Source organism: Castor canadensis, chromosome 7 (genome assembly GCF_047511655.1).
Source record: "Castor canadensis chromosome 7, mCasCan1.hap1v2, whole genome shotgun sequence".
NCBI lineage: Eukaryota > Metazoa > Chordata > Mammalia > Rodentia > Castoridae > Castor > Castor canadensis.
The window spans coordinates 74,016,031-75,169,463 of record NC_133392.1 but is presented as its reverse complement, the minus strand read 5'-3'; the positions used below and the strand labels follow the sequence as shown (position 1 = coordinate 75,169,463).

Genomic DNA, 1,153,433 nt, shown 5'->3' with positions numbered 1-1,153,433 from the left:
GACGGGATGTAGCTCAGGCTAGAGTGTAGGCTTGCCATGTGGTAGGTCCTGAATTTGATCCCCAGCATCACAGAAAAAGATAAAAGAAAAAGGGCTGGGGGTGTAGCTCAGTGGAAGAGTACTTGCCTAGCCTGTGGGAGGCCCAGGGTTTGAAATTTTTTTATTTCTGGGATTTTCCATTTAATATTTTTGGTCCCTGGTTGATGGCAAAACTGTAGATGGGGGAGTAGGGGGAGGGAACTACTGAAAGTAACAAGTAGCTGGCGCTCAGCCAATCACAGCAGCCACGTGCTCCATTGGCAGGGAGCCAGCCAATGATTGATGAGCTCAAGAAGAGCGCAAGCTAAGTTGTGATGGGTTGTGTCTCTGCACCTGACTTCTGCTTTCTTCCCATAAATGCCGCCTGACCGTGATGCAGGCGTTAGTTCTCTGGTTCTGGTTCTGAGGGCTGCCTGGCTCACTAATTGTTTTTGGCTCAAACTGTGAAATTAGTCGAAATTTTTTTTTTTCTCCCAAGGCCAATCTCACTCCTTTCACACTGGAATATGGCTCTTATCCTTAGAGTTGCACAGGCTTACCCCAGTCTCAGCCAGGAGGCTAGCTACTGGGTGTGCCAAGATAGGGGTGACATGGTGTCTCTGCTCACAAAGCTCACAGTGGGAGACATACCTAAATGACCCAGGACAATGGATTCACAGCTTCAAATCAGGTACATAACTCCCCCATGAGAGGAAGAAAGATGCATTTGAATTGAGTTAGGATGAGTCCATAGATCACTTAAAACAGTGTGACAGGGCTCTGCCATGGGCTCCAGATGTCCAAGGAGCAGGTAAGGAGAGCAGGGGCAGCTCCCCCTGCCTGACAAGGGTTTGCAGAGGGAGCCCAGTCGACAGGCCAAATCGTGGACACTAGGTCATCTCACAAAGGCAAGCCCACTTTCTCCACTCCAGTGGGAGAAGGACCACTGCCTGACTATCCCTGGAGACCTGGGTAGGGAACACCCATGCCTGGCACCTCTGTTGAAAGGGTCATAGAGGACCGAAGCGGCATGGCAGTTACAAAATGACAAGAGAACCAGGGTCCTGCTGTCTCTCCCAAGTCAGCTACAAACTTATGTGAGACCTTGACTAAGCCACTTTAGTTGGTGTGTGCACCTGTTAAATGGGTGCTTTGTGGGGATCGCCATCTAAAGTTCCTTTCAATATTCTTGGAATCTGACCCCAATGACCCACAATCAAATGAACTCATTTTGTGAAAAAGTAATATATGCAACATCTGTGATTGTAATTCTTTACAATAAGTAAATAGTACATTCAATAGAATAGTGGCTCAAGTGATAGAGTGCCTGCCTAGCAAGTGTGAGGCCTGAGTTCAAATCCCAGTACCACAAAAACCAAAAACCAGTATATTGGTAATATGCTTATTTCAGCACCTTGTCTGTTGCAGATAACATCTCTTTTCCTCAACTGATTGCATAAATGGACTCCCTGTTGGGTCTCGGCCAGGGAGACAGGTAGAGGAGAGGAGTGTGGGTAGCTCTCCCCTGCCAGGCTGAGCTCCCTGCTCTGGGCTAGCTGTGTCACTTCAGCACAAGCCAAGGCTTCCTCTGCATACAGCTGTGCTTTCTGCTACAGAATCTCTCCCATCCCTGCTCCTCCTGGCCACACAAGGCACTGCACTAGGCCTGGTGGCTTTCCTTTACCTCTGTGCACACCTTTGGAAAAGGTGTCTTTCTCAAAGTCTCCTCAAATTGGGCAATTTGAGGGCGCTGCCTTTTTCCTACCAGGATATGGATTAATGCAACTCCTAAAAGTTTATGCTTTTATGTCAACGAAAAATCTTACAATTGGGAATGAGTGGAATAAGCATTTCTGAGTTTCTGTTAAGTGACATAGCAGCAAATAAAACACCTGCGGGTGATGTTGTCACACAGCCTTGGGAGCATTTGGGAAGAGCCCTTCATTCACCCAAAGGCGTCTTTCTTTCTGGATGAATAACGTTCCTTCTCCGGTTCTCTCCCTTTTCACATTTTTTTTTTAACACGGCCGCAGTGTTGATGCAAAGAGAGTTTTATTTCAAAAGACTCTGTACCTAACCTCTCTACTACGATCAACAGTCGTGGTGCGGTTAGCCAAGAACCGAAGAGGAACCGCGCGGTGCGATTTGGGGAGGGCGTCGGGTCAAGGTCACAACCCAAAGCGGAGGTTGGGGGGCGGAGAGGGACACAAGCGGCCGGACAGGAGCCACCGCTCGCGGTCTGCGTGAAGGCTCTGGGTTCCGGTGACCTCTCCCAAGGCTGGGGGTCGGGGGCTGCTCGCCCCCACCCGGATCAGCAGCACCGCGTGTGCTCGGGTCCCGGGTGGGGGCCGCTCGGCAGATCGGCTTGGCCCGACTCCTATGGGACACCCCGCGGCAGAAGTCCCCAGTCTCACCCGCGTCCTCCGGCTGGAAGGAGACGGACTTGCAGGCACTGACCCAGGAGGTGACCACTACATTTCCCGAGCGCACCTCAGAGTAACCAAATCTTGCACCGCCGACCCGGCTGCGGGCAAGGGACCAGGTCTCCAGGAGGGTGGCTCCACCCACGCTGATGGCATGGGGGGTGAGGGGGACAGGAGGCCCAGGACAGTGCTGCGGGTGGCGGGAACCCAGGCGACGCTGTACCTGTCCGCAGCCCTGGCTGGCACCTAATCGCCTCCGAGTGTGCGCGTGCTCAGGGCTGCCCTGCCCCAGGACGCTGGTCTTGTCCCCTGCACAGGCACTCAGGGTCTTCACAAGCAAGCGTCAGTGAGCCAGTATCAGGCCTAGTCTGGGACCCTGGGGTGACCTTCCTTCCCATCACCAGAGCAGGCTTAGGGCCACACCCATGGATTCCTCTTTGAGCGGATTATAGAAGCAAAGGACCAGACCACATCCCGAGGAAAGCAAGCCTAACTGGAGGGCCACCAGCATCCTCTCTCCTGACCTGTCCACCTTCCAGTAAGAAGAGGACAAAAGATGACAGCGAGCAAATGTTGACACTGTCTCTCTGCCCTGATGGGCTGCTCCCAACATCCCAGTTGGAGGTCTGTCTGGGTTCAGGTTTGGTCAAATCAGGTTCAGCCAGGCTCTGGGAGCCTCTGGGATGGTTTTTCCCTAATCCACAATGGAAGGGAAAACTGCTGACATCCTTCAAAACCAGGTTCCATGCTTCCTAACACAGGAGGAATGTCCCATTCCTTCTGTCGCATCACACACAGTAACTACCTTCTTCATGATTCTACTTAATAACGTTATATGTGTGCATTTACGCCTCTGTCTTTCCCAGTAGTCCTCATTGCTCCCTGACCAGGATGGAGCTTGGTGACAAAGCAGACCACTCAACAAGACCACCTGATGGCAGCACTGTCCCACCCCACTGCAGTTCCTGGAACAGGAAGAAGGGATTGTTTCCAGGAAGAAGAGTTCCTTGGCTAAATAAATCTAAGAAACTGCAGAACTTCCAGGAGCCTGTGAGTCTATACATGTGTACTGTGGTTATCTGACTAAGAAACAGTCATACAATCTAAGCAAGTACACCTCCTCCCTGTACTTTATCTTGTAAGAGCTCACTTATTCCTCAGCTGGCTGGGGCAGATACTATTGTTATCCCCCATTTTATGAATAAAGAAACTGAGGCACAGTACATTGCCCAGTCTCACAACAGATAATGGGCAAATCTGGAGCTTGAATCTATGCTGCAGAGGCAAGGAAAGAAGGTGGTCTCTGAGCTGAGCCTGGGAATGGATTCTGATAGACTAGGAGGGCAGGGAGAGGAGTCTTATGGACAGCAAGAACCAGCTCCCGGTGTTCCCAAACCACAAAAGCACTGAGCCTGCCTCTCTGCTACTCCTTTGTCCTGTTGACCTCAGCTGAGAAGTGCAAAAGACTCCTCCAGGAAGGTGACCCATTAGTCACCTGAGCTAAGTGGCCCCCAATGGCTGGGTGTGGGACCAAAGGGCCCTCTGTGGACAGCCTCAGTACAGCCAATCTGCCACTGGGTGGCACTGCCGTGCCTTTGGAAAGTGACCAGACTTCAGGGAACTGCTTCAAAATGAGAGAGGAACAGGTGTGGGGCACTGCTCCCACCAGCCTGCACTCACAAGCTGCTTTCTAGCTAGAGTTACAAACAGCTACAAGAAATAGTTCTGCCTTCTGGGAGTCCTGACAAGAAATTAATAGACATACTTATTTGCTTCCAGAGAAGTGCAAGAAACCACAAGTTCCAAGTGAAGGGCCCAGGGAGGAGGTCAGCATTTGAGCCCTGATGTAGACTTCCTCGGCCATCTAGGACAGGCTGTCTGATGTGCAGACATCATGGTGTGGGGTGGCAGTGGGGGTTGGGAGTGGGCTCCGGGGAGATTGTGAAGTGTTTGGGGAGCTGCAAGCTAGTGGCTTCTGTCAGCCACTTCCCTAAGGTGGCAGAGAGTGGGCCTTTGTGCCCAAGCACTTCATCACGCCATTCTGGCGTGCTGTTTGTGTCCATTAAGACCTCAAATCACAAGTCTCCAACTTGAGCATGACCTTGGCCTGGACAGCAGCTCCCAGGACTCAGTGGTTGCTTCTGTAAAAGGAGTCCTTCATGTGCACACATATGTTGAAAAATGAAAAAGTCAGTCAAAATCCATAGGGTGGGAAACAATACCACATGCAGGTGGACTACATAGTGGGGGGGTCCCTGGGGTAGGACCTTTCCTCTGCTCACTTTAGGTCTGAGCAGAGCCAGAATATATCTTTGACCTTGGAGGACAGTCATCCTCCACAGCTTCTGTAAAATGTGATGGGCCCAGCATTGCAGCAGGGAGCCAGTTTAATACCTAGTAGATATATTTTCATTAAATATTTGAAGACAGAACAAAGTCGCTATGTTTTCTGATTTTCTTTTCAGAAGTTAACCCACCATAGTGTTGAAACCCACATCCAAACAGTTTAACTAAAGTCATCTCAGAAACAAAACAAAGCAAGCATAGAAATAGACTGCCTAGGATCTGAGACTAATGCCCTAAAGCCGCCTGACTACTTGCCCAGGTGGTTGGCACCCAGAGTTTCACAGATCTGAGGACTTGCCAGGAAGGACTTGCCTCCACAGTGTCCACCCCAGCTGGGTAGCGCAGGTCACCACCCACCACTCTGGGAGAAAGCACCAGTGGCTTTGCTGCAAGCTAGATTCATGTGGTGTGCATGTAAACCCAGCTTCCGCTCAGGGAACTAAGGCAGGAGCATCAAGAGTTTGGATCAGCTTTGGCTATTTCCAAAAACTAGAGAGAGAAATGCACTTGGTACATGCTTTTGAGTATGACATTCTCTAGTCAGACTGTACATAAATTAACCCTTCAATTAATGAGGAGCTGGTGACTCAGACCAGATTATGTGCCCAAAGCTGGCTTGGAGGGGACAATTGAGATTGAGGGTCCCTAGCTGGCCAGTCAAGTCAGCGGCTACTTCTCCATCTTTGTCAACAATGGAGCACCCAATGAATGTCCCAGCTTCCAAGCTTGAGGCAGCTCTCCACCTCAGTTCGTGTTAATAGGTCACTTTACTTTGTTGGGTTTTGTGTGTGTTGTTGTAGTTGTAGTTGTTTGGTTGCTAACTACCATGAAAACCAAGAAGTTAATTGCTTTTTTCTAATGGGAAGAGTATCGCCAAATACACATTTAGAGAGAGAGAGAGAGAGAGAGAGGAAGGAAAAGAAAAGAACAGAAAAAAAATGAGACTCTCCAGAAGGAAAAACAAGGTAATAGTTTAAGTGACATATAAAATAGTGGATTCAACTGATATTTTAAATAAGACAAGAGAGTGTTGCTGGAGAGTGGTTCAAGTGGTAGTGTGCCTGCTTAGCAAATATGAGGCCCTGAGTTCAAACCCCAGCCATGCCAAATAAGACAAGGGATACAAAACTTGGTTACAAATTATCTACGGAATTTTCTGTGGAAAGCTAAGGGCATAATATTGATAGATGGCTGAGAAAGCCTTCCCTTGTGGTGGTACTGACAGAACTAAATTTATCAAGAAGGAGCTGATCCAAAAATGGGTAAAGATGTCAGAAGGACAACTCGAGGACACAGGTCTCCTCACCTGAAAACTTGTGTGCTGGAAAACTTGCACAAGAGCCAGCAGAAGTACAGCTGGTCATGCTTTCCAATTTCCAAAAAGAATTCTCCACAGTGAGATTCATGCAGCCCCTAGGCCATGTTGCAAGCTCAGGTTTTGGAGAGGTTGATTTGCAAGGTCACCTAACCAGACAATGAGCCCCAAAATGAAGAGTAGGCCAAACCAAACTAATATTTTCTTTTTTGATGGTGCCACTGAGCTGGTAGGTCAGGAAGTACAAAAGGCAGACAGAAGTGTCAGAAACATGTTTTGAAACACTATCTATGTGTTTTTTTCTCTTCTTAGTGTCTTGTGACTCTCACCAACCTAGTCAGACACAGTCTTCCTGTAACGCTGCCACAGGAGCCAGCAATTACTTCAGATGGGCATGGGTGTCAAAGGACTCCAACTGGTTCTAAAACAGGATTTGGAATTCATGATTGAGACAATGGTTTGATAGAAAGGATTTTAGAATCCCCACAAAGAACTGTGCAAAAGCAAAACAAAGAACTCAGGGCATATAACTTATGCCATAAGTAACTGGTTGAAAAGGGTAGAAAAGATACAGAATTAGCCCCACTTCACTCATACAAGATAAAAATCCCTGTATGGAGTTGGACAGGACAAATGGGATGTAGGAATGAGACCAGAGGGGTTCACATCAGATACGTGGCCATGAATGGTGGAGCAAACAAGGATGGAATTAGCATGAAGCAAAGACCCCAACTGCCTTCCTGCACTTGGAGTAGGGAACTCCTTCCTAACTTTGAGGGTCTTTGAACTCCAGAGTCAGAGACTAAAAGTCAATCCATTTGATCACAGACATTTCTGTACGGTCAACAAACAAAACAAAACAAAAAGACCTCTATAAACCAGTTATCAAAACAAGTGATAGATTTCCACTTCAGGTCATAATGGAATAAGGCACATATTTGCCTTCCCCATATACTCACACATGCCTGTGTGTGTGTGAATGTACACACAGAACAAAATATATGAAACAACTGCCATCAAACATTGAATAGCAAGCAATACATGACTGTGAGCCTCAGGTTCAACAAATAAGTTGAATCCTATGAGTACCACAATTTCTACCTGGAGATATATATCAAACTATGGAGTGAGGAAGGAAGACCCAAGTGGAGTCCAGTGATTTTACTTAAATGAAGTCAGAGACAGTGGGCACAAGTAATCGTAGCTACTCAGGAGGCAGAGATCAGGAGGATCACAGTTCAAAGCCAGCCTGGGGAAATAGTTTGTGAGACCCTATCTTGAAAAAACCCATCATCAAAAAAGGGCTGGTGGAGTGGCTCGAGGTGTAAGCCCTGAGTTCAAGCCCCAATACTGCCAAGAAGAAAAAAAAAAGTTAGAGACAGTTCAGGTAGAAATTGTAGGACAGAGTTCAAAGAGGGGAGAATTGAGTAAACGAGAGGCGTTTCCAAGAGTCTACTAAATATTAGGTGTGAATGCATAGAATGAAATGCCACAAGATTAGGAGAAGAGCAGCCAGGAAGTTTCAAGCTAGAATACAATTGAGTTCTAACCAGCCAGAGTACAGAACTCTAATTAATCACTTGGGACTTGGGTGGAGTTGGGTGTGGTGGTACACACCTGCAATCCCAGCACTCCAGAGGTGGAAGTTGAAGGATATTGAGTTCATGGCTACCTTAGGCTACTTAGAGTTTGAGGCCAATCTGTAATATACAGCAAGACCCGCAAGACCTTGTCTTAAAAATACAAGTCCTAGGTAGGCCATGATTTAGTGAAAGGACTAAACTAGCCCCAGGATCCAGGCCCTTCAAAACCCACTTTGCTACCACTTTAAAAGAGCCTTAAAAGTATCAAACTGAACTGCAAGTTACATCATTGGAAATGAACACAAAGCTTAAAACTCTACAAAGAAAGACAACAAAACTTAGAACTCAACAAATTAAAACAGAAAATGTCTAGCATCCATTCAAAATTACAAGACACGAAAGAACCCACAAAAAATTTCTCCTATACCTAGGAGAAAAATGTGCAATACAGACTAATTAACAGATTTGATAGAATTAGCAGACAAGAATATTGAAACAGCGGTTATAGCTCTGTTTGAGTGTTTTAAAGAAAATATGACCATAAGGAGATAAATGGAGATCATAATTTTTAAATTTCCATTTCCAGGCTGGGTACTGGTGGCTCACACCTGTAATCCAGCTACTCAAGAGGAAGAGATCAGGAGGATCATGGTTCAAAGCCAGTCTGGTCAAATAGTTTGTGAGACCCTATCTCAAAAAAAACTTCACACAAAAGTTCTGGTAAAGTGGTGAAGGCCCTGAGTTCAAGCCCCAGTACCACAAAAAAAAAAAACCTCAAAACAGAAGTCATGGTGCCTGCAATCTAAGCATTTGGGAGGCTGAGTCAGGAGGATATTTAACCAGTTTGAGCTGCTGGAATTAAAGACCCTCTGGTGCCAAAAACAGACACAGGAGAGACAGAGAAAATCTTGACAAGACAATTTCTTCTGATCAGAAGGGTGCAAGCATGTACTCACTCCAGCTGAGCAAACACAGGAACACAAAATGGCTGACAGTGGCTCCTCCTTATATCCCTGACTCAGTTGTACCTGCCCCTTACCTGGGATTTGTCCAGGTCAAAGGTTCATAATCTTTCTGGATTGGCTAAAAGGCTTGGGGGATGGGTTAGGGCGTCCAGTTTGATAGGCAATTTTCTCAGGCAATGGGCCTGTATAAGAATGCAGAAGAAGAAACAGGAACCCCAAGTCACCTAAGATGGTGACCTGAGGAATTTTAAGTAATCTAAGAGGGTGACATGTACTTTGATGAAAAGATCGTTTTTCTTACAGAGCTAAATATTTTTTAAAAAGGAGAAGAGTCAGAAAACTGAAAATAAATCAATTAAGATTATTTATCCTGAGAAACAGAAAGAAAAAAGAGTGACAAAAAATAAACGGAACCTTAAAGACCAAGGAGACCCATCAAGTGTTTCAATGTGGAGTTCCAGAAGGAAGAAGAAAGAGAAATAGGTGGAAAATACATTTAAGAAAAAAATGGCCGAAAACTTCCCAAATTTGGCAAAAAAGCATTAATTTACTTACCCAAAAGTTCAACACACTCCACGAAGGACAAGCTCAAAAGAGATCCACAGCGCTGGTGTAGTGGTTCAAGTGTTAGAGCGTCTGCCTAGCAAGCATGAGGCTCTGAGTTAAAACCCCAGTACTGTCCAAAAAATAAATAAATTAATTAATTAAAAGAGATCCATATCAGGGTCAAACTGTCAAAGACAAAAACAAAGAGAAAATGTTGACTAAAGGAAGGAAAAAGGGCCAGTGGAGTGGCTCAAGCAGCAGTGTGCCTGCCTAGCAAGCGTGAGGCTCCAAGTTTGAAGAAAAAGACCACCAAAAACAAGGAAAGGGAGAAGCAACCACCACCTGCAAAGGATCCTCGAATTAATGGCTGATTTATTAGAAACCATGGAGGCCAGGAAGAAGTGGAGTGACACATTCAAAGTGCTAAAAGAAAAAGATTGTCAGCCAAAAGTTCTCTATTTAACAAAATTTCCTTCAAAATTGAAAGAGTACGAACTAAGAAACCTCTTGCAATTGCTTTAAGTGGGGTGGGGAGCGGGTTGAGGGGGACAGACGGTGGAAGCAATGTAGCCAATGTACAATATAAGTCTAATGGGAATTGTCACTATGAACGCCCCCCCCGTGCTAATAAAAAATTTACTTAAAAAATTGAAAAGTTCAAGATTTTCCTAGATAAATAAAAACAACAAGAATTCCTCACTATCAAACCTGCCCTACAAGAAATACTAAAGGGACTCCTTCAGATTGAAATAAAAGGACCCCAGGCATTAATGCAAATCCACACAGGAAAATAAAGAGCACTGTTACAGGTGACTCCATAGGTAAATAAAAAAGACAGGGTAAATCTATTTTGATTGTAAATGTTTTCATCTCTTGTCTCATTGCGACAAATGTCATAAAAACTGTGCTGATGGATTTATAGTATAAAAGATGTAATCTGTATAAAATAACAGTGTAAAGATGGGGAACGAAATGGAGAGCAAAATCATTGTATAGGAATGAAATTAAATTGGTGTTAATCCACCTGTAGTTGAATAATGGGGTAGCCATGAAGAAAGTAACCTTTGAAAAGTACGTAAAGAAAGCTGGCCCATCTCGTACCCCTGTACTTCCAGGTGATCAGGAGGCTGAGGAAGGAGATTGTGAGTTTGAGGTCATTTTGGACAACATTGTGGGATTACTGAAGTGAAGTGAGAGAGTTTGCTCAGCCCTATTTTTAGTTTTTAGGTTTGGATTTGTTTTGTTTTGTTTTGTTTTTTGAGGAGCCTCCATGTGGATTTCCATAGTGGTTGCGCTAATTTATATTCCCACCAGCAGTGCATGAGGATTCCTTTCCTCCACCCCAGCGTGTGTTGTCAGTTTTCTTGATGATTGCTACTCAGGCTAGGTTGAGATGGAATCTCAATGTCTTTTCGATTTGCATTTCTTTTATTGCTAAGGATGCTGAACACTTTGTCATGTATTTATTGACCACTTGTACTTCTTCTTTTGAAAACTGCATATTTAATTCATTTGCCCATTTATTAGGTGAATTATTTATTCTTTTGCTGTTTAATTTTTGGAGCTCTCTATATATTATGGATATTAATCCCTTGTCTGATGAACAGCTGGCAAAGATTTTTTTCCTATTCTGGAGGCTGTCTTTTTATTATTATAACTATTTTTCTTTGATGTGAACTTTTAATCTGATGCAATTCTTTTTTGTGGGGGGAGCAGTAGTCAGACTTGAACTCAGGGCCTCATGCTTGCTAGGCAGGTGCTCTGCCACTGGAGCTGCTCTGCCAGTCTCCATTTGTCAATTCTTGTTCTTCTTTCCTGAGCAATTGGAATCCTAGAATCCTATTCAGAAAGTCATTGCCTGTAAGTATATCTTGAAGTGTGTGTGTGTGTGTTTTTTTTTTTTCCCCTTTAGTAGTTGCAAAGTTTTAAGTCTCACATTAAGGGCTTTGATCCATTTTTAACTGATCTTTTTCTTTTTTTTTTTTGTACAGGGTGAGAGAAGTAATCTACCTTCAGTCTTCTATATGTGGATATCTAGTTTCTCCAGCACCATTTGTTGATGAGTTTCTTTTCACCAAAGTATGTTTTGGGTGTCTTTGTTGAGAAGCAGATGGCTGTAGCTGTGTAGACTTATTTCTGTGTCTTTTATTCTGTTCCATTGGTCTGTGTCTGTTTGTGTGGAAACACTGTGCTGTTTTTGTTACTGTGGCTCTGTAGTATAATTTAAGTCCAGTATTGTGATACCTTCAGTGTTCCTCCTTTTGCTCAACACGGTTTTGGCTATTCTGGGTTAGAAAGAACAAATCTAGCCCATAGTCAGAGAAAGAAGATAGGTGATTTTTCTGGGACTGAGAATGGTGACTAGAGGTTGCCAGGGAACAAACACAAGGAATCTTTAGGGGTGATGAAATGTTTTATATCTTGATTGTGGTGCTGGTTACATGTGTGTATATGTGTTTCTAAACTCGTCAAACTATGCCCTTAAAATGGACATGCTTGGGCTGAGGACATGACTCAAGTGGTAGAGTACCTGCTTAGCAAGCATGTGGCCTGAGTTCAAACTCCAGTACCACCAAATCAGTCAATCAATCAATCAATAAGTAAATAAATATACAAACATAAATAAAATAGGCATGTTTTATTATGTGTCAATTATACCTCCATTAAGCTGATTTTAAAAAACTTTCAAATATGTTTAGAAAATACTTGCAATTCATACTACATAGGTCAAGCTCTCTAATAACAAAGAATCTCTAGAAATCAAGAAGATCAAGAGAATGCATTAGAAAAATGCAGAAAGGGCATGCACATAGTTTTCAGAAAAAGCATACAAATTACCCTTAAACTTATGAAAAATTTTCAGTCTCACTGAAAGAAATGCAAATGTCAACCACACTGAGATCATATTCCTTACCTATCAGATTGGCAAAAATTCAGAGGGCTGACAATGCACTCTCAGAGACCGTGAGAAGCAGGCAGGCTCACACGCAGCTGGCCCAGGTGCACTGGGGTGCCTCCCCAAGGACAGAATTTGGCAATACCTAACAAGATCACAACGCCAACACGCTGTGGGCCAGCAATTCTGCTTCTCAGAATGTGCATGGCAGACGTTCCTGCATATGGGCAAAATGAAGTATCTTTACTATGAAATTGGACTTGAAAATTTCTTTACTTACTGTAAGATTATTTATTGTAAGATAAAATTTACTTGCTGTAAGATTGTTTTTAATAGCAAAATCCTACAAATTCTCCTAAATGTTCATCTGCTGGTATGTGGTTAAATAAGCCAAGGGTTCATCCAGATAGTAGATGCAGGTATTTTTAAAAGAATAGCAAAGTTCTTTATGTATTGATATTGAAATTCTTGTAGAAAATACCTTCAAATGACGAAAGCAGAGCACAGAACAGTTAAGAATTTTTACTTGTTGCTGGGTGCTGGTGGCTCATGTCTATAATCCTAGCTACTCAGGAGGCAGAGCTCAGAAGGATCACAGTTTGAGGCCCATCCAGGCAAATAGTTCACAAAACCCCATATCCAAAATAACCACACAAAATGGAGTAGAGGTTTGTTGGGAGCAGTAGAGTGCCTGCTTTACAAGCAGGAAGCCCTGAGTTCAAACCCCAGTCCCACCAAAAAAGAAGAATAAAAGGTTCTATAGGGACATGACATCAAGTGACAATTCTAAGCATGAACATTCTATATATTGCTTTGCTATTTGAGCCAGATGAATGTATTATCAGTAGGAAAAATTAAAGAAAAGCCCAACAACAATTATGTCTTTTAGTCTAGTGATGATACAATAAACTATTTAAACACTCATACAGACACTCACACACACACCCTCACGCCATCCAAGCAAGGATTTTTCATCAGCAGCATCAGATGTCATTCATCAGTTGATTTTTTTCTTTCAATCTTCAGGAGCTCTGTTGTGCACACAAGGTAGGCAACGCATGGGCTGTGAACAGCACAGTTGTTCAAGAGGCAGGGGAAATGTAGGTAAAGATGGGTGGAATGGAGCCTTGACTTCTTGCAAGGCTGCTAAGCTAGGAACATGCACCCAATCTATAACTCTTGATAGGCAGCAGAGATCATGAACTTCCACTAGAGACGCCACAAAGACACACTGGCTTTTCCAGATTCCTTTGCAAATAAGACATGGACCTAGATAACACAGGCTTGGTTAAGCTGTTGCATTCGTCTCAGAATCTGAATGAGGAGCTGTTGTCTTAAGGAATCCTTTCTGCAGTGGTCGACAGCAGCCCTGGGACACTGAAGATACTCTGAAAGTAATGTTAGTAAGAGGGCAGGTCTGGCAGTGGTCCAGTAGTGATGGCCCAGGTAGGTCCAGGGTTGACAGACCAAGTGTATACAGCAGTGGCTTGGCTTTACAGCAAAGACCAACCTCATTTTACAGCAAAACTTTTGCCTGAGGTTCTGGCTGCAGATCTTACCCTGGCCTGCACTGCCAATTCTTCCTCTGCTCATTCCATTTGGCCCGTTTCCTTCGGTCTGCCAGAGCTGGTTCCTGTTGTTTCCCCTGGGTTATGTCAAGGGTTATCTACCTGGAAACCCACAACCTACCCAGGATCTGGGTCTATACTACTGGTGAAAGAAAAGAGAGGTGAGCATACAGAAGTCCTACCAAAGTTAGAATATGGTGAGGGTGGTGGCGATGATGGCATATCTGTGTGTGCTTGTGTGTGTGTGAAGCAGACATGAGAACAGGAGAGGTTTTCCTGAGAAGAGGCTGCTAGATCCTGATTTAGGTTGATATCTGAAGCTTGCTGGGATACTCTGACAGGTGTAAGCTGAAGATGCTCTCATATCATTTGACTGGAGGTCAAAAACCTAAGGGTGGTTATAGGGTTGAGCATGAGTGAAAGTGAACTTCTCTGACATATTTTAAGTTTGAAATTATTTTTTAGTCGAGTGGTACAGTTCTGTGGCAGAGCATGTGCTTAGCATGCTCAGGCCTTAATAAAAGATTTCTTTCTTTTTTTTTTTTGCCAATAATGGGGTTTGAACCCAGGGCTCTAGGCAGGCACTCTACCACTTGAGCCACTCCACAAGCTCAAGGCCTTAGATTCAATCTCTAGCAACAAAAAAGTTTTTTTTTGCTTTTGTTATAACAATCACGAGTTCTTATATTTCTTCTGAGATTTAAAAAAGCTGGGTGCAGTGGTATATGACTGTAGTCCCAGCAATTGGGGAGGCTGAGGCAGGAGGATCACTTGAATCCTGGAGTTCCAGACCAGCCTGGGCAACATAGTGAAAACTCATCTCAATTAAAAAAAAAAAATTCAAGCCAGGCACTGAGGGCTCACGCCTGTAAATCTAGCTACTCAGGAGGCAGAGACCAGGAGGACCATGATTTGAAGTCAGCCCAGGAAAATAGTTCTTGAGACCCTATCTTGAAAAACTCATCACAAGAAAAAGGACTGGTGGAGTGGCTCAAGGTGTAGACCCTGAGTTCAAGCCCCAATACTGGAAAAAAAAAATTCAAAAGATAGGAAAAAGGGTTTCGAGGGTGAAAATATGTATTGGTGCTTCTCTGTATATGTCTAGAGATATATTCTGTTGGGTCATTCATTCATGCACTTAACACATAGTCACTGAGCAGGTAAAGAGCTGAATTAGAGCCAGGTATGGTGACACATGCCTATAGTTCCAGCTATCCAAAAGGCAGAGGAAGGAGGATTGAGGTCTTAGGCCAGCCAAGCAAAAGAGCAAGACCTTAACTGAAAAAGGGCTGGTGGTGCGGCTCAAGGGGTAGGGTGCTTGCCTAGCAAGTGCAAGGCCCTGAGTTCAAACCCCAGTTCCGAAAAAAAAATTAAAAGAAGTTAATTAAATGTGCATCTAATTTCACTCGTTTAGAAATTCCTATAGAGCCAGGCACTGGTGGCTTATGCCTATAATCCTAGCTACTTGGGAGAAAGAGATCAGGAGGATCACAGTTCAAAGCCAGCTCAGGCAAATACTTCTTGCGAGCCATTCTTGAAAATACCCAACACAAAACAGGGCGGGTGTCATGGCTCAAGTGGTAGAACACCTGCCTAGCAAGTGTGAGACCCTGAGTTCAAACCCTAGTACTACCAAAAAAAAAAAAAAAGAACTACAATAACAGGATTTATAATTACTTTTTATAATTTGGATCTATATATCTTTTATTGTGGTTAAATATACATAATGTGAATATTATTATTTCAACTCTTTGTTTGAGACAGGGTCTTGCTCTATAACCCAGGCTGGCCTCAAACTCATGATCCTTCTGCCTCAACCTCCCAAGTGCTAGAATGATGACGTGAATCACTGCACTGGGCTCAAAATCTTGCTCTCTTTTTAGGTTGAATAATATTTTGTTGCATGTATATACCACATTTTATTTATCCATATTTGCACCTTTTGGCTACTGTGAATAATACAGCTATGAACATGGGTAGGCAAATGTCTATTCAAGTTGCTGCTTTTGGTTCTTTTATGTACATACCAGAAGTGAGATTTCGGCATCATATGGTAATTTTATGTATAACTTTTTGAGGACCTGCCATACTGCTTTCCCTAGCAACTCATCTTTTTACATTTCCACCTGCAATATCTGAGAATTCCAATTTCTCCATATCTTCACCAGCACTTTTGGGTTGGTTTGGTTTCTTGGTGGTACTGGGATTTGAACTCAAGGCCTTGTGCTTGCTAGGCGGGCACTCTACCACTTGAACCATGCCTCCAGACCTTGTTTTTTTATAATGACTTCTTTTTGCAATGGTGTCTCATCATGATATAATTAGTTTGTTCTGCATCACCTCACAAGGCATGGATGCTTATACAAGCCCATCTCACGCTGAGCTTTCCCACCAACATCCTGGCCCTCCTGAGGCCCAAGGGCGTTTGTTTCTCCAACATTGCAGGCAATGGCTTAGATATGCAGTCTTTGCTGTTGAGTGCTATGCATCTCATTTTGAGGATTTGCCTAATTGCATCCTCTCCCAGAAATTCAAAACATCCCTGAGTCATCTCTCTGCCCAGTGAGCAGTGGGAAGGAATGCCCTGGTTAGGTGGCTATGTGACTTGACCCAGCAGCACTTCCCCAAAACTTGGCATTAAGAGTTCCCTGAAGGGGAGCTGGCAGAGTGGCTCACAAGGTAGAGCACCTGCCTAGGAAGCATAAGACCCTGAGTTCAAATCCCAGTACCACCAAAAAAAAAAGAGTTCCCTGGAGCCAGGCACACGTGGCTCATGCCTATAACCCTAGCTACCTGGGAGGTTGAAATAGGGAAGATCGCAGTTCAAGGCCAGCCCAGGCAAATAATTCACAAAATCCCATCTCCAAAATAACCACACCAAAATTCACTGAAGGTGTGGCTCAAGTGGTAGAGTGCCTGCTTTGCAAGTATAAAGCCTTGAGTTCAAACCCCAGTCCCACCAAACCAACCAACCAAACAAACAAAGAAACAGTTCCCTGGGCCATGTGAAGTGAGAGGGACATGAGCAGCTGACACGACAAATCCCAGAGCAGCAGCTGGTCAGAGTCATGATTCCCCAAAGAGAAAGAAATGCTAGTTGCCTTTGTTTAAATCCTGGCCCCAACACTCTTAGAGGATTCTAGAAGATTTCTTTGTATGGTCATTTGAAGAACCTAGGGACTGAATCAGCTCTATTCAAACATTACATTTGGTGCAGGATCAGACCATGACCTAGCTCTAAGCACAGGGCAGTTGAGTTCAAGTCCAGGCAGAACAGGGACAGTACCTTAGTGCAGCTTGCAGGAGTTCTGCTGTCTTTGGTACCAGCCGGGAACACACATGACCAGACAAGCACCTCAGCCCTTTCAGGGTACCTGGAGCTTGACTCTGAGGCAATGAGTTGCTTACTCCTGGTAAAAGAAAATCTTTAAACAAATGAAATTTAGCAGAGTTTATTTGAGAAAAGAAATGGTTTATGGATTAAGCATTACCTTGAATCTGTAAAAGTCCAGAGAGCTCCATCTAGCAGTGCGCAGGCAGTACTTACAGACAGAAAAAGGAAGAGGCTACAGAAATGGCCTGATAGGTTATAGCTCAGCAATTGGCATTATTTGGACGTGTGTGAGAAATCTGCAGCCTGTGAATGACTGAAAGGCAGGTGCTGTGATGAGACGAGACTTAGTTACTTGCTTTGTTGGGGTTCAGAAACTGATACCCTAACTATGCCACTTTAGCATGCCCAGTTCAAAAACTAATGCTTTAGTTCAAAAACTAATGGAAGCAACCTCACAACCAGTCTCTGTGACTTTCTTCTGTCCTCCTGTCTCTTGTCCCTTACACTGCCCCAAAGTGAGTCACAGACACCAGAATTCCTTTCCCTCAAGGTAAGTCATAAAGTATCTCTCTAACTAAAAACATCACTCATTAACTAAAAATATCACTCTAACTTTCCCCCTTCTTTTTTTCTTCTTTAGCAGCACTGAGGTTTGAACTTAGGCCTCACAATTGCTAGGCAGGAGCTACTCTGCCAACACTTTTTCATGATAGGTTTTTTTGAGAAAGGGTCTCAGGGAACTATTTGCCAGGGGCTGGCAAACTGCAATCCTCCTGATTGCTGCTTCCCAAGTAGCTAGGATTACAGGTATGAGCCACTGGGACCTGGTTCCCCCCATCTTTTTGTGTAGGAACTGGCCTGAAAGAAACTGTCAGACCGTCCTTGCCCAAAAGTAGTTCACAAGGTTCCTGCTCATATTCTGGAGGAAGGAATGCTACAACAGAGATGCCAAGAAGTACCTAAACAGACAGGCCTTGTTAGGTTTTCCCGTCCAGTCTACTACTATTTGATCACATCTCTTTTGCTAATTGCGCTTCTACCCAGGTGTCTCTGCTTCATCAGACCTAAGCATGAAATAGACACTTCCCCCAGGTCTTCGTTATGGGAAGTTTCCTATAGCACATAAAACTTTGGTTAAATAAGTTTGCTATGGTTTTCTCTTGTTAATTGGCCTTCTTTATAAAGTGTTGGCTGTGCCCTGTGTGATAAAGAGGAAAGAGACTATCCTGTCTCTGCCCTTACAGTTACAAGAATAGACTCTCAAGGTAGGTTGCACTTTGTTTCCAGATTATGTTAGGCTAGGGGCTGAGGCTGGAGCTCAGTGGTAGAGCACTTCCCTGGCATGTGAAAGTCGAAGTTTGGTCCCCAGCACTGCAAAACAAACAAGCATAGCAACACACACACACACACACACACACACACACACACACACACACACACACATACACCACGCAGAAGTTATAGTGTACTAATTTTGTTGGGAGACAGCTTTTGGCCAAATTTAATCTGAATGATACTTCCGATGCCATTTTCCTCCTCAAGGACCTCCCCAAAGTTCCAGGAGGGAGGGGATACTGCCAATAACGCCTGCACACACACACACCTCACACTTTGGGTTCCAGCCTCTCCTGGGCACCATCAGAAGCAGGGCCAGGAAAACCTATGCTGGAGGAAAATGCAGCTCGGCCTCTTCCCTGGGCTGGAGAACAGAATACTCAGAGACCCCAGGTCTGGGTTCTGTTTTCACAAGGATGATTACCTGTGCTGGGGTCTGAAGATTAGAAACCTGAGCCTGAGGAAACTCCAGTTCAGGTCAGGGCTGCTGGGCACAGGGACCTCAGTTTTGCTTTTCAGTGAGTCCTGGGAAGTGGAGAAGAAGGTGGTATGCTTTGAAAACTTTCACATTTTTAGGACCTATTTCTGTAAAATCAAATAATGTTTTTGCTTCCAGGCCTCAGCTTAAGGCCTTTGTTCTAATTTGGGTTTCTCCATTCAGGGCAGTCCAGACTGCTGCTGCTGAATTCAGGGTGGCAATGCTGAGTGGAGGGATTGAGGAGGTCAGCAGTGGAGCAAGGGAGGGTGCAGAGGCCACCCTCAGAGCTGGGTCCTCATCCTGGATCCCACTTCAGGGACTCTGGTAGATTAAGATCCTAAAAAGACCAACTTAGATATTTCAAAACATCCATGTAAGCTTTTTTTTTTCTCTTGGTGGTACTGAGGGTTGAACTCAGGGCCTTGCGCTTTGCTAGGGAAGCACTCTACCACTTGAGCTATAGTTATTTTTCAAGTAGGGTCTTGCATCTGTGCCCTAGCCAATCTGGACTGCAGTCTTCCTATTTATCCTTTTCACATAGCTCGGGTGACAGGTGCAAGCCACCCAGCTTCTAACTTTTTGCCCAGGCTGACTTTAAATCTCTATCCTCCTAATTTCCACCTCCTGAGTAGGTACCATTACAAGCGTTAGTCACCTCAAAAGGCTGTTTTTAGTTTTTTGATGAATTTCCATGCTGATTTCCATAGAGGTTGCACTGTTTGACAGTTCTACTAACAGTTTCCTGGCATAGTCACCAGCACTTGTTGTTTGGTTGTTTTTTGATGATTACTATTCTGACTGGAGTGAGATGGAATTTCAGTGTAGTTATGATTTACATTCCTCTTTGGATAAGTATGTTGAACATTATGTGTATGAATTCCCTTGTAGGCAATGATGTGTCAAAAGAGACATTAGAAAGTTTATACTTAGTTATGTTTCATTGATTTGTGCTTTTAAAGTTTGTATGTTTGGGGGTGGAGTGGGTGGTAAGGGAGGGGGTGGGGGCAGGGGGGAGAAATGAACCAAGCCTTGTATGCACATATGAATAATAAAAGAAAAATGAAAAAAATAAATAAATAAATAAAGTTTGTATGTTTGTATGTGTGTATGTGTGTGTGTGTAGGTGTTAAACAATTCATATTCCTGTTTTTTTCTTCCCTAAATTAGAAAAAAGATGTAGGTTTCTGGTTGATCTCCTGACTTTTCAAGAAACTATTCTCTTAGCTATATTTATAATGTTAATTATTGATCTGTCATCCTTTGATTATTCAGTGAGTGCCACAAGAATCCTTTCATCACATTTGTACATTATATTCTCCTTTCTGTTTCATGTAATTAATTTCCAGTCTTTTAGCATACTTAATATTTTCATTCTGGATCCAAGTTCTTTTTACCTAAAAAAAAAAAAAAGTATGTTGAACATTTCTTCATGGATTCATTAGCCATTTCACTTTTTCTGAGAGCTATCTGTTGAATTCACTTATTAATTTTATTGTTCTTTGCTGTTTAATTTTTTAAGATATTTGTATGTTCTGGATATTAATCCATTATTTGATGAATAACTGGCATATTTTTCTTTCATTCTGTAGACCTTCTCTTAACTCTAGTAAGTGTTTCCTTAGATATACAGAAGGTTTTTTTAGGGATGGATTGAGCTGGAGTTTGAACTCAGGCTTTGCACTTGCAAAGCAGGTGCTCTACTGCTTGAGCCACACCTACAGAAGCTTTTTAATCTAACGCATTTTCCAATTCTTGTTCTTATTTCCTAGGCAATTGGAGTCCGATTGAGAAAATAATTAACTATGCTATATCTTGAAGTGTTTTCCCATAGTAGTTTCAAGTCTTACATTAAAATCTTTAATTCAATTTGAATATATTTTCATACAGGGGAAGAGATAAGGGTCTGGAGTCAGTCTTGTACATGTGGGTATCCAGCTTTCCCAGCACCATTTGCTGAAGAGGCTGCCTTTTATCCAATGTATAGTTTTGGCTTCTTTGTCAAAAATCAGACAACTTGCTGGTGGAGTGGCTCATTGGTAGAGTGCCTACATAGCAAGCATTAGGCCCTGAGTTCAAACCCCAGTACCACACACAAAAAAATTATATGGCTCTAGCTATGGACTTATTTTTGAGTCTTGTATTGGGTTCCATTGGTATTCATATCTTTTTTTTGGTGCTAGTACCATGCTGTTTGTGCTACTTAGGGCTCTGTAGTATAATTTGAAATCTGGTATTGTAAAACCTCCAGCATTGCTCTTTTCGCTCAGGATTACTTTTGCTATTCAGGGTCTTTTATGTTTCCATATAAATTTTAGGATGGCATTGGGATTTTGATGAGTACTGAGTTGAATCTGTAGATTGCTTCTGGTAGCACAACCATTTTCATCATATTAATTCTGGCAATCCATGAGCATGTGCAGTCTTTCCATCTTCTTGTGTCTTCTCTGACTTCTTTCTTCAAGGTTTTATAGTTTTCATTGTAGAGGTCTTTCACCTCCTTAGTTAAGTTTATTCCTAGAGCTTTTGTTTTTTTGTGGTTATTGTGAATGGAATTGTTTTCCTGACTTTTTTCTCAGCCTGTTTATTATTGGTACACAGAAGAGCCATTGATTTTTGTGTGTTAATTTTATATCCTGTTACATTGCCAAAAGTGTTTACCAGATCTAGGAGTCTTTTTGGTGGAATCTTTTTTTTTTTTTTTTGTGGAATCTTTAGTGTCTTTTAGGTATAGAATCATATTATCTGCAAACAGAGATAATCTCATTCCTGACTTTAGAGAAATTGATTTCAGTTTTTCCCTGTTGAGTGTGATGTTGGCTGTACGTTTGTCATATACACCCTTCATTATGTTGAGGTACGTTCCTTCTATTCCTTGTTTCTTTAGAGCTTTTATCATGAAAGAATGTGGAATTTGATCAAAGATTTTTCCTGCGTCTATTGAAATGATGATGTCGGTTTTGTCCTTGATTCTGTTTATATGTTTTCTTACATTTATAGATTTGAATATGGTGAACCATACTTGCACTCCTGGAATGAAACCAGCCTGATCATGGTATATTATCTTTTTAATGTGTTATTAAATTTGGTTTGCAAGTGTTGTTTTGAAAAATTTTTGCACCTACGTCAAGGAAATTGGCCTATAATTATCTTTTTTATTGTGTCCTTATTGAGTTTTAGAATCAGGGTAGTACTGTCTTCATAGAATGAGTTCGGTCCCTTTCGATTCTGTGGAATAGTTTGAGGCGCATTGGTGTTAGTTCTTTAAACATTTGGTAGAATTTGGCAGTGAGTCCATCTGGACTTGGGCTCTCCTTTGTTGGAAGATTACTGATTACTGCTTCAATCTCATTGCTCATCACAAATCTGCTTACATGCTTTATATTCATGTGGTTCAATTCTTGTAAGTCAAATGCATCTAGAAATTTATTAATTTCTTCTAGGTTTTCCCATTTATTAAAATATAAATTTTCCAAGTATTCCCTAATGATCCTCTGGATTTAATTGGTATTTGTTGTGATATTCCCTTTTTATCTTTAATTCTATTAATTTGGGTCTTTTCCCTCCTTCATTTGACCAGTTTGGCTACAGGATTATCAATCTTATTTATCTTTTTCAAAGAACCAATTTTTCGGTTTTGTAATTTTATATTAAAGTGTTTTTTTGTTGTTGTTGTTGTGCTGGGGATACATTGTGGCATTTATAAAAGTTCTCACAATATATCAAATATGTTATACTTGAATTTACCCCCTCTATCATTCTCCTTTACCCTCTTTCCCCCAAGAACCAACTCTTTAGTTCATTGGTTCTTTGTATTGTTTTTTAGTCTCCATTTCATTAATCTCTGCCTTAATCTTCATTTTTTTCCGCCTGCTAATTTTGGGTTTAGCTTGTCTTATTCTTCTAGGAGCTTGAGATGTATCATTAGCTATATATTTGAGATCTCTTTGTTTTGTTTTGTTTTGATTAGTTGCTCATAGCAATAAACTTCTTCCCACTGCTTTTGCTGTATCTCAGAGGTTCTGTTGTGTTTTCATTTTCATTGGGTTCTAGGATTTTTTTAATTCCTATCTTATTTCTTTGATGATTCACTGTATTGTTTAGTCTCCATGTATTTGAATATTTTCTGTAATTTTTGATGTTTATTTCTAGTTTTGGGGGTGTTTTTTGGTAGTACTGGGGCTTGAACTCAGGGTCTGACCCTTGCCAGGTAGGCACTCTATCACTTGAACAATTCTACCAGGCCCTTTTTGTGTCGGTTGGGTATTTTCTAGAAAGGGTCTCATGAACTATCTGCCTGGGCTGGCTTCGAACTGTGATCTTCCTGATCTCTGCCTCCCAAGTAGCTAGGATTAAATGTGTGAGTCATGGGTGCCCGACCTATTTCTGTGGTCTGACAGAATACAGAGAGGTATTTCAATTTTCTTATGTTTATGAAGACTTTCCTTAGGTCTAAAATATGATCGGGAAAATTCCATGGACTACTGAGAAGAATGTGTATTGTGCAGCTGCTGGATGAAATATTCTATAGATATGTGTTAAGTCCAAATGGTGTATAGTGTCATTTAATTTTGAAGTTTATTTGTTGATTTGTTTTTTAATCTGGATGACCTATCTACTGGTGAGAATAGGGTATTGATGTTGCCATCCACACCATTTGCTGCCACCAGAACTCCCTGCTGCTTAAGCTTCTTTGCAGGATCATGTCAGACCCTCTTCCTCTCTTTGACCACCTATTTTGGCCATCTCCCACTCAGACACATGGCAGGGTGTCCCAAGACTCCATGAGCTGTGAATGTTCCCTGATTACAGGTCCCCAGCATGTCTCAATCTCAGTCTGTCTCAAGTTGGCACCTTGCCAGCCAGGTGCTGGGTGCTGGTGGCTCATACCAGTAATCCCAACTACTTGGGAGACTGAGATCAGGAGGATCCCAGTTCGAGGCCAGCCCAGGCAAATAATTCACAAGACTCCATTTTCAAAATAACCAGAGCAAAATGGACTGTAGTTATGGTTCAAATGTTTAGAGTGCCTGCTTTGCTGGCATGAAGCCCTGAATTCAAATCCTAGTCCCACCAAAAAAAAAAAAAAGATAGTACCTTGCTATCACCCTCTTAGGTAAAGGGAGTGGCAGAATGTCTTTTTCAACTGAGGTTGGCCCTCCACAATGCAGCAGTCACTGCCTCACCACGTCCCTGCACTAGGTTTAAGGTTTGTGGGAGGTATGAGCTTATCTTGCAGCTAGAATTGCCCCAGTGTGTCTCCAGGGCCGCTTGGCTTACCTTGTGATGGTGTCTTCAGCTTTCCCTCCCTTTCCTGGCAAGCCAGGGATGGGCTTGGAACTGTTCACTGCTTTTCTCTGTTGCCTCAGTTTCTCTGTGCTTTTCTGCTGTCCTGCTACCTCTTTTGTGATTCCCAATGCTGTCTTTCTTCAGAATATAGTCTTTCTTGTGTTAACTGACTCTTCTCATTCACAGAATGAAAGCAGTGGATACTTCGAATCATCTATCTTGTCCTGTCCTGCTTTTGTTATTTTTCCAAGAACATTTTTTTTTATAAAAGCAACAACATAAAACAAAACACATATAGAATAAATGTACAATGGGGGAATGCTGATAAATTACATTTTCTCAATGGATATTATGCAATGATTAAAGATCAATAATTATCAAGTATTTGTTGAACTCTTAGGTCTCAAAAAATGTACCCCAAAATGAAGCCCACAGAAACAAAGTTTCTCTGTTAACTTCCGCTGCCCCCTTGTCTCTCATTCCTCTGAGCAACTAGAATTCTTCCCCAAGGCAGGTCATAGAAACCAGAATCCTTGCCAAACAGGTTGGCACACGCTTGTATCCTAGAGGATCACAAATTCAAGGCCAAGGACAACCTGGGTGACATAGTGAGAACTTGTCTCAAAAAAAAATCAAAAAGGATGAGGTGTGGCTCAGCTGGTAGAATGCCTGCTTTGTAAACTCGAGGCCCAGTCCCACCAAAAAGAAGAAAAAGTAAAAGAAAGAACCAGAACTCTTTTTATCCAAGCCATCCATAAAACCTAAAAATATTACTCTAACTTTCCCCCACCTTTCTGTGTAAGAGCTGACTGTAAAGAAATTCTCTGACCTAGTTTGTTTGATGGTAGATCATAGGACCCTCATTCCAGAAAAGATCCTTCCTACTTAGAAGGAAGAAACGGTTTTACAATGAGGCCGGAGAGAATCTAAATGGACAGGCTTTGCTGGGTCCCCCTACCCCCAAGTGCTCCCTAGTTCATTACTATTACATCACATCCTTTTTTCTTCAGTCATGTTCCTACTCAGCTGGGCTTTTTTGGTTTTGTTTGTTTTGGCAGCACTGGGATTTGATCTCAGGACCTCATGCTTGCTAGGTAGGCAGGCGCTCTTACCACTTGAGCCACACTGCCAGTCTCGTCAATTCTCATTTTCATCAGGGAACATAACTCACTGTGAAATTTATCCCAAATGCTCTGCTGGCACCAGGAGCTGGTGGATGCCTATAATTCTAGTTACTTGGGAGGCTGCAATCGGGAGGATCACTATTTGAGGCCAGTCTGGACAAATAGTTCACGAGACCCCCATCTCCAAAATAACCAGAACAAAATAGACTGGAAACTTAACCCAAGCATTAGAGTACCTGCTTTGAAAGTGTGAAGCCCTGAGTTTAAACCCCAGTCTTGCCAAAAAAAAAAAGGACAGGTTTCAAAGAGCTTCCAGGTAGCTTAAAGTGTGGAGGCTGAACACGTGCGTGGTGCACCTGGACAGGGTGGAGAAGCGCTCCTTCTCCCATAGCTCACTCCACGCATCTCATCTGTTTTCTTTGTAATAAATGTAAATGTTTTTCCCTAGGTTCTATGAGCCACTCTACTAAATTAATCAAACCCAAGGAAGGGGTCATGGGAATCCCAATTTATAGCTAGTTGGTCAGAAGTTCTGGACGATGGATTTGACACTCACCTGAAAGTGAGTGTCAGGCTTGGGGACTTGACTCTTAACCTGTGGCCAAATTAAATTGGCCCAGCTGCTGTGCACTATAGAATTAATTGCTTGTTTGGTGGGGAGGGGGGTGTCTAGAAACATTTGGTATTTTCTTTTGTGAGAAATGGATTTTGGTTTTTCCTATATTCTCAGAGATGAGTTCTAAGGAAATAAGGTTAAAAGCATGGCGTCTGAAGCTGGGGACTTAGCTCAGTGGTAAATTACTTGATTAGCATTTGCAAGGCCTTGGATTCCATCCTCAGCACTGGAAAAAAAATATAATATCCAGTACAGACTATGAGATTTGGATGGAAATCATTACTTACTATAGCAGCTGATTTGATAGGAACTCCCTGAATCTCCCCATTTTCCCATGTATTTAACAACCACTGGATGCTGCTACAGGCTGTGGTGTGTTCCCAAACTGGGGATGTTTGCCTTTTCTTGATTCCTGTCAGCAAATGACAGAAAGTCATTGAGCTGGGCACAGGTGGCTCACACCTGTAATCCTAGCTACTCAGGAAGCAGAGATCGGGAGGATCGAGGTTTGAAGCCAGCCTGGGCAAATAGTTCACAAGACCCTATCTTGAAAAAACCCATCACAAAAAGGGCTGGTAGAGTATCTCAAGGTGAAGGCCCTGAGTTCAAACCCCAGTACCGCAAAAAGAAAAAGAAACTCATTGAAAGATTTTGTGTAAAGACACACTTGATTGGGGGTCTCCCTAACTCTGGGGCTCTACTCTCCCACTTTAAACTTTTCTGTCTCAATAAACTCCTGTACTTTACTTGTTTTTGTTAAAACATACATACACACACACACACACACACACACACACACACACACACACACACTTGAATGTTGTCTTTTTGTTTGTTTTTCCATGATGGGATCCTATCCAGGGTCTCACGCAGACTAGGAAAGTGTTCTATTTTTGGATAAAGCCCAATATCTTTTGTTTTATTTTCCTTTGCTCTCTCTATTAAAGTAAGATTTGAGCCTGGTGCCGATGGTTCACACCTTGTAATCCTAGCTACTTAAAAGGCAGAGATAAGGAGAATCATGGTTCCAAGCCAACACTGGGCAATAGTTTGTGAGACTCTATCTTGAAAAACCCATCACAAAAAAGTGCTGGTGGAGTGGCTTAAGGTGTAGGCCCTGAGTTCAAGCCCCAGTACTATAAATACATAAAGAAAGCTTTGAACAGGGAGTTGGCGCTCAGGTCTACAACTGTCTTTTCTGAGCCAGACAGTTTTGATATATTTTTTGTACTCTCTGTGCCAAACATCTTCTATTTGTCCCTCCAGATAAATTGACCCTTACCCCTCTCCAGCCACTATGTGGCCCTGGAGGCTGAGCTGTTGCCACAGCCCCAGTGACTTCCCTCCTCTTCCGTCTTCCTCTTGGGTTTGGCCAATGGGGAGCCCCAGCAGGAGGGGACGGGTGGAGCTAGGTGTATATTCCCTAGTCTGTATGTTCCCTGACTGGCTGTGGGTACCACCAAATGTGCCATTTCCACGTGGCAGGCCCTCACACAGCCTCTCTGTCTCTAGGCTTTAGAAACCACCCCTCCCTCTGGCTCCCTCAGGCCCAGGGAAAGCGATAGCCCTATTGTCCCTAGTGTTGAGTCCCCAGAGCCCTGTACTAGCCCTAGTGGTTACTCTACACCTTGCCCTCACTTTTGTGAATAGCTCCTTTATTAAACTCTCCTCAAATTACCCAGTCGAGTGTATCATCTGTTCTTTGCCAGGACCCTGGCTGACAGGATCCCTAAAGAGACAGGGAATAACTCATCCAAGTTTAAGTGTTAGTGGGTGGCATAATCAGACTTGAAAACAGGTCTCTCAGACTTGAAAACAGGTCTCTCTGCATTCAAAGACTTCTGCATCTGCCAGGTCAGACTGCACTGCCTGAGGAGTCTCCCAGAAGAACCAGCAGGTTGGGCATTTGGGATGAGATCCAGCACTGAGCTCAAGAAATAAACTCTTTTGCCCCATGCTCCGGACCACAGCAACCCAGGGAGCATTCTCAGGTCTGTTTTTCCTAAAGTTCAGATGTGCTGTCCTTACACTCATACCTTGTAGATACTGTGGGTTTGGTACCAGATTACTGCAATGAAGTAAATACTGCAATAAAGAAAATCACAGGCCAGGTGCTGGTGGCTCACACCTGTAATTCTAGCTACTCAAGAGGCAAAGATGAGGTTCAAAGCCAGCCTGGGCAAATAGTTGGAGAGACCTTATCTCAAAAATACCTGACACAAAAAAGGGCTGGTGGAGTAGCTCAAGTGGTAGAATACCCACCTAGCAAGTGTGAGGCCCTGAGTTCAAACTCCAGTACTGCCAAAAAAAAAAAAAAAGATAATGATCATCTGAACTGGTAGAAAAATGATACAGGGTTGCCACAAAACTTCAACTTATAAATAATTCATTATTTGCAAAGTGCAATAAAACAAGGTATGCCTGTATTCACTGCATTTGCCAGGAAGCCTTTGCTTGCATAGTGGAGCCAACTTAATGACACTGTGATGGCTTTTTTCAAATGTGTCACACAGTCTTGAAGATTCTTTGCATCAGAAATGGAATCAAATTTCCCTTTCCTTTAATATGGGTTACCCCCTCTAATTTGCTTCTAGCAAATGGAATATAGAAAGAGTGAGGCAGTGTGACTTCTGAGGCTCTGTAACAAAGGGAGATCAGTTTCCACCTGCCTCTTCCCTCTTGGGACAATCATTCATGGAACCCAGTTGCCATGCTGTGGCCACATGGATCACACAAGTGATCCAGCTGAAATCCTGGCTCAGCTTCCAGTCGGGAGGGAACTCTCAGGCCCCAACCAAAAGTTTGACTAAGACTGCATGGGAAAACCCAGAAAGAACTGCCAAGATGAGCCCAGTCAACTTCAGAAACAGAGAAAGATAAGATGACTGCTCTTGTTTTAAGTAGCCAAGTTTTGCAGTTATGTATGTACAGCCATAATAAAACTGATAAGCTCTCTTCTTTACAGGACTGGTGGAGACAGGAATACAGATTTTCTTCAGGGTGTCCAGTGTCTTCTGGGAGACTTTTCTTCTCAAATTCTCTTTGAAATCCCCAAATCTGCTGTGCGCCAGCGGCTCACACCTGTGATCCTAGCTTCTTTGGAGGCTGAGATCAGGACTGTGGCTCATAGCCAGCTCAGGTAAATAGTTGAAGAGACGCTCATCTCCAAAATAACCAGAGTAAAATGAACCGCTCAAGCAGTAGAGAGAGCACTTGCTTTGCATGAGCCTGCTTTGCAAGTGTAAAGCCCTGAGTTCCAACTGCAGTCCAACTAAATCAATCAATTTAATCAATAAATCTCCAAATCTTGCTAGTTCCACCATGACTTTGCCCTGAATTGTGCTCTTAGACATTTAAAAAGTTAGCAACTTCTTGAATTAAATGTACCTGAATTTTTAAAAAATCTTCTAGAATTTACTTTTTTCACTTACTAATGTTATCAACAACTTTCTAATAATATAAATATAGATATAAATATAGATATCCTGTTTTTTAATTTTTTAACAGAGTTTCATCTCATTGATCTTCAGGGGTTTTTTGTTTGTTTTTTGTTTGTTTTCTTACTAGGGCTTGAATTTAGGGTCTACACCACCCCTTTTTTGTGATGGGTTTTTTCGAGATAGGGTCTCGTGAACTATTTGCCTGGGCTGGCTTCAAACTGTGATCCTCCTGATCTCAGCATCCTGAGTAGCTAGGATTACAGGTGTGAGCTACTGGTGCCCAGCTTTGATCTCCAGTTTTTAAGGCGTTTCCCAAGCTAAATATGCCATCATCCCATCCACAAACTACTAGGTAATCTGTTAATTTATTAATTTATGCCTACATCACTTTACTCATTCATTTTAAAAGCGAGAACTTTTTAAAACTCCAAGTCTAATTTATTTTTATTTTTGGCAGTGCTGGGGTTTGAACTCACAGTCTTGTTAGGCAAGTACTTTGTCACCTGCCTGAGGCATGCCTCCAGCCCTTTTTTGCTTTTTTAAAAGTTTATTTTTTAGATAGCGTTTCATTTTTAGCCTAGTCTGGCCTGGACTAGCTCCACCTTTCTACAGCCTCCCACATAGCTGGGGCCACAGGTGTACACCATGACATCTAGCTTATTGGTTGAGAAGGGGGCTGGCTAACTTTTTGCCTGGGCTGGTCTCAAACCTCTGTCCTCCCAATCTCCACCTCATGATCCAAGCCTAATTTTATAGAGACTATTTTTGCTTAAGTTAAGCAGAGCTAGTTTTTACTTGTGCAACCAAGAACCTTGAATAGAGCTGCAGTTCATATGTGGTGTGAGCAAAAGGAATAGACTCTCAGAAAATGGAGAAAAGCTGAGACAGGTCATCTTCCCTAGATAGGGTTGAGAGCAATTGTGGTAGGTAAACTTTCAAATGGTTCCTAAAGATCCCTGCCTTGTGGAATTCATGCTCTTATGCAATCCAGATCCAGTGACTTGGATCTATTCTTTTAACAAAAAGAATAGAACAGAAGTGATCAGCTATGGTTTCCAGATAAGGTTATAAAAGACTGTGACTTCCATGTTCCTCTGTTGCCTTCTATGTTTGCACACTTTGATGAGGCAAGCTGACATGTTGGAAAGTTCCAAATATCAGGGAACTGAGGGTGAATTCTGACCAATGGTTCATAAAGAGCTGAATTCTGTCAACAACCATGTGAATGAAGTTGACATGGCTTCTTCCCCAGTCAAGTCTTCAGATGAGATCATAGCCTCAGCTGATACCTTGACTGCCACCTTACAAACATCCCTGGCATAGATGACCAAATAAGCTGTATTCAGATGCCTTGTGAGATAACAAGGATGTGTTCTTTCAAGCCCCTAAGGGGTGAAATTATCCAGGTTTGGAGGGCTGCCTGGCTTGGAGAGTCTGAATCCAAGCTGGAGGAGAGGGCATCTACATAGGAGGCTGACCCAGCATAAGGTGGGCAAGGCTGAGAAGGGCATCACTGGAATCTGAGAAGTCCAAGAGTAAGGTGCTAGCACCCGGCAAAGGCCCTCTCACTACATTCATTTACTCATGAGGGTGGAGCTCCCATGACCTCAACACCTCCCAGAAGACCCCATTTCTCAATACCATTACATGGAGGATTTAAGTATGCAAATCGTGAATCCCAGGGAAACATTCAGGGCGTAATAATATAGTGAAAGTATATTAGTTATTTCTTGCGTTATAAGAAACTACTGCATAGTGTAGCATGTCAAAACAATAATCTTGTACTGTTTCACATTCTTGGAGCCAAGAATTCAGGCAGGGCCCAGCAAGAATGGCTTGTCTCTGTTCTGTAGTGTCTGGGCTTTGGCTGGCTTACTCAATGGTTGAGGGCTGAAGTCATAAGTGTTGATGGAGGCTGTGAATCTGTTTCCAAGGTAACTCATCTCATTCATACCTGGAAAGCTGGGGCTAGCAAATTGGTTTCTTTTCACATAGGCCTCTCCCCCCAGGCTCCTCTATGGGACGGTTGAGTGTTCTCACAGCATGGCAACTGGTTTCTCCCAGAGTGGGTGATCCCAGTGGGTGAGCCAAAAAGAAGGTAATCCCTTTGCAATCTAGCCTAGAAGGTCAGATAGCATCATTTCCATCATATTTTATTCATAAGAAGTGAGTTACTAAATCCATCCCCCAGCAAAAGGGAGGGGAATTGGGCTGCACCTTTTAAAGGGAGAAGTAGTAATGAATTTGTAGGCTATTTCAGGATCACTGCAGAGGGCATTCATGTGGAGGGGCAGCCTGTGCAGGTTTTCAGAGCCTGAGTGAGATGAAGAAGGCATCCATGACAGAGAGGCAGACTGACAAGGGGATTTGGAGAGTTTTGAGGAAGATATCTGTGCTTATTTGGGGGTGGCAGCAGTGTTGGAAGATGGGTTACACACAAGGAATTGAGCAAACATACTAGGAACAGTTAGAGGCTGGTGGAGTGGCTCAATTGTAGAGTGCCTGTGTAACAAGTGTGAGCCCTGAGTTCAAACCCGAGTGCCACCGAAAAAAAAAAGAAAAAGAAGATTTGGGGGCTGGAGATATAGTTCAGTGGTAGAACACACGCTTAGCGCCCTCAAGGCTCTGGTTTCAATCCCAGGAACCAAAAACAAGAAACATACCCAAAAAATCAGTATCATACACCTGTGATTCCAGCACTGGGGAGGCTGAGACAAGAGGATCATAAATTCAAGGCCAGCCTGGGCTATATTTTTTGAGACCAGGTCTCAAAAAAAAAAAAGGTTTTATGAACCAGTGTGAAGGGGCTTCCAAATGGCAAAATCTGAGAAAATTTGAGCCAATAAAAATAAATGATGGCCAGGGGCCAGTTGCTCAGGCCTGTAATCCTAGCTACTTAGGAGGCAGAGATCAAGAGGATTGCGGTTCAAAGCCAACCCCAGGCAAATTGTTCACGAGACCCTAGCTTGAAAAAACCCTTCACAAAAGAGTGCTGGTGGAGTCGCTTAAGGTGAAGGCCCTGAGTTCAAGGCCCAGTATCACAAAACAAAACAAAAAAAACTTTAAAGCCAGGTGCTGGCAGCTCATACCAGTAATTCTAGCTACTTGGGAGGCTGATATTGGGAGGATTGGGCAAATCGTTCGAGAGACCCCATCTTGAATAACCAGAGTAAAATAGCCTGGAGGTGTGACTCAAGTGGTAGAGTGCCTGCTTTGCAAGCACAAAGTCCTGAGTTCAAATCCCAGTCCTACAAAAAAAAAAGGAAGAAAGGAAGAAAGAAAAACTTTAAGAAAGTATGACCTGGGCTGGGATGTAGCTCAGTTTTGTAGAGCAAGCGGTATGCATGTGCAAGGTCCTGGGTTCAATCTCCAGCACTAGAGAGTAAAGAGAGAAAAGGGGAGGGGGAGGAAAGAAGAGGAGAAGAGAGGGGAGAAGAGGAAAGGAGAGAAGAGAGGAAGGAGGAGAGGAAAGAAGAAGAAGAAAGAATGAAAAGAAGGAAGGGGAAGGAGGAGGGAGGGAGGGGGAGAAGGAATAACTCACTGAATGAAACAAAACACATAGGCTAGAGGTGCAGCTCAGTAGTACAGCACTTGCTTAGCATGTGTGAAGCCCAGGGTTCGATCCCCAGAACCCTCCCCCACAAAAAAGAAAGTACCTGTATTAATAAATGAATAAATTGATGAGGAGCAGATTATTTAGAGTTTCAAAGTACCCACAAAGTACATATTAATTAACGAGGAAAAAAGGATAGCTTTACAGTGGAGATGCCTGGCAGACACCACCTTAATTAAGCAATCAAAGTAATGTAACCAATGGAATTGTGCACCAGCTGACTGGATGTGAGCTGAAGGGCATGGATATGAGTTGTGACAACACAACTCTAACCATGAGGAAACAGCAGACAAATCAAAATTGGAGTTACAACAAAATAATTGGCTTATAATCATCAAAAATATCCAGGATATGAAAGTGAGAGAGAGTGATGAAAGGACTTGAAGAACTGTTGCAGAGCAGAGGAAATTAAAAACACATGAAAACAAAAAGCAGCATGTTGTTCCCAAGTGTATCCCATTTCAATTTTTATACATTGAATTGGATCTGATTAGATGGTAGTGTTAATTTCCTGATTATTACTTAGGTTGATTTTTCTTAGGAAATATACGTAAGTTTTGGGTTCCATGATAGAAGTCCTAATATTTTAAGGCACCTACAGTACAAAAGGAATTAACTTGTATGCATTAATGGTATGAGCTATGTATGATCTTTGGGAGGATTAGAATAAATAGTCACTCAAGTTATTTTCTCCTCTTATGTCATTCAGATGAAGAACCCACATAAATATCTGGGTCCAATCAAGTGGACATACAAATTAACCATCACAGGCCTACAAGCTTTTCCTAGATTAACTAACTGTGTGATGGAGGAAGAAAGTAACTTTAATCAAGATTATTAAATATAGGCTCCGAGCTCTGGATCCATTCTTTGGAGAGTCAGAACACGTCTTTGATCTACCAGTAGGAATTGGGTTATGATGTCAGGTGATGCAGATAATTTAATCTGACTCTGATCCACCGGGTCTTCCCACCCCAATAACATTAGGCCTGGAAATAGGCCAAATATCAGAAACCCAAAAGGCCAACTATGATATATCGAATTTCTGTCCTATAGAAAGAGCATGCATTCCTCCTCTCTAGAGCGCACACTTACTTTGTTTGGCCAATGCGACCATGCCACTTCTGAGCAGAAGTTTTAAAAGAAAGTGTGTGGTTTGCCATGTCATTTTTCTTTTGGAAACATCCAGATGGGGGCCTGCCCAGTTAGCTTTGGTATCCAAACAAAGATGTCCTAGAGCTACACAATACAAGAAAGAAACCTTTATTCTTGTGACTCTCTGACATTTGGGATCATTTGTTACTTAAATATAAGTTAGCCTGAGACGACTGATACATCCTCCAAACCTATCATGTGGTTATTTCTCCTGATCCTGAAGAGCCATATTTAGGCACTGCAAGAATCCTCACAATAGTGAAGACATCCAACTGGAGACTTCTGGAGCTAATCCGCCACCCTCAAATTGTAAGTCTAAGTCAATAACTGCATTCCTGGGAGAATCACAAAGATGTGGGGTAATGATTTCTATCATAACCCTTTGTGTTTATGTGTTCAGCCATCAATTGTCATTTCCTTATTATTTTGTTCATTTATTCACTACACATTTTGAAGCACCAGTTACATGTCAGGTGCTGTGCTAGGTCTTGGGAGAACAGGCAGAAAAAAAGTAGATTATCCTGCAGTGCTGTGCGCTGGTGGCTGACACCTGTAATCCTAGCTACTCTGGAGGCAGAGATCAGGGGGATTGGGGTTTGAAGCCAGCCCAGATAAATACTTCATGAGACCCTATCTCGAAAAAAATGGCTGGTGGGGTGGCTGAAGGTGTAGAACCTGAGTTCAAACTCCAGTACTACAAAAACAAAAAGAAAAAAAAAAAAAAGATTATCCGGCCCTTGAATAACTCAGATTAGGGCTGACCTTGGTCCACACACGTTTTGTATGGTGAGCTGGATATATAGTGTTTGGACAGTGAGCGTGTTTAAATGTAGAATTACTTGGCAATATTTAAAAATCAGGAGACTTCACATGAAGATCTAGATGAATTGTTTCTTTGAAATATGGAAAGATCTGGCAGTCCCTGGTCCTCTCCCCCCCATGGCTACAGTCAGCTGTGCAGAGCATCTGCTATCTCTTTCAGCAGGAACTGAGTTGCCCAGCTCCCTGCAGGCCCCTCCAGGCCTCCACCACTTAGGGACAAGGCACTCCTTAGCAAGTGACCAGTTCTGCCCCTCTGAGCCACATGGGTGAACTTATGTGGTTGCCGAAGACAAAACAATGCTAACTGCCACTTACTTGAAAAGAGGCAGCATTTCTCTTTTCCAAAAGGAAATTTCTAGGTCAGGAATGTTGGATGTAGCCCTAGAAACAGCTGGTCTCTGAGGCTTTAGCCTGCCAGGCTCTCACCTCAGTCCATCTTCTTCTTGCCATTTGCTCAGATAGATGTAATTTTTAAAATAAGCAACTTTAGCTTTTAGGACATTTTTAGATTACAGAAAAACTGACAAGATAGCACAGAAAGTTCTTAGAGTTCCTGCATCCAATTTCTCCTACTATTAATATCTTACATTAATATGGCAAGTTAATTAACTTTCTATTATTGCTATAGCAAACACCCGAGATCATCAGCTTATAAAGAGACAACGCATATTTTGGCTCACAGTTTTGGAGGTTTCAGTCCGTGTTTGATCAACCTTGTTGCTTTTGGGCCTGGGCAAAGCAGCACATCAGGACAGGCAGTGCATGATAGGGCAAAGCTATTTACTTTATGGCAGGGATGTGAAAGAGAGGAAGAGGAAAGGACTTGGGTCCCCATATCCTCTTCAAGGGCACACCTGCAATGACTGACTGTAAGACTTCCTCCTAGTTTCCACCTCTTAAAGTTTCCACCACTTCCCCACAGTGCCAAGCAGGGAGCCATGCCTTGAATGCGTAGGCCTTCGGAGAACATTGCATATCTAAATTACAGTAAATAGTATTTTTTTTCTGATATCGGGAGTTGAGCTCAGGGCCTCATACTTGCTAAGCAGATGCTCTAATACTTTACCCACTTCACCAACCCTGTTTTGTGTTGGGTGTTTTTTTCCATATAGGATCTCACAAACTATTTGCCTGTGATCCTACTGATCTCTGCCTCCTAAGTAAGTAGGATTGTGGGAGTGAGAAATGACAAAGGGGGGGTTAACTGTGAAAGGTATATTTGTAACAAAATTGATACACTGTCACTATCTAAAGTCTATACCTTACCAAATAACCTTAATTTTGACCTAATCTTTCTCTTGTTGCAAGCTCCCATCCAAGCTATTGTTTTACATTTAATAATTACACTCCAGACTCCTCTTGACTGTGACAGTTTCTCTGAATTTTCTCATTTTGATGACCATGACAATTTTAAGGACTATGTGAAGGCCAGCTGTTCTGTAGGACGTCCTGCTATTGGAATTTATATTTTTCTCATGGTTAGACAGGGAATAGGAGTAGGACCACAGAGGTAAAGTCCCATTTCCATCACATTACATCAAAGGTGTATAACTATCAGGATGACTTGTCACTCTATCACCCAGTGCTCGTGGGGCTTTTCCACTGTATTCTTTTACCCCCTGCCATATGTAGTTTTTGGAAGGACCTCACAAGTGCAACCTAAGAGGAGTGGGGAGTATCTGCATCAATTATTTGAAATTCTTCTGCATGGGAGATTAGTCTCTAATTCTGCATTTACTTATTCAATCATTTACTTATATCAATATGGACTTCGTTTGTACTTTGGGTTATATCCAATACTGCCTGCCTTATTGTGTTACTCAAATCATTCCAGCTTTGGCCACTGGGGGCTCTTTTTCAGTTGGCTTCTGTCTCCTTTTGACATATCTCCAGCATTCTCCTCTCCCCACCCCCCAACTAGGGTTTTGAACTCAGGGCGTGGCACTTGCTAGGCAGGTGCTCTACCACTTGAACCATGCCCCCAGCCCTGTTTTGTTTTGTTTTTGTTTCTTAGCACTTCCTCACTTTCTAGCACTGCAAAGTGTTCCAGGCTTATCTTGTATATTTATTGACCTAGTCCTAGTTAGAATCAACCATTTCTTCTAGAGATCCTGGTTCATTTTACTGGAGAATAGTATTAGATATAATTTTAGGCATGATGACTCATGCCTGGAATCCTAGCTCGGCAGAGGCAGAGGCAGGAGGATCTTGACTTCAAGGCCAGCCTGGACTACTACAGAGTGAGCCCCCTCTCAAAAAAAAAATTTTTTAAGCCTGTTAAGAGCCCCCAGGGTTGGGGATGTGTGTGTGTGTGAGGGTGGGAGGTGGCACAAACAATGTATACACATGTAAGTAATGTAAAAATGATAAAATAAAAGAAGAAAAGAAAATTAAAAAAAAAAAAAAGAGCCCCTAGGGCTATCCACCCAAGACTGGCATGTGCCCAATCTTGGAGAGTCCCTTTCCTAGTTGTCCTTTGAGCATCAAGGTTGGAGGCTGTTCTACTGAGCAGCCCTGTAGTGGAATCCTTCCTACCAGACTGGCTCAGTGGCCCAAGAAGAAACAAACAAAACAGTAATGTGCTAAGTGCTCAAAAAAGAAGAAAATAGCCAGGCACCATTGGCTCGAGCCTATAATCCTACCTACTCAGGAGGTAGAGATTAGGAGGATCAGGGTTCAAGGTCAGCCCAGGCAAATAGTTCACGAGACCCTATCTTGAAAAAAAACCGTCACAAAATAGGGCTGGAGGACTGGCTCAAGGTGTGGGCCTTGAGTTCATACACAGTGCTGAAAAAAAGAAAGAAGTAAATATAGACGTGTAAAGGAAGGAGAAACTAATGCATCGGGGCATGTTGAAAGAAATTCCAGGTCTTGAGAGGTGTTGGGAAGAGCAGGAAGTACTCCAGTAAAGCAGAGGCCATGGTTGTCATCTCTCTTTTAGATTCATGTTCTTGGAACCCCGGGTGAGCAGCCTGGCACCTAGCAGCCTCCATGAGCACCTGCTGATGGTCTCACGCCACTGCTGTGGGGCTGCCCACCAGATATTAGCAGAGCACTCCATGTGGGAGTTCTTGCAAAGGTAGCTCTCCAGCCCTGCTACTTGTCCTGTGTGGAAGGTCTTGCAAGGTTTTTGAGTTTATAGAATTTATTCTGTGTGCCTCCTGGGGCCTGAAGATGTCTGCACCTAAAAGAACATTTAGGGTGAAGTCATCAAAGGTGTCCTGGATGCCTAGTCAGCAATGTAATGCAATCAATTCTGAGACTAAGCTGAGCTAAAGAAGTGGGGAAGGGGTCAGAGAAAAGTGAAATAAAGGTCTTGCCCCAGAAGTGCGTCAGTCTTGGGGACTGAGATAAAATCAATGAAAGCAAAGACTTCTGGGCTCAAGGAGTTGCTGGGGAAGCTGGGGGTGATGGCATATGGGTGCAATGGAGGAAGGATGAAGGGAAAGAAGTTCGGGGATTGAGGGCACCAGGAAGAAAGGGGCACTCTGGAAGTCAGGCTTATTGCTAGTGAAACTGGAGTTTTGGACCCATGGCCCAGACTCCTGAGATTCCATATGCCAGGTCTGGCCACCTGCCCCTAAAAGCCAACTAAAGAGTTGTGGTGATTGTCTGAGGCGAGCATCCTGGAAATCCTGGATTAGCTCTACCCTACTTGCCACCTACTTATTAATCAAGCAGTTAAACTCTGTAATGAGAGGGGAGGGCAGTTAAGTGCTGGGGTGGGGCCCCCTTCTAGAAGATAGGGCAGCTGGGTGCAAAGTGATAGCTCTACTTTCTGAGGACATGAATGGCTGCAGGGAGATTTCAAGGTTTTTTACAGAGCTTAGGTCTCTGGGTTCCAATGCTAGCCACTTCACCTGAGGTAGCTGTGGTGGTGAGGCTGTAGAAAGCTCAGCCATTGCCTTATACATCCAAAAACAGCTGACATTTCCCCCCACTGGTGGAGCCTTCAAGCTGAAAGAATGAGATTTCAGCTAAACCTTCCCATAGCAGCAGGGTTTTCCTTCTTTTTCATCTATGGCCTCAGTTTACAGAAACTGTAAACAGTTTACAGTTCGCAATTCACCTTAAACAATTTGATCTTTTCTCTGCACCTGTTAACCTGTGTTATCCTCTTTACTTGGTACAGGATCATGCTATGTACTGTCTGCCTGCCCTAGGTTTGGGAAAACTTTCAATAAATCTTTCAAATCTTAAAAAAAAAAAAAAAAAAGAGGCATGGTGAAGGCAGACAAAAAGGAGATTTATTATACCTCTCGGCAGATGCCCTTGGAAGAGGCAAAGTAAGCACTCAGCTCATCTTTAGCCATCTTCTGGGTACAGACATGAGCTACAGGTTTAAGTAGACAGGGGACAAAAGGTATGCATAAACAGTCCCAGTCACAGGTGTGTTCTGGTTGACTATTATTCCAGTCCAAGGGTTCCCAGAGGGGTTTTGGAGAAGATGATATCACTGTCATCACTTGAGGGGAGCCATCTGGTTCCCATGAGCTGCTTGCCCCTGCTCCAGGGTGCAGCCTCATCATTACAGGTAATTGTCTTCATTGGAGGGGTGGTCTGTCCTGCAAGCCTCCACTGTTCCTTATGGGAAGTTTTAGTCCCTTGTCATACAGATGTTATCAGTTCTGTCCTTTCTGGAATCCAAGGTGATTGCAAAGCGACTGCAAAGAGAATGGCTTAGAGCAAAAGGCAGATACAAAATGGAGGCAGGGGTGCCATGCTTCTCCTGTTTTTGTTAATTCGTGGGCCCAAGTAAGGAATCCTTGCTTTTCCACAAAAGCAGTTTGAGTGCCTCTTACACTAGCAAAACTCAGAAGCTAGGCAGCCCGAGGTACCTGCTGGGGAAAGGCAAGTAGCACAGTTTAACAGGAGCAAGGAGAATAAGCAAGGACATGGGTTTGAGGAAACTTCTGAAGGAGATTCTTGAACCTTAAAGTCTGAAACGGTACAAAATCGGAAGGACTGCACATTTTTCAGGACACTGAGGGTAAACGGGGCACACACGTTTCTCAAAGGCTGTGACTATTATGCAACCCACTGCGGTTTCTGGGCAGCACGAGATAAAACTCAGGCTCCCTAGGATCGGGGCCCCACAGTTTATCAATCCCGCCTGAAGTCGCCAGAGCCTTAACTCACGTATGCCTCCTAAAACCCTTGCAGAGAGGGAGATGAGGGGCTGGTATGATTGTCTTTATGTTACCTAACCTTATACCCCATTTTCTTTCCACCATCCCCGAGGCCTTCTGGATGAATCTCCGTGCTTCCAGAAAAATGAATATACAGCATGAATTTGGGTGTGGGAGACCCTGAATGCAAACTACCATTTCTTGGGTACCGGGGCGGCGGAGGACAGGGAAACTCGGGCACCATCCCGAGGGAAACCGAGACGCTGGGAAGCCGAGGTCGCACACAAATAATTATTTCCCAACTACGATTACAACTTTGCACTTGAGCGTTTCTGGGGGTCTCCGGCGGGGGTTGGGGGGAAGGGAGAAGAGGGCAAAGACTTAAGAGGAACGGAGGAAACCACGCAAACCTAACGCGGGAGGGAAGACACACAGAACCGCAGCTGGCGGCCGCAGAGCCCGTGCCGTAGCGCCCAGGTTCGTGTTCCCAAACGCCGCCTCTCATCCGCATTTCCGTCCTCGGCCTGCACAGACCGCACCTCGAAGGGGGTCAGCGGGTCACAGGCGCGGAGCTGCGCGTGTCCTCGATGGAGGGGGCGCGGCGCCCATCTCCGCAAAGCCCTCTGGATTCCGAAGCCTCAGATCGATGACTCTGAGCCCAGGTGGGGCCCGGCTGTAATCCCGCCTCGGCCTGCTGGTCCTTGGCCACTCGCAGCCGCAGCTGGCGCAGAGCCGGTGCCCTGCGCGGAGCTGCCACGTGCTCACCCGCCAGCCAGGTATCCACACCCCAGGCCTGGGCCAGGACAGCCCAGCAAAGTAGCCCGGCCTCCAAAGTGTCCAGGAAGTGATCTGGAGAGCAGCGGCACTACAAAGGTGGCCCAGGCGGCGCCTTCTGCCATGTAAATAGGAGGTCTGACCCCAGGTGCAAAGTAGGGCCCCCGGGGAGAAACAGCCCCAGGAACCCCGCTCCTACAGCACCCCAACCCCCACCCCGGAGCGCACTCATTTGAAATGTTAATATTTTAAAGTTTCTCTTTCCGCCCAGATTAGACTCCTAGAAAGCAGACCGAAATTTCGGTGGAATTAAAGAACAAATCGCCTTTGACTCGGGTGGGAACCGGGTAAACATTTTTGGTCTAAAGAAGAGAGGCAGGGCTGGTGGAATGGCTCAAGTGGTAGAACCCACGCCTGCCTAGCAAGAGTGAAGCACTGAGTTCAAACCCCAAGACCGCCAAATAAACAAATGAGAGAGGTACGTATATGTAAACAAACGCGGGTACATTATTACACAGCCCAGACCTATTTATTTATGGGAGGTACTGGGGTTTTGTTAGGGTGAATAAAAGGGAAGCCATGTTAGGATCGGACCCCCACCCTTGCAGGCTGCTTACTGGAAACACCTCACAACTCACTGAAAGGACTACACCTAGCCTCAAGGGAATGACAAACTCTCACCTTAAGTCGAGTCGGAGCTGGGTGAACATCCGTCTCCTCTAGCTTCCTCTAGCAATTGTTGATCCCGGGAAAAATACCCCTCGCCCAACTAAACTGCCCCTCCAGACCCCCTCCCCTAGATCTACTCCAAGTCTGTGAGCGGCAGAGGAATTCTGGCTTTGGCTGGAAACTCCCCTCCGCAGGACTTCCCAATGAAACCAGTAATGGCGATTGAGCTGTCACCTGCCTTTCCATTCTGTGCCTCTTTCAGCCTAACAGTTTGGACTCAGGGCCTCACGCTAGCCAGGAAGGCACTCTGCCACTCCACCAGCCCTGACTGCTCGCCTTCATGTTTCCTTTGTGCCCTGATGCCAGGAGTTGAAGTTTTCCCAGTTCACAGATCTTTATTTGCACCGGTCTCTGACACCCTACGAGTGGAGCCTGGCAGTCGCTCCAGTTCCCGCCCCGACGCAGCCCAGGCAGAATCCAAGTCGCAGGTGGAGGGCGGGGCAGGGCGGGTTGGCAGCAGGTCTAAGTTCAAGCCCCGCCCAGGCCCGGTTCTGCAGAGCAGAGCCCAGCATGCACTCCACCCATTGGTCTCCCCACAGACGTCCTAGCCAGCCCTCGGACGTCTAGGCCAGCCCTGACCTTGACTGGGTTGGGTGGAAGGCACCGCGTCCTGGAGAACGCAGAGGAGTGTCACAGTGGTAGCTCTTTTTAAAAAAACAAAAACAAGAACAAAAAAACCTTGGTGTGCGTGTCTTTGTCCACACTCGATAGTTTGTCGAGTTATTGCTAAAATTATCAAGTCAGATTCCTTGCCAGACAGCTGCTAGCAGTGGTAACAGTACCGGCGAACACCTTGAGAGCGCGGGCACTCTGCCAGGCGCGGTTCGAAGCCCTTCACAGGGATTAACCTGGGTAAGGTAATGAAAGCTGCTTTCTAGAATGGGTAAAACACTTAGTCTACACTCGCCTTGTGGGGTGAGACTAGATGAGGGCACACTCCCCCGTTGGATACCGGAGTCCCAGTTACTCATATATGACTGCCAAGAGCCCAGGGTTCCTGCATATTGGACGGGGGCTGGATAGGTCATCATGCTTCATCTTGGTTCTGGAAAGTTTCCAGGACCCCTACAATTCTCCAGCTTCAATGTTCTCTAATCCACGAAATTCTCCAAGCAGGCACTGCCTGAGGGTCCAAAAGCTTTTGTCTCAAGCTGGGAAAACCCAACAGAGGAATGATCATTTTTCAGCCTGGGGAGCCAGCTCTCACATAATGAAGCTAGTCACACAAAGGGCAGGATTCTTCCCCTCTTTCCGGGGAAAGCCTTCTCAGTTCAGGGACTCCAGGGCGGCTCAAAGTGGCCAAACTGGGGGCCAAGCTGGGGGTGGATGCAGAGGGGTGGGAAGCACTCTGAAGGGCCTCCCAAATGCTGGAGTTGCTCCATAAAGAAGCCCCAGCTCAATAAACATGGGTGTGCAGGTGCCTCTGGAGTAACCTGTGTCACAGTCTTTTGGGTATATCCCCAAGAGTGGTATTGCTGGATCAAATGGTAGATCGATGTGCAGCTTTTTAAGTAGCCTCCAAATATTTTTCCAGAGTGGTTGTACTAGTCTACATTCCCACCAGCAGTGTAAGAGGGTTTATTGTGGCACTATTCACAATAGCCAAGATGCCCCAGCACTGACAAATGGATTAAGAAAATGTGGTATCTATACACAATGGAATTTTATGCAGCCATGAAGAAGAACGAAATGTTATCATTCGCTGGTAAATGGATGGAATTGGAGAACATCATTCTGAGTGAGGTTAGCCTGGCCCAAAAGACCAAAAATCGTATGTTCTCCCTCATATGTGGACATTAGATCAAGGGCAAACACAACAATGGGATTGGACTATGAGCACATGATAAAAGCGAGAGCACACAAGGAAGGGGTGAGGATAGGTAAGACACCTAAAAAACTAGCTAGCATTTGTTGCCCTTAACGCAGAGAAACTAAAGCAGATACCTTAAAAGCAACAGAGGCAATAGGAAAAGGGGACCAGGAACTAGAGAAAAGGTTAGATCAAAAAGAATTAACCTAGAAGGTAACACCCACACACAGGAAATTAATGTGAGTCAATGCCCTGTATAGCTATCCTTATCTCAACCAGCAAAAACACTTGTCCCTTCCTGTTATTGCTTATACTCTCTCTACAACAAAATTAGAAATAAGGGCAAAATAGTTTCTGCTGGGTATTGAGGGAGGGGAGAGGGAGGGGGCGGAGTGGGTGGTAAGGGAGGGGGTGGGGGCAGGGGGGAGAAATGAACCAAGCCTTGTATGCACATATGAATAATAAAAAAAAAAGGGGAAAAAAAAAAAAAGAAGCCCCAGCTCTTCCTTGTCGGTGGTTGGTGTCCATAATCCTAGCTACTCAGGAGGGAATGATCAAGAGGATCGTGGTCCCAAGCCAGCCCAGAAAAATAGTTTGCCAGACTCTATCTTGAAAATACCCAACACAAAAAAAGGTTGGTGGAGTGGCTCAAGTGGTAAACATCCTGCCTAACCAGTGTAAGGCTGAGTTCAAACGCCAGTACTGCAAAAAACAAGTTTTATTTTTAATTGATATGTAACTAGACATCCATAAACTGCAGTGTGATAATTTGCAATGTGCAATGATCAAATGAGGCTAATTAGCATTTTCATGTCTTCAAATATTTATCAGTGTTGTTAGGAAACTTCAAATTTCTCTCTTCTAGTTTTTAAAAAAATATATAGTAATTCAGAAAGGATTCCTTTTATATATATAATAGAAATAAATATAATAATAATATATCTATAATTATTGTTCCTGATCTCCCAGATGACCCACTTTCAATCATTGAATGTGTCTTGCTTTTCTAATAAACTTAAATATCATTTTCAAACTAAAAAAAAAGAGAGTGTGTGTTTGTGTGTGTGTGTATAAGTATTGTAAACTATGGTTACCCCCATTGTGCTACAGAACTTTAGAATTTATTTCTCCTATCTAACCGTATCTTGGTCAGAGCTGTGTCTGTAATCCTAACTACTCTGGAGGCTGAGATCAGGAGGATCACAGTTCAAAGCCAGCCCAGGCAAATAGTTCAAGAGATCCTATCTGGAAAAAAAACCATCACAAAAATGGGCTGGTGGAGTAGTTAGTTTAAACCACAGTACTGCAATAAATAAATAAACATAACTGTATCTTGGTGTCTGCTATCCAATTTCCCCGTACTGACCCTCTCCTTTTCTAGTCTCTAGTAAGCACTGTTCTATGAAATTCACTTTTCAAGCTTCCACAGGAGAACATGGTGCCTTCGCCCTTCTCTATGTGGTTTATTTCACTTGTCACAATTCCTCCAGTTACAACAGTTTTAGAAAAATTAAGCATGTAGTATAGAGTTCCCATATACCCTTTCCTATTCGCACTGTTTCCTCTATTATGATTATCTTCCATCAGTGTGGTGTACTTATTACAATTAATGAATCAGTTTTGATACATGGTGATAAAGGACATGGAGGTACTAGGATTCACTCTTTGTATTTTATAGTTTTATAGTGAGACACATGTACCTACCGCTACAGTATTATAGAATTCTGTGCCCCCCGCCCCGTCACCAGTGCTTCCTGCCTTTGCCCTCCCCCAAAAGCCCGGGATTGTTTTACTGTTTTTATCGTTTTGTCCTTTTCAGATGCCATCATTGGAATCATAATGTAGGAAGCTTTTCCATACCTTCTTTCACTTAGCAATGTGCATTTAAGGTTCTCCCATATTTTTATGGCTTGATAGTCTTTTTTTTTTTGGTGGAACTCACCAAACTTTGGTGGAACTTTTTTTTTTTTTTGGATTGAACTCAGGGCTCCCCTTTGCTAGGCTGGCACTCTAGCCCTTGAGCCACACCTTCAGGATGTTTTGTGTAGGTGTGTGTGTGGGTGGGTGTGCACATGCACGCTAGGGTCTCTTTTTTTTTTTTAACGTGATTTTTTTTATTCATATGTGCATACAATGTTTGGGTCATTTCTCCCCCCTTCCCCAACCCCCTCAAGGGTCTCTTGAACTATTTGCCTCGTCTGGCTTTGAACCATAATCCTCTTGGTCTCTGCCTCTCAAGAAGGCAGGATTACAGGTGTGAGCCACCCACACTTGGCTGATTTATTTACTTATTTATTTATTTTTGTAGTCCTGGGGTATGAACTCAGGGCCTCATATTTATTAAGCAGGTGCTCTACCACTTGAGCTGTAGCAGGGAGGAGGACCAGAAAAGAAACAGACAAGTTTGTGTTCTGAAAATGAGGCAGGGGAAGGGATGGCAAAACAGAGAGATAAAACTTAAAAAACTGAAACATGAAGAAGGTCACATAGCACTGGGGGAATGAAATAGCCAACAAAGTCACATGCACCCATATATAGGTTAAGCTTGGCTTTTTGCTTTTGTAACCTGCTTGCAAGGGTATATAAGGTGAGACCCCTTTGTTTGTAGGGCTCAGCCTTTGGACACGAGTCTACTGAGTCTGTGCCGGCACAACAAAACGTTGCTGCCTGCTAAACTGCCTTAGTGTTCCATACCTCAGCTTGAGATCCCTGCAACAGAGCCATTCCACCAGCCCAATAGCTCGTTTCTTTTGGTGGGTTAATTTTTTTAATCCTCCTTCAACAAATATTTACTGAGCTTCTATGCCAGTGCTGCCGATACAAATATGATGCAAGTCACAAATGTAGCTTATTCTTGTAGTAACCACACGAAAAGAAGTAAAAAGAAATAAGTAAAATTAACTTTAATAACATTCTACTTAACCCAATAGATCAAAAATATGATCATTTCAGCATTTAATCAGTGAACAAATTTAAGAGACATTCTTTTTGGGGCTTTTTTTGAACTAAGCCTTGGAAATCCAGAGTGTATGTTACATTTTCAGTACATCTCAGCTTGGACTAGTCACATTTCAAGTGCTCAGTAGACACAGTTTGTTGTTACCACACTGGACTATGCAGTACTGTGCCAGGTGCTAAGGATACAGCAGGGATCAGAAGAGAATGGACAGGTGTCTGCCTTGCATATTTACATGCTGGTGTGGGGGACAGATAATAAAGAAGTAGGGAGCTAGGCGGTAGTGGCTCATGCCTATAATCACAGCTACTCAGGAGGCAGAGCTTCAAAGCTAGTCTGGGGAAATAGTTCAATAGTTCTTGAGATCCTGTCTTAAAAAAACTCATCACAAAAACGGGCTGGTGGAGTGACTCAAGCTATAGACCTTGAGTTCAAACCACAATACCACCAAAAAAAAAAAAAGAAAAGCAAATAATTTTGGAGAATGTTGTTAAACAATAGGGCCAGAGGCCAGGCATGGTGGCACACACCTCTAATTGCAGTTACTTAGGAGGATCTTGGTCTGAAGCTGGCCCTGGCAAAACTGGGAGACCCTATCTGAAAAATAACTAAAGTAATACAAGGCCGGTGGCGTGGTAAAGAATTTGCCCAGCAAGTGCAAAGCAATGAGTTCAAATCCTAGTACTGTTCCCCAAAATTAAAAAAAATTACACTTATTATGATAGCAATTTAAGAGCTACTTTAGATTGCCTGCATAGTCAGGAAATCCTTTTGGAGGCTGAGACCCCAAAGAGGAGACATTACCCATGGGAAGAATCACTGTTATACCAGTTATCTATTGCCACAATAATGCTGAAGAACAAACCAGAGGCCTACCGCAGTAACTAGTCATTACTGCTCATGACATGAACAGGGCAGCAGACAGATCCTGTATGCGTCTTTGGTAGCCACAGGTCAGGTAGGTGGCCCTGAAGTTTGGGGCCTGCTGACTGTTGTCTGGTGTGGGATGACCTCAACTTTTTTCCATGTGTCTTCTCATCTACAAAGCGAGCCCAGGCCTGTTCTCTTGGCAGACGCAGGGATCCAAAGACAATGTGGAAACTTCAGGGTTTCTAAAGCCTCAGCTTAGCGCTGCATCACTTCTGTCACTTTCTTTTGACTAGCAATTTACAAGGTCAGCCCATTTTCTAAGAGGACCTGCAAGTCATATTGCAAAAGATGTGGCAACAGGACTGGAGGCGGAGGCTTGGCTCAAGTGGTAGACAGAACACTTGCCTAACAAGTATAAGGCCCTGAGTCCAAACCCTGACACAGCCAAAAAAAAAAGAAAAGAATAAAAAAGAAAGAAAATAGTATGGCTACAGAAAGGAAAAAAATTCAGGTAATTTCTGCAGTTAATTAATCTCTTATTTATTTACCTATTTTTTGTTTTGTCTCTTTTGGTTTTTTTGGTGGTAATGGAGTTTGAACTTAGGTCCTCATGCTTGCTAGGCAGGCACTTTATTACTTGAGCCACTCCATCGGCCTTGTTTTGTGTTGGGTTTTTCGAGATAGGGTCTCACGATCTATTTGCCCTGGCTGGCTTCAAACCTGGATATTCCTGATCTCTTTTTCCTGAGTAGCTAGCACTATAGGTGTGAGTCACCAACGACCAGCTATTTTTTTTTCCCAATACTGGGGCTTGAATTCAGGGCCTACACCTTGAGCCACTCCACTAGCCCTTTTTTGTGATGGGTTTTTTGAGATAGGGTCATAAGAACTATTTGCCCAGGCTGGCTTCGAACCTCAACCCTCCCGATCTCTGCCTCCTGAGTAGCTAGAATTACATGACTGAGCCACAGGGGCCCAGGTTTTTTCTCTTTTGGTGATACTGGGGTTTGAACTCAGGGCCTCACACTTACCAGACAGGTGCCCTACTACTTGAGCCACATCTCCAGCCCATTCCATATTATCTAAAAAGCTTCCATCAGGAAGCTGTTAATAATTCTAAGCTTTGGGTCCAACCAAATGCTTTGAAATACAAAAGCCAAAATAAAACTACCAAGAGAATTTGAACAAATTACTGTTGGAAGTTTTAATGTGTCTTTTGTAATTGATTAGCCAAACACAAAAAATTAGTAAAGGTATAGGATCTGAATACAACTTGAAGCTCAATGTAATATGGTGGTACTCAGTCAACAAATTTATGGCATACTTTCTGTATATAAGGCATTATTCTAAGTGTGCTGGGCACACAACAGTGAACAAAAGTCAACCAGCCCTCCCCTCATGGAGTTCATATTTCAGTGGTAGGAAACAGATAACAACTTAATATGTAAGATAAGCATGACAACTATTATGGAGCAAAATACCAGGGAAAGGAAATACAGAATGCTGGACGTCAGAGAGAGGAAGACCAGGAAAAGTTGAAGGAGCAAGTCATATGCACATCTGGAGGACTTGGGAGGCCACCGTAAGTACAAAGGTTCTTAGGCAGGAGCTGGTTTGGTTGTAGGTTGTAGTAGTTGGAGGAAGGCAGGCTTCGTTGGCCAAGGGGGAAGGAATGGACATAGTCAGGGGTCAGATCATGCAGGGCCTTTGGGAACGATAAGGATTATAAGTTTTAGTCTTAGTGATGGGAGGCTCCTAGAGGCTTTTGATGAGGGGTGTTTTATACAACATTGTGGGGAGGACCTTGAGGAGAAGAAGGCTGTTTCCAGACACAAAGGTCAGGACTCCGTATCTCCGAGGTTGCTAGGTACCAATTAGACAGTATGTCAGACAACATACTCTAGGCAATTTCCCTTGCTTTGTCTTTTAACTACCTGGCAGCAGTTTATTCCCCAAGGATGTCAGCATCTCCAGAGAACAGATTCCAATTATCCTGGAAAACAAAGTAATTGGGATTATAGTATTCATCTTCTGAATACTCAGAACAAAAGGTAACTCCAGAAAGCATCCTCCGCCCCCTTGGGGAAACTCTAACAATTTATGGAGTCACTGAGTTATCCACATCTATTGTTAGTCTCAAGCCACTTTCCTTTCAGGAAAGAAGGAAATACATGGGTGGCTTTAGTCACCAACTATTTATTGAGCACCTCCTGTACCCCAGGCATTCTTGCAGGTGCTAGGGATAGAGCAGAAAACAAGATAGGCAAAGATTCCTGCCCTCAGTGGGAAGACAGACATGTAAGATAAACATGCAAAATATGTCATGTGTTACATGCAGAGATGCATGTCCTGGAAAAAAATAAAGCAGGGACTGTGAGCATTTGGGAGTAAAGGTGTTGCAACACTTTAAAATAGGCTTGTAGAAAGAAGTAAAATGGAGGAGATGAACCAATTCAGGTTATATTATACACATACATGGAAATGTCACAAGGAAACTCCTTGTGCAGCTATCTTAAACAAACAAAAATATCTTTTATTTTTTTCATTTACTAAATCAGATAACAGGAGGGCAGAACAGATCCTGCCTGGAGGGGTTGGTACCACTAGGAGGGGGAGGAGGTAGGGAAAGGGTGTAGAAGGGTGAATATGGTGCAAATACTGTGCACACACGTGTGTAAATGTAAAAATGAGACCTGCTGAAACTATTTCAGAAATGGGGTGGGATAAAGGAGCATTATGGAGGGGGTGAATTCAAGTATGATATATTTGATATGTTGTAAGAACATTTGTAAATGCCACAATGTACCCCCACCCAGCAAAACAATTAAAAAAAAAATAGAGCTGGTGGAGAGGCTCACATGATAAGAACGCTTACCTATAGGCCCTGAGTTCAAACCCCAGTGCGGCAAAAAACCCCACAAAACACATAAAACATATATTTGGCTGGGTACCCAGTGGCTATGCCTGTAATCCTAGCTACTCAGAAGGTAGAGATCAGGAGGATTGAGATGCAAAGCCAGCCCAGACAAATAGTTTGTGAGACCCTATCTGGAAAAAAAACTCTTCACGAAATAAAAATAAATAAGGGCTGATGGAATGGCTCATGTTGTAGGTCCTGAGTTCAAACCCCAATATTGCAAAAGTAAACAAACAAACAAATAAATAAAATAGGCTAGTAATGAAATAAAGACAACAAAAAATGAAATAAAACAGGTTGATTAGGGCAGCAGTGTAGCACAGTGGCAAAGTACTCCCCAGCACTGCAAAAAGGCAAAAACCAAAACAAAACAGGCTGCTATTGGGAGAAGCCATGTCTAGGCAGAGGGAGTAGGGAGTACAAAGGCCTGAATGTGGGAACAACAAGGAGTTAGGTGTGGGTAGAGTGGGAAGGGGAGGGGTGTTGCATCAGACAGGTAAGGGCAGGATCTGGCCCACATCTTGTAGGGTTGTGTAACACAACCACCACAATGTGCAAAGGTACAATTTGTATTTTTGTCTTATATCCTGGGACAAGGAAAAATGGCTAATATGGTCATTCCTGACTTCCAGTTCCCTTGAACTCTGTAATCTGTAATGTATTTTACTACACATTGTCAGAAAAAGACTGAAAAGGTCTGCTTTATAACTCTAGTTGTGACTCTTCCTATGCCTGGGCTAGAACAAGGGCATGGCAATGCAGACCACTGTAGTGTTCTTTGCAGGATTTTCTTTTCTCAGTTAAAGGAAAGCATGAGCCCACTCAGGTAGAGCTCCAGGTAGTGGTGGTCCTGCCCAATCACAGGCAGCACACAGGAGAGCATATTGCAGCTTCAACGGAGACACCATAGGCTAGATCCCGCAGAGCAGTTTCTGGCATAAATATAACATTTAGTGAGGACAACCCCAGACCTCTGAGGTGAGATGGAGCATAATCTGAGAGAACTAAGGAAACATAAGGAATACCACAAAAAGCTGCTCGCCCATCAGTCATCCATTCCCTTACTCTAGGGTAGAACTCAGGACCATGGCAAGGGAACAGGGTGCCTTCAGAGCATTTGCCTGCCTCAGGGGTACAAGACAAATAAAGGGTTAAGTTGGTAGTACAGCCTATAGGGCCAGGAGAATCTGAACTCCCTCCAAGATAAGCTCTAGAAGCTGGTGCAATCCCAGCACTTGGGAGGCTGAGGAAAGACGATCACAAGTTTGAGGTAACCCTGGGTGACATAGGGAGACCCTGTCCTTTTTTTTTTTTTTAAATGGTACTGAGGTTTGAATTCAGGGTCTCTACCTTGAGCCACTCCACCAGCCCTTTTTTTATGATGGGTTTTTTTCAAGATAGGGTCTCTCGAACTATTTGACTGAGCTGGCTTTAAACCTCAATCCTGATCTCTGCCTCCTGAGTAGCTAGGATTACAGGTGTGAGCCACCAGCACCTGGCGGGAGACCCTGTTTTAAAAACCAAAACCAAAGGTGCGTGCCAGTGACTCACGCCTGTAATCCTAGCCACTCAGGAGTTACAGATCAGGAGGATTTTGGTTCAACCTATCTTAAAAATCCCCAAGTCAAAAAAGGACTGATAGAGTGGCTCAAGTGGTAGAGTGCCTGCTTAGCAAGCATGAGTCCCTGAATTAAAAAAAAAAAAAAAAAAGCCAGGCTGGTGGCTCACACCTGTAATCCTAGCTACTCCGGAGGCAGAGATCAGGAGGATCGAGGTCTCAAAGCCAGCCCAGGGAAATAGTTCTGGAGACCCTATCTTGACTTGAAAATCCCTTCACAAAAAATGGGCCTGTGGAGTGGGTCAAAGTGTAGGCCCTGAGTTCAAGCCCCATACCACATACAAAAAAAAAAAAAAAAAGAAAGAAAAGTAAGCTAGAGATAGCAAGCTCTCCATCAGTCATTACTGGGGGCACATGAGGATGTATAGCTTAAGCACAGCTCTCCTGAAAACTCATGCATTAAATTTCCACAACCATATCCACTTCTCAAATCATGCACCACTTTTTATCTATTCTTTTTCTTCCTTCCCTTCTCTTTTTCTTTTTTTTTTTTGAGGCTATGTAGCCCAGGCTAGAATCAAACTCATGATCCTGCTTGCCTCAGCCAAGTGCTAGGATTACTCATGAACACTGCCATTCCTGGCTTTGTGTATCACTATCTACCAGACTTTGGAATGTGTACAAGTACTAATGGGTATCCAATTATTATTATTATTATTTTTTTGGCAGCACTGGGGTTTGAACTCAGTGCCTCATACTTGCCATGCAGTCCCTCTACCACTTGAGCCACTCCACCAGCCCCTGTCTTCCCATTTCCTTACCTGTAAAATAAGGGGTGCAGTCAGACACAAATGAATCCCCAAAGAGCCTAGCCTCACATTTGATGCATATTTATGCTTATTTTTTGTGGTGTGGTGATAGAACCTAAGGCCTTGTACATGCTCTACCACCAAGCCCTTGTATTACATTCTTCCCTGCTTTTTTGTTTATTTTTTCAAGACAGGGTGTCACTAGGTAGCCCAGGCTGGCCTGGAATTTTTTTTGTTTTTGGTGGTACTGGGGCTTGAACTCAGGGCCTAAACCTTGAGTCACTCCACCAACCCTTTTTTGTGATGGGTTTTTGAGATAGGGTCTCTTGAACTATTTGGCTGGGCAGACTTCAAACCTTGATCCTCCTGATTTCTGCCTGTTCAGTGGCCTGAAACCTTCAATCCTCCTTCTCCCTCAGCCTCCTGAATGCTGGGATTATAGGCATATACCATCTCTCTCAGATTCATATTAGGCTCTTAAAAGTTCTCCTTTTTTCTCCCTCATCCAAACAAAAAATATTAAGATTGTTATCAAATGCTATAGGTATACTTTAAATCAGTGCTTGTCAAACTTTAACATGTGGACCAATTGCACAGTGTGGAGGGGGAATCTCACTAAAGTACAAGTTCTGATTTCTGGTATTAGATTGGGGCCAGGAATTACCCTTTTCAAGCTCCTGGGTTATGCCTAGCTGCTGACCGGGGAATCATTCTTTGAGTAGCAGGAATTTGACACAACCACCAGAGAGCCCTCAAAAGGGTTCCAGAGACTATTTTTTAAACAATTAACCCTTAGATTTTAGCTTCATGCAGTGTCACTGAGCCTGCCAAGTGCCCAGCCCACCAAGGCCAGGCAAATGAATACATCCTTTGGTCTGGGAAGGTTCACAACACCCTCCTACAGGAAGATCTTGCAATTGTATCTCCACCTCTTTTGGCTTTTTGATCTTACCTTTTGCCTCTGATGATAATTACCCTTTAATTAGCATCCATCATCATGTCATCTAAATAATTATAGTAAGAGCTGCTTGCACCTCTGCCAGTAATCTTCAAAGAAATGATAAAATGAGATACTAAGCCGCCGATTTAAAAAAAAAAAAGGCAATAAAGGAAATGCAAATCAAAACCACACTAAGATTCCATCTCACCCCTGTTAGAATAGCCATCATTAGAAACCCCACCGACAACAGGTGTTGGCGAGGATGTGGGGAAAAAGGAACCCTCTTACACTGCTGGTAGGATTGTAAACTAGTACAACCACTCTGGAAAAAAATTTGGAGGCTTCTTAAAAATCTAAACATAGATCTGCCATATGATCCAGCAATACCACTCTTGGGGATATACCCAAAGGAATTCAACACAGCTTACTCCAAAGGCACTTGCACACCCATGTTTATTGAAGCACTATTCACAATAGCCAAATTATGGAAACAGCCAAGATGCTCCACTACTGACTAATGGGTTAAGAAAATGTGGAATCTATACACAATGGAATTTTATGCAGCAATGAAGAAGAACGAAATGTTATCATTCGCTGGTAAATGGATGGAATTGGAGAACATCATTCTGAGTGAGGTTAGCCTGGCCCAAAAGACCAAAAATCGTATGTTCTCCCTCATATTCAGACTTTAGATGAAGGGCAAACACAACAAGGGGATTGGACTTTGAGCACATGATGAGGTGAGAGCACACAAGGGAGGTAGGAGGATAGGCAAGAACCGCCCCCCCAAAAAAAAAAAAAAAAAACCAAGATAGCATTTGATGTCCTCAATGCAAAGGAACTAATGCAGAAACTTTAAAGCAACAGAGGCCAATAGTAGAAGGGGACCAGGAACTAGAGAAAAGGTTAGTTGCAGAAGAATTAATTTAGAATGTAACACACATGCACAGGAAAGCAATGCAAGTCAACTCCCCGTATAGCTATCTTTATCTCAAATAGCAAAAACCCTTGGTCTTTCCTATTATTGCTTATACTCTCTTCAACAAAATTAGAGATAAGGGCAAAATAGTTTCTACCTGGTAGTGAGGGGGTGGGGGGGCGAGGGAGGGGGCAGAGGGAAGGGGGGAGAAATGACCCAAACATTGTATGTATGCACATATGAATAAAAGAAATTTTTTAAAAAGAGCAAAACTGACCCAAATAAAAGTCGTGTGTACCACCTACAGAGGATTACGGACCTGTTAAAACTTTCACTCACATACGCTAAGGAAGAGTTGATTTAGAAAATACCGATACAGTATTTGGGAAATTGTAGTTGTCAGAACATAAATTTTGCAACCAGTTGCAAAAGTTGAACAATTCAAAAACTCTAAACTCTACCTTAAATTGCCATTTGGAAATGCTTAGTCCCCCGTCCCCCGCCCCGCCCAGTGCTAGGGATCAAACCCAGAGCACGCTAGGGCCGCGCTCTACCACTGTACTCCCAGCCTGCAGTATTTTTTCTTTATTCGGAGTGTCCTGGACTATATTGGAGACAGCTTGAAAGTTCTAGGAGCATGCAAAGCAAATTATCCATTTGTGGAAGAAGGGGCGGGTTTTTCACTGAAAGCAATTAGTAGTGTTCTAATTTCCCAGGTGGGTCTCCATTAACAGCCTACCAAACATCCAGGCTGTCAGAGTCCGATGAGTCATACACCTCTCCTAGGGGAAACTGTGTTACTTCTTTAGAACACTGTTTTCCCACTGAAGCTTTAAAAAAGAAACAAAAAATAACAAAAATAATCCTTTCCAGTTTCCTCAATTAGGGAACACATTGACATGGAAACATCTCTGTACAGCGAAAATAAATACTTCCATCATCCACCACCTCTCTCGCCTCCCCAGAGACAATCACTAGCTCATTTCTTTAAACTTTTTATTATGGAAAAATTCAAGATCTACAAGTGCAGAGACTGGCATGATGATCGCGGTGTACGCATCTTGACAGCTTAGTTTAGTCTCCCCTCCCCCAGCTTTCTTAGGCATATTCTAAAGTAAATCCCAGACACCAGGTCACTGTCAACACTTCAGTGGCTTTTATTTAAAGCCACATTCCCGCTATCACATCCAACAAGGCTGATGACAACTTTTTTAATAACACCCAATATTCTGGGGGTCACTCTTTACGGGTGGGGGCAGACGGAGGGAGAACTCGAGAGCAGGGACTGACAAGCAGGATTGAGAACTAGCAAGTGTCGGCTGACGCGGCTCGTGGCCCTGGCCGTGACGTTGGCCGCGAGGCTCCCGCCGTTGTTACCTGCTCCGGCCCGGGCGGGTCAGGCCGGGTCGGGTAGAGGGCGGCTCCAAACTCTCCGCCTCCCTGCATCGGGCGGCGGCCCCAGTAGGGGCTGCGCAGCTGCACAACCCACTGTCCCCAGACACCGGCAGGTCCCTAGAGGGGAAACGATTGACACAGCTGCCTGCACTGCGCCCCTGGCCCTCTCCCGCGGCACCTGCGTCTCCCGGCAGAGCCGGGAAGTGGAACTGGCTCCCGAGTCCAAGCGGGTCAAGCCCCTGGCCACCGCTCGGACCGCCGTGCGCTCCCGCGCCGGGCTCTCGGCACTTCGACCTCGAGGACCGGGACTACAACTCCCGTCGGGCCTCGCGGTGGGGCCAATGGCGGTCGCCGGCGCGTTCGGGGCGCAGCGCCTGCGCGGCGGTTTGAGTAAGCGGCCGCGTGATTGGCTGCGGGGTCGGCGGCCGCGCGGGGCCGGTGGGAAGCGGAGTGACGGAGCGAGCGGCTGTTGGAGGAAGGAGGTGGGGGCCGGGAGCGCAAATGGCGTTGAGATGGTTCAGGGCCCTGTTCAAACTCCAGCGCTGACCATTCACCGGCGGAAGCGGAGACGCAGAAGGCGGCGGCGGCTCAGCGGGGGCACATAGCGGGCTCGGCTTCGGCTCCGGCGGCAGCGGCCAGGGAGGCCTAGGCCCGGCTCGGCCGGCGGCGCTCGAGGCGGGGAGGGAAGTTGCGGGGCCACCGCTCCCCCCCCCACCCCCCCGGCACTGGGCTTCCTATTTACCGAAGCGGAGTCGCGGGTTGTGACGGTGGCGGAGCCCCCGGCCTCTCTTGGTGCACCGGTCGACCCTGTTCTCGCGCGCGGGTCTCCCGCGCCCGCCCGTGGGCCGTTGGGAACGGGAGAGGCGGAGGCGGCCTGAGGCCAAAGCACCCGCCAGGCGCCGAGGGTAAGTGAGGTCTGGGGCGGCTGCCTAGGCCCGGAGCGAGCCGGGAGCGGTGGGGGAGACAGGGACCATGGAGGTCTCGCCGCCCACCCGGCCTCGGAGGAAGTTGGGCAAAGGGACGATCTGATGAACTCCTTTTCCCCCCTCTTTTATTTGCTGTCCTGTGAGTTTTTTTCCGGGAGGCTGTCGATTGACTTTCCTAACTCGGTCCGGTGTATCTTTCCAGTCCCGAGTCCTTTCCCCATCGCCCGCCCCTCCCGCCACCGAGGCCTCGCGCTGCCCCCGAGATTGGGGGAGGCAGAGGCTTCCGGGGCGTCCGAAGCGACATCCCTTTCCTGGGCTGTGGGGGTGGGGAGGAAAAAAGTTGCGTGAGCGTCCCCGGGAGGGGGCCGCCGCCGCCCCCGCGGCCCAGGTGAGCTGGTCTGCGTGAGTCTGTCCGCCAGGTCCACGCTCCTTTCTTAGTGGGAGTCTTAGCCTGCTAGGACTGGGAAGAGGCCAGATTTCGATTCGGGTTAAGTGTGAGGACTTTTTTTTTTTTTTTTTTTTTTTAAATCCCAGCGCTCTGAGTCCCTCAAAATTCGACCTGGCTTTGGACAGAGGCAAAGCCTCAAAGACCGAAAACAGCTGTGAATCGTTCTTTTCCTTTTTTGTTTGGTCTTTGGAGTTTGAAGCCCGAACGAGAATAGCCTCTGTATTTGAAATATGCTTAAAATATAATGTCAGATATGTCCGCGAACTTTGAATGTGCACCCAACTTTTTGCTTAAATAATACTGCCCCAGTAGTCTGCTAACTTAAAAAATTAAGACATGTAATGAGAAATGACAAAGGCAGTCAAAAGTCGGGGATATTATATAATGAGCTTCCATGTACTCAGATTGCTTGGATTCAACAATTACTAACGTAGCCAAAGGTGTATCATCCACATACTTACTATTCCTTAATGTTGGTACTTCATAAATTTTTCAGTATGTGTTTGTGAGAGACATGGTTTCTTAAAAAAAAAAATTCTTATCACACTTAAGATAATTAACTCCTTAGTATCAAATATCTATCTGCTGACTTTGACTTTCATCAGTGAGTGTTTTGTGGTTTTAGGACCATTTTTATTTACAGTGAATTTTTCTGATGTTGGCCTAAAGGATCTCAAGTCTAGATTTTTGGTTTGGCCTTTAGTCAGCATTTTTACATGATTACCAGGTACGTGAATCCAAAACATTTCGACTTTATTGGTATATATGTAAATGTAGGGCTGCTGATCACAGCTTTATATCCTTGAAGAAATGGTTTTTATTTTGTTGTCTTTGGTAGCTGCCCAATATACTTGTTTGTTTAATAGGCAATACTTAAGAAAGTAAAACTTGTTAGTGTTAAATCTACATCACAAGGGGAAATAGATCTCCCTCAGGAAAACTATTTTCTCTTTGCACGGATGTGTATGACGACTAAATTATTTTGTCAAATTAGAACTGGCTCCTTACCAAGCTTGGGGGGGGGGTCCTCTACTTAGTATAGGTTAAACTAAGTAGAACAGTGGTTCATTATAAGTTGTAAGGATTTAGGTTAATAAAGGGAAAATATAAAAAGTGTAGATCAAAACATTCAAAAGCATAGGTCAAGTAAAATTCCATTGTAAGTTTAAAATAATGAAGATTTTTCAAGCTCCTAAGCAATTGTTCTATTTTGTCTAGTTATGGTATTGATATTTAAATCTGTAAAGTGTTAAGAGATGGGTAAGGATGGTACTTAAAAAGCTCTGTAACTTATTTTAAAAAATGCTTGACTCTTGATTTACTTCCCCTGGGAAAAAAAAATTTTTGTCCTAATATCTGTTATCTACATATCAGGTGAGTTGATTTGTCATTTATAAATCAAAGACGAAAATAAAGGTTCTGTGTTTGTTCCTATAATGGTAATTATTCACAGGGTCAGTAGAATATGCTGGAGTTCTCCAGCTCTAGAAAATGTCACTCAGTAAATGAGCACTGCACTATAGGGACAAGGAAGATAGAACATGGTGGCTTCTCACATTTAGAGAGATGACAAGGAATATTTTTCAAGTCACATTAGTCGAAGAATCAGAATCTTCAAGATTGGGTTAAAAGCTGCAGGTTGTAATACGTGAGAAGGTAACCATTTTTCTGACCTTTTTTGCTTGTATGATAAGTTATGAAATTTCAGAGAACTAAATTTAGCCAACTGTTTGACGTTTCTGAGATTCTAAAAAAAAATAACATTTTGTTCTTAAAATCTTAAATTAGGGATAATTATCCTGTTCAGATTGTTTTTATGGTAAAAATGTATATGTGAATAGTAAGTTGATTTATTTGGAACTTGAAAAAAATGTTTCTCTGTAAGTTGGTTTTGTGGATGCTGTATTATAAGTTGGTTAGTCACTAAGCTTTTTTGTTTTGTAAGTGACATGAATATGTATTTGTTATAAAAAAATTGATGTGGAAGCATATAGAGTAAAAAATGAGCCTTTCTCCTTCCTCATTTATTTAACCATTTTTAAAGGTTTATATACTGACTGTTGAAAATTTAGGTGAGAATTCCTAGGTTCTTATTTTTACATGTAGTGTTTAGCACTTGTTAAGTATTTAGTGATTATACACTTTCTTAAATTTTTTTTTTTTACAGGGAATATGAAACAGGTGTCAAAATGACATCCAGATTTGGGAAAACATACAGTAGGAAAGGAGGCAATGGCAGTTCAAAATTTGATGAAGTCTTTTCCAACAAACGGACCACCCTTAGCACAAAATGGGGAGAGACCACATTTATGGCTAAATTAGGGCAGAAGAGGCCCAATTTCAAAGCAGATATTCAAGAAATTCCGAAGAAACCTAAAGTAGAAGAAGAAAATGCTGGCGATCCTTTTGGATTTGATAGTGATGATGAGTCTCTACCAGTTTCTTCAAAGAATTTAGCCCAGGGTAAGGGTTCCTCTTATTCAGAATCTAGTGAAGCTGCTCAGCTGGAAGAAGTCACTTCAGTACTTGAAGCCAATAGCAAAATTAGTCATGTGGTTGGTGAAGACAGTGTTGTTACTGATAAATGCTTACCTTTGGAGGATACTCTGCTTGGGAAAGAAAAGAGCACAAACAGAATCTTAGAAGATGATGCAAGCAAAAGTAGCTGTGCTAAATTAATGACTTCAGGTAAGTTTTGATTTTCCTTATGATGAGCCAAGAGAGCTTTTTGTAGGTCATTGAGTTTTAAAGTATATATACTGCTTGGGTTTTCTTTCTGCATTAATCATTAGCGTGGACTACTGATAGTTTTGTAAAAGATTGAAGCACTTTAATGAAATCAGTCAGGTTGAAATTTTAATTAAACAACTTGGATATTAATATTTCTAAACATATTATCTGGTATATTTTGGAAACAGTAGTGCATAAATCCCTACCCTCATTCCAATAAGAAAAGTCTTTTTGTTCTGTTAGAATTGCATAGTATCTCATTTCTGTTACTGTAAAAGATTTAATGGTTGCTGATAATGACAATGAGATGATCATTTTCAGTGAGGGTTATTTAGGAATGTTAGACTGTCCACTTAAAGTAGTTCAGGAGGTATTGAGTAGAGAATTGATTTTTATTGCAAATTGAGATTAGTTTGGAGTCTTTGGATCCATAGTGTCTTGCATTAATAGAAATTAGTTTTCAAAGCTGGTGTATTGAAAGAATGTTAATTTGTAAATATAGGCATCTAGTCTTTTTTTTCATAAAATATTTTTTGCCAGTCGTACTCTACTCATTTTTGGGGGACAGGTCTGGGGCCTCATACTCAATATGCAGGCTCTCTACCACTTGAGCAACCCAGCCCTTTGTGTGTATGTTGAGGTATTGGGGTTTGAACTCAGGGCCTCATGCTTGTTAGGCAGGTGCCCTACTTCTTGAGCAACTCTGCCAACCTGTTTTGGTGTTGAGTATTTTCAAGATAGGGTCTTGTGAACTATTTGATGGGGCTGTTCTTGAACCAAGATCCTCCTCTTCTCTGATTCCTAAGTAGCTAATATTACAGTATGAGCCACTGGTTCCTGGCTGTTACACAATTCTGTGAGGGATTTGGAACTTAGAATAAATGATCTGGGGCAACTAAAAGAATGAAGAGCTAAGATGGAAGGATGGTAGAGGGAGAATGTAAGCACCCCATCAGCAGTAATGTAAGGATGGCTATTTTAATTGAAAATGGACCTCATTTCTCTACTTCATGGGAAAGTTTGGTGATAGATATCATATTTTGAAAGAGGTAAATAAAAACTTTTCCTAGTAGTGTTTTTTTGTTGTTGGTGAAATTGGGGTTTGAACTCAAGGCTTCAGGCCTATAAAGCAGGCATTCTATGTCTTGAGCCACACCACCAGTCAGTTTTGCTCTAGTTAGCTTCAAACCTCAAACCTCCTGATCTCAGCCTCCCAAATAGCTAGGATTATAGGAATAAGCCAGTAGTGCCTGGCTTAATACTGAACTCTTTTATTTCTTTGGTTAAACTGGGGTTTGAACTCAGGGTTTATGCTTGCAAAGCTGGTGCTCTACCACTTGAGCCACTCTGCTAGCCCTTTTTTGTATTGGGTATTTTCGAGATAGGGTCTCACAAACTATTTGCCTGAGCTGGCTTCAAAACAAGATCTTCCTGATCTCTGTCTTAGTAGCTAGGGTTACAGGCCTGAGCCACCAGCACCTGGCTTAGTAGTGAGTTCTTTTTTTTTTCCCTCCTTGGTGCTGGGATCAAACCCAGGGCTCATACATGCTAGGCAAGCACTCTATCACTGAGCTACATCCCAGCCCAGTACTGAACATTTTTTTTTGGCAGCACTGAAGTTTGAACTCAGGGCCTCACACTTGTTAGGCATACACTTTAAAACTTGAGCCACTCTGCCAGTCCTTTTTTGTGTTGGGTATTTTCAAGATAGGGTCTTTGAACTGTGGTCCTCTTGATCTCTGCCTCCTGAATGGTTAGGATTACAGGTGTAAGCTACTGGCAGCCAGCTTGTTTTGTTTTTTGTTTATATGGAAAACTTCACCAATTTGCTTGTCATTCTTGCACAGGGGCCATGCTAATCTTTTCTGTATCATTCCAGTTTTTTAGTATAGGTGCTGCTGAAGCAAGCACTAGAAACAGTTTTTATGTTCTGGTTTTTTTTTTTTTTTTTTGAAAGAAAACCTATGCTCAATTTAAGAACAGTGCTTTAAGAGAAATGTAGACATAGCAGTAAGGACAGCCAAATCAGAATTAACCCAGAGGATCAAAGAAATGACACTAACAGCTGTCTCACCCTCTTATCCAAAGAGGAGAAAAGAGTGAAAAAAGTGCTCAGCATTTTTAATAAACTTATGTAAGGTACACTCCATTATACTGCTTGATGTGCCTTATATTAAGCTTCCAAAGGACAAATTCCTTTTAAGAATTCAGTAAGTGACACATTTGGAATGGAATTCATTTATTGATTTTTTGACATGTTATTGAGCACTAACTGTCAAAACCTGCACTGGGCTCTGGGAATGCTGTTCATTTGAGTTATGTAGTGTTATTACTGCCATTTCTTGCTATTCCCAGATAGTTAATTCCCAGAGTGGGACAGATGGACTAGAGGAAGGAAGACTGAGGCTGGGCAAGTGGTGAAAGTGGTCATGGAAGCCCATGTGTGCTGTCTTTTGGTCAATGGGGCACCACTGGCAGTCAGGGGCCCTGATGGCAGAGGGAACTAGGAAAGATGAATGTGTAGGTAAGGGGAACATGATTATGGCAGTTAAATAATTATAGGAAGCAATTTCTTATGTAGCTTTGTTCTCATATATGTCTTATTACTGGAAGTTGGTAGGTGGGAACCGAAAATAGTTTTCTGTAGAATAAGATGATAGCTTCCCAGTCTAATATAGCTAAGTTGTAGTTCTCATGCTGTTATTGTGGACTGACCATGAATCCAAACTCCACTATAATGGATTTGAGGAGAAATGGCCACATAGAGTTACAACAATTCTGGAAACCTCCTGTAGGATAAGCAAACTTTGAGGGCGTGCTTTTAATTTTTGTGGTAGCCTTATTCTGTCAAATGTGTGTAAATCAGTTCTTAAAAGAAACATAAGTTCATACATTTGTAAGTTGGTTTTGGAGTTCTGAGACTGCTTTTGAACTTTATGACCTTCCTTTTCTTTGCCTGTCTGCTCTGAACTTGTCGTTTCTCTAGACTTTTTTTTTTTTTCTTGTGGTACTGGGGTTTAAACTCAAGGCCTACACCTTGAGCCACTTCACCAGGCCTTTTTTTTTGTGATGGGTTTTTTTGAGATAGGGTCTTGTGAACTATTTTTCCTGGGCTGGCTTCAAACTGTGATCCTTCTGATCGCTGCCTTCTAAGTAGCTAGGATTACAGGCGTGAGCCACTGGTTTTGGGCTCCCTAGACTCTTCTTGCATTATGCCTGTCAGATTGCCATTGCCTTGACTTTCACTCAGAAAGCTTTATAATTTTATTTAAGTTTAGGAATCCAAACATAAATTTTTTTAAGTGGTACTGGACTTTGAACTCAAGGCCTTGTGCTTGCTAGGCAGGTGCTTTTCCACTTGAGCCATGCCCCCAGCTCTCAAATGTGAGTTTTTGATAAAAGGTCTATAGCTAGATGTAGTGTGTGTCCCATGCCTACAGTCCCACTTCTAGAGTCGGAGGCAGGAGGAATGTAAGTTTGAGGCCAGCCTGGGCTGCATAATCAGACAGTGTCAAAAAGCCAAAAAAAAAAAAAGCTATATATAGGGACCCTTGAGAATGACAAGGTTTTGGACTCTTATCTAGATAAAAGTGACTATTTATTCATGTCTCAGAAATCTTAGTAGTCTTTTGTAAGTTTTGTTCAACATTTTATTTAAGATACTATTGGGAATTTTATCAATAACTTGTTCAAAGTGCACAGGTTAAGTTACAAGAGTTTTTTTTTTTTTTAGTGGAATGTCCTTGTTCATTCACACCTTTTTTTGCTGTGGAATTATAATTTTCATAAGTGAAAAAGGCTTATCCAAGCTTCGAATGATTTTGTCATTTTCCTGGCACTTTTTTTTTTTTGGTGGGACTGGGGTTTAAACTCAGGGCTTTGCACTTGCAAAGCAGGCGCAGTACTGCTTGAGCCAGACTGCACCTTCAGTCTGTTTTGTTGTTTTGGAGATGGGGTGTCTCCAGCCATTTGCCCAGGCTGGCCTTGGACCTCTACTCTCCCAGTCTCAACCTCACAGATTAGCTAGGATTACAGACATGAACCATCAGAGCCTGGTTAATTTTTTAATGTTATTAAAATGCGGTTTCAAATACTTTTTGATGGATGGTACTTTTGAAAATTGTCACTGATTTGAAGAGGAAATTGAGGACTAGATCATGATAAAACATAATGGTTGCTATTTTCCAATTGTGACTCATGGGTATGGGAACCAGCAGCAAGATTACAAACTATGCACAAGAACTCCAGGGAAGGGTTGAGTTGCTAAAATGTCCTAACCTTTATATCAAGGATGTCCTTTATGTAAACAACAGATACACAAAAAGAATAGTGAAGGAATCTCATGTACTCAATTGTTAATACATGGCAAATCTCTTTTTTTGTTTGTTTAATGCTGAAGATTGAACCTTAGGTAGCACCGAGCTACATCCCTAGCCTAGTATATGGCAAATCTTGTTTCATCTATTCTGCCCACTCCCACTATCCACCTCCACTCCCTTTTATGGGGAAGCGGGGGTGGGGGGGGTGGGGGTTGTGCTGGCGTTTGAACTCAGGGCTTGGCTCTTGCTAGGTAGGTGCTCTACCACTTGAACCAGGCCTTCAGTCCTTCAAGCAAATTCAGGATTTCTGTTTTCATCTGCAAATAGCTCTGTGTCTAATCTCTAATTTTAAAAAACAAAATTCTGATTGCAGCTGCTTTTGAAACCAGTGAGCCACTTACAAATGACTTCATAAGAGCTAAAGTTCACCTTTCTAAGAGATAGCTAGTATTTAAAGTTTGGAATTCTAGGCTGTGGGCATTAAAGGTAAAAAAGGTAGCTTTTCTTTCCTTTTACATGAGGCTACTTCCATTTTCCTTCTTTGTTAGCCTGGACTCTTGAAAGAAGGGTGCAAAGACTTATATTTCTGCTTGGCACGCTTTCCTTGCCAGCCAGCTGGGATTCAGTCTACATACCCTGCCAGATATTGAGATAACTATAGCATAGGCTTTTAATTTGCATGACTGGTTTTGTAGCCAATAAATTTTTTCCATTTGCTTAAAGTGGTACTGAGTATTTGTGTATTTGAAGGGTGGTATTGCCAGGAAATTATGAATATTATTTATTTGGTGGAACAACGGTTTGAACTCAGGGCTTTGAGCTTGCAAAGCAGGCACTTCTACACTTGAGCCACATCTCCAGTCCTTTTTGCTATGTGTTATTTTGGAAATGGGGTCTCTTGAACTATTTGCCTGGACTAATTTCAAACCTTTGTCCTCCTGATCTCAGCCTACCAAGTAGCTAGGGTTATATACATGAGCCACTGGTGCCTGGCTAGGGAATTAGGGACTTTTATTTTAATTAATGAATTTATTTATTTTGGCGGTACTGGATTTGAACTCCGGGCCTACACCTTGAGCCACTCCACCAGCCCTTTTTTTGTGATGGATATTTCTGCGCCCTAGCTGGCTTCAAACTTCCATTCTCCTGATCTCTGCCTTTTGTAACTGGGATTATAGGCACTGTGCCCAGTAGGAGATTTTTAATGAGAGAGAACTAAGGAACTGAGAGGTCAGAGAGTTGGAATTTTGTGGAATTCAGTATAATAGCAAGATTGGTATAGAGGATTAGATGATAAATCTAATGCTATTCTATTAAGAAGGAATACTAAGATTGCTGGATGACAGATACTTAAAACTATTAAAGAGAACTAGCTAGGTGCCACAAGCCTTAAAATAATGAGTTTTATGATAAAGTGCTTTTCTAATAGTTCTGTAAACAGGTTCCGGAGAGTTAGTATTCCAGTAATTCCCAAACCCTCCTACTCTAAGGTAGCAGGGATATCTGTAGAATAGACACCTTCATCAGTTATCAGGGCAAGGAAGTGACAGAGATGAGTCCCAAGTATATGTATACTGGGCTGTGCTGATCACTGAGTCTAGGTACTCACAGCTCATGGTAGGGGGTTGGACTAGGAGATGGGAAAGAAGTACAGACACATTATAAGCAGTCGAGGGGAGGAGGTAGGTGACAGACTACAGTTTGGATCATGACCCAGAGAAACAGATGATAGTCATGGTGGCTGTAGCACCAAATTTTCCCAGAGAAACTTTCTTTGTTTACATATTACCTACATGATAATTAAAAACTCTTTTCTCCCCTCATCATTTTTCGTGTCATTTTTAACATTTGCATCTGTCAGTCCAGGTCCCAACTGGAAACAGATGGCATGCCCAAATTGGATAATATGAAGAGGATTTATTTACAGGGGTGTAGGAGGAATGTAGGGAAATCACAGGGATGGGGCCCCAACCTTGGTTAGTTGCAGTAAAGCTATTATCACTCTGGCCCAAATCTGAGCCATGCAGAGGAGGCCACCCTAAGAGGAACAGTATCCTTCTGTTGAGGATGTGGATGAATAAAATAAAAGAACCTAACTTCTTTGTGCTGCAGAGACTCCTCTCAGCAGAAGTCTGAGGACTGTGTAGATGGGGGATTAGGGGTAGTTGTGTTAACTTGACCTGCTCTGTGTAGTGGGCCCACTGATTAGTACTTTTGAAATTGTTCAGTGTTTTTCTTTTTTCTTTTTGTGGTGCTAGGGATTGAACCCAGGGTCTTGAACATGGTAGATGAGTACTCTACACTGAGTTACACTCCAAGCCCTACTTTACTATTTTATCTTTAAAATTACATATAAAATTTGTGTTTCATAAGTATGCTTTATAAGAATATTTTTGAATACCAATTGAAATACTTAATTTTTTTAAGTACCTTTTACCTTTCAATTATTTTTTAATTAATTATTATTATTATTATTTTTTTTTTTGTGGTGCTGGGGCCAGGACTCAGCCTTGAGCTTGCTAGGCAGGCACTCTGCCACTTAAGCTGTGCAATCAGCCCTTTTTGTGTTGGTTTTTTTTTTTTATTTTTATTTATTTTGTCTTTTTTTGTTTATTCATTTATTCATGTATGTATATTGTGTTGGGTTTTTTTGTTTGTTTGTTTGTTTGCCGGTATTGGGGTTTGAATTTGGAGCCTCATGCTTGCTAGGCAGGTGTTCTGCCACTTAAGCTGTGCAATCATCCCTTTTTATATTGACTAATTTTTTAATTTTTAATTTTTATTTATTTTTTCTTTTTTTGTTTATTCATTTATTCATGTATGTATACATTGTTTGGGTCATGTCCTGCCCTCGCCCCCTTCCCCCTCTCCCTTCCTCTCACTCTCCTTGCTTCCAGGCCTATTTTTTATTTGATGGTATTGGGGTTTGAACTTGGAGCCTCACGCTTGCCATTCATTGAGATGGGATTTTTTTTTTTTCCTTCTTGAAATTTTGAGGCCTCCCAATTTGCAAACTGTTCTGTTTTGTTTTATTTGGGATTTTTTGTGGTGCTGGGGATTGAACCCAGAGCCTTGAGGATGCTAAGCACATGCCCTATCACTTATAGCTACACTCCCAGCCCCGAGATGGGATCTTGAAAACTTTTTGTCCAGGCTGCCACAAACAATTTATATTTCTTTTTTTGTACTAGGGCTCGAACTCAAGGCCTTAAGAATGTTAAGCACATACTCTTATCACTGAGCTATACCCCAACCCCCAACATATCTTTTCACAATCTTTAATATGCACAGCATGCATATCTATGTGTCCTTGATAAATACACAAGCTGAAAGGAAAATGTCTTGTTTTTGTATTTGTTTTCACTTTAGGATATATACTCTTCATAAATTTTTATTTGTACTTGGCTTATAATGGTATTGGCTAAAATCTTCCCACTCGAGTCTTTTTCCCAGTCAGCCACCACAGTTCTCCCTGGAAAGACCATTTATTGTTACTTGTTCAACCTTTTTGATATATGCTGTATACATAGGTGATACTATGAAATACAGATTTGGTCACAAATATTTTTCCTAATATTATATAACCCAGTTTCTTAGAATCTTCAAAGTAATGTGTCTTCTTGCATAGTAATGAGCTGACTGATGGGTTGACAGCCTTTAGGTGGGATAGGTGTTGTCCCACCAAGGCAAGAGGTGGGACTTTCAGCCACATTCTTCTCCCTTCACTCCCAGTCTCTAAAAAGGGGAAAGAAGCTAAAGGTTATGTCGATGATCGACTATGGCCAATGATTAAATTAACTATGCTTCTGTAATTAAAACCTCTGTTAAAAACCCCAAAGGACAGATTTTTTGAAGAGCTTCTAGATAACCAATTATAGTTCTGGAGAATGATGGACCCCTTCCCCCATACCTTGCTTTATCCATCCCTCCATCTGGGGTACATCAGTCTCCTTTGTAACTTTTTTTTTTTCTTAAAGTGTGGAGTTTTATTAAGCAGAGAGGAAAGGAGAGAAGAAATACCCATGTGGGTGGGGTCTCAGAAGATTGAGCCCTGTGTTATTTTTATAATAAACCAGTAAGCGTAGGTAAGTTTTCCACCGAGTTCTGTGAGTCACTATAGCAAATTAATGGGACCTGAGGAAGGGTATTGTGGAAACCCCAACTTTTACAGTTGGTCAAAATGACAAGTAAAACTACTTGGGGCTTGTCATTGGCATCTGAAGTAGGCTGCTCTCAAGGACTGAGCTCTCATCCTCTGGGATCTGAAGCTACCTCCAGGTATGTGCTGTCAGAATTGAAATCAGTCATTGAACACTCAGTTGGTATACCCTGCAGAATTAATTGCTCACTGTGTGTGTTGTGTATCTCCCACATATTGGGCTCACAGGAATCTTCTGTATTGATTGTTAAGTAAGAGAATAGAAAAAAACACTTGCTTTTTTCTTTGTATTCCCCAAATTTACATGCAGGTAAGGGTGTGTGTGTGTGTATTTAAATCTATAAAACTACAACAGACTGTTTCGTACCTCTTAATATATTTTGGAAATAATTCCATATCAGTATCTAAAAGTTTTTTTTTTTTTCTTTTTTTTCCTTCAGTCCTGGGAACTGAACTCAGGGCCTTGCACTTACCAGGCCAGTGCTGTTCCACTGAGCTAAATCCCCAATCCCTCTGAAAGGTTTTTTGTTTTGTTTTGTTTTGTTTTTGGCCCTCTCACCATCTTAAATAAAAGTACTGCTTCATTTTTTGTCATTTTATATATGTACTATAAATCGCTTTACCTGTTCCTTGTTGAAGTCGGACTTTTGGGTTGCTTTCAGTATTTTTCTTTATAAAACTGCTTTATTTTTCAGAGAATAAATGAGAATAAATACCACTTAATGTCAACCGGTGTATTGGTCCACTAATGAAGAATGAGATACAAATTTAGAATTATTTTGGATTTTGGAAAGTTTTCATGAACACCCCATTAAGATCTGAGGTGGGACTTGGAGGCATGGCTCAAATGGTAGAGCATCTGCCAGCTAGTGCAAGGCCCTGAGTTCAGACTCCAGTATCAACCCTGTGACATTCCCCTCCCCCCAAAAAAACAAAAAAAGATCTGTAGGTGGTACTTTCTAATTAAATTAGTGTTTCTTCAGGAAAAAAGAAAACATCAACCCTAAGTAAGGTAATACTGTAAATAGCTTCACTTCAGGTGAGATCAGGTTTTGCTTCAAAATGTGTTCAGTTTTTAAAGTTTGTTGGATGTCAGAATTGTGAATAGGGGTTTATGAACTTGTGAAATATGTATTAATCTATGTCAGATGGCTGCTATGATGTCAAATATGGAGCTTACGGAAAGTATTTACAACGGGATCTGGCACATACCGAGAACTTTATAAATACAGTTCAACTTTGTTTTACTTTAATTTTTATTTCTGAATAAGATTGTGTATTCCAAATTATTAAATTGTTTATATTTCTTTATGAACTGCCTCTGTATATCCCAAACTTTTTCTGTTGCAACATTAGACTTGTTGCTATATAAGGATTCTTAATATATTAAGGGATTTTAGCCTTTTGCATTTCTTTCTCGTGACTGGTGATGAACATTTTTAATGTGCTTATTCTTTGGTGATGCCTGTTCAGATTTTTTGTTCATTTTTATTTATTTCATTTTGAATAAAGCAAAAGAGTTTATTGAGATAGAAAAGTAGCAAAGAGTAGAGCTCCTAGAGCGGGGAGGGGTCCCAAGAGAGTGTTCCCAGATATTTTGCTCAGTTTTAATTGGTTATTTTCTTGAACTTTAAGAGTTACATATGCTAGATGCAGGTCCTTTAATTGATTGCAGATTTTTTTCTCCATCTCTGTGACTTGTCTTTACATTCTCTGTACAAGTCTTTAGGCAGAGCCAAAATAAGTAATTTTAATTAAGTTCCATGTTATCAAGTATGTACTTCAGGATGAGTTAAGTATACCCTCTTCCCAGGCATCCCATCTCCTTAGTTTGATCTAATTGATCTTTAAAGCTCTTGCTCATCAATTCTTAGAGTTTATGAATTGAACAACTTCCTCACCTTGAATAAGTTTGATCTTTTCATGCCAACTTCTCGGATATTTATTTATTTTTTATTGTTTTGTTATTCATATGTGGATACAATGCTTGGGTCATTTCTTCCCCCTGCCCCCTCCCTGTCCCCCCCCACCCCCTCAATACCCAGCAGAAACTTTTTTTTTTTTTTTTGGCAGCACTGGGACTTGAACTCAAGGCCCTGCACTTGCTAGGCGGGTGCTCTACCACTTGAGCCACTCCACCAGCCAGCAGAAACTATTTTGCCCTTATTTCTAATTTTGTTGAAGAGAGAGTATAAGCAATAATAGGAAAGAACAAGTGTTTTTGCTGGTTGAGATAAGGATAGCTATACAGGGAGTTGACTCACATTAATTTCCTGTGTGTGTGTGTTACCTTCTAGGTTAATTCTTTTTGATCTAACCTTTTCTCTAGTTCTTGGTCCCCTTTTCCTATTGGCCTCAGTTGCTTTTAAGATATCTGCTTTAGTTTCTCTGCGTTAAGGGCAACAAATGGTAGCTAATTTTTTAGGTGTCTTACCTATCCTCACCCCTCCCTTGTGTGCTCTCGCTTTTATCATGTGCTCAAAGTCCAATCCCCTTGTTTTGTTTGCCCTTGATCTAATGTCCACATATGAGGGAGAACATATGATTTTTGGTCCTTTGGGCCAGGCTAATCTCACTCAGAATGATGTTCTCCAATTCCATCCATTTACCAGCGAATGATAACATTTCGTTCTTCTTCATGGCTGCATGAAATTCCATTGTGTATAGATACCACATTTTCTTAATCCATTCGTCAGTGCTGGGGCATCTTGGCTGTTTCCCTAACTTGGCTATTGTGAATAGTGCCGCAATAAACATGGATGTGCAGGTGCCTCTGGAGTAACAGTCTTTTGGGTATATCCCCAAGAGTGGTATTGCTGGATCAAATGGTAGATCGATGTCCAGCTTTTTAAGTAGCCTCCAAATTTTTTTCCAGAGTGGTTGTACTGGTTTATATTCCCAACAACAGTGTAAGAGGGTTCCTTTTTCCCCCCGCATCCTCGCCAACACCTGTTGTTCATGGTGCTGCTAATGATGTTCCCCAACTCATTTAAACTTTTCTAGTTGCCTCAGTTGTACTTCATGGGTTATGGTCTCCAAAGCCAATTTCTGTGGCTTTGTTTAAAATCAGTTTTCAGCACTTCGGGTACCATTTGACCAGTGCATTTGATTTTTAACCTTTTCATCTGAACATCTTTTATTAATGTGGCTTGAGATGGGTTTGTCTGCTTTAGAAACTTCAGTTTTTAGCAGCCACCACTTGAGGTAGTGTAATACATAACTCAATGAAGCTCTCTTTATGAGACCTCTCTTGGTTATTGGTTTAATTGGAGACTTTACAGTCATTAGTCTCTTGGGTCTCTCTTTCCTCATCTGCATAATGGTGGGTTTGGTGACTAGTGTAAAGAAATACCTTTCTTACAAAATTAAGAATCCAGGGAATAGTGGGCAGTCGATTAATTTGGGGGGGTGGTGCAGAATTTGAGACAGGTCTTACTATTTAGTCCAACCTGGCCTTGAGCTTAATATCCTCCTACCCCAGCCTCCAGAATGCTGGGAATATAGGTGTGCCATTTAATTACTTTTTATTCAGGGTTTCTTAATGGTTTTAGGGGGAGGTGCTAAGCATTGAACCCAGGTCTCATACATGCTAAGCATGTGCTCTTTATCACTTATGGCAAAAAACTAAAATTAAAGTGTACTAAGTACCTGATCATAGATGATGTAGAGCTAAGTCTTATACTGAGAGCTCACTACACATCCAGTCTTCACTCTAACTTCTGTAAGAACAATAGACCCTAGAATATGGCATTGGTTCTCTTGCATGAGGTGTAGTATTTAGGACATAAGGAGAGAATTGATGAATTTATAGGGTAGGATTCTAAGAAGATTCTTAATAAAAGGTTATTATAATTATCTCTTGTGGCATAGCCATAATTTGCAGTTGTGTGATGCTTTTATAATGTGCAAAATATTCTTAAGTATATTATCTTTTCATCTGCCCTTGAAGCTGATTCTGTTAGTTTACTTTTTCAAAAGAAACACTTGAACTTCTAAAGGTGACTTGTACAAGGACAGTTTAGCCAGTAAGTTAACCCCATTGCTTGTCTTTGCTAGAAATACATTTGTTACACAGTTCATAAAAACTTAGTCCTAATTCTCCCTCCCTCCTTTTCTTCTTCTGTTCTCTTTCTCCCTACTCTCCCTCTCCCTCCATGGATAGCCCAGGCTGTCTTTGAACTCTTTTTCCTTTTTATTTTATTTATTTATTTTTTTGGTGGTATTGGAGTTTGAACTTAGGGCCTCATGCTTGCTAGGCAGGCACTCTACCACTTGAGCCACTCCTCAGCCTTGTGTTGGGTTTTTTTTTGCCCAGGCTGACTTGAAATGGTGGTCCTCCTGATCTCTGCCTCCAAAGTAACTAGAATTACAAATGTGAGCCACCATCTTTGTCTTCTTTTTGTCTTTTTTTCTCTTTATGTACTTTATATTTTGAGTTGTTAAGTGGGATGTTCTGGGATATTTGAGGGGATAGGACAGTTAAAGTAGTTGCAAATCTGCATTTTAGGATAAGGTAGCTGTAACTCTAATAGGGCACAATTATTTTATGTACTAAAATAGAGCTGTGTTACTAGCTTTTACTTAGGTACTGTGTTTCAGAAGTTTTTTATATGTATATATATATACACACTAATAATTCATCTGAAGGATTGTTTATGCTAATAGTTGAATACTTGGATGTATTGATTTTTGTTAATGATACAGCTTCTTTTCTTTTTTTGGTTGTACTCGGTTTGAACTCAAGGCCTCATGCTTGCTACGCAGGTGATCTAGCACTTGAGCCACTCTGCCAGGCCTTTTCTGAGTTGGGAATTTTCTAGATAAAGTTTCTTGAACTATTTGCTCAGGCTGGCATTGAACCGCCATCCTCCTTAGTAGTTAGGATTACAGGTGTGAGCCACGGGTGCCAGCCTGAGGATATTTTCTTTTAGAGCTTTTTATCATTCTTTGCACTTGCAACAAAGTTAAATTCTTACAATCACAGCCGGTTGATGAGAATAATAACTTGAAATGCACAAACACAACATATACTCTGATTTTTAGAAGAAATGCAGATAACAAAACTTGTAATTTTTAAAAACTGGTTAATGAAATTTATTATTTATAAAAGTTCTCATAAATGTTTTAAAAGTCAGAACATTGTTTACGAATAAAATAGAAATAGTCTAAATTTTGTGATACTAAGACAGTAGAATACAACTATAAAAATGATATAGTTTAATATTTAGTGATATCTTAGAGATCTTTATGTTATTAAGCATACTAAATGTTTACTAAACCTTTCCATAGGCATTTATTCCCAGTAATTCATTCAGTTACTCTGTGAACTAGAATAGGTTAGTGGTTCCCCGTTGAACAGATGAGAAAATTAAAACTCTCAGGAATACTCCAGGCTTGCCTGAATTCTACAGAGCTAGCTTAATTAGGGCAGTACAGGTCTATAGATTCAGGTCGCTGTGGTCTTTTTACATGTTACAAAAGCAACAGTATTATTTCTTCAGGTTTGGTCTCAGACTTTACTTATAACCGGCTCCCCACCCCACCCGACCCCTTTTTTTTTGGTGGTGTTATTGACATTTGAACGCAGTGCTTCGTCTTTCTAGGCAGGCACTCTACCATTTGTGCCACTCTGCCAGCCCTTTTTTGTGTTGGGTATTTTTGAGATAGGGTCTCTTGAACTGTTTTCCCCAGGCTATCTTTGAACCACAATCCTCCTGATCTCCGCCTCCTGAGTAGCTAGGATTATAGGAGTGAGGTACCTTGAGACCCTATTTCAAAAATAATTTAAGTGAAAAGGACTGAGGACATGGCTCAAGTGGTAAATTGCTTGGCTAGCAAGCACAAGGCCTTGAGTTCAAAGCCCAATGTACAAAAAAAAAAATTGCTGATGATAAAAATTTACAGCAACAAAAATGAATTACCCAAGTAGAAAATGAATAGGCAGGTTAAGACTTACTGGTTGATATGCATAAATAGCCTCAGTAGCCACTTAGGCATTAGAGCCAATGTTAAAAATCCCTTGAGGTTATGTGGCTTTTGGGATTAGGAGAACGAATATAAACTTGATCCTGTGGACAGGTTTCTAGACAGAACTGGCATACCTTATGGGCAGCCCTACTCCAAAGAAATATAAACATTGCTGGTAAGGCTTTCATTAATTGTGCTAACATGGTTTAAGTTCTAAATAATTTTTAATGTAAGCATTGTTATTTGAAAGCCATAATACTCTGAGAAATTTTGGCTGAGTCATTTAAATGATGTGTTGAATTGGTTCAATTTTTTTTAACATTGCTGAAAATCTCTTGGGTTAAAAGCGTAAGGTGACAGTTTTAAGGGACTTGGATGCCTGAGGCAGATCATTAGAAGACATGAGAGCTGAGTATACTGAAAAGGTGTGGTAGGAAGGCAACTGGTGTGTAAACATTAACTATTGCAGTTATTTCAAGATTAATTGGTTTTGCACTGTTAACCAAATATCCCTGCTTTTTGTTAAGTTGTATATGGATGCCATTCATGTTTTTGTACTTTTTTCATTTTTGTAGATAAAGTAGAGAATTTTAGTGAAGAACATGAAAAAAATAGTCATTTTCACAGAAATGCTGAAGACAGTACTAAGAAACCCAACGCAGAAACCACAGTGGTTCCTGGATACACAGCTGATGAAATTAAGGAAACAAATGATACTTGGAATTCTCAGTTTGGGAAAAGATCAGACTCTCCATCGGAAATAGCTCCAATCAAAGGATCTGTAAGAACTGGCTTATATGAATGGGATAATGATTTTGAAGATATCAGGTCAGAAGATTGTATTTTAAGTTTGGATAGTGATCCTCTTTTGGAAATGAAGGATGAGGATTTTAAAAATCGATTGGAAAATCTAAATGAAGCCATTGAGGAAGACATTGTGCAAAGTGTTCTTAGGCCAAGCAACTGTAGGACGTACTGTAGGGCCAATAAGGCAAAATCCTCCCAAGGAGCATCAAATTTTGATAAGCTAATGGACGGCACCAGTCAGGCCTTAGCCAAAGCAAACAGTGAATCAAGTAAAGATGGCCTGAATCAGGCAAAGAAAGGCGGTGTAAGTTGTGGGACCAGTTTTAGAGGGACGGTTGGACGGACTAGAGATTACACTGTTTTACATCCATCTTGCTTGTCAGTTTGTAATGTAACCATACAGGATACTATGGAACGCAGCATGGATGAGTTCACTGCATCCACTCCTGCAGATTTAGGAGAAGCTGGCCGTCTCAGAAAAAAGGCAGATATTGCAACTTCGAAGACTACTACTAGATTTCGACCTAGTAATACTAAGTCCAAAAAGGATGTTAAACTTGAATTTTTTGGTTTTGAAGATCATGATGATACAGGAGGTGATGAAGGAGGTTCTGGAAGTTCTAATTACAAAATTAAATATTTTGGCTTTGATGATCTTAGTGAAAGTGAAGATGACGAAGATGATGACTGTCAAGTGGAAAGAAAGACAAGCAAAAAAAGAACTAAAACAGCTCCATCACCCTCCTTGCAGCCTCCCCCTGAAAACAATGATAATTCCCAGGATAGTCAGTCTAGTACTAATAATGCAGGTAAGAATTTAAAAACAAATAAGTATATATAAAATGTTTTTGAGGCTTAAATCAGTAGCTTAGTTTCTTTCCTACTCAATTTTAGTTTAATATATTTAATTTTAATAGAAGTACGAGTACATATTTAGAACTACAAATTATCCAAAGATGCAGCATTTTAAATGTTAGTGATGAGGTCCCAATTCATAGATTGAGTCTTTTCATATTTGTGTTAAAAATGAATGATTGTGGTTATTATTTTTGCAGTTTTGGGAATCAGTCCCAGACCTCCTTCATGCTAGGCAAGGACTCTTTATCACTGAACTACATCCCCACTTGAGAATTTTAAAATGTGTTTGTATAGTACAGAGATACTAGGCATCTTGGTGTTTCAGCTTTGAAAACCCAAATGCAGTGGAGACATAAGATTAGGTATTTGACACTTAGAGCTATACTGATAACAGATGGTTGTAATGAGGGAAATACTAGAAAAATAAAATTAATTAAAAGCCTTTGTAGTTGGCTCAGAACTAATAAACATGTAAAATATTCTCCAGCTTTCTTAAATTGGCTTCATAAAATTAAAAAAGTTAGGTGAGTGTTCTTCCTTTTTTTTTCCTTTTTGATGGGATTGGAGTTTGAGCTCTGGGCTTCAAGCTTGCAGAGCAAGCACTCTTATCACTTGAGCCATACCTCCAGTCCATCTTGCTCTGGTTATTTTGGAGATGAGACCTTGAGAACTGTTTTCCTGGGCTGGCCTCAAACCTTGATCCTCTGGATCTCAGCCTCTCAAGTAGACATTTAGAGCTACAGGCGTTAGCTACTAGTGCCTGGCTTCTTTTTTTTTGTAGTACTGGAGTTTGAACTCAGGGCTTTGTGCTTACTAGGTAGGCAAGTTCCCAGTGCAGTATTTTCTTAATAGTGAAAATTTGTCCTTTAAGATTGTAGTCTCAGTGATGAGGTCTACTAAGGGTTCAGAGTCCATGGTGAGAGACAAATGAAGTAGGTTAGCTCTGCTCTAATTAAGTCGTTAGCTGACAAGGACTTTATGCAGTAGATTGACTTGAGTGAGGAAGAATATAAGAAAGTTTCTGGGTTATAGAGTTTCTTAACTATTTATGGTTTTTTCCAGATTGTTTTAATTGTTTAATAAAGCTTTTGTCTTGTTAAGTTTGTAGAAGTGTCATTATGGTGTAATTATAATTATAATAGGGTTTTTTTTTTTTTTTTTTTTTTTTTTTTTTTTTTGATAGTACTGGGGATTGCACGCAGGACCTTATGCAAGTGTGCTGCCACTTGAGCCACTCCACCAGCCCTTTTTGCATTGATTATTTTTGAGATAGGGTCTTGCTTTATGTCTGGGCTAGTCTGGATCACGATCCTCTTATCTGTACTTCCCTGCCTAGCGGGGATGACAGGTGTGTACCACTTGTGCCTAGGTTGAGATGGAGTTTGCCCTGGCTGGCCTCAAACTGTAATCTCCACCTCCTGAGTAGTTAGGATTACAGGTTTGAGTCACCAGGCCTGGCTTATAATAGTATTCTTTTTTTGGGGGGGGGGGTGGTGGTGTGTGTGTGTGTGTGTGTGTGTGTGTGTGTGGTGAGGGGGAGGGTGGGTGTGCTGGGGGTTTGAACCTAGGTTCAAACTTCAAACTTTCTAGATAGGTGCTCTACCACTTGAGTCACTCTGCCAGTCCTGTAATAGTATTCTTAAATGTAGAGTCTCCTGTAAAGCATATCATACTTGAGACTACTTAGCACATTGCTTTATTTTGACTAAAAATAATTCTGCTCTCCTGGAATCATTCTTTTTGGTAATAGGATTGAACTTTCAGGGTCTTGAGCATGTGAGGCACGTGCTGTACCACTGAGCTTCACCCCTCAGATTAGAATCATTCTTAGCTTTAAGTCTGGGTTTAAACAGGAGCCCCTAGGGGCTCATCCTTTACTCCTGCTTGGGGGAAAATGGGGTGTATTGTCAGAATTTATCCACTGTGGTCTTGAATCACTTCTGGAAAAACTGAAGTTTGCAACAAACTTACTAGATACTTGAAATATGGTAAGTAATGCTGTATAATAACTGAGCTCTGTCCTTCCCTAGTGAGTTATCCAATCTGCAAGTGAAAATCTGTGACTTTTGCATGTTAGGATAATAAAACTTCTTAAATGTTAAAATGTGAAATTATGTTACTTTGAGAAACTTGGTATGAATAACATTTGAAAATTAGTAAACGTTTGGATAATAAGTCCCATGTTGGAATTGAGTCTTTATATAAATGTGAAGCAGTAAACATTTAAAAAAGTTGGGGTAGAGAAAAGCCTCCCCATTCCATTTTTGTTTAGGCTTTGTTTATAACCATTTGGGAAGTAATCTAATACTTCAGGAGTTTTGTGTGAAGACCTATAAATCATTGAACTACCGTGTACTTGGTCATTTTATATCTTTTACCAAGGATAGCTAGCTTTTGTTTGTTTTCTGTTTTTTTGAGACAGGGTCTTGCTACGTAGCCCAGGCTGGCCTTGAACTCAAAATCCTCCTGCCTCAGCCTCCAGTGCTGGGATTGTAGGTGTGCCACCACCATGACTGGAGCTTCTTGTTTTTTTTTTTTTAAATGTGGCCTTCTTTGTAGATGCAAGCCGGCATTATTTAATAACATGATTCATTGGACTTAGAACCTAAAAAAATGTGTGTAAACTATACTTTATCGGTGTTAGTATCCATAGATAACATGACCTGTGTAGTTCAAAATTTATTAAATATTTGATTTATCCATTAACACAAATCTAGAGCACATATAAAACAAGAAGGTATTTGAAGCAGGAAGTGAGAATAGTGTATTTTGTCAAATCTGGTGCTTTTATTCCTCTAGTCTTCCCACAGCATTGTTTTTTAAAAAAAAAAAAAGATAGGCTTTTGTGGTGGATAATTTGAAATATTAGAAAGCTAGCTAGTTTTGATTACCATTTCAGAAAACTTGGATTTTACAGAGGACTTGCCTGGTGTGCCTGAAAGTGTGAAGAAGCCCATAAATAAACAAGGAGATAAGTCAAAGGAAAATACCAGAAAGATTTTTAGTGGCCCCAAACGGGTAAGTAAAGCACTATCAGTGATTTTTATTAATTAATTAATTTATTATTGAGGGCTCAACCTTCAATTTTTTATTGGAAAGGTACTAGGAAGGATTGTAGCAATGTCTTTTATAGGACAAATGTAAGCCATTTTTGTTTTAAAAGCAAGCATTGTAATCATTTTTTAAAAAACTAGTAGTTAAATTATATAGTTTTTTATTTTTTAATCATTCTCAAGTATACAAGTAAGTGGTGTTAATGGTGTTAAGTACTTTCACAATGTTATATAGCCATCTCTATTATCTGTACCCAAAACTTTTGTATCTTTCTCAACAAAAATTCTGTACCCTTTAAACAATAAATCCGCACCCCCCCAGTTCCCGGCAAACAATGTTCTACTTTCTGAGTACCTCTTATATGTTAATCATTTTATTTGTCCTCTGGCTTATTTCACTAAGCATATGTTTGTAAGGTCCATCCATGTTACAGCATATTTCAAAATTTCATTACATTTGTAATGACTGGGTAACATTCCATTCTGTGTATATGATATACATGCATCTCTCTCACGTTTTGTTTATTCATTTGTTGATGGACGCTTAGATTGTTTAGTTACTAGCTCTTGTGAGTAATGCTGCTATGAAAGTTGGTGTATAAGTATAGATGCTCCTTGTCTTATGATGGGATTTACATCCTGATTGTAAGTTGAAAATGGTTACAGCCATTGTAAGTTGAAAATACTGTAAGTTGACAATGCATTTAACACACTTAACCCTCCAAACATCCTAACTTAGCAACACAGCACATGTAGCGTATTGGTGGTTTACCCTCCTGATTGAATGGCTCACTAGTTGCTGAGGCTTGCTGCTCCATTGCAGAAGAGTACCCTACTGCATATTGCTAGCCAAGGAAAAGATCACAAGTCAAAATTTGAAGTAGAGTTTGTAGTAAGTGCCTGTTGCTTTCATACCATCCTAAAGTTGAAAAATTAAGTCAGGGACTGTACATCTGTTTGGTGGTACTGGAGTTTGAACTTGGGGCCTCATGCTTGCTGGGCAGGCACTCTGCTCCTTGAGTCACTCTGCCAGCACTTTGTTGTGTTGGGTATTTTCGAGGTAGGTCTTGCCTACAATTTACCTGGAACTGGCTTCAAACCTTGATCCTCCTGAGTAGCTAGGATTATAGGCATGAGCCACCAGTGCTGGGTTGTTTTCAATGCATTTGAACATATACTTAGGAATCACTGGATCATATGATAATCTATAATTTTTTAAAACTTTTTGAATAATTTGATTTCATTAGCAGTGCAATAGAAAGGTCTGAATCATTTGGTTTGTGCAAAACATATGTTGTATCTATAGATTGCTCAGAGTAAGCCGAGTCACTGTAATCTGTATCTTTTTTAGTAACTGCCATACTATTTTGTACAGTGACTGGGCCATTTCATATTCCCACCTGCAATGCAAGAGGGATCAAATTTATCCATATCCTTGCCAACACTTTATTATTATTTGAGAAATACTGTTCTAACAGAAGCTGGGTGTGGTGGTGATATGTGTATTCCCAGCACTCGTGAACTGAGGCAGGAGGATACTGAGTTCAGGTCCATCCTGGCCTACACAGTGAGATCATGCCTCAAAAAACCTAAAGTAATGGGTGTGAGGTGGTTGTGTATGGTTAGATAGGCATTTCTGTAATGACTAATGATGTGCAACTTTTTATTTGTTTATTGGTCACTTGTTATCTTTTGAAGAAATGCCTGAATTTTTTTTTTTAAATTTTGCGGGAGTTCCTTATTAGATAGATGCTTTGCAAATACTTTCTCTCATTCTGTAGATTGTCTTTTTACTTAAATGTTGTCCTTTAATGCAAAAAAAGGTTTTAATTTTGAAGTCCAATTTATTCTTTCATTACCTGTGCTGTTGGTGTCATACCCAGAAAATCATTGCTAAGTCCAGTGCCATGTTGTTCTTTGTGTTTTTCTCTGATAGTTTTATAGTTCTATGTCTTACGTTTGGGTTTTTGGTCCATTTTGAGCTAATGTTCCTATATGGTGTAAGGTCACACTATATGGTGTATGGTTTTAGATACAATGATACTTATTTTAATATGGTACAGCACAGGTATTAAGAATAATTTGTGCCAGGTCTGGTGGCTCACATCTGTCTGTAATCCCAGCTACTTGATAGGCTGAGATAGAATAATCTTTTGTTTGAGGCCAACCCTGTCAAAAAAGTTAGTGAGATCTTATCTCAAAGAATAATCCAGGTTGTTTGTGGTGGTTCACAACTGTAATCCCAGCCACAAGTAATGTATGTAGAGGTAGGAAGATTGTAATTAGAGGCTGGCCTGAGCAAAAGCTTTAAGAAAGTATTTGAAAAGTATAGCAAAAAGGGCTCGATCATGGCTCAAATGTTAGAGTGCTTGGGGGAGGCCCTGAGTTAAAAACCTCAGTACCACCAAAAAACAAAAAAGAATTATTTGCACAACTTTACCTTTTTTGAAAAACTAATTCTTTTACTTCAATACCTTGTTAAAGTGCTAGTTTGTTATTAAAAGTTATAGTTAGAAGTTGCCAACACAACTTGTAAATTGAGCTGCTTTTATGCAACTGGAGTATAATTTTTAATGGCCTTATTTTTTTCTTTTACTTGTATAAAAGCCCATTGGGAATTTTTAAAGTATCTGTTCTATACTCTAATCCCAGGTACTTAGATGAGGCTTTAAGTTTCTATCAAATTGTGTTTGGCGTGTGTTAATTTGAAGAGTAATAGTTATCAATTTTGGAGTGGTGTCTCAGGACCATTTAGCATTCTTTAAAAAATTTACTAAGCACCCCAAAGAGCATTTAATAATATGGATTGTACCAATCAGTTTAGAGCTGGATGTGGTTAACATACTTGTTTTTCTAGCACTTGGGAGACTGAGGCAGGAGGATTGCAAGTTTTGTCTCAAAAAACAAAATAAATTTCAAGCACGTTTATTTATAATTCACCTAAAATAATAAATCCATGACATTAATATATTTTTATGAAAAATTATTTTCAAATAAAAAAATTAGAAGAATAGCATTGTTTTTGTTTTGTACTTCTCTTTAAAGTCAAGAGACAGTTGGTTTCTTATATCTTCTTTTGTATCTGGTATGCTTTATTTGCTATCCTTGTTGAAATGCATGAGGAAAATTCAACCTCATATAGCTATGTAGCTGTATTTTAGGTAGATTTTTCAAGTGATTTTGGATATTGATACTATATCAAAACTCATCAAGTGGGAGCTTATTTCTTTTTCTTTTTCTTTTGGCAGTACTGGGGTTTGAACTCAAGGCCTCCCACTTGGTAGGCAGGTGCTTTTCCCTTGAGCAAACCTTCTCCCGCCCCTTCTGCCCATGACCAAGTGGGAGTTTCTTAAAGATTAAAGCCACCACAGTGAACCTTTCATGCTGTTTTATTAAAATCTGTTGCTCTGTCTTGGATTTTTTTTTTTTTTCTTCAGCACTGGGGTTTGAACTCAGGGCCTCACGCTTGCTTGCTAAGCAGGTGCTCTTACTGCTTGAGCCACTCCTCCAGCCCTTTGTCTTGGATTTTGAATGGGTCTTTTATCCATCTATGCTTTGTAGCATTATACACTGTTAATTTTGAAAATTTTGGCTATACCATGTTATTCACATATTTCAAATGGTGACACATTTTTATTATACACTATGAAGATTTTGCATTAATATTATTGCTGAACTCATTAGAAAAATTTGTTCATGTTCACAGCAGTAGATTTAAATTCTCCAAAATCTTACTTTCTGCTGGAAAGTTAAAATTTTATTTATTTTTGGCAGTACCAGGATTTGAACACAAGGCCTCACATTTGCTAGGCAGGCACTCTCCTACTCAAGCCACTCCAGAGCCCTTTTTTGTGTTGGGTATTTTCCAGCTAAGGTCTTGCAAACTATTTGCTTTGGCTGGCCTTGAACCTCCATCCTCTTGATCTCTGCCTCCTGAGTAGCTATGATTATAGGCCTAAGCTACAGGTGCTCAGTTTTAAGCTCAAATATTTATTTATTGTTGGTGGACTGGGGTTTGAACTCAGGGCCTCACTCTTGCTAAGCAGGTGCTCTATCTCTTGAAGCACTTTGCCAGCCCCTCAAAATTTTTGATTGGCACCAGATAATTAAAGGAAAATAATTGACAGCAGCAGTCTTATTTTGTTCCTTTTCAAGAGTATGCATGCCAGTTACCCAAGTCTAAAATTGCTAGTTTGGGGGCTGGGATGTAGCTCGGTGGTAGAGTGCTTGCCTAGCATGCGTGAGGCCCTGGGTTCGATCCCAGCACAAAAAAAGAAAAGACAAAATAAATAAACAAACAAATAAATAAAATTGCTAGTTTGTCAGTTTTTCAAGGTAGGCCCTTCAGAAGTATTCCAGTAGTCATATTCTTCATTGCCATATGCTACACATTTTGAAAAGTTTCTTTGTAGAGCCCTTGATTAAGAAATAAGAATTATTAATTTTATTAAATCTCGACCCATGAATACACTAACATTCTGTGTGACAAATCAAGTATGAATAAAACACTTCTGCATACAATATATGGGGGGTATACCAAGGAAGAAAGTATCACTAGTTTTTTACTTACTAAATCTAATACAGGTTTTGGTTTTTTTCTTTCTTTTCTTTTTTTTTTTTTAAATGCTGAAGTTTTTGATCTGACCCTTAGAAACCATTTCAAGCTCTCTCTTGTATCCCTTTGATGTAACCCTTACATCTTTGAGCTCTTCCCTTGCTTTCTTGCATAATAATATGACCTAGGCTCATTATGTACTTGTTTCAGTCATTGGAATCATCCATTTCTCTTAAGGATCAGTGGTTCTTTTTGTGAAGATTAGTACTTAGAAACCAGTGTGAGTACTAAGTATATTCATTGCTTCTAGGCCCTTTCATCAGACAGAATTAGGAAGTATGTTGAAAAATAAGCTGTGAGTTAGTATTGATAGTTTTATTTTAGCAAGGTAGGATTTTTGTACTTTGCTTACTGCTTTGTTTTGCATAGATAAATATCCATATTATAATACCAGATATAATTATTGTGAACAGTAAATACAGTAAGTGAAGTTAACTTTCTTTGTAGCTCCTTTTGTCCCTGGCTATAGTTCACAAAGCTTGAGTAGCAATAGTAATGTATTTGAGTTTCTTAGGGCTGGAGGTGTGGACTAAATGGTGGAGTACTTGCTGTAACATTGAGTTCAAACCTTAGCACTACCAGGAAAAAAAGTTTCTTGTTAGTTTTTATTTTGTCTGCTTATATTAATCCATTCAGTTGTGTCCATTTGTACCTATTTGTATTTAGTTGGGGTTTGTTTGCTTGCTTGTGGTACTTAAGATCTAACCCAGCACCTAGTATATTTAGGCAGGTGCTTTATCACTGAGCTACACCTGTGGCCCTGTGTTTGGTTCTTTAACTTAGTTTTAAACTTAATATTGATGTGATTCTTTGCTACTAACATAGCTTAAAAGGCAGCAATGTACATGTACTTGACCTGATTTTGAAGGGATCTTTCTGGCCTGAAATAAATCAGGTCATGGCAGTTGAATCGGTAGCAGACCTATTTACTTTTGATGGATGCAACGTGATAGTGTCAGAGGGAAATTATGACTAATTTTTAAAATTAAAAGAGCTTTGGGATTAACTCATTTGAAAAATATGGTATGGATAAAGCCCTGTCTTAATACAATATTCCTAACATCTTATTCCCTGAAGAAACATCAGTAAATGTCAGGGGTTTTTTTGTTTTTGTTTTTGTTTTTTTATGTGAGAAGTTAGGATTTACTGAAAACTCAGTTCTCCAGGGTCTTTTTTTTTTCTTTTGGGCACTACTGGTGGTGCCCGGGAGAGGCTGGAACCCAAAGTGTGAGGTTTGTGTGTGTGCAGGCGTTATTGGCAGTATCCCCTCCCTCCTGGAACTTTGGGGAGGTCCTTGAGGAGGAAAATGGCATCGGAAGTATCATTCAGATTAAATTTGGCCAAAAGCTGTCTCCCAACAAAATTAGTACACTATAACTTCTGCGTGGTGTATGTGTGTGTGTGTGTGTGTGTGTGTGTGTGTGTGTATGTATGTATGTATGTAAGGTGTGAGAGAGGGTGGAGGAGAGAGAGACTTAAGAATAAATGTAGACATGATGCCCTTTGCTCCTAAATGCTTTGGTTGGTACCTTCTAAAAGCAAAAACATTCTGTATAGCTACATAATACTCATTAAAATCAGGAAGTTAATGCTGATGTAATACTATAATAGTCTAATGTTCAGATCTCATTCAGATTTCACCAGTTAACCCTGGTAGAAGTTCTTTATGGCAAAAAATAAATAAACAGACAACATCTTCTAATTAGAGCCCAGGATCTAATCCAGAGTCACACATTGTATTTAGTTTTCACAAGCAATCTACTCACCTTCAGTCTGCTAAAATACTGTTTTTCCTGGTCTTTTCAAGATTTTGAGATCTTTAAAGAGTTGATTTTATAGAGTGTCCCTCAACTTGGGGTTGTCTGTCTAAATACCTTTTTGCTATGAGATTTAGGTGCCATGTTTTTGGCGGAAACACCAGAGGAGATGCTGTATTCTCATTGTGTCATATTAGGTAGAACACAAGGTCAATTTGTACCTTTACTGTTGATGTTAATTGATCACTTGGTTGAGGTTGTGTCTGTCGGGTTCCTCAACTGACCTCATCAGACATTAACCTCCTAGTTTTAGCATTGTTTTTATGAGCTTTTTTTCTTGTGTGTGTATTTTTGAGACAGGGTCTTTCTGTGTATTCCAGGTTAGCCTTGAACTTGAGGTTGTCCTGCCTTTGTCTTTTCGAGTGCTGGGATTATGTGTATACGTTATCATGCTCTGCCTTAGCATTTACTCTTAATCAGTTTTTAATATATTTGCCAAATGCAATATCTTGATTGTATCTTTTCTTCTATCATTAGTGATTGGTCTTCTGTAAGGTAGATATTTTCTTTCCTTCCATGTATGTATTTGTTTATTTATTTGTCACTATACCCAAATTTCTGCTTCACTGAGTGATTTGTTAAATGTTCTGTCCAATACTCAGATTTTCTTAGATGTGTTCAGTAGATGTTCTTTCAGGCTGTCTTTTGACATGTCCCTCGTTTTGCATTTCCTTACTAACTCCCTAAGATGTTCCAGGTTTATCCTGAACTTTCCCTGGTTCTGGAATCAGGCATTTCTCCAAGAAGTCTGGTTTCCATTTTAGAGAAGAATAGTATTTAGCAGTAAAGTTATAGTCACTGGGTAGGTTATTTCTTCTGAGGTGTCATTGCTTCTAGGCCCTGTGAGTAGACAGCTAGGAAACTTGTAAAAATAACACACACAGACACACAAGACACACACACACACACACACACACACACATCCCTGGTTTTTATTATTCTCTATGTATTTAGAATCATGAGTTCACACTGATAATTTACTTCTGGTCCAACACCGTGGTTTAATTTACCCTTCTCACTTTCCATATTTTATTTCCCTTTGCCTAAACTGAGGAATCTGATTCTCATCCCCAACATGTCTATTTATTTGCTCAGTTCATGTACGTAACCAGTTTCTCAATCATCTCACCTTAGTGCCACTGACAAGACCTAATCACTCAGTCCCCTTTCTTTTTCCCTAATGCATATTAGAAGCATTAACTTCTCTAGCTTGCTGTCTGTGAGATTTTTCTTTTAATACCTTACGAGAAATACAGAGAATGGTGGGGGGCTGGCTGGGAGAATACATGTAGTAAAAAGATGAGGAGGGCGAAGAATAACTGGTAAGGCACATTGTTGAAATGAATACTCGGGAAAGTTGTCACTTGCTAGTTGGGAAAGTAGGAGTTGAGGAGTTGGATTTGAGCATATCTGGATTTAAGTACCTAATGTTTCTACGGTAAGTTTTAGTGATCATTTGGCAGTTGTAGTATTCTTGTGCATGAAATGTTCTGTTTCTGATTTCTGGCTACAGTTCTCTGTATTCCATTGTTTGTCACTGTCATATTTGCTAATATACTTAGATTATTTCATCTTCCTTCCCTGCTTTCCATTCAGCTTCTACCTTGTCTTGTCTGCTCCTAAAGTCATTGTTTGTATAATCAGCCTAACTAGCCTTCAGTTTTTAGAGGGTTTATGTGGTTTGTTGACCATCTTGTTTCACAGATAAGACTGTTGCTGGGTCATTGAGGAAACTAGAGATGAGGCCATTTTCAGTTTCAATTCTTAAATATTTCTACTGCTACTTTCATCATTTCTCTGTAGTTTAATGCTGGCCCATCTGGCTCCATCTTTTGTCTGACTCTCTAAGGAACATTCTGGGCTTAAATTTTTTCTTCCCTTCTGTCATTCAATATGACACTGGGTAGTAAGCCTCTCAGTAAATGGATTAAAATTTATTTCTCATTATAAATCATGGTTATATCAGATGTATTAGAACACTGCAATTGCTTAAAGTTTTTATTTTTTATATTTTATAAACTCATTTTTGTTTCATAAAATGAATTTATATAGGTTGTCACTTAAAAACAATGTTATAGCTGAAGACACTTTAAAGGACAAGTACCCCCACGTCTCACCCAAGAACAGATGTTCTCCTCACACTGTTCTTCCTTTAGCACTTAGAACCTACTCTCATGAAATAGCTTGCTTTTTGGTCAGATGAATTTACCCTTACCTTTGTTCTGTGTTTGAGAATTCATCTACCATCTTGGAATCCAGTCATTAAAAAGGTATTGTGGGGCTGGTGGAATAGTTCAAGCAATAGCAGCACCTGCCTAGTAAGAGTGAGACCCTGAGTTCAAACACCAGCCTGCTTTTAAAAAAAAAAGGTACTGTGAAATCCTCTAGGTTACCAAGGACTGGAAACCTGAGACTTTTAATGGATGTGAAACTTGAATAAAAGAGAGACTATAGCCAGGTATGGTGGTACATACCTGTAATCCCTGCTGTTCTAGAAGCAGAGGCAAGAAGATCAAGGTTTGGGACCAGCCCACATAAAGTTAGTGAGCTGTATCTCAGAAACAAAATTTAAAAAGGGCTGGGGGTGTGGCTCAAGAGGTAGGAATACTTGGTTAGCACATGGAGGCTCTGGGTTCAGTCCCCAGTACTGCAAAAAGGTAGAGAGGGAGAGAGAAGAGGAGACAGAGGCAGACAACAGACACAAACACAATTCCTAAGGTTGATCATCCAAAGACTTGTCAAAGATTTATAAGAAGAGAGGTTTTTTTTTCTTTTTTTTTTGTTTTGTGGTACTGGGGCTCTCAGGGCCTACACCTTGAGCTACTCCACCAGCCCTGTTTTGATGGGTTTTTTTGAGATAAGGTCTTGTGAATTATTTGCCTGGGCTGGCTTCGACCTCAGTCCTTCTGATGTCTGCCTCCTGAGTAGCTAGGATTACTGGTGTGAGCCACTGGCACCCAGCTTGGAAGAGAGTTTTAATTGGCTTTTCTTCTCTCTTTTGTTTTGTGGTACTGGGGTTTGAATTTAGGTCTCACATTTGTTAGGCAGGTGCTCTGTCACTTGAGCCACTCTGCTGGCCCTTCATCATTGTTTTTATTCAGTGCATACTGCATGACTTTCTGTGTACTAGTTAATCAGGAGTAGGACTAAATCTTCAAAAGGCTTTCTGGCTACAAATTTGAATTTCTGGAATTTTGAATGGTCTTAGCATTCAGTGTGTTTATTCTAAATCAAAAACATCCATCTATTTTTTTTTTTTTTTTGGCAGTACAGCAGCTTGAAGACAGGGCCTTGAACTTAATAGACAAGCATATTGCTACTTGAGGCATGCCCTCCTGCTCTATCTTCCTTTTATAGAAATAGCATGGAACTTGAATATCAAGCCAGGCTTTTAAATCATTGGTGTATATGATCAGTAATATTTCTAGTAAGTTAGGAAAATGTAAATAATTTTTTCTATATAATCTAATTTTCTTCTTTCCTATTTTATTCTGTAAGGATTTTAATAAGGAATGAGTGTTTTATTAACCTTTTAATTTTCTTTAGTTCATATGCTTTTAAAGCTTGAAAGTTGAGAAAATTTCACAATACCATATTTCCCAAGAAAAGAGGCTTGAAATGAGAAAATGTAGCCATAGGTTAATTATCCTTAGAAGGGAATAGGCATACATTTGAAATTGGGAAGTCTTTTCCCCCACTTTCCTCTCTGCCCCTTATGTTCCCCTTTCCCCCAGCTGGTTCTCTCTTTTTTTTCTCCTCTTTCCTCTCCTCCCCTCTGGAAATAATTTCTTAAGTGAGCCTTTATTTAGGAATAATTTTAAAATTATGGAAAAGTCACAAAATTAACATAGTACAAAGAACACCTTTTGTCCAGATTATCTTGTTGATACTTGCTTTTGTTATGTGCATGAGTGTGCCTCCCCCATATATATACAAACTCAAATTCTAAATAGGGTTTGTATTTCCTAATCATATATTCACATCACAGTTGTCAGTTTTAGTAAATTTAACATTGTTACAGAGTTTTTGTCTAATCTGTTCCAATTTTGTCAATTGCCACAACAATGTTCTTTGTGCTAGCATTTTCTCCTTTCTATTATAGGATCTGGTGTCCAGTCCGGAATACCAGGTGTATTGCTTTTAGTGGTTATGTCTTGGTAGGTGTTTTTTGGACAGTCTGCTCATCCCCTGAAAAGAGAGCTCTTCATTTGGTTTAGTCCAATATTTTCTCAAGATTGGATACAGATTATATGTTCTAGACTCTGGGATATTTCATAAGTAATGATGTATCCTTTTCAGGGTACTGCTTTTGGGGATACTCGGTCCATTTCTCCAGCTGTATAATCACTATTTTTCTCCTTTGCAATTAAAACAGTCTGTAAGGAGAGACATTTTAAGACTATTCAAATACCCTACTTGATTAAAATGTGTACTTATATGTGGTATGTGAAGTGTTGATCTTTTCCTTATTCAGTCATTACTACATTGGTTATGAAATGATAATTATCCAACTCTTGCACTACGTTCACAAGTCCCTCAAAAGTTTTATAACTATGAGCCTATCCTTACTTACCTATCTTTTATCAGTATGGGTTCATGAATCCTTGTTTGTTTTTTGGCCTGGCTTTATTGAGTTATAGACAAAAATTATATATATATACACACATACACTTTTAAGTGTATGTTTTGACATTATGCGTTGTGAACTAATTATAATATCAACCTAATTAACATACTTATCACCTCACATAGTTGTGTGTGTGTGTGTGTGTGTGTGTGTGTGTGTGTGTGTGTAGTTGGAACTCTTAAGAGCTCTCTTAGCAAACTTATAAAGTACATCAACTATAGTACCCATGCTATAACTTGGATCTCTAGAAATTCATCATCTTGTAGCTGAAAATTTCTACCAAATTCTCCTCAGTTCTCCTATTTGCCAGCACCTGGCATCTACCTTTCTACTCTTTGTGTGAGTTTGACTTCTTCAGTCTTCAGTAAATCTCTGTTTTCCTATCCATATTCTACTTGAGGTTATTTTAGATCTACATTTGTCCTGATAGTGGAGCCTTTTCAAGATGGCTATTTTGTCCCTGCGCCTTGTCCCTGTCATTCTGTGAGTACTTCTTTACTTTCTGGCTTAACACTAGAATTCCAAGTTCATTTTGTAACTGCTCAGGTCTAGCCCTGGAATCAGGACCATTTTCTGAGGGAGTACTCATTCCTTCTAGTTGGGGATGCTTTTAGAGACCAAGATTTGGTGTTTTTTCATTCCTTCTTGGCCTTTTTAGCAGACAGAGAGATAGGAGACATGCATGATACACATGTAATATGTAATATGTAATACACTCACAAACATAAGTTTACACTCCCATGTGCATGTAGATTCATGAATGCCCTTGTCTGTTCTAAAAATGAGTTTATAAAGATGTCTTCAATATCAGTCCATCCTCACAGTTTTTTCTTGCCTTCTGTCTTCACAGTGAGCAACAGTAACACATTTATTTGTATCTGTAGCAACACTTAAATTAGGTGCAGAATTGTTTTGCGCCATTTCACTACAATAAATAAATCTTAAGGTGTTTACAGTTTGTTTGCAATGCTGAACTTGCCTTACAACCATTTTTTCCTGAAGGTATAAAATCAAATACTATATTCATAAATTACTCAGATTAATTCTGTATGTCTGGCTCTTGATCAGTCAGTCTTTCCTGCTTTCAGCTTGTTTGTTGTTTATTTGAAGTATGAGTAAGTTTCTTTTTCTGGTTTGCTTTATATTTAGGGTTTTCACCTTCCATTTTTACTGATTTAATTTTTTTTGTTGTTGAATATGCACAGCATGAACATGCTTTCACAAGTCAGAACTACAAAAAAAAGTAAGTCCACTGAAGGTTTACTTCACCTGAGATCTGTTCTAGCCTGTCCCACCCCTTTTATGCGGCCTTTTTTTCTTTGTTTCTTTTTATAAACACAATCGTAGGTTTTCTTACCTCCTTTATTTCTTATTAAAAGTAGCATCTGTATGTGCTCTTTTGCTCTTTTCATTTTCTATAGGCTTAGCAACTTGAATACTTTTTTATTTAGTAGTATCACCTGGAAATGACTCTTGGTCATATAGCTCTTCCTCAGAGTACTTATTTGAGCCACTCCCCCAGTCCTACTTTTGTGAAGGGTTTTTTGAGATAGGATCTTGGAAACTATTTGCCCAGGCTGGCTTTGAACCGTGATCCTCCTGATCTCTGCCTCCTGAGTAGCTAGGATTATAGCCGTGAGCCACCGGTGTCCGGCTAGAACTTGGTTTTAGATTGTATTTTTTCTTTAGTTTCTGTCTTCTCCATTCTCTTCCATGTTGACATGTTAATTACTTAAATCCTTTAATTTTTTTTTTTTTTTTTTTTTTTTTAGTGGTACTGGGGTTTGAACTCGGCTTTGTGCTTGCTAGGAAGGCACACTCTACCACTTGAGCCATGCATTAGCCTTTTTGTTCTGATTATTTTTGAGATAAGGTCTCACTTTTTGCCTGGGCAGTCTTGGACTGTGAGCTTTCCTGTCTCAGCCTCTCAGGTAGCTGTGATGGTTGGTACATACCACCATACCCAGCTATTGGTTGAGAATGGGGTGATCTCATGAAAGTTTTGCCTAGGCTGGCCACAAACCCCCCCATCCTCGCCATTTCATCCTCCCAAGTAGCTAGGATTACAGGCTTGAGCCACTATGCCTGGCTTAAATTGTTTCTTTTTAATGTTGTATATACATAGTTTAACTATACCCAGTGTTGGCAAAATTTTGTCTGTTCAATTTATCATTATTATTTGGTTCTAATCTCAGTTGAATGTTTTCAAAATTGATTTGTCTTACTTTGATTCAGCTGTTATAAAGAAAATTCTAAATTACTTTTAAATAGGTAGTTTGTTTTTCTTTGGCTTACCAGGTTCTGACAGTTTATTCTAGTCCATTTTCAAATTGCTGCAGTGTCAAGGCACCAGGCTCTCTCTGTGGTGGTGATCTATCATTTCTGGAGTACTAAGTAGTACAAGACAGTGAGGCAATGAACCATCTCCAGGACAGAACAGAAGGTGTACCTCACATCTGTTACACATCATCATTAACTAGAACTTAGTCACATGCCTAACTCAAGCAAAATGAAGAAATACTGAAATTTTGGCAAACATACATTTAAAGGAAACTGAAGGCGGAAAGTGGATGTTCTCTCTTAAGACATGTTATCTTTTAAAATGTATGCTGTGTGTGTGTTGCCAGGGATTAAACCCAGGGCCTGGCAGCACTGTACCACTGAGCTGCACCTCTGCTCCTTCAGTGGTATTTTTGATTCGAAAGAACCACTGCTTATTTTAGTTGATAACGATCATGGCTCAATCTAGTATCTTTTCTGGGGGTTGGGTGGGAATGGGGTTTGAACTCAGGGCTTCAGGCTTACAAAGCAGGCACTCCATCACTTGAGCCATACCTCCAGTCCATTTTGCTCTGGTTATATATTTTGTTGTTGTTGTTGTTGTTTCTTTTGTTCTGTTTTCAACTCTAGTTGTTTTGGAATGGAGTCTCTTGAACTATTTGTTCAGGCTGACCTCAAACTTTGATCACTAGGATTAGATGTGTAAGCCACTCGCACCTCTAGAGCTGGACTTCTAATATCTTTTTAGCTGTTGAATTATAGGCTGAGTTACATTAGTTCTCCCAAAGTGCTAAGTACTGAATTTTATGCTTTGTTACATGGACTTTTTAAGAGTTTATTCCCAAATTATGGTATTTCCAGGTAATGCAGTAAGGTGGGAGTGATATGCTCTTAGGAAACTTGTCACCAGTTAAACTTTTGATGTTATGCTTACTTACAACTAAGTGTAATAGTCATTGTTTTTCACATAGACAGGAGTTGACAATTTCTTACAAAAATATAAGCTGTCTCTTTAAAAGGGATTTCTGCTTGTAGAACTTCATTGAATCAGGTAGAGAAGAAAGTTCTTCCAGCTCTGTTGCTTCCTTTTAGCTGTGGATGAGATTCTCTACACAATCTTATCTCTTATATAATACAATGTGTAGTTAGGACTACAGATATGGTAGATACTTTCAGCGTTTCTGTAGTGTTGTCTTACATAATTTAATACTCTGAATATTTCTACATGTGAGGTTCTTTTTTTAGTTTGGGACAATTAAAGGTTACATGTAATACTATGCTTAAAAGGAAGTTTTTAAAGAGCTGGATGATCTCTAATCTTTGTAAAGCTTACTTCATAACCTTCTCTACTTTCACCACCCATCTTTTATAAAAATTCTTTAAAATTTTTCTGAAGAAAAAAAAATCCAGGTTGGTTTTTTCCTCTTTTTGAGTTGCTTCTAGGCACACAGTTATGTAGTGCAGCACTTCTTCAGAGTTCATTTAATTGTACTCTTTGCTGATTGAATAACTGGGGAGAGTACATTTCTGTTTCATGAAATCTTTGTGGATAAGCCTGGATGAATTCTAATCAGCTTACTGTTGTTGTCCTCAGTACATGGTCTTCTTTAAAACTCATAAATAAAATTGGTCCCTTCAAAAAAAAAAATCGTATGGCATAAAAATGGTTAGTCAATATTTTTTTTTTCCACTTTTAGGAGCCAGCTTAATGGAGAACAGCATTATCATTTCTTACTAGCTTTTCAGGAAGGATTTCTTTATTTCTTCTGGGGGTGTGTGTGTGTGTGTGTGTGTGTGTGTGTGTGCGCGCGCGTGTGTTGCTAGGACTTGAACTCAGATTCTAATTGGATCCTATACTTTGAGCCACTCTGTCAGCTCTTTTTTTGTGGTGGGTTTTTTTCAAGATAGGATCTTGTGAATTATTTGGTCACGTTGGCTTCTCCTCCCCAAGACCTGTAACCTTGTTAAAACTTTGAGGTAAAAGTCAAGGAAAGTTCTAATTGGATTTAATTTCCTTTAGATTGCTTATTAGCATCAAAATGGCAAAACATGGGCGAGGTGCAGTGGCTCACTTCCATAATTCCAGCTACTCTGGAGACTCAAATTAGGAGGATCATGGTCCTGGTAAAAGAGACCATACCTGAAAAATAACTAAAGCAAAAAGAATTGGGGCATGATCAAGGAGTAGACCACCTGCCTAGCAAGCTCCCCCCCATAAACAGGAATGTGAAGGCTAGGTTTTAGAGTGTATGTTGAACTTTATGCAGCTGAGCCTCAAAAAACCTGATTAGATCATTGCATGAGTGCATAAATTGTTTAGATTACTAATAAGTCATCACTTTATGCAAACCTGGGATAGTTGAGTAATAGGAATGAGGAGTTTTGGTTTATCTTCTTTATCTTTTAAGTGGTACGGGGTTTAAACTTAGGCCTTGGATTTGCTAAGCAGGGGAGCTCTACCACTTGAAACACATCCCCAATCTTGAAATAGATTTTTCTACTTGTTCTCTTATGTTTTGTGTATATTACTGAAAAATATGAATATCAGATCAGAGATTTATTTGAAATTTAAAGGACATACTTTGTTGTTGTCTTTGGTCAATACTCGGGATTGAACTCAGACACCCCTTTTAACAATATAGAATGTTTAAGATTAATATTCCTGGAATATGCTAACATATTCCAGCCATGCCTCCAGTCCAGGACATAATTTCATATCACTTTTAAGTCTTTGCTTAATAATTTTTTTTTTTTTTGGAAATGAGGGTTTTATTCATTTTACACAGATTTGATCCCATGGATTTCATTTTGTTGGTGCAAAGTTATTTATTCACAGTTCTGAAATTCAGTGTTAAAACTGAAAGTGGTTTCTTTTTTGTTTTTTTATGTTTAAATGATTTGTTAGCACAGTAACCTTGAATTAATGCATGGCAAATTACATCTTTATTCTACTTTAATGTACACATTTAGGCATTTTGCTACAGAATTCATGAATGTTACTGCATGATAATCCTTTAGACCCCACTGTGTTTTGTAAGGTATATACACTGTATTTACCTTTATAAAATTTGAAAACTTAATTGATGTATACTTCTGGCCCCAGTGGTTTCATTTAAATGAACATGGTCCTCTATTATCTGTCATAAGCTGCCTGATTCCTGTTGTTGGAAAACTGTGGAGCATAAGTTAGCAATATGAGGGGTAAAGTTCTGCCAAAGAACATTCTGTATTACATAAATTGATTACAAAGTAAGTATAAGCCTTGTGAGAGGTTTCTGTTCAAGTGCTTTCTTCTCTTGGTTGGTGACAATTTTGTGACCAGAATCCCATGCCATAGGTGTAGGAATAGCATCTGTCCTGCTCTGACTAGGATGTTTATGTGTTTAAATTATTTTTTTTATTTACTGAGATGCTTTTACAAAGGATGCAAAGTAAGATAGAAGCAGTTGATCTTTTTCTTATTTTTCTAGTCACCTACAAAAGCTGTATATAATGCCAGGCACTGGAACCATCCAGACTCAGAAGAACTTCCAGGGCCACCAGTAGTAAAACCTCAGAGTGTCACAGTAAGTGAATTGTACTTTTATATTTTGTACTCTTTAATAAGTTTTATATTAGTTAAGTAGTAGCTAACTTAATTCATTTATAAATCTTTGACTTTACTATTTATTTACTTTGGTCTTCCTCACTAAAGTTTAGTAGTTTTAGTTTAGTTCATTGAAAAAGTGAGGATTGTAAAATAGATAGCAGAACTAACTGTGCCTATGATGAAAGCCTTTAAAAAATAAGGCTTTTTGCAGGAAGTTCCTGCGTTCCAGGCTAGCCTGGGCTACATAGTGAGACCTAATCTCAAAAATAAATGAATTAATTAAGTAAATAAAAAACGATCTACATGTCATAGAAGTTTTAGTGTTTAGAGTTTAAGAACAAATTATTCCTTATTTGAAGTTAGTATTGATCATTTAGAGCTATCTTATAAATTACATCCTACACGACCTCAAAGTGGCTTAATTTGCTTTTCAGAGGAGAATATATCCCTACATTCCAGGGATACTTTTTAATTCAAAACACAGGTGGGAAAAAAAAAAAAGATCTTAACTTCAGCACTCAGGAGGATCACAAGTTCAAGACCAGTCTGGGATACATAGCAAGTTTGAGGCCAACCCTGGGATACATTGTGAGACCCCTTCTCAAAAAGCCAAACCAAAACAAAAACCAAACAACAATTAAAAAAATGCATTTCAAATTGTTCAGAAAGGATTGGTACTATCGTACATGAAAGCTACTAGGTTGATTAAAAAAAAAAACTTTGGTCATCTGGGGTGATGAAAAGAATGAGTTCTTTACAACAACAAAAATACTGGAATAGAGGTAGTTCTTCTAACCCAGTGCCTCCTGCATGCCACACGAGTGCTTATAACCAGTCCTGGTGATGAAACACAGTGTCTACTTTCCTATCTTAAATTGATTATACTAAAACTCCTTTTGGTAGATAGTATAAAGCCATCATTGATGTATACTAGTAATTACATTCTATGCTGATATATACCATGTTCTTGTTACAGTGTTTCTCTCCTAAACTACTTCAGTCTCCTGTGGATTTCTTTGTCTGTCTGTTGTGGTTTTTCTGTCCCATCCCTTAGCTGCTTAGCAATGCTGCTCATGCATGCACTTGTGGTTCTTTGTTGTCTCAGTGGTCCTGGAGATAAATAACAAGTTAGTGAAATATAGGGACTAAAAAGACCAGAAGCAATTCCTGAGTGGTTCTTTTGTGTGTAAAACATATATATGTTAAAGATCTTAAGTTACCCGTTAGGACCTTTCAGCGGCCTCCCTCCTCAAAAAAAAAAACACTTTTAAAAACTAAATTTGTCAGATAGATGAGATGTTACTTTTTAAATATATACATATATATTTAGAACAACTAATTTAATACCTTTATTAATAGGTGAGGCTGTCTTCAAAGGAACCAAATCAAAAAGATGATGGAGTTTTTAAGGCTCCTGCACCACCACTCAAAGTGATAAAAACTGTGACAATACCTACTCAGCCCTACCAAGATATAGTTACTGCCCTGAAATGCAGAAAAGAAGACAAAGAAGTAAGCAGCCATATACAGTTTTACTGCATGTGGATAGATTTTTGTATGTAACATTTAGACTTTTTAACGTCTTGAGCAAATACCACACTACAGTTTTGAACCACAAACTTATCCTATTAGTGCCATTGTCTTAAAAATATTTTTATTGCCATTTAATGAACTATTGTGTATACTCTTGTATAAAATACAGTGAGTCTGTAGATTTAAGTGTGCCAGTTCATAGTTACAAAAGAGGTGGACTTATTTTTTCTTGGCAGTTATACACTGTTGTTCAGCACGTGAAGCACTTCAATGATGTGGTGGAATTTGGTGAAAATCAAGAGTTTACTGATGACATTGAGTACTTGTTAAGTGGCTTAAAGAGTACTCAGCCTCTAAACACACGTTGCCTTAGGTAAGGTCTCACTTTTATATTTCATAATTTTTTTTTTTTTGGTGACACTGGGGTATGAACTCAGGGCTCAGGCTTACTGGGCAGGCGGCACTCTACCACTTGAGTCACTCTGCCAGCCCCATTTTATAATTCTGTGCATGCTGTATTATCACATATTTTGTTTTGACTGAGTAGATTATTGTCAAAAAAGCCAGACATTTTTTATTTTATAGTATATAGTGAGTGATATATTAAAGTGTGATTATCTTTTTTACTATAGTATAGGCTTTAGTTTCTAAATGCTTAAAAGAAGAAATAGTATGATATAGAATTTTTTTAAAGTTTTTTTTTCCATCTCAAGTTTGAAGGATCAAGTGATAGATTAATTTAAGCCTATTGTAATCTGGATCTTTTTTCCTGTAGTAATGGATTAAATAGCTTTACTTTTTAGTTGGAGTAAATCCAATCAAATAGAATTATTTATAGTTTTACATGTATTATGCGAGGTAGAATTTTCGTGGTTTTAATGGTAATAGAAATGTAAGGAATATGCTAATGACAATCATCATTTACTTTAATAAATACAGTATGCCCAGTCACATACTAGGCATCAGTGTATTTTCAGTAATTTGGTTTCCCTGTGGTTTTAATATTGTGATCTATATGGACAATGCTTTAACTCCTTTACCTCTGTTCTGTTTGCTTGTGTTGGTTTTATGCAAACTAAAAATTACTGTACTGCTATTTTTAGTTACCTTACCGTAGTCTGTTTTCTCCTAGTGTTATTAGCTTGGCTACTAAATGTGCCATGCCAAGTTTTCGAATGCACCTGAGAGCACATGGAATGGTTGCAATGGTCTTTAAAACATTGGATGATTCCCAGCACCATCAGGTATTTTAAAATTTCTGAAGTTTTGAAGCATTATTGAAAGGTTATGTTCGTTTGATTATTAAAACATACCTTCATTGAATACTCATATGCACGTATCCTAATAATAGAGTTATTTGCTGAGTATATAGATCAATACCATGCTTTGATTATTTTCTCATGATGTTTTTGTTGTTTTTCTTAATTTGTGAATGTATACTATTAAAATATTGCTTGTTTTTCATAGTTAACTTACTATACTGAATATTTCATTCTGTAAATATGATTTACTAAGAATAAACTTTTTTTTTTAAACATTTGGTCTAGTGTTGAATCTGAAAGATAACTGCATTGTAGAAAGGAATAAATTCTTCACTTTTATTGTCATTCACATTTTCTCTCACCAATAAAGCATATATAATAAAGTCAGATTTAACATCATCAAAAGTTAGAAAAAGCAACCTTCTTTGCTAAACATTATCAATAGTGGTTTTGAGATGGCCTTACTATATTTCTATTCAAGGAAAATTTCCAGATACAGATTGAATGACACAATCTAATACAGACTCTTTTGAAACAAAAAGTAATGCATTTAACATTGAGTGAGTATACTTCTAGATTGTAGCTGACACAGAATTGTGAAGGAGAAGAGATGAGAACTAAGAAATAGTTTGCTTTGTTATGTAGTTAAGGGCAGACTAACACATTACTGTGCTTTCTTGGCGTCATGGCCAATATGCCATGGTGTGGCATCCTACTTTCCAGAAATAATTTGCTTTATAAAAATTTAATCAATGAAATGTCTGAAGTTTCTCTCCTCCAAGGGATTCAAAATTTATGTATTTTAGTTAATTATGTTTCTGTACATTGAAATAAATATGGACTATCTTAAATGTTAGAGTACACTAAACCTAAAACATTTTTGTTACAGTTATCCCTTGGTTTCTGTGAGTGATTGCTTCCAGGACTGTGGCATGCTGTCATCCCTAGATTACTTAGAACACCTAATACGATGTAAATGCTATGTAAATAGTCCCGCTGGGTAGCCCAGGCTGGCCTCAAACACTTGATTCTCCTGCCCCAACCCTCCCCAGTACGGAATTACAGGTGTACAACTACCACACTCCACTCAGATACAGTTTTTTCCCTCTAATATTTTTGATGTATTGTTGTTGAATCCATGCATGTAGAGCTCATGGATACCAAAAGCTAACTGTATTAACATTTATTTAAGATGTATTACCTCCAGTATTTGTAGGTTGTAATACCACTTTTAAACAGTATGCTAAACACCTGATCTCCAAAAGCACATTTTGGTTGTTTTTTGGTTTTTTTTTTTTTTTTTTAATCCTTTTTTTAAGCTCAGGCTGGCCTAAAATCAGGATCTTCCTGCCTCAGACTCCCAAGTCCTGCTGGAGTTATAGGCATGTGCCACTGCATCTGGCTGGTTTTGTTTGTTTGTTGTTTTTATTCTTCTTTATATATTTATTTCAGTACCCTAGGTTTAATTTTTTTGTTTGTTTCGTTTTGGTGGTACTGGTGTTTGAACTCAGGGCTTTGCATTTGGGAGGCAGGCGTTCTACCACTGGCACCATGCCTCCAGCCCTAACATGCTGGGTTTATATACTGATGTAAACTCAGCTGTATGTATTTCATGGGGGAAAAAATTGTGTTCTTTTGATGCAGATTTTGAAATACATTTACATTACTGATTTTTGCACTAGAATTTGTGTCATTATGTCAAAGAATAAAAATGTATGGTATAATAGAATTTTATATACATAAATCTGAAGAACTGTTCTATAAACTCTCCATTTAGCACAAAATGGCCAAAGAAGTATGTAATTCAACTTACACTGTTTCAGTTTGGGGGCATTCATATGGGGAAGTTCATGGAAAGGAAAAATTTGGGGCTGGGGATGTAGCTCAGTGGTAGAGCATTTGCCTAGCATATGCAAGAATCAAGGCTTTATTTAGTTAATAGAAATATTTCCATAGAATATGTAGAGAGACCACTGAATGAAACTTTTGTTTTTTGTATTTTGAGGCAGGGTGTTTTTTATATAGCCCAGGGTAGCCTGAAAGTTACATTGTAATCTAGGGCTAGCCTCACATTCCTCTGCCTCAATTTCCCGAGTGTTGGGATTACATGACCATCTTGAACCAGACATTTTCAAGATCTCCAGTAAAATCACCAGTATGAGTTTTTGGAGTTTTAACTTGTAAACAGATGTCAGTAATGGTCTTACTTCCTGAGATTGTCAGTAGTTGCTTACACGGATTTTTGTGTTGTGTTCTCTTTTTTGTTGAAGAATCTGTCCCTCTGTACAGCTGCCCTCATGTACATATTGAGTAGAGATCGATTGAACATGGATCTTGATAGAGCAAGCCTAGATCTAATGATCCGACTTTTGGAACTGGAACAAGATGCTTCATCAGCTAAGCTACTAAATGAAAAAGACATGAACAAAATTAAAGAAAAAATCCGAAGACTCTGTGAAACTGTACACAATAAGCATCTTGATCTAGAAAATATAACGGTGGGCTATTTCCTTCCTTCCATTATAAAATGAAAATCACTTTTAGCAAGTTTATGATTGTCACAGTGACTGTGTAACTTTGGACAAAGCACTAAACCTCTCTTATTGTTGGCTTACAACTTAGCAAATTTTTCTAAGGTTTAGCTCTAAACATAATTCATTCCTTTCCTAAATTCCCTAAGCTAGTTCATTCATACTTAGGCTGCAGGTACTGGGGTTGCTGAGGGGAGAAGGAGGACTAGTAAATAGCTCTAAATTTCCTGTTGCATTTTGTCCAATCTTTTTCTCTTGATTTCTCTTCCCTCTCCCTCTTCTTTCTCCTTTTTCCTCCCTCTGTGCCTCCGCCTCTCTCTTAACTCCCTCTCACCTTCCCTGTACATTGGCTATTAACAGTTTGAATTCTTACATTCTTGTGAATTTCAGGAATAAAAATTAGGATTTGCAAGAGCCATTTTCAGTTAGCAGACATTGGCTTATTCTAGACTATCTGTTTTACTAACTGCAGGATTCCTAGGCACTTTTCCTTCTTGGATCAATGCCCCACATAATAGGGTCATGGCCAGTAGCTGCCCTAATACTCAGCACAATCCCCACGTTTAAGATGACTGGGCTGCTTTTGCTCAGTTGTAGTTCTGCTTTCTTCTGACTCTTTGACTTGTAGACTCAATAATCCAATATTCCAGCCCCCCTCAAAAAAAATGGCCTGTGGTTTTAGAAAACAAAAAAAAACTTTTGCTATGTAACTTGGTTTTCAACTATAAAACATTTTTTCTACAGCCTACTTAACTAAAGACTGCAGCATTTGCCTAAAAAATTTACAGAATGCTTTGCGCTAGTCATATATAACTTGGGGCTGTTGCTCTATTTAATTAAGATAGAGTTGCTAATAGATTCTGGTAAAAGGTAGAGGGTGGCAGGAAAGCAAGCTAACTTTAAAAGGTGAGAGTAAAAACTCACATGTGTATTCATGTGCTTTGTACTTGCCAGCACTGGCAAAATAGCTATTGTGCCCAGTGATTTTCCATGTCACCATACCACCTGTATACTACCTTTAAAATGACTTTGTAACTTTTATTTACTGTTAACATTTTCCCAGTAACTAATTTTTAATGCTATGAGAGAGTAAGTTTAAGCTTATGATTTTTATTTGCTGCATAATTAAATGAATGTACTTTTCTTTTGTCTTCCATATTAACATTCAACATTTAGGTTCAGTTCAGGCATTCACTATTAAATAAAATGATGATAAATCTGTTCAATGTGAATTAGTCCCATGCTGTTGAATTTATTAGGAAGGTAAATGTCAATATAAAAACTGCTACACATAGTATGTTACTCACAATTAAAACCAGAGCACAGTTGACTACACTAGAATTCCTCTTATTTTAAGTTATACAGTTTTCTCCAAAGAATATCCCCTACACATTAGTTTGTTATATTTATGGCTTACCTTCTCCATTGAAATACTGGTACTGCTATGGAAAGGTAACTTTAATTAATAATGTTTTTAAGTATAATTCAGATCATGGGAGTTAACAGTTACAGAATAGTATTCTGATTAAAGATTTGTAGGATAGTTTCAGTTTTTAAGTAAAAAATACTTAAAATAATAGACTATTTTAAGACATAGTTTATAATATGCTGGATATAGCCTAAAACATGGAAGAATTCTTTTTGTGACATTAGAAATGCATACTAAAGCTCCTTTTAAGCATAGAACTTAAAGGAGTTTTTACTATATTATTATTAAATTACTAAGTGCTTTCTTCCTAAACAAAGAATGCCTCGTTAGGCTTCAGCTTCACTGCTGTGACTCATGAGCTAATATACCTGAACCTAATTAAATTTAGCATTAAATTACTCTTTGAGAGACCTAGAATGAGAAATGAGCATAATTGAATATGTTTTGTAGTACCTTGGAAAAAACTTTGTTTTTAAAGAAAAAATATTAAAATATTCAAGATCCCACTTCTAAATTTGTAATACTAAGATTTTTCACTGGTAAGATCTGTTGTTTGTATTTTAAAATAATCTAATTTGTATTCAGTTCCAAATATAAATTATGCCAGTATGTAGATTTGTATCGTTTGAAAGATAAGCTTAGGGAAGAAAATGAGGTCTTTTCAGTGTTTGCCAATTAAGGCATTTCTTCTGTTATGAAAGTTCATTTATTATATCAAGAACCAGATTGCTCTTTATTGGGAAGTAGCTGCATGCTTTAAAAAGGGAAAAGCAATAGTTAAAATCCAAGAGAAAAATGTTAACCTAATTGTAAATATGGTTCATATTGGTGCTCCCTCTAGTGGTTAACATTAGGTTTGTGACCACATAAGGAATATCTACCCTGCTAACCCCAGTCTGCAGCACTTAAATAAAGGATTTGTAGTCAGAATAGGTAAGAAAAGAGAAGGAGCCTTGCAGGAATATAAGAAATGATAAACAGGGGACTCAAAGTAGAAGATAGAAGGTTAACTAATAAATATATGAAAAAATGCTCAAGTTCATTGTTGTCAGAAAAGTATACACCAAAGCAGTAAGTTCCCCCCTGTAGCCTAAGGCTGTTTAAAGTGATAACCTTTGATTTTTGAACATTCAGGCAACTGCCACTACCATACCTTTCTCCTAGCAGTGTTACTTGTTAACGTCCTTTGTGGTAAATTAATCCAATATACTGATTTTTTAAAAAATTTATTTTTCACTATTATTGTACTGGGGGTACACTGTGACATTTACCAAAATTTTTACAATATATCACAGTTGAATTCACCCCCTCCATCATTCTTTTTCTCCCTCCCGCAGTATATTGATTTACAGTTTAAAAAAAAAAAAGTGCTTTGATTCAATAACCCACACTTGAACCTGGTACATACTTGAGTATGTACCAGTACATACTGAACTGATAAAAATAGACTTTTAATAAGTTTTTCCTATGAAAGCAAGCCATGTAGTTAAAAAAAAATTTCTTCAGTGTAAACTGTTCTGATAAAATTAGAAGTTAATTCAGCCTTACTTATAAAAGCAATTACTGTTCCATTAAAAAATAAAAGCCTATGTACTGGTAGCATGCAATGAATTTTTGTAAAGAAAAATCAGTTTCTAAAATTACTGCTAAATGTCAATGTTCTTTAATGGTGCTTCTGATTTTCAGACTGGTCATTTAGCTATGGAGACATTGCTGTCCCTTACTTCTAAACGAGCAGGAGACTGGTTTAAAGAAGAACTTCGGCTTTTGGGTGGTCTGGATCATATTGTAGATAAAGGTATGGATGCACACATACATAATGTTTCTATGTATTATTTGAAGCCTGAAGAAAATACTTATGTATTTGAAAATGTTACCAATTTGAAAAGGTCTTTTAGCAGTAGACTGTAAATCTCTAACTTTACAATAGAGGCCATTAATATTTAATATTTATGGGGGACTATGGAAATATGGGATGTCATAGATTTCAAAATCTCACAGTATCAAACAGAATAAGTAATGTTCAGAAGAGTTCAAGAACACTCATAGCATGTATATATATGACTTACTGGAAGTGTTGAAGTGATAAATACTAACTTACATACATTTCTTTTCACCTAGTAAAAGAATGTGTGGATCATTTAAGTAGAGATGAGGATGAAGAGAAACTAGTAGCCTCGTTATGGGGAGCAGAGAGATGTTTACGAGTTTTAGAAAGTGTAAGTATGGACAAATATTTTGGGGAAATTACTCACTTTTAATTGTGATTGCATGTTTGTGACTACCAAATATTTTACATGCCCTTTGAGTTTCAACTTTGTTAATCCAAATTAGCAGTGCTAGTATTCTTTGAGCAATCAGTTATTACTGAACAATTTAATGAGCAGCTTATTATTTTAAGATTATGTATGTATTGCCAGGTATGGAGGCATTTGTCTGTAATCCCAGCATTTGGGAGACTGAGGCAGGAGGAACATGAGTTTCGGGTCAGCCTGAGCTACATAGTAGAACTGTCTAAATGAGAAAAAGAAAAGAAAGAAATGCTTGTACTACTGCTAAGTGAAACCTAGTATGCAGTGTGCCAAACATAATCATCTCTTCCTTAATGTGAAATTCTGCTTAAGTACATTAACTTGTTTTCAGAAAACGAGAGTTAAACAGTCAGGCTTGTTGTTTATTTTGTGGGTTTTTTAATTTACCTTTTATGAGACAGATTGTAGGCACAACTTAACAATATTTGGGCTTTGGAAACTGATAATCTTGAACTGTAGTATTTTTTGTCCTTTGGTTTTTATGAATAACTTAACCTAGTGTGGTATAGATTAAAATTTTACTGCTGGTCAATTTCAGGTGCATAATTGTTGATTAGATTTCATTAGCTAGGTACTTACAAAACCATCCAAAGGAGATTTTGAGACAGATGAAGTTGAAATTGTTCCTTTTCTCTTCTAGAGTGCTTCTTGTACATTAGATAACATGATACTTCTTTAAAAATATTCGAAATGAATATAGTTACGAATTTTAAACTATCAGTGTGTAAGTTGGAGACTTCTGATACTCACTTAGCAATTGATTATAGTGAATATATAGTAAAGAATAGATTAATTATGAATGAGTAATTGTGAATTGATTCATTTTATAATAAATCAATAGCTCTGTTTTTTAAAATCTGGAGCCTGTGGGTTTTGGAGTTATTTCCTTAGATGATGGGGCTATTTCTTCCTCATCTTTGTGTCTTTTAAAGCATCAGGAAGAGTGTGTGGTGTTATTGAATAAGTGAAAAGTTACAGATTGCCACAATCATTTCACTTTCTTCCTTTTTTAGGTAACAGTGCATAATCCAGAGAATCAAAGCTACTTGATAGCATATAAAGATTCACAACTCATTATTTCATCAGCTAAGTAAGTTTTTATAAAACTATCATGTATTATTTATTTAAAACACTTGGGTTGACCACAGAGATGTAAAGTATACCTTCTTCCATAAAGTCCTCTGACTCTTGAGTTTTGTGAATCAGAGTATATTATAGAGAAAAAGTTAGATGTAAAGATTCTGGAGCCTGAATGCTGTGGTGTGGATTCCAACTTTGTAATTTAGCTGTGTAACCTTAACGAGTCACTTAACTGCCTCAAGTTCCTTACAAGGAAGGTAAGTATCTGTCCACCTGAGGTGGTGGTTACAATAAAACGTGTGTGTTGATATGTATATGCTTTTTAAATGTATGTGTTTATAAGTAATATATGTATATATAAAACAGATTTTAAAGTACCTCATGTATAATACATAAAAATGAGTTGAATTAGAATTATAGTAGAACGCTTCTTGGTATATAGTAAATATTTTCTCTCACTCTACGTGGACTTTTCTAGCCCTCTTCTTCTGCCCTTTATACCTGATTTCCCAGATGTTTATGTGGCTCTTTCTGTTCCACATTCTCCTGCCCAACCTTTGTCACAACTAGGCTAATAGAGTCACCTCAGTTTATGCATGTCTCCAATCCTGATTCTGTCTTACTCAGCAGCTCTTGATATCTCTGTCCTAATTTTTTTTTTTTTTTATCTCTCTGCCCTAGTTCTCTGGCCTTTAGCCTAGCCAGCATAATACTACAGGGACTTAACTATCTCCAGATCTCTGCTTTGAATAAATAATCTTAAACTCTAAGTCTCTGTGATCCCTTACCATCTTAGGTTAATATGACCAAGGCCACTGCAGTCTGACTCCAATTTATGTTTTAACCTCTTATTTTAGAGAAATTCAAACTTAGACAAAAATGTGGAAAATAGTATGATAAATTCTATTGCACACATTATTTGAATAATTACTGATCAGAACCAGTCTTGTTTCCATCCATAACCTCATCTTTCCCCCATCCTGTGTTATTTTGAGGCAAATCTAAGTGTTATATCACCTGCATCTCTTTTTGCCTTGTTTTTGTAAATTTTATTTATGTATTTTTATTTTTTTGTTAGCATATAATAGTTGTTTGGGGAATACATTGTGATATTTACATATAGTATATCTTAATTAGATTCACTCCCTCCGTTGTTCTTCCTCCCCCCCACCCTTGCTTTTGTGAATTTTATACTACATTTAGTGCTCTTATGACAAGACTCCAGTTGTTTATTACCATCTGTTCACCGTTCCTTAACAAGGAGTATTCTTGAGAGTTAAATCATTTCTGATTTCTTTAATTGACAAAAATTGTATATGTTAGCCAGGCAACAGGGGTTAATACCTATAATCCTATCTACTTGAGGGCCTGAGATCTTGAGGATCTTAGTTCAAGACTAGCAAGGGCAAATAGTTCATGAGAGCCCATCTCCAAAATAACCAGAGCAAAGTAGATTGGAGGTGTGGCTCAAGTAGTAGAGTACCTGTGTTACATGTACAAAGCCCTGATTTCAAATCCTAGCCTCAACCCCTCCCCGCCCCCAATTTTTTAAATGGTCTCTTTTGTGTACTTCATATCCCCTGACAAATGCCTTGAAAAAAGATGTATTTATTATTACAGATTTTAGCTTCTTTATTGTGATTAGGAAATTCAAATAAAATGTTTTAGAAACAGCAGTAGAGGTTAGAATTGAAGGTTTATGAAAGAGTACTCACTTATCTGGCATTTTTAGCTTTTCAGTAAAACTATGATAGCCCTCTTCTTCTGTTCTTTATACCTGACTTCCCAGATGTTTATGTGGCTCCTTCTATTCCACATTCTCCTGCCCAACCTTTGTCACAATTAGGCTAATAGAGTCACCTCAGTACATGCATGTCATACTGAAGGATTAAATAACATGTACTAACTCTCCTACCTTCAAAAGCACAATTTAGCTCAATACACCTCACAATAGTTTAATTACCAGTAACTACAAAGGTTTTCTGCCATCATCCCCAAACATCAGAAAACCAAATTATTTTAGGTTAGACATCATGAGGAATACCTTACTAATCAAAGAGTTGTAAAATAATAGGAAACTTACAGGATTTCCTCAGTGAAAGAGAAGCCAGAAATGGACAGAATAGTGTGGTCAACCCTACTGTAAACATTTCTTGTAAATACTGTGTAGTTTTCTTCACAGAAAACTTTTATGTAGTGTATAATTCATGAAGAATACAACTGACTTAAAGTCAGCTTACTTGATCTCTTACTAAATATTTAAAAAATCAGTACACTTAGTCATTTAAAGAGTCCTCAGGAATACTATACCTGTTTAAGGATTCTATTTCCTTGTTATTTTGTGTAGAGTCTTGGGAATCCTTGGGTTGTAGCTCATGTCCTGATGTGACTGCCAAAAGAAATGTCAGTTTGACCTCAAATTAAAAAACTAATGATTTTCTCAAATGCAATCAAGTAGTTAATACCCATTTTTACTGTGATTTATTGTGTAATATTAATATATGTAACATTCTCTGTTTACTAAGAGTTTGCTTTCTAAATGAAAAGCATCTAAATGAGATCAAGAAGTACTGGAGTTTAAACTTGGCCTCACGCTTGCAAAGCAGATGCGCTCTACCACTTGAACCACTCCGCCAGGCTGCATTTAGTTAGTGATCTTTTGTGTTTGAGAGATCTGTAAAAATGGAGGACAACTCCTGTAGATAGTTTAAATATGTTTCTGATTTTTTATTTATCTTTTGAGACAGGATCTTACTCTTGCTCGGCAGTCCTTCTGACTCATCCTCCCCAGTAGATGGACTTAACAGACATGCACCACTGTGTCTAGAGTTGTTTGTTTTTTGTTTTGGTGGTAGTGGCTTGAACTCAGGGCCTTGAGTTTACTGAGTAGGCACTCTACCACTTGTGCCATTTTTTGCTTTACTCATTTTTTGGATAAGGTTTCATATTTCTGCCTACAGTGGCCTCAGACTGTGATTTTCCTATCTATGCACCCCCAAATATGTGGGATTACAGATGTGCACCACCTAACCCAGCTTGTTTTGTTGAGATGGGAGTTTCAATAACTTTTTGCCTTGGTTGGCCTTGAACTGAACTACTCTCAATCTCCATTTCCCAAGTAGCTTGAGATTTTAACTTTCCCAGAAAAATTTTAAATTAACCAAGTTTTCTAAAAATAAAGGGGGAATTCAAGTATGATTATATTTGATACATTGTAAGAAAGAACCTTTGTAAATGCTACAGTGTACCCACACCCAGCACAACAATTAAAAAAAAAAAAGTTTTCTAAAAGTAAAAGGAGATTTAACACCTAGTGAGATATCAGGCATACTTGGTACATAATTGGACATTTAAAACATTCTAACCTCCAGGGTCCCTTAAATAAAAATTTGTCATGGAACTTATTATTTACCATAATCACATTTTATTTTCTCTTTAAGAGCGTTACAGCATTGTGAAGAACTGATTCAGCAGTATAACCGTGCTGAGAACAGCATATGCATAGCTGACAGTAAGCCTTTGCCTCATCTGAATGTAACTAACCACGTGGGTAAAGCAGTGGAGGACTGCATGCGGGCCATCATTGGGGTACTGCTCAATTTAACTAATGATAATGGTGAGTAGTATTTCCATTGAAAACTTGTATGTTATGCAAAGAAACAAGTCATTCCCCTTTGTTTCTCCTTTTCTTATGTAGTGATTTTTACAATTTTCCATAATGTAATTAATTGATTTATTCCTATAGACATAAACTACTTTTAGGAGTTGATACTCAGAGCTAGTCTAGTAGGCTGGCCTAGAAATATGTATTTCAATGAAAGAAGAGTTGAACAATTCTAAATACTCATTTTATAAAAATGGTGCATTGTCATCAGGAAGAATTAGTAATGCTTTTCCTGTTTTACTCTATCTCAGAGTGGGGCAGTACCAAAACAGGAGAACAGGATGGCCTCATTGGCACAGCGATGAACTGTGTGCTTCAGGTTCCAAAGTACCTACCTCAGGAGCAGAGATTTGATATTCGAGTGCTGGTGAGTTGAAGTGACCTTCAAAAATGAGTATTTATCTAGTTTGATGATGCAAACTTCATCTAAATCTGGGTTTAAGAATTAGAAAAATTATTGACTTGTTTGGGTGAATTTCTTAGGAACATACTTCTTATATTTTTTTCTTTTCTTACAGAATACCCTTTGTAAAAATAAAGTGTATAAACAAAATAATAATTAAAAGCTAAAGGAATCATTCTTTAGGAAGACCAGTATCTTGTATACTGTTTTTTAACTATTTTGCAGGTGGAAAAACTATTCTTACCTGCCAATAAAAATTATGTATGCTCTATTCATTTCTTTTATGTTCCCATTTATGATAATGTGCATCTTTTAAAAATTTTATAGGGCTTGGGCCTCCTGATAAATCTGGTGGAGTACAGTGCTCGGAATCGACACTGTCTTGTCAACATGGAAACATCCTGTTCTTTTGATTCTTCCTTCTGTAGTGGAGAAGGAGATGATAATTTAAGGATAGCTGGACAAGTTCATGCTGTTCAGGCTTTAGTGCAGGTAAGCACTTCCTTTTTTTACTTCCTTTATTTTCTTTTTTGTTTGTTTAGAACTTGTGGTGCATGTCTTTGCTAGGGTAGAGATGGAATGTCTTTTAAGATTTGACCAATTAAATTTATGTAGTTGACAGGATGAAGGTTTATTTTAAACCAGAATTCTTAATCAATTAAAAATACTGTGCAATTTCTCTATAGATCAGTAAGAAATACAGTGGTTTAAAATGTGCTCTTAATTTTTTCTGCTGGCTTTTCTCAACTATTTTAATCACTCTTTGAGCAGTTATTAAAAAGCAGAGATAAGGCACATTTGTTTTACGAATCAAGTAGATTATTGATCTCAAATTTGCAATATAGTCCCACCCTATCCCCTTCATTTCACGCCTTCCAGAATTTATAGGTTTCATTTGTGTTCAGGACTCTGTTTGGGGTCCTACCGTCCCCAGAAGAAGTTAACTAACTTAGTCTGGAAAGTGGCAGAGTGGCTGAGCATGGGAATACTGGGTTGAGACAGGTTCTTTGAGTTGTTTTAAGTCATATTTTCCATCATCCTATCTTATTCTTCATTATGTGTTGTTGAGTGTTGAGCACAGATAAGAAATCATCCACAGGACTTCTTCTAAGGAAATTTTAACTTTGTGGTTATTTAAAACAAATTTATAAAACCAGTGAAAAGTGATCTTGTTACTTACCAATAACAGTAATAGTAAGCAGTAGTAGTAATTACTAACAGTAATTGACAGTAGTAAACTGTTTTGGGTCTTCAGTTATTATTTAAGGGATTCATTTAACTGCCAAAAGCATTTTCTTCCTGTGTGATTCGTAGTTTTAAAAAATTTTACATTTGCAAATGTTTATAGGCTCATGGGAAGTTCTAAAAATAGTACTAAGTGCAGTCTCAAAATAAGGAAATTAATATTGATACATTCTTTTAAGTGGACTTCATACCTTACTCAGTTTCTCCATTGTTGTCATTTGTGCATGTGTGTGAGATACTATGTATAATTTTATCTCATGTATAGATTCATATACTCCTCATTATTTTAAGGTACAGAACCATCATCACAGAAGAATTTGCTTGTGCTGCCCACCTCCAAACCCACTCATTCTTCCTGTCTCCTAGCTACCAGTAATCTGTTAAATCTACCTCCATAATGTTTTGAGATTAGGCTTCTTGAGAAGCATTATGAATGGAATCCTACAGTATGTAACCTTTTGAAATTGAATTTTTTTCAATAAGCACATGCATTTGAGATTTATCCAGGTTATTGCACATATCAGTAGGTCATTCCTATTTATTGTTGAGTAGTATTCCCTAGTCTGATTGATAATACAAGAGTTTTTCCAACCTTTCTAGTCCCAGCCTTTTTTTTTTAAGTGGTACTGGACTTTCAACTCAGGGCCTCATGCTTGCTAGGCAGGCAGTGCTCTACCACGTGAGCCACTCCACCAGCTCTTTTTTGTGTTGATTATTTTCAAAATTGTGAGCTATTTGCCTTGGCTAACATTGAACTGCAATGCTCCTGATGTCTGCCTGAGCAGCTAGGATTACAGGCATGAGCCACTGGCACCCTGCCCAAAAATTTGTTCTCAAATTAAATATGGTAGTTTATTTCTTGAGTTTCTAGGCAGTATTATTCAAATTAAGGGCAATTACTGAGACTTTCTTTCTTGGAAACACTACCTGAGCCATTAATAGGTTACTTGAATGAATCCCAACAGCATTTACATTTTCATTTCTGCTTTCAGTAGGCTGTAGAGCAAATGCTTTTACTTAAACTCACCCTTTTTACTAGGTAACCCTCTTATTTAAAGCAATATATTGAGTTATATATATGTTGGTTGAATTGTCTTTTAAATCTTCAAAAATAATTTTCATCAGTTATTCCTTGAGCGAGAGCGAGCAGCCCAGTTGGCAGAAAGTAAAACCGATGAGTTGATCAAAGATGCTCCCACCACTCAGCATGATAAGAGTGGAGAGTGGCAAGAGACCAGTGGAGAAATACAGTGGGTATCAACTGAAAAGACTGAAGGAACAGAAGAAAAACATAAGAAGGAGGATGATGATGAAGAACTTGACCTCAACAAAGGTTAAACATTTTAAAATTCACATATTGTTATAATCCAGCTGTTACTTGAGGCCTCTTTAGTTCAAGCCAAGTAAACTTTGATAGTTCAGTGCTTACCGTAGTTCTTCCTGGGATTGTGTGTGTCAATGGCAGGAACACTGGAAATAGGAAAGATCTGAACACTCAGGTCACTTTTCCTTACTGGATCCTTCCCTACTTTACTCATGCATACAACACGCCTGTAGTCCCAGAACTTGGGAGGCTGTAGGAGGAGAATCGACCATTTGAGCTATGTAGTGAGACCCTGTCTCAATAAAGGAAAAAAAAAAATGGTTGTCCAGTTTTGAATTTTTGAAATTCTTTTATCACCCTCAGTTTAAATATACTATCATACACTACAATAGTAGTTCTCAAAGGGTACTAGGTGGCAAATAACAGTAAGAAATATACCTTGGAACTTGGTGGTGGTAGCGCACCCCTATAATCCTAGCTACTTGGAAGGTTGAAGATTGGGAGGATCAAAGTTTGAGGCCACACTGGACAAACAGTTCATAAGACCCTATCTCCAAAATAACCAGAGTGAAATGGACTGGAGGTGTGGCTCAGCAGTAGAGCACTTTCTTTGCAAGTGTGAAGTGCTGAGTTCAATCCCTAGTCCCACCAAAAAAAAGGGAGTTGTGGGGAAGAAACACCTTGGAGGTAATATCTTCACTAATCAAACATGTATTTAAGTATCTGCTGTTGTCAGGAATTACCATATTTTCTTTACCATTCATAGAAGTTCTGCAAAATAGCCATTTGTAACTTCATGTTCTGTGGATATCAAATTTAAGTAGTATGTTTAGCTTCCCCTAGTTAGGAAGCATTTCCAACAATGTCTAATTTTGAACCTCTTCTCATTCTATTAGGGCCATGTTCCCCAGATTGAATGTCATTAGTTCTTCTATTGCAAGAAGTTTCTGTTCCTAAGAAACTGAGCTACTAAGTTTTAAGCTACTAATTGTTATTTATTTATTTATACTTTATTGAAATGCAGTTCTTACAGGGCTTTGCAGCCACTCTGCTCAGCTTCTGTTTATTGAGACACAGGGTCTTGAGAACTTTTTGTTCAGGCTGGCCTTGAACTGTGATCCTCTGATCCCACAGGCTTGAGCTTCTGTGCCCAGCAAAGATTTACCCTTTTAAAGTGAAAAATGCAGTCATTTTTAGTATACTCACAAAATTGTACATCACTACTGTCTAATGCCCCAAAGTTTTCATCAGCCCTAAAAAACTCATTAGCAGCTATCACCTCCATTTCCTCCTCTCTTAGCCACTGACAACCACTCATTTACTTTCTGTCTTTGGATTTTCTATTTCAGACATTTCATATAAAAGTAACTACAATATGTGTCCTTTGTGATGAGCTTCTTCCAGCTAGCTACATATTGTGGCATATTACCAAATAATAGTCCATTGCATTGTTATACCACATTTGCCTTAGCTATTTGTCCACCAATAGACATTTGGGTTGTTAATACTTTTTTTTTTGAGTTTGTGAGGAGTCCTTATCAGGAAGAAGATGGTGTTTCTTAATTATAAGTTAAAGACCAGGGAATAGGAATGTTGAGGATAGGAGAAGGAACCAGAGGAGCTTTGGCTGGCTCTGGGTTAGAGGTCCTTTTTATACCCTTTTCAACGAGCAGCATGACTTCTTCTACTGTCATCACCCCAACAAACTCAATGCAGAAATGTGATAAAGTATATATGCCTTTTTTAAAATCAGTTTTTACTGTATTACATTATATTTATATCTAAGGCCTCTAAAGGATACTACTGTAAACTTCCTCCCTGACCTCACACTTGGGAGTTGTGTTAGCTAGTTTTTCATTGTTATTACAAAATACCAAGCAAACAAGGTAAGGGAGGATTTATTTGTGTTCATGGTTTCAGAGGCTTCAGTTCATTATGGTAGGGAGGGCATGGTGTAGCCATTGACATCATGGTGGCTAGAAGCACGGAGGTGAATGGCTGTGCCCCTGTTTCTACTTCTCAGCTGTGTGAATGATGCTGCTGTGAACAGTTTTTGGAAGGTTTTTATAGCGATGTGTTTTCATGGATATATATATATATATAGGAGTGGAGTTGTTGGATTTTCCATTATCTCTGGTTGAACATTTTAAGGGAATGCCACATTGTTTCCCAATATGCTTGTGCCATTTAATGTTGTCATCAGCAGAATATGAGGGTTCCAATTTTTCCACATCTTCAAATTTTCTTTTAGTCTTCTTAGTGTGAATTTTGTTGTGGTTTCAATTGTAGTTTCCTGGCAACTAATTATTTAGAACATCTCCGTGCACTCTTTGACCTTTTGTATATTTCTTTAAATAAGAAATGCCCATTCAGGTCTTTTGCCTTCTGTTTAATTGGATTGTCTTTTGTTTTGTTTTGTTTTTGGTTGTCTTTTTTGTTGATGAGTTATTTTAATACTTTATACATTCTGGATATTTGACCCTTATCAAATATATAATTATGTTCTTCCATTCTGTGGGTTGTCCTTTCACTTTATTAGTGGTATCCTTTGTTCAAACAAAAGTTTAAACCTAATGTGGCATGGTTTTAGTTCTTATATTTGGGTCCCTATTCTATTTTGAGTTAACTTTTATTAATTTTGAATGCCCAATTGTAGGATCATTTAGCAGTTTTTAAGAAAGTAATTAACAGACTAGTTTCTGCTGTGGCATTTGTATTATTTGATATACTGTTATAACCCTTTATTTAAACATTCTTAGCCCTTCAACATGCTGGCAAGCACATGGAGGATTGCATCGTGGCCTCCTACACGGCACTGCTTCTTGGGTGTCTCTGCCAGGAGAGTCCAGTAAGTAAATAGTTGAGAAATATTTTGTGTATCATTAAAAGATTACAGTGTAATAGATAATACTATTGCCTAATTCATTTCTTTAATTTTTCCTTTTCTTTCTCCAACTTTATTCCAGAAAGGCTTTTGGCTGGATATAGGATTCTTTTTAAACAATTTGTTGCTCTTACAGAAGAAAAATAATAAGAGTAATTCTAGTGATTTCCTTTAAATTATTTAGTCTTCTCCTCCCTCCCCTCCCCTCCCCTCCCCTCCCCTCCCCTCCCCTCCCCTTCCCTCCCCTTCCCTTCTCTTTTCTAACACACTAGGCCTCTTTATTTCCAATATAGATTTTACTGAGTTAAGATTTGGAGTGAGGTGAATTGTTGGTTTTTGTGGCTTTTTTAGAATCAATATGCCTTTCAGAGTCAGGCTGTTTATATATTAAAAATAATGAAAGACAAGCCAGTCATAATCTTGCATAAAAGGAAGAAAGAATTACATACGTGAAATTAAATTAAGATAGCATACGATGTTAAAGACATTTATTTGTTGAACTTTCCAAGGTACATCCCAAAGTAAGAGTTCATTAGGTCTAATGGGAAAGTTCCCATTTAATAAATGGTCCATTCAGATGCCAAAAGTTGAAGTAAATGAAGGGGCACTGTAAAACCTGCACTCAGCTAGTTAAACAAGATGGCAGAGTCTTAAGTCTAATTCAGGGATGATCTTTCTTTAAGTTGCTCTCCTGCACATATTGTTGTGTCCTTGGCTAACAGTACTCCTCTAGTGGCTGCAAGCTAGGCTTCAGTGAAATAAGTCCAGCATTAGTAGGTACCCCTCCTTTATGTGTTTTGTTTTTAGAAGACACTGCTCCCTTCACCCTTACTCAGTAGACTTCTATGATTCTGGCCAACATTGGGCCATATCCTTTTGTCTGAACCAGTTACTAGTAGGCTTGGAAAATGGTCTAAATTCATCAAGATTTACCTGTGAGAAATACATGTGTGCAGACACTTAGACTGTCAGTACAGAGTGGAGGGTTACAGCTGTTGTTGGATAGGCTGCTGCCATGGGAAAAGCTAATGAGAGCACCAAAAACAGTATATGAAGGAGATACCAGAGTCATTGTGAGAGCATAGCTCAAGTGGTAGAGCATTTGCTCAGCAAGCACAAGGCCCTGGGTTCAGTCCCCAGTACCGAAAATAAATACATAAATAAAAAATTAATTGAAGAAGTAAATAAGGGACACAGGTGGATATTTTAAGTGGAAGATAGCAACAAAGCCAGAATTTAAAATGGGTAGAGATTTTTCCTAGGAGCAAGGAGGTCCTGCTCAGTTTTCTAAATCAGTCTTTTCCATCTCTTCTATATTTATATTGTCAATCTTAAATGCACACCAGTTCACTCTTGCCTCAGCCTCCCAAGTGCTGGTATTACAGTAGATATGCACCACCATACCTGGCTGAGACCAAAGTTCCTGATCAAAGTCCTACAGACCATGTAAGATCTTTATTCCCCTTTTCTATAACCTCTTTGGCTCAGCCTTCATTATTTCTAATGACAAGGTATTAAGAGTAAATGAGAAACACTACACAGAGGAAAGGAAGAAGAGGCAGGGCTCAAAAGCAAAAGATCAAAAGATTTTTTAGGTATTCTGTTTTGCACATATTGTAAGTTCAGTCATATTTATGTTAATTAATAGTTTTTGAAATTGTGTTAACATCACATGTGGTTTATCTTAGGTCATCTTTCTCATGTTAATTCCTATTTATGGTTGTCTATATCTCTCTTGTCCCTGAAGAGATAATTAGCTTCTTAATTCGTGGAAAATGTTAGGAATTCATAGAGCCTCAGATAGGTTTGTTGCCTTGGAGATCATTAGAATTAACTCAGATAGCTAGCTGATAAAATGTAAAGGACAAGCCAGGGCAAATAGTTCTCAAGACCCCATCTCCAAAATAACCAGAGCAAAATGAACTGAGGGTGTGTCTCAAGCGGTAGAGTGCCTGCTTTGCAAGCATAACGCCCTGAGTTCAAACCCCAGTCCCACCAAAAACAAACATAAAGAACATTTGTTTTCCCATTGCAGAAGAGATAGACAAGAAAGTAGTCATGTGAAGTAAATGCTGTCTGGGGTTCATGGCAGCATGCTTAAAAAGCCCCAGAGAGTTGGATCTCATTTTCTGTTGTTCATCCCAATTACTGATGGCACTGTGCAAGATTCCAGCACTGGAAAAAGATTAAGAAGCCAAAAGAGCAAGAAGATTGGAAAACCTAGTAAAAGCATCAAAAACAGTATATGAAGTAGATAAAATACTAGAATCTTGCATGGTACCACCAAAACCAGCTTCCTGCTGAGTACCTGCTGATAATCTCCTCTCAGCCTCCATTGTCTTATTAACAGTAGGGGAATCAGGGCTTTGTTTACTACCTCAAGAGCCCAAACTTAAAACTGCTTCACCACTTACCAAACCCAACATAACTCTCAGATACTTAATAAATTTCTCAAATAGCCCATGCTGTATCATGCTTTTTCTTTTTGTACCTGCTGTACTGTTTAAAATAAATGTTGTAACCGTCTTTCTCATTCCCTCAACCAATATAAATGTTTCATTCTGGAGTGTGTTGAAAGAGAAGAATTTTTTTGGACTAATGATAGGCTTTCATCCAAAACATAGAAGCTAATAATTTATTCTCTTTTGTACTGAGACACTCCCCTCCCTTCCCTCCCATAGCCATCACTCTACCCACTATTATGATGGCTTTTGGTGGGAAGGCTCAGTTTGACTGTGGATGATTGGTGCCACCTGCCTCAGCACATGGTCACTTTAGCAGTGTTTTTATTAGATCTCTTTTGAAACTCTTGATCCCATTATTTTGCTTTATAATTTCATAAATATCCTAGTGGAGGAATACAAGGAAGGGAGTGGCTGGTGACAGATTTCTTTAGAATAATATGTAGTCTCTCTTTCCTTGCCCCTATCAACAAAAGTCAAATTATGGAAGCTTTCTTTTTGCCCCTTGTGTCCTCAAACTCTGGAGAACATACTTTTGGGCTTCTTATTATAGGCGAACCTTCCTAGCAAAGCTTTCTTTTTCTTTTGTTCTGGAGCACCAAATTAATCATCTTTAAATTTAATAAAATTGAATAGTAGGCAGTAATAATATTTTCCTTATACCAGGTTGATTTATATATAATTTGACTACTACTTGTTAATAGTAAAGGGAAATGCCTAATCTCTCCTGGCATTAGCCCATAATCTCATTATCATAGATGATATTTTGGAAAGATCTAGTTAATTCCTGTCCTACATAATTTCACTTGTGAAGCATGAGAACCTTTCTTTGATCTTTTTATTTAATAAACAACTTTATGAGCACATTCTCAAGGAGAGAAGCCATTGTGTCTCCCCTCCCCCCCAACACACACACACACACACTCTCTCTCTCTCTCTCTCTCTCTCTCTCTCTCTCTCTCTCTCTCTCTCTCAACATTGCAGCATGTTATTCCAGGCTTTTCTCTTTGCATTTCCAAAAGTAAGTATACATGCAAATATTTCTTTGTAGCCTTTGCCAGCTTTGCCTTTCCCTTTCTTTCTGAGGTTGGGTTGTTAGGAAATGAGCATAAATGTGCCTGCACACAGTGAATGACCCTAGAAAGAGAATAAACAAGGTGTTCCAGGACCTTGTGGAAGCATGCCATAGGATGTATGCCAAGACCAGCAACACTGGATGAGATGCAATCTCAGATTTTCTGCCAGCTAACTGATATTTTTTTGTTCTGTTTCCTCAGATCAATGTAACCACTGTGCGGGAATACCTGCCAGATGGAGACTTCTCAATAATGACAGAGATGCTCAAAAAATTCCTAAGCTTCATGAATCTTACTGTAAGTAGCTTTTATTGTAGTTCATATGATTTTAAGTGTAATACCTTAACAGAAATAAAAAATACTATGTCCATAGTGTATTAGTCAGACTTTTTGCTGCTGTAAACAAAATACCTGATATAAGCAATTTAAGATACAAAAAAAATTTATTCTGGCTCACAATTTCAGAGGTTTCAATCCGTCATGGCAGGGAGAACATATTGGAGCTAAGCAGCTCACCTCATGGCAGTCAAGGAAGGAGGGGGAGGAAATGTCTGTGCTTGTTGGCTTTTTCCTTTTTTGCCTTTTTATTCTGTCTGGGCCCTTAGCCTGTGGGGTGGTGCTTCCCACATTCAAGGTGGATTACCTCCCTCTCTCTTACCGCCTCTCCCCGCCCCCAGTCAGTCCTTTCTGGAAACACTGACAGATTTCATACAGCAGAAGTATGTTTTACGAATCTCCTAGGCATTTTTTCAATCCAATCAACTTGACAGTCATATCATAGTAATTAAAAGAAAAAAGGGATCTATCTGCCTACGTATTGGGTTTCACTATGCACTCTGAACTTTCGAATCCTGCCTCAGCCTCCTGAGTACTGAAATCACTGGTGTGTACCACCCCACTCCTGGCATGGATTTAAGTTTAATAATTGTGTTGTATTTCTTCATGATAATTATTCTTAATTACAGTAAAATGCTCTATTACAAAAGTGCAGTTTAATTTCAGTGTACTTTTATTTGTAGAATTCCGTTTAATACTTCTTTAGAAGGTAAACTTTTAATACTTCTGTTAACTGTTATCCAATCCTTCCCTCCTCTTTCAGTGTGCTGTTGGAACAACAGGCCAGAAATCTATCTCTAGAGTGATTGAATATTTGGAACACTGCTAGCTGCTTTACCTTTGCTTCAGGTGCTCAGTAATGCTGGAGCTATCCTTAGACAAAGAGAAGTTACGAAAGAAGCCCTTGAAGATTACCAAGAGCATTCATCAGTATCATTGGTGTTTGGATTTTTAAGACCACCTGATTTCTTCGTCACGCATTCTGCATTTGCTAAATGACAGTTACTACATCAATCTGCAACTATCAAAAATGAGGGAAAAGGTTCAGTCTGTTAAAAATTCCATGCAGTATTTAAATACACTTACTTGGCAGAGTTTATACCCTCCCCCTTGTTTTCTTGCTTGATTGCGGGCAAGTTTTAAGGGGAAAATTTGTGCTGCTGTTAGTGCAACTGCTGTGTATGCTGAGCCACTGTTGTCATGCCAGCCAGGTGCAAAGGCAGCTTAGCTACTGAGGTGTCGAATGTTCTGAGGACATTCTAGACAGCAGCTTAGTTCCTTTTTCAGGCTTATTTGCTTTTGCTTTTTTGTTGAATGATTCCAATCGTAAATAAAGCTTTTAATAATTTTGTGAATTTTTTGTTGTTGTTCCCTGAACTACTGTCTATATTTAAAATTAGATGGAATCCAAAGACACAAGGGATTAATAGTATATTTTTTTATTCTTGATTAGGTTTGGGTATTAAACTATTTTTCACTTTTAAGACCACAACCATATTCAATATCATACCATGATGTGTCATAGCGATAGACACAAGAAAACAAGTAACAATTTGAGGAAATACTGTATGATGATGTGCCCTGTTAAAGGATTAAAGCAAAGTAGACAAACCCAGGATAGTTTACACTTAATGCTAGGGAGGCTCTTGAAACACTGTTTTTAAGGGAGAGTCTCTAGATATATTTTCTAATGTTCAGTACAGTAAATATAAGGAAGCTAAAACACCAATGTGGAATTCATGTTTCCAGATAGCATGTATATTCTTCTACAGAGTGACAGGATCAATTGCATAAACACAAAGCCTTAAAATTGCTGGTGTGGAGACCCTTTTTTTCATTCAGATTCTTTGTTCATAGAGCAGTTGTTTGAAAAACAGTTGTAGAACACACAGAACACGTTTTATAGACTTAATTTCACAACATTGCAAAGTTTTCTTGTGTACTCAGACCACTGATGATACTTTTTAACTTTTTTTTTTTTTTTTTTCAATCTGTTGGGTCTGAGGACAGGCTTTCTAGAGGTTTGTTTCATTAATACTTTTAATTACCTTTTAGGTAGTTGCATCATGTTTCTTCATTGGATTTGTAAAACTTGAAGCCATAAAAATATTAGTTTGGTGTGTATTGGGGAAAATAGCTAAAAGTCTAATTTTTACCCAGTTAGACTTTGTTATTTCCTTGTATAAAGTGATGAACCCGGGCTCTTGTATCAGTGCCAGCTGTAATGTTTTTAAGCAGTGGCTGCCTTCTTTCGTCTTCCTATTTTTGATAATGCAGATTGTTGGGAAATCTATAAGGAAGTAACTGATGCCAGGCAAATTGTTTTCTTCCTTCTCCCCACCCAAGCCCTACCCATCACCTTTTGAGAATACAGTATGCCAGTGTAATGTGGGAAAGACTGAGATTATATTTGCCCTGAGTATAAAACTAACTTAGCAAACTGTTTTAAAAGCATGTCAGTAAATGATATCCTTAAAATTAGTTAGATATATTTTGTTTAATTATTTTAAATATCTTGGTATTTATTAATCATTGAATTTAGGGAAATGAACAGATTTTTGGTAAAACTGACTGTGGCAGATGGTAAAGAATATTCAACATTTGGATGAGATCAATCAGGGTGAACTACATTTTTCTGTTACACTGGTAATCATTTGAGAGTTGATTTACCTCAGTGTTTAACAGTTGTTTTGTTTTGTTTTTTAAATAATAACTAATTGTCAAGCACTGAGAGAGATGCAGGTTTTGGTGGGGAAGGTGGGGGCAGCATCACCTCACCAACTGCAGTGCATTTGTGTGTTTTAACCCTCAGAGAACTCTCATTTTAGGGTACTTGAGGCTGACTTGCAAATTAACTAAAGTTTTAAAGTAACCTTTTTTTCCATTGTAAATATTTCTGTAAATACTACCAATTGGAAATTAGAACAGTAGAGTACTTTTCTGAATCCAATCCTATTTTTATTTTATACAGTATTTCTCAGCTGTGATCTTTGGAGCAAAAGCCAACGGCAGGAAAAAATAGTTTGTACCAGTTTCATGAAGTATGTCTTTGGGTTTTTGTAAATAATTTTAACTCAAATAAAATTGCTACTTTCAATACACATGTTGTCTTTAACATAAGTCTATTGACCTGTTTTGGAGGAAGAAGTCCTCAGGAATCAATATGGCCACCTCAGCCAACACACTGTCACTTGAGTGAATTTCCATTTTCAACCTAGACATAAACATGTAACCATTTTGTTAAGTATTGTATTACGTACTTCTGAATACATAATCTGAGTAGAAGGTAAACACTAGGTCCTTAGCATGCTTAACTGACTTACTATGTTGCTTTAAGCTTTTTGCCTCTCTGAATATGACCCAAGATTTCTTTGCTTTTGAGGTTTTACAGATGCTTTTCAGTTTCTCAGTTTTCTTAGCCTTCAGGTCTCCTGCATTTTCAAGTAGATTACCCAATCTTTTCTTGCCGATTTTAGTCACAAAACTAGATTGAAGGATTTATCCTGTGAGTTCCCATTCACTCTCTAGTCTTAAAAATACACAGGAGTATAAGAGTGTTTAAGGATATAGACTGTGTATATACAAAGAAAACCTAAATCACATACATTTTGAATCCTAGCTCTGATACTTAACTGCTTTGAGCAGATTCTTGAAACTAACTCTTACCTGTTTACTGAGCTGAAAAATGAGGATAAGACCTACCTCATGGTTTTAAAAAATAAGTTCATGTGAAGCATTAGCACAGTGTTTCAAATTTTTACTATTTGTTGCTTTTCTTCTTTCAGAAAGTTAAAAATGTTCTAAAGGAGAATAAGGTGACTGTTCAGGACAAATAACAAGTAGCATAAACGTTAAAAGGATGGGAAAAATACATCATGCAAGCACTAATCATAGAGTGACCATGTTAATACAAGACTTTTTTTGGCAGTACAGAGGTTTGAACTCCGGCGTCACGATTGCTAGGCAGGAACCCTTAACACTTGAGCCACTCTGCCAGCCCTAAAATAAGAGATTTTATGTGGGTTGGACTTGGTGGTTCTTGCCTGTAATTCCAGCCACTCGGGAGGCAGAGATTGGAAGGATTGGGGTTCAATTCCAATCTCTGGAATAAATAAGTAATCCCTGGGTAAAAAGTTCACAAAATCCCATCTCAACTGATAGCTGGATGTTGTGGTCCACATTTGTCATCCCAGCTTCAAGGGGAAGCACAAGTAGGATCTGATCCAGGTCAGCCTGGACATAAAGCAAGACCCTGTCTCAAAAATAACCAGAAAGGGCAGAGTGGCTCAGGTGGTACAGTACCTGCCTAGCAAGTGTGAAGCCCTGGGTTCAAACCCCAGCACTGCCAAAAAATAAATAACCAAAAAGGGCTGGTGGCATGAATCAAGTATAATCTAGCAAGTGCACACATGCAGAATACCACACACATACAGAAAAGGGTTAGGAATATTAGCATACCAAAAGAGCAAACTGGCTGGGTGTTGGTGTTCACTTCTGTAATCCCAGTGCCCACTTGGGAGGCTGAGATGGTGGGGGTGGGATTTCAGTTCCAGGCCCACTGGGGCAGATAGTTCCTGAGACCCCATCTTCAAAATGTCCAGAGCAAAATGCACTAGAGATGCATAGTCCAATCCCACCAAAATAAAAGAAAAAAATCATGAGGGTGGGTCATGGCATCGGGAAGAAAGCATGTCTGTGCCTAATACCTCATGGTAGAAATTTTATAGCATAGCAAAAGTGAAAAAGCTACAACCGTAGTTTTGGTATTTTAATACCTCCTCAGGCGTTAATAGGCTTTTTTTTTAATAACCCAGATAGCATTGGTACACCAGCCACTCAACCCTGGACAGCATACCGAGACCCCATCACAAGAAAGCAGACACTGAAGATCTGAATGGCAGTGTTCACTGCCTTAGCCTGATGGACATTTTCACAGCACTAGACCGAACAACTTCGTCAAGTGCACATGACATTGTCACCAACATGACCAGCTCATGACTCATAAGACAAGTCCACGTGTTTCAGGTGATTGAAGTCTTACTGGGGACCTACTTGTAAGTGAGTGAATAAATGCAACATCTAGAAAGCCATATTTAATCATTAAATGATGATGCAATGTGAGTCAATGAAAAATTGCATGGGGGATTGCAAACTTTGGTTAGCTGGGAATACAACACATCAAAGGTGGTGAGCTGCATCTAAAGCCCTGCTTAGAATTGAGGCTTAAATTCGTATCTTAATTTGTACCTCGAGAAACTACAGAGATGAAAAATTCAACCCAGAGAAGGTTAAGAAAAATACAAAGAAGACCAGAAATCAGTAAATAACAAAAATGAGAGATTTTACCAAAGCCAAAACTTGGTTGAAAAATTAGTAAGAATCATTACCAACTTTTAGAGTTTATATCCTAGTAACACTATTCAAGAAATACAGAACTGGGAATGGTGGGATAAGCCTGTGATCAAAGTACTTGAGAAGCTGAAACAGGAGGGTTTTGGGTTCAAGACCAGCCTGAGATACATAGTGAGACCCTGTCTCAAAAACCAAAGAAGAAAAACACAAGTTACCAACGCTAGGAATAAAAAATGAAATAATGTAACATACGGTAAGACTGGTGGGACTAGGGTTTGAATTCAGGGCTTTGTGCTTGCAAAGCAGGTGCTCTACCACTTGAGCCACTCCAGTCCATTCTGCTTTGGTTATTTTGGAGATGAAGTCTTGTGAATTATTTTCCCGGGCTGGTCTTGAACCACCTTAATCCTCTGGATCTCAGCTTCCCAAGTAGCTAGGATTACAGATGTGGACCACCAAAGCCTGGCTATTGTTTGTTTAAAATAGTCAAAATAATCTTTTTTTTTTCAGTACTGGGGTTGGAACTCAGAGCCTTGTGCTTGCTAAACAGTGACACCATACTACTTGAATCATGACATCCTTTTTGCTTTAAGTTAATTTTGAGATAGGGTCTCGCTTTATGCCCAGGCTGGCCTGGACTTCGATCCTTTCATTTAGGCTTCCCCTTGTAGCTAGGATGACAGGTATATGCTGCCATGCCCCGCCATTAATGGAGATGGTTTCTTAACTTTTTGCCTGGGCTGGCATTGAACTGGATCCTGCTGAGTAGCTAGGATTATAGACATGAGCCACCATTCATGGCAAAATTGCAATGAATAAGAAAAGAGGAAAGATACATGCTATTGAGCTTGAAGGTTCACGATAGAACTACAGTAGTCAAGACCATGTGCCACTGGTGTAGGACAAGTAAATCAATACAACAAGACAGAACCTAGAAATAAAGCTGCACATGTACGGTCAACTGAGTTTTTGGCAATCCAATGCTGAAATGAAAGTGTTTTAAACAAATAGCTCTGAAACAAACGAATGCCCCTATTTTTAAAAAGTGTATATTCATATATACTTCTAGCTCATACCAAACACAAAAATTACTTCCAGATGGATAATAGATCTAAATGTAAAAAAGCAAATCTATAAAGCATATAGAAGAAAGCATGGAAGAGTATCTTCCACACAAATCAATAATGATTAAAGAACAAAAGACTTTATGAGAAAAAGCTTTGGTTCCTCAAGACACCATTAAGAAAATGAATAGGCAAGCATCACGGGAGAAAGGACAAATCATACACTGTGAGTTGGAGATACGGCTAGTAATAGAGTACTTGCCTAGAATCACCAAGGTCCTGGGTTCAACCAGCACCACACACACAAAAAAATTCACAAATCATATATCGACAAACAGCTTGCCTCGAGTACATAAAGAACTAAAACAAATTCAATTTTAAAATGGGCAAATTTCTGAACAGGCAGTCCATGAGGGATGATAACTAATGAATAAATAAAGTGTGCTCAACAATATTAATCATTTATGATAAAGACAGAAAAATGATCAGTTCAAAAGATGACAACACTAAGTGATGGCACAAATGAGTGACTGGGACAATTTTGATGTTGGTACTGAGGCAGGCTAGATCAGGGAAATTAAGGAATGGGAAACAGCACCAAGGAATTTACAAATAAGCATTGTATTAATGAATAGCTCGATTAAAATCACGTAGATACTGCTTTCTGTGCTTTAAGCCTTATGCTCCCTCAAGCTATGACATATACTAAAAAAGGAAAAAGAGCTGCTCTCTTTCCCCCTTGACCTTGCCCACTTGCCCACAAATAGTGTGCTCTGAGAACAGAGCAAGGCCATCTTAAAGACACCTACTCTGGGAAAGAACTCGGGAAAACGACTCCTCTGAACACAAAAAGTGTCTACAAAGAAAAATATGTATTTCAAGGATGGACACCTGTCTTGAAAGGAGACCCATCCTTTGTTTAAAGAGAGGCTCAAACATCTGTGTCATAGTGACCCAAATTTAATGAGCGGGCCAACTTTCAAATCTTTGGTCCTAATTAATATGACAGTGTAACAGCAAAAGCAACTAATTCTAGTAGATGTCAGAACAAAGAGGAGCACTTTTCCTAAGGTAAATTTGAACCAAACTCCCACCCTACCTTTTCACCATAAAACCCCTGACATTAGAGCACTTGCTGCACCTGTCAGATGTGCCCGCACCCAGGTCTGGGCTGTGTATTACCTTTCTGGTTCTCCTTTGCTTGGTTTTACTAATAAACTTTCTTGGCCTTTACCTAGCTACATCCTAAACTTCTTTTTTGTGACAACATCATGAACTCAGTACCCAAAGGCCAGCTGGAGGTCTCCTCCTTTTGGAGACCTCATCCCTGGAGTGTCACTGGTTCTGGTAACAGTATGTAATGTTGGAATGCAAAATCCTAACACCATTTTGGGAGAGTTTGGTAATCCCTTGTAAAGTTAAAGATATACCTGTCTTTAAGCCCAGTATTTCCATTTTGTTCAGGAGATATAAAAACATTCAACATTAAAACATGTGCAAAATATTCATAACCATTTTTAAAAATAAAAGATAAATGTCAGAAACAACCCAAATGTAGGTCAATAGAAGAAAAACAAATTGTGATATATTTGTGCTATAGAATGCCATTCATTGACAAAAAGGAATGAACTAGTTTTTTAATCAATAAAGTGAATAAATTTTACATTCATAATTCTGAATGAAAGGAGCCAAATAATATATGATGTGATTCAATTTTGCAAAATTGTAGAACAGGCAAAGCTAGTCTAAGGGTTCAGTATAATTTATTTCAAAGACAGTAACAGTTAAATGAAATGTTCTATGTGTTTAGAAACCTAACACACACCTTGATAACTCATGGATTAAATAAATTACAATTTGTGAGTGTATGTGTGTATGTGTGTGTGTGTGTGTGTGTGTTGGTGCTGGGGATCCAACTCAGGGCCTCACACATGCCAGGCAAGCACTGTTCTACTGAGCTATACCCATGGTCTCTATAATGAATTTTTGTGTGGGGGGTGTGTTACTAGAGCTTAACTGGGGACTTTGTGCTTGCTAGGCAGGCACTTTACCGCTTGAGCCATGCTTCCAGCCCCTCTATAATGATTTTCCCCCCTTTGGCACTACTAGAGTTTGAACTCAGGGCCTACACCTTAAAGCCACTCCACCAGTCCTTTGTGTGCGTGTGGTTTTTTGTTTTTTGTTTTTTTAATAGAGTCTCATGAACTATTTCCCCAGGACTGGCTTCCAAACTGAGATCCTCCTGATCGCTGCCTCCTGAGTAGCTAGGATTACAGGTGTGAGCCATCTGTGCCCGAATATAATGAATTTTTAAAAGTTAGAACTAAATGATAAAAAAATTATCAAAACCAGGGTGCAGCAAAGACATTATTTAGGGTGAAATCATTAGGTTTACTTGCTCATATGTGCAAAACAGAATGAATGAAAAGTCTACAGTATGAATTCTCCATTTTGTTTCAAAAGATAGAACAAGAACAATAGAATAAACCTTTTAATAAATGGAAGAAGACAAAAAAAATTTTAAAACTTGGGCAAAAATTGATTCTTTGAAAATTCTAACCAAACTTTGGGCGGACTAACCAAGAAGAAAGAAGTAGCTGGGCACTAGGGGCTCATGCCTGCTACTCAGGAGGCAGAGATGGAGACCTGATCTTGAAAAAGCCCTTCACAAAAAAGGGCTGGTGGAATGGCTCAAGGTGTAGACTGAGTTCAAACCCCAGTACTGCAAAAAAAAGAAAAAGAAAAAAAGAACAAATTATAAATTTAAAGGTCAACATAAGTACAGAGACATCTGAAAGTAAAAAGATGCTAAGTAATGCATTTGATAACTTAAAGGACATGAACAAATGCCCTGGGCTCAGTCCTCAGCACTGAAAAACAAAGACTTTCATAGCAGCTTCTTTATTTCAATTTACCCAAACTTGGAATGATTCAAATTTGTTTTTGAATTGAATTTGAATATCCACCAACAGGTGAAAGGATGAAGTGTTCTATGTCTATAGACTAGACTACTATCAGCAATTTTAAAAAACAGACTTCCAAAGTTTTCAATTGAAAACTTTGCATTGACAAGAAAAAAAATCAATGCATTCGACTTTATTAACATAAACTTCAGAAAGTGCAAAGTGACCCATAATGAGAGCACAGAGATCAGAGGCTATCCTGGTTTTCAGGGGATGGGAATGGCTGGAAGGAAGGATTACAAAGGCAAGAGAACATTTTGGGGGTGATGACATCATTATCTGGATTGCGGGTCTCATGAGTACATGCACATATAACAAAATGTATCACGTGTACAATGTTAACACATACAGCTCATTTATGTCAATTATATCTCAATAGATCAATTAAAAAATAAGCCTCCTTATGAAGACCACTTGACCCCTTTGCTTTTCTTCTCCAACATGTTAAGAAAGAAAGAACATAGTAGGGAGGAGAACTAAAAACAAAAGAAACAGGTTTGTGTTCTGATAATGAGGCAGGGGGAAGGGATGGCAAAACAGGGAGATAAAACTTTAAAAAAACAAGACATGAAGAAGGTCACGTAGCACTGGGAGAGAAGTAGTCACATGCAACCATATATGGATTAGACCTGGCCTTTTGCTTCTGTAACCTGCTTGCAAGGGTATATAAGGTGAGACCCCTTTGTTCTTGGGGCTCAGCCTTAGGACACGACTGAGTCTGCCAGCACAATAAAACACTGCTTCCTGCTAAACTGCCTCAGTGTCCCGTATCTCAGCTTGAGATTCACACAACAATAACGAGATTTATACAAAGTCTTTAAGGAAATAGCAAAAGAAGAAAGATGTCCCAAGACCTCTCATGAGCTCTGACACCAAAACCTGATAATATATAAGAAGAATTATAATCCAATTTTTTAGATGTGAAGTAGTAAATAAAAGCACTCACCAGTCAGTTCCAGCAACACAGGCCGCAGCACAGGAGGGCATCTCCCTGGCTTGGGTCTACAACAATCACGGACATCCCTTCATGCAAATGAAGGAGTGTGTTTGCGCCAGTCACAGGCCTCCCGCTGCTCCACCAGAGGCCATGCTCAGGGCTGGCCTGGGTGGGAATGGCTGCAGGGTCATCTAGAGTTCACTGAGATGAGGTGTGCCATGCCAAAAAGTCTGGCTCAAGCTGATTGCTGGCACAGGGCCTTCAGAAGCCAGAGTTGGGTTTCGGCAGCAAACAGCTGTCGTTGTCATATAACTTCCTCAAGCCATCCCCGCAGTGTTCAGAGCAGCTGGCACTGGCAAGAGGGCAATCCTGCTGCCTGGTGACAATTCCTTACTCCAGGCAGCGGGAGCCAGAGGAAAGGGGAGTGAAATCAACCCACCCCGACACCACAGCACACTTAAAGGGAAAATAAACATTAAAAGGGGTGCTTACACAAAAGGCTTGTCATTTACATAACCAGTTCTCTAACAGTGCTTAACTCCTGACCCAGTACCCCGGGAGAACTGAGGCCTCCCATCTGTTTCAGAGGGTGAGGAGATTTCCCATACTTACCCTGCCCTACCCCCACCCCCACCCCCCCATGGCTTTTCCCATCATCAATCTCCCAGACCAGAATGGAATATTTGTTACAATCTGTAACCCTAGATTGACACACGATTATGGCTGAGTCCATAATTTACAGGAGGATTTCATTGTTTTGTTTTGTTTGAGACAGGGTACTGCTATGTATCCCAGGCTGACTTCCCTGCCATCCTTCTGCCTCTTCCTCTTCAGTGCCAGGACACAGGCGGATGCAGATACACTGGGAGCTCACACCTGGTGCTGTACATTCTATAAATTTGCATACGAACAAATGCATAGTGACATGCACTCACCATTATATTATCATACAGAGGATGTTCCCTGCCCTAAAAATCCTGTGTGCTCCACCTATGTCTCCCTCTCTCTGTGTTCCAGACTTTTAGAGGGCAATTTCCTGGTGTCTACTGAGGCCTTTAAGGATATATATGTTTTGACCTAGAAATTTCATTTCTAGGAATTTCCCTGGAGAAAATGCTTATATCCTACATAAAAAGCGGATGTGGCTATATTACACGGGCACAGTGAAAAATTAAAACTGCCTGAATGTCCCAGAGTAGGGAAATTGCTTCTGAGCCAAGTGGCGCCTCCACTGCATGGAGTATCACACAGTGAAAAGGAAGAGGTCATTGTTGCTGTGCTGAAGGAAAGAGAAAGTCTTGTCGCCGGGGGGATGTAAGTGCCATAGTAACATACGCAGTGTGTCATGATCAATTACACACATACGTGTCTGTATAGCTTCCATGTATACATGTGACAGTAATTCTGGAAGGTCACATATCAAATTGATAACAGTTATTCTTTCTGGGCAGTGAGAGGAGAGGATATGTCGGCACCTTTTGCTTCTTATGTATTTGTTAAACTTGAATCACAAAAGCTGCCACCCCTTAAGGACTATACACTTGTAGTAAAGTTGCTTTTTGTTTCAGATAAGACTAACTGGAGAAATATACAAGGTGACCCAGGGGTGAACCAAACTTGCAGCCATTCTGCCTTTCCCTTTAGGTGACCTAGGAGTGAACTTTGCTCATTATTATAAATTCTCTGCCCAGTGCAGCACTTGCTGTCCACTTTTTTTTTTTTCAGACAGGCTGGCTCTGTACATGCTATGTATATGTAGCACAGGCTGGCCTTGAACTTTCAATCCTCCTGCCTCTGCCTAGGGATTACAGGCACACAGCACCATGCTCAGCCTCTGTCCACCATTTTTTGAACCTGTGATGTATAAAGAGGCATGACATAGAGCTGAGCATGCCCACCTTTCCTTGTGGTGTCCTGTTTTTTGCACGAGTAGGTAGAAGTTCTCCAATACAAGCCCCTGACTTTGTTTGCTGGGGAGTCGCTTCTTTGGGGACAATTCCTAGGGCTCTCTTTATTTGCTGCAAGTAATAAATCTCTCTTCCCTCTTCTATCGCCTGGTTGTGTTCGAGGCAGGTTTGATCAGGGAAATTGAGGCATGGGAGACAGAACCCAGGAATTTACAAATAAGCATTGTACCAATGAATAGCTTGATTAAAAACACATAGATACTGCTTTCTGTGCTTTAAGCCTTACACTCTCTCAATAAGCTGCAACATTTTCTAAAAAGAAAAAAAAGGAAAAAGAGCAGCCCTCTCCCTCTGACCTTGCCCACGTGCCCCAAAATAATTAGTCCACTTTGAGAACTGAGTGAGGATATCTTAAAAGAAAGACATTTATCCTAGGAAAGAACTCTTGTGAAAATGACTTCTCTGGGCACACACACACACACACACACACACAAAATGTCCACAAAGGAAAATACTTATCACAAGGATGGACACCTGTCTTGAAGGAAGCATCTGTCTGGCAGGACCCATCCTTTGTTTAAAGGGAGGCTCAAACACCTACGTCATAGTAAATCCATTTAATGATCAGGCCAACCTTGAAGTCTCTGGGCCCAATTGGTAAGACAGTGTGACTGCAAAAGTGATAAAATATACCACGCGTCAGAACAAAGAGGCACTCTTCCTTAAGACAAATTTGAGCCAAACCTCCAGTCCAATTTTTCACCATAAATAACCGTGATGTTAGAGCACTTGTTGCACCTGTTATCAGATGTGCCCATACGCACGTCTGGGCTGTAGTACCATAGTTCTATCTTTCCTTTGCTTTGTCTTACTAGTAATATTCTTGGTCTGTACTTCCATGTGTCCTAGAATTCCTTTTTGCAATGACTTCATGAACTCAGTACCCAAGCGCCAGATGGAGGCCTCCTTCCTTTTGGAGACTTCCTCCTTGGGACATCACTGGTACCAGTAACAGTGTTCATCAGGAAACCCACTGCATTTGGTTACATATTGATGTGGATTTCTTTGTATTTATTTATGAATTTATTTTTGTGGGACTGGAGTTTGAACTCAGGGCTTCGAGCTTGCAAGGCAGGTGCTCTACCATTGAACCACATCTCCAGTCCATTTTGCTTCAGTTACTTTGGATATCTAGAACTATTTGCCTGGGCCAGACTTGATTTCAATCCTCCTGATCTCAGCCTCCCAAGAAGCTAGGATTACAGGCGTGATTATGAGCAGGCTAGAGTTAGGGAAAGTTCAGGACTCATAAAAGAGATCTGACTTAATACTATATTTCAGATGACCATGCCATGGCTCAGGGAAGCTCAGGAACCACCCAGGCCCCTCCCCACTCATTGATTATTGGTTGGGAATCATCAGGTTCTTCCCTTCCTAGAGGTCAGCAGAAGTTTTAAAAAGCACCTGGAGAAGAGTAGCATGTTCTCTCTGCTTCTGCCTTCCACCTGGGCCCAGCATGCTCCCTTTTATAATTCCCTTCCCTAACTTTTAATAAACTCCACTGACACACACGTGCTCTGCTTTGGATTCTTTCTTGTGGGACACAATGAATTTGGAAGTCTTCTGATTACAGACTGCACCATTGCTGTTAACGATTACAGGCAGGAGCTATCAGTGCCCAGCATTGGATTTCTTTTAAATGAGAATATATTTATTCATTTCATATATATTAAAGATAAGTTTATAGGAGCTGGGGGTGTAGCAGTGGTAGAGACTGTGCTTATCAGGCAGGAGACCCTGGGTGCAATCCCCAACACCAAAATATTTTAAAATTTACAAAATAAATTTAAAAGGATAGAAAATCAAATGAGCAGACAAAAAGTTAGCACTGTTGGCATTGCTACTTAGAGACTGTCTGTAGAGGATGCTGAATAGTAAGCCCTATCTGGATGATGGTCAGTTACATCCAAGAACATACCCTGAAGCTACACTTCGTTTAGTTAAAATAGTCCTCATAGCTCAGCGGAAACCTGACCATAGAGAGAACAGACTATTATTCTTTCACGCCAGAGGGAGGCAAGGCATATACTTACCATGTGATCTGCACATCAGAGTTCCTGAAGGGTTAATAGATAATGTATAGTTCAACTAGCGTCAAGGAATAGATTAAAACCCCAGGAGTGGGGGGTGGAACTCTGTGTGCAAGGATATTGTGAGGCCATGACGACTATCTAGCAAGAACCAACCATGATTGGGAAGGAGCAGGTATGATCAGGCAACAAGTCCAACCACTGCCGAGAGCTCGGCCAGGGCTGTCCTGGCCTGATGGAAGTCACAGCCCCCTTCTTCTCTCTTTCATCTCTTGGTTGCTCTTATCAGCTGTGTTGGGTACAGGGTCACACGAGGCAGAGCCAGGATCTATGCTCATGCCCTCTGGTGGCAGGTGGGGGGTCCCACCAACTCTCCATGCTGTCCTCCCTGGGGTGGCTTTGCAGGTTCCTGCATCTGACAGTACCCCTGCATCTTTCTGTTTCATGGGCAGTCCCATCCAGACATGTTTATTGAGGGCAGGAAGCTGGTTTTATCCATGTTTCAAAACTCAGCATCCTAATGACACTAGCTTAAAATAACTTGTTATTTTTATCTCAACCAATTGCTAAAATAAATTCTGATTCCTTACAGCAACAAAGAAACTATTTTAAGTTCCCAGGAAGCAGTAAGTAGAAGCAAGAGGACTCTAGAAGGGACATAGTGAAGCCTAATCAAACAAACAAACAAGCAAATAAATAAATAAATAAAGATTAATGCAACAGGATGCCTCAAGGGTTTGACTGCTTGAGAAGCAATTTCCATGTCATTTGACACTTATGGATGCAGTAGAGATAATTTTTTGTTGTTGTTTTTTGTTTTTTTTATTGCCGTACTGGGGTTTGAACTTGGCCTACACCTTGAGCCACTGGGCCACTCCCCCAGTGCCTTTTTGTGCTGTTTTTTTTGAGATAGGGTTTCATGAACTATTTACCTTGCCTGGTCTCAAACCTCAATCCTCCTGATCACTGCCTCCTGAGTAGCTAGGATTACAGGTATGAGCCACCAGTGCCAGGCTAAAGATAGGTATTTAAAGAACTGAGCAAATGATTAACTTATAGATAACCAAGTTACACAAGAAAATAAAAATGACTCATGTGAGGTAATAGTCACACAGTGAAAATAATGAACTTTGAATATTGATCTTGTCAAAACTTGTGATATAGCTATCTTGGGGGGATAAATAGGTGGAGGACATAGGAGAAGGAAATTCTAGACTTCTAGGGTGGACAGTCAAGGAAAAATAAAGAAATAGGGCCATCAGAGTGGCTCAAGTAGTAGAACGCCTGCCCAGCAAGTGAGAGGCCCTGAGTTCAAAGCCCAGTACCACACACACACACACACACAAAATCAAGAAATAGCAGTGTAAACATATTGCTTAGAAAAATAATTAACTGGCAGAAGAAATGGCTGAAAGTGCTGGGGGGGGTCAGTGACCCTCTGGCCTTTACTTTTCATTGAAAACTTTTGACTTTTACCTGACAGAGAGAAAACTGAAGTTTGTAGCTTGAGTAAAGTGAGAGACAGCTGGGATCGGGCTCTGGGGTGGAAACCACATCCTGACTTAAACCTTCAGACCACGGAACAGTTTCTGAAGTACTTAAGCTTGACTCCGTGCATGATTGGCCATGTGAGGCTTCAAATAATTTCGGGTGACTACACTGAAATAATAAAAAATAAACTTGCAGGATTACAGGCTCTAGTTGTCAGTACCATACTTACATTCATCCCACGGACCGTAAAACAACACAAACCTAATGCTATCCAGGCCCGTATTTCTTCTCCAGTCTCTTCTGTTTTATGTTGCTGTCATCCCAGGTGAAAATTTAAGCATGGTTTTCATAAAAATAGCTCATTTGTAGTGAACATTTGCTATTTATATGCCAGACCCTGGCAAAACCACATCCTGCATTTAACCTTTGGGTCACTGAACAGTCTGACTCTACTGTGCCCAGACAGAAATAGTTTAAGTGTGTACTGATATTAGATATGACATTTGTTTTTAGGGTTTTAGGAGTGACAGAAGTTGCATACAAGAGAAACTAAAATCGAGTCAATTATCTGACTGTTGATCCAACCACTGCCTGGTCTTGCCTCTCCATCCTAGAATGACATTTCAAGGGACGATTTCAGGTTAAGGCCTAACATTCAGTGAGCACTTTGAATGTACCTGGCACAGTCTTAGATTTTGAGATAATCCCAGAAGAGCTTATGTCTCCAGGTCTACACTTGTAGAGTTCATAGTGCGTGAACAGCTGACTAGGACCTTAATATTCGAGATAGTACGCAGTTAAACAAAACAAAACAAATAGAGGTTTACTTTGGGCCTTGCCTGGAAGTTACAGTTGCCCAGGGGCAATTTACTCAAACCAACCCCAGCTCAACCGGGGTGCATGCCCCTCTCCACTCATCAGTTATTGGTGGATGGGAATCATCAGGTTCCCTTCCCATAGATTAGTATAGGTCTTAAAAGCACCTAGAAAGAGGAAGACTCTCTCTCTCTCTGTTTCCCATTCATACCTGGCCCCTTGTGGCTGTTTGTAACTTTTTCCCTAACCTTTAAACTAAACTCTATTACCTCCCTTATTACATCTACATGTCCTGCCTGATGCTTCCAGGTGGGGTGCAAAGGATTTAGGAGTCTTCTGATCAGAGCCTACAACAGTGTCACTAATCATCACACCAACTTCGTGAAGGAGGGTATGTCTCTCTTAGGGCTGCGAGAACTAAGGCCTAGAGAAGCCAAGGATCAGGAGAGCAGATAAGAGCGAAATCAGGGCTCTACCCCTCCCCTCTTCACCAAGTCTGGGCTGTAACCATGACGCTCTTGGGTCTGAGAGCTGACAACCCCCAAACATGCGGAATTTCCTGTCTGAGCGCTGTGGGTGTTTCTGAAGTACTCTGCTGGGCCAGAAGCTGATGTATGTTAGCTGTGCTGTGGAGTCTTTGACATTTATTTCTGTTTTGCTCCACCTACGCGTGTATGGAAGCTTTAGATCTGTGAAGCTCTAGCTTGAATGGGAAAAAGCAAGTGTGTGGGGGAACAGCGTCAAGGAAAAACAACTGATTTATTTGTCTAATCTGGGGTTTACCCAAGATAAAGTATTTTTTGCTTTTTTCTTCGCTTTCCTTTCTTCCTGCCTTCTTTTATTTCTTAGGTAGCTGGTGATCAAACCCAGGGCCTCATGAACGCTAAGCAAGTGCTCCACCACTGAGCTCTACCCCAGGTCTTCTTTTCTTTCTTAGCATCCTGTTAGCATATGACTGTATCTTCTTTTTTCTTTTTTGGCAACACTGGGATTTGAACTCACAGCCTTATGCTTGCTAGGCAGGCATTCTACCACTTGAGCCATGTTCCCAGCCCTTTTGTTTTAGGCTTTTTTTTGGGGGGGAGTGTATATTGTTTGGGGCCTCAGTCTTCCTATCTATGCCTCCCAGTAGCTGGGATTACAGACATATATTACTACTCATGACAGTTTATTTGTTGAGATGGGATTTTGCTAACTTTCTGGCCAGGCTGGTCGTGAACTATAATCCTCCTGATTTCTGCCACCCAAGTAGCTGGGATTTATAGGGGTGTACCATCACTCCCAGCAACAGGGTATGCATTGTCTTTTTTTTTTTTTTTTTGCCATGCTGGAATTTGAATCCAGGGCATTGTGAGTATGAGGCAAGTGCTCTACCACTAAGCTTCATCCCCAGCCAGTTTCTTGAAGGGACTATAGCAGCCATTAACTTAGGTTTTTATAAGCACTCAGTGCAAAACGAGAGGACGTGTTAAAGCAATCTTAATGCGTTGGCATTGTTCAAATGAGGGCTGAGACCAAGTATGTAGCTTAGTGGTAAAGCATATGCTTGGTCTTGGGTTCAATCCCCAGCACCGCACACACATGTATGTGCATACACATGAAAGTAAAAGTAAAGCAAGTCACCACTCCCCTTTCTCTGAGAACTGAGATGTGGTTAGATAGCTGACAGCTATCACTAGGCCCACACAGGGAATGAGGACTTTCAGATCCCACAGCCCTAGGTGGGTCAACCCAGATGACACAAAGTAGAGAAGGACAAACTGTACCCATTGAACTGTGGCTACATTCCTGACCCACATCATCATGAGGAGCAAAAGAACTATTGTCTCAAGCCACCAAGTGTTGATGTACTTTGTGACGTACTGGTAACTGAGACAGACACCATTAGCAAGAGCCCCCGCTGGAAAGATTCATAGACTCATAGGCCATGATTAAATCCAAGTAGGCTAACTCATAAGACAGAAGAGGCCCACAGAGGAGACTGGAGAGGGGGAGGCAGGGGCAGAGAAAAACTGAGTCAATATGAAGGGGAAAATTAAGCCAGTTCTGCCTCTCAGGGGTTAGAGCCTGGTCTTCAGAGGAGAAATCGGCATGACATTTGTCATGGCAGAAATTCTAAAAGCATTTGTTGAACAAACAAATTCACAGGGCAGCAGCTAGCTTCCCTGTTCTTTTTATCTCCAGTACATCAGCAAACTACATTTCCCTTAACCGTGTAGACTGCTTTCTCCTTTATCTGGCGAGTCCTTTTGTACTCCTAATTACACTGTTTCTTGGTTGTATTTCTTCATGTGATTCAAGAGGCTTTCCCTAGAGAAAATGCCAAGAGTTCTAGAATTCTTTTGGGGGGTGGTGGTGCGAGGAGGATATAGGGTTTTGAATTCAGGGCCTCACGCTTGATAGTCCAGTACTCTACCAGTTGAGCCACTCCACCAGCCCTTTTTTGTGTTGGGTATTTTTCAAGATAGGGTCTCTTGAAATTTGCCCAGGGGGCTGGCTTTGAACTGTTATCCTTCTGATCGCTTGTCTGCCTCCCAAATTGGGAGGATTATAGGCATGAGCCTCCAGCCCCCGGCTGGTCTAGAATTCTTATACAGGACATGCTGGGAAGAGGAAATCTGGTTGAAAGACTGTTAGGGGCTTAAAGAAAAAAAAAATTTAAAGATATAACCTATGTATAGGAATTGTGTATATACAATTCCTAATTGTAAAACTCAATCAAGAATTTCCTATGTATACACAATGTAACCACTGTTCAGATTAAATTCTGGAATATTAATATCACCCCCAAGTTTCTCTCCTGCTCCTTCCCAGGCAAGACCATCCCCTGCTGAGATACCCACTCCTCTGGCTTCTGTGGTCATAGGTGATTAACTTGCACTTGAACATTGCATATGTGGAACCATGCATGTAAGTATGTATCTCACTTCTTTTGCCCGACATAATTTTAGAGATTGATCCATGTGTTGTATGCATCAGTAATTTGTTCTTTCAAATTGTGACTATAGCACAATTTATTTATTTGCTCATGAACACTTGGGCAGATTCCAGTTTGGGGCTCTTATAAATGAGGCTGCCGTGACAGTCTCGTGCATGTCTTTTATGGACATGTACTCATTTCTCTCGGTGAAATATCTGCGAGCGAAATTGCTGGATGGTGGGATTAAGCTTGTGTTTAAATATTGTTCAGTAAAGTAGGCAAACCAATTTACTTCCCTCTGGCAATTAAGAATGATTTCCAAAACGCTCTATAGCACTGCTGCCACTGAAGTTTGTCAGTCTTACATATTAGCCATCTTGTCTGGTATGTAGTGGTATCTTATTGTAGGGTTTTTTTTTTTTTTTTTTTGGTGGTACTGGGGTTTGAACTCAGGGCTTCATGCTTACTAGACAGGCGCTCTACCACTTGAGCCACTCTGCCAGCACTTTTGTGCACTGGGTATTTTTGAGAACTATTTGTCTGGGCTGGCTTCAAGCTGCCATCCTCCTGATCTCTGCCTCCTGAGTACCTAAGATTACAGGTGTGAGCCACCCACACCCTGCTTACTATAGTTTTAATGTACATTTTTCCCATGAAGGAAGAGGTTGAGCGTGCATTGATTGGTCACTTGGTATTCTCTCTGTCTCTCTAGATATTCAAGACATTTCCTTCCTTCCTTTCTTCCAGAACACAAATGGGGGGCACACATTCAGACCATGTTAGAGCTGTGAATCTCTCTCTCTATATATATCTACTGTAAGCTACTACTTTAACAGCATAAGAATGATCAGCCAAAATATAAAGTAGTTACCTCTAAAAGCATAGAGAGGGAAGCTGTGGTTGGCTAAAGGAGGTGCAAGTGATTCTCAAGCAGGGATGACATCTAGAGTTTGGGGTAGGTTTGCAATATTCATTGTGTTGACATTATAACTAACATATGCACATTATATTTTTAAAAATCAGTTCTAGTCCATTAAAGTTAAGTATTTATGCTAAGAAAAATAAATCATAAATAGGCAAATCAACCATGGGGAGATATTATATATGTGTGTGTGTATATATATATATATATATATATATATAAAACAAAAGATTCATATACAGAATATATAAAGACTACCTATGGTATCAATAAAATGGTCACTCAGAAAATGGGCAAATGGCTTGAAAAGGCACTTTTTTAAAATTTTATTTTATTATTCATATGTGCATACAAGGCTTGGTTCATTTCTCCCTCCTGCCCCCACCCCCTCCCTTACCATCCACTCTGCTCCCTCCCTCTCCTCCCAACCCCCTCAATACCCAGCAGAAACTATTTTGCCCTTATTTCTAATTTTGTTGTAGAGAGAGTATAAGCAATAATAGGAAGGAACAAGGGTTTTTGCTGGTTGACATAAGGATAGATATACAGGGCATTGACTCACATTGATTTCCTGTGCGTGGGTGTTACCTTCTAGGTTAATTCTTCTTGATCTAACCTTTTCTCTAGTTCCTGGTCCCCTTTTCCTATTGGCCTCAGTTGCTTTTAAGGTATCTGCTTTAGTTTGTCTGCGTTAAGGGCAACAAATGCTAGCTAATTTTTTAGGTGTCTTACCTATCCTCACCCCTCCCTTGTGTGCTGTCGTGAAAAGACACTTCTTAAAGGGGATATCCAGATTGTCCTGTTTCCTGGGATACTCTGGTTTGCAATCTGTAGCAAGAAAGCTCTCTGACACGCTAAGAGGGCTCCTGTTGAGTTGTGGTCTTGATGATTTGTCTGCTAACTGTTCTGGTCAAAATGAGAATACTTTTTATGAATGAGCAGAAACTCCAGCCTTGTTAGCCCAATCTAGAGACTGGCTGTCCTATAAGCACAGTGCTGCCTGACTTTCTTTGAGTTTATTTCCATCTTACCTCCTGTGGCATCAGGAAATACCATCGCCCATGGGGCATTCTCGGTGAAGTTCAATAGCATACCAACCAATGTTTTTGAATATCAGAGGTAATACCCAATATCATGTTCTCTTCAAAGTTTAAGTTCACTTTTGCACCGAGACAGAGAATACAGTTGTGAGGAACCAACCCAAGGACCACTGGGAAGGAAAAACTCAACATTCCACAATTCAGCAATGTTGAAAAGAGAGGTCTAAGAGAGGTGTTTGAGCCAGAAGTGCTCTGCTCTCAGGAGTGGATTAGTACCCCTATAAAAAGGGTGTTCAGAGTGGGTTCACCCCAATTCTGTTTTCCCTAATATAAGATCACAGTTCCCTCCGCTCTAGAGAGCACAGCAACAAGGTGCCACTTTGGAGCCAGAGCACAAACCTGCTGCTGCCTGGACCTGTCCTTGGAAGGGCCTGCGCTGCTATGAGAGGTGCTGGTGGTTCTCAGTGACTCCTCTCCAGGATGAGGCCCTTTCCTGCTTCTTTCAGGTTTCCTTACAGGACATTGCTATATCTAGATTGATTCTGTTCACAAACAATGCATAAAACACATTCCTTTTCTTAAAAGTCAAAATAAAAATCACACTTACGGATTACCCTGAACTGTTGCCTCTTCCAAATCTTGCACCCTTCCCTGGAGTAATTTCATAACCATTTGGGGCATGTTTTGGCTTCAGATCACAGAAATAAAGTTTTGCTCCTTTTTGGCTTATTTTGTTGTGTTTTTGAGAGTCTTTTTTTTTTTTTGTGGTATAGGTTTTGAACTCAAGGCCTACACTTTGAGCCACTCCACCAGCCTTTTTTTTTGTGATGGTTTTTTTTGAGATAGGGTCTTGCAAACTGTTTGCCTTGGTTGGCTTCAATACACGATCCTCCTGATTTCTGCCTCCTGAGCCACAGGAGGTGGTCTGTAGTTAGGACTACAGATGTGAGCCACAGGAACCTGGCTACAAAAAAAAAAAAGAAAAGTTTTTCTGTGTGGCCCAGGCTGGTGTAGAACTTGAGATCTTCCTGCCTCAGCCTCCTAGTGCTGGGGTCATAGGTGAGTATCACCACACACAGTGATTATTTTCTTTTTTAATTAATTTTTTCTTTTTTTTTGTTTTCTCCTTAATTTTTTATTTGCCTTCTTTTTTTGAAGCCATGAATTTTATGATGTTTGATCATATCGCTCACTCCTCCCATCTGATTTATTGTTGGTTATTTTGGAATAATTTTCTTCAAAGAATTATTTTCAATAGAAAGATATCATGTCACAATACTCAAAAGGTAGAGATGGATAGCAATGAAAAGCCTCCTTCCTTTCACTCCTAAGGCAGAGACCATGCCATGACACCATCCTCCCTATCTTGTTCTCAGAACACTTATTACCAGTTGACATCATTGACTCACGCACCAGTTTTTGTTGTCACCTCCGCGGATTGGAGGCCCCAGGAGAAGGAACCCGGTCTGTCACATCGCAGGTCCCCCTCTCCCAGTAGCTCAGAGGAGGCTCTTCCAGCCTGCGCAGTCTGAGAGAACTCACAGCGCAGTACCAGGAGTGGTGTCCTTGTGTCCTTTGAGCAAGGGAACAGAGGTCCAAGAGGCATGGATCTGCCAGGATGTGGTGAGGTGTGGTGGGGTGGGGTGGAGTGGGGTGGGGATCGCCCCACACACTAGGTCGAACTGAGGATTTCCTAACGCACTTGGCTCTACTGCCATGAGGCCTCCTATGCTGTGACCTCCTTTGGGGCCGCCAAGCTGGGCTGAACTCGCCCTTCTGCAATCCATGCAGGTCAATCCCTGTGGGAAGCATCAGGAAAGGCAGGACATTGACCTTGGTGACTCCAAGTCCGGCGCCGCCCCTGGGTGCGCCTTACACTGGCTGGGGCGCGAGGAAACCAGTGCCGTGGACCCCAGAGCGCGCAGGCGGCCACCCGGGCCCGGGAGTGCGCGCGGGAGGAAGCGGGGAGGCCGGGCTGGCGGGTCGGGGGCCTCCTGGCCTCCTGTGCTCTCCCCGGGCGTCTTGCGGACGAGCACACCTGAGCGGGCGGACAGGGCCAGGGCTGGCTGGCGTTACCTGCTGGAGTGAGCGGGTGGCAAGTGACGCGTCTCCTGCGCTCTCTTCCGCGGAAAGCTCCCGGCCTGCCAGGCAGGCGCAGCTCCCCGACGTCCCTGACGACGGTGGCGGCCTCAGTTTCCCAATCTGTCACGTGCATGGGCAAAGAAGTGAAGCAGCGCCAAGCCGACTCCACTTACCGTGGTCCCTACGGAAATCCACCAGCCCCTGGTCTCTGTCGCGGTCTCCCCTGTCCCCATGTCACGAGCCCCGGCCCGGCCATCTCAGAGACCGTGAAAAGGGGGGAGGCAGGGCATGGGGACGCCCAGACCTAGATCCTCCCTGATCGGGCCAGGCCTCCGTGCTTGGGATTACGGGGGTGGGGCGGGGGGGGGGACGGCGAAAGCACCCAAATCCGGCGCTACCAGGTCCGGAGCCCAAAGCTAGGCTGGGAGGCGGCCAGAGGTGAGGCCTGGAGAGAGGCGAGGGTCGGGTCACGGCCTCCTCCCGGACGCCGGCTGCTGGTGGGGCGCGGAGGATTTCAGGGCTCCGACCTCCCGCGCCAGCCCACCGGGGGACCCCCATCCCCGCCTGGCTCGGCTTCCCGCAGCGCGAGGGTCCAGCCGGCTCTGCTCGGTCCTGCAGGGCACGTGTCCCGCAGGGCCAAAGCCGAAGGCCACCCGCTGGACGCCAGCTCTGTGCCCTCTGTCGGCGTCGCTGCGCTGGTCCCTTCGCTGAGTGGGATGCGCCCTGTCCATCCTCCCTCGCCATCGCGTGGAGTTGGAGGCCAGGGCTAGTCCTCTGTGTGGCTAGGGCGGGACTGGGAACTGCTGTCCTCTCCTGGTCCCACGTGCCTGCAGCGCCCCCTGCAGTGCATCCCCTGCACGGTAGCGCGGGACATGGCGCCAAGCCCAGCTGTGCTAGCAAGGCCTTTCTTAGACCTGGCCACCCCTGCCTGTGTTGGTTGTTGCCTTGCATCGTGGAGTGAGAAGTTCTTAGTTGAACCAAGTCTCCAATATATAGAAAACGACACAAATGGGAATCGTACTGAAAACCAACGCCCTTATAACCACCGCCCAAGCGGAGGAATAGCACTTTGCTGTCACTCCTTAATACCCTCTCTGTGTCCCATTCTGATCTCCCCCCATTCTAGAAGTAACTATGGTCCTCTCTTTTACGGAATGACTTCCTTGGGCTCTTTGTATTATTACCCAGGTGTGCCTCTCTAGACATTGCAGGTCAGCCTTGCTCATTTCGTTGATGTTTTAGGACTCTCCTTTTAATCTGTAGCTTCTTTATCCGTCTCTTTTCCTTACAGTGCACTGGTGGAGGGCAAGTGGTAGAGCGCCTGCCTATCAAGCTCAAAGCCCTGAGTTCAAACTCCAGTACCCCATGCACCGGTGGAAGACGTTGTGCCATTGCCCTATAGAGACTTCCAGTCTGGACTTCAGTGATTGTCTTTTTTTTTTTTTTTTTTCTGGCAGTTCTGGAGATTTGAACTCAAGGTTTCATGATTGCTAGGTAGGTGCTCTATCACTTGAGCCAACTCCACCAGCAGTGACTGCTTATTACTTGTACACATATTCCTTTGTTCTCTGTGTTTCCTGCAAATTGACAATGGAGCTGGAGGCTTGATCAGACCCAGGTTCAAGGTTTTTAGTGAGCCTCTAGGTGTTAAAGGTGCTCTTTTGTCAAGAGGCACCTGATATCTGCTTGTCTCTTTTTTGAGACTGTATTTGCTTTCTGTTACTATAATAAAATACCCCAGAAAATAAATTTAAAGAGAGGAAAGGTTTATTTTGGCTCATGGTTTCAGAAGTTTCTGTCCATGGCCACCTGGCATCATTGCTTTCGGGTCTGTGGTGAAAGAGTGCATGATGGTGGAGGCACATGCTGGAGGAAGCAACCTCCTTCATGTTCCCAGAGAAGCAAAGAGAGAAAAGGGGGCGGGCATGTTCCCTTCAAGAGCACCGCCACTGGTCTAACTTTCTCCCTCACCTACAGGCTCCACCACCTCCTCATAGTGTCATAGGCTAGTGACCAAACCTCCCGTACATAGGCCTTTGGGGGACGCTTATCCAAACCATAACAGAAATGTGAGCAGAGACGATGCTTAATCCTTACCCTCTGCTTCACTGGGGATGGGAATGGTGATGTTTAATTGCATCATTTCTTTTTCATTCAACAGCTGATACATTTGTGAGGAGACACTTCTCAACTACTCTGCGGTCACCCGCAAGAAGAGTTCATGAAAAAAGGCAGGATAAATGCTTGATTTTAGCACTTGTTACCCATTTTCAAGATAATAAATTGCTACCCTGTCATCCTTTGAAGTTGATGAATTATTAAACAAACACCATAATGCAAACCAGGATTGAAACATTTGGTGGATTTAAATACACTGCAGTTATTAGCACTACTGATGCTTTAATTTGTCCCACCTTCAGCCAGTCGGAGCGTCTTTAGGTTAACTCTGGTGTCCTTTTGACACTACCCTAGTAGTCTTAATGCTTCTGCTATGTCACCTGCGTATGCCATCTGCTATGACAAGATGTTTCGAATTCGTCTTGTATCTTTCCCACTCCCGCTGGTATCAGCCATTTTTCTATGAAGGCTTGGCGGTGCAGGAGCAGAGGCCAGGATTAGGCATGGAGGCTCCCAGACAGAAAGCTGGGTCCCAGGATTGTACCACTAGTAGAAGGTTAGCTAGAAAACATTTTATGTACCAAGAAAGTTTTCTTATCTGGGGTGTGGGTGAGAAAGGAAAAGACTCCTTTGAAGGGAAAAAATCCCAGCTTGGTGAGTCTAGCAGATTTGAAGATTCAAAGTCAGTTTCTTACAAATGTTACTCAGAACAGAACAATATCAAGATAGCCTTGTTATTATAGACATAGAGAATTAAGTTTTAGCTTTATATCAGTACACTAAATTTTGATCTTAGAAAATTCTTTAGGCAATTTTTAAATTAAAGCCAACTTAATTATATACATAAACATAAACTCTTGATAAGCTTTGCTTTAAAACCTTTTTAATTTATACATTGAAAATTTTTACAAAATTTTGAACTTAGACAAAATTGATTTTTTTCCCATTAAAATAAAATACTCTATTACTCATATTTTAATCTAGACACAGGAAGAAAAGTAATCTTAAATTGTTTTTCTATGCAATAGCAATTTACAAGAACACATTTGTTAATAGATCCAACTATAAAAGAGAGCTGAGTGTAAATCACACAATAAAATGAAGCAGATTAAGGTTATTGTCCATATAGGCCTTTTCCTTAGTCCTAAAGCAGAAGCTAATTCCTGAATGTCTGCATTTAGTTAGGCCTGGTCAAGATAGCTTTGAAAAACTGGTTTTCTTAAACTAGCAGCAGAAGAGGTGTGGGAGATCGAGAACAGAAGCAACAATATCTTACATTAATTCTACAGTAAGAATCATCCCAATGATACTCACATATAAATACACGCATATGTAAAAAGTTCTAAATTAGCCATGCCACAAATGTCAATTTAAAGCACACATAGTTTCAAGAGTTCAAGAACATGTAAAAATTAATTTAGTGGCCACAGTACATTTCAGTTATTTCTCGAAATTCCAGGAGCAGATTGAGGTGTATCCTGTGGTGTTCTTTTAGGACTCATTTTTAGGAGGCTTGATAGCTGAAGCAAAAGTCAGCTAGAAAAGTCAGTCTCAGTCTTCAATAAGACTGTCCTCATAGCTATCAGGTTTTTGCCTCTAATAAGCCAATGATTATAGACATACAATAATAGACACACACACAAAATACAAAAACAATTACATTAATTCTGAAAAAAAGTCTTTTTTTTTGTCTTAGTAGACTAGTCAGCTAGAATTCTCCCTAGGGGGCAAGATGGTCTTAGCACTATTCATTCTTAAGCTGTTTTAGACTTAGTATTTTCCACGGTTACACAAATTGCAAGAGAGAGCTTCTACATTCCCTGATCCTCATACCTCGTGTTGCTCCCTTTACGACTTGGTTCTTCAAGTTTCTGTCTACAAACACAAATGGCCTAAGCTTAAAATAGCTCCACAAGAGCTCAAACAATAGAGGAACAAGACAAAGATCACAAAATTTCAATTTTTTTGTCAAGGCAAATGATCTGAACAATGACAAGAAAAGGAAGGTCCAATTGTGTGCTATTGGAGAGGCCATTAGGGGGCCCACTGAAAAGGTCTTAAACTCATTCTCTGCTTCACCAAATGGTGATTTAAAAAAAAAAAAAAAGCAGCCCATGCTGTCTGGAGTGGAAGGATGAAAAAAGGTCTCTGGAATAAAAATAATTCTAGCAGCTTCAGGGAACTGTTCCCATCTTTCCTCTCCATCCAGGGTCAACTAGCTACAGTGGCTAGTGCCTAAAGGAAGCATTTTCTCCTGGTTGGCTCACCAAAGCTGAAACTGGAGTTTTGAACCCAAGGCCCAAACTCCTGAGACTCCATATGCCAGGTCTGGCCCCTAAACGCCAAATAAAGAGGCATGGTGAAGGCAGAGAAAGATTTATTACACGGCTTGGGACATGCCATGGGAAGAGGAACAGTAAGCACTCAGCTCATCCTCAGCCATCTTTGTGTACAGATGTGAGCTAAAGGTTTAAACAGACAAAAGAACTGGGGGCAGAGAACAAAGTACCAGTCAGGTATGGTCTGGTTGGTCTCCTGACTGGTGGGGCAAGCAATCTTGGTCAGGCAGGTGGTCTAGTCCTGTTTTGTGAAGTTATTACCTGGAGGGAGTAATGTGGTTCCCGTTTGAGAGGATTCTTGGAATAACTGTCCTCACTGGGAGGGCGGCAGCTCCAGGTGGCTCCAGTTCATTGTCATAAAGATATTCTCAGTTCTGTTCTTTTTGGAATCCAAGGCGATTGAAAAATGACTATAAAGAAAATGGCTTAGAGCAAAAACAGATACAAAATGGAGGTAGGACTGCCAAGTTACTCCTGTTTTTAGTTAATTTGTGGGCCCAAGTGAGAAGCCAGTGCTTTTCAGCAAAAGCAGTTTGAGTGCCTCTTACATGTGTAGGTTGACCACACCTGGCCCAGGGATGGCTCAGACTGCCCTTGAAGCCCCCTCCCCAGTGATCATTGGCTGGGAATCACCTGATTCCTCCCTTTCCATAGATTAGCATAAGTTTTAAAAGCACCTGAGACGGGAAGTACTCTCCTTCTGCCTGCAGACTCCACCTGTGCCCACCATGATCCCTTTGTAATTTCCTCTCCTTACTTTTAATAAACTCCAATTACACCCATGTGTCCTGCTATGGATTCTTCCATATGGGATGCAAGAAGTTTAGAAGTCTTTTGATCACAGACTGTACCAATGTCGTTAACACCTGGAAAAGAGAAACACACTCTGTCTGCTTCCAGTTTCCACCTGGTCCTGCCATGCTCCCTTTTGTAATTCCCTCCCCTAACTTTTAATAAACTCCATTTACATCCACATGTCCTGCGATGGATTCTTCCATGTGGGACACAAAGAATTTAGAAATCTTGTGACCAGAGATTACACCATTGCCGTTAACAAAACCACTGTTGATAGAGAGCCAGTGATGTTGCCCAGGAACATGGGTGTCCCCATGGAAGAAAAGCTGGCATCCACAAAGGCGTGATGTCTTCCAGGCTTGGGATGGAGGAATAAGATGACCCTTTCTCTCCTTTCCTCAAAATCTAAGAGCAGCAAGGGAACAAGATACAGAAGTGCAGGATGGGCACTGTGGCACATGCATGTAATCCCATAAGAAGCATAGGTAGGAGGACTGCAGTCTGAGGCTGACCCACGTAAAAAGCATGAGATTCTATCTGAAAAACAAAATATGAAGGCCTGGGGACATAATTCAAGTGGTGGAGCATCTGCCTAGCAAGAGTGGGGCCCTGAGTTCAAACCCCAGTAGTAGGAAAAAAAAAAGGAGAGAAAGAAATGCACATTCATTCTGTCTTTCATTAGACTAGGAAGCAGCTAAAACTGTGAACTGCAAAATTAGGGAGACTGCTAACAGAAATGGGCATTCAGTGAGAAACAATTTGAGACAGCTGGGAGAGACCACAGGGCTGACAAAGCAAACACCTTTGATGCAAAGGTGTGAGAGAAGCAGTCTTTTCTATCTAAGTGTGTCACCGTCTTAGCTGCTTGCAGTTCCAGGTTCTTGTTTTGGGTTCTTGTTCACTGAGCTCCACGTTCGCACTGAAATTACTACCTATCCCACCCCCAGATTCCAAGCGTAACAGCCAACCGCCAGCAGGTTGTGCACCTGAGCTTTACCAATCCGAGTAAAGAGGCAGGGCCCACTGCACCAGGAATAAAAAGGACAGATTGTCTGCTCCTCATGCTTGCTGTGCCGGTGCACCTGCACACCCTTCTGCAGAAATAAATTTTGCCTTACTGAGACAATTCTGTTCCTGTGTCTTCAGTTATGACCCCCGTGGTCTTTGGGGGTCCTACTTCTAACAATTTGGGGGATCATCCAGGATAATCCCATCCAGGAGAGGCTTGGAAGCCCCTTCCCCTGAGGGAGATGCATCCCTCTGCCTTGTTAGGGTGGCCTCAGGGTATGGGTGAACAGCACTCTTGGACTGGAAATCCATTCTGGGCCTAACTTATCTCAGCAATGCAGGGGAAAAGGGTCTTAGCAAGCACTTCAGTGACCAAGCAAGTCCGTGCACTGGCCAAAGTAAGAAGCGCCACCTCCTTGGTGGTCAGGGAGGATATTGGAGGCTGGCATGAGAATGGATGAAATGTGTCTGAGACATGGGTGAGTGTGGAGTTCCAGCCCACAGTTCTGTAGGTACATATATGGCTTATTGGCAGTCCATGTGGACCTAGTTGGGGGCTTATTCTGACCTGCTTATTGCCAAGGAGCGCCACCAATCGGATATCATCCCACGAGGGAATTGGTTGGAGATGGACGAAGCACATGGGGTGGTGTGTGAGACTCCTCCAGGAAATTAGGGAGGTTGAGCATCTACTGGGCATTCTCACCAACCAGGCAGACCAGTATGGGGAACCCTGCAAGTAAAAAGAGCTCTGGGGAAGGTGAAACTAATCTAAATGGCCTGTGGCTGAGGGTTGGAGCTGCTTCTCTCCTGGAATGTGTTCCACCTAATTCCAAGTCTCTAAATTTGTCTAAACTCCCTACTAACATTTAACCTCTTTAAGTCTTGCTTTTTAGATGGGACACTTCTCCCATCATAGACATGTCAAGACCAGGATCTGTCATATCCAGGTTACTGCAGGTGGCAACCACGGGCTGGCCCATTTGCTCTCCTGGCCAAAACACCATGAAGTCAGGGCTATGCACCCATGCCCTCAGCCTCATGTGTGCACAGGATGGAGGGACCAGAGGGAGAATTTCAATTTCTTGTCTAAGCTTTTCTTTATTTCCTACAAATGCCCATGTGTTGAAAATTGGGACCTTAATATTCCGGGTTATTACATAGAAATTTAAAAGAAGCTCCCTTCTTGGGTTCTGTTATAGATTCAATAAGGCATTTGGTGTTTTTTTTTTTAATGATAATAAGGGGCTCCTTCCCTGAAATTAAGTCTTGACAGGCTAATTTGTTCCACCTTTCCCATGCTTATTAAGATAGCCGGATATCACCAGTTTCATTGGACATGTAATCCCTTTTTCTTTGCTTGACATACAGAATGTGATTTGAAAAACTAATTTTCAATGTAAATTAAGAGGTTGGACTCATGCATCCTGTATCCTTTTTCTGGAGGAGGATATAGGATGCCAGCTTTCCACCCAAAACTAGGCTTCCTAAATTTTTTTAACAGTTTGACTAATAACAAAGTTGCTGCAGCACAAGGTAAACTATTATTAGAGGTTATTGAAAAAGCGCCCTCTAAGAGTAAATCTGAAGTTTAAAAGAAGACATTGTAAGTTAAGATCCCACTCTTTGATCTTAGTTATGTGCCTCAATATCCCAGTAAGGGGACCCCTAGAGGATGGGGAAGTCCAGGACCCAGCAAGAAGGATGGGGGAGGTCCATGATTAGAAAGGGATGCCGCCATAAAAATCATCGCAGGTTTAATTCATCATGCTTGTTAAGGTGTAAGGAGATGTCCATCCTTAAGGGTATAGATTAAGTGTTCTGAATAAAGGGAACAGATGCAGATGTGCACAGCTCCATTTTTGTCTTTTCTTCCTTCTGTCTTTCTTCTCCAGGCACAAATTGAGAGAGCATAGGAAAAAAACCCAGTCCTGAGGATTCTCCCTAAGGATTTTATGAGTGCTGCTTACTGCACTAAGGGTACTACTAAATGTGTAAAATTTTAAAAAGGAGAGATTAAAAATTTTAAAATACATGTTACAAAGTCAGCAAGTCAATAAGTAGAAAGGATATAAAAAGGAATTGAGCATGTGTCTGGGGAAAAGTTAAAGGGAGAAAGAGTGCTTTTGGATGAGAAAGAGTTTAGTAAAGAAAGGTTTGTCCTAAAGATTGCTACAAATAAAGAGGGATAAGGACAAATCATCAGAGGGGTTAGAATGTCGCATAAAGTTCCTAAGTCTTAAAAGTGTATGGTGGAAAAGCCACCGGTTTCTAGGCTCTGCTGCACTTCTCTAGCTGTAGCCTTTACTTTCTCTCTAATAAATCCCACTTTATACATACATACATATATATATATATATAATAAAAAATAGTGTATGGTGGAGTTTATAAAAGTTTATGTGTGTAATTAAGTTGACTGTAATTTAAGAGTTATCTAAGGGATTTCCTAATATCAAAATGTTGCTTGTAGAACTCATCAGGGTTTTGACTCTTTAAGAAACCGAGTCCTAACTGAAGGTCTTTTCAGTGATTTTAATGCATTTTCTCATGCTAAAAGTGTGTGGGCTGTATGTGTAAATTTCATTTAAATGCTATACAAAAGTTTATGGGGTTAAAGTTATAAAAGTTTAAAGTGACCAACACTTGGTCAACAAAAAAAACCCCAAAAATGAAAAACCAGTTCTATCTGGGGCACTAACACTGTCTCCCTAAGCTTGCAAGAGGTCTAAAAGCTTTGCTAAATCTTACTCTAAAGGTAAAGATGTAAATTAACTGTCCTAGTAGTCCTAAATTTAGATAAGCCTCTGAAACCAAAAAGCAGAACATTATATTCAAAAACGAAAAAGCAGTGCAACCTATTGCTTCCTATGGGGAAAGCAAATGCAATTTAGTTTAGGGTAAAAGGCACTGAAGGCTGTGGGGGCATCCCTCCTCCCCCTAAAAGCCTGGAAGTTTACCCCAGCTATAAGAAGAAATGTTTTAAAAAGCCATAGTTCAACAAACATCATTTGCTTCCAATGAAGGTGGAAGTTTCTTTATATTTGATTGTGAGGCTGGTACTTTTCGCAATATAACCTTTGCTTATGGATCAGTTTCTCTGAAATTGTGTGCTCCGTCTCTCTTCAGCTGTATCATCCTGTAGGCAACAGGAACGGCTGGCAAAGACTCCACGGCTTGAATGTCAAGTGCATCTGCACTGGGAGATTACATCCTGATCCAGACTTGTAGTGGACAGAAACTCGAGCCATCCTGGGAGGGATCTTATCAGGCGTCACTCACTACCAAGACAGCAGTACATACCCCTGAGAAAGGACGGACCCACTCCACCCAAATAAAATGAGCTCCCACGCAATGGACCATGTCTTCAAGCCCTGGTGGTGCAAAAGTAACCTTAAAGAAACTACAATAGGGCTGTTATTCCTTTTCTATTTGGGAAACTGTCTGACTACTGTCAGTATTGCTCAGACCTCTTCTCCCATAGCTATTGAATTTGGTGCATACCCCGTGGGAACTTGAAATTCAGTGTTATATCCAGACTAGGGCTGAGACCGTATATATGTGTGCAGACCTTGCCCCCCCGCCCCGGTTTTTTGCTCAAAAGGTGTTTATAGTTCATATGATGCATGGGACATGATAGGATGGACAACTATGCCTGGGATGTATGTCTCACTATATTATGGGATGGCACAGGGAGAGGAAAAATGGGGACAGGAATTAAAGGACAAAATCCAGCTTAAGAAAGTTACTCTCCTTCCCAATTGTCAGTCCCTCCAATGCAACCCCCTTAAGATGATCATAAATGATCCCCATTCTACGACCACAGATCTATCTGTCTTAAGGTGTAATGGATTAGAAGCTAAATTTATTGGGAACACCCATCCTATAGGTTCATTTTTCTTAGAATTGCTCAAAGAACCTGCTGCCACAGCAACTTCTAATGCCCTGTCCCCAACACTATGCTACAGCTCCATCATTGTTTTTTCTTTTATTCATATGTGCATACAATGCTAGGGTCATTTCTCCCCCCTTCCCACACCCCCTCTCTTACCCCTCCGCCACCTCTCCCCACACCCCCTCATTACCAGGCAGAAACTATTTTGCCCTTATCTCTGAATTTGTTGAAGAGAGAGTATAAGCAATAATAGGAAGGAACAAGGGTTTTTGCTAGTTGAGATAAGGATAGCTATACTTATACAATGTGAGGGAGTTGACTCACATTGATTTCCTGTGCGTGGGTGTTACCTTCTAGGTTAATTCTTTTTGATCTAACCTTTTCTCCAGTTCCTGGTCCCCTTCTCCTATTGGCCTCAGTTGCTTTTAAGGTATCTGCTTTAGTTTCTCTGCATCAAGGGCAACAAATGCTAGCTAGTTTCTTAGGTGTCTTACCTATCCTCAGTCCTCCCTTGTGTGCTCTCGCTTTTATCATGTGATCAAAGTCCATTCCCCTTGTTGTGTTTGCCCTTGATCTAATGTCCACATATGAGGGAGAACATACCATTTTTGGTCTTTTGAGCCAGGCTAACCTCACTCAGAATTATGTTCTCCAATTCCATCCATTTACCAGCGAATGATAACATTTCATTCTTCTTCATGGCTGCATAAAATTCCATTGTGTATAAATACCACATTTTCTTAACCCATTAGTCAGTAGTGGAGCATCTTGGCTGTTTCCATAACTTGGCTATTGTGAATAGTGCCGCAATAAACATGGGTGTGCAGGTGCCTCTGGAGTAACCTGTGTCACAGTCTTTTGGGTATATCCCCAAGAGTGGTATTGCTGGATCAAATGGTAGATCAATGTTTAGATTCTTAAGAAGCCTCCAGATTTTTTTCCAGAGTAGTTGTACTAGTTTACATTCCCACCAACAGTGTAAGAGGGTTCCTTTTTCCCCCGCATCCTCGCCAACACCTGTTGGTGGTGGTGTTGCTGATGATGGCTATTTTAACAGGGGTGAGGTGAAATCTTAATGTGGTTTTAATTTGCATTTCCTTTATGGCTAGAGATGGTGAGCATTTTTTCATGTGTTTTTTGGACATTTGAATTTCTTCTTTTGAGAAAGTTCTGTTTAGTTCATTTGCCCATTTCTTTATTGGTTCATTAGTTTTGGGAGAATTTAGTTTTTTGAGTTCCCTATATATTCTGGATATCAGTCCTTTGTCTGATGTGTAGCTGGCAAATATTTTCTCCCACTCTGTGGGTGGTCTCTTCAGTTTAGAGACCATTTCTTTTGTAGAGCAGAAGCTTCTTAGTTTTATGAAGTCCCATTTATCTATGTTATCTCTTAGTTGCTAAGCTGCTGGGGTTCCACTGAGAAAGTCCTTGCCTATATCTATTAGTTCCAAAGTATTTCCTACTCTTTACTGTACCAACTTTTGAGTTTGGGGTCTGATATTAAGATCCTTGATCCATTTTGAGTTAATATTGGTATAGGGTGATAAACGTGGATCTAATTTCAGTTTTTTGCAGACTGCTAACCAGTTTTCCCAATACTTTTTATTGAAGAGGCTGTCTTTTCTCCATCATATATTTTTAGAGTCTTTGTCAAAGATAAGTTGGTTTTAGTTGTGTGACTTCATATCTGGGTCCTCTATTCTGTTCCATTGGTCTTCATGTCTGTTTTTGTGCCACATTTTTATTGCTATTCCTTTGTAATATAGTTTGAAGTCGGGTATTGTGATACCTCCAGGGTCGTTCTTTTTACTGAGTATTGCTTTGGCTATTCGTGGCCTCTTGTGTTTCCATATAAATTTAACGGTTGATTTTTCAATCTCTTTGATGAATGTCATTGGAAATTTGATGGGAATTGCATTAAACATGTAGATTACTTTTGGGAGTATAGACATTTTTACTATGTTGATTCTACCAATCCATGAGCATGGGAGATCTCTCCATTTCTAGTTTTCCTCACTCTCTTTCTTCAGAAGTTTATAGTTTTCCTTGTAGAGGTTGTTTACATCTTCTGTTAAGTTTACATCTAGGTATTCGATTTTTTTAGACTATTGTAAATAGAATTATTTTCATATAATCTCTCAGTTTGTTCATTATTAGTGTATAGAAATGCTAATGATTTTTCTATGTTGATTTTATATCCTGCTACCTTGCTATAGCTGTTTGTGGTGTCTAGGAGCTTTTGAGTAGAGTTTTTTGGGTCTTTAAAGTATAAGATCATGTCGTCTGCAAATAGGGATATTTTGACAGTTTCTTTACCTATTTGTATTCCTTTTATTCCTTCTTCTTGCCTAATTGCTCTGGCTAGGAATTCCACTACTATGTTGAATAGGAGTAGAGATAGTGGGGATCCTTGTCTGGTTCCTGATTTTAGAGGGAATGGTTTCAGTTTTTCACTGTTAAGTATAATGCTGGCTGTAGGTTTGTCATATATAGCTTTTATAATGTTGAGGTACTTTCCTTCTATTCCTAGTTTTCTTAGAGCTTTTATAATGAAGTGGTGTTGGATCTTATCAAAGGCTTTTTCTGCATCTATTGAGATGATCAAGTTGTCTTTGTCTTTGCTTCTGTTAATGTGGTTTATTATGTTTATTGATTTTCGTATGTTGAATCACCTCTGCATCCCTGGGATGAAGCTTACTTGGTCATGGTGAATAATCTTTTTGATGTATTGTTGAATTCAGTTTGCCATTATTTCATTGAGGATTTTTGCATCAATGTTAATTAAGGAGATTGGCCTATAGTTCTCCTTTTAGGAGGTGTCTTTGCCTGGTTTTGGGATAAGTGTAATATTGGCTTCATATAATTTGTTTGGCAGTTTTCCTTCCCTTTCTATTTTGTGGAACAGTTTAAGGAGGGTTGGTGTCAGTTCTTCTTTAAAAGTCTGATAGAATTCAGCAGAGAATCCATCAGGTTCTGGACTTCTCTTTTTTGGAAGACTCTTGATTGCTGCTTCAATTTCATTTTGTGTTATAGATCTATTCAGGTGATTAATTTCCTCTTGGTTCAGTTTTGGATGATCATAAGTATCTAGAAATCTGTCCATTTCTTTCAGATTTTCAAATTTATTTGAATATAGGTTCTCAAAGTAGTCTCTGATGATTTCCTGGACTTCCATGGTGTTTGTTGTTATCTCCCCTTTTGCATTCCTGATTTTACTAACTTGGGTTTTTTCTCTCATTTTAGCCAGGTTTGCCAGGCATCTATCAATCTTGTTTATTTTTTCAAAGAACCAACTTTTTGTTTCATTAATTCTTCATATGGTTTTTTTGGTTTCTATTTCATTGATTTCAGCTCTTATTTTTATTATTTCTCTCCATTTGTTTTGGGATTTGCTTGTTCTTGTTTTTCTAGGAGTTTGAGACATATCATTAGGTCATTGATTTGACCCCAGCTCCATCATAAGCAGACTGGGATAACTGTAGTGGAGGGCAAAGATCTAAGATAGACTATAGCTATTAAAACTGGTTATGGGGAGCGAATGCCTGGCTGGAATGGATTAAATATTCTATCCACACTTTAAACTAAGTGATTGCTATGCATGTGCGACAAGAATACCAGAACCCCAAGTTATCTCTTTCCCTCTGGGATGGACCACTGACTCTGCTGGTATGGATGCATGATTGCTTTCTTCCAAGAAAGGACAGCCTGGGGCAATGGGCCTTGCAGGAACTTGTCACTACTGTTTCCAGTGATTAATGATCCTGAGAGGCTGAAGCTGTCTCGGTCTATTAGACCCCCATCCCAAAAATCTAACTTTGTCTCTTGCCTCTCTAGGTGGGGAGAAGGGCTGGAGTTTTTGAGAAATGTATCCGGGTGCAGTGAAGGCCGATCCTTTGAATAGATAAGCAATAAGTCTGCTCTAACTGTCACCAGGGCAAATGTCTGGTGGCATTGCAGTGGACCTTTACATGAGACTCTTCTGGTCAAATGGAGTGGGACTTGCACTTTACTCCATTGGCTATCCCTTTCACCTTGGGAAACCCAAACCTTCCCTAACTAAGGAATGACAGAAATGAGATCTTTCTTTCCCTGGAGGGTCCTTTGACTCCCATGTCTACATGGATGCCATTGGAGTCCCAGGGGAATCCCTGATAAATTTAAAGCAAAAAATAAAATAGCGGCAGGATTTGAATCAGCACTATTCTGGTGGTCCACTATTAATAAGAATGTGGATTGGATTAACTATATCTATTATACCCAACAGAGATTTACCAATTGTACTAGGGATGCAATGAAGGGAATTGCAGAACTACTAGGCCCCACCAGTAAAATGGCATAGGAAAACCAGACGGCTCTAGACATGATTCTGGCAGAAAAGGGGGGTGGTATTTGTCTTGATTGGGGGTGAATGTTGCATATTCATCCCCCAAAACTCAGCTGTGGATGGGCCCATAACCGAGGCTCTCCAAGGCCTGACAACCCTGTCAAACAAACTGGCTAAGAATGCAGGGATAAATATGAGCCTCTTACTGACTGCCTAGAACAATGGCTTGAAAAATGGAAGGCAGTGATGACCTCAATCTTAATGTGTCCTTATTGTTATATTTGGGGGCAATGGCTTTCCAAGTGTAACATTAGCCAATCGCCAGCAGATTGTGTACCTGAGCTTTACCAATCTGAGTAAAGAGGCAGGGCCCACTGCATCAGGAATAAAAAGAGGACAGATTTCCTGCTCCTCATACTTGCTGTGCTGGTGCACCTGCACACCCTTCACTAAAATAAATTTTGCCTTGCTGAAACAACTCATTTCTGTGTCTTCAATTGTGTCCCTGGTGGGTTTTGGAGGTCTTATTTCTAGCAATTGGCAAATGCGAAGTCCAAGGACCAGAACCAAAATCTCTTGCCAAAGTAGGAATAAAGAATCCAGACTGTGGATCAAAATGGTAATGAATACCTGTAATCCAGCTAGTTGGGAGAAAGAAGTAGAAGGATTGTGGTTTGAGGCCAGCCTGGGCAAAAGCATCAGCTCCAAGGGCTGGTATTCAAGAAGTAGAATGTTTTCCAAGCAGTTGCAAGGCCTTAAATTTAATCCTAGTACTGCCAAAGATAAATAGTTAATAAAAATAAAAAAGAATCCAGACTATGGGCAGGAGCTTTCCTGAGTCTGGTGTGGTTCCAGATAGGAGAAGTGCTCAAGTCACATAAAGAATTACCCTTGAAGGCACCCTGTCTGCAAGAAGCAGGCTGGCTGTGTGGAGTAAAGTGAAGAAAGACCTTTGCCTTGTGAAAGGCAAATAGCATTCCCTATTTTCTCTTCCATGGTTGGGGGATGGGTGCTAAAAGGCTAAGATATTTTGTAGACAAAACTCTGGGTCCTAGAGATAATTGTTATCCGCCTGGAACATGGATTTTACCCCCCTCTCCCTGCCTACAGAAAAGCTGGTTCAACATGGACAGACTCCCCCCCCCAAAAAAACTATATAGCTCAATCTCCCTATCGAAAGTATCCAAAAAAATTTAAATAAAATAGCAGGGAGTATTTTGGTCACTGAGGGTACAACAGTGAAATAAACCTTGTCAGTTCTCATTTGTGTCAGATGGTGAAAACTGTTGTGTAAGAGTGGTAGTAAGTCAGGAGAGATAGATGAGGAAGCAGGGAAATTGTATTATTTTAACAAATATTTAAAGGGTCAGACTCTGACCTTGGAACAAGGAAGTAAAGGCAAGACAGCCAGAGCAGCAAGCCCCTCCCATCTCCTTTTAGATGCTAAGTTACAGGAACAGGGAGTAGAGCTGCCATCTCCCTCTGATTTCCTTTTTGAGATGTTATCAAGCTGCAAGGATCCTGAATGCGTGGAGAATAATCACATCTAGCAAAAGGAAGTACTAAAGCACACCAATTGATCCTGTGATTTGGGTGGGCAGGATGACCCCTCCCTGTTTTAACAGCCATCTGGACCATTCATATCCATTATCTTTGACCACAAGTACTCCCCCAGCTCTGCAGGATAAAACTAAGAGATGGGGGCCACCATTTTGAGTCTTTGCTCCCATTCCTGCATTGGCAACATTCTTTCTTTCCTCCCCACTCCCCATGTGTATGCTTTATCCTGTTGCACTAAAATAAATCCTTGCTAAAACTTTATTCTGTGAGATTCCTTGTTGTGAGACACCTTGAAATGCTTTTCATGTTTGTGGATCTCAAGGACCTGTGATTTTGCATGGAAACTGGGAAGCTGTGGGAGCCCCCTCATCCATCCTCTGGTGACATAGGAAGAAGGGCCATTTTATTTTAATTAAGGTGATAATTGAAGTCTGTGTGCCAGGGGAAAAATGAAGGAAATGATATTTAAGAAGAATTTGGTATGATTATCTCCATAGGGCCAGAAAATGAATTTGAGAAAATTCAATATCCTTTTCTGATTAAAAATGAAAATAACATGTACAATATGGGATTAGGTAGAAATTTTTTGTTTTTTCTCTTGCTAGGCTAGGTCTTTTGCTTTTAGTTTGTTTTTCAGATAGAATCTCTGCTAACTTTGCTAGAGCTGGCCTTCAAACTTGACCCTTCTGAGACCACAGGTATGTTACCGCATCCAGCTTATTTTTATTTTTTTAAAAAAACCTCACACTTCATTACGTTGCCCAGGATGGCTCTGTTTTCTTGGTGTCAAGCAATTCTCCTACCTCAGCCTCTTGAGTAGCTGGGACTACAGGTGTGTACCATGGTGCCTGGAATAGAAATATCTTTAGGCCAAAAAATATATACCTCAACCCTTAACCAACAAGGACCCACTATGCCCAAAACCTCCCCTGAAGCAATCCCCCATGAATGAGAACCAGCAGATAACACAAACAGGGGGAGTAGAGCCCTCAGAACTTCAGAAAGTAGAAATCTAAGGAAACTCTGAGATAAATTCCTCTTCATGGATTAAACTAAATTTCTTTTCATTTATTGAAGCTGCAAGAGAATGAGATACTATGGAAAAGAACAAGAAAATTAGAGAAAAAAAAAGGGCAGGGGATTGGAGATGTGCTCAGTGTTAGAACATTTGCTTAACATGTTTTAAGGCTTTGGATTCCACCCCAGCACTGCAAGAAAACAAGAGCAACAAAAACATAAACCAAAACCAAACCAAAACAAAACACCACACACAAAACATCAAAGTAAGGTTAAAAAAATGAAAAAACTTGTGGAACTAAAAAGGAGCATGCCACAGAAATGAGAACTCCGTTTGGTGGGTTGAATAGCAGATAAACTACATTTGAAGAAAGGATTTGTGATCTAGGATGCAAGAGAGAGTGATGGACAGCGAGGAACAGAACAAGACATTAAGCATGAAGGGTAGAACATAGTCTGATATACACCAGGACTTTAGGATGAGAAAATGGAAGGTGAAAGAAAATCTTTGAAGAAGAGCTTTAGAATTACTGAAAGACCTGGATCTCCAGATTCAGTTCCTAAGCAGGAAAAATAAAAATAAGTTCAAACCTTGACTCTTAGTTCATTTTGTGTTACTATAACAAAATACACAATGCTGAGTAATACATGAAGAACAGAGGTTTACTTAGCTTGTGGTTCTGGAGGTTTAAGAGCACAGCGTGGAGTCTGCTTGGCTCTGGTAGGAGCCTCATGGCAGATGGCATCACAATGGTGGTGTGAGTAAGAGTTCACAGGGTGAGAGAGGAAGCAAGAGGATAGCTGAAGCTGTGACCTTTCTAACAACCCAGTCTCTCTGGAGAGCTAACTCATTGCTTGAGACCAACACTAATTCCTATCAAAGGCAGTACCTTCATGGCCTAATCACCTCCCACTAGGCCCTACCTCTTACAGATTCCACTGCCCCCATACCACACTGAAGCCCAGGCTTCCACATATGAATCTTTGGTGAACATACTCAAACCATATCCCAGCCCTAGCATTGACATGTGGTAATGAACTCTGAGAATACTAAAGACAAATGAAAACTTCATCACAACAGGGGAGGAAAGGTCACCTACACAAACGATAGTAATAAGATCAAGCAGAAGACTACTCTGAGCCAGATGTGGTGGCACATTCCTGTAATCCTGGCACTTGGGAGGCTGAGATGGGAAGATTGGGAGTTGGAGGCCAACCTGGGCTACACAATGAATCCCTATAGTAATAATACTAACAAGGATAATACTCCATAGCAACAATCAAGGGCATAATATCTTCAGAGTGTCAAGGTTCAATAACAGAAACATTCCAGATTTGTAATCCACCGTTTGGGAGGAAGGGCAACCTGAGAGTCAGCTGCTCTCAGGTTCTCTCCAGAGCATGGCAGGATGTACTCAAGGAGGAAGTGAAGGGAGGAGTGGGGTGTAAGGAATGTGGATGGGAAGAATATTTGACTGAGCACATCCAATCATTGACTGTGTGGAGCAACAGTAACAGGAGTGGAAATAAAAACAATAATCACTCATTCAGGAGGCAGAAAAACAGCAGAAGTAAAAATGCTAGGCAAAGACAACACGTGAGATGAAGAGGGGAAACACAGAGTTTTCTCATCTTTGTACGGCACAAGGGGAAAAAATCTTGATCAAATTGAGATTTTTGCTAAGTGAGCGTATTAAAAGTGTAAGGATAATCAGTACAAAATAGGATTGTAACTCATAGGAAACACTTACAAAAATTCATCCTGTACTAGGCAACCAAGCAAGCATTAATGAATCCCAGAGTTGATATCATAAAGATTACATAATTGTTAATAAAAACCAAAATGAAAAAGTGGTGAAAATTCCCATCCATTTGGAAATTAAAAACATATTTCTAAATAACATAGTGGCTAAGAAGGAAATCATAATGGATATTAGAAAATGCTTTTAACTTCAGTGAAAAAACTGCAATCAACACCTGTGGCACCCAGTACTGCCAAAACAAAACAAGACAAAAACCAAAGCAAAACACAAAAACAGCAACAAAACAAAAAACGTGTGGCATGCTGCTAAAGCACAGGTTTCAGGGAAAATTTTGTATGGGTTAAAGATTTATTTCCAGAGAGATTCCAAGATGGCGGCTAGAGGTAGGAAGCAGAAAGTGACCCTCCTATAGTGAAATCTTGGAGAGACGCTGGAGACACACTTTGCAGGCATAATCACTGAGAAAAGGCATAACTTTTACTCCTCCACATCTCCAGCCAGCGCAGAGAATCTCCACTTCACGTTAAACGGAGAACTGAGGAGGGCCCCCGGGGCTGCCAGTGGCCGGCGCCCATACGGCTTGGGAAGACGCGGACCAGGTGAGCTTCGCGGTACCGCGGTAGCCCCACAGACAAGCCTGGGCCAGAGCAGCATAGCCCCCTGGACAGACTGACCTCCACCCGGAGAAAAAAGAGAAACTGAGTAATAAGCAATAAGAACAGTTAAGACACGCTGGAAAGAGGGTGGGGCGCCCTGAGCGCTGAAGATTGGGGGAAGGGAATCCTTCCCGGGACTGTAAATAAACAAGCCGGGCGGGCGGAGAGGCTCTGGTGGGAGCGGGGCGCGCCCAGCAACCAGGAGCGGGGACGCTTGTGAGAGGAGGGAAGACCCACTTCCCACGTGAACTGTAAATAAACACGCAGGCCTGACAACGCGGGGCAGTGTCACCTTTCCCAGTGCTTGGAAAGGGGAAAGCCTGTAGCAGAGGCTCCCGCACAGGAGAACTCTGAGCAAACAAAGCCTGTGGGACCAGGTGAGTGCTAAGCTCACCCCAGAAATCTGCATAAATAACGCAGACAGCTACAGGCTGAGAGCAGCAGGCAGGCAAGCCACAGTTGCAGATACCACTCTCAGAACTGCCTCCAGATGCTTTTTTTTCTTTTTCTCCCTACCTTTGATGAGAGAACAACCGAATTACACCTGCAAGCCAAAAAACTTACTGAAACTGTATTGCATTTGAACTGGGGACACTTGGTGGGGCTTTTTTTTTTTTTTCTTCTGTGTGTGTGTGAGTGTAGTTTTGTTCTACTTTATGCATCCCCTTTGATGAGACAACTACAGAACAACATCTGAGGCACCAACTCCAGGACTGGAGATTGAGACGGACATCCAAATTATTAAGACTGAAATTGCATTGCATATAAACTTGGAAGTTTTTTGGTTTTTTTTTTTTTAATTTTCTATTTTCCATTTTATTTTAATTCATTTTTATATATAGATATTACTTTCATATACTTATTTTTTATTTTTTTTATCTTTGATTTTCAATCCTCTCTCTGTCTCTCTATTGTCTGTTCAGCTTACTGTCGATTAGTACACTAACACTCCCTGTTTATACCTTTGAAACTCTCTTGTCTGATACCTTGTTCTGCTTTCTCCCTCTTGTCTGTATATTTGTTTTCCCCTTTTCTTTAACTTCTTGCTTTCCATCTCAGCTCACTCTTCCATTCTCAATATTACCATTGTTATTATTACAAGCTAGAAAATACTTAATTACACACAGTACAGGGACAGTAACAACACCAAGGACAATGACAGGAAGACAGAAAAAACAAGGAAACCAGTTTCCCCACAGCAAAAAATTAGTACAGGAACCAGAGGGGAATGAAGAGAACAGAAACTCAGATCCAGACTCCAACAAAATGAAGATAAACTATGCCAAAGGACCCAAAGAAGCCCACAAGAATAATTTAAAAGAAGATATACTACAAGTACTCAATGAGAATTTTATAGAGATGATACTGGATAGGGTCAACCAAAATGTACAGGAGACACTCAAGAAATTCCAAGACAATAAAAATAGAGAATTTGAAAAAGCAAAAGAAGAAATAAAGGAAACCATAGAAGCACTGTATAAACACCAAAGTGAAAGAGAGAACACAATGAATAAATGGATAAATGAACTTAGGACAAAAATAGACAACAATAAAGAAGAAAACAGCCAGGATATGGAAAACCTCAGAAAAAAGAACAAAACAGAACTGCAAAACAAAACGGAAGGCCAATCCAGCAGAATAGAACAAACAGAAGACAGAATCTCAGAACTTGAAGATGAAATGGTAATTAAAGGAAAAACCAAAGAACTATTAATTAAACAACTCAAGACCTGTGAAAAGAAAATGCAAGAACTCACTGACTCCATCAAAAGACCAAACTTGAGAATCATGGGCATCGAAGAAGGAGAAGAGGTGCAAGCGAAGGGAATGCGTAATATATTCAACAAAATAATAACGGAAAATTTCCCAAATCTAGAGAAAGATATTCCCATACAAATGCAAGAGGCCTTCAGGACACCAAACAGACCAGATCAAAATAGAACTACTCCACGACATATCATCATTAAAACAACAAATTCAGAAACTAAGGAAAGAATATTGAAGGCTGTAAGAGAGAAAAAACAAGTAACATACAAAGGTAAACCCATCAAAATAACAGCAGACTTCTCAACAGAAACATTAAAAGCAAGAAGAGCGTGGGGTGAGATCTTCCGGGCACTGAATGAAAATAACTTCAACCCCAGGATACTCTACCCAGCAAAGCTATCATTCAAAATAGATGGAGCAATAAAAGTCTTCCATGATAAGCAGAAACTAAAACAATATGTGACCACAAAGCCACCATTACAAAAGATTCTGCAAGGGATCCTGCACACAGAAAGTGACACCCAACTTAACCATGAAAAGGCAGGCAGCACCAAACCACAGGATAAGAAAAAGCAAGACAGTAGAAAGTAACATCAAGTTAGGTACACACAATCAAACCTTCAAACAACTAAGACAACTAAATGGCAGGAATCACCACATACCTATCAGTACTAACGCTTAATGTTAATGGACTTAATTCACCCATCAAAAGACACCGTTTGACAAAATGGATTAAAAAAGAAGATCCAACAATTTGTTGCTTACAGGAGACTCATCTCACCGACAGAAATAAGCATATGCTTAGGATGAAAGGCTGGAAGAAGATTTACCAAGCCAATGGCCCCCGAAAACAAGCAGGAGTAGCAATACTTATCCCTGACAAAGTAGACTTCCAACCTACATTGATCAAATGAGATAAAGAAGGACATTCCATACTACTAAAAGGGGAAATAGACCAAAAGGAAATAACAATTATCAACCTGTACGCACCCAATGTCAACGCACCCAATTTCATCAAACATACCCTGAAAGACCTAAAAGCATATATAAACGCCAACACAGTGGTTGTGGGAGACTTTAACACTCCATTATCATCAATAGATAGGTCATCCAAACAAAAACTCAATAAAGAAATCCAAGATCTAAAATATGCAATAGATCAAGTGGACCTAGTAGATGTCTACAGAACATTTCATCCAACCTCTACACAATATACATTCTTCTCAGCAGCCCATGGAACCTTCTCCAAAATAGATCATATCCTAGGGCACAAAGCAAGTCTCAGCAAATATAAGAAAATAGAAATAATACCAGGCATACTATCTGACCACAATGCAGTAAAAGTAGAACTCAACAACAAAAGTAAAGACAAAAAACATGCAAACAGCTGGAAACTAAATAACTCATTACTTAATGAAGAATGGATCATCGATGCAATAAAAGAGGAAATTAAAAAGTTCCTAGAAGTCAATGAAAATGAAAACACAACCTACCGGAACCTATGGGACACAGCTAAGGCAGTCTTGAGAGGAAAGTTTATAGCCATGAGTGCATATATTAAAAAGATTGAAAGATCCCAAATCAATGACCTAATGATACATCTCAAACTCCTAGAAAAACAAGAACAAGCAAATCCCAAAACAAATAGAAGGAGAGAAATAATAAAAATAAGAGCTGAAATCAACGAAATAGAAACCAAAAAAACCATACAAAGAATTAATGAAACAAAAAGTTGGTTCTTTGAAAAGATAAACAAGATCAATAGACCCCTGGCAAACCTGACTAAAATGAGGAGAGAAAAAACCCAAATTAGTAGAATTAGGAATGCAAAAGGGGAGATAACAACAAACACCATGGAAGTCCAGGAAATCATCAGAGACTACTTTGAGAACCTATATTCAAATAAATTTGAAAATCTGAAAGAAATGGACAGATTTCTAGATACATATGATCATCCAAAACTGAACCAAGAGGAAATTAATCACCTGAATAGACCTATAACACAAAATGAAATTGAAGCAGCAATCAAGAATCTCCCCAAAAAGAAAAGTCCAGGACCTGATGGATTCTCTGCTGAATTCTATCAGACCTTTAAAGAAGAACTGATACCAACCCTCCTTAAACTGTTCCATGAAATAGAAAGGGAAGGAAAACTGCCAAACACATTTTATGAAGCCAGTATTACACTTATCCCAAAACCAGGCAAAGACACCTCCAAAAAAGGAGAACTATAGGCCAATCTCCTTAATGAACATTGATGCAAAAATCCTCAACAAAATAATGGCAAATCGAATTCAGCAACATATCAAAAAGATTATTCACCATGACCAGGTAGGCTTCATCCCAGGGATGCAGGGGTGGTTCAACATATGAAAATCATTAAACGTAATAAACCACATTAACAGAAGCAAAGACAAAGACCACTTGATCATCTCAATAGATGCAGAAAAAGCCTTTGATAAGATCCAACATCATTTCATGATAAAAGCTCTAAGAAAACTAGGAATAGAAGGAAAGTACCTCAACATTATAAAAGCTATATATGACAAACCTACAGTCAGCATTATACTTAACAGTGAAAAATTAAAACCATTCCCTCTAAAATCAGGAACCAGACAAGGATGCCCACTATCTCCATTCCTATTCAATATAGTAGTGCAATTCCTAGCCAGAGCAATTAGGCAAGAAGAAGGAATAAAAGGAATACAAATAGGTAAAGAAACTGTCAAAATATCCCTATTTGCAGACGACATGATCCTATACCTTAAAGACCCAAAAAACTCTACTCAGAAGCTTCTAGACATCATCAATAGCTATAGCAAGGTAGCAGGATATAAAATCAACATAGAAAAATCATTAGCATTTCTATACACTAACAATGAGCAAATGGAAAAAGAATGTATGAAAACAATTCCATTTACAATAGCCTCAAACAAAATCAAATACCTAGGTGTAAACCTAACAAAAGATGTGAAAGACCTCTACAAGGAAAACTATACACTTCTGAAGAAAGAGATTGAGGAAGACTATAGAAAGTGGAGAGATCTCCCATGCTCATGGATTGGTAGAATCAACGTAGTAAAAATGTCGATACTCCCTAAAGTAATCTACATGTTTAATGCAATTCCCATCAAAATTCCAATGACATTCATTAAAGAGATTGAAAAATCTACTGTTAAATTTATATGGAAACACAAGAGGCCATGAATAGCCAAGGCAATACTCAGTCAAAAGAACAATGCAGGAGGTATCACGATACCTGACTTCAAACTATATTACAAAGCAATAACAATAAAAACAGCATGGTACTGGCACAAAATCAGACATGAAGACCAGTGGAACAGAATAGAGGATCCAGATATGAAGCCACACAACTATGAGCAACTTATCTTTGACAAAGGAGCTAAAAATATACGATGGAGAAATAGCAGCCTCTTCAACAAAAACTGCTGGGAAAACTGGTTAGCAGTCTGCAAAAAACTGAAACTAGATCCATGTATATCACCCTATACCAAGATTAACTCAAAATGGATCAAGGATCTTAATAGCAGACCCCAAACTCTTAAGTTGATACAAGAAAGAGTAGGAAATACTCTGGAGTTAGTAGGTATAGGTAAGAACTTTCTCAATGAAACCCCAGCAGCACAGCAACTAAGAGATAGCATAGATAAATGGGACCTCATAAAACTAAAAAGCTTCTGTACATCAAAAGAAATGGTCTCTAAACTGAAGAGAACACCCACAAAGCGGGAGAAAATATTTCCCAGGTACATATCAGACAAAGGACTGATAACCAGAATATATAGGGAACTTAAAAAACTAAATTCTCCCAAAATTAATGAACCAATAAAGAAATGGGCATGTGAACTAAACAGAACTTTCTCAAAAGAAGAAATTCAAATGGCCAGAAAACACATGAAAAAATGCTCACCATCTCTAGCAATAAAGGAAATGCAAATTAAAACCACACTAAGATTCCACCTCACCCCTGTTAGAATAGCCATCATTAGCAACACCACCACCAACAGGTGTTGGCGAGGATGCAGGGAAAAAGGAAACCTCTTACACTGTTGGTGGGAATGTAAACTAGTACAACCACTCTGGAAAAAAATTTGGAGGCTACTTAAAAATTGATCTACCATTTGATCCAGCAATACCACTCTTGGGGATATACCCAAAAGACTGTGACACAGGTTACTCCAGAGGCACCTGCACACCCATGTTTATTGTGGCACTATTCACAATAGCCAAGTTATGGAAACAGCCAAGATGCCCCAGCACTGACGAATGGATTAAGAAAATGTGGTATCTATACACAATGGAATTTTATGCAGCCATGAAGAAGAACGAAATGTTATCATTCGCTGGTAAATGGATGGAATTGGAGAACATCATTCTGAGTGAGGTTAGCCTGGCCCAAAAGACCAAAAATCGTATGTTCTCCCTCATATGTGGACATTAGATCAAGGGCAAACACAACAAGGGGATTGGACTATGAGCACATGATAAAAGCGAGAGCACACAAGGGAGGGCTGAGGATAGGTAAGACATCTAAAAAACTAGCTAGCATTTGTTGCCCTTAACACAGAGAAACTAAAGCAGATACCTTAAAAGCAACTGAGGCCAATAGGAAAAGGGGACCAGGAACTGGAGAAAAGGTTAGATCAAAAAGAATTAACCTAGAAGGTAACACCCACGCACAGGAAATCAATGTGAGTCAATGCCCTGTATAGCTATCCTTATCTCAACCAGCAAAACCCCTTGTTCCTTCCTATTATTGCTTATACTCTCTCTACAACAAAATTAGAGATAAAGGCAAAATAGTTTCTGCTGGGTTGGGGGGGGAGCGTAATGGGGTGGAGTGGGTGGTAAGGGAGGGGGTGGGGGCAGGGGAGAGGGATGAACCAAGCCTTGTATGCACATATGAATAATAAAAGAAAAATGAAAAAAAAAAGATTTATTTCCAAATGGAAAGCTAAGTTGTAGCAGATTTGATGGGAGGATGTAGGAAGCTACATTATGATGCTATGAAAGGGAAGAAGAAGTAAAAGCAAAACTGGTGAAAGGAGAATAAATACAACTATAGTAGATTGAAAAACCAAAAATAAACAAAGAGCAATGGCAAGACATGGTAATAGAAGAGATTTCCAATGCATGCAATTGTCTATTAGTATACAGATTTATACCAAAAGAGCTACAAAATATCAAAATCATACACTAACTCAATTAAAAATATGCAAAGGGTAAGTGCAGGCAATCTGCAAAAGAGAAAACATGGTTATCCATGACGAAGCTCAAATTCACATTCTCTTTTTTTTTTCTTTTATTATTCATATGTGCATACAAGGCTTGGGTCATTTCTCCCCCCTGCCCCCACCCCCTCCCTTACCACCCACTTCACCCCCTCCCTCTCCCCCCCACCCCCTCAATACCCAGCAGAAACTATTTTGCCCTTATTTCTAATTTTGTTGAAGAGAGAGTATAAGCAATAATAGGAAGGAACAAGGGTTTTTGCTAGTTGAGATAAGGATAGCTATACAGGGAGTTGACTCACATTAATTTCCTGTGTGTGGGTGTTACCTTCTAGGTTAATTCTTTTTGATCTCACCTTTTCTCTAGTTCCTGGTCCCCTTTTCCTATTGGCCTCAGTTGCTTTAAGGTATCTGCTTTAGTTTCTCTGCGTTAAGAGCAACAAATGCTAGCTAATTTTTTAGGTGTCTTACCTATCCTCAGCCCTCCCTTGTGTGTTCTCGCTTTTATCATGTGCTCAAAGTCTAGTCCCCTTGTTGTGTTTGCCCTTGATCTAATGTCCACATATAAGGGAGAACATACGATTTTTGGTCTTTTGGGCCAGGCTAACCTCACTCAGAATGATGTTCTCCAATTCCATCCATTTACCAGCGAATGATAACATTTCATTCTTCTTCATGGCTGCATAAAATTCCATTGTGTATAGATATCACATTTTTTTAATTCATTCATCAGTGCTGGGGCATCTTGGCTGTTTCCATAACTTGGCTATTGTGAATAGTGCCACAATAAACATGGGTGTGCAGGTGCCTCTGGAGTAACCTGTGTCACAGTCTTTTGGGTATATCCCCAAGAGTGGTATTGCTGGATCAAATGGTAGATCAATTTTTAAGTAGCCTCCAAATTTTTTTCCAGAGTGGTTGTACTAGTTTACATTCCCACCAACAGTGTAAGAGGTTTCCTTTTTCCCTGCATCCTCGCCAACACCTGTTGGTGGTGGTGTTGCTAATGATGGCTATTCTAACAGGGGTGAGGTGGAATCTTAGTGTGGTTTTAATTTGCATTTCCTTTATTGCTAGAGATAGTGAGCATTTTTTCATGTGTTTTCTGGCCATTTGAATTTCTTCTTTTGAGAAAGTTCTGTTTAGTTCACTTGCCCATTTCTTTATTGGTTCATTAGTTTTGGGAGAATTTAGTTTTTTAAGTTCCCTATATATTCTGGTTATCAGTCCTTTGTCTGATGTGTAGCTGGCAAATATTTTCTCCCACTTTGTGGGTATTCTCTTCAGTTTAGAGACCATCTCTTTTGATGAACAGAAGCTTTTTAGCTTTATGAGGTCCCATTTATCTATGCTCTTAGTTGCTGCGCTGCTGGGGTTTCGTTGAGAAAGTTCTTACCTATATCTATTAACTCCAGAGTATTTCCTACTCTTTCCTGTATCAGCTTTAGAGTTTGTGGTCTGATATTAAGACCCTTGATCCATTTTGAGTTAATGTTGGTACAGGGTGATATACATGGATCTAGTTTCAGTTTTTTGCAGACTGCTATCCAGTTTTCCCAGCAGTTTTTGTTGAAGAGACTGCTTTTCCTCCATCGTATATTTTTAGCTCCTTTGTCAAAGATAAGTTGCTTGTAGTTGTGTGGCTTCATATGTGGGTCTTCTATTCTGTTCCACTGGTCTTCATGTCTGTTTTTGTGCCAGTACCATGCTGCTTTTATTGTTACTGCTTTGTAATATAGTTTGAAGTCAGGTATTGTGATACCTCCTGCATTGTTCTTTTGACTGAGTATTGCCTTGGCTATTCGTGGCCTCTTGTGTTTCCATATAAATTTAACAGTAGATTTTTCAATCTCTTTAATGAATGTCATTGGAATTTTGATGGGAATTGCATTAAACATGTAGATTACTTTTGGGAGTATCGACATTTTTAATATGTTGATTCTACCAATCCATGAGCATGGGAGATCTCTCCACTTTCTATAGTCTTCCTCAATCTCTTTCTTCAGAAGTGTATAGTTTTCCTTGTAGAGGTCGTTCACATCTTTTGTTAGGTTTACACCTAGGTATTTGATTTTGTTTGAGGCTATTGTAAATGGAATTGTTTTCATACATTCTTTTTCCATTTGCTCATTGTTAGTGTATAGAAATGCTAATGATTTTTCTATGTTGATTTTATATCCTGCTACCTTGCTATAGCTATTGATGATGTCTAGAAGCTTCTGAGTAGAGTTTTTTGGGTCTTTAAGGTATAGGATCATGTCGTCTGCAAATAGGGATATTTTGACAGTTTCTTTACCTATTTGTATTCCTTTTATTCCTTCTTCTTGCCTAATTGCTCTGGCTAGGAATTGCACTACTATATTGAATAGGAGTAGAGATAGTGGGCATCCTTGTCTGGTTTCTGATTTTAGAGGAATGGTTTCAGTTTTTCACCGTTAAGTATAATGCTGACTGTAGGTTTGTCATATATAGCTTTTATAATGTTGAGGTACTTTCCTTCTATTCCTAGTTTTCTTAGAGCTTTTATCATGAAATGGTGTTGGATCTTACCAACACCATCAAATGGTCTTTGTCTTTGCTTCTGTTAATGTGGTTTATTATGTTTATTGATTTTCGTATGTTGAACCACCCCTGCATCCCTGGGATGAAGCCTACTTGGTCGTGGTGAATAATCTTTTTGATGTGTTGTTGAATTCAGTTTGCCATTATTTTGTTGAGGATTTTTGTGTCAATGTTCATTAAGGAGATTGGCCTATAGTTCTCCTTTTTTGGAGGTGTCTTTGCCTGGTTTTGGGATAAGTGTAATACTGGCTTCATAAAATGTGTTTGGCAGTTTTCCTTCCCTTTCTATTTCGTGGAACAGTTTAAGGAGGGTTGGTGTCAGTTCTTCTTTAAAAGTCTGATAGAATTCAGCAGAGAATCCATCAGGTCCTGGACTTTTCTTTTTGGGGAGACTCTTGATTGCTGCTTCAATTTCATTTTGTGTTATAGGTCTATTCAGGTGATTAATTTCCTCTTGGTTCAGTTTTGGATGATCATCTGTATCTAGAATTCTGTCCATTTCTTTCAGATTTTCAAATTTATTTGAATATAGGTTCTCAAAGTAGTCTCTGATGATTTCCTGAACTTCCATGGTATTTGTTGTTATCTCCCCTTTTGCATTCCTGATTCTACTAATTTGGGTTTTTTCTCTCCTCATTTTAGTCAGGTTTGCCAGGGGTCTATCAATCTTGTATTTTTTTTCAAAGAACCAACTTTTTGTTTCATTAATTCTTTGTATGGTTTTTTTGGTTTCTATTTCATTGATTTCAGCTCTTATTTTTATTATTTCTCTCCTTCTATTTGTTTTGGGATTTGCTTGTTCTTGTTTTTCTAGGAGTTTGAGATGTATCATTAGGTCATTGATTTGGGATCTTTCAGTCTTTTTAATATATGCACTCATGGCTATAAACTTTCCTCTCAGGACTACCTTAGCTGTGTCCCATAGGTTCCGGTAGGTTGTGTTTTCATTTTCACTGACTTCCAGGAACTTTTTAATTTCCTCTTTTATTTCATCAATGATTCATTCTTCATTAAGTAATGAGTTATTTAGTTTCCAGCTGTTTGCATGTTTTTTGTCTTTACTTTTGTTGTTGAGTTCTAGTTTTAATGCATTGTGATCAGATAGTATGCGCAGTATAATTTCTATTTTCTTATATTTGCTGAGACTTGCTTTGTGCCCTAGGATATGATCTATTTTGGAGAAGGTTCCATGCACTGCTGAGAAGAATGTATGAGGCTACACTTTTGGAGCACTTCTTTTCTTTCAGACATTCCTCTCTTTAAATGATTGGTCTCTGAACCCCCACACTGTTCTTGGGAGGCCACCATGGAGCCCCCTCACCACCCTGCTGTGTCACCTCCTTTTCTTGGCTCACTCTTTGGTGGCCCCACAGGCCCCAGTGCACCTCTGGTCCTCAGGGATCTGCTCCCTTGCCCTGTCCTCTCCCAGAGGCTTCTTCCAGTGTCTTGATTTGCCCAGGAGGTCTCACCCCATCCCAGAAGGAAAAGAAACTGAACTTCCCTCCCTAGCGACCTGCAGCTACTGTCACCTCTTTCCCAGGTTTGCAGCCTCTAAGGGTGTCTGCACACATCCTGCTCCTCACTCTCATCTCCCAGTCTTGCACTGTTGGTTTAGCTTTCTACTCCATCCAATGTGCAGTGTGGTGAGGTCACTGGCCCATGCAGAATCACAGCTTCTTGTACACCCACAGGCCTCATTCCTGGATCTGCTGGGTGCATGGCTCCCACCTCAGGGCCACTTGGTCTCAGTCTTCGGTACTCGCTCTTCTTCCTCAGCCTGACCTCTAAATTACACCTCCATAATGATCCCCACTGCCTGGTTCTTACTCTTCTCTCTCTGCCTGACCTTCTAGAACAGTGGGTTTCAATGCTAGCAGCTGAAACCACCAGGGAAGCTATCTAAAGTGCTGATGCTTCGGCCCATTAGGGACTGATAGTTTTACAAAGCCCCAGGTGATTTTAGTGCATCGTGAGGGCTAAATTGGACCCCAAGGAGGTGCCTTAGGTCCCAAGGCACAAATACCTTGTCCTACAAAGATGCGAACCTTGCTTCCCAACCTGACTCCTTTGCTGAGCCCCAGCTCCACCTGGCGTGACAAGAGTAAAAGAAATGTTGCTTTAAAAACTAGTTTGTTAAAGAACTTCTGTCTAGCTGAGCACCACTGGCTTGCACCTGTAGTCCTAGTTACTCGGGAGGATGGAAACTCAAAGTCAGCCTGGGCAAACAGTACTCTATGTGAAAAATACCCAATACAAAACAAAACAAAAGAACCTGTGGTTGCCTGAGCTGGTCCAATGGACTGACTGCTCCCTCTGGTCTGCAGTTCTTCCTAATCAAATAGTGAATCCTTTATAATGTGCCTCACAAGCGTCTGACGTAGGTATCATTATTCCCATTTTACAGGTGTAGGAGGCTATGGCTGATGGCAGGGACTCATAACCACAGCTGCAGGGAGGCCTGTGGCCTTCCCAGGGACCAGCAGCAGGCAGGGTTGGTTACTCTGGGTACCCAGTGGTCCAGGGACATGCACGCACACATGAACTGCCATTGCCAAATACACTTGACACGCTCATTTGCCCCAGCCATTGCATTTCTGTCCTTAAATACCTGTCCCCAGTACTGAAACTGGCTGGAACATTTTATCCAGGCTCAGCCCCAGCCTGAAAGTTGCTGGGCCAACTTCACCAGACACAGCATTTTCAGACGTCTGGAGTAAGATTGGCAACTCCCCTGGAAATTCCGGGGAAGCAGTTTTCCCCAGTGTCCTGAGTATGAAACCAGATCAGGTCGGATCTAATCTCACAAGTGTCTAAGGTTGAGTGGCCTCAAGCTGCCTTTGGAACTGTCCCCTCTCCCTTTCAGTGGTGGCAACTCTTCTCCCCAGGGGGCAACCCAGAACCCTGGGGGGTGGGGGTCGTTCTTAGTCCCACCCTCACGCAGTGAACCCATCTCCCGACCCAGCGAGTCTAATTCCAAGATACATTGATCGTCCGTACACTCGTCTCCGTTCCCTAGTCCGAGCCACCTCCGGGATATCCCTGACTCATGCTTCTTGGTTCTGCTTCCTTCCACCTGCTCTGTTGACAAACAGAAGTAGCAGTGGCACTTTGGAGAAAAGCCCACATTCTCAGGCGGGCCTGGAGCCCCTCCTCCGTCCAGCAGGCCTCCTTGCCTTGCTCCCTGGAGTCCAGCCACACCTGCATCGCGCCTGCCCTTCAGGAACGGTGACTGTCCCGCCCCGTCCCCGCCCTCCCACGCTCCGGGCCTCAGATCAGCAGCTCTTGGCTCCTCGCCCGGGACACCGCGGTCCGGTTCTCCCGGCTCCGCCCGCCTGCAGCCGAGAGGTGCGCCCGGTGGACTCTGTCGCCGCCTGGCGGCTGCAGTCCTCACCCCGTGGTCCTTCCCGCCGGCCTTTGGAGGCCTGGAGCTGTCCAAAGAAGAGTCCCCCGCTACACCCCGCTGGCCCTGCCATCTGGACGCCCGGGTTCACTAAATTTCCCTAGCATCGCTGATTGACAGGACGAGAACGTGCGGAGGGGGCGTGGATTCCGGCGATGGCCCCGCCCACAACAGGCCCCGCCCCTTCAGGTCCTGCCCTCCGCGGTCAGAGACGCCCGCGCGCAGACCGTCACCTCGCCGCTTCACTCCGCGGCCTGGGCGAGTCGCCCGTACTCCTTTTGTCGCAGGCGGCTGACCCCCTTCGGCCAGGCCTCGTTCTAGGCACTGGGCGTCGGGAAAGGCGACCTGCTTGGGGCTTGAAGTCGAGTTTGAGGTTAAATAGAAGCAGAGAAGGTGGTGCACTGGCCGAGCACTTGCCAAGCAATCATGAGGCCCTGGGTTCTTCTCCAGCTCTGAGAAACAAAAAGAAACAAACGAAGCATAGGATGCTAGAGAATGATTTAAAAAAAAAAAAAAGCAGAGCAGGCAAGTGGTTGGAGACCGTGGGAAAGAGGGGTTTTCAGTGCTTTAGGGTGGACTGGGAAGGGTTCGTTAAGGGCTGTGAGTAAAAACTTAACGGCGCAGGTATCTGGCAGAGGGGGGCTGTGAGGTACTGCAAAGGGCAAATGCAAAAGTTTAAGGGGGTATGGGGGAAGAGGGGGAGAGGTGAGTCCGGAAAGGAGACCTTTGTGAGGTCGAGGCCCAGGGGTCTCAGCAGAGGACTGACAGGATGGGACACATCAAGAGAAGGCGTCTCACTGGCTGCCGTTGGGAACAGAATGCAGGGAGGAGGGTGGCCCCTGGGATTAGTAAGGAGCATTTAGAAGGAGAGAGGAAAGAAGCTGGTGGTGTTGGTGGAGGGGGGTGAGTAAAGGCTGCGTTCTGGGTCCAAGTTGAAGCTAGAGGGGAGAGGAATTACTGTTGGATCAGGTGGGGGGTTTGCAGAAGAGAGGTCAAGGATGACTCCCAGGTTTTAACCTGAGCACCAGTAAGGACTCCCAGATTTTAACCTGCAGGGAAAGCAGGTTTGGGGTGTAGAGATGAGGAGCTCATATCCAGTTAGAGATGAAGATTCAACTTCTAAGAGGTGATGGATAAATGATGGAAATTCACAGAGGAAATCAAGACTTGAAGGTCATAAAGGTAGAGGTGGTGTCTTAAAGTGTCAGAACTAAAGAATTTCCTAGAGTGGCTGAGAAGAGGTGAGTAAAGGATGGTAAAGGGTGGAGAGAGTAGAGGGGACTGAGGGAGCAGACAGAGAGGGTGGGAAGGTCCCAGAGGCAAGCAGAGTGCTCAGCTGCACGAAATGCCCCCTGGAAAGACTAGAGGAATGTTGAGAAGTGAACACTGGATTTTGCAAAATGGAGGTCTTTAGTGACCTTGACAGAGAAGTTTGGGTGGAAGGTGAGAGAGAAACCTGATTGGAGCAGGCTCAAGAGGGAATGGAAAGCCAGGCGTAGTGGTCACCTGTGGTCTCAGCTACTGGAGATGGAGACAAGAAGATTCTGGTTAGAGGCCAGCCTGGGCAAAAAGTTAGGGAGAACCTATTTCAAAAACAAGCCAGGAGTGGTTGCACACAGCTACTCAGGAGGCGGGATAAGAGGATTGCATTACAGGCTGACTGGGTAAAGTTAGCTGGAGACTCTATCTGAAAAAACTGAAAGCAGAAAGACTGGGGCATGGCTCAAGTGGTAGAGTGGGAGAGAGAGAGAGAGAGAGAGAGAAAGAAAGAGAGAGAGAACAATTGAGAACAATTGGTGACAGTGGGTCTGGACAAGTCTTTTGACACCTTTGTCTTAAGGCGAAGGACAGAGAGGGTATTGGAGTTGAGATGGTAGAGAATTGTTGATGTAGAGGTTGAAGACCTAGGCTCTACCTGGGAAAGCTGACTTCCCAGGAGCACGTGCATTACACAGGACAGCAGGAGGGAGGACAAGCCATGTATACAGAGATGCAGCCAGGTAGGGACTGAGGAGTTTCATTTTTTCCCTTAAGCTTGTGAGCTACCACATATTTACAGAAAAGTGTGTGAAACAGATGCAATTTTATGAGTGAATAAAGTAGGCAACTACGAAACCATCACTCAGGTTAAAAAAAAACAGAAAAAAGCTGGGTGCCATTGGGTCACGCCTGTAATCCTAACTCCCAAGAGGCAGAGATCAGGAGGATCTCAACAGAGTATCAGGGTTCCTTCCCTGTTCTTCCTCTCCCCCAAGCATCCTCACTGCATTTATTTGTTTCCTTAATGATTGCCATTCTCACCGAGGTGAGATGGAATCTCATTACAATTTTGATTTGCATTTCGTTTATGGCTAAGATTGTTGAGCGTTTTTTCCTGTATTTATTAGTCATTTGTACTTCTTTTGAAAACTACTTATCTGCCTGTTTATTGATTGAATTATTTGTTCTTTTGGTGTTTCATTTTTTGAGTTCTTTGTGTATTCTGGATACTAATCCCTTGCCAGATGAATAGTTGGTGAATATTTTCTCCCATTCTGTAAGCTGTCTCTTGATTTTGATTCTGGTAATTGTTTCCTTTGCTGAGCTGAAGCTTTTTAATTCAATGCAATCTCATTTGTCAGTTCTTGCTCTTATTTCCTGAGCTATTGGAGTCTTATTCAGAAAAGCTTTACCGATGTTTTCCTGTAAGTAGTTTCACAGTTTCAGATCTTATATTTAGATCTGAGAGATGGGGATCTAGCTTCAGTCTTCTACATGTGGCTATCCTGTTTTCCTAATACCATTTGTTGAGCACCATTTGTCTTTTCTCCAAAGTATCCATCTTTGGGTCAATAACACACTGAATTTCTTTTGCATTGTAATAATTTTTCATATCTGGTAGAATACATCTTCCTACCTTGTTCTTCCTTAAAAGTGTCTTGGCTATCATGGTCCTTTGTACTTCTCTACAAGTTTTAGAATTACTTGACAGGTTCTACAAAAATATTCACTGAGGTTTTGATTGGAATGACATCTGTTTCATATTTACTGTTCCCATATTAATTCATAATACATCTCTCCATCTAGGTATTCTTTAATACTTCTCAACTAAGTTTTACAGTCCTTTTTTTTTTTCTGTCACTTGGGTTTGAACTCAGGGCCTCCCATTTTCAAGGCAGGCACTCTACTGCTTGAGCCACAGCCACTTGAACCACACCCTCAGCACTTTTGTTCTTTTGCTTTAGTTATTTTTCAGATAGGATCTCACATTTTTGCCCAGGGTTGACCTTAGACCGCAATCCTCCTACCTATGCCACCTATGTAGCTAGGATGGCAGGCATGGTTGAGGTGGTGGTGGGGGTCTCACTAAATTTTTTCCTATACTGTCCTTGAAGCAAAATTCTACCTATCTCCACCTCTGAGTAGCTAAGATTACAGGTATGAGCTGTCATACCCAGCCTGTTCTTCCTTTTTTCTTCCATAAAATCCATAAGCTTTTACATTTTTGTTGTTACTGTTGTTTTTTTTTGTGGTTCTGGGACTTGCACATGCCCAGTAAGTGTTTTACCACTGACTGACATCCCAGAACTTGTTTTCTTTTCTTTTTTTTTTCTGATGTTACTATAAATGCCATCTCTTTTCCTCCTTCATTGATTGTGAATTTCATTGATTGATTAATGTTAAATTAATGTTCATTACTACAATAATTAAAATGTGATCATACTGAATCATATACTATATAGTATGTATTTAATATTTTTATATATTTGTTTGATTTGGTTGGCTAATATTTGGTTTAGAATTTTTATACTTATCTTCCTGAAGGTAAATGACTTATAATTTTCACTTGTCTAGTATCTTTTTAAAGTTTCACTATTCAAAAGCATTCTTTTATTTTTTGGTGGTACTGGGGTTTGAACTCAGAGCTCCTCATGCTTGCTAGGCAGGCGCTCTTACCACTTGAGTCACTTCACCAGCTCAAGTTTCAGTTTTAAGGTTACACTACCTTTATATACAAGTGGGGATCTGTTCCCCTTTTCCTATTATCTAATGTTTGGGTAATGTTCATGTTACTTTTCCTTTAGTGTTTGGTGGGATTCACTAATGAAGCCATCTAGGCCTGGAAGATTCTCACATCTTAATAATTATAGGACTATGTGTATTTTTCCATTTCTTCTGGTATAAATTTTGATAAACTGTACTTTGGAAAGAAATTTATTTAATTTATCAACTTAATTTCATCTGGATTTTCAAGTACAAGTTGTATTTTCTCATTATTTATAATGTTTGTAAGATCCTTAACGAGTTTCTCTTTTTTGTACTTTTGTGTTCTCTCTTTCTCTGTTCCATTTTCACCAGTCTTACCAGGGGTTTTCAACATTGTTAGTCATCTCAGAGCAACAATTTTGGCTTTTTGTCTTGTTTTGATCTCTCTCTTGTATGTCTTGTAATTTGTTAACTTGTACTCTTTATTGTTTTCTTTATTATACTCTTTTAGTTTATTTTGCTTTTCTTTTTCTAATATCTGAAATGAACACTTTCTCATTAATTTTCTTGTTTTCTCCCTTCAGACTGCAACTCCTAAGAACACTAAAGGGTTACTTAGAAGGAAGCATTAGTTATGTGACATTTTTGTTTTTATTCTGTTCTAAATATTTTCTAATTTTCACTTGTCATTTCCTTTTAATCTCCCGAGTTGTTTTGGAATATATTTCTTAATTTTCAAATATATGGAGTTTTCTGATGATCTCTTATTATCAGAAATAATGTCCAGTACGATTTCAGTTAGCTAGCTCTTTTTGTAAATGTTCATGTATGTTTAAAAAGAGTGTGTGGGCTGCTCCTACTGAGAGCAGAGTTCACAGCATCCATTAGATTAAGTATCATGTTAACAACAGTCCCCTTCTTGTGTGATTTCAACAATTTTAAAAATTCTGTATTCATTCTCGTATAGGAAGAACTTCAGCCATATTTGCTTTCTTAGCTTTCTTCTTTACCTTCCCTCTTTTGTATGTGACCTCCTCTTAGCATGACCTGTGTTTTTAAATAATATTGCTTGTATTTGTATTGGGTCTATGTTCCACATATGAGAGAAACCATGCAGGTTTTGGCCTTCGGAGCCTGGCTAACTTCACTTAAGATGATGTTCTCCAGTTCCATCCATTTACCTGCAAACAATGAAATTTCATTCTTCTTTGTGGCTGAATAAAATTCTATTGTATATAAATACCGCATTTTCTTAGTCCACTCATCAGTAGTGGGGCATCTTGGCTATTTTTGTAGCTAAGCTATTGTGAATAGTGCTGCAATAAACATGGGTGTGCAGGTGCCTTTGTTGTACCTGACTTACATTCCTTTGGGTATATCCCTAGGAGTGGTGTTGCTGGATCCTAGGGCAGTTCTGTTTTTAGCCTTTTGAGGAGCCTCCATACTGTTTTCCATAGTGGAAAACCTTACATTCCCACCAGCAGTGTATGAGGGTTCCTTTCTCCCCAGATCCTTGCCAACATTTGTTGTTGTTTGTATTCTTGTTCTAACAGGAGTGAGGTGGAATCTTAATGTGGTTTTAATCTGCTTTTCCTTTATGGCCAGGGATGTTGAACATTTCTTCATGTGTATTTCAACTATTTGGACTTCTTTTGAAAAAGCTCTATTTAGTTCATTTGCCCATTTCTTCATTAGGTCATTGATTTTTTGGAAGTTTAATTGTTTGAGCCTTTTGTACATTCTGTTTATCAATCCCTTGTTTGATGTATAGCTGGCAAAGATTCTCTCCCATTTTGTGGGCTGCCTCTTCAATTTAGAGACCATTTCTTTTGTTGTACAGAAGATTTTAATTTCATGTAGTCCCATTTTTCAATCCTTTCTCTTAGTTGCAGAGCCATTTGAATTCTATTTAGGGAGTCATTGCCTATGCCTATGAATTCAAGTATAGTCCCTGCTCCTTCATGCACTAGCTTCAGAGTTTCAGGTTTTATATTAAGGTCCTTGATCCATCTTGAGTTGATACTTGTACAGGGTGGAAGACATGGATATAGTTTCAGTTTTCCATATGTAGATACCCAGTTTTCCCAGCAACATTTGTGGAAGAGGCTGTCTTTTCTCTATCATGTCTTTGGCACCTTTGTCAAAAAATCAGGTGGGTGTAGCTGTGTAGATTTATATCTGGGTCTTTTTTTGCTATGGCTCTGTAGTATAGTTTGAAGTCAGGTATTGTGATACCTCTGGCGTTGCTCTTTTTGCTCACTATTGCCTTGACTATTCAAGGTCTTTTGTGCTTCCAAATACATTTTAAGGTTGATTTTTCAGTCTCTGTGATGAATGTCATTGGAATTTTGATGGGGGTTGCACTGAGCATGTAGATTACTTTTGATAATGTAGCCTTTTTCACAATGTTGATTCTTCCAATACAGGAGCATGGGAGATCTTTTCATCTTCTGTAGTCTTCTTCAGTTTCTTTCTTCAGTGGTTTATATTTTTCCGTGTAGAGGTCTTTCACACCCTTTGTTTTTTTTTTTTCATTTTTCTTTTATTATTCATATGTGCATACAAGGCTTGGTTCATTTCTCCCCCCTGCACCCACCCCCTCCCTTACCACCCACTCCGCCCCCTCCCTCTCCCCTCCCCTCAATACCCAGCAGAAACTATTTTACCCTTATTTCTAATTTTGTTGTAGAGAGAGTATAAGCAATAATAGGAAGGAACAAGGGTTTTTGCTGGTTGAGATAAGGATAGCTATACAGGGCATTGACTCACATTGATTTCCTGTGCGTGGGTGTTACCTTCTAGGTTAATTCTTTTTGATCTAACCTTTTCTCTAGTACCTGTTCCTATTTTCCTATTGGCCTCAGTTCCTTTAAGGTATCTGCTTTAGTTTCTCTGCGTTAAGGGCAACAAATGCTAGCTAGTTTTTTAGGTGTCTTACCTATCCTCACCCCTCCCTTGTGTGCTCTCGCTTTTATCATGTGCTCATAGTCCAATCCCCTTGTTGTGTTTGCCCTTGATCTAATGTCCACATATGAGGGAGAACATACGATTTTTGGTCTTTTGGGCCAGGCTAACCTCACTCAGAATGATGTTCTCCAATTCCATCCACTTACCAGCGAATGATAACATTTCGTTCTTCTTCATGGCTGCATAAAATTCCATTGTGTATAGATACCACATTTTCTTAATCCATTTGTCAGTGGTGGGGCATCTTGGCTGTTTCCATAACTTGGCTATTGTGAATAGTGCCGCAATAAACATGGATGTGCAGGTGCCTCTGGAGTAACCTGTGTCACAGTCTTTTGGGTATATCCCCAAGAGTGGTATTGCTGGATCAAATGGTAGATCAATGTTTAGCTTTTTAAGTAGCCTCCAAATTTTTTTCCAGAGTGGTTGTACTAGTCTACATTCCCACCAACAGTGTAAGAGGGTTCCTTTTTCCCCGCATCCTCGCCAACACCCACATCCTTTGTTAAGTTTATTCCTTGGCAGTTTTTTGAGGCTATTATAAATGAAATTATTTTCCTATATTCTTTCTCAGTCTGTTCACTGTTGGTATATAGAAAGGCTAATGATTTTTGTAAATTGATTTTGTATCCTGCTACTTTACTGAAGGATGTCTAGAAATTTTTTGGTGGAGTTTTCGGGTCTTTTAGGTATAAGATATGTCATCTGCGAATAGGGATAGTTTGACTTCTTCCTTTCCAGTTTGTATTCCTTTCATTTATTCCTGTCTTATTCTCTGGCTAGGAATTCCAACACTATGTTGAATATGAGTGGAGAGGGTAGACACACTTATCTCATTCCTGACTACAGAGGAAATGGTTTCAGTTTTTCCCCATTTAGTATGATGTTGGCTATAGGCTTGTTGTATGTAGCCTTTATTATGTTGAGGTACATTCCTTCAACTTCTAGTTTCACCAGATCTTTTATCATGAAAGGATGTTAAATTTTGTTGAAGGCTTTTCCTGCATCTATTGAGATGATCATGTGGTTTTAGTCTTTATTTCTATTAATGTGCTGTCTTACATTTAATGATTTGCATATATTGAGCCATCCCTGCATCCCTGGGATGAAAGCAACTTGATCATGGTGTATGATATTTTGATATGCTGTTGAATTTGGTTTGCCAATATTTTATTAAGGATTTTTGCATTTATGTTCATTAAAGATATTGTCCTATAATTCCCTTTTTTTTTGTTTTGTCCTTGTCCAGTTTTGGGATAAGAGTTATACTGGCTTCATAGATTGAGTTTGGCAGTATTCCTTCCCTATTTAGTAGAAATGTTTGAGGAGTGTTGGCATTAGTTCTTCTTTAAAGGTTTGGTAGAAACTCTAAAGTTGATACAGGAAAGAGTAGGAAATACTCTGGAATTAGTAGGTATAGGTAAGAACTTTCTCAACGAAATCCCAGCAGCACAGCAACTAAGAGATAGCATAGATAAATGGGACCTCATAAAGCTAAAAAGCTTCTGTTCATCAAAAGAAATGGTCTCTAAACTGAAGAGAACACTCACAGAGTGGGAGAAAATATTTGTCAACTATACATCAGACAAAGGACTGATAACCAGAATATATAGGGAACTTAAAAAACTAAATTCTCCCAAAACTAATGAACCAATAAAGAAATGGGCAAGTGAACTAAACAGAACTTTCTCAAAAGAAGAAATTCAAATGGCCAAAAAACACATGAAAAAATGCTCATCATCTCTAGCAATAAAGGAAATGCAAATTAAAACCACACTAAGATTCCACCTCACCCCTGTTAGAATAGCCATCATCAGCAACACCACCACCAACAGGTGTTGGCGAGGATGTGGGGAAAAAGGAACCCTCTTACACTGTTGGTGGGAATGTAAACTAGTACAACCACTCTGGAAAAAAATTTGGAGGCTACTTAAAAAGCTAGACATCGATCTACCATTTGATCCAGCAATACCACTCTTGGGGATATACCCAAAAGACTGTGACACAGGTTACTCCAGAGGCACCTGCACACCCATGTTTATTGCGGCACTATTCACAATAGCCAAGTTATGGAAACAGCCAAGATGCCCCAGCACTGACGAATGGATTAAGAAAATGTGGTATCTATACACAATGGAATTTTATGCAGCCATGAAGAAGAACGAAATGTTGTCATTCGCTGGTAAGTGGATGGAATTGGAGAACATCATTCTGAGTGAGGTTAGCCTGGCCCAAAAGACCAAAAATCGTATGTTCTCCTTCATATGTGGACATTAGATCAAGGGCAAACACAACAAGGGGATTGGACTTTGAGCACATGATAAAAGCGAGAGCACACAAGGGAGGGGTGAGGATAGGTAAGACACCTAAAAAACTAGCTAGCATTTGTTGCCCTTAACGCAGAGAAACTAAAGCAGATACCTTAAAGCAACTGAGGCCACTAGGAAAATAGGAACAGGTACTAGAGAAAAGGTTAGATCAAAAAGAATTAACCTAGAAGGTAACACCCACGCACAGGAAATCAATGTGAGTCAATGCCCTGTATAGCTATCCTTATCTCAACCAGCAAAAACCCTTGTTCCTTCCTATTATTGCTTATACTCTCTCTACAACAAAATTAGAAATAAGGGCAAAATAGTTTCTGCTGGGTATTGGGGGGGGGAGAGGGAGGGAGCGGAGTGGGTGGTAAGGGAGGGGGTGGGTGCAGGGGGGAGAAATGAACCAAGCCTTGTATGCACATATGAATAATAAAAGAAAAATGAAAAAAAAATAAACCTTTGCTTAATAAAAAAAAAAAAAAAGAATTAACCTAGAAGGTAACACACACTCACAGGAAATCAATGTGAGTCAATGCCCTGTATAGCTATCCTTATCTCAACCAGCAAAAACCCTTGTTCCTTCCTATTATTGCTTATACTCTCTCTACAACAAAATTAGAAATAAGGGCAAAATAGTTTCTGCTGGGTATTGGGGGTGTGGGTGGTAAGGGAGGGCGTGGGGGCGGGGGGAGAAATGACCCAAGCCTTGTATGCACATATGAATAATAAAAGAAAAAAAAATAAAGGTTTGGTAGAATTCAGCTGAGAATCCATCAGGTCTTGGACTTTTCTTTTTTGGGAGACTCTTGCTGCTTCAATTTCATTGCTTGTTATAGATCTTTTTAGGTAATTAATATCCTCTTGGTTCAATTAATTACCAAGAGGTCATATGTGTCTAGAGATTTGTCCATTTCTTCTAGATTTTCCTATTTATTTGAATATAGGTTTTCAAAATAGTGCCTAGTGAGTCCCTGGATTTACTTGGTGTTTGTTGTTCTCTCTCCCTTTTTGTTTCTGATTTTATTAATTTGGGTCTTTTCCCTTCTCACTTTAACCAGATTTGCCAGGAGCTTGTCAATCTTATTTATCTTTTCAAACAACCAGATTTTTGTTTCATTGAGTCTTTGTATGTTTTTGGTCTCTATTTCATAGATTTCAGCCTTTATTTTATTATTTCTCTCCTGCTAGTTTTGGATTTAACTTGTTCTTGTTTTTCTGAGAGTTTGAGATGCAGCATTAGGTCATTTATTTGAGATCTTTCTGTGTTTTTAATATATGCATCCACAGTTATAAATTTTATCCTTAGGACTGTGTTTGCTGTGTCCCATAGGTTCTGATAGGTTGTGCTTTCATTCTCATTAAATTCCAGGAACTTTTATTTCATGCCATTTACCACCCTCCCTGTTCTGATTCTTTTTTTCATCTGCTTTCCTGTGTTAATGATACAGGATTTTATCATAACTTTCCCTGCACAAGTTATTCTATTTCTCTTAGTGTCTCTTTAATTTCTCTCAAAATTAAACCCTGCCTATTAGCTGGGCCTGGTGTATGTGCCTTTAATCCTAGAACTCAGTAGGTAAAGGCAGAAGAATCATGAGTTCAAGGCCAGCCTAGGATAAATAGTGAGACCCTGATTAAAAAAATCACAAAGCAAACCAAACAACCTTCCAAGCAAACCAAACCAAACCAAAATTCCTCACATCTTTGCATACTTAATTTACTCAAGTCTACAGTTAATCAGTACTTTGCCTATATTCCTAGATAAGGACATGTGCTGTCTTATATTCCAATTCTGATTTTTTTTTAATCCATAGACATTGATATTGTGGCTGAGACCCTCCAACTGGGATCACATTCCTTCTGAAATGCCTCCTTTGGCCTTTTCTTTAGTGAATATTTGCTTCTAAATGAACTCTCTGATTTTTTTTTTTGGCCTAAAAAAATCTTTATTTCTTCTCCTCGTTGGAAGATATTTCCTTTTCCATCTGGAGTTGTACACTAGTCATGGTTCCTTGGCTCATTGAAGCCAGCATTCCACTGTCCTGCCTTTCCATATATAGGTTGTGGAAGAGTCAGCTGTCAGTCTAAGACATCAATCTTCTTTCTCCAGCTACTTTTATGATTTTTCTCTGTGTCTTTGGTTTTCTGCTCTTTCACTAGGATTTGTTCAGGTGTGAATTTCCTACTGATCAGGAGTTTCCAGGGCTTAGCATTTTAGGAGTTGGGTCTGGGAGATGGAATCAGACTAGGGGATGCATAGTTTGTAGGGGCTGACGTGGGATTCCACATCTTTGAGTACAAGCTAAGGAGTCTGACCTTTGTGGGGCCTTTTTTTTGATGGTATTGGGATTTGAACTCAGGGCCCCATGCTTGCTAGGCAGGTGCTCTACCACTTGAGATACTCTACCAGCCCTTTGTGTGTGTGTGTGTGTGTGTATATGTGTGTGTATTTGGATTTTTGAGACAGGGTCTCATGAACTATTTGCCTGGGCTGGCTATGAACCTCAGTTTTCCTGATCTCTGCCTCCTGAGTACAGTGTAATCTTTGTTCTACAAGAGAGGGTATAATTTATATTATTTTCATGTAATTGTAATAAAATGTACATAACCTACAATTTACTGTCTCAGCCATTTTGAAGTGAACAACTAGTGACATTAAGTACATTTGCATTGTTGAATGGTGAAACCATCACCACTATCCATTTCCAAGCCTTTTCATCTTGCCACACCAAAACTGTACCCATTAAATAACAACTCCCCATTCCTGCCTACCCTGAGCCCTGGCAACCACCATTTTTTCTATCTCTAGAAACACACTATTCTAGGTTCCTCATGAGTGGATTATATTTGTGTTTTTATGACTGGCTTATTTTACTAAGCATAATCCTTAAGGTTTGTCCATACTGTGACACATGTCAGGACTTCCCACAGAGATATTGCATTGTATGTATAGACCACATTTTACTTATCCATACACCTATTTATGGAGATTTGGGCTGCACTTACCTTGTGGCTATTGTGAATACTATGAATATGTGTGTATAAATATATCTTGGAGCTCCAGATTTCAGTTCTTTTAGGTGTATATGCAGAAGTGAGATTGTTGGGTAATATGGTAATTATACATTTAATTTTTTGAGGCTCGCTGTAGTATATTTCATAGTGGCTGAACCAGTCCATGTTTCCACCAGTAGTGCACAAGGGCTCCAATTTCTTCACATCCTTGACAATAGACTATTTATTTATTCATTTTGATAGTAGCCATCCTGATGGGTGTGAGGTGGTATTTCATTGTGGGGTTTTTTTCCTTTTTTTTTCATTGTGGTTTTGATTTATAGTTCCTTAATGACGAGTGATGTTGATCTGTCTACCCATGTGCTCACTGGCCAGTTTTGGACTTTTTTTTTTGAGAAATGTCTATTCAAATGCTTGGTTTGTTTTTAAATCTCTCTCCTTGTTGTTGAGCTGTACTGAAGGGTTTTAAACAGCACCGTCATAATCTAACTTATGGTCTGGAGAGGGCTATGTCTGAAATTTTGACAATAATTAGGGTAAGAGGGGAGGAGGCCAGAACTGTAAGCTGCCAGGACAGATGCTGTACACAGTGAGCCTTTATCAGGGACCAAGGCCTACCCAGGCTTTCCTCCTGTTTCAGATCTTGAGTGGCCTAGGAAGAGGGTTCTTGGCTCATCATTTCAGATTCTGGGATCTACTGGGGTCCTGACTTTAAAAGTACCTAGTATCCAGCAGGTTCATGGAAATGGAACACCCCAGTCCATCTATGTGGCCCAAATAGAGAGTAATTAACAATGCAAGCTGTAGGACACCTGTTAGCTGTTTTGCAGCAGTAGCCTTGATCTGGGGGCTGGGCTCTAGAAATCCCCGGAAAGTGACACCATGTGTACAGGAGTCTCCTCTACTGGCCCTTTTGTCTACCAGATGGCTCAAAGATGCAGAGCTTATGGAGTCAGAATGCTGTGTTCAAGTCCAATTTTGCCACTTGCTTGCTGGGCAAGCTGCATAACTTTCTTGTACCCCAATTTCTTCTAAAAATGGAAAAAAGAATGTGCCGTGGTTTGAATGTGTCCACCAAAAGTTCATGTGTTGGAAAACTTCGTCCCCAAATTCATGCTAATAGAACTTGGAGGTGGGGCCTGTGGTAAGTAATTAGGATTATTTGAGGTCACAAGGTGAGGCCTTCATGGTGGCATTAGTGACTGTCAGAAGAGGAAGAGACATGAGAGGTTGCAAGCTTGCTCTGTCTTTCCATGTTAGATGTAGCACCAGATGCCAAGGAGATGCTGCAGTCATGCTGCAGCCTCCAGAACTTCTCAGCCTCCAGAACTATTATCTAAATAAATCTCTATTCTTTATAAATTACACAGTCTTAGGTATTCCATATAGCAACAGAAAACGGACTGAGTACCTCCCTTATGAAGGATTGAATGAAGATTAAACAAGTTAATAATGTATGTAAAGCATTCAAACAGTGTCTGAACTTGTTCAACGTAGATGCGATGTGAGTGTTGTGGATAGCTGGTTGTTATTTTCATTGAGTCAGACCCTTTTGAGGTGCTGGTGTTCCCAGAATCCGTCCTCTCTCATCTTTGCGGCTGCAGCCTGGAGTTCCCCCAGGACGCCGGCAGGGGGCAGCATTGCACCACGGCTGCCCCTGGGCGGCGCAGTTGTCCAGCCTGGGAACACAGGCCTGGGCGGTGCGCGCCCTTTCTGAGTTCCTCCCGCGTCCACTCCCGCAGAGTGGCGGGTCCCGTGGCATCCGTCCAGCAGGGTGGGCATGGGAGCCCGAGACCCGCTGCCTCTTACCCGATCCGAGCATGCCTCCCGGCCTGGCGTTCCGCCTCCTGCTCGGACTCCCGACCCCACGCCGGGAGCCCACGGCATTGAGCTCTGATGATGCTTTTCCACTTAGGGCCATGGCTGGCTTGCGGGCCGAGGACGGGGCTCATCCTGCTCAATCCACGCAGAGCCTTCTCTTTTACTGAAGAAACATTCTTCAAATGTTTCCCCTTCCTCCTTATCCGAACCCCGCTTGGGTGTTCCAGAAGCCTGCAACAGCCTTCTAGGATCCCTGACATCAGCGGAGGGTCCCTATCCATGCCTAGCCAAGGTCTCCTGCACACTCCTGAGCTCTGGGCCTAACATCAGCGCTTCTGTTTCACGGGTCTGAGGATGGTCCTCACGGGGGACCAGGAGCCATGGTCCCAGCTTCCTGTAAAGGATGTCCTGGGACCTCCTGGATTCCACAGATGCTAACCCTTGGCAGCCCTCCCCCACATTCCTGGAGGCGCTTGAACACTGGCCAAGGGGACCCCACCTTTGCCATCTGTGGTATACACCTGCAACAGGTGATGCCCAATGCAAGTCACCTCCCTTAGGCAACCTGCCAAAGATCCACCACTGGAAAAAGAATGCTCAGAGTTGTCACTGAGCAGGAAATGCACATCCAAACAGCTCTGAGATAGCGTTTTTCACATATCAGAACGGAAAAAAGAAATTAATAATGTCGTGTTAGTGAGGGTGCGGAGAAACCAATGCTGCCACAAACTGCCCATAGGCATGGAAGCTGCTTTACAAAACACTTTTTGGAGGATTATTTTGGAACTGTATATTAAGAGAGAAATTTTGCCTCGCCTTTGACTCATCAATTCCACTTTTGGGCATTTATCCCAATTTTATAAGAGCTGAAAATGCATGAATAAGTATTTTGACAATAGCATTGTTTATAAAGGTGAAAATGGTGAAAATGTCCAATACGGAGTGACCAGTTAAATCAAGTATGGTAGATCTGTGGGCTAATCTAATCAGCCATTAAAAAATATGTTTTAGGCCTGGTGTGTTGGTGGTGTACTTCTGTAATTCAGGTACTCAGAAGATGGAGGCAGGAGGATCTCAAGTTCAAGATCAATCCTGGGGAAAGTTTGGGAGACTGTATCTCAAAAACAAATATGAAACAGCGACAAAACATGAGAGAGGATGGATCCTGGGGGGGTGTAGCTTAAGTGGCAGAGGGCTTGAGGCTAGGATGCAGGAGACCCTGGGCAATCCTGAGTAGGGGAAAAAAATCATTTTTAAAGGAAAGATTTTTATTGAAATGTTTATTAAGTAATTGATTGATTTAACATTTATCGAACACCTACTAGACATGCCAGGTATTGTTCTAGGTGCTAAAAATAAAAATGTTTAGCTGGATAACCATTTATCTAGCTAACCTTATTTCCTTATTGGTTTTATCTCCTATTGGAGGAAACAGGCAAAAAAGAAGTGAAAAATAAACAAATTTCAAGCAGAGATACTTCCATCCGTTTCTGTACTGAATAGAAAGGACAGACAGGATCATCAGGATGTCAATGGGAGTTATATCTGATTGGTGAGATGGCTTAAGATTTGGAGTCAGTTACAAACAACTGCAACTATCATCATGGGAGCAGATGCAGAGGAAGTATAAGTGCCCATGTATCTGTCATCCTGGAATGTGGGTTCAGTGTTATCCATGTGTAGCTTCTCAAGGCCTCGGGGTGATAGCTCTTTTCTGGGTCTCCTGTCCACATTCCAGGTGGGAGAAGAAAAGGGTGAGAGAGAAGTCTTTCTGCACCCAGGAGTGGAGCTTCGGCCAATGTTCCATGGCTTAGGAAGGGCCCTATGGCCACCCCTGACAGAGGACATTTGGAAAAAACATGAATGTGGTGTGATAGTTATCCTGATTTTCTTTTATATCTTTCTTTCTTTTTTTTTTTTTTTTGCAGCACTGGAGCTTGAACTCAGGGTCTCATGCTTGCTAGGCAGGCACTCTACCACTTGAGCTACTCTTTTCTTCTCTATATTTTTGGCATTTTTTAAACCAAAGCAGACACTGAAACAAGCTTTGTGAATAAAAAACAAATAGTCTTTTATATTTTAAGAAATAGGGTCGAGTGGGAATGAGAAGCAGATGTGACTGGTCTCAGACATACCTGTCACCTGGTGTCCTGGCAGGGAGGCCTCTCACCCACTCCCATCCATCTTGAAGGCTCTGTAGCCTGGTGGGGTTCTGAGAGGATGTGGTGAAGTGAAGGCCTTTGGCTCCCCACGAGGGCTGTCCCTGCCTTTGTTCTCTTCACTTGTGGGTGTTCAGAATTGGGTGTCTTCTGCCTGGGCTGATGTGAGGCTGGGCCTTCCTCCTCTAATGAGCTGGAGTTTGTTCCCAAGCCTAGGCCCTGAGGCCCATGCCAGACTGACCCTGGGTTTGCCTCTTAGCTTCTTCCTTCTGTTCTTTTCCTGTGGCTGCTTTGTTAAATGGCCAAACTTGTGCTTTGAAACAACAGCCTGTAGGCCTGGAGCCTAGAATCTGGCAGGGCCCCTTCCCTCCAGAGGCTTTGGGCGGGGGGAGGAATGTGTTCCTTGCCGTTCCAGCTTCTGGGGCCTGCAGGAATATTGGAGTGGCTGTGTCACTCCAATATTTGTCTCTGTGGTAACACAACCCTCTCTGTATGTAGTCTCCCCCTGCCTCTTAAGTCATTCCCTGGACAGTTGTGACATGTAGAGCCCACCTGGACAATCCAGGACAATTTCCTTATCTCAGGATACTTAAACTTAAAGCTGTATATATATTTTTTTTCCCAAATAAGGTCCCACTTATAGCTTCTAGGGATTAGAATGTGGACTTCTTTTGGGGGCCCTGTTTCAAACTGCCACATTCATGAACTCAGTGATGTTTTTCTGCTCTGAGCCTCAATGATCTCATCTGTACAATAGGGATGAAACCCCTGTTCTGTAAGGGCTTTGGTGGATCACCAGCAGGCATCGAGCAGGTGACAGAGTAACAAGTGTGCCTCCCATGGCTGAGCACTGCCCCTTCCTCTCTTATCTTTGAGGGGCTTCTTCCTTCTTCTCCTTTTATCATAATCTGTTCTGACTCTGGAGACAGTTTAAGAGCTCCCTGGATAATGTGCAGTCAGAGGGTCTCTGATCTGCAGATCCTGGTTCCTTTCTCCCTCCACACCACCTATCCCCCCAGTAAGGCATGTGCAGGGCTGTAGTGCATAGGCCTGGGCCTGTCAAGGGTTAGGCATATGTGGCTACCTGCATCCCCGGGGGCCCTCCATCTCCCCTTCCTGGGTCCCCACACAAAAACCCCAGACCTTTTTCTTTTTTCCAGATGACTCCCTGGAAAGTTTGAGCTTTGTCCAAGGTTGCTCAGCACATGGGCAGTGGATCCAGGTCTTGGCCCTCTCCCTGCCTCATCTGAAGGAGCCCTGGGCAGCCCCTGCCCCAAGCCAAGTTTCCAGGAGCACCCTGAGGGCAGTGCCTCCTCTCTTTAGGTTCATGGGGTGCTAAATACACCATGACACCCAGACAGAGAAAAGTAATGCAATTTCATTTCATCCATAAGAAAGGAGGTTTACAGGCCAGAAGACCCACTCTAGAAATGGGTGTGTCCATGAGTAGGGCGCTGGGATCCCTTAGGGCTGGGTGTGGGTGTGGGAGATATGTAGGGTGAGTTGGGGCTCTGGGCAGAAACAGGTACCCTGGGGGAGTTGGGGCTTGGCTCTGATGGCTGCCGGGCTGTACCTGATTGAGGATAGGATGAAGAGGGTCATGGTGGGGGGGTGAGTGGACTGCTTCATCTGTGGTCTGCACTGTGCAGCTCCTAGCCTGCTGCACAGGTCGACATTCCCTTGTCCCATCACAGACAAGGAGGTCTGCCTCATGTGTGGAACCTGCAGCCTCATCCCTGGGGAGAGCAGAGGACAATATGACTGGCATGGAGCATCGTGTGCAGAGTCAGGGTGGGACAGTCTGCCATGAACTCTCTGGTGGCCAGGGGATCAAAGGCCTCTCACTCACCTGTTTGACTCTATTTTAGGATCAGTAGCTCTCTGGCTTCCTAAGGATATCCACCGAAGACACCATGGTTAACATGTCCCTGGCTGCCATGGTCCCTACTACTGCAGGGCTGTGTGTGGAAAGGAGTATGTCTGTGTCTGGTCTCAGCATCTCCCACCATCACCACCATTCTGGTCCCTCTGACAACTCCTGCTTCTACATCCCGCCTTTCCCCTGATATTCACCTGGAATGCACAGTCCCATCCTGAACTCAGCAGGGCTGGAACCCACTGCAGTGGATGGCGGGGCAGGAGAAGCCATGGGCAGTGCAGTGACTTCTGTGATGTGCTGTGCCCTGGGCGGGCTGGGCCCTGGCTGATAAGGGCGTGGGGGCCTGAGTTTGGCTGTGAGGGGCAGATAGACAGGCCAGGCCTCAGGTCTCTGCTACTTAGTCCTGACAGTCACCTGTGTGTGTGTGGGGAATCCCCAAAGTGCAAAAAGGACAGCTTTGAACAACCCAGGGCTGGGAAGGGTGGAGAAACCACCCTAGGCTTTCTGACCCAGCCAGCTCAGGGGGAACCTCTCGAGGCTGGGGGTTCCAGGGTTTGAATAGCAGCAACAGCAGACCCCTTTCTTCATCCTCTTTAGACTCATGGCACCCATGCTCACTGCTGACAGTGGAAGTGGTGAAATCCAAAGCCTCAGTTACTCCAGCCTCCTCTGAAGAATCATCTCAATCCAGGCTCTCCTAGATTGGAGAATCTTTGGTTTAGGAGGAACTGGAGGTACCAGCTACTGGGGAGATCTGAGACTGAGATGACAGCTCATAGGGTCTTACCTGGAACCCAAGCCTTCCTTCCCTTTTGCTCTCTCTTGGCATTTGTGACAACTTTGTGCAAATTTCACCTCGCCACACCGACCTTCAAGATGGCCATAGGAATGGATGGACATTGCTAGAGTCCAAGGGATCAAGGGGATCCTGGGATGTCTTCATGAGAGACCTAGATGACGGGTCTGCACTGCTGTAGGGTCCTGCCACCTGCCCTGCCTGGAGACCCTGGGTCCAGGGATCAGATCTCTGTAGCTCCAGCTTGCTTTTGGAAAGTTTTTCCCACAGCTAGCTTTTTGGACTGGTTGGTTCTAAGCTGACTGAGCACCCTATATCAGGCTCCAGGTTCCTGATTTCAACAGGGATAGACAGAGGCACTTGCCCTGCAAAGATGAGGTGGTTGTACTTAGGGAGACCCTCTGTGTGTAATCTCCTTTCTCCTCTCTGGCCCATGCAGTGTGGCTCCAAGAAGCCAAAGCCCTCTCCCACCTCGGGTGCCTGCCAGCCTGGGACAATGTCAGTTGATGTCATGGGAAGGGTGCCAAGGGTGTGGATAGGGGCAGCAGGTCCTGTCCTGGTGGCTCAGCAAGCTGGAACAGGAAGGCCACCCTCAGGCACATGCCCTCCACCCCACCCCACCCCCTGGAAAACCAAGGACTAAATCAATAGAACCCTCGAATCACAGAATGAGCAAAACTAGATTGCTGGTCTGGGAAATTTAAAAGTAAAAACCCAAGAGGACTTGGGTGAAAATAAACTAAAAAGTACAGTAATATAAAAGACCAAATAAATATCAGCTAGTAAAGCACTAAAATGAGATGGAAGAGGGTAGCAAGAGGGGTAAGAGAGACAAAGTAGAGATGGGCAGTTAACATTTAACTCAGATGAGCCAAAGGCAGCACCTGAGGAATCTGAGAAAATAAGCAATAAATAAGTGTGGCTAAAAAAATAAAAGAGAAAACTAAGCAGGTTGAGAGGAAGGTGGTAGCCAGATCTTTGAAGCTTAGGTCTGGGCAGCAGGAAGCTCCCTGGAGCCCATGGGTGACGCTGAGATGACACTCAGGATCCCTCCCTGCGGCTCTACATGGGGCAGGTGGCTCCTCAGAGCTATGCCAGGGTGACAGGTGCATGGGAGGGCCAGGATTCCAGCGGATCCTTCTTTATTGCAAAGGAAAACTGGCCTTTTGAGCCTTTTGAATGCCAGTGACTGGGCATCCAGGAATGGGGAACACTCCCACACCCTGGGTGAAGAGGGAAAGGGGTGCCTAGGATAGGAGTGAGTTTGCTTCAGGCCAACAGCTTCCAAGGGTGGTCTACTTTGAGTTGTGACCTACAGGTCCCAAACCATAGTGAACTCATCATCCAAACTAGAATTTGATAGAAATCATCCATGTGCTTTGGAGAGCTGTCTCCTCAATGTTTGGAAGGAGGTCTTGAGTTTGGTCCCACTGCAGTCATTCTACCTCAACCTGAAAAAATATACATCTAGGATAACTTCCAACCTGTGTATCACATGTTCAGTCTAACATCCTGCATGGGACCCAAACAAGGAGACCTGGGGAGGGCGTGTCAAGACCCTGTGGCTCTTGACCTTAGGTGTGATCCCATAAGGGGTGATCACACCCACCAACCATCCTTCCAAAGTGGGGACAGTCTGCATAGGAATTGTTATGTAATAAAATGCATCCTTTGTTCTCCTCCCTACAACTTTTCAGCCAGTAAATGGTGCAATTTTGGAGGAATGAGAATTGGAGGCGTGGGCAATTTGTAGCATCTGGGTGGACCATTTTTTTTTTTTTTACCATTTAAGGCTCCTAAGACAGGTGTTTTGAAGTTTGTGTGGGCCACACTCAGCCACACAACCCAGGTTCTGTGTGCAGTAGGGGTCATTCCTCTCTTCTTGCCCACTGCCGCCTTGTCCTGTGCCTGGCCAGATCATCGGTTCCTTGATATATCAGCAGCTCAGGGTCTCCTGGCCAGCAGGTTGCTCTCTCGGCCTCTACTGACCCCTCTGCACAGCCTCCTCCTCAACCCAAAGTAAAATTTGCAGTGACTACTTGTGGCTGGCAGCTTGGGACACACACGGATGCAGACACCCCACACAATTCTTTCTTCTCTTCCTGCCTCCTTCTCGGCTCACTTACTAGTGTTTACTGCTCACAAGCCTCTCCTCTTTCTCCCTTAGTAACCTGCATGTAGTCTTTGGAACTGTCACTTCCTCCAGGAAGTCATCCCTGGCTCTTCTTTCCAGGTTGGATCAGGATTCAAGACTCATAGTTCATTCACAGTCCTCCCCACATCTTTTTATGACCTGTTTGGGTGTTTGCCTCTCTCGTGGTGTTGGGAGCTCTGGGCAAGGCTTAGCCTCTTCGGGTCCCTCGCACTCACTGCACTGCCTGGCGCACAACTTCTGGTAATCCCCGTAAGGTTCTGCCAGGCGCGCTCAGACTCAGCTTCCTCGGAATCCGGGTCCAGGAGGGCTCAGCTGTCCCCTAAATCTCGGGTATGTCACGTAGAGCTCAGTCCAACTGGGACCTAAAGGAGGGGGCTGTGCTCCCGGTTTGCCTCCTTTCTCGGGCTCGATCCTTCAGCAGCTTAACGCTATATTTGGCGGTGGCAGCCGAGAGGCTGGCGCCCGATGGCGGAGGGAACTCAGCTCGGCTCCGGCCGCTGGGAGCGGGCTCTCCGCCCGGGCTCGCATTGAAGGTTCCGCACAGGGTCGGTGTCTGAGCCGTGGCCGCTTAGAAGGCTCCTCACGTCCAGGCGCCGCGGTCACGGCTGTGCCGGTTTCCGGCCATGAATTGGGCTTCAGAGTCCGAGCCTCCTGCCCGACTCCAGGCGAAGCGCGCTGCCCGGGAGGCGGGGGATGGGCGCCCGCCGAGGTCCGCGCGATCTGCCAGGGTTCGAGCCTCCCCCCCCATACGGTGTCTGGCTCAGCGATTCCCGCCCCAACCCCCCGCCTCCCGCAGTCTCTCTCAAGGCTATCCGGGTCTGGGGTCCAGATCCGTCAAGGGCTCTCTGTACAACTCGAGACGCTCGGCGGCTGTGGTCCGCCAGGGCCGGGGTGCTCCAAGACTCTCCCTCCACTCCCCACCCCGCGCTACCCGAGGGCAGTCGGTGGTAGTGCCACCACCATTCTTGCGTCCCCTGCGAACCCGGGAGGCAAGGCCCAGACTGCCACGTCTCTGCGCGCTGCAACCCAGGCCGGTCCCTGTCGCCGTGTGGGCTTCCGATCGTCCCCCGGGCCGGGAGCGCTGAGCACCGGGCGCCCCCTCCGAGTCGCGAGCGGGAGAGCGCCGCGCGACAGGGCTGAGGCTCCGCAGTCACGTGGTCGAGAGGAGGGCGGAGGGGAGGGAGGCGGGCAGGGAGGGGAGGGGGAGCGGAGCCGAGGGGGGAGGGGGAGGGGAGGGGGCGTCCTCCGCAGTTCGCTCCTTGCTGGGGCTCAGACACACAGCCAGCCCGGAGCCGCCGCGCCGGCCCGGCCGCCGCCACCACCGCCTCTGCCTCCCCCAGAGCCGCTGGAGCCGCGGGAAGCGTCGCCGCCACTGCCGCGGGCCGCCCCCGCCGCGCCGGCCTGGGCTTGGGCTGCCAGCGCCGCCGCAACCGCCACCGGAGCCGGCGCGGGAGCCCGATAGCGCTGGACTGGGCTGGGCTGGGCTGGGGCGGGCGCAGGGCGCAGGGGCGGGCGCGCGGGGGAAGACGCACGGGCGGGCTCGGCTCTCCCGGGGAGCGGCCCGGGACTGCACCGGGACCGGCGCCTCCCCGCTCCGCGCTGCCCTCGGCCTCGCCCCGGGCCCGGGCGGATGAGCCGCGCGCCCGGGGGACATGGAAGCGCTGACGCTGTGGCTTCTCCCCTGGATATGCCAGTGCGTTACGGTGCGGGCCGACTCCATCATCCACATCGGTGAGCTCGGAGGGCGGCCGGGCCGAGGCTGGGCGGGGGCCCCAACAGAGACGGCGGTGCGTGGCGTCCAAACTTGGCGGTTCTCCCGGCCGAGGGGCTCGGCAGGCGGTGTTCTCCCGAAGGGCCGCGCCGCGCCGCCCCGCGGAGGAGCTGTGCACGGGCCGCACCGCGCTCCCGCGGGCACCTCGCCGCTCCCCGGGGCTCCTGTCTTTGCGCGGGGCCCCGCGGCCTCTGCCGACAGTTAGGGCTGCGGCTGCCGGGAACACCGGGATGGACGCGTGTCGAGACCCTCGTCTCTGGCGGGGCCGTCGGCGGGCTGGGCCCTTAGGCGCAGTTTGGAGCGGAGGGGGGCCGGGGGCTCGCCAAGTTGGCGGGGCAAGATCAAAGAGGCCGGACCCGAACCGTGTGTGAATGTGACGGGTGTTGTCAGTGTGTGTCTCTGTGTGCGTACCTGGCACCGTGTTGGTGTCACTGCGAGAGGGCGTTGGGGTGTGTGTGCCATCTGAGCGTGTGTTGGTGCGAGCACGACGATCTGTCAGCCTGTTAGAGTGGACACAGTGCCTGCCTGTTTCCCTGGTGTGTCTGTGTACCTCTCGGTGTGTGTGTGTGTGTGTGTGTGTGTGTGTGTGTGTGTGTGTGTGTGTGTATCTGCTTGTGGTCACTGCAGCTCAATCCTGGACAGTCCCAGAGTTTCGCCTGGTCCAAGTCTTGGGCCGGCATACGGTCTGGGTGGTGGGATGGAGGGAAGAAGCGTGGGCAGTGTGGTGGGGGCCAGCTGAGCGGGAAGAGATGGATGGAGGGAGGAACCCGGAGAGATGAGAGAGCAGAGGAAGGGGCATGAAGGGGGAGTGGGTGGGAGTGGGAGCACCATGTCTCTAATTTCGGGAAGTTGGGCCAGATTGGAGGCTGACAGCGGTCGCTTTGGGGGAGCCCCCTTCGCAGTCACCTTTCCGGAAGTTGGGAAAGACCAACGTACATAGACAAACTGGGGGTTGGGAGGTGTGAGAAGGCGGGCGGGGATGGTGGGACCCGCGGGGCGAAGGGTGGAGGGGATGCTGAAGGAATGGGACCAGGCTTGGAGAACTGCAACGCCCCCCGCAGGGCGCGGGGCCAAACCGGCTTCCCGCCCTAGAGCGGGCTTGGGTCTCGCGGTCAGCATTGCGGCTCCGGGTGTAGCAAGAACCAGAGATCAGCCTCCCTCCTCCCATCCAGCTCTCAGCTCCAGGGGAATCACCAGGCCAAGCCCGAGCTCCTCGGTGACCCTCGGCGCCTGGGAAGGCGAAATGGGGGTGGGGATTTCGGAGCTGCCCAGGCTGCAGGGCTAAGCTCAGGAGAGTCTGACTGATCTTGGCTGCCAGAGCAGGGTCGGCGGAAGCGTTGCTACGCGCGAAAAGCTCCATTCGGAGGGCGCCCGGCAGGAGCTGTCCGCACTTCTGGAAGGCCCTTTCAACGGCGGCTCTTTCCGGGACTATCAGGCCTGCTAGATCAGAATGCAGAGGGGTCTAGAGACAGTCCCACCTCCCCTCGATGTACACACAGGGAGGAGGCGAGAGGGAGGGAGAGTGGGGACACGATGCCAGGGTGCCAAGTTGGGCAGCATCGTGGCCATCCAGTACCCTATGCCTAAAGAAGCCCACTTGAGCAGGAAAGGCAACTGTGGACCTTTTTTTGCCCAGCTTCACTCAGCAGGGAATGCGCCAGGCAGAAAGGAGTCATCACTCCATCCTGAGATTGGGATGGGGGACACTGGTTTACTAGGATGGGATTTAGGGGACCATGTCAGGAGCATTTGGGTGCTGCCTGAGGCTAGCCCAGCTTGGCTCCTTCCACTGTAGGCATGGCTGAGACATGTGGTACTTTGGTTGTGAGACACGTGTGTGACCTGGTGACAGCATGTGGGATGTGCATGTGTAACTCAGGTCAACTGTGTGCACGTGTGCGCTGGGGGAAGAGGAGGTACATCCTGTTTGGATTATGCTAGGAGAGCCTTAAACTACTCCCCTATAATGAAGTCCTAGCCCAACCTCCCACCTCGTGGTACGCAGACGTAAAGCCAGCACCCTGACCCAAGGGCCACGGGAAGGTGGGGAGGGTTCTTCTCCACGCCCTCCCTTGACCCCTTCTCTCCTCCAGGTGCCATCTTCGAGGAGAACGCAGCCAAGGACGACAGGGTGTTTCAGCTGGCGGTATCCGACCTGAGCCTCAACGATGACATCCTGCAGAGTGAGAAGATCACCTACTCCATCAAGGTCATCGAGGCCAACAACCCGTTCCAGGCGGTGCAGGAAGGTGAGTGGCCGCTGCGCCCCTGGCTCACCGGGCCATGGCCTGTGACGCGGTGCTGCAATGGGGACAACAGGGTCGCGACGGACTCGGTTGTACGGAGCCCCCTCCCCTCACGGTGGCGCACCCTCCTGGGCCCAGCAGGTAACGGTGTTCGGGCTGCTTTGTACTGCGGACCGAGAGCCGGTGCACACCGCGAGCTGGGCCCCTGGCGGGGCTGGGAGCTCCTTTTCTGCTGGGTGTGTGCGTGTGTGCGCCTAGCGCGGGCAGCGCAGGCGTGTGGCTCAGGGACGTCTTTGTTTCTCGCGTGTTTGTGGGTGGGCGTGTCTGCGTGCTGGGTACCTGTGTCGCGTGCACTTCCCTAGACCTTGGTGGATTGGTGTCTCTCGTTTCAAGCCTGGGAGCGCCCAGCGTCCGGAGTCCGCTCAGTGTCTGTGGAGCACAGTGTGGCTGGCGCCGTTTCGCACCCGGGGTCCCTCAGTACCCCCTCCGCTCTCCTCTGCCGCGCTCCTCCTCCGAGTTTGGAGTAGCGGGTTTCTTTGACGCGGCCCGCGGGGCGGGCGGATGCGCCGCCGCCGGGGCCGGAGGTGGGCGCTGTTTGCCCAGGAAAAGAGCAGAGTCGGGCCAGGTTCGGTTGCGGGGAAATCCTAACCCGTGGCTGGGTCGCGGTGGTTTGCAGCTGCCTCCTCGGGTTGGCTCCAAGATAGTGGCAACAGGTGCGCGCTGAGGGCATTAACGACGGCAGATACCCTTGCTTTTAAACTTCTCCCCATTCCCTCCCCTCTCACCTGGCTCTCTGCTCCGATTCGCTAAGACTGTCTCTGCCCCTTACACTTGTTCAGTCTCAGTCCCTTTTCTTCCCCTTTGTCTCGTTCCTACAACCACGGTTTCACTTTGGGGCCAGCGCCCTGGATTGCCAAGGATAGAGAGCTTAGCTGGAGGCACAGGACGCAGGCATTCCTTGCAGGAGGAACTGCCCGGGGTGAGCCTGTAAGGAAGTGGATTTGCTGAGGGCTCCTGCCAGAAACCCCTCCCCCAGCACACTGCTCCTGGAGTTCTCTTCTGGCATTAGACATTGGAGCCAGTCTCCTGCACCTAGCAAGAATAGGTGACTCCGTGATGGATGTGGTTCAGAAGGTCAGAGCTGGTCCTGGGGAGGTCTTCACATTGGAGGGAGGTCTTCTGAAGGTCTTGGGTGCAGCAGGGAGGCCGGGGGGGGGGGCAGGCTCTGGGGGAAGGGACAGCTTAGCTCTGAGGCCTGAAGGTCTAAGGATGTCTTGTACAAATCTGTACAAATCTGGAGTCCCAAGTAATGGTTTGGGGCAGTGGGGAGTGGGGTAATGGGAACTGTTGCCTCCAGCCTAGGCAGATGTCTTTTGTCTGATGTTCACTGAGGTATGGGAAGAGGAGCTCTTACCCTTATTTGATGTGTGGTCATGTCCCACCAGCAGTCCTGTCTCCAGATTCCCCTTGCCCCTGGACTCCTTTTTTTTGTGTGTCATCATAGCTCCCTTCAGGGCCAGCCTTGGGGTCCTACCTCTGGTCCCCATCAGATGGGCATACCTCTGTTGACATTCCTTGCTTCTGTCAACTCCCTTCTCCAATTTGTGTATCCCATACCCATTCATTTTGCCCATGGATCTCCCCCAGCAGTTTCCAGGGACCTCAGGCAGGCAACACACATGGACGAAAACTGTGTAACTGGTCCTCTGGAGAGATTGTTGCTGTTAGAAGGAGCAGCTTTCACACAGCTTCAGTTTGCTTTGCCACTTGGGCATTAAAAAAATCCTAATATTGTAAATGTGCCTATATATTTTTTAAAAATGTCCAAATCTGGACTATAGTGTAAAATCTGATTTTTAACTGTTGTCAGTTAGTGAAACAATTTAAAGTACAAAACAAAACATAGTTATGGGCTATCTGACCTTCAAGCCACCAAAGCAATTTGACCTGGCAATAAAGGTACCAGCCAGGGTCCTTTTCTGATTGAGGCCTTGCTTTTCTGGGCCTCAGTTTCCCTGTGTACAACTGAAAAATGTCTCATCTTCAAGGATGACAGGTTGACACCATCTGAGAAGAGTAGGAGAGTGTTTTTGCACATCTGGAATGAAGGAGTGAGATTCTGAGGTCTGGCAGTTGTCTAGGTAGAGGGATACTAGCCAGGTGTTGTTGCTGGCATGCCTGCTGCCCAGAGAGTGTATGCTAGTTATAGTTGGCATGTGTTTTCACCTCATGAGTGGCACAGGCAGAAATTGTTATCACATTGTTATCCAATGACCTTGCACAGCCCTTGGACGCCTACAAGAGATGGGAGGAGCCAGCCCCTGGATGGCCTCTAGGAAGGCAGAACCTTCTTTTCTTTTGCCTGGGGCTAGGTGAGCAGGTGTTCAGCTCTCTGGGTGTCTTTCCTTGGCTGTGTTCTGTGGGGTGCTTGTCCATCCTGTGACTTGACCCCTGCTTGGTAGCTACCTTATCTCTTTCTCCCACGCCTGGGCATTCACTGTAGAAGACATGAGTGGTGGACACTGTTTGGGACCAGGCCTGGAGACCAGGGCACATTGGGCATCTGTCTCTTATGGTAAATAGGACAAGCTCCTAGTGACTTCTCAATGGCCCCCGGATTGGAGTGATGCTGACCGGTTTTGGTCTGCACCATGCAGGGATAAGAGCCTGATGGCTGGAGCAGGAAGAGATCTAACTGAGACCGCTTGCCTCACTCCCTGCATTGACCCTGGGGGAAGTCTTGGCCCTGTGCTGAGCTTCTGTTTCTAGATTTGTTAAAAGGGAGTAATTGTAGTAGCTGCCTCCCGGGATTATTGGGCAGACTCAATGAGATGAGACATGTATAAATTGTCTGCACAGGGCCTGCAGTAGGTGTTCAGTAAACACAGATCCTCCCCATTCCCTGACCCAACTGTGACTCCCTTTCAGCTTCTCTTAAGGCTGTGGTATTTTCAGCTACATCATTTCTTAAGCTGGCAAATTCCTTGAGCAAGGACCCTAAGTGACCTTTTCATTTTTAGCTTTTGCTTTTTTCCCCCAATTATAAAAGAAATGCATTGCTACAATGAACATGTGTTACTTTAAAAATGTAAAAAAGAAAGAGGCCAATGTATGCTCATTATATAAAACGTGGAAGGTGCAGAAAAGCAAGAAGCAGCAGAGCGACATGGTCCTGATCTAACACTGATATTTCCTTCTAGTCTTTTTCCCCCCATTACATCTTGCAAGTGCAGAGGGCTTCCATTTGGTTCATTTCCATACCTGCTTCTTTTATTTACTGTATCATCAGCTTTTTTTCTGAAACCACTAGGAGTCATTTGTAAACATTACTTCTAGTGGCTGTATTTATTTTCCAATGTGCAAAAAAATTTAAGAAATGGAATCATTTATGCTGAGATATGCAGAATTAAATATTTCTGAAGAAAACACTAAACACTGCTTAAATGTGTTATACCTATGACTTCCTCAAGCTGGCTTAGTGCAAGCTTCTTACAAACACTACCTTTTAGGACAGCTGATCAGTTTATGTAAAAGAATGGATCACATTTAACAAAACATGTACTTGTTGAGGACTTAAAATTAGTAAATAATGGCACAGGACATTTAAGTCTCTACTGTCCTTTCAACTTAGCTGGCAAAGTCCATTTTAGCAACCAGTAAAATATTTGTCTTCTAGATGTGAGAAGAGATACTAATTTGTTAAATAAAAATAAAAAAAATTTCATATTGTTTTAAAGTGCTTGCTGAAGTAGAAGATTCTATAAATGCATAAAAAAATGGCTGTGCTGAGTCTCCGCTTTCAACAGCATTATCTTTTACTCTGAGTAAAAGATGTGAGTTATTGGATATGCTGTAAATATATCTGTCATATCGTAGAAGGATAACAATTTAAGGAAGAGGCAGAAAAAAGGAATGTATATGAGCAAGATTCCTTTTAGTTATCATAAGCACAAAAGTGTTTTAAGAAGACTGAGCTGGACGCCAGTAATCCTGGATACTCAGGAGGCAGAGATCAGGAGGATCATGGTTTGAAGCCATCCTGGGCAAATAAGTTCTCGAGACCCTATTTTGAAAATACCCAACACAAAAAAAGGGCTGGCAGAGTGGCTTAAGTAGTAGAGTGCCTGCCTAGCAAGCATAAGGCTCTGAGTTCATACCCCAATACCATTAAAAAATGTAAAAATTACCCAAGTCTAGCTTGCCATTCCTAGAATGAAACATTGAGATACAAGAAAAACAGTAATATAGCAAGCTTGTTGATGCCCACGTCTGAAGGTCTATTGGTCATCTCCTGGGTGGCCACCCTGGCTGTACTCGCCATGCTGTCTAGGTCTCGCTGGAAGTTCTCCCTCCCTGACCACTGATGTCTTTTGCTTCCATTCAGAGTCATAGGTTCCATTAAGGCCACACCCTTGCAGGCGTGCTGGCCGCCTCACCGAGATACTGCCAGGAGCTCTTTTACTGCCATTTGTGTTATCTTAGTGGTGCCACTAGACTTACCGCCATCATTCCATCCACTCAGCGCTATTACTTTCTTCTTTACACAGGAACATGTTTTACCTATAATTCAGTTGTTTAAAACAACACAGATTTATCACCTTTTACAGTTCTGCAGGCCACAAGCCTGACATGGATTTCACTGGGCTAAACTCCAGGTGTTGATAGGGCTGACTCCTTCTGGAGACCCCAGGAAAGAATCTTTTCTTTGCTGTTCCCAGCTTCCAGAGGCTGCTGCTTCATCTGCTCCAGTTCTCCCTCTTCCATCTCCAAAGCTTACAGTGCTGACTTGGGTCATTCTCACACCATGTCTTCTGTCTTTGTTTTTGTCACATCACATCTCCTCTTACACTTCTGTGTCCCTCTTCCAAGGACCCTTGTGATAGTATTTGGCCAACCTGGATAATCCAGGGTGACGTCCCTATTTTAAGGTTAGCTGATTTGCAAACTTACTCTATCTGCAGTTATAATTCTTCTTTGACGTGCAACCCAGCATTTCCAGTTCTGGGGACTAGGACGTGGATTTTTTTTGGGTTGCTCTTCTGTCACCATATCGGCACACCTGACTGTGCTCATTGTAGCCATAGCATGGTGTCACCCTCTGTTCTCGTTCTGACTTATGCATGGCTTGCTGCACTTCCACTTATGCAGTGCATCCTCTTGTCTTAGCTAGACTGGCTAGAGTCACTTGGGACGCATGGCTGTGTTTCCATTGCACAAAGCTTGCTGTGGAGGTATCACATTGTAGGCTTGGATGCTAGTTGTATATAAGGGCATGCCTGGAGGAATCTGTTGTTGGAAGAGCCAGATTCCAAGTTTGGGCTACTACTCAGACTCCAGCCTCCTTTTCTACCTTGGCAGGTTCTTATTCAGAGCCTTACCCTCTGTGCCCTTGTCTTCCCTGATGCCCACCAAGGGACCTTGTTAAAGTCAGTTTTGCTTTGCCGCCTGCCCTGTGTCCCACAGAGAGCTGCTTCTCCTGGTCCCTCTTGGCAATACTTCAAGTTTGAAGATGGCGCTGCAGGTGTGAATGGTCCCTCGCTGGAGTCTAGCTGGCACTGGGAACCTTCTAGCCCTCTGTCTGGACTTCCCACCAGCCTGTGGATAGGTGAATGCATAGCTGTAATCTTCCCTCAGCTGCACTCCAGGCTTTGGGGTGCTTCTTCATTCTAGGGTCACTCATGTACACATACACACACACATGACGACATACATATGTATACATTCGTGAGTGCATGTACTTTCTCATTTTATAGATGTACTCCTGCCCCACCCACCTCTTCCTGCTTTGGGGTCAGGAGGCTGCCTTCAGTTTCCCTTTTGCCCTGGCCCTGCCCTGCCCCCCCCCACCCTGCCCCCAGGTTGGGAGGTGGGGGTCACAGATGGAAGCTCATGCCAGGTGTGTGGGTCTGCCGAGGCACGTGTTCTGCTGTCTCTGAGCTACTGCTATCCTTATTCCTGGTGCCATGGGGACCCTAACAATCCCACCCCTAGAAGCATGTTAGGCCATTTATCCAGGTTCTCTTGTATGGACAGGCAGACCAAATTCTTACAGTTGCCATGTTGAGACCCCCCACCCCCAACCTTGTCCCCTCCAGCAATTATCTTGCCTCTTCCCTTAGCCTTTCATTCCTGTCATGGTTTGCGTCTTGACTGTCCTCCACAGGATGATGTGTTAAAGGCTTGGTCCCCAGCCTGTGGTGCTGCTGGGAGATGGTGGAAACTTTGAGAGGTGGAGCCTAGTGGGAGGTCTTTCTTTGGGTATGTGTCCTTGATGGGAAAAATGGGATCCCGTCCTCTTCCTCTTTCTCTTTTTTACTTCCTGGTCATGAGGCAAGCAGCTTTGCTTCACCATGAGCTCTCACCACGTCATAGCCCTAAAAGAAATAGAGCTATGGACTGAAATCTCCAAACCTGTGCACCAAAATAAACTCTTTGTATGTAAAAGTTGGTTATCTCAGGCATTTTGCCACAGTGACTGAAAGCTTACTAATAAAATTCCCCAGAAAATACTGCTGTCAGAAGACTTGGAGTGTTGTGTCCGTACTGCTTCTTCTCAAACATTTCTAATCCAGTCCAGTTGCTGGAAATAACTCCTTTTGGACTTGATACCCAGACCATACCTGACTCATTAAAGCAAAAGCAACAGCAACAACAACAACAAAAACATATAGAAAACCATTTTAGGTATTACACCCTGGTTGGGGCAAAGTCATTTCTCCCATCCATTCCCTGTGCACACTCATTTATTTATCCTCTACTCTAGGCCCTGGGCAGCCCTGTGATTTGGTGGGAAGCATTTGTTTTTTGTTCTGAATTTCTCATAGTATCAGTCAGCGTTGACTAAGTTATGCTGCAGTAATGAACAATCCCCAAATCTCAGTGGCTTAATGCAATATCAGTTTATTTCCTGCTCATGCCATATGTTCATCATTGGTTGACTGGGAAGCTGGCTCTTCATGATCACCCTCCCTAATCATAGACAGTTACTGTGCCACACAGGAAAAAGAGCTCTTTGCAGAGCTCCACGTCTGCTTAAAACTACTGGCTGAAACTCATCTTTGGCCCTAGCTAGTCACAAGGTGTCTAGGAAGTACAGTCCTACTGTGTGCCTGGAGAGGGGGAGAACTGGAAATACTTGGTGAATAACACAGTGCCTACTTCCTATTCATGTCCAAACAGTCCTCTGATTTCCTTGGTGACTAATTAATGCCACAGCAATCAAGAAGCAAAATATAAAAACCATCTGAGTTGTTGCATCCTGGTTGGGTCGAGCTTATCTTCCACGTCAGTTCTCTTTGCACACTCATTTACTTGTCCTTTCCTCCAGGCCTCAGGCAGCCCTCTGTATGGGAAGCCAGGAAAGCTGGGTCCCCAAGCCCATTGCTCTCATCTATACTTTTCTTGGTGTCTATTTATCTTGTGTTCCCTAAACCAGGGCCTGGACAGCCCAGATCTCAGAAGCCTGTTGTTAGATGTTTCTAAAGCAAGGAGCTGGAGAGATGTTGGTCTAAGGATACATAATTACAGCTATCTAGGAGGAATAACTTCAAGAGATCTCTTGTACTGGGTGGTGAGTACAGTTAATGATGATAAATTGTATTCTTGGAAAACAATGGGGATATTAAGTGTTCTTGCTACAAAAATGTTACTGTGTTAGGCAATGCATTGGTTAGTTAGGTTTAACCATTACACAGTATGTATAAATATGTTGTTCATAATAAATACATACAATTTTATATGCAAATAAAATTTTAAAAAAAGAAGGGAAAGATTGGGTTCCAGGCCTGGCCACTAACAGAGCCAGTGACCCACCTGTAGGTTTGGGTTTGGTGAGGCTACACTTTCTGTGGTCTCAGACCTGTGTCTCATCCCTCTTACCAACTCCTCTGGCCCTTCTCATCCACTTTCCCGCACAGCTGGTGAGTTGGGTGGAGACCACACGTGGCTCTACCATGGCTGGCCTGTAACTGCCTTGTCTCTGGGCTTCAGGTCTCTTTGACAGGCACTGGGCCAGAAGGTGGCTGGGTCTGTGTCCAATTTCCCACTGTGGGTTCTCTGACCCTTCTTGTCAGCCTCCAGATAGCCAGTTTTCTGACCAGTGCTTGGATTGGAAGACAAAGACCCAGGGTTTGCGCTGTGGATCCGAAGCAGAGGCAAGGTAGTAAGATGGCCCCTCTTCTACCGGTTTCCCTTCCCGGTTCACACTGTGGTGGCAGGCTTCCAGGGAGTGAAGCAGGGGACCACCTGCTGAGGCCTACAGTGAGCCCCAGCCAGGCTGCATCTCCTCCTCCAGCCAGACCCAGGACACGTAGCCCTGGCTGTCCTGCCTTTCCAGTTCACCTGGCTCACACTGGCTTCCAGGAGACCCCAGATGAGACAGCCAGACACTACAGTTGCATTGCCACCTGCCCTGCACCTGTTCCCAGCCTGTGCTCAGTCTGGCCCTTCCTCACTCCTCTGCTATCGAACAGACCAGGGTTCAGGAGCTGAGTGGGGCGGGAGTCTGTTGCTCTCCCTCAGGTGGAGTGGGGCTCCCATCCTGCTCTGCTGTGACTCTGGGCAGGTGATCTCAGTTTCCTGCACTCTCGGTGGGGATGATCACACAGGAAAATGCACTGAAATGCTGAGCCAAGGGCCAGACACTGGGCAACTGCTGGGACAGAGGCAGGGCTGGGTGTCCTGTCACTGGCCTTAGGAGGTCCGGGGTGGGGATTATGGACCTTCCTCCACATTCCCTTTCTGCTGGGCTGCTAAGCAAGCTCCTGCAGCCCCTACCCCAGCTTGGGCAGCCAAGGCGTGTAGCTGGAGTTGAGCCGCAGCCTCTCTGGTGTCTCAGGAGAGCAGGGAAGGAGGTTGGTACTGAAGACGTGGCTCATATGGAGGCTGCTTGGAGCCATCTGTGCAGGCCGGGGCTCTGCGTAGCTGTGGCTAGTACTACGTGATATTTTAATCTCGCTGCAGCCTTGCCTGATGTGAGCACACAGAGTAGCCCCCCAGGACCTGGCCGTAGGCAGGCACACTTTGCTGTGTTTGGTAGAAAGGGATTAGGCAGGTCTGGGTTGTAATGTCTGGTCCAAATCTGAAATGTCTTCCCCCCGGCTCATGTGTTGGGGTCTTGTTTGCCAGGTGATGGGCTTTTGGGAAGTGATTGAACGCTGAGGGCTCTGACCTCATTAACGGCGAACCCCCTAATAGATTCGATGACTTCATCGGGGGCTGGAGAGGAGGCCTGGTTGGAGGAAGGAGGCCACTGAGGGTATGCCCTGGACAAATGTATCTCATCTCTGGTCCCTTTCCTTCCTCTTTGCTTCCTGTGCACCCTGAGGTGAACCACTTGCTCCATCACCTGTTCCCACAATGACTCTCTGCCTCACCATGCTTTGGCCCAGAGGCAACAGAACCAAGAGAACATGAGTCTGAAACCGTGAGCCAAAATAAATCCTTCCTTCCTCAGATGTTTCCTCAGGTGTTTTGTCCCAGGGATGGAAGTTTGTCTAGCACACCAGCTCTGTGACCTGATCAGCTGTGTGGTCTTGAAAAGGTCACATCCCCTCTCTGAGCCTCAGTTTCCACATCTGTGAAGGGGGCACCTCAGCCTGGCCCAAAGACCGTGTCTGCTCTTGGCACCTGTGGCACCCTTCCTGCTCAGTGAAGGAGTGGACACATGGGTTGTCGCCTGCCACTGATCTGGGACTGAGGTGTGGGTTTCCTTCTGACTTTTCACTTAGGCATCCAGAGGCATGGGCCTCTGGGTCCAAACCTCTGAGACCTGATTCAAGATTGGGCTGGGCCTGACTCAGCATAGGTGGTCGGCACTGATCTGAAGTGGCTTTGATCTCACTTGGCTCTAGGACTCTGCTGCTTTCCCTGTGGTGGCTACTCAAATCACATGTTCCTTCTTTTCAGACTTGGGTGGCTCCAGCCTCCCCTCCTGGAAGCTCCCGGGGCACCTCACCTTATTCACCTCTTCCACAGGGCTCTGGCAGCCCAAAGTCCTGCAGGTTGCCAGCCTGGGCCTAAATCCCTGAAGGTGGGACCCTCCTCATCACAGAGCCCTGACCTGCAGCCTGCCCAGGGGTCCAGCTTAAGACGCCTGTGAGAATTTGAGCCTCAGGTTGAGGCTTCTTTCTCCTGGGAACCTGGAAAAGACTTTAAGGGCTGAGGCACAACCTTGCATGATGGCCCACAGTGGAGCTGCACAAGGCCCCTGTGGCCCTTGTTCCCTGGGGACAGCAAGGCTGGTGGCCTTATCTTCAGGGGGAGGGTAGTGTGGTGGGCAGTGCTGAGATGAGCCTGTTTCGGAAGGATAGATCGGGTTCCTGGACCTCCCATGGAATCTGAACAGCTCTCTGCTGCTGTGTGTGTGTGTGCGTGTGTGTGTGCGTGACACATATGAGGAAGCTGTCACAGATTTCCATGCTGCATTGGGAGCAGAGAGAACCAGAAGTTGAGATGCTGCTTGGAACCCTAAACCCTCACTCTTGGTCCTCCTCCTGGATGTCTTTGAGGTCTAGTTAAGATGTGGCATTCTGGGCTGGTGGAGTGGTTCAAATGGTAGAGCGCCTGCCTAGCAAGTGTAGGCCCTGAGTTCAAACCCCAGTACTTGCCCCCTACACCACAAAAAGAAAGGAACAAAGCCAACCTTTGTTTGCTGGTGCCAGTGGCTCACACCTGTAATCCTAGCTATTCAGGAGGCAGAGAGCAGGAGGATTGCGGTTTGAAACCAGCCTGGGAAAATAGTTTGCCAAGACCCTATCTTGAAAAAACTCATCAAGAAAAAGGGCTGGTGGAGTGACTCAAGGTGTAGGCCTTGATTCCAGTACTGCAAAAAAACAAAAAAGATGTGGCATCCTCAGGGTCCTTCTTAGTGTACAGGTCTGCAAATGTCACAGATTTCTAATGTCCAGAGCTGGAAGGGCCTTGCAAAGCCAATACCAGACCAAGAGAAGGTCCAGAGGTTCAATGGCTGGATGTTTACTTTCCCAAACTCTTTTGTTTGGAGTCCTAACCCCCAGTGTGATGATCTGGAGATGGAGCATTGGAAGAAAGGTAGGTTTAGATTAAGTTAGAGGGTGGGGATTAGTGGCTTTAGAATAAGAGACCATGGAGAGAGTTCTCTCTCTCTCCCCCGACTATCTCTCTGTAAGCCCGGAAGAGGGCCTTCCCTAGGAGCCCACCATGCTGATAACTTCATTTTTGACTTCCAGCCTCCAGAGTGAGGCTGCATTTATGCTGCTTAAGACATCGGGTCTGTAGTATTTTGTTATAGCAGCCGCAGCTGACTCAGACAAGAGGGGAGGGGTTGTGGGAGTCCTGGCCTGGGCCCCAAGCCCTTGGTGTCTGTGTCTCTCAACTCAGGCATATGGACCAGAAGGTCTTTGGAGCTGAAGATCTGTCTGCCTGTGAGGGTGGAGGTTTCATCTCTGGCTAATCTTTCCGCTGAGCTGAGGTTGTCTTTACCCCACACTCTTTCAGTGTTTAAAGATGGTCACTGTGAGCTTCAAAGGTTTATCAGGCTCCCCATTCTGCAGCCTGGTTGTCTCTTACCTCATTCTCTTTTGTGGATGTGCTTTTTTTGTCACTGCCCCTCTTAGCATACAGTGCCCCCGAGGTCCCTGAGCACGGGACTCACTTGCTGAGTCTCAGCTTTTGCCTGTGAATGGAGACAGTAGTGCTTCTGTGAACAGGTTGTCTTAGGAACCAAGTGAAAAACCCACCAGAGAGAACGTGGCCTGCGTCTGGCTCTAATGACTACGTGCCCAGTAAAGAATTCATGTCCTCATGCTGCCATCTACTGGTGCAGAGGGAGGGGATGGTCTCTGCTTGTTCTGGATGCTCTGCTGACTCTTAGGAAACCTGAGTGGACATGGGCTTTCAGTATCACCTCCTGCCATGGCTCTGAGTGAGCCTCTGGTCCTCAGACCTGGAACCTCTTTGCAATGAAGGGGGTGCATTGGATGTCCCATCTGGTGCTTTTGTGGTTGGTTATTTGGTGCGGTTAGTTCTGAGCTTGATCAGCCTCACTTCTGCCTTCCAGAGGGTGAGCTATCCTCAGAGGGACCTCTCCTGCCTTCCCGGACGCTGACATGCTCCGCTGGCTGTGACCAGGCCTGATCCCAGGGCCTCCTCCTGGCCTGCTCTGTGGCTGGATGCTGGGCTGCTGGCCAGCAGCTTCTGCGGGGCCCAGAGCATTAGCAGGGCATCTCTGCAGCTGACCAGGCCCTGTGTATGTTGCTGTCCCTGTGTACACTCTTCTGTCCCTCCTGTGCTATCACAGGGCAGCAGGACCTGGAGCCTTTTAGTCTCCCGTCCTCATAGAGACCTCATGGACATTTCCCTGCTGGGAGCAGGCCCCTAACCTTACCGGGGAAAGTGATACGGTGGCTCCAGGTACACGCAGAGGTGTCTAAGGTAGAAACCTGATGTCTGTTGACACACTGGGCCTGGGGTTGTGTGTTCATTGTCTCAGCACAACCCGGGCAGCACAGGTAATCACCCAGAGAGCAGAGGGAAGCGGGATGCTGAGGAAAGTGAAGGTTGGCAGCCCAGCTAGAGCTCTGCAGTCCCTGGCCAGCCTCCCATTCTGCACGCAACCCTCTCTTGACCCCTGGCTTTATCCAGCTCACTTGCTTCCACTCGTACCTCCCCAGCACTGGCCTGGACTCCTGAAATCACTTCTTCATTACTCCTCTTCTCTGCCTCCGCTCCAGGCTGCTGTCCACCCAACAGCCAGCCAGATCATCGGAAAAATCAACCCCAATCACCTCCCCTCCTGCTGAAACCCTTTACCGGCTCCATACTGCACCAAGAGTAGAATCCAGACCCCTTAGCAGGGCCTTGCAAGCCCTGAAGTTCCTGACAAAGGCTGACTTTACCCGTTTCTGTGTTGTCACACCGACTGACCTCATAGAACGGGTCACATTGGCCTTTGTCCTGTTCCTCTGACAGGTCAAGCATGCAAATACCTCAGGACCTCCGCACATGTGATCCCTGACATGTGAAAGGCCTACTGCATGATGGGCCTCCTTGTTAACCTTCAGCTGTGCCTCAGATCTTCCCTCTCCAGAGAGGCTGCCTTAGCTCTCAGTGGGCTCTGTTCTCTATCAAGGCATTCTTTTCCTTTTTGCGTGGTGTCCCACCTGCAGTTGTTAATTTATTTGTGAGGAGTAGCAGGTCTGTGGGGACAGAGAAGTGTGTGTCTTATTCACTGCTAAGTCTCAGAGATGCTGGTTGTCTATGTGCCGTTAAAAGTCCTGAGTGAATGGTGGACAGACAGATGTGGACTCTGCTCTCTGCCTCCTCTGCAAGCTGCTGCTGGGGTCCTGCTTGCACATTCAGGCCCATTCGTGGGCCTGGTGGATGTGGCTTGTGGGACCTGGAGGTGGGCCTGTCCTGCAACTTAAAGGCCACTTGTGCTACCCTTCCTTTTGGTCAGCTTCTGGATCTGAAGGTGGGAGAGAAAAAGATGGGAGCTAGTGGTTCTGCCTGAACCTGGCAGTGGCCTCTTGTTTATTTGAGAGCCTTCCAAGACCCCAAGCAAGGAAAAGAGCTGCAGTGTAGGTGCGTCTGATGCTCATGGACCGAGGTGAGAAGGTTTGGGAGGCCCCAGCCCTCTGCACGCTGTGGCCAACCTATGTGGGTGGGAGTGGGTGGGGCTGTGTGCCAGACCTGCCTGGGATTCTGCGTTCTCCTTTCCAGCCTGGCAGTCCTCCAGCTTTCAACTTCAGCCTGCACGTGTGTGAAGTGGGGTGACATTGCCCTGCCCACTGCTCTAACAGGCTAGGACAGGAGACAGACTGGGAAGGGAAGAGTGACTTCAAGTCTGGGGCCAGCCAGCCTGGGGGCTCTGAGCATGGTGGGGACACTGCCCGTGCTCCCACCAGTGCCTCCCTTGGTGGGGGCTCCTTGAGCTAGAGGATGACTCTCACGTGCAAGGATGCAGTCATTGCCATTCAGCCCTTATGTCACGACAGCCTTGAAGGGGGCGGGTGGTGGAACCCTCCCGGGAGGGTGACATCAGAGAACGCCCACCTGAGTATGGCCTGATAGGGCCTGGCCTCCAGTTTGCTTACTTAGCTCCTGCCAAGGAAATTAACACAGTGACAGGGAGGCAACTGAGCTCTTTAATGAGGCTCTGTTCCCAAGGAACAGCACTGATGAGGACTCCAGGGAGTTCAGGAGAGCTGGGCCTCCAGACGTCTTCCTGACATCTGGCCAGGTCGCTGGGGCTATTGGGCCTGCAAGATGGCACCTAGGCTCCGCACTGGAGGCTACAAGGTCTTGTCCCTGGCTGGGTATTCAGCATGGGCCTTGCTGTCCTCTGGGTGCCTTCACCCAAGCCCCTCAGGACCTCAGGCCCTGTCCCTTCCCAATCTCAGCCCAGCACGCTCTTCTGCAAGCTTTCCTTGACAGTGCTGCTTCCTCTGTCCTGGTGGGGTCACCTCATTGCTGCCCATGTGTTTCAGTTGGTGACTGGCCCCACACGCACCTTCACGAGCACCAGCACTCATCTCAGGGCTCACAGGCCTCTATAGTCCCTAACACCTGCAGGGATGGATTGAGCATTTGTTGAGTGACTGCCTGACCGTACTTTTGGTGTGTATGTACCTGGGCCTGCACACACACACACACTGGTGAGACACATAGTTCCTACTATGTGTCTGCAGATGTACTGAGATCCCAATAATGAGTGGATATAGGGGTTCCACCCCGCCCTGACCCAGACACTCCCTTCCTGCCTAGGGAGTCTGTTTGGTGGCCTGCTGGGAAGACGGTGCTACGAGGATCCACCAGGACTGTGGAGCAAGTGGCTGAACCACTGTGCTCTGGGCCTCTCATGGCCTATGAGGAAGTTGTTACCCACCAGTGTGTTTGTTGGAACATCAGAGCGTCTGAGCATCCCATCCCCAGCCTCCTACTAGGGAAACCTGCTACAGGTCTGAAACCATCCTCCACACACCAGCCATGCTGGTTGGTTATGAAGGCCTCAGAAACCCTCATACTGGCCTAAGCAAAGCAGGAATATTTATTAGGCCATGGACTGGAAAAAGCCAGAGGTTGTGAACTTCAGGAATGGCTGGATCAAGGCTCTAATGGTATCCAATGGACTCCACTTCCATCTCCATATCCCTTGTCCTTGCTTTCCCCTAGATGGGAAGAGGGGGATTATTTAATAAGAGTCTCACCAGGGTCTTGGATTGCTGCTTACTGGCTGGCATGGGATCAGTCCTTTCCTCCAAATCACCCTGGTGCTAGGGGAGTGGAATGCTCTGATTGGCCAGGCCCAGGCACCACTCCAGGCCTTGGATTGAGAGTGACAGGAGAGAGCAGGCCTCGGTGGGGACACCAAAGGAAAGAAAGAGTGATGGGTCCACGGAGCAGCAGTGTGACCTCGCTGGAGCCACTGTTCAGCTTGGTGCTGCTCTGCCCAGGGGCACTTGGGAGAGGCCATGAGGTGTTAAGGCTGAGTGGACTGGGAGCCCTGGGGTCACACCCAGCAACAAGAGGCTCCGTCACAGTGGACTCGGGAGACCTGGCATGCTGATAGGAAATGTCTTTTAGAGGCAGGCAGGGTTGGGGGTGGAGACTGGGTCTTGAGCTTTGTGTGTGTCCACAGGTATGCATGGAAAGGCAGGAGCCTGGGGCTGGGCAGCTAGGGAAGGTTTTCTGAAGCAGGGACACTGTGCCTGCCTGTAGGCGAGGAGGCTTTGTGAGGGGGCACAGCCACCTAAGCTGTGGGGATGGGGTGGTGTAGGAGCCATGAGAAAGAGTGGGAGGAGGGACATTTTGGACCTTGCCCCTGTCCTGAGGGTCCTGTGGGTGTGGGATGATCTAAGCTCTTTTTGTACCCCTGATGGACTCAGGGCCCAATGGCCAGGTGGTTGAGCTGGCTGTTCTGTGGGCTCTTCAGGAATCCTGTTCCCCCTGGCTTGGTGGGATCGACCCCTGCCTTGCCAATGAGTGCAAAGTGCTGGCCCATTTGCAAGTCAGGATGTAGGATCTGAGCCTTCCACCCTCACCTTATATGGATCTGCAGCCCATGTCCTTGGGGGCCCCAGCCTTCTGCATCCAAGGGCTCTTCCTACCCCTGCACAGGCTCTGAGGGCCAAGAGCTCAGCTGCCCTGCTCCACGCGGGCCTGGCAGTAGGGTCTTCTGCTGGGAGCTTCCTTTAGGTTCTGAGGGATGGGGAGGTACCCTGGGTTGGACCTGACACGTGGCCTTGGCCAGTGCTCCAGGTCAGCCTCTGCTGGCTCTTCTGCCCCATGGGAACACTGCCCAGGGCTGCTGAGGCCCCGGGATGCTGGGCTGCCGCAGGACCCGGTGGGCTACTCTGCTTCCCGGGCTTGTGGTCAGCCCATCCTGAACACATCCTTGAACAGAACCCCCCACTTGGGGGTGCAGAGCTCAGCCCTGCTCAGTCTGTTTAAGAGGTCCTCTGGATTTCTTCAGGTTCTAGTATCAGGAGAGGCTGTCCCTGTTAGGTGTGATCAGGCCCTGGTCAGCAGCCCTCCAAGTCCAGGTGCCTGAAGGGGCAAGGCTGCAGCATGTCTACCCACCATCAGTTATGGTTTTCTGGACTTAATTACCTTAAAAATGTTAAGTTCAGCTGCGAAGATCAGGTGGTGGCAGGCTAGGAAGAAGAGTGAGCCTCCTTTGCTGTCGGTGTAAAGGTGGCTGGGCTGACAGCACAACTTCCAGCCTGGCAGAGTCCACTTTCTGGGGCCTCGCTCTCTTGGCTGCTCACCCTGTATGCTAGGCCACAGAACTGAATGTAGCAGGGATAGCCATGCAGGCCAGAGAGTGACACGTGCCACAGCAGAAAGAAGCCTGATCGGAGTGTGGGGGTACACTGGTGAAACCTAGCCTAGCCTGGTCTTAGGGCAACCAGGGAAGTCCTCCTGGAAGAAGTGGCTCCTTGAACTGAGTCTTCAGTAAGGATGGGGTTGGCCAGGTGAGAAAAGGAGGTGGATCTCCAGGTGGGGAATGGCTGTAGCAAAGGCTCAGAGGTGGAAACTGAGGCTCTCTGGTGACTGTCAGCTGTCCAGAGTTGGTGTGTGACAAAGGATAAGGGTGATGATAGCCCTGTGAAGTCTGTAGGAGCCTTTGGGGCTTACCCTCTGTGGGCCTGGTAGAAGTGGCTCAAGCTTTGGGACTGGTCTTCAGGCAGCAGGGGCACAGGCTGTGGCTATAGAGGGGATATTGAGGCCCAGAGTCATATACCTGGAGCTAGGCCTGGAGCTGTGAGGAGAGAGGCCTGGGACCTCATAGGGACAGTGAGCTGCCCACCCCGGCCTCTGCAGGCCTCTGGGCTCTGGAAAGGATGGGGCTTGTTCATGAGGATGTCAGATATGGAGCAAGACAGGGTTGGAGGCTCCAGAATTTCTGCAGAGCCATGGCTTACCCATGCTCACAACTGCCCTAGCTCCTTGGGGAGGGGTGGGGGAGCAGGCTGCCAGGCTGTTCTGGGAATGCCACTGGGCTCTACCCCGGGGAGCATGGCCCAAAGCCCCAAATTCATCCAAGTCCAGGTGATTGGTCTGGAAACCCCTGGCATCTCTCTTTTTCTATGCTGTTGGGGCCCTGCTCTTGTCAAACCCACCTGGGCCACTCTCAGAGTCACTTTATTGCTCGTACTGTGGAGATGGTGCTGGTTTCTGACAAGGGACCTACATTTCCTAGGTCATGGTAGCCCAAGGCCTCCCTCCACCTAGAGCAGAGAGAGACAAGGCCCGCTTATAGCCGTGGTCTTTGGAACTGGCTCTGCAGGAATGGGAAGGCCTGTTCGAACTGCTCACTGCAGGGGCCCTGCAAGGAGCCATGGCCAATGCCTCTCGGAAGACAGGGGAGGCATTTACCCCCAGCCACTTGTGTCTGGCTAGTGGCCTTAGTGTCCCCTCTCCAGCTGTTCCAGGTTGGAACCTGGTGCCAATGGAGAGGTCCCTGGTGAGCAGAGGTGAAGAGGTGTTCCATGGCCCCCGCCCACAGCTGGCCACCATAGAGCAGGCCAAAAAGTGGACTGAGAGGATGTGAAATGGGCATCAAAAGTTGTCATAAGACTGGAATTCTGTCAGATTTCTGAGAATGACCTGATGGTGGAATTCCAGGAGTCAGGACAGGGTCCTTCTTGCTGTGTGGAAATCATATCCCACGAGTGTACTTTGGCTCAAAGAGAGGCTGTGGTGGGAGACTTTGCTACTCCAGAGCCCCCGGTGCCAGATGGCATATCTGGACTTGGGGCCTCAGCAGGAACTGAAATATGAACGTGGGCAGGAGGGAAGCCAGTCTTTTCTGGCACCAGGTAACATTGCTGGACTTGGCACATGCTCTTTAGAAATGGGGTGTGGAACACCCCAGGCTGGATGGGGCAGGTGGGCGTGGGGGCAAGTTCTTGAGTGGCCTTTGTCAGTAGACAATGCTCCAGCTGGGCTGGCTGTGTGATTCAGTGCATGTGACCTCCTATTTTTGAGTCTTAGTTTCCTCATCTGTAAAATGGGAATACCCATCTCCACCTTGAATTATTTTGTGAGTCTGAAGGAGTGGTAGATGTCCAGCACACGCGTACGGTGGCTGCCCATTCATTCCCAGCTCACAGGTCTCCCGGAGGGTGGCCCTGTTCCTGCCACTGCTAACATGTGTGGGCACAGCAGACCCAGGCCTCAGCCTCAGGATCGGACTCTAGGGAATCAGTCAGTGCCCAGGTTCCACCCAGAGAGGCAGGTGGCCCAGCTCATGTTGTGTGATGGCAGCCTCCTGGCTGGTGCTGATGTGCAGCTGGGACCAGCCAGTCATCAGCGCCCCTAGTGCTGGAGAGACAGGATGCTGGGGCTCCCTCCCTGGCTCCCAGTAGGTGCTGAGCTAATGGGGCCACTATCACCGTGCATTTCCTTTATCTGCCCCCCAAGTCAGACTGAAATGCACACTTCTGCTGCATAAGGCAGGGTCTCTGGCTGGGCCACGAAGTGTCATGTGGTCCATCTCTCCGCTCTGCATGCTTCTCTCTCACCAGACACAGGGCTCCGTGGGTCAGTAGAGAGTGGACGTCACTAACTCCAAGACTGGGACTCCGGAGCTGACATCTCTCACATTGGCTCTCATGGAGACTGACTTCGGGATCTCGGCCACCAGACACCGTTGTGTATAGTCAGCAGAGCTCTGAGCTAATAGTAGCTTACATTCTCCTTCAAGGAGTGTTTCATCTCATCAGTGATACAGAGCAGGGAGCGGTGGTGTGTGCGTGTTCAAATTCATAATTTTACAGTAACTTAAAAAACTCAAGATATTGGTTTTCTTTCCACTAGTGAGATGGTGGCAGGCAGTAAAGCCCACTGTCTTTTGATAATCGGATTTAAATTGTTTTAATTATACAGCCCATATTCTCTCAGTAACATACTATCTCTGTGAGTTAATGGGCTTTGAAATCTTCCTTTGTTCTATACACTGTAGATACAGATTTTAAAAAAATGATTTATTTTATATATGGAAATCTAGAAAATTAACTGTGAGGTAGCTTAAGATGAGTATCAGGAGGTTATGTTAGAAGGTGAATAAATGTCTGCAGAAACACCTACTTGAATTGTTAGACGGGATACAGAGCATCTTATCCCCAAAACACGTCTTTAAGAGCACAAGTTACAGGCAATGCAGGGAAAGATGTCCGTGTTGCCAAAAGGCTGCTCCGTGAAATCTTCTGTTGATTCTGCAGAGGGGATAGCAGGAAGGGAAGGTTCACCTTCATTCCTTCATTCATTTCCTGGGTGCCCTCTGGTGTCCTGGCCCTCAGCTTGGGCATACAGAGGCAGGAAAGCCAGAGTCTTTATTCTTAAAGAACTTGTACTTTCTAGAGGAACACACATTAACACACATGACTCACAAGTAAGACCTGTTCAGTGGTCCTTGCTTTCTGGGATTGGGCAGGGCACGGGGTGCCCAGGGCTCACCCACTACTGATGCTTACTAATGTAGCATCAGTAGAGGTTACACCTCTGCTGGGCCAGGCTTGCATAGTCCTGATGGCCATTGGATGAGGACCCAGTGGGGCTGTGTGTATGTGTCTGGGAGGTGGGTAGGAGGCCGCCTGGACTTCCACCTCACCTCCTCCTTGTTCTGCTGGGGCTGGGGCTGGGGCTGGGGCTGGGGCTGGGATTTGGACTCAGGCCTGCTGGATAAGAGTAGTGCTGGTAGCCTTTGTGAACTACTGCCCAGTTTGGTTTCTGCTGCAGCTGAGGCATCACCTGCAGCAGGGCCTCTGTGTCTGCCTTCAAAGGGATACGCCGTCCAGTGTGGGGACTGCTCAGCGTTTGCCTCTACCATGCTCCCTGTCTCATCCCTGCTCTTGGAACATACGGGACACTGGACTTTGTGCCCCCATTGGCTAAGGCCTCTCTTCAGTGAGTGGGGGAAAGACAAGATTAGAATCTCCTTGGGCTCAGGAGTAGTCAGGTAGGCAAGGCTCAGACCACCCCAGCCCCTCATTTGGAAAGGCCCAGAGGGATTCTTACGAACTCTCCTAGAGGGGAACTTCAAGCTCAGGATGCCCCTCTCACACCGTGATAGAATTAGTGCCCTAAATTTGACCCCTGGTTAGGCTTAGAAACTCTGGCATAGAATACCAAGCTAAGATTCTCCATGGCAAACTCCAGGGCCCAGATCTCTAAATCTAGGCTCCCTGGAGGAAGAATTACTGGCTTGGAGCTCTCGAGCCTGGAGACCCTGATCAGAAGCTCCTTAGCCCACACCCTCCAAGCTGAGGCCCCTCTCTGGGCAGGCAGGGATGGAAGAGGGGCAAAGCCTGCCTCAGCTTGACGCTCCACTGCTGGGGGCACCAGCTCCACAGGTGTAAATGCTGAGCCCATGGTAAGAGACCCCATGTTGAGAAGTGGGACTTGAGGTTTCACCATGTGTCTGGTGTTTACAGCTGGTGAGGCGCCGGGTAGCTCTGGGAGCTGAGAGGGGATGGGTGCTCTGGCTGAAGGGCAGCTATGGCCTGGGAGCCAGCAGGGGAGGCTGCGGACAGCCACCTCTAAGGTCCTTCAAGGTGAGCAGTGTCCCGTGCAGACCCTTCTGGACAAGGGCGTTGGGTGGGGTACTTGTGTGAATGCCATGGGCTGACACAGGGCACTGTTCTGTCTTAGTCTTTTCTGTCATCCTTTGGCTGGTTTAGCGGAGGACCTGGATGCACCCGCATCTTGTACCAGACCTCAGTGTTGGTAATTGGGTTTCTCCTTCTACCTGTAGCGTGCGCTCCCTTTATTCTTGTGTTTTAGGGAGTCATGTTGAAATAATGGACATGGGATCAGGGACCATCCCTAGAGTGGGAACTGAGACCAGAAGGATAAGGGGAGCTTTGCCAGGGTCAGGATGGGTCAGCCGTGGGGCCAGGAGAGCAACACGTGCAAAGGCCAGAGGCAAAAATGTGTGTGCCCCAGAGGAAGTAAAGGCAGGAGTGTGTGTGAGTGTGGGGCTGGCTGAGCCTGAAGATGTGTCTGTCGTGGGAGGAATCCCTCCGGGGTCAGGATCACAGTGGCTGGACTGAACTTGTCTGCAACAGGAACTAGACAGGAGAGGTTCAGAAACTGAGGGCTGAGGGGCCTCTGTGGTCCCTGACTAGAAGGCCTGAACTGGTGGGCCTTCCGGGATGGCAGAGACTGCTGGCTTTTCCTTCCTCCCTCAGCAACCTCCAGGCATCCTCCCTGCCTCCAGTTCTCATGTGGGGCTCTGCTCCACCTCTGCAGACCTGATTGCCCTGGAAGCCCAGTGGGCAGGAGGCTCTGACCTCCTTATTTCCTCCTCTCCTGCCCTCCTACTTCCCTACTTTTTGTTTTATCAAAGTTTCCTATGTAGATGGTTTCAGGACACTTCCACGAGGTCTGGAAAACAGCAACTTCTTCTCTGACTGCTGCCTCACAGGTACCGCATGCCCTCTCTCTGACTGCTTACCTGCATACCTCCCTGCCCTGGCCTCCCCGATGGGCACATCTTGTTGGCCTTGCTCTCTGGGGAAGGGAAGCCAGGGCTCTTCTGTCTGTTCCTGCACACTTTTCATCTCTCCTCACCCGGTGGTGGCGTCAGTACCATCCTTCTGTGCCTCGCAGTTTGTTCTGATCACTGATCAGCATTGCACATTTTTTTGCATTTCCTGCTCTCCCTCATCCTGCTGTTTCCATTCCCCCTCTCCACCTGCCTCCCTGGAGTCTTCCAGCTGCTGTTGGGTGCCTCCCTCGTGTGGTTCACTGTCTCTTTGCTCCAGACACTCCTCTGTGAGCTCTGCCCCCATTTCAAATTTCACCCTGTTCCCCATTACCCCCTTACCCCCATGCACTGCCCATTTTCTCCAGGGCATTCCTCTCCTTATAACAAAAATGCATCACTGTCTGTATTGCTGGTCTGCCCCCATACCAAGTGGAAGCTGTAAGAGGGCAGGAGTTGAGATCTTTTGGGTTCCCGTCTTCAACTCATGCCTGGCACACAGCTGAGGCTCAGTCAGTGCAGGTTGCGAGGAGGTCTAAGTACCTCTTAGCTAGGTGCTAACCCTGGTGCGGGTGTGGTCTTGTGACCTCTTGCATGGCCCCGGTGGATCCATGGCACTTCAGCCTGGGGTCACCACCCTCCTGAAGTCACCTCTAGCCTACTGACTCCCAGCTTTCCTTCTCCACTCATTCCCGCTTTTGTTCTCATGGGTTCCTCAGCCAGGTGCAGCTGGCCTAGGCACTGCCATCCCTTCAGGGCTGCCTTCAGCTCCTGCTCTCCTGAGGGAGGCAAGGGCGGGAGCCTTCTTCCCTGGTGGCAGTACTGCAGTTTTGCCTGCCTGGCTCATCCCCTGGGAGCAGCAAGTTAATTAGCATGGCTGCAGCCAGCACTGAGTAATCTGATCCACTCCCCCAAGGACAGGCATGTTCCCACCTGTCTCTGATGAGTGGGGCTCAGAGGTGCCCTGGTTTGGCCTCTGCCAGCCTCGTGGTTTCTCTTGCTTCATACTGCTTCCTCACGCAACCCTGCCTTCCCCGGAAGCCCAGGAGACTTCTCTGGAGTTCAAGACTCCTGGAGGCTCCCTGGAGATGCCTAGGTGTGGCACTGGAGGGACAGTCGGTCACTTCTGCAGATGCTCATTAGCCACACCTCTGGGCCAGGAGCTGAGTTAGGTGCAGGGATGTGAGGTGAACATGGCAGGTGCATGGAGCTTGTCTTTGCATGGAGAGGAGGTGACAGGCATGTCTTTGAGGCTGACCAGCTGGATCTGAGCCCCAGCCTCCCACTTGGCAGCTTTTGACTTTGAGTGACTTACTTAAGATCCCTGTGCTTCACTTTCCTTATCTGTGAAATGGGGACGACACAAAACCCATCACCCAGGCTATTTGTGTGAGTTCAAATGGACACAGGATGTACCGTGCTAGGAGGTGCTCCCTGTGGGTGGTCTCATCCTCTTTTCCCATCACACATCAGTGCTGTAAGCATGTGCAAGAACCCACCATGTGCCCGGTACTATGAGGAAGGCAGGGTGACTCTCACTTGGCCTCAGAGTCCCACTTGCAGTGGGAGTGCAGAGGAGGAGAAGGTAGGGCAAGGTGCCAACTGTGCCAGGCAGCGTTGTGAAGGAGCAGGACACAGTGCAGCACAGCCAGGGCCTCAGGGTCCTGACAGTGATGCCTGTTGTGGTGCATTTTGAGGGTTGAGTGAAGGAGAGCAGGGAAAGCACCCCTGTGGCGCTCTTGATGGCATGCTGGCCCTCTTGGGGGCTAGTGTTGTGGGCTTTCACACAGTAGGGACTGGCAGGCTTTTTAAATGAGTACCAGCCATGGCTTCTTTTGTTACATGGGACAAGGAACCAACTTACCCTGGCCTTTACCAAAAGGGGATTCAGGAAAGGCTGGATCTGGGATGTGGAGTATCTGTTTGTGGCTTTATGTGACTGCATTTTTTGCTAGGTTCCCTCCATATGTCAGTCACTCTTCTGCCTAGCAAAAACAGCAGAGGAAAAACAACACATTCCCTATGCACTCTAAAGGAGAGGTCCTTAGAGGACTCTGATTGGCCCAGTCTGGGTCATATGCTCAATCAAGAACCAATTAGTGCTATCAGGTACAGGGGTGTTCTGATTGGCTCACCATGACTCCTAGATGGTCATGTGCCCATTTATGCACCAATCAGTGCCAGCAAGGACAGAATATCTTGATTGGCCCAGCCTGGCTCATGGGAGAACTCATCAGTATGGTCAGGGAGGGGTATTTTCAGTGACCAGCTTGAACCACATACTGCACTCCTCTTTTAGATCCTATAGAAATGGAGAAAGAGTTCCCCAAAAGAAAGGGAAAGGCTGTTAAGGAACAAGGTGACTGAGCAGATGTGCTGGCCACCCAGAGCCATGACGGGCAGCTCACTGCCAGGAGCACGTCTTCCTGGGCAGCTCTGGTCAACCACCCCTCTTATCCTTCCCAGGCTGTGACCAGGACTGTCTAGACTACTGCTAGTGTCCTTTATTAATTTCAGGACAGCTCAGGGGAGAGTTTTCGAATTGGGGTTCTGTGGGGATGGTGTCCCTGTTAGCCCCCTGGCCACAGACTCCTTGGCACACAAAGTCCAAGATCAGAGCCTCCCAGCTCCAGACTGGGAAAGGCAGCCCTGCCCCTGTCCTGGTCACACTGGGGTCCTGGGGTCTGGTGTGCTCTCTGTAGGGTGTGTCTCTTTCATGGAGGATAGGATGGTATCCTGGTGATTGGCTCATGGCCACTCAGGCTGTTAGTGGATCAGTTGGTCAGACAGACAGTAGGCCAGGCAGTCAGCAGGGCTGTGTGTCAGGATCTTTCCAGAAATGTGTATGGATGAGTGGGTGATGCTCCCATGAAATAACACAACTGTCAGAAACAATTTATAGCCACGTTCCCACGGAGCCACGCTTGGTTATGACTCTGCATGTTGCCTCCTGGCAATGAGGTTTGTCACCTGATCATTGTGCTTTAGTACCTATTATGAAAGCCAGCCCTGGAGCCAGCTGGGCGGGGGCACCGTGTGGCTCCAGGCACCCAGGGGAGCATGGGGCATAGGGAGGTGTGGGGCCTGTGTGTGTGGGAAGCAGCTCTCGCTGTCACAGTGGAAGAGGCCATGCTGTGGACAATGGCTTGGCTTCTTCTCCAGCTGCTTTATTGGGCTCTATAGGAGCCTCTGAACGAGCAGGCTGCATGTGGCTTATTCTGTTCCTATTGCAGGAGCCCGTGGCCCTGGGCCTCTCCGTACCCTCTTTCCTGGATGCCTCCTTTTTTTTTTTTTTCCATCCAGTCCCTAAGCTCTTTCCAGTGCTTAAATGTGTTTGGCTGGGGGCTGGGTCTGGGGACTACAGTGGAGACTGACCTTTAGCATCTGTGCCTGCCACAGATGTGCATGTCTTATTGCACATACGATGACAACACCTCCTTCTTAGATGAGGCACTGAACTAAGTCCAATGGCCAAGCTCCTGTGCGGGCATCCTGGGCTTGTCTAGCGTGGATGACCTAAAGTTGCTTCAGAAAGGCCCTCCTCTGTTTCCAGCATTTGCGATCAGGGGTCACGGGACCCCAGGATTCCTGCTCTTTCCCTGGCTAGTGAGTCCCCTCCCCGACAGCCATCCTCAGCTGAACCTTGTGTAGGTCCCCGAAAGGTTTGCCTGGGTTAGGACCAGGCCAGGTTCCCCTATATCCCATCCCTTTGCAATCCTGCCAGGGTTGGGATGGGTCACCTTTGGAGAAGTGGCTGTGAAAAGCATAAGGAGTTTAAGATCAGAGTCCAGTGTGCTATCCCAGCTCTCATCTGTGCAACCATTTGCTCGACGTCTCTCCATGGAGCTCCCAGGTGCTGGTCAAGGGCCGTGTGATGACCGTTCTTCTGCGTGACAGTGAGTGAGGGAGAGATCTCATGAGTCTGTGTCATCATCTCTAAGGTGGGGCCAGCAGCAATCACCACTTCCAGGGCTAGTGAGGAATGAAATAAAGTAGCAGCAAGTCCCAAACTGAGTTCGGCACAACTAGTTTTTCCCAGTGAGAGCCAGGCTCTGTGGCTGAATACACGTGACCTAGCCCGATGGCATCTCTAGGAGACGTCATGGCGTGCATCAGCATATTTAAGGCTCTGAGAAGTCCTGCAGGAAAGAAGTCCATTCACTTTTGTGAACTCAGCACTTGCAGACTCAGCTGAACTTGGAAATTCTCTGGCCGAGAACCTAGTAACATCCTGGGTAATTACTGCTTTGCAAAGCCCATTTTAGAAATGCCAAGTCAGCATATGTAAAATCCCCCTGGGAGCACCCAGGGGCACTCAGTAACCCTGTGTGTCTTCCCCACTTGGCATCCTAAAGGTGGCTCTGGCTGGCTGCAAACCAGCCTGGCAGAGCTGACAGTAGTGAATAGGCTCAGGTTATAGTGGTAACAGCAGCGAAAGTCAAAGTGAGTTTCATTTTCGAAGGCCGGGGTGATCTCGCCCATGCTTCATGAATCTTGTCCACAAAGCACCACCCAGCAGCAAATGGCTCCTCCCAAGCCACGCTCGTGTTCTTGCTAATATGGACATGGGCTTGATAAACTGACCTGCCACCACAGAGCATGGCATGGCAGCAGACTAACGGGAGAGGTGGCCCTGCAGTCACTGAAGTGGGGAGGGATTGAGGCCACGCAAGGTCCATCCACATCCTCTGCCTCTCACCCGTGGTGCATGATCAAGGAGCCTCATTTTCCTCCTCTGGAACATGGAGACCATCTTGCTCAGCATTCTGTAAGCCTTGAGAAAGACTGCATCTCTCTCCCCTGAGTCTCTAGAGTGCAGCCTATGTGAAAATCAGAATGGGGTTTTGAAGGATGACTAGGAGTTTCTCATGCCTAAGTAGAAGAGTATTGTTGGCAGATAGTGCTCCATGTAAAAGATGTGGAGGTGTGAAGATGCCCGTTATGTGATATGAACGTAATCAGGTCAGGGTATGTGTTAGTGTTAGTCACAACTGAGCAAGGGACAGGAACCCACCTGGGGTATCTGCTTCCTGGGTTGGAGGAGAAGTCTGTAAGGGAAGCCTGGTGTGTGTGTGGAGACCAGGCTGATCCCTGCTCCCACCCATTCCTGGAACTGATTTGCTTCATCCTGACAGCCTGCAGCAGCAGTGGATGAGAGAGATGGAACGTGTTATTTTAATTATATGCTCTCACCACCTAATTATAATTTTAATTGATAGGCGAGCAGGTGCCTCGCTCCTCGCAGTGGCTGAGGGCAGGCGCATTCCCTGGCACCGGGGCACAGGCTGTGCTCTTCATTAGTCAGGCAAATGGACAGCAGGAAGGGCTGCATGGCCCAGGGTGAGGGGCCCAGGGAGGGGGAAGTCTCGACTTGAGCCACTGGGCCCAGGAGCCTTCCCTGGACTACAGAGTACAGCAGAGAGAGGAGGCGGGGAAGGGGGCGGCGGTGCTGGGATCCAGCTAGGGCGGATTCACTCATTTAGTCATTCACTGTACTTGCAACTAATGAACTGCAGAGCTGGCTGCAAGGCAGGCTTAGAGCCCACTGCAGGGGAGTTCAGAAGGACTCCTTCAAAACGCTCCCAGGCTGAAGGAAAGTGGGGGAACGAATACATAATTAAAGTTCTTGGGCCAAATTGGAGGTTATCACAGAAGCAGCATAGACTAGGGGAAGGCTTCGCTTGCTAGTGAAATCAGGTTTTCTGGAGGATGCTTGGGTTGGGGGTTTTGAAGTGCGAATAGGAGTTGACCAGGCTGCCTAAAATGAGGAATAGGAAAAGATGGTGGTAGATGGCACTGTAAGTAGAGGTAGGAAACCTCTGGTAGGGGATGTGCAGGGAGTACCTGCTGGTTTGCGCCAGGCAGAATCTGGCAGGACATGAGGCTGGGTCTACCAAGGACAGGAGCCGATGTCATCCTCATAGCAGAGAGAAGTGTGGAAGGATTACGAACTGGGGTCCTGTAAAGAGGTTTGTGTTTTGAGAGATCACCTTGGTGGCAGGTGGGTGGTGATGCACCAGGGGAAGTAAGGAGGACAGTAAGGTGGGAGTGTGGCGTTGGCCTGTGGATACTGGAGTGAGGAGGTGGATATGCAGAGGGTCTGGGTGGAGGTCAGTTTTGGGTGTGGGCCTCAGGACGGCCTTGAGATGGGGAGTCAGGAAGGAGCAGGGGAGATGTGGCTTTGGAGTGCCTGGGGAGGAGAAGCTAGGCTGGTGGTTGGTGGAGGTGGAAGCCAGCAGGGGCAAGGAGGACATGAGCAGTGCCGGGCACTGGGAACTGAGCCTGAGTGGGCTCTTGGGCTCCCTGAAGGTGCCCCTGGGTCCTCATTTGGGGAGAGCAGAGAGGGGTAGGGAGGGCAGGGGCAGATCAGAGTGAGAGGCCATTTAGGGGGCACCCAGAGGCCTGGACTCTTTGAGGCATCTGGGTTAGGGAGAGGTCAGGGTGCTGCACCCGAGGCGCTCAGTGCAGCAGCAAGTGGGACATGACTTGGGAGCACGTTTGTTAGCAGGTGGATGGTAGGTGAAGGACTGTGTGAAGCAGCGAGCGTCCAGCACTCATTGCATTGCAGGACACAGGAGGATGCCTACCGCACCTTTTGCTGGTCCCACTGGTCCACCATGTTGGGTCTCCTGGCTTCTCCCCCCTTCTCCCGGGCTGCTCCTCCCTGTCCCCGGGGAGCTTCCCCACACTGAGGGTCAGGGAGACCCTGACGCAGCCAGCGCAGCTGCTTCCACCCCTCACTGGCCTGTCGTGTGCTCTTGGGAGGTTGCCCCTTCCTGGGCAATGATCCAGACCCTCGCTGGGCGGTTAAGGTACGGCAGCTTGCCCAAGCTCCCCAGCCTTCTTCCACTGTCCCCTCAGCTCTCCATGTCCTCCCTATCCAGCAGGAGGTGAGGCGGTGGCAGCAGAGGTGCCTGAGCACACAGTGCTGCTGAGACCAGAAGTGACTGGAGAACCCAAGCAGCAGCCTTGTTTTTACTGAGCACCTGTTTTGTGCAGGGCCCATCCCAAACACTTGGCATTCATTGCTCTTCCTGTGTTCAAACAAGGACACTAGATAGGAACTGGGAGAAGGCCCTTGAGGTCAGGCTGTGGAGTTGGGTCACATGGCCACCCAGAGGTCATGGATGCTGGGCTGAACCCAGGACAGCGAGGTTGCTAACAGTGTAGCTTCCACCATGGACAGGTGCCTGCTTGTAGAAGGCGTCCCCTGCCCCCCCCAACTTTTCCAGAAACATGGAGGCTTCTGGGCCCCAGGATTGAACCCCTCATTTTCCACTATGTGGGAAGGAGAAGATTGAAGGCCCAGCTGGGCCACTTCTCTGAGGCTCTGCAGCAGGACCTCTGGTCCATCCACTGGCTGGTCAGGGAGCCCGTGGCTAGCCAGGGGAACAGGGCTGGGAATGGGCACAGAGGCAGCTGCTATGTAGGTGCTGAAGGTCACCTGGGTCATTCCCTGGCTGCTCCCCAGCCTGTCCCCATCCTCTGACTAGCAGGCAGATGGTCCCTGCCCAAATCCCACTTGTCCTCCATCCAGCCACCAAAGTCACAGGCCCCTGACCAAGTAGGGGTCCATGGCCATTTGTAACCACAGTATGTTCCTGCCTAGGAGGACCATGGGGGACAGGCCGATCTTCAAAGTCCTGGCATGGCTGTAGGCTGTGGTGGGGTGCACGGGGCCAAGGCAGCATGGAGGAGCCTACACTGGGTAGTGTGCAGTCTGTGTTGGCAGGACTGGGGAGAGCAGGCGAGCCAGCAGCTACATCATCATCTCCCTTCACCTTCAGCGAGGCGCGGAGACACTGGCAGGTCTTGGCTGAGGATCCTACACCCCTGCCTTTTGGGCTTCTTGGTTTTGTCTGCTCATCCCATAGTGACAGGGGCTTGGGGTCAGGGCACACTTAGTCCTTGCAGCCTCAGAGGTCCCCAGTCCAGCCCCCAAATCTCAGGTTCTGCCCTCATTCTATTGTCACATGGGGAGGTAGAGGCTGGGAGTGAGGGCAACCCAGGAGTGAGTGGCAAGGGACACGCACAGAGCTAATGGGCCTCGCACACTGAGTCCTAGTACAGGCGGTCTCTTGGTGGACAGGAATGGTGAGTCTGAGTGTCCAGTGTGAGTGGGGTCTTAGCAGTGCACACAGAATCAATCCTGGGGCTCCTCCTTGGCGCCCAGTCAATGCTTAGGGTGTGGAGAATCTATGGGAGTCCCTCCCGGGGGAGGGTGGCCACTGACCGTCTGTACATAGATGCTGCTGAGTTTTGCTGATGGAAAAGCCATTTGTGGACATCATGGCCAAAGAAGGATGTCCTGAAAAGCACAAGGATTGCTTTCAGTGCCGGTGAAGATGATTGTGGCCAGGAACCCTGCCTCGTGGAGACCCGCTTCTCACCACTGCTCCCCACCTGGCACGTGTCTGCTGCACTTGGCTGGGCACGGCCCATTCACCTGCTTTTGTCTCTGACCTTGACCTTCACCCTCGACACTTTTATTTCTTTAGCTATCACAAATCATGCACACATACATGTATTCTAAAAGAGTTAAGGCATGGTCAAAAGAAATACAAGTCTTCATTTGAAGGAAAACTGAGGTCGGGTAGCCCCTTCTGGAGCATTCCCTGTGCGTGTACATTTTTGCACACAATGCAACCCAGAGCTCCGTGTGACCTTTGTGAGTTCTGACACGAAGACTTCGCTGCACCTGCTTCTTTTTTTTTTTTTTAATTTTTTTTTATTCACATGTGCATGCAATGTTAGGGTCATTTCTCCCCGTTTCCCCCCGCCCCCTCCCTTTCCCTGCGCCCCCCTCCCTTACCCCCCCTTACACCTCGCTACCTGGCAGAAACTATTTTGCCCTTATCTCTAATTTTGTTGTAGAGAGAGTATAAGCAATAATAGGAAGGAACAAGGGTTTTTGCTGGTTGAGATAAGGATAGCTATACAGGGCATTGACTCACATTGATTTCCTGTGCGTGGGTGTTACCTTCTAGGTTAATTCTTTTTGATCTAACCTTTTCTCTAGTTCCTGGTCCCCTTCTCCTATTGGCCCCAGTTGCTTTTAAGGTATCTGCTTTAGTTTCTCTGCGTTGAGGGCAACAAGTGCTATCTAGTTTTTGAGGTGTCTTACCTATCCTCACCCCTCCCTTGTGTGCTCTCGCTTTTATCTTGTGATCAAAGTCCAATTCCCTTGTTGTGTTTGCCCTTGATCTAATGTCCACATATGAGGGAGAACATATGATTTTTGGTCTCTTGGGCCAGGCTAACCTCACTCAGAATGATATTCTCCAATTCCATCCATTTACCAGCAAATGATAACATTCCGTTCTTCTTCACGGCTGCATAAAATTCCATTGTGTATAAATACTACATTTTGGGGCATCTTGGCTGTTTCATAACTAAATTCACCCAAAATTAATGAACCAATAAAGAAATGGGCAAGTGAACTAAACAGAACTTTCTCAAAAGAAGAAATTCAGATGGCCAAAAAACACATGAAAAAATGCTCCCCATCTCTAGCAATAAAAGAAATGCAAATTAAAACCACACTTAAGATTCCACCTCACCCCTGTTAGAATAGCCACCATTAGCAACACCACGAACAACAGGTGTTGGTGAGGATGGGGGGCGGGGAAGGAACCCTTTTACACTGTTGGTGGGAATGTAAACTAGTACAACCACTCTGGAAAAAAATTTGGAGGCTACTTAAAAAGCTAGACATTGATCTACCATTTGATCCAGCAATACCACTCTTGGGGATATACCCAAAAGACTGTGACACAGGTTACTCCAGAGGCACCTGCACACCCATGTTTATTGCGGCACTATTCACAATAGCCAAGTTATTGAACAGCCAAGATCCCCTGCGCCTGCTTCTTGTCCCTCTCCCCGGGGTCGTGGTGAGCGCGTGTGCAACTTCACACAGAGCCGTCACGTTTTCGCACACTTGTACAGCACGCCTCCCGTGAATACGTTTCAGAGTCCCCGCGATGGATATTTGCGTTCTCTCTGATTTTTCACAACTAAAAACCATGTTGTGATGAAATTCTCACACGTGCCGGCGAGGATCGATCGCTCGGCTGAGCCCCTCCCGCGTTTCCATTTTTAAGTACGTTCTGCCATATCGCCCTCCAGGAGGCTGAATCGCTGCACTCCCCCGCCAGCTCTCCCGTCCGCCAGCACCTGAGAGGAGCAGCCCTTTCATTCTTGTCAACCCGATGGCTCACAGGTGGCACTTCATTGTTACTTTCATTGCACTTCCCTAATTATTACGAGTCTTTTCTTATATCTGCATCACTTATGTCATCCTAGCGGATCTTAATTGTTAATACAAAGTATCATCTTGTTTAATGTATTTATCCAAACAGTTCATTGCAAACATGCCTAGCAACAGTACTCTCCTGCTTTACCCCAGTGGGGAATCTTCTGGTTTTTTTTTTTTTTTTGAGGGGGGGAGGGAATCTTTTTTCTCTACATTTTTTTATTAGTGCATATTAATTGTATAAAGTCAGGGTTTCACTGAGATATTTCCATGCATGCATATAACATACTGAGGCCATTCTCTCACCCCTTTTAAATCATCCTTGCAATTTTTTTTAAAAAATGGATTCCATTGTGACCTTTTAATACATGCACACAATGTACTTTGATCATATTCTTCCCTCCCTTTTCTCCCTCGCCCTCCTCACACTTCTCTCCATTTATGCTCACGTCCATCTTTTTCTTTGGATCTAGCTTCCACACAACAGAAATCATGTGGTTTTTGTCTTTCTGAGACAAATACCTGGCTTATTTTGCTTACCATGATAACCTCCAGCTCCATACATTTTCCTGGAAATGACATAATTTCATTCTTCTTGATGGTGCAATAATACTCCATTCTTCATTCATTGGTTGATGGGCACCTAGGCTGATCCCATAACCTGGCTTATGTGAATCCTGCTAGGATAAACAAGGGTGTGTGTGTGTCTCTATTGTGTGCTGACTTACATTGCTTTGGCTATCTGCCCGGGAGTGGTATAGATGGATCACAGGGTAATTCTAGTTTTAGTTTCTGAGGAACCTCCATACTGATTTCCATAGTGGATGCACTGATTTACATTCTCACTAACAGTGTATTAGGGTATTGTCCTCTCCATCCTTACCATTATTTGTTGTCTGTTTGCTTGTTGACAGCCATTCTAACTGGAGTGAGCCACTGTAATCCTAGCTGCTCAGGAGGCAGAGATCAGGAGGATCGAGGATCGAAGTCAGCTGGGGCAAATATTCACAAGACCCTATCTCGATAAAACCCATCACAAAAAAGGGGCTGGTGGAGTGGCTCAAGGTGCAGGCCCTGAGTTCAAGCCCCAGTACTGGAGGAAAAAAGAAAAAAAAAACCACCACCACCACCACTAACAAAAACCAGGGGAAAAAAAAGGTGAAAAAGTAAATAGAAAATATTTTAAAAATTGGTTTTATTATTAAATATAAATATACATAAACTTAAATATACAGCATATCCAAAGTATAATTTCAGTATGTAATCAATATTTTAAAAGACCATGAATAAGATTTTCACTTTTTTTTTTTTGTGGTGACAATATGCTGTTACTGAACTATCCTGTTTACATTTTTTGTTCTAAGTCGCTGAATTCTGTGTGTGCTTTATAGCACACTTCAGTTTGTCCTTGTCACATTTCCAGTGCTCAGTCAACCATGTGGTCAGCAGCTATCACATTGGATTGCACCCTGAGAACACTCCTAGGAGTGTCCAAGAAAAGGTATTAGAATGTGGGAACAGTATGCATATATATATGCAGGTGTTTGTATTAAAAAATGAGATTTCAGGGCTGGAAGTATGGCTCAAGTGGTAGAATGCCTGCCTAGCAAGCCTGATGCCCCAAGTTCAAACCCCAGTACGGTCAAAAAAAGAAAAAAGAGAGTTTATGTAAGTATAGCTGTATAAATAGCTATGCTGGGTGAGTACTCAGATTTTAATTAAAGGGTAAATGGTTAAATATTTTGGAACCCTTAAGCTACAGGCCATGTCCCCATTTAAGAATTCTGCTCCTGATTATGTCTGTGAGTCTTTATTTTAATTCATTTCAACCCCTGTCCTCTTATCTCGTACTTCTATGAACTTACCAAGTATTTTTACAACTCTATACCTTTGTTTATGTAGTTAGCGTATATCTATAAGGAGCACATGGTTTGCTGGTACCAGTGGCTCATGCCTGTAATCCTAGCTACTCTGAAAGCAGAGATCAGGAGGATCGCAGTTCGAAGCCAGCCTGGGCAAATCGTTCATGAGACCCTGTCTCAAAACAACCTAACACAAAAGGGGCTGGTGGAGAGGCAGCTCAGTGTCATTTTGATTTGCATTTCTTTCATGGCTAAGGATGATGAGCAGTGGGGAGACTTTTGTAAGAGCAGTGCATGTCATTCATGGCTCTTTGTTGATTGTGTACTTGTTGGCTGCTTGTGTAAATTCTTAAGATGCTGTGGTCCAAGGGTGGGGTTTCCAGCAGTGGACACGACGAAGTCAGCCATCCTGATGGTGCCACCCTGGGAGTAGATAGTAAGTGCTTGGCCAGGGTGACAGTGAGACCCTAGGACCCTCTTAGACTGCCCTATCTCCACATCTAATTCAGAATTACACTAGCATCAAACTATCATGTGAATGTAAGGCTGTCCAACAAAAGGGTTCGTTTCCTCCGGATGCTTGACTCTGAAATCAGATTCTTTTTCAAAAGTGTTCTTGTTTTAGGTTCCTACTTTGCTGGCACTGCATCCTGGGTAAACTGGGGCATGCTTTTCTCTTGCCGCCAATTTAACCTGTGATGTGTCCACAGCTGTGGGTGGGCCTCCCAAGCTGTGAGTGCTGGAGTCTGACACCCTTGGCTGGGTTCAGTGGTGTGTCCTTATGTCTCTTCCAGAGGCCAATTGTTCTTTTTTCCTTTGTGCCCTTTGCCACAGAGGCGGCCATAGATTTTAATTTTAGTTTCTTGGTCTATTTGAATTACCTTCTACTATTTTGTTAATTTTTTTCCCTCTGACTTCTAATGTGGTTCAGACCTTTTTACCCTTCTTAAAACTCTCAGATATTTGATTAAGTAAATAAATGCATGGAAAATGCCTGCAGTTCTTATGAATAATCATTAGCTATTTTTCACACAAGGTTATTAATGAAAAGGTGTGTGTGGGTGCGTGTATGTGTGGTACGTGTATGTGCGTGTGTGTATGTGTGTATGTGTGTGTACGTGTGTACGTGTGTATGTGTGTGTGTGTATGTATGTGTGTGTGTATGTGTGTGTGTGTGTGTGTGTGCGTGTTTCACTGGATCCTTTGAACAATAAGGCAAGAGCTGTCATCTTTGTAATGACAGTACCATCTGGGGACATAGTGTGTCTCTTCATTTATTTGGGTTCTCTTTAATGCTTTTTGTAGAGTCTTACATTTTTCTCTGTGTAGATCTCGCACACTTCTTATTAGGTTTATCCCCAGGGATTTTATAGATTTTTGCTTCTAATACGAATGAGATTTCTTCTGGATTGCATTTTCTAATTGGGACTGCTGGCATACATGAAAGCTATTGATTTCTGCCTATTGATTTTATATCTGCGAGTTCTGTTGAAGTCTCTTATGAGTTTGAATAGTTTACTAGATGCTTCTCTTGGAACTCAAAGGTGTATGCTCAGATTTTCTATAAATGATGACAGCTTTGTCTTGTCCTTTTCAACATTCATCCTCATTTCTTTTTCAGGTGTTATCACATTGTCTAGCACAATTCTAAGTATCAATAGTGGTAGGAAATTCTGGGGTTTTGCTGTGGGTTTCTAGATTTCCTTCACAGAGGGATACTTCCTGGTGAGTCTAAGTTTTCCAAGGACTACTAAGGATTTTACTAAGAGTGCAGTGTTGGCCAAACCAATTTATTTCTAAGTTATTTGGACTTTCTGTTGTCATGTTCTCTTATGTCAGAAGTTATGAAAAGAATGCTTTAAGTGCTCTAATGTTTAAGTGTGGGGGGGATTCCTTTAGCCAGTCATTCCTAGGCTTACTGCATGGGACTTGGTGAATGCATAATTAAGTTTGAATACTTATTCCTTTTACAGTTTTAGTGAGACTTTCCCTGTGGAAAGTGAGACGTGCATGGAAAAGACTGTGGTATCTCTTGGTTCTCATAAGAGGTAGACTGGAGGTCAAGGGTTCAGGCTATGGGGCCAGCACCCAACTCTAGTCCTACTGGATGGAAACACTACTAGGAATCAGTTTCACAATGTGCACAATGGTAGTGCTTGCTGCACAGCATTGTATAAAGATGAAATTAATTAATGTATGCAAAACTGTAAAACAGAACTTGTAACATAGTGTTTAATAAAATAAATTATATTCAGTAGTTGTAGGTGAGATATGCAAATCTTCCATATTGTTATGTTCCAACCACTGAATCTGAAAGAAAAATATTGGACCCATCACTACGATTGAAGCCTTTTCCATTTTCTCTTTAATTATTTTCAGTTTTGCTCCATCAATTTTGAAGTTGTAAAATTCATGAAGTGTTGCGACTGCTTTCTCTTTGGTGTGGGCTGTCTTTTATCAGTAAGAAATCTCTGCTTCTCTGAGTGCTTTCTACCTTGAATTCTATTTTGTCTGATAAACACATTCTTTTTTTGGGTTATCTTTTGCCTGGTGTTGTTTTTCTCACCCCATTATTTTTAACTTTCATGGGTGTTTATGTTTCTGTCTTTTGTAATAAGTTATGTCATGACGAAAAATATCTGATCTGTTTCTGGAAGATTTTAGTAGAGGAATTTAACCTATTTACATTTATTGAGACTGCTCATAATGCTTGAACTTTTCTCTCGCCACCTTATTTTGTGTTTCTTATTCACTCTTCTTTGATGTGCTGTTTCTGCCTCATCTTACCTTTTATTGGATTGTTTGGATTGTCTTTGTCCCAGTTTTTGTTTATTATGACAGTTTTCTGAGCAGGGGCACTGCTATCCTTTGGGTCACAACTATTCCTTGGGGCATGGCCGTCCTTGCTGCATCACAGGGCATTTAGCATCCTTGGTCTTGGACACTAAACTACAGTAGCTCCTACCTGTCATTGTGACACCTGAAAATGTCTTTTCCACTCCTCCTCCAGGGGAGAGACATCTACTAAGGATTCAAAATAGTGCATTATATATTTGCTTTCTAGAGATTACTTAATGTTTAAATGTACACTCAAGCTCATATTTGTGTCTCACCACATAATCAATGTTTATTTTGTCTCCATGAATGAAACAAGATCTTCCATGTACCTTAATTGCCTTCTGTTCCTGAACCTTATCACTGCCTAAGATGAGACCAAGTGGAACTTTAGTTCTAAATTTTAATACTTAATAAGGGCCAATGAAAAAAAATTCTTCTTTCTTTCTTTTTCTTCTCTTTTCTTTTCTTGGTAATACTTGGTGTTGAACTCAAGGTCTTGTACTTGCTAGGCAAGTACTTTACCACTTGAGCCACTTTGCTATCATTTTTGCATGGTTATTTTTGAGATAAGGTCTGGTTTATGCCTGGGATTGGCCTAGACCGCCATTCTCTTTTTTGTGCTTCCTTCCACAGCTGGGGTGACAGGTGTGCACCGCTGTGCTCAATCATTGGTTGAGATGGGGTCTTGCAAACATTTTGCCTAGACTGGCCTTTAACAGTGATCCTCCTGATCACTGCCTCCCAGGTAGGCAGGATTTTTTTTATTCATATGTGCATACAATGTTTGGGACATTTCTCCCCCTTCTCCCTGTCCCCTCTCTTACCCCCCCCCCCACTCCCTCCCTTACCCACCCTAACCCCTCACTACCAGGCAGAAACTATTTTGCCCTTATCTCTAATTTTGTTGAAGAGAGAGTATAAGCAATAATAGGAAGGACCAAGTGTTTTTGCTGGTTGAGATAAGGATAGCTATGCAGGGAGTTGACTCGCATTGCTTTCCTGTGCATGTGTGTTACCTTCTAGGTTAATTCTTCTTGATGTAACCTTTTCTCTAGTTCCTGGTCCCCTTTTCCTATTGGCCTCAGTTGCTTTAAAGTATCTGCTTTAGTTTCTCTGCGTTAAGGGCAACAAATGCTAGCTAATTTTTTAGGTGTCTTACCTATCCTCACCCCTCCCTTGTGTGCTCTTGCTTTATCATGTGCTCAACGTCCAATCCCCTTGTTGTGTTTGCCCTTGATCTAATGTCCACATATGAGGGAGAACATACGATTTTTGGTCTTTTGGGCCAGGCTAACCTCGCTCAGAATTATGTTCTCCAGTTCCATCCATTTACTTGGCGAATGATAACATTTCATTCTTCTTCATGGCTGCATAAAATTCCATTGTGTATAAATACCACATTTTCTTAACCCATTCATCAGTAGTGAAGCATCTTGGCTGTTTCCATAACTTGGCTATTGTGAATAGTGCCGCAATAAACATGGGTGTGCAGGTGCCTCTGGAGTAACCTGTGTCACAGTCTTTTGGGTATATCCCCAAGAGTGGTATTGCTGGATCAAGTGGTAGATCAATGTTTAGCTTTTTAAGTAGCCTCCAAATTTTTTTCCAGAGTGGTTGTACTAGTTTACATTCCCACCAACAGTGTAAAAGGGTTCCTTTTTCCCTGCATCCTTGCCAACACCTGTTGTGAGTGGTGTTTTTGATGATGGCTATTCTAACAGGAGTGAAGTGGAATCTTAGTGTGGTTTTAATTTGCATTTACTTTATTGCTAGGGATGGTGAGCATTTTTTCATGTGTTTTTTAGCCATTTGAATTTCTTCTTTTGAGAAAGTTCTGTTTAGTTCACTTGCCCATTTCTTTATTGGTTCATTAATTTTAGGAGAATTTAGATTTTTGAGTTCCCTATATATTCTGGATATTAGTCCTTTGTCTGATGTGTAGCTGGCAAAATTTTCTCCCACTCTGTGGGTGGTCTCTTCAGTTTAGAGACCATTTCTTTTGTTGAGCAGAAGCTTTTTAGTTTTATGAAGTCCCATTTATCTATGATATCTCTTTGTTGCTGAGCCACTGGGGTTCCACTGAGAAAGTTCTTTCCTATACCTATTAATTCCAGAGTATTTCCTACTCTTTCCTGTATCAACTTTAGAGTTTGGGGTCTGATATTAAGATCCTTGATCCATTTTGAGTTAATATTGGTATAGGGTGATATACCCATGTATATCTAGTTTCAGTTTTTTGCAGACTGCTAACCAGTTTTCCGAGCAATTTTTGTTGAAGAGGCTGTCTTTTCTCCATCGTATATTTTTAGCGCCTTTGTCAAAGACAAGTTGGTTATAGTTGTGTGGGTCCATATCTGGGTCCTCTATTCTGTTCCACTGGTCTTCATGTCTGTTTTTGTGCCAGTACCATGCTGCTTTTATTGTTATTGCTTTGTAATATAGTTTGAAGTCAGGTATTGTGATACCTCCTGCATTGTTCTTTTGACTGAGTATTGCCTTGGCTATTCGTGGCCTCTTGTTTTTCCATATATATTTAACGGTTGATTTTTCAATCTCTTTGATGAGTGTCATTGGGATTTTGATGGGAATTGCATTAAACATGTAGATTGCTTTTGGGAGTATCAACATTTTTACTATGTTGTTTCTACCAATCCATGAGCATGGGAGATCTCTCCACTTTCTATCGTCTTCCTCAATCTCTTTCTTCAGAAGTTTATAGTTTTCCTTGTAGAGGTTGTTCATATCCTTTGTTAGGTTTACACCTAGGTATTTGATTTTTTTTTTGAGGCTATTGTAAATGGAATTGTTTTCATGTATTCTTTCTCAGTTTGTTCATTATTAGTGTGTAGAAATGCTAATGATTTTTCTATGTTGATTTTATATCCTTCTAGCTTGCTATAGCTGTTGATGGTGTCTAGGAGCTTTTGAGTAGAGTTTTTTGGGTCTTTAAGGTATAGGATCATATTGTCTGCAAATAAGGATATTTTAACAGTTTCTTTACCTATTTGTGTTCCTTTTATTCCTTTTTCTTGCCTAATTGCTCTGGCTAGGAATTCCAGTACTATGTTGAATAGGAGTGGAGATAGTGGGCATCCTTGTCTCATTCCTGATTTTAGAGGGAATGGTTTCAGTTTTTCACCCAAGTAAGCAGGATTATAGGCATAATTAATTAAGTAATTATAATTAGGATGTATTCATTGTGCAGAGGGGATTTATTGTGACTTAACCATTAATTCAAATTTTCCTCATTACTGTGTTTGTATTCCACAATCTACAATCTTTTTTGGTTTTTTTTGGGTGGTACTGAGGTTCTAACTCAGAGCTTTATGCTTGCCGCCCAGATTTTTTTTTTTAAATGGGAGAAGATTGACACGACATAGTTTTAGGCATTTTCAAATGTACACTCTAGTGACTTCCAGTACATTTGCAGTGCTGTGCAACTCTCACCGCTATCTAATCTCAGAACGTTTTCATTGCCTCCCAAAGAAAGCCTGCATCCTTTAAGCAATTACTTCCCATCCCTCTCCATCCCCTAGCCCGAGGCAACCATCATCACTTTCTGTTCGCATTCATTTTTCTGGTTGCTGGAGCATACCATTTGGCTGTTCTTTCCACGCAGGTTTGTGAAAGGTGAATTTTCTGTGTCCTCTCATGTCTGGAAATGTCTCACCTTCCAAAAGGCTGGATAAGGAGTTCAGGGTTTTTACCCTTTCCCTCCTAAGCACCTTGGAGATCCTGTTTGATTGACTTGCCTGCATCCAGTGTAGCTAGTGTCACCTAGTGAATGCTCTGTGCCAGGGCTTTACAAACAGTGGCTCATCTGATTCTCATGTCAACCCTATGATGTAGGTCATAGGCAGGGAAAGTGAGGCAGAGTGAATAGAGACCCACAGACACAACAGAGGGGCTGGAGTCACACGCAGGCCTCTCGGCTCTCAAGAAGTTGGCATCTATCGCTCTGATTTCTGTTCCTCTGCAGGCAGTCTGTGTCATTCTTTCTGGAAGAGTTTGGCATTTTTTTGTCTTCCCCTTGAGTTCTGAAATTTCTAAATATTGTCTTTTTACATAGTCCTACTTTGCACATGGTGAGTTCTGTCAATCTGAAGGGCTCCTGTCTTTCTGCAATAGCTCTTTTTCCCCCCCAGTATTTAGGTGTGAACTCCGGGCCTCACGCTTGCTAGGCAGGATCTCTTCTATGTTGTCCAGGGTTTCCTTTTGGAATTTTTTCCAGGGTGGTCATAGCTTTTGTCCTGTCCTCCATTTCCATTTCCTGTTAGTTTTTTTTTTTTTAATCCTTTCCATCTTTGGGCATTTTGCTGCCATCAAAGAGAATTCCTGCCTCAGTCCTTTGAGTCACTAATTTGATCTTTATCAGCTTCATGCTGCTATTCAGTCCCCTTTTAAACTTTAATGATGGTTCCAAGATCAAGTTCATTCTTTTTATTTTGTGGTGCTGGAGATTGAACCCTGATACTCAGGCATAGTAGACAAGCACTCTATGACTGAGCCACACCCCAATCCAAATTCATTATTTTTTAATGGATGGCATAGCATCTCTCATTTCTATGTTTTCTTCTCTGAAAGTGTTCTTTGGCTTGTTTTAGTACCTCCAAGTCCTCAGGTGCACTTCTTGTGATGTCCAGATCTTCTTGACAGGGTAGGTGATTTGGGGTTTCTCACTTGCCTTTGTATTTGACAGTTCCTGCTGGCCTGCCTGTGAGGTTGAACTGCAATGGCTGAGGATGGTCCCTGGGCTCCACAGGTTCTAGTGTTTTGGGTGTGTGTGTAGGGTGGGAGGGGGGGTTTCCACTTTTCCCCTGGGAGTTGGTGCCACTCAGGGGGAGGTGAACTTCCTCCTGCTGGACACCTGTGCCTGACTTCACACTCCTGCCTATGTGCATTTGCTTTTACAGTTTCACTGGCTTCATGGACCACCATCAGCCACCTTCAGGTTTGGTGTGGGGCTTCTGTGTCCCCATTCCTCCAACTTCCTGCATGACACTGCTACCTTCATGACTATGCTTTGGGCTAGAGCATTGTTTTCTCCTGCACCTCTTTCTTTCACCTTCTGTTTCTCAGGGTTCTGTCACTATTTCTGCCTTGTTAACCCCATTCTTGGGATTGAGGATTTAGCTCAGTGGTGTAGTGCTTGCCTAGCAAGTATGAGGCCTTGCATTTGACTCCCAGCATCAAAAAAACCTTGTTTTCCACTGCCATTTTGGATTAAAATTTTTAAATTTAATTTTTTTTTACAGTTTTTTTTTTTGGTGGTTCTGGGATTTGAACTCAGGGCTTTGTGCTTGCTAGGCAGGCACTCTACCAGCCCGTCATATCCTTAGGCCACCATTTTGATCCAATCTCTATTCATTTTTATGGATGACCTTGTTCCCTAAGGGATTTACAATATGGTACATCATTCCATGTAATTGTCATGATATGATAATTATATTTTGGGTTATTATAATCTCTTTGTAATCGCTATTTTAATGAGTGCATAATGTAACTTCTGCTGGCTATACCTGAATTGATTTAACCATCTCCCCTTTCTTCTCAATATTTTAGTATGATGAAAAATGCTGCAATGAATACCTTGTGCCCGAGACTCTGTCTCTGACAACTGTAGTAAAATACATGTAGCATAACCTTTATCATTCTAGTGATTTTTAAGGGTACAGGTCAGTGGGTTTAGTAGGTTCACATTGCTGTGCAGGCAAGGCCCCTGTCCATCTCCAGGGCTACTTCATCCTCCTAAGCAGAGACACATCTCCCACTGAGCTGTGACTGGCCAGTCCTTGTCCCTGGGCCCCACCAGCCCCATCCTCCTTTCTGTCTCTATGAGTGAGACTGCTCTAGGCTCCTCATGTACGTGGAACCCACAGTCCTTGTCCTTTTGTGACTGGCTTCTTTTATTCAGTAAAATGTCCTCCAGGTCTAGCCACATTGTAAGTATGTGTTTCAAATGCCCATCTGTCATTCTTTTCCCCAGTCTACCCCACTGTGTTTGGGAGCCCACAGTGACCCCAGGAGGTAGCCTGGGTGACTGTCTTCACTTGTGTGTGGAAGGTCTCTTCCCAGAGATTCTGATGTCCTCATTGTCCAGTGATTCATCTTGGAGGCAGAGCCAAATAAAATGGAATTTCATTCCCAGCTGGCCTGGTCCAAAAGTTTGCGCTCATACACTCGTGTTACAGCAATCCATAAATTGGGTTTTTGCACATGGTCCGCTCTGTTTCTTCTGCCTCTGCCAGATGTGTTGCACGTTGGGAAGCTCAGGACTCCATTTTGCACCTGGGGCAGGGAGTGGTGGTGGTGTTGCTGAGCCATCTCCCTGCAATTCAGGTGTCATGTATTGTCCGATTCTGCTTGCGTGGAGCAGAGGGACAAGGAGGGGCGGGAGCTGGGAGAGGTAGCATGTGACCTGGACACAGATTCTGCAAATCTCCTTAAAGCCACCTGCAGTGTCCCTCTGCTCTTTGTCTGTGCCACTGACTCCTGCAGACACCAAGATGGCCTTCCTTCATATTATCTCCTAGACCTTCTGAGGAGCCATTTACTACAACCATTTTTAATCAATTAATTTTTAATTGAGAGAGAAAAATTGGGTATACTTTGGGGGTGTAATATGATATTTTGATCTATGCACACACTGTAAAAAGATTCAATCAAGCCTATTAACCTATCTGCCATCTTGCTAACTTACTATATTTCTAGTGAGGACATTTAAAATGTATTCTTTTAGCAATTTTGAAATACACAGTACGCTCTTAGTAATTGTAGCCACCATGCAGTAGCTTCCCAAAGCTTATCCCTCCAGTCTCACTGACACTCGTGCCCTTGGATCAATGTCTCCCTTTCTCCAGCATTGCTCCTCCTCCCTAGCCCCTGCTAGCCTCCTTTCTTTCCTCTCTCTGTTTTTTATGGGATTGACTTTTCTGGATTCCACACACAAGTGAGATTTCTGGCTTATTTCCCTTAATGTCATCCAGTTCCATTTGCGTTGTCACGGATGACAGCATTTCCTTCTGTAGATGGGTAAATGGGCCCTTCTTGCTCAAAGTCACAGTCCTCTGGGCAGGATGGACACTGGCTGCAGGAGTGAGGGGAAGGTAAAGGCAGCTAGGGCTTCAGGGGGGCCTGGAGCAGGCTGGAATTTGCAGTGGAGGAGGACAAAGCCCAAGTCCACTTCCCATGCACCTAGCCTCTTGCTCCCTGGGCTCCATAGCAGACTGGAGGGAAGGTGGAGCTCAGCGAGGTCAGGCATTGTCTTCCTCCTGTCCAGTGTGGCAGCTGCCTGGAGAATGGGCCAGGCCAGGCCAGCCAGGTGAGTGTGGATGGAGCCCTTGCAGGGCCCTGGTGCCAACAAACTGCATTGGCTGCCTGCTTTATAATCCTGGCTGACTTTCCTAGAATTGCTCTTAACTTCTCTGAGCCTCAGCCCCAACACTGTAATACCCCCAGATTGTGGCCGGGTTCGGTGAGGCTGTTATGACAGGCCAGTCTCCCGGCTTCTACAGCCATCGGAGTGAAACTTTGAAAACAAAGGCAGAATGTAGCTCTTGCACTTATTACCTGCTGTGGCTCCCACTTTCCCTTGGAGTTAAGCCCCATGAGGCCCTTCTGATCTTATCCCCTTCAGGCCTATCTCCTCTCTCACCTGTGCTCCATTCCAGCCATACTGGCCTACTCCCTGCTTCTCCAGCTCCGCAGGCATGGTCCAGCTTTTGGGCCTTTGCACTGCCGGTTACATCTGCCTGCAGCACCCTTTGCAAGTCACCCACATGACTTCCTTCTGTCTGCTCCCATGTCTAAGCAATGCAGACCATGATCCTGAACTGAGGGCCACTCTGTTCCGTGGGCTCATGCCTCAGCTGTCTGGGCTCAAGAAGTGCTATCTGGAACATGGCTGTGGATGAGGTGAGAGAGCTATGGGATAGAGGACAAAGGCTGGGTCCCCAGTAGGCAGTATGTTAAGTGGTTTGTGTACACTGCCATTTTATCCTCGTGACAGCTGAGGAGACACCTAGATGATGAGGCTGAAGATGACTTTCCCAAGGTCATGCTGATTGACAGAGGCAGAAGGCCTTGAACTAGGGAAGTCATGACAGGATAAGACAGCAGGTCTGGGATGGGAAGTCAGTTCTAGGAAGGTCAGGTTGGATAGAGGGTTCTGAGTACAGGCCCAAACAGAGAAAGGATCCCAGTGAGGGATCCTAGAAAATCACAAACACAAAGGCATTCCATGGCTCACAACGAGTCTGAGGCTGGACAGCATCTCTCAGAACAAGTGGCTCTGAGTACCACACCCTGATGTTCCCATAGCACGTCTTAGGACACTAGGGCATTCCTGACCCTGTGTCGAGGTCCAGGGCAACTAGCGTAGCTGGAAGAATTGCTGTATTTTTACAAAGTGGGAACTGTTGGCCCAAGGGCCAAGTTAGCCTCACAAGAAGCACCGCCTTCAGAGAGCTACCACCTCAGTGGGCTTCTCCTGCTTAGCAGTGGGCACATCTTGCAACCTACCTAGCCTTTCCTTCCAGACCTGGCATAAAATGTACCCAGAGCACCGGAAGCTTTTATTCCTGTCTCTGTGCCAGGTGAGGAATTCCTCCCCTGTTCTCCCAGGCCAGACTTTCCAGGCATGGCTGTTCCTATCCTTAGAGGCTGTGGAGGCAGATGACCACTGGACACAGGAGCCCCTAGGGACTCAGGGATCAGAGTCACCTCTAGGTTACCCACCCTTTTCTGCAGCTTTTGACATCACCGTTGGGTTCCCCTGCCGTGTCCAAGCTCCTGGAAAACTTATTTGAGGGTGGATTTCAGGCTAAGGAATCATCCTAATCTCTTGAATGCTGGGCATCAGCTGAAGGTAGCCAGCCCACTTCTTGCTGTAGAGCCTGGAGGACAAGGAAGTAGAGCCTGGAGGACAATGAGGGACGGATGGAAGCCCTCCATGTTCGGGAGGAAGGAGAGAGGAAGCCAGACCTGAGCTGTCCTTAGCAAAGAACGAAAAAGGACAAAAACCCAAAAAGTAATTTTAGTGCATTAGGCCTAGATGGGAGAGTGTTTACGGATCATTTAGTTTACGGATGTTGACACGTTAGTGGTTAGATTAGCAGGAGGCCAGTCAGCTCAAAAGGAGGGAATTAATTTATGAGATTGCAAAGGGGAAAACTGTTTGCAAAAAATACAGGAGTTTTGTTGTAATTGCATTGGGTTTAGCAGAAACAACAAGCGCCGGCAGGCTCAGCTGTCCATCAGGGAGCCAGCCACCAGGAGCGCCAGTCTGTGGACTGGGGATACGCAGGAAGAGTAGGATGGACCAGCCAGGGTTCCATTCTGGCTTTTACGTGCTCCCTGGCCGGGGAGCAGGCTCTTGTCTCACGGATTTCCTGGGCTTTCGCATTGAGACACTGGAGTCTGGAACCTGGACTGAGGATCTTTGATGACTGTTGCAAGTCCTGGGACATCGTTGTGTCTTCTGTCAAGGTCATGCTTGGCTGAACCTCTGGAGGGAGATCTCTCTGTCATGGAGACTCTGGAACGGAGGCTCCTCGTGGTTCTTCCTGCCCCTGTGCCACACTGTAAGATATGGGGAAGAGGTGTGAGCAGGGGAATCCGGGCCTGGGGAGAGCCTGCTCACTGCACAGTACTTCTGTGCTTAGCACATGTGCCCAAGGGAGGGCCTGGCAGGACCAAGGGACTGGCTTGCGATTCTGACCCCACAAATTAGTACCTGAGAGAGGTGAGCAGGTTGTTGAGCCTTTTGGAACCTCTGTATCCTCATCTGTCAATCATCCTGAGAAGATGCATGGAAGAAGCTTGATGGTTAGTGCTGGGTAATGGTAGCTGTGAGTGTTACTACAGATATCAGGGCAGGTAAACAGCACCTGCCAGGTCCCAGCTCCTTGTGCCCTCCCACTGCTGATCACTGTGTCTGCTCTGGTCCTTCCATAGGGTGTGCCTGTTGTCTGGGTTTCTCTTCCTCCTCTTGAGCCCTGGTCTGCTGCTCTGCCCAGCCTTCTCTGCCTCCTCTCAACCTCTGAGCCCGAGCTGCCACTCAGCCTGGGCTGGAAGTCTGGGGCCTCCTCTCACCTGCCTGAAGGCTGCCCTGTTGTACCATCCTCTCAGCCCATGTAATACTGGGGAAAGAACCCTGAATTTGGTGTCCGTTGTCTTGGTTTTCTGTCCTACAGAGAGCTACTTTAGTGTTCTGTGACTCCTCTCTCATTGGGTGGGCCACTGCCAATGCTGCCCTTGGGATTCATTTGCTGCCACACCCCTGCTGCAGGGGATGCCCTCAGAGGCACTGTTCACTACAGTCTGTGTGGATGGCACTCTCTGGCATGGTGCAGGTGGCAGCCCTGTGACAATGAACAGTTTACAAAGGGCTCAGGCTTCCTAGTCAACATGCGAGTTGTGATCTATGGTGCTTTCCAGAAACGTGGAGCATCTTGCCCAAGCTGCAGGGGTAGGAAGTGATAGAGCCAAGATGGGAGCCTTCCCCCCCGGGGGGCCTTGCTAGTACTGCCTTCTCCTCCTCGTGCCCCTGAGGCTGAGGTGTAAGGTGGACTCCTTTCTGCCATCTGTGGGAGGCAGGACCAGGGTGTCTGGCCCTGCTGCTCCAGGCAGGGTGGGAGACTCCAGTCTGGAGGAGCAGCCTGAGAGAGAAGAAAGCAGGCCATTTACCTTTGCTGATTAACGAAGGGTGAGCTTGCTCCGAAGAGGTGACAAGTGAGTGCTCTTGTCATTAGCTCCAGCAGAGAAAGGGATGGTTTGTTCAGGGCTGAGGGACCAGAGTGCATTTTCTGAGACCCTGCTCAAGGCCTTCATGGAAAGCTATTTTTTCCAGGTTGGGGGAATTTCCGCTTTGAAAGTGAAATGACTCTGATGTCATCTCAGCTTGAAGGAGCTAAGCCGTCTGGAAACATTTGGAGATGGGTTTGCTTTGTTTCCCCCACACTTAACAGTAGCCAAGATGAACTGAACTTTGCAAAAGTGCTCCATCAGCAGAAAGTGCCTGTGTGGTGGCACTCAGCCACAAGGCACTTTGCACAAATTACAAGTGCTGGGAAGCGGAGGCCAGCCCCGAGGGAGAAGCAGCTCCCCAGCTCTGCCTATGTGGGTGGGCACCCTGACTTGACTCATAGGGTGACCTCTGCGACTATATACCCAGGAGTTTCAAAACCAACTAGTTAAGCTAGTGGCTGCCAGTGGAGTTTTGAATTAATTTGTGAAGCCCAAGCTCAGGTTAGTGGATGGAAGCGGGGGTGGGGGAGTTGGGGGGGTTTGGGGGGATGGGGGGGAGTGGGGGGGTTGGGGGGAGACAAATATGCTGCATGACGCTGGTAGCCCAGTGTTCTCAGGAGCTGTTGAGCTCTTGGCACCTCTCTCTCTGGGTGTTGAATCACACTGGGGTAGTTGAGGTGTTTGTCCTGCCTGGCTGGGGAGGCCAGGCAACCAAGCACACCCTTGGGCTTTGACCAAGGAAAGTTTTGTTGTGGAGGCCACACCCGTGATATGGTGGAGCATGGTGGAACCATCTGCTGCTTGCTCTGGGTCTCACTGCCAGCTGGAAGCCAGAGGATACAGTAGAAAGAACACGATTTTTTCCTGTCTGACAGTCTGAATTTGCATCTATTGGCTGTGTGATCTTTCTTAGCCAATCTGAGCCCTGGTTTCCTCTTTAGTAAAGAAGGAATAATATCTGCCTAACAGGCACATTGGAGATTGAACAAGGTGTAATAGATGGTGTCTTGGTTCCCTGGTTGACACAGAATAGGTACTCAGAAAACATTAATCTACCACACCTCCTCTTCTTCCTCCTCTCCTGCCTCTCCTCTTCCTCTTGCCCACCTCCTCCTCCATCATCACCTATGAGGCTCTTTCAGCCTGGATTGGCTGGAAATCTATCACGCTCACCTTCCGGTACCCTCTGCTGTCTGGGCTGGAGAGATCTGAGCTCAGAGATAGCAGGCTATTACTGAGCAGACTGCTGCATGGCTTTAGCAAAGCTGGCCAAGTTGTAAATTCCTCTGACTTTGGCTTTTTGGACATTCCAAAAATAAAGGTGGGGACCTTTCTGTCTCTAGCAGACTGGGGTGCACGTGGAGTCTTTGGGCAAGATGATAGAAGGGCAGCCGGTGAGTCTGGCTGGGTCCGAGTGGAATAGCCACCTCTTCTGGAGTTTCCATCCTCTTTGTAGAAACCACATAGGAAGCAATGGGAAGCCTGGAGGCTGGTCCAGTTTACACCATGCTTAAACATCTGGGTCCCCAGCAAAGGCACTGGCAGGCTGTGGTATCTAACTGTGATGATTAGGGTCCTGGGGGCCCAGGGCATACTGGTGGTGTTGGCACAGGTTGTAATCTGATGGGCCCTGACCGCCACACAGGGCTGGCAGATGCTGGCCCTGGTGAGAGTGTGGGAGTCAGGGAGCACTATGGCCAACTATATAAAAAAACTCCCAGTGTGGCTCTGTCCTGAGTAGCCCCTTGGAGTATAGTCCACAGAGAAGGGTGTGATGGGAAAGATATGCCATAGACCTTGCAAGAAGGATCTTGGGGGTAGAGACAGGAAGGTGTGAGGGCTGCCCTAAAATTGCTGTGGGTCAGGACAGAGCCAGTAGGAGAGTGGGGGAGGGGGACATGACCTTGAGTGCTTCGTTCTGACTGTGCAACTGGTGGAGTTGAGGCTGCAGACCCTCCCTGACAGGGGGCCTCATGCCAGGCAGCTGGACCTGAGGGGGTGGTGGTGGTTGGAACACACCTGGCTGAGAGTTCTGGATAGGTGGTGTGGAGAGCTGGAGTGGAACTTGCTCTGTCCTGGGTGCCGGCAGATGGCAGGGGTTAGGGTAAGGCAGGCATAGGACTTCGAAGGCTGGGGTCTCTGAGGTGCTGGCCACAAGGCCTGTTTTAGGATGGGCTCCCAGCAAGGGGCTTGGAGGAGCTTCAGTGCAACCCTCACGTGCAGTTGCACAAATGCAGTTCACAAAGAAGGGTGTGGAAGGCTGTGGATTCATTCTGCTCGTTGGACTTTCCTTGGCTGAGTCTTTGATGGCAGTGACTATGGAAGGCAGAGGCCAAATGTCTAGCAATGCAAGTTCCTCCAAAGAGTCACCGGAGAACACCTGTGCCATTTCTAGCCTGGGGTACCTGGGATGCTACCAGGTAGGACAAAGAGGCAGTGTAGAGATCAGAGACTGTGCCTGTAGGAGACACTACAGGCAGGTGACAAACCCAGGATTCTGAGCATGCAGGCTCAGCCATCTTTTATCTATGCTCCCAGTCTTTGTCCTCTACTCAACCCCTGCCAAACTGCACCCCGCCATGCCTCCCCTAGAACAGTTCTTACAAGACTTGATATTGCTAGGTTACTTCATTTACTATGCTTTTGGTAATGCGCCTGTCATTAGCATGAGGAAGAGTGCCTTAATAGGTGACTGAGAATGGTGCCTGTAGGCTCTAGTCTCATCTGGACCCTATTTTTCACTTTGTCAAACTCCAACTGTGTTTAGGACTCACCTTGCTCTTGTGGTCTCAAGAAAATGAATGTTTAGCAGCTTCCTATCCCCTTATCTCCACTGTGACTTTATAAATCTTAGGAGCTAAGACAAGTTCTCCTAAATCTACTAAGTTACTATATCATCTTCCTACTGACACAGACCATTTCCAAACATAAATAACTAAGTAACTATGTGTCCAGAGACCCTCTGACCAAGTGTATTTTAAGAGTCTCCTGCTTTACTGACTGAGTTAACTGGGCATTCCAAGTGTATTTTATATGCTTTCTGTCAGCCCTCAGCCTCTTCCTGTTGATTCATACCACTGTGGGAGTCAATGCCTAGTGATCAGGGACCCAAGGTCCCTTTGAGACTGGACTCAGGAGGTTCCCAGCCCACCAGTTGATTTGGGAAAATGTAACTCCCTTCCAACTTGTCAGGATGTGTAGGAACAATGGTCTGTTTGAACCAAATCACTACAGATTCTGGAAGTGGCCTTGGGGTGGAGGGTGATCCCAAGGTCTGGAGGTGGAAGGACCCAGATGACCTCTCCGGGAGGGCTCAGTTCTTGTGTCCATGAGGCTAGTAAAGAGGAGTGTCTAGATGGAGCAGACAAGATGAAGGAAGTCAAGAGTGGATGAGAGCCCTGAAAGTCTATGATTCCCAGGGAGGCCACCAATGGAGATAAAGAACTGTGGTCCTGGGAGGAGAGGGGATGTGGGGAGTGTTGTACAGTACCAGTTACAGGGATAAGGATGAGTAAATTCCAAAAGACCTGCTGTACAACATGGTGCCTGTAGGCTCTAGTCTCATCTGAACCCTATTTTTCACTTTGTCACTTTCACTTTGCCTATACCTAACAATAGATACAGTGTATTTAAAGGATTCCTTCAGAGGGTAGATCTTATGTTGAGTTTTCACCACACACACGTACCTTGAAAAACCAAAGGAACACAGCGTATTTTCATTTTTCCTACCTTTTTATATATAATTGACAAGTAAAAATTGTATATATTTGCTGGGTGTTGTGGCATATGCTTATAATCCCAGCTTCTTGGTAGAGGGAGCAGGATTGCAAGTTCAGGGCCAATCTTGGCAATTTAGCAAGACCCCATCTCAAAATGAAATAAAAGGGGGGTGGGATGTAGCTTAGTGATAGTGCATTTGCCTAATATGCTCGAGCCCTTGAGTTCTATTCCCAGTCCTGCTTAAAAAAACAAAAGTATGTACCAGGTATGTGGTGGCAGTGCAGGCCTGCAATCTGTAATCCTAGCCCTTGGGAGACTGACGGAGGAGGATCAAGAGTTTATGCCATCTTGAGCTACACAGCGAGGCCTTGTCTTAACCCTCCACTCCCAAAAGATACATTTTTAAGGTATGTACTGTAATGCTTTGATATACATATACATCGTAACATAATTGCTGGGATCAGGATAATTAATATAGCCATCACCTCACGTCATCATCACCTCACGTAGTTCATAGTTTTGGTGAGAACACTTAAGATGACTCTTAGCCAATGTCAAGTGTACAGTACAGTATTGTGAAATATAGTCACCATGCTGTGCAATGTATCTTTAGAATGTATTCATCTTTTAACATTTGTACCCTTTCACCAAATCCTCCCCATTGCTTTCACCCCCACCCCTGGCAGCCACCTTTCTAATCTCTGCCTCTGTGGGTTTGACTTCTTTAGATCCCACACATGGATGAGATCACATAGTATTTGCCTTTTTCCGTCCGGCTTACTTCACTAAGCATAATATTCTCTAGTTTCATTCTTGTTCATACAAATCTTAAGATTTCCTTTTTTTATTTTCTTGTGGTACTGGGGTTTGAACTCAGGGCTTTGTGCTTGTTAGGCAGGTGCTCTACTGCTTGAGCCATGTCAACAGTCCTCCTTCCTTTTTAAAGGCTGAATAATATTTATTCTGTATATGTGAACTACATTTTCTTTATCCATTAATGTAACGTTGGACAATTTGATTGTTGCATATATTGGCCATTGTGAATAAAGCTGTAATGAGCAGGGGAGCGTAAATATCTCTTAAACATATTGATCTCTTAAACATATTGATCTCATATGGCTGTATACCTAGAAGTGGGATTGGTGAATTGTGTGCTAGTTCTGTTTTTAGGGTTTAAAGGAAATTCCATACTACTTTCCATGATGGCAATCATGGAATCAGTGTACAAAACAGTCAGTAGTGTGCAAAAGTTCTCTTTTCTCCACATCCTTGTCACTTCTTGTTATCATTTGAGGATACAAAGACGTTTTTTGGAGGTGGCAGATACATTTATTATCTTGTCTGTGGTGATGGTAGCACAAATGTATGCATACATACAAAGTCCTAAAGTTGTATACATTGATAGTGTGCAGTTTTTGGTATGCCAATAATACCTCAACAAAAGTAGGTTAAAAACAGAAAGTGAAAAATAGAATGGTGCTATGCTGACCAGGTCTTAAAGCAGTGTGGGCAGGGCAGGTCAGCACTGTGGACAGCAACATCATCATCTGCCCTTCTGAGGCACAGATATCTAGGCCAGGAGCACAGACCACTATGGTTGCTCCACCCTCTCTCTGGAACTTTTAGTTCTCAGGGGCCTTAGATCTCTGCATGTCAGCATGTTCTCAAGGACTTTAGGCCTGTGTCTCAGGGGAACATCCCATGTTTTCTAGCCTGAGTGTGGGACCTCCTTCTTTCCTTCTTTCCTCTCCTTTCCCCCTTTTCCTTTTGCTCTATTAGCTTCTGAGAACTAGATTCATGACAAGGACAAGAGGGAGAGTGGGAGGGAATTAGCCCAACACAAGAGGCATCACTATCTTGGAGACTCTTTGGTTTCCGAGCCCAAGTTACCACAGGTCTATACTTAGGAGTTTCTAGATAGTTTCCTCTATCTCTAGGGAGTGCCAGATGTGATTAGGAGCTGATTTAAATAGCGAGAGGAGGTTAAAGAGTCTACTCCACTGGCCTGGACTTGAAAGAGTAATAGATCGTCTACCAGGGTCCTTTATAACACTCACAGTTCTGGGATCCAGGACCAGTGCATGGGGCTCTAGCATGAGGATCCTAAGTTAGAACCTCAGGCTAAGAGGATTCTTCAAATTTGGAGAAGAGGCCAGTACCTCATTTGTTTGAAAACTTGCTTAAAAAAATCTGTGTGGGATGAGCCTTCAAGCATTTCCTTTTCTCTTCATCATCTCCATGGCTGGGAGACATCTGAAGAAGAAGAGTTTCCACATGTAGCCAGGGTAGATGCTGGGACACCTGTCACTGTGAGAGGAACTGGGCTGGAACATAGGAGCACACACTTTGAAGTGCACAGCACTCACTTGTAAATGTCTTGTTGTGAGGTCTTCATTTCAGCTGCCACTTAGCTCCATAAAATGCGACAATGTTGCCTACCTTGCAGTTGCAGTGAAGATTAGAGGCAAAGTAGGGAAGGTGCTGGATGTGACTCTCAGCCCTGCTTCTCCTTAGGGGATCCAAGGCATTGTGTGAATCCTCTCTGAAAGCCGCAGGGGAAATTATTCTGGCCCTGGGTCTCACCTTACTGAATTTCCCAATTGCTATTGTTTTTGAGAGCTAACCTTTCTCCCTCACACACCACCTCAGCACAGGGAGGCTGAGCTGAGGGGCCCTAGGTACAGAGGTGCTCACTCTGCTCCTGCCCCACAGCTCCTACCCCAGGTAGGTGTTGGATTCTCTGTTGTCCTAGGGCCTGGGCACAAGAGGCAGCGGGGGTGAGCCACAGGGTTTTAGGCTAACAGCTCCCTCCTTTGAGTCTTATACAATCATAAAGCAAGGATCAATGCTTGTCCATGTCACTGCCAGTCACTATAGGAGAAATAAAAAGGTTTATGGGATACACCTCAGAGCAGGCTGGCTGTTGTGCTCCTGACCAATGGGGAGGGGAGGGAGAGAGTGGGGATGGAAGAGACAGAGAGAGAGAGAGAGAGAGAGAGAGAGAGAGAGAGAATGAATTGGCTTATTGGTGGATTAATTGATTGATTTTCAGGAATTATCTTACACCATTGGGTGCTGGCAAAGTCTAAAATGTGCAGAACAGATAGGCCAGCAGGCTGGAGACCCAGACAGTTGCTTTAAACTTGAGTCAGAAGGCCATCTGGGGCAGAAGTCCCTCTTCCTTTTTCTCTTAAGCACTTTAGCTGATTCATTCAGCAAGTCCCACCCACATCATGGTGGGTAATCTGCTTAACTCAGACTCCGCTAATTTAAATGTTAATCACATCTGAAAAATAAGCTTTGCAGCCGACCAGAGACTTATGATGGGTCATGTCCCCAACCGACAATGGCGTAAGTGGACAATGCATTTAATGCCCCTAGCTCACCACACATCCCGGCTCAGCAGCGCAGTGTGCTGTCGAGCCTCGGCTATTTGCCCTTCTGACTAGTACCTGTGGCTCACTGTTGTTGTCCAGCATCACAGAAGAGAATGATACCACATATGCTAGCCCAGGAAAAGATCCAGAGTCAAAATTCAAAGTTCTGCACTGAATGTATTTCACATTCTTTCTCGTATGAAGTTGCAAATTTGTAAGTTGAGCCATTGTAAGCCGGGGGCCATCTGTAGTGTTTTGGTCAAACACCTGGCCACCAGATAGCCTTGCCAAATTGATATAAGGTGAACTGTCATAGGTGAGGCAGGGCCATGCAGTGGCTTCAGCATTCTCTTCTAGCCCACGTTTAGATTCAGGAGGTTCAGCTCTGAGAACACCTCTGCCACTGCTACAGAAACAGTGGACTATGCCAGCCCGGGGTCTCCCATCCAAGTACTAACCACGACTGACCCTCTTAGCTTCCGAGATAAGGCGAGATTGGACTCGTTCAGGGTGGTATGGGTGTAGACCAGCCTGGGATCTGACCTCTACCTCCCCATTTCCTTGGTAAAGACACATTACGTGGAGCCTTTGTTTTTTCATCTGTATAATGAAGATGATAGCCTGTATCTTCCAGAGTGTCAGAGACTGACCGAGCTTATGCATGTGGCAGGAGCTGGCAGAGGGTTAAATCATGACTGTCACCCTAAAGGTGTTAGCTTATTCTCAATCTCTCCTCCAGTCTTTAGGGGGGCTCTTCCTGCAGCCTCTTTGCCTTCTGGACTGAGGGTAGTGGACAGAACACAGTTTCACTTAGCAGGTGCCTACTGGATCCTAATCAGGGTCCAGGAGTAGAGGGGACCCTCTGTGAGACCCCAGCAGCACATCCAGGGATGGACAAGGGCCAGGGCCGACAGGGAACCAGGTGAAGCAGCCGAGGCTGGGACACATGGCACGTGAGTTCAAGGATGGGGAGAAGTTCCTCCTGTCTGACACTGTCCTCATTGTAACCAGTTTCCTGGCTCCTGGCTTCTTTTATTGGTACATCTTAAACAAGCAGGCAGCTTCTGTGCTCCCCAGGAAGACCCACAGGGAGTGCCAAGAGCAGAGTGTGTTTGAAGCACCTTCTGAGGAGGAGGACAGGTGGCAGGTGCAGAGAAGGGCAGGGGAGTGAACTAGGGATTGGACCTTTGACACCCTCTCAGCACCCCCTCTGAGCAGGGTAAGAGCAGATGGGGTCACTCCCAGGGCCTCGGGCTCAGCAGCCTGCTCTAAGAGTGGTTGAGAAGACTTACACACACACCCTGGGGATGCCTGCACGAGCATCCAGCTGGAGGGGCTGAGGCTGGGGATACTGGAAGGGGCGGTAATGATGAGAAGTAATGAACTGAGACTACAGAGGGAGAATTGGCTGGGTCTTAAAAAGTTCAATTAAACCTGGAGATCATCTCCAGAGGTGGGTCTTGGGAAAGAGTGTTCAGAAAGGCACCATGAACAGTAGGAAAGGCTCAGATGAGCCTTCTCTGCCTGTCCTGCCAGCTTTCAGGTGCCCAGAGAGAGTTCAGGTGAGGCTTCTCAATAGCTCCCGGTGGACCCAGTGGGCTGCTGCTTTGTCAGATAGAATTCGGCTGGCGCCAAAATCCCATCCTCAATCCCTAACAGCTGTGTGATGTGGGGCAGTGCTTCTTGCATCCATTAAGGCAGCTCAGTTTCCTTATCTATAAAATGGGGTGATAAGACCAGCTCCTGGGATGATGCAAAAGTAAGTGAGGAAAATAGGAATATTGACAGCTCCTTGCCTAGCAGGTAGTAGGTTCTCCTCTGGTCCATTCTTTCCCCCATCACTGCCTGTCCATCCTGATCTCTGCCCAGGGGGGAAGTTACCAGAGCTGAATCTTATCTGAGCGATACTCTGATTTTTATTTAAAACTTCTTTAGTGAATTAAAGATTCTTGCCTTTTACTTCCAACTTTATTATAAAGCATTTCCATACACATAAGTAGGTAGTAGACTAGTGAAGGTTTAGCATTCTCAGTCTTAAAATTTGGAATCCAAGATGCTCCAAAATCTGAAAAGTTCCGAGTACTGACATGACAGCCCAAGTGGAAAATTCCACAACATAAGCTTCATTTATACACAAAAGTATTAAAAATAATGAAATTTCCTTGAGGCTATGTGTATAAGGTATGTATGAAGCACACATGAATTTTGTGTTTAGGCTTGAGTCCCCTTTCTGAGATGTCTCATTATGTTCATGCAAATACTCCCAAATCCAACGAAATCTGAAGTCTGAAACTTCTGGTCCCAAAAATTTCAGAGAAGGAGACTCAGCCTCTAGGTTACACAGTTTAAACAGTTTGCCACAAGTCTGCTGCTTCGACTATTTTTTTGTTGAAATATTTAAGGTAAGTTACAGACATCTTGGTGTTTCATTTCTAAATACCATAGTCTCACCATATCATGTTCTACACTTTTACTTTCTGTGCTTCCAGTTGCTGTGGAAAGGGGGTGAATATAGTACAATGAGATATTGAGGGAGGGAGGGTAGGAAGGAGGGAGGGACAGAAAGGGAGAGAGAGAGAGAGAGAGAATTCATAAAACCTTTATCACAGTTTGTTTTTTATAACTGTTCTATTTTACTATTACCATTTTTAATCTCCTGTTCCTAGTTTATAAATTAAACTTCATTGCATATGCATGTATAGGGGACACATAGTACATATAGTGTTTGGTACTGTCAGCAGTTTCAGGCATCCTCTGGGGGTCGCAGAACCTTCCCCCTTGGATAAGGAGGGACTACTGTACTTAACTTAGCCTCATTACAAATTGGAGAGCATTTTCCTGCATGGCATGACTAGAAGAATAATCATAATTTTTTAACTAATGTAACACAATCCATAGTCACATGTTCCTGGGAGTCCGGAAGTATCTCATAGCTAGTTGGTTCAAGTTGGGACTTAATCCAGAATAGCATTTTGTGATTGGGTGTTATTCTCAGTAAGCATCTTCTTACCCATACTAGCACCTGTCAGGCTGTCATGTGTGTACACATCACCTGGAGGTCCTGCTAAAATGCAGATTCTGGTTCAGGCCTGTGATTCTGCATTTCTAACAGGGTCTGAAATGGTGCTGTGGCTGGTGGTCCATGGAATTCACTGAATAACAAAAGTCTAGAACACTCTCCCTCTCCCTTTTCTCTCCTATGACATTGACTTGCACAGGTGGGCCAGTTGTCCTGTGGAATGTCCACTTACTGGACTAGCCATTTGCTTCCCATCGTGTCATTTAACTTGTCCCTCTGCCCCCCCTGTATTACCTGGAACCTGGAAGCTGGGTCTGGAGGCAAGCGTGATCCGGTAAGACATGTGTGGTGTGCATATGTGATTGGTTGTGTGACATGTTTCTCATGGCATCATATCAAAAAACACATCAAAAAATCTTTTAGTTTCATTTGTGGCTGGGTGTCCAACCTTCGCTCACAGTTGTGGGACTGCAGGCAGATGCTGTGCTGGGTGTGAGTGTGTGTATTTTGGGGAGGTGGGGAGGATTCACTGGTTTTGTCAGATTCTCAGAGGGGTGCCAGAAGTTTTCACCACAAAAGACACCCAGAGTGCTTCTCCCACTTGGGGAACTTTAGAGGTCTCATCGGGCCTCTTTCTCTCCCTATTTCCTGGCCCACAGAAGCAGCCCTGTCAGGTGAGGACCATTGTCTCTTTCTGCAAAGTGACATCCCATGAAATGAGTTCCAGGGAGGAACTGCTGGTGGTGTTCGGGTCTGCCTCCTGGCCTGGGTCACATCCTGCAGGAACCCCAGTTGGGAGTGGTCTAACCTGTGTCTGAGCCCATTTTGGGGGTGTGAGTATAGCCTTGATGGCTTAAGAGGCTCCTTCAGGTACAGAATCATCTGAAACACCAGAAATGTGTCTTCCTTCTGAATCAGAATAGCTGCTTAGCAAGGGTTGTGACCATCTCCCCTTCACAGTACCACTGGGGAAGGGGAGCCCAGTGTCTGTGATGAGTGACAATTGTAACCTATGGGACCAGTGGTGACAAGAGTTCAGGGAAACTGTGCTCCAAGGCCAAGGCTGGGTCTTGGCTCTCTCCTTCCAAGGTCGTGGGTCCCAACTGCAAAAGTTGAGATACAGGCTGGCACTGTTGCTTCATGAGTGGGTCTCGAACTGGGTGAGAGCAAGCCTGTTCTCCTCTCCAGAGTCAGTAGAGCTGGAGAGATAGCGTGTGTGCAGGCCCCAGGGAAAGATAATGCTGTATAATTTTATATCTTCTTTTATACCATGGCTTAGCCACACGCCATTAGCACAGCAGGAAGGAAAATGAATGGAAATGAAGGGTGTCAGTGGCAGAGAGAGATGGATGGAGCCCATTGATTTTGGGCTTTTCTTCAGTGTATCTTGAAGCAGAAAATTGATGGGCCACTCTGAGCCAGGTCTGCCATGGCCCCTGAAGGCCGGCCCAAGATGTGTCATCAGGCATCTGGGTCACAGACAAGTGTATCCCAAGCTTGCCTTTGACCTGTGACTTGGTCTCCAGGGTGACCAGGCCAGCTTCTGTTTTCTGTTCCTGTATCTTGGGGAGGTGATTTTACTTCACAAATGCAGATTTATTCCCTTTACCTTCCCTGGAGGGCAGCACCCGTCCTGGCCTGCATAGGCGTGATCCATACGGAATGGACGAGCAACAGAGGGACGCAGACATGGCCTTCACCCTACTTCACACCATTGCTTAGTTTCAGTGGCTTCCAAGACCCTCCAGCTGGCATTTGAATATTGTCTTTTTGCTTCCACAGGCTCCAGCTAGTCTGCTCTGACCACTTCCCTGGTGCCATGGGTCTGTTTTCTCCTGTCATTTCCTCCTGGTCCTGGTTCCTCAGCCACATTCTGGACTTAAAGCCCCTTCTCCAGTTGTGGGTGGAGTCAGCTGGCTCCATTGGGGTAGAGCCCAGAAAAATGCTGTGCTTGGAGCACCAGGGCTCAGAGTGTTTGATGGCTCAGTTGGAACCTTGAAAGGGCTGGTCTGTGTACCAAGGGAAGGAGCAGGCTGGGAGGACTGAGGCTCCAGGGACTCCATACAGTGGTCCCCTGCTACCCATGGGGATCGTGAATGGCACAAACCACAGATAGTACTGAACCCAATATATGCTGTATTTTTTCTTATACATACATACCTGTGGTAAAGTTTAATTTATAAATTAGACATGGTAAGAGACTAACAATCACTAATAATAAAATAGAAAAAGTTTAACAATGTACTATAATGAAAGTTATGTGAATGAGATCTATGTCTTTCTCTCTCTCTCTCTCTCTCTCTCTCTCTCTTTTTTTTGCAATGCTGAAGTTTGAATTCAGGGCTTCACACATGTATACATACTCACCCTTCTTCTTGTGAAAGATGATATTTTACAGCTTCTCCTTCTCCTCTCCCTCCCTCTCCTCCTTTTATTATTTTTTTTAACAGTACTGGGGTTTGAACTCAAGGCCTCATGCTTGCTAGGCAGACATTCTACCACTTGGCTCACTCCCCAGCCCTGTTTTGCTTTAGTTATTTTTCAGGTAGGGTGTTATGTTTGCCCAGGCCTGCCTGGACTGTGATCCTCTTACCTGTAGCCTCCTGCATGTAGCTGGGATTACAGATGCACACCACTGTGCCTGGCTTACTGATTGAGATGGGGCCTCACTAACTTTTTGCTGGTACTGGCCTAGAACTACTATCCTCCTGATCTTTCCCTCCCCAGTAGCTGAGATTACAGGCATGAGCCACTGAGTTGCCAGGTGTAGTCCACTACTTTTGTGTTTTGGTGTCCTTTTAAGTAAAATAAGAGTTACTTGGACATAAGCTCTGTGATATTGGGACAGCTGATCTGATAATTGAGGTGGTTATTAAATGACTAACAGATGGGTAGTGTGGACAAAGGGATGACTCACATTCAGTTGGGACAGTGCAAAATTCTATCACACTGCTTACAGTTATGTGGCATGCAAGGTAAAAGTTATGAATTGTTTATTTCTGCAATTTGACATTTAATATTTTTGACTGTGATTGACCACCTGAAACTGAAACCTCAGAAAAATAAACCACAGGTAAGGGGGGCCTAGGGATAAGGAAAGGCCCTTTCCAGGTGCCTCATTTTGGATTCCCAGGATTGCCATATCCAGTTACCATGACTGGGTGGCTCGCCATAAAGAGACTTATGCTTCTCCCACTGTAGGTGAACTTTCTTTGCCTCTTTCTAGCTTCTGGCATTTCTGGCGTGCCTTTGCTTTCCTTGGCTTTTAGATGCATTCCTCAGTCTCTGCCTCTGACTTCACATGGCCTTCTTCCCCCCATGTGTCCCTGTGCATCCTCTTCTCTTCTTACAAGGGCCTCAGGCCCTAGATTTAGGGTCCATTCGAGCCCAGTATGACTTCATCGTAACTAATGACATCTGTGAACATCCTATTGCTAGATAAGGTCACATTCTGAGGCTCAGGTGAATACGACAGTTTACCCAGGACCTGTCCCACCTGTCCAAGTCCAGTCCAGGGGCCAGGAGAGCTCAAGAAGAGACCAGTCAGTAGTGTTGGCACTTCAGTGCCCCAAAGACCTTCCCCATCCTGCCGTTTGTCCCACGTTTAGTCGGGTGGTCATTGATGCAGTGGGTAACAGAGACTCTGTGGTGGGGAGAGTGGCTTGGCTGGTGGCCACTGATTTGTGTGGGCAAGGGATAGCCTTGGATTTTCTACTGGCTTTCTGCTGAGCCTGCACAATCCACATCAGCAAAGTGTTAATTGTGTTCCATTGACCGCATGGAAAGCCACTTGCTGTCCCACAGGAACAGTGTGGTACAGACAGACACAGGAGGGTGTGGGGAAAACACAGGGGCTCTGGACCTGTTAGACTTGTTTGTCCTGATGGCTGTGTGTGACTTTATCTCTTTGGGTTCTTTTGGGCTTCTCCAAAGTGGAAGTGAGGAAGGAATGGAAGAATGCATGAAGGCTCCCTTTCTTTTCCCGCTAATCCATGGGCTTCAGCATGTAGGGAAGCTGACCCATCTCCTTTTCTGTGTACCACCTAGGTGTAAAGTTGGAGGCCAGTCCTTATAAATGATGAACAGACCTTTACTATGTCATTGGTGTGGTGCCCGAACTCAATAATGGGCTTCCAGAGGCGAAAAGGACAGAACAGGAGCAGGACACAGGCCTGCTGGCAGCTCTGTGTCTTAGGTGCTCTGATAGTGGGGTTGGTTCGAGGCACAGGAAGGAGTCCTGAGAGATGCGCAGCTTTCCAGAGAGGTGGGAGGTGTTTCAGGCATTCCAGGAGGAGCACAGAGACTGGCAGGCTGGGCCTGCGTGAGCCCTGGGTCCCGGCTGAAAATGGCCACAGGATCCATGACCCCATGCCCCAGTGCAGGATTCTGCAGCTCAGGGACAGTGTCAAGTGAGGTCAACTGCTTGGTCAAAGTGTTTTTATGTAATATACAAAAATACGATTCCACTGGAATGGAAACGAGAGCAAACCCATGGTTCTGTTTTCATCCTCTGTATTCCCTTGTCCTCCTTGGTCCATAGGCATATTTTTAATCACAGCACAACTACAGCTTTGGTTAACGGCTTTCTTTATTATGTGTAAACATTTTTCACTGTTGCTACAGTTTTCATCATTATCATTTCAATGGTTGCATAAATTGGCCATTAAGTTGATGTTTTCTAATTTATTGAAACATCCCCTGTCATGAGAGGTTTAGATTTTCTGGATATTTATAAATCACGTAATGACGAACATCTCCTTGAAGTAGCCTGTTCCTTCTGATGAATTATTTTCTCAGAAAAGGTGAGCGGATTGAGTCAGAGTGGAGGCATTTCTATGCTACTTGGAATACTAGCTCCAAATTGTTTTCAAAAGGATCGTTTGGATCCGACTGTGTGTGAGAACATCAGCCGTACTGTAACTCAACCAGGATTTGCGGTTGCAATTATAACGCTTTGGTTTTCTTTTTTTCTGCTTTAATAGGTTTGAAATGATTTCCCATTTGATTTCTAGAGAGATGGGCCTTTCTCTGTATGTGTGTTTGTTAATGACGCTAACCATGGGTGGATTTCCCATTCAGCCCATTCATCTGATGCCATCTTGAAGATTTTTCATCATGATTTGTGTGAACTTTTCATGTTATAGAGTTATCAACACTCTGCCGGACACATTGCTACAAGTATTTTCCATAGACTGTTGTTATTTTACTTATCTTATTTCTATTCTACATAGCTTTTATACGTTTTTGCATGAAAGTAGTGATTTACTTATACATTAAATGATAATATTGGCCTATCTTATACGCTCTTAAATTCCAAGAATTTTCTGAACTTGATTATTTTAATCTTATTGCTACTTTGCTTATGAATGTAGTTTAAAAATTAACTTTTAAATTAAAATATAGCATATTAAGAAGTATACAAGAATTTTCAGAATAAACAGACCAATGTGCAATCACCAACTACATCAAGAAATCAAACCTCACTAACACCTGAGATGGGACCTTCAGAAGGACTCTCAGCAATTCTTCCTCTTGCTGGTGTCCTAACTTTTGGAATTGTATATTCATTTTGCCTGATTTTGAACTTGATATAAATGGAATAAAAAATATGTATTCTTTAGAATCTGGCTTCTTTTATTTAATATTATATTAGTGAGATTAATTCATGTAACTGTGTGGATGTAGCTTATTGATTTTTTATTTCTGTGTAGAATTCCATTGTAGAGAATATGCCACAATTTATTTCTTCTTTTTTTTGTTTTTATTCATATGTGCATACAATGTTTGGGTCATTTCTCCCCCCCTGCCCCCACCCCCTCCCTTAACCACCCACCTCCTCCCTCTCCTCCCCACCCCCTTGTACCCGGCAGAAACTATTTTGCCCTTATCTCTAATTTTGTTGAAGAGAGAGTATAAGCAATAATAGGAAGGAACAAGGGTTTTTGCTAGTTGAGATAAGGATAACAATACAGGGAGATAACTCACATTGATTTCCTGTGTGTGTGTTACCTTCTAGGTTAATTCTTCTTGATTTAACCTTTTCTCTAGTTCCTGGTCCCCTTCTTCTATTAGCCTCAGTTGCTTTAAAGTATCTGCTTTAGTTTCTCTCCGTTTAGGGCAACAAATGCTAGCTAGTTTTTTAGGTGTCTTACCTATCCTCACCCCTCCCTTGTGTGCTCCCGCTTTTATCCTGTGCTCAAAGTCCAATTCCCTTGTTGTGTTTGCCCTTGATCTAATGTCCACATATGAGGGAGAACATACGATTTTTGGTCTTTTGGGCCAGGCTAACCTCACTCAGAATGATGTTCTCCAATTCCATCCATTTACCAGCGAATGATAACATTTCGTTCTTCTTCATGGCTGCATAAAATTCCATTGTGTATAGATACCACATTTTCTTAACCCATTAGTCAGTAGTGGAGCATCTTGGCTGTTTCCATAACTTGGCTATCGTGAATAGTGCCGCAATAAACATGGGTTTGCAGGTGCCTCTGGAGTAACCTGTGTCACAATCTTTTGGGTATATCCCCAAGAGTGGTATTGCTGGATCATATGGTAGATCTATGTTTAGATTTTTAAGAAGCCTCCAGATTTTTTTCCAGAGTGGTTGTACTAGTTTGCATTCCCACCAACAGTGTAAGAGGGTTCCTTTTTCCCCGCATCCTCGCCAACACCTGTTGTTGGTGGTGTTGCTAATGATGGCTATTCTAACAGGGGTGAGGTGGAATCTTAGTGTGGTTTCAATTTGCATTTCCTTTATTGCTAGAGATGGTGAGCATTTTTTCATGTGTTTTCTGGCCATTTGAATTTCTTCTTTTGAGAAAGTTCTGTTTAGTTCACTTGCCCATTTCTTTATTGGTTCATTAATTTTGGGAGAATTTAGTTTTTTGAGTTCCCTATATATTCTGGATATCAGTCCTTTGGTGTGTAGCTGGCACGTATTTTCTCCCACGCTGTGGTTGTTCTCCTCAGTTTAGAGACCATTTCTTTTGATGAACAGAAGCTTTTTAGTTTTATGAGGTCCCATTTATCTATGCTATCTCTTAGTTGCTGAGCTGCTGGGGTTCCATTGACAAAGTCTTACCTATACCTATTAACTCGAGAGTATTTCCTACTCTTTCCTGTATCAACTTTACAGTTTGGGGTCTATATTAAGATCCTTGATCCATTTTGAGTTAATATTGCTATAGAGTGATATACATGGATCTAGTTTCAGTTTTTTGCAGACTGCTAACCAGTTTTCCCAGCAGTTTTTCTTGAAGAGGCTGCTTTTTCTCCATCGTATATTTTTAGCGCCTTTGTCAAAGACAAGTTGCTTATAGTTGTGTGGCTTCATATCTGGGTCCTCTATTCTGTTCCACTGGTCTTCATGTCTGTTTTTGTGCCAGTACCATGCTGTTTTTATTGTTATTGCTTTGTAATATAGTTTGAAGTCAGGTAAGGTGATATCTCCAGCATTGTTCTTTTGACTGAGTATTGCCTTGGCTATTCGTGGCCTCTTGTGTTTCCATATAAATTTCACGGTAGATTTTTCAATCTCTTTAATGAATGTCATTGGAATTTTGATGGGAATTGCATTAAACATGTAGATTACTTTTGGGAGTATCGACATTTTTACTATGTTGATTCTACCAATCCATGAGCATGGGAGATCTCTCCACTTTCTATAGTCTTCCCCAATCTCTTTCTTCAGAAGTGTATAGTTTTCCTTGTAGAGGTCGTTCACATCTTTTGTTAGGTTTACACCTAGCTATTTGATTTTTTTGAGGCTATTGTAAATGGAATTGTTTTCATATATTCTTTTCCAGTTTGTTCATTATTAGTGTATAGAAATGCTAATGATTTTTCTATGTTGATTTTATATCCTGCTACCTTGCTGTAGCTATTGATGATGTCTAGGAGCTTCTGAGTAGAGTTTTTGGGTCTTTAAGGTATAGGATCATGTCGTCTGCAAATAGGGATATTTTGACAGTTTCTTTACCTATTTGTATTCCTTTTATTCCTTCTTCTTGCCTAATTGCTCTGGCTGGGAATTCCACTACTATGTTGAATAGGAGTGGAGATAGTGGGCATCCTTGTCTGGTTCCTGATTTTAGAGGGAATGGTTTCAGTTTTTCTCCATTAAGTATAATGCTGCCTGTAGGTTTGTCATATATAGCTTTTATAATGTTGAGGTACTTTCCTTCTATTCCTAGTTTTCTTAGAGCTTTTATCATGAAATGATGTTGGATCTTATCAAAGGCTTTTTCTGCATCTATTGAGATGATCAAGTGGTTTTTGTCTTTGCTTCTGTGAATGTGGTTTATTATGTTTATTGATTTTCGTATGTTGAACCACCCCTGCATCCCTGGGATGAAGCCTACTTGGTCGTGGTGAATGATCTTTTTGATGTGTTGTTGAATTCAGTTTGCCATGATTTTCTTGAGGATTTTTGCATCAATGTTCATTAAGGAGATTGGCCTATAGTTCTCCTTTTTGGAGGTGTCTTTGCCTAGTTTTGGGATAAGTGTAATACTGGCTTCATAAAATGTGTTTAGCAGTTTTCCTTCCCTTTCTATTTCATGGAACAGTTTAAGGAGGGTTGGTGTCAGTTCTTCTTTAAAGGTCTGATAGAATTTAGCAGAGAATCCATCAGATCCTGGAGTTTTCTTTTTTGGGAGACTCTTTTTTTTTCATTTTTCTTTTGTTATTCATATGTGCATACAGGGCTTGGTTCATTTCTCCCCTCTGCCCCCACCCCCTCCCTTACCACCCACTCCATCCCCTCCCTCTCCCCCCCTCAATACCCAGCAGAAACTATTTTGCCCTTACTTCTAATTTTGTTGTAGAGAGAGTATAAGCAATAATAGGAAGGAACAAGGGTTTTTGCTGGTTGAAATAAGGATAGCTATATAGGGCATTGACTCACATTGATTTCCTGTGTGTGGGTGTTACCTTCTAGGTTAATTCTTTTTGATCTAACCTTTTCTCTAGTACCTGTTCCCCTTTTCCTATTGGCCACAGTTGCTTTAAGGTATCTGCTTTAGTTTCTCTGCGTTAAGGGCAACAAATGCTAGCTAATTTTTTAGGTGTCTTACCTATCCTCACCCCTCCCTTGTGTGCTCTCACTTTTATCATGTGCTCATAGTCCAATCCCCTTGTTGTGTTTGCCCTTGATCTAATGTCCACATATGAGGGAGAACATACGATTTTTGGTCTTTTGGGCCAGGCTAACCTCACTCAGAATGATGTTCTCCAATTCCATCCATTTACCAGCGAATGATAACATTTCGTTCTTCTTCATGGCTGCATAGAATTCCATTGTGTATAGATACCACATTCTCTTAATCCATTCGTCAGTGGTGGTGGGGCATCTTGGCTGTTTCCATAACTTGGCTAGTGTGGATAGTGCCGCAATAAACATGGGTTTGCAGGTGTCTCTGGAGTAACCTGTGTCACAGTCTTTTGGGTATATCCTTTGGGAGACTCTTGATTACTGCTTCAATTTCATTTTGTGTTATAGATCTATTCAGGTGATTAATTTCCTCTTGGTTCAGTTTTGGATGATCACATGTATCTAGAAATCTGTCCATTTCTTTAAGATTTTCGAATTTATTTGAATATTGGTTCTCTGATGATTTCCTGGACTTCGATGGTGTTTGTTGTTATCTCCCCTTTTGCATTCCTGATTCTACTAATTTGGGTTTTTTCTCTCCTCATTTTAGTCAGGTTTGCCAGGGGTCTGTCGATCTTGTTTAGTTTTTCAAAGAACCAACTTTTTGTTTCATTAATTCTTTGTATGGTTTTTTTGGTTTCTATTTCATTGATTTCAGCTGTTATTTTTATTATTTGTCTCCTTCTATTTGTTTTGGGATTTGCTTGATCTTGTTTTTCTAGGAGTTTGAGATGTATCATTAGGTCATTGATTTGGGATCTTTCAGTCTTATTAATATATGTACTCATGGCTATAAACTTTCCTCTCAGGACTGCCTTTGCTGTGTCCCATAGGTTCCGGTAAGTTGTGTTTTCATTTTCATTGACTTCCAGGAACTTTTTAAGTTCCTCTTTTATTTCATCAATGACCCATTGTTCATTAAGCAATGAGTTATTCAGTTTCCAGCTGTTTGCATGTTTTTTGTCTTTACTTTTGTTGTTGAGTTCTAGTTTTATTGTATTGTTATCAGATAGAATGCATGATATAATTTCTATTTTCTTATATTTGCTGAGGCTTGCTTTGTGCCCTAGGATATGATCTCTTTTGGGGAAGGTTCCATGGGCTGCTGAGAAGAATGTATATTGTGTAGAAGTTGGATGATATATTCTGTAAACATCAAGTAGGTCCATTTGATCTATTGTATATTTTAGATCTAGGATTTCTTTATTGATTTTTTGTTTGGATGACCTGTCTATTGATGATAATGGGGTGTTAAAGTCTCCCACAACCACTGTGTTGGAGTTAATACATGCTTTTAGGTCCTTCAGGATATGTTTGATGAAATTGGGTGCGTTGACATTGGATGCATATCAGTTGATAATTGTTATTTCCTTTTGGTCTATTTCCCCTTTTGTTAGTATGGAATGTCCTTCTTTATCTCGTTTAATCAATGTAGTTTTGAAGTCTACTTTGTCAGAGATAAGTATTGCTACTCCTGCCTGTTTTCGGGGGCCATTGGCTTGGTAAATCTTCTTCCAGCCTTTCCTCCTAAGCCTATGCTTATTTCTGTCAGTGATATGGGTCTCCTGTAAGCAACAAATTGTTGGATCTTCCTTTTTAATCCATTTTGTCAAACAGTGCCTTTTGATGGGGGAATTAAGTTCATTAAGTGTTAGTACTGATTTGTATGTGGTGATTCCTGTCATTTACTTGTCTTAGTTGTTTGAAGGTTTGATTGTGTGTACCCAAGTTGAGGTTACTCTCTACTTTCTTTCTTTTTCTTTTCCTTTAGTTTGGTGCTGCCTGCCCTTTCATGGTTATGTTGGATTTCACTTTCTGTGTGCAGAATCCCTTGAAGAATCTTTTGTAGTGGTGGCTTTGTGGTCACATATTGTTTCAGTTTTTGCTTATCATGGATGACTTTTATTGCTCCATCTATTTTGAATGATAGTTTTGCTGGGTAGTGTATCCTGGGATTGAAGTTATTTTCATTTAGTGCCTGGAAGATCTCACCCCACTCTCTTCTTGCTTTTAATGTTTCTGTGGAGAAGTCTGCTGTGATTTTGATGGGTTTACCTTTGTATGTTATTTGTTTTTTCTCTATTACAGCCTTCAGTATTCTTTCTTGGGTCTCTGTATTTGTTGTTTTAATGATAATATGCCATGGGGTAGATCTATTTTGGTCTGGTCTGTTTGGTGTTCTGGAGGCCTCTTGGATCTGTATGGGAATAGACTTCCCTAGATTTGAGAAATTTTCTGTTATTATTTTGTTGAATGTATTACACATTCCCTTTGCTTGCACCTCTTCTTTTTCAGTGTCCATGATTCTCAGGTTTGGTGGTTTGTTGGAGTCAGTGAGTTCTTGCATTTTCTTTTCACAGGTCTTGAGTTGTTTAACTAATAGTTCTTCAGTTTTTCCTTTGATTACCATTTCATCTTCAAGTTCTGAGATTCTGTCTTCTGTTTGTTCTGTTCTGGATTGGCCTTCCATTTTGTTTTGCAATTCTGTTTTGTTCTTTTTTTCTGAGGTTTTCCATATCCTGAGTCATTTCCTCTTTAATGTTGTCTATTTTTGTCCTGAGTTCATTTATCTCTTTATTAATCGTGTTCTTTGTTTCACTTTGGTGTTTATACAGTGCTTCTATGGTTTCTTTTATTTCTTACTGTGCTTTTTCAAATTCTCTATTTTTGTTGTCTTAGAATTTCTTCAGTGTATCCTGTACATTTTGGTTGACCATATCCAGCTTCATCACTATAAAATTCCCAATGATTACCTGTAGTATTTCTTCTTTTAGATTATTTTTGTGGGCTTCATTGGGTTCTTTGGCATAGTTTATCTTCATTTTGTTGGAGTCTGGTTCTGAGTATCTGTTTTCTTCATTTCCCTCTGGTTCCTATAGTAATTTTTTGCTGTTGGGAAACTAGTTTCCCTGTTTTTTTCTTCTTCCTGTCATTGCTCTTGGTGTTGTTTTTGTCCCTATACTGTGTGCAATTAAGTATTTTCTAGCTTGTAATAATAACAATGGTGATATTTAGAATGGAAGGGTGAGAGGAGATGGAAAGCAAAGAAGTTAAAGAAAAAGGGAAAAACAAACAAGTAGAAAAAAACAAAACAAAGAAACAAACAAAAAAAGTTTCAAAGCTATAAACAGGGAGAGATAGTGTACTAATTAATGGTAAGCTGAACAGGCATTAGAGAGACAGAGAGAGGGTTGAAAAAAATTTAAAAAAAAAGCATAAAAAGATCTCCAAGTTCAAATCCAATAAAGTTTCAGTCTTAATAATTTTGGTGTTTGTCCCTCAGCCTCCAATCCTAGAGATGGTGTCTCAAAAGTAGTTCTGTCGTTCTCATCAAAGGGGAAAAAACCAAACCAAACAAAACACCACAAAACAAAAAAAAAAACACCAGAAAGTGTCCCAAGTTCAAATGCAATACAGTTGCAGTAAGTTTTTCAGCTTGCAGGTGTAGTTTGGTTGTTGTCTCATCAAAGGAAGAGAGAGAAAAAAAGAGTCTGGAGACAGTTCTGTGAATTGCTGTCTGAGGCTGTGGCTCACCTGCCTGCTGCTGTCAGCCTGCTGTTGCTGGAGGCTTTATTTATGCAGATCTCAGGAGTGAGCTTAACACTCACCTAGTCCCTCAGGCTTTGTTTACTTAGAGTTCTCCTGTGTATGAGCCACAAGCTTTCCCCTTTCCAAGCACACTGGGGGAGGTGACACTGCACCCGCTTTCTCAGGCCTGCGTGTTTATTTACATTTCATATGGGAAGTGGGTCTTTCCCCCATCCTGTGGAGTTTTCCTCCCACTGCCACTTTTACAAGCTTTCCTGCTCCTGGTTGCTGGGCATGTGCCTCTGCTCCTGCCTTCTCCAGCCGGTTTGTTGTAAGGGATTTCCCCTCCCCCACATTTTGGTGCTCAGGGCACCCCGCCCTCTTTGCTATGTGTCTTTTTTGTTGTTACTGCTTATTATTCAGTTTTTTTTCCTTTTTCCCTGGGTGGGGTCGGTCTGTCCAGGGGGCTGTGCTGATCTGGCCCAGGGTTGTCTGTGGGAGTACCATGTGCTGCTTAGCTCACCTTGTGGTTCGCGTTTTCCCAAGTTGTCTGGGCGCTGCTGTTTTGCTTTGGCGCAGGAGCCTTCCTGGTTTCTCTGTTTAACGTAAAGTGGAGATGCTATGCTCAAGTTGGAGGTGTGGAGGAGACAAAGTTTTGCCTCTTCTCGGTGGTTTTTCCTGTAAGGGGTATCTCCAGCATCTCTGCAAGATTTTACTTTAGGAGGCTCGCTTTCTGCTTCCTCCCTCTAGCCACCATCTTGGAATCTTTATTTATTCTTAATACTGATGAGTATTTGGGTTATTTCTAATTTTTGGTTATTAAAATTGTGCTATCAATATTATTTTAAAAATTGAAATTAATACTATTTTAAATTTACAGATCATAATTGCATACACTTAGGTAGTACAATGTGGTCTTTTTCTTTATTTGACAGTACTTAGGGTTGAACTCAGGCACTCTACCACTTAAGCCACTCTGCCAGCCATTTTTCTTTGGTTATTATTGAGGAAAGGTGTCACTGTGTGCCTGGGGAAAAGCCTGGACCTTGATTCTCTCTCTCTTTTTTTATGGCAGTCCTAAGGTTTGAACTCAGGGCCTCATGCTTGCTAGGCAGGCACTCTACCACTTTAGCCACTCCACCAGCTTTGAACCTCAGTTCTCTTGATGTCTGTCTCCTGAGTAGTTGAGATTACAAGTCAATCCTTTTATTTGTGCTTTCCAGCATACCTGGGTTGGCAGGTGTGTGCCACGGTGCCCAGCTATTGGTTGAGATGGGTTCCTGTGAACTTTTTGCCTGGCCTGGTCTCAAACTATGGTCTTCCCAAATCTCTATGTCCTGAGTAGCTAGGATTACAGGCATGTTCCGCTGTGCCCCATTCAATGTATACATTGTGAAATGATTAAGTTAACATATCACCTCTCACATCACTTTTTGTGATGAGACATTTAAAATTTACTCTTTTAGTTATTTTTTCCTCTCTTTTATTAGCATATATTAATTATACAAAGGATTGTGATATTTCCATACATTCATGTAATATATTTTGATCAAATTCACCTCTCAATTATTCTCTCATCTCCCTTCCCTCTTTTAAAAATATTTTTAATGAGTTTCATTATTCTATTTTGATGGGTATTGCATTAAATCCATAGATTGCTTTTGGTAGTATAGCCATTTTCAAAATACTAATTCTGATTCATGAACACGGGAGGTCTTTCCAACTTATAGTGTCTTCTTCAATTTCTTTCTTTAAGGTTTTATAGTCTTTTGCTTTCTTCATTAGTTTTATTCCTATGTATTTTTTTTGAAGTTATTATGAATGGGATTGTTTTCTACATGTTTGTTATTGGTATATAGAAAAGCTATTGATTTTTGTACCAATTTACTGAAAGCATCTGTCAAATCTAAGAGTATTTTGGATGGTGTCCTTAAGGTCTTTTAAGTATAAGACAATATCATCTGCGAATAGTGATAATCCTAATTGTTCCTTTCCTACTTGTATCCTTTTTATTTCTTTTTCTTGCTTTATTGCTTTGGCTCAGAATTCAAGCACTATATTGAATAAGAAAGGAGAGGAGTGGACTGCCTTGGCTCATTCCTGCCTTTAGAGAAAATGGTTTTTACCCATTAAGCACAATGTTGGCTGTAGGTTTATTATATATAGCCTTTGTTATGTTGAGGCATGTTCATTCTATTCAGGGATACTGAATTCTTTCACAGGCTTTGTCTGCATCTATTGAGATGATCATGTGATTTTTGTTCTTTATTCTGTTTACATGCTCTGTTACATTTATTGATTTGCATATGTTCAACCATCCTTGCATCTCCGGAATGGAATTAACTCAATTGTGGTGTAGGGTTGTTTCAACGTGTTCTTAATTTCAGCTTGCAAGTATTTTTATTAAAAATTTTGCATTTGTGTTCATTAAGGAAATTGGTCTGTGATTTTCCTTTTTAGTCACGTTCTTATCCTGGTATCAGGGTAATATTGACTTTATGGAATGAGGTCAGTAGCATTCCTTCCCTTTCTGTTTTATGGAATAGTTTGAAGAGTACTGGTATTAGTTCTTCTTTAAATGTCTGGTCGAATTCAGCAGTGAATCCACCTAGTTTTGTACTTTTCTTTGTTGGAAGACTCTTTATTACTGCTTCAATTCTGTAGCTTATTATAGATCTGTGGTTTATATTCTACTGGTTCAATTTTGGTAGGGCATATGCATCTAGAAATTTATCCATTTCTTCTAGGTTTACAAGTTTATTTGAATGTAAGTTTCTTAAATATTCACTAATGAATCTCTGAATTTCATTGGTGTTTGTTGTGATATCTCCTTTCTTGTCTTTAATTTTTATTAATTTGTGTCCTCCTGTTTCTTTTGGTTAGTTTGGCTAAGGGTTTGTTAATCTTGTTTATCTTTTCAAACAACCAGCTTTTGTTTTATTGATTCTTTTAATCTCCACTTCATTAATTTCTGCCCTAATCTTTATGATTTTTTTCCATCTGTTGCCTTTGGGTTTGGCTCATTCTTGGTTTTCTAAGAACTTGAGGTGCATCATTAGATTATTTATTTTACAACTCTGATTTAAATGAGGCATTCATAGCTACAACCTTCCCTCTTAGCACTGCCTTTGCTGTGTCCCAAATGTTCTGGTAAATTGCATTTTCTTTTTCACTTGATTCTAGGAATTTTTTGATTTCCCCCTTATTTCTATGGTTACCCACTGGTCATTCAAACGTGAATTGGTTCTGACTTCATAGGTTTGGTTATTTTGTATAGATTCTCTTGTTATTGGTTTCTAATTTTATTCTGCTGTGATCTGATAAAATACAGGAAATAATTTCAATTTTTTGTATTTTTTAAGACTTGCTTTATGTCCTAAAATATTAACTGTTTTGGGGAAAGTCCATGGACTGCTGAGAAGAATGTGTATTTTAGGCTGTTGGGTAGAATTTTTTATAGATGTTTGTTAAGTCCATTTGATGTGTAGTGTCATTTAATTTTGAAATTTTCTTGTGATTTTTTTCTGGTCTGGATGACCTGGATGAATTTTCTTGGTGAGAATGGGGTGTTAAAGTAAGGACCGTTGTTGTGTTGGGGTCTGTGCTTTTATGTCCATTAGTGTTTGCTTATGAAATTGGGTGTGCTGAAGTTGATGTGTCCATATGTACAGTGATTACCTCTTCCTGCTGAATTGTCTCTATCAATATGAAGCGATTGTCTTTGTCTCTTCTGATTAATTTTAGTTTGAAGTCTGCTTTCTCAGATATAAATATAGCTATTCCTGCTTGCTTTCAGGCTTCATTTGCTTGGAAAATATTTTTCCATCTTTTCACTCTAAGCCTATGTTTGTCTTCACCAGTGAGGTGCATTTCTTGTAGGAAACAAATGGTTGGATCTTGTTTTTTATTCCAATCCACAGTCTGTGTCTTTTGATTGGAAAATTGAGACCATTAACATTTAGAGTTAGTTTTGAAAGGTATGTAGTAATTTCTGGCATTTTATTGGTTTTATAGTGTTTGATCCTTCCTTACTCCTCATTTGCTTCTCCTCATCTAATGCGATTTATTCTTTCCCATGCTTTTGTGGTTGTGTTTGTCTTTTTTCATTGTGTAAGATTCCTTTAAGTAATTTATTCAGTGCTGGTTTGATGGTCATGGATTGCTTTAGTTTTTGTTTATCATAATTATGAAGGTTAGCTTTGCTGGGAACAGTTATCTAGGTTGGCAGTTATTGTCTTTCAGAGATTGAAATACATCATTCCATGTTCTCTTTGCTTATAAAGTTTCTGTTGAGAAATGTTCTGTTATTCTGATGGATTTACCTTTATAAGTGATTTGGTGCTTCTCTTTTGCAGCTTTCCCTTGTTCTGTTAGCCTAATGTTTTAACTATAAATGACATGTGAATGTTCCTTTCTGGTCTCGTCTGTTGGGAGTCCTAAATGTACTTGGATGACTACCTCTTTCTCAAGATTTGGGAAATTTTCTGCTATTATTTTATTGAAAATGTTTCAATGCCTTTGTCTTATACCTCTTCTCCTCTATCTCAGGATTCATAGATTTGGTCTTTCATGTTTCATTTATACTTCTTTAGTTTTTTCTGTCTTTGTGTACATGTTCTAATACATCTATCATGTCTTCATGCCCTGGATATTCTGTCTTCAGTTTGATGCAATCTACTGGAGAGATTTTAAATGGAATTTTTATTTGACTTTTGACACTTTCATATCTAGAATTTCAATTTGATTTTTTCAAAATTTCTATATCCTTATATCTTTATTGAATTCCTTTCATGTTTTTCATTGTCTTATTTCATTCAGCTCTTTTTTTTTGAGTTTTCCTGGAGTTAATTCAGGCATTTATTTGTGTCTTCTTTAATTTCATTGATCATTCTTTTTTTTTTTTGGTGAATCTGGGGTTTGAACTCAGGGCTTCATGGTGGCAAAGCAGGCATTCTACCTCTTGCAGCACTCTGCCAGACTTTTTTTGTGATGGGTATTTTTGAGATAGGGTCTCCCAAACTATTTGCCCAGGCTGGACTTGAACCATAATCCTCCTGATTTCTGCCTCCTGACTAGCTAAGATTACAGGTCAGGTGTAATCCTTTCCTTTCTTAATTTAATGTTGCACATTTTTAAGTACAACATCAGTGTGTTTAATCCTACCAACATCTGCAGTCATGAACTATTTGTCCAGGTTGGCCTCAAACTATAATCCTCCTTATCTCAGCCTCCCAAGTAGATAAGGTTACAGGTGTGAGCCATATGTACCAGGCTTATTCATGTTTCTTATAATCATTTTTAAAAATTCTTTTTCTGTGACTTCATCTACTTCATTATCATTAGTGTTTGTTTCTGTGGAGTTGTTGAGTATTGAAGGAGTCATGGGCATTGATTTTTTATACTATTTTTCTGAATTGGGATTTGTGCATCTGCAGTTAAATAGTTGGTTGGAACTTTTACTCACCTGTAGTCTTTCAATTGAAATATTCTCAATGTTCAGGTAGGACAGTGTAGTGACTGGGTTGAGATGCTGTTTCTCACTACTGGCCTGGGTTCTAGCTCAGTAACCTAGCATTCCTCCATGTGCTCAGTGCACTGGACTTGATCCTTAGCAATGCTGATCTAGGTAAACTAGTTGGACTCTTTTGAAGAAAAGTCAGTTGAAACTACAGAAGCTTCCCCTGCTTATGTACTGGGAGCCATTTTTGTCTGCAAGGAGCTTATAGCCTGTGGGCCAGGCAAGTTTCCTCTTGTCCTCCAGTTCCCCAGTGTGTGTCTCCAGGGGCAACAATCATCCAAGCCTCAGATAATGCCCAAATGGAGCAGAAAGCAGGGGGAGCGAATAGCATTGAATTCTGCACTGGCTGGAGGAGAACCAAGGGACCTAGTCCCTCTGACTGCTAGTCTCAGTGCTTACACATCCCATCCAACAGCTTACCTCCCTGTAAAGGGGAGGAGGCTGTGGAAGTCATGTGATTTAGAGGATCTGGGCTTAGGGTCCTCAGACCATCCCGGGAACTAACACATGTCAGGTTGCAGTTTCTGGAGGTGGGCCTCAGTGCTTTCAGACCCTGTCCTGTAGTTCATCTCCCTGTGGTGAAGGAGGAGGCTATGGAAACTCATGATTCAGGGGGCCTGGGCTGGGGGTATTTGGACTCATCTAGTAGCTAATACGGGATCCAGGAGGCAGGCCCTAGAGACTGAATACTTTTGTTTCCACAGTGATTTTTAGGTGATTGGATTGACTCCTCACCAGAGAGTGTGGGACCTCCAACTACTGTGCCCTGTGCTGCTAGAGCTCCACTCTGCTTGAACTTCTCTGTGGGATCACCTCAGACCCTCTTCCTTGTCATGCCATCTCTCATGGCTGTCTCTCACCCACCCAGACACTGTGGCAGATTATCCCAAAACTCCCAGGCCACAATTATTCCTTACTTTTCAAGGCCCCAGAGAAACCCAATCTCAAATGATAGGCCTTTTCTCAAGATGGTGCCTTCCAAGATTTGGGGAGTGACAGAATGTCTTTCTTCACCAAGGCTGGCCTTCCACACTGTAGCAGTCGCTGTCTCACCAAATCCTCATGCTGGTTTTAAGGCTTGCTGGCGGGGTGAGGGTTTATGTTGCAGCTAGAAATGCCAGTCTATCACCAGGGCCATTTGGCTTACCTTGTGATTGACTCTTCAGCTTCCTCTCCACTTCTAGGGCAGCCAAGGATGGGCTTGGGATTGTTCGTTGCTTTTCTCTGTTGCCTCAGTTTCTCTGTACCTTTCTGCTGTCCTGCCACCTTTTTTTTGATTCCCGATGCTCTTCTTCTTTTTCTCTGTTTAGAATATTGTCTCTTTTATGTTATCTGACTCTTCTCATCTGTGGAGTTGAAATGGTGGACACTTCTAATCTGCCTTCTTTCTCTGCTTTCAGCTTTTGTACTTTTTATATTGTTGAATCTGCTGTCCTTTTTAAAATTTTCAGTACTAGAGTTTGAACTCAGGGCCTTGTGCTTGCTAAGCAAGAGCTCCACTACTTGTGCTGCTCCCTCAGCCCTTTTTGCTTTAGTTGTTTTGGATAGGGCCTCATGCTTTGATGGGACCAGCCTGTGACTGTGATCCTTTTACCTGTATTTCCCTTCTGTCTGGGGTCACTTGTGTCACCACTGCCCATTGTGTTGATTGAGATGGACTCTTAGTAACTTTTTACTGAGGCTTGTTCTCCCCATCTCTGCCTGCTGAGTAGCAGGGATTACAGGCATGTATCATCATGTGGGGCTGAGTTTGCTGTCTTTTTCACTTCATACTTTCATTTACCAGTATGAGACATGAAAGTTATCATTCCCTCTAAAGAACAGGTAAATATTTCCTTCTATTGTATGCTAGTTTTTTCTTTCATTTGACTTTTCTGTTTGACCCTTTAATTTCTCCATAGTTTTTCAGTGTGTGATGTAAAGGTGCACATCTGAATTAATCACTTTTCTTTAAAACTACTGGCATAATTTATTAATCAAGAATTCCTTTACCCATTGTTTGTTGATAACCACTTTTCAATACATTAAATTCTTGTGTGTAATTAGGTCTATTTCTGGATTTTTGGTTCTGATCCTTATTTCTATTTTTGTGCCGGGTCTACAGTACTTTAATTATTATTGCTTTACAATATTTTTATCATAATTTTTTATTAGAATATATTCATTATATGGGGGGGATTCATAGTGACAATTCCGATCAGACTTACATTGTACATTATTTACATCTCCCCCATTGTCTCTACCCTGTAGCCCCCTTACCACCCCACTCAAAGCATTTGCAAGCGGTTTCCCAGTTCTACTCCACATAGGTACATGAAGTCCATCAACCGTACACTGTCACCTCAGTCTCCTTCCTTCCCCCCTCCCCCTCCCCCCAGCACCTCCCCTCTCCCTAGCATCCCTCCTCCCCATCCACACTGTATCTGTTTAACAGTCCTGGTCTTCGCTATCAGTATTTAAGTTATGTTCAAAGGGGTGTCTGAGGGTATGCCCACTATGGACGTGCTCCACTTTGGTCCATTCAATCCCCAGATCACTCTCCCTTACCCCTTCACCTCCCACCCCATTTTCAACAGCTTTCAATACACATCCTTATATCCTCCTCCTTCGCATCTTATGTTATGCGATATTACTGATGCTCTATCATTCTCTTTCCCCCGCCCTCTTTCCCTGAGTTCCACAGAGTAGTTACACCTTTACAAACATGTTGTACACCTGAGTTTCTATATGATCATACTTGGTTTTGCATGTATGTTTATTTTTGGATCTATCTTCCACGTATGAAAGAAAACATGCAGCTTTTGTCTTTCTGATCCTGGCTTACTTCATTCAACATGATGTCCTCTAATTGTATCCATTTACCTTCAAACCCCATGTCATTATTCCTTGTGGCTGAGTAATAATCCATTGTGTATATATATCACAGTTTCTTGATCCATTCATCAGTTGTAGGGCATCTGGGTTGTTTCCAGAGCTTGTTTGTGAATAGTGCTGCGATGAACATTGGTGTAGAGGTGTCTCTACTGTATCCTGTCTTATGTTCTTTTGGGTGGATGCCAGGAGCACTGTCACTGGATCATTTGGAAGTTCTATCTCTAGTTTTTTGAGGAATCTCCATACTTTTTATTCCTTAGTGGTTGTACTAATTTGCATTCCCACCAGCAGTGTATAAGGGTTTCTGTTTCACCACATTTTCTCCAGCATTTGTTGTTATTACCATTGATATGACCATTCTAACTGGGCTGAGATGAAGTGTTGTCTTGATTTGCATCTCTTTGATAGCCAAGGAAGTTGAACACTTCTTCATGTATTTACTGGCCATTTGTACCTCTTCCTTTGAGAATTCCCTATTTAATTCACGTGCCCATTTCTTCTTTGGGGGCTGAGTTTTTTCAGTTCCCTGTAGATTTTGGATATTAGTCCCTTATCAGATGAGTAGCTGGCAAAGATTTTCTCCCATTCTGTGGGCTGTCTCTTGAGGGTGACTGTTTCCTTTGCTGCACAGAAGTTCTTTAGTTTGATGCAGTCCCATTTGTTCATTGTTTCTCTTAGCTGCTGAGCCTTTTGAGTTCTGTTTAGGAAATTGTTCCCTATACCTGTCTGTTCCAGTGTATTTCCTACTGCTTCTTGGAGTTATTTCAAAGGTTCAGGCCTCATATTAAGGTCTTTGATCCACTTTGTGTTGATTTTGGTACAGGGTGAAAGACAGGGATCTAGTTTCAGTCTTCTACAGTATGTGGACAGCCAGTTTTCCCAGAAGCATTTGTTGAAGAGGCTGTTCTTTTCTTCACTGTGTGTTTTGGGCCCCTTTGTTGAAGATCAGTTGGTTATAGATGCATAGATTTATGTCTGGATCTTCTATTCTGATCCATTGGTCTTCTTGTCTGTTTTTGTGCCAGTACCATGCTGTTTTTATTGTTACAGCTCTGTAGTATAGTTTGAAGTTGGGTATTGTGATGCCTCCAGCATTAGACTTTTTGCTCAGAATTGCTCTATTTGAGGTCTTCTGTGTTTCCATATGAATGTCATGATTTTTTTTCTATTTCTGAATGTCATTGGAATTTTTTTTTTGTCTTTTCTTTTTTGGTGCTGGGATCGAACCCAGGGCCTCACGCATGCTAAGCAAGCGCTGTACCACCAAGCTACATCCCAGCCCCTGTCATTGGAATTTTGATAGGGATTTTGCATTGAACATGTAGATTGCTTTTGGTAGTATAGCCATTTTCACAATGTTGATTCTACCAGTCCATGAGCATCTTCTGAAGTCTTCTTCAATTTCTGTCTTCAGTGGTTTGTAGTTTTCATTAAAAAGTTATTTGGTTTCTTTTGTTAAATTTATTCCAAGGTACTTTATTGTTTTTGAGGCTATTGTAAATGGGATTGTTTTCCTGGTTTCTTTCTCAGTCTGTGCATTGTTATTGTATAGAAAAGCTACTGATTTCTATATGTTAATTTTGTATCCTGCTTCTTTGCTGAGTTTATGATTTCTAGTAGATTTTTTGGTAGTTTTTGGCGTCTCTTAGGTATAGGATCATGTCATTTGCAAATAGTGATAGTTTGACCTCTTCCTTCCCTGTTTAAATCCTTATATTTCTTGCTCGTCTTATTGCTCTGGCTGGGAATCCAAAACTATATTGAACAGGAGTGGAGAAAGCAGACAGTCTCATTCCTGACTTTAAGGGGAACAGTGTCAGTTGTTCTCCATTTATATGATGTTGGCTCTAGGTTTGTTGTATATAGCCTTTATTATGTTGAGGAACATTCCTTCTATTCCTAGGTTCTTCAGAGCTTTTATCATGAAAGGGTGTTAGATTTTGCCAAAGTCTATTTTTGCATCTGTTGTGAGGATCATGTGGTTTTTGTCCTTGCTTCTGTTTAAATGCTGTATTATGGTTATGGATTTACATATGTTGAACCATCCTTGCATCCCTGGAATGAAACTGACTTGGTCATGGTGTGTGGTCTTTTTGACATGTTGAATTCTGTTTGCCAGCATTGTGTTGAGAATCTTTGAATCTATATTCATTAAAGATATTGGTATATAATTCTCTTTTCTTATTATGTCTTTACTGGCTTTCAGAATGAGTGTGATGCTGGCTTCATAGAGTGAGTTTGGTGGTGTTCCTTCACGTTCTTTTTCCTGGAAAAGTTTGAGGAGTATTGATATTAGTTCTTTTTTAAAGGTTTTGTAAAATTTGGCCATGAATCCATCAGGTCCAGGGCTCTTCTTTTAGGGAGACTCTTTATTACTGCTTCAATTTCATTGGATGTAAGAGGACTATTTATGTGGTTAATACCATCTTGATTAAATTTTGGTTAGATATATGCATCTAGGAATTTATCCATTTCATCTAGACTTTCCAGTTTACTAGAATATAAGTTTTCAAAGTACTCTCTAATGATTCTCTGGATTTCATTAGTATTTGAGGTTATGTCCCCTCCCCTGCCTCTTTTTTTAAAATTAATTTGGGTCTTCTTCCTCCTCCATTTTGTCATGTTGGCAAAGGGTTTGTCAATCTTGTAATCTTCTGAAAGAACCAACTTTCTGTTTCATCGATTCTTTGTATAGTTTGTTTAGTTTTGAACTCACTGATCTTGGCCCCTATCTTTATTATTTCTCTCTGTCTGCTGGTTTTGGGTTTGGTTTGTTCTTGTTTTTCTAGGAGCTTAAGATGCATCATTACATTGTTCATTTGAGAGGTCTCTGTTTTTTTTTTAAATGTAGGCACTTATAGCTATAAACTTTCCCCTTAGCATGCCTTTGCTGTGTCCCACAGATTCTAGTAGGTTGTGTTTTCATTTGATTCTATGAACTTTTTGATTTCTTCCCTATTACATTGGTCACCCATTGGTTTTTTAGCAGTGTGTTGTTCAGTCTCCATGTGTTTGACTATTTTCTGGGGTTTCTTTTGTTGTTGAGGTTTAGTTTTATTCCATTGTGATCTGATATGATGCAGAGGGTATTTCAAGCTTTACAATATTTTTATATCTAGTTTCTATGCATTTCTTTTCATTTCCAGAATTTTAATTAATATTCTCAGCTGTTTATTTGCAAAATGATTTTAGAATAATTTTACTTAATTCCTTAAATTCTTTTGAGATTTTTGAGTGGGATGAATTAAAATTATGAATTAACTTTTGGGAAAATCGTAATCTTTATAACATGCAGTCTTCCCTCTTGGGAACAGTTATTTTTTGATTTATTCAAATCATCTTTTATAACTCCTGTAAAGTTTAGTGCCTTTCTTTTCTTGTATCCATTTATTCATATGTGCAGACATTGTTTGAGCCATCTCCCGCCCCCACACTGTCCCCTCCCTCTTCTCCCAGTGGCTTTCTTTATGTAGTTTATTCCTAAGTAGTTATACTCTTTGTTGCCTCTTTAAGTGAGACTGTGCTCATTTCACTGTATTTTTGCCTGACTAGAATACAGTTCAGGTTGAGCATTCCTTGTTCAAATTCAAAATCCGAAAATCTCTAAAATCTGAAACTTTTTGAATATGGATGTGATACCAGAAGCAGAAAATTCTACACCATGAAACTGTTTAATGCACAAAATTATTAAAAATATTATATAGACTTTCCTCAGGCTACATGTATAAGAGGTATATGAAACATAAATAGATTTCATATTTAGACTCAGGTCCTATCCCAAAGTTGTTGCATCTAAACTGTAAAACACTCTAATCCCAAGCATTTCAGATAAGGAATACTCAACTTGTCTGTGGTAGAATAATTAATTTTTAAAAGTCACACTTTATTTTTGGCAGTGTTCAAATAGAAAACAAAAGATTTTACCCAAATCTCACCACTTGAACAAGCAAAAGGTTTTCTGTGGTTCCTTCTAGAACTTGTCAGCAAACAGACAGACATTAGGCACAGCTGTACCCACAGTGGCAATCCATTTTGTATCCTGAGGCTTCTCTTATGTCATATCATAATCATTTTCCTTCATTCCACAGTTTTGCTGATGGTCTCATTTAATGGCAAGCCATGTGGGCTGAACGCTGGTTCTCAGGTGTCCTGAGGAGCATGTGAGGATATTAGAGATAAGTTTTGACTGCTGGCCATGGTGGGAAAGCCATTGTGATCATCTGGGGGCTGGTGGAGCAGGCTTTGCAGGGAGACTGGTTGCTTCCTAGTAGGGCTGTCCAGAACTTGGCTGATCCTAGCCCCACAAACCCCCCTGGCAACAGGAGGAGCTAGGACCCAGGGACATCTTTTGTAGGATAAATGGGTGAGGTGACTTTTGACTCAACTGATGGAAACTGCCCCTCTACAACGCAGACAAACATGGTGCCTTCCTGATCTCTTGTCTTTGGTGTCAGGTGGCTACAGTGCACACATTGCTGGTTTGTATCCTTCCCTTCCTGATCATTCTTCTCAAATGTTTGTTGAGCATCTGTAGAGTGTTATTAGGTACTAGGGACGCAAGAAGAACAAGACAAGGGCAGGTGTGACCCACAACATCACTGGGAAAAACCCCAATGTGCCACTACTGGTTGAGAGAAACAAATATCCATGCTGCCCACTCTTCTCTATTCCATTCATGTTCCATCCCCTTTGACCGCCTCCTCTCTTTTCAGATCGCCAGAATGTCTCTTCTCCATGTCACTTCCCCAGCAAAGCAAGCAGGCATTGCTCCCTATGCATTTCATTGAGAAGAGAGGAGGTGATAGCAGGGAACTTTCTCATGCTCTACCACCACACCTGTCCACTTGCCTGCCTGCCTGTGCCCTGGACCATATTCTGGATCCTACATCCCATTGGGGGCAGCCCTTCCTCTGGGCACCACATCTACCTGTCCCCTCTTTTTTGCTAAGGACCATCTCCCCAGCAATCCTCCTCTTCCCCTCCATCATTGAGTTTCCTTCTTCAATGACTATTTTGTGGGCTACAAGTACACCCCAGTATCTTCTGTCTTAAACAATTCTATCCTTAACCCCACTTCATCTCTAGCCTTTGCTGTATTTCCTCCTCCTCTTTACAATGAAGCTTCACAAGAATGATCAGGACTCCGTCTCTAATGCCTTTCTGCCTTCTGCTCCTGAGCCCATGACAGTAGACTTTGTTTTCATGACTTATTAGAACCACTCCTGATGTCTTTTCCATGTAGCTCTGCCCAACAATTCAATTTCCTCTTACCTGACCCCTCCTCTTCTCTGGGTTGGGGACAACAGGCTTCTTCTGCCTGCTTTCCGGGGTTCTCTTGCCTGCTTTGTTGCTGGGTTCTTCTCATCTCCCTGAACGTTGGTTACCCCATGGCTCAAACTTGGCATGTCCTCCTTTGGTGACTTTGACCCTTCTTACACCTTTAAATATGACCTACATATAGATCTCTACCATGTAGTGTACTTCAGCTGGCCTCTGTCAACCACTTTGGACTGTCCAGCTGCCTTCTTCTCCTGGGTGACTAACACGTTTCTCAAATGAGCATGTCCCCAACATGCTCACTTCTTCAGCCCACATGGGGTCTCCCAAGTCTTCTCTAGCTGGGCCTCCTTCTTGGTGCTCACGTCCAACCCCTCAGGGTTCCCTGCACTCTCCTCTTCCCCATGCCAGCAGCCCATCCTTCCAGCTCACCCCACTTACTCCTCCATAGCTGCTGCTCTGGTCTGAGCTGCCCCTGTCTCTTACCTGATGTCAAGAAGTCTCCTAACAAGTGTGTCTTCCTCTGCCCTTTGACCTTTTGGTCTGTTCTCATTATGACACCAAAGCGATATGGATATAGATGACTCACATCACCACATGTCTGTGGTCAGGACTACAGTGGATTCCAATCTCTCTAGAGCCAAAGCCAGAGTCCTGACCACAGCCATCTCCCTCACTTGCTGCCTTTAGCCCTGTTGATCCTGGCTGTCCTGTAGTCTTGGTGTTCCTGTATTCATTCATGAGTTGGCCCCAGGCTCCTCCTCAGAGCTCCAAGGGCGACCTCCCTCTCTTCCTCCTCTGGTTTTTGCCCAGTGTCTCCTCCGTGAGGCTTCCTTAGCCCCCTTTCACTGCTCCCCTGCCCCCCTGCCCAACTCAGTGATCCCCTGTCCGGATTTACTTTTTATCTACAACAGTGGCCATTTACTAATGCATTTTACCATCTCCTCAGTCATTTTTATTGCCTTTTAAATATTTGACTTTATTGGCTTTAAACATTTTTTTCAATTTATATTTTATTTTGCTTTTTATTTACCAGTTGTTTATTTGACTAGGGCATTGACTCCAAGGCTGCAGAGGTCTTTGTCTGATGGTAACAGCACCAGCACAGTGCCTGGACCAGAACCGAACTTGGGTGGTGTTTTGGGATGAATGAATGAGAGTGAACAAGGCCTTCCGCACCACTTCAGCATCTCCTCCCCTCTGTGTGGCTCAGATATCATCCCTAGGAGAAAGGGAGGGAGGGAGAGAAGGAGCGAGAGAGGCCAGTGTCCCTTGCTGTCATCCTGATACTCAAGCAAGTCAACATCTGTGTTCTTACCTCCGAACCCAGGGCCTGGGGCTGGAAACACAGATCACTTTGTGGAGAATACAAAAGGGTTTTATTCTGAGCACTGATTTGGATTTTTCTTGAAATGTAATATACAGAATAATAAAAGAAACAAGTCTTTAACATGTAAATGACTCTGTTGGGCAGAGCAAAGTAATCAAATCAAATGGTTCTTCTTTTATGGCCACCCTGATCCCCAAGGCATTGCTGGGGAGATGTTTGCATGAAGCTTTGTTAGTAAGCTGGTGGGAGTGTCCCCAGAGAACAGGACATGGAGGGGACTGCTCCTTCTTCCTGCCTGCCTGGCATAGTGTGGGTGTCTCCCAGAGACTGCAGAGAGGCCCTTCTGGGGTCCAGAGGGAAGGAGTGGAGTGATTGGAATGTTTGTGGAAAAGACTGGGGCTCTAGGAGGTTCTGGGTTTTGTGGGACCATCCCATGACAACTGCCAAAGGCACTCAGGTGAGGGGAGGCAGCACATATACAGATAGGGTGCTGGACACAGTTCTGGGCCAGGCATGGTGTGTGTGGCAGGAGCAGATGGGGGCCAGGGTCTGCAGTAGGACCACTGAGGGCTTGAGGTCTGTGGTTTCCTTAGAACCCTGGCCCTGTCTGCTTCCTTTCCACAAGTGTTCATCCATCCCTCCCCACCACCTAACACACACAGCTACACTCACACATGTGCCACACCCACATACTCACACCTACATGTTGTCACACACTGCAAACATCTCCCACACCTGCCTTCACACCGTCCACACTGTACACACACAGATGCTTGCTCCCTGAGGATAGGGAGGGCTGGCAGTACATCATGTGGGAGCAGATCTCTGCTTGCTCTGTGAGGCCTCAAGGAGGTGCCTGGGGCAGCCACTTGCCCCCAGAGCTGTCAACCCAAGTTTACCAACAGACGCCAAGTTCCTGCTGTTTCTGAGATCTGACCTTTCTCCCCAGGACTGCGCTGCTTCCCTGGGGCATGTGGCTGCAGGGTGACACAGGAATCCATTTTTCCTGTCAGTCTTCTACCCTGCGCACCTTGGCTGCTGTCAGTTCTGACAAATTGTTAAAATACAGCTTGTGGATGAGCAGAGAACCTTTCTGCATCAGAAGCCCAGTGTGGTAGGGGTCCAGCAGGTCCGAGGGGCAGAGTCCCCTATTCCTGCCTGTGGAGAGGCATCTGTGCACTGGCCTGCAGCATTCTTCTCTGCTCTGGTTTCCAGGGTTGGCAGCCCCAGACCCCAGGTGATCATGACAGTGAAGGCTGAATCAGGCTCTTGGGTTCAATGCCTAGTTGTGGGGTCCTGGGCCTCCCACTTTCTCCTTGCTGTCAGGTGGGAACAATCAGGGCTGCATTTTGAATTGTTGCCATTTGCTCCCACCCCTGGTCATCATCTGCCCCCATTCTCAGGACATGGCTGTGTGGTGTCTGTGTGTCATTGGTGAAGTGCTGGTGTGTACTGAATAGTTATTTTGCTATGGCTTTGGCAAGGAGCTGGATGTGGTCTTCCTTTCCATGGAGCTCTCTGCCTGGTGGGGGACAGACACAGAAACAGAAACCTGGCACTGTGTGATCCATGAGCCAGCTGCAGTGAGCAGAGGGGATGGGTGGGTGGGAGGCACAGCCGCTTGAAGCAGCCCCTGGCCCAAGAGCAATGTCTGGAAGGCTTCCTGGAGGAGGACGATGCCTGTAAGGCTAGTGTTGAGGAGGCCATTGTTGAACAAGCCTGGCACTCCCTGGAGGGGAGAGGGATCCTCTGAGCTTCTTGGTTGAGGCTTTGAGGGCTTTCCTTGGGCTCCCTGGCTTCCCCTCCAGACAGCTTCTGAAGGCTGGCAGTGTAGTCTGTGAGGATGGGAATGGGGGATTGGGTTCTTGTTCTGTTATAACTTGCTGTGTGTTCTGTGCACTGTAGTGTGGACCTCGGACCCTCTGGGCTCACTTTCTGCCTTCCTGGTGCTGGCCCTCTTCTCTGCTCTGTCACTGGGCCTCATGTCCATGGTTCAGAGTGGAACCCTGGAAGCAGAGCAGTGGTGACTTCTGTGATGTCTACTGCTGTCCTGGACTTGTAAAAGTCTCAGTACCTGTCACCTTTTCTGCTCCTCCTGTTGAACCTTGCATGAGGAGAGAACTTGACCTTTAGGATCTCACTGTCTGCCCTGGATTGCTTCCTTTCCAGGGCTGTCGCTGTGGCCTGGGCCTCAGGATACAGTGTGACTTTAGGGAGATTTCTCTCTTGATTGCCTATGAAACAGTGTAAGTTCATTGGCAAATATAAAAGACCTTCCCTTTTTGATCCACCCCAGCCTCATTCTCAGTCTCTCACTACTGCCCCTGCCTCACCCCTCTTACGGTTTCCTAATTCTCTGAACATACTGTGACCTTTCATGCTTTGTATTTTCTGTTTCCTCACTTGAGATGTCCCTTAAGGGACAACTTGAATATCTTCTCCCTAGGGAGCTACCAGCGCTCCCAGTTGTAGCACAACACTGCCTCTCAATGTCGCCAAGAGCAAGTTTTATCAGGCATCAAATTCTAGGAAAGTTATTTGGTTATCTTTCATTAAGCCCACTTCTTTTTGTGGGAATAGAGAGTTATATAAATCAGGAGTCTTGGTTATAAGTGATATAAATCTATGTTAAACTCTGTAAGGAAAAAACAATTTCTTTTTTAAGACTACATGACAAAGTGGTCCAAGGCTGTGTCTACTTGAGGTATGGCTGTGTCCAGCAGTTACATATGATCATAAAGCATCTTGCTCCTACACTCTCTTTCTTGCTCCTTCTGTGTGTTTTTCTCCTTCTCTCTTTTTAATTGGCTTCCCTTATAGGAACGCCCTCCCCGCCTGATGACAAAGATGGCCACCTGGAGCTCCAACTTGTCTGGTCTTTGGTGTCCACAATTTCAACACAGGTGAGGATCCTTATTTGAGAAGCTCCAGCAAAGGTTCAATGATACTGTGTTGTGACCCTGCGGGTGACCAGCTCAATCCCTGAACCAGTCAGAATGGGTTAGAGATTAGTAAAGAGGCATCTGAGGATATCAGAGCATTTTAGAAAGATTATGCCAGAAGGAAGTAGAAGAATGGGCGGGTTGTGTGTCCTTGGCTTTGAGAGGCCATACCCTGTGCCATGAAAGCAGGGCTGGAAGAGGCCAAGGTAGCAGGGCTTGATCTGGCCTGTGCTGAAGCCCTAAGGGCAGCAGGGGACCTGCAGGGGAATGTAAATTGTGGATGCTTCAACGCGCAGATTTTCTGTTTAGTAGGAGTTCAGAATTGGGAAGATGACTTGAGTCATAATATTGTCAGCAGCAGTGGGATGGGCCTTCCTTCTGCAGGCTGATGTTCCTGGCGTTGGTTGGTGTTCACCAGATAGTTGGATCATGGAGAATGCTGTTGACCTTGTAGGCCTACTTACGGGCAACATGTTGGGGCCCATCCATCAGTCTGTTGACCTTGAGCGACACAGGTCTTCTGAGTCCGTCTCTTGAGCTGTGGTTCTAGGGGCCCAGTGAGAGAAGAGCTATGGGGATGGGGGAGCAGACTAGTGGTGTCCACATAGAAGCCTGGACAGACACTGCAGGGGAAATACATAGGATCAAATCCCCCTGCTGAAGAGGGATGCAGCTGGGCTCTGGGGAGGTGGGCTCTGGGGAGGTGGGCTGGGCCTCCCTCCCTCCTGCAGCCTTTGCAAGCACTGTCTCAGTGTGTGGGTCCTGCACTGTCTTCTGTGCTCTTGAGGCTGGCACAACCTGCCAGTAGTGCCCAGGGGAGGCCTTGGATGTACACTGGGGTAAAGCAATGGTTGCCCTCTGCCAGATCAAGGTTATCAGTAGTTTGTGTGCTGCTGCTTTGGGGCTCAGGCTGATGATCCCTAAGAAGCCCTTAGAGATTGGTATGTGGGACACTGTGGGGGGGTTGTCAGATACATGTTAGAAAGATTAAACCAGTGAATTTTGAAGAGGGAACCTGAGGACCAAGGTGTCATTTTGGGGAGGCACCAACACAACCGAGATGTTTTTCTCCCAGAAGGCACCAGAGAAGCCCTGGAGAGCAGTTTGGCAGGGCTTCTTGGTCCTCATAAAGTTCCACTTTGTTTCTGAGTCAGTTGAAGTTTCTAGACTGGATGTTGATCACATTCTAGAAAAACAGGGAGACTGCTCCAGATAGCCTTGCCTGTGGGCACCCTACCCATCTTGAGCTGCACATTGCCAGAGGGAACCTCTAATTGCACTCTGCAAAGGACAAATGCTGTGATTGTCCTTGTAATGTTCTCCCTAGGGCAATGGGGTCTCTTGGGCTCCCTGAGAACACTCTTGGTAGCTGTGCTGATTATTCCAAGTGAGGGGTTCCTGTGCTGGAATGGGGGGTCTCTTGGTCTTGGCATGGTAAGCAGGTACATCAGTGGTGAGAGAATACTTCAAACACTGCCATGGTCAGGAGCAAGAGTCCTTGCTCTCACTCTGGGCAGACTTGGATTCAGTTGCATGGTCTAGCATCTGACCCTTTTGGACGAGGACACTGGTGTGAGCTCTGTGCAATTGTGCCAGAACTGTGTGATGGTTCACTTTCATTTTTTCTCTCTTTCAAAAAGCATTTGGTAAAACAATAGCTGCTGCTCCCTTTGATTGAATGAAAAGTTTCTTGGGCCAGGCCCAGTGCTCAGGGCTCTCACCTGATGGTTTCTTGCTTTGCTCCAGCACTCAACTTTCATTTAAGTGTGGATTAATCAACGACCTGACCCAGAGGAGTGCCCAGTCACTCAGGGATGTTGTGGGGCATTTGGTGACCTTTGAAATTCATGCTTCTGTCTCTGAAAGTCTGCTCTGTCTCCTCCCAAGCCTCACCTACACTGCTTTTCCCAGGGCTCTTCCATGCCCAGGCCTTCCAGTAAGTTCCACACCCTAGGATTGCTCCCTGCATCCTTCTCAATCTCATCTCTTTGGCTTTTAGGGCCCTGCTCTGTGTACCTTTACGGTCCCCTGGGCATAGTGGTAACTATGATTTCCCAGTGCCCGGCTGCACTGTCAGGAGCTATGTTTCTGCCTCCCCCACCTGACCATGCTCTCAAATCTACAAGAGTGTGGACTACAATTGCAAACAGAATATGGTCATGGTTTGGGGTCTGGGACCTTACAGGTTCCCTAGCAGTGGAGGTTGACCCCAATGGACTTCCTCAGGGATGGGTCACTGAGGCCAAGGTTGCTGCCCCTCTGGTTCTCCATGTGTACATGGATTTCTTCCCAAACCCAGTGGGATGTGTCGGTGCTGACAGAGCATTTGCTGGGTGCCGGGCCCTGAATGGAGAGCTGCTGGGATTCTCACAGGGGCAGGTACTGTTGTCATCTGCATGTTACAGAGGCAGAAGTGAGGCCTAGAAATAAGAAACTCTCTTGTTCGCAGCGCTAGTGCCCTGTAGGTCTGTGACACCATCCTGCCTCTGATGTGATTCCAGGGTCTCAGCCACACACTGAGTGGCTGAGAGGCTTTTCCTCCCTGGAGAAACTTTTTGTGGAGGGTGTGCTGCAACTTCCCGACTGGTTTCCTATGGGAAACCTCGGGGCTTTGTGATATCTATGGTGGTTTCCCCAAACCTGGTGAAAGTGCAGGGGAAGAAAAGTTACCTGATCTCAGAATCTTCTTGTTAACGATGGCCCCACAATGACTCCCTCATTTCAACCCTTCGCCTTCCAGAACTGGGGACCCAGAAAACTGCCCAAAGCATCCTTCCTAGATCCTGGATGAGGACCCTACTCCCAGGCCACTGCTGGCTGGTGGTCCAGGTTCACTGCCATTTTTGTTCCTTCATTTGTAGTAGGAGAATAAATATCTGTCCCCTCATAGGGTTGTGGTGAGGCTCAAGGTGAGCCTGTATCTGTACTTACACTGTGTATCTGCACCTGTACTTCCATACACCCGTGTCTATGTCTTATCTAGATACTTGTCTTTCTCTCTATCATCTGTATATCCCAACCCTAATCTACATCTATCTAGCTATCTAGCTCATCCTTATACTTGTACTTATATCTATACCCATGCCTATATCTCTCTATATCTATACCTGTTCTTAGATCTATATCTATACCTCTACCTATAATTATTCCTACATCTCACCTATATCTCTTCCTATACATTCACATCATCTATACCTTTATCTATATCTGCATCTGTATCTACCCTACTCCTATACTGACACACCTACACCTACATCCCTATCTACCTGTTTCACAACAGGGCCTGGCACACAGGACGCACTATGCAGATGTAGCTGATATATGATTACTGTCACTGAAGGTCAATGCCATGTTGTCCACCTGAGCTGACCCCTGGCTTGACCTCAGTCTGACCTGCAGATGGCATGGCACAGCTTTCTCGTTCTGTTGGCCCTGTCTGCAGGGCCTTGGGCCTGGGCATTTAGGTTGCATGTTGATTAAAAGCTGCTCCCTTTGTTTCTGTGACATGCAGTGGCTGAAGTCTCCCTGGCTGCATCTTCTTTTTGGGCCATTAAGAATGTCACATTTGGTTTAGGTGAGCATGTCACTGCCGGGCTTCACTGTGAGTGTCACATACAGGGCGATCCTGAGCACGCCATCCAGGAACTCCCCCGCTGGCAGTCTGAGACAGACGCAGGGAGACGGTGTCTGGCCCACACATTGTGAGCTTCAAAGCCATTACCATCAGCCAATGTCAGGGGAATGCTCAGGGGAAGCAGGGCCAAAACAGTCTGAGATTTTCATGGACACCTGGACCCTTCCCCTGGACTAGGAAGGGACAGAGGCAAAGGTCCCTGACAATTGGGAGGGCCCCCTCCTCCCGACTTTGTGTCCCCACAGAGGGAGCCTGCTGCAGTGTGGGCTGTAAAGTCAGCTGAGCAACTCAAGGGGCTTAGAGCAGGCATGGACAAGTCCTTGGTGCAAACGCCAGAGACCCCCACTACTATCATCCCCATTGATGATAGGAGTTGAGGTCATGCCAAGTCTGAATGACCACAGGTCTGTTTTTCTTTCCCATCCCCCAATGCCTGCCTGACCCTGCTCTGCCATCTAAGCTCACCTCCCTCTCCTGAACCCTCTGTGCTTTGCTTACTCTCCAGCCATGGGGGTGTTGATGCCTGACGGCAGGCATCATCCCACCTTCCCCCGAGCATCCACCTTACTACGGGGCTTGCTTGGCCTTTCTGTCTGTCCTGGCTGCATGCTTCAAGCCTATTGGCTGGAGGGCCTGCATTTGTCATTTCAGGGTCTGTTCTGAATGGCCTGGCTGTGTGATGATGCTGGCGGAAAAAGGGCTGGCTCACCCAGCAGCATAGGGCGGACCCACCTCAGTGGTAGCAGTGGGCAAAGTTGTACGAGCTGGTGCTCTTGTTTGTGCAGTGAGCATCTGCCATGTCCTCAGCTTGGAGATGGAGCCTTTGGATCCCTGTGTGCTCCACTGAAGCAAAGCCTGATGGGTGGTGGTGATTAGCTGGAGGGGTCTCTATCTGTAGTGGGAAACACAGCAATGAAAGACGGGTGGGCTGTGTGTGTACAAGTGTACGTGCATATGCAGGTGTGAGTGCCATGTGTGTGACAGGTCTGAGGGCAGGTATGTGTGTGTGTGCAGGTGTGAGAGGGCAGGTGTGTGGATGCCATGTGTGTGAGCAAGTGTGAGGACAGGTGTGTGTGTGTAGAGGTATGAGAGGGGAGGGGTGTGTGTGTGTGTGTCACATGGGAAAATTGCATAGCCACTGCTTGTCCTGACCATGTTCCTGAGCCTGGCTCTTCTCCAAGCAACCTGTCCCACTAAACTCTACTTGGTTCTGCTGAACCCTCCCCAACAGCAAGGCAGTGAGCTGTACCAAGGGCCCTAATACATGCAGTGAGCTGGGCCAGGTGCAGATAACACAAAGGAAGGAAAGGCGTTGGGGTCTGGGCCCACCCAGAGGTCTCCTATCTCACTCTGGGGAGGGGTCTCTAGGGAAGGCTTTCTGAGAGCCTCGGAGGATGAGCTGGAGAGACCTGCAAGCATACAGTGGTGTGGGAGGTTAATTCAACCTACCAGGGCCCTGTGCACAGGAATGGAGATGCTCAGGCTGAGGTACTGGTGTCTTGGTGGAAATGTGTACATTCAGTGGAGTGTGGGATAGGAGGAGGTGAGAGTGCACTTGTGGGCAGGAGCCTGATCTTGACCATGAAGGGTCCTTATGCCACCATAGGGAGGATGGACTTGACTCTGAGCCGGATGGGTTGCTGCTGAATGGCTTGTGGCAAAAGAGTGATATGGAGGGTTCTGTTGCTGAGGGTGGAGAACAGGTGCAGACAGGGCTGCTGTGGATGTCCAGGAGAGAGGTGATGGCTGGTCTAGGGCTATGGTAGTGAGGGGGACATGGGAGGGGAGGCTCTAGAGAGAGCTTGGGAATTGATATGATGGGGCAGAAGATGTAGAGAGCCAAGCTGCCTGGATTGCAGGTCTGGGTAGGAGGTCAGCACCATCTGTTGTCCATAGGCTCCCCAAACCTAAATGGTCCTGTCCCTGCCCATGGTGATTCCTTGATACCCAGACCTTCTGTGATGCGCCTGGGCTGGTGGGAATTCAAGAATGTGCCAAGGGGATTCTACTTTTTGACATGCTCCTAGAGATGACCCACAGGTCCCTTGTGAGGACAGGCCCAGCCAGCTTCTGGACCCCATGGAAAGGCCATGCTCAGAAGTCCCTCAGTCTCTGATATCCACAATGGGCAGAAGAAAAGGAAGGCTTGGCTCTTTCTGTGGTAGTCTCCATATCGTGAGCGAGGCAACTGAAGCTCAGGAGGTCCTACTGACTTGCTCAAGTCACCAGGGAGAGGGGGGACATGCAAGCCTCCTGCCCCCTACCTTTAGGGGCTGGGATGGGAGTGGGAAAGACTGCTTGACATCTGCTGTGTGCTGGAATCTGTGGAGTTCTCAAAGTCTACCTTCCGATTTCATTCTTCAGTAACTGCAGGCTGAGGAAGGGCTTCCTGTTTGTGGATGAACAAACCAAGGCTCTAAGCGGTGGAGTCACTGGTCCAAGGTTCCACTCTGTGCTGTTGGATGTACACGTGGTGATTGGATGCTGGAGCCTGTCTGTATCTGACCACCAGAGTATCCTACCTGCTGCTCAGGACTCTGGGGAGCAGTGACATTTAGGGAGTCCTTGAAGGCAGCAGCAGATCCCTCCCTGAGCAGTGCTCATCCCCACCCCAGAGCACCTGTGGGCTGGCAGGGAGTTGTCCTTCCCAGGCCCAGGCTTCAACCTAGCTGCTGGATAGAATCACCTGGGCACCTTTTAAAATGTGCTTGCCTGGCACCCAAACACTGGTCAGTTGCAGTTGTATTTCTGTAGGCGGGGCATGAACATCTATAGCTTTTTTGTTGTTGTTTTGAGACGGGGTCTGGCTATATAGCTTCAGCTATATAGAACTGAATAGCTTGAACTCTCTAAGTAGCTTTGGCTGGCCTTGAACTCTCTATCTTCCTGCTTTAGCCTGTTGAGTGCTGGTGCCTGGCCATCTATAGCTTAAAAAAACAAAACAACAAAACAAAAAACCCCCCTAGTTGGTTCTGATGCCCAGAGAATGCTAAGGATCACCGTCCAAGGCCTCAGCCACATATATGTGGGTATCAGGTAGCCCAAAGCCCTGCATCCTTCCTCCAGCAGCCTTGTGGCTTTCCTGAGTCTGGAAGATCCCATGAAGAACAAAGTTGCTTTCGGCCAAAGCTCCTCATCCTTTATGTTGAGGTGAACCCTGAACAGGCCTGTGGCAGGCAGGAGAGGAGGGTGGATGAGATAGCCCGAATGCTGCAGTTTCCCTACAGCCCAGGTCAAGCCTGGTCAGAAATCCTCCCGGGGTAGCTGGCCCATCTTGCTGCACTTCACAGCGTCTTGCAGTTCCTGGCTGCAGTGGCTGCAGCTCCACTGTGGCCCTCAACTTCCTGCAATCCCAGCACCCAGCTTCAGGCATGAAGCCGAGTGTCAGATCCTGCTCCTCATGGTTTTCTACCTCTCTCTAGCCAAGTGCTCCATCTTATCATTCTCTTCCTTCTTCTAGAAGAAGCTGCTTCCTTCCAGTACCTTGTAATGGTTTCTTCTGCTTGTGCTGGGTCCTGTTGGAGGTGCTTTGGGGCTGGCACAGATATGCCAGAAGTGGGCTCCCCACTCAGTCATAGAGGGATCAGATAGGAGATGTGTTTCAAAGGGCATGTGCCCTGATCCCAGTCGAGGCTCAGAGGAAGGGTGGTTCCCCTGGCTGGTAGGGATAGGGCAGGCTTCTTGGAGGAAGAGGCATTTTCAACTGGTCTTCAGGACTGGAGAAGATTTGAATGTGAGCAGAAGGACGAGTAATTAATTGAGGCTGGGGAATGAGCCATAAAAGCAGGGAGGGAGAGAGAAGAGAGGAGGGGGAATGAATATTTTATTTACTGACAAGGAAAACTGTAGGGAGTATTTGGGGGAGCAGTGAATCAGTTCAGCTGATGGAAAGAACCACGGAAAGGAAGTCACAGACAGAATGTTGAAAGGCGAGGGGGAGGGCAGGTGGTGACCCTGCAATCTGTGCTAGAGTCTGGGGTTGATTCCTTAGGGAGGGATATGATGAGAGCTTTTGTGAAATAAATGAAGAGAGAGGACAGATAGAAGTCAGGGAGAGCCACAGCTCCTGCTACCGTGCAGGTGACCTGTGACTTAGAGAAGAAGGCCTTGCTTCCTGGCTTTCATGAGGGTTCCTGCCACAATTAATGGCATTCCCTATTACAACGGTTGGAAAGAAACTGATTCTTCTGCTGTTTTGAGTCTCCTGACTGTACTGAGTAGCTCATGAATTTGGTCTTGATTCTGGTCCTGAAATGCTCCTGAATGGAAGAGCAAGGACTCACTTATTATTTTTAGTGCTTTTTTGGGGTAGATCCTATCTAATTTTCTACACAAATGATCGTGTCACCTGTGAATAAAGATAATTTTGCGTTTCCCAATCTTGATGATTTCTACTTCATTTTCTTGCCTTATTGCAATGGAAGGAACTTCCCAAAAAATATTAGAAGTGTTGAGAGTAGTCATCCTGACTTTTTCCTGGTCATAGGAGAAAATTGTCATATTTGATCTTTCACCACTAGGTATGATGTTAGCTATAGGGTATGTTTTTATTTTTATATTTTGCAAATATATTTTTTATCAAATCAAGAAGTTCCCTTCCATGCTTGTTTGGCTAAGAATTTTATTACAATGGATTTTTGAACTCGTCAGATTCTTTTTCTGTGTTTATTGAGAATGTCAGATGTACTTTTCCCAAGCTTGTTAATGTGGTGAATTACATTAATTGATTTTGAAATGGTAATTTAAACTTGCATTCCTGGGAGTAAATCCTATTTGGTTGTGATGTATTATCATTTTTAATATATTGTTGGATTTTACTTACTAAAGTTTTGGTAATTATATTCATGAGGGATATTGGGTGTCTCATAAGCAAGAGAAATTCATTTCTTGTAATTCTGGAGGCTGGAAGTCTGAGGTCAGGGCTCTGGTGAGGGACTTCTTCATTGGCAAATGTTCATTCACATTGTGTGTAACCATCACCACCCTCCCTCCACAACACTTTTCATCTTCCCAAACTAAACTCTGAACTTATTAAAGAATAAATTCCCATTACCTCACCCCCCCCTCAGTTCCTGGCAACCCACACTGTATTTTGTTTCTATGATTGTGATTACTTTAGGTACCTCATATAAATGGAACCATACAATATTTTTCCTCTGGTGGCTGGCTTATTTCACTTATCATAACAGCTCTCTCACTTTTGAAGGACAGCTTTACTGGATATACAATTCTTTTTATTTTCTCTCAGCACTTTAAATATGTCATACACTGTTTCCTATTACACTTGATTTCTGATGAGAAATTAGCTTATTGAGTATAATGGGTTGAATTGTGTTCTCAAAAATTCTTATATTGAGGGCTTGGAGTGTGGCTCAAGTTTAGAGAGCTTGCCTAGCAAGTGCAAGGCACTGTATTCAATTCCCAGTACTGAAAAGAAATTCTTATGTTGAAGCCCTAACCTGCAGTACCTCACAATGCGACCTTATTCCGTATGGGGTAATTACTGATATAATTGGTTAAGGTGAGATCATTAAGGTAGGACCTAATCTAATATGACTGGTGTTCTTATAAAAAGGGGACACTTAATTACAAGGATAAACATGCATAGAGGGACAGTGATGTGAAGACACAGGGAGAGGATGATCATCTCAAGGTAAAGAGAAGTCCTTCTCTCACATTTCCTGGAAGGAACCAACTCTGGTGACTGCTTAACTTTAAACTTCTATCCTCCAGATTTTGAGACAATAAATTTCTGATATTCAAGTCATTCAGTTGTGGTACTTTGTTGGAGCATCCCCAATAAACCAATATGCTGAGGATCCCTCATACATGACCAGTTGCTTCTTTCTTTTTGCCTTTAAGATTCCTTCTTTGTCTTTTAATATTTCAATTATAATAAGTATGGGTCTCTGAGTTTACCCTACTAGGAGTTCAGTTAACTTTTTGGATTTTAAATTCATGCTTTCAACACCACCAACAACAGGTGTTGGTGAGGATGTGGGGAAAAAGGAACCCTCTTACACTGCTGGTTGGAATGTAAACTAGTACAACCACTCTGGAAAAAAATTTGGAGGCTACTTAAAAATCTAAACATTGATCTACCATTTGATCCAGCAATACCACTCTTGGGGATATACCCAAAAGACTGTGACACAGGTTACTCCAGAGGCACCTGCACACCCATGTTTATTGCGGCACTATTCACAATAGCCAAGTTATGGAAACAGCCAAGATGCCCCACCACTGATGAATGGATCAAGAAAATATGGTATCTATACACCATGGAATTTTATGCAGCCATGAAGAAGAACAAAATGTTATCATTTGCTGGTAAATGGATGGAATTGGAGAACATCATTCTGAGTGAGGTTAGCCTGGTCCAAAAGACCAAAAATCATATGTTCTCCCTTATATGTGGACATTAGATCAAGGGCAAATACAACAAGGGGATTGAACTTTGATCACAAGATAAAAGTGAGAGCCCACATGGGAGATATGAGGATAGGTAAGACACCTCAAAAATTAGCTAGCATTTGTTGCCCTTAACGCAGAGAAACTAAAGCAGATACCTTAAAAGCAACTGAGGCCAAAAGGAGAAGGGGACCAGGAACTAGAGAAAAGGTTAGATCAAAAAGAATTAACCTAGAAGGTAACACACATGCACAAGAAATTAATGTGAGTCAACTCCCTGTATAGCTATCCTTATCTCAACCAGCAAAAACCCTTGTTCCTTCCTATTATTGCTTATATTCTCTCTTCAACAAAATTAGAGATAAGAAACTCTAAGATAATTAGAGTTTCTGCCGGGTATCAAGGGGGTGGGGGTGAGAGGGAGGGGTTGGGGTGGGTGGTAAGGGAGGGGGTGGGGGCGGGGGGAGAAATGACCCAAGTATTGTATGCACATATGAATAATAAAAAAAATAAATAAATTCATGCTTTCATTAAGTTTTGGGAGTTTCATCCATCATTTCCTCAATGATTCTTTTTGCATTTTCTCTCTCCTCTGGAACACACATAATGAGTGTTGCCTTGCTTGATGGCATCTCACAGGTAACTTAGGCTCTGTTCACTTTTATTCTTTATCTCTCTTTTTCTCAGACTTGATCATTTCAGTTGGCTTGTCTTCAAGCTCACTGATTCTTCCGCTTATTCAAATCTGCTGCTTAACCCTTCCAGTGAAATTTTCATGTCAGTTATTATATTTTTCAGCTCTAGAATTTCTATTTGGTTCTTTTTTTATGTCTATCTTTTTGTTGATATTTTCGTTATGTTCATGAGCAATTTTCTGATTTTCATTAGTTCTTTCTTCTTGTCTTCCTTTCAGCATATTTAAGACAGTTGTTTAAAAGTTGTTATCTAGTAGCTCCTTGTTTCTCTGGCTTCCATGCGGATGGCTTCTGTAAATTATATTGTTCCTTTCAATGGACGTATTTTCCTGTTTCTTTGTATGCCTATTTTTCCCTAAACTGAGACATTTGAATACCATAATATAGTAATTCTATAAATCAGATTCTCCCCGTTTTCCCAGACACTGCTGTTTTTGTTTTGTTTTGTTTTGTTTTTTTTGGTAGTAATGGGGTTTGAACCCAGGCCTTGCACTTGCAAGGAAGGCACTCTACCACTTGAGTGACATCTCATTTTTGTTTTAGTTATTTAGTTATTTTTTAGGGTCTCTCATTTTTGCCCAGGCCAGCCAAAACCTCTGTGTAGCTCTGTGGAGGCATGCACCATCTCTCCCAGCTTTATTGGTTGAGATGGGGAAGCAATCACTTTTTGCCCAGCCTGCCCTTGAACTGAGATCCTCCCTATCTCCACCTCCTGAGTAGCTGGAATTACAGATATAAGCCACTGTGTCTGGACTAAAAACTTTTTTTGAAAAGTGTATACTCCACTGTTTGTTGTATTTTCCAAGCTATCTTTTGTAAAGTCTGTATTCCTTATCTCTTGTGGTCACTGAAGTCTGTGTTCAGTTGGTATTTTGACAGATAGTTTCTTGAATGTCATGAGCTAAAACCAAAATAACAACAAAAAAACAAACAAAAGGAAATACAAAAATTACACCTAACGTCTCTCTCAGTCTTTTAGATTGTCTGTGTGCTAGGAAACACCTTTAAAACTTAACCAGGTATTTGGAAAGTCAAAGATGACATGTTTCCTCTCATATGTAGTAGTTAGACTTAAATAAAATGGGGCTATTTTGAGGGTATTAGGAGAGGAGGAAGAGGAAAAGAGAATGATGGAGAGTAAATAATACTGAACTACATTGCATCTATGCATGAAGATAGCTTAGTGTCACTCACTGAAAGCTGTTGATTAATAAGGGGAGAGAAGGGAAAGACAGAGAATGGGGGGGTTAATCTGATTAATGTATAATATGCTCATGTGTGTATACAATGGTCTACAATGAATATACACTTAAAATATGAAGGACAGGAATGTAAAATAGGTCCTGTCAGGGAGTGGATACTAGTGGGAGGCGGGTGGGTGAATGGAGAGGATGAAGGAGGGGGAATAATGGTTGATGTACTATGCATATGTGTATGAAACCAGGACAATGAAACCTGTTGACATTGTTTTAAGAAGGGAGAGGGGGTGAGGGAGAATGATGGAGGGGTGAATCTAATCAGGGCACACTGTAAGCACGTATGGAAATGTTACAGTGTGTAGACAGGGGCCAATGGCTCACGCCTGTAATCCTAGCTACTCCGGAGGCAGAGATCAGGAGGATCGTGGTTCAAAGCCAGCCTGGGCAAATAGTTCAGGAGACCCTTTCTTGAAAAAAACCCATCATGAAAAAGGGGCTGGTGGAGTGGCTCCAGGTGTAGGCCTTGAGTTCAAGTCTCAGTATTGCAAAAAAAGAGACCCCCCCCACAACTAATATATACTAATAAGGGTGTTAAAAAAATAAAATAAACTTAGCCAGGCTTGCTCTGAGTTTAAGGATCAGCCTGAGGTGAAAGCTTAGGGTCTTCCCAGGCATTTTCTAAGCATGTATCTTGCCCTATGCATAGTTTGGCTTTTGAAATTACCCATTTATACTGGGGAATTCCCCAGTATAAATGGGTAATTTCGAGTGTCCTAATTTTCTTATTTTAATTAGCATATAATAGTTGTACAGGCAGAAACATTGTGATATTTACATATATGCTTATACTATACCTTACATTTACCTCCTCCATCTTTCTCCCTCCTCTCCCTCCCCACTTGGAACATTTCAACAGTCTTCATTTTTCTATTTTCATATATGAATACAAAATACATCCACCATATTCACCCTCATTCCCCCTTTCCCTATGTCCTCCCCTCTCTTACTGGTACACACCCCTGGAAAAGACCTGTTTTACCCTTCTGTCCTTCATTTTTTTAAAAAGTGTTTTTTGATAGTCCAAGGGGGTTTCTCCTTAGCATTTCAGACATGTATATATTGTGCTTTAATCAGTTAACTCTTCCCATTACTTACTCTTTCTTTATCACCATATTCCCGTATCATTCAGCAATTTACAGTGTATTGTCTTCCAATACTCAATTCAGGGCATCTGCTGGATTCTTTGGGCATCCCCCAGGTCTCCCTATTTCACCCTGGAAGCTCCCTTACGAAAGTAAGCAGGCACAATTGTAGGGTTATCTTGCTTCGTTTCAGTCTCCTAGGAACCATTGTCCTCCATTGCCTCACATCCACTGAAGACTTTTCTTTCATTTACTTCATATCCTCCCTCCACTATTTTGATTTTGAGGATAAAGTGGTTCCTGCTATTCCATGTAGGTCAGAAGCAGAAGTACAAATTATTACTGCTTTTGACAGTGGTAGTTTGAGCTTAGTTAATGATGGAGGCAACAGAGAGAATGAAGATGTATGGGATGGTAGAGAGGAGGCAATTTTTGGAGTGAGGTGGGGAGGAAAAATTTAATTCTTTGATTAAAATTCTATGCCAGACTCCATTGGGCATCAAGTGGGATGATTTAGAGCCCTTGCCCTCAGGTGCCTAGAATTGGAAGGGCTGAGGGAAATGGTTTTCAGTTGTTTTAATCAGGAAACAAGAGTCCTCAGACAAAGCAAATGTTTCATGTTTCCAAACTATGAAAAATTAGATTCATTTAAAACATTTTTCATTGAATGCAATTTTAAATGCTGTTTTAGGAAGGCCTACAGATTTGTTCAGCCATTAAAAGAAGAGGGTGGTTAATTTGTGAAGAGGCTTCAGGAAGGAGCTCAAGATGTAGGGTCAGAGGACACATGAGTGAGCTCTGTCAGCCCCTTGCCTGCTGGGATCCTGAGTGTCTGTCCACACACACAGTAGAGTGGGATCTTGGTAGGGGTCTCCTAGAGTTTGCACAGCAGACACAGATAAAGCACCCAGTAGGGTGCCTGGTACCTGTGAGGTGGCCTGCAAATGTGGTTCCTAGTCTTTGTGCAGAATGAATCCTTGGCTTGTGTCTGTTCACAGCAGGACTCTCTGATGGCTATTTCCATGTGAGTCCCAGACCCTCTACACCTGTCAGCTGGAGCATCCTCATGCAGGAGCAGGGAGGGCTTTGTTTTATGCACTGAATTCTGAGAGTCCCTAGAGGGACAGCAAGAAGGGATCCTGACGTGCTCCTCCCTCCAAAAGTCTCTCCAGTTTGGGAACTGAGCCTAGAGAGCAGGGAAAGTGGCCCTAGGTAGGGACTGAGGACAGGGCTAGCTGTGGCCAGGCAGAGAGAGGAAGGACTGAGGACCAGAAGAGACACAAGGCCAGGTGCGCCCAGGGTGCAGGGGCCCCAGAGGAACCAGCAATGGCCTTTCTCAGATTATGTGTGTGTGACATTGGGGGACATAACCTGGAGCATTGATTGGCTTGGTGATTCCAGTGAGCTGGCACATCAGGAGCCTGGAGCTTCTCTGTGTCCTGTGTGGGTGAGGAGGGGTGGTGTCACCTCAGATCCAGCCTGTCTGTGTTAGTTGGATGGAGCTTGAGCCTACCCATGCCAAGGCTAGGGCTCAGGCTGGCTCATGCAGCCCCTGCCCCTCCAGGCGTGTTGGAGCAAATCAAAGGTCCTAGTAACCCTGAGCAACGGAGGAGCCCACTGTGCCGGGCACTTTATATGTGCTGTCTGCACTCCTGTTATTTTAAGAACGCCCTGGGAGGCACTTATTTTAGTGAACCTTATGAAGACGAGGTTCATAGAGGTCACAGAGGGACTTGTCTAAGGTCATGGACATGATTCAGCTTTGATTTGAACTGAAGTCAGTCCTGTAAACCCCAATCTTTTTAACATGCTCCATCATTTTTCTTCTTTCTTCAGATTTTGTCATGGGATTAGCATAGGGTCATTGGGCAGTAGGCCACTGTAGAAGGCCAAGCAGGATATTTCTGGCCTGCTTGGTCCCTGTGCTGGCCTGGTCCCTGCAGGAAGCTCTTTCTCTCAGTCCTTGTGTTAGATAGGTCAGCCTACAAGGCAGTAATAACAACCTCCGAATTTCATTGACTGATTTCCCACTCGGGTTTCTTGTGCATCATGGGCTTCTGGCCTGGGACTCTGCTTCCCTGTGGGGGCCTTCCTCACTCCATGAACCAGCAGCCACCATCCAAACACTGTTGGTGATACTGTTAGAAGGGGAGGGGAGAGAGCTGGGAAGCCAAGAGCAGCTCTGAGCCTCCTGCTGGGAACCAGTGCTTGTTGCACCAGCTTCCATGTCATTTGTCAGAGTAGATCACCTGCCATACTTGACCTGGCAGCATGGGGAGCCTACTGGACTTTGGTGCCAGTAGTAGTTGACATTGAGCACTGCATTGTCCCGTCAGCAACGGCTGTCTGAACTTCTTTGTGTGGGAGCTGGGGCTGTCCCCTCCTCCCCTCAAGACCTCACTGTCTCATGGAGGTAATAACCCAAGAAAGGCACCTCTCCAATTGAGAGGACTGTGTGTGACACAGCAAGCATGAGGCTGTGGGAGTGCACTGGGATGGTGACTCATTCTGTACAGGGAGAACTGCAGGGTGGCAATGTCTGAAGACTCAGTTCAAAGTAAGAAATTTGCAGTGAGGGACAAGAAAGGAAGGGGCTCTGCATTCTGCACGACAGATGTGCAAAGGCACAGAGATGCAGAGCAGGTTCTGGGGCATGCTGTAGCTTGTGTGGCCTGCAACCCTCGGGACCTCTGGCAGGGCATGGGGAGAGAGGGAGGGCTGGGAGGTGACAGGGCCACCTTCTTTGATGTGGGCAGGATGGGATGTCCTTTTTGCTGTCTTCCAGCTGAGCCATGATTGGCATGAAGATCTGGCCAGCTGGGAACTACCTGCCCAGGAACCCCAGCAAAGCCCCCATCCCTGCAGGTGTCAGCCCAACCTGGGAGTCTAGGCTGAGGGCAGCTACACCCTGCTCCCAGTTGCAGCCCCTGCTGTTCACCCTGGGGGGATGAATCAGCTCCATTCTCTGCAAACAAAAGCTCCTGGGTTGCCAGGGAGACGCAGGACTGCTGCCTGTGCTTCCTGGAGCTATGGTTTGGTATTAGGAAAAGATGGGCACTTAGCAGTCTAGAGCGGAGCCACTGAGCCCTGTCCTGTGGAGGGTGGGGCTGGGTTGAACTGCCATTCTGATGCCATGAGTCCTGTTGAATGGGCCTCTATGTGGACCTGAGACCAGCAGAGGCTCCAGTTTGGACAGAACTGGATTTGACGATGGCTCTTCCACTGGATTGCTGTGTGATTTCAGGCCTTGATCTACCCTCTGGATCCTGTTTCCTCACCTTATAATTGGGATCCCCAGCTTGCGGGGGCTGAACTATTCCATGAAGTAATAGGTGGAGGGCATTCCATTGTTCATTAATCACCACTTATTTTTGCTGAGCCCTGTCCTGGGAGTAGGGATCCTGATTTGAGGCTGACGGGAATGTGGCCCGCCCTGAGCAGAGACCTGGCTGACACTGTGCTGTCACATAGACACTCCTAACTGGTATTACTGTTGTTCTTGAAGGCAGGGGCTCTGAGGGGACTAGCGGAAGAGTTCTCTCATCCCAGGTCTTGAGCATTTCTTGGAAGAAGTGAGGTTGGGGGTTCCACTGTCCAGTCCCCCACCTGCTGGAAGGGGGCGGGCTTATGGGATGGCCATGTGGACTTAAGCTCTATCCTGGCTGTGAGTCCAAAGGTACAGGGCTGCTGAGAAGTTTTTCTGAATCAGTGAAAGCTGCTATAGTTGGTTTTGGGGCCACCATGGAGCCACAGTTCAAGGGACAAGTAAGTAGGCCTTTTCCCCATCTCTCTTAGCAGATCCCAGGGAGGTTCTGCAGAATTGGGCCTAGTGGCTTTGAGCTGGGGTGGCACCCTGTCAGAAACCAGGGGTTGGGGAAGTGGAACTGGAGGCCCCACCCCCCAGAAAGGATTTCTGCTGCTTTAACATTGCCCTCACTTTTACACATGAATGGGGAAGCCTTGGGTTAGATTTGGGTGGGGCTGGAGACAGGTGAAAACCTGGATGCTTAGCTGCACAAAGTGCTAGGAATCTGGGAAATGCATTTGGGATCAGCCAGGGTGGTTTGGGAGTTACTGACTGTGTGGGGTGGCCAGGAATGCCTTGCCTGTGGCTGTTCTGTGACAGGGTTTGGGGGAACTTGAGGGCCATTCTTGTGCAGATTTCTGACAGGATCATTGGTGCTGTGCATTGGGGGTTGGTAGCAGGCCCTGGGATTATAGCTGGGGGTCAGGTGTGTTTGGGAGTGAGAAATGAAGGTATGTGTGGAGAAGATCATGAGAAGGGGTGGATTGGGTCCAGCAAGGATGGCAAAGCCATCAGTGAGATCCCTTCAATTCAGGTTTGAGCTCTGATTTGTCTACGTCTCATCTCTATAGTGCCCCAGAGGGCAGCTTGGGCCAGAGCCTTTGTGAGGGGCTTCTGGGCAGGGAAGAATCTCTGAGGGCTTGATCTAGGGGCAGGAGAGGCTAGTGGTGGACATGCAAGCGGCTGGGGGCTGAGCTGAGCAGCAGAGGAGCTGGGCATGGGAGGCTGGGCTGCAGATCAGTGACTTTGCAAATCCTCAGGGTCATTACTTGCTGTTGTCACCAGGGAAAGTTGCAAAATGAAAATGAACTGTCGGAGAAGATTGATTTGTTTGATGTCTAACCGGGAGCAGCTTTATTGCTGTAAAATGTTGATTTCCTCTCCCTACTGAGGACAGGTGAGACTTGGTGACACTGAAAGAGGACAGCCCCGATCAGAATTGGTAGTACACGTGGCCTAGGCACCCATGGGTGCAGGAGAAGGATTCCAGGTTTGATTTCATACATGGGGCAAGAACAGATCTGTGAGTGAACTAGCCATGGAGCAGGGCTGGTGGTAAGACTTGGGCTCTGAATTCAGACACATCTGGGTTCAGACCCAGTTGGGCCACTTAAAGCTTTGTACCTATGGGTAAGCCTCAGCATCCTCCTCTGTAGAATGGGAGGCTGTCCCTGACCAAACCTTGAACTTTAAAGCACTTGGCACAGTGTCTGGCACAGGAGTCAGGGCTGGGTGCAGCTGAAATGACCAGAAGCTGATGTGATCCAGGACTTGGGTCACTTCCCTAGAAGTAGCATGGGTCAGAGGGTGAGAATGGGATCAACGGCCCAACAAAGGTCAAAAGAGAGGGAGCAGTCAGGGAAGTGGAAAGGAGATGAGCAAGAACAGTTTTATAAGATGGGGTTGTACCAAGGCTGGGGTGCTGGGGGCTGTCTCCTACAGGGGCTTGGCAGGGTGGCCGGGTGCACCATTCAGCCTGAAGGCCTGGGTCAGGCTGCGCAGGAATGATGAGCATCCTATGCCAGCCTTTAGTGCGAGGTCAGGGCAACCTCTCCCTTCCCGTCGCATTTTACTTGCTTAAAGAACAGGGCTGGGCAAGTACAAGTCCCACCTAGCTAGCCCCAGGCCTTGGTGGCAGGGATTTGCAAGGGGGCCAGGAAGCAGCCCTTCTCCCCTGGGAGCCTCTGGGCAGTTGACTGCTGGTGGGTGGGCTTCTTCATCAGTGGGGCTAAGGAGGATGGGGCAGTGTGATCAGACGAGTATTGGGAGGTCTCTGTGTTGGGCGTCTGTCTGCCCGCATGCCTGCCTCTCTGTTGCTCTGAAGGAGGCAGGGGCTGGGCCTGCAGCTGCCTGGGCAGAGCGGCTCCTGCGTGGGACACGGCTCTTCTCTCTGGTTACAGACTCACCACTTCTCTCCCAACTTATCTCCACCATCAGCATGGGGCACTGGGCCAAGCTCTCCCCAGTGAGAAGATTGTGGAAGTCTCACTGTGCAGGTGGAGTGGCCACCCTCCAGGAGGCATTCAGGGACTCCGGGTGGGGGTGGGGCAGAAGGGACTGCATGTCTCCTTGCCCTGGGCTGGACTCCAGCCTGCAGTGCAGGGTACAGACAGCTCAGGGTGCAGACTCCAGCCCTGGGGGCAGAGGGATACACAGGATATAAGGAGGTCAAGCAGGGAGTTCCAGCAAGTTTCCAGACCAAGGAGGTGCTGCAGAGAACCACAGGATGAAAATGAAGGACACAAGCAAGTGGCTTCCAGACGCTGGAGTACAGGGTGTTGCGGTGTGAAGGCCATGGCTTTCCGTGGCTGTGAGGTGGACCACTCAGCTCCAGGGGAGGCATGGGAGAGGAGAGGGTGACAGCTGGTAACACCCTTCCATGGCTCAGCCCGAACTGGCATTAGGTACAGAGTTCATTAAGACCCTCAATTTAAACAAGCATGAGCACCCCAGTGTCATGCTGAAAAACAAAACAACAAAAAACTGGACCCTGTAGGCCAGACTGGACTCTGTTCCCAGTTCCCCTGTGTACTTGGTGGGGTCTTGGATAAGCCCTTTCCCCTCCCTGGTTTTCAATTTGCTGCTCTGTAAAATGAAAAACATTTTCAAGCTGTGGGACCCCTTGTTTAAATGGAACGTTCCACGATACCCACCTTTCTGAGCTGAGTGCAGTGGGGTACGGTGAGTGAGACTGGGTGGCCTAGCCCATCTTCAAAGCCTAGGAACAAACTCAGGTGCTGGTCCTAGATTTTATCAATCAGGTTGTAAACCCAATTCTTACTGAGACTTAATGCGTGCCAGGCATTGTTCCAAGCACTTTACAAACACTGACTCAATTCTCAGGAGAATCACTGGAGGGAGGCGGGGAAACTGAGGCACGGAGAGGCATGGTGACATTTCAGGGTCACACAGCTAGTGAGTGGCACAGCCAGGATTGCAACCCAGGTTAGTGGTGGTGGTGGTGGGGGGGCGGGTCTAGAGTCCGTTTTGCCCACGGTTCTCTGCTGCCTGTGTAGATGATGGTAAAAGGAAGTGGCTTGCTCTGCTGAGTGAAAGGCAACAGGGCACCGGCGCAGGGACTCAGGGAGGCTGTCCCGTGGGACCTAGACCTGGGCGCGCTGGGAGAGGAAGGACCCCTCGCCGTGGGTCCACGTTCCGCGGGGACCACCTAGGCCCTGCGGTACCGAGGGCAAGTTTATCAGGACCGCGGTGCGTACCTTGGCGCGCAGGAAAGGGAACGCGGCGAGTTTCTCCGGGAGGCACACACTCTAACCACCAAATTTATTTAAGCAGATAAAATGCAGAGGGTGTAATGTCAGATTAATGGATAAATAACCGATCTGGGTTTTGGCACGATGGCGGAGAGCGGCAGTGAGAAGCCTCATTATCTGCAGCTCTGCCTCGAAGAACAGGCCTTGCGCTGCAACCCAGCACCCGGGCCCGCGAACAGAGCATTAAATTGTTGGAAATGGCTCCCGTTCACTCACAGAACAAAGATGTTTTCTCCAGAATAAATCGACTCCCTCTCGGCACGCTGAGCCGGGGTTTCCCACAAACGCAGCCTCTGCTCCGCGGCGCAGCGCTCGCCCGGGGAGGGGGAGGGGGAGGGGGAGGAGGGGGGAGGGGCGGCGCGGCCTGGGACCGCTTCCTGCCCCCTCCCCCCCACCCTCCGCGGTGTGTCGCCGGGCCTCTGGGGGTCTGGGGCAAAGAGCGCACCTGTAGTTGGGAGAACAATGCGGGATCGGAGGAATTGCGATTGGAATTGGGGGCGCGCTGAGAGGCAGTGTGGCTTTGTGGTTAGTGCTGGGCATTAATGTCTCTGGGAATGCGTGACGCTGGCCGGCTGTGCGATCTTCAGACAAGTGATTTAACCTCTCTGCGCTCAGTCTGCTGACAGTGAAGTGGGGCCCTGATGAGGAGTAATGAGATAATGCAGATAATGGGGCGAGCAATGGGCGGGGCTCCGCCTACCCTCTTGCGGGTACCGAGCTTCCAAGTCCAGGCAGAGGATGAGTGTGGGGACGCAGGAGGACCACGTGATGGGCCACGGGACTGGATCAGAGGACCCAAGGTAGCTGGGCGCACAAGGCCTTCTTCCTGGATTCCTGGTGCTTGGGAACAAGGCCAGCTCCTGACTGAGTGGAATGGGAAGATCCGAGGACCTTAGCCAAATGTAAATAAAGGCCCTGTATTGCTTCCCTGAACCGGTGTGTGCCCCTTGGCTCAGTAGGAGCAAGGCTCAGCTCTGGGCCGACTTACTGCTTTCTGCTCTAGCGTAGCTCTTCCATCCCTCTCACTCCTCCTTCTGTGAGGCCACTTGGCCTGTGAAAAGACCACTGGTGTTGGGGCCATATTTACGACCATCACCTTCTAGCTGTGTTACCTTGAGAAAATTGCTTCACCTTTCTGAGCCTCAACCCGGCCACCTGCAGATGGCAGAACAATACTTCCACTCTTCAAGACCGATTTTGAGGGATACACAGGAGTAATGGCTGACTCACAACAGGTGTGGGGGCAGGAGTGTTCTTTAAAGATGCTCCTGGAGCTCCCCCTCTGTGCCAGGCCCTGAGACGCAATGCACAGCAGGCTAGCCATGGCCTTCAGGGCTTGGGTCTGTGTACTGGTGGCTGTTGGACACACATGTGTATGCTGCTATGTGCACCTGCCCAGGACTCCTGGCACCTGTGTTTTTCTGCGTCTGGCAGCATCTGGCCTTGGGGATGGTGGCTGCTTCTGTCTGCTCTGCCTTTCCCTTCTTTCTTTCTCCACCCCTCCCAGAGGTTGGAAGAGGAAGGTTTGGGGAATGCCCTGGGCCTGGCTTGGTCAGATGAGTCTCGAGGTAGGAATGTGGGGGTGCTGATGGAGTGTCAGGGGCCCTCCAGAACTGGGGATCCAAGTGAGCAGATAAGGTCCCTGTCCCCATGCAGCTTGCAGTCTTCTGAGGACAGTCATTGAGGGGTGCCCAGCAGGATTTGGGCCATGTGCTTTCACATTCATGGCCGGCTTTGGACCTACTCCTTCCCATGTAGGCAGCTCCTGTGTGCCCTGCATCTCCCTTAGGGATCCGACGAGTCCCACCATGATAGAGTTCGAGCTTGCAAATTACATAAGCTGCCTGAGCCTCAGTTTCCTCATGCACAAAAATTGGGGGTAATACTCATGCCACTTGCCAGGGCTGAGGGGGAAGCTCCCAGCCACAGAGTCTGGACTGTGTGCACTCCTCCCATGTGGCTGGGTGCTTGGGTCCTGTAGAATGGGCTCAGGAGCCTACTGCTCCTTGTAGCCCCCACCCTGGTCATTCCTCAGGTTTAGGGGACATGTGTCTGGGAGGCATGGAGCAACCTCCCCAGGCAGCACTGTATCTCCCACCTGCCAGGTCTTTGTGTAGCTTCAAATTAAACCTGAAGTAGAAAACACAAAACATTTCCTCCATTACAAGAGAAGGAACTGTCTGACTTGTCAGCTCCGGAATGGTTCAGCAGCAAGCAGGAGGCTGATGATTGTGGAGTCTGGCTGTGGGGCCTCCCTGGGGGCTTTCCATCATTGTCCTTGTATGTTATCTTGGTTATCACAGTCCCAGGCAGATGCTGGGTGGGGGTGGGAGCGGCTGGCTATTTTCCCTGTTTGCGGGAGGCTCAGTTTCCACCTTCATGTGCTCAGGGCCCAGTTCCTCACAGCTCTCGCTGGTCTGACAGCTAGGGTTGGTGTCTGCTCATTCCTGTGTGTCTGTCTGTGTCCCTACTGAGACCTGCCTGGAGTCCAGGGAACACTAAAGAAGTTCTAACCAGAAGGCAGAGTGGGGCACGTGACCGGTACAGGATTACCAGTCTCTGAGGGGGACCTGGCTTCTAAATCTAGCTCTGTTACTTGTCCTGTGCCCTTGGGAAAGTTCCCTAACTATTCCTAACTGGCTTTCCTCATTTCTAAAATGAGGTTGATTGGGTACTTGCTGGTTATAGGGATTGGTATAAGAATTATCATGAAGTAGTTTAGAGTACCTGGCATGGATTTGCTGCTTGGCTGTGCTGGTTCAAAGTAGCAGAAAGTCAGTGGGCAGTGCCTGACATAGGACAGGAAAGGTGGTTATCGCCCTGACTACTCTGCGCAGGTGTCCTATAGGAGAGGGAAGGTCCCATTAGTCAGGGAGTAGAGCAAGCTCAAGGTTGTCTCTGGACCAGGGACAAACTCAAACTCAAACTCATAAGATTGACTTTTGGTTGAATACATGCCAGCATATTAATTCACTGGGAGAAATCACTACACATGAGAGTGTATTTACCCAACGACAACTCCCAGTAAGCCAGATGATCAGGTGGTCCAAACATTTGTCCCCACTAGAGGGAAGGTCCTGCTAAGGAACTCTCCTGAGTGAGTCTTTGGAGGAGGATTTTGATCACCACTTGGAATCTACTGTGAAAAGAGGTCCAGGTGAGGTCGCTAACTGGCCGCCTTCACTAAGCTCACTTTCCTTACTGGACTCTTTCTGTTCTTCTATCTCTCTCTCTTCTCTGTCTCCCCCTACCTCCCATCTGCATTTTTAGGGATGCAGCTAGATGCAACCATTGATTGGTATGAAATAATCACCTTTATTTCTGTCTGGAAACTTTCAGAGTTCCCCCCAATGTTGGGGGGCCCACGTTTCCCTTATTCCCTAATAATTTGTTTTCTAATTTATATAATTATATGTATATAAATTATTATGTATAATTATATATTTATTTATTCAATTTAAAATATTCTCTAATAATTCAGAGACATTTAGTTTTCTGCATGCAAGTAATTACCTGCACATATGGAGGATAGTTATCAGTGAACGAGGGAAGATGAAAGTTTATGAGTTAGAAGAGAGAGAATGAGAGAATGAGAGAAAGAAAGACCACAAGGTCTGGAGCTAGTCTTGTATTTACACTTTTGGGGCAAATTATTAGATTCAACAGCTTGAAATGAGGTCATACTGGGCATTTGTACTGGAGTAGGAGCCGGGGTCATCTAAGGACACAAATTCATGTCCTCATGGGTTGTCTGAAGCTTCCGGGGCTTGGCTCTAGAGCAAGACAACAACCAGTGTTCAGCCTTCATCTCCCACCTTTGTGGGACAGCTTGCTTTGTCTTCCTTCTCAGACTATCACCCTCTCTTTTTCTTTGAAATGCAAGCATTATTCAGTGATGAAACTTAGCATTAATTTCCATGCACAAACATCTCCTAAGACTGGCTTCTAAGACTGTGTCCTTTCAGTTTCTAATCTCAGTTCTTTCTACAGTTCCAGAAACTTTTCTGTTGAGTTTATGAAGATCAGCTATGATTCATTTCTGAAGTCTTCTCTGGGAATCACAGCCTCTGATGTTGGGTTCTTCCTGCATTTTCGGTGTCATCTTCCCCATTTTAAAAAGTCTCTACTCATTTGTTCTGCAGCTTGCATATATGGAATAGATTGTCCTAATATTCAAGTAGCCTCTGCTTCTCTCTGTGGGAGGATTTATAGGCTGCTTGGATGATGTCATTCCTGGCCATTAACTTGCCAGTGTCAGCCAATGAAATGGGAGTGAAAGTGACATATGCCTTTTCTGAACTGCAGCTTTCAGGAGCTGCCCCACGTTTCTGCCATGATTCTTTTCCCTCTGCCATCAGAGATAGGGGCTGCTCCCTGGTCTGGATCTTGGAATAAAGATGCCATAGGGCAGAGCCACAGCCAACTTACAATAAACATAATATAAGGGGAAAAATAACTGTTGGTTGATTGAAGCCACTGAGATTATGGGGCTGCTTGTTATGACAACATATCCTAGCTTAACCTGACTAATATATTTTTCAATGTATTTTATTGTTTACTTATACAATTTTTTTGTAGTGCCAATTCTGTTTTTCTTAAGAATATCTTCCAACATGGTTCTATTAGAATGATAGAGGTATTAATTTGCTTTGAATCCTGTTATTCAATTGATGTAATGTGTGTTCTTCTCTTTGAAAATAACTGGCAGAATTTTTTTTCTCCCAAATCTTCTTGTGCTGTATCTGTGACCATATTTTAGGGTTGGCTATTCCTCTGAAATTATACTACCTTCTTTTAAAAAATTGGACCATCGGGATTTTCATTTCTTTTATCTGTTTGCTCATCTTTGAATTTTCTGTTACTTCTTATTCGGCTGGGTATGAAGCAGCCTAGCTGGGGTGGAAGGCTGAGCTGTGGGGTGCTGGCTGGTGTCAGGCAGCCTATGGTAGGAGACGTGCATGTGTTTTACTCATTGCTCTTGGTACTGCTTCAGATGCTGTGTTTCAGTGGATTGCAGGCTGCTTTAATTGGATTATATGGAGAAAGTCCTTGGCACTGTGCCTCTGCTCTTTATCTTCCTGGGGATAATCCTTTTAGGTGTCTGGAGCTGGCTCTCATGTCACCTTCACACCTAGTCTGCTTTCCAGCTCTCTCTGGGTCCCTCAGCCATGTCCCATAATGGGTTTCTGTATACTGGGCTGGCTGGCTGTCCCCTTCCACTGGTGCCCTGCAGTACCACTTTCCCTCCTGAATGCTGAGCTAACCTCTGGCCTGTTGCAGCCAGTGTCTCTCCCTCCTTATCCTGGCTGTTATATTGTTTATGCACCCAGTGGTGACATAGCAGTCTTTTTGCTCATGTTAAGCTTAGCAGTCTGTCACCTGTTATGTTTCCGGCTTGCCATCTATCTCTGTTTTGCTCAATATGGCCCATTGTTCTGGATAACCAAGTTCTTTTTGGATCCCAAGTAGTGTTTTAATTGTTTCTGGGGGTGGGACCAGTAACAATAAGTGTCCTCTGTAAAGTCATTTGTAAAACTGTTGAACAGACAGTTATGAGGATAGAGCCCTGAGGTATATCACTAGACACTGCCGGTTGTTCAAAACTATCCTATTTTGAATCTTGTTAAGTAAAATCTCGGAAACTACCCAGTTGTACCAGCAGTCTCCCTTTCTCCCATCAGGGTCATGTGAAATCCTTACTGAAGCTGAGTAGCTCCTTGCAAGAAACAGCTCACCCCTTCCAAAGGTCACTGAGCAGAAGTGAAGGGAGAAGAATCAACCCGAGATAAGGAGACACCCAGGACTCAGGGACTAGCAATCACAAGAGTGACAGCATTTCTGGGTCTGAAGGGTCGGGGCAGGGCAAGGGGAAGAGGCAGAGTTTCTGAGCCTGGAAGAAGATGCAGTAGGCAAGAGAGGAGTTGCCCACTGGGAGCTGTGGCCTCAGCCAGCCACTGTCTAACCTGACCTTCTCAGCCCAGATCTCCTGTTGATATCTCCTGCCTAGCTGACACCCAGGAGAAGCCAGGGCAAAGGGACTCCACAGCTGAGCTTTGCAGGGCTGGACTGGGTTCTTTGTGCATCAGTAAAAGTGCTCCCTGACTTCCAGGGTGTGCAACACTCAGTCACTTGTTACCATCCCAACCAGCCTTGTGAACTGGATATTTGTTCAGGGTGCTAGTCCCCTGGGATGGAGAGAGGGCTTTTCTGTCTCTTATTATTAAGGATGATCTTGTTCACAGGGGTGAGTTTAATTGCAGTTGTTGGGATGTGATGATGTTTATATAGCTTTTGCAAATTCAGTGCCTATGGGAGCTAGCCCTGACATTCCAGGATGGGGAGAGCCTCTTCCTTGGCCTGAAATGAGTCCTTAAGCTGCTGAGAAGAGGATTAGAAGCAGATAGAGCCCCCAGGAGTGGGTGCCCATGGAGCCATCCCTCCTCTGTTACAAAGAAAGAAAAGGGCTGGGATCAAATGGCTCTGGTCCCCTCTTCAGGAGCTCTGGTTACAGCTGTCCTGTGGCCAGGGAGGCTGGGTAAGGATGGGGATGCAGCAGCTGTAGAGGTCAGAGTAGTTTGTGTGGGTCCTAAGGTGGGGTGAGTAGAGTGTGTGCTGGGCTGGGCAGAGTAGGTGAGGTGTACTGAGTTGGTGGTGTGAGTGGTTGGTCCACCTATGGACCTAGCACAGGTAAGTGGATACCCTCTCTCTAGCTGCACTATCTGGAACTTCTGCTCAGTGAGACCAAGCTGGATTTTTAGAGGGACACTCCACTGTCCTAAAGGGGTCCTCAGTGCAGGTGATCTCTGAGGCCCCAGGTGGTGTACTGGGCAAGAGAGCTCATGCAGGCAGCAGGAAGAGGTGTCCTCTTGGCAGTGGGGGCTGAGAACCTGGGTAGGGGTCCCATGCTATAAGGGAACTTGGCCAAGGCACCCTGAGGGTGGAGGACACAAGGAAAGTGTCCCTGAGTGGCTGGCCTCTGGTTGGGGGGTGGACGTTGACCTAGGCCTTAAAGTATGAAGTATGGAGACACTGTTTTTATTGTTATTATTATTTTAAAACAGGGTCTGACTATATCCCCTAGGCTGGCCTTGAACTTATAATCCTCCTGCTTCAGCCTCGAGAGCTGGGATTATAGGTATGTATCACCATTTCTAATTTGTTTAAATTATTAATTTTAAAGTATAAATCAATCTAATTGTTTGATAATCTTTGGGGGAGAAAAAAGAAAGATTGCATTTTGGCTTGTTTCCTTGCAGGCCCTTGTACATATTTGTGATTCTTCAGAGATTGGGGGACAAGAGTGACAGGATGACATTAGGGTGGGAGTAGGATATATGGTGAGTGTCAGGGAAGGGGCCAGCTCCCCAGCGGCAGACCTGGCCTTGGAGCTTTGAAGGTCAGGTTCAGGCAAGTCATTGTCATGGACACCCACATGTGACCTGTCCTGGGGCTGGCTCCTGGTTCTGGTTTCTGCCTCCTTGAAGCATCCCCTGCTTTCAGGAAGTGGCGCCTGGCAGGGCCAGCTGGGGTCCTTCTGCAGCCTTTGGAACCATGGTTGGGGTAGTGTAGCAGGTACAGATCTGGCCGGGTTTGCTCCCAGGAACCCTGGTGCCATGGGCCATTCTGTGGCCCAGTGGAGAGCTGGGGACATTGGAAAGCCTCAGACTTTGGTGGCTCTGCTGACAGCACTGCTGGCAACTTGCTGAGCCATGACTGCAGTGTGGCTCTCAGCTCCACCTTCACTTAAGAATGACCCAGAGTGTGGAAATGCTGACACCAGGCCTCCGCACTCTGGGGGTGCCACCAGGTATCTGGTTTTGAAAGCTACCAGGCTAAACTTAAAGAGTAGTGCTGTATTTCTCAATTTTCTTATGCCTTAGAATCAAGTCTTGTTTTTTTTTTTTTTTATTTTTCATATACATCTTTATTTATTTATTTTTTCCTTTTTTTTGGTTTCTTTTTCTTTTATTATTCATATGTGCATACAAGGCTTGGTTCATTTCTCCCCCTGCCCCCACCCCCTCCCTTACCACCCACTCCACCCCCTCCCTCTCCCCCCACACCCTCAATACCCAGCAGAAACTATTTTGCCCTTATTTCTAATTTTGTTGTAGAGAGAGTATAAGCAATAATAGGAAGGAACGAGGGTTTTTGCTGGTTGAGATAAGGATAGCTATACAGGGCATTGACTCACATTGATCTCCTGTGCATGGGTGTTACCTTCTAGGTTAATTCTTTTTGATCTAACCTTTTCTCTAGTACCTGTTCCTATTTTCCTATTGGCCTCAGTTGCTTTAAGGTATCTGCTTTAGTTTCTCTGCATTAAGGGCAACAAATGCTAGCTAGTTTTTTAGGTGTCTTACCTATCCTCACCCCTCCCTTGTGTGCTCTCGCTTTTATCCTGTGCTCATAGTCCAATCCCCTTGTTGTGTTTGCCCTTGATCTAATGTCCACATATGAGGGAGAACATACGATTTTTGGTCTTTTGTGCCAGGCTAACCTCACTCAGAATGATGTTCTCCAATTCCATCCATTTACCAGCGAATGATAACATTTCGTTCTTCTTCATGGCTGCATAAAATTCCATTGTGTATAGATACCACATTTTCTTAATCCATTCGTCAGTGGTGGGGCATCTTGGCTGTTTCCATAACTTGGCTATTGTGAATAGTGCCGCAATAAACACGGGTGTGCAGGTGCCTCTGGAGTAACCTGTGTCACAGTCTTTTGGGTATATCCCCAATAGTGGTATTGCTGGATCAAATGGTAGATCGATGTCTAGCTTTTTAAGTAGCCTCCAAATTTTTTACCAGAGTGGTTGTACTAGTTTACATTCCCACCAACAGTGTAAGAGGGTTCCTTTTTCCCCCGCATCCTCGCCAACACCTGTTGGTGGTGTTGCTAATGATGGCTATTCTAACAGGGGTGAGGTGGAATCTTAGCGTGGTTTTAATTTGCATTTCCTTTATTGCTAGAGATGGTGAGCATTTTTTCATGTGTTTTTTGGCCATTTGAATTTCTTCTTTTGAGAAAGTTCTGTTTAGTTCACTTGCCCATTTCTTTATTGGTTCATTAGTTTTGGGAGAATTTAGTTTTTTAAGTTCCCTATATATTCTGGTTATCAGTCCTTTGTCTGATGTATAGTTGGCAAATATTTTCTCCCACTCTGTGGGTGTTCTCTTCAGTTTAGAGACCATTTCTTTTGATGAACAGAAGCTTTTTAGCTTTATGAGGTCCCATTTATCTATGCTATCTCTTAGTTGCTGAGCTGCTGGGGTTTCATTGAGAAAGTTCTTACCTATACCTATTAACTCCAGAGTATTTCCTACTCTTTCCTGTATCAACTTAAGAGTTTGGAGTCTGACACCATCTCTAGCAATAAAGGAAATGCAAATTAAAACCATGCTAAGATTCCACCTCACCCCTGTTAGAATAGCCATCATCAGCAACACCACCAACAACAGGTGTTGGCGAGGATGCGGGAAAAAGGAACCTTTTTACACTGTTGGTGGGAATGTAGACTAGTACAACCACTCTGGAAAAAAATTTGGAGGCTACTTAAAAAGCTGGACATCGATCTACCATTTGATCCAGCAATACCACTCTTGGGGATATACCCAAAAGACTGTTACTCCAGAGGCACCTGCACATCCATGTTTATTGCGGCACTATTCACAATAGCCAAGTTATGGAAACAGCCAAGATGCCCCAGCACTGACGAATGGATTAAGAAAATGTGGTATCTATACACAATGGAATTTTATGCAGCCATGAAGAAGAACGAAATGTTATCATTCACTGGTAAATGGATGGAATTGGAGAATCATTCTGAGTGAGGTTAGCCTGGCTCAAAAAACCAAAAATCGTATGTTCTCCCTCATATGTGGACATTAGATCAAGGGCAAACACAACAAGGGGATTAGACTATGAGCACATGATAAAAGCGAGAGCACACAAGGGAGGGGTGAGGATAGGTAAGACACCTAAAAAACTAGCTAGCATTTGTTGCCCTTAACGCAGAGAAACTAAAGCAGATACCCTAAAGCAATGAGGCCAATAGGAAAACAGGAACAGGTACTAGAGAAAAGGTTAGATCAAAAAGAATTAACCTAGAAGGTAACACCCACGCACAGGAAATCAATGTGAGTCAATGCCCTGTATAGCTATCCTTATCTCAACCAGCAAAAACCCTTGTTCCTTCCTATTATTGCCTATACTCTCTCTACAACAAAATTAGAAATAAGGGCAAAATAGTTTCTGCTGGGTATTGGGGGGGGGAGAGGGAGGGGGTGGAGTGGGTGGTAAGGGAGGGGGTGGGGGCAGGGGGGAGAAATGAACCAAGCCTTGTATGCAGATATGAATAATAAAAGAAAAATGAAAAAAAAAAGTTTGGAGTCTGATATTAAGATCCTTGATCCATTTTGAGTTAATCTTGGTATAGGGTGATATACATGGATCTAGTTTCAGTTTTTTGCAGACTGCTAACCAGTTTTCCCAACAGTTTTTGTTGAAGAGGCTGCTATTTCTCCATTGTATATTTTTAGCTCCTTTGTCAAAGACAAGTTGGTTATAGTTGTGTGGCTTCATATCTGGGTCCTCTATTCTGTTCCACTGGTCTTCATGTCTGTTTTTGTGCCAGTACCATGCTGTTTTTATTGTTATTGCTTTGTAATATAGTTTGAAGTCAGGTATTGTGATACCTCCTGCATTGTTCTTTTGACTGAGTATTGCCTTGGCTATTCGTGGCCTCTTGTGTTTCCATATAAGTTTAACAGTAGATTTTTCAATCTCTTTAATGATTGTCATTGGAATTTTGATGGGAATTGCATTAAACATGTAGATTACTTTTGGGAGTATCGACATTTTTACTATGTTGAGAATCAAGTCTTGTTTAGCATCCTGTTAAACAACACACATGAAGCCAGGCATAGTGGATTACCCCTGTTATCCCAGCTATTTGAAAACAGAGATTGTGAGAATGAGGGTTTGAGGTCAGCCTAGGCAAAAAGTTTGTGAGACCACCCATCTCAAAAATAAGCGTGGTGTGGTGGCACCTGTGTAGCAGCAGGAGGATCATGGCTTGAGGCTAGCCCTGGGCAAAAGTGAGACCCTATTTAAAAAATAAAGCAAAAAGGGCCCAGGTCATGGTTCAAGCAGTAGAATGCCTGCCTAGCAATTGTGAGGCCCTGAGTTCAAACCCCAATCCCACCAAAACCAAAACCCCAAAAAATCAGGGCCCCACTGCTTCCTTGGGTTTAGGAAGCACACTTAAAAACTGAGTTCTAGCAGGGATCCAAGAGGTGTTTCTGCTGTTGGTCTTGGCATCCCACTTTGAGAACCCTGGCCTAAAGGAAAGTGATGTGTGAAATCCTGGTACTTCAGATGTGAGGGCTGTGCTGGCTCTGTCTTAGATGGTGTGGGAAGGTGGTGATGTTACAGGTGAGAGGGAAGGGGCTAGCCCTCCTAGTTGGCTGATAAGGGCATCGCCCCATTTCTCCCGTGGCTGAAGATGACGGTGGATCCCAGGTTCTCTTGCATGTCCCCCACCCCACAACCCCAATTACCCTTTGCTGATGTCTCTGGGTTGGCCTGTTGCCTGCCTTTGCCACAGTGTGGACAAGGTGGAAGGCTAATGGAGCTCCCGGCCTGGTTCTGGGGTATGATTCTTGGCCTGGGAGGGAGGAGTTTTTTTGTGGGGTGCTGGGAAGCGGCCGCCTGAGCTCCGTGTGGGGAAGTGCTTTGCACAAAAGCGCACTGGCCATAAATAATGCATCTGCCACAGAACCATGGCCCCAGGAAGCCCAACTTCCCGGCACACACTCAGGGGCACATTTCAATGCAGAAGCCACAGGAAGAGCGTTCTCATCTCTGTCTTTTATCATCAGTTTCCAATCAAGAATCACAGCAGCCCATGTCCTGGGGCTCCAGCCTGCTGCCTGTGGGGAAAACAGTTCTCCCAAGAGCAGGCTGCCGACAGGAGATGCAATGCCGTGATCTGAGGTTGGTTTTGGAGAGGGCAACATGTAGGTAGATGAGCTGTTCTTGGGGGAAAAGATAGAGCTGTCAGCTGGGCTGATGCTGATGTCCCTTGTTTCTATAGCTACAGTAAATGTAATTACCAAAGAGTAACCCTTTGCGGGTTTCATTGTAACCTCAGATAGCTAATGACATTTACTGGGTTTCTAGCAATCTGGGACAAAAATGCTCATTTTGAATTTAACATGAGTAATGCCATTTTCCGTCTTAGTTAAGTACTTTGTGTCATAAAAGAATTATCTGCACAGAGCCCCGGGTTCTGTCAGTAAACACATTACAAATATTATCACCACTTATTTTCTGGATGAAAGATGTGGTGAAGGCCCAAAGAAGCTCTCCTCCTTTACATTTATGACTTCGCTTGGAGACTCAGCAAATTCAGCATGCAGTCATCACGGAGGGAATTCAGATCGAGCACCCATATTGCACACGCAGCTGAGGGCCCAGAGATGGCAATGTTTTCTCAGGGAGCACAAACTACGCAAATACATCCTTCCTCCACCCCACCATGGTAGGCGTTAGCAGTGTCATTTGGCTACTGACAAAGGTGACAGATGCTGAGTGTCTTTGGTGCAGAAAAATGGAAGTCATTGACTGCAGCTTGTTAGGGGAAGATGCATTTCCTCTCTGTTCCTGGAGACATATGGAATTTGCACCCCAAAGTAGAGTTGGTGTCAAACCACATATTCATTTGCCCATCCATTTATTCATGCACCTTGCAGATTCATCCACACAGGCCTGTAAATAATCATTACGGTAGAATGTGATGCATGTACTAATGGAGAAGGTAGCAGGTGTGCTGGAGTAGGGGGAACAGGGGGTGGGGCGGGGCATGAACTACCTGGGGGAGTCTCAGAAGGCCTTCGGGGAAGGTGGGGTTTGACCAGGGTCTGAGTGGATGTGACTGAGTTGGGCAGCCCTGAGACTTAAGGCAGAGACTCCAGGCTGGGCATGAAATTGAAGCTCTTCTCTGGCTTAGTCCAGGTCTCACCTTGCCTCCCTGGGAACCCATCACCATTTCAGAAGTCCCAGGGGAGGGAGGTGCCTCAGCTCTTCGATCAGCTGAACCTGGTTTCTACACCTAGCTCTGTCACTTAGTGGTAAAGTGACTTCAGTAAGCCTCAGTTTCTTGCATGGAAAGGGGGCAGCCCTACCAGCCTCCTCAGGTGGTGGTGAGGGTCACACAAAATAATAACCCAAGTTTCAGGTCGGCCTCTTGCTCAAGCCATTTCATTTGAGCCACATGCACACTCATCAGGATGTTCCCTGGGAAGGTTTGTGCTCATAGAACTTTCCATGACAGCCCCTGACCCAGCTGGAACCTTAGTAGTGCCAGCCCTGAGCTGCTTCTGGCTGGGCCGAAGCATTTTTATCTGCAAACATCCTGCTGTTTACCAACTGACCCTGGCAATGCCTGTGGGCGATGAGAAAAGCAGCTGGGAGGGCCTGTTTTGCAATGGCCAGTGCCAAGCCCTGGCTGTGACACTTGTCAGAAATTGGTGGACAAAGTGTGAGAATGTTGGAGGAACAGCTCCTGTGTCTCCCTTTCTGGGGGCAGATCCAGTGGATTCCCCAGCAGGGTCCAGCCTTGATCCATACCTGCAGGCCACTCTTGGTGACAGTATGGGGTAGGACAGCAGCAGGAGGGTGTTAATGTGGGATTTTCTAGGAATAAACCCTGCAAGTTTTGGAGTCCAGCTCCTGACAGGAAGAGGGACTGTGAGCCTTGGGTGTGGGGATTGATGATAGCCCCTGGGCTGTGCATAATTTTGTGATGTTGTTTATAAAAATGTGCATAATTTTTCAATGTTCCTTGGGCCAACCTGCCAAGTGTCCCCATTGGGACATTGTGTCCAGACACAGTTCACTCACACCAGGTCCCTCTGCTCACTGAGACCATTTCTCTTTGCTGATGAATATGCTCCAAAGCCAAGAACTCTCCAAACTGCTCTTCTTCTGGGAAGGCCTGTGTGCTGTGGGATGGTCACAGTGGAAGCAAAGACACTGCACAAGGGCAGCAGGGGGACAGCTCAGTGCTGAGGGGATGCTGGAGAGGTCGCCACACCCTTCCCTCTGCCTCTGCTTAGTACTGCTTTGAATGGCTTGAAGAGAAGGAAATCTTCCCTATTCACAGACTGGAGACTCATCTGCCTGAGATTTTTGCCACCAGAGGCCACGTCCACACTGGCTTCTGCCTTTGTGTCTTCTTTGTATGGCATTTCTGGCCCATTCATCATGTATTCATTCAATTCTTACATACATATCCATCCATCCATCCATCCATCCATCCATCCAACAGCAATGAGACTCTTCTATGAGCCAGACCCTGTGTCAGAAATGGGGGCTTGGAGGGTTTATTGTGGGGAGATGGACACACAGCCAACATATGTGAGAGGATCTGGAGGCCCAGTGAGTGGGTGGTGATTGGAGCCCTTCTCAAGGAGGGCTGCCTAACCTGAGTCTGAAATTAAAAAAAGGTATTTGCTCATCAAAGCCATGGTAGAGGGAGAGGAGCTCCAGGCAGAGAGTCAGACTGGGCAAAGGAATAGAGGCCTCCTGAAATAGCTCTTTACCCATGGGGGCAGAAATTTCTCAGTTGGGATCAGCAGTGGACAAAGGAGGTGGAGGGTGGTGGGAAGCAGCTTCAGAAAGGATGCCAACTGCTGTCTTGGGGGGATCTGAGGGCCAGGTTGGCTTCAGGGAGATTTTCTTGATATCAGAGACTGGAGAGGATGCAAGGGGTTAGGAGGTTCAGATGGATTCAAAGCAGATTGTCATTCAATGTTAGATAAGTCCTTGAAGGTAGGAGTAGTGGTGATCATGGGGCCAGCTGGCCTGTGGGTGGCTAAGTGCCTGGGTCCTCTTCAGCTCTTGAGCCCCCGCCTTCTAGGGAATAGGAATTCTCCTGCAATTTGATCATGGCTTTCTAGGTATCATGGCAGACAGGAGAGATAGGCATTTGGGGGCAGGGTTTTTTGGGAGCCCTGTAGACTGCCCGGCAGCAAAATGGAGTACAGGCCTTAGTTCCCTGATGCATGACTCCTGCTGTAGAGGGGCAGCTATCAGAGAAGCCGGCCCTTCTTTCCAGGAAGAAGGGTTGGTGAGGCTCCATTTCCTAGGACCTGTGATGGTCAGGAAACTGAGCTGGTTTGCATTTCCAGCTCTATTTGACCCTGACTACTGGGAGGTAAGGATTGTCACACCTATTACATAGGCAGGAGGTGGAGGCCTAGAGAGGCTGGGATTCATCCAAGGTTATAGGACCAGTGTGGAAAGAAGAGATCTTCCAAGTCTGCTAATTCTGAAGCTCATGGTTATTTTTGTCAACTTATATTAATATTGTAATTGTTTTCACCACTCCTGGCTAGACCCACTACCCTTTCTGCTCACTTTGGTTCTACAGGTCTATCTGAATATGGCCAGTTGCCAGGGTGGGGCCCAGAAAGATGGTGGGTGTTTTTTGGGTGGGGCCTCTGCACCCAGGTTGTCCCAGCCTGCTGCAGCAGTGGGGTGAAGGTGGTGAAGGTGACTGGCTGCTGGCAGGAGCTCCTTATCAGATGGTATCTTTGCCATCTGAAGCCACCCTGTCTGCATTGTTTGTCTGCTGTGCAGACATGGCTTGTGAGATATTGGGAAAACATTTAATAAACAAGAATGGGAATTTTATACATTCTAAGGGTAGGCAGCCCCTGCTGTTTGGTCCCTGAGCCCAAGGATTCATTTCTCAGGCTCCAGAAACAGAGCCCAGATTGAAGCCTCCTGTTTTGCTCAAAGGAGAGGCTCTAGCTCTGTCTAAGAGGTGCCCTCTTTTTTCTACCTCTTCTCCTTCTTGGTTTATGCTGACCTGGCCTGTGCGCATGGACAGTGTCCCTCAACTGTCCAGGCCTGCTGAGGCCTCCTTGGTTGTACTTGTTGATTTCCCATATCTGGAGGGTATGGGGGGATTTTGTTGTCAGTACCACATTCTAGGCCTTGCCTGGAGGGCCTAGAGATGAATGAATGGGCTCTACTACCAACTCACGGGACACAGATACCCTGGCAGTGGGCACGAGTTGGGTTGTCCATACTCTCCTGGGTTCTGTGTACTGTGACGGCCCCTTGGAGGGTGAATTCTGGCCTATGCCCTCTCTTCAGTTTGACTTATTGCTCCCTAGAGCCTCCAGGAGCCCAGCCCTTGCTAGTCTCCCCTCTGCCTCAATCGCTGTCTCAGTCTCAGACTGAGTGTGATGTCAGGAAAATGAGTGGATGTCCTTGTGTAGGGCACATGGATGTGGTCTGGGTCCTAGCCAGTGGGGGGAGGAGTAAGAGGTCTGAGGGAAGCAGGGCCTATAGGGAGGACTCAGGGAGGTGTCAGGTTGACAGCAGAGGTGGATGTTGATGGAGGAAATGGCTCAGTAGCTCTGTGTGGCTGGAAAGACACTCAGGCTCCTCCCAGGGTCACATTCTTCCACTCTGTGAGCTGGTCCAGGTGTGGCTGGGTTTGTGGCAGCTGAGAGCTGGCTCCAGCCATTATCAGGAGCTTTTATTGCTTATTTTTTTCTGGTGGTGGGCAGCACCTGGGCTTGACTTCTCTTAGGAACCAAACATACCACTCCCATCACCAGAGAGAAGCCACTGGAGCCAGAAGGACAGGTATCCATACCAGGCTTTTGGGAGCCCAGATGGGCTGTGGCTTCTCAGGGGCCTTTTGTTTTACCTGAGTGTCTCCTGCGGGTGGGGAGGAGTGGTAGAGCCCTTGAGGGCAGGTGAGAACAGAGCATCTTCCAGCCTCTGGGTTGGCCATAAACCCTCACTAGAGAGGCTCTTGTCCCAAGAATTTGGAGTATGTCCTGTCAGCCCTGTGGTACCCTGGGGAGGGCAGAGCCAGGAAGAACCGTAACATCCCCGTGCTTCTCCTCAACTCTTACCTGTTTTGGTTCCTGGCACAATGGTGCCTGACCTGGCCAGTGCTGGGCTGCTGGTCCAGCTCTTCCTTCCTGCCTATATCATGGCCTTGGTTGGTCAATGAAGGCAACTCACAGGTGCTCTTGAGGCCTGCCTCAGTAAGGCTGTGATGCTGAGGTTAGAATGGGGATCGTGATTGGTCCCTCAGTCCTCCTCCTGCTCTCCCTGGTCTGTCTCTCCCAGCACTGCCTGCTCCCCTCGCTGACTTGTGACCTGTGGCTTTGTGGGGTAGGGACCTTTTCCAGCCTCTTATGCAAAAGGGATTGGGAACAAGCTTTTAGGTAGGTGGGTGGCCCATCCGTATGGCATGAAGGACCATCTGATGTGTTCAGTCACTTCTTGGAGCACCACTGACAATGATAGAAACTTTAGGCTGAGGTCTTCTCTGTTTTGTGGAGGCCACTTAAGAGAGGGGATGCTTTAAGCTAGTCAGGAGTGATAGAGTAAAGCTAGTGATAGTGGGATTGTGATGACCATAATAATAAGCTTGGGCCGTTGATCCTACAAGGGGAGGATGCCCTTCACTGCCTCCTGGGGAGATACAGATGTTGGGATGTGAGCCCCTGGGTGCTAGGCAGCCCTGGGTGACTAGGCAGCTCTGGGTCTCTGTGTCCTAAGGGCTTTCTGTGCCAAGTTGGGACCAGAGGTGAGTCACGCATCCTATTCCTTTCCTCTGGGCCAAAAGCCCAGGAGAGGAGCCTCCAGGTAGCAGAAGCTGGACACAGGCCCATCAGTCTGTAAGAAGCCTCAGGATCTGTGCCAGGCCAGGTTCCTGGCACCTGAGGTCCTCAGCCATCTCCTTGGGAGGAGAAAGGGAAAAATGAAAACACTGAATCAAAGAGACAGGGGTCTAATTGCACCGAGTAGCATCAAGGTTCCAATTTTGGGCCCTGGTGCTCCCTTTAATTTGGGGGTCTTTAAATATTTACCTGCAATGGAGGAGAAAAAATCTTCTGGGCTGTAAGGCTATTCTGGCAGCAATGCACTGAGAAATTCATTAAACCACAGTTAATTAGGGGATGAAAGATACATATATAGCTCATTAGTTCAACCCACATAATTTACATCTCGGAGAATATTTGAGTACTAGCTCAGCTCAGGCTCTTAGAAATGATGTCTTCAAACTCAGCCTTTCACTGTGGCTGCCTCTGGGAGCCTGTGGGCTAGGGAGGTGCCCGTGGCCTCCCTCCATCTACCCATCTCTCTGTCCAGGGGTGGGTGAAGGGACCTGGAGCCCTGCTGCCCCTCCTGTTTCCCGCTAGAGTGGGTGGTGGCCTGGCTGGCTGTGCTCCTGCTGCTAGGGGTGATTAACGAGGCTGTGGCAGCCCCCTTGCAGGCGTGCTGCTTAGCATAATGGTGCGGTCTCTGAGCAGGTTTTAAGCTGCATCAAATCGGTTCCTACATAGGGGACATTATGCTTGATTTAATCTGTATCAGTCAGAGAAATCAGGGCTGAAGCATCAGATTCATGTGTCTCTTACCAGACAACAGTCCTGTTTTGGTGCCTGCCTGGGCCTCTGAGGGTGTGGGGGACCTTGCCCTGTTGAGCCCCTGGCCCAGCCTTGAACACCCAGCAGGCTTTTGACTCTGGACTCTGAAAGGGCCTCCTACTCTGCGTGACCTCCCCACCAGCTCAGGGCTGTGGTGGGGCTACTGATATTGAAGAGGGTTGCTGTGCTGCTGTCCCTCTCTTGGTAGGTGTTGGTGGGAAATGGGATCAGCTTTAAGAAGCTCATGCCTGTAATCCCAGCTACACTGGAAGTGATCGAGAGGATCTCAGTTCAAGGCCAGCCTGGGCAAAAAGTTAGTGAGACCCTCATCTCAACCAACAAGCCAGATGTGGTGGTGTGTGTCTGTAAACCCAGCTACATGGGAATAGTAGAATTGAGGTCTGATGCCAGCCCCAGGCAAAAAAATAACTAAAGCAAAAAGGGCTAGAGGTGTGGCTCAAGTGGTAGGTCACCTGTCTGGCATGCTGAAGGCCCTGAGTTCAAATATCAATACCACCACCAAAAAAAACATTCCTGTCTCATTTCCACTGTCAACCCTCACCCAACTGTGAGAGACACCAGGAGAGGTTGTGTGTGTGTGTGTGTGTGTGTGTGTGTGTGTGTGTGTGTGGATGTGTGCATGCATGCATGCATGCATATGTGAATACACGCAGGTATTATGCATCTGTATATGTGTATACATGTGTGTAGTACAATGCATATGCATATTTGTGTGTGTCCAGAGGTGCACATGTGAATGTGTACACATGTGTGTGTGCAGCATGTGTGTAGAGGGATAGCAGTGGGCTCCCAGAAAGGCTGGATTAAAAATCCCAAAGGATCCTGAAGATGTCTTCTCAGCCCTAGCCTCTGCTGGTGTGCTGGGAGCATGGTGGATGGGGAGCTGGAGAGTGTAAATCCCATGTTTGCCAGGCTGTGGCACTTTGTGCAAGTGACTTTCATTTCTAAGCCTGGGCCTTCAGTGGTCTCTAACTCAGAGGCTGTTTCTGAAAATTAAGGGAGAAAAAACAGTTGGTGCTCCCTCTCCAGGACCTGGCAGAGAGCACCTGCCCACTTGGTGTCAGTTCTTTTCATTGAGGTGGCAAACGCCACATTACCTTTCTGGGTCTGAGCTTCCTCATCTGTTAAATGGGACTTGTGTTGTCTAGCTTGCAGAGAGTGTGAGTTGCTAAGTGCCCTTTGACCTTGGCACACAAGACCTGCAGCTGAGTGGCTTTGGGTTGGGCTGGGCGGATGAATGTGGAGTAAAGAGGAGGGAGCCTGGCATTGTTCAGTTTCGCATATGTACCTGTGGCACAGCTCAGGAATGACACTTTCCAAAGGCTCCATCTGAAAACTCCTGAATCCATCTTGGCCTCCTCCAAGGGAGACCTGACAGGCTGAAGCCTGCCTTCTGGGAGGTCCTGTCTTCTGCTTTTTTGGGTTGGTGCCCATGCCTTTGCCAGGCTCCTTGACATGATCTGCCACCACCACCACCACAACAAGAGCAGCAACAGCACCACAAGCTGACACACATGGCACCTATCATGTCTGGGCACTGTCTCTAGAGTTTACATCTTCTCCTGCTTGGGAAGTGGGTGCATTCATGACCCTCTCCTGGTCTTACAGATGAGGAGGCTGAGACACAGAGAATTTGAGCCAGGGCCTGGCAGTGCCTGCTGAGGCAGGGAGAGGGGTGAGGTGGGGCGCTGGTGGAGAGGTGGTGCCCTCTTCCTCTGGAACAGGTGGAACTGGGGCTGAGGTCTTAGGGGATGGCACGAACAGGAGTTATCCATACGACTGGTAAAGATGGCACAAGAGGGGCTGAGTCAGGGCCAGGTTGGGCCGGGGGAGAGGCTTCCCTTGGGTCATCCTCCACCAGCTTGAAGCTCTGGAGGCTGCCCTGGCGTGCCTGCTCCCTCCTGCATCTCCTGCCAGTGGAAGTGTGGAGTCCGTAAGCCTGGTTCCCCAAAGCTATCAGTGATTAGGGGGGGGTGGGGGACACTCTCCCTACCCCTCCTCCGCCTTCTGAGCATCATATGAAGTCTTTTAACAAATCAGACAAAAAGGAACTTAATTTATTTATGTATTCATTAATATACTTTATTTAATTGACATAGTAATTGTGCATACTTCTGGATGTCAGTTTTCTGTTGCTAAGGCAAATTCCTAAGAAAAACACACTTACAGTTTAATAAGTAAACTTGATTTTGGCTTGCGGTTTGAGAGGCTTTAGTCTGTAGTCTGCAGCTCTGCTGATTCTGGCAGAACATCATAGTGGTGTGAGCAGATGGCTACTTGCTTCAGGGTGGACAGGAAGTAGACAGCAGAGAAGGGGCAGGGGACAAAACATTTCCTTCAAGTGCATGTCCCCAGTGACATTCATCCTCCAACCAGGCCTCACCTCCCGACAATGCCATCAAACTATGATTCCATTTATGAAGTCAGAGTCCTCAGGAGCCCCCCCCCCATACATGAGCCTGTGGGGGACATTTTATAATCAAGCCATAACAATAGGTACAATGTGACATTTCAACACACACAGACAATGTGTAGTGATCAGATCAGGGTAATTGGTGCATCCGTCACCTCAAACAGTTATCATTTCTTTGGGTTAGGAACATTCAAAATCTCTACTACTTTGAAATATTCAATTAATTATTGTCAGTCATAGTTATCACATGGGCCAAACACTCCATGATCCAAAGACAAACTGCAATTCTTTTGGACCGTCCTTGTCCTCCTGTCTCCAGATCTTCTGCCTGGAAACACCTAATCCTTTGCTTGTTTGGTGACCCCAACTTGGCCATCAAAATGCTCACCTCATGATTTAGCGGCCCTCCACCCCCCACCAGGCAAATGCCACTGTGTCACCAGAACCTAGTGCAGGGCTGGCACATAGTAGATGCTCAGTGAGAATGTGTGTCACCTCCCGAACCCAGCACCAGCAGCAGCAGGCACAAGGCTCTTCCTGATGGAGCCCAAAGAGTACCCTGCAGCTTCGATTTGGCTGGAAAGTTGGGATGTTCCCCGCCCCACCTTGGGCAAGCCAGTCACCTGCCCTCAAGCTCTTGCTGGCAATGGTCTCCTAGGGACAGCAGTTGGGAGTTTGTCCTAGTGGGACTTTGAGTAGGAACTTGCACTTGAACACTTATGACTAAAAAATTGTATTGTGGTATTGAGATTCATTCCCACTACTCGCTGGTGAGATAATGAAACATCTACTGATATTGCAATAATTAACTGAAGTAACTATGTGTACTGTAGGATGAAGTCAGTGATATTAACTTTGTGATGGTCAGGAGGAGTCCTGCTCAGAATGGGGTGTGCCCGGCCAAAACCTGGAGATCCCTGGTGCCCACAGGGGAGGTGGGGGAGACTGATGGATGCCTTTGCACTAGCCCCTCTTTCTGCTCTGTTTTGAGCTCCCTGAAGTTGGACTGGGCTCCCATCCTGCTGTCTTCTGGGGATAGGAATGTGGAGAGCACAGGGAAGCCCTGCTTGGCAGCAACCTTGATGCTGGGCTAGATTGGAATCTCCTGTGCTCACTGAGGCTCATCTGCAGCTGCCCTACTGTGTGTTGACAAGTAGGTAACTCCACTCCACACGGCCCCTGTGCTGGAGGCTGCCTGGTTGGGAGAGCACATCCCCAGCTGCTGGCTGGGAGGAGGAAGTTCTGCATCACTGTGGCTGCTGTGTGGACTCTGGACCTGGACACCGTGTGCCTCAGGTAGGGGGTAGAATTTCCTCCTCTGCAGCTAAACGCTGCTTCTTGTGGGTCCTAGCTCTGCCCACACTAGGGCTGCTCCCTCTGCCAAGGAAGCAGGCCTTGAGGCATGTCTTTCCTCCTTTCTCACACTCCCGGGATCTTGCTTGGAACCTGCTTTGATCTCCCATTGACCTGTTGCCTTCTCAGCTCCTTCCTTTGGGTGCCCTGTCCCTCTAGCATGGGACTTGATAGAGGGTACAAGGCACTCCATTTTCATCCCTCAGGTGGCCTTGGAGCCTCAGCTACAGGACTCTCTCTGTCTTTTAGTTAACTTAGTGGAAATGGGGTATATTCATTTCCTGTGGCTGCCATAACCAAGTACCACAGGCTGCTTAGACAGCAGACGTTTATTCTCTCTCAGTCCTGGTGTCAGCAGAGCTGGTCCTTTTGAGGCCTCTCTCCTTGGATATAGATGGTGTCTGCCAGCATGTGGTCATCCTTCCCTGCATGTCTGTATCCGATTTCCTCTTTTTATAGGGACACAAGTCATCTTAGATTAGGTCCTCCTTCAACCTCATTTTAACTTAATTGCCCTGTAAAGACCCTGTCTCTGACTGCAGTCACATTCTGAGGTACTGGAGGTTAGGAGTTCAATAGAAATTTTTTGGGGGCACAATTCAGCCCTTATCAAAGGTTAACATTGCCTCCTGGAAGGACTGTGGCGAGGGGATGGCACAGTGTCCATGATTCAGCTCCCAGTCAGGAGGTCTCTCTGGTCACCAATAGAAGTAGAGAACTGTGCTATTATGCCAGCATGAGAAATTAAAAATTCCTCATAAGTGCATCTTGCCAGGTCACCATCTCAGCAGGAGATGGATGTGGAGCCCCCAAGGGTTCTGGCATGTGCTGGTCTCCTGTGACCCTGAGAGCCAGGCCTGGTCCCACTCCCTGGGTCAGGTGAGTATCCCTTCCCTTGGCTTCCAGAATGTTCCCTGAAACTATTCCCTCCTTGTGCTTCTGCTCCTGCTGTCTCTTCCATCAGGACATTTTGTTGTCCTTTCATGTAACTACCTGCCACCTTTGGGACTGTGTTCCCTTCTCAGTGTTCCCACTATTAGTCCTGCTCTTTGCCTCTGCACTTTGCTGTATGGACCTGGGCTGGTGTTGCTGACAGTGGAGGGACCCTGCAGAAGACATACAGGGACATACCAAAATGGCATTGGTATCCCTCTGCACCCAGGCCTGCACTAGGCTTCAAAGTGAAGGCCAAGACCACACTGTTCCTGACTTCAGGGATGCGGTGGGCATAGTGGTGGTGGCAGTTGCGTCTGGGGAAGGCCTGTATGCCAGGTTTCATGCAGGGCACATAACAGTCACCAGCCATGGTCTTTACTACAAGATGGCAAAGTGTGATGATAGCTCTGTTCTGTAGATGAAGAAATTGAGAGGTAGAAATATTGCCTAAGAGAAAAGATTTGCAAATCACATATCTAATAGTGAATTTGGATCCAGAGCACGAAATAAATCTTACAACCCCAGGATAAAACAAACCACCCAGTACAAAATGGGCAAAAGATTTGAAAAGATGCTTCATCAAAAAATACATGTATAAATTGTAAACATACACACAAGAAGATGGTCAACACCACTAGTCATTAGGGATATGTAAGTAAATCAAATATAATCAGATACCCGGTGGACCCACAGGGATGGCCATGATAAAAGTGACAGTGACAAGTGTTTGGAGGATGTGGAGCAACTGGAACCCACACGCTCAGCACTGTGCTGCTGCTGTGGGAAAGAGTTTGATCACTTCTTAAAAAGGTAAACATATCCCTCCCCTTGTTGTTCAGCAGTTCTACTTCTGGGAATTAATGCAGGAGAAGTAGAAATGTGCCTGTACAACGTCGTGTCCATGAATGTGCATGGCAGGCTCTTTATGGTAGTTCCAAACTGGCTACAGTCCAAGCTCCCATCCACAGGTGAATAAACACAGTGTATGTATTCAGGGGAATGCTATTCAGAAATGCAATGGTATGACACACTGATATATGCTTAACATGGGTGAACCTCAAAACATTATTCTAAGTGAAAGAAGCCCTACACAAAGGACTACATATTGTATTATTCCATTTATGTGAAAATTTCCAGAAAAGGCAAAACCATAGAGACACAAAGCAGATTAGTGGTTGCCTGGAGCTGGAGGTGGGAGCCGGGAGTGCCTGCAAATAGGCATGAAGGAGCTATGCAGGGAGATGAAAGCTTTCTAAAGCCAGATCATGGTGCTGGTTGTACAGCTGCATAAATTTGTGCTAAATGGACAAATTTCATAGTATGTGATTTATACTTCAATAAAACTAGTTTAAAAAAACTTTGCTGACAACCATAACTTGTAAACAGTAGTGGCAGCATTTTTTGAAAGTGCCACACCTCTGGTCCAGGTAGAGACACAGAGCTCACCCTTGGGCAGGAGTTGAGAGACCTTTGCCTTCCACAAGTGGGGAGCCCCAGGTGAGCTTGTAGTTTTGTGTGGTTTGGGGTAGAGGACAGGGAAGTTGGGGAGGGGCCTTCTGGAGTGCATGGATTCAGGGGAGGAGGGTATGTGTGCACATACATAGGGTACAGGTGTGGCAGAGCCCAAGGAGAGCGCTGGATAGGGTTTGGACAGCAGCCTGGAAGCAGAGAGAGAGGGCTTGTTCCTGCCGTTAGCTCCAGCTTCTTTTGGGAAAATCCATCTTCAAGCATGGTGGTGGAACTGTTTCTTTCCTCCACCACACCTCCCTGCCTTCCTTGTTTCTCTACTGCTATTGATTCAGCTGGCAGTTCCAGCATCAATGCCCCTGCAGGTAGCAGGCACGGTGATTTCCCTAGAACTGCATCTTGGCTCATTAAGGAAGCCTGAGGCTCCCTGAGTCTCTGGGATGCTTGTATTTTGCTGATAGGTCAAGTGCAGGCTCATCCAGGGAGGAAGCTTTCTCGGCTTCCTGTTCCCATCATTAGCAATTCCCAAGTGGAAAAAAAGCCTGGTGCTGGCCACCCAAATATTTATGGAATGCTGCGGGGGTCAGAGAACAAGGGCAGTAGATGAAACTAAAGATTTACACCTCGGCACCAACCTGAGGAGGTCTTGGACCATGTCTTGCTTTCTGTGTTGTTTGGTGTAAAGGATTTTCTCTTTGCTTCTAGGAAACTTAGTTTTTATAGAATTTTGAAAACAAATGCATGAGATTTTTATCTGTTGCTTCACATTGCATCTTCCTGATTTGTTAATGACTAAGGAGCCACTAGTGAAAGGTGCAGACACTTTTGTGTGCCTGGATGCACAGTTGGGGATTTTGGAAAAACCAATGACTTTATATGATGTTCACTCCTATGGCTGTGCTGGGGAGGAGGCCCATGTGATGTGTGGGCCACTAGCAGGGGGCAGGAGTGTCTGATACTTGTCTCAAAGGTCCTGAGGTTGTGTATTTCTCTTGCATGGGCTAACTCTGATGAAGCCCTGTTTTTGCACTGAAGTGGGAAAGGAGGTCTGGACCATTGCTTTTGGGCAAGTCAAGGTGTGGCAGGAAACAGACTCCAAATAGGGTCTTTCCAAAAGTGGGCAGGTAACTTACCAAGACCAGTTGAAGCCCCAGATAAAGGGGAGCTGTCCCCATCCCTGGTCCTGAAGAAGCAAAGGGAGCAGTTAGCAGCTAGAGCAGGAGACATAGCAGCATCAACTCAGCCAGGGGGAGCCCAGCAGCTCTCTCTTCCCACTCTCTCCTTTCCTTCTGTGGCCCCCATTGGACACAGGATTGAAAGACCAGGGGGTCTTTGTGATGCCATCCATAGCGGTCAGCCTTCCAGAGACCCGAGTGCACCTAAAGAGCACACCTTCCCTAGAGGTAGAGCCTGGGGCTGGGGTCAGGTGTGTGATTTATGAAGAGAAGAAGGTTGGAGAAGGAGAAAGAGCCAAGTAGAGAGGTGTGTGTTGGAGGTCTAACCTGACCTGCTCTGGAGACTATGGAACATAGAGATGTCCCCTCTGGAGGGGGCAGCCTTTTCTCCCACCACCATTGCAGGACACTGGCTGTGGGCCACCTTTGCCTGGGAAGTGGACCATAATCTCTGGACAAGGTGGTTTCTCTAGGTGAGCTGCAGGGGGGGAGCTGTGAGCCCCAGCAGGTGGGATGGGATCACCAATCTGCAAGGGGGTTTGGGTGGGACCCTAACTGCCTTCTGCAGCCTCCACACTGCAGCTTAGCTTGGGGGACAGTACTGAGGTCACTTTTGCAGGTGCTTCTAGATTATAGGAACCTAGCCCTTTGCTTCCCTACAATCTCCCTGGAGTTAATCTGAGCACCAGCCTTCGCAGAAGCTGTGCTGAGCCTGGAAGCTGCTGTCTCATGGAGGAGTTCCCTCCGGAGGTGGCCGGCTGTACAGCATTCATCCAAACACTCCAGCCTGTCACTCCGGTTGGTCTTGCTTCCTGTCCACCTGCCACCTACGGAGCCTCCAGCGAGGTGTGCTGAAGTGCTCCCTTTGGTTATCCTGGGAAATTATCCTGAAGGGTTCCTGCCAGTGAGGAATTTTAGATGAGGGTATTTATCAGAGCCGGGCATCAATAATAAATGCTGCATGATTTTTTTATTAGAGGAGCCACATCAGTGGCTTCAACTTTTTAACTCTCTGGAAAGCTTGAAGTTGTGGGCCCTTCTGCTCCCGGCTAATCAGTTCCCATTCATATGCAAAGCATTCGCTTAGCTGAGTTCATCAAAATTCAGTGTGCCTTAAAAAAATATTTATAGACTTTCCCTCCCTGCAAAGGACTGCAAGGAAGACGGATAGTGGAAAATACAAATTGTTAATTCCCTGAAAAGGAAGCCTTGTTCCGAGTTCTGCTAAAACGTTCTCTATTGTTCGAGAAGAGTTTAAGAATGAGCATTTGTACTCCAGCATCTTCTATTCCCTTTGCTGAACTCTCTCTCTTCTTATCCCGCCTGCTTCTTAGTGCCTCTCTCCTTCATATTCGGGCCTGAGTTGTCCTGGGCAGTGGTGGTTTCAGGGCTGGGCAGGAGATTTCATGGAGACTTTGTATCAACTCTGCCCCATTATAGGGACTGGAAAACAGACGCTTAGAGAGATAGCCAGTGATTGCCAGCTAGGGAACCCTCAGTCTTCAGCTCCTGAAGTTGCAGCAGCCTATGGTGTCTCTCTGTCACCCTAGGGCTCTTTCTGGCTGCCCAGGGGCTGCATTTTGTCAGCGGTGGGCAGGAATTTTCTCAGGAATTCAGGTATCCCATGACCTCCTGCTCTATGTCTTTCTTCTCTTATTCCCAAGTGCAGCAAGAACAGAGCACTCCAGTCCTCAGGAGGGAGAAAAAAATATGTCACTGAGGATGCACTGGAGGGTTTGTAGTACAGTACCAGGCCTCCTTCCTTCCCTCCCCCTCTCTCACTCACAAGTACTGCTGAGCCATGGTCCATACAGGTCCTGGAGCCAGGTGTCTTAGGGAGATAGAATGGTAAACCCAGACTGTTGTGGAGGGCTTGTTGGTGAGTGGATGGCACAGAAACAGATGTGGATTGACATCCAGGATCTACTGCTGTGCCCCCCACCATGGGTATTCCTATCGGCTGCCTTCCATGGTAGCACATACTCTGCTGAGATGCAGAGGATAGGTTACTCTTTCCACTTGCCAAGTGGGAAACTGAGACCTGCAAAGATGCCACGCCCCCAACTGTGCACAGCACTTAGAGCCTTGGCTGTGGCATTGCTTGGCTGCATATCTGGATCTTTTGGGTGAAAGAATGGCCGCAGAGTCCCCAGTGCCTGTCCTGGCTCAGCCACAGGAGTCTGCTGGAATAAGGTGACCTGGGACCTGCTGGTTCAGGGACCATCAGAGCCTGAGTTCTTGTCCTCGGTGCTTCTAGGTACAGGGGCTAAAACCTGAGAATTTAAAGAACGTGGGTGGTGTCAAGGGGGTGCTCGGGTCTTTCCAGGAGCCAGCCGGGCCACAATTGCCCTCCCCAGACACACCCTGTTCAATTTCAAGACAAAGTGGACTCCAGTGAACCAACCATTTTCATTTTGATTTTGAAATTGAATGTACATAATTTTCTGACATGTGTGTCTCCTGCCATTTGCAAACTCTGCATCACAGGCCCCTTCTGCAAGCCTGACCGGGCAGGCAGCACTTCCTTCATTCCTGGCCATCACCATGATGTCTGGGTTCGCTGGAGCCAGGGTGGTATTTAAAGACCTTAGACAGAGCCATGCTGAGAGGTTAGGTCCTGGGAAAGTCTCAGGGATCGTGGGATGGTTGCTAGGGCAGCTCCAGATGGGGGAATAATCAAATTTCTGAGGTATGACTAGGAGTTTATTAGTGGCCAGGTGAGAGTTCTGCAGATGGAGAAGAAATAGGACAAGCAAAAGAGAAGCTCAGGTGTGCAGACGGAGGGTGACTGAGTGACTTAGGGAGGGGTGAGGGCAACCAGCCCTGGGAACCCAGATGTGGCACAACAGTTCTGGTGTTTGGCCCCCACTGGAGACTCATTTCCTCATGTGTGAAAGAGAGGTGTTGATAAAAACTCCCCAAACGATCATGTCATCAGAGATGATAGGTGGCCTCTCGTCATTCTTCTTCTTCTTATCCCCAGCCTCAAGGTGGGATGTAGTAGGGAGGGTAGTGGTTCTGGGATGGGGTAGCAAATGTAGGGGGGAGGCCAGGGGAGGCCTAGAGCCAGGCTTTGGAGACAGGACTAGGCCAGGCTTGTAAGTGGCTGTGTGAGAGGTGGCTGGTCAGGTCAGGTAGGAAGGACAGATACAGAGGAGGAGCAAATACTGTGAGCTGGACTGTGGAGTATGGGGTGCTTGGAGGATATAGCTCCTTCCCTGGCTGACAGTCAGTTTATTCAGTCAACAAACATCAGTGGGGCCCTCTCTGTGTGCAGCTTTATAAAGGTTCTGGGATCCCAAGATGAGCAGGCAGGTATGGCCGTGTTGTTGAGAGGGTGCTCTGAGTACAGGCAGTTTTACATAGGACACAGCCCAGTCTAGGGCCAGAGAAGGTGACCCAAAGAATGTGTGGGGCACTTAGTGAAGGGAGGTGTGGAGAAAGCTGCAAGCAGTTACCAAGACCTGTGTGGGAGAATGGGTCTGATCCTTGCTGCCTGGCTATGGCCAGGGAACCATGCCCCTTGTGCTGCCCTACCCCGGCAGCCTTCCTGGGAGCTGCCCTTTTCATGACTTTGGTCACTCGGAAAAGAGCCGGTCCACAGAGAGCAGCATGGAGCGTCCTCAGAGAAGTAGCACACAGGACAATCCTGTGACCCTAGACAGCCACTGGCCAGTGGGAGCCATTTGGATAATCCTGAGCTGCAGCAGTGACAATCCCACTTAAGGATTGAATGACCGGGAACTGCTTGTTCTGGAACTGCCCCACTGCTACCCCCTGGATCATAACAGTGGCCGGAACATTTGGAGGAGGCCCTGTGAGTCAGGCTGGGTTCCAGGTGCAGTAGTACCTAGTTACTGTGTGGTGGGGTACAGCCCATTTTGTTGGTGAGGAAATTAGGCACTAAGAGGTTCCATGTCCTGTCCAAGGTCACACAGCTAGTTAAATAGCAGAGCTTGGCTTTGACCTTGGCAGCCTGACTCCCATGTCCTCACTCTGAACCCCATGCTAGGCTTGCTTGGTGCCTGGTGTTGGGATGGGGTGGGGGCTCAGGATCCAGTAGATGCTCAGTGGTCCCCTGCCCCAAAAAGAGAGGGACTAGCCATTTTGGCCCTAGACACTTCTGGAGGGTGGGCAGCCTGGCTCAGGCCAAAGGCTGTTGTCACTGTGGAAGGCATCCAAAGTGTGTGGTTGGAGAAATTGAGGGTATGCTAGATGCAGGAGCGCTTGTGAAGTATAAGCCCAGAGAACTCTTGGGAATTCTTCCCTGAGTTTTAAGTCCCTATTTGGGTACTGAGACCTCTTCTGGACCTGGGCAGCACCTCCCCACTGGGTGTTCCAGCTGCCCCTATGCTGTTACTCTTGTTCAGGGTACCCCTGGGCCAGTGGGGGCAGTCCCTGGCATAGTGGCTGAGATACCATTGCTTCTCTGGTATTGAAGAAGCTATCTCCTGCTGATTCAAGAACTTACAGGTCCCTCTTTGAGGTGCCAGCTTTCTAGGGCAATGAGCTTGTTCTCAGGTGAGCACAAGAAGAACATGGTGGGGGCAGAAGGGCATCCACAGGTCTTCTTCAGGTGACACAGCTCTTGGGGTGGGGGGGCATATGGTCTCCTGGTGTCTCCAAGCTCTGCTCTGGGCTGCAGTTCCTGGGGCACCTGTGTCCTCACTAGGCACTGGGGACCCAGAAGAGTGACTTTCTGCTGGCCTTGGCTGAGTAGACTCATTCCGTGCGATCCTTTGGATAGGGAGGACACCTGGCTGCTCTAGGATGCCCAGCCAGGGTGTCAGGTGGAATTAAGTGACAGCCGGGCCAGGTGGGTGTTGATTGAGGCTGATTGCCAGGAGGGAGGCAGTGGCTGCAGGCTGCACAGAGCTATTTCCAGCTGCTCCAATTGTATCCTGGAGCCTTAATCCTTCTAAGTGCCTTTGTGCTCTGGCAGCCTGGAGTGAGGGTGGGGACCAAGGCTAGAACAAGGTCAGATTTTTCTGATTATCCTCAATTTCTCTCCCAACCACCACCCACCCACCCACCCACTCTTCTACCCACCCATCTACTTACCCACTCATCCACCCATCTGCCCTTCTGTGGTCATCATTGGCTCCCTCCTTCAGAGTTACTGTGTATATACCAGGTGCCAGGCCTGGACACCAGAAACAGGGCCCAATGGAGGGGAGCCCTCCCCTACTATTTCTGACCTCTGTTTCTTGACCCCAACTTCCTCCCAGGCTCTTCCTCTCCTTAGGCTCAGTCCTTCCTGTGGACTGCATTAACACTGCTCAGGATGGCTCTTTCTCCAGATGTTGGATAATGAATAAAAGGATAAACTGCAGGGTGTGAAGCCCACATGGTGAGGCACCCAGCACCAAGTCAGAGAAATGGCCAGGCTGGATGGTTATTCTCTGCGGTTGTCTCCAGGTGACCTTTGGTGATGCTTCTTCATTAGTGCTTGAAGGCTGGCTGAGCTCAGGGGTGGCTGCCTGCTGCAGCAGGGGTGGATATTGCCCGGAGTGACTCCATTACTGCAATCAACTCACTGTCCTGAGAGGCACAGAGAGCAGCAGGGTATGCTGAGGTGGACTCCATCGCTGCTGCAAGACTGTCAGCTCATGAGGGCGGCTCTCCCAATAGCTTTGTATAGGTGCATAGGAGTGAGTTGTGTGTGTGTGTGTGTGTGTGTGTGTGTGTGTGTGTGTGTGTGGTGTGTGTGCTCTCGTGTGTGCTCTTGTGTGTGCATGAATGTATGCACAGTGGTCAGGGATGGATAGGTAGTAGGGCCCCTTTCCTGGTGCCTGGCTCTGATGGTCTTCTGGGATGCCCTTCACCTCTCATCTTTACCTCTGTCCATTGCCCCATTCAGCCCATCTGTCCACTTGCAAGGTCTTGACACCTTCATCAGGTGACCGGTAACTGATATTGGACCTGTGGAATTCCAAAACACCAATGAGTGGGTCCCTGAGGAGCCCCTAGCTCTGTAGAAAGGGGCCAGGACTCCATGAGTACAGTAGTTTTGATGGTGGTTGCCCTCCTGCCATCAGTCACAATGTCGTGGCTGATAGGACAACATGCAGGTGCATGTCCTTGGAGGCACATCAGCTTTGGGTCACGATGAAAGCTTTCGGTGGATACTGAAGCACAATCACCTTATTTATGTAAGAGCCATTTGGGAACTTTGTAAAAGGATTCTGTTACTCAAAGAGGCAGGAGACTGACTCTAGTAGATCTTTCTGCTTCTTTGTCTTACAACTTGGGCCTTTCAACTTTCTTGTTCCCTCTCCAGGGAAGGGAGCCTGAGCTAGGCTGGGGCTGGGACACCAGCACCTGTTCATTTGCCTTCCTGACTCTGTGACTTACAGCCATCAGTCTCCATTCCCTGTAGAGATATTCACCCGGAGAAAAGTGTGAATCGCAGGGAGCGATCTATTAACACTGAATACGATTGTGCGTAAACACTACAAATATTTGATTGTTAGCCTCAAGTACTGCTTCCTCCACCTCCCCCCCCTTATATCCTTAAAAAAACTCTAGAAGTCAACCATTTAATGCAGAAAAGTGCTGAGCATGTCTGGGCCACTGCCTTTGCTGCTGTCATAGCTGGAGGAGAGCAGGTAGACTAAGAGATCCTTGGCTCTTAGTCTGTGACTTACCTCTGGTCACTGACAAGTCACTGACCCATCCAGCTCTTGCCTGGTGGAGGGACTGGGAAATTCCAATGTCATCCCCCCTCCTCTATCCACTCCCCTGTCTCCCTATCTTCATACCCAGGTCCTCAGCTGGAAAGCTGGAGGCAGTTAGGAGGCAAAATTGGTACTTCGGACATGAGACTGGTCTCTTTATGTGGGCGGATCTAAGGCAATAGTTTCATTCATTCCTTCAATATGCATTCCCTGGCCACCTCAACAGGGTCCCTGACTTCCAACAGCTCACAGCCTGGTGACACAGACAGAGGGCGGTGATTCAGAGGGACAGGTCACAGGCTGGGCTGAGATCTGGGTTCTGTGGGGTGTAAGAAGGTCCCAGGGGACTTCTTGAAGAAGGGATGCTTAAACTGAGCTATGAAGGGAGACAGGGATCCCTGAACTGGGGTGTTGGTGTGACAAAGGCCAAGGCTCTGGATGGCCTCAGCCATGTGACTGCCTCCTTCCTGCTGGATGGTGAACCTTGTCCCCATCCCCTCCAGAAACCTCTAGTTAGGATCTGCCACTCCACATGTGCAGTATAACCCCTCCTGGACACAAGGTAGGCACTGTGTGATTTGTGGTGATCAAGGGGGTAGTTTGATCACCTGCTGTGGCGGAATGGTTCCCAGACCTTCTCCTGGCCAGAGAGGTGTTGATGGGAAAATGAGAGCACCGATCATGTTTCTCTTAAGCTCCTCTCTGGTTTGTGAATTTCCGTGTATTGTTTTTCAATCTTCCCAAGCATCTGCTACTGTGAAAATTTTCATTATCACTGGCAAAGATTCCCTCTCATCCCTGCTGGCTGCAAGAGAGTTCTGACTTCTCCATCTGCTTAGAAGCACCTGGGGGCTGAGATGGGTAATGTCCCTGGGCCAGCTGGGTGCTTCTCCGAAGACCCCCTGATGGAGCCATCGCCTGAGCTGGGGCTCAGCTGGGCCCCAGGGAGGTGTTGGCCATGCCTGAGTCATGAGGGCTTTGCTACCACTTCCCTGAAGGGTAGGGAAGTGAGCTTTGGAGTCTGGCCAGCCCCTTTTCCACCTTGAGAGACACTTGCTCCTGGTGTTCCTCTCAGATGGTGGTGTCATCTCCAGTTTCAGAAGCAGAGCTGCCTTGATGGTAGTTAGGATGAAGAGGTGTCAGGAAGCAAGGCCCAAGCACCTGAAGCACCACTGGCCAGGGCCTTGTTCTCTTGACAGGCTTGGGGTTTCCCTCGGTTTTTAACCTGGCTGGCTGCCTTCGCTTGTTGTTGCACTTGGTCTAAGGGGGCCACACTTAACTGGGCAAAGCACTTCCTCACTTTGGTCTCTTACTGTCTTAAGAGGGCTACACTATCATAGGCCCCTTTTTGGGGTGGTCTGTAGAGAGATTGTGACTTACACAAAGACACGGAGCAGGGGTTTGATACCAGAACCTGGTCTCTTACTGCTGGGCTAGTTATCGTTGCACAATGAGAGAGCCCCCTTTCTTTCAGTTTCAGCCCCCAGAGTTCTGGAGGGCACCTTGTGCCTTCCCCCTTGTGGAACCAATGTGGGTGGCTTTCAGTTTCAAAGGCACTGGGAAAGGGGCGCTCAGCACTTGGTAAGTAAAAGAATAAGTGAATGCATGGACACTTCTGAAGAGGAAATATTGTAGAATTTATCCAAGACATACTTTGTGCCAGAAACTGTTGTTTCATGCCTTGTGTGTGATGTGGTGCTGTGACCCTCACTCTTCTTTCCCTTCCTCCGTTATGCAACAGAAGACACTGGAGTTCAGACACATGGAAAGACCTGGTTAGGTTGCGGGCTGCTCAATGGCAGAGCAGGGATGGGGCCCAGGCTTCATGATGATCAAGTCTGTGTTCCTGCCCTGCCCAGGTCACCTCACGGGAGAAGCTCCTGTTGGCTGACGGACAGAAGCTTGTGTGTAAGATGCTCCCTTATACCCATTCCTGGGAGTGAGGACTTCGACAAGTAGTGCAGAGACAGCCTGTTTGGACTTACCATGACAAGAAATATGTACAGACCAGATGAGGACCTGGTATAGTGAAACCAGCCCTAGCCACCACACTGCCACCTCCCCAGCTGTACTCTCACCTCTCTCCCCTCCTGTCCTTACTCTGGGGGTGAGAATGTCACCAGGACTGAGAGGGAGTAGTGTGCCTAAGGGTTCCCCCCACGGCTCATCTTCCTGTGCTATCTGCAAAGCGCACTTGGGGCTTGGTGGCAGCTAAAAGAGGAAGGGGCACCCAGATAGGTGGAGGAAAGGAGCAGGGCCTGTGTTGGTCCCTGAACCCCCACACCTTGTTTAAGGGACACTGAGCTCCAGGCTCACATTTAGGAGCAGGGCATGGCTTCTCCAGTAAGTAGAGGATGACTGGGGGCTCCTCCAGGAGGGTAGAGCCCGGCCACTGGGAGCACAGAGGCAGCATCTTCCCCTTGAGGGGCCAGCTAGCCCTGCCCAGTAGGAGGGCTTCTAGTCAGTGCTTCCATCTCGGTCCCTGCCCCCCACAGGTGACAGGCCAGGGAGCAGAGGGCTGGATCCACTCACACCCAACCTGCTCTGTCCCTCAGAGGGGGCGTGAGGTGTGTGGGCATACCTGTGGGTGCTCACCCCAGAGATAGGGCTGCAAGGTAGAACCACCACCCAAGGTTTGCCTTCTAGGCACAGTCATCTCAGGCTGCCCTAGTGATGGCAGGTGGACCAGGGCCAGACTAACCTTCACCCTGCACAATCATGTGCTTTGAGGCAGCTGGGTGTCCAGGTCCAAAGTGGGTGCTAGGGACAGAGAGGCTCTTGGGGAACTCAGCCCAAGGGGTTACCTGTGAGCAAAGAGTGAAACTGTGTGAGCTGCCATCATGTGTGTAGCAGAGGAAGGGCTTTGTTGTCCTGATGGGGTGAAGAAGGCCCTGAGGAGAAGGAGGCACTTGCCCTGGGTCTGGAACAGTGACAGTGCTGTGAGTTTTTAGCAGAGCAGCGGCAGATACAGAAGGGTATGGGAAGCTGATACAGTAGAGTCTCCAAGACCCCACGTTGTGCTTCAAAGTCTGGAGATTGTCTCTGGGCGCTTGCTGGCCAAGTGCGGGATTAGTGCCTTAGAGCTGGAGTCAGGGCTAGTAAGGCCAGCAGGACAGGGACTCTTAGCTTTTCCTGGAAGGTGCACTGGCTGTGCAGGGAGGCCCAAGCCTGGTGTGGGAGAGACTGGAGAGCTGAGGGCCTAGTTGGTGAGTGGGCAACCTGGCTCAGTTTCTAAACTCTGGATGGAGAAGGGGCCAGGGCATAGACTGGGGCCCTGTCCCTCTGGTGTAGTTGCCTCTGCCAGGGAAAGAGGGCATAGGCAGAATGGGGTGAGACTTAACAATCACCCCCTGTCCCCCTGCACACACATCTGTATGCACACATAGACACATACACACTGAGAAAGAAGCAAGGCTCAGAAAGCAAGAAGCGGTAGCAGGGAGGATTCGAGAGGTGGCCAGAGAGAGCAGGAAAAAGCAGACATATGTTGAGATGGAAAGGAAGAACCAGCAACCTCATTGAGCCTCAGTTTCCCATCTGGGGACCACTTGGGCCTGGGAAGAAGCCTTGGGCCAGAACTTAGGTCTGTCATCTGGGTGTATTGTCTTTCAGGAGGCAAAGAAGACAGCGGTCACTGGAGATGGTTTTTGGAGGGCCTGAGGTGCAGGGAGGCTGAGGGCAGGCTCCATGCTCTGACTGTCCTTGGGTATCTAAGCTCAGCTCTGATTCCTCAGCCCTGGTGTCCAGGGGCCTTTGAGCAGCTTGTTGCTAGGAGACCAGGCTGACTTGAGGGCTGCCGGGAGGAGAGCCTGCTGGGCAGGTCCTCCCCGAGCTGGCTATATAGTACAGTGGGTATTCTCCAGGGATAGCCCTGTGATTGCAGGAGAGGTATTGCTCCTAGAAATTCCAAGCCTAGGGAAGTGTGTGACTTCAGGGATGCTGCCTGCCTTCTTTCCCAGGGCTGAACCACACTTGGTATCTGGCCAAGAGGCACTAGGGCTTTTCTGCTCAGCAGGCTGAGATGACTGTGCTCTCTCTAGAGGCCTCTGTTGTCTCCCCACTCCCTCAATCAGAGTCCAGACACACTGTGCCAGTTCAGATTTGGGGAGTCCCCCAAAAGCTCACTTGTAAAGGCTTGGCCCCTAGGGTAGCACTATTGATAGTGCTGTGGACCTTTAGGAGGTAGGGCCTAATGGGAAGTTCTTAGGTTAGTGGGACTATATCTCTGCTGCCTCTGCTGTCTCTCTCTGCTCATGATATAGGGGGTTTGCTCCACCATGTGCCCTCTACCATAGCCACTGACAGAGCCAAAACAATGGTGATGCCTAATCTTGGATTGGAACCTCCAGAACCGTGAGCTAAATAGCCCTTTTCTCTTTATAAACTAATTGATTCAGGAGTTTCATTGTGTAATGTGAAGCTGACTCATGCACACACTGAATGGAGTTGTCCCCACCCCCACCCCAGCTGTGTCGCTAGAGGGAAGGCTCCCTGATGAGAAGGCCAAATGCCCACAACAGAAGGTAATTCTTTTTGGAGCACTTACTATGTTCTAAGCTCTATCAGTTATCTCACCCATGCTCCTGACTGCTCTAGTTGGTGAGCATGGTTATCCATTCACAGGTGAGGGACTGAGGCTCATTGAGGTTATGTGGCCTGCCCAAGGGCACACATCTGTCTGTTTCCTGGGCTGGACTTCTAACTCTGAGGTCAGAAGTAGCTGGAGGTTTGAACCTGGGCTCTCTTGTAATTTAAGGCAGCGCCCTCAGCAGGATCTCTGCTTTCGTTCTTCCTGCCTAGCTGCAATGCCATCTCCTACAGGGCAAGAGCTTCAGGGTGGGCCCCGGTGTGGCACTTGGTAGTGCTCTCCCCTGTCCTTTCTCCTTCCTGAAACATGGTCACAGCCCTTTCCTTCTCAGCCTTTCTCTAAACAGTGCTCAAGCACCTGCTTGTTACTCTGGACACCCTTTGCCAGTTCCAGGCCCACGATGCTGCCATCCCCTGAGGTTCTCAACCCTAAATAATCTTTTCTTCTTGGGTGGAATCAGATGAAGTGAGTCACCTGGGGGTCCTGGCTCATCTATGCAAGGATTGGATTCTGGGTTAGGTCTAGGAGGCCCTAAAGTCCAAGATTGTTCTTCTTACTGTGCTGCCCAAGGCTAGCCCTGCTCTCGGACAAAACAATTTTCTAATGAACCCATCTCATTGATTATCTGGGCTGCTCATTTACCTCGTAGCACTGATATTTCAAATGATTTCTTTAGCATGTATAATCTGAGATTTTACTTACCCATTCCATCATTCAGTGTCCTCTGAACAACTCTGCACCAGGGCTTGAGCCTGAAGATACAGAAAACCATAAGCCTAAGTCTGTCTTCCTGCTTACAGAGTAAGCATGAGATGAGATTATAATACATACTCAATCAAAGTGGGTTACAATAAAGTATTCTTCGACCTGCAAGAAAAGGAATGGTTAATGGTTAACTGCCCAAAAAGGGGGAAGTCAAAGACAGTTCTGTAGAGGAAGAGGCATTTGGAGCGAGTTTTGAGGGATGAGCAGGAGTTTAAAAGGCACAGTAGAGGAGGGAACCAACTTGTGCAAAGTTAAGATTAGATATAAGCGTGTGAATGACATGAATAGACCACACAGGGCGTGTGAGGGTTGCAAAATACAATGGTGCCCTCCTGGTGTGTGGCATTGGGGGGTGGTGTCACCAACTGGACTTTGATCCTCAGCAGTGGGGGTACTGCAGGTATTTCAGTGGCGTGTTGGTGCTGAACCTGGGTCTGTAGGGTGGGCTGGAGAAAAGGAGAGCTGGGAGGCAAGGAGACCAGTTGGCAGATAAGTCATGTGGGTAGACATCGGAGGTGGCTGGAGGATGCAGACGTTCACAGGCAGTGTGAGGAGGAGAGAGCCCCATGAGGGGCTTAGAGGGAGTGCCCAGGGGCCCTCCCTGCTGGGGGTGCTGAGAGTGCATCAGGAGCTAGTGTGTGCTGCTTTCGAGGCTCTCTGAGGGCTGTAGTGTACGTGGCCCGGCCTCATCACTGTCCTGATTTAACTTACAGCACAGGCTTCTGTGTGAATCCCAGCCGGGAGCCTGGCGTTTCATTGGCGGAGCAGTAAAAGTCATTAATGAGGAGCTAGAGAGCTATAAATAAGTGAGTACGATCCTACCCCGTGTTCCCTGTGTTTCCAATCCGCAGGAGCAGAGAATCAGTTCTGATTCATTAATTGGCAGAAGGATGAGGCTCCAGAGACCCCATGGCACTGCCAGGTCTTCCCCACCCTCCTGATTGGCTCTGTGCATCCCTCCCTTGCCAGCTGCTCACCTGCTCTGGGCTACAGTCCATCTTCCAGCTGGACCCTTTGGTTCTGATGTGCTTGAGGCCAGAGGGATGTGGGGATTGGTCATGCTTCAGGAGAGATGCTGTCCTTCCACTGTCTCCTGGCTCACTCTAGGCTCTTGGGCTGCCCCTCCTTAGAGTGGAGTGAGTGTTGGCTTTAAGAAGCTAACTCCCATTCTGCAGATCGTGAGTCATGGCTTATCTTTTTGGAGGCTACAAACATTAAGAGACCTGGGTGAACTTGAAGCCCCGTGTCTTGCCTTGACTTCTGACCCCTGCTTCTCTTTCAGGGCAGTTAGTAGCAAATAGGTTGCTGCCCTTCTCTGCACATGGGGTGCAGGACCAGGGACATCATCAGAGAATGAGCCAGCAGGTGCCTCTGTGCATGACCACGTGGCCAGGGAAGAAGACCATGCTCAGGAAACATGAAATAGTTCACTGTGGCAAACATTGGTGAGTGGGATGAAGCAAACCACGGTGAGGGAAGATTGGGGGTCATTAAAATCTATCTGGAAGGACTTGGTTACCCACAAAGCACATAGAAGGTGAAGGGCTAGGCAGACAGGTACAACCAGGAGCTCTGTGGGTATAGAAGGAAGATGTAAGGAGACCTGGCAGCTGCAAGAGCTTGGGGTGTCTGAGTTACCATACAGAGGGCAGATCCCTGGATTGCAGGGATCCCTGGATTGCACTGGGTGTATATGGCACAGGGCCCTGGGGACCCTGTTAGGGAGTTGCATTTTGTTTTAACAACACCCAGAAGCTAATGTGATTTTAAGCAGGGACAGCATAGTCTGCTTTGTGCTTGCAAAGGGCCAGGATACTGTGGTTTGTAGAAAAGGTGGTACATGTATTGGGGGAGGTTAGAGGGGCCACCGCTGGGGAGATGGTGGTTTGGACCAGGTGACAGCAGGGGAGTGGAGGAAAGTTGACAGATGTAAAGATGTATTGGGGAGATAAAACATCCATGACTTGCTATGGCATGGGTGCAAGAGGATCAGGGACAGAGGGTGGCTAGTGGGGCCACCGGGAGAGCAGAGAAACAGGCTCACACCCCAAGTAGTTCTGTGGTTTTGGGTTTGAGCTGCCAGTGGGCTCATCAGGTGGAGACATTAGTTAGGGGGTGACTGGGGCCAGGAGCCCAGGGAGGGTTGTGAGCTGGAACAGAGATTGTGGAAGCCTCAACAGGGCCAGGGCTAAATGTTCAGCAGCAAATACGCAAGGAAGGCTGATGATTCCACAGAGAGGATCCAAATGATAGATGGTGTGGGAGAAGGCAAGAGGTGAAACATCAGGAGGACCAGAGCAGGGACTAGCAGGGATGGGAGAAGCTTCCTTCCCTAGCTTTCAGTACAAAACTAGGTGGTGTGAGGATATTGAGGCAGGGATTTGAATTACCTTGTGATGATCACTTCAGGTTTATCTATGAGGAATGAAGCAAGGTTCTTAGCTGAACTTGGGGCAGAAATCTGGGAGGTTCAAGAACAGGGAGGAAAGTGGGAGGCCTCAGGTAGTAAGGTGAATGGCAGGGTGGGGAGCCCTGCGGAGACTGGCCACCACAACCTTGCAGGGTCACCAAGTGGTCAGTTGTGTGTCTTTCTGCTGCTTGCTAATGGGGTGGAGAGGTGGTGGGTTGACCCTGGGTTGAAATTTCACCAGTTATGCTACATAAAGAGAGAGGGGAGTGCAGGACATGGTGGTCCATACCTATAATGCCAGCCTGGGGAAAGGTAGTAGTGAGAATCTATGTCAAAAACAAAATAAGAATGAAAGCGCTAAGTATGTGATTCCAGTGGTAGAGTGCTTGCCTATCATGTGCAAAGTCATTGGTTCAAACTCAGTACTGGGCGGGGGAGAGAGAGAGAGAGAGAGAGAGAGAGATGAGGAAGACTGCAGTAGTGACCAAGAAGGTGGGCCAGGAAGGCAGAGAAGGCAGCAGGAGGGAGGCCTCACAGGTCTCCAGGAAGTAGGAGAGCAGGTACAAGGGTGCCAGTGGCTGACAGGCTGCCTGTCCAGTGTGTGCTTTCCATGGGGGCCTGGTGTTGGGGGGGGGGTCCAGATACTCTAGGGCCAGGTATCCAGCACTGGCCTTTACAAACCTGTCCCTCATGTCTCCCTACTCCATGGTTTTGTTTACCCTTTATATGTCTTAATAAAAGATGAAAACTATTTATTCTCTATAGATCAATAATTTACTGTGAGTTATGACAATACTAAATTTGGTCAATTATTCATCAGCTATAAAGTATTTATAAATGCTACCTTAATTTAAAGCATTAGCCATTAGAATTCAAATATTCATAAAGCTGGTGCTGGCTAAAGGAGGGAAGGAAGGGCACTGATAGCAAGGTGGCTGAGAGAGAGTCAGTCTTGGTGTCGTTAAGGTTATTGGAGGTGCCCCGGAAGCCTTGCTATTTGGAGCAGCCTCGGGGCAGGCCGAGGTGCTAGACTCCTTGGGAGACACCATCCTTCTGGCCAGGCAGGGCTCAGCCCCTCTCTCCCTTCTGCTGCCTGTGGAGACCTGCGAAGCCTTGCCAGGCCTGGCTAAAGTGAAGTACCTGTTCCAAGATGCTTCTACCCCAGGCAGAGACCATTTTTCCCTTGTCCATGTGGAAACATCTTGTTCTTTAACTGGTACCCAGAGACCAGTTAACACAGGCTGCTGGTTGAGGGGCTTGTGATCCCAATGAGCCTGAGCTGCACGGATGGATCTTGTTTATTCCGAGATTCAGTCCATTTTCCAGGGGGCGCAGGTATGCTGTCCCTGGGGATGAAGGCAGCCAGGGCACCTGGTAGAGGGGAGGGTGGCACTGGCAGGCCAGCATCATTATGAAGTTCAGGCACTAGAAGAGGGGTCTGCTCTAGCACAAGTCTCTGGGATATAGCCACCCCCAGCCTTGGCCTGGAATTTTCCAGACATCTTCATGGGGATGGAAAAGAGCGTCCGTGCCCAGAATGGCCTCAGTGTCTGGGATGGGGTGTCGGGGGGACGCTCTCTTCTCTGGCGCCCACCTGCAGGCAGGTACCTGGTGACTTGGTGAGCTGAGGCAGTGCTTTCAGTTGGGACAGCATAGTTCCTGCTTCATCCCTGGGGAATGTCAAGCTTGGAGTTGCTCTTGGAATTTCTATCCTGAGAAGGGTTGTGTAGAGTCAATTGCAAATCCTGGCCCCTGTCTCCTGTTGGCCTCTGCTTCTTCCCCTCAATGACTATGGAAGGACCTTGTGACCTGGTTCTGATCCTCTCTGGCTGTGGTCCCCAGATGCTAACATCTTGGGGAAAGCTGGTGTAGTGTGCTGTGCAGTGGAGTCCGTGTTTGGGAGTGCTTGCTGAATCCCAGGGCCCTTCTGAACTCTGACCTTTGAACTCTGAGCAGCCTTCTTCCTCCCAATCCTTGGGAAGCTATTGACTGGCTTAGAGACCTATGTGGACACCCACCCTCTGTTTTCCTGGGCCAGAGTTCTGGGTAGGGGGCTTGAGGTGCACATGACAATTCCTCTCTATTTCCTTCTAATCCCATGAGCCTTTATCAACCCATCAAGCCTGCATGGTAGTGAAGAGAGAAGTTAGCTTTATGACTGTATGCTATTGAAGGCAAAACGTGATAACAAAAGCTGCTATCTGAGAGCTGGGGAAATTCCTCTGAACTTCAAGCTGGAGAACCGTGACTTCTGAGCTCCTACTATGCACCAAGCAGCATGCACAGCACAGCTCTTCACAAAGACCTTTCATGAGTGCACACACAGCCCTGTGAAGTGTGTGCCTTTATCTTTATTTGATAGGAGGGAGAGAAAGGGAGAGAGAAAAGGAGGGAGGAAAGAGAGAGAGAGAGAGAGAGAGAGAGAGAGAGAGAGAGAGAGAGAGAGAGAGAGAGAGATTGAGAACAAGAACATCAGCTGCTTGCTCGAAGTCCCACAGAAATGTCCACATCCCATTCAGACCCAGTTCAGCATCTTTTGCCCCACAACTGGGGCACGAGCTGTGTGACATCCCATCTCACACAACCTTATTTAGGCTAATAGCTGATTTGGCTTTGATCTGATGTATTTTGATCTTATTATTTTTATGTTAGAAGCCTTCAAATAATCATCATTCCAATAGTTGCCCCAATTAGCAGGCCATTCACAGTGGATTAAAAATTGACTCACATTGGGCCTCTCCATTAGCGCCTGAGAGAGACTTCCAGCCTTATTTATCCACCCTGTTCCCTGAGGCTGGGCACAAGTGATGCTGTGAGCCAGCCATGCCCACCTCCATGGGAGGGCTGTCAGCATGGGGACAGGAATGAGATGGCTCTTAGGTGTGATGGCTGATACTTCTTAACATCTTGGGTGTGACTTGGATGGAGATGTTGATGGAGAGATGGGGATGGCCCCGGGAAAGGGGCTAGAAATTGACACCTGTCTGGCATCTTTCTGTGTACAGCATGATATGGGTGCTTGGATTCCTGTTCTGAGTCAGTTCTCCCTGAGTCAGTTCTGGGCAGAAATCTTATCCCCCTTGAATATAAGACTGAGTCTTAGAAAGGACACATGCCCAAGGCCACATGGATACTGATCAGAAGGGTAAACTCGGAACCTGGATTTATGAGATTCTATGTTCTTCTTCCCACTCCTGGTAAGGGGTTCTTCCTGGTCCTTGGGTCTTTGTCATTCAGTCCCCCCCATCTCTGCTGGTCTATGTTCTTTTCTTCCTTTGAGGCTCTGATGCCAACCACATGAATACACCCCCTCTGTACCATGGAGAGCTTCCTTTCTCTTTCCTCATGCCAAGTGGTGGGGTCTGTCCTGGTGGATCCCAAGTTCTTAGGGCAGAGTCTTGTGTAGTGGTGGGTGTGCCAAGTGTATGCATGAAACATATTGGAGGCCAGGTACCAGTCCTCAGTGTGCAGTGGCATGTGTGCCCAGATGGGGAAACTGAGGCTCAGAGAGGTTCTGACTTTAGAGCCTGGTGTATATGGACTGAGGATAGGATTTACCATCAATAGTCAGGTGGTGAGTTGAGAGGGAACTGGTCAGATGATCCAGGAGTGACTGACGATTAAAGAAGGGCTCTCCCTCCAGTGTCTTGGGGCGGGACCAGCCCTCCACAACTAAGGGCTGGGGTTCCTGGAATTTCTGCCCTGGTGTTATTCAGTTTATTTTAAAAGATCGCATTTTAAGATTATAAGTGTAATGTCTTGGCATTAAAGAGATTATATACAAAAGAAGAAAGGACAATCCATTCATCCCCTCACTGCCTTAGCTCTTTTGTTTTTTCTTGCTATTTTTTTTTAATGGGCATGCTTTCTATCAAGTTGTAATCAGGGTGAGCACATAATTTTTGTGGCTTGCTTTTTGTCACTTGACAACCTCTTAGTACCTGTGTCTGTGGCAGTGTGGAAAGAAACTGGATAGGATCTCAGTCCAGCCTTGTCCCTCATGGTCGATGGTTGTATGGCCTTACATCTCATCATCTGGGACACAGATGAAATGATCCCTTCCCTACAGGATGTCCTGAGACATCCTGTATCAAGTATTTGACAAGGAGTTTGCCCCAGAGGAAATTCTCACACAGTAGCCTCCACCCCCTCCACAGCCTCACTACTTATCTGTTACTGGAGGATTCTTCTTCCTTTTCTGAGGGAATTATACATTCATGTCAAGAAAATTTGGCAAAGTACAGAAAAGAAGGAAAACAATTTCCAGACTTCTAAATTACAGTCACTTTTAACATTTTGCATTATTTTCTTCTGGTATTTCTTTCATGCAAGTTGGGTTTTATTTAATTGATACCATAAAAAATACATGTAATTTTGTATCATTTTCACATACCTTTTTATGGCAAACACTTTCCTATGTTACTGTAGTGCCTTCCTGAGTAGTCTAAAGGCTGGATGTGCCTTTGGCAAATGGAGCACTTTTATAGCCACTCACTTATTTGCATCTGCATCAGCAGATGCATCAGCAGTGTTTCTAGAGTACCACTGAGGGTCCTGGGCATGCTGGTTTGGATAGGTGCCCAAAGAGGAACTGTTGATCATGGGTATGAAAATGCCAGGGTCCATGATACTCTTGCAGCAGTCTTTGCTGACTGCCATGTGCTGGGCCCCATGTGTGCCTGGGGAGGGACAGCCCCCACCACAGGCACCACCCTGGTCCTGCTGTAGCTTGAGCTTGAGTGGGAGGGAGAGAGTCACACTGGCAACTTGTGGTGCCATGACAGGGGAAATGAAGGCATCCCCCATTAAGGGGCCCTTAGCCCACCTGGGGAAATAGAAAATGAGTCCTGAAGTAAGAGTGAGTGTGAGGGTCGAAGAGGTGAGTTTGAAGGGCAAGGTAGGCTAATTGGCTAGAGTCTAGTGGGCAAGGATGGGCGAGATTCCTGAGGCTGCAGACATGTAGGGCCTATGACAGCCCTAAGGATTTGGACTGGACCCCCAAAGCTCTCGGGGATGATGGAGGGCTTTAAATAGGCTTGACATGATTGGATTTTGTTGAAGCCCAAGAGAGACTTCATTATCCCTTGTTTAACCACCTGAGCCTGGCCTTGGAGGCAAGGATTCAGCAGCAGGGAGAGCTGTGGAGTTTGAGGTGTCATCCATGATGCTCCTGAGGGCAAAAGGGAAGCCCCTGCCTTTGGTGTTGGCCAATGTGGTAGACCCTCCCCTCTCACACCTTCCCCAGCCTCCACTGCCTTCTCCTTGGGATGGTTTCCCTTGTTTTTTGCCTCCTTTCCCAACCCTATCTGAGGCATTACATAAACCCAAGGGCTCCTGCCAAAGAACCGCACTGTCAAAGTTGTTCAAAGTCTGCTGTGTGCAGCAGATGGGCACTGCCATTCACAGGCTGTGTTTTGAAACCGCATCTGCTTTTCCACATTCCTGCCGCCACACAAAGCTTCGTAAAGAACATTTGCTTCAAAACTGGTGCATGGGTGTGCCATGGGGAGGTACATCTTTCTATTAGCTGGTCTGCTGTCCCCAAACTGCATGTGTGTTGCTAAAAGGGCCTAAAGCCCCTTGTGGCTGCTGGGTGACTTCAAAAGTCGAGCCCCTGCATTCATCAATCCCAGAAACAACTGCTGGTTGCTCCTTTGCGTTACTCCTCTGCTCCTCCTTAATGACCCTGGCTGCAGGCACATCTTCCTTTGTGATTATCAAGTAGCTTTTGAACAATCCTGGGCTTCTAGAGCCAACCACTTCATCTGGAGTTTGACCCAGTATTTTCATGATAGTACTCAAGTGGATGTGGCCAGAAGACCTAGTCCCTGGTTGTTTTTTGTTTGTTTGTTGTTTTATTTATTTTTCTCCTACAACCATGGTCCTCTGGGTAAGTACATGTCTCCCTGACTTATGGATGTCATTTGGTTTTTCCAGTCCCAATCAGTTCTGTTCAGTCAACAATCGTAGAGCACATAGTGTATTCTCAGTCCATGGCTAGCTGTGGGGATGCACAGAATTTTTGACTTTGAAGGAGCTCATGGTTCCAGGTGGGAAGCAGGATGACTAATTTGGGGCTCTGTTGGGTGAATCAGGAAGATTTGGGGTGGATTCCTGCTCTGCCATCTTTCTTTGAGTGGCCTGAGGTAAATGATTTTGCCACTTCCAACCATCTTGACAGAGTGGTCAGTGAGACTGCTCATGATAGCTACTGGTCTGCCTGGGATGGGTTCTTGTCCCTGGTGGGAGGCAGCAGCCATCAAGACCCCAGCTGTGAGCTGGTGGCTGGTCTGTGAACTGAAGCCTGGGTAGCACTGTTTGGATGTTGACTCCTCCCACTCTCTTCCTTCTCTTTACAGCCTGTGATCTCATGACCCAGGGGATTTTGGCCTTGGTCACGTCCACTGGCTGTGCGTCCGCCAATGCCCTGCAGTCCCTCACAGATGCCATGCATATCCCACACCTCTTTGTCCAGCGCAACCCTGGGGGGTCACCGCGCACTGCCTGTCACCTGAACCCCAGCCCTGACGGTGAGGCCTATACACTGGCTTCGAGACCACCTGTCCGCCTCAACGACGTCATGCTCAGGCTGGTGACAGAGCTGCGCTGGCAGAAGTTCGTCATGTTCTACGACAGCGAATATGGTGAGTGGGGGATGGGTGGGGGAATGCTGTGGGTCTTGGGTGCAGAGATGGCTGGGTGCCAGGAGAACTGAGACCTGAGGCTTCACCCATGGTGGTCCAGCCCTGGGGAGCTGGCAGGACATGAATCAGTGGTTGGTGGTCCAAGGTGAGTGGACCTTGGGGTAGTAGGGCCCAATCTTGAGCTTTATGAGTGGGAAAAGAGCTACAAAAACAGATCCCTAGGCAGGCACTTAAGTTGCTTAGCAACAGCACCTTATCAGGACAGCTGAAGTTTGAATCATCTTAGAATTTTCAATAAAATATTAATAAACTGCTGGCAGGGATCCGAAGAGCTGCACGAAGGCAGTGGTGGAGGCCGTCAGCCCTGGTCTTCCTGGAGGCCTCCCCTCCAAAGATTGCCCCTCATGCTGGATGCTTCCCTAGCCTTCTTGGCTCCTTGCTTCTAGCCTCCTTGTTCTGCCCTCAGTTTCAGGGTCTCAGGCTGGGGCAAAGGTCAGAGGAAGAGAAGCCCTGAGTGTCACAAGGCCAGCCTGGGTTGGTGGGTCCGGGGACTCTGTGTATGGCTGAACTTGGCTTTTTTGAAGTCCTTTCATAAGAAAACAAGCATAATTTTGTTAAGAAAACATAACACAGTAATGTCGCATACCATAAGATGTGAAGGATGTGTACTGAAAGCTGTTGAAAAATGGGGGGTGGGAGGTAAGGGGGTAAGGGAGAGTATTTGAAGGAATTGAACAGCCCAAAGTAAAGCACACCCACAGTGGGCATACATTGAGACACCCTTTGAATGTCAACTTAAATACTAATAATGAAAACCAGGATTGCAAAATAGGCACAGTTGTGTGTGTGTGTGTGTGTCTGTGTGTCTGTGTGTCTATGTGTGTGTGTGACTAGTGGGACAGGGGAGGGTGAAGAAAGGAGATTAAGGTGATGGTGTATGGTACATGGACTTTATATACCTATATGAAACAGAACTAAAACACCTCTTGCAATTGCTTTAAGTCGGGTGGGGAGAGAGTTGAGAGGGAGAGATAATGGGGCATTGTAAGTAATGTACAATATAAGTCTGATAGGAATCGTCACTACAAATCTTCCCAGATATAATGAATATATCCTAATAAAAATTTATAACAGCAAAAAAAAGAAAACGTTAAAAGTGGGCTTCAGAGCAATGGCTTTCATGTTTGCTTATGGTCGTTCTTGTGTAGGTGAGTTTTGAGTGCTAAGATAAAATGTTTTCCACATTTCACATTTAAAACCTTTATTTGGAAATAATTGAGATTTACATATAATTAGAAGATCCTGTGTGCCCTTCACCCAAGTTCCCCAAGGGCAGCACCTTGCCTGAGTCTGTACAATTTGACATTGAATTAGCCCACAGGCCAGTTCTTAGTTCACCAGTTTAAATGCACTTGTGGGTACACCTACACAGGTGCAGGTTGTGTGATCACCAGTCAAGGTCCAAAGAAGTTCTCTCTTAGGGCATCCTGTGTTACCCCTTTTAGTCACAGCTACCCCCAAACCTCTTAGAGGATGAGGGGAACTGGTGAGGGTCTGCAACCCCACAGCCAGGGCCAGAATGGAATGGGCAAACCTTGCAAGTCCCATTTTGTCTACTGGTGAAAATGTTCCTTTGCCAAGAATGTAACTAAGAAAAGAACTCAGCATATGTTTGCATTTGCCTAAATACTCTGCTTCCTAAGACTGGGTGCTGTCCTCAGCTCTTGAACAAATATGCTGTTTGGAGCCTTCCAGGAAGAATTGAAAGAGCAAACAGCTACTGCACTGAAGTAGCGATGAGGTGGCAATGGGGATAAGGGTGGCCTGAAGCTCCAGGGACTTGACTGGACTCTGTCCAGGACCTGGCCTCTCCCTCACACTCTGTTCAGTCCCAGGTCCTTCTGGAGGAGTAGGGGACCTTGTAACAGCTGCAAGGTGTCAGAGGATATATCTCAGGGACCAGGCCTTCCCCTGAGAGCCCTTTGGGCTCATGGCTCAAGTCCATGCTCTGAGGCTGGGCCCTGTGGAGTTGAGCACTGCCAGGGCTTTGGTCCAGTATGTGCAGACCCCTCCCTGCTTCTCCTAGGTGCCATTGCTCCCTATCTGCTCTCTGTCTCTCTCACAGACACACTTCTCTCTGGGGTCTGGGAGGGACCTGGGGAGTCCAGCCAGTCCTGTCTGCCTCCTGTGATTCCTGCGGACTGAGTGATGTCTAGACCCTGTGTTTTCTTCTTATCATACCTCTCTTCCTTACTTAGGTCAGGAAGCAAGTCCTCAAGGACAGGCATCCTGGTCCCTACCTATCCTGGAGAGCTGACATCTTGCTCATACTCTTTTCTGCCCTCAGCCTGCTTGGCTTATCCTGAGACTCAGGAGGGCTGTCCTTGGTGAGCACTGAACTCCCTTGCCAGGCATTCAGCCCCAGGAGAGCAGGGCATGTGCTTTTTACGCCATGTAAAAAGCACATGCTGCCCAGCATGGGATCTGGCTCAGAGGAGCCCTCCTGACACAGTCACCATATGAATGAACAGACTCAGGATGAGGACATAGATCTCCAAACAATTTTTATCAAAGACCAAGAGAGATGGGGAGAAGCTGAGGGCCCTGGATAGTCTGATCTCTGAGTTGGGATAAGGGTATGGGGCTGGAAAACACATTTTATTCTGGTTTCATTCTGAAGACAGACTCTTCTTCCTGGCTCTTCTCCGTCACTCACACCTCTAGGTTAGCCAAAGGTGTGCGGTCTATTCTGACTTGTATGCCTCTGCTACCTCTGGTGGGGTTGAAGTTAACTTCCATAAAGATGCAGGGTGACTAATGGCTTTCATCTGGTGGATCACTGTGTGTGATTGTTCTGAGGAACCCTGAGTGCTGTGTTGGGAAGGAGTCTGAGGTTGTGTGTGGTGCAGTAGTAAAAAGTGGTGTGGTTGCTCTGGGAGGCTTCCATGGGGCAAGACAGGGACTAGCAGTGACCTGCCATGCTTGCTGATTCTGACCTGGAGGTGAACAGAGTATACCTCAGAGCTGCCATCCATACTAGGAAGTCTGTCAGAGTCAAGTGGCCCGTGGTGCTGTCCAGGGTGCTGACCCATTTGGCTTTAAGCTTTCCGGAAGCTGGAGATTTTTTTTTTTTATTCATATGTGCATACAATGTTTGGGTCATTTGCTGCAGATCTTTTATTGTTTACCATGTAGGGCCTCCTGCTTTTGCCCACCCTGAAATTGGCCTCTTGATTTGATAGCCCTAAATATACTGTGCAAAGTTTTCACTGCTCCTAAACTTGCTGCGTGTCCTGGCTGTGCCCCTCAGGCCCAGCCTAGCCTCTGGTCTGTTTTCCAACATGGCTTTTGTTAGTTGAGCACAGGTAGTGGAAGCCCATGTGTTGTTTAATGCAACACACTAGCCCTCAGCATGGAGGTGTGAGCTGCTCCCTTGGCATGGCTATGGTGATGAGGCTGAGGCTACGGTGGATTCACACTGCCCACGTGTCTCAGGGCCCCTCCTCCACCCCACACACCACAGCACTAGCTGCAGATGAGCCAATTAAAAAGCAAATTGAGTACAAAGTCTGTTTTATTTCTTGCAAAGTCACATAGAAGTGATTTGGGGATAGAGTGACTTTTCTTGATGCTGATCTGTGTTTATACAGATGTTATTTCATTTAAGACACCCAATGCCGTCCAAAGCAGGATTATTGCCACTTTTTATAAATGAGGAAAATGAGGCTCAGGGAGATTCTTTTTGACTTTAAGACCCTCACACTTAGCCAAGGCCCCATCCTATTTCTGGAATGTGGGACGTGCTAGGCTCTAGCTTCCCTCTCCCATCCCCAGTCAGGCAGAGTTGATGCCAAGAAGGCAGAGGGGTGGTGTAGAATCAACTCAGCATGCCCTGAGCTGATGGCCAGTCTCTGTAGTGAGCAGCATGCATAGGGGTCTTCCTCTGTGGGCTGAAGCCTGATTCTTCCTCAGTCACTTGTCAGGCTCTCTTCAAACCCCAGGAACCTGAGGACTGGACATTTGAATCAAGAATCAGAGATCATAGATGGAAAACTCATGGACCCTGAGACAAAATTCAGCAGAAGGACGTGCTATAGTTTGGATGTTGAATGTCCCCCAAAAGTTCATGTGTTAAAAGCTTGGTTTTCAGGGAGTTGCTGTAGATCTGTGAAAGGTGGGGCCTCATGGGAGGTCTTAGGTCATTGGGATGTGCCCTTGAAGGGGATTGCAGGACCCAATTCTCTCAGTCCCTCTCTGTTTCCACTTTGTGAGGTAAGCGGTTTGCTCTGCCATGTATTCCCACCATGAGGTGCTGCACTTATCAAAGCCCCAAAGCAGGAAGGTGGCCTGAACTTGGACTTGTGAGCCAGTGTAAACCTTTCTCTTTATGTGTCATTTGCCCCCAGGTACATCATTACAATGACAGAAAGCTGACTAATACAGGGTGAGGGAGGGGTTTGTATGTATATGGTTTACAAAAATATGAGATGTGCCATTTGGTAAAATTCCATGGAAAATACTTGTATGCTTGTTGTGACAGCAAAAGGAAAAATAAAAGAGAAACTGACATCTGGGATAGAAAATCTGTAACATGAAAATACCAAAAGTTTGGATTGAACAGAACAGAGAACTTTCTGTCTTCCCACTTCAAATGCTGGTGTGTGTGTGTGTATGTGTGTGTGTGTGTGTGTGTGTGTGTGTGTGCGCGTGTGTTTGGGGGGTTGCTAGTAGCTGTAGCCATAATTTCCCTCTAGTGAGTACATTTGGATGAAGGTTGTAGTTGTGATGGGATCTTAGATGTCATTGGCTCTTGCATTTAACAAATATTCATGAAGTCCCTACTGGATACCAAACAGTTTGCCGGGTGCTTGTTTTGGATGGAGAAACTTGGCTAAAGTTGCACAGGACTGGTATTAGAAGTCAGGGTCCAGGAGCCCTTTTCTTTATAGCATCTGCAGAGTATGATAGATCCTTCATGGCTTCTGGTCCAGTCTGCAGGCCTGGGATGGTTGGGACCTGGGATTCTGCAGAAACAAAGACGCAGGCCTCTGCCCGAGTGGTCATTGTCTGTGCTCGTTTAAAATTTATTATTATTTAGCAGTACTGGCAGGCACTCTAACACTTGAGCCACCCCACAAGCCCTTTTTATTTTAGTTACTTTCCAGGTAAAGTCTCACTTTTTAAATGGGGCCAGCCTCAGACTACTGTCCTCCTACCTGTACCTCCTGAGTAGGTGGGATTACAAATGTGAGTTACCATGCCTGGTCCTAAAATTAGTTTTTTTTCCTTTTAAATTGAAAGTTGGGCTGGAGGCGTGACTCAAGTAGTAGAGTGCCTGCCTAGAAAGTGCAAGATTCTGAGTTCAAACTCCACTTCCTCCCCCTCCAAAAAATTTAAAAATTGAAAGTTATCCATGCTTATAATGCATATGTCCAATTAAAATAATAATAAAATGAATAATAATAAAATTTTTAACCAGGTTAAAAATGTAAAAGAGCTCTTATGTGCTTCATTCTGATCATTTCTTCCCTCACAAGGGGGGCTTAACCACTATTTTGCTTGCATGCTAACCAGTACCTGGCTTTACTTCATAGTTAGAGATCCTAAAATATGTATAGTTCAGTTGGTCTGTTTGTGAACTTTGTATGTGTGGACGAACACTTCTGTATAATTCTGGGATTGCTTTTTTCACTCCACAATAGGTTTCTGAGATTCATTGATTTTATATGGACATACTAATCATTTTTATTGCTGCACAGTATGTCCAATTTATTTATCCATCTCGTTAATGGACATTTGGGTAGTTTCAAGGGTTTCTTTTTTATTACAAATAATGCTGATGAGAACATCCTCATATTTGTCTGTTGGCATTTGTGAGCAAGAGGTTTCGAGGGTTTAGTCTGAGCAGAATTGTTGGAGTAGTGGGTCAGTGCCTGTTTCACTTTATTAACATCACTGAATCTTTTCCTAATGCATTCCTGCCTATCTATACCATCCCCCGCTGCCTCTGCGGGCTCTTTAAATGCCCGAACATCACCAGCACTTTGTATTGCATGAGCTGTGATGTTTCTAGTGCAAAATGTTCTTTTACTCTGATGTTGATTTCCATTTCTTGGTGATAGATGAAGTTGAATATCTTTTCCCTCTTTACGGGCAGTTCCTGTTTTCTCTCATATAAAAAGCATTTGTAGTCGTTCATTTTTTTCAGTGATGAGTTAAGTGTGGCAACTACTTTCTTAAAGAGAGTTGCTTGTCTCGAGGAACAGAAGCTCTTTGTTGTATTGTTGTCAGATATACTCATCTTTTTAATGGTTATATCTCTTTCGTGTCTGATTTTAGAAGTCCTTCCCTACCCAAATGTCATAATGATAGTTTCCTGCTGGATCCTCATTCCTTTCATGGACAGCTGCCATGTCCATCCAGGTGGGCCCCAGCATGAGTCCATTTCTCCCTGCAGCTCCCTGACCCTGTTCTGCTGTGATCCCGATCTTGTCCTTGGTGGAGATTGAAGAAGGCTCATTCTCATTGGGCACAGCCTGTGGCAAGGTGGTTAGGAGAGCTTCCAGGAAAGGTGACATTTAAGTAGGTGCACAAAAGACAAATAGGCAAAGGGACATGGGGCATGGATGAATAGGAAAAGTTCTAGGCAGAAGGAAGAGCATGAAGGAAGGCCCAGCAGCCATGGAACGGAGAAAGATCATGTGGCTGGATTATGGCCAGTGTCCAGGGATGATGATGGAGAGATGGGCTGGACAGGTCCTAGATTCCTCACTGAGAAGCTGAGCTTTCCTGGATGTCCCAGGAGCCACACCTTGATGTTTGAGCTGGTGCTTTTTGGTCCTATTCTTCATACTCAGTCCAGAGACCTTAGGGCGGACAAAGGAGGTGTGGCCTTTGTCCCTAGAAGGCTCTGGTTCTTCCAGTGGCTCCTGCCCCAACTCATCTACTGCAAACAAAAGGGAAGAAACCAACACATGGACAGGGACTGTGGTCTGACTAAGGACAAAGCAAGGGCCCAGAGTGCATGTCCCAGGCAGGGCCTGAACGTCCCACTGACCAGCTCCCGCTCCCTCACTCCAGGCTGTTTGACAGGAGGGAGCTTTAGCCATATTGGCTCATATCATCCTGCAGAGGTCCTATAGTTTGGGCATGTACTGCCCTGCTTTACAGGCAAGGAAACCGAGGCTCAGAGAAGTGAATAAACTTGCTGTATGATAAAGCTGGTTAGTGGCACTGGCCAGCTCTGATTCCCAGAGCCCATGCACCTCTGCTCGCAGCCTTGTGGCAAAGCCGTGGGCAGCAAATACCATGGGTGAACTTTCCTAATGCACGGGTTTGTTGTGGCACTGTTCCTAATAGCAAAAATAGACAACAATCAACCAAGTGTGCTGGCTCATACCTGTAATCCTAGCTACTTGGAAGGTGCAGACTGGGAGGATCCCATTTCAAGCCAGAGTGGGCAAAAAGTTCATGAGACCCCATCTCAACAAATAAAAAGTTGGGCATGGTGGTACATACCTGTCATCCAGCTAGGCAGGAAGTATAAATAGGAAGATCAAGGTCCAGGGTGGCCCAGGCATAAACGTGATATCTTAGCTCAAAAACAACCAAAGCAAACTAGCCTATAGTCCTAGCTACTTGGGAGGCTGAGATTGGGAAGATCACAGTTTGAGACCAGCCTGGGCAAAAAGTTTGTGAGATTCCATCTCAATGGAAAAAAGCTGGGCTCAGTAGTGTGTACCTGTCATCCCAGCTACTGCAGGAAGCATAAAATAGGAGGCTCGAGGTCCAGGCTGGCCTAGGCAAAAAGCAAGACTCTATTTGCAAAATAACCAGATCAAAAAGCTCCAGAACCATGCCACAAGTGGAAGAGTGCCTGCCTAGCAAATGTAAGGCCCTGAGTTCAAACCCCAATATCACTAAAAAAAAGAAAAGTGAAAAAAGAAATGGGAAACAACCAAAATGTCCATCCTTAGTGAAATTGGTTAAATACACTGTGCTGTATACATTCAATGGGAAATGATAATTCCAGGGCTGGCGGAGTGGCTCAAGTGGTAGAGTGCATGCCTAGCAAGCATGAGGGTCTGAGTTCAAAATCCAGTACCACCAAAAAAAAAAAAAAAAGAAGATGATAGTTGCAGATGTGGTGCTGTGAGCCGACAGTAAGAAAGTGAGAACAGTGGTGGTGGTGTCTCTTGTGCCTGAGCAGACATGCATGGTCACTGAAAGGAATGCTGGTTTAGAGAATTGGGACAGGGATGGGAGATACATTTTAACCACGTGGTTTCTCTGTGCTTCAGAATCTTCTGTGGAACCAGCATGGTCATTTCTGAGCCAGAAGGGAAAGCATGCAGCAGAGTGCCTGGCAGATGGTCAGTGGACTGTGTGGTCACAGTGCACCCTGTGTGCAGGCATGGGGAGCCTCAGCAGAGCCTTGGTGCAGATGTGGCTCTTTGCCACCCTGGCTGTGGATGGTCCTTGAGCTTAGTTGGGGCCTGGGCTCTAGAGAAGTTCTGTTTTTCTTATTTTTATATTTTGGAGACCAGGTCTCACTAGGTAGCCCAGACTGGCCTCAAACTCATTGAGTGTCTAAAGCTGGTCTCGATCTTGTGAACCTCCTGTCTCATTGTGCACTGCTGTGCTTGCCTTCTAGGGCAGTGTACTTGGGTTGAGTCCCTGATCTGCCTCTATAGCTGTGTGACAGGGCAAATCACTAAATCTCTCTGTGCAACAGAATCTTCATTTGTCAAAAAAAAACAGGGAAGGGAGAATTAAGTAATCATCCTTGCCCAATGTGGTCCGCGTGTGTTAACTGTCTCATTCGAGGGGCTTAGCCCAGTGTCTGTGCATCCTAAGTGCCGGTTTACCATTGCACTGGTTTACCCAACTGTGGTCCTGTTGCTGCCCCATCCTTCCTTGGCTCCCAAAGTCATCCTGTTGAATCGTCAGGTTACTGGTGAGTCCCAGGCCTGGTGTGTTCTGCAGCCCAGAGCACAACTGTGTCTTGGTTGTGTTCTTGCTGCTGTGTTCTTGCTGGTCTCAGTGCTCTTACCTGCAAGGTGTTTTCCCTGCCCCAAGCTGGGGCTGAGCTGCCTGGCCTTCCTGAAGTGATCCTATGGAGATCATCACACCTTCTCCAGCGGGAGGGCCACACTGGTTCCACGGTGAGTACCTGATGGCTGTCGCACTCCCCACTGGCATCTTCCACAGTGCCCCTACCTGAAAGAAGGAGACTGATCATGACCAGCTCTGTCCTCACCAGCCTTCTTGCCTACAGTGTCTCAGACCTGCCCTGGCAAAGCAGACTAGAAAACTCAACACCATGACCAGAGAGCTCATTAATAACACATGTCGTATCACTAGGGTGTTAGTTTAAATTGAAGTAATAAATACTTTCTCCAGATGAAATGAGCAAGTGAGTTTAATTGCTAGGAAACCTGCAGAAGGAGTTCAACAATAACTTTACCCCGACGAGTGTTTGGGGTTTTGTGCTTCAATCTAATTACAAAGAAACTGTACTTTGGGGCATGCTAATTGTAGTGTTCGCCAGAAGACTCAAGTTCATTAGCTCCGAAGTTCCCTCACCCCTCCATCAGATTCCAGAGTGTGTTTGGGGATGGGAGACGATGCCTGCTGCAGGCGGGGATGAAGAAAGGGGAGCGAGTTTGTGCTGGCTTTCCCATATGCCCCGCTGTGTGGCTGTGTCCTGAGGAGACCGGGGAACAAGACTTTGGCCAGGCCTTTTGCAATTTCCTCTTCCCATGACCCACCGCAGTCACTCAGAGGATGCAGATAGCTCTTGATGACATCCTCTCCTGCTGGGGTTCTCCTTCCTCACATCTCCTCGACCCTAACACGAGATGGAACAAGGAGAGGTTTTGTGTGTGTGTGTGTGTGTGTGTGTGTGTGTGTGTGTGTATGTGTGTGTGTGCGCGCGTTTGTTTTGAGACAGTGTCTCACTATGTAGCCCAGGCTTGCCTCAAACTCATGATTCTCCTGCCTCAACTTCCTAAGTGCTGGGATTGCAAGTGTGAACCTCCATGCCTGGCTTTGGCTGTGTTTATAAATACAGGATTCCACAAAGCATACCAAGCTGGATTCAGGTCCGTGTGCCACTGCTTACTGCATCCAGCAAGCCACATGCCCTCTGAGCCTCGGTTTTCCTGATCTGTGAGATGGGTATCAGAGAATTTCTAGGCTGCCCAGTTTCTATCACAGCAGTGGGGGCAAGAGCCTTCCGCTTGAAGAGTTTTTCTGTTTGCCTGTTGCAAAAGGACTGCAACCTGTGCCACATGACTGAACAACCTAATGGGTTTTTCCCGCCTGTTGTTCATCACTGACGTGGCCGGGCAGGGACCATGGGATGCCCATGGGATCTTGCTTGGCCTGTGCTCAGATAGTATCTCTTGAATAGCTTTAGGACATCAGTCCCTGTGAGAGTTTTGGGGAGATAGAAAGGCTGAGGGCACCCTGAAATGTTTCCTTGTATATTCAAAGTTCTGCTATGACCACTGGAATGTTGTACTTTCACACAGAAGTAACAGCCACAGCCCTTGCTTTGGGCCTCCACTCCTTGCCCATGGTGACCTCCTTTCCTCCTCCCCACCTGTCTTCTCTCCTCCAGCTCCTTGCTGCTCTTTGAACCTGCCAGGCGCAGCCCTGCCTCAGGTCCTTTGCACTGGCTATTCTCTCTGCCAGAGACACTCTTCCTGCAGATAGCCACAGGCTGCTTCCTACCTTCAGGAGTGTATTTTCTCTTGGTACTCTTTTCCCCTTATTTTTGCCATTAAATTTATTCCTATTTATTTGATTTTTGATGTCTGTCTTTTCCCAACTAAAATGGGAATCCCACATAGGAAGGCAGTTTATTTAAAAATATATATTTATTTCTTAATTGACATAGTAATGGTACATACTTATGGGGTACTGTGTGACATTTAAACACATGTAATGATGTGCAATGATCAGATCAGGGTAATTGCCATATCTGTCACCTCAGACATCGATCATTTCTTTGTGTGGGGCACATCAAAATCTCCTCCCTACCAGCTCTTTTGAAATCTACAATTAATTGTCAACTGCAGTCACACTGCTGTGCTAGAGAACATCAGAAGTTATCCTCCTGTCCTGCTGCACCAGGCAGGTTTTTCTTGGACGAATGATGCTGGTTCTGCACCATTTAGAACAACACTTAGTAGGTGCTCACAAGATGTTTGAAGGAACGAATTGATGTTTTCAGCAGGGTCATTGCCCATTGTTCTCTTGGGAAGCTTTTCTTTTTTCCTTTAAATTTTTGTGGCGCTGGGGGATTGAACCTGGGGCCTTGCACATGCCAGGCAGATGTTCTACCACTGAGCTTCACCAGCAGCTCAGGCATCTGTTTCATTCTTTGAGATTTCCAGTTGCAAATGCAATCCCTACCTCCTGTGGGCCTGAGGGTGTGTGAGAGACAAGCTCCACCCCTCTCCTTCCCACAGAGACCCCCAAGTGGGTCAGGGTCAGGGCTGGGTGGGTCTAGATGTGTCTAGGCCTCCAGACTGTGGGGCACAATGAACATGGAGTATCTGTTCCTGTTACAGCACTATGGTAGCCATGTGGCTGAGGGTTGGCTATTGTTGGAGGACTTGGTAATGTGCTTCTGGGCACATTGATGACTCTCTCTGGTCTTTCATTTTCTTGTTTTGGTACTGGGGATAAAAAAAATGCCTGCCTCAGAGAGTTCTTGTGAGGCTGAAGCGAAATGAAATGATGGATTTGAGAGCAACTTGCTCCCTGTGGTTGCAGACTGTTTCTCATTTTCTTGCTGCACCTCAGTATCCAGGACAGCGCCGGGCTGAGGGTCAGGTGAGCATGGAACAGATTGCTTTGAGCGGCCTAGAACCTGGAGGAGCTGCACCTGCACTAGCCCTGGAGGCAGTAGGTTTTGAATTGCAGCAGGAACGCTGCTTGTGAAATGCCAGGCTGTGGATGGCACCGTGTGTTCTCTGGGGAGGAGGCTTCCAGAGGGTCAGTGGTTTAGGACCAAGCTGGGAGGGGACAGAAGGCACCATGGGAAGGGGCTGCAGCAGCACCACGTGACCAGGCAACCTGGGGGCAGAGTGGAGGCATGATGGTCTCAGGTGCATTCCTGTGTTCACGGTAGCTTCCCAGTAGATGTGACACATGTGTGGTGACATCAAGGCCTGTCCTTCTGGGCCAGTCTCTCCTGTCCTGTCAGGATGCTCAAGAACAGAAGCCTGTCCATTTTGGTTGTGTTGCCACTTGTGTGGCTGCTGTTCCTCTGTAGGAAGCTGTATAGTTTTGATTTTGGTGGCAGCTGTCCATCCATGTTTCCATCTTGAGGCTTTGGTAGGGGTGACAAGGACACTGTGAGCCATAAGATGGAGGGCACACTGGGGCATGGCCATTTTCTCTATGCCTCTGCAGGAATCTATGTATCCAATTCTGTGCTGGAAGTTGTCCTCCAACCTACCTTCTTAGTGACTGTGGGTTTCAGCTGCTGCTGACCTTGCCTGGGCACACTATCTTTTGATTTTGGAGACATTGTTTTGGGCTGCACTTTCTCCTTGTCTGCTTATTTGTTAGTTTATTTCCTGCGCACATCCAGAGAGGATTTGAAGGGCATCTGATGATGCTTAGAGCCATGGTAAGGTGAGGAAAGCAGCAGATTTAGAAAACCAAGACCGAGGCTCAGTGGCTGTGCTGCCTGGGCGGGGAATAAGATCACTTGTGGTTATGACTTCCTGGCAGCAGAGGGAAAAGGGAGAAAAATGTGAGTTACAGGCCCTTCCCATCCTTGGCAAGGAAGAGGCAGAGGCCCATCCTTGGCAAGGAAGAGGCAGAGGGACTAGACGTTTCCGAGTCCTGCAGAGAATTCCCCCAGGGACGCAATGTCTGCAGGGGAGACTGCGGGAAAGAGTGGATGGTGGCTTTGGTTCACCTTTCAAACCGGTGCATAGAGACTTTTGTTTGATGCTTTCTCAGGCAAGTGCAGTTTGCTGACAGCGAATGTGGAGAAGTAGGGCCTGCCTCTGTGTGAGCTTCATTTGGCTTGGTGGTATGCTCAGGTGTTCCTTGTTGCCCACTGAGTGAAGCCTCACGTGTCTTCTTCAGTCCAGTTCCATTAGACACCTACCTCCCGAGGGCCTTCGCAGTCCTGGGTGTTGGGTGGGGCTCTGGGAACTGGAGAGGAGCAGGCATATGTGATCTGTGTCCCTTTGGTCTGACAGTGACTGCATAAACCAGATGCGGCCATGATGGAGCCATGAACGGTCTGCCACAGAGCTGCTCAGTGCCTGGGAAGCCTTTGGGAGTAGTGGGGGGTGGAATGCAGTTAAGTCCTGAGGGAGTGAGGAGGACCCAGCAGAGGGTACTTGGGCAACTTGGGGGTACCAGAAGGCTCAGAGAGGCTGCTTTATGTTCTTGGGGTGATGGGAAAAAGTGGAAGTATAGACTACTTTGGTTTTCTTGTCCTGAAATTATTATCAAACTGTGAGTAATATACAAAATGAATATGGAAAAATTAAAACATTTAAGGTAAAAGGTAAGCACCTTCAAGGCCCCTTCTTTTGCCTCCCTACTTCTCCTTCCTCTTCTCCAGAGAGACGTAGAGGCCCTGTCTTGGACTGGCACTTGGACACATAGGTGTTTCCATCCTGAACACAGTGCTATCAGGACTGTTTAGTGACATGTTCTTACACGACGGGCTTTGTGATAGGCTTTGGCTCCATGTTGGCCCACTCCGTTCTTCACCAGCATTCTACAAGGTAGACACCTATGATCTTTCTTTATTCATTTCCTGGTTCAGTGGCACCTTGAGTCTTGCTATCCCTCAGTGTCATGGTGCATGCCCTTGAATAGACTTCTACTTATTTATCTAAATGTGTCTAGGGGAGGTGCATTGCTAGAAAATGGAGTTCCAGGTCATGGAGGACCCTGTGTTTTCAAATTAGGAAATGAGAAGATGGTGGTGAGGTGGCAGTTACCAAAATAAGGCAGCAGGCAGAGAACAGGCCCAGTTCTGGTCCCTGTTTTTCATAACTACTTGGAGAAAGATAACTAACTTCTCCAGTGCCATATTGCTGAGGAGAAGTGTGATCAGACAGAAAGTCAGGGACAAAATCCAAAGCGAGAGAACCAGATGACATGTGGCAAGGGCCTTCCTAGGTCGGCAGCAGCTCTTGTAAGAAACAATTTGAGAATCAAGTCACCTGTAGCATGGTGGGCATGAGAAATGGGAGGCAGGTGGTAAGGATGGGCTTGGGAGATGGTTTCTGTATGTGTCCTGCCCTGAGGGAACATGCCCCTTTGGTAGTCTGGAGCCAAGCTGGTGTGAGGTTACAGAGGAGGTCCTGGGCATTGTGGCTGGTGAGCCTGGGGCTGTGGAAGCACTGATAGGAACCTATGGGTGGAGATTCCTCTGAGTGGCCCAGGCCCAGGCCCAGGATCGGGATGAAGGGGGAGGTGGTGTGGGAATTAAAGATTCCAAATATGAGGAAACTTTCTAGTTGTCAGAGCTGATCTGAGTTGAAAAAGGCTGCCTGTTTCTCCTAGGGAGCCCTGGGGCACTATGGCAGGAAAGGTCCTTAGCTCTGGCTCACCCATGAGCAAGCATCTTTGGGTGACTAGTGATTATGAACTCAAAGTCATCACTGAAGACCTGGACATTGCCTCCCTGTGCCTGGAGGCTTACCAAAGCCATTGGTTTGAGCCTCACATTCATGAATGATGAATGATGTGTCCTGCAAAAGAAGGGAATAAACACAAACTGTGTAATCACCCTGTGCCACACTCAGCCCTGTCCTCAGCTCAGTGTCACAGTTACCCAGCAAGGTGGGCATCTGCCCATAGCTTGTGGTGGAGTGGGCTCCAGCTTTCAGTGGGGATTTAAGTTGCAAACTCCCATTCTCCTGACTACCCGTGCTGTGCTGCAGGCTACAGGTGGGTATGTTCTAGGCGCTATGCCCAGGAAAGAGGAGGGAGCCAGGGGTGGGCACAGCAGCATCCTGAAGGCCTCACAGGAGAGGCTGTACTTTGAAGGGAGGCATTGTCTGGCTGCCCGTCTCCTTACATTCTCCCTGCCTCCCGTCCACTTTGCTCTTCGACACACAGTCCCTCACATGTTCTGTTCATACAGGGACAGACACAGAATAGAGCACGAGGCCTGCGGACTTGGGCCCCAGGCCTAATATTCATACTCATCATGGGACCTTGAGTGATTTTGGTGCTGGAGTTCCATGTGGCTCTTTCGTATTGTTGTAATGTATGTGTGAACGTCACCAGAGGGACCTTGTCCCACTGGCTGATTTTGCTGTGCTCTGGGAAATTCCCACTTTTCTTATTTTATGATGGAAATATAGGTGTATCACACAAAATTTGCCATATTAACCATCTTTAAGTGTACAGTTCAGTGGTATTGAGTACATTTCACACTGTTGTACAGCCATCAGCAGCATCCATCACTGGAAATTTCTCATCTTCCCAAACTGAAACTGTACCCATTAACTCCCCCTTCCTCGGCCCTGCCACCCACTATTCTCTTTTCTGTCTTGGTTCCTTGTGTAAATAGAACCATGAAGTATATGTCCTTTTGAGACTGGCTTATTTTACTTAGTCTAATGTCTTCTGGACTCATTCATGCTATAACATGTGTCATGACCTCCTTCCCTTTTAAGGTTTAATACTATTTCATTGTACAGAGGGAACACATTTTATCCATCCAGTATTTTGTCCATGGACTCTCGAGTTGCCCCCACCTTCCTTCCTCAGTCTGTTGGAAGACAGTGAGGTTGCCAGGAGCCTGTGTGAGTGTGGGCATGTGGAGGTACTCTTGCTGTATGCGCACTTGTAGGTGGTATACATATTTGCATGTTACACCTTTTGGAACACATCCATTCATCCCTCACTCTGCCCACAAAAGTCACCTTCCTTAAACTCGCTGCTCTGCCTAGACCTCCCACTGGCCTCCTCCTTATGGTTTGAGTTCAGATCTCTTGGTGGAGCCCATATGTCTCCGAGGTCTGTCACTCGTGTCCCTCCCTGGCCTCTTCTCATCACTTCTTCAAGACCCTCGTGTCCCAGCTGCACAGGATGGATCAGCTGGGACTCTGGCAGGGAAACAGCTCCCACTCCTGTTGCTCAGAGGAGAGGAGTTAACATGGGGAATACAGACAGGTGTCAGCACAGGTGGGAACAGGTGAAGTGGAAGCATGCCAGCCTAACAACTGTAGGCATAGGCTGACACCTTGGGTGGGATGGACAAATGGAACAAATGGTTTTGGAGCCAGGACCACCCAGGTTTGGGACCTGGGAGCTTGAAGGAGACCAGCTATAGTCAGAGACACCTGACACAGAGACAGTAAAATACTGGCTTCTCCCCTCCTGCCCTAGTCTCCTGATGGTGCCTCTCATTGACCGATTATAACTGGAGGCTTACTGAATCTGGAAAGGGGACTTTTGGGGGATGCTCAACACTTCATAGCACAGAATGGGAGAGAGCAGGGGAAGGATGTGAGGGAGCACTGGTTGAAACTCCCATGCCCAGGGACCTGCCTTCCTGCCTCACCCTCACCTTGCACACAGCTCCCTCACCCTCACTAGGTGCCTCCCTGCCTGACAGCTATTCCTCTGTTACTCAAACTTCTTTTAACATCTTGTGTTGGAAGCCTTCCCTGCTCCCCCTGCTAGACAGGCTATTTGTCCTCTGGGCTCCATGGCTGTGTGCGTGTCTCACACCAGGTCACTGAGCTATAATCAGTCACTGCCTTCTCTCTCCCCTTCTGGGCAGTGAGCTCCTTCAGGGCACAAATCATGAGTTCTTGATTTTGAACCCTCGGCACCAAACACTGGGCCTTGCACATCACTGTTGTGTGAGTCAGCAAATGGGCTGGAGGTAAAAGAAATAAGATGCCCAGAGATCTGGTGCACACACACACACACACACACACACACACACACCCTCAGGTGCCTATGATAATTAAAGTCAGAGGCACAGATGAATGTAGTCTGTGGTCAGCTATGAATCTTGCTAACAGCCACCAAGAAAGATCAATAAATTTGCCTCTTTCCTTCTAAGCTGGCACAAGGTTTCACTGGAGGACCTAGGGCAGTTCAAGGTGAAATTCTGCTTGTGTACTTCCCATTAGGTCTGTGTAGGGCGGGGAGGGGTTGGGAGTGGGGGTTGTGGGGACATCAGGTGCCCTGCAGACTTGCAGGGTGGGGATGTCACTGGGTCCACTTGAGGCTTCCCTGAGCCTCAGCCACTGCTATTGTGGTTGAGGGTGCTGGCTACAAAGCCTGGCTGTGCTGGGGGGCCCTGCCCCTCTCCGACACTACACAGGGCCTGGCTCTATAGCATGGTTGGTGAATTCAGTGAGACCAGTGATGTGTCTAGCACAGGGCCTGGCACATTGGGTGAGTGCTATGATTACTTTTTAACAGAGGAGTTGGCAGGAGTGGGTGGCAGACAGTGGGTGTGGTGGATGTGAGTCCCACAGCCACCAGGCAGCTCTGCCAGTCTGCTGGTGCCTGAGAGGAAGGGAAGTGCTTTACATGTCTGTCCCCATTGCTCTCAACCCTCTGGCAGCCTTGGTTTTTGCCTCCCTCAGGGAGTAGGTCTTGCCAGTGGAGCCTCTTGCTGGGCTTGGAGACATGGGACAGCTGGGCAGGGTGGGAGGTGTGGTAGGCCAACCCCAGCAGGGGTGCTCTCTTAGTGTACTGAAGCTCCCATTTTCCCTCTGGGTTGCTTTGCAAGGGAGTGAACTGATGATCCCTGGAGGGGACAGGGGCCTGAGCTCTTGCTGGCTTGGGGATGGCCACTTGGCTGCCATGGGAAGGCCTCAGCCTGTTCTGTGGGAGGAGTAGGGTTCAAAGTCATACAGCTTTTCTGCTCACTTTCCAGGTGTCCTTGAGTTGATTTCTCTTCCCGTCCATGCAGTGAAGAACAAATGACCAATTGCTTGCTGCTCCATTCACTTTGTCACGGGAGTCACTTTGTGTTTGTACGTGTCACTCATCAGTGCTCACTGAGTGTGTGCTCTGCCAGGGACTTTGGAGGATGGTCAGTAAAAAGATCCTGAATGCTCCCAGGGTCTCCACCCAGCCCTGCCGTTGATACTAGCCATGGAGCCTTGGGTAGGTCTGCTCCTCTGGGACTCACTTCCCTTCTAGCAGTTGGGCCAAAGGCATGGTCCCTGTGTCTGTGACATTTCTATTCATATCTTATGTAGCAGCTGTGACTAGAAGCTTCTTAGGAGATGGCTGGTGGAGGCTCCTTCTTGAATTATTCCTCACTTGTTGCTGCCATATGGAAATGGCTAATTCCATGTTCAAATGAGCTCCAGGGTCAGCTCGCTCTGATCTGGCCTGATGCCTCCCACACTATAAATACTTCTGGAGCTAGGGCAGCACTGATTCTTCCTGGGGCCTCCAGCCCTCTGGCTGCTCCTGGAGAATTTCATGTCTCCTGGTGCAGTTCACTGCTGGGTCCCTTGGGTGCATTCGTTAGTTCTTACCAGATCCTGGGAGGATAGTATAATTAGCAGTGGATGGTGGCTAACCACTCAGGCTCTGGTGAGACTGTCTGAACTCAAGTCCTGCCTCCAGCATCTCTAGCTAAGGTGAAACTTGGATAACATATTCTATCACTATGTTTTGAATTGCTTGTAGGCAACTATATTACAGCCTTCTCTGAGGGAGTCGGTGCTGATAGCACTTAGCACATAGAAAGCACATGGTCTGGCATGCAGAAGGTGCATACCAGGTGTTTGGTATTATTATCCTCTCCATTTTGCCAGTGATGAAGTCAAGTCTCAGGAAAGTTGAGTAATGTTTCTGAGGCTATGGAGCCAGCAAATAAGGGAACAGGTCTGTTTGACCCCAAAGTCTGTCCTTTTCCTATAGTAACCTACATAGGTAGGTTTGTGTCCTCTGAGGCTTTGTTCATGGAAGGGCCAAATGACAAGGTAAAAGGTTAAGTGGGGCCTGGGGATGCCTTTTATTGGTTATCCTTTGGGATGTCCTGTGGGTGCCAGGGAAGAGCCTTCAGGTTCCTAGTTTCCCAGCTTGTGCCTCGAAAGCAGATCCAAAGGAGCAGGTGGTTCTGTCTGGGAGTTGGACTCTGCACTTCCACATCCTTTCTTCTAAATGAATAGATCATATCTGCGGGACTATGGCTGTAGCAACTTCTGTTCACTGTTTGTGGGGTGCTTATTATGTGCCCTGAGTGTGGCTCAAGGAAGTGGTGGGGACAGATGCTTGTCATGGTGATAGGAAGGGAAGAAGCACTTACTGAGCAGTTACTATAATGCCAGCATTATGCTTACTGTTTAAAGCTTGATCTCCTCAAATTGTCCTAACAGTCTTTAAAGTAGGTACTTTTGGTCTCATTTTCCAGGTGAAAAAACTAAGGTTCAGATAAATTATTTACTAGTCTAAGGTTATCCAGCAAGGAAGACAAAAGTGATGGCTCTGTGGCTTCAATGTCCATTACCCCTTAGAAAAATAGGAGGTTCTCAAATCAATGACCTCAGCTTCCACCTATAATAGAAAAAGACAGCAAGTGAATTCTAAAAGTAGAAGAATAGAAATAAGAAAGATCAGAAAATGATGCAATAGGAAAGAGAAAAACGGGCTGGTGGGGTGGCCCAAGCGCTAAGAGTGCCTACCTAGTAAGTGTTGACGCCCTGAGTTTAAACCCCAGTGCCACTAAAAAAAAAAAAAAACCAAAAAACCAGAAAAACAATAGAGAAAAGAAAGGAAACCGAAAGCTGCTTGTTCATGGACATGAAATTGATAAACCTCTAGACAGACTGATCAGGCAGCACAAAACAAGACAAAGCAGCGGCAGCAAAAACAACAAAACCATGAGAAAAGACCCAAGTCTCCAATGTTGGGAATGAGAGCATTGATAGCAGTGGAGATGTTCCCGATGTGAAAACCCAATAAAGGAGTATTATAAAAATCACACCAACAAATTTGACAGTCAAGCTGAAATGGATACATTCCTTAAAAGACACAAATTATAAAAACACACTCAAGAAGAAATAGAAAACCTAAATAGTCATATAGCTTATTAAAGAAATTGAATACGTTGTTTAAAAACTCTAAGAAAACTGCAGCCCTAGGTGGCTTCATTGTTGAAATTCTGCCAATATTTAAGGAAGCAATATTACTGATATTACTCATGCTCTTCCAGAAAATTGAAGAGAAGGAACTACTTCCGAATTCATTCTGTGAGACCAGTGTTATCCTGAAAGTGAGACTGTTCACAATATCACAAAAACCCTAACTGCTATCTCTCATAAATACTGATATGTAAAAGCTTCCACAAAAGATTAGTGGCAATACATAAACTGGACAAAGTGGAACTTAGTCTAGTGAGGCAAAGGTGGTTTCACACTTAAAACCAGTTGATTCTGTTTACTGTGACTATAGGCAGGAAAACACATGCTGTGCAAGGTTCTCTATGGATCACTGAGTTTGAGTCCTTCGGGTATGTACCCAGGGTGGTACAGCAGAATCGTATGATAGTTCTTATTATGGCACGGTTCACAATGGCCAAGTGACGGAATCAGCCTTGGTGCCAATCAACAGTTGAATGAATGAAGTAATATATTCACAATGGGGTATTTATTTAGACATAAAGAACAACAGAATTATGTCATCTGCAGGGAAGTGGGTAGAATTTGAGATTATCATACCAAGTGAAATAAGCCTGACTCAGAAAGACAAATATAATGTTGTCTGTTACATGTGAGACCTGTTTATTTTTAATTCTTTTGGAGTACATGGGTTTGAACTCAGGGTCTGCCCTTGCTAGGCAGGCACTCTACCACTTGAGCCATGGTCAGCCCCCCTTTTTTTTTTATTCTTGGAACTGGGGTTTGAACTCAGAGCTTTGCATTTGCAAAACAGGCACTACAACTTGAGTCACACTGTCAGTTCATTTTGGAGTTGGTGGTCTCTTCCCAGACTGGCCTTGAACTTTGATCCTCCCAATCTCAGCCTAAGATTCCACACATGAGCCACAGATACCCAACTTCCAGTCCTTTCTTACTTTAGTTAGTTTTCAGGTAGGGTCTTGAGGGTTGTTTTTTTTTTGGCCTGGGGCTGGCCTTGGACTGTGATTGTCTTGCCTACAGGCTTCCATGTACCTGGGACCACAAGTGTGTGTTATCATGCCTGGTTTATTGATTGAGATGGGGTCTTGCTAACTTTTTGCATAGGCTGACCTTGAACGGCATTCCTTCCAGTTTCCGCCTCCCGAGTAGCTGAGATTACAGTCATGAATCACTGTGTCTATCCATATGTGGAATCTATATTTAAGAAACCTGAAAGCAGAAGAGAGGAGGGCAGTGGGAGAGTTGAGGCGAACAAGAGAGGGTGATAGGGGTGAGTATGATAGAAATACATAGCATCCAAGTATGAAAATTCAAAATGAAACCTATTATTTTGTGTAATTCACTAAAAAAAGAAAACGTGATTTTGATGCCATAAAAAAGCATTTGAAAAATTTCACATCCAATTATGTGAAAACTCTCAGTAAACTAGAGCTGTAAGGAAATTTCTTCAACCTCATAGAAGGAATTTATGAACAACTCACAACTAACATGATACTTAATGGTGAAAGACTGAGGATTTTCCCTTTAATTAAGATCATGAACAAGAGTGTCTGCCATCAATAGCTATAGCAAGGTAGCAGGATATAAAATCAACATAGAAAAATCATTAGCATTTCTATACACTAATAATGAACAAACTGAGAAAGAATATATGAAAACAATTCCATTTACAATAGTCTCAAAAAAAATCAAATACCTAGGTGTAAACCTAACAAAAGATGTGAACGACCTCTACAAGGAAAACTATACACTTCTGAAGAAAGAGATTGAGGAAGACTATAGAAAGTGGAGAGATCTCCCATGCTCATGGATTGGTAGAATCAACATAGTAAAAATGCCGATACTCCCAAAAGTAATCTACATGTTTAATGCAGTTCCCATCAAAATCCCAATGACATTCATTAAAGAGATTGAAAAATCAACTGTTAAATTTATATGGAAGCACAAGAGGCCACGAATAACCAAGGCAATACTCAGTCAAAAGAACAATGCTGGAGGTATCACGATACTTGATTTCAAACTAAGTTACAAAGCAATAACAATAAAAACAGCATGGTGCTGGCACAAAAACAGACATGAAGACCAGTGGAACAGAATAGAGGACCCAGATATGAAGCCACACAACTATAACCAACTTGTCTTTGACAAAGGTGCTAAAAATATACGATGGAGAAAAAGCAGCCTCTTCAACAAAAACTGCTGGGAAAACTGGTTAGCAGTCTGCAAAAAACTGAAACTAGATCCATGTATATCACCCTATACCAATATTAACTCAAAATGGATCAAGGGTCTTAATATCAGACCACAAACTCTAAAGCTGATACAGGAAAGAGTAGGAAATACTCTGGAATTAGTAAGTACAGCAACTAAGAGGTAGCATAGATAAATGGGACTTCATAAAACTAAAAAGCTTCTGTTCAACAAAAGAAATGGTCTCTAAACTGAAGAGAACACTCACAGAGTGGGAGAAAATATCTGCCAGCCACACATCGAAGGACTGATAACCAAAATATATAGGGAACTTAAAAAACTAAATTCTCCCAAAACTAATGAACCAATAAAGAAAAGGGCAAGTGAACTAAACAGAACTTTCTCAAAAGAAGAAATTCAAATGGTCAAAAAACACATGAAAAAATGCTCACCATCTCTAGCCATAAAGGGAATGCAAATTAAAACCACACTAAGATTCCACCTTACCCCTGTTAGAATAGCCATCATCAAAAACACCACCAACGACAGCAGTTGGCAAGGATTCGGGGAAGAAAGGAACTCTCTTACACTGTTGGTGGGAACGTAAACTAGTACAACCACTCTGGAAAAAAATCTGGAGGCTACTTAAAAAGCTAAACATTGATCTACCATATGATCCAGCAATACCACTCTTGGGGATATACCCAAAAGACTGTGACACAGGTTACTCCAGCAGCACCTGCACACCCATGTTTATTGCAGCACTATTCACGATAGCCAAGTTATGGAAACAGCCAAGATGCCCCACTACTGACGAATGGATCAAGAAAATGTGGTATCTATACACAATGGAATTTTATGCAGCCATGAAGAAGAATGAAATGTTATCATTCGCTGGTAAATGGATGGAATTGGAGAACATCATTCTGAGTGTGGCTAGCCTGGCCCAAAAGACCAAAAATCATATGTTCTCCCTCATATGCGGACATTAGATCAAGGGCAAACACAACAAGGGGATTGGACTTTGATCACATGATAAAAGCGAGAGCACACAAGGGAGGTCTGAGGGTAAGTAAGACACCTAAAAAATTAGTTAGCATTTGTTGCCCTCAATGCAGAGAAACTAAAGCAGATACCTTAAAAGCAACTGAGGCCAATAGGAGAAGGGGACCAGGAACTAGAGAAAAGGTTAGTTCAAGAAGAATTAACCTAGAAGGTAACACACGTGCACAGGAAATTAATGTGAGTCAACTCCCTGTATAGCTATCCTTATCTCAAGCAGCAAAACCCTTGTTCCTTCCTATTATTGCTTATACTCTCTCTACAACAAAATTAGAAATAAGGGCAAAATAGTTTCTGCCGGGTATTGAGGGGGTGGAGGGGGGGGGCAGAGTGGGTGGTAAGGGAGGGGGTGGGTGCAGGGGGGAGAAATGACCCAAGCCTTGTACGCCCATATGCATAATAAAAAAAATAACTAAAAAATAAAGGAAATCTAAAAAAAAAAAAAAAAAGAGAAAAAGAGTGTATGTCTACTCTTACCATGTATACTCAACTTTTACCTAAGGTTTTAAGTAGTGAAATTGGGCAAGAAAAAGGAATGAAAGGCAACTAGGTTAGCAAAGAAAAACCAAACCTTTCAGTCTGCTGAACATATGTATAATCATGTATATGTAAAATTCAATGAGATTTGCAAAAAAAGGTTAGAATTAACAAGTGAATTTAGCAACATTGCCAAGTAATATGAATATATAAAAATCTATTTTTATATGTCTATGACCTAGCAATGGACAATTGAAATCTAAATCAAAGTACTATTTACAATTACATAAAAATGTGAACAAATTAGGGATCCATTTGACAAAAATCATCAAGACCTGCATGAATGCAAAAATCCAAAACAAACCTGAGAGAAATTGAAGATGACCAAAATAATAAGAAAGATATATGGTGCTTAATGGTTGGAAGACTTATTACTGTTACAATACGAGTTCTCTCCAAATTGATGACTACATTCAATGCAATCCCAATAAATATCCTAGCATACTTTTTTGAGGGTAGAAGTTGACAAGGTGATTTTAAAAATTCATATGGAAATGTAATGAACTTAGAATATTTAAAACAACTTTGGAAGGGAAGAATAAACATGGAGGATTATACTATATTGCTTCAAAACATTAAAATCCTAGAAAAATCAAGACAGTGTGTTTTTGGTATAAGCATAGACAAATAGATAACTGGGATGGAATAGACAATACAAAAATAGACTTCCTACTTATATGGACAATTGATTTTCAGTAGAGATGCAAAGGCAGTTCAGTGAAGAAAGAAGAGTCTTTTCAACAAAGGGTGCTGAAACAATTAAATACCTATGTGCAAAGAAGTGTACTTCAATCACCTTGCACTATACATATAAAAAAGAAGTCAAATGCATGACAGACGTAAGTGTAATCTCAAAAATATAAACCTACCAGGAGAAAACACAGTAGAAAATAGTTGTGACCCTAAGTTAGGCAAAGATTTGTTAGTTGTAACACCAAAATCACAATTCATTAAAGAAAAGAACATTGATAAACTAGATTTCATTATAATTAAGAATCACTGGTCTTAGAAAGATACTATTAAGAGAAAAAGCCATGGACTGAAAGAAAATATTTGCAAATCACGTATTTGAAAAAAGGTGCAGAACATAAAGAACTCTTAGGACTCAGTAATAACAAACAGCACAATGAAAAATGAGCAAAATATTTGAATAGACACTATACCCAAAAGGACACGTGGATGGCAGATGAGCACATGAAAAGATGCGTATTACTGCTTAGGGAAATGCAAGTTAAAACCACAGCGAAACAGTACTATATGCCTATTAGAATGGCCACAATAAAAATGATCAACCATCCCAGGCTACTCGCGAGTAATGGAGCAACTGGAATTCTTACACACAGTTGGTAAGATTGTAAAATGACGCCCCACTATGGGGAACAGTTGGACGGTGTTTTGAGAATTTAAATAGGCACCCACCACATCAGCCATTAAACTTCTAGTGTTTGTCCAAGAGGAACAAAAGCGCAGTGCACACAAAGATGGCTGCGGTAGCTTAATTTCTCACGCCCAGTCTGGAAGCAAGTGGAAAGTCCCTGAGCAAGAGTGTGCCTATATGGTGGAATACTCAGCAATAAAACCAATCACTGTATAAGCAGCAACATGCGTGAATTTCAAAATAATTAGGTGGAGTGAAAGAAGGCAGACAAAAAAAAAAGAGTGCATACTGCATTTATATAAAACTCTAGAACATGCAAAGTGTTCGATAGTGACATGTTGCTGATCAGTGATCGCCTGGGGACCTGGGGGATGGAGACAGGGAGGGGTGGGAGGGAAAGACCAAGGGCCACAAGAAAACTTTGTGATGAATATGTTCATTATCCTGATTGCGGTGATTTTGGAGATCTGTATGCCAAAAATGCATTAAAATGTTTATATCTGTTATATTTGTGCAATTTATTGCATTTCAGTTACACCTCAACAAAACCATTAAAGAAACTTCTTTACTTTTTCCCAGTACCATACTGCCTGTCACAGGGATTCTGTTTCTGTACCAAAAGAAACACCACCATGTTTGGATTCACTCAAACAATTGAATGTTCCCTGTGACTTCCAAAGATGACTTGGCTTGGAATCCATCTTCATAACATCCACCACAGATAAGAGCTCTGCTGGCTTTCTGGAATTTCTGTCACACAGGAAGAAAGGGTGGAGCAATCAGGATTATATTACAGCAGGAGCCTCAAATATAATAAGCAATTTCAACTAATAGTCTTTGAAATGCACTACAGAGGAAGCTAAGTGAATTGTGATCTTCTCAAAGCTGACATCATGGTTTTTAATCTCCATGTTACAATTTTCTTCCTTCATCACCCGTCTGCATTAGAGTTTATTAGTAAGTCTCTGGCCTGCTTGGAAGCCATCAGGTGGGGACAGATTAGTGTATCAGTTATGGAACAGTGGTAGGAAGAAGCCGATCAGATGAACTCAGACAGCATGGTAATTAGCATGCCTGAGACACCAGACTGCCGCGCTGGGGCAGCCTTGGCTGGTCTCACTGTGGAGCAGTTTGTTCCTTTCCACAAAGAGATTCATTAGTGGTGATCAATGGGGAGCAGTGTGGAGGCTCCTCCACCACTGCCTCGTGGCTCCATGGCCCAGAGGCGCCCCCTGCTTTGGGCACAGAGGTTCCTGAGCAAGTTCTCTGGCTGCTCCCCAGGGCCAGTAGGCAGCATCCTCAGGGCAAGGCTCCTGGGAAGCTCCTATGAAGTGACTGCAGACCCTCGAATTCCACACACACCCTGGGCTCTCTCATTCCAGGGCCAAGAGGAGTGCTGAGTACTTGATTCCAGGACTTTGTGAGTCTGTGAGACTGTTACGGAACAGATGCCAGAGGCAGTACAGGGAGACTTGAGGGATTGAGTCGGGCAGGGGCTGGAGGTGTGGCTCAAGTGGTACAGTGCCTGCCTAGCAGGTGTGAGTCCCTAAGTTCGAACCCCAGTACTGTCACAAAAAGATGACCTCATTTGTGGTTTGTCTTGTGCCAGCAACTTCTAAGCATAGAAGCATAAGGTTGTAAACTCATGTACTCTTTCAGTAAGTATTTCCTGTGTGCCTTCTGCATGCCAGGCTTTGTTCTAGGTTCTGAAGATTCACAGAGAATGACAGTCAAAGTTACAGAACTCATGTAACTCATAGTCTGATATAGGAGACAGAGAATAAATACATAAGGAATGCAGTAAGATAGCTACTTTAAGTCATTAGCTATTGTGATTACTTAATGCCCTAAACACACGATTCCCTTCTATTCAAATGTTCTTTCCCTGGGTCCCCAGGTTTCATAATAATATGTTATGAAGTAACATTCATACACATTCACACAAACAGTGTGTTTGTGTATGAATGCATAATGAAGTTTTCTATTTTTTTTCCTCTGGGGAAGTTCATACTTTTCACGAGATGCCTAACACTCTCCCAGAAAGACCTGTGCCCTTGCTGGGCTTTCAGATGCTTTTTCCTTCTCTGGGTTCCTGTCCTTGTCTACTGGAAGGTGCATTTTACCTGTGTTCTGAGGGGCAGTGACTGCTCTATCTTGGTCTTAGCATCTCTTTGAAATCATGTGAATGGGTCTCCCATGGAAGGGCCAGGTCCTAGAAGCCAGACTTTGGGGAAGCTGGCTGGGAGATTATTCAGTCTTGCCACCCCAACCTGATCTCCCACATCCACAAGGTGATTGCTGCAGTGTAAGGCTTTGGGTGAGTGTAGGGGACTGTCTGTGGGGTGTCTGAATGAAGGGTTCACAGGCAGACATGCCTGGAATATGCCCTGCTCCTGGCATCTCTGCTAGAGGTGGCCTGTGCACTTGTGTGCTAGGACCTCACACAGCCAGGTGGCTATGTTCTGACTGTGGACTGTACCTGGAGGAGGCTGGACCTCGGCCTGGCTGCCCTCATAGCCAGCATCCAAGCATGGACCCTGCTTGCCTGCCCTGGTCCTCAGTTAACTATGGTGGGCTAACCTAGCTCACCCTGGGAGCAGGGCTCACCATGTCCTTGTTGGAGCCTACTGGACCAGTCTTCTCCGGTATGGTCCTGTGTTTCCTTGGCCTCATTTCAGAAGGGTTCTGTGGGACTCTGTGGCTGTTTGTGTCACAGTGTCAGAGGATAGTCATGATCCAGAGCCAATACCTGTCCTCAGGAGGTGGAGCGGGCTCTGGCAATGTCTTGTATCTGCCTGGATCCATATGGAGACAGGGTCTTTCATGATGAGCCCCTGGGATATGGACAGGAAGAGAGACACTTGGGCTGTCTCCCACAAAGCTCTCAGAAGCCCAGGCCACTACCCTAGCTTGGTTCATGTGGGGCTGGCAGCCCTGCTTCCTCAAATGGTCTTTGTCCCTGATCCCACACCCTGACCCCTGCACTTGGCAGATCACAGGTTCTCACTGTGGTTGGGACATGGTCAGTATGGGACACCTGTAGGGTCCCAGGTCACTTTCCTCACAGACAGTAAGACTGTCACACCTGCCAAAGCATGACTCTGGGAGGGTATTTGATCAGCTTGGGTCTCCATGCCATTGGTCAGTAGGGCGGTGTGGAGGAGAGTAATAATTGAGGCAACCTTGCTAGCACCCCTGGTGGTGTTCTCTGGGTCTCCATCCCTTGCACCAGTTGAAAATTTCCTCTCCCAGGTTCCTCACCTGAGGCTACCCCTGGGCTGCCTTCCCTGCCTGCCTAGGTTTAGGCCGATGGAGCTACAGTTTCTTAGGGGTACCTGAGGCCTGTAAGTGTGATTCTATCCCCCTCTGTGAGTCTTTTCTTACCTATCCCAGATATTCCCCCTGCCTGGGGCAGTATGGGATCTGGATTGAGCTTATAGGCTGTGCATGTGAGACTCTTCCTCTCTCCCTCTGCAGGAGACTGGCTTTTGGGGGAAACGGGTTTCCTCTATGCTCCCCATGATGGCCTCTTGAGGGAGGATCATATTGTGGGTTTTCATTGTCAGACTTCTTTTGATGAAAGTGGCTAAAATCCTGGTGAACATTTGCTTGGCCATGATTCACTGGTTTGGGTCAGGAGGTCCTTTGTGATTGACAGGCTTTAGGCAGGTCATTGTGTGAACTGTAGCCCCATTGTTCATGAAGACATTTCTAATTGATTAAAGGATGCTGTCCCAGGGCCAGTTAGAGCAGTGACTGGAGGATCCAAGGAGAAGAAGCCCCGCAAAAATCTGTGATTGCAAACAAAATGCAAAGTTGTATGTGGCTTTTCACCTTGCAGACTGCATGAACCTGGACCAGTAAATGAAACTTTCTGAGCCCCACTTTTCCTTGGCCAGCTTGGATGGAAGTGGCTTCCTGCTTGGATCGTGGAGAGTGCTGGAGGAGGTGCCTGGCACACCATTAGGGAGAGCCTGAGAGAGGATGAATAGATACATGTCTCACTGGATCCTGGGAGTGACAGGAAAGGATGGAGGGGAAGGGAAGAGAAGCGGATACTCACCTGAGGCTGGGAGCAGAGGCTGCAGGACAAGTCAGCAAGTCAGATTTTGTGCGCTGGTGGAGAATAGGAAAGCAGCTGGGTTCCTCTTTGGGAATGCCTGTGCTGGGAACCCATTGGAGGCCCTGGTGGGAGGCCCAAGGTCTTCCCTGGAGGCTCCTGCTCCTGTCTGTGTGTGCTGTCTTGGGGCATTTCTGTTCTGTGATTGAGGTTGTGTCTGGAGACCGGAAGTGCCCAGATTGATCTGATGATTTGAGCCCCCAGGCTTTCCATTCCATCCTTTAGCAGGCTAGGCTGGGCATGGGCGACTCCAATCCCAGTCCCTACACTGGCCCGAGAATAGTGGAGCTGGTGTGAGGTCTGAGGATAAACCAGATGCTTCAGTCTCTGCCATGTCTGCCTGCCCAAGGGCAAAGCTCCCAGTTCAAACCACAGAGAAAACTCTCCCTAGCAGAAAACCTGTGAAAGGCTCTCTGGACACCAACCCTGATTTTGAGGTCCTCTAAATGGTTCCACTCAGAATGAAGAAGGATGCTGGGAAGGAACTCAATTAGGGGAAGGGAGAGAAACCAGAGCCCCTCAAAGTCAGAAAGAATCAGGAAGGGCTGGTGGTGGCTCCCAGGTTCCAAAGGGTGAACTGAGGTGCTGTGTAGTTTAAGGAGCCCATCTCTCACCATGTGCAGAACCTGGGAAGGACACATGAGCTGTGCATTGGTCACATGTCAGCCTTCCAAGGATTGTCCTTTGTGGCTGAAGCCCTTCCTGGGGCCCACCAGCCTCAGTGAAGTGGCCTGTGGGCTTGATTCTAGGACCTAGAGCAGCCTGAATGTCCTCACCGATGGCTCTGCTCCTTTTATCAAGAGCCAGGCCAATTTACTCTTAGAGCAACTCACTGGAGAGCCCATTGCTGGGCCTCCTTTTCCCCTTGCATCCACTCTGTTACCATTTTATGTTTGGTTGGGTAGACAGGAAAAATCCAAGGGCCACGTGGAGAGGAAGGGGCAAGATGAATATAAAACACAGGAAAAAGTCTCTCAATCATTTGCAGATTTGGAAAATCAGCCAGTGAGCGTTTGGGAGACATCAGCTTTTGTGTCTTGGTTTCTAGCCAGTTGGCCACTAGAAGAACTGGTCATTTGATGATTTCTGATTTTGTCTCTTGGGAAGTAAGTTTGGAGATTATTTTTTTTGGAGTAGATGTGAGATTATTTGTTTGTTTTCTTTTTGTTCTTTGCTTTTTGGCAGCATTGGGGTTTGAACTCAGGGCCTCGTGCTTGCTAGGCAAGTGCTCTACCACTTGAGCTAAGCCTCTAGTCCTTTTGCCTTTAAGTTTATTTTTCAGATAGAGTCTTGCAATTTTTCAGATGGCCATTCTCCTGCTTCTGCCTCATGAGTAGCTTGGATTATAAGTATGTACCACCATGCCAGGCTTTTTTTTTAAATTGAGACAGGGTCTCACTGTGCAGCCCAGGCTGGCAAGGAACTCATGATCCTCCTGCCTCAGCTTGCTGAGGGTCAGGATTACAGGTGTGAACCACAGTGCCAGGTGAGTTGACCTGATTTTTGAAGTGAAACCTCAGTACAGAGGTTTCCAGGAAGCCATCTGCCTCCTTACTTGAAAACTCACATATCACCCACTGTGCTTACCAATGCGGTGACTCAGATGTTTCCTCAGGAGGGAGCAGAGCACACTTGTTGTCATGGTGGACTGTGAGGCCTCTTTCTAGGCCTCTCTGTGCTGCTGCCTCCCTCTCTGTTGCTGTTTTGCACTGAGGTCTCTGTTTGAGTCTCTGTTCATATGTGCATCCATACTCTGGCATAGGCATAGTGCACACTCAGTTGTCTGTCTGTCTCTGTCTCTCATGTTATGCATCTGTCTGAAGCTGCCAGAGAAGTAAGTTGGGTTTTGGGTGAGGTTTCCATGAGAGAAACCCCTAATTGGAGGGAGGTGGGAAGACATGTACCATAACTGGTCTAAGTGACCTTCTTGCAGAGTGTCTGAGGCCAGTAAGTTCTCGGGGTGGACCTGCTTCTTCCCTCTGCAAGGTTGTCACTGGTTCACAGACCTGTGTTCCTGGAGGACATCCTCAACACTCCCGGGATGGTGGGAGACCCTGGGTGCTTCCAGAGTCTGCAGCTGTCGTAGTGAAGCAGCAGACAGTGAGATGATGGAGGCCGAACTGTGGCTGCCTGGGGATGCTGTGTCCGAACGTATTATTCTTTCTTTACATCTGGTCCTCTTCTGTCTTGGCTGGTGACACCACTGTCATCAGGTGACATTCTTACTTTCTTTCTCAGCTCTCAGCTGATTAAATATCATCTCTTCCTGGTCACCCTTGAGTCTTCCAGTTCTCCATCCCCACAATGGCAGGCTCTCATCATTTCTTACCTTGATTTGCATGATGCCCACTTATCAGGGTTTTCTGGCCCCAGCAATTTCTTTATTTAAACCACCTTCGTGGTCATCACAAGAGTCTTGGGAACATGAGTGTGATTAGTTGGATCCAAGCCTAAAAACCTTTCAGTGGATAGGTGGGGGAGTCCTCCATTGCTTCAGGGTCAAGGTCAAGCTTTGCATCATGACATCCAAGTCTATTCCTAACATGACCCCTCCCTTCTGTCATCTTTGCCCACCTTCTCCTTTATTCACTAGCAGTGATGGAGTCCCTTAGTCCTCAGAACAGGCATGGGCTTCTTCCTGTAGTGCCTCTACTTCTTCAAGACTCAGTACCTTTGCACATGCTGACCTTCACCTTGTACTGCCTGAATTTAATAGGCCATGGAGACCTGACTCAGAGAGCACCGTCTCTGCTCTTTTAAGTAACATTAGTTGTTCTCCTCCTGTGCTATTTCTGTTCTTCATGTTTAGATGAGTACTATCATGCCTCTCACACTGTGCTAGTATTCATTTCTTCCCATATCTTACTCTCCTCCTGCCCCAGGCTGTGGTGTTTGAGGGCAGGAGCTATGATTTGTTCACCTATGTGTCTCCAACATCTGGCCCAGAGGTTGGCACAGTAACTGGTCCTTAAGTGTGGTGGTCCATTCCCTCCAGATGAATTCACTCTACAAATGCTTACTAAAGTCCTACTGCATGCTGTAGACACTGGGGTACATCAGGGGTCAGTGTTGATCCTAGGATTTGTAGCAGAGATGCCCATGGTGTACTTGACAAGTACTGTTGCAGGGGGCAGTGGCCCAAAGCTGATGGGAGTGGGTTCCAGAGAGAGTGGAAGGAAGAGTGGACCTAGCAGGTGTAGACAACTTGGTATAGGAACCTCTTTGTCAAGGGAGCAAAGACAGTTGGGAACTGCAGAAGGGGTTGTGGTGTCAAGAGAGATATTTTTATAAATATGGGAGATACGACATTGCAAGTACCTATGGAAGGACCCTATGGACAGTGTGCTGCAGAAAAGAGAAGGCACAACTGATGAAGGATGTCCTTGAGTTGGTGAAGGGATGGTTCTGATGCTCAAGGCACATGTGTCATTTATTGAAGGACGTGAGATGATCCTTGTCTGACTGTCCTCCTGCACTAACTTCTACCAGCACCATTAACCAGCCGCTGAGAAGCTCAGCTGCAAAGAGACTGCAGGACTAACTTTCCCCATCATATCTGCATGCTGTGCCTGTAACTGCCAGGACACCAAGCATAAGTAAGTCCCCTCGGGCGTGGCAGGCATGGGCCTTGATGACAAGACAGTCTGAGCAGGTTTGACTATGGTTTGCTTGAGAAGAACTGGGGTGTAAGGTGTCAGAGTGGTGGTCACAGTTGGGATGAGGCTTATAGATGTCCACGCTAGTGGGAACACCAGTAGGGAACAGTTGATGGACTGAGGCTACTGGCTGGAACAATCAGTACAATTCACAGGCCAAGTTATCCTGGAGCTGGGTGCTGCATGGGCGGAGGTGGGGGAGGGGGTGGAGACTGGGCTGGAGGCCCTGTCAGGGGAGCAGGGTGCAGTGTGGGGAGTAGCCACTTAGCAGTGTCACACAATACCTATGCCAGATTGAAGTGGGGAAGGGGACTCATTGGCACTGGTTTTATGTGCCAGGCTCTTTGATAGGTTGTATTTACTCACACATCCGTTCATTCAACAAGTGCTTCTCATATCTAGTCTGTTATGTATTGGGGCAGCCAATCTTGTTCCCATCTTGCAGATGAGGAGCTGGGGCTCAGAGGAGTGAAAGAATATTCCAAAGATGCCGCAGGGGGCAAAACAACTTGGGCTCCTTCCACAGCCTCACATTCCACAGAGTCTGATGCTAAAGCTCAGGTAGACGAAGCTTCCCTGACTCCTGCAGTGGGGGCAGGGGGGGTTGTGGATCCTGAAGAGGTGTGTGTGTGTGTGTGTGTGTGTGTGTGTGTGTGTGTGTTTGGGTGTCAAGTGGCTTCAGCCAGGGGAGAGGAGGGATGATGCAAGATCAGGAGTTAGAGAGGGCTAGCATCAGCTCTTTGGGTCAGGTGAGTCCAAGCTGGTGGGTGAATTAGTGCCTGTGTTGTGGCTTAGAAGACTGTAGCAGCCCTGCCCTGTCTATCCACCTTGAAAACCTCTGGGAGGCCTCACCTCCGTTAAGAGCCCACTCTCCAGACAAAAGCAAGGAGGCAGACTCTGGGCTAAATCAGCAACACGGGCATTTATGAGGTGCCTTTATGAGGTAAAGGTGTCCACCTGGTGGCTGGGCATAGGCACTGGCTGTCCTCCTGCACTGGCTGACCTGCTGGGAGCACAGCATCACTATATACTGGGACCTCGCCTGGTGGCCTCATTACATCTGCTGCCGAAGGTCAGTGTTTGCAGGCCGGGCTTGCAGGGCCATTCAGAACAGTGGGCCATTTGTTCTTCATAGCTACAGCTCTGTCTCAAATCACTTCTGACATCACAGCCTTCTGTGTGTGTGTGTGTGTGTTAGTGAGTGTATGTACCCATGGTGGATTGGATGTAGGATTGACCTTTGGGAAACATTTATTGAGTACCTGCTCTTTGGAAAATGCAGTGCTAGAAACCTCATACATTCTTTAATTTAATCCGCATGGCAACCTGTGAACTAGAAATTGTTACCTTATTTTACAAGTTATGAAACCGGGGTTTAGTAAGGCTGAGTGACTTGTCCAAGATCACACAGCTCATGAGAGACAGCTTATAGGAGCCAGGTCTGCCTGACACCAAAGGCCGCAGAAGTTCTAGAAGTTTCATTGCTGACCATTAAGCTGTTGGCTCCTGTTAGGGTGTCCTGCACTGTCCTCTCTAAAGCCATGAATGTGTCAATTTGAGCACAAAGTGGAAACCATCCCTGACAGGTCCAGGCAGTGCTGGGGGTTCAGAACTTGTCCAAGAGGTGTGGGAGTTTGGGTGGAGAGGGGAGTCAGGGGTGTGGTGGGCCTAGGTGCTTCTGACAGGAAATGCTTGTTCCCCCACTCAGGAGCTCAGAGTCTGCCTCTAGTTCCGTTTCTGTCTACCTGCCTCTGTGTGTGTGTATGTGTGTGTGTGAGCATACGCATATGTATGTATATACATGTGCAGGCAGCAGCCAGGAAAGTATCTGTGTATCCCTCCATCCATCTGTACCCTGGTTTATTGATTTGTCTGTTCATATTCATCAGTTACTTACCTCTGTATCTCCACTGCTTGGCAGAGAAGGGGCTTAATTAAATGCTTGTAAAGATGCTGCCTAGCTCCATCACCACACAAATTCATACTCACATGTTAGATGTAACAGTGAAGTGTGGCCACCAACTGTCCCCACTAACAGAATTCTCCCTGGGTGCAGTTCATTTCTACCTGGGCCTCCTTGTCCCCTGTTCTCACACAGGGGACCCATACCTATACCCTCTGGTGTGGGGGCTTTGCAGTGTGCACCATGGCTGAGGGTCCATGGGGCAGAGTTGGTGGGAAGACAGGATTCTATTCCTGGTCCTGTCTCATGGAAGGCTTTGCCCAATTTGTCTCTCTCCCAGAAGTATGAGGTTCTAGCATCTCTGTCTTTGCTCTCACGTCCCCCAGGCTGGATCTGTCTAGAATCTCAGAAGTGAAAAATGATTCTTGATTGGTGCTGGTTCTTCTCTGACTTTCTTTGAGTTTTTAAAATCTCTTTCAGAGAAGTATAGTGAGTGAGAAAAGGAATGAAATACATAGCGAATAAGCAGATCAATACTGGAGACATTCGAATCTATACCTGTGCCTATCCTTGTGCCTGTATCTATACCTATTCCTGGACCTATACCTAGATCCATAGCTACATGTACGTCTGATCTACACCTGCACCTAGTCCTGTCCTATACCTGTACCCGTATCTGCAGCTATATTGATATATTACCTCATCCACACATGTATGTTCATAGAACTTTTCATGATTCTCTTATGTGCCATGGTATGCTGTCTTGGGGTATTTAGGAGACAGAGGAGAAGAGTTTAGAGGGAAAGTGACTTAAGAGATAAATGATTTGCCATATAGGTGCACTTTATCAGGATTCCTACCGGAAAACACTGTAAAAAAAACCCCACTTATGAGACTACAGATCTCATGATCTCGGCCATCTGAATAGTGACTGGATAGTGGACAATGCGAAGGAACTCACTACTTTTCGGTGTGTTTATGGTAAAAATGTCCTTGTTCTCTAGAGATGCAATTGAAGTGCTTACATGTGCCAGATATGCTGTTAGAGATTTTCTTCAAAATAACTAGGGGATGGGTGTGGTAGAGGTGGGAAGAGGTGGTGCTGGGTGAAAGATACATGGGGCCAGTGCCCTTTTGCAAAGGTTTAAATTCTCCATAATGAGAACTAAAATAAAACCATAGAATAGAATGTTTCCTCTAGTTTTGTCTGGAATATTGTTTGCTTTTTTTGATTTTAGGTTTTCTGCCTTAATTTTTCTAGAGTCTTAGGTGCTATTGCTACTTGCTGGCTAGAGAAAGGAGCAGATGGCAGAATGGATGGATAAGTAATGAGCAAATATTAATGAGAACAGGAAACTATCAGTTGGGTTTCCTGGACAGCTTGCTTTTATCCCTGGATACTTCTGCAAAGTTACGTGCATATAATATAGTCATTTTTTTTGCTAGAAAATGATTCATACCAGGGGATTAAATAGGACAGTACTTAGTGGTGGGAGGTTTATAGAGGATTGCGTTGAGCTCTGGAGGCAGACTGCCTGGCTCTGAACTTAGTAGTCTTCTGACATTGAGCGGAGTGAGGATAAAGATACCTACTGTATACTCATGCAAAATGAGGCTAGCTAGCACCTACTACGTACTCGCACAATGGAATATCATACAACCTCAAAAAGAAATGAAGAACTGGAACATGCTACAATGTGGATGAACTTGAAAACATGCTAATTGAAAGGGATCAGACACAAAAGACCATATATTGTATGATTCCATTTATATGAAATGTCCAGTATAGCCACATCCATAGAGACAGATAGTGGCTACCAAGGACTGGGGTGGGGTGGGGACTTGGGGTATATGGAGTGCCTGCTAAAGGACATGAGATTTCTTTATAATGATGGGAATTTCCTAAAATTAGATTGTGGCAGAGGTTGCATGATCCTAAGTATAATAAAATTCATTGAATTGTACACTTAAAACTTATGGTGAATTTTGTGGCATGCAAATTATATCTCACTAAAAATGTTGGAAAACCTCCCACACCTTAGAGTTGAGGATTAAACGCAGTACTGTGTGGAAAGCGCTCAGAAGAGGGCCTGGCAGGTCACATCGGTGCTTCACTGAAGTCGTGGAGAAGAGCATGTCCCTTCACTGTTTACTTTCTGAAATGCTTCATATGCACCATGCAATGGGAACTCTGGAAGTGAGTGGTTTACGTAAAATTACATCTCAAGTGTTTAATGACCACACACTGATCTGGAATTAAAAGCTTTCTAAACTGCCCTAAAGTAGATTACATATTGCTCCATATTTTTGGTCTTCAAAAATAAATCTCTCTTGAAACTTGAAAAATACTTTGGGCAGTCTACAACCAGCAGGAGGTCCCCACCCCATTCCTTCTCCCCTCAGACCTCTTTGTTTCCCATGGGACTTCTATGAACAGCTCAGTCTTGGTGACAACTTCACTCGTTAGATTCTCGCCTCCTTTGACTGTTATCAAGCTAATTAGTAGCTAATCTAATTGATTCTCCATATCCTAATCTCTCTCTTCCTTCAGTAATTCCTTAATTGCCTAAAATGTTGCAAGAGAGACAGAGAGCAAGCTGACTGGCAACAGTGACTGAGAATTGGCCTTGATGTTGGGGATTTCCCTTCCTTTCAGCCTCCAGGCTTGCACACCAAATACCTGGGCAGAGGCAGAAGCATTGTCTGTTCTCCAGGTCCCCTTCTGATAATTCCTTTGTGCATGAGAAGAATCAGGATTTTCCTTTAATTCAAACGGGTGCTGCCCCGGCAGGGCCGCACTTGCTTCTCGTACTGGCTGCACACTGGAATCTCTTGAGAAGTTAAAAAAAAAAAAATACTGACGCCCAAATCCTGTCTCTGGCTGCTCTGAGGTCACTGGGAGAGGCGATGGAGATTACTGAAAGCTGAGCCTGAGAACCAGTGGCTCAGAGGGAGGCACTGGGAACAGGAGGTGGCAGTCTGAAGGTGGAGCATTTAATTAGCCGGGGGAGGAAGTAAGGAGAGTAAACATTTTTCTTGACTTGCATATGGGGAAAACCTATGAGTAAACATGCTATTTTAAACGGCTTGGCATTTGACTGAGAATAGACGGGAAGCAACAGTCCACTAATCCATTCGGCTTTAGAACGTGGACCAAAATAGCTTCACTTCTGCTCTGACATCTTTCTGAGAAGGACTCTCCCTTCTTTGTCAACCAAACATGTCAGCAGCTGTCCTCTGTCACTCGGAGCATGTATGTAAGAAAGGTCGTTTGGCATGGCTTTCTGTGGTTTTCACCCCTGGGGGAGCCTCCCTGAGACAGGCAGGCCCTCCAGGGAGAGGACCGGGAGGTTCTTTAAGTACAGGGGTCAGCCTCTCCTCAGAGGGGTCTCTGGAGGCAGGCACTGTGCTAGGGCCATCATGGCCTGCAGGCCTCGAGCTCCACTCAGACAAGGACTGTTCTGTTGCTGTACTTTATAGGGGTTTCAGCTGAGGCTAGAAGGGACCCAGATGCTGAGTGGTAGAGGGTGGATTATAGCTGGTGTCTGCTAGACTATGCCATGTACTTGGTGGATGGACTCAGGCAGGTCAGTTGACATCCTCAGCTGAGCTGGCTGGTGGAGCTGCCTTCTGCCTGAGACCTGGTTAGGCTTGGAGTGACTGAATTCCAAAAATCCCAGCCTGGATAGTTGCGGGGAAACCTCTGGGGGATTTCCGTGCTCCTCTGACTTGCTTGACACCCCAGGCCTTACCAGTTGCACTGTTAGTGTTGCCTTAGGTCTCTGGCTTTGGTTTCCATCCCCATTTTCTCCTTGGCAGTGTCTCCTCCACACCTGAATTATGAAACTGGCCACATGGGAGTGTCCTTGGACAGGGATGAGCTGGAAGTGGCTCACACCAGCTACCTTCCCAACTTTAGAATAAGCGAAGTCACTTTGGTGGCTTGAAATCAATCACGCTGGAAGCACTAACGTTAAGAGAAATGTCAAATGCTACAAATCAGAGTTTTATTTAGTTATTATTTTTCAGAGAGCCTGTTGTTAGGCCTTTCCTGGCACACCAGTGTCCTTGGGGCTGCAGGAAGGCTCGGGAAGCCTAGCAGTGCCTGTATCACCCTCCAGCCATCAGCCCAAGTTACTGCAAAGCATTGTTCCTAGAAGCTACTTGTGTTCCTTTTGGTCTAGAGCTGTGACTAAATCCCTAGGCCTGACTGAAGCCCTTCTTATAGCAGGCAGGCCTGGCTCCTGCCCTGGTCCTGGAATGAGCCAGACCACTGGACCAAAGCCACCTCTTGGTCAGCCACTGTCCCGCAACCTCCCTGTGATGCCTGGATGCCTCTCCTACCCCATGCACCCATGAGGAGGCATCTGAAGGAGGAGTTGAGTGTCCAACTGGAGCTGTGGACCTGTGCTCCCCCTGTAGCTTGAGTGTCCTTTCCTGCTGGCTGAGTTGGGCTCATAGAGTCCATCTCATGCTCTATGGGCCTGTGGAATCTTCCTGAATGGTGCTGCCTCCCATACTCCTTCTCTCTGATACATCTTCCTTGGATCCCCTGCTATGTCACACAGAGGTAAGTGGGTGGGATTAGAAGGTCTTTATGGAGTGACATAGGCCATTTTGTATTGCTGTAATAAAATACCTGAGGCTGGGTAACTTATAAAAAAAAGGTTTAGTTTAATTCATTCACAGTGTGGAGGCTAAAAGTGGCAGCCTCTGGTGAAGGCCTTCTGACTACATCACAACATGGCAGAGAAACCATGTGTGTAGAAGGGACGAAGTGCCTGGGGTGGCTTCACTTTGTAGCAAACCACTCTCTCGAGAACTGATCAGGTCCTCTGAGAACTTCACAAATCCCTTCCAGGGGATGGTGCCCTTATGACATAATTGCTTTCTACTGGGTCCCACCCCTAAAATGTCTTTGCAGTGGACACCAAGCTTTCAGCACAGAACCCTTTGCGGGAGGCACAGACAGTGTCCAACTCATAGCATAGAGACACCTGCTGAATTAGGCACTGTGAGTGTCCTTAAATTTGTGAGTAAAGATTGCTGTGTTCTGTGTGCAAAGCACGTTCTCCTGGGCTTGCTGAAGCTGCCTCAGAGCCGGGGCATGTGGGAAGGGCAGCTTCATAGGGCACAGTGTGTGTGTTTGGATCAGAACCCTTTCCACACTCTGCAGAGGGGTTTCTGCAGGTGTTGTGTGAACAGCAGCTTCCTTGGGTGCTGCAGATGTTCTGAGGGTCAAAAGTGAGGTGTCCAAACCTCTGAGGGCTTCTCAGGGGTAAGATGTACCCTGAGTGGATACAGGCCAGTGTTGGGACTGTAGGGGATGAGGACAGCAACAACTTGCTGTACTGGTACCCTGGGCCAAGACCCCTACCTGCATTGTCTTGTTGGTTCTGTAGAGCAGCCTGGTAAGATAGTGTACCTATTTTTCAAAGGTAGAAATTGAGGCTCAGAGTGATGAAATCCCTGTCCAAGCTCACACAGGTTGTACATGTCAGGGAAAAGAATTGTCTTGGACTCAGGTTGGATGCAGTGGCTCCTGCCTGTAATCTGGTCTACTTGGGAGGTAGAGATTGGGAGAATCATGGTTCGAGGCCTTCCAGGGCAAAAATTTTGCAAGACCCCATATCAACCAGTGGCTGGGTATGGTGGTACATACCTGTCATCCCAGCTACAAGGGAAACACAAGTAGGAAGATCATTGTCCAGGCTGGCCCGGAGAACAAAGCAAGACTCTATTTAAAAAATACCCAGTGCAAAAAGCGGGGATGTCTCAAGTGGTAGCAGGTTTGAGGCCCCAAATTCAATCCCCAGTGTTGCTCCCCAAAAAAGAATTGTCTTAGACTCAAAGGCCCAGGTTATTTCTCTCCAGTCACCACGTTGCCTGAGGCAGAGGAATGAAAGTCTACTAATATGCAGACTGACTTTGCCCCTTGGTGCCTTTTGTGGAGTCTGGGCCTCTCTGGGCTACGTTTATGTCTATGAAGGATTTTGAATCTCTGATGCCTACACCTACGTCCTGCAGGCAGACTACCCTGACTACTGCCTTGCTATCCTGCCCTCTCCATACTCAGTCAGTTCTTGGAGCCTGAATTGCTGAAGATCTGAGGGTTGTTTGTGTAACTTCTTGTAGCTCCTTCCTTCCCTGAGAGCCCACTGTGGGCCTGCCTGGTGCTTCTCTTCTACCCCATTGCTTGCTTCCAGATCTTGCTTGAAGAAGATCTTACTTTTGCTTTACAAATGGCCCTTGAGATACTCAGGTAGGATGTTTGGGCTCTAGCTGGCCAACCCAGGCCCAGTGTCTGCAAGAAAGGCAGTCAGCCCTGCTTTTGTGTCTAAAAGCCAGAGGGTCAGGAATATACCAAGGAGGGCTGACCCTGTGGTGCCTGTGAGGCAGAGACAGCAGAACCTCAGTTTCTTTGTCTGTGGAAGAGGAACAATACTATGGACTGCACTGGACCTTGGTGAGGACTATTGTGATAGTGCAGAGTCTGAGGATGTTCCTGGGAAGCCCTCCAGGACCTTGCGTCCATTTTCCTGGTGTCCTTGGGAACAGATAAGGACATCCTAGTCTTTGGGATTTGTCTTCTCCATCTTGGGGAGGTACTTGACTCTTCTAGTGGGCAGGGTCACTCTTAGGGCTGGCTCAGGGGTTCTTTCTGGAAGGCAGGCACTCTTTTTGGGTAGTGGGTGCACACTGGCCTTTAGGCTGCTTCTGTGGCCCCTTCTCCCCCTGCCTACCTTCAGGAAGACTGAAGCCAGGAGGGTCTGGCCTCCATCCTGCCAATGACTGGGTGCCTTCTCCATGCCAATGAAGCCCCTCTGTTCTGCTTCATTGGAACCCCTAGGTTGGCTACACAATAGAACAGCTCTTGGGTCTGTGGAATGACCACCATTTTCCCATATAAGATGGCACTGGGATTTGTGGGGAGAGATTCCAGTGCTACAGAGCTGTGTTTTTTTTCTGGGCTGGGGCCTTCCTGCCATCAGGGCTCCAGCTCCCTTGCTGCAGTAGACAGGGCTCTAGCTCCCTTGCTGCAGTAGACAGGGCTCTAGCTCCCTTGCTGCAGTAGAAGGGTAGAGATGCCCATAGTTTCCCAACACAAAGGCAGGAGGCCTGAGCCTGGGGTTTGGGATCTTCGATGTGAGGGCTGGCTCGGGATGACCTGTTTGGGAGGTGAGGAGGTACTAAGTGGAAGGCATGTCTGCTCTAGGAAATGTGGAGGTAGATACTGACCAGCAGAAACTTAGATATGGCTGTGGCACTGAAGGAAACCGCATTCGGTCCTATAAAACATTCTACTTCAGGAAAGCAAAGGTGGAGAAATTGAGTCCAACCTAAAGATTAAATGTCAGCCAGGCCAGCTTCTGCTGTGGGTCCGAGAATTGGATTGCAGGTCCTCCTTTGGAGCTTCCCAGCTGTAGTACTGTGCTCTCCAAGCCTCAGTGCGCCCATCTGAAAAATGGAACAGTAATACAGACCTTACAGAGTCCCCATTAGGACTAAGTGAGAAAACATCTGTCAAGATTCAGTGAATGGCCTTAACATGACAACAGTGACAAAAAAGGACTGCTGAGAATGACAGAACTCACATTATGGAGGTTGATCACCAGTTACAGTTACTCCATCGTTATAATGAACCGTGAAAAGGCTCCCGTGGCATTCTGGGATCTCCCCTCTGCCCTAATGTCTGATCAGCACAGCTCCAGACTCGTCTGATGTGGTGGGAGCTGCTGCTCTGCACAGGATTTCGGGGGATGTGAAAGAGGAGGTGAGTCTCACCGTTTGACTTCCAGGCCCCGGGGATGTCACTTCCTGCTGTGCTCCACTTCTTGCAACTGCCAGCAACTCAGCCCCGCTTTGTCCTACAGTGGCAACTGCCCTGTTATTCCTTCTCTGAGCACCTCTCATGTGGGTAGTCTTTATTAGGGAATAAAGGAAGGAATGACCACTCACCTCTATTTCAACTCCATCCCTAACACTCAACTGATCCCAACCTCACAGCTTCCCTCAGTCCCACTTGCAGCCTTATCCTTAAACCTAACCCAGAACTAGAAATTCAGTATCGGCTCGCCTTCTTTGTACATTGTTCTGGCCTCCTTGTCCCTGGATTCCAGCAGGAGCTGGCTCTTCACCCATGCTCAGCTCCCTAACTCCATCCTGATCACCTCTCCCCTGATCTCCCAGCCTGCTGTCTCCAGGAAGCCAGCAGCACAGCATTTCCCCCTATTGATTCTGCAGAGCCTGTGCCCTCTCTTTTCCCTCTCTTTGTTGGTCTAGCCTGAACCTCATCCTTACCACAGAAAAGGGGCCATTTGGGCCTTTTCCTCCCAAAAGCTTGGACCCAAGCAACACAGAAGCCTGCAGGTTCTTTAACTCAACCACTCTTCTTGACTTGGCCTAAGGTCTAGTTCTTCACCAGCTTCCTGTCCACTATGCACCACTCCAGCCCCCAGGATGGTATAAAGGAGGGTAGGAAATTTGCACTGAGGGCAAACTTCTAGGATTACAGAATTTTTTTTCCTTCCATTGGACATGGCTGGGCTGGCCGTTGGGAGCCCCTAGTGGCTGCTTTGTGGCAGTTCATCCTGCCAGATGCAGCCTGCCTCCAGTGCACACAGTAGGCCAGCTGAGGGCCATTGCTGGATTCCCCAGATTTCCTCCCTGCACTGCACACTTGGTTCTGTCCACTGTCCCTGCTCTCTCCCCCTGGCTTTTGGATACCTGGTCTGCCTTCAGTTTTGCAAACATCTGCAGACTGCTTTACCATGGCCTGTGCCACTGATGCACAGGGAGGTGGGCCCTGTCTCAGCTTCATGCTCTGCCTTTGGTAGACCCCGGGAAAGGGCTGAGTAAGTGTGGGATGGAGTGGACTGGAGGGAATAGTTTCTTTTAGAGCTCTCAGCTTCTGTTCCTGCTCTTGCATCTGCCTGAAAGCTATTCCCCCATGTGCTCACGAATTCCTGCAAGCCTCAACTTAAAGTCTCCCTGACCCTCTGATTTGCTATGCTCTGCCCTTGTTTAAGTGTAATTTACCTATTTGGCTGTGTGATTATTGGCTAATTATACTTCTGTCCCCCCCACTGTGCTGGGTGAGGACAGGGGCCATCCCTCCATGCCCTGCTACCTGGTGTAGTGCCAATCTGTAGATATTTGTCCCATGTGTAAGCATATGGTGCATGGCCCAAGCTGGGGTTCCGGGTGAGTCTTCAGCACTGAACTCTGCTGTTTTTTGTGGCTGTGCAACTGGGGCTGATCTCACTCAGGCCCTGGAATCCGGGGCGTCTCTCTTATCCTCCAGTCTGAGCCTCCTTCTTCCTGGTTCCAGAGCTGTTGTTTCAGGTCGCTGGGCTGGAGCCTCCCCCAGATTTTGTCCTTTAAAACTCATTGATTTTTGTGCTGACTTTTACAGTACAAATGTCATCGTTAGATAAAATAATTGAAGCGGGTAATCTATTCACTGAGCCCTCCCAGCCCTCCCACTCAGCCCCGCCAGGTGGTTCACAAGATCACTGCTAGGATTTGTGTCACCAACACTTCCCACCTGAGCTCCAGGGACTGGGACCTCCAGAGTGAGCAGGGTCAGGGTGTAGGGGCCTCAGGCCGAAGACCCTCCCCTGCCTCACTAGTGGCTTTGGAGAGGAGCAGTGTGATGTGAGGGGCAAGCTGAGCAGGCAGCCATTTGCTAGCTGGGTGTCCTGGGGCCACTCTTCATCCTTTCTGCGCTCACCTCTCAGCTGCTGAGTTGGGACAATCATTGTTTCCTTAGAAAGAAGATTGATTAAGAGATCAGTGACAGATGGCCCCATGGTCCTGCCATCCAACAGGAATAACACTCATTATCTGACCCAGGATTCCCACACGGAGTCCCTGCTCTTGACTCTGGGCCAGAGGGGCTGCCAGAATCCAACAGCAAAGCAGAGCTCTGTATCTCAACCCCAAATCCTTCTCTGTGGTCCCTGGCAGGCTACTGCTATGTCACTCCAGAATATCACACTCATGTCTTCATTGCTGGCTTAGTCAATGGAGGAGCTTTCAGAAAGAAATGTGTTGAAGATGCTGGGCGCTGGTGGCTCCTGCCTGTAATCTTAGCTATTCAGGGGGCAGAAATCAGGAGGATCATGGTTCGAAGCCAGCCAGGGCAAATAGTCTGCAAGACCCCATCTTGAAAAAGGGCTGGTGGAGTGAGTGGCTCAAGGTGTAGGTCCTGAGTTCAAGCCCCAGTACCACAAACAAACAAACAAACATACAAAAAAGCCAAAGAAATGTGCGGAATTCCGGGCATAGTGGTGGTGCATGCCTGGCTACATAGTGAGACCTTGTCTCAAAAAAAGAAGGAGGAGAAGGAGGAGGGGAAGGAGGAAGGTACAAAGATAAGAAGAGAAAGGGAGGAAGAGGAGGAGGAGAAGAAGGAAAAGGGGAAGGAGAAGGAGAAGAAATGTGTTGAAAGGTGCCGCTGTGGGGCCGGCATCCCACAGCAACGGAGTGCAGCAGTCCTGCTAGTCCTACTATGGGCATCGAAGGCCAATTGGGCCATTGAGAGCCTTGCCAGAGAGATGAGGGGCACCAGATGAGGGGCCCAGTCCAGGCTCCCACTCAGCCTGGAGTGGCATTTGCCTTCCCTGAATCAGCCTGGGATGGATAAAGGCTGCTGGTCCAGAGTCTCAGGCCTCTTGTCTGCCTTAGGCTCCTGTGCTCTGATGTACCTCTCCAACATGGCGACCCCTGAGACTAGCGTCTGGAACCTGCCCCAGGCTTCTACCCACAACACTGGGTCGTTTACACCCCATCCCCCTGCCAGGCTGCCCACGTGGGAGCAAGATCCACAACCTTCACCCGCTGCTATGGTGACCCATTTCAGTACTAGGGCATGAGGTGCGGCCCAGGAAGTGCTTACTGGGAACAGGTGCTCAAAGGCCATTCCTTGGGGAAAATAAGGTCAATAGGAATGATGCTTTCTCCATGCAGAGGACCCAGGCCAGCCTCCACCTCAGCTGTTCCGGACCCTTACTGATGCTCCACTAGCAAGGTCACTGCATCCAAGACAAGCTACTTCCCTCTGCCCACTCCCGCCAGCCACAGTCCGCCTCTCCTCCACCTTCTTCCCCAGTAAGCCAGGGCCCCAGAAATTCTTGTTGCTCTGCAAAGGGCAGGGGCAGCCAGGAAGACTCAGGCCATCTGGGGCTGAGGAATCTTGCAGGGAGAGCTCCCCAAACAGGGCTCAGGTTGCTTCTGAGGGGTCAAGGACTGGGTCCTGAGGGAATCTGTCTCCCCTGCTGTAGGTCCGAACCCACCCTCTCTGAGCTGTGCAGGGTCGCTATGATGAATTGGAATATGGACTTGGCACATGTTTCTCTCTGCTTTAGGACACAGGCTTGCTGCCATATTAAGACACTCATGGCGGTCATGCTCAGACCACAAACCCCTGACTTTCCTCTTGGGCTTTGTTCTGGCCACAGCCCCATCCTGGTTCTGATTTGCCTGGCATCTAGCGTCCACCTGGAAACATGCTTAGTCTGCTTTTAGGATTGGAGCTGCCTTTTTCTACTGGAGGCTGACCTCATCTCCTACCCCTGTCCCTGTACTCACCAGGAAAGCAGCTCTGAGAGAGTGCACCCTGTCCTATGGGAGCCCATGACTTCACTATTATGCCATGAACTGGCTACCCTGTCATGGGCCAGGACTGGAGGCTCAGAGCACTGAAGCCAAGGCCTTGGGCCCCTCAGTGTGCAGCTGCAGGATGTGAATCACACCCCTTTGGGCAGGGCTTTGTGCGGCTCTTTCTCTGGACTCACCTAGACTACTACATGTTATTGGCTCTGATGCTGGGGAATGCCAGTCAGGTGGATGGAGCTCCATCCTAGCTTTCTTCTGCCACCAGGACTACCTGGTAAGATGCTCCCACAGCATCTGAGCAAAGACCCTTCCCTTGCCATCACCTAGACCCAGCTCTGGGGTAGGGATGGCAAACAACACCCTTGCCTGTTCACCAGTGTACACCTGGTCAGCTCCCGGTCCAAAGGGACTTCCTGCCTTCATATGCATATGAACACGCCCAAGAATCTGCTCATGGACAAGAAACCTCTTGTTTTTGAAGATTGGATTTGCAGAATTGGGAATAAAATTGGATTTGAGCCATTATAGGCCTTCCCCGTAGAAAGCTCCTGAAAACAAGGAAAATTGGCAAGTTTCTGCTCTTGTGATGGAGCACTTTCCTCTGGGGGCCCAACTGCCCTTTGTTTTCAGGAGATGTTGAATACACAGTATGTCAGGAATGGGACCCCAGTGGACTCCATCTAGGAAGGAGGGAATAGCCAGCTGGGCTTTTGGTGGTCGTGGTGAAGACAGACTATAGGCTCCCTGTCCAGGTCTGGGAGGGTGAGGGTCCCTGAGTTTTAGCAGGGTCATGTCATTTTGCCCTGTTACTAGCTCTGTATCAGTGCCCATCTTGTGAGTGTCACACCCTCTATACTTTACCTCCCTGGCCTTGCTGCTCAGGACACCATCCACTCAAGGCTCCAAAGGATGTGAGGTTTTACCTGGAAAAACGCTGTCACCAAGATCATGCATTGTTTAACATTTAGGGTTTGTTTTGGTTTTTGTTGTTTTTTGAGACAGGATCTCACTATTTAACTGAGATTGGCCTCAAATTTGTGATCCTCCTACCTCAGCTTCCCCAGTGCTAGGATTACAGGCTTGTGTTACCATACCTGGCTAACATTTAGTTTTATGTCCTTTTTTTTTTTTTTTTTTTTTTTTGATAGCACTGGGGCTTGAACTCAGGGCTTCATGCTTGCTAGGCAGGCATTCTACCACTTGAGCCATTCTGCTAGTCCTTAACATTTAGTTTTAATAGAAGTAAAATTACACCCCAGAAACACATCTCACCCCAATCCCATTGATGACTGTGTGTCTTCTGCCCCCTCAAACAGTCCCGGCTGCAGCCAGCTGCCTTCAGCCCTTCCTAGGGGCCTGCTGGCATTTTCCTCCTGTGAACAGAGTGTGACAATTGGAAGTTCGTGCAAAATGAAACACACTTATTTTTCTGCCTTCTCTGTTGATTTGGTTTTAGCAGGAAGATGCTAGATGTAATTTTTCTTTGATTTTTTCCTCTCAGTTTCCTAGTGGATTGAGATGCTGTCAGTTCCTCCCACCCCCGCCTCCCCTTGGTGATCCACTTTCTTCGTGACCACCATTATCCACTGGCAAGCCTTGTGGTGCAGGCACCTCAGCCAGCAGGTCACTGCTACTCCCCCTGCTGAAAAGTGGGAATGAGGGTGGGGTGGTCCTGAGCTCTGCAGCCTTGTGAGGAATGTGGATTCTGACAGATGAGAGACAAGCCCTCCTGGTGACCCCCTCAGGCACTCAGGCCCTAGAGAAGTCCTCTTTCAGGATCCCAGCTTCTGCTCCTGAGGTTTTCTTTCCCTAAGGCACCTCCTGAGCCTCACTGTTCTCATCTGTGTACTGGGCTGAGGGCATTTCTCATGGCTGGGTGCCCCAGCTCCTGGCAGTGAGTGAAAGTTTCATAAGTACTGGTTCTTCTTGTACCTACCTGTCCTGGCTCAGCTTTTCAGACCAAGTCACTCCTCTAAGTGTCCTGACTCTACTCTGAGGCCACCCACCACACGAGGCTTTAGAAATTCCAGGTCCCTTGAATGTCATACCCTGGCTTTCCCTCCTGGCACTCCTTGCTCTCAGCTTATTTTTTTAGTGCCATCTCTTACTACTGAAAGCATGGCTTACACTCCAGTTCTCTGTGTCCCGTGGGTTCGTGGTCAAGGTGAGGGGACTTTTGAGTGGCTGTGCTTTGTGGGGTTTCATATAGGTAGTGCATACTATCTGTGGTTGCTGATGGTGCCAGCCTGGAGCCATAGCTTTCCCAAGAGCCAGCAAGGCACATACTCCTTAACGAGAACACCTTCATTCTTGAATATTTAGGAGAGTATCCAAACAGACATTGAGAGACGGATACAGGCTTTCATTCTCTAAGACTAAAGAAGTGTTATTTCCAGTGTGCCTGGCCTGGGCTTTGGCAGTGGGCTACACCATTCTAGAACAGTGTTTGACCTGGATGCCCCTAGACTCTATGCTCGCCCTACCACTTACACCCTGTGTGACTAGAGCAGATCACTTCACCTCTCTCATCCTCAGGCTCCTGATCTGTGAAAATGGGAATACTTTTTCATCTGAAGGATTGTTGTGAGGGCTAAGTGAAGGAGTGCATGGTTCCTGGCACATGGTGGGGCCCTAGTGTTTGTCTGGCTTCCTTCCTGTAACACTGAGGGGTTGCTGATGCTGATGCTCGTCACATCTAGGCAGGTTCCTGGGCCTGAAAATGGTGACTACCAGCAGGTTGCTGGCTCCTGGCCACCTCAGCCTCCAAATGCTTTGTTGATCTGACTTCCTTCTTTTCCTCTCCTCTAAGTACCAGAAGGTAGATATTGAGTTTTTTTCCTATTGGCATGATTATATAAACTCTTGACAGTGTTATACCTGAAGAGTTATTCAAGATTGGTCGCAATAGTGTTGGTCTACAGGAGGCATGGTATCTGGAATTGGAGGGGCAGAGTAGGTAGTGTGGATAGAGATGGGGATTTCTCATGGTTTTGATGGTGTGTATGCTATGGAGAAAGATGCTTATCAGGCAGGGCATTGTAGCACACCTTAGGCCTCAGCTATGGTAAGAGTGAGCATGATAGATGGTTCCTCTGTAGAAATCAGACCCACCCTTGCCTAAAATCCCCCAATGCAGGGATTGGTGAACTGGAGATGATGAAAGGACAAGTGTGCTTTGGCTCATATGATGAAGAAGAAGATAACGGTGGTAGTAATGATGATGCTGGTGGTTATGATGGTGATGGTGATAACGGTGTTGTTGGTGTTGGAAATTGTGACAATGTGGCAATGATGATGGTGATAATGTAATGATGGTGGTGACATTGGTGATGGTGATGATTATGATTGTGACGGTGTTTATGGTGGTGGTGGTGATTATGACGGTGACATTGGTGATGGTGATGATTATGTTGGTGACGGTGATGATTATGATGGTGATGGTGTTTATGGTGGTGGTGGTGATGGTGGTAGTGATTATGGTGATGATGGTGATTGGTGGTAATAACGATGTGTGATGGCGATGGTGGTGGTCGTGATGATTTTGGTGGAGATTGTAATGGTGGTGATGGTGGTGGTTGTGTGGTGGTAGTAGTGGCAATAGAGTTAGTTCAGTACCTACCACATCTAGGTTCAGATCTACCTACTTTGTGTGTATTAATTCATTTAATTCTCACAAGAATCCTTTGAGCCTGGTACTATCATCATCTCTGTTTTACAAAGGAGAACAGAGAGAGGCTCAGCAAATTGTCCAATGTCAAATTGTTGCAAAAGGTAGAGCCTAACTAGCTCACCATACTGTGATCTCTCTGAGACCCTAAATTGTATTCAGCTCTGTAAACTTTTCATGGTCAAAGCCAAGTGTCTCACACACACCTGTGTACACCAGCACCTACCACTGTGGCTAGCACATAGTAAATGCTAATAAATGTTTTTAAGTAAATACATGAAGTCCTGAACTATACTAAGTACTTCACAGACATCTCACAGAGCAAGCCTTCGAAGTAAGTACTATTAATATAATCTGTGTATTCTTGGATACATATTTTTTCATGCTTTAATATCTGTGGAATCAGGGTGTATGGTTGATTGTTTGCAAAGCAGCTACCATAATTCTTCCTGGTGTCCATATGCTTGGTTGTCTTTTCTATACTGATATTTAACTTGTTTGGCCAATGAGTATACAGCAAACATGATACAAGTGGAGATTGAAAAGCAATTGCATATTGTACATTGAGCCCTGAGACCACCATTTGAACATGCTTTAACTCGCTGGAGTGACTGTGTGGAGAACTGGGATCAGCAAATATCCGCCAACCATTAAACATATAAGTGACATCATCCCAGAACATCTGGCCCCAGATGAGCCATCAGCTGATAGTATCTGCAGGAGAGAACCCAGCAGAGCCCAACAGAGGAACCACCTAGCTGAACCTCAACCAAGAGTCAATGCACAGAATGATGAGTTAATAAACGACCACTGTGTTAAGCCACTAAAAAAAAAAAAAAAAAAAGGTAGAGCCTAGTGTTAAACCCTGGCTGACTCAGTCACTGTGCTGCCCTCCCTCCCTCCCAAGCAGGATGAGCAGCTGCACTGAACAAGGTGGTCAGTCCTGTTGGGCAGACAAAGCTCTGAACTAACTCTAACAGAAACATAATGTGAACCACATATGTAATTAAAATTTAAAAAGTAATAAGAAACAGGTGAAATTAATTTAATATGTTTAATTTAGTCCATTATTGTCCTTTAAACATATAATTAAAATTAAAAACAATGAAATATTTCACATTCTTTGTTTTGTACCAAGTCTTTGAAATTCAACATCTGTTTTATACTAACAGCTTATGTAAAGTGGATTAGCTACATATAAATGCTCAGTAGCCTCCAGTAGCTCATGCTGCTGCTACATTGGCCAGTGCAGGACCGACTACCTGTCCTTTATCCTCTCAGGGTGCACAGCCTAACTGGGGAGACCTAGTTTGTTTCCCACCATCACATATACTCCTTGACCATGTCTCTAACATCTCCTAACTTGCCCTGTGACCCTCCAGTTTGCACCTTTGGAAAGTTCCTGTCTTTTCTGCACCTCTGTGTCTGCACAGTGCTCCTCTATGTCTAGGGCTCTTTAAGATGGGGCTGGAGCTGAGCCCCATGGGAAAGAGGGAATTTGGAAAGGTCAGGAGTCAGGATGCTGGAGGCACATCAGCCACTTCCTGGGGGTGTTCAGAAAGCAGTTGAGTCTGGATTGGGTGATTCCTGATGATGGTCACTGTAGCTGCTATTCAGTGGGCACCTACACATATGCCTGACCTTGTCCACTAAATTCTCACCACAAACCTGTCATCTAGATATAATTCCCCTTTTTCTTACCAGTGTTTTTATTGGTAGGGTAATTGAGGCACAGAGAGTTTAGAGGCACCTCAGCTGGTGAGTGGTAAAGCCAAGATTGGAGCCCAGGACTCAGGGCTATCTGACTCTCAAGGCCCAGCCTTCGTCTCTGTCAGGGTGCTCAATCTTAGGCCAAGGAGTTAGAATTCTTCCCCATGGAGACCAGGGAGCTCTTGGGCTTGTGATCAGAGCAGAAACACTGTTTGGAGACAGGACCATGGCTGAGGGAGAAGGTAGTAAATCCCCAGAACCTTGGGAGGTGGCTCTTGGGAGAGATGTTACTATTTAGACTGTGTTGGTGCAATGGTTCAGGGGTTCCAGCCTCCTTCTGGGGCCCCCAGCCAGTCTGGGGAAGCAGGTGGAGTGGAGTCAGACCCCAGAGAGCTGCCCTTAGTTTTAGGGTCAAGACACAGCAGCCCCTGGCAGCTGGACAGTCCTGGGGATGCTGCTATTAATGGCCCATGTTATGGAGAGGAGAGTGACACACACCTCCATTGACTGCTCGCTGCCGATGCATGTCTCTACATTGGACAGACTCCAGGCTGTCTCCAGAGCAAGCTCACTGTCAGTCCCTGAACTTTTTCATCCACTTTCTTCCATGGGGGTCAGAGAGGTGCAAGAACCTGGGTAATAGAAATGCCTCCAACTCCAAGCTGCTCATGAGTGGAGGTGGGTTCCTGAATATGGACACCATCACTGGGCATTTAGGAGAAAGAAGGTTGAACAGAGTAGGCTCTGACCATCCCAGGCTGGGTGCTGGGTTTCTTCGGGATCTACTTTGTGTCTCAGCTATCAGAAGAATGAGTCTATAGGTAAAGCCCTGCCCAGAGCTGTGCTAAGTGCATCATCCTTGTTAGAGATTTCCAAGGTTCCTGAGCCCTTGAACTCAGAGCAAACTAGCCTTTTTACTAGCTCAGCAGGAGCTAGTGGCACATGGGAAAGAAAGCAGAGGGTTTTGTGACTTCCAGGTTTCCCAGAAAGAACTGGGATGAAGTACCTAGAATCTACCCCATCTTCTCTTTCTTCCTTCCTGTGTCAAAGTGCACAGCCTTGCTTCAACAGGTCACTAAATGTCCTTGGCATCCTGTTTCTTTATCTACAAAGTTGGGGTGACCATACTCCTTACAATGTTGTGGTGAGAAGTTGGAGCAAGTTCACTCTGGTCCTGCTTGCTGCAAGCATCCATTCAGCTTAGCTGGTGTCTGTATGGTGCCACTGTGAAGAATTTGACTCTCTCTTAGATTAGCCACTTTTTTTGTCATTACAACAGAATACATGAGTAAATCAACTTGAAAGAGGAAAGGTTTGTTTAGGCTCATGATTTCAGAGAGTTCAGCCCATGGCTTATGGTGCCATTGCTTTGACCCTGAGGCAAGGCAGAATATGGTGATGGCGGGAGTATGTGGTAGAGTGAGCCCAAGTAAGGAAGAGGCTTAGGGACATGACAGACCCTTCAAAATCCCACCCCCAGAGACCCATTTCCTCTAATCAGGCCCTACCTCCCACTCCATCACTTCCCAAGGGTCCATTCAAAAAGGATGAATCCGTTGATTAGGTCGGGTCTTCATGACTGTAACACTTCCTAACACCCCACTTGTGAACATTTTATTGTGGACCACGCCTTCAACACATGAGCCCTTGGCGGACATTTCATAATTTCATATCTAAACCATAGCCTCTTTAATGTGATGGATAGTGAGTGAGTCCTGTTCCCTGATCCCTGGTTCTCATTTTCTCTGCTCTGTTCAGGGAACTTGACCCTCAGATCAGTTCCCGTTTTCTGTAATTTCAGATTTTTCCCTGTTTCTGTTTTTTCCCATTCCTCCCCCTTCCATACAGGGACAAGGAAGACTCCAGCTCCTCCTCCTGCTCTCCTGCTTCTCCTTCAAGCTCCCACTTTCCCATCAGAGCCAGGTGCCTTAAAATTGTTACCTGGATTTACTGCCCTTCTTGTCCTGTAAGATGCTCTTAATTCCTAGGATGGTTAGTTTTATGCATCAGCTTGCCTGGGCTACAGTTCCCAGTTACTGAATTAAATGATAATCTAGGTGTTACTATGAAGGTACTCTGTGGATAGTTATCATCTTCAATCACATCACCTTATGTGTAGGAGATTATCTTCCATAACCTGACGAGCCTCATCCAAGCAATTCAAAGGCCTTAAGAGGAGAAGTGATGTTTCCCAAGGAAGAAATTCTGCTTCCATACTGCGCCATAAGCTCCTGAGCAAGTTTCCAGCCTGCTGCCTGCCCTATAGATTTCAGACTTGCCAGCCTCCACAGTTGTATGAGCCAATTTCTTGAAGTAAATTTCCACTGGTTCTTTTTCTCCGGAGAAACCTGGCTGATAACAACTGCTTCTTTGCATTTCTTCATTTGCCACTCCTCTGAAGTTCTCTGAGGGCCTCACCACTGCACCTGGGGCAGAGGGTGCCTCTGCGGCTTGTTGCCCTCCAGAACCCTGCAGCACCCAGTGGCCTTGGCTTTCCTGTTCTCCCTGCTCTACTTTGGAGAAGTTGCCTTCTGGGTGTCCTTCCCTGTCCTCAGTCCTCATCCATTTTGCTTTGTCTTTCTTCCTGGGCTGACATCCATATTGTAACTTCAGTTACTTCTTCTGTTTGGAAGAAGTAACTGCAACTACATTTTTAGCCTTGACCTTTTCAGATCCAAGTTTTCAAAAATCTGATGAGAATATCCTCCAAGAGCACACAGTCAACAGGCCCCAGACAGAACTCAGAGCTTCCTCTGTGAACTTGTTCCTTACCCTCTATTTTATGGATTTGCACTCCCACTTCAAGTGCAAAATATAGAAGTCTCCAAGTCACCCTAGACTCCTTTGTCTACACCCTCCATCCTGTTATTAGCTTGGCAACTCTGTCCCCCAAGTTCTTCTTAACCTCCCTCCCCTTCCATTCATGATACCTGACCCTGTTTATGTCCTTCCCTAACTTTAGGGGCTCCCTTTCATCTGGAGAATCTGGTATAAGCCTTTCATCCTGGTCTTTAAGACTTTGTATCATGCCTTGACTTGCTATTCTAGAAGTCTCTATTAACATATTCCTCCCTGTCAGCTGCCACATAACACCACACTCACTTCACAAGACACATTTTCTTGTTCCTGCAATTTTTTGGCTCTTGCAGTTCTATTTTGGCAGTGGGTGCCACAAACCCAGCTTGTGCTACCTTAGCCACTGGGCAGGGGGTGTCTGGGCCTCTGCAGCTGTTGAGCCAGGGACTCAGATGTGACCAAAGTTTTCTCCCCCTTTGTTTCTCCATTGGCAGATTGGCTAATTCCCTCAGCCTGGCTTCCTTCATAGGACATAAAACATGACAGCTCTCACCCCTTGGGTCTTATGTTGCAAGTTTTGTCACTAGAGGGCTACACCTTTTCTTTCAGTTACGGTTTTTATGATTGGCCTAGCCTGAATCATGTGATTTCTCTTGAAGCAATGGGCTGTAGCCAGTGCATGGGGGAACTGACTACTATGCATGGCAGCCCCCACTAGAACTGCAAGATTGGATTGGAGCAGGATGAGAAGACATCCCCCACTCACCAGCAGTGGATTCTTCCTGAAAGTAGGGGTTATGCTGGGTAGGCAGACAGCAAGCTACCATCTATTGCTCACATCTTCCATGAAGGTGACACATTTGCTTGTAGCATTTAGTAAGAACAAATAGAGTTCTTACTTTTGCCACTTGATGCTGCTGTCTCCACATCTGACCCCTTTCCCAGCTTAGCTCGACAGAGTTCGTATCTTTCCATTTCCATGGGCCCAAGGTCAGCAGAGTGCCTGCTGCATGGTGGAAGCTCAGTTTACGTAACATTTCTTCCCCCTTCCCCTGCTCACATATGCTTTTTCCAATTCCTGCTTTCACCTAGGTGTTTTCACATTTGTTGTTACTTGTGTTAGTCTGTTTTGTGTTGCTGTAACATAATATTTGATGCTGGATAATATATGAGAAAAGAGGTATATTTGACTTATGAGTCTAGTGGCTGGAAAGTCCAAACAGCCTAGTGCCAGTGATTGGCAAGGGCCTCCTGCCTGTGTCACAACATGGGGGATGGTGTTATATGGGGTGAGTTCATGTGTGAGAGCTCCCATGGTGAGGAAGGAAGCAAGAGAGTGAGCTAAGACAGCCAAAGTTGCTTTATAACAAGCCATTTTCAAGAGAACCAATCCAGTTTCAGAGACCTGTACCATTTCTGTGAGAAGGCATTCATCCTTCTGAAGGTGGTACTCTTATGACCTATTCATCGTCCACCAGGCCCCATCCCTTAGCATTTTGCTACCTCTCAACACTGCTGCACTGCAGCCCACGCTTCCAGCACATGGATCTTTGTGTGACAAGCCATATCCAAGTCAATTAGTATTGTTATTAATAATAACAGCCACTTGTCAAGATCATTCCCAGCATTTTATTATACTATCTCATTTAATTCCAGGGTGGCTACTCTTCAAAGTAGGCACTATTATCTTTTAGATGAGAAAATGGATGTCTAGGCAGTTTTAAGGTGACTTTCCCAGGGTCACATGGCTAGGAAAGGCTGAGCTGAGCTGGGTTTCAAATCCAGAATAACCTAGTTCTGACCCTGGACCCTCCTCACTATGACACACTGCCCCTAAGTTTTACCAAGGTCATCAGCAAAGTCTTGGTGAGTGTCCACTGTATGCCAGATGGGAAGCAAGTTGTGAGGACAGATCTGCAAAGGTGATCATTTCAGGAAAGAAGTGTTATGAAGGAAAGAAACTGGGGTGTATGGCAAAGAGTCATGAGTAGGAGTGGAAGGGGGAGCTACCTGGCAGCCCAGGAATGTCCCTCTGAGGGAGTGATATTTGAATTGATAATACACAACATCAAAGGAGGCAGAAAGATAATTATCTGGGGAGTAGTTTTATAGCAGAGGGAACAGAAAATGTGAAATCTCTGAGGTGACATTGAATTTGGAGTGTCAAAAGAGAAAGAAGAGCTATGTGGATAGAGGGTGGGGAAGGAACAAGAGAAAGCAGTTAGATTAGAGAGCAAGCCAGGGCAAGTGTGCCGAGCCTCCTAGGTCCTGGGTAAGCAGTAGGGACTTTATTTTAAGCATGTTACAAAGCCACTGGTGGGATTTTAAGCAGGAAAGGGACATGGCCTGCTTCATGTTAAGAAAAATTAGGCTTGTGTGGTGGCAAGACTGCAGGAAGATAAGGATAGAGGCAGGGAGGCCAGGCAGGAGGTTGTCAGAATAGTTTCAGGGGAGGCAGTTTTGGCATGGGCAGGAAGGCATTAGTGGTGATGGGGAAGAGAGGTTGGGTTTAGGGTATCTTGTGGATCATAGGTGAGGAAAGAGGAAAGGGGAAGTTTCCAAGAAAACTTTTGGTCTGGGCAACTGGATGGTTTGTGATTGTGAAGTTGGTTTTTTGGATGACGCTATAGCTTGGATCTTCAGTGTCCCAAAAGGTTGATGTGGTAAAGGCTTAATTTCCAGGGTGGAGTTATTGGGAGGTGGTAGAATCTTTAAGAGGTGGGGAGTAAGGGCTAGGTATGATGTCACAGTCCTGTAATCCCAGCTACTTAGAGGATCAAAGTTCAAGGCCAGCCTGCCCCTCCCCCCCAAAAGTTAGCAGGACTCTATCGCAAAAAATAAGCTGGATGTGGTGGTGCATGAATGTAATTCTAGCTAATTGGGAGGCAGAAGTAGAAGGATCATGGTCTGAGGCTGGCTTATGCAAAAAGTATGAGACCTTAGCTGAAAAGCAAATTCAAGCGAGAAAGTTCTGGGGGTATGGCTCAAGTGGTAGAGCACTTGTCTAGCAAGCATGAGACCCTGAGTTCAAACCCCAGTCATGCCCCGCCCCTCTGAAAGGGTGGGGCCTCATGGGAAGTCTTTAGGTCACTGGGGCCATGCCTGCTAAGCGGAATGTGGGACTCCAGTCTTCTCCTTGTTCTTTCTTGGTTTTTGGCCATGATGTGAGTGTTTTTGCTGTGGCATGTGTTGTCTCCATGATGTGCTGCTGCCTTGCCACAGGGCTGAAGCAAAGGGGCCAACTGATAATGAACTAGAACCTCCAAAACTGTAATCCAATATAAATCTTTTCTTGCTATATGCTGATTCTACAGGTATTTGTTATAGTAACCAAAAGTTAATAACAGATGCGGAGCAGAGGTGAGTGTTGACTGAGTCTCACTAGTACTGTTTCCACTGAGTTAGGTTTAGAATGCCTGTTTCCTGGTGGATAGATGAGTGTAGATCCTGGCAGAATCCAAGGTAGTGACAGTGACACAGGTCAGGTGTGGAAAGCATCTTTAGCCACAGGACTAGAGGATGTCAGGTAGGAGAGAAATGAGGCCAGGCAGCCCCTGGAGGTGCTGGTGTCCTGATTCCTGAATACCCCCATGGCTATAGGTGTTTTGTAGTAACTTCTCTTCCCTTCCTCTCTTTCTTGGTTGGGATCCCATCCTTGTCCCCAGTGCTGAAATCCTGGTTCTGTCTCATTGTCAGGAGGAAAATTTCCAGCTCAAGTTGGCAGGCTGCCTCATGCTTGCCATCACCTCGTTCTGACTTCCTGCCTCCCAGGAGGAGCTTGAGGTCAGAGCAGAGACTGGACCAGCTCTGGGTGTCTTGGGGGTTTGGTCCTGCCCACCAGCAGGCTTGATGGCACTCGTCCTCTTTCTTTAGGTGTTTTCTGCCTCTGCATCCTCCCAGGCAATTGCTGGGGAGTCATGAACCCCTTCTCTCCTACACTTTCCACCTTCCCTTCCCTACCTCCATGTGAGGATCCTGCAGACTATCAGCCTGTCTCCTGGCTTAATGCTAATGTATATAGTCAGTGGAAAGGGCAGGGGAGCGGAGATAGGCAGGGGGACTTCCACCAGAGATTGGGACACCTCCCACAGCCCCAGGGACCTGGGCCAGCCTGCAGACAGTTGGATCTTTCTTTTCTCCCAGTGTCAGGGCTTGTGATGAACTGCTCATATTTCATTCCTAAGGGAGTTTTATTGCCACTCCAGAATGGCAGGATTAATTCTAAATGCTTTCTGGGGCGCTCATTTCCTTCTAAACTAGAAATCACTATAATCTCCATGAAAACTGACTCAGAATCCGAATCTGCATTTTCATTTGTTCTCGCAATGCTAGTGAAAAAGGCAGCTGTGGTTTAGAAGAGTGGAGTGTGACTGTTGCCTGCAAGAATGGCAACTGCCCACATAGCAGGGCTGAGCCTCACAATGTGGGTATCAAGCCATCAGTTACAGGCCGGGGTTGCTCTGTCCAGGGGCCACTGTAGGGCATTTCCCAGCCTTCAGCACACTGTAGCCCATGGTGGGTACTTTGCTGGGTATGGACTTATTTTTTCTTATTGGTTTTCCTGAAAGGTGAAGAGGGCTAACAGTAATGAGGGGCTTTTGTATTGCAGAAATGTCCTTGCAGATTAGAGAGGCTAAGGGCAGGAGCTTTGGAGTCACATTGACTTGAACTTGAACTGTGCTGTTGGCAGTTACCTGAGTGTCAGTTTCATTTGTAAAATGGGGATAATAATACTTCTGGGATCAGTAAATGAGTCAGAGTACACAGGGATTTTGCATTGCACTTGACACTTTTCGGGCATCCCCCGAGTCACCACTCCTGAAGAGGTTGCTGTGAGCAGAGACATGCATTCTTGGCTAGCCAAAGGTAGCGTCTCTGCCAGCCCCTCCTCCTCAATATGCACAACCCACCTGTAGCATGGCCTTTTGCAACAACCTGGTGGGCTGTTGTTGAACCTGAGTCTCCATCCCTGCACAGAGAATTGCCTTTCATCAGTTCAGAAATTTTCTCTGGGTGACTTAACAAGCTGCTGCTATGCTTGGAGCTGGGGATATGAGGTGGTGAATAGATCCTGGGCCATTCTCTAGAGAGACCTGTTGCTGCTGGAATGGACCCCTGTGGATATTGGCTATGGCCCAGAAGTCAGGGGCTCTCCTGGAGACCAGGATATGGACCATTGTCCTTGGAGCTCAATGTCTGTGGGCTTCGCTCTCCAGGAGGCAGTGGAACTGGGTAGAGACCCTCTAGATTGGCCCCTGTCACTGGATTTCCTAACCTCTCTGGTCTCCAGTTTTCTTATCTTTAGAGCAGGAATAGCTATACTGCCTTGGGAGGCCTGCTGAAAGGAGGAAATGAATTAGGGGTGGAGAGCAGCATTACAGAAAGTGCTGCATGAATGTGTGTATGGCGGTTTCCCACTTACTCCCCTAGCAAGAGTAGGCTAGGACCCTGCCTTTGGGATGGGCGTGCTGGCCCCAGCAGCCATGTTTCCATCACAGGGGCCACCTCACTGGAGGTGATAATACTATTCAGTTCAGTTGTCTGCATCCTCCTTGGAGTTTAAGAGCAGCCCTGGCATTTCCAGGGCCTTCCGGCGGCCAGTGATGGATAGCTTTGTGGTCCAGTCCTCAATTTTGGCAGGCCCAGGCGGTTGCAGCCATGTGACGGATCAGCCTGAGGATGGTATTTTGGAAGGAAAGTTCAAATTATATTTCAGGATAATATTCTGCCACTCTGGCCCCCACCCCGCCTCCCATTTGTAATATGGCCCAAGAGGTTCTGGCAGGAGGTAACTAGCTGGTGATGGATGGGCACATAGCCCCATTAGGCCTGTGGATCTTGGCTCTTAATTAATATAGATGAGAGTTTAATTTGTAGAACGCAGGGGCTGTGTGGGGCCACAGAGGCCCTTGGCCGCCAGTGTTTACTTCTAGAATGGTCTGGCTGCCTGGGCTGGTATGTCCGGTCATACTGGCTGTCGTTAGAGAGCTCCCGGCCTCTGCTGACCAGCAGCCTGGTTGTGATGGTCTCTGCCATCCGTCATCTAGCTTCTAATGGCCAGAGCCAGGCCAGGGATGGAGGCTCTGCTTCCAAGGCAGGGTGGGGAGGCAGCTCAGGGAGTCAGCTCCCTGGCCTGTGGAGGGTGGTGGAGGGGAGGGAGAGCTTCTTGCATCATCTCTTTAGACTCAGAGCAACCTCCACTGTCTTCCCTGAGGGGGCCATGGCTTTTGCTGACCTGGATGATGTTAGGGGACAGCCAGATTATATGTGTGAGTGTGTGAATGCAAGTGTGTGTATGTGCATGAATATATGTACGTGTGTGTGTATGTTAGTGGGGTGGTGTGAGCGTATGTGTGTGCACACATGTACAGCCAGAGCTCTCTATCTGCACATTCTGCATCTGTGGATTCAAGTAACTGCCGGTTGAAAAATACTCAAAAAAATTATGTCTCTACTGAACAGACTATTTTTCTTGTCAGTATTCCCTCAGCACTACAGTGCAACAACTATTTCCATAGCATTAACATTGTATTAGGTATTACAAGTCATCTAAGATGATTTAAAGTATACTGGAGGGTGTGCACTTAGTATATGCACAGGTTTTATGCAAATGCCAGGCCATTTTATAGAAGGGACATGAGCATCCGAGGATTTTAGTGTTCAAGGGGGACCTGGTCCTTGGAGATGCTGAGAGATGGCTGGGTGGGTGTGTGTGTGGGGTGCATGTGTGTGTGTGCTTTATGAGCTGTGGCTCTCCAAGGAAAACAAAAAGCCCCAATTTGCAGTGTTTGCTGATTTCGGTGGTGTCAGTTCTTCTGATGTGGCTGCTTTGGAGCCAGGGATTGGCCCTGGATGTGGGTTTGGGAGGAGACAACACATTCCTATCTGCATTTCAGATACAATAGATGTGCCTTAGAGAATAGGTAATGGTAAAATGAAGCAAAGTAATTAGGAAGAGATGAGCTTTATGCATTTATAAGTTTTGTTTGTAAAATGATTTTGTTTAATTATAGGTTTGTATAATTCCATTTATAGTGGCTGTATTTATTAACTCCCCAAATTCCTGAAGATGTAGTGGTGGGTTGTTTATGAGCTGGCATAGCTGCTCCAGCGCACTGTGTGTGAATAAGTGAGTGACTGTGTCAGTGACTGAGCATGTGCGAATGAGTATATGCATGTGTAAGTGAACACAAGTGTGCACAGGAGTGGAATATGTGCATGGCCTGAAGTAAGTAGGGCAGGGGGGCCTCCTTTGCACCCAGCATCAGACCTCAGAATGAGTCTGTGTCTCACCAGGCTGAGTTCCCGTCCCCATCCCCAGCCCTTGCAGGCTAACCCAGCATCCCTCCTCCTTTGCCCCTCTGTGCTTTCCTTTGCTGTAGTTAGAGCCGCCTCCTGTCCACCCGAGGCTCCCACCCACCTGTGTTTGGGTTCTATTGGGTCCTGCATGGGCCATGACCCTCCCTTGTCACGGCCTCTGGGCCTTTGTCCTCTAACAGAACTGCCAAATGGATTTTTCAAAGTCAAACCCTTTCTTCCCAGCCTCCTTCAGGCCCTCTGTGGCTTGCCCTAACTTGACCTCCCCTCTTATCTGCACAACACCCTCACTCCCTTCTGGTGCAACAAGAGTGCCCCAGCAAAGCCATCGTCACACTTCCTGCCCTGAGGGATGCCCACCATTGGTCTGAGCCCAGTGTAGCTGACATTACTTCCCTGGTATGCTGTAAGCAGGGGCCTTCAGCTCTGCTTATGCCTGGCACTGCCTATGGCTGGTCTTGGGCAGAGAGCAGTGTTCCTGAGGTGGGTGTTTACCTGCCTCTCCCTCTCCACCATGAGTCTTTGAGCACAGCGATGCTCCTCATTTGGCCAGCTCTATGGTGCCCTGGAGCTCCGGAAAAATGGGTCCTTTGCAGCAGTATCATTAGAATGTCCCAGCAAAGAGTGGTGGCATCTGTGAGCCCTGTGCCATGGCTTCATTCCCTGCTGTGGTTGGCACCTTCAAGGCAGGTTCCAGAGGAAACAAATTAGAGCGAGTCAATATCATAATTATGTAATCACACACAAAAGTTAAAGACTGCTTGTCATGAAGTCAGTGGGAAACTTCAAGAACAGAGCCTCAGTGCCAGGGCTGGAGAGATGAAGGAGGGTGAGGGGCACGGGCAGTAGCATCAGTGCCACTGGAGAGAGTGGGGCCAGTTGTTCTGAGCTCTCCCAATACCTGGGCTCCGTCCAGGTGCTTTACCTCCACCATCTTGTTTGCTTGTCACAATGACTCTATGTGTAGAAGGTTTCTCAGCCCATTTTTCAGAGGTGATGACTGAGACACAGAGCTCTAAGAGCCCTGCCCAGACCCATATGTGTCCATCTCTCCTGTGTCAGGTCCTAACACCCACATGCTTTCTCCTAGCTGGTACACACAGCCATGCCTTTAAAAGGCCTATGTAAGATCTTGGGAGTGGTTGCTGGGCTGCACAACTCTGGCCATGGGTCACTCAGGTTGGAGAGCAGGGCTTTAAGACTGACTCCATCGACTTGGCTAAGCTCATCCATCCTCTGCCTCAGAGACTTGATGTGTAATGATGGGAGGGAGGGATGATATTGGTGAGCCTGGAGCCACAAGTCCTGATTTTAGCTGATCAGCAGATCACCCTATATCCTTCCTGTCTTCAAATGCCACTGTGACCATCCTCCTAGGGGGTATGCCAGGTCCAGCACTCCTCACATCTATATAGAACCACTCATAGGTCCTCAAGATGGGCCATTGTGTCCCATAAGACCTTTGATCCTGATGTCCTCCTGGTTTGGAATTCTCCCCTCTCTTCTTTCTCTTTTCATCCTATAGGATCCAACTCCCTGCTCTCTGAAGGCTCTTTTTTTTTTTGAGACCTTTCTCCCCTCACACTTCCTGGGTAAACAGACCCCTTTGCATACACTTCCCGCTGTTCGAATGTTGCTGCTTGTCTTTGTTCAGCTGTGCTCCATGAAGCTCAAACCACATCTTACCCATTTCTCTAGCATCCACTACAGGACATGGCCTGGTTGGGCACCAGATGCAGGCTCTGACAAAAGCTTGAGTGAGGTGATGGATGTGACCAGTCCCCAAGCATTGCCACCAGGAGTTGAGAGTTCTGGGTGACTTTCACCCTGATATGCTGTGGTTCCAGGGATCAAGAGGTCTTGCTGAGTGGGTAGGCACCAGCCCCCCAGGCAGGTCTGTATAGGTGGAACCCAGCCTGGGTTGCTGTTCTAGTATGGTGGGCTCTTCCTCAGTGATTGTTTACAGAACTAATGAAGATGCTGCCTTGCACTGTGTACTGACAGTTATTAATACTGATTGCAAATTAGTGGCTGATAACAGTATGTGTCACATTTTCATCTTCTTGCCATCCTTAAAAGCTAGACTCCAGCACTTGACTAGCATGCTGGGTGGACTCTTTGAGCTCTGTGTGTCTGAGGTGGCCAATCTGGGGGCCTGGGGTGGGGCTCCCATGCCTTGGTGCCACACACAGAGCAAACCAGAACCTCTTCCAGCAGACAGATCTGGAGTTGCAGCCCAGCTGTGTTTGAGCCAGTGACTGATCTGCAAAGTGGGAGCAATCCAGCCATTCTTAGGGCTCCCTGGACTCAGATGAAATATGCCTGCTGGGCATGGAGCTCACCATTGGCGCACGGTTGGGTCTGTGGATTTGCTTTCTTCCTGTCTCTGCCCAGGTGCCTTTGGCTTGTTGGAGAATGTGGCTCAAGATCTCTGGTTCTGGAGCGGGGGTTTGGGGCTTGAGCTGGGGATTAATGAGGCTGTATATGCGAATTATGTAGCATAGCGCCTGGTACAAAGTCAGACCTTAATATGCCTGTGCTGGGTATTAATCATCTTGGGCTGCTATAAAATAAAAAGTCTTATATTGGCTTAAACAGCCAATATATTTCTTGCAATTCTGGAGCCTTAGAAGCCCAAGATCAAGGTAGCAGATCCAGTGTCTGGTGAAGGCCCCCTTTCTGCTTTGCAGAGGCCTGTTTTCTCATTGTGTCTTCACTGGGCAGAGGGAGAAAGATCTCAGGTCAAGTCTCTTCCTCTCTTGAAAGGGTATCAGTCCCATCAAGGGAGCACCCCATGACCTGATGATCTTCCAAAAGCCCCACCTCTTGGGGAAGGTTTTTTTTTTTTTGTCTTTTCTTTTTTGGTGCTGGGATCGAACCCAGGGCCTCACGCATGCTAGGCAAACGCTGTATAGCCCCACCTCTTAATACCATCAGGACCTGAAATTCAGCATGAATTTTGGGGACGCAAACAGTTAGACCATACTTTGCTGTTTTGATTATTCCATTTTTGGTCCTGCCAGGTCATGGAGGGTGCTCATCTGGCTGCAGGATTAACAAAAAGCAAAGGCATCAGCTTTAGGATCCCTTAGAAATGCAAACATAGCTGGTTTGGATAAACACTTGGAAATTACTTCTGCAGATTTGCTTCAGGATCTTAACTACATTAGATAGAAGTTCAGGAAAACATCCAGAGCTCCCTCAAAGCCTAGATGTTGTGCTCTGTCTGGTCTTAGGGTTATTCCTCTGTCTGGTGTTATTGGAGGAACTTACCTTCTGTAGCCTTCGATTTTCTCATCTGTGAAACGGGATGATTGTCTTTGCTCATGGTCTGTGGAGAGAGAGATAAGAAATACTGCAGCTGAGCCTCCAGCCACCCTCTTGGGGGAGTTCTGGTCTCTGGTCTGCTGGTGGAGGCCCTGAGCAGCCTCCCAAGGCTGGCGGCCAGTTGTCTACAGGCCTGTAGCCCAGCTTCTGGTAGGCATGTGTAGCTGGGGTCTTGCTTTAGCTCTGAAGGGACCTTTGATGCAGAAGAAAAGCCTGCTGGGAAATGCCACACTGATCCCCCATCCAGAGAAGTCGACATCCGAAGCAGCAGGACTTTGCAAACAATCCCTCCAAATCTTGGAGGAAAAATTGCTAAAATCAATACCAAATACCTCATAAGTGAAAGGTGACAGGGACATCAAACTTTATTTGTGAAAATTCTAAAAATCATTAGCATATTACAGATTCTTTAAAAATATGATCTCACTCAGTTGTCGGGAGGGAATTGCAAATCAAAGGCACTATTTATTGCAGTGGGAATAAGGGACTTGCCAGATTAAAAAAAATATTGAAGGAGCCAGAGATTTGAAACATGAAAGACAGTAGCAGATAAACACTATAGAATTTCTCCAAATACTAGAACCTAACTCAGAACAGAAGTTGGTGAAGAATTGCTTTATAAACCCATTTTCATTATAACATGTGTAAAATGCAAATCTTGATCATTATGTAAATTAGTTACTTGGTGTAATTTACTTAATTCAAAGCACTTAATGCAGCGTGGTATGTTTTTTCCAAAGTGCCAGAGTAGACGTTTATTTTAAATTGTTTTTAATCTTGATCTTCCAGCCTGATTATTTCAAATGTTTTTCCCTTGTGTTTGTTTTTTAAATGGAAGGGAACAGACCTTGGTGAGGATAGGAGTGTGTTCTGATCAACCCGTAGCCTCCACTGCTGAGGCCCCTGGTGGGGGTAGTGGGTTCAGCCATGCAAGGGCCCCAGTGCCTGACCTGGCATGTGTGTGGATTTTCCTCACACACGTGCCCATGGAGAGCCATCCAGAACCCCCCTCCCAGAATCTTTCCTTGTGTGGTTCATTTTTGAGTCTGAAATCTATCCAAGCAGAAGCCTCTTGGATATTATTGATCCTCATTAGAGACAGAAACATGCCCCCTTTCTTGAAGAGGTTTCAGTGACAGACCTCCCCCTTAAGCTACTTTACAACTTTGAAATTTTCATTATCACAGAAGGGACAGCGACCTTTTTAGTCTCCTATTGTGTCATACGATTGTCAGGATGGCACCTCCTTTCTTGATGAGTCTCTAGAACAAGAGAGATGATTTGCTCACTTGGAAACCCTTTTGGGGGCGTTCCCTGCACTGATGAGGAGGTTGGAAAGGAGCTGACAGCCACTGAACGTTTATTTTGCACTGTGCCATCTGTATTGTGTGCCTCTCGCAGAAGGAGGATAGGGCTCTTATGTGCAAGGTGCTACTCTGTTTTTCAGATGAAGAAATGGGCTCAGAGAGGTGGTGCCAAGGTCACCCAGCATGCGTCCTCAGGAATTCCATGCCTATGATTATTCTGTGCACCCCTGGGCGGGGGGCGAGGCCTGCTTCTTTGTGTCTTTCCCAGAGCTCTGCCACCATATGTGGGGGTTTTATTTTCTTTTGGATAAGTGAAAGTTGTACGTGTTTATACAACTTGGTGGGTTGATATTTGTATACACTGTGCACTGGCTAAATCAAGCTAGCAATGTGTTAACTCACATATCTTTTTTTGTGGTGAGAACCCTTAAAACCTAATCTTAGCAGTTTTTGACATGCAACATATTGCTATTAACCATAGTAACCATTTGTACAATAAATCTCTTGAATTTATTCCTCCTATCTAAAACTGAAAGTGTGTGTGTTCTTTGACCAGCATCTCCCCAGCATCCCCAAACCTCAGCCTTGGTGACTACCACTTGACTCCTTATTTCTATGAATTCAGCTTTTTTACACTCCACATATGAGAGTGGTCATGTGGCACTTGTCTTTCTGGATCTGGATTATTATTATGATAAACTTATTTCGCTTATCATATTGTGCACCAGGCTCATCCATTTTGTTGTAAATGACAGGATTCCGTTCTTTTTTATTGCCAAGTAGTATTCCATCACATCTGTATACTACATTTCTTTATCCATTCGTCTGCTGATGGACACCTAGATTGATTCTTGGCTATTGTGAATAGTGCTGCAACAAACATGATGTTTTAATATAGGTTTAATATTATTTAGGTATGGGAAGGCCAAAAGATCAGGAGGTAACCACTGAAAAGACAGTTTGTTATTCAAGAGAAGAGGACATGCCATGCCTCAGGGTTACCCGGGGAAGCAAAGACAGAGAGAGAGGTGGACTGTGGGCAAAAGCCTTCATTGTGGTGAACAGGAAGGCCTGGGTTAAGTGGGTTTCAGACTGGCTGTATGAATAATTTCAGTGGGCTCTGGGCTATAAGGCTGTCCCTGGTTGTCTGCTCTTTGGCCTGGGTGATTAGGCAGGTGGACAGTAGTCCTGAGCTCGAGAGCCCATAGGAGAAGTGAAGGGGTGTGGGCTCCGGATGGATGGGTTGGTTTGCTTAAGAAAGGGTGCTCTGGTTCCAGCTGTACGATCTCTAGGAATTGGCTAACTCTGGAGAGACAGGCCCTTTAGGGCCAGAAAAGGCCCAGGCATCAAAGTATCAGAACATAGAAAAATACAAGACACAGTTACTACCAAGGATAGGGATTATTTTGGGTAGGGTGTGGGTTGTCACTCTGGAGGACCCTGGGACTGTGGTCTGGGCAGCTGAGACCTGGACATGAGAGGCCTCTCTCCCAGAACAGGGGTCCTGTGCTGCTGAGGATGGCCTGTCACCACCACCCTGCTCACCTGCCTGGGCTGTGGAGGACAGGGCAGGAGCTGCGTCCTGTTTTACTGAGAAATGTGCAGCTGGCCACACCTGTGTGTTTGCTCTGCCCTGCTGAAGTGACTGCTTGGGGTTCTGCCTGACTTACATGGTCACCTGCATGGATTGACTGCAGTGAATTCATTTATGAAATGCAGAACACATTCTCACATTTGCGATGCACTCAGTGGGTGGCAAAAAGGGGGGGCCGCTCCCTGCTTCAGGTTGGTCTTGCCCTAGGGGTCAGGAGCTACTTGAGTACTGTGCTGTGACATTTTAGCATTCTGACGCTCCGGTGGCTAGTCTAGTGCCTAGTACAGAACTGTGCTTAGGAAATATTTGAGGAAGGAAGGAAGGAAGGAAGGAAAGAAAGAAGGAAGAAGGGGAGGGGAGAGAAGGGAGGAGGGAGGGACAGGAACTGGAAAGTTGTGGGGAGATGAGACACCAAGAGGATTCTAGGCAGAGGGCAAGGACATCTCTGTGACCTTTCTTAGACACGGTGGATGCTTCCTCACCCTGCACATAATGCCGTTTCTACAGCTGCTCCATGCCTGTGACAATGGTCATGGCATTTGGAGTTGTCAGTGGGGAGGGGAGTGAGTGAAAAAAGAGGAGAGGAGCCAGACAGGGGTCTTCTCAAGGAATGTGGGTGATGGGAAAAGAACATCTGGGGACAAATTCAAAACTTTTCTTTGGGAGCCCAGAGAAGAAAGAAGTGAAAAAAAAAATCAGGAGAATCAGTTGTGTGTGGCTCAGCCTTTGGAAAATTTGCCAATAATCCTCAAACTCCTCTAACTGTGAACTCCTTGTAGGTGCGAGGTGGCAGCCATCATACATGTATATGTATATGTATTACAGATGGTAAAATATTCTTCATAAGTACTGTCTGCACCTGGGCTTTTCTTAGAAATTGGAATAGTAGGGGAAGCAATTTGAAATGTGTTCTTTCCTTTCAATTACTTTTCAGAAAGAAGGCATTTAAAATACGCAGTGACTATCTGATCTTTATCAAGAGGAAGAGGGGTAGTCATGGCTAGAACCTTAGTTTTTAACAACCTTTCCCCAATTTTACTTCCTTGCCTGGTAGGCTTGCGTTTGAGGGACATGTGGTATTTGTGTGGTGGCTGAGGTGACGCTGGGCTCCAGCCTGGTGCTTGCTTTGTTCAATTTGATTCCATACACTTTTACTGTCCTGTCTTTGTGCTAGACACTGAGCCTTGGGTACATAGAGAAATGCGGCAGACTCAGTTCCTCCTTCCTATATGTACTATTACCTAACAGTATGCATTAATATATATTACTTAATATTCAATTTGAGGGAGGCACAAATTCCAGCTTTGGGATCTGAGATGGCCTTAAAGGGGAAGCATGGTTTGAATTGGGTCCTGATGGAGTAGTGGGGCTCTATAAATTTCCAAGTAGGAGCATCTAGATATAGGGTACATGGTGGTGGTGGGGAGAATTTCTAGGTAAGGGCAAAGAGCTTCTTTTCTGATTTGTGGTGGTGTTGTTGTGGAGGTAGCTGATTCAGACACAAAACAAAAATAAGAACAGCCATCAGGGCCAGACTGACTCTTACTCCAAGCTAAGATGCATGAATTTATTTTGTGTATAACAGTAAAGTCTCTAGAAGGTTTTTTGTTTGTTTATAACTTGACTGATAGATGTTTTTGAGGGTATTAATTTCTTGGCAACTTTTAAGTAAGCTTATGTAATTTGTTGAGGATCAGAGGCTGGCTATACCAGGAGCAGATGTGACTTTAAGAGAGAACATGCTGTGGAATGTTCCAGGTCCCAGGGATGCCTCGAAGGAAACTATTGCAGGAGTCCCAGAGAGGAGTGGACGGTGAACTTGAGAAGGGGAGTGGAGATGGCTTTAGGTTTTTAGGATTCTAAAACCTCTGTCAACGTGTCTGGTGATGGTGTTCTCAGAGATGAGAGAGGACAGACATGGTGGGAGGGAAGCCCAGGATTAGCTGCAAATGTGACCAGAAGTGTGTGTGGGGGAGGAAATTGGGAGGTGGGGATGCACAGAAGGGGTGTGTAGTGTTGGGAGGCCCAGGGAAAGAAGGTTGGTCACAGAACAACACCCTGGAGAGCCCATGGAAGACAAAGGTGAGGAGGAGCCCTGTTTGTCGGTGACTTTGGCAGTGGATTTAGAGTACAGTGGCATGGGTGGAGCCAGCCTCAGTAGAGAGAGGTGAGAGGCCCAGAAGCATGGCGTGTTGGAGAGCTTGTCAGTGGAGGGGAGAAGGGACAGGCGTGGGGTCTGCATCTCCCCCTCTGCTTCTGGTGGTCCCTGGTGCTGCCCATGACTCTTAGATTCCTTCACTGGAATCTCCATCGTCCAGGCTCCACCGCAGGGTGAGGAAGGCCCTTATTCACTTGGTGCCAAAGATGCCTCATTCCAGAACTTTCTATGTGTTGTTTCTTCTGTCTGGATTGGTCTTCCCAAGAGATTTCAAGAGTTGCCTCTGCCTCACTGCTGCTTCCTTACAGGGGCCTTTCCTACTCCCACCCGCTCCAGCTCAGTATGGATTTTCTTTCAGAGCTCTTATCACGGTTGGAAATTGTCTATTTATCCCATTGTTTATTTGTTCTGGCCTGTTCTCAGCTCCTGAAATGTAAAGTTCCACAAGAGCAAGAACACCATGGGATCATTCAGTTTTATTTCCCAGCACCCAGGGGAGGACCCACAGAGAAAACTCTCAATGAATATTGGAGGAAAGAAGGCATGGATGAGCTTTGGCAGGAGGACATACTCCATCAGCTTTAGGGATTGGAAAGACTTCTGTCACCAGAAGTGACAGGGCTTTGGGAGCCCTAAGGGGGGGGCCGGGAGGCTGGAAGGGGAGATGTGACCCGGATGTGTCCTGGGCCTTGTCACAGCACATCCTGGTAGGCATGAACTTGCCGTGTTCTCTAGGCTGCCTCCTTCATCTGGAGAGAAGGATTCTTGTCCTGGGAGTCTCCTCCTGTCCTTGTGGATGGCTAGCACTGTTTTCCATGGTTCATGCCTCTCCTTGCTGCCCGAGAGAGCCACATGCCACTTGCCTTCTTGTGCCCTTTCTGGAACAGGACTCATGTGAGACCTGATGTGTCCCCATTTAGGGGTGGGTCTGGTAGGGGATGGCCATATCTGGAATGGGCCTGGGCAAAGTCTAGAAATCTGTGGGAGCCCCTCTGCAGCCCCAGCTCTGCCCCTGGTCTAGCCTCTTGGGAAATTCTCCCTTCCTAGAGAGTAGCAGCAGCAGATAGCTGGCTTTGTGGAAGAGTGAAATAGAGTGACATTGCAAACTCTTTTGTAAGAAGAAAGGGACTTTTGCTGGAGAGGTGGGCTTCCTTGGCCCCGCTCTTGGGGAATAGGCAGGAGGGCTGGAAATTTAGCTTGTGCTCTTGATGGCTGTTTGGCTCCACCCCTCCCCACATGCAGCTGAAGAAGAGCCCTGGGGACGGGAGGCTGAGAATTGACCTTTTCAGCCAAGTGGGAGCTGCAGTTACAGCCAAGGGCTGTGATCCTTTGGGAACACTGCCTTCAGCTGGCATCATTAATTCCAGGAGTGAGGAGCCAGGCGCTGCTGATGGGAGCTTAAACTCTCCCTGATGGCTCAGTCCCACTAGGGCCTGCCTGCTTGCAAGCCAGAAATGAGGTAGGTAAGGGCATGCAGAAGCTCTGGGGACTTTTTTTTCCTTGTGTGCACATCTTTGTGTGTACTTGTGGGTGCTTATAGTTGCCACTTGCTCATGTACCTCTTACTCCCTAAGGAACTGAAGCAGTGCTGTAGGCAGAGGTGGTTTTAGGCAGGAGGACCTCAGGGTGGGGACTGGAGGGGACTTCTCTCCCAGTCTGAGATTACTGGCCCCGCTGGCTTGATGTATGCAGTTCCCAGGTCCACACAGCAGCCCTACCACATGCATGAACCCATATGAGTTTCCATGGTGTACATGTCAAGTAAACACGGAGAAAGATACTCATACACGTGGTTAGTTTCTGCTGCTTTAGACTCAGAGTACCCTTAGAAGGAGCTGGTAGAAGGGTCTCAGTGTCCAACCTTCACATCTGTCTTGTCAGTTGTACTCACATCAGAGTCATAACCAAGGCTACAATGCAGGGAAGACTGATGGTGTCCTGGGGAAGGGACGGGGCTGCCAAAGTAGCCTGTGGACACATGGCCTCACTCTGGGTCTGGCTCACACTGAGCTCCATGTGGACAGTGCCACAAGGAATCTGTGGTGGGGTGACTTTTAAGATATAGGCCTTGTTATTTCATTTACATTTTTGTGAGTTATACAAGATATAATCTATCCAACTAACTGATAGACCTTGGCCTATCAGTTAGTTATTGCTGGGAAATAAACCATTCCCAAACTTAGTGACTTAGAACAAGAGTCATTTATTTTTTCTTGATGAGTCTATAGTTCAGCCAGGCAGCTCTGAAGTGACTCACTTGTGTATCTGAGTGAGGCTGGTATCTGGCTGAGGGTGGCTGCTTAGGGGCTGGCTTAATTCTTCTCTCTGTGTCTCTTCAGCTATCATGGGATGGTCACATGGTGGTGGCTGGTCCAAGGGCAGAAATGGAAATGTACCAACACTCATTCAAATCTCTGTTTGTATTAAGTTTACTACTGTCCTCTAGGCCAAAGCTGTCCACATGACCAAGGCCAGAGCCAGAGATGGAAGGGTCTTCAAAGTGACAGGGAAGTAGCTGAAAAGGATTGGAATAGGGAGGCCATTATTAGGGGCCTGAAGGCAGCCAGTCTCTTATCCTTAGGGCCATGATGGTTAAAAGGTGATTTCTCCAGGAAGTGCCCTTCAATAGGACATCCTATAATGATCATCACCTATGGTCTACCTCTGTACTGTCCATTATAGCACTGTAGCCAGATGTGGCTGTCAAGTATTTGAAATGTGGCTATTGCAGCCGAGGAATTGAGAATGAAAGTTTGTTTGATTTTAATTAATAAATAAATTTATTAAAATTTAAATAGCCACATGGCCAGTGACTGTGTTATGAGACATCCCAGATATAGGAGGAAACTCTCATTGGCACCTGTAGAAAGCTGTGGCATGAGAACCCATAGCTGGATTCTGCACAGGTGTCTGCCTGGTGCTAGAATATTCTCCAGCTTACAGTGGGCAGGTGTGAGCTGTCCTGTGCTCAGGAGAAGGCAGGCCCAGGGTTGACTTTTGGGCTGAGTGTTTCTAACTGGGGCTCTCCTCTCCCTCTTGTGCTCTGTGCTTTGAGCTATCTCTGCCCATTTGTCTCTGATGGGTTAAGAAGTACTTGTCTTTCTGTTCTTGGCTTATTTCATTTAACACAACATCCTCTAGGTTTATCCATATTGGTACAAATGACAGAATTTTACCATTTTTATGGCCAAGTAGTATTCCATCGTGTGCATATACCACATTTTCTTTGCCCATTCATCAGTTGATGGACACTTAAGTTGATTCCTTATCTTGGCTATTATTATTGAATAATCTCACTCATATGTGGAATCTAAAAATAATTGATCTCATAGACATAGTCCAAGAGAGGTTCCTAGAGGATGAGGAGGGTCATGGGAAGGGGTAGAGATTGGTCAGTGGGCACAAAGTTTCAATTAGGTATCAGGAACAAACAAGTTCTTGTGTTCCATTAAATGGTAGAGTGACTGTAGTTAACAATATTGTGTTGACAGTTGAAAACCAGCTATATGACAGTATTTTGAATGTTCGACCACAAAGAAATAATAAATATATGAGGTGATAGATTTCCTAATTGTCCTTATTTGCTTGTTATAGAATGTACACATGTATCAAAACATCACATAAATATATATCACATAAATATATATCCATAAATGTATTCAAATCAAAAACAAAACAAAAATAAGTTCTTTAAGCTCTTCAACTTTTCTTTCATGAAGCTTTGGGGCTGTAGATCTTTAGGGTCCTGATCAGGCTGATGGGAACTCAAGACTCTTTCTGGAAATCCAATGGGTAATGACAGGCTGGGCCTGAGGGTTGGAGGCTCTGGCCATTGGGGCAGGCATGTGATCCTTGGTGGGTCATCTTCCCTCACCTCGAGGGAGCCTTGTGCAGGACATCTTGTCCTGGCCCTGGGTCTTGTTTCTTGGGGATGAGGCTTTTCCTGATACCTGGCATCTCTTTCCTTCTGTCTCAGGGGACAGAGCACTGGGTGTGTATGGCTGGGCTGTAGGAGCCAGACTGCCAATGGACAGACTAGAGTGCTGACTGGCTGCAGGCTTGAATCTCAGTCACACATTGGCTATCTCTAGAAAGTTCCCCAGGGAACCATCAGGAAACTGGCTCTCTGGGCCACCCATGCATAGGATCCTAGGACCCAAGCAGGTGGCCCCATAGGAACCATGCCCTTGGAGTTCCATGAAAATGGCAGCTGGTATACGTCATCCCTAGTTTACAGATAAGCAAGCTGAGGCTTAAAGGGGAAGGGTGACTTTCCTTAGAGTTAAGGATCTGCACTAAATCCTAGGTGTTGGAGTCCATGGTAGGTGCTTGGCCAGACCCAAGGGGACTAGAAGGAGAACAGGGATCCTGTGCGCAGTTGCCAGTATCTCAGTCATGACTGCTACAGCACTATGACTAGTGCTCTATAATGGCTCCTGCCATAGTCTAGGTGGGGAATAGACTTACTGGTGACCCCTGTGGCAGCTGCCATGATGTCTGGATATGTAAGGCTCATTAAGTTTGTGGAATGGGCATGAAGAGGCAGTTTGGTAAGAGCTGGTTGGGAACAAAATCTGTTGAATTAGTGCCATTTAGTTTGATGTTGATTCCTAGTGACTGGATGGATCAGGGTCTGCCCTTGTATATTGAGGAGTATGGGGAGAAAGTACCCTGTGGGTAGAAATGGACGCTTGCCTCTGAGAAGTGGAATGCTAGGACGGGCCAGAAATATCTCAGGATGGGGAAACATGGCCTACCTATGGGTTGACATTTTGGGCTGCAAGTGTCAGAAATGCAACTCAAGCTGACTGAGGCAAGAAAGGGAATTTAATGGCTCCTGGAACTGAAAAGTCCAGTCCAGCAGAAGCAAGCTTCACACACACAGATGGACCCAGTGGCTTGGCAACATCATCAGGACTGTGTCACCTTCTCAGACCTATTTGCCTCTGTATTGCTTCCATTTTTGGATTGCTGTCCCTTTGAGGAAGTCGAATGGCTGTACAGAGCTGCTCTTGAGAGACAATTAGTTCCTGGTTGAAATGAATCAGCACCCCATCCCTCACAAGGATAGGTCTGTACCAGTGTGCAATCCACCTGGACTTCAGCATCCTTTCTGAACTCCCACATTCTGGAAATTTGCTCTAGTAGGCCTGTCTCCCTCAGCAGCTCCACCCAATTGCCAGGTGGAGTCTCAGTGGATGGCCTTGGGCCATGCACTCATTCCTGAGCCAATCAGGAATAAGCTTCTGATTGGATTTGGGAGGAGTCATCCCAACTGGGAAGAGTACAAGGCAGAAAGTTTTATCAAGACAAATCAGGACCCTGAAAGAAGACAAGGTCCCTTGCTTCACAGTTCGGTGCCATTGTGTAGGCTGTGACAATCAGAAGATTGGATCAGGGACCCTGGGCTAGAACTGGGCAAGTCCTGAGCCTGAACCAGCTCAGGTCAGGGCAGTCAGTGGCCTTAGCTTGCAATTGAGGGTCAAGAATCCTCAGATGTGAGGTGCAGAGGGAGGAGAAGGGAGCCAGTGTCAGGGCCAAGATCCCCAGCCCATGTAGACTGGAGGACAGAACTTTTAGGACTGAACCCATATTGGGAGAGAAGAGCTGATCATGACCCATAGGATCTGTTGGGTGGCAGAAAGGACTCCTCATGGTGGGAGAGAGTCACCCTGGGGCTGGGTGCTGGTGAGGGATAATGGGCCTAAATTGGTGTCTTTCAACTAACTTTTCTTGTCCACTGAGGCAGACTTGAACCCTTGCTTCTGGTGGTGGCCTACCTGGGTAGGCAGTGTTAGAGATAGATGGCCTCCAAGATCCCTTCCCACTTAAAGACAATTCTCTCCTCCTCTCTTCCTCTTCTCCCATGCTCAGATATCCGTGGGCTCCAAAGCTTTCTGGACCAGGCCTCACGACTAGGCCTTGACGTCTCTTTACAAAAGGTGGACAAGAACATTAGTCACGTGTTCACCAGCCTCTTCACCACCATGAAGACGGAAGAGCTGAACCGTTACCGGGACACACTGCGCCGTGCCATCCTGCTGCTCAGCCCACAGGGAGCCCACTCCTTCATTAATGAGGTAGGTCGTGGGGGCCAAGGCTAAAGGTTCCTGGTGCCAGCTTCAGGACGTGGTTTTCTTGTGCATGACTGAAATGGACATGGGAACTCATGGGTGCTTGGCCCACATCGTATAGCTATGCAGTGGGAGGCCTGGGCATGATGTGGCTCAGGCCAAGTCCCAACAGGTGATCGAGGCCCAGACTCTGAGAGGCTGTGAAGCCCGTGACTGGTGGGAAACCCGCTTACAAATTATTGCAAAAAATAGCTGAGTTGAAACTCAGGTTATTATTTTTTTCTTTTAGCTTTTGTCTTTGTTGACAGATATAAACCTGTAAGGATAAAATAAATTTCTAGCTCTCTGCTGAGGTGGGCAGGTCTGCTATGGGATTTGTTAGCATCCTGAGGACGATCTTTGCATGTCATCAAATGACACCTCAAGTGTGCTTATTTCCTTGGTGCTTGGGCTAATCAGTGTGTGTTTCTTTTAAAAACATGTCTATTAGGGGGTTAGGACTTCTTAATAAAGACAGGCCCACAAGTTAAACAGAGAATCCTTTACTTTGAGATCAAACTTGAAAACTCTAAATTAGAATAAACTGGCTTATTGATACTGGCCCCAGGGGTTTCATGGCAGAGAGGTGATGAGCAGGTTGGTAGCTACCTCTCCAGTCTGAGTTGGTTCCAGAGAAGGGGGTATGTTGGGAATGTGGTATGCCTGGAAGCAGGGAAGGACTGAAGGGGTCCCAGGGCAGTTGGAGGCCCTGTGGTTTTTCCCACAGCCTAAGCCACCTTTCTGGCCCTCTCTAATTGAAAGTAAAATGAAGAGGAAGGCAGAATTATACTAATTCCGTTTGATGTACTTTGCTTGCTATTCTGCTTTCCCTCTAATTAATTATTACTCAAAATGCTACCTCATGCATCAGAAAACAGCACGAAGCTCACTCCCCAAGAACTTAAAATTGGTAACGCTTAATTTGGTGCAATTGGCTGGCAGCCTTGACAGTCTCTGTTAATCAGTCCCCAATCACGCTGGTGGTCAGCTGGGCTATGATGTCCTGTCGCTCTCGACATTTTCACCAGAACACATTTCTCTGTACAAAGTGATTCAATCCAGTAATAGGCAGCCTAGGACTAGCAGTACTGACATGTCCAGCCTTTCTCAGAATGTTCCCAGCGGTGCGTTTGCTAAAGTCTACTGATAGGATGGCTTTTGTCTTTGTTATCACCAGCTGGGATCTGCTGGGGGGTGGTGTCCACTAATTCTATTGCCAGCCTCCCCCTTTCTCTCTTCTTGCTAATTCCTTGCCTTCTCTTCTTGCTTCCTTTCCTCCTGCCACTTGGGAGTGGAAAGAAGATTGAATTTGGAGTTAACAGATTTGGGGGCAAGTCTTAGCTCCTCCAGTTACTATTGTGTGACATTGGCCAATTTGCTTCACTTCATCCCTCAGTTTCTGCATCTGTAAAATAGGGATGAAGGAGGTGACTATGATGATAAAGCATTTGGCACAGAAGCATCTGTCTCTTTTCAACACATGTATTCATGCATTTTCCTTCCAGGTGAAGTCAGCTTCTTCCTGTTTGTAGACCCTGCAAGGAGTTAAGACACAATCAAACCTGGCCTAAAGATATTATTTCCAAGTGGTTAATCATGCAAACTACCGTAGGGCTGGATGTGCTCGGCTTGGCTTCAGCCTGTTGTCTTTTCCAGTCTCCTAGGATGTGTTTGCAAACTTTTGTGTAAATGGGTGCTTCAGAGTTGGGAGGCCACTAGAGTGACTGCTGTCCATGTCAGGCAAGAGTGAAAGTCCCTGGGAGTGGTGGCAAGAGACTGAGTTTGAGGACGACACCTGAACTCTGGGTACTGGACAAACTGCCTTTGCCTTCAAATCACGTTGATGAGAGTCTTGTTCTCTGGTCCTTGCCCTGCCATTGTGAGCAGAGGCCGCCACTATTTCCTGCTATCCACCATGCGCTTGGCTTTTTACCTGCATTCTTTCATCAGCATGTGAGCAGGTGAGGAAACTGAAAAGCAGAAGTCCAATGACCTTGTGCTCAAAGATTGCCACTAGGGACTCAGCAGAATTCAAGTACAGATTTGACCTGCACCAGAGCACCTCTCATCCCTGGTGATGACTAAAGAGAATACATGCTGGTTTTGTGGGGGAAGATAAGGTTTGACTGCCTATGGCCAGGATCTAGCAGAGGTTTCCCCAGGGCTTATCCCAGTCTTAGTGCATCTAGTAAGCATGGTAGGGGAGGAATATGGACTCTGGAGATAAACATGACCTGTCTGACTAAATAGTCCTGAAGATCCCCTAGGATCCCAGGGAATGAGATCCCTGCACAGAGGCTGTGGCATTGCCTGGGAGTGTTGCTTGGACTTCCTGAGCAGGCTGACCCAACTTCCTCTTTTTTGGGGGGGACAAGGATAGGTCATATTGACAAAGGTGATCTACTGCCTGAATTTTATGAAGCTCAAAATAGCGTTATGGAGGGGAGAATGGCCTTTCAGCCCACACTGTGGTATTGTCAGTGACATGCCAGTCAGGTAGTGTATGGATGAGCTACGGCTGGCATGCTTGTGTGGCCTTCCCAGCTTTCACATTGCTACTTCCCCACTCCAAAAGTCTGACCAAATGGGAGTGGGTGAGGCCTGCTTAAATCTTTCACATTTTGCTTAATGTGAATCTGCTGCTAATCTGTTTTCTTTAAGAATAAGTCCTAATGACACAGACATGGCTGTCCAGTGTGACCTACCAGGCTATCCCTGTGCCATGTTGGGAGTTGCTTCTCTGAGCAGTGTCCTCAGTGTAATCCATTTGCTACCAGCAGCCCTTGGCCTGGGGGGTGGGGTGGGTATGTCATACCACTGGCTTTTCTGTGGGCACTTGACACGTGACCATACTGGCCAGGGGCAGCAGGTCTGGGGAACCTGGCCTTAGGGATGGGTAGGAGGGTGGGCTGCAGCAGATTGAAGAATTGGGTCTGCATGGGAGTCCTGAGGCCTGGAGGCCTCTGGCTTTCCATCACTTGGTGTTGATTCCACGTTCTTTCCTGAGGTCTTTGTTAGTCTTAGTAGCCAGCATGTCAATGTGTCATCTTAAAGAGGGGGTGGAGAGGCTGGAGTTGGGGTGACAGCATACTGGTCTCCTAGTCCCTGACCACAGTCCCACCACAGGGATTCCCTTGGGGGCTCCTGAGGGTGCAGGCTCCAGAGGGATCCTTTCCTCTCCAGGGGCTTGTTCTACTATGTATGTGGCCTTGGAGAGAGGATGGCTTTTTCCATTCACCCTGGACTCACTGACTTCTCAGTCAGGCCTTGGCTTTTCTGTGGTCCACTGGCTGCTGAGTAGGGCTTCAGCGGGCAGTGACCTTACCTGTGACATCCTCATGGAGCCAGTCAGATGACTCATCAGACAGGAGAGGTGGGGGTGGGCCTTTTTGCCCCACTCCAGAGCCATGGAATTCCTCAAGGGATCAAATCAGCAGCTGACAAGAGGGGTCGAGGGCAGGGCCATGCTTTGGGATTCCTGTCACTGGCTTCTGGAACTTTCTCAGACCTGATGAGTTATAGTACTATGCCAAACCTGCACTGGGCACTAAGGCTCTCTCCCTGCTCTCATGGGGCTCCCAGCTTGGTGAGAAGATGGAGGTGTGGACAGATCTCTTTGCCTCTAACAGCAGAGGTGTGGGCTGGGACCTGAGAGCACTGAGGATTAAGCAGTGCTCTGGGAGATGTGGCGTGGCCTGAGGGTCCCAGGAAACTTCTTGGAGTTGGTGATACTGGAGCTGGGTCTATAGGAATGAGCTGGCACTAACCAGGATGAGAAGGGGTCTTGGCAGCAGAAGGTGTGCAAAGGTTGAGATGCCCCTGAGTGTGGGGTAGGAATTCGAGTTTCAGGACTGGCTTGTTTTTGGAGTTCTTTTCAGGGTCTGAGACGTTAATAGCCTACAGTTTATATGTCTTCCTGTTCTTGTTCTTCTCCAGGTCAGGTTTGATGGGGAGCCCGCCGGTCTACTGCCTGTTTTGGTCTTGGGCTTCATCTCAATTTCCTGGCAGGGATTTAATATATTACTCTGTCTGTCTGTCACCCATTCATCATCCATCCATCTATCCATCCATCCATCCACTCATTCAGTTACCCACCCACCCAGTAAATACTGACTGGATGCCTTCTATGGATCAGAAACCATATATCACGTGCTGAGTGGGAACACAGGTGATGCCTCTGCTCTGAGACCAGCCATGACATTGAAGGTTGTGTCCACACACTGGGACCAAGTGCTGCAGGTAGCCAGCATAGGTGTCCCAGGGCCCCCACCAAGGCCCCCTTTGGGTGTATGTGGGCATTGTGGGGGGGCTCCAGGAATTTGTTCTGTTACCTCTTGGTCATCATTTTTGGGCCTCTGTTTCTAGCTGTTCACAGGCCTCCCCTTTCTTTTGCTTCCCATGTATTTCCTTCTCTCCCCACCAATCTCTTTTGTCTCATTGGAAACAAAAGGGTAGAGAAATGAAACTATCTCAAGCCATTTGTTTACCCTATGGAGAAGAATTGCCACTCCTTCTTTACAGGTTATGAGGTATCAGGTATAGAGCCTTTCCAACTTGGCACCCGGTCGCCGTCCATTCCATTGTGTTCTGCAGGCGTTGGGCAATGTGTCTCTTTCATTAGACTGTGATGCCCTAAGATCAGGGATTGTTGTGTTGGCCATTTTATCTTCTGAAAGCCCCATAGGCCTGATCCATAGCTGCTGGTGAGGTAATAAGTGAGTAGATATTTTATATTTCTTACTCTCAATAGATAGACTTACAGCTGGGTTTTCTTATGTGTCTCTTGGATACCTTTTTGGCTGGTTATCAAGTCCTAGGGAAGCCTATTGAGCAAGGGCTTTGGTCTTGAAATTTCTGCTATTGGGACAACTTATGTTTGCTCAAGATGTCTGCCCTAAGCTGGGCTAGGTCAGTGAACACTACCTGGTCTGCTCTTGAAGGTGGGATATAGGCGCATCCAAGGATACATCCAATCAGCCACATACAAAATGGTACAACCCGATCCTCAAACTAGCTCAGCCCACTGGGCACTAACACACACTTGCACACACACACACACACACACACATCTGGGGAAACCCACATACTAGCATGCATACACCTCAACTAAGATGACGGCATCACTGGCAGGATAGTGGTCTGGGGAAGGGTTTGCTTTGCTGGGAAGGGAATAGTTGTTCCAAGGTGACAGTGGCAGTATGTAGCATTTACCTTTGCAGTTAAACAGACACCAGCGATCTCTTTCTATAGTGGAATGATAGAGAAAGAACCAAGGAGGAATCCGTAGGAGAGCTGTCCATTGCTGTGGAAGTGGGTCTCCCCTGTTACTCTGGCTGGGTTGAGTATTGAGGTTGACAAAGGTGGAAGGGGTCATTCCCAACATTCCTTCCCAGGTTGGCTTCCTAGGCATGGAGTATGGCTGGAGACCAGATTAATCCTTAATGGAACTGGGTTGGCTTCTGACTTCCAGTCAATTGCTTCTCAGATTCTGCTGTGGTGAATGATTTTCCCACAAAGACTGTGCTTTTTAAAACACTTATAGCAAAGGTAAATTAAGTAATCGCAATGTTCTGTTGTCCCACATGATATGTGCAAATATTTCTCACTCCAGCACAGTAAATCTTTAGCAGATGACTTTATCACTCAGAGCTAGGATAATTCCATGTCATTTAAGTATCATTTACCAGAATATTTGAATTACTAATTAATTATAGGAGATTAATTTTTAAATATGGCTTCGCATTTGCATTTAATTATATCCTACTGTTTACAGATTTTAAAGCCTTAGCACTTTAGCAAAAGTGCTATGAATCTGAGAAATTCATTTTTTTCCCTTTCAAATTCTTACAAATGAGATCGTGAGAAAAAGACACATTTTCTTTCTTTTTTTTTTTAAATTCATATGTGCATACAATGTTTGGGTCATTTCTCCCCTCTTCCCCCACCTCCTCCCTAACCCTCCCGCCCCCTCCTTTTCCCCCCCATCCCCTCGCTACCCGACAGAAACTATTTTGCCCTTATCTCTAATTTTGTTGAAGAGAGAGTATAAGCAATAATAGGAAGGACCAAAGGTTTTTGCTAGTTGAGATAAGGATAGCTATATAGGGAGTTGACTCACATTAATTTCCTGTGCATGTGTGTTACCTTCTAGGTTAATTCTTTTTGATCTAACCTTTTCTCTAGTTCCTGGTCCCCTTCTCTTATTGGCCTCAGTTGCTTTAAAGTATCACCTTAGTTTCTCTGCATTGAGGGCAACAAATGCTATCTAGTTTTTTAGGTGTCTTACCTATCCTCATACCTCCCTCGTGTGCTCTCGCTTTATCATGTGATCAAAGTCCAATCCCCTTGTTGTGTTTGCCCTTGATCTAATGTCCGCATATGAGGGAGAACATAACGATTTTTGGTCTTTTGGACCAGGCTAACCTCACTCAGAATGGTTTTCTTCAATTCCATCCATTTACCAGCAAATGATAACATTTCGTTCTTCTTCATGGCTGCATAAAGTTCCAGTGTGTATAAATACCACATTTTCTTACTCCATTCATCAGAGGTGGGGCATCTTGGCTGTTTCCATAACTTGGCTGTTGTGAATACTGCTGCAATAAACATGGGAAAGACACATTTTCTAGTTTTTTTTTTTTCTGCCTGATTTGGAACTCAGTGGCTGCTAGAGGAGGTCAGAAGTTAGGGCTGAGATAGGAAGGAAATGAACACAGGTTAGGACCTGTGTTCAGAGACTCCACAAGTCATTTGTCCCCTTCCTCCTGTGTCTGTAGACTTCTGTACATCCTTCAGAGCCTCTCACATGCTGGAAAAGCCTCCAGGAGCTCCTGCCCTTGACACTGGCTGGAACTAGTCTTGCTGACTGTGGCGTTCCAGCCTACTGTCTCTTCTCTTTGACAGCCTTCTGCCTCTTGAATTGTGAACCTTTACTGATACCTTATCTCAGAGCCAGCCTGGTATCCAACACTTGTGCTTCACTGACTGTGCATCTCCCTCTCTGTGTGACCTGGGAGTGTGAAGCTCAGGACCTTGGCCTTGAACTGTTCTTTGCTAGTCACTTTTCAGGACCTGGGATTGATGGCTGGGGAATGGTGGGTGAAGGCAGGCTTCCAGGAACACCAACTTCTGCACCTGTGCAAACATTGTTTAGAACCTTGGTTGCCCAGTGGGAAGAATAAACACATTCTTAACATGCCAGACAAGGGTGTGCACCCAAGTAAAACACTGTGCTAAAGGATTTAATTGACTTTTGATATTCTAAAGGGGCATCTAAGCCATCATTGAGGACAATGCCTGAAGGCCACTGGACTTCTGGGGTTTATTTTCTGTTGCTTCTATTCTGAGTGAGTCATACTGCCCCATCCAGGGTGCTGAAGGTCTTACTCATGCTGCCTGCTCCTTCCTGGAGTCAAAGACAGAGATTGCAAATCCGAAGCATAGGCCTAAAGACAACTGGTGTTCTTTCCTTCCTTTGCAGGTCATTAAACAGCTGAGCAAAGTGTCAGTTCCTCTCTGTGGGAGTCTCCATGGCTTATTAGCAGGTGTCCCCTTGGCTAGGGAGGCAGGAGGCCTGAGAAATAGGCACTTAAGAAGGGAAGCAGTCTGCAGCAGTCCAAGTGACTCAATTACCCTTTCTGTGCCCTAGATCCCTAAAGGCTTTCAGCTCAAGGGGGCTCCCCTGAGGTGGTGTTGACAAAAGGGCTGGATGGGAGTCATAGGAAGGCAGGGAGTTTTATGAGAGGCAGTCATGAAATCAGCATTTATTCATTTCACAGAAGCTGTCTGCACCATGCAGCTCACATCTGGTACAGTCCTCTGCACATGGCAAACCTCAAGTGCAGTCCTTTCTTGGGGCTGGCAAAAACTTGATTGTGATCATTGCTTTCTGTGTTGGAGCGCCAGTCAGTTCAGATCGGAGAAGGCCTCTACATCAGTTAGTTAGTGCAGTGTAACAATCCATCCTAAAACCCAGTGTGGTGAAACAAGCATTTGTTAAGTCTCTGGCCAATCGACCTAGGTCAGGTCAACTGATTTTGGCTGGGCTACTTCATGCATCATCTGGCTGGCTGCTAAGTGTGGTGCTGATCAGCTGTGACCTGGGATAACGGGATGACCTGGCCTCAAGTCTTATCATCAGATGTGTGAACCCATGCATATTCACATGACAGCAGCAGAATTCTAAGAGAGACAACATAAGTGCCCAGGGCTGTTGGAAGCTTAGACTCAGACCTGTGCGTTGTTGCTTCTGCTGCAGTCTTTGGCCAAAGTGAGCCATGATTCAGATCAATGATGGTGGAGAAAGACTCCACCTCAGGATAGGAGACTCCTCTCATGGGAGAAACTACAAAGTCACATGACAATGGGAGTGAATGATACAGGAGTGGGGAGTTGGGACCTTTTTTGTGATCTGTGTTGCATTGCCCCAGTGTGCAGACAAGCTTCCTGGAAGAAGATTGACTGGCAGGTCTGTTGTGAATTGGGGCATTGCCTTCTTTTCTTGCTTTGTTTCAGCATTGCTCAACTTTGTAGTGAGGGTGGAGAAGAGGAGGATACAGATCAGAGAGAGGGACAGATCCAGCCTCTATTTAGCAAGTTGACTTTATGCAGACCCGTTAATACACCATATCGTCTCAACAATGCTGCAAGAGAAAAGGGCTAAGACAGAGCAGGGAGCCTGTGGGATTTGGGGCTTTGCTCATAATGCCATAGATGGACGTGATAGAGCTGGACTATGCATTCAGAACAGCTCAGCTCCAAGTCCACCTGCTTTCCGCTGTGTGCTTTGGGGGTGGGCTTGTCACCCTAGCAGGTGAAGAAAGAGTGTATTTCCTTCCTGGAACTCTACACATTGATAGGGAAAGGGTTTGGTGAACATAAACATGAAATGGATACAAAGAAGGTGGACTGCACACTTACGGGGGCTCAGGAGTGTCACTCAAGGGTCTTAGGTCAGTAGACCTAGGTCAGGTCAACTCATCTCAGCTGTACTGTCTGTGGGGATGCCCCTGCAGAGTGTGAGTAGATTGATGGACTGCCTCTAATTTTCCTTGACAACCAGAAGAGCTGCTTCCATGGGCTCCTCTGGCCCCCTCACAGAATCCTAAGGCATTTACTTCCCTGCTGTCTATGGGCAGAGTTCCAGGCAGAAGTGGCCCAACTCCTTCTCCACTTGCTTACCCTGTATGACGGGGTCAGTCACTCTTGACTCTCCAGGTTACTGTAAGAATTAGTACCGAGTGTCATGGGGTGCAGGTATGTCCTTTTCTCTCTCACAGAGCTGACTATGGTGCTGAGTATCCAGCAGGTGTCCAGGAACTGTTGAGTGAATTGGGTGAGTCTTCGAAATGTAAAGATGTGGAGTACTGAGAGCTGGGAGAAACATGAAAAGTCTCCCATTATGATGAGCAAGGTCAACAGTTCAAATGTGGAGATGTGTTAGTAGTTGACGTCGGGGGTTTGCTCAGCGACTTGCTATTGGCGGGGTGAACCTGTAGAGAAGTGGTGTGATTTATGGGCTGTAAGTGGATGTGTCTCCTATTCATTCCCCTGCTGTTTGCTGTATATGGGATGGTGTGTCCTTTCCTCCATCTTCAGCATCGCTCCACTGTGCCAAGAGAGATGCTAGGGAGAAGGCAAGTAACAGGGACTGTGGTCCATGACTGAAGTCATGGAGATTGGGGCAAAGGAGTTGCTGTATGAGGTAAGTGTGAAGGTGAACAAAGTGGAGCAGGTTACAGTAGAGGGTGGAAGGAAATGTTTACCAAAAGAACGTGCATGCCCCAATCTCAACTAAGACCCCCAGGGACACTAGAGGGGAGGAGGAGCAGGGAGGGAAGGGAGCATTTTCCTATCACATGGGCGATGGAGGGCATGAGCCACTTTAATTTAAACAAGAGACAGGGCAGAAGACCCAAAGGTGTCTCCCTTCTTCTCTGGCCCTATTATCTTCTTCATGGAAGCAATTCAAACTTTTTGATGTTCAGCTGGATCTGGTGATGCCTCCTCAGGGGCTAGGGCTATGGCAGCATAGAGGAAGGGGTATTGTCTTCAGAGCAAATTGACACCAAGTCAGATCTCAGCTATGCCTTGGGTGTCATCTTCTTGAGTCTGCTTACTGGTCAGGAAGTTGAGTTGGTAATACCTTCCTAGAGGTTGCCAAGGAAATCTCATGAGGTAAAGCTCACAAGAGAGTCTGGTGCAGGAGTGGTGCTTTCCAAATGGTAGTTTTGTTTATCATGTCTGTGGGTGATTTTGGGATGAGATGGTAGAACTAGCTTGGGGCTGTTGGGATCAAGGTCAAAGTGTCAATGGCTGAGAAGGGGAGCCTGGCAGAAGGTTGGCTCCTTGCTGCTCTATGTTAGGGAGCATGGCTTCCGGAGCCAAGTGAGGAAAACCAGTTGTGGGTGCACTTCAAGGTGGTGAGAAGTGGGGACTGGCAAAAAGGGACAATGTGATTCTGGCCCTCAGCCAACCCAGGTGTGGTTGAGGACTGGACTGTCACCCCAGCAGTCAGATAAAGAGAATGTTGGAGGCCCTGGGTGATGAGGGAGGGGAGTGGGCTCAGTGCCCAGTGGGCTCCAGATGCTGCCTGGGCACCTGAGCTCAGGATCAGGGTGGAGCTCTCAGCACATCTCCCATCTGAGCTGCCACTGGCCCATTCAAGCAGTGACAGCTGCTAGGATTCCTTGTCACTGAGATGGTAGAAGGAGGGACAGCTTTCTATTTCTAGAGTTACTCTTAAGATGAGAAGATATTTCTCAGCAGCCTGTTGTTGGTTAGGCCACCACCATGTCCTCATCTCTGGACCCTTTGTGCCAAGTGCAAAGAGAGACATGGCCCCTGTCCCTAAAGAACTGCCAAGCTAAACTAGAGAGAGAGAAAAAAAAATCACACTCAAGAAGAGCAGTGAGCTGGGGACTTGGGTGCTTAATTGTGGGCTCCCCACCTAGCAAAGCAATATGGAAGGGGTGTATGTATCTGCTTTCCCTTGTGCTCCACTATGGGCAGTAGGCCCATCCAATCCAGGCAGCCACATGAAATTTCATACTTCTCTGACTGGGGAGTGGGGGGATTGAAGACAGTCAAAGGATTTTATTAGAATGGCTAAAGCCACCCTTTGGAATGACAGCCAGGCATAACACAAGTCATAAGTCCTATGGCCCAGGGTGTCCAGGTATGCTTAGAACACTGAGGTGTGGAGCAGGAGGGGTGTAAGGAGAGCTGAGAAAGTAGCAGTTGCAGGCATTTGGAGGCACATTCTCCCTGAAAGAGAAGGCTACCTGAGAAGGTTCACCTGAGAAGGCCTGGTGTGGCCCCTGCTTCCTGTGTTCCCAAAGGAACCAGGAATCTGAATTTAATTGTGAAATTTTTAAATGTTTAAGTGTTGGCAACAAATTATACTAGTCTTAAACTCTCAGATGGCCAAGTCTGCCTGTGGCAGGGCTGAGTAGGCCTGCAGATGGCCACGTGGCAATCTCTGATTTACCAGCTTAAGCATATTAGCATGACATGGTGTGAGTATTCTTTCTTGGTTCTTCCTTGCCAAGAATTGGAAACCATCCTTAGGAGTTCCTCTTTCTTTCCTTGGATCCTCAATGTACCACTCCCATTTCTGTACACCCAGCCCTCTTTTGACCTTGGTGGTCAGCCAGGACACTACTGCCCTGTCTTCTTTTGCACACACAAGATGTTCTTGTTCTTATTATCTGTCATTGTTCAAAGCTCGCACTAAATGCTAACCAAGCTTTGACAATTTCAGATATCTTGCTTTGTTTCTTGATCTTTTCCACAGGAAGGGCTACTCCTTAGATGATGGTCATTGGTATTGTGTGCTCCCCCACCCATGTTCTACCATGCTGCTGCTGGATGCTTGTTATCTTGGCAGCATTCTCTCTGGAGGTCTTATAGCTTTCTCCTTTCTACATTCAGAGGATGTGGATGCTGCCTGTTTTGTATGGTGGGATAGGGTGGGCTAGGACTTGCTTGATTTTTTAAAAAAATTATTTTTGCAGTATGGTGATTAAACCTAGAACCTTGTGCATGCAAGGCAAGTGCTCTACCACTTGACCTATGCCCCCTAGTCCTTTTGTTTATTTTATTTCATTATTTTTTTGAACAGGATCTTCCTTTTTGCCCATACTGGCCTCAAACTTGAGATCCTCTTGCCTCTGTCTCCTGAGTGGCTGGGATTATAGTTGTGTACCACCACGCCTGGTTTGCTTGATCTATAGCAGAAGAAACAGCTTCTTGTTCAGGGTCTGAGTGGCACAGGCCTTGTCCATTATCGGTAATGTGAAAGCTGCAATGCTCTCTGTGTTCTACCACAGAGTTTATCCCCTCATACCTGCTGGGGAAGCAGTACCTGAGGGGTGCCTGACCACGGTAGCCTAGGTCACTAGTGCCTTTCTACACAGCCTTGGTCTGTGTGCTCAATTTTTCTAACTTGTGAGGAGAGGGGACCACCCTTACCTCTCAATTGCTTCCCAAAGTGCATAGAAAGGACCATGCAGAGCAGACCCTCAGCGGGTCACCCAGTGTACCAGCCAGGCCTTTAAGGAATTGCCCAGTTCCCTGTTTCACACTCAATATCTTTAAAACCCTGGACCAAGATTCATAGAAATTTCTGGCATGTCCAGTTCGTTATGTGACTGTAGGCCACTGCCTTACTCTCTGGGTCTCTATTTGCCTGTCTTGAAATGGATCAGTTATTAATTGAGCATCACTATGGGCAAAGCCCTGTTCTACATCCTTGGGAGTGCAGGATATAGAAGTAAAAGTGTGGGAGTGCAAAGAGACTGAGACAGACAAGGTCATTGTTTTAGTGGAGGTGGGGTGAGACAATAAATGATATAATTCAAGTAGTGATAGCCTCCTTGAGGCAAAGTAGAACAAGGTAAGAAGAGAGTGGCCCTTTCTAGCATTGTCAGGAGCCAGTGATGCCACAGAGCGGGTATTTATGGAGAGCCTGGATGGATGCGATGGAGCCCATCAGGCAAGATGTGGCTGCAGTGATACTTGGGCAGCTGGAACGGCATGTGCAAAGATTCTGAGGCTGGATTGAACTCAGCATGTTGAAGATCAGTGAGGAGGAGGGTGTGCCTACTGCAGGGTGAAATCAGTGACAGGTGAATGTGGGTAGGGGTCCCGGGTCTGAGCACAAAGGGCTCTCAGGTCATTGTAGGATTTGGACTTAGTGTCAATCTAATGGGAGATCACTGAAGTTTTGGGAGGAGTGAGTGGCATTTTCTGGAGGGGCACCGTCCTCTGACTCCATGGGAAATAGCTTCGGCACATGTGAACTCCAAAGACATGTACTTCACAGTTTTCAGTGTGGAGCCCAGGATGGGAAGGCCACCCTGGGGTGGTGCTCCCTCTGTTTGATAGGGTCTCAGGGAGGGTACAGGGTGCTGGAAGGGCAGCCACACTGCTTGCAGACTCTTCCTGGGCTCCCAGCACTCAGGATGCTGGCCCTTTATGTGGGACGGGAGACTGGCCCCTGCTTTCCACCTGGCAGAGCAAGTTCTCTGGTGAGCCCAGCTTCTTGGCCCCACCATGGGTGCCCATGTGAGGAGCTCTGCACGTTGTTAATGGGTATGCAGACGGGCCCACCTGGCTACTCCAAGGTCTCCTTCTGATAGGAGAGAGGACACACCATTTGCAGTGTGCCTCCCTTCCTGTTTTCTTCAGCACAGAGCTTAAGGAAGCAGCAACTACAATAACAAACGGAAGCCCCTTTCTCCCACCGTTTAATGACACTGAGCGGGACTACCAGAGCCCGGGTACGACCCATTTGCTCATCACCAGGGCTTCTGTTGGCACTTCTGTCAATAGGAAAACACATTTGGGCTGGCAGTGTGGGCTGTGTGTGTGTGTGTGTGTGTGTGTGTGAGTAGGATTTTGTGCATGTGTCCCACCTTTGTCTGTCTGCTTCCACACTGGCCATTTGAATCTGTGTGGCACCTCCACCCTACCATTAAGGGCTCACCCGCATGGTGTGGAATCATGATGCAGGACTCCTGCCTCTCCATGCCATCCCACCCACTGTCATGCCCAGCAGTGTATCTTCTACTTTCAGCACCATCTGTGGGTTTGAGGTTGTGGCCATGCGACCTCTGCTCTCTGTTCCGTGGTTTTGGGAAGCAGCTTTCCCCTTGAGACAAAGTGGTTCTGGGTAGACCCTCTCCCCTCCTGTGACTCAGGAGACTCTAGTCTTCAGCCCCACCCCTCACTCCAGATGGGGCACTGGCAGCATTGGGGTGGAGAGAAGGTAGGCTTAGCATTGCCCAGGGCCAAAGTCATTGCCTTATTGAGTCAGTAGCTCCTTTAGCCACCTGGCACTTTGCTGCTACTGGACACCTTATAGAGCCTTCCAAAAGAAGCCTGGGTCTCTTGGCTCTGTGTCTGTGAGGCCCAGGCTCTTAATTCTGGAGTTGACCACTGCTCAGGCTCATGTGGAAGGTGCAGAGAGGGCCCAAAAATTCCAGAATGGGGTTCAGTCCTCCTTCACTGCCCTTCCACACCCAACCAGGGCACTCTGTATACCTGGACTCTGGATGGGTATCTTTCAGGGTTGGTGCCATCAAGGGCTGTGGCTGTGGTCCAGCTCAATGGGAAACCTCAGAGGTAAGCCAAAAGATGAGGAACAAAAAGTCCTTTATCTCTGGATGTGATGACTTATGCCTATAATCCTAGCTACTTGGAAGGCAGAGATAGGGAGGATTACAGTTTGATGTCATCCCAGGCAAATAGTTTTCAAGACCCCATATTAGCTAATAAAAAGCTGGGAGTTGTGGTACCCATCTGTAATCCCAGCTACACAGGAAGCCTAAATAGGAGGAAAAATGTCCAGGCTGGCCTGGTCATAAATGTGAGACCCTATTAAAAATATACCTAAGGCAAAAAGGGCTAGATGGCTCAAGTGGGAAAGCACCTGCCTGGCAAATCACAGGACCCTGAGTTCAAACCCTAAGTACCACCAAAAAAGAAACAACAATAGCACCCCTCCCCCACACATTCACAAAAACTTTTGTGTGTGTGGCGGGGAGCGTATTTTCACATTTAATTCAGTGGCTGCCTTAGTCTGTTTTCTGTTGCTCATAGCACAGTACCACAGACTGGGTAAGTTTGAAGAAGGGGTTTATTTTGGTTCTGGTGCAAGTTTGAGGGCTACATTTGGCAATGGCCTTTTTGCTGGCATAGTCCCAAGATGACACAGGTGCATGGCAAGAGATGAGAGAGATGTCTCCTCTGGTCTCTCTTCTTCTTTTTAAGTTTGTGAGGCAGGGTTTTGCTCTGTAGCCCAGGGTGACCTCAAACTCATGCTCTTCCTGCTGCAGCAGCCTGAGTGCTAGGATTCTAGGTATGCACAGCCACACCCGAATCCCCCCCTCTTCTTATAAAGCCACCAGCATTCAATTTTGGGGCTCCACCCTGATGACCTTATCTAATCCTAATCATCTCCTAACGTCCCACCTCTAAACATCAGGGTTGGATTAAGTTTCTGCCCTTTCAATATGTCACAATGGGTAATAAATTCCAACATGAGTTTTGGAGGGAATAGACCATATTCAAACCATAGCAGTGCATTTACAAAAATTCATGACTTTTTCTTTCTCTGAAGGATAGCGTCTTTTCAAATCTGGATAGTTTTAGTTTCCAATAAATAAAGGGAAGTTGTGTGAGTTAGTGGTACCCAGCTGTGCCCCATAGCCAGTGAGAAGCTGAACAGGAGAATTCCAGCTCGAGGGCTGTGCCTCCTTTTTTCAGTCAGTGGGTGTTCCTTCCTGGGAGGAGTGAGCTGTGTCCAGGATGGTTGCCTGTCCTGGAAATGCAAAGCAAACACAGCCCTGGCTCATTAGTTGCTCAAAGTGAATGTTCAGAGAATGATTCTGCTTCTCCAACAGGGTCAGACAGAGGGACTTTGGCCCTTGTTCAGCACTTGGGATCTGCCCTCAGGGTGGAGGGGCAATGGGGTCAACAGAAAGAACGTGGGCTTGGCAGTTACATAGCTGAGCTCTCTCTGAACCTGGGACCACTTGTAAAATGGAAATGTGAATCCCTTCTCACCCCTAAGATGTGGGGATGCTTGAGAAGATGGTATGTGGAGAAGTGCCTAGCACAGAGAAGGTGACTGATACACGACTAGATCCTTCTCCCTTCCATGGCATAGTGTGATTTTAGGTCTGCCGCTCTGTCCAGAGCCAGGATGCTGTCACTGCTCCCATCTCCCAGGTGCAGACACTGAGGCACTGCGAGGTTGTATCTCGGGCCCCAGGGTCTCCAGCAAAATATTGCTAAAGCAACTCAGGGTAGGAGTGGGCTTGAGAGGAGAAGAACCAGAGAGAGTAAGAGTGTACCTAACTTTAGATTATCCATTCTGGGTTAGAATTTGGACCCTGCCTTTAGGGCTAGTGGCCATGAGCAAGTTATAAGACTGCTGAGAACCTTTGTTTTCTCATCTCTAAAGTGGAAAGAGTGGCCAGACCACATTATAAGGATGCAGGGAGAGTTCAACAAGACAGTACATTTGAAATGCTTAGAACTGTTCCTGGGACCAGTGATGGTGATGACAGTGATGGCCATTATGATGTGGTGTTGGTGATGATGATGATGGTGATGGCAAGGTGCTGACGATAGTGATGGTGATGGCGATAGTAATAGTAACAATGATGATCGTATCGTAGTGGTGATGCTGGTGGTGATGGTGATGGTGATGGTGATGATTGTGGTGGTGATGGTAGTGATGGTGATGGTAACAGAGATAGTGGTGGTGATGTTGATGATGTAACGGTGACAGCAACAATGAATGTAATCTTGGCTGTTGTGACAGTAATGGTGATGGCAGTGATGGTGGTGGTAACAGTGATAGTGCTGGTGATGGTGGTAATAACCATGATGTAATGGTGACAGAACAATGAATGTAATCTTGGCTGTTGTGATGGTGATGAGGATGGTGATACAGTTTTTGCCTCCCAATCTATACCACTTTGCCTTAGGGAGCACCTTTGTTTTACTTTGAAACTCTAGTGGCCCAGAGGTCTCTTCTCAGTCATGGAGTGCTCAAAGGCTGTTGTTACTTCATTTGTGCCTGGGAGGTTGGGAGTGAGACAGAGGTGAGGACCCCTTGTCATGTGAGGTCAGTGGGCTGAGGGATCCCAAGCCCTGTGGTTGTGAGGTCTGAATGAATGTTTCAGAGAGATGTTAGACCCAGAAGCACCAGCATATTGGGGAAGGGACAGAGCATCTTTCTCTGCCCCATGGCAGGACCAGAGCTAAAGTCAACTTTGCTGCTGGAAGAAGGGTCTGGCTCCTTGTGGTAGTAGCTCTGATTTTGGGTCTTTGTTCTTCAAACTTAGTGGTTTGAATCTATCACTTTTTTTTTTTATCTTTCATGTTTTTCTTGGATCAAATTTTTGGTAAGTGCTCAGCTGGGTGGTTTTGGCTCAGGGTCTGTCATGTGGCTCCAGTCAAGACCTGGAAAAGTGACAGACTGGAGAAGCTGGAGGGCGACCAAGCAATCTTCCTCTTCTTTTGGTCTCTGTGAATATGCTAGTTTGGCCTTCCTCACAGCACATGGCTTTAGGGTTATAAGCTTTCTCTGCAGCTGCTTGGGGCTCAAGTATGAGTGGTCAGCAAGCCAGGTGGAAGCTTGTATCTGTCCAACACAAAATTCTGGGAGGATGCATTGGTGAGAGGGTGGGCTAGGGTGGGGGCACTGTGTCATGTATTTATTTTGAACTCATAATATGAACATCCTTGATGCTGCCATTGAGAGTGATACAAAGATGACTGACGGGGCAAAGTTTTGGTCAAGGCAAAGAAATAATTAAATTGTAATCTTTTTGTTGTTATCGTTGTTTTTTTTTGAGACAGGATCTCACTGTGTATCCCAGGCTGGCCTTGAACTTGCAATCCTACCTCTGCCTCTCAAGTGTTGGGACTACAGGCATGCATCCCCATGCCTGGCACAAGATTGCAATCTTTAGGAACAATGATAAAAAATGAATTGTGAGATGGTTGAAGGAGAGGATGTGGTGGAGTGATGGAGGCTCAGGGTGGGGCTTTCCTGGTCCTCTTCCTGACTTGGCTGTGCTGCCTCCACCTTGTCAAAACTTTTGAGAGTCCCTTCCTCCTCATAATGGCTCTGACTTCATTTTATGGAAGGAAATTGAAGTCACGAAGGAATGTATGACTCAGAAACCTCCCGAGGGACCTGGACAGATCCCTCAGGAAACCTGCAGCGTCAGGTGTGGTGGTTTGCACTAGGGTATGGGAGAGATGGCCTATGCCAGGGCCAGGTGTGCTGGAGCCCAGGCTCACACTAGGGAGGAGGCACACTTCCTGGAGGACAGCAGCAGCCTGAAACCAGATGTCCTACTTGGCATCGCTTCCCCTTCATCGAAAAATGATATTTCAAAGCCTGGTAATCACAGAGTTAGAGAATAGTTACATTGAAGGTTATATTTAATATTTATGTCCAAACTGGCAATACCTTGACATTAACTATCCTGTTATAATTAAATCTAGTAATCCATTACATAGGACTCTGGTGAGGCAATGGCATTCTGAAGTACAGGATTTGTAATTTAAATCCCGGAACAAAAGCCCTGAATTGCTGACAATGATTTTTCACCTTACTCTTTCTCTCCAGACATTTATTTATCATTAAGTAAACATTTGCTGAAGATTGGTGCTTGAGAGACACAGGTGAGAGCACTTGGATGTTCTCTGGGAAAGTAAGCATCTGATGACAAGGATAGATGCAACTGTGGGGACCACACATGCATCCTCCAAGCCTGCACACCCACCATGGGGTGAAGCAAAGCTCTCTGCAGGAACCAGTGTTTCAACAGGGTCTGGAAGGGTATGCAAGGCCAACCAGGGAAAATAAGAGGGAGAAGACATCCCAATGGAAAGGGACAGAGGGTGGGGCATGGAATGGAAGGTAAGAGCATGGAACTGGAGTAAGAGGATTTTTTTTCAGAGAAAAGAACAGTAGGTGTTATAATATGGCAATATCAAGAGAGTTATTTGGAGGCAGAGTAAGGGACAAGGCTGAGAAAAGACCCCTGTGCCACATGAGAGACTGGAGTAAATCCTTAACACAGTGGGGACATTGTAACATTGGTGAGCCCCATCATATCAGTGTTCCTGAAAGCTCTGGATGGTGTCAGAAAATGGGATGGGTTGGATAGGGCACTAGGGCCAGGGAGAGCACTGACATAGCAGTGAGCTAATGCAGGGGTAACCAGGGAGGAGGGAACACTTTGGGGAACAATTTTAGAAGTGCATTTTATAGACTTTAAGATGAGATTCCATTTCTTTAATGAACAAACTTCTGATTTTGGAATCTTTTTAAACTTCACAGAAAAGTTACAAAGATGGTACAGACATTTCTCATCTACCCCACACCTAATTTTCCTCATTATTAGCATCTTGTATTGGTATAATGTATTTGTCATAATGAATGAACCAATATTGATACATTATTGACTAAAGTTCATACTTCATTTATATTTCCTTAGTTTTTACCTAAAGTACTTAAATCTTTTTCTTTTCAGTATCTTATCTAGGATACTACTTGATATCAGTCATGTAGAATTCCCCTCTGTTGGGATTTTTCTGATGTTTTTTACATGGTTAAACTGGGTTTATGGGTTGGGGAAGGAAGAGCATAGAGATAAAGTGCCACTCTCCTCACATTATATCAAAGGTCCATACTATCAACATGACTTATCCCTGTTGATGTTGACCTTGATCACCTGGCTAAGATAGCATTTGTCAGGTTTCTATACTGTAGGATAACTGTTGTTTCTCTCTTTCTGTACTATATGCTGGAAAGATGACACCATGTGCAGCTTATACTCATGGAGTGGAGAATTACGCTCTACCCCCTTAAGGGTATCTACATGCCTTATTTGGAATTCTTCAGCATTGAGGGTTCTAATTAACTTTTCAAAGGGAAAATGAGTTTTAGTCTGTGAGGTTGATGGTTGTAGTGGTGGTGATGGTGAATGTGGTGCTATTGCTGCTGCTGGTGGTAGTGGTGGTAATGGTGGTGGTCATAATGATGGTTGTAATGGTGGCTGTGGTGGTCATTGTAGTGTTAATGGTTATGGTACTGGCAATTGTGATGGTAGTGGTGGGGGGGTGGTGCTGATGGCAATTGTGATGGTGGTGCTGGTACTGGTGGTAGTGATGATGGTCATGGTGGTGATGGTGGTCATGATGGCATTGGTGATGGTGATGTGGTGATGGTGATATGGTGATGGTGATGTTGTGGAGATAGTGATAGCAATTTTGATGATCATGGTTATGGTATTGATGGCAGTTGAGATAATGTTGATGGTAGTAGTGGTGGCAACCATGATGGGGGTAGTGGTGATGGTGATTGTGTTGGTGCTGACGGCAATTGTGATGTGGTGATGGTAATGATGGTACTGGTTATGGTCATGATGGTGGCAGTGATGGCAATTGTGATAATGATCGTGGTGATGGTGGTGGTGGTGGTGGTGGTGGTGGTAATAGGCAGGCTGGCAGGTTTCCTTGAGAGGATTCTCAAGGAAGCTTGAGGATCATTCTTTGGACAGTATCTTCCCCTCATCGCCTGGCTCCAAGGAAAAGTCAGTTGGTGGTGATTGAAGACCTGGATGGCATGTTGGGCTCCACCTACCCCACTGAGCCTTAACCCATGGTCATGAAGTCTGTCCTGAGGCTCCACTCCTTATGAAGAGGGGGAAGACCTTGGATTTAATTCAATTCAAGTCAAACGCACAAGCATTTTGTATGTTGCTTTTTGCATGTGTGTCATACCTGGGACTGACCTCTGGAAATAGACAAGTCAACACATTCTTAGCCTGTGAGAAGCCCACCATGTGTGAGTGGCCATCTTCCTCTTATAAGCAGTTTCCAGCCGTTTGATGTCTCTCTAAATCTGGACAATTTCACCTGTTACCCTTTCAGCTGGTTGGGGAAGGCAGCTCCACATGGCTGGACTCCTTCATGAGTGTCTTTGGGGAAGCAGGAGAGAGCAGCAGCACTGCTATTGGGCTGTTTGCATGACAGATCCTAGGGACAGAGACAGATTAAAGGAATTGGTAAGACAGTCCTTGATTTATCATGGTTTGATTTAGGATTTTTTGACTTTACAATAATGTGAATGTAACATGCATTCAGTAGAAGCCATAATTTGGACTGGTAATGTTGACAATTTCCTGGGATGGTGATACCCTCCAGTCATCATGGGGAGCAGCAGTGAGCCTCAGCTCCCAGCCAACCACTCGATCACGAGGGGAAATAATAGTGCACTGTGCTGCTAAGCTGGAATTTCAGTAGGTTACGTGTATTAAGTGTGTTTTTGACTTATGATATTTTCAACCTGTGGTGGGTTTTTCAGGATGTAGCCCATTGTAACTTGAGAGCATTCGTAGGTGTAAACCACTTGAAAAGGTGCCTGGCACAGAGCAAGACTTTACGTAGGAAGTGTTAGCTGTTACCATTTCCAGTGCAGGCAGGAGAGGCTTAGGACTTTGGGAGCTAAACAGTGGACTTCAAGCTTTTATTCATTCATCTATTGTTCCATTCATTTGTAATCCAAATATAAATAGTGGAGCCTCATGTCCCCATGTCTATGTAAAGTCACATTAGAAAAAAAAAAGGATAATGACATGCAAAGCAATTCTTTGCTGGTAGTCTTTGAAGAATGTTAAAGAGGATCCTTTTCATAACACAGCGACACTTCCCAGAATACTCTGTCTCTTGCTTTCTCCCTCTCGTCACTCATAAGCTGCTGTCCACCAAATTCTCCAGATAACTCACTTTTCAGAGCTCACGTGTGTTCTTGCTTGTCATCCGCACTCTTCTTTCTGTCTCTTCTTTTTACCCTTCAAAGGTCCAAGGAGTCTGAGGAAATGGAGAAGATACACGGATCCCCAGAGCCAGGGAGGGAGAAGTACTCAGATGTGATTTGTGCTGCCACATGGTCATTCTATACCTCCCTGGATTCCAGGCCTTCCACCTGTCCTAGGTGATGAAAAGGCAGCTTTATTGTGGTGCCACATCCTGAAGAAGACTGTGGTTTAATAGTTCTGTGTGCACCATGGCTGTGAGGAGGGATATATAAATGTACTTGTCTAGGGCTGAAACTGAGTGCAGCCCTGCCTAAGTCTTGACCTGAGAGACTTAAGGGGTTTCATTTTCTCAGAGGACAGGGGAGAGGAAAAGGAAGGGGAGTGTTCCAGCAAGAACAGATCTGGAATCAGAGAGCAACTGCCTGATCATTGGGTGGTCAAGCTGGCAAGAATGCAGGCTGTGACAGAAGTCAGATCTGAGATCCACTCCCAGCATCACCCCAGACCCTCTACAGAACTTGGATCAGTAACTTGACCTCCCTTAGGCTTAAGCCTTGGATTGTGGGGTAGAAGTCATGTTCCCCCCTTGCAGGGCTTTGGGGAGGGCCAACTAAGATAAGCCAATCAGAGTGCAGGTCAGGGAGTTCTGTGATTGCCACTGTCTTACCTCTGCCTACTCTCCAAGCTTGTGTCCCTGGAGGAAGGTGCAGGCCACAAGCTCAGACATGCTGGGAAGATACCCATCTCTACATGGGCTTTGCAGAGATAGTGCCATCTGGAGCCTCCTTGGAAAGAATCAGACACATATGCTCCACTTCCATGTCCATTAGACACAGGTATTTCATCCCACCCTGTGCAAGGGGCACAGGCCAGTGACTGTGACTCCTGCCTTATGATCTGACTGAGAGAATAAGACCAAGACAGAAGAAACCGGTGTGAATGGTGTGGATTCAGGGACTTAGGAGGATGCTCATCTCTTCATGATGTGGGCCCCAGCAGTAGCCTCTGCTTGCATACCTCTGGAGATGGGGAACTCACCATCTAGTAAGGATGGCTCTGTTGTCAGACAACAAAACAGAGAGAAAGTTCCCATTTATGTTAAGCTAATCTGTCTTATAGCTTGACCCATTAATTCTGGGGCCACACAGCAATTTTACTTTCTTTTTACTGCATCACCCTGTGACTTTTTTGAAGACAAATCATGTGCTCTTTGTGGTTCTCTTGGTACACCAAACTCTACCAGTCTCCCCCACTGGTCTTGAGGCCACCAGGGGTTATGGAGCACCTGCTGTATATCAGATACCCTGCTACTCTGAAAGGTGCTGGGATTTGGTGGGAAATAAAACAGGTGAGATCTTCACACCTGTCGGAATTACATGTTAGGTGAGAGAGACTGAGACACAAAGCAAGATGATACCATATAGTAAAGAGTTCCAGGAGGAACCCATAACAGACTGTGTGATGGGGGTGCTTAGGGGCTGCTTTTGGTTGTGTCAGCCTCTCTGAGCAAAACTGACACCTGGTTGATGGAGTCAGGCCCGTGGAGGCTTTGCTTTTGTAAGGGAGACCATTGCCATGTCCGGGGTTCCCAGGTGGGAATACAGCCTGGCATGGTGATATGGAACAGAAAAAGAATGCCAAGATGGCCTGAGCTGAGTGAGAGGAGGGGAGTGGGGACTTGGTGATGTTGGAGAGGTAGGTGAGGATATGCCACCTAGGGCTCTGTGGCCTGGGTGAGGAGTGGGAGCTTTATTTTAAGAGTGATCAGAATTTGTTGGAGGGTTTTTATAAGGCAATGACATGACTCATTTCCTATGTAGTAAACCCTCTCACTGCTCCGTACAGAGAGCCTTTCAGAAGGCAAGTGTGGAAACAGAAAGGCATCATTGCCTGGATCACATGAATAAGATCCTTGAAGACTCACTTTAGGACAAGTGTTGGACAAATCAGAGGGTAGAGGTCTGGGATCTCACTCCCGCTATCTTAATATCCAACTTGTAGGGTATTGTCTACCTATGTAGAATTTGTGTGTTTCTTTTTTTCCCCAATTCTGGATAGCCCTAGCTAATGCAAAGCCTGAATTCTGCAGTCCAAGTCTCCAGACACTGAATGTGGCCAAGTTGTGTGTGTGTGGGTGGTGTGGGGGGTGGGAACTGTATGATACCACTTCACCACGTCAGTGCTCATGATGTAGCATTAGAAAACACATCAGAGGAAACTGGTCTTTCATCTTCATCACCATCACATTTATGCCTGTCCTCATTAGGAACCAAGAAGAGGTGATAGCTGAGGCAGCAGCTCAGTAGCAGATGCCACCTTCACATCCCTCACCTCTCCCCTCCTGGGCCACGGCAGTCAATCTGTATTTCACTCCTGTTTTCATCCTTCACTTGCTGTTTGTCATTTTTGGAGAAGGATCCTCTCTGTTAGCACATTTGGAAACCTGTTTCATTGCTGAGGAGAAGGAAACAATACAGGTTTTCATCTCAGACTAATTATGCCTCCAATACACTGATGCTAAATAAAACCAAGGTGAAGGTAATTGGAAATTCTTGACGTGACATTCACAGCTTTGAGAAAAACAGATGTTCACTTGAGAGCTGGGAAGAGAATATACATTCCTGTGACTGGCCAATGAGCTCAGTTCCAGGAGGCTGTGAAGAGAGCTGGCCCACCTCATCTCGTAGATGCTGTGTGAAGATTCTTGCTGTGCCCATCTGCTGCTGCTTGTTGACCTGGCCTGGCCTGGGCCCTGGGGTCCAGCACTGCGTCCTCTTGCCCCAGCCTTTGGCATCCAGTTAAGTAGTCTGTCCTCATCTGGGCTGAAACTGGTCACTCTTGTGTTGGGTCATCCAAGGCACTTGGTGGCAGCAAAGGTCTTGCATCAGAGTGTTTGCCTATATCTCACCTTTGCCACCCACCACCTGTGGGTGTCTGAGCATGGACATAGCCTCTGATTATCCATGTCCACATCTGTCAGACTGAGATAGCACCTCACAGTGTTCTTGGGAGATTTCAATAAGACAATGTTTGTGACCTTTGTAGAACATGGATTGTCATCCAGAAGTCCCATTTTCTTTCCAAAAATGGTACCTTCCTGCAGACTATGGCTATGCCTAATTCTCAGTGCTTCTGCCCATCACTTTGAATTTTTTGACCTCCTTAAATGTCAGGATTGAATAAACCAACTAAACTTTGTGTCTGTTAGCTTAGGAAGCTGTGAACACCAGATTCACCTCCTTTTTCCTATGAATACTTTCACCAAGTGCAAATAATAGGAACATTTTCACCCAGTACAAATAATAAGAACACTTTCATCAGGTGCACATGTTTGAGGCAGTAGTGTATCTTTGGCAATTTCTTTTATCCCTCCAAGTCTTCTTTTCACTCTCTGTCAAAATGGGTGAGAATTCTTTTGTGATCTAATATACAGAACATGTTTATAGGGGAGACAGGGAACATGTATCTTTCAGGTTAGAAAAGTCCCTGGGTCTCAGATAATCTCAGTGATTGGGGCAAATCCATGTTGAGCTGTGGCTATTCAGGATACACTGGTCTTCCTGTCCAGACCAAGAGTAGCTCTTTTAAAGGCAGAGGCTGGTTATGGTCCACTGCATGGTTACCCCTTCTTCTTCCAGCCACCCTTTATCCACAGCCTTTCTGTGGTCTCCTGGAGGGTGAAGTCTAGTTTTTTGCCATTTGGCTTTGAGATTGGCCCTGTGACTAGTGAAATGTAAGCAGAGATGACAGTGTGTCAGTTCTATACATGGGCTTTAGGAGAAGACATTCAATGTTTCCACTCATCCTCTTGAGTTTCTACCACTTTCATCTCCTTGAAGACAAAGAATAAGACTTTGAAAACTCACTGATCTAAGGAATATGAGAAACAAGTGCAGTTCAGAGCCACTGAACTGTCCACAAACCTGCAATGAGAAACTGACCTCTCCCGACCAATCCACACATCTGGGAGAAGACACGATGGTTTTAGCCACTGATTTTGGGGTGGTTTGCTATGTTGCATCATTTGCCAATAATTGACTGATATACTGGGCCATATTTGTTTCTGTGTTCTCCACTTTCATCACAGCATGCTTGGTACAGTTTGACTGTGAAACCTGCTTATTATGTTGGTTTTGTCTTGACATACATGGATACTCTGAGTCTGAGTGTGTCCTGGATGCTGGTGGGGGTGCCCACTCCCATCTGGTTGCTTTTCTCTGGAGTTTTGTTAGGATGAAAGATTTGAGGTTGGTCCCCTTTCCCAGTGTCACAGTTGGGGAAAGGGAGAAAGAACAATGGGCTCTGGGTGTAGACATGGAACACAAAGCCTGATCCTGGAATAGCTGTCCCATCCATGGTCTAAGGTCCTTCTGTGACCTGACCACCTTTCCATATCTAGGGGCAGTGCTGCTCACAGCTTGGGTGTTGGTACTGTGCTCACCTGACAGTTGGACACAAAGCAGTGCTCCTTCTTGTCCTGAGGAGCTAGGGGATGAGAGAGTGCCAGCAAGGGCTGCAGGAGAGCCTTGAGACTATGTGGCCATTGTGACCTTGAGGATGTCCATTGTCTCTCAGCCTCATGACAGAGGCTCTTGGAGTAAGTTAATAAGGCCTATTGGGTTGGGGGCCCAACTTCTCTGTGGAGACAGAGCTAAGTACTGGCATCTCATGGAATGGGAATATGTGTGTGCACAGGTGTGTCCCTGTATACGGAACACAGGCCACATGTTGGAGTGGGTAGAGAATGAGACAAGGGACAAGGTGACCCAGGGTGAATTATAGAACTAAGAATTTATTGACTGCTTCTTCTGTGCTGGGCTCTTTACATTAATTTTCTTCTTTACATAAGAGAAGTGCTTTTTTTTTTATTCTCCTTTTTATAGAGGAGGACACTGAGGCCTAGTGTGTGTGCACTTTTGTGTGTGTACTTATGTGTGTGCATGGGTGTGTATACATACATGTGCGAACATCTTCTTTTATGGAAGTTTCTAGACCCAGACAATAGCACGACACTTTGGTGGCAAAGCTCCATTCTGAGCAGGCAGTAATAAGGACAGCTTATACTTGCTGGGGCTTATCATAGGTCAGACACTTTTTGTGTCGAGTCTTGTTGAATCCCCTCAATTCCACAAGATATATCTATGTCTGTGTCTATATCTATCTATCTATCTATCTATCGATCTATCTGTCTGTCTATCTATCTTCAAATATATAATTTAAATCCTCACTTTATTTGGAGAAACTGAGGTGCAAAGAAGCTATGAGCCTTGGTCAAGGTTTGGGCCATAGGTCTATCTCAGGCTGCCCTGTCCAGCAAGCTGCTAACACTTACGGTTGTCCACAGTAAAGAATACCCTTCTGGTTGTGGTCATCATGATGACCACACTTCCAGCAGTCAAGGGTTTGAGAAGAATAGCTACTTGGGCTGGGCTGGGCTGTCTCCCAGAGCAGCCAGCCTGTGGTGGGAAGGCAATGCCTGATTAGATGCAGGAGGCAGGGTCCTCTCTCCAGGCGCTCTCTGGAAGCTGTGAGATGCCCCTGAAGTTTGCTGTTTTGGCTGCCTGGAGGAAGGGGCTGCCCCAAAACTCAGGTAATGATGGTTGGCAGACTATGGGCCTGAAGTCTTCGTGAGTTGGCACCAGACCTAATGTCTGAGTTCTAGACCTGGGCCTTCCTCTCTGCCCGCACTGGGGCACCCTCCCTATCCTGGGCCAGTAGCACAGTTCAGCATACCATTTGTGCCAACTGGTGGTCTTCCATAGACAGGTTTGGTCTCAGCCCAGCACAGGTGACTGCATTATGTAGCCTCTAGCACACTTCTGGGCTCTTAACTTGGAAGTCTTCTATCCTAGAACAACACCCTCTCCTAACCTTTTTTCCACCGGCAGTTCATTTTCCTCCTCACACTTCTGGGCCCCTTCACTTCTCACCTCTTCTCTCCATTCCATAGTAGCCATCAGCTCTGAAAGCCTCCCCCTGAAGTTCACCCAGTCCCAGAACTGCCTCACCCCCTACTGTCATTGAGTACTTCTACCTGACTTCCTAGACATGCCCACCAACAACCAAGTGTGCAGCCCAGGAACAGAGCTTCAATTTCAACTTCAGCCTCCCTCCTCCCATCCCTATACCAGAGTACAGCTCCTTCCTACTGTCCTCAGCACATTACATCAATGTCAGGAAGAATTGCAAAGCCTTACTGCCTAAAGCAGCCCTTGTTTTTGATTTCTATGTACTTCTCTGACCACATGTGCACCAATTTTATATATAAATCCTTATAATCTAGATGCAATTTTGTGTTCTGCTTTTTTGACCTAACATCCTGCTATAAACAGTTCCTGTGTGGTTGCAAAGCCTTTGTAATGATTACTTTTAATGATTGCATTGAGATGAAGAATTGATGTTCCATAACCTACCTAATGTTTCCTGTTATTGGACATTGTGACTGTTTCCAATATCCAGTCAATTTTTTTGACAACGTTTAGTGAAAAACTTCCTGTGTAGTTCTTTCTTTTCTCCTTGGATTATTGCTGATTGGAAATTTCCTGGAGCAGGTCAGAAGGTCAAGGGTAGAAATGACATTTGGTGAGTGCCTGCTTGCATCAGGCTTCATTCTGGTCTTGGCTACCATGCTGAGTGACGGGGATTGTCATTTTCCTTTTGCAGCTGGAAACTGACTTTTCCAGAATCTTCTCTCACAAAGACTCCTAGCCTTGAAGCATGCCCCACTGCTCCTGCGGCCCCCCCCCCCGCCTTGTACAATGCTAAGTCTGTCAACCTTTTTATCCCCCTGTTCCTCAGGGCAGCCTTTCCTGGGTGACCTGTTGTCCCAGGCCCGTTAGACATGTGCATGGCACCCTCAACATTGCTTTCAGAGTAGCTTCACTCTGTGATGATCTATCCATCATCTGCTTATTTGACTGTCAAGTCTCGCCCACTAGATTCTAATCTTTGTCAGAGAAAGAGTATGGCTGTCTCCCTATCCCGGTGCTTGGCATGCAGAAGGGGCTTAATAAGTGCCTGTAGAATGGGGAATACAGGCTCCATGTGCTCAGGACACCACCTATAAGGAAGCTGGTCCCTTATGTCCCCTGCATCAGCAAGCTGTGTGCCTCTGAAGGTTAGGACTCAAATCCGAGAGTTGTGTGAGAGCCGCAGGAGGCAAGAACAGTGACAGATTTGCAGTGTTTGTGGGGGATGGTGTGGTACAGAGAGCAGCAGGGCCTCCAACAGAGAGGACTTCCAGGAGACTCTGTGCTTTGTTACTGTGGGACCTCAGGTATCGCACTGCCCTTCGGGGTCTCGGTTTTCTCACCTGTGTGATGGACGTGTGCCATGTCCCTATGGGCTTGGAGATAACCCTGTCTCCCCGCGTTGGCTCTTTGGGGATATTAAAGCTAGCCCACTGGCATGTGCCTTAGCTCTCTCCTCAGGTATTTGGGGTAACAGTTCTTGAGAAAACACAGCCTACTACATGGAAAGTGCTGAGAACTTCATCCAGATGTTCAGAGCAACTGGAAATCACTTCTTAAAAAAAAAAACCCAAATGTGAATCTAATTATGTGAATAAATAATGAAGACAGAAGTGAGTAGGATTGATTTGTCAGGTAGATTAATCTCAGCAGAAAATGCAGGCACGTGGGGGCTGGGGACTTGTCACAGCCCTGTGACTTGCGGCAGTTCTTGCTTGCTTCCCAGCTCTTAAGTGCCTTTCTGCCCTCCATCTTATGCCAAGGTACCTGTGTTCCAATATGCTGTCCAGTTGTAGGCCACATGGAAAGACCCAGTGCACCGTCTCGGGTCCCTAGAAGGTCACGGGAGCAAGATATCTGACTGAATTCAGCTGCACTAAGTATGGTGCATCCTTGGATGGGGTTGTGTATCCAGAATTGAAGAGACAGAGGCAGAGAACCTTGTTGTCCTCCAGACCTGGAGAGTGGGGAGAGGGGAAGGCCACTAAAGGCATGGATGCTTTTTATCATTCAATCTGCAGGGGATCACCCCGATGGGTAGCATGGAGCTCTTCTTTGGTTACAAAGGACCCTGTACTCTCTCGTGTTACACTGCCTGTGTCCTGCCAGCTATTGAGCATGGTGGACATGCACCTATCTGGGTCATCCTTAAAGAAGGAACTCTCTGGGAGGGAATCCCAGGCCTCAACCAAGCAAATGGGTGTGAGTTTAGAGGATACAGGAAGAGGGGGGCCCGTGTCAGAACTTCTTATGAGAGTTGGGTTCTGCTATACCTGCTGAGACATTGTCCACAGAGCTGAGGAAGTTCACAGAGCAGTGTGTGGGGCCACAGGTGCATCCTGCAGTCTGAGATGGGCTACCTGGTAGCTTTGCAGAAGGATTGGGATTTGAACCCTGCTGCATGCACCCGCTAAGCTGTTCTTGTTAACTTGGTACCATTGAAAAGAGTGGGGCAGGCAGATAGTGGGGGGTGCCTTACTGGTGAAATGGGCTCACACCCACCTGTTTTCTAGACTAGATGACCACGAGTGTGCATGTGTGTGCGTGCATGAGTGTGTGTAGTCAGAATAGACTCCAGGGCCACACGAGAGAGCCATGGTTATGAAGGAGGTACAGCAGGGGGAGCTGTCCTTCCAAGGCTCAGGATAAGCAGTATGATGCATATCTACAGATGGGTGGGAGCACCATGAGGGATGCACCCAACCTGTCATGGGATGACTAATTTCTCTCTCAGTGTGCAGAGCTTGGCCCGACAGTGCTTAAGTAATGATTTTCTGTCTTCTCTGTGACATAGCTGGGCAGAAGGATGTGGACAATAAACAGGTGTGTGTGGGGGCTGCCTTTTGTCCCTGTTGCCCTTGGGGTATAGGGCGGTACACCTTTCTTAATGGCTCCCCTGTTGTAAACATCTAAGAACCGTGGCTGTGACCACGGTAGGTAGGCTGTGCCTACCTCCAAGAGTGTTCCTGGAACCAGCTGCAGGAATCCCTTGTCTCCTGGGCCTGTGCAGTGACACTGCTTGTCCATTTGGGCTCTGGCCCCTGTAGCTGACTCTTGCTTTGGGAGCTGGGGCCCTGGTCAGCAGAGCCTGCAGCAGAGTCTCCTTTGGCATGTTGAGAATGTGGCTTCAGCCTCTGAACTGAGATCTGGAGGGTAGCAGGAGGGCGAGGCCTTTTGTCACAGGCTCATATGGGACTGCTGAGGGCTCTAGATACCCTGCCTGCGCCCTGGGTCTCTGGCCATAGGTCAGTCTCAGGAGGCAGAGTGGTGCTGGTTCTGGCTCTGTCCTCTTTCCTGGCTTTTTCCTCTGCAGCACACAGGGCACAGTGGCCTTTGCTCACCTGATCACTTGCTCTCCTGTCCCTCTCCAGGCCTCATTGGCTGGTTCTGAGCCTCCCTGGGAAGGCCAAGCTCTCTTTCTCTGGGCCTCTTGGCAGTGCCTTTGCCAGTGCCTTGCCAGGTCGGGGACATTACTGTTAGGATTGTGTGGGGGTTCTTCCTTAGCACGGGGCCATTTGTTCTCTCTTTGACATAAGGTGAATTGTGTGGGGGTGCCAGGCAGGGGCTATGGAAAGCCACTCTTAGCTCTGCCCACTCCACGGGTGGCTACATGCAAAATGCCGCATCCTCTCTAAGCCTTCTCATGAAATGGGCCATTCTCCCTTTCTTCAGTTGTTCAGGTCCAAGGTTTTGGTGTCCTCTCTGATGCTTCTTTCTCTCACACTGTGTCATGACTCCATCAACAATTCTGTCAGCTGTACCTTTTATGTATCTAGAAACTGATTAGTCCTTACCACCAAAGCAACCTTCCTGCTTCCTATAGCTTGGTGTTCCAAGGCAGCCATAGTGATCCTATTAAAATCCCAGCCAGTCACATCATTTCTCTGCCCAGGCTCTTCCCTTAGCATTCTGTTTAACCAGAGTAACAGCCAGAATCCTCACCTTGACCTAGGTTGGATGGTCATACTTCCTGGTCCACACAGGATTGTCCCCACTTATACTTTCTGCCCCAAAAGAATTACTCACTTTCAAAATCATCCTGGTTTGCTGTATGTGAATGTGTACAGTGACTTTATTCATAATAGTCCCAATTTGAAACAACCTCGAGGGCCTTCTCTCAGGGAATTTATAACAAACTGTGATACATCCACCCAAAAGAATATTATTCAGCACCAAAAAAGGAACAAACTATTGATACACACAGCAATATGGATTTATTCTCACTTGCCAAGTAAAAGGAGCCTGATTCAAAAGGACTCACACTCCTGACTCTAATTACATGAAGTTTTGGAACAAGAAAAACAAATGGGAGCTGAAAACAAATCAGTGTGTGCTAGAGCTTGGAGTAGAGGAATGGACGGTCAAGATCCTTGAGGAAACTTTTGTGGGCAATGTAACTGTTCTATATCTTGAGTATAATGTTGGTTACATTATGTCCACCAAACTTATAGAACTGTACACTAAAAGAATACATTTTGCTATGTGTAACCATACTTCCATTTAAAAAGTATGACCCGATGAATTACAGCATCACTCAGCTTCTAAAATCCACATCTGCTCTCCTTGCTGCTTGGAACAGCTTACTCCCAGATAGTCATGTAGCTTCTTCTCTCCCTTCCTAAGTCTCTATGAGTTACCAGTGAGCACACAATGCTCTGTAACAAACAACCCCTTGTAATCCAGCCTCTCACACACCCGGATGCCTCATCTAGGCTGAGCCAGGTGAGTTTACCCTGGCTGGCTGGAGGTTGGGTAAACGACAGAGGCCCAGGGGACATTGTCCTTTGGCTGTGGCAGGAGCACAAGATGGCAAGTCCCTGAACTACTGTGTTCGAAGCTTCTGCTGGTTTTACATCTGTCAACATCCCTTGGCCACAGCAAAGAGTGAATATTAGCAATAATTTAAACAGTCTCTGGGGGCCTTCCCTGGCCAACCTGTTTAAACTTTCACCTCCAGCTCGACATTTTCTAATCCTCCTCTCTGCTTTAGTGTTTTCCTCAGCTCTCATGACTTTATCATCTGTTGTGCCTTCTTTAATTTTAATGTTATTTATTTTCTGTCTTCTTCACTGGAGTATAAGTTTCAGCAGACATTGATTTGTGTTGTTCATTCCTCTATCTCCAGTACCTAGAAAAATGTTCAGGGAATATTTGGCTAAATGATTGAATAGGGCCATGCTAAAAACTTACTGAGATGATAAATGAGCCATATTTAAAATCAGACCTGTACATGGGAAGTGCTCAGTAATTGGTGCCTGTTAATGTTCTGTGGCCTGAATGCTCTCAGGAAAATGAGGGCTTCAGCCACATGGGTGATTCCAGTACTTGACTTGATATGCCTTTGGAGCAGGATCTGCTTTAATTCTGGTTTCAGAGATAAGGAGGTGAGGCGCAGAGAGGCCATCTTCTGTCTAGAGTCATCAGAGCCAAGGTTTCTTTGACCAGGATCTCATGCTTTCTGCTAGTTCCTTTATGCAAGTTATCAGAATCTGGACTCTTCCCCAGTACCAGCATCCCCGTGGAGTCAGAATAAGTAACAATACTGCAGTCCCAGCTCCTTCCGGGGAGGGGGAGTTTGAAGCTCAGCTTCAAACACCCATTGTGGCTCCTTGAGTGCCAAACTGCAGTGCAGAACCTCTGGAATAGCAAAGGCTGTCTTATGCCATCTCCAGTCACCAGCAGTCCTGGTGCATGGAGACCCCAGAGAGGCAGCTCTCTGCAGACTCTGAAGTGATTAGACCCTGAGGATGAATGGCTGGGCCTCTGAGCAGAGCAGCGCACAGACTGCACAGGCTTCTCCTGCCAAGGGCAGGGTCAGGGAAGGAACACTTGATGGATAGGGTATGGAGAAATTGATGAGAGTCATTTCATGTGGTCTGTGACCCCCTCATGGATGACATTGGGTTGGAGGAGCTGGACTGTGCTCATATGAAAAACTTCAAAAAGATGAATTTGACCTTAAGTGGCAGATTCTGCCCTGGTAAAGGGACAAAGGGCCCAAGTTGAGCCTTCTCAGTGCCTTCTATATACTTTCCAGAGGGCCCTTCCATAATGACTGGCTGTTTGCCATGTATCTATCTGTCTCCCCTGCTAGACCCCAAACTCCTGGCTCATCTCCGTATTCCCAGTGTCCAGCAGGTGTTTGTAGAATGGAGGATTTATAGTGCAGGTACAATGACCAGGCACTGCTGTCTGGTTCCTGTCACCAGACCCAGGAGGAGATGGCCGTCCTTATCTCTGAGGGGGCAGTCACTATACTGCCTGCCCTCCTGGGATGGAAGGACACATTCTGGTCCCAGTTAGCGTTACTTGGTCTTGGAAAAGATAGTCTATTAACTCTGGACCTTTGCTTTCTGCTTTGTAAAATGAGGACTACCAATCTTATTAGTCCTCCAAATAGAACAGTTGTGAAAATCAAACCAGAGAATGTGTGTGGTAAGTACTTTTAGGTTCAAAATGTCATTAGTAGAATTATTTCAAGTAGGCAGCAATGGTAGTCAATAAGTAGGGTAGTCATAGCAGAAGTGTGGCAAAGTAAAGAGCTTAGAGAAACTTGAATATACTGATCATTCCCAGTAGGTAAATATGGAAAGAACAAGATAAAACAAATCACAAGAAGAAATGCAGCTTGTTAACAAACATATGGAAAATCACTAAAACCTCAGTTGTAATCCAAGCAATGCAAATTAAAGCAGGATGCCATTTTTCACCACTCAGTTAAAGAAAGAACACCCAGTGCCAGTGAGATGTTGAAGAATGAGCCACTGCCTCTTCTACTGTGCTCTGGTGGAGATGTTCTGAGGTTAATTTAGTTGGGACTACCAATCATAAAAATGTTCATACCCTTTGACCTGGTCATTCCATTTCTAGGAATCTCTCCTAAGAGATGATCCTAATCACAAAGAAAGCTATCAGCACAAAGTCATTCAAAACAAATGGGAATAAAAATGGGTGATGATCAAAGAGCCCACATTAAGGGGTGTGGCTAAGGAATCTGTGGTGTCACTAAGTGACAGTATCCTGCAGCTGTCACATGACAACTTGACAGATTGCATCAGAAGAACATGTAGGCTGTAAGGGAAAAAGCAGGATACAAGACTGCACATACTATTTTACTAGAACCATGGAAGATTCCATAGGGACCTTTGCAGAGAACCAAATCTAGAAGGATGTAAGACCAAAAATGTTAGCAAGGATTTGTGAGGGCAGAATGAATATGGATGACTCAAAAACCCCTATTTCCTATGAGAATGATAGTGTAGTATCTACATTGACTTAAGGATTTAAGAGGGGACCTGGATGCTGTTGGAATAGAGGTACATGGTTCACAAGCTGGGTAAACAAACTGCTTATCTTGAGTAGTATTTGCACCTAAAATTCATTTTGTGAGAAACAAAGGGATGCTTTGTGAAGATAAGCCATGCTGGGAAATAACAACCAAATCCCACTGTCTTCATATCAGAAAATATTTTGTTTCACATTTAGTTATTTATTACTCTCTTTACTAAGACGTAGCTTGAACGTTTCCCTTCTGCTTACAAACTCAAGAGGAACTTTTATAAACTTCAGCCATGATTGATTATCTCCCACTCTTCAGAGACAACCACTATGGAGAGTCCAGTATTATCCATCCCATCTTTCCCCACATATGTGGTGTTATGTAATTATCATTTTTCCTTTTTAAAGAAATAAACGTTGGGTTGTACTATGCATTTACTTTTTTTCTTTTTTTTCACTTAGGAACATCTCATGGGCATTTTTCTATTTGCATTATATTGAAATTGAAGGCAAATGTTGGTAAGAATGTCAATTGCTACAGATACTTTGGATGGCAATTTAGCAATATCTATTATGATTAAAAATTCTCATACTACTCCTGAGAATGTGTTCTTCCAAAACACTCCCATAAAGAGATATCTACTTCAGTGTTCATTTGGCAATGTTTGTTATAGCCCTAAGATGGCTCTTTGATTTCTTAATAAAAGTTAGAATGCAAGTTAGAATTGAGAAGGGTCAGAGAACCTGCTGAGCATCCATTATGAGACAGGAGCTTTACCTTTTCCTTACTGAAAAGCGTAAATATTGGAGTTGAATGAGTCTTGGTTCATATTCTACCTCAGTCGCTCCCCAATTCTCATGGTAGTGTTGGATAAGTTCCTTACTATTTCTGAGCCCCTGCTTCTACCTCTGTACTATGAGAATGCCAAATAGCTGTCCTTAGGGTGGTAGAGATCTCTGAACACAGTACCTGGCTCACAGGGAGTGATTAATAAAGGTAGGCATTTCATTATTATTGTTATTCCTCAAACCCACTGCAGGCATTATTAGCTCCAGTTCACATATGAGGAAATAGAGCAGTTATACAATTTGTCTAAGACCCCCCAGCTGGTTTTTGTAGCAGAGCTAAATTCAGGTACAAACTTGTTTTTCTCTAGAGCCTTTGTTCTTTGAGTCATGCCCAACTGTACTGTCAACTGGCAGAAGGGGCTGCTTAGTGAGATGGTGAGCTCTTCACTGCTGAGTATGTCCAAGAGGGTGCTGGTGGCTATTCTTTTGGGGTCTCTTAAATCTGAGGTAAAACAGATTCCAAAGCATGTTTCTTGTAATGTAAAAGGAAGGTGCATTTTTCTAGCACCATTTATTGAAGCCTTTGTCAAAAATCTTTTGACTGTATGTACCTGGATTAATTTCTGGGCTCCCTATTGTATTACACTGGTTTATGTTTTGGTTTCTGTGCCAGTGCCATTCTATTTTAATTACTATATGATAGCTTTGTAGTATATATTGAAGTCAAGCTTTGGTTTATTTTTTTTCTGCCTTAAAATTTCTCTGGGTATTTGAGTTCTTTTATGCTTCAAAATGAATTTATGATTTTTTTCTATTTATGTGAAGAATGTCATTGGTATTTTGATGGTTATTGCATTGAATCTGTAGATTGCTTTGGATGATAGAGACATTTTTAGTAATATTAATTCTCCTAGTCCATGAACATGGGATGTCTTTCCCTTTGTTTTTGTGTCCTCTTCATTCCTTTCATCAGTGTCTTATAATTTTTAGAGATCATTTTCTTCTTTGGTTTATTCCTAGATACTTAATTTTAAGTGATTCTAAGAAAACTGCATGTGTGTAGATGAAGAAAAATAAAACTAGATACTTAATATCTTACCATATTAAAAAGTCACCCCAACATGGATAAAATATCTAAATGTAAGATCTGAGACTAGAAACTCCTAGAAGAAAACACAAAAGTAAATACAGCACATAGGATTGCATCAAATGTATTAACTTTTGCACAGAAAAAAAAAAGAAGCAGCAGAGTGAAGAGACAACCTGCAGAATGGCATAAAATATTTGCCAATATTTATTTGAAGGATTGATGTCCAAAATACCCTAAAAACTCAAACAACTCAGCAGCAAAGAACAAATAATCTTGTAAAAATGGGCAAATGATCTGAAAGGACACTTGTTTTTTTCCAATGGAGATAAAAGGGTTAAAACACAAAAAATAATGCTGGAAAGGATATGGAGAAAGGGGAGCTCTTATATACCATTGGTGAGAATGTAAATTATTGTAGCCATTATGAAAAATTACATGTATGTTCCTCAAAAGATTAAAAATAGAACTATCATGTGATCTAGTAGTCCCTATACTGAGTGTATATGTATATATGTACATATGTATTGTACACACACACACACCACATACATGCAAAGGAGTGGAAGTCATTACATCACAGTTACCTGCACTCCCATATTTATTGCAGCCCTATTCACAATGGCCAAGTTAGGGAATCAACTGAGGTGTCCATCAATAGATGAGTAGATAATGAATGTGTGTGTGTACTACTTGGCAATGAAAAGAATAAAATTCCCATCATTTGTGGTAACACGTTTGGAACTGGAGGACAACATGCTAAGTGAAAGAAGCCAAACCCAGAAGGACAAAGGCTGCATGTTCTCAGTCATTTGTGAATCAACAAGAAGGTCATGCAAACTAGCTCCCAAACTAATTTGACCACCAAATCTTCTCCCCAAGAATCTTGAAAACCTAGTACTCTCCAGAACACAGCTTGGACTAGAGGATTGCTTGATGCTCTTCTAGATTGGCATGGTCAGGGCTCAGAGTTGGAGTTGAAGGTGTGTTCAGAGTGGCCAGTATCACTGTCTTTATCCAGCTGGTGTGTTTGTGAGCCAGGACTTGCCTCAGAGCGGTGACTCTGCCATCACTCTGCACCAGCCCAGCCTCATGCCTCTCTGAGCAGGCTGCTGGAAGGGCAGCACACAAGATGGTCACATGGAATCCCGTGGAGCATCTCCTTTGTCATGTGGACACCTTGGAGAAGTGGTGTTCTGGAGGGGTGATCCTGCTTCTGTTCTTGCTTCCCCTAGTGGCTTAGAAACCTTGTTTCTTAGAAACTGCTTGTTTCTGCAGTTTCTGAGGTTCATACAGATGACCCTCAAGCTTTCTTGTTGGTATCCTGGGTGCTAGAATTTTTCTGCTCTCACCTCTTTTTGAACTAATCTTATTTTTATAAGATTCACTTGCAATTGTAAGACATAGTACAGAGAAATTTCATGTTCTCTTGGCTCAGTTTCCCCCAGTGGTTACCTCTTGCCAAGCTATAGTACAATACCTAAGCCAGGATATTGACACCACTACAGTCAAGACACAGGACATTTCTGAGACCACCAGGATCCCTCCAGCTACCTCTTTATAGCCCCGCCTGCTTCCTTCCCATCCTCACCCCTTACTAAGCTCTGTCAACCACTAGTCTGTTCTCCATTTAGGTAATGTTGTCATTTCATGAACATTGTAGGAACGACATTAGGCAGCATGTGGCCCATGGGATTGACTTTTTTCACTCAGCACAGTTCCTTGGGGATTTACCCAGGATGTGGATTCAGAGTTCATTCCTTTTCATTGCTGAGTAATACTCAATGGAATTACATACTATAGGCTGGTTAGTCACTCAGAGGCACCTGCTTCCCTCCACCCCAGGTTTTGGCTATTATGAATAATGCTGCCGTAAGCAGTCCTGTAAAGATTTGCTTGTGAATGTGCCTGCATTTCTCTGGGACAAATGCCCAGGAGTGTTAATTGCTGGGTCGTATTGTAATTGCATATTTGTTTGCTTTTTTTTTTTTTTTAAGAAACTGCCAAACTGTTTTCCAGAGTGGCTGTGTCATTGTTCTGATCAGCACTGATTGAGAGCACTTGGTGTTGTCAGTATTTTTTATTATAGACACCCTCATGGGTGTGTGCTGGTATATTATTGTAGTTTTAAAGTGACATGTCTCTTCCCCATTCTGTAATTGGATCACTTGTATTTCTATTGTTGGCTTTTCAGTGTTCTTTGTATCCCAGGTGCCTCACCTTTGTTGGGTGTGTGGTTTGCGGATGTTTTTTTATCTTTGCAGTGCTGACTTTCATACAGAGAAAGCTGTTCATTTTGATGAGTCCAGTTTATTAAAATTTTGTAGAACATGCTCTTGATGTCAAGTCTAAGAACTCTGTTCAGGCTTACCTCCTGAAAATATTCTATTTTGTTCTAAAAGTTTCACAGTTTTAGGTTTTGCTTTTAAATCTGTGATCCATTTTGAGTTAGCTTTATTTAAGATGTTAGACTTTTTCAAAAAAAGACTATCATCTAGAATCCTGTATCCAATAGAAATATCCTTCAAGATTAATAGGAAAATGAAGACATTCTCACATGAATAAGCTCTAAGAGAATTTGTTGCCAGAAGACAAGACTGAAGAAAGGCTAAAATGTAGTTCTCTAAGCAGGAAGGAAATTATTAAAGAAGGTACCTGAGATATCACAAAGGAGGAAAGAATATGGTAAGAAAAAAAAATAGGAAATACAATTTACTTTCCTTCTCCTCTTAAATTTTTAAAATTTCATTTAAAGGGTGAATAAAAATTATAACCCAGTCTGCTATGGTTCTAAATATATGCATGGTAAATATGTAAGGCAATTATATAGTATAAACAAGGAATATTAAAAAATAAAGGAGGCAAGGTTTCTATGCTTCACTTGAATTGGTAAAATGTTGACACCAATAGACTGTAATAAGATTGTGTGTGTGAAAAGATAACAAGGAAATACACTTAAAAACACTAGAAAAATCAAAATGGAATTCTACAGAACATTCAGGTAACCCAGAGAAGGACAAGGAAAAAGGAAAAATAAAAACAAAAACCAGAGATTAAATGGAAGGCAGCAGACTTAAGCCATAGGACATTAAATGTGAGCAGTCTAAAAGCAACAACTGAAGGACAGAGATTAGCAGAGTGGCTCAACCAACGATTGCCCACAGCATGCTGCACGCAACAAACACAGCTCTTTTTTCAGTCATATTTTTCGGCCCCAAATTTCCCACTTGCTTCTTCTTTATATCTTACATTTTTTTGTTAAGATTTTCTACTTTTTCCTTTGTTTGAAACACATTGGAAATTGTGTGTTGAAGCATTTTTATAATGGCTGCTCAAAAAAAAGTTGTCAAATTGTCCTTAAAATAGCAATCATCTTTGGTTTTTTATGTTTTTAAGGCTCTGGATCTTACTTACACCTTCTGTTTTATCTGATTTCTCATGCCACTCTGGGGAGGGGGTTTCAGTCTCAGTATTGCCAAATAGGGGTAGATGACTGGGTATTCCTCTTGGTTTCTGTGGAAACCTGAGGTGGAGGTTTCTTGTTTCTGCTGGTCATGTGTAGGAGTTCTGGCTCCCCATTGAGGCATCAGTGGGAGAGGTAGGTATGCATCATTGTGGCTTTCCACAGGGCTACGTGGTGAGATTATGTGTGTGTGTGTGTACATGTGTGGCCTCTGGGTGGTGATGAGAGTTCCTACTCTACCTGACACCATTCTGATAATCTGGTGGTGGGGAATAAGAACCTTATTTCAGTTTGTTGAAAGTGGGAATTCTGTGGTTGTCACTTTGGCTTTGTTGGTGTGGATGAAGGTGGACCTGCACTTTTTTCTGCAGTGTTTGTCTGGAGTAGAGTGGTCACTATCTAAGTCCTTTGTCACTTAGGCTACTTCTTTCCTTGAGCTGGGGTTAGAGCCTTTTGTGGGGTTATTTTTTCTTCTGGGCTATACTTGCTTGCATTTCTGGCTTGCCCAGTTTTCAAATGTGGGAGAGTTCCATCAGAAGGAACACCTAGGGGCCTCATCATGTCATTCCCCAGGTCCTGAGCTCTCTGGCCACTCTGCCTTCTTTGCTCCACTGTTCAGGTTCTTTTTTTGCCTCAGGCCTTGGGTTTTTTAGTTGTACTTAGTTGGAGAGATAGGAAAAAATGTTCACCCCACTTCCCTGCAAGCAGACATCTTCTCTTGGGCCTGTGCTTGGCTGTGGGACCCAGAGTTTCTCCCATAATCCCTGATTTGCCCTGGAGAAGCCATTACTTCCTGGGAGGGAGCTGGAACCCCCACACTCTCTGGGCCAGGCCCACTTTTCTTGAAGCAGAGAGATACAAAATTAGTCAACAGTTGCTCATTTTCAAACATGTTTAATGGTGGAATTCATTTGCATGCTGAACAAGTAAATCTGGATTCTAAGAAAGTATTTAAGGAATCTCAAGTGGAAGATATTTACTTAGTTCTGAATTAACAGTTGTGATCTCTTTCTCTTCCTTTCTATTTGCCTTTTATCCCATTGTTGTCTTTTAATTAAACAATTCCTTCGCAGGATGTTCTTTCATTGAGAATTATTAAAAAGGTAAGCCTCCCTTTATCAACCATGGGCTGCGTAATCGTATATACTTTACATTTGGCTCTGGGGAAATTTAGGAATAGCGGGAGAGAAGGTGCTTCATTAATTGGTTCAGCAAGGTTGTGCCTTTAAGTGGAGACAAAGCTACGGAAGCATTCATGCAGCTGGAACAGTCCGAGGTTGTTGGTGAGGACAGAGGCAGCCAGTGTCAGGCTGGGCAGACAGTTCCTCCTTTTGTGGCCACAGCACGTGCCTTGAATGAGCTGAGGGAGGCAAGGGTGAGGAGGAGCTGCCTCTGCAGAGCCTGGCCAGGAGCCCAACCCTGACAACTTGGGCTGTCAGTAGTCCAGAGGGTCAGAAGTGGGGGCAGGTGAGGTGGAGGAAGTGTGAGCTGCCTCCCTGTACTGTCTGGGCTGGGAGGCTGTGTGGACAGGGATCTGGGGAAGGGTAAGCTGTGAGTTCCCCACTGTTTGTTAATGAGCAAATTAGTTGGCTGTGCTTATGGGATATCCGGGAAGTGGCCAGGGAAAGAAGACAGAGAAAGAGCTGATTTGGTCTGTGTCCAGACTCTAGTTTATAGAATGGAGGAGCAAGGGATGAAACATGTACACACCTCCAGACTCACACACTCTGACTCTACCTGCCCAGACACATGTGCACACACACATTCAGTTCTACATGTACGTTCATAGACTGTATAGACATCTAATACGTCACACACAGACACATAGATACTAGCACACAAAAGTTCCCCATAGAGACAGATGGACACACACACACACACACACACACACACACACACACACACACACACACATGGACTCCATCTCCTAATAGCAGGCAGGATGGAGGAGGTCCAGACAGGAAGTGTATACAATGTGTACAGATTGAGAAGAAATACAAAGACTAAATTGGTTCCAAGCCCCATGCCCTTCTTCATGTAAGAAAATTCATTTTTAACCCCAAACTAATCTCCAGAAACTCAGGTGTGCTCACTGTCCTGACACACATATATGAAAAAGCAATGAACTTGAAACGGTGATAGCTCACACCATGAACAGCTGTAGAATTTGCAGTTACGTTAGCAATGTGTTCCTGGTGCTCGATTACAGGCCCTAGAAACTGTCCTGGACACAAAATATGGAAAAAGATGAGGACCTTGTCTTTTAAGAACTCCTGGGGCCGTGGGGTGGAGTCTTGTCTAGATCCCTGGGCAGGGGTGTCAGTACAAACACGCACACACACACCCCCTCCCACACACACACGTTCATACACCTGCACATTGTTTTATTGTTTCTTCTCTCTGTAGGTCCCTACAGAGTCCTGCCCCTGCCTTGCTGTGGGAATGTGGCACTCTCTTTCTGGACTCACTTTCCTTATAAAGATGGGGACAGTAATTCCTATTTCAAGTGGATCTCCTCACACATCCGACAAGATGATGGGTGCAAAAGCGCTTGGAAAATGGCATTCATTTGTTCACCCATTCTACTAATAGTTTTCACTTTGATGTGGCTGGTGCTGAATTTGAGTGTTGGGCCAAAAATGCCAGAGAAGACTCCAGCCCTTGAAGAACCATATAGTAGTGGAAGGAGAGACAGCCAACTAAGGAGGGTGGTAGTTCTCTGGAGTGAGGGAGCAGAGGCCATAATAGAGAACAGCTGGGTGTTCTGGGAAGGCCTCTTGGAGATGGTGACATCTGCACTGGGGCCTGAAGTATAAGCTCAAGCCCACCAAGGGAAATTAGGGAACAGCATTCTTGGTGGAAGGAACAGTATGTCCTCAGGCTTTGAAAACTTTGGGAGTGTGAGGAACAGAAGGAAGCCCCATGGAGCCGGGAGCTGGAGAGCTGGAGAGAAAGCAGGCTAAGATAAGATCAGGATGATGGGCAGCCCATGATAGGGGCCCTGGTAGTAGTAGGGGAGAGCCCGTCTTTCCTCTTGGGGTCCAGGGCTCAATGAGCATCAGGACCAGCTTGCGCCTGACCTCATGCCACATAGCTTGTGATCATTAGAGCTTGGGGCTGACATCTCCTAGCTGCAAGTCCTCTGCCTCTCTAGAGCCCCTGGGTACTTGTATTTTGTGCTCCCTCTATCCGTGGACCTCCATTAATTACATGGTTTGTGTGCATGTCTCCTTCCTCACTGTCTGTGAATGTCCTAGGGGCACATGAATACGCAGTGCTTGTCCCTGTGGTGATGCCAGGACCTGACCACAGGAGACACTTGGAATATCTTTGTGGAAGGAAATCACAACCTCAGACCCAGGCTGGCCTCTGACAGCAGGGACTTCAGATACAGGGACAGGAGCCTGGTTCCTTCCCCCGGGGCTGCTGGCCTAGGCCACTCCACAGCTTTCTGTGGTGCTGGTACAATGCTGGACAGCAGCCCAAGGCTGCTGCAGGGCCCAAAGGCTGAAAGTGCAGAAACCCAACTCCTAGGAGTTGAATTGGACTTTGATGTGTGCTGCAGGAGGAGTGCTCAGGTGGACACCTGCACGTGAGGTGCTTGCTGGTGGGAGGTCATCAGTGATGTTGGCCAAGGTGACCTCATTCCTAAAACTAATGGTGGCAGATTTATCATTCTTCTTCCCAGGGATGAAGATAATAGCATAGCTTACATTCCTTGTGATTTAATGACAGCGCCTTCATTTTTCAGAATGGCCAAGAGACTGGATCTGAAGGGATGATGCCCTTTTACTATGACTTGAAAAAGCAATATAAGTTGTACCTGTCCTTATCATCTGAAGCGGTGTCAGCTTCAGAAACAAGATTTAAGGAGCATGCTACTTGACAGGAATTGTACCATTAGAGAAAGGAAGAAAGTGAGCTGGCAGCCGTTGAGCACCTACTGTGTGTTAGTACTGGAAGAACTGTCTGTGAACCTCAGCTAACTACATCCTCACAATAGTGTGCAAGATGGTGACACACTGCAACGGGCCTGCACAGGAGAACAGGGGAGCACAGAGCACACTCAGGGATGGCTCCTCCTGGCCAGTACCCACTCCCCTGACATCCCCTGTGTCCTTCTCAGAGAGGGCAGCTCCCAACAAGTGATGCTTTAGAAATGATTCCGTATGCAAAATATAATGCTCGAGGGAAGAGGAAAATGCAGCTTTCCATTCTAAGGTTAAGTGGGAACTGGCCAGGTGACATTTGGGTCATTTTCTCATTCATTCCATGAACTTTGCTGAGCTCCTACTATGTATCTGGCTTGGTGCCAGGTATGGTGACAAGAAATAGCATGACACCTTTCATTCTCCAGATATTCGTGGTCTATTGTGGCAGAAAGGCAGGCAGGTCCTCCCAATGCTCTATCCTAAATGCAGGAAGACAAGTGGGAGCCCAGAACTGTACGGTCACTGACTGCTTCCACTAAGCCCACCTGGGCCTGCTGGGGAAGGCAGTGTGGAGGAGGGAGCACTGAAGGTGGATTTCAGCAAAGAAAGAGGGAAGGGCAGTTTGGGCACATGGGGCAGTATGTACGAGGGCACAGCCCTGGCTTGGGAAGCACTGTGTGGCAGGAGGAGTGGGCTGGGGGTGGGAATGAAGGATGGGCAGATGTGGGAGCCAAGTTGGTCCTGGGTGCCTAAAAAGTTCCTGTGTGATGTGTGAAGGTGACAGGTTTCATCTTGTAGGCAACTGGGCACCAGCAAGAGATGGCAAAGTGGGCAGTGGCCCTGTAGGATGAAGTTCCTCAGAAGCTCCCTCTGGTAGTATCATTGAGGAGGGAGTCTGTGAACCAGTTAGAAGCTATTGCAATGGCTCAGGTGAGAGATGATGAGGATGGAGGGAAGGGGAGTCTCTGTAGAAGCATGTTTGCCTAGGGAACCCCAAAGCCCGGTTCAGACTACCTCCTTCCTGCTGTGCACCTGCAGCTGCACCTGGCATTCAAATATGGTAGGAGAAAAGTCAACTTGGGCACAGCCAGGCTACAGCTAGTCTCTGGTATCCCTTAGCTGCCCACCACCAATGACCTGTTTGTGCTGCCTAGCCATCTTACCACATCCCCTGGGCCATTCTTGTCACATGTTCCATCTCTAGAATATCTTCTGATTTTCATTTACTTTTTAAAAAAATTAATAGGCCTTCCTTTTTGAGCAGTTTTAGTTTACAGAAAGGTTGAATAGAAAGTACAGGGAGGTCCATTTCCCTCCGTAGCTTCCCCTCAATTTCCTCTAATATTAGTATCCTGCGTCGATGTGGTACATTTGTTACAATTGATGGGCCCATATTGATGTATTTTTGCTAAAATTCCTTGGCTTACATGAGGCTCACTCACGTGTTGTACATTCTGGGGCTTTGCAGACATGCTTCTGCCATTATAGTGTCACACAGAGCAGTTTCATTGCCCTCAAAGTCCTCCGTGCTTTTTCAATTCATCCCTCCCTCAGCCTTAACTATTGGCAACCATGATGTTTTTACTGTCGGCATAATTTTGCCTTTTCTAGGAAGCCATGTATTGGTTATATGAGTACAGTTTATGGCCTTTTCAGGTTGGCTTCTTTCACTAAGCAATAGCGTTTCAGATTTCTCCATGTTTTCATGGCTTGATAGTTTATTTCTTTTTAGTACTGAGTAATATTCCATTGTCTGGATGTGCCACACAGTTAATCTGTCTACCTATTGAAAGAATTTGGGCAGCTTCCAAGCTTTGGTGAGTGAAAAGAGCTGCTATAAACATAAATACCTTGCTTTTTTAAATTCACTGAGGAAATAGGAAAAAAAAAAACTGACAGAGCTCATCTATTCATCCACTGCAATGTCAACTGCCTTCCATCTTTGGTAGCCATGAGCCTTGTCTTCTACCCCAAAGCTCTGCTTTAGAAGGGAGACCCCCTTTCTTGCGTCCTGGTAACCAGTGCTCTCTGTACCTCACAGGTGAAACCCTTGCAGTTGAGTTCTTGTCTCCTACTCTGAGGTGGAACTCACATGGTTGAATTCTCCTTTTCAGATGGGCACCTGCCAGCTCTGGAACACACTGGAGTACTTTGCTTCTTGCATAGCCCTCTCTTCAACCCATTTTAATCTCCAGTTCCATTTCTGTCCCCACCTTTAAGCAAAACTCTTCAAAATAGTTACCTGCATCTGCCATCTCAACTTCATGACTGCCCACTCTCCCACAGAGCCCCTGTGGCACAGACACTGGCAGGGCCAGTCCTCAGCCTCTGGACCTCCCCTATCAGTGGGCTCCACCTACACCCCTGTGCCTGAGGCTTTTCATAGAGTCTCAAGGCCACACTCTGCTTGCACTCACAGTGGGCTGAAGTGTCAGGGAATTAGCACACCTGGGAACAGCCCCCAACCAAAGACGGATTGGAGTTGGTGTGCAGACTGCACATCATCCCCTGTGCTTTGGGTGGCACAGCCCCACAGCTGTGTGCCACACCATTTCCTTGCAGGAGAAAGCTCCCGTCCTCCTGTGTGAATGCTTCCTAATTAATGTCACCCATTATTGGCTGCCTTTTCTTCCCTGATCACTTGGCTTGTCACTACCTATTCTCTCTTTGTCTCACAAACGAACCCCTTGCACTTTAGTTTTTGCCTCAGAGTGTGTTCTGGGGATCCAAACTCAGACACCCTTCAATCAGGAGGATGCCCACCATCCTGTTGACATTGCTCCTGTGTGGTCACCAGTGACCTCCATTGGGCCAAGTCCAGTGGTCATTCTTTGGGCTACCTCTCTGTAGCTATGTCAGTTGCCTTCTCACACTGGGACTTAGGGATGCTGTTCCCTTTTGGAATTCCTCATACTTTATTGTCTGGTCCCTTCAGAATCTTTTGCTGGCTGCTTCTCATCTTCCTGTTCACGGTACCCACTGCCAGGGAGATCAGCCAAAGTCTACAGAAAGGAAATAACAGCCACTTCAAAAAGAGTGGGAGTTAATTGTCTATTAATATTAGGTCAACAGGGGGAAATGACCCCATTTATTGGATGCCTGATATGTGCCAGGCACTTTGCATCTGTTAACTCTTTGGATCCTGACAGCAGCCCCACAGCGGAGGTGCTTTTTACCACCATGTGTAGATGACAGATGCTCAGGGAGGTCAAGTGACTTTGTCAAGGGCATTAAGAATTGGTGCTGGAATTGGGACCCTGATCTGTCCTCTTTTTCCTCCTTTATGGAGCTGTTGCTTGAGACAGCGGGACAGAAAGTGGACCCTGGCTTCTTTTTGCCCTCACTTCCTGGTCTCATGGATGCCTCCTTCCCTCCCAAGTCAATATTGAGTCTTAATTTCGCTGAGTCTAGGAGCACTGGGAAAAAAGTGGATGTTTAAGTCATCAATAGTGTGGACCCCAAGCAACTCATAGGAAGCCCTTGCTCCCACTGGCCTAGGGTGTTGAGCTTCCATCAGGGAGAAGGAGACCAACTTCAGAAATTCCTTTCTGGAATTGTGTTCAAATAGTAATCGGCCCCACCCAGGCCGTTTGCTGAAAGACGGTTGAGTAATTCACAAGGCGGCTCCAGATGCTTGGCTTGGTTGAAGATGAAGAAAGGGAAGCCCCTTTCTGCTGGTCTGATGCCCCCCCTTTTTTTGGTCACACTGCTTGAGCAGCTCCACAAAGAAGGGTCTTCTTTGTTCCTGTTGAGCCCCACTGGGATGGATCTGAACCTGTTCAGCTCTGGGAATAAATAGGGCTTGGTCCAGGGAGCCTGCCAGTCATGTTTGCATAAGCCAGGATTGCTTTGCTGGCCCCCTCACTGCCACCAAAGGCAGACAAAGTGCCAGGGGTTTCGTTGCAAGACTAGGTGACTGGAGGGTGTGAGCTTTGTGGAAAAGGCTGAGGTCGAATGCATTCTTGCCGCTCCTGGACCCTCATGCTGGCCCTGTTGCCCAGTGGCCCTGGACCTTGCATTGTGCATTGAGCTTTGTGACCAGTATAAGGGAATGAAGGCAGGGCAACACACTTGTGTATTGACCTCATGTCTTATCCTTGTTCCAAGAAGACAGAGGACATGGAGGCTTACAAGAAAGAAAGTTTGAGCCCTTGATTTACAGGACAGAGCGGAGAGGAGAGGAGAGTGATTGAGGAACAGAGCAAGGGCATTGGGTGTGCAGAAGCTGCTGCAGGCTCAAGACACCCCTCCCCTACCTGTGTCCAGGCGGCCAACTGCTGGCTGTCCATAGGAGGACATTTCCAATTTACAGATTTTACGCCCTGGGGTCTTTGCAACGAAGAAGCAACTGTGCATTTTAGCAGGAAACTAGGAGGCAAAAAGCCCAGGCAGCAATGGATCGATTGTGTTGCCCATTAAAATTGTTCCATGGCTTTGCTAAACATATCCTTAGAGTTGTCACTGTCTCCTGGTCTTTGGGAAAGATAAGCAGTGTGATAACAGCCTCTTTCTGACTGTGGAGTTGAAAACCAATTCCAAGGCATTTTCTTAGAGATGGCCTGTGGGTGCTCAGGACCAGATCTGTCAGGGAAGAGCCATTGCCAGTTCTGTGTTGCTAGGTCCCATGTTTTGGAGAACTCTTGAGCATCAAAGCAGTTAGCTGTGATGTTGGCTCCATGAACCCCTTCCATAGTCTCAATGGAATCTTCCAGGTGAGCTTTGTGGTTAAAGCTTCCTAGCTTTCTTTTGTAGGCCAGGCCAAGTGAGCCATGGCTGTTCACTTAATGACACTTGATGTGGTTCATGTAGAAGTGTGGCAATGGTTAATTTTGATTGTCAGCTTGATCCGATGTAGAAGCACCTAGAAGATAGTAAAGCATATTTCTGGGTGTGTGTAGGAGGGCATTTCCATAGAGGATTAACTAAGGAGATAGATCCACCCTGGAGGTGGGTAGCACCATCTCAGAGGCTGGGGCAGTGATAGAATTAAAGCAAAAAAAGGAGAAAGCCAGTTTGGCTCAGGCAATTCCTCTGCTTCCTGTCTGCCAGAGTTGAAGACCCTCATCCACCACATTCTTCTGCTACCATGATGTTCTGCCCAAGCACATAAGGCCAAATGATCTTAGACAACCCTCTGAAACTGTGAGCCAAAAGAAATCCTTCCTCCCTTAGATTGTTTCTGTCAGGTATTTTGTTGAGGTGATAGAAAAGGTAACTTAAACAGGTGTGTGGTTCTGAGGTTGAGGTTTTTTTCTCATTCTGATTTGTCTGTTTTCTATCCATTCATTCTCCCATCTTGACATCCATCTTCCAACAGATGTTCTCAGAGGTCTACCGGGAGCTCCCAGTCTAGAGGTGGGCATGGATTGGACAGTGACCACAGCAGAATGGGTACATTCCTACCACCTTCAGTGCAAGTGAATCACCAGTCATAGTGACCAAATATGTGTTTTAATGGAGGTCTGTGCACAGATGGAGAAAGAAAAGAGACACGTGATTCTGTTTGCAGGGAACAGGAATGCCTTATGGAAAAGGAGTCTAGGTCCTGGGTCTAGATGGGACAGAGGACCAGGGGACAGGCACTCTAGGTGGGAAAAGCACCGGCACAGTAGCTTGAGATGGCAGGGGCCATTTAGGCAGTGGGTGTGCTTTGGAATAATTTGGTAGGTTTCAAAGAAGAGTTGGTAGCCACCAGATCAGGAAAGATTCTGGAAACCATGATAAGGAGTTGCAGCTAATTCTGCAGGTAATTTGGACAGAAGAGGAAAGTGTGAATGAAAGGCCATTGAATAGGGAATGCTGAGTCAGTTTTAGAGGAGAAATTGGAGGGTTCCAGGCTGGCAGGTAGGCGGTGAGAAGACACAGGTTCCACGTGAGTATAGGAGGGAAGACTGATGGGGCTGCCATAGTCCGAATGTTTGTATTTCCCCTAAATGTATGTGTTGAAACCTAACACTCAGTGTAATGATATTGGGAGGTAAAGCCTTTGGGAAGGCAGAGCAGAATTGGTGCTTTTGTAAAAGAGGCCCTAGAAAGCAAGAAGATGTCATCTACGAACCAGGAAGCAGGCCCTCACCAGAAACTAAATCTTCCAGGGCCTTGATATTGAACCTCCAGCCTTCAGAACTATGAGAAATAAATTTCTGTTGTCTATAAACCACCCAGTCTATGGTGTTTTGTTTTCAAGCCCAAGTGCTCCTTGTTCCATGTTGGCCATTGTTTTGATGACCTGAGTTCTGGGGAAATCTTCATTCCTCTCCAGCAGCACCCCACGCTTTTATTCCCCAGGTATTTTATAACCATTCTGATAGACCATGGTGCCCAGATATGTGACCTAAAATTATTCTGGATATTTCTGTGAGGTGTTTTGATGAGATCAATTATTAAGATAGATGAACTTTGAGTAAGTGGATTGCCTTCTGTAATGTGGGCGGTCCTCATCCAATTGGTCAAAGGTGAAAGTAAAACAGGCATGGTTCTCTCCCAGCAAGAGGGACTCTTGCCTGTAGGTGACCTTCAGACTTGTGACACTGGGTCTTCTATGAGTCTGCAGCTTAACAACTGATCCTGTAGATTTTGGATTTACCAGCTTCCATAATCACCTGAGTCATTTCCTTAAAATAAATCTCCTTACATATGCATATATGTATATGCACTCTTCTTACTGGTTCTACTTCTCTGGAGAGTCTTAACTACTACACCAGATTTGGCCAGGCTGTTGTCAAAGCAGCACCCACTGAGCCTCAGGTGTTCCAGACCAATGGCCTTAACTCCAGTGATTCATGACAGATTTCCATAATTTTTGCCCCATCTTCACACCACCCATTAGTTACTGACCATTTTTCTTTAAGCACTTTTTAAATATTGCCTCATCCCCAGTAATAATTTCCATGAAATTGTGGATTAGATACAGTGGCAGTGGATATTTTTCCCAATTAGAATTAATTAAAATAAATATGTAACTATTAAATGTTGGTCCATGTAGCACCCAATGTCATTCCTGACAAAACTTGCCATGACTAATAACAAGCTGAGAAGTAGAGCGGGGCCTTCCCTTGGAACTTGGGGCCATTTTGGTTTGCTTTTCATGAGACTTTTTTCCTTGCTTGTCTCTTTCTCTTTCAACACTTTACTAGGTTCCAGTTTTGGGGCAGGAGCTGGGGATATCAATAGGAGTCTTGGCTCTATGGGACAGGCAGACACCCGCAGAGAAAGGCTGGGACAGCCATTTCTGGCTGCCTAATGACAGTTCTGCATTTGGATTCCTCTGACAATCTCTCACACTCCTGGACTAACCTTACTGGTGCCATGTTTCCCTTTATTGTGAACAGAGAGGTCCACTGTGTTTTTTCCCTGAGGAACTTCCACATGGCTACCTTCCTCTTGAGCACTGGCTCCCAAACAAAGTGTCCACAGTGCTGGGGGGCGTGCTGGTGTGCCTGGCCATGCACGATGACCTGGGGAAATCTCACAGTAGGTGTGTGCTCTTTTGCTAGACCTGCTGTATCACAGGACCACAAGTGGAGTGGCTTACACAGCAGATTCTTACTGCCTCAGTTCTGCAGGATGGAAGTCCAGAATTGAGGTGCTGCAAGGTCGGTTTCTACTGAGGGCTGTGAGGGGAAGTCTGTTCCCTCCCCTCTGCTAGCCTCTGGTGGATTGCTTCAACCTTTGCTCTTCCTTGGCTTGGGGAAACATCTCCCTGATCTTTGGCTTCTTTTTCACATGGTGTTCTCCTCATGTCTGTCTCCAAATTTCCCCTTCTTAAAAAGACACCATCATACTAGATTGTAATTAATCCTAATGACCTCATTTTAACCTGATTATCTCTAAGGCCCTCTTTCCAAATAAGTTCACATTCTGCAGTATAGGGAATTAGGATTCCAGCATATGAATTTCTGGGGTGAGTACAATGCAGTCCACAACAGGCTACAGTTGCTCATGTTTCAAAGCACAGGGTGGGGTGCAGATGTGCAAGATGCCTTGCACCTGTGCCTCTTACTGTGGTGCCATGTGCAAGCTGAAGCTTCTTCATTGTACATGTTCTGACAGTCTCCATGCACAATAATATCCAATTTTTTACCCATTTGATCCATCATTCACACATTTGTGCATTTGATTCACTCATTCATTCAACCACACAATAATATTCAGTCACTCCCTTCTTTCCTCCACCATTCACATCCATCCTTCACTCCACTCATTTCATCATTCGTTCATTCATTTGATCCATCATCAAAGGCAAATGGAGCCTGCTCTGAATCATCTCTGTGCTAGAAGCTGAGGTGAGATTTGAATGTCACCCATCCTTCCCTTTGGGTGCTCTTCAGGACTCAAAGAGTGGGGAGGAATTTTTCTCCCTACTGCTTTTGACATTTGAACTGTGGTAATGTCTACATTTCTCCAAAGTGGTGTGGTTTTCCAGAACTAAAGGAAAGTAATAGTTTGACAAGAAATAGATGTACGTGCTGGCTATACACTTAATTTCTTGGCCATTTATGCTCAGAAGAATGGAAATCCCATTGCTCTCCTACTTCCCCACACTTCAGGGATGAGAGCTCTGAACTGGGTATACTTTGTCTGAAACCAGAGTGCCTGTGTGCCACTGGCCCGACTGTCCATACCTCTCTGAGAGTCCAGGCACTCACTCTAGTCGGCCTGGCATAGACCATGTGTCCCTTTGTCCAGGTCATGAGTGATACTCTTTCCTGGTGACTGGCTAAGCCTCAGGCTGGCCTTTGAGTGATGTCTACTTTATGACCTCGAACATGATGGAGGCTTGAGAGTGTCTGCATTGTCTCCCGGAGCAGGGTGGGACGCCAGCCTCCTTATCCTCCTAAATCATTGCAGCAAGAAATAAGAAAATGGTCTCCACATTACGTTCTGTGAAAACCACAAGCTAGAGCTCTGTTCTTGGCCAGGCGGGCAGTAGGAAACAAAATGTCCAGTGAAGAAAGCGGTGGCTCCTCTCTGAAGGTCACTTTTCTGGACACAGATTATCTTGTATCATGCTGGGAACCAACATGGGTCTCCCTGCTGCCCATAGCAAGAGTTTAAAAGAAAGCTGTGATGAATGAATTGGTCCCACTCTTAGGATTGCTCTGAAGGTGAGCGCAAGTGTTAGTCTGCTTAGTTGTTTACAGTTTCTATTTTGCTAATCATTTTAATGAGGGTTTATTTCACTTACTGAAATATCTGGGGGTGTTCATGTCACTTCCCAAGTCCTTTCAACTAGCAACAATTTTTGCCATTGCTAATAAGTTACAAACTAGCAACATAATGCAGGCTGTTGCTCTCTACTTATTCCGTATTCTGAAGACTCACAAAACCCGCCACCTGGATAAGATTTTCCATGAAAATTCTACCTGCTAGCTTGATGTTTACAAATAACGTGGCTTTGGCATTGGGTTGATGACATAATAGAATTCTGAAACATTTCACTCCAACATGCTGCGTAGACACCAGTGTGCCCTGTATAGGCATTTGCATCTTTCCCAGGCTGAGGCGTGTGCATGAAGTGAGGATGGGTAAGTCACTTGTTTTCATACACTAGCAAAGGTAAGGGGCCAACATATCTCTGGTGTAGACTGAGGTTAGTCCAGGAAATAGCACAGATGGACAGATGAACACACAGTAACAGAAGCACATGGAGAAGAGTGGACTCTTACTGTGCTGACCAGCACAGAGCCATGTTGTTTTGGCTGTGAATCCACATGTAGGCATGTGGTTAAATTTTATTTCTTGACTCCATTTGAGAATTTAATTCATGCTTATCATCTTTAGACACTTACTTGGTACTATTTCTAATGTCTTCTATTTTTGTTTTCTTACTTCTTTTGATTTTATATTTTATGTCATTTGTCTTCCACAGGTAATTGTTTTCCCTACTAATTTGGAGTGAATTCATCTTACTTCATTTATATAGTTTGTCTTTGATTACCTAAGCTACTTGAAACATATTTATGTTTCCTGAAACATGCCTGTATTTCTTTACCTACTAGAATAAAATAATGGAAAGAGTAGTTATTGATTCCTCTGGTTAAGGTGAGGAAATAACTTGTTATTGTCTGAGAAAAAAATCTAGAAGCCTGAAAAATGTCCATGCAATGCCTTGCCCATGAGTCTTCTTTTAGCTACTTAGGTGTTACAAATTGCTGAAGTTTCTCCTGGCATCTGGCTCTTGGTTAGTGATAAATCTTAGTTTACCATTTTCATCTTTGTCTGAGTCTTCATAGATTTTTTTTCGGAGGGAAGTTAGTTGAGGTATGGATCATCGCCAGACACTATCTTAAACTTGAAAGTCTAAAATATAAAACTTACCTTGTCACTGCTCTGCATAACACCCTTCCATGGTTCCCAACTGCACGGTAATGAAGTCTTGCCCTTCTAGTCTCATGTGACTATTAATAACCCAGACTACCTTTCCTTCATCACCCCTGTTCTTCTTACCTTCCCCTCACCTGCCAGCAACATCTAATTGCCCAGAGCCCTGTCCTTGCCCCTTCCCTAACCCCTGCTTGGCCTCTGCTCCTTCAGGTGTCTCTTCCTTCAGTCCCTTTTCACCTCACTATTCCTTCTCTTCCTTCAATATTGACTGTATGCTGTCTCTTCCTCCAGGAAGCCAGCCCTGCTGGCTGGGAGGTTCCCCTGATGGCAAGCCGGGCTTCCCTCCCTTTGACCACTTCCATCTGACATTAGTACTAAGAATCATTTATTGCCTCTCCCAGTAGACCATGAATCCTTTGTCCCCACTTCCCTCAGCACACGTGAAGCACAGAACATGGCATCTGATGCATGCCCCCAAAATGTTGGTTATAACCTATAATGAGAAAGATGTCAATCTTGGTTCAGTCAGAAGAAAGCTTTGTAAGTTTAATGGGATGAAGCCTGAACTAGAATAAAGAGACGGCTTGGATGTGAAGATAGGTGTTAGTTTTGGAGGCCATTGTCTGACTTACCATTTGCTGAGCATCTTTCACACCCTTGTAATACTCCTGGGAGGATATTACACACCCAGCTTTGTGGATAAGGACCTGAGGTTCAGAGACAGTCAGGAAGTTGCTAAGCAACCACAGCAGACTGGCAGAGCCGCCAGCTGGCTGCACTTGAACTCTGGGCATATGGAGCTTGGGAAGATAGTGGTTCTCAAGGCCAGCCTGGGTAAAAAGTTAGCAAGACCCCATCTGAATCAATAAGCCAGGTGAGGTGGCATGTGTGTGTGTAATCCTAGCTACTCAGGAGGCATAGGTAGGAGGAATGCAGTTTGAGGCCAGCCCAGGCAGAAATGCAATACCCCACTTGAAAAATAACTAAAAGCAAAATGGGCTGGGGGCATGGCTCAAGTGGTAGAGCACCTGTGTGGCAAGTATGAGGCCCTGAGTTTAAACCCCAGTACCTTAGAATAAACAGACAAAAACCAACCAATCCTGTTCACTTCTTTACCAACTCCATAAGGTCCCTTGGCCCAGCACTGCTGAGGGAAGTGGGGACAAGGGATTCATGGTCTACTGGGACCATGGCTGGGCCTATGTCTGCTGTGTGTGTGTGTGTGTGTGTGTGTGTGTGTGTGTGTAGAATCTCCATTTGAGTTGATTCCCAAGCAGTTCTTATTAGAAGTTTAAAATCAAAATGGACTTAAAAGATTCCCACAAGTTATATGAAGCAGATAAGCTGGGGGATGCACAACCAGAGGCCCTTTTAAGTTTTTAAACCCACCTGCCCTGGGTCAGCTTGTGGTCAGGGAGAGGTAAAGAATTGGGCCCTAAGGATGCAGAGCCTGGGCTTTAGGGAGGGGACAGGCATGCAGTAGTTCTCTCCCTTGACACTGGCCTCTTTATCAGTCCCTTTTTATTAGCCAAGGAGCTCCTCTAGGGTGAGCCTATTGGTCTGCATTGGCAGTATGAGTTCTATGCCTGGCAGTCTGTGAATGTTTGTTGAAAGATGATTTATGTACAAGTGAATGGAAGGAAAGAGAGGGATGAGCAAGGGGCTAGGCAGCAGTCTCCAGCTCATATCATGGGGAATGCTTACCTTCATTGCTGCTCTGGGGGGTCTGGAAAGCTTGTCTGCAGAGCATGGAAGGAGCTTGAGCACTCTGCAGAATTCCTCTCTTCCTGTTATTAATAAAATGTACAGATGTGGTAGGGTCAGCATTCCTGGAGAGGGATCCTGGCAGCAGGTAGAATGAGTGACAGAAAAATGGCTTGGAGACTGGGTCCATCCTAGCCAGGCCAACGTAGCATTTGACATTGTTGTCTCAATTTAAGCAGGGAGGCCCTTAGGAAATAAAATCTTCTCTGGAGGAAGATTTGATTCTGGAAGCAGACTAGTTGGCAGGAGGCTGGGTAAGTAGCGCAGAGTGTTTGGCTTCACAAGGCTCCCATCGGGTTGAGTTGTGGGCTTTTGCTTCTACTGCTGGCATGGGATACTGCCAGTGGCCAGTGTAACCCTCTTCCAGGACACAATGCCTGTTACTCTTGTGGTTAGCCCAGCCCAGAGGGAACTGAATTTCCAAAAGCCTTTCTCAACCCTAAGAAGGAAAATAAGACAAATGGGGAAAGAAGCCTGGGATGTTTCCAGCATCAGGGAGGGAAATGCCCCTGATTGCAGTCTCCTAGGGCCTGGATCTATGGTCCAGATCCCCAAAAGCTGAGACTTGCTTATAATCCTGTTCATCTCTGAGCATAAATAAAAAATCCCTGCATTCCTCTGGCTCATGGCTGCCTCTCCAGTACACCTGCCTTCTGAGAGATGGTCTTCCCAGCTCTGAAGGGCGGACATGATCACAACAGTCACTTCCTGGGGCTCCCCTGCCTTCCTTCTATAAGCTCAGTGTTCTCTTCAGGCTTCATATCAGGACCCACAGCCACCAAGAGTTTCCTTGAGGACCTCCCTATCTCTCCATGGTCAGGAGCAAGTGACCTGACTTCCCTCACTTACCTACCACTCACTTGGGACTTTCTGAGTCACCTGCACTAGAGATGACCTCATCCTTCCATCAGACCTCAACTGAAGGATGGAGGAGTGCTCTGGCCAACAGGAAATGAAGATACTGCTCAGGTGCCCTTGCCTTGTAACTTCCTGGGCCTTTTTCTGGTGGAAAGTGAGATACAGCATGACCTTACTGATGAAGACTCTTGGCTGCTCTTAGTGTCAGGGAGGGAAGTGCCCCTGATTGCAGCCTCCCAGGGCCTGGCTCTGTGGTCCCAGTGCAGTTCCCTTCTAGCCCCCCAAGAGCCAAGACTTGCTTATAATTCTGTTCATCTCTGAGTTGAGCCCACTGGGTAGCCATCATCATGTCTGCAGCAGCCAGTGTACTGCACACCTGGCCTGGGTGGGTGGTCAGAAGTACAGAAATACCTCCACACTCCATCATTTGTGTCCCCATCCTCTGTGTCCCCATCCTCCACAACCCAGGGTTCCCCAGCTGTCCACACACACTCACCCTCTCTCATAGCATCTCCAGGAAACTATCAGGGCAAATCAAGCTGGGGGCAAAGGGACTGTAGACCAGATTGAAATTTCTGACTGTGGCTGTGGGAGGCAGGACTTGTGGGACATTGGTAAGGGAGAGAGTGGACTCAGAATGGCATGGGACAGTAATTAATAACTATACAGCAGTGGCATATTTCACTGTTGGGTTTGTTTTGATTAGGGTTAGACTATCAGTCTTCTTAGGAATGGTGGTGTCCTTGGGTGACACCATCCGAGTGAGCTGCCTCCCTGATACGTTCATCACACAGCTCACTTTAATTAAGCCAGAATGCATGTGACAGCATCAGAAGCTACTGTCACTGGCAGGAGGCTTCTTTACCTTTATTGAAAGTGTTAGCTCCTTTAGGCAAGAGCCCAAAGTGGAAACATTTGCCCCAATCTGCTGACCAGTGAAATTACATCTGAAATTAAAATATTGAGTGTCTTTCTAATTGGGAATCAGAGAGGTGGTGAGTGGTTAGTTCCTTGCAAGCAGTGAGTGTGTGTGTGTAGATTCCACTGGGCTGCCAGACAATGCCCAGAATGAATATTTGTGCTCTTCAGCATAGCGAGGCCTGATTTCTTCCTGCTGGTCTGTCAGTATTAAGCCTGATGTATCTTTTCAAGTCTGTGTCTTTTTTTGTTGTTCATTTATTCACATGTGCATACATTGTTTGGGTCATTTCTCCACCCTGCCCCTCCCCCACCCTTCCCCCTCCCCTCCTCAGTTCCAGGCAGGTCCTGTTCTGCCCTTATCACTGATTTTGTTGAAGAAAAGACATAAGCATAATAAGGAAGACAAAGTGTTTTTGCTAGTTGAGTTAAGGATAGCTATACAGAGAGATTCCTACTATTGTTTTTGTGTACCCACAAGTCTGTGTCTTTATTAAGCTTCGTTCTCTTTTCTGACTTTACAGCTCTTGGTAAACATGGGGGAAGTCACATGATATTGTGAAAACATACTTGCTTTGACTTCAATATTAACCCTACCTTGGTTGAGTCTTACTTTTGCTGTTGAGGAATCGTGTGACCTTGGCAAAGTCAGTTAATTCTCAGTCAGAGTTTTGATTTCCTTAGCTGTGAATGGTGACAAGTTTGCTGAGAAAAGCTACTGAATTAGTTAATGGAAAGTGTCTAACACATAATGGTGTCTTAAGAAAATAGTAGTTATCATCCACTCTCCTTTTCTTCCTATAAAAGTCTGGTCCCTTGGAATAAGAGCCTGGCTTTGCCCGGGTGACTTATTCAGGGAGAGTCTCAGGTGAGATGCTTGAGAATGTGAGGCACAACTGAAGTTGGGCTGAGCTCTGATCTCACCTGGTCCCAAGGGGATCCCTGGAGTGGGAATAGCACAGTTAACTTGGAGCTGGGTTTCTGTGCTCCACGACAGGAATTCATTGCCTGTGGGCCACCTCCAGGAGGTGAGTGTGGCTTCCTTGCATTTCTGGGTGATAGAACCCCATTGCAATTCTCTGGGGCACATGCCACAGCAGCCGAGGGATAGATGCACTGGCTGGAGGAGGGGGGCTGGATGAGGAACTCCAGTATCTGCAGCTGCCCCTTTGCCTGTTTTGAAACTTCTCATCCTAAGAGCTTTTGTATCAGCTATATATCTAAGTATGTTCAAGAAAGTTTTGGTTTCCTTCCAAATACCTGCTCCTTAAAACCTGTTTGGGGATTGAGGGGTGTTTATAGAGTCTCTGGCCTTTTGTGGGGAGGTCTGTGACAGTACTTTCTCACACTGTCCCTTGGTGCTGAGCTCCAGTTGTGTACCCTGGCCTAGCCACAGCAAGCCTTACTTGTGGGCACCTTGAAGTCGCTGGAGAGGCATTCATTTTGCTGCCATCCTGGAAGCAGTTCCAAATTGAGAAGCTCCTCAAGTTTAGTTGGCCAACCTCCTGTGTGGGGAGGTCTGTGACAGTACTTTCTCACACTGTCCCTTGGTGCTGAGCTCCAGTTGTGTACCCTGGCCTAGCCACAGCAAGCCTTACTTGTGGGCACCTTGAAGTCGCTGGAGAGGCATTCATTTTGCTGCCATCCTGGAAGCAGTTCCAAATTGAGAAGCTCCTCAAGTTTAGTTGGCCAACCTCCTGTGTGTGTGTGTGTGTGTGTGTGCGTGCGTGCGTGCGTGTGTGTGTGTGTGTGTGTGCGCGCACGTGTGCGGAGAGCAGTGGCTCTGTGTTGCTGGAGCTGGCTCTAATCAGCATTTGCTAAGGTTTATTAACACCTTATCAGTACTTGGGACGGCTCAGTGTACATTCTCTCCTCAGCGGCATTATCTCACCCCAGGAAATCTGGAAACATTAGGACGGGGAAGCCATCCTGCATGCCTCATTAGCTGTTCAAAGCGCGCGTGGTTTGAGGGCCGCCAGGGGGGGTCCATCAGCTCCACATGATATTAAAGGAGGGCTGATTGATATGGAGTCCTACCTGGAGGCTGTGCAGCTCTAAAGATAACTAGGGCCAGTGTGATAATGACCCACGGGACAACCCAGGCCCTGCCAGTACCGAGGGGCTACTCATGCCAGGATGACTCCTCATCGGGGGTCCAGGCTATGGTTCAGGGTGTTTGTCGTCAGAGCACATTGCTAGGTAGGCACTCTTACTGCTTGAGCCACTCCACGAGCTCCCATCAGAGCACACTGCCATTCTGCAGTCACTCTAAGGTACATTTCTTCTTTAAGGGAGGAGGTGACCATGTGGCAGGAAAGGGCACATAGAGCCTTCCAAGTTGGGCAAACTTGACTTTGACCTCAGCTTTGCCACTACGGGCTGTGTGAACTTGGGTTCACTTCTCAGTGTTCTCATTGGAAAATGGAGACAAATCCCATTTGTAAGCTCCTGGGCACATAGTCTCCGGGAAGTTTCAGTCACATACTAGCAGCATGATTTTAGTAACCATTTTATTATTGTTACTGACTTTCAGTTCTCAGCTTGGGTTTGAGCTTGTGAGAGGCATGCAGTCCCTCTGGGCACATCCTTGGTTTAGAGCCACCCATGGAGGAACCTCTCTGAATTCTTCTTTCTGGGAAGGGGCTGCAGGGCTGGGGATATGATGATGAATAACTTCTCTTCCGAATCTTACATTTCAGTCAGTTTAGCCTCCTGCTGTGTGTGGGCAATTGTGCCATCTTAATACTGCTCCCCCCATCTTTAATCTGTCTTTTCAGAATGTTCTGTCAATTAGAAAATGCTTGTCAGCTAAGTGACTATTCAGGAAAACAACCTACATGACTTTTCTAGCACTTGAAGAATTTAAAATAATGGCAGGGGACTGACTTGCAGGGGGCAGGCATTGTTAGGAAGGAGGGCTGCTATTCAGAACTGCCTCCCAGTCTGTATGGTTTCATTAATAACACCTTTCATTCTATAGCCCTGTGCATCTAGAAGGATCTTGAGTGATTAACAGATGCTGTGAATAGGAATTATTTCATCTTCTGCTGAAATACTGCTGTTCCTTGGAGCTATAAGCATTCGATTCTTGCTCTCCATGTCAAGCAAGAGGAAGACTGAAGTTGCCTCGTGGTCACTCTTGCTTTTCCACATTAGGGGGACAGAAATAATTACCAAGTGAGTTGATTCAATTCATTAGAAACTCCTGAACTGTGACCAAGGGGCTGGCTCTGTGTGGGGTACTGGGGAGGGAAGAATCAGAACTAGCCCCTGCCCAGAGGATCTCACCAGGCAGGAGTACAGTTGGACAGGTAAAGAGCATGTAACCTCAGGGCAGGTGGGGGTGCAAACAACAGAAGGGTAACTGCCATAGGACTGACCTTTGCTGGGACTGAGGATAGAAGGACGTGGAGGGAGAGAAGGCCAGTTGGGGCACAGGCTGTCTACAGTGCTAGAGCAGGGATTCTCAACTTGAGCAAAAATTCTGGAGGACTTTTTTGCAACACAGATTACTGGGCCCTGGCCCTGGAATTTCCTACGAAGTGGGTCTAGGATGGGGCTGGGGACTGCATTTCTAGCAAGTTTCCTGGTGGTGCTGCTGGGCCATGGAGCACACTTTGAGAGCCCTAGGCAAGAGACTCTAAGGTAGGGGTTTTGATCTCAGATAGATGTCTGTGGGGGAGGCTGGGTGGTGGCATGCATGGGGGTCAGTGACTGACTGGGAAGCATGTACCCTGTGAGGAGAACAGCTGCTTCTCAGCCACAGCCTGTGGCTGCCACGTGGGGATGTGGGATGAATGTTACTAGATCTTTTGCTTAGTCTGGAAAGACTGGAAATCTCATTTTTAAAAAATATATGTAATGTCCTTATTTTTACAATGCCACATGGAGCTGAGAAAGTGTGTCTGCAGGCTTCACATGATCAGTGAGTTTAGTTTGTGGCCTTTCTTTTAAAAAAATGAGGGGGGTGAGTGGGATCAAAGTATGTTATGTGCATATCATGATGAAAACCTTTACTATGTACAATTTAATATACACACACACAAAAAGAATGAATAGGAATCTACCAGGTGGCCCAGGAGAGAAGGGGCTTTTCATGGAAAGGGACACACAGGTGCAAATGTCTAGAAGCATGAAAGAGCCTGAGTGGGGAAATGAGAGGCCTGACTGGCAGAAACCTCTTGAATGCAGGAGAAAGGAGGAGGAGGACTTGGAGGGGTTGTGGGGAGGTGGTTAGGGAAGGACCTACTGGAGCCGGAGGAAGGTAAATATTTGATCTCTGACTCCAGCATGCCAGTTTTGCATTCCAACCTTGCATCCTTTGGGATAGAAGAGGGAGGGATAGAAGTAGCTCAATACTCATCACACTGGCCCAGCTGAGGACTCAGGAGCCACAGGCAGCATTTTGATACCTAAACATGTCCTACCCAGGCCAGCCCTCTAGAGGACGGACTGTGGTTTGTGATGATGCCTCTCCTCAGGACAGGAGCACCAGGCCTTCTATCTATCATGAACTTGGTGTTCAGCATCTTGTCCTGAGAAGGTGTTTGGGTCATACTGACCTTGGTGGGGTCTAATATGAACTTTAAGCCAATTGTTAGAACTTTCTTAAACACCTGTTCTCAGTTGTAAAATGGAGGAAATTGTTATGAATATTAACAAAATTATTTTAACATAAATACTCCAATAGATTGTTTTACTAAGCTATATGCATCTTAGAAGATTGCATATTATCATGGCAGTGAAAAGACATTACTCAGGCATAAATAAAAAAAATAAAATGACCCAGTTTCCCTTAATTTTGAAATCATTGACATTTGGTATCTATTCTTCTAGACCAGGAGTTGACAAACACTTTCTTTAAAGGACAGGTGCTGTATGTGATTTGCAGTATATACAGTCTCTCACAATTATTCAGTTCTATTCTAGTTTGTCAGTGGCCATAGAAATAAGTGGAGGGGAGGGGTGTGTGTTTCTCTAATAACACTTTTCTTATAAAGACAGGTCTTCCAGTTATAGTTTGCTGATCTCCATTCTAGATTTTAGGCAAAGTTCTATGTATATTGTATATTTATAGAACAATCCATATATTTTCTTTTTAAATTGATTTCCACATCAAAATCAATCTGTCATCAAAACCATATAAACATATGGTTATTTATATTTTTATTTCTTTCCTATTTTGGCAGTATTGAAGATTGAACTTAGGACCTTGTGTTTGCTAGGCAGGCACTCTACCACAGGAGCCACACACCTAGCCCTTTTTGGTATGGTAATTTTTTTGAATAGGGTCTTGGTTTATGCCCGGGTTAGCCTGGCTGCAGTCTTCCTATTTATGCTTCTTGTGTAGCTGGGATAATAGGTATGCATCACTACACCCAATTTTTATTAGTTAAGATGGGGGTCTTGTGAACTTTTTGCCTGAGTTGGCCTTGAATTGTGATCCTCTAGATCTCCACTTCCCAAGTAGCTAGGATTACAGGCTTGAGCCACTGTGCCTGGCTATATTTTTATTTCTAAGAGCTGCAAAGTTTTTTCTTTATCATAGCAGATTGATTAAATATGTCATGTACCACTCACAACTTATTTAACCACTCTGGTGCTGTTAGATGTTTTTCTTTTTCATTTCTATTAAAACATGACACTGAGGATAAGATGTATAGTCCACCTTTGTACACTTGCCAGGTTTTCAAATAACCTCTGGGCCCCGTATGTATTCAAAAAGCACAAGCTGTTCTGGCTCGCTCTCTCAGATCCCTGTTCTGGTGTTTCACATCAGCTCCTGTTCCTCACTGTCTAGTTCACCATGAGTCCTTCCAAGTGACTGGCATGCATTTCTCTTAAGATTGCTTCATCAGTTTTATGTGAGTAGTGTACTTACAGCTTCCAAACGTGCAAAAGAAAGCAAACTTCAGTATTCATATTCTCCTTGCTTCTGGAGAATCTGTTCAAGGGCAGCTCTCAGTTGTTCTACCACTGACAAGGGCAGGTAGCATGGCTGTCCTCAACTCTAGAGACAGGTGGGCTCTGCACTAGATGGAGATGGAGAGCTCCATTCTTTCTCTCTTTCTGGTCTGGTGGTTGTGGCATCCTCCTGCATTAGATCCTGTACTCATGTCAGCCTCCCAAATTCCAGGCAGGACTGGCCACCACATGAAGCCCTTTGAGAGACTCAGGAGAGATACGGCAATGATGTCAATCTGTCCCCAGTGAGCAGTGAGAAGGAAAGGTTTGGGAACCAAAGTGGAGGCCTCTGAGTCCTGAGCAAGTGTCCAGTCAGAGCCATAGGACCAAGTTCTACTGCCACAGACCCAATTGTGGACCTGCCTGCACTGGCTGGACACAGGCATTCACGTGGATGTGGAAACCATGGCCTCTGCCTTCAAGAAGCTCATTGTCTTGAAGGGAGATGAAAGTATGTGACTGACAGCTTGATGGCTGCTGTAAGGATGCTTTGGGAGTACATTCTTGTGATGGGCCCTCTGTCTTGTACCTTGCATCAAACACTGACTTCATGACAGCTCTGCAAGGTTGGCTTCCCTGAAGCAGACCTTGAAATGAGGATTCAGGAACAAGTGATTTCCTAGAGAGGTGTTCTCAGGGGAGGAAACTAGGAAAACTGTGCAGGGAAGAGAAGAAGCCACACGTGGTTGGGACTTCAGGAGAAGTCCCAGTGGTGTCCCTTTGATCCTCAGGGGAGTGCTGAAGGGATCTGGGTCCATAGGGGTGTGTGTGTGTGTGTGTGTGTGTGTGTGTGTGTGTGTGCCCTTCTGGAAGCTTCAGTAGCCAGAGGCCATTCTTGAGCAAGAGCCCCAGGTAGGTGCTGGGCAGTAAGAGTTAGAAACCTCAGAAAAACTTCATCCTCCCCTAATTATCCCCATTGTACAGGTGGAGAAACTAAGATACTGAAGAGTAAATAACTTATCTGAAGCATGTGGCAAAGCCAGGGCTGTCAAGCCTGGTGGGCTTTCTTCCTGATCCATTGGGAAGGAGGTTGAGCATCCTGGAGGAGGGCTTGGTTGAGTCTGAGAACAGCTGTGATGGCACTCTGAATACTGGCACCAGGGGCAGTGTATCTGGGCGTATGGAAGATGGGTGGGTCCTACATCATTGGGGCTTTGCAAGGGGCTTGAGGGGACCAATAACCATCTAGAAAACCAGTGATGGGATTTCTCTTTTTGCTAAGCAGTCAGGGGTCAGAACAGCATTTTATTAGAATTGAGGTTATTCTTTGAGGACTGTGAAAATGGCAGCTGGGAGCAGGACAGATCAAAGGGTGTGGGCTAGATGATAGGGCCACCATTTTGAAGGTCAATATCAAATGTGAGGTGGCTGCTTTCAAGATGAAAAGGGAGTCCTGGTCAGAGCCAGAAGGGGCAGAGGAGAGGAAGGAGCCAGAGGTGTTTCTCAGATTGAAGGATCTTGAGCTCTTCAGGACAGAGGTCAGTGGTACAGACATGGGGTGATACATGGAGCTGGTGATCATCCAGGAGGTGGAAGAGGAGGAAGGGAGTAGAGTCATCAGGAAAGGCTAGTGCCATGTGTGCCACAGGGAGGAGGTCACCAGAAGGGTGGTGCAGACAGCAGGGAAGATGAGGAGTGGAGAGTGGGGGCTGCTTTGCATTCTCTGGCCCATCCCTCTGGAAGGGAGCACTATGGCGTCAAGTGATCTGCAGGTGCCTGGAGGAGAGAGTTCAGCGTACTCTCAGAATAGTTCTTTCAGGAGGTGGCTGCGCAGAATGCTTTGACCTCTGTGAAGGAAAGAGCTGGCAGAGGATAGGGCAAAAGTGCAAATGCCAGTCCCTGGAGGCGGTGTCCAGTAGCCTGGAAGCTGGGGGCTTGAGCCTTGGCTAGGGTCTTTGTTCCCTACAAAGACTGAGTGAGTAAGAGTCTGGGGCTCTACTCACTATGAGCTTAGGAGCTGAAGTGTGGTGATGGGTCACTGAGACCAGGTCTGCTATGGTGGGGTGCTGACACCTGGAGACGCCCAATATAGCTTAGTGACATTGCCTTTGTTATGTGTAGATGGGGCCACAATCCTCGTTGCGCCCTTTATGCCTGTGCTGTTGAGCTGTCAGCCTCCATGGCTTCTCTGGACCTAATCCCTGTCAGTAGGATGGCGATACACTTCCTCCAAAGTTTGGGCATCTTTATCAGGAGCTCTGGCTGGTGGGGCCAGATCTGTCTAATGGTAGAACTGGGTAAGCTTCTCACTCCACCCTGTAACTAGTTCCCATAAATACTGGAGTGTAGAACTGCTCCTAATAGAATGTGGTTTTGGCATTTCCCAACAGGAAGATCCCATATTTAGGGGAGGGGTCAACTTGAAGTTGAACATATAAACTCTAAGGGAAGTAGATGAAAGCGTCAGATGTCTGTTTGCAGCATTTGATTTATTAATTTAGTTACACATACCGATTTAAATTCATATGCTATGTAAAAATAGAATGTTAATTTAGAAATACTGCTTTTTTCCCCCTTTCTTGCATTTTTTGGGAGCAATTTTATTCAAAGCTCTCTCAGGCCTCTGTTAGTGCAAGAGCTACTGTGTCAGCATCTAACCCAGTTTTGCAGGACAGAAAATCTCCACTTGCATTATAATGGTTTGAGACCCAGCACATTGTAAATCTGTGTAAATGCTGTCCCTGGAGATTTAATCTAACCACCCTCCTCATTTGCATAATATTAGGAGAGGTTTTTTTCCTCATTTATTCCATAGTTCTATATTCATGATCTCCACAATGTAACTACTTATGGTATTATATTGCAAAGTGATTTGTAAAAGGCTTATTTAGAACAACATCCCAGCTTGTAATTCTAAGGTCAAATCCAGGAATAATTATTAAATACAGGTTAAATATCTTTGCCTCCTCTTTTAATGATTCCATCAGGCAACCTCTTGTGAGCATCTAAAAGTAGCATTGATTGAGGTCATTTCAGGCTAATGTCTTTTTCCCCAAATGGTATTTTGTTGGTTAAAATAAAGTAAACTAGAGCACTGCCCATCAATAGGAAAGAGCTTGTCAGGAATTTGAATATAAGTTCACCTACTCTTTGTTTGAAGGATGATTTTGAAAAAATTACCTTTGCCTCTGCTTGGTCAGGAAGAGCAGTGATGCCTCCGTACATAATTATTGAATTGAATGAATGAATGAATCTAAGGTTTTTTATAAGTACTGCGTTTGGTAGAATGCCTGGCATATACTGTGTGCTCAATAAAGACCAATTGTGCCTGAGTCCCACTGTGCCATTCTCACCTTCCCATTTAAGGAGTGACCAGCAGGATAATTGCTAATACTTCCTTACCTGATCTTATTAGGCCCTCTAGAGGCAAGCCATGTTGACATCTTCCTGCCCACTGGGATATCTCTGGACCTGCACTTACAGCTCTGCTTGCTTCCTTTGCCTACCTTGTCTCAGACCATACCTGCCTTCATCCTCATCAATCCACTTTGTTATGATCCATCAAGGGGCTTTGCATATGTTGTTTCCTCTGCTGGAAATACTGCCCCCCTGCCCCCTCTTCCTCATTAACTCTTTCATATGTCTCTGGTGTCACTTCCTCCTGATGAGGTTGGTCACGCCCCCCCCCCCACTCCATGTTATGCTCTTATAGGGCCAAGCACCTTTTCTTCCCAGTGTTTATCCAGGTTGTAATTTAACATGCACTTGAGCACTTATTTGCTTATGCATGTGCCCTCCACTGGAAGCTCTGTGGTGCTAGTCATGCAACAGGTTCTCAAGTAAACACACCTGCTGCATGTGTGGCTGAGTGAGGAGGCCTGTAGATTAAGAAGTTTGGTGAAGGGTGTGGGTGCCACTTGTAAAATCTGGACCTGCTTCCAGGGTCTTGAACCCCCTCTTGTTGAGCCTCTGACAGATGTGGTTTCTGTCATTTTGCATAAGTAGGATGGTCTTAGGAAGTAAAGGGAGTGGATGCTTGAAGCTCTAGCTTGACTCACTGTCTCCATACAAGGTACTGTTTGTTTATTGGGAGTGGGAGAAAATTAGGCATCTCGGTGGAATCAGGGTTTGGTATTCCCAGGAATCCCAGAGATCTAAAAGATCTCTGTACTCTGAAATTGTGGGCTAATGGGGGAACCAGTAGTGGTGAAAACAGAGGGATTTTGCTAGGAAGCTCTCATGTCAGCTGTACCCTAGGGCTGGAGTCCCCACAAACCAGCTGGGAGGCCAAGTTGAAAGGTGCCAAGTTCTCCTTTGGTGCTACCAGATCTGTCATGCATGCTGGTATTCCATCCAGCTCCTTTCTCCCTCCCTCTCTCCTCCCTCCTTCCATCTCTCCTTCTTTTCCTTTCTTCTTTCTTCTCCTGTGAGTCCTAGTCCTCTATCAGTTCTTCCCGATTTCACTTCTGAAATAAATTGATTTATACTCAAATTTTGGTCCCAACATATGCTTCTGGGGACACTGAACCCAAGAAGGGAGGACAAGCATAGGAATCCTCCATTCCCAGAACAGAACTCTTACTTAGAACTCTTGCCATGCTCATTCATCCGTTCATTCGTCAAGTATTAGTGGAGCACACACCATGTGCCTGGTACTGTTAGCGACAGAACGTTCAAGTGTAAACGAGAGCAGAAAGGTTCCTACTCTCATAGCATTTATTGACTAGTGGGAAAGACAGATGTGAACTGAACACTTCTATCGAAAGGAGAAAGAAAGAGACAGCTCTGTGAGAGAGTAAACACCAGAAAGCTGGCCCAATCTGTTGGGTCAGGGGAGACTCCCCAGAGGAAATGACTCTTAGAGGAGATCTAACACCAGGAGAAAGTGTGTGCCAAGGCCCTGCGCTGAGAGACATATGATCAAAGAACCAACGGAGAGCCAGAGTGCCTGGACCCTAGCCAGAGTGGGTGAGAGCAAACACATTAAAAGGCTGATGGGTGGGCAAAGATCAAATCGGCTGCATCTCATAGGCCACACTGAGAGCTGTTATTTTTTATTTAAGAAAAAGGAAAACCATGGCTTGGTTAAAAGCACTCTAGTTGGCAAAAAGTAGAGTGGAGACCCAAGCCATTTAGTGCAGCCTAGAAGAACCTGGATCATCCAGGAGGTCGGTTTTCATATTCTCAGCTGCCTTTTTCCTGACTCAATTCCTAGACAATTACTAGGGCAACCTCTAGGGAAGTGGCTTCAGGAAAGACCTCAGAACCTCTAGAAAGTTTTCTTTCAGGCCAGAGCTAGTTGCCTTCTATGAGTGTGTCTACCTCTGTACAAACCTCTGTAAGACCCTCACTACTTTACTGGAGGCTTCTTGAAGGCGATGCCACATTTATCAAGTGTCCCTGAAGCCCCTGTGGCTGTGTGCTGAGTGAATGTCATCTTCTCTACAGCCTAAATGCTGGGGGGCAGTGCTCCAGCTCTGAGGGAAGCACACAGCATCCTCCAGTGCTTCGTGACATCTTACATGAGGCTCTGCCTTTGCATAGCAGCTGGGTCCCAAGTCCTAGGGGTTCTTGATTGCTGTGTGGTTTTTCAAGCTCTTAGAAACAGCTTCCAGGTTACCATATGTATGGCAACAATTACAGTCTCCTTAAGCTACAGTCTCTGCTACAAGATCTACCATGTGGCCCTGGAGAAGTTGCTCTGGTGACCCAGGGACTCTGTTTTCTACATGGGTACAAGGTGCTGTTGCCTTCATGACTCTGGTGAGCTGACACAACCTCACTTCCTTGACTGTCTTTTGGGGACCACGTCCTGCTATCTGTCCATGCAGTGTTACCTATGTGGTAGCAGACCGATTTGTGAAGAAGGATTTGGGGATGAGGCAGGTGGGAGTAGGAATTCACGTCTTGGGAGTTCTGGCTCCTAGAACTCAAGATTATGACTCCTAGGATACTAGGTTTGGAAACAAGATGAAAATTTCTGTACGACATCTCTTCCTTATTTTTACTACTTCTGGAAAGGTGGACCAGCGCATGTAGGTGGACAAATAAGCACACTCCTGGGTGGTAGGAGATTTTTTGGGTCAGTCTTTTCTTTGCCTAAACGTACAGTCACCTTGATCAATTCATTTGGATCATCTGGTATTCAACAACAGGAAGCTGGAATTAGGCCCCCTGAGTCTGTTTTCAGCCTAGAACACATAGGATTCCAGAATGCTTCATGGCAGGGGGCGGTTCCAGGGTGTGGCTGAGAAATTCCCTGGAAGTGGCATCCATCTTCTCTGGTCATTGTCCCAAGGCTGGGCGAGATGCAGTAGATTGTTACTTAACAGCACAGGCTTTGGATTCTCACTTTGTAACCTACTAGCTGTGAGAGCTTATCTTAGTCTCTTTACGCTGCCATAACAGAATACCACAGATTGGGTGGCTTAACAACAGAAATAAATTTTTTCACAGTTAAGGAGGCTGGAAGTTGGATGTCAGGATGCCAGTAATGTTGGTTTCTGGTGAGGGTTCTCTTTCCGACTTGTTGCCTTTTTATTATCTAAGGCTAATTACCTCCCAGAGTACCTCTCACCAAGTACCATGTCTGAGGTCAGCTAGAGGGTTGGTTGGCTTAGGTGCCTTTGGCTGGGATGTCTCTTTTCCACGTGATCATTTTCCAGCAGGCTTGTCCAACTTATGGGAGTAGCAGGGTTCTAACAGAACAAATGGAAATGAAAGAGAGCTCTTGAGGTCTAGGCATGGAATTGGCACACCATCAGTTCTGCCTCATTTTGTCAGCAAATAGAAGTCACAACATCTACCCAAAGTCAAGGGGGGAAATATCGGCCTGATCTCCTCATGGAAGGAGCTACAAAGTCTCATGTGTGGAGCCCGGACATAGGAGAAAGGGGAGAAACTGGGCCACTTGTGCAGTGAGTCTTCTACACCACCTCAAAGCCTTACTGGTAGGCTTAATTGGTTTATCACTGTAGAGCCTGGTAAGTAGGGAAACATATTCTGTGATAGCTGCAATTATCTTATTGTTAGACCTGTGACTTTCCAAAACTAGACACAAGGCCAGCTATTTTATGAGCCAGGGTCCAAAGTACAATTGGCCTGAGCCTTTGCAGACCAAATTGCTGCCATCTTCACTGTCATATGGAGGAAAGGTATGAGTACATGAGGGACCTAAGTGCTCAGCAAGACACTGGTATTGACCTTCCCTTCGAGTTAGGGGAAGACAAACCCAAGTCTGAATCTCTGGGAGTAAGTCATCCTTGGGAGAATGTGGCCCAGCATATTCTCAAAAGGCCAGCCCATGTTATATTCCAGCATGTGGAGAGGAGGGAGCCTGCCCCTTCCCCAGCCTTTGTTTCTTTGAAGCCACTCTTGTTTCACCTTGACTGCCTGTGCCCCTGACCCCAAACACAAACAGCCACAGTCTCTGTTTCCCAGTCAGTCCTGTTGCGTTGCACTTCTGGACATCCAGAAATGCACTTTCATCTGCCATGGGCTCATGGTCTTTCAGGCTCATTACCTGAGTTCTGAGAAAGCAGTTTTGGGAGGTAATGAGAGTTAAGTGGCTTCCTGGTGTCTGGTCTAGGCACAAGGGTGTAGTTTTATGGCATCGTATTCTTGTGGTTTTTGTTTTTTGACTGCAGACCCCTTTATTAAACTTAAATCTTAGGCAGGGGGTTTATTTGCACACTACAGAAAATGGGAGCTCCTCTGGGTCTGTGTGTGTGTGTGTGTGTGTGTGTGTGTGTGGCTAGGAGCACTGCAGTGTGCAGCAGAGACTCTAGCCTTGTGTCTCACCCTCTTTCTCATCCTCTTGCCCTCAGCAGACTCTGTGGAAGGCCTTTGGATCAGCACAGCACAATTTAAACACTATTAGAGTTTAAGAGTCTAGATAAGGAGATGTCCATTAGAGCAGCTTTCTTGGATATCAGTCAACTAAGCTGGGCTCTTCCCTTTCTTTTTCATTTCTTCCTTTTAAAAGTTTTATTGTTTTTTATTACACAAGTAATACATATTCATTGCAGAAAAATGAGAAAATATGAATATGCAGAAAATAAAAGCCATCCATAATCCCCTTTCCAGAGATAAGTGCAGTGAATATGTTGGTGTATATCTCTCAGCAGAGAGAAAACATCTTTGGATATCATTAAATATTCTACGGCATAAATTCAGTGCCTGTTTGCCATATTGTTGTATGGCACACCATGATTTATCTAATTCATCGTCTGGTTTTGAGCATTTGTGTTGAGGTTCAGCCTTATACCTCAGTCTTTGAGCACGTTCTTAATGATTTCCTTATAAAAGATTTCTCAATATACAATTGCTTGGGATGAAGAGAATTCATTGACTATTCAAATGTTTTGAATTATGAACTGTGTGTATATGCAGACACACATCAGTTTTAGATAAGGTATATGAATAGTTCAAACACATTATGGTGCATTTTTGTAGGTTTTATTTCTTCACAGTCTCAGTCATTTGCATCTGTCACCACTCTTTGTTTCAGTTCCAGAGTCTTGCTCCTCTCTCCTCCACAATCATCTTTCTGTTTTTTTTTTTTTTTTTTGGTGGGACTGGGGTTTGCATTCAGGGCTTCATCCTTGCAAAGCAGGTGCTCTACCACTTGTCCATTTTGCTCTAGTCATTTTTTAGAGATGGGGTCTTGTAAACTATTTCCCCAGGCTGACCTTGAACCATGATCCTTCCCATCTCAGCTTCCCAAGTAGCTAGGATTACAGGTGTGAGCCACCAGTGCCTGGCCCTTCACTTTCTTTATGTTCTCCATCCCTGTAGTTCTAGAGTTTCCTTTTATTTTTGTAGTTTCTATGATTTATTCTTTGTCTTAAGAAGCAACTACAACATATTTATTTCATGAATGCATCCATAGGGTTCAAAAATTAACAAGTCTGATATATTTGATATATTGTAAGAACTTTTGTAAATGCCACAATGTACCTCTACCCAGCACAACAAAAAATAATAAAAAATGAACATTGCAAAAATTCTCCAATCTCCATTCTGTTCCACACTTCCCCCAAATTTTAGATAAACACATTATTAATTTTGGGGGATCCTTCCTGTGTGTCTTTATGAATTATAAGTAGAGCTGAGTATAAATTCATGTTCTCACTTTTTTGAGTAAATGGGGCATGCAATGCATACCTTGCCATTCTGCACATTCACTCTGTAGCTTCATAGTACTCGGTTGTATGTGTGCCCCAATCTGTGTAATGAGCTTCCTAATGATTCTAGCCAATCTTTTGCTTTAAGAAATAAAGCTGCACATGGAATAATCTTGTAATTAGGTCAATTTTCATTTTTGCAAGTGTATCTACAGGATAATTCCTAAGAGTAGAATTGCAGAGTAAAAGGATGTTTGCATTTGTAACTTTGATAGAGACTGCAAAATTCCTTTCCAAAAAGGTTATGCTAGTTTAAACTCAGCAATGAATAAATATGTCTGTTTTTCCATAGTTTTGTCAACAGAATACATTATTATCAAACTTCAGGATTCTTGCCAATCTAATGAATAAAAGTAGTAGGAGAGCACGGTTTTAATTTACATTTCTGTTTCCAGTGAGATTAAACACCTTCTCACACACTTGGGACTTATTTGTATCTGTGTTCCATGTGCTCATGTGTTTTGCCCATTTTTTCTAATTGCTTTCAGGGAGCTCTTTATATTAGGGGTTTTATCTCTTGATGCTTTGTATGCATTGAAAATATTGAACCCACTTGATGGTTTTTTTATTTTGCTTTTTTATTCACAAAGAACGTTTTGATTTGTGTAGAGTAAAATCATTGATCTTTTCTTTCATGGTGTTATATTTTATGGTGTCTCAGTTCACAAGGAAATATTCCCCCGTACAAAGTTTTAAAGGACTTTGTTTCTTTTTCTTATAAGTAATTTTATAGTTCCACTTAAAACATTTAAATCTAAAAATCCATTTAGAATTTTTCTTGGTGTATATGCTATCTGAGTATTTGTTGAGAATTTGATTCTTTCCCCACTGATTCATAATACCATTTTTATAATATACTAAACTCTAATACATTAATCTAAATACACTAAAACCTTTGAATCTGTCTTTAGAATTTCTGTTGTTTCATTGGTCTTTCAGGGCAGGAATGTAGTTCAGTGGTAGAGTGCTTACCCAGCATGTTAAGTCCTTGGTTTGATCCTCAGTACTGAAAAAAAAAAAAAAGAAATTCTCCCCTGATAGTCTTTCCCAAATCCATGCCACACTGTTTTAATTCTTGAAGCTTTATAATGTGTGTATATTTTAATGCCTCATGGGATTATGTTTACCTGTGCCTCTTGCTATTCTCTTGTTAGTTTTTTCCCTACCTCTTCTCTTTGCTTCCTATTTTTCCTTTTTTAACTATAAAATCAGTTTATCTAGTATGCACAAAGCACTATTGACATTTCATTAGAAATGTGTTAAATTTATAGATTAATTGAGGGAAGACCAAAATCTCTGTGATATTGAGTACGGTCCAAGGAAGTGGTAGGTGTTTCCAGGTTTTTCAGTGCTTTCCTTTGCATTCTGGGTACTGTTTAACATTTTTCTTCGCACAGGTTTATATATTTGTAGGTCATTTTATCCCTAGGTATTTTAACTTTCTGTCTTTGTGGCTATTCTTTTCCCTTTTCATTAAATCTCTAAATCAGTCATTATTTGTATATATAATTACTGACCTTTTAATATTGATTTTGTACAATACTCATACTAAATTTTCTGTTTTTGCTTACTAGAAGTTAATTAGCATTTCTTCATTTGTTTCTAAGTGTTCTTACACAAATACAGCATGGTTACACATTTAAAAAATTTCCAAACCATTATCAAATAAGTAAATGTTCAAAATATATAAGGTCATATTTCATTAATTAAGTATTGACTACTATACACACACACACACACTTTTGAGTATTTTCAGTTCCAAATTGAGAAATTCTGTGCCTCATTTTATTTATTTATTTTTAATTTTTAAAAATTTTTTATTTCTTTTATTCATATGCATATAAACATTGCATACAATGTTTGGGTCATTTCTCTAGCCTTCCCCCCCTCCCCTCCCTTTCCTCCACCCCTTCCCTCTCCCTCCCTCCCCCCTCGCTACCAGGCAGAAACTATTTTGCCCTTATCTCTAATTTTGTTGAAGAGAGAGTATAAGCAATAATAGGAAGGACCAAGGAGAGATAAGGATAGCTATACAGGGAGTTGACTCACATTGCTTTCCTGTATATATGTGTTACATTCTAAATTAATTCTTCTTGAACTAACCTTTTCTCTAGTTCCTGGTTCCTTTCTCCTATTGGCCTTTGTCACTTTAAAGTTTCTGCATTAATTCCTTTGCATTGAGGACATCAAATGCTATCTTGTTGTTTTTGGGTTTCTTCCTATCCTCATACCTCCCTTGTGTGCTCTCACCTCATTATGTGATTAAAGTCCAATCCCCTTGTTGTGTTTGCCCTTGATCTAAAGTGCACATATGAGGGAGAACATATGATTTTTGGTCTTCTGGGCCTGTCTAACCTCATTCAGGATGATGTTCTCCAGTTCCATCCATTTACCTGCAAATGATAAGATTTCATTCTTCTTCATGGCTGAGTAGTATTCCATTGTGTATAAATACCACATTTTCTTAATCCATTCATTGATAGCTGGGCATCTTTCTATGCCTCATTTTAAAAGCTTAAGTAGCTAAATATCAGAAATAAAGACATTTCTCATATAATCTTACTACTGAGTATCCCCTCCACTCCTGCTCATTGACTTGGTTTCCCAGTGGTTCCTGGACATGTGCCACCTGTGGAGTGAGGTGAGGCTCACTGAGGCACTTTTTAGAAGCACACCTGGTTTCCCATCATTTCTCTCCTGCCTGCCAGGTTTTGACAGAGGTGAATAAGGGGACCATCTGAGGTTGCGCTCTCTGGCAGGTGCTTAGCACGTGTGCATGTGAATGGTGTGAGGAAGTCACACTTTTTAAAACCAACTAAGGGAGGGGCAACACAGGTATTAAGTTAAAGAAAGGTTGACAACAGCTGGTGGGGCTTAAGTGAAAATAAGCAAAAGGGTAGAGGGGAAGCAGCATTGAGTTGGAGGTAGGATCCAGATGTTTCCAAGAAGTGGTTATGTATTTCTCAAAGACTTGGACCAGCAAGACTCATGGATGGAATCTGGTCCCTGAGGTGGTTAAAGTCAAGCCATGCAGCCATATCCACCCAACCCAACAGGCCTATTGCTTGATAGGTTCCTCACAGCCAGGTAATGGCTGGATTGTCTCAATGCCAGTGAGACACAGCTTCTGTCTTTTCCAGGAACTAAAGTGTATTTGTTCCTGGCTTGTAATAGTCAGGCTTGCTCACTGACTCAGTCCTCCAGTCTCACTATCAGGCCAGGCTTTTTCTGGGCCATCCAGGAGCCCTGTCTCTACTAGTTCTTCTTATTTAGGAAATAATGTCCTTAAGAAGGGAATAAAAAATACCTATATTGCTAGAAAGTTGAGTCAAACCTAACACCTAAAGTTTGATATGGATCAGTGTAATGTGTAAGACATACCTCTGCACTCAATTGATTTAATCTCTACTCCTTGGCAGGGGGAAGGGGGAGGGATGCAGTGACTTAGAGTCTGCCATGGGCTAAGCCAATTGCTCATACACTTAACATCGCCTAGTGGTCACACGACCAGAACATGTCGGCAAGACGAGTTTCTTTCTCAGTCCTGCCATTTACTAGCTGATGGCTTTTGGATCAAGTTGCCTAACCTCCCTGATCCTCAACTTCTCACCTGAATCCTAGCGCCAGGCATGTGAACTAACTGAGAACAAGGTAACACCTGTAAGGTGCTTGGCATGGGGCTCTACGTAGTTCGAATTCCGTGAGAGCGGTGACTATTTCTATTTTACAAAGAGCACAACTGAGCCTTGAAAAGGGAAAGAATCCAAAAGCTTAGATCTGTATGACTCTTGAGAACTTTCCAGCCTGTTGTTATTCATTACTATTATCTCTATTTTGATATAATATATATAATATTGTTATATGTAATATAATAAGGTGAATTTTCAGGGTGACGTGTGGAGAACAAAAAGTAAATGCAGTTTTAGAGTTCAGGATCCACAATTTGCAGTCTCCCTGTCTCTTCCCATGGTATTTCCAAACACCCAGAACCCTGGCTCAGGAGGGAAGAGATTTTAGCACTGGTGGGAAGCTGTGACATGGATTCTGCCCTGGGACTTGAGCTCAGGCCAATGTCCTCAGTCCCCTTTTCCTTGAAAGATTTTATTGCCTGGACTTATTGCAGGCCCTGCCTCCTGCCCTGGAGAAGCCTCTCTGGTCTACATCGACAGATCTCTCAGGCGTAGCACATTAGGCTGCAGGAGTATGAGTTTTGGTGCCTTCTCAGTTGGAGGCCCCTGCAAGGCTTTGCAGGTCACCCAGAGATGTGATTGTGTTAGTAGATTCATAATCCCAGGCAGAGGCTGGTACCTAAGATGGTGCATGCACTCAAGTGCACCATCTTTAACCTTCTATAAAGGTTAAAGAATCAGTGTCTTTATTTAAAAAGTGTGGCCCACTGCTTCATATGCCTTTGAACTTGAAATGAATAAAAATTAGAGTCTTGATTGGTGACCTCTGATATTGGATCCTGGAAAGAGTTTGGCTTCTTCACTGGGCATCTGTAGTTTGCTTCCCAGAGTGAGAAAAATGGACATATGTTCATTTTTGTGCAAGGATGGTAAGCTTGAGGTCATGATCAGGAGTGCAAAAAGCACGAGCCAACAAAGGAATGCAGTCACTGCATCACCACATGGGGTGTTTCCAATGAGTATGAAACAGCTATTATTTTCCTCCTGGGAAGTTCCAGTTGGCCAGAGCACAAAACCCCAAATGCCTCATCAGCATAGTTTATGCCTAAGTTCTCACTAGCCTTCGAGAATGGAAGCTCGATATTGCAGATATTGCAGTGAGCTCCTCAGCTTGTGGCTTTGTGGCTGTTTCTATCTAATTACACATGTAATTCCATTTCCCAGTCTTGATTAAAAGTCATTTTTCTCCCTGGAAACCACATCTCCAAGTGCTTCTGCTGTGCTATGGAGGGCATCAGGGTGGTGTCATGTGGATGAGAGGTTGTCAGGACCTCGCTCCTCCAAGATTACCCCCCAAATCATCTTCTGCAATCATTGCTGTGTTCTAATTAACCCAGGGCTTTGCTGATTTCCTTAATTCTTAAAGTTTATTTCATAACAATTTGAAGGCGAGGAGAGGTGCAGCTTAGGAACGTGGTTTAGGCTGGGTAATGTAGTGGTGCTCCCCCCAAAAGCCCTAATTAACCATGAAATTGTACACACCACCCTGTTGGTAACAAGTCCCTTAATGTCCTCATTCACTGGGAATAATTGCATCATTTCTCAGGGCTGCTGCTATGTCCCAGGAAGGGGCCAACACTATTAATCACCTAATGCAGAATAAGTGATTTTCAGCTTATGTTTTAATAATGGGTGCCCAGCTCCATCCGTGTAAGCAGGGCTTGGCTCTGCTCCATGTTCAAGGATTACTCCTCTTCCTGTTGCCAGGCTCCCTTCTCCCATCAGGGACTAGGCAGCTCAGGAGGCTCAGTCATTTAGATGAGCGGGGTTCCTGCTGGGGAGCTATCTTTGATGATCAACTCAGGTTTGGTATTTTCAATCAATCACTCAGAGTGAGACTTCAATGAGCTTAACTAAGATTAATTGGTTTTGAGTATAAGTAGCTAATTATTTTCAATGCAGTCATTTGTTCTGACACTCAAAGAACATGGTACCCAGCCATGAGTTCTGTAGACACAGTTCTGCCTGACTTGAGAGCAGTGCTGGGGGAGAGGATGTGCCCTTGGCTGTCAGGCAAACCTGGGTGGAATCATCACTGGGTTGCTTGCTAATATGTGACCTCAGCAATAAGTTGATTTCTGTGAACCTCTATGTCCTCTTTATGAAGTTGGCTTAATAATTTGCAGCATTATTGTAGGGAATTTTATGGGGATACTTGTCAAGAGATAAGAAAATGGCACTTCTTTCCATGACAGTGTCACTTGTCAAGATACTAATTCTTCTTTCCTTGGTTGGCCTGGGGAGACCAATCCAGATTGTTTAAGATTGAGTTTAGGGCATCATTATATGTGATGTGATCTTCATCAGACTCACTCTTTAGGGAGTAAAGTTTGAAAAAAGATTAAAGAGGGAAACTCTTAATCATCTATATGATGTGTTCATATTGGGACCGAGAACTTAGCCACAGGCCTCTGTGTGCCTTGAAATCTAGAAGAAATTGCCCTAAAGCCCACTGCTCACATCCATGGCTATGGAAGTCCAAAGCCCTCCCAGAGATAGCCAAATTTCTCCAAAGGGTTACAATTCACTGGTCACTTTCTCTCTGAGCTTAATATTGTAGCTTCTGTCCTGTAGTAGGCCTTCACCAATGGGAACTGTAGTTCTCCTCTGCTTCCAGCAATAACACTAGTACTACATCAATGAACAGTAGTACTACATCAATGAACAGTAGTACTGCATCAATGAACAGTCACAGCTATAAGATTGGTAGACTTTCCTTAAGTTTACTGGGTGGAATGCCCAGAGATGGTCTACCATCACTCACTACCTAGTGAGCCATCTTGCACTCCCTTTTCTCTCTCCCTCCATCTCTGCTCCTTATCCTTTCCCTCCTAGAGAGTACCAGGGTCCCCTAAACTTCTTTACTATCCATGCTGCATTCCTCCTTCTCTGAAGGCACCAGTCAACACTCAGGCCTCATGTGGCTTAGTTTTTGCTTGAAGTAATTGTCAAATATTGTCAGTAGACAATTCTCTCCCTTAGAAAACCCTAGTCTCACTTGTCAAGATAATTTTCCCCACCTCATTACTCTATTAATCTCCACATTATATGTTCATTTTGCTCTGAAGACTCTTCTAGATAATACGTGGATGTGGTAACTTGTAGACCTCCACCCACCAGGCATCTAGAGTGGTTGCAATGAGGACTCCAGAAGCAGAAAGTTGGGGCTCAAATCCTGTATCCACCATTAATAACCATGCAGACTTCAGCAAGTTACTTAAACTCAGTTTTCTCCTGTGAAAAATAGAAAAAATGGCCAAATCTACCACATTGGGTTACTCTGTGGATTAAATGAGTGAACACAAATACAGCTCTGATAAATGGTATCTGGCACACAAAAAGCATTCAGCCCATGCTGTCCATGTATAAACAGCTTCCACTAGACTGAAGGCTCTGTGGGAAAGAGGATTCATAGGCTCTTGTATCTCAGTGTTGATGGGTAAACCTGGCATATGGCAGTTGCCCCCTAGACAAATGTATGATAAATTTGTGTGGCTGCATCTGACACTGATCACGGCATGGAGATGCTATTGCACTGGACCTTGGTTCATCCTACAGAGTCTAGCTTGGTAGTCTAAACAGAATGTACTCTTGTCCTGTATGAGATAACTTACCAAGATGAACTGCCAAATTCTAACCAAGAGCAAGGGGTTTTGACTTCCTTGTTTGCAGAAGAGCATATGATTTCCTTGGGGTCCCTGCAAGTCTGAAAATCACTCATGTAGCTCACTCCTCTGCCTCTTGTCCCTTTTGCACATTGCAAAGAACTGGGGATTCTGTGGGGGAATTCCCTGCAATAGCATCTTTGTGATGTAGATTTTTCTTCTTTGAGTAAGGTTTCCTACAGGAGGTAAGGTCTCAGGACACCTGGGAAGACTGGGTGGGCTGTAATTTACCCTTCATGAGCATGTGATAGAGAGGAATAAGATCTCTCTCTCTCTCTCTCTCTTTTATGAATGTCTAGTTGTTCTTTTTTAAGTAAATCAGATATTTTCTGTGGGTCAGTGATATTTCAGGCCTTCCTGGCTCTGCAAAAGGACTAGCAATTCAAATATAACCAACATGAAGTCACTTACCAGCATGTCAGAAACTGTTAGGCCAGTGCTGGTTTATAGGTGTATGTGCTATGATTAACAAGCAGGGAAAGGAAGCAGGTTGTAGGAGTTTTTGGCTGGGATTTAAGAAGTGAACAATCAATGCAATGGGACGCCTTGAGCTCCTTCATTCACTAGGCACTTATGTGCTACTTATTATTCACCTGGACCTTACTAGACACCAGGGATGGAGTTCTACACAGCCTTGTTCCTTTGCTGACCTTGAGAACCCTGCTATCTATCTTGAGCAGAGTTTCTGTACTGAGGCTTGGCAAAATATCTCACCTTCATGTAAGTGGACTATTGAAAATAGACGTAAACCAGTATTACATAATAATATATAACTTGCTTTCTTAACTCTTGAATTCATATTGTAGGTAATGTTTATTAAGTCTCTCAAAAACCATAAAAAGAATTTTATTTTAATTTTTTATTGGCATGCATTAATCATCATTGAAACAGAAAATCTCATAGGCTCACATCACACAGGGATAAGTCACCTTGTAGGTAGAGATGTACTTATCCCAGGTTCTGGAAAGAACTAGTTTTTGTGGATTGGTGGAATTCAGTACAAGGGCTGACATTTGGGAAACAGAAATGGAGGATGTGAGAAGAAATTGTGCTTGTAACAATGGTCAAAAATCTGGGAATCGGGTTATTTATGATGCTGTTGCTGTTCTGGAGGGGGTTTTTATTGAATTCAATTGAGTTGTGAGTTTGTCAGAACTCAAACTGAAGCTCCAGCTGAATGCAGAGCCAAGCTAGGTCACCTACAGCCTGCAGCCTGCCCACCTGTGCCCTTCCCTGTGCCTCTGGAGACCCATCCAGCAGTAATGAGGGCTGTGGAGGGGCTGGAGGCAAGGGGCCAGCAGGAGAGCAGCTGGCTCAGGCCTGGAGGATTCACTCCCAGGGGAACCTGCTGGATGCTCACCTGTCTCTCCTTGGCTTCCTGAGAGTCTCCTACATGTCTGGTCCCATCCCCTAGCTGTCAGGAAGTTTCTAACTTATGCTGATCTAGTTTTACTGGGGTGGAGGGGAAGCTGTTTTCTAGGTTTTGGTTTCTATATTCTTTTTCAAAAAATTAAATCATACATATTTGTTTCATAACATGATGGTCTTGATAAGTATATATATTATGAAATGTTTAAAGCAGGCTAAACATCTATAAACTTGAGCATTTGCCATTCCTTTATGGGAAAAGCTTACAAACTCCTTTCTTCCAGCTTTTGGAAATGTACAGTACATTATTGTTATCTGATTTCATCCAATCCTCTTTTGGCATCTGTGTGGGCTTGGAGCATGGAGTCTGGGAAGCCAGAGGCTGTTTTCCAGGCCAGACTGACCTTCCCTGGCTGGTGGGAGACTTTGAACCTATGGACAAACCTCCTTTTTGTCCTTGGGATGGGGGAGTTAGGGACCAAAGGAAACTCTGTGCTCATCAGCCCTTTATAGGACTTGGCTGAAGCTCTGTAAGCCTCTCTGGGCACCTTCACAGTTTTCCTGTTGCTTGAGTGGGGGCTATTTGAGGAGTTCAGTGGAGACTACATGGAGGGAATACTGCCAGGCAAGGTGGTTGGCTTTGCTTGGTTCCCTCAGATAGGTCCCCAGGATGCAGCTAGAACTCAGAGATGAGGACTAGGTAGAAGGACCCTCAACTACAGACTGAACAAAGCCAGACCTTTATAGTAAGGTCACCATGTTAACACTCAAATGAATAGTGATGGAAATAGTTCGAGTTTTACCCAAGCTCCAACTGGCAACTCTGCCCTCTGCCCTTCAGATGACAAAGTTGAGAACATGAAACTTACAGAGTGACTCTTGGGTCACAAGTCTTATGTTAGTGCCCTCTGTTACCTGCTGGAATAGCTCTGAATGGCTCAACAGATTTTATAGATTCATAAACTGAGGTTTGACAGTCAGGGGTTGATATTATAAGTTCCAGGTTATCCCCTCGGATGGTCTCTGCTGGCCCCACCAGCGAAAGCAACATTAGGCTTGGCTCCCACCTCACCACCCCATAAACAGTATTAGCCTGGGAGGTTTCTACATAAGGGCAGTCTGTTGTCCTGCAGGTCACAGGACAAGGTGTGGCTCCTAGACTTGCAGTTCCAAGGCCCTTGTGTTTTCCTCTGAGCTCCTGACAGGGGTAATGCTGTAACAAGTTCGTGCTCTGTTCTATTGCTATGATGTTTGTAGAATTTCAGGCATGGCAGGAGGTCCCAAAGAGCTCATGTACTTGCTCCGTGACACACTTGAGGTGGCTTGTAGGGAATAGATGGCAGAAAATTTGCCCTGAAATCTGCGGTTTGAAGTGTTCTTAGAGATCTCTCTGAAGATTGGGGGTGAAGTGAGGAGCTCAGCACCCCAGCACCAGTGGGCTGCCACATCACAGGTGACACATGTGAGCAAGAGACAGGGTGAGAAAGAGGTAAGTGGAAGGAACAAGCAAGAGAAGAGGGACAGGGGAGGCAGAGCCCCAGAGAGGCTGGCTGTGGAGCTGCTTTCTCAACTGAGGGCCATCCCCACCCTGAGCTGCCCCAGGCTTGAACTCTATGGTCCAGAGACTATCTGCACCCTGCTTTTCTAGGTGTTTCTATTCCACAACTGTGGATGATCCTCCCGTAATGGAGCAGGCACTCACTCAGTGCTTCTCAGAGTGCTAATAAAAGATTCAGCCCTGTCCTCAGGTGGCTCCTCATCCACCCAGGAATGCAAGTAAGCAGACTGACCCCATACATTAGTCTTTTCCTACCACCCAAGGAAATAAGCCCCTCAAGGCTTCTGGGAGCTAAGTATTTATAACAATTTTTCTGTAAGTTCTGAACCAATTCAGAAACATGTGTAAGAGACAGACAGAAGTATCCCTGTTGTATCACTGGATTAAAGACTTGTCTTGAAGCTGAATCTGAAATGGACTTACTGCTATTTCCCCTCAACTGCATTCCTTGGCCCCTACACATGGAGACTGTTGGCCTGTACTGCTGATCTCAGTTCATCAGCTGCTGGGAACCCAGCCCAGCCTGGGGTTCACTCTTACCTGCCAGTAGAGACAAGTAAGCCAGTGGATATCACACTCTTGTCATCTCAATGAGCAGGTAAAACCTTCCTTTTCCTAAAGGGAAGAAGTCTGAGAAAGGTGAAGGGACAACAGCCTTTTCTTTAATACATCTAATAAATGAAATTTTTTTGTTAAAATTTGGGACAAATATGGGGAAAGGGAGTAAGTGGATCTTCATAATGATTCACTAACATTGGCTAGAAAACTCAGAAAGGGATTTTAAAGAAGGAAGAGGAGGTGTCCAGATAGTCCAATGGGTACAAGAAGGAAATTTTAAGTGTAAGGAAGTATGTATACAAAAGTACAGTGTTGTGAACTAGCATGGGGTCAGTCATTTAATCTAGAATTTTTAGGGTTGAGGTATGGATTAGAGGAAGGGCAGGGGGACAATGAGCACGTTTGGGAATAAGTGATGACAAGGTTAGATTCTGAATTCTCTTTTGAGTTGAATGGAGAAGGGAAGGAAGGGAAGGCGTGAGGTGAAGGAAAAACGATTAGCTAGGAGACAGTCTTGGCAGAAGATGATGAGGACCAAGAGAAAGAGGTGGTGGTAAGGATGGAGAAGGGTAGGTTCAGAATTATGTAGAAACAACAGTGGAACTTGCTGATTGCTTGGTTTTCTCACCACAGGATAACATTGGCATGGAGCAGGATCTAGCCTGTTACAAATCTAGCCTGTTGAAGAGAAGGGTAGGGTGTTGCAAGGTAACTCCTTGGTTCCAAGAACTAGGAAATACCAGCAATATAAGACCACCTTCAGAGAGCCATCACTCCACCCAACACAAAGAAAATCTGCAAAGACCTGCCCAAAGTTACCTTAAAGAGAAAGTTCAAAATGGGATATTTAGAAGGGCCAAGTTGGAGGTTGGTCTGCCAAAAAGCCAAGTCAGAGGAGATATATGGTAGCCAGTGTTGGCCATGTCCATCTAAACACAGTGCAAGGGAGGCTGGGGCCCCAGCCCTGGTTTCTAGGAGCATGGCTTTGTTGGTAGCGTGTTCATCAACCAGCCTCCCAGCTCCTTGGGAAGCATGGCAGCTCTGCAGAGTGCTTTTGGCTAATACCCCTTGTCTCATCAGTCATCTCTTGCTGTTGATTAAGAAGTAGAAGTTTGCCTCTAGGAAAAGAAAGGATGCAAGTTTGTAATGTCAGGCTCGGTATTACTGGTGTGTTGCCAGACCTGTCTTTGCTCTCCCTCTTGAGAGCCAGTTGTGTGCATCTGTTCCCAACTTGGTCCCCTTCAGAGATATCACACTGGTATATTTGGCTATGCTGGAGTATTTGGGCCACCAGGCTGCTGGACCAAAGAACCACAGCCTGGGTGGTTTCAACAATACTTATTTTCCCACAGTTCTGGAGGCTGGGAACCCAGAGTCAAGGTGCCAGTAAGGTTGGTTTTGTTGAGGCTTCTCTCTGGCTTGTAGATGTCTGTCTTCTTCCTGAGCTTTTATACCATCTTCTCTCTCTCTCTCTCTCTCTCTCTCTCTCTCTCTCTGTGTGTGTGTGTGTGTGTGTGTGTGAGTGTGTCCATCTCCTCATCACTCATTTGGATTATGGCCCACCCATATAATATAATTTTAACTTAATTACTTGTTTTAAGGTTCTATCTCCAAATATGGCTATTTTTTGAGAAACTTGGAGCTAGGGCATAAACATATGAGTTTTGGGGTGACACTCTCTACCTCCTAACAATTGCAACCAATGAATACACAGCTCAGGGCTCCCTATTCCACCCCACCTGAGAGCTGAAGGTTAACATTTACCAGCTCAGCCTGGCTAGAGCTCTCATTGCCAGCTCGCAAATGACCTTTGATGTGTAGATGGCACTCCTGTGAGCTTGGTGAGTCCTCAAGGAGAAACCATGTCTGATCTTCTGAACTAGTAAGGCTAAGAATAAGCTGTCCCTGTCCTCTGAGGAGTAGATGCCTCTTTGAGGCCTGCAGGCACCTGCCTGCCTGGTTTCCTGAAGTAGCACTGTGCGAGCCTCCAGGAAGTATGTCTTGGAACCACAACAGCAACTTCTGTCACCTCCTCCTGTGGACCATGCTTTGGTCTAAGCATTTTGCATGAAGTAACACCTCAGTCCTCACACACTGCAAGGTAGGTGTTACTAGTTTTGCTATTATTATTACCACACCTATTTCGGGAAGAGAAGCCTGCCTAACACCACACAGCCAATACATGGCAGGATTCCAACCCTGCACGCACTTGATCATCAGGCTCTTAACCTCCAGGAGCACAATTCTTTGTCATTTCACACCACCTCAAATAACTAATTGTCATTAAGTCTTCCAAGGGCTAGATGTCAGCCCTTGACAGCCCTTGTTCCCTTCTAGGAAAATCAGTCAATCTGCGCAAACACCTTTATAGCTGGAAGTTTGGATGGTAGGTGTGATGATTTTTCTATCTGCCTTGAGCCTCTTGTTCTATATCCAAAAGTGGTATCAAAAGGGCACCTTTAGAATTCACATGGATTGCATAAGTACTGTGAATAATACATCTGTAATTTGTGACATATATTCTCTAAGCAAAATATAGTAAGCCATGCTTCAGGGAACACTGTGCTGTTGTACTAATTAATTTGTCAAGTTGTGGTTAATTATAAAATGCAGTGTTGCTTATTTTGATTTGTGATGTAGCCTACATTGTTTTAACTACTGAACAGGAAGAGGCAGAGTGTGGGGGAGTGGAAGGTTTCCTCCAGGCTACAGAAGCTGTGGGCTGGGTGTCTGGGTTACCTGCGTCATGTGTGTGTGTTCTGGTAGGTGCTGGCTGTGCTCTGTAAGGCCAGAAGCCCCAGTCTGTTCTCCTCCAACTGGGTGGCAGTGGAGGGTCTCCCTTCTGGTCAGCTGGTGGACACTGCCACTTGGGTTGTAGGGAGAGGGTCTAATAAGGTAGGACTGAGACCTTCTGTTTCTAAGCCCACCAGGGACTGAGGGACAGAACCACTTCCTGTTGGTCTCTACTGGCCACAGGAGCATGCTGTAGCTCTCTAGAGAGACTAGATCTTGACCTCTGGCTGGTCCTCCTTTGGGTTGAAGATGGCAGTCTCAAGGTGAACAGGATGTGGTCAGAGGGCCAGAGGCTGGCTTCCAAGACCTCTTTGAGTGGTAGTATTTTGGAAGATCCATCAAAGTGCAGAGTTGGGCATTTGGATCAACAATCTTGAAGCTTGATTTTGTCAGTGTGTTTAGAGAGTCCAATCCTAGGGATAAACTCACAGCAAACATTCAAAGAAACTCTTGTGTGTCTCCAGGCTGGAATTCCATGCCTCAGAGAATCCACCTAGCTTAGAGAGTGCTGCCTCAGAATGGGAATATCATTTATCTGAGCCATCCAGGGCCTGTCTGTCCTAGGGCCTGGTGGCCTAGTTCTGGAGTCCTGAGAACCTTTCCCCTGGTGGTTATTGCATGGGTATTACCAGTGGTAGAAACCTCTTTGCGTTTCCTCCCTGGTGGCATTACCGGTTGATCATATCCTGTCCATTTTCTCCTATATGATTATAGCACACTTGGAGAGATGCCCTACAGCTCTGCTTTTTCCGGGCACACCTAGGTCTACTACAGGTGGCTACAGGAGGCTGTCCAAAGCTTTAGTCCAGGCTCCCACCCCAAGTATGTGATAAGTCATTGCTCTGATAATTTTCATATTTTACCATCCCCAGTTTATTCTCTCAGAGCACCTGCTATTTTCACTGTGAGCGTTTATCTCACCTTATAAATATCTATTAAATATTTGTGGATTCAGTCATTCACTTATTTATATTGTTATAAACATTTATTATTATTATTATTATTTACTTTATGTACATTATCTATTTTCCCCCTGAACCATGGTTGTTTTGTTCCTGTGGGCATACCTGGTACCTAGCCCAAGTTCAGGAACTCACAAGTATTCAATAAAATTTCCATTCATTGCACAGAATGTTTAGCACTGAGGGAGAACTCCAGGAACACTTCATAGACCTGTTCTGCATTCTCAGCTCGCTTTGACTGTGGATACACAATTTATAGCACTTGCCTGACATTGTCTCCACTGTTGGGACTGTGGGCACCTGGATGGGCATGGATCCCCCTTGGCACCCTTGCTACCATTCGTGCTTTCATAGTCAAGAGGGCACTTGATGAAATTAAAGGAATGCAAATTTAAAATAGGCATGTGGAAATCTTTTTTTTTTCTTTTTTGGCAACATATAATTAATCCAATGTTTGGAACTCAGTTCTGCAGGAGGATGTCACTGGGGCAAATAATTCAGCATGCATAATGAGGGGATTAGAAAACTGTATGAATAAGAATAGCATCTGTTAGCATGGTGGAACTTCCCTTTCTAGAGAAATTCAATTCAGAGCTGTAGGTAAAACCTTACCCCCATGCACAATGAAAGGATAATAGTCCTATTAGAACAGAAAGGATGAAATAAAGGCTGTTGGTAAGAAGGTCGTTATAGAAACTGCCTTTTGACTGGCCAGGGAGAGAGAGACCTTTGCCCAAGGCAGTCCAATGTCAAAATAGTTGTGCAAATAATTGTCCAAATAACTGTGCTCCCTAAAGTCTAGAACCTAGATACAGTAAGCCCTCTATGATTTCATGTATCCATCCATCCATCCATCCATCCATCCATCCATTCACCCACTGATCCATCCATCTAAACACTCACTCATGTGCATGTCTGTCTATCTATCTATCCATCTATTTGTCTACTATTCTGCATGTCTATCCATCTGTTCATCTACCTGTCCATCCATTTGCTTATACATTCCCCTCCCCAATTCATCCATTCATCCACCAATCCATCCATCTACCCACTCACTTACCCATATGTCCCTCTATCTGTCCATTCAGGTATAGTGTGTGGATAGATACAAAGATACGCCAAGGCCCTTGTTCTCAGAAAGTCACAGTCTATTAAGGGAGACTGATGAGTGAACAGATGACTGGAACCATAATGGTATGATGAGTATAATTACAGAGGACCTTTCAGAGGCAAGGAGAGCCCAGGGGATGACCCTGTTTCATGAAGTGAAGCCTCAGCTGGTTCCTGGGAAGTAATGTGGCATTGTGGAAAGAACTTTTGCTTTGGAACTTGTCAGACATGGATTTGAATCCTGGCTCTCTCATGCATGGTTTCAGTGCCTGTGGACAAGTGGTGGATCCTCAGAACCTCATTTCTCTCACCTTTCTGATAGGAATTTGGATGCCCACCAGGGTTCTGTGAGTATTCACTGAGATGAAGTTGGTGCAGACTCAACAGATGGGTATCATTTACAGCCATGTGGGTGAATTTTGGTGTCTTTCTTTTCATTTGTTCCATGGTAGGCTCCTCTTTATTTATAAAATACAGATCTTGTTTAACAATCTTCCTGTATCCCGTATTCTACACATGCACATTTACACATACATATAGAACTTAAAATTCACTTTAGCATTAAAGTTCTTCCTTTCCTTAGGCAACTCATGAGGACAGCTGTTACTTCAATGCCATTAGCTGCATTAGCACACCTATAAGTAGCTCATTTAAAAAACTCAAATATTAACCACATTGCAGGAGCTTTGGGATTTCTATTTGATTACTCTGAAGGGTAAGTTTACTTAATATAAGCTAATTTATGATTCTGAGGTTGTAAATTTGAATAGCACTGTACCTGAAGACATTTTGCAGTGAATCCTAGTGTAGACATAGATTCCTTCTGTTTTACAGGGATGACCCCCCCAGGTAAATGGGATGTGACAGCACAGGGTGACACTCTCTGATCCACAGTCTGCTGCCTCCCTGACATAGAGAGAATGTTGTTAGCACTGGAGCTTCTTGTGAGGAATGTGGTGCTTGTTGCTATAATGGGGATGCTGCCATTTCTGTATTGCTGGACCCCTAGCAGCCTGTTGGTTCTGTGGGTTCAGTGGGAGAGAGTTACCATGCTATCCTTCCTGCTGGCCTAGGGGCCTGTGCAGCTTGGAGACCCGGCTCTGACAGAGAGGTGGCTCATCAGCCTGAGACCTTGAGAACAGTCATGTAGTGTCTTCCTGTCCATGTGTCCCTCAGAGCTGTCCCAGAGTCCATGCTTCTACAGGGTGGGGTTGCTGGCTTCTACAAGAACTTCAGTGGTTTCCACATCAACCTGGGTTGCATTTGTTGTTTTTCTTCCTTTCTTTTCCCCTTCCTCCCTCTGTCCCTCCCTCCCTCCCTCCCTCCCTCACTCCCTCCCTTCCTTCATTCCCTCCTTTCTCTTTCCCCCTTCTTTCCCCCTTCCTCCTTTCCCTCACTCCCTCCCTTCCTTCATTCCCTCCTTTCTCTTTCCCCCTTCTTTCCCCCTTCCTCCTTCCCTTCCCTCCTTTCTCCCTCACTTCTTCTCTCTCTCTTCCCTTCCTTCCTTCCTTTTCCCTTCCTCCTTCCTTCTCCCCTTCTGTCCCCCCCTCGCTCTCTCCCTTCCTTCCTTTCTTCCCTTTTCACTACTGGAACAAATGCTTGATCTTTTGAGTGATACCCCGGCCCTTTTGCTTTTTGGTTCACTTTACAGATAGGGTCTTGTGCTTTTTCCTGGGTTGGCTTCAGGCCGAAATCCTTGTACTGCCGCTTCCTGAGTAGTTGGGATTATAGGAACGCACCATAATGCCCAGCTTCATCTCCTCCTCCTTTTTTTTTAGAAACAGGGTCTTTGCTATGTTTCCAGGCTTGCCTGGAACTCACTATGTAGCTCAGGCTGGCTTTGAACTGCCTATCTTCCTGCCTGTGCTGTGATTACAAGCATGTACCACAATGCCCTGGTCTGGATTGGATTTTTGGAAAAAGAAATCTACACTCACTATTTACACTACACTACAACTAATTCCTAGCCTTCTCTTACCCTCCTTTCTTTCCTACCCCTTGGATGGCACAGAAGGCTGAAGTATCATTCATATTAATGGGCCTCCTGTTGTCTGCTTTTCTGGTTCTTTCTTCCTCTGAGAACACCATGTGTTCATGGGCTCTTAATAAATGTTTGACCATGATAATTAGACAATGGGCAATTTGTTACTATAACATTTATTTTTCACATTTGTCTTGGAAATTGTGTCTGTCTCCAGCTCTGTTGCTTGACTCAGGACAGTGATTTCAATTTCAGTGAAGACTGTGGTCCAGAGAGGGACTCTATTGTTGAAAACAGGGTGGAAGTGTTGGAGCAAGTTGAACTGGGCTTATTGACGTCCTGGCTACTCTGCGTTCTAAGCGCTTTGAGCAAGCTGAAGTTTCTGAACTTGAACTTCCATGCTTATAAAATTCCGTCCTGCACGTATTTAATGTATACCTACTGTGTGCCAGTCAATGAAGTGAAGATGCTGGGCAGAGAGTGTATTTGGTGTGTTCAAGAAACATCTGGCATTGGGTCTGTTGTGACCTTGAGGCTTTGTAGGGGAAATTAGATTTTATTCCAGGTTGGAAACTAGTAGAGAGTTTGAGAGCTCTGCTACAGGAGTGGGGAAAGGAGGGAGGTCTTTAAGAACAGTGTTGAAACAATCCAGGCAACAGGCAGTGGGGGCATTGACGGGGTGGGGGGGCAAAAGTGAAACTCTGAAAAGGGTGTATGTAGAAGGTCCTGAGATAATGAGGAGTCAGGAAGGTGCCATTGTGTCTGGCCTGAGCAACAAGAAGGGTGTGGCAGTTTGCTGAGAGTAAAGGGGACTATGAGGGTGGGTTTGGTGAACATTGGTACTGGGGGATTTTTTGGGGGGCATGTTAAATTTAAGACATCCCTGACATATCCATTTGGAAGTGTGTAGGAGGCAGGTACATCTGCCCCTTTCTGGAAATTAATGGGAAATTTTTTACTTTTGGATTTTACAAGTTGGAAGTTTATACTAAAAGATCTGGAATGTGTTTTAAAGTATGGATATGTTGTTCCTGATGATGCAGCCTTTAGTTACCAACTTGTCATTGGAGATGAGGTACTTACAGGTGTGCTCCTTTCCCACGGGTCCCTGAGTGGAGATCTTCTCCCACTTGACTGTTCAGAGACTAGGGTGGGAGCCCTGCAATCTAGGCACTGACTAAGGGGTCAACTGAGGGTAGCCCCTGCCATCTGGAGGGTGTTTTTCCATGGCAGGCACTGAACATCTCACATGCTTCCCTTCCCAGGCCCAGCTCTTCCACGTGAATTTGTGTAGGAATATGTAGAGATCCCCATATCTAAAGACAATTCAAATCATTCCTAGAACTTTGCTGTCAGACAACAGATTCCTCGTTTGTTGACAGGAAGATCAGTGTCTGTTTGGTGGCTGGGCTTCTCTGAAGTGAGCTGGTAAATCAGGGCATACCAGAGAACCAGGCTTCTAGGTCCTTGGCTCAGGACCCTAATTCCATAGCCTTGCTGAGTATAAAATCTCATAACCTTCCCAGAATAAAGGGGAAAATCCAGTGGGAGCTTTGCTTATTTGTATAGTTGCAGTGCACCCAGTTTGAAGGGGTAAAAGTGCCCAGATGTGATGGGAGCAGGGTATGCTGGCTTATAACATTAATAGTTATTCTTTCAAGGTAGCAGTGGACATGACTCAGGAAGCAGCTTCTGAGTCAAACACACCTGGTGGTTGAATGCCAGCTCAGCATTTCATTTAGTACGATTGGAAACAAGTCAGTTCACTGCTTGGAGTCTGATTTTTCTCATCTGTGTATCTGGGGACGTTAATTCCTACTTCAGGCTGCTGGTGTGGCTTTAGTCAGATGACATCCGTAAAGGAGCCAGTGCAGAGCCTGTGTGGACCAAACTCAGTGCACACAGAAGTTTCATTCTCTTTCCTCATCCGTATGCAGCCAGGAAGAAATTCATGATGACAATAATTACAGGTTAATGATCACCAGTTTCTTTACTGACGACTGTTATAACATGAAGTTTGATTTTATGTCAATAAATCAATTAGGAAATCTGAGTTGAGAAAACACAGGCAGTATCTGATGCAAAACAAAGGCAACGTGTATGAATGAAGAGCCAACAGCTGATGGCTTTTCCTTAAGAAAACCTTGTCTCAAAGAAGTATCACAAGGAGCAGTTCCATTCTCTCTATGAATGATGTGATGATCTGTGTTAATGACAAGATTATCTTGGATTTGGAGTGATATTTGTCATATCCATTAAAACCAATAAGGGTTTCATAACAGTGCTATTCATAATAGCTCCAAAACAGAAAATATCCAAATGCCTCTCAGCTGTTGAATTGATAAACAGAATAAGGTACATTCATACAATGGAATATTATTCAGCCATAAAAAGGAGTGAAGTACTGATACTACTCCTTGGGTGAAACTTGAGACATTATGCTGAGTAAAAGAAATCAGCATAAAGAAGAAATATTGTATGACTATAAAACAGGCAAATTCATAGAGATAGAAAGCAGATTCGTGGTTCCCAGGGGCTGTTGGGAGGGAGAGTGGGTATGGGGTTTTCTTTGGGAATGATAAAAATATTTTAGAACCAGATAGAGATGGCACCTATACAACACTGTGAATGTATTAAATGCATTGAATTGTATACTTTAAGATGACCAAGGTGGTGACTTGTATGTCATGTGTAATCTGCCACATTTAGAAGATGATCAGATAGGGGACCTGGGTCTTACCCTGGGTCATTCTCTAGGCAGGTGGCTACCTCTGCACAGAGTTCCTTTTCCTGCCTCCCACCACCCTGCCATGGACCAGAGAGTCAGACCAGAATGCTTTAGGCAAGTCCTTTCTTCATCATTGAAAGAATGGTGGTATTAGCCCTGCTTTACAAACCAGGCCTCTGAGACTGGGAGAGTGTCATTTCCTTTTGTCCCAGAGCCAGCATGTGCTGAGCTGGGATTCAAACCCATGCTTGTGTGTGTCTCCACTCCAGGCCAGTCATTGCTAGCCATCTTAACCACTGCCATTTACTGAGTACTTACTGTGTGCTGTGCTTTGTGCTAGGTCTGGGCTGCCTTCTCACAATTTTGGTTCACTCCTGCATCTCTAGAGACTGGCTCAGTGTCTAGCAAAGAGGAGATACAGAGTGTGTGTTTGTTAAATGTCAGGTTTTTGTCTCTGGGGTTATTGACTTGGTGGTAGAGTGCCAACTGGATTGGGAGAATGGCTTTCTCTTTGACAACCATTAATCGGAATGATTTCAACAAGAGTGATCCTAATGCCTAACTTCTTTAAGTAAGGCTCCCTCCCCTGATGCTTGGCAGCCACAGCTCATCAGGCAGTTGAAAATCATACATATGTTCAGAAATGGACATTTCAGCATTGTAAATTTTAAAAATTAACAAACTGTTAAAGGATCAGCACACTTTAAGCCGTGGCAGAAAGCAAGCATTCTGTGCTTGTAAGAACATTCTGTGTGCATGTGTATTTCAGATATCACCCATCAAATGCAAGCATATGTCTGTAACCCACCATCTATATGCAAATGCTTTGTGGTGTGGTGCTTCTATCCCCCACAAACAGTGTGAAATGTATGTAAATTATGCAATAATACAGATATTGCACATATGTTAGTTTGAGCTAATTGTTGTCAAAACTCTGGACTTGGATGGGCTTGTATTGGGCGTGTGAGCAACGCCCTTGCAAATCTATGGTGCTGATGAAGGTGTTGTTGCCGCAGAGAGCAGGAGAGCTGTGTGGCCAGGAGTGCCTGGCCACCTGTCGCAGGGCTCAGAGGGGCTGTGCCATGAGGCAGAGGACTTAAAGGCAGGGCAGGGTTGGCTTTCAGATTCGCAATCTCTAAATTCAATTTTACTGGGGCTCTGGGGAGGGATTGGTGACTGGGTTGTTAATTCATAATGAGAAGTCCAGCTGTCCACTGGCTGGATTCTCACTGGACTGGATTGTATGGTCACCACTTGCAGACACAGTGAAAAGCGCAGGTGTTCAGTTCTGCTCTGAGTTCACAATCCAGCCTTGCCACTTACTAGATGTGTGATACCTGAGAGAGACACCCAGCTTCCCTAAGACTCCGCTTTCTTCTTTGTGAAGTGAGATCACAGTCCCTTTAGGGTTGTGGTTGGGACAACAGTGATACTATTTGGAAAGAAATCAGCATGTGTTCACATGAATACACATGCTGCGCATTGGGATGGCCTCTTGACTGCGACTGTCACGGTAGGTAAGTTATAAGCCAATTTTCAAGAGAAGAGGGCTTGGTCTCCATGTCTGAGCTGGTGAGGTCTGTGGCATAGCAATGCAGTGGGATACAAGCCATCTGCTCCTCAGGGCTGGCTCTGCCCCGTACTGCCAGACACAGGTGTGCGCCCATCAGTTCTGCTTTTGGTGCCTACCTTGTGCCAGGCACTAAATGCTTCTTGTATGTTTTATACCTAGTCCCCCCAGTGAAGCAGGGCACCATTTTTATGCCTGGTCTATTTCTGAGGAAACTTTCCTCAGTGAGTGGAAGCTGTGCCCCCTGCTTGCAGAAATGAAGAGGGAGCCAGGGTTCCAGTGCATGCCTGGCTGAGTCCAGAGCATGCTGCTCTGTGCTTGACTCCATCAGGACAGCTTCTTCCCAAACAGTGCTGGCCACATGGGGACATGATTCTGCATTTTGAGCCCCTGTTATCTCAGGCTTTCTGTTTTAGGCAGTTACAAACTACTGGTGCTATTTTGGGTTTGGGTCTGATATTGCACACTTCCGAGGATTGCTTTTCTGGAAGTAGGGTGGTGTAAACACCCCTGGGAGTCAGATAGCTCTTAGAATGTCTGGCCTCACCTCATCTTGTCTTTGGGTGTTTTACTCATTTCTGTGTTGACAGCTGGAGATGGGGAACCCAACCCATTGTCTCCCTGACTGGAAAGCAGGAAACTGCTTGCTCCTGCATGGACCAGCAGTGGGTAATGGAGCAGGAAATTGCTAGGGTAGAGAGGAGAGGTCTTCTGCCCAGCCAGGTAACTGCAAGGCCACAGAGAAGCAGCACAGGGGCAGGAGGAAATCTGGGCTACAACCATCCTGAAGAGTGACTGGATTGGTGTTATGGTTTGAATGAACCCAGGGGTTCATGTGTTGGGAGCTTGACCCTCAGTATAGTGGTGTTGAAAAATGATGGCACCTTTTTATTTGGAGGCACTGGGGTTTGAACTCAGGGTTTCACACTTCCTAGGCAGGAGTTCTTACTGCTTGAGCCATTCTGCCAACCCTGTTTTTGTGATTGGTTTTTTCAAGATAAGTTCTCAAAAACTATTTGCTCCAGACTGGCTTCAAACCTTGATCCTCCTGATCTCTGCCTCCTGAATAGGCAGGCATGAGCCACTGGTGCCTGGGAAGATGGCATCTTTAAGAGAGGGGCCTAGTGGGAGGTCAAAAGACTGGCCCATCCTCTTGTTCTGGCTTCTCTACCCAAGGGACCTCTCCCTCTTGCACATGCTTCCACTATTGTGATACCATGAGGTTCTCACCAGAGCCAAGCTGATGCAGGTGCCATATGCCCTTGAAGTCCAGAGCTATGAGCTGAATCAACCTCTTTTCATTATACAGTACCCAGTCTCATGTTTCATTAATAGCAATGGAAAATGAATGAATATACTTTGGTTCAGAACGCTATAGAGGATGGAATGAAAGGAAGAAGAGGAAGACATTAATTCAACACAACCAATGCGGACTTGCTTACTATGTGCTAGGCATACAACCATGGTAGTGATTATTATTATTATTGTACACTTGTTTGTTTGCTACAGCCTAAGTGAGAGATGATAAGACCCTATACTTCACACAGAAACGTGGAGGGGAAGTCATTTGAGTCATGTTAAGGAGGTAGTTGTAATTAAACTTAGGGAGATTGGACAGATTTCATATAAGGTGGAACCTAAGATGAATTCCTTACATTTATGGCTGTGCAAATTGTATATAAATCAGAGCATAAGAAGTCAGGAGGAAGAATGAGCTGGGGGAGATGTGAGTGGGGCCTTGGGCATTCTGAGCAGGCAGTGTTTGTGTGCTATACACCTGTAGTATTCTCAGTAGGAAGATGGTATGAAGAAATGGTGTACATGAAGGGATGTGGGTAGAAGACCTGGAGAAGCAGTGGGCTTGGAGCAGTGTGCTGACAGTGAGTCCAGAGGGCAAGCAGGACTCAGTGTAGACGGGAATGGCAAAGGGATCATACTAGCACTTAGCTTGTGGACTTGTGTCAGTTCCGTGACATGAAGGGCTCAGGGTGGCTCTCAGATCACAGCAGAGCTGCAGGCTGTACTAGTTGCTGGTGAGGGTTGCGGTGGGGACTGATTCGCCTGGATAAGTTTTCCCAGCCTTTCTTGGGCACATGTTTCCCCTTTGGATTGGCCAGGCATTTGTGGGGAAGATTGCTGAGTCTGGGCCACATTCCTCTCTCCTTGGGCAGGAGAGACCCTCAGGAATGAGTGGGAGGTGGGAGTCCAAGAGAGCTGCTGCTGTCCATCTGGCCAGGATGTGACAATTACCATAGCCTTGTGGGCCTTTCTGGCATGTGACCCTAGTGTGAGCCTTGTTCTCTTGCAGGTGTTAAAAAAATGGAGTTTTTGACCTCACCCATTCCCCAGTAGACTGGTGGTCTTGAGCTAGCCACTTTCAGAAGCCTGGGAAAAAAGAGCTTCAGAAGCGTAATTTGTTTTTTTACCTTTTAATTGACTTTGTGGTTGTGGGAAAAAAGACCATCATGGATAGAAGCTTTTATTGGTTGATCTGTGGGACTCCCTTGGCCTTGGTTGTAGTCCTGTGCTGTCCAGCATGGTAGCCACTAGCTATAGGTGGCTATTAGTCAGGGCTTGAACTGTGGCCGGTGCTATGGAGGAACTGAAATTTTAATAATATTTAAGTGAAATTAATTTGAACTTAAAAAAATGACAGTTGATTCAAGTATTTGAAAAATTTTAACTATGTTTGGGACCACTTAGTTATATGAATCTACTCTTCTAAAGATAAATTTTATGAAATCTAAAATCATATCAGTGGCATTTTGATTGATATGTGTTGTAAATGTACAGTACCTTCCAGTTTAGAAGACAGTATGAGTGTAAACTATCTTAATAATTTTTATACTGATTATAGTTGAAATCATCATATTTGGATATATGGGAGAGAATAAAATGGCTATTAGAAAATTTTAGATCAAATATGCAGCTGGGATTTAGATCAAATTTGCAGCAGAGATAAAGGTTGTGGCTTACCCTCGACTGCTTATGAATCACAAGCCCTTTGCAGACTCACCTGTCTGCCTTCACACACACCTGAGCGGGAGGCTTTCCGAACCTTTGGGGGAGGGCCTGGCTCAGCCTGTGACCCCAGAGGCCAGTGGCTCTGGGCTTCACTTTGAGAATACAGTATATGGGCAAATGGGGAAGTTTTGCACATTTAAACCAGATACCAGTGTAAACTCTGAACTTTGGCTGAGAACAAGTTCATGGAGGCTCACCAGTTGTTACTAGTATACCACAGTGGTCAAAGGGATAATATGAGGGGGGGCTGTGCATGTGTTGGCACAGAGGATATATGGATAGTCTTTATACTGTTTTGCTCAATTTTGATATGAACTTAAAACTGCTCTAAAAAGTAGATTTCAATGTCAGGTGTGTTCATGCCTGTAATCCCAGGATTACGGAGGAGGATTATGAGTTCCAGGCCAACCTGGGCTATACAGCAAGACCCTGTCTCAAAAAACCAAAAGCCAAAATACAAAATAAATAGTTGGAGGCATGGCTCAAGTAGTACAGTGCCTGCCTGGCAAACCCAAAACCCTGGGTTCAAACCCCAGTACCTCCAAAATAATAACAACAATAATAATAATAAAGTAAATACAATAAAATTAAAAAGTCCATTTAAAGTCCTAAAAAACCTCACAGGGAAGGAAACGGTGAGAAAAATAATCACTCAAACAAACACCCAAACAGACATATATCAGTGTTTTTTGGGGGAAAGAAATTTGCTCACTCTCAGCGTGCTGCTAAAGCAAACCGGAGCATTCGTGATGACGCTCACTTCATCTTGAAGCTGAGCTGCAGGAACCACCAACTTACAAAGAAACTCCTCCTGGGAAACCCAGGGAAGCCCAGACAGGGAGAGAATGAATACCTTTCCTTATTTTGGCTGGCTTTCTGTTTGAGAGATCAAGGCCTCCCCATCACATTCCACAATTATAACGAGATTCCCGCAAAGCTTTGATCACAGACATAGTCTTTATGCTACAGAGTGGCAGCCAGCACTTTTATCTCCTCTTAGGCCCAGGTTCAGTTAACCTTGTTTGAGATTCAGAAAGGACAAGAACAACTCCCAAAGTGGTTCCCTGGAGTTTTCGGGGGTTGAAAGTATTATTTCCTCATCTCTGTGTGCTCACTGGTGAAATTCACTAGTCACATGATATTTGCATCTGTCTGTCTGTATATTATGCATCAGCAGACATAGTTAATTTTTTAAAAAGCCCCAAAGTTAGCCATCACTTTCATCAAACACCTCAGGAGCCAGGAGGATGCTGCTCCAAGAGGGGCTTCCCTTCCTGTCCAGGGGCCCTTGCTGTCCTTGCAGGCTTTGTGTGCTGTGGACCCCTCGTACTGGCTGACATGACTCAGTTCAGCACAATTTTCCTGGGCCTCATTGGCTATGCAGGGACCAGGCCTGCATTATGGGAGGCCCACGCTCTAGCTTAGTGAGTGGATCTCTACTCCTGTTCCTGTGATTGGGGTTTGTTCGTCTGTCAGCACCTGCAGCTGTCCTGTCCATCACAGGACATCCAGGTAGCCAGCTCAACTCTGGTTTCTCTCTTGAGCCAGGCTCTGGCTTTGCTCTCCTCTGGCACTTCACAAATATGGGAGGACTCAAGCCTCCTCCATTCAGAGCACACCAATTTCTCTTCCACTTCGGAACAAGTTTGCTCCTAAGTAGATCTGCGCCATATCCTCTCGTCTCACTGCAGCCCACATCCTGCCAGTCCTCGGAGGGGAGCGTACAGAATGCTAAATGAACACTGTTGATGTTACACCTGAGACATGTTTGTGTTATAAATGGGTACAAATTGAATTTGGCTTTAGGTGATGTGTGATGTCTGTCACATTTCCCCCCATGGTAGGACAGTTAGAGGAGAGCTAATTTATTTCAGCATTTCTAAACCTTTGGTGTGTTTGGGAGTGCTGTTTTCCCCCTGTAGTCACTGGCATGGAGCTGGCAGTGTACCAGGGTTGGCAGAGAGCCAGCCTTGGCCACCAGGGTACTCTGTTCAGGTTGTCCAGACCCTAGGGGAGGGAGATGTGTGGCACTGCCCAGGATGTCACATGGCCCTGGCCAGATGCACTTTTGTCGCCTTTTGGTTCCTGAAGGTCTAGCTTGGAGCCACACCTCTGTTTGAATCCTGATCTACTAATCATTAGCTTTCATACAAGCTGTGTGTCTTGAAGCAAGACACACACCTCTTCTGGGAATCTATGTTTTTGTCTGAGAAAAACGGCGAATGCTAACTTTCCTCCAGGGAGTTTCTGGGAAGATTAAGTGGACAATCTGAAAAAGGCCTTGCAAGGGTGTCTGTACCTGTGGGTTGCTTTTTCTCATCTGCAAATTAAGAGCACTGATTCCATCTGCTCGCCCCACTGCCATCTGTGGTGTGGTTTGTGACTGGGGTGATGGTTAGGAAAGGGGGAAGTGCTCTTTATACTGAAGTCCCCCAGTCTTCCAGGAGTCCGAGTCTGCTGCCTCCACTCAGGTGCCCCAGGGAACACTGCAGCCATCCTGTTGAGAGCATGTGGCTGAGGCATTGGAGGCTGTTAGAGAGGTGTCCATGGGGAGCACCCCATGCTGAGGGGCAATGCCCATGCAGAGTGCAATTGGTATGGAGGGACAGCTTGTGGGGGAAGGGGGGAAGGGGTTGCAACTGTCAGTATGGGGGAGGGGTGTCCATAGATAGACCTTTGTGCAGTGCAGAAGCCAAACCTGCTCCAAGTGTGGCCCTGAGTAGGTATCAGGCAGCCTCCAGGGCTCCAGATCTAGCTTCTTCTTACCCTGCTCTGGATCCCCCAAGGGTGAGAGAAGCCTGCACCTTGAGGAGAGGCACCTGCTTGTCCCATACCTTGAGTGTCTACTGCAGAAGGTCCATTGTGGACTGAATATGTGTGCTCTGTTGTAGTTACCCAAGTGCAAGACGATAGTTACTTGCATCCTGAAAAAGGAGAGGGCTATATTATATGGATAGTTTTAGGATCCTTGGTCTGTGACTGGTGGAAACCCTGGAACACAGGCAGCCTCCTGACACTCAGCCCCTGGCAGGGCTGGGAGATAGGGTGGCCTCTGTCAGTGGCAGCCAGAGGCCCCATGCAACAAGCCTTGGGGGATGGTCCCAGCACTTGGGCTGTGTTCCTAGGGCTGGCGGGCTCAGAGGCATCACAGAAGGTTTGGGAGACATAGTCCAGGCAGCAGTTTTCATAGCTATGACAGGCTAAGGCTCAGTCCTGCAGAAGGCCTGGGCATTTGCAATCACGTGCTCCTCCTGAAGCCAGGTGTTTGCTCTTGGCCTTGGAGCATTAATAAAGAACGGACAGACTGTTGGAGTGAGAGACAGGTTGTCATGCTGCATGAGAATGCTGCATATGCAACATGATGGAGATCCCCCAGACATTTTGGCATGGGGGACTGTCTATATTGTAGTATTTGCTGATGCTTCACACCAGTCTGTCTTATCTCTCCCCACAGGGGTATGGGAGGCCAGAGAGCGAGTCCACAGCTTCACTTGTAGCCCCTATGGGTGCCCATAGAATTCTGACTCAGTAGTGGTTTTGTGTGTTTCTGGGACAACTTTCTGATGTCAAGATTTCACTATGGCTGGTGACCTGAAGGGGCTCATGAGAAGTCTATGTCCTCATGGATGAGGGGTGTGGCCCAGGGGCAGTCACCCCTGATTGGAAACAGTCGCAGGCAGAGTGTCCTGCTTGGATGTGATCAATAGTTATTGATCCAGAGTGTTCTTTTTCTGGTGTGAATCACCCTGAGGTGTCTAGGAGGAGTCTGCTAAAGAAGCAGGGTTGGTGCAGGAGGCAGATGGGCAGCTCTGTGGTGTAGAGTCTGGGTTCACAGGTGGGTGAGCCCCTCATTGGGCCCAGGATGTGCCAACCTTCTCCTACTGGAACTAGTTCCTTTGAAATACTTTGAAAATCAACCAATATCTGTGTTATAATGTCATCTTTCCTTGTCTCTCATTCTTTCCTATAGCTTTGCAGAGTCTATGTAGGACTTGCATCCTTGCCACCTTTCTTATGTTCCCTTCTTGAAATCTTCAGAGCTGATTTCCTCATGCTGTGTGCTCACAACTAACAGGTCATTTGCATTGTCAGGGCTGGCTATTTCCATTCATATGAATAACTCAAGGGCAGAGGACATTGGGGTTGACAGCTGGAGAGTATGTCTCTCTGAATTCAATGTCTGCCATCTGTGCCTACTCCTTGTATTGGGGACACCATGCTGTTAGAGCCAAATGGACAGTGACCCAGGCTTGCCTGCTTAAGGGCTCTAGGAAAGGTGGCTGGAGATCTGTGACTTTTGCAGACAGGGTGAGAGGAGTGATCCATCTAGTGCTCACTGCCCTTGGTAGGCTGTGGATGCAGATCCACGGCAGAAGTCAGTACTTACTAAAGTCTACTGCAGGACCCTGTAGGCCTGCTGCCTCAACAATTCCAACTTTGAGCTCTTGTTGTGTGCACATTCATATCCCAGGCTCCATTGGAGATGAGAGAAAAGAGATGAGGAATTAGGAAAGGTGATAGACATCTCTTGATATTCGTCAACAGGCCAGGAATTTTATTTTTTTGGCTGTTATTCCTGAGAGAACTGAGCCCTGGAGAGCTTTGGATCATTTTCTCAAACAAATGTCTCACCACTGCAAGTTAAATAGTCGGGGTAGAATTTGGACCGAGGAATACCTACCAGCAAGTCCAATAATCTTTTTCTCTGTACCCTCTGATCTCAGAATTGCATGTGTATAACTTCTTCCTGGGGTTTTAAACCCTTTGTTTCTTTTTTAAATTTTTTATTCATTTATTCACATGTGCATACACTGTTTGGGCCATTTCTTTGAAACCCTTTCTACCTCAGAAATTAGCAGACGTACTGGCAAAAGGTAGCACTCAGTAAAGGCTTATTGAATGAGTGAATGAACCACTGCTAGACTCAAGACCAATGCTGTCTATAACAAAGCTCCCTGATTCCGTGGACATTGAGTGTGGGATGATGTCTTTGCCTCTGCGGTCCATGGTCTCTTAGCCACATAGTTATGGCTGTCAAGGAGCTCATCATTTTGTGAAGAGACAGAAAAATAAATCTAAGAGAGGGAGGGGGGTTTAAAGATGGGAACCCTGCTGGGTGCCTATAATCCTAGCTACTTAAAAGGCAGAGATCAGGAGGATCTGGGTTGGAAGCCAGCCAGGCCAAATAGTTAGGACACCTCAAAAATAACACACACAAAAAAAAGACTGGTGGAGTAGCTTAAGCGGTAGATCACCTGCCTAGCAAGCATGAGGCCCTGAGTTCAAACCCCAGTACCACCACCAAAAAAAAAAAAAAAGGAAAGCCAAAGATCTGAGAGAGGGACCAAGATATACAGCCAGCTATTACAGAGCCATAGAAAATAAAATGCCCCAGAAGCAGGAAAGATGTAAAATGGAGCAGAGACTTAAGCTCATTTATTCATTTTAGATTCCATGAATATTGATTGAAGACCTACTTTGTGCTAGTCACTCCTGAGGGATAGCAGTGAAGAGGAGAGAAAAAGTCCATATCCACTTTGGAGGCAAGCCATAGAAATACGCTCATTTAAAACTCTTACATGGTTAAACATGAAGAAGGCTTGCTTCCTGGCCCAAAAGACCAAAAATCGTATGTTCTCCCTCATATGTGGACATTAGATCAAGGGCAAACACAACAAGAGGATTGGACTATGAGCACATGATAAAAGCGAGAGCACACAAGGAAGGGGTGAGGATAGGTAAGGCACCTAAAAAACTAGCTAGCATTTGTTGCCCTTAACACAGAGAAACTAAAGCAGATACCTTAAAGCAACTGAGGCCAATAGGAAAAGGGGAACAGGTACTAGAGAAAAGGTGAGATCAAAAAGAATTAACCTAGAAGGTAACACCCACGCACAGGAGATCAATGCGAGTCAACTCCCTGTATAGCTATCCTTATCTCAACCAGCAAAAACCCTTGTTCCTTCCTATTATTGCTTATATTCTCTCTACAACAAAATTAGAAATAAGGGCAAAATAGTTTCTGCTGGGTATTGGGGCAGGGAGAGGGAGGGGGCGGAGTGGGTGGTAAGGGAGGGGGTGGGGGCAGGGGGGAGAAATGACCCAAGCCTTGTATGCACATATGAATAATAAAAGAAAATAGAAAAAAAAAAAAAAAAGAAGGCTTGCTTCATTTGACTCCTCAGCAAACATTTGCTATTCTAGGCCCCAGGGGTTTGGAAACAAAGATCTCTGACACTCTTGTAATGTGAACTACTACTGAGGCCAGCCTGATTGTTCAACTGGGCCTCCTGTTTACTTCTTACACACAGCTAAGACTTCGGCCCCTGGACCTGCTGAAGTCCAGACAGAGTGCTGGGTAACTTCACTGTCTGTGAAGCACTGTGACCTCTCATTTCCTGACCTCCTTATTTCCAGGGACCCTGTCCTCCACTGGCCCTAAGCTTGTTCATTCCATGATTCCACCTCTCCAGCTCCTGATCCCTTCCCTTCCTTCATCCCTGAATCTTCAGGGTTTTGATTGAAATCCATGGAAGTCAGTTCCACCAGTGAAATAATGAGTTGTTAGGAACTGGGCAGCTCACAGATCCATTGAAAGTGTGGAGAACCAGACTAAGGAAATGAGCACCAACCAAGTGAGGCTGGGCTGCAGAGACACAGGTTCTCCTCATCCACAGCTTGGTTAGGCAGCTGGATCAAGTCTGAACTTGGGCTGCCACTTTCAGTATGTGTCACAAGTGCCACCAGATCTGAACTCTGCATGGCAATAGCTTGGTGTCATTGTACTCTTAGACTTCTTGCCTCTGTGTATCTTTTCATCAGGTTTAGCAAGGTGGGTAATAACCTCAGAGAATCTTGGAGCCGACTCCACACAGATACTGAGGGATGATTGTACAGTGGCAAGTAAACTTTATGGTGAGCCTGCTTCTGCTCCTCCTTTCCCAACCAAAGGCAGTCCTGTGTAGGCTGACATAGGCTGAGAGAGAGGTTCCTGCATGGCTAGAGTGACAGGTGGTATAAACATCGTGGCTTCAGGACTTGACCAAGTTTGATCATGAATATATCATGTGTACCTGACAACCAGATAATGGAATGCTAATACACATCCCAATTTTTTTTGAGGTATTGGGATTTGAACTTGCTAGTCAGGGGCTCTACCACTTGAGCCACATCCCTGGTCCTTTTTCTTTAGGTTACTTTTCAGATAGGGTCTCATGCTTTTTGCCTGGGGCTGGCCTTGGACCACAGTCTTCCTACTTATGCTTCCTCTGTAACTGGGATTATACCACCATGCCTGGCTCATTTGTTGAGATGGGGTCTTGCTAACTTTTTTACCCAGGCTGGCCTTGATCTGCAGTTCTCCTGATCTCTGCCTCTGAAGTAGCTGGGATTACAGGCATGAACCACTGCACCCAGCCCCACATACCCAACTTTTTGACTTAGTGAATCTGAAAACACCCAGTCTATGTTAGGCAGCTCATACTATGCATTGATGTGGTTTCAATGGTTAGGTGCTCCTTCTCCCCTGTGACCATTTGAGAGTCAGGAAGTGCCTTGCAAAATGAGAACAGTTACCCTACAAACTTCTGGTATGTTTCTTTTGTGGGCTCCATGCAGTATCCTGACTCAGTGTAACCTTTGGAATCCTGAGTTATAGGAGTTGAGTATCAGAGCTGTTGCATTGCAGCATGGGCAAGGCAGAGAGTTGACACTTTCTCTGGACTCCACTCAAAGTTGTCAGAATTTCAACCCATCCAGGAATGGACCAGAGCAGCACATCCAAATATGATATTTGTTACCTTTAAATCCAGAATGGCTCATCTAGTGTCCTGCCTCCTTGTTAATGACATGGGATATAGGGAGCAGTATCTTGCTATTTATTTTGCAGAATATATTCTGACAAATCCCATACCACTGAGACTCCAGAAATTCATAACCAACTTTGGTAGTTCCTCTATTTTCATAGGAGTTATTTTCTATGTATCTGTCTTGTTAAAGCACTCTACTAATGTCCAATCTCCCTGTCTTTTCAGCATGATGCCATCAATGTATTGGACTAGCCTGATGTTCTTGTAGATGATCACACAGTCAAATTCTTGGGGACTGTATGGCTTAGAGTCAGGAAGTTGATAGGTAGAGTAATGAAGCTTTCTTGATACCTAACTGTAGAAAGCAAACTGCTTCTGGTAGTTTTGTTGTTATTGCTATTATTGTTAGAATAGAGGAAAAATGCTGACAGATCAATAACTGAGTGCCAGTTGCTAGGTCTGTATTGATTTGATCCAATCAGGAGACCATATCAGGATTGGCAGGTACAATTGATGTCAGTACATAATTAAGTTTAGGATAATTCACTGCCAGTCTCGATGGCTTAATATCTTCTACATCTGCCAACATGGGAAGTTACATAGCAATGTGATTGGAATCTCCTTTGCATCTTGCAAAGGTGCCTAATTTCTTTGATTTCCCTAGGGAAATTTTTGGTTTTTTTGGTAGAAAGAGGGAGGTGGTTTTCATTTGCCCTTTCTGCCTTCTTGGCCCTTACTTGATTTTTGGGGAGTCCACTGGGAAGTCCACCTTATTGCTGAAAATTCTGTTCCAAAATACACTAATGAAGTGGAGAGCCAACTATTGAATGGGTGGTTTGAGGTCACACTGGACTCACGGTGAGACTATTTTTCATTTGACCTCCATTAGCCCCTGCTCTGATCCCTGGGTAGACCCGGATTTCTAGAAATTAGAATTAGTCAAGATCCCCCCATTCAATATTACCGCAAAGGTTGTGGAGGAAGCTGAGGGGCAAGCTGTGGAGAAAGTTCCTATCCTGAATCCCTTCTAAGATTTCCATTGAATTTAAGATAAAGACCATCATGGTCCATGCACTGCCGAAATTTGAACTTATCTCCTGTGCGCACAGCCCCATGCATCCAACTTTTTGACTTAGTGAATCTGAAAACACCCAGTCTCCACTCAAATACACACAACACACATGCATCTCCAACTTGTTGCTTGTTTCTCATTTTTCAGAAATCAATGTAACCTTCACTGATCCCAACACTTGTTCCTGTCGGCATAATCAGGCCCCTCAGCATACTGCTTACCCTTCCTAGCCCTTTCCTTTGATTCGTGTTTGATTTTCACACATGAAGTACCGTAACTATCTGATGAAGGGCTTTTTCCCCTGCTAACAAGCAGACCCTGAGAAAGTTAGAACCATGTTCATATTCATTTGCTTCTGTACCTCCGGTGCTCAGCACACTGTTTAGTATGCGGTAGTAGTCAGTGGATATTTGTGTCATCAGTTAATAACATCGTGATACCCATCCTAACAATGGCTTAGTCTAAGAACCAAAATAGTAATAGGCACTAGTATTTCTGTTAATTGGGCAAGAGGTACTTCATGGTTGTAGGGGTGGTTAGAGATGGCTTCCTGCAGGAGAAACTTTGAGCAAAGAAGTAGCTGTGTTTGTTTCTTATGTGGATGTTTGAGAGTTGCCTGGTCCTTTAAGTCGTGGGTTCTATCCTGTGCCTGATATTCAAACCCGAACCACACAATTGTTGGTTTTAAATCACTGCCTAGAGTCAAGGAAGTACCCAGGCAGCATTTTCCTATTAGCCCTTTGGAGATCATTGAGACATGAGTTTTCAGTCTTGTAACTTTGTTTATTTTGCTGCTAATGTTTACGAGCCAACCTTTTGGGCTGATCCTTTGTTGTCTCCATTTGGTGTGGTATGCAGAGAATTTTGGCATTTGACAGATCTTAGCTTAGGTTGAGTTAAAGAAATTCCAGAGGGGATAGTCCTGCTCACTTATTTACTTAACTTACTTGCTTATATAGAGATGGGCCTTGCTATGTAGTCCAGGTTAGCCTCGAACTCCTGATCCTTGTGCCTCAGACTTCTAAGTGCTGGCCTACCCTACCATGTCCAGCTTACAGTAGTCCTTTCTTATTCAGAGTTTTGCATTTTATGGCTTCAGGGATCCACGGTCAACAATGGGTCAAAATAGTAAATGGAAAATTCTAGAAATAAACAATTTCTACGTTTTAAGTTGTATATCACTTTGAATAGCATGATGAAATCTCACACCGTCCTGCTCTGTCCTGCCTGGAACATGAATCATTCCTCTTTGTTCAAGGTATTCATACTGTGTATATTACTCATCCATTAATCCCTTGGTTGCCGTCTGAGTTACCAGATCAATGACTGTGGTATTATAATGCTTGTGTTCAAGTGACCTTATTTTACTTAATATGGCCCCAAAGTGAAAGGTGATACTGATGGTTTTTGTTACAATATATTGTTGGGTTTTTTTGATAACAGTTTTCAAACCAAGTTTATTTTATTTTATTAGCATATTATAGTTATATTGGGGGCACACTGTGACATTTGCAAAAGTGCTTAAAATGTATCTTAGATTCTCTCCCTCCATTTTTCTCTTTATCCCTCCTTAGAAGTTCAGTAGGTCTCATTGTGCTCTTGCCATATGTGAATACATAGCACTTCTACCATATTCTCTCTCCTTTACCTTTTCCTTATGCCCTCCTTCTTCCCACTGGTACCACAGGACTTGTTTTACCTTCTTGTCCTTCATTTTTTAAGAAAGACATTTTTGTATGGTTATACAGGGAGTTTCATTGTGACATTTCCATACATGTATGTATATATATGTCTGTATGTATTATACCCTGAATTGGTTCATTGTTATAATATATTGTTAGCATTTTATCATTATTGTTGTTAATCTCTAAGTATAATTTATAAATTAAGCTTTATCAAAGGCATGTATGTCAGGCCAGATTTGATGGCTCAATCCTGTAATCGCAGCTACTTGTTTTGCGATTGGGAGGATCATAGGTTAAGGCCAGTTTGGGCAAAAAGTTAGTGAGACTCAGCCAATAAAAGCTGGGGATGGCAGTGTGTGTCTGTCATCTCAGTTCCACAGGAAACATAAAATAGGAGAATTGTGGTCCAGGCAGGGCCCAGGCTCAAAGCAAGACCCTATCTCACAAATAACCAAGGCAAAAAGGGCTGGGGCCTAGCTCTAGTGGTAGAACACCTGCCTAGCCCTGAGTTCAAACCTCAGTACCACTAAAAAGAAGTATGTATGTCTAGGAAAAACTGGTGTGTTCAGGGCTCAGTGCTATCTGTGGTTTCAGATATCCACTGGGGGTCTTGGAATGGAGCCCCGAGGACAAGAGGGAACAGCTGTGAGTCCATGTCCCTGGTTCTCCAGAATTCTTTCAGGAGGGTGAGAAGGCCCTTACAGGTGAAGAACATAAACAGAGTTTACGTAACTGACATCTAGTAACAACTTTTTCTCTTGTTCCAGAGACAGTTCTTTCCCTTTTTTGGTAATGATGTTGCTGCTTTTATCATTGGTGTTTCATTTGTCCAATAAACTCCCGATTATGCATCCTCAATAGTGTGCCCTGGCTTTCTCTCAGGCAATTGTTCCAGCAGACAGACTGAATGAAGCCATTTCCACCCCAAGTTCTGTAGCTTGATGCTCCTGTTAACTTTGATCACCAGGTCTGTAGAATTCTGTCTTTGCTCTGCCTGAATGCATATATAAATAAAAATGGTGGTGGCAAGCCCCCATTCTCTGCCATTTAAATCCCAATTCATCTCACTCTGCGATGTTGGCAGAGAAATCTTATTTATGCATTGGCTTCAAGAATTTCAGGAGCAACTTGCTGTTAAAAAATTATTCTGCAATAAATATTTAATCTCCTTGCAAGGGTGAGATCACAGCAGTGATCTGCCCAGGGAAAGATAGGTGTTCTTTCAAAAAAAAATTCTCCACTTTTTTTTCACTTACATTTTGAACCTCAGAATTGGACTGATCATAATTCCTGGTTCCTGGCACAGTCTCATCATCACTATGTGTGTCCAGAGTTCATTCTGTAGGACTTTGAGTACCACACAGTATTCCAATGGGATGCTGTTGCAAATGGTGTCTCCTTCTTAATACAGTCTCCGGTTGATGGGCATTAGGCCTGGCGCCAAGATTTTGCTATTCTGAACTGTGCTGCTATGAACATTCTTATGTGTGTTTCCTGCTAACATGTGCAAGTTTCCCTTGGAGAGGCATTGTTGGATTGTCAGGCACATGAATGTTCATGTTAAACAACACATTATCTTCTAAATTAATTGTATCAACTTGTCCTCTCACCTACAAAGGACGGGAGATGCTCTTGATCTACTAAAACACTGCATCCGTGTAATGCATGTAAAATGGTGCTTTAGTCGCGTGTTGAAATCACCAGGGAGTGCAAAGGTCTGAATAGCCCGATTGTTTACAGGTGTTTCCTTTTCTCCGAAATGATCATTTATGCCTTTCCCTTTGCTCATTTTTCTACTCCGTTGAAGACACTTATCCCGTTGGTTGGTAGAAGCAGAAGATTGTTATTGACCCACACTTCTATTATAAATATTATCCTTTTTCCCCTTTTTACTTTCTTGAAAGTTTCCCCTCTTTGGATAGAGTCAAATTCATCAATCATCTATTTTATATAGTTTTTGTTATTTGCTAAAGAAATTCTAGTTGGGTGCTGGTGGCTCATGCTTGTGATCCTTACTACTTGGGAGGCTGAGATCAGGAAGGTCAAAGTTCAAGGGCAGCCCAGGCAAATAGTTCTGGAAACTTCAAAATAACCAGAGCAGAATGAACTGGAGGAGTGGCTCAAGTGGTGGAGCCCCTGCTCTGCAAGCTCAAAGTCTTGAGTTCCAACCCCAGTTCCATCAAAATCAGAAAGATAGCCAATTGTTTATGTAACAGTCCTAAAGTTGGCTTCTGTCATTCAAATTCTTAATCCAGCTGACATTTGTGTTTGATTGCTGACAGCAACAAGGTAGCATGCCCATCCTCTAGGCCCTTGCTCTATGCTTTTGAGGGAAATAAATGAGATTTGGCCTTGGAGCAGTTTGACTCTTGCCTGACGTAAGGCCTTAGTAAGTTGTTAACTTCTCTAAGCCTCAGCTTCTTCCTTACAAAGTGGGATCAACAAGAGTGACCTCAGAGTGTGATGCTATAGTAATTAGTGACTTCCTTGCGGTTCCTTTTCTGAAGACTCCCGACAGGAGGGAGTTGGAGTGATGCAGCCAGGCCAGTTCACATCTGTCTATCAGCAACCACTCTGCCACATTGCCAGGAAGGGCTGCGTGGAGAGTGTATTAGTCAAGGCTCGCCAGAGAAACAGAACCAATATAAGGGAGAGAGAGAAGGAGGGGTGGGGGGGGGGGAGACAGAGAGAGATTAAGGAATTGACATGATTGCAGAATCCAAGGTCCACCTGATGGTTCAGATGTTGGAGTTCCAGGTGAGAGCACACAAGGCAGGTGAGGTCTGAAAGCAGTTTGGAAACTTGAGTCCAAAGGCTGGAGAATTTCCTCTTATTGGAGGAGGTCAGCCTTTTCCTCTACTTAGGCTTTTAATGGATTGAATGAGGCTACCCATATTATGGAGGACAGTCTGCTTTACTCAAAGTCAGCCAATTTAAATGTAAATTGTATCTAAAAACAACCTCAGAGAAACATCCACAATGTTTAATTTTTTAAGAATGTAAAACATTTTAAATAAAAATACTTTTAAATGCATAACAATTGTACATAGTTTAGGGCCCCACAGAAAACTATTTGACCAGATATCTGAGCACAGTGACCCAGCCAAGTTGCCACAAGATGAAAATCATTACAATGGGGTTTTGGGGAGCTCTTTTTGTAGCACCTCTATCTCTTTGTTGATAATTAAGACCCTTCTCAGGCAACACAGCCACTAGTGAGAATGTAGTATTCCTCTATGTCAATCCTGAACACTTCTACGGAGGCGGGATTACCGAGCAGTAAGACCACAGATTTTTGGGTCAGGTAGCCTGGGTTTGAATAAAATAGCCTCTTACTAGCTGTGTAACCTCCGACAAACTACTTACTTTCTCTTTGCCTTAGTTTCCCCATTGGGAATTGGCATAGCTTTATGGGTTATGGGGAGGACCAACTGCTGATTGGCTTCTTGTGTACAAAACAGCTCACCATCCTTCTTCTGCTGCCTGATGCTGTGGAGTTTTTAGTGTTTGCTGTAAGAGGCAGGTCTGTGATGAACACCATCCTGCAGCTCTCTTGGTGCCTTCTGTACAGGGGTTGGCTGTGGGGTATTGCCAAAGGGCTCTCCAACTGTTTTATTTTATTTTTCACATCCTGGCAAATGCTCAGTTGATTTTAGTAGACTTTAAAATCTTTGCCTGTCAGATGGGTCTAAGTGGTTTTTGTTCTACTGTGCATTTCCCCACTGATGATATTTGGATATCTTTCCAGATGCTAATTGGGTGCAAAGCTTTATAGAAAGACAGGTACCTTACCTGGCTGTCGATAGCAGCCTCTCCCATGTACTTGGGCCCAGGAAATATGGGACATGGTCAGGTTCACCTGGACCACCACAAACCAGCTTCCCCAGCTTCTGGTGGCCTTGGTAGCTTCACGAAGCTGTGTGAGCACTCAGAAGCCCAGAGCAGTTGGGCTTCCCTGATTAGCGACTGAAGTAATATTCTAAATGGGGCACAGAATTAAAAATACTTCTTATTTTTGAATAAAGAGCTGCCATGTTCCCAGGACAGCAGGGCTATATCTGGAGGAGCAGCTGCCAGCTGCGTCGTGGGCTCCCCCAGCCAGCTGATGTGCAAAGGGCTCCCGTTCTCCAGCTTTCTGTCTCCCCTGGAGTGAGCCTCAGTACAGAAAGGCTGGTAGAGGGGAGCTGCCACATGAGCCTTCCTCATCACTTAGTCTCCACTGCCCAGCTCAGAGCTTGGCACATTGGAGATGTGAATTTTCATTTGTGAAATGGATATCAAGTGTCTCCAGTTACTCCTGATGTTCCAGGCTGGTCAGGTTCTGGGCTGAATTGAGAAGGGTGACAGAAGGAGGGAAGACGTATTTACTTTTGTGGGTTTGCTATTGACTTGGTAAAATGAGTCAACCTAGTCCAGAGGATAGTTATCCTTGCTCTCTGGGATGACTTGAGGGCAGTGCCAAGGTCTTGTGGCAACTTCTGTTAATCCTTTGGGAACACTTAGGAATTTTCATCAGTTTTTATGGCTGTATCCTAGTTGTCTTGGTAACCCCTGCACAATACATGGGGTATGGACACAGTAGGCACTCAGTGCGTGTTTACTGAATGAATAAATAAACCAATGAGGAAGGTATAATGATTCTCACCAACCGTGTTTTGAAATGCCACTTTTGCTTCTGTATACTAGCAATTTTAATTCCGCTGTCTTTTTAGATATACACAATTCTATGGAGACCCTTTATATAAAAGATTGCAGCAGTAAATGTGGCTCCTTCCACTTGTAGAACTCATGGCCAAGTCTGGGGGGCTGTAAGAGGAGAGGGATCTGTGTATATTCCTCCCAGGGCCAGTAACTACCACGATAATTTTGTGCAAAGGCCAGGCAGTTAAACAAGGATTTTGCTGAGACTTGGGAAATTGAAACACAGGAGAATGCAAGTGCAAAAAGGTATTAAATTTTATATCTGTGCGAACCGGTTTGAAAACTTTCAGAAGAGGTGCTGCCTGCCTATGTAAAAGCATACAGCACAGGGGAGGTTCTGTTTTTCTGGCAGTTCTGAAGGGTGATGTGGCATGAGAGGAGAGGCACTTCATGCCTGTGAACTTATTTCGAATCAGTTGCTATAGGACATCTGATAAACCAATGTAAAAACCAAAGGTAAACAATTATTGCTTTACCTTCATTTCCTATTTTCTATGAAATCTTGATGTTTTAGGTTGAATTGTATCCCCTCAAAAGATATGCTGAAGACCTAACTCCTGGTCCTTGTGGATGTAATTTTATTTGGAAATTGGATCTTTGCAGATGTAATCAAGTTAAAACTGAGGCTATTAGGATGACCCTAATCCTAGATGACTGGTGTCCTTATAAGAAGAGTTTGGAGCCAGACATACACAGAAAGTAGACTGCCACGGATGGCATGGCATAGCTGGAAGATGGCTATGTGAAGATGGTGGCAGAGGTTAGAACTACGCTGCCACAAGCCAAGGAGTGGCGGGGGCTGCCGAAAGTTGAAAAGGCTAGGGAGGATCCTCTCTTAGAAGCTTCAGAGGGAGCACGCTGTGTTGGCACCCTCATTGTAGAATTCTACCCTCCAGAAATGTGAGAGAATGCCTTTTCTGTTTCATACCACCCAGATTTTAGTGCTTGTTACAGCAGCCATAGCAAACTAATACACTTGGTGTAGCTGATAGCTTTCAACGGTCAAGCTAATTGTCAGACATATGCTGAAAATGGTGAGGAAAGTTTCTGGATTGCTAACTGCTAAGCTGTATGGAGGAATCACAGATACCTCTGAGGCAGACTCTGCCTTTGCAACAGATGCCCTTCCTCTGCAAGGCCAAATTCCTACAGAAAATCTCTCACAAGTTCTGATGTCCGAGCAAGTCTGCAGACCGTGCTGTAAGGGTTTACAAGTTCAGGGAAAGTGGTTGAATAGTGCTCCAGGTTCAGGAGGAGGACTTTGAACTTGATGTCTGGTGAGGCTCTCAGGGGCTCACCTCTGCCTTTCATGCTTCATCAGTACCCTTCTGAATCTTCTCATTTCAATCTGGTTTTTGTTTCATGTGTAATTTTTAACTTAAAATGTTCTCACTCAAGGCCTTGGAGATAGTCTGAGGGTTGACACAAGATCCCATGTAAATTGTCTCATGTTTATTTTTATTTTCTTATTTTCAGTTCTCTAAATTTTAGCACATATAAAGATTTTTAGTCACTACTCCAATAAGAATGCAGAAAAATTGCACCAAATATTAGTGCCACCATTTTCCCACTCATAAGCCTTGGCAACTGCTGATCTGTTCATCAGAATAGTTTTATCATTTTAAAATAGATGTATGAGTAAAAGCCTTTTGAACTAGATCCTTCTAGAATAATGTTTTTCAGATTCTTCCAAGCTGATGTATGTTAGCAATTTTTTATTATAGTTATTTCATTGGATGTGACATGGTTGATTCATCAGTTCGACTGCTAAAGGATAATTGGACTGTCTCCAGCTTTTTTCATGTAGTTCACAAATTGTGAAATACTGAGTTTTCCTTTCTGTAAAGTTTTCCTTTAGACTTTCATTTTGGTCCATGGATTATTTATAAGTGTGTTTTCAAGTTTTAGAGTTTTATTATCTTTGTATTGTTAAACTCTAGTTTAATTCTGTTATGGTTCTGTATGATCCGTTTATTTTATATTTGTTATATGATACAAGATATAGTCTTTCTCAGGAATTTTCCACGTACACTTGATAATAAAGTACATTTTGCTGTTGTGTGAAGTATTGTATAAAGGTCAATAACATCTATTAGATTAGTGGGAGTTCCTTGTTCTTCTGTATTCTTGATGATTTTCTGTCTATTCCTAAGAAAGTTGTATTGGAGGTTATATAATTATAAACTTGTTTAATAAGCATTTTATGTCTCACGGTTTTTGCTTCATACATTTTTATTTGTGGTTTTAGGTTTATTCACACTTAAGTTTGTTGTATTTTCTCAGGGATTGTTATATTTTCTCATTACATATTATCATGTAATGTTTCTCTTTATCTGTGGTAATTTTCTTTGCTCTGATGTCAAAGTTGAATGGTGTTAAGATAGTTACTTCAGCTTTTATTTGATTGTTATTTTCATATGTTTCTTATTGTTTTATCTTTCATCTACCAACATCATTATGTTTGAAGTGAGTTTCTTATAGGCAGCACATAATTGACTTGTGTGTTTGTTTCTTAAATAAAATTTATTCTGGTCATCTGTGTTTTGATTGGCATATTTACACCATTTACATTTAATGCATTTGTTGATATGTTTAAATTTAAGTATTCCATTTTCTTGTTTTTTTTTTCTTTCTTTTATCTTTGTTCTTTTGTTTCTTCTTTTTTGCCTTTTTTAGGGTTACTTGGAAAAAAATTGGCATTCTGTTTAGATTTACTAATTGTGATTTTTGACTATGTTTACACCAGACACATCTGTCATCCAAGCTACTCAGGAGATGGAGGTGGTAGGAGGATTGTAGCCTGTCCTGGGCAAAAGCATGAGACCCTATCTGAAAAACAAACTAAAGTTAAAAGGGATGAGGGCACAGCTTAAGTTATAGAGCACTTACTTAGCAAGTGGGAGGCCCTGAGAGCAAACCCCAATACCACCAAAAAAAAATACTACCGTGTATGCTTACCTTTTCATGGTGTATTGAATATCAATAATTTATTACTTCAAGTGGAATGTGGATCTTACTTTTATGCACATCAAAAACTCCATCAGAGTATGTTAGTTTTACTTTTAACTATCAAACATTTTACAGAACTCAAGCAGGGCATACTCATTATATATATAGACTTGATTGCTTTCAACATTTTTCTTTGTCTTTAGTTTTTAATAGTTTGATTGCAATGTGTCTGAACATGAGTTTCTTTAGATTTATACTATTTGGACTTTATAAAACTTCTTGGATGTATAGAGGTTTTTTTTTTCCTCTTTCACCAAATTTGAAGTGTTTTCAGTTAGCATTCAATTATTTTTTTTCTCTTTTCTTTCTAGGACTCTGTTATCATGAATTTTAGACCTTTTGTTTTTGTTCCACATATTCTTGTACTGTGGTTGTTTAAAAACATTTCTCTTCCTTATTGGATAATTTCTATTGATTTGTTTCCTAGTTTATCTGTTCTTTTGTCTAGCATTACCTTTCCATTTAGCCAACCTAATGAGGTTGTTTTTCTGTTGTTTTCAATTTCAGTTATTTTACATATCAACATAAGATCCTCATTTGGTTTTTCTTCATCTTTTCTATATCTTTGCTGAGACTTTTCATTTTTTTCCATTTCTTTTAAGATTGTTAATGATTGCAGGTTGGAACATATTTGTAATAATCAAGTTAAGGCTTTTTCCAGAAGATTCCAACAGAAATGTTGGAATTAATGTTTGTTGATTATCTTTTCCCATGTGAGTTGAGATTTGGTTGGTTTTTATTCTGAGCACTGTTAGATTTTATCTGGCCATTTCAAGTAATATAAGCTCTTAGTCTCATTTCCATCCCATGGAGGATGTTAATGTTTTTGTTTTGCCAGGTCTGGTGTGGGCCTCAGCTTCAGAACTGTCTGTGTCATCTGCAGTGTCAACCCAGCTTTCAGAGCATTCATAGTGCTCTTCTCTTTCTCATCTTTTCCTTGTGTGTGTCACCCAGTGGCCAGTCTGGAACAGGATGGGAATCTCTCTTTCAATTCTATTCTTAGTTGTTTCTATGCCTTTAAGGATCCTACGCATGGGTGAGCAGCTTGGGAGCGAGCCCAGTAATTCATAGACAACTTGTTGGAGTTTCTTTCCCTAGCTCCTCCCTCTCTGTGATATCCTCATTTCCTTCCTACTCCTGTGCTTCCCTTTGATGGTCTTCCAGCCAGCCAGCTATGGCTTTCGAGATCTTACTCTGCTGCAGAAATTTGAGGCAGCAGCTGCCCTAGGACCAAATGGTAAGAGAATAGGTAATAAGAACTTGGTAGACTTGTAGACAATTTGGTGTACTTTGAATTCTCATCCTCTTCCCCCATCTGTCTATCACTATGTACTTGTTGGATTCCTTGAACAGTACCTGATGTATTCTGTCCAGGTTTTGTGGCTACATTCAGGCAGAAAAATAATATCAGTGTTGTTATTATTCCTTATATCCTGTTGGTAGTTCTCAACCAGAAATACACATCTAAGTCAGCTGTGTAACATTTTTCCTTACACAGTTAAAAGGGAAGCAGGGCTTACAACCCTTTCTCACCCCTAAGGCTGGAGATCCTTGAGTACCAACAGGGGTGGGGCAGAGATACCCAGCTGATCTCTAGCCGGGACTCCTCCGCCAGGATGTTCTCAGGACTTTTGGTTTACCCAGAAACCAAATAAATGGACAGCCATCCCATCAAAGTTCCATAGCTGTTGATACATTATTGAAAATGACTTTATTCCTGAACAATGTAGCTGTGTTGAGTTGTTAGAAGCAAATCTTTAATTTTCTATGGGTGCAGGGTTCCACTTCTGGAAAAATTACTGTTAACATAAAAATCTCCAAGTCTAACATGAAAATAGATGAACAGAATAGAAGACACAAATATATACCTTTATAATCATCTATAGTAAGCCTATGAGGACAAACAGGGTTTATAAAGGGTAATTTTATATTTGCAGTTGTTCTGGTCAGGTCTGGGCTTGTGGAAATGTTTAAAAAATATAAGCCCAATAGCATTTGGATTCCATCTTAAATGCTGCCTTCTTTCTTAATAAATCTCACACGCTAGGTGCCTTTTATTACTCCAGGAACCCTTAAACTGAATTCAAAAATAGGAAATTCTGGTCTATAGAAAGGTCTCTTTCTATAGAGGTCTCTATAGAGGTCTCTTTCTGAGGACTACTCCTGCTTGTAGTCCTCAGATCATTGGGTGACCACTGGGATGACCCCACTATTCTGTCCACTGTCACAATTACATAGTTTACAATAACCAGTGGCATGTGTGTGTATGTGTATATGTGTGTGTGTCTGTCTGTCACTCCAACTAGACTTGTCCTCTATTTCCTCATCTTAGAGCCTCTCTGAGACTAGAGTCAGCCCTCTGTATCTGTGGATTCTGTATCTGTACCTAACCAGTGGCAGATCACACATGTAATTAGGCTTGCGATGGTTGTGTTTGTACTGAGCGTGCACAGACTCTTTTCTCCCTTGTCATTATTCCCTAAACAACACAGTAGAATAGCTATTTCCATAGCATTTACATTGTACTAGGTATTCATAAGTCATCTGGAGATGATTTAAAGTATACAGAAGGATAATGTGCAGGTTCTTGCAAATACTACTCCATCGTATATAAGAGATTTGCGCATCTGTGGATTTTGACACCTGTGGTGAGTCTTTGAACCAGTCTCCTGTGGATATCAAGGGAGGGGTGTATTTCTGGGCCTTGGCCATTTCTATGGTTATCACAGAACTGGACAGCAGGGCTCTGTGTGGTCCTCAGTCTCTGATTTCAGGTGTGTGATATAAGAGCAGGGATGATAGGTGCAGAGACTGCAACTACTGACAATCATTGGCTGGATTTTAGGCAATTTCAATCTGAGTCTGCCTGAGTCCAGTTAGCCTTCACCCCCGGAAACCACCTAGTCTTACCTCTGCCCGCACATGAGTGCCAGCCCTGTATGATCCTCAGGGTGGCCCTGTAGGCTAGGCTGCCAGATTGTGGGTCACTGCACAGCAGCTGTACGCCCAGATGGAGAGTCTGTTTCTAGAGTGGGAAGAGCTATTTGGGGGGCATTGGGTCAAGCCTCTTTCTGGGTCTGGATTGCTCATTTTTCTTTCCTGCTGTTTGGAGTGCTTTAAAAACCAAAGCAACTTGCAGCCCCTGGCCCAGGAAATGTTTGATTAGCTGGCTCATCATGGCAGATGGCTTAGCCGGGTGAAGAGTCCAACAAGGTTAAAAGTTTCAGTATTCATTGCTGTGACAGGGGCACCTGCTCTGTGTTTAAACTGGACATTTAAAGGCATAGCTGCCTAAGAGAACTTGGTGCATGATTTTTGTGGCATGCTGCCAAGCAAGCAGACACTATCTATGAAACATGAAACCTTTCCTACAACCAAATGAGATCCCTGGGCTTGACTTTGCGCAAGTCTCATTACACTCTAAACCACAATTCCTTTTCCTATATGATGGATGCTTTATGTAATTTTACTTTATAGTCTTGTCATGAGGTTAAATAAGACAATGCATGTGAAATGATTAGCCACATGGAATAAGTGCTAAATATGTCTAAATGATTCTCTTTCTCATCATTTCTTTCTCTTCCTCTTCTATTGTTAGTTGTCAGGCCTAGGTGGGGGCCCAATTTCTCAGAAACTTTTCCTTATGCATAACATGGGAACAATAGAACATCCTCTACAGACTGCTGGGAGGTCCTGGGACCAGTAGGTTACCACTGGAAATTATTAATTATAGTAAACAATTAATAATAGCCTCCCTGATTCCACTTGATTAATATAATACGTAAAGAAAGGTCACCCTTGTACCATGGCTTGCCCAAGAGAGACAGTGTCCTAGGACTCACTATTCCTCTCTGACCAGAGAATTAGAGACTCCAGCTATGGAACTGAGTGTCCCTCCCCACTGCACAACTGCTAATCCTATCCTACACATTGCTTACCTCAATCAGTGCCATCCTGAATCTACACAGCCTCCACTTGCTACCCTCATGCCTCCTTCCTCTCTCCCTATGCACCTGCTGTCCTGGGCCAGCAAGTACCTTGACCTCCTTCTCCTCTTTTCATTTCTTGCTTTAACTCAAACCTGATTGTCCTCTGGGGACAGCATGTCAAGTTGAAGGTCTTATTCCCCTTACATTCCACATCCCTCAAGAGATATCTTCCTTAATCCATATCATCATCTGCAAACCATTTCTTTCCCTTCTCCCTCCGACATCGCAGCTCTTTCTATCTCTTTCTAGCTTCTTCCAGATCGTACCATTTGCCTCTTCCACCTTCTCCCCATCCTGGAGGCTAGTTCATGCCTATCCTTTACCATTCTCTGAATACTGGCTCACTCTTCCCCTCCACCTCAAATCTGGCTCGTGCCTAATGATTTGTAGCTTGGCTTCTCATTTCCTTCACCTTTTCCTCTTTGAATTCAGTCTTCTTCATTTCTCCACTCACCTGAGCCCTCCTCTGCTCTGATGGAGTTGTACTGTATCACATGCACACCTTCAACAGCACAGATGGCTGACATTGCACACACAATCTAACAATCTCCACTCAGTCCAAGTTCATCCACTGGAATCTTCTTCAACCTGAGTGACACATTCAGCCCCACATTTCTTCACAAAACCAGTGCCTTCATTTCTTCCTAGTGAAGCTTCCAAATGTTGGTCCAAAATGATCCCTTCTTTGCTCACCCAATTTTATTCATCCCTTTCCTTTGGGATATTCACCAGGCAAAACCCCTGAATAAACTGAACCTGGCCACCCACCTTGCACACCTGTACCTGAGGAGTGAGTGTTGCTGTGGAAAATCACAAGGCCAGGCTGTTGGTTTTACTTTACATCATCTGTGGTAAATCATGGTTTGTGCTTTATCTCCCTAATCCCCATTCTCTACTTCTTCTGCTCTCAGCCCTCATCCTCCTCCCTTCCCATTTTAGACATCTGATGAGAGCCCCTTAAGCTCCACTTTTCTTTTCTTTTTTTTTTTCTTTTGGTGGTAGTGGTGATACTGGAGTTTGAACTTAGGGCTTCATGCTTGCTAGGCAGGCCCTCTACCACTTGAGCCACTCTGCCAGCCCTTTTTTGGGTTAGGTATTTTCAAGATATGGTCTCATTAAACTATTTGCCCAGACTGGCTTTGAAACTTGGTCGTCCTGATCTCTGCTTCCTGAGTAGTTAAGATTACAGGTGTGAGCCACTGGTGCCTGGCTTCCATCTCCAGTTTTAAGCCCATCTACATTTGTCTCATTGGCTCACTATCCCATCTTGCTAATCAGAGGTAGTGAAGTGTCCCTTATTGCTACAGTCACTTCTTCCCTGGGCTCTGGGCCTAGCCCTTTTCCCCCTCTCTGGTATTTTTCCTTTTCTTCTTTACATATCTCTCCTGCATTACTGTATTAGTTAGCTTTCTGTCACTATAACAAAGTATCTGCCACAGGACACTTATGAAATAGAGAGAGATTTATTCAGCTCATGGTTTAGAGGATCAAAGTGCAAGACCAGGCAGCCCCATTGGTTTGGCATCTGATGAAGGTGGTGTGTGTTGGCACATCATGGCAGGAGCATGTGTGGAAGCAAACGGTTGTATCTACAACTGGAACAAAGAGAAAGAATGGTGAGTCAGAATTGCTCATTTTATAATGATTCTCTCAAGAGAACTCAAGGGGTGACAGGATAACCACCATGAGGTCACATGTGAGCTACCTCCTCAGAGCAAGCCTTCAGTGACCAAGGACCTTGCATTTGGCCCTACCTCCCCAATTTTTTACCACTTCCCAATAACACCACCCGGGGACCAAGCCTGTAACACAAGGGCCTTTGAGGGGCACTCAACATCCAAACCAATTTCTCTATAGTTTTTCATTGCTGCTTTGCCTAGAAACTGGTTTTACAATCTTCCATCTAAGACACACACACACACACACACACACACACACACACACACACACACTCTCTCTCTCTCTCTCTCTCTCTCTCTCTCTCTCAATTTCCCCCTCCCAGGTACTGCCATTTCTCTCAACTCCATTTCCTCTCCTTTTGTTGATTTTTCAACCTACCACAGTCTGGCTACTGATTTCACCCTCCATCTCCTGAAATGACCTTTGTCAGGGCCAGCTGTTTCCACATTGCCAATTTGGTGCTTACTCCTGACTTCTTTGCCATTTCTGCAATGTCTTGACACATTCTGTTCTCTGGTCTTCTGTGATATTATCGTAAGCCCACAGGCCTTTCTTCTCAGTCTCCTCCATAGGCACCCCATCTCCTGCCCAAACTTCAACTGTTCTTGTTTCCTAAGGGGGAAGTCCTGCACTTCTTCTCTTGTCTCTTTGTTCCTTCTCTTGGCTCTCTCCAGACCAATGGCTTTAAGCATTTACAAATTAAATTAATTGAAATTCTAGTTTCTCTCCCAGAGTTTCCCTCTTTGCCTTAACATCCACCTCAGTGTTTCATAGACACCTTAGCTTTGACATATCCCAAAGAGAATTCTCCAGCTTCCTCCACCCAGTTTTCCCAACATCATGCAATCGCTGTACAGCCATGAAGTTTCTTGAGCCCCAAACAGAGATCATCCCTGATCTCTCCGTTTTCCTTCTACTCTGTGTTCAATTGGATGGATGTACCAACATCATAAGGAACTGTACCCAGACACAGGGAAACCACAGCATCTCATCTTGTTGACAGGTGGTCAGACAACTGTAGACATCTCCTTATACTTTCCCTCTGCCCCCGTGGGCTAGAGGAGGGAGTACAGGCTCTGGGAGAGGAGAAAGGTATGAAGGGAACCTTGGTAGGGGATCAAGCTTCCTGCCCAGGACAAGGATTAGCCGTGCCTTGGTTGACCAGGGAGGTAAGCATTAATTGGTGATATATGAACCTGTAATTTTTATAACTAAAAGTGATCTCAAAGTCATGGGTAGCATTCCAGGACCAGGGAGAAGGACGTAGAGGAAAAGAAAAATGTCTTTGTACTTTTTTCTTCTTTCTGGGTTCTAATTGTTCAATAAACCAGTTATAATAAACAGTGACCACATCACTCCTAGTAAGCAAAACCTGAGCTCACACAAGAGCCTCCATGCACCACTTCCCCACTCTCAGAGAATCCCTCTCTTCCTTCCCACAGCACCTGAACTCTTTGTAGTTCTAAGACCTTTATAGATGATTTGGTTTTGTAGAACGGTTTTTACTGTTTCCTTCTCATCTTTTAAAAGAGCGTCTCAGATGAAAGGCCAAGAGCATGATTTGTTTTTCTATGTCTCTCTCTTAGCACCTAGCACTTGATTATCTGTTGGATTACTTGCTTCACTGTTTATTGTCTCCTTTAAATGATTCCCGTGAGAGCAGATTGTTAGTCAGCTTCCTGTTACCATGACAAAATACCAGAGATAATCAGCTTATAAGAAGGAAAGCTTTATTTTGGCTCATAGTTTCAGAGGTTTCAGTCCATAGTCCCTTGGCTCTGTTACTTTAGGCCTGGGGCAGCAGAGGACATCATGGCTGGAGTGTGTGGCAGAGGTGGTCTGTTCACATCATGGAGGCTAGAAAGTAAATAAACGGAAATGGGAAGAACCAGAGGAACCAGAATAAAATACCTCTTTCAAAGGCACATGTCCAGTGACCTAACTTTATTCCAAACTAGGCCCCACCTCTTAAAGTTTCCATCACTTCCAATAATGGGGACCAAGCCTTGAACACATGGGCCTTTGGGGAACACACCAGATCAAAACTATAGCAGCAGCTAATCTCTGCCTTGATCACAGTTATTCCTCCTGCACCTAACAAGCTCTGACATGTGTTAGGACAAAATAAATATTTGTTAAATGTAAGAACAAAATTCATTTTATTTACAGACTTACTGATGTTACTGTGAAGGACTGTTTCTTCTTGGTTTTAGGCACCGAGTGGAAAGATATTTTGATTTCTCTGATAAGCAGAGGAAATGGAGCAAGTGGTGGGTACTGAGGAGCTATACCTAGGTTTCAGGGCCATTTGTTTACTTTGATTCTTTCTGGTAATATGATTGTCAAAGCTGTATATTTTTAAAAATTTTTCAAAAATAAGTGTCTTAGCCTGTTTGAACTGTTATAACAAAAAACCATAGATTGGGTAGCTTATAAACACCAGATACTTATTTCTCACATTCTGGAAGGCAGGAAGTTCTATATCAAAGTGCAGACAGATGTGGCAGGCCTGGGGCAGGCCCCTGGTGAGGGCCTGTGGTTCCAGATGGCCATCTTGTTGCTGTGTCCTCAAATGACTGAAGAGGTAAAGGAACTGTATGGGGCCTGTTTTATAAGGACACTGATTTCATCAGAAGGTTTCTACCCTCATGACTTAATCACCTTCATCACCTCCCACAGGGCCCCACACCTCTTAATAGCATCAACTTGGGGATTAAGATTTCAACATAGGAATTTGGCGACAGGGCACAAACATTAAGCCCATAGCAATAAGTAAGATTAATGTTTTCTTTTTCCTTCCTGGAGAACATCTCTCTCTCTCTCTCTCTTTATATATATATATATATATGTATGTATAAAATTTTCTGGGTTTTTTTGTTCTGACATCTTGGGGCCTTGATAACCAGGGGAAGACTGATGTTTCCAGGGCTAGTGAATCCTTGGAGATGGCAAATGACCTACCTGTAAGCAGACCTTTCATATGAGAGCCAACCAATCAAAGCCCACACTCCTAGAAACCTCTTTTATGGAATTTTTGGTGGCTAAGTCACTGTTCTTCTGTCCTCATTGCCTCAGGGCCAGTAACTAGACAACTCTGACAGCCCTAACATCCCAGAATCTACTGGAATTATTCATAGTTGCCAATCCTAAACCTTTTTGCTTACCTTGCTTGTTTCTTCCCACAAAACCCACCACAAAGGCTCTTTACCACATTTTCCACTCTCTCTGATGACCCTGATGATTCCTGGTGTGGCCCTGCATGCCCTGCCACCCCTTCCTAGGGACCTGTGAGAATCACAAACCTTTTCGTCATGGAGTCATTTCTGTTTCTGCATGTCTTACTCAGCCTGATCAAAATAAATCCCAGGTTCACATTTTAAAAACTTCCCAAGTGGTATAAACAGATAGTAGCCCTTGGACAGAGTGGTTGTGATCATGGAGTCCCCACAGATTTCTCTTCCCACCTCCAGGCATCCCAAGCACGGGTTCGCCTGTCTCTGTGGGCAGCTGGGGACCCTGAGTGGATCACATTTTGTCTGCTTTACATCATTCTATAACCTTCCCAGGCACAAGAATCCAGGAAGGCACAACTGGGGTAGCCAACTTTCAGAGAATGTGAAAATGTCACTTGTCCTTTTTGCAAATAATTCATTTGATAACAGAGCTTATGCCACTGGTTACAAAACTTCCAGACTCAAGAGCCTGAAAGGAGCTCCTTGCATTATTTACTTCACTCATTCACTCACTTGTTCATGTAACACTTACTGAAAATTTTCCAGGCTCTGAATTAAGGGTAGGGGACACAAAATCAAATTAAGCTGTCTTTGCCTCTTGGCAATGGACAAGCAAATCAATGATTAGATCTCAATGTGATACCTGTGGCAATGGGAGGACATGGAGGTAGTAGAAGAGCAATAGAGGGGGCACCCAAATCTAGCAGGAGGTGGCTGGAGGTCAGAAGAGGAGATGACATTTGAGTTGAGTTTTGAAGAAGGTATAGGAATTAGATGAATAACTGGGGGGTGGAGGGAACAGGTCAGATATTCATTCATTTGGTATCACAGCTATTTTGTTTCTTGAGCTCTTACTTAGGGCCAGTCACTGTAATAGAAGCACAGGATTCGGTGTGACCAAACCTGACATATTACCTTACTTTTTGTCATTTTCAGTGAGTGAAGGAGACAGACGTTAAACAAATGAATGCTCTGTCACACATAGGAGTCTCATGTTAGGGTGTCTGTGAAGGAAAAGTGGAGGATGTGAAGATGTAAAGCGGTGTTGCTCAGGAACCTGATTCAGATGTGGAGTCAGGGAAGGCCCCTGAGGATGTGCCACTTAATCTTGGGTCTAAAGAGTGACAATGGATGAAGCAGGCAGCAATGGAGGCAGGAGAGCATTCTGGATTCTAAGCGGAAGGAACAGTGAGAGGAAAGGCAAGGAGGCAGAGTGTGGGTGAGAGTCAACCAGGATTAGGATGGGAGCACAGAGGTGTGACTGAGAGAGCAAGGTAAGGTCACACCTGGTCAAAGGGAGCCTGATTCTTCTGAAGTGGGCATTTAGAAGGTGGGGACAGTGACACTGCTCAGGCTGCTGGGCTGGGAGGCTGGCAAGCTGGGGCAACTCTGATGTCTAAGCATAGGGGCTGCCCTAACAGGCATCTGCAGGGTGCCTGCCGTTCCCATCTTCCCCCAGACTGACCCTAGATAGGGATGTCATGTTAGGGCAGGGCAGGGAGGTCCTGACTCATTATGGATCCTCACTTAGGATCAGTCTGCATAGTGGAAGATGAAGCTATGTGGGATAGAGACAATCCTTCTGAAAGTACTTGAGTAGAACAAAAGACATAATCCCGGATCCAGAGAATTAAATGAAAGGGGACTGGATTCTCCATGAGAGAAGGAAGCCTTCTCTGCACTGTCCTTTGCAGTACCTCAGTACCTAGAACAATCCTTTGGACTTGACTAGTGCACCACAAACACCTGTGGAATAAATGAATCTTGCACACGTGCTAGACAGGAGCTTCAGGTGCAAGCTGAGCTGACCCTGGGAACAGGAACACATTTCAGACACTTGGCATCTCTGCCTGCCTTCTCCACCTCTGTGGGCCTAGGACTGACTTGCCTTTGCTTGCTCGGACCTTTTCCTTCTCCCAGTGTGACTGGCAGGCAGAATTTGGCCGTGATGTTAGGCTTCTCCAAGCTGCTGTATTTACCCAGTTGTTATGTGATGTTCTTCCCAGCTGGACCACCTGCCAGGCTGTCTCCAATAGACTGCACAGACAAATGTCTCAGACAACAACTCATATTATTATTATTATTTTTTCTCTTGAACTGACTGCTTTGATGCCCACCTAAGACTCTCCCAGGGCATCTCATTTGGAAATAGTCTGGGTTTGCTATCTGCAGGCTATTGCCTTTAAGACAAAGGTAGTCTGAGACAGCTTCATTTCCTTTCTGGTTTTTCTCCATTAAGTTCCTTTTGCCTCAAATCTGGGAAAGTGACTTACCATGGCCTCTTAGCATATGTTTATGAACCTGCCTAACCCCTCGATAAGTTTTAAACACCTGGGAGGCATCCAAAACTTTTCTCCTGGTTGTGCTTAGCATTTCAGAGTTTTATTAAATGAATGATTTATTAGGCACCTTGAATGTAATAGACATTGTGCCAGGCATTTAGCCTCCAACATCTTGTTTTATTTCTACCACATCCCTGTGAGGTGGGTATTAATATATTTCATCTTTGGGAGAGTAAATTAATGCTTTGAGAGTTGAAACCACACGTTTAAAATTTGTCAGGATTTGTACTAAGAAAACAGACCTTGCTCTTTTTTTCCTCATGAACCTGACCTCAGGGAGGCAAAGGCTGAACAACAGTTAAGCTGTTCTTTTGCTTCTCCATGCAGGCCAGGCAACCAGAGCTGTGAGATCAAGTGAGTTATGTTTGGGTCCCTTCCAGGCACCAATGAGGGTCCTGAAGTTAGAAAGATAGATGGAACAGAGGTGCTCACAGTGGGGAAGGCTGGGGAGACAGACCCCAAAATATTGCTTCATTAGGTAGTGGTGGTGACCAAGGGTGGGGGTGGCACTCTAGGGGCTTCTCAGGCACTGAACAGCCACCCTGCAATCCTAGATGTTGGATCTCTGCTGATATGGCTCCTACAAATAGGACTTGCCACATGAGTTTACTGTCCCATGCACTAAGACATACCTCTGGCCTCTGAAAGCTATCATCTAGTTAGATGTACTGAGGATACATTTCCTTTATCGATCAGATTCAGATATCTTTCCTGGCTCACAATTGAGAGAGACTGAGGTAGGCAGCACCTTAGTGTTGATCTTTGCAATAGGGAGTAGAGTTGTATGGTAGGAAATAGCCTGGACTTTGAATCAGAAAAACCCAGGTTCAGACATGAGCTGTGCTGCTTGCTAAGTGGCCTTGGACAAGTCTAGGCAACTCTTGTGAGTCTCTTGCAAGGTGAAGTGGAAATGTCTGTTGCTGTTTTGAGGATTCAGAGCACTTATGTCTCCCAGGCAACATTTGACAGTGTCTGTAGGCAATTTCAGGTATTACAGCTGGGTAGCTGGGATGCTGCTGGCTGTAGTGGGTTGAGCCCAAGGCTGCTAACCATCCTACAATGCAGAGCTCAGCCCTCCACAATTATCCTGCCTGAAATGTCAGTAGCACTAGGTTGGGAAAGCTTGGTGTGAATGATTAATCATCACCTCCAGCTTAGCACCCAAGAGAGTGTAAATCAAGGCTAATTGCGTTGGACTTGTTGTCAGAGCTGGGGAGGGGGGAACTTGCTGAGCCCCACCAGGTGTGCTTATGCTCCTGGCTCAACAAAGGCGGCCATGGTGGGGCTGTGAATATGTCTGAATGCACTGGTCAAAAGCACCAGGAGTTCTGATTGGTTGCTGATGGAAGACACTCCTTTCCCCTTCGTGGACTCCTTCTTACTGTGTGTGTCAGTGTGGTGTCCAGAAGAACTTCCAAGGGCCATCTGGCTTTGATGTTTCTTCCTAGGTGCTGGGATTTGGCCAGAAACAATGCTCCTTCTAGATTTGTATGCACTGACATGTGTATCCTGCCATGCCTCCTGGCTCCAGGTCCTAGATGCAGGCCTAGTCCACCTGCCTGTGGCTTCTTGGGGGGAAGATACAGAAAATGGGGACAAGGTCTCTTCTTTAGGACCCCTCTGCATCTGGGCTTCTTTTCTGGCATAAGCAATGCATGCTTCACCCTCAGATAGCTTATGTGGTAGACAGATAGTGGAACTCACCATGTTTGGGCTTGAGGAGACCCTTCGGCTTGGCCTGGGTATTGCATGTCCATAGGAAGAACACTTCTGTCTTACCTTTGTTTCACCTTGACTTGTTCCAGGTCTTTTCTGAGACCACCAGGCCCAGGATTCAGGAGCAAAAGGCATCTGTTAGGAGTCTTGTGAGAAAGTCACTGGTAGAAAAGGAAAAGGAGGCTTAGTGGGGCAGAGATGAAATCAGGGAGACGGGTCAGAGCCTCACTTTGTGGTCCGGGGAAAGGTGACACAGTTTCTGAAAGGCCATGGAGAAGCGTGGAGAAGAGGGCTGGATTTGGACAACATTTCTTGAGTCCCGTGGCCAGGGTGTGGAGTATGGCAGCATGTGGGAGAGATGAATTGATACTTGGGTGTCCAGGGGAGATGGAGGAGGAGGGGAGGAACTCCATTGGACTGGGAGTTAGAGGTCCAGTGTGGATGGGAGAACACGACACTGCATCATTAAGGATGGAAGGAAGAGCCTTCTTAGCTGTCCCCAAGCCCACAGCCCAGTGGGGAGTCTCCTTCCCTCCACCAAGGCTGGGAAAGGAAGGCCTTCAAGCTGTGGAGTGTGGTCTTGAGGAACAGTTGGAGTCACCTTAGCGACTTCAGGGAAACCTTGGCCCACACAAGTCCTACTAACCATAGACAGGGTCCAGAGGCTTAATCACACCTGACAGCTCTGGATGCTACATCACACGAGAGGATGGGCACTGGGACATGTGGACTGTCTCAGGGGTGGTCCACTCTGTTCAAGTCTTCATGTCCCCACTCTTCTTTAAAATAGGATAATGATTCGTGCCTTCCCTCCCTCCCAGCAGTCCATCTCACAGGGTAGTTGTAAAAATTGGCTGGGCCCATTTCTGGGGATAGGTGGCCCTGGGGGAGTTACTTCAGAACCAAGTTGCTGCTCAGGACCAGAGTAAAGTGCAGGGTTCACAGCTCAGTGTTGCTGGCTGAAGTTGCACGTGTATCTGCTCCTTCTCCTCCCTCCCTGCCTTCTATATGCAGCTCCCCCAGCCTTCCTGGTTGACCCAGGTCCTACCCTAGGCCCAGGGCCAGCCACATTTGTTTGTTGGAAGAGCCTCGGTTTCCTTCCACTTGGACTCAACAGGGGTTGTCTACTCATGTTTGCTTCAGACAAATTGGTGGGCACAGGACAGAGGCTGCCCACCTGCTCCCGCATGGAGATCTGTGTTCAGGTCATAGCCAGTGTCCACTACCAGCCAAGCAGCTCCCCCTTCTGTGCTATCATCACAAGTCCCAGTCACCCATCCTCTCCTGGGCCTCTGGAAATCAGTTGTTTGTAGGCCTTAGATGGGTTAATTAGATCAACAATGGACAGTCTTGGAAGGAAATGCCATAGTGTTTTAAAGTGCTTTCAGGGAGCCATAAAAGTGCCAGGTTGTTTTTTTTAATGATGGTTCTTAAGGTTCTGATTTAAGAGATTCTTGGTTTTACCTATTTGTGCCTGTGGATTGTGCTTGCTGAGAAGTTTGGGCTCCTCTGAGCAAGTCACTTTTCCAGTGATAACAGGTAGAGGAAATTCTACCCCCCAAATGTAGAGATGCTGGCAGAGCAGGCAGGAGTGTCATTTGTGCTGAGACTCTGGTGTGAGGCAGGCACTCTGCAAAGCTGTTTGCATACATTCTCAGTCATGATGCGGGTGGCCCTCACTGTTTACAGGAAGACACCAAGGCTCAGAGACATCTTAGCTTGTCTTCAAGCGCACAGCTGGCAAGGGCTAGGCTCACCAAGATCCCCTTCCTCATTCCCCTGCCAATAGCATGTCCAGTTACCCTCAACTCTCACCCAACAGACAATGGCCTCAGGAGTTGTTGCTTTACCCTTGACCCCTAGAGCCCGTTCTTCATGGAGTACTTAAAATAGCCTCTTGAGTGGAAATCAAATCATTTTTGCTTAAAATGCTCTTAATGGTTTTTGTTCTCACATAGAATGAAATCCAAAGTCCTTGTTTTTAAAAAAAATATTGCATTTATTTCAGTGTACAGCATGATACTTTGGTATGCATATAGATAGTGATCCTAAGGATGGCTTGTAGACTCAGATCAATTAACATATCGATCATGTCACATAGTTGCCCACTGTTTGTTCTGGGGACAAGTGTCCTTTATATCACCTCCAGAACCCTCATGAAATGGCTTTTGCTCCTTCTGGACCCATCTCTAATTTCTATCCTCCACAGTCAGTTGTAGCCTCGTTTTTGGTCCTTAAACATGTCAAGCAAGCTTCTACCTCAGGGCCTTTGCAATGACTGTCCCCTCTAAAAAAATCACTCTTTTTGCAGATATCCACATGACTCACTGTGTACCTCATTGGTACCTCTGCCTTCAGCTGGGCCTTCTCTGACCACCTTTTCTAAATAATATCTTCCCCTTCTCTGTCTGACAAACTTCATAGTTTGTCATGACCTGACATTATATCATAGGTTAATTGGATAGTCGGTTAATTATTTCTTCACTACCAGGCTGTAATAAGAGAAGCTGTGTGTCTTGTGCCTATTGTCCCCTCAGCGCCTACAACACCTGGCACATAGTAGACACTCAATGCATATGGTGAGTGAAGAATTCATTGACGGAACACAGGGATCAAATGGGCAGTGGAGATGCCATGGTAAGAGAATGGGAAGGCCATGTCCTTTAGACAGAGCCTCCAAATGGGGGTATCTGGGGGACAGGACTGCCAGAGAGCTTGGGGCAACAAGGTAGAGCTTGGAGGAGCTGTGGTAACATCTGAAGGAGGCCAGCATGGAGCCCTTTGCCAAGGTTCCTAGCAGCCTCTGGGCAGGCAATGCAGCCCTTGTGAAGTTGCATCTCTGCAGCCAGCTGCTTCTGGATTCCTTTCTTCAAAGGCTAATCCAGCAGGGCCTTTCCCTGGAGTGACTATGGTTACTGTCTCTTTGCCTGTATATTTTAGGGCATAAAATAAAGCAAAACCAAACAGATCTTGTTTTTGCAGCAGCACGTCTGATTGGAGGTGGGGATTGGAGGAGACTGGGTTAGCCATGCTGAGGTGAGGTTGGGCACGTTCGACACTGTTCTCTGCTTGCAGTGACTGGTCCAGATAGTGGAGCCTGTTGGTTAGTTTTCAGTTCCCTATGCTCATGAGCTGTCATTGAACAGTGGGTTCCTGAGACTTATCTTCACCCTTGACCTTATCTCACAGCCTAAGGGGAAGCTAGGGGCCCCTCCACCCTGGGGATGCCCAAGTTACAGGTCACCCTGGAGGGAAGAAAGATTCAGCTATCTTTCCTGGAGCCCACAAATGAGGCATTTATGTAATCATGATTTCTTGAGTCCTAATTGAGAAGTAGGCTTCAACATGCTCTCGCATATAACAGGGGAAGAAAGTAGAGTATAGAGAAGTCATGTGACTCTCCTGAATGAGCTCCTGCCTCTATTAAGTAGCAGAAGAAGATGTGAAGTCTTATCTTGGGGCTCCACATCCAGTGCGCTGTTCATTGTTAGAGCTTCAGGAGGCAGATCATATTTGTGGCTGTGCTTGAGGATGGTGGAGCTCTCAGTGGTTTTCTTCATCACTCTCTTACCAGCCCTTTGTCCTAGGACCTCAGGTGGGAGCAGGACTGTGTTTTCTAGTGGGGAGGAAGGAATAGAGAGATTTGTTTACTGCCTAGGAATCGCCAAGAGCTGAGCTGCAAAGGACGCTGTTCTCCCCTGAGTGACTTCCAGCCTAGGCAGCCAGAAGAGCTATATGGTTGAGCACTCAGGATTAGGAGTCAGATAACACCAGCCATTAGACTTTTGACAAGTCATTTCTGGGCTTAGAAACCCAGTTCCTCATCTCCTCTATGGAAGTAGAAGTTATCCTTGAACCTAAAACTCATAGTGTGGTGCCTTCTGCATGGTAAATTTGCACAAACAGAAAAAATCATCCAGAATAATACATTTAAGTATATTAAGGTCATTGCCCACTTTTTTCCACTTAACAAATACTGAGCACCTATCATACGCCTGACACTGTTCTAGGAGCACTGAGTCAAAGGGTGAGCAGGAAGAATTTGACCTTCTCTATGGGACCATGGTGTGGGATGGGGACAGGCACGAAGGACTCTCATCTGTGATCTGGTGTCTAGCTGGTGAGAGAAGCTTAATTGTTCTACCAGGTCTAGGTAAGTCCCAGGTGATGGGGAGGAAAGGCTGGGTGTTCCAGGAACCAGGGCAGCATTTGGAAGGTAATGAGGTTGGAGCAGATTTGTTCTCTCCCCTGAGCCTAATGGCAGCCATTGAAGGCTTTTAAGCAGGGCCTGCCATTATCAGATTTGTATTTTGATTGAAAAGTTCATTCTGGCTGTTGTGTCCTCCTCCATGGGGGGACCACAATTGGGGTGAGTTAAGACCAGCAAGCAGGCTACTGAAGTTGTTTTGGCAACAGATGAAAGTGGCTTGGAATAGGGCACTGGAGAGACCATGTTCTGCCTGCCGCAGCCCTTTCTGAGCCTTTCAGGTAAGCTCTGTCACCACTAAGAACACCAGTGCTGTGCCTTCTGTTGTGGATTAAAGTTTCCTCTCCCCCTCCAAAAGATGTATTGGAGCCTAATCCCAGTATCTCTGCATGTAATCTTATTTGGAAATAGGGTCTTTGTAGGCAATCAAGTTAAAATGAGGTGATTAAGCGTGGGCCCTAGTCCAATATAACTGGGATCTTTAATAAAAAGGAGAAATTTGGTCAAAGAGATAGCTGACCCCTGGGTTTCAGTCTTCTAGACCCAGTTCTGTGAGACACTAAATTTTTGTTGCTTAAGTTTCTGCATTCCTGACAGAACACACCCTCATCTCTTGTATAGGAAAGGTGGGACATCTGACAGCACACCTGGGTCCCGCCCGTGGAGATGCACAGACATGGTGGTGGGTATTCTCTTGGTGAGGCTGATGAGTACGCTGGGCTGTGGGGAATGTGGACTGGAGAATGCAGATCTCATGTGGCACCTCCCTTTGTCCACATACACCCTTGATCTTCAGCTCTGTCCTTTGGGAAAGCCAGCTCATCAAAAGACTCTGCAGTTGATCTTCATTATGTCCCTAGTCCCCCTTAAGAATCCCCCTCACAAAATGGTGGCTTTTGTCATGGTTCCTGCAAGAAACAATCATAAGGAGTCAGAGAGTGGGGTTCTGTCACTTACTGGCTTATGCTTTCTGAGCCTTAGTTTCTTTATCTGTACAATGGAACCATTGCCCTTGCAGGCCTACTGCAAGGTTGCAGGGAAGGATGTGCATCGACATGCAGCTAGGCAGGTTGTGTCTTGTGCAATGGTGGCTGGGTTGGGGGGAGGTGAGTTGGAGCTGGCCTTTATCAGCATGCTGTTCACCAGGACTTCCACACTGGGGGTGTTTCTAATTTGAATAAGAGCATCTCTGAGCTTGGAGGACATATAGGGTCCTCCCAGATCACAGTGTTCCCAGCATGCAGTAGATGTTCTGTATGTGTTTGCTTTCCTCCACCACCACCCCCCTTGAAATTATTGCCCATTACTGTGAAAGAGAATCTTTCAGGATTTAGGGAAGGTCTGCTTCCTCCCCCATGGCAATATGATAGATGTAACAATGCCTTCCCCTTTTTGCACTCACTGGGGAGGTCAAGCCCATTAATTCTCATGTTTACACAATTCTATTCCCCTTTTCCCTGGTTCTAGTTTATTCTGCTTTATTTATATTGTACTAGTTGATTAAATATGTTCTTTGTGGTAAGCTTCTCCAGTCCCTTTGGAGAAAATCTTTGTAAGTAAGCACAATGTTTTTGGAGTTTGGGAACACATCTTCTGGCTGCTCTGGATCCTACAGCCCAGCAGACAGTCAGAGGTGAGTAGAGTAGCTTTGGCATCTGCATGCTGTTGAGCCTGAATCCCCAAGGATGTGGCTTTGGGAGATATGTCTTTGATCACCGGGTGGAGAGAGAAGAAACTTCATGGATTGTAATGCTTTGTACAGTGAGCAAGAATATGAGTAACCTCACATATGGGGGTGGCGGGGAGCCTTCAGAACGCTGCATAGGTTCCCTGGCTCTTTCATCCTGTGGCCCAAATGACCTGGGATGTCTCCTGTGGACCCTAGAGTAGCCATCTGTTGTATCTGCTGTCATGACCATCCTTCAATGCCTTGGATAGACACCTGGTCTACCCAGTGTCTGCCCAGACCCCTGGGCATGGCCCACAGGGGCATACTGGGGTCTGGTTTGTTGTCTTGATTAAATAGCAGCTTAGGATTTCCATTTCAATGGAGAGTCTTTAGGTGGCTGGTGACTACTGGTACATGAGGACTGGCTGGATATTTCTGGATGTGAACTGGGGGCTTGTAGTCTAATCCAGGGTAGGAAAGGAGAGTGGATCACTACACCGTGTCCCAAGAGGGGCATATTGAGTGTGTATGTGCAAGCTGAGAGCTCTCAGCTTTGTAGGTGTTCATGAGACGTTGCTCCAATCTGAGCAGGGGTGTTAGTGAGCAGGGCAGTCTCCGCTCATTTTAGGCTGTTAGAAAATTCCATAGCTATTTACTGCTATTATTATATCCTATCCTCCAAAGTGGATATTTCACTATCCTCAAAAGTGGAAAACCCACTAATCATGGGCTGTGTTTTCTACAACCTACTTTTAGATGGGATGTGTACCCTTGGATCAGGCACATTCATCCCTCTTCATGGGCTCATCTGCCAATTCCCCACACTCCTCACTGCTGTGACCTACCTGGGACAGAGTCGGTGCTGCTTCCTGTCTCTGCATTTTGCATTTAGTAGGCCTTGGGAGGGAAGGAAAATCTTCACTGAGCATTGAGTACATGCCAGGCACTTTTCTACACATTTTCACAGCTCCGGTCTTCTTCAAACATTATATCAATCCGATAGTGTTAGACACTAATCACATCTACAGTGCAGGAGGCTGAACCCCAAATCAAATGTACAAGTAGCGTGTGTTCCAGGATGTGAGCAGCCCTGGCTTCTGCATGGAACTGGGCTTTGTCAGAGAGAAAAGACTGCTGGAATCCACTGGACAGTGCCTGCTGCTTGGACTATGTCCTTTCTAAATATCTCCATTTGGAACACAAGAAGGAAAATGCATGCCCCCTTCCTTGATGTTTGCTGATCACTTAAGGCCCCGGGTCTCACTGATCAGGTCCCAATATGGGTGGAGCAAGCCCTTACCCATGTGGTCATTGGAAACACAGCATTTCTGTTTGTGCTTGTCATGATGTCATGATTATTAGACCTGAGAGCAGAACACAGAGATAAGATCAGTTGCTCAGGAGCTCAGGAGTATGGCTGAGAGAAACTGCAGCTTCTCCTTGGGGACACAGGGACAAGAGTTCTATGTCTCATGGGCATCAGCCTGAAGTGACAGGGTGCACATGCATGGGAATGCCATGAGTTGGCAAAGGGCAGGGAAGTTCAATGGGTGGGTCAGTCTTTTTGACAAAGAAGAGGTAGCTTGCCCCTTTGGGGAGTTTTTAGAGGAGCCAGAATTTGGAGGGCTGCTTCAAGTCAGTGAGCGCCAGGAAGGAGCACCGTTCTCTGGAGAGAGCCAGGCATGGTCCAGTGAGCAATGTGTAGTCTGCCTTCACCCAGTCTGGAGGCATCTGTATTCCCTGGGTGGCGATTCTGAGTCATTTGACCGCAGGCCACACTTGCAGCTGTAATGTATTGATGAAGTACCATCCAGAAGCATGATTACTCAGGATCAAAGTGCTCAGCAGAACATAGTCCTGCACATAGATAATTGCTGCAGGAAGCGACCGTAGTTTGATCTCTGGTCATTTTGTTTTTACTTGTTAACAGAACAAAAAACCAATAATCAAATTAGAGAAAATAAATGCATTTAAATTAATGACAAATAAAAAAGAGAAGAGAATAGCCCAGATATGTTCAGATCCTAAGAAAACCGAGGCCCTTGTCTGCAGAGGCATTAGCATCTATTGGACCACACTTGCTGACCAGGTGGGGAGTTGGTACAGTGAATGGAGGCAAAGAGGACACCCCAGTTGTAGTTCAGCTTCCTTGGACTTCCTGGTGTTCTCACATATGGCATATTATGTCTAAATGAGGAGCTTTAGAAGAATAAACATATCTAAATATGTTACTATTTTATGTAGATGGAATATATTTTTAGGAAAAAAGTCACTGTTGCTTGTTTTGGGGAGCATGGATTAACTCAGTTTTTGTTCCTTTGAGAGAGAACTTGGCCTTAAGAATTGGTTTTTTTGATCACTTATTGGGCAGTCCTCTGACTCCAGGGTGTTTGGTTGAAGGAGGGCTACTTGCAGACCCATTGGCCATAAGTCTGGACCAAGAAAAGTCATTCCCTGGAATTTTGGGTTCTAGGGAAGCCACTACAATCTGGACCTAGCTCATTGCCCACATGGAGGCCATTTGGCTTCCCTGTTTACAAACTCTAGGTTGATCCCTAAGCTGATCCCACTCACAGACAAGCCATCTGCTGGGTCTCCTTGAGGATCTTATAGCTGTTTAATTTAATTTAATTTAATTTCCCATATGACATGATAAAATTAGAACTATTGCTGCCTTGGCCCTAATGTGGGTGATACGGAAGAACTATTTGCTCACGTAGAAGTGAGAAGAGGCTGTGGCAGACTGCCCAGCACAACTGGGGAGGGAAGACTGAGGAATTATTCCTTCCCCTAAACCTCAGTAAGGAGGATTGCAAAAATCCCCAAGAAACCCCAGTGCTTCTGTCAAAAGAAAGGAAGATGCTCTGCAGGCTATAGAGACTTGGAACCAAATGTGGGCAAGTAATTATGAGTGCCTATTATGGAGATGAGTCCATTATCCATGGAAGGTGGTTGTTCACTGACTGACTGGTCATGTAGATTGAGCATGTCAAGAGGGTTGCTCTTTCCTTCATGCCACACAAACCCACCAGGTAATATATGAGACTTAGTATAGTGCTCTCAGAATTTGTTTATTTGCTTGATAGATAAGGATTGCAGATATCTCCAACAACTGGAACAATGTGTCAGAAGTAACAAGATAAGATCTGATGTGGAAAAAAATGGAAACTTTTCTACTCAAATTCAAAAGGTCAATTGCAGTGTTTGGCCTATAATTAAAAACAATAGTAGTACTTGACATTTATTGTGCTATTGCTACTTCTCAGACATGGAGGCAAGTAGTTTTCAGACATTATCCCCTTTAGTTCTCATGCTGCCCCATGAGACAGGCAGTAGGGTAATCTCTGTTTTATAAAAAGGGAAACTGAAACTTGGCTTTAAGTGAATTTCCCTAGGTCTCATGCTATCGTAGACTAATTATTATACAGCAAACATTTATTTTCTTCCTTAAATACCACTTGGTGAGTTTTGTTCCATGCACCATTGAGAGTGGACATTGTAGTGAACTTGCCTTATCCAATGGCAGGTGAACAAACTTCTGAGTCTAGATCTGAAATGGTAGTTGTGTTTCCACCCTTCTGACCACAATGAGAAGAATATGTCCTAGGTACTCGCTGTCTCAAACCTGAGCTCAAGAATGAGTTGTGTGGAGAAGGGCCATCTGGATGCGTGAGAAATAAATCCTCAATATTGGGTGCCACCAAGATTTTGTGACTGTTTTTTAACAACACTGAATCAAACAATCAATTCTCTATCTATCTATCTATCTATCTATCTATCTTGATAGTTTGTAGTTGCACTGACATTTAGACTCAGATAGTCTGAGTCTGTTTATTTGGAAAAAACAAGGAAGAATAATTGAGTAATTGAGGAGACTTACTATGGTCCCTGCTATAATCTTTTGACTAAATATTTTTTAATGTTCTTGTAGTTCAGTCTTTCTAAAAATTTCAATCGAGTTTTTATTGAGATTTCACAAAATGATTAGAAAATAAAGAAGGAAATGAGAAGTTGGTTCATACAAAAAAAATCTTAGAAACCAACTAGTGAGGGAAACCAGTATTAATGTATTTTAGATCACATCATCCAGTAGTAATTAAATTAGTGTGACACTGGTACAGAGCACAGATGAGACTTAGAACAATAAAATACAAAGTCTGAAGACTTTAATTCACAAAATAATTTAAGATAAATTAGTAATCAAAAACCATGAAGAAAGGAAGGATTATGTAATAAATGATGTTGGTAGAATTTATTCACTATTTGGAAAAAATAGCTACATATCACATTATGAATTAAAAGTAAGTAATAGTTTTATTAGGGAAATTTAGCAAAAAGTAGACAAGGTTTTTCAGATAAATTCCTAAATTTAAAAATGGGAAATGTATTAAAAAAGTAGATGATACAACTTTACAAAAATTAAAACTTTCTTTAAAAAGGCAAAAGAGAGCCAGACATGTTGGCACAAGCGTATATCTGAGCAAATGGGAAATGGAGGTAAGAGGATCATGGTCTGAGGCCTGCCCCTGGCAAAAAGTGTGAGACTTTATCTGAAAAATAAGTAAAAGCAAAAAGGACTGGAGGCATGGCTCAAGTGGTAGAGCATCTGCCTAGCAAGCTCAAGGCCCTGAGTTCAATCCCTACTTCTGCCCTACTCTCCCCCAACCCCAAAACAGGAAGGAAGGAAGGAAGGACCACTGACGTCAGGGTAAATGAGTTTGTCCTGCTCTGTGTCTGACCCTGTGTTAAATACCAAGATTTCAAAAACAAATATAGTAAAACGAGCCACTTTAGGAATAATAGAGGAATTGCAAAATAAAATGAGATCCATTTAATCATCTTATATCTGTCATGTGTGATCAAAAACTATGATATTGTTGCCAAAGTTGTGATAAAAGTGGTATTTTGATACGTTGGTGGTGACACATATCAATTAGAAAAACCATTTTGCAAAATATACCTAGAATCATTAATATGTTCATGCATTTGACCCAATAATCTCACTTGTAAGAACTCACCATAACAGTATAACTTAAATGTACAGATTTGTAAGGATTTTATTGCAGTGTTATCTACTATTCTGAAAAACTGGCAGCAAACTGAATGTTCAGAGCAGGGAATAGCTAAGTAAATTACGGGATAGCCACACAATAGACTATTCCACAGCCAATAAAAATGATCATTGTAAAGACTATGGGAAATGTATTATAGTAATATAAAAGAGCAAAACCATATCGGTGAGGTGATTATATGTATATAAAAATTAAATATGTAAGTAGCCACTGACTAGAGGGCCCTGGAACTCAATGATTTGTGGGATGAAAGGCCTTTGGGAAATTGTCCTCTTTCCAGTTGTGCTGGATTTCCATTAGGGTTGTTACACTTTGTAGTAACAAGCAATAATCACGTTCAAAATATTTTAAAAGATGTGAAAGGACTGAATGAGGACAGTGGGTCCTAGCTGTGCATGGGAGGAAAAGAGACTTAGGGATTTTAGTTGGATTCAAGTTCACTATGAACCATCAAAATCATGAATCAGTTAACAACAACAACAAAAAGAAGAAGCAGGCAATCCTTAGATGCTTTTGTTGAAATACAGTGTATCTGAGGGAATAGAGGTGACACAGAGCCAGACTGGAATCCTGGGGGAAGCTTTTTTTTTTAAAATAGGTAATTACCTTATTTTGCTATTACTTAATTTTACCTTACCTTTGATGATGTGATTTTTAAAAAAAAATTTGTAATCACAGTTGGTAAAGTAAATAAAATACTCATCTTAAGTGTATAGCTTGGTTTATTTTTACATGCATACACATCTATGTAACTACCACCCAATAAAATGGAAATTTCCATTATGTTTATCTTCCAGCCAGTTCTCATCTCTTTCTCACCTGTAGTTGACCAGTCTTTTATCACCACTGATTAGTTTTGTCTGACCTTTATATAAATGGAATCATATAGAATGTACTCTTTAATATCTGGCTTGTGTTATGTAGTACATTGTTTTTGAGATTTTCCCATGTTATTCTGTCTATGAAGAGTTAGTTCTTGTTTGTCATGTAACACTCCATTGTATGACTATATTATAATTTATTTACCCAATGCATAGTTGATAAGTTATTTTTAATTTTGATTTTGCTACTAATATTCATGCTTATGTTGTTCAGTGGGCATTAATGTACTCATTTCTTTCCACTTTATGAGATTGCAAGATAATCACTGCACATGTTGAACTCTACGAGATGCTGGCAAACATCGTCCCAAGTGATTGCAGAAATTTTCATAAGCACCAGCAATGTATGGAGGTTTCAGACACACCACATTCTCATCAACATCTAATGTTGGTTGCCATTTTAATTCTAAAGGAGGTCAATGGAGTCTTGTGGTTTTAGTTTCCATTTTTCTGATGTCTAAATATGTTAATTTTTCACATTCTTGTGGACATTGGATATCTTCTTTTGTAAAGGGCTTGCTCAGATCCTTTCAATTGTGTTGTTAGTCTTTTTCTTTTAGATTTCTACAGTACCTTTTAAAGTAAACACCAAATATGAGTTTTTTGGGGGCATATATAATATGACAATGTCATTTCTTTCTCTTGTCTTTTTTACTCAGGTGAGCTATCTTTTGATGAACAGCAGTTATTCATTTTAAATAAAGTATAATTGATCATTACTTCTACAGTTACTGTTTTTTGAGTACTTAAAAAATCTTTGTCTAGCTTTAGGTCATGATGCTATTTTCCTACATTTTCTTTTAGAAGGGTTACCTTTTTACTTTTTATATGTAGTTCTGAAATGATTCCTGGGAAATGGTAGTCACAAGGGAATCTCTGCATCTTCTTTTTCTTAGATTGTAAATCTTTACTTCTAAGTTTTAATCCTTTGGCATGCTATTGTAAATTGGATTGTTTTATTAATTTTATTTTTTATTTTCATCCTAGAATATACAAATCCAATAGATTTTATATATTGGCCTCATAGCCTACAACCTTGCAGGATTCATTTATAAGCTCTAGTAGTTTTTTTCATGAATATCTTAAGATATAAGTAAATAGAGTTTTACTTCCTTTCTTCTTAGTTTTGAATGTTTTTTGTTTCTTTTTGTGTCTTTTGTTTCTTATTTCTAATTGGTATGGGTTAGAACCTCCAATACAATGTTAACTAGAAGATGCAAGAATGGTTATGCCTTTTTATTTTTGATAGCAGGGGAAAAACATTGAATCTTTTATCATTAAGTATGGTGGTGGCTGTGGGTATTTCAAACGTGCCCTTCATTGGGTTGAAAAGTTTGCTTTGATTTCTACTTTGTTGGGTGTTTTTGATTTTTTAATCATAAAATGGCCTTTCTTCCTTTTTATAGGGAATCTTTTCTTTATTCTGTTAATATGGTGTATGACATTGATTGATTTTCAGATGTTAGACAGATTCTGCATTCGTGAGATAAATCTCACTTGCTCATCATGTCTAATCCTTTTTATATGCTACTGGATTTAGTTGGCTAGTATTGTGTTGAAAATTTTTGTGTCATTATTTGTAAGAGATATTGGTATATAGTTTTCTTGTGATGTGTGTGTCTGATTTTAGTATCCTAAAAATGAATTGGGAACTATTCTCTCCTCTCGTGTTTTTGGGAGGAGTTTATGAAAGCATGATGTTAATTCTTTAAGTATTTGAAAGAATTCACCAGTTAAGCTATCTGGGCCTTGACTTTTCTTTATGGTACGTTTCAAATTTACTAATGCAATTGCTTGTTAAGGGTTTATCCAGACACTGTATTTCTTCTTGAGATGGTTTTTACTAGTTTTTGTCTTTCTAGGAATTTGATCACTTCATCTCAACAATTTAATTTGCTGTCATAAAGTTATTCATAGAATTCTCTTAAATCCTTTCCACCTTTTTTGGCAGGGGTAGTACCGTGGTAGTACCACGGGTTGATCAGGGCCTCATGCTTGCTACACAGGCATTCTACCACTTGAGCCAATCCATCAGCCCTTTTTTACATTGGTTCTTTTCTGGTTTTTTTTTTGGTGACACTGGGGTTTTGAACTCAGGGTTTTGTGCTTGAGAAGCAGGTGCTCTGCCATTTGATCCACACCTCCAGCCCATTTTGCTTTGGTTATTTTGGAGATGGGGGTCTTATGAACTATTTACCTGGGCTGGTCTTGAACCTTGATCTCAGCTTCCCAAGTATCTAGGATTACAGGCATGAGTCGCCGAACCTAGAATTGCATTGGTTATTTTTGAGATAGAGTTTTGCTCTGTGCCTGGGCCTGCTTAGATGGCCATCTTCTTTTTTGTGCATCCCCACGTAGCTGTGATGTCAGGCATGTGGGACTGTACCCAGCCATTGGTTGACATGGGGATTCATGAACTTTTTTAGCCCAGACTGGCCTTGAACCACAATGCCCCCAATCTCTGTCTCCTAAGTGGCTAGGATTATAGGCTTGAGCCACCACAGCACCTGGCTAATCCACTGGTAATGATGTCCTCTCTTCATTTCTTACTCTAGTCAATTGAATCTTCGACATCTCCTTTTGACTTGTAAATCTAGTCAAAGTTCATCAATTTTGTTGATCTTGCTGAAGAACTAACTTTTTGTTTATTGTTTTTCTCTATTCTCCCTTTCACTTTATTTCACTGTTTCTCTTTATTTTTTATTCTGGTGTGGTTTGGATCTTATCATTATAAAATGGCCCTATTTATCTCCAATAATACTTTTTAATCTTACATGCTATTTTGTCTGATATTAGTATAGCCACTACAGATGTCTTTTGGTTACCATTTGCATGGTACATAGTTTTTCATTATTTTATTTTCGACATTTTGTATCTTTAAACTATGTCTTTTGTAGCCTGCATATTGTCAGATATTTAAAAAAATTCATTCTGCCAATATATGCCTTTTGAGTTTTAACTCATTTACATTTAATGTAATTGCAAATTAAATGGAATTTGCATCTTACATTTTAGAATATCTTTTTTAAAATTTTATTATTCATATGTGCATACAAGGCTTGGGTCATTTCTCCCCCCTGCCCCCACCCCCTCCCTTACCACCCACTCCGCCCCCTTCCTCTCCCCACCACCCCCTCAATACCCAGCAGAAACTATTTTGCCCTTATTTCTAATTTTGTTGTAGAGAGAGTATAAGCAATAATAGGAAGAAACAAGGGTTTTTGCTGGTTGAGATAAGGATAGCTATACAGGGCATTGACTCACATTGATTTCCTGTGTGTGTGTGTGTTACCTTCTAGGTTAATTCTTTTTGATCTAACCTTTTCTCTAGTTCCTGGTCCCCTTTTCCTATTGGCTTCAGTTGCTTTAAGGTATCTGCTTTAGTTTCTCTGCGTTGAGGGCAACAAATGCTAGCTAGTTTTTTAGGTGTCTTACCTATCCTCACCCCTCCCTTGTGTGCTTTCGCTTTTATCATATGCTCAAAGTCCAGTCCCATTGTTGTGTTTGCCCTTGACCTAATGTACACATATGAGGGAGAACATATGATTTTTGGTCTTTTGGGCCAGGCTAACCTCACTCAGAATGATGTTCTCCAATTCCATCCATTTACCGGCGAATGATAACATTTCGTTCTTCTTCATGGCTGCATAAAATTCCATTGTGTATAGATACCACATTTTCTTAATCCATTCGTCAGTGGTGGGGCATCTTGGCTGTTTCCATAACTTGGCTATTGTTAGAATATCTTATAAGCCTCATGTTTTGTTCTACTTCTCCATTAATGCCTGATTTTGCATTAAATAGGTTATTTCTAGTGTAACATTTTAATTTCTTTGTTGTGTCTTTTATTATATATTTTTTGAGCTTCTTAGTGTTTGCTCTAGGAGTTATAGCTAACATCTTAAACCAATCTAGCTCTTATTAACAGTAATTAGTAACATTTAATATTGTATAAGAACTTTGCCCTAATATAGCTGTTTTCTTCCCCTCCTTTATTCTATCATCACCATACGTATCTCATATTTATACATTTTAAGCCCATTGACACAGTTGTATAATTGTTGTGTTATATAATTGCATGCTAATCAAATAAAAGGACAGAGTTAAATTGTGTTTATACATTTATGTTTACCTATGTTATTATGGTTATCAGCATTCTTTATTTTTCCTGTCCTTTTTTTTTTGTGTGTTACTAGTATTGATCTTGGGTCTAAGCTCTTACTAAGCAAGTACTCAAGCCATGCTCATAATACTTTTTTTTGAAGTTTGCTTTTTCAGAAAGGGTCTCATGCTAATTTTGCCCAGGTTGGCCTTGAACGGTAAACCTCCTATCTGTGTCTCTTAGTAGCTGGAATTATAGGTATGGGCCTCCTCACCCAGTACAGTGGTCTTAATTTTTCATGTCAATTGAGGGTACATTTATTCTGTCCTTTTATTTCAGCCTAAAGGATTTCTTTTAGCATCTTTTATAGAGAAGATCTTCTAGCAAAAGATGATCTCCATTTTTATCTCTGAATATCTCAATTTCTTCTTAATTTTTGCTGGTAGTTTTGCTGGGTATAGAATTCTTGGTTGAAAGTCTTCTTCAATCAGCACTTTGTGTCACCTCTCTGCTTTCTTGCCTCTGTGGTTTTTTTATGAGATGTTACATGATGATCTTTTCCCTGATCATTTTTTCTCTTGCCACTTTTAAAAGTCTTACTGTTCTTAGGTTTTATAAAAGAGAGACCTAGTTGTGGGTCTCCCTGAGTTTGTCCTACTTCACATTGATTGCCATTTGTGGATGTATAGGTTAATGGTTTTCATCAAGTTTAGGAAGTTTGTGGTTATTATTTGTTCACACGTTCTTTCTTTCCTTTCCTTCCATGATGCAAAATTTTGTGTGCTTGCTAGTGTCCTGCAAGTGTCTGAGGCTGTGTTGATTTGTCTTTATTTATTTCCTCAAACTGGATAATCTCAGGTTTATCTATATTCAAGTTCTCACTGATTGATTCTTAAGTTCATATCTGCTGTTCAACCCTTCTTGATTATTTTTCATCTCATCTATTATGCTTTTGAACTCAAGAATTTTATTTAGTAGTTTTTATTTTAAAAATTCTCTTTATTGATATTCTCTAGCTGATGATATACTGTTGTCACACTTTTCTAAATTTTTTGCGTTGAAAATTATAGTAAAGTTTATTAGGAAAGGATGACACTTACAGCAGGCTGAAAATGATCATCTGAAGAATGAGAATGACCACACTTTAATTCTTTAGAGATAAAGATAATTTTCTTTTTCTTTGAAAATATTTACAACAGCTGATTTAAAGTCTTTGTCTACTTATTCCAACATCTGGGACCCCTCAAGAACAGTTTCTATTAAATGCAATTTGTGTCTCTGAATGTCTCATAATTTTTTTGAAAATTGAATATTTTATGTAATTGAATGTGATAATTCAGTTCAATTCTATAAATCAGATTCTCCCCTCCAGGGTTTTTGCTTTCCTCTTTTCTGTGTGTGATGTTGATGTTTGGTGTACATTTGTTTAGTGGCTTCCTGGACTAGTTCTCTGAAGTTTGTATTCCATATTGTGTGTGTACATTGAAGTCTCTGTTCATTGGACAGAGACACTCAGTAGATAGCTAATGATTGGTCAGCTATTTCTTTAAATACCTCTAACCAAAATGCTTTTTATTCTTGCCCCAAGGGGTCTTGTAAGTGTTGGGGGCATGCTTGATTCTCAGGCAAGCAAATTACAACTCTGTGTTAGCCTTCACTTACTGCTTGTGTAGGTCCCAAAGTCAGCCAGCGGTAAGATACTGGGGCTTTCTCAGGTCTTTCCTGGGCATACACACAGCTGTACAGATCCATGCAGCATTATAAGAATGTATCAGTGAGTTTTGAAAGCTCCCCAGGGACATCTCCTTCTCCCTATCATCCTTTTAATTTTTTCACCAGGCCGTTGTTTGCCCCAAATACTATTATAGCCACAGATACCTGTGAGGCTAAATAATTTTGCTGATTTTTTTTTGAGAAATTCCCTGGGGATAGAGATTTTCTCAAAGAGTGAGCTTCCAGCCAGGCCAAATATGACAATGTACTATGAATAAGGGTCTTTCCTTACTTTGTATGCTATGAGATCTACCAAACTGTATCAATACTCCAGGGAATGGAACTTCGTCAGCTTCTCCTAACTCAGTTTTCTATTCTTGGAACTACCTGGGCTGAGAGGCTGCTGGTTTTTAAGGCTGCACCAGAGCTGTGGAGAAGGTGATGGGAACAGGCCAAGTTAAAATGCCACAACTCCTGATATTCTTACCAAAGTTCAGCAGTTTTTCTTGAGTAAATACCTCTTAGTTTGTTAAAAGCCTTTGGTTAATTTCCAATGTTCTAAGAAAGTTGTTTTGGACAGCTGGTGTTTTCATTGCTTTTATGGGGGGATTTATTTATGAAGGCCCCTTACTCTGCCATTATGACAGTTCTTTTTCAGTTAATTTGATGACTTTTAAGTAGTTCCTGCTTGTTCTGTGCTACGTGCTATTGCTGGAGAGAGAAATAAGATGCAGAGCTTGTTTTTAGCTCACAATGTGTCAAGGAAGAGAGGCAGGCTGCAATACAAGATCAATAAGAAGTAGGTTGAGCAGCCCTAGTATGAAAAAGTAGAATCCAAAAGTTTCCAAAATCCAAAACTTTCTGAGTTAAGAACACAGTACATATATGGAAAATTTCACACCTGATCTCATGTGACAGCTCACAATCGAAATTTATTACACTAATATTGTATAAGATTACACATGTGTCATGTGTATAATGTATGCATGCATGTCATATGTATAAGGTGTATATAAAACATAAATGAATTTCATGTTTAAAATTGGGTTTAATTCTCAAGATATGCTACTATGTAAATGAAAATACTTCAAAATAAAAAATGATAATCCAAAATCTGGAACACTTCTGTTCTCAAGCATTTTTGGATTAGGTACTCAACCAGAATTTCATGTATAGATGGAAGTCCAGGGTGAAGCAGTGGCTCAAAGGATATAGTGGTTACTTCTACTTTGTGGCTAGATATGGCTTAGAAAGACCTTGTAAAGGAGTAGGTGAAAACATTAAGTCATGAAATAATTTTATGGATTAGGAATTGCTTTGGAATTGAGGTTAAGAGTGGTAAGAGTAGAGGGTGAGACACCAAAGGCATGCTGTCAGGAATTTGGTTTCTTTGAAGGGTTATGGGGACACTTGGCAGGTGTTTGAGCTGAAGTCTGACTTGTTTAATGGAAGTTAGTGAAAGCTATTCTGGCAGCTGTGTAGAGGGCAGGTAAGGGGACAAGGATGAGGGTCCTAGGAAAGAGAGCTGTGGTCTGAATTTGGCAGAGGGGCATAGCCAGCCTCTGGGAATAAGACAGTAACAGTGGTTGAGGGAAGGAAAGGACAGAGTGTAGAGAGAATTCAGCAGTGGAATCTGTGGGCTTGGGCCCAGCTGCATGAGGAGGAAAAGGTCAGAAGAATCATTTTTGTGTCTTAAACATATAGCTTATTCTCATGAAGAAGACCACTGACTCTAGGCTTTGACTGCTTTTAAGTACACTTATAAGACTCTAAGATACAGTGGCAGCATGGGATATGAACAGAGAAGGGATCCTCAGTTCACGCACCAGCAGTGCAGGTCCCTTTTCCAGACTCCCCTGGATGGTTTGGCTAGCTTTTCTTAAGTGTACAAAGATCATGCTTTTTATCTCCAACAGAGCACTTCACACGTTATTTAAAAGTTATCTGTTTTCATGCCTATCTTTCCCTGTAAACTGTGAGATCCATGAACATAGGAACCAGGCTTCTCATTTCTGTGCTGCTAGCTTGTCCCAGAGTAAGGTCTTAACAACTGCAGGTTGAAACAGGGGTGGGTATAGGGAGTTTGGAGGAAAGGGAATCTGGCAGGCTAAGTGCTGAGTGGGTCCGTCAATTTCTAACTCCCTCACCAAACTCAGTACCTCTTAAGCTTGAGCAGTGTGTTGAGTGTCCCTGCCCCAAACAGTTGTCACCTTCAAGCCCAAGGATCTGTGTGATAAGAGTAGAAAGCATTAGAGAGCGGGTGGCTCCCAGCTCAGGATGTGACTTGACCACCCTCTAATCCTTCAGTTCTTCAATCCTTGCTCAGTTTAGCTGCTGAAGTCCTGTGCAACTCTGACCCCTCTATTGCCTTTTCCCTAGGCTCTTGCAGGAGTATGAGCTGATGTTGTGGTAAGGAAAGGACAGTGAGCCAGGCTTATGTACTTGTTAGGAGAACTGTGGCCTCCTTCTGGGACAAGGCTCTTACATGCGGATTAAGCAGGAGGTTGTAATAGTCTTGATTAAGGTGTGAGATGCCAAGCCTCCCCAGAGCAAGGGTAGCCCCTTGATGAGTTGTCCAGAACCACCATCTTACATTCCAGGATCCCGGGATGTAACTCTCAATATTCTGAGGCTCCAGTGGTGCTGCACATACAGTCTGTGATGGTCTGTTTTTCTCCCTGTCCATTGGCAAGCTGATATGGCTTCAGGCAATGTAACTTCTCTGGGCATGGTTTTCAAGTGGAGTTTTTGAATAGTCATGGCATTTGCTAGATACTTGGCAGTGCCACTTAGTTGAGCTAGGGCTTTTTCTGATTTTTGAGACAGAGGGCTTCAGGCCGTACCCTTAAGTAGAGAAGCAAAGTGGAAGCTGTAGGGAGGACTGTCCAGATTCAGCGGCCAGATGCTGAGCAGCTTTGTAGGTGAGAGAGTTGAAACTGAGGGTGTGAGGAAGAACGTGGGGAAGGGAGGGAGGGAGGAAAAAAGAAAGGGTGGAAAGGGAAGGGAAGGGAGGAAGGCAGGAAGGAAGGACAGATGGAGTGGTCCTTGAGCCCTGTGGTTGTGGCCTGAGGCCATATGATTCCATTGGTCTCAGGGCTTAGTTGTGGACACCCTTATAGCTGGTCTGAGCTTCACTGTACTCATTGCTTGAGGATCACTGTTGGGCGGTGACAGGGAGTCTGTTCATAGCCTCCAGGCTGACAGATATGTGAGGACTTGTTCAGTACAGCTAATGAGTCTGGTGCTGACTGCGAAGGGGGTGGGTCAGGCAGTTGAAGGAGAACCAAGTGCTGCATGATAATAGGGCCTTCCTTTTGGGGAGCAATTTAGTGTTTGCAAAGCACTTTCATATACATTATCTCATTCTGCCCTCAGAGCAATGCTGTGAATGTGCTATTACCACTCTGTTCTGTTCAGAGGAGAAAATCTAGGCTTAGAATGGTCCTGCCACTCAACCACCATGGGGTTGAATGAATCTCATTCAATGAATCTCATTCCTGAGATTCATTGGACCTGACCCTGGGGCAATTCACTTCAAGACCAAGACAACCACACCAAAAGTCATTTGCCAGCCTCTGTACACAAAGCCACCAGCAGGAGGGCCTCCCTTTGCCTGCTGTCAGGGCAAGGGTAGGGTCAGCAATAGACTCATAGAAGCCTCCTCATGTCACCCACAGGCTTGGAAGTTCTTTTTAAAAGAACAAAAGAGATGTTTGCCCTGAGACATATCAGTGCTCAAAATTGGATGCCCAAGGGTAGAAAGCAGTGCTCCATCCAATTCAGTGAGGCAGGTATGGTGATAGAAGTGATCAAACCAGGCCCCAGACATTTGTTCATTCATTCATTTATACATTCTGTTATTCATTACAAATGTACCAGCAGTTGGTAATACCAGGCATACTGCAGGATCCTTGGGGCGGGGGGAAGTGTCAAGAAGAGAGAAACACAAGTAAATACGATGAGACTCTGCCCTGAGCCCATGGCAGTTAGAAACATAAAATGCTTCTCTCTACCTGTTGTGGCTTTTTAGCATGGCCACATCACCATTCACACAGAACACACAGAAGGACACTTCAGACCTAGCCAGGAAGACCTGCTATACTCTGACAGTCACAACCTTCTCCGGTCTCCTGGACCTGCGGACAGCACCTGGATACCTCTCCACCTATCTGTGCTGGTGGGAATAGAAGATGGAGGACCATCTTTTTCTTAGAAAGTTAAGCACGAATTTACTTTCTGACCCTACTATTCTTCTTCTAAATATTTAACCAGAAGAAATGAAACCATATGTCCACACAAAGACTTGGACATGAATGTTTTGCACAGCTTTAATCATAATCACAAAAAATTGGGAACGATCCAAATGTCCAATGATTGGTGGACAGATAAACAAACTGTGATTTGCTTAAGTACTAGGCTTAGAATGTACTAGAAGATGTACACAGTAATGAAGTGAAACCTGTTGATACACACAGTGACAAGGCTGAATCTCAAAACCATTATAGTGAGCAAAAGAAGCAAACACAAAAGCACACATACATTATGTATGATTGCATGCATATGAAATCCTACAAAAATCACATCTGATTTATGGTGCTGGAAAGCAGAACAGCAGTTGCCTGGGACAGAGTAGGATGGCAGAGGGAGTAGGCAGGGTCCACAGAACCGTTCCGGGCTACAGAAGTGTGCTCTATTGTGATGAGAGTGGCAGTTCACTATGTATTCACTTACCAGTTCAGTGACCTACACATCTCAAAGCAGATGCTGCCAGAGCCCTGAGGCAACATCTTGAATACCTCCTGCTGGGCACTTATTGGCAAGGCCTGTAGTTTCCAAGGGGAGGTCTAATGTGGCCAGGACATAAGAGGGGTGTCACTGAGGGGCGTAGTATTAATCAGAGTTCTCCAGAGAAGAATAAATGGGATGTGTAAAAATATAGAGAGGCTCATTGTAAGGAGTTGGCTCTCACAATTGTAGAGGTTGACAAGTTCCATTATCTGTCAACAGGCTGGGGACCCAGGAGAGTCAATGGATAAGTTCTAGTCTGAAAGAACCAAAGTTTAGTTTAGAGTCCAAAGGTTGGGAAAGACCAATGTGTTCAAATTCCCTCCTACTCATTCTGCTTTATTTATGTCTTTAGTTGATTGGATGAGGCAGCCAACTGAAGCCAATGTTAACCCAATCCAGAAACAGCTCCAAAGACACACCCAGATGTCTGCATACCCCATTTCCCAGTCAAGTCAACACATAAAATAAACTAACACAGGAAACAGCAAAGGGGCCTTGATGCATCAGTCAGATATAATATGATTTAGTGGGTTAATGCAGATTCCATGTACCAGGGTACATGCAGGTAAGGGGGGGGGTAGTTTGTAACAACCTCCAGATGTCCCTGTATGAGGAGATCATGCCCAGTAACAGAGATCATCACCAATAAAAAGAGAGTAAATTTCAAATTTCAGTAATGTCCACAAAGGATCTATGTGGGATTCAAGAAGGCCTGGGGTGAACTGACCCACCTGGGAATCATAAGGAATTTCTGAGGGACAGTGGCCCTGGTCTGTGAGGCCCTGGTCTTCATTGTCTGCTTGTTGGGTTTTGCCATCAGCAACCTCACTAGCTAGCAGTTTTCTCAGCCTCCTTTAGTAGTTTCACATGCTCCATTCCTGTTATAATTACCTGGAGCAAGGTCCCTGCTTCTAGCTGATCTCCCTGTCACAGGTGAGTTAAAGCTTACCTCCAAGTTGTAAGTTCATCCTGCCAAATTAGACAAGAAAGACAGACACCCCAATCCTTACTTGCTTTCCATTAATCCTGCCTCTCGAAAGCTCTGGGGAAAGATTAGTTGGGGAAGTGGCTGACCCTCAGGATGAGCACAGGGAGAGAGCAGCCTGCACAACAGCCTTGGGGTTCTGCCACACCAACTGTGGCTTGGGAAACAGGCTCTTCTGGGTGGAGTGCCATCCTGCCCAGTGGACTCTGGGTGTTGAGACCCCTTTACTTCATTTACACTAGGGACACATCCATCCTTTTCTCCTTCCCACAGCACTCTGATTTCCTTTGGGGGAGCTCCCTCTTGCCCCTGTGTACAGTCTGGAGGAGAGAAGGTGGATTACTCCATTTACAGAAGCCAAATGGTCCATACGTTTCTCTCTGCCTAGTACAACCAGAGGAAGCAACAAGACCTAACCTGGCAAATCAGGTGCTTTCTGGAAGGCCTTGCAAATTTCAGGACTTAAGATGCAGCTGGAATTCACCCGTGAGGGTAGAAGAGGTGTAAGGCTGCAGGACGCTGTGACTGTACTGGTCCTGCTCCAAAGTTATTTCCATAGTTTGTGCAAACTCCTGGAGCCACCTCCTGTCCCAGCATCATTCTTTAAGCTTTGTCAGTAATTCTGTGCGTGCCTAGATTCCTCCCAATTATTCCCCGACTTTAATTAGAATCAGTTTCTGTTGTTTGTACTATAGAAGCCAGTGGTGGAGTACTTCCTGGACCTATATCAAAGCGACACTTTTCATTCCTACCAAGTTCTGCACTGACCTCCTGAAGAAGGAAAGGGCATTTTTAGTAGTATGTCTTTCAATTGGTGTTGTTGAGTGCTAGGCTGTGAAGGGACTGTTCTTGTGTCATCACTGAGTGTTTGGGCACTTTAGGGTAATCAGCCCACATGCCTGAGCCCAAACCAGACTAAGATGCTCCCTTGGGGTCAAGGCTGCACTTAATCACCACCTGCCCCCATTTGAAGAGACACCCTGAACATCTACTTTATACTTTTTAAAGACATATTTATGTAACTCATCGCTTTCAAGTTGGAAATATCTTCATGAATTTTGAGAATCGGCAGCGTTTAAGTTTCCAGGGAAATGTGTTGGAGAGGCTTGGGCTGGCAGGAGCATGCTGGAATAGGAATTGTTCAGGAAGGGAGTTAATGCAGCCAACTAAAGACTCAGTGTGGAACATGTAAGGTAAGGAACTTCTTTGCTTTCAGAATCCAGGTCTTGCCCATCATGGGCAGGCCATTCAGGGGGTAGGGTACAGCCTGATTTAGGAAGTTATTTTGGTTAAAATTAAAATAAGGATACATACTCCAGTAATAAAATATGAGTATACTGGGTGTTGAAAGAGGCCTGCTAGAGAGGCTGCTCTGTGTCAGGAATCACCTGTCCTGAGCAACCACATCAGTATTACAGCCCTCCACTTCAAGGGCCTGACACTATTTTGCCAGGGAGCCTGGAGGTGACTCCAGCTGGTCATGGTCACAAGAATCTGGTATGCATATTGCATGCCACTTCCCCATTATATTGAGGATGAGGAAGGGCCTGGGGGCCACAGTAGCTGGCTCTCTCCTTGTGGAGGCTGAGCTGGGGGAACTTGGTGGGTGGCTCAGTACACCTGGGTGCTGGGGGAGAGAGAAAGGAGGAATCCCACTCTGGGACTGCAGGGACCGGCCAGCAGCTCTGTCTACTGTGTCTTTGGCAGAGAGGCTCAAAGTATCTGGAATGGAGGGTGCTCAGGAAGCTGCTGACTAATTGTCTGGCTGGATGAATGAATTGTAGGGAAAGAGCTGCCTCATGTCTCAGGAGACTTTTGGGTCTCACTGGACCCTGTCAATGGCTGGCCAGAGCTTTCTTTTTTGTTATCGTAGGCACAGCTGGGGGCTGGAAATACTTCTGTTTCTCTTCACTATTGCAAGGATCTTTGTGTAGGACAATGACCCTAATGAAGTCAAGTTCAAGTTTCTAGGCCCCGCAGTTCCTTCTGTGAAGGCAGATAACCTTCTGGGTGGGGGGCTAGGAAAAGAGCCAGCCAGACACTTTACCAGTGATTTCATCAGTCTGGCTCCCAAGAAGGACCTTGTGTGCAGGGTCTTGGTGTTTCCATACATCATTTCTCGTGACTGTGGACTGGCCATCTGGATGCAGGTTCTGATGGGCCTCTCAGTGGTTCCCTATGTTGCTTGCTCCTGGCTAGAGGTTCTCGGCCTTGATGCTGATCTCGTGTCTCTGTGAGCTGGGCAGGTGAGCTTCTTTGTCCTACTCTTGTGAGTGAGCAACTTCTTCTCTGTACCATCCACCAGCAAGGAGACAGTCTCTTCTTTCAGCCCCAATATACAGAAGTCACTGAGGGGTATCCTTTGGTCCTCCCACCATACCACGTGCGTGCTCTGCCCAGCTTTGGGAAGGGGCCGGAGAGCTGACAATTGTGTGTTGCAACATTTCATATACTTGAACCTGTAGAAGCCCATCCTTTAAACCACTTTATAAGTATGTACTAGGAAAGGATTAAAATCAAGTTCAACAAGTGTCTGCAGAAGGTTTAATACTTTATATCCCTCATTTAAATTTCATAACACCGTGGGGGATGTGACTTGGTGGGATTAAGTGACTTGTTCTAGATCACATGGTTAGTAAGTGTTTCAGTTCACACCACTTCAACACTTTGTTAGTGTAATTTACTACCTTGATTTGCATTTTAGGTGTTTAACACAGTTCAGCAGCTTAGGGGGACCTGAGAGGCCATGTAAGGACAAATATCACCTGATTTTGCTATTTTCTGCTTGTACTAGAGTACATAGGTTATGAAGAACTACATGACAGAGTAACATCAAATTTGAGGACAGCTTTCTCAAATATATCAAGGATCAACTTTGTGTTTTGGGAGCTAATTCCTTTTATAATAATAAGGTAATTTTTTTGCATGCTTAGAGTGCTGATAAGAAGGCCATTTGTATTTCCTATATTTATGACGTACACTTTCACACAGACCTAATTTCTGAAGACTTCCCATTGCTGTAAGTTACTCTCAGTCCATTAAATAGTTAGGACACAGGAAGAGGAGAGACATATTTAGGATCCCTTGGCATACCTGTTGGATACAATTGGAAGCTATTGATTTGCAGTAGAAGTGATGGTACTGATCTATTAGATTTTAGATTTAATTCAGCATCCTTTCTGTCATCACCTACCAGTCCTGATGGTGCCTTCTTCATTATCATCCACAGTGGCTGCTCAGGGGGTCAGGGCTTCCCATTGGCACCTCTTCTTTCCTCTATTTTGTACACTTGTTAACTTCAGGTCAGTTTCAGCTGCTCCTGTAAATTGTTGAGTGGTCACAGCCTCCCTTCTCATCTAACTTGATTGTGAAGTGCCAAATTCCAAGTTTGGAAGGATTTGTTATTTGGAGATTATTTTGCCCTCTTTTGTGAATTAATTTCCTCTCCTGCTAAGGCAGCCAAAGCACCACAGTGATTTTCTACCACAGAGAGGTAATGAGGCTTAGGGGAAAATGCTTAATAGGAAAACATTGTCCCACACTGAGAATTAGGAGCTCTGGATAGAGAAGCAGCGATGAATATTAAAACCAGACAGTGTGATGTTTCTGCCAAGGGTTTCTGTGAGAGAGGCATGTATGATGTTGGGAATTTTGTCTGTGCCTTCACGCGTACTGGGGCAGTACTTACACTAGGAGCCTGTGTGGTTAACACTCAGCCCTCAGGCGCTGAAGAAGGGGTAGAGGTAATGGTAGAGAGTGAGGTTGGGAAGCCCTGTGTGGCAGAGCCCAAGATTCTGCACAGCAAGGAAGCCTTTTTTCCTTCTGCTTGGTCTGGAAGTTTCTTCTCATAAAATTGCCTAAAAAACTCTACAGTTCGCCCAGATAGGTGGAAAAGAAATGTTTATGAGAGAGAGCCTACAGAAGACAGATGAAATGTAATTTGCAAGGCAGTTATTTTTTTGCCAGTCTCTTTCTCTTTCTCTTTTTCTTTCCATCTCTGTCCCTCTCCTCTCCCTCCCTCCACTCTGTGAGTGTATGTGTGTGTGTGTCTGTCTATCTGTCTGTTTCTTTTTCTGTAGAAGGCTTTATTTGGTTAATGAACCAAGCTTTGGAGAAAGAAAACAAACCTCCTTAAAAACTAGATCCTGCACTTAACCCTGCAGACTTTTCAGTACTATTGTGATTGATGTCAAAGTACCCATTTCATCACAGATGAGTTGGGGAATTTAGCAAACACTGAAGAGGATGAATACAGGAAAAGAAGAATTTCTAAACTGTAAATTTCCATGTCTAGCTTTTCTTCTGGATAGAGCTGAAAATAGCAGAAATTTTTGTTGTTCTTTGAAATGTTCAGAAGTTTTAAGCTGTTTTAGAAGTCTGCTTCCCTGGGCTGAGTTTCCTCAAATGTTAGTGTCCTAACATTTGCTTCTCCTTGCTGACAGAAAGTACGAACTCTGTGGGCAGTCTCCCATGCACTTCTTCATCCTGCAATCCTCATTTGTGTGTAGAGTGTGCCACTCCCATTTTGTGTTATATTACCAGAGACAGAAGGGGGAATGGCCTACAACTGGTTTTATCTATTTATTTATTTATTTTTATTCATATGTACATACAATGTTTGGGTCATTTCTCCCCCCTTCTCCCACCCCCTCCCTTACCCCCTCATACCCCCCTCTCCCCCCAACCTCCACCATACCTGGCAGAAACTATTTTGCCCTTATCACTATTTTTATTGAAGAGAAAGTATAAGCAGTAATAGGAAGGAACAAGGGTTTTTGCTGGTTGAGATAAGGACAGCTATACAGGGAGTTGACTCACATTAATTTCCTGTGCATGTGTGTTACCTCCTAGGTTAATTCTTTTTGATCTCACCTTTTCTCTAGTTCCTGGTCCCCTTTTCCTTTTGGCCTCAGTTGCTTTTATGGTATCTGCTTTAGTTTCTCTACGTTAAGGGCAACAAATGCTAGCTAATTTTTTAGGTGTCTTACCTATCCTTACCCCTCCCTTGTGTGCTCTCGCTTTTATCATGTGCTCAAAGTCCAGTCCCATTGTTGTGTTTGCCCTTGATCTAATGTCCACATATGAGGGAGAACATACGATTTTTGGTCATTTGGGCCAGGCTAACCTCACTCAGAATGATGTTCTCCAATTCCATCCATTTACCAGCGAATGACAACATTTCGTTCTTCTTCATGGCTACATAAAATTCCATTGTGTATAGATACCACATTTTCTTAATCCATTCGCCTGTGGTGGGGCATCTTGGCTGTTTCCTTGGCTATTGTGAATAGTGCTACAATAAACATGGGTGTGCAGGTGCCTCTGGAGTAACCTGTGTCACAGTCTTTTGGGTATATCCCCAATAGTGGTATTGCTGGATCATATGTTAGATCAATGTTTAGCGTTTTAAGTAGCCTCCAAATTTTTTTCCAGAGTGGTTGTACTAGTTTACATTCCCACCAGCAGTGTAAGAGGGTTCCTTTTTCCCCACATCCTCGCCAACACCTGTTGTTGGTGGTGTTGCTAATGATGACTATTCTAACGGGTGAGGTGGAATCTTAGTGTGGTTTTAATTTGCATTGACTTTATTGAGATGGTGAGCATTTTTTCATGTGTTTTTTGGCCATTTGAATTTCTTCTTTTGAGAAAGTTCTGTTTAGTTCACTTGCCCATTTCTTTATTGGTTCATTAGTTTTGGGAGAATTTAGTTTTTTAAGTTCCCTATATATTCTTGTTATCAGTCCTTTGTCTGATGTGTAGCTGGCAAATATTTTCTCCCACTCTGTGGGTGTTCTCTTCAGTTTAGAGACCATTTCTTTTGTTGAGCAGAAGCTTTTTAGTTTTATGAAGTCCCATTTACCTATGCTATCTCTTTGTTGCTGTGCTGCTGGGGTTCCATTGAGAAAGTTCTTACCTATACCTATTAATTCCAGAATATTTCCTACTCTTTCCTGTACCAACGTTAGAGTTTGTGGTCTGATATTAAGATCCTTGATCCATTTTGAGTTAATATTGGTATAAGATGATATACATGGATCTAGTTTCAGTTTTTTGCAGACTGCTAACCAGTTTTTCCAGCAGTTTTTGTTGAAGAGGCTGCTATTTCTCCATCGTATATTTTTAGCGTCTTTGTCAAAGACAAGTTGGTTATAGTTGTGTGGCTTCCTATCTGGGTCCTCTATTCTGTTCCACTGGTCTTCATGTCTGTTTTTGTGCCAGTACCATGCTGTTTTTATCATTATTGCTTTGTAATATAGTTTGAAGTCAGGTATTGTGATACCTCCTGCATTGTTCTTTTGACTGAGTATTGCCTTGGCTATTCGTGGCCTCTTGTGTTTCCATATAAATTTAACAGTAGATTTTTCAATCTCTTTAATGAATGTCATTGGGATTTTGATGGGAATTGCATTAAACATGTAGATAACTTTTGGGAGTATAGACATTTTTACTACGTTGATTCTACCAATCCATGAGCATGGGAGATCTCTCCACATTCTATAGTCTTCCCCAATCTCTTTCTTCAGAAGTTTATAGTTTTCCTTGTAGAGGTCGTTCACATCCTTTGTTATGTTTACACCTAGGTATTTGATTTTTTTTGAGGCTATTGTAAATGAAATTGTTTTCATATATTCTTTCTCAGTTTGTTCATTATTAGTGTATAGAAATGCTAATGATTTTTCTATGTTGGTTTTATATCCTGCTACCTTGCTATAGCTATTGATGGTGTCTAGGAGCTTTTGAATAGAGTTTTTTTTAGCTAGACATGGATCTACCATTTGATCCAGCAATACCACTCTTGGGGATATACCCAAAAGACTGTGACACAGGTTACTCCAGAGGCACCTGCACACCCATGTTTATTGTGGCACTATTCACAATAGCCAAGTTATGGAAACAGCCAAGATGCCCCACCACTGATGAATGGATTAAGAAAATGTGGTATCTATACACAATGGAATTTTATGCAGCCATGAAGAAGAATGAAATGTTATCATTCACTGGTAAATGGATGGAATTGGAGAACATCATTCTGAGTGAGGTTAGCCTGGCACAAAAGACCAAAAATCGTATGTTCTCCCTCATATGTGGACATTAAATCAAGGGCAAACACAACAAGGGGATTGGACTATGAGCACATGATAAAAGCAAGAGCACACAAGGAAGGGGTGAGGATAGGTAAGACACCTAAAAAATTAGCTAGCATTTGTTGCCCTTAACGCAGAGAAACTAAAGCAGATACCTTAAAGCAACTGAGGCCAATAGGAAAAGGGGAACAGGTACTAGAGAAAAGGTGAGATCAAAAAGAATTAACCTAGAAGGTAACACCCATGCACAGGAAATCTATGTGAGTCAATGCCCTGTATAGCTATCCTTATCTCAACCAACAAAAACCCTTGTTCCTTCCTATTATTGCTTATACTCTCTCTACAACAAAATTAGAAATAAGGGCAAGATAGTTTCTGCTGGGTATTGAGGGGGGGAGAGGGAGGGGGCGGAGTGGGTGGTAAGGGAGGGGGTGGGGGCAGGGGGGAGAAATGACCCAAGCCTTGTATGCACATATGAATAATAAAAGAAAAAAAAAAAAAGAAAGAATAGAGTTTTTTTGGTCTTTAAGGTATAGGATCACGTCATCTGCAAATAGGGATATTTTGACAGTTTCTTTACCTATTTATATTCCTTTAATTCCTTCTTCTTGCCTAATTGCTCTGGCTAGGAATTCCAGTACTATGCTGAATAGGAGTGGAGATAGTGGGCATCCTTGTCTAGTTCCTGATTTTTAGGGAGTGGTTTCAGTTTTTCTCTGTTAACTATAATGCTGGCTGTAGGTTTGTCACATATAGCTTTTATAATGTTGAGGTACTTTCCTTCTACTCCTAGTTTTCTCAGAGCTTTTATCATGAAATGGTGTTGGATCTTTTCAAAGGCTTTTTCTGCATCTATTGAAATGATCAAGTGGTTTTTGTCTTTGCTTCTGTTAATGTGGTTTATTACGTTTATTGATTTTCGTATGTTGAACCACCCCTGCATCCCTGGGATGAAGCCTACTTGGTTGTGGTGAATGATCTTTTTGATGTGTTGTTGAATTCAGTTTGCCATTATTTTATTGAGAATTTTTGCATCAATGTTCATTAAGGCGATTGGCCTATAGTTCTCCTTTTTGGAGATGTCTTTGCCTGGTTTTGGGATAAGTGTAATACTGGCTTCATAAAATATGTTAGGCAGTTTTCCTTCCCTTTCTATTTCGTGGAACAGTTTAAGTAGGGTTGGTGTCTCTTCTTCTTTAAAGGTCTGATAGAATTCAGCAGAGAATCCATCAGGTCCTGGACTTTTCTTTTTGGGGAGACTCTTAATTGCTGCTTCAATTTCATTTTGTGTTATAGATCTATTCAGGTGATTAATTTCCTCTTGGTTCAGTTTTGGATGATCATATGTATCTAGAAATGTGTCCATTTCTTTAAGACTTTCAAATTTATTTGAATATAAGTTCTCAAAGTAGTCTCTGATGATTTCCTGAACTTCCATGGTGTTTGCTGTTATCTCCCATTTTGCATTCCTGATTCTACTAATTTGGGTCTTTTCTCTCCTCATTTTTGTCAGGTTTGCCAGGGGTCTGTTGATCTTGTTTATTTTTTCAAAGAACCAACTTTTTGCTTCATTAATTCTTTGTATATTTTTTTTTGGTTTCTAGTTCATTGATTCCAGCTCTTATTTTTATTATTTCTCCCCTTCTATTTGTTTTGGGATTTGCTTGTTCTTGTTTTTCTAGGAGTTTGAGATGTATCATTAGGTCATTGATTTGGGATCTTTCAGTCTTTTTAATATATGTACTCATGGCTATAAACTTTCCTCTCAGGACTGCCTTTGCTGTGTCCCATAGGTTCCGGTAAGTTGTGTTTTCATTTTCATTGACTCCAGGAACTTTTTAATTTCTTCTTTTATTTCATCAATGACCCATTGTTCATCAAGAAATGAGTTATTCAGTTTCCAGCTGTTTGCACCTTTTTTGTCTTTATTTTGTTATTGAGTTCTAGTTTTATTGCATTGTGATCAGATAGAATGAATGGTATAATTTCTATTTTCTTATATTTGCTGAGGCTTGCTTTGTGCCCTAGGATATGATCTTTTTTGGAGAAGGTTCCATGGGCTGCTGAGAAGAATGTATATTGTGTAGAAGTTGGATGAAATGTTCTGTAGACATCAAGTAGGTCCATTTGATCTATTGTATATTTTAGATCTAGGATTTCTTTATTGATTTTTTGTTTGTATGACCTATCTATTGATGATAATGGGGTGTTAAAGTCTCCCACAACCACTGTGTTGGAGTTAATATATGCTTTGAGGTTCTTCAGGGTGTGTTTGATGAAATTGGGTGCATTGACATTGGGTGCATATAGGTTGATAAGTGTTATTTCCTTTTAGTCTGTTTCCCCTTTTATTAGTATGGAATGTCCTTCTTTATCTCATTTGATTAATGTAGTTTTGAAGTCTATTTTGTCAGAGATAAGTATTGCTACTCCTGCCTGTTCCGGGGGCCATTGGCTTGGTAAATCTTCTTCCAGCCTTTCATCCTAAGCCTATGCTTATTTTTGTTAGTGATATGGGTCTCCTGTAAGCAACAAATTGTTGGATCTTCCTTTTTAATCCATTTCAGCAAACATTGCCTTTTGATGGGGGAATTAAGTCCATTAACATTAAGTGTTAGTACTGATAGGTTTGTGGTGATTCCTGTCATTTAGTTATCTTAGTTGTTTGAAGATTTCATTGTGTTTACCTAAATTGAGGTTACTCTCTACTTTCTTGCTTTTTCTTTTCCTGTAGTTTGGTTCTGCCTGCCCTTTCATGGTTATGTTGGGTTTCACTTTCTGTGTGCAGAATCCCTTGAAGAATCTTTTGTAGTGGTGGCTTTGTGATCACATATTGTTTTAGTTTCTGCTTGTCATGGAAGACTTTTTTTGCTCCATCTATTTTGAATGATAGTTTTGCTAGATAGAGTATCCTGTGTTTGAAGTTATTTTCATTCAGTGCCCGAAAGATCTCACCCCAAGCTCTTCTTGCTTTTAATGTTTCTGTTGAGAAGTCTGCTGTGATTTTGTTGGTTATACCTTTGTATGTTATTTGTTTTTTCTCTCTTACAGCCTTCAGTATTCTTTCTTGGGTCTCTGTATTTGTTGTTTTAATGATAGTATGCCATGGGTAGATCTATTTTGTTCTGGTCTGTTTGGTATTCTGGAGGTCTCTTGTATCTGTATGGTAATAGATTTCTCTAGATTTGGGAAATTTTCTGTTAAAATTTTGTTGAATATATTACACATTCCCTTTGCTTGCACCTCTTCCCCTTCTTCAAGGCCCATGATTCTCAGGTTTGGTCTTTCGATGGAGTCAGTGACTTCTTGAATTTTCTTTTCACCGGTCTTAAGTTGTTTAACTAATAGTTGTTCAGTTTTTCCTTTAATTATGATTTCATCTTCAAATTCTGAGATTCTGTCTTCTGTTGGTTCTATTCTGCTGGATTGGCCTTCCATTTTTTTTTTTTTGCAATTCTGTTTTGTTCTTTTTTCTGAGGTTTTCCATATTCTGGGTCGTTTCCTCTTTAATGTTGTCTGTTTTTGTCCTGAGTTCATTTATCTCTTTATTAATCGTGTTCTTTGTTTCACTTTGTGTTTATGCAGTGCTTCTATTGTTTCTTTTATTTCTTCTTGTGCTTTTTCAAATTCTCTATTTTTGTTGTCTTGGAATTTCTTGAGTGTCTTCTGTACATTTTGGTTGACCATATCCAGTATCATTTCTATAAAATTCTCATTGATTACCTGTAGTATTTCTTCTTTTAGATTGTTCATATGGGCTTCATTGGGTTCTTTGACATAGTTTATTTTCATTTTGTTGGAGTCTGGATCTGAGTATCTGTTTTCTTCATTTCCCTCTGGTTCCTGTACTAATTTTTTGCTGTGGGGAAACTGCTTTCCCTGTTTTTTCTGTCTTCCCATCATTGCCCTTGGTGTTGTTATTGTCCCTGTACTGTGTGCAATTAAGTATTTTCTAGCTTGTAATAATAACAATGGTGATATTTAGAATGGAAAGGTGAGAGGAGATGGAAAGTAAAGAAGTTAAAGGAAAAAGGAAAAACATATAAACAAACAAGTAGAAAAAAAACCAAGCAAACAAAAAAGTTTCAAAGATATAAACAGGGAACGTTAGTGTACTAATTGACAGTAAGCTGAATAGGCATTAGAGAGACAGAGAGTGGATTGAAAATAAAGAATTAAAAAAACATAAAAGTAAAAAATAAATAAATGAAAAAAAATCTCCAAGTTCAAATTCAATGAAGTTTCAGTCTTAATAATTTTGGTGTTAGCTCCTCAGCCTCCAATCCTGGAGATGGTGTCTCAGAAGTAATTCTGTCATTGTCTCAATAAAGGGGAAAAAAACTAAAATAAACCAAAATAAAACAGAACAACACAGAACAACAATAAAAAACCCACAAAGTGTCCCAAGTTCAAATGCAATACAGTTTCAGTAAATTTTTCAGCATGCAGGTGTAGTTTGGTTGTTGTCTCATCAAAGGAAGAGAGAGAGAGAAAAAAAAGGGTCTGGAGACAGTTCTGTGAATGGCTATCTGAGGCTGTGGCTCACCTGCCCTCTGCTGTCACCCTGCTGTTGCTGGAGGCTTTATTTATGCAGATCTCAGGAGTGAGCTTCACACTCAGTCTTTGTTTACTTAGTGTTTTCCTGGGTGTGACCACCACTGCTACAAGCTTTCCCCTTTCCAAGCACACTGGGGGAGGTGACACTGCATCTGCTTTCTCAGGCCTGCGTGTTTATTTACAGCTCACATGGAAAGTGGTCTTCTCCCCTCTCCTGTGGAGTTTTCCTTCCACTGCCACTTTTACAAACTTTCCCGCTTCTGATTGCTGGGCATGTGCTGCAGCTCCTGCCTTCTCCAGCAGGCTTGTTGTGAGGGATTTCCCTTCCCCAACCTTCAGCGCTCTGGGCACCCCGCCCTCTTTGCTATGTGTCTTTTTTGTTGTTATTGCTTATTTTTCAGTTTTTTTTCCTTTTTTCCCTGGGTGGGGGTCAGTCTGTCCAGGGGACTATGCTGACCTGCCCCGGGTTGTCTGTGGGAGTACCACGTGCCGCTTAGCTCACTTTGTGGTCCGCATCTTCCCATGCCATCTGTGGTGCGGAAGCCGTCCTGGTTTCTCTGTTTAACATGAGGTGGAGATGCTCTGCGCAGTCTGGAGGTGTGGAGGAGTCAAAGTTTTGCCTCTTCTCGGTGGTTTTTCCTGTAAGGTGTATCTCCAGTGTCTCTTCAAGATTTTGCTTTAGAAAGCATGCTTTCTGCTTCCTCCCTTTAGCTGCCATCTTGGAATCTCCCCTACAACTGGTTTTTAGGAGGTCTGTTGGGAAGATGGGCTGTTAGTCACTTTAGATAGCGTCCCTTAGAAGCAAAGACTGGCATGCAGGTTCATGAGCACTTCACATCTTGAGGAAGGGAGAAACTCATAATAGGCATTAGGGAGGTAAGGGAAAGGAAGGGGGTGCCCCTCAAGCCAGGCTTTGGTGAGGTCCCAGGAGCAGAAAGACACTGCAGAGTGCCCCACCTTGAGGGGAGAGGCAGGTATTTGATCTCCTGCTCTTGACCATGGGCTGGAGATGTAGTCCTTGGGGGTGGGGAGAAATCCCAGGCACCCAGGTTTCACTTACTGCACACAAGGATGTGCCTTTAGCCAGCAACTGCAACCAGTGAACGGGATTCTGAGATGCACCTAGTATCTGCTGCAGTTGTGGAAATAAATAGCCTTAAATCAGAGTAGAAAATGAGACTAGAAAGATCAGAAGAAGTTTGAGATAATGTGTGAGAACATTCTGAAGGAAGAGGGGGAAAGCTTGATGTGGCAAAGACCAAGTGGGAGATTTAGCATAGGAGACAAACTGGAGACATTGGAGTTGTTGAGCAGTGCCAGAGGAGGCTCTTTTGATTGTATGTAACAAAGTCCTAACTCAAGCTTTAACAGGCAGAAATATGGACCCAGACCATATGAGTTCACTCAGTCAGTGGGTCCCAAAGGTGCATGTTTTGAGACTTCTGTTTCTTTCTCTCTGCTCACTCTGCTTGCTCTTTGATTTGCCTGCTGATCTGATGACATCTTGTCAATTAATTTATTCTTTCAACAAACATGCATGCAGTGTGTACCAGATAGTACTTCCCACATCCCTCTGTGTGGGAAGCAGATTATGAGAAACCTATGAGAACTTGACATAAGCACAGCTGTGTCAAATTGGCAGGCTGAGTTTGGCATGGCCCCAGCCACAGAAGGGGGCAAAGGCAAATTGCAGCACAGCTATTTTTCCTAAGTTGTTTACATTCAGAGAGTAATGCAGGTTTCTCTTGTTACAGTGTCATGCCCCTCCCCAAGAACTGTTGCTCCACCTTCTCGTTTACCACTGTATGTAAAAGACTCACTAAGGAGGACACAAGAGATTGAGTGAAGGATTGAGAGGACTGGTTGAGGAATTGATTGATTGATTGGCTGGTTACTTGCAAGAATGGTGCTGCTGCTGCTGCTGCTGGTCACTTGTGTGTCTGTGAGTCTGAGGACTGAGACTTCAAGAGAGAACATGGGACAGTGCAAGTCTGAGGGCAAAGACTTTAAAGAGAGATTAAAGAAAACATGGGACAGTGTGAGTGTAAGGGCCAAGACTTTAAAGAATAGATAAGAAGAAAGACTTTAGAAGCAAGGTTTTATAGAATAGAGAAGAAAAGAAGCAAAATAAAAGAAGAGAATAATAGAGAAAAGAAGCAAAATAAAAGAAGAGAATAATAGAGAAAAGAAGCAAAATAAAAGAAGAGAATAATAGAGAAAAGAAGTAATGAGGCTGCTGTGTGTCTCCATCCCAGAGCCCAGCACAGCTGACCCCAGCTTTATGCATGTCAGTCTTCTGTCCTTTGTCCTTTCTGCATCTCCAGTTGTCACCAGTTAGGTCAGGAGTAACAGGAGCATGAGAAAGCTCGTGAGACCCCATGCTTGTGAAGCTCAGAGGCTGGATCTCCCTATGCTGGGCAGGATGGTGGCTGGCAGCCCCAGTCCAAGGGAGATGGAAGCCGATCTGTTCATCTCTCACCTCATGTGAGGATTGTTTGGTCTTGGTTGGGCTTGTGCTCCCAGCCTGTCCTTTGGTCACTGGAACAGGAGGGCGGAACCCTCCAATGGCCAGGATCTTGGGAGTGGTAGCCAGCTGGATCTAGGTGAGGCCATGTCATGACTGTTTCCCAATGGAATGGTTGTGTCAGGCAGGCCTCCAGCTGCAGGTATCCCTGACATGTACTCCAGGCCCAGGGTATAAGCCAGTAACTGGTGTACCCCTGGAAGGGGATTCTCAATGATCTGTGGTCCTATAGTGAGTGTTAGGTGTGTAGAAAGAGTGGTGCAAATCAGACTGGGACCTAAATTGAGAGGACTTTGAGTGCTGGGTCAGGACTTTAGACTTTATTCTGTGAGCCACAGAAGATGACAGGACATAGCCTGCTCAACAGTGGGGTTTAGGAAGATCACTCCACAGGAAGCTTGTACCAGGCACAGGTTTACTGGATTTGAGAGCTGATCGAATTAGAGAAGACATCAAAGGTGAGTGCAAGGCTGTGCTCCTGCTTTTAAATATTTTGTTATCTCATCAGCGTTTATTCTCTTTCTTTTTCTCCTTGCCAGGACTGTTTATTATAGTCTGGTCAGACTCATATTCTTGGAGGCTTCTACACCTACAGCCCTGTCATTTTTAAGAATCTTAAGATATGAAACTAGCTCTTGCTTTCCTCTGGGTATTCTCCACTCTCTCCAGTTAAAGGCTGGCATACATTTGTGATTGTAGTATTACCCTTTCTGGCTGTTAGAATGATAGGGACCTCTTTTTCTCAATGTTCTCTCTGCTCATTTCCTGAGCTGTATCTCCTCAGGACCAGAAGAAAGAGATCTTTATGGTTTCCTCCACTCTCCCCATCAGACACTGTCTGCCAGTCCCCTTGCTTTGCATTCACTGGCTCTGCAAGCAGATACCTTAGTTGACCAAATGTCTCACTGCTACTGAGCTTGTCCATTTCTGTGAAGGGGAAAATGTTAGAACTTAAGCTTATTGATCATCAGTTTCTAAAATTCCTTCCATGTCCTATTAGTGAGGAATAACTTCTACAAGGCTTTCTTTCCTAACAGCGCTCTCTCTCTCTCTCTCTCTCTCTCTCTGCACATACCCGCCCCCCACATCCTGAGAAAGCCAACAGACATTTTTGTTCATTTAACTTTGCTCATTAATATAAACTCACTTAATCACGCAATATCCCTATAAAGCAGATGTTATCTCCAACTAAAAATGAGGTCACTGAGTTTCAGGGAGGTTAAGTATGTTCCCAGAACCACAGGACATAGTGTTTGAACGTTCAGGGTAGAAGCCCAGGGGTTTGAGGTAAAGGTGATGTTCAGTAGAGCACAAGCATTATGGCAGCCCCATCTATAACAACAAAACAGTGGAAACAGTGTAAATGAAAATCAATGGGAGATTGCATAAATAATTTAAGATTTATCCATAAAATGGAATACAATGCAGGTTTCCAAAGGAATGAATTACATCTATATACACAAGGGGTGGAAAATGTCTATGATCTATGCCTTCATGAAAAAAGAAGTAAATTATACAATAGTATGTCTAATATGATCCTGTTTCTGTTAAAGTTGTACTTATATTCTTATATAGGCATAAAATCAATCTGGAAGAATGCCCCAAAGTATGCAGGTAAAAGAGGTTACTTCTGGGAAGGGAGATTGGAGGATAGAAAAAACTTTTCAATTAAAACTTGTTTGAAAATTTTACACATGCTATTTTAATGATAGTTACTCTTTTATTCAACAATTTAAATGCCAACTATTGACTACCACCCTCTAATAGGAAGGAAGGGTTGATATCTTGCCCTGGCCCCTGCACCTGCTGGAGCCTCTCCTGGGAGAAACACCCGTCTGTTCCCACAGGGAATACATTCCTTTGTCCTCTCTGCCTGAGTTCAGCGTGGTTCATGCCTGTCCACTTTGTATATTCCTGTGGACTTTTATACTCCTCTTCCTGATTGTAAAAGAAATACTTAATAATCAAAAAATACAAAATAAAAGTGAAATGAAATATTATAGCTTTACCTTTCATCAAGATATTTGGGGGCGATATATTTGTTTTGTCTTTAGTGCACATGTTTTTATTTAAAAAATTAAAAAGCTCACACATAATTGGGTACATTCAGAATGCCAGTAAAATAACTACATCCTTCTTTTGGCAATTGTAAACTGATATTCAGTTCACAGAAGAATTATTTAATATTAGATGTATCAAAAACTACTATCCTATATGGAATTTGTGCTATGCTATATACAACCTACTGTTCTATGCTGATTAAAGCTGTGGACTATATAATACAAGGTGAATGGCTATTGGAAATACTTCTAAAAGACAGATTAATAACATCTAAATCTTAATTTTATATTTATTATACAGAATGCTTTATCTTACATGTTCTTGTGGTTTCATTTAAAACAAAAACTAAGGTGTGTATATGACAGTTAATTTCTGTGGAAAAGAGAGAAATTTGCACTAGAACAAACTAATGCATCAATTTATCTTTAACCAGCTCATCCGTATCTTGGTCTTGCTCTTTTTATTTTTGGCAATTTTTCTCTCCTTTTTTATTTTTTTATTTTTTTTGAGTCAGGGTCTCACTAGGTACTGGCACCAAACTCAGAATCGTCCTGCCTCAGCCTCTGACTGTTGGGATAACAGGCGTGTGCCATCACCCATCTCTCTCTCTCTCTCTCTCTCTCTCTCTGTCTCTCTCTCTCTGTACAGAGGATTGAACCAGGTGCTCACTAGGCAACTAGGCAAGTGCTCTACTTTTCATTTGAGCTATACCCCACAGTGAGTCTCTTCTTCATTAAAATAAACATTTGATTTGGAATATCTTGTATTATTAAACATAGTTCAGAGAATTCTCTTTTCCCCTACTCAGTTTCCTCTAATGTTAATTGTCTAATCTAATCAAACCTCGCATTACCATGGTACATCTATCAAAACTAAGAAACTATGGCACATTACTATGAATTAAACCCAGACTTCATTTGGATGGCACCAGTTTTTCCACTTTACAGATCTAATCCAGGATACATTCATTTAAGACAGCTTCCTTTTTTTCCTACACCAAGCTGTTCTTTAACCTGGCAAAACAATATCATTTCCAAATGATATTTTCTTCAGCTCAGTAGGCTTATTCCTGTGTCACCAGCAGTGCTGGCCAACATCTCAACATCCTCCCAATTCTTTCACAACATCTCCAAGATGCTTTCCTTTGAATTCCGGGAGATAAGTAGAACAAAACAAGAGCAAGATTGCAGGAGGCTATTTAGCATGTTGGGACTCTTGACCCCTTCTCCTTTCCCTTTAGAAAGAAATAAGCCTTTCCTTATTTGCCATGTCTTCAGTTTCCTTTCTCCTTGGCAGACATGATGGCATTCTTCCTTACTAAGCATTTTAGCGAAAATTCTGTGAGGTTTACTGAAGAATCCAGGTGCTGTAAATGTCCCTTCCTGCAGAAAAATGTCAGCCTTTTCCATGTAGGGCTGCTCCATGACAGCCTGGGGCAACCAATAGCACTCCCAGCACAGCAGCTGTATCTTCTAGGGAACTCTGTAGCCATAGCTTCAGTCACAAAACTGGCTGCCTTGCTGGTAAACATTAGATACATATTTTTACATTATATTCTATTGAGTTACAAAATTAATAAGGGTCATGATAACAATAAAAGTAATGCAAAGGTGTGTAAATCAGTGATTTACCCTTTCCTGTATCATCCTCCCATCCCAGCACGCTGACTAACATTTGTTCACGATTTGGAGTGTACTCTTGCACATCTCTGTGTAGGTGAAAAGGCATAAATCTGCAGAGTGGGTACTAATCTGGAACCACAAATTTGGAAGTGAAGACAAAGGAACATGCTGTGTCTATAGCTGAACTTAATTTTTGCCTGGAATTTCCTACTCCATGCAGAGGCAGAAAATCAGTCATGGTCACAGTGTTTCCCCTCTTCCTTTCTCTGGGAGAATCACTTTGATTTGGCAGTGGAAATGGTGATGGTGACGGGGTAGTGATGGTGGCTGTTCTGGCATGGGTCATCATTTGTTTCCTCCTTCAGGGCCGTATTTTGTCCTTTGGGGCTTCCTGCCATCATCTTATATTATCTGATCAGTCCACCTGTTTGTTGAAATTTGTGATTGCATCCTTTTTATTTTTACCTATGACTCTCCCTGTCCAAGACTCTGGTCACCAAGAGCTCTGAGGAACACTGGGAAGGAGTGTGCATAGTGTTCTGTGAATGTTTTTCTGGATGTCTGGACACACTGGGCTTATTGGCATCCCAGGTGCCCAATGAAATGAAAGACCTCCCTCGCTTCTCAGAGCTGCCTAGGACCTACTGGAGGTTTTTTCAACATCCCTGCCCTTGAGCCCAGGGGCCAGTGAGGGCAGCCCTTTCTAACACCGCACTGGACTCCATTGCTCAAGTCCCTCATGCTGTCTCTTCTTGCGTGACCATTTTTATCAACCCATGGCTTGGAAAGCATTTTCTTAAATGAGTTATTTAGGACAGCCATCTCCAAAGTGAGTTGCATATTGGTTCTTTGGGGGTGTGACAGGAAACTTTTTAAACTTCTATTTCTATTTTCTTTAATCAAAAAGCAAAGGTCACAAAGCTTCCTAATATTTAATATGAGTTGGCACTAGGGTGGGGTGGAATGGACATGGAGGGAGGTTTGAGTGCCGACCTCAGGGTGCTGAGGACTTTCATCTGCCATACTGTTCCATTTGCTGATTACTTTGATGAAAATAAGACCTGTCAATGGTAGACTCTATACAGTAGCATGCAAATTTTGAAATCATTTTTACTACCTGGGCTTCACCAAATCCCATGACAGAGACTCGATCTTGAGGCTAGGATATTTTTCTTTCATAAAAAGACAATCATTTCAAGTTTGCTGACCTTTTTATTTTGATGATGAGACAATATCTTTGGAGTGCTACCTGGAAGGCAGTTTTTAAAAAATCAAAAACATATTTAATCTGTCACTGCAGTGTTTTAAGAATACATGAGAAAGTAATTGCTTTTTGAAAGAAACTCTTGTTCTGAGGGAACATTTGGAAATGAATGTTTGGAAACATTTCTTTTATTATTTGGTTGTTGCTGAAAACAGTATATGTCACTCACAGTGATAACTTTTTAAAAACCTTCATATCAGCATAGTAATAAAAAACCCTAAGAAACAAAATTTTTTAACCTACATTTAAAAAATTCCACAGTTTTCCATGTGTTTTGAAACTGCTTATTAAAACTATGAAAATTTCAACATTCTCCAAAGCTGGGGAACAGAATTTTCTGGCTCCTATATAAGATTCTTTTTGAGTAAAGAGTTTCATTGTGCTTTAAAATTTTAGTGCGTTTGGAGGCTTTTGCAAGAACTGATTAATGTCTGGGAAGATGGAAATGTGCTCACTTTTTGGGGTTTATAGTTGAGAAAGCAGTGTATGAAATAATTTCTTCATTTGGACATATGGACCTTGGAGAGCTGCCTCTTTCAGCCACAGCAACATTTAAAATCAACTGTTAAAATAAACAGAAATTAAAATCAGAGCTTTAAATGACTATCACAAAGGATTAAACAAAGTTTTATTTTTAGATAAAGCACTTTTGACTACATTGAAATTTGTTTATGATGAAGGATGTATCCTCTTAGAAATAGCAAAAAGATTTGTACAACTAATTAATCATATATAATAATATAACTTATTTAAAATAACATTTCTTTTTGGGTCTCCTTTTCACATTCATAGCTTTACAGTTGTAATATCTGCAATAATTTATACGCATAATTTTAAATACGTAAGTACACATATAATGGGTCTGGTGCTTCCTTGGTGTTATTGATAGGTGTACATGGTTTAAGACATTTGGTGGTCATGGTTTGGATGAAGACTGGAGCATGGGAATCCCAAAGTCATGAATTATCCTCTGCTTGTTTCAGCTGCTGTGTCAGCTGTTGTTTCAACATCTTTAGAAGGGCCAACTGGAACAAAGGAATGAGTAGACAGAATAATATCAATATTATTCTGCTAAAACATATACACATACATCTTTTATTTTAGAAAAGTGGAATCATATTGTACCAGTTACATTATAGCTTCTTCCTTTAAAAATTCAGTAGTAAATTATATTCATCCTTCTAAATTAGTAGAACTTATTCTTATCATTTTAGTATTTATATAGTGACCCATAATATACATGTATCACATTTTATTAAACATTTTCCTCTTGAGATATATATTTATCCCAGGGTTCCTTTCCTGTCCTTTCTGTCCTTTTCTCCCTCCTTCCCTTCCTTTTTAAATATCCTTCTTTCTTTGATGTTCCCCTATATCATAGGCAATGCTTCAATAAATATTCTAATATATTTTTTAATTTCTGTAAGATAAATTCTTCAAAGTGGGGTTTGGGGGTTCAAAAGCTGTACAATAGTCCCTCCTTATCCATGGGGGATAATCCCAAGATCCTCCAGGGATGTCTAAAGCTGTACTATGTTCTTTTCCTGCTTGTATATACCTATGGTAAAGTTTAGTTTATCAAGTAGTCAGAGTAAGAGATTAACAGCAACAATAATAAAACAGAACAGTTATAACAATGTATTATAATAAAAGTTATTTAAAATTTATGCATTGGTTATTTCTGGGATTTTTCACTTAACATTTTTTACTGTGGTTTGCTATGGGTAACCAAAACCATGAAAAGTTAAACATAGATAAGGGGGGACTACTGTATGTATTTTTAGCTTAATAAGTGTTGTCATAGTACTTCTTAATTTACACTTTGAAGCACTTTTGTCAACAGAGCGAAAATATTCATTTTTCCCGTCCCTGCCTAACTAAGCCATCATTCTTTGTTTTTGTCAATTTGATGGTTAAAATTGATGTTTCGTTTAAATTTCTGCTTGTGATCTTGAGCATATTTTTGTTTGTTCATTAGCTGTTTGTGATAGCTTTTGCTGTGTAACAAACCACACCAAAACTTGGTTGAGTAAAACAACAACATTTATATAGCTTATGATTCTGAGTCTTCGCTTATGCAGGGCTCAACTGGACTCAGTGCTGGCCTTGGCTCAGTTCCCTCATTTGTCAGTGGTCAGCTACTGGTAGCTTAGGTGGCTGGCTGTTGGCTGAGGCCAGGAGGGGAGTGAGCCATGTGTGTCTCATCACCCACCAGGCTAGCCTAGTCTTTTGGCAGGGTTTCTCCAGCAGCAAGACAGAGAAAACTCTAATACCAGGTACTTTTCAAGTTTCTGCTGAGGCTGTACTTGTTAATTTCCATCTGGCCAAAGCAAGTCATGCTCAATCCAAACTCCGGGGTGGAGAAATACCTTTGGCTCTAGATAGAAAGGGGAATTACATGTCCACTGCAACCTGCCAGATTAACCCTGTCAATTTTTTTCTCTTCATTGCTTTCTCAAACCTTTGTCCCCATTTTTGTCTTACCAATTCTAATGGAATTTTTTATTTACTGATATCAACCAGTTGCTTGTCATATGCATTTCTAATATTTCCTCCAATCTTTCATTTATCTTTTGACATTGTTTGTGGTATCTTTTACTGTGCTAAATAACGATCTGCAACTGGGTATGGCAGTTCATGTCTATAGTCTCAGTTTGGAAGGCTGAGGTAGGAGGACCACTTGAACCCAGGAGTTCAAGGCCGGTCTGGACAACATGGCAAGACCCTGCCTCACAACAAACAAATTAGAAAAAGAAAAGAAAAATGACCTGATTTAGGAAGGTTTCCTCATTCCAAGATGAAATAATACATTTTGGTATTTTTTTTCTCTCACAGTCTAACCATTTTATGATTTGCTTTTTGGGCTGGACTGGGGTTTGAACTCAGAGGCTGCACACTGACTAGGATGTACTCTACCATTTGAGCCATGTCCCCAGCCCTTTTTGTTTCAGTTATTTTTTTTAATAGGGTCTTGTGTTTTTACCTGGGCTGTTTATGCCTCATGCACATGAGGGATGATAAGCATGTGTCACCACACCCAGCTAATTGGTTGAGATAATTTTTTGCCTGGACTAGCATCAAACTGTGATCTTCCCAATCTCTTCCTCCTGAGTAGCTTGTATTACAGGTGTGAGGCACTGTGTTCAGCCTGGGTTTTTTTTTTTTTTTGGTACTGGGGTTTGAACCCAGGGCCTTGTGCTTTCTAGGCAGGTTCTTTACCACTGAGTCATACCTCAAGCCTGTGTTATCTTTTTTAAAATATGAAACACATCTTATATACCTTTGATTTATTCTGGTACTCTTTATTAAATTTACTTATAAATAAAGTATCATGTTCCCCCACAAATTAAAGTGCAGTTTTTGTTATCTATAAATTTCCCACATGTAATTTGTTGGTGGGGCTATTTGACAATATTGTTTAACATAACAACTTTACCTCTAAGAAATTATCTTTCAGAAATAGTCAATCAAATGAGCAAGAGATATGCACAGAATGTTCATTGCAGCATCAAAGAGTGAGAAATTGAAAACAACTCCATTTTTGAAACAAATTATTAGATAACCAAATAGGATAACAGACATTGTTCAGCTATTACAAAGGATGTATTAGCCTAATAGCTCAAAGACATATTATTCAGTTACAAAAACGAACATTGTAGAAAGTATGTATGGTATAATTCCAGTTACACTGTTATTAAGCTATCTATGTGTCTTTATTTCACAACTCAGTCATTAAACTTTGTATTTTATTTCACCCAAAGACACACATAGTATTTAATAAAATAAAAAATTAACACATTTCTTTCTTCTGTTGTGTATGGCTGACTATCCCTCTCACTCTCCTCCAGTCTTCAGGCAGCACATGTGACCACAGTATGAAAGCTAATTTTCAGCGCTGGAATTTCACAAGAGACTTTCAGAATCTATGAAGGGATGCTGGCTTGAGAGGAAGGCTTGTGTAGTGTTCAAGCCTGAGTCAAAGACTTCTGGCCTTTGGTTTATGCCCTAAATTCTGAACACTAAAGCTTACAGAGGTGTGTTGGTCCATTTTTTTGTTGCTGTAACAAAATACTTGAGGTTGGATGCTTTATAAAGAAAAGGGGTTTATTTGGATCACAGTTTTGGAGGTTGCAAGTCCAACATAGATTGACCCCATCCATTCAGCCACTGGTAAAGGCTTTGAGGCAATGGCATCACAATGTGAGAGTCATATATGGGAGGGAAAAATCACATGGTGAGAGGTGAGATAGGAAGGCAGAAAGAGATTCAGGAGCCAGCATCACTGTTATAACCACCCGCTTTTGTGAGAACTAACTTACTCAGTGAGGCCAGCATTAATTCCTTCTAAGGGGAGTGTCTCTAATGACCTAATTACCTCTCCTTAGACTCTGCCTCTTAAAGGTTCCACCACCTCTCAGCATGGCCACACTGGGGATCATGCTTTCAGTACATGAACCCTTGAGGGATAAACCACATCCAAACTATAGCAGGGAGACAAGTCACATCTTTGGTTGAGAAAACTTTATTTCCCAAGCATACTCTCCATTGCTTAAAGTTAGGTTTCTGCCACCAGCTGTGGTGGAGACCTAGGATAGAAATATGCTCCAGCACTCTTGGAAAACTAGACGCCCTCTTTCATACACCACCTGAACTTGTGGCCTGTGAAATTCATGTCCTCTGCACATACATTTAGATGGGCATAAAAAAACATCTGGAAGGATTCATAACAAGTTGTTCCCAGTGGTAGCAAAGTTTAATTTCCTACATTGAACATGGATCACTTTTGCAATAAAAATGCAAATCTAGAAAAATATTTCAAAGTATGTCATGTCCATTGTAGGCAATTTGGAAAATATGAAAAGCACATTTAAAAATTAAATCATTTGAATTTCCACCATGTAGAAATAACCATCACTAATATTTGTATTTATTTCATTTCATATATATGTACATCTATTTAAAATATACACATATGCATATATGCAAAGTATATGCATTCTTTGTATAAAATCAGAATTATATTGTTTCTGTTTGTTATCAATTTTTTCTTTTAATGCTGCTAAATGAGTATTTCCCCATGCTATTAAATATTCTATGAAAGCACTTTAAAAGGTGCATGTTCTGTGAGGCATACACTATAATTTCTAAATGCAGATGAGAAAATGAGGGTCAAAAAGGTTAAGCAACTTATCAAAGACACCCAGCTGGCAGACAGTGCACCTGGGATTTGAACCTGTATTGTGCTGATTATTGTGGCCAACTTTCCCAAGGTTGGAAGAATGGTGGGTCCTTAATAAATCCAATTCTTCTTTACTCCCTCACCCTGTGCTCTTATCTCCTCCAACAAAGGCAAGCTTTATCCTCTACCCAGGATCCCATCCCTTGCAGGTCAGCCTTGGTTTTCAATAACACTTCTGAGGAAGCTCTTGCTGATTGGGCTGTTGCTTCTAAAAATCTTCCCTTCACTTTGGTCTTTCCTCTTCTGGGAGGTTCTGGCTCCTGACTTCTCCAGCAAGGCTCTTTTTCTGTCCCCTCTGCATTTCCCAAACCCCTGGTGCCATGTTGTTATGCTGTTTTCATCTAGGTCACCTAGAAGTGTAAGAGAATCTCCACAGAGGACAAGATTTAAACAGTTCAGGCAGCCAGAGTTTTCCCAATGCCCCTTTAAATTTAAAGTGATCAATCCAAAGACTTACTGTGGAAGCAGTAATGTGGTTTCAGCTGGAAGAAGTCCCTGGTCTATAAAATTCAGATAAACCATTCCAGATTATCTATATATACACATATAGAGAGAGCTGCAATTCACCCAGATATCAATAGAAATAAACGTTTCTCTAATTTTTTTGGAAGCCACATCTGTGTGTATGTGTACCCCCAAACCTGCACTCATTATTCACTCCAAGAGTTTTGGAGAAGCTCTGATGGGATGGTGCCAGGAGCTTTTCAGATTTGTGGACAATATCACTTCTTTGACCTCAGGTTTCTAAGAGTTGAAGCTAAAGCAAACTATCCATCTCTTGAAGATTTCCTGCACCTGGGTAAGAAAACACTGAAGCATCCTTGGAGACAGAGGAGGGCAGGGGGCTGGATGAGGACAGTGGAAAATGGTTAGGCATTCAAATGCAATTAAGGAATCATAGTAATTCCTGTGATAGTGTTCGACTGCTTTTAAGAGGTGTGCAAGTGTACTAATGCCCGCTGCCCCTCCTGGAAGCAGAAAACAAGAGTGAGAGGAAGATGTGACTACTGGGAAAGACACAGGGAGATGTAACTTTCCTGATTTTAATGATGGAGGAAGGAGCCAGAAGCCAAGGAATGTGACTGGCATGTAGAAGTTGGAAAGGACACGGAAATGGCCTGTATCCTAGAGACTCTAGAGGGCAATACAGCTCTGCCATAACCTTGATTTTTAGCCCAGTGAGACCCATTCTGGACTTCCAGCCTAAAAACTGCTACAGTAATAAATCACTATTGTTTATGTCACAATACTTATGGTAATTTGTTTAGCATCAACAGAGAACTAATACAGGTGTTATCTTTTCCATGAAGTAATAAAATCTCAGTCTGCTTCATCAGGCTCAATAAGATCCACTTGGTGAGGAGCTGTGGGGAAGGCAGTGACTTGACCTTGACTTAGCTGTTGACTCAGATCAGAAGAATGCTGGGCAGCAGAATGGTGGGCCTCTTGAGGCAATTCAGGTGGGCTGACAGAGAGGAAATCCTAAAAACCAGATGAAACTGAGACTCAGCAGTGCCCTACCTATAAGAGTGTGCCTCAAGGGACAGCTATTTGGTGAAGCCCAGTTTTCCAGTGAGCTAAAACTGTCAAATTTATTTTAAAAAATAATCAACTTTTAGAAGATTTTAGCAAGGATGTTTAAATTTAATTGATTAATTTTTTGAAGAAACTTTTTTTTTCTTGTGGTGCTGGGGATCAAACCCAGGGCTTCTAACATACTGGGCCAGTATTGTACCATGGAGTTTCCTCTCTAGCTCTTGAAGAAATGAACTTTCAAAAGGAATTCTACTTAATATGGTTTCTTTGGGGGTGAGTATGAGAGATTTTTATTGCTGATATAGGCAAGTTTTAGTTTTTTAAAGCTTTTTTGGAAAAGGTTAAGTGGCTATCTGCTTTTGCCCAGTTGGAGGCTGGCAGAATTGGTCTCTAACCTGTTTCTTGTCTGTTGTTATGGGTGTTGGTCCATAGCGTACTGAGTTAGTTGTTCAGTTCTCAGGGTATGGCTAGTTAGAATCAACGGGACTTTTTGTACATTTTCAACATGCCTACTCACTATCCTCGAGGTCACATCCTGGCTGTGTTATATCAGGCATATTATCAGTCTCAGAGCCTTGTTTTCCCCATTTCTATGATGGAAATCATAATAGAAACTGCTGTGAATTGCTGTGAGTAACCACATAAAACTATGAATGCATTGCTTAGTGTACAGTAGGGGCTCAAATATAAATACTGCTCTTGTTATTTCTAATTTGGGAACATGTAATATGAAGAGTTGGAGAATTCTAAACTGAAAGTTAGGGCAAGAGGAAGGGTGGACTTTACTCTTGCTGAGAATTTAGATGTGGGTAATTTAGTAGGGAATGAGTGTGGTAGAACCTCTCCCTCAATATTAGCTCTTCATTGTATTTAAATGGGTCCCAATAGTTTTCTTCCTAAGTGGATTTTCTTGAAAACTGGTTCTAGGTAGCCCTGCTTTCCCATCTGGATTCCATCTGGCAAGATCTTTGGGATCATGATTGGATTGGAGACTTTCAGGAGTCCAGAAGGATCTCTGTTGGTCAGTGGCTTTGGAGAATATAAGCTTGTCAACTCTGACATGAAGAGTGTAGATGCTGATTGATCATGACAGCCTTCTGGGTAATGAATGAGTATGGAAGAAGAAAGTTTGATGTGACTACCCTTCTTATATTTAGTTTCAACTATGTGTCCTGCTTTAGGCTAGCCCTGGGTTTCTTGATTTGGATACGGTTGATATTTGGGGCTGGGGGATTCTTTGTGGTAGGGCACTGTTTTGTGCATTGTAGGATATAGAACAGCATCCTTGACCTCTACTAACTACATCTCAGCCTTCTTTCTCCTCAAGTTATGACAATGAAAAGTGTCTCCAGACAATGTAAATGTTCCTTGGATGGAAAGAGTGGTTCCTAGTTGAGAATTCCTAGGCTGGACACCTGAGTTTAGAAAAGTTAATTAGACTCAGGTCCTATTATAAAAAAAATCTGACAGTTTGGTAGAGGATCAAATACCTGAGAGCAACAGGCCATTATAAATATGATCAGGTAACACCCATAGCCAACTCTGTGCAGAAAATAAATCTGAGATGAGCCAGGTGTGAGGTGGGTGATAGGGCGGGACCTTCATCATGGTTAGTTAGTTGGATATGAAAAAAATACCCTTTTCTTGTGAATAGAGGTCAGTTTTAAATACCAGTTTGATGCCCAAGGGGTAAATTGAGTGGGCTCCTTTTTTCACCTGTAGCAAATGACCCCAGACTACTGTACATTTTGATCTCCTGTGCCTGATTTTTAACTTAGGTTGGGTGGGCTCCACATCCTGTTGCTTGAAGGTTATCCCTATTTCTAGTACTCTTTCTTGTCTCTAGAAGCTCTGCTGCTGTCCAGGCCTCATTCCAGACTAATGAAGCCAGAGTTTCTGGGCGTGGAGCCTAGACTCAGGGATTTCCTAAAACATCCTGGGTGAATCAGATGAACAGAGCTGAGAGCCACTTATGAGAGTGGAGCGTATGTGGGCTTGCAGCATCTCCCAAAGAAGCTGCGTTCCAGGGCTGAGCTGGGCTTATGTCAGTTAAGATGGGTAATGGCCACTTACAGAGTGAGCCATTGTTTTATTGTACAAAATTAAATGTCATCAATTCAAAGAAACAAATGTGAATTGAAATAAACTTTTTAACTGGTTTTTAAGTGCTTGAAAAGATTTTATTAATATCATTTTAAGACTTTTTTATCCACGTATCTTTTAGTTGCACATCAAAATAACTCAACAAATATTAATGCTTGAAGTCAGCTTTTTCTCTCAAGCTAGAGTTTTGCTTTTTTTTTAAGGGAGACATTCTTCTTATTATTTTTTTATTCATATGTACATACAATGTTTGGGTCATTTCTCCCACCTTCCCCCCACCCCCTCCCTTAATGACCCCACCCCTTCCCTCTATCCCCCTACCCCCTCACTTCCAGGCAGAAACTATTTTGCCCTTATCTCTAATTTGTTGAAAAGAGAGTATAAGCAATATAGGAAGGACCAAGGGTTTTTCCTAGTTGAGATAAGGATAGCTATACAGGGAGTTGACTTGCATTGCTTTCCTGTACATGTGTGCCACCTTCTAAATTAATTCTTCTCAAACTAACCTTTTCTCTAGTTCCTGGTCCCCTTCTCCTATTGGCCTCTGTTGTCAAGCTAGAGTTTAATTCTTCTCCTGAACATATTCGAAAAGCTAGTTTCCAAAATGTTCAGTTTTCCTTAACATAAATTTGGAAATAAGGAATAATCCACATTCAATTTAAGCAATTGCAATAGTTTTTAAGTCAATAGTTTATCAGACATATGTGATGCCACCATCCTAGAGAATGGGAGGCAGGCAGACAGGTGACGATCAGTTTCCCGAGGAATGTATATGAGACTTGAGGTGCACACTCTTAGGTCTCTATCTGTTCATTCACCCACCTTTCCAGGCCCAGGGCAGGGGACAGGCAAAGTAGGTGAGGAATCTGAACATATCCAGCTGCCCCCAGTGAAGGCAGAAGAAAGCTGGGTTTAGAATTTCCTTCAAAGAGGATGAAAATGTCCTTCCCATTGGGACCTTGGGGAGGTCCATGTAAGCTGTGATTGGTAGCATTTCAAGGGGCGTCTAAGTATCAAGTTGACCAGTCATCCCTGTCCTGACCCAGTGAGGAAGCTGACCACCAGTCCTGCTGGTGAGACCAGAGGAGGTGGGGAAGAACCAGACCAGAGGGAACAGAGGACAATAAGCAGTTCTGAGGCTGCTTTGAGTAACTACAGGGTTATGAAAACCCACTGTCACTTGAACACCACTGGGAGAAGGAGCAGGAGTGGGGTGGGGACATCTCAGAGACACCCACCAAAAGAGATCATCTGAACCCAAAGTGACCAACACATGTATTGGCACCATGTTTGTCTCCAGGGTGCCCAAAGTGAAGGTGGAGGCTTGTAAAGAAAGCTGTGGGCAATATAAAGAGGCTACTCTGTCCTTACACATCTGAGAAGAGAGGGGAGGAGTTTTGTGACTCAGTTGTCCTCTTTCAGATCTGCTGGTTTTCACTGATTCTTCAGGTGATGTGTACTGAATGAGGATTGCATTGCAAGCAGCCATTGCCTGTGGAGTACCTCATAGGCCCTGGAATGACAGCATTCCATGAGGCAGACACCGTCTTCAATGTCCATACTAGACTCGTGGACATTGAGTCTAGTGTGGAAAGGACACATGAGGAAGTTCCTGCTGCATGGCAAGTGCTTCATTACAATGACTGTAATGTTTCATTGCAGACTTTATTTTGGGCATGAGAGTAGCACTGCATTGACCTCATCAAGATGGAGCATGAGAGTGGTGGATCTGGGGACACATACACACATTCACCAGTTATGTCAAATGTCTGTCAGCAGCTGGCCCTAATGCTCGGAGTTCTGAGAATCATGTCTTTAGAGCTGCTTAAAGAACTGGAGTGGCAAGGTTACTTCTGGAAAGGTGTAAGGGGAAACACTTTTCTCTGTTCTGGAAGGGGCACTTGAACATAGATCTCACAGGCAGCAGTTTTGGCCAGTGGACCTGGTGTGCTTAAGTGCACATTTGCATTCATACCTTTGAAGTGTAAAGGGACACTCAGGTTGAAAGGAAATAAATAATGGGGAATTGTAGGTATCAATGCATTAAGGACCAGGGTGGTATCTAAATGTGAAGCAAGCTTGCTCAGCTCTTTTCCATATGCTGTTTTCCAACAGCTAAGCAGCTTGCTTCACACATAGCACTGATAATTGGAAGTAAATTTACAAAAAGACATATACCCAGAAACCCATTAAGAAAGGGTTACAAATACCAAGAGCAAAGGGATCCTTATGCCAGAAAATATAGACTAAGAGAAGTTTTTAATGTTGAGCTCAGCCCAGAGCTTCCTGGTGGACAAGGCAACAAGCAGAACAGAAGTGGCCTAGCCTTCAATGCTTACTATAAGAAGAATACCAGCTCATTGGGAGAGAAGCTTCTATTTTTATTGTTTTATTTTATTTTTTTCTTTTCAGCTTTGTACTTTGGGAGGCATTTATCACATAAGTTTTTAGATAAGGGACATGGAACAACATAATGGATACTGTCTTTGCTTGCAGTTTTACAAACAATGCAAATGTGATTCATATGGTTGCTTCTTGTATCAGCCCTGGATGAAAGCCAATGGCATAAACAATGTGATATTCTTGTTTAGTGCGAGTTTTTTGGTGGAAAGCCAAAATGATATCATCCAGACTTGGAGCTTCCTAGGGATTTGACTTGGCACAGAACAGCTTAAATGCTGTAGAAGAATTAAAATTTGGTGTATCTTGCTGGCTAGCTTACACTTAATTTTTAAGAAGTAGCTTCAGTATCTATTCCAAGAAACCTTCCCTAACTCTCTGAGGTTGTGTTAGGTGTTCTACTGTGTGCTCATACAAAGCCCTGTGTACCCATCACCTCCACTAAGCCCCTGTTCATGTGTCTGCAATGAAGACAGTGGGCCCTGAAAGGTAGGCACAACCTCGGTTGTCTGTGTTCCCAGCTCATACACTGACTTGGACACATTGTAGACCTTCATAGATCTTCATTAGATGTGCCAAAACTAGAGTAGTTCTTGGTATGAGAAATGATTATATACAGAGAGGTGCAGGTTTGAGCTTTGGCACCATATTGTCAGGTTCAAACTTGGGCCTCTATACCATTATCTAGCTCTGTGACCTAGGACAGGAGAAAAAAATCTCTCTGGGCCTCCATCTCCTTGTCTGTAAGATGGGGCAATAGTACATGCCTCATAGGGGTGCTGGGGAATTAAGGGATGATACACACTCAGCATAATTCATGGTGCACAGAAATTGATACATAATTGGTGATCACTACTAGTGTCTTTTTTGTCCCTGGAGCTCTTTTGCCAGCTGTGTTCTATACTGGGACTGGCACAGAGCTTCTTGCTGGTCACTCAAAATAAGACCTGTGTCCAGGTTCTCAGGCACGTGGGAGACTAGGCTGATCCTTTGTGTGTATTGGCTCTGCAGGGTACCTCTACCAGGAGGTTGGGGAATCCCATGAGTCCTTCTTGGATTTCCCTTTCAGCCACATTGGGATGGTTTGTGCAAGGATATATGTGGTCCTCAGGTAAGAGATCCATCTCTGAGGATTTCCAGCCTTCAGGTGGTCCCTAAACATGTCTCAGTTTCCCTTGGGAGGCCATTGAGGTCTCTGGCCAACCAGCAGACCTGAGATCCTCTCCTGGCTCAGCCTCTTGCTTTCTGTGTGATCTTGGACAGATAAAAACATCTCCAGCTCAGGGGTGTTATGTGTAATAGTAGGGATGATGGTGCCCCTGATAGTCATGGAAAGGATTCAGTGAGGGCACCTTTAGAGGATGCTTCTCTGGGATCTGCACACAGTCAGAACACATTTGATGTTCTCTTCTCTGTAGCCCACACCAACAGTTTTCTCCAAAATGTGAACTCAGTTTAGAATTCAGGTATGCTCGGGATCAGGGGTGTACCTTAGTGGTAGAGCCCTCAGCATATGCAGAGTCCTGAGTTCCATTCCCAGCACTGCAAAACAAAGAAATAGACCAAAAGTTTATCTTAAGAAAATAGCCAGGAAAAGTCTAAAGTTCTAAGGTGACTTTATCCCAACCAGGATCCCTAGGACTTCCTTAGTTGTGGCAAGGACTGGTTCTCTCTGACCGGCCCCTGGAGTGTCAGGAGCCCCCTGCAGCACACCTCCCTCCCAGCCCTCTTGCAGTAGCTACAGACCTGGTCAGGGATAGCAGTCAGCTCAATGGGCCTCAGTCTGCTCATGTGTGTCCCAGTCAGGATGGGCTTCTCACTGCCCTTTACACACTAATTATATTTTCTGCTCTGAAGGACACACAAGTATGTTCCAAAAAAGGGGCTGGGAAAAAAAGTTAAGGACTTCTCATCATTCTTGTATAGAATGAGATGTTTGAGATGGTTTTGTTGAGAATAATATACAGTTTTGTGTGGGGGTCAGTACATGAGAATTTAGACTCAGTATAGCACAGACATCAGCTCTGGTCCACAACATGCCTGGTGGGTACATCTCTTTGGCAAGCTGTTTGTTTTTGTGTTTCCAGGTCCCAAAGCTTTGAGTTCTTCCAGTCTCTATTTCAGTTATATTGTGAAAAAATTGCACTCTGGGAAATTTGTTGGTATACTTACTGTTGTTTTTGAGGATGGAGGCTGCTGTGCTTTCTTCTCTTCACAGAATCTTAGTGACTTTATATATCCACGACAACTTCTTCCTCCTTCCAGCCAAGCCCATCCTGAAGCCTCTCTTGCTGGTCCAGCCTACTGACTCTCACTTCACCCATTGTACTCCCTACCCCCCAGCTACCCCTCCACAGACTGTATGCACTATCTACCCCTTCCCCAGTGAAACAGTCTGACTGAAGAAAAAGACATCAATCATCTGCAGCTTCCCTATTTTCCCCAAACTCACCCTCACTGAGGACAGGATACCTATGAAGCCTTCCACTAGTATTTATGTTGAAAGGAGCCCAGGTCCCCTGTTCTGCAGATTTTTAAATTATTCATCCTTCTACAGGATGTGCTGATCAAAGTGAGCCAGTACGTTTGAACTGTGTCTTTGAACAGACTATTCTCAATCCCTAACCCTCACGTACATTGACTGACAGAACGTCAGACCTGAGGATACTGATGGATCCTCCTCCTCCTTACCCTGGGTTGCCTGGCATATGTTCATTTCAGTGGGCTGTGGAATGAAGCTATTGGATAGGCTTCAGAAGGGAGTCTGACATCCTCCCTTCTAGGATTGACACACAGGCCTTGTGGACTTGTTCAAGAATTCTCTAAGAAATCGTTCTTGTTCCACTGCTGGATTCCAAAGAACAAACAGCCCCCCACAGCTTCCACCACTATAGATGAGGGTGGAGGAGGGAACCTTGCTTCCCTCTCATTCCCAAAGTCTAAGTTGATGGCTTTACCTTCTCAGAGCTCAGTAAAATACATTCTGCGTATGACATTTTGTAGTTTGGGTTCTCAGCTGGTTTTCAGGGCATGGTGCAGAAAAACTGTATTCTTTTTCTTTGTAGCCTTGCTGCCAAGTCACACTTTTCCATCACCCTGAATGGGTCTTGCTTATCCCTGTCCTGCCCACTTCTAGCTGGCTTGTACAGGTTGAGCACCGCTAATCTGAAAACCCCAAATCCGAAATGCTCCAAATTCCAACTTTTTGAGAGTGCAGGCATGATGCAAGCAATGCAAATATTGCAAATCAAAAACACTCAGAAATCTGAAGGTCTGGAAATCTCAGAGTCCTGGACTCAAGCACCTCTCACAAGGGACACTCAGCCTATGTCAGTCAGCATTCCTTGTTGCCATCATCAGAAAGTTGCTCCTGTGAGCTTAAGCAAAAGGGCATGAACTGACCTCTGATTGACTTCTTGGTTTATTGTCTTTGGGTTGATTAGGCAATTCTGATTGATTGCTCATGTTTATCTCCCTTCCCAGAGCATTCTGCAACAACAGTGAAGGGTTAAAAGGCTAAAACCCACAAGCTCCAAGAGCACATGCCAGCAGTACGTGAGAGCATGGGGCTGATTTCCCAAAGTAGAAAGTACATTGGGAAGGGTAACTGATTTAACAGATGAAAGGACACTACCACTTTAATGCTTGTTAATAAAGATGCTATCAGGAAATAAGCTGGCTTGACCTGTAAGCCTCTGAAAGCCTCAGCACTGTGGCCTTAGAAAATGGGGTAAGGCAGGTTGCAAAAATGCAGGGGAAATAAGCTCAGATTTGCATGTTGAGTGATGGGGACCTTTAGCTTCTTTTCCTGATCTGATCCCAGAACACTGGCAGCTGGAGTACTTCTTATGGCTGGGATAAATGCCCCACATAGGTTCATGGATTCCTGGCTGAAAACACTATTGGGAGATAGTAGAACATTTAACAGATGGGGCCTAGTGGGTCTTTGGGGCATGCCCTTGAAGGGAATTTGGGGACCCTAGCCCCTTCCTCTTTCTCTTTTATTTTCTGGCCATGAGATGAGTGGTTTTGCCTAACCACTTGCTCCTACTGTAATAGATTGCCTTGCTACAGGTCCAAAGCAATGTAGTGAGGCTGACTGTGGACTGAGCCCTCTAAAATTGTGAGCAAAGCAAACCCTATCTCCTTTTAAGTTGATTATCTTGAATATTTGTTATAGTGATGAAAAGATGATCAACACAATACCATCTGAGATTTTGGAGGGCTCTTTTTCTGGAGAAATTAACAACTCCAGAGAAAAGGCCTGTGAGTGTTGACGTTGTGGAGGAGAGGTGTCTTCCAAGGCAAAGGCAAGGAAGATTCTATGGATATGGCTTGAGTATGTCTCCCACAGCTTCGTGTGTTGGAAGCTTGGTCCTTAGTGTGGCAATTGTGACAGTGGACAGAACCTTTAAGAGGTAGGGCCTGAAGGAAGGTGATTAGGTCATAATGTACTTATTTCAAGATGATTTGTTCTTGTTATAAAAGGAGCAACCCTAGCCCCTAGGCCTCTTGTGCTCCCTCCCTTGTTATGTGATCTCTCCCTCTTGTATGCACCTCTGCCACGATGCCATCTGCCATGTCATGACACAGCCAGAGGGCCCTCACCAGGATGATGGTCCCATTTATCTCTAAAACTGCAAGTTAAATAAACTTATTTTACTTATACATGACCTGGCTTTGGGCATTTTGTTATAGCAACAGAAAACATACTAAGAAAGAAGCCCACTGATCCACAAGTTGCATTGTAAGCCTTCAGTGAGCTTTTAAAATGCCTTATTTATCTATGAAAGAAAAACTAAGGATCATCAGGCATTTTAGAAATAGCTCTTATGTGAAAGTGAGATGATGGAACAAACTTAAAAAAGGATCTGGGACAAACTGACCATGTGAAAACTTCAAGAACCCTGTTATCAATGGTCTTAAAGAGATCAAAAAAAATTAATTCAACATTAAGTCATGAACAAAATACAAACAAAAAGAACAGAGAGTGCAAAGTAGCAGTTGAAGATAAAAATGCTAAATGAAAATTTGAAAATCTAGTTGAAGTTATTAGAAAAAACGTTAAGGAAAGTAAAACAAAAAGACAAAGAGGTATATAATAAGAGAGAAAAGTTGATAAAAATGCACAGCTCAATTTAGGAAGCTCAGTGTTCTTCTAATAGAAAGTTTAGAGAAATAACAAAAAAATGGAGAAAAGGAAAAATAACAAAAAACAAAATAAATAAGAGGGTTGGTGGAAAGGCTCATAGGGTAGAACACCTGCATAGCAAACATGAGGCCCTGGGTTCAAATGTCAGTACTGCCAAAAAATTAAAAAAGTAAATAAGAAAACATCTCAGAGGTAATGGATACGTGTCTTTAGACTAAAAAGTCCTATGAAAGAAAATCCTAACTAAGAAGTTCTTAGCCAAAGAAAATGAAAAGAAAAGAACACCCACTGGAAAGTAGCAGGTTAGGGAGGGGCCAAGGAGAGAGAAAGAGGAGGAAGGAAGGGGAAGAGGAAGGACAGGTGACATAAGAGTGGCATTAAGTTGCTTAAGAGAAACACTGATGCTAGAAGATACTGGAGAAGGATTATTTCTGTGGAAGAATTAATAAGCTCTCAATCAATGTGACAGTGAAAAATTCATACCTGCAAAGACTCAAAAATCACACCCTGTGCACTTTCTTTAAGAAGCTGTTGTAAGATGGGTTACAGAGAAAGAAAGTAAAAATAAAAAACGATCGAGATAAGCAATAACAGGTACCTAGAATCCAACCAGCAGAGAAGTGAAAGTCTCAGGAGAGCCCCCAGTCATCCCATTAGAGGCCAAGGGAGCCATCCAGGAGCAGGGAGGATTATGTAGGCTGTCTCCAGGGTAGAAGGAAACTGAAAGTCTATTTTGTATGGCAAACACTTGAGAAAAAACATTATAGAACTTGTGTAAATAAATGCAAATCAAGGCAATTGCTAATGTAGGAAAAAAGGTGTAAAATCAGAAAGTAAAATGAACATAATCTAAAATTTACTTTAGTAAAGAATAGTATGACCATTATAGAATTAATACATTTGATTTTTAAAATTGTTTTACTGAGATATAGTTCATCTACCATATAGTTCACCTATTTAAATAATACCACCCAGTGGTTCACAGAATTATGCCACCATCACCACCATCAAATATATTTTTATCACCACCAATTTTAGAATGTTTTCATCACATAAAAAGAAACATCATGATTAATAGTAGTTATTCCCCACTTCTCTCTCCAACTCATCTGTCCTCTCTGTCCCTCTACCTTACTCCTTGGCCCCAAGCAGTCCCTTACCTACTTCCTATTTCTTTATGTTTGTCTATTCTGCATACACTTTTAAAATATTACTTCCCTCTAACTATCATTATGTATCCTTGGACCAATATCACTCCATCTCCCTAACCTATGGCAACCAACATTCTACTCTCTTACTTCCTACTTCTATGAGGTCAATTATTTTTAGCTTCTACATAGGAGAGAGATCATGCAGTGTATGTTTTTCTGTGCCTGAGTTACTTTGCTTAACATATTCTCCAGGTTTATTTATGTTGTCACAAATGGCCAGATTTCTTCCTTTTTAAGGCTGAATAGCATCCCATGGTGAATATATGCCACATTTTGACCCATTTATCTGTTGAGAAACACTTTCATTGACTCCATGTTCTGGCTGTTGTGAATAGAACTATAATAAACATGGGAGTACAGATTTAATTTAGAAATTGTGATACAACTAGACTGGAAATACTGGGAAGGAGGGGATGGAAGAATGAGGCTTTGTAGGAGAGATTTAAATTCTTATTACCATATCAGGAGATAAGAGATAATGCTAATCTCCAAAATGAATCAGCTAAGTACAGCAGTAAGAATATGATTCAGTATGATTCAGAATTACAGAAATAAGTCACAAAGACATAGCTAAAAGAATTTCAAGTGTTTGCCTCTGGAGAGCAGGACTGGGTGGCAGGAGGACCAGGAACTGTCATTTGCCAATAGAAGGCCTTTTTAGAATTAAGGACTTTTTAAAATACTACCTTTTCAAAATTATGATTTAGTATAGAATAATAAGTTTATAAGCTATTGTCTGTAATTATCACATTGTGCTTTGAAATTACTCAGTTTATTCTCCCTTTTAAAACATTTGATTAGTTCTTATTTAGCACATTGGTCTTACCAGTGTTTGATATTCAGATTTTTCAAATAAGTATTATTTTCCCTATTGTTGGTACAAAGTTTTAAAACAGAGTTAATAAGAAATAAAAGGAATTTATTCAAATGATAGAGGTGGGCAGAATGCTGGAGAATGGAGATCCAGAAAACCATGGAAGGCTAGATGGGGGCGGACAGACCTGTTAACCCCAGGTACGATCTGGATAAGACAGTCTTCATCCATTGTGTTGCCATAACAACTCCACAGACTGACTAATTTATAAAGGAACTTTATTCCTCATGGTTCTTGAGGCTGGGAAGTTCAACTTCAAGGTGCTGGCATCTGGTGAGTGTTTTTGTGAAGTGTCATTCTATGGCAGAAAGTGGAAGGGCAAGAACATGGGAGAGAATAAGAAGGGGAAGAATATGCTTTTATCAGGACCCCACTCCTGTGATGATAAGATTAATTCATTCATGAAGATGGCGCACTCTTGACCTACTCACCTCTTCAAGGTCCAATCTCTCAACACTATTGTGTTGAAGGTTAAGTTTCCAACACATAAACATCAGTGTCTTTATAAAGCAAGGGTTTTCTTATATTGGGTAGCCCCAAATTGTACCAATGCCTCTTACACACCCCATGGGGACTCCCTTCCCCTTTCTCCCAAACTTTTGGGGTTTCCCAAACCTCTGGGAATCTATCTATAGAATCATCCAGATCTTAGGCTTTTGTGCCTACCAGATTTTCCAGATAAGGAACACAGAACCTAGAGAAGTTAAAAATGAATGAGGAAAAGTAAGAACCAGTCCTCAGGTCTTTTTCACATATATTTCCCCTGGCTCTTCAAACACTGTGCTGGCTTCATGAAATTTACCTCTACTGATAAATTCAAGGTGAATAGGATAATGTTTCAAGGCAGGAAGAGGTTCCAAAGAGGTCTGTACAGTTTGGATAGAGCAGTGGACTGATCCCAACAGCATGACATTTACAAGATAAATGAGAACTCACCTTCCCCAAACATTTATTGGCCTCTCCAACTTCCTTCTGCTCTAGGAAGTTACATCTGAATTCACCATCTTACCTATTGTTCCCGATCCAATTTCTGTCTTTATACAATTACATAGAAGTCATGCCATGAAACCCCATTTGATTTCCTACTGAGGACCATGTCCCCTCAATGTTTTCTTTTTAGTCATTTTGGACTCCAAGACTCTATCCTCTCCTCTTCAGCAAATGACCCCTGTCCTTCTGTGGTCCACATCACCACTTTTTTGAATCATTGTTATTGTTCTTAGCTGATTCCCCACATGTCCCTTTTGTGCTTGTGAAATTCACCTCCACATGACCAGCTGGCCTTCCAGGACTCCAACTCTGCCCAGACACTTCCCATCCTAACTTCCTCTCCTGGGTCTCTGTGTGATATCAGTGTGTTCATTAAACAAAGAAATCTAATATTCTAGGAGATAAGTCTGATTATAACTAAGTTTTGCAAAGTTTGACAAGTTTCTGTGGCAAGAGAAATTTTCTGTTAGTGTGCTTTGTGATTCTCTAGTAGGACTTGAAATGCAGTATATCTCAACTTTTATAGTCATAGTTTTTTTTTTTTTGCAAGAAACTTTTAGCATTTCTTAAGACCTTTCCATTCCATAGAACATGATCTGGGAACTTCAGATTTACAGCATGGAAACCAGGCTCCGTTTCCTGGCATTAAGCCTGGCAGATGGGGGCCTGGCAGTGTTTCAGGTGATGACTCCTGACTCAAGCTACAGACCCCCCACCTGTCACTTTAAGTCCCACCAGGACCAACAATGGAGATGTGTCATGTGCTTATTTAACTGACACCTGATTGGTTCTCAGGCTGCACAATGCCACATGTCAATTCATAGGCAGAAGGCACAGCAGAGCTTGACAGTGAGTGAAGACTTGCAGGAAAGATGTGTGCATGGTCCCAAGTGGCTCATCTGCCCAACCTGAAAGTGCACATCCAACCACATACTTTCTGTCCTTACTTGCAGGGCAGGAAGAGGTTGCAAAGTGGTTGGAATGTTTGGATAGAGCAGTGGCCAGATGGAACAGAGCTAGGCAAGTGGTCATGACTTAATCAATACACTCAGGGACAAAAACGAAAGTCTAGTTGAAGGCCATTGATGGATGAAGGTGCAGGACTAGATATGGGGCTCTTTATATGAATTAGATTTTCTGAACCATACTTTATCTACAAGTGAATCAATCTTCATTGCTGATTTTGCTTATTATTGATTGTTGCCTTATCTAATAACTTGAGAACCAAATTCTCATTCACAATATAGGAACATGTGACTTACCCACCATTCCTACAAGCTAAGGCCTTTCCTCACCCCCAGGCTTGAGCATGCTATCTCTTTGGAAGCCCTGTATTCAGTTTTCCCTCCAAGCACTGTGGTCCTGAGGGTAGGGCCTTTCTAGTTGCCTTGTGCTGCTGGTGTGGTATGGTGGGTACTAGAGCAGGTGGGAAACACCCCTGAGGACTAAGCACATTCACACTTGTTTTTTGATTCCGTTCCTATTTTCCCTAAAGGCTGAATGTAAGTTGTTTGGCATTACTAGGAGACCCACAAGGTTTGGGGCATAAACTAAGCCATTCCCAAGCCTGGGAACCAACTGTATGGCCCTTTGTACTTGGAGAGGACCTGACTGAAAAAGATTCACCAAGTTTGCAATAACCTTTCCTGCTTACTCCCCCAAGACTCAGAGCCCCACTACAGCCTTCCAGTCAGTTTTAATGGCCAGAGGCCCAAGTTGAGTGCTCAGGTCACCTATGTGAGCAGCAGTTTATGCTGCTGGTACCCTCCACCAACAGCCCCATTTAGTTCACAAGGCACCTCTTTGGCTTTCCTATGTCCCAAATCAGAGATTTATTTCCAAACCATTTCTGATCTGGGGAGCTTCCTTCCCAGCACCCTGAGGAAGAAAAAACTCTTGTCTCCAGAACTGAAAAGAAGATATTTTTCTTTCTATTTCATTCTCCAAAAAGTCAGGCTCATAAAAAAGAATACAAATTACACCCAGCAGCTCTTATCAGCGTGGTAAAGAATTGCTACTTTCAACTTTATTGCCTTAAAAAGAATTCGAATGCTTCCATCTTTTAAAAACAATTTGGGTTAGGGAGAGGAATTAGGTCTGTATGCAGAAGCAGCTTGCAGAATTTCATTGAGCATGATTTGAAGGGGGTCATGGTATTAACCTTGAAGACTGATGCTTTAATTGAGCAACTTTGAGGCTGCGTGGTTTCCCTCAGTGGACATCCCTGCCAGGGGTCTGGGGCTGATGGCTTTATATGGCCTCTGGAGAGTGATGTGACTGAGTAGAGCCAAGGGGATTTCTCCTGCCCCAAGGGGTCTCCACATCCTCCATCTGCAGCACCTGATGCTGTGGGTTCCTGGAGCTGGTCTTTGGATCCAAGCAGCACCTTTTCAAGCTCCAGTATGAATGTAGAAATATCCACGGGAGGGAGAAGAGCATTGCCAGTCAGTTCTGGACTTCTCTTTGCTTGTATCTGAAAATCGTTTGAAGCTGGTACTGAAAGCAGATATATGAGAAATGGCTCCAAGCAGCCACCTGCCTCCCAGGGTCCACGTTCCCTGCCCTGGAGTGGTGCGTGACCACATCATTTGATTGTTTACAGCCCATGCTGCAGAGGCTGGCCAGCACTCCTGCCAACCAGGTCAGGGCATAAATAAGCTCAGAAGTGATTTGTTCTACTGTAGATTTTGATTCTCATAAGGGATGGTGTGTCAGCATCCACATGGCTAGGGGCCTGATTGCCTCACTCTTTTGTCCATGAGACAAGATCAGATTGAAAAGCCAGGCTCCCAGGGCCTCCCTCCAGGATGTAGCAGCTTGGGTATCCACACTAGTAGAGCATGGACAGTCATATTTGATTTCTGTGCCCTCCAGGTGGCAGGGAAATTATAGATCATTGATTAAAATCCATGTATCCATCAGCTGATACTCATCGGCACTGCCTGGCTTCACTTCTCTGAGTTGATCTTATTAAACAGATCATGCCTGTGAGCAGACTCCATTTCATTGGAGTCATTAATATCTGCTGATATTAATGTTGTCTCATAAATTTTCCACATGTAGCATATTCTCACTTTTTATTACAGTAAATTGCACATCCTGCACAGCCCTGGAATCTGTTTCTATTTCATCTGAAGGAGACACAAACGATCTGTAATGATTCTTCTTCCCCTGGAGCCTGTCAGCGGCCACTTCTGCCCTCTGTCCAGTTTGGACTGACTGCTTATCCCAAACTTGGGCAACAGAGAGGATGGGGGATGGGGAAGTCTAATGATTCATTAGAAATTGTTCAGATCTATTGAGTTTGATATGTATTTAGTCAATTCTGCTTTTTTTTCCCAGTTGCACCATTATAGATATTCTGAAGTCCCTCTTCCCTTCACCCTGCCCCTCACTAAACTACCTTTCTTTGTGCCCACCTGGTGGGTTTCCTGTTCTATGGTGGGTTCCTGGGCTTGGAGAAAGTTCCAGCAGAAAGATAGACAAGACAGATGACTCCCATTTTGGTTAGGAAGGGATGGCTCCTGGAAAGGGCTTGGGGGAAGACACTGGAAAAGACCTGTTGTGTCCAAGATTCCTCAGTGAAATTTAGGAGTAAGAATGAACAAAATTAGAAGTTATAGGGAGAATTTGTGGACAGGTTTCCAGCAAAGGCAAATCTCAAACAGGTTGTGGGAAGAATCTTGAGCCCTTTTGTCCAAGAAAAAAGTCCCTAAGAGACACAGAGTGGCTCCAAATTGTTCATAATAATTGCACTTTTTAGGTTGCTTTGTTGTTGGGCTTAGCTTCTGAAATTCAAGACTCATTGTGGCTGTTTAGCTGATTTCTTGTAAACGGGCTTCTCAAATCATCCCTTGTGTTGTCTTGCAGCCAGCTACTCCCCTTCCTTGCAAATGCTCCCTCATGCTTCAGAGGGGTGACATTGCACAGGAAGAATTGTTCCTAAATAGCATGTTGTTGCAAAGGCAGCAGTGGGTCTTTGAAGTTAGCTCAATATCTGTCCTTGGGAAAGTGTCAGGCCCTGGGCTCCATGGGGGGAATGTTCTCAAATGTTAAAGTTGGGGGCTTTAAAGAGATGCTAATTGCTGACAAGCTTTAATTATCTCAGGCTCCCAGTTTTGGGGGAGTTGCCTAGATAAGTGGGCAACAGTTAACATGCACATAAATAATCAGTGGCATTTATACTTTGTAAAATAAATCTCAGTGAAAAAGCTGGAAGTCTTCCATGTGGAGGTTTTTTTCCCATTCCATTTACTAGTCCTGTAGGCCAAGATAAAGTGAAACAGGCTCACACCTAAGAGTGCAAGTGCAATAATGGCTCGGGCTTATGAGAACAACTTAACCCAGAGAAGGAAGGCACTGCTGATCCTAGGGGTGTTTTCTCAGATATGAGAAAGAGGAATGTTTTGTTCCCATGGTCATGGAGCCAGGCCCAGATGGGATAATAATACAGACTTTGAAGATAGTTGGATCTGAGTTCAAATTCAGTCTCTATTGAGAACTGGCTAAGGGGTTTTCTATAAGATCTGAGTCTAGATGGAAGTCTTAGCTCTCTGTCTGTAAGGGGGCACAGAGTGTTGCCTGTCTGGTCAGGTTGTTGGGAGTAAATGAGGCACTGGGCTGTGCAGCAGAGGAGATGCTGTGTTGATGTATTCAGGAGGTGGTTAATACATTTTAGAAGGCTCTCGTTGCCTTCTAAAATTGCTCAGACTTGCTCTTGTGTAACAGTCTGCAGGCATAGGGGAAGGGTGACAAGGATAGATATGCTTCCTGCAGTATACGCTGTACCCTGATCTTCTCTGCTTGCATCTCAACCATTAGACATTAGAACTGATCCTCACTACCATGCAATCGAGGGGCCGCTATGAACCTCCCTGGGCCCAGTCCAGGTGTCACACGTGGCACCTACCATTCCTGTGATGCAGGGGATTTCTTTCAGTTCAGAACCTGCTAGGGAGCCAGGAGCTGGAGATTAGGCTGGATCTTCTTCTCTGTGGAAACTGTAGGATCAGGGTGGCCAGAACAGAATTCACATACCTCCTGGTTCCCAGGGGGCTTGCAGGATGGTATGTTGGTGTTCTGTGTCAAGTGTTCTCCAGCACTATTGATGATGCCATTGGCTGTGGGACAAGGTACCTTAGGTTCACACTAAGCTGCTGCTCCTGGGTAAGAGGCCACCTTTCTTTCCTTACTCAGCTTCCCCAAGGGTGAGAAGAACAGCTGCCCTCAGCTTCCTTTCACAAGAGTCTATGACAGCACACTTTTTGCTCTAGAGGCTGGCCTATGGGTGTCAATACATGTTTGTCCATGCAAGTTGACACTCGTGTGTGGACATCCAGCTCTGTTTCTTCCATTGACTTTCTGTCTGCCTTCCCAGCCTGTTCTCTGGGCTAGTTACCACCATCAGGAGCTGCCACTTCCTCTGTTCAAAAGGGCTAGAAGAATGTTAGCCTGGTCCCTTGGAAATCCCATCTTCCTGAGTCGTCTAAAGTTTTGTGTTTGCCAGTGTTGACAGGTGACAGGAGCCAGGTACATGGGCTCTGGCGATTTAGCAAGGCCTTGCAGGGCTCACGAAAACTTAGCCGGGCTACTTGTGTTGTGCCAAGACATTGGGTCATGGCAGTGGTCATGAGAGGTAGGTCCTATCTTCTAAGGGTCTGTGTGCAGCTTTTGCAGTTGGGTTGGTCTCCTCCCTTCCATTGCTTTATTTTGAGGACTATCCCATAGGCATGGTGGCCAATTCTGTGCAGAAGGGAGCGACCTATAGGGAACCAGCTTCCCCATCTGCTGGAGGTGAGTGAGCCAGAGCCCCCACCTGTGTGATACAGGAGCTGCTCTCAATTTGTCTGACTGGGCCAACACTTCTTCCCAGGCGTCTACTGTGTTGTGTGGCTAAAGAACCTCACTGTGGCCAAGGAAGGCACCAGCTGTGATGCCTTGAGGGGCCTCTGGGATAGGAGGAAACAGTATGTACCACTTTTCAAGATTGTATGTACTGTCTTTCTGTCACTCTTTGACCCCATGATAGCAGGAATGTGGCTCCTGGTTGATTCCTGTATCTCAGAGCTATCCTAATGGACAGGTGTCAGGGGAGACCCTGTCTGTTGAATGATGGATTGTGCACTTGTGTACATTCAAAAAAGACCATCAAATGAAAACCAGGCAAGAGACATGAGGAGGAAGAAATGGGGAGGACTTCAGTGCTGACTGATCTTCTGTTGAGCTCCTTCCTGGACTGGGAACTTCACATATAATGTTTAATTCTCACTGTAACCCCAGGCGGAAGGTGTTTGTCTTAGGTTGGGTTCCCAGAAGCAGACATTGAGAGGAAGGTTTATGTGACAGTGATTTATTAAGAAGTGTTCCCAGGGAAATTAAAACAAGAAAGACAGCAGGGCAGTGGGAATATGGAACAGGAAAGTGAAGGAAGCCAAGCGAGGTAAATTTGGCTCCATCCTGCAGAGAGATTCTGAAAATAGCTGAGATCACACTGAGAGAAGTCCCCATCAGGGAGCAAGCCAGCTGGGATCTGCATTCCTGGCATCCTGGGTCTTTGGTTAAGGGTGTGACTTCCCAGGCAGTGTGAGTGCCAAGCAGGGCTCCAGCAGCCAGAGTTTTGGGTGTTGGTGGTTGGTAGCGAACACACAGGGAGTTTGGATAATCAAATATCCTGCTGGAATGTGGGGGGACTTGTGAGAGCATCATAGCATGGTTGGTACTCAAACACTATAGAGTCATGGAACGTGCACTTGGGGAGGGGAAGCAGATGAGCCCGAGCACTCAGCTGAGACTCCCCCATACTATGCTTGCTCCATGCATGAAAGGACTCATTTTTCCCTGCTGCAGACACAGCTGGGGAGAGGAAAGTTAGGCTGGCACTTAGAAGGGGAATCAGTGGTGCTAGGAGGGACCCTACCTTCTGGGCTGTGAGCAGTTAGGGCTCTTCCCACAGAGCTGGCAGCTCTCCTTTAATCATGGAGGGAGGCAAGTGTGTTTTCTGCTCAGTCTGCAGTAGCTGCCCCTTCTTGCCACCTTTCTCAGCCTCTGCATGAGTTGCACCTTCTGGAAAAAGGCTGCAGCCAAGCACTATTTATCTCTGTGTGGGGAAAAGAGGCTTAACAAATTAGCTGGTGCTTAATTGGTGAGGGAAAGTAGGACAGGGAAGTTGGCCAGTCATCCTGCGGGGTTTTCTGATCAATTCTTTCTGCCAGTGTCTTCCGTGCATGAGTCTGATACCAGGCAGGGAGACTCCTTAGGGAAGCCAGGGCTCCCACCTGCTCTCTGGAAACTCCTAACAATTAACTCAAGTCATCTGCAATGCTGGCACATGCAGGGATAAGCAGAGGCCCTCTCAGCTGCACAGGTGTCCCTATGCCTTCAGATTCACAGAACTACACATCCTGGAGCAAGGATTCCAGCTGCCAAGGCTAAGAGACAGGGTTGGAGTCTGACATCACACAGGATCTCAGCACACAGCCATTCCCAGTGAATCAGGATCCCCAGCAGTGGAGTCTGGGGGCTGCATTTTTAGTAGCTCCCTAGGAAGTTCTTATAAGCAGCCAGATTTGAGAACCATTGCTGCAAATACCAGCACATGATAGAGTCTTACCCCTCAACCGTGGTTGCCCTCCAAACCAATACTTTATGGGACTTTGCTCTTCCTGAGTTCTTCTTGAACTACTTGGAAAGACAGAAAGTTCTTGCCTATATTGAGTTTATCTGCCTCTTTAATTACTGAAACAATTCACTTTTAATCTGTTCTTAGAGGCTGCAAAGAACAACTCCAATCTCTCTTGCACATGAGAGCTGTTCATATGTTTAAAGATACCTCTACTGTCCCACCTATAAACATCCCTGGTCACTTTAAGTGGTTACTGGTTTACACTGTCACATTCTTTGTCTGGGCTCCAGTATGTGGTGTCCTCCATCAAGTCATGTACCCAGTTAGATCAGCACCTAAGGGCAGCTTCAACCCCCGTCACCCATTGCCTTTCTTTGGGTTTTTGGTCTTTATTTTGTTTTCAGATTTTATTGCCTTTTTACTATTGGAAACCAAGTGTAAGGGGAAACCAAGTGTAAGGTTTGAGTTCAGCCTTGTTAAGCTGCATCTGTTGAGATTCAGTTGTGTTACTGCCTTCGGGGACATAATATCCACTGAGCTCTGTATTATGTGCACATTTGATAAGCAAGTCGCCAGTGTCTCCAACATGAGCATTAAGGAAATGCTGAAGTGTTGGGAATTGAGGCCAGCCAGGACCCAGCAATGTATTCAGAATGTTCTCAGAACATCTGTCTTCAATTTCCCCTCCTTTTCCCCCTCAAAAGGGCTTTGGGGCATCTGAAGACCATCTGTGGCAGTCTGCTTGTTGATAGCTAAAGAGACTGTGGGCTGGAGACCAGAGTCCATCCTGAGGTGCTCTCCCTTGTCCACCCCAGTGGTGGACTCCTCTGAGAGTCACTGGCTTTTGAGTATTTGCAGCTTTTTGAAGAAGGCCCGGCTTACTAGGCTTGAAGAATGGGGCAGGAAGTATGTTGGGATGCAGCCCCATCAGTGCACAGATGCCCTTCACCTCTCTGGTGCTCCTTCTTGAGGTGCAGAGGGATGTGGCCCAGGCATTTTTAGATATGATTCATTTATCCCAGGGAAGTGAAGATTCCTGGGGTAACACATGTGAAGAGAATTGGAGGCCTCATGGGGCCAGAGAATGCAAGCTAGATTGTGAGCAAGTTGGGGAGCAAGGCTGGGTCCCCAAAGGACAGGAATGACTAAATGCTCATCTCTGCTTCCTGGGAAGGCTAGGGATGTATATGGGTGCCATTCTCTGTGCTTGCCTCTTTCTGAGACTACAGACTTAAGAATATGTTACATCCCTTGACAGACAGGAGGGGAAAAGTGTCACTTACATTTTACAGATGACTAGAATGGATAAATGACAGTGGGTAGAGGTCATCCCCTTCCAGTGCAGACTTCTGCACTAGTGTGTCTTCCCAGGGTCTGGTACCCTCTCATTCATAGACTGGCCAAGGGAAGACCTTTGTGCACCTCTGGTGTCCTGTGGGGTGTTGTCTATAAAGGACTGGGGAGCTGGAGCTCACCTGGGAACTCCACAGGCTTTGTCCTCATGGCCTTGCTCACCAGCAAACGCATCCATTCTCCTAACGGAACCCTGTGCAATGGCAATATGTGAAGCATAGCACCATGCTGCCTATGCACCTTGCTGGACTACATGCTGACTGGGTCACTGGTGTAGACCACCAAAAAAGATGAGTCAGATCTGTAGGTACTGATGAGAAAATGTACTCTTGATATATCGCTAAATCAAAAATGAGTTTTGTAAGCTGATGTATATTTTCTGATGTGATTTTTTAATAAAAAGCCAACTGCCTGATATGCATATATAGATATGACTGTAGAAGCTTCTGGAAGAGGACACTTCAAACAATTTCTGGGGAATGAATTTGGAGGGAGAAGTAGGGAATTTTCACTATGTCACCACATATTTTAAAACTAGGAAAGCATTGTGGGATGATTTTGAGCACATAAAGACATATAAAGTGTTTTTCCAATCAAAGAAGTAATGAAAGTTAGATTATCAAAATGCAAAAATCTTTTAAATAAATAAAGGAAAACTATGATCTGAAAGTTCTCTCCCAGGTTCATAGATGGCACCATGCCAGCGAGCACTCGGCACATGTTCACTGTGAGTGTTCCTGCCAGACACGCTTGAAAACCATCAGTTCCTCCCATTTCTTCCAATCTGTTGGCTTTGCAGTTCAAGGAGGGAAAAGAAGAACTCATGAACACATACAAGACACAAAATAAGGATCAGGGCCTGTCTGCCTTGGCCTTCTACTTCATTTACATATTACTTAATTTTGATTGAATACCTCTCGTGTGCTGGTGGTAATGCAAAATTCTGGGACACAGCTGTGACCTAAGAGACATGAACCTTGACCTTATGGAGCCCCCAACCTGATGAAGAAGATAGATAGAAAGACAGAAATCAACAATAACCATTCAAGCACACAGATGTCAAATACTATAACAAGTAGAACCAAGCGCTGTAAGAGAGAACAGTGGGGTCAGGCAACTGCCCAGGAGTGAGGAAGAGCCCAGTACTATGGATTCTAGAGAACTGGAGGCAGCTCCAAACCCCAGCTATGAGGTTCTGTCTACCTGGTGTCACTAAGTACAACTGGATGAGCTGCCACAAATCCAATGTTCCCGTTTCCTAGTTGTGTAGCTTCGGGCAATGATGAGAGTCGTCCCTGAGTGCCCCCGCAGAAAAGTGTTTGCAGGCACTATTGGAGAGGGGAGGCCGTGCCTGTGCTTGTGGACCTGTGATGCCTGCAGGAATCAGAGTATCTAACCTTGCTCCAGGCTGGTGCAGGACAGCATGGAAGAACAGTGGGAAATCAGATGTCTGTTCAGATGATGCCTCTTGTGGCTAAGGCAGCCTGGGCAGGCCCCAGGGGGATGGCATGTTTCCTGAGGAAAAAATTCTGCAAGAATAATGTTTATAAAACTCATCTCAGCAATCATTCGATGTATCTGCCAGCTTCTGGCTTGCCTGTTCATATACATTCTTTTTCTCTCTGCAGGCCGTGGAGACTAATCTGGCTTCTAAGGACAGCCACTGGGTCTTTGTGAATGAGGTAAGAGCCCCAGAATGGTGAGGGGCACAGCCTGCAATGAGCTTCACCTCATTGCCCCTGCCCCTGGGACAGCTCAGAGAAATCCTTTCATGTCTAATTCTGACTTGAGGGCTGGAGTGAATCCTGGGGCTCCACCCTGGCAAAGCAAGAGTCAGAGGGTTGAACTTGACCTCTAAGGTGCTCACCTGGAACAGGTACAAAACAGGGAAAGAGTGCAGACCTGAGTCTGTGAGAAAGTCAAAAGTTAGGGAGGCATTAGAGTAGGGGTGAGGTGAAGCCAGGGGCTAGAGAGATTAGGGCAGGCTAGGGAACGGGATGTAGAGGGCCTGCGGCAAAGGAGTAAAGAGGGGATGGAGGTCTTATCTCATGCAGATTGTTAAGGGTGTGGGAGTGGTTATGTGAGTGGTTACGTGAATGTGCGTGAGTGTAAGCGGGAGCATATATGTTTGAGAGTGTTTGCGCATGACAATGTGTGTATGGTGTGAGTTTGTGTATATGTGTGTGAGTGTGTATGTGTGAGAGTGCGTATATGAATGTATATGTGTATCTGTGTGAATGTGTATGTATCAATATAAGTATAATTGTGTGTTTGTGTGTAGGTTGTGTGTATGAGTATGTGTCTGTGGGTGTATGTGTATAAGTGTATTCATGCTAGTGTATATGTGTGTGAACATGTATATATGTGGCATGCATTATGAGAATCTGTGTATGTTTGTCATGAGGGTGGATGTGTGTGAGTTGTATGTGCATGTGAGTGTGTATGCCTTTGAGTTGCAGATGTGTGCATAAATTGTAAGTGCTCATGAGTGTATATATTTGAGTATGTATCTGTGTGAACTGGTGTGTACGTGTGAATGTGTGTACTTGTGTATGTATCAGCTTTATGTGCTTTCGAGTGTACAGGTATATGTGTGAGTGTGCATGTGTAATTGTATTTGTGTGTGAAGTCAGGGAAGGGGGAATGATGTACCTGTTCAGAGGGAGGCAGTAGGAGTGTCTTCATGATTGGCTGCCCCACCAGTTTGGCCCCAAGGGTGAATGGGGAACAACTGGTGTCATCAGAGCCTGATCTGCTCTTCATCAATGGCACCCTGCCTGACCGTGGGCCTCCCCAGGCTGTGGTTATTGTACAGAGGAGCAGCCTGTAGTCACATGTCCTAGCTTCCTGGAGGAACTCCTCTGCCCACATGTCCTTTCAGGAAGCACAGTCCAAGACAGCCACGTGAACCTGGTGTGCTGGTAAGTGGGAGAGGACTGGAGGAGCCTCTCCTGGTTCTGCTTTCATCAGGGCTGCAGCCTTGAGCTGCTCCTAAATTAGCTGATCAATTTCTAATGGCTTCATTCTGAAAGATGCAAGGTTTATTATGTGGGTAATTTCTTTTTTTTATGATGTGTTTGTCTTCATTAGCTCAACACTAAGATGGCTGAAATAGTTAGGGGAGGCTAATGTTAGTAATGATGTAGGTAGCCATAGCACAGTCACTGCTTGCAAGGTCCACTTTTTCCTCCATAAATTTACATCTTCTGAGCGCTATGTCAGCCTACACAAGTCAGCTGGAGACATGCTCAGTAACTGTCCGCTTACCTTGGGGTGAGGATGGTTGGACAGCTGTGCTGATAATTAGGGGAAGGGACATCACCACCCCCTCCCTGCTCTTCAGAGATGGCATGAAGCCTTGATCTCCTGTAATGTTTGATCCTCTGTGCTTTGCTGGCTTCTCTACAGGTTCTTCAAAGCCCAGTGTCCTTTGTTCCAGTGAAAGCAAGCATTCCATGTGTTCCTGAAGTCAAATGTCTGGTGCTGGTTTTACTTTTTTTGATGACTCTCCACATTGAATAGCCAGTGTTTCTCTGTGGCCAGTCTTCAAAAACATGCTCCGTTTTACATTTCTAACCTGTTTCCTTTCCCTCCTCTGAATCCCTGCCGATCCCCACGGTTACCTGTCTGTCCCTCCTGACTCCTTTCCCAGGATTGGGCTTAACTTCAGACACCCCAGTGTGAGGTGTCCCTAGGGCACTCCCTACTCATTTCTGGGACAGCTAGAACCCTGGACTCCACTGTCACCATGAGAAGACAGGTATGGGGGACACCTGTCAGGATCATTATGCATCATCCTCATCCAGGAGCACAGCTGTGCCCCAGCATACTCAGCAGCTGTTCCCTGGCCTGCCAGCTGGTCAGTGCATATATCTGTCAGTGTCTGGGGAATGTGTAGTCTCTCCTAGAAGTGAGGGCCCTCAGGAAACAACCACTCTCTTCTTTCTTGGCTTCCCTCTCCACAACCAGTCTCTTTCCCTTAAGAGGCAAAGGACACCTGGTGACATCTCCCATCACCTATTACAAGCCAGGCACTTATCAGTACACTTTGCATTTGTTGCCATCCTTATTTCTCATCAACAACCCTGCATAACAGTTATTATCATGGCCATTGTATAAATAGAAAAGTAAAGGCTCCAGGGGTTAGATCACTTGCTCAAGGTCATCTAGCTACTAAGTGGTGCTTGTGGGATTCTTTATGAAGCCTGCCTGGCTCCAGAGCGCTGTCCACCAAATGACACTATTGCATGTATGGTCTTGGCAACTTTTGTTTATGGTCCAATTCTGTAAAGCCAGTCAGTGGGGCTGAGGTACATACAACAATGGGGACATTCTTCAGCTGGCCTTGGGTGACAGTGTATGGACATTCTTGGAGTCTTCAATCCAAAGATAGAGACTCTGGTCAAACTTTGACCCGTGAACCCCAGCACAGGCTCTGGCTGATTGACTGAGATGTTCTCTGAATGCATTCAAGCTGATCTTTAGGAGCCAGCCATATTGAGGAGCACTGTTTTTGTAACAGCATGGCCCCATGGAAAAGAAAAGTCCTGTTATTCTTCTTGCAGTGCTGTCTCATTTTAAGCTCCACAAATTTTTAAAGCTATCTAAATATAGAGCCACAGACAAATAGTTTTCAGTCGCATTTCTGAGTGCCATATATAATGAGTAGGAATAAAGTGAGGCAAAAATTAAAAAAAAAAAGGCAAGGGCGGACATTTGATGAGGGTTCACTTTCCAACATGATACAGAATTCAGATGCTACAGAGTCCTCATTTTGTGCTTTGACAATCTCAGGTCTGTGCCTCCTCCCTTTCCACCACATTTGTCTTTTTGGTTCCCAACATGGCCCTCCAGCTGTGCTCCCAGCAACCCACATTCCTTATAGGTTCCATCCTCCAGTTTTTCCTCTGTATTTGACTTGCTCAATGCATTTTCCTGGATTCAAGATAAACACTCCAGGGCACATTGTGGTGCTTTTCTTAACCCATCTTCCTCTTTACCCGTGAGGACTGGTATTGAAAGTTACAGACCTGTTTTATTTGGAGAAGAGATCATTGGATGCAGAGGAAGGCTACCGAGTTTGTGTACCTCACCAACAGTTTCTACACATCTCTGGGCTCCACTGTGAGGACACTGGCAAGCAGATGTGCTTGGGAGTATAAACTGCATTTTCATTGTGATTAAGTTATGAGTCACTTCAGAGGAGGGTAGGGGATTCAAAAGAAGTTTTGGAAAGTAAAGTGAACCATTAAACAAGCTGGTCAGTAGAATATGAGTCTTTTGTGTACAAAACAAGACCTAGCTCATTACTCAGTTTTCATTTCCCCTATGCAAAAAATAGATGGCCAAAAGGTTTAGTGAAGGCAGGTTGGTATACACTGCACAGAGCAAATTTCATTGAAGAGCACCTCACAGTCTGCCTTGGAGAAAAGAAAAAGGCAACAAATAAGAGACAAGGAACAGAGATGGAGGTAACCACAGTTGATCATTCCTCAGAAGCGCAGACCTGAGCTTGTCAATTCAAGGTCAGTTGACTCTGGATGAGACGGATAGTCTCTGAAATCCTTCTGTCAGCTGGGGTAAAAGGCTTCTTCTTCACATGGCCTTCTGCAGCTCCAAGGTGAGGTGGTTCTTCTAGATGGTTCAGTGACTCATGGGAATCCTTAGTGTTGGCTGGAGTCTGGACACAGAGGATAATGCCTTCCCTATGGACTTCTGTGCTTAGGCAGGTGAGAGAAACCTTGTAGTGTGTCCTCTGGGGAACTTGTTGCAAGAAATTCTTTTCTGGAATGTGCATTATGGCTCTCAGCTTCTTGAAGGACCAACTGTGACAGAGACTTGAAGTGCTCTATTTGTTGCTGAACAATTAGGTGAATTGACGGATGAATTCTTCCAGATGTACAACCACAGCACACTTTGAACTGGTTTAGGATGCTTAGTAAGGAATGCAGAATTGAACACTAACCTTGGAGCTCAGCAAATAAGGTTCTGGGTAATGACTGGTGGATCACCAAGGACCCAGGGAGAGGTGAGTTCTCAGGAAGAAGGAGACATAGTCAGCAGGCTCTTGGTGCTTTTCTCCCATTGACTGCATATGTCAATCATGTCCACATCCCTGTCTGTTCTAAACCTTGCTCTTAAGCTCCATACCCAGAGTTCCAGCTACCCTCTTGACACACCACTTGGAAGCCCATTTCCATTTCAAGCTTAGCGTGCCTCTCTCGGAACACGCTGTCCTCCAAACCTGGTTCTTGCTCAGTGTTCCTGATCTCAAAGATCACTATCTGTATCCTGCATCATGCAGGCTGCCCAGACTGCTCCAGGATGACCCTACCCCTTCCTTGCATTCTGCCCACTGTCTCATGGCACATCCCTAGATGTGGGTGGGTGTCTTCTTGTTGTTTTGCCCTCCTGGATCTGGGCTTTTTCCAGGACTCTTGTATCTGCCATGCCCTTCAAGTCTCCCTTTCCTACAGGAATCTGCTAAGCATTTCTACCTAGATGCTGTCCTGAGCTTCTTCAGAGAAGTCTTGGACTCCTCACCCATCTCTGCTCTGTTGGGTTGGGACTGTGGCACACATGCCCAACTCCCTGAACACTGAGCAACTTGTGAGTGAGGTCCTGGATTTCCTTCCTATCAGTTTCTCTGAAGTTTCCAACAGGAGGAATCACATGTGGAGGAGCTTGCCAGTCAGCCCTTCTGCTACTGCTGTCAGCCTCTTGCTTCCTCACCTTGACTCTGCTTGTCTCATTACCTACTTGTGGAGGAAGAGGCATTCATGACTATACCAATTCCTCATGGCCCCCAAAAGCTATGATCTGCTCCATGCACCCCTTGTTCAGTTGCACCCATTTTTCTGCACCTGCAGTAAGATCATACAGGGCACCAACTCTTCCTTGGAGACCTGTGCGTGATCCCCTTGTCTTGGGCCAGGCATTTGGCAGGCAGTGGAGCAGCCAGGGAGGAAGGCAGGGAAAGCACTGGTCAGGTTTCCTGTAGAAACCCCCAAATTGTATACTGGGGAAAAGTGTCCTGCTAATTCATAAGAGCTTTGTGGAAAAAGGATTCTGTGATAAAGGGTGAATAACTTAGAGTTAAATGGTAAGAAACAGGTGTCTCCCGTAGCCATCTTCAGGCAAATACATGTTGTGCCTCTCTGAGAATGAGGCAGTACACACTGTCTGCAACATACATTTGTTTTTCCCAGACACTTCTTGTGCTTTCTGTCTTTATCTGCTCATCTCTGCACTAGACTAGGTCATTGACAGGTGGTTGTGGCTGAAGGCCTACAGGGTCTCTTGTTTTACAGACTTGCTCTAACTGTCCCTTAAGGGACCTGCATCACCCCAGCCACAGGTCAGCAATCGTGTGGACCTCTTTAGCAACCTCTGCCTAGAATGCTCTCCCATCCTTGCTCTGCAGGCCCCAGCCCCCATTTAATCACTTTCACTGGTTTGCAACCAACAAATAAATACTCCATGAGAATCCTGGAGATGACTTCTGTAAATAGTTCAGAAAGTATCACTCAAGACTTTCAGGTCTTCCCAACCCCAGAGCACACCCTCAGTTAAAACAAATAAACCTGAGATTAGGTTACACACAGTTGATATGGGGAAAGGAGATGTCTGTGTCCTAAGTGAAGAAAACAAGAAAAAAGACCACATGCATACAGACTCACACAGCATTAAGAAATCTCTATTTGGGATGCACAGAGACAGAGGGTAAAGATCTGCTTTGTTTCTTTCTTTCATTTTCAAAATTGCAATTCTCCTTGAGTATTAGGTTCCTGTACCATTTGCCATCTTTAAATTTAATTTAGTATCACTCAAAAGCAATTATGTTTGTTGTACTCTCTTCACTTGCTTCTCTCCCCAGCCTCACTGAGGAATCTTTAAGGACAGGGACCACATCTTAACCACCTCTGTAGCCCCAGCTTAGAACCCTTCACTGAAGAGTAGGAGCTGTCAGCTATTAGACATTGGATGAGAGCAGGCACTGTTTTTGAGTATCATTTTCATTATCTATTTTTTAAATTTAAAAACTAACAGCTTTAGCGAGTTTTAATTGACATACAGTAAACAGACATGTTTAATTAAGTTTGGCATATGTACACAGTCATGAAGCTATAACCACAATGAAAATAGGGAACATGTCTATCACCCCAAAAGTGTGCTTATATCCCATTGTAATAGCACCCTTCCTCTCTAACCTGTCTCCCTATAGATTATCTGTATCTTCTGGAGTTTCACGTTAATGGAATCCTGTAGTGTATATTTTCTCTTTTGGTATGGCTTATTTTACTCAAATGCCAACATTTTAAGACTCATGTATAGCAATAGTTCTTTCCTTTTTATTGATGAAGAGGGTCCAATTGTAAGAATCCACCACAATTTGGTTATCCACTCACTGTGATTTCCTTTATTTCTTCTTTTGCTTTTTCAAATTCTCTATTTTTGTTGTCTTGGAATTTCTTGAGTGTCTCCTATACATTTTGGTTGACCCTATCCATTATCATCTCTATAAAATTCTCATTGAGTACCTGTAGTATGTCTTCTTTTAAATTATTCTTGTGGGCTTCATTGGGTCCTTTGGCATAGTTTGTCTTCATTTTGTTGGAGTCTGGATCTGAGTTTCTGTTTTCTTCATTCCCCTCTGGTTCCTGTACTAATTTTTTGCTGTGGGGAAACTGGTTTCCCTGTTTTTTCTGTCTTCCCGTCATTGTCTTTGGTGTTGTTACTGTCCCTGTACTGTGTGCAATTAAGTATTTTCTAGCTTGTAATAATAACAATGGTGATATTTAGAATGGAAGGGTGAGCTGAGATGGAAAGCAAGAAGTTAAAGAAAAGGGGAAAACAAATACACAGACAAGAGGAAGAAAGCAGAACAAGGTTTCAGACAAGAAAGTTTCAAAGGTTTAAACAGCAAGCGTTAGTGTACTAATTGACAGTAAGCTGAACAGACAGACAGAGAGAGGATTGAAAATCAAAAAAAAAAATAGATAAGAATAAAAATAAAAAATAAGTAAATGAAAGAAATACCTATATATAAAAATGAATTAAAATAAAATGGAAAATAGAAAATTAAAAAAAAAAAACACCAAAAAACCAAAAAACCTCCAAGTTCAAATGCAATGAAGTTTCAGTCTTAATAATTTTGGCGTCCGTCTCAGTCTCCAATCCTGGAGATGGTGCCTCAGATGTTATTCTGTAGTTGTCTCATCAAAGGGGACGCATAAAGTAGAACAAAACTACACACACACACACATACACACACAAAAACAAAACAAAAACCTCACCAAGTGTCCCAAGTTCAAATGCAATACAGTTTCAGTAAGTTTTTCTGCTTGCAGGTGTAATTCGGTTGTTCTCTCATCAAAGGTAGGGGGAAAAAGAGAAAAAAAAAAGAGTCTGGAGACAGTTCTGAGAATGGCTATCTGCAGCTGTGGCTTGCCTGCCTGCTGGAGGCATTATTTATGCAGATCTCTGGGGTGAGCTTAGCACTCACCTGGCCCCACAGGCTTTGTTTGTTCAGAGTTCTGTGCAGGAGCCTCTGCTACAGGCTTTCCCCTTTCCAAGCACTGGGAAAGGTGACACTGCATCTGCGTTGTCAGGCCTGTGTGTTTATTTACAGTTCATGTGGGAGGTGGGTCTTCCACCCTCTCCTGTGGAGTTTTCCTCCCATCGCCACTTTTACAAGCTTTCCTGCTCCTGATTACTGGGCGGTGCTGCTGCTCCTGCCAGCCGCCATGTTTGTTTACGGCTCACGTGGGAAGTGGGTCTTCCCTCCTCTCCAGTGGAGTTTTCCTCCCTCCGCCACTCTCACCAGCTTTCCCGCTCCTGGTTGTTGGGCACGCACCCTGTCCCCGCTCCCGCCAGAGCCTCTCCGGCCCACCCGGCTTATTTATTTACAGTTTATTTACAGTCCTAGGAAGGATTCCCTTCCCCCCAATCTTCAGTGCTCAGTGCACCCTACCCTCTTTCCTGCGTGTCTTTATTGCTCTTATTGCTTATTACTCAGTTTCTCTTTTTTCCCCGGGTGGAGGTCAGTCTGTCCAGGGGTCTATGCTGCTCTGGCCCAGGCTTGTCTGTGGGAGTACCACGGTACCATGAAGCTCACCTGGTCCGCGTCTTCCCAAGCTGTCTTGGCATGGGCGACTGGCAGCCTGGGAGCCCTCCTGGTTTCTCTGTTTAACGTGAAGTGGAGAATCTCTGTGCTGGCTGGAGGTGTGGAGGGGTCAAAGTTATGCCTCTTCACAGTGATTATGCCTGCAAGGTGTGTCTCCAGCATCTCTCCAAGATTTCACTATAGGAGGCTTGCTTTCTGCTTCCTCCCTCTAGCCGCCATGTTGGAATCCCCTGGTTATCCATTCACTGAATGACCTTTGTGATGATCTAGATTGTTAGCTAATGCACACAAAGCTGTTAAGGACACACATCTATAAGTCTTTGTGTGGATACATGCTCGCTGTCATTTTTCTAGTGGAATACACCTATAAGTATAATTTCTGGGTCATATGGTAGACACTTTACCTAGTGTACAGAACTATGTAAAGAAACTGCTAAGAGTTCTAGCTGCTCCTCATGCTATTCAGCCCTATTGGTTTTAGTCACTGTGATGGGTGAGCAACAACCATCATTGTGACTTTAATTTTCATTTCTCTCATGACTAATGACATTGAGCATCTTTCCATATGCTTATTTACCATCTATATCTGTATATCTTCTTTGGTGAAGTGACTATTTAAATAGTTTGCCCATTTTTATTGGATTATTTCTTTTCTTATTATTGAGTTTTGAAAGTTCTTTATATATTCAGGATGCAAGTTCTATATCAGACGTATATTTTAAAAATATTTCCTTCCAGTCTGTCTTTTCATTCTAACATTATCTTCTGAAGGGTAGACCTTTTTAATTTTGATGAAATCCAGTTTATCAATTTATTTTCTTATGAATCATGCTGTTAGTGTAGTATCTGAAAAATTTCTGAACTCTATTCTGTTTTGTCACTCTGGCTTTTTTCTCTGTCTTTATGCCTGTCTTATGCTCTTTTGATTGCCATAGCTTTTTAATAAGGTTTGGAATCACATTTTCTTAGCCTCTTACCTTTGGCCTTTATTTTTAATGTTGTTTTTGGCTATCTTAGGTCTTTGGAATTTTTATATGAATTTCAGAATCAGGTTTCACTGGCTTATCTTGTCACTAATACAAAAATGATGACTTGAGATTTTATTTGGAATCTCATTTATCTCTAGTAGAATTTGGGAAGAAATGACATCTTAATAATATTGAGTCTTCTCACCCACAAACAAGGTATATCTCTCCACTTATTTCAGCCTTCTGATATTTCTCTCAACACTATTTCATTGTTTCTAGTGTTCAGACAGTTCACATCATTTGGTCAGATTTCCCCATCAGTATTTAATATTGTTGATGTGATTGTCAATGGCACTTTTAAAAACATTTTGATTTCTAGTTGTTCATTGGTAGTTTATAGAGATGCAGTTGATTTTTGTGTACTGATTTTGTATCTTGGAGCCTCACGAAATTCACTCACTAATTCTAGTCATTTTTCTTACATTCCATGAGACTTTCTACATTGGATATCATGCCCTTTGGGAGTATGACAATTTTGTCTTTTTCTCTGCATTTTGATGCTTTTTGTTCTCTATCTTGCCAGATCACGCTGATTAGTAGCTTCAGTACAAGGATAAGTGGAAGTGGTGAAGGCAGACATCCTTTATTGCTCTTAATATTAGGAAGAAAATGCACATTATTTTGCCATTAAGCATCAAGTTAATCCCTGCTATGCAGGAGGTGGAAATGGAGGACTGAGGTTTGAAACCAGCCTGGACAAAAAAAATTAATGAGACTTTATCTCAAAAACCAAGCTGGATATGGGGGTTTGCACCTGTAATCCCAGTTACATGGAAGGCGGAGGTAGAAGAATGGAGGTCCAAGGTCATCTGAGGGCAAAAAGTAGCAGACCCTATCTGAAAAGTAACTAAAGCAGTAATGGTTGGGTTGTGGCTCAAGTGGTACAGTGCTTGTCTAGCAAGTTCAAGGTTCTGAGTTCAGACCATCATATCAAGTTCAATGTAAGTTGTTCATAGGGGCAGTTCTCTTCTATTTCAAGTTTGGTGGGAGTTGTGTCAGGAGTTGATGTTGGGTTTTGTGGAATGCTCTTTCTGCATCAACTGAGATGATCATATGGTCTTTCTTTGTGCTTGTTAATTTGTTGAATTGCATTGATTGATTTCTTAATGCTAAAGCAATCAATTGTTTCTGAGATGGAGCTCACTAATAATGACATTTTACCCTTTGTATACCCTGTTGCATTTGATTTGAGAAAATTTAGATTAGACTTTTCTCTCCTGTGTTCACAAGGGATATTGGTCTTTTCTTTCTTTTAATATCTTTCCCTCGTTTTGATATTACTGTAATGCTAGCCTCAAAATATGAGTTGAGAAGTGTTCAATTCCAGAAGAGTTTGTGCAGAATTATTATTTCTTATAAGTGTTTGTCTGGACTTACCAGTGAAGCCACCTGGGCCTGAACTTTTCTTTGTAGGAAGGCTTTAACTAAAGCTAAATTTCTTTGTACACAAAGGGCTATCTGTTTCTTCTTGAGTTAGTGTTGGTAAATTGTACCACTCAAGGAATTTTCCCATTATCTTTAAGTTGTAAAGTATGTAAGCATATAAAGTGCATAACATTCCCTTATTAACCTTTCAATATTTGACAGATCTGTAGACATATGAGCCCTTTCACCCTTGATATTCATAACTTATGCACCACTCTTTTGTTCTTTCTTTTTGATTTTGGCAGTACCGAGGTTTGAACTCAGGGCCTTGCCGTTGCTAGGAAGGCGCTCTATCACTTGAGCCACTCTTCTAGCCTTATTTGCTTTAATTGTTTTTCAGATAGGGTCTTGTGCTTTTGCTCAGGGCTGGCCTTGAATTTTGGCTAACCTACTTAATGCCTCACATGAGGCTGAGGTTACAGGTATGTACCACTATGCCCAACTAGATCTGTCTGATTAGAAATTTAGTGATGTTATTGATATCAAATGACCCATTTCTTTTGTTTTACTTATTTTCTCAATAGTTTTTCTGTTTCCTTTTGTATTGATTTCTTCTTTTTTTGTTTTACTTTTCTGGTTTATTGTGACCTTGACTTGTTCTTCTTTCTACTAGTTTTTTTAGGGAGAACCCAAGAGTTATTGACTTGAAGCCTTTCTCTTCAGTGTTTTTTCCTTTTTATGTGACTTAGTGCCATTCCATGCATTTTATATATTGTATTCCATTAGTTAATTCAAAATACTTTCCATATCACTTTTCTTCTTGGACCCATGGATTGTTAAAAAATTGGGAATTTTTCAATGATCTTTCTGTTACACATTTCAAATTTAGTTCCACTGTGGTCAGAGAACATAGTTTCCATTGTGTGAATCCTTTTAAATTTATTGAGACTAAAAGTACAGTATATCATATTGTCTTTCTTGGTCAATGTTTCACGAGAACTTGAAAAGGATGTACAATCTGTCGATGTGTTGAACAGCCTATAAATGTGAATTGGACCAGTTTAGTTGATAGTTTTATTTGTGTCTTTAGTACCCTTGATGATTTTTGTCTACTGATTCTATAAGTTATTGAGAGGTACTAGAAGATTCATCTTTAATTGTGTTTATTTCATTTTTTACTTTTATCAGTTATTGCTCAATATATTTCAAAGCTTTCTTCCAAGGGCATAAGTGTTTAGGATTTTCTTGATTAATTGACCTTTTATCATTACAAAATGTCTCCCTTTATCCCTGGTAATTTTCTGTTCTCTGAAATATACTGTATCTGATATTAATACAGCCACTCAACAAGACTTGAAAGCCGAAATTACTCCTTGATCCCTGAGCAGCAGAATGGATGCTGTGTCAGCAGACATGAAAACAACATTCATCTCATTGTACATCTCCATTACAGCTCTTGGGTGACCAGGTGCATTGTCAAGGGGCAGTCATATTTTGAAAGGACGCTTTTCTTCTGAGAAGTAGGTCTCAATATTCAGCATAAAAAAAGCCTAAAAAGAAATCTACCATATGACCTGGCTATTCAACTTCTGGGTGTATGTTCAAAAGAAATGAAATCAATATACCAAAGAGATACTTATGAATAGCTCACTATTCAAAAATAGTGAACATATGTCATTAACCTATGTACCCACTAGCAGATGAATTGGTAAAGAAAATATGTATATATGTGTGAAATGGAATATTACTTAGCTATAAAAAAGAATGGAATTATGTAACTTATAGCGAAATAAATGCAACTGGAGGACATTATGGTACATGAAATAAAATGCTACATGTCCCCTTATGTGAAACACAAAAATGTCAATCTGAAAGTCCTGGGGTATGGCTCATGTGATAGAGTGCCTGCCCCTGAAAGTATGAGGTTGATTTGAATATAGAATTGTGAGGCTGGGAAGGGTCAGGGGCTGGGGTAAGGAGAGGGTGGTTAATGGCTACCAAAACAAAGTGTGATAGAAGGAATAAGTTCTTTTATTCCATAGTCTAGAGAGGAATGACTACAATCCACAGTAACTTAGTATATGTTTTTGAAGGTCTAGAACAGGAACTCAAAGTCACAAAATACGGAGAAATGATTAAAAAAAGAGAACTGCATGTTGTGTGTAGTGCTGAAATACCATACTGTACCTCATTAATATCTATAACTATTACATGCTTATCAGAAATTATTATATGTTAATCATTTTAGAAATGAAGGCATGTTGTAAACAGAGGTGCTGACTTCTGGGCTTTGTCGTTCCGTTTACAGAGCACAGTCAGAGAAGATATGCTATAGGATTTGTGGAATTAGTGAGGATAAGCCTTAGCAACAAGTTCCCAGCCACCTCAGCCCCTAACGAGAGTCAGCCTTTGCTTTGAAGCTTGGTGCCATTCATCGACTCTTCTCTAGCTGCGCACGTCCTTGAGAGCATCTCCTTCTAATAGCAAACTCTTTTATCTACGTTGAAAATCCCTTATTTAGTGGCCTCCCCTTCATCAGTGATCTTAGCCAGATCTTCTGGAGAAGTTGCTACAACTTCGACTTTAACATGTACTGCCTCCCCTGTCTGTTAGGGACACTTTCCTCACTTAAACCTCATAAACCAATCTCTGCCACCTCCACATTTTTCTTCTGCAGCATCTTCACCCCTCTCTTCACAGAAGTGAAGACAGTTAGGGCCTTGCTCTGGATTAGGCCTTGGCTCAGGAAAATACTGTGACCAGTTTGATCTTCTATCCACATGACTAAAACCACCTCTATATAAGCAGTAAAGCTGTTTCCCTGTCTTATAATTTGTGTGCTCACTGGAGTGGCACTTTTAATTTTCCTCAAGAACTTTCCTTCATATTTATAACTTGGCTAGCTGTTTGGTTCAAGAGTACTAGGGTTCAGTGCATCTCGACTTTGTACATGTCTTCTGCATGAAGCTTAATTATTTCTAGCTTTTGATTTAAAGTGACAGATGTGCGACTCTTACTTGAACTCTTAGAGGCCTTTGCATAGTTATTAATTTTTCTGATTTCAATATTTTTGTGTCTGAGGGCACAATGAGGTCCAAGAAGGAGACAGATGGGGGAAATGGCTAGTTGGTAGAGCAATAATTTCTTAAGTTCACTATCACGAAGTTCTTGGTGTCCAAAAACAATCACAATAACAACATCAAAGAATACTAGTTACAGACCACCCTAACAGATACAATGATAATGAAAAAGTTTGAAATATTGTGGCAAATACTAAAATGTGACACAGAGACATGAAGTGACCAAGTGCTGTTGGAAGACGGTTGCCACTAGTCTTGCTGTATGCAGGGTTGTCCCAAATCTTCAGCTAATAAAAATTGCAATATCTGTGAAGCACAATAAAGCGAGGTATGCCTGCAAAACATAAGTACTATGTCAGTAGTTCTTATACTGTTTTGTTTAGAGAATAATGACAAGAGGGAAAAATCTTCTCACGTTCAGTACAGACGTATCCATTGCAGGCCTAATTGCACAGTTTACCTCAGTAAATTCTCTACCTATGGTTGGCTGAACTTGAGATGTGAAACACATGCATATGGAGGACCAGCTGCATGTCTTTAATTCATCACGATCTACTTTCAAGTGCCATTGTTCTAGTTCACATATAATATGAGTATTTGACAATTGAATGCTTCCATTTCTCTTTTCCTGGCTTTTATGTAATTATTATCATAAATACTAATTTATATATGTTCTGTTTGCTACAATAATTGATGCTATTTTTATTTAATTAGTCAAGTATATTTTAAAGATATTAAAATAATAATGATAATATAAAGTCTCATGTACTTTCCTATGTAGTTATCATTTTGGCTGCTTTATTTCTTTGTGAAGAACTATATTTCGATTGGCTGTCACTTCCCTTCTGCGTGGGACTTCCTTTAACATTACTTTTAGCTCAGGTCTGCTAGTGAGAAGAGCTTTCAGGTTTTATATGTCTGAAAATGACTTTATTTCATCTTCACTTTTGTAAGATATTTTTGCTGGGTACAGAATTCTAGGTTCATAGTTTTGTTTTTTTTTTTTTTTAGTACCTTAAAACTGTGTCTTCTTGCTAGTATTATTACTGACAAGAAATTTGATATTAACCTTATTTTTGTTTTTCTCTATTAACATGCCTTTCATCCCTGTTTTCTTTTAGGATTCTCTTTTCTTTCTCTCTGGTTTTGATCGATTTCATTATGATGTACCTTGGGGTTGTCTTTCTTCTTTTCTTTTATTGTACTTGCAGTTTTTTGAGCTTCTTGTACTGTGATTTTGTAGTTTCTCATCAAACACATTGTTTCCTTTAAATATAAAATTAGTTCATGGACTATTATTTCTTTTTTTATTTTATTTTATTATTCATATGTGCATACAAGGCTTGGGTCATTTCTCCCCCCTGCCCCCACCCCCTCCCTTACCACCCACTCCGCCCCCTCCCTCTCCCCCCTACCCCCTCAATACCCAGCAGAAACTATTTTGCCCTTATTTCTAATTTTGTTGTAGAGAGAGTATAAGCAATAATAGGAAGGAACAAGGGTTTTTGCTGGTTGAGATAAGGATAGCTATACAGGGCATTGACTCACATTGATTTCCTGTGCGTGGGTGTTACCTTCTAGGTTAATTCTTTTTGATCTCACCTTTTCTCTAGTTCCTGGTCTCCTTTTCCTATTGGCCTCAGTTGCTTTTTAAGGTATCTGCTTTAGTTTCTCTGCATTAAGGGCAACAAATGCTAGCTATTTCTTCAACTATTTTTTCTTCCTCCCCATCCTCTTTATTTTTAGTATTGAGGATTAAGCCTCCCCACCCCACCCCGGCCTCACAAATGCTAGGTAAGTATTCTATCACTTGGGTTCACACTCAGAACTTATGTTTTTAAGATGGAGTTTCACTAACTTTGGAACTTTGTCCTAACTGGCCTCAAACTTGAGTTGTCCTGTCTCCACTTCCTGAGTAGCTGTGATTATAGCTCCTATCCTCTTATTTGAGGATTCCTATTACATACATTAGGCTTTTTTGAAATTATGCCATGTATCACCAATGTTCTTTTCAATTTATTGCTACTTCTTCTTTTTGTGTTTCTTTTTGCATAACTTTTATCATTATGTGTTCAAGTTCATTATCTTTCTTCTTCAATGTCTAATCTGCCAGCAATCCTATCCATTGGTTTTTATCTCATGGTTGTGATTTTGACTTTTAGAAGCCTGAGTTGAGTCTTTAAACCTTCATTGCCTCTACTTATATTTTAGAACATATAAAATAACAGTTATAATAACTGCTTAATGTCATTGCCAATCATAATTTTGGTTTCAGTTCTGAGTAAGTTTTTTGTTTCTGTTTTTGTTATTTTTTTTTGTGGTGGTACTGGGGTTTGAGCTAGGGCTTCCCACTTACTAGGCAGGTGCTCTACCACTTGAGCCAGGCTCTCAGCCCTTGGATCAGTTTTGATTAATTATTATTCCCCTTATTGCTTATGTCTTTCTGTTTTTAATGCCTGGTAATTTTTGATAGAAGGCAGATTTTATGAATTTTACCTTGCTGGGTGCTGAATATTTTTGTATTTCTATAAATATTCTTATATTTTTCTAAGATGTAATTACTTGGAAACAATTTGATCCTCTTGATTTTGTGATTTATTAGATATTTCCCAAGTTGGGCTCAGTCTGGGGCTAATTATTCCACACTACTAAGGCTAGACTTCCTGCATATTTTACCAATGTGCACGAAGTACAAGTTTCTAACCTGCATAGTGAGAAGAGGCACTTCTCCCAGCCCTGTGAGCTCCTTACATGGGTCCCTCTAATTCTTTTGGTTGGTTCTTTCCCTCGCTTGGGTTAGTTTCCACACATGCATGCCCTCCTGGTCCATCCTCTGTTGAGCATGCAAGGGGACTTGTAGCTGTAGACATATTCTTCTCCCTCCATGCACCTCTCCCCTCTCTGGTATTTGGTTCTGTGAACTCTGGCTACCTTGCTCTTCTGTTCTCTCTAATCCATATCCTAATGCACTGAGTCCACTGACTTCCACAGGTCCCCTCTTCCCTGCTGCACTGAACTCCCTCAAGCCTCCCTTATGTCCTGTTCAATCACAGGACTTGCTTTGTTTCCTGTCTTGAAGATCACTAGCCTTCATGCTTGTTGTCCAGTATTTGAAAATTATCGTTTCATAAATTTTGTCTTGTCTTTTGGTTATTTCAGGCAGGGTATAAATCCAATCCCTGTTCCTCCAGCTTGGTCAACTACTGAAGTCATATTTATTATCTCATTTAATTCACAAAAATTCCCACTTTTGTGGAGCAACTTTTTTCTTCAAGGTATGAAGTCTTGCTATGTTGCCCAGGTTGTCCCCAATTTCCTGGGCTCAAGTTATCCTATCATTTCAGCTTATTGGGTAGTTTAGACTATAGTTGTCTGCCACTGTGTATGGCTGAGCATATTATGAATGGGACAAGACAAATGAACAGATACTAATTAAAGACATAATTTTAAGTGGATTTTATAGATTCTATGTATAATGATAAAACTATGTTTGGGGAAAAATGGCAAGTGAGCATGGTGACACATGTCTATAATCCCAGCACCAGAGAGGCTGACATAAGAGATCATGAGTTCAAAGTAAGCCTTGGTTACCTAGTCAGTTCCAGGCTACCCTGGGCTACCCTATCTCAAACAAAAGTAAAAATAAAAAGGGAGGAAAAAGGGAGAAGGAATGATTACTTTATCTTAGGTGGCCATGGAAGGCCTCTTTGATAAGGTAACATTTCAATAGAGACGTGAAGAAGTGAGGGAGTAAGGCTATTGTAAGACACTTGACTTTTATTCTCCATAAATTGGGAAGTAATCAAAGGGTTTGGGGAAAAAGTACTGACAAGATATGGTTTATTTTAAAGCATGTGCTCTGGTGCTGTCTTAAGAATCTTTAAGGAGTCTGGCGCTGTGGTGCACACCTGTAATCCTAGCTACTCAGTCTCTTACTATTTCCTAACATTTACCAGACTCCCCATCAGAGAGGAAAAAAACAGGCCCCAAAGCACAAAGCAGTATGTTATGAGTGAGCATAAAAATGTTAAATTAACCACTGCACTTTTGATAGTCTCCTGATTTTCACATAAAATCAAATCCCAGGATTTTTCTATTGGACAGAAATTCTAAGCAGAGAATTCCAGTGAGAGTATTAATCATGGCTGACTTGTTACTAGTTATTTCCTCATTGCTTAGCAGAGTACCTGATAAATAGCCTTCAATAAATATTTTTTAAATTTAAAAAAAACCAGAGGTGGAGGTAGGAGAGTTGTGGTCTGAGGCTGCTCTGGGCAAAAACAAGACCCTATCTCAATAATAAATTAAAGCAAAAATAAACAAACAACAAACCCCCCCCAAAAAAAAAAAAAACTCCAAAGAGGTGTGGATGTCGCTCAAGTGGTAGATCACTTGACAAGCACAAGGCCTTAAATTCAAATCTTTTGGCAAACCAAAGACGTATGTAAAAGGGAGTGGGGGGAAGAAAGCAGAAAGCCATTTAGTGGCTATTGTGATTATCCAGGCAGGGAAGGGAGTGGCTGGGGCTATGGTGGCAAGAGACAGTTGGAATCTGCTAAGAGTTAGGGAAGTAGAGCAGATTAGATTAGGTGGGTCAGACCTGGGTTACGAGAGAAGGGAAGTCAAAGATAATGCTAGGTTTTTGGGTTTTATTTTCAGATTGAGGAACCAGAAAGAGAAGATATTTATTGAGATGAGTGGACTGTAGTGTTGGGTAAGACCAAGATTTTGGCTTGAATGTGTTCATTAGAGATGTCTATTGGACAATCAAGACGGGATGCTGCATAGACATGTGTCTATATGAGCCTGGAGTTCAGGGCAAGGTTGACACTTACTAGGGGTTGGCATTTTGGAGCTGTCTGAATATAGGGGGTTTTAATATCATATGACAGAATGAGATCTTTAAGGGGGATGTTACTAAAGACCACTGAGGGGTGTGATGAGCCAGAGGGAGGAGGAGAACCCTGCACAGGAGTCTGAGAAGGAGCAGCCTGAGATGGAGAAGCCGACCAAGGGGTGTACTGCTGGAATCCAAGTACAAAATCCATGTTATGAGGAGGGAGAGACCATTGTGTCAGTGCTGCTAACATGAGTGTGTGATGACCTAGCACGTGAATGCCGGGAAAGGCTGGAGATCTTGATCCCTCAGAACCTCAACTTACACCATTCTATTCTGGAAACAAGGAAACAGAGGCACAGAGAGATGAGCTGACTTTATAATGCGATAATCAGCAAGTGGCAGAATCAGGATATGAACTTAGAAATTTCAGAACTACACACCTAAGCCACACGACCTCTCCTTACCCTTCTCCCACACAGCGCTAGCTGAATGCTGAGTGTGTGACCAAATCCCAGCAATAGTTGAAAGTTTTTCATAATTTGGGAGTAGTAATATTGTTCTTGCTAAGGACGGTCTTACTCTGAAACTTTTGTTACTTGTTATTAGATTTCTTCCTTTGATGCTATTTGCATACTGGCACCTTGCAAACAAACCCATGTCACATGGGCAGAATGTGAAGGAAACCAACCATTTTGTGGAAACACACTTCCATTCATTAATCAGAATAAAATCTATTTTCCTTTCTCAGCCCAAGCAGAACCTGTGGGACTTAACATTTATGGTTACTAATACATAGGCCATTGCTGTTGGGTAATAGCTTTAGCCTTTTTGAATCCCATAAAGAGAGTATCTGAGCCTGCACAGATGGTGGGTTTGGGGAGCAAGGCAAATGTGCTTTGAGTTCTATGGCACAGTCTTTAGGAACGCAGAAATGATTTCAGCTCCAGTATTTACATCTACAACTTTGGGCAAGCTTAGCTGCTTTCTTTCGTTCCTTGAGCCTCATTTTCCTCATCTGTTCATAGGGTTCATAATTGCTACCTGCTAGGACAGTTGTGGAGATTAAATAAGCTGACACACAAGTAGTGGCCAAGCAGGTAGCAAGCACTATTAAATGATGCTCTTAAATTAGCAAGTCCCCAGTGTGCTGCAGGACAGTATGGATCTTAATGGAGAAAACATTCAGATTTTTAAAAAAAACTGGTTTCTGGTCAGTGCGTTTCTTTATGAGGAGCTCAGAGGACAAGAACATGGCTCAGTTCATCATCTGGATAAATCTGAGTTGTGGCACTTATGACTATGTTCTGGGTTTGCTGGGAACCTGGTTCAACCTATCTCTGCCTTTCAAACTTGTACGCATCATTTAAGACTCAACCCAAATTACTACATCTCCCTCTTTGCAACACCTATTGACGTCTTTCATGGCCTTTCCTTCTTCCATCACCCAAGAGAACTCAGGCTGTGATTCTCCAGTGTTCCTCAACCTTTCCCTGCATGCCCTGTCTTCTCTTGACAAGCCACCACTCATTCAACATAGATGTACCGAAAAGCTAGCTACGAGGCCCTGGGACTGTTCATAAGAATTTGAGAGACGTGTCTTGTAGTGTCACAGGTGAGAAGCAGGTGCCCATGGATCACTATGCTACAGCTCATAAGGACTGTGGGAGCAGCTTCAAATCATCTGCTGCTCAAGTTCAAACTCCCTGTAGACAGACAGCCTATCTATTGCTGTGGAATCAGACTCCATGTTTTTAGATGTGAGTCAATTGTTCCCAACAAATGTATTGCCATTTTGCAGAGTTTTGACAGAAGAATGCTTGGGAAAGGGAGTGCTGACACTTAGGGAGTCTTAAAAATAGCTCTAATTACCACGTGCAGCAAATGTATCTGAAAACTAAAGGTTAGCGTCTCTACCTTTCTGCATTCCTATCCATCGCTCTTCCCACAAATGGATTCTGGTGGATTCAGATGAACTCGCTGCTTGTGCCAGAAAGGCCCTATTATCTGTGCTTTCTACCCTGTTATTACACCTCCTTTGCCAGGCTGCCTAATCATTATGCATCATGTGGAGAAGGGGAAGCAAGCACGCCTGCATGCATGCGTGTACACACACACACACACACACACACACACACACACACACACACACACACACACACAAAGCTGTTGCCTTCTTGCATAGCACAGAGATTTATAGTCTGGTGGAGCCTTCCAAGGAAGCCCCTTTCAAAGGTGGAAGCAAAAAAGATAGGCAGGAGACAATTCAAACCACTGGAATGTCTTGGTGTGAAATATATTAAATGATGTTTGAGGGTCCACAGAGTCAGCAGTCTCAGCTTAGAATCTATTTTCTGCTGCTTCAAACCAGGGGATGTTATGTGCACTGAGGCGGCCTGTCTCAGAGCTGGCTGGAGAATCCCAAATGAATAGCATGCAGTTTCAGGAAGGGAAGTGAGGGAACCCTTTGAGTGTCTATGATCACAAATAGGATGCAGTTTCCTGCAGCCCTGGAGACCAGTTTGTCAGCTGCTGAAGCAAGGAGGGACTAAGCCTTCTTGGGTGGTGGGGAAGCCAGCTGTTTCCACCTGCATGCCTGGCACTCCTCCTGGTTAAGAACTATTTAAATGATCAGGGCTGAAGGATCTCCTTCTTACCTTTAGTTTAGGAGGAGGTACAGGGATAGGAGAGCAGAGAAAAACAGTTCTAATTCCTTCTGATTATTCTATAATAGTAAAATAAAATACAAATTAACATATCAATGACTTATCCTCTCAAATAGCCTTTAAATGTAGTTTATTTTGCCAAATTAAGATTTTTACTGTTAGGTTCAGTTTTGTAGAATTTTACTATTTTCAATTAATAATATAGCATTAACATTTTATCATGTCAGTAAATAGCATTTGAGATAGTATTTACTGGTTTTGTAGTATTCTGTCACTTGAAAAAAATCATAATTTATGCAAATCTTCTCCATAGTGGGAAACCTAGGTTGGCTAATGGTCTTGTAAATAAGATGCCACAGTCAGTTGCCTCAGTCGGTTGATGTTGCCTTCAATAAATATTCTGATGGTTGCATTTGAGCAGATCATTTTGATTTCTGAATCAAAATTTGGCTTTGCAACTTAAAGTGAAATCAACTTTCTGCTAAGGAAAAACAAAAGGTCCTGAGACTTGCCCATATTTTCATCCAATAAAAGGGAATGCATAAGCAGGTTCAAAGGGCCAATGGGAGGCAGTGTAAAGTAGGCTTTGTGATTAAATCCTGAGAATACTGCTTGTTTAAGGTCCAACTGTGTTGCCTGGGGCTCTTCAGGAATCCTAGCCAGGACCCTCTGAGAGCATTCACAGCAAGGAGCAGGCATCCTTCTCTCCCTTACGGTAGCAGAACCATATCCAGCTTCTTCCCCCAGAGGAATGTTCCCCACAAATCCTCTTTCACACAGTTTTGACTTTTCTGGACTTCTCATATCCTCCTGGTGGGTGCAAATTTTGGAGTCAAGAAATTCTCAGCCATTTCCCATAGACAACGTGCCTCTGAATCAGGCACTTCCATAGAATTTCATATTATTAAAGCTTTGGTGCTGCAAAGAAAAATTTCAATTTGACATAATGATTCAATTTTCCATAATCATTTCTAATAATTGATAACATATGAAATGCCATTTTATCTCCCCAAAATATTGGCTTCAGGAAGAAGGGCTCTATTATCCATTTAATTTTTGTTCCTTAGCTCACACCATGAGCCCTGTGCTGGATGTTGCTATGGTCCTCCTCAAACTCACAATGATGTTTGGTCCTCAGTGTGACAAGGGTTGTAAGGTGGTAGGGCCTAATAACCTAGATTGTTATGAAGGATTGAGGCTTTTCTTACACAGGTGAGTTCTTGACCTCATGGGACTGGGTTAGTTATCACCACAAAAGGCTGTTATAAAGCCAGGCCACCCTTGGTCTCTTTTGCTCATGTCCACCTGCATTTCCCCTTTCCACCAGGATCTGAAGCAGCACCGAGTCCTTATCAGAAGCTGAGCAGATGTGGGCTCCCTGCTCTTGGACATTCCAGTCTCCAGGGTGTGAGACAAAACAAACAAAACTCTATACTTGAAAAGTCACCCAGTATCAGTTACTCTGTTACAGCAACACAAGATGGGCTAAGACAGATGTGTACCCCAGATGAGAAGCAGTCACAGCTGGAAGACAGTTTGGGGAATGTGGTTACAACTGGGGGATAAAATTATTAGACATGTAGCAATTGGGCAATGACTTGCAGTGTAAGGTTTTATATGAGGAAAGAAATCTGCTACAAGGACTTTGGCTTTTATTTTGAGTAAGCTTTTTATTTTGAGGAGTGGTCATAGCGCATTTTGACCTGAGTAGTGGTATGATTTGAATTATGTTTAGAAGGATCACCCTGAGGTTGGGTGGGAAAGAGGAAAAAAATTGTTAGCAAGTTTAAAAAGTTTGGGCTGTCATTGAAGACGATGGAGGCTTAGAGCAGGGTGGCACAAATGATGAGATAAGATGTGCTTGGGTTCTGGAATTTTGCAAGTAGCGCTGACAGGAGTTACTGACTATTGATCAGACTGATGTACAGAAGGGGCAAATCACTGGTCCAAGGCAAACACCTAGCAAGTGTTTAAAGCAGGGGTAGGGAGCTAGAGGTTTTAGGGTGTTTGTGGGGTGAGTGGAATTTTACATAGACAGCTCTGAAGTTGCTGGGAGTTAATCTGATGCTGGTGCCTACACTCCCACCATTTTACAAACTTCTTGAAGTATAATTGTCGTAAACTCCTGAAAAATATAATAAGTACAATTTGGAGTTTTGATATACACTTGTGAAACTATCTCTACCATCAAAATAATCAACATTTGTCTTACCCCCAAAAGTTTCCTCTTGCCCCATGTAATCAGTCTTTCCCTTCCCCCAACCCTCATCAACCTCTGATCTGCTTTCTCTCATTACAGATTACTCTATCATTTCTAGAATGTTATGTCAATGGAATAATGTCAGACTCACTTCTTTCTTTCACTTAGCCTAATGACTTTGAGATCCACTCATGTTGCTGTGTATATTAATGATTGATTTTTATATGGTATGAGATAAAGTTGTAGTTAAATTTTATTCTATGTTATTTTTGCACATAATAACTCAATTATTCCAGCATCAATTACTGAAAATATTTTTCTTTCCTCTTTGGATTCTTTGCCAAAAATCAACTGGCCATCAACCTGTGGCTCTCTCCTTGGACCTTCTCTTCTGTTCCCTTAACCTATCTTTCCTCTAGTGACACACTTTCTTAGTAATTGTGCTTTGTAGTTAATCTTCAAAGAAAGTGGAGTAAGTTCACCACCTTTTTCATTTTAAAAAACTTTGTTTTCACCCTTCCCTGCACTTCACTCATTCACAGGACTGGGACTAGGATGAAGCAGTGAGGCACAAGAGGCACAAAATTTTAGAGGAATTTTCTCTCAGGTTTCCCATCAAGTTTTCACCTTGGTTGATGGCACCCTAGCTATCTCACCTGCATTTCCATGTACATTAGAATTAACTTGTCAGTTTCTAGAAAAAGTCTGTGAAGATTTTAATTTCAACTGTGTGAAACTAGATATTATAAGGGGAGAACTGACATCATAACAATATTGATCTGTGGGCAAGGAATACCTTTCCATTTATTGAGATCCTCCTTAATTATTTTTAGCAATGTTTTGCAGTGTTAAGTGTACAAGTCCTGTTGTTAAATTCATCTTCAAGATCTAATATTTTTGATATAGTTGTAAGTGGTATTGCTTTTCAATTTAAACTTGTGATTGTTGCTGCTAGCTTATAGAAATACAATTGATTTCTGAATACTGACCTTGTGTCCTCTCAATCTTGCTAACTCAATTATTAAGTAGGTGTCTTTTATGTATTTTATGAGATTTTGAATGTAGACTATCATGTTATTTATGAATAAAGAGAACTACACTTTTTCTCTTTTTTGCCTCCTTTTTCTTGACTATTTGTACTGGCTAGAACTTCTTGTACAGGGTTAAACAGAAGTATTAGGAGTTCAAATCTTGGGATTTGGGCAGGGTCTGGCCTAGCTAGTCCTTTATGGGAAAAGCCATAGGAGTGATGCTTCTGCCTTTTTCCAATCTTAGGAAAAGCATTCAACCTTTTACCATTACTTATGGTAAAGGCGGGTTGGTCATAGATGCCTTTTGACCAGATTGAAGAAGTTTTCTTTTATTCTTAGTTTGCTGAGAGTTTTAAACATTTTTGGATGTTAAATTTGGTCAAATTCCTTAAATACATCTATTGAGTTGATCAATTTAAAAAATTTTTTATTGTTAATAAAGAGATTAAATTGATTCATTTTAAATGTAAAGCCAACCTCACCATCCTGGGATAAATTTCACTTCATCATGTGCTTTTGTCCCCTTTGAATTGTTGGATTCAAAATTAGTGAAAGTGTTTTAGCTCATGTGTTAGCTAAGGTATTTTATGGAGTTTCTGTCTATGTGCATGAGGGATATCCGTCTGTACTTTTGACACCTTGTAAAACCTTGATCTGTTTTGGTTGTTAAGGTAGTACAAGCCTCCTTGAATGAACTGAGTGTTTCCTCCTCTTCGATGTTTTGAAGAATTTGTTTGTAACTGGCATTATTTCTGCCTTAAATGAATGTCAAATTTACCAGCAAAGTTATCTGGGCCTGAAGTTTCTGTTTCTTCCCACACCCCTCATGGGAAAAATTTAACAGTAAATCCAATTCCTTTATTAGATACAGGATCACTTATGTTCTGGATTTCCTTCTAAATGGGGTGTGGTAGTAAAATGTCCATCTCATCCAAGTTTCTTTAATTCTGGTATGCTAGCTATACATATTCTCTCTCTCTCTCTCTCTCTCTTTCTCTCTCTTTCCCTCTCTGTCTCTCTCTCTCTCTCCCTCCTTCTCTCTCTTTCTCCCTCTCTTTCTCTCTCTCCTTCCCTGCCTCCCTCTCTCATTTTTTGGTGGTGTTGGTTTATTTGAACTCAGGGTTTTCCACTTCACTCTACCTCTTGAGTCATGCCTCCAGATCTTTCTTACTTTAGTTATTTTTTAGATAGGGTCTTGAATTTTGCCTGGAGCCAGCTTTGGACTGAAATCCTCCTATCTATGCCTCTCACTTAGCTAAAATTACACACATATACCACCTCACCCAGCTTGTTTATTGAGGTAGGGTCTTGCTAACTTTTTGCCCAGGCTGGTCTTGAACTATGATTCTCCCAACCTCTGCCACAGGCATGCACCACTATCCCAGCCATTTTCTACTTTTTTCCCCAAAAAAGACTTTGTTTGCTTTGTTTTTGTTGTATATAGATATCTGGGAAATAATTTTTTTCTTTCCATAATTGAAAACATCACTTCATTGACTTATGACTTGCCTTGTTTTTAATGGGAAGTCAACTGTTACTCATACTTTTCTTTCTCTCTGCTAGATATTTTCCCTGTGCTTGCTTTTGAGATTTCTTATTTGTCTCCCTTTAATTATGTGATTGTGTATGGTTTTCATCAAATTTGAAAAAAAATTGGCTATTATTTCTTTAAATATTTTTTCTATCCCTTCTTTCTCTTCTCCTTCATGGACATAAATGACGCATATATTAGGCTACTTGAAATTGCTCCATTCTCACCAATGCTGTGTTTATTATAGCCATCTCTGTGATTTATTTTGAATAATTTCTGTTGTCCCACTTTCAGGTTCATTGAGTTTTCTTCTATACTGTCTAATTTGCTGTTAATTTCACCTGATGTATTTTTACTTCAGATACTGTATATTTCATTTGTAGAAAATCAATTTCTATTTTTTTCTCCCTATCTTGCACCTTCTTGGTATATAGTATAATTTATAATTTCTTATAATATGTGTTTTAATGTCCTGTTCTACTAATTCTACCATCTGTACTATTTCTGGATATTAATTTTTCTCATTATGGGTTGTACTTTCCTGCTTCTTTACATGTCTGATAATTTTTGGTTAGATACCAGACAGTGTAATTTTGTATAGTTGGGCACTTGGTTCATTTCGTTCATTGAAACCCATCCCCTTCCTTGGGACACAGTTAAGTTACTTTGGAATATTTTGACTTTTCAAGACTTGCTTTGAAGTTTTCTTTGCTAGGCAAATCTCTCTCTCTCTCTCTCTCTCTCTCTCTCTCTCTCTCTCTCTCTCTCTTTCTCTCTCTCCCTCTCTCTTTCTCTACTGGGATTTGAACTCAGCTTTTCTTGCTTTCCAGGCAGGCACCCTACTACTTGAGCCATGCCTCCAGGCTTTAGGCAGATCTCTTTTCTGTTGCTAATTTGACCCATTACTAAGAATTGCTATATCTGCTTCTTTCAGGTGGACCTTTCCATGCACTGAGGTGGTCTTTATACATTTGCACTAATCACAGATTCAAGGAGTTACAGAGAACTCCTTGCAGATTTCTGGAGTGTCATTTGTGTATCTCTGTCTTGCATGGTGTTCTGCATTATGGATCTCAATTGTCTTGGAACCCTAAAACTCCAAATCTCCACTCAACTCATGGAGGGCATTATGGTCTTTCTGGGTTTCCCCTTCCTGTACTACAACTTGGAAGTTTGTCTAAGCAGCAAGCTCAGGCTCACTTCATTTTTTAATTCCCTTGAGCATCACTGTCCAGCTATGCCTGCTGTTCAGTGTGTGAAAAGTGTTGTTTCATATATGTCATTTGTTTTTAGTTATTTAAGATGGCAGGTGAATTCCATTCATATGAGACCATTATGGTCAGCATTCACCCTCTTAATCTCCATCTTGTATATCCTTCTGAATTTACATTTTCAGATCTTTACACTTGTGTCTACAAAATTGGATCTTGTTCAGATGTAAGGATTTTAATATGTTAAACACAAAGCTTTAAACTTCAGAACCAAGCCATGCTAGGGCTCTGAGCCATGAAAACTTATTTTTGAATCATCTTTGGAAAAAAATTGGGGGTAATATTTCAGGATTTTAAATTATAAACGCAATTAAAATTTATAATTTTCCATCAGCTCCTTGGGGATAAAAAACCATGAAGTGTTAATATGGAACATAAGGTCTCATTTTCCTAGTGGTAGGGACAGTTGTGCACAAATAGAAGCAGATTTAAATGTTCCTCTGAGACAAACAAATAGGTATTGCAAACAAAATAATTAAAATGGTTTGTAACAAGCAAGCAAATGAGTCCTGTGAAGGATCCAGCCACTATTATATTTATTTTTCTGTTTGTTCATATCTGCCTGGGGAGTAGGCTGCAAATTAAAGCACCCAACCAGCTTTTAAAAATTTAATGACAGAATGAAAAGCACTGGCTGTGTGTTACTTAGGTCACAGTTTTAAATATTAATATTTGAAATATTAATATTTTCTTTCCCTTCCCCTCTCTTTTCTTCCTTCTCTCTATCCCTTTGTCCTTTGCTCCTTCACCCTTCCCTTTTCTTCTTCTTTCATAAGCACTTGCCAAGTTTGATACTCAGCCCTAGGAAGTCAATCCTCAGCAGAGTATGGGACATATTCTCTGCCCATGAGGAATTAGTCTGGTTCTAATTCCAGTTTAGATGGAGTGATGGATTAGCACCTGAATTTTACTTCTGGTTCTATATGTGTATATGAGGGGAAGACACTGAATTTACAGTACTCTTGAACTGAATCAGAGTTATGGGTACATTGTAAAGGACCAAAGGAACCTTATGGATTTGGGGTCTAAGTGCAGTTTCCTCATCCAGTTCTTGAGATCCCCTTTCTAGGTGAGTTTCTGCACTGTTCTGCTGGGGACAGAGGATGGCAGGAAGGGCCAGTTCTTTACCTCTGACTGCATTGGCCTGTTACCTGGAGGACTTCCTACTCAGTTGTCGAGCTACTGAAGCTCTAGATTTGCTTGCCATCAAAATGCCAGGTGAAACTATTTTTAGCCTCTCCCTAGAGTTATTTTAGTGCTTCGACAGGTCTAGACCTGCAGAAGTTTACAGTTCAGATGCAACTTACAGGACATTTCAGGAATATCACATTGAGGAATTAAGGGCAAGCTTAACAATTGCTAACCACTTTTGGGAATTGCTTTGACTTACCTTGGATGTTCTCAGTCCATTGGAAGGAAGGGAAACTGTGAGCAGAGGTGGATGACATGGAGTGGGGAGAATTTAGAAGTTCTAGGTTGATGGATGTAGAAAACCTACAGAAGATGGAGGCAGACAAGGAGTGGGGGAGGAAAAGAGAGAGGGAGAGAAGAGTGAGAGACAAAGGTGACTACAACAACAGTGGGAAAGGATAAAATGAAAGAAGGGACAAGAAGAGTGCTAAGGAGAAGGTGAATAAATCTCAGATAGCCATCCAAGCCTTTCCATAATCCATCACTAACATGTAAGCCAGAGAATCTGTAGTGACTGTCCCCAATAGCTGTGGGGACATGTGTGGGTCCCTTGGTTGATTGAAAGGCAGATGTCTACCTTGTCCTCATGATCAAATAGAATAGAATGTGAAGAAACCCAAATTCAATTCAATAAAGTAGAATAAAAGAGCCACTCAAAATGCAAAGTTCGTGGGGACTTTGGATTCCTCTAGCCAGAATAACAGAGGCTATTGGTAAACCAGAGAGCTGGGGGTGCATTTCCCAGAAGTGAGCAGAGATGGAACATCTCTCCCACCCTATGGTCATAGCCAGGTCCTGGCCTTTAGGAAACAAGTTCACCTGGCTGTTCTGGGCTGGGCTGACTGGGTCCATCCATGGGAATAGGCTGTGACAGAGAAGGTGAGGTGGGGACAAAGCTCTGCCACCTCTATCCTAGGTGCTGGCTTTACTGTGAGCAGAAGCTACTTGTGTCATTCATACAAGTAAAGGAAGCCTCAGCATATTTCAAATAATGGGCCTTTTATTTAATGACAGAATGGTTGAGTCCTGGTGTCCTGTCTTAGCAGGAAATCAAGGTACTGGATCAGTTGGAGGTGAGCAGGAAAGAGCTCAGTGCAGATTGGGGTGGTTTGATGTGGGCTTACTTAGGGCTTTAGAGGAGGCTGCAGTGAGGGGAAAGGGGGCAGAAAAGCACCGCTGTCTCGCATGGCAGCTAGGCTGAGGCAGGTCTGTGCTGGCTTTCAAAGGTTGTAGAAAGAGCTTTAGCTTTTGAGTAGAATAATAAGGAATACTCACCATAAAACAGTGCTAGTCACATTATGTCCCACTGAATTACACTCATTGAATTTTGTCAAAAACCCTTGGAGGTACTGCTGTCTCATTTAGATGATTCTCAAAGAAATTAAGTGCCTTGTCCAAGGAAGGGGAGAAGCCAGGATTAGAACCCAAATCCATCTGATCCCAGATCCTACTCTCTCATTACTTCACTGTTATCTCAGAAGGCTTCTCACACATAAATGTGCCTATAAATCACCTTGAGATCTTTTTCAAATGCTAGTGATTGGCTAAACCTGGGTGGGGCCTGATATTCTGCATTTCTACCAGGCTCCCAGAAGATGATGATGCTATTGGTTCGTGGACCACCCTTTGGAAAGCAAGGGATTCTCATTGGTAATTTTGTACAACCTGCATAAAAAAGGGAGACTTATGCACAACTTTAGTTTCTAGAGGACAACTAAAGAGATGGGGTATTGTCTGTGGGCAGAACAATCCCCCAGAAAATGCCCCTCCATCTACCATCCTTTGTCCGGGAAATGTAACCCACACCTTGGCAGTGTTCTCCCACCCTCTCTCCTCTTCAGGATGTCCTTAGCTCCATGGAGCCTTGGCTCGCCTTGACCTTAGTGCTCTGGAATGCTCCAAATGCAGCAGGAAATCCTGTTGACTTCACTGGGAGTTATTCTTTCATCACCACTTTATTGAATCTTCCTTCTATTTTCTCAACTTTTCTAAAGCCAGCCTTGACTATGAAATTTCTCTACTATCAATAACTTTAGATTACAGCCACCATGGTTTTTAAAGGGAAATAAACTTTATTATTTCTCCAGAGATGGCATAATACAGGTATCACACAGATGTTTGATAGATTGAGGTCTTCCTAAGGAATAAAAAGAAATGACTAATAATGTGATTCCATTGGTCTATATAAAGTTTAGAACTTTAAATATTAAACATCTATATAAATGTTTAATATTATTTTCTCCTGATATTGGAAGGTTCTGAAATTTTGCTGGTCTTAAAGATCAGACAAAAATGTATTTGTGTGAGAGTTTTATATTCAGTTTTCCAAAATATATTTTAAAAACGAATTCCTTACCATTTTAATTGCCATTGTGAAGATTTTTCCCCTCATAAAAAATTATCCTCTTATTGCTTGGTTTGGCTTGGAGAGAGAACCCTGCAGTGATTCTTTCTCTGGTTCCAATAAAATATTTCTAAGAAGCTTAAAAGGTGCCAAGAGTGAAATAACAAACATCCATATGTTCATCATTCATATTTCACCACATTTAAAATCTCAAATTTTAAGAAACTGGCCACTTAATATACAATAGAAGACTGGTCTGTACACCATTACAAATCATGCTGGATTCTGTATTATTTAGGTTGTTTTTAATTATACTAAATCCAGTTTTCATGAATGTTCTGAGCATGTATTATCTCACCTTAGTGAAGCCTCAGAGTAGTTCAAGAGGGATGATGCAGAGACTAAGCAACATCCTCAGGACTCCTGCTCTCTGCAGTGTGATGGGCAAGCCCCCAGGTGGCCTCAGAGTAGTTCAAGAGGGATGATGCAGAGACTAAGCAACATCCTCAGGACTCCTGCTCTCTGCAGTGTGATGGGCAAGCCCCCAAGCTGCCCACAACACAAATGTCCAGAGGCAGAAAGGCTCTGGCTCTACTCGGTCTTCTTCTTAGCATTGTGTAAACTTCTCAAAATTCACCAAGGAAAATCTTCTCCTGGATCAATGATGATAAATGAGTTTATGATGCTCTCCTAAAACTGCCTAAATAGTAAAACCACACAAACTGAATTCGACTAAGCAGGCTGTACTTTTGGTTGTAGGTGTACGGTCATCTCTCATCATCATGAACCTAGTAGTGGGAGAAAAGTGTACTCTTGGGTTATGCCAGCATGGAAAAGGAGGGGAAAGCCTGTCAGATAGGCAGGAAATCTGTTATCTCCCTCTATTTCCTCAATGGCAACCATTCTCCTGAAGTAGATGTGTGCACCTTACACCTAAGTTTTTATGATGCTGTTACACATATCTCTACTATAAATATCTTTTAAATGCATCTTCCTGTTACTCTTTTTCTTTCTTTTCTGTTTTTCTTACTCTGTTGTCTATATCTGTACAAGTAATGATGTAACACTGTAGACTTACTCAGTCATTCGGTCATTTTTACAGCTGCATATAGCCATCATATAAATTCCATTGCTTCTTTGATTTTCTCTCTCTCCCTTTTTTGAGGATCACATTAGAGACTAGATGGAAGTAAGAAGGAAGTATCTGAGTGTGATAGATACTGACACCCTGGGTTTCCAGCTTACCCTGTTGAAGTTATTATCATTATCATTCTTCTTATAGTTAGCAACAAGGAGAACTTTAAAATCCATTCCTTGCCTCTGTATCAATTGTTCATCACCTTTTTGGGGGAGGGTGAAAGCTTTTTTGAAAGTGCAGTGCAGTCTATGGGCTTTCTCCACAGGAAAATGCACACATACTTGCATATGTTACGTTTTTTGAAATGGCAAACCCCTGTGAAGCCAGGCATAGACCCTGGCTGAAGACACACATTTCCTCTGAACAGAAGCAATCATATCTCATTCTCTTCCTTAGTGTGCTCCTCAAGGAGGACAATTTTGCTTTCAATCAGTGAATTAAGTATGTGACTTCTGAGAGAATGTGAGGATTGCCTTTTCTTTTGAATTCTAACTTTTCTTTGGTTTTAACCCTTTGCAAGTGAAGTAGAGATTTGTAGAGGTTTCCTAATAATTTATTTGACTCAAGGTGCACATTTGCTAAGCTTCAGTGTGCATTCTCAGTACAGAATTGGAGATAGTAAGTATTTTTAATATTCAGTGCACAAAGCAATTTCTTACATTTTATTGTATTCATAGACATTTTCCTTTAAGTATGCTACAAGGCACAAAAGAGTCTTTTTTTCTTCTTACTTTTGATGACTGATAAGAAGAATATGATGTTAGCTTCATTTCTTCTGTACTTGTTTCAGTTGTTAGAATATTCTTGTTATCAAATCATAAATATGTACTTCTCCCATTGGAAATAGAGCTAAGTCCATCAGTGTTTCACCATCTCTCTATTCCAATTTCATTATCAATAATTTCTCCAGACTAAATTTTAACTCTAAAGACCATTCATTTGTATTGTCTCTTAGGGCTAATATCTTGAGTGAGCAGTATCCATGAAAGAGGGCTTATGGTAGACCCTGTTAGATTGTAGGAGGGGAAGTAACTTAAGTTCATGGAAGTATTTCTGGAGTAAGAAAGTAAGTCAGGTGGAACCTATTGAATCTTTGTCTTCTTGCATTCATAATAGTGAGATGATTTAAGAATCCAATTAGGATTTGGTCAGATGGAGGAGGTTGTACGTGCATCTCTTGGGCTCTTTATAAAGCGCTCTCTTTCTAATATTAGTGACAATGTCAGTCAAACGAAGCAAATATAAATTATAGCATAATAACTAAGATTTAGCCAGTCATACAGCCAAGACATATGGGTAGTAATTTGGGACACAGGTGTGTGTTCCAGAAAAAGAATAGGGTCATGCACTAAAGAATTTAAATTCCATACAAAAAGTTTAGTCATATGTGTTTGTGGAAGAAGAATTAGACCAAATGACACTCCCAAAAGGAAAAGGACCATAAAAGCTTAATACAGTATTAAAAAAGTTAAATAGAAGCTGTCAAAACTAATAACCATAGAGACCAAACATAAAGTGAAAATGGAAACTCTTGGCAATATGTGAGCTTCAAATTTAGTCTTTCTTGAATGCATTGCCCAAGTGGAAACCTTGAGCTTTTGTTCTTATGATTATGGACACAGGAAGATCAAGTCTAAGAACTAATGAAATGTGGAGCCCAGTGAAGGTTTCCACATGTAGCTGGAAACATAGCCTTGGTATAAGGACTGATGAGATGTGAACACATTGTGCAGAAGGAGATAGTGAGGCAAATTTCCTATTTTGAATTTGGAGTTGTATAGTGTGTGTGTCTGTGGGGTGGAGGTTCTTAAAAGTTGATAACCCTCATGCAGGTTTGTGAGCCAAGTTTACCACCTATGGTGTCTAATAAAGATCAAAGGAGAGATTAATTTATAATGGTTACAGATTGGTAGTGCTCCTAGGTAGAAAGCAGAAGGAAACCTAAACGGTCCCTACAATAATGGGAATGCCAGTCAGATTCAAGGAGGTCTTAACAATTCCATAGAAGGGAAAGTGAGAGAGAGAGAGAGAGAAAGAAAATGATACTCAAAATTACCAGGCCTACAATATTAAATGTGCTTAAATATGTTTCAAAAATAGAATGGAAAGTATAAGAAAGGAAATAAAAACATCAGGAAGTTTCAAATCCTAATAATTAGAACTTAAAATTCTTAGAGGAGAGATTAAATATCAAAGTGGATATGTAGAGAGAAGGAATTAGAAGTATACTGGAAAATATAAAGACATTGTGTAGAATATAGCCCAGAGAACCAAAGAGATGGAAAAATGAAAGGGAAGTTAAGACACATGGAAGACAGAATAACAATATTTAACATACTTTAAAAAATTTCTTTTATTCATATGTGCATACAATGTTTGGGTCATTTCTCCCCCTTCCCCCCACTCACTCCCTTTCCCCCGCACCCTCCCTCTCCCCCCCACCCCCTTGCTACCAGGCAGAAACTATTTTGCCCTTATCTCTAATTTTGTTGAAGAGAGAGTGTAAGCAATAATAGGAAGGACCAAGGGTTTTTGCTAGTTGAGATAAGGATAGCTATACAGGGAGTTGACTCGCATTGCTTTCCTGTGTATGTGTGTTACCTTCTAAATTAATTCTTCTCGAACTAACCATTTCTCTAGTTCCTGGTCCCCATCTCCTATTGGCCTCTGTTGCTTTAAAGTTTCTGCATTAGTTTAATACACTTTTGATTGAATTTCTAGAAGCAAATAGGAGAAAATGGGGGAAGAAAGAACCTTAAAGGATATTATGGTTTATAATTCTTTAGAATTATTGAAAGAAACCAAATTCCAGATCAAGGGAGACTAAGGATCTAGGGGAAAAAGAAGTCAAAAGTCCACTTCCAGGCACATCATAGAGTGACACGACTGGACCCCACGGTCAAAGAAAAACTTAAAGTGCATCCAGAGAGAAAAGATAGATGGTGTGCACATGTGTACTATGGCATGCATTAGTAGTACAAGAGGATTTCATTAGGATGATTCCATAGTGCATGCAGTGTACTTTGAACAACTTCACCCCTCCATTATATTTCCTTAGCCCTCTCTCTCCTCCCATTTTTACAAGTAATTTTTAAAATCTGTGTGTGGCAGGCTGAGTAATGGCCTTAGTGGTATTCAAGGCCTAGTCCTGGAACCTATGAGTGTTGCTCTGCATGGAAAGAGATTTTGCACTTGTGATGAAGTTAATGGTTTTGAAATGGGGAGGTTATCTTGGATTGTCTGGGTGGGTTTTGAAAGCATCCTTAGCATCCTTATGAGAGGGAAAAAGAATGATTTGATTATATTGAAGAGAAAGTAATGCAAAAATGGTTGTAGAGATTGATCATGATGTATGTGGCTACAAGCCAAATAATGCTGGTAGACACCAGAAGCTGGAAGAGGTAGGGAATGCTTCTCCTCTGGAGTCTCCAGGAGCTCATCTTGCTAACACCTTCATTTCAGCCCAGTGGAATTGATTTTAGACTTCTGACTTCTAGACATTTGACAGAATAAACCTGTTATTCTAAATTCCTAATAATAATAATAATAATCTGTTATTAGTGCTATAGAAAACTAATATGCTGGAGGGTAATGGAAACCTGAATACAGAGGCATACTGATTTCCATGGGGGAAAAGAAAATAATGATTTTCTAGAGTTGTATCTTTCAAGAATGAGATTAAAATAGATATTCTTTTTTTAATGATTTTATTAGCATATAACTGTTTACAGGAGGGATATACTGTGATATTTACATATGTGCTTACAATATATCTTAGTTAGATTTACCCCCTCCACAATGCTCCCTTTTCCCCTCTCTTCCCCTTCTTAGAACCATTTCAACAGGCTTCTTTCTTCTAATTTCATATGTGGATACAAAACATAGCTACCATATACACCCTCATTCCCCCTTTCCTTGTGCTCACATCTTACCCAATGCCACCCACCCCCAGAAAACTCTTATTTTTCCCTCCTTCCCATCATTTTTTTAATTAAGTGAAAATACATTTTCTAACAAGAAAACAAAGACAGTACCAAACTCAATTTTTCATCAATAAAACCACATTAAAGGAAATCTCAGTGATGTACTTCAGAAGGAGAATGATCTCAGATATAAGGCTTGAGGTCCAGAAAAGAATGTCTAACAAATACATTAATGAATATTGGTTACAAAGGCAAATGTTTACTTTGTAAAAACAATTATGCTAGAAGAGCATAATAAAAAATAGAATTAGACTGAGTGCTGGTGGCTCATGCCTGTAATCCTAGCTTCTCAGGAAGCAGAGATCAGGAGGATTATGGTTCAAAGCCAGCCCAGGCAAATAGTTTTCAAGACTCTATTTTGAAAAAATGCAACACAAAACAGGGCTGGTGAAGTGGCTCAAGGTGTAGGGAGGCCCTGAGTTCAAACCCCAGTTTGAACTGCAAAATACTGGACATTGCATGCACATTACTTGGACTGATATTGATTGGAGATAAACACTGAAGAAGAGAGGAAACTACTAAACAGCTTTACACTTAAGAATATGTATTACAATATCTAGGAAAACCAAAAAAAGACTAACATAGAAAATATAACTTCCAAAAGAGGGTAAATAAATAAAAATAGAAACACATTATTCAGGGGTGGGGGGAAGGAAGAGAAAAGAAACAAAAATATATAAGTAAAATGGTAAAAACCAATACAAATACACAAATAGTCATATTCAATACAAATGGATTAAAATTTCTACTAAGATCTCAAATACAGAAATAAGAATTTCTAATAATATTCTATTTATAGGAGTCCCAACTAAAATGTGAGGCAGAGAAAGATTGACAGCAAAGAGTGGAAAAAGTTAGAGCAGGCAGATACTAACCAAAATAAAATTGGTCTAGTGTGTTAATGTCAGACACAGCAGGCAAGAAACAAAGAAGACATCTACATACTGATAAAAGGTTCAGGTCAGCAAGGAGCTATAATTCTAAACTTGCTTGTAACTAATAAAATTCACCCAAATATATGAAGAAAATATGGGCAGAATACAAAGACAAATTCTCATCATTAGATTTCAAAATAGACCCTAAAACCAGCAACAGGGCAGTGAATGTGCAGGAAAGCTGGTTCTACCAAACAGTCAAGACCTTGGAGAAAATATCTGTTGTGTGTGACAAAGACTCATTATTTAGAATGAAGAAAAAAAGAGTTCCATAAATTAATATGGGACCCAATAGAAATTGAACAAAACTGGAAATGCAGGAAAAGAGACACAAATGATTCATAAATATATGGAAGATATTCAGTCCTATTAAGAATTAAGAAGGGAAAATTTAAATCTAACAATATTCCAGTCCATACTCACTAGACTGGCAAATATTAGGAAGTTAACCAGTATAGGCAAAGATGCAGAATGATGAAAATTCCCTTTATCACATATGATTATAAATTGGTACAAGTCTTTTGGAAATTTGGTGCTTACTTATTAAATTTGAAGATGCTCCTGTTCTCTTATCTGGATATTCTAATTCAAGATATATACACTACAGAAACTCTTATACAAGTGCACTAAGACACATTCACAAGAAAAGTGTACATTGAAATCTTGTTTGTAAGACCAAACAAACTATTCAAATGGTAACAGGTCCAATAATTTATGGTATAACAGCACAGTGTGACAGTGTACAACTTTGAAAATGATATGTCTAGAGCCACCCCCATCACCAGGATAAACCTCAAAAATTCAGCATTCAACTTTTAAATGTTAGTGAGTATTGGAATTATCTGGAGGGCTCTTACAGAATCCAGTTTTCACTTGTTGAAGTAGATCAGGATTGGACTGCTCTAATTTTAACAAGTTCACAGGTGACATGATACACAGCAAAGTCTGAGAATAACTGTTAAAACACAATTTCAGGAGGCATGAATGAATGAATGAATGTGTTCAGCTTACACAAAGCTACACAAAACATACAAGATTAAGCGTATGTCATCCAGGTTCTGGTGAGGAGGAAGGGCTAAGCATTTGGGAGGGGGCAAGAGGTGGGCATTGTTTGATTTCTTAGCTTGAGGGAAGGCACACTGAAATTATTTTATTATTTGTATTTCATGTAGATAATGTTTGCATATAAGACATATCTCACAAATATGTTTATAGACTTCAAAAGCAATAAAATAAGGAAGCTTTATTCTGAGCCTGTGTACTGCAGTGAATATTATGTAAACTGTGCTCTGTTGCTTTAACTGCTAATTTACTGACTCTGATAGTGCATACACATCGTCTTGCTTCTTCTGTTCCTCAGCTGCTCTACTTGGAAGAAATATTCAACTGTAACAAAGGAGAAGTTTATTCTCCATGTAGGTTATTTAAATTGACTGCTTACATTGTCCTCTGCACTTTAGGAAGATACACAGATTGGGGTTTCTACCCATGGTCCAGAAGTATGCAGCTAGGAACCAGTGAGTAGGAGTGAGTGCATCCCTGTGCACACTGCTGTGGTACTTAAGGGACCCAGCAGGCAGGAGCAGGGCCTGACATGGAGCAATAGAACTGAGCACATAGGCTCAGAATTGGAACAAGGAAAAGAAGTGACCTTTTTCATTGCCCCCAAAGAATTGGAAATTGCTGGTGTGGCTTCTTAGATTCTGATTGAAGATATCTCTGAATGGACAGTAAGAAGAGTCCCCAGAAGAGCAGGAAGTGAGGTAGGAGTGAACTGGCAGGTAGTGACCATGCTCTGAGCCAGAACTGGGGCAGGGAAGACAGGAAAGTCTGCAAGTTTCCAACAGACCTTCACTGTGGTGAAGTCTTATTGTGGTTAAAAGATTGGTGGAAAGCTGTGCCAAGTTCTCGAGAAGTCCTGGGCAGACAGATGGAAGGAACAGTCTGCAGGTCAGGGCAGCTCGGGGCAGGAGCTGAGTCCCCAACCCCTGCCCCCATGACATCACAGCTGTCCCTAGTCACTTAATCACTCATCCCAGGTGCTTCTGCAGGTTGCCAGAGAAGGCAATGGTTGTATTTACTGTAGGGGACTGGGCCTCCTTGTAAGTCAGCTCCTAACAGATTTCTAGTGTCTACTTGCTTCATGGTGGAGGGAGCTGAGTACTGCTGGCTTACTCTCCCAGAAGTGAAGAAATAAGAAAAATTTAATAAAAGGGCTTCTAGGAAACCCCTACAGTGGCCTCTGCCATCAAGAACATGGGAGAAAAACAAAAGATATGAGACACACCTCTTTCTCCTCAGATGTATGTTGGCTGTGATCCCCTTTCTACATAATTTATATTGTGTTTCATAATGCCTTTTCTAGATAAGAAATTACCTCCCCAATTCCTCTATATTGCTTCTTAAGATAAAGTCAGCTGTTTTACAGCTGTTGGTCCTACTGTATTCTCACTTCCCCTTGAGGTTAGGTGGGATTTTTCCAATTTTCTATGTGCTCAGGGCAGAGCGTTGGTCCACAGGGTAGCAAGGGCAGAACTGAGTGTGCACATCAAGGATAAGCTGCATCTTCTGCCCTGATCTCCCAAGCCTGCTGTGTCTGGGCATGTCTCACCTGAGCAGTTTCCTTACCTTTGATTTTCTATGGTCGCCATCCAGCAAGATCATCTTCCCTCACACAGATGTTTCTGAATCAATAACTTCAGTGATTTCAGCCCAAATCTAACAGGCACTAGCACTTAAACTTTTTTGCAATCACTGCAGGTCAGCCTACGTGGGAATGACTGATTATGCTAAAAGGTCCCAAGTCTTTATGTTTTACTCACTTCCAGATACAGCATTTGGCTTCTACTGACCTGACTTCATACACACCCAGAGCAACTTCCTGACAGATCCTGAATGCTTTACTATCTTACCCTTAAAAAATGCTATGCTCTCATTTAAATGACTTCAAAATCCCTGAGCACTAATTTCTAATTTCATTAGCTCTATTTATGCCATCACAGTGTCTCAGTGCCACAATGGGTCATCTGCAAGGAGAAAGATTTAATACTTGCTTTAAAACACAATTATTCACAGTTAAAATCTTAACTTAAAACCAACTACTGACTTAGTTACTTCTTGGACACCATGAACCAAGCTTTTCTTAACCTGACTGTCCTTCTGTCCCACTGCTGGAGCACATGGTATAGATTCCTTTACATTTGTCGTAGTCCTGTGTTGGACTCAGCTGTGTAGCCTGTGCTCTCCCTTCTTCCAGTTTTGTTCTTATCTAATCCTCTCCTTATTCTGTAGCCACAGATTTTAAAAAGTGTAATACTGATTATGGCTCATTTGTGCCTAAAATCTTTCAAGGCCTGGTCACTTGCTCTTAGTGCAGGTGTGTTAGTGGAAGGTACTGACTCTACACTCCCCACCAGGCTCTGAACTTGGCTCCAGCTCTGACTCTGATCATCTTTCCTCTGAGCCCACACAAGAATACCATGCCCTCCCCAGGTCAGTGAAGCTGGTGGCATTTCACACCCGCTGCTTTCTGTCTCCACCCAGAATGGAGTCAAAGCAGAGTGGTAGTGCTCTCCCCAGCCTCTGCAGCACTGCCAGCTTCTCGGCTGCACTCTGCTCCCACAAGGACTTTGCTTAACACGTTCAGTTTAAGGCTGATTCCTCATAGAGGCCTCCTCCTGGACAGAGCTCCCCAAGGCTGCTTCCTTTGCAATTTCTGTGCTTGAGGCTGAATTGGGATAAAATAGGATCTACCTCATGGCATTTCTGTAGTTGTCCTGAGCACTAAATGAGCTAACGCTTGTGAAGAGCCTAGTGCGTAATGGAGCTAACATCGAAAACACAGAGTGTCCTTAGCCTCTGGGACACTCAGTGTATTTCATCCTATGACAATAAAGAAGAGATTCTTGTGACAGGATTATGTTTGACTCCTGTTTATCCCGATGCTTAATGTAGATCAAACCACATAAGGAATGATGAGTGAATTTTTTTGAATGACTGAATGTATATATTTGCAAAATTTGTATGCAAATATTCTCATAAAAACAATCTAATTACTAAACAATTCCAGAAAACTCATTGCATTTTGATTAACCATGTCAGAGAACCCAGCTTTCCCTTTCTAAGTCAGGTAAATGGCTCCCAATAGGAAATGCAGCCTTTACGTCTGGCTAATGCCTACTGTGATATATGGCAGCACTGGACTCTAAAACGTTGGCCCTGTGGAAATCAGCATCAGTGGTTTAGCCTCAGATATCTTTTCCTGGCTTTCAGGGAAAACATTGAACAATCCTGTTTGTACCTAAGGGCTAGCAAGTATTATTTGTAAATAAGTAACTAATGAAGTGTGTAGCCTAGGCCCTACCTCTTTTGAGCTGGCCGTATGGGCTGTTGGCTTAGATACCTCTTGATGGGCTTTTTGCAAAGCTAATTCATGAGTGGTTGGTAAGCATGGGTCTGTTTACTTCTCCAGGAAATCAGTGACCCTGAGATCCTGGATCTGGTCCACAGTGCCCTTGGCAGGATGACTGTGGTCCGGCAAATCTTCCCATCTGCAAAAGACAACCAGAAATGCATGAGGAACAACCACCGGATCTCCTCTCTGCTCTGCGACCCGCAGGAAGGCTACCTCCAGATGCTGCAGGTCAGTGTGCAGTTTCCCCTCCATGTGGGGATTTCACTCACACCCTTGGTCTGCCACGAGAAACACGCTGGGGCCTCTTGGGCTCCAGCTGAGTGCTGTTGCCCACCAACTTTAATTACTAGAACTCTGTCATTTGCTGAAATTGAAACTAGTTGACTGGGCAGTGTCTCTGACTTGCATTAGTAGGCAATTACGCCTGTTGTCAGCAGGCAGGGCACGTTAGCGCCCAGGGCGCCTCTGGTATTTAAAAGTTACATGCTTAGGGGGAAGGAGACTGCTGTCTCTTAGGCATCTCTGCTGACTGCTTTGTGGGGTGGGTTCATCTGACAGGGCTGGTGATGGAGACTTCTTCCTTGTCACCAATATAGATGTGTATGCAAAAGAACTTGGAACTTCCCCAGCACATCTGCTGAGTGCTATGGCTCAGGTCAACCAGGACACTGCTGGCTTCCCCACTGAGCAGAGAGGGGAAGGAGAGCAAGGCCAGAACTGCCCACCTGCCAAATCCCTTCCCAGGCGAAAGGTATAAAGTATTTATGGTTAGTCCTTTAGCCACTGCCCTGGTATGTGTGCCATCTGCATTGGCTCATCTTGTGGTGTTGGAATAGGACAGGGATCTTTCTGCCTGTGTGACAGGTGGTTTTCTGCCTTGATATTTGGGAACAAGAAGGAAGCAGTGTAGACAGTGCCCACTGGCAGCCCAGAATCTGCTTCACCATTGGGAATGTGTGCTCAAGATAACCTTTGTAGATATTTGGTGGGGGCCCCATGCCAGAGGGAAATGTCTCCTAATTAAGTGTGTGGAAATTGACTAGATATTTGTATGTGTGATATGCTCAGCTTTCAGCATTTGAAACCAGTCCTATGTGTTTTACACAGCCAGGTGTGAGGAGTAGAAGTGAGGAATTCAGGGTAGAGATCGCTGTATCTATATGAGTGTTAGCTCCTTTCAGGAAATTGTGGTGTCACCATTATCAGGGGCCAACTATTTTGGGGAGGGGATTATTGAAATCTGAAATGTGCTGTAGACACCTGTAATTTACTGAAGCATTCAATCCACTCTATCATCTTATAGTGGGGACAGAAGGAAATGGGCCTAACAGATGGTACACATGAGAAATATGTTCTCAATGGATGGAAAACACAGCAGACATTGATTTTAGTGGGAATAAATCCTGCTTCACTGGTGCCAGGGAGCACATCAGCTGAATGGGCTGATGCCTGGGGTCTTTCTGAGGTTGTAGGTATTGGCCAAGAGATTAGACTAAGCCTCTGCAGGGCCCATGAACTTCAGAGCCCTAGGCTTACGGTTTAGAAAGGCCTGTGGTAAGATTTTATTTTGTTGGATGCTGTTGGTCTGTTCTGCTTTCCTCCTTTCTGGAGTCTGAAAGGGTGAAATGGATGAGTAAGTCCCTTGTCACTGTCACTGTATATATTACTCTCCCTCTCCATGTGGCTAAAAGAGCAGTTAGATGAGTGGTTAAACAGTCTGTGCCTGCCTCGCCCAATGCAAGAGGAGAGAGGGGTCCCTTTGCTCTGCATGGGGCCAGAACATGTATGGCTGTCACTCTGGAATGTCTCCCTGGGTTCTCTCCCTTTTGAAGGTCTTCACCTTTCTCCAAACAGATGCCACCCTTGCCCTGGCTTTACCTTTCATCCCTCAATCTATTTCTTCAGTTCTTGCTAACTCAAAGTGCACTGAACCTACTGGAAAAAAAACAGCAAGGGTCACTTTTCACTGCACAGAAGCGGGCAACATAGACTGGGGCAAAGGAGAGTAGACAGAATTTCTCTTCAAGGTCTGGAATGACTCCTATTACTTTGGCTAATATGTACAAGGAGGTGGCTTCTTTGGCTGCATGTCACATATACTGTGTACAAGGATCTTTCCATTAGAGGCTGAGAGAGGAAGGAAGACTGTGGGGCTGAAGGGGAGTCCAGCTGAGGGCATCCTAAAATGACATGCACCCCAAAAGAGGGTAAACAAAGACAGCTCTGTGGTGTGTGACTAGGAGACCTGAGATTCCCTACCTCTCTGTTCCTGCTGAGACCCAGGATCTACATAAGGAGTGAAACTGAAAGCAACACCACAGAGACCTCGTAGTGGTATCAGCCCCAGCACCAGCAGAACAGGAGCCAGATTGTTTGGGTGCAAATCCTAATAACTCTAGTTACTAACTACTTAACCATTGTTATCTGTTTGTCATTCTGTGCCTCAGTTTTTGGCTCTGTCAGTCGGGGATTAGAATATTCCCTATCCCTGAGAGTCATCATGAAAACTGAATGGGAGAACATATGGAAAGCAAACGGAACAGGGCTGAATTATTAGCATCAGCAGCAGTACTTAGTATGCGGTCAGGTGCATTCTGGTTCCCATGGCAGGGCTGAACATGGCCATATATACTCAAGGCCTTGCACTTGCTAGGTACTTGCCAGGCAGGCCCTTACTGCTGGAGCCATGCCCCCAGCCCTTATGCTTAGTTATTTGGTGGATAGGGTATTGCATTTATGCTCAGGGCAAACCTACACCACGATCCTATTTACTGCTTCGCATGTAGCTGGGATGTTAAGTCCCTGCCACCATGCCCAGCTTTTATTATATGAGATGGGGTCTCATGAACTTTTTGCCTGGTCTGGACTCAAAGTGCAATTCTCCCGAGCTCCAACTCACAAGTAGCTAGGATTACAGGCATGAGCCACTGTGCTCAGCACTAAGCATGCTTCTTAAAAGCAACACCATGGTTGGGAGAGGGTCCCATCTCTCAGCTCCTTATCATAGGCTTCAAGTACTTCTTACTGTCCATATGGTTCATGAAGGTGCTCAATCACAGCTGCCTTGCCTGGGAGAGGACAGGCTATGTCTTTTTACAGTCATTTTGCTCTTCAAACAAGACCCTGCTCATTGAAGACTCCTAAGTAAGGACTTCTGGGGTGAATCTGTTAAGAATGCAGGTCTTGATACAAGATAATATGATATGCATCCAGGTACATATGCATTTATATGTAAAACCCTTTATTAAAGAATTCTCTATTTTTTCCATCTGTTTTCTTCTGAGGGAGCAATAATGGGAGGGAAATGTGGATTTATTTACTCTTCCTGCCCAGAAACAACTTGGGCAGCTTGTAGTATTCATCTCGTTTACAAGCCATCCCCTTCAAGTTTCCTCAGAAACTATTACCACTTCTTTCCTTCCTAATGACAGTGTTGAAGGCAAACTAATTTCTACTAGCCTCTAGCTGTGAGATTTATCGAGAAGACTCCAACATGCTTAGAACAACCAACTCAAGAGAAAAAAAAAACATTTATGTCATGGATTATTAACTTTGTCTTGATGAAATTAATGAAAATCCTCTTGGAAATGGAGCTCCCCAGTCCATCTAGTTCCTTCCCCAGATGGCTGCTCTTGGGATGACAATTCTGGTTTAGAATTCTCTATGAGGATCAACAAGAACAGGGCATTTTTGCAAGATCATCTATCTCCTGGCTTCCCTGAACCGAACTGGCCTCAGAAACTCCATCTTCCTCTTTTAGACCTATGGTTGGGTTTTCTGTGTTCGAAAGCTAACCAAGCACTATTATAGCAAATCAATTTGGTTGCTATTTAGTAGAAAGAAAGTCCTTTGGAAGAAAAATACCTAAATAAGTGGCTTCTAGTGGTTCCAAAAACATTGCATTTGCAGAGCTGTTGTTTATTTTTTCCTACAAAGCACTGTCTGATTTCAGTGTTTCTCATTCTTGTTTTCTTGACAAGTTAGTTTAGGGCTTGTCTGACTCAGCCAGTAATAAAAGTGATAACCGGTCCCTCGGAACCCAGAGACTTTGTAAGATTTCACAGGCAGCCTTGCTCAGAGGAGATTCTGTATCATACTCCTGTCTTTGGAACTGCATTTCCCCTGGACTTCAGGTCTGTAATTGAAGTAGCAGACACAATAACACATTGCCACCCCATTTATATTCAAATGTGTTTCCGAAGGGTGACAGGCAATGATATAAACTGTGCTGTCTGGTCACTTGGCTCCTGATCCAAAAATTAAGCTGTGGGGGCTAATGCTAATTTGGTGTTAGCATGAAATGCTCCCTCCTGGTGGAATTTCTCTTTTTGTGCATTTAAAAGTTGAATGACTTGATGAAATCACTCCTCCCTTACATGCTCAATCTGTTAAAGCATTTCACCCCTTTTTTCTCACATCACATATCCCCTTCTTTAGAGCTTTCTGTGGTTTTCCCTGACTACAGGTTTTTGTCAACTTGTCAGAGAAGCCATCCCCTGGGCGTCCCTGGATTTCATGCCACTTTCAATGGTTTACTTAATCTGAAAGACCCAAACAGGCGTATTTGACAAGGAGAATGGAGAAGCCTTTGTCAGAGACAAGTGCCCAGGTGGTCTCTGTGGGTGCAGCTGGTTGCTATTCTGGTACAGGTGCCACATGTGCATTTGGAGCCTAGAGAGCTCTGCGTAAGGACATATGCCCCTCTCCCCTCCACCTCTCTCCTCACTTTCAGCAATGAGCAGAGCCCCCTGCATCCCCTTTGCCCTCTGCTACCATCTGCTCCATCCTCTGGCCAGGCTGTGGTACCCTCTCTCAGGATGGGTGGGACAGCTGTTTGGCACAGAGGCCTTGTCTAGGGACGGATTCCTTGAGCTGTGGCATCTGGACATCAGCTTGTCCTCCCAGCTGGACCCTCTGTTCACTGCTTATGTGACATTGGTGGCTGACCAGAGGCTGTCTGAGGATCTGGTCAGAGGTCAGTGCCTGCTGTTTGCCTCTGTGAAGTCTGCCAAACAGTCCACTTTGCTTGATTAGTAACAGAAGGAGGAAAATACTAGGCTGTTTAGAAGCCTCAAGGAAAGGCAGCCTTTCTTAATGAAAAATATTTCCTGCATTTGCAGCATCTGTGTCAGGGGAATAATGGGTCTGGCGTGAGATGTAGCTGGCCTGTGTGGCTCTGACCTTGGCCAGCCATTCAGCTTCCTTCACCTTCAGGGATGATTCTTACCCTGATAATGCAGGTGCACAACCAACCCTGGGCCCTTAGAGCATAAGGGGGATAAGGCTGGAGTTAACTAATAAGTCTTGACTCGCGTCTCAGATTTACTATGGAGAAGACAGCACCAGTGCCGGGGAGGCAGACAGTCTGGCGCATCCTCCTGCCTGCTGGGGCCTCTTCTTTCCAGTCTGCTTGTGGGCAGAGGTCTTAGCCTGCTCACAGCCACATGTGCCTGGACACTCATGAGCTCCCCAGAGGGGCTCAGCACATTTCATGCAGGGGCTTACATTTCATGATGGCAGGTCCTAATCTGTACTTCTGTAAGTGAGCTGGGCATCTGGGCCTCCAGCAGGGCTGCCTCCACCTGTCTTGTGCTTGTCCAGGCAGGAAATCAGTCCCTTCCTTGTTTCAACAGAACAACAGATCTCCACCTGCACAAGGCATCTGTTGTGATCTGAATGCTTGTGACATCTCAAAACTCATGTTGAAATGTGATCCCCCAAGGTGAAGGCATTAGGAGTTGGGGCTCTCAAAAGATTAAGACATGAGGGTGAAGCCCTCATGAGTGGGATTAGAACCTTCTAAAAGGGGCTGAAGAGACCACAGTTCTCTACTTCTATCACATGAGGATATAGCAAAATGGCATTGTCTGTGAACCAGGAAATAGGCCTTCATAAGATAGCGAATCTGCCAGTGCGTTGATCTTGACTACCAGCCTCCAGTGCTGTGAGAAGCCAATTGTTATTGTTTATAACCATCCCCTCCCATCTATGGTATTCTGTTGTAACAGCACCAACCTATGACAGCCTTGGAGTCTCAGAAATGGTGTTTTAGCTGGTGGGGGCAGGGTGGGCCATTTGCACTGTAGCTGCAGAAAACAGTTTCTAGTGTTCTACATCCCCACCTGCTTGCGAATGTTCAGCATCCCAAACACTGCTCTTCCTTCCCCAGTGCCCCATCATCTCTTCATCTTGCTGGGTCTTGACTTAAGCAAATTCTTATTTTCTTCTGATAAACAGGTTAATAATTGTGGGCTTTGCTCCTGTGGACACAAGGCATATCCCTAAATAAAATGCAATTACTGATGTAATGGTATTTTTTATCCTTGGGCCTCAGGCAACATCATCTGATTGGTCTTTGATTCTCCAGTAGCCAAGTGAAGTCCACCTAGGTTTCCTCAAGAGCTGCCAGCCCTCAGAAAGAGCTCCTGGCTGAGTTCTCTCTTCTGCCTCCTAGAAATGTGTCCCAATTTCCTGTTTCCTTTCTGAGGACCCACCTCCAGCTTGGATAACTGAAGTTAGAAATTCCTGCCATTCCAGGATGCTCCCATACCATGGAGGTGCATAGCCTAGAATTTTGACTGGCTCTGAGCAGTTCTGTGTGGAAGTTCCTGTATCTTCCCATACTCAGTAGTCTTTATGTACCATCACTCACCTTGTAAGAAGAGGCATTTACATGCAAATACCTTGGCATCTCTTTGCTTTGGCATTTGTTTCTAAGAACAGATTTAGGACTCTTTATTCAACTTCATTAATTCCATGAACACCTATTCAAGTGCTAAGTGCCAGTGCTTATGTTAGACATTCCTCAAATGTTCTTTCTCTTAATTCTCATGAACTCCTTAAAATTTGGAATTTTATGGCATGTTCTTATCAGGGAGAATGGCATGTGCAGTGGCCCAGGGGCTTGGGAGAGCAGTTTGTCTAGAGCAAGGAGTGAGAGGTAAGAATGTTTGTGAGATCAATTGGAAAGAAGGCACTGCCCTTGGTGATAGCATGTGGAGGATGTGTGTCTGAGAAAGACAATCACGCAGTGTGGAAAGGGATTACCTGAGGCTGGGAAACAAGATGACCAGTGGCTACCATCCCCTAAGAAGAAATGAAGGTATCTGGTCCATGCTGCAGCAGTGGGAGGTGATCATTTAGGAAGAACATTCAGGAGGCTCCCCAGGGTTACATCCTCTGAGCCCAGGAAGGGGAAGGGTATGAACAGCAGAGTACAGGACATGGCACCTCTCACAGCTGCCATATCCTACCTGCACTCTGTGCCTTTCTGCATTTTTTTTGGTAGTACTAGAGTTTGAACTCAGGGCTTTGCGTTTGCTAAGCAGGTGCGCTACAGCTTGAGCCATGCCTCCAGCCCTTTTTCCTCTGGTTCTGGAAATAGGATCTCACTTTTTGCCAGTCTGGACCAACATCCTCCTACTTTATGTTTCCCACAGCACCTGGGATGACAAGCCCAGGCTACCATACCCAATATTTTTTCCATTGAGATGGGGTATCATCAACTTTTTTTTTTGCCTGGGCTGCCCTGGAATGGTAATTCTTCCAATCTCAGGCTCTTGCATAGCTTGGAATTACAGGCATGTACCTCTGAGCCTAACTATTGGTTCAGATGGAAGCTCCCTAACATTTTGCCCAGAGTTGGCTTCAAACCACAATTCTCCTGATCTCAGCCTCCCAAATAGCTAGGATTACAGGTATGATCTACCAGTGCCCAGATTGTGTTGATCCTTTTATGGAACATCAGAGGCAAAGAAGTGGCCTTTCCTTCAAAGGGCAGCCCTATACTACATCAGGGCATGTGGTACTTGTTCAGGCCCTGACTGTGATGCTAAAGATGAGAGGTGACCAGAGACGTGCCCAGGTGACCAGGTGACCAAATTTCAGGTGGAGTTAATGGTCAGAGCTGATCTTTGCTCAGTCTTTTGACCCACAAACTGCAGAAATCAGATAGGCTTTCCTGTCATGTTTGAAAGACCCCCACATGTTTGAAAGGCTTTAGGGCAGAAGGGTCTTGCGGAAAGAGGATGAAAAATGCTAATAGATTCAAGTTCATTTTCACAAAGTTCCCACATTCTGTGTGCCATACATATGCTGGGCCCCAGCCATGGGGCTACCCCTGGACAAGCCCTCAGCTCACCTGCATTGAAACCTGGAGCTTGCTTAGCTCTTCTATTTGCCCCTTCCATTCCTTGCTGTCTCTACTTCCTCTAAAATGAAAATACATACAAAGTGCTTAGGACAGCCTCAATACATGGAAGTATTTCCACCTGCATTTTTCAGGGGAGGAAATCAAGGCCGCACATGTAATCTCCAGGTGTTCAGATCACATTGTATTTTATTGCCATCAAGATAAACCTACAAGTGTTAAATGGTGTGCTCTGTGTCATTTTGCAAGTGAGTGTGAGTGTGGATTCATCCACTCAAGGGACATTTATTGAGTGTGTGCTATATTCATGTACTACTGCAGACACTGGGGCTCTAGCAGTGGGAAAATCTGGCTCAGGTAGGGATGAATCCAGTGCTCTTTCTGATCCTACCAGGCTATCCCTTGTACACAAATGAGTGTTGTACTATATGATAATGAGAGGAAAAGGTGCATGGCATCTATCTCTATGGTGGCTAAATGAATCAGCCAGTTACCCTCCAGGTCTCTACCCAATTAGACCAGAACCCCAGCTCCCAGGAAGGCCTTGGGCCCTTGCCTAGTTCTGTCTTTTGTCTGTCTCTGACTTCACTCCCTGTGGCATCTCTGACCTGGTTCTAGGTCTTTTGCTTTACAGGTAGGTCTCTCCTCTACTATGCCTCCCTCAGGCATTGACATTTTGACCTCTCTTTTGTCTCAAAATTTCTCTTACCTGGAATGCTTTTTTGGTTCATTTTACTTTGTGCCATGGTGTTGATAGACCAGCTAGGGCCCTGTGCTCTTGCTTGTATGGGACTGAGGGTTTACCAGGTGACAGTTTCTGCTCTGCTTTTCTTCTGTTTGCTAAAAAACTCTGTGCTGTGCCTAACCTGAGATGTGAGGAAGGGAGGCAAGGATTTCTTCAGACTAAGCCTCCCTTCTCTACCTCATGGCTCATAGCTCCAGCTTGAGCTATTGGCTCTTAACGACCGTGGTGAGTGTTCATGTAGCTGGGGGCTTCTCTCTTTGCACACTTCTTCTCCTGACATATATGGAATCTACCTGCATTGAGGAAACTTTATAAGATCTGGAGGTGGCTTCTAGCATAGGTTGCTTTTTCACTATCTTCTCTTGATCTTTTCCACAGAGCCCTTTGTCTAGACAACCAGCCTGTGAGAGTAGGGCCTTCCCTGGCCTCTGTATCCCCCTCCCCAATAAGTCACCTGCCAAGTCTGTTTTCAATAAAGTAGATATTCTAACTGAGGATGCAGAGGTTGAAGAGCAGATGGTGGAGCCATAAGTGAATATTGGAGTATTAGTTTCTGTCCACGGCAAGGAGAAATTCTGAGATAGCATCTTATCAAGAGAAGGGGCAAGAGGAAGCCGAATAGGTAGAAACAGCTCTAAGGGAGGATCAGGAAGATGTTTTGAGTAGGCTATCTATGAGATGCTAATGGAGGAGGCACTCTCTCAAGTCAAAGTTGGAGGCAATAAATCTCTTTCTCATGCTGTCTGTTTTCTATATTTTCTCTTTGTATGAAACATGATTAGTATGTACCTTTCTAGCAGGAGATCCATCCATTCATCAACCATCCATCCATCCGTCCATCCACTCATCCATCACCTGTCCATCCGCCCACCCACCCGTCTACTCGACCATCTATCTGTCTTTCCATTCACACGTATGCTTATCCATCAAACACTGACTAGAAATAAACACTTAGAGCGTTTAGAGTTTAGAAAGATAAACACATTTATGAGCTAACAATATATGTATATATCATGGAAGAGGGTGTACCCTGGGTGATATGGGGGAGGTGGGAAGTCCTATCCCTGCCTGCAAAAGAGCATTGCTCAAGACTGTTCCTTTGAACCAGACAGCAGACACACTGTGGGAGGACTGAGGGCTTTCTTTGGCCTCTCTGAGTCATGTTCTGCTTTTTCCTCTCTTTTGCAGGCCTCTCTGCATTCATATATTGTTGAGTGCTTTGATTCATTGTGAACAGAAGTACTCTGGGGGAAAGAGGGAAATTCTATGGTGTGGTGGTCTATCCAGAGTCGAGGAAGTACCCTAATGAAGGAGTGCATTACAGGTGGGGGTAGGGAGGCAAAGGGTTCTAGCTGACTAAATCACACAGCTATGAGTGGGTGGCTGGGAGTTCCATGAATGACTTGAGAAAAAAAAATTTCACATCATCAAGGACTCTCAGCTTTGAGTTATAAAAAATACCCCAAATCCCAAAAGCTATGCCAGTACTTAAGTGGGTTATATTCCCTTATAACAGTCTCTGTTATGGGCTTGTATTCCAGAGGAAGGAATTTTTGCAGTGGTGGGAGTTCCTGAGGGCTGAGAGCTGCCAGGAAGAGGAAGTAGGTTAGTTTTGTTCATTGAGAAATGCTCCCCCAGGCTCGAGGGGCTGAGGACATAGTTCTGTCAACATGTTCTCTTTGGGGCAGTTCCCAGTGGTGGGAAGAACTCTTATGTCTGCTGTCAGGTAAGCCATGTGCTGTGGGTCCCTAAACTGGATCAGCCAAGGCAATGATGTGCTGCGACAGTTGACCTGGGACCCTTGTTTTGGTCAGCAGTGGTTGGTCATCCAGGCACATCATGCCACTTCTGTAATCTGTATATCCTCCACTTACTCCTCACTCCTATGTGGAAAGGCACCAGGCCCAGAGCCCACAGTGATCACAGGAAGGACTTAGGATGATGGCAGACACCACAGGGCTCTTTGGTATTACCCAGTACACAAGGACACCTGCAGGGGAAGTTGTCAGCTTTGCTTGGATGCGTCAAGGTGGAAATGGTCCTTGAGAGATAGCATGGGTTGTTGGACAGTCATGACATAGCAGATGTTTTTGATATCCTGTGCCAACTCCTCTTGGCCTACCTCTGTCTGAGCTTCAGTTGTGGGGGACAGTTCCTGCCACCCAAGTTTGGCTTCTAGGGCACCCAGACTAAGATGGGTGAGAAAGAAAGTGCAGGCAGAGAACAAAGCATGGGGTGTTGGGACACTTGGAGGAGGTGAGGTTGGGGGTAGCAGGGGCTTTTTCTGCAGACCAAGGAATCTATTTGATCTTCCCAGGAGTCCTATGAGGCCAGTATAGTCTCCTATTTCTATCCAGTGATGTTTTTCTGAAATATTTTTAGCAGGCTACTTGCTGCTTAGGTGTGCAGAGACTGGTCCCCTTGACCCACTTTGGCAGACTGTTGTCTGTGTAACAGTCATCCATGAGGGGCCCCAAATCTGTTCCAGGGCATATGTTACCTCTGCATCACCCCTTCCTTCCTCTTTCTCTCCTTTGTGCTGTGGTGCCCTGCTTGGAGGATTGGTGTGGTCTGAGCGGGACATCTGAGAACAAAGCCATTCTCCTTCTGGAAGCAGGCTTTTGTAGGGTCCCTCAGACTGCAGCTATTGCCTTTCCTGTTCATCCAGACCAGTGTCTTTAATCACAGGCAGGAGGGTGAGCCACATCAGTCCAATCTCTGGATCACAGAGGCAAGTTGGACCCCTATACCATGATGGTGCTCTTCAAGCTGATATTCCAGTTTCTCACTTATGGCTTTTCTCTATGGAGCAACAAGATAAGGCTGTATTTCCTCAATGGCCTGCCATGAATGCATACCTAAATGTGTTCCCTCAGGGGGTCCAGTGCTTTTCTGTGACAGCAGGCATGGAGATCCCTGCTACTTCTTCACTGCCACATAGTCACTCAGGCCACCATTCACCTGTGGCCCATCAGTAACTAGGATGGCCTTTCTGAGGCCCAGGTCTGATTCCAGGTTTCTGTGCACAGTCTCACCAATGATATCCTTCTGTATAGGTTATCTGCTGTTCCTCCTTAGCATGTCCCACGAGGCTCTTCATGGCTGCCTCCCTCTTGATCCTGCCACACCCCTGCTTTACTGCTGGCAAAGTTATATTGAACTATGTTCAGTTCCTCTAACCTAGGAAGGATTGGATATCCATGCCCATGGGTGAATCTGTCACATTGCCTACTTTGGTAAATAAGTTTTATTGGCATATGGCTGTGCCCATTTGTTTGATGTATTATCTGTGGCTGCGTTCAGGTTCTAACAGCACGGTTTAATTGTTGCAAAAGAAACTGTAAGGCCCTCAAAGCCTAAAGTCTCTACTATCTTGTTCTCTATAATGAATCCTGAGGCCCTGCTGGAGGTCCTGGTCTTCACACTTTCATGCCTTTGCACATGTGGTACCATTTTTTTACCCTGCTAACCTTTCTCCCTCTCTCCATCTTTTGCTACCTGAGAAGGTAACTTGCCTGCTTGCAGGTATCAGTCATGGTACTGATCATGCTGGTTCTTCTTGTTGATGTCCTGACCTGCCTCTCACTCTTGCCTCTTATGCAGGACTATGTCTTCTGTTCAGAACTCAACCACTTGGATAGCTTTTGAAAGAACTCTGAGAAGCCAGAGGCTGCTGGTATAGCTATAGGGCACCATGTTTTAGTGTTACATCCCACGTCACCCCAGCTTTCTGTTGATTTCTCCTACTTTTTCTGGAAATGTGCCATTGGAAAGTTTCACTGCCTTTGTCTTTACAGATTTCCAACCTCTACCTGTACGACAGTGTTCTGATGCTGGCCAACGCCTTCCACAGGAAGTTGGAGGACCGGAAGTGGCATAGCATGGCAAGCCTCAACTGCATACGGAAGTCCACAAAGCCATGGAATGGAGGGAGGTCCATGTTGGATACGATAAAAAAGGTGTGTGTGTGTGAGGGAGCACACCCTCACAAGGGGTCAAGGCTGGAGACAGGTCCCTCCTTGCAGTTCCACTCCGCCCATCCAGCTGGGCTATTTGTGTTATACCTTCTCAGTCCCATCTGCAAGCCCCTCTCTTTTTCACTCTTTCTTTCCTGCATTTGAAAACTGAGTGAGCTGTGGCCCATGGATATGTGTTGTTATAATTGTCTCCCTTTAGTACAAGGAGATCTGGCTTCAAAAATGTTAAGTAACTTGTCCAGAGTCACAAGTAAGTAAGTCATGGAGACAGCTGCTTATCCATTGTCTACCAGATACCTTCCCATGCAGGCTGCCACTCTCCATGAGAGGTGTTCTCAGTTGTCACTGCCATGTGCTCATTATCTAGAATCTCAACATGTGTGCATGTGCACTGCACATGTGATATGTCTCATGAGATGAGGAGTGGCACCATTTTAGAAGGCTAGATTTAAAGCGAATTGGCTAATCCATGGAAGACTTGTTAGAGTGAATTGGTTTTTAGAAGCTTTAAAAGAGCATTTAGGGAAATCTATAGTGTTAGGAGTCTCAGTCACGAAATATTGCACATTGCTTCAATAGCAGTTCCAGTGTTGGTTTGAATTTATTGCAGGACAGAACAGAGACTCTCTTGGGTTTAGTCTCTGGGGCTCTGTCTACACACAGAGTTCAAGGGAGTGAGATCATCACCCTAGACTGGAAGAGAGAAGGTGGATCACCACAGATAATCCAGTCCCTTCCTATCTCTTCCTGTTGCCTGCTGTTCCTATGGAGCCCACTGAGTTGTTGGAGAGAGGTGTGGGGCTGGCATGCCCTACACAGCCAGTATGTGCTTTGTACATATTTTCTCCTTCAGTCCTGTGGGCTTTGTGACATGAATCTGATTAATTTCAGGCTGAAGCTAGAAGATGGGCAATGATTTGCCCAAGGTGGTCCATGCAACAAAGCCAGAATTCAAGCAATTTTCATATTTGACACTTACGGCCATTTGTAAGACATGACTTGTGTTGACTTTTGACTTCTCTTTTGAATCAGAATAAGGAAAGCCCCTGGAGCAAGAGGCAAGAGGAAGAACAAGCTTCAGGATAGTAGGGACAAATGCTACAGGGATTAACACATTGCCTGGCACATAGCAGGAAATGTCAATACACTGACTGAACGAATGCCCTTAGGGATTTTCCTGTAAGCAAATGGCATGGGAAATATCCATCCTGCTCCCATGAGCTAGGACTGCCAGTGATTCTGTCCTTATTACAGCTATCCATGGCCTGCTCAAGACACTGTTTCCTTTTTAATGACCACCTCCTTCATGATGACCCCAACCATATTTTTCCCTGTGTGCCAATGGTCTTTCCTCTTCTCCGGCAGGGCCACATCACTGGCCTCACAGGAGTGATGGAGTTTCGGGAGGACAGCTCGAATCCTTATGTGCAATTTGAAATCCTTGGTACAACCTATAGTGAGACCTTTGGTAAAGACATGCGTAAGGTAAGCCCCAGCGTCCTCACATCCCATGTTCCTGCTATGACACCACTGAAGACAGCAACAGCTGCAGCCACCCTGTTCCCAGCAAGTGGTCACCAACAGAGAAAGCCCCTCTCCTAGCCTCTCTCTCCACTCATGCTGCCATTGATGCTGGCGTTTATGGGGCATGCTGGGGAGGAAGTGCAGAGAGGTTTTTCAGATAGTAAGTGCTACTAATGCAGTTTTTCCTGAGTCCACCCGGCCCCTGGGAACAACTGGGTCCTGCTCCTATCACTGGGGGAGATGCCTGGAGGCCAGAGTTGAAAGTCAACCTACCTGTAGGGATGAGTGTGAATTGTGACTGAGGCTGAGACAGAGGTTACAGCCAAGTTTACTTCAGATCCAAGGATGAGACAAGGCCATGGACAGAAAAATAAACCACAGGAGGGAGGGAAGTGCGGAGTGCTGGAACATGGTGGAAAGAGAAATGAGACAGCCATGTGGAATAATTCAGGAAAAGGCTTGGCTTTTTCACTTGAGGCTGATGCAGGTGACAGGCCTAAGGGATCTTTCCAGTGATACTTTTCCTCTTCTTTCTTCTCTTCTGTGGGATAGAGGACAGTTTTTCAGGACCAAGGATAGCAGGGAGAACAAAATATCACGGAGCCATGTATATCCAAAATTATGGTGGAACTGTGAAGTCAATAGGGATTGGGATCAAGATATCTCTATGGCAAGCAAGGGGTTGGAATACTTATCTAAATGAGACCTCAGATATGGTCTTTCTGAACCAGTGTAGAACAAATGATGGGTGTTTGCAGGTAAGGGCAGTAGCTTCTGCCCAGGGCCTGTCCAAACCATCTGGCTTGGATGCATTCCCAGAAATTTCCTGTACAGGAGGAAATGTTCTTACTGGGGCCAGAGATGGGCATGCTTATGGTTTAAAGGTGCTTTAGGGACTCAGTCTTCTTGGGAAAGAATGAAAGCATTCACTGAATGGTGTACCCCAGGCACAGGCTCCTATAATTACACACTCACTGAAACACAGACATTTTCATTTCCTTGAGAGGACAATGTATCTATTAATAGATGTATCTTCTTTGGAGATGAAGGACATCCTTGCAGGTAATGAACCCTCAGCAAAGAGTGGTCTAGGCTGGCCTCCAACACTGGCTGGGGCAGTGGAGAGTTATGCAGAAGCAGTGGAGAGTTAGGAAAAGTGGTGTTGGGATACTGAGGTTCTGTGTGGGAGACTTCTTTGGTTTTGTTTCTGGAAGACCAGGGTAGAAGAATGTGTGGGATGGTGAAGGCGATGAGAGCGGCAGAGCTGGGAGGGAACAGTGGCAGTATGGACAGCAAGACTGGCCTCAAGGGAGAGGTATTCCTTTGTAATAGGGAGACTGGGGACTTTCAGCCATCATGTGACAGAAGAGAGAGACATGAGTTAGTTGTATGAATTCTAAAAGGCTCAGGAATTTGTTGTGGTAGGATGGATTACACACATGGCTTGATGACATTTTGGAGCCTTGAGGTTTGTTGATGACAATCTTGTGACACCCTGCAAGGCCAGAGTGTGACATACAATGGCAAGGAAGTCAGAGTTGGCCTGTGATGTTGGTGAGGGATGCCCAAAGCTGTGAGAAGTGGTTGGGAACTGAGGATAATGGTCAGCCTTGGTCTGAGTCATGACCACAAGAAAAATTGACTTCTGTTGGGACTTCCACCTGGTAAGGGGATACAAGGACAAGGGAACTCATTCAGTCGTTCTGGTGTGTAGGAGACTGCAGAGTGTGGTTGTCTGCTGCACCCACCATTCATATCAGCCACATTGCTTGGATACTTGCCTTCATCCCTGAGTGCTCCTCTGATGTTAGTGACAATCAGGCCTTGCCTGCTGGCTCCCTCACTACCTCCCACCATTTCTTTCAGCTTAGCTCTAACCCTGAGGCCCCTACAGTGGGTGGAATGTTGGATGTCAGGGGCCCTGCCTTCTCTTATGCAGCTGACGCTGGAGCGCCATGCCTGCATCCTGCTAGCCACTCCAGGTGCCTTAGAGAAGGGGAGGTACTGTATCCTCCACTTCCTGTTTCAGGTGTCTGGGCCTTCCATGTTGCCAAGGCAACATTTCTCAAAAACCCTGAAGCCAATGAAAGCTAGCATCTCTGAGTATAAGGAGCTTCTGAGCAGGAGGCCTGAATGTAATTGAGTTCGAAGGGAAGCTGATTTTCAAGTAGGTTTTATTTTAAAATGTATCCTTTTGTCATTTTAAAATCTGCCCTTAATAACTGCATATCCCTGTTGTTATCTGTCTGCCTAGCAGCTTATCGTTGGTAAGGAGAAGTTATCCAGAAGGCAGGGAATAGATTTACCATAGCAAATGTTTGTTATTCAGGCCCAGAGTGTATTAAAGTGAGATCTGGGGGGGTTTCAGGATGAAGCAAGGAGAGGGGATTAGGACAGGGGGTCATGGGTATAGGGCAGCTTTTCAAATCATTGCTACTCTGTGGCTCCCTGGTGGAAGATGCTGAGAAGCTGGGGTGACTTAAGGAATAAAATAAAGGATATTGACCTAAAAAAAGAAAATACCTGAGGGTGGGTGGCAGATTTGAGGGTAGGATAAGGGTACCTTGAGCCATGCAAAGGTAGTGAATGCAAGGCAGCCATTATAGGAGCTCCCCTGGATGGCAGCTCTCTATGGCCACAAACCATATAACACTATTGGGGGAACTAACTGGAAAAATTCCTCGATGCTGTTATGTTGAGTATGGTCAGAGGTTTCCTGCAAATACATATACATATACATGTACATGTACATACACATATACACATATATACCATATATATATATTTAGGTAGAAAAACATCTACAGCAAACAAAACCAAACAAAAACCCAGTAGCTTCTTGAAGATTAAAGCCAAGAGTAATCGTTTAAATTAGAGAGCAAATGGATATTTTTCTTAAAGCAAATACCCTGGAGGGAAATCTCAAGTTGGGGGGGTGAGTCACCCAGACACTTTAGATTAAGTGGCTTCAAGAGACCATTGATTACTCAGTCCCTGCATGGGAGGGGATGAGTGTGTGGTCGCCTTTCACTGCAGGGTGCTGGGCAAATGCTAATTAAATTATCTCATCCAGGAAGAGCATTTTCCTTGAGGGAGTGCTGTATGGCAGAATCAAAGGTCTATGTCACCAGCTCGTGGCAACTCCAGGCAAAGTATTAGTGGTTTCTGTGTTGGACTTGGAGCTATCTGGAATGAAGTCTGTCACCAGGGACACTGATTGCTGGAAAGTCACTTCCAGCCCCCACTGGAGTTGGCTGACATTTGTTTTGAGGTGGTCTATGCTTTATCCTATTGGGGACATAGTTTTTTCAGGTTTCAGAGCTGTATCAGAGCTCCACAAATTCCTACTTGTCTTTGTTTCTCTTTACTCAGACAGGAATCTCCAAAGGAGGGTCCTATGAGCTTACCCCTGCAAATGTCTCAGCTTATGACATGAGCTAATGCAGATTTATTGGAGGCCACCTGTAGTAACATTTCCCAAGGTGGAGGTGTATGGGAAGCTGTTTAGCATAGCACAAGAGGAGCAAAGCAGGAACACTTGAGCATCTACTTTGAATAAAGGTGCATTATACATATGTTGTCTTGACTCTAGAGCCTTTGGGTCACTCCTGGCTCTGCCTCTCTTGCGTTTTTGCAGCCACTCTTTTCTCTGAACCTTCTTCAGATGGAAGGTGCAGGTAATATGAGCCTCCAGTGGAACAGAGGGGGCAGTTGGAGTAATCACCCTGTGCAGCACTTCCATGTGGCATGGTGCATCAGCTTTGGGCACATGAGTTTGTATTCCTTCTCTGAACACATCTACCCCACATCCTGTTAGATCAGGCAGGCATAGGCTCCTGCTTCTCATCGTGGAGGACTGCAGCTCCTCGTTGCAGTATGGCCAAAGCCAGAGGCCAGAGACTCTGGAGTGGTCCTGAGTAGGGACAGCTGGGATCACTAAGCTCACTGTGTCAGAAATGTGCCTAGAAACTTCCAGGTGTGCTAGGAACAGATGCCTACTTCTTATAAAGACCGAGAGCCAAGCAGGGTCTGGGGAGATTCACGTCTGAAGGGATTTTCTTTTGGGGGCTGCTTGGTATTGGTGTGATTAGTGGGAGAAGAAAAACACGGACGTCTATTTCTTTTTTACCCACAAGCATGACTTGCCAGGATTGTGACACCAATCACAGCCCTGAGGAAGCATTTTTCTACGACCCAGTTGCTGAGCATGACTGACCTTCTTCATCCTAATGACACTGTTGTGGGGGACTTATTTCCTTCCACTAACATAGGGTCCCTGGTGCAGTGAAACCCTGGGAAGCTTGCCTACTGCTGCAGGCTCTTGAACCTCATTTCCCACGGGTGGTGTCCACCTGATTCACTGGTTCAGTGGAGGGCAATGAGTTTCCTTAGGGAAGGAGAGTTGGGAAGTGGGCAGAGCCTCTGGGAAGCCGGTGGGTTTGCTTTATGTCTTGCATCCCAGGATTAAAGAGACCCTGGTGTGGCAGGAGAGAACATGGCTGTTTGCTGCTTTTTAGAGGGCTGAATTAAATGAGGACAAGAGAGGCTGAGGAAGCATTTGTTTAATTTTATTCAGTTCAAACTTTTCTCTAGCCTGTGAAGTCTAGTTGAGCAGGATCTTACTGGAACATAAATATATTAAGCAGCTGTTGAAGCACACACGTGATAGCTGCATTGGGCAGGGAGACCCGAGGATCCCTTCATAGTCACTTTTGTCTCTAGTATCTCCGTGGTTTGCTGCACAGCTCCATTTGGGAAACTGAGGCTCAGCGATTAGAGAGACTCAATTATGTAGCACCAATAGCGTGTGCTGGGACTGGATCTCCTGTTTGTGTTGGGTGGCGGGGCAGGGGGGCGGTGGGGGTGGTGGCAGAAGACCCAGAACACCCTTTCTAGTCTTGAGGCGATGCAGTTCTGTGACTCCCTTGCTTCCCCAGCCCATTTTCCTCTCCAATCTCCCCTCCTCCCCTGAGCCAGTATTAGGGTGTCAGTCCTTTCTCCTTGACCTGGCCTACTGGATTCAAGTTCTACCACTTGCCCTTGGCTCAACCTCTCTGTTCCTGCAGTTTTTCTGGGTGACGGGAGAACTTCATGCTTCTTTGCTGCTTTAAGATGCTTCTTCTCTCTTCTCTGTCAATTTTAATTCTTCATAAAAGTTAGCTTGAGACAGGAATCAAATGGCCCCCTGGATGTCAAGTCTCCTGGAGGGTCTCATGGCTGCTGATAATTCATGGAGTAATAATTGCTCATCATTCAGCAATTGCCATGTCCGGTCCTCCCTGGGCATAGAAGGACCTCGTTAACGTTCTCCAACCTATCTGCTGTGCTGTGTTACAAATTTTCCCAATTCTTGGAGTTCCGAAGCTCTGAACGGTGAGGCAAAGTTGAAAGGTACCTAAAAGACAGGCTAGCTCTGGTGACAAAGCGAAACAGAGCTGTCTTTTTCTGGTGGCTCTAACAGTTGGTGACAAGAGCCTCAAAGTGGGTACCGTCGCAAACAGGGGGCTGTGTGTGGAGGTGGCGTTGGAGGGATCCAGCCTTGTACAGTGTCTCTAGCAAGCTGCTGGCTGTCATAGAGACTCCTGGCTGTGCACAGTGAGTCACAGGAGAGAAATAAACTTCAGACTCTTCATGGATTAACATTCTTGGAGCGTTTTTCCCAAGTAAAATGTCAACTGCTCTGAACCCTCATGCAAGAACTGCTTTTGGCAATGCTGAGAACCAAAACAAACACTGCTGCTTCATCTGAGAAAAGGAAAAGATGCAATTAAGCATTTCATCTTAAGTAACATTTCATCAATACATGCTCATTTAGGGTAGAATGCTTCGAAAATACAGATAAATGAAATGAAGAATATAAAAGTCATCTATAAACTCCAAACCAAGAAATAAATAGTTCATTTCTGGTGTCTTTGCTATATGTGTTTTTCCCCTTCCTTCATACCACAGGGATCAAGCTAGTGATATGTATTTTCATTTAATTATTTTTTATTATGCATACATTTTATATCCTCACTTTCCCACTTAGTGATATATTGGGAATACTTTTTTGCATTGCTTTACTCTTTATAATTTTTAATGGAAGTACATTACATTACTCAACTTACAGGGAGCTATAATTTATTTAATCTCCCTATATGATGAAATTTTATACATTCTTCCCATATTATTATGGAATTGTATTATAATGAACTTCCAAAATACATGCATTTTTAATTACATGTTTATTTGTCTCCTTTCTATGCTTTTAAGAAAGCATATCCTTGACAAATCAAGGATAATAATTCTTTAATGTCTTTGGTATATATTTTAAAGTTGATTATGGAAAGGCTTAATAAATTTCACGTCCACTCACAGTATGCCAAAGTCTATATTACATCCTGTGCTCAAAACGCTGATGGTACATTTAACATGTTTGTTAATTTAACAGTAGCTAATGTTGCTAAATTTGCATTTCTTGTGAGAGTATACATTTGAAAATACAATCATTGATCATTTGTATTTTTGCATTTTTATTTTCATATTGTTATTATACTGGGAGTGCATTGTGACATTTACGAAAGTTCTTATACCGTAAGCTGAATTCACTCTCTTTATCAGTCTACTTCTCCCCATTCCCAGAATAGTTTCAGTGGGTCTCATTTTTCCATTTTCATAAATGAATATATGACCTTTCCACCATATTCACCCTCTTACACCATTTTCTTATGCCCTCCCCCTTCCCACTAGTACCAAACACCAGACAGGACCTGTTTTACATTCCTCTTCATTGTTTTTGAAAAAGACATTTTTGTTTGTTTAAGATAGCCATACGGGACATTTCCTTGTGACATTTCCATGTACATATGTATTATAACCTGAATTGGTTCATCCCCTCTATTTTTCTCCTTTCTACTTTAGTTCCCTTCTTATGGTGATTTCAACAAGTTTCAAAAGTCTATATTCATTCTTGTATAGAAAGTACATCATATTTGTAACCTTTAGAAAGACATACCCAATTTGAAGAGTCTGGTTTGATTTTCTTTTAACAAAATTTCCAAATCCTAAGATGGATTTGGGCTTCACTTGATGAGATGGACTTGCTTTTACATTTTTTACTAAAAGTTTCTCACTACCATTTATCCATTTATCCAATCTCCTTTCCCCATTGACTTGAGTGTCACGTATCGTCCTATGCTGTACTAACTTTTGCATATCTCGTCTTTGAGATTTTTAAAAGACAATTTGTAATTTTTTTCTCTCTCCTTTTTTCTGCCAGCTTAAATTTGATCAATTTACATATAATTGGAATGTGCTTGTCTGTGGATAACAAAATGTCCCCTCTCCAGTGAATCAAACAGTAAGGAAGAAAGACCTCATCCCACATTAAGAGCTACCCCACATTAAGACCTGGAGCTAGGGCAGCTTCTGGTTTGGCCAGTTCAGACACTCAGGCTCTGGTCAAAAGCAGTCTTTTTCATCTTAGAAAAAGATGACCATCTCATTGGTTATTCTCAGGGCGTAGTCTTAATTTTCCTTAGCAATTTGGGATGGCTGTGCTAGTTCCAACTGTCATACCCAGGAAGAAGACAGCAACACGCAGAAAAAGCCTGCTGTCTGCTGTGCACCTCCTTTTCGTGAATGAGAAGCGCTTTTCTAGAAGTGACCTGGCTTCCATTTCTGCATCAGGATCATTTTGCTTCCTGCCATTACAGTTGGGAGCAGGGATTTTCCACCCAGATGCTTAGGCAACACTGACGTTGTTTTTCTTTCAGACACTGTGTTCAGCTTGTGTTCCCTTCATGATGTGAACAAGAGACTACTCATTCTTTTGTGTTTGTGTGGACAGAACTCTTGAGAGGTGGAAAGAATTAGATTGGAAACTTCTCTGATCTAGTTGGTGCCTTTGAGCTGTTGCTCTGATATCATGGAAGCTTTTTCCTGGTTTCTACATTTCATGGAATTATTTTTAGTAGTCTATCTACTTCACTGAAAATCTTGTCAAACTCGTTATATAACTCTCTCCATAGTATCTGCAAATAAAAGTGTCTATTGAAATATCTCACTTTTATTCCTACTGTGACATATTGGTATTGTCTCCCTTTATTTGTTGATGAGACTTGAGAGACATTTTTGTGTGTGTGGTACTGGGGTTTGAATCCAGGGCCTCATGCTACCTAGGCAGGTGCTCTAATGCCTAAGCCACATCAATCAGCCAGCCTTTTAAACTAAATCAGATTGGGCTTGCCTTTTTTGCCAGGGCTGGCCTTCTACTTATGCCTCCTGCATAGCTGGAATTACAGGAGTATGCCACCATGTTTGTTGAGATGAGGGTCTCGCTAAGCTAACACTTGACTTGGCTGCCCTCTAACTGCAATCTTCCCAGTCTTTGCCTCTTGAGTAACTAAGATTGCAGGCATTAGCCACTAAGTCCAGCCTTGGACAAAGTTTTTTATTGTTCCCCCAAACTAAGTATAATTTGTTTAATCACTATTGTTGTACTTTGTTATTCTAATTAATTGATTTATATTTTCTTTCCTACTTACTTGTTGCCTACTATTCGTTTTATTGTTATTTTTGAAAGTTCTTATATGAAGTGTTACATAATTTATTTTTATGCTTTCTGGTTTTGGAGTGCTGTATATTGCATCCTGAGAAGAATTATGCCTGAATCCTAGTGTATTTTCTCTGAGCTGTAACACTCTGAGAAAAGTGCCTGGACCTTAAGTGCATCACAGTGGATTTTAAAAAAGTGAACATGCCTTTGTAATCAACAGTCAAGACACAGAACATCAGTAGCACCCACCATATGTCTTGCTGGTGCCTTCTTCTGGTCACTGCACTCACTGGTGGCGTCACCTTGGGTCTACCACCCTCAATTAGTTCTTCTGGTTCCCTCCTTGATAAATCAGTGACATCAATGCTCTGTGATCTTTCATAATAGACTTCCTTTGCTCAACATGTTTGTAACACCCATTGTTATTGTTGCATGTAGTTTTGGATCATTCATTCTTACTGTGCTTTGAAATGAAGGTTTTATTATTATTTATGTATGATGAAGTCAACAAATGAGGATTCAACTACCATTGTAGATAGTTTGTTATTCATAGTTCTTACAAGAGGGGATACCTCACACTCAATGGCCACGTGGGGAAGTTTCAGAAAATCAGAATGCAGAGGAAAACACAGGAAAGGTAATATGTCAAGACTGGTTTGGCTATTCTTGACTCTGTGAGTTGCCTGTAAAATTTTAAAATTATATTTTCATTTTCCACAAAAATCTGTGATTTTGACAGAGGTTGCATTGATTCTATATCAATTTAGGGAGCACTAACATCTCACCAGTGTTGAGTACTCTAATTCATGAATATAGTGTACCCATAAATTTGCTCAGGGCTTTTCCACTTCTCTCAGAAAGGATTTGTGGCTTTCATTGTAAAGATCTGAATAATTTTGGTCTGAATGATTTCTAGATATACTTATCAGTTCATTATCACATGCATAATAAATATTCAAATTGATTGCTCTCCTGAGATTCAATTAGCTTCATGTATGCAGCTTTTTTCTGGTTACTCTGTTGATTTATAGTTCACCTGTACATTTTTTTAGATTCTCTATGTATATAGTCATGCCATCTATGAATAAAGAGTTTTCTTATTTTACCGGTTAGAGTATTTAGTTCAAGTTGAACACAAGCAGTGATAGTGGTCATCCTTATACTCTTCTTTATTTCAGAGGATAGTTTTTAATAATTCACCTTTTAATAATTTGTTTATTACATAATTTTCACTGGTGTTGTTCCATAGGAAAAAAATAGTCCCTTAAACTTTTCGTTTTCTAATAGTTTTATCAAGAATGAGTATTAATGACTGTTATGCAGCTATCAAGATAACTAATTTTTTATACTTTTTATTTCCAGGTAATATGATAAATTATGTTGACATCTTTTTTTCCTTTTTGCTGCTGCTCATTTCTCACTTTTGCATGAATATTATACCATAATATTTTGATGATTTGATAATGTTCCAATATTTCCTGAGGCTGCTACCCTCTAATGTTTCTTCCTTTTCATGATATTATTTTTAATTACTTTTTTATTTTGAAATTAGCACAGATTCAATGCAGTTGTAATAAATAATACAGAATACAGAGGGATCTAGTATACTTTTTACTCAGTTTCTCCCAATGGCAATGTCTTATAATACTATTGTACTGTAACACAACAACAATACAGTGATACAACTCATGTATCTAATTCAAGTCCACATTTCCCTCTTCCTTTGTATTTTTGTGAGTGGTGCACATTTAGTTCTGTTCAGTTTTATCACGTGTTTGTGATGTATCAACCAAAACAATCAAGAAACAGACTATTTCTGTCATCAGAAAGATCCCTTACACACACTGCTCTTTTTTAACCCACCTTCTTTCCTCATGTCCACCTGCCCTTTGCACTCCTAACAACCAGTAATCTACTCTAATCTCAATTTCTGAAACTTTATCATTAAAAAAGTTACATAAGTCAAATCATGCAGTGTTATAATCTTACGACTGACTTTTCACCCAGTATAATTTCCTAGAGATTCATCCAATTTGTTGCATACATCAAGAGTTTCTTCCTTTTATTGCTAGATGTATTTCAGTGAATGTATGTACCACTGTTTGTTTAACCATTCACCTGTTGAACCATTGAAGAGCATGTAGATTCTTTGCAATTTGGGCAACTCTAAACAAAGCTGCTATGAACATTACTCTACAGGTTTTCTGGGAAAAATGCCCAAAAGTACAATTGCTGTGTTATATGGTAATTACATGTTTAGTATTATAGAAGACAACTGCCAAGCTGCCTTCCAGGGTAACTGAACTATCTTATGTTCCAGTGATGCAGTGTATAAGAAATAGCTTCTCCACAGCTTCAGCAACCTATGGGGTTATCACTATTTGTCTGATAACTGCAGAGATATCGTATTATGGTTCTAATTTTCACTTCCCTAAGGGTCAGCGATATTGAACACTTTTCATACACTTATCTGTCATCTGGATATCTTCTTCAGTAAAATTTCTGTCCAAGCCTTTTGCCTATGCTCTAATTGGATTACTTAGTTTTGTGGTATTGAGTTTTAAGAATTGTTTATACATACCAAATGTGAACCTTTTATTGGATAGGTGCTTGCAAACATTTTATCATGCTTTCAGGTTATGTTTTTATTCTCTGTTAAGGATCTTTGGCAAATCAGAGTTTTAAATTTTGAAGAAGCTCAGCTTACCAATTTTTCCTTTTATAGATTATGCTTTTGGTGTCATATTTAACAATTATTTGCCTATCCCTGTTGTTTTTTCCTAAATGTTTTATACATCCATATTTTACACTGCAGTTCATGATACACTCTGAATTAATTTTTTAATTGTGAAGTTTAGGTTGAAGTTTTTGTTTTGTTTTGTTGCCTAGGGATGTTCTGTTATTCCATCACCAGTTGTTTAAAACATGACCCATTCTCCATAAATAATTTGAATGTTTGTGGGGGGTTGTTTCTGAGTTTTGTAGTTTGTTCCATTAATCAATGTACTTGTCACTCTGAAAATGCCACATTTTCTTGCTTGCTAGCTTTTTATGCATTATTGAATCAAATTTGCCTTTTCATTGTTGGGGACTTTTCTATTCTAAATTCATAAGATATCAGGTTGTAGTTTTCCTTTACTGTATTGTTTGTCTGATTTTGACCCCGGGCTAGCACCAGCCTCATAAAATATGTTAAAAAGCATTTCTTTACTTCCCATCTTATGGAAAAATTGTGTAGAATTGGTCTTAATTTAAAGATTTGATAGAATTCTCCAGTGATACTATTAGGGCCTGGAGATTTGTTTTTCAGGAGCTTTTAAATTTTAAATTTATTTGTTTGTTATTGGACTATTCTGATTATCAGTTTCATCATGGCTGAATTTTAACTGTAGGTGATCTGTTTCTTCTAACTTTATATTCACAAAGTTGTTTGTATTATTCCCTATCTTTTGAATAGCTACTGTATCTATAATAATATCTTCTGTGTCTTTCCTGAAATTGGTGGCTTATCTCTTCTTTATTTTTATTTTTGTTAGGCTACCGAGAGGGCTTACCAATTTGAATGATGTTTTTGAAGAATCAGCTTTTTCCTTCCCTAATTTTCTCTATTGTCTTATTTTCAATTTCAATAATTTCTGTTGTCATCTATATCATTTCAAATTTATACTAGTTTGGGTTTATTGTATTCTTTTTTTTTGATTTTTTGTGGAAGAATCTTAGGTTATTCAGGACATTTACCATTTTCTAATGTGAGATTTTTAATCTTACACTAAATTTCCACCATCAGAACCTTTTAAAGCTACATTCCACATATTTTAATATGTTGAATTTAATTTTTATTCAGTTCTATATATTTTCTAAAACTTTCCTTTGAGACTTCCTGTTGAACTTGGATTATTTAAAAGTCTGTTAATCTCCCCATACTTAGGGATTTTCTTCTTGTCTTTTTACTACTGAATTCTAGTCTGATTTTATTTTGGAGGCTATACACTGTATGTTATCAATTGCTCCAAACTTATTGAGGGTTCGAACAGTTTAGAATGTGGTCTCTTGGTTAATGTATAATGGGCACTTGAAAAAATATGCATTATTCTGATATTGGGTAGAGTATTCTACATATATTGATGAGATACTATTGGTTGAGTGTGTTGATTAGAGTTTCAGGGTCCTTGTTGATATTCTATTAGGTCTATCAGATGCTGAGGTGGAGTCGCTGATGTTTCCAAAAATATTAGTGAATTTATATTCTTCTCTTTCTCTTCTATTGATTTCTCGATTCATGAATTTTCAGGATACACTGCTTGGTGCATAAACATATAGGATCATTATGTCTTCCTTGTGGATTTATCCTTTTTACATTGTATAGCATTCTTTATCTCTGGTGCTTTTATTTTTCTGATATTAATAATGCCAACCTGCTTTTTAAAAAGTTAATGTCTACTTGGTGCACCTGTATTCTTTGACTTTAAGCTAGGTATGTTGCTGGCCATTTTGGTGAGTTCTTTTGCAAGCAGCATTGCTTATATTGTAATCACATATGAAAATATCACAGTGTTTCTCCTTGTACAACAATTATGTGCAAATAAAACTGAAAAAAATCAAATCTGCTAATTTGCTTGCATCATTGAAGTTGAAGGCAATTATTGTTTTAGAACTAATGTGAGTGCTAAATCATACTTGTATTTCTTGTTTTCATTTTTGTTTCTTTTTTCTTACATTTCTATGGCTATTTGCATATTTTAAGGATCTAATCTTGATTTACTTAATGTGCTTTTTAGTATTTACTTTTGTATAGTTTTATTAATTATTTCTTTGGTATTACAAAATACATATATGACTTATGATTTACTGGTCTATATAATTCTTTTGAGTATCTTCTGAAATGCTGGTTTAGTTTTTGTTTATCATGGAAGCCTTTTATTTCTCCCTCAGTTATGAATGATAGTTTTGCTGGGTAGAGTAATATAGGTTGGCAGCTACATTGTTTCAGCACTTGAAATACATCAAGTACCTTTTAAGGTTTTTGTTATTCTGATGGGCTTGCCTTTATATGTGACTTGTGACTCTCTCTTTTAGCTTTCAATACTCCTTCTTTGTTCTGCACACTTAATGCTTTAACTATGATATGTCCTGGAATGGTTCTTTTTTGGTCTTTTCAGGATCCTAAAAGATCCCTATACTTGAATGGCTGTCTTTTTCTCAAGATTTGGGAAATTTTCTCCTATTATTTTACTGAATATATTTCCTGTCCCTTTAGCTTTCACCTCATCTTCTTCTATGCCCATGATTCATAGATTTGGTCTTTCAACAGTTTCCCAGAGGTCTTGTGTATTATATTCATATTTCTTTACTTTTTTCCTTTTTTTTCATCTGAATATTATAATACATCTACCTTGTCTTAGAGACCTGTCTTCAATTCAAGTCTACTGGAGAGACTTTCCATTGAGTTTTCAATTTTTCTTTTTGAACTTTGCGTTTCCAGAATTTCAGTTTTATTCTCTTTTCTTAGGACTCTGTATATTATTGAATTCCTCCTTCATATCCTGTACTGTTTTCTTAATTTTGTTTAGCTGTTTATTATATTCTTTTTGAGTTCCTTCAGCTGTTTATTTGTAATGTCTTCGAGTTCATTCATCTTTTTATATATGTCCCTTTTCATTTCACTGATCATTCTTATCATGCTTTTGAGTTCTTTGTCTAGGTTTTCTTCCTCTTCACTATACTTAATGTCTATTGCTGTGGAGTTGTTGACCTTTGGGGATGTTATGTTGCCTTCATTTTTCATATTTCTTATGTTTTGGCATTGAGATGTATGCATCTGAGGCCAAATTTGTTGGTTGGCAATTTTAATCACCAGTGTTCTTGCAGTCAAAATATTCTCAGTGTTCAGGCAGACTGTGCAGTGGGAGGGCTGCAGTGTAGTTTCTCACCACTGGACTGAAGCTAGCTCTGTATCCAAGACACGAGGCCTAGTTACAGCACCACTAAGATAGAGGAAAAGTTGCTAGAGTCTGTTGTGTTCCTTTGTGTATTGTTGGTGTTATATGTGGGTGGAGGATGGGGCTGGTAAAGCGTCAGTTTTCCACTTCCATGCAGTTTCCACTTTAGAAGCTTCCCTTCTTTGCATACTGGAAGCCACTGCTGGCCATGTGGTGCTTTTCGTCTATGGGCCAGGCGAGTTCCCACTTGTTGAATAGGTTCCTCCCCGTATGTATCCCCTGGGGTAACACATGTACAGCCTTCAGCCTGTCCCCCAAATGTGCCTGGTTGTGGAGGAACAAATAGCACACTGAGCTCTGCACTGGTGGTGGATAATTGAAAACTCAGGTGCTCTGTCTGCAGGTTTTGATTCTTTCAGACCCTGCCCAGCAGTTTGCCCCGCTGTGGAATGAATGAGACTGGATATCACATATCCCTGGGTCCTGGTTTCAGAGCTTTCATCTCTGCCTGGCAACAAGCCCTCAAACTTACTAGGTAGTTCCTGGATGCTGAGCACTGTGCCAGCCACAGGCTTGGTGCCATTTCTTTTTCTTTTTCTTTTTTTTTCTGAATTAAAATATTTATACTTCTTATGGTCTCTTCAAAACAGCTTTAAACATAAGCAAAATAGGAAATTATTATTCAGGATTTTTGTTATTGTTGTTTGTAGTACTGGGGTTTGAACTCAGGGCTTTCACAGTTGCTAGGTAGATAGATACTCAACCACTTAAGCCATGCGATCAGCATACCCCAGTTTTAAAAAGTAAGAAATTAAGGTCTCAAGAGAATCCAGTAGCCCTCCCATAGTCAATCATAGCTGACACTCTGACACAAGCTGTAGTCACAAATGCTGCTATGAGAGATTGTATCATTTTCTTCAGTTTTACAATTTGCTATGCATTTTAAAATGTTAATTGATTTAACTAACATTATCAGTATTATCATTAAGATAACCTACGTTTGGAAGTAAGGAGACTGAATGTCAAAGTTTATATAATTTGCCCCAACCACACCAGCTGGTAACTATGAAAACTAAACTTAACTGTCTTCACTTTAGCTTGGTGCCATTTCTGCAGTGATCTCCAGGCACTGGGGCTTGCTCTAGCCAGAGAAGGTGGGGCCATTCACCACCAAGGCCCTTACTGCCTGAGCTCCTGGTGTTGCTTTAATTTCTCAGCTTGCCTGTGTCAAAGCCTCTGCCTCTCCTCGATCACTTCTCACGGTTGTTCTCTCCCAACACTGACTAGGAGCTATAATTGTTCTTTAATTTTCCATGGTGCCCTGGTTGGCTCAGTCCAGGTAGCTTGTGGGAGCTCTTTTAACATGAGTTGTCTGCCTCTGGAGGTTAGGTGCTTTGTTTCTGAAATTGTCCTCAGAGAAGGAAACTGCTCTTTTCCTGTAGGACTGACTCTAGGCCTTTTGCTTTTTCTTGAGTTCCTGACAGGAGCCCTCAGCTCACCCCGGTCAAAACCTCTCCCTCTCCACATCTGCCTCTGATGACAGTCTCCCACCCAGAACTGTGACTGGGAGTCCCAGAATATTCTGACTTGAAAGTTTTTCTCAATTTTCAAGTCCCTCAGGTAGCTTAGTTGCAAAGCTTGCTTGTCTGCAGGCAGCTTGGGGGAGCTTCTGTAACATAAACTCTTGTCAGTGGAGGCTAGGTGCTTTGTTTCTGAAACTGGTCCTCTGTACTCTTCCTTTCTTTTACTCTTCTGAATGTAGTCTCTCTGTTGCTATCAAGACTCTTCTCATTCATGGCATCCAATGGAGGAAGTGACTCTTGCCATCTTGCCTTCCTCTGGTATGATCATCCTGGATTTACTGGTATCAACATTTTCCCACCAGAGTGGAAATTTTACTTCTATTTAGTACTCTTTACCATCCCTACCTTTAGATATTACTGTTTTAAGTATCCTATAAGGTTACAATTTCAGTTTCAGTTATCAAATATAATTGATAATACTCATAAGGGGAAGGAAAGTATATGGAAGCTAACCTCCATTTTTATTGTTTTTTCTCACTTCTATATACTAAAAGAATACTTCTGTTATTATTTCCTTTCTGCTTAATAAGCAGTCTTTAGCCAATCTTGAAGGATTGATATGCTAGTTCCAAGTTGGTTTTTTTTTTTAGTTTTCTTTCATGTGAGAATGCCTCTCTTTTATTGTAAAAGGATAGTTGTGCTAGACATAGAACTTGTGGTTGTGAATTCTTTTCTTTTAGCACCTTAACACTATTGTGATATTTTCTATTGATTGCCATAGTTTCACATTAGGAATATATTTTCATTTAAATTTGCATTCCTCTGGGTAGTTTCTCTCTGAGTACTTTTCAAGATAAATGTCAGCACTCTGTATCCATGGGATCCTTATCTATGGTTTTAAGCACATTTTGTTGATCAAAATTATTTGAAAAAAATGTATTGATGTCAAACATACAGACTTTTTCTCATAATTATACCAAAACATAGTATTCTATTTTCATAAAATTATATTGTAGTAGATACTATAAGTCATCTAAAGATGATTTAAAAGTATATAGGAGGATGTGTGTAAATTATATGCAAATATGACACCATTTTAAATAAGGGACTTGAACATCAATAGATTTTGGAGTCTGTGGTGGAATCGTGGAAACAATTCCCCTCAGATACCAAAGAATTAATTATAAGCATAAATACACAGAGAGAGAAAGAGATTTTAAATCTTAATTTTCAGAAGTTTCATTATGATCTTTTCTGATATGGATTTCCTTGGCTTTATTCTGTTTGGGGTTCATATCTTCTTGAATCTTTTAATCCCACTCCCTTTTCTTTTAGTATTCCAATGGAATGAATGTCTGCTGGATGTTAAATCTTTTATTATTGCCTATAGTTACTTGAGGCTCTGTTTGTTTCTTTTTCAGTCTGTTTTCACATTGGGTAAGTTTTATTTGTTCAACTTATTAATTCCATCCTCTGTCGTATAAACTCTATGATTGGTTCCATCCAGTGAGTTTTTAGAAATTTGTTATTGCACTTTTTTTCAGTTCCATAATTTCCATTTAGTTCTGCTTTATAACTTGTTGTTCTTTGCTGAAATTTTCTACTTTCATCATTCACTTGAAGAGACTTGGTAATTGCTTGCTGAAGTATTTTTATGATGACTTACTTAAAATCCTCATCAGATAATTAAACTTTGTTTCATCTTGGTCTTAGATTATCTCTTCCCATTCAAGTTGCGACTTTTTTGGTCCTAGGTGATTTTCATTTATATACTGAACTGTGTTCTTTTAAAATCCTTTATTTTAGTAGGAAGTTACCCTGGTTTGGTTTTAGCATACAGATCTGGTCTACTTCTGTCTTCTGTGCTTTCATTGACTACTAAATTTTAAACGGTAGTGCTGTTTATGGTGAAATTTTGTTCCTCCTAGTTTATCTGGTATTGTTGAGTCTCTTTCTTTTTTCTTCCTAAGGAGGATAAAGGGGTTTCCCTATGCTGGGACAACTAGAACCTTGAGTTAAAGAAAGGAAGTTTCTTGCTTGTGAAGATGAGTAAACACCTTTCAGGCTGGACTTTTGTGATCTGAGCCCCCACCTGTAGAAAATGGAAAGCTGTCCTTGGCTGGAGCCTGGTATGGAAGACTCCTCCTTGCCAATGTCACGGGTGATTTGCTGTGAAGTGGAGAGACTAAGGCCTGTGGCGATAAAGAGGTTCCATGACTGGGCATTTATGCTGGAAACTCTCTTTTTGTTCCTATCTAGCTGCTCCAGTGTCTCTCAGTGTTATGTGTGTGGAGGGGGGCAGGGATTACTTTGGGTTCAGGGTAATAAGAAAATTCCTGGGCTAGGTACCTATGGCAATGAGATCTGTTTGTCATTCCTTCTCACTTGCTTGTGATTGTTCACCCTTGCTAACACTGCTGGGTGGCCTGGCTTGGGAAAGATTGAGCCTACCAAGATCATCTTGTTTGCTAGATTTGGATTTCGACAGTTGTAGGCCTGAGTTGCTTTCATTCTATTGATTGGGGTTATAAGATAGCTCTCGTTATGTCCTATCTCTGGTTCTAGATTCCTTTACCACTTTGTTTTCTTTTGTCCACCTTACAAGTTCACCTTTGGTGACCTTTGGATTATTTATGGTTGTACTTAACAGAAGGAGCAGGAAGAAATGAGTCTATACTCTTTTGTTCAGAAACTCACATTGATTGATTTTTGAAAGTTAAGTCATTTTTCTTTATTTGAAATATGCTTGTTTGTAATTTCTTATCCTTGTGTATCATCACATTTGATTTGCTAATTTTTTTGTTAATAATTTCTTTATATTATGGAGAGTTTGTAGTTCTCCTGAATGGCAATATCCCTGATGGGTTTCAGTATCAAGATTATTGAGGGTTGGGGCTTTAAAGGAGATAGAAAGTTCTTCGTTTCTTTTTTGTTTGTGGAAGAGTTTGTGTGAAGCTTGTGCAGCTTCTTCCTTTAATATTTATAAAAATTCACTTGTGAAGTAAACTCGTGTAATACACACGCATTCCCTGAGTTTTCTTTACAAGGTAAGGACACACACATGTGTGCACACGTGCTAGTATTAAATTTTATAATATTTGAGTCAGTTTTCTTTAGTTGTGATTTTCAAGGAATCTGCACACTTTATTGAAATTGTCAAATATCATGACCCAAAGCACACTGTCCTATTTAGTCTTGACTTTTGTTATGTGCATTTTGTTTGTTTGTTGTTTTAAAAAATGAACTTTGGCTTTATTACCTTATTATGTTTAAATTTTAATATTGATTATTTTATTTTCTAATTTATTTTACTGTGATTTTTAAATTCTTTTTCTGACATTTTGATAATCTTTTGTTGTTTTTCTGCATTTCATTTAAAGCTATGAATTTCCCTCTCAATACTGTTTTAGCTACAATGTTACATATTTTGAGACATTGTACTTTCAGTGTTGTTTAAGTCAACCATTATTTAATTTCTTTTTAAAAATTGCTTTTTGATTCAGGGTTTATTGGTAGGGATATTTTTTATTTTCCAAGCAGAGGGAATTTTCTAGCTATCTTTTTATTAATGGTTTCTAACCTGTTTCTACCACCACCAGAGAGCTTGTAAATGATGTTGACTTTCTAATGACCACTGTATGGTCATCTTGGGTAAATATTCCATGTGTTTTTCCTTATTGTCTTCTATTTTAATCATGAATGTATTTCTCTTTTTATTTCAACCTAAGATATGCAGATTTAGCAATTGATATTTTGTTGTGACTGACCTCTTTTATGAAATATCTTTCTTATATCTAACAATACTTCTTGCTTAAAATCTATTTTATCTGACAATATTGGTGGCATATATGATTTATTATGAATAATAGCTTTGTGTTTTATCATTTTGCACTCTTAAGTATTTTTCTCATGATATTATATGCCGTTTAAGTAGCAAACAGTTGCTTATAATTTTTTAAAGTACTCTGACAATTTTATGGGCATTTTTTCTACTTACATTTAGTATAGTGATTGATTTGTGTTTATGGTTATCATGTTTCTATATGTCTGCTATTTGATGTTTTACATTTTTGTGTCTTTTATTATTTGATTTATTAAAGTATTATTTTATTTTCTATCCCCAAACTCTTAACCCTACATATATTTTCCACCCTAAAAGTTTTTACTTCAGCAGGCCCCATTCCATCTGAGGCTTCACTTTCCTTGATGTTAATTTCCTATGCTACAGTTCACAAATATTAAATGGAAAATCCCAGAAATAAACAATTCACAAGTGCCTAATCGTGATCATTCTGGGTGGCATGATGAAATCTCATCTCTTGCTGACCCACTGGATCCTGTCTTGACTGTGAATCATTCTCTGCCCAATGTGTCCTTGGTGTGTACACTACCTGCCTGTGAGTCACTTAGGAGCTCTCTGGTTATCAGATTGATTGTCACGGTATTGGAACTACAGTGGCTGTGCTCAGCTGACTCTTATTTTACTTACCAAAGGCCCCAAACACAGCAATAGTGATGCTGCTAATTCATGTATGCCAGAGAGAAGCTGTAAAGTACTCCCTTTAAGTGAAAGAGTAAAAGTTTATTTTAGACATGAATGTGTAAGTGAATAAACATAGTATATAGAGAGTTTGGTATTATTTGTGGCTTCAGGTATCCACTGGGATCTTGACATACCCCCATGGATAAAGAGATACTACTAATTTAGTTTATATAATCAATATTCTGTCTTACAGTTTTTCTACTCAGTTGTTCTTTACTTTTTCTTGAATTCTGTTTCCCTTTCAGATTATTATTTGTTAGTTGCATTTCTCCCTTGCTGTGTTTTAAATTATTCCTTCTTTAAACTTACTTCTTTCTCCAGATGTATCATCTTTTTTTTCCTGTGTAGGAATAGAACCCAGGACCCTGTACATGCTCGTCAAGTGGTCTACCACTGTACTCCATGTCCAGCACCTATTGTCTTGTTTTTTACAGACATTCATAGACTTTTCTCTTAATGAATACCTCAGAGATTAAAGCAGACATTTTTATTCATTACAGTCTGATGTAATTTTTTTAACCTCCTTCTGATTAATGCTAGAACATTCCACCCCTATGATCTTTTAAGTCCTTCTCTCTTTAGCCTTATTGTATCATGTGGCTTAAGTTTGCATATATTTTATACTCCATAGGCTATTGCTACTATTTTTGAACACTCATATTTGATTATTATTTAACTATGTTGATCCAGATATTTACCTTTTCAGCTGTTCTTATTCCCTTTGATTTTCTTCTAAGATAGTTTTCTACCCTAAAAACTCCCTCAGTGTTTCCTTCAGCATAGGTTTACTGGTATCTGATGGATTCTCTCAGTCTTTGTTCTTCTGAAATTATCGTTATTCCACATTCATTGGAGAAGGTTATTTTCACTGGGTATAAAATTCTTTGTAATTGTTTTTCTTTCAGCCCTTTCAAGGTATTATTCCATCTTCCTGATCCCAATATTTATGGCACTCTCAGTCTTATTGGTTCTCATTCGAAAGTAAAATGTCCTTTTTCTCTGGCCATTTTTAAGTTTTTAGTAGTTTTATAGTATGTATGTGTTTTTTTATTTCCCAAGGGTGGGATTCACACAATTGCTTGGTTCTTTGGAGTCAAATATATTACTAATTTTAGATATTTTTCAGCTTTTTTCTAATTTTATGTTGTTCTGGTGTATTCTCTCTGTTCTTTCTGGAACTCTAATTACATTTAGGGCTTTTGAGCATGACCTCATGTTTATGTTTCCACCCTTCTCTTTGTTTTTAGCCATCTCGTATAATTTTCTACTTTCTATATGTTTTTTTACATTGATTTTAATTAGATTTCAGTTATCTCTCAAATTATCTGTATTTTCATCTATTCTATAATTTTATTTTCTTAAGCATATTTTAATGAATTTTTAAATTTTATTGAGGTATATTTTGCACATCATATAATGTATTCATTTCAAATGTGTACATCAAAGAGTTTTAGCAGCAATACTTAGGGGCAATTGAAGTGCAATAAATTGTGACCAATGTATTGATACCAATGACCTTCATATATACACACATTTATTCAAATAAACATATACATTCACATGTATGTATATGGACATATGTAATCTGAGAACTTTTCCTTACAATCAAGATAAGGAATATTTGCATCACCCTAAACATTGCCTGGGCATTCCTCACTTTAACATGACTCTAAGTCAACCACTCATCTCATCTGCTTTCTATTATTATAGTTTACTTGATGTTTCCTAGAATTTTACATAAATGGAATCTTATACTAAGTGTTAGACTTTTATGTAAATAAAATCTTGTGCCATGTGCCAGAATTTTAAATAAATTGAATTCTATATTATGTGTTCTCTTTCACTTTCTCCTAGAATAAGGATTTTAAGGTTTATCTATGCTATTGTGTTTATGAGGGGCCTTTTTATTGTTGAATAATTTCATTATATGTGTAAACTGTAACTTATTTACGTGCTCATCTGTTGATAGGCATTTGGATTGTTTCTGGATTTTTGACTAGATCTGTAAAACTGAAATAAGCATTTGTATACAAAAGACTTTGTATGTACATCTATTTTTATTTCCCTTAGATAAATATCAAAGAGAGAGAATGATGGGATCACATGGCAGGTAGATGTTTAATTGTTAAACTTTCAAGCTGTTTTCCAAACTGACTTCTCCATTTTTAATTTGCCTAGCAGTGTATTACAATTTGTTTTCCACATTCTTGTCTATACTTTGTATAAACAGGTTTGATTTTTTTAGCCATTAAGGTTTTGAATTTTTCAAAAATATTTTTTAGATTTTCAGAAGAGTTGCAAAGATGATAAAGAAATTCTTGTATATATTTCCCTCAGCTTCCCCAAATGTCATATCTTACATAACAATTAGACTTTTGTCAAAACTCTGGAACAGTGCCATTAACTGTGGACTCTATTTGGATCCCATCCACTTACACACTAACGTGTTTTTGTTTCAGGAAGCTGCATAGCATTTGGTTATTATATTTCTTTAGTCTCTGCCAGTTTATGACAGTCTTCTCTGGGTTTCATGTCTTTGACACCTTTAAAGAGGAGTGATTAGGTATTTTGCAAAAAGTCTCTCAATCTGCACTTGTCAGAAGTTTTCCCATGATTAGATGGGAGCAAAGGATTTTTGGTGAGTTAGGTACCCTTCTCATTGCAGCCTATCTGCAACTGGTGTTATCAACCTTGATCACTTGTTTAAAGTGGTGTCTCAGAGGTTTTTCCAATGTAAAGTAATTTTTTCTTTTTCATACATGATTCACTAGGAGCAAGTCACTATGTCCAGACTCCACTTGAGGGGAGGGGAGTTAAGCTCCATCATTTGGTGTGAGAAGTGTTAAAAATTTGTAGATATGTGTTAAAATCATCACAATAATTAATAAATATCTTGGGGAGATACCTTAAGACTATACAAATATCTTCTTTTTTCCTTGAAGTTTTGCCCATTGGTTTTCAGATTTGTCAGTGGATCCTGCCCACAGCAATTATTACTGCTGTGCTTTTGTGGTGGCTTTGTATTTCTCTTACACTACTTGGAATTCTTTGGTAAGGAAGATTTGTTCCTTCTGCCCACATTTATTTGTTTGTTCAAACATGCATTGTATCAATATAAACCAGGGACATTTTACCTTATTCTTTGTGTTATAATCAAGCACTATTGCTATATTATTCCAACTTTGGTTCCTGGGAACAGTTTCAAGTTGTCTCCTGTCCCCTTTGAATATGTTAATCCCACTCCCTCTGGGGGGGATTCTTTAATTTCTGGTGCTTCAGATACTCAGAGCACATCATAGATATTCTCCATGGATCATTTCTCCAAGTAACTCAGACTTATTTTACTGGGGAATGATATCTATCTATCTATCTATCTATCTATCTATCTATCTATCTATCATCTATGTCAACCATAGTCAGCTATGTGTTCTTGTGTGTAAGTGTGCATAGATAGATATGGGCAAACATAGGTATCTACACACAGAAATATTTAGATATTTGGAAACAAACATATCACTATACACATACGTATGTCTAGAGAAGTCATGTCTTCTAACTCAGTCATTGATGTTCATTCTAGATTCTCTCCTTGCTTATTTGTTATTTTGTTTTCTGACAGTTAGAAACCTGGTTCCCATTATCTGTAAGCTATTTACTTATTTGTCTAACCCTTGAATACATGTAGTGTCAGAATTGCTAATCAGTAGGCTTGTGAGAAACAAATTTACCAACTAAAGAACAGTGTTTAACTACAGTTCTTTTGGTATTTAGCTTCACAGTTTCCAAGCAAAACACTATTTCCCAAAGCTGCTTAGGTCAACTCCCTTTTCCCTTGCCATCTTCAATGAGGTTATGCATTACATTTGTAATGCAGTTAGATTCATGTTTCCATAGTCCACTTTTATCCTGGGATCTGCTGACATTCTAACTTCAAATTAAAAAAAATGTACAGTAAAGTTTATTTTTGTTGTGTGCAGTTCTATGGGTTTTAGAAATGTGCACCATCCTGAATCCAACATGATAACACAGAACAAATTCCACCACCCTTCACACTGCCATGTGCAGCCCTTTCTGTCTACCTTCTCACACTCCATACCCAGTAAGCAACAACTAGTCAAGTTTTTCCTTATAGTTTTGACTTTGCCAGAATTTTACATAAATGAGTTAAATGACTTGTAGATTTTGGAGTGAGTCCTCTTTTCTTTAGCAAAATCCACTTAATATATACCCATGCTCTTCTGTAATTTAATGTTTATTCCTTCTATTGCTGAATACTGTTCCATTCTATAGGTATACCAGTTTACTTATCCATTCAACTCTTGAAGGACATTTTGGTTATTTCTAGTTTTTGGCATGTCTAAATAAAAAGTACTATCAACATTTGTGTAAATATTTTTAGGTGAAAATAAGTTTCAATTTATTTGGATAATACTTTCAAGTGGGATTAATGGACCATGTGGTATGTATATACTTTCATAAGAAATTGCCAAACTCTTTACCCAAATGGCTGAACAATTTTACATTTCTACCAGCAATGAATTAATTTTGTTGTTGCAATCCTCTCTAGCGTTTGGTACTCTCAGTTTAGTATTACTGTTATTAATTGCTATTATTAGTTTTGAGCATTCTTATTGATACAATACCTCATTATAGTGACAATTTGGATTTTACTAATCTCTAAGGGTGCTGCACATTATTTGAAATGCTTATTTGCAATCTGAATATCTCTTTTTGGTGACATGTCCATTCAGCTCTTCTTTTCATCTTTACAGTGGAATTATTTTACTTTATTATTATTTAAGTATTAATTTATACCTATGTATTCTTGATACAAGTTGTTGATTGGATATATGTTTTAAAACTGTCTCTATCCCTTGCCTTTTGATTTATTTTTTTGGCAGCACTAGGGTTTGAACTCAGGGCTTTGTGCTTGCTATGCAGGTGCTCTACTGCTAGAGCCGACCTCCATCCCTATCTCAGCTATTTTGGAGATAGGGTCTTGCTTTTTATGCCCAGGCCAGCCTGGACTGCTTTCCCCTTTTTTTTGCATCCTAACATTGCTGGGATGATGGGCACACACCACCACACCCAGCTTTTTTCCCTTGAGATGGAGTCTTACAAATCTTTTTGCTTATCTCACAAACTTTTTTGCGTAGACTGGCCTGGAACTGAGATCCTCCTGGTTTCAGCCTCCCAAGTAGGCAGGGATACAGGTGTGAGCCACCAGCTCCTGGTTCCTTTTCATTTTCTTAATAGTTTTTAATAAAAAAAAGTTATTTAAAATTTTCTGGTGACAATTTTACATATATAAAGCATATATATATATATATGTATATCTCATGGATTGTAATTTTCTGTTTTTATATGGTAAAGTTTATTAAGAAAGAAATTTAGTATAACCGGATGAAAGTAGGGAGAAATGGGAATAAAAAGGAGAAACATTTCCTGCTCCCAATGCAGGAAAAGGGAGTAAAAACTCTGCTTTTTTGATGTCATGTCTAAAGTCTCTACAAACCCAAGACCATGAAGATTTTTTCTGATAATTCATTCTAGAAGTTAGAAAATTTTGCATTTAAGTCTGCAATCCAATTTGACTTTGTATCCAGTGAGCTCATTATACATTTACCTGTTGACATGATAGTAGCTTCTTATGTAGTTCTGTAGGATTTTTTTCCATAGAAAATGATTTCATCTGTGAATAGAGGCAGTTCTATTTCTTTCTAATTTTGATTTCTTTTATTTTTCTTATCTTGTTATATCACTGAGGCATTCTAACAACACAGTAATTGAGAATTAGGAGATTAGGAGTCTCTTCCTTGTTCCCTCAATTACTGAAAAAGCATTCAGTCTCTTACCATGAAGTATGATATTAATGTCAGTTTTTTTTTCCTAGAAGCTTCCTCAAGTAAATTTCCTCCTACTTTTAGGTTATTGAGAGTTTTTGTCATAATTAGATATTGAAGTTTGTTTCTCAACATGTATGAGATGATCACATATTATTCTTTTCTCCCTCAGGTTTTTAGGATCATTAATGGAGAACTCCAGTGATTGATTTTTTGTATTTTAAAGCAATCTTGCATTATGGAGATAAATGCCACTTGGTCATGATGTGTTATCAATTTGCTAATATTTTGTTGAAGATTTCACATGTATGTTCACAAGATTTATTGATCTCTATTCCCCCCCCCATGATATTTTATTTATTTATTTTTTTCATTTATTCACATGTGCATACATTGTTTGGGTCATTTCTCCACCCTGCCCCTCCCCCCCTTCACCCTCACCCCCCCTTAGTTCCAGGCAGGTCCTGTTCTGCCCTTATCACTAATTTTGTTGAAGAAATGACATAAGCATTATAAGGAAGACAAAGCGTTTTTGCTACTTAAGGATAGCTGTACAGACAGATTCCTGCTATTGCTTTCATGTACCCATGTGTTACAACCCATGTTGATTCAACTCTAACTGATCTTTATGTTGGTTCCTGATCCCCTGCTCATGATAATCTCTGTCGTTTTAAGGTTTCTGGTATTAGTTCCTCTGGAGTGAGAACATCAAACGCTTTCATGTTTTGGGGTTTCTACCTGTTCCTATATCTCCTGTATGTGCTCTCACCTTGTCATATGATCCAAGCCCAATCACATTGCTGCATTTGCCCTAGATCTAAAGTCTGCATATGAGAGAGAACATACGATTTTTGGTCTTCTGAGCCTGGCTGACCTTACTCAGAATGATGTTCTCCAGTTCCATCCATTTACTTGCGAATGATAAGATTTCATTCTTCTTCATGGCTGAGTAAAATTCCATTGTGTACAAGTACCACATTTTCTTGATCCATTCATCAGTAGTGGGGCATCTTGGTTGTTTCTATAACTTGGCTATTGTGAATAGTGCTGCAATAAACATGGGTGTGCAGGTGCCTCTGGAGTAACCTGTGTTGCATTCCTTTGTGTATATCTGCAGGAATGGGATTGCTGGATCATATGGCAGATCTATGTTTAGATTTTTACGAAGTCTCCAAATTTTTTTCCAGAGTGGTTGCACCAGCTTGCATTCCCACCAGCTGTGGATTAGGGTTCTTTTTCCCCACATCCTTGCCAACACTTGTTGTTAGTGGTGTTTACCTAGGAGTTAATTTAACAAAGGCTGTAAATGACCTCTACAAAGAGAATTACAAACTCCTGAAGAAAGAGATTGAGGAAGAGTACAGAAGATGGAAAGATCTCCCATGCTCGTGGATTGGTAGAATCAACATAGTAAAAATGGCTGTACTACCAAAAGTAATCTACCTGTTTAATGTAATTCCCATCAAAATCCCAGTGACTTTCATCACAGAGATTGAAAAATCTACCTAAAGTTCATTTGGAAACACAAGAGACCACGAATAGCCAAGGCAATACTCAGCAAAAAGAGCAATGCTGGAGGTATCACAATACCTGATGAATTCAAACTGTATTACAAAGCAATAGCAATTAAAACAGCATGGTACTGGCACAAAAACAGACATGAAGACCAGTGGAACAGAATAGAGGACCCAGATATGAATCCACACAACTATACCCACCTCATTTTTGACAAAGATGCCAAAAATATATGATGGAGAAAAGACAGCCTCTTCTACAAATGTTGCTGGTAAAAGTGGTTATCCGTCTGCAAGAAACTGAAACTAGATCCATGTTTATCACCCTGTACTAGTATCAACTCAAAATGGATCAAGGACCTAAATATCAGACAGGAAACTCTGAAGTTAGTACAGAAAGGAGCAGGAAACACTCTAGAACAAATAGGTATAGGCAAAGACTTCATCAATAGAACCCCAGCAGCCCAGCAACTAAGAGAAAGGATGAATAAATGGGACTTCATAAAATTGAAAAGCTTCTGCACAACAAAGGAAATGGTCTCTAAACTGAAAAGACCACCCACAGAGTGGAAGAAAATATTTGCCAGCTACACATCAGTCAAGGGACTGATAACCAGAATATACAGGGAACTTAAGAAACTAAACTCTCCTAAAATCAATGAGCCAATTAAGAAATGGGCAAGTGAACTAAATAGAACTTTCCCAAAAGAAGAAATTCAAATGGCCAAAAAGCACATGAAAAAATGCTCACCATCTCTGGCCATAAAGAAAATGCAAACCAAAACCACACTAAGGTTCCACCTCACCCCTGTTAGAATGGTCTCTACTTTAATGTCTGCTTGGTTTTGGTTTTAGGATAATGCTGACCTCATAAAGTGAATATGTATGTGTCCCTTCCTCTTTTTTTCTGGAAGGGAGTGTCTGGATTTGGAATTATTTCCTCCTTATTTTATTGGGGAAACCATCTATGCCTAAAGTTCTTTCTGAAAGGTTTTAGGTACACATGCAACATCTTTAGCAGATATGAAGGATATTTTGGTTTTATATTTCTTCTTGAGCAGATTATGGTAGTGTGTATCTTTCAAAGAATCGGTCATTTTCATCTAAGTAGTTATGGCACAGAATTGTTCTTAGTAGTTTTGCTGTCATTTAAATGTCTACAGTAAAAATCATATGTTCTCCCTCATATGTGGACATTAGATCAAGGGCAAACACAACAAGGGGATTGGACTTTGAGCACATGATAAAAGCAAGAGCACACAAGGGAGGGGTGAGGATAGGTAAGACACCTAAAAAACTAGCTAGCATTTGTTGCCCTTAACGCAGAGAAACTAAAGCAGATACCTTAAAGCAACTGAGGCCAATAGGAAAAGGGGAACAGGTACTAGAGAAAAGGTTAGATCAAAAAGAATTAACCTAGAAGGTAACACCCACGCACAGGAAATCAATGTGAGTCAATGCCCTGTATAGCTATCCTTATCTCAACCAGCAAAAACCCTTGTTCCTTCCTATTATTGCTTATACTCTCTCTACAACAAAATTAGAAATAAGGGCAAAATAGTTTCTGCTGGGTATTGGGGGGGGGAGAGGGAGGGGGTGGAGTGGGTGGTAAGGGAGGGGGTGGGGGCAGGGGGGAGAAATGAACCAAGCCTTGTATGTACATATGAATAATAAAAGAAAAAGGAAAAAAATGTCTACAGTAATATGCTTATTTCATTATAGATATTGGTAGTTTGTGTCATTTCTATTCCTTTCTTAGTCAGTCTTGCTAGAGGTTTGCCAATCCTATACACCTTTTCAAAGTACGTGCTTTTGGTTTCATTGATTTTTTTTCTATTGTTTTTCTATTTTGAACTTCAGTGATTTCTGTTCTTTATTATTTCCTTCCTACTGTTTGCTTTAGGTTTAATTGTTCTTCTTTCTCTAGTAACTTAGAGTAGAAACTTATTTGATATCTTTGTTCTTTATCATAACCATTTAATTCTATACATTTCCCTCTAAGTCCTGCTTTGTCTGCAAAATTTGACAAATTGTACCATTACTAATCCATTCATTTTCAGTCTATGTGATATTTATGTTACATTCATGACTCATATAGGCAGCATATAAAGGATATTGCTTTTTTTCCACTGTCAATATGTACCTTTAAGTCAGAAAATTCTAGACATAATCATTTTATGAAATTATCAATAGAGTTAGATTTTGTCTACAACTTTATTACATTTTTTTGTTTTTCTTTTGGTACTCCATACCCCATTTCTTACTTTCTTTTGGAGTATTAGAATATTTTTTACATTTAATTTTATTTGCTTTTGTATATATCTCTGTCAATATTTATGGATTTATTAGAGATTATATTGTATCACTTACATAAAATTTCCAAACTTTGTAGTACATGGGTTCCTATATCTCTGCCTTCTTATCTTTATGCTATATATACGTACATATGTATGTATATGCATTCATTTAAAACTCTACTAGGCAATATATTATTTTATTTCAGCAGCAATATACACTTTAAAAGTATTTAAAGCAGAGGTTTTTTTCACTGCTTATTTTATTTGATCATTTCAGGTCTGCTTCCTTCTGATATTGTTCCCTTTTTCCAGAAACAATTCTATTAATTTTTTTATATTGTAGGACTTGCTTGCAAAAAAAAGTTCTCTTTATTTTGCTTCTATTTGAGAAGGTCTTAATTTTATTCAGTATTGAAGGATATTTTCACTGTCTATAAAATTCTGAGTTGACAGTTCTTTTGTTCAGTATTACACATTTTAAAGACATTCTTCTGCTTTATTCTGGACTTTATATTCTCTGATGAGAAATCCATGGTAATTCCTCTCATGATTTCTCTGTTTATAATATGTTGTTTTCTTCCAGCTGCTTTCAAGAATTTTGATTTGATTAAGATATATCTAGACATGGGTTTCTTTGTGTTTATACATTTTTGGCATTCACTGAGTGCCTGGAACCTATAAATGTGTGTCATGTACCAAATTTGGGAAGTTTTCTATAATTATTGCTTTAAAATTTGTGTGTGGAAACATTTTCTCTTCTTCAGGGCTCCAAGAGCACATCTATTAGAAATTTTGGTAGCATCCAATAGGTCTTCAAGGCTCTGATCTTTCTTCTCCAATCTCTTTCTTTCTCTTTTGTCTTTAGATTGAGTAATTTCAGTTGCCCTATAGAGTTTCTGTGCTACTTTCATGTACCCTTGCTGCCACCACCAGCATTTTGATCCACAAGATACCCTTGCGGGCAAAGTTGAGAGTGGACAGGGTGAGATAAAACACACACACACACACACACACACGCACACACGCACACACACACACGCACGCACACACACACGCACGCACACACACACACACACAAATGAGCTTGCTTCTCTAGTTTTGGGTTCCTTCCACAATTTGCTTGTATTTCTTCACCTTTTAGAGTCCATACACAATTATTTTCTACATTTAGTCCAGAAATGATAGGTCCAATAAAGGAGGGATGGCTGTTGTAGGCTCATGCTATATACAGCAGAACTGGAGCTCCAATCACATGTCTTTTAAGAGAAGAACAAAATCATAAAGTGCCCATAATTGTCATCTACAGGCTGCTTCCACAGCCACTTATCACTGCCATCATCGCGTCATACAGACCTCTATCAGGTGTACACACTCACCATCATTTTTGAAGGCTATTTTATGGGTATCGAATTACAGGTTCCTAGTTCTTTTCTTTTGTCAACTAACAAATGTAATTTTAGTGTTTTGTTGTCTAAGTTGATATCTTTTTGGTGGTTTGGAGTTTGAACTCAGGGCCTTATGCTTGCTAGGGAAGTATGCTGTCACTTACACTACACCTCCAGCTCTGACTTTAGATTATGTTTTAGATAAGGTCTTGCATTTTTGCCCTGTGTGCAACAGACTGCGATTCTCCTACCTATGGCCTCCTGTTTAACTGAGACCATAGGTATGGCACCACATCCAGCTTATTGATTGAGATGGGGTCTTCCTAACTTTTTGTTCAGGCAGCCCTTGAACTATGACCTTCCCAACCATCACCTCCTGGGGGTAGATGGGATTATAGGCATGAGCCATTGTGCCTGGCCTAAGTTGATCTTTTTGAGAAGTCAGTCATCAGTCTTATTGATCCTTTAGTGGGAGTATACTTTTTTTTCCCTCTAGCTGAAGACATTCTCTGGATTTGATTTTCAGAAGTTTGTCTATAATATGTGTAGGTATGGTATATGTGGTTTCCTTTACCTTCATCCTGCTACACTTATTAAGTCAATGGTTTGATTTTATTTCATCAGATTTGGGAAATTCTCAGCCATTATTTGGTTTAATATTGTTTTAAATACTTTCTCTCCTTCCTTTTTAGACAGGAACTAGACATTGATAGGCATGCTTAGCAGGAACCCATGGCTTATGCTCTGAGTTTTCCCAATATTTTTCTCTGTTCATCCGCTAAATGTGGGGTACACATACGTCTTAGAACTCTCTGATCCTATGTTCTGCTTTGTTTATTTAGTTTTTCTGCTACTTCAGTAAATATTTAATTTTACGTCTTGATTGTTTTATAATTCTTTTTATGGCCTCACATTATCCACTCCTGTTTTTCAACTTTGGCCCCTATTTCCTTTAATGCACATTCGTGATGTACATGTAACATTTATTTACAAGTGCTGCTCTGTTAGCTTTACTAGCTTCATCTTCTAAAGTTTTAATTCTAGTGACTCTTCTACCTGTTATCAGTCATTAATTCCTGTTTTGTCTCATGTATACTAGCAATTTTTTGCTGTCTTGAACAGTATGAGATGTACATTGTAGAGTTTTGGGCCTATTTTATCTTTTCCTTCTGGTATTTAATAGTTGTACTAAAACACATTTAAACCATTTTGATCTCTTGGAGGTTTGATTTCACAGTTTACTATAGTGATTTATATGATGCCCTGCATCCAGTATTTAGTGGTTCCCCCACTCTGAGAACAGGACCACACTGAGGCCGCTCTTGAAAGCCATTGGGATTTATAAGGGTGTTTATACTTTGGACCTGAAATTTAACACATCTTCATTGAAGTAGCTGTTCATTTTTCCATCCATCATCCAGGTCAATGGCATCCTTCTAGACTCCTTGAAAGCTAGATACACATCTTAGGAGTCATCCAAGGTCTTGAGGGCAATTTTCACAGAGGAAATTTTTACTTCAGCTTTTTCCTGTCTCTTAACATACTTCAAAAAGTTCTTGTACCTCAGCACCACGAACTCCAATCTCCATTCCCTTTATGTACCAAGACTGCCATTCCATGCTCTTGCTGATTTCCATGAAAAATGACCTCAGGTGAGAAGAATATGGGGTAAATGTAGAACTTCTCTCACTTTTCTCATTATCAATAAGATAGCCCTAAGTCAGTTTATCTGAGGCCTAAAAACAATTATTTCATTCATTGTAATAAATTTTATGTTAGTTTACTGTAGGAAGTGCCTTTATTTTCATGATTCTGTCTTATACTTATTTATGTGCCCCTGAAGTATTGTTCAGTTTATATGGTCTAAAATTTTTAAACAAGGGTAACATATAAATATTCTCCTGAGAGTTGCTTTTAAGTTCAGCATTATTGCATTAAATAAATCTTATTATGTATGTGGCTAAGTGGTTTCATTTCATAGCTATGTAATATCTTATTTTCTGATTATATAACTTATTTATTGCCTTGGGCATGAAGGCTTGGTTTATTTGTCTTTTTTCCTATTATAAAAGCCATTGTTATGGACATGGTTTGGTTTGCATGTGTGTTCGTGCAAGAGTTTCTCTTGACTATGAACAGAGGTGGAGATGCTGGGTAATGTGAATAACTTGAAAGTCAGTTTATGATATCAATCTGTTTTCCAAAATGCTGCTATAAATTTTTAACCACAGTGATGTATATGATATCCTATTGGTTAGCATCTTCTTTATCCCTTACTATTTTTAGACTTACTTTTTTTGGCAGTCAAGAAGGTAAAAATAGTATCACATTTTTACTAGGATTTGCATATTTCTGATCACTATGGAAATTGAGCATCTCTTCACATGATAATTTAGGATATGTTTTTCTAGTTAATGTTCATTTCTTTTGCTAATTTTCTACTCTAACATTTCTCTCTTTCTTACTGATTAATGGGATTTCTCTATGTGTTCTTGGAGCTTCTAGCTTTTTGGTCTTAAGTCATGCAGTATCTCCTACAAATTTGTATCATGCCCCATCTCCTAAGATGTCTTTTAAAAGAAGTAAAGAGTGTGAATAAGGTTGGTGTATCTTTTCTACAAGTATGAACATGGAACATTGGAACCTGTTGAAGTCACTTTTAGAAGGGGAATGGAGTAGGATGGAGAATACTGGAGGGGATGAACCAAGTCAGGGTATAATATGTGTATATATGGAAATGACATGACGAATCCTCAGTATAACCACCACACAATAACAAAAATGATTTTTTGATATCAAAAATGCTTTTTGATGGTCAAAGTACATTATATGAATGTGTGGAAACATCACAATGAAATTCCCGCATTGTACAATTAATGTGTGCTAATAAAAACACAAAAAAATGAAGTGAAATAAAGGTTTTCTGGAATGTACTCTTTTTCTAATTTTAATTGTTTTATTGTGATAAAAGTATATAAAATATATGGGTCATAATAGTTACCAAACCATTTTTGAGGGTATGATTTAGTGGCATTAAGTACCTTCTCAAAGTTGTATAAACATTTCCCAAACTATTTCATCATCATAAACAGAGACTCTATGCCCTTCTAATAACATCTTCCCATTACTCCCTTCCCCAACCCCCAGAAACAACTGTTCTCCTTTCTATCCTCAGGAATATGCTTATTCTAGCTACCTGAAGTAAATGTATTTGTTCTTTATTTCACTTAGAAAAATTGAGCATACTCTTCTTGATCAGGTTCCGACTTGTTTTTGCTGTGATTTTATCATTTATATTCTTTGAATATTAACCGATGAGTCTATGACCATTACTACCCTGAATGTACCTGATATCATCTGAATATTAACAAATGACTTTTTCTACTTCCATTGTGATTATTATGTTAATGTGTTGCTTTATTCCACTAATGTAGTGGATTATATTAATTTTTTTAGAAATGTAAAATAATGAATTCTAGGACAAATATCCATCACAATCTCTTTTATATATTGGTGCATGTAACTTACTATTATGAGAGTATTAATTTATCATTTTCCTTTTTTCTAAAGTCTCTGGTTTTAGAAGGAGGATGACCCCAGCTATATGCAATCAGATACAAAGTTCCCCACCCTTGCTTCCTCTGAAATTGTTTGTGTGAAGTTGGCATTGTTTCCTCTTCAAATGATCGAGTAAAGCCTTCTAGACGTGCAGTTTTCTTTGTGGAAAGTTTCAAATTTTGAATCTAATTTCTTTAATACGTAAGTCTGTTTAGAATTCTGATTTTTTTATTGTATCATTTTGAGTTTCAAAATATTTTTTTCATTTTATTGTTCCAAATTTGTTGGCATATTAAAATCTTTAACAGTCCTTTAATTGTCATTTTCATGTCTGTATAGTCTATAGTAATGCCTACTTGTTACAGAGTAGTCAATATTTTCTTTCTTTTCCTCCCTTGGGTCAATCATTTTTTTCTGAGCATTTTTTCCCTTTATTGTTGTGCTGGGTGGGGTACATTGTGACACTTACACAGGTTCTTACAATGTATCAAACATATTGTACTTGAATTTATTCCCCCCACCTTTTTCACCCCCTCCCCAGATAATCTAAATAAGGTATTTCTCATTTTATTGATATTTTCAAGAACCAATTTTTCTGTATTGGGTTTTCTTATTTTTTTCAGTTTCACTGATTTTTCCTTTTTAGTAGTTCATTAATTTTACCTACTTTGTGTTTAGTTTTCTTTTCTCATTAGCCTTTTATTTTTTTAAATTGTTGTACTTTGGGTACACGATGACATTTATAAAAGTTCTTACAATATATCACAGTTGAATTCACCCCCTCCATCACCCTCTCAAATCTCTCATCCCTCCATTCCTGGAATAGTTTCAACAGGTCTCACTTTTCCATTTACACACATGTGTATACAATATTTCCACCATATTCACTCTCCAACAACAAATAAAAGGCTAATGAGAAAAGAAAACTAAACACAAAGTAGGTAAAATTAGCGAACTACTAAACAGGAAAAATCCCTTTATTTTTCTCCTTTCTACCTTAGTCCCGTTCTTATGGTAGTTTCAACTGGTTTAAAAATTCTATATTCATTCTTGTATAGGAAGTACATCAGCCATATTCACCTAACTTCCTCCTTTTACCCTCCCTCTCTTGTATGTGACCTCTCCTTAGTGTCACCTATTTATTATAATATCCCTTATATTTGTATTGGGGCTATATTCCATATATGAGAGAAAACATATGGCCTTTGACTTTCTGAGCCTGGCTAACTTCACTCAAAATGATGTTCTTCAGTTCCATCCATTTACCTGCAAATGACAAAATTTCATTCTTTTTTATGTCTGAATAAAAATCCTATTATGTATAAAGGCCACATTTTCTTAATCCATTCATCAGTACTGGGACATCTTGGTTGTTTCCATAGCTTAGTTATTTCAAATAATGCTGCAATAAACATGGGTGTACAGGTGCCATTATTGTAACCTGCCTCACATCCCTTGGGTATGTCCCTAGAAAAGTGGAATTGCTGGATCATTTGGCAGTTCTAGTGTTTTGAGGAGCCTCCATACTGTACCTCATAGTGGTTTTACTAATTTACATTCCCACTAACAGTATGAGGGTTCCTTTTTCCCCACATCCTCACCAGTATTTGTTGCTTGTGTTCTTGATGATAGCCATTCTAATAGTAGTGAGGTGGAATTTTTTTCCCTTTTTTTTATTATTCATATGTGCATACAGGCTTGGTTCATTTCTCCCCCCTGCCCCTACCCCCTCCCTTACCACCCACTCTGCCCCCTCCCTCTCCCCCCACCCCCTCAATACCCAGCATAAACTATTTTGCCCTTATTTCTAATTTTGTTGTAGAGAGAGTATAAGCAAAAATAGGAAGGAACAAGGGTTTTTGCTACTTGAGATAAGGATAGCTATACAGGGAGTTGACTCACATTAATTTCCTGTGCGTGGGTGTTACCTTCTAGGTTAATTCTTTTTGATCTAACCTTTTCTCTAGTTCCTGGTCCCCTTTTCCTATTGGCCTCAGTTGCTTTTAAGGTATCTGCTTTAGTTTCTCTGCGTTAAGGGCAACAAATGCTAGCTAGTTTTTTAGGTGTCTTACCTATCCTCACCCCTCCCTTGTGTGCTCTCGCTTTTATCATGTGCTCATAGTCTAATCCCCTTGTTGTGTTTGCCTTTGATCTAATGTCCACATATGAGGGAGAACATATGATTTTTGGTCTTTTGGGCCAGGCTAACCTCACTCAGAATGATGTTCATCCATTTACCAGTGAATGATAACATTTCATTCTTCTTCATGGCTGCATAAAATTCCATTGTGTATAGATACCACATTTTCTTAATCCATTCGTCAGTAGTGGGGCATCTTGGCTGTTTCCATAACTTGGCTATTGTGAATAGTGCCGCAATAAATATGGGTGTGCAGGTGCCTCTGGAGTAACCTGTGTCACAGTCTTTGGGGTATATCCCCAAGAGTGGTATTGCTGGATCAAATGGTAGATCAATGTTTAGCTTTTTAAGTAGCCTCCAAATTTTTTTCCAGAGTGGTTGTACTAGTTTACATTCCCACCAGCAGTGTAAGAGGGTTCCTTTTTCCCTGCATCCTTGCCAACACCTGTTGGTGGTGGGGTTGCTAATGATGGCTATTCTAACAGGGGTGAGGTGGAATCTTAGTGTGGTTTTAATTTGCATTTCCTTTATTGCTAGAGATGGTGAGCATTTTTTCATGTGTTTTTTGGCCATTTGAATTTCTTCTTTTGAGAAAGTTCTGTTTAGTTCACTTGCCCATTTCTTTATTGGTTCATTACTTTGGGAGAATTTAGTTTTTTAAGTTCCCTATATATTCTGGTTATCAGTCCTTTGTCTGATGTGTAGCTAGCAAATATTTTCTCCCACTCTGTGGGTGTTCTCTTCAGTTTAGAGACCATTTCTTTTGATGAGCAGAAGCTTTTTAGTTTTATGAGGTCCCATTTATCTATGCTATCTCTTATTTGTTGTGCTGCTGGGATTTTGTTGAGAAAGTTCTTACCTATACCTACTAACTCCAGAGTAGTTCCTACTCTTTCCTGTATGAACTTTAGAGTTTGTGGTCTGATATTAAGATCCTTGATCCATTTTGAGTTAATATTGGTATAGGGTGATATACATGGATCTAGTTTCAGTTTTTTGCAGACTGCTAACCAGTTTTCCCAGCAGTTTTTGTTGAAGAGGCTTCTTTTTCTCCATCGTATATTTTTAGCTCCTTTGTCAAAGACAAGTTGGTTATAGTTGTGTGGCTTCATATCTGGGTCCTCTATTCTGTTCCACTGGTCTTCATGTCTGTTTTTGTTCCAGTACCATGCTGTTTTTATCATTATTGCTTTGTAATATAGTTTGAAGTCAGGTATTGTGATACCTCCAGCATTGTTCTTTTGACTGAGTATTGCCTTGGCTGTTCGTGGCCTCTTGTGTTTCCATATAAATTTAACAGTAGATTTTTCAATCTCTTTAATAAATGTCATTAGAATTTTGATGGGAATTGCATTAAACATGTAGATTACTTTGGGGAGTATTGACATTTTTACTGTGTTGATTCTACCAATCCATGAGCATGGGAGATCTCTCCACTTTCTATAGTCTTCCTCAATCTCTTTCTTCAGAAGTGTATAGTTTTCCTTGTAGAGGTCTTTCACATCTTTTGTTAGGTTTACACCCAGGTATTTGATTTTTTTTGAGGCTATTGTAAATGGAATTGTTTTCATGCATTCTTTTTCCGTTTGCTCATTGTTAGTGTATAGAAATGCTAATGATTTTTCTATGTTGATTTTATATCCTGCTACCTTGCTATAGCTATTGATGATGTCTAGAAGCTTCTGAGTAGAGTTTTTTGGGTATTTAAGGTATAGGATCATGTCGTCTGCAAATAGGGTTATTTTGACAGTTTCTTTACCTATTTGTATTCCTTTTATTCCTTCTTCTTGCCTAATTGCTCTGGCTAGGAATTCCAGTACTATGTTGAATAGGAGTGGAGATAGTGGGTATCCTTGTCTGGTTCCTGATTTTAGAGGGAATGGTTTCAGTTTTTCTCTATTAAGTATAATGCTGGCTATAGGTTTGTCATATATAGCTTTTATAATGTTGAGGTACTTTCCTTCTACTCCTAGTTTTCTCAGAGCTTTTATCATGAAATGGTGTTGGATCTTATCAAAAGCTTTTTCTGCATCTATTGAGATGATCAAGTGGTTTTTGTCTTTGCTTCTGTTAATGCGGTTTATTACGTTTATTGATTTTTGTATGTTGAACCACCCCTGCATCCATGGGATGAAGCTTACTTGGTCGTGGTGAATGATCTTTTTGATGTGTTGTTGAATTCGGTTTGCCATTATTTTGTTGAGGATTTTTGCTTCAATGTTCATTAAGGAAATTGGCCTATAGTTCTCCTTTTTGGAGGTGTCTTTGCCTGGTTTTGGAATAAGTGTAATACTGGCTTCATAAAATGTGTTAGGCAGTTTTCCTTCCCTTTCTATTTCGTGGAACAGTTTAAGGAGGGTTGGTATCAGTTCTTCTTTAAAGGTCTGATAGAACTTAGCAGAGAATCCATCAGGTCCTGTACTTTTCTTTTTGGGGAGATTCCTGATTGCTGCTTCAATTTCATTTTGTGTTATAGATCTATTCAGGTGATTAATTTCCTCTTGGTTCAGTTTTGGATGATCATATGTATCTAGAAATCTGTCCATTTCTTTAAGATTTTCAAATTTATTTGAATATAGGTTCTCGAAGTAGCCTCTGATGATTTCCTGAACTTCCATGGTGTTTGTTGTTATCTCCCCTTTTGCATTCCTGATTCTACTAATTTGGGTTTTTCTCTCCTCATTTTAGTTAGGTTTGCCAGGGGTCTATCGATGTTGTTTATTTTTTCAAAGAACCAACTTTTTGTTTCATTGATTCTTTGTATGGTTTGTTTGGTTTCTATTTCATTGATTTCAGCTCTTATTTTTATTATTTCTCTCCTTCTATTTGTTTTGGGATTTGCTTGTTCTTGTTTTTCTAGGAGTTTGAGATGTATCACTAGGACATTGATTTGGGATCTTTCAGTCTTTTTAATATATGCACTCATGGCTATAAAGTTTCCTCTCAGGTTGCCTTTGTTGTGTCCCATAGGTTCCGGTAGGTTGTGTTTTCATTTTCATTGACTTCCAGGAACTTTTTATTTCCTCTTTTATTTCATCGATGATCCATTCTTCATTAAGTAATGAGTTATTTAGTTTCCAGCTGTTTGCATGTTTTTGTCTTTACTTTTGTTGTGGAGTTCTAGTTTCATTGCATTGTGATCAGATAGTATGCATGGTATAATTTCTATTTTCTTATATTTGCTGAGGCTTGCTTTGTGCCCTAGGATATGATCTATTTTGTTTTTTTTTTCCCTTTTCTTTTATTATTCATATGTGTATACAAGGCTTGGTTCACTTCTCCCCCCTGTCCCCACCCCCTCCCTTACCACCCACTCCACCCCCTCCCCCTCCCCCCCTCAATACCCAGCAGAAACTATTTTGCCCTTGTTTCTAATTTTGTTATAGAGAGAGTATAAGCAATAACAGGAAGGGACAAGGGTTTTTGCTGGTTGAGATAAGGATAGCTATACCTAAAAAATTGCTTGCATTTGTTGCCCTTAATGCAGAAAAACTAAAGCAGATACCTTAAAAGCAACTGAAGCCAATAGGAAAAGCGGAACAGGTACTAGAGCAAAGGTTAGATCAAAAAGAATTAACCTATAAGGTAACACCCACGCACAGGAAATCATTGTGAGTCAATGTCCTGTATAGAAATGATCTATTTTGGAGAAGGTTCCATGGGCTGCTGAAAAGAATGTATATTGTGTATAAGTTGGATGAAATGTTCTGTAGACATCACCAGGTCCATTTGATCTATTGTATATTTTAGATCTTGGATTTGTTTATTGATTTTTTGTTTGGGTGACCTATCTATTAATGATAATGGGGTGTTAAAGTCTCCCACAACCACTGTGTTGGCGTTTATTTATGCTTTTAGGTCTTTTAGGGTATGTTTGATGAAATTGGGTGCATTGACATTGGGTGCATACAGGTTGATAATTATTATTTCCTTTTGGTCTATTTCTCCTTTTATTAGTATGGATTATCCTTCTTTATCTCGTTTGATCAATGTAGGCTTGAAGTCTACTTTGTCAGAGATAAGTATTGCTATTCCTGCCTGTTTTCGGGGGCAGTGGCTTGGTAAATCTTCTTCCAGCCTTTCATCCTAAGCCTATGCTTATTTCTGTTGGTGTAATGGGTCTCCTGTAACAACAAATTGGTAGTTCTTCCTTTTTAATCCATCTTGTCTAATGGTGCCTTTTGATGGGTGAATTAAGTCCATTAACATTAAGTATTAGTACTGATAGATATGTGGTGATTCCTGTCTTTTAGTTGTCTTAGTTGTTTGAAGGTTTGTTTGTGTGTTAGCTTAGTCGATGGTACTCTGTACTTTCTTGCTTTTTCTTTTCCTATAGTTTGATGTTGCCTGTCCTTTCATGGTTATGTTGGGTTTCACTTTCTGTGTGAAGAATCCCTTGAAGAATCCTTTGTAGTGGTGGCTTTGTGGTCACATACTGTTTTAGTTTCTGCTTGTCATGGAAGACTTTTATTGCTCCATCTATTTTGAATGATAGTTTTGCCAGGTAGAGTATCCTGTGTTTGAAGTTATTTTCATTCAGTGCCCGGAAGATCTCACCCCATGCTCTTCTTGCTTTTAATGTTTCTGTTGAGAAGTCTGCTGTGATTTTGATGGGTTTACCTTTGTATGTTATTGTTTTTTCTCTCTTATAGCCTTCAATATTCTTTCTCTAGTTTCTGAACTTGTTGTTTTAATGATGATATTTTGTGGGGTAGTTCTATTTTGATTGGTCTGTTTGGTGTCCGGGAGGCCTCTTGCATCTGTATGGGAATAGATTTCTTTAGATTTGGGAAATTTTCTGTTATTATTTTGTTGAATATATTACGCATTCCCTTCACTTGCATCTCTTCTCCTTCTTCGATGCCCATGATTCTCAAGTTTGGTCTTTTGTTGGAGTTGGTGAGTTCTTGCATTTTTTCCCCACAGGTCTTGAGTTGTTTAATTAATAATTTTTCGGTTTTTCCTTTAATTACCATTTCATCTTCGAGTACTGAGATTCTGTTTTCTGTTTCTTCCATTCTGCTGGATTGGCCTTCCATTTTGTTTTACAATTCTGTTTCATGCTTTTTTCTGAGGTTTTTCTTATCCTGGGTCATTTCCTCTTTAATGTTGTCTATTTTTGTTGAGTTCATTTATCTGTTCATTAATCATGTTCTCTGTTTCACTTTGATGTTTATACAGTGGTTCTTTGGTTTCCTTTATTTCCTCTTTTGCTTTTTGATATTCTCTATTTTTGTTGTCTTGGAATTTTTTGAGTGTCTCCTGTACATTTTGGTTGACCCTATCCAGTATCATCTCTATAAAATTCTCATTGAGTACCTGTAGTATGTCTTCTTTTAAATTATTCTTGTGGGTTTCATTGGGTCCTTTGGCATAGTTTATCTTCATTTTGTTCAAGTCTGGACCTAAGTATCTGTTTTCTTCATATCCCTCTGGTTCCTGTACTAATTTTTTGTTGTGGGGAAACTGGTTTCCCTGTTTTTAATGTCTTCCCATCATTGCCCTTGGTGTTGTTATTGTCCCTGTACTGTGTGCAATTAAGTATTTTCTGGCTTGTAATAATAGCACTAGTGATATTTAGAATGGAAGGGTGAGAGGGGATGGAAAGCAAAGAAGTTAAAGAAAAAGGGAGAAACAAATAATCAAGTAGAAAAACAAAACAAAACAAAGAAACGTATAAAAAAAGTTTCAAAGATATAAACAGGGACAGTGTACTAATCAACTGTAAGCTGAAAAGGCATTAGAGAGACAGAGTATTAAAAAAATAAAAAGAATAAAGATAAGAATAAAAATAAAAATAAGTAAATGAAGGAAAAAATATATATATATAAATAAAATTTAAAAAATAGGAAAAAAAACCCTACAAGTTCAAATGAAGTGAAGTTTCAGTCTTAATAATTTTAGTGTCCATCTCAGCCTCCAGTCCTGGAGATGGTGCCTCAGATGTTGTTCTGTAGTTGTCTCATCAAAGGGGAAACATAAAGTAGAACAAAACTGCTCACAAAACAAAAAACAAGGAACAAAAAATCTCAAGGTGTCCCAAGTTCAAATGCAATACAGTTTCAGTAAGTTTTTAAGCATACAGGTGTAGTTCAGTTGTTTTCTCATCAAAGGTAGGGAGAGAGGAAAAGAAGAGTCTGGAGACAGGTCTGTGAATGGCTATCTGCGGCTGTGGCTTGCCTGTCCGCTGCTGTCAGCCTGCTGTTGCTGGAGGCTTTATTTATGTAGATCTCAGGAGTGAGCTTAACACTCACCTGGCCCCGCAGGCTTTGTTTACTCAGAGTTGTGTGCGTGATGCCACTGCTACAGGCTTTCTCCTTTCCAATCACACTGGGGGAGGGGACACTGTACTCGCTTTCTCAGGCCTGTGTGTTTATTTACAATTCACGTGGGAAGTGGGTCTTCCCCCCTCTCCTGTGTAGTTTTCCTCCCCCTGCTGCTTTTACAAGCTTTCCCACTCCTGATGGCTGGGCGTGTGCTGCTGCTCCTGCCGCCGGCCTGTTTGTTTACAGCTTATGTGGGAGGTGGGTCTTCCCCTCTCTGCTGTGGAGTTTTCCTCCCTCCGCCACTCTCACCAGCTTCCCCGCTCCTGGTTGCTGGGCGCGCCCCCCACTCCCACCCTCTCCAGCCAGGCCCGGCTTGTTTATTTACAGTTCCATTAGGGATTCCCCTCTCCCCCTCTCTTCTGTGCTCAGGATGCCCCACCCTCTTTGCTATGTGTCTTTATTGTTCTTATTGCTTATTACTCAGTTTCTCTTTTTTTCCCCGGGTGGGGGTTGGTCCGTCCAGGGGGCTGTGCTGATCTGGCCCAGGGTTGTCTGTGGAAGTACCATGTACCACTTAGCTCACCTTGTCTGTGTCTTCCCAAGCCATCTGGGCACGGGTGACTGGCAGCTCGGGGGCCCTCCTGGTTTCTCCGTTTAACATGAAGTGGAGATTCTCTGCACAGGCTAGAGGTGTGGAGGGGTCAAAGTTTTGTCTCTTCTCAGTGGCTTTGCCTGCAAGGTGTGTCTCCAGCGTCTCTCTAAGATTTCACTATAGGAGGCACGCTTTCTGCTTCCTCCCTCTGGCCGCCATCTTGGAATCCCCTCCTTTTTTCTTTTTCTTCTTCCATCAGGTCCTGGATGTCACGCATGGACTGTTTATTGTCAGCTTCTTTCTTGACCATTTCCTTCCCAGCTTTTCTATGATGCCTTATGTGGCCCAGGAATTTTTCTGTTACGATTCTATATGCTGCATTCCTTTGTTCCAAACAAGGCTAGTTTTTGTGTTGTAATGTTTCTCAGAATTCCACCTACTTTTAAACAGAAAGAAGCAGATTGGCATGCAATTATTAGAAATCCCAAAATCTGACTTAAAATTTATTAGCTATGTGCTTAAATTATTTCACCATTCAGAATCAATGCTGTTCTACCATGGTTTGTCCATTTTGATTTCTTAATTCTGTTACCTTTTTGATATAGTTATGCTATTTCTCCAAGTAGATAATTTTTATGCATTTCTGTACCTTTTATATCTTGCAATGTCCTTCTTAATCTAGAATGCACTTCTTATGTCATTGCTTAAGCTAAAGGCATTTACCCTCTTTTCTCTATTTCAGTGTAAAAAATGAAAAGTCTGAACTCAGGCTGAGTTTTAATCAACACCATTTTTTTTCTGTATAAGAAATTCTTGTAGCATGTATTATTTATTCAATTCAAAATTTTTTTCACCAAAATATGTATTGATATTTATTTTAAATAATTGTATTTAGAGTTGGTGGCCCAACTGGTATAGCACCTGCCTAGCAAGTTCTGGGCCCTGAGTTCAAACCCCAGTACTGCCAAATGAAAAAGAAATGTGTTTACAGCACTATAAGGTTCTTTGGTTTACAGTTGATTCTTTCCACATTCAAAAGTATTTCTTTAATTTTTTTCTTCTTTGGTCCTGTTGAAGTTTTAGGACATTTCTGGTTTGTGCATTCATTTTCCCAGTTGCTCTATGATTCTGGCTTTGATTCCCATCCTCTGTTCTCACTATGTCTTTCACTAGCCCTTCCTTGTACTTGTTATCTCTGACCATTCCTTTCATGTTGTCTGGGAGAGGAGGCTACTGACTACAAATTCGTTCTTCTTTGTTTCCTGTGTAGACTTTAATGCAGGGATTAAAATTTGGTTTCCTTCCTTAACTCACCAATTCCCTTTTAAGCTCAGTCTGTTATTTTCCATTTTTTTGTATGACTTTCCATCCTAGCCTGCTTTTGTAAAACTAAATTTCATTAAAAACGTATCTTCTGAATTATTTTGAAGATGTGTACTATATTGTGCATCGTTCTATCCATGGTCACTTTGTCTGGATTAAAGTAAGCACCTGCAAACCCTGTCTTGAGAAATTGAGATTCTTTCTAAATCTATCTCAGAGGAATGTGCTTAGCTATCCAGAACTGTTTCCCAGCATTCAATGCTCCATTTCCTGTCTCCTTTGTCCTCCACTTCCTGTCCTACGGTTTTCCTAAAAATGTTTTCTCTGAATGGATTTAGAGCATTTTCTGAAAATAGTTTTCAGGGACGCTAGTTTTTTAGGAGATGTACAGATTTTAAGTAAATGTAAAAGTGCCATGTATTCAAGTGAATATTGAATTAAACAAAACTGTAGCTGGATTCTTTTTGTTTGTGTGCGGTAGTGGGGCTTAAACTCAGGGCCTACCTCTTGAGCCACTCCACCAGCCCTATTTTTGTGAAGGGTCTTTTTAGATAGGGTCTCACAGAACTATGCCTGGGCTGGCTTCAAACTGCAATCCTCCTGATCTCTGCCTCCTGAGTAGCTAGGATTACAGGTGCCTGACTAGGATTCTTTACTGAATGCCTTCTCAGAGCCAACAAGGGCTCTGTAGCTCCTTGAGATGAGGATAGATGATCTATGAAGTTGTAAGACTGAAATTCTGAAGAACAGCTTTTGGGATCCTTTGCTCATAGATTTAGGGACATGTAGAAAGTTTCCTGACTATCCCTGGAGCAAAGAATGTATAGTAGGAGTTTTGCTTTGCCATTTGATTCAGATAAATCCTGGGCCTCTAATCACAAAGTCAAGCGGAAAAAAAAAAAAAAAGATGAGAATATCTTCCTGGGGACTGAAGAGTGTTCAGACTGTCCTGTCTTTTGGAACAAACTGTCAGTGGTCCAATGATTATATTTCTCAATCTATATCCATCCACCTTATATATTCAAGGAAAATTCTCCCAATATTCTTAATAAGATGACTGCCAGTACAATAGTCACCATTTCTTTAATATTTTTTATCATTTCTGTGTCTTTATAATTTTAGTTAGAAGTTGAGGATAGAATGTGTCATCTGCCATTTTAAACCAGAGACCTATGTAAATGGTGCAAGAGCTTAGTAAAGTGTCATGTTGAATTTGCTATCTCTTCTGGGTAAGAAAAGCAATCACTTGGACATGTGCCAACTTTACAGTTCTCCATGAAAGTTTGACCCCATGGCTATATTCTCTCATAACTACAATAGGTAAATTCAAAGTATTATCTGTAGATCAGCTGCTTTTTTGCAGCACTGGACCCTAGTGGCACCCAGAGGTAAGTACAGGCTGTCTCCAGTACTTTGGTTTAGAAGTCAAAACTTTGAACTTGGTACTTTCTAACCCCATCAAAGACAGGTTGTGAGAAATAATACTTTTAGTAGATTACAAAGCTATTTGTCTTAGTCTGGTTTGTGTTGCTATATCAAAATGCCTGAAACTGGTTGCTTTATAAGGAAAAGAGGCTTATTTTTGTCTCACAGTTTTGGAGGCAGGAAGTTAAGAGCATGGTGCCAGCATCTGCTTGGTTTCTGGTGAGGGCCTTATGGAGGATGGTATCACATCATATGAGAGAATGCTAGGGTGACCAGTGGATAAGAACACATATGAGACACTGAGAAGAGGTGCCAGAGTGACTTTATAACAACCCACTCTTGTGTTGGCCAACTCAGAGCTGTGTGAGAGAGAACTCACTCTCTGGAGAAAAGCATTGATTTCCCTTAATGGTCAGAGACCTATGTAAATAGTGCAAGAGGTTGGGGAATCACTTACATTGAATTTGCTGTCTCTTATGGATAGGAAAAGACAAAGCACACTAAACCACAATGCTATCCAAACCATCGACCCCTTGGAGACTGATGTTTGTAGTCAGGTAGAGATGGGCATCTAGCAACCTTCCTCCAATGAGAATTGCTTTCCCTATCTCATCAAAATATTTTCAATGTGATGTTACTGGATGTCATTTAGCCATTGTTAGAAACATGATTGTGGAGCTCGTCATTGTGTTTATTGAGAGTGTGGTCCTGAGAACATTCCTTGCCTGTGTTTTCTTTGTAAACACCGATGCCCTGATATTCAATCTTGGGGATGGAAATAGTGGTGCTTGTTTTCTTCCTATGATGTTATAAATCATAGAAATGGTTAGGTTACTGATCATATTAAGGAGCTAAAATGATGGGTGATAAAGTTGATATTTAAGTCATTATGACAGGCGGTGTTGAGACTAACCAAATAACCTCAGCAGAGGAAAATCTACAGCCTTCATTTGGGCAAAAACAATCCACCGGAACACCTGTTCTGACAGAGAGATTAATTCAGCTTTTCCAAAAGTGCATTCAGAGCAGCAGTACATGGAGATGCTTCCTGGAGGAAGGGCCCTGGGGAGAGCTAAGTATGGGATGCTGTCTGTGTTAACTCTATCTTGCCATGATTCATATCGCACATTAGCATATTAAAAGTCTGTAGTAAGGAAATTGGCTTAATGTTTGTTGTGTCTGTTTTTTCTTTCAAAGTTCATTTGCCTCAGGGCTTTTGGTGTTGCTGTTCCCCATAGAACTTAGAACCATCTGAGCACTGCTTTATAGAGTTCACTGTAGAAAATGATTTCATCCAAGTCCTATGAGTTTTCCTTCCTCTGTTGATTGATTACCACTGTAATAATGATTTTATTTTTCTATGTACTCCTCATTTTCTGACTGAAACTTTTTTTGCAATGATAGTAATAGCTACCATTTATAGAGTGTGTGTTATATGCTATGCTTTGTTGAAGTTAGTATCCATGAGCATAGCAGGAGTGCTGAGTGGTAGAGCCCTGGAGAGACCATCAGGCACTGACCAGGTTGGAGAACTATCTGTGACCTCTGTCAGCCAAGAGGAGGACTTGATTCCTTCACTCACATCTTTCCTGCCTATCTTTATCCATAACTTTTATGGATAAAGTTATAAATAAGATGTAGACTTTGTCTTTAAGGGCTTAAAATTGAGGTTTGTGACAGGCAAGTGAAGAAACAGGACCCCAACATGTACAGAAACTGGGCTAAGAGACCCCAGGATAGAAAGTGGTTGGTTACTAGAGGTTCAGATACAACTTGACTGAGAGGAGCACACCTGCACTGCTGGGTGGATCAGAGCTGCCAGGTGGGTAGCAGAGAGGCATGCACTAAACCCCTTCAGCATACTGCCCCAAGGTGTGTATCAAGAAGTTCCCACAATTTCTTCTGGTTTAGGGTGGTGAGTTTTCTGTGGCTAGAGAGAAAGATGGAAGATGGGCCTGGAGAAACTAACAAGGCCCATCTGCAGGTACAGACCTCCAGAGTTTCATGCATCCTGTCTGGTGCAAGATACACTTGTGCTTGAATCTCACTGCTGGCATTTGCCAGATCACATTGTCATCTTGGGAAAGCTACTTAAAGGAGGGTGGGATAAACATGCAGTGGAGCTCCACTGTAACATCGGAGTGGATCTCTCACTTAATCTGAGATGTTTTGTATCTTTCTCACTGCCTACTTTCTGAGGGGCCCATGCTTCTGCTGCCATTTGCATCACTCTGCTTTGCAGGCCCATTTCTAGGAGCCCCCACACTCTGGTGTACTTTTGTTAGAAGGGGTCTCAAACCCAGAATCCCTGTGGCTTCATTTCCGTAGAACTCCAGGGTATTCTTGCCCTCATTCCTTTGGGATACCAGGAGCAGGAAGCTTCAACTTCAAGGGTAAGATGTCAGCTTCGCTTGAGGAAGGTCTGGAGTGACCCTGCCTTTGGTCCTGCACTCTGTAGAACTCTGTGCCGAGACAACTGTGCTGTCACTTCATGTACCCAACAATGGCGGTGGGGGGTGGAGAAGGTTGGGGGGGAAGACCAGGGTCCTGAGGCTTTCACTAACTCACTGTGAGCTGGGTTCCAAAGTAATAAACCCTGTGCCCGGCTGGAGAACAAATCATTCCAGCAAGAAAGAGGATTCTGCCTTCGAGTGTCTGATGACTTCTTAAGAAGTATAGCCTGAGGAAAAAATCATTTTTAAAATATTGAAAGGCACCTCACCAGGGCTCTCTCCACTGGTAGAAATATCAATAAAAGGCCTGAGTCCTGTGGCATCATCCACAGACAGGGACAACACTGTTTGCATTTCAGAGCTGACAACTACAGCTTTCCTCTTCCTGCAGCTCCTGTGGCTGCTGCTGTCGCCAACAGGAGCTTCAGATGTCACTATGGCTCTCTGATGATGAAGCATGATCAACTGATGTGAAGGCAGCTAATCCCTGGAGGTCGGGGTTCCAGACTTGTGGGAGGCAGATTTGGGAAAGTCATGCTCTAAGGTTTGGCTGACAGGAGCAAAGAACTTTAGGTATGGCCCAGCTCAGCAACACATCTAGGCTTCTGGAACCTAGTATCCGCCTTTACTTCTGGGCCTTAGCTTGCCAACCTGCTTCCCTGGCCTCCTGCCCAGGCCTTAGGGACTCAGCTACTCTTCTTCCTAGTGTTTCCTTCTTCCCCCTGTCCCTGGCTTCCTCTGTGACCTCTGAACAGGTGCCCATGGTCCTTGACTTTGTTTTACTCCTAAGCCCCACCATTAGCTTTTCATCTCTGTCTGTTTTATAATCTCTTCTCTGAATTTCTGTATCTTTTAGATTTCTTTTTTCTTGAGAGACCATGTTATCTGCAACTTCTTTGAGGCTGGGGAGAATATTTGTCTGAATGCTTAATCTTTTTTTCTCCCTAAGAGATAATTCCCTATGCTGGAGTTTACATTTTCTTTATCTGGTTTTTCTGATGCTCATTTCTTCCCCATGCCACCTCTGTCCCCTCATTCAGTTTTCTTAGAGGAAATTCTGTCCATATGTTTATTGTGTCTTTCTTCTGAATATCGCCTGTCTTCGAAGAGAGTTAGATCCCTACTAAAGAAACTGTGGACAGATTAGGAACGAGATGGTGCCTGATTTCAGTGGGTCAGGGACTTTCTGTCACCATGCTTATCATTCACTTTGTCCTCAGTGTGCATCTCTTCAATATTTTCAGGATTTTAAACCAGAGGGAATTTTTACAAAATTCCAGTAAGACCCATGTCATGACTTGGGTTCTTGGCCTTGAGCTCTGTTGCTCTATCTTGTCTTGGGACATGTCTCTCAAGACTGGGACAAACTGGAGACAAAAGGCTCCACCCCATTCAGTGCCCCGCACCCTTGCATTTGGAGGCTGATCTGGCCAATTCAGGGACATCACTCACTTTCTCCCTAGACATCCTACAATACTCATCTAAGAACTTATGTGATCTGCTCATCACCTGAGTCACCAGTATGGACATGGCTGTCTTGTCATGCAGGTATTGCTGGCAGGTGCACTCAGCCTTGTGGTTTCTAATCTCTGGGGTCTCTCATTGTCTTTGAGAAAGGCAGCATTAGAAGGAGGACAGTTTATGGTGGCAGCAGTAGGAAGGATTGTCCCTATGCCCTCAGGTAGACTAAGGCTAGAGCCCATGAGTTTCTGGTCTCTATTCCAGACAGTGTCAAGATGTGGCTGGCATCCTGGGAACCTTCACTGCCTGGGTGGCAGAGGCTCTGTGCAAGCCTGGATGAAGGCTTTGTCAGGGAAGTTGCAGGCATGAGGAGCAGATGGCTGAGGAGGAGGATGACAAGCTGGATCTTCCATACAGTGATCATGTGGTTCTGTTAAAGCTTGGTGTCTGTCAGAAGCACCCCGTTGTTAGCCACTGGATGTTCACTTCTGGAGCATCAGGTGTCGATTCCCATTGTACTTGACCAAGCTAGTAGGCCCATGAGACCAAGGGCCTGGCCATCTCCTGCCAAGTGGCTCCTGGTTGAACTCAAGTCAGGACCTGCCCTAAACCTAGTGTCCTGCTTCCCCATGTTGATCTGATTTGAACGCCATTCCCCTCCATCCCATTTTCTGTCCCCCACCTCTGCCCAGCCAGGCTATTCCTGTGACAGATACTCCTCCTGCACAGTTCTGAGTTCCTGTTGTAAACTCTCTGTCCTGTGCTCTCTTCATAGATGCAGACCTTGTTTATTTCTTGCCAGTTTTACTTTTTCAAGGCCTGAAATGGCCTCTGGGTATGGAGCCAGGTCCCCTGAGGACAATTGCCTAGTGACAAACTGCTTGTGCTTGGCAGACTATGTGTCGTCTCATTTAATCATTCTGCTCAGTCTATATTTATTGACTTCCTAGTATCTGCCAGTCATGGGGTTAGGTACTGGGGATATATGGCAGGGGACAAAGGGAGACACAGCCTTGCCCTCCCACATTTAGAGGCTGGTGGCTGGCCCTTGTCCCCTTCATAAATAGGTTCAGGTCTGTAGTGGGGGGTGGTGAGTCCTCAGGAGTGGTCTCAGCCTTACTTCATGGGGCAGGTGGTGAGGACATCAGGACAAGCTTCCAGACGAATGAACATCCAAAGAGAGGCCTGGAGCAGAGTCAGGGAAGGGAGTGGAAAAGGAAGAGGGCTCCCTGCTGATGGAGGAGCGGGTGTGGTGGCACAAGCACGTGCCCTCCATCGCAGAACTTGGGGCTCTTTCGAAAGGGACAAGTAAAAGAGTACCTGGGTCTCATCACTCAGACTCCTGTGTATGGCCTTGAACTTGGACTGTAGATTGCATTTCATCAGGCACTCTGCCATGAGGGGATGTTTAGGACTTACTGGGGTTAGACCTGGGGCATTACTTCCCTTCTACATTGTGCCTCTGCCCCCTTGACTATGTGACCCCCAAATTGAGTGGGTACTTGGGGGACTGCCCCGTTCATGAGCAAGTCTGAGGCCAGCTCGGTCTCTTCCTCTCTGTTCTAAAGCCTGAGTGTTTGTTGCTTCAGTAGTAGCCAAAGCTTCACAAAGCCAGGGCTGAAAGGGTATCATCTAAAGTCTGCTGCGTAACCAGGAGGTTGTTTAGTCACGTGAATGGTGCACTTACTCGGGAACCACATCAGAAGCTTTGTGAGGCACACTTTCCACCTTCAGAGATGATCTTTTCCCCAAATCCCTATTTTCCACAAATTGAGCTGAGACCCAGGAAGACATGCACCTCTGGATTCTTCATCATTCTTTTGGATACAAAGAATGCCTGGGGGCAGCCAGGCCTGTCCACTCTGCAGAGGCTAGAGCACCTTCCCCAAGGCTCTCCTGGCTGGCACCAGCCTGCACATGAGCAATTGGGCTCTGCTGAGGTCAGCTCTGGCAGGTGTCTCAGCCCAAGATCCAGCTCAGCAGTTCCTACTTACACAGCCAGAATCCTGAAATTCGAAAATAGATCATAAATAGACATGTGGATGACCTAAATTCAAATGGACTGGGGCACCCTGGGGGAAGACTAAGTTTATTTATTTATTTATTTATTTATACATACCCTGCCTCATTACAGAAAAGGATTAGTGGAAGCTTATCTTTGTACAGAAATACTTAATGTACAACTGGAGTCTTTTTTTTAAAATTTTCCTACTCAAGAAATGGGGAAAATTAGGGCAAAGAGAAAATGAGGGCAGGGATGCAAGATGAAGCTGGTGGAAAGCCAAGCACACCCTATGCTTGTACTACCCTGCTCCTCACCCTTGCCCCACTCCTGAGTTCTCCAGCTCAGTTTTATTTCCCAAGTGAGTCCTAGCTTGGACTGAAGCTACTAAAGCAGCTGCAAGCTGCAATCTGCCAAGGGCTTGGCCATTGTCTCCAAAGATTCCCTACATGTCTGTGTGCCCTCCGCCCACCCCCCAATAGAAACAAACAAGAAGAAAACAGGTCCTGCTCCAATATTTCCAGATATTTGGTTCCAAAGAAGTCTTCAGTTGGTGACTTTTAGAAAGTTAGCATTTGCCTTTCACTAGAGGGTAGACTAACAGGGTTGGCCAAGATATCTCCACTGAGTATCCTTAGCCAGTCAGCCACTGTGCTCACAGCTGCAGACAGGACAATGAGCAGACTGGCTCATCTCTGTCTTCTTGAGGTTCCCATTCTTCAGGGGAGATAGACCATGGCAAGAACACACTTAAGCATTGTCATTCCAAGTGGTGGTGAAAGCTGAATGGAAAGAGGAGGACATGGAGATGGCAGGATAGGGCTGAGTAGTGATATGCAGATGTCTGTTTGAGGAGGTGATGTACACAATGAAATTTCAACGTTGAGAAACAGAAAGAGCCAGGGAACCCTGTTCCAGGCAGAAGGGAAGGATAGGACAAAGCACAGAGGCATGATAATCCTTGAGGGGGCTCTCGTGACTTATGTGGGTCCCTGTGGCTGCCATGGTGTCTCTTCCTCCACATTTCCTTTCTGCCTCAAGCCTCCAAGAGTCTCTGCCTGAAAGCCTCCACCTCATCCACAGAGGCTGGGCCCTCTTGGTGGACAGCAGATTCTTCCAGGCATGTTCATAGATTCTTACAGAAGAGGGAGCCTATCAGACTTGGGAGTGCTGAGTTAAAAAACAGCTTCATCTCCTTTGGTCAGGATTGGCCCTGCCTGGTGAGAAGGGGAGGAAGGTAGACTAGGAGCCAGCCAGGCCCAGGAGCCCTTGAGGTTGGAACAGAGAGCCAAGGGCAGGCTGTCAGAGGCATCCTCTGAGAGGTGCCCTCAGATCCTAGGGACAAGATATTTTCTCCAAGAAGTGACCCTGTCTAGTAGTTTTTACTTATAGTTTCTCTGAGGATTGCATATAAGTAACTGCACACAGGGGGTCTCCAACCATTTCTCAGTTTACACAACAGTGGGAAACACGAGGTCTTCAGGGCAGAGGACAGATAGCCAAAGCCCTTTAGTACCTGTAGGAAATGAGTTTGAAAACTCCCTTCACCCATGAGATCTGATCATTGTCATTGTGTGGTACCAAATGAGCCAGATCCAACTCACTCTACTTCCATTATATCTGATAATGGCTTTCAGAGAGAGTAACAGGGCATGTTGGAAGGATGTAGAGCACAGACAGGCTGCCTTTGGCATACCCCATCTCATGGGAGGCAGGGTCCCAAGATTCTTGGACATGTAGTAGGTTTCTGAGGCTCTGCATCATGCAGATGGCCCCAGGGAGAGAGTGGTTGGATGTGCTGGGCATGCTAGCCCTAGATGTGTGACCATGGAAAATGGGAGTGGGGCTTGCTTCTTGGGGTGATGTGGTGGTAGGTACTGCCAATTCTCCTGCTCCATGACACATATGTCCTTTGATATTCCATCCAGAGGGTGTATTTTTGAATCTGAAAACAAAAATGGGCCCAGTGGCAACTTGGGAGATTTCAGGACAGCATTGAAGTTGTATGATAATCTAGCAACACAAGCCAAGCTAAACAAGCCCCATGTCCGGCCTTGGAGTTTATGCCTTTGCAGGAAAGGCTACCAGGCAAATCAGGCCAAGTGAAATGTAGAGTCTGTTCGTTGACATACACCAACTAAGACCACATTATCAGGGGGTGCAGTAGGCTGCCAGAGCTCAGAGTTCCTTTCAGTTTGTAATGTTTCATTTCCATCTCAAGCGTTCCTCCAGAGAGACAAGGGGCCACTTTTGCAAACCTGCCACACCCTCCTTGTTTCCTGCCACTCTGAACCCCTCAGTGTTCACTCAGTCTAGTGTTGTACTGAGTCTCTGCCTGCAGCTGGACTCCCTGTTCCTTCTCCCCCAACCACATTCTGTAAGGAACATTTCCCCACAGAGAAGGAGCAGATCGAGAAAGTAGGTTAGCATGCTTCTAGGCAGTTAATAACTCCTGGTTTTTTTTTTTTTTTTTTCATTCATCAACTCTTAATTGGTGTCTGGTGTGTGTCAGACACTTGGCTATGGGGTAATTAAAAGGCAAAATAACTTTTTTTCATGAAGTTTATAGTCTCTGGAGGGTGACCAATGAATAAGCAGATACTTACGGTGTGATAAGCATTTTTGCAAGAGTGACAAGAGATGGGAGCAGAAAACACAACTGGGGCCAACCCCTGGAGAATGATTTTGGAGTGGATTCTGTGAGTCACTCTGTTTTTAGACCTGGGAAAAGAGGCATCACATGAAGGGAGACACTTTAGAAGGGAAATTTTGGCAACAGTGTCAGCAGGGCAGAGCAGCAGAGAGGGGCTGAAAGAGGGGACTTTGCAGTACCTCAAGGGATCAAGCATGAAGTGGAGACCCAGCTTGTGATAAGGCTCAGGCTGGTAGCCTATGGTGCCTTCTCTGAATGGGCTGTATGGACAGCAGTCACAAGCCACAGTGCAGAGGCCATGGCCAAAACAACCACAGACTAAGTCCTTCCATCTGGAGACAGATTGCTCATTCTGGGGCTGTGATTTCAGGAGCACCAGCAGACCCACCTGGGAACTCAGAGTGGCCAGGGCAGAGGAAGGAGCAGGCATGTCAACCACATTCCTCCTCCTCTCCAGGAACAATCTGTCGTGGACATTCCACCTATTATATCACTACCACATCACATGAATGGGAATGGCCTCTCCATCCACCAATGCCAAGAGTGAGGTAACTTGCTCAATGTCACTGCTGTTCTTGGTGGACACTGTGCTGGCAGGCACGCAAGGCACTGAAAGCAGATGGCTGTCCAGAACAGGGAGATAAAGAGAGACCATCCTAATCAGGAGGCTCAACTGACTACTCCAGGCCCTGGGAACCAGCCCACCATAGATAGCCCTGCCCCACATAGGGCCATGATCCCCAGGCAGGCGGGCAAGAGGCCCTTTTTCCTGATGACTGGTATATTTCAGGTTAAAAGCCTTTCCTCGCACCACCCCTGCTCCACTGCCCTGCCCTTTGCAGCCTGGGCCCTGGGAGACCATAGTGACATCCAACGCTCACAGCATGTACATCGCCTTGCACACAGATCGCCTTCCCATCAGCCGGTCTTGGTGGGGTGGGGGCGTGTTAATCTAATGGGGCCTTTCCCCCTCTGTAATTACTGTAATCTATAACAATAATTATAGTCCGTTTTATTTTAGTGCCACTTTTCTAAATGTCGATGTGCACTAGTGAGAGTGCCAATAGAAACAAGCCCCTGAGCGAGGCAGCAGTGTGGTGAGGGATGTGGGAGAGAATGCTGCACCCCACAGTACTGAGCAGTTTCCATGTGCTCCTTAGGAGCCCTTTGCTGCCCTCCCAGGATGACCCACTGTCATCTTGAATCTGGCATGCCTGAAGTTGGGGTTGACCCCTGAGCCACTGTAAAAGAAGAGGGGTTGTCACATCCATTCAGAGTTCTGTGACTCCCCAGGGGGATCAGTTTGAACCCCAGAAGCAATGCAGAGGAGGTGACCCCTCTGTGGCCAGTTCCAGCCACTGCAGTCTGGTGGTAAAGCCCTTTAGGAGTAGGGACAATGTCCTCTACACCCAGTTTCACAAACACCAAGTGCAGTGTCTGGTAAGTGTCCAGTGGTGAATCAGAAGTGACATAAAAAGGTGCTGTGTCATTTATGCTGGCCATTGATTTAGGCAACTTTCTATCCATGATTTAGGACTTCACTGCCTCTATAATTTGGGAGAGATAATTGCTTGGGGTAATGACTTGTAAGAAAAATATTTTATTTTACACAGCATAATGTAACTGGGCTGGATATCAAGTGTGTGTGCATGTGCACAGCATTTTGTACTTGTATGTATGTGTGTGCATGCATATGTTGTGTGGGTACTGTGTACATGGGTGTGCATGCCTGCTCCTCTCTGTCATGCCAGGGCCCAGACTGAATAACTGTTTCTGAGGCAACACTGTGTGTGACTATCCTGTCTGCAGATGAGGGAGAGCATTGTGATTTCTTGGAGATTGTGAGGTCTGTCTTAAAAGTGTCACTTGTCACAGTTCATTGAGCAGAACTCAGTCCCATAGTCATGTGGAAATGAAAGAGAGGCTGGAAATGAAGTCTAAGGGTGTTCTCAGAGAGAAAAGGAAAAGAACTTGATAAAATCAGCTAAAACACTCAGTCACCATTAGTTCTCTGGTCACCAAATAATGTTTCACCTTTCTTCTCTCACAGAGAGCATCCTTAAAGTAGACATCCCTATATCCTTCCCACCTCCAATAGGTCCAAAGGCTGGATTCCATCAGCTTATGATGGCGCTCCTCGAGGTGCTGCAACCATGTGGCTAAAACAGGCAAAGCAGTGCCTCTGGTGGTGTCCAGCATGGCCCACAGCTACCCCCAGCACAGTCCCAGAACTGACACAGAAAAGGAGCAGGGAACACTCCTGTTTGAGAGACAGAAGATAGGCAATTGCCCTGTAATCATTCAGAGTGATGCCTAATTTATGGATGGCCCTTGTGAGCTCTCTCTCCTGCCAAACTGCTGGACCAAACTTCTGCTCACTGGGGAAACTTCTTCCACCCTGTCCTCTGTGGCCCTTGATCCTTTCTCTAGAGATTTGTTTGCCTCCATGGATGCATATGAGGTGAATATATACATTTGTGGGCTTGCAGATTGGTTTATACAGTCAGGACTTGTGATGCACGCAAAACAAGCACACCCCCTCCCCCATAACACCACCTACACAAACAGATGATCACGTACTCTTCCTGGAGATGAGAGTCAAAATTCTTTACTAGTTATCTGTGATGCTTTTAATGTCTTTAGCTAGGAGAAACCTGGCCTGACAACCCCGCAAAATAACTCTTCCAAGAGATTGTCCACGTGTCAGCATTCTTAAAATGTATGTTATCTTCTTTGTTCGAAATTGCCCGGCTCTTTTCCTGTCTGCGGCAGATTTTTGTGAAAGTTTGATAGAGTGGAGGGCATGTACCTCCTGGCTCCCCAGCCAGGACCCACACAGAAATTCAACACCACTTGCTTGCTCCTCTGCAGCCCTTACTGTCCTCTGACGCTGGAATATATCCCAACCCTGGACCAGTCAACCTGTAGCTCATCTGTGGTCCTAGGTGTGGCCAGCCTTTTCCAAAGCTGCTGTTTCCTAGGTGGTCTTGGATTTATTTTGGCTCTAGTGAGAGTCTGATGACAGCAACTTTGTATTTTCCCATAGTAAAGTGATTCTGACCACGCTAGATGAAAGGGAGCATTGGGTTGACTCAATGGCCCATTGTCTGTACATGTGTGAGGACTTGCAGTGGCTTCCCATGGCAATCCCAGTCCCCACAAGGGATGACACCAAGCTCACCTCCTGACATAGGTGGTATGTGTTCCTAGCAGGATGCTCGGCTTCTACAGAAGTTTCTCATCCCCTCCCTTCTAAGCCTCCGGGGTGGCTGCTCACCTGGCAAGTGTAAGAGCCACACTCCACAGTTTGCTGGGCAGTGCTGGCTTAGGCCTGAGTTCACTGTTGCACTTTCTGATCATAAATCGGTGGCAAGAAACTCCATTAGGGTAGGATTCCATGAACGACAAGAGGTTTTTCCTCTCTTCTCTTGATATTATAAAATATACTCCTCAGACAGAGGCCAGGCAGCCCTCCCTGTGCCCTTGGCAGAGCTGGTTTGAACCCCTTGTGCTTTGCCATATCACAGACAGGAAGCTTCAGGCTGCATCTGCTGGCAGGAGGCTGCTAACAGTGCTCTTGTGGACTTTGTTCCACGGAGTCTGGGTTTATGGTCCCCCAGGAGATGGTCTTTCTGATTACAATGCCAAAAACAGTTGGGTCTCCCAGAGAGAATTGTTTGCCTGTATCTTCTGGATAAGGCGAATGTTGGAGGCTAGCCGCATTTCCCAGTTCCTGCCAGTCTGGCTCCCAGGAGCCCGAGAGCAGAAGTGAGGCCCACCTGTTGGAGATGTGACAATGGGTCATGGTAGGCATTTCCAGTTCAATTCTGGCTCCAGTTCAGTTCTATTCCTATCTACTTTCTTCTTTAGATCCCATATTAATGTATGTTCTTTCATTCAATTAACTTTGTGAGCTGCCAGAAATCTCTCCCAGAAGGTTTAAGCACACATATCCCCTGAATTATAACACCTGGCTTCTAGAATAGCCCCTGAGACCAATGTTGCCAAGTCATCCATGATCTCCCTGACTCTTTATTGCCTACCAGGCATATACTTTCCTCAGGGCCTTTGCACTTACTGTTCCCTCAGGCTGGAAGCTCTTCTCACTGATTTTATTTGGCTTATTTCCTCAAGTCCTTTAGGTTTTTCTCTAATATCTACTCTTCAGTGGGGCCTTTTTGGCCCACTTTTCTTAAAATTTCAAATCTCCAGTCTCCAGCTCTTACTTTATTGATCTTTCTATATAGGGAAGGAAGGAAGGAAGGAGAGAGATAGAGAGAGAGAGAGAGAGAGAGAGAGCGCTGAGATGTGCAGGGTGAGCAGGCAAGGTGGATGGAGACACAGAGGAACCAGTGGTGATGGTGCAGTTTTGGCTGCAGGGCAAAGGTCTGAGAACCAGTTGCTGATGGTGTAAGTTTCACTCTAAAAGCTGGCAGACTTAAGACTCAGGAAGAGCAAATGTTGAAATTTGAGCCTGAGGCAGAAAAAAGTCAGTGTCCCAGTTTGAAGGAAGTCAGATGTGAAAAATTTTCTTTGGGGAGAGTCAGCCCTCTTGTTATATTTAGGCCCTCAGCTTACTGGATGAGCCCCATCCACATGATAGATGTTTGGTCTGCTGATTCAAACGGAAAACTTATCTAAAACACTCTCAAAGAAACACCCATAATGATATTTAAGTAAATATGTGGACACCCTGTGGCCCATCCAAGTCAACACAGAAGATTAACACACTGTATTCTCACTTGTATTGTTTTTTGTCTGTCTTGCTGCAATCATGTGCAGAGCAGTGATGTTTGCTTGTTTTGTTTATTACTGGGTCCTCGAGATTTAGAACTGGGCCTGGCATATTCAATAAACATTTGTCAAATGAGCAAAGAAACTGTTTTCAGGATGTTAGTAAACAATAATGTATCCTACCCCACAGAGAGCTTGAGAAAGTCTTGATCATCAGTGTTCCAATTATTTCCTTTACATGAGGTTATGCTGTAGATTCAGACTACTGTGTGTATGTGTGTGCGTGCTTGCACGTGTGCCCGTGTGCATGCGTTTGCACACGCTTCTGTTCTGGGGGTTAATTGTTAAGTGTTGTAATTAGTATTGTTACTGTCACTATCACTTTCTATTAACTCTCCCAGCTCACTAACCTGGCTGGCTTTTCAACTTAGGAATGTTATAAAATCCTTATGAGAACAGTAATTTGGATTTATTATAATTAAACTTTTAATTTGTGCCTTTAGGAAGATTAATTTTGAGACAAAAGACTAACAAAAATAGGTCAAGCCGGTGTTAAACTATTGAGTATTCTTGGATTCCTAAAGAACCAGCAAGCTCTGTAAGACCTTTTCATAGTCTACTGATGAAGATTATAGCTTCTAAGACAAGACATCCCTGGGTTCGTATCCGGGCCCAATCAGTTAGTGACCTGTGACCTCAAATTACATTTTTTTAATGTGCAAGAAGTCTGTTTCTTTACTGGAAAATGAAGACAATGATATCTGCTCCACAGGCTTAAAAATCTAATCCTTTGTGTAAAATACCTAACATGAGGCCAGATATAGTAGGCATTCATTAAATACAAGTTTTAATCAAGAGACTTAAAGTAATAAATTCACATTTCCTGAGCCAAGCACTCTGGTTGGAACATAGAACATACATATCTCAGGAGTCAGGCATTAACTATTCTTCAGCATCATAGAGGATTTTTGTAATCTGAACTACACGTTTACTGAGCACCACCATGATATTTCAGCTCATGTAGTCAATAATGTCATATTTTACAAAAGTAAAGGTTATTCATTCATGAGAGACACTATAAAAAATGACCATAAGGATTTCAGAGGACAAAGGATTAATTTCTGGCAGTCAGTATCAATAGTATTCATGTAGCATGGTGGGGACATAGACAGGTGTCTCAGCGTTTGAAGGGAGACATTCTTCCCCAAATGATATTATGACTCAAGAGTGCAGGGGAATTAGTTTTTGGTTCTGGGAGAGGAAAATTACCCTTGATTAGATATCGATTTTTAAACTGGGTTCTGCTGCCTTCTCGCTCAATCTGAGAGGAGAGACTCAAATGCAGACTCTTCATCTGGCAAGCACCCACTTCCTCATCTTGCTTCTGAATGAGGTGCTGGACTTAGGTCCCCAATATTCTTCAGTCATTGGAGGAGACAGAGAACTATTCACTCCCATGTACTCCTGAGCCAGGCTCTTCAAACCTCCTTTGTGGACAGGGTTTCCTAGCACATTGCTGTCCCTATTATGGAAGCACTCTCTGGGCCAAGCAGACACCACAGTCTATTCTGACAAGATCACACACTTGGAAATATTTAGTGAGCATTTACTCTTTTCAAGCCACTTCATAGCTACTCACTACTTTAATCTTCACAATACCACTGTGACTTGGCCTCGGCTATTAGGATCCAAATTGTCCTTCATTTCACAAACAGGAGGCTCTGGGAGGTGAGGCTCCTTTGGTCACACATGTGGCAGGCATGGAGAATGGGATTTAACCCTGACTGTCTGCCTTCAGACTGGGTATTCAGGAAGCTGACTCATGATTGCTACTGGTAGACGTAATCTCATATTCAGCCTGCTGAGTAGTACACACCGGCACATGGTATACACCAGCACATAGTACACAGTGGATCTTAGTCCTGGCAAGGAGGGATTTTTCTCCACATTTTACTGAAGGGGAAACTGAGGCTGATTTAGGTTAAATAATGGTCTTTAAAAATCACATGAATAGTCATTGGGAGGAATGGACTTTTGCCCAGTGGTGTAGCTAAGGAGCTGGGCTCTGACCTCCCCTGTATCACTTAATTTTACTGGTCTCCTCATTCCAGCCCTCCCCACAACCTGCTGCAAGCTGCCCTTGGCTCGTGGATCTGTGGGACTCTGGTGACAGTTCAAACTGGCTTGCTCCAGAATCCCAGGTGCTTGTGGCCTTAGCTCTGATTCTCGTGGACTGCAGCACCCATGGTGGCTAGGCACTGACTGGACAGGGGCCTGGATGCAAGGTGCGCAAAGGACCTGGGCATTTGAAGATGCTGATCACCTGGGAAGGTGATGTCCTATATCTCTGTAAAAGGGGGAGAAGGAGAATGGAGGCAGTTGGGTGAGAAGGACACATTGCACTCAGAGCTGACTTGTGGCAACCAGGTGTGCAGACAAGTGTTCAGAGAGCAGTGATGGCTGCAGGGAACATGTGCTCCCTGCTCCCCAGGCCCAGCTTGCTACTGGCATTGGGAAGAAACTGTGGGACCCATCTGCTCCCCACAGAGCTCTATGAGCCCATCTGGGTGGGTTTTAAACAAAACAAGTGTGTAACAGTAACAGGCATGTTTTTCTTCCTGTGAAACTTGTCATTAAATGGAAAAACAAATGTTAACTCCCCTCCCCCCTCAAAAGACCCTTCTTTTCTATTTAGAGAATTTGCTCTGAGGCTGCTGAGCTGGGTGTAGGCAAAGAGCCCAAGACATCCCCCTAGTCCAGATGATGTGAGGTGGGACTGCTTTTCCCCCTTTTGTTTCACCCACTTTCACCCTGGGGCTGGCTGAGTAGTAAGGGAGCCCCGACTCAGGTTACATCTGTGGAACTGAAGTGAATGGGACTGAGTGCCGAATATGCACAGGGCTGCACCTGCCCTCATTGCTGTCCCTCCCCAGCCCTGAAGCCATTTCCTCATCATTCCACTCCTTTGGTATGCAAAGCCCATGCAAAGGGCATGGTGCCATGCCCACAAGCCACCCACCATCTGCTCATTTATCTCCCCTCTTCCCTTTCCATCCCTGTCCAGGTGGGGGCTCCGCCAGCGCTGTTGAGTGAACTCAGAGGAGGAGGCATTACTGATTGCTTGCTGGGGTGCACTGAGAGGAGAACATGCCTGCAAGGGGCAGTTAGGACCACTTTAGATGATGCAATTAACCTTGTCGCATTTCAGCTTGTAGGGAAGATAACGCTGTCAAGTCTGTCCGGTGTTTGACATGTTTTAATTAAAACAGAAAAGCCAGGCCTGGGCACAGAGAGGAGCAGTTGAGTCTGCCCTTTTTGATTTGTGAGGGATTTGATCATTCTCTTGGTCTCCTTCCTGTAACATATGGGAGTAGTGTCTGCTGGGAGCACATAGTAGATGCTCTATCTGTGATGGAACCATGTGGCAACAGACACCCTGGTGGAAAATCTGAGACGACTACCGTTGACTGGCAGATTTCACTCTTGCATGGTAGGTTTTGGGATTTTCTGACAGAGTGAAGCAGGGGGAAAAATATAGCCTTGTTTCAAGAGAGATGGTGGGGGCAAGCCTAACTAAGGAAGCATATATGGAAATGTCACCATGAATCCCCACTGTACAACTAATATTTGCTAATAAAAATGTTTTAAAAGATATGCCCTTATTTCCATTTGGTGTGTTCTCTGCACTTGCCTGGAGGAGGCCTTCATAGAGTGAGAAACAGCAGCAAATAAGATCAGGGCTTCCTGGGCCAGGACTCCCGTACATCATATTTTCCTTTCTTGAAAGGCAGTCAAGCTTTTTCACCCAACTTTGCTCCAACAGTCACTTGGTTACTAAGCAGAAGGAAGAAAGAAAGGTATTTTACTTCACTGAAAACATGTTGAAAAATGACAACTAAAGCCATTGTTAGAACTGTTCTGTATTGAAATGGTTGGCTCTTTCTCACAGCTTTCCTTCATCCCCCTTGTAAATGGGACTTTTTCCTGGGAACACTATCTTTGTCATACACTCTTCCCCATTAATATGTCAGTCCCCAGCTTTGAAGGCTTTTCATTGACTTCATCTCTAGCTCAGAAGTTTTGTGAAAACGTATCACCGAGGTCTTTTTCCTGCTTAGAATTTTTGGTTTCCTGTTGACTGCAAGTTAAAATCTAAATCATCCACACAGCAAGTATGGCACGCTTATCCTCTTGCCCTGAAATTATTTCTAATGGGTCCTCCATGCACTAGAAAATGAGCTTGCTGGGGTCAAGAACCACATCTTTTTTCTTCATCATAGTATGTGGAGGGCTGACAGTGACAAGCAGAGAAGACAAGCAAAGCACATACTTTTGAGGTGACTATAAGTTGTCCTTGACAACCTGGCCCTGGAGCCATACTGCCAGGTACCATCCACTGACATCCTTCTCTTGTTCCCCAGCCTCAGTGAGCCACCTTCTCATCACCTTGTCATTTCATTGACAGCTTCCTGTTCAAGGCCTCAATTGTAGTTTCTACCCTGCCTCAGAAGGACCCTGACCTCCCATGGCTGCTCTGCCTCCTTCAGGACCCCATTTTCCAGAGCTGAAGCTCCCTGCATCTGCTCCCCAGAATTCCTTTCCTGAGCCCAGTGTTGCCTTCTTTCATCATCTATTTACTTATCTCTTGAATTCCACAGAGAGCTAGGTCCCTTCCTGTAGACACAATAGGCAACTGAAATGCCCAGGAACTGGTTAAATGTATGTGTCTTGAAATGATAGATCATATGCAGAAATACATTAGGGTGTGAACTATCTCATGATCTCACCTAGGATAAACGTCTGCATGCAAGACTATACAACATTTGGCAAAGTTCTGTCTACCCTCCTGAGTAATATTGTATCCTGAGTTAGAGTGACAAGCTTTTCTGATTTGGTTGAGACCAAAGGGTTTCCTGGGAGCTGGAACTTTTTTTAGTCCTTTTTCCTGAGCTGTGACCTGTTGAGAAGTCTCTTTAGTAGATGAAAGTCAAGTAAAGTTGAGTATTTGCTGTTATCTGAATCTTGGCTGCCTCCTCCATTAGATTGTAATTTTTATGAAGACAGATGCTGAGAATGTCAAAGACATAAAATAAGACAGCAAAAAGATGTAGGTCCTCAGTTAGAATCACCTGGAAGCCCTTAAAAATCCCAATGTTCAGGTTCTACCCCATGCCTCTTAAATCATAAGTTTGAGGATGGCAGCCATCATTAGTCTACTTTAAACACTTCCAGGGGATTCTAGCATTTAACAGAGTTAGAACCTGCTGTGACAGGAGTTTTGGGTACATATCACAGGTGTGAATGGATCTGTTGAATGAAGTGCAGGCCCATGGGAGAAAGGAGGGCCCAGGATACTGAGGAGACCCTAACCTTTCAATAGAGCTGGGCTGTGCCCTGCTGCAGAACGTGGGCATGTTACCGTTTCTCTGGGTTAGAGGCCACTTATTAGGGTATGGGACATGGTTGACAGGCCAGATGATTATATGTTGGGGTAGAGAAGTGGAGATGGAGGTAGTGGTTCCTGCTAATATAGGCTCCTTCCTGGTATGGCAGGAAGTGGTGAACTTACTGATATAGATTATCAAGTTTTTTTTAAAACTAGATAATTATACCACCATCAGTAACGAAAGGTAGATGGAATCTTATAGTCTGCCTTCCTCATCTCTCTGCCCCTATAACTCTTGGCTAATAAAGAGGGCACAGAGGGACAAGTGAATTCAGGCCTCAGTGGCACAGCAGACAGCTGAGGACTTCGCAGAAACATGGCCATCAGCTTCTTCCCTGCCTCTCCATACACAGCTCGGCTTTTTTACGCGGTTCAGATAGCCATTGACATTATAGTCTGACATCTTCTGCCTTTGGAGGATATTGGGCAATCAGATAACCTGTAGTACAGTTACCCCTCCATATCTGTGCTGCCACATCCACAGAGATAACCAACTGCTGATAGAAAATATGTTTAAAATTGCATCTGTACTGAACATGTAGAGATTTATTTTTCCTTTCATTATTCCCTAAACAATACAGTTTAGCAACTATTTTTATTGCATCTATATTATATTAGGTTTTATACATAATCTGAAGATATTTAAAATACACAGGAGGATGAGTATGGGTTCTATGCAAGTACTAAGCCATTTTATATAAGGGACTCATGTCAGTTAGCTTGGCATCCTGTGATAAAATATCTGTGAAAAATACTCCAAAGAAGAAAGGGCTATTTTGGCTCATGGTTTCAGAGGTCTTAGTCTATGGTCAGCTGGCTCTGTTGGTTTTGGTTTGGAGCAAGGCAGGGTGTCAAGGTGGCAGAGCATATGGCAGAAGAGGCTGCTTATCCCAAAGGCAGCCAGGAAGGAGAGAAAGAGGGGGGGTGGGGTGAGGGTGGGTCCCCCCAAGGACCTATTCCCTCCAATACCTTCAACCACCTCCCAATAGTCTATCCAGCTATGAATCTGTTAATGGACTCATCGATGAGGTCGGTGCCCTCATGAGGCAATCACTCCCCAAAGCCCCATCTTTGAACATTGCCGTGTTGGGGATCAAGCCTTCAACACGCGTCTTTGAGAGACATTTCACGCTCCAGCCGTAAGAGCATCCTGGATTCCCATCTGCCTTGCATACTAAAGGATGGCTGCATTTGCTTGTTTGTAATGGGAGACAGAGGTGGAAAAGCCTGAGTTTGGGCTGTGGTCGTTGAGTTTGAGAGAAGCCCTCCCTCCATCTTGAGGTCCACCTTCAAAGCAGCTGCTTCACCTCCTGCAACCTGGTCACAGCCGCTCAGTGCTATGTGTATCTTACCACAGGCCACTCTGGCTCACACCTATCTTCTGCATAGGTGGCTTTCAGCTCTGCCCTGCCACTGTCATATAAATGTGTGCTTCTGAATTTCTCATCTGGCATTTCTTATTTCTTTAGTAGCCTTTTATGTATTCTATGAACTGTCTGTGTCATGGCTTTGTTGAAGAAATCATGTTATTGATTTAAGCCCTGCTTTTCTCATTGATAAAACAGGGTTGCTTTAATTTTTATTTCATATCATATAGGGAAAGTGCTCATTCTTGGGCATGTAGTAATAAGATCAGCTTGCGAAATCTTTGTAGCTTTGTCTCAAGGCAGCAAAGTCCTATTGGATCATCTCCTCCACCATCTGAGGCCTAGGGCTGTTCATTCCTTGGTTAGGAACATGGAGGTGGTCAGTGCCAAGGTCACAGTGCAAACCCAAGTCTTTGAGTACATGGCTTCTAATGAGACCACTGACAGCAAACACTTGACTGTTTCTCTGATATTTATTTTTATTTTTATTTTTTCTGATGCCAGGCAAATGGTATTTTAAAAAATTCATCAGATTAAAATTATCTTATGTTATATTCACGTTTTTTCAATATTTAAGTATTATATAGTGAAACTTCTTACTATTCATAAATAGAGTAACTCCTGTATGTCTAGTTCTCACTACCCCCTGTCTGGATAGATGCCTAGTGCTAATTTCTTATGTCTCTTTTAAACCACAAATAAACAAACAGGAATATATGTTTCTTAACACTCTTCTCCTTTCACCAAGATTCTTGCAGTTATTTTCTTTTTTACTTTAGGAAGAACTTGATTCTTTTTTTAAAATGTGCAGAACTGCAGGTTTTTTGTTTGTTTCTTTACAGGTACAATAGTTTCCTTTTAGTTAATCAAGCATAATTTATTTTACCAGTACCCTATGATGGACATTTAGGCTGTTTTCAATCTTTCATTTTTGAAAACATCATTGAGTGAATAACTTTAACGTATATTAATTTACAAGTGTATGAGAATAATTTTAAGATCAATACCTAAAAACAGAATTGCTGGTTAAAAAGATTTGTGCAAAAGTCCTGAGTTCAACCCCCCACTGCCACAAAAAAAAAAGTAGGTTAGAGAGGAAGGTAGGCATGTGAAGACAGATATGACTATTATGATTATTATTATTGGTGGCACTACTTGCTAGGCAGGTGTGCTACCACTTGAGCCACTCCACCAGCCCTGTTTTTTTTTTTTTTGTTTGTTTGTTCTTTAAGACAGTGTCTCTGTGTGTTGCTTAGGCTCATATCAAAGTTGTGGGCTCAACTGATCCTCCCGCTTCAGCCTCCCAAGTAGCTGAGATTACAGGTGGTTGTAATCATTTAAAATGGTAAGGATGTACTTGAAGGTGACATCTGAGCAGTGGCTTGACTGAGCTAAGCCATACAAGCATTTAAGACAATGTTCCAGGCAGAGGGAACAGTGCACATAAAAGGCCTAAAATTGGAGGTTAGGGCATTATGGGATGGGGGTCCCGTGGGGTTGAAAGCTTTCTGGAACATTTGAGGCAGTAGAGAGAGAAAGCAGGGAAGACAGGAGATGGCGGTTTGCTCTGGTCAGGGTGTGACTGCATTCTGTCACCTCCTGCTCTACCAGGGAGAGAGGGAACGGCTCTCTGCTTCAGCCACATGACAGCTGCCCACACAGGAGCCTCTTCTTTTGGGAGAGAGCAGCTACACCTGCAGCCTGAGGCACCGGACACCTGTGCCTGCACACCTCGGGAAAGGCCTGCTGACTCTGAGGACTGGCTCATCTGGGCACAGGGGTATCGAGCTTCATCCACAAAAGCAAGCATGTGTGTTAACCCAGACCAGGTTCGGGAGAGGTGAAGCCTTGGAATTCCCCTCAGCATCTTCTTTACTTGCTGAACAAAACAAAACAAAGACTTAGTATAAGCAACAGAAAGGCAAAATTAATACAGTACCCTCCCCATGCACAGTGTCACTGTCTACAGTCAGCTGCGGTTAAAAATATGAAATAGAAAATTCCAGAAATAAGCAGTTCCAAAGTGTGAAGTAGCTTTTTTTATAGCATATGGTTATAATTGGGGAAAAAAAGATTTGTGCATGTGTATATGTGTCTTTGATGTTGCAGAATGTTACCAAGTTACCCTCGATAGGGGTTGATTGAGTTTCAGTCTCTATCAACAGATGTCTTTATCAAACTTTGAAATTTTTGTCAATTTGGCACCATAAAATAATAAATTTGTATTTTTCTTGCCCTTTTGAGACTTATCTTTTTTAGAGCCATTTGTTTTGCTTTTCTGTTAACTGTTAGTCATGTAATTTTTCCATATTAACAAGTAAGTGGCTGAACTCTCTCTTTCTTATTGATTTGTAGACATTTTATACATCAAGGGATTACCCTTTGTGTTGTATATTGCCAATGTGTTCCTCAAAATGCTGTTACTCTTTTGGCCTTGCTTTTGCTTATCAATATCATCATCTTTTTTTTTTTACCACAAGGAAGGTTTCAATGTAGTCCAATTACAGTGCTTTTCTTTTATGGACTCTAGATTTGAAAGAACTTTTCCACGTTTTCTTCTAGAACATTGTTTAGTTTCATTTTGATGCCCTTAAACCTTTGATCCTTTGGGAATCCATTCTGCTGCTCTGTGTGCACTGTGTGAAGAATGGGTCCCCCATAGTATTTTTCCAGATGGACACCTAGTTATCTCAACACCATTTATTGAATATTTCATATTCTTCACACTTTCTAAGGGTTTGGTTAGAGAAAAAACCTTCTCAGCTTTCTTTCTGTCTTAGTGGGTGTTAGCCTGAGATTTCCTAGGACATCCCATAAAACTTTATATACAGGTCACTGGTGTTTGCATTTCTTGTTCTGCTTGGGGAACAGTCAGGCATGTGGAAGACACCTGAAAGAAGGCCCCTCAATTCCCCTAAAGTCCACCATGCCTCTTTCCCATCTCTCCCACCTAACAAGTCTTGCTGGTGAAGGATTAACTACAAAAAACTCCTGCAAGATGAAAATGACTCAGGACTTTGAGTCCTGTTTTTTTTAGTTATGCATTTCTAGATCAAGTTTATTTTCCCATTATAAAAACAAGCATGCTTGTTGTATATTAGATATACTCTTTAACTTATCTGCATTTTTAATGAATCTGATTCTCTAAAGAATTTGAGTCAGTTAATGAGACTGAAAAAGGATAAGGAAAAAGCAACAGGTGGAATTGGTGCCTAGATAAAGAAAGAAAAAATTAGTAAAACTGAGATGGGGTTGGGTGATGGTATGGGACGAAGTTAGACTCATGTAAGTGACAATTAAGTGAATTTGGACAATTGCTGCACTGCTCACAAACATGGCTGTGCACTTCCTAGCGGGCAAAGCAAAAGAGAAATATTGCTACTACCTTTGCAGTAAGACAAATGAGAAGCAATTCTGCCAGTGATTCCAATTCCCATTATGAAGAAATGCTAGACCTCTCTGGGATTCGAGAGTCATATTTGAGAGGAAGCAGCAGAGGCTGGGATACACTCTTGTGGTGGAGAAAGTCCTTCCAGTTTTGCAGGCAAGATGGATCCAGGTTTTGTGAGACCTGCAGTGTATACAATTTCAGAGCTTTTCTTTAAGAAAAAGAACCTGAAACTGTGAACATAATTCAGGTATATACAGTGAGAAAACAAATCATAGTAAAAATCATGAAAAACCACACACATTTAATACAAACTGTTTTGTCCTTGCACACAGTTCTTTAACGTTTTTTACCTAGCTTTTTCTTTTTTTGGCTACTCATTGATACTCTTTGATATCTCTTCTGTTCTATGGAGAGATAGATAGGTAATTAAATTTTCCCCTGATACGGCTGATTGAAAGTTTTTTATTAGTAGTTACTCAGAAAAGTTTTATTTAGCTTCTCATTCTTAGTGTACCATCATATTAAGATTATTATCAAGTTTAGAAAAACCTGTCCTAAGATACTTTTGTATATGAGTTGGAAGATTTGAACAATTTTTCATGGTTAGGTTGATTATTTCTGACCATGTTCCTTCACCACTACCATGTACTGCTGGTGCCAGGAGCTGCAGGACATGAACTGCAGGATATGAACACCACCACCTCACGTATTTGTGGGATGAGGCCAGGTGAGTCAGCATACAAAATACAAGTCCTGGACTTCCACCCTGGGAAAGTCAGCAATAAGTTAACTGTACACAGAAGTGATGTTAGACTATGAAATGCATGCCACTAAACCAAACCAAACTTATCCAAGGCCTAACTTCCTACAATTTCTAACAGCTGCTGCAGCACCACCCATAAAAGAAAGTGTGATTGGGAGGAGAGTTGGCTGGAGCAAGGGTCTTCATCAACTTTAGTTAAATATCTTATTTTTGCAAATTTCATAGAACCCATTGCTCAGGCTCCCCCCTAGCCATTGGCAGGACTAGAGGTACAGAAGGGGCCAAATGTCTAAATTGTCTCCCTCTGCATATGCAGAGCTCTTTAGGGGCAGCCAAGAGCACTTCCCATGCCTCTGGCAAGATTCAGCACATGGGATTTCTATTTGAGCCATTTTCTTGCTGTGTGACCAATTTCAGTTTCATCACCGTCAATGCTGAGATGCTAATAATACAAAGTTAAGGGGCTGTTTTGAGGATTAAATGAGGTACACATCAATTGCTTTGTTGGAACATCTGAAATTCTAAATCAATGTCAGGCATAAGCATACACTAAATGAGAACAAAAAATGAAAACAAACAAGATCTGTGAATCTCAAACAGACCATCTACACACTTGCTTTGTCCTCTTTGGGGCAAAGACAAATTCCTGCTGTGTTTATGTAGTGTAATGACCCTTCACATTCTCAGACAAGTAGAATTTGAAAGTTATGTGACCTTGATTTTTGTTTTCCATGTTCCCTTTTTCTTTTCTTTGAATTGTGCTTGGGTCTTACAAGGGCAGATGTGTAACTCCAACCAGATGCGCCAACTGAAGGAAGAACCAACTATAGCTGCACAAACACCTCCTGTCAAAAGAGTGGAGCCAAAGTACTGACTTAGCATAGAGGAGGGTGAATTTGAGACCCTAGGTTTACTGACAAGTCCGAGTTGGGAAGAAAGTCCACATGTGTTTTCAAGGGTCTTGGACAGCTCCCGAGCACAGGGCATTCATATTCCTCTGTTTGACCTTCATTTCCTGGGTCCCTGTGGAGCCCTGATACGTGTAGCAGTCTAGATAGCTGATTTTCTTTATGTAAGGGTGGCTCTTACAGGGAGCAGGAAAGCCTCATTCACCCCAGGCTTGCTCCCTGTCCCGTTGAGGTCTTATTGAGGGTGTGGGAATGCTGCCAAAAAGTGCTATGTAGTCTCAGGCAAAGGCCCCAGCAGCTCTATTTCCAAAGCTTTGTGGTTGGTGTACTTGCTAGATTTCATAGTACTCCTACTAAAACTCAGCACTCTTCAGAAGGAGGCTGTGCCATTCTTTTAGAACAGTCACTTTGCAGTTGGAACTCAGAGGCAGGAACCACACTGGATCTCTCCCGTTATTAAAAACATGTCTGCCCCCTTGGCCTGGGAAGGACTTATTGAGCATTTTGCTTACCTCCTGTCATACTTCATGAAATGACTCACCATTCCAGAGGCTCATTGTCTGGTTCCTGAGCAAACTGGATTCCTACAGGCAGAAAACATATTTATTTACTTTTATTAAGAACTCATGGTGAAGCATCTAGCAGTCTCCAGAGGTCGCCCTCTCTGTGGCCTACTCTGTAATTTATGCATTATTTAATCTTCAAATGCATTCTCACAGAGACCTTGCTGGATTTTCTTCATCTGCTCTCCCCACAGAGATGAAATTATTCCCTGGGCATCTTAGATCACGAAATGGCACCTTTTGGAAATGAAAAGGTAACACTGTTTATGTATGGGTACAAGAGAATTACTTTACTTGTCTGTAGTAACACTGATTAAATTGAAATGTCAGTGCTAATGTTACAGTTAATAAATGTTATACATATTCAAATCCATCTAAATACTGAAGATTCTAACTAATGCAGAGGATGTTGTTTAAAATAGCAGAAATTCCCAAGTCACTGAGGAAATGCCTTTTGTGCCACCCATTTCTACTGAATAAGGTAACAAAGTGTATCATAAAGGAGACTCGGGATAGTGTTGTCCACAACGAGGTTTTCTCACTTGGAATTTCCTTAACCAGATCAATTGGTACTGTGATGAGAAATTGGCTTAGCATTTGGAAAATGTTTTCTGAGATAAGTTGCAAAGGGTAAAGCAAAGGGTACGGGGTTAGGGGTGTGCTGTCAGGGTGTGATGGAAAATGGAGTGTCAGACAACATGGTCAGTATGCAGGGGCCCTCGGTGACAGGGAGATCAATTAGACCCCCATGACCTTCCCCTCACAGCCCCACAAAGAAAATTTATCAACATACTGGCTTTTCTTCATAAGAGAATATAGTTGAGACTTTGTGCAGTTGGTTGTATCTTCCTTTCTTCCAAGGAGTAGACAGCAGGGAATAGGACAGATAGGAACACAGAGAAGAGGACATGAGGACTGTAAGAGGGGCAGTGACTCTAGGTCACTGGCAGCGGAGCCCAAGAATGCAGCTCATCTGGCCCATCCTCCTGAAAGTCAAGTCTTGATTTCTGAAGAAGGAAGCATCCCTTCCTATGGCCATGGGAGGTCTTTGGCTGTGTGCTGGCCATCCACCCCTTTCCCCATATGCTCTGTTGAGCTGTGGTTTCCCAGTTTCCAGGAAGAGCATGGGATTTGTAGTCTCATAGATCTACCTGTAAATCCTAGCCTTGCAATGTGCTATGTGTGACTTTGGGCCAGGTTTTAACCCCAAGGCTGCTTAGGGACCTCTTGAGTTAGGGGGTAGAAATGCCTCTCCTGGGAGGATTCTGCTAGGTCAGTGTGTATATCAGGCATCTGACAAGTCACCTGCAGGCACTCACAATTCCCCCTGTACTTCAACTTGATGGCCATGCATTTTCACAGCAACAAAACTTGACCTTAGCTCCTTCCCATTGAGCTCCTTCTTTCTTGGCTTTTCACGACTGTTGAAGCCCCCAACACCTTTTTGATCAGTGGGAAGGGAGCAAGCCATCCATTCCCTCTCTCTGTGCCATGTGGTACAGCAAAAAGTAAGAAGCCAGTTGAGGCCGGATCTCTGCATTAGGTCCAGTCAGGAGTGACTGTTGCATGTTCAAGCTCCACAGTGGAATGTATGTGACATCCCAGCTGGCATCCATGGACAGGTAGCTCACCTCTCTGGGAGAATTCTAACTTGGCTGGGTTTTACTAGCAAATGACTGTAACAAAGAAAGAATATATTAAAGTGTGCATTAGGGATCATAGTTACTATAAATTACATTCTTTGAAATCTCATTTAGATCCAGGAACCAGACTGCATTTGAAAGGCTCTGAGGATTAATCCTTTCGGAACAATGGAGTGTCAGTGATCATTTGGAAAAGTAATTATACCAAATTTAATTATCGTGCACATGCATTTCATTGGCTTGGCTGTGCACACCCAGGGGACAGTCGGGGGACAGAATGCCCCAGCACAGACCCTGGACTGAGGATTGTAGTGCAAAATTATACATGTTGTAATTGAGCATCACTTAATATGAGGTTTGATGGATTCAGAAATTGTGGGTGGAGTGAATGGAAGGGGGGTTTGGTGCACTCAGCAGATGTTTGAGATCTTTGGAAAGGCTTTTCAGTGTTTGCAACATATTGGAGAGGAGCAAACTACATTTTGAGTAGGCTGATAAAAATATTTCCTATCTTAGCATTTCTTTTGTTGTCTTATCTTGTGTCCTCACCTCTTCTGAGTTGCGGAGTTCAATTTAGAGTACTCAAGCAAGCTGTTCAACAGGACTCTGAAAGCGTGTGCGTGTTTAGGGAAGTGGAACAGGGACTGTCTGATGAACAGATGGACCTTGGCAATGTGGACCCCACCCTACAGAGAGTGTTCTACTGGGGACCTGTGTCAAGTTTATCCATCTCCTGGCTTGCACCAAAGCTTCCAACCTTTGCTGGTTTATTTCCTTATGAATTCACTGACATTGCCTCTTCATTATAGGGTCTCTGGTGATCCTTCATGGTTGGCTGCCCTGCACTGACTTATACAGCACAACCATGTGATTGCTTATTGAAATGCCTGTTACTCTGCACACCTTGGTACTGAGACAGCAGTGACGTCATCCTGGCTCAGCATTCAGTCCCCAGCACAGCACTCAAATAGAAAGGGCTCAGTAAATATTTGTTTGAATGGATGATCAAGACTGGAAAGGACAGGAGTCAGTTCCTCTCTGCACATCCCTAACTATGTTGAAACCCGAACAAGCTGTCTTCAAAGCTGCTATCTTTGATTTGGGTTTTATCTGTAGATAAAACAATTAGTGTTTTACACGTGAATCTTCCACTGTTCTGTGACCAGAAGCTAACTGGTTAGCCTCTTGGAGGCTCAGTGAGAACTGCAAACCTGCCTGTGAACATCACTGAGAAGAAAAACTGCAATAGTGCATGGCAGGTGCCTGGCTGGTGGCAGGTGCTCTGTTCTTCCTGGGATACCTATGAAGTCACTTTTTGTTTGCACAATTGAGCTCGGTCTTTATGTTTTGAAGAGCTGTCTAAGAATTCATCAAGGACATGCAAGCTGAAGCCTTTCACATCAAGTTAGAAGTACTCTTAGATGATCAATTCCTTGATGCAAAAGCTACATCTCATGGGTAGCAGTGCTTAGTGTACAAGTCTGCCCATGCTGAAGAAATGCTGTCTACCTGTGCTTCAAGCTCAGAACCTTGCAGCTTCAGGTGGAGTTTAATGTCCCTGCCAGGGTTCAATACCTATGATATCGTGGGCATCAGTGGCTCATGCCTGTAATACTAGCTACTTCAGAGGCTGAGATAGGGAGGATTGCAGTTCCTGGTCTGCTTAGGCAAAAAAATAAAAATACAAAAAACAAAACAACAACAACAACAAAATACTTAATGAGACCCTGCCTGTGTTGTGTGCAAATCATCCCAGCTACAGCAAGAAGTATAAAATAGGAAGACTGCATTCCAGGCCAACCTTGGCAAAAGGCATGATTTTAACTCCAAAATAACCAGAGCAAAAAGGGCTGGAGGCATGGCACACATGATAGAGCGCCTGCCTAGCAAGTGTGATATCCTGAGTTCAAACCCCCATGACAGGTTCCCAGGCAGGGTCATTTTATTAAATCCCATCTCCTTCACATCACTACAGCCAGCAGAATGGCTGCTGCACAGGAAATCCACACTTAACTTCTACCTCACGGAGCTGTTAGGGGAGATAAAAAAGGAAAATTGAGGAGACTGTACTTCAGAAACCATGGAATGTGGGTACAAATGCACACTGAGTGTTAACCTCTGTTTCACTTGCTAATATGAAGTGTGACCAGCCTCAAGAACTTTTCCAAAAATGTGGATAGGCTTAAAGATAAAAGGATAAAGGACGCCTTGAGACTTCTGTTGAGTTTCTCTTGTTTACTGAGCAGCAAATGACTGGGGCAAACCAAAATGTGCAAAGAGAGGGGGCTAAATTATTATGAGAGTGGTTTGTGTGCCAGGTGGAGTAGTGACCAGATTATCTCATCGAGTTTCCCCAGTAACCTGGGAAGTAGGTGGCATTGTCTCCATTTATACTTGAGTTACCCAAATCATACTGTTAATAATAATACTAATAAAAACCCCTAAAATCCATGGAGCACTTTCAATAAATCAAGCATTTAATAAGGCTAAACGAGATAAAATTGCCATCTGCATAACTCAAAATCAGTTGGAGGTCAACCCTTTCCATGGATCTCATGGCTATTTGGGTTCAAGTTTTATATCACCACCTCCTATGGAAGTGAACTAGAACACTAGTAAACCTGGATGTGAGAGTGCTATTTTATTTGTTCATACTATCAACGGTTCTTACTATCCAGGGCTCCTCTGAGGAGGCTTAGGCATGGAAGTGTGAAAATGTGTGGTTTGGGGAAACTCATGATTTGGGGACTGTTTCTTGCATTAATTCTTTACCTGGCATGGCAAGGTGCCTTCAGAGGAGGAAGACACTTTTGCTGTATTAGGTTTAAAATGTCATCACGAATTAGCTAGGATTGTAGGCTTGGGCAATGCAACCCCAGGCCTGGGGACTTAACTTTATAGACGTGGGATTGAAGGGGAAATACATTTTCCAAACTCATTTTAAAAATAGTTTCCCTTGGAAATTAAAACCATTAAATGTACATCATTATGCAGATCAGTATTCATGCTTTAAAGAAACATAATTTTGCCTTCATTTAATTTGTTTCTCCAAGACCTAATTATGGATTGGATAAAAATGTTATTTTTCTATCACTATGCAAATCGTCCTTTACCACCCAGGAGGACAGTCCTCTTTGGTTAGAGAGCATCATTTCCAAGCAGTGATTAGTCAAGGAAAAGTCAGGGAGATGTGTTCCAACAGGGAGTTGGTTGTTCATAGAGACAAAGAACACAAGTGCATCCTTACCAGTAATTCCCACTGGTGGGGAATAGTGAGGGTGGAGCAGCAGGCCTTCTCTCAAGAGCGGAGACATTCAGCTGCTTGTCTAGGACTTGGGATTATAAGGTTGCAGCAGGCCAAGGGCTGGTCTCAGAGTTGGCAGAGAGTATCTAGGGCCCATCAGACTGGGCTGCCTCTCAGGGAGCTCTAGGGTGGCAGCAGGAGGTAAAGGCACCCACCAAGTGCCCTTGACTGACATCACATCCAGGAATGGAGGTGGAAGACAATCATGGGAAGTGCTGATGCTAGTGACTTGATCTACAGCCAAGATAAAGTATGCAGTTGGCTCTGAATAGGATTTCAGAAACCGCCAGTACTTCTATTGAGTTTAGTATGTGCTGGTATGATTTTCAGCACTTTACAAACATCAACTTATTTGATCCTCATGACAATTCCATGAGGTGAACATAGAGTTATTCTCTCCTTGTTATAGAAGAGGAAATTGAGGTACACAAGTTAAGTAGCTTGTCCCTTAGTAAGAGATAAGAATGGAGCAGTTTGGTGGGAGTCTACTTTACCACCTTTGATCATTCCACTGTACTGTCGCTCAGTACTAATGGCTCACTTACAACTTGACAAGTGCTGTAACATGCACGGATACATTTAACCCTATTGACAGCCCTATGAGGAAATTGGGACTGTAGTGAGCTGTTATTCTGATAATACCTATTCTCAGCATTCACATGCTTATATAGTCCCCTCCTATTGAGTGTGGGCAGGCCTATGACCTGCCTTAATCAACAGAATGTGGCAGAACTGGGTCTCAACCTTAATATCTCTGGCAGCCTTTACTTTGTCCTCTGGGAAAAGCCAGACACCATGTAAAAAGTCTGAGTACCTGAGACCACCATGCTCAGCAAAGCAAGAAGCTAGGTGGGGGGGAACTAAGTCCCATTAGCAGCTCCAGCTGACAATCCTATCAGCTTACATACCATGTGACTGAAGCTATCCAATTATCTAGCCCTGGTCTCCCTTGGCTTTTGCCACATGGAGCAGAGATGAACTGTTGCCTAACCCTGTCCAAATTGCAAAAACATGAACAAATAAATAAAATGATTATTGTCATAAGCTACAAAGTTTCTCAATTTTTGATAATGCAGCAAAAGATAATTGAAATGTTATCCCCTTTACTTTATAAGTGAAAATATGATGTGCAAAGAGGCCTTGGAACTTGCCCAAAATGATACAGCTAGAAAGTGGCAGGTGCAGAAACTGAATGAAGGAGAGCAAAGGTGCTTGCTCTTCACTATCATCTGCTCTCTCCATTGATGCATCTGTGAAGATTGCCTCAGTACTCAGGGATGGTCGGCCTGCGTGAGGCTGAACAGAGTGCTGTGATATGGGAGCCCTGGCCCCATCCTCTCAGACTTCCTGTCCTGGTTGAAGCTTACACTCACTCTTAGAATAGGACCTTATTCAGGGGTATGCTGCAGGGTTTACTGAATTACAAGAAAGTATCCAACAGCTTTCTGCTGATGTATTGTATAATCTTGTAGTAGTCAAGCTGATTGCCCCACCTTGCAGGTAGGAAAACTGAGGCTTGGAGATTTAAGTAACTTGCTCAGATTCACTAACATGTTTGGAGTTGAATTAGAATTTGAACTTGGCTCAGCTCAACCACATACAGAGCACATGGAGAAACCTTAAAATCTATACCCATACTTTGGTGACTCTGACACAGTATTTGAGCTGTTGCCAAACTCTGTTCAAATGGAACCCCCTGCATTCCTTCTTTCAACAAAGAAGCCAATCACTATCACTGAGGATGCTTTGAGCATTTGTAAGACAACCCAGATTTTGTAGCCTCTTATTACCTCCCTTGATCAGAGAACATTTTGTCCTTAGCAGGCAGATGGGAGGATTTTCTGCCTTCATCCCACCCACACGAAGATGGGCTATCAGCGCCTCTCAGTGTCTCCGAGACTGTTCTCACACCAGCAGCCATAGGTCTAACTGGCTTTTCTGGCAGCTGTGTAAGGATTTGGCTTTTGCTGGGCCACAGGGAAATCTTTCCTTCTCACCCACAGGCGATGAGTAGGGAAGTGTTAGTTTTTTTCCCTAGGGAGGTAGGTGGCAGAATCTCAAAGGAGAGTTAGAGTCATGGAGGCCATGCTTGAGGCCAGTGGAAGAGCATCTTCTGTCAAATAGGTGAACCTGGAGTCTCCAGGTTTCCCCTCTGTTGGTCTGGTCTGTTTCTCAGGCCTTAGATCTTTCTCTTAACTCAGGGACATCCCAGCAGCTAGATCCTTGGAGGGGCTGCTAGAAAGTAGCTGACAAAGAACACATTCTGATAAAATCTGTACTCACCATCTCTTTTTTTTTTTTTTCATTTTTCTTTTATTATTCATATGTGCATACAAGGCTTGGTTCATTTCTCCCCCCTGCCCCCACCCCCTCCCTTACCACCCACTCCCCCCCTCTCTCTCCCCCCCAATACCCAGCAGAAACTATTTTGCCCTTATTTCTAATTTTGTTGTAGAGAGAGTATAGGCAATAATAGGAAGGAACAAGGGTTTTTGCTGGTTGAGATAAAGATAGCTATACAGGGCATTGACTCACATTGATTTCCTGTGCGTGGGTGTTACCTTCTAGGTTAATTCTTTTTGATCTAACCTTTTCTCTAGTACCTGTTCCTATTTTCCTATTGGCCTCAGTTGCTTTAAGGTATCTGCTTTAGTTTCTCTGCGCTAAGGGCAACAAATGCTAGCTAGTTTTTTAGGTGTACTCACCATCTCTTAAGCTTTAAATTTACTCCTTGCATCTCTCCCTGTTGTACAAGAACTTGGTAATGGGGCCGACCTCATTAGATTGTCAGGACTGCAGAAGTGCATATGTGTGCAGTGCTCAGAGCAGCACCTGGCATAACCTCTTTAAGTATTTGTTGACTAACAAAGCACGGACGAATAGCTCTGTGTATAGATGAATGGACAAATGGCTGGGTGTCTGTACATTATGTGGGTGGGGGATGAGAGCTAGCAAGTATGGCAAGGGAGGGAGAGAGCCACAGTTAAGGAAGGTTTGGAGATACTTCCCATACTGTTGAGTGCATGTCAGGGTCTCAATGTGTCCTTGTGTTTGTGGAAAGGACTCTGAGAGGTCAGGGTTCTACCCCACTCATGCTAGGGAGGAGATAACTGAAGCCTGGTGCCAGGGGAGAGGCTTGTGCAATTCACTGAGTTCCTTCCAGCTCTTTTCTATCTGACCAGGAAGTGGGGTCCTTAGGTGGGCTGGTGTCTGCTTGGCTTTCTGGGCTCCCTGGAGAGGATCAGGGCTGCCTATACAGAAGCCAGAGCAGCAGACGTGGAATGGCTTTCTCTCTTATTGTTAGGGTCTGTGATGGCAGTAGCAGGCTCTGTGTTTCAGCAAGCTCACTACTTGGCAATGTGGATTTGTGGCTCCTCAGCACAGAACTCTCTTCTTGCTAGGCCATGACTTGCTTTAACCAATAAGATGGAAGTTCTGGAGCCTTGGCCTACTCCACAACGTCAGCCTTACTCCCTTGGGCACCGAAGAGCTCTGGAAGGAAACCTGGTGGAGTGTGGAGAGAAAGGTGAAGTCACCTTGGCCCCCCTCCTGATCTGCCAGCTAAATGAAGTTCCACAAGCAGTTCCATAGCCCACTGAATGGTTAGTGGGAACAGTTAGAAATATTAAATTGTAGCTGTTTCAAGCCACTGGGCTTTGGAGTGCTTTGTTTTGCTGCAGTAGATGAGGAAAACACTTGCCTAGGTTCCATCAAGTCAGAGTCTTAAGCCCCTTTCTAGCTTCTCCTTTATCGGTGTATGAAAAAGACACTGAAAAACAGGCTTCCTAAAGGAAAAATGAGAAGAGAAATGAGAAGAAAAGACTGAAAACACACAGGCACATGGTTAGACTGCTTCAAATACCATGAGAGCATTCATTACTGGAAAGACTAGCCTGATTCAAAAGCATTCCAAGTTCTTTAAGAAAAATCTTAACAATGATAAAAATAAATTCAGTACACCAATATGCTACATATTTTAGATATAGCCTACTCCAATCCTGTAAATAACTCTTTAAGGTATGCAGGCATTAATGTCATTATTTTGCAGAAGAAAGTGAATCAAAGAGGCTAAGTTACTTGTTCAAGTTCAGGCAGTCTATAAGGGGAAGAACTACAATTTGAATCAAAGTTTGATTCCCAGGCCCAGCCTTCTCCGTGATGTCTGGTTCTTTCTCTTGGCCACTGGATGGAACTGAAGGGGAGTGGGGTTTGGAGCGAGGAGGTATTTCTGAGCTTTGCACGTGCTCTTCCTTCAGCAGTGGTGGCCTTTGTATCATTCTCTTTTTAGGAAAATCCTGTTCACTCTTGAACTTTACTCTCCTATCCCATTCTTTCTGCATTTCCTTTCCCCAGGCTTGGAGGCTCCATTTTTTCTGCAGTGCATTCCTGCAAACCCTCTTTCAATTGTAGCTGGTGATTTTAATTACATTCTTCCATTCTATCTTTTTCCATCCCAGATCTTACATTTCTCTTGGACAGTCATCTTTGTGACCGCTGTATGTCAGGTTTTGGCAAGTGGTAGGCTTCCATACATGCTTGTTTAATTAACAACCACACTGATGATTCAATAGAAAGAACAGCCCTGCGTAGCTTTGCCTGAATTTGGGAAATGGCACTTCTGATGGACACTGACCTCATTCCCCATGTCTTGAGTGTTGTGGAGTCAGTCAGGCTATCTTATGTGGACTTTGGCTTCATTTGGTGATTTTACTACAACATTGAGTCCATGAGTGAGATGGTCACATCATTGGGTGATAAAGGACAAAATTAGAATATTTCTTTATAGGTTTTTTTTTCCCCTAAAATTTGAGAAGGAAATTTAGTTTTACTATTGTTTCATTTATTTTGGATTTTTGGTGATACTGGGGATTGAACTCAGGACCTCATGCTTCCTAGTCCAACACTGTAACACTTCAGCCACACCTCAGTTCCTTTTTGCTTTAGTTTGATTTTCATATAGGGTCTCACTTTTGTCCTTGGATGGCCTCGCAATGCAATTCTCCTACCTTTGCCTCCTGTGCATCTCAGATTATGGGTGTGTACTACGAAGCCCAGTTTGTTCTTTGAGATAGAGTCTTGGTAATTTTTTTTGCCCAGTCTGGCCTCAAACTACTATCCTCCCATCTCTGCCTCCTGTGTAGTTGAGAAGCTTTTTAATACTTATATATGAATCAGCACTGATGCTTGTAGCGGTATGGCTCTACTTGCCATCCTACTGAAATGAGAGAGGAAGTGGCCTGTGAGGAGCTGCTAGGAGGTCATCTTCCCCTATTACCTTTGATAGGATGCCCCCAAACCATTTTTCATTGCTTCTGAGGTTCTGGTGAGGTGGGAGATTTTCTGCTGTACTACTCAGGATATAGCTGCAGGATTTGAAGCCACTTAGCTGAAATCTAGAATTGACTCCTCAGCAACTAAGGACCCAACAGCTGGTGTTACAGTCAGCAGGACCCTATTTGTTGTGTCATTCTTTTTCTGTGGAAGATAAGGACTCAGGGAGCTGGCACATTGGCTTCTCTTCCTTTTCATCTACCTAAGCGGTAAACTGAATCTAAAAGTGGCTTGTGTCCTCAGAGCAAATCACCCAGACCTTGGTCCTGGCCTATCCTGCTGTGTGCTGGACAGGGTCCTCACCTCCACATATATTCAGTGTCACACATGCCAGGGCTTCTCAAATGTCTGTCAAGAAGGATCACTTATTTTTATTTTCATAAGGTGTAAAAAATAAAGCGAAATAAAACATATACAAAATACACTTCTCTCCCTCTTTAGTTAAATGAGACCACACAATCTGTGAAAGGTCAGGGTGTTATGAACTCTTTAGGTTTCTCTGTTACCTTACTGAGGACTGGAACAAGCTGGAGGGCTGGCACTGCCCACAGGTCCCACTCTACGTGGTACTGACGTGTGGAACACGGGGCGTGCAGCACTCAATTGGGTTTCAGAGCCTTAGGTTTTTATTTGATTTCAATGAATTATAATGTATTGCAATTCATGTTATCAATGGATAGCATTGAACTTTAACTAAAATAGCCCTTAGAGAAATGGTAAAAAAAATCAAATAGCTTAAGAGTTATCTGTCAAAGATCGGCAGACCAAAGATAACACCAGCAACTACACAAACATAGCTAACTAACATGAGAATGTCTGTAAGACTCTTCTCCAGATATTAGTCTGAGCTCTCTGTAAGCATCGTATTATCCTGTTTACCTCATGTTATGCGGAAAAGCAATGAAAATATATTCTGATTATGGGAAGCTGATTAAACATTTCAAGTTATCAATAGAACTATTTAAAATATCAAATTAAATTTAAAGTGGTTAATTACAGACCTTGCATTAAGTTTATATTGAGCCTTGAAATATTCACCAACAGTAATGTGATCAGGTCTGACAAGACATTGGACAGTAGTGTATTTTATTGGAATTTCCAATTGTAAAAATCCTACCATATACATATATTTTAATGTACATAACATATTAGTCTGTGTATGTATATCACTCATAAATAAGCATTTGTGTATCATTGTGAGGCCTGACATCACAAGGGCATGTGCTGACCTTGATCTTTACAGCCCTGAATGTAGTCTGTCACATGGCAACCTTTCCCCTGCAAGTGCAGGTCAAGATTTCTGGACTTTCTGCAGTTGGACTGTGAGCTCAATGCTGGTCCTGAGATGGGTTTTCCATCAACTCATAAAGGACTTGTGGGCTGGGAGCATGCGTGCTTTGGTCTTACACTGATTATAGAGATCATAAAGATACCCTCAAGGGGACAGAAACAGTTCCTGCAATTTTTACATTCCAAGCCTCATCAAAGAATGTGGGTTAAAGACAGGCCATTTTAGGAAGACTGCTGTGTCTGTCTCTCCTGGTTGTCAGAGTAGCTGACTTGCACAGATGTGGGGCTGACCCTTTCAGCTGGACATTGACATAGCAATAGTGAGTTCACACCCCTGGTTACACAAAAGCATGACTTTAGATTTGTAATCTATTTTCCTCATTACAAGTCAAGCTCATTATAGAAAGTTTTAAAAGAGCATTGAATTCTAAAAAGATAGCAACAAATTCATTACTTAAAATAATCATTATTAAGACTGGAGATGTATGTAGCTCAATGGTAGAGTGCTCACCTAGCATGGGCAAGATCCCAAGTTCCATGCCAGTACCACAAAGAAAAAGGAAAGAAAAGAAAAAGAGAGATAATTATTAACTTTTGTATCAATCTATCTATCGATGTACGTACGTATGTATGTATGTATGTATCTATCTATCTTCATCATCATCTCTTCATACCACATACTATACATACGTGTTTATACACTAAATATTTATATGATTGTGGTAAGAGTGAAGCCATATGGACTCCCTCATGTGATGGAATATCTCTGTGAAGTAACAGTAGATATGTTGTTCTCGAGCGTCAGCAACTATCTGTTCTTATTTTGAAAACTCTCTTCGTAATGTTATCTGTGTTACCTGCTCACATGCTTCCCAAGTTCTTCCCCAGTTTTACCCTGAAATGCAGCGTCTTAGAGCTGTATTAGGCCTTTACCCTAATACCTGCTTGCTTCACTTGCATGTGACTGTTCTCATTTATAATATCATTATCAAGAGAAGGGGGCCGGTAACCAGGGCAACTAGAAGTGGTGCTTTGCAATTCAGACTCAGCCAGACTTTCTGCTCCATTTATTGTATTCTTACACACTCTTGGCTTCTTCTCTCTTGAGATTGCAGGAATGTAAACACTCAGAATGGCCATTCATCGCACGTCCTATTCTCCCAGGCCCCTGCCTTCGATCCACCAACACAACATATGCTATTTCTACCAGCTAAACATTTCTTCAACAGTTATAAGATTCTCCTTCTCATTATTACTACCCAACATTTAGGGTCATGACATTTTCTAATGTTAATACTAATTAGCATTGATGATGATAATAATCATTACTGATAACAATGATTATTTAATAATCTTTTCTTTTGGAAATAGGATCTTGCAATGCAGCCCAGACTCTCCTCAAATTTGTGATCCTCCTGCTTCAGCCTTCCAAGCTCTGGGATTACCTGTATTTTAATAGTAATATGCTGTTCAGTGTTATATCCATAGATTACAACTATTTAACAATTCTCATATAATTGCATTTTAGGTAGTTTCTATTTTTATTTGTCTTAGTAATTGTGTATAATTTTCTGATGATCATTTTGTGTATACCTTTTGTATTTGTTATTAATATACAAAAGTCCTTCACTAGGAAATTTCCATAAAATCAAAATTGCTGGTCAAGAGATATTTTTATTCTGTGCTTGATGCAAACTTCTAAATTATCCTCCACAGAGAATCAGTTGACCCTGCAGTGCAATTATACTCATTTCACTATATCTTCACTATATTTTTACAAGGTTGCAACTTGTTTTGTCTTTGGAGGGACAGTACTGGAGTTTTGAACTCAGGGCTTCGTGCTTGCTAGGCAGACACGTATAGCTTGAGCCATGCCTCCCTTTTTGCTATGGTTATTTTTCAGATAGGATCTTACTTTTTGCCCAGGTCAGATTGGACTATGGTCTTCCTATTTTATGCTTCCTGCTGTAGCTGGGATGATGGGTGCACACCATTGTACCCAGCTTTTTTCCCATTGGGTTGTCCTTGAACCATGATCTTCCCAATCTCACCCTCCCAACTAGTTAGAATTAAAACATGAGCCACTGGTACCTGGCTACATCTTGCTTTTTTATGTCGTCAGGCTAAATCCATTGCTATGCTAGATAGGTAACTGAACATTCTCTTTTGTGGAAGTATTTGTTCCTGGTTTCCTTTCTTTTTAATTTTTCCACATGTTTTATATTTCAAGGTATTCTGCTTGAAGTCCCCTATTCTTATAAGAACAAATCACAGCTAAGAGTTAGATGCCCATATGTCTACTTGCTCAAGGGTCAGAAGAGTCTTACACTTCTGAGTACGGCTTAATCTCTGACATTTGATTGAGGGAAAATTCTGTATGATCTTTTGATCTTACTTTAGGATTCTTCCAGATCTGCAGCCCAGTCACCTGCCTAGGGAAAGATGTTCCTGCTAGAATCAGCTAATGATAAAGATAGGTGTTCCTATCTTCTACTTTTTGGTGATAATGATAGTGATAACCACTAGTTTTTATTGCATGCCTGCTCTGTGCTATGCATTTTAATAGGTGTTGAGTGTATTGCTGAAAATGTATTTAAAAATACTATTCTTATGTATCCTATATTCCAATGGAAAGAGATAGACAATAAATATACAAACATTTTAGCAATGAAATAGTAATGTTATCTGGATAATTTCATAAGTCATATATACTATCAAAAATGAGGTCCTGTGGACCTCACCAGGACCTGGGTACCTCACACCTATAATCCTAGCTACTCAGGAGGCAAAGATTTGGAGGATTGCAGTTTAAGGCCAGCTGGGCAAAAAGTTAGAAGACAAGCCAAATGTTCCGGTTCATGCCTACAATCCAACTCTATAGAAGGCATAGGTAGGAGGATTGTGGTCTGAGGCCAGCCCTGGGCAGAAACACAAGACCCTATCTGAAAAATAAAGTAAAAAAGGGCTGGGGTCATGGTTCAAGTTTGGAATGCCTGCCTAACAAGCATGAGGCTCTGTGTTCAAACCCCAGTACTGCCAAAAGAAAAGAAGGGAGGGAGGGAAGAAAGAAGGAAGGAAGGAAGGAAGGGAAAATAGAGTGACTTTGTTAAGGGCTCTATTTAGACAGGATCAGCAAGGAATTCTGTTAGAGAAAATGGGACTGACTGATGTAAGAAGACAATGAAAGTTGTCCTGGAAGACAATGAGTTGTTTCTAGAAGATGAGCACATACTCATCAGGACAGAGATGGTTCTGGAATGTGTGAGGAGCAGAACAGGGTCCAGAGAGGCTGTCCTCAATTACTGGGAGGACGTAGTGTGTTCTTACTAGGTTGAGATCAGATCATGTAGACGGTCATAGGCTATGTTTAATAATTTGGGTCTTTGAAGTGGGTGCTAAGAGGTCTTGTCGATGAAGGAGTGGCATGACAGGAGGTTATTTACCTTTCTGAAATATCAGTCTGCCTGCTATATGGAGGATAAATTACAACCAAGATGGACTAGACTGTTACTTTCAGAGTCATAGCACAATAAAGGTTTATTTATCACTCACACAAAGCCTGATGTGGTTAGATATTTCTTTTGGGGACATCTTTTCCTTGCAGTGATTAAGGGATCCAAGCATCTGTCCTGTGCCTCTTCTCTATTGTTCTGTTCTACACTAAAACATGTGAATTCTAAGGTCACCATGCAAGGTGGAAGGATAGGGACACAAGAGTTTTATGTGCTTTGGGCCAAAAACAATGATTCTTTTGGCTAGCATACTGTTAGTATTAAGGAATGTGGTCCTAACTTCACTGAAATGAGGCTGAGAAATTTAAGAGAAGATACTGATATTTAACAGTAACTACCTGTAACTCCATGAGATCAATAAGAAATTGATATACCTGTGACAGACAAGTTTCAATGATGCAAATGATGTTAGTGAGGCAGGAATAGAGGTAGTTCAATTTTAGGGTCTATTTCAGAAGCAGAACCAACATGAATAGCAGATGGCTTGTATGTGAAGGTAAAATCAGGGATGACTCTGAAGTCTTTGACTTAAGCAGCTAGGTAGATGATGGTGGCTGTAACTGAGATGAGGAAGATTTGGAAAATCAAAGTTTAGAGTGTGGAGTATGTCTAAGGAATTTGGGGATAAAAAGTTCTGCTTTGGAAATTCTTGTCTTTGAGTGGTCTACTAAGTATCAAGTGGAAGCATCAAGCCTGAACATTTGAACCTCGAGCCCCGGGAGAAAATCTGCTTCAGGAATATAAATTTCCAGGTAACTAAGACATTGATGAATTTTAAAACTCAAAAGAACCTCCGTTATCAATGTTAATGAGTTTTGTATGTTAAGGAAACAAAATGAGACTAAAAGCTTCCTTAAGGTCATCACTGGTATGTGATTTAAATAGGATTCAAATTCAAGTCTTCCCAAATGCATTCTGCCAAAGACAGAGATTATTTTAGCATCGTTAATACAACAACCATTTTGTGGTTCTGTCTTATCATTATCAACCCTCTTTTTCTTATATTGTTTTAAAGATGAAAAGGTTAAATATTAAGAATTCATACCCTCACATATCAGGTGTTGATATGAGACATGGGATAGCCTCCTGAATTGACCAAGGTCATGTGCTATTTCTTGGGCAACTTCATTCTTAATTTGTAAGTTTTACTGTAATGCATTGCAATATACTGCATTACACCTCAATCTGGAAGGAGTTTTGAGGACATTCTGCTTCATTCCATTCTATTCCTCTCAGTTCAGCTGAAAATGTTCTTACTGAGTGTTTGCTGTGAGCCCAAGGTCTTTGGAGGCCACACAGAAGCTCAGTTGATGACCTTGATACGCACACAACCAGGGGATAGAGCTAGCTCACTCCTGTGGCTTACTTCCCTGCACATAGCCTTGAAGCTCATCAGAAGTAGAGCCCTTTCCACATCCTGCAAAGTAATGTATTGATGTTTTTTCTGTTGTTTTTTTTTTTTTAATATTTTTTTTTGGGCAGTACTGGAGTTTGAACTTAGGGCCTCTCGCTGGCTAAGCAGATGATCTACAGCCTGAGCCAGATCCCCAGCCCTTTTTTTTATTTTAGTGTTGTAGAAAGAAATATGTTTTATTTGATTGTGTTCAGTTCTAAGTTACATGTATAAACCAAAGAAGATGCACTGCTACTGAAAGCAAATACTATTTTTATACCTTATTATGAAATATGAAAGGAAAAATTAGAAATAGGAAGAATCATCCTTTCCTTCTACACTGTCTCCATAGCTAGATCATCCTCAATGACAGAAATCTCAAAATCCCTGTCTCTTTATTGTGCACAGTGGCTCATGCCAGCTACTTGGGAGGAGACAAAAAGTTAGTGAGATTCCCATCTCACCTAATAGCTGAGTACAGTGGTGCACATCTGTCATCTCAACTATGTAGAGGACATAAATGGAAGACTCATAATCCAGGCTTGCCAGGCAAAAACACAAGACCCTATTTGAAAATAACCAAAACTAAAAGGGTTGGGGGTGTGGCACAAGTGGTAGAGAGCTTGCCTTGCAAGCTTGAGGTCCTGAACTCAAACCCCAGTACCACAAAAATAAATAAATAAATAAATAAATAAATAAATAAATCTCTGTCTCTTGATTCCTGTGTCCTAATGTCACTCCATGGTTGTAGACACTAATCATTTTCAGAGTAGCTTTAAATTCTGTTATCTGTGTATGTATGCTCTGGATAAAAGGAATCATTTGCCTCAGATGCAGGGGGCTGAGTCACCATCTGTGCAGCTGAAGAGACCTCTAAAGTGTGGGGCTAAGAGGAAAGGACAAGAAGAAGGAGGCCTGAGGCTGTGCAGTTTCCAGGTTCTATGCGTGCAACGATGTGGCTTACAGAATGTCAAATACAATGTGAGGAGAATGGCAGCAGGCAACAGGCTGACCTCAGGATTCTGCCTGGCTTCTTGGCCTCAGCAGCAATGCTCGAGTTCAGCTATGATTCCATCACCTGGAAATTAACAGACTTGGGATGCTGTTCTTTCTTTCCTACCTCCTGCCTGCCTTTCCTCTCTTCCTTTCCCCATTAAATAAGCAATGCTTACGCAGAGTCTACACCTTGTAGAGGAGGCACTTTATGAGGAAAGGCTGTATACTTGGATTTAAAAGTCATGAGTTTACAGCCCGTCTAGACTGTTTAATAGAGATGCAGTAAGTCACCTATCTCTCTGAGTCCTCCTTCCTTCCTTCCTTCCTTCCTTCCTTCCTTTCTTCCTCCCTCCCTCCATTCTTCCTCCCCTCTACCTCTCTTTCTTTCTCTTCCAGAAAAATTGAGGGTAATAATTACTTTTCTATTTAACTCACAAAGTGTTGGTAGCACTCAGAAATGTTATATGTGACCAGTGCTTTGTAGAGCATAAATATATCTACCTACTATATAGAAGCCATTATTTTTTTCTCTTTATTCATATATTCATATGTGCGTACATTGTTTGGGTCATTTCTCCCCTGTGCCCCCTGCCCCCTCCCTCTCACCCCCACCCTCCTCACTTCCAGGCAGAACCTGTTCTGCCCTCTTCTCCAATTTTGTTGAAGGAAGACATAAGCAATAATAAGAAAGACAAAGCATTTTTGCTAGTTGAGATAGGATAGCTATACAGAGAGATTCCTAGTATTGCTAGAAGCCATTATTTTAGATGCTATGGGAATATAGAAAGGGATAAGCCAGCTCATGTTTATATGGTGAGCACAAAGGCAAATGCATGAGAAACTTACTATTTGTATATAACAAATGACACTAGCATTTGATGGTTTAAAACAGCAATGATTATATCATATCAATTCTATTTTATTTTACAAATCTCTGAGATTCCACATGCTTGACTGGATGATTTTTGCTCCTTGTGCCATCAACCGAGGTCTCTTAGTCATCTCAGGAAGGTTCAAGAGTTTTTTCCTAACAGGCCTGGTGTCTTGATGAAGGTTATTGGGAAATTGAGCTTGACTGGAACATCTGCCAGGGCATCTATAAGCAGCTGCAGCCTCTTTGACCTCAGGGCTGGTGAATCTCTCACATGGTGGCTGTCTTCTCCCAGAGCAAGTGTCACAGGAGAACCCAGTTGGATATATTATATGACCATTTAGAATGTAACCTCTGAAATCATGTCATGTTACTTCCATCAAAATTTATAAATTACAAGTGAAACCAGTTAAGATTCAAGGACATAAGAGAGGTCAGGTTCCAAATATTGACAGGGGATTTACAAGGCCGTATTCTAGACAAACATATGAGATAGATGATATAACAGCTATCCTCAGAAGATACAATTTGCTATAGTGCTTCCTCTGGTCACATGATTTACCCCTATCTCAAATGAAAAGTATTCTTGCTCCCTTCCTCAAAAATTTGTCTCATTCCATTATGACTTTGGCTTGAAGTCAGGATCTTACCATCCAAATTAGGTTGAGGTATACATGAAGACCTTTGGATATGGGCTCTAGGATGCAGTACAGTTCCTCTTATTCTAAAGACCTCAATCTAAAGAGAAAATATTTATGACCTCCTTATGTTCAGTATACAAGGTAGGACAGTGAGGATAACTGCAATACATATTCCCATCCATAAAGGAGAGAGGAATTAGGAGGCTCATAGTGATCACTGGTTCATTGCAATTCTAATATCCAGGCTGGGCTCATGTCATTAGTTCCTTGCTTAGGGCCCATTGCTGCTTCCCAGACATGATTCTGTTTCTTGACTCCACCCTTTGAGATGCTGATTCTGCTTTTAAGTTATCCTTACTTTTTTATAAAAAATATGGATTGCAATTGAGTAGTTTTCTCAGCTGCTTCCTGCTCACAGAAGTTCCAGGATTTGAAAATTCCTTTCATTTTTCATTCTCTCTGATCCATTGAGTAGTCCTCACTATGTTTCTACCATTACAATTCCTTTAAAAATTGTGCTGGCTTTTTACTAAGTTTGTTAATTGCTTGCTACAATAGATGATAACACACTTATAAATTTATTCAAGATAGGCTCTTCTTCACCTCAGTTCCCTAACAGGTAGCTATGGATTTTCAGTTTTGTTGTCTAACAGAGAGGGTCTGTGGTGTACACCTTTAAGATCCTTTTGTTTCTCTGAAAGGACTACAAGATACCACTTTATTTGGCTTAGGAAATGGTTTTACATTCATACCCTTGATTTCCCAGAACTACATTTTTCTGGGTAGTCTGCAGATTTGATCTTTGTATTGAGAACTTCTTTTACTTTTGGAATTTTCTGTAAGAAGAGACTAACTGAGAAGGAAAAATAACTTTATGTTTGAATTCAACCAGTCCTGCATTCTATCTATTTCCCTAAGTTCTGCTTGAAAATAGAATTTATTCTTTGGTTCATCCATGAGCTATCTATGCATCTGTGCATGCATTATAATAAATAGCTAAGAAAAAACAAGAACTGTTCAAAATTCTGCCTAGACTCCTCCTTAAATATATCAATTTAACTGTAATTAATTAGAGTTTTTACATTCTCTATTACTCCAGGTATCAGTGTTCCTAAATTTTTTATCCCTATGTAACAAAGGCAACTTTTATTCCAGCTTCTAATATTTTCCCCTAAATTCTTATAGTTAATCTCCTTGAGTTTTTCATCCTCCAAAATCTCCTTAGGGTCTTTTTAGATTCTTCCTCTAATTCAGTCTCAAAGCTATTTCTATATATTTTGTAATTTTTCATACCATAACACTATGTTTCCAGGTACCAAACCCTGTTGAAGTCATGTGACTGCATAAAATTTGACCCCAAATTTAGTATTATAAATAACATTTTATTATGAAGCATGGATTCCATATGTCAGAAATTTGGTCAAAACTCAGGTAGTGATTCTTCTCATATCAACTGAGGTGACTTGGTAGCACTCACTTGGCTAACGGTCTGGTCTTAAGGATCCAAGATGGCTTCTAGTGCTTTGGCTGGAAGGCTGGATTCAGTCAGAATATGTATAGTACATGTGGTCTCTCTAAACCACATGTAGTCTCTCCTGGTGGTCTCAAAATTCAAATTTGAAAATACTCAACTATTTTCATTGTATCTAGATTCTCCTAGATAAGGGGTTCTTAACTGGTAGAGGGGGAATAATTCTGTCCTCTTAGGAACTTTTGGCAGTGTCTAGAGATACATTTTTGTCACAATGGGGAATATTGTTGGCATCTAGTTGATAAAGGTGAAGGATACTGCTAAGAGTCTTATAAGGCAAGAACAGTACCCACCTTCCCCCAATAAAAAATACCTGGCCCAAGTTGTCAGTGGTATGAAGGGTGCAAAACTTTGTCCTAAAGGGAGCACATCAAAAGAACCAGGCAGATACTGCATGGCCTTTTCCAAGTTAGCCCCAAAGACATTTAGCATCAAATTGAAAAGGAGAGGAATTTGATTTCACTTTTTGATAGGAGGTACAGAAGTCACATTACAAAAGAGCATGTGGGATGGGGAATATCATCATAACCAATTTTAACAGATAGGAACTGCTACTGTCAGGGGAATCTGAACTTGATCAGCACCATGACAATGGGCAAGTCTAGTGCCTTAAGAATGCAGCAAGATCTGCCACTCCTGGTTGAAAGGATAAAATGGAGTTTCTTGAAAACATGACAGATAATTTAAGAAATGACAAATTAAACCTTAAAAAAAGGGTAGTACATTGAAAAGTGCAATTTGAGGAAAGAATATTCTCTACTGAGGGAGCAATAGAAATAAAGGTATTGACTGTCAGGAATCAGCAAACTATGGCCCCAGCCTGACATTTATTTTGTAAGTAAAATTTGTTTGTTGTAACTGAACTACACTCATTGAGTGGTTGACCACAGAGATTATGTGGTCCAAAAGCCTCAAATATTCACTGTCTGGGCAGTTATGGAAAAGTTTGCTGATCCCTGGACTAGACCTTCAACTTACTTGTTTAGTCAACACATATTTGTTAAGTGTATGTTGTGGGCCAGAAATTGTGTTAGAAGTTTAGTATATGATAGCAAGCAAAACAGACACCACATCTATCGTGAAGGGTGTTTTTCATAAGTACAATATTGTAGAGCTTTGAAGAAAATAGCAAAGTCCTGTGTTGGAGAATATTGAAAGTACTTAGGATGAATGACCCAGGAAGGTTTTACTAAGAAGATAGCTCATCAGGCAAAACCCATAACACGAGGAAGAGCCAAGCATGAGATGTGAATGGTGGAGATAAACTTTATCAGGAAAGAGAAGTGTGCACACAAAGTTCCTAAGCAGAAATGATATTGGCTTGAGAGAGAACATGAAAGGTAGCCAGTGTCAGTGGGGTGTAGTGTGAGCCAGGTGCAAAGTGTGGCATTGGATGAGTTTGAAGGACAGACATGGACCAGGTCTTAGTGAGCCTTACAGCCTTGGGAAAAAAAAATTCAAGTTTAATAGGAAACCATTTGAGAATTTTAAGGAGAATGAAATAAAACAATTTCACTTCACAGAAAAAAAAAGAAAGAAAGAGAACCCTGGCTTGTGGGTAGAGATGAATAAGAGAAGAATTGAGAGACAAGTAGGGCAGGTCATGAAGGTCCTAAGGAAGAAATAATGGTGCCATGACCTAATGACTGTGTTTCTCAGACATTTCTGTGCCTATGCCTTACCTGGGGACTTGTTAAAATGCACACAGTGATTCAGAAGACATAGAATGGACCCAAGATAAGATGCTGCTCATCCATAGACCACATACTCACAAGGGTCTAGAGTAGGCATATAAAATGCCTTTTAAAATTTCTTTTTTTTATAGTGCTGGGGATCAAACCCAGGACCTTAAGCCTGCTAGGTAAGCCTTCTACCAGAGCTACATTTTCAACTTTAAGTGTCTTTTGATTCATTCATTTTACTGACCCCTTTCTGTAATTTGAAATCTTAAAATAAGTTTTCAACACAAAATCATGTAAAAAGAAAATCTAGCCCAGAAATTTTTAACCATTGTTAATATGTCAGAACTAAGTGAACAAGCCTTCTACAGAGCTTCAGATATGGGACATAACATGTTTTGTTAAAAGCTAAAATTTGCAAAATAAAAAAAACAAAACAGAAAGTAACAGCCAATTAATGAGGAAGTACCCAGGGAGTGATCAGATGTATTTGTTTTTCTAGTAAGATTTTATTGAGTGAATCAAAATGAAGAAGTAGCTCCTGCCTTAAAAGAGATGCCATTTATTTCTGAATAGATAGACATGAAATTTTAATATATTGTGAAAAGCATTGCCATAGAACCATGGTCAGAATGATATGGGCATGCCAAAAGGAGAGTCTTAACTCTTTGAGATGCAAGGAAGGACTGAGAATGATTTTTAAAGGATGACTAGGAGTCAGAGAACAAAGGAAAATGAGGGTATTCTAAGGAGAGGAGATGACCAAGAATTTAGAGGGAATGTAATGAGAGATGCTTGTCACTTTTTCAATGTAGAAAGTCATAGACTGGCTGGCAGAATATGCCTTGTCAGGATTCAGACTGATGAATAGTGTGTATAGTGTCATTAATTCCAGTCAATTCAAACTAATGAGAGTTCCCTAAGCAGTTAATATGGGCCTGAGTATAGTAGAGAGCTGAGAGGAAAGAAACCATTTGTCAATAATAATTATTATCCGATGGAAGCTACAGATGAGGATATTTGAACTCTCCAAAATAATATAACCAGTTCAAGTAATTTGCCATAAGTCCCAGTTTCATGAGTAGAAGAAACAGAATTCCATTCTGGCTGGAGACTGCTATTGTTAGGACTGGAAGTTTATTTAGGAAGATGAAACTAATGCATCTAAAATAATTAAAGAGATACAAACCCAACATTACAGTCATAAGCTAGATCACAGTGTAGCTTCAAAATGAAAATCACTTTATTGTCTTCTTATGATTATAAAAGTAATGCTTCCTCCCTGTAAAACAATCCAAACATTACAGGATTGCATTGTGCAAGAAATGAACGTGCCCTGTAATTCCATTGCTCTGATAATGCCAGAAACAGCCACTTAGAGCTACCTTTGTGTTTTAGGCATATATGTGTACAATCTCACAAAAGAAATAAGCATTTAAAAAGTTGGAACACACTATATGTAATGTTATATAATCTCTTTGTCCCATACACCATGGACCTATTGGTAGATAAAAGTGTACTTATGTTCTTCTTAGACCTTTATAAAGATGCATCTAATTTTTCCAGATTGGTAAGTAATTTCTTCAAACCAATTACCTCCAGATATTTAAAGCACCATCACCTGATGTACTAATATTGGTTATATTATCTTCTAGAAATCCTGTTCTCTCATCATCCCTGCCAAATGGTTATAGTTGAGTCACATGACAGGTTGGTCCCACTCCTCAGCACATGGCTCCTTTATTTTCAAAATGTTTATGCAGACACACACACACACAGATGCAGAGACACCAAGTCTATTTAGATGCAATTATTTGCACCCATTTGAGGTGTTTAGCGTTTGATTAACTCTGGCAAATGTATATGGTAGTATAATCACCAGAATACTCAAAATACAGAACACTTCCATTGTCTCCCAAAACCCCTGCTTTGTCTTTGCACTTGATACATTCTTAAGAGTCCCAGCCCCAAACAACCACTGATATATTTTCATTGCCTATACTATTGTTTTTGTGAGAATGTCACATAAGAGAATCATGAACTATGGGTACTTTTGTGTCTAGCTTTGTTCACTTAGCGTAATGTTTCTAAGCTTCATCCATGTTGCAATGTCAGTGGCTTGTTGCCTTTTATTGCTGAGATATTGTTCGACTGCACAAATACACTCCAGTTTGTATAGCCATTCACCAGCTGACTAACACTGGGAGTTTCTGTTTTGGGATTATTAGAAGAAAGTGTCGGTGAACATTCCCATATTTTATATTTCTGAGCATATTTTATATTTCCCTTACATAAAGCTAGAGGTAGATTTGCTGTGTTGTGCAATAAGTGTGTATTTAACTTTGTAAGAAATTGCAAAACTGTCTTCCAGTGTGGCTGAACACTTTGCATTCCAGATCCTCAATGACACTTGGTAATGTCAGTCTTGGATTTTGGCCATTCTACTGAGTTTAGCAGTATTTCCCTATGATCTTATTTTGCAATTTTCTGATGACTCAAATGTTGAGCATATATATTTTCATGTGCACATTGGTTGTTCACATGTCTTCTTTGGAAAACAAATGCTTTCTACAATAAGTATTTTTAAAAACTGAGTTGTCTTATAATTGAGTTATATGCTTTCTTCACACATACATGATGCAAGCCCAATATAGTATATACATATATTTGGCATTGTCTCATAACTTTTGGTTGCTATATTCTGGGTTTTTTTTTCTCCCACTCCACTTGATGTAGGCTTGGTGGAAAAGAGCTTGAGTGTGTTTGATCTCCCTTGAGTCTGGGGCTTCCAGAAGATCTTCACTGTCATGCTGTCACATACTCAGCCTTTAAGAATATATTAAAATTTCAGATTACTTTTCTTTTTGGTAATTTTTATAGCTACCACATCTTTTGTCCCATGTTTAGCCAAAGACGAAAAAATTTTAATGCTTTGTCTCTTCTTAGAGGGCAGAAAGTGGCCTTGTGATTACGAAAGTCTCATAGGCTAAATTTTTAAAGAGTCCATTTTGTTGATTATGGCTTTTTTGTTGTTGTTACAATGGGAACAGCATCTTCTTGTTGCTCGCTACATCTTAAGCTTTCTCCATCCTTATTCTTAGTGTGACAGAAAGTGTGCGTGTGCACTGCTGCTATTCGTGAAGTCAGTCAGTCCTTCTAGTCTAGCCACCTTGGATCCTTGTACCGTCCTGAAGCTTGTCCATGGCCTCCATTACAAATGACCTGTTGCCAGAGTCAGTGGCATTTCTGCTAGTTTTTTTCATTCTACTCTCCAGCATTACTGGGTATCTTTCTCTCATCCTTGCTGATAGTTTTTCATGAATTCCTCCTATGTGATAGCCCCTACATGCTTATGTTACTCTTAGTTTCTTATAGCTCTGCCCTATGAACATTAAGCATAAGTTCATCTGGGGCTTGTGTTAAGATAGTACAACCTTCACTGGATGCTCAATTTCTGGTGCAAATGGTTTTGGTCAAGATACAGATTTTTAGTTCTCTCTGTCTCATAGTAACATTATCCTATAGAGCATATCTGGAAACTTCAGGAATTGTTCTGGTCCCTTTCTCAGTAGGCATATTAACTTGTTGCTGACTGTCAACTCCTGTGATTTATACCCTCTAACACCCAATTGAAGTGGCTGTGACATCCTGGGATTTCCAAAATGAACTCTCAAATTAGACCTTTAGGAACTGCAGCTACAGATAGTAATATTCTACTCTCAGATGCTTGGACTCTGCTTCTGAAATGCTGCTTTTGTATCTAACCATGTCGTCCTTATAATTGGCTGGGAGTGAACTCAGTGGTGGAGTGCCTGCTTAGCATGCATGAGACCTTTAATTCAATCCCCAGCACCAAAAAAGAAGAGGGAGGAGGAGGAGGAGGAGGGGAAGTGGGAAGGGAAGGGAGAGGGGGAAGGGAAGGGGAAAGAGGAGGAGGAGGAGGAGGAGAAGTTGTCTTGCAATCAACTGTCTGAAAGCAATGTTGACTGAATGAGCAATTCAAGCTGACTCAAGATAATGGATTTTTCTTTACCTTGCCCCCATCCAAAGCTTTGAAACACAATGAGCCTATTTGTTTTACAATAAAAATAGGCAATGGAACAAAAACTTTAGAATAGCCCCTGCACTGACATGATGATAAATCCATTGTGGCTTTCATTCCTGAATCTCTTACCTCACCTAAGGCTATCTGTACTCAGCTGAGAGCAGTTACAGGTTGATAAGACACAGCTCACATAGTTGGGTCATCTGACAGGCATGGTCATAAATGCTTCACCTCCTATCTCTAGTGCTATCTTGAGGCAAGCTTACCACCAAACTATCCCTCATTCAGCTGCAAAAATTGACAATACAGGTTACATACCTATTATTTTGTTGGATATTATTATGCAGGAGGTTTGGGATTCAGTAAACCAATTTCCCTTCCCATCCCTTCCCTCTCTCTTTCTTTACTTCTTTTCCACTCCTCCTCTAAGAATTGGCAAGGTTCCTTATATGAAATTGGTTGCATTCTGTCTCTGAGCTGTAGAGCAGTTAGATTGTCTCCCTTCTTTATCTTTCCTCCCCATGAAAAGAAAATGACACTTTAAGACAGTTGTGTAATGAAGTTATAGATCACAAAGCCCAGTCTTCCAAAGGAAGCCTGCTCCATTTAGGGTTAATAGCCCTGCATTTATTAAGGACAGGGCCACAAAGTCCCAAATCCTCACATCTTACAACTCAGGAGCACTAACATGAAGAACCACTGGATTGACTCAGGAAATATATTTTCTGGAGACCAGTGGTTTATGAAATTTATTCTCCAACTGGCTGATCTCTTGAACAGTTGTTTGTTATAATCAGATTTTGAGGCCATATATCTCCTTCCAAGTGATAATTGTGCTGTAACCTCTGGCTCTGTCCACATTTCTGGTCTGGGTAGAGCAGATCTCAGCAATGAATGAAAACCATAGCTGTCTTATCAACTAGCAGCAGTACTCGTTTTGTTTAACAGTGCTGGAAATTAGTTTTTCAGGTACTGATCTTGACAGGTCAGCTGTCAAAAGTGGGTGTCTGTGGCCATAAATTCATTGATCCCATAAACAAAATTCTGTCTATAAAATATAAGGGAAGTCAGAGTAGACGCACTTACGTATAAATGAAATGGCCTGTTGCTGTGTGACTAAGTGTCAGGACTTCTTTGAGTACAGAGGTTTTTCTGGCTTCCTGTTTATCAAGCCTATCAACCTCATTTGGCTCTCACGGACCGAAACATTTTTCTTGGCATTCAGGATGGAAGTGGGGTGCAGTCCCTCCTAATGCTGCTTGGCTGCAAAGTTGGGAATGCACTTGAAGGTTTTATTTTAAAATTCCATGATTATCTCTTGAACTATGATTTTGTCTGTCTTGGTTTTGTATATGGGTGCTCAAAGGAACAGCATCTTGAAGAAATGGTGAGGGTTTATCACTCTGGTCTTAAGATTTGGGCAAGAACACACAGCTTTGTGGAAACAGCAAGATTCACTCAGCCTGAGGCGCTCAGCATCAGCTTGATGTGAGAGAATAATAAACTTTTCTGCCCAACTGGATGGATCCTGAGTCCTGGAACATGGTTGCACTTTGATGTGTTTGAAGGGCAGAATTTGAGTTTTGCTTTGAAGTATTTCTTCTTTCTCTGTCAGGATACAAGATGCCTAAAGGCCAAGGAGAGAGAAGTTGGTATTAAAAGAAAACAAAAAACTTTAAGTCCCGAGTACTCTTAGACCAAAAGACAAGGTTGATAGCAGTTTTGGATTAATTTTTTCCTCTTAAGAAGTTCTACTTTGACTTAAATAGCTTTCTTACATTAGGGTTGTCTGAATATTACTAAAGAGTTTGAGAGCTGTCCCTCTTTCTTAGTGGAGAAAAATTTCTTGTTTTTATGAATTTGGGCTTCATCTGTGACCAGGAGACTTTTCTGTCTCCCAACCCAATAGACTTATGGAGCCCTAACCAGCTGGGAGATGTCTTAGAATATGAGGCAAGCTATCAATAGGCCTCTTTTAGGAGATGAGGGACCCTAACCCACAGTTCCTTGGAGTAAGAAAATGGATTTTATTTAGTTCTGACTCTCAGAGGGTCTTAAGTTCCTGACATAATTTGACTCTGATTGTTCCTTTGACATTCAGTCATAAAAGAACATGTGATAGGATTTTGCTTAATCACCTATGCTAGTTATTTTTATCAAAAGCTCATTTTCCTCCCTGTTAGAGAAAAAAAAACTATTAAAATCAAGAAGAGCAAAAAGAAGACAATAATGATTATTTATAATGTCTCCATCTATATGTAAGACATATAGCTGTGTATCACATTTTAATGTATTTCCTCCCATTTTTATCAATGCTTCTGAAATAAACATTATTAAGGTCATATTGTACACACAGTTTTATAACCTGGTTCTTTACTTTGTGATTCTTCATTAAGCTATTTTATGATAGATTATTTCAAAATTATTTCTCCTTTGAACAGCCTCTTAACTCAATAGGCAGGGATGATATTTGTAGTACATTTTATGGAAAAGAGAATGGAATCTGAGTAAAGTTTAATGTATTGTGCAAATATTTGTCGATTGCCTTCTATCTGTCAAGTACCATGATATCAAATGGGCTGTCTGAGGTAATTCAGGTAAATGATGAGAATGAGAACATAGGTCTGTTGACTCAAACATGTGTGAGTGGGTGTTCTCCACTCTCAATTTCCCATCTTCCTCCTCAAATCTAGACCAGTTACAAAGGTTGATCTTAGAGAGGAGAATATGGTGACGAAGGCAAGATTGGAACCTTGATATGGGAATGAGCAAGGTCAGCTGTAACCAAGAGCCTGAGAAACTGAACAGCTTATGATTCCATAAAATGGGGCAAGAAACCCAGGTCCCACAGCTGGGCCCAGAGTAGAAGTCTCTGAAGATCATTTTTATCTCATGGAGATTATGGTAAACATTCATTAGTTGTGATGAACAGTAATATACTGATTATAATGTATCATACATTAATTTCAACAACAGCTGTGACTACCTGTATATAAAATACAAAGTATCTTAACAACAGGGGAAACTGGGTACGTGGGAGAATCTCTGTACAACCTCAGCAATTTTTCTGGAACTCTAAAAGTATTTTCAAATGAAAGCTTTTTTTAAACGAGCGAGAGTTTACCATACCAACAAGAAGAGAAATAGCTTCTCAGGTGGAAGGAACTGCAAAGATCAGGCAGGAATGTGATATGCATAAGAAAGGATGAGGATTTGGTGGGTCTGGCCTGCATCCTGGCTACCTAAACTGAAGTGGGGCTGAGAGCCAGAGTGGGCTCTGAGGTAGGAAGCTTTTCATTTAGGTCAAGCTTACAAGTATTAAGATTTCTTTTGTAGGAAGTGAGAACTTATTAGACAATGCTAATTAACATAGTCCATGTTTGAGTTTACTTATTGTAGAAGTATGTGCCAGCACATTGGAGGATGGGCTGGAAGACAGAAAGGTTTGGGGTAATGAGACTGATAGCAATGATCAGGGGTGGAGATAATGCTGCTTGGAGCCTGGAAGTATTGTGGAGAGGCACTGAGAGGTAGAGTCTTCTTGAAGGTAAACTGAAACTTTAATGGCACAGGGCTTCATCCTATCCTTCTTTTTGTGTACATTCTCTATTCTCATGCCCGAGTATAATCCCAATAGAAATACAGCTAAATCTTGGTTTATCAGTTTCAGGTGCTCATCCAAGCCAGGGTTTCAAAGAGTCAAGATGCACCTACACTGTGCCAAGGAGTTCAGCTGCAGATGTAGGAATCCAGTGTTAGTATGGGACAGACTATCCAGTGTCTGAAATGCACACATCCTTACTGGGACCATATTGCCTTCTCATAACTCTGTGAGTCATTGAGATGTCCAAGAGGACTTTCATAACCACTCATATGCAGGAGTACAGACCACACAGCAGGATTAAGAAGCTTTAGTGCTAGCTAAGCAGTTGTGGGGATGCATATGCAGGAGGACCAAACACATATTCTGTCTCCTTATCTATGTTGGAACATGCATAAAACCAAAATCACAGTGAATTAACCTTGACTCTGTGAGTTTGCCCTCTTCCCTTTGCCCAGCATTTTAATACAGTATCAGGAATCAACTCTGAATCCTAGTGCTATTTCCCAGGACCAGAAGAGAAGTAGTCTTAATATTTCCTTCTTTCTGTTCCAGTTTCAAAGTCTGTTCCAGACTTTGGTACCACTAATATCATCAATTCCTTTAATTAGAATTCTGGATAGATCTTAATTTGTGCTTTACTACAAGTGGTTGTGGGTCTTTTCAGAGACCTACATGCTGTTAAGTAAATTCTGCATTTATCACTGCAAATAATTCTATTACTTGGGAGTCTATGAGTCTTAGTGGACATTGCATCCAAAGCAACAACAGAAGATTCCAGATTTCTTTTAAACTGGATCTAGAGGTCCTTATTTCATTCTGATGATTTTGCTTTAGTCCTCAGAGTTGTAGCAGCTTCCAGGTGGGATGGTTCCTCAGCTTCTGGAACGATGGCCCAGTGTGCAGGCCCTACCACTGGTGTCAGGACTGTGGAGGAAAACTGGGAAAGTAGAAGTGTCCTAAGTGAGCTACTGACACCTCCTTCCTGTCCCCAGTGGCACATCTCCACAGAGGGATCCATCTTCTGCTCGGTCTGTGTGTCTTCCAGTGCTACTTAGAGAAGTATGATATGTTAACCTCTTGCTACATAAATGGTGGTCCATGGATCATTCCTCATCATCATCCACAACAGCATCACCTGGGAGCTTGTTAGACATGAATAATCTCAGGTCCCAGAATCAGAAAGTACATAGGAAATCCCTGAGTGATTTGTGTGCATATCATAGTTTGAGAATTACCGATGTAATCTACAGCAATGGTTCACAGTTCTGGCTCTGTATTAGTAGAATCACCTGGAGAACTAAAATATTCATATCTAACCCACCACAAGCCAATTAAATCAGAATCTCTGGAGGTGGAACCCAGCTTTCAGTATGTTTAAAAAGACCCCTAAGTCATCCTAATATGCAGCCAAGCTAGAGGCCCAGGGACTTAAAAGGGTATATCAGAATCACCCAGGAAGCATGAATACTCCCCATGACCAGGCCCTGCCACTCTGATTTAATTGACACAAGATGGATCTAGTCTTTATATATTTTTTTGCAACTGCCCAATTAATAATTGAGAATCATTGACTGTATAAGGGTTTGCTCATTGTTGCCAAGGCCCTGCAACAGGGAGGGCAAGCAGTCTCCAAACACTTGAGTCTCCTGTGTTCTTTAAGAGCCTCTCCATACCTTAGGGTGCCCATCAGAGGTACATCAGGCTCTTGGATACACCCTACAGGCTCAGGAAGATATGGCAGATGCAGAGCACATTTATTCTACCTGCGGACCAGGCAAGATTATGGTGTTTACACTGCACCAAATATAGGCAGGGAGCTCTTGTTCCTGCTTGCAGAGGGCACCATGTGCAAGGCAAGCTGCACACTTGCATCTTTGTTACTTACATTACTTCTGAACCTCATTCTGCCCATGGTGGCAGCAATGGCTGAGTCTAAGGGTCCTATGGCTTGGGGAAGTCAAAGGAGTAGTTAAAGAAGAGGATACTTTGTGGGAGACAAAGTGACATGGCCTTCTTGAGTGGACGGAATGAAATTGGATATGAACATTCATTGGTTTCATTTTAGGAATGTGTGGAGTCCTAGAGATCCAGGTGAACTTGTGGAGGAACTTCCTGTCTGTTGCAGCTCTATTCTTTTTATGGCTCTAGAACTCTAGGAAGCTCAATGGGCTGCTGTCTGGCTACCTGTCTGATTCAGGAATCCAGTTCAGGAGGAGTTCCCAAGGCAAGCACATTAGGGTCTCCTGAGGTGCGTCTTCCATTCCTCATGCTCCCTGTTTCCCTTCACAGCTGGCGACGTGGGACTCGGAGAAGGGCCTGAATGGCAGCCTGCAGGAGAGACCCATGGGCAGCCGCCTCCAAGGACTGACTCTCAAAGTGGTGACTGTCTTGGTAGGATCATGGGGCTGTTCTGGGATCTTCACTGGCCTGCCTTTTGAGTCAGAGGCTGCTCTCTCTGGTTAATGCTGGACTTGGGGAGGAGGGGATCTTGAGGAGTGGTTTGAGCATTCACAAGGCTTTTCATTCAAATGATTGCATAAGTAATGAAGGGGAGGGTAAGATTGGGCGTTCTCCTCTGGGGTTTCTGAGTCTGTCCTGGAAGGGCCCAGAGATCCTCTGCAGAGGACAACTCATGTAGATCTGCCGCTGGGCTCCACAAGACTCCCAGCTGCTCCACTTGTCCTTGAGTGTAAATTGGATCTGGGTCTATTGCTGTTCTTTGGGAGAGCCACGGAGTCTCTGGAGAGATGCTGAGAGGAGGACATTCTTCTAGAATCCTACACTTTGATGGGCCCACATGATGCGAAGTTTACCATAAAGACAGTTCTTTAGTTGCAACTTCTCTGCATAGCCCTAGAATCATAGTCTTTCTCATTTGTGACAGATCTTAGAAGCATTTTTTTTTGCCTTTTTAGAAGTACTGCAGAGATTCTTTAGATGACTCGTTTTTGGCTGAGTCAGACCTGGTTCAAATGTTCCCCGCTATCCTAGCAAGCATAGAAACCTTTGGCTGCAGCATTTCTTTATTCCCTGTATGCACATCACAGATAAAACGTACACCCCTTTTTTCCAAGAAATCTAACTTCATGAGGTATATTCCCCAGGGATATGTCCGAATAGTCCTTTCTTGTTCAGTTTCACACAAGAAGGCAAGGCTGAGATATATTCCAGATAGCCACCTACCTCCCAGGACACAGCATACACCGGGTGGGTACAAATAGCCTGGCAGTGGACTCAGGATATTAGGGGTTTAATTGTAACCTGTCCTTTGATTTATGGTATGCATTGGCTCACTAACCAGCATTCATTTTCTAGTACAACTTGATAGACATAATGTTTTCTCTCAATCTAATATCACAGAGTCTCATTACCATGTATTATCCTGGATGAGAAGTATCAAATTTCTTATATGGTTCTCATAGTATTATGACATTTCCTAAGGACAGAGTCTGGGTTCATCATGGATGTTACAAATAAAGGAAAGAAGACAAGTCATGTTATTCTGGGAGCTGGGAGTTTGGGTAGACTGGGATGACATACACAGGAGAGGCAAATCTCCACTGCTCTATATTGACCTGCTGATTGAAGGGTTGTCATGTGTACTTTAACCTTGACTGTCCATAAACTACTTTTAAGAAAGGGCAGAGGAGTTCAGCTTCCAGGTAGAAATTGTGTAAATACTAATATTCTGTTATTATTGTTATTAGCACTGTACATGCTAAGCATGTGCTCTACCACTGAGCTACACCCCTAGCCTAAACCTAACATTCTAAAGTTATGAATTATTAGGTTAGTCTCTCCAAAAATATTCTGAAAATATGTGTTAATGAGCCTGTTATTGAATTGAAGAACATATGTTCTATTGTCCTCAGGAAGAGCCTTTTGTGATGGTGGCTGAGAACATTCTTGGACAGCCCAAACGCTACAAGGGGTTCTCCATAGATGTGCTGGATGCATTGGCCAAGGCTCTGGGCTTCAAGTATGAGATTTACCAGGCCCCTGATGGCAGGTATGGTCACCAGCTCCATAACACCTCCTGGAACGGGATGATTGGAGAGCTCATCAGCAAGGTAGGAACCAAGAGCAGACCACAGGGAGGGGAACCTGAGTCTTTCTCTGGGGCATACCTAAACTTGGCTCATTACGTAGTTGGACCATTGAGACCAGCTAAACAGATCACAGTTACCATTCTCCATACCCTGAGGTCTCTTTTCCTCCTCAGTCTACCTGCTGTGTGCATTTCTGCTCTTTTATCTTTTCGTCCCCTGGCACTCTGTGATTTGCCTCCATGCCCATTGCTCTCATTCCTTTGGAGCCTACCCATATTGTTAATATACCCCCCAAGAGACCCACCCCTACACTTGGGTTAAAATAGGAACCTAGTGCCTCCTGGGATGTTCTGGTGAATGCTTGTTCTCCTATCCCACATAGATCCCAAGTGGGCTAGGTAACACAACATGTTTGTAAGTGTGTGTTATGAATGTGCGCACATGTTGGCATTGCTATGTATCATATTGGTGATGTGACATTCCCCAGCTACATGTGCTCATTTCAAATCATTATGGTTTCTCCCTCTTGTAGAAAGTATCCTCATTTAAATCCCCATTCTAGATCCTGTCACCCCATGGACTCTGAGTCTTATCCCCACAATAACTTAGAATGGTGACAACTGATTAAGCCCCCCAATATTACCACTACAACCAACCTTGACAATTTTTTCCTTCCTTTCTTCCTTCCTTCCTTCCTTCCTGTCTTCCTTCCTTCTTTCTTTTTTTGGCTGTACTTTTTTTGGCTTGTTGTCCTATCCCACATAGATCACAAGTGGGCTAGGTAACACAACATGTGTGTAGACTTATGTTCTGGGGGTTTAGACTTATGTTCTCATGCTTGGCAGGTGCTCTACCACTTAATCCACTCTACCAGCCCTTTTTTTACTGGTTATTTATAATTGGGCCATCCTGGGCCATGATTCTCTGATTTGTGCTTCTCCATGTACCTGGGATGTTCTGGTGAATGCTTGTTCTCCTATCCCACATAGATGCACTGTTGCACCAAGTCATTGGTTAAGATATGGTCTGTAGAACCTTTTGCCAGGGCTAACCTCAAACCATACTCCTCTCAATCTTTTCCTCCCAAGTGGCTAGGATTATAAGTCTGAGCCACCATGCCTGACCAATCTTAACAGTTTCTGGCATTGCTGTGGACAAGTCTGGACTCTTAGTGCATTGAGCCCTTGCTCTAGTGTCCTTTGCTTTGCTCCCCTCCAGTACCCACTTGTGAGCATCTATGGGCCACCTCATCTACCCTTCTCCATGACTACACCTCCACACCTTGGTGACTTCCTATTTGGGAGTGTTGCTTTCTTTTCTTGTTCTCTTTTTTTTTCCTTTTTTTTAGGTGGTACTGGATTTTGAACTCAAGAACTCATACTTGCTAAGCAAGCACTCTACCACTTTAACCACATACCTAGTCCTTTTTGCATTAGTTATTTTTCTGACAGTGTTTTGCAGTTTTTGTCCAGCCCAGCTTCAGACAGTGAGGATCTTTGCTTTTTAAACCTATGAAGGCAGACACTAGGCCTACCATCTCTCCAATTTCCCTTAACCTTTTTTTTAAAATAACTCCATTGTGATACAATTTAGATGCTATAAAAATTTACTCATTTTAGCTGTACAATTCAATAATGTTTAGTAATGTACAGAGTTGCACAACTGCCACCATAATCTGGTTTCAGAGCACTTCCATTATCACATTGGAATCTCTCCTACCTATTTACAATTAATGCCATTCCCACCCCCATTCCCGGGCAATCTTTAATCTACTTGCTATCAGTTTAGAATTGCTGTTATAAATGTTTCATATGAGCAGAGGCAGATAATATGAGTCTTTAGTGTCTGGCTCTTTCCACTTAGCATAAGTATTTGAGCTGCATCCCTCTTGGACGTTTGCATGCCCTTCTGATACTGTGTCCTTCCCTACTTACTGTGTACTCTGTGATTGACCATACACCCCTCTCATCCTTTGTGATTTGTTTATTTGGCAGATCACAAAGGGGATTGAACTCAGAGCCTCTGGCTTGCTAGCCAAGTGCTCTACACTTGAGCCACACCCCCAGTCTCTATGTCCTTGATTTCTTGTTGCACTCTACCCCTGAACTGCTTCTGTTAGCTACCTTCTTGACTCAGATATCCAGTTTCTGCATGAAATTAGAAACTATCCCACATTTATCCATATTAATATCTGGATAAGTATGGACTTCAGCCTCAGCTGCACCTTCAGTATGGCTCAACTCCCTTGTCCTTTGTTGGTTCCCTTGGGTATATCCCTCAGACAGTGTTTCAAAAGTTTACCTTTCTCCTCAAAATACCTAATAATTTTCTACCCTTCTCAATTGAAAAAAAAGATTGCCTTCCTATATTGGGAAAATAAATTTAGACTTTGGGGCATTCAATTCTACTCCTACTTCCTACACATATGGGGCACCTGCTCTCTATATTGGGGACGAGTGTCTCTGCCCTGTCACAGGTCACCATCTTCACTTGTGTCATGAGTTGATTTCCTTGTGCCTCCTCTGGACCTGGCTTCATAAATCAGTTTCCTTTCATCCTATATGGCAAACCTACCCTGTTCTGTTAAGTCTCTTTCTCAGCTCTTAAATATGGTTTAAACTCTCCTAATCCTAACAGAGATCCCTGGATCTTGGGTTTCTTTGAAGAGAGGCAAGAACCAGACATGCTCTGACATAGTCACCTCCAACATATTTTTTCCCTCTTTACTCTAGATTGTTGTTGGATTTCAGCTTAGGACCTCAGTACATAATGAACATGATGAAATCTGTCTATGTGCATTTCCCCAATTTGAGCATGTGAGTTGGATCAACAGCCACAACAAGTCATTCTAAAATGCATCTGGTCTGTTGATGATGCCTCTGTCTTGGAGACCTAAGAACTAAGGTTAGGGTGATGAGAGTGCCTTTCAATGTTCTTATGGTCAAATGGTCAAATGGTGACAGTGGGCCTGATATTATCTGACATTTACTCATCTGGGCAGATAAATTTTGCAGCCTTATCCTCGGTCTAGTTCCACCTTGATTCAGTCTTTGTTTTTTAAAATGAAAACTGATTTAGAAAGCCAAAGTCTTGGGAGGTAATTTTTAGGTCACAGTATGACATGTCCAAGATACACTTCTTAATGTAGCGTTGCTATAGGAAGAATCAGCCCATGTGTCTGCAGCCTTGAATTAAGGGTAGGAGAAGAAAGAAATAATTGAATGACCATTATTCTTGTAGGATATTACCTTCTGGCGTAGAGTCAGCATATAAAACAATCAGACTGGTTCGTTGACGAGATTCAACATAGCTGTACAACTCACCACTTAATTTCTGAAGTATTTTAGGAAAGTGAGAGATCAAACATGGAACAATGGAACTTGGAGAGCCCTAATGTGGAAATGGAGTGAGCCAATGGTTTTGCTATATAGGGAAGATGCAGCTAGGCCTAGAAGAAGATAGAGGGTTTTCTTGGTGGTAGTGGTAGGGGTAATAAGGAAACACAGGGTAAAAAAGTAAGTAAAAATAGCTAAGGGGAACAGTAACAAAGTAAAGAAAAACAACATAGAAGAATGAAGCTATTGTACTGGACTCTATTATCAGAATTTTCCAAGAGATTTGAGGCTTGGGGAAAGAAATTTGTAAGATGAAGGTGATAATAAACATTATGGTGTTGGGTTTTCCTTACAATTTCCAAAGTCTTAGAGAGTCAGCTCTCAAATCTACTGCTTGGAAACAGTACTACTCAAAGGGAAGAGGGTGGACCTTGACCCAAGGTGGAGCCCAGCACTGAGCTCAGGATCATCCTCTGATGAGGTCTTTTGCCTTTCAGAGAGCAGACTTAGCCATATCTGCCATCACCATCACCCCAGAAAGGGAGAGTGTTGTGGACTTCAGCAAGCGGTACATGGACTATTCAGTGGGGATTCTGATCAAGAAGCCTGAGGAGAAAATCAGCATCTTTTCCCTTTTTGCTCCTTTCGATTTTGCTGTATGGGCCTGCATTGCAGCAGCCATCCCTGTGGTTGGGGTGCTGATATTTGTATTGAACCGGATACAGGCTGTGAGGGCTCAAAGTGTTGCCCAGCCTCGACCATCTGCTTCTGCCACCTTGCACAGTGCCATCTGGATTGTCTATGGAGCCTTTGTCCAGCAAGGTACCTTCCCACTTCCCTAATCTTTGAATATCCCTAGGGCCTGAAAGAACTTATCCATCAGTAATGTTTTCAGATGCATTGCACCACAATCATTTTAAATACAATTTTATGTAGTATCTAGGACAGTATTAATATCATGCTGCATCCAGTTTTTCTAACAGATAGAAATTAAATGAAATGACAACAAAGAACTCAACCCCAAATCTTCATTCTCCTCTCTAGATAAAATTAACTCTGGAGTTCTGCTTTGCATTTTCCTCCCCTCCCACATACAATTGATTGCTGTACACATAGGTTGTAAATGAAACTCTGAAGCTTGCTTAAATTTGACGCCTTAATGGGGAAAAAAAATCACAGTTGTGTTGTAATCATTTCAGTAGAACTCCAGCCATTCTTGAGCTGCAAAGTCTCCTATCTTGAAGAGGTCTGGATAGCACTTCCATCCAATGGTGGCTTACAGGACTGAGCAATTTTTACTAGAAACAACAAATTGCAAAGTTCTTAACATGAGTTTTGATGCTGTCTGCATCATGGCAAAAGCTTTGCAAGGTTATGTAAGGAGAACAGACAGGGAGATGCTTTCTTCTGCTACCACCTAAGGAACCAAAGAGAAATAATTGGCCTCAAAGAGGCAGCTTCTTGCTGAAAGTTCCATGCAATGATTTCTGAAAATCCTGGGGAAAAATCATCTAGCAAGGGCTGAATATTAATAAAAGTGATATGGTGTATCTCATTTCTCTGGTTTAAAATAAGGCTGGGGAAACCCTCTGGGTAGGAAGCAATTCTATATTTACAGAATTCCTGAGTCTACTCTATGTGAATTTGAAATTGCACAGGGACCTTCCATTAACTTGCAGCCCTGTAAGTTCTTACCACTGTGTGGAAGAATCTTCTAGCTGGAAGGTTTACATGTTTAGAACTCTATCCATGGCATTTGAACAAACTTCTTGTCACCCGAGGCCAATCCTAACTTTTCGGTCTTTTATGGTCTTCTGACACTTTCTAAAACTGCTGGGTTTTATGTTCCTTCTGAAAGGAAATGTCCAGCTGGCAGTCACTCCCCTTTTCCTCAAGCAGCAGTGGCAACCTATGTCCCTGGCCACAGGGGGAGCATTTCCTTGGGCTGAGAGTGAGTGAGAAGCCCTGGCCAATCCAGTCTGCCTGCTTCTTGCAGGTGGCGAGTCTTCTGTGAACTCCGTGGCCATGCGTATCGTGATGGGAAGCTGGTGGCTCTTCACCCTCATCGTGTGCTCATCCTACACAGCCAATCTTGCTGCCTTCCTCACAGTGTCCAGGATGGACAACCCCATAAGGTAAGCCTACCTCCTTCTTGATCTGGGACCATCAGCTCCAAAAATCTTCAAAGAGGATACAACTCTGCTGAGGATTCACAGAGAGAACACCCAGGCAGAGACAGAATTAGATCACAGATCTTCAGTTGGACAATGGGAATATTTATCGAATGAGAAGAGCTTCACTCCTGCATTTTATTTCATGCACAGTTACATAAATGTATAAATTCATGCAAAAGTATTAATCTCAACATTTAAACACTGCTCATAAAACTAATAAATCAAAACATTAAAATTAACAAGTTAGATTTCTTCAGACACTTAAACATGGATTACAAAATTTTATCAACATTTAGTTAAAATTAATGAAAATAATGTCTAGTATATTTTTCAAATCTTCAAACATGTTGAACTTATTTTAAAAACATGTCAATTACTATAAGAAGTAGAAAAGTTATTTTTCTTCTGTTTATAAAATTGTTGAAATCAGTCAGTACAATTTTTCTTCATTTTTATAAAATGTTAAAAAGGTGGCATCAAAAAAATGAGTTCATTATAGTGAAATAACTGTTGGAAATGCCTTTAAGTTATGGTTATATTCCTACATATGGTATAAATTACAAAAGAACTTGGACAAAGTGAATGCATGTTGAGTGTATGGTTCATGGTGTGGGCACAGGCATGGATCTTGAGAACAGTATTGGCTTTGACATTACCCTCACTTGGACACTGTGGGCTTCCAAGTTCCTGCTTTTGTAACTTCTCCTTTAATCCAGCATTCTCACTATCATTATATTGATTCTTTCAAGTCATCCCTACTCAACTGGCTTCTATGGCTCCCAACTGCCTATTCGAGTTCAAATTCCTTCACAAAGATTCAAGATTCAATATGATGTTATCTGCTATCTTTACTACATTGACATTTTTATTGAGATAATTATAGATTTACCACAGTTGTAAGAAATAACACAGAGAAAGGTCTCCCAGGATCCTTTACCTAGTTTTCCCCAGTGCAACATTTTACAAAACTGTAGTATCCTGTTACAACCAGGTTATTGACACTGATACAATTGACTGACTTTATTCAGCTCTCCCCTTCTGTACTCATCTGTGTGTGTGTGTGTATGTGTGTGTGTGTTCATTTGGTTCTGTGTAAATTTGTGTATCCATCATCATGGCAAAAATACTGAGCCATTTCACATTTCCTCCTCTCCTACCCATGCCCTAACCCCTGGCAACCTTTAATTTTCCTTCATTTGTAAAAGTTGTCATTTCAAATGTGGTTCATGAATGAGATAATACTTTTTGACTGTGTATTTTTTCACTCAGCATAATTTCTTAGTGATTCATCCAGGTTATTGTGTGTATTCATACTTCATGACTTTTTACTGATGAGTGTATTACATGTCTCACAGTTTATGTAACCATTTACCCATTGAAAGCTATCTGGATTGTTTCTATTTCCTGCAATTATGAAGAAAACTACCGTGAACATTTGTGTGCAGGCTTTTGTGTGAACATAAGTTTTCATGTACATGTGATTAATACCCGTGAGTATAATTTGTAACTTGTATGGTAATTGAATGATGAATTTAATAAGAAACCATCAAATTGTTTTCCAGTGACTATACCGTTTCACATTTCTGCCAGTGATGTAGCAATATTCCAATTGTCCCTCACTTTTGCTAGCATTTGGTACTGTCACTAGCTTTTATTTTACCATTCTGATAGGTGCGGAGCAATATCTCATTGTGAATTTAATTTGCATTTCCCTAATGACTAATAATGTCAAATACTTTTTTATATGCTTATTTGCTTATATAGCTCCTTTGGGCCATGTCTATTTTTGTGTTTTGCCCATTTTCTAATTGATTTGTTTGATGATTACCATTGAGTTTTGAAAGTTCTTTCTCTATGTTAAATAGTAGTTCTTTGTCAGATATGTGGTTTGCAAACATGGTCTCTACTTTGTAGCTTGCCCTTTCAATCTCATAACAGGATCTTTCACAAAGTAAAGGAGTTCATTTCCATGAGGTCCAAATTAGAAACTTACTTGTTCATGGATCAAGCATTTTCCTGGCCTGAGACCCTAAAGACATTTTCCACCCACTAAAACTTTCATTTAGTTTTATATTTTTTATTTTGGTCCATAATCAATTTTTGTGTAAGGGTTGAGATTTACATTAAAAGGTTTTTTTGTTATTGTTTGTTTATGAATACCAAATTTCTCCAGCACCGTTTGTTGAAAAGCCTATCCTTTCTCCATTGATTATACCACATATATTATATTATATATATTAATATACATATTAATATATGTGGTATAATGATATGATTAGGGTAGCATATGATAAATTGTGAAACAGCAATCACAATGAAGCTACGTGACCTGGCCATCATCTCACATGTTTATTGGTGTGTGTGTGTGTGTGTGTGTGTGTGTGTTGAGAACTTTTTTGATCTACTGTCTTTCTGAGCAATTTCAAGTATACAACACAATATTATTAGCTGTAGTCATCCTGTATTGGTTAGCTTTCTCAGGTTAGATACCTTAATGGAAGTCTATGCCCCACCTACCTGTCCCTGGCAATCACCGTTCTACTCATTGCTTCTATGAGCTTGACAGTTTTAGATTCTAGATATAAGTGAGAATATGCAATGATGGTTTTCTGTGCCATTTTTTTTTAACTTATCTCTTCCAGGTTCTTTCATGTTGTTACAAATGACAAGGTTTCCTTCTTTTTTAAGTCCACATTATATATATGGATCTGTATTTTCCACTCATTCATGGGTAGAAACTTAGGTGGAGTCTGTATCTTGGCCACCGTGAATAATGCTTCACTGAACATAGAAGTGCAGATTTCTCTTCAAAATATTGATTCCATTTCGTATGGATGTATATGAAGAAGTGGGTGGCTAGATCATACAGAAGTTCTACATGTAGTTTATGAGGAACTTTTGTACTATTTTTCCATAATGGCCTTACTAATTTAAATTCTCACCAACAGTGTACAGGGTTCCCTTCTCCACATCCTAGACAGCAGTTTTTCATGTATATGTTGGCCATTTGTGTGCGTTTTTAGAAATGTCTGCTCAGGTCCTTTGCCCATGTTTTAATTATTTGTTTTCTTTCCATTGAGTTGTTTGTTTCTTATATATTAAAGCATAATCACATATGTGGCTTGAATATATTTTCTTCCATTATGTAGATTCTGTGCATGCATGTGTGTGCACATGTATGTGTGCGTGTGTGTGCACACATGTGCGTGCCTGTGTGTACGTCGGTGTGTGCATGTGTGTGCACGTGCATGTGTGCATGTGGGTGTGCATGCCTGTGTGTGCATGAGTGTGTGTGCATGAGTGTGTGTGCACGTGTTGGCTATGCTGGTGTTTGAACTCAGGCTTTGCCCTTGGTAAACAAGCACTCTACTACATGCATCAGGCCTCTAGCCCTTTTTGGTTTTTGGGTTAATTTTTAGGTTAATTTTTTTCCTGGATGGACTTAGAACCATGATCCTTCTATGCCTCCCATATAACTGGCATTAAAAATATACACCACCATGCCTTGGTTTTTTGTTGAGATGGGAATTTTACTAACTTAATCTGCCTCCTTGAGTAGCTAGAATTATAAACATGAGCCACCATACCCAGCTTTTAAAAATTTTTTTCATTACTTGTTTTTCATATCATCATTAGTATGTAGACACACTCATGACTTTATATGTTAATTGTGTATCCTGCAAATTTACTTCATTCTTTTATTAGTTCTGACACTTATTTGGTGAAGTCTTTTATGTAGAGGATCATGTCATCTGCAATTAGAAACATTTTCCTTTTTACTTTCTAATTTAAATGACTTTTACTTTTTTCTCTTGCCTGGTGTTTTGGCTAGGAGTTCCAGTACTAGATGTGGCCAGAAGGAACATCCTTGTTTAGTTCCTGGTCTGGGAAGAAAAACTTACCGCTTTTCATCGTTGACTGGGGACCTATCATATATGACCTTTCATGTTAAGTTACAGTCACTTCTGTTTTTAATATGTTGACATAATTTTACCATGAAAAGATCTTAAATTTTGTTAAATGCTTTTCCTGCATCTGTTGAAGTGAAAATATTATTTTATCCTGCACTTATTAACGTGGAGTGTCCCATTTATTGATTTGCCTGTGTTGAGCTGTCCTTGCATTGGAGGGGTAAAGTCCATATCTGGTGCATGATTGTTTAATGTGCTGTTGAATTCAGTTTGTTAGTATTTTGTTGAGGATCTAAGCATCTATGTTCATCAGGGAAATTAGTCTGCAATTTCTTTTCTTCTTGTAACTTTGTCTGGCTTTGGCACCAGGATAATGGTGGCTTTGTAAAATGAGTTTGGAAGTGTTCCATCCTCTTCAGTGTTTTGGAAGACTTTGAGAAAGGTTTACATTAATTTCACTTCAAAGGTTTGGTAGAATTTACCAGGGGAGCTATCATGTTCTGGGTTTTGTTGTTATTGTTGTTAGTAGGTTTTTTATTCCTGATTCACTCTCCTCACTGTTCAGAATTTCGAGAGCTCCATCTTTCAGTTTTGATAGGTTGTGTGTTTCTAAGAATTTATCCATTTCTTCTAGGTTATCCAGTTTATTGATGTGTAGTTGTTAATAGAATCTTTCATGATCTCTGTATTTCTGTGATATGGCTTGTCTCCATTTTTCATTTATAATTTGGTCTATTTGAGTTTTCTTTCTCTTTTCTCTGTATACTTTGTCAGTTTTGGTTGTGTTTTCAAAAAGCTCATTTGTCTTATAGTCAGTATGCATTTGGTTCTTTTTCTTTCCCTCCCTTCCTCTTCCTTCCTTCCTTCCTTCCTTTCTTTGTTGCTTGTTTTGACAGTACTGGGTTTTGAACTTAGGGCCTTACACTTGCTAATGCTCTACCACTTGAGCCATGCCCCCAGCCCTATTTGCTTTCATTTGTTTTATTCAGATAGGGTCTCTCACTTTTGCTCCAATCCTCTGACCTCTGCCTCCTAAGAATCTGGGATTGCAGGTATGTACCACCAAGCCCACCTTGTTCTTTAACATAGAGTCTTGTTAACACTTTGCCCAAGCTGACCTCAAACTGTGATCCTTCTATCTCTGCCTCCTGAGTAGCTGGGATCACTAGGCTGAGCCACCATATCCAATGCCACATTTGATTTTTGTTCCAGTTTTATTAATTTTGTCTTAAAATGAAAAATGTTTAACTCTTTAGAGTTAATATAATATATTCAATCTTGCTTCTGTCATGTAAACTTGTGCATTTTAAATTGTTTTATAGTGTTTAGCATTCTATTAACATTATTACTGCTTCTTCTTCCTGTTTCTCTTCCTCTATTTTATTCCTTCCTCCACCCTCCTCTTTTTATCTTCCTCTTTCACTCTTTCCTTCCTTCCTCTTTACCTTCCTCTTCCTCTTCCATTATTTCTCTTCTCTTTTTTTTCCTTCCTTCTCACTTCTGTCCACTTTGTGTTCCCCCTCCACTCCTCTCCTTCTCTTCATCCTTTTCCAGGGTTTCCTTATCTCCCCCTTCCTCCTCTTCTTCCATTTCTCCCTTGTCCCGCTCCTCTTCCTCCTTCTCCCTTTTAAGTATTCTCCATTTTCTTCTTCCTCTCTTCCCCTCTTTTCTTCCCCTTCTTGTGCTTTCTTCTTTGTAATCAGCCTTGTTTGTATCTTTGAATTTTAAAACTTCCATTAATAATCATTAAAGATTGCATGTGCCATTAATTATACTTAGAATTCTGTGAGTTCTTCTTATATATTCTTTGTACTTTAGCTCAGTAATTTTGTCATCTATGAACTGTTTTCTTATTTACATTCCATTTATCCTTATCTTGTCTCCAGGAACATTAACTCTTTCCATGAGGCCTCCATATGTGGTGCTCTCTCTTTGATAGATTTCATTTTTTTCCTTTTTCTTGTTCATTCTGGGGGAGTTTCTCAACTTGTATTTCACATTTATGATTAGATTTTCTGTAGTCTTCATATGCCTTTCATCAGTGTCAATGACTAGATAAAATTCTACTTATATATTTTTATTTCCCCTTCATTGTTTTTTCCTCCAACTTTTCTAGGACTTCTTTTCTCAGTCAGTTTTGTGGATTCCATTTTTAATTTTTGTTATAAATAATTCTTTCTATAGTGAATTATACCTATGGAAAACAAGTATTTTTTTAAGTTTACATTTCCTCCATCATATATTTTCCAACATTTTTAATGCAATATCATGTAAGCATATTTGTGTATTATTTCTTTCATGCTAAAATCTTCATACCTCCTGGGTTGTCAATGTTATTTAGCTCCCTTTAATATGGAGAACTCTTTTTTATTTTTAAATTTTATTAGCATAAATTAATTGCATAAAGGGGTTTCATTGTGCTATTTACATACATGCATATAATGTACTTTGATCAAAGTCACCCTGCCAATATTACTCTTTTGTAACCCCTCTCCCCACCTCCTTTTTAATAGTTTTCAGTGGATTTCATTATGTTATTTTCATATATATAATGTAACTGATTACTGAATATGGAAAACTATTTCCAAAACAAGTAGGAAGCTTCTACTTGAATCTCCTAGTAGTGTGCCTGGCTGTAGTTAGAATCATTCTTTCCGATCTTAATCTTGGTTTGTGTGTGCAGGTGGAGACTGTGGTGTAAATCCTCATGACTAGTACTCTGACTTAGTGGCAATTATCTCCTTTTGAGTTTTTATCGCAATGACAAATTTCTAGCATTCTGATTGATCCAGCCCCTACAATAACAAGAAAAGCTACACTGCAGGTTTTAACCTCCTGTTTGTCATTACTATTTTCTGCAATTTACTGACAAATTACTATTTGTCAGAGACAAATGCCAGAGAACTGAGGTTTCTGCATACTGTACCCTGTAGAGCTGAGAGGAATCCAAGAGTTTTCCATTGTTGCTACTTTAAACTTCTTTGTCTCTGTAGATATAAAAGGAAAATCCACTGTGATGATGTACTTTTCAAAGTAAGATAATTTAAACTTCCCTTTCATTCTCTCCCCTCTCCTCTAGAAATCTCTCAGTTTCTGATAAGTGGGTAACATCTGTACATTCTTCCTTCTTTTATGGTACATGATTCCCTGTTGCTTAAAAATTGCCCGGCCCTATCAGTAGGCACCTGGAAGGATGGATGATGCCCCCTTTTAATCAACATCTTTCATGTTAATCCATGTAATCATTAACCTGTAAATTTTCAAACTAATATGTAACTTTCAATTCTCAGATTCCACCCCCTCCATGTAAATCTTCATGGTTACCATACATTCATTAAAAAGCACAGAAAAATATTCTGAAGAAAAGTATATACTTAGCAGTTACTTTAAACAATTTTTACCTGTTCATTTGCTGTAGGTATGAGGTCCATTCATTGGGCAGAGCATATCTCACTTTTGATTCACTAAAAAAAGTCTCAAAGTGTTGTAATTACTTTCATCCCCATGAAAGTTACTCATAGATGCTCAGCTGTTATCATGCTGACAGCAGAATCATTTGAAAGTTAGCATTGACAGGTAGTTGGATATTAGAGGCACTTTTTTTTCCATCAATGCCCATATTTAGGAAATATTTTGGCTAAAAATCCTGAGTGAATAGCACCCTGCAATCAGAGGGGTTACACTCATCCTAACAGCTCATGTTGGAGAGCAGGAGCCCAGGGGCAGGACACAGCAACAATGCCAGTGTAGTTACATAGTGAGTACAGACACTGGAAACTGACTGCCTGGTTAAACCCTCTCTTTCTCACTTACTAACTGTGTGCCCTTGAGCAAATCACTTAGCCTCTCTTTGTTTCTGTTTTCTCACTTATGTATAGGAGTAACAATCACATCTGTCTCACAGGGTTGTGGGAGGGAATAACCAACATATGTTAGAGCCTAGAAAGTTACTTGATCACGTCAACTTTGAATACTATTAGTGGTGTTTGCTGTTTTTGTTGACAAGAGCCTTGGTAGTCAAAGGAACAGCTTTGGGATCTTTGGTCCTGCCCTGGATTCAGAAAATGTAGCATGGCTGAAGATGGAAGAAGACAATGGTGTAGGAAGCAGGCAGCTCTGCTGTGGAATTGGGGCCAACTGGCTGGATGGCATTAGTTATTTGGCCACTTTGATATTTTGTTTATATGTTGGTAAGACAGGAAAGTTGATAAGCATGACAGTTTAGGATGTTTGCTCATCTGTTCATTGAATTTGCAAACATCAGGTTTGTAAGTGAAAATGAGCAAATGCTTCCTACAGATAAATCTTGTGCTTAGATAAGGGAAGATAGGCTGTCTATAAGAACAGGTTGTCTTGTATTCAAAATCTACACAATGTTAGAGGAGAAACTATTCTAAGAATGAGGTTGGGGATGATAAAGGAGAATGATGGAGGGGTTGAACTCAACTATGATATATTGTAAGAACTTTTGTAAGTGTCACAATGTACCTCCCCTACAATAATAATATGAAAATAAAAAAAATATTCACCAGAAGCCTAATATACCCCAAGGTGATTTCCTTTCTTTCATCTCAGTGGAAAGATAGAATCTTTCTTCACTGAAAGATTGTTGTAAACTTTTGATTTCAAGTGCTGTAATATTATTTGTATAAGTCTTATGATAAACTGAAAATCTAGATCACCTGGGGTTTGACGATGACTTATTTTTGTGTAGTGACTTCTTAGACACAATAGCTAAAGTGTAATATATAAAGGAAAATAATTATTAAGTGGGCTTCATTAACATTTTTAACTTCTGTGAAAGACACTGTTAGAGGAACAAGTATGCAAGTCATTGAGAGAAAAATCTTTAGAAAAAACTATAATTGACAAATATGCAAAATATACAAAGAACCCTTGAAACTGAACAATAAGAAAACAGACAACTTATTTAATAAATGGGCAAAAGGTATGAACAGATGTCTCACCAAAGAAGATACTCAGAGGCAAAACAAAGCATATGAAGAAATGTTCAATATTATATGTCATTAGAGAATTATAAATTAAAACTACAATGGGAAACCACTACACACCTATCAGAATGATTCAAGACACTGACAGCTCTCGAGTGCTGGTGAGGCATTCCTGAGAAACAACAGGCGTTCTGATCATCACTCAGGATATAGCCCATGTGGAAGACAGCTTGGAAGTCTCTTCTAAAACTAAACATACTCTTACCCTACCATCTAACAATCATATTCTTTGGTATTTGCGAAAATGTCTTAAAAACCGTATAGCCTGCCACACAAAAGTTTGACATGGATTTTTTTTCTTTTCCTGAAATGGGACCTCTCTGTGCAGCCCAGGTTGGCCTGGAACTTACAATCCTCCTGCCTCAGCCTTCTTATTGCTGGGATTACAGGCATGAGCCACCACATCAGGCTTGTATAGAAGGTTTTTATTGTTGTTTTGGTTTTTTGGCGGTACTGGGGTTTGAACTCAGGGCTTCTGGATTGCAAAGCAGGCACTCTATTGCTTGAGCCACACCTCAAGTCCAAAGGTTTTTAAACATAAATACACAGATGGATTGAGAGAGAAGTGAAAAGATATGTCTTGCAAATAGTAAGCATAAAAAAGCTAGTGAATTTATGTAATATAACCTGACAGTATACTTTATACCATAGGGTATTATAAAAGATAATGAGGGACATTGTGTAATGATAAAAGGAATAATTTTACCAGAAAGAGAACTCTAATATGGACAAGTAAAGTTTATGAGGGAAAAGCTGACATATTTAGTGGGAGAAGCAGAAAATCTAAAACAGTAAAAATTTTAACCTCATTCTCTTATGGAACTGTCATAACAGGAAGCAAAAAATCATTAGGGCTGTAGAATAAACAACACCATAACTAACTTGACATATTAACATTTATAGAGTATTTTATCCCCAAACTGAAAAATACACATTTTTTTCAAGTATGCACCAGTCAATAAGAAAGATCATTTTTTGAGTCATAGAGCTATAGTTGAATAAATTTCAAAAGAGTAAAATCATATGGAGTGTGTTCTATCATTACAATTAAGTTAGAAGCCAATAAAATAATTTAGTAAATTGATAGTGAAATTAAAATAACACAATTCCAAATAAACAACACAAAAATTCTTAAAATATTTCTAATTAAATGGTAGTGAAAAGAGAATATCCTAACTTGTGCAACTCAGCAAAATTAGTACTTAAAGGTAATTTTATGTCTTCAAATATCTGTAAGAAATTTATCTTTTTGATTAAATACAAGATTTTTAGTTTTTCCCTTAAGAAGAGGAAAAAATACAAGGACAAGCTTACCTCAATGTAAGTTTGAAGAAAAATAGAATATGTGTACTAACATTAAAAATTTGAAAGGCTAAACATCAGTTTATTGATAAAGTTTATATGGCCCAAAGAAAACTAATCAAGAAAATAAATGAGAGAAAATCGAAATTATGAATATTTGGAATAAAGAAGGATTAAATTATAGATTCTTTAGACATTAAGAGGATAATGAAAATATTCTGAACACCCTTATGCCAATGTTTTCAACAATTTACATGAAATAGAGAAATTTTTCTTAAAACAAGACATTGGGTTTGTAAGCCAACAGCCTGTCATTTATGAAATTCAAGGCTCAGATGCCTTCACTGGCGAGTTCTATCCAACATTCAAAGAAATAATAATACTACACATAAAATCTTCCAAAAATACAGGATGAAAATAATATATACATATTTAATGAAACTGGCATAACTCAAATACCCAAAGCGGAGAAAGATAGTACAATAAAATAAAATTACAGACCAATGTCTTCCATGAACTGAGATGCAAAAACCCTTGACAAAGTATTAGCAAATTGAATCAGTAATACGTAAAAATGATGGTACCCTCAGGTATAAGAAGAGTTTTATCCCTGGTATAAAAGCTTACTTCAACATTTGAGAACATAAGCAAAACAAAGGAGAAAAATCACGTGATTTTTTTCAGTTGATGCAGAAAAGTATCTGACAGAATCAACATTCATTCATGAATAAAAATAAATGAACAGCAAGAAAAGGGGCAGCCTCATCCTGACAAAGGGATTACCAAAAACTCACTGCGAATGCATACTTAATGATGGAAACTGGACTGCTTTTCTCTCCAGAGCAGGAGCAGCTTTGCCGCAGAAGTTCTTGTCTGAGCAGCAAGCAGTGAAACAAATTGAAGGCATACAGACTTTAAAACAAGAAATAAAACTGCTTTTCATGATGACATGATGGTATTGGTAGAAAATCCTAACAACCTTCTAATAAAATTAATGTAATAAATAAATTTTCATGTTGCAGGAAACAAAGTCATTATACAAAAAATCATTTTATATACTAATGACCTACAACAGGAAAACAAAATAAAAATAAAAGCTCAACAATTACAACAACAACAAAACCATATGATTTTTTAAAATGTGTGTGTGTTAGCAGTACTGTGATTTGAACTCAGGCCTCATGCTTCCAGAACCAGGGACTAATCCATGACTCGGGCCCAAAACTACATAGTTTTTACATTCTAAAAGATATGTAAGAATTATACTCCAAGGGGGGAATTGAAATATAATGGAGAAGGTGAACTTGTTCAAAGTATACTGCCTGCATATATGGAATTATCACAATGAAGTTCTGTTGTATTATTAATGTATTCTAATTCAAAAATAAAATTTAAAAAAGTAATTATACCCTGAAAACTAGAAAATGTTGCTGAGAGAAATTAAAGATGTAAATAAATGGAGAGGTTTCCAGTACTCATGGATTGGTAGACTCAGTGTTGTTGAGGTGGAGAATCTCCAAACTTGAGAAATGCAGGTAGATGCACTGATACCCTGACAATTGCAAGGTCTTGTATGGCAGCACTAAACATGGCTGCTTAACCTTTGAAAGGCACCTGGATGGATGCTCTGTGACAGAAGATTAAACCAATAATTTTAATACATTTGTGTAAACTAAAAAAAAAAAAAAGAAAATCTCCAAAATTGAGCTATAGATTCATCAAAACCACAGCAGTGTTTCTTAGAGAATAGAAATGATGACATTATTTTTTGAACTATATGTAAATGATTTAGAATGGTGAAAATGATTTTTAAAAATTAGAAAATGAGCTCTATCTGATTTCATGATTCCGTAACATGCTGGTAATATCTTGCATGCTGTATTTCTGTCTGGCTTTATTTCATGTCATCATACAGTGTTCCTTCCTCGCTGGCTTCTGTTTGCCCCTTGAATATCACGGAAAATTTCTTGTTCTCTATTCTTCATATTCTCTATATATTTGGAACATCCTTTTCTCTGCTTTTCACTAAGTCAGCTCTGACTTAACCTTCACATCTCTGGATCAAATGCCACCTCCTCAGAGTGGACTTCCTGGATACAGCTCAAATTTAAATAATTCCTATTCATTTTTCTCTTGATAAACCCTAGTACTTTTCTCTCTTAACAATTATTACACTATGTAACTACATATTTATGTGCTTACTTTAAAAGTATGCATCCATACCTCTGGTAACAAACTCTGTGGATCAAGGGACCTTATATTTCTCCTTTGTATAATTAATGTTTAGCATGAGTGCCTTTCACAGCATATACAGCCAAAACGAATGTTATTTGGATAAATTAACTACTGAAAGCAGACTTAGTATTTGAACACACACACACACAAACTTGGGTAGGATAGTTCAAGACAGAGTTTAGCCAGGGTTCAAGAATCCTTTCTTGACTTCAGACCTGTTTGAAGTTGAACAAAAGCCCTTGGGAGGTGATGAATTGCATTTCCCTAAGGTATATCTACAATTTCTGGGAGACAATGAATGTTTCTTATGAACTCTGAAATTTGTACTCTGGGCCCCCTATTCCTTATATCTCACTCCATTTAATGTTCTGCATGCAAGGAGAATCTGTCTTGGATTTTTGTTTGTCTGTTTGAGGTGTTATTGTATTTTTTTTATTTTTAGCTTGAGGGCAAGTGCTATGTCAGGTATATACTTCAGTGTCTCACTTTTTTCTGAAGGTCACGTTGTACATTTTTCCACATCTTCTGATTTTTTCATTCTTTCATTACTCCTGTATTATTCATAGAGCCATTGGCATTGTAAGAAATACAGTCTGCAGTCCATGTAACATTTCACATTTGGACAGTGACATTCATGAATTGAAAACATCTAGATTTTACAGCAAAGATAAACCATCCATATGTACAACCTGGCTGTAGAATTTGTATTCCTGCCCAGTTTCATGAATGCACAGTATATTAGTAAGATTTATACATCAGGAATGCCACATTCCTGCGGGACAAGTGTATTATACAGCTCCTGCGATGGGAACATGACTCCTTCTCCTGTGTCACATCCAGAGCTAAGGCATCCTATTGTCAAGGGAACTGGTGTTTGAGAAAAGAGCATTGAGTCCTGTCTCTGAAACAGATGCTGAGTTCTTAAAAATGCACTGTACTTTTTCTTTTTTTAGTAGGTTTAGATTTATATGAAAATTGAATGAAAAATACAGAGTTCCCATATACCTTCTTCTCTCTTCCCCCACATTCCCCTATTATTAATATCTTAGTGTGTTATATTTATTAAAATTGCTGAGACAATATTGATACATTATTATTGACTGAAGGTCAGAGTTTACTTAGGAATCATTACTCTTTGTGCTGTATGTTCCACGGTTTTGATAAATGTACAGTGGTGCACATCCATCATCACCGTATAATACATAATAGTCTCACAGCACAAAAAGTCCCTGTGTTCCACCTATTCATCCTACTCTTCCTTTTCTTGTTTTTCTAACTAGCAGATATTGGGATCATTTAAAATATATCCTTGAGGCAAACACAACAAGGGGATTGGACTATGAGCACATGATAAAAGCGAGAGCACACAAGGGAGGGGTGAGGATAGGTAAGACACCTAAAAAACTAGCTAGCATTTGTTGCCCTTAACGCAGAGAAACTAAAGCAGATACCTTAAAGCAACTGAGGCCAATAGGAAAAGGGGACCAGGAACTAGAGAAAAGGTTAGATCAAAAAGAATTAACCTAGAAGGTAACACCCACACACAGGAAATCAATGTGAGTCAATGCCCTGTATAGCTATCCTTATCTCAACCAGCAAAACCCCTTGTTCCTTCCTATTATTGCTTATACTCTCTCTACAACAAAATTAGAGATAAGGGCAAAATAGTTTCTGCTGGGTATTGAGGGGGGGAGCGGGAGGGGGCGGAGTGGGTGGTAAGGGAGGGGGTGGGGGCAGGGGGGAGAAATGAACCAAGCCTTGTATGCACATATAAATAATAAAAGAAAAATGAAAAAAAAAGAAAATACTCATTAAAAAAAAAAAAAAAAAAAAAATATATCCTTGAACCACATTTCCCAAAATGTTCTGTTATAGATTCTATTCTACCTCTCAAATATGTGTCATTTCATATTCTTTGCCATGTCTTGGTTCCAGTGGCCATTTAGTTTATTACAACAGTGGTCTGACTTACCTTTCCCTCTTCTCTTTTCATTCTTTTAAGCCTTTTTCCTTATCACTTGTAGAGCTATCTTTGTAAAATAAATTCTGGTCAAGTCAGTCCCTGTCTTATAAATGCCCAGAGGGCCTACATGAAGTGCAAGTTAAATTTGAGCTTCTTTAGCACAGCATCTTCCCTTGACCTTGGGTACCTTTCCAGCTTTACATTTGTAGCTGCATCTACATACTTGCTACCTCAAACTGCTAAGTCTCTATGCCCTTTTGATCTTAGCCAGCTCAAGAGTTTTGAACTTTTCAGAATGTAGTGGTATTTTCGTCTTGTAGGATTTTCTTTCCCTTATTATTTTCTATGACAACTCCTACATGAAATGTCTTAAATTGAATTTTAACTATTTCTTTCTGTGATATATTTGTGTTTCTATTACTGAATGTACAAAATTGAATTATTACTGTTCATTTATAAATTTTCTCCTTCATTAGGCATGACTTCTTTAAAGCTAGAGATTGGCTCATATTCATATTAAAGTTCCTCATGCTAAGCAAAAAGCTTAGCACTTAGCTAATACTTAGTAGGGGTTGGGTAAATGCATGGATAAGCAGACAAGGGAGCTTGAGAGACTCAGGTCACCTAGAGTCAGGAGATAATTAGGTAGTAATAAAAACAGGCTTTGGAAGCTCAGAGAAGAAAAGAGTAGGTATAGAGAGAAAAAAGCATAACTGGGACTCCTGGTGAAACCAGGGAGATTAGGTGCTTTTGAGAATAAGCGGCCGATCAGGCTGTGCTAAGTGATGTGGAAGTACCAAGAGGAATACCATGATGACTGGAAATAAGCTCACCATTGCGCGCGGGACACCTGCCAGAGTCCTCTGAAGCAGGATCAGGGTAGTTAGGTGAGCCGACCACTGCTTTTGATGTTCAGTAGCTGTGGAATCATCTTCTAACAAGTCCAGGTATTCTTGGTATTCAGTGAGTGTCTTCTGACAAGTTCAGGCCAAGTATCTTGCAAAACAGCCAGAATCTTTGTGGCAAATATGGAGCCATATGGAGCTGTTCACATTTTAAAAATAAGAGAAAGAAAGTAATTTGATGATAATTCAGGTAATGAGAAGTTTGGGGGAAAAAGAAGTGGTTTTATTGAAATTTATTATAATATACAAGAAATGGAAAGTGAAGTAGGATGTAATTTGGTGGGTAGATCTGTTTACAGGACAGCAGAGGTCCAAAAATTTCAGAAAAGGCTTGAATCTCATAGCCTGAGATTCAAGGCTGTGGTTCCAGATGGAAACATCTTTAAATAATGAAATAGTAGTGGTCTGGTCACAGATGCTCTCAATGAAGAAAGGGCAGCAGGAAAATGGCCAGGGTCAGATGGCTAAAAGAAATCTAGTGTCCCTATGCATGGAAACTTAGCCTAATGATTAGGGGTAGCTAAGTGACACGAGCAGGTGTCTAGATGGAAATTCAAAACAGAGTGCCCCAGCTCAGAAAGTACAGATACCCACAGATAAGAACTGCCATGTTGAGTCTTCTTCACTCCCATGTCCTGCATAGTAAGCAGGAGATGCTTCCCCTTCCCTTTTCTATTTATTCCTCCTTTGTACTGTTTTGATAATCCTTGCCAAAGTTCACCAAAAAAAGAAAGAAAGAAAGCAGGGAAGTGAGGAAGTGGTGCATGGGGAATGAGACCAGGAATATTCACTTAAAAGTATGAATGGGCCATGTTACAGAATGATCTTCAGTTGAGGAAAATTGCTGAAAAAAGATAACATTTTGGCAGAACTGATTTCTAAACCCTAATTTTGACCAAGAAAAATTACACACAAAGAGAAGTTCAATGCTTAAGGATTGTGGTGTTAATGTGCAATAAAGTAAACCCAAAATTATGATGCCATATAAAAATTGGGTGTGAACCCATGTTTATTGCAGCACTATTCACAATAGCCAAGTTATGGAAACAGCCAAGATGCCCCACCACTGACAAATGGGTTAAGAAAATGTGGTATTTATACACAATGGAATTTTATGCAGCCACGAAGAAGAACGAAATGTTATCATTCGCTGGTAAATGGATGGAATTGGAGAACATCATTCTGAGTGAGGTTAGCCTGGCTCAAAAGACCAAAAATCGTATGTTCTCCCTCATATGTGGACATTAGATCAAGGGCAAACACAACAAGGGGATTGGACTTTGAGCACATAATAAAAGCGAGAGCACACAAGGGAGGGGTGAGGATAGGTAAGACACCTAAAAAATTAGCTAGCATTTGTTGCCCTTAACGCAGAGAAACTAAAGCAGATACCTTAAAAGCAACTGAGGCCAATAGGAAAAGGGGACCAGGAACTGGAGAAAAGGTGAGATAAAAAAGAATTAACCTAGAAGGTAACACACACGCACAGGAAATTAATGTGAGTCAACTCACTGTATAGGCTATCCTTATCTCAAGCAGCAAAAACCCTTGTTCCTTCCTATTATTGCTTATACTCTCTCTACAACAAAATTAGAAATAAGAGCAAAATAGTTTATGCTGGGTATTGAGGGGGTGGGGGGGAAAGGGAGGGGGCGGAGTGAGTGGTAAGGGAGGGGGTGGGGGCAGGGGGGAGAAATGACCCAAGCCTTGTATGCACATATGAATTAAAAAAAAAAAGAAAAAAAAATTGGGTGTGAAAACTAGGGAAAAAATAAAACAAAACAGAACAAATAGCCAATGTTATGAAAGCAAAAGGGGGACTACTAGGGAGGTGGAAGGAGAAGGCGAAATGGGGAGGGTGGAGGGACGTAAGAAAGAATAATTAGGAGGTGAATGTGACCAAAGCACATTACATGCATGCACGGAAATGTCATGATGAAACTCGTCACTATGTATAATATATTATATATTATATTATGTGTATAATATATATTATATGCACTTGTATATATGATGGTAGCATTTGAAAATTATAATGACCTAAGAGTATTAGGTATAGTTAAACATCTAAGTTATTGATAAATAGTTGAATTTTTATTGAACTTTTGATTTGCTATTGCCAGAAATGTTTTAGGTCTGGCAACATTTATAAATGACTTATTTGAAAGGAGATGTGTGAATATTCAGAAAGATAAACAGGTGGTAGTACAAAATCCCCATGAACGAATCATGTTGGCTTAAGATAGCCTCTTTCAATTTGTTTTTCAAAGGCTTATTAGCCTGCCAACTCAGGGTAATTATCTAAATTTTGATTTTAGCAATGCATTTGATGGTATAACATGGTAATCTTTGGATAAGAAAGAAAAACATGCTTATTTAATTAAATTTACTATTTCTAAAAAACTGCTCCAGAGTTTTAACAAGCTAATATTTGGGTTAAATTGGCAGATGGCTGTCCAGTTGAATGGCATGAAGTTCTGACCTTAGGACCGTTTGTTCAACAATAGTTAGACATACTAGGATAGCAAATCAGTTTCACCAATGATATAAAGTGTGAAGAACATATATGTTTTATATAAGGTTTGTTGTTATGAAAGTGCATCATTATTAATGACAATAAAGCATAGAGAATTAAGTCAAAGAAAAAAGATAGAAGGTATAAAATACAAGATTGCCTACTTCATGGTGTAGTTACTGCATATTTAATCATGGGGTATAATTCATGACTGGTGTTTAAAAGATAGTTCAAAAAGAGAACATAGGCATTTTCTTTTCTAGACTTCTATATTTCTGCAGATGTATTTCATGTATGATTCTTTATATATGAAGGATAATTTGGTAGGAATCCAGAGGGAAGAAATGAATATTTTATTTTTCTTTCTTTGAATCTCTTCTCCCTTAAAAAATTCCTATAGGATATTTTTGATAGATTTTTGTTAGCAGGTGTATAAGTGCTGTTTGTTTCTTTTGAATGATTTCCTTGTAACATAGTGAACTCTTTCGGTTTTCGTGATCCGGTTTTTGTTGTTTGTTGTGTTTGAAGGTGTTTGTCTTCAATAAAAGCTTTGGTTACCACTTCTCTTGTAGTTGTTAGATTGTGCATCAGCTGCTTCTAATTCTGTTTTTCAGTCTCTAGTCTCTGTGACTATTTTCATTTTCATTTTCCTCCCATTTCTTTATGCTTTCACTATAGATTCATAGGCAAAGCATGTCCTTTGTACAAATTATTCTGTTCTCTCCACTGTTCATGTGGAATATCTTGAGTGATTTAAATTTTTCTACTGTAGTTCTTCACTTTATAATCCTTTCCCTTTTTATCTTATCCTGTTTACTTTTCAATTCTGTTTTCTTCTTAAGCTTTCGGTACCAGACACAAACATGCTTGCAGAGAAATGGCACATTTGCTGTTTTATAAAGTTGTAATTTTTTAGAGATAGCGTGACATTTTATCATGCTTTGTGTTTATTTTATTAGAAAGTTGAGAGTAGAGGATGCTAGACAGAAACCATTTTCAACTAGAAAGCCTGAGATGGTTAATGTGTTGACTGATAGAATCAAGATTATAAATGATATCAACAGGATGGAACAAAATGCTTAAACCAACAAGATGAATAAATGAAATCTGACAGGCTTCCTAAGAATAATGTCACTTAAGTACAGGATAGGGGCTGTCTGACTTGGTGTATTTCCTGGCTTACGCATTGAGCTCACTGCTTGGCTCACTTACTGCCCTTCCTGGGCAGTCTCATCCACTCTGAAGACTTCAGTTACCATCAAATGCTGATGGTGTGACACCTGGGGCCCTGGGACAGACCAGGCAACTAAACTCAACTTGATAAGTACTGAGCTTGTTAGCTCCATTACAAACCACCTATTAACATTATTCATTGGTATAAAAGTGTCACAGTCCACCTGGTCACTTAGTCACCCTTAACCCCAAACTGTTCTCATTTCCCACAGGAAATTATTGGCTACCCAGAAATTTATTCTTCCTCATAAATATTTCTCAATATTGCAGTATTTTTGGAGGTGTTCAAGACTTCATCTTGGCCTCTGCATATGTTAAAATCTCTTCTGTGTTTCTTTAATGCAGTACCTTCTGAGTATATTTTAAACAGACAAATCAAATTGGATTGTTTTATCTCTCCATGCCTTGTCTACAGCCACCCAAGAAAAAGTCTGCTAATGATTTCCTGCTAGAAGTCCCAGTTCCTCTAGCAGGCAGGGAAGGTTGTGAGATTTCAGCCCTTGCCTTCCTACCTTCCTACGCAGCTTCTCCAAGGCCTCTCACATAGCTGATATTTGAGTCATAACAAGATGTCTCCTTTCTGTGTTCTTGCATTCATTTTTTTTTCTGTCCTGGAATACATTATCCTCCTCATCTTTTAGGAACCCTCATAATTTTCCATTTGAGAATCTTCTCAAGAGCTACATCCTTTGCCAGATTCTGAACAGTACCATTTTCTGGGCCTTCCCAGCACTTTTCATGTGCCAGCCCCAGTGCCAGCTTCCTCTATTGAAGTTGTGTCATCAATGTGCTATATTTTCCACACTTTTAAATATAGTTACTTTGCTGTCAGTAAGCCAGTTATTTTCAGATTGGTACCCCACCACCTCCTCCCCCTAGCACACATTCAGGTCCTTCACTTCTTTTTTGACATTTCAGTTCTCTTGGATGTTTCTCCAGGTCTTGGTTAAGCCTGATCTTCCTCAAATCAAGCTTGAACTTTTCCAACTTAGTTGGTGTTCTTTTCTTTAAAATCCTCTGTCAGGTATTGTCTGTTTCTACCACATTGTACTTTATTCTCATTACTATATATGTTTTAAATAATAGTGACTTTTATTTTGTGTATTTCCTTTTTTTGAGACAGAGTCAAGCTGTCCTCAAACTCTCATTCTTCTTGCCTTTTCCTCCTGAATGCTGGGAATACAGGTGTACACCACCATGTCCACTCATAGTATTTCTTACTGTTTCTAAAAAACCCAAATTCAGAAAATTAGAAGAATCACTAAAATTCTTTCCATGTAATCAGTATGTTCATTTGGAGAAAGTAATTTCATGTGTTTGGCTCTGCATCTTTATGGATGGATAGAGAGAAATGATCCAGGAAACAATGGGATGTGACTAAACCATTTTTAGTAAAAATCATTGCATTCATTTTTACTTGATTTTGAGGAAAAATGAGTGTATGTAAAACTAAAACTGTTACTCTGAATTTTGACAAATATTTCTTCATCAAAAATAATATTAGTTCCTAAATTATCTGAAGTCAAATCTGAGAAACTGAAGAAGTTGGCATACTTTTAACTACCTGCTTTAATTATTTTAATGTCTTCTATGAAAATAAGAGAATTATCATACAGAAATATTCTCCCATTTGTCTAAGCATCACTTTCCATTTTTAGTTATTATAGTTACATTGCAAAATTATGAATGTATATTACTTTTCTATAACCACAATTACCCAGAGTTTCTAAATATTAACTCTATGTGTAAATGAATTCAGAGCTGCTCAATAGTTATATCTTTTTAATCATAGTTCATATCTCACTAATTTTCTTGGGTTTTGCACAAAACAAAAATTTTAAATAATATAACAAACATGTCCCATCATCTACATGTAATAAATGTTATTTTAATATATTTGTTGGAAATAAAATCTTAAAGATACAGTTGGATATATATTTAAACTTAGACCAAGTTTCATTTTTCTCTATTCTACCTACAGGCATTTATTGTCATAAATTCAATGTATTGAGTTATATAACATATATATGTGTATATATATATAATATACATATTGAGTTATATATATATTATAATATATAATGTGTCTGTAAATAAAGTATATTATAGTTTTAATTTTTAGTATCTTTAAATTATATTAACATCTTTGCTATGTTTATGTATTTATATCTTTAATGTAGTTAATATTTTTAATATCTTTAAAATGTATACAAATAGTATTGAACTATATGTAATCTCCATACAGAAAAAAAAAAACCTCTCATGTATTCTTTTTACAACCAATATTTAACATGTATAGTTTGAATCCATTTATATAGGTACCATATAGTAAAGTATAATTGATATAGACATATTATGTTTATCTGTACCCCTCCTGACATTTGGAGCATTTCAATATTTTGCCAGTTTGACAGTCTTGCCACTGCTGCACTGGGCATTCTGGATGTGTCTTATCAACACATGGATGCATTCTGTCTTTCAGGGATATGAACCCTCAAATGGAATTGCTAGATCACTGTTATGGGTCTGTTTAATTTCATTAGATATTGCTAAATTGCTCTCTAATGTGGTTTGGCAAATTTACATTGTCAATAGCTGTGTGTGAGAGTACACAATGTTTATCAGTGTTGTGAATATTTGATGACTTCACACTTTCCAACTCAGAAAATCTGATTGGTGTAACATGCTATATTAATTTGCAGTTTCCTTAATACAAGTGAAACTGAGCATTTTTTCATAAATTTATTTTCATTAGGGCTTTCTTCTGAACATTTCCTATTTATAATTTTTGCTTCTGTTCCATAGTATTACGTATCTCTTATACTTATCCATTGCATGTATAGAGATGTTTTCTCGCAGTCTGTGGCTTGCATTTTATTTTTTACAGCATCTTTATTGTCAGGAGATTTTAATATTAATATAGTCAACTTTATAAATTATTCCCTTTAGGGATTGTTTTATTTGCTCTTTAAAAATGTCATCCCTAATGTCAGATCATATAACTTGTTTAAATGTACAGTACTGATTTTCATATAAATTTTTATATATCTTGAATTTATTTTGAAGACTGTCATTTAATATATATGGACAAACAATTTTTACAGCATCATTTATTGAGCAGCCCAAGCTTTCTCTTCTGATTTCCCCTCTGACTTGAGAAAATTACTTTAGAAGAGTTTATATTTTCCCAAAAGCTGCACAGATGCAGTGCACAGAATTCCTATGTAGTCCTTGTTCAGTTTCCTAGTGTTAACATCTCACATTGGGGATTTGTTATAACTTAATTCAACATTAGTATCATTATTAGCTAATGACTCCATAGTTTATTTGGATTTCAGCAAATTTTTCTCAATGATCTTCTTTTGTTTCAGGACTGACAACAAATCTCCCTTAATTCCACAATTATGCATGATGTCCTATTTTTAACAACTGAGTAAATCTATTAATTTACAGATGAAATATAAGTAGTAATAAGTAATATAAGGCTGTTATATTTTATAAGCATAAGCTTATATCAGACAAAACATATCACTGATAGTTAACAGCCTTAGAAACTTAGCTTTTAAATAAGAACATTATTAAATTAACTGAATACCATATTATATTTAGTTATCAGTTCTCCTCAGTCACCTCTGATCTTGACAGTTTCTCTGACTTGTTTATCATGACCTTGTATTTTTGAAAAGTACTAGTCAGATATTTTTGAAGAATGCCCCTCAATTTTGGCTTCCCTAGCTTCTTTTTCTCATGCTTAGATGGGGATTATGAGTTTTCAGGGGGAAGAGCACAGAGAAATGGTGCCATTTTCAGCACACCAGATCAGATTCACATGCTGTGACATTACTTATCACTGTTAACCTTGTTCTCTTGGCAATGGTGGTTTGCCAGGCTTTTCTATTGTGAAGTTACTTTGTCTTGTTTTCCATATTGTAATTTTAGAAATGAGACATGGAGTACAACTCAATGCAGGGTTGAGGGAATATTATCTTCTACTTCTTGGAGGAGGAAAATGTCTAAAGAAGTTGGAATTTTTCTCTAAAGGAGACTTATCCATTCTTTCCTTTTAAAATTTTTTTAGTGATTAACTTACATTAGTGTATACTCAATAATATTTTTATCCTTTAAATTATTATCTCACCATATCAATATTCCTTTTGCTTTGGCCATTGGAGGCTTTTTGGATTGGCTACTGTGTCCCTGTCTCATAGCCTCATTTTTTCCAGCACATCCTTGCTTTCCGGCACTATATAATGCTCCATATTGATCTTCTATACTTCTTACCCCAGCTCTAGAATCAGCTATTTCTCCAAGGAGCTTGTTTTTCTATGATTATTTAAGAATGGTATTAGATGTGAAGACATATGTTCTGGGTGTGCTCGTTGTTCCTGGGGTGTAACTGCTCATAGACTTAATCAGAAGTTAGAACTCAGAAATATCTGTAGGTATATTGACTTATACACACAGGTGTATTTCTAATTTTTTCTTTATCTGTTCCTAAACATGAATTCCTACTGTTGTCTTCAATTCTAATCCAGCACCACATTTTGTTTTTCAATACTGGGGCTTGAACTCAGGGCCTACACCTTAAGCCACTCCACCAGCCCTTTTTTGTGATGGGATTTTTCAGGATAGGGTCTCAAGAACTATTTGCCTGGGATGGCTTCGAACCATGAACCTCCTGATCTCTGCCTCCTGAGTAGCAAGGATTACAGACATGAGACACCGGTGCCCAGCTTTTGTTCTACTTCCACATGTTTTATTCTACTTTTCTTCCCTAGCTTATCTGTAACTTTCCTTTCCGTCAGTCAGAAACCTGCATCCCTGTATCCACTCTCCATTTGTTTATTTGTCCAGCTCCAGTGCATATGTATATCGATTTTAGAATTAGTAACGCACATTCCCACGCTGGCTACAGTGGCATGCACACAGCCCTCAAATCATGTCTCTAGGAGAAGATAATCTCACTTTTGTCCAACGAAATTTTGTTTGCCTATTTTTCCTCTTCATATGTACAACAAATCTCTAGAACTTTCTAGATGTATCTCTTGGTAAATAGGTTTCCAGCAACGGTAGAAGGAAGATCTTTTGGAATGGCTGCATATCTTGGGGTATCTCAGGGGATAGCTGAGTGTGAAGGCTACTGACCTAGCCTATTTCCACAGGAAATTGCCCATCACTTAAGTGGTGATTGTAAAAAGAGGTGGCTTTACCAGATTGACTGAAGAAAATTGAGAAACAAAGTAACTGAATCATTATGGAAAATGTAGCATGTTCTTCATATCCTTGGCAAATGAGAAATGACCCAGCTGAAAGGCTGTCTAACCATGAGCCATCAGTGCTGGGAGAGGATGCCAGGAGACGACTCTCAGAACAGACAGGCCTGTGACTTTTTTCAAGGCCCACATTTCCATGAAGCCTCAGCCTCTGCTTGGGCAGGGTGCCTCTGGCCCCAGTCTCCTCTCCATACCCAAACTGAAATCACAGTTTTAGTTTCTCTTTCCACATAGCAAAGAAATCTGTCTTTGTTGATAGGAAGGTAGAGAGAAAGGAAAAAGAGGCCAGTTTTGTGTGTGTGTGTGTGTGTGTGTGTGTGTGTGTGAACCATAGCACTGGTATGCTGGAGCTGGCTGGGGACAGTTCAATAACATCACAATGCTAGCTGAAGATTGGCTTTGGTGGGAATACTTATACCATGGAAATCAGGAAACTCTACAATTCAGGGCTACTTATTTCTTTATTTTTTGAGTTTGCTGTTGAATATTCATCTTAATAACCACTGACTGATGAATGGATTAAGAAAATGTGGTATCTATACATAATGGAATTTTATGCAGCCATGAAGAAGAATGAAATGTTATCATTCTCAAGTAAATGGATGGAACTGGAGAACATCATTCTGAGCAAGGTTAGCCTGGCCCAAAAGACCAAAAATCATATGTTCTCCCTCATATGCAGACATTAGATCAAGGGCAAACACAACAATGGAATTGGACTCTGATCACACGATAAAGCAAGAGCACACAAGGGAGATATGAGGATAGGTAAGACACCCAAAAAAGTAGATAGCGTTTGTTGCCCTCAATGCAGAGAAAGTAAAGCAGATACTTTAAAGTGACAAAGACCAATAGGAGAAGGGGACCAGGAACTAGAGAAAAGGTTGGTTCGAGAAGAATTAATTTAGAAGGTAACACACATGCACAGGAAAGCAATGCAAGTCAACTCCCTGTATAGCTGTCCTTATCTCAACTAGCAAAAACCCTTGGTCCTTCCTATTATTACTTATACTCTCTCTTCAACAAAATTAGAGATAAGGGCAGAATAGTTTCTGCCTGGTAGTGAGGGGTAGGAGGGGAGAGGGAAGGGGCGAGGTAGGTAAGGGAGGGGGTGGGGGGAAGGGGGGAGAAATGACCCAAACATTGTATGCACATATGAATAAAAGAAAAAAGAATAACCACTGACTACAATTGCTGCATATCACTTACTCCTTCGTGAATGTCTTCCCAGCATAGTCTCCCACCATCTTCCAAATTCCCTGGGCACTGTATCATCTTATTGAAGAGAAAACAGGATCTGGGAAGTTAAGAGACTTGTTCACTGTTGCCTGACATCTTGTGGGGGTCTCGTCCTAGGCATGATCCCAAACCCCTGCTTTTATTCTCACATTACCTTTTCCTTATTACCCTGTTCCTCGCTGCAGAGAACCCAGCTGTTCTCAGAGGGCACGTGTTTTTCCTGTCCTTATCACCAGTACCTGCTGCTTTCTACTGCTTCCCTCACCTAAAGAATACTGCAGGCTATTATAAGAGGGGACAGAATATTCTCCCAGTGTTTGCTGGTGTCTCAGCTCTGCAGGGTTGTGTGACAGCACGCTTTTGAATGAATTGCCAGGGCATCCTGACATTCCTTTGAGTCTGATTGAGCATCTGCTTTGCTTAGAAATGAGCACTGTGATTTCTATGTGTTGAGGATGTTCTGGGAGAGCAGGTCATAAACTGTCCACCTTGGAAAGAACCCTCCATCTGGGTGCCTGCTGTTTATCATGGGAAATGAGAGAAGCAGCCATGCCAACAGAACAGTGCAGAGAGGTGTGTCAGATGCGTGGGCCAAAAGAAGTGGGGAGGAAAAATTATTCTCAGCTCAGGTGGCAAGAAGGGAGATAGACTGTGACAAAGGTATAAGCTTTAAAAGTGCTGGTGCAGGGCATTCTAGGTAAAGAGGCAGTGCAAATTAGGTAAAACCAAGGCTGGGGATCTACAGTGTCTTCCAGGGAAGCCTTAGGTTGTGGGGAAAGGAGTGAGACATGGAGACTGTCAGACAAAAGTCTAAGTTCCTGACCTGAAAATTAATAAACATTGGACAACTTAGTTTCCACACCTGTTTCTTTTCTTCCTTCTTATTCTTTTCCAGAAATAAATGAAAATTCTAATATCTACTTCATAGATGGGGGAATGAAAGGCTGATGCATTTATAAAAGTTTGTGCATTACTGGACCCCAAGGGTGTGATGATAGCCCATTCAGAGCTCCTTTTCTGTATTACTGGGTTTAGACTAAGTAGAGAGCAGGGCTCATAGGGAGCCGAGGGAACTTGGTCTCAGGGTCAGTCCAAGTTACTGAGGGTCTTCAATACAGGATCAGGAATTTCTACACCAAGTGTCAGGGGAATGGTGCACTGGTACATTTGGGAAAGGAGCTGTGTAAATAGGCTGGTGAGGGAACCTGTGGACTCTTGGGTTAGGCAGAGAGTGACGGTGCCATCTCCAGGGGCACCTGAAGAAGGATTTGTGAAACAAGATATAGCAGAAAGATTCAGGCAGATTGGGTACTGATGGAATGTGGCCCAGAAGAAAGAGACTAAATGGTGATAAGTTTGGCCTTTCTGCTTGTGGCTTAGTTTCCTCCCTCATTCTCACTCTTCTCCATTCCATGCTTATCCTCATTTTACTCTCCATATTATTGAGACCTTTAAGACCTCCCTGGAGTGGTGGAGGAACAATATTGAGCATCAAAAGGGAGAAAAGGCGGGTGGAGTTGGCTACCCCATGTCTTGACAGAGCCGAGATTATGGCATATGCAGTGGAGACTGAGGTGCCCATCCTAGAGCCACAAGACACATTTGGTAACCACCCATGCTAACCAACCACTTCTCCCTAGGCCCATCATGGTCATCACCTGCATGACTCTCATTTCACAGTGAGTGGGACTCCCTCAATGACAAGTACTGGAGTGTGTTAATGATACCACAGTGATTCTTACAGATGGCTTGCCAGTGGTTTGCAATGTTAAACTATGGGCACTTTTCCCTCTAAGGTATCAGTGTGGCATTTTCTCAGGAAAGATTCTTGCCCTGTCCACCTCCATATTTGTACTGATAACATATTTTGCCTAAAAGACCAGGGGCTCCATTCTTCTATGTCCTTGCTTCTTCTACTTAGAAGGCCAAAGCAAGGGAGAAGCCCTTGCCTCTCTGGGGCATTAATCCCTTAAGATTCAGTTCAGTTGCTTTTTCCTCTAAAAGGCCTTCAAGGATCCCTATAAGTCAAATTGCGAAACAGCTGGAAACATGAAACTGTTGGTCCAGGATAAGTCAGGGATTCTAAACCCAGAGCTTTCAGTGTCTACTGCAAAGACATGTATCATTGTGGAAGTTAATGGATTACCAATGGAGATAGAATAACTTGAAAAAACAAATGACTTGGATGGAACCTTACATAGGAATCACATTTAGAAAGAAGAGGGAGATCCCTGGTTATGGAGGAGGGCGAGAGGCCTAGAGAGCTGGAATGACAGGTATTGTTAGAATGCAGGAGGAGCAGAGGTATGGTATAAGCCTTGATATCAGAATCCTCTAAGGGGATTTTGAAACTATGCCCCCTACAACCACAGAAAATCACTGACAATGTGGTTACAGCAGGAGAATGTTCTGTCCCTAGGTATGATCAGACATGCAAAGCTAGATAGAATACTGGACTAAATGACACATGAAATCATCAGAGTTCTTCGGGAGCTCTCTTTTATGTCAGGTGTAAATTACCTACAGTGATGTATATTAGGCAGCCATGTGGGATGAGGGTGAATGTAGCTCCCTGTCCTTCATCCATTCAGAGAGAAATTTAGTTGCATGCTGCTGGTATAATTTAAATTTTGGGGAGTGAAAGTCAGAGTTGAAGAAGTAAGAATCTACTGTAATTGAAACTTTAATGGTGAGAGGAAAGTAAAGAAGATCAGAACTTGTAAGGGTGCTTGAGGCTGGGATGGGTGAGGGAAGGCATCCAGGCATTTATTGTTTTAGAATGGGGAAGACTGATCAAGATTCCAGACTGAGTAGCAAGCGGCAAGGAAAAATGAGTCTGATGATTGGGCCAAAGACTGTCAGACAACTAGAGAAAATGAAAATTAGATTGAGATTCACATGGAAAAGAGAACCAAGGAATAAGGTGCAGAGGCCACTTGAAGTTATGAGACCTCTCTATGGGCCACCAACTGCAAGCCAAGCACAGGCCCATCTTTGGGTAGTGGAGTTTCTAGAAGTCTGCTCTGGCCAATTGACAATTTCAATACCTAGGTATAAAATGGGGCAGAGGAATCACAGCCTGAAGCCATAGCTCTGTGAATGTGTTTGAAGGCAGCTGATAGAGGAAAAACAAGTAGCTTATGTCCAGCCTTTGACCTTTTCCTTCAAGACACTAAACAAGGAAAAACACTTCCCTGCTAAATCATCCCAGTTGAAGTTTTCTCTTGGGGCTCCTTGGTCAGCAGGAGAATGATTCCTCTTGGTACCCAGCAGGGCCCAGAGTTTACTGTCAATTGATTGCCACTGAGACAATCAATCAAAGGGCTTATGGTAATTCCATTCTCCCAGGAGCCCACCCAAGTGCTTGCCTCAGCTCTGACCAACTTAGAGTTTGGGTGTGGAGTGGGGAGGAAGTGCTGGTGGTAGAAAAATGGGACTCTTGGCCTCTGAGTACCAAGTAACAAATGAGAAACATCATCCTCCCTGCAGTTGACCTAGTTAAATCATTTCTTCTTCAGACTCTGTGCTTTCTTGGTGTCTGAGAAGACTCTGGCACCATCACTTCTCCAGTCTCTTGGAGGTTTTGTTTGTTTGTTTGTTTTGCATCTCAAGATGCAACTCCATCAACTCATTTCCCTCTCCTTACTAGTCTATGAAGAAGATTGTGTCCTTCTTTACCCTATTATTGCTTATGCTGTTCTTACCCTCCTGGAATGTTCATTGCCATTTATTTACCTTTCGCATTCTACTTTACATTCACAGTTCAGCTCACAGGTACTGGATCAGGTAGACTCAGGCTCTGATCCAAGACTCCAGGATCTTCTGGGAAGGTCTCATTCAACTGACACCTTTAAAAGGGTTGAGAGTAAAACCTTGATGGAATAAAACTCACATAGACTTTTCTAATTGACATATGTGGGTTTGTATCTTCTTATCTATGTTTCCTTTGCCTTCTAGATAGACATATTAATCCCTTCTCCATATGGCCATTAAAAAGGTTAATACAGACAACTATGTGAGTGCATCCAGCCCATGATTAGCTTTTCATTAAAAGTGTTCCCTCTCCTCCCTTCCCAATTACTGATGTACAGAGGAACATACCAGGCTCTGGTCTCCACTCCCCCTTAACTGAATTACAAGGGTGAACCATGTCAGTCCCTCCTCCTTCTGCTGCCTGGCCACTCTGTGGTAAGCATGCTGCCTGGATGGGCATTCTTTGTTTGCTTACTGTGACCACACCTGGGTCCTGGTCTTAATTAAAATTTTCCTATCTCTGACCCCCTTTGCCTATTGTCCTGCTGAAAACATGGCACTTGGAATTTTGTCTTGGAAGTAGATTTCAGGCCTAGAACTGAGAAGTCCTGGCTGACTTGAGGGTCAGGTTGCCTGATTCTGAGTTTACCAAAGGAGACCTGTCACACCAGTCCAAACAAATTATCAGGATCATGTAGAATGTGTAATCCAGGTGCAGGAGATGACAAATTGGTTTCTCAGTTCATCTGCAAATAACAGCCAATGTGGGATCAAGTTTTCTCCTAGGCCTTATTTATTTTATTCTTTCCCCCAAAAGGAAAGTGATTGTTTTTATAACTCAGCCTATCATTAACTAGTGAAAAACCCAGTAACTAATTGTGCTTGCATCTGGTGAGTAAGTAAGGTTAATAGTCCATGCAAACACTGGCTCCTGAAGCCTTGGGAAGAGCAGAAATTCAGGCATGCAAAGAGCCAACCCACAGACAATGTGGAGTGTTATCAGTCAAGTCAAATCTCCAAGATCAAATGGGTATTTATGGCATATTCAGTCCTGTGTCTTATAGCTTTCTGTAACTTGGAAACTTGAGTGTTCCTAGTTTCATTTGCCAGCCTAGAGCTGGGAGAGGCTCAATGGAAGCTGCATATCCATCATAGTGTGTTTGACCCCAAAACTCCAAGCTTTTTTCCCCTAGGCAAGATCCCTACAAGGGTTCTTGCACAAAATGGTTTATGGGGCAGACAGGGAGATCTCAAGAGAAGCAGAATGAGGACAATATGTAAGACAGGGAAAAAAATGCAAAGAAAGAATGTCACATCGGCTTAAAACTAGTTCCAGTCTGATCTCAGGAGAGCTGTAGAGTGCAAGTTGAACCATGCAGTTGGTCCTACTCTCAGGCATGGGGGAGGGGCTGCATTATCACTCTACATCCTTAGTTGTTGGCTTGGGCTACTCTTTGCAGAAGAGATGCTTCTAAGGGTGGCAGTTCCCCTCCGGGGAGGGTAATGTTTTGCATCATTGGCACTGAGCATTCATAGGAGGGGTGGGTATATCCTTGCAAAAAGAACTCTAGACAGGGCACCAACAGTATTCACTGAAGGTATGATTGATTTCTCTGCCATGAGCTAGATCTCAAGATAAACCCATATTCTGTGCTGCCATGAAAATTCTGCTGAAGCTCATCCCTGTGGTATTGTACAACTTACTTAGTGGAAACCTCCTGGTCACGGGTGAGACAGGAAGCACAATTTGCCAAATGCTCTTTGACCAAACCCAGGATTCTAAACCCAGAGCCAGACTTTGGATCTTCAGTTTCTAGTCAGAACTTCACAAACAGGTTCTAGCCCTCAGAGTGCCTGAAACCCTCACAGGGTCAACCTGTGGTTACCTGACATGAACTCACTCTGCTCCCACCTGCCCCCACCCCCAGCCTCTTACTTCACCAAATAGGTCAAGAACCAAGCCAGTCTTTCTCATAAACACCTGAAGTTGTCACCTCCAATTTTGTCTATGGAGGTTAATGTCATACCAGGCTCTGCAGCGTTTGTTTTTTTTTTACCAGGGCCCCTGCTGGACATTGAAAGGACATTATTCTTCTTTCCCTGGAGTTTGAATGTTGAACTCATTGTGTTTATGGTGTCCCTCTGCTGGGTAGAGATAAAGGTGAGAAGAGAGGTAGGGTTCATTCTCTACCATACAAACACATTTTAATTAACTCGCTTTGTCATTTTCTCAGCCAACTCCCATCAGGAACTAGAAGCATGCCTGGGGAGCAGGAAATCCTCTAAGTGACACATGAACAATGTCACAGCTTCAAGCATTCTTCCTCAACAACCTTCCTGGGGTCCCACTCTGAGTTCAAGCTCCCCCTGCATCACATTTCTCCAGGTTGAGGTCATCTTTGTTCCTTGATCTGAGAGAAGCTGAGGCAAGTGGAGAGGGATGGGAGAAAGGAAGTAGAGGAAAAGAGTAGCCGCATTTTAGACATTCCACACAGGGTCAGTTGATAGCTCTAATATGTCTCATCACTACCTTGTAGTCAAATCTCTCATGTGACTACCATGGGGTAGCCACCATCATTAGTTTTCTTTTAGGCCTTCCAATAGTGTGAATGATTTTTGAAAACTTTTCCTGGGAATAAGTTTCTTTTTTTCTGGCAATTTTCCTAAGATGAAATGACACAAACCAGCAGCATTGAGCTGATGGATGGTCCCTTATCTCTTCCAAAACAGCTGTAAAACCATTGATAAGTACAATGAACATGAACCCAGAAATGAGCTCTGAAAAATAATTTTCAATAAACTCCAATGGAATATATCAGCATGTTATGCAGAACGATTCTCTGAATGAGCCTCATGCCCAGGGTTTGTCCTACATTTATCTCCTCCTGGAGATAAATGTATTTTTGAATATGATTTGCATTGATAATGAGTGAACCTCCCAGTAGCTTACAGTGGGTGTGTCAGAATCAGGTAAGCCATTTGACTCTGCTATGGGTGGATTTATGTACCACTTAAAAAAAGATCTGTAGTGTTCACTCTTGATTTCTCTTGTGCTAACTGGTGTGGGACAGATTATATGAGTCCACAAAATATTACCTCTGTAAACCTGAATATAAAGCTTAACTTTTCAGAGCCTATTTCCTTATCTTTTAAATGTGGATAATTAATTGCAGTTGGTGTTGTACAACAGTCATCTTGATCAATCTGTGAAATTTATGTGATGTTTCCTAGAATAGTCTAAAGTGTTCCATGAGATATAACCTATAAATTTTTGCAACCATTAATCTTTGAAATAGGGATTAAAAATTTGTCTTTCTTGAACTTTGAACTGTACTGTGGGATATTATGGTCTTCTTATCTCTTTGATCTCTCCTTAACACACATTTCCTGAGTCTCTGGTCTGTAGGGGGTTTGGTGATGGAAAGTTAGTTGGTGTTAGTCCAAATGGAGAAAGATACAGGCTTTATCCTAGTTCATGGCTTTGTGATTCTGGGGAAAGTCAAAGTACATGGACCAGAGATGAAGTCCAGAGACATGGCCAAGTTCTAATGTCCCCTGGGAAAGATGATAGAAGAAAACTTGAAGTAAGTCACTCCTGAACTGGGATAGGTGTGACACCTAGAACAGGTAGAAAGAAGATGTTGGAAAGAGAAATAAATACTTTCATATATAAGTAACATTTAAAAATGGATTTATGAATTATCAAGAGTGATCTGAATGTAAATTACAGCTCTAAACATTTGTAGTCATCTCTGTAGGACTAAACAAGAGAGAGATAGAAACAACACAAGCCTAGATATAGTACAGTAGTCAAGGGAAAGGGAAAGAAACATAACTAAAAGATGACAGTAGGAATGGAAAAATAAGAAGGGTTGGCAGTAGAAATCTGATGACTAAACATGGCAGATGCAGAAAAAGAAAGGATTATTAAATAATCCTAATGATTTATATTTGGGGAATTGAGAAGATGGCTGTATCCTCCCAAGTAATAGGGAAGTTGGGAAGCGAATTGGTTTTGGAAGAAGAGGGCTGGGTGATGGCATTCTTAGAGTAAAAAATGTGCACCTTGGAGGTGCTCATTGCAAGCTAATGAGAGAAAGACAGCCTGAAGGGGAAGAGGCAGAGGAGATGGGCGAGGTGACAAAATTTGCAAGAGATGAAAGAGAGAAAGCGAAATATAGAGCATCATTAAGATCGGCATCCAGGAGATAGTGTTTTGTGAAATTCAGTAATCTGGCAAGATGGTAGACCCCACTGACTGAGGGTGGGGACAGGAGCCAGCTGGTCTTGAGCATGAGGTAAAGATACAGGGCCTGCTGGGCTTCAAGAGATTCATGTGCTTCTCATGCTCTCAGTTGTCCCCAGTTTTGTTGATATAGACCCAGGATACTGTGTCTTAATGTTCTTTAGTACCTCATTCCCATTTTGAACTTCCAATACTGTTTTTGGCCCTGTTCCTGAAGTGTCTCCCCTTCTTGGAGAACAGTATTCCTTCAATTTATTATTCAAGATGGAAATGTAATTGACTTGTAAAAAATCCCATTGTATCCCATCAAGGGGGGCAAAATCCTCACTGCTTTGTTTCTAATACAAATCTTCTTTCCGATTTGGCAATTGGAGCCCATTTTAGAACCTTCTGGTCTTTAGATACTCCATATACCATTTCCCAAGTGAACTCATAGTAGCTATGTTTTCCTGAGATGGACAAAGCAGGCCTAAATAAAGTTAAAAGTTTTCTTTTAAAGGGCTTTTTAGAGTCTTTGCTTATTATTATGCATCATAAGTCTCCAAGAGAAGCTACAGTGTTCAGCATTTCCCAAATGTATTTTAAAAAATTGAGAAAATACTTACTTAAAAAATTGACAAGAAAGTCAATTCAATAAAATAACTTGAAAAACATATTTTCATCACATTTTTAAAGGGAACAAAATATCTTTTTATGACACAACTTTGTCAGTATTCCTCACTGTAAGCCAAAACACAGTAGAATATGTTATTTGCTTGAGAAGCAGATGATAAGCCAGAGTGGTCTTCTTTCCCCAAGCTGAGTTCATTGATTGTTTAGCCTTCAGGATCCTATTTTGGTAAAGCAAACTTGGTTAAAATGTATTCCATTTTAGCTATCTGCATTAGTACATGGAACAAAGTGTTAAAGGTATCTTCCAGCTGTGGCGAAGTCAGATCAGTGTGGAAGAAGGATGCCTAAACTCCTTCCCTAGACAATCTAATACAAGTATTAAGACAATTAGGAGTCCAATTAGGACTCCTGCTCTGGATTAGTTTCCAAATTAAACTGGAGTCTCTAGAGGCAGTCACGGATAGAAAACACGTCAAGAGCCAGGGGAGAGGTATGAGGGCAGAGGATGAAATCAGAAGTTTCAGGTGTGAACATTGCTCTATATGAATACATTTGGGTCTTATTTCCCCAGCCAACTTCTCTACTTTGGAAGTCAGTTGACTTTTGTGCCCCCAGGCATGTCCTTAGAGCCCTTGGAGAGCCCCAGTTCACTCCTCCAACATAAAACACTGACTTTCCCCGTGGACAATGAATTGTGCAAAGAAATGCTGTCTATAAAGAGCTCTGCACAGTGCCTGGCACATAAGAATCCTTAATAAATAAAAGATCACACCTCCCCTTGCCATCCTCCTCTTTAAGGAGAAGGCAAGATCCTGGATTTGGCTGATTGTTGTGAAATAGCCATTGGGCATGGAAGTCAAATTTAGCTTGGTTAGGGTCACATGCTTGCTTAACCTGGAGTAGGAAGCCCTGTGAGTAGCCATGTGTCAACCTTTGGTGATGATAAGGGACTCTTAACTTGAATAATGCTTTCCTGACACCTTTGCCAGGACAAATCCACAGTTTTCACTGATAAGTCCTCTGGTTCCTGAGTCTAGACTCTTTAGATTATACTCTATTGTCATGACTTAGTTTCTAGACTCACCAGAAAGACCAGGAGCTGCTAATAACACAGCCACCAATGTCACTCTTGACATATCACATTGAGTCTGAATATTAGTGACCTTCCCTTAGAGTAATGTCTTACTACCATGGCTGAAGTATGAGATAAATCTGCCTTTAAACAGTGACAGATTTTGTTGCCATCCATCAGGCATTCCGCAAAGTCTGCTCAGAGTGTGGGCTGAGAGTGCAGCATGCTTATCCACTGTGTGTTTTTGGAAAGTGACTGTCCTTTCTGGGCCTCATTGTCTTGTCTCTGAAATAAAAGGATTTTACAAGATTTCTAAACGTGCCTCCAATTCTGACATCATGTGAGCTTATCAATAACTTATGTCTAACTTTGGTCCTGCATAGCACTTTGTACAAATAGTTCAGAAGTGATCCTTTGGCTTAGTACACTGAGAAAAGCAGGCTTATGGTCTGAGATCGAGAATAAGCATGTGTTCTTCCTTCTATTTCAGAGATCCACACTGAGAGGATAGACATCAGCCCTTTTTTGTGTATTGTCTTCTAATCTGGCCTCTGTTTTTGTCTAGGGAGGACCAAAGCTGTATTGCCCTCCCTGGGTTCCATCTTGGAGCATTCCTTGACTCTATGGCTGACAGGCTGGGGAATGTGCAAGCCCAGTGCTCTCATGTGGCTGATGGGCATTACCTCATAACAACAATGCTCACAACACAGCAGTTTAGTAGGGGGTTTTCCTCTGGGGATGGGGAGAATTCAGCTGGTGAGATAATTTAAATCTCTGCATGGTTGGCTTTTGCCTGTGCCTTGGGAAATGGTGGGGACAAGTGAGCACTCTTCTGATGAGTGACGGCTTGGCATAAATCACGGAGAAGTTGGGAGGGTGGATGTGGCATTTTCTAGGGAGTAGGGAAGCCCAGGTCAGACAGCAGGACCAGGAACAGAGGCCACCTGAGCTAGCCATCCGAGTTCATAGTCATGACACACATGGAATGGGACAGGCTGTACTTATCCACTCATTCACTCACAGTATCTTTGTAAGAGAGAGAGTTTTGGTAAAGGAAGTAAATGGTACTTATCAAGATGGCTGCCCTATTCTAGAGATCCCAGAGGGATGGTGGGGAAAGCTGTCCCACAAGAACAGCAGGTGAAGTGTAGGCAGGTTTCCCAGATGCCAGATGTGGGTGCTGACTTACAACTGAGATAGCCATGTGGATCACATAGCCATGTTGCCCCTTTTTCAGCACTAGGAGTTGGAGAATGGAGGTTTACTCTACTTTTCTGCTATTCACGAGACTCAGCTTCTGTCTATGTGTCTTCTCCTCTCTCCCTTCGCTCATTTCTCTCTGTGGCTTAGAGTTCTCTATGTTTTCCCAAACTAGGCCAGTAGCACTGATGTTGAAGGAGGTGGGAGATCTGAGAAATATTGTTAGGTCAATTCACTCATGCCTGTTGGTATATGACAGATGAGAGAAAGGCTGAAATGAGGGACAGGAGAGTACAGGCCCTGGCTTAAGGGTCTGGGTGGATGGTAATGTCCATACTTAGGTATATAGGGAAGGAGTCAGCTTAGGGAAAATGAGATCCAGTTGAACCAATTAAGTTTAAATGCCCTTGGATGTCCAGATGAAGATTTCCAATAGGTAAGATGCTCAGGTGAGGGAGCTCAGGATGAGTTGAGGTCACATCCCCCAGTAGTATCTGAAATCAGGACACACTATTTAAACAGTTGGTATTGAAATTGATTTATTGATTGCAATGCAATTGACCTACATAAGGCAATGCAAGAATGAGTGTCTCTAAGATCATCCACCATCCCCTCATGCCTTACAAACTATATCTAAAGTAATTTTTTCTCACTCAGGACTTCCAGCACTTGCCCCTCTCTGGCTGGGAGTCAGCCCCAGTACACTCTGTCTCTGCTAGTGGGACAGATGGTAAGGAATAACCCTGAAGATGGATGTGGGAAGATCCTACCCACACCTAGGAGGACTACTTCAAGAATGGTCTCTTGGGAAGAGCTTGCTCACTCTGCCCTAGCCTTTCAGGCATCCTGTTTTATCAGGGTCATGAGGGGAGGGGAATGGTTTCAGTTAAACCTGGTTTTGAATTCTGGCTGAGCCACATTGACTAGCCACACTGGGTTTCAGTTTCCTCACCTGTTCAGTAGTACTGTTCTGTCTTTCTCAGTATGCAGATGCACCTTGATTTACAGCGGGTACCATTCTAAAAAACCCTCCTAAGGTGAGAATGTCTTAAGTCCAAATTCATGCACATGTATCCCCAGCTTGGGAAAAGATCAACATTCAGGTCTTGAAGCATGTTTCTACTGACTGCACACCCATTTTCTCATCATCCTAAAGTCAACAGATTGTAAGTTAAATTAAAGTAAGTTAGGGACCATCTGTATGCTGAAAATTTAGTGTATAATGAATACCCATTAAATATTAGCTACTCCCCAGGCCATATCAGGAGACATTTAGAAAAGTGATGGCCTAATTATTTACAAAAGAAGTGAGCTATCAGGTAACTGCTTTTTGTGGAATTTCTTTGTTTGGGATTGGGAGGCACTTGCTAGAGCCAGAGTCCTGACCTCCAGGGGTGAGCTGTGTATACCCTCCTTGCCCTCCTCTTGGAGGGATTATACTGATTTTGCCTGGCAACATGCCTCCCTTTCTGAGACAGCCTGGAGATGCATATTTATGTATTTCCAGTCATCACCCCAAGAGCTCAGATTTTCTTGTCCTTGGTGTCACTTTAATTAATACACTCCTGTGTTCTGGGTGACAAAATTAGGTTGCAGGGGTGGCAGGCGTTTATATCACGAAGGGAGAGAAGAAGGTGTTTTGCACCATTTTCCTTCTTGAGCTCTGCTATTAATCTTTGAAATCAATACTCCTTTATTTTTGGCTCCAGAAGATGGTGGGGTGGAATCAGACTGTCAAGCAATTTAAGGCCACATCTGCATAAGCAATAGAGATAGTTTGTTACTTTCACTCTAGGTGAAAACATGTGTCCCTGGCCAGATGTGGCAAGGCCAGCCTCTGTGATTCTCATGCCAACTTTATGATATGTTTGATTTAGGTAAAGTGCCTGGAACCTGCTGGGACTAAGTTGTTATTAAACACCATCTGCAGTTTTCACTTTAATTAATATCATAAGAATTAGGATCCCATGCTTTCATTACTATGTTAACCCCCAAGGATCATGGAAAGAAGTGAAAGTGTGGACCAGAGTGGTTCTTCAGAAGGCTTTTTGATGCCCTTTGTACTGAGCCCCAGAGCAAGTCACTGTCCAGGCATGAGCCTGGGGCTCCTGGGGTTTGTTTATATGGAAGGTAAACTAGAGAGCATTGGCCCAATAGAAAAGGACTTTACTGAAATATCAGTCACACCTATTTTTCTGACCCTTTAAGAGAAATTGCCTCACCAGCAACAGCACTAATAATAAGAGTTGTAATGCTGATATAAACAATAGTATCATTTATTGAAGAAGAATATAGCACTGTTGTGCTATATTACACATTATGCTACATATTCCTTGCATGCATTTATCTCATCCCTCAGTGTCTGCAAGGAACTGGAATCAGGAGTCCCATCCCCTGAGGATATGAAAACCTGAAGACTCTCATGTCCCTTGTATAAAATTCTGTAGTATTTGCATATAACCTGCCCACATTTTCTCATATATTTTAAATCATCTCTTGATGACTTGTAATACCTAACACAATGTAAATGCTATGTAAGTAAGTGTTGTACTGTACTGTTGAGGGAATACTAACAAGAAAACAGGAGTCTGTACATGTTCACCATAGATGCGTTTGTTACAAATATTTTCAACCTATAGTTGGTTGAATGCTCAGATTTGGAGTCTCTGGAGTCTCTGGAGCCTTTGGAGTCTCTGTCTCTCTCTCTCTCTCTCTCTTTCTCTCTCTCTCTCTTTCTCTGTCTCTGTGTGTGTGTGTGGTGTTATATCATACAACTATGTGATAGAAACTGACTATGCACTCTCCATAAATTACATCATATATTTTTTCCTACTTTCATTGTGATGAGGAATCTGAAGCAGAGGACCCGTCCACACAGCTGGTATGTGCCCAAGGATGGATTTGAATGTAAGTTTGTTGGATCAAAGCCGATGCTTTTCACTGACATATATTACTTCACAACATTAGAAGTTGAAAGGAAAGTCTCCAAGTAGAGAGGGGACCTATCGTGCTCTCCTGAGTTTCATTTCCTTTAGGTGAAATGAAACCTCAGATTCTAATATCACTGTCACTGTCACCTCCAAAGTACTCATCACTGTGGCTTCCAGCTTGACCCTCAGCAAAGACTGAGCTCATTGCTTAGACTCCCCCAACATAGTTGAGGTTAATTGAAACTATGAAACTGCACCATTAAATAAGACATGAATAATGAATAAATTCAGACATCATAGGGTAAAAAAACTGGAAATATAGATTGTGCAGTCTAAATTGTAAAGTTATTCTTAAAACAATGTTCTAATTTTAAGGGAAAAGCATTTTGGATTGAGGTGCCACTAGGCAGAAATCCTTGTTCACCCCCTTACTGGCTATAGGACCACAGACAGGTCACTTCTCCCATATGCGTTAGCTTCTGTACAGGACACTGGAGATGTTCGTGCTTGCCTCCCTTGGGATCCATGAGGATTTTACACACAGAAGACATTCTTTAAACAGCACGCCTCCTCTTGCTGGAGGCCCTACATGTGGACACTCAGACCATCACACAAGGGGCTGTGATATTAGGACTTTTGGTCAGAAACTCCCTTCTGGGCTTCTACTCTGCCCTCAGGCTCTGCTGTACATCAAGACTGAGTGAATGTTCCCTATGGCAAGTTTCCTTTCAAGGAGCATAGAAGGAGTACTATGCTGGAGGTGTCCCTTCACATGTGAATTGCTTATTTATTCACTTATTCAGGCAGTCACTGGACATATTAAGTACCTGGCTTGGGCTGGGCTTTGGGGTGGGGGATAAAGGTACTAAAGAAATGCCACTTGAAAAGTGACATAATGACTATAATGTGAGAGTTGGTCATAATCAGGGGTCACCTCACTCATTCATTCATTTGTCATTCATACATTTCTACAACAAAGAGATCATTTGCTTCTATGTGCCTGGCTTTGTGTTAGGCCCTGGAAATAAAGAGACAAATGAGCAAACGTGAAGTGGCATTTGCCAACTCAGAGTAGCAGATGAGTCACTCAGTACAGTACAGTAGGACAGTACTCTGAGTAGGGACCTCGCTGTGTTTGTAAGAGCACATAGGGACTATTTTAGTTTCCTAGGGCTACTATGATAAAGTGGCTTGGATAACAGAAATCTATTGATCTGTAATTCCAGAGGCTGGAAATCTGAGACCAAGGTATTGCCTGATTTCTTCTGAGGGCTGAGAGAGAGAATCTGTTCTCTGCTTTTCCCCTAGCTTCTGATGGTTGCTGGCCATCTTTGACACTCACTGGCTTGTACATACTTCACCCTGATCTTGGCTTCCATTTTCACATAGTGTTCTTGTGTGTATGGGTCTGCCTCCAAATTTCCTGTTTTTGTAAGGAAATCAGTCATATTCAAGTAAGGCCCACCCTGATGACCTCATTGAACCTGTTAAGACCCTAACTCCAAATAAGGTCACATTCTTAGATACTGGGGGTTATGACTCCAGCATATCTATTTTGTGGGGGTGCAAGCAATTCAACCCATAATAGGGAGGGTTTGTCTTTAGTGGCAGTTTGGAGGTAGTGATTTGTAGCCAAGCCCTAGAATATTGGGAGCTCTGTCATGTTTCAGAAGAAGTGTTGCCTGTGGTAGATAGGAAAGACCAATGGTGAGAAAAAACACTGCAGGCTTGGGGAAGAATTTGGACAGAACACAAAGTATAGGGTGGTGCTGGAGGACTAAGTGGGATAAGTCCTGTATGGCTTAGAGAGTTTTATTTAGAGGGGTTACTTTGTCCTGATGGGAGTGGGGAACCATGAATGGTTTATCCACACAGCATCATAGTAGGAATTCCTCACTGCCTCTCTCAGAGGGGAGTTTAACTACGCCTTCCTACACAGGGAGTCTGTCAGTAGGTTTCCTTATTAGACACTCACATAAGAAAAATGCTGTCTGTGGCTCAGTTCAGGTATGAAGGAACACAGTGTCTTCCCTGGGACAGGAGTCCTGTGGTTTAGAAGGAAGAGGAAGCCTGTTTCTGGTTGGCACTGCTGAGTTGGTGGGCAGGAGGAGTACTGGGGAGATATGAGGAGACAGTGGGCAAGGCTAGAGAGAGAGGCAGGTTTCCTTTGGATGGCAGTGCATCTCTACTGCCCCCTGGCTAGCTCATTGTGGTCACCTGGCCCATCAAGTCAACCATCCTTGCATTCAAGCCCTCTCTTTCATGGGATCTCCTAAAGCAAATGGCCTTTAGGTTCTTTTGCCTTTAATTTTCCTGCCTGTTGTCAAACCCAGCAAGACTATTTTCTGAAATGCCTTTATAGAGAGCTGTGAACATACGTGTTTTTTTTTCTACCTGACTAGATCCTTTGGAACAGAAGAAAAGGATAGAAAAAACAGGGATGAGACAGTACAGACATGTGGCTTACACATCATCCACTCACATAAATCAGAACACCATGTTTGCTGAATAACTCTTGGGATCCATAGGTAAAGATTCAGGTGCAGCCTAGTCCTGGTACTCTAGGCCCTGAATCCCAGGAAACATGGGAGGCAGCTTCCATCTTACCTGGCACAGGTGCCCCATGGATGTGGCATAAGCAGGACCTTTCAGAAGGATCTTGATTCTGGCTGACATGGTTGTTCTAGAATGTGCATCTCTGTTGAAGATGGGAAGGCAGCTTCTACTACCAACTCTCACAGCTGATAATCACATTGCCCCACTGAGAAAAGAGCATCTTGCTCTAGTTTGTAGCTAATTTTTGTCTGTTCATTATTTTTCATCCCAAGTCACTATGGTGGAATACTATGTCACTAAGTCAGGGAAGGCACTATATTATGTCACTAAGTCACAGCTACCTTAACTGTTGCCTCTGGAGGTGGGAAATTTGGTTATTTCCCATGCATGTGACATGGCTATGGCTTGGTGTGACTTGGAGTCAAGGGCCCCAGACCCCTGTTTGTGCAGAGTAGTTGCCAGTGCCCTGTAGGACAAGGCTCTTGGTGTCTGGACAAACTGGTTCATTGTTTTTTTTTTTTAATGGGTGGACGTCTGTTCTCTGTGAGATCCTTCCCATGGTAGCTGTGATTCCCAATAGACTCTACAAAATGAGATTCCAGTTTTCAGAGAAAGCACAGTGTTTTGGAGAAAATATCCATGATGCTGCTTTGTTGGAAGAGAGAATCCTAAATAAGATACGGATTTTAGGTCCAGCCCAGGTTACAGAATGATGAAATATCACAGCAGGAGAAGGACTGACAGATCATCTTGTCCAGGGATTTCCACCGCAAATGTATACAGGTCTAGGCAGAGATTGTAAATGTTGGTCTAAAAGCAAAGTATGTGCTGGGCACCCAGAAATGACATGCCACTAAAAACACCCAATTCAAAACAAGCACACACTGTGCTAGTCCAACCAGCCACTTCTGGACCTGTCATACACACCAGGCATTTATGACCACTATATAACCCAAATCTCTTGTTTTAATAGTTGGAATGACTGAAGCTTATGACAATAGCTAACACTTACAGGGCATTTCCCACCAACTGGCACTATTTCTCAGTGCTTTGCCTGAATTCACTCAATTTGTGAATATCTCTGCTGTGAAGATGAAAACAGTGGTGCACAGAAAACTTGTTCAAGGCCACAAAGCTAGCAAGTAGCACAGTGATATTCCAGACCATGGTCTGATTTCCTTGACCAAGTTCTGACCCCCTTCCCCACACTGCCACCCCATCTGGGTGCCTCTCAGAACAGGGAAGTGCCAGATACCCTCAGCAGGCACTGACTCTCAGGGTGATAGTACTTGAATTAGGCCATGCATCTCTCCTAATTTTCTTCTTCTTCTCAAGAGGTCACAGTTCTAGGGTATCACCAGGCTTTGCAGCCAGAACAGACTGGTTTACATCTGACCAGCTGGAGGGTCTTGGGTAGTAGGGACAAGCTTTTACTTCTTGGAGAAATTAGGACCATTGACAATTTCTTTCCAGGGCAGCGGTAAGGATCCCATGAAGGAGGGACTATCACTAGGCCTGGTAGGTTTGATGCCACCTCAATGCAATGTTCCTTCAGTCTACTTTGCCAATCATCTTTTCATGGTGGTTATCTAGCTCCACTGCTGAGCATTTTATTTCCATCAGATGGTCTACTGCTGGATACTTGCAGAGTTATCATGAGTGTCTTGCCCAAACTCTAAGAAGTTAATGGGATGAATAATTATCCCAGAGAACAAGAGACAGGACCATGCTCCATCCTGCCAACATGCTGGTGCTGCAGCTGTAGACAGTGTTGTTCTAATGGGGCACAGGCCAACTCCCAATGATGCCTGTGGTGATGCCCACCTGGGGAGTACAGGCACCAGCAATAGACAGTTCCTGTCACTGGCCAGAGAGAGCACTAGGCTGAGGCTGATTGGCTTGTGGGGTTCCTGGGGTGATATGGCAGGCATCAGCAGCAGACAGTCCCTGTTGCTGGCCAGAGTGAGTGCCAGGCTGAGGCTGATTGGCTTGTGGGGTTCCTGGAGTTGTACAGCTGGCATTGTTAATGCTGCCATGAGAACCTTTTATCCAGAGACAAAATCAGCTATAACTCAATAGTCCATAGCACTGGCATCATCTCTAATTGGAGCTGATTTTGGATGGTATCTTAGGCATCTTGAGACTCAGGTTTGAGAATTCTCAACGTTAGGCTGACTAGCAACCTCAACCTGGCTCTGGCATGGACCGGCTCCAAGATGGAAAGAAAACCTTATCAGAATGCCAGCCCATGGGTCAACACTTGGCCCAAGTTGAGCTCCTTCTATCATCGGAACTCACACAAAACATGTCAATAATAAACATATCTTCTCCTCCAAACTCTCTTTTGTAGCCTTTCCACCAGCATCTATATTCTTGTTGAAGTGATTTTTCTGCAAACTGATTCAGAATGCCTAGCATCTGTAGCTTCACTTTTAATTACAGCTAATTTTGCATTGTTCAATAACAGGCTCATGTGTATTAGTATTTTCTCTCTGTCTTTGCCACAGGACATGAGTCTGTCTTCTTGTGCAGTGAGTGCTGAATACCCAGACCTGTAAATAATATTTGGTTGGGAAGCTGTCTCTGAGCTGTGATCTCTGCTCCAACTACTTTGGTTGGGTTTATCTGTCACATGAATCTGCCTCTTTTGAGGTCCCTATCCCACCACTGAGGAACCCAAAACTTCTCCTTTATTTTGAAGTTTATCATAGTGCATGACATCCCTTAGTCTGCCATCTCTTTCCTCTTCCTGCCCATGGTCCTTGCACACTCATACATGCAAACATGTGAGCCTGCATATGTACACATGCATGTGTGTGTGCACACATGCAAGCACACGGACTCACTGCAGCTCTACAGCTATGTTCTAAAACTCATGTGACCTGCTTTCTGCAGTGGCTTCCCCACTGTCCTGTTCATAAGACAGCCACTTGCTAATCTCTGCATTCTCTGACCCCTAATTGTCTAGGGATCATTGATAGTTCATCATTTTCCCATTATCATTGCACTTCGACAGTTCCATTATAACTATCCTCTAAGTGTTTTATGGGTAATTGTTGTCTCTCAATCCTATCCTTAATGCTTCTTAGTTGTTTACCCTTCCTGCTCTTCTAAATAAACCATTAGTAGTTCCCAGAACGTTTTACTCTCTCCCACACATCTATAATTTGAAAATACTGTTACCTTGGTGCAGAGCATCTTCAATTCCTCTCCTGTGTGTGTCAATTTCCTCTTTCTCCTTCAGTCTCAACTTTGTTCTCACCTTTCTCACTAACTCCCCTCTCTCAGTCCCCAGCCCTAATGCTTCATCAGCCAAGCTGGGATGGGTTCAATGTCCTGATCCCATGATTGTTTGTCTAATTCTAGCAATGCATTTTGCAGGATGCTTTTAATTGTTTATATACTTGTTAATCCTCCCTACTTATTGTCACCTTGGGATGATACTAAAGGGTATAGGTTTTTTGTATCAAGCAGTCCTGAGAATGAAGACAGCTCCTTCTGTAACCCTTCCATCAATTCCTTAATCTCCCTGGACATCTGTTTCTTCATCTGTGAAATGGGAGGGAGGGGTAATAATAACTTTATGAAAGGGTTATTGCCAAGGTTAAATGAAGCAATGCAAATGAAGTGTTAGGAGAGTCTGGGAGTTACTATCATTGTATCTTTTTTCCAGCATGTTAAGTGACTGATAGGGAGGCAGATATGGTAGAGAGGCCCAGACATCTGCAAAGAAGGAGAAGTGGGAAGAAACCCAGCAGGTTGAGAAAAAACTTGGGCATTGCTCTGGAGTAGAAAGGGAAGCAGGCTGTGCCACGAGGGAGGGAAGGCACCTTCACAGCCTCCCAGAGGGCGACCATTCTGATTTGCATTTCAGTTACATTTATGACAGCCTCATAATGGATTAAGAGCCCCAGCACTGATATATTAAAGGTTAATGTTGCATCCTGATTTTGTATTGATTTGTGACAGCAAATATTTGCGGGTGTGCGAGCTAGGTGCCAGCTATGTTCTTGGCATGGAAGTGCTGGTGGCTGGTGGGGCTGCTTATGTAGGGCTCCCACCAAGGGGTAGTGACACAGGAGCCAGGGAAGCAGACAGCAGCTGCATGCTAAGGGAAATTTCTCAGCTGATAACTGTGATTTCCATTAGATCTGTGAGGAAGCAGGATTTTAAAACTTCATCTGCCTGAGGATGGATCCTGTGAAGAAACAGGGCAGTGCCCAAGCTCCTTGGTGATCTGTCCCAAATGGGTGTGACCTGCACAGCTCCATGCTGTGCTTCCTGACCCAGGAGCACACTCTTCAATTCAAGCATCTTAAGTCATTGCTATGCTTGCATCTCTGCAGATTACCCACCCAACTGTGGCCCTGAAATGAGATTGGTCAACCCAGGATGAAGATTTTCCCAACAATTTCCAACTTAAGTGTTTGAAGGCAAGAAAAGGCTAATTCACTTATATATATGGTTCATCTACTTACCCATAGTCATTACAGTATCCACCATGTGCCAGGCAGTGTTGTGGGTAGGGGATGAATTATGCCAATTTGGCTGGAACTTTCCTGGTTTTAGGACTGAAAGCTCTAATCCCAGGAAATTCCTTGGTCCTAGACAAACTAGGATAGTTGGTCATCTAAATTGTAGACACAAGTTATAGACACTTGGCAAATAGCCAAGTCCTGTTCTAAAGGGAACTGACACAAAATAGCCATATATGTGGTATTGGGATATGTTTCTTTTTTTTACCATATGATTTAAGAAGGGTGGTGGTTTATATAAGGTTGTTGTTGGCAAATGCCTCCTAGAGACAGTGACATTTGATCAGAGAATCAAGACACTGGAAGATGGAGCTGGTTAGTTGGGGTCCAGATCATTTGGGACCTTTCAGGCCATGGGGTAATTTTGGATGTTCCTTTGAGAGATGAAAAAGGCATTGGAAGATTTCAAAAAATCAGGTGACATGTCAGGGATAAATTTAAAAGGATCACTTTGCTATGCCCCATAGAATAGACTGTACAGGAGTTAAAGGCAGAATCAGAGTGACCATTTGCGGCGTGTCTCATTATTCAGGTGAAGGTGAGGGGAAGCTGTCTGATTCTAGACTTATCTAGAAGAGACAGATATGCTGAAATTTTATGTGAGATATGCAAGAAAAAAGATGAATTGATAGTGACTCCAAGGCTTTTTGTCATAGCAACTCAAAGAACAGAACAGCATTTGACTGATATAAAACTGGAGGAAGAACAGGGTTAGCTCTGTGTTTGATGGTTTACAATTTGAGAGCTTGAGGTTGATCATGTGTGGTCTGGGAACCTAGTGGACATACAAATGGAGTTGTCGGTTGGGCAGTTACCAGGAGTCCATGGGTGTCAAGGCTGGGGTAGATCACTGGAAATCATACTGTAAAATGCATCTGCAGACAATGGACTTGATGAGATCCTTGCAAAAACAATGCCACCAAAGAAAAGATGGGATCTGAGGCCTGAGGACTGAGGCCTGGGACATCCCAATACTCAGAGGCTATGAAAATAAAGAACTGGGAAAGGAGATGGATGAGGAAGAAACTGAAAGGTGAGAGAAGCTCTAATAAAGAATGATGTTTCACTTAGAAGGAAGGAAGGGCTTCAAGAAAGTCAGAGTGATGGATTTTTCAAATGCTGGTTGGAGGGTGGGTACAGTGAGGACTGGAAACCAGCTACTGTGTTTGGGAGATCATTCATGACCTTGACAAAAGAAGTCTCCATTCATTGGTAGCTGACAACTTGAGTAAAGTAGGGTCATGAGAAATTGGAATAGAATAATGGATATAATTCCCATAGATAGTTCTCCAGAAGAGGAACTGAAGGGGTGATCAGAGGAGGATGCAATATCAAAGAAGGATATTTTTAAAGGCAAGAGATGTATATGTTTTCAATCCAATGGAAATGATCCATAGAGATGTAATTTCATGATGTAGGAGTTACAAGAACAATGTACTTTGAGAAGGCAAGAAAGTACAGATCCAGGAGACAGAGTTAGAGACATAAATAGGAGCAAGGGCAAAACCACTAGTTTAAAGGAGGTCAGGCAGGTATTCAGTGGTTTTAGAAAAGTGAGTTCTTTGGAAATACTCACTTTACTGATGGCTTCTACCTTCTTAAGAAATAATAAGAAGGATCATTTTCTGAGAGTCATGAATTGCACAGGGAAATTTAGAAGATTGCCAGGCATAATCAAGGGTCCACTTGAAGTCAGTGAGATTAGTAATTCTAAAGTTAGACCCTTCTCTGCACTGGTCTCCATCCTGGATTCCCCCTCACACACAGCCACATTCATCCATTCAGCTACAAAGACAGACTTAGTTTAAACTAGAGTTGATTCTTCTAGAAAACATGGACTCAGCACCTGCTGTCTATCAGACCATTTATGGGGTATAGAAATCCAGAGATGGACACAGTTCTTGCCCAAGGGAGTTCACGGCTGAATAGAGGAGACAGAACACATGAATACAGGGGGTAAGCACCAGGACAGGGTCCATTCCAGAACACATAAAGGGCAAGAATCCAAATCTAGTAGGAGTGAATACACACTTTCTCCAGGACATGGCAATGAGCTGATTCCCCAGGTACAGTTTAGCAGGCAGATAACATGTCTGGGTGCAGAATGGAAAGTCTGAGAAAGCAGGGGTCCTCTAGGCTGGCACTCCACAATCAGAGTAGCTTCTGATGAAGCTTGAAGAGGTAGCAACTAGAGCACAGAGTCCAGGATGAGCCTCCTTTGCTGAGGGAAATAAAGTTCCCAGATTTGATATAGTTTTTGCCAAATCCCAAAACCTGGGTTATGCACTTGGTCCACAGTTACCCAGGCTCATCAGATGATTGTCACAGCTCCCCTTACCAAGCCCAGTAAGGGCCAGGCTAAGTGTGGCAAATAGGAAACACATGGTACATACATCCACCATTCAGGGACTCATGTCTAGCTATCTTAATCTGATTTGGGGCCATTGTACCAAGCCTGAGTTGAATGGAGGCAGAATATGCAGAAGTGAGGGAAATTCTAGTCTGCCTGAAATTGGAACTTCAGCCCTGACTTCTGGATGCTAGGGTTGCCTCAGACCCCTTTGGGTTAATCTGGGTGTGTTTCCCTGTTTCTGGTGACTGAAGATAAAACTATCCTATGCCCTGAAAAGCTCAATCTACCTCTGATCAGCAGGACAGGCTTTTGATGGGGCTGGGAAGATTTTGTTCCAGATGAATCTCTGCAGACTGAGAGGTTGACCACTGGGGAGGTGGACACAGAGGAGAGAAGACAACACAGAACTAAACTCTCAAGGCCTGAGACTGACACTTGGGTAGGAAAGGGACTGTTAAAATCATTCAGATCACCTCTTTGTTGATAACATAATAAAAATGCAAATTTTGTAGCAATAGATTTGTATGGAGTGGAAGTCTTGCAATTGTCTGCTTATTCTACCTACTTTTATTTTTGTATTCACTTATATTTATTAACAGTTGCTTTTTATAAGAATGGAAATAGATACTATGTAGAAATGCATTGAGATATTTTTCTTTTTTCTTAGCAATTAATTTGGAGCATCTTTTAATTTCAATAGTACTGTGAGCCTCTGACCCGAGAGAGAAATGTTCCAAGACTCCTAGTGGGCACCCAAAACCAAGGATAGCATCAAATTCTATATACCATTTTTTCCTATACATGCCTACCTGTAATAAAGTTTGACATAAATTAGGCACAATAGGAGATTAAAAACAATAACTAATAATAGAATAATTATAATATACTGTAATATAAGCTATTAAAACATTTAAAAATAATTATTTTTTTCAAGAATTTTCCATTTGATACTTTTGGATCTTTGTTGACCACATGCATTTTCTTTCATGGGCTGCTCAGCCCTCATCCTGGAGGGTCAATAAATGTCCTCATACAGGATTCCTGGGTCACTTTTCCCAAGCTTTGATTCAGATATGCAGTTGTTCTGCCTACTACTCAGAATTATGCCCTGAGTAGGCTTTGAATGACAGGAGCCCTGCGTGTGCCTCAGTGTCGACTTCCCCTGGGCCTCCTGGAAGACTCTGGTGAAAGGTTCCAAGCTGGGAGAAGCTGGCAAGCTGACTCCCCAGCTGCACTGCCTACCACCTCTGCTCCCTGGGCAGGCAGCTTCTGCAGGTCTCAGCCCCACCCTCCACGAGCTCCCACCTTCTGTTGCCTCTCTGCCTAGAAAAGGAAAGATATTGGAGAAACATGCCCCAGATGTCAACTCCAATGGCTAAAACACCCACCATGGTTTTTTAATACAATCACTTCCTTCATTGTTTTCTATAACCCTTACCTGCTTTGTTGATCTCCCTAGCATTTGCCTTACTTTATACATAACATCAAGGGTTAGCAGACCATACCCCCAAAGTCCACTTCAACCTGAAGCTTTTTTTCCTACAGCCTGTATGCTAAGACTGCCGTGATTTTTTTAAACATTTGTAATGAATTTGGGAAACAAAAAACACACTAAAAACAAAGTACACATGACAGAGTTGCATATGGCTGTGAGAGTCTGCATGTGCCCTTTCCGTCTCTTACCAGAATGCTTGCTGAACCCCAACATCTCATAATTATTGCTTTGTTGGTGGTGGTACTTATCACTCTTTGTCCACCTCCACTATGTGAATGCCATGCAAGCAGGAACTGTATGTTGCCCCTGCCCTATGCCTAGACCCAGAGCTAGACACAAACAGATGCTCCAGAAACCTTTTTTTCTTTTGGATGATGAATGAATGAAAGGAAGACACCTGAGGGAACTTGAATGGCATAGCAGAAGATTCAGAGCAGGGAGCCATGGGAGAGCCAATGGGAAGACACTCTAGAGGGGCAGAACAGTAGGCAAGAGGCACATCTTGGGTGAAGAAGGGCCCACAAGCAAGTTGTGGAACCCTAGCCAGGCAACCTCGATTGCTGTGTGCAGCAGCATCTCTTCTAGATTCAGTTGTGAGACAGAAAAGGGAGACTGCTGGAATGATAGCCAGTGCATTTGTGCACTGTAGTTAAGACAGCTTCCAGTTACAGGGATGAGCGTCTCCACCTCCTGTGTCCATGGGACACTCCATTACTTTCCTTTCTTCAGCAGGAAGAAGAATAGGGCTTCTGGACTTAGATTTATCAGGCGTGGATATAGCATCCTCACAGTTGAATTCTGCTTTACGATACTGTATATTGATTCTACTCTTGTTGCACGTATATTTATCTTCATTGCCAATGCAAATATTTCTGTTAACATGCAAAGATGTGTTTATATATTCTGTATTATTGATTTTTCTCATGCCGCAAACACATTTATCTCCTTGTTAATGAAAATGTATCTAGGAAGTAGTAAGATTGATTTATGGAGAAAGGTGTAGAGGAAGGCGGTGAGGCCCAGCCGGAGGACTGTCCTTGGTCATAGTTGGAGGAGACACAGTGGGACTTCCAGGGGGTGTATGCACGATGGGAGGAAACTGCTCTTAGAGCCCAGGGATACTTGCAAAGTTCTTTTGCAAGGCAGTCTGAAATGCTTATAGGTATCAGCTATGCTTTCAGCAACAGAAGACCCCAAAATCAGCAATCCATGGTAGTAGATATAGAGAAGCGGCTTCTACTGGTCCCAAACTTAGTTTCAGTCCAGCATAGTTGAATGGAAGATTTTGATTCAAAAGTAAACTTAGAGGAGAGGGCAGCCTTTGCCATGTAAGGATTCTAATACTAACCATAATCCAGAGGTGAAGTAAGGAGATACATAGTGAATGAGGACAGGTGAGGTTAAAGGTGCCTGTGCTTACACTGTGATCCTATACCAGCCAATCCAGACCCAAGTATGCAACCTGGGGACAATACCTTTGAAGCCACTTGAACCAAGCAGTTCCTTGCCCAGCGCTCACTACTTTCCCAGGGAGGCCTTTTTGAGGCAGTTACCATCATGTCCCACAAAGCAAGGATCCAGATCCTGCCAGTGGAGTTTTGGTGTCTACTTGTTCATCCTGAGTTCACACTTCCCAAGTCCATCACATTAGGTGTCCTGGGTGCTTAAACAAGTTGCTGATAGGAAGCATTTGCATGTACCTTGGTGGGGAGATGGAAACAAGATGATCCACAGGGGAGAAATAGGTGCACATAGAGAGATAAGAGTTGATCCTATCAATCAGACACATGCTGCTTGCCCACACCATCTAGGTGTGACCACCCCAGCCAATATCCTTAATTCCCTCACATGGACCCAATGATTTAGCCATTCGAGCTGTTTATTGGCAGTCTAACTGAAGAACTGGCATTTCTTAAACATTGACATTGTGCTGGGTATGTCTGTGATCCTATTGTTCACTAGACCTGTGAGATAGGTGTGAGTTATGAAAACAAAGACAGAAAATGCCTTGCCTCAATTAGTTTTTCTGAAACTTGCAGCCATTAATGTCACCTGGAGGGCTGTGAATACAGACTGCAGAGTGCTGGTCCCAGAGTTTCTGAGTTGGTAGGTCTGGGGTGAGGACCCAGAATTTGCATTTCTCATAAGGCCTCAGGGACTATTGAGATGGTAGCAGAGCTTCTTAGGTGATTTCTTATTTCTTTGGAATGCCCTACCCTTGGTTCTCCATCTGACTGCATCCTTCATGGTTTAGCTTAATGCTTCTTTTTAAAAAGCCTTGTCTTAACTCTGGCCCATGGATTACTGGGTCTATGCCCTGTGGTTCTGGAATCATCCAGTATGGGCTTTATATCTATCTTACTCACATTGTTTAGTCACTGTTGGTTTACTTCTCTGATCACTCACCTCCTGCTATAAACCCCTGGAAGGATGCTCACCATTCATCCCTTGCTGGAGATGCCTCTGTGTCTCAACTGGTAGGCTCTCAGGAATCAACTGAGAAAGTAACTGGTTCAATGACTTTATCAAGTTGTACATGGATGAAACCCCAGCAGCACAGCAACTAAGAGATAGCATAGATAAATGGGACCTCATAAAACTAAAAAGCTTCTGTTCATCAAAAGAAATGGCCTCTAAACTGAAGAGAACACCCACAGAGTGGGAGAAAATATTTGCCAACTACACATCAGACAAAGGACTGATAACCGGAATATACAGGGAACTTAAAAAACTAAATTCTCCCAAAACTAATGAACCAATAAAGAAATGGGCAAGGGAACTAAACAGAACTTTCTCAAAAGAAGAAATTCAAATGGCCAAAAAACACATGAAAAAATGCTCACCATCTCTAGCAATAAAGGAAATGCAAATTAAAACCACGCTAAGATTCCACCTCACCCCTGTTAGAATAGCCATCATCAACAACACCACCAAGAACAGGTGTTGGTGAGGATGCGGGGAAAAAGGAACCCTCTTACACTGTTGGTGGGAATGTAAACTAGTACAACCACTCTGGAAAAAAATTTGGAGGCTACTTAAAAAGCTAAACATCGATCTACCATTTGATCCAGCAATACCACTCTTGGGGATATACCCAAAAGACTGTTACTCCAGAGGCACCTGCACATCCATGTTTATTGTGGCACTATTCACAATAGCCAAGGTATGGAAACAGCCAAGATGCCCCAGCACTGACGAATGGATTAAGAAAATGTGGTATCTATACACAATGGAATTTTATGCAGCCATGAAGAAGAACGAAATGTTATCATTCGCTGGTAAATGGATGGAATTGGAGGACATCATTCTGAGTGAGGTTAGCCTGGCTCAAAAAACCAAAAATCGTATGTTCTCCCTCATATGTGGACATTAGATCAAGGGCAAACACAACAAGGGGATTGGACTATGAGCACATGATAAAAGCGAGAGCACACAAGGGAGGGGTGAGGATAGGTAAGACACCTAAAAAACTAGCTAGCATTTATTGCCCTTAATGCAGAGAAACTAAAGCAGATACCTTAAAGCAACTGAGGCCAATAGGAAAAGGGGAACAGGTACTAGAGAAAAGGTTAGATCAAAAAGAATTAACCTAGAAGGTAACACCCACGCACAGGAAATCAATGTGAGTCAGTGCCCTGTATAAGCTATCCTTATCTCAAGCAGCAAAAACCCTTGTTCCTTCCTATTATTGCTTATACTCTCTCTACAACAAAATTAGAAATAAGGGCAAAATAGTTTCTGCTGGGTATTGAGGCGGGGGAGGGAGGGGGCGGAGTGGGTGGTAAGGGAGGTGGTGGGGGCAGGGGGGAGAAATGACCCAAGCCTTGTATGCACATATGAATAATAAAAGAAAAATGAAAAAAAAAAGGTGTACATGGCACCCCAGGGTGACAGAGATCCCATCTATGATGGGCAGGCAACTCTCCATCTCTATGTTGTATGGGTGCCTGGATACTTGTAAGTAGTTGTTGCTGAAGAGACTGGCTTCAGGAAAGTGCTCTATTCCTGTGCTGCCAGTGCAGACCCCTCCTGGAGAAGCTTCCTTTACATTTTCAGATGAACATACTATCTGGCTTCAACATCTGTCTTCCATGACTGCCAGTGTTGGTTTGGCAGCCGGGTTGACTGGCTATCCTTGCTCTCCTTTGTCCTTCCCTTCCAAAACTGCACAGTCTGATAAAAGGAAGATTGCCTAGGTAGATGGTGGCTTTGGTGTGTCACTAGCTGGACCCTCTCTGCCCAGCCCTACAGATAAGAGGATTTATTCACCCTGAAATATGATGGTTGTACCCACTGTGTGCTGAATATACTAGTGAGCTTGAAAACCTTTGTTGAAGTAGCCAGTGTGCATCTGTGATGGGAGATATTTCTCTGCACAGATTTGTAGCTAAGAGAGGTGATGGGTCAGATCATAAGGTTGGATGGTAAAGCTTGCACAGGAAGACTGAGGTAATGTTTTAGGGAGGGAACAATGAGCTGTAGGGGACAGAAAGGGGCATAGAGCCATAAACATTCAGCCTTCCTACCTGTCATCTAGAGACATTCCCTGAACTTCTGGCATAGGCAAGGTTCTGAATAACTATCAGGAGAGGGGAAATCTCCATTTCAAATGTGGGGATGAAACAGGAGAGCAGAGTTCCCTGGCAGTTCTGCATTCATTTCATACTTGTGGAAACTGTAGTAATTTAGAATAGTTCAGTATTTAGACTCAACTGTGTAATTCATCCTGATGTTTCCCATTCATCAATGCCTTGTATTTGTTTGTATTACCATGAGAAAAAAAATTATAAAAGTGGAAAAAAAGATTCCCCCCTCCTTTCATTACAGGCAAATCACAACAGAGTTACAACCCTTGGGGCCCTTCAAGCAAAGGAACATCTTGCTTCAATTAGGTATAAATAATGAACAATAATTAGGAAGATTTCTTCATCAAATTTGTTACTTTATGTTTCCTTTCTTCTGCAATGTATTGAAATGCATTCTGACTTCTGTTTCTAGGCCACATAGCAGGGACGGAATTGTCTCCACAGCAATACAAAGCAGCCACTCACAGCTGGCCCTTCTGTGTGCTTGCTGTGTGGACTGCCACCAGTCCTGAATCCAGAGCCGCTAATGTGATGAGAGGGCTGCTTTAGAGCCAGGCTTTCAAATTCTTACTCTCCTGGAGACCCAGAGTTATCATGCCAGTTCAGAATCATTGTCTCCAGTTTCCAAGCACAGGCTGCATTGGGCACTGCTCTAAAGAGCTGAGCCACGCTCATCCTCACAGTAACCCTCTGTTTCCAGCTCTGCTTCTATCCCTACTTTTTAAATTTGGAAACTGAGGTACAGAGACATTAGTTACTTGCCCAGGCCTGCAGTATTAGTGATAGTGGAGCTGAGAGACAAGGCAGGTAGTTGAACTCCCGAGCACTGCCTGTCCTCACTCTGGCATACTGCCTGCTAAATCCCAGTGAGATTCTGCCTTGGAAGCCTATAAGGTGTGGAAATGGCACAGGAGACCAGGGCTGGGGATGGCTTCTCACAAGGACAGGCAGAAGCTGGATTTTTCAGGGGGTTGTGGAGGTGTACAGGTGCATAACTGAGGTGGTGGTATTCCAGACAGAGGGAGTGTCATGGCCTGTGCTATAGATGGGAAATGGGTGGCATTTCTCATTTTAAGACTAGTGATGGGGCCATGTGTGGGTGGGGACAACTACCAAATGAGACCTGAAGATGGAGGGTGTATAGATGACATTGGGAAGATTGGCTTTTCCCATGGGAACAGTAACTTGGAAGAGGTATGGGTAATGGAGGAGACACACAATTTTCAGAGAAATAAAGAGTGATCAGGTTGCAGCCTGTACAGGAAGCCTGGATCCCCACTGGGATTATTTATTTGTGCAAATCTGAAGGTCAGATTCTCATGACACACCATGCTGGTACAGCTCCTTCAGAGCTAAGTTAGAACTTTGTACCTACTGGTCCTTCCTCCCCTACTATAGTCAGTCCCTGACTTAATGAAGATTTAACTTAGGACTTTTTGACTTTATTGTTATTTTATTTTGGTGGTACTGGGGTTTGAACTCAGATTCTCCAGCTTATTAGGCATTCACTGTACCACTTGAGTCATGTCCCCAGCACTTTTTAGCTTCAATTATTTGTTTTCCAGACAGGTCTCATGTTTTTGCCCAGGCTCAGCTTGGACAGCAATCCCCCTACCTATGCCTCTGAGTAGCTGAGATTAGTAGGTATGAACCACACCCAGAATATTGATTGAGATGGGGTCTCACTAACTTTTTGCTTGGGCCGACCTCAAACCCCAATCCTCCCAATTTCTGCCTCCCAAGTAGCTAAGATTATAGGTGTGAGCCACCACACCTGACCTGACATTTTAATGGTATGAAAGCAATAAGCAGTGAGTGGAAACTGTACTTCAAATTCTGAACTTGGACCTTTTCCAGTGAGGAGATATATGGTCTGATCCCCTTGTATAAAGCTGGGTGTCAGCAGCCACCACAGTTCCCTGTGAGCCAGGTGATCACCAGCAAGAACAACTGACACTCTCCAGTGTGCTGTGCAGCCACTGATTTTTTTTGGCTACAAATATTTAATAAATGAAATGACATATTCAACACTCTATAACGTAGGTTTTGTGTTAGATGATTATGCCCTACTATCAGCTGATGGGAATATTCTTTGTGTTGAAGATAGGCTAGGCTGAGCTAGGATGTTTGGCAGGAAAAGTGGGTTAAACACACTTCAACCTGAGATGAGTTTATTGGGACATCATAAGTAGAGGACCATCTGCATTTTTCCTTCTGAAGAAACTCTCCTCTGTCCCCAGCTCAGACATCTGTCCTTGGGTTGCTGATGGTCTTCCTGATGCATTCTGTCCCTCTAACATGCACCCAGCTGGAGCTACTTGCTTCTCCTCCATGTATAACAAACCTGAGGACCTCAAAAGTGTTATGTTTATCTTAACCATCTCCTAAATTATTGTCAACATTTGAAAACAAGGAGCTCTCATATTTTTTCCAAAAACAAATTGGTTGAGCGTTGGTGCTCAAAGTCAGTTACTAGCTGGAATGCAAGCACATCTGAAAGCTTTGAGGAGATGCCTCTTAATTGACCAAGGCTCCAAATGTGTGCCTGCTCCATGCTAGTGCTGAGTGTGAGGGACCAGTCACTATCACTGCCATCATCATTGTCATCGTCCATCTTGTGGATAGGTTCTTTCTTTCCCAGCCTCTGTGGATGTTCAGGTCTGAGATCTTCAGTAATTAATGTCTTGTATTGTCCCAACTCTGTTAAGATTGTGATTCTTTCTCTAGATGTCTCTTTCTAAGTTGAGTCTCTAAACTCCCTGAAGCCAAAGAATCCTGTTTCATTTATTCTCCTATCCCTCCAACTCAACACAGAACCTGCTTCTAAGTGCTTGGTGATTTTATTGAGGAAGCTTAACTGTGATAGATGAAGGCCTGACAAACCCTGCTCTGGGTTCTGGGACTCGTGCTCTTGGGCACTGTTGGAAGAATGTGAATGGTGAATATTAGAGTTTGGGAGAGGCTTGTAGTGCATTTTACTCTTGCAATTTGTGGTGTGCAGTTTGTACCACACTTTGCTACTTTTTTGCATTTCAGGACATTCCAGGACCTGTCCAAACAAGTGGAAATGTCTTACGGTACTGTCCGGGATTCTGCTGTCTACGAGTACTTCCGAGCCAAGGGCACCAACCCCCTGGAGCAGGACAGCACATTTGCTGAGCTCTGGCGGACCATCAGCAAGAATGGAGGGGCTGACAACTGTGTGTCCAACCCTTCAGAAGGCATCCGGAAGGTAGGTAGGAGTTGATGCCTGGGCACATGTGCTGGGATGGGGGCCATGAACAGAGTCATGAAACTCTATCAGAGACACCTGCCCAGAGGCATCTGCCTTTGCGTAGCGCTGCTACCTGCAGAGCAATCCACCTTCAATTCCTTAGGTTAATGCCCTTTCTTGGCTGCAGAAGCTAAGGGGCTGTGCATTAGGTACCTTCTGAGTATCCAGAGGGATGCAGACAGATGGAGATGAAGCTATGGATCTTTATCCAGTGGGCAGAGGGGTCTGCCCACTGCAGGTGAGAACACTCGGCAAAAGCTGAAGCTACCAAGCAAGGGACCTAGGGAGTGAGAGAGGAGGTTCAGAAGGGGTGTTCACATGGCGTGTCAGCCAGGGGCCTGGATGGGGAACACCACACACAGGACAGGCTACCCACGTGGGCTGGACACACCTGTGGGACTCAGCTGTAGAGAAGAGGTATGCTTTGGGAATGGCAGTAGGGACAGCAAACCTAGGGTGGAGTCTGTACTAGGAAAAACCTCAGGAGGACAAGAGGAAAGAAGCCAGAGACAGAACAGAGGAAGGGCAGAGCAACACCATCACTGTCTTCAGCAGTTGTTAAACTGCTCCTTTGTTTCACTCAGTTTCCCACAGTGACCCACACTGAGCATTATTATCCAATTCTACCGATGAGGATCCCAGGGGTCACACTCCTTGTGAGGTTCTGACTCCTTAGAGTCCAGGTTAAGGTTTTGGCAGTTATCTGCCGTGTGAAGCTGTATGGCCCTTGAAGGTCAATGAGGAGGAAAATGTTGGGATGAAAGCAAGTGTCAAAGGATGCTGTGGCTGGTGACATCCTTCTGCCCAAGGACCCCCACATGAGGTGGCTGCTATCCCTGAGCTCATTCATGAGGGGTGCAAGAAAGATGTGTGGTTGGGCCCAGCACTGACCAGCTTCATTGTCACTTCTCATCTTTCCCCTTTTCCAATTTCTCCACCATCACTGTTTGGAAACTTTCTCTCTCTCTCTCTCTCTCTTCTCATACACACACACACACACACACACACCCCTGTGCTACCCTCCTGGGCCACTTGGAGCTGCCTGACCTTCCTGCACAGAGCAGTGAGTATGAGGACAGTTGGGGAAAGTCCTGAGATTACTAGGACTCACTGCCATGCTGTTCATGAGGAGAGGGTGCCCAGCAGCCCACCAACCCCTCTCTCCCAGGACAGCTCCAGGGCATCCAGGAAGAGAGGCTTGGGATCACCTTGGGAAGCTCATGCCTGTCAGGGCAGATCATGACTTTAGTTCCGTGGCTACTGTGTGGGATGAGTACCTGCTAGGAATGAAGTCTCACCTAGCCATTTGCCGGGGAACTTTTCCTTGTTGTTTAGCCATGCTGAACAGCTGAGTGTATCTGTCTCAGGAGTCTATACATGTGGGTATGAATCCCAGTTCTACAGCTCGCCAACTGTGTGAATGGAACATGCCATCCTACCTGTTTGGAACTTCTCAGAGTCGAGAGGCCTGGGTCTCTTTAGAGACTTAAAATATCTAAAAACACTCATGGTAGATTTTGAATGTTTACATTTAACCAAAATAATAGAACACAATGCAATTGTGCTATGTGCAATGTAACTATGCTTACATGATTTATTACACCCTCTTAATCTCTACTGCACTGCAAAGGATGGCACTCTAGCCTTCAGCTATGGGGTCTTCTTTCATCCCTGTTAGTGAAGCTGTGTGGTTTCAGGTAACCTCATTTGGAGATAGTGAACACAAAGTTGACCTAAGGCCTTTTGTGAGTGTGAGGCTTGGGCCAAATGGCCTTGGAGTTTCCTCTTCCAGCCTTCTTTGTCTCTCAGAGAATGCCGATGCTGTATTTGCAAGGGATCTTACAAAGATTCATTGCAACATGCTACACAAAGCATTTCTTATGAAAGAAAAGGTAGCTACTTTATCACAAGACACCATAAAGAGGGGATAGTTACAACACATATAAGCAACAGCCAGTTAATATCAAGAATATATCATGAACTTTTATAAGTCAATAAGAAAAGCTCAAACAATTTAATAGAAAAATGGGCAAAAAACTTGCACAGGCTTTTCACAGAAGAGGTAACACATATGGTCAATAATCATAGGAAGAGATGCTCAAAGTCATTAGTGATCTGTGAAATGCAAATCAAGACCATAAAGATATATCATTTTATACCAATTAAACTGGCATAAAGTGAGAGGTGGTGGAGAGGATGTGGAGGAACAGGTGCTTAATTACTGGTGGGAGTGAACTCAGTACAACTGCTTTGGAAAAGAGTTTATCATTCTCTTATAAAATGGAACATCACATACCCTACAGCCCAGCAGTTCCACTCCTGTGTATTCACCCAAAATAAGTGTCCTCATGTACTTCTGGAGATAAGAAAGTCCACAGTAACACTGCTTGTAGAGCCAAAACCCTGGAAAGCGGGGTAAGAAAGAAGGTATCTGCAATGAAGTGAATGGACTATAGCTTCATTGAATAGCGTGGATGAATCTTAGCAGAAAAATATTGAACAAGAAAGCAATATAGACAATTTCAGATGAATCAGCTAATAGAAAATAATATTTAAAAATGTATAAGGTACCCTCATATACATATCAAAAGTAATGATAAAATATAAAATTCATCATAGTGGTTGCTGCAGATGGGAGGCACAGAACCTCAGGAAGAAGAGAAGCATATTGTTGGGTGTAAGTCAGAGTCAATGTTAGGTTTACATTGTTCATTATAATAAATAAGAAATTTATTTGATTGTAAAAGAGAGCTATGCCTGAACAAATGGACAGATGTTTTAAAGCAAGGATTGTGATTAAAACCATTCTATCTACCTATTCTTCCAAATAAATAAATCTAGACCAAGTCAGGCAGTTTGCCTCCCATTTATGCTAACCCCTTCCTTTTTTACAAGATCTGTGTGCCCGCCCTCCTGTGCCTGAGGAAGGTCAATGTATACTATAAAAGCCCTCTGAAAGGTGGTAATTTGAAGATGGGGCATCCTGGAAATGTCTCCTTAGCATCCTCATCACTCCTAGGTGCCACTCATTGGTGGCATATCAGAAACTGTTCACTGGTGATGTTTAGGCTCTTTATTCATGAATAAAACTATAAGAAGAAGAATGCAAATAAAAGATTCCATAGCAATGCATGCTGTTTCATGGTACAGAAGCTAATCTTTTACTTTTATGACATCACCATTTTATAAATCCCAAACTAGATTTGGGGTCACAAATATCTCTCTTGTATTTGAGACACCAAGAAAAAAATGACTATCAGTGCTAGAAAATGTTAAGAGTTTTATAACTAGTGTCATAAAAGTGAGTTTATAGTATTGTCAGAAAATGAAGTGCACTACATTTTTTATTGGAAAATGAGCTCAGATTCACTCTCAAATCCTCTTTCTTCATGTGTCTCAGTAGCTGCAGGATTGAAATGCTTCCTTTCCTCTGCCCCTGTGGAGCTGGCATTCCCTGAACCCCTAGGCAACAGGTTCAGTAACCTTGAGGGTCCCTGGGTTCACAGCAGACCAGGCTGGAGATGGCCATTCTCCAACTGAGGACCATGCCTTAGATCCAGAAACCATAAGAAAAATCTAGCTAGTAGGAAATATGGACTGGAGCCTAATATCCAGGTAGGAGCAGCCTTTCCAAATCCCAAACACAGCCTGCTTCTGCTCAGTGCAGGCAGCCTGGCAAATTAAGGGGATGGCCAGCAAGGGACTTCTGGAGACTTTTTTTAGCCACAGAAGGACAATCACACTTCTAATTTCCAGTTGCTCTTTGTTAACTCCAGCTCCATTTCCAGAGAGCACAAAGAAGTAGAGCAGTATTTAATTGCTACTAGAGTCAAGGAGCTTGATATCTGCATAACCTTGGAGAGTTGCTATTATTTTTTATTCAAGAGTACTGCAGCTTTTAATGACTTGAAACCAGTTTAGGTGGGATATTGCTTAGCAAGAGACAATCACTTTTCAATAGTAGCAGAACTGGAAAAAGGTGGTGTCATGGTTGCTCCACTCTGGAATCCACTTTTTCATGCCAGTGCTACTCAGACAAGGTGGAGCGTGGACCTTATGGGGCCCTGGTGAAAGCAGGAGGACCTGGGAAAATAAAGAGTTATTTATTAAGAGCCTCCAATATACGCTTTTACAACAAGCCTGCCTATTTCCCAGTATGTCTCAATAAATACTGCATTCTTCCTGAATGAGTCATCTGTTTGCTATCTTATGGAGCAGAGAGTAAATCAGAGACGTAGTTCCTGCCCTCAGTTAGCAGGTTACCTTCCTTAGAGTCTGTGATCCATCATAGACAAAGAAAGCAGGTCCAGGATTCTTCCCAGGCTTATGTCTTGATAACCTTCTCTTGGGGAGGAGATCCTTACTGGTCTAAAGAGACATGTCAAAGAAAGTGGGAGAGGGGCTTCCTTCGTTCCACTCAGCCACATGCATTTTATAAGACCCAAGAAAGAACTATACCAAGGCTTGGCAAAATATGACCCATGGTTCAAATCTGTTCACCCGTCTGTTTACATGTCAATTATTTCTGCTTTCCTGCTACTTCAACAGAGTTGAGTAGTGTGACAGAGACCATATTGCCTTTACAGTGTGAAATATTTATTATGTATCATTTTGTAAAAAAAAATTATGACTCCTGGTCTAGAGCACAGCTCTGTATCATCCAGAACCATAAGTACCTAATAGCTCGTTCTCTGTCTCTGCATCATTAAGTAGCTCATACAGGTACCTCTAGTAGCTCTTCCTCTGTATCTGTACCATCTGGTAGCACATGGTCTCTGTTCTTTCTCTTCCTTTCCAGGTTTGACTCTGGTGGCCTAGGAATTTCTCTCTCTATATATATTAGAACACAGCTTTTGACCTGGCCTGGTGTACTTCACCTGCTCTCGCCACCCTCAAATCTATGGGGCAGTCTGTGTGCACTACGCACTGTGCTACATGATTTACAGGCATCATAAATAAACAACTTGATAATCATTATAATCCAAATGTAGAAACAGGACTTGAGCCTTAGAGAGATTGACTTGTCCATGGTCACACAGATAAGTGACACAGCCTTCAAAGCCTCACTCCAGCATTGCCTCCTCACACAGGGTAACATTGTCATTTCTGTTCCTCAATGCATTCCCACTTCTTTGCATACTCTTTACCTCTTTTATTTTCCTTCCACCAAAGTAGCAAGATATATGCCTGACTTTCATTTTTAAAAGGCTTACCTCTCCTTCTGTGTGTCAAAGCAAAGATTATTTAGGTGTGTGATTTTTATTTTTTGATTTCCAAACTATTAAAATTATCAACTGGAGAAATTTTGAAATGCAGAGTTGAGCTGGCAAGTATTCAAATTTATATGATAATAACTACGTCATATGAAATGAGACTTTAATGTAACTGGGGATTTTTTTTTCTTTAACTTGTTCAACTCTACCGAATAACATTCAACATAACATTTCTACGCAGGGCTGGCCTGGACTGCAAAAATGATTCAGTCTTTCCATAAATCAGGCCTAATATTTAATAACGTTGTCAAATAATATAGTGTTAATAGTTTAAATGTCAATCTTTACAGCTCATCAAGCTTGTTGAATAAATAGATGAATAGCCAGTCTCAGACCTGTGACTGGAGATAGTGTTCTTTGGAGGGAAGTAGCTTTTGAGGCCAGCAGTCTTCACAAAAGGTGTTTCTTTTCCCACTCAGTGAATATCGCTGAGGTCATAAAGTGTGAATGCAAATGCAGGGAGAAGCTGGGCCTGCAAATCTTATTTTCATCACTGATCTAATACTTGCCCTGGCACAACCTCTCAGCACCTGTGTTTGTTTGTATCCTCTTCCTTTCGGCTCTGTGCTGAGGACTCATTCCCTTCTGAGTGTCAGGAGCTGTTCTGATGCAGAAAAGGTGGTCCTTCTGTGGAAAGATCAGGAACTTTAGTATTCCATAGCACTTTCCTTTGGAATGAGCGAGGTGAGAGAGTGGCCATGTATGTGGCAGCACATTGGTTCCACAGCATTCTGGGAGTTCCTACTGAGGAGGGGAAAAAGCTATGTGGGGTGACACTTCTTTACACTTTGGGGGTGCTTGATTTAAAGACCTGGAAGGCTTGGTCAAGATAATGGGAAGAGATAGTTCCAACCCCTCAGAAAAAGGACTGGCAGGAAGTAGGTAGCTCTCAGCAGTAGAAAGCAACAAGCTTTGTGTATATGGCTCAAGACACAAATTACGTTCTCTCTCTGCTTCCTGTCAATGTGGATCGGGATTCTGTAAACCTCCTTCTTTCTCACCTACTTCCATTGGATGATCAGTCATTCATTTCTATACCTTTTGTACCTGCTTTAAAGCACTTTTCCATTTTACGGGTTGGATGGTCTCTTCTCTTTATTTATTCATTTATTCACTTATTCATCCATTCAAGAAATGCAGTTGGAGTAGTTCCTGCCTAGGAGTTAGGAAATGTAGCTTTAAATTCGACTTCCAACCTAATTTAATATGTGGCTTTGAGCAAGTGAATTCACCTTTTGAACCATCAGTGAGACTTCAGAAAAGCCTGCCCAGCTTAGATGTGCATTTACCAATGTGTAAAATCTAAAAATTCAGTGTGGACTGTAGCCCAAGGCATACATTCATAGATGTTAGCACACTATCTTAGCATCTACCACATATTAGGAAAAGAAGATAAAAGAAAATAAACACAAATAGTCTACCTAGCCTTTTCATGAAGTTTAATTGACATACATAAAATAAGATGCATGTATGTTAAGTGCAGATATTTATATGCATTTGCATAACCATCCAAAGCAAGACATAGAACATTTCCATCACATTCAAAAGTTTTCTCTTGTCACTTTCTACACTTCTCCCCTTCACCAGAGACAACACTTACAGAACTATAGAAAATATAAATATTTGTTTGGCTTAGTCACCCAAAAAAATACACACAAGCTTTCTCCATGATTATTATATCCACAGACACCAGTGTTGCACTTTTCTTCTTCTTTCTTTGAGTAGTATTCCATGTTAAGAATACATCTTAACTTATTATCCACTCTCCAGTTGATACTCATTTTCATTGTTACCAGTTTAGGGTTATTATGAATAAGACGATATGAATATTCTTAAACAAGTCCTGTGTGGAGTTGTCTTTCCATGTTTCTTTGCCAAATGCAGATGGGTAGAATTGTAGGCGACAGCATAGATGTGTGTTTCCTACTGTATGAAAGTATTTAACCACAACGTGCTATTTCAGTCCCACTAGCAGTACACTACTTGTCTAATTGTAAGATCTGGATGTAGACATCCCAACCAATATTAGTGCTGCCAGTCTTTGTGGCTGGCTAAATTGTAGCCAGTTTTACTGCTTGGAGTAAATTGTAGGCAATTCAGTGGATGTGAACAGATACTTAATTATTGTTTTAATTTTGTGACTACTGATAATGTGCTTATTGACCACCCATGTATCTTCTTTCAGAAGTGTGAGCTTAAGTCTTTTGTTAATTTTTATTGGGTTCTTCATTTTTTCTTTGCTGATTTATATAATTTTTAAATATATTTGAGATATAATTCTTTAATGAAATATAAGTACTACAAATATAATACTCAGTCTGCAACTCACCCATTCATTTTCTTAATCGTGTCTCTTGAGAAGTAGAAATTTTTAATTTTGAAAAAATGCTGTATATTAATTTTTTCTTTTCTTTTATAGTTCATTCTTTTAATGTTCTTCCTAAAAATTTTCCTAATACAAAGTTGCAAGTTTTCTTCAGATGTTTTTACTTTTAGTTCTATATTGCATCTAAAATTAATATTTGTGTGAAATGAGACAGTGATTTATATTCACTTATTTTCTATATTAACCTATCATTGTTTATTTAAAATATATATATATTTTTTAAAATATAGGATTTTTTAAAAATCCTATATTTATTCAACAAATAGATGAGATGCCTTAATTGAAAATTGGCAGGCTATGTACGTGTTGGTGGTCTTGTTTCTGTATTCTCTACTGTATTCCATTGATCTGTCTATTCTTATGCCAATACAAAAGTATTCACTGTAGTTTTATAGTAATTCTTTAACTTGGGTTGTGCAAGTCATCCAATTTTGTTATTCTTATACAAGATTGTTTGAACAACTCTGGATCCCACTGCCTTTCCATTTAAATTCTAGAATCATGTGTTAATTTCTTCAAAAAAGCCTTTGAGATTTGATAGACATTGCATTTAAATGGATAATTTGAGAGAAATCTTATATCCTCATAATACTGAGTCTTCTCATTTATGAACATGGTTTTTCCATTAAAAAAAAATCCTAAATTTGATCTCATCGATTTTTCCCTATTGTTTTTCTATCTTATTGATTTCAACTTTTTATGACAAATATTTTCTTCTATTTACTTTAGTTATAATTTGATCTTTCCTCTTAACTTCTTAATGTTAAAACTGAGGTCAGAGACTTGCAGAGTGTCTCGATCTGCCTAATAAGAGAAAGGCCCTGAGTTCAATCCCTGGTACAGGAAAAAAAAAAAAAACACTTAGATTGTTGATGTGCACAAGTGCACATTAGCTCTAATGCTGATCTAAGTATTAGAGCTCTAGATTTCCCTCTAAGCACTGTTTTAACTGCATCGCTTGAATTTTTATGTTGTATTTTCATTCTCATTCATTTGAAAATATAAATTCTCTGATAACAATAATATATAGTACATTTCAAAAATCTAGACAAAAGGATTTTGAGTTTTTACCTTAAATGAGGAATGTTTAAGGAGATAAATGTTTTTAACCTGATTTCAACCTTATATAAGGTATACAGGTATCAAACATTACATGACAAGTCCATTTAATATGTACAACTTCTGTGTTTTTATATATCAGTTAAAAATAAATAGAAGATATTAAAAGGTATTTAAAAACACAGACAAGAAGTCTCACACTTAATTTTTTTTCAGGGTATCTCTATTGACTTCTGGCAGACAGCAAATGGCTATGATTTGATATAGAAAAGGCCATGGGGTAACAGAGGGAGGAATTTTCACCTAGTGATGTTGGAAGCTTCCTATGATCATCATGTACACACATGTTATATTCCATATGTCTCTCTGTCTTTTCTGTTTTAGAGATAAGAGTATGAGAATATGAGAGAAAACTGACAGGCAAGAAATGAAATATACAGAAATATAATAGAAATCAGAGAGACAGAAAAGACAGTTGAAATCCTTATGAACAAAATTCACTTGTATTTCTACTAAATGTGTAGTTTCCTTGCAAGAGAATAAAGGCAGTATTTAACAATTGCTGCCTTCAAAACACCTTCCATTGGTCTTGAGCTTCGGCCTTCTGACTCCTAGATGCCTTGGCAAGAAAATGTGCCTGAGCCCTCTTCCCACACTTTAAGTCTGTGGATATGGCTGAGCCCTCTTCCCATGCTTTAACTTGGTGGTCCAACCCAACTCCACTTGCACTTATACCTTAGTCCATGTCACCTGTTAAAACAATCAGCATTTTTTAGATGAAAACCCTTTAGGCTATATGTTTATAATTTACATGTGCTATGTAACCATTAAGAAAAATTTTAAGTAATTTAGAAAATAAAAATAAGCAGGAGAAGCCCAATCAAGCATTTTTTTCACTAACAAATATGACTCCAAGAATTCCTTTGCCTATTTCTTTGTAGTCTTTTTTGAATTTTTACCAAGGTTTAACATAACTATGATGTTAGAGAAAACATATTTTACCCTTCATTTTTCTTTCTTTTCGTATGAGATGAGGTCTTACTATGTACCACAGACTGACCCTGAACTAAGGAACCTCTTGTCTCAGTCTTCTGAGTGTGGGGAATTACAGGTGTGTACCACATGTCTGGCTATCCTGCACTTTTCTAACACTGTTGTAAAACATAATTATTCAGTTGCTAATATTTCATCACATACATATAAACCAATTCATCTACATTTCCCTTCTTGATTGTCATTTGGATCACTTCCAATTTTTCATAAATATAAATTAGCATTGTAACAAACATCTTCATGCCCAATGTTTTTTCAGTTTATACATTTATTTCTGTATGTATAAATCTCAAAAATAGAATTCTGGTATTGAAAAGGATATAAATGTTTAAAACTCTTGACAAATGATTATTGCATATCACCAAAAGCAGGGCTTTGAATTAGTTACTATCTTATTTAAGGGATCAAAAAATGTTCAGGTTTCGGTGGGCTTCTCCACCATCATACCCTTGTAATTCATCTTTAGGAGGAGAAATTTTTTTATAAATTGGTATTTTTCTACTTTTCTTAAATCATTTCTTATGTTTTGTTTTTGTCTCTCTATATATACATATACATGCATATATATATACACACATGATATATACATGTATGCAAATTATATATACTTATATATGTATATATACACAAGTACATACATACATGTATATGTACTTGTGTATTAGTTATTTTTGCTTTATTTTATTTTATTACTCTGAGGATTAGAGTGGAACTAAGATCATTTTCTTTTCCATCTTTTTTCCCTTGGCCCAAACTAGGAATTGCCACCATAAATTGTGATACATAAATCATGATGAGTTTGGAGAAATTAAATGAGATCTTGATTAGAGGTCCACTGTTGTTCCATAATGAGAAGAGATTACATGTCAATTCTGTCTCGAAATACATATTTCTGCAATTTTTTTATTTGAAGCATTTGGTCTTTTTACCTACTTATTCATTCATATTTATTTGTCAATTTATTTGCTAGGGCTGAGCTCAATTAATAGGTAAAAGTGGGACATGACACTTAATCAAGGTCAAAAAGAAGTTGGCTGAATGTCATTGTTTCCTCACTTATTTACCCAGGGTCTTCTTCCCTTCCTTTGAGACGTTGGTCCCTGTTTGGACAATATAGAGATGAATTTAATCCTTTCTTTAGAGAGGACTTGGATGGATCAGGAGTGGGTTAAGTTTCTCCCTTGCTCAATTGCACTTAACAATGACTCTTCATTAATGAGGAAACTGAAGTCCCAAGAGGACATAGCACTTCCTGACAATCAAGCTTGGGTCAGTATCAGACCCAGGATATGAACTCAGGACTTTTCACTCCAGCTCCCTTATCCTTGTCCTATGGCTCTTTAGAAATGGAGGAGACATGGGATCAGAGTGAATCCTGAGCTCCTGCTTGCCAATCATATGTGCCCTAGTCATGGGAGTCTGAGTGGTTCCTTCCCCTCACCACACTCTTGTACTCTGTGGTGCACATTGTTTGGAACATCACCCTTATTTTGCCTGCACGGCTGGTTGCCAGCTACCTCTCAAGCCTGGATTGAAGGATTTATTTCTCCCTAGTCTTCCCTGTGCTCCCCCTCCACCTACCACACTATACATCCCAGAGAATGGTCTCACCAGATGTCACCGTGCTTCTCAGTGCTCTGCCCTGCCTGTCATAGCCCTACTAGACTCAGAGCTTCTCTAGAGTGGGGCTGCCTCTTATTCACTTGTGACCTCCAGGGATAACCAAGGGCAGAGGTAGGCACAGAGATAAATAGACACATGGACATTCAAAATGTTATCCTTTGAAAAAGCAAACTAAAAGTTCAATGAGTAAGAAGTGAAAGTGTGTGGAAATGCAGTCCTGAGCATGATCTTAATCATGAAGAGCAGAGTTGCTGGGGTCCAGGTGCAAGGACAGCATGGAGGAGTGAGGACGGGCAAGAAAGGGGGGCATCCTCTGTACCTAACCCCATGAGGGGCTTTCTTAGTCTCTCTGGAGCTCATTACCATACAGTTGACTGAGTTGGCCCCTACATGACCCCTTGCTGTTTAATTCTGTTTGATTGTGATTGGTTTGGGATAATACAGTCCAAAGATCAAGGAAAGCCCCCTCTGAGCCTCCCTTATTAAATTACTTTGCTTTGGGTTTTGAACATTGCCAAGCAAATCTTGTTATGAATTCTTCAATTACTTTCTTTCGCAATTTTTGTAATTTGGTAGGGTAAGCTCTGGAATCAAACCAATATCTGTGCCATCATGCTAACTTTGATTATTTTCAAACTCCTCATTAGAGGGAGTGGGAGGATGTCAACTTCCCTTAAATCTGATTTTATTTTTCAGATTTCCTCTGCCCTGTAATTTGCTTTGTACCCAGGCCTGATACGCTTCACCTTACTGCTGGCTGCAAATGTGGGCCGATCCCATTCTATTTGTTCCACTGAATATTATTGCTTTGGGTTTTATGGCTTAAGTTTCTGCATTTTGAAGGGAATTGTTTTATTATTTGATTATATTAAAATCAAGAAGCAATTGCCGATGAAAACAATTTTGATCTATTGCATCAGCCAACTTGTTAGCCAATTTTCACTCAGCTTATTTTTATTTTGTTGGCATAATGTTGTTTGTCCAGGAACAAAAAAAAGAGAAAAGGAGGAAGGACAGTAACATTTGTAAAGAAGTTGACACGTGTGACTTTGTGCTTATGCACTTAATATTTACAAGGAGGGTATTTTGTGATATTTCCATCTTGCAAATTAGGAATGCAAAACTCAAAAGAGTTATACCACTTTCCCATAAATTATCTAACTCTTTCTACCATCCTTGTGTTTTATTGTTATTACTACTGTCATCAACATCATCATCATGATGCCATCATCAATAATATAAAAGGTATCTGATAGAAGCAGTAGTTTCTAATGGGATGAGTAGATTATTTAATATAGAGTCAAGAATTCTCTATTTTCTAACATAGTGGTATAAGGATTCATTCTGGACTTTAAATTTTAAAAGTGAAGACAGACAGAGAGAGGGGGGTACAGAGACAGACACTTTTGGATGTCTGTGGTAGCATTTCCAGAGATAATTAGACCATGAAGGTTTAATTCCCTGATGTAGTCATAATATGATGGATCATTAGGAGATGAGGAGGTGGGGCATAATTAGAAGAAGTAGGGTCACTGGGGGTGTGCACTCGGGGGCTATATCTTGCCCTAGCCTCTTTCTGTATGCCCTTTTCCATGATTCCTGGCTGCCATGGTGTGAACTGCTCTGATCCACCATGCTCATCCCACTAAGCTGGACTGAACTCTGTAAAATTGTAATTCAGAAGAAATCATTCCTTCTCTTTTGTTTCTGTCTCTTTGGTTATAGCTACACAAAAGTAAGAAGAGACAGGCAGACAGAGACAGAGATATGGAGGGTGGTGAGAAGTCTATTAACCCAAACTAGAAAGAACAATGCTGAAAAGCATTTCTCCTGAGGATCAAAAAAGGAAACAGAAATGGTTGTCCTGGTAACAAAAATTCTCAGAAGTGGAATTTGGTTTTCTCTTGACATGTGAAGAGTCCTCACATGGAAAAGTACTTGAACCTACTCCATGTGGCTGGGATGCCAGACCTTGGTTAGTTACATGGTGATGGTATGAAGTGAACTTTCTAGAAAGTGCAGAAATGTTGCATGGGAGAGCCTCTATCGTGGTGGTGCAGGGCTTGACCTGGAGCCCCTGCCAGGCTCCTCTACTGGTGGACATTCATGATTCCTCCACTTGGTAAATCTATAAGTCCTGACAGAGCCTGGAATCCCTTTGGATCTTTTTGATCAGAACGCGACCTCTTTTGCAGCTCCTCAGTGTGCTTTAAGGCTATAGTGCAAACTGCACCACTCAAGGCTGACATTTTAACAATGACCATAAAGGAGTACCGGCCACAAGTAAAGTGAGAGAGTGAGGCTGTTCAACATAACCCCCCAGGGGTGGTCTCCCAGCTCATTAAGGGCTGTTCTGCAGTAGCAATTGTGAGCACATGCAATTTAGCTCTTTCTCTCTTCTTCCAGTATCGTCAGAGTTGCCAATTCCCAATAACTTTTATGGCTAGAGAAATATTAAGAGGAGGTCGCTTCACATGGTGAAATTATTTTGGCCTCTGGGTATGGTTTCATGGGTCTTACTTGAACTCTGTCTCAAGAAAGTCAAATGCTCAGTTAGGGCAACATAGTATAGTGAATAGAGTATGGGATTTGAGTCAAGAACTGAGTTTGATTCTTGAATCCATCTTTTACCAGTTACAAGTTCTTAGGCGGTTAATTAACTCTAGAAAAATAAGAGTAATAGTACTGGGTCTTCTCAGAGTTGTGAAGATTAGAATTGGTGTAAAGGGATTGGTAGTAGGCCTTATGGTATATATTTTAATAAGTGCTCAAGGGTGGGGCTAGTTCCAGCAGTGCTAGCAGCACTTGTTAGAAATGTCTGGGTTTAATGAATTAGAGACTGGGTCTGGGGGGGTTAGCAAACTGTTTGAACATGCCCTCTGGGTAATTCTTTTGCCCTCCTGACTTTGATTGCATCTGTTGAACCAAATGGTACTTAATCTTAGCATTGTTGTTTAGTTAGGATTTGATTTATTCTTCAATTTTAGAAAGTGACTCCTAGCTAGAGGCCAAAGGTGCTCACTGGTGCTATTCATGTAGGTCAGCTTATAGGGGAGACACAGGTTGGAGAATGGAGGGGGATACACATGCAGGGCAGACAGAGCAGAGGCAGCCCAGCCTGCTCCGGCAAAAACCCCTAGGCTTCTCATATTTATATAGCACCATTGTATGGCAGATATCATTCTAGAGGAATGGACAGGACATGCACGGTCAAGGAGTTTATGTTCTTTTCTGTATGTGTGCCTGACCACAGCATATCTGCATGGCCCCATCCCTGCCCTTTATGGATATTCTACTACATGGTTGCCTGCCCTTTGTATTTTCTGAGTTCACATATTCTTACACTGGTCCACTTCTGCAGGGTGGCGTTTTTCATTCTGTGTTTCATTTCCCTTTGTAATTTCTTTTTTATCTAGGCAAATCCATTTACTGTTTCTTTTAGATCGTTCTTAATTTTTCTCATGCAATAAGTCAGATTAGATTTTTGTTTATCACAGTCTTTGGACAGTTTAAAATTCTGACAAATTATTGAAAATCAATGTGCCCTTTGCCCTGCTGAGAAGCTTGTTTATGCCCTGAGTTTTGCTGATGCTGCACAATTTTAAATTTGGAGAAAGGAACCATTAATTCTATATTAGGAAGAATTTTTCCTTTGTATTCTTTTTTCTTTGTATCTTTGTCTCTTGTCTCTTGGTGACAGGACAAACCTTCTCTCTGTGTAATAGGAGATTTTAGGCCTCAGGCCCCAAACTCCTGGGTTTTATAGGTCGGGTCCAGCCACTCACTCCAACATGCCAAAAAAAGAGACAAGTAATGGTGAAGGGAAGAGAAAGTGGGCATGCTGTAGGAAAAGGAAAGGTAGCATGTCAACCCATCTTCCCCAAACACACATTTGCTCTCAGTTTAAATAAAAGAAGAATAATTGAGGTCAGGAGGAGGGGTATGCATAACTTTAAGCCTTCTGACTCATAGGTGTTCTGGTAGTGTAGGTGGTTCTGTAGCTTATTGTCTCAGGATTGGCCAGGTGGGGCCTTGTTTCAGTAAGAGTCATTGCTGCCCAGCAGGTGGTGTTTGTCTCCTGTCTGGTCTTTCCTGGATTCTAGAGGGCTTCAAAGTCATTGCAGGGGATGCCAACCTTTTATCCTGATTTTAGTTAGTTCATGGGCACAAGTAAGGAGCTTTTAACAATGGTAGAGGGGAAGACCACTTGCCCTTGAGGAGATGGGGGAGGGTAGGAGCACAACTTAAGCTCTGCCAATAGCTGATTCAGGCACAGTTATTTCTAAGCCTCAATTTCCTTGTGTGGAAAATGGACACAGTTTATAACATGGACATTTTTCCTGAACCTTCCAAGACAAGAATGATTAAGAAAACACCAAGTAGAGAACTTTTCAGGAAGATGTCCACTATGATTTTTCTTCAAGTTTGTTTTTAGTAGTCTCAGTCCCTCTACTCCATGGGTTTCCCTCTTCTACTTAATGCTGCCTCCCTTTCTAAACCCGCTTTCAGGAGAAGGTGAGAAGTTAATCGACCCAGACATTTATACACTTAGACTTCACCTTTATGTGGTGAGTTTGTTATGAGACCTGAGAGTGTGTATTTCTTATAAGTTTTCCAGTGATGCTAATGCTTCTGGTTGAGGGAACATACTTTGAGAACCACTAGTCTATTGCATTGACTTTGAGAATGTTAAAGCTGGAGAAGACCTTAAAGACCATCTGTGCTTCTCTTGCATTTTTATAAATTGATAACTAGTCAGTAAGTGGGCTGAGACTGTAACCCAGTCTAAGTCTTCCTAATTTAATGGAGGACAATTTCAAGTGTCATTTATCCCAAGGCAGTTGCATTTTAATCATTGATGTTGGTGATGATTATCATGATCATGAGGATAATCTGTTAACATTTGTTCAAGTTCCTGTAGTGTATCAGGCACTTTCCACACCGTCTCTCCCTGTGACAGGCACGTGAGCGGCAGGCTTTTCTTTCCCCCTACATGAGACCAGAGTGCTCTGAAAGATGGATGCTAGAGGAAGGCCTGGTTGTTTGTTTCTAAATGTTTTCACTTACATACTATGCTATATTTCCTATGTACTGGAGGTGAAGATTCTAGAAAAGAAGTTAAAGGATCAATGAGTAGCACATATAAAAGGCATTGGTGCCCTTTATTGAGATGCAAAATTACCTGCCACTCTATCCTTTTACACTCCTCACTGTGGACTACATTTCTCCAGGACACAGGAATACCAGGATGGAACAGGCAATCATTGATAGAATTCCTACTATCTGGCCATCAGGAGCCATTTTCTACTCCTTTAATCTTGGGATATCTCTCCATTCTCCAAAGTCTCCTGCCGAGGTGGTGGGCAGCCTCACTGGGACCAGTATGACCAACTTGCGAAATGGCTTCATGCCTGTTCCCATGGCTGCCCACGCACTGAGGATACCCTCTGCCTTGTTTGCACTTTGGTTGTGACATGTCATTGTCCATCTCCATCCTGCTCACTCTGGTCTGAAACTGGAACAAAATTGACTTTGTAGCCCATGGGTGCTTCAGGAGCACAGCTTTTATGCAAATTATGGGACATTGTACTGTGACCTCTCTTCCTCCCACTGTGCCTGTTCTGGTTTGCCTCCTTTTGCTGGTCTTGGGGTCTGATCCAGTTAAAGGGTCATTATCCTGCACTCCTGGGGAGCAGGTTTCCTGCAGCCTCCTTAGGTGGGCTTTGTGAACAGCCTCCAGGTGCCTTCCAAATTCATGTCATTTTGGATGACCTCTTTCCATTGTTCTGAAAGGGCAGGGAGGTGGTTCCTCAGATCCAGCGGAAGGAGAGAATTTTCTTGAGTCTTTATACTTCTCTAGGAGCTTTATAATTTGGTTCTCATTTCTGCCTCCCTGGAGGCTATTGTGCTGTTAATATTTTTTCACACATATATGTGTGTGCACACACATGCACACACATACACTCACACACATACATACACACAGTAACATTTCTACATGCATACATACTTGCATACCCACTCACACAATTCTTATATATACTCACACACCAACACACATACACACATGCACCCACACACATACATGCACACCTGCACACACAGATCTCAATATACTGTATGTACACTCATACAGTTCCCACACTTACACATGTACACACAGTCACAATTTTCACACACATGCACACTCACATACATAGATATATATAGTGATGCATATTCTCACATGCATACATACACATCCATACACACACACACCTTCTCACGTGTCCACACCCATATATACTCACACATCGCCCCACACTTATGCACATACACACACACAGTTCTCACACACTCACATAGCCTCACACAATGCTCAAGTTGGAGGGATGACTGGCAGGAGGGGTGAGTGGGAGGAAAAACGTTTCAATCACAGCTGATGAGTTGATCTCCTGAATCCCAGTGGGGACTAACTGCAGGAGAAGGTAGCTGAGCAGGGCAAGGTTGCCCTTCCCCTGTGCCAGGCAGAGTGCTTTGTGCTCTGAAATTTTACACTGCAAGGGTTCTCTAGGAAGCAGTTCTCAGACCCTGAGAATGTGGGTTCACCAAAGAGGCAGATGTAACAGGGATGGCCTTTCCTCTGGCACTCTGCTCCTTCAACTACAAGATGCTCAAGATAGGAGGCTGAATCTCTAAAATTACCCTCTTAGACATCTGCAATCCCAAAAGAAAGACTTGCTGCACTAAAGTAACAAAATGCACTCATCATGGCACTGCTGAAAGATGACCATTGTTAGTATTTGGTACTTTATTTTGTTTCTGTATAAGAAATTATTCTTCTTTAATTATTCAATAATAGTTCAGTTATTATTGACATAATAATTGAGAAGGAATATTACCTGTTGTAACAGGTCCTTTTTCACTAAATGATATAATATTAGTTATTTTGTACTTTGCAGAATGCTAAGCATGTCACATACAGTGAGGGATGAAGTCATCATCAGGACTCTGTCCATTTTATATCCAATGGAGCCAAGACCCAGAGATGTTAAATGACTTATCGGCAGTCACAAGGCAGTCAAGCAATACAACTGGGATTTGAATCCACAGAGACTCTAGAACTCAGGCTAATTCACAGCCCAGGGCTACCTCCCATTTACCATGGGCATTCTACTTAGCAGCCAATGCGCTTAAAATACCATATAAGCAGTGAGATGATAGTCCGTCATCTAATGCTGTCATTTACCCACCCAATTCTCAATTGTTGGGCATTTAGACTACTTTCAGTTTCTTGCTAGTTTACCAGTGTTGTTCTGAAAATCTGTGTACAAACATCTTTTTAGAAACTGAGTAATTCCATAGGATAAATCCCCAGAGGTAGAATTGCTGCATATGCAAATTTTAGAAGCATTTGATTCTCCCCACCAAATTGCCATTCCAGAAATATGCCAGCCCTCACTCCTACGAGCAAGCTGTAAAATTGTCCTTTTCTCTGCAGATGGTCTGGGTTTTTACTGTTGCGTCTTGTGATTTGGCACAGTGCATAATACAGGTATCACTGTAGCCAGAGTTCAGGCTGGGTTTGGCAATGTGTTGCCACGATATGAACATGCTAATAGGAGCTAAGACTTGACGTGCTTGGAAGGTTGAGCACTGCTTTGTGGAGAATTAGGCGTGGATGCAAGAGAAGGCAGTGAGTGTGCGGCCTGGATAGTTAATGCATGTGAAGACATCAGATTTCCGAAGACTCCCAAGATGGTGCAGATCCCATGTCTTCCCTTCTCCAACAGTTTCAGCAGGTACGGGAATCATCTTTGTCAAGCTGAAGAAAAGCAAGCAATGTCATTTGCATGTGGTTTGTCACCAGCAGCATCCCTGAGAAATGGTCCAAGGGCAAAGGCACCAGGAGCCTTTTTCACAGCCCTCCCTTCCATGCCCACGCATGGCAGAGAGGAAAGTATGGGCTTTTTGGAGCCAGCTGGAACCCAGGTTGAACTGGCTTCACTGTTTATTGCCTGAGCTTGTTTGGGAAGGTCACTTTATATTTATGAGCCTCGGTTTCTTCATCTGTAAAAGGGGATGAATGTTGTTGAGGATTATTTCATGGATGAAAAAGACATCAGGTTTATGAAGACTCTGGAACCCAGCAGATGTCCCACACCCACCCTGTGTCTGGCACTGTGGATACCTGGCTTTGTTTAGCTCCTTTCTCCAGTAGCATTTGTGACTGGTGTGGGCATCACCAGCATTCTCATTTGGAGGAAAATGTTGTTGTTTGCCCCTTTCTCAAAGCAATTAGGCTGGAGTAGAAGAATGTAATGAGGGTCTTCTCTTAAAGACTGATGTCTTTGGAAGTTTGTACTCCATGTGAGCTCTGGAAAGGATGGAAGCAGTGGAGCGATGAAAGGCAACTCCAGCAATCTAATTTTATTACCATATTACAAGTGTAGAGCCATGGAGACCAAGCAAGTCATCCAATGCTGTAGCTCACTTGTGGTTGTGTTTATGGTGCCCAACCCTCCTCCAGCAATAGAGGCTGGTTATGATATGCCAAAATGTTAGGAAGGATGTTGAAAGTGCTGGGATCAGATACCCTTGTGGTCAACATTGCTTTCCATTTACAAACTTGTAGTGCAAAAGGAGTGAACATCAGGGATGGGCTTGAATTCTTCTTACTAAGATGCTTTCAGGGAGATAAGTCAGGAGTGGTCCTCTTACTTGCTTTTGTCCTGGCATCCTGTGGATGGATGCCCAGATTGCCTTTGACTTTCTCCACTGCCAAAGGTGTTCTTCCTTCTTTCTTCTCTCACATCTATTCTTTTTATGTCTGTACTAATGGTTTTTGTTTGTTAATTAATTATTTTTGGGGAAGGGGAAGAACAAAATGAAGCAAAATGTTTAGAAGCAGGCCAAGGATGTCAGGGAGACTTTCCAAGCACTTTGGCACTATTTATACAGTTTTAATGCAGTCTTCATAATTAGTATGTGTTGCATAAGATCTCACCATATTCATGAACCATAAGTTATTAAATTATTTCCTAACACTGAATATTTAAACAGTTCACATGGTTGCTTTATAGCTAACAATAGGCTTGAAATATTTCAAATATTTGTCATATTAGACATATTTGGATTATTGTTTAGGTTACACTCAAACTTGATAATAGAGTAAAAGATATAGCAACTTTGAGTGCTCATGTTATATATTGGTGCATTACTTTCCAAAAGGTTGTATGATTCTGTGATGCCAGTGACCATGAAGAATAATCTCATTTTTCTATAACTTCACCAACATGGGATATTATCAATAAAAAACACACTGTAAAGGTAGACAAATTACATTTGTAGGCTAGATTAACTTTAAAATCTCAGCTGTTTTAAATAACCTGCAAAATGCCTTCTGAAACACTTGAAAAAACCTAGGCTTGAGTTTCAGAATCCTAGAGCTAGTTCTGAGGTGCTCATTGGGGTCATAGGAACTGAGTGCTGGCTCTTAATTCCCATCTAGAAACTACAGAGAGCCATGGGCTCAGAGGAGGCTGGCTGTATGAACAAACTTGTCTATGGTCTAACTTTCCAATAGCCACATGATACATAGTGAGTAATTAGAAATAGAAATTCAGAGTATGTTTACTATTATTAGTGGACTGACCACATAAAGATAATTCAACCCAGTGTAAGGATGAAATATGGTATTTGTTTTATTTTGTTTTAAATAACAGAACACAAAGCTGCAGCACCACTGACCTTTTTTTTAATACTTTAATAGCATATAATAGTTATATGGTGGGGTTCATTGTGACATTTATATATTTGCTTACAATGTATCTTAATTAAATTCACCCCTTCATTCTTTTGGCATTATGAAATAAATATCAATAATCTGTTTGTAAACAGCTCACAGCCTATATGCCTGCTCTCCCTAGCTCCCCACAGAGCCTCCTCAGAAGAAGGGAAAGGACCACATTAGGAGATACAAGGAAGAAAGCGTTGGTATGAATAGGAAGTGGCAAAAAATAGTGATTCTAAAGATCTGTTTTGAAACAGTGAGGAGACTGTGGGACACTTCAGGGAGGTGGCTGGGCTCACCTTCTCTTTGAGCACCAGTCCACGGTGCACAGTTGAGAGCAGGCTAGATACCTGCCTGTACTGTTTTTTCCCAAGAACATGAAGAAAATCCTTTACAGAAAAGAGTACTTAATATAAACAAGGAATTAACAGTCTCTTAGTAAGAGAGATCTCCAAAATGTTGTTGAAGGGATGCAGAATGAAGAGAGAATAGACTTGCTGTCCTAATGAAAACAGAGATGAAACAGAAGCTTATCCCTCAGAAGCTTAGCTGAACCTAGAAGCAGAATGCTGAAACTCAAGAAAGGAGGGGTGAGTTTGTGATGGAAAGAGCAGAAAAGAGCTAAGATTCTTGGCTCTCCTGGACTCAGCATCTTGATAAATTAGATGTCTCCCATATGGAGAAGCCAATCCTGTGATCAAATAGCACAAAGTAAGGAGATTGTGTCATAATTATTAAGGGTGATATGGAAAACTGATTCTAACCTTACAATGAAAAAGTGCATCTTTGATTTTTAGGGTGTGTGTGTGGGGATGGTAGGAGTAGAAAGAGCTCATTCCGCAAAGGAGCAGTTAAGAAGTCTACAAAGATAAAGAGCCATCGTGGGTAGTGGTGTTTGGACTTCTTATGGCTGCATCTGAAATATTTCTGACAACATGGTCAGACCTAAGAAGGTTTATGTGTCATACAGCCTCTATGATACACCAAAATGGTTGGGGATGTGTCTACAATGTCCAGAATATTCTCTTTGGGGACTTTAGGTGGGGAGATTCTGGTGCTGCATTCTTCTCAGTATGAGGCTAAGAGAGGACACCTGGGGAGCTCTGGGATGCTGAGGAAATGAGAAAGAGATGTTGGGAACAAAGAGTATCTCATAGGAGAGAGCTAGAATCTGCTCTGTCCACTGCAGTTAGAGCTTCTTATTTGGCCTTATCACAAAATATGGCACAACATCTTCTCCAAGTTCTTCTGCTCTGACACTGTCAGGCAGATTTGGGGCCTAGCCACATGCCTCCTGAAGCAGACACAGGATATATACTGGTAAATTTAATCACTGTTTACAAATGGGGACATTGGATGCCTGGGGTCACCCAGCAGGTCAAAAAAAGAAACTCTTGCTTTCCCCTGTCTTCTGGACTGCCTTCCTGGTTAGCAGGGATCTGAGGCTGGGACACTGCCGGCCCAGTTTCCAGATAGTTCGTCTTTCACAGTGTAGTCCAGTAGGACTATGAATGCAGGTTTTTCATGCAGCTGTGTTTACTTGCCCCTGAGCCCAATTTGCAACCACAAGTGCTGTGGCTTAAAGAATTCAAGTACACCATTCTGGTGGCCACAGTAGGCTTGCCTTGGAGTCAGTTGCCACTCTACCTGAGCCAGCTCATTTCTTTTCCTTCTTTGAACATCACTTGAAAGGTAGAAACGAAGCTGATCTCAATTCTTCCTTCAACATGACGTGCCCTTTTGAAATCATACAAATAACAGTGTCTGATTGTCATGTTGAATTGCGAGTATAGATGTGAAATGCTCCAAAGTCTGACTGAAGCCAAGTATTAGGTCATAAGTCAACATTTTGCCGAGAAACTTGGTTACTAAGAGGTTGAAAATTTATATCTTTTCATGAGAAAACTCATTTGCCAGCAGGAAAAAACTCTAAAGACTGTTATCTTCCTATGTGGAGGGAGCAAGATGTGTATAATTTTGCAACCTGGGTCAAAGTCCTTTAGGACTTCTGAAATTGGCTTGGTTGAGGAATGAGACTTTGGTGTAGTATTTGAATTGCTCCCTTAGGTTAAAGGCAATTGGTGGCACACATATTTGTCATTTCTTACAATGTGGTTGGGTAAAATTTTGTGAAAGGCTAGGAACAGCCTATTCCCACTGTAGAAGGTCATGTTTGGTCCACAAATCCTTCTGATGGAGAGAATCTGACAAAAAAAATTAGACATCTTGAGCCACAGGCACTATGATCTTGAAATAAGTAAAATCCTTCTGGGAGTGATGGCACATATTTGTAATCCCAGCATCCAGGAGGCTGAAGCAGGAGGATTGTGAGTTTGATGCTACCCTGAGCAAAGAGTGAGAGCAAGGAAAGAGGAGATTCTTGGCTGCCCTAGAGGCCGAGGTTTGGTATATTAGGTGTCCCCTATCTGGGGAAGCTGAGTCTGTGACTTGGCTACATAGCCAAGATCCTGTCTCAAGTTCTCTCTCACAAAGAAGTAAAAGCCTGATTTTCATCTTAGCATCCATTATGCTTCTTGGAAAAGGTCAGGGGACATGAAGACTCCATTGAACAAAGGCAGGAGCTAAGAACAATGCCCTTGACAGTGCAAGAAGGTTGTAGCTTGACAGCTTGGCCATTTTTGCCTGTGGTGCTTCAGCCCTATTACCAGGCCCACACTTCCAGCATCTAGTATAAGTGAGCCATGGTTGGAGGAATGGAAAAAGCAGGATGCATAAGTGTGCTCACTAGAGAAGGAAAACTGGGCACTTCGCTGCATTAAGAACATTATACACTATTTTAAGAAGGCCAAGTGAGGATGTCTAGTTTGCATCTCCTTCCAAAAAGTAAAGCAGTTCACATTCTCTCTGAGTGCCCAAACTCTAGTCAAAGTTAGAACTATGACTCAAGATAGAAGCAAATGTCTGCTGCGGATGGGTTTGATAGAGCAGCACTTCAGCTGTGCTGCAGGCAGACTCCTGATGGAATAACCTGTAACTGTTGCCCCGTATGGGAGCATGAATCCCAGAACCCTGCTCCTGTATGTGTATGTGTGTGCACATGTGCATACATGTGCATTGTATGTGTGCAGTGCATACATGCATGTGTTTGTGTGTGTACATGTGCTTAACCTCATGTGTGGCCATGAAAGGAAACTAGGCTGGCATGGCAGCATAATGATCAGGTCCTGTTCTTAACAGGCTCATCCCCATGCATAGCAAGCTCTGGACATGTGCCAGAGCTAAGTCATGGCCACCTATAGGTACTGAACCTAGAGCTATTGCCCATGTTCACCCTAAGCAGGATTTAGTCAGGTTCTAAGCAGAAATATTAGGTGGACAAGATTTATCACAGTCCTATTCTGCCTGCTCCCTAGGGCTTTGCTCTCTAGGGAGGGAGTTCTGCCCATCTCCGTGCTAACATGCTCCCCTTATAGATCCAATTTGAAAATTTCAATCCCTTGGTGTTACATTATGTATTCTCCAGGGGTGAGTCTTCTAATCTGAGAAATGGGTCCATGCCACTGTGACTCACCCACCTTCAGCTCATCCCCCTTCATAGGATATGATGTAGCTGGAGCCTGCACATCTTTTTATATGTAAGCAAGGTGAGTGGCATCAATCTGAAAATAGTAGAGTTTGCTGTGTTGTCTGGTGGGCAGGAGGACAATTTAGATAGGTCCAAATTCTGCCTTTGAGATGTCTTACCTCCTGAAACTAACTCAGCAGAGCAAGGCCCCTCTGACTTCATGGTGACTTGGGTCTTTCAGGCAAAGAAGGGGAACTATGCCTTTCTATGGGATGTGGCCGTGGTGGAGTATGCAGCCCTGACAGATGACGACTGCTCGGTGACTGTCATCGGCAACAGCATCAGCAGCAAGGGCTACGGGATCGCCCTGCAGCATGGAAGCCCCTACAGGGACCTCTTCTCCCAGAGGTAGGCATGGTCAACAAGGCAACTCCACAACCTCAGGACTCCAGCAGCTGGGATAGGAGAATATCCTTCCATAGGAGATAAAATGCAACACACACTCATTTATACTTCACATCTTCCGAAGCATCAATTATGTAGTTAGACATCCTCTTCCAACTAAGCCCTGTGTAGGTCTGGGATGAAAATATGAAGTATATAGTTCCTTTTTATGAAAGTGCATAGTGTTGTTGGGACTGTTGTGTGACTAGACAATGCCAGCCCAGGGCATCAGTGCACTGATGATGACTTTCTCAGGGTGCTAGGGTTGGCATCTGGCCAAACCCAAGAGGACTTTCCAGAGGTGCCACATCTGACGCATGCAGGAGCACTAAAAGTTAGCCAGATAAATCAATAATGAATAGGATCTAAGAGTGTCATAATAATAACTTTCAAAGATAAATGTATCTTCAAAGTGGCGATCATCAATGTGGAGACTTAAAACAATGGGGTCAGAGAAGCAGAATGTCTCCATATTCACCTATGCATGGTCCAAGGGGGCTCATGGATTGTGTGATAGGAGTTTCTTGGTCCAAAGAGATGTTACCTGCTAGTGCAGGAGTGTACCTGGCCTTCTGCGGCAGAATACAGATACTCATTACCTGCCTCTTCCCCATCCTCCCCAAATCAGAATCCAGGTTTCCAAACCATCATTTGAGAGTTAATTCCAATTTCTTTGGTAATTAACATTAGGAAAAAGTAGGAGCATTGAGTAGGAAGTAGAGAGGATAGTTACACAGACTGGAGGGTCCGAAGCTAAGCAAAGTGCATGGATACATTCCACAAGAAATAAACACAGTCTGGCCTGCATTTGCCCATTAAGTTTCATATGTGATTTGCTGGTGTGAGTCCATCCCTTGAGCCTGCTCAGTTCTGGACCCTTGGACACGATCAGGTTTCCAAGTGCATAATCCAGGCATGTGCACTGCTTTCTTGAGAACAATAATATATCGTCATCCCACCCCCATTTTCTGCCATAGCAGTTTATCTTGGTCCTGGACCAGCTGACCTGACCTTAGCCAGAGAAAGTAAAACTGAAGGGCTTGGGTAAACTCAGTGGTCTTTTCTCAGTAGGTAGCCTGTCAACAGGGCCTCCCATCCCCAAGAAGGTATAAATCTAGAGTCCCTTACTTGATATGTCTGTGAGGTAGCATCTTGATGAGTGAGTGAGTGAATTGCAGAACCAGTGAGGAAAACTAAATTCAAAGTCAACCAAAATTCAAAATGTGACAGAAGTATCTAAGTGAAAAAGCGGGCACAGTACCAGACTTAGGGGCACCCCCCTTGTCTAATTAACTCATGAGTTCCCTTGCTGAGAAGGGCGGTGCAAGAGTTCTTAAAAACAACTGTTTTACATCCGCAGCTCATAGAAGGTAAAGGCCAACCATGGTTGCTCAGCTGGCTGCTGGAAGAGCAGGGAGTAGAATGGAGATCTCCTGAGCTCCAGCACTGTACCTGTGTTGCTGTTGGATCTGCAAACCCTACTTCCTTCTCTTCTCCTATATCCTAAAAGTCCAGATCGGTCCCTTCTCTGCTCATCAGCCCCCGAGCCTCAGATCCATAATGGGAAGGCTTGCAACTAGTCCAATCAGTGTCTTGCTTGCAAAACTGGGTAAAAGAGTAGGACTAATTAAAGTAAATGAAGGTTTGGAGTTTTTGCTAGAATTTCGTCAAGTGTATATTCTCTGCCTTACTCTGCTTCCTGGAGCAGAGAGTAATAACAAAAGAGAAGTTTCTGTATTGCTTAGATTAAAGGCATGAAGAAAGGATGGTTTCTCCTCAGGATTTAGAACACATTGATTGGTGTTCTTGAGGTTTGTGTGAGTTGTTTTTCCTAGATGAGAGGCTCAGGGAGATTGCACAGACCATAAACCTGTGAGCATCTCTGTGGAACAGATGGTAAGGGTGCCTGTGGGGCCAATGCAGCAGCAACACCCAAACAGCCAATGTGCCCCAAGACAGTACTCCTGGAAGTAAGGGGTCCAGCAAGGGAGGCTAGAGTCCTGTGTGTTGGCATTGCTCATTTATCTACTGGAAGTCTGCAGAAGTGAATGTGGGTGCACTGAAGACAGTAGAGAGCAGCCATTGACCAGGAAACTTGTGTCCTGGCTTGAAATACAGGGCAGCCAGGTGGCCCAAATTAGCTTAGAGGAGGATATGGAGAAGGAGATGAAAAGGGAGAGGAGGGTGTGGCTGTTCTCTTCCAATACCAGAAGGCTTGCTGGAAGCAAAAGAAATTAGATGCCCTTTTTATGGCACCAAAAGGCAGTGGACCAAGACCAGCATATGGGTATAGGGCCCCAGAGAGGTAGGTTAGTACTGGAACAAGTCTGTACATGATTGGTCAACTCAAAGACTGTGAGGTCTCCATGGAAAATTCTTTCCCAGAGATACTGTGAGCTTCTCTCTGTCATCCCAGTCATCACCATAAACAAAAGCAGCTAGTCTAGTTTCCATATCATTTTGGCAAGAACAAATTTTTACCTCTTTGCTTTGATCAGAAGGTTGAGTATCTATGATGATAAGTAAGTGTCCTCAGCAGGCTGTGCTGGCCTCCTGCAGTATTGTCATCTGCCTGCATGGTGCAGGTCTTCCTGGACTGGTAGCATCCCTCTTCCCAATAGATAGGCATCTTCTTTGGAGGGAATCCTCAGACTTGAGTTTGCTAATTTACCATTACCAGTGGTTCTAGAAGAGGTTCTATTGTATGGTACATGGAGAACTGTGAGCTGCTCTTAGCTTGAGTATGCCTCAGAAGAGAGAAGGGCACGGTCCAGGGGCAAGGCACCATGTCATTTACAAGAAAAAAGGTTCTTGTGCAAATAGAAGAGCCCAGACTTATCCAGAACTGCCGTAACTGTCTTTCTTTTCATCCTGGGAGCTGTTTCTTGCTTTGGCAGAGGACAGAGCATAGCTGTATGTGTGTGTGGTGGGAGTAATGTGCTATAACAGGTTTGCAGACCTCAGCATGCAGAGTGGGCATTCAATAAATGTTTAGCAACGTAATAGCCATTTATTGAGCACCTACTGTGTAGCAGGCTCCACAACTATTGAATAAAGGAAAGCACCTGCAATTATATCTGTCTGGAAAATAGACCAACTGGCTTCAGGAAGTGGCTATTATCCCTCTGGCTTCCTAGTAAGCAGCAGTATGGATTATGTTGTGCATTAGTTTAGCCTCATTCTAGAGGGTACTTTATAGCTGTGATTTGTCTTTCTATTGCTTCTGTATTTAAATTTCTTTTTGTTTGATTCTGCATTTTCCTATAAATTACCTTAATTCCTTCTGGAATAAGAGTGGACATAAAAGATACATACAATTATAGGGAGCTAGAAGAGAAGGTCAACAAAATTAAGCCTGCCCAGTGTCACACAGGAGTTGCCTAGTAAGCAAAGGACAGGGGATCCAACTCCACAATCTGGCCAGAGCCTTGCCAGCCCCTAGACCAGAACTGGACCATTGAGAACAGCCTGTTGTTCCAGAAAGAACATGGCTTCCCAAATCAGAATGATCCAGATCTGAAGAGCAGCTTTGCTACCTCCTAATTGCAATTTTGAATAAATCATCTAGATTCCGAGCCTCAAGTTTTCAAAAAGTAAAACAGACATAATAAGAATTGCTTTGCAGGCTGTTATAAGGATTCAAACAGTATAAACAATGCCCCCTATTGTGACCTCAGTAAGAAATGGCTTATATCAACACTAGCCTGATAAGGTTCTTGGTCAGTATGTCCATCAGACTGTGCAACAACTAACTACCTTTTATGGAACTCTTATTACTCACCAGGTTGTGAGCTAATGATCTATGAGGTTGGTACCTTTATTTAATCTCATATTTTAGTGATGAGAGAGATAAGATTGAGCGGTTCAGAGTCTGGATTTGGACCAATGTCCATCAGCACAGAGTCTGTGTCTGTAAACTCAAAGCTGTGCTCTCTCCACGGTGAGCCAATATTTCAACCATTTGTCCTCTCCAGTGTCCTGAGATCCTTCATATCTGGCACTGGGGTTCCTATAACTTACAGGAAGTTCAACCTATTCAACCCTGCCAACAGAGAATTGAGGCCACTGGACATATAGACACGTAGCTTCCCTGACCTGACAAGGGCTGTGTGAGATGTGAGAGGACACTGCAGCTGCCCAGTTAATCATGTCATGTGCCATCAGAGAAAGCTGTGGTGCTCAGGGGTATTCCAAGCATGGCCCCAAACCACATAGACAGATATGTGAAGCATGCATTTATCTCATTGACCAAGACCCTCCACACACGGTCACATGCTAAGTCTTTTGGGCTATCAGTACCCTGAGCACTAGATAGACATTATGTCATGATCTCACCATGGCCATTTTAGTTTAGGTTAGTTTTCATTATTCGATGATATATATTCACACATTTATTGACAGAACAAACATCTGCTCGTGGCCTTAGTTGTGCCAGCCACTGGGTTTGTACATGAAAAATATGGAAAGGAATACACAGGTCTGTCATGAGGCTTCTGTCTTACTCATCTAGTGGGGGCTCACAGTCTGTGTCAGAAAGATGAGGACACTGAGGCTCAACAGGGGCAGGTCCCTTGTCCAGGGACTCATGTTGAGATCTGGTGCCTCCTCAGCCTGTTTTTTGTTCTAAGCCAGGCTGTTGTCTGCCAGTGAGAAGCCTTGCCATGCTAGGCCTATAATGCTGACAGGTCAGGAGACCCCTCAGGCTGTTACCCTTTGTCTCTACCCGATGAAATGTATGATAACTGAGCATAGCCTCACACCTGCAGTCACAGCTGGCCTGCAATGCAAGTGTGGGGCAGATACTGCTCAGCCTGATGAGTTTCTCCTGGCTTTGAAGAACTGCTTCTCTCTAACTGTGCATACCCAGAGTACAAGAAGGTCACTCAGGTGTTGTTAGCCAAATACATCTTCATGAACCAGACAAGAGCTCTACTCACTCTCTTCATCTTGTGTGGTCCTCCTCCTCACTTACCACTCTATGGCCTCACTGGCCATGTCGCAGTTGCTTAAACATGACAAGCCCCTGCACCGAACAAGATATTCACACGTGATTCTAGTCCCAGGAAGGTTCTTCCTTGCTTTGTTAAATGCTAACCCTGCCAACCTCTGGGAAGGTATTTCACCTCTCTGTACCTCAGTTTCTTTCTCTGTAAAAATGAAATCACATCTCAGAGGGTTGACATGAGTATTTAACACTATCTGCAAAGCACTTGGGACAGACACTTCCTGGTACCTAGAATGTTCTAGACCAGTGCGAGTTACCTTGTGACCAATTGGCCTTCAGGTTTCACTTAACTGCCACCTCCTCCATGAGTTCTTCCTTAATCTTTCATGCTAAGCCGCCCCAAAGGTGCCATTCCTGGCACCTCTACTTTCATTTCATTGTTTTCATCACCTTCTCTGTCTTTACACTGATTGCTCTAATTGTCCTAAGGTCATTATCTGTGTCTCTAGACCACACACAGTCAGCAGTACTAAGCATCATACTGAGCACAGTGTGCAAGAACCTCAAATCAAATGAGTGAATAAAGGATTGTGTAAATTTTAGTGGCAGAGACTTAGGGAAGACATGTGGCGTATACTTTGTCTGAAATGCTTAGGAGAAGTGTTTTGGATTTTGGATTTTTTTCTGATTTGGGATCATTTACATATATGTAATGAGATGTTATGGGCTTAGGACCTAGGAACGAACATGAAATCAATTTCTGTATACTTTACGCATATAGCCTGAAGGTAATTTCATATAATATTTTAAAGAAAGTTTATATTTATTAAACCATCAGAGGACAGGTATGCAGTTTTCTACTTGTGGCATCCTATTGGTGCTCAAAAAATTTCAGATTTCGGAGCATTTGGATTTCAGATTTTTGGATTAGGGATGCTCACCTGTAGTTACTAAAGTTTGACAGAAAACATTTTGTGACCATGAACGTCCTAACTTCACAGTCTGAGTGTTGCCTGATTCATTTCTGTATTTCCCAGTTTTATCTTGAGCACCTGCTCCGTAATCCATGGGAATCTCAACATCCTTTGCTATTGGACTTTGTTCATAGGCAATAGGACAGAGACAGCAGCAGGGTTATTGAGGAGGGCAGAGACAAAACCTTATGCATATTTTGGGAAAATCGCTCTACCTGCAGTGTGGAGAATGGGTTATAGGGGAAGATGAGGTAGAAAACTGCTTTGGTAGATCAAGGCTTAATGGTGGGACCATCATGGTACACAGGGGCCAAGACCCCCATGGGTAAGTTTATAAGGTCAGTGGCTACGGCTTACTTGGGTTGTGTCTTGCAGGATCCTGGAGCTGCAGGACACAGGGGACCTGGACGTACTCAAGCAGAAGTGGTGGCCACACACAGGCCGCTGTGACCTCACCAGCCACACCAGCGCCCAGGCTGATGGCAAATCCCTCAAGCTGCACAGCTTTGCTGGGGTCTTCTGCATCCTGGCCATTGGCCTCCTCCTGGCCTGCTTGGTGGCTGCCCTGGAGTTGTGGTGGAACAGCAACCGGTGCCACCAGGAGACCCCCAAAGAGGTCCGTACCCTGGGTCCTGCCTCTCCCTTCCAGTGCCTAGAGGCAGGCGGCCAGGTCCCACTGGACCATTTGGTGGGTGGTTTTCTTCCAGTTAGTATTTACCCAAGTCATCTTGTTGGGAGACAGCAGCACTTTATATTGGGGAACTATGTCATGGTTTCATTTTGTTTTTAAAGCAAGAGAGAAAATGCAGGGAATGGTTTCATGTTGGAACAAATTGCCGAGGCCACTAAAATCCTGTATTTATCTATAGAGCAGGTACAGCATGGGCAGCGCCAGAGAGCCCTTCCCCACCCTGCCCCGCTCATGTGCCTCCACCCTGACCTGGAGAGACCACCTGTAGGGTAAGAGAGGAGCCCCCATTCCTTCCTGATTCTCTTTGACCTTTCACCAAGGCCGTGGGGCCCTTCTCCCCTAGCATCAGGGTCCCTGCGCCTTACCTCAATCTCTTTTCTCCCTCTCCCTATCCTTGCAGAGCCCAACCTTTCCCACTTGCGTCCTGCTACACCTACCTCAGGGCATGTTGTGCCTCTGTCTAGGTTCTGGTCTCTGGGTTCACTTGCTTCCCTGTGTGTGTCAGCCACAAGCGGCCTTTGTCCCTTGACAGAACCGTCTCACTGGGTGTTCTTCATTTAAAAAAGCTTTTTTAAATGAAGCCTTCATAAGGGCCCTTTGGAGACAGTTTCCCAAAAAGATGGTTTTAAGGAGTCTTTTGGTGATGGATGATGCTCTACCAGCAGAGAATTTGCAGATTGGCCCCTGGAACAAGTCTACCCATTGCTGTCACTATCTGCTGTCACTGCCACTGACACCTCGGCTACACCCAGAATCACAACTCTGCTTACACAGTCTGTTGGGGCAAATGGATATAAATCTCAAACAGGGAACTATAAAGAAAGTGGCATCAAATCCCAAAGTGCTCCTATTTTTAAAAGAGTTTTACCTGCTTTTGTTTTTATTGGAAAATCAGGTGGCATATGACAAGTTCATAAAATGGCTTTAGAGGCAGAGGGTCAAGGGAGAAGATAAAATAAACCATGTGGAAAAGAAAAATAGCTAGGAGGAGGTAAGAGCTTGTTGGATCCTTCTCAGCCTGATTTGGAACCGGGAAAGGATGCCTCTGAGCAGAGTGGTCATCTTGGTTGCCATCTCTGTAGTCTGCAGTGTTTGGCTGGCCACACCCACATCCACAAGTCTCTAAAGTAGTCTCTGGAGAGGATAGTGGTGGCTGTCCCCCTTGATCCTCTTTTGACTCTCCATTCATTCCGGGCAGTTCTCTGTCATCTGACTTTCCTTTCCTTGGAAGGAGGGCATTGCTGAGGCAGTACTGAAATGTCTTGACAGCATTTATCTTCCTCTCCTGCCTTCCTACCCCTCCATGTAAAGAAGTACAAGGTCTTTTTAGTCACCACCTCAATGGGTCTGCTGTCACTCCTGGACCACAAGAGGGAAGGAAGGAAGAAGTTAGAAGAAAATTCACTGATAAAGGGGCAGTTAATAGTTCCATCTCAAGGTTTTTTTTTTTTTCAACTAGAAAATTTTATATGAGGAAGTCACTGGAAGGTACTGAATGATTCTGGCAAGTACTTTTAAGGAAGTGCTCTACCCATCCCTCTGTGACTGACTGGTATATCGTGTCAGCCCCCACAGGGCACTTTCACCTGCTGTCACCACCCATGTCTATACACACACAGAAGCATCAGAGGGCAGGCAGGATGGGCTGTCCCAGAACCACTGACAGTAGGAATGGGGAGGACAGGGCAGATGGCAAACACTAACTGATCCACATTGCACCCCCTATCTGTATTGTTTATACTAAGTCTACCATCCGATTCCCTCTGTACATGCCCCTTGGTTCAAGGGAGCAAGGAGGGTCTCCAGGTGAGTGGGCATTGTCAGGAAGGTGTGGCTGACTGGTGTGGCAGGGTGGGGCACAGAAACACTAGCTCAAGTTCCAACCCTCTAGCATATCTCCTGGGAGCCAGGTACAGGGAGAGGCTGTGCTCTGAACTGGGGGGTCTTGTCTGCTTTCTATCCTGTTTAGTGATAACTCCAGCCTGTACTACCCAGAATTAATTGTCATGGGGTGTGTGTGTGTGTGTGTGTGTGTGTGTGTGTGTGTGTGTGTGTGTGTGTAAAAGAAGAAGGAAGGAAGAGAGAGATAGATTCAGAGAGATTATTGGAAAGACATAGATGGGAAAGTTGAAGCAAAAAAAAAAAAGAGTTAAGACCAAGATGACCAAACTGTCAGGCATAACACCTTACTCACCAGCAAGTAACTTCTATCTTCTGTATAAATCCAGGGTCTCAGGCATGAGACCTGCTTCCAAACTGTGGGTCTTCCTGCCCCAGCAGCCCATTTGTTTCCAAGATAGAAATGAAGGCTTATGGAGAGGCAGGGAAAAAGCACAGTGGTTGCCATTCATTCTGCCTCTTGTGGCATTGCTCTGTAGAGCTGCATGGAAACATTCCATCTTTCCTGTTTTTATAGATTTTCAATTTTCAAATGAAGTTTCTCCTACCTTCTTCCTTCTCACGTTAATAAGCTTGCCTACAGGGGCCAAGCCTCTCCCCTCAGGGACATACCTTCTCATAGGCAGATGCAGCAGACAGCTCACCATGAAGCCTCCATCTTATTGATCTGGGCTGTCCTGAAGTGAGCAGGGAGTAGCACTGAAGTGCAGAGAGGCATCCAGTCCAACCAGCACATGGTGGAGTCATGGTGGGTAAGGATAGTGTGTAATGAAGACTTCTTGGGGATGTTGAGGATTAGTACAACTCTTATTGCTAAGATGACATAGGAAGTAGCATTTGGGGTAGAGTGAACAAAGAGTTAACAGTGAGGGAGGGCAGGAGGAAGATGCTGATAGAGGAGCCTGGAGAAGAAGGCTGGCCCTGCTCCCAAGTACCTACAGGCCAGGCTGAGGGGATAGAATCTCATTGTGTCAGGAATAGGAATTAAGGAAAGGGCTGAAACAACAGTATTTTAGAAGCATATATGAAAAATCTTGGAAAAATAATGATGGTATTTAATTTAAATCTACTTCATGTTACTGTTGCTCAGGTTTTATAGAGCAGCATTTGCAATTAGGTGAGAGTGTCTGCTTACTCTTGGAATGTTTTCATTTTGGGCCTTTGGCCATATTTCTTAAGAGCCGGAAGCCTGTCTTTGGGTGGATCTCAGGCTATGTTTAATGGCTTGTGCTGGATGTCTTCAGAGTTTAGACACCTACTTGGGGAAGAGTAGTAATGTGCATTCAGCCCCTTAATATTCATGTGCATTTGAGCTCATATTTTTTCAGAGGAATCAGTCAATTAAGTAGTTACCCATTGCAGGTGAGTGCACCAAGCTCTGAGGATGCAGTAAAGAGCTACCCACTAGATTTATGGGGATGTGGAGCCTTTGCTCTAAGAATAAAATATTCATGAAATAAAGATGAGAATTGCACAAATGGGAGGATTGAGAGATGAATCATCATCACTGGGCTTGGGAGCTTGGAATTCTTGTTGCTTCCTGCTTTGCCTGCCCTCCCCAGCCCCCTGCTTCCATGGCAGACAGGTGGTGACCAGCCAGGGTGTCCATGTAGCAGGAGGCTGAGTAGCATCTGGCTCCTGTGTTCTGGCCAGCATCTGTCTGCGAGTCTCCTCAGTGTTGCTCTCCATAGAAGATTGGGTCCTGGGGACCTCACTTCACCTCTACACCCTTCTTTGCCTCTACTCCTTTAATGCTTCTACACTGTGGAGCTTTTCTTTTCTGCATGATTCCTTCTTCATACATGTTAACACGACAGTGCTGCACAGAGAATTGAACCGGGGAGGTTGTGTAAAGTGACTTACAGGTGCATTTGGCCCAGAGACATGCTTGTTTAATGGTAGCCAAGGAGTTTTCCTTCTTAATGACCTGTGATGGACAGTGGGGAGGATGAGGGGGATGCAAATCAGGCACATCTCACCTTCGGGCACCTTCCCTGTGCTGGAAAATTACTTTACCTTCTTAAACCCTCTTCAACAACTTTCGAGGAAGGCATCCTTATCCATGGGGAAGTGGGACTCAGAGGTGGCAAGTGAGTGACATACTGCCTGTGTGCACCTGCTACCTCCTGAGATAGGCTCATCACAGGGCAAGGGTAAGGGCATACTGGTATGTGCAGGATCATGGGTTTCTACCTAGCATTTTTGAGAGGATTTTGGGAATGAAGAGTGTGACTCCATTCTCCCTGGACCAGGCTCTTAATGGGGCATCTACTTCTCTGAACCCCAGTTTTCCTCTTCAGCTGAAAACTGAGCCTGGCCTGACAGTTACACTGCTAAGACCAGAAAGTTTGACATAATCCAGCCCTTAGCCTAGGGCCTATCTTCCAGTAGGAAGGCACTGAATGCTTATCACACACCCACCACTGTGTATCTCAAGACCAGCTGGAAAAGCATTCCCTGCCTATGGCCACTGGGCACCACCCTTGTTGGGTATGATTCCACATTTCCAGTAATTATTTATCTGCTTGTCTCTGCTGAGAGTCTGCTGGCACCTCCTCACCTCTGTATTCCCATCTCTTTGCCCACTCTCCTGAACATGGAAACTCTCATTAAGGGGTGATGAATATAATTGAAGTATCGAGCAGCTTCTATGTGCCAGAAGCCAAAGATGAATGCTTTATCATTAGCTCATCTGGTAGTAGGAGCTCAAAAGTATTTATTGAATGAATGAACTAGTCTAGGCTCCTATAAAGAAAATGTTATTCATGTTAAATTGTTGTGTAATCACCGAAGCTGGATCAATGGCTTTCAATTTTGGCTGCGTATCACAGGTGATTAATTCTGGAGCCTTTTAGAAATACAGATGCCTGAGCCCCTTTCTCAAAGGGTCATATTAAGGAGATCTGGACAACCATCATTTACTAAATCTCCACATTTCCTTCTGATATCCTGCCAAGGGTGAAAACCTTCCACCAACCTTCTGCTAAGGTGTGTATGAATCTTCAAGGTGAAGCTGGGAGCATACAGCCTGACTCAGTGGAAAAGAGCCCAGGTTTTGGAGCCAGATGGACAAGAGCACTGATCCTGATGCTCCAACTCTGTGGGGTAGTGTAACCTTGAGAAAGTCACTTCACTCCTGGCCTCAGTTTACTCCTGTGTATCCTGCTGCTCCTTCCAGGGGTGTGAAGTTGGTCCCCTCTCATTGCCCTGCCTGAAAAAAAATCTGTGGTTGAGCAGCTCAGAACTCTTTGTCATGATGCTTTGAAAAATTGCCCAGCATCTCCTGAGATCACTTCATTGAGGTGATGTTCTGCCTTGTTGATCTGATCCAACCATGACTCATGGACTTCCTGCCCAGCCTCAGCCTTTGGAACAATATGTAGGAAGATCACCTCAGTGGCATTTCTCCCAGCTGTTAGGTCTCATTTACCACCTGGTTGGTCTCACTGGTAACACAAGAATGCTGCCAATAACCATCTCGGTCAGGAGGGAAGTCCCTTGTCCCTAGTTTTGTTCCTGCCCAACTTAAAGCAGGAGCTGTTGGATTCCAACCAAAGCCAATTCTAACGAGTCCCGTGTGTAACAGGCTGTTATATAGATGATAGTTTAGTTAATTACCGTTTTCCAATACACTGTATTATTTCCACGTTGGTGAACAGCGGCTTAATTACAGAACTTTATCTCTCTGCAAGACAACGCCTGAGAGAGGTTCCCCGGTAACCTCTGTTGGTGCATCTGTTGTCATGTTTAATTTGGGGTGAGAACTGCAGAGCTGGAATCCAGCCGATTCGTGGGTAAACGCAGTCAATAAATTTTATGTCATATTCTTGGGTATTTGACTAGGTCAGTTACCTACACTGGATTAATGAAGGCAGCAGTAAGTTTCCAGGTCTCTTTTCACAGATGTCATTACCTGGCTGAACACTGAAACCTTGGTATAATGAGGATGTAAACTGATGTAGTTCACATAAAAAAGCCCATTATTTGAATTTGCATAACATAGAGTGCACCATTTTGTCTAAAACATGTATAATTATTCAAATCGCTGCTGCCTCTTTCCTTGAGTAAGCTGAATACTGCTGCTTTCTCTTTGGCCAGAAATGCAGGGAATACCACCAGACTGACCTTGCACATTCTAAATCTGTGGCCCCAGGTGATCCAAGAAGATAAAACTGGGAGGGCCTCAAACAAGGTTGTCTTCTCTCTGCTCCTCAGCTCTGGCCCAGTACACAGCAGCAGAAGCAGACAGCTGAAGGACACTAAGGCAGGCTGTATTTGTCTTCCAGGGAGGTCAAGGAGGCATTTGCTTCTGTTCTATTCATTTTCTTATTCAGTTAAACAACCAAATACAGCAGGCTCCAGGTAGCATTCTCTTCTCCCAGATTTGTCTTAGTGTTGGTGCTACTGGGATAATGGAATGTGAATAGAAAGTGGTCCCACTGGCACAGGGAGGTTGGATTCTTGACAGCCATTTGGCATGGGAAGCTCTCCCTAGAAAATTTGTACAATTGGTGTGGACATTTTCTGTGCATCCTCACATGGAGAGGTTAAAGGCTAATTAATAACCACACTGGGAGTTCATTCTCTCTGCATGGCCTTGCAGTCCTTGGAACCGACTCATCTATCTTTAATTTGAAGCAAGGAAAAAAACACATGAGTTTAAGAAACTATTTATTCAAGCCCATTCCTTCAGAAATACTGTCTCAAAGTTAATTGGTCATGTCTGTATCTACTGCCTGAGTTGGTCTTTATTCTAAGTGCTTTAATGGTATACGATCAGCTCCTCACAGCTGTATTTAAGATGCCAGATTGGTGCCTGTGCCCTGCCTCTTTCACAATCCACCATCCCCTCTGCCTCTTCTCCTTGGTACTTAGTGGTGGAGGCATCCATCTTGGAGAACTTCCTTGCTCACAGAGGGTTTTGACTGGTCTATCTTCCCCCAAAGATCTCTATGTTTGTTTCCCTGACATTAGGTAGAGAGGATTCCTTTTCCTGTGACCTCTATTCTCAATTCCCTGCCTCTCTGTGGCCTTCTTTGACAGGAAGTTATCCTTTCTCTGTATCTCTCAAATTCTGGAAAAACAGGAATCACCTCCTAGATACCTTTCCTGGCACAGTGCTTACTTGCCTCTGTGATAAAGGGTCAGGCTGTCTCTTCCACCTGCCAGAATCCAGAGTGAACATGGCTAGAACCAAGACTCTCGCTTATGTCCTTCAATCCCCAAAGGGGAACGTTAGCACAACCATGGTATAAGGGAACCTTTGGAGACCTTAAAGACCTAAAGAGAAAATAGACATGAGGAAAAGTACAAGATTATGCAACTAACCAGTTCTTTCAGTGATCTCCAGGACTACTTGATCATTGGTTTTCTTCCATGGAAATTAAAGGCTGTCTACAGTGAGGGTGTCCTGTTAGTCCAATGTTCTCCAAGCTTTCCTAGTTGCAGAGAAAGGAAGGTTGGCTTATTAAACCCTGAAAGTATTTGAAATTCCCTGTCAATGTCTTTAGCTTCCAGGCTCTCTGGTACTAGTCTTGTGCCCTTTGGATATTTTAGAGATAAAAATAGCTTATATATACAAATATTTACCAAACAGTTGTGTACCAGCTGTGGCTAATGCAGATGAAGGTATTGCAGCCTGTGTTAGGAATTTCCCAGGAGTTCCATGGCAGCCATGAGAGGGCCAGAGGTATAGGGTTGGTGATGAGCAGAGCCAGGGCTTGTACTGAGTGTAGAACCCAGAAGCTAGGAACATGGCTACAGAGCAGAAAGCTGGGCAGAAGTTCTCATACTGTACCTAATCAAATACCAACTATTTTCTGCTCTTTGATCAGGATTGAGACTCAGTCTTGTCCTTATTTTCATCACAGTCCTGTCTCCTGACTAAGTAAGCAGGTTACCTGCCAAACCATCATCCAGTAATAACAATTCTTCCAAAGCAAATAATTGCCCAAAGCAATAAAGCATGGACCAATAAAGATCAATAAAGCAATGATCTCTTTAGGAAGAGATCATTGGTGCTGAGTGGCACTAAAGACACTAATGCCCCAAATGACAGGTATGAAATATTATTTTAAAAATAAAAACAAAACATAAAACAGAAAAAAGGGGGAAAGTCACACACAGGTGACTTAATCACAGTATAAGGTAATAATGAAAAGAACTTGAATTTAATTTGTGATATACAGACTGTCTCCAATTTATCATGGTATAGCTTGTGTGTTTTCACTTTTACCATGGTGCAAAAGCAATATGCATTCAGTACACTTAGAATTTTGATCTTTTCTTGGGCAAGCAATATGTGGTACCACACTCTGGCCATGATGGGCAACAGTAACAAGCTATAGTTCCCAGACAGCCACAGGAGCACACGTGCAAACAACCAGTACTCTAGAGTATACTATGTTGCTAAGCTAGAAGATTTGATAGGTTAAATTACTAAGTGCACTTTTTGCTTCACAGATATTATCAACTTATGATGAGTTTGTGTGGGGGGGGGTGGGGAATTTAACCCATAAGTTGAGGAGCATCTGTATTTTACAGACTTTTTTTTTTTTTCAACAACTTCTCTTTTTTTTTTTTTTTTTTTCATTTTTCTTTTATTATTCATATGTGCATACAAGGCTTGGTTTATTTCTCCACCCTGCCCCCACCCCCTCCCTTACCACCCACTCCACCCCCTCCCGCTCCCCCCCTCAATACCCAGCAGAAACTATTTTGCCCTTATCTCTAATTTTGTTGTACAGACTTTTGAAGGAATCATTGAAAGCATTACATGAATGATAGTTTTCCACGCAAAGTAGAGGCCTGATGTCCTCTACCCACTTCCACCATTTCACTCATGAAACTTGCTACCAATTAGTGTCCTCAACTCAGAAATAATCTCCCAGCACCAAAGAGCTGGGCTTCTGATCACTGGAATCTTAGCTCTATTGTAGGGGCTTGCTAATGATTTCCAGTGTCACCTCCATCTATGACACCACATCCAGTTCTATTGCCTTGCCTCACTCTCAAGCCAGTGTGCTGTCCTATCCTGTTTCCTTCTAGCTTGAAATAACTTCTCCGTTGTCTTAGAAAGTTGTCAGTTTTTTTTTGCTCTGGGAAGGTCTTAGAATTGTAGCAGCTGTTCCACTAGAAGCGAAGCACTATGTTTCAGCTGTGAAGTCGTGAGGATGTAGAGACCAGTCGTCCCCCTTTCCCCATTGCAGGGAATGTTGGAGCAAGAAGTGAATTACAGGACACTTCAGTTCCTTGCCTTCCTGAGAAATTCAAAGTAGAGTCTCCCTGGGGTTAGCCCTGTGCTTGGTGCACTCAAATGAGGGGTGTGAGGACTCAATAAAGGTCATTCTGGATGATGTCCTCCTGAGGGAACCCTAGTCCCCCAGTCCCAGAGAAGCTCAAAACAATTTCTGGAAGAGCCCTTATTTTGAATGTTTCCTCTTTTTTCCTTTTGAAAGCCTATCAAGGTTTCTAAATTTCTTTCATACTAAATTTCTAGTATTCATACAAGGCAGACAGGGGTTGAGTTCCTCTCTCCAACTTATGATGTCAGCATTAGACCACCTTCAGGATTGTGTCTTGGAAATGAACTGTTGCATCAGGGAGGAGCAGCCACCATCTTTCCTAGCACTTTGGCACCTATGGGGACCATCCAGGAGCTGGTGTGGCTCTTCTGGGCACTGGCTGTCCTGCCCTTCATTGGGGAGAAACTGAGGAAGCAGATGACATTTTCCTCGAGCTCTCAAGCTGTGCAATTACCTTGATTCATTCTGACATTAAAGGCAAAACACTATTTGGAAAGAATAAGGGTCTGTTTTATTTTCTTTCTTAGCAAATTAAATAAACAAACCAATCTTCAGTGATGCCACCCATCACGGTGAGAGTGTCACTTGTGAATGTTATCCATCTGGGCAGCCTCAAGCCCTCACGATACCAGGAGAGTCAGCTGACCTTGGCAAAGCCCCTTGCCTCACTGTCCCCACTCCTCATTCCCACCTGGAAACCCACACTCCATCAGTCTTCCAGGTAGGGACATGTCCCTCTTCTTGCCTCCATGATGGTGCTGCACAGGTAGAACACAGGTCACCAGGTGAGGCAGGGTTCCTCTCCTGCTCCAGGCTGCCTCTAATACTTACAGGGCTAGATTCAAAGCTGAGTGCAGCAGGTGAACGGTGCTGCCAAAGCCAGCTTGCAGGATATTTGCTACATTAGCAGTAATGTCCTGGCTTATAGCTTCCCCAGGTGACATAGGGTTGCCATCCCAGTGAGAGTGAGGGGAGGTGGGAGCAATGGGGAATGCTCTGTCCAGCAAGCTGACCAGGCCTTGTGCCTCCAGGTCTCTAGAGTTGCAACAAACACAGTTAGGGCTTCACCTGACCTTCCTGTGCTTTCTCTCCAGGACAAAGAGGTGAACTTGGAACAGGTGCATCGGCGCATGAACAGCCTCATGGATGAAGACATTGCTCACAAGCAGATTTCTCCAGCATCGATTGAGCTCTCGGCCCTGGAGATGGGGGGCCTGGCTCCTAGCCAGGCATTAGAGCCAACGCGGGAGTACCAGAACACCCAGCTCTCAGTCAGCACCTTTCTGCCAGAGCAAAGCAGCCATGGCACCAGCCGGACACTCTCGTCAGGGCCCAGCAGCAACCTGCCGCTGCCTCTGAGCAGCTCGGCTACCATGCCCTCCATTCAGTGCAAACACAGGTCGCCCAATGGGGGGCTGTTCCGACAGAGCCCGGTGAAGACCCCCATCCCCATGTCCTTTCAGCCCGTGCCTGGAGGCGTCCTCCCAGAGGCTCTGGACACCTCCCACGGCACCTCCATCTGACCGCGCCGCCTGCCCTCCCGCCCGCCCACCCACCCGACCAGCAGAGCTTTTTAATACGAGAAAACGCCAACACAAACCACACACACACACACACACACACACACACACACACACACACTCACACAGAGACTCTTTCATTTTTTCTTGTATATATGTGTAAATAATGACAGAATGGAGTGGGGTAAAAGTGTATTTTGAATATTCCCAATTTTCGAAGTCAGTAAAAAAAACACAAAAACTGTATGAATGACTTTGTAAATTTTGTTCTATATGAATAAAAAGGCAAATTACTTGTGATCATTCTGAAGTGCCGAAGGAGCCCCCTGTTCCTGGGTCTTCCTGAGGGCAGGAAGGGCAATGAGATAAGCAGGCCCTTTCTGCTGGGGAGAAGGAAGACCAGGAACCCTGATTGCTGCTCACTGCAGTGCCCTACAGATTCCCACCTCATTCCTCTCCCCTCCTTTCTCCTCCAGTCCCCTTGGGTAGATGAAAGTGACTAGAGCCTGTGTTGGCCTGGCACATTGGGTCACTGTGCTGTAGGGTAATCTATGTTAGCCTGGCACTGAGCAGATGCCCTGGATTAAGACATTCATGGCCAATCCTGTTCAAGGTGGTAACCCCACTGTGTGTCACAGTGTGTAGTGTACAGATGCCCCAGGGCCCAGAGAACTGCCCATATTGAGGTAACAGTCTCTGAGAGCTTTGATGCCTATGTGTTCTAATATGATCCTTTTGGTCTTACTTTTTACTTTCTTTTCCTACTCAGAAGAATCAACCAGTGGTAGACTATGGGGGAAGGAAGGCAGGACCCATTGTTGATTCAGGGAAGCTGGGCAGAGGTCAAATTGTACTTGTGGAAGGTCTTGGAGATAGGGAGATGCAAGGTTGGCCATGTTGACCACTTGAGGTAGTGGGATGAATAACCAGGTAAAGGAAGACTATTCACTTCCAAGGCGAGAGAGGAAAGGTGGTCACAGACACAGAAGCTTTGTGGTTTTAGATAAAAGAATCCCAGTGGAAGTAATTGGGGAGGTTCCCCAGGTGATGGGGGGGCTGGAGGGATAGTGGGTCTGGCTGGAAGTAGGTAGGAAGAGACTTGAACCTTAGGAGAGAAGCATCACTGTGTGAAGTCACTATGTGAAGACAAATCACTCCCATCACTTAAGGGATGGCCCGTAGCTCCAAAATAAGGGCAAGTCTCTCATCTTTAGTCCTTCATGAAGCTGGCCAAACTTGGCCAGACCCCAGCATTAGCCTTCTCTCCAGGCCTTACCACCTTATCCAGACCAAGAGTCCTTACACAGTGATTCAGCCCAGAACAGGGGCCCATTAGGCTGAAAGCATCTTATATCATCTGAGATACCCAGGGCAATCCTAAGCTGGCGAACTTGCTGGAAACCCTGTCTCATAACACTAGAACAACTTACAGCCTCACATCCCTCAATTATCCTTTCTGGAGCAGAGAAAGAACCATGAGGAGTGGAGTAATCAGAGGAATCTGAGCTGCGTCACTTCAGTTCTTACCCTTTTGAAGACCAAATTTATTCTAATCTGCTAAACTATCAAGGTGGAGAGTACAACCCACATTCAGCACTAAGCATGGGACTACTACCCACCATGGAAATCATGAGCCTAAGATCCTGGGTCTACAGTGATGGGGAAATACAAAATCCTATTGATTGCTTCTTCTGTAACCACATAGAGTTACTTGAGACATGTATTTATGAGGGTCATAACCAGCCCAGGATTGATTTCTTTCCTAAAGTCCCTAGCTACATGACTGAGCAGTAAGGAATGGCTGTATCACACAGTCAGCTAAAAGCACTGTAGGGAAGAGAGTGTTTATAATTACGTTATTTATCTTTGGGTGCTGGGAATGGCTTGATATTAGTGCTACTGGGGTGATCCATTAACACTTCTTCAAAGTGTGTGGAGCATGGAGCTGGTGTATGTTGGTAAAGCCTGGGTGGGTTACCATCAACTGAGAAAGAGCTCATTTTGTTTTCTTTCCATCAGAATTTTGGGGGACCTGTCCTAGGTGGTCAATTTTTCATATATATATTCTATTTTTAAAATCAAGTTCTGGTTTCACTGCCTTATCTTATACCCAAGTCTTTTTTTCCTGGAGACAATCATCTTCTTTGATGTAGCATGGATACGGATAATTTTTGGATGGCTTTGCTCAGAATGGGTATCAGCGAGGAAGAGAGCTGTAGGGCGTGTGTGTGTGTGTGTGTGTGTGTGAGAGAGAGAGAGAGAGAGAGAGAGAGAGAGAGAGAGAAGAACCAGTATCACTGAGGGAAAAGTATACTACTTCTAAAAGCCCTTAATACCTCATGGTGTTAGTCTACACCATGTTTATGTTATTTTTTAAATTTTTCTATCCTTGGCATGAGGGAAATGATTGATATCCCAGTTCTCTAGGGGAAAAAATAACAACAACAAAAACTAGAATCTTCCCAACTCAGATTTCTGTCAGCTCAGAATGTATCTTTTTCTCATGCTTTGCTCTTTGGATTTATAACTCTGTTTAGACTATTCCACACACTTAGGTATATTTTGTGCCTTCAGACACTGCAAATAATAATCAGCATTTGGATTAAAGTTGTTTAATAATAAAACTTGTCTGCTCCCTCCGCTCTTATTCTCTGGGATGAAGAAATGCCGTCTGCTTGTTTCTGGGTATACTGTGGCTATGAACTCAGTTCTGTCCCTTTGGCATGTATAGCCTTGAGAATAAGGTACTCTTCCCAGGTGATTCTCAGGTATACCTGAGGCAGGGAGCATGCTCTCCTCATCCAGCACATATCTAGAGTCCACTGTAATCAACCAGGGGACAGTGTGAGGGATGGACTGGGCTGTAATTCTAAACTTTGGTTTGCCTAATGGTTCCTTTAAAATGTTGAGTTCGTGGAAGACTCTTAGTAGAATTGGGCCATAATACATAATGCACAGTGAGCACCCTTTCTCATGTCAGCTGCCTTTGTTGCTTCTCGCATCTCTGTACTCACTATGACTACATATCTGACTTGCTTCCATGTGCTTATGTTTCATGACTAAGGGACTGTCATTCTTGGAGGACCCCCCAGTTTGACTTGTCAACATTTGGCATTTAGGTCGCTTATGAGCATTCCCTACACTCAGCCATATCCGTGGTCCTGGAATCCTCCTCCTTTACAACCTCCCTCCCCAGTTACAGGTACCCCACCTCTGGCATCCCAAAGATCCCCTCTGATTTCTGGGCTTTCCTGGAGAAAACAGCTTTAATGTCAGCCTTGGCATAAATCAGGTTGACCTGAGAGGCTGGATTTCATGATGAAGATCTCAACTGCTAGAAACCAAAGGGAGAATGCCTGGTTCTTATTCTCCCATTTCTGCAGTAGTGACAGGCTTCTCCAATGTTGGGGCAAGCTTCATAGACTGGAGATGGGACATGGTGGAAAGGCCTTCCCAGGTTTTCTGGACAGAGAGATGGGGCTAGACAGGAGCAGCTACAGGCACACCCCCAAAGGGCTCTGTTTTCTTAAGAAAAAGCACACATGTAATCCTAGTGACTCAGGAGGCAGATATCAGGAGGATCACGGTTCAAAGTCAGCCTGGGTTAATAGTTCATGTGACCCTATCTCGAAAAACCCATCACAAAAAAAGGGCTGGCGCAGTGGCTTAAGGCATAGGTCCTGAGTTCAAGCTCCAGTACTGCAAATAAAAAGAAAAATGCAGCCCAGCTCCTAAATTCTAAATCCCACAAATCATGCTGAGGCAAAAACAATTCCATACAAAATTTTTGTCTTTTTAATCTATGAAAGGGGAGTAAGGACACAAAAATGGCCATGAGGTCCACAGGCCATGATGATGTCATAGAATGATTACTTCCTATGAGCTATGCTTTTTCATTTAAAAATCACATAGTTGAATAATGAATAATAGAAATATTATTACATATTTTCATATTTTAAATTTAATAATTATATTTTAAATACAATAATTTCATTTAATAATAGGTATGACTACAAGTTCATGTCTTTAAAGCCTTGTTAACACAAGACTGGATAAAAGCTCAAAAATTTTTAACTGACCTTTTCTTGCTGTAGTCACAGTAAAAGAGGCGGTGTTTCTGTTCCTAATGCAACATTTTAAAATACCTAAAACATTCTTTTATTTCATGCCATTAGTTGAATTTAATAAATGAAATTGTTTGACTCCTATCCTCACCCTTCATACCAAGAAAATGTACATAATAAGTCTTTCTATTGTCAATAACTTTAATCATTGTCTCATTATTTCTGTCTGTGGTATTTTAGTCAGAAGAGGTTACTTATGAGAGAAATGCACATATTCCTGATTCATTGCATGAGGTAATAGTCACTGCTTACAAAAGAGGAAGGGATAATTGTCAATACTCTCTGATAACCCTCAACCCCCGCAGCTTTCATTGTCTCATGTCTGAACTTGATGCTGAGTGCTGAGCTCCAGATAGTAGGACCCCTCTCTGCAGCAAGAAAAACTCTAGCTGCAGAAATATGCAATGATAATGGACAGGATCTGGAAGAGGGCATCAGACAGGTTCTGATCACTTAGGATGAGTGACCTAATGTGATGCAAGGAGAGCTCAGTTGCTGAAAAATTCTAGCATACAGTTGCCAGGGTAACCAGGTGTTCAAGCTCAAAGGAAAAGAAAATATTCACCAACACATTGACACCTACTGATACTCAAAATAAGCCTATACAGACACATATGCTTATATGCACACATTCACTTAAAAACACCAAAGTCTATCTATGCAGACACATTCACACTCTCTTGCACACACATGTTGAATTTAAAAGCAGACAGTAATGTACTTGACTGGAGCAAGCAGGGGAATACAGCTCATTAGAGTTGAGAGACAGGGTCCAGGGGAAGAAAGAGGCTGATTCAGGGCTTCCTCACCCAGTGCAGTTGCATGTAACAATCAGCCATGCAGCACTCTGCAATCAGTCTCAGCCACCAAGGAAGGAAGCAAGGCACATCTCCTGCAAAGAGATCTCTATCCTGCCAGGCATCCTGGTGTGCACAGCCAACCTTCCTGTTACTGATTCCTTACTCTGAATTCCTGATTTTCAACCAGAATCTCTGCAATATGCAAAGAAGTACAAACTGTTCTCCAAGACATCATAATTGTTTCTAAATTAGTTACATGATTATATCCATATCTAATTCTTTTATCTATCAGGTTTTGTGTTCCAGGGACCATACTATAGCCTATATATAAAAAAAACTCTCATGGTAAAAACTCTCATTCTCAGATCATCTATGCAAGGTAGAAATTATTATCTAAACATTATAGATAGGGAAACTGAAACTCAAAAAAGATATGGTCCCAAAGCCAATGTAAGACAGTACTGGCCTCTATGCCTCCTGCTCTGTTTGACTCTGTAGTTCCTGCTCCTGCCATTGCAGTTGGCTCTTCCTCAGAAGAGAGCTAATCTACTGTGTCTCAGCAACTGGACCCATGCTGGTCTTCTCTGACCCAGGGAACAGTGTTACCAGCACCAATAGGTCCCTCACTCACCAAATCTCCCTGATCTCAGGTAGCCTCAGGGTACATGTATGTGTGATTGTTAATCTTGATTGCTAGACCGATTGGATTGAGAAGCACCTAGATAAAGGAAAGCACACCTCTGGGTGTGTCCATGATGGCATTTTCAGAGAGGATTAACTAAAGTGTATGTGTGTGGGGGTGACCTGTCCTGAATGTGGGCCACACCATCCCATAGTCTGGGGACTTGAATGGAATATGAAAGTGGGATGTGATGGAAGAGAAACCCTGCTGCACAGAATTCTTGACAGACATTCTTTCTCTCTCTCTCTCTCTCTCTCTCTCTCTCTGTCCTTCCTACCATGATGCTACACCCTTCCTACCATGATGGAACAAAACCATGAGCCCAAATAAATCTTCCTTCTTCTTAAGTTGCTCTGTCAGGTATTTTGTCACAGCAATGAAAAGTGGGACTAATCCAGAAAATTGGCACCAAAGAAATGGGGCTATTGCTGTGATTACCTATCCAGGTAGTTCAGAAGTCTTAGGAACTGGTTTGTGAGAGGAATGTAAAAAAGTTTGGTGATAAGAGCCTGAGAAGTCCTAGAATGCTATAAGCCATAATGAGTGATTTTGGTACAACTCAGAAGGACAGAATGACAACAGGAATGCAAACAGTGAAGACTGTGCTCATGAGGTTTCAGATGGAAATGAAGACTCTAGTGGAAGACCATTTGTGCTACATACTCACAAAGATATCGTCTGTATTTTATCCTATCCTGAGACTTTGCGGAAGGCTGAACTTAAAAGTGATGGCTAGTTAAACTGGGAGAGGAGATTTCAGGCAGCCCAACATTCAGGATTTCATAGGGGTATTGCTGACTGTCTTTAGCCAAGTTTATAGTGAGAATTATGAAAAAAAAAACAGAGCAGAAAGATTTGAAAAATTGCAGTTTTCTCAGAAAGAAGAGGGAACAAAGTTGGGGCCAAGGAAAGTATGATTGCTAAAGGGATTAGGGTCATTAACAAGAAACCAAGTACTTTGCATCATGACAGCAAAAAAAGATGCTTTGAGGACACCTCTGGAATTGGCTGGACCCCATGAATGTAAGGATGTAAAGGTTTTAACTCATTTGAATAAGTTTGCTTTGAGAAGAAAGCTCTGGGGCTCTCTGTTCCCACAGTGCTACCTAGGGAAGTGTTTCCCTATGCTCAGCCATCCAGACACTTAGAGGTCACTGCAGCCAGGTCCACAGAGGCCCAGCTATCTCTCAAGCTGGCAACAAACCTTGGTGTTGTCCACATGATGCTATTTTTGCAAGTGTACAGAGTACAAGAGTTATGGGCTTATGGAAACTTCCACATAGATTTCAAAGGAAGGTTTTGGAGCCAAGAAATGTGTGACAAGGTCAGGGTCCCTGAAGGCAGCCACTGAGAGGGCAATGGGTGAAACTGTGAGGTGAAATTGAAGATGCAATGGAGACCCAAGGAAACTAGAGACAGCAGGAAAATGGAATGTCTGCCAAGAATAACTACAGGCAAGCCAACCCAGCCCAAGGGTGAGGTCTTATAGGTTGAAAATGGCAAGGCCATAGAAATGGCACTGCCTAAGACCTCTTGGGGCTCACATCACACCATAATGTGCCCCAGGTTCTTGTCATGGAGCCACAGGATTTAATGTTTGCTCTGATGTGTTTTGGTCTTGCCTTGGTCCCACCCATCTTTTTATATGCTTATTCTTCCTTTTGTAATGAGAGTATTTCCCATTGCATCTTGGAAGTATATAACTTGCTTTTGATCCTAAGGGGCTCATAGCTAAGAGTTAGCCTTCAGTCTCAGAGGAGACTTTGAACTTGAATTTTTGAGCAGTGCTTGGACTGTTTGGATTATGGGGACTCCTAGAGATGGACTTAATGAATTTAGCAATATGCGATAGTCATGAGATTTTGGGAGACAGGAGTGGAATTTTATGGTTTAAGGAAATGTATTTGGGAGTCAAACTCAAAAGGGATAGACTTGAGATTGTTGATATGCAACTTGATTGGATTGAGAAGCATTTCAAGATTAGTTAAGCGCACTTCTGGCTTTGAGGGCATTTTCAGAGAGGTTTGACTGAGGGAGGAAGACCTGCTCTGAATGTAGGTGGTCTGGATGGAATACAGGAGGAAAAAAGAGATAACTTGGTCATGCAAGCATTATCTCTCTTTCTCTTTATTTCCTATCAGGACACCATGATATGAGTTCTCTGCTCACCATGCTGTCCACACCATGATGGACTGATACTTTCAAAACTATAAGCTAAAATGAGTCTTTCCTCTCTTAAGCAGTTTTGCCCAGGTATTTTGTCTTTGCAATGAAAAGTCTAGTGAATACAGTAAGTGTCTGTTTGTGCTCTTACACTGGCTGTGACTAGCATTAGTTAAAAGGACCATTCCTAACTACAGAGTTGCCTTAGGCCAGGTCCCTGCTTTCCTGAATCTACTGCAGCCAGACAGAGTATCAGGTCTTCTAGGTTTATTCAGAAGATTGACTGCTCCTCCAAGAGTATCTCTTCTTGTCTCCTCAAGGAGCATCCCCTCCTTCAGAATGTAAAATATGTAGCAGGCCAAGGGAAACTCTAGGGCTCACTAGGTCTCCAAAGAGATTTAAGATTCTCTCTCAGAGGAGGAGCTCCACCCCAGAAGTCCTGAGGTAGACTGCAGACATGCCAGGAACCTTCTAAAATGATTTGAAATTTGCTGAGTGAATTTTCCAGGAATAGAGTTCATATCTAATCCAGTCTTAGAATTCTCTTATGGAAGCTCTAAGCCACTGCCTTTGAGAGTTTTGGGCCAGGCAACTGACCCAAAAGGCACAACAAAGCAGTAACCAGAAGAGAGGAGTGTGGGGAATGCATTGGAGATAGGGTCCCTGGGGCTTTGATTTAGAGTTGGAAAAATTCTGCTGGCAAGACACACCAGGAACCACAATATGCATAGGTGTTGGGAGATGCTGGTGCAAAGGGACAAAGGGAGCTGGTCAAGATGAAACAAAGGACCAGGTACTGAGATTGGCAAGATCTTGACTGGAATCCTATTTCTGGTACTTATTTATGGGGGCATCTGGATCACATTCTTTTTTATTTCTTTGAGAGTCACTGTTTCACTTATATATTAATGACAATATCTAGTTCTTTGTTTTTCTGAAAATTCAAGTTAGTAAGCATGAAATAGCTGAATATTAGCAAGTGTTTACCATATGCCAGAACTTTTTATTGTTTCATGAGATCCTACTATTGCTGTACATTGTTGCCAATGAAGAAAATGAGGCCTGGCATAGTTCTGTAGTAATTGGCTTACATGGTATGTTATTCAGCTCATATGGCTATAATGTCATAGACTGAGTGGCTTCTAGACAGCAAAAATGTATTTTTTACTGTTCTGGAGTCCAAGATAAAGTGCCAGTTCAGTGCCTGGTGAGTGCTCACTTGCTGTGCTTTCTTTCTGTGTCCTCACTTGGTAGTAGAAATATGGCAACTCTTTCAGGTCCTTTTTGTAAGAATTCTAATTTAATTTATGACTTAATTACCAAGGAAGTCCCAACTCCTATTACCACCACCTTGGGGAATTAGGATTCCAACCTATGAATTTGGGAGAAACCCAAATTCAGACTGCAGCACAGGGGAAGTGATGCACTGTCCAGGTATTTGGAGTACAAAGCTGATGTACTGCTTTGCAAATGCAAGTGTTAGCACAGGGTCTGAGACATGTGGGCACCTGATCTGTTCTCCTAGGCCTGGTTCCCTAAGCAAGGGGAGCAGGAAAAGGGACCTTTGACCTTAGATAAAGACAAATTCGGCATATCCATACGTGCGACCTGATTTTGCATTTTGCTGTGCACTGTTCAGCTGCATGATCTGATTTGAAGTGATGGGAATGAATTCACAAAGCTATCTGTGATCCATGGTTGCTGGAATGAAATTTCCCAGTTCATAAGCTCCTCTCTTCTGATAGCTGAATCTTTCGTGGGACCTTCACAGAAAGGCCAGAGATGGCTTCTGATAAGCAAGGTCATGCTTGTCTTTCTTCATGGAAGCAAAGTGATTTTTTTCTGCATTGGGGTGGAGCCAAATGAATCACTAGGAAGGACAGCGTAGTGTCATGCTCATTCAGTAGGTCAGACCAGAAATGGTATGCTTGCTTTGTATACTATCCTTGTTCTGCTGTGTCAGCAGCCCACTTCTGTTCCTGAGACCAACTCAGGTAATAATCCTAGTTGTTCCCAGAAAGCAAATGATTTGGTTGTGAGCTGATCAATCAATGTTGTCTCAACTTCCAGGCATTCTCAAGATGGAATGCAGACTAAAAGAAACAGACTTGACTGTGGGGTGGGGCAGCATCTCCAAAGCAGGCAGAAGGGGTATGGTTTGAGGGGGAAGGTTCATGGTCATATATTCTATAAAACAGACCTTCAGAGGTTCCTAAGGTGACAGCCCTTTGCGTCTGAGATGGAACCCACTCTTTTTCTATTTTATGGAAAAAAATAAAGCTATGAAGAGGTATAAGGAATATGTGTGCTGAAATCATTTTACATTTACTCTGTGTTTGTATTTTAGCTTCTGTCTGTACTTGAGGCATGAAGCCCACAGTGGTTGAATCTTTTTCATTAGCAACTTGTCACCTGGATGGGCTAAGTTATCTAATGTAGATGGTGCTTGTTACATTCAGGAGAAAATGACAGAGCAGGCTGCTATGTACTGATGTAAAGATTCTGCATGGTAAGAAAGAGACAGCACATTGACACTGAGGGACTTGCAGAGAGAGACTATTCAGAAAGACAGGTAAGAAAAATCACTAGGAAAGTGCAGAAGCCTACAGCTAGAAACAGTACTGTGCTCTTAGCACCTTAAGGCAGGAAAGGGTGGCGTGAGGGAGCAGGTTTTCTAGCTGTGAGAAGGACTGTCTGACTGAGGCTGGGTCTGGCTACAGGGATGAACCACCCAGTGGTGTCCCACAAGCAACGAACTAGGGGATCACATGCTCTGACTGCACTGGGCTCACACCCTTACCCCTGCCAAGCCCAAAAGCAGAGGACAAGGGAACCTACTGAAGCAACTCACAATGACCAACTTCCTGTGAGCAAGGTGAGGAAGGGAGAATAGCTATGAGAAAGAGGAGGTATGGGTGGGGGAAGGGATGGAGGACTAAAGAAATTTACTTTAGCAGGATAGAAAGAAGAGCAAATCACATGAATTATATGCCTATTATTTCATAGTAGAATTAACTCATGGAACCCTGGAACATTAAGAAATATCCCTTGACGAATGCAGAAAATGAGATTTAGAGTAATTGTATGGTTTACTCAAGGTCATTCAGATAATCCATTAATCTTAATACTGCTTGTGCTCTTTCCACTCTGGATACCCTGTGTGTTCAGAAGATGTATATGCAAGACAGCTAGGCCAAGAGGCATGTCCTTAGATCTGGGCCTCAGGCACTAAATGCTTCAAGTTTGATGGTGAAGGTAGGCATATTGGCATGTGTGACATTCATGCAGAAAACACGGGGCTGCCATTTTGCCATTGGGAAAGAATGACACTATCCTACACAGCTCTCATTTGCCAAAGACCATTCTTCTGCATGGATTGCTAAAGAATATGAAGGCATGAACTTAAACAGGACCCAGGATTTCGAATCAGAAAGATGTTTGAAAGTTAGTCTCTGCTATTTTCCAGTTATGTGACCATAAATAAGTCATGTAATTTCTCTGAGCATCAGCATCTATAGTTATGAAATCTGCACAATGAGAGCAACAATTATATCTTAAAGAATAAACTTAGAAAACTTGGGAGAAAAATGGAGGTGATGAACCCATCAGTGTATAATACATATAAGCATGGAAATGTCAAAGTGAAACTGCCTATATTGTGCTCTTAAACAAACCAAAATGTGTTTTTTCAAAATCGGAAAGCAGGAAGGTAAAACAGGTCTTTTCTGGAGGTTGGTACCAGTAGGAGGAGGGAGGATATAAGAAAAGGGCAGAGGGGGGTGAATATAGTGGAAATATTATGTGCTCACATATGAAAAAAATGGAAAAATGAGAACTGTTGAAACTATTTTAAGAAGGTGGCGAGAGGGGGATAAAAGAGAATGATGGAGGGGTGAATTTAAGACATATTGTAAGCACTTTTGTAAATGTCACAATATACTCCCAGTACAACAAAAATATGATAATAACAAAAGAACAAAAAAGAAGCTTGGAATAAAACACCTACTGCAACCATTAATGGTTGACATAGAGAAAGTGTTCAATCAATGATATCCATTATTAGTTCAGGAAATATGGTCACAAAGGACTCAAGTATAAGTCCACAGTTTTAGAATATGTTTTAAAACAATTATAAACTATATGCAAATTGTAAGTAAAAACCTCAAATTCATTTATACAAAGTAAGTGCTCTTGTGTAGCCCTTACTCAGCCAAAGTAAGAAAAAAACACAACCAGACCTCCTGAGGCCCTTCTTTTGCTCCCGCCCAATTGACACTTCCAGAACACCAAAGGTACTACTATAAGTTTTAAAACTATTTATTAATTTCATTCACTTAATGCATATACAGATAGAATCAATTGTACTGTTTTGTCTGTTTTTTTTCATTTACCATTGACTTTAGAGATTTGTCTACATTTCTGCATGTAGTTCACTGTCATTACTAGACAGAGTTTTGCTATCTGAATATGCCACAATTTATGCATTCTGTGTTGGTAGACTTTTGATTTGTTTTCAATTTGGGTCATTACAAATAGAGTCCCCAAAGAACATTTTTATAAATGTGCTGTGTGGATTTATGTATCCCTTTCTGTGGGATTTCTGACTCATCAATATGCATATGTTTAGCTTTATGTAGATAGTGCTGGAAAGTTCTCAGAAACAGTAGTGCTGGTTTATGTATGTTACCTGCAGTATTTGAGAGTTGCTGATTTTCAACATCCTCACTAACACTAGTACCATCATATATTCTAATTTTTAGTCATTCTAGGAGGAACATAGTATACCTATGGTGGTTTTAATTTGCATATGCTAATAATGATTACTGAGATGAACCCTTTTACATATGCTTAGTTGAATAGTTAGATATCCTTTTTGTGACATGTCTCTGCTTTCACATCATGACTTGCTTTTTTAATATACTCTTATTTCTGATATTCTCTGAAGAAGGAAGTTGTTAACTATAGGTGCACATGTCAATTTTTCCCTTTTACTATGATGTGATGGGGTCTGGTTTTCTTTGACTTTCTCATGCCTGGGTTTTCTGAATTCCTTTTTTGCTTCTGTGTGTGTTCCACAAACTATTACCAATCATAGACATGCTCGATATGAAAACTAAAAGCAAGTGTTTAGAAGATTTTATAGCAGTTTGATATTTCCACGTTATTAAAGCACATGTAGAAATTCATTTTATTGCATTTTCAGTAGTGTATATTAATTGTACAAAGTAAATGGTTTCATTATTGCATTTCCATACATGCATGCATATAGTATACTTTGATCATATTCATCCCTTCTATGAATCTGTGAGTTGTCATTCATCAGTTTTGGTAAAATTTCAGTCTTTCTTTCTTTTTCTCTCTCTTTCTTTCCTTTTTGTGCTTTTATTTGTATTCAGATGTTTTCTTTTAAAATCACAGTGCATAAAAAATGTCTATACTCCCAAAAGCAATCTACATGTTTACTGCAATTCCCATCAAAATCCTAATGACATTCATCAAGGAGATTGAAAAATCTACCATTAAATTTATATGGAAACACAAGAGGCCACGAATAGCCAAGGCAATACTCAGTAAAAAGAACAATGCTAGAGGTATCACAATACCTGACTTCAAACTATATTACAAAGCAGTAGCAATAAAAACAGCATGGTACTGGCACAAAAACAGACATGAAGACCAGTAGAACAGAATAGAAGACCTGGATATGAAGCTACATGACTATAACCAACTTATCTTTGACAAAGGTGCTAAAAATACACGATGGAGAAAAGACAGCCTCTTCAAAACAAACTGCTGGGAAAACTGGTTAGCGGTCTGCAAAAAACTGAAACTAGATCCACGTTTATCACCCTATACCAATATTAACTCAAAATGGATTAAGGATCTTAATATCAGACCCCGAACTCTAAAGCTAGTATGGGAAAGAGTAGGACATACTTTGGAACTAACAGGTATAGGCAAAGACTTTCTCTCTTTTTTTTTTATTGTTTTATTATTCATAGGTGCATACAAGGCTTGGGTCATTTCTCCCTCCTACCCCCACCCCGTCCCTTACCACCCACTCCACCCCTCCCTCTCCCCCTCACCCCCTCAATACGCAGAAGAAACTATTTTGCCCTTATCTCTAATTTTGTTGAAGAGAGAGTATAAGCAATAATAGGAAGGAACAAGTGTTTTTGCTGGTTGAGATAAGGATAGCTATACAGGGAGTTGACTCACATTAATTTTCTGTGCATGTATGTTTCATGAAACCCCAGCAGCTCAGCAACTAAGAGATAGCATAGATAAATGGGACTTCATAAAACTAAAAAGCTTCTGCTCAACAAAAGAAATGGTCTCTAAACTGAAGAGACCACCCACAGAGTGGCAGAAAATATTTGCCAGCTACACATTAGACAAAGGACTGATAACCAGAATATATAGGGAACTCAAAAAACTAAATACTCCCAAAATTAATGAACCAATAAAGAAATGGGCAAGTGAACTAAACAGAACTTTCTCAAAAGAAGAAATTCAAATGGCCAAAAAACACATGAAAAAATGCTCACTGTCCCTAGCAATAAAGGAAATACAAGTTAAAACTACACTAAGATTCCACCTCACCACTGTTAGAATAGCCATTATTAGCAACACCACTAACAACAGGTGTTGGTGAGGATGCAGGGGAATGTAAACTGCTGGTGGGAATGTAAACTAGTACAACCACTCTGGAAAAAAAATGTGGAGGCTTCTTAAAAATCTAAACATAGATCTACCATATGATCCAGTAATGCCACTCTTGGGGATATACCCAAAAGAATGTGACACAAGTTACTCCAGAGGCACTTGCACACCCATGTTTATTGCAGCACTATTCACAATAGCCAAGTTATAGAAACAGCCAAGATGCCCCACTACTGACAAATGGATTAAGAAAATGTGGTATTTATACACAATGGAATTTTATGCAGCCATGAAGAAGAATGAAGGGAATTCCAAGATGGCGGCTAGAGGGAGGAAGCAGAAAGCGTGCCTCATATAGTGAAATCTTGGAGAGATGCCAGAGACACACTTTGCAGGCATAATCACTGAGAAAAGTCATAACTTTGACCCCTCCACACCTCCAGCCAGCGCAGAGAATCTCCACTTCACATTAAACAGAGAAACAAGGAGGGCCCCCGGGCCGCCAGTGGCCGGTGCACGGCTTGGGAAGATGCAGACCAGGTGAGCTAAGCAGTATGCCGTACTCCCACAGACAAGCCTGGGCAGAGCAGCATAGCCCCCTGGACAGACTGACCTCCACCCCAGGAAAAAAGAGAAACTGAGTAAGAAGAAATAAGACACGCTGGAAAGAGGGTGGGGCACCCTGAGCGCTGAAGATTAGGGGAAGGGAATCCTTCCCGGAACTGTAAATAAACAAGCCAGGCGGGCCGGAGAGCCTCTGGTGGGAGCGGGGGTGCGCGCCCAGCAACCAGGAGTGGGAAAGCTTGTGAGAGTGGCAGAGGGAGGAAAACTCCACAGGAGAGGAGGGAAGACCCACTTCCCACGTGACCTGTAAACAAACATGGCAGCTGGCAGGAGCAGCAGCACCACCCAGTAACCAGGAGCAGGAAAGCTTGTGAAAGCGGAGGTGGGAGGAGAACTGCACAGGAGAGGGGGGAAGACCCACCTCCCACATGAACTATAAATAAACACACAGGCCTGAGAACACGGCTGCAGTGTCACCTTTCCCAGTGCTTGGAAAGGTGAAAGCTTGTAGCACAGGCTCACGCACAGAGAAATCTGAGGAACAAAGCCTGCGGGTCCAGGTGAGTGCTAAGCTCACCCCAGAGATCTGCATAAATAATGCCTCCAGCAAGAACAGGCTGACAACAGGAGGCAGGCAAGCCCGCTGAAACCATTGAATGGTTGCAGAAACCATTCTCAGAACTGTCTCCAGACTCTTTTTTTTTTTCTTTGTCTCCCTACCTTTGATGAGAGAACAACCGAATTACACCTGCAAGCTGAAAAACTTACTGAAACTGTATTGCATTTGAACTTGGGACACTTGGTGGGGTTATTTTTGTGTGTGTGTGTGTAGTTTTGTTCTTCTTTATGCATCCCTTTGATAAGACAACTACAGAACAACATCTGAGGCACCATCTCCAGGATTGGAGACTGTGACTTCACTGCATTTGAACTTGGAGGTTTTTTGGTTTTTTGGTTTTTTAAATTTTTCTATTTTTTCATTTTATTTTAATACATTTGTATAAATAGATTTTTCTTTCATTTACTTATTTATTATTTTTATTCTTACCTTTATTTTTTTTATTTTTGATTTTCAATCCTCTCTCTGTCTCTCTAATGTCTGTTCAGCTTCCTGTTGATTAGTACACTAAAGCTCCCTGTTTATACCTTTGAAATCTTCTTGTCTGACACCTTGTTCTGTTTTCTCCCTCCAGTCTGTGTATTTGTTTTTCTCATTTCTTTAACTTCTTGCTTTCCATCTCAGCTCACCCTTCCATTCTAAATATTACCATTGTTATTATTACCATTCTAAATATTACCATTGTTATTATTACAAGCTAGAAAATACTTAATTGCACACAGTACAGGGACAGTAACAACACCAAAGACAATGACGGGAAGACAGAAAAAACAGGGAAACCAGTTTCCCCACAGCAAAAAATTAGTACAGGCACCAGTGGGAATGAAGGTACTCAGATCCAGACGCCAACAAAATGAAGATAAACTATGCCAAAGGAAGGACCCAATGAAGCCCACAAGAATAATTTAAAAGAAGACATACTACAGGTACTCAATGAGAATTTTATAGAGATGATACTGGATAGGGTCAGCCAAAATGTACAGGAGACACTCAAGAAATTCCAAGACAACAAAAATAGAGAATTTGAAAAAGTACAAGAAGAAATAAAAGAAACCATAGAAGCACTGTATAAACACCAAAGTGAAAGAGAGAACACGATGAATAAACAGATAAATGAACTCAGGACAAAAATAGACAACATTAAAGAGGAAACCAGCCAGGATATGGAAAACCTCAGAAAAAAGAATGAAACAGAACTGCAAAACAAAATGGAAGACCAATCCAGCAGAATAGAACAAACAGAAGACAGAATCTCAGAACTTGAAGATTAAATGGTAATTAAGGGAAAAACCAAAGAACTATTAATTAAACTCAAGACCTGTGAAAAGAAAATGCAAGAACTCACCGACTCCATCAAAAGACCAAACTTGAGAATCATGGGCATCAAAGAAGGAGAAGAGGTGCAAGTGAAGGGAATGTGTACTATATTTAACAAAATAATGACGGAAAATTTCCCAAATCTAGAGAAAGATATTCCCATACAGATGCAAGAGGCCTCCAGGACAACAAACAGACCAGATCAAAATAGAACTACTCCACAACATATCATCATTAAAACAACAAGTTCAGAAACTAAGGAAAGAATATTGAAGGCTGTAAGAGAGAAAAAACAAGTAACATACAAAGGTAAACCCATCAAAATCACAGCAGACTTCTCAACAGAAACATTAAATCAAGAAGAGCGTGGGGTGAGATCTTCCGGGCACTAAATGAAAATAACTTCAACCCCAGGATACTCTACCCAGCAAAAATATCATTCAAAATAGATGGAGCAATAAAAGTCTTCCATGATAAGCAGAAACTAAAACAATATGTGACCACAAAGCCACCACTACAAAGGATTCTTCAAGGGATTCTGCACACAGAAAGTGAAACCCAACTTAACCATGAAAAGACAGGCAGCACCAAAACACAGGAAAAGAAAAAGCAAGAAAGTATAGAGTAACCTCAACTTAGATACACACAATCAAACCTTTAAACAACTAAGACAACTAAATGACAGGAATCACCACATACCTATCAGTACTAATACTTAATGTTAATGGACTTAATTCACCCATCAAAAGGCACCGCTTAATGAAATGGATTAAAAAGGAAGACCCAACAATCTGTTGCTTACAGGAGACCCATCTCACCAACAGAAATAAGCATAGGCTAAGGATGAAAGGCTGGAAGAAGATTTACCAAGCCTATGGCCCCCGAAAACAAGCAGGAGTAGCAATACTTATCTCTGACAAAGTAGACTTCAAACCTACATTGATCAAACGAGATAAAGAAGGACATTCCATACTAATAAAAAGGGAAATAGACCAAAAGGAAATAATAATTATCAACCTGTATGCACCCAATGTCAATGCACCCAATTTCATCAAACATACCCTGAAAGACCTAAAAGCATATATAAACACCACACAGTGGTTGTGGGAGACTTTAACACCCCATTATCATCAATAGATAGGTCATCCAAACAAAAAATCAATAAAGAAATCCAAGATCTAAAATATGCAATACATCAAATGGACCTAGTTGATGTCTACAGAACATTTCATCCAACTTCTACACAATATACATTCTTCTCAGCAGCCCATGGAACCTTCTCCAAAATAGATCATATCCTAGGGCACAAAGCAAGTCTCAGCAAATACAAAAAAATAGAAATTAGACCGTGCATACTATCTGATCACAATGCAGTAAAAGTACAACTTAACAACAAAAGTAAAGACAAAAAACATGCAAACAGCTGGAAACTAAATAACTCATTACTTAATGAAGAATGGATCATCGATGAAATAAAAGAGGAAATTAAAAAGTTCCTGGAAGTCAATGAAAATGAAAACACAACCTACCGGAACCTATGGGACACAGCTAAGGCAGTCCTGAGAGGAAACTTTATAGCCATGAGTGCATATATTAAAAAGACTGAAAGATCCCAAATCAATGACCTAATGATACATCTCAAACTCCTAGAAAAACAAGAACAAGCAAATTCCAAAACAAATAGAAGGAGAGAAATAATAAAAATAAGTGCTGAAATCAATGAAATAGAAACCAAAAAAACCATACAAAGAATTAATGAAACAAAAAGTTGGTTCTTTGAAAAAACAAACAAGATTGATAGACCCCTGGCAAACCTGACTAAAATGAGGAGAGAAAAAACCCAAATTAGTAGAATCAGGAATGCAAAAGGGGAGATAACAACAAACACCATGGAAGTCCAGGAAATCATCAGAGACTACTTTGACAACCTTTATTCAAATAAATTTGAAAATTTTAATGAAATGGACAGATTCCTAGATACATATGATCATCCAAAACTGAACCAAGAGGAAATTAATCACCTGAATAGATCTATAACACAAAATCAAATTGAAGCAGCAATCAAGAGTCTCCCCAAAAAGAAAAGTCCAGGACCTGATGGATTCTCTGCTGAATTCTATCAGACCTTTAAAGAAGAACTGATACCAACCCTCCTTAAACTGTTCCATGAAATAGAAAGGGAAGGAAAACTGCCAAACACATTTTATGAAGCCAGTATTACACTTATCCCAAAACCAGGCAAAGACACCTCCAAAAAGGAGAACTATAGGCCAATCTCCTTAATGAATATTGACGCAAAAATCCTCAACAAAATAATGGCAAACCGAATTCAACAACACATCAAAAAGATTATTCACCACGACCAAGTAGGCTTCATCCCAGGGATGCAGGGGTGGTTCAACATACGAAAATCAATAAACGTAATAAACCACATTAACAGAAGCAAAGACAAAAACCACTTGATCATCTCAATAGATTCAGAAAAAGCCTTTGATAAGATCCAACACCATTTCATGATAAAAGCTCTAAGAAAACTAGGAATAGAAGGAAAGTACCTCAACATTATAAAAGCTATATATGACATACCTACAGCCAGCATTATACTTAACAGAGAAAAACTGAAATCAGGAACCAGACAAGGATGCCCACTATCTCCACTCCTATTCAACATAGTACTGGAATTCCTAGCCAGAGCAATTAGGCAAGAAGAAGGAATAAAAGGAATACAAATAGGTAAAGAAACTGTCAAAATATCCCTATTTGCAGACGACATGATCCTATACCTTAAAGACCCAAAAAACTCTACCCAGAAGCTTCTAGACATCATCAATAGCTATAGCAAGGTAGCAGGATATAAAATCAACATAGAAAAATCACTAGCATTTCTATAAACTAACAATGAGCAAACTGCAAAAGAATGTATGAAAACAATTCCATTTACAATAGCATCAAAAAAAATCAAATTCCTAGGTGTAAACCTAACAAAAGATGTGAAAGACCTCTACAAGGAAAACTATACACTGCTGAAGAAAGAGATTGAGGAAGACTACAGAAAGTGGAGAGATCTCCCACGCTCATGGATTGGTAGAATCAACATAGTAAAAATGTCGATACTCCCTAAAGTAATCTATACGTTTAATGCAATGCCCATCAAAATTCCAATGACTGTGACACAGGTTACTCCAGAGGCACCTGCACACCCATGTTTATTGCGGCACTATTCACAATAGCCAAGTTATGGAAACAGCCAAGATGCTCCAGCACTGACGAATGGATTAAGAAAATGTGGTATCTATACACAATGGAATTTTATGCAGCCATGAAGAAGAACGAAATGTTATCATTCGCTGGTGAATGGATGGAATTGGAGAACATCATTCTGAGTGAGGTTAGCCTGGCCCAAAAGACCAAAAATCGTATGTTCTCCCTCATATGTGGACATTAGATAAAGGCCAAACACAACAATGGGATTGGACTTTGAGCACATGATAAAAGCGAGAGCACACAAGGGAGGGGTGAGGATAGGTAAGACACCTAAAAAACTAGCTAGCATTTGTTGCCCTTAACGCAGAGAAACTATAGCAGATACCTTAAAAGCAACTGAGGCCAATAGGAAAAGGGGACCAGGAACTAGAGAAAAGGTTAGATCAAAAAGAATTAACCTAGAAGGTAACACCCATGCACAGGAAATCAATGTGAGTCAATGCCCTGTATAGCTATCCTTATCTCAACCAGCAAAAACACTTGTTCCTTCCTATTATTGCTTATATTCTCTCTACAACAAAATTAGAAATAAGGGCAAAATAGTTTCTGCTGGGTATTGAGGGGGTGGGGGGGAGAGGGTGGGGGTGGAGTGGGTGGTAAGGGATGGGTTGGGGGCAGGGGGGAGAAATGACCCAAGCCTGTATGCACATATGAATAATAAAAATAAAATAAAATAAAATCAAAAATCAAAAAAAAATGAATGAAATGTTATAATTTGCAAGTAATTGATGGACTGGAGAACATAATTCTGAGTGAGGTTAGCCTGGCCAAAAAGACCAAAAATCATATGTTCTCCCTCATATGCGGACATTAGATCAAGGGCAAACACAACAAGGGGATTGGACTTTGATTGCATGATAAAGCGAGAACACACTTGGGAGGTATGCAGATAGGTAAGACACCCAAAAAACTAGAAAGTATTTATTGCCCTCAATTCAGAGAAACTAATGCAGATACTTTAAAGCAACAGAGGCCAGTAGGAGAAGGAGACCAGGAACTAGAAAAAAGGTTAGTTCAAGAAGAATTAATTTAGAGGTAACACACATGCACAGGAAATCAATGAGAGTCAACTGCCTGTATAACTATCCTTATCTCAACTAGCAAAAACCCTTGGTCCTTCGTATTATTGCTTATACTCTCTCTTCAACAAAACTAGAGTTAAGGGCAAAATAGTTTCTGCCTGGTAGCGAGGGGGTCCGGGGGAGCTGGAGGAGGCATTGGGGGGGATAAGTGAGGGGGTGGGGGAAAGTGAGGAGAAATGACCCAAACATTGTATGCACATGTAAATAAAAGAAAAAAAATTAAAAAAACAGTTCATAGAGGTTGGTTAGATTACTTGCTGTATTTTTCCATCTTTTCTTTTTTATTTACCTTCTTTAACCTAGCTACTTTTTAAGATAATTATCTTTTTCATTTCTTTGCTTAATGTCTAGATCACCCATAATTTAAAAAAATTATTTAAAAATATTAGTTGTTTTTATTTTCCATGTTTCATAGGATATATTTCTTACAATAATTACTATAAGCTATACTTCAGAGCAACTTTAAGTTTGCAGTATTAAGTGAGTGAAAATACCAACAAATTCTCATGTCTCTAGTGCCCTCACATATGCACAGCCTCCACAATTACCAGCATCTAGCACCAGAGTGGTACACTTGTTACAACTGTGAACCCACATTGATGTATCATGGTCATCCAAATCTGCTGTTTACATTAGGTTCCATTTTTGGTGTTGTATAATCTATGACTTGACAAATGCATGTAATGCCATGGATTTCAGTCCACCATTTGTGCTGCTGTAACCAAATAGTTTATAAAGCACAGAAACTTACTTCTCCCAGTTCTGGAGAATGGGAAGTCCAAGATTAAGGTCCTCAGAAGTCTAATGAGAGCAGCTCTCTGCTTCCAAGATGGTGCCTTCTTGCTATATTCTCCAGAGGGGAGGAACTCTGTATCCTCCTCATATGGTGGAAGAAAGCCAGAACCTATGTGAGGCCTCTTTTGTGAGGACCTAATACCATTTATGAGAGGAGAAATCCTCATGACCTAATTATCTCTTAACAGGCCCTACCTATAAAAGCCTTCATATTGGCCATTAAGTTTCAACACCTGAATTTTGGAGGTGTTGCTATGCTCAAACCATAGCAATGTATATGTATAGTTATAGTGCCATACAAGACAGTTTAGCTTTCCTAAATATCCTCTATGCTCTGACTATGCACCATTCCAACCTCAAAACTCATGATCTTTTTAGTCTAAATAGTTTTTGCCTTTTTCAAGATGTCATATAGGTAGAATAGTATGGTGTATTCCTCTACATATTCAATGGCTTGATAGCTCATTTCATTTTAGCAATGAATAATACTCCATTGTCTGAATGTGCCACAGCTTATCATTCACCTCCTGAAGAACATCTTGATTCTTCTAAGTCTTGGTAATTTTGAATCAACCTTCTATAAACATTCACAGGCAGGGTTTTAGTGGACATTTAGTTTTCAATTCTTGTGAGTAAATACCAAGAAGCACAATTGCTATATCATATAAAAAGATTGTTTAGCTTTGTCAGAAATTGTCATTTTCTCTCCCAAAGTGGCTTGTTCCAACTATCAATGAATTAGAGTTCTCATTACTTTACTGTTAGTGTTTAGGACTTTGGTCAGTTTAAAAGGGTTTGTTGGTATCTCATTGTTGTTTTCATTTGCATTTCCCTAATGGCATTTGATGTAGAACATTTCTTTAGATGCTTTCCTATAATCTGTATAATTTCTTTGAAGAGGTGTTTCCTATTTTTATTTTGTTTCTGTTCTCTTATTTTTGAGCTTAAGAGTTCTTTACAAATGTTCGATATCAATCCTGTATCAGATATGTCTGTTGAAACATTTTCTCCCAATCTGTGGCTTGTATTCTCTTTCAGGTCCTCTAAATAGAGAAACATGCCATCTGAGAAGAAAGACAATTTTATAATTTCTTAGTGTATAACCTTATTTTATTTTCTCATCATATTTCATTAGCTCATCTCATTGCATGGTTTTTAACAATGTTAAAAAGGAGTGTTGAGAGCAGACATCTGGCCTTCTGTCCTGTTCATTGTGAGAAAGTTTCTATTTTCTCACCATCAATTTTAATGTTAGCTGTAACTGTTTTGATGATGTTCTTTATTAGGTTGAGAATGTTTTCTTCTATTCCTAGTGTGCTGTGAGTTGTAATTTTGAATGGATGTTGGATTTTATCAAATTCTTTTCCTGTATTTATTGATAGGATCATGTAATTTACTTCTTTAGCTTATTGATAGAATGATTACATTAATTGACTTTTGAAAGTTGAGTCTTTCATACCTGGGGTAAATACCACTTGGTCATAGTATATAATTTTTATGTATTATTGAATTCAGTTTCCTAATGTTTCTTGAGAATTTTTGCATCTACATGAGATTATTTTGGTGTATAGATTTATTTTCTTATAATGTCTTTGGCTTTAGTAGTAAGGTAATATTGGTTTTATAGAATGAATTAGAAAATAGTTCTCCTGCTTCTATCTTCTGAAAGAAATTATAGAGTATTGGTTTATTTTTTTCCCTTAAATGATTGGTAGAATTCACCAGGTCTAACTCATTAGGACTAATGCTTTCTATTAGAGGAGGTAATTTATTATTGTTTAAAATTCTATAGTAGTCATAAGTCTACTCAGATTTTTTTTGTAAGAGTTTTGTCAGATGAGTCTTTTAGGAACTTGGTCTGTTTCATCTAGGTTATCAAATCTGCAGACAGAGTGTTATTCATAGTATCCTTTTGTTATCCTAGTAATATCCATGAAATGTTCTTTTTTCATTTGTTATATTAGTAATTTTGGTCTTGTCTCATTGTTTTCTTAGCCTGACTAGAGGCTTAGCAATTATATTAATTATTGATAAGAGCCAGATTTGGTTTTGTTGACTTATCTATTGATTTCCTATTTTTAGTATTATTGATTTTGCCTTAATATTTATTATTTTTTTTCTTACATCAGATTTAATTTGTTTGTTTTGCTTGATTACTAAGGTAGAATCATAGATTATTCATTTTTGTTCTTTCTTTGGTTCCAGTACATTCAATGCTCTGAATTTTTCTGTCAGCAATGCTTTTGCTGCATTTTGAATTATCTGATAAGTTATGTTTTCATTTTCATATAGTTACTTTTAAATTTCTTCATTGACCCATGTGTTATTTAGAAACGTCTTGCTCAGTCTTCAAGCATTTGGGATTTTCCAGCTATCTTTCTCTTACTGATTTCTAGATTAATTCTATTATGGTCAGAGAGAAAACATTTTATATTTCTACACTTTGTAAAGATTTTTTTCTTATGACCCAGAATGTGGTTTATTTTGGTGAATATTCTGTAAAAGCTTGAGAATAGTCTGTATTCTACTTCTGTTTGTTGAAGCAGTTTGTAGATATGAAGACATACATATATCAACATGCAGTTGATTTATGGGGTTATTGATTTTAACTATGGGACAACTTATCTGCTACCTTCTGGATCTGCCTATTTCTGATAAAGGACTGTTGAGGTCTCCAACTCTACCAGTGGATTAATCTATTAACCCTTGGAGTTTTCCAGTTTTTCCTCACATATTTTGATGTTCCATTTTTAGTCATACACATTAAGAATTATGTATTCTTGTAAACATATCCCTTTATTATTATGTAATTGCCCTCATGATTCCTGAACTTTACCCTACTCTAAAGTCTGCTCTGAAATTAATATAGTTCTGTCTTTTTCATTTTATTAGTGTTCATACCATGCTAACATGGTATGAATTTTCTGTATTCCTTTACTTCTAATCTATAGGTGTTTTATATTTAAAGTGTTTTTCTTCCAGACAGCAGATATTGGGTTTTGTTTGCTTATCTACTCTAACAATCTTTCTTTTAATTGTGTGTTTAGATCATTAATACTTACAATAATTCTTTATATCATTGGATTAATATTTACCATATTTATTACTATATGTATTTCTTGCATTTGTTCTTATTGTTTGACTTCCATGCTTTCTGTCTTTTGTGATTTTAATTGAACATTTTATATAGTTTAATTTTCTTACTTTCTTAGCATATCAATCATACACTTCCATTTTTTTTTTACTGTTTTAGTGGTTGCCCTAGAGTTTATGATGTGCATTCACAGTTATTCCAAGTCCACATTCAAATAACATTACACTGCCTTACTGATTAGTGCAAGCATTTTCTAATAACAAGAATTTCCAGTCTTCCTTCTTATTCTTTGTATCATTGTGGTCATTCATTTCACTTATACAAGATGTAAGATCATTGAAAATACTGTTGCTGTTACTATTTTGTACAAATTGTTGTCTGTTAGATCAATTGAGAATAAGAAAAAACATTTTTATTTTATCTGTGCTTATGTCTCCCATGATCTTCCTTTGTTTATTAGGTTTCACCTTCTGCCTGTATCATTTTCTTTCTTCCGGAAGAACTTCTTTCAACATTTCTTGCAAGGCAGGTCTACTGACAATAAATTTTCTTAAGTTTTCTTTGTCTGATAAAGTTTTTATTTCTCAACTTTTGAACAGAAATTTGTTATATATGGAATTTTAGGTTGGTAGTTTTTTTCCCTTCACAACACTTTAAATATTTCACTCCACTTTCTTGCATGTATAGGTTCTGAGGACAAGTTGGATGCACTCCAAGTAGCAAATTCTATTTACTCCTCTCTAGGTAAGGTATTTTTTCCCCCTCTGATTTCTTTCAGGATTTTTTTTCTTTATCTTTGATTTTGTATAGTTCAAATAAGATATTTCTCAGAATAGGTTTTTGTAGGGAAAGGTGTGGCTCTCCTTTTTGTCCTCTGAAATTCCTGGATTTGCGATTTGGTGTCTGACATTAATTGGAAGAAGTTCTCAGTTATTGTTGTTTTAAATATTCATTCTCTTCCCCTCTCTCTTTCTAGTATTACTATTAAGCTTTTATTACAACCTTTGTAATTGTCACAAAGTTCTTGGATATTATGTTTATTCCTTTTTTTCTGCCTTTTTTTCTCGCTGTTTCCAGTTTGGGAAGTTTCTGTTGGCATACTCTACTGTCAAGGTCAGATATTTTTTCCCCAGTCATGTGCAATCTACTTATGAATCTATCATGTTTTTGGCCTCCATCATTACTTTTTTAATTGCTTACACTATTTTTCTGTTCTTGCATGGTGTCTCCTTTTTGTTTTTTAATTAGAACTTTTACCATATTAATCATAGTCATTTTAAATTTTTGGTCTGATAATTCCAACATTCCTGACACATGAGTCTGATTCTAGCACTTGTTCTGTCCCCTAAAACTGTGCTTTTAGCCATTAGAATGTCTTATGATATTTTGTTATAGGCTTGACATGACATTCTCAATAAAAGGGAATAGGTCAGAGAATAGGTCTCATTTTATGAGCCTGTGACTCTTGGCTGTGAACTTTACCAGTGCTTCTCAGTTACCTTGAACTGCACCTAAGGTTTCACAGAGGCACAAGAGAAGGCCTAAAGTTGGGTATTTCATTTCCCCTGGGTTTGTTAGTCTCTGATGAAACAGCCATCGTTCAGACTTCCATAAGATAGTTCATCTTAAAGACTGCTGTGTTGTCTTTAAGAAGAACAGAATGCACTGACACATTTCCACATGCTTACTCCATCCCTCCCACTGCCAGAGCATGAAAGAGCATGAAAGGAGTTTTCTTTGATATTTACTTTGAGAATAGATAGAGCTCCTGGAGGTAAAGGGTAAGGGTCCTTCCTCTGTCTGCCCCCTGCCCCCTGAAATTCCTACCTTTTGACTTTAAGCCATTCACTCTAAGTCTCCAGCAAGTCACTGTTACATTTTGGGTTTTTCTATGCTGGTATTGGTTTCCAACAGAGGTGTCTGTTCTGTAAGTTACGATTCTCATATCTTCTGGTTTCTCTCCATAATTTTGGGGTGTAGTGATTTGTCCTGTGAGCTCATTTCTTTTATGGATCTAAGAAGAGTTGATTTTTTAGTATTTTACTTGTTGTTAGGATGGAGCGAAGACTCCAAGCTCCTTATATGATGGACTAGAGAAACAAAAAAGAGCTTATTTTTGTGTGTTCCTAGTAATATTTTATTGAAAGTTGGATATTGTGTATAAAAAATTTTGGAGGCACAAAATGATACTCTCTTTTTCCAGAAATAATTTATTCTATCATACAGCAGGCAACCTGAATGAGACAAATAACCTCAATTATTCAGGGATGGAACTGACTTGAGCTTGTGTTTCACTTCTTAAAAGGCTCTGTCTCCACTTGGTTTATTTCCACTCTTAGCTGTTGCCCTTTAGAAATCACAAATGAAAACCTCTTATATTTACCAACACCTCCACTCTTGGCTTATTCTCATTTCCATATTTAGTCACCACAGTGAGATAGCCAAAAACTCACCTTTTTAGTTTCTTTTTTCTTTTCTTTTTAGTCCCTTTTCCTATATGACTTAAAAATAAATAACCTATACCTCAATAGGAATCTGGCTCACAATGGCCCTCACCTTGCCATGCTCTGCTGTACTTCTGGGTTTTGGTTTCCCAAATCTGAATGCCTCTATTGGCCTAATCTCCAACTTTTGTTTCCCCAGATCTGTGATGAATGGAAAGCTATGTGTAGCTAACGCGTTTCTTGGGTTCTGCTCTGCTTTTGGCTGGCTTCTCAGCTCCTTGCTGCATGCCAATGTAGCAACTGTCAGTGGGAAAAGCCTCACGCAGCTCCTCATAAGATTGTACCCCTCAAATCTTGGCTGTTTCAGAAAGCCCCTAATACCTACAAACAGATGCTTCTTTTATTTTATCCTGTTATTTGTGGAAATATTGGTCTTAATAGACAGAAATGGAAGACCTGGGGCCATTTATTTGTAAGAAGTGAAAGCTATAGGCAGGTGTTCATAGTAGCTGTGAGATAAGGAGAAATTTTGGAAAGCTCCCAGAAGAGCAGCCATTATTATCAAAATTATGAAATAACCTATATCCACAATAGAGGAAGTTATGTTTCTCTGCAGCTGAGAACTATGCATAACGTCTTGTTTGGAAAGATGAGACTAGTTCATGTTTTTTCGAGTATCACACCCAGGAGAGTGAAGGAGGTGTCTCTCTAACAAATGATCATGGGAGAGGGGAAAGGCAGCAATTGAGGCAAAGGGCTAGAAAGAAATTCATCATAACAGGAGTAGGAAAGGCCTAACCATTGCACTAGGGTTCCCTAATGTCCATGGTGTTCTGGAGCCTGATTTCACTGGCTCACAAGTCCTATTGTGTCTCAGTTCTATGTTCAGTGACATTATATTAGTAAAAAGAAATTGGCCGTAGTGGGAGTATTTACACCATGGAAATCAGCAAGCACTATAAATAAGAGCTTTATTTTATCTACAAAACTGCTTGGAAACATTAACCAGCATACTATCTTTCTGAGCAGAAGTGTGTAGAACATGAGGACCACAGTTTAAGTCCTACAGGTCATAGATATTGAGTGCTGACCAGTTAATGAGCACTATGTTAAACTTTTTGCCTGTACTCAGTCATTTATTTCTTCCAGCAACACTGTGAGAACAGATCACAGGGGTTATGTAACCTGCTTAAATTCACATGGCAACCCAGGTCAGTCTGACCTCTAAATCTTTATCTCAACTATTAAACCGGACACCCTCAATAAAGAGGAAAGGTCTTAGACTAAGAGGATTGGCAGGCTTCCTGTTACTGAAAGCAGACAAGTCCAATGACTGATGCTGGAACTGAGCACACCCTGGGCCTAAATAAGAATTGCAAGTACCCTGAGGCAGGCTCTGCCACTACACAGCCAGCAGAAGCTCAAGTCCTAGGAAGCTGTGGAGGGCATCGCTAGTCTTAGGTGCCTCTCTGACAGATACAGTACAGTAAGCTGGAACTCAAGGTACAAGCAAGGTATATGACAGCAGATAGCAGGAACCTGCCAGTGGGGCTTGGGAAGTGGGTGCTACATGCATGGTGAGTGATTTTCAAGAGTTAGTCTACTCTCAGGGGAAATGAAGTTGTAGGAAGGTTTTTCAGTCTGATATGTGGGGATGAGCTAGGGCTTTTGCTTTCAGGAAGAGGCAATTTGACCAGAATAGATCCAACAGTGAAGGTGCTGGTTGGGTCACAGTGGTTCCAGAATAATATAGGACTCTGCAGGATGGAGCTACAGAGATTCTTATCATCGAAGAGGCGCCTACCAGGACCTCAAACCTGGGGAAGGATGCTCTTGGTACACTGGAAACTGAGCAGGTTGAGCAGAAAAGTCATAGCAGGGCACAGGGACACAGTGAAAAATCTGAAGGACAGTGTGATTCTCAGATCAGACAAAGCAGTGGTAATCAGTCCAATGACAGATGTCCTTGAGCTTGGGGTCATATCCTATGTACACATAGGCTAAGGACAATACTTTCTTCTCCTTACTTTTGAGTAATATTTTTCTAAAAGCATTTCAGATGTGTCACAGAGCCTAACAGAAAATTAATCCTTCCTCACTTGGTTGAGATCTCAAATGGGTGAGAGGGTACCTGGCACAGACTATGAAGTGAGGACAGATCACAGGCTAAAATAAAAACTAAGATGGGCCAGAAGGGACAGACAACATCTATCAAATGCTACAAAGTGCACAGCACTAGCTTCTTGGGATGCAGAGATGCATAGAAACTCCCATGGAGATTTCAAAGCACACTGTGGTGAGACTAGAATAAGGGTGATTTCATGTCCTGGATTATCAGAGTTTGTCCCAGTTTACACTTTCTGTCCCAGCATAGAAGGGTATTATTCCATTCAGTTAGAAGCATAAATTATGAGGCCACTGTAGCTCTAATGAATGTAGTAAATTTTATGTGTCAACTTCACTAGAGTCACTATACTCAGATGTTTGGTTTCCATTTGCCACAGTGACAGACTGGATGTCACTGTGAAGTTATTTGTTTTACATCAATAGATTTGGAGGGAAAGAGATCAACTCCATAATGTAGGTTGACTTTATCAATCAGTTAAAGACCTTAAGAGAAAAAAACTGAGGTCCTTTGGGAAAAAGGGAATTCTGTCTTTAGACTGCCTTTGGATTTGCACTGCAGCATTGTCTTTTGCAGGGACTCCGACATTCTTCTCCAGGTCTCCAGTCGCCCATCTAATGTCACAGATTTGTCAGTCTTCATAGTCATATGAGCCAATTCCATAAAATAAATAAATAAGTATCGATGTACCTATGTCTCTTTCTGTCTTTGATTATCTACATGTGCATTCTGTTAGTTTTGTTTCTCTGGGGAACCCTGACTAATACTGTGATGTATGTATAAGAAGCTATGTGAGAAGTCATGAGTATAGCTCAGTATTAGAGCACTTGCCTAGTCCTGGAGTCCATCCTCTGCACCAAAAAAGGAACAGCAAAACAAGCTTTGAAGGCAAAGTTGTAGGCGCTATTGCTCTCTCTACACCCAAGAATTTGCAGGAAAACTGGTTAAATGACAAAATTGCTGAGGAAATTGCCCTAGGAACACTTGGGAGTGTTGAGGGGATATGAAAAAAGGATTCTGAGCCAAGGAAGCAGCTAAGAGGATGGCAAGACAGAGCTGGATTTGAGAAAAATTGTGTTTGTTTTCTTCTTGTTGTACCTGTTTGCCATACCTGTATCATAAACAAACCCAACTGCCTGCCTCATCTATTTCTATACCCAGAAAAGAGGAGCACAGACAATGAAAGCATCTATGTAGAGCAAACTGCTGTCTTTATAAGTCATGATTACCAATCTCAGAGAGAACTGGAGATCCTAGTAGGAACTTTGGGCCAATTTAGTCTTTATATTTTCTTGAACCCTTTCACACTTTTTAAATGGATAAACAGTCTTCCTCTCCCTCACTCAACATTTTCTAAAGTAAATTATTTTTATTTTGAGACAACTATTCTTACATGAAGTCATAAAAAACAATACTGAGAGATTCCCTGTAGCCTGTATTCAGTCTCCTCCAGTGGTAACATCTTGAAAAATTATAGTACAATAACAAAACCAGGAAATTGCCATTGGGACAGTCAAGATAGAGAATTTTTCCATCACCATAAGACTCTTCATGTTGCCTTTTATATTCATACCCACTTACTCTGCCTCTTCTTAACCTCTGGCAACCAGTAATTTATTCTATATTTTGCTAATTATGTCATTTCAAGAATGTGATATATGTGGGATCATTTACAGCATGTACCTTTGGGGATTATCACTCAGTATAATCCTCGAAATTTTTACAGGTTGCTGGGTGTATTAATATTTAGATCCTTTACATTGCTGGTCACATTCCATAGTGTAAATCTACCCACCATCACTTTATGTTCATCTATTGAGGAATATCTGGGTTGTTTCCAGTTTTTGCCTATTACAAACAAGGCTGCTGTAGAGATAAACCTTTTTTATGTGAACATAAGTGTTAATTTTTCTTATAAAATCCCAGTTTCTCCACATCCTTACTAACATTTAGTATTATCACTATTTTTTAAAATTTTAACCATACTAATAGGTTTGTGGTGATCTCTCATTCTGGTTTTCATTTTACATTTCCCTAATGGCTAATGATATAAAAAATCTTTTCATATATTTAGTTACCATCTGTATATCCTCTGGTAAAATGTCTTTTTGTGTCTATTGTCTGTTTTTATTACTGATTGGATTATTATTTTACTGTTCAGTTTTGAAGCTATTTACATATTGTAGATATGAGTCATTTGTCAGATGTGTGGTTTGCAGAAATGCTCCCTAAGTTGGCAGCTTGTATGTCCATCCTCTTCAAAGGGTATTCCACAGAGTAAGTGTTTGAAGTTTTGATAAAGTCTGATTTACCAACATTTCCTCTTCTGGATAGTTGTTTTGGTTTGTTGTCATGTTTAAGAATGCTTTGCCTAGCCTTAGGTCTCAAAGATACTCTCTTCTTATTAAAATGTTTATAGTTTCACATAGTGTGTAATCCATTTTGAGTTACTTTTTACATAATGTGTGAGGCATTATCTTTATCTTAATTTTAATTTATTTACTTGGCCTTAGGACTTCCATTTGCTCTAACAATATTTGTTTAAAAAGCTACTTGTCTTATTGTCTTGCCTCACTAAACTAGTGAGGCATATTTGTTTAAGTGTATTTTTTGATTCCCTGTTCCATCACATTAGTCTAAATATTCATCCTCCACTAATAATACCACACAGCCTCGATTACTGTAGCTATTTAACACGTCTTGAAACAGACTAGTTTCTTGAACTGTTTTGCTTTTCAAAATTGTTCTATCCTAGTTCTTTGCCTTTCCATATCTATGTTAGAATAATCTTGTCTCTGACTACAATATTCTTGTGGTTAATTTTGTAAGAATTGCATTAAACTCGTATCTTTATTTGGAAAGAATTGACATTTTTACTAACATGAACATGGTATGTCTCTCCATTTTTTCAGATGTTATTTTATTTCTGTCATGAATGTTTTGTAGTTTTCAGTATACTAAAGTATCTAATTTAAAAAATTAATGTTATAATATTTTAAATTTTGGTGTCCATATTCTCCATTACTAGCATATAGAAAACAATTGATTTTTGTGTGTTGATCTCATATGATATAACTTTACTAAATACATATATTATGTTTAAGAAGTTCTTTTGTAGATTTTTCTGGAAGCGTATATGTGGGCAATCATGCTATCTGTAAATAGAGATAGATTTATTTTGGCTTTTTCAATCTCTATGCCTTTTGTTTCCTTTTCTTGTCTTATCGTACTATGTAGAACATCCAAGACTGTGTTAAATAAAATTACTGACAGTAGGCGTTTTTTAGTCTTCAATCAGTGTCTCTTTAGCCTTTAGCTTTGCCAGGGGCTGAACTGTTGGCCTCCCTAGCTCTGAGGCTTCTGTCTTCTTGGACTGACACCTGATACTGATTTCTCTGGCTCTTCAGCTTGTATAGAGCATCACAAAACATCTCAGCTTCTATGACCTTGTGAGCCTTTTCCTAATGAACTCATATATATATATAACTCATATATATATATAGAACTCATATATGTATATATATTTATTTATTTATATTTATATATATAAACACATGCACATATATAATTCTATTCCATTCCATTCTTTCCTGTCCTTTTTATTTCTCAACTACTTTAATATGTTAGAAAGGATTTCAGATCTATATTTATCAAAGATACAATTTGTAGCTTTTTCTCTTTTTTTGTTCTATCTTTGTCTTGTTTTGGCAACAGATAATATTAGCTTCATAAAATAAATTGGGGGGATATCCCTTGCTCTTCTGTTTTCTGGAAGAGATTGTGTAGAATTGTGTTAATTTATCAGTGAAAGTGTCTGGGCCTATGTTTTTTGGTTGGTGGTTAAATAATGAATTCAATTTTAGCAACAGTTATAAGGTTATTAAATGTATCAATTTCATATTGAGTAAATTGTTGTCATTTGTATTTTTCTGAGGAAATGGCACATTTAATTTAGGTTGGCAAATTTGACTCTGTAGAGAGGTAGATATTATTTTCAGTTCTGTCTTGAGTATAGTGATACCATCTATTTCATTCTTGAATTGTTAATTTGTGTATTTTCTATTTTTCCTTGTCAGTTTTATTGCATCACAAAGAACCAAAGCTTTGTTTCACTGATTTTATTTACTGTTGACCTCCATTGTATCTAAAAATATCCAATTATCTTGATTTCTGCTCTTATCCTGGGTTTCATTATGCTATTTTATATACATATATATATGTATATATTTATGTAACAAACCTCATTCCTATTTACTCCTCTGTACCCTCTCCTTCCCTATCACCTACTGATTCCCCCAGAGCAGTTCTCCCTTTACATTCATATCCCATTGTTATCATAATTATTTTATCATTATCACTTTATGTCTAGATTTCACAAAGTAGCAAAAACATGTGACATTAGGCTTTTCAAGCATGGCTTATCATGCTCAACATTATGATCTCCATTTTCTATGTGGTATCTATACACAATGGAATTTTATGCAGCCATGAAGAAGAACGAAATGTTATCATTCGCTGGTAAATGGATGGAATTGGAGAACATCATTCTGAGTGAGGTTAGCCTGGCTCAAAAAACCAAAAATCGTATGTTCTCCCTCATATGTGGACATTAGATCAAGGGCAAACACAACAAGGGGATTGGACTATGAGCACATGATAAAAGCGAGAGCACACAAGGGAGGGGTGAGGATAGGTAAGACACCTAAAAAACTAGCTAGCATTTGTTGCCCTTTTTTTTTTTTTTTTTTATTATTCATATGTGCATACAAGGCTTGGTTCATTTCTCCCCCCTGCCCCCACCCCCTCCCTTACCACCCACTCCACCCCCTCCTGCTCCCCCCCTCAATACCCAGCAGAAACTATTTTGCCCTTATCTCTAATTTTGTTGTAGAGAGAGTATAAGCAATAATAGGAAGGAACAAGGGGTTTTGCTGGTTGAGATAAGGATAGCTATACAGGGCATTGACTCACATTGATTTCCTGTGTGTGGGTGTTACCTTCTAGGTTAATTCTTTTTGATCTAACCTTTTCTCTAGTTCCTGGTCCCCTTTTCCTATTGGCCTCAGTTGCTTTAAGGTATCTGCTTTAGTTTCTCTGCGTTAAGGGCAACAAATGCTAGCTAGTTTTTTAGGTGTCTTACCTATCCTCACCCCTCCCTTGTGTGCTCTCGCTTTTATCATGTGCTCATAGTCCAATCCCCTTGTTGTGTTTGCCCTTGATCTAATGTCCACATATGAGGGAGAACATACGATTTTTGGTCTTTTGAGCCAGGCTAACCTCACTCAGAATGATGTTCTCCAATTCCATCCATTTACCAGCGAATGATAACATTTCGTTCTTCTTCATGGCTGCATAAAATTCCATTGTGTATAGATACCACATTTTCTTAATCCATTCGTCAGTGCTGGGACATCTTGGCTGTTTCCATAACTTGGCTATTGTGAATAGTGCCGCAATAAACATGGATGTGCAGGTGCCTCTGGAGTAACAGTCTTTTGGGTATATCCCCAAGAGTGGTATTGCTGGATCAAATGGTAGATCGATGTCCATCTTTTTAAGTAGCCTCCAAATTTTTTTCCAGAGTGGTTGTACTAGTCTACATTCCCACCAACAGTGTAAAAGGGTTCCTTTTTCCCCACATCCTCGCCAACACCTGTTGTTGGTGGTGTTGCTGATGATGGCTATTCTAACAGGGGTGAGGTGGAATCTTAGTGTGGTTTTAATTTGCATTTCCTTTATTGCTAGAGATGGTGAGCATTTTTTCATGTGTTTTCTGGCCATTTGAATTTCTTCTTTTGAGAAAGTTCTGTTTAGTTCACATGCCCATTTCTTTATTGGTTCATTAGTTTTGGGAGAATTTAGTTTTTTAAGTTCCCTGTATATTCTGGTTATCAGTCCTTTGTCTGATGTATAGTTGGCAAATATTTTCTCCCACTCTGTGGGTGTTCTCTTCAGTTTAGAGACCATTTCTTTTGATGAACAGAAGCTTTTTAGTTTTATGAGGTCCCATTTATCTATGCTATCTCTTAGTTGCTGTGCTGCTGGGGTTTCATTGAGAAAGTTTTTACCTATACCTACTAACTCCAGAGTATTTCCTACTCTTTCTTGTATCAACTTAAGAGTTTGGGGTCTGATATTAAGATCCTTGATCCATTTTGAGTTAATCTTGGTATAGGGTGATATACATGGATCTAGTTTCAGTTTTTTGCAGACTGCTAACCAGTTTTCCCAGCAGTTTTTGTTGAAGAGGCTGCTATTTCTCCATCGTATATTTTTAGCTCCTTTGTCAAAGATAAGTTGCTCATAGTTGTGTGGCTTCATATCTGGATCCTCTATTCTGTTCCACTGGTCTTCATGTCTGTTTTTGTGCCAGTACCATGCTGTTTTTATTGTTATTGCTTTGTAATATAGTTTGAAGTCAGGTATTGTGATACCTCCTGCATTGTTCTTTTGACTGAGTATTGCCTTGGCTATTCGTGGCCTCTTGTGTTTCCATATAAATTTCACAGTAGATTTTTCAATCTCTTTAATGAATGTCATTGGAATTTTGATGGGAATTGCATTAAACATGTAGATTACTTTGGGGAGTATCGACATTTTTACTATGTTGATTCTACCAATCCATGAGCATGGGAGATCTCTCCACGTTCTATAGTCTTCCTCAATCTCTTTCTTCAGAAGTGTATAGTTTTCCTTGTAGAGGTCTTTCACATCTTTTGTTAGGTTTACACCTAGGTATTTGATTTTTTTTGAGGCTATTGTAAATGGAATTGATTTCATACATTCTTTTTCAGTTTGCTCATTGTTAGTGTATAGAAATGCTAATGATTTTTCTATGTTGATTTTATATCCTGCTACTTTGCTATAGCTATTGATGATGTCTAGAAGCTTCTGAGTAGAGTTTTTTGGGTCTTTAAGGTATAGGATCATGTCGTCTGCAAATAGGGATATTTTGACAGTTTCTTTACCTATTTGTATTCCTTTTATTCCTTCTTCTTGCCTAATTGCTCTGGCTAGGAATTCCAGTACTATGTTGAATAGGAGTGGAGATAGTGGGCATCCTTGTCTGGTTCCTGATTTTAGAGGGAACGGTTTTAATTTTTCTCCGTTAAGTATAATGCTGGCTGTAGGTTTGTCATATATAGCTTTTATAATGTTGAGGAACTTTCCTTCTATTCCTAGTTTTCTTAGAGCTTTTATCATGAAATGATGTTGGATCTTATCAAAGGCTTTTTCTGCGTCTATTGAGATGATCAAGTGGTTTTTGTCTTTGCTTCTGTTAATGTGGTTTATTACGTTTATTGATTTTCGTATGTTGAACCACCCCTGCATCCCTGGGATGAAGCCTACCTGGTCGTGGTGGATAATCTTTTTGATGTGTTGCTGAATTCGGTTTGCCATTATTTTGTTGAGGATTTTTGCATCAATGTTCATTAAGGAGATTGGCCTATAGTTCTCCTTTTTGGAGGTGTCTTTGCCTGGTTTTGGGATAAGTGTAATACTGGCTTCATAAAATGTGTTTGGCAGTTTTCCTTCCCTTTCTATTTCATGGAACAGTTTAAGGAGGGTTGGTATCAGTTCTTCTTTAAAGGTCTGATAGAATTCAGCAGAGAATCCATCAGGTCCTGGACTTTTCTTTTTGGGGAGACTCTTGATTGCTGCTTCAATTTCATTTTGTGTTATAGGTCTATTCAGGTGATTAATTTCCTCTTGGTTCAGTTTTGGATGATCATATGTATCTAGAAATCTGTCCATTTCTTTTAGATTTTCAAATTTATTTGAATATAGGTTCTCAAAGTAGTCTCTGATGATTTCCTGGATTTCCATGGTGTTTGTTGTTATCTCCCCTTTTGCATTCCTGATTCTACTAATTTGGGTTTTTTCTCTCCTCATTTTAGTCAGGTTTGCCAGGGGTCTATCGATCTTGTTTATTTTTTCAAAGAACCAACTTTTTGTTTCATTAATTCTTTGTATGGTTTTTTTGGTTTCTATTTCGTTGATTTCAGCTCTTATTTTTATTATTTCTCTCCTTCTATTTGTTTTGGGATTTGCTTGTTCTTGTTTTTCTAGGAGTTTGAGATGTATCATTAGGTCATTGATTTGGGATCTTTCAATCTTTTTAATATATGCACTCATGGCTATAAACTTTCCTCTCAAGACTGCCTTAGCTGTGTCCCATAGGTTCCGGTAGGTTGTGTTTTCATTTTCATTGACTTCTAGGAACTTTTTAATTTCCTCTTTTATTGCATCGATGATCCATTCTTCATTAAGTAATGAGTTATTTAGTTTCCAGCTGTTTGCATGTTTTTTGTCTTTACTTTTGTTGTTGAGTTCTACTTTTACTGCATTGTGGTCAGATAGTATGCACGGTATTATTTCTATTTTCTTATATTTGCTGAGGCTTGCTTTGTGCCCTAGGATATGATCTATTTTGGAGAAGGTTCCATGGGCTGCTGAGAAGAATGTATATTGTGTAGAGGTTGGATGAAATGTTCTATAGACATCTACTAGGTCCACTTGATCTATTGCATATTTTAGATCTTGGATTTCTTTATTGAGTTTTTGTTTGGATGACCTATCTATTGATGATAATGGAGTGTTAAAGTCTCCCACAACCACTGTGTTGGCGTTTATATATGCTTTTAGGTCTTTTAGGGTATGTTTGATGAAATTGGGTGCGTTGACATTGGGTACGTACAGATTGATGATTATTATTTCCTTTTGGTCTATTTCCCCTTTTATTAGTATGGAATGTCCTTCTTTGTCTCGTTTGATCAATGTAGGTTTGAAGTCTACTTTGTCAGAGATAAGTATTGCTACTCCTGCTTGTTTTCGGGGGCCATTAGCTTGGTAAATCTTCTTCCAGCCTTTCATCCTAAGCATATGCTTATTTCTGTTGGTGAGATGAGTCTCCTGTAAGCAACAAATTGTTGGATCTTCTTTTTTAATCCATTTTGTCAAACGGTGTCTTTTGATGGGTGAATTAAGTCCATTGACATTAAGTGTTAGTACTGATAGGTATGTGGTGATTCCTGCCATTTAGTTATCTTAGTTGTTTGAAGGTTTGATTGTGTGTACCTAACTTGATGTTACTCTCTACTGTCTTGCTTTTTCTTATCCTGTGGTTTGGTGCTGCCTGCCTTTTCATGGTTAAGTTGGGTGTCACTTTCTGTGTGCAGGATCCCTTGCAGAATCTTTTGTAATGGTGGCTTTGTGGTCACATATTGTTTTAGTTTCTGCTTATCATGGAAGACTTTTATTGCTCCATCTATTTTGAATGATAGCTTTGCTGGGTAGAGTATCCTGGGGTTGAAGTTATTTTCATTCAGTGCCCGGAAGATCTCACCCCACGCTCTTCTTGCTTTTAATGTTTCTGTTGAGAAGTCTGCTGTGATTTTGATGGGTTTACCTTTGTATGTTACTTGTTTTTTCTCTCTTGCAGCCTTCAATATTCTTTCCTTAGTTTCTGAACTTGTTGTTTTAATGATGATATGTCGTGGAGTAGTTCTATTTTGATCTGGTCTGTTTGGTGTCCTGGAGGCCTCTTGCATTTGTATGGGAATATCTTTCTCTAGATTTGGGAAATTTTCCGTTATTATTTTGTTGAATATATTACGCATTCCCTTCGCTTGCACCTCTTCTCCTTCTTCGATGCCCATGATTCTCAAGTTTGGTCTTTTGATGGAGTCGGTGAGTTCTTGCATTTTCTTTTCACAGGTCTTGAGTTGTTTAATTAATAGCTCTTCGGTTTTTCCTTTAATTACCATTTCATCTTCAAGTTCTGAGATTCTGTCTTCTGTTTGTTCTATTCTGCTGGATTGGCTTTCCGTTTTGTTTTGCAGTTCTGTTTCGTTCTTTTTTCTGAGGTTTTCCATATCCTGGCTGTTTTCTTCTTTATTGTTGTCTATTTTTGTCCTGAGTTCATTTATCCATTTATTCATTGTGTTCTCTCTTTCACTTTGGTGTTTATACAGTGCTTCTATGGTTTCCTTTATTTCTTCTTTTGCTTTTTCAAATTCTCTATTTTTATTGTCTTGGAATTTCTTGAGTGTCTCCTGTACATTTTGGTTGACCCTATCCAGTATCATCTCTATAAAATTCTCATTGAGTACTTGTAGTATGTCTTCTTTTAAATTATTCTTGTAGGCTTCATTGGGTCCTTTGGCATAGTTTATCTTCATTTTGTTGGAGTCTGGCTCTGAGTTTCTGTTCTCTTCATTCCCCTCTGGTTCCTGTACTAATTTTTTGCTGTGGGGAAACTGGTTTCCTTGTTTTTTCTGTCTTCCTGTCATTGTCCTTGGTGTTGTTACTGTCCCTGTACTGTGTGTAATTAAGTATTTTCTAGCTTGTAATAATAACAATGGTAATATTGAGAACGGAAGAGTGAGCTGAGATGGAAAGCAAGAAGTTAAAGAAAAGGGGAAAACAAATATACAGACAAGAGGGAGAAAGCAGAACAAGGTATCAGACAAGAGAGTTTCAAAGGTATAAACAGGGAGTGTTAGTGTACTAATTGACAGTAAGCTGAACAGACAATAGAGAGACAGAGAGAGGATTGAAAATCAAAGATAAAAAAAATAAAAAATAAGTATATGAAAGTAATATCTATTTATAAAAATGAATTAAAATAAAATGGAAAATAGGAAATTAAAAAAAAAAAAAAAAAACCAAAAAACTTCCAAGTTTATATGCAATGCAATTTCAGTCTTAATAATTTGGATGTCCGTCTTAATCTCCAGTCCTGGAGTTGGTGCCTCAGATGTTGTTCTGTAGTTGTCTCATCAAAGGGGATGCATAAAGTAGAACAAAACTACACTCACACACACACAGAAGAAAAAATAAAAAAAAAGCCCCACCAAGTGTCCCCAGTTCAAATGCAATAGTTTCAGTAAGTTTTTCGGCTTGCAGGTGTAATTCGGTTGTTCTCTCATCAAAGGTAGGGAGAAAAAGAAAAAAAAAGCATCTGGAGGCAGTTCTGAGAGTGGTATCTGCTACTGTGGCTTGCCTGCCTGCTGCTCTCAGCCTGTAGCTGGCGGCGTTATTTATGCAGATCTCTGGGGTGAGCTTAGCACTCACCTGGTCCCACAGGCTTTGTTTGCTCAGAGTTCTCCTGTGCGGGGGAGGGGGGCCTCTGCTACAGGCTTTTCCCTTTCCAAGCACTGGGAAAGGCGACACTGCCCCGCATTGTCAGGCCTGCGTGTTTATTTACAGTTCACATGGGAAGTGGGTCTTCCCTCCTCTCACAAGCGTCCCCGCTCTTGGTTGCTGGCGCGCCCCGCTCCCGCCAGAGCCTCTCCGGCCCGCCCGGCTCGTTTCTTTACAGTCCCGGGAAGGATTCCCTTCCCCCAATCTTCAGCGCTCAGGGCGCCCCACCCTCTTTCCAGCGTGTCTTAACTGTTCTTATTGCTTAGTACTCAGTTTCTCTTTTTTTCCCGGGTGGAGGTCAGTCTGTCCAGGGGGCTATGCTGCTCTGGCCCAGGCTTGTCTGTGGGGGAACCGCGGTACCGCGAAGCTCACCTGGTCCGCGTCTTCCCAAGCCGTATGGGCGCCGGCCACTGGCGGCCCCGGGGGCCTCCTCGGTTCTCCGTTTAACGTGAAGTGGAGATTCTCTGCGCCGGCTGGAGATGTGGAGGAGTCAAAGTTATGCCTTTTCTCGGTGATTATGCCTGCAGAGTGTGTCTCCAGCGTCTCTCCAAGATTTCACTATAGGAGGCTCGCTTTCTGCTTCCTACCTCTAGCCACCATCTTGGAATCTGACTCTATTCTTCTCCATTTGTTGCCCTTAACGCAGAGAAACTAAAGCAGATACCTTAAAGCAACTGAGGCCAATAGGAAAAGGGGAACAGGAACTAGAGAAAAGGGTAGATCAAAAAGAATTAACCTAGAAGGTAACACCCACGCACAGGAAATCAATGTGAGTCAATGCCCTGTATAGCTATCCTTATCTCAAGCAGCAAAAACCCTTGTTCCTTCCTATTATTGCTTATACTCTCTCTACAACAAAATTAGAGATAAGGGCAAAATAGTTTCTGCTGGGTATTGAGGGGGGGAGAGGGAGGGGGTGGAGTGGGTGGTAAGGGAGGGGGTGGGGGCAGGGGGGAGAAATGAACCAAGCCTTGTATGCACGTATGAATAATAAAAGAAAAATGAAAAAAAAATGATCTCCATTTTCTTGCAAATCACATTGTTTCATTTTTCTTTATGTCTGGATAATAATCCATGAAGTATATATTCCACATTTTCTTTGCTATTCATCAGTTGTTGGCCCCTAGACTGCTTCCAAAGCTTGGCTATTGTGAATAGTGCTGAGAAAAACATGGGTGTGCAGGTGCCTCTCTTGTATGATGATTTAAACTCTGGATATATGCCCAAAAGTGAAATTGCAGGATCATAAAGTAGGTCTATTTTTAATTTTTGGATGAGCCTCAACACTGGTTTCCATAATGGTTGCACTAGTTTGCATTCTCACCAAAAGTGTATGAGGGTTCCTTTCTTCTTGCATCCTTACCAGCATTTCTTGTTTGTTTTCTTGATGATAGCCATTCTGACATTCTGACCATTCTCAGTGTTATTTTCATTTACATTTCTTTTATGGCTAAGAATATTGAACATTTCTTTGTGCATTTATTAACCATTTATATTTCTTCTTTGGAGAATTGTCTTTTCAATTTATTTGCCCATTTATTAATTGGATTATATGTTTTTGGTGTTCAATTTTTTAAGCTCTTTGTATATATTCTGGATATTAATCCTTTATCTGATAAATAGGTGATGATTTTCTCCCATTCTGTGGGTTGTCTTTATTCTGGCAATAGTTTCCTGTGATGTACAGATGCTTTTAAATTTGATACAATCCCATTTGTCAATTCTTGCTCTTACTTATGGAGCACTTAGAATCTTACTCAATAAATAATTACCTATACTTATATCTTAGTAGTTTCAAATTTTCAGGTATTACATTAAGATTTTTGATTCCTGTTCAATTGATTTTTGTACAGGATGAGAGATAGGGATACAGCATCAGTTTTCTATATGTGGATATGTAGTTTTCCCAGCATTATTTGTTGAAGAAGGTGTCTTTTTTCCATTATATGTTTTTGGCTCCTTTGTCTGTGCAGGTTTATTTCTGGGTCGCCTATTCTATTCCTTTGGTATTCATATCTGCTTTTTTTGCCATTACCATGCTATTTTTGTTACGATGACTCTACCGTATAAGTTGAAGTCCAGAATTGTGATATCTCCAACATTGCTCTTTCTGTTCACTATCATGGGTCATTTATGTTTCCATATGAATTTTAAGATTGATTTTTATTTCTGTAAGGAATAGCACTGGTGTATATGCTTATACTTGTACTCTTTAATTTTGTTGAGCATTCTTATCACTGTTCTTTTTTGTAGAATAGTTTTTATTTGCAGAAGACATGTTACCTTGTGTTTTCATATTACTTATGTTTCAATTGAGATTTATGCATCCAAGACCAAGTTTTCGTTTGGAGGTTTAATTTCCTGTATCCTTTCATTTGATGTTTTCACAATATTTAAGCAAGTCTGGGTAGTGGCTGGGTTGTGGTATATTATCTCTTAACTGGACTGGGAGAGTTTGGCTCTGTGGTCAAACAGATATAGTGCTTAAGACTGTGGGTCCAGCCCCCTACTCTACTCATGGAGAGGAAGGTTAGTTGCAGAAGCAATCACAGTTGATAAGCACCCACAATGAGAATACAGCAATCTCTAATAAATAACAATCACCACAACAGCTGCAGTATCTTTTGAATAATAAAGGAGCAAAGTCAATACTTTATAAACTAGGAAGACTTTAGTTAATAAGGGAAGTAATGGGAAGGAGATAAGAGGGATAATGCTAATGAGTAATGTAAGGTGTATGGTGTTGCAGGCTGGAAGGGGAAGCTGCCAAGTCTACTAGAGTGGGTTAATGAGGATGCAGAATGAAGTAGGTAGCTAAAAGTATATTGAGAAAAAAAGGAGAGAGAAAAGAAGAAAAACGAACAAAACAAGGAAACCATCTGACAATCTATCTTCCTCCTAAAAGTAAAGACAACAAAGCAGGACTGTAGACAAGGGAGTAGAAAGAGAAGAAAAATAAGTGAGAGAATTACTCTAATTGTAGATAGGAAATAGAAATAGGGGAGCAATAGGAGAGGGAAGGAGAAGATAGGGTTAAAGATGAATATTGAAATGTGTGTTGTGGCTTACACGTATAATGGCCACAAAAAAAAAAAAAAAAAGAAAGGCAAAAAAGCAGAACTAAAAAGAAAATGAGACAGCGAAAAATATCCAAAACAAACATTAAAAAATCAAAAAGACAAAAAAGTCTTCCTTGATTTCCCATGCAGTTTTTTGCTGTTGTTTTTTGCCTATTTATTTATTTATTTATTTAGTCTGAACAGGTTATTCCAGTTAGAGCAAACTGGCTTGGAGTCAGCTCAGTCAGATGGTGACTGAGCCCTGGGCCGGTTTCCTAGCAGAGGAAGGTAGATTTAGAAACCTCCTAGAGGTGTGGGGAAATGACTCTCAGTTAATGTGTGGTGTGCTTTGTCTCCCAGGACCCTGCCAACTTAGTCTTTTTTTTTTTTTTTTTTTTTTCTATACAAGCGCCCTTCAGTTCCTGGGTCAGAAACTGCTGTGCTATGCTCTGGGTTTGGTGGCTTTCTACTCATGTCACTTAGTTCTACACTGCCAAGATTTCCTAGATGGAGCTGTGACTAGTAGCTCAGCTTTGCTGTGTCTTCAGGAGTATATCTTTTGTCTCATAGGGGTTTCTACAATGCTGTTGGTTTGGCTTACTCAGTTTTTCCCAAGGGCCCTGCCTGGCTGGATAAGAGATATCCATTGTATCTAGCCTAGCTCTCTCTCTCTCTCTCTCTCTTTCTCTCCTGCTGCTCAAGTTTATGGATCTGTGTTTGTCTATGCCTGCTGGCAAGCTTGTGTGATACAGATATAATCAAATCTATTGTGTCATCAGCACTGACTTTAGTTCTGCAAGAAGTTTAGTGTAAGAATAACTCTTCAATAAGTTGTGACCATGAGAAGAGATGATGGGTGATGTCACTTAGCTGCCATCTTTCTTGAAAAAAAAATCTACTTTCCCCTTTTCTAATGTATGAATTTAGTGCTACATTTTTTCTCTTCATCCTAATTCAATCATTTAAAAAATTTATTGTGAGGTTTTTTCTTTGATATTTGGGTAAGTCAGAACTATGTTGTTTTATTTCCAAGTATTGGGAGATTTTTTACTGATATATTTCTGTATTGATTTCTAATTTGATTTTCATTGATGTAAAAGTCCACACTCCATATGATTTAAATTCTTTTAAATTCATTGAGGATAATTTTTTTGTCCAGGATGTAGTCTATCTTTATGCATGTTTTGTGAACACTTGAAACCCACCTTCAACTTCTGCACTTATTGTGTTAGGTGTTCTATGAATGTTGGTTACATTCTGGTGATTTATGAGATTGTTGAGTTCTTCTATTTCCTTGGAGATTATTTGTCTTCTTGTTCCATTGATTCTTGGGGTGGCAGGTAGAGTCTTCAATTATAAATGTATATTTATCTACTTCTCCTAGAGCTATCAATTTTTGCTTCACATATTTTGTAGCTCTCTTGTTTGGTTCATATGCACTCATTTAGGATTGCTATATCTCCTTGGTGGACTGACACATTTTAAATTGCATAATGACTATCTTTTATCTTATAACACTTTTCTTTGCTCTAAGGTATACTTTATGTGGTATTTCATATAGGCATTCTTTTGACTAATGTTTGCAAAGCATATTTTTTCTATCCTTTCACTCTGAACCTATTTATATAATTAGTTTTAATTTTTTATAGTGAAAAACATAGTTGGGTTATTTTATTTTATTTTATTTTTCATTTTTCTTTTATTATTCATATGTGCATACAAGGATTGGTTCATTTCTCCCCACTGCCCCCACCCCCTCCCTTACTACCCACTCCGCCCCCTCCCTCTCCCCCCCCAATACCCAGCAGAAACTATTTTGTCCTTATTTCTAATCTTGTTGTAGAGAGAGTATAAGCAATAATAGGAAGGAACAAGAGTTTTTGCTGCTTGAGATAAGGATAGCTATACAGGGCATTGACTCACATTGATTTCCTGTGCGTGGGTGTTACCTTCTAGGTTAATTCTTTTTGATCTAACCTTTTCTCTAGTACCTGTTCCCCTTTTCCTATTGGCCTCAGTTGCTTTGAGGTATCTGCTTTAGTTTCTCTGTGTTAAGGGCAACAAATGCTAGCTAGTTTTTTAGGTGTCTTACCTATCCTCATCCCTCCCTTGTGTGCTCTCGCTTTTATCATGTGCTCATAGCCCAATGCCCTTGTTGTGTTTGCCCTTGATCTAATGTCCACATATGAGGGAGAACATACGATTTTTGGTTTTTTGAGCCAGGCTAACCTCACTCAGAATGATGTTCTCCAATTCCATCCATTTACCAGTGAATGATAACATTTCGTTCTTCTTCATGGCTGCATAAAATTCCATTGTGTATAGATACCACATTTTCTTAATCCATTCCTCAGTGGTGGGACATCTTGGCTATTTCCATAACTTGGCTATTGTGAATAGTGCAGCAATAAACATGGATGTGCAGGTGCCTCTGGAGTAACAGTCTTTTGGGTATATCCCCAAGAGTGGTATTGTTGGATCAAATGGTAGATCGATGTCCAGCTTTTTAAGTAGCCTCCAAATTTTTTTCCAGAGTGGTTGTACTAGTCTACATTCCCACCAACAGTGTAAGAGGGTTCCTTTTTCCCCGCATCCTCGCCAACACCTGTTGTTGGTGGTGTTGCTGATGATGGCTATTCTAACAGGGGTGAGGTGGAATCTTAGCGTGGTTTTAATTTGCATTGACTTTATTGCTAGAGATGGTGAGCATTTTTTCATGTGTTTTCTGGCCATTTGAATTTCTTCTTTTGAGAAAGTTCTGTTTAGTTCACATGCCCATTTCTTTATTGGTTCATTAGTTTTGGGAGAATTTAGTTTTTTAAGTTCCCTGTATATTCTGGTTATCAGTCCTTTGTCTGATGTATAGTTGGCAAATATTTTCTCCCACTCTGTGGGTGTTCTCTTCAGTTTAGAGACCATTTCTTTTGATGAACAGAAGCTTTTTAGTTTTATGAGGTCCTATTTATCTATGCTATCTCTTAGTTGCTGTGCTGCTGGGGTTTCATTGAGAAAGTTCTTACCTATACCTACTAATTCCAGAGTATTTCCTACTCTTTCTTGTATCAACTTAAGAGTTTGTGGTCTGATATTAAGATCCTTGATCCATTTTGAGTTAATCTTGGTATAGGGTGATATGCATGGATCTAGTTTCAGTTTTTTGCAGACTGCTAACCAGTTTTCCCAGCAGTTTTTGTTGAAGAGGCTGTTATTTCTCCATCGTATATTTTTAGCTCCTTTGTCAAAGATAAGTTGCTTATAGTTGTGTGGCTTCATATCTGGATCTTCTATTCTGTTCCACTGGTCTTCATGTCTGTTTTTGTGCCAGTACCATGCTGTTTTTATTGTTATTGCTTTGTAATATAGTTTGAAGTCAGGTATTGTGATACCTCCTGCATAGTTCTTTTGACTGAGTATTGCCTTGGCTATTCATGGCCTCTTGTGTTTCCATATAAATTTAACAGTAGATTTTTCAATCTCTTTAATGAATGTCATTGGAATTTTGATGGGAATTGCATTAAACATGTAGATTACTTTGGGGAGTATCGACATTTTTACTATGTTGATTCTACCAATCCATGAGCATGGGAGATCTCTCCACTTTCTATAGTCTTCCTCAATCTCTTTCTTCAGAAGTGTATAGTTTTCCTTGTAGAGGTCTTTCACATCTTTTGTTAGGTTTACACCTAGGTATTTGATTTTTTTTGAGGCTATTGTAAATGGAATTGTTTTCATACATTCTTTTTCAGTTTGTTCATTATTAGTGTATAGAAATGCTAGTGATTTTTCTATGTTGATTTTATATCCTGCTACCTTGCTATAGCTATTGATGATGTCTAGAAGCTTCTGAGTAGAGTTTTTTGGGTCTTTAAGGTATAGGATCATGTCATCTGCAAATAGGGATATTTTGACAGTTTCTTTACCTATTTGTATTCCTTGTATTCCTTCTTCTTGCCTAATTGCTCTGGCTAGGAATTCCACTACTATGTTGAATAGGAGTGGAGATAGTGGGCATCCTTGTCTGGTTCCTGATTTTAGAGGGAACGGTTTTAATTTTTCTCCGTTAAGTATAATGCTGGCTGTAGGTTTGTCATATATAGCTTTTATAATGTTGAGGAACTTTCCTTCTATTCCTAGTTTTCTTAGAGCTTTTATCATGAAATGATGTTGGATCTTATCAAAGGCTTTTTCTGCATCTATTGAGATGATCAAGTGGTTTTTGTCTTTGCTTCTGTTAATGTGGTTTATTACGTTTATTGATTTTCATATGTTGAACCACCCCTGCATCCCTGGGATGAAGCATACTTGGTCGTGGTGAATAATCTTTTTGATGTGCTGTTGAATTTGGTTTGCCATTATTTTGTTGAGGATTTTTGCATCAATGTTCATTAAGGAGATTGGCCTATCATTCTTTTTTTTGGAGGTGTCTTTGCCTGGTTTTGGGATAAGTGTAATACTGGCTTCATAAAATGTGTTTGGCAGTTTTCCTTCCCTTTCTATTTCATGGAACAGTTTAAGGAGGGTTGGTATCAGTTCTTCTTTAAAGGTCTGATAGAATTCAGCAGAGAATCCATCAGGTCCTGGACTTTTCTTTTTGGGGAGACTCTTGATTGCTGTTTCAATTTCATTTTGTGTTATAGGTCTATTCAGGTGATTAATTTCCTCTTGGTTCAGTTTTGGATGATCATATGTATCTAGAAATCTGTCCATTTCTTTTAGATTTTCAAATTTATTTGAATATAGGTTCTCAAAGTAGTCTCTGATGATTTCCTGGACTTCCATGGTGTTTGTTGTTATCTCCCCTTTTGCATTCCTAATTCTACTAATTTGGGTTTTTTCTCTCCTCATTTTAGTCATGTTTGCCAGGGGTCTATCGATCTTGTTTATTTTTTCAAAGAACCAACTTTTTGTTTCATTAATTCTTCGTATGGTTTTTTTGGTTTCTATTTCATTGATTTCAGCTCTTATTTTTATTATTTCTCTCCTATTTGTTTTGGGATTTGCTTGTTCTTGTTTTTCTAGGAGTTTGAGATGTATCATTAGGTCATTGATGTGGGATCTTTCAATCTTTTTAATATATGCACTCATGGGTATAAACTTTCCTCTCAAGACTGCCTTAGCTGTGTCCCATAGGTTCTGGTAGGTTGTGTTTTCATTTTCATTGACTTCCAGGAACTTTTTAATTTCCTCTTTTATTTCATCGATGATCCACTCTTCATTAAGTAATGAGTTATTTAGTTTCCAGCTGTTTGCATGTTTTTTGCCTTTACTTTTGTTGTTGAGTTCTACTTTTACTGCATTGTGGTCAGATAGTATGCACGGTATTATTTCTATTTTCTTATATTTGCTGAGGCTTGCTTTGTGCCCTAGGATATGATCTATTTTGGAGAAGGTTCCATGGGCTGCTGAGAAGAATGTATATTGTGTAGAGGTTGGATGAAATTTTCTGCAGACATCTACTAGGTCCACTTGATCTATTGCATATTTTAGATCTTGGATTTCTTTATTGAGTTTTTGTTTGGATGCCCTATCTATTGATGATAATGGAGTGTTAAAGTCTCCCACAACCACTGTGTTGGCGTTTATATATGCTTTTAGGTCTTTCAGGGTATGTTTGATGAAATTGGGTGCGTAGACATTGGGTGCATACAGGTTGATAATTGTTATTTCCTTTTGGTCTATTTCCCCTTTTATTAGTATGGAATGTCCTTCTTTATCTCGTTTGATCAATGTAGGTTTGAAGTCTACTTTGTCAGAGATAAGTATTGCTACTCCTGCTTGTTTTCGGGGGCCATTGGCTTGGTAAATCTTCTTCCAGCCTTTCATCCTAAGCATATGCTTATTTCTGTTGGTGAGATGAGTCTCCTGTAAGCAACAAATTGTTGATCTTCTTTTAATCCATTTTGTCAAACGGTGTCTTTTGATGGGTGAATTAAGTCCATTAACATTAAGTGTTAGTACTGATAGGTATGTGGTGATTCCTGCCATTTAGTTGTCTTAGTTGTTTGAAGGTTTGATTGTGTGTACCTAACTTGATGTTACTCTCTACTGTCTTGCTTTTTCTTATCCTGTGGTTTGGTGCTGCCTGCCTTTTCATGGTTAAGTTGGGTGTCACTTTCTGTGTGCAGGATCCCTTGCAGAATCTTTTGTAGTGGTGGTTTTGTGGTCACATATTGTTTTAGTTTGTGCTTATCATGGAAGACTTTTATTGCTCCATCTATTTTGAATGATAGCTTTGCTGGGTAGAGTGTCCTGGGGTTGAAGTTATTTTCATTCAGTGCCCGGAAGATCTCACCCCACGCTCTTCTTGCTTTTAATATTTCTGTTGAGAAGTCTGCTGTGATTTTGATGGGTTTACCTTTGTATGTTACTTGTTTTTTCTCTCTTACAGCCTTCAATATTCTTTCCTTAGTTTCTGAACTTGTTGTTTTAATGATGTTATGTCGTGGAGTAGTTCTATTTTGATTTGGTCTGTTTGGTGTCCTGGAGGCCTCTGGCATCTGTATGGGAATATCTTTCTCTAGATTTGGGAAATTTTCCGTTATTATTTTGTTGAATATATTACACATTCCCTTTGCTTGTACCTCTTCTCCTTCTTCGATGCCCATGATTCTCAAGTTTGGTCTTTTGATGGAATCAGTGAGTTCTTGCATTTTCTTTTCACAGGTCTTGAGTTGTTTAATTAATAGTTCTTCAGTTTTTCCTTTAATTACCATTTCATCTTCAAGTTCTGAGATTCTGTCTTCTGTTTGTTCTATTCTGCTGGATTGGCCTTCCATTTTGTTTTGCAGTTCTGTTTCATTCTTTTTTCTGAGGTTTTCCATATCCTGGCAGTTTTCTTCTTTATTGTTGTCTATTTTTGTCCTGAGTTCATTTATCCATTTATTCATCGTGTTCTCTCTTTCACTTTGGTGTTTATACAGTGCTTCTATGGTTTCTTTTATTTCTTCTTGTACTTTTTCAAATTCTCTATTTTTGTTGTCTTGGAATTTCTTGAGTGTCTCCTGTACATTTTGGCTGACCCTATCCAGTATCATCTCTATAAAATTCTCATTGAGTACCTGTAGTATGTCTTCTTTTAAATTATTCTTGTGGGCTTCATTGGGTCCTTTGGCATAGTTTATCTTCATTTTGTTGGAGTCTGGATCTGAGTTTCTGTTCTCTTCATTCCCCTCTGGTTCCTGTACTAATTTTTTGCTGTGGGGAAACTGGTTTCCCTGTTTTTTCTGTCTTCCCGTCATTGTCTTTGGTGTTGTTACTGTCCCTGTACTGTGTGTAATTAAGTATTTCCTAGCTTGTAATAATAACAATGGTAATATTTAGAATGGAAGAGTGAGCTGAGATGGAAAGCAAGAAGTTAAAGAAAAGGGGAAAACAAATATACAGACAAGAGGGAGAAAGCAGAAGAAGGTATCAGACAAGAGAGTTTCAAAGGTATAAACAGGGAGTGTTAGTGTACTAATCGACAGTAAGCTGAACAGACATTAGAGAGACAGAGAGAGGATTGAAAATCAAAGATAAAAAAATAAAAAAGAAGTAAATGAAAGTATATCTATATATAAAAATGAATTAAAATAAAATGGAAAATAGAAAATTAAAAAAAAAAAAACCCAAAAAACTTTCAAGTTTATATGCAATGCAGTTTCAGTCTTAATAATTTGGGTGTCCGTCTCAATCTCCAGTCCTGGAGTTGGTGCCTCAGATGTTGTTCTGTAGTTGTCTCATCAAAGGGGATGCATAAAGTAGAACAGAACTACACACTCACACACACACATGCACACTCACAAAAAAAAAAAAAAGCCCCACCAAGAGTCCCCAGTTCAAATGCAATACAGTTTCAGTAAGTTTTTTGGCTTGCAGGTGTAATTCGGTTGTTCTCTCATCAAAGGTAGGGAGAAAAAGAAAAAAAAGTGTCTGGAGGCAGTTCTGAGAGTGGTATCTGCAACTGTGGCTTGCCTGCCTGCTGCTCTCAGCCTGTAGCTGGCGGCGTTATTTATGCAGATCTCTGGGGTGAGCTAGCACTCACCTGGTCCCACAGGCTTTGTTTGCTCAGAGTTCTCCTGTGTGGGAGCCTCTGCTACAGGCTTTCCCCTTTCCAAGCACTGGGAAAGGTGACACTGCCCCGCATTGTCAGGCCTGCGTGTTTATTTACAGTTCACGTGGGAAGTGGGTCTTCCCCCTCTCCTCTGAAGTTTTCCTCCCACTGCCACTTTCAGCAGCTTTCCTGCTCCTGCTTACTGGGCGGTGCTGCTGCTCCTGCCGGCCGCCATGTTTGTTTACAGTTCACGTGGTAAGTGGGTCTTCCCTCCTCTCACAAGCGTCCCCGCTCCTGGTTGCTGGCGCGCCCCGCTCCCGCCAGAGCCTCTCTGGCCCGCCCAGCTTGTTTATTTACAGTCCCGGGAAGGATTCCCTTCCCCCAATCTTCAGCGCTCAGGGTGCCCCACCCTCTTTCCAGCGTGTCTTAACTGTTCTTATTGCTTATTACTCAGTTTCTCTTTTTTCTCCGGGTGGAGGTCAGTCTGTCCAGGGGGCTATGCTGCTCTGGCCCAGGCTTGTCTGTGGGGGAACCGCGGTACCGCGAAGCTCACCTGGTCCGCGTCTTCCCAAGCCATATGGGCGCTGGCCACTGGCGGCCCCGGGGGCCCTCCTCGTTTCTCCGTTTAACGTGAAGTGGAGATTCTCTGCACCGGCTGGGGATGTGGAGGGGTCAAAGTTATGCCTTTTCTCAGTGATTATGCCTGCAAAGTGTGTCTCCAGTGTCTCTCCAAGATTTCACTATAGGAGGGTCGCTTTCTCCTTCCTACCTCTAGCCGCCATCTTGGAATCCTCTCTAGTTGGGTTATTTTAAAACTCACACTTTGAATACCTGTCCCTTGTTGTAATTATTAGCTTGCCAGAGTTTATGTCTGCTATTATTTCTTTTTTCTATTTCTTTTTTTTTTTTCTTCTTTCCTATCAGTTATGTGAAAATTTTACAGATTCCATTTTTGTTTTATGCAATTCTTCTGAGTACATCTCACTGCATAGTTTTCTTAACAGTCAGTCTTTCCTCTGCTTATTTACCACTGCCTGCTGATCACTATCTGCTTTAGTTGTTCTTTTACCACTTGGCGTAAGATGTAAACTTCCTTTCCTTTCTGTTCTTTTCCTTTCCTTTCTGTAGTAGAATTACCTTAAATATTTTCTGCACATACATTTAGAACCACATGAAACTGTGCTTAACCTTTTTTCTTCAAGCATCAAACATAATTTCAACTCAAAAGGAAAAGGAAGTGTATTATGTTCACCTGCATTTTTGCTTACTGTGCTTTTTCTTTCTTCCTGGTATTCCAGGTTTCCTTCTTTTGTAATTGTATTCCTGTTTAGAAAACTTCCTTTGGTCATTCTTTTATAGTAGATCTATTGGTGACAAGTTTTCTGTTTTATTTTATGTGAAACTGTTCTAATTTTCCCTCATTTGCTGAATGATATTTTCACTGGTTATAGAATTCTGGTATGACAACTCCTTTATTTTCAGCACTTGAAAAATATTGTCAATTTCTTTGAGTTTCCATGGCTTCTGATGGGAAATTATTATTATTCAAACTCTTATTTTCAATAGGTAAGGTGTTTTTCTCTCTCCTTTTTCATGATGTGTTCTGCCTTTACCCTTTTTAAGTTTGACTGTGATGAGTGTTTTTGTGTGGATTTCTCTGGGTTTATCTTCTTTGAGTTTCACTCAGCTTCTTAAATCTGTAGATTTATACATTTTCTGATATTTGGACAGTTTTCAACCATCATGTCTTTGAGGATTGTTTCAATCCTGACTTTTTTCTTCTTCTGTGGGACTCTGGCAACATGAATACTAGATCTCTTCTATATTGTCTCTCTGATGTATGAAGCTGTGTTCCTTTTTTATGTCCATTATTTCAGATTATCTAATTTTTATTGTTTTATCTTTAAGTCCATTAATTCTTCCTTCTGAACCCTCCAATCTGCTTTGAAACCCACCAATTGTTTTATTTTATTTTTAATTTTGATTTTGCATTTTCAGTGGCAAGATTTCCATTTATTTATAATTCATAATTCTGCCTTCCTGCTGAGAGGCTCACTCTAAGTATCCCAGTCTGTCTTGAACTCACTTTAAATGTTCCAACCTCAGCCTCCTGAATAGCTGGAATTACAGGCATGCACCACTGTGCCTGTCTTTCTCCTCCCTCTCCCTTTCTTCCCTTCTCTCTTTCTTTGTCTTCTCCTCCCTTTCTTCCTTCCTCTTTGTTTTGTCTTAATTGTCTATTGAAAGATTTTTTTTAAATAATGGCTGCATTAAAATCTTTGTCAGCTAATTCTCTTCCATCTCAGTGTCGGTATCTTTTGATTATTTTCTTTCATGTAGCCTGAGATCTGCCTGGTTCTTGGTGTCATGATTGGCAATTTAAATTTGAATGTTTGAGCCATTTGCTGGTGGGGGACTCACTCTGGCAATCTTAGCTACTTGGGAAGCTGAAATCAGGAGGATTACAGTTCAAGATCAGCCTAGGCAAATAGTTTGCAAGACCCCACCTCCAAAAAAACCAGAGTAAAATGGACTGGAGGTATGGCTCAAGTGGCAGAGCACCTGCTTCGCAAGCACGAAGTCCTGAGTTCAAACCCCAGTCACACCAAAAATAAATAAATAAAAAAAATAAATTTGGACATTTGGGGAATTATGCTATGAGGCTCTGGATCTTGTTTAAACTTTCCATTGTATCTCACTTCCTCTCTGTGATACTGCTTTAATTAAAAAGGCACAGATGCCTCCTGATTGCTGTTATTTGGAGGATAGAAGTCCAGGCTCACAACTTTACCTCCTATGACACTCAAAATTGGGAACTCCTTGTTACTTTATGGTGGGTGTGCAAATTTCATTTCCTTCTTGGCTTAATGACATGTGTGATGGGTATGCTTCTTAACTACTTGGTGGTCATGAACACCAGGATACCAAGAACCAGGCAGATCTCAGGCTACATGAAATAAAATAATCAAAAGATTCCAACACTGAGATGGAAGAGATGTTAGAATTAGCTGACAAAGATTTCAATGGAGCCATCATTTTAAAATGTATTGTTCCTTACATCCAACAGTCCCAGAAAGTGTGTTTCATCATCTCCAACATTCAAAGCCTTCTATTAGCCTCATACAATGTCTAAGGACTTTAATTTGTAGTTCAAGGGAGGAATAGGGAAAAGTACATAAAAAAGAGTCATTACTTTATTTTACTCCATATATACTGTAAGAGAAAAATAAAAAAAAATAAAATAAAAGTTACCAAATAAGAGTTTGCTTGTCTTCCAATTACAAATCTATGGAAAACTGCCTCTGCCCCTATCTCTCCCCTTTTTATCATTCTAATAAAGGAGACTTCTCTCCTTGAAGCTAAGGCTCCATTTCAGCCTGAACACTAGATTCCATCTACTTCTGCCCCTAGGAGAATTCAGATTCATACTAATGAACTTTCCTTACCCTTTGTATAGCTTCCTCCTGTTAACTAGATTTTTTTTCTAATAGCTTTGAATTGTGTTCAAGTCCTTTCCATTAAATACAAATCCAATCCTAGCCCTACATTTCCCTCCAGCTATTGCTTGGCTCCCCATCTGCTTTCATTGAACTTCTTAAATGAAAATGTATTTCTCATCTCCCATTTATCCCTCAATCACTCCAGTGATGATTTGGTTCCTATAATCCCACTTCCAAGCAGCTCCACTGAATAGAGATAGTTCCATAAGCCCGTTCAGTGATGCCCGTTGGCTCTGGGGATAACTCCTGCTTCTTTTTTTTGTTTGTTTGTCTTTTCTTTTTGGTGCTGGGATCAAACAAAAGGCATGGTAGGCAAGTGCTCTACCACTGAGCTACATCCCAGCCCCACTCTCCACTTCTTAAAACCCCTCTGCCCTTAGCTTCCATGAGTCCATATCTCCTCTGTAAACTTCTCTTGCTAGTTTTCTGTTTTTTTCTGAACTCATTTTTTTTGTACTAAACCATAAATGTTGTATTCTCAGAAGTTGGACACATACTCTCCTCTCACTGCACTCAAGTTTTTCTCCCCAGACATTCTCATCTATACCACGACTTCAGTTATCATCTGTGTGCAGACAGCACACTCATTTATATGCACCTCATCTCACTTTAGTTTCAGACTTTTAATGCTTATCTCTACTTGGAAAGCTAAAAGTCCCTGCAAGCCAATCTGTCCAGAATTGAAATCAAGATCTCTCTAATACTTCACCAGTCCTCTTCTTTATCACATAATCTTCCCCTATTCTCTGAATCAGTGAACTGCATAATCATTCATCCAATTACAAAAGCCGGGAACCTCTGTAGGAATCCTGACATGATGTGGTCTTCTCTCTTCTCTTCCATTTTCAACACATCCCTGAGTTTTGTTGCTTTTACTTCCCCAATAAGTCACCAACCCATCCACTTGTCTCCAGATCCCCTCCCCTCACCCTGGCTCAGACTATCACTACTCTCCTGAGATGGATATCGTCAACACTCCTTAACATTCCTGATATTTTTGTTCCTAAACAAGCTGATTGCTACACTGTAACAAGAACAATATTTTCAAAATTCAAATTTTATTTTCTGTGAATGTGTTCTATTCTTTCTTGTTCTCTCATACTTACTGTCTGTAAGTGTCTCTATCACCTCACTAGTACTCTTAGAACAGAGGTATAACTCTTTTAGATGGTCTAGGCTCTCCATGGCCTGCTTTCTACCTAATTTTCAACCTCTTTTTGCACAATTTCATGCCAATTTCTACTTCAGCTATGTGGCCTTTCAGTGACAATTATGCCCCATGATGCTTCTGCCCCAAAGCATTTGCCTACAGGACTCTGCATGAGCAGAGTCTTATATCCAATTCCTTATTTCTCTCTGGTCCTTCAGTTCTTGGATCAATCATCATTTTCTGATGTTTCCTTGCAGTTTTTCTCTTTCTTGATGCTTATTTATGCCCACACCCCTCCATTAGATTTTAAGAGTTATAAAGGCAAAAGATGTCATGGATTCCATCTTCTTATGTCCCCTATGACTCACAGAGTCACTATGTTGCAGCTAAGCATGATGTTCTTGGAGTAGTCATCACTATAAGATGGAATTCTTCACTTTATGTGGAAAGGATTTCAATGAAAAACTTGGAAATGAATGAATGAGATTAAGTCATTGTTACTTTCATCAATTGGGCATAATTATGGGAATAAATTGATGAGAAGAACAATGTGATTCTTAAGTTTCTACTTTAAGTCATTTGATCAATGCTAATGTTATTCACTGAAACAGAGATTTCAAAATACTAAGTTTAAGAGGAGGAGGTTGGGTTATTTAAGTGCCAATCTCTGGTCTTTTGTTGTTGAGATTTGGACTTGGAAAGTTGGAAAATAGATTTTTGAGTCATCAGCATTAGGATGGTGCTGTGGTTTAAACATGGCATGAGTGTGTCCCCCATGTGTTCATGTGCTGGATGCTTGGTACTTAGTGTGGCAGAGTTCAGAGAGGTGGAACAATTAAGAGGTGAGGCCAAAAGAATTGTAATTATGTTAATGAGGGCACTGCCATCAGAAGGCCTTAATGCTGGTCTCCTGGAGTGACTTAGTCCTTGCCAGATTGGATTGTGAGAAAATGAGGCCACCCACTCGCTTATCTTTTCTGTACACAGCCATTTTTGCGATGTTCTCATGCAGCTGAGGGCTCTCAACTAGGCCAAATAGGTGGGGCTACTCAATCTTGGGCTTTCACCCTCTCAAACTACAAGCCAACTAAAACTCTTTTCTTTATAAACTACCCAGCTTCAAGTATTTTGTTAGAGCAACTCAAAACAGCCTAATACAGATAGAATTTGTGTTCATGTATGTAGATAAAATCTACTTAGAGGAGGAGGGGGAGTGAATAGAGTGAGAGGGGAAGAGGGTTAAGGAGAGACTCTGAGATTAAGAGTGAGTCCTCATAGAAGTCAAGGTAGGAGGAATTTCCAAAGAAGGGTGTAAGAAACACTATTAGAAACTTTGCATTATGGAGTCAAGAGGCAACTGCGGACTTAGTCCTTCCACAAGGGCCACAAGAGATTGTTGAAGCTATTGATGATAGACCTAAGGACATAGTAGACATTTAATAATAAGACAAGGTCCTGGGTTTATGACCAAGTGCAGTCCCCTTAAGAACAGGATATTTGACAGCTGGGCAATAGGTATGAACAGATGAGGGAATGCACAGGGATATTCAGAGGGAAGTGGAAGGGGTTCATGTTTGCTGATCTTAAATCTCCTTCACAACATGGGCCACTTTTCATAAGCTGACAGAATCAGGATGAGGACAGGGACCCAGTGGGAACCTAAAGACTGGAGTCATCACTGGGAGGAATAGAAAAGGGAGCCCACCTGAGCAGGATAAAGGATTTTGAGTGAGATTGAAGGCTCCAGGAAGGCTGAATTCAAACATGTGTAGTGGATTTTAAGCAGTAGTTTCTGCATCCCAGGGCAGCAAAGGGGAAAAACAGTGGTTGTACTAATGCAGGCCTGGGCATCATCAGAGCTCGTGCAGAAAAAGATTAACGGATCAGGGGAGGTGAGGGAATTGGTAAACATGTAGTTAAAATGATTGACAACAGCAACTGGTTGACAGGGAGGAAGTGAAACTGGGCAGAGGTTGACAGGCTAGAAAGATAAAAACAGGACTGTGAGACTAGAGTTCTCCAGGAGGCTTACATTAGCATAGTTTTACTGTGACAGGTGAAGGGAGAAATTTGAGTTAGACATGGAAAGGTTAAACTAGAGATTGTGAAAGAAGAAACAAAAATGTGAAACTGGTGAAAATATGTTCTTAGATGTTAGACACATCTGTGTGAAGGTCTTGTCTCTTTTAGTTACGAGCTGTGTGAACTTGGAACTCAATTACTTAATCTGTAAAGTAGAGATGATAATAGCTCCTATGTCAAAAGCTTGTGGTGAGAACTAAATGGGGTAATGCATGAAAAGCACTTACCACTGTCTAGAATATGGTAAGCTCTGTAGGAGTAGGCAGATATTTACATTCTCACTTTTATGATGATCATGATATGACCTCAGGGTGTGGCCATAACTGCAAGTGGCTGAAATTTGTACAGTGCAAGAATTTGGAGTGGATAAAATTTGGAACTGAAACCAGGATATTAGGAAGGGCCATTCATATGACTGTATAGTGAATAAGAATATCCTTGCTTTGTCTTCATTATTTATTTGACTGCCAGGGTTGTAGGCTGTAGATGTTGCTTTTGACCTCCTCCACCCTATAGAAGGCACCTAGCAAAGGCAGCCCTAGTCTTAACCCAGTTGGGACCTTCTTTGACTAGAAGTAGCTGTGCATCCAAGTTCAGATTTGTTTGCACATCAAAAATCTCTGCATACAATAGTGCATTGTTTACATAAAGGGATGCCCACATTTTAGAGATGAGACGGTTTTAATTGTTTGGTTTCTGCACATAAATTGGTACTGTGTTAATCAAATATGCTTGCAATTAGGACACAGCAGAGGCCAGTCAGTAGCATTTCCTTTTGCCTATTTTAAATAGTTGGTTTATTTGGAGTCAAGCCATATTGATTCTGAGAAAGCTTTATTCAATTAGTGCTCACAAGTGCATTCAAGCCTGTATAGTGAGTGAGGACCCAGGTGGTCTTGAGGGTGACTCCAGGGGCTTCTTAGGAGTGTCTGGATACCACATGTCCTGCATAAGAGCCAGAGACTCTGGTTCCTGCAAGATGGCACTCATGCTGCCCCTGCAGTCCCACCATATCTGCACCTGCAGAGCCCCCAAGAACCTGCTGGAAACCAATTAAAGACTCTGAGTATGGGTACCAAGAACAGCTGGAAAGACTTGCAGATGAAAAGACATGGTTTCTAGTTTTAGAGAAGAGAGGAATCTAGCAGTTAAAAATCACTTACCATGTAGCAGGTGCTATCTAAGTTGTCACTGATACTGTATCATTTAATCATTATTCCACTTATAGAAAGAGAACTAGACTCAAAGAATTAAATGACTGTCTGTAGCCACATCAAATTATATAAACCTAGCTGTTAGGGAATCTAAGGCCCTCAAATTCTTGATCTGCTGGTATGCTTTTTTACTGGTGTGTTTGTGCTTCCAGGATTTTTTTTTCAGTGTTTATTGGGAAAATTTGGACAAATTACATATAAAGGAAAATGAGTTTATACTTTGAGAGAACACTTGTGTGTGGAGTATCCAGGGATGGGTGAGACCTGGTTTAAAAGAGCACAGTACTGGGTGTTTTAGAAACCCAAGGCATATCAAGAAGATGATGATGCAGATCACTGGGGTTGATGCTTTCCCTTGGGCCTGAGATCCTCCAATATAAAGTAGCCTTAAAGACCCTAAGAAATCTCCAGGCAAAGATTTCAAGATGGCATATAAGTGAGATAGCATAATATTTGTCCCTGAGCCTTGTTTATTTTACTTATCAAAATGTCCTCTAGGTTTATCCATGCTGTCACAAATAATAGGATTTCCTTCTTTCTAAGGTTGAGTAGTATTCCATCGTGTATATCTGTATTTATATCTATATCTGTATCTATATATAGATACATTTTCTTTATCCATTCATCCATCCATTATATCCTAATGAATTAATAACTCCAGGGAAGGACTCATGAAGAAGATCAAAGAATAAAGTCTCTCAGCCTCAAATCTAATAGGATTTGGCACACAGTAGGAGTAACAGCTATCTTTCTCTTAGGCTTAAACAACCTGGAATGAAATGAGAAAACAGATAAGGCCCCAGAAGATACAGGCACAATATTAGAATGGAACGTGTGAGGGCCACAGACATTTTCTCTGGACAAAGGAGAGAATTCCTTGGGATAACTGGCAGGTAGAATCAAGGTGATGTACACTCGCAATGAATAATCAAAAGGGAATGATAGTTAAGTTTGGGAAATTAGCCATTCTAATAGAATTAACAGTGAAAAGCCCTTTCTAGAACTAGCCCCATGGGAACTGCAGCACCCAGGGAGAGCATGAATAACGAATGGGTCTTGGAACTGTAGGAAAGCCTGGAAGCCTGGAGCTCCCATTTGCCTTTGATGAAGGAGACCCTGAAAGACTAGCCTTGTCTCACCCAGCCCCCAACTTTATGCCAAACATCGTGAAAAGAACAAGGGACACCGTTTTTCCTGATTTTTATTCATTAGGTTTTAATTTTGCTAAGAGGGAGCTACAGGAAAATACTTATTTACAAAATGATAGCTAATAAATGTAGAATTAGAAAAATCTCCAATTTGCAAATCTCAATGTAAAAACTAAGCAAGTATTAGCAAAGGGTGAGAAAATCTTTAGGTGAAATATTTTGGGAAAAAAAAGAAATTCACATACCCAGTGGCAATTATCACTGCTTAGGTGTTTATCAATTATAAAGGAGTTTTGAAAATGGAGAGCTTTGACAAAATAGTCAAAGCTAGCATCACTTATAGTAGAATATCATGACATTTGTCTCTTAATAAGATGTTATATGAAGATTATAATATCATATAAGAATATTCTTGACAAAATATTTAATGTTAATTTTATCAAACCTCTAGCTTAAGGTCAAATTTAATTGAAATGTAGAAATAGAAGGACACATTAAAAACCATCATCAGTAAGTAAACAGAAAACTCCAGAATGTGGAAAATCCAATAAAAAAAGATCAGGTGGCCTGGTCTCTTTTAAAGGACAATAAATAAACAAACCCAGCATTTCTGCTCTAAGGACTGGGGTTGTGGTTCAGGGTAGAGTGCTTCCCTAGCATGCATGAGGCCCCGAATTCAGTCTCCAGGGTCTCAAACAAAACAAAACAAAACAACTCACTCACCCTCCCCAAACCAGGATTGCTACTCTAGATTAGAAAAGATTACAGAAATATAAGAATCAAATGTAATGCAGGAACATTCATCAGATCCTGAGCCTGAACAACTAAACAAGCCAACAAAGCCAACAAAGCAAACAAATGAATAAATCAGCTATAGAAACATTTTAGGCAGGGAGGAGGGGAGGCAACCCAAATAATGTAAGCAAATGTAAAAACGATAAAATAAAGTTTTTAAAAAATGAAATATTTTAAAGGCAAATAGCTAAATTCATATATAGAATGAGTATTACATGTTCTTATGGGATTGCTTTTGATCGTAGATATAATAATATTACAGTTACATTGAAGAAGGTCTTTACTTGGAAGAAATGTATGAAATATGTATGGGTGAAGTATTATAAAATCTGCCATTTGCTTAAAAATGCCTTACATACATGAAAAGAAATTTTTTAACTGGCACAATGCAGGTGCTTGGAGTGTGGTTCAGTGGTAGAACACTTGCTTATTATGCAGAAGGCCAGGAAAAATGTGGCAAAATGCTAGCAATTTCCCTTTTCCTGTCTTCATTTCTTTAAAAGACAACTTCTAAGACAATAGTCTGCAGAGAATAACCATAAATGAAACCACATCACAGTAAGGATCTTATATTCATGGTAAAGTGCTATAACATTAAATTGTAATTTAAAGATCCTTTCTCTTTTCCTACCTGTAATAAGTTTGTAGTCTCCAATGTACAAGATTTGTGGATCGTTTGCTTATTATTTTCTATATATTTTCCTTGAGATTGCTGATGGTCATATTAATTATAAATTTTATTTGTCAATTTTCTCTTGCTTATATCAGAAATGCACTTGGCTTTTGTATATTGACATTATCACCTGTGAACTTGCTAACTTTAGTTTTTACATGTAATTGATTTTTAGTAAATACCTTTGAGTTTTCTATGTACACAATCATTATTGGAAATGGTGACAGTCTCCTTTACCAACCAACCTTTCTTTTTCTTTCTTTCTCCCACTTTCTCTTCCCCCTCATGTTTTCTCCCAGTTTGGACTCATAGTGAAATGTTAAATACAAATGAGGATGGCAGATGACTAATATTTCCTGTTGCTAGAGGAAACATATTAGTATTTTACCATTAAGCATGATGTTATCTATAATGATTTTTGTTTTTGCTTTTACTCCCTGGATGTCCTTTTTCAGAATGAGAAATTTCTCTTGTGTTCTCAGTTTTCTGAGTTATTGTCATGAAGAAGTTGTAAATTTAATCAAATAGTTTTCTACATTTACTGAGACAATCATATTTTCCTCTTCAGTCTGTTGATGTGGTGAATTTTATATCCCTTGATTTTCAAATGTTAAAGTAACCTTGCATTTTTTTGATAAATTGAATTTGGTCATGATTTGTTACCTTTTTACATATTGCTGGGAAGGATTCACTAATACTTTATTAATATTTTACATCTGTGTTCATGAGAGTTATTGATCTGTAGCTATTTTTCTTCAGATGTTTTGGTTAAGTATTAGCATTAGTATTTTGTCAGTTTCATAAAATATCCTCTTTTCTCCATCTATTCTGAAAAAGTTTGTGTAGAATTTTTCTCATTTTATTCTGGACAAAGTTTATGTAGGATTTGCTCTCTTTCTCTCCCTCTCCTTCTCTCTCGCTCCTCCCTTACGGAGTTTGAACTCAGCGCCATGCACTTAAGTGCACTTGAGGCACTCCTCCAGCCCTTTTTGATTTAGATATTTTTCAAGTAGGGTCTAGCATTTATGCCCTGGCTGGCATGGACCACGATCCCCTCCTATACACGTTTCCCACATAGCTGGGATGACAGGTGTGCTTCACCACACCCAGGTTTTATAAGTTGAGATGATGTCTCATAAACATTTTGCCCAGTTGGCCTTGAACCGTGAGCCTCCCAACTTCTGTCTCTCAAGTAGCTAGGATTAGAGGTCTGAGCCACAATGCCCCATGCATTATCTCTTTAAAAGTTTTTTTTAAGTCTTCTGGGTCTGTACTTTTTCTTTGTGAGAATATTCTTATTAGAATTTTATTTTTATGAGAAATCGATTCTTAAAAAATGTTTGTATTTCTTTTTGTGTTAACTGTGGGATGTTTTACTTTTCAAGGGTGTATTCATTTAATTGACATTAAGAAAAATTACTGTCATAACATTATTCATATTTCCTTCTTATCCTTTCAGTGTTTATAAACTTAAAATGACATTCTTTCTTACTCTGGATTTGGAAGTTCATTATTCTCTATTTTGAACTATCTTGTCAAATTTGAACCAATATTATTATTGCTTTCAAAATTCCAGTTTATCAGTTTTTCCTATTTTTCATTTTTCCTTTTTATAGACTTATTTTCCCTTCTAGTTATTTTTTATGTAATTTGCATTTTCTAGGTTAGAGTGGAAACCAAGATACTTGATTTCAGACCTGACTTCTATTCCAGTGTAGTCATTTAAAGCTGTTTAACCTCACACTCAGATATGTTGCACATTTATTATCACACAGTTTGCAATATTTTAAAATTTTCATTATAATTCTTGTTTGATGGGTGGTCATTGAAAGTGGCATTACTAAATGGTCTAGAACTTGGGGGTTGTCTTGATATCTTAACACTACTGATTTCTAATGTTAAATCTTTCGGTTAGAGAATATATTCTTAATGATTCTGTTTTCTGTATATCAGTTAAAACATACTCTATGACTCAGAATACTTTGTTCTAGCTTGGTGACTATTCCATTTGTGATTGAAGATAATGGGCACTCTGCAGTTTTGAAGTGAGATGTCTATACATACAAGTTAGGTCTAGTTGCATGATAGCATTTTTCAAATCCTGTATTTTATCAGCTATTGCATAATTATTTGATTGATTACTCAAAGAGGAGTATATCAAACTATGGTTTCTCTCAGCTCCTCTGCTTTGCCCACAGCCTTTAAGATGTTGAAAGCTGGTTTGCCCTGACAGACCCATGTCTCTCAGCTTCCTTATGCCTCTACCTATCAAGGATTCTTGCCTTGTACTTAGGGGAGCAGCCAAGCACGTCCCTCACCAAGCTCTCTCAGCAATTGTTCTGCACCCAGCCCTTGGCATATTACCTACAAGCATGCCTTAAAGAGCCATGGGGCAGACTTGTGGTTGGTGTAGACTTTTTCTATGGCTGAGGTGCCATGTAATTTCAAACTACCATGCTGTCCTCGATAAAACTCCCACTAAAACTTCATTCCTCCAAAAACTCATTCAAGATGGATTTTTTCCTCCTCACACTTCTCTATGAATCATCTTTTTTATCCTATAATGTATTTATCCTTTTCTGGAATAGACTGAATTTGCACTCATAAGCTTCTAGTAAGTTTTGGAAAAAAAACCACCTTGTTTGGGTAGATAGTGTATAAACAATGGTTTTATTTAAATTTCTAAATAACTATAGAGGAGAAGTTTGATTTCAATTGTTTTTTTTCACTTCATAGATTACTTTTTAAGAATCTACTTTTGAACATAAAAAGCATTTTCTTGGTTCAAAATCAAGTGTGTTAAGAAGCATACTGTGACAATTTTATTTGAATTCTTTTTCTCCTAAAAATAACAAATAAGCATTGCTTCTTAATTATTTTTCAGTGTTTCTTTTTTCAAATATGTGTCTGTGTGGAGACAGATAATATAGGGGGCTGCCTTCTTACACAAAAGATAACATTCTAAAAACTGTTCTGTGCTTTGTTTGGATACCCTCTTAAAGACATATTCTATAATACATAAAAAAAGTAAACAAATGATAAAAATAAAGCCCAGTGAACAATGATACATAAACACATTGGTGTGATCACTATATTTTCTAAGAAAAGTAAAGCTACTTAGGAACCCATAATCCTCCCTCATGTTCCCTTTGATTCAACACTCTTCTTTTCCACAGATATAACTACTATCCGGGCTTTTAGCATCACTGATTAGTCCTGTCAGCTTTTGAAATTCTATAGGCAAAATTATTCAAATTATGTCTGGTTTATTTACTCAGCAATATATTTGGGAGTGTCAATTGTGTTTTATGTAAAATCTTAGATCACTAATTTTTATATCTATATAATTTATAACATGAATTTAAGGACATTTATTTTCCTATTCTAGTCTTCACAGACATTTGCCACTGGAAATTGTATTTTTAAATTTTGTATTCTCTACAGAGATTTTTATATATACTATTAGCATATTAATTTATACAAAGGGATTTCATTGTAATTTTCTATACATACATATAATATATTTGATCTTATTCACCCTCTCTATTACTCTTTCCTATATTCCACCCCCTTCCCTTTCCCTTCTCTTTTGAATTGATTTTTGTATAGGTAAGAGACAGAAATCTAATTCAGATCTTCTACATCTGAATATCCAGTTTTCCCATCACCATTTGTTGAAGAGGCTGTGTTTTCACCTTTTTGCCCCCTTTTTCAAGAATCAGATGCCTGTAGTGGTGTATGTTTATTTCTTGGTCTCCATGTTTGTTTGGGTGACATAACCATGCTGTTTTTATTACTGTGACTCTGTAGTATAGTTGGAAGTCAGGCATTGCTCTTTCTCTTCAGGATTGTTTTGGCCTTTCAGGATCTTTTGGGCTTGCATAAAATTTAGCATTGATTTTTCTATTGCTGTGAAGAATGTGTTTGGGATTTTGATGGACATTACATTGAATCTCTAGGTTGCTTTTAATAATATATCAATTTTCATAATAGTAATTCTGTTGATTCTTGAACTCTAGAGATCTTTCCACCATATGTTGTATTCTTAGATTTCTTTCTTCAGGGTGTTACAGTTTTCATTGTAGAGGGCTTTTACCTGTTTAGTTAACTTTATACTTAGGTATTTTATTGTTTTGAGGCTATTGTGAATGGAATCGTTTTCATGAATTATTTATCAGACTGTTTGTTATCAGTATGTAGAAGAGCTTCTGTTGATTCTTGAACTCTAGAGATCTTTCCACCATATGTTGTATTCTTAGATTTCTTTCTTCAGGGTGTTACAGTTTTCATTGTAGAGGCCTTTTACCTGTTTAGTTAACTTTATACTTAGGTATTTTATTGTTTTGAGGCTATTGTGAATGGAATCGTTTTCATGAATTATTTATCAGACTGTTTGTTATCAGTATGTAGAAGAGCTACTGGTTTTTGTATGTTGATTTTGTATCCTGCCACTTTTCTCAAAGTGTTTATCAGATCAATGAGTTTTCTGGTGGAGTCTATAAGGTCTTTTAAGTATAGGATCATTTAATCTCCAAGTAGGGATACTTTGAATTCTTCTTTTCTTATTCATATCTATTTTATTTCTTTCTCTTGTCTTATTTCTCTAGCTAGCAATTCAAATACTGTATTGAATAAGAGAGGAGAGAGTACACACCTTTGTCTTATTCCTGGTTTTAGACGAAGTACTTTTAGTTTTCCCCATTTAATATGATGTTGCCTGTGGGTTTGTCATGTATAGACTGTGAAGAGTTATGCTGCTTTTGTTCTTAGTTTTGTCAAAGACATTTTCTCCATTCATTGAGATGATCATGTGATTTCTAGCTTGCTGTTTTATGTTTGTTGATTGATGTTTGTTGAACCATCCTTGCATCCCTGGAAAGAAACCAAGTAGATAATTATTGTTCTGTTTGCTACTTTCTCATCTTTATCCATTTGCTTTCTATTCCTTGCATTATTTTATTACATAGCAGCACTAGTACAAATTTGAATAGAAGCAAGAGGGTGAACATATTGGTTGCTAAATAGCAGAAGCTATTTTCTATAATTGGAGATCAGGAAAAGTTCTTATATTCTCAGCTTCTCATTAATAAGGTTGAATTTTGTCAAATGATTCTTACGCATCTATCAAGAAATTTTTTTCTTTTATTCTCTTAACAAGGTACATTATGCCCATTGCTTTTTGAATGGCAAATGTTAGAATCCTGAAATAAACCTAAATTTTATGTATTACTAGACTTTTTGAAACTACTGTTAAGGGTTTTCATTTATAAGTAGGATTGGGCAGTACTTTTCCTTCTTAAATGCTTTCATATTTTAATACTAAATTAATTCTGGCTTTTTTTTGTTTGCTTGCTTGTTTTGTAATGTTTTTAAGATAGGTCTCACTATGTTGTGCAGGCTGGTTTGAACTCTTTATGTTGCGCAGCCTATACTCCAACTCATGATCTTCCTGCCTCAGTCTCCCAAGTGCTAGTATTACAGTCCTGTACCACCATCCCTGGCTTGGTTTGGCTGGGTTCCTTCCCTCTTTTCTCCCTTCTCTCCCTCCTTCCACCTTCCTTCCCTCCTTCCTCCCTACCTTAAATCCCTTCTTCCTTCCTCCCTCCTTCTCTCATTCCTTCTCCCTTCTTATCTACCTACCTATCTTCTCCCTCCCTTTCTTCCTCCTTTCCTCCTTCCCTCCCTCCCTCACTCCTTTCTTTCTTTCTTCCATCCATCCTTCCTTCCTTCCTTCCTTCCTTCTTTCTTTCTTTATTTTTTTTCATATGTGCATACAATGTTTGGGTCATTTCTCCCCCCTTCCCCTACCCCCTCCCTTATCCCCACCATGCCTCCTCCCTCTACCCCCCACCCCCTAGATACCTGGCAGAAACTATTTTGCCCTTATTTCTAATTTTGTTGTAGAGAGAGTATAAGCAATAACAGGAAGGACCAAGGGTTTTTGCTAGTTGAGATAAGGACAACTATACAGGGAGTTGACTCACCTTGATTTCCTCTGCATGTGTGTTACCTGCTAGGTTAATTCGCATTGATCTCACCTTTTCTCTAGTTCCTGGTCCCCTTCTCTTATTGGCCACAGTTGCTTTAAAGTATTTGCTTTAGTTTCTCTGCGTTGAGGGCAACAAATGCTATCTAGTTTTTTAGGGTCTTACCTATCCTCATACCTTCCTTCTGTGCTCTCGCTTTTATCATGTGCTCAAAGTCCAATCCCCTGGTTGTGTTTGCCCTTGATCTAATGTCCACATATGAGGGAGAACATACAATTTTTGGTCTTTTGGGCCAGGCTAACCTCACTCAGAATGATGTCCACCAATTCCATCAATTTTCCAGCGAATGATAACATTTCATTCTTCTTCATGGCTGCATAAAATTCCATTGTGTATAGATACCACATTTTCTTAACCCATTAGTCAGTAGTGGAGCATCTTGGCTGTTTCCATAACTTGGCTATTGTGAATAGTGCTGCAATAAACATGGGTATGCAGGTGCCTCTGGAGTAGCCTGTGTCACATTCTTTTGGGTATATCCCCAAGAGTGGTATTGCTGGATCATATGGTAGATCTATGTTTAGATTTTTAAGAAGCCTCCAGATTTTTTTCCAGAGTGGTTGTACTAGTTTGCATTCCCACCAACAGTGTAAAAGGGTTGCTTTTTCCCAGCATCCTTGCCAGCACCTGTTGTTGGTGGTGTTGCTAATGATGGCTATTCTAACAGGGGTGAGGTGGAATCTTAGTGTGGTTTTAATTTGCATTTCCTTTATTGCTAGAGATGGTGAGCATTTTTTCATGTGTTTTTTGGCCATTTGAATTTCTTCTTTTGAGAAAGTTCTGTTTAGTTCACTTGCCCATTTCTTTATTGGTTCATTAATTTTGGGAGAATTAAGGTTTTTGAGTTCCCTATATATTCTAGATATCAGTCCTTTGGTGTGTAGCTGGCACATATTTTCTCCCACGCTGTGGGTGTTCTCCTCAGTTTAGAGACCATTTCTTTTGATGAACAGAAGCTTTTTAGTTTTATGAGGTCCCATTTATCTATGCTATCTCTTAGTTGCTGAGCTGCTGGGGTTCCATTGAGAAAGTTCTTACCTATATCTATTAACTCGAGAGTATTTCCTACTCTTTCTTGTATCAACTTTAGAGTTTGGGGTCTATATTAAGATCCTTGATCCATTTTGAGTTAATATTGGTATAGGATGATATACATGGATCTAGTTTCAGTTTTTTGTAACTGCTAACGAGTTTTCCCAGCAGTTTTTGTTGAAGAGGCTGCTTTTTCTCCATTGTATATTTTTAGTGCTTTTGTCAAAGACAAGTTAGTTATAGTTGTGTGGCTTCATATCTGGGTCCTCTCTTCTGTTCCACTGGTCTTCATGTCTGTTTTTGTGCCAGTACCATGCTGTTTTTATTGTTATTGCTTTGTAATGTAGTTTGAAGTCAGGTAAGGTGATATCTCCAGCATTGTTCTTTTGACTGAGTATTGCCTTGGCTATTCATGGCCTCTTGTGTTTCCATATAAATTTCAGGGTAGGTTTTTCAATCTCTTTAATGAATGTCATTGGAATTTTGATGGGAATTGCATTAAACATGTAGATTACTTTTGGGAGTATCGACATTTTTACTATGTTGATTCTACCAATCCATGAGCATGGGAGATCTCTCCACTTTCTATAGTCTTCCTCAATCTCTTTCTTCAGAAGTTTATAGTTTTCCTTGTAGAGGTCTTTCACATCCTTTGATAGGTTTAAACCTAGGTATTTGATTTTTTTTGAGGCTATTCTAAATGGAATTGTTTTCATATATTCTTTCTCAGTTTGTTCATTATTAATGTATAGAAATGCTAATGATTTTTCTATGTTGATTTTATATCCTGCTACCTTGCTATAGCTATTGATGGTGTCTAGGAGCTTTTGAGTGAGTTTTTGGGTCTTTAAGGATAGGATCATGTCATCTGCAAATAGGGATATTTTGACAGTTTCTTTACCTATTTGTATTCCTTTTATTCCTTCTTCTTGCCTAATTGCTCTGGCTAGGAATTCCACTACTGTGTTGAATAGGAGTGGGGATAGTGGACATCCTTGTCTATTTCCTGATTTTAGGAAGAATGGTTTCAGTTTTTCTCCATTAAGTATAATTCTGGCTGTAGGTTTGTCATACATAGCTTTTGTAATGTTGAGGTACTTTCCTTCTATTCCTAGTTTTCTTAGAGCTTTTATCATGAGGTGGTGTAGGATCTTACCAAGGCTTTTTCTGCATCTATCGAGATGATCAAGTGGTTTTTGTCTTTGCTTCTATTAATGTGGTTTATCATGTTTATTGATTTTCATGTGTGAGCCACCCCTGCATCCCTGGGATGAAGCTTAGTTGGTCATGGTGAATGATCTTTTTCATGTGTTGTTGAATTTGGTTTGCCATTATTTTGTTGAGGATTTTTTGATCAATGTTCATTAAGGAGATTGGCCTATAGTTCTCCTTTTAGGAGGTGTCTTTGCCTGGTTTTGGGATAAGTGTAATACTGGCTTCATAAAATATGTTAGGCAGTTTTCCTTTCCTTTCTATTTCATAGAACGGTTTAAGGAGGGTTGGTATCAGTTCTTTAAACGTCTGATAGAATTCAGCAGAGAATCTATCAGGTCCTGGACTTTTCTTTTTTGGGAGACTCTTGATTGCTGCTGCAATTTCATTTTGTGTTATAGATCTATTCAGGTGATTAATATCTTCTTGGTTCAGTTTTGGATGATCATATGTATCTAGAAATCTGTCCATTTCTTTAAGATTTTCAAATTTATTTGAATATAGGTTCTCAAAGTAGTCTCTGATGATATCCTGGACTTCCATGGTATTTGTTGTTATCTACCCTTTTGCATTCCTGATTCTCCTGATTTGGGTTTTTTCTCTCCTCATTTTAGTCAGGTTTGCCATGGGTCTGTCAATCTTGTTTATTTTTTCAAAGAACCAACTTTTTGTTTCATTGATTCTTTGTATGGTTTTTTTGGTTTTTATTTCATTGATTTCAGCTCTTATTTTAGTTATTTCTCTCCTATTTGTTTTGGGATTTGCTTGTTCTTGTTTTTCTAGGAGTTTGAGATGTATCATTAGGTCATTGATGTGGGATCTTTCAGTCTTTTTAATATATGCACTCATGGCTATAAAGTTTCCTCTCAGGACTGCCTTAGCTGTGTCCCATAGGTTCTGGTAAGTTGTGTCTTCATTTTCATTGATTTCCAGGAACTTTTTAATTTCCTCTTTTATTTCATCAATGACCCATTGTTCATTAAGTAATGAGTTATTCAGTTTCCAGCTGTTTGCATGTTTTTTGCCTTTACTTTTGTTGTTGAGTTCTACTTTTACTGCATTGTGATCAGATAGAATGCATGGTATAATTTCTATTTTCTTATATTTGCTGAGGCATTCTTTGTGCCCTAGGATATGATCTATTTTGGAGAAGCTTCCATGGGCTGCTGAGAAGAATGTATATTGTGTAGAAGTTGGATGAAATGTTCTGTAGACATCAACTAGGTCCATTTGATCTATTGTATATTTTAGATCTAGGATTTCTTTATTGATTTTTTTGTTTGGATGACCAATCTATTGATGATCATGAGGTGTTAAAGTCTCCCACAACCACTGTGTTGGAGTTAATATATGCTTTTACGTCTTTCAGGGTATGTTTGATGAAATTGGGTGCATTGACGTTGGGTTCATATAGGTTGACAATTATTATTTCCTTTTGGTCCATTTCTTCTTTTATATTAGTATGGAATGTCCTTCTTTATCTCGTTTGATCAATGTAGGTTTGAAGTCTACTTTGTCAGAGTTAAGTGTTGCCACTCCTGCCTGTTTTTGGGGGCCACTGGCTTGTTAAATCTTCTTCCAGCCTTTCATCCTAAGCCTATGCTTATTTCTGTCAGTGAGATGGGTCTCCTGTAAGCAACATTTGTTGGATCTTCCTTTTTAATACATTTCATCAAATGGCACCTTTTGATGGGTGAATTAAGTCCATTAACATTAAGTGTTAGTACTGATAGGTAGGTGGTGATTCCTGTCAGTTAGTTGTCTTAGTTGTTTGAAGGTTTGATTGTGTGTACCTAAGTTGAGGTTACTCTCTACTTTCTTGCTTTTTGTTTTCCTGTAGTTTTGTGCTGCCTGCCCTTCATGGTTATGTTATGTTTCACTTTCTGTGTGCAGAATCCCTTGAATAACCTTTTGTAGTGGTGGCTTTATGGTCACATATTGTTTTAGTTTCTGCTTATCATGGAAGACTTTTATTGCTCCATCTATTTTGAATGATAGTTTTGCTGGGTGAGTATCCTGGGGTTGAAGTTATTTTCATTCAGTGCCCAGAAGATCTCACCCCAAGCTCTTCTTGCTTTTAATATTTCTGTTGAGAAGTCTGCTTTGATTTTGATGGGTTTACCTTTGTATGTTATTTGTTTTTTCTCTCTTATAGCCTTCACTATTCTTTCCCTAGTTTCTGTACTTGCTGTTTTAATGATGATATGCCGTGGGGTAGTTCTATTTTGATCTGGTTTGTTTGGTGTTCTGGAGCCCTCTTGCATCTGTATGGAAATAGATTTCTCTAGATTTGGGAAATTTTCTGTTATTTTTTGTTGAATATATTACTCATTCCCTTTGTTTGCACCTCTTCTACTTCTTCAATGCCCATGATTCTCAGGTTTGGTCTTTTGATGGAGCTGGTGAGTTCTTGCATTTTCTTTTCACAGATCTTGAGTTGTTTAACTAATAGTTCTTTGGTTTTTCCTTTAATTACCATTTCATCTTTGAGTTCTCAGATTCTGTCTTCTGTTTGTTCTATTCTGCTGGATTGGCCTTCCATTTTGTTTTGCAATTCTGTTTCATTCTTTTTTTCTGATGTTTTCCGTATCCTGAGTCCCTTCCTCTTTAATGTTGTCTATTTTTGTCCTGAGTTCATTTATCTCTTTAATTGTGTTCTTTGTTTCACTTTGGTGTTTATACAGTGCTTCTATGGTTTCTTTTTTTCTTCTTGTGCTATTTCAAATTCTCTATTTTTGTTGTCTTGGAATTTCTTGAGTGTCTCCTGTACATTTTGGTTGACCATATCCAGTATCATCTCTATAAAATTCTCATTGATTACCTGTAGTATTTCTTCTTTTAGATTGTTCATGTGGGCTTCCTTGGGTTTTTGGCATAGTTTATCTTCTTTCATTTTGTTGGAGTCTGGATCTGAGTATCTGTTTTCTTCATTCCCCTCTGGTACTAATTTTTTGCTGTGGGAAAACTGGTTTCCCTATTTTTTCTGTCTTCCCATCATTGCCCTTGACGTTGTATTGTCCCTGTACTGTGTGCAATTAAGTATTTTCTAACTTGTAATAATAACAATGGTGATATTTAGAATGGAAAGGTGAGAGGAGATGGAAAGCAAAGAAGTTAAAGAAAAAGAGAAAAACAAATAAAGAAGTAGAAAAAACCAAAACAAACAGCAAAAAAAGTTTGAAAGATAGTGTACTAATCAACAGTAAGCTGAACAGGCATTAGAGAGACAGAGAAAGGATTGAATATAAACAAATGAAAAAATAAAAATAAAAAATAAAAAAATAAAAAATATAAAAAATCTCCAGGTTCAAATGCAATAAAGTTTCGTAGTTCTGTCATTGTCTCATCAAAGGGGAAACAAAACAAAACAGCACAAAACAAAAAAAAGCCCACAAAGTGTCCGAAGTTCAAATGCAATACAGTTTCAGTAAGTTTTTCAACATGCAGGTGTAGTTTGGTTGTTGTCTCATCAAAGGAAGAGAGAAAAAAAAGAGTCTGCAGACAGTTCTGTGAATGGCTATCTGAGGCTGTGGCTCACCTGCCTGCTGCTGTCATCCTGCTGTTGCTGGAGGCTTTATTTATGCAGATCTCAGGAGTGAGCTTAACACTCACCTGGCCCCACAGGCTTTGTTTACTCAGAGTTCTCTTGGGTATGATGCCACTGCTACAAGCTTTCCCCTTTCCAAGCACACTGGGGGAGGTGACATTGCACCTGCTTTCTCAGGTCTGCTTGTTTATTTACAGTTCACATGGGAAGTGGGTCTTCCCCCACTCCTGTGGAGTTTTCCTCCCACCGCCACTTTTACAGGCTTTCCTGCTTCTGGTTGCTGAGCATGTGCCGCCGCTCCTGCCTTCTCCAGCTGGCTTGTGAGGTATTTCCCCTCCCCCCATCTTCGGGGCTCAGGGCACCCCGCCTTCTTTGCTACATGTCTTTTTTGTTGTTATTGCTTATTATTCAATTTCTCTTTTTTCCCTGGGTGGGGATCAGTCTGTCTAGGGGTTTATGCTGATCTGGCCCAGGATTGTCTGTGGGAGTACTGTGTACCACTTAGCTCACCTTGTGGTCTGCGTCTTCCCAAGCTGTCTGGGCACTGGTGTCTGGTGGCAGAGCAGGAGCCCTCCTGGTTTCTCCATTTAACATGAAGTGGAGATGCTATGCGCAGACTGGAGGTGTGGAGGAGTCAAAGATTTGCCTCTTTTGGTAGCTTTTCCTATAAGGTGTATCTCCAGCATCTCTCCAAGATTTTACTTTAGGAGGCATGCTTTCTACTTCCTCCCTCTAGCCACCATCTTGGAATTCTCCCCCTTCTTTCTAAATGTTAGACTAGAGTCTGGTTTGTACATTTCTCATGAGGTAGCAGAATGGCAATATTCTTCCAGAAATTACAATAATGTAACAAAACATTTCAATGATCAGGAAACAAGACAAAATGGATGAACTGTATAACAAATTTTATTCTGTTTGCAAGATAGCCAGCATAGAAAAATACTACCCCTGAGACACCTTGGATATCAAACAGTTCTTAGCAAAGATTGTGCCTGTGGAGTTAGGCATAAATAAATCAGAACACAAAAAATTATTCTTCTTTATAATGCAAATACATGTAAGAGCTGAGGCTGAAAATAAGTCCACACTGGGAAAAACATTAAGCCCATCAGCATGTATTGGATTTTAGTGAATCTGGCTTCACTCACCCCTAATTTAGAGTGTCCCAAAGTTTGCAATTAAAAGCTACAACTGAACAGTGGCTGAGCACTGACTCATTAGAAGAGAGTTACAAAAGCGCAACAAAAAACCACCTAAATTATAGACCTCAGCTGTTTGCAAGGCTTCCTTGGCTTTGGCAAATCAATGTTTTTAAAGGGTAAGTGTGTATTTGGGGATGGAGTTGTGTATTTATTGATTACTGTGTACTTATTTATATCAATCTTTTATTGTATCACAGATACAAAGATGTGCATTAATAAAACTTTACCATTCAACCAACCAGTACAAAATCTTTTCAGTTTGTTCTAAACCCATTACTAATTCCATTTTTTTCTTTCATCACAGTAAACATACTGCATAAAATCTCATGTTCTGGGGGGGACTTATTCCTTTTTAAAAATATTACAGATTATAGTAGATCAGGTTGGTGCCCTGCCATATCCCTTATCTGCCATGGTTGTTGACTGCTAACTTTCCCAGTTACCTCCTTCTCTGGACTATTATCTTTGCCTACCTGAGGGACACTGCTCTTGGCTTATGTGGCTTCTTGCTTCCTTCATTGTGCGTTTCTCAGAGAAGCACTTTCACAAGAATCCATCTCTCAGGCTCTGGTTTTAGAGACTCCATTCTAAGACATGAATTTGACATAGAAAATTAATAATTTTATTAATATATATAAGTATGCATAATATGTCTATGAATATACAGTAAAAGAGCCAGGTATAGTAAAAATTTTAAAAAGAGGGGTAAAAGGAGGAAAGCATCTTTAGTAGGTAGTAAGCAAGAATGAGCTTTAGATTCATAGAGATATTAAATAAAGGGATAGAATGGAAACACAGAGTGAGATGCAGGCATAATTATTTTTATCACTGACACATACTTAGTGCTTAGAACAGCACAGTATATGTGAGAGATAATAAAACCATGTTGAATGAACAGAAAATTGATCTGTAACAGAGTTCACTTTACATATCAGTTGGGAAGAAGTGATTTTTCAGTAAATATTTCATGGCCAACACCTGTAATCCATATAAAATATATTGAATCCCCTTTCCTTATTATAAAAATAAATCAATTCCAGTCAATCAACGATCTAAATGTGAGTAGTAAAATTTTAAAATGTTTAGCTGAAAATATAGTAAAATACCTTTATGACTTTGATCTTAGAGAATGCTTTTCAAAATACATTAAGAAAAAGATATGAATTTTTACATTTTTAATTTAAAAAGTTTCTGTATCAAAAATATAAACAATGAAATGATAACACACAAGTAGGAGAAATAGTTGCAATATATAAAACCACAAAGTATTAGCATTCAGTACATATAAAAATTGCTATAAATCTATAAGAAAGCTTATGAAAATTGAAAAATAGACAAATGATATGAATAAGCAAATCCAAAAGAGTCAATATAAACATGTTATGATTCTCAACCTCAGAAGATTTTTCATATTCATCAAGTAGATAAAATTAAAAAGCTATTAACTAACAATAATCCCAGAATGTGTCACATATTGGTAAAGATATCATCAAAGAACAAGGACAAGATTCATTTGAAAAATACTGATGAGACTATAAACAGAAATTACCATTCTGGAGAGCCATTTGCTAACATCTAGTCACATGCAAAAACAAACAACATAGGAATTCCAGTTCTGGTTTTATTCCCTTGGTGAATTCAGACACATGAGCAACAACAAATGTACAAAAATTGCTTAAGAATTATTGTTATGTTGAAAAATTTGAAACACTCTGTCCATTAATAAGACAGAAAATTAATATATGGTACATTCATACAATAAAATACAGTCAAAATGAACACACTAGATACATCAATCTAGTTGCAATATCTTTTATAGAAAGTTTTAAACAACAATGATAATACAGTAGATGCTTGGTACCCATTGGTATGTGGCTATAAGGAGATTGTCACTGAGGAAAAACCAACTTCAGTGCTGTACCAAGTGAGCTTTACTTATTTTTCCCATAATGCCACCCAAATTCCACTAAAGACATTTTGTGTGTCAACAAATTTAGTTTTTTATGTTATCACCTAAAATGAGCACATTGAATGCCCTTTTTGGCTTGGAGAGATTATCATAAATTTCATCTTGCTTTTTGGGTACCATTTGCTTTTTGGGAGGCATGTTTTCACCAAATTAAAGGCAGAGAAGCATTCAGCAGATCACACAATGCTTTAAACACAACTGAAGATAACGTGGAATTGATCCAAGGGCTTTTCTGTATCTACTAAGCTATGTAATGTATGTGTGGTGGGGGAATTGAAAAGTTTTGTTTTTGAAATTTCTTTATTATTTTTTTTGCCCATGCTTGGTCAAAACTGCATGCAATAAGTCCACAAATAAGGCAGGCTTACTGTACCATATATTGTTTCTGCACAAATACATGTGTAGTATGAATGTGAAAATATAAATGATCAACATGGTCAGATTAATTTTATACTATGGTTAGAGATGAGGGGAATATGTTCTTGGAGGTTTACTTTTTAATTACATGTGGGATAGAATTTTGTTTGTTATGTGTTATATTAATAACAAACATGTGTTTGTTATTTTAAGCTGAATGGTATATATATATATATATATATATATATATATATATATATATATATATAAAATCTATATATACATATATACACACACATGTTTAAATTGTGTTTTTTGCATGCATGAATACTTTAATAAGAAAGAAAAATAATTTGTGATGTTTTTATGTATTTAAATTTATACTATGTGTATATATATATATATATATATGTGTGTGTGTGTGTGTGTGTGTGTGTGTGTGTGTGTGTTCCTATGTATATATGGATGAGTATATATCTTGCCCACAGAAGATACATTCCTTTGTTTTATACTTTAGTCCCTCAAGGATTTGTTTTTTTGATATTTATGCTTTATGCAAACCTTCAATGTTTCTGAGTGCTACACTGTGCCTTGTATTGGTTCCTCTGACTTTACTTTCATTCTTCTAGCAATGGACAAATAAATGCCTTTCGTCCTTTCACCTGTACTGTTATAATTTTATGCAGAGATCTTCTATGTGTATGGCTGGATAGTGGCAATGTACACATATGTAATTTCCTGGATACTACCACAGAGCTTTCTCAGCTGGACAGCTCCAATTGGCATCTTGTTCTATACTTTGGCCAGAAGTGAATGAAGGATTCTATTTTTCCACAATCTTCTCCCACTCTCCTGGTAGATAACAAAATCTACAGTATCCTTTACTGAACAGGAATTCTTAAATGAAATGGGGCAAAATTAGTTCCTATAACGTGGTCTTTTGGGGTTTTTTTTTTTTTTGCATCTGTCTTAGGAAGTTCATTTTTAGCCCAAGGTTACAAAATCATTCTTGAGTGAAGACTGGTTCTAAAAGTTCCATCATGGAATTTTGGTTCCTTAAATGCTCTTGGTCAAAGAACTATTTCCCTCCAGCTGAGAAGGTGTTCCTATGCAACCACAGAGACAGTTTTTGGAGAAATACCAGGGTGCATGTGCAAGTGTGTGGTGGGGAGGTGGGAAGAATGACTATGGGCAGTCAGTCAGAATTCGTGTTTCTTAGACCATCAATGGACTGAGCCATCCTAGATAACACATTTGTGAGTTAGGATAAGTGGAAGCAATACTTGACTCATCCACACTTGACTTTCAGATTTCACATGTATATTAGGGAGAGGATCAACGATACTGTCTTTATATCTCCTTTGACTCAAAACAGTCCAGAATAGAATTCTTTTCACTATTTTGTAAAGTTCATCATTCTAGAGCTGCAGGAATAAAATCTGCTTATATCAGTTTCTCACATGCCCTAGAACAAGCCATTTATACCTCAAGATGATCTCAGAGTCTACATGGTGCCATTTTAAACTGGTTACCAAGTGTGTTACTTTAGTTTAACTACCATATAAATTCTCAAACCTCAGTTAATTCAGCAGAAACTGACTCCCCTCCATGTAAAATTCAATCAAGTGTTTCTGATAGAGTGCTTTTCCAAGCAACCATTCAAAGAGCTGGTTTTCTTTCATCTTGTATTTCTTCTTTTTCTTTAACATCTCAGCATACTTTCTCAGCCCCACGCAAACAGAAAGAGAGAACAGGGGATCACTATGACAGGACTTTGTGGACCAGGTTTTGACATGACACATATCACTACTATGACATTCTTGCTGGACCTTGATTCCTTGGCCAAACTAACAGAGAGGAAAACTATGAAATCTAGTCCAGGTGTGAACCCTTTTTGGAGAACACAGAGCAGTCTGCCATAGTGGGGATATCTGTCATATACTTATAGAACACAAATCAGTTTTAATTACAGGAACAATGTAACAAGAATTAAGATGTTTCATGATTAGGAGGAGTCACCCACAATCCCATTCTAGGAATAAATTATCTTCCTTCTTCCTTCCTTCTTTCCTTCCTTCTTCAAACATTCTTGATTGTCTACTGGGCTAGAGATCAGTAAAACATAATGTTTTAAATTTTCTCTCACAAAGTTCCTGTAATCAGGAGCAGACAAGTAACCGACAATTACAACATAGTGTGACAATGCCTATGACACAGGATAGATAGAATGAAGCAACAGAGAAATTAAAAATAATAAAAGGTATTTTTAAAAATCTACATTTGTGAAATTAAGCAAAAGCTAAAAAAGATCACTAAGAACAGCAAGAATTCCTCTGATCACTCTCTCTGTTTAGATGCTAAGTGATTTGCAATCTCAGTGGATGAGTAATTTAGACTGAGAATAGAATGCAATTCCTTGAGCAGAAAGGAATGCCCTAAATGTTTACCAGTTGTCTCTATAGTTTGAGTAATAATAAGAGACAGGCTAGGCTCCTTGTCTTCATGTTTTGGGTAATAATAGATCCACCTAAACCCATTGTCTCTAGGCTTGCCAACCCATTTGGCAAAATGATCAGGGTTGCTAGGTGACTTACCAAGTGTCTAAGTAAAGGTTCAGGCTAGAATCCTCACCAGCTCAGAAGCTACAAATACACCTGGAACAAGTATGACCATTTTGTGCCTCTATGCTCCTATTTCCTGGTATAGAGGTGCTCCGTTTTTTCATTCTCTATTTCTTCCTGCTTTGCCCAGCTTTACTAAATAAACCTTTGCTAAACTTCCACTTTGTGAATTTCCCTTTTGTGTGAAACCCTCAAAATGTTTTTTGTTATGGGTTTGTGTGGAAATTGAGAAGTTGAGTGGAGGATTTCTTCCCCCCTTCTCTCTTAATGGGGAATCCCCTTCGACCTTTTCCTTTCTCTGATGGCAGCTTGGTAGAAATATATTCAGTATTATGGCAGTTCTTACCCAGAAAAAGATGAGAAGATGGTATCTGAACTGAGCATTAAAGGATAAATACAAGCTAGTGTGGTTAAAAAAATATTACAGTGATTTCAGGGAGTAGGAGCACTATTCTCAAAAGTGTAGACAGGTGAGACGGAACAGGGAGTTTGGGGAACTGTACATAGATTAGATTGATGGGGAGACAGAATATGAATGGAAAGTGGTAAGGACTGAGGCAGGAAACTTCCATTGGAGTTGAATTGTGAAAGATTGTCAGCTCTTTTAAGAAGATAAAAACTTAAATAGAAGAAGAGCTACTGAAATATTTTAAGAGATATGATACGATCAGAACCCTGCCTGAGAGGATAATCATAGTTGCTATGTGAAAAAATTTACTAGAGGCAGACAAAGTTGAAGGTGATAAACAAGTAAAAGGATATGATTCAAAACTGGTAAGAAAGATGACAGTGGTTTGACTTAGGTTGTGACTGATATTGGATGGTAGTAACTATTCAAGAGATATTTAGGTGGCAAAACCAAATAGGGCTTGGGAATTAATTGGATGTGAAGTGTTAGAGGACTATGTCATAGCCACCAGGATTCCAGCATGCATAATTGCATGGACAATTGACACAAAAAGTATTGAAGGGTTAGAAAGAATAAAGGATTCAGATGTTAATTTTAATATTTTTTTGAAATATAATGAAGAATATTGGTAGGAGGCTGGTTATAAAACTGAAATTCAGGAGAGATCTAAACTAGAGTTGAGATTCATAATAGGTTCCTTAGGAGTAAAAGATATTGTTCAGAGACCATGTTTCAAGAATGAAGATGAACATTTAAATAAAAAATAAAAGCCAACAAAGAAAGAAAAATTTAAGTTCTTGGAAGAGATCAGGAAAATTAAACAAAAAAATGCCCATTGGACTTGCATCAAGCAGTTTGTTAAGACTTCTCAGAGTTTTATGGTGACTCGGGAAGAATCAGATGATATGGATTGAGAAGTGAGTGGTCAGTAATAAGTGAAATGGTGATAGTAGATAACTCAATAAGGGGAGTTAAAATGATGGACGCTCTAGCATTTATTTTATGAAGAGTTTTTTTCAAAAGTGGTAACAATTAGATGAAGTATAAACACTTTGTGGGAAAAGCTTATGGTTATAATACTGAGAAAGAGAGGTAATTCCTGAGGAAGCAAAAAAAGACCTGGAAGAATGAGCCTTCCATTTTAACAGGCAGTACCAAAGAACCTTGACTCTGGATGAGGTGACATTTGTCAGTTAAATATTGAGAATTTCTGGTGGGTATCATGTGATGACTTCCTTCTTCATTTTGATGAAATCTCAACTGCTAAGGACTAACAACACAGTTGGGTCAGACACTTAAGGAAAATGGAGAAGGTTTATAATCACCATTTTAGAAAAAGATCTCAGAAGGAAAATGTAACAGAAATACTGATTAGGAACATGCACTCCTTGAAAACAGAAAGGATGCAGTGCTTCCCACCGTGATCTTCAAGAGCTTTGGCCAGCTGTGTGCTGTGTATGGAGGTGAGGAAGGAAGAGTTCAATGGCTGCACACTTGTCAGGTGGGTCTAGAACGGAACATGAGATGAAACTGTAATGGCAAAAGAGTACAGAAAATGATCAACCAAAAAAATCTCAACTAATTATGGAAGAAGAAAGAAGTTACACAGGACTGAAGAGTCACATGAGATAGAGGTTAAGTGACACCAATAAGTGAAAGAAAAAAAAGAAAAATATGTGTTAAATAGAGGCATGCTCTCTAGTCTGTAGTACTCTTGGGAGGTGGTGGAACCATTAAATCAATGGAGTAGGAGGAATGCCCTTCCAGAAGACTGCAGGACCGTGGTATCTTTCTGTTTCGTTTTTAATTCCCTGCCACGAGGTGAAAAGGCTTCCTTTACCACGCGCTTCTGCCATCATGCAACGTGCTACCAAAGGCCCAAGCCACAGAGCCACTGGTCATGGGCTGAAACTTCCAAAACTGTGAGCAAAAATTAACCTTTCATCTTCATACATTTATTGTCTCAGGTATTTGATACAGCAATATAAAATAGACTAACAAATATTTATTATGAGTGAGTGGATTTATCTGTAAGAATATATAAATATTTCCCTTTTGCTATAGACCTACATGACTTTTACTTTCGAATTGTTTTTGAAGTGAAAAGATATTTTTCTTTCAGTATGTAGTTCTACGATGTTTTCAAATGAAGATGCCATTTTCAGAGATTTTTTAGGTTTGTAGAAAAATAAAGAGTTTTCATAAAGCCACACCTCTTTTCTATATCCTACTCATAGTTAACATCTTGCATTGATATATACCTGTTAAAATTGATGAATCAATATTGATATAAATCCCATGCTTTTCATTAAGATTCACGCTTTGTGTAATGTAATTGTCTGGGTATTGATAAATGATGTCATCTTCCTTCCTGAATTCCTAGTAGCCACTGATCTTTCAGTGCTTTTATAGTTTTGCCTAATTCAGAAAATCATATAGTTGAAATCATACAGTCTGTGATCTTTTCAGATTGAATTTCTTTCACTTAGCAACCTGCATTCTAAGTTTCTTCTTTATCTTTTTGCAACCTAACTCATATTTTAAAAGAATTCTGAATGATACTCACTTGCATGGCTATGCCACTGCTCATTTCACTGAAGGACAATTTTGTTGCTTCTAAGATTTGGCAGTTAGGAATAAAGCTGCTATAAGTATCATTGTATAGAGATATTTAGTGGTATACTAGTTTTCAAATGATTTTAGTAAAGTCATTGGTGATTGCTGAATTGTATGTTAAGACTGTACTTATAGGAAATTGCCAGACTGCCTTCCAAAGCAGCTGTACCATATTACATTCCTACTATCAATGAATGTGAGTTTCGTTGCTCCATGTCTTTGCCAGCATTTAATATTCTCAGCTTCAATTTAGCAACTCTAATATGAATCTAATGGTTTATAATTATTATTTTAATTTGTAGTTATCTAATGGCATATATTGTTGTGTTTTAAGAGTTATAAGAGTTTTTCATACTCTTAACTGCCATCTGTCTTCCTTAGTGAATTATCTTTTGAAATATCTTCCTATTTAAGTTGTTTTCTTCAATTTTTGAGTTTTCTTTGTGTATGTTAGATACTAGCTATTGGAGAGATCTTAGGCTATTATTTTCTCCCAGGCTATGGCTTGGCTTTTGATTCTTTTAATGACGTTTTCTACAGAGCAGAAGTCTTTAATTTCAATAAAGTATAATTTATCATTTTTTAATTCCATGGATTATACTTTAGTGTTGGCCCTAAAAATCATAGCCAAACCCAAAGTCACCTAGATTTTCTCCTGTGTTATCTTTTTAAAAATCTTATAGGTTTGCATTTACATTCAGGTCTATACTCCATTTTGAATTAATGCTTATGAAAAGTGTAAGTTTGGATTTGGATAAATTTTTTATATGAGAATGTGATTTATTCATTGAATTACTTTTATTCTGTTATCAAAGATCAATATACTATGTTTATACAGTTATTTGTTAGTTCTCTGTATTCCCCATTGATCTATTTGTCTATTTTTGCCAGTAACACACTGTATTTATTACCAATATTTCTGTGAATTTAATACATGCATTGATTTATGTGACCGTCATCATACAGAACCAATACATCATTCCCTCAAGCTATCTTTTTATACTCACACATCTCTGAAAACCACCAGTGTGGATCCTCTTTCATTGCAATAGTTTGTATTTTTGGAATGCCATATGAATGAAATATGATGCACAACTGTTTGAGATTGGCTTCTAGCACTCTGCATAATACTGCTGAGATTCACCCATGTTCTTTTGTGTATCAGTAGTTGCTCCTTTTTATGACTGAAGGATATTCCCATTGTTTGGATGCACCATCAAGTGTATTCATTCCCTGAGAGACATTTGGGTCATTTCTAGTTTGGGGAAATAACCCAAACTGGAAAAAAATAGACTTTTGTACGAATGTAAGGTTTCATTTCTCTAGGATAAATACCAGGAGTGAGATGCTGGGCCTCATGACAAATGTAGGAATATTTTAGGAGAGACCACCCAACCAATTTCCATAGTGGTTGCTTCATTTTCTGTTCCTACCTGCAGCATGTGAGAGATTACTCCATGCCCTCTCCAGGACTTGAGATTGTCTGTACATTGTAGTTTAGACATTCCATAGGTGGCAGTGGCATTTCATCATGAATTTAATTTGCATTTACTGGTTAATCATATTGAATGTCTTTTAGTAGGTTTATTTGCCATCCAAGTATCTTCTTTGAGAATTGTCTGTCAACATTTTTTGCCTGTTTGGGAAAGAAAAAATGTGTTTGTTTTTAGACTGTTGAGATTTGAGTGTTTGTTATTTATTATACAGAGAAGCCCTTTGTCAGATATGTGATTTGTAAATGTTTTCTTGGAATCTATAGCTTTTTGTTTTCTGATAGTATCTTATACAGTGCTAAAGTTGTAAAATGTGATGATGTCCAATTTTTTTCTTTTATGTCTCAGGCTTTTGTAATCATGAGTAAGAATTATAATCCCTTGTATAGCCCTGTGTCATGAAAATTTTTTCCTAAAATCTTCAGCTTTGCACTTTACATTTATATGTATGATCAATTCTAAGTTAATTTTTGTGTAAATATGAGATGTAAGCTAAGGTTTCTTTGTGTATGGGTGTCAAATTGTTCTATCACCATTTATTGAAAAGAGTACTTTCTCCATTGAATTGCTCTTGTAGGTCTGTCAAATGGCAATTGGCCATATTGGTGTGGGTCTGTGGCTGATGTTTTATTCTGTTTCATTGATTGAAATCAAGCACTGTCTTGATTGATATGAATATACTGTTGTTCTTAAACAATACAGCATCGAGAATATTGTAAAACATAACTAATCTGTGAAGGTAGAGGAAAAAAGGATATGTATTGAAAGCTGTTGAAAAAGGGTGGTTGCAAGGTAAAAGGGTAAGGGAGAACAATGGAAGAGGTTGAACAGACCAAAGTAAAGTGTGCGCTCACAGCAGGGATACATTGAGAAAACCCACTGAACATCAAATTAGATACTGATAACAAAGGACAGTACTGTAAAATAGGTGTAGTGTGTGTAGGTGGGGAGGGTGAGGGTACTTCTGGGAAAGGGGCAGGGTAAATGAAGGAGATTAATGTGTGAGAATATGGTTGATGGACTTCGTACACTTATACAAAATAGAACAAAGAAACCTCTTGCAATAGTGGGGCAGGGAGGGAGAAGTAGGAATGATCTAACAATGCACAATATAAGCCTGTATGGAATTGTCATGATAATCCCCCCTGTACAATGAACAAATCCTAATAAAAATTTAATGGAAAAAATTGAATAATGTGACTTCATAATTTATTCTTTTTTTCAAAATTACACTAGCTTTTCAAGTTTCTTTTCCTTTCCATGAAATTTTAGAATCAGTTTGTCTATATATACAAACTGTCTATATATACAGTTTGTCTATACATATATTTGGTTAATAGTGCATTTATTCAAAGATCAGGTGTGTGTGGGGATAATGTCTTTACTATAAAGAATCTTATAATCCGTGAACATTATATGTCTTTCTATTCATTTAGGCTTTCTTTAATTTCTTTCACAGTCACTTGCAGTTTTCAGAATATAGATTCCATCCCTGAATTTTTTAGACTTATACCAATATACTTCAGTTATTGGAGCTACTATAAATGGTGTTTTTTAAATTATATATTGTTAATACAAATTTTGATAGTTTACTTTTCTGTATTAACATATCACAAGCCTTGCTAAATTTTATATTATTTCTAGAAGTTTTAATGTTTGTTTTGTCATTCCTTGGAAATTTCTATGGAGACAATGTTGTCAGGTGTGAATTGAGACAATTTTATTTATTCATTTCTAAAGTTTAAAAAAAAAAACAGCTTCCACTTCTGGCCCATTGTACTGTCTAAAATTTCTAGTACTATATTGACTGGGAATAATGAGTATAAAATCATTATTTTACTGAACACTGAGAAGAAAGCACTCAATCTTTCATTTTTGGGTTTTGACTCATTTTAATTTTTTTGAGATAGGGTCTCACTGGCCTGCAACTCAAGATCAACTCCCTGAGTCCTGGGATTACAGTCATGTACCACCATGCCAGCCATCAGTCATCCACTATTAAGCATGATAATAGTTATAGATTAGATGTATGGTTCTCCTTTCTCATATTGGAGAATATTTTTCTGTAACTACTGAGTGGAGACTTTTTTTTAAAAAAAACAGGAATTTTATCAAATTTGTCCCCTTCATCAATTAACTATTAATGTATTTTTTCATATTTGGACTCTGAGAATGCCAGGTTACATTGATTGCTTTTCAAACTTTGGACCCATTTTATTTTTCTGGGATTAATACCATTTGGTCATGCTATGCTATGATTATAATTATATGTCTTCCTACAACTTTGTAATACATTGCTGATGATTTTGCATTTTAATAAAGTATGTTAGTCTATAGATTTCATTCTTTATTGTTTTCGTTTAGTTTTGGTAAAGAGTGATGCAAGTTTCATCAAATGATTTTAGAACTATTTCTTTTTCTCTTATTAGCTGAAAGGCATTTTTGTATAGTTGTTGCTGATTTAAATATTTTGTGTAATTTTCTTATGAATCCATTAAAAATTCAGGATGGATTTCTTTTTCAGAAGATTTTAAAAGTATACATCTTATTTATCTAATGTTTATAAGAACATTTACCTTGTCTACTTTATCTTATGTTTCCAGTTTTCATGAAATTGCATAATATCAAATAACATTTGAATAGGACACATAGAATTGTGCAGAGAATTCACTTCCTGTCTTTTCCTATATATGATGTGGCATCTTTAGTGAGAGAACCACTTTCATTTCTTCTTTTAGTCATTTGTGTCAACTCTTTCTTCCATTGAAAGAGGTTTATTAATTTTATTGTTTTTTCAAAGAATTATGTTTTGATTTATTGACCTAATTTTTAAAATTTTTATTGAATTTTACTTTTTTTATTATTTTTTCCTTATGTTTGTTTTGAGTTTATTTTGTTATTTTTCTTATTTCTAAAATTAAAAGCAACATTAATGATTCAAGAACATTCTTCTATTCTAATAAAAGTGTTTATTGCTGTGACTTTCACTCTAGGCACAGCCTAAGATGCACCTATAATGCTTGATACCGTTTATTTAAATTTTCTTTCAGTTCTGAGTTTTTATGTAATTTAACCTTGGACTTCCACTTAGATTTGTGAATTATTTAGAAGTGTGCTGTTGATAATGTGTGTTTGGAGTTTTTCCAGTTATCTTTCTATAGGTTGATTTTTACTAATTCTATTAAGATCTGATACCCCCTCATAATCTTTCTCTATATCTACTATATTTCTGATTTTAATTATCATAAAAATATTTTAGTTTTTTTAGATGACCCAGAATATGGGCTACCTTGGTGAATGCTCCGTGTGAACATGAAGAGAATGGGTATTTTGCTGGTTTGGGGTAGTGTTCTATAACATGATTATATTCCAGTTGGTTTATGGGTTGTTTTGTGTTTTTGCTTCTTCAGTATCTTTGCTGGCTATCTGGTTGCTCCATCTATCACACTGTGCTATATTGAAGTCTCCAACTTAAATATGGATATTTCTATTTCTTCTTTAATATTTATTAGTTTTTGCATATTGAAGTCCTGTCATATGTATGTATGCATGTGGAATTGTTATTGTTTTCTGGTGAATTGAACCTTTGGTCAATATGCAATGACCCCTGCCCTTTAATTCCTGGGAATTTCTCTGGCCTGAAGCCATTCCAGCTTTCTTGTATTTATGTTTCACAGGATATTATAGCCTACTCTATCACTTTTATCTATTTTACTATATTTGAACTGAGTTTGTTTTATACAGCCAATAATTGGGTCACTTTAAAAAACTCCATTCTGAGAATCTTTCTCATTTAATTGCTGTGTTGATGCTTCTTGCACTTAACATGATTATTAATAGGTAAATTTTGGCTCTGCTGATTTATTTTCTGTTTTCTGATTCTTCTTACCATCATTGCTATTCTTTCCTGCTTGCTTCATTTAGTGACTTTTATCATTTGTTTATCTATTGTGATTTTTACTTTGTTTATGATTTTAATGGCTGCTGCCACAATTACAATATGCACACTGTATTTTTCACAAACTCCTGAGAATTTTAGCACATCAAATGGAATTCAGAGAACTTATCATCACACAGGTCTCTTGCTCCGTCTTTTATGAAATTTTATGGAGTTGTACCAATTTTCTTGACATATTACAACACCTACTTAAAAAATGTCATCAGAGGCCAGTCATGGCAGCTCATATCTGTGATCTTACCTCCTCAGGAGGCAGGCATTGGGAAGATTGTGGTTTGAGGACAGCCCAGACAAAAAGTTAGTGAGATCCTGTCTCAACAAAACAAGCCAGGTATAGCAGTATACATCTGTAATCCCACTACATCCGAGGTGCGATTGTACAATGCTGGTCGTGGGGAAAAACCCTACTTAAAAAATAACCTAAAGCAAAAGGACTGGAGGTGTAGCTCCAGTTGAGAGTGCTCGATTAGCAAGTACAAGACCCTAAGCTCAAAATTCCAATGCTGTCCCCAAAAAGTCACCATATAACTTCTAATTTTTGTTTCAAACATTGAATATATTTTGAATATTTGAGAAGAGGAAGATAGACTAAAATTTATCAAGATCTTCCTCTCTTTCCAGGATTTTAATAAGATGAATATTAAATCTTTTGTCCTTGTCAGACAAATCCCTCTATAGCTCCCCCTCATCTTTTCTGGTGTCATTGCTATCCAGCTTATCCTGTGAGTTTTAAATTTTTATTATTGCATTTTTCAGTTGTAAAATTTCTATTTGATTCTTCATCATGTACGATATTTCTTTTATTATTGTTGTTGTTTTGTTTTGTTGTATGAGACAGGGTTCTTACTATGTATCCTACCCTAGCTTTGAACTCACAATCCCCTCCTTCTTTAGCCTCCCTAGTGCTGGGATTATAGGAGTGTGCCACTGTGCTTGGATTTATATGCTCTATTTCTTTGTTTACTTTTTATTTCTCTATTTGTTTCAAGTGTGTTTACTTGTTTGTTGGACCAAGACTGTAGCTCCTGTACAGTATTCATCAGATATTCAAACAGCAGTGCCAGTTTAGCATTTGTGTCTATTAGTTGCCATTTTCCATGGCTGTTAGAGTTTCTTAGTTTTTCTTATGGCAAGTAATTCCTGGATATTTTGAATATTAAGTCTTTTACTCTGGGTCTTATATAAAGAATATGGTAAATGTAGGTACCATTCTTTGAGAAACAAGTTGACCTGGTTAGGTTCCAACTCAAATTTCCATCAGGCTTTTGTGGGCTGTGGACCCAATCTTAGTTCACTGTTCAATGGCTCATAGTGCTGTTTAGATTTGTCCCATATATGTGGCCACCCTGTGATTGATCTGAGATTCAGACAATGATTTGCTTGTCAGTTCAGTTCTCTAAATCCTTTTTAAGCCCAGTAGAACCAGATCTGTGCATATTCACCTTGAAGAGGACCAGAAATTGTGAGCCAACTTTCTAGGGTATTTTCTTAATATCCCCCCTCTTCACAGTCTCCCAGGTATATCCTTGGTTTTTAACAGACTCTAAAGAGTCCCTGGCATTTCTACTTTTGGTTCTTGAGACAAAGTGCTGCTTTATTTTCCCTGCCCTGTCAGGCACTTCCACAACTGCATTTTTGTCTGGGGTCAATTGGAAAGGTGGAATAAGACAGTGTTAGTTCTTTCCACATTCCTGGGATCCCAGCTTCACTGAAGGAGAGGCCTTTGCTATTGCTACCATGCTTCTGCTTGGGGCTTGGCATGAAGGTTCAGAGAACAATAAGGACATAGGAATTCCATAGGCACCTCAGGATTTCAGGGTTCTGTAGCTTCTGGAGCCAAAATTGGAAGGCTTTTCCTGGAGGTCTGTGTGGTGATGACCATCTTTAAGTTTTAACTGTGTTCAGGCCAGCAAATGATGTAGAAAAACTCACAAAAGCGTACAGTCATTTTGGCAGATTTTGAATTCTGGTCTTCTTTCCCAGTCCTTCACTTACCATTTGCTTTTCTCCATCTGAAAATTATTCCTCCATGTATTATCTTGGTTTTGTAGTCAGTGTAGTGTGAGTGACAACAGAACCTTAGTTAGTTCAAAGGACACAGAACTGGCATGTGGAAACTGGGATTTCATTTTTGCTTTTTTTAAACACTTTATTTTGAGCTAATTTAAGCCTCACAAAGGTTGGAAAAACAATACAGGAAGTTTCTGTGTATGTTTCACCTAGCTTTTCCCAACAACAAGATCTTATATACTAGAGCATATTTTCAAAGCTAGGAAATTGGCAGTGTATAATATTAATTAAACCATAGTCCTGATTTGGTTTTCATCAGTTTTTGTTGTTGTGGTGGTGAGGTGATGGTGCGGTTGGTTGCATAGTATTTTAGAATACTACCATGTTTATAAATTTAGGTTGACACCACCTTAATCAAGATAAAAACTCTTCCATTACTACAAAAAAACTGTCACTGTATAACCATACCTTTCCCCGAGCCTAACTTCTGGCAGCAACTGATCTATTCTTCATCACTTTAATTTTGTCATTTCAAGGTGATTCTATAAATGGAACCATACAGTATATCTATCCTCTTTTAACAGCATCCAATTTTTGACACCATGTGTTTTGTTGCTGTGAGGCATTCAGTCATCTAGTAATATTCCTTTACTGAGACAAAAACTGTATAATACTTCTCATTTATTGATTGGGGTCTGTTAAAAATCATATACCCCATTATTCCATTATTGTCCATTCCTGAGTGTCTGACTGCTGGCCTACTGTATTCAGAATGAAGCTAGCTTCCCCTGGATATTATACATCTGAGTCATGGCTTTAAGTCACAGACTATGAGAAAGGGACAGCGTGTGCCTCCTTCCTGACCCCAGTGTGGACTCCTCAGCCTCCATGTAATTGTGAGGACTGGAGAAAGTGTGCTGGCATGTCATAATGAAGCCACACAGGAAAAAAAGCATGTTTAAACACACCTGTTATCCCCATGGCTTTGGCAACAAAGTATTTCCATACCTGATGAACCTCTCTGTGTTCCTAGATTTATTTTTAGGTGCAGCACAACAGATTGTTCCTTTGTTTGCTTTTCTATTGCTCATGGTTATTACTTTCTTCTGAGTGGTTCATCATAGAAGCAGTCATATAGTGATCATCTGACAATATTATTTATCATGTATCCAGTGCCATAAAAGATCATAAAGCTTATCAGGTGCCTATAAAGATACCAGCCATTGGTTGCAAAGCACACAGTCACACTTAGGCACTTACTAGAAGCCTAAAGACGAGGCAGGCAGTGATGGGGAGCAATCTATCATCTCCAGCTTCCTCCTAGCAGGAGAAGTGAATGCAGAGCTCTGGAAGCTCCAGATGGGAGGATACAGAGGAGGAAGTGGGCAGAGCATATGGTTGTGATGCAACCTTAGCAGGTGAACTTAGTGGTGCCTGTAATGGTGCGTGGGGTTTGGGGGCGGGCGTGACAGTTAAGAAAACCCAACTCTGGTTCTCTTTTTTTCAGGAATGAGATTCTATAGTTATGAGAAAGGATGGGGTGTGAAAAAAGGAAGGAAAAATAATTTACATTTATTGATTATTTCTGTGTGCTACACTGGTCTGGGCATTGGGGTATAGAAAAGTGGACTGTATAATGCATTACAAAAAAAGTAGAGAACAGATAAATAAGTATTATGTGGCAGCTAAAAAGGAGAGTAAAAGTAGGTAAGGAGACCCAGCATAAAGGGACAGTTATTTTCCATAGGTTGTTCAGGAAAAGTTGCCTTTGAGATCCTTTGATAAACTGAAGGGATGAGCCATGTGAATATCTGGGGAAGAATTCTGAGTGAAAGGGCAAAAGGCCTGATTTGGCTCACATTTGCCAAGTGGAGGGGCAGTGATTCCATCACTGGGACTGGAGCCCAGCTGGCAAAGGGAGCATGGTGAAGAAGAGGCCGCCATGGCCAGCAGCTGTGGGCAGACCATGCATCATGAGGAGAGGAAGGTGGATTTGTTCCCAGCCTGATGGTAAGCCAGTGAAGGGTTGAAATGAGGGAATGGCATGACCCTTTTTATGCTTTAAAAAGTTCATTTTGGATGCTATGCTGATGTGTGGAGAATAAACTAGGGTATATGAAAGTAAGAATGAGTCATGTGTGTGTAACATGCACTTTGCTGACATTCTCATAACATTTCATTCCTACACCAACACAGATATTCCTACACTAATATCCATATACCAAAAGAGTCTGGGACTCAAAATAAGTCATGTAGCTTGCTCTAAGTTACTTGTGCAATGACAGGAAGCAAGCATTTGAACCCAAGGCTGCCTTGCTCCTGATCTTTCCCATTATCCTCTAAACAACCAGGCTGTGGGTTGCCTTTGAGAAGAATGGGGGTCATTGCCTCTATATTCCAATTTCTACCCTTTTGTCTTCCTTCCTTGGGCATTTAAGGCCAGTTTGTGTCCTTGTGGTTAAAGCTTCTAGCAACATGGTTGCTCCACGCTATGTGGGCCAGGTTCCTGCTAGGTGGCTTGGAGAGCATGCTGCAGTGGTCAGGGAGGATGAGCAGTCCTGAGTGAAACTTTCCTGAATTCCTGAGATTCTACTTCCTTTTTTAAGGCATGACACAAGGCAAAGATTCTTTTCTCCCTGACTTCCAGTGCTATCTTCCCAAGAAGTGTCATTTACCCACTTGCCATACTTAGGGCCCCAACCTTGCAATTAGCCAGTGTGAAATATATGTGAGTGAAATAGTAACAATTATGGGTTCTTCTGGAGAATTACGATGATCTGTGACCAAATTCTTCCAGTGTACACAAATAGGGAAATAAAGGGCATGCTCTGGGAATTGATGAAACATCTAGTAAGTTTGGTGGGGGAAGCAGGCACAAGCTTGTGAAATCCTGCAAGTTATCTTATCTCTGCAATTCTTCTTATTGTAGGGGAGGAAAAAAAAACTTTCCCTCTACTCTCTCTTGTGTTTGATGACTGGAGTTTTTAAATTAAACTGACAAAAGACATGTGGACAGGAAAAAAAGGTGTACAAATTATAACTGGGTTGATATTACATGCATGGAGGGTTCACAGAAAAGAAGGGAAAATTCAGATATGTCTGGACTTGGAAGGTTAACAAAAAGTGACAAATTGTTGGGAAGTAACTAGACAAAAAAAGGGGGTAGGGGCAGTACACTGTGTGAAGGTAAATTTCTGGGGAAGCTAATGAAAGATGAAGGCTATTTTGGTAAGGTTTGTTCATGCAGACTCATCTCTATGCTGACTTTCAGTTTTCTTCATGGCCATGAAATTCCCGTAGAGAGAGGTTTTACGGCACTTCTCCTCTCTCAGGAAATTTCTGCATGGTTAGATAAGGGAAATTCCAAGAAAGCTTCTTTTTGCATGTTTGTTCTCAATGGCCTTCAGTTCAAAATTATTCACACACTAATGTGAAATATTTGGAGGTAGCTTATTCTAATATCCTTCGTTGCCATTATTTGATGAGGTAGCATTCAGTCTAGCTTTCTGCAATGGCTTCCTCTTAAGCTTGGCTACTAGTCACAGCAGTGTCCAGAGTTGTTCCTGAAAGAGGCAATATGAGTTTATCTTCTTTAGAATCTGATTGTCATGTTTAGAATCCTTGCTCTCAATTGCCCTATGTACTGTTTGGGAAGCCTTTTGGTTGTATGCCTCAGTTTTCTTATCTGTAAAGTGTGGCAACAGTGACTCTACATAGTGTGTGTCAGTAGAGAACCCTCACTGCTGTTGCTGTTCTTTGTCTATCAGGGAAGAACCCAGGCTGGCTGCATTGGCTGCTTTTTCTAAGATCACAAGCCCATAGACATTAGGCAATTGCTTTCAGTTACTGTCTGCCCATGTCAAAAAAGGAATACAGGAAGAGAGCTGCTGCCCAAAGCTGAGCTTACCTCAGCTGTGCTGAGTGAGCAGTAGAGGCTTCCTTGCCACCCTGTGGGGACACACCCTGGTCTCAGGAGAGCAGGTGTGCCTCTACACTGGGTGCAGATGCCTTTACTCTTCTCCCTCCTGTGCTAGGTTCAGGATAGCATTCTCCAACTGTCTCCATCAGTGTTCTCTCTCCTGCCATCTGCAAATCCAACCAGCCCAAATATTTTGTCACGTTCACTTTCAGAAGTTTATTTATGAGCTAACGCCCTTTCTGACTATGCTTTATCAGCCTTCTTTGTGCCCCATCCTGGAGATCAGGTATGCTTCTTTATTTTCCCCTGGAAGAATATAAGGTATAATTTAGAAATCCCTCAATTTTATTTTTCACTTTTGATTGCAACCCAGGCCTGATGAAAATTCTGTCTATTTTTATTACCTGTCAATCCTTTCAATGGAATTAGTGGAGAGAAAGGCAGTTAGCCCCTGTGCTTGAATCACTATCTTATACAAAGTCTTATGCAAGATAGAATTTGTTTTATAGCTTAAATGATAGGGGACTCATCCCTTAGACAAACCTTGCTGTCTCCAGTTTAAGTTTTCCTGTTTGAATGTTTCTATCTTCTCAGTTGAACATGAGTCTCTAAGAGGAAACAGAATACCTGTATATAACAGGGACAGAACCTAGACTTTAACCTTCACTCACAAAACTCTGGGCTGTCATACTACTCCAGAACCTGATGGGTGTCTGCTTGGGTCCAGCTTTCGAAGGGTCACCATCTTGACAGGCCCAATTCTGTTTCTCATGTTCAAGAGTCTCTGTACCTGTGTGGCTGTTCACTTCCAATGTAAGTTTAGAGACGACAGAGAGTAGGCATGTCTTGTTTATTGCTGCTTCTCTACACCCACACCAGTGTCTGGCATGCATCATACACTGAAAAAACGAATGAGTGCAATCAGAAATGACTGACAACCTCGTTACTTTCATTCTGTGATTTGGGGGAAAGCGTTGTCTGCGCACATCACCTAAAGATTTTAATGAATTATTTCAGCTTTAATTACAACACACAAGGGCATATATTTAAATATGAATAGATGATTTAGGTAAATTTGTAAATCAATACATAAAGAAACAAATATCTAGTTTTAACCAAGAACTTTCTTACCTATTAATTTTCTCAATAATTACTTAGTCCTTTTAAATCTAATACTCACTGGACAAATAGTGAATACTTACTTCAGTCAAAGAAGATTATCAGAGGGATGGAACACATCTCAGCCTCTGAAAGTTTTCTGGAATGAACTGACAATAGACAGATTAAATAGGAAAAAAGACACACAAATTTATTACGATGGAGGCAACCACATAGTGTGATGACCCACTAGCTAGACATGATTCAGAAGTCTACATATCCCTTTTTTCTTGTGGCATGGGAGGTTGAGGAATGTAGACAAATTTTAAGGGAATATTAAATTATTTAGGGGAATTCAATGGACCCTTGGGCCTTTGCAAATGATTGTCTTTGGAATATTGAATGAGACTGAAAATTGAAATGGAAAACAATAGGATATGACAAAGTCTGACTAGGTATATTGAAGACTTCAGTCTTTCTTCCTATAATATGAGCTTAGTTAAATGAAAACTCAAAGTACTTGTTTTCTTCTCTGGACTTAAAACAGACAAGGAGGTATTGTCAACTGATAGTTACTTTTAGGAGCAATTAGGTAATTGCACAAAGAAAGAGCTGCTTCCTTTTTAAATGACTCTTGACATGCCTTCAAGGTTATTTTGTTGTTGTTTTGTTCTTGTTTCTGTCAAGGCCCTTCAGAGAAACTTATAAGAAACCAGCCAAAACCAACAATCACTGACTGATTCATTCTAGGAAGTCTAAAATAAAGTTTGTCCATCATAATATTAAATTCTCCACTCAAAGGTATTCCCACCCACTGTTTGACCATACTCAGGAAGGTGCCCACCTCTATGTGTGTTCATGAGTCTTTCCTATAACAAATAAGTTTCCCCAATAAAAGTCCCTGGCTTTCTTTGTTTGAGAAGGTACTGCTTCAAGAATTATCTCCAGTGCACACTTATTTGCTTCAACTAATAACTATCTCTTAGTTTTTAATCTCCTGGTTGTGCGTATGGACTTTGCACTCACCAAGGGGTGACTAACTGAGTTTAGTTACTCTATCAGGGAAAAGCCTTTCAGTGTCTGAAGTTCCTTTAATTTAAAATAGCCAGCATATCAGGGTACCATATTTGAGGATTGGATGCCTTCCTAGGCATTATATTTTCATGCTAGTATCTCCCATCAGATTCCTCCTTCTAGTACAAGGAAATTTTGGGGTTGTTTGTATTCTTCCCAGTCCTAGCCAGACTCCTTGGAACTTGAGTTCAGCTCTACCACAGAAATTCTTCTTTATCGATGATGTTAAATCAAGAAAATTGTTGAGAAATTCCTGTGTTTATTTGATTTCTCACTGGTACTCTGTCTACTGTTATACAATTTCCCTGTTATTTTTGCCTAGGGATGTGAGGGTCTTCCCCAAGAGCAGTCAGGGGTGGGGTAGATGGAAGAGGAGGCAAAGTGTGAAGTCATTTTTCTGTAGAGATTATCAAAGTTACAACAAATTTAGTTTAAGGATCTCAAAGGGCTTTATTTCTGATTCTGTAATCGAGCAACACTTCATTCCATAAAATAGAATAAGTGTTCTGATGGGCTGAGGATGGTGATTTTATAGACAGAGAAGGCCCACAGCAAGCAGAAACAAAAAACAAAAAGCAGTTTGGTCAATTCAAAGTCATTTTCTTTCTAAAGAAATGACTGGGAAACAGAACAATAAAAGAATAACCAAGTGATTAGTATCAGGTTACTTCAGGTTACCTTTCTGTGTAAGGATTAAGGCAGAGGGAATATCACTATCTTGTCAATTAAAATTGGCCTGCCTGGGAAATTTGGCTGTTCTCTCTGTAATCCTGATTTCTTGGAAGTGCAGATGACAATTTAGTTTCAGCTTGGTGAGGCACAACTTTAGCGTGTCTGACTATCTGATTTTTGTCTGGCTCATTAGGGCCCAGGGCAGGAGCTTAGTCTAAATCAATGGTCTCCTGGTTTTGAATACAGGGCCTTGTGCCCTTGCTAGCAGGCTCTTACCATTTCAGCCATGCCCCCAACCATAGAATCTTTAGGAATGGTATTCAAAATTCTATGCTCTAATCCTTTGAATTCAGAATGATGAAGAGATATTCTGTCCATTTTTGTATTATAATATGTGGTATAATTGACCCCATCTAATTACGAATCCTTAAATGCACAAGATTTTCTCTGTCTGGTGATAGAGATTCTTTGCTTGACCAACTAAAGTCAGGTTCCTGACCTTCTTTTAGGCCTGTCTGTGCACTACCATATAAAAATCCAATTTTACCAAGAACCCCTGTTAAATCAGTTGAACAATCCCCCAACCCTTTCATCCTGGATGTCTGATCTGTTTTGATATCTCTTCTGGTTCCTCATCCTCTGCTATCTCCCAGGTAATGTCTGATCACACTGGCCTGACTTTAGCAAGAATTTATAGGTTGGTTCATCTGAAATTCCCTTTATTCCTGATGTTTCCTCTTGGTAATTATCCACTCACCAACTCTCCCTTGCAACTTGACTATAAATTCCCACTTGCCTATGCTCTATTTAGAGTTAAGCTCACTCTCTCTCCCATTGCAAAATCTTATTGCTATTATCAGTATGCCTATTGTGATGGTCCTGAATAGTCTATTTTTACTGTGATTTAACAAGTGTCATTGAGTAATTTTTTTTTCATTCCCTTACTGGGGTTTGAATGTAGGGCCTTGCACGCTTGCTAGAGGGTGCTCTATCATTTGAGTCACCTACCTTCCAAGTCATTTTTGCTTTAGTTCTTTTTCTTTAGGGTCTTGAGTTTATTCCCAGGCCTGGACCTGGATTCTCCTATTAATTCTTCTGTAAACTGGGATGACAAGTGTACCATTGTTCCAGTTCTTTATTGGTTGAGATGAGGTCTCATGAATATTTTAGGCCTGAACTGGCCTTAAACTGTGATCCCCCTGATCTCCAACTCCAGCGTAGCTGGATTTAAGGCAGCATGCCCAGCTAATTTTTTTGTTTGTTTGTTTAAGGGGCATCAGAAGAAGAAAGAAGTGGGAGAAGTCAGAAAGGAGGATGCAGTACACTGTTGCTGGTATGAAGACAGAGAGGCCCATATGAGAAGGAAAGTAGGTGGTCTTCATCTTAGGAGCACAGAGTAGCTCCCAGCTGACAGCCAGTACGGAAATGGAGCTATAGCCACAAGGAGCTGAATTCTGCTAACAACATGAATAAGACTAGAAATGGATTATTTCCCAGAGATTCCAAAAGCAGGCCCAGCCTGGCCCTGCATGAATTTCTGTTCTGTGAGACCCTAAGTTTAGAACCTAGCACAGCCCTCTTGCATGAAACTTCTGACCTACACAAATGTGAGAGAATGAAAGTTTTATTTTATGCTGCCATGTGTACTATCTTATTACAGCAGCAATAGAAAACTAGTATAAACTCATTGTGTGCAATTAAATTCTAAACAGAATAGGTAAATGGAGTCCCTGAATATCCTACCTGCAAATTAGAAGATAAACTCATTTGCACCATAATATGATTCCTAACATTACAAAAGGATGAAAAGGTCCTTTTAAGTAGCACTTATTTAAATGTTTATTTACAGATCATTACTTGCTTAACAGAGGAAGAAACTAAAAGCTGAAGTGTTCCAAGCTATTGCCGATTAAATAGCAATCAGAAATGAAGATAAAGTATGAGATTATAATAATAACAAATGGACACTTAAATATACATTTTAAATATTTTCATTTTACATAAATGGAAACAAAAATTCCAGAGCCTTCAGTTCTTTTTGGGGCACTCAACTTCCTTATTTAAGCGGAGAGGAAAGGAGAGAAGAAATTCTTGTCCTTGGGATCTTGGCTCCAACTTGTTTTGGCTCTTAATTCTGTTTGACAATGAACTGGAGAAGCAGTAGGGGAGTGGATAGCACTCCACTCCCAAGGATCCAGCCAAGCCTCTTTAACTGTCATCTCATTTGATTGTGTGAGACCTGCAGTTCTGTCCCCATGTCCTAGGTGTGAGCATTGTCAGAATGAAAATGTAGTCTGTAGTTGCTTGCATCAACACTAACAAAAAATAAACAAAACCAGGAAGTGTTCTCATGCCTGATTGCCTGATAGCAAGTATCATCAAAGTCACTGTCAGAACCACAACCTTGCACAAAGGCTTACATAACCTTACTAAAAAAAAAAAAAATCCCTGCAAGGACATCTGTCCAGCAACTCTCTGTTCAACCTTGACCTGGTGTCACCCTGTGGCCAAAGATTATTGTTTAAAAATATATTATGCAAATTTGAAAACCTTATTTTTGCCTTTTAAAACATCCCCTTTCCCCTACTTTGAAGATGCTCATAGTTCTAACGGCAAGTGTATTCCCATTGCAAAGTTCTGTGATTCCCAAATACCATTATTCTTTGGCAAATCTCTCTTTGGCTGTTATTTAGGTTGTCATAGGTAAATATACCAAGGTTCCAAAAAGAAAAGCAATTTATTGAAGTTTGCAAAATTTAGAGAGCAGACTTTCCAGTCACTTACCTAGGTGGACAGGAGATGAAAACAGGCAACAAAATCAACATTGAAGCAATTGTACCTATATGGTGACCTAAAGGCTCAGACCAGGTTCTAAGAAACTCATGATTTTGACTAACAAATTACTATGAGCCTTGACTCTTTTTCCTCCTGTGTAGATCAACAAAGTTGGTTTTAGTGCTAATGATAGTCTCATAACTGTTTTTAATACTCGGAATTTAGTTGTACCAGAGAGACATCAGTTTTAATCAGCCTGTTGTTAAACAAAACCTAAGATGGAAAACTAGGAGTTACTTATAGCTAGGACTTTCTGTTGTCTTGAACTCAAGTGTTCAAGGATACTAAAAGTTTTAAAATGTATTCAAATCAAGTAAACATTCTTTTACTTTCAAGATAATTATAGGTTGGTGAATATAGAGGTATTCCTCATACAAAATCAGTCTTTCTATATACTTCACCTGACATTAATAAGATACCCCACAAGTATTTCTTGAATCAATAATATTGGTCCCTAGCTACCCCTAGTGCTGTCTGATAATCCCATAAGCACCATGAAAAATCAGTCATGTACTTACCCACTCTGATTCATTAAATAACTAAAAAACCCTTATGGTTAGGTTTGTTGCATATACATTCATTTCCCTCACTCTCTTGGGTGATTTTTTTTTTCTTTTTTTGTAGGGCAAATAAGGTTTTAGCAGTTATTGAATGATTTCCATGTGGCAAGTAAATTCCCATGAAGTATTTAATAATTTTGATACTAGTCTTATGCAAAATGCTGCATTTGGTGCCAGTGGGATTCTGAGCATAATTGCAAACCATTCATTCATTCACTCAACAAATGTTTAATTAGGGCCAGCTGTTTGTCACACATGAGGAATGCAAACACAGAGGCAATCGACAAGACTTCTGTCCTTTATAGAGCTTCAAATATATGTGGGAGCAAAAGAAGAAATTAATGGTTACAAGAGAAAATGTTAAATACTTCTGAGTTGGCAAGATTCAGAGAAGAATGAAAAGACAAAGAAAGACACAAATGGAAGAAGGGAGTAGGTGTGCTAGCCACCATTCTCTTGCAATGACAGGATACTTGGGACCATCAACTTATAAGGAGGAAAGTTTTATTTTGGCTTATAGCTTCAGAAGTTTTAGTCCATGGTCAGGTAACTATTATTTTAGGGTCAGTGGTGAGACAGAAATATGTGGCGGGGAAAGGTGTTCATCTGACGGTAGCAGGGAAACAGCAAGGGTGGAGGTTTGGTTCCAATATCCTCTTCAAGGGCACACTCCCAGTGATCTAACTTTCTCCACTATGCCCCATCTCCTAAAGTTTACACTACTCCCTAATAGCATCATTGGCTGGTGACCAAGCCTGTTGCACATGGCCTTTGGGGAACATTTAAGGTCTCAACAATAAGAGTAGGGAGATGAGGAAAGCCTTCTTATGGTAGTTCAAAAATGAGAGTAATTGTGAAAAATGAGTAGGAATCAGCCAAGTAGATAGGAATGAAGAAGTGAAGGACAAAGCACACATTTTTGAGAGTGTGATAGTCTAAGGGACAGATTGAGAAGCTCAGTTGTGGATGATGGATGCATAAGAACAAAGCATGAGATACAGACACAAAGGTCAACTAATTAATAATCCCTAAGTACTTGTGGCTGTGTTTACATGCAGGCTGAGTAGAAAATTATAGTGTCCATCAAGGTCTTGGCAGAAAAGCAAGGTGTCTACAAGGTGATGTTGAGCTTTCCTGAGACTCACCTCTGCAGTTGACCTGCAATGAGAGACAGGGCAGAAGGATGTGACAGGGAAAACTGGAGAATCAGAAAAAGAATCCTGGTGTTCCACATCACTTCTTATTCATTTACACATTCATTTTCCTTCCCTGATCTAAAGCATTTGAGTTTATAATCTCTGTTAGAGAGTAGATAATGAAACTGTAGGAGCTACTGGGTCAGCTTGGGGAAGTCCAAATTAAAAGGGTCAGAGAAAGATAGTCAACAGGCCTTCTGGGAGGCCAGGAAAAGCATGGTCCTTGCAAGAGAGATGAAGACATGAACAGAAAGCTCAATGTCAGAAGGAGATGATACAAGATATACTTTAAAACTCCATTGGAAGCATCACTGAACGAGTGCAAATCATGTCCTGTCAGGTGACAATCCCTCACCAGCAGTCTTGGGAGAGAGGGATTGTTTGGGAAGGATGACTGAGGGAGTGAAATAGTAGATTCACTAAAATTTCTATTAACTCTTCCAATAAGGGTATCTTGAAGGAACTGAATACAAAGAGAAGCTTCACTGCATTCACTCTGCTCCTGCCCTGTGGAGTCGCTCTGTCACACCATTCCCAGGGAATGTAGACTCACCCATCAGCCTATAATTTTGATTCTTTTCCCCAACTACCACTTCACAGTTGGCTTTCGGGATAAGAATGACTCCTAACATCTGTAAAATAATTTCTCTTCACATCTGCCTAAGACTCTCTTCAGCAGCTTTGAGTATTCATTATCTCATTTGATCCTTACAACTGTCATGAATAATCATGATAACAGAAGTCATTTAATTAATCTTATTCAGTTCCAGGTAGCGTCCTAGAGGTTTTGCACTACCTAATTTGATTCATACAAACCTTATTATGGAGATATTTTATTATCCCCATCTTTCAGATGAAAAAATGAGAATCTAGATTTTATAGGCCCCAGGCAAGGACATCTAGCTTTTCAAGGTCACATAGCTTTTTGGTTAAAGAGGTGGTATAAAAGATCAAGTACACTGTTTCATTATCTTATACTCCTTTGTATTATATCAGGTTGCTGCAAACCTATCTTGTCAAACATCATCTCACAGACTTATGTGCACAAAACTCACCTAGGGATCTTGTTACCTGCAGATTCCAATTCAGTTACTCTTGGGAGAGGCCCAAAAATCTGCATTTTTTTATAGGAATAGGTAGAAAACCCAAAACATGAAAGTGTTTGATGTCCCCACTCCAGAGGAACTAATATAGAAACCTTAAAACGACAGAGGTTATCATGAGCAGGGGATCAGGAACCAACGTAAAGATCAGTTAGAGTTGAATTAACATGGGTTGTAACGCATGGGTACATGAAAGCAATAGTAGGAATCTCTCTGTATAGTTATCCTTAACTCAACTAGCAAAAATGCTTTGTCTTCCTTATTATGCTTATGTCATTTCTTCAACAAAATTAGTGATGAGGGCAGAACAGGACCTGCCTGGAACTGAGGGGGAAAGGAAGGGGAGGGTGGGGGAGGGGGTTAAGGTGGAGAAATGACCCAAACAATGTATACACATGTGAATAAATGAAAAAAAAATCTGCATTTGTAACAAGCTCCAGGGTGATGCCCAACATTGTGTAACACGGCAGTAGGAGCCTGAAGCTAAGAGCCTAGTCTCTTTAGTCTCCTTTGAGAACTAAAGGCCACTTTCCAAAGAGGGTTTTTTGATCCTTATCTGGCTCTGACCACCTTGCAAGCAACTGCTTTTTTTTTTTTTAATTTTATTATTCATATGTGCATACAAGGCTTGGGTCATTTCTCCCCCCTGCCCCCACCCCCTCCCTTACCACCCACTTCCCCACCTCCCTCTCCCCCCCCAATACCCAGCAGAAACTATTTTTCCCTTATTTCTAATTTTGTTGTAGAGAGAGTATAAGCAATATTAGGAAGGAACAAGGGTTTTTGCTGGTTGAGATAAGGATAGCTATACAGGGCATTGACTCACAATGATTTCCTGTGCGTGGGTGTTACCTTCTAGGTTAATTCTTTTTGATCTAACCTTTTCTCTAGTTCCTGTTCCCCTTTTCCTGTTGGCCTCAGTCAAGCAACTGCTTTTAATGGGCAGGAATGCTGCCCATTGAGGGGGCAAGAACTATCCCTGAGCTGGGATCTCGAGAACCTCAAAGACTCTTCATTACCAGGCATCAAAATTCCTTTCTCTGTCATCTGGGGAATGCATTAGTTGCAGAGGAATATTCAAAGTCCTTGATCTGAAAATCAGCTTTACAGGTATGGGAGAAGGAAGAGGGAGAGGAGGAAATGCAATTTTAATTCAAAGGAGACATATTTTTCTTTACTTATTAAGCATTGTATGGTCTTTGCAAATCACTTGCAAGATATTTAAAATAAAAGTACTTTTTAAGTCATCCAACAGCTCAAACTCTAGCACTAACTACTATTTACAATTTTTATGTGTTTACAATGAGTTTTTAAGCTAGATGAAGACATCAACTGGTAGATAAAACAAAATTGAGATCACCCTGTACTTTTAGATTTATGGGCTGTGATTGGTTTGAAATTCTATCAGAAGCACCTCCCTGTGTTGTTAAGGATCCTTTGTAAACATCATTTTTTGATGGTGGCATAATTTTTCCATTGTTTGTTCCCATTAAAATTTTCTTAACTATTCCCATATTGCTCATCTTTCAGGTTATTTTCAAATTTTCACTCTTATGATCAATGTTGAAATAAATCTCTGTTTACACATTTTCTGGTTTCCTTACAATAAATCCCTATATGTGAAGTTAGTGGAGCAATGCTTTTAGTCATTACACATAGCATAGTTGCTTTCCAGAATTGCTGTTTTCTAGAAAGGAAGTTTTACAGGTGTCTTCTCCAAGATGTGTCCCTGGATCCTGAGACTGTTCCCATCTTCAGACTTCCTCCTGGAAGAAGTTCACACCATGTCCCAGCTAATTGCTTTGTAATTGTTTTTCTACTCTTTCCTTCCTCTTATTATCAGAAAAGTGGCCCTGGAGGACCAATTTGGTTCCTAATGCAGTTTTACTAAGTCACCATATACTATATATTTGAGTTAGGGTAGTTTTGGATTCTGTGTGTCTTTGGAGAAGGAAATGAAAGTGAGCCAAGAGGAGAGAACCAGTTCCCCACGTCTCAGACCACACTCTTCATCCTTGAAGGTCAGCAGGAGATGTATGGAACGGGAGTGGGGACAAAGACCCAGGATGGCCTTTATGGTCCATTTTGATGGTCTAACAATTTAATTGCAGTTAAATTTAACTATAATTAAATTACCTATGCTAGTGTTTGGTTCTTGTTCAAAATTATAGGTGGCAGATGAGAAAATACCATGGGATGTCTAAAAGGCAGAGTTCTCTATTGCCTGGCAACATCCTAGTCATCTTGACATTGCCATTTTGGAGTAGAAGGCTACTCCTGTCTGTAATGGGCATGCACCAGAGCACAGTGCTGAGCATGCTAGGTGCCTGTGCTCTGCAGTGGAAGAGGTCATATGTGAGAGGCAGTGTGCACCAAGATATAGAGTGCTAATCAGAGGTGAGTGAAGAGGAGGCATTGGAAAAAAAGTGATGGGAGGAAGATGTGGAAGTACAAAGCTGATTAGCCCAAAGTTTGAGCTGAGCATGGCCTCAAACACAGCCCAGAACCTAGACTATACACTGATCAAAGTCACAAACTACACTCACTGAGTCCACACACAGCCCATCTTCAGTCTGACTCTAATCATGGAGTAAGATGTATCCTGGCAAATGCCTGACCCTGAACCTTGACCAAGAAAAATCTTTATCCAGTCAAAGACTAGTACTTGCCTCTTTCAAAGACAATGATGTCCTCGCTTGATGCAGGACAGTGCTCTATATTCCCAACCTCAGGCAGAATATGGGTAAAACTTGTCACCTATCAGAGACTCCAAATCACTATTCCTGATTCATTTGTGATTCAGCCAGTGGTACTTTGCCTCTTGTGGCAGATGAGGAACTGTGACATCATCAGCCTGACTCATTCCTTCAAGGTAAGTACCTAACTACCTCCAAGGGAGCATTCTGAACATTTCTACTCCCTACCATCTGCCAACCTAGGATCCTCCCTCCAGGCACCAATCTGGAATGTTGACCAGTACCTCAAAGGTGCTTGTGAGCACAGAACAAGCTTCCAACCCTCAGATCTCACTGAGAATGTACCCTTAAGACCTGTTTATCCGGGGCAGCAGACTTAGATACACTGTTTTTATTTTTGAGAGAACTGGGTCAGCAGAATCCACCAGAATGGGGTCCCTTTTATGTTAACAGACTGACCCAGATTCATGGAGACTGGCCATTGGGAGGGAAGGGTTGTTGACTTCTTTATACAAAAGAACAGAAGGATCATTTAATTTGATCCTGAATGCAGCCATGTCTAGTAATAATGATTATTTTCCTTTGCCTGGTCAAGAAACTGAAGGTCAGAGATATTAAGCAACTGCACAAACTTACACAGTTACTAACACAGCTGGGATTAGAAGGGACAGATGAGTAGCATACAGAGAATCATAAACTCTTGGTTGTGGAAAACAGCAGTAGATTTCAATCCTTATATGTTTTAGTCATACAGTTTAACTGGGTCCTCTCATTTATCCCCTCCTGAGATGTCAAGAAGGTTAGAGTAAGATGGGATATTACTGACACCTTAGGTCAATATCCAGACTACATATACTGGGAAACCAAGGTCAGGTCGCCTACATGACAAGTTGATTACCAGCAGGAGAGATTTTCTCTGACAGAGGTGATATGATAAAAGAAAAAAAAAGCACAAATTTTGCAATAGACCACAGACAAGTTTCTTAACCTTCTTCAAACTTCTCTGTTCCCTTATTTGTAGAATGGGAATAATAATACCTGCCTTCTAGGACCTTGGAAAGAATGAAATGAGAGTACATTTCTGAAACATCTGTCACTGTGCCATAAGGGTTAAAGAAAGAAATGTTTCAACTTGCAAAGTGAGCCTAAAATTTTAAAGTTTGAAGCCCAGATCAAGTCTCTCTCTATTCTGTCTCCCTTTCTCTCCAGCCTCTCCTTACCTGTGCTTCCTGCTGCTACCTCTTGCCTAGTGGCTCTGCTGTGCCCACCTGCTCTCCATGCCCTCAGCTTCTCACTTTCCATTTCAGACACACTCAGTCTCAGAAAGCACCCATTTGGCCAATCAATATGCATAGATCACTTTACTTTCTTTCTCTTTTTCTTTGTCCTTTTCTCTCTTTTTCTTTCTTTATCTGTTTCTCTCCTTTCCTTTCCTTTTTTTCTCACCTCTCTTCTTCTTCCCTTTCATCCCTCCCTTCTTCCCTTCACTCCCTTCCTTTTTTGGTTCTGAGACTGAACCCAGGGCCTTGTCATGGTAGTCAAATGTTCTACCACTTGAGCCAAGCCATACTTCCAGTCATTTTTTTGTATCTTGTTTTTGAGACAGGAACTAACTAACTTTGCCCAGGCTGGCCTTGAACTCACAATCCTCCTGCTCCATCTCCTAAGTAGCTGGGATTGTAGGCATGTACCATCAAACATGGCTCGCACTGATATCTAATTCATAATTTTTTTGTTTCTTGTCTCATTGATGGCTTACTACTAGCTTTACACTCTGTTTTGTCTATTCCAGCAATTTTTGAGTTGTTTTATCTAGGGATTGTGAGATTTTCAAATGAAGAATCACATTCCCAGCACAGTTCACCGTGGTTTCTGTTCATGAGAGTAATAGTAAGCATGCCTGTTACTAGTCAGTCGCCACACTAGAATAGTCTATAACACTACATAGAAGAAAGAAGAGAATTAGCTTTTCTCTCACTATATGCCTCTTCTGTGGCTCTTCCCAGCCCTCACATACAAACTAACTCATGCTCAATGCCAAATAACTCACATACTTGGAGGTGCACAAACACACTCACTCCTTAGCAAAAATGGAGCCCAGAGCAGAACCTACTTACCATAGTAAAGATAGAGGTGATAGCTGTCTTCTAATTACAGTCATTCCTTGGCATCTCCAGAGGATTGGTTCTAGGAGCCCCTGGAGTTACCAAAATCACCAGATACTCAAATCCCTTATATAAAATGTAGAGTTTAAAAACAAGCTGAGTACATCTTTCCATATACTTTAAATTATCTCTAGATTACTTATAATATCTAACATAGTGTAATTGCTATGTACATAGTTGTTATACTGTATTGTTCAGGGAATAATGACAAGTCTATACATTTACAATATGGGCATGTCTTTTTTAAAAGTATTTTTGAATCCAGGGATACAAAACCTATGGATAGTGAAGTCTGACTGTCCCTTCTGGGGAGTCCTATTTTTATGAACTCAGATTTTGCCCTTGTCCTAATTTATCTAATCAATTCAGCCTAATTTCATCATCTGGCTCCTCAAAGACTTTAGGCTAATTACTGAACATACTTACTTCTGATGGAAAGGTCTTTGTTCTGCCACAGGATACATGATGAAGAAGAGGAAAATGTAACTGACACTCTGAGGTATGGCTCTCCTGATGTTGGGGGATTGAGAGAAAATTTGAGCCAAAATGCTTTCCAGAAATTTCAACAAGCCTTGCTTTAAACACAGGCTATCCCCCAGCTATACACGTTGCATCTGACAGACCACACTTAATTTCACCTGCTAGGAACAGTCTCTCAGTTGTTCCCAATTGCCTCAGAGACAATAGAGAAATGAGTCAGAGCAAAATCAGATTACCTCTGATTTCATTTCTTTCTCAGCTTCATGGATCATAGGTTTAGATTATTTTAAGAACTGCTGCTGAAGAAGAAAAGGCAAGGAATTCTATGTAGTAATAACCTGGTAACGTGACTGAATGGGTCTGAGAAACTTCCACTTATCCTTCCTCCTTCTTTCTTTCTGCCTATGCATCCTTCCCTCTGTTGTTTCAGGTCACAAACTAGGGAATGAGAACAGAGTACAGATTTAGGTATTGAAGATAAGGAGATAAAATAGGATGACATCCTCCCTAGTTCACAGGCCAGTGGCAAAAAGGACATAAAAGAACAGGTCTAGGAGAGATTCCAAGATGGTGGCTAGAGGGAGGAAGCAGAAAGCGAGCCTCCTATAGTGAAATCTTGGAGAGACGCTGGAGACACACTTTGCAGGCATAATCACTGAGAAGAGGCATAACATTGACCCCTCCACACCTCCAGCCGGCGCAGAGAATCTCCACTTCACGTTAAACGGAGAAACCAGGAGGGCCCCTGGGCCGCCAGTTGCCCACGCCCAGAAGGCTCGGGAAGACACGGACAAGGTGAGCTTCACGGTACTGCAGTACTCCCACAGGCAAGCATGGGGCAGAGCAGCATAGCCCCCTGGACAGACTGACCTCCACCTGGGGAAAAAAGAGAAACTGAGTAATAAGCAATAAGAACAATAAAGACAAGCGGGAAAGAGGGTGGGGCGCCCTGAGCACTGAAGATTGGGGAAAGGGAATCCTTCCCAGGACTGTAAATAAACAAGCCGGGCAGGCCGGAGAGGCTCTGGCAGGAGCAGGGGTGCACGCCCAGCAATCAGGAGTGGGAAAGCTTATGAGAGTGGCAGAGGGAGGAAAACTCCACAGGAGAGGAGGGAAGACCCACTTCCCACATGAACTGTAAACAAACATGGTGGCTGGCAGGAGCTGCAGCACCGCCCAGTAATCAGGAGCAGAAAAGTTTGTGAAAGTGGCGGTGGGAGGAAAACTCCACAGGAGAGGGGGGATGGCCCACCTCCCAAATGAACTGTAAATAAACACGCAGGCCTGACAACGTGGATGCAGTGTCACCTTTCCCAGTACTTGGAAAGGGGAAAGCTTGTAGCAGAGGCTCCCGCACAGGAGAACTCTGAGCAAACAAAGCCTGCAGGGCCAGGTGAGTGCTAAGCTTACCCCAGAGATCTGCATAAATAACAGCACCAGCAACAGCTGGCTGACAGCAGTGGGCAGGCAAGCCACAGTTGCAGATACCATTCTCAGAACTGTCTCCAGACTCTTTTTTTTCTTTTTCTCCCTACCCTTGATGAGAGAACAACCGAATTACACCTGCATGCTGAAAAACTTACTGAAACTATTGCATTTGAACTTGGGACACTTGGTGGTTTTTTTTTTTTTTTTGTGAGTGTGTGTGTAGATTTGTTCTACTTTATGCATCCCCTTTGATGAGACAACTACAGAACAACATCTGAGGCACCATGATTGGAGACTGAGACGGACACCCAAATTATTAAGATTGAAACTTCATTGCATTTGAACTTGGAGGTTTTTTGGTTTTTGGGGTTTTTTTTTTAATTTTCTATTTTTCATTTTATTTTAATTCATTTATATATATAGATATTTCTTTCATTTACTTATTTTTTATTTTTATCTTTTTAAAAAATTTTTAATTTTCAGTCCTCTGTCTCTCTAATGTCTGTTCAGCTTACTGTCAATTAGTACACAAATGCTCCCTGTTTATACCTTTGAAACTTTCTTGTCTGATACCTTGTTCTGTTTTCTCCTTCTTGTCTGTGTATTTGTTTTCCTCCTTTCTTTAACTTCTTGCTTTCCATCTCCGCTCACCCTTCCATTCTAAATATCACCATTGCTATTATTACAAGATAGAAAATATTTAATTGCACACAGTACAGGGACAGTAACAACACCAAAGACAATGACTGGAAGACAGAAAAAACAGGGAAAGCAGTTTCCCCACAGCAAAAAATTAGTACAGGAACCAGTGGGAATGAAGAAAACAGGTACTCAGATCCAGACTCCAACAAAATGAAGATAAACTATGCCAAAGGACCCAATGAAGCCCACAAGAATAATTTAAAAGAAGACATACTATAGGTACTCAATGAGAATTTTATAGAGATGATACTGGATAGGGTCAACCAAAATGTACAGGAGGCACTCAAGAAATTCCAAGACAACAAAAATAGAGAATTTGAAAAAGCAAAAGAATAAATAAAGGAAACCATAGAAGCACTGTATAAACACCAAAGTGAAACAGAGAAAATGATGAATAAACAGATAAATGAACTCAGGACAAAAATAGACAACATTAAAGAGGATACAACCCAGGATATGGAAAACATCAGAAAAAAGAACGAAACAGAACTGCAAAACAAAACAGAAGGCCAATCCAGCAGAATAGAACAAACAGAAGACAGAATCTCAGAACCTGAAGATGAAATGGTAATTAAAGGAAAAACTGAAGAACTATTAATTAAACAACTCAAGACCTGTGAAAAGAAAATGCAAGAAGTCACTGACTCCATCAAAAGACCAAACTTGAGAATCATAGGCATCGAAGAAGGAGAAGAGGTGCAAGTGAAGGGAATCCGTAATATATTTAACAAAATAATAATGGAAAATTTCCCAAATGTAGAGAAAGATTTTCCCATACAGATGCAAGAGGCCTCCAGGACACCAAACAGAGCAGATCAAAATAGAACTACCCCACGACATATCATCATTAAAAAACAAGTTCAGAAACTAAGGAAAGAATATTGAAGGCTGTAAGAGAGAAAAAACAAGTAACATACAAAGGTAAACCCACCAAAATCACAGCAGACTTCTCAACAGGAACATTAAAAGCAAGAAGAGCATGGGGTGAGATCTTCCGGGCACTGAATGAAAATAACTTCAACCCCAGGATACTCTACCTAGCAAAACTATCATTCAAAATAGATGGAGCAATAAAAGTCTTCCATGATAAGCAGAAACTAAAACAATATGTGGCCACAAAGCCACCACTACAAAAGATTCTGCAAGGGATTCTGCAAACAGAAAGTGAAACCCAACTTAACCATGAAAAGACAGGCAGCATCAAACCACAGGAAAAGAAAAAGCAAGACAATAGAGAGTAACCTCAACTTGGGTACACACAATCAAACCTTCAGACAACTAAGGCAACTAAATGACAGGAATCACCACATACCTATCAGTACTAATGCTTAATGTTAACAGACTTAATTCACCCATCAAAAGACACTGCTTGATGAAATGGATTAAAAAGGAAGATTCAATAATTTGTTTCTTACAGGATACCCATCTCACCTACAGAAATAAGCATAGTCTCCTTAATGAACATTGATGCAAAAATCCTCAACAAAATAATGGCAAACCAAATTCAACAACACATCAAAAAGATTATTCACCAGGACCAAGTAGGCTTCATCCCAGGAAGGCAGAGGTGGTTCAACATATGAAAATCAACAAATGTAATAAACCACATTAACAGAAGCAAGACAAAAACCACTTGATCATCTCAATAGATGCAGAAAAAGCCTTTGATAAGATCCAACACCACCTCATGATAAAAGCTCTAAGAAAACTAGAAATAGAAGGAAAGTACCTCAACATTATAAAAGCTATATATGACAAACCTACAGCCAGAATTATACTTAATGGAGAAAAACTGAATCCATTCCCTCTAAAATCAGGAACCTGACAAGGATGCCCACTATCTCCACTCCTATTCAACATAGTACTGGAATTCCTAGCCAGAGCAATTAGGCAAGAAGAAGGAATAAAAGGAATACAAATAGGTAAAGAAACTGTCAAAATATCTCTATTTGCAGATGACATGATCCTATACCTTAAAGACGCAAAAAACTACTCAGAAGCTTCTAGACATCATCAATAGCTATAGCAAGGTAGCAGGATATAAAATCAACATAGAAAAATCATTAGCATTTCTATACACTAAAAATGAGCAAACTGAAAAAGAATGTATGAAAACAATTCCATTTACAATAGCCTCAAAAAAATCAAATACCTAGGTGTAAACCTAACAAAAGATGTGAAAGAACTCTACAAGGAAAACTATACACTTCTGAAGAAAGAGATTGAGGAAGACTATAGAAAGTAGAGAGATCTCCCATGCTCATGGATTGGTAGAATCAACATAGTAAAAATGTCTATACTCCCAAAAGTAATCTGCATATTTAATGCAATTCCCATCAAAATTCCAATGACATTCATTAAAGAGATTGAAAAATCTACCGTGAAATTTATATGGAAACACAAGAGGCCACGAATAGCCAAGGCAATACTCAGTCAAAAGAGCAATGCTGGAGGTATCACAATACCTGACTTCAAACTATATTACAAAGCAATAACAATAAAAACAGCATGGTACTGGCACAAAAACAGACATAAAGACTACTGGAACAGAATAGAGGACCCAGATATGAAGCCACACAACTATAACCAACTTGTCTTTGACAAAGGAGCTAAAAATATACGATGGAGAAATAGCAGCCTCTTCAACAAAAACTGCTGGGAAAACTGGTTAGCAGTCTGCAAAAAATTGAAACTAGATCCATGTATATCACCCTATATCAAGATTAACTCAAAATGGATCAAGGTTCTTAATATCGGACCCCAAACTCTAAAGTTGATACAGAAAAGAGTAGGAAATACTCTGGAGTTAGTAGGTATAGGTAAGAACTTTCTCAACGAAACCCCAGCAGCACAGCAACTAAGAGATAGCATTGATAAATGGGACCTCATAAAGCTAAAAACTTCTGTTCATCAAAAGAAATGGTCTCTAAACTGAAGAGAACACCCACAGAGTGGGAGAAAATATTTGCCAGCTATACATCAGACAAAGGACTGATAACCAGAATATACAGGGAACTTAAAAAACTAAATTCTCCCAAAACTAATGAACCAATAAAGAAATGGGCAAGTGAACTAAACAGAACTTTCTCAAAGGAAGACATTCAAATGGCCAAAAAAGCACATGAAAAAATGCTCACCATCTCTAGCAATAAAGGAAATGCAAATTAAAACCACATTAAGATTCCACCTTACCCCTGTTAGAATAGCCATCATTAGCAACACCACCAACAACAGGTGTTGGCGAGGATGCGGGGAAAAAGGAACCCTCTTACACTGTTGGTGGGAATGTAAACTAGTACAACCACTCTGGAAAAAAATTTGGAGGCTACTTAAAAATCTAAACATTGATCTACCATTTGATCCAGCAATACCATTCTTGGGGATATACCCCAAAAGACTGTGACACAGGTTACTCCAGAGGCACCTGCACACCCATGTTTATTGCGGCACTATTCACAATAGCCAAGTTATGGAAACAGCCAAGATGCCCCACCACCGATGAATGGATTAAGAAAATGTGGTATCTATACACAATGGAATTTTATGTAGCTATGAAGAAGAACGAAATGTTATCATTCGCTGGTAAATGGATGGAATTGGAGAACATCATTCTGAGTGAGGTTAGCCTGGCCCAAAAGACCAAAAATCGTATGTTCTCCCTCATATGTGGACATTAGATCAAGGCCAAACACAACAATGGGATTGGACTTTGAGCACATGATAAAAGCGAGAGCACACAAGGGAGGGGTGAGGATAGGTAAGACACCTAAAAAATTAGCTAGTGGTTGTTGCCCTTAATACAGAGAAACTAAAGCAGATACCTTAAAAGCAACTGAGGCCAATAGGAAAAGGGGACCAGGAACTAGAGAAAAGGTGAGATCAAAAAGAATTAACCTAGAAGGTAACACACACACACAGGAAATTAATGTGAGTCAACTCCCTGTATAGCTATCCTTATCTCAACCAGCAAAAACCCTTGTTCCTTCCTATTATTGCTTATACTCTCTCTACAACAAAATTAGAGATAAGGGCAAAATAGTTTCTGCTGGGTATTGAGGGGGTAGGGGGGAGAGGGTGGGGGTGGAGTGGGTGGTAAGGGAGGGGTTGGGGGCAGGGGGGAGAAATGACCCAAGCCTTGTATGCACATATGAATAATAAAATAAAAATAAATAAATAAATAAAATAAAATAGTAATGTACTAAAAAAAAAAAAAGAACAGGTGTAGTTTCAGGTCAAAACTTTGCAATGCCTGCTGGGTAACATGGAGCCTGTTCTTCTCTTTCTGCTTCTGATATTTAAGATAAATTCTAAAAATGAGAAAAATTTGGTCACACAAAAAGTTGTCTGTTAAAATCTAGGAATCTGCCAGGTACAAATACTGTGTGGTAATTATGTGCATCATAAGCCCCCTTTGCAAGGGAGACAGACAAGGGCCTGTTAGCAACCAGGTACATGGCAACTTCTTCATGCTATGTACAGTGGAAATGGTCTGAAGAGTTTCAAGTAATGAAGGGGCAAGATAGAGCTGACATATTAAAAAATTTCACTTGATTACTGTGTAAAACTAATGCTTCCAATAAGGGCTTAATAACCAAAATATACAAAGAGCTTCTACATCTCAACAACACAAACACAAAAAACAAATGAGCAAAAGAGTTGAATAAGCATTTATTCAAAGAAGATATACAAATGGCTAAAAAAACACATGAAGACACAAAAAGAAAAACAACCCTACAATGAGAAAGTACTTCATATCCATTAGGGGTACTATTACCCCAAAAACAGCAAATAGTGTTGGCATGTCTTTTGCAGAAATTGGAAGCTTTGTTCACTGCTAGGAACGTGAAGTGGTGGAATCATTGTTATTGAAAACTAGTAAGACAGGTACTGAAAAAGCAATATAATTCATCTGGTGAGCCCCATCTGAGATTTCTGCATGAATAATAGTTTTCTGATGGCAGTGCAGTGAGCTGGAATCCAAGCACAGAACAGCAATTACCACTGATCAGAGGATGCAGATATTATGGTTTGAGGTAGCTAAAGTTGCTGAAATTTAAGAAGCAGGCACCAGAGTGTGGGGAGTTGAGGAGGAGTTTTCTCATGAGTCCTTGAGGAAAAGGTAGGCTATAGGGAGATACCAAGATGGCGACTAGAGGGAGGAAGCAGAAAGCATGCTTCCTAAAATAATCTCTTGGAGAGAAGATGGAGATACACCTGGCAGGAAAAACCACCAAGAGACAAAATTTCAACACCTCCAAACCCCCAGTCTGCTCATAGCATCCCCACTCCATGTTAAATGGAGAAACCAGGAGGGCTCCCATGCCACCAGATGCCAGCTCCTAACCTGCTTGGCAGACCCACAGGTGAGCAAATAAGCAGCACGTGGTACTCCCTGGTACAAATTGATATAGCCCCCTGGACAGAATGACCCTGGCCCAGGGGAAAAAAAGGAAAAAAAACCAAACTGAATAATAAACAAGCAGCTGAAAATAAAAGACATGTAGCAAAGAGGGTGGGATGCCCTTAGCAGGAGAAGGCAGGAGTGGCGGCACTCACCCAGCAGTCTTGGAGTGGGGAAAGCTTATAACAGTGGCTGTTGTGTGGCACGTTCCACAAGAGAGAAGGGGAGGGGCACTTCCCTACGTGAACTCTAAATAAAAAAAAAGCTGCAACTGCAACAGTCAGGTTGGGCTGTATACTGGAGAAAACAAAAAGGACATGCATCCAGGAGAACTCTAAATAAACAAAGCCTGTGGGGCTAGGTGAATGTAAAGCTCATTCCTGAGATCTGCAGTAAATAAACCCTGCGGCAGAAACTGGCTGACAGTAGGTGGCAGGTGAGCTGCAGCCTCAGATAGACATTCACGAAACTGTCTCCAGACTGTTTTTTCTTCCTTTGATGAGACAACGACAACACTACTACTCAAACACCAACACCAGGACTAACTGAAATTGTATTGCATTTGAACTTAAGATTTTTTTCCCTTTCATGAGACAATGACAGAACTACTACTCAGACACCAACACCAGGACTGGGTGCTGAAAGACTAACACCAAAACTATTAACACTGAAACTTTATTGCATTTGAACTTGGGGATTTTTTTTCATCCTCTCTCTGTGTCTCTAATGCCTGTTTAGCTCACTGTTGATTAGTAACTATCTCTCCCTGTCTATTTCCTTGGCTCTGTTTTTTTTCCCTTTTTCTTTACCTTCTTTACTTTCCCTCTCCTCTCACCTTTTCATTCTAGATATTATCACAGTTACTATTACAAGCTAGACAATACTGAATTACACACAGTACAGGGACAGTAACAGTAGCATGGGCAATGATGGGCAGATGGAAAAAAGAGGGAAACCACTTTCCCCCAATAATAAATTAGTACAGAAACCAGAGGGAAATGAAGAAAACAGATGCCCAGATCTAGACTCCAACAAAATGAAGATAAACTATGCCAAATGAAGCCCACAAGAACACTCTAAAAGAAGAAATCCTGCAGGTAATCAATGAGAATTTTACAAAGATGATACTGGATATGGTCAACCAAAATGTACAGGAGACACTCAAGAAATTCCAAGACAACAAAAATAGAGAATAAGAGAAAGCACAAGAACAAATAAAAGAAACTATAGAAGCACTGTATAAACACCAAAGTGAAACAAAGAACATGATAAATAAAGAGGTAAATGAACTCAGGATGAAAACAGACAACATTAAACAGGAAGAGACTCAGGATATGGAAAACCTCAGAAAAAAGAATGATACAGACATGCAAAACAAAATGGAAGGGAATTCCAGCAGAAGACAGAATCTCAGAACTAAAAGATGAAATGGTAATTAAAGGAAAAACCAGAGAACTATTAAACAACTCAAGACTTGTGAAAATAAAATGCAAGAACTCACTGATCCATCAAAAGAACAAACTTGAAAATCATGGGCATTGAAGAAGGCAAAGGGGTGCAAGCAGAAGGAATGTGCAATATATTCAACAAAATAATAACAGAAAATTTCTCAAATCTGGAGAAAACTATGCCCATATAGGTACAGGAAGCCTCCAGAACACCAAACAGACCTGACCAAAACAGGGTTACCCCATGACATAAATCATTAAAACAAGTACAGAGACTAGAGAAAGAATACTGAAGGCTGTAAGAGAGAAAAAACAAATAAAATACAAAGGTAAACCCATCAAAATCACAACAGACTTCTCAACAGAAACATTAAAAGCAAGAAGAGCTTGGGGTGAGATCTTCCAGGCAATGAATGAAAATGACTTCAACCTCAGGATACTCTACCCAGCAAAACTATCATTCAAAATAGATGGAGCAATAAAAGTCTTCCAAGATAAGCAGAAACTAGAAGAATACATGACACCAAGCCACTGCTACAAAAGATTCTTCAAGGAATTCTGCACACAGAAAGTGAAACCCAACATAACCATGAAAGGGCAGGCAGTACCAAACCACAGGAGAAGAAAAGGCAAGAAAGTAGAGAGTAATATCGATTTAGCTACACACAATCAAACCCTCAAACAACTAAGACAACTAAATGACAGGAATCACCACATACCTATCAGTACTAACACTTAATGTTAATGGACTTAATCCCCCATCAAAAGGCACCGTTTGATGAACTGGATTAAAAAGGAAGATCCAACAATTTGTTGTTTACAGGAGACCCATCTCACCAATAGAAATAAGCATAGGCTTAGGATGAAAGCCTGGAAGAGATTTACCAAGCACATGGTCCCCCAAAACAGGCAGGAGTAGCAATACTTATCTGTTTGTCAGACTTTGAAGTCTGACAAAGTAGACTTCAAACCTACATTGATCAAACAAGATAAAGAAGGACATTGCATAATAATAAGAGGGAAAATAGACCAAAAGGAAATAAGAATTATCAACATATATACACCCAATGTCAATGCACCCAATTTCATCAAAAATACCCTGAAAGACCTAAAAGCATATATCAACTCTGACACAGTGGTAGTGGGAGACTTTAACACCCCAGTATCATCAATAGATTGGTCATCCAAACAAAAAATCAATAAAGAATTCCTAGATCTAAAACATAACATAGATCAAATTGACCTAGTTGATGTCTACAGAACATTTCAGCCAACTTCTACACAATATACATTCTTCTCAGCAGCCCATGGAACCTTCTGCAAAATAGATCATATCCTAGGGAACAAAGCCTGCCTCAGCAAATATAAGAAAATAGGTATTATACCATGCATTCTATCTGATCACAATGCAATAAAACTAGAATTCAACAATAAAGACAAAAACCATGCAAACAGCTGGAAACTGAATAACTCACTGCTTAATGAACAGTGGGTCATTGATGAAGTAAAAGAGGAAATTAAAAGGTTCCTGGAAGTCAATGAAAATGAAAACACAACCTATTGGAACCTATGGGACACAGCAAAGGCAGCCTGAGAGGAAACTTTATAGCCATGAGTGCATATATTAAAAAGACTGAAAGATCTCAAATCAATGACCTAATGACACATCTCAAACTCCTAGAAAAACAAGAACAAGCAAATCCCAAAACAAATAGAAGGAGAGAAATAATAAAAATAAGAGCTGAAATCAATGAAATAGAAACCAAAAAAACCATATGAAAAATTAATGAAACAAAAAGTTGGTTCTTTGAAAAAATAAACAAGATCAATAGACCCCTGACAAACCTGACTAAAATGAGGAGAGAAAACACCCAAATCAGTAAAATCAGAAATGCAAAAGGGGAGATAACAACAAACACCATGGAAGTCCAGGGAATCATCAGAGACACTTTGTGAACCTATATTCAAATAAATTCAAAAATCTTAAAGATATGGATAGATTTCTAGATACTTGTGATCATCCAAAACTGAACCAAGAGGACATTAATCACCTGAATAGATCTATAACACAAAATGCAATTGCAGCAGCAATCAAGAATCTCCCCAAAAAGAAAAGTCCAGGTCCTGATGGATTCTCTGCTGAATTCTATCAGAACTTTAAAGATGAACTGATACCAACCCTCCTTAAACTGTTCCATGAAATAGAAAAGGAAAGAAAACTGCTTAACACATTTTATGAAGCCAGTATTACACTTATCCCAAAACCAGGCAATGACACCTCCCAAAAGGAGAACTATAGGCCAATTTCCTTAAAGAACATCGATGCACAAATCCTCAAAAATTAAAGGCAAACCAAATTCAACAACACATCAAAGAGATCATTCAACACGACCAAGTAGACTTCATCCCGGGAATGCAGGGGTGATTCAACATATGCAAAGCAATAAATGTAATACACCACATTAACAGAAGCAAAGACAAAAACTCTTGATCATCTCAATAGATGCAGAAAAAGCCTTTGATAAGATCCAACACCACCTCATGATAAAAGCTCTAAGAAAACTAGGAATAGAAGGAAAGTACCTCAACATTTTAAAAGCTATGTATGACAAACCTAAAGCCAGCATTATACTTAACAGTGAAAAACTGAAACCATTCCCTCTAAAATCAGGAACTAGACAAGGATCCACTGTCTCCACTCCTATTCAACATAGTACTGGAATTCCTAGCCAGAGCAATTAGGTAAGAAGAAGGAATAAAAGGAATACAAATAGGTAAAGAAACTGTCAAAATATCCCTATTGCAGACAATATGATCCTATACCTTAAAGACCCAAAAACTCTACTCAGAAGCTCCTAGACACCATCAACAGCTATAGCAAGTTAGCAGGATATATAATCAACACAGCAAAATCATTAGCATTTCTATACACTAATATTGATCAAGTTGGGAAAGAATATCTGAAAACAATTCCATTTACAAGCCTCAAAAAAAATTAAATACCTAGGATTAAACTTAACAAAGGATGTGAATGACCTCTACAAGGAAAAGTATAAACTCCTGAAGAGAGACAGGGGAAGACTATAGAAAGTGGAGAGATCTCCCATGCTTATGGATTGGTCAAATCAACATAGTAAAAATGTCGATACCTCCAAATGCAATTCCCATCAAAATCCCAATGACATTCATCAAAGAGATTGAAAAATCAACCATTAAATTTATTTGGAAACACAAGAGATCTCAAAGAGCCAAGGCAATACTCAGTCAACAGAACAATGCTGGAGGTATCACAATATCCAACTTCAAACTATATTACAAATCAATAGCAATAAAAACCGCATGGTACTGGCACAAAAACAGACATGAAGACCAGTGGAACAGAATAGAGGACTCGGATATGAAGCCACACAACTATAACCAACTTATCTTTGACAAAGGTGCTAAAAATATACTATGGAGAAAAGACAGCCTCTTCAAAAAAAACTCCTGGGAAAACTGGTTAGCAGTCTGCAAAAAACTGAAACTAGATCCATGTTTATTACCCTATACCAATATTAACTCAAAATGGGTCAAGGACCTTAATATCAGACCCCAAACTGTAAATAAAGTTAGTACAGGAAAGAGTAGGAAATACTTTGGAACTAATAAGTATAAGCAAGGACTTTCTCAATAGAATCCCAGCAGCTCAGCAACTAAGAGATAGCATAGATAAATGGGACTTCATAAAACTAAAAAGCTTCTGCTCAACAAAAGAAATGGTCTCTAAACTGAAGAGACCACCCACAGAGTGGGAGAAAATAACTGCTAGCTACACATCACACAAAGGACTGATAACCAGAATATATAGGGAACTCAAAAAACTAAATTCTCCCAAAATTAATGAACCAATAAAGAAATGGGCAAGTGAACTAAACAGAACTTTCTCAAAAGAAGAAATTCAAATGGCGAAAAAAACACTTGAAAAAATGTTCACCATCTCTAGTCATAAAAGAAAATGCAAATTTAAACCACACTAAGATTCCACCTCGCCCCTCTTAAAATAGCCATCATTAGCAACACCACTAACAAGAGGTGTTGGCAAGGATCTGGGGAAAAAGGAACTGTTACACACTGCTGGTGGGAATGTAAACTAGTACAACCACTCTGGAAAAAAAAAATTGGAGGCCTCTTAAAAATCTAAACATAGCTCATACCACTCTTGGGGATATACCCAAAAGAATGTGATACAGGTTACTCCAGAGGCACCTGCATACCTATATTTATTGCAGCACTATTCACAATAGCCAAGTTATGGAAACAGCTACGATGCCCCACTACTGATAAATGGATTAAGAAAATGTTGTATTTATACACAATGGAATTTTATGCAGCTATGAAGAAGTATGAAATATTATCATTTGCAAGAAACGGATGGAACTGGAGAACATCATTCTGCACGAGGTTAGCCAGGCTCAGAAGACCAAAAATCATGTTTTCCCTCATATGCAGACATTAGATCAAGGGTAAACACAACAAGGGGTTGGACTTTGATCACATGATAAAGTGAGAGCACACAAGGGACGTATGAGGATACGTAAGACACCAAAAAAACAAGATAGCATTTGTTGCCCTCAATGCAGAGAAAATAATGCAGAAACTTTAAAGTGACAGAGGCCAGTAGGTGAAGAAGACCAGGAACTAGAGAAAAGGTTAGTTCGAGAAGAATTAATTTAGAACGTAACACATATGTACAGGAAAGCAATGTGAGTAAACTCCCTGTATAGCTATCCTTATCTCAACTACCAAAAACCCTTGGTCCTTCCTATTATTGCTTATACTCTCTCTGCAACAAAATTAGAGATAAGGGCAGAATAGTTTCTGTCTGGTAGCGAGGGGGTAAGGGGGAGAGGGAGGGGATGAAGGGAAAGAGTGGGGGTGGGGGGAAGGGGGTAGAAATGACCCTAATATTGTATGTACATATGAATAAAAGAAATTAAGAAAAAGAAAAGGTAGGCTATGCAAATTCAAATTTAAACTGAGAAAGGGCAGTTGCTGTAGGATGGAGTTTGGAACAGGTACTAGAGTTCATGTAGTGCTCAGGGATTTTGGAGGAACTCAGGTGGGATACCTTTAGGTCTTCCCTCACAAAGGAGCAGTGGACTGTAAAGTAAGATGTATTTTAGACCTCTCTAACAAAGTACAAAAGCAAATTCTAACAAGATTCTGAGGAAAAACAGAGTTTGGAGCTTGAATCTTGCCAAGTTAGAGAGGCTAGGGAAAGTTTCGGTCTTTGACACATCTTCCATAATAAAAAGTAAACCACACCTACTCTATTCCAAGGAGAGCAGGCAGTAGTCAAACTACCTTCTAGAACAAAGTCAGCACTCTTTAGGAGGAAAAACTAACAGAATCCAGCCTATACAACTAGACTGTCCAGCATTAATTTATATATCCAGCATAAAATTTTTAAAAAAATGCTGAACACAGAACTAAGAAAATGTGACTCAAAATATGGGATGGGGGTAGTGAATCAATAGAGACTGACCACAAAATGTATTTAACAGCAAAAACCTCAGAAGAAAATTCTAAGAACTACTGTAAAAGGATTTGAAGAATTTAAGGCAATATATTTAAAGAATTAAAGAAAGCATATTAATAAGTGAAAAGATCAGGAACTAGCACTAAAAGCAGAAATAAAAAATAATTCAAATACTAATTTTGAAATTTACTGAAATGAAAAATTTCATTGAATAGTCATGCAAATAGATTGGAGATAAAGAAAAAGACCTACTGACCTTTACAGAGCAAATAAATCATCGAATCTGAAGAGTGTACAGAAATAATTCAGCATGGGTCCACATCACAGAGCCAAATATAGGTACAAATAGGCCTGAAGAACAGAATAAATGATAAAGAAAAAAATGCTTAAAATATAAATGAAAAATTACAAAATCTGGTAAAACACTGACTACAGATATAAGAAGCTAAATGAAGTACTAGTATTAAATATAAGAAAAACCACTTCTAGCTAGTTATTTTCAAAGTCAAACTACTGGAACTACTGAAAGCTAAAGAAAAAGAGAAATATCTTGAAAGTATTTGGTGAAAAAAAGTCACAATATATAAATGGAAGCAAAAATGAAAATGCTTACTAACTTCTGAGGAAACGAGAAAGGAAAAGCACACTGGAATGGCATCCTTAAAGTGCTGGGGTGACAGTGGGGTCAGTCAAATCAGAATTCCATACAAAGTAAAAACATTGTTCAAAAGTGTGGGTTTAATAAAGACATCTGATGAACAAATCAGAGAACTTGTTGCCAGCAGACCCACCACAGAAGAAATTCACAACAAGGTCCTTAGGCCAAAGGGAAATACTATTGGAAAGAAACTAGATATATAGGAGATAAAGAAAGTCAACAAAATTTGAAAATAAACAGTTTTACATAAATGACTATCCATTTTTCTTGTTTATAATTTACATATAACAAGTGTTTAAAACAAGAATAACATCATAAGATAGGACTTATGTATGTGGAAATAAAAAAAAGACAATGGCACTAAAGAGAGAGGTTGTGTATTTAAAATTATACTATTCTTTAGTTACTGCATTTGAAAACTGTTAAGTGGGAGGTGTGAAGAGTGAAGTGGAATGTTATAACATCTAAAGTGGACAGTGTCAGGTGTGAAGAGGTACATTAATCTAAAGAGATAGTGAAGTTAAAAAGACAGCTTGTTAGTCCCAGAGCACTCACTAAAAACCACAAAAGAGATATTGCTGAGAAACTGAGAGAAGAATAACAGAGAATGCTATATTGTATCAGTGCCTCCCTCACCAAAAAGTTGGACAAAAAGCGAGAAAAAACTGACAATAGGGAAACAGAAACAGAAGACAAAAATGGAAAACAGAAAGATTGTGGACTTTGATCTACCATAAGAATAATCACCTAGAATGCTGCTGTAGTTTGGATCTGGAATGTCCTCCAAAGGCCCAGATTTTAAAGGATTGGTCCCCAAGTTGGTACTACTGGGAAGTGGTGGAATCTTTAAGTATTGGGGACTAGTGAGAGGTCTTGGGCCATTGGTGGCATGCCCTCAATAAAGATTGTGGGACCTTGGTGTCTTTCTCATTTTTTGGCTTCTCATCTATGAGCTGAGCAGTTTTGTTCTACCACATGTTCCCAACATGGCTTGCCCAAATCAATGCCCCCTCCCCCCAAAAAAAGGCTCAAAGCAATGGGACCAAATAATCATGGACTGGAACCTCCAGAATTGTAACCCCAAATAAACATTCTTTCTTTCTAAGTTGATCATCTCAAGTATTTGTTATAGTAACAGAAAGCTGACTATCACCAATGTAAATGAACTCAACACTCTAAAAGTTAGAGACTCTTAGGCTGATTCAAAAAGGAAAATTCAGCTCTTTTCTTTATAAGAGACACAAAGAAACTCTGGGCCAATGTGGTTTCAAGAAAGAATTCTACCAAATACTAAGGAAAAAGGAAGCTTACCATTATACAACTTTTCCAGAAAAGTGGGGGAAAAACTGTCACTTCTTTTTTATGAACATACCATTATTCTGATTTTAAAACAGAAATATATATTATTGAAAAAGAAAGCAACAGACCAATATCCCTCATGAACACATATACAGAAATCATTAAAACCACAAATTGTGTCTACATTTGGGTCTACTTTCTCATTCTCAGTATTGATACATTTTCTCTTTTTATCCCTTCATTAAGTTTATCAGAATTAGTTTGCTTTAAAGCTCATAAGGATATTAATTCTAATTCCTGTTTTATTTTAATACAATTTCAGCTTTTAGATTGAATTAAGAATCTGTGTGTCTAGAATGTAATTTTATGCTTTATTTTGTTTTCAATGTCTTACAGTCATTTGAAAAGATTGAGGAGTAAAAACTACACATCAAGCAAATTAACATTATTTATTATACTATTCAGCTTCCCCTAAACTCATTTACTATTTTCTATTAAAGATTTAGGGAATTGACTTGGATTCCTAACTTGATTACGGCTCCATTCCTTTCTCTTTATATTACAGCAGTGGTTATATTTGTGTGAATGTAGTGTTATTCAGTATAATCATCTCATGATGTCTACTGAGAGCAGTTATTATTATCAATAATGTCACTAATACTAAAAATACTTCTTACTTATCTTTAAAAATCCATTTGGGGAAACTGGCTCCTCAAAGAAGCCTAGTCCCCAGTCTCCCTTTTCCCTTTTCACAACCCCTTGTAAGACTCCATACACTTTATTATTTTATTACACTTGTGGTGTTTTTTGGGGGGGATGTTGGCAGACTTAAAAAAAAATTTATTGTCATATTATTGTTGTAATGGGGATACATTGTGACAATTACAAAATCCTATAATGTATCATAGTTGACTTCACCCCCTCCATCATTCTCTTTAATCTCCCCTCCCTCATTCCTGGAAGAGTTTGAACAGGTCTCATTTTCCCATTTACATAAATGAGTAAAAATAATGATGCATTGAACAATGATTTTCCTCATTTGACTGTGACTTCCATAAACATGGAGGTCGCACCTTATTTTCCTTTGAATTCCAGTTCTCAATATGGCTTCTGGACTTGGGAAGGGACTGGGTAAATATTTGTTGGATTTACTTGAAAGAAAAGTGACAAAAACAATAGGTATTTAGAAATACTCCTAGCAGGCCTTAGAGAAAGTACTGGCTATGAAGTCAGATAATGTGAAGGAAGAATGTGAAAACAAATAGAAAACTGAAAGATAAACCTTTCTCTCTCACCACCCATCCCCACTGTACTTTCTCTCTTCCCAGCCCTTCTGTCACTCTGTGTCAGCTCTTGTGTCCCTTTGCTACACAGCCTCATCTTCCTGGAATGAAGCAGGCTCAGGAGGTCTTCTGTTTGTGGGGCAAGTCTCCACAATAAAACACTGTGTTTTAACCGCTCTGTCGTGTGAAATCTTTCCTTATAAGGCACATCTTCTTTTTTTTTTGTAACCAAACCCTTGTTTTCTGATGAAGCAATAAGGCAGAATGTCGAGGGAAGATGGTCACGTACATGTGGCTGCCCCAATAATTACAAATGACTTCATTTATGAAGTTATTATTAACATTCTAACTCACTCCATTTTTGCAATTAGTGTAATTAGGACAGTGACATTGAGGCAATTATACCAAATATGTGAACTACAGGCCACATTTAAGATGATTGTTCACACTAACTCAGATGGAAACATTTCTAAGGCATTTTGCTGTTTAGGGAGACTGGATTCCTGTGGACTACTGTAAGAAAAAAACAGCTTCTTCACCACCTGAGTTTGGACTTGTCAGACATCCCAACCAGTAACAGAGGATTCGGGTGTCTTCCCAGTAGAGCTAACCTATTCAGTACTCAGTTCTGGGGGTGCATGTGTTACTCCACCTGCTTCTCTGACTTCAGAAGCCCAAGCCTGCCATGTGTGACCCTCACAGGACAGTAGTCTAGAGACACCTACCCTGGTCACCATACTTTTCTTTTTTTTTTTTCTTTTATTATTTATATGTGCATACAAGGCTTGGGTCATTTCTCCCCCCTGCCCCCACCCCCTCCCTTACCACCCATTCCGCCCCCTCCCTCTCCCCCCACACCCTCAATACCCAGGAGAAACTATTTTGCCCTTATCTCTAATTTTGTTGTAGAGAGAGTATAAGCAATAATAGGAAGGAACAAGGGGTTTTGCTGGTTGAGATAAGGATAGCTATACAGGGAGTTGACTCACATTGATTTCCTGTGCGTGGGTGTTACCTTCTAGGTTAATTCTTTTTGATCTAACCTTTTCTCTAGTTCCTGGCCCCCTTTTCCTATTGGCCTCAGTTGCTTTTAAGGTATCTGCTTTAGTTTCTCTGCGTTAAGGGCAACAAATGCTAGCTAATTTTTTAGGTGTCTTACCTATCCTCACCCCTCCCTTGTGTGCTCTCGCTTTTATCATGTGCTCATAGTCCAATCCCCTTGTTGTGTTTACCCTTGATCTAATGTCCACATATGAGGGAGAACATACGATTTTTGGTCTCTTGGGCCAGGCTAACCTCACTCAGAATGATGTTCTCCAATTCCATCCATTTACCAGCGAATGATAACATTTCGTTCTTCTTCACGGCTGCATAGAATCCCATTGTGTATGGATACCACATTTTCTTGATCCATTCGTCAGTGGGGCATCCTGGCTGTCTCCACAGCTTAAGGCACATCTTCCGCCTTACAGGGGAAGAGAGCAGGCACTAGCTAGGAGCTCTGTGCAGAGGGACGAGTAGTTGGAGGAATGGGCACTCTTGTTCATGTAAAAGACTTTGTGTATGGGGCTTAAAGAGGGCTATTGGAGGAGGCTGGTAATAAACTTGGGACTGATTGGAGATTGGAGATGGTGGCTCATGCCACCCTCAGCTGCAGCAGTTGTCCAGCTTCTGGCCTGAGGATTCCTAATACGTCCTAATCTGTAGTTTCAGCTGAGGGTCAAAGTGGAGACCAGTCCCAAACTCCTCCACCTTAATCTAGTCCCTTTCCTCTCCACCTCTGTTTAGCCCTTGTATTTAGGCAGGAAGTCAGGAGAAGAGATCTGACCAATCAGACCTCTTGCAATTCCTGAAGTAGCACAGTGCATTTCACACTTCCAGCCTGTGCACCAGTTCTCCCCTTACCCTGGAACACCCACACCTTAGCTTTGCACCTCTTATAATTCTACACCTTTCAGGAGACAGCTCATGTTAATTCCTCTATGAAATATTTTCTGTCACCTAAGGAATGTTGATAATGACTTTCTCTGCTCTTCTAAGATGCCTTGGTCATTTACTTACCATGCATTTTAACATATAGACAGTGCTGAACAGTTTTGTTAAAATAACTTTTCTGATTATCAATTTGCAGGATCCTTACAGACAGGACAAAATTTTGTTCTTCTTTTGCATTCTCAGTACCTAGTAGTCAACGTGTTGTGAATTTATTGGAGTTGACAGGCTTGATGCATTAACTGACTGATAACTACAGGGAAGGTAGGGTGATTTAGTTTGGAAGACTGGCCTTTCTGGAAATGTATCTGATATTCCTGATATCAGGAATGGGCATTTTGCCCATTATAGGCTCACACTGTCTAAAAATCTGCCACCCTTACTCATTTTTCAAGGTCTGATAAGATCCTTGTGCATGCAGCTAGCATGAATTCTAGCTCCTGTAAAGCATAAAGCAACATCATCTAAAGGCCCTGGAGTCCAACAGATATGGAGTCAAGTTTCTGTTCTAACCTTACTAAAGGCATGGTTGGTCAGGTTATAATTTCCAAGCCAATTTATTCATGGTAAAATACAGATATTAACTCCTACGCCTTTCAATATAACCAACCACCTGTGAATTGTGAATTTTTTAGTCTAATAATTTTATATGAAATCTGACCTATGATTTATGGTGTTCCTGACTCCCCCAAGTATTGTGGAGATTAAAGGAGGTGACATAGATTACTGATCAGAATGGCACTGGAGTTCACACTCTGAACCTTGCTTTGTGCTGAACACAGTGATGATGGAGGAGCTATGTTCACAAACAAAAGGAACCTCTCAGGAGCCCAAAGCATAACTGAAGCCCTCCAGGGTGGGAAGAACGGAAGTTATAGACTTGCTGGGCCATGTGTCTAGAAGCAGGCAGAGCTGGAAGCAGGCAGAGGCAGCATGCTTTGTGACATCTGTGGGATTGTGGGAACCAAACATACCCTATAGGCATGGAATGTGGATCCTGAGCCAGCACAGTGCATGTAACAAGGGAAAGGCAGGCTAAGAAGGATGAAAAAGATGTAGTAGACCCTGTGCTGGGACTGTGCCTGATATAAAGCAGGATGTACCATGCCTGAAGAAAGATGTTTAAAGCTCACTGAGGACTGGACTTGATCTTTGTTAACACAGTGCTGGGTTTTGTTGGTTTGGGTGTTATTTGCAGTATCATCTCAGGATGGACCCCAACCTCCAGTGTAAGTTCTGGTTGTGGACTGGTTAATGGGAGGACACATGAATACAATGGCGAAAGCACTGCACTGCATTCAGTGAGTACAGAGAGAAGATAAATTAAATGCAAAACAAAGAAAACAGCTCTCAAGATGTGTCTACTCAAGATGTACAGAAGTTCATGGAATTAATAATTCCATCTCACCTTGTCTGCAGTGACTCTGTCCCTTTCTACTTTTTCTTAATATTTATTTAAGCACTTGTCACATTTTCCTTCTAGACACTGTGCTCCTTGGGTTCAGTTACTTTCCCTAAGTCTTCCCTCCTCCCTTCAGGAATCGGAACCCTGGGCAAACAGTAGGAGCTCAGGGATTGTTTGCTTTTGGGAGCAATTTGTATACACCGAATATTGTCACTCTGTAGTGGAACCATTGCAGACAGCAGAGTGGGTATGATCCTTGCCTGTGTGAGAGGGAATTTGAAACACTTTCTTTCCATTTCACTATTTCTGAGGACAGGTCAGTTTTCTCTGAGGGGGCTTTTCCTATTTTCTTTCTTTTGAAAGCTAATAACATTCTTTACAATATAGCTTCAGTGTACAGGAATCCTTCTGGCCACAGATGCTGTCTCTGCCACAGAGCAAGGAAAGTCTCAAACCAGCAGCTACCCAGTGCTCATGGGTCATCAAGCACATTTTCATCTTTCTTGCTGGTCAGCACTAGTGAGTGTGGTTCCCTACTGCCTTTCTGATCTTTCTCTTCCACGCCCCCCGATCCCCCGCAGCTGTGTGTGCTACAGTGTAAGACAGTCAGTTACCTTTATAATAGAATCATTTCCTTGTCTTTTTTTCCTTCCAAATGTGTGATTTGTTATTTTTTGTGAATTTTCTATTATTTGGTAGCACTCTTAGTGCATACCCTAGGGCTACAGTTTATCTTTAAATGAAACTAACTTTGCTTTTGGAATTGTCTTCATTAGTTCTTGCTATTTTGATGCTAGCATGTTAGGGGATGTGTGTTCTTCAGTTTCTTTCCTGTTTACTTCTAGCACCCTATTACTCTCCTTTTCTTCTTAAGTGTCTGGATTTGGGGACAAAGAATGCTTTGGCTTGCTAAGGCGGACTTCTTATCACCACCACTAGTAAGTCAACTCTTTATTTTAATTTCATAAGCCAGCAGTCGCACAATATTTATACCCAATACTTGGTTTGAACTCAAACTACTTTGAACTTATCTGGGTTAAGTCAAAATGCAGGCAAGTAAGGTAAGCGATTATAGAGTGATAGATTTTAACTGCAGCCTAGACCTGCACTCTAAGTCCATTCTATCTCCATCTACCTTGCTGACACTAACCACCACACACTGTGCCAAGTTGCTTCTGTCTCACTATGCCACATTTTGGGCTTCTTTCTGGTGTCCAATCTATCTTGCTCAGAATGTCAGTTATAGTTGTTTTGAAGGAGGGATGTAAATCTTCTGAGGCTGACATGCTTACTCATTACTCAGTTGTCAGCAGTCTGATTCTGCTCTGACAATTTTATTGAAATTATAACCCTGGCTCTTTCTCCTCAATTTACTTCCTTTTTTGAAAGCTTTGCTTCTATCTTTCTGCAGCTTAGCTGCTGTCTAATCCTGCTACCTTTGCCCCCGCACTCAATCCTTTATGGACTCTGGTCAGGGAGTGGGTCTGCAAACAAACAGATATGAGATTTGCACAGTCCACCTTAGTACTCCGGCAGTGCTTCTCACATGTACGTCCTTATTTATCTTGTGTATAACAGTGACTGTGTGAGACCAAAGGGAAAACCAAACGTCCATCATTCATTATCCCTGCCTCAGAGTCCAGCACCTGTGTGTGATGGACCCTCTTCCACATTAGCTCTGGATGTGCTTTGTGTGGTCTTTTGACCTATGAAGGGACATGTAACCTTAAGTATCAGTTATATGCTGCACTAAAAATAATGACAGGAAAAAAATAGAAGAGAAATAATTGGTGGATATGCACTGACGTAGTTAACAAAAATGTGCATGCCTGCTTTAGTCTTAATTTATGCATGTAGTCATATGCTATAGTTTCTTCTTCTACAATACATTTCATGCTCCCTTTGCCCTCAGCCAACACTTGGTCTGGTTGGGATTCTTTATATGGTGGAATAAAGTAAATCTTACATGAAAAGTCTGAGTCCTTAGTAGCCATGCCTTTGTTGGGTGTTGCCTTCTATAAACTTTCATTCTTAGGCATAAGTGCTCTAATTAACACTTGAGGTTCCAGACACACTCCCACATTACTTTAGACGTAGCTTCCCTTCCATTTTATTTAGTAGGAGCATCCCAATTCTCATTTACTAATTGATGTAAATAATCCCGGTAGAAGAGCACCTCATTCTCTGTCTGACGTCCAGCCCAGAAGGCAGCCACAATGATCAAGTCAATATAATTGTTCATCAGTACCCTGTGGGAGCTTTTTTCCTTTGGGAACCAAAATCTGTAAACCCAGAAACCCCAGTTCACAAAGATTGAAAGTAAAAAAAAAGTCATGAGTAAGTTATAAGGCAGTTCTCCTTGAGTAATGGACTCATGGAAGGTGGCAGTGGGATAAAGAGTAGCATATACTGGCTTCTGGTAAAGTGTACACTACATCCTACAAGCAGTGGTCCTAATTCACAGTTGTGTTGGCATCTTAACTAGGTTTTCAGTCAAGCCCTCTCCTTTCTATCAGAACAACTACATCTGGTTGATGGAGTACGGGCTATGAGCAGAGAATTTCATGGGTCCATTGGCAAACATATTACTGTAAAGAAGACTTTGGTTAGAAGTAATGGATGTAGGGATCATGAGACACCGTGAAAGGTGGTATTGGAAGAAGCATTTCAAATGGGGAAGGAAAACATATATCTAGAGTAAATGTCTTTTATTCAGAAGATAAATCTGTTCTCTCTATAATAGAAGGAAACCATTGAACTTGAACAGCTACAGTTAGTGAAAGCTGTTGGATCAGAGGTACAGCATTGGGCTATGATTTTGACAGGATGGGTGCCTAGCTCATGCAGGAGCTAGATCAACCTTGATGAGGGGAAATCATGTTGTTAAACTTGTGTTTGGCTTCCATCAATATTACCTTCTCCACTTTACTTATGGACCCATTGACAAAGCAAAAGGTTAGCTATGGAAAGAGCCATGCTATCTACATTGTGGGTGATCTTGCCCTACTCCATTATTTGAAAGCCTTCTTTCCAGTGAATACCTTGCATTTAGTGAAAGAGTATCTGCACATGTCCTAGCTAATTGGTCAAATAATCAGCCACTACTCTTAACTTAGTGCCAATGTATACAGTTAGCTATATATCTTCCGAGAATGTAGGTAAACAGATGCATTGCTTGAAGCCCTGACCTTTGCCACTGCTTCTCAGTGCTATTCATCTGTTTAACTACAATTAGTTACAGATAGTACCTAATTCATGAAGATCATGGAGTTGCTTGGTGCCCCATTGAGTCCTCAGGCCCAATCAAAGCCCCATGGTAGGCCAGAAATGGTAGGCAGTGCTGTCAGCTCTGCTGATGTTGTCAGAGGGACTGCAATGGCATCTAGCAGAAGAATGATCCTACCTTTAATGTTTTCTCTTGCTAGGTTGTTGGGCCTGGATTACTGTCCTTTTTGGGTGAAGTAAGGAGACCTAAGATGCTCTGCCATTAGGTTGCTCTTCCAGTTATAGGTTTGCTAACCAGTATGTCTTTCTCTTTCTACCTTTCAGAACTCTTATTGACTGCCTCTTGCATTATTTCCAAGAATTATAGTTGCACTCAATAAAGAGAATCAGGGAAGCTGGGTACCAGTGGCTCATGCCTATAATCCTAGCTACTTGGGAGGCTGAGATAAAAAAGATCATGGTTTTTGAGGCCAGCCTGGGCAAATAGTTGAGAGAGAGAGAGAGAAAGAGAGAGAGAGAGGCAGAGAGAGAGAGAGAGAGAGAGAAGACAGAAAGAAAGAAAGAAAGAAATATATGGGATGTTTCTCATAATAACATGCCATGGACCTAGAAACAATACTTACAGAAAGAGGAAGTAATCTAGACATTATATACCCTCAGTAGAAGCTGAGCCAGTTTCATGAGAATTTCAGTCTTTTATGTGTTGAAAAACAATCCCCAAGAAAAAACACAAATTCACAAACCATAGAATGAGGATTCTAGATGGTCTTCGCAAGGGATCACAGACCAGGAAATGCTGCTTGAGATGGGAGGTACATGTGCTTTTCCTTATCATGGAATCAGAACCTGTCATCACAGGTTATCAAATGATAACATGGTTAAGTTACTGGAAATAAATTAGAGATTTAGATTATGTGTCTCTAGATTCACTATATAATTACCTAAGTGAAGTGTGAGTTTAGATTGCAAAGTGGCCAGCTGATGCACTGTTCCATTGGTACTCTGAGTTGTCAAAAGAGTAACCTCATATTCATCTGTCTATTCACAACCCACACATGTCTGAATTTTGAGGTGGTATAAACCCTTCTACCAGAAAGAGTGTTAAACATTTGGTTGTCAGCTGGCTCCATGGATGTGGCTGGAGTTTTAGGAGCATACAAAGAGGGGATGGAAATGATTCAGAGTCAGTCCCAGGAGATTATCATATCTAGGCGTCAGGCAAAGGCAAAGACCTAGACATAGAGACTAATATAGAGCAAAGAACCAGTGGCAAGAAAATGGTCTGATCATCATATTATCCAAGGGCATAAAGATGGCAGAATGTCAAGGACCTGTCATTGTTGGAGTCAGAAATGCAGTCATTCTGTTTGGCACTAGAGAGGTCAACTTCAGTGAGTGGTGGGATTGGACGATAGGTTGTACTGGTTAGACGGGATCATGAGATGAAGTGTAAACTTTAAGGAAAGACAGCATTTCTTTGTTTTGCATTCCTGATAGACCACACATAACGAATGTTGAATAACAGTCCCATTTTCCTGTTTTGGAGTGTGGATTTTTCTGTCTCCTCCAAAGAACTGCTCCAGCACTACCTTAGGAGTGGCTATTAGTTTCCTGGAGCCAGCCCTGTGGCTGTGCACCCTGATGGTGCTTGACACATAACATTGTGAGCTCTTGGTATTTAGTCATTAACCCTGCTCTGCTGTGGCTGACCCCAGTCTGCTCACCAGTGAGGGCTTGATGCTTACTGTCTCTGAGAGCCTCTGGAGGGCATCACAACACACATAATGCTGTGTTCAGATAGTTTTACAGAGTGATGACCATTCATCCATTATAAATGCAAATGTTAGAATAAAGGAAACATACTGTTTAACAGCTGTAGGCTTAAGAGATGGTTGTTGTCAATCATGGTCTCTCACTGGGCAAAGGTATTTTTAATTAGCTAGTTTGGGAAAATAACCAAAGGAAGGATGTTATTCTTAAACTGATAAATTAGAGTTGGATAATGTCCAAATGATATTTTTCCCTCAGAGATACTGACCACCCAAACAGCACAACCCATTATTCTCTGTTCAACATTTTCATCTCAAATCTCTCTTTCTCTGTCTCTTGGAGTGCAGACATGATCTCATCCATGAGGACTATCACCTAATCTCACCATTCAATCTCTTGTCTCAGGTGCAAATAATTGTGATTCCCTTTGTGTTTTCTCGATTTCACTTTCGTATATCCCTTTGAGTCTTTTAGAAGGGTGCCTTTGAGATAAGCCTTGCAAAGAGTAAACAATCTGAGCTTTCTTATTGAAAGGAAAAAGAGTCTAAAATTCATTGAGTTTTCTACTACATGCAAAGCATGTAACGAATGTTATCTGATTTAGTCTTTACAATTCAAAGGAACATGCTTGACTACCCCATTTTAGGGAAAACTAGTTGGGTCTCAGATAAGTAACTTGCTTTGGATGACATATCCAATTTGCAAAAAAACTCATACTCTATATCCAGGTCTGTCTTACTCAGCACATTGCATTCCACAATGCAAATTGAATCCATGTGATCACACAGCTCCCTGTAGCTCTGGCTATTTACTCTGCCTGGTATATGCTTCCTTGTATCTAGATTCTCTTTATTCAGTCATAAACTTAAACATTATCTTCTCAGAGAGCCTCTTAAGACCACTCCATAATTCTAGTAATCTCTCTCACAATAAGACCATTTCACCACTAGGAAATATATTATTTATTTTGGGTTTTTTTTTTTTTTTTGTCTGTCTTTTCATGCTAGAGTGAAAATATAACTCTTGGTTCTTCTAGTCAACACTATGTTCAATCTCTTTGGTAGTGTCTGACACATCCTAGCACTTAATAATTACTTGGGGAATGAATAAGTAAATAAATGAATAGTGGATTATATGATTGATTGAACAATGAATAGAAAATTTTCTATTTCGTGAACTATATTTCTAAACTGTTTTTACCCTCTAATATGAAAAAGAGATTAATATTTTTTTCAAAGAGCTTAGTTGATCTAGAGTAGTATACACAGGTTCAATAAATAAAAGATAGTAGAAGAAATGAACACTGATGGGGATTTAAGAGTACTTGGGTTCTACTGCTAATTTAACAATGCCTGACTATCTGATTCAAGGTAATTGACTATTTTTGTGGAATTTTATTTTACAGTCTTTCTTAGATAAAACATCTACACTTTTGTGTAAATATTTACCTATGCTATCCTGTAAATTATAGCTTCAAATAGCATCCAGTAACTTGGATATTTGGAAATTTTCCCCCAAAAGGAGTCATTGCTCATGATTTCAGAGTATGAAAAAACACACATCAAGTTATATTCCTAGGTGCGTGGATATATTAGCTTCAAATTGCTATTGTACTAAATTACCATCAATTTAGTATCTTGAAATAGCACAAATTTATTTTCTTACATTTCTAGGGCTCAGAAGACCTAAATAAATCTTACTGGGCTAAAGCTGAAGTGTTAAACAGGGAAAGGTCATTTTGGAGGACCCCAAGGAAAATTCCTTTCCTCATCTTCTCCAGCTTCTAGATGCCACTTACATCTGTTGGTTCATGGTTTCTTTCTCTGTCTTCAAAACCAGTTGCCTACCATCTTTAAATCTCTCTTCTACTCTGACATTTCTGCCTCCTGATTATGAAGATTCTTGTGATAATAATGGGTCCACTCAGATAATACAGAGTAATCTTCCAATCTCAAGATCCTTAATAGCATATACAAAGTTCTTCTCACCATGAAAGACAACGTCTTCATAAGTTGGGGAATCAGTATGTGGGCATCTTTGAGGGTCTATTATTGTGCTCGACAAAGTGGGTGTGAAAATTCAACCTAAGAGCCAAGTAAATAAATTTCTCTAAGAACCAACATTTATCAAGGCCATGTTGTGTGTGTCACACTCTTTTGTGTGCTGTGGATTTCCAGTGTCTCTGGAAGATTGCCCTAAGTCATTATAGCTATAAAGCCTATATAGCTTTTGTACTCCAGGTAATTCATACCTTTATTAATATCCCCACAATATTTTTCAGTAATAAACTGCCAATATTCCTTCCTGGCTCAGGCCTAGACAGTCTATTCTCTACTTAGTAAATGGAATATCATTCAGCTGCATAAAAAATGAAATGCATTTGCCTCTCTGCATACCCCTTTCTCCTGTCTCCACAGTTTCTCTCCATCTTCAGGATCTTACACCTGGATCAAGTGGACATCAGTTCTCATATGCACTACTCTTCCTGCATTCATTGTTGTTTCCTTTGACTCATTATCCACAAATCAACCAGAATAATCTTTTCAAAATAGAAAGAGATCATGTCACATTTTCAACTACACCCCCCTTAAAATCTTCCTCTCTGTTAGAGTACAGACCAAAGTTTTTTGGTTCATGAATTCAATAGATACCTATTGACTACTTTCCCAGTACTAATTGGTATTCAAACCACTAGAGGAATAGGACAGAGCAAAACAAACATAATTCCTCTTTTAAGAAGTTGTTTTGACTAATCTAAGAAAAAGACATAAAAATAATTAAAACATGTAATAACAATAATGGGAATAAACAACAGAATAGGAAATTTAACAAAACAAGAGTAAAAAAATCCATTCTAAGAACTTTCCTTTAGAGAAAAGTGATAATACACTTGAAAAATGTAAAGGAGAGAAGTCAAAGCACGCAGAAGAGCATGTGCAAATATCCTGTATTGGAAGAGACCATGGGAAGAGGAAAGAAGTAATAGGCTACAGTCCATGAAGAAGAGAACATCACAAAACCCAGTAAGAGACACAAGAGTTACCTCATGTATTGCTCTGCAGGTCCTGATAGAGAGGGGAAATCTCAGAGCATTTCTCAGTTTATGGTGTGTATAGCGGGAGGAATGCCAGTGCTATGTATTGAAAGAGGACGATTTGAGGAAAAGTGAATTCGAGAGATAAATAAGTTTTAAATGTGTAGCATCTGTCAAGTCCATTGGACTGCCTGAAGTTGGATGCATGAATCTGGAGTGCAAGGGTATTGGTTAGGTCTGGGCATTTTTATATGATAAAAGCTTAATTATCCATTCCAGTGTGTGTGCTTTTAATACCACACCTTTGACTTTAATGAAAAGACTGACAGAAGAGAAATAGAGTAATCCAAATCAGATTTGGAAGTTTTAGTACTCTTCTCTTAGTAACTAAAAAAATGAAGCAGGCAAAATCATCATTGAGAATACTGAGCAAAGATTTGAACAAACATAGGCAAATAGAATAGCAAATTTGACAGAATAGCAATATGTGAGTACGACACTCAACAAGTACAGAATAAACATTATTTTCAAGTACACATAAGTCATTTACACACATTGACCACATGCTGGGCCATAAAGGAAACTTCAACAAAATTCACAGGATTGAAATTCTACAGAGTAGGCTCATTGACCACAGTGATATTAAGCTAGTACTTAATAACAAAAATGATAGGAAATTCTGATTTGTCTGAAAATTATGAATCACAGTTCTAAATGCCATGTATCAATGACAAATAACAGATATAATTAGGAAAACATTTGAACTGAGACCGAAACTGCTGTATACTAAAATTTTGGAACACAAATAAACACATCATTAAAGAGAAACTTATAATGTTAATTATGTGTATTATAAAAGAATGAAAGGTGAAAAATTAGTGACCTAAACATCCATCTCAAGAACTAAACAAATAAAATAAGAAAAATTGTGTAATGCTTGTAGAAGACAACCATAAAGATACTAGTGGAAACAGTGAAATGGATAGGATGTGGAACTACAAATTAAAGGCTGTTCTTTGAAAAGGCTAATATAGTTGCTTAGACCCATACAAGGCAAAAAGGAAGGCTTGAATATATACTTTTAGAAATGAAGGGCAGCAGCAATATAAATGTGAAAGGTACTAGAGAGATAATGATAATATATAATAACTCATTATTATAATACATTTGAAAATAAAGAGCAAATAAAGAAGTCCCTAGAAAAATAAAATACTATAATTGATGAAAGTAGAAATTAGAATCTCTTATGTGTCAAGAAAGGTGAATCCATAATTTAAAACCTTCCAACAAAGATAAAGTTCATACCTGGTAGAATGTCTTTGGAAAACTCTGCCAGTATTAAGGCAAAAGTAATGATAAAAGTTGAAAGCCTTCTTTTTAAGATTTCCAATAAAATAAAATTTGTCATCATCATAGAAACATAAAAATTATTACTCCATTTTTTTGCTTGTCCAAAATAACCTTCACATCACAATCTGTCAGGTGATATATGTAAACGAGAAACAAAAGAACAATCTCACTCCTGATGAAAGACCCAGTGAGTAGAACATACTTTTGAAAACATTGTTCACAGTATATATGTAAAATATAAAGATTCATACTGGGGGCTTGGGTGGGTTATGTCTAGGTGACGTTATTGGTTAGAATATTTGAAAATCAAATAGCATGATTTATCACAGTAATAGAAGAAGGAAGAAAAATTTTATGATCAATTAAAAAGATGCATAGATGTTGATTAAATTTAACATCCATTCATCTTTGATGTCTTTGCAAACTAGTCAGAAAAAAATTGCTTTGATCTGATAAAAGGTATCTATAAAAATATAGGTCCAAATATCATACATTAAGGCAGTATGCCTGCAAGAAGCAATAACAATTATAATGCAATAAATAATGATGTGTAGCAATGAAGACACAAGTAAACCAAAGAAATAATAAACTTCCCAGACTCATTCCTACTCATAAAGGATCCCTTGATTTAAGCAAAGGAAGCACTATAGAGTAGTAGGAAAGAAAGAATTTTTCAATAAAAAATGCTCGATCAATCAGATATCAAAATAGACAAATATGAAATTTGACCTCTATTTTGCACCTAACACAAAAATAAATTTCAGAGGGGCTGCAAATCTTAATATAAATTGCAAGTCAATAAAGTCTTTAGATGACAATGTATGAAAATATGGCAGTTATATTGGGAATTCTCTTTAAAATAAGACATAAATATATGTAAGCATAAAGGAAAATATTGAAAGCTGTTACTGCATTAAAGTCAAACTTTTCTCTCTAAAAGCCACTATTAAGAAATTTAAAAAACTACAAAGTATAAAAGATATTTGCAGCCTATATAACCCATATGCACATATTGGAACCCTTGAGAATATACAGAATATATTTAAAAAATCCATAATAAAAAGAAATTGGACTACCCAATTAAAAACAGGAAAGAAATCTAAACAAATTCCTTACCTAAGTTTCATCCATCTTCCCCCTCCCAAACACATATATTTCCTATTTTGAGACAGGGTCTTCCTATGTAGCTCACACTGGCCTCAAACTTGAAATTCACTTGCCTGAGCCTCCAGAGTTCTAATATTACAGGTGTGTTCCACCAAACCTGGCTAATAAACATATTTTTAACGTGCTCAACTTCATGATAGTAATCAAAGAAATGCAAATTTAATCACATTCAATAAAACATTCTGCCCACCAAAATGTCTATGAGGAAAAAAGACTAACATTTCTAAATACTGGCAAATATGATAGAGAAGAACAGACTCAATTTATACCTTATCAGGAGGAGAGTAAGTTGTGTACATTTGGAAAACATTTATCATTACCTATTATAGTTAAAGATCTGTAAAGTGTATTATTCATACTTTTATACCTAGTTACATTCAAAACAAATGTCTACCAATACATATACGCAAGGATACTCAGAATATAATTATTCATAAAGACTGAACTAGAAACAATACAAAAACAGAATGATGAAGAGTTCCAAGATAGCAGATTGCTGACAGATACCACTTTCTTGTGTATCCACAAATCTCCTCAGGTATGTGGTGTGAGGAGAGGTGGGCAAATTAGTAAGCTAAAGGAGGGCACTAGTATAGGACAGATAGTAGCTAGAAATACCATCTTTAAATGTGCTGGACCTGGACTGGCTCCATCTTGCTCCCCTCACCCTTGCCCCTGTTTTATTTTTTAAAACTGTCAGTACTTAAGTTTCTTTCTGCAAAATCACTCCTGAGTGCCACTCTATGAACAAAACAACTGCATGGAGGGCTAAGAGCAGATCTGCAAGTATCTGTGCCCACCTCCCAGGGCAAAAAGGGGTGGCATTGAAACAAGCCACTGGGCAGACAAGATCTGTGCATGAATGCAAATATATCTGATCCCAGAGTATACTTTTGGTTAAGTGGGCTGATGGGCCTCCACACTGAGCCCCAGACTGGTGGGGGTCTGGGTGAAGCTGCACTAACTTTACTATATCCAATGTTAAACCTGAGGGTGGCCACTCAGCAAAACCCAGAGCACAGGCAAATACACTTGACCCCAGAGAACACTTTTGGTTAGATAGGCTGATTAAAGGCTCCCACACATGGCCCCAGATTAGCAGGGGTGGGGTGAAAACACTTGATCTAGCATCTCTATCCAAAGGAAGGGTGTTGAAGTGAGCAGGCTAGCTGGAGAGAGTTCAACATCTGGGTTTCTGTTGCATGATGAGGTGTAGAAGTGATCTGGCTAGATAGCTAGCCAGCTATCTACCTACCACCAACACAAAAGCATATACATAAACATAAGTGACAGGAGCTACTCACTCCTCACTTTCTAAATGAAACATTAAACTGGAGGCCAAGGTGGAAAAAGTGGTGAAACTCATTGTAGACAACCCAGAGCAGCCAGTGAAGTCCTTGCACAGGGAAAAGTATGAGGTTTGGGACCAGCAGAGTGCTTTCTGATTCACTAGCTGTGTTCAGGGATCCCCAAATGCTACTTAGAACTTCTCCTCCTCATCCCAGCAGCTTCCCTAATACAGAACATCCCCAGCCCTCCAACTCTTGCTATACCAGGTCAATCCAGGGCCCTGAGGGGACACAAGAATAAACACAACAGGAGGAACACAGACAAAAACCTGAGTACCTAAGATTGGAGGGGAACACCCAGCTTACTGATAAAGACCAGCATATACTCTTCTCAACAAGGAGAATACTGACTTTTAAAAAAATTAAAATTTAAAACTTTCTCTTTTTATATTGTCATTTTTCTCTTTTAGTTTTACTTTTTTGGTCACTTTTTAAATCTATTGCTTACAAATTTTATGCTGAATTTTTTGTGGGACTGGGACTTGAACTCAGAGTGTCATACTTGCAAAGCAGGTGCTCTACACCTTGAGCTATGCCTCCAGTCCATTTTGGAAATGAGGTCTCATTGCCTGTTCTGGCCTCAAACTGTTGTCCTCCCAGTTTCAGCCTCCCAAGTAGCTAGGATTACAGGTGTGAGCCACCAAGATCCAGTATCTACCATTATTAAACTTTCTATCCTTTTGCAATTCTTGACAATAGCATCTTTCTTCACATAATTGAGCTATGCCCCTATACAGTAGTATTTTGTTTACCTGAAGCCCTTATACTTTACTCTTTTCTCCCCATCATCCTTTTCCCTAGTTCTTCCCTTACCCTCTTATTTTAAATACTAAACTTTACCTCCTACACAAACAAGTTTTATTTTTCTAACCTCCTATTACACTGTATAAAGACACAAGTCTCCCTCATTTATAATGTAATCAGTTGTATATGTAATGCTGCCAATGGTGTTTTACTTCATATAAATCTCTGGGTTGGTATTTATTTTGTTATTGCTGAGTTATGCATCTTGATCAATGGTCAGAAAAAGCACATCAATTCTGCCACTAACCAGTTATGCCAGTATATAGAGAATAATTCAAGGGAAAGAACTATAAGTGATTAAACCTGCAGCCAACTAATTGACTGCAGATGAGCAAATCTCAAAAAATAGAAGCATAAGTAAAATGAAAAATAAAAGGAATATGACACCTCAAAAGGTCAGTAATCACACAACAAAGGACTTGATAAATACTGAAGGGGCTGAAGCCTCAATTTTTGAGTTCAAATAATGATAAGAATGATTAATGAGATGAAAGAATACATGAAGAAACAGCTCAAAGAAATGAAACAGAATAGAAATAAACAGCTAATGAATTAAAAAACAATACAAAGAAACAATTAAATGAACTCATATAGATATAAATAGCTGAATGAAGTCATGGAGGATACAAATAAACTATTAAGTGAAACAAGGAAGACAATGCAGGATATGAAAGAGGAATTCAATAAGGACATAGAAAGCTTGATAAAAAGAAATGAGGCTCTGGCAATAAAAAGCTCCTTAAGTCAAATAAAACATTCAGTTGAAGTTTCTCCAACCAATTGAATAAAATGGAAGGCAGAATATCTGGGCTTAAAGACAACATAGATATATTAGAAAAATCAGATGAATGTATAGAAAAAGGAATGAAGAAATGAAAATGGAACATGAAAAAACTCCATGACTTCATTAAAATACCAAACTTGCAAATCATGGACATTGAAAAAGAATCAGTGCAAGCTAAAAGCATAGAAAATATATTCAACAAAATAATAGCAGGAAACTATCTAAATCTTGAGAAAGAGATGCCAAACCATGGACAAGAATCTTCTAGGTTTCCTACCAGAAAACACCAGAATAGAACCTGTCCGTGGCATATTATCATTAAAACATTAAGTACAGAGAACATGGAAAGAATATTAAAAACTTCAGTGGAGAAGTTCCAAGTCACCAATAAAGGTAAACCCATCAAAATAACAGCAGATTTCTCATAAGAAACTAAAAGCAAGAAGAACATGGCATGAGGTATTTCAAATGCTGAAACAAAATAACTTCAATGTGAGATTACTCAGTAAGCTAATCATTCATAATTGAAGAAGAACTTAAATCTTCTTTAATAAACAAAAATTAATGCAATTTATGATCCCCAAATCAGTACTACATAAGCTACTCAAAGGAATCCTACACACAGAAGATTAAGATAAATGTAGCTATGAAAGTGTGGGAATAATTAAATCTCATTAGATGAGCAGATAAGCAAACAAAGAGTAGGAAAGTATCAAACACTAAAAAACCAACAAAATGGCAGGAATTACTGCATACCTTTCAATATTAACCCTGAATGTTAAAGCTTTCAATTAACCAATTAAAAGACAATTAAAAGCTAGATTAAAGAAGCAAGACTTGATGATTTGCTGCCCAGAAGAAATGCATATCACTGACAAAAACAAATATTACCAATGGGGAAAAGGGTGGAAAAAGATTTTTCCATGCAAATGGACTCCCATAGCAGGCAAGAGTAGGTATACTTAGATCTGATAAAGTAGACTTCATACTAAAATTAGTCAGAAGACACAAAGAAGATTACTTCATTTTAATAAGGGGAACAATCAGTAAATAAGAAATAACAGTTGTTAATACATATGTACCTAATGTCAGTGCAGTCTACTTCATTAAATAAATACTACTGGATTTAAAAGTGCAGGTAGACTCCCAGTGCAATAATAGTGGGATACTTCAATACTCCCCATCACCAATATATAGGTCATTCAGACAAAACATAAAAAAAGAAACATCAGAATTTAATGAAACCAATAAGCTAAATGGACTTAAAAGATGTCTACAGAGTATTTCACCTAGGTACTGCACAAAACACATTTTTCTCAGAAATTCATGGAACTTTCTTCAAAATGGATTACAGTTTAGTATACTAGGCAAGTCTTATCACATATAAGTAAGTCAAAATAACAACCTGCATTCTGTCAAACCACAAAGAAATAAAAACAGAACTCAACAACAAATAAATTGCAGAAAATATTCAAACACATGGAGACTGAACAACATATTGTTGAATGACCAGTGGGTCACTGAAGAAATAAGGAAGGAAATCCAAAAGTGCCTAGAATCTAATGAAAATGAAGTACAACCTACCAGAACACATGAAATACAGAAAAGGCAGCATGCCAGGGAAAATTTGTAGCTATGAGAGCCTACAATCAAAAATAATAAAAAGATAGATTAAATAAGTAGCTTAATTATGTACCTCAAGTTCTTAGAAAAATAAGAACAAAGATAGCAGATGGAAAGAAATAATAAAGATTAGGGCAGAAATTAATTAAAAAGATATGAAAAAAATTTTACAAAGAATCAATGAAACAATTTGGTTCTTCAAAAAGATTAATAAACCCTTAGTCAATCCAACTAGAAGGAGAAAGTAAAAGATACAAATTAATAAAATTATAGATGAAAAACGAAATCCAGAGGATTATGAGGGAATACTTTGAAAACCCATATTTGAATACAATAAGTGGATAAATTTCTATATGCACTTGATCTACCAAAATTGATCAAAGACAATATAAACTACTTAAATTGTTATTTAACAAACAATGAAACTGAAGTAGTAATTGATAAGAACTGCCCCTTGCCACTATTCTGCAGCCTGAGCCACAGCTGGTCTTATCCCTTGCAGAACAAAGCCCAGTGTCCCTTATCTCCCACCACCTCCCTTTCCCCACCCCTAGCCCTTGCTTCAGCAGCTGGTCTCATCCCTTGCAGAACAAAGTTCCACTGTCCCTTATCTCCTGCCACCTCCCTTTGCCTGTCCCTAGCCCTTGTTTTCTCCCAAATGCTACTTACGGCCAGACCTGCTGAGAGAAGATGCTGCACCATTTTTTTCTTGGCCAGCCAGCCTGCTTATTAAACTTTTGGACATGAGATACCTCTCGTGAGCCTCCGTTGTGTGTGGTGTGTGGTGTTTTCCTAACATTTTGGTGTTGAAACCCAGGACCAGGTGAGCTTCTGGCATTGATCTTGCTCTCCCAGTCAGTAAATTCAGGCCCTCCCGATATATGCTGCACTCCCAAGCCTACTTTGGCCACAAGGCAGACATCCCCTATATAGGGGTGCCTGGCCGGGGGATTATACTGGCCTGCCAAAGCCACGTAAGTGGGAGCTGCCTTCCTTAAGTCTCGATAAAATTCCTGGGATTTGAGCTGCTTTGCCGGGACCCCTGACTCCAGACTAGTGCCGCCATCACCACTCTCACTCACAGGGAACTTCCTCAAGGCCAGTGAGCTCCCATTACTCACCCACCACCGGTTGATTTCCTTGGTCCTCCCTTGGTGAGTTCCCTCACGCTGTGAGTCATGGTTCTCTCTCTCTCTTGGTTGGTCAAAATCCTAGTACTAGGTCCCAGCTCACTCCCCCCAGGAACCAGGTTCCTGGGACATGGACGATCCTCTCAGTAAAGATGCTCCCCTGAGGTCCTCCACTCCTCTGTTTCATCCAGGGAAGCAATATCTTGGGGAGACCCACCATATTCTTCCTTGGACTGGGTCTCACCATGGGGACTGGGCCTTCCAAAATTCCCTCAGACAGTCCTCTGGGCTGCCTACTAGCCAACCTCAAGCCCTTATGGCTCTCACCTGATCTCAAAGCCCCCAAACTCATTTGTCTTTCCAAACAGGGTTGGCCAAAATACCAATTGGACAATGACTCAAAATGGACGCTTAATGGCACCCTTGACCCTAACATTCTCAGGGATCTCTATAACTTCTGCAAACACACTGGAAATGGAAAGAGTTTCCTTATGTCCAGGTCCAGGCCTTCTCTTACATCTGCTCTAAACCTTCTCTCCGTACCCCTTGCTTCCCTGCCCAGGTCCTTCTGGCTACAAAGACCCCAACTACCCTCCCTGACTCCAATGCTTTCCCTTCTTTTGGTCCCACTGATGAACCTCTGCCCTATCAGACACAGGCTGCCATTGTTCAACCTTTGGCCCCCGCCCCTCCTGCTGCCACTCCTTCTGCCTCTCCTTCCACCGCTCCTTCTGCTGCTTCCCCCGCTCTTCCTCCTACCCCTTCCTCCACTCCTCCCTCTGCTTCCCGTTCCCCCCACCCTCCTACCAACTCAGAATGACCGGATACCCTAAGTCCCCCACACACTTGCTCTCAGGGGCCCCCCAGCCTGCTGGTTTCCCTCTACTCCCTCTGAAAGGTGGCTGGTGCTGAGGGTATCATGCGAATTCGTTTTCCCTTTTCTCTCACAGACCTGTTTCAAATTGAAAAATGCCTTGGTTCCTTCACCACTAACCCTGACTCTTATATTAAAGAATTTCAATATTTGGCCCAATCTTTTAGCCTCATCTGGCATGACATTTATACCATCCTCTCCTCAACCCTCCTCCCAGAGGAAAGAAGAAGGGTCTGGGACGTGGCTAAGACGCATGAAGATAAGATTCACTCCACCACCCCTGCCCACCCCATGGGAATGTTGGTGGTTCCAGAGACAGAACCCCATTGGGACTATCAAACTAATGACACAACTTCTAGAGACCAGATGGTCACCTGCCTAGTGGCAGGGTTAGAAAGGGCTGCCCAAAAGGTTGTTAATTTTGATAAACTCAGGGAAGTTCAACAAGAGGAAAAAGAAAATCCAGCCAGTTTCTTGTCCCGACTCACAGAGGCACTATGACGCCATACCAAAGTTGATCCTGAAACACAAGATGGGACAATTATTCTTATGACCCATTTTATCTCCCAGTCAGCCCAGATATAAGAAAAAAGTTAAAACGACTAGAAAATGGTCCTCAGACTCCACAGGCTGAAATTCTAAATGTGGCTTTTAAGGTTTATAATTACCATGAGGAGCAGCAAAGGGCTGATAAGCAGAGGAGAGATAAAACCAAATTCCAGATGTTGACCTAAACCCTTCAACAAAACCCCTCAGCTTCCAACTCACAAGGCCAGGGAAAATCCCAAACACCTCCTGGCCCATGTTTTCAATGTGGCCTTGAGGAACACTGGGCCCATGCCTGTCCTAAGATACACCACCCACCAGGACCATGTCCTAAGTGCAAACAGGAGGGCCATGGATGAGGGACTGCCATTCTACCTCTCAAGGCGGGGGATCTAAACCCCCTCAATGTTCCTCCTCCCTAACTGATTTTCTAGGACTAGCAATGGTGGCAGAAGACTGACAGAGCCCAGAACTCCCAGACCCGACGACCATAACTTCACAGGAGCCCAGGGTAATGGCCATCAATGACAGTTATCCTACCTCTCTCCTCATAGACACTGGCACCACTTTTTCTGCCTTGCAGGAGTTCTGGGGACCTACCAAGCCTTATTTGACTTCCATAGTTGGGGTGGAGGGAACTCCTACCCAGCCCTTTATGACCTTTCCCTTAACTTGCATACTGGGAGATACCCTCTTACCCATTCCTTCCTAGTGCCTAATTGTCCCATTCCATTTTTAGGTAGAGACATTTTAACAAAATTTCAGGCCACCCTCACCTTACATCCATCCCCACAAAAGCCACGACCCATCAACCCCTCGTCTTCATCCTCATGGTCCTTCCTCACCATCATAGGTGCCTTGCTTCTACAAGCTTGTCCCAACTCCTTGCCCTTACCAGCAACATTGGTGGACCCCATTGTATGGATCTCAAAAACCCCTTTGTTGCCTCATATCATGAGCCAGTTGTCATTACTCTCAAAGATCCTTCAACTTTCCCAAACCAATGTCAATATTACATCTCTCTAACTCACCTACAGGATCTAAAGCCTATTATCTTGGAGCTTCTTGCTAAGAGCCTGCTTCACCCAACCCACTCCCCCTATAACACTCATATTCTGCCTGTAAAAAAGCCCAATTGGTGTTACCAGCTGGTGCAGGACCTCAGCTTAATCAACATGGCAGTGACTCCTATACACCCAGTGGTACTCAACCTCTACACTCTCCTATCTCTCATCCCCAGTACGACCACCTATTTCACAGTCCTGGACCTAAAAGATGCTTTCTTCACTACCCCTGTCTACCCACGGTCCCCAAACCACTTTGCCTTCACCTGGACTGATCCAGATTCTCATACTCCCAACAATTGACCTGGATTGTTCTGCCTCAGAGGTTCTGGGACAGTCCCCACCTCTTCGGCCAAGCTCTGGCTAGGAACCTCCTTACCCTCCATCTTTCCCCAAGTAAACTCCTCCAGTATGTAGATGACCTCCTGCTCTGCAGCCCCTCACTCGAGGATAGCCAACAACACACTGCCCTCCTACTTAATTTTCTGGGGAAAAAGGGATACTGTGTGTTCACTAACAAGGCTCAACTGTCTCTCACCCAGGTAACTTACCTGGATCTATCTATCTCCCCTACTCATAAGACTATCACACAGATCATAAGGCCTTATTAGCCTCTCTCCCTGCCCCCATCACCAAGGCTGAAATTCTCTCCTTCCTTGGCCTGGCTGGCTATCTCAGAGCCTGGGTGCCCAACTTCAGTCTAATGGCCAAACCTCTATATGAGGCATCCAAGGGTCCCATTCAAGAGCCCCTGGACCCCTCTCAGCCTGTGTCAGGTCATTTTAAAACCCTCTTACAAGCCCCAGCACTTTGCCTGCCAGACCTCTCTCATCCCTTTTTCCTTTACATTTCTGAGAGGCAAGGGTTTGCCTAGGAGTTCTGGGACACAACATAGGGCCCTCATTAGTTCCAGTAGCATACCTTTCCAAATGGTTAGACCCCACAATGAGGGGATGGGCCCCATGCTTTAGGGCCCTGGCGGCCACCTCTCTCTTGATCCAGGAAAGCAAAAAACTTACCTTTGGGTCCCCCCTTACTGTTTACTCCCCCCATAGCCTCTTGGAACTCCTCACATAAGGGACTTTACTCCATGTCCCCCTCCCATATCCTATCCCTCCAGGTGGCCTTGGTCGAGGATCCCACCCTAACTTTCATCTCATGTTCCCCACTTAACCCAGCCACTCTTCCTCCTCTCTCTTCAACACCCCTAGTTCATTCCTGTCCCAAGATCCTTAAAGAGCTCCTCCCCTGCCCAGACCACATTCAGGAGGGCACCCTTTCTCAGGCTGACTACACTTGGTTCATTGGTGGCAGCTTCTTCATTCACAATGGACAGCAAAGAGCTGGATATGCCATCGGGTCTGATTCTGCCATCATTGAGGCACACTCTCTTCCTTTGGGCACTACTTCCCAAAAGGCAGAATTGACTGTCCTGGCCAGAGCTCTAACCCTGGCAAAAGACAAAGCTGTCAACATTTACCCTGACTCTAAGTATGCATTTCACATTTTATTGTCCCACTCTGCTATCTAGAAGGAAAGGGGATTCCTAACTACAAGAGAAACTCCCATTATCAATGCTGCCTTAATAGCCCAGGTCTTAGAGGCTTCACGCCTTCCTTCCCAGGTGGGCATTACTCATTACAAAGCCCACCAAACTGACTCTTTCATAATTACCAGAGGAAATAACTGAGCAGATACAGAGGCCAAGCGAGCAACCCTCAAAACTGCACCCCAATTGACCAAGTGCCCCCTTACCCCAGCTTCCTCCCCCCCTTACTAAACTCTCTCTCCCCCCTTCTAAAGTTAAAACTCTTCTCTCCTATTTACATACACCTTTCCATCCTAATCTTCATGTTCTTTACACCTTTCTCCGCCAATCCCTTTCCCTATCTCCAGGAGACATACAATACCTTAAACAGTTTACCCAATCCTGCTCAATTTGCCAGCGCACAAACCCCAACTCCAATATTAGGCCCCCTCCCTTTCCTACCCACCAAGCCAGGGGATGCCTCCCTGCCATGGATTGGCAGGTGGACTTCACATATAAGCCTCCAGTAAAGAGGATAAAGTACCTCCTAGTATTGGTAGACACCTTCACAGGATGGGTGGAGGCCTTCCCAAGGACCAATAAAAAGGCCTCCACAGTAACAATGATTTTGGTCACAGACATCATCCCATGGTTTGGTCTCCTGGCCTTCATCCAATCAGGCAAATGGCCTGAGTTTGTTTTCTCTATTTCCCAAAAATTAGCACAAACCTTAAATATTCAGTGGAGATTTCACATTCCCTATCACCCCCAATCTTCAGGTAAAGTTGAGCGTGCCAATCACATACTAAAAAATACTCTTACCAAACTCTCCCTTGAGCTCCACCTAGACTGCAAAGCTCTTACCATTAGTCCTTCTCTGCCTCTGGGCCTTCCCAAAAAGACCACTCATGCTCAGCCCCTTTGAGCTCCTCTATGGCCATCCACTCCTTCCTATCATGGTTCAACCACAACTCCCTAACATTTCCCCCACTCTCCTCAATCCTCTCCTCACTTTTCTTTGCTCTCTCCTTTGGTCTCATGCTCATGATCAGTGGCCACAGCCCTCTGACACCACCAAAATAACTCTCTCCCTCCAAATGGGAGATCTGGTTTATCTAAAAAGTACAACCACGCCTGGCCACCTGCAGGAAAAGTGGAGAGGCCTATTTAAGGTCTTCCTCACCACACCTATGTCTGCTAAGCTAGCAGGATTTCCCTCTCAGGTACATGTTCAAAATCTAAAGCTGGCAGTCCCACAAAAGACCTGTCAATCTCTTCTTACAGGACCAACAACAATAAAGATCTCCTGCCTCCTCAGGATCCCAGAAGATGGAGACACACCCATGGAGACTCCCAGGGCATTTGCAGGAGCCCTATGCCTGGGGACCTGGCATCTCACCTACTCACTCTTTATACTTCTCCTCTTCCATTCCTTCCTGTCAGTGCCTGCCCACACTTTTACTCTTTCATATGTACACTCTGAGGTTTTAGACTTCCCACCTCCCTACATGATCAACCTCCCTCCTTTCTCATACCTCTTTTACCCTTGCTTTATAGATTGGATATCTGATCTTCATCTCCAGGGTACTTTCCTAGACTTTACTCCTGAAGAAATGTACTCATTTTCCAACCTACTCTTTGCCTTACTGTAAACCACTCCACCTATGCCTTCACTCCATCCCTTCCTGTGGGTAATTCTTGTCCTTGTCTCCATTCTCCTGAGTGTCAGGCTGTGGAAAACTTCTCCCCCTGAATGGAGATGGCCCCATCATATAGCTCTCTGCCTCAGGTGCCTTGCCCTATGCACCTTATTTCCTATACTCTTCTCATTCTTATGATCTGGATCTTTACCATCCCTCTTGTTGGTTCCCTGTCTCCATTATATCTCTGGAGATTCAAGGTCCGAGAAACCTACACATACAACCAGGCCTCAGTCTCTTGCACTGATTGACCTATACAGGGATGTTCCTTTACAATCACTATTTCTGTTGACCTGCAATCTATATTCCCCCACTTACAACCCCTTTGTCTTCTTTCAATATGATCAAAGTAGAGACTATTGTAAAAATGGTGACCCCTTCTATGGTGGATGTCCCTATTAGTCTTGCCACATTCATTTAGCCCACAGTGGCAGGGGCACATTTTATGCCCAAGAACAACAAGTTCTATATCAAAATAAGCCATCCTTGGGACTTGAGATAGGTTACAGCAGTAAAGGGAACAGCCTACCCCCATGGGTACAGTAAATTTCCTGTTGGACATATCTGGATATTTAGGGAGTTAGTAATGGCCCCCCACTCACAAGTACAAATTTCCTCAAACATCCTAGAGGCTGAACAGACCCTCCAATATCAACTTCCAGAAGGCCCCACAGCCATTACCCTCTCATCCTGGGTCCAAATTATACAAGCCTCCATACAGGTTCTTAACTCCATTAGCCCTATGAATGTTACCCACTGATTTCTATGTGCCTCCGTCCAATGCCCCTTACTGGCAGCAGTCCCTGTCAACATCTCTAAACCTATTCTCACCTCTATACCAGATAAACCAACACACCATTCCCCACTGCCTTCTATACCTCTCTGGGAACCTAAGCCAGACCAACACCCACTTCCCTTTAGTACTTGTTACTTCACTCAACATTCCACCCTCAAGGCAGGACTACATGGCCTCTGCCACTCTAATATCTCTTGACATCACAGATTTTTCCTCCCTCTGGACTATCCTTCTGGTGCAATAGTACTTTATACACCTGTGTGAATACTATCACCCTGGGTCCCTGCCTTTTGGTGGTAATTGTCCCTCAGCTCACCCTTTACGGAGAGGCTGAGCTCACCTGGCTCCTTTCACCATGACAAAGAAGGGTTGCTTTCTTGCCTGTCATGGTTGGAATTAGCCTAGCCTCCTCTATTGCTGCATTGGGGCTAGCAGGAGGAGCTTTGGGCTACAGCCTCATCTCAGCCAGTGACTTTGAGAATTGCCTACAGGTCACTCTTGAATCAACCTCAGTTTCTCTAGCCTCTCTTCAATGACAACTTACCTCATTAGCTAAGGTTGCCTTACAAAACCACAGGGCCCTAGATCTCTTAACTGCTGAGAAAGGAAGCACTTGCCTTTTCCTCTGAGAAGAATGTTGTTACTACATTAATAAGTCAGGCCTAGTGGAACAAAATATTGATACCCTGTCTTGCTTAAGTGAAGAAATCCAACTTCGCAGGACTAAAAAATCCCCTCCTAGATGGGGCTCAATCCCTTCTGCTCTCTTGGCTACTGCCTTTCCTAGCACCCCTTATTGTTGTCTTTATCCTCTTGAGCTTTCTCCCCTGCATTATAAAAATGTTACAAAATTTTTTACTAGATTGCATATCTGCAGCCACCAACCAAAGACTAAATCACCTCCTCCTCCAAGGATATCAACCTCTCTAGGTCCACTGAGGGGACCCCCATGCTAACCCCTATGAAGACACCAAACCCTAAGGACCCCACCTGAGAATATGTGCTGCCCCTCACCAGCCAGAAGCAGCCAGAGGATCAAACTGTGCCCCAATACCCAACCCCTTTCCTCTTCCTCTCTCTCTTTAAGAAACAAAAAATGGGGGAATGATAACAACTGCCCTTTGCCACCTTTCTGCAGCCTGAGCTGCAGCTGGTCTCATCCCTTGCAGAACAGAGCCCACTGTCCCTTATCTCCTGCCACCTCCCTTTGCCTGTCCCTAGCCCTTGCTTTCTCCCAAATGCTACTTAAGGCCAGACCTACCGAGAGAAGATGCTGTGCCATTTTTTTCTCTGCCAACCAGCCTGCTTATTAAACTTTTGGACATGAGATACCTCTCGTGAGCCTCCTTTGTGTGCAGTGTGTGGCATTTTCCTAACAGTAGCAAAGAGTTTCTCGCCAAAGAAAGGCCCAGGACCTGATGGGATTCACTCCTGAATTCTAGCAGACATTTAAAAGAGAAGTAACATCAATACTCCTCTAAATTTTCATGAAACATAAAGGAAAGGAACAATACCACACTCATTCCATGAATCCAGCATTACACTCATTCCAAAACCAGATAAAAATACAACAAAAAAGAGGATTATAGGCCAGTCTCTTTAATGAACATAAAAATCCTCAATAAAATACTGCAAAACCAATTCAACAAACATATCAAGAAGATCAGGAGGATCCAAGACGGTGACCGGAACACAGCCACAGACCTTCTGACCTCCATGATCCAGGGACCTTTATAAGAAGCTGGAGACTTGATTGATTGAGGTAAAGCACCAGGGAGAGCTGAAACATCAGCACTCTAAACCCCTAGCTTATGGGAGGCCTCTTCACACCACCATATACTGAAAGAATAGCAGGTGCTGCAGGCTAAGCCCCACCCATAGGCTTGCTGAGTCGCTGCTACACTGTGGGTTCTCTGATCCTCCAGCCCTGCTCCTTTGCCCTGCCAGGGCTGTGCTACCCCAAACTCCAACCCCTCAGAACAGCAGGATCTCCATGGGAGGAGCCCTTAAGGTCAGGGATCCACAGACATTTATGATCTCTACCAGGCCACGCCTCCCCCCTCAGGCCTGCACAGACCTGTATGATCTCTGGTCTGCCAGTACACGCCCCCAAGGCCTGCACAGTCCTGCAGGAGCTCTGTTTCACTGGACTGTGCCCCCCAGCCCTGCATGATCTCTGCTTTGCTTGCCACATCTTCAAGGCCTGCACAGACCTGTATGATCTCTGCTCTGTGGGTACACGCCCCCAAGGCCTGCCCAGCTGGAGATACAAACCCGCAAGATCTCAGTTCCACTGGGCCATGCCCCCAAGGCCTGCACAGCCCTGGACAATATTCACTCCACAAGCTTGTGCCCCTGAGGCCTGCCAAGCCAGGGACCCACAAACCCATGATCTCCATTCTGCTGGACCGTGCCCCCCAAGCCTATCAAGCCAGGGATCCACAGGCAGACAGGATCTCCACTCCACCGGCCTGAGTCCTTCAAGCCCACACTCCAAAAGCCTACTACTTCACCTCAGCTAAAGGCCTCCACCTGAAGGCCTGTGGGATCCCACCCACTGGCCACTTGCTACAGGAAGGCTACAAACCTACCTAAGAGACACACACAGACAGGTCTGGATGCTAAGGAATTAGCATCAGAACATCTAAGACTGCATTTCTACTGTCCCAGAACTGGTGATTTCTTTTTTTTTTTACTTTTAATTTTAATTTTTTCCCTTCTTTAAGGGATTTGCTGCCTGTTTTACTGTTTCATCACCCACCACCTCTACCTTTTAAATTCTCTTTTCCTCGCTACTCTATTCCTTTTATTTTTCCACCTCTCTCTCTTTTTTTATCCTTCTTTCCTGGTTTTGTTAGTATTAATACTGTTACCCAGCTAATACTAAATTACAAATAGCTCAGGGATAGAAATGTTACCTAGTGGAAACATGGGAAGAAGAAAAAGGGAAGGAAACCATTCCCCCCAAAAATAAAGGACTACAGGATTTAGAGTGAAATGAAGAAAACGGATACCCAGATCCAGACTCCAACAAAACAAAGATAAACTATACTAAGGAAGCCCACAAGAACATTCTGAAAGAAGAAATCCTACAAGTAATTAATGAGAATTTCATAGAGATGTTGCTAGACATGGTCAATCAAAATGTACAGGAGGCCCTCAAGAAATTCCAAGAGGACAAAAATAAGGAAAATGAGAAAACACAAAAACAAATAAATGAAATCATAGAAGCCCTAAATAAATGCCAAACTGAAACTGAGACCACCACAAACAGAGAGATAAACAAATTAAGGTCAAAAATTGACAATATTGAAGAGGAAGTAACCCATGATATGGAAAACCTCGGATAAAAGAATGAAACAGAAATACAAAAAAAAAAAAAGGAAGGTCATTCCAGCAGAAAAGAACAAACAGAAGACAGAACCCCAGAACTTGAAGATAAAATGGCAATAAAAGGAAAAACTGAAGAACTATTAGTTAAACAACTCAAGACCTGTGAAAAGAAAATGCAAGAACTCACTGACTCCATCAAAAGACCAAACCTGAGAATCATGGGCATTGAAGGAGAAGAATGTGTAATATATTCAACAAAATAATAACAGAAAACTTCCCAAATGTAGAGAAAACTATGCCCATTCAAGTACAAGAAGCCTCCAGAACACTGAACAGACCTGACCAAAATAGAATTACCTCATGACATATTATCATTAAGACAACAAGTACAGAGACTAGAGAAAGAATATTGAAGGCTGTAAGAGAGAAAAAACAAATAACATACAAAAGCAAAACCATCAAAATTACAGCAGACTTCTCAACAGAAACATTAAAAGCAAAAAGAGCATGGGGTGAGGTCTTCCAAGCACTGAATGAAAATAACTTCAACCCTAGGATACTCTACTAGCAAAACTATCATTCAAAATAGATGGAACAATAAAAGTTTTCCATGATAAGCAGAAACTAAAACAATATATGACTACCAAGCCACCACTACGAAAGATTCTGCAAGGAATCTTTTGCAGAAAATGAAAGCAAACAAAACCATGAAAGGGCAGCACCAAGCCACAGGAGAAGAAAAGGCAAGAAAGCAAAGAGTAACATTGATTCAGTTACACACATTCAAACTCTTAATCAACAAATACAACTACATGACAGGGATCACCACATATTCATCAATACTAACACTGAAAGTTAATGGACTAAATTCCCCCATCAAAAGACACCGACTGGCAAACTGGATTAAAAGGGAAGAGCCAACAATCTGCTGCCTACAGGAGACCCACCTCATCAACAGAAATAAGCACTGGCTGAAAGTGAAAAGCTGGAAGAAGATTTATCAAGTGAATGGTCCCTGAAAACAGGCAGAGGTAGTAATGCTTATCTTGGGCAAAATGGACTTCAACCCTACTTTGATCAAATGGGAAAAAGAAGGACACTCTATACTAATAAAAGGAGAAATACACCAAAAGGAAATAACAATTATCAACCTATATGCACCCAGTGTCAATGCACCCAATTTCATCAAACATACTCTGAAGGACCTAAAAACATATATAAATTCCAACACAGTGGTAGTGGGAGACCTTAATACCCCCCCATCACCAATACATAGGTCATCCAAACACAAAATCAATAAAGAAATCCTAGAACTAAATCACACTATAGATCAAAAGGACCTAGCTGATGTCAACGGAACATTTCATCCAACTTCTGCACAATATACATTCTTCTCAGCAGCCCATGGAACCTTTTCCAAAATTGATCATATCTTAGGGCACAAGGCAAGCCTTAGCAAATATAAGAAAATAGAAATAATCCCATGCATTCTGTCTGACCACAATGCATTAAAACTAGAAATCAACAAGAAAAACAGCAATAAAAAACACACAAACAACTGGAAGCTGAACAACACATTACTCAAAGATGAATGGGCCACTAATGAAATAAAAGAGGAAATTAAAAGGTAACTGGTAGTCAATGAAAATGAAAATACAACCTACTGGAACCTATGGGACACAGCAAAGGCAATCCTGAGTGGAAAGTTTATAGCCATGAGTGCATATATCAAAAGGACAGAAAGATCTCAAATCAATGACCTAACACTACAGCTGAAACTCCTAGAAAAACAAGAACACACAAACCCCAAAACAAGCAGAAGGAAAGAAATAATTAAGATAAGGGCTGAAATCAATGAAATAGAAACAAAAAAAACCATACAAAGAATCAATGAAACAAAAAGCTGGTTCTTTGAAAAAAATAAACAAGATTGACAGACCCCTGGCAAATCTGACTAAAATGAGGAGAGAAAAAAACCCAAATCAGTAAAATCAGAAATTCGAAAGGAGAGATAACAACAAATACCACCGAAATCCAGGAAAACATCAGTGACTACTTTGAGAGCCTATTATACTCTAATAAATTTGAAAATCTCAAAGAAATGGACAAATTTCTAGAAACTTACAACCACCCAAAACTGAACCAAGAGGATATTAATTACCTGAATAGACCTATAACACAAAAAGAAATTGAAGCTGCCATCAAGAGCCTCCCACAAAAGAAAAGTCCAGGACCTGAAGGATTCTCTGCTGAATTCTGTCAGACATTTAAAGAAGAACTAATACCAACCCTCCTTAAACTGTTCCACGAAATAGAAAGGGAAGGAAAACTGCCTAACATATTTTATGAAGCCAATATTACACTTATCCCAAAACCAGACAAAGATACCTCCAAAAAAGGAGAACTACAGGCCAATTTCCCTAATGAACATTGATGCAAAAATCCCCAATAAAATAATGGCAAACCGATCCAACAACACATCAGAAAGATCATTCACCATGACCAAGTTGATTTCATCCCAGGGATGCAGGGGTGGTTCAACATATGCAAATCTATAAATGTAATACAGCACATCAATAGAAGAAAAGACAAAAACCATTTGATCATCTCAATAGATGCAGAAAAAGCCTTCGACAAGATCCAACACCACTTCATGATAAAAGTTCTAAGAAAACAAGGAACAGAAGGAATGTACCACAAAATTGGAAAGGCTATATATGACAAACCTATAGCTAACATCATACTTAACAGTGAAAAACTGAAACCGTTCCCCTTAAAATCAGGAATGAGACAAGTGTGCCCACTATCTCCACTCCTATTTAACATAGTACGGGAATTTCTAGCCAGAGCAATTAGTAAAGAAGAAGAAATAAAAGGAATAGAAATAGATAAAGAAACTGTCAAAATATCCTTATTTGCAGATGATATGATCCTATACCTTAAAGACCCAAAAAGCTCTACCCAAAAACTCTTAGACACCATAAACAGCTATAGTAAGGTGGCAAGATACAAAATCAATCTATAAAAATCATTGGCTTTTCTATACACCAACGATGAACAAACTGAGAAGGAATATATGGAAACAATTCCATTCACAATAGCCTCAAAAAAAATCAAATACCTAGGAGTAAATTTAACAAAGGATGTGAATGACCTCTACAAGGAGAATTATAAACTCCTGAAGAAAGAGATCGAGGAAGACTACAGAAGATGGAAAGACCTCCCGTGCTCATGGATCAGTAGAATTAACATAGTAAAAACGGCTATACTACTAAAAGCAATCTACATGTTTAATGCAATTCCCATCTAAATCCCAATGACTTTCATCACTGAGATTGAAAAAATCTATCTTAAAATTCACTTGGAAACACAAGAGACTGCAAATAGCCAAGGCAATACTCAGCAAAAAGAGCAATGCTGGAGGTATCACAATACCTAACTTCAAACTATATTACAAAGCAATGGCAATAAAAACAGCATGGTCCTGGCACAAAAACAGACATGAAGACCAGTAGAACAGAATAGAAGACTCAGATATGAACCCACACAACTATACCCACCTCATTTTTTTATAAAGGTGCCAAACATAGACTATGGTGAAAAGACAGCCTCTTCAACAAATGGTGCTGGGAAAAGTGGTTACCTGTCTGCAAGAAACTGAAACTAGATCCATTGTCTAGTATCAGCTCAAAATGGATCAAGGACCTAAATATCAGACCTGAAACTCTGAAGTTACTACAGGAAGGAGCAGGAAACACTCTGGAACAAATAGGTATAGGCAAAGACTTCCTCAATAGAATGCCAGCAGCCCAGCAACTAAGAGAAAGGATGGACAAATGGAACTTCATAAAATTAAAAAGCTTCTGCACAACAAAAGAAATGGTCTCTAAACTGAAGAGACCACCCACAGAGTGGGAGAAAATATTTGCCAGCTACACATCAGACAAAGGACTGATAACCAGAATATACAGGGAACTTAAAAAACTAAACTCTCCTAAAATCAATGAACCATTTAAGAAATGGGCAACTGAACTAAGCAGAACTTTTTCAAAAGAAGAAATTCAAATGGCCAAAAAAACACATGAAAAAATGCTCACCATCTCTGGCCATAAAGGAAATGCAAATCAAAACCACACTAAGATTCTACCTCACCCCTGTTAGAACAGCCATCATCCAAAACACCACAAACAACAAGTGCTGGTGAGGATGTGGAAAAAAAGGAACCCTAATCCACTGCTGGTGGGAATGCAAGCTGGTGCAACCACTCTGGAAAAAAATTTGGAGACTTCTTAAAAATCTAAACATAGACCTGCCATATGATCCAGGAATCCCACTCCTAGGGATATACCCAAAGGAATGCAGCACAGGTTACTCCAGAGGCACCTGCACACCCATGTTTATTGTAGTCCTATTCACAATAGCCAAGTTATGGAAACAATCATGATGCCCCACTAATGATGAGTGGTTCAAGAAAATGTGGTATTTATACACAATGGAATACTACTCATCCATGAAGAAGAATGAAATCTTACCATTTGCAGGTAAATGGATGGAACTGGAGAACATTATTCTGAGCGAGGTCAGCCAGGCCCAGAAGACCAAAAATCGTATGTTCTCCTCATATGCGGACTTTAGATGTAGGGCAAATGCAGCAATACTGTTGGATTTGGATCACACGACAAGGGGGAGCACACACGGGAGATATAGGAATAGGTAGAAAACCCATAACATGAAAGTGTTTGATGTCCCCACTTCAGAGGAACTAATACAGAAACCTTAAAGCAACAGGTTATTATGAGCAGGGGATCAGGAACCAAGGCAAAGATCAGTTAGAGTTAAATCAACATGGGTCGTAACACATGGGTACATGAAAGCAATAGTAGGAATCTTTCTGTATAGCTCTCCTTAACTCAACCAGCAAAAACACTTTGTCTTTCTTACTATGCATATGTCTTTTCTTCAACAAAATCAGTGATAAGGGCAGAAGGGGACCTGCCTGAAACTGAGGAGGAGAGGGGGGGAATGGTGGGGGAGGGGGGCAGAGTGGAGAAATGACCCAAACAATGTATGCACATGTAAACAAACAAACAAACAAACAAACAAAAAGATATTTCACTAAAAAAAAAAAAGGATCATAAACATAGACCTGCCATATGATCAAGTTGGCTTCATTCCAGAGGTGCAAGGATGGTTCAACACATGCAAATAAAAAATGTAATACAGCATATAAACAGAATCATATGATTATTTCAATTGGTACAGAAAAAACCTTTGATAAATTCAACATCTCTTCAAATCAAAGCTTGGAAGAAACTAGGAATAGAAGGAATGTACCTCAACATAATAAAGGCTATATATGAGAAACCTATATCCAACATCATACTAAATGCGGAAAAACTGAAATCATTCCTTCTAAAGTCAGGGATGCCACAAGGGTGTCCAATCCCCCACTCTTATTTAGCATAGTTTTGGAATTCCTAGCCAGAGCAGTAAAGAAAGAGAAAAAAATAAAAGGGATTCAAATAGTGAAGGAAGAAGTCAAATTATCCTTATTTACAGACTGTATGACTACATACTTAAAAGACTCTAAATTTCTATCCAAAAAAAACCTCCTAGATCTGATCAGCACTTTTGGAAACATAACAGGATATAAAATAAGCATATAAAAAATCAGTAGCTTTTATATATACCACCAATGAACAGGCTGAAATAGAAATGAGGGAAGCGATATCATTCAAAATATTCTTAAAAAACCCACTAAGGTATAAATCTAGACAAGGAGGTGAATGACCTCTATAATGAAAATTATAAAATCTTAAGGAAGGAAACTGAAGAACACACCAGAAGATGGAACGACTTCCCACACTCATGAATTGGCAGAATTAATATAATGAAAATAGCTATTCTACTAAAAACAATGTGCAGATTTAGTGCAATCCCCATCAAAATTCCAATGTCATTCTTTACAGGAATAGAAAAATCAATCTTATAATTCATATTGAAGAATAAAAGACCCTGACTAGCGAAAGTTATCCTGAGTACAAAGAACAATATTAGAAGCATCACAATATTGGACTTTAAATTATAACATAGAGCCATAGTAACAAAAAAAGCATGGCAGTGGCACAAAAACACAGAAAAACCAATGGAACAGAATAGAAGAACCAGAAATAAAAGCACACAGTTCCAATCATCTGGTTTTTGACAAAGGAGCCAAAAACATACATACACTGGTGAAAAGACAACCTCTTCAACAAATGGTGCTGGGAAAACTGGCTATCTAAATGCAGAAGACTGAAACTAGACTCCTATCTCTGTAAAAAATAATTCCAAATGGATGAAAGATCTTAACATAATATCTGAAACTTCGAAAGTACCTCAGGAAAAAATAGGGAGAACTCCAGATGTTATAGGCCTAGGTGAGTATTTTCTGAATGGGACACCAATTGGCCAGGAAATAAAGGCAAGAATTAACAAATGGGACTACATCAAATTAAAAAGTTTCTACAATTGCTAGAATGAAGAGACAACCCACAAAATGGGAGAAGATCTTTGCCAACTATTCAACAGATAACAGACTAATATCCAGAATATATAATGAGCTCAAAAAACTAAACAGCAAAAAAACAAATAAACCAATCAATAAATGGGCAAACAGTTCTCAAAAGAAATTCAAATGGATAATAAATACATGAAGAAATGCTCAACATCATTAGTCATAAAGAAAATGCAAGTCAAAATGATGCTAATCTGATGTGTAATGATCAAGAAAACGAACAGGAACTCATGCTGGTGAGGAAGTGGTGCAATGGCTATGGAAATTACTATGGAGTTTCCTCAAAAAAGTAAAAATAGACTTACCTGATAACCCCACATACCACTCTTGGGCATATATCCAAAGTAGTATAAATCAAAAAACAACAAGATACCTGTATACCCATGTTTGTTGACACTCTCTTCACAATGGCTAAACTGTGGAAATAGCCAAGGTACACAATGGATGGATAAAAATATTATAAAATAAAAATTATGTCATTCACAGGAAAATGAATGGAACTAGAGATCATCGTGTTGTGTGAGATAAGCCAAGCTCAAAACAGGCAAATGTTCTCACTCATTTGTGGAACCTATACCTAAAATAATGATGGCAATGACGATGATGATAATTATGATTAATGATGGTAATGGGACATGAATGTAAAAGGAGGGCTGTTTGGAGATAAATGGGAAGGGGTAAAAGAAAGGATACTGAGGGGGGAAGAGAAATAAAATATACTACATGTATATGAATGAAGTCAGCATTATGCCACCCACCAAATACTGTTTGAAAAGGGGGAAGGAGGGAGCAGGGTATGGGAATATCATGGGGTATGAACTTGTTCAACGTTACTAAACATGTATGGAACTATCACAATGAAACCCCTTTTTATTATTGACATATGGTAATTAAAAATAAAATAAAACTATTTAATAAATAAGAATGGTTAGGCCTGGGTGTGGTGGCTGTCATGCCTGTAAATCCCAGATAGAATCACAGACTGAGGTCTGGCCCTGGCAAAAATTTGGGACCTTATCTGAAAAATAATTAAACACAAAAGGGCTGGGTACGTGGCCAAGTGGTAGTGCACCTGCTTAGCAAAACCCAATCTCTCTCTCTCTCTCTCTCCAGTTAAAGTAGTTTGCTCATACATTTTCATCAATGAAAATGTGTAAGTTACAGCTTTGTGCAATAGCATGGATGACTCTCACAACATGATGTAAAAGAAGCTCGATAAAAGCAGTTTTATACCACAAATTTAAAATATCAGGCAACACTGAGTAAACTAAGATACGGCATTTAAGAATACATACACAGATGGCAAAACTATAAAGCAAAATAAACAAGTGCACAAGTAAAATTAAGAATGGTGGTTAGCTTTGGAGTAGTGAGAAAGAAAAATTGGGAAGGTCAGAGTGAAAGCTTCTGAGGCTTCTGAGGCTCTGACACTGTTTTGTTGATACTTTGTCCTGATTGTCAAGTAATTGGTTTAGTCTTTTTAAAAATGTATCATATTTTCTAATTTTAAATGGTGTATATATATATATATATATATATATATATATATACAGAGAGAGAGAGAGAGAGAGAAGAAACTGCTCATGAAGGCAATTCTAAAGAATGTTATGTATAAAAAGAGAGGAGTGGTATTGAATGCATTTAGAAAATGTTGGCACCAATGAAATTAGTTCCTTCCTTTAGATAGGAGATATAGGGTATGTGTGTGTAATAATGGTAGTTCTGCAAAAGAGAAATAGACATCAGTGAGGTTGAACCCAGAGAACCCAGAGAAAACTACAAAAATGTGGTATTTTGAAGATGATGCAGATTAGCTGTAGACCACAAATGGAGTGACTGGAGATTCCCAGAGAAAGGATGCTTGAGGGAGGTACAGACAGACAACAAGAGTTGCAGGTGTGAGTACTAGAAGGCATCTCTTTCCTTGGTGAGATCTAGACAGCAGCATCTCTCAGGTTCATTTCAGCCTTCATAGCCAGCTTTCTGCTCCTGTAGTGGTTCTCTCTCTCCACTGCCTCCCACATACCTTTGCACATGCTGTCTACTGCCCAGTGCGGTTGAACCTCAGCCTTCTTCACACGGTTAATAGCTGCAAATCTCTGAAACCAACACACACACACACACACACACACACACACACACACACGCACACAGGAAAGCATGATGGGACTTCCCAGATCACATCCTCAGGTCCCATGGTAATTTTCCCAGAGAGCATGTACCCCTGATGTGATTGCATATTCATTTCACTTAGGCTGTCCTCCCACAGGACATGTATTCAAGGGTGTATTTCTTCTTTAGACCAACCTCTGGCATAATGCCTAGCATCTTAGAGGTGCCATTTTTGGAATGCATGAATACATGAATAAATGAAGTCCATAAAGAATTATTCTTAGAAATATTATTTGAAGAAGTAAGAAATTGTTGGCAACAAATGTTATTAGCAATAATGCTTCTGCTCACTGATCAAATGTTGTAATGTGTTTAAACTAATAAATTGTATATTCATGTAGACAGCCGTTCATTAAGAAACATGTATTTAGCAATGATGTTATGCCAAGTACTGAGTAAGGCAGCACCAGGGGAGGGAAAATAGCCATAGAAGCAATTCAGGTTTCATGTGAGTAGAAAAGTTCTGTGCAAAAAGCCTTGGAGTTGAGTTGTATAGTTTAAATTTAAATTCTGGATATTTTTCTCAAAAATTTCTTGGCATTGGTCAAATTCCCCAAATCCTTTAACTTGTTATTTTCTTATTAGTACTATGAGACTCATCACTCGTCCTTTATAGGACTTTTGTGAAGATTGCAAATGGCAACCTATTTAAAGACTTGTTAGGTGTCTGGTGCAGAGCTCCATTCTGCTTTTGATTTCTATCTGAGTGAGAGTGAGGCAGGAATCTTGGACCCTCAGTATGTAAAGACGCTGTCCATTACTGAGGCTGGAAAACTGATGCTAATGAAGGTCTTGAGTTGATTCTTAGATCCTTAGATGAATACAGTGTCACAGCTGGAAAAGACTTAAAATTCACATAGTCAGAATACCTGCTTTACAGGTGAGGGCTCTAAGGCTATGAGGAGAAAGAGCTGCTTGCAGGTCCAGGGCTTCATCGCAGAGCAGAGGGCCAGCCTGTGTCTTAGAGATGGCATAGCTCTTCCTCCCGTGTCTGTGTGGGCTCTTGACTGGGGCGCTAACAGGCAAGCTATTTTGAGGCAGGAGTTGTATAAAGAAAGGCTCACAGCAGTGCCCAGCCTTGGTCCTGCCATTGTGTTGGCCTCCTGTGATGCCTCCCTCCTTAGAAGGCACTTTGTGCCAGCAGGCGTGTGAGGCAACTTGTGAAATTCAATTAATTCTACAGCCAGCCCACACACCTCCCTCCAGGGCTGGCCCAGCCAGGATTAGGCAGTACTATCTGCTAGTTCTCAAAATGAGGTTTCCTGCCTCACTCTCTTCCCTTCTACCAGCACCTTCTTAGGTCTTCCCTCGCTTTCTCCCCATGGCTTCATAGAAGACAAAGCTGATATGGGGATGCATTTCTATATTAAGATACTGTTGTATACTTAATTTTTATTTGGAATTTCTGAAAACCTTAATTATAGAATTCTTTGTTGAAGTTGGGAAGGAGTGACTAAAATATCTACTTCCTTATCTCTTGAGTTTCAGCAAAGTAAAAGCAAAAAAACAAGGAGATCTACAATGACTAAAATGCTTTAAGGGCACAACTGTAAGATTTAAGTACAGAAGTTCCAGTTAACTGAAGCCAAAAAGGGTCACCATTTTGCTTTCCAGTGCCAAAGGGGGTGAAAAGCAAAGGCTTGTCTTAGTTTTAGTTTGTAAGGTAATAAAGTAGAGAATGGTACCTTTATAATAGACTCAGATACTAGGAGGTGAGAGCAGGAAGAGATATTAGAAACAGATTCCAGTTTTGAAGCAAATCAAATGTTCTTTCAGACCCAGTAAGAAAAGCAGAGAGGAGCTGAAAGTATTCTCTCTATTCCCCCTCAGATATGAATCCCTTACCTCCAGGATACTCTAAAGTGGATTAGAATGGACCATTAATTAAATTAAACATTAAGATAATTTTTTCCTTAGCAAATGGTTTACCCATGATCCTGTTTTGCATCCCACAACAAGGTCATCTGTATGCCCAACCAAGAACACCAGAAAGGGTCAGATTACCAACACAGCATGTCACCACTATGAACTCTCTGTCTTCAAACCTCTTATCGTGCCACATTTGTGAAGATCCCACAAGATCACACAAGAATCATGATGTTTGAGTATCAACAAAAAAATTTAGAACACAAAGACAATTTCTAATTTTTCTGATAAAATTTTGTTCCTGGCACACGGTACAGAGTATAATCTAGACTCACATTGCTGTTATCAACCAAAGATAATGGTGGCAACTTAATGCTATCTAGAGGCTTGTAGATAGAGGAGAAGACTTAAAACAAGATCAGATATTCTTGGAGTTACCATCATCAGAATGCCAATTCATCTACTGAGTCTATTCCAATATTTTGTGGAGTATAATCTATAATTTTTCCTACAATGAAATGAATCTCCCCCAAAGATTTTAATTGTGGCTTAGTTTGCTCTTTTTCTACCTTCTTGAGGTGTTATGTTTTTATTTGAGATACTTTTACTTTTCTTGGTGGCATTGGGGTTTGAACTCAGGTCCTTGTCATTGCTAGGCAGGTGCTCTACTGCTTGAGCTAGGCCTCTAGTTCCTTTTCTTTAGTTATTTTGTAAAAAAGGTCTTGATTTTTGCCCAGACTAGCAGGGAGATGTGATCCTCTGACTCTCAGCCTCCTGCAGAGCTTGACAGGCTCAGCTATTAGTTGGAATGGGATCTCACAAAATTTTTACCTGGGCTTTCCAAAAACACTATCCTCCCAATGTCTGCCGCCCTAGTAGCTTGGATTGCAGTTGTGAGCCACTGGTGCCTGGCTCTCTTTTTACTCTTTTAATGTACACGTTGATTGCTATGCTGTTCCTTCTTATTATGGCTTTTGTTTTGTTCCAAAAGTTTTGGTATTTTTTGTTCTTCTTTTTGATTTCTAATTTGTCCCAGTGGTTCTTCAAGAATATTTTTTTAAAATTTCTACATTTTTGTGACATTTCAAGTTTCCAGTTTGCTATTGATTTCTAGTTTTATTCCATTGTTCAGAAAAGATCCTTGGTATGACTTCAATCTTAAGTTTGTTAAGAATAATTTTGAGACCTAACATGTGCTCTGACCTAGAGAAAGATCAGTGTACTATACACTTTTGGGAAGAATATGTGTTATGCTGCTGTTGGTATATAGAGTTATTAAGTTCTGTTTCCTTATTGATCTTTGTGGACCATGTTTCAATAAAGGATCTGCACATATTGGAAAGGGAGGTTTTGAGGTCTCTTGTTATTATATTGTTGCCTATCTCTCCCTTTATTTCTGGCAATGCTTACTTTACATTTTTAAGTACTCTGATGTTGAGTTCATATGTTAAATAGGTGTGCTTTGCTTAACAATGGGGATAGTTCTGAGAAATGTATCATTAGACAATTCTGTTATTTGATGACATCATAGAGTGTTCATACACAAACCTAGATGGTATTGCTCAAGGTACTATTATATAACTAGCAGTTCAGTAGGTTTCTTTACACCAGCATCAGATGTCTAAGTAATGAGTTGCACTGTTATCTTATAACAGCTATGATGTCACTAGGCAATAGGAAATTTTCAGTTATACTACCATTATACATGTGGCCCATCGTTGACTGAAATGTTATGTGGCATATGTAATTTTTACATGTTCCTGGCAGATTAGCCTGATTATCATTAGGTAATGGCCCTCATTGTCTCTTGTGACACTTTTTGACTTAAAGTCTATTTTTTGATGTAAGGATGACTACTCTCTTTTAGCTAATATTTTTTTTTTTGGTCTTTTCACTTTTAATGTATGTGTGTGTGTGTGCAAATTTAAAGTGAGTTTTTTTTTTTGACAGAGTCAAGCCCTTTTAAAAACCAATTCAGACATTCTGTCTTTTGATTGAGATGAATCTAAATTAAAAGTAATTATTGACAAGGAAAGATTTATCGTTATGATTTTGTTAGCTATTTTCCATTATTCTTGTAATTCTTTTGCCTATCTTTTCCTCTTGTTGTCTCCTTTGTGATTTGTTGGTTTATGTATTGATAGATATTTATTCTTTCCCTTTTTTCTTGTGTGTAATTTCTATAGGATTTTTCCAAGTGGTTACCTTGACACATACATAAATGTCTTTTAACAGTCTGTGTTATGCTGACAAATTCAGTCATATGCAAACGTTCCATGCTTTAACTTCTTTCTCACACTTTTTTATGTTTTTGCTGTCACAGTTCACATCTATTCATGTTGTATATCTGGTAGTATATTTCCAGCTATGCATATTTTTTAATAATTATTTTTTCTTTCAATAATTATTAAAAAAATTTATATAAGAGTTATTTACCCACTATCATTATAGTATATCATGTATTTATTTATATATTTGTCTTTACCAATGAGTTGCCAAGGAAAAGGAAGTAGAAAATAGAAAAACAATGGAAAAATAAGTGGAAATGAGTTGTTTTTGGAAATATAAACAAAATTGGCAAGTTCCCAGCTATTCCAAAATATGACATAAAACTCAAATAAAATCAGAAATGAAAAAGGAGACATTACAACAGATGTCTAAGATATGGAAAAGATCATGAGACTGCTATGAACAATTATACACTAACAAATATACTAACTTTGATGTAAAGGATAAATTCCTAGAAATCCACCATGCTATGAAGAAGTCATGAAGAAATATGACAGTGAGTACAGATTTATAACTAGAAGAGGACATTAAATCAGTAATCAAAACTTTCCCAACAAGGGCTATGCACAGTGGCTCATAGCTGTAATTTCAGCTTCTTGAGAGGTGCAGATGGGAGGATCGAGCTTTGAGGCCAGCCTGGTCGAAAAGTTACTGAGACCCTCAACTCAACAAATAAGCCAGGCATGTTGGTTCATGACTTTAACTCCAGCTATGTGGGAGGCCATAAGGAAGGAGAATCATGGTCTAAGGCCAACCCAGGGCGAAAAAAAAAAAAAAAAAAGGAACAACTCTATTGGAAAAATAATTAAAACAAAAAAGGGCTGGGGGTGGTTAAAGTGGTAGAGTGCCTGCCTCACCACTGTGAGGCCCTGAGTTCAAAGCCCAGAATTGCAACAAACAAACAAACAAACAAACAAAACCTCTCAACAAAGAAAAGCCTATGAGTTAGATTTCTTCACTGGAAAATGCTACTAAATATTTAAAGATAAGTGAACACCAATCCTTCTTGAGCTATTCTAAAACATTGGAGAAGAGGAAAAGTACTTCCAAACTTATTTTATTAGGTCAGCATTGTCCCGAAACCAAAAAGTTAAATCAAAGACACTCCAAGAAAAGAAGCTATAAGCTAATATCCCTGATGAGCATAGATTCAAACATCCTCAACAAAATATAAGTAAACTAGTAGCAGCATATCAAAAGGACCATACACCACAATCAAGTTGAATTTATCCCTGGGGTGTAAATTAATTTGCAAATTAATGTATGTCATGCCCCACATTGACAGAGTAAAGTATAAAAATCACATAATCATTTCAATGGATGAAGAAAAAGCAGTTTATGAAATTCATCATCTTTTCATGATAAAATAGCTTAACAAATTTGGTATAGAAGGGAGTTATCTCAACATAATAAAGCCCATATATGAAAATCCAATGGCTAATATCATAGTTAATAGTGAAAAACTGAAAGCTTTTCTTCCAAGTTCAGGAACAAAGCAAAGATGACAAATCTTGCCACATCTATGAGGCATAGTGCTGGAGGTCTCAGCCAGAGTAATTACATAAGGAAAAGAAAGAAAAGACATCTACATTGGAAGAGAAGAAGTAAAATCATCCTGTTTCCAGATATTCTTATATACATAAATTCTAAAGACTCCACAAAAACTGTTAAAACTCACTTAAAAATCACTAAGATCACAGGGGAAAAAAGCAATGTACAAAATATCCTTGAGTTTTTATACATTAACAAAGTATATGAAAAGTAATATGGAAAAAATTCCACTTATAATAATACTAAAAGAATAAAATATACCAGAATGAACTTAATAAGAGGAAAGACTTATACATAAAGAAATATAAAACTTTGATGAAAGAAATTGGAAGACACAAATGGAAAGAGATGTTCATGGATTGAAATAGTTATAACTGTTACATTGTCCATACTTTTCTAAGTCATCTGTAGATTTAGTATAATTATTATCAGGGTTGCAATGGTAGTTTCATGGAAATACAAGAAGAATTATTCAATTATGTGATAACTCAACCATAAATAGCCAAATAAATCTGAAGAAATAAGAACAAAGCCTATGTCATCACATTTCCTGAATTTTAAATATATACAAACCCACTTGATCAAAACAGTACCATACTGGCATAAAAGCAGACATAGCAAGGAAGGGAACGGAGATGTGAGAAATGTATCCATTCATGCAATCAACTGTTTTTGGAAGGAATCTAAGAACATTTAATGGAAAATAAGCACCTCTTCAACTGTATATCCATAGGTAAAGAATGAAATTATAGAAAAATCAACTCAAAATGGGATAAAAACATAAGGTCTGAAAGTAATATTGCTAGTAAAAATGCAGGTGGAAAGTTTTTGGTTATTGGTCATCCAGCTCATGGATGTGACAACAAAAAAATAAATAACTATATCAAACTGAAAACTTCTTCACAGAAAAGGAAACTGTCAACAGAGTGGAAAAGCAATCTAGAGCATGGAAGAAAATATTTGAAAGCCATATATCTGATAAAGGATTAAAATCCAAAATATGTAGAGAACACTTACAAATCAAGAACAAAGGAAAATAATAATAAAAATAACAATAACACAGCTGGTTAAAAATGAATGAAAGACTTGGATGCACATTTTCTCCAAAGAAGACAAATGAGGAGGCAAAAGGAACATGAAAAAGTACTCAAACTCACCAATTATCAGGGAAACGCAAATGAAAACCACAATCAGATACCACTTCACACCTCTCAGGATTGACTTTAGAAAGAAATAAAAAAGGTCAAATGTTGGTGAAGCTGTGAAGAACTTGGAACCCTGCACTGTCACTGAGAGTGAAAAATGGCATAGGTGCTATGGAAAACAGTATGTCTCCTCAAAAATTTAAAAATAGAGTAGTAGATTTTGGTGGCTCATACCTGTAATCCCAGCTACTTGGGAGGCTGAGGTTGGGAGAATCACAGTTCGAGGCCAGCCTGGACAAAAAGTTCATGAGACTTCATCTTCAAAATAACCAGAGTGAAATGGATTATAGGTGTGCACAATTGTTAGAGCATCTGCTTTGCAAGTGCAAAGCTCTGAGTTCAAACTCCAGTTCTATCACCACAAAGGTTTAATAGTAGAACTATTAGTAATCTCACTTCTGGGTATTTACCCAGTAGAATTTAAATCAGGATATTTGAAATTGTTAATTTAATTTTATGCATAAAAATTCAGCATGTTGATAGACTTTAAAATTATGCATTCATTTTCTTTTTGAAATATTTATAAAATTTTTGTGGAAATATCTTAACTAACTACATTTAATTTGACACTTATTTCTTCCCCTCATAGTCATTTGAAATCACTTTATTTATATTTCTTCTTTGAGTGGGGAACTCTGCCCAGTGATTCTACTTCTCTGTTAAAAAAAAAAAGGTAGCCTATTTTTTAGCAAGAAATTCCTATATTCTTATATTTCTCATAGTCCCAAATCTCACTTTTATCTCTTTAAGAGATATGTTATTTCTATAATTCTTCATCACCAATAAGATCTTAGAGAATTCACCCTACTTTCAATTCTGCATAAGATCATGAAATATATGAAGTCTTTACCTGGGAAGCTCAGATTGAGAAATATCAATCAACATAATGACTCACATCATTGCCCACACAGTGGCCATGTTGGTGCACAGTGTCTGCTGTGTGTACAACATGCAAGGCCTCACTAGTGGATGTTCAGGTCACCTGCTCATCAAACAACTAAGTTGGATTAATCTACAAATATTTATTGGGCACCTATGAAGTTTCAGGAGCCATTCTAGGTGCTGGAGGTAGATAAGTAAAAGAATAGCACAAATCCTGCTTTATCTTAGTGGTGGGGAGGGATAGACAACAAATATCCAATCTAGTAAACACACACATTATGTTAAAGTGCAAGTATTAGTAGGAAAAAATGGAATATAAGGGAGGTTAGGGATTGCTGTGTGATAATATATTACTCTTTTAAATGTAGTCATACCATTATGGAAAATGTAACAAGATAACATCTTTGGGTTATATCAGGAGAGAAGCCTGATGCATTCGGACTCCCTCTGACCCGGACATTATAGGCAGGTGGGCAAGAAAAGCAAAGGCCAGATGCAAACTTGTCATAACCTGATATTGGGCAGGACAGTTGCACAGATGACCCTAAAGGCTACATTAGATGACAAACATAAATCAAACTGGCAGAATGAACCTCAGCACCAAGTCATAATAAATCATAGAATGGAAGAAGAGGGCTAAAGCAAATCAAGAAATGATCAGTGAGCACATGTTAGACATTTGTGATGCTCAGACTTGTGGTACACACTTTACAAAGGTATTTCATTTAAGGCACTAGTAATTTTTGGAGATGAACAGGTTTACTCCCATTTGGCAGTTTGCAAAAGTGAGACACAGAGTGGTTAAGGGAATTGTCCAATTGCCCCGTAATGTTTCTCACATAGTTGTTTTCCAGGTTTACTGTCCTGTCTAAGACTGTGCATTGCATTTAATTGTCATAAACATTCAGTCCTCTGTAGTTTGTAATCATTCTTCAGATTTTCTTGTGTTTCTTGTTCTTGGTATGTTTGAAGACTGCAAGTACAGGGCACAATGTCCATACATTTGTATTTGTGTGATGTCTCCTCAAAGTTATACTAATGTTAATTATTATTTCTCAGTAATTATACAGGAGTGATGTTTACCCTTCTTGATGCATCTTGTAAAAATCACCTGATTCCACATTTCCCAGTAAAGATTGCTATAGGTCCTCCAAAACACTGTATGTTGGCAATTTAATTCCTCATTATGGCCAAGTTGGGATATGGGGCCCAGTGGGACATGTTTGAGTCATAGGGTGGACACTTTGTGAATAGATACTACCTTTCTCATGGGAGATTAGCTCCCTTTCCTCTTCCAAATGTGCCCACTTGGCCTTCTGTCTTTTCTGCCATGCCTATAGTAGCATATGACCAATACAAGTAGTAGCCACCTTTCATTGGACTTTCTAACCTCCAGTACCATGAACTAAAGTAGACCTCTCTTCTTTATAAATTACCCAGTCTTCAGTGTTCTGTTATAACAACAGAAAATGGCCAAGGCAGTGCTACTAACTTTGATTACATCGTTCACATGTATTCATCAGGTTTCTTAAAATATGAGCTTATTACCGTTCCTTTTTGTGAAACATAATTTACCTGCAGATATTTTGAGACTACATGAATATCCCATGAAACAATCATTCACCAGTTTTAGCATTAGTAGAGGCTTTTAAATTGTATTAGCTTTTCTATACAGTCATGCATAACTTAATGACAGATATGTTCTGAGAAATGCATCATGAGGTGATTTCACTTTGTGTGGACATCACATCATAGAGTGTACTTACAAAAATCTAGGTGGTGCAGGTCAACTGATGTGGCCTCTTGTCACAATCAGTAGATGAGGGGAATAAAAAGTTTCTATGGTTGCTTCCAGTGTAACATGGCATGTGTTTTACAGTCAACTATTATTTTATAAGCAGGAAGGATACATCCTAAAATAATGATAAAAAGTCTAATAGTAAATACAGAAACCAGTAATGTGTTAATTTATCATCATTATCAAGTAGTATGTATTACACGGAATTATATGTGCTGTCCTTCTACAGGATTGGCTGTGTGGAAGAGTTGTTTATAAGCCTCACATTGACACATGAATAATGCATTGTGCTTCAACATTATGATGGCTGTGATGACACAGGCAGAAATATCTTACGAATATGGACCACTCTTGTATCGGAGGACTGTCATTGACTAAAATATTGTCATATGATGTGTGATTATACTTTGTAGAGAAGAATTTCCCTTCTCTCATTAATTAACTTAGTGATTACTTATATTATCATGAACTCATGACTTAATTCTTACTTAATTCACTGGGTTATAATCCATTATGCCATTATGAATCTTCATTGCTTTATATGTGGCTAGTGAGACCCCCTTTATGTTGGCTCTTGTGACCTTTTAGTGTCCCATGAAAAAGAGATTATTATTATGAAATAGTCGGCATTACTAACAATGTTACAGAAATAAAAAATACTTTAAAGGAATACTATGAAAATTGCATAGGAACAAATCAAATAACCCAGATGAAATTCCCAGAAATATACAAACTACCAACATAGACTCAGAACAAAATAGAAAATCTAACCAACCTATAACAAGTAAAGACAATAATTAGTCTTTAAAAACATTTCCCACAAAAAGCTAGGACCAGATGGCTTCACTGGTGTATTCTACCAAACATTTAGAGATGAGTTATCACTAAAGATGTTTCAAAAAGTAGTACAGGAAGAATGCTTCTAATTTCATTTTATGAGGACAGTAATACCCTAATAACAAAACCAGATTAAACCATTACAATAGAAGAAAACCTCAGAACAATATCTTTTTTGCTAATTTTTTTATTAAGATATATTTGTTGTATGGGGGGACACTCATAGTGACAATTCCAATTAGACTTATATTGTACATTATTTACATTGCCCACATCATCTCTCCCTCTCAGCGCCCTCTACACCCCATTTAAAGCAATTGCAAGAGGTTTTTTAGTTCTGTTTCATATAGGTATACGAAGTCCATCAACCATATACCATCACCTTAGTCTCCTTTCAGAACAATATCTTACAAATATAAATAGATGCTAGACATGATGGTATACACCAGTAATCCCTGCTATTTGGGAAGCAGAGGGAGGATCAAAAGTTCAAAGTCCGCCTGGAGAACAGAGTGAGATTTCATTTCAAAAGAAGGAATATTGGGCTGGGATGTGGTTTCATAAAGGTAGAGTACTGTTAGTACATGCAATGCCTGTGTTTCATCACTGGCATTGGGGTGAAATGATGGGGGAGAAGAGGAACCACACACACAGAACAAAACAAAACCCCAAATATAAATTCAAAAATTCTCTACTAAAAGATAGCAAACCAATTTTAGGAGCACATTAAAAACATTATACATCATAGTCAAATGGAATTAATTCCAGGATGTAAAGCTGGTCAACATAATAAAAATCGGTATAATTTACCGTATTAATAGAAGGGAAACACATGATCATTTTATTATGTGCAGAAATAGCATTTTTAAAAAAGCTAACAGCATTCCATCATTATAAAACATTTAGCAAACTAGGAGTGGTAGGGAGTTCCTCAACATAATAAAAGATATTTGGAAAAGTATAGAGCCAACATCATACTTACAACGAAAGACTTTGCCTCTAACCTTAGGAAAAACACATGGAATGTCTGCTCTTGTTTCTCTTATTCATCATTGTGCCAGAAGATCCAGGCAAGATAATTAGGCAAAAAAATGCATCCATATTATAAAGAAAAAGTAAAACTATCTCTCACTTCTATTTGCAAATGGCATGATCTTAAATACAGAACCCCCAACACTTTCAAACATGCCTATTAGACATTATAGACTTGTTCAGCAAGTTGCAGGATTTAAAATCAACATAAATATCAGTTGTATTTATATACACCAGGTATGAACAATATAAAAGTGGAATTCTTAAAACAACCCCATTTATAACAATATTAAAATGAAATGCTAGAATTAAATGTGTCCAAAGAAGTATAGAACTAGTACCCATCTTGAAGAGTCAAAATTATCAAGATGCCAATTTTTCTCAAGTTTCTATCAAGTTTCAGTGGCTTCCCTATCAAAATTTTAGCTGTTTGTTTTCCAGAAATTGATGAGATAACCCTAAAATTCATATAGAAAGGCAAGAGACCAAGACAGTTAAAGATAATTTTGATAAAGAACAAAGCTGTAGGACTCACACTTCTGAATGTCAAAACTTACTACAAAATTACCATTTGGACAGAAACACAGATGAAAAGAATAGAATTGAGGATAAATATATGTTAATTGACAAACCTTATAGAAGACAAGCCTGGATCCTATTATCTCTACTTTATTTGCTATTAGTGTTACATTTAGACTTTCTGTGTTCTTAGAGGTAACTTCTGGCTATTTAAAGATATATGTGTATATATTAAATGTATAATATTGTATATGTGTATAAATACATTCATATGTTACATATTTACATATACATACATACACACATGTACATGTATACATATATATATATTAGTATTAGTGCAGATTGAGCACTGGTATGCAAATGTGAAGAGTGTGCTTTCACTTGTAGTTTACTATGAAAAACATTTTACAGGGCCACAACAATAATAAATATTGGAGCCCTGGAGAAGAACAAACAAATGACCTTTCATAGATAACAGTAGACACATGTCTGGAAAGCTTCCTGAAGAACTCTGCCATTCCAATCAGCAGGGAAAGAATGTGCAAAGGAGAAGAAGTGACAGATAGCTTAATGTGAACTTGGGTCTTGAAGGCACAGGGAGCAGATGAGAAAAGATGAGGGTCAGATTCAGAGTCTCTTTGGTTTTGCTGAGAAGCTAGAATTTGTCTTGAAGTACCTGAGGAGACACTGGTAGGTTTTATTTGGGCAGCCAAATGATGGTGTTTGTCCATATGATTTGAGTGCAACATGTGTAGGTAGTCCAGTCACCAGGCAGCATTTTGGTAGTTCCTGCATATTTCTATGGAAAGCAGTAGATGCACTTGAGGTTCAGGGAGCAAAATCAAAAGCCCCTGAGGTGGTAGAATTTGGGGAGCTTGGTGATTGGCCGTACTGGGGAGGCATTTCAAACAGTGAGGGAGCAAATGAGCATCAGATAGAATTTAGTGTCTTCACCAAAATGGCAATCCAGGTTTAAATGCAGCATATGATCATTTTTGTCTAGCTGGGAGTATTAACAAGTTAAATCAATACACTTACAGTGGAACTTCATGACTGCTGCTCCCCTTTCCACTCTGTTTCTGGTAGTTTAGTGACACTAGTGCCATTTTAAGTGTTCAATAGCCATATGTGGTTAGTGTCCACATATTGAGAAGCACAACTCTAGGCAGAGTTGAAGGTCAGACCCATCACTTCTTGTGTGTGTATGCATGTGTGTGTGTGTGTGTGCATGTATGTGTATTGTATGCACAATTTGGTCAAGATGGTGGGCTGCGTGCTGTGGCAAATTGTGCTTTCATCTGTGTCTTGGGTGGACTTGAATATTGTTTATATTTGAGCTTGTATATGAGTAATAGCTTCAGAAGTTTTGATTTCATAGTGTTACCATGTGTTCATTCATTGATATCTGATATTGAAAACATTTCTCTACTTGGCCAAGGATGTGACCAATGCTTGAAATCCTGCCAGTCTGTTACAGATTCCTCCTTTCTTTGAATTCATTTCAGACCTGTCTTCCTGCACCTGTTTAATGCATAATGGCTGTGTTGCTATGGCTCTGGATGCCAGCTTGGAGGATGAGCCCTAGACCTATCAAACCTCAGATACCTGCAAGTCTATTCTGTACTTTCTACAGCCAAATTTATCTTATTAGCTGAAGACCATGACAAAGAGTAACCAGACCAGGCATCAGGTAGCTTTGAAATGGGATATAACCTTATCTTTTCCTTCTTTTTACCTGCAGCACCAAAAGAATCTAAGCTGAGCTTTAATGTGAATATAAATATATTGTAGTGAAGGTGGCAGGATAAAGATTATGCTTCATGGAAGACATTCGACATGATTCCTTATCTAGCACTGTGAAGCTTCGGATATCTTGCTGAGCTGCAGTGCATGTTGGTGATAAACAGTCCTATTCTGTGAAATCTTAAAACTAACCAAAAAATTCCTGCCTCATATCTTTGCAGCTCTTTATTCTATCATACGGCACTCACCTTTTTTTTTTTTTGGCACTCACCTTTTAACCCAATTTTGTTTTAGAGTTCCTTTGTTTCTAAAATTTACTTTCACATTATTGAACTTCCTCTAGCACTTTAACCTTTAAGGTATTGCTATGTGTTAAATCAGCACATTTTTATCACCAAAGTTCTCATTGAATCCTCCCTCTACCTGTTAAAACCAAAATTCCATCTGTATTATTGATGTTGGGCTATTTGGGGATGGGGCCCATGTAAAGGAAGTAGATAACTGGGTGGGCATGTTCTTGGAGGGTATTTTGGAAACCTGGCCTGGTCTTTTCTTTCTCTCTTTGTCTGCTCGCCTGTACACTTTCCCACCACCATGATATTCAGTGAATTTTTTCCTAAAAGTGCTCATTTTAAGTAGGAAAACAACTTCATCATCCTTTACTCCTTAGTTCCTCTTCCAAGTCTTCTCAAATCAGTCACGGCTTCACTTGCAAAGCAGGCACTGTACCGCTTGAGTCAAACCTCCAGTCCATTTTGCTCTGATTATTTTTGGAGATGGAGATTTTCCCTGGCTGGCCTTGAACCACAGTCCTTCTGATCTCAACCTCCCAAGTAGCTAGTATTGCAAGAATAAGACACCAGCACTCGGTACAAATGGAGTCATTGAAGATATAATTTCTTAATGTAAGGTGAGGTCATGCTTGATTCAGGTAGATCCTAAATTCAATGACAAGTATCTTTAGGTGCCACATGAAGATATAAACTCACAGAGGGAAGCCCATATGACATGGGGAACAAAGACTAAAGTAAAACATTTGCAAGTTCAGATATGCCAAGGGTTTCCAGAAACCACCAGAAGCTAGGGGAGAGGCAGGGAATAGATTCTTCTTACAGCTTTCAGAAGCAATAAAAACTACTGACACCTTGGGTTTGAATTTCTGGCATTCACAACTGAGAGACACATATTTCTTTGTTATAAGCCACCTAATCTGTGGCATATTTGTTTTTATAGTAGCCTAGGAAACATATAATGAGAGAGTATCTTTCCTATCCATGATTTAACTTCTAACTCAGAACACAGGACAAGGTGAGTTATCTCACTTTGATAACTATTGAATGAGTGATCAAAGCAGGATGGAGATATTGGCACTAGGACAACAGTTGATTATTTGAAGGAGAGAGCAATTTTCAGTTTGGATTACAGAGTGTAATGTAGTGTGACCCCAAAAGATTAGTTTAGAAAGATTACATGGCTGTCCTGTTTGTGGCCTAATCTTCTGTTTCAAGGAGGACCCTGGTGATGGGAGAAGAGATTTTCCCTACTTTGATATCACAGAGAGAGATGAGTAGATATATGCATTTGGGAGACAGAGAACTAGAATGTCATAACTGAAAACAGTAATGTGGTCCATTCCAGCAGTTGGAAAAGATCACAGCTTGAGTGTCAAACTAAGTTGTAGGAGGAGAAAGTAGGGGTGCCATCACCAATAGGGAATGGGGATCCAGCGTAAGCAGCAGCAGGGGAGAAATATGCCAAGAAATATGGATCAAACAAGCATGGCAGGAACATGTAGGAAGAGAGAAGAATTAGTTCCTGGATTTTCCATCATCCTGAAATTGGAGGAAGAAGTCTCTGTTTCTATTATTAGAACTTCACCTGCAAAAACTGGGTGCCACCCAGAGGCCCACAGACCTTGGAATGTGGATTAAATTTCACTTCTTGGCACCCAGGAAAATCACGTTCCCTAATTCAAAAACTTGGCTAAAAACACTTAGCTCCTCTTGCTTTGAGGGCCAAGCATAGTTATCTGATTCTGTGTTTGTCTTACCAATGAATGTTATTAAAGGCAAGTATTTGTTTGAAACTTCTGGCCAGTTATTTTTCTGCTCCTTTTGTTTGCTTTGTCCTTTTGGAAATGCAGTCCTGGGCTAGAAGTCATTCTTACTAGAATCCTATATCCACATAACTAAAGATGCTGTTTGGTACAATCAAAACATGAAGCCATCTCAGTAATTAGTACAGCCAATGGACTTAAGCCAAACAAGAGAACTGTGGGCTGTCACATGGGGGGATTTGCTGGAGATGACACCATTCATAAATCTGTCGCTTTCTAGGGACGAGAGTCAGGAAAAACTCAACATAGTTTTCATTCAAGCCTTAGAAAAAAGGAGCTGGACATTTTGATTCATCTGTATCACTTGCTAATCTGTTGGCAGGTCATGTTCAGGACTGTATCCTTACTGCACATGGGCTATGTTTTACCACATGTTTGGCAAATGAAAAGCAGAGGAAGTTGGGAGTTGAGGTTGATTTAATGCAAGACAGGGTGAAATATGGAAGAATCACACAGAGTAACAGCAACAAAAATGCTAAGGATTCAGGGACAGGCAGGTGGTTAGTGGAATTCAAGCTGCTAAGCAGTGGCAGCTCTTAGATTGTTTCAAACAAGGTACTTACAGACATCAATGAAAACTGAAGGAAAATTGTTGATTGCAGAGAACTCTGGTGAAGTTGTAATCACACAGTTTCAGTTGGCCCTCTGGATCTACATCCTGGGATTCAACCAATTGCAGATTGAATATACTTGAAATTGCATGCCTACCTGACTATTCATAGACTGCTTCTTGTTCTTACTCCCTATACAATCTAGTATAGCAACTATTTACATAGTGTTTATACCAGTGTTGATTTAAAGTATAAAGGAGAATGTGCCATAGGTTATATGAAAATTCTAAGCCATTTTATAAAAGGGACTTGAGCATCTGCAGATTTTGCTCTCCTTGGAGGTCCTGAAACCTGTTGCTCTCAGTGACCAAAAATGACTTGTTGCATTGCACAAGTAAGATGGATAACATGTACTATTGTCTTAATATGTCCTAAGCACTATTGCAAGTGCTTTACATGTGTTGAATCATTTGATTGTCATTACAAGATAGAGCTATTATTTTCATTTGACAGATGAGGAAATTGGAACAAGATAGAGTTCTGAGGTTGCGTTTTCTACCTATTCCTATATCTCCCGTGTGTGCACCAAGTCCAACCACATTGCTGCATTTGCCCTACATCTAAAGTCTGCATATGAGGAGAACATACGATTTTTGGTCTTCTGAGCCTGCCTGACCTTGCTCAGAATGATGTTCTCCAGTTCCATCCATTTACCTGCAAATGATAAGATTTCATTCTTCTTCATGGCTGAGTAAAAGTTCATTATGTATAAATACCACATTTTCTTAATCCATTCGTCAGCAGTGGGGCATCATGATTGTTTCCATAACTTGGCTATTGTGAATAGGGCTACAATAAACATGGGTGTGCAGGTGCCTCTGGAGTAACCTGTGTTGCATTCCTTTGGGTATATCCCTAGGAGTGGGATCTGGATCATATGGCAGGTCTATGTTTAGATTTTTAAGAAGTCTCCAAATTTTTTTCCAGAGTGGTTGCACCAGCTTGCATTCCCACCAGCAGTGGATTAGGGTTCCTTTTTTTTCCACATCCTCGCCAGCACTTGTTGTTGGTGGTGTTTTGGATGATGGCTATTCTAACAGGGGTGAGGTGGAATCTTAGTGTGGTTTTGATTTGCATTTCCTTTATGGCCAGAGATGGTGAGCATTTTTTCATGTGTTTTTTGGTCATTTGAATTTCTTCTTTTGAAAAAGTTCTGCTTAGTTCAGTTGCCCATTTCTTAATTGGTTCATTGATTTCAGGAGAGTTTAGTTTTTTAAGTTCCCTGTATATTCTGTTTATCAGTCCCTTGTGTGATGTATAGCTGACAAATATTTTCTCCCACTCTGTGGGTGGTCTTTTCAGTTTAGAGACCATTTCTTTTGTTGTGCAGAAGCTTTTTAATTTTATGAACCCAAAACATGAAAGTGTTTGATGTCCCCACTCTAGAGGAACTAATACAGAAACCTTAAATTGACAGAGGTTAACATGAGAAGGGGATCAGTAAACAGTGTAAAGATCAGTTAGAGATGAATCAACACGGGTTGTAACACATGTGTACAGAAAAGCAATTCTAGGAATATTTCTGTATAGCTATCCTTAACTCAACTAGCAAAGATGCTTTGTCTTTCTTATTATGCTATGTCTTTTCTTCAACAAAATTAGAGATAAGGGCAGAACAGGTTCTTCCTGGAAGTGAGGGGGGGAGGGGGAGAGAGAGTGAGGGAGGGGGGCCAGGGGGAGAAATGACCCAAACAATGTATGCACATGTGAATAAATGAATAATATTTTAAAAAGGCAGAAATGGTGGGTTAAATAAATTTTTTGAATGGGAAAAAAATAAAATTAAATAAAATTTTAAAAAGTTCTGAGGTTGCACCCTCAGAATATAGGTAAATGTAGCAAAGATTCATAAAACTCAATTACATTTTCTCACACAGTGTGTACTTGTTTGTTTAGTGGGTCTTGGAGATAACATGATGGTCTATCTTGGGCACCCTGTCACTGCTAGGTCAAGGTCAGGAATTGAGAAGGGTGGCGGCTTAAGCTGACTCTATAATTACTGAATTAAAATTATGTCATTTTATAAATTTGAAAATCTAAAAGAAATGGACAGATTTCTAGATACATATGATCATCCAAAACTGAACCAAGAGGAAATTAATCACCTGAATAGACCTATAACACAAAATGAAATTGAAGCAGCAATCAAGAGTCTCCCCAAAAAGAAAAGTCCAGGACCTGATGGATTCTCTGCTGAATTCTATCAGACCTTTAAAGAAGAACTGATACCAACCCTCCTTAAACTGTTCCATGAAATAGAAAGGGAAGGAAAACTGCCAAACACATTTTATGAAGCCACTATTACACTTATCCCAAAACCAGGCAAAGACACCTCCAAAAAGGAGAACTATAGGCCAATCTCCTTAATGAACATTGATGCAAAAATCCTCAACAAAATAATGGCAAACCGAATTCAGCAACACATCAAAAAGATTATCCACCACGACCAGGTAGGCTTCATCCCAGGGATGCAGGGGTGGTTCAACATACGAAAATCAATAAACGTAATAAACCACATTAACAGAAGCAAAGACAAAAACCACTTGATCATCTCAATAGACGCAGAAAAAGCCTTTGATAAGATCCAACATCATTTCATGATAAAAGCTCTAAGAAAACTAGGAATAGAAGGAAAGTTCCTCAACATTATAAAAGCTATATATGACAAACCTACAGCCAGAATTATACTTAACGGAGAAAAATTAAAACCGTTCCCTCTAAAATCAGGAACCAGACAAGGATGCCCACTATCTCCACTCCTATTCAACATAGTACTGGAATTCCTAGCCAGAGCAATTAGGCAAGAAGAAGGAATAAAAGGAATACAAATAGGTAAAGAAACTGTCAAAATATCCCTATTTGCAGATGACATGATCCTATACCTTAAAGACCCAAAAAACTCTACTCAGAAGCTTCTAGACATCATCAATAGCTATAGCAAAGTAGCAGGATATAAAATCAACATAGATAAATCATTAGCATTTCTATACACTAACAATGAGCAAACGGAAAAAGAATGTATGAAAACAATTCCATTTACAATAGCCTCAAAAAAAATCAAATACCTAGGTGTAAACCTAACAAAAGATGTGAAAGACCTCTACAAGGAAAACTATACACTTCTGAAGAAAGAGATTGAGGAAGACTATAGAAAGTGGAGAGATCTCCCATGCTCATGGATTGGTAGAATCAACATAGTAAAAATGTCGATACTCCCCAAAGTAATCTACATGTTTAATGCAATTCCCATCAAAATTCCAATGACATTCATTAAAGAGATTGAAAAATCTACCCTGAAATTTATATGGAAACACAAGAGGCCACGAATAGCCAAGGCAATACTCAGTCAAAAGAACAATGCAGGAGGTATCACAATACCTGACTTCAAACTATATTACAAAGCAATAACAATAAAAACAGCATGGTACTGGCACAAAAACAGACATGAAGACCAGTGGAACAGAATAGAGGACCCAGATATGAAGCCACACAACTATGAGCAACTTATCTTTGACAAAGGAGCTAAAAATATACGATGGAGAAATAGCAGCCTCTTCAACAAAAACTGCTGGGAAAACTGGTTAGCAGTCTGCAAAAAACTGAAACTAGATCCATGTATATCACCCTATACCAAGATTAACTCAAAATGGATCAAGGATCTTAATATCAGACCCCAAACTCTTAAGTTGATACAAGAAAGAGTAGGAAATACTCTGGAGTTAGTAGGTATAGGTAAAAACTTTCTCAATGAAACCCCAGCAGCACAGCAACTAAGAGATAGCATAGATAAATGGGACCTCATAAAACTAAAAAGCTTCTGTTCATCAAAAGAAATGGTCTCTAAACTGAAGAGAACACCCACAGAGTGGGAGAAAATATTTGCCAATTATACATCAGACAAAGGACTGATAACCAGAATATACAGGGAACTTAAAAAACTAAATTCTCCCAAAACTAATGAACCAATAAAGAAATGGGCATGTGAACTAAACAGAACTTTCTCAAAAGAAGAAATTCAAATGGCCAGAAAACACATGAAAAAATGCTCACCATCTCTAGCAATAAAGGAAATGCAAATTAAAACCACACTAAGATTCCACCTCACCCCTGTTAGAATAGCCATCATCAGCAACACCACCAACAACAGGTGTTGGCGAGGATGCGGGGAAAAAGGAACCCTTTTACACTGTTGGTGGGAATGTAGACTAGTACAACCACTCTGGAAAAAAATTTGGAGGCTACTTAAAAAGATGGACATCGATCTACCATTTGATCCAGCAATACCACTCTTGGGGATATACCCAAAAGACTGTTACTCCAGAGGCACCTGCACATCCATGTTTATTGCTGCACTATTCACAATAGCCAAGTTATGGAAACAGCCAAGATGTCCCAGCACTGATGAATGGATTAAGAAAATGTGGTATCTATACACAATGGAATTTTATGCAGCCATGAAGAAGAACGAAATGTTATCATTCGCTGGTAAATGGATGGAATTGGAGAACATCATTCTGAGTGAGGTTAGCCTGGCTCAAAAGACCAAAAATCGTATGTTCTCCCTCATATGTGGACATTAGATCAAGGGCAAACACAACAAGGGGATTGGACTATGAGCACATGATAAAAGCGAGAGCACACAAGGGAGGGGTGAGGATAGGTAAGACACCTAAAAAACTAGCTAGCATTTGTTGCCCTTAACGCAGAGAAACTAAAGCAGATACCTTAAAGCAACTGAGGCCAATAGGAAAAGGGGACCAGGAACTAGAGAAAAGGTTAGATCAAAAAGAATTAACCTAGAAGGTAACACCCACACACAGGAAATCAATGTGAGTCAATGCCCTGTATAGCTATCCTTATCTCAACCAGCAAAACCCCTTGTTCCTTCCTATTATTGCTTATACTCTCTCTACAACAAAATTAGAGATAAGGGCAAAATAGTTTCTGCTGGGTATTGAGGGGGGGAGCGGGAGGGGGCAGAGTGGGTGGTAAGGGAGGGGGTGGGGGCAGGGGGGAGAAATGAACCAAGCTTTGTATGCACATATGAATAATAAAAGAAAAATGAAAAAAAAAAAAATAAATAAATAAATAAAATCTGAAAAAAAAAAATAAAATAAAATAAAATTATGTCATTTTAAATGGATGGGGGGAGGTGGCCCAAATAATGTATACACATGTAAGTAGATGTAAAAATAAAATTAAAAAAAATGTCATTTTAAGGTTCATATTGATTAGTGACTTGTATTGATTACTGTAGATGTGAAAAATGGTTCTTTTTTAAAAACATTTTCATAGTTATTTATAAAACAAAATAATGATGTCATTCTGTGTACACTAAAACAAAATCAAACACTGATTATCTGAAATGAAAAAATTAAACAAAATAAATTATTTTTGGCATATGGTTTTATAATCTTATCTGTTTCTGGCATTTTTGAGTATTTTATTTTAAATATGGTTTTATTAATTATTTTCTAATAGAATTGACTGGAAACTTTTTAAAACTGTATTTTATGGGTAATAAATTGCAAATTGTGTGGTTTCAACTTATCTTTCTCTGTAGACCATATTTTTCCTAACTGAAAAAGTACTCTCTTTACAAGTGTGAGATACTTGGCAATTCTAGAGAAATACTGAGAAATGGGGGTGATTCATAATTCCTCTTTTGTATTAAAACATATCTATTTTAGACCATATATTTTCAGAGACTTTAATCAAGTTTACTTTTACTTAAGAAATATTTTCACAACCAGCATCTCAGCAACTATAACTTACCTATATTTATAATTATTTTGATGTTTTCACAAAATATAGTTGCTACAAAACCAGAAGACCAGAGGTCATCTCAATTTCCCTCTACTCTGTTGCTGAAAATCAATTTGCTGAAATAGAAAAATCAGATCTCTATTAAAACATCCTTCCTACAAGTTGAAATATTTGAAAGAATAATTATACAATTTTAAAATGAGCTCTTGAACACCATTTGAATTATCTTTGTTTAATTTGTTAACTTTCACTTTTGCTTTTGCAGAATTAAATTCAAATGTGTTCTAGTTTGCAAGCTTTGATTTCAAAATTTTCAATTTGCTAAAAGCTCAAAACCGATGTTTTGCTATTTCATTTGTTGAATATGCTGACTAAAGCTTCAGAACTGACATTTAATAAATGCACTCAAATTGTAGAAGAGTTACTTAATATGTTCATCATAGGACATTTTAGTTGACTTATGAAGTACTTCCTTCAAGAATCAAATATCAGGATTCCAAGATGGCAGCTACAGGGAGGAAGCAGAAAGCGAGCCTCCTATAGTGAAATCTTGGAGAGATGCTGGAGACACACTTTGCAGGCATAATCACTGAGAAGAGGCATAACTTTGACCCCTCCACACCTCCAGCTGGCGCAGAGAATCTCCACTTCACATTAAATGGAGAAACCAGGAGGGCCCCCAGGCCACCAGTTGCCAGCGCTCAGAAGGCTTGGGAAGACGCAGACCAGGTGAGCTTCATGGTACTGCAGTACTCCCACAGACAAGCCTGGGCCAGAGCAGCATAGCCCCCTGGACAGACTGACCTCCACCTGGGGAAAAAAGAGAAACTGAGTAATAAGCAATAAGAGCAATAAAGACACGTGGGAAAGAGGGTGGGGCGCCCTGAGCGCCGAAGATTGGGGGAAGGGAATCCTTCTCGGGACTGTAAATAAACAAGCCAGGTGGGCTGGAGAGGCTCTGGCAGAAGCAGGGGCACGCCCAGCAATCAGGAGCGGGAAAGCTGGTGAGAGTGGCAGAGGGAGGAAAACTCCACAGGAGAGGGAAGACCCACTTCCCATGTGAACTGTAAACAAACATGGCGGCTGGCAGGAGCAGCAACACCGCCCAGTAATCAGGAGCAGGAAAGCTTGTGAAAGTGGCGGTGGGAGGAAAACTCCACAGGAGAGGGGGGAAGATCCACTTCCCACATAAACTGTAAATAAACACGCAGGCCTGAGAACACAGGTACAGTGTCACCTTTCCCAGTGCTTGGAAAGGGGAAAGCTTGTAGCAGAGGCTCACAGGAAAACTCGGAGTAAACAACACCTGCAGGGCCAGGTGAGTGCTAAGCTCACCCCAGAGATTTGCATAAATTAATGCCTCCAGCAACAGCAGGCAAGCCACAGCTGCAGATACCATTCTCAGAACTGTCTCCAGACTCTTTTTTTTGTTTTTCTCCCTACCTTTGATGAGAGAACAACTGAATTACATCTGTAAGCTGAAAAACTTACTGAAACTGTATTGCATTTGAACTTGGGACACTTGGTGGGGTTTCTTTTTTTTTGTGTGTAGTTTTGTTCTACTTTATGCATCCCCTTTGATGAGACAACTACAGAACAACATCTGAGGCACCATCTCCAGTATTGGAGACTGAGACGGACATCCAAATTATTAAGACGGGAACTTCATTGCATTTGAACTTGGAGGATTTTTGGTTTTTTTGGTTTTTTAAAATTTTCAATTTTTTCATTTTATTTTAATACATTTTTATATATAGATTTTTCTTTCATTTACTTATTTTTTATTTTTATTCTTATCTTTATTTTTTATTTTTTATTTTCAATCCTCTCTCTGTCTCTCTAATGTCTGTTCAGCTTACTGTCAATTAGTACACTAAAGCTCCCTGTTTATACCTTTGAAACCTTCTTGTCTGATACCTTGTTCTGTTTTCTCCTTCCAGTCTGTGTATTTGTTTTTCCCATTTCTTTAACTTCTTGCTTTCCATCTCAGCTCACCCTTCCATTCTAAATATTACCATTGTTATTATTACAAGCTAGAAAATACTTAATTGCACACAGTACAGGGACAGTAACAACACCAAAGACAATGACGGGAAGACAGAAAAAACAGGGAAACCAGTTTCCTCGCAGCAAAAAATTAGTACAGGAACCAGAGGGGAATGAAGAAAACAGGTACTCAGATCCAGACTCCAACAAAATGAAGACAAACTATGCCAAAGGACCCAAGGAAGCCCACAAGAATAATTTAAAAGAAGACATACTACAGGTACTTAATGAGAATTTCAGAGATGATACTGGATAGGGTCAACCAAAATGTACAGGAGACACTCAAGACACTCAATAAATTCCAAGACAACAAAAATAGAGAATTTGAAAAAGCAAAAGAAGAAATAAAGAAAACCATAAAAGCACTGTAGAAACACCAAAGTGAAAGAGAGAACATGATGAATAAACAGATAAATGAACTCAGGACAAAAATAGACAACATTAAAGAGGAAACCAGCTAGGATATGGAAAACCTCAGAAAAAAGAATGAAACAGAACTGCAAAACAAAACAGAAGGCCAATCCAGCAGAATAGAACAAACAGAAGACAGAATCTCAGAACTTGAAGATGAAATGGTAATTAAAGACTCAAACATCTTTATAGTTTGACTAGTGTCAAGCGCAAAGTGAAAGCCTGTGCTGACATGCTGAATTTTTATTCACAGTTTGTCTGACTAATTCTGTCATGCAGTTACTCGGTATACATGTACATAGTAATGTATTTTGACTATAGATTTTTTTTTATCATTAGACTATTGATGATTATTTAAAAGGAATCAGAAAATACATATGTACTACAAATAATTCCAAGTACATTTTCATTTAGTAAAAATGTTCTTTTTACCAAAGTATATGAAGCTATGCCTCACTAAAATTTTTGTGTATTTATTGAAAAACAAATTAATTCTTAAGATCAAACACTTTTTAGCTGAATTAAAAATTGTATTCACAATCACATCAAATGCTTTACCTTCAACAGAATGAACTTTTTTTTTTTGAGAAAAGGTATTACTTTGTAGCCCAGGCTACCTTAGGCACTGGGATTTCAACCACTTTATTTATATTCTCTTAGTGGGAAAAATTTTGATCCATTACTGGAATCAACTTGAATAATTGTCTGTTTGAGGCCTTTGATAATATTTATGAAAGTTTCACTTCATTTACCTATTTGCAAAATAACCTTTCTGCTCTTGAAGACAACTTATTAGCAACTTTACTCTTTGTATGTTCATAATAAAATTTGGAATCAAGTGCAATTAATTTAGAAAAGCAGTCATTTGATCTAAATTAAAATTTATGTTTCATTGTATAAATATAACTTCTGTAGCAAGTACAATAATTCATCACTACAGGCACTTATTTCTGCAATGCAGCAAGTCCAATGAAACTGAAGTGTCTTTGACTCTTAGGGTCGCTATATTAAGCTGTTTGCAGACCATGATAAGAGAACTATAGCACAAAATGACTAGGAATTTGGATTAAGACATGCATCTTCCATAGACAACTATCATCACCTACTTTTATACTTTAATGATGTAAATGTACATAAAACTCACCATTTTAAAGTGAATAATTCAGCAGCATTTGGTATATTCACAAGGCTGTGAAATCACCATATCTATCAAGAGCAAATTACCCATTAGGTAATTTCTCTTCCTCACAGCCTCTGGCAGCTACCTACCTGTGTTAGGTCTCTATTCATTTTCTACAAAGAAAATTTGACATCAATGGAATTACACCTTATTCCAGACCTCTGGTATCTGGCTTCTTCACTTAGCATTGTATTTTCAAGGCTTGTCTTGCTAGACCATGTGTTAGTGTTTCATTTGTCTTAATGGCTGAATAATGTTCCATTGTATGAATGTAAAATGATTGATTAATCTGTTCATCCAGTAAAGAACATTTGGGCTGTTTTCACCTTTGTGTGCTGCTGTACACATTCATGTACATGTATTTGAGTGTCTGACTTGAATTCTTTTGGGTACTTCTAGGTATATACCCAGCAGAAGAAGAGTAGGATCCTAAATAATTTTATGCTTAATTTTTTGAGGAACTGCCAAACTATTTCTAGTAATGACTGAGACATTTTACATCTGCAATAGCAGTGTATTCTGGCATCTCTACAGCTTTGCCAACCCTTGCTACTTTCCATTTAAAAAATTGTAGCCAATTTAGTGGGTGCCTCTTTGGAGTACCCACTGATGATGAATATGGTGAATAATGATATTGAGCTCAACTTTATGTGTTTTACTGGCCATGTGCATATTTTCTTTGGAGAAATGGCTATATAAGTCCTTTGCTCTTTACAAATTGGGGTGTTTATGATTTTATTGTTGGGTGTAAGAGTTTGTTAAATGATATGGATAATAACCCTTTATCAAACACATCATTTGTAAATATTTTCATCACATTTGAGTTTTATTTTTTTCAAGATTATTCTAGCTATTTGGGGTCCTTTACAATATATATTTGAGGACTGGATTTTCATTTCTTTAAAAGTGACAGTTGGGGTGATTCTGTGAAGGTATAGTTGATGTTTTATGACCTCTTCTTGTTCTTATCCCTAATCTCATTGGAAATGATTGCTTTCATTGTTACTGTGCACATGTGTTTTATATGTATCAAAGTGGTATGAATTATTTTGGATGGAAAAGCACCCAAAATAAGAGTTTTTTACTCACAGAACAAAGTTGAGCACTTTTATACAAAAAATGGGTTTTTGTTGTTTAGATTTGTAGAAACACTGCTATACTTTACTGCTATACTTTACTTCATACTTTACAAAAAATATGAAGAATTCACCTCTGGCAGGTAGAGTTTATTAATTTTATGAGACTCCTTTTTATTTTCCAACATATCCTCACTACTTAGGACCAGAAGAGTCAGCTGCTTTCCTTCCTTGCCTGATTTCACTGGATGGTTTGCACAAGCACCTTACTATGCACTTGTATAGAAACTCAGACTGTTGTGAAAACCATAAGTCTCTGTGGTTTATGGTGAGTGATTTATTAATTAGTTTTATCATAGGGCCAGTATATGGATCACTTTATAGCAATTGTGTGCTATGGGAACAATGAAGATTCAAATGACTCCATTTTGAAGGGGTTTTGAGTCACCTCTATATGATGAAGTATGTAAGAAGTAAAGTCTTGATTAAATGCAGATCACTGGGCTCAGAGTATTCCACTGCAGTTTCTTCATATTATTGCCAAAAATATTATCTGTAAACTATTAACTGACTACACAATGTTACGTGAGACAATGTACTTTCTGAATTCACTGCAGTTCCTCCTTTCACATACCACGCTGTGGTAATGACATTCTAGCTTCACCATTCTGTGAGTTTTACAAATTTGAGCATAGAATGGCAAGAAAATGTTAGATGTAGAAGGTTAAATTTCACTTACTATACAAGTGATGCAGGGCTCAATATTTTAAGCAAAATACTTTTACATATTTCCTCTTGCTCTTTTTAAAATTAAGTTTTAATACTAGAACTTTTCTCTGGTGCAAAAAATACTTCGGGGCTTGACTTTTGTGTGAATTTTAACTGTAAAATATAGATTTATCTTGTGTCTATTCATGAAAATGAAAATTTATATTTTATAAATATAAAAAGGATTAGCAACTTTGATTCTGATTTTCATTTTCATTTCATATATGTTGACGTTTTTAACTAGAGCTCTGTATTTTAAATTATTAGGCATATTGTAAAACCAAAAGATCTTGATTATTTAATAAAATAGCACTTAATTGATAGTCAGAATCAATTATTTTAAGTCCAACTAATTAACAAAAAATCAGCTAATTTAGGGTAAAATTCTATAGGACTAAATATCTAGTCTAACTGAATTTTCTTCTGTATAGTAAGCAAATTTATGATAATGGTCTCAAGCTGTCAATAAAATATATGTACTATTGTGACCTATGAATTTTCTAATTATATTTTACTTCTTGTAACATATTTATATGAATGATACTTTAAACTATCAAATGTCAGCATTTTACTATAATGTTACTATAAAATGTACAGTATCACTAAATGAATTTTGATTCTAAATATCAAATTAACTTTAGTTGTATATTATTTTTTACAAATAAAGATAGACTAGTACAAAAATGACTGTGGGAATTATGATGGGATTGCATTAAATCTATAGATTGCTTTAGGTAATATTTACATCCTTCAATATTAGCTTTTCCATTTCATGAAGCTAATGCCTTTCCATTTATTTAGGCTTCTTAATTGTTTTTAGCAAAATCTTGAAAATTTCAATGTACTGTACATGGTTTTTACTTCCTTTGCTAAATTTATTCCTTGCCATTTTGTTCTTTTGGATGTTATTTAAGGTAGAATTGCTTTGTTTTTTGGATAATCCAATAAGTTATTCACTAAAAGTAATTTAGTAGTCTTATATTTTTGTGCCCTGTAACTTTGCTATATTTTTAACTTAGCACTATCAGGGTTTTTTTTGTTGTAGATTCTTTGGGATTTTTCTATATGTAAGATCACACCATCTGCAAGTAAAAGTAGTTCACTTCATTTGCAATTCTGTTATCTTTTATTTATATTTTCTTCTCTAATTGCTGTTGCTTGACTTTCCATTACAACTCTGAATAGCCTTAGTAAAAACAGGCATCCTTGGTTTTTCTCTTGATCTTAGGGGGAAAGTATCCTGTCTTTCACCACTGAGTTAGTGTTAGATGTATGTTTTCAGAAATATTCTTTACCATATTAAAAATCTCCTCCTCTTTCCCTTTCCCCTCTTTCTCCTCTTTCTCCTTCTTCTTTTTCTTCTTCCTTCAGTGCTGAGGATTGAACTGAAGGCCTCACACATGCTAGGTAAGCTCTCTACTACCTGAGCTATGCCTTCAACTCTCAATGGTCTTGATTTTTATTAAAGACTCTACTTTTAGTTTCAATGACTCTTTATAATTTTTTTCTGTTTCCTTCATCTAAGTATAATCTTTTTTGTTTTCACTCTTGATAGCTTTAAGTTCAGTTTTCCATTCCTTCTCTAGTTTTACAAGGTATAAATTTAGGGTTGTTGAGTTTCGATATTTATTTTTTTAATGTAGGTTTTGTCAGTGCTGGTGATTGAACTCAGAGCCTTGTACATTCTAGGGAAGAACTCTACCTCTGTTCTATACCCCTAGCTATGATACAGTTTTTTATAAAGTTTCTATAAAGTTTCCTTTGATCCCTGTTTCTGCTGCGTTCTTTTAGTATGTTGTTTTTTCACATTTTTGTTCATTTATAAACATTTTCTAATTCCCATTGTGGTTTGTTTTCTTTAACATGCTCCTTGTATAAGGTTGCGTTGTTTAATTTCCATATATTTTGATTTTTAAAAGTTTTCCTTTGTTACTGGTTTCTAATTTCATTCTCTTATGGTGGGAGAAGATATTTTGCATGATATCAGGATTGTTTGAATTTAATTTATTTAACAATTTAATTGAAATTTATTGAAAATTGTTTTGTGGCATAACAAAACAATTACTCCATTCTGGAGAAATTCTATGTGCAGTTGAAAATGTGTATTGTGGTATTGTTGGGTTTGGTGTTTTATGTGTACCTGTCACATTTAGTTGATTCATAGTATTGCTAAAGTTTTCTTTGTCTTCAGTCTGTATGACCTGTCCATTATTAAAGTCTGCAACAATTATTGCACAGCTGTCTACTAATGTCTTAAGTTCTGGCAAGATTTACTTCATCTATGTTCAGATTTTTTTGCTTTGTATGTATACTTTATAGCTGTTATGGTTTCTTGATAAATTTGAACTTTATAAAATATATAATGTTCTATTTTATGTCTTGTGATAGTATTTTACTTAAAGTCTATTTTGTCTGATATTATTATAGGCACTATAACTCTCATTTGGTTACCATCTGTATGCAAATGTTAACTTTCAACATTTTTATGCCTGAGTCCATTTTTTACTATTATAACAGAATACCATAGTCTGAATAGTTTATAATGCAGAAAAATTTATTTCTTACAGTTCTGGACGCTGAGAAGTTCAAGATTAAAGGGTTGCTATCTGATGAGGACTTTCTTACTGTGTTATCCAGTAACAAAAGACAGCAGGAATGAGTGCAAAAGAAGAGCAAGAGATCAAATTTGCAGCATCAAACCCTTTTATAATTTCTGTTAATCCATTCATGAGGGTGGAATCCTCATGGTCTGATAACCTTTCAAAGATGCCACCTCTTAACACTGTTGCATTAGGAATTAAGTTTCCAGCACATGGTTTGTGGAAACACATTCAAACCGTAGCAGTACACCTTGCCAATTCATGTACATTCCATCCCAATAGCTTCAAAGTCAACAAATTCTAGCACTAACTAAAAAGGTGAAAGTGCACAATCTCATGTAAAACAGGTATGGGGGAGACTCAAGGCACACTTAATCCTTTGGCAAATTCCACTCCAGTTGTGAGCCTATGAAGTCGAAACAAGTTCATACTTCCAAAATACAATAGTGGAATCAATATAGGATGGACATTCCCATCCAAAAAGGAGAAATGGGCAAGAAGAAAACTGTAATTAGTTCATGTAAGTCCATAACTCAAGAGGAAAAACAGTTTTGTATCTTAACATGTCACAATGATCTCCTTTGACTCCAAGTCTTGCTTGTGCCTTTTTTGGGCTCAGTCCACCTAGCTGTTCTCACAGGTTGGAGTCCCATGTTTGCCACTTTCCCAGTCTGGACCTGGATACTGGTGGTCCTACAGTTCAGGGATTTCATAGGCTGCCCCAGTCTCACAGCCCCCTTAATCATTGTCTCCTTTGGAATCTTGTCTTTGAGGTCATAATTTGCTACAAAGATCTCTAAAATGTTTTCATAGTCATTACCCTATTGTCTACTCTTAGTAGAACTTGGTTTTCTTTCATCTGTATTAATCTTTCTTTTACAAAAATTCAGTTGACCATAACTTTAGTATTCTCTTCTGAGCATATTTTTAAAAATTCTATATATGGTTAGGATGAGAGTTTTCCAAATCTTTTAATTTGGCTTCCCTTTCAATGACATATCCCATAAATAATTCTCCTTCATTTTGCTGCAAGCATTCAAAAGAAGCCATGAAATACTTTGAACTCTTTGCCATGTAGGTATTTTATTCTGCCAGAAGAATGGATTTTACCATCCACATTCCTACCAACATTCTGATCATGACCTCTGAAAACATCTCTACAAAGTTTCAAACTTTCTTGTCTTCTTCTAAGCCTTCACCAGAATTACCCTTAATACTCCATTTGTAGCAAAGTAGTCTTTTCACAGCCTTCTCCAAATTCTTCCAGTTTATACCCATTACCCAGTTCCCAAAGTACTTTCTACATTTTAAGGTATTTGTTATAATATTAGCCAAACTTATCAGTTCTAATCATATATCTCAGCCCATTTTGTTCTGTTATAACAGAAATACCACAGATTGGACAATTTAAAATGAACATGCAGTTAGTTCCTATAATTATGGAGGCCAGAAGTCTAAATTCAGTGATATCTAGCAAGGGACTTTTTGTTGGGTCATCCCTGTGGCAAAAGGCAGAAGGACAAGAAAGAATGAGAAAGGTCAAGAAATCAAACTTAGCCTCAAGCCCTTTTAGAATTGGCATTAATGCATTCATGAGGGAGAGACCACATGGCTTAATACTTCTCAAAGGTCACACAGCTTAACATTGTTTCATTGGGGATTAACTTTCTGACTATTGTGAGGACATACTGAAACCATAGCAATGTCTTTGAATCAAGTTGTATGTCTTGTAGAGAGCATATAATTCAGTAGTTTAGAAAAATACATTCTATCAAGTTCTAGAATTTGATTGGAGAATTTAATTCATCTACATAGAAAGTAATTACTGATAAGAAAGAATTTTTATATTTGGTTTTATATGATTTTTGCCTCTTCTGTACCTAATTCCCTCCATTTCTGCCTTCTTTCATGTTTGATTTTGGTTCATTCCTAATTTCCTTTTGTGTATTTATTATAGATATGTTTTTAGTGGTTATAATTGTGGGTTATTACAGGGGTTATAAATAATATCCTAAATTTATAACAGTCTAGTATGAATTAATATCAATTTAGTTTAAATAGAAAGAAAAATATCTGCTCCCATCTAGCTCTGGCCCCTCTATGTTGCTATTACAAATTACACCTTTATACACTATGTGTTTGATAACATAGATTTAAGTTATTTTTATGCATTTATCTTTTAAATCATGTAGGAAAGTAAAATGTGGCATTACAAACCAAAAATGTACAAATATATGGCTTTTATATTTATCTGTGTAGTTAATTTTAGCAAAGATGTGTTAGTGCAGCATTGAGTTATTATCTATTGTCCTCTTATTGCAAGCTGGGCACACCCATTAGCATTACTTATAGGTTCATTACTAATAACAAATTTCCTCTATTTTCGTTTAACTAGGAATGCTTTAACTTTGCAGTAATTTTTGAAGGATAGTTTTGCTGACTATTCAATTCTTGGTTGACTTCTTTCCTCTTTCCAGCACTTTAAACATGTCATTTCACTACCTTCTTGCCTCTATGGTTTCTTTGTAAAACTGGCTTTTAATCTTACTAGGATTCCTTGTATGTGGTATTATTTTTTTCTTGCACTTTCAAGATTCTTTTTGTGTGTTGACTTTTGAAAATCTGTTCATGATGTGTGTAATACACATCTCTTTAAGTTCGTAGTAATTAGATGTCATTGAACTCCTTAGATTCATAGGTTCATATCTTTCATCAATTTGGGAACTTTTTGCCATGAGTTTTTCAAATATCATTCTTTTTATTATTTTTATGGGATTTCCTTCATGCATATTTTGGTCTATTTGGTGGTGCTCTTAGAGGCTCCTAGGCTCTGTTAGCTTTTCTTCATTTTGATTTCTTTATGCTCCTCAGACTAGTTAATATAAATGTTTCTGAATAAAGGTTTTCCTGATTCTTTCATTTTTTATTAGTATATTAGAAGATGTCATTGTGATATTTCCATGCATGAAATATACTCTAATCAAATTCACCATGTCTATTATACTTTCTTAACTGAAGTATTAAGTGGATTTTATTATGCTATTTTTATACTTAAAAAATGCACTCTGATCACATCATCCCCCCACTTCTTCTTCTCCTCCACTGGTTCTCCCCTCCAGACAGCCCCCCTTGCACAGTCATGTCCTATTATTATTATTATAATTAATAATTACAATTGTTATAATTTTAGGTCTAGAATCCCCTACAACCAATGATGGATAGAGAAAATGTGGCACAAAAAGATTCTACCCCACTATTGTTAGAATGGTTATCATCAAGAACACAAACAACAACAAATTTTGGAGAGAATGTGGGAAAAAGGAACCCTCATACACTGTTGGGGGGAATGTAAATTAGTATAACCACATGGAAAACAGTATGGAGGTTCCTCAAAAAACTAAAAATAGAACTGTCATATGATCCAGCAATACCACTTCTAGGCATATACACAAAAGAATGTAAGTCAGGTTACAATAAAGATACTTGCACACCCATGTTTACTATAGCACTATTCACAATAACCCCAATTATAGAAACAGCCAAGCTGTTCTATAACTGATGAATGGAAATGTGGTATTTATGTACAATGGAATTTTTTTTCACCTATTAAGAATGTCATTAACAGGTAAATGGATGGAACTGGAGAACATCATCTTAAATGAAGTTGTTCAGACAAAGGTTACATGTTTTCTTTCATATGTGGAAGATAGATTTAACATGAATATAAGCATCATCATATATACATATATATACAGAACATGCTTCCAAAAGTAGAACTGTTACAGGAGACTAAGGGAGGAGGAAAAGCAGGAAAGAATGATAGAAAGAGAATAATAATGAAATACATCACATCTGTGTAGGAACAAGACACAAAACACACTAAAAACTATTAAACAACATAGGATAGAGGGAAAAGACTAAGGAATAGGAATAGTGGAGGGAGGTTAGATTGACCCAAGCACAATATATCTGCAGGTAAAATACCAAGGCAAAATTCCCACTGAATGACTGACAGACACCTAAACAATGAAGGAAAGGAATGTAAAGCAGGTTATGTTAAGGGAAGGGATTAGTGGGAGGGGGAGAGTAAACAAAGAAAGTAAAGAAGGTGAATATGGTTGATATACTTTCTATACAAGTATGACTATGGATCATTGAAACCTGTTGGTCACCATAAGAAGGGGAATGGGGAAGGAGGGAGAATAATGGAGGGGATGAACCAATTTTGGGTATGATGCATGTATATATGGAAATGATACAAAGAGCCTCCCCCTCTACTGTATAACTATCATAAACTAACAAAAATGTCTCTTTAAGAAAGTGAAGGACAAGAAGTTAAAACTATTCCTGCCTGGGGGTGGGTAGCAGTTAGAAGGAGGAGGGCTTAAGGAAAGGGTGAAGGAGGGCAAATACGGTAGAGGAATTTTGTATTCATATGAAAATAAAACAATGAAACCTGTTAAAGTTGTTAAGAAGGAGGGGTGGATAAAGGAAAAAGATGGAGGGGTGAATCTAAGATATATGATAAATATGTAAATTTTACATGTACCCCCTGTACAACTATAATATGCTAATAGTAAAAAACCAAAAAAACAGGAATAAACCAGGAATGAAAGAAAGAAAGAAAATGTATCTATATACAGTGGAGTATTATTCATCTATGAAGAAGAATGAAATTATGGTGATGCAGGAAAATAGATAGAACTGGAGCACATCATGTTAAGTGATGTAAGTCAGGTTTGGAAGGACAAAGTCAAATACATGTTTTTACTCATACACAAAATCTGGAATGAAAGTTCCCTGATTCTTTCTTCTGCTCTCTCAATTTTGCTGTTGAATCTTCTTTTCTTCATCAATTTTTCTTAGCATGTAATAACTATACAAAATAATTATGACATTTTCATACACGTGTGTAATGTGCTTTGATCACATTAACTCCCATCTGCTGTTGAAACTTTTTAACAATTTTTCATTTCAATTATTGTACTTTTAATCTTCGGAATTTGCACATGGTTTGCTTTTATAATTTCTACCTCTTCAATGATACTCTCATTTCATTCATACCTTACTTTCTGAATTCCTTTTGGCTGTTTGTACATTCTTTCCTTTAACTCTTTGAATGTGTTTAACACAATTATTTTAAAGTTTTTTTTGTAGTATGTACAATGTCTGGGTTTATTCAGGAGTGGTTTCTGCCAACAAACTTTTTCCTTTGAATGGAGTATCCTTTCTTTGCAGCTCTGTAATTTTTGTTGCTTGCTGAAAGCTGAACATTTAAATATGTGATCTACTAACTCAGGAAATCAGGTTCTTCTTTCTTTCCCAGGGTTGCTTTTTTGGTTGTTTAAGGCTAAAATTACCTATTGTTTAATGACTTTTCCAAGCAATAGCTACTTTTTGCAGAGTCCTTTGTTTTGTGTGGTCCCTGAAATATTTGATCCTTTACTTTGTGTTCACCTAGTGTTTTCACAAAGGTTTTCTTCAATATCAGAAGCTAAAACTGAAACTATAACTACCCTCCTTTTCTCCCCATACATATATACTTCTTGACTTTTTAGATTGGCTTTGTGCTGGGGCAGTCCTTATGCACTATGCCAGGCTGCTATCTCTGAGCCTAGAGATCAGTGAATGGTGAAAGGTGTGGGTCTTCTCAGATTTTTCTGAGCATGTCTCATCTTCTGAACATGTATATGGTCTTTTTAATTGTTCCCTCCAGACTTTAGGTGGTCTACTGCGTATCTCAATTTTAACGTTTTGTAGGTGGTTGCAGGTCTTTTATTCACCTTACAACAATTTTTAGTACTACCTGTTGCTTTTCTACCCTGTGTTAATTTTGAGTTAGTTCAAACAGAGAAGAGTACCTTGCTTAAGTCCTTCAGGTAGTCCCCAAACATTTTAGGACAGATAAACACAATAACTGTGAAAAAGGTCATCTCTGTTCCCTCTGGAAGCAGTGACCAGGGTCCCTTATTAGAAATGCAGGTTGTTGCATCTAAGATCACGCTTGTGCTGGCAGGGTGTGGAGCAAGATCAAGTAAAAATGATGTAGCATTTCCTTATATTGATGTTGTCTTTTTCTTTTCAGCATTTTCTTGGTTACTATAAGCTTTTGACTATTTTGCATAGTTCTGAAAAATTTGTTTCAAATTTCGTAACAATTATGGTATCTGTTGAGTCTTCAGTGTTTGTATAAAGGCAAGGGAGCTGGTAGCTACCAACTCTTCCATTTTATTGTGTTATATATCACACCATAATGCTATGATGTTCTGAAATATTTCATTAGTACCTGGAAATGTTTATGTGAGATCACGCTTAGGCAGATCTTAAAAAACACAAGGTTTCCAAGGAACACAATTGTCTTGCATTGACATCCTGTTTCAACTCACATTCTCAATCAAATGGGGAATTTCCTGTGACCGAACATTCCAGTCTTGATTTATAGTTGTTTCTGGCAATATACACATATCAACCAGTTTTATATCCCCAATCAGAGGTAGTCATAAATTACTTTGGGAAAGTATATTTTATCATTGAGCAAAAGTATTGTCAGCAATTTACTTTGATTGTAAGAGGAAATATTCGGAAGCACAGATGTGCACTGTTTGCTGGACAATGACTAATGATTATATCTCATGGCTAGTGATTTGGAATGACAAGATTTAAGAATTAGTGACAAGAGTTAGGGAAAAAAAGATATATGGATGGATCTCAAAATGGGCACTAGTTAGAGGATAGTTATTTTCATTGTGGATGCATACCAATGGGAACCCCTGTAGAGGATGGTTCTTTCAATAATCAAGTGGACAGAATGATGTAAGTTTGGATTTTGTTGATATTTGTCCTCAGCTACCACGGTACTTATTTATAGTAGCCAGATTAGCATGAATAAAGACTATATATATGGGCTAAAAAACATGGGTTTTTCCTGACCAAAAATAATATGGCCATCATTTCTTTGATGTGTCTGGCTGCCTATGACAGAGAACAATGTTGAGCTTCCATTATAGCCACATTCTAACATGAATTAGCCAGCTGCCTTGAAGGATAATTATAGTGACCTCTGCCATCATGAATGGGATTCTCATCATGGATATGTTTGTGTTACTGGAGAGACTTTTGCTTTGGATATAGATTTGCCCAATGTTGCTGCCAGCATCACCATCCAAAGATTTATAGAGAGCCTTATTTGCTATTCTTTTATACCAAACATTGTGTCTGACTATGGAACTCATTTATACATTGTTTTCCCAAGTGGTTTTATCAATATATGCTCCCATTGGAAGCAGATAAGAATCTCTATTGCTACATATCCTCACCAGTACTGGTTATTGCCAAATTCCATTTATGGGTAAGCAGTTGTTCATTTTATAGTGAAATTAAAAATAAGAATACCTTTTAGCTTATTTGTAAGTTAATTTATAGTTCATTTCATCTGTACATACCCTCATACACTCTTGAGAAAGTTCATGAGAAAATACATACAAAAATGTCCATCATTCATATTAACAAACAAGTAGAAACAACATATACATACATAAACAATAGACTGGATAAAGCAACAATGTCAAATTCATACCATACATACTGGATATTAGTAAAAATAGATTAATTTGAATTGTACATTGCAGTGTGAATGAATCTCAAGAACAAAATATTGAGCCAAAAAAGCAGCCATGGAGAAAAACAAACATTATGATTCTGTTTACATAAAGATCAAGAATAAAAAAGCTATACCTGTTTTTAAGGAAATAAAATCAAGAATCAGGTTCTGTAAAATAAAGAGAAAGGGAAAGGTTATCACAAAATTTAAAACAGAATTTTCCGATGAGAAGGTGATGAAATGGATGAGGCACACATGGGCTTCTATGAAGCTGTAGTTTACTTGTTAAAGCTGAATAGCAGACATATATATATATATATATATATATATATATATATATATATATATATATATATATATATAATTTTTTCTTTTAGTCATGTTTATCTGAGAATATACTTTATTTTACCAAAACTTCTTTCTCTAAGGCACATAGAGCTCAAAATTGCTTGCTAGTAGAGGAGCCGGTAACATCAGTTCTAGTCAATGAAATGTGGGGGAACAGATGTGCTTTACTGTCAGGCAGAGAAAGCCAAAGCTGCCATATCGTTATGGTAGAAATGAGTCTGGTCCCAGGGAAAAAAGGCAAGGCTTTTTTTCAGGCATCTGCTACAGCAATATGGGAGATGCATCTCTGAGCAAGAGCAGGTTAGGCCAGTGACTCCCTGAAAAAAGAAAATGGGGTACCTTGTAGAAAAAATTCCTACCAACGTCCCTATTCAGATTATCACATGTAAATAGGGGGTTCAAACTTTCAGGGAGTGTGTGGTCTTGACTGGTCAGTGTCTAAGCTCAGTTGTAGATACCTCATTGGTCAGCTTTGACTACCAGGTTAAGGTAGATTCCCAACAGACTGACCCTTACTGCACGTGTGAGGAGGATGTGCTTATAACTCTATGCTACACCTCTGGGACTGCAATGTGAGCCCTCAGTCCCTGCTTGAATCTGCTGTGAATGTGCAAAGCTGGCATCATTCCTGAAGGGCCTCTTTCCAGAATCTGATCATTCACGCCCACCCCCCCACCCCTGTTTTCAGTGGTCTCCAACTGGGTCAGCATGACCAGCTTGTGTTATTGCCAGTTTGCTGTGTTGCTTATACAGAAATATAAGTGGACATAATTTTCTCCTTTTTCCTTTCTCCCCAATCCTTGAAAGTACAGATTACACTTTTTCAACCAAACTGGACAATATTTCCCCCTTATACCACAGCCAGGAGTAAACTTCTGTCAAATAAGTCATACAACAATAGAGATGTGGGGCTTAGAAATAGACATGGCTACCATGTGGCCTGGGACTATCCTGAGGCATGGAGCCCAGAGCTGAGCTCCTGAGCACTACCTTAAAAGCCAGTCATTTTCTCTCAGAAGCAGAACAGATAGAAGATATTGATACTGGAGTCACTGCCCTCTTTATTTGCCTTGTGAATAAATAAATCTTAATCTTCCTTTTCCTCAAAATCCTGCTTTCATTATTTATAAATCAGCACAAAGTCTGAGAACCCATCTTTTCATTATAGCATTGGCTGAGACAAAAGATGGAGAAAGTTTGGACCTCATAAGTCACTGCTCAAAGTGGGTGTACTTGCAGTGGACTTTGTGTGAAGAAAAACTATATTTTATGTGCTAAGCTACTAAGGTGCAGATATTTGTTACTGCAGTATAAACTAGTCTTTCCTATCTAATGGTTTATTTATATAAATAATTTATTTATTTACTCTTGTATACACACTCAATTTTCCAAAAAAAGAGAAAGCTCTCACTTAGGAGACAGACTTGGAGAAGGAAGTCATGGTTAGCAAATCACACACAATTCCACAATGTACTAGGAAATCTTATTCTATCTTCATGCTTTTCATAGCCTCAGGTGCTTCATTAAAATAATAATAATATTCTCCTTATCTAGATATTCAGGCATTAGATGTGATAATGTATGTCACTGACTTAGTGAGATGCCAAACATGTCATGGATATTAGATAAATGTTAATTTCTGTTCCCTTATTTTGAAAAGCAAAGAAGAGAAGTTATGAAACACGTAACATGCTTTGGTTTGTGAGATGAAGATATTTTAATATCTTGACTGAGCTAAGACCAAAGGAAATATAGGCAGAAAGGACTGGAAACAAAAGTCAGTCAAAGGGGAAACCAAAGTAAGCCTCAGGAGGAGATGGCTAGGGTTTTCTATCTTCCTCGCTTGTCACCTGTCTATCTCAGTATTGAGCATATGAAGGTTATCACAAGGGTAATATTGAGTCATGATTCAGACCCCCAAAACTAGGACCACTCAAATGCCAAGAAATTCACTGTGATTTAGAACCAAACTGTCAGAGCTATTTCATTTCTGTTGTCTTTCTGGGTAGAACTGCAACTAGAGACCTCAGGATAGGTCAGCCAGCTGCTCTGTCTCGGCCAGCCAGTTTTCAAAGATCAAGAACAAGTTCTTATCCTTTACTGTACCTTCTTCCCTCCTTAGTGATAAGGAAAAAAATTCTGATTATGTCCAGAAGTTAATTACAAAGAGCCAAAGGATGGATGGAAACTGAGATGGGGGTTGTTATTCAGTAACAAGTGATAGGTCAAAAGGAACAAAGGATCACTTTACATTCTTGGTTGCACATTAAACCTTAAGTCAAAACCCTTCATGACCACCTGGGGGCCACTGTGTCTTGCTTGCCGACATAATCCAGAGGCAATAGTTGTTTCTCCTTGTAGACAGGCTACCTATCCCAAAGACTGCATCAACTTTTCTTATCCATAGAAAGTGTAAGTTCAATACATACAGTGGACATTTTTCCAATTGTTACCTAGTCTTACAGCTGGACACTGAAAGAGCTTGTTCCTATCCTTTGCTTTCCTACTATCATCTGTAATAGCTCAATAAGTCCATTTCTTTCAGAGTTATTTCCATTTCAGGAGTTTTGGTTTAACAGTACCTTTTCCTTTTCCCCATGCCAGACACTCCCTAAGTCCCAGTAACTTTGTGTAGAGCTAAGATTTCTAGGCCGGTGTTTTTCAAATTTGGGTGTGCATAAGCATCACCTGGAAGGCTTGTTAAAACACAGGTGGCTTGGCTTCTCCCTCAGAACCTCAGATCCAGTGGGTTAAACTAGAGGCTAGGAGTTTGCATTTCTGTCAAATTCTCTAGTGATTCTGATGCTGTTGGTCTGGGAACCCAACATTTAGAACCACGTTTGTTTTTCTCTAGAGCTCTTAGCTTGGAGAAAGGAGGAGCTCCTGCCACACTAGAGGGTCAGATTCTCTAGGTGCACAAGTGACTTAGGTATGTATTTTACTGAGTTTGTAGTCTGTGCCTGACTGTCTGTTCTCATAACTCAGGCCTGATGCCAGCAACTACATTGGTCTCTTTCTGGTGACTCAATTAAATAACAGAAAGTGATAGAAGAATCTAGGGGAGGGAATTCTAGTTAGATTCCCTAAAATAGGCCTTTTTGTGAGAAAATCTGTAATTCTCTAAGAAGCTATTATGCAGGCTAATTGTGGGGCTGACCCTCTGTAGGAAAGTGGAGGAAGCAGCTCTGGGCACCCTGTGGGGACTTCCCAGTTCTAATTTCTTTCATTGTAATGAAGACTGATGGGTAATGGGATCATTTTTTTGCCCAGGGGCCTTCGTGATTCCACAGGAACATTTTCCTACTGCTGCACATTTGGTCTGTGGGGGGAGGGTGGATGCTGGAGGCAAACTTGCTGACAGGAAGCCAAGGCCAGGCTGGCCTCTCATCATTTGATTCCCTGGGTGCCTGGTTGGCCCAAGGGAACCACATGTCCTCCTTCTACCAAAGGTGAAGGAAGAACAGTAGGGGCTGATGCCATTCCCAGTTATAGACCCTCAGGACAGGCACTGTGGAGAAATGTGATTCTATTAAAACACAGCCCCTTGGGGGCAGCTGAGGGAGACAAAAATCATCTTAGATCTAACGCTGAAGTTTGAAGAAATTACCAAGATAAAAACATGCCAGCACACTTTGAAAAATAAAAAAGCTCAACAAAGTATTAGACTAGTCTAGGCCAGCTAGGGAAGCTAGGAGGAAGCTGAGAACTGAGCTTTCTTGAGGATTTTCTGAGTACCCTCTTTAATTTGCACTTTTAGGGTATTGCTGGAACCTAGAATTTGTCATCTTACAAATTACAGGATAATTGATTTGCTGGAGGTTGGTAAGTGGCAGAGTGTAGGTATGAAGTCTAATGTGACGTGGCTCCAGAATTGTGTCCTGGGCCATTGGACCCTGATTTTTAAAATGCCAGACCTCATTTGGATCCGAATGTAGTAGGCCATTGGGAATAAAATGTCTATACACACTGAGCACATGCCTTTATTTTTTCACAAAGAGCCCTCACATTTGCTAAACTCTACTTTGCAAATGGGATATCATCTCTAACTTTTGAAAATCCTTGATTCTTTGAGAATCAGACAAAATACCAAATTATTCCTCATGATTTCCCTCCCCAGTACATGATTCCTAGATACCTGCTCTCTCAGCATTGCCCACTGTTCCTCTATCACATGCTGTATTTATTCATTCAATACACATTTATTGAGAAGTACCCATTCTAAGGCTCTAGGGGCAAAGATTTTCACAAGATACATAAAGTTTCTGCCTTTCTGGATCTCTATATTTATAAAAAAAGATATATTATTTCAGCTGTGAAAAGTGTTAATGATGAAAAATACCCTAAAGTAAGGGGTTCAAGAGTGTTTTGGGGGAGGGACCTGTTATAGAAAGAATGATCACAAAGGCCTCACTGAACAGGTGACGTTCCATCAGACCACTGAGCTGTGGAACAAAGGAAGGACACTGTGGAGGGAAGAATTTCCAGGAAGAGAGCAATACATGTGAAAGTGCTGTGATGGCAGTGAGGAGGTGTGTACAGAGCAGCATGCTGTCCAGTATATGTGGGGTAGAGTAAATATAGAGATAATGGTTGGCAATGCGGTAGAAATTTGGCAGGCTGTGGAGAGCTCATAGCCCCATCCTTTCCCATTCTCAATGTCAGACATGGAAATTCTCTTTTCTCAGTCCCAATCTACTCAAGTAAAATATAGATTATGATGCCTGTTATTCTAGCCCTTTTGAGGGTCAAACCAAGAATATGTAGAAAAGTCCTAAGTCACATAGACTCAACCACCATTTTCACTTGCCTTCCTGTTTGTCTCTGTCCTCCCAATTTTCCTTTCTTTTCTTCTTCCTTCTTGTTTTCCATAAAAACACTAAGAACAGGAATCTTTGCTGACCTCTGAGCATGTGAAAATGACTTGACCAAGTATCTTATTGTCCTTCTCAGAGGGGAAGATCATGGTACAGCAGATCTAGCCTGGTGATCTCCGGTGACCTGGGACCTAAACCCAAAGCAGCAGGGAAAAGACAGGGAGTAACTGTCTGGGGATAATAGTGAACTAATCCCAAGGAGATGCTATTTGACCAGGAGCTTAAAGAATATTTGTAATATTCTAGGACATCCCAAGTAGGGTAAAGTATATCCCCTCAAATGGGCTAAACAATGACCCCCCCAAAAAAACACCCATGTCCTAATCTTCAGAACCTGTAAAGGTGTTATCTTACATGGCAAATGGGACTTGGCAGATGTGATTAAATTAAGGTTCTTGATATGGGGAGATTATTCTGGGCCTTCCAGTTAAGTTCAATGTAATCACAAACTTCTTGTCAATGAAAGGAGTAAAGTTGTGTCAGGATCAGAGAGGACATTAGTCTGGATTTGAAGGTAAGGAAAGAGAACATGAACCAAAGAATTTCAGCCCTGTATAAGCGTTCCAGAATTGAAAGATAATGATTTTTTTGTTGTCGTAACTCATTAAGTTGATAGTAATTTATTGCAGCTGCAATAAGAAACTAATAATTTTTCAAAGCAAGGAAACAGTGAACTGGATCCAGTGAGGTCAGTGAGATCTAAACCAGAAAGGGCATGGTCCTTTTCACACTTTATCCTCCATGAGCTTACCTGCTTCCCTTGCTTTTATCTTTGAGCTTTCCAATGTCTTGTAAGTGATGTGTAGACTGCTTGCCTAGTTCTAACCCTCTTTTCAGTGTTGGAATCCTCCATCCCCATTTCCCTCTTAACATTCATTACTGTATTCATCGGACAATCTGTGCAACCATTCCCAGAAGAGAGCTGCTTCATGTCAGACATATCATACTCTCAAGGGTCCCCATTTCTAACTTCTGTGTCTCAATTTCTACTCCTTTTAAAAACCGATCATCTCATTGTAGTTTCCCAATCTGACCCTTACTTCCACCTATAAACTTTTACATTTACTTGGGTGTCCTACAACAACCTAATTCTACAACTAAATTATTCTCCTCTTACCCCAATTAATCATGATGAATACTATGAACATATTAACAGAAAGATATCCAAGAAATTTCAGAGGCAAAATTGGTTTCTCCTTCTCCACCCCACCCATTTTCTAGGTGCCCATGTGCTTAGGAACTTACTTCATAGCCTTTTTAACAGCTATCCCTTCTTTGCCCTCTCACTGTTCATAGATACTTGCTTTCTTTGCTGTTTGCCTCTTGACTGACCTTATGCATCTAGCCTCAATGTCCTCCGATGTGTCCTCTACCTGAGTTACCTAGCAGGGTTGGTACCACAGCATAACTTGGACTGAGCAAGTCACTCTCCACTCAAATGTTGCATGCACAACAAAACTTGCATTTTCATATCATTTCAAAATCTTCCCAATTTGGCACAAGTCTGTTCTTTGAATTGAATCTTGCTACATTTTCCTTCTGCACTGCACTGTTCCTGGCAATTCACCAATCCTTGAATCTACCTGTATTCTTATTTCAGGCCTTATTTAAACTATGTCATATTGCTATCATCTTATTTCTGTTTGAATGCTTGCTCTTTTTTCCAAAGTCATAGAAAATATTAACATCCTCTCAAACCTTATGAAATTTCTGTCTACCTCCTGAATTAACATGTTTTCCAATACTGCATATGGGATCAGGCCTCCTTCTGTAATGAGAGTTGAGTGATTTGACTTAATTTTATTTCTTGTACTCCTTAAAGTTTGCAGCCACATCTTCTTTCATTTGAAAGAATACTAGGGACGACCCGAAGTTTAGAAAAAATGTTTCAGGGTCTCTTGACTTTTTGTCTTAGCCACCTCTATCTTCACACCTGGGATAGATTAAGTGTCCATCCTCAGGAGTGCTTTCTTCTCAAATGCAGTTTCAGTCTTTGGGAAATGTCCTGGGTTTCTTCCATTTTCTCCCTAACTGTGTTCTGCACCCTCCTTTGCCCTGCTGTGAGTCCTCAGTGGCTTTATGGACTGTCCCTTTGCTGGATGACTTTGGTTTGAGTTCGTCCAATGGGGAACCCCATAAGGAGACTGGACAGAAAGAGAGAGTAAGTCATTCTGTCCTCTCTGTGGCATTATTGCAGGGTGGCTGTATTATTTATCAAAGGCCACAGTCTTTTCAGGCACTCATGTCTGCAGTGCCCCCTCTTTGCTATGTCCATCTTTGGAAGCTAAAGATGCATCCTACTGTTACTAAGCAAACAAGATGCTGGATTTTCCTTTGCTTTACTTTGTGTAAATCCTATCTACACTTTACAAGTTGTCCTGTTATCAGCATCTAAATGTATGTAATCTGAGCATACCATTTCTTTTCTACCAGAACTCTGACAGATCATTCAATTTTTCATTCTTCTTTGAGCTTCTTCTCTACCTTTTCTCTACTGAACCTCAGTGCCTAGATCAGGGCTTGGCACATAGAAACTAGCAAGCATTTAATATTGAAAGGGTGGGTAGGCTCTAACCAAGTATTTTCTGATATCATGGAGCCCTGTGATAGAAATAATGACAGATGCCATTATTATCATTCTTATAATTGAATACTGCAGTGCTCAGTAAAGGATGGTGAAACTAAGGTGATTCTAACTCATGACTGAGCCCCTTTTTTCTGCAGCTGTTGCAATTCAGTGATATCCTTGGCTAGTGGTAGAATTACATACTTTAGTCACAGAACTTCATTCTTACTCAAACCTATTGTTTTCCTATATGTAATGAATTTCCCCACAAACTGTTCTGATTCTTGAATTGACAGTGCGTGGAGATGTCTAATTGGCAGTTCAGAAGAGGCAGCTTCTCTGGGAAGCAGGGCTAGGGGCAGCTGAGTGAGTGAAGCAGACAGATTCTAGGGAAGTGGAGTTCTAGCTCTTGACTAAAACAGAACTGTGGAGAAGCAGCTGCCCAGAAAGAACCTTCACCCTACCCGATATGAAAGCTTCCCAGTGTATGCCAGCTCCCCAGTCAGTGCTCATATTATTTATAGAGAGGAGAGGAATAGTTGGGAGCATTGAGGAAAGTAAAGGACATTTCTGAGGTAGCTAGTGCAATGAAAAGCCAGAATTGCTGGAAAGAGAACAGAACAGTTCTGGGGTGGAGGCTGACAGATTAGTCTTGGCATGCATGGCCTCCAGTATGCACCATGACCTATACTGAAGTGAGTTCCGTTCCAACAGCAGTTCTCAGTGTCGGCTGGACCAGCATGTTGGAGTTATCTGGGAATGTATAAGAGCTGTAAGTGCTCAGCCTTACCCAGATCCATTTAATCAGAAACTTGGAGGGAGGAGCCCTAAAGTGTATGTGTGTGTTTTGTTGTTTTGGCAGTACTGGGATTTTAACCTCACACTTGCTAGACAGGTCCTCTATTACTTGAGCCATGACCATAGCTGTTTTTTGCTTTAGATATTTTTCAGATATAGTCCCCTATCTTTGCCTGGAGCAACCTCATACTCTGATCTTCCTACCTTTTCCTCTTGCATTGCTAGGATTACAGGCATACACTACCACATCTGGCTTGAAACTTGTGTTTTAATGTGCTCTCCAGTGATTCAGTGTTAAACATTTCAAAGCAATAGCATTAAGAATAATCTGTTGTTAGGGTTCCTACTGCCCCTGGAATCTGCTCATGGATGTTACAGGCTAGTGTGGAAATAACTTATCTCTTTTACCACCTCTCTAGAAAGCAGGCACAACAGTAAAAGTTACCAGGAAGAGGCCTGGAGGTTTGGTTTGGGGAGGAAGAAGGCCTTTCTAGGGAGGGCAGGGAGCTCAGCCTTCTCTCTTCAAATTTCATCCAGAGGACCTTTTGTTTTATGACCAAGGAGTAGTTGGAGGTCTAGGGATTCTCAGCAAGGATGGAGAAATAGATTACTGTCCTTTAGGGACTCTAGCTGCTATACCTTGAATCTGAAATGTTCCCTAAAGGCCCATATGTTGAAGGCCTAGTATCCAGCTTGGTGCTTTTATGAGGTATTGGGAAGCTTAAGAGGTGGAGCCTAGTAGGAGGTCTTCTGATCATTGGGATGTGCCTTAAAAGGGGGTTGTGGGACACTGCCCCTTCTTCTTTGTCTCTTTCATTCACTGCAAACGGGCTTTTCTGCCATGTGCTCCCACCATTATGAACTGCCTTGCCACAGGTCAAAATGCAACAGGGCAACAACCCATGGACTGAATCCTCCAAAACTGAGGCAAAAAGAAGCTTTCCTCATTTTAAATTGATTTTCTAAGGTATTTTTTGAAGCAACAGAAATCTGACTAACACACTATACCTGTTAAGATTGGCCCCCATTTTAAGACTGGCACATTAAGATTGACTGGCTGTGCCAGCCCCTTGACCCAGGATTACATGGAATACTCTAGGCCATGCCTCACTTCCAAGTCTGCTGAAATACTTCACTGCTTTGCTGCATCAGAAGCCCTGTGGGGAACTTAGTGGAGGAACCTGGTAGAAATTTGGTTTCAAACTATTGCTGAGACATCTGAATGCATGAACAGAGACCCTGGCATTAAGAAACATCTCACAGCTCAGGGGCCACAACCAAAGTAAATTAAAGAGACCTCATCACACTAAATGCTTGTGGCTCATAGGTCTCATTAGCTCTGTTTCTATTAGCTGATGGATGGTGTGAATCAATGACAATCCCGGCAGATAACTCAGTTCTGCATCCTCCAAATACCTCAGCTTGGTGAATGACCCTTTCACTGGGGATCTTGAAAGTAAGCAAAATGATAATTGTGTCATAGCTGTTGATATACCCAGTGTTGGGGTTATCTGAAGATATTTAGCTCATATTTCAGTGATATTTTGTAACAGGATCCAGGAATAATTGAATGAGTTATAGATGCTATTGACAACTCAATTCTCCCTGCAAAAGTCTCATGGCATATTGTGTAAAGAGAACAAAACCCAGAAAAACACTATATTCCTAACACAGGTATGACCAATCACAGTGAACAAGTGGAGAATGCTTGCCTGAATCTGCAGAGAGTCCTTGACCTTATGGAGTCAATCACCATTGGTGACCTCATTGCTTAAAAACTTAACTCTGAGTCTCAGAACTTTATCCACAGTTCTGGTAAAGTCATATCCATAGGAAGACAGTGAGGAATGGCAGAGAGAAGCAGCATTTGTGACATGAAACAAATGCTGAGGTAGGAAAAGGAGGAAGGAGAGAGACATGTTCCTATAGAGCCACTGAGATGTTGACACAAATCTGAGCTTCTTTCATTTTTGAGGATCTTGATGCATTAAAGTCACAAAGAAATTGAAAAGAGGGCCCCCAATTATAGCTGTTAAACACTTTAAACAATCAGTTCTTTTAACAAAACTAGTGCAAAGAGAAAATTGGGCAACATAATTCCAGAATTAAAAATAAAAACAACATACTCATGTAAAGAATATTATAGGATGGTGGACCAGGAACAAAACATGCATTTGAAGTTGAATGATGGGTATCTGTCTCCTTCCTTCAATTGGTCAGTTAAGTCTATGATTATGCATACAATTGTATTTGAGCATGACATCTGGATTATGTTCCAGAAACCCCTCTATCATCTGAAGAATTAATTGAGTATGTTTCCTGCATTGCCCACCTCATGAATGGCTCAGAGCTGTCCTAACTGTGGACCTCCTTGCAATGTGGCAGGAAAGGCAGAATCTGAAACATTGGGTGAGATACATTTGCTTCCCTTAACCAGCACAGGAATATGTACATTGGTCAGGCCTGTCCCTCTAGAAGTGGGTAAGTGATTCCCACCCAAAAGGGAGGGCTAGAAATCATGAAGAATGATAGAACAATAATGCTGCCATTTTATAAGCTAGTGGCCATTTTATCCTCAGGTCTCACCTCTTGGAAAATGGAGCCATTCCCAATAAACAGCCCCGCCCTTTAACAAGATTTCCCACTCTCCCAGACAAGCTCCACCCAAGCTCCAACCCCATCAGGGACCTCTGTGCATGTGCCAACCTCTTACCCACCCTCTTCTATAAAAGGCCATGCCTGGCCCCAACTCGCTCTCTTCCTGCACCATCTTTCCCAGGTCAGCCAGGCAGCTCGTGCCTGTCATTAAACCCTGCCCTTGGACGTGAGATTTTCTTGTGAGCTTTGTGAGTGGCATTTTTCCTAACAAAGAGGAGCCTCAGTTTCCTCTTCTGAAAACAATAGAAACCTCATGTTGCCTTACCACGTTCTCACTTTCACGTAATAAAGAGGTACAGAAGGACAAGTGACTAGACTGGATCAGGACTCTCCTGGCTTGTGATTGCTCTGAGCAGGGACTGCATCACTGGTACTCCTGGAAATGGCCACATTTTCTCATTTGAGTAGCTTGAATTTACCTGTCATTCAGTGTATAGGCAACTTTTTGCTGGCTTATTCTATACCAGACGCCACTTTCCATGTGCTCAGTTCCTTTCTGGCTTCTTTAACAGTTCAACTTACCATGGGCTGTCTCATGAAAATTCAGATAGATGCAGAGGAATGACAGACATCCGGCTGTTCCCTCTTTCGGTGTCTGCTCAGTGCTCCTGGAAACTGCTGAAACACTTCACTGCTTCCCAGGGCCTCAGAAGCCTTGCTGACAGCCTCCTGGGATGGCTTCACCAACAGGTAGAGGACGCATTTCCGCTCAGGCTCTGGCCCATTTATCTGCTGCAGTGAAGCTCTGCAAATGCAAAAGGAATACATTCAGCATAGAGCGCCCTGGAGAGCAGTGGGGATAATAATGCCACTATTCATTATTTTAAAACAAACACAATTTGGAGTGTGGATCTATTTGGAAGTGTGAAATTGGTTCCTCCTAAAGAGCAACTGGCAAGGGAAGAGCATGTGACTAGCCCAGGTGCAGGGATTTTGCCTGGGGCCAGCAGTGCAGTCCTTCTGACTGCAGGCCAGTCCTGCAGCTCAGCTGCAGTTACAATTAATATGGGAATATAGTAAGAGCTACCTGCCATGCATTGAGCACCTACTGGGTGCAGTACATGCTCTATCTCACTGAGCCTTCATGACTGCACTGTAAATAGATATTATTTTCTTCATTTTCTATAGGAAGAGACTAAGAGAAAAGTTGAGACATTTGCCTAAGGTCACATATACTTAGCCTTGGCAGAGATGAGCTCAGTACAGACTTTACAGCCATTCTCTTTCCTTACTACCTTGTTATAGGTATAGGAATAACACCTGAGCTATGAGATAAGACACTCTAGGCTTGAACCAGAGTCAGGAAATGGTGTGAGAAGTTAAGGTACACAAAAAAGGAGAAGTCTTTTTCCACTGGGCAAGTCAAAGCTAGATCTGACTTCCGACTTGGCTCAACACAGTAACTGAACAAAGGAATAATATTGGGTATGTTGTTCACTTCTTCAATTCTCTCATCTGCGAAACAGGGACTTCAATGGAATGTAAACCATGCTCTTTATGTTAGAAGGAATATTATCCAATGATCCATCCAGGCACTTATGGACCCACAATGAGTGGGAATCCAGCCTGGAACTGCAGCAGGCTGAAGGAGACCTTAAAGGTGAGGACAACTCCAAGCCCTCTTGACAGTGAGAGCTTCAAAGGAAGAATTTGCTTAGGGATTCTGTCTCCTAAGCTCTTCCCTAAGAGCCATTTGGAGCTTTCTGTTGCTGCTGAATGGACAGGGTATTAAGTTGAATTCACAATGAGAGCAGAACAGACTGCTGTAGTTGAAAAGTTGTTTCAGAGTTTGTGTGGCCTGCTTGGTGATAACCTGTTTGGGCCTGATGTGTTAATGAGCTGCTACCCTGAGACTCATCTCTATGGGGCTGGGTGTTTGAAAGGATCCCTGTGCTGAGGTGGGAAAAACACAGTCTAGAATCAGACAATGCTGCAACCAAGTCTACATCCAAGGTGTGTGTGCATCCTGCACAGCACACTCCACAACTTGGGGCTTTGGTTCTCTTGTGTGTAAATTGGAGAAACTGAGGCAGCCTTGTAGCTTTACGAGGGTGGCAAATGCATTAAATGATAGATGTGAAATGGCCCCAGGACAGTGTCTTTTTCTCTTTTTTCATGTATTTTTTGTAAAAATAAAAGTGTCATGAGAGGTAGTTCATTGATTTTAAGTCTCATGTAGCACTGTGAGGATGAGGGCTATATCCCTTATAGCTAAGGTCATAGAATCTTTTGAGAATAAAATGAACTTTGTGAACCTTTTCCCTAGAAAAGAATCACACTGAACCACCAATATTGAGACTCACTTTTAGGACTCTCCTCTGTGGAATCTCAGTTAGTCATCCTAGGTGGCTTTCCTGTCCTCAGAACTGCTTGTGATTCAGGCTCCAGGAAAAATCTTCCAGATCCCGGGAAAGCACTGAGAGAAGAGGTTAAAGCCATGTAAACTGTCTGCCAGCCTTTCCTAATTAGTGTTCTTGTGCTTGCATGGGAATGTGAATGTGCCCTTGTTAACCTGATAAACCTGTGCTTCCCATGCACCATGGCCCTGGCACTTCTTCTGTGATCCCTGACACCAGCAGGAGCACAATTAATAAGGAAGAACAAAGGCACTCAGGTGCCTGGGATTGGCTCTGACCTCACCAGATGTTCTGGCCTGGTTGTTTTCATGTAGCTTGTTGGAGTACACTTGAAGTTGCCAGCTACTCCTCTCCAGAGCACTCCCTGGTCCATTGAGGTGGCTGTGTTTCTCTATTCTCAGTTATCCTGTGCAGCTACACTCATCTGTCCTCAGGCACTTTGCTCACACCAAAGCCAGAGACGCCCATCTTCCGAGATCAATGCCCCTTTATTTATGACCTGACAAGAGAACAGAATAGACCGCTGTGCTTCAACACGAGAAGGGCTTCTTGGTTCCCAGCCAACCCCATGCATGTGAAACCTGGCAGCCCTACTGGGCCACAGTGCTGAATGCTGGGGATGGCTATTGGCAGCTTGCTCAAAGGGCCCTCCCCTGAGATGAGGTGCCTCCAATTTGGATTCTTATCATCTGGCTTTCCTTCCCCCTAGGCCCAGAGGCTCTGTACATGGGTCACCCCTGAGGACACCTAGATGTTAACACATTAACACCCATCCTTTGTTGAGTTTCTATTCAATGTCAGCACACATCACCTTTGTCCTCTTTCCACACTACCCACTTTGGATGTCCTTGTCCCATGCACACATCTTTGGATTATAAGTATTTTCATCTTTCCAGTGGCCACATGTCATGCCCTTTCACCTTTTGAGAGATCAGCAATCTTTCTCTCTCCCCCTCCTTTTCTACCTCATTACCCTGTTATATTTTTCTATGTAGATCTTACAATTTTTGAAAGCTCTCTTGCTTATTTATGTCTTTATCTGTTTATGGTATATCTTCTTTGTTAAAGGGTGAGGCCACAAAAACAGGCCCTTGTCTCTCATGTTCACATTCTATCCCCAGGGCAAGTAAAAATCATGCAAAATCAGTTCTGTTGAATCAAGTGTTTGTGGAAAATGCAGTTTACAAAACTTTCCCCTGGGTCTTGTTTGTCCAGGAATTTTATCCATTCTAGAGAGAAGGATTCAGGAAATTGTTTAGACCAAGGTGTTACTGTGGGTGGTCTCAGAAGACCCTTATTGAGAACATCTCAGGTCTTTGGTATCCTGAGGAAAGAATTGAGCAGAGACACACAGATTACAAAGCAGCAGCAAAGTTTGATAGAGAGTTAAAGCAGTAAAGTACACTCCCCAAGGAAGGGTGGGAGCCAGCTCTGAGTGAAGTGACTGAAGAGCAGCCCTTGTAGCTCAGAACACCAGTGCCTTGGTTTGAATGGGAATTCATACATTGCAAGGGGTGAGCAAGTGATTTAGGTGATACTTAGTAGTGACTTTTGGTGGTTGATGGATTGATTGACTGTGCATGTGAATTCAATGAAATTCAGTCCATATTCATTAGGTTATAATTAGGGGCCCTTGTGCACACGCCCCAGTTTGGATCTGGATGAAAACAAAATGTTATTTCAAAAGGAGCATTTTGGGATGGTTCTGGATGGAGCTAGATCACCTGTTCCCAGTGAGATGATTTGTGAAGAGTTCACCTGTTCTTCATTACCTGGTTCGGCTACTTTCCCTGAATTTCCTGTCTCAAAGGCACTGAGGTTAGTTTTATCTCTGAGAACTATGTTGTGCCCTGAGATTGGACTAACTTTACACACATTGTGTAGGTTTGTGCATTCACCTTAGCATTGTCTGATCATCTACATCTCTTCATAGGTACCTGCTTACTCCTCCCACTTCTCAAATTTACCTTCTCCCATTGGCATAGGATTTCTGACTTCCCCAAAATGGGTCTCTGTGCCATCTTACATATGCATTGGCCAGTTGTTGCTGTGCAACTGCAATGGAGTCTAGCATAGTGGTGAGTCTTGGGGACTGATACACCAGTGTGGATCCTGTGAGCAGGAGCTTGAACAGGAACTCTTGATTTCTAGAGTGGTGTTTAATGAAGTCATGGGAGTTCATGATGTTCTCTGGCTCAGAATCTGGGCCAGTTCTGAGCATAAAGGATATGTAATGCTGATGATCATGAAGGTAATGACATTGATAAGTAAGCTCTATGGAGAACTTGCTCTTGGTAGGAACTCCAATCATGTGCTCTGCACACGATTACCATTTGAAATCACAAAAACAAAGTAGGTCTAGTGATGATGCCTATCTCACAGATCAGCAGACACAAAGAAGTTAAATACCTAGGACATGAGGGTGACTGAAACTGGCACCTTTAACCTGAATTCTGTGGCTTCTGTTCTAGCTGAGGGATGGAGCTAGGTTAGAAGGGGCATGCCTGAGAAAGGCTGGTTGGTAGGCTCTCATAGTAATTCGGGTGGGAAGTGCTCAGAGCTGGGGCTGGGCAGGAACATGTCATGGTTTCCTCATGGTAATATTCTTGACCTGAGGGGCAGAAGCAGGCAAAAAGAAAGATATGATGAGAGTGAAATGACTGTAAAGAAAAGGGAGATGGAAAAATGCACCTGAGAATATAGACACAGATACTGATACAGGCCAAGAGAGAGCATGTGTGCTCTGGAGTAATGGCAGTGAGAGAGCCAAACCCTGAGTCTAGGAGGAATCAGTCTGGTCTCTAGAAATAAGAAAACACAGCATGTGTTGGTATTGCTGCTTGTGGGGGTGGGAGAGACAGGCTTGTGCCCTGGAGGAGACCAAGTCACAGCTGTGAAGTGACTCGTAGAAATAATGGTGGAGTGCAAAATGCTAGTTTGAGATGCCTGCTGTAGAGTATGGAGAAGTGATTTCCAAATAGTTGGCCAGAGAAAAAATCTTGGAAATTATGTTTCCAAGCTTTTACCAAGTTTACCTCAAAGAGATTTTCAGAATAAGATTTATTCTCTTCATTTGCTCTGCACACCTTTTCCCATTTGGCATTTCCTTGAAGTAGACTCTATTTTCTTGATATTTGAGGGTCCACAAACACAAATGAGAGCATTTAGTTTTTTGAGTGTCTCTTTTTGTTTGTTGGTTGGTTTTGTGTTTTGAGACAGGATCTCCCTATGTAGTCCAGGGTGGCCTCAAACTGGTGATCCTCCTGCCTCAGCCCCCTGAGTGCTTAGATTATAGCCAAGCACCATCATGCTTGGCACTTTCTTGTTTCTTACACAAACACAAATGGTTCTTCCTTAATTAATTATCAGGGCAAATTAGTTCACTGAAACTACAGATAAAAATTATCCCAAAACATTTATTCAATGTACACTCTCCTGATATGGTCACAGCATATGGCTATGATCCAATGAGTCCAAAAATCCACAATTTCCTGAACCAATTGTGGAAGAGACAGCCAGTGCTCACCAGGGTCTGGTTCATCTCTTTCTTCAGTAGTTGGAGGAAAAAAACTTTCCAGTTTCTACACAGTTAAGAGGGGGTCCAATGGCTAGTTCTAGACAAGGAAATGAGGGTGGGAATAAGGTATGTCCCTTCTGCATTAGCTGTGTGCATTATCTCAAAAGGGGCTCTTTGAGATAAGGAGCATTAGCACTTTTGCATTAACAGCCACTGTTTCTCCTCCATGTAGTTTCTTCCCCTGACTGGTGACCTTGGGACTCACCTATTCATGAACATTTCTTTAGTGTGTTTAGTACATGCAGACCCTTATCGGATATGACATTTGAAGTTAACTAATGCAAGTTTTTGTTATGATAGCTACTGACGTTTCAGATTATTGTTACCAATACATAAGCTATTCACATCCATGCTTTTTCCTTTGCTTAGTGTTTCACACTTATTTTCAATATTCAGCTGCCATATCACCACCCTGTGGGGTTTTTCATCACTCTTAGCTACAATTACTTGTTTCTTCACTCCTATAGCACTTTGCAAATTCCTTCCTATGTCTTTGTGCTGCACATTTCTTCCTCTTTTTTTAGGCTGTGAGCTCTTTCAGTACAAGGACCATATGTTTTTCATCTTTCTACCCCTAGGATCAGCACAGGCCTACCTTTGGGAATGAGATCTCACAACATTTAGAGAGCATGGAACTTGGATAGGCATGTTATTTGTTTGAGAAGATTTCATTGAGATTTTTCCCAAGGATTCTCTCAATTTTGTTCATATAGATTCTTGCTTCTGGAATCTTCATGGTGTATGAGAGCCCATGGATTTTTGCCTCAACATTGGGTCTTCTGGACGTACCACCAGTTATTTGGGAAAACATTCCTGAGGATGGTTTGATCCTTTCTTCTCCTTGGTTTGCATCTTACAGACACCAGTAATTTTGGCTAAACCACACTAGAATATTAAAACACAGGTTTTGGTTCCTGAATCCTATTTCTATTTATTCCTTCTTAATCAACTTATAGTTTTCCTATGAGTTGATTTCCACCTACTATATCTGTAATCTGGGAAATGGTTAACAATTCCCCTCTCAGGGTTTTGGTGGGGTTTAAATAATATAATCACTTTCATAAGATAGGCATTCAGCCTTTGCTCAGACAAAAATGAAAAACTGCCAAGTAAGCAAAGAAGAGAGCCTATGAAATTTTCTGGATATCCCCTTCTACCCAAAGAATAGTTCATCCAGGTTTGGCTGCTGGAGAGTGGGCAGTCATTTCTTCAAGTTCCATGTCACATTGCCACTGATGTTGCAGGGTGAAACTATATAGTCTAATTGTGGGGTGTTAATGGGGCAGAAACTGGATGCCTTAGAAGATTGTGTTTTGCTTAAAATATCAACTATGGCAGATGAAGAGGGTAGAGTTCCTGATGCCAGTACCACTTTCCAGATTCAGGCCTTTGACAGCCATCTGGGGTGACTGTAACATGAAAATTGCACCCACATAGTTAGGAGACGCTTTTACATTTTTCTGAAGTAATAATTCAAGGCATTCATATGCTTTTCAAGATATTTGGCAATACAGAAAAGAATGAAGGGATACCAACTACTTGGCAATCTGTGGCACAGGGGGAGCAGCTTACCTAAAACACTATGGACTCCAAAAACACATGGAAAGTGAGAGGAAAGGGGCAGGGAGGCAAGGTGTAGAGAAACTTCCTTAGGCTGCAGTATTTTCTCTTTTTGAAGATGAGCTTGAATGGTCCAGCCCAAGGAAATCTGGGTCAGGCACTACTGAACAAAAGTCAGCATGAGTTCACCTTGCTATGTATGCTTCCTGGGTCAGACTCTTTATCCCTGTGATCCTAATGAAGTCCCGTGGCTAACCTTTAAGGGAGGTGCTGTTAGGTGTTAAATTTTGCAGCTGGGACCATGAGTACAGAGATGCCAGACAACTTTTCCAAGGAAAACCCAATATAGGAAAAGGATCAAGGATGTAAACTCAAATACACCTGACCCCCATGCTAGAACATTTGAAAAACAAGCGAGAATCTAGAAGAATGGTCACCATCAGTAGAGACAGCACCTCTTCCCCACAATCATATGAAAGTTAGACTCAGACTAATGTTGCCATCTTAGGTAATATAGAAAAGTTTTTTCCCCTTAAAGGATTGAAAACATGTTTTCATCTTTCCTTCTTTCTTTGCACCTTGACTTCTTTTCTTCCTTTTTTTCCTTCCATTATTCACTCTCCTTCCTTCCTTTCTTTCTTTTTTCCTCTCATTTTTTACTTTTCTTCAACTAATGTTTTCTGAGTATCTGAATTACAGAGTGTCAGGCATTGAGGAAGATGCAGACCTGTTATCATGCCTAATGCCTTCCTGGTCTTCATAAAATCTTAAAAGTAAGAGAATACTTTTATCTAAAGCCATATACCAAAAGAAAAACTTCCCACAGATTAAAATATGAGTGAGAATTTAGGAGAATAATTATAGAATTGTTGGATGGAGGCACATTTTAGAGAAGAAAACACAGACTGAATAAAAAAAGTACTACACACACATATATCAAAATATATGTCACCCTCTTTCACTTGGAAGTGAAAGGATGTGAATAAAACTAGCTTAAGTTCAAAGAAAACTAAAAGGCATTTATAAGTAGGTGAAATCCAAATTGCTTATGGCATAAATGGTCAATTTTCTGGATAGATTGAGGATTCTCCCATCTTGATATGTTGCCTAACTGGATAATATCTGAGCAAGTTCAGGTATGTAGAGCACATTGCTGATGAACTGGACATTGCTGTGACATTTTAGGAGAATACTATCCATGTGCTAGGGCAATCAAAAATATAATTTTTATCTTTGGGAAGTTGATATTACAAACATATGTGTACAATTATGTTTATCACACTAATGTAACTAACAATATCCAAAAAAGAAAGCACAAGTATAAAACAACCTACATATAGCCAGATGTGGGATGGATGATTGGGTCATAGAACATTCTTGCTATCAAATTTTATGTCACTGTTAGAAGGTAAAATGAGGGACATGTGTGTGAGTCAGAGCTGGGAAGATCTTAAAGGATCACTGAGTAACAAACAAGGTTCAAAGTCATCTGAGTAATATCCTTACACTTCTATAATACAATAAAAAGTGGAAAACATTTGTACTTGTGCGTGTGTAAAATCTTCATCTGATCACAGGAAAAAGTGAGATTAGATATGGTTAACTCAATTTAGGCAGTGGGTGGGAAGAAGATGCAATACTAAAATCTTAATAACTTCACATTTTTAAATGTGTTAGAACTACTGTGTATTATTTTTTAAAATTATAAAAACAAAATTTTAAAGTAAAAGTAAGTAGATGATCAAATAGAGAAGTAAAAATTCATCACACTGCTTTGTATTAAGAGTCAGTGGTCAGCAGAAGCCAGGAGTACAAGAATTTGGTCATTTGGGATGCTTATTTTCAATATTAGAATGGCTGCTTTGACTCAAGATTAATCTTACAGATAGGAAAATGGACTGGGAGAACTGTGGAAGGAGAATGCAGATTTTACAGCCTATGTAATGAAGAAGAAGTGAGAAAATTGATGGTATGCTACTTGTAGTATGATTGAAATCCAGATTTTAATTGTGATTAGTTAAAAAAAAAAAGAATGATTTTAATCTGTGTTGTAAATCAATCCAGCTTTTCTTTGTTGTCCATTGTAGTCCATTTCCCGTAGGGCAATTTATTTATATTCTTCCATTTCAGCAAGTCCCTGTTTACCTACACCAGCTGCAACAAGTTGAGTCATGATGTATATCATTTTAAAAACCATGAGACACTTGCTGAAGTGAGAAGACTAAGGGAAGTTTTTTTCAAAGTGCAAATTAGCTAGAAGACATGGGTTCTAGATGGTTGTATTGCTGCCAAAGGACAAGTTAGTTTTCTCTGATGCTGCTGAGCAGCCTAATAAAGATTGTTTCACAGGCTTCCAGTTCATAGGAGTTGTTTGATTTCAAACCCCACCTGTCTTATAAGCAACTGGGTCATTAACCTTAAAAGTGTCAACTTGTTCATGTTAATGTGAAGTGAGTTACAAGTCACGGGGCTCTGCAGAGTCAGCAGGTATTATGGATGTGCACAAAATGCTCCATGTTTATGCTGTTTCAGCCTCAAAGCAGCAGGGAGATGTGCAGAAAGCAGGGAGATGTCCATAGGAATCTGTCAGAGCTGTGCATGGCTGATGGGAGAAGAGCAGGGAGGGAGATTTGGGAGGAACAGGATACCAGAGTACAAAATCTAGGGGTGAGCTGAAGCCAGAGGCTGACCAAGAGCACGGATTGGGGAAGATCCCACAAACTGGGTTCACCCAGAGTAGGTGGACATGCTAGAGGGGTTCAATAGGGTGAGGAAGATAGGAAGTGTCTCATTCCAGCACAACTTTCCCCCACATTTCTGTGTACTAACTCCCTTCTCATTCATTAATCCAAGAATCATAGATCTCCTGACCTGGAAAAGAAGTCTGGGTCTAGGATTCCCAAATTCTTTTATGGAAATTTGCTATAAAGTGAATGACCAATTCACAACTATATTAGTCTTCTCAGGCTGCCATAACAAACCACCATAGGTAGCTGGTTTTAAGCCAGAAATTTAAACAGAAATTTATCATCTCGTAGTTCTGGAGGTTGGAAGATGGTGGTGTTGATAGAGCTGGTTTCTCCTGAGAACTGGTCCTCCCTCTTTGTGTCTGTGGTCTGATCTCCTTTTCTTCTAAGGATACTAGTCATATCCATGTAAACTCAAGACCCTATCCCCAAATACAATCACATTCTGAGGTACTGGGGATTAGGAATTCAACATAGGAATTTTATGGCAACATAATTCATCCCATTTCATTGACTTCTTTCAGTACATTTGTCCCTCAAGTACAGCCAAATATCCAATTGGAATTGTGTATGTGTGTATGTGTGCATATGTGTGTGCCTGTGTACATGTGTGTATGTATATATGTCTATATTCATGTCTGTTTATGCGTGCATGTGTATGAATATGAAGGGACTAGTTTTCCTCTTGATAATAGTTTTTTTTATAATAGTTTTCATCTTAGTGTTAACAACATACATAAGCATCCCCTTAGATGTGCACCTTCAAGAAGTATAATTAGACCCCATCAGAAGAGCAGCAAAACATCTTCAGGGACTTTCACATAAAGTAGTTCTTAAGCCCATTTGTATCAAGTGCTCTCTAAATTGAGCAGAGCACTTGCTTCTGAAATAGAATGGGAAGTCAGGGTGTGTCTTTAGATCTACTACCTGTATGCCTCTTGGCTCCTAAAAATGCAAGTACAATTTACTAATTGTTCCCTCTGTGGTCCTCTATAGGACTTAGAGCACTGACCTTGTATGATGGCTCCTAACTAACTCTGTGGAACTATGCATGCATATCTGCATGTTGCTTATTACAGTGTGCTGGATAAGCTAGGCACTCTGCAGGTGTTAATTCATTTAATCTTCACAGCAACCCTGTGAGACAAGGACACTCCTGATGCCCATTCTACAAATAAGAGAACCAAAGCACAAAGAAGCAAAGCACTTTGTCTGAGGTTGAACACACAGCCAACTGTAGACCCAGCATCTAAAACCCAGTAGCCCAGAGAGTATTTATTGTTTACATGCCTTTGAGAGAGAGGATTTGCTATCACCATGTTTCAGGTGAGGAAAGAGATTTACAGCTGTTCGGACCCAGGACTGTCAGCCTCCAAAGTCATTTTTCTTTCCATTGTACCAGTCTGTTCACCTGGGCATTGTCTATTCCCAGAGCATTGGCCAGTCCTCCCTCTTGTCACACAACCCTCATGAACACCAAGCTAAGCATACTTGCTTCTTCAGATCAGTATTGAAGAGGGTAGAGAGCTGGCAGTTCTATTTGGTGAAGTGGAAAAGGCAAAACCTGGGGAGAAATGTGAAGCTTGCTTCACACCTTGGTTCTCCCACTTTCCAGCCTTGTGTTCATGGTCAAGTTACTTAGCTTCTCTGGTTTCTTCATCATGAGTTACTACCCTATACCTGAGATTTGGACTGACCTGATGGCTTTTTTTGGCCAAAAGAAAGTGACAGAAGTAACTGTGTTAATTCCAAGTTTCAAGAGCCCTTGTTATGCTCTACTTTTCCTCTTGAACTTCTATTGCTTCCTTGAAAACAAGCCTGGACTAACCTGCTGGAAAAGGAAATCCCACATGGAACAGAACAGAGGTCACTGTAGATCAGCAAGCACCAGCTGACTGGTCATCTAATCACAGATGCATAAGAAACTCAGTTGGGATTAGACAACCACTCAGTCATTTTGTAGACTTGTAATAAATCATGCATGTTTATTTGTTATGCAGAAATAGCTAACTTATTATTAGTTTTAAATGTACTATTTTGAAAAAAAAAATCTCAAACACATGCTCAGATTTACCCAGATTAGTATCCTGTTCCTCTCTTATGTGTGCCTCATAGTCTCCCCAGGAGTTTATGAAAGAAAGTGCATTAAGGCTTCTGATTCCAACAGCAAATGAGAGCAATAAACATTTGTTTCCATGGGCTCAAATAAACTGTCTTAAATATGCTTTTCATTGTCCTTATGTTAATATTGGCTAATGGTACTGAAATCTTTTTATGCGGGCTTTAGTGTTTGATTTTAGCAAAGAGACTGACACTTCTTTTGGTCAAGAGAACACAATTTAAATGACATTAATGTATTGGGGAAAGAGCCAGTCCGCTTCCAAACTGGCCAGTCCCACAGGACCAGAGGACCATGCTATGGTTCTGGCCTCTTGTTCTTCTGTTTCTTTAGCTGTAGACAAAGCACTGTGGGTTTTACTTTAGATGGTCAAGGCATACCCCAAGTTCCTATAATAACCAGTGGTCTCACATTAGTGTTCAGGATTTGTAGCATTTAAACAGTCTGTCTGTAATTACTGTGTTTGTGTGTGTGTTTCTCTTATGTTACGTTGCAGTGAGATTAAAGATGTCTGTCCTTTATAGGGTTCTGAATATTTATGATAGCTGTTTCTTACCACAGATGAAGAGCAGGTCAGGAATTCCCACTCGAGCTGCTTGATTTCAGAGCTCCTAACTGTCAAAGCTATAATGAAACACGGTTGTCTTTGTTTCGTTTGATTCTAGCACAGTATCACCACAGTTTCTTAGTAACTGCTTTTTATTGAGTGCGCCTGAAATCATGGTCCATGAAGAACCGTTCTGTTATCCCCCCACCTACCATCACCAATTTTATTTCTTAGAGTTCAGTGTATAGTTGTTAGGAATCTGTAGATTCAGCTCCAGGACTTTGTACCTGAGTGATCCTTTAGAAAGTCTTTAACATTAATGAATCTTCAGATGCACATATGTAAAAATAAAACACAGTACTGTTTCCTGCCTGGTAGTGTTGTGGTGAGGAAACACACCTAGATGATTGAACAAATTAGTACATATAGGATGTTAAAATATTGGTATACTGTAAGGACCACTGAAGTGCCATGCTCCATTTAAGTCATACTTTCAAATCAGTAATTATTTGGCAACTGCAATGACAGATAAAGGGATGAAAAGACCTGGCTCCTGTGTGGAATGTCTCTGAGTTGGGAAGGGGGAGGTGACATTAGAGAGGTACATTATGAATCATACATAGGACCAGCCCTTCCTGCCATGGAAACAAAGGTCTGAAGGAGCTGTGGGACGCTGTGGGACAGTAGCTTTTAATTCCTCCTCCATAGAGGGAATTGGTGGCAGGGGAGTCTCAGAGAAAGTGGTATTTGAGTTGAGTTTAGAAGGATGAAGGAGACTTTGACAGCTGAAAAGGTCAGGTATTTCAGGCAGGGGGAAAGGACTGTGGGAAGGAGCCAGGCCATCCAGGGCCGACTTTCTGTTCTGGGAAATGTTGAAAGCATGCAGGTAGGCAGTTAGGCAGTCAGGAAAGAGCTAAAAAGGAGATTAGGGACAGAAAGAGGTCCCCAAGGTCTTCAAGATGTCCTTTCTTCCTGCAGTTGCCCATGTAAAGTGGAGGGAAGTGGTGTTATTTTGGGTGTTGGGAGCAGAATTCTGCTCAGGAAGAGAATTATGCATGTTGAAAAACAAGCCTTAATGGGCCTTGTTGAATAGATTGGAGGCACTTTGGGGATTGTTTGAGTGGGTAGGTATATCAAGGAGAGCTAGATCTTGTGTATGGAGGAATTAAGGGGAAACATGGGTGGAAAAAAGGGGGAGATAAAGGACTGAGGAGAACCAGGTTAGGGCTACGGTGTGGGGGGGCCTAACAGGGAGTTACAGAGACATTTCCCCCAGTTAGAATCTGGCATGGGAAGGGGAGACTTTCCCAGGCTGCTGAGAGCACAGGAAGTCCTTCATGGCTTGGTTTTAAGTTGTTTGCTATGCAAAGCTGTCAGGCATCTGAAGGAAAGGCAGCTGCAAAACCAAAAGGCCCACAGCAATGGTGAACTGTGAGAGATCAAGGAACAGGCAGTGGGTACCAGGCCAGAGAAAAGTAAAACTCTCAGGGAGGGGAGACATAAAAAAAAAATCAGAGGGCAGAAACCAGGTGACATAAAAATGGAAGCCCTTAGAAAGTCACAAAAATATGGGGAAATATTGAACTTCAGAACAGTAAAAGATAAACTTCCGTGTTATTTAAATATTAAAACCCAGAGATACCAGCTGTCACTCTTGGCTTCACATGTATGTCATATATTTGCATGTATAATATATTTTTAGAATGCAATGTACAGATATCTGCATCTTGAGGGGAAACAGGATGGCTCATTTTGAGGTTGTTTTGAATTTGGGATCCTTAAGTTTAAATTTTCATGGCCATCTTTCTTGCATAATGCTATTAGGATATCCTAACAATTTGAGGTTTTCTACAGCTTCTTTTTCACTAAGACATCAAGCTTCTGGGACCATATCATGAAGATGCCAAAACTGGTGAGTCTCACCAACAGTGGGATAGCATTCGAGGAATGTTGTAGAAACCTCAGTGTGACAGAAACAGCTTAGGATTTTTTACTCAGGCATCACTGAGAAGCCAGGAACAGAAACTCATTCATAATATCATGAACTAAAGGGAGACCCTTTGTGAGGTTAAAACAGTTACCTTAAGGAACCCAAGGTGAGAATTTATAGCCCTATCTGGGAGGGAATGAATATAGAAATGAAAAGTTGGCACGGTCTCTTTTTCTTATGGCTGCGTTGTTTGACTTCCTTTACAAACAATGTCCTCTACTCCAGTGTGCTCATGTTACCTCAGCTCTGCTCTGGTTGGCTCACCATGCACATATGCCACAGAGGCAGACCAGACTCTCCTGTACCTCAGTTCAGATTACCGGAAACCTGCATTTCACTGGCTTGTCACTGTGGATTGGCTATTGGGTCAGGAGTCTCCCTGTCCTCCATCTATGTCTGGGAGAGGAGACAGATCACATGCGCCAATATGGCTGCAAGAGTCCTACCTGTTACAATTTTTTCAGACAGGGAGGTGCAGGCTGGGAGGGGATCCACGTGTACAAAATATACCAGTTTCAAAGAAGAAAGATTAATAGGAAATATCCATCTGCTTTTGGGGAAGCATTGCTGTAGGTTCCAGTATCTTTGAAAGGAGAGGATGCTAGCATTTTGAGCATGACATTTATATAGTCTCATTGAGATGCTTTCATCTTATTTTGCTTTCTTCTAGCAGCCAGTTTGAGCAGAAGACATGGTGATCCCTATTTTATGATAGTGACTCACTTCAGTTTAACCTGAAGCTGTCCACTTTCTTCATGAATAGGAACAATTCACAGGTTGACTCTGTTGCCAGGGCTTGCTCCTTGGCACTCCAGGTTCTCTAAACCTCTGGGTCTTTGGGACTCTGGAATGTGATAGTTGCATAGGAGTGGCCATGCAAAAGTAGCAGGTTCCACATCTGGTTGTTACTTCTGCTGCAGCAGCAGCTCTGAGAAGGGCCAAAAGGCTACTGAGAGTCTTCATAGGAAAATGGTGAAGTTGGTGAAGGAGGTGCTTTTGGGAAAATAAATGGATCAGTTAGAGGAGATGGCTTAGACTACAAGGACATGTAATTGAATCTTGTTTGCCCAAATTGCTGAGGCTTCTCTGCGCACAAAAACTACTGTGAGAGAGTCTCCTTTCAGAGATATGTGCACAAATGCTTGCATGTGCACATACACACGCACACACATCCCTATACAACACACATGTGCATATACACTCATCCCTTTGTATCCAGAGTTCCACATCCACAAATTCAATCAACCTCAGATGAAAAACATTCTGAAAACAATTGCATCTGTACTGAATATGTAGAGTTTTTTCTTTGTCATTATTCCCTAAACAATATAATGTAGCAAATATTTACATAAAATTTCCATTGTATTAATTTTAGAAGTCATCTAGAGATTATTTAAACTACATGGGAGATGTGGGTAAGTTACATGCAAGTATTATGACATTTTATATAAAGGACCTGCGCATCCTTGAAGTTTGGTATCCAGAATGGGTCCTTTAAGATACCATAGGAGGACTGAATATGTACACCACATACATGGAAGGAGCACTGATCCATCTACAGTGCGTCAGACCAGGAATTTAATCTCAGTTTTGCCTTTCACTACTTGTGAAATCCTCCACAAACCATTCTCTCTTTTGAGTGCTCATTTTCTTCATTTTGTAATTTCTGTAATTACAGACTTTCAAAGATAATGTAAGAATAAACAGATAATGCCTATGAAAAGCAGTACCTGCCACATTTGACCATGGATAAATTTAAGCTAAGTATAACCTATTACTAAATGACATGTACATAAAACCCACATATATGCATATACATTCATTTGCATGTATACAAGTTCATGACAGACATGAACACCAACACCCATAGTAATTTTGTGAGTATCCATGGATAGCATTAACATTCACAAGCATCCAAATGCCAATATAAAAGCACGTACATAAAATGAACTCATTGTCAGACACATCATATCAGACACATACATACAAATCCCTTTATTTAGACAGACAGTTATAGTACACGCATGTGTGTGCATATGCGTGTGTGCATGCTTGTATATAAAGGATGCAATTTATATAATACGATTGCGTCTGTAATGTTAAGACACATTGGGGAATTCACTGAATGGATTTGAAAATAATTTTCTGGTTTTCTGACCTTATTGCTCCATGTATGAGAAACTTCTGTTATTTCTTTTGAAGACAAACACCTAGGTTGTGCACATGCACTCCATCATCTTCTTTAGCCTACTGTTGGTAGAGGAGGTCAACATTTCATGTCAGGCATTCTTGTCTGGGGAAAGGAGTGGAGTCCCTCCCTCCATAGCACGCTGAGCTAGTCTGCACTTGGGGGACCACCAGGATACCATAGATGGGCTTTTCTTTGCAGAAGTGTTGCCATCAGTGCTGGCCTGGCTATGAGAAGGTGCTTTTCTTCTTTCAGTGATTTGTTTTTAGGTGAGCTGCTGGAGGACCTTGGTTTTTATTCCTGAGGATATGGGGCAGTGGAGGGGTGGGAAGGGTTGTGTTCAAGATCCCAGAGTCCTCTCAATCTCTCTGGAGAGTCGCAGTGTCCTTGAGAAATTGAATTAGTGTTGAGTTGCTGTGAGACCAGAGCACAAGCTTATAATCAGCACTGCTGCCTAGATATCTGAGACCTCCACACTCAGGTCCCTGACCCTGGTCATGGGTCTGTGCAGAGTTTGTGGATTTGTGCAGCTCACTTGGGGAAGGCAACCAGCAAAAAGAACTGAAGCTGCAGGAAGAGTTGGTGGGAAGCAGATCTTTTCCTAGGAACAGTTGTGTTCCATGAGGAAGGACAGCTTTTATATGGTCTCACTTCCATGTGCAAATTATGGACGGGATGTAGAGGGAAGACTGATCCATCAAATTTATGGATTCAATAACTGCTGCCATTTCAGATTGCAGGGTCCCTGGGGATTATTTTTCCATGTATGCTTTGGTAGGAATGACAGAGAGACAAGTGCTAAATATTCTGCTGTATTTATGAAATGTCAAATGTGCTTTCTGGGGTAATTACATGAATATTGAATAATCTCACTGAAATTTACACCCTCATAACTGAGTATTTGGGGATGCTTCTTGCCAGCAGCCCCCTGTAGACAGGACAACAGCCCTGGCACAAAGGACTCATGTGAAATGGAATTCAGCCTGATTTTACCTGGCCTGCTATTGCTAGTGCAGCTGGACAGCTTGACTTGACTTCATAAATACTGACCATGCAAGGAGTACATGTCATTCCCAGTGGGTAGATTCAGCATAACAAGGGGACTTACTTTATATTACATATCCCATGATAGTTCTCAAAAAAAGGTTTCATTGTAACTTTCCCCAGATTTGGTGGAATAGCATATAGCATAGCAGAATCCAGATAATTGTCTGGGGAGATAAGTTGTCCTTCTAGTTTTTCCAAAATCTTGACTTTTTTTTGACCAAGCAGAACAGAACATTATAGACTCTGCAGGAAAACAGTTTCAGCCTTGCTGGAGCAAGACCATATGGACTCTCCCAGTCATAGACCCAGGGCAGGATTATAACATGGGGATGCATTGGAGTTGTGTTTGTTCTTTGTTTCAGTTAATTTAATGTTGCACAAGATATTCTCAAGTCATCTTTCTCTGTAACCACTGTAACCATTCCATCAGAGATTTGGTTACTTCATTCTCAGAAGTGAATCTTACAGCTCTATCTTGCTTTGCCCCAGAGTAACTTTTCTTTAATGTGTCATAACTTTTCTTTATGACATTATTATAACTATATACACCCACTCTTTTCTTATAAACAAACTCTGTGCTCCATCTGCTCAGCACCACTTACTGCTCCACAATTCCTCATATTTTCTGAACCCACCTACTCACTTAAGTCCAGTTCAAATGTCAAAGATACCTCATCTTCTCAGAAAAAAATGGCCACCAAATATATAACTATTCTCTGTCTAAGCCACCAGATATGGACAATACTCAAGAGTTGCATGACAATTCCAGCAATGGTACCAGTAGTTTTGGGCAGAGAATGGGTAAAAAGTACAATCCAAAGGAGAATGATCAAGTGATGTGTAGAAGAGGAACTGACAGACCCCATAAAGTCCTACTCACATTGTAATAGGTAAGCCAGGAGCCAGGAAGGGGAGACTGATGTGGATACAAGAGTGGGTTGACACTGGGGAAAACGAAGAAAAAATGAGCCATCAGAGGACACCAAAGTTGAATGGGAGAGAAAGGGGTTAATTATATCAGCTAAGCCATCTACTTCTATAATCTGAGGTCCAGGCAACTTAAAATCCATCTTTCTTTTTATTGGTTAATCTGTTCTAGCAGTCAGTTATAGAGATTACAGCCCCCAACTGTAAATGCCACCTCTTTTGACACAATTATAGGACTCCCCAGTCATTACTTTGTCTCTCATCCCATAGTACTTCATCCATGTTGAGAGGGATCCCAACAGAGATGGAGAAACTCTGCCCATCTCTATGCTAGAGCTTAGACTCCCTGCCATATTTCTATCTTTGATTAGGCTCTGCTGTAGCCCTATATCCTTCTTCATTTCCTTAACCATTTAACATTGTTACTCTGAGGGCTGGTGGAATGCTTCAAGTGGTAGCACTTATGTAGCAAGCATGAGGCCCTGAGTTCAAACCCAGGTATGGAAAAAAATGCTACTCTGACACCATTGAAGCTTCTTAGCTAGAAGGCTTTGCCTACACCAACCTCTCCTCCAGGTTTCAAGTACAGGTATAGATTCTTTCCCTTTCTGATCTACAGATTCTCAATTTTTGGGAGTTCCTCTTCTTGACACCCAGAAACCAGAAATCCCTTAGTTAACTGAAAAAAATCTGATTTATTTGGGCTACATGCTTAATTTCAAAAGTGCCTAAGGCCCTCAATTTGGCAAATTCAGTCCCAAATGAAGCTTCTGAGTACAAATGTCTTGTCAAGGTGTGAGGTGAAGTTTTTGACTCAAGCCACATCTCCCGCATCTCCAGATAAAATCCAGCAACACATCATGGGATGTGGGTATTAAAATATTGGAAGGAACCAGAACTGGAAGGGGATTATACATTATGTAAGGGGATATATATATCTATATTTTTTTGTCTATAACTATTCATATACATACATATGTGTATAAATTCTTCTATTATTTTAAAACCTATATCCCACAATGGGTGTGTGGGGGTGCATATAAATACACATATATGTGTATCTTGAAATAAGTATATTTATATATACATATATATGTATGTATGTGTCTATATATTTGAATATTTATATATACATATATACACAAAGTATATATAAACTTATATATATGTCTAAACTCTATCATGTATACACGGATAAAGATACCACATACACACTCTATTAAAATGTACTATTTTGAGCTAAGCTTGGGTTGTGACTCACTCTGTTCTCACGATGGTAATGAGAATCTTGACGTGAAAATAAATGTAAAGGAACAAAACAAATACAATTTCCAGATGACTGCAAGACAGACAGACTGGTCATGGTCATCTGTGCAAGACTCTCCAGGGCTCTGACCAGAATATGGTTCTGAGGATAGAGGGCATCTGGTGCCAGTTACCCCTCTCATGCCTTCATTACAATACAATTACATCAGAGTGGAGATGTTTCCACTGCAACCTTTCCAGTCTTATTGCAGCCTCTCAAGACAGGGGTGTGACACTCTCATCTTTCATTTTCAGTTCTCAATACAGAGCCTGGCATACAGGTACCCAATGTATTATTTTCTTTTGACTGAGCAAATGTCCTTGGCTAGTTGTCATCAATCTAAGTGAAATATGATCTTACTAAATTATACACACACAGATTATGCTTAGTCTTCTATGAAAATGAGAACACTATCTCTTCTTCACGAATTTTGAGGAAGCATAATAAAATCTTCACCTATCTAAATCAGCCATAGAAAAAAAAATGGAGACATTATTGATTCTTTTAATGGACTTTCAACTTGGGGGTTTAGAAATTAATTTTAAAAGCCTTCTACGTTTACAAGAGTCTGTTACATAATACAGAACCATTATGAAAATATATGTTCATATTAAGTATAAAATTGGGTTTATACACAAAATCATGGCTCACCATGTGTATTGGTTCTGTTTATTCACAAGCACAGAACTGTAGAAAACTTGCTTCTGCTTCTCTGCTGGCAGAGGTCGGTGAGTGGAGACTTCTCATTTCTACAATGTACAAAAGAGACTATGTGAGCTAATAGCATTGGATGTTCTTAGGATAAGTTTATTCTTCTCCCATTCTGAGAAAGACTTCTCCCACCTATCCTAAAGTGAAAATATACTCAATCCAAAGAAGTGAGGCAGTCTTGATTGAAAGGTACAGAAAGTGAGATGCTTTTAAAGGCATCCATTCCCTGAAATACTGCCTTTGCTTCTCTAGGACTTCCAGTTTTCTCTTCTCATCCTATATTCCTCTTCCTTTCAGCTCTCCCTGTCTGGTGATTCTGCCTCCCAGTACTCTTGGACATCCCATCCCTCCTCTTTCATAACAATTTTGTCTAACTTCAAGTCTTCTTCTATCTTATCAATTTCAGAACTTCAGAGTTAATTTGCTACTCAGTTTCTGCCAATATCTGGAAGACAATGGGCTCTGGTTTTAGTTCTGTTGGTTTTGAATGATCTCTGGAAAGGGAGATTGGAGATTGGTGGTGGTGATAGGTGGGATATGCCTGAAAAATACTAATTTTTATGAGAATTAATTGCATTCTTAAGACTATCTGGTGAAGCCTTTGTCCTTAATTCTTCTTCTGGAGTGATAACACTGGCCTGTGATGCTAAGGGCACAGTTCCTCTCTCCTTGTTCTAGATTTCATTTAAAACACATCTGTCATTAGTAGACAGTGAATGTACCATGCCTAACCTACTTCTGTCAAATTATTGGTACAGAAGGGAAAAAAACCCCTGATTTCCAAACTTAAACCCTCCTTAGTACTCTTTCTGTACAGCATCTTATGATATACTAATCTGTTGTCATTGGGAATCAGACAGTCATTAACCTTAAGATCATTGGCTGGCTTTTTTTGTGAATTTCAAGCAAAGCAAGAGAGAGAATGAAAGTCAAGATCCCCTTTCCAGGCAGCATTGGTTCCTAGGATGTTTCTGTGTGAAGACAGTGAATTCAGATTGGGCTCTTAGAAATGTATAATGTGTTTACATTGACTGAGAACAGAGAAAAACAGAGAAATAACTACGTCCACCTACTAAGAGGCATGCTAGGCCTCATGCAAAGTGGAACATTATTCCAGCTGCTATTCATGCTGTATCTCTAGTGCCTTGCATGATAAATTTCTTTGGTAAAAGTAAAAAAGTAAATGGATGAATGAATGCACTAACTAAAATCCAGTGTACTACTTGCCCTATTCTGGCGATGTGAGAAGCTTTTAGGAAAACAAATTGTCACAATCAAAGGGAGTTAAAAATTGTGATCTCTTGATTAAAAAAACAAACTTGTGAACGGTATGATTAAAGAAATGTGATTTGATTCAGGAGACGTTTCCTAGGACTCTCACTTCCAGAAACTGATTTTTTTCCAGGAAAATCTGTGAGGGAATAACTGTGACCACAATCTACCAATACTATGGAACCATGCTTCTCAAATTTTAAAGTGCACACAAGTCATACAGAAGATCTTGTTAAAAATGCAGATTCTGATTCAATAAGGCTGAGAAGAGGTGTGAGATTCTGCATTTTTAACAAGCTCTTGGTGATGTTGAAGGTTCTGATCCTTGTACACACGTGGAATAGCAAAGCTTCAAAAGTAGCTTGCTATGTGTCAGAGTTTCTCAACAGAAGGTGGGTGCTGGGAGGAGGAAAGATTTACACTCCTTCCTGGGAATATTTGGCAGTGTCTAGGGATCTCTTTGGATATAACTAGATGATATTGGAATTAGTTGGTGGAGGCCAGGGATGCTACTATATGTCTACAATGCACAAGACAACTCCTACCACTTAGAATTATCTGACTCATAACATCAGTACTTCCAGGGCTGAGGAATCCTCCTTAGGGGAAAATAACACAGTTTTGCAACCCAGTGGACCTGGACTCAGACCATGATGAGTCTACCTGATTGCTATAATCTTTATGGGAATCTTCAAATCTCCATTCTTTGGAGAACTATTTAGTAAGGATCTGCAGAGTCCTTGAAGATCCTTGCACATGCTGCCAATGTTCAACAATCCTTCATATTGACTGAACAACTTCAGAAGAACTGATTCCTTAGAGACCTATAGAAAAGCAGTCATTGTTTGAGAACCTATTATTATGTATCCAGATAAAGTATCTCAGGCATATAGGCAGAGTTGGGGGATAAAAATGATGGCCTCTTGAGTTGCAAGTATCACATCTTTAAGAAAAAAATGGTCAAAATTGATCAAGGACCTTAATATCAGACCCCAAACTCTAAAGTTGGTACATGAAAGAGTAGGAAATACTTTGGAACTAATAGGTATAGGCAAGAGCTTTCTCAATGGAGCCCCAGCAGCTCAGCAACTAAGAGATAGCATAGACAAATGGGACTTCATAAAACTAAAAAGCTTCTGCTCAACAAAAGAAGTGGTCTCTAAACTGAAGAGATCACCCACAGAGTGGGAGAAAATTTTTGCCAGCTACTCATCAGACAAAGGACTGATAACCAGAATATATAGGGGACTCAAAAAACTAAACTCACCCAAAATTAATGAACCAATAATGAAATGGGCAAGTGAACTAAACAAAACTTTCTGAAAAGAAGAAATTCAAATGGCCAAAAAGTGCACGAAAAAATGCTCACTATCTCTAGTCATTAAAGAAATGCAAATCAAAACCACACTAAGATTCCACTTCACCGGTTAGAATAGCCATCATCAAAAACACCACCAACAACAGGTGTTGGTGAGGATGTGGGGAAAAAGGAACCCTTCTACAATGCTGGTGGGAATGTAAACTAGTACAACCACTCTGGAAAAAAATTTGGAGGCTACTTAAAAATCTAAACATAGATCTGCCAGCAATACCACTCTTGGGGATATACCCAAAGGAATGTGACACAGGTTACTCCAAAAGCACTTGCACACCCATGTTTATTGTAGCACTATTCACAATAGTAAAGTTATGGAAACAGCCAAGATGCCCCACTATCAATGAATGGATTAAGAAAATGTGGTATTTATACACAGTGGAATTCTACTTAGCCATGAAGAAGAATGAAATCTTATCATTTGCAGGTAAATGGATGGAACTGGAGAACATCATCCTGAGGGAGGTTAGCCAGGCCCAGAAGACCAAAAATCATATGTTCTCTCTCATATGCAGACTTTAGATCAAGGGCAAACACAACAAGGGGATTGGACTTTGATCACATGATGAGGCGAGAGTACACATGGGAGGTAATGAGGATAGACAAGAACCCACCCCCCAAAAAAATCAAGATAGCATTTGATGTCCTCAATGCAAAGGAACTAATGCAGAAACTTTAAAGTGACAGAGGCCAATAAGAGAAAGGGACCAGGAATTAGAGAAAAGGTTAGTTTGAGAAGAATTAATTTAGAATGTAACAAATATGTACAGGAAAGCAATGTGAGTAAACTCCCTGTATAGCTATCCTTATTTCTTTTTTTTTTTATTATTCATATGTGCATACAAGGCTTGGGTCATTTCTCCCCCATGTCCCCACCCCCTCCCTTACCACCTACTCCACCCCCTCCTTCTCCCCCCTACTCCCTCAATACCCAGCAGAAACTATTTTGCCCTTATTTCTAATTTTGTTGTAGAGAGAGTATAAGCCATAATAGGAAGAAACAAGGGTTTTTGCTGGTTGAGATAAGGATTAGCTATCTTTATTTCAACTGGCAAAAACCCTTGGTCCTTCCTATTATGGCTTATATTCTCTCTTCAACAAAATTAGAGATAAGGGCAAAATAGTTTCTGCCTGGTAGTGAGGGGTTAGGCAGTGAAAGGGAGTGGGCAGGGGAGAAGGGGGGAGAAATGACCCAAACATTGTATGCACATTTAAATAAAAGAAATTTAAAATAAATAAATAAATCAGAAAAAATGGTTCCTCAGCCACACTATTAGGCAGATATTGACAGGTGCTGGGCTCACAAAGTAACAATTACAAAGACCAGTTGATTACAAGAACCCAGTACTGTGTCTTTGAGCTTTGAAAGTCGGCTATGTTTTCATGTTAGCAGAGAACTTGACTATGAGTTTCAAAGGCATGGATGTATCCCATTGCTGGTGTTTCCATGAGATGTCCTTTGTTTGCTCTGAGAACAAGAGCAAAGTTAGCACAATAGGGAGGTCCCTACAGAGTAGAAGGAGGCTGAGAGCTCAAGTTGACTGGATCCCATGTGAACTTTGGGGAATCATTGGGATTTAATCTTTCTCATGTATAGTAGAATGTTATTCCCATGTTTTCCTCTGCCATATCTACTCTGCATCTTCTCTAACCGACATGTAAGAAGATAAGTGTACACACACACACACACACACACATGCGCTATGTCTCAACAGACGAGTTTTCTGCTGAGGGCCTATAAAAAGAAAAAACAACCAGATGGCATAGCTGGAAAAAAGTCTGTGTGTTCAAGTTCTATAAATCTCTTTATCATCCCAGTATGAATGGGCAAGAGCCTGGCAGGACATCAAGGTGCTCAAGAAGAGTGTTGAGCATCTGTTTGACCTGTTGGCAAGCTTTCCAGAATCATTGCTATCCCTATCTCTTGCCAAAGATGTCTGCATGACGGTGATCCTGGAGGTGGCCTTTTCCTGGTTCCTCTTCATTTTGACCATACTACTTTCCAGCTGGTCATGAGAAAACTACTCTAAAAGTCATTATTTTTGCCTGGATGGAGGCAATTAGAGTAGTCTGTGGGGTAGTGACCTAATAGAAAGAGCAGGAAATTTGGAGTAACAGGATTAACATGTAGTTGTAGTCATAGCTAGTAATTCCTTATCACAAAGGGATACCACACACAATCAGCAAAGTGAAGAAGCACTTTCTTCATGGATGACATGAAGTCTAGGGGACCAGCCTCGGGTTTCCAGAATCTTCTTCCATTTTCATCACACAGAATGAGTCAATTCCTCCACTCACAGGTTTTAGATGTTGGCAATCAGGATAGTTCATAAGAGACTCAGCACCCAGGTATTTAGTGAGGACTGAATATTTAAACACTTAGGAAGCCCCTCCTGACAATATACCCCAAGTTCAGACCTCAGAAGGAAACCATGTGTTTAGCACAAACCACATTTTTCACATGACATGCTTAGGTAAAGCACTGTTATGAGAGAATAGTGGGACCCCCTAACCTTTTGGTCTCACTTCCTAGGTACCAGCCATGGGCCCATTTTGCAAGCAGGTCTTCTCAAGGATACCAATATTAACTTTTTTTCTGCACTGCTCCCTGGGACCATTGGCTGCTCAGTGGGCACCCAGAGCACCGAGGGCTGTGACAAGGTGCATGGGGCCCATATTTCCTATAGATACAGACATAGCTGGTTGTCAGCCATGCTGACTGGAGCCTTTTAAGAGTCAGTCTTATGGGGGAGTGCCTGTTCCTCCTAGGGATAACAGGTTATTGCAAAACAAAGACAATCTTTTCTCAAAACCTTCCCTGTCTGTAACAGCAGCTGCTCCACTTTCCTCTACTTTGAATCAAGAACACTCAGGGTTTTATTCTTGTAAGTCAAAGGATCTTTTTGAAGGATGGCATGTAAGATTTTTTTTTCTTTTACACTTGAAAGCTTGTAGGAGTCTTTATCTTTGAAATTGAAAGCTCTTACCCTCCCTTTATAATATGCCCTGGTATATTTTCTTATTATTAACTCTTTGAACATGCGACAATCCCTCTCAATTTCTCATCTCAAATCTCTGTAGCATTTTCTTTTCAGTTCTGCAAAGTTTTCTTCTATGACATCTGTAATTACCGATGTCTGTTCTAAGGAGTACTAACCATTTAGGGAATGAATCTCCATATTCTGTCTAATCATTCATTTCCTAGCCTCTCTTTTATTTATTTGGGAATTTGTTCACTCATGCAGTGTACTACAAGGCACAGGAAATTCAAAGATAATCTAGATATATTGTTGGCCATTCAGTATCTCAAAAGTGAAAGGATATATATGAATTCCCATAACAACTAGGGCTGTAATGGAGACCTGTTCACTATGTTGGAGAACATAAAAGTTAAGGGACTTTTGGATGATGTGTATTTTTCTTAAGTTTATCTTTTATGTCACTGACTTGGTTCTCTGTAGAGCCATGTTTTATTTATTCCAACATCATTTTTATTTGGTGGGCTTTGGTGTCTGTGCTTTCACATTTTGTTCATAAGCAGCAGGATTTTTGTATTTTTATGTGAAGTGTTTTTTCCTTCTTCCCAGGCTGTCTTAAGGAGTTGCCTTTAAACTTTATTCCAGCTGTCATGGACTAGTCCTGAAGGAGAAGTGGACAAGGTCACATTCTCTCTTCTATACTTTAGGGCTGATATCTCCTCCATCCTGATCCAGAAGCAGAATGGAGTAATATAGGCTTGAGTCTTTTTGCTCATCTCTATGTGTAGGTTACTACCTGGGGCTGGGAATGAAGAGAAGGCTCTAGAACTTCCAAGAAGAAAGCTTTGGAGGTGTCATCACTGTTTGGCTGCACCAAGGCACTAACTTAACCTGAATGACAGCTAGATGAGAAGAGGGAGCTGCTCCTGACACCTGCCTTAGGAGCCCAGGTGCTCTCAGATGGTCTTCTAGACCCCTACCTGTAGTACTGTATGGTGAATAAGCAGTACCACCAAAGAGGAGGCATGGTTGAAAACAGAGACAGCTTTCCATGGTTGAATACATTTCCAGGCAAATGACTGAGAGGAAAAATTGGTATGTTCCTTCCCCTCCTGAGAGCCTTTGTTATTCCCTGCAAATGCTTCAGCTGCTGCTTCTGGTGTTTAAAACTCCTTGAATTAGATGATTTAATAATAATAATGGGGAACAGATTCCTAGATGTTCATCTTCTTTTGCCATCTCTTTGGAATTCTTTTTACCAGTTTATTTTCAAATAGAGGCAACTGAAAAATTAATTTTTGCCATAAAAATAAAAACCCTCTTAATATAATTGGAGTCACCAGAGGGTCTATCTAGTCTAAATAGCAATCCATTTCAAATACTGTTTCCAATGGTAATTGGGGTGTTATAGATAGCAAGACACATAGGTAGAAAAAGAGGTGGGCTCCCCTCTAATGAGTAGTTAGCACCCATTAGGACTGGAATCAAGCCTCTATCTGGATTACTTTATTTGGTCCACAAAAACCAAACAATGGAATAACAGTATTTGATATTTCTATCATCTGGTAGAAGACATAACTGAAGCTGGGGAAATCTACATTTGAATGAAAGTTGAAAGTTGCATTGGTTTTGACCCACTGTAACTGGAAAAATACTCATCTTTCAAAGACCAATGTACTTCTCACTTGCATGGATGACTTAATGTCCTTCCCTTAACTTCTTTTCTTCACTTAGTTTTGGGTAAAGCTCCTTCTTCATTAGGATGTGATGAACCATTTAGGGTCAAGTGACTTATACCTTTTACTCCCCACCCCAAATCCAGCTTCTTTAATGGCTATTCCCTCCTTATCCCAGTACTGGACTATAAAGGGTAAGGCTCAGTTTAGGATGGAACTTTGTCATGAAAATGTGATGGGAGTTGACAATTTTAAAATTGCTATTGTAGTTACTTATTTTTTGCTAGATTATTTTCAGATGGATTAAGATTGTGGGGTCCATCATTTCAAGACCCTGTTTTGCTAATAACAGGGAAGGAAACATTCTTGCTGAGGCCAGCTTTGAAGATTATACCTTCAGTTTTCTGTCCTTGCAGTGCCTGGACCTAGTCACAGCAGGCAAATTTCTCTGTGTACGGGAGAAAGCATTTCCATAGGGCACCAATTATATACCAAAACAAAATCTGTGTTTCTAGTTTTGTTTATTTGGTATTTTGTTTTCCTGTTTTCATTGCATGAAGAAAATTAGAGACAAGCTAATACTAGAAAGGAAGTGTTTTCAGAGGACTAAGCAAGCCTTAATCATACTGTTTAGTTATATATTCATCCAACAGTTCATAAATGGGGGCCTACTTTTTGCACTATATGTCATAATACAGTAATACTTTTTCATGTTACTTATTTTCAGGGCCTTGGGCTTGATAGGTAGATATTCTACCATTTGTGCCACACTTCTACCCCTTTTTGCCTTGAATACTTTTGAGATAGGATCTTACTTTATTCTCTGGGCAGATCTGAACTGAGATGCTCCTATGTATGCTCCCAGCCTAGATGGCATGACAAGGCATGCACACCACATGTTGCTTATATTTCTTGAGATGGGGGGTGGTCTCATAAACTTTTTGCCTGTACTGGCCTTGAACTGCCACCCTCCTTATCTCTTCCTCTTTGGTAGCTAAGGTTGCAGGATTGAGCCACACCTGACTTTTGGTTTTATTTTTAATATTATGAATACATTTTAGTTCTTGATGTCAGCAGTAGGCAGTATCCTGCTTTTTAGGGTTATGGTAACTTTGACACTAATACATAAGCCCCAAATTTCGAAACCATGGGTTAGGTAAATTCTAACATCCCTTCCAGTTCTTATCTCCTATGACTCCTTTTTTAATTATGCAGTAATGAGATTTCTAAGGAGAGGGTTAAAGAGCTACTCTCCACCCTATTCTGACCATCTCACTGCACTTTAAACACTTAAACTGTTTGGACTCTTTAACAACAAAGTGGCTAACTTCAATATATGGAATTTAAAATGTGGATTTAATAAGGTAAGGCACAAACCAGGCAAAGTCTCCATTGGGAAAGGCCTAAGGGGAAGCAAGGATCACACCTGTGCTGCTCTGAGGAGGCAGAGGTGTGAGGGGAGCCACTCTGCAAAGCTGTTCTGTATGTAATCACAGGCTCCTGCACTCAGAGCCAAGTGCCCTCATTAGGTGTGTAGGCGTCAAAAAGCAATGAAGCCCTAATTAAGGAGCTGCTGGCTTTCTCAAGTAGGCCCAGGCTGCTGCCATTTCAGACCTCATTCATGCCATTCATCTACAGGGGAAAGTCATGGTGGAAGTTTTAATTCCCAGCCAAAATATGCCCTGATTGGACTTTCTCCTCTGCTCCCTTTCACAGTTAAGTGAGATGAAATTTCCAATTACTTGGGAAAGTACTAGAAGCCTGTGGAGGCAAGTGGAGCAATGGAGAGGAGGCCTTAAGCACAGTACTGTATACCCAGGGCCTATTAACTGAGGAACCCACATGTTCATTCACTCTAAGGAATAAGTCTGAGGGAAAACAAACAGAAGAGAAAGCCTCTGCTTCAAACCAATTGATTTCTCAACAACAAGAAAATTGAAGCTGAAATGTCGATGCAACTCCAGCTCATGAAAGACTCCAGAGAGAGTGCTGGGGAAGAGAGGACACACCTGCTAATGAGAAGAGTTTTAAAACCATCGCGAGCCTGGGTTTCAGTATGAAGAAAAAAAAAAAAAAGAAAACCCAAAAACCTGAATGGCAATTTCCAAAACTGGAAGGAAAGATGGAAACGGATGAGGTTTTTTAAAGACAGAATTTCTTGCTGAGACATTCTGTAAAATTTTTCATTTTATCTATTTCAAGACAAGCATTTATTACCTTTCCAGTCTCTATATATCTTCTGTAATGGTCTTTACTGCAGTTTGCCTCTTAATTGCCCATAGAATTTGCATTTAAACCAAGTTAAAGAGTGCCATCTATTCTTTGGCTTCCTATGGCTGTTTCTATGGTAACTAAAGGTGTGGAGGGTCTGCTTCCTCTGGCCTACAGCGTTGTAGATCCATCTTCATGTCTCTGAGGAAAGTGAGTGAAACCATCAAAGGATTCACTGACCCCTGCCAGAATTTTCTGGAACTCCTCTTAACAGGCAAGAGTCCTTTTGCTTGCCTAGCTCTTTAGGAAGGGTATCTGGGTTTGTTTTTTTCCCCCAAGATGGCTCACTTGGGCTGCTGTCCTCAGCACCAGATTCCTGAGCTAAGTGTGTCTGTTGTCCAGTCCCTCTGTTGTCTCAGAGTCCTCAGCATCTCCTCACCTGGAGACCATGAGGAAATACTTTCAGTGGGGTGCAGCATACCACTCTTTTAGAAAAGGGACACCTTTGCCATGTGATTTTTAAAGATAAAGTCAGCAGGGGGTCATAGCAGCACTGTGCAAATCCCAGAGAGTTAGGTGCATTTGTACCTGTTTATTTTCCTAGATCTCTTCTGCCCTGAAAGAGAAATGGATGGAAAATAAATAAAGGTGTAGATAGCAATTCTGGAAAAACAAAGATTGCTTGGCCATGTTTAAACCACAAGAGAAGATGCATAGGCCTCTGACCCATCCCATGATATGACATGGAACCTGTGAAGCAAGATGAGAAGGGAATACAGAGCACTTTGTGTGGTTCCTACCCTCAGCTCTTTGAATAAGCTAAGCAGAGACTATGCTTACACCTTCAAGGACTGGCACTGAGCTCTTTCCTACTCCTCCTTAATCCTCTGCTGACCATTCCCTGGGAATGTGCTAAGGCAGGGTTCGTACCTCAGGCTGCAATATGGCTTGTTATATCCCATCTTATAAAAGAAGCCATTCAGATGGGGGTGGATAAGAGACTCTCTAATCACAAAGACAGTAAGTGGCCAAAGACTGGAATTCTAATTAGTTTTGCTTGATTTTTCTGACAGTCAACTTTCCCATGCAACCAAAGAAGGTAAAAGTATGAAGGATGCCAGTTATTGTGTCTCAATAAGGATTAAATCCTGCAAAAACTCTCCTTTGTTGGATTAGAAACAACCTAGTTTTTCCTGAAGATTAGCCAGGATTGTGCATGTAGTTAAGTTGCTTTGTGAAAATAGTTTTGTTTTCTCCTACCATTGAGTGTTATCTATACTTGAAGAATCACAAATTAATTTTCAACTCAGTCTGAAAGCCTGTGGCATTTGAGGGAAACTGTATGTCCTCTCAGCATAATTCCCCATTGGGCTTTTGGTTCAGTCCCCAAAAGGGAATATGTTCCCTACACTATCTTGGCCCATTTTCATTGGGTCCAAAGTAGACCACATATGATATGTGCTTGTCTTCCAGGGCCTGCTGGGCAGTAAAGTAAAAGAAACATATTTCTTCACTGGGATTTATAAAAAGGCCTGCCTGGCAAGGATCACTTCAGTGAATGTGTGTGCAGGGAAGGTATGAGGACTCCTGGGCACTAGTGGGCACAGCGTTTGAGTCCTATCAAGAACTGAGAATTAAACCACAAACTTGTATCTGCCACACTCAATTCTTGAATATAAAGCTTTCAGTAGGGTTTTCTGCTCCCTAAGGTTCGGGCTTCAGTGTTCTTATGTCTGACCTAATGGCTTCCATTTTGGTTGCTGTTCTAAGGGGATTCACAACAATATAACTTTATTGAAGAGTGGCTATGAACACTCTTCTTGCAGTTTGCATCTTGCATCTTGCAGTTTGTTTAGTTTTATCTCATAGAGTCACTTAATGCTCTAGTCTTTGTAGGCACATAGCTAGAGTCCCCAAATAGAAGTGAACTTCTTTGAGTAACATCTGCATGATATGAATGGGCAATTTCCCATCCAGTAAAGGTGGAGTTCCCGTGGTCCTCAGATGATAATCAATTCCATATTAGAGTTTGTCACTTTAATAGCCCATTCCTGAGTCTGATTACTTTGTTAATTGCTCTTTTTTCTGTTGCAATGAAGAGAAATCCAATTCAAAATATTACAAAAGAAGACAGGAAGCAATTTATTGGTTCATGTAAATGAAAATACTCAGAAAGAGGAGACTTCAAATGGCTGGATCCAAGAACCCGACTGAGGCCATTTGGTACAAATACTTCCTTATCTGCCATCTCTGCTTTCTTTTACATAGCTTTATATTAGGCAGGCTCTGCACTTAAAGTGGCAAGATAGTAGCCACAATGTCAAGTTTAGAGTGCAGTCAGCCATTTGTGTCCTTTAGTTCTGCATCCTTGAGTTCAACCAACCAAGGATCAAAAATATTTCAAAAAGTTTAAGATGTTCATATGTACTAAACATATGCAGACATTTTTATTTGTCCTTGTTTCCCAACCAATACTGTGTAGTAACAATTTACATAGCATTTACATTGTACTTTGTAAAAGCAATCTAGAGATGATTTAAAGAACAGCAGAGCCTTGGTTATCTACAGGGGATTGGTCCTGGTACTACCACCTCTTCAGGATACAAAAATGTGTGAATACTAAAATCTGCAGAAGTTTAAGTCTCATATGAAGTAGTGTAATGTTTATATATAACTTATATATGTCTTTCTGTATCCTTTAAATCATCTCAGGACTACTTATAATACTGCATTTTTTAGGGAATAATAAAAAGCACTTCTGTATATGTTCAGTACAGGACACAATGTGTTTTTCAAATATATTAAATCTGAAGTTAGTTGCAGTCAGTTGATCAGCAACTGAAGACTACCAAGAACCAACTGTATATACCATTTTATAAAAGGTACTTAAGCACCCATGGATTTTTAGTGTGTGACAGGGTCCTGAAATCAACCCCCCTTGGATATGGAGGGATGACTGTATCTTGTCAAAGACAAAAGCAACAAAAAAGGAATATGTCTTTGTCATTGAAAATTTTGGTTGTGGTACACATTGGCTCAAATTGGGCTCTATGTATATCCATGATCCACTCATCACAGTTAAGGAAATGGAGATTGATGGGTTCATGTGCTGGAAACAAATCAGGGTACTACTAAAAGAGGCATTACTAGTCAAATTTTATGTTTTTTTCATCATTAGGAAAAGGAGCTATTTTACTTATATAAATAGGTATACCAGTTAGCTTTATGTTACTACAATGAAATACTGAAATAAACTACTTATGAAGTAAAGAGAAGTTTATTTAACCCCATGGTTCTGGAGGCCCAAAACCAGGCAACCCACGTGTTATATTTAGACCTCCAGTGAGGGTTTCATATCAAGATAGGATCTTGTGTCCAAGTGACAGCTGACGATTCTACCATGATGCAGAGAGACTGAGCCTAGGGTTCTACAATCCCCTTTGAGGGCACATTCCCAATGGCTTTAGGAACTCACATCAGACCCTATCTCCTAAAAGTCCCAAGAGCATAACCCTGGGGATCAAGCCTCCAGCACATGAACCCTTTGGGGGATACTATCCATATTCAAATCATAATATAAGACATCTAGTTAGCTAAGTGTAGTAATACTGTAATATTACACAGCTAATAGATCATGAATTAAAACTCCAAAGTGCATGTTCCTGATACCAAATTCCTGTGCTCCATTTTCCTCCTATTTATAATGTGGAGACTGGACTCAGAAATCTTTGAAGTTTGGTTCTTCAAAGCACACTAACCTTAATATCCTGAAACTGACATAATAATGGTGATAATCATTTCTTTATTTGGACTATGCTGTCCTTATTTCTAACTATGTTCCTTTTGATTATTTTCTCATTTTCTTACATGTCTATGTAAGTAAGGCAGATATTGTTTTCTCAATTTCCTTGTGGCTAAGGGAGAAGATAATTTCCATGGTGTCGACCGATTATTTGTAGAATCACCAAATTCATGTTGAATCCCTGATCCTCAGTGTGGCTATATTTGGAATAGAGCCTGAAAAGTAAGTAATTAGGGTCAAATGGGGTAATATAGGTGGATCTCAACTGCATTAGAAGAAGAGGCACAAAGTGCTTTCATGCTCTTCTGTTCTCTGTCCTCTACCATAAGAGAACACAGCAAGAAGTTGGTTGTCTATAAGTAAGGAAGAGAGTTCCAACTAGGAATGATCCTTGCTAGACTTTGACCTGTGTCTTTTGGAGGTTTCCAAAACTGTGAATAAATAAATTTAAACTGTTGTTTAAGCCACAACAACTATTTTGTTATAGTCGGCCAAGCTATCTAATAAATATGAGACAGGAGTAGAAATTAAGTTTCCTTTCTTCTTTCACAGTCCTTTCAACCTTCCCAACTCTTTGTTTTTATTTTTTTCTCTTTTACTAAGCACAGACCCCCTGAAGAGTAGACTGAAACCCCAAGTATCCATATAACAGAATCCTTTATTGGTCCTGATGGAAAAAAGCCATGTGAAATTATCTGGAAGTAAACAGAGAAATGCATCTCAAAATTGAAAATCACTATATTAACTGGGAAACTACATTTGCTATCACAGCAAGAACTCCAGGTCCCACCTACAGTTGACCCTAATTTGTTTTTGTTTCTCTGAAGAAGTTCTGTAGTGGTAGAAGAAAGAGCTGTCAGCTCTCCTCTTTTTCAAGGAACACCTCCCTTTTTGCAGCTCCCCCGTGGTCCACACCTTAGGAGGAGAATGTGCCAATTTGATTTGTCTGATCCTAAAACAGTGAAAACAGTGACTGTCTATGTTTGCTAGGGAGCAAGGTCACTTACATGTGCCTAGACAGACAGAAGTGGGGATCACATCTTATGTGGGTTGCATTGTCTCCAGAGAATTTAAAAACAATACTAACATAGACCAAAAATTGCTCAGGATATTCTAAACCTAATGTCAGTGACAAAACCCTTCTCCCTATAAGGTTAATATTTTTTACTATCATCCCACTCTTTATATGTCAATGCAAGTGAGTCATAATGGACCTAGAGGCCAGGGGAGTTGGGGAGACATGTCCAGTGCTTCTTGATTACTAAAGTTAAAACCTCCTCTCTTTGCTTTCTTCCCACCTGCAGGCCCTGTCCCGCTTTCCCAGAGGTGCTCTGGAGGAAAAACTCAGCAGGGGGATTTCTACTGATCTATAATTGAAAACTGTCCGAGCTCCCTTTGGTGGCTTTACCTCTCCCAGGTAAGTTGCTGCTAGATGAGCTGAGCTCAGCAGTGAAAGCCCCAGGAACAGCACAATAACCTAGACTGTAAATGAAATCATTACAACTGCAGCACTGGAGATCAAGAAAGAGGGAATATGAGAGAAAGAGAGAGGCTCAGTCTGGAAGAGGGGCAGAGAGAGAACAGCTGAGTGGGGATGGAGATGGCTGTACCACTGTGAGGACTGAGAGAGATGTCATGGAGGGTGAGTATCCCCCTACAGTTGGACTAGCACCTTCTTTACAACCCATGCCTTTACATCCTTGTCCTTTTCCTTCATTACTAATCAGTCCTCATTTGGCTCAGTACTTAGGGTTCCTAACCT

General features: G+C 42.2%; 2 protein-coding genes, 2 long non-coding RNA genes and 1 other non-coding gene across 12 annotated transcripts; 3 read left to right on the top strand and 2 right to left on the bottom strand.

Moving 5' to 3' along the window:
- Window positions 1-13,385: 13,385 nt before the first annotated feature.
- LOC141424640 (uncharacterized) lies at window positions 13,386-29,585 on the top strand. Of its 2 annotated transcripts, none has more exons than XR_012449514.1 (3): window positions 13,386-13,538; window positions 27,688-27,824; window positions 28,799-29,585. It is a non-coding gene; the product is annotated as an uncharacterized lncRNA (long non-coding RNA). The 2 variants fall into 2 exon arrangements; XR_012449515.1 differs by having other exon boundaries at window positions 13,386-13,821.
- Window positions 29,586-39,088: 9,503 nt separating this feature from the next.
- LOC141424830 (uncharacterized) lies at window positions 39,089-41,881 on the bottom strand. Its single transcript, XR_012449774.1, has 2 exons — window positions 41,448-41,881; window positions 39,089-39,704 (listed from the first exon to the last, which is right to left on the bottom strand). It is a non-coding gene; the product is annotated as an uncharacterized lncRNA (long non-coding RNA).
- A 14,541-nt stretch (window positions 41,882-56,422) lies between these two features.
- Wapl (WAPL cohesin release factor) lies at window positions 56,423-122,506 on the top strand. 3 transcript variants are annotated; one of them, XM_020161317.2, is made up of 19 exons: window positions 56,423-56,574; window positions 59,211-59,731; window positions 74,794-75,834; window positions 78,783-78,901; window positions 95,746-95,841; window positions 97,224-97,376; window positions 97,634-97,770; window positions 98,530-98,641; window positions 100,930-101,157; window positions 104,306-104,417; window positions 104,741-104,838; window positions 105,945-106,021; window positions 109,452-109,627; window positions 109,927-110,042; window positions 110,406-110,570; window positions 112,449-112,656; window positions 115,407-115,495; window positions 119,271-119,366; window positions 120,169-122,506. In XM_020161317.2, the coding sequence occupies exons 2-19, from the start codon at window positions 59,233-59,235 to the stop codon at window positions 120,232-120,234; spliced, it is 3,588 nt and encodes a 1,195-aa protein (XP_020016906.1). In that variant the 5' UTR covers window positions 56,423-56,574; window positions 59,211-59,232; the 3' UTR covers window positions 120,235-122,506. The 3 variants fall into 3 exon arrangements, with proteins under 3 accessions (XP_020016906.1, XP_073935435.1, XP_073935436.1); XM_074079334.1 differs by lacking the exon at window positions 56,423-56,574 and having other exon boundaries at window positions 78,801-78,901; XM_074079335.1 differs by lacking the exons at window positions 56,423-56,574; window positions 97,224-97,376.
- Window positions 61,576-61,684, bottom strand: LOC141425190 (U6 spliceosomal RNA). The gene has a single exon (XR_012450280.1). It is a non-coding gene; the product is annotated as a U6 spliceosomal RNA (small nuclear RNA).
- A 75,560-nt stretch (window positions 122,507-198,066) lies between the features above and the next one.
- On the top strand, window positions 198,067-903,699 carry Grid1 (glutamate ionotropic receptor delta type subunit 1). 5 transcript variants are annotated; one of them, XM_074079332.1, is made up of 17 exons: window positions 198,067-198,249; window positions 200,383-200,538; window positions 355,735-356,019; window positions 432,355-432,560; window positions 634,796-634,849; window positions 676,365-676,535; window positions 688,999-689,160; window positions 690,544-690,663; window positions 795,457-795,558; window positions 797,040-797,237; window positions 801,049-801,373; window positions 802,548-802,686; window positions 860,688-860,883; window positions 885,859-886,025; window positions 892,356-892,596; window positions 892,855-892,940; window positions 902,969-903,118. In XM_074079332.1, the coding sequence occupies exons 1-17, from the start codon at window positions 198,171-198,173 to the stop codon at window positions 902,979-902,981; spliced, it is 2,700 nt and encodes an 899-aa protein (XP_073935433.1). In that variant the 5' UTR covers window positions 198,067-198,170; the 3' UTR covers window positions 902,982-903,118. The 5 variants fall into 5 exon arrangements, with proteins under 5 accessions (XP_073935433.1, XP_073935434.1, XP_073935430.1 ...); XM_074079333.1 differs by having other exon boundaries at window positions 892,850-892,940; window positions 902,969-903,104; XM_074079329.1 differs by lacking the exon at window positions 892,855-892,940 and having other exon boundaries at window positions 902,969-903,699.
- The last annotated feature ends 249,734 nt before the right edge of the window (window positions 903,700-1,153,433 follow it).

What these genes read in the sequence shown, in the direction of transcription:
- Wapl (XM_020161317.2), top strand. Translation starts at nt 59,233, where the DNA reads ATGACATCCAGATTTGGGAAAACATACAGTAGGAAAGGAGGCAATGGC. An exon ending in CTGTTCAGGCTTTAGTGCAG is followed by an intron (nt 110,571 to 112,448) that starts GTAAGCACTTCC and finishes AATTTTCATCAG; the next exon opens with TTATTCCTTGAGCGAGAGCG. An exon ending in GTCTCTGCCAGGAGAGTCCA is followed by an intron (nt 115,496 to 119,270) that starts GTAAGTAAATAG and finishes CTGTTTCCTCAG; the next exon opens with ATCAATGTAACCACTGTGCG.
- Grid1 (XM_074079329.1), top strand. Translation starts at nt 198,171, where the DNA reads ATGGAAGCGCTGACGCTGTGGCTTCTCCCCTGGATATGCCAGTGCGTT. An exon ending in TTGGTAAAGACATGCGTAAG is followed by an intron (nt 690,664 to 795,456) that starts GTAAGCCCCAGC and finishes TTCCCTTCACAG; the next exon opens with CTGGCGACGTGGGACTCGGA. An exon ending in TTGGAGAGCTCATCAGCAAG is followed by an intron (nt 797,238 to 801,048) that starts GTAGGAACCAAG and finishes TTTGCCTTTCAG; the next exon opens with AGAGCAGACTTAGCCATATC.